The 1,153,433-nt window shown below is 43.3% G+C and overlaps 6 protein-coding genes and 7 long non-coding RNA genes across 37 annotated transcripts in view; 9 read left to right on the top strand and 4 right to left on the bottom strand.

Annotated features, from left to right (window-relative positions):
• Positions 1-72,929: 72,929 nt before the first annotated feature.
• LOC116158360 (uncharacterized) lies at positions 72,930-74,156 on the top strand. Its single transcript, XR_010384717.1, has 3 exons — positions 72,930-73,318; positions 73,462-73,862; positions 74,048-74,156. It is a non-coding gene; the product is annotated as an uncharacterized LOC116158360 (long non-coding RNA).
• Positions 74,157-92,109: 17,953 nt separating this feature from the next.
• Positions 92,110-133,190, top strand: LOC116158361 (uncharacterized). The gene is made up of 4 exons (XR_010384716.1): positions 92,110-92,165; positions 126,188-126,256; positions 126,983-127,175; positions 133,000-133,190. It is a non-coding gene; the product is annotated as an uncharacterized LOC116158361 (long non-coding RNA).
• Positions 106,553-107,602, bottom strand: LOC135323315 (uncharacterized). The gene is made up of 2 exons (XR_010384715.1): positions 107,520-107,602; positions 106,553-106,991 (listed from the first exon to the last, which is right to left on the bottom strand). It is a non-coding gene; the product is annotated as an uncharacterized LOC135323315 (long non-coding RNA).
• Positions 133,191-168,813: 35,623 nt separating the features above from the next.
• LOC116158362 (uncharacterized) lies at positions 168,814-180,948 on the top strand. The gene is made up of 4 exons (XR_004142672.2): positions 168,814-168,912; positions 169,368-169,548; positions 175,355-175,433; positions 180,592-180,948. It is a non-coding gene; the product is annotated as an uncharacterized LOC116158362 (long non-coding RNA).
• A 95,476-nt stretch (positions 180,949-276,424) lies between these two features.
• On the top strand, positions 276,425-278,972 carry LOC135323361 (uncharacterized). The gene is made up of 3 exons (XR_010384909.1): positions 276,425-277,256; positions 277,948-278,027; positions 278,329-278,972. It is a non-coding gene; the product is annotated as an uncharacterized LOC135323361 (long non-coding RNA).
• Positions 278,973-281,919: 2,947 nt separating this feature from the next.
• CTNNB1 (catenin beta 1) lies at positions 281,920-323,318 on the top strand. Of its 3 annotated transcripts, none has more exons than XM_031470036.2 (16): positions 281,920-282,103; positions 310,701-310,761; positions 311,203-311,430; positions 311,636-311,889; positions 312,024-312,262; positions 312,351-312,552; positions 313,665-313,809; positions 316,273-316,376; positions 316,456-316,794; positions 317,068-317,226; positions 318,599-318,718; positions 319,329-319,479; positions 319,570-319,691; positions 320,745-320,805; positions 322,024-322,244; positions 322,710-323,318. In XM_031470036.2, exons 2-15 carry the CDS (start codon positions 310,749-310,751, stop codon positions 322,230-322,232), a joined length of 2,346 nt encoding a protein of 781 aa, XP_031325896.1. In that variant the 5' UTR covers positions 281,920-282,103; positions 310,701-310,748; the 3' UTR covers positions 322,233-322,244; positions 322,710-323,318. The 3 variants fall into 3 exon arrangements, with proteins under 3 accessions (XP_031325896.1, XP_031325895.1, XP_031325894.1); XM_031470035.2 differs by having other exon boundaries at positions 322,551-323,318; XM_031470034.2 differs by having other exon boundaries at positions 322,024-323,318.
• Positions 322,867-772,374, bottom strand: ULK4 (unc-51 like kinase 4). Of its 3 annotated transcripts, XM_064496685.1 has the most exons (40): positions 772,171-772,372; positions 766,619-766,812; positions 762,405-762,504; positions 760,416-760,555; positions 757,846-758,008; positions 756,138-756,239; positions 755,498-755,581; positions 753,764-753,839; positions 751,889-751,981; positions 751,037-751,149; positions 750,822-750,891; positions 749,378-749,474; positions 744,861-744,965; positions 742,528-742,588; positions 740,983-741,164; positions 740,082-740,128; positions 733,136-733,214; positions 707,969-708,076; positions 702,008-702,091; positions 687,998-688,159; positions 683,135-683,317; positions 663,916-664,043; positions 649,220-649,353; positions 647,416-647,537; positions 647,200-647,256; positions 640,114-640,165; positions 639,921-640,015; positions 622,402-622,453; positions 622,158-622,302; positions 610,652-610,744; positions 572,447-572,495; positions 533,512-533,617; positions 490,568-490,731; positions 487,389-487,487; positions 455,039-455,080; positions 438,752-438,937; positions 331,352-331,437; positions 328,463-328,637; positions 327,418-328,128; positions 322,867-324,207 (listed from the first exon to the last, which is right to left on the bottom strand). In XM_064496685.1, exons 2-38 carry the CDS (start codon positions 766,754-766,756, stop codon positions 328,574-328,576), a joined length of 3,861 nt encoding a protein of 1,286 aa, XP_064352755.1. In that variant the 5' UTR covers positions 766,757-766,812; positions 772,171-772,372; the 3' UTR covers positions 322,867-324,207; positions 327,418-328,128; positions 328,463-328,573. The 3 variants fall into 3 exon arrangements, with proteins under 3 accessions (XP_064352755.1, XP_064352756.1, XP_031325893.1); XM_064496686.1 differs by lacking the exons at positions 322,867-324,207; positions 327,418-328,128; positions 328,463-328,637; ... (3 more) ...; positions 487,389-487,487; positions 533,512-533,617 and having other exon boundaries at positions 490,608-490,731; positions 772,171-772,374; XM_031470033.2 differs by lacking the exons at positions 322,867-324,207; positions 327,418-328,128; positions 328,463-328,637; ... (4 more) ...; positions 490,568-490,731; positions 533,512-533,617 and adding an exon at positions 550,921-551,019 and having other exon boundaries at positions 772,171-772,374.
• On the top strand, positions 352,163-370,803 carry LOC135323360 (uncharacterized). Of its 3 annotated transcripts, none has more exons than XR_010384907.1 (5): positions 352,163-352,535; positions 358,126-358,306; positions 365,121-365,186; positions 366,439-366,690; positions 370,386-370,803. It is a non-coding gene; the product is annotated as an uncharacterized LOC135323360 (long non-coding RNA). The 3 variants fall into 3 exon arrangements; XR_010384906.1 differs by having other exon boundaries at positions 370,383-370,803; XR_010384905.1 differs by lacking the exon at positions 366,439-366,690 and having other exon boundaries at positions 370,383-370,803.
• Positions 406,360-415,034, top strand: LOC135323314 (uncharacterized). The gene is made up of 3 exons (XR_010384714.1): positions 406,360-406,425; positions 413,163-413,289; positions 414,116-415,034. It is a non-coding gene; the product is annotated as an uncharacterized LOC135323314 (long non-coding RNA).
• An 84,500-nt stretch (positions 772,375-856,874) lies between the features above and the next one.
• Positions 856,875-973,198, top strand: TRAK1 (trafficking kinesin protein 1). Of its 19 annotated transcripts, none has more exons than XM_064496682.1 (17): positions 860,604-860,824; positions 890,115-890,309; positions 928,552-928,628; positions 934,024-934,140; positions 937,136-937,236; positions 938,076-938,184; positions 940,029-940,107; positions 941,038-941,168; positions 941,835-941,909; positions 942,462-942,599; positions 946,316-946,392; positions 947,569-947,805; positions 949,024-949,343; positions 955,920-956,264; positions 967,662-967,764; positions 968,554-968,812; positions 970,485-970,622. In XM_064496682.1, the coding sequence occupies exons 1-16, from the start codon at positions 860,734-860,736 to the stop codon at positions 968,765-968,767; spliced, it is 2,409 nt and encodes an 802-aa protein (XP_064352752.1). In that variant the 5' UTR covers positions 860,604-860,733; the 3' UTR covers positions 968,768-968,812; positions 970,485-970,622. The 19 variants fall into 19 exon arrangements, 14 of the variants coding, with proteins under 14 accessions (XP_031325905.1, XP_064352754.1, XP_031325898.1 ...); XM_064496683.1 differs by having other exon boundaries at positions 860,605-860,824; positions 955,920-956,138; XM_031470045.2 differs by lacking the exons at positions 860,604-860,824; positions 968,554-968,812 and adding an exon at positions 856,875-857,160 and having other exon boundaries at positions 970,485-973,198.
• Positions 973,199-1,008,822: 35,624 nt separating this feature from the next.
• CCK (cholecystokinin) lies at positions 1,008,823-1,013,108 on the bottom strand. Its single transcript, XM_031470056.2, has 3 exons — positions 1,013,043-1,013,108; positions 1,011,719-1,011,934; positions 1,008,823-1,009,227 (listed from the first exon to the last, which is right to left on the bottom strand). The coding sequence occupies exons 2-3, from the start codon at positions 1,011,930-1,011,932 to the stop codon at positions 1,009,094-1,009,096; spliced, it is 348 nt and encodes a 115-aa protein (XP_031325916.2). The 5' UTR covers positions 1,011,933-1,011,934; positions 1,013,043-1,013,108; the 3' UTR covers positions 1,008,823-1,009,093.
• Positions 1,013,109-1,077,384: 64,276 nt separating this feature from the next.
• LYZL4 (lysozyme like 4) lies at positions 1,077,385-1,084,162 on the bottom strand. Its single transcript, XM_010974815.3, has 4 exons — positions 1,083,876-1,084,162; positions 1,083,649-1,083,798; positions 1,082,958-1,083,036; positions 1,077,385-1,077,454 (listed from the first exon to the last, which is right to left on the bottom strand). The coding sequence occupies exons 1-4, from the start codon at positions 1,084,012-1,084,014 to the stop codon at positions 1,077,385-1,077,387; spliced, it is 438 nt and encodes a 145-aa protein (XP_010973117.1). The 5' UTR covers positions 1,084,015-1,084,162.
• Positions 1,084,163-1,137,431: 53,269 nt separating this feature from the next.
• Positions 1,137,432-1,153,433, top strand: part of VIPR1 (vasoactive intestinal peptide receptor 1) — a 23,787-nt gene continuing 7,785 nt past the window's right edge. Inside the window, exons 1-8 of the mRNA XM_010974774.3 lie at positions 1,137,432-1,137,540; positions 1,142,137-1,142,244; positions 1,147,678-1,147,784; positions 1,149,183-1,149,286; positions 1,149,693-1,149,825; positions 1,152,225-1,152,378; positions 1,152,901-1,152,961; positions 1,153,170-1,153,236. Of these exons, the coding sequence (XP_010973076.3) occupies positions 1,137,480-1,137,540; positions 1,142,137-1,142,244; positions 1,147,678-1,147,784; positions 1,149,183-1,149,286; positions 1,149,693-1,149,825; positions 1,152,225-1,152,378; positions 1,152,901-1,152,961; positions 1,153,170-1,153,236 (795 nt within the window). The 5' untranslated portion in view covers positions 1,137,432-1,137,479. The remainder of the gene's footprint in view (positions 1,137,541-1,142,136; positions 1,142,245-1,147,677; positions 1,147,785-1,149,182; positions 1,149,287-1,149,692; positions 1,149,826-1,152,224; positions 1,152,379-1,152,900; positions 1,152,962-1,153,169; positions 1,153,237-1,153,433) is intronic.

The following is a 1,153,433-nucleotide window of genomic DNA, read 5'->3' as shown; positions in this document are numbered from 1 at the left end:
GTCTGTTTTTGGTTGATGGCTGCTCTTGGGGGTCCCTAGCCCTGTTGCCCACTGGGCTGATCAGAATCTTCAGGGAAAAAGAATTTAAGGCGCTCACAATAAGAAGCCAGTGTTGTGCAGGGAAAAGGTGAGTGCTGAGTCAGTACGGTGGGTCAGCGGGGTCTGCGAGGGCTGATTCCGTGGGGGTTGCAGGGTGGTGGTGGGGTCTGCCAGAGAGACCAGCCCCTCCGCATTCTGCAGACTCACCTGGAGCCTCTCGGTTAACCTGGGATGTGCCTTGGAGTCTGAAATCCCAGCTGAAGAACGGAAGGGTTTGGAGGCTCAGCACTGTCATTTCCCCTTTCACCTGCTGGGGCTCAGGAGAAAGTGGAGGACTGGAGGGTTTCTGGTGGCAGGGAGGACGGGTCCTGGCTGGATAAGGAAGGCACTTCATGACGGAGAGGATGAAGGTGTGTCAGGGGGACTTGCTTCCTGATAGCGAGGCAGCTCGCTGAGTCCTGACAGAGGGAGAAGGGAATAAAACCCCGGGAAGATCAAGAGGTACAGCCATGAGGCTTAAGAAGAGCTGCAGGGCTGTATTGTACAACATAGGAAATGCGGCAAATGTTTAATGTTATTTTTAATTAAACATTTTTAATTGAAGTATAGTCGGTTTACAATGTGGTAATTTCTGGTGTACAGCATAGTGATTCAGTTACGCACACACATACACACACACACACATATATATATATATTCCTTTTCATATTCTTTTTTATTATAGGCTGTTACAAGGTATTGAATATAGTTCCCGGTGGCAAATATTTTATAATCACTATAAAATGGAGTCTAACCTTTAAAAATTGTGAATCACTACATTGTACACCTGTAATTTATGCAATATGATACATCAGCTAAATTTCAATTAAAAAAAAAACAGGGAAAAATCAAAGCAGCCCCAATTTTAACATGAAAGGGGAAAGTCTCATAAAGTGCCCTCAGGTCAGGTAAATAACTCATCTGAAATACACATGGAAGGGTGCCATGTTCAAAAGAATGACAAACAGAATCACACTATGGAATAAGGTGACCCAGAAACTCGTGGATCCGGGTGGAGCAGCACAGTGGGGAATGTTCTGGGGCGGCTGCAAGGTGGGCCGTACAACCTGTTCTGTGTCAGGGCTTTTAGCGGCGGGGCTGGGCTCGATCGGCAGCTCCCCAGACCTCTGCAGCCAGCCGCACTCCGCCCAAAGCAGAGCTCCTTAATGACACGCCTGCCTGCCGACAGCTTCAGCTCCTAGCAAGGCAGGGAAAACTGGGAGGGAAGACAAGTTATTCTGGAATGACTCTAACCAACAACCAAAAACTTAGTTGGTAAAATGGAAAAAAGAAAATCTTGGTATAAAGTGACTATTTGCCCCCTCCCCAGAGATTCATCAATGAAGTATTGGGAATGACAAGAAAATGGATTGTGGATCTCAGAAGGCATATCCCTAAATGTCCACCAAAAATAGGTACAGTCCTGTGGTCAGAGTATCTAAGCGGTGACATGACATAAGACAAAATGGAGATGTTAAAAGCAAAATTATAGCAATCCAAGGAGAAGGCATCTCTGGAGAGAAACGTGCTTGGATATGAGGCTCTTAGAGAAACTCTACTCCAGAGGATAGAAGGAAAAGACAGGAGGAAGGGCATAGCCAAGGACTGCGATAAAAGTAAGATATGGACCAAGAGGGCTTCGGGAAGACTAAATCCCCAGAAAGCCCTTGACTACCCCAAATGCAAAAAGAAATAATGAACATTTATTGAATGCCTTCCGTATCCCAGTCACTATGCAAAATGTGTTATCTTATTTGATCCTCGTATCAGTCCTGGGAGGCAGGAAGAGGAAACCGAGGCTCAGGGTGACTAAGTGCCTTGTGAGTGGGTTAAACAAACATGTTAACAAGTGGGGTGCAATTGCAGCTAATAGAGCCATTGCTCAAAGAACACTGATTTCATGCCTCCAACTTACCCTGGAGAAAGGCTTCTGGTGGATTGCTGCCTGTACCATGGGTTTGGCTAACATTTTTATGGACGCCCCTGATGTAGACTGCCTAAAGCCAGGAGGCACATAGGAAGAATTTCGATAGATAATGACTCAAAATTACTATGAAGAGTTGGACGTAGACAGGCCAGTGTCCATGCACGGGTTGAGGCAATCTCTGGGAAATTTCTGGGATGCTTTGTGGTGGGGGCCAGATAATCACCAGCCTCACTTGAGCTGATGGGGTGTTGGGGCCACATCCTTGAAAGCCAGGTGGGTTTTTACACTAATTAATTAATTATTGAAGTATAGTTGCTGTGCAACATTATATAAGCTATAGGTGTACAATATAGTGATTCACAATTTTTAAAGGTTGTGCTCCATTTATAGTTCTAAAATATTGGTTCTATTCCTCATGTTGTGCAGTATATCCTTGCAGCTTATTCTGTACATAATAGTTTGTACCTCCTAGTCCCCTACCCCTAGGTTGCCCCTCCCCCTTCCCTCTCCCCATTGGTGACCACTAACTGGTTCTCTGTATCAGTGAGTCTGCCTCTTTTTTGTTTTATTCACTAGTTGGTTGTATTTTTTAGATTTCATATATAAGAGGTACCATACAGGATTTGTCTTTTTCTGTCTGACTTATTTCACTTAGCATAATGCCTTCCAAGTCCATTCACGTTGCTGCAAATGGCAGAATTTCCCTTCTTTTTTATGGCCAAATACTATTCCATTGTGTGTGTGTATATATATATATATATATATATATATATATATATATATACCACATCTTCTGTATCGAGTCATCTGTTGATGGACACTTAGGTTGCCTCTATATCTTGGCAATTGTAAATAGTGCTGCTGTGAACATTGGAGTGCATGTATCTTTTCAAATTAGTGTTTTTGTTTTCTTCAAATATATACCCAGGAGTGAAATTGCTGGGTCCTATGGTAGTTCTGTTTTTAATTTTTTTGCAAAAACTCCATACTGTTTTCCACAGTGGCTGCACCAATTACATTCCCACCAACAGTGTATGAGAGTTCCCTTTTCTCCACATCCTCACCAACACTTGTTATTTGTGGTCTTTTTGATGATAGGCATTCTGACAGGTGCCAGGTGACGTCTCATGGTGGTTTTGGTTTACATTTCCCTGTTGATTAGTGATGTTGAGCAACTTTTCTTTTTTTTTTTATGTATATTTTTTATTTGACAATCTGTATTGTTACTTTATTTTTTAAACTTTTAAAATATTTCTTATTCTTTTTTTCTATAGATATATATTTTTTTCTTTTCAAAGCCCAATATTTTATCCTTGTTTTTTTTGGGGGAGGAGGGAGGTAATTAGGCTTTGTCTTTATTAATTTATTGTTATTTTTTTAATGGAGGTACTGAGGATTGAACCCAGGACCTTGTGCATGCTAAGCACACACTCTACCACTGAACTATACCCTCCTCACCAATGTTGAGCATCTTTTCATGTGCCTGTTGAAGGCATGCTGGTTGAACCCTCTGCTCTGAGCAAACCTGCTCACATTCCCGAGTGTTCATGTGGGCCTGGCTGGTGGTGAGGACACCTGGGGTACCCAGTGGCTGCTCCCTAGCACTGCCCCAGCTAATGATGCCATCAGTTGCCCGGTCCCCTTCTGACTCCTGGGTTCTCTTACACTAGTCTTCGTGGCTGTGTCTTTTTTCCATGGCTACACCGTCTTGCACACTCCTTGCGGCTTGTCTTCCTGTTCAGCGTGGTCCTCTCTGCTCTCCATCATCTGCGAAACTCTCATAGTTCTCTGTCCATTGAGAGCCCCTCTTACGTTTGAGTATGTTTACATAGGTATATGTTAACATATTCTTTTTACATTTTCTGTCATTTCTAGGATTTGGCTTAAGAAGGGTGAGGATGTTTGCCACTAGCCACATTGAAACGAGATGTCACTGCCTAAGCACTCTGCTGAACCCTACTTATGAAATCGCCATTTGAGAGCCATGGAAGACAGAAAAATTAAGGTATTTTCTTTCTAATTCCAACTCGAAAGGCACAAAGAGCTGTTTTTACTCACTGCCCACATGACAGCCACTTTCCCTTTTTTTCCCACATCCACGCAGGTGCCTTCCCTGGTCACAGACTTGAAAAGGCAGTTACAATCATACTTCATCAAACATTTTCTAGACTTGTGGCAAATTTTCCTTTGTGAAATCCTGGAGCAAGCCTTGGAGTACCTCCCAGAACAATAATAGCTTCTAAGGCACCCAGTGAAATTACAATAGCTGGAGGCTATGGAAAATAATAACTTATTTGGTGATTGCATAATGTTTCTATTTTTTTCACTATAGATTACTAGAGCCACAACTTTTCCAGTTTTTCCAGCACACTTAATTTTGAACTATCAAAGCTCCTCATACTCACCTTCTCACTCTTTCTTTCTTTCTTTGCAAGAAAAATATAAGAAAAGGGAATTAAATTGAGTCTTTTTATCTCATCTTATTATTAAGAATCTGTTCTGTAAATTGAATATGAAATAATACCCAGACGTGGCTGAAAGTTGGTAGGCCTAGCAGGATTCCTGGAGTCCAGTTTTATTCTTTGATACACATCTCAGGAGATTTTTTTTTTTTAAAGACAAAGCAAACCCAGAGAGCCAAATTCATCAGAATCAACTATAAAAGATATGTAAGAAAACCTGGCTAATGCAGAGAAGGGTCAGAACTCTTACTGTGCCTCCAGCAGTTTGAGAATGTCTCAAAGGCCCAGGTTGTTGTCACCACTGGATTTAAGTTCGTGAAGAACCAGCCCACCCTTCCTTGTAAGGCTTTTCCCCCACTGTTTTCTCTTGCTCACACCTTTCCTCACATTCTTTCTTTTTCTCTCTCTCAACATACGCACACATTTACACATACATACACAGATGTACAGAATCCCAAGAACAGTCCTACAAACGAGGACCATATCTGCATCACGAGTACTGAGATTCTGAGGCTGTCATTAACCTTGGTGGTTTCAAGGATCAGCTGAAGTTCACCAAGATTCCCAAGATGTTTTTACAGCAGATGGTGAAGGCTAGAGTTGCCAGTTGAAATACAGGATGCCCAGTTACATTTGAATTTTCCAGATAAACAGTGAATACTGGCACCTGCTTATACTTAAAAAAAAAAAAAAAGTGTTGTTTATCTGAAATTCAATTCCAGCTGGGCATCCTGTATTTTTATTTTGCTAAATCTGGCAACCCTAACGGAGGCGGTAGATGAGTCGGAGTCTTGTCAGAAAACGAATCACATGCTTAAATTGGGTAATTTGCAGACAGTTTCAGAAAGAGATTACTTACAAAGGTGTGGACAGTTTCAGCAGCACACATCGGCTTGTAGGAGTACCCTGGAGTTAGAAACAGCAGGCTCCTTTAGTAGGAGCGAGAGGAGAAGGAGGTTTCAGAACCCGGAGACAGAGAGGCTCCACAAGGAGGGATGACCTCAGGTGGGGAGGCCGAACCCAGATGGTGGCCGGAGGTAAAAGAGCGTGTTGATGCAGCCCACAAAGATCCACTTCCTGGGGCTGGTGTAGACAGGCAGAGATCGGATCTAAAGGGGCAAGTGAAAAGTATCCAGCACAGGACCTCTCGGTGACTCTGGGCATCCAGGTGATGTAGGTCTTGAGTGAAAACAGGCCCCCGAGCTCTGGGGTAGAAACACTTCACTATCAAATGCCTACTTGGGAGGCTCCCTGTGCCCTGGGACAGCCTCAGTGTGAGCTCAGGCAGATCTGCTGTCAGCTCTGGTGAGAGGCAGACTCCCCCTCGGGGGGTCAGTGTTTCTGGAAATGGCCTTTCCTTTCTTCCTCCCAGTTGTGTTATTCTCACATTTTGTGGCAAGAGCTTCCTCCAGTCTTTCCATGGCTAATTACTGGCTGACCTCACGACTAGGTGGGATCAGTTAGTACCATTTCCAAAAGGTGGTCCCACCCCTGAATCCTAGACAGCAGCGTGTCCATACAGATTTGGAAAATCCCAAGGTCAACAAAATCTCAAATGAAGAACTCTGAGTGTAGTTTCTTGAGTTTGATTGTGTTTTACTGTAATATCATTAATAATCAGCTGTTGATAAGCTCAGCAAAGTCACATTCTACAAAGGTTTTAATTCCCCAACAAGATCAACAAGAGATTTATTGACTTTCAGGAAAGGTAATGCTTAAGTATCTTGAGGAAATTGTATTTTCAGTCTCCATAGAGTCTTACCTCACCAGAGGTCTGAGTGCTGGAATAATGCACACATTACTAGTTCAAGGACATCTTGTTTGATTAAATGTTCAATCAATCTCTTATTCAAAGCAGGAACTCCATTTATAGATTTCAAGGGAATTGGTAAAATCATTATTGAAGGCTCTAAGCAGAGGATTGACATGTTAGATTTGTGTTTTAGAAAGGTCTTTCTGACTGTGGTGTGGAAAAGGTTTAGGGGGATAAAGATTAATAGCAGGAAAACCATTTGGGGGGTCTGCTATAATCCTCCAGAGAACAAGGCGTTCTGAATGAGGTCGGGGACGGCAGGGTTGCTGAGGAGCCATGAGTCTAATCTCACATGGTGGGACCTGTGAGTCTAACCTCACAGATCTCCAGTGACAGGGAAGGTAATTGACCAAGGACCCTGCTGCCATGTTCCACAATCATGCTTGCATTGAAGCCATGCCTCCCAAGGACTGCTCCCCGCCAATTGTTGAGGGTGGCAGTAATACACATGCAGGAATATTCCCAGGAGACCATGCACTCCTCCCGTGGCTGGTTTTGGCTCAAGAACTCACCAACAGCTTCGTGGAAACTACCTTGCACTACACAGCAGTATAGGGAGGACCGTTGCACTCAACTTTCCTTTTCTCTCTTTCACCCTGGGTCACCCTGCATCGTGGTCTGACGGCTCTTCCTGGTTTCCCCCATGTTTTCTCTCCTAGGCATCTCTTAACCCAAATCCTTGCATGTTTACACACACTTGGCATCTACTCCTTGGAGAGCCTGGTCTAACACGGGAGACAATTTCAAAATTTAAAAAAAAATTAAACATTTAAAAAATAGACTTGACAAAGGAATGAGGGAGAAGGATTTTACGGCACCTTCTGTAATTCCGAGCAGCAAGAGGATGGGTGGTGGAAGCGCTGGCAGAGCTGGGGGACCGAAGATAAGCAGCGGGTTTAGAGTTGAGATTTGCTTTAAATCCCTGGGGTCTCCGTGATCCCGAGGAGCCCCTGGCGCCCACTCTTTGCCTTCCCTTACGTTTAAGGTGTACGGATTGCTGCTGTGCCTGGCTGCTGCTTTTCCTGAGGTTTGAGGTGTGTCATGGCGCAGGAATCTCAGCCGCCGTCTTTTATTAATTAATTTCATTCTGCCCTTGAGCTGTGATAATCTGTACACTTCCCCAGAACACAGACTTTCAGAGCTCCATGCTTTTGCTCCTGCTCCAGCCTCAGCCTGGAAAGCTCCCCCGGAATTCTTCACCATCTGAAATGTTTCTCTTCCTGGGGGAAGTAGCTGTGTGAAAGAATGGGAAAGCACGGGGTTTTAAGCCCTGAGTCGGGCACTGAAGCTCTAGCTCTGCTGTTAAGAGAGGCCGCCGTGGTGGCTCTGGAGATGACAACATGGGTCAAATCCTCACCCTACCACCCACAACCTGCTGTGTGACCTTGGACAGGTCACTTCACCTCTCCATGCCTCTGTTTCTTCTTCTGTAAAATGGGGATGCCTAGCATCCCCATCTCATAGGGTTATTGTGAGGTTTGAAAAGTCAGTCTTGACAATGACCAGCACATGTTCTGGGCTCAATGAGTGATTGTTAAGCCTAGAGTTTTTAAGCTGCCTGGGTCCTTAACTGTAAAGTGAGGGTGCTGGACTAGGTGACCCTATCAGATTGTAAGGCTTTAACTCACGTGCTAGAATCCCTGCCCGGGACACTCCCCACTCCCACCCTAAGAGCCCATGGCTGCTTCCTGGGCATCCCATGGTATACTGGGCACCTGTTTGGTTCTCATGCTTGTTTTGCTCTATGTTTTACTTGGTTGTGTACAAATCTTTCTACTCCACTGGATTGGAAGCTACTGGAGGGCAGGAACTATGCCACATTCTTCCTTGTAACCCAAGAGTGACCAGCACAGTGCTTTGTAGGAACTCAAAAATGCTTATAATTAATTACATTAATTAAAAATGGCTTCTAGATAACCTAAACATCTATCTACCCATGACTGGATAAAGAAGATGTGGTATATGTATACAATGGAATACTACTCAGCCATAAAAAAGAATAAAATAATGCCATTTGCAGCAACATGGAGGGAACTAGAGATTACCATACTACGTGAAGTAAGTCAGACAGAGAAAGACAAATACCATATGATATCACTTATATGTGGAATCTTAAAAAATGAGACAAATGAACTTATTTACAAAACAGAAATAGACTCACAGACGTAGAAAACAAGCGTATAGTTACGAAAGGAGAAGGAGGGGAGGGATAAATTAGGAATTTAAGATCAACAGATACAAACTACTATATATAAAATAGATTAACAACAAAGACCTGCTGTATAGCACAGGGAACTACGTTCAATATCGTGTAATAACCAATGGAAAAGAATCTGAAAAGGAATACACATACAAAAAAATGGCTTCTGGGGGAGGGTATAGCTCAGTGACAGAGCACAGGCTTAGCACACACAAGGTCCTGGGTTCAATCCCCAGTACCTCCTTTAAAAATAAATAAATAAATGAACCTAATTACCTATCCCCCACAATTTTTTTTTAAATGGCTTTAGAGAAGGATGGTGGCAAAACTGGGAATTATTATAATAATAGATATGTCAGTTGAATTCTCACTCATACCAGCCAGAGGCTTAAGTATGTTTTTTACACTATCTCACCTAACGCTCTTATCAGCCCTAAAGATAGGCATTATTATTCCCATTTTGCAGATAAGGAGAGAGGCTCACAGAGGTTTAGCAGCTCAGTAGGGAGTGGCAGAACTGAGATAGAAACCCAGCTCGGTTGCCTTCCAAAGACGGCTTTTCACACTATGTATTGCCAGAGTCTTCGAAGCTCAGCATTCCTCAGACTCCCGCAGGCTGACATGTGTTACACTCCACTTCCACCTTTAGTGGCCCCAAAGCCACCATGTTGTCCCCTGCCTGCCGTTTGCACCCTCCCCACCCATCCCCTGCCACTGTGGTTGTCATTCCAGGCTGGCTTGCCCCAGCGGCACCCCATCCACCAGTCCCCTCCATCCCCATCAGCACACTGTGCTGCCCCAGAACCTTGCCCACTGGATGCACTAGTGCATCTGAAGGTGTCAGAGGCTTTTGTTAAGATGGTTTCTAGGACAGTGTTCTCACTCAGACTGTTGATGCCTTAAACCCAGCGTGCAAGGACTTTGAGTCCAAGTCAGGCTAGGCTGGATGGCAGATCTATGGGGAACAGCAGGGCCTTTTGGTCCCTCCTGAAGCAGATCTCAAAAGACACTGTTCTTTAGGCAGGAGCATCCGTTTCTTATTAGAGAGAGTGCTGGAGGTAAGGCATGAAACTGTTTGTGCTAAGCTTACTCCTGGGGGGAATCTGTTAATAGAATCATAAATCTGAGAGGTCCCCAGAGCTTCTCACTTCACTGGACAGGCAGTTGAAGCCTAGCGAGGTTAGTCACAATGACACATCCAAAGCGGCAGAGCCAGGGCGGGAAGGAAAGCACCGCGGAGGAAGGCGGCACATCGTCATCAGAGCTGGGCTCTCCCCCTCCCCTGCTCTCTCCTCTCACCCACCTCCTTGCCGCCTTTGCTGAGCAGGGGAGCTAAACCCCAGCCACGCTTCCCAGAGGTCAGTTTGCAGGGTCGGCAGGTGCTGAGGTTACCCGGCCACGGCCACGGGGTGGGTCTCTCTGGAAGGTCACGTGAAATACATTCTCCTGTTGTTAGCTCCTGGGGACTGGGGGGGTCTTTGTCAACAGCTGCGAGAAGCCTGAACAATCCTGTCTCAAGATAAGACCCTTTTAACTTTGTAAACCTATCTTTGGGGTTGTCTCCACGCTGCAGCCATGATAACCCCGTGGGCTGCCCTGGGAGATGCAGAAGCTCCTTGCCAAGACCAGTTAACCCCAAATTTGAGGAAAATGGGCCTATTAGAGAAACTCAAACCCCAGGAATGGGGCCACTTCTTAGGAAATTATAAATGACCAAAATTGACTCAAAAAGTAGAAAATCTGTGCAGACCAATAATTAGGGAAAAGTCTAAAACTTACCCAAGAATTACCTGAAAGAAAACCACCAGTTCGCAACAGGAACACAACTCAGTTACTTTTTTTACCTTTTAAGAAATACATAATTCTGCTGTATAAGTTATGGCAGAACTAGAAAATGTGAAAAGCTCCTCTGATTCATTTCACAGGCAAGTGTTACCCTGCTTACCATTCAAAAAAGAAAATTACAGCCCAATCTCATTTATGATATAGATGTAAAAATTCTTACTAAAACATTACAACAACTGAAAAGTGTAGTGAAAAGAATACGTCGACGGTTCTACAAATGCAAGGATGCTTTGAAATCAAACAATAAACAGAATTCATCAGTGGACCACAGAGCGTTAACAGAGTTTATATCTATTCTTGATGTTTAAATAGGAGGAGAATGATATTTACTTGAGGTTCTGGTTATTTCCAGGTTTTGCTCCCAGATTTTTTTTCTCCTCCCTTTTCTACCCTGTTCTGTGTCCTTCTGAGGCTGACCTCTATGGACTGCATCTCACAGGTCCTCTGCCTTTAGATTGTGGTTAGCTATTGGATGTGGGCAGAAGCCTGGAAGAGAAAGAGGGATGGGAGTAATTATTGCCCGCAATTCTCTCCGCCCACTGGAGCCTTGGCTGGATGGTAATGGATTCCCACTGTTGCTAGGTCCTGGGCACCTCACCATCTTTTGTCAATTCCTTCAATCCAGCCCACGCTTCTGTACTTAGTATCCTCACTGAATTCTGTTTAGTTAAATTCTTTTCAGTGTGCCATCTGCTTCCTGCCAGGGTCTTGACTAATTTAGCATGATGAGTAATATTTATTATAAACCAGTAAGCAGCACCATATTTATTAGTGTAATTAAATTATTTGATAATGCAATAACGGGGAAAGACCCTTAATTTTCCTCTTAGACAATTTTTGGGTCAATGAGAACATTGAAGTTGAAATTGCAGGCGCTAGAAATGTAGCAATAATAAAATAGAGCATTTCAGAATTAATGGAAGATGGCCAAAGCTGGTTTCACTTGGAAATAAACCATAAACATGTATGTTAGGAATTACAAATGAAAATTTTTAAAAATGCATTCAAGAAGTTAGGAAAATACGTGAAGAATATTAAATGGAAAGCAGAAATTAATTAATTACAAAGCAGAAAAAGAAGAGTAAGTAAATTAAAAATCTGCCGATTCTTTGACAAAGCCACATCTATTAAAAATGAATACAATTTAAAAATTAGAAAGGAGAATTAACAAGAGATAGGGAGGCTATTAAAAGAAGTTTCAGGGAGTGATTGGCAAACCTTGATGCAAATTAGATTGAAATGTGGATGAAATGATTAACTGTTTAGAAAAGATAGAAATTACCAAAATATACTTTAGAAGAGAGAAAAATTCTAAACAGACCAATAATCAGGGAAGAAATTGAAAACGCATCATCCCCTAATCACCAGGCCCAGATGTTTTCTTAGGTAAATAATTTCAAACATTCAAGGAACAGAGAAATCCAACACTTAAACTGTCTCCAAGAGCAACAAGGTAAGATAGGAAGCCAAAAACAACACCGGCACCCAAATGAGAAAAAGCACAGAGAAGACCTCCAAGCTCATTCATGAGTATTGATGTGAAAATTAGTAACTAGAACTGAGCACTGTATTAGCAGAATTATGAATCATGGTTCAGTGAGACCCGTTTTCAGTCAAGCCAGGGATGGTTCAATATTACGAAATCATCAGTATAATTCGCCTCAATCAAAGGAGAAAAACTGCATGTTCATCTTAAGGATTCAGGAAAGTCATTTGAAAAAATTTCAGTATCCATTCTTGATAAAATCTCTAGATAAAATAGAACTATATAGACCTCCACCCAAAGTCAGGTTCATAGTGGAATAATTAATAGGTGTACTGCTATGAAAGCAAGTTAAAAGACGTGCCTTCTGAGCTGACCGTTGTGGTTTTCTGGAAGTTTTAGCTTTTACAAATAAAGTGGTTTATAAGTAAGGGATTTAAATAATGGATGGGTGGGGGAGGAAGCAACATTATAATTAGTTCCTGATGCCATGATTATAAACCCTGAACAACCCAGAAAAATCAACTGAGAAACCATTAGAGACAATAAATTCAGTAGGGTAGTTAGAAAATTAATATGCAAGGTCTAGACATTCTATACACAAACAATAAACATAGTATCAAAGCAAATGTCTCATTCATAAGAGTAACAAGGAAGATGAGATACCTTAGGAATAAACATTCTGCAAGACGCTAGAGTTCAAATAGTCCAGTTTGATGCCCTCATACGGAACATGACATGGGGAAGGGAAGACTTTTTTTCCTCTTCACGTGTCCGCAAATAGAATAATCAACCGTCCTGATTTGCCTGGGACTCTTCTGGTTTAGCAGGAAGCCCCTCCCTAAGATGTGGAATGTCCTGATTTTGGCAATGGATGTAAAGGTTGGAGGGAAAATTGCAAAACCTGTATGGCAACTCCCAAAATAGGGACTGAAAGCAACACTGCAATTAGCCTCAAGTGGATACATATTACTGTATTTGCTGTCGGTGTTTTTTCCCCTAAATGCTCCTGTTGGCAGCCTTGATTTGCTGTTCATGGTGGAAAATTTGTTGTTGCATCACTCCAAGTGATGGGACTTTGTGCAGTTTATGGGCATTGTCATTGTGAGTCTTAACAGTTTGTCTTTAATTTGTCTGTGGATTAACTCTTGGGCCGTGTATGGAGATAGCACTAGTTTTATTTTAAACAGCTTTATAGAGATACAATTCACATACCATAAAATTGACCTGTTTGTGTCCAGTTCAGTGGGTTTTGGCATATTCATAGAGTTGTGCAACCATTACCACAATCTAATTTTGGAACCTTATCATTACCTGGAAGGAAAACCCTTACTCGTTTGCACCCACTTCCCTCCCCCTACGTCACAACAAATTTATGCACCCTAGGCAATCATTAATCCACTTTCTGTCTCTATTGGCTTGTCTCTTCTGGACATTTCACATAAATTGAATCATGCAATATGTAATCTTTTGTGATTGCCTTCTTTCACTTAGCATAGTATTTTCAAAGTCCATTCATTTTCTAGCATTTATCAATACTTTGTTCCTTTTTATACTAAATAATATTCCACCGTATGGATATATCAGATTTTATGTAGCCATTCATTAGTTGATGGACATTTGGGTTGCTTCCACTTTTCAGCTATTATTAATAATGCACCTACGAATGCTGCTGCTTGTGTACAGATTTTTGTGTGGACGTATGTTTTCACTTCCCTTGGGTGTCTACCTAGGAGTGGAATTGCTGAAATACTATGCTTAACTTTTTAGGGAAATGCCAGACTGCTTTTGAAAGCAGCTGCGACATTTTACATTCCCACCAGTATGGCATGAATGTTCCGTTTTTTCCAGGTCCTTGCTAACACTTACTTTCTGATTTTTTTATTATAGCTGTCCCAGTGGATGTGAAATGGTATCTCATTATGGTTTTGATTTGAATTTCCCTGATGGCTAATGATGTTGAGCATCTTTTCATGGGCTTATTGTCTATTTGTATATCTTTAGGGTAATGTCTTTCCAGATCCTTTGCCCATTTTTTAATTGAGTTTTTTTTTATTATTATTGTGTTGTAAACATTCTTTATATATTTAGGATACAAGTACCTAATCAGATAGATTGTTCTCAAGTACTTATCCTCATTATATAGGTTGTCTTTTTCCACTTTCTTTGTGATGTTCCTTGGAAGAAAAATTTTTTAACTTTGATAAAGTCCAACTTATCTTTTCTTTTGTCACTTTGTGCTTTTGGTGTCATATCTAGGAAACCATTGTTTAACTCAGGTCATGAAGATTTACTTCTTTTTTTGTTGTAAGACTTTTATCATTTTAACTCTTACATTTAGGTCTGTGATACATTTTGAGTTGATTTTGTGTATCGTGTGATGTAGAAGTCCAATTTGTTTTTTGCGTGTGGATTCCAGTTGACCCAGCACTATTTGTTGAAAAGACAGTCCTGGGCCCATTAAATGGTACAGGCACTCTTGCTTAAAATTAATTGATTGTAAAAGTGAGGCTTCATGTGTTTGTGTTTTTCCTACTTTTCTTCTTGTAAGTGATTTCTAGTTTCATACCATTGTGGTCAGAAAAGATGTTTGATATATTTTCTGTCCTCTTAAATTTGTTGAGACTTGTTTTGTGGCCTAGTGTGTGATCTATCCTGGAGAATGTTCTGTGTTTACGTGAAAGTGGCTGTTGTGTTACTTTGGGGATGCAATGTTCTGTAGCAATTTATTAAGTCCAACTGGTCTAAAGTGTCATTTAAGGCCACTGTTTCCTTTTTAATTTTTTTTTTTTTTTGGTCTGGGTGATCTGTCCATGATGTAAATGGAGTCTTAAAGTCCCCTACTGTTATTGTACTATTGTCAATTTCTCCCTTTATGTCTTAATATTTGCTTATATATTTAGGTGCTCCTGTATTAGGTACATAGATGTTTACAAATGTTATATCCACTTCTTGTACTGATCCCTCTGTCGTTATATAATGCCCTTCTTTTTCTTTTCTTTTAGACTTTGTTTTAAAGTCCACTTTGTCTGATATGAATATTGCTACCCCTGCTTTCTGTTTGTTCTATTTGCATGAAGTATCTTTTTGCATCTCCTCATTTATAGTCTCTGTGTGTTTTTAACTCTGAAGTGAGTCTCTTAAAGCAGCATATATGTGAGTCTTATTTTTTTAATCTAATTAGCCACCCTATGTCTTTTGATTGGCATATTTAGTCTATTGACATTTAAAATGATTTTTAATAGGTATGTACTTACTGCAATTTTGTTACTTGTTTTCTGTTTTTTTGTTGTTGCTTGTTTTTTGGTAGGTCTTCTCTGTTGTTTTCTTCTTCTTCTAGTCTCTTCCCTTGTGGTTTGATTTTCATGACTGTTATGTGTGTGCATCTTTCTCTCTAGTATTTTTTTAATATCTATTATAGGTTCTTGATTTCTGGTTACCATAGGGTTCATATATGTTGACTATATCTACTTGTTCTAAGCTGACAGTCATTTAAATTCAAACACACTGTAAAAGCTCTATACTTTTTATTCTCCCCCCATGTTCTGTGTTTTTGAAAGTCATTTTTACAACTTCTTGTCTGTCCCTTAACTGTTTATTGTAGTTATAGTTGATCTCACAGTTGTTGTTTTTTAGCTTTCATATTAGTTGATTTAAGTGGTTGATCCAACAGCCTTACTATATATTTTCCATTCCTGGTGGAATTTTTCCTTAATTACCCCCTTAAGGACTCAGTCTCCAAATACAATTACATTGGGGGTTAGGGCTTCAACATATGAATTTTAGGGGGACACAGTTGAATCCATTACAATGAGCCCACCATAGGCACCCACAGGCTGGCAGAGCCTACAGAGCAGAAAACAAAGTGAGATCAAACAAGAAATGAGGCCACTTTCAAGAAGTGTCACTAGTTACACCCTTGTATTTAATTACACAAACAGATGGATCCTGCAAACAAAACTCAGCTATATGCTATTTATAAGAAATGCATGTAAAAATGTATAAGAAAAAAGTTGAAATTAAAAGAATGGGCACACATGTGTCATCCAAATGCAGATGAAAAGAAGTCAGGGTCCACAACACTGATCTCAGGGAAAAAATACCAATATAGATGAAAAAAATACTGAAAAAGACTAATGGCATAAATTAATACATTTAATCATGCAAGGTACAGTCAAAATAAAGTACGTATGTATCTGTCTATCTACTCTATCCACAGTGAGACACTTTAATAAATGTATCCCAGTCTTTGAAAGATTAGGCAAACCATTAATTATGATAGAGAGGATCTGAATAATATATAATCAATAAAGTTTATTTAGTAAGTATCTAAAGAACTTTGTATTCTCTAAACAGAGAGTATATATTCTTTTTTTAATTGCCAAAGAACACACACAAATACATACACATAACATTCCCCAGTCTTTGTTCACAGTATCATGAAAGCTGAAAGTAATAACAAGAACCTCTAAACATTTGCTACCCTAAATAACTCTTGCTTTAAAGAGAAAAATCAAAACTATAATTATATAACATTGCAACATTTGTGGACTGGGTCTCAAAGCTTTACCAAATGGAAAATCAGTAGCCTTAAATTCTGTCACTAATAAACAGACAAAATGAAAATAAGCGAGCTCCTGATTCCATTCAATAAGTTACATAAAGAACATCAAATGGAAAAAATAATGATGGTAAAATGCAGAAATTAATTAATTAGCAAGCAGAAAAGCAGCAGAACCGATAATATCTCTAAAAGCTGCCTCTTTGAAAAAAGAAAAACAGTAACATAGAAAACATTCTGACCACAAAGACAAAAGAGAGAAAACACAAATTCATGAAATAATGAATGGAAAAAGGATGCAGCCAAAGTGGCATTTGACAAAGTGATTCTAAAACTGGTTAGAAAAACTTGTGGCTCCAAATCTACATGTAAATCTAATTCATTCGTTTAAACTGCACAGCTATTTTTTCCAACATGGAAATATATCACAGTATGTTTTTCTGTTTTCGTATTAGTGGATATTTAGATTATTTAGATTTTTCTCTTTTTGCTGCAACAAATAATATTACAATGAACATTGTTGTACATAGACCTTGTGCCTATGTATAAAAGTTCTGCTAGGCCAATACTTCTCAAAGTGTGGTCCCCAGACCAGTAGCCTTGGTATCATCTAAGAATGAGTTAGCAATGCAAATTCTTGGGCCCCACTCCAGACCTACTGAACCAGAAACTCTTGGGTCTCAGCCGTCTGTGTTTTAACAAACTCTCTAGGTGACTCTGATGGGTGTTCTAGTCTGGGAAGCACTGCTCTAGGGAAAATACTTATAAGTGGAATTGTTGGGCTGTAGGATAAGGGCACCTTTATCTTTATAGGATATTGCCAATATGCTCTCCTAAGGGCTATGCCAATTTATGCTTTCATTATCAGTATAAAAGAATTTTTGGTCCTCTGTAGTCTTGTGAGCACTTGGTATTATAAAACTTTTAAAACGTCAAACTGATAGGCATGAAATAATACTTCATTGTTTTGTTTGCACTTCTCTTATAACCAATAAGGTTAAGCCCTTTATCCTAAGCTTTTTGATCATTTAGTTTTCTTCTTCTGTGGATTGCCCATTCATACTGTTTGCGCATTTTTCGATTGAGTTGATGATCTCCTTCCAAATGGCATGCAGAAATTTTTTTAATACATACCAGGCACGTGTATTCCAAATATCTTTTCCTGGGCTGTGCTTATCTTTTTATTTTAATTGTAGTAATTATCCTTATACAAAGGTTTTACCTTTTACTTGGTAATAAAATTTATCTTATTTTTATCACTCTTTTTTCCCTAGTTTTTTCCCCTTAGAGTGTGTGTGTGTGTGTGTTTGGGGGTGGTGGATCTTCTTGAAGAAATCCTCCTTGACTTCAGCGCTATGAAGATTATTTCCCCTGCTTTTCTTGTGAAGTGGAGACAGCTTGAGAAAGGATGAGTAAACATCTAACATAATATACCATCTACTTTGACAGAGTCCTAGGGCCATTGCCCACTAGCCTCCTTGTGTGCGTTCCCATGAAGCAGGAAGTGCTCTCTTCTTCTTGTATCTTTATCTTCCAATCCCTCCCTTCTGTTCTCACCTTGCTTCTGCAGCCCCATCTTTCCACATCCAGGCAGAGACTGCAAATCCTAGCCACTAACCGTATGTGGAGTGACAGCTGAGGTAGTGACAGTGGTGATGAAGTTCATAGTGGAAATGATATAGTCAATTCTGAGAGGTGTGATACCCACCAGAGAAACAGCACTGGCTGTATGGAGAACAGAAAATAACCCTAATAGAAGCCCACACGGAGAATTATGGTTGTTCACGTGGTACATTAGAACACAGATAACCAGTCAAGTAGAGCAACACATGGAAGTCTACCTCAACTGGAAAATGCATGGGCTGGTGTTGACATTAACTTGCCCTTCAGACAGAGATTTGAGAAAACCTTTGAGAGAAACTGAGGGTATCTGTTTACCTCCCATCTCAACGGGTCCATACTGTTTGAGGATAAGAGAGAAAAATACTAATATGTGGACTTTTGAAAAAGATACTGAAAGATGAGGAAATTGAATTGTGCCCACAAACTTTAGAGGAAAAGCATCCCTCTGACAATGATCTATTATAGGACTCAGAAGTAAAAAAAAAAAAGACCCCTGCCTCACTGTGGCTCCCCTTCAAGACCCGTTTCTATACTGACCCTCAATGCCCACCCAGCTCCTGAGCTGCCCACCCCTAGAGGCCACCAGGTCACTGTGCCCTAATGGGTAGCCCAGGAGGGAGTCTTGGCTTGTCCCTTTAAGCACTTGGGGGGCGGGTGAGGAGAGCCTTCCCACGCCTCCTAGCCTGAAACCACTTGGTCCAGGGCCGTGGGAGGGAGGAGGGAAGGGGGCCACGCTGCTCCTGGAGGAGGCTGGGGGCTGATGGACCACAAAAGCCAGACTAGGGGACCCCTTGCATTTTAGGGGTTTGGAGTGGGGTGTTGAGGGCCTCCTGCTTTATTTTTCAGGGTCAATGGACGTAACCTGGCTCACTCTTATACAGCAATGGGGGCAAGGGAATGGGAGCTGGGGAGCTGCTGTTCATTCTTCCCTGTCCCTACCTTGTGACTGGGAGGTAGGGGGACCAGGATGCCACCCCTCTGTCCTCCTGGTTCTGGCCGCAAGGTCTCCCTCACCCTGCCTGTGTCAGTACAATCTTTGCTCTATAAAGTTGGCCTCTTTACCCAATAAAACTTTCTCTCTTAAAAAAAAGAAATTTTTCAGCATTCTTAATAAAGTGCTAAGTACAGAGTTTCTAGGAATCAGTAGCACAAAGTCATAAAGACAGAACAGGCTACAGTGATAAGGCAACTGGAAGAGAAAAAAAAAAAAGAAAAGAAAAGAGAAATGGATGAGAAGGAAAGTTTACATGGAAACCAAGATCTAAATAACAAAACTAAAATCTTCACTGAAATCAGAAGTTATGTCAAGGGAAATATAAGTAGTAACATGGAAGGTAAACTTGAGATATTCTCCCAGGATGCAAGAGAACTGGACAAAAAAAGTAACACTGAAAGAAAAGGTGATAAATATAGAACAATCAATAAAATATAATTCATTTTCCTTAAGAAGATAAAAGAACTAATGGAACAAAATATTAATTCACTCATTATTCAACTTACATTTATTGAGCAATCCACCATGTGCTGGGTACTGTGTTAGAAGCCACATAGCTGTGATGAATAAAATAACTGTGTTTACTTCCTTCTTTCATGTAAGTTTCATTCTAGTTAGATAGACATTAAAGAAGCAAATACACAAATAAATATATACTTTCATATTATGCTAAGCATTACAGAAGAGAGCAAAATAATAATCAGTGATATAACAGAAGAAAACATCAGTGAGTTAAAGACCTCTATATGGACTTAAAAGTGCCCAGTCCTAGTCAGGCAAAACCAATGAAAGCAGAACTGTACCAACCAGATGAAAAGAACATTTTCAAATTACCATTGTGGAAAAAAAATCTATGAAGGGTCATTCAGAACAACAATAAGCACACCAGGGCTCATCTTTTCAATCAAAAGACCCTGTCTGACCTTGGCAAGAATGGGAAGAAACGTATATTGCTTATGTCACAAAATTCTGAAGCATCATGTCTGGATGCTTTGGAAAAAAAGCCATCTAAGAATTTTTTACCCCATAAAGTGTCTTTCATGTGCAGCAGCACATGTTTTTACTGAATAAATAAAATCTTTGAAATAGATCCAAGCCATGTATTTTTCTTGTAGAAGCCATCTAGTTCAACCAAGTAAGAGAAGATGAAAAAGTAAGAACTTGAGTATGAAATGAGTTTAAGTTAGAGAAAGCTAAATAATTACACAAATTATAAAACAGAAAAAGTCAATGGTGCTTTTGAGGAATTAAAAGGCAGCCAGCATGGGTGTCACGCTGAGAGTAAGGAGCCTGTGGCAGGAGTGTATGAGGCTGGATGGGTCCATATGGGTCAGGTCCTGCAGGCCATGCACATTTTTTTTTTTTGACTTCTCTGTTTTTGAGAAGTACATCTAACTTTTTCAGAAACATTATGCAAATAATTTAAAAAGATCTCTGTCTCAAATTATACAAAGACTTCCCAATTCTATAAGGTAAAGGTGAGACTCAGTAATCCCACTCCTGGGCATATATCCAGAAGGAACCCTACTTCAAAAAGACACCTGCACTCCAATGTTCATAGCAGCACTACTTACAATAGCCAAGACATGGAAAGAGCCTAAATGTCCATTAACAGATGACTGGATAAAGATTATACAATGGAATACTATTCAGTTATAAAAAAGACAACATAATGCCATTTGCAGCAACATGGATGTCCCTGGAGAATGTCATTTTAAGCGAAGTAAGCCAGAAAGAGAAAGAAAAATACCGTATGAGATCGCTTGTATGTGGAATCTAAAGAAAAAAAAAAAGAAAAAAGAACATAAATGCAAAACAGAAACGGACTCATAGACATAGAATACAAACTTGTGGTTGCCAAGGGGGCAGGGGGTGGGAAGGGACAGACTGGGATTTCAAAATTTGTAGATACTGACAGGCATATGCAGAATAGATAAACAAGATTATACAGTATAGCACAGGAAGATATATACAAGATTTTGCGGTAGCTCACAGGGAAAAAAAAAGTGGCAGTGAATATATGTATGTTCATGTATAACTGAAAAATTGTGCTGTACACTGGAATTTGACACATTGTAAAATGACTATAACTCAATAAAAAAAAAGTTACAAAGAATTAAAAAAAAACAGAAAAAAAGATAAAGGTGAATAACCTAATAGAAAATCTCTAAAAAAAATGAAAAAAATCAAATAAGGAGGATAAAAATGTAATTAAAAGTGCAAAATAAAAAACAAATAGATACTTTGAACCTACCAAAATGAAAAGACTTAAAAAAAAAAAAAAAAGGAAGATAGTATCTAGCCTTGGCAAGGGTTGGGAGGAAATGCACATTTCTTATGCAATGTTTGTAGAAATGTAAATTGGAATGATTTTCCTGGAGGGCAATTTGGCAACATATGCCAAATGGCTTTCGAGTATGAATACTCTTTGACTCAGTAATTTCACTTTTAAGAATTTTTCCTTGTGTATTTCCCTTGTGTATTTTTTTTTAATTACAGTGTAGTCAGTTTACAGTGTTGTGTCAATTTCTGGTGTACAGCATAATGTTTCAATCATACGTATACATACATATATTCATTTTTGCATTCTTCATCATTATAGGTTAGCATAAGATACTGAATATAGTTCCCTGTGCTACCTCGGTTTTTTAATCAATTTTTAATTGCGTATTTTTTTGTGTGATTATATGATTAATGCCTGTTTCCATAAAGGCAGAGATTAGTCTGTTTATACTTTTTATTCTGCCTTCACACCCCACACAGTCTTGAATGAATGAGTAAAACTGCCTCGAGACAACGGACACATACATGCACAAGTTATGGGACGATTTTTGGTGAATTAGCACCTAGGCAGTGGTATATTGGAGCTGGCTTGTACTAGTTATTCTCAATCTTGATTGTGGTCATGGTTACACGAATATATACATGTGTTAAAATTCATAAAACTATCCACTTTATGGCATATCAATTTTAAAAAACAATTCTAAAATGGTAATAGAGACTCACCATCATCACTTCTTATTTTACTACATTTTATTATTTCAGTGGTCTTGAGGTTATTTATGTGTTTTGTATCTTACGGTGAAATACTGTAGAATTGGGTGCTGTTGCGTCTCTCTTCCCAATTCCATGTTCGGTGACTGTGGTAGCTTGAAACTGGCCATGGTGGGAGCATTTACACCATGAGAATCGGCAGATGCTGCAAGCCAGGGCTTTTCTTCTTGGAGAGCCAGTTATTAACATTCTACCAGCTCACACCTCCTTATGGGCCCAGGTTTTCTAAGCAGATGTGCCATGAGGATTTGGAGCTTGGTTACTGCTGGGAAGGGGATGGGTGGGCAGGTGGCAGAGCACCTCCGTCTGTTTATCTGTTTGTCCCCATGAATATACACAGGGTTAGGCGTGCTGTCTGGGGAAATGTGACAGAGGCCTCACATTTTCCCTTTTCAGGCAAAGGCATTAAAATAGTACGTCTGAGGACAGGGGTCCCTCCTGCTAGTGAAGGGAGCAGCAGTGGTGAATACTGTTGACACACCCATTCACAGCTGCCCCTTCTCCAGAGAATTGCCCTCCGATGACCAAAACTGCCTTGCGTAGAAGTTATGCTCCCCGCCTCTCTCCTAGGGACAGCGACAGCCTGTAGCCAGTCACCGGCCAGCATGAGGTATAAAGGGCTAGACCCCTTTTCCCCAAGGCAGGACAACTCTGGTACAACCCCTGCTCCAGAACCCCCCCGTGGGATCAGGCTGAAGCTGACTCAGCGGAGACCACATTTTTTTAGCTCCTCCTCCCTGCCCTGTGCTCCTTCCCTCCCTTCTTCTCCTGAGGGGACTCCTCAAGAAATTGATTGGTCAAGAATATCCAATTTCAGACTCTGTTTCTAGGTATCCTGACCTCAGACAGACCCGGAGAGAGATGTTATCAGAAGAGTAGGCGATGACTTGACCAAGAGTTGGGGCATGTGTTGACTTCCAGGTCTGTCTGACTTGTCCCAGCACGGTCATCCTGGTTGAGTTGGGCTCTCAGGAAATGGCCATGTGAGTGAACGCACCATCTGAAAGTTGAAAGACCAGGCCACTTCCATCGTGGAGTACCCTTATATGAAGAAGACGCTGAGGTGGGAGCATCCTTCTCACCCACCCTCCGGGACCACTGTACTCTGGGCAGAGAGCTGGGGATGCAGGCTCAGCAGGACTGAGATCTCTGAGGTTCCCTGGCTTCAGTAAGCCGTGATAATAAGCCTCAGGATTTGTAGTGGAGGTCAGGTCCAAAGCTCCCCAGAACCGGCAGCCAATCTGGGATGTCGTCCTGCACACTGTTGTTACAAGCGGTGGATGGGCCCCTGGGGCATCATCAGGAGTCAAGGAGGCAGTCACGGGAAGGAGCCGAATAGTGTTAATGGCTGCACAGAAATAGCTGACTTCTGACTTCGTGGGGCTCGGTGGAGTTTCTGCTTCATTGCTGAGGACTGGGAGTCACCAGGAATGAAGGGGGAGCCCCTACGAAGTTTTGCATGTTCTCATCCAACCAATATTATCAAGCGGACCACGTGTCAGGCACTGTTCTACATTAACTTAGGTCGCGTTCCCAGGAAACAGGCTGTGTGGCAGAAACTAGCCTGCAGGTGGTTAACGGGGTGGGTATCAGAAATAGCATCAGTAGGGGAGTTACTGAGGCAGGGCTGGGCAGAGGGAGGTGAACTGTGATGCAGTCACATCCTAGGTCTCAGCCAGTTCTGCAGGGTGCTCTGCAACTCCCTTTGGAGTTGTTCCCAATTGGGGCAAGGAGGCTGGGCTTTTACAAGCTCAAACCTGCAGGTCATTGATCTGGGCTACCTCTGTGGAGGAGATGTAATCTTGGAGGATGCAACCAGTCCCCTTGGCTGAAGGCCGTACCCAGAGAAGAGCTAATCTGTGCGCCAGCACTCTGAGCAGATTGGGTGATGAGCACCTTGGTCCCAAACTTGTGGTCCTGGCAGCAGACCATGTGACCCATTACACGGATGCCAGGGATGCAGCAGTGATCAGAAGAGACAAAACCCCCACTTTTGGAGATTATATTCTAATGAAGGGAGACAGGCCGTAAATAAACATGATGAACGTGGAAACGTCGCAGTGATCATCTCTGCATGGGCAAGTTCATAAGTGATTTTAATTTTTCTTCTTGCTTATGTTCACTTGCTAAGCATTCAGTAATGGCCATGTATTTCTTGGATAATTAAAACATAGAAATTATTTTAAAAATCTTTTGGGAGAATGTGTGTGTAAGAATAGTCATGGTTGATTTTGATGAGGTAGACTCATCAGCGGAAACTCGACCTGTCGGCTGTTTAAATGATAACGTGCAAGACTGGACAGCAGAGTAATGGAGCCAAACAAACACTGCAGGAAGGGGCCGTGCCTGATACAGTAATTTGGTCTGTGATGCATGTGACATCATAGCAGAGTGTTTTAAGGGCTGTGTCCCTGCTCAGCCTCTCTGAGGCTGGTTCCCTGATCTGCACAGTGTTGTGACGTTTAAAGCAAGTGATGTTTGCTAGTGTGTACCAAAGGACTTAGTATGCTTCTGAGCAGGTAGCAAATGCTGATAAATGGTAGTGGGGGGGACTATTAATAAAGTCACTGATGTTCACTCTTGGTGGATTCAGATTTTGCATAAAAAAGAGAAAGTACGTATATTCCAGGTGCATTAAAGAATGACCTGTAAAACACTATCACTGCATTTCTGACGAGTTTAGTAATTTTGAAAAACCCATACATCGATAGTTCAGTGTCCCCAAATCAAAATGCCAAAATTACAGCTTTAAATGCAATTTAACCAAAAAATAAATAAATGTTAAGAAATGGAATTTGGGCATCATTAGAAGTCTCCTCACAAAGGCCAGATTTTTCCTTTACAGAATCAATTTGCTTCCCCCCTCTCTGATAGAAGCAGGGTCTGTGCCTCTTGTTTAGAAATTCCTTCACAATGTCTGTTTAGAATTCTGCAGCTGCAGCCTGCATTTCCTCCCCCACCCCTGCCTTATACTTCATATCACCCAAAGCTCCCCTAATAAGAGCCATCTCCAGACACATCATCTGACCTCCTCTACCTGAGATCTAATAACTTGGAGAGTTTTCAGATGTTTAAAGTGTCAGACACACCATTATCCAAGGAAATATTTTACCTAGCAATTTACCAACTTTCACAAAACCATTTTCCCAAAGCCTGACAGTACTTTGTGAAGGATAAGTAAGATAAGTATAGAAAATTGCAGGGATGGACCAAACATCCCGTGATTTCAGATGGATCATTACCAGACCCTCGTGAAGTCTTGTTTATCTTGTTAAAGATAAATGAGTTAGAAATGAGCAAAATAGTTTTGATGAAATAACTATATTTGGCATACATTTACTCTGACCTTCAAAAGTCCTCCAGGTACCTCCTGTGTTTTAGTTTCCTGGTTTTCACTAGCTCCTCATGAGCAAACTAACATTAAAAAATTTTTCACTTATATTACTATTATTTTATTAATTTATTCATCACTTTTGAATTATGATACTTGCATACCATAGAGAATTATGAAAACAGAAAAAAGTAAAAAGAGGGGGAAAGTCAATGTTAGTGAACTCATGGAACACACATAACCATTGCTAACATTTTAAGATATTTCTTTTATCTTGTTTTCCCTGTATATATGTAGAGATACTGCAAAATTTGGATTATACTATATGTAAAGGAGGCAATCCTCCTTTTAAAAATTTCCTTATTTAAAAAATAGTCAACTTATTTCCTTAAATCATATTCAAATTAATTCCTTAAATCATGTTCAGAAATCTGATTTTTAGAGATTATTAAGCATCCTCTATATTGAATTATTGTAATTCATCCAAGCAATTTAAAATTTTGGGACCTGTAGTTTGTTTTCAATTTTTCACTATTATAAATGCCTTCCTTGTATGTATCTATCAGTAAATCTCTTTATTTTTGGATTTATTATTATTTTTCCAGGGTGAATTCCTAGAAAGGGAATTAATGGTCAGAAGGCATGAATATGTCTAAGGTTTTTCATATGTTAATCTTTGCATCTCGGTTTCCACATTGTAAAATGGGGTAATAACAACACCAACCTCACATGACTGTTGAGAATATTAAGCAAGAACGTTTATTGCAAGTTTTTAGCCAGCTATGTAATAGTGTACGGAGTTTACAGTCATTAATCATTCCATCCCATCCCATTCCGATCCAAGCCAGTTGGTTCCCAGGCAGGCTAATTAGCCGCATCTATTCCAACCTTGCGGAATACAAAGGCAGAACACTGCTAAGTTCTTGGGTAGCTGGCAGCTGCTGGGACCGAAAGCCAGCATTTCAGTCCCTCGGGAACTCACCGTTGCCTTTGCTCCATTTCCCTACCTGTACTTTATATGCTGTAATGATTTGTATGGGCTGGAACAGAGCAGTTTGGGAAGCGGTAAAAAAACTTGCCTGTTTTCTGACATCCCAAACCCAGTGATTCAGTCCAGCTCTGAGAAGTCTGGTCCCAAGGCTTCACTGCTCTGTGGAATCAGGAAGAGCGACTAATAAAGACTATGCTGGATGTTTAAGGGAAAGCTTAACTTCCTGAGTATATTCCTAGAGTACCCATTTATATGCACAGACACATACGCGCACCATGCGCATCAAGACCAAGATTAATATCCAATTTTCAGGAGATGGTTTTAGGACTAAGGTCAGCGCAGCCAAGTTCACTCCCAGGGGCAGCTGAATCTACACGAGGGAGATGAAGAAATGGCCGTTAGCAGAATTCCTCTAAAGGCCATCTTTGGGATCAGAGCTCTCTGACCATAAACTGTCCAAGGGATAATGGGTTTCAAGTCACACACTGAAGCAAAGTGGAAGAAAATTCAGGCCAGTGAAATAAAGCTGCAGGACGGGTGTGCTGAGGGACAGCAGTGGCTCGCAAGGAGAATCTCATTTCATCTTTAATTTGCATATGGTAAAGATTGATTTTCTACGGCTAATCCAAATTTATGACACATCAGGTGATATTTAAAGGACTCAATGGAGCATTTAATAGCCAAACATTTTTCCTGATTAGTACCCACTTGACCTGGTGACCCAGAGATGAATGCTGATCACCCCGCCCCCCATTTCCAGTGGCTGTCAGTGGAAGAGCTGCCAGGCAGGCAGCAGATAAACAGCCAGACTGTAGTTGGCGTGTCCAGCCACTTAGAAGTCTGGTGCTCTTGAAGGGTGGGCAGGGTTGTGGTCGGGGTTGGGACTGGCGTCATTTTCAGAATTAGACTTGTCTGGGACTTTATAGCTTTTACGCCCCTAGCCTCGTTTACGCAGAGTATACTGACAGAGCATTCATACTGTGCCATCGTCTTTCTTATACATGAGTTCAACCATCTCAATAGATAGAGGTTCTTTTAAAATTTTTTTATTGAAGTATAATTGATTTGCAATGTTGTCTTAGTTTCAGGTGTACAGCAAAGTGGTTCAGTTATAGCTGTGCTTTTTCAGATTCTTTTCCATTATGGGTTATTACAAGATACTAAATATAGTTCGCTGTGCTCTACAGTAGGTCCTTGTTTATCTGTTTTATATGTAGTGGTGTCTATCTGTTAATCCTAAACTCCTGATTTGTCCCTCCCCTCCCTCCCCCACTCTCCCCTTTGGTAACTTGAGTTTGTTTTCAGTGTCTGTGAGTGGTACATAGGGATTCTTAACCTCACTTGACCGGTGAGAAAGCTGAGTCTCAGTGAAGGTAGGTGATTTCCCCAGTCACCTTGCTAGTAAGTCGCAGGGCCTGGATTGAAGCACAGTTCGGGTGACCCCAAAGCTTGGAGTCTTTGCAGTTCAGTGGTGCTCATCAGAGACTCGTAGGTCACTGCCTTGGCTGGTGTCTGGATTAGAGCAGATACTGTCAGGAGTCTGGGTCAAGGCACAGGGGAGAGAGCAGCCCGAGGTCTCTGCATAAACCCGGGAGCCAGATATCAGGAAACTTTGATCATGGCTTTTATTTTATTTCTTACCTCTTCATAGCATCCATCCAGGGAGCCGTGGAGAGGGTAACACTGGTCATAGCGCTCGTGAGAATCACCCAGGGTGAATAGCTCCATCGTCCCGTCGTTTGAACCTACCACCACAGGGGCTCCCCCAGGAAGAAACTTGCCCAACCCTTAGTTTTACATCAGCAAGGATAGTATCTGTCACCAAGATGGAGTTGGACTCATTTGTTCTCAGGAAACCTGTGGGGCCCTTAGTGAAGATTTCAGGAGTGTATTATTTATCTAATGATGCATAAGAAATCACAAAATATGGTGGTTTAAAGCAATAACCATTTTTTTCCCCTCATAATTCTGTGGGTCAGCAGTTTGAGCTGGGCACAGCGGGGCAGTGCTAAGGGTCTTCCAGAGGACGCTGTCCAGGCTGCTGTCTCCCAGCAGCTCAGCCAGGGCTGGATGGTCTAACGTGACTCACTCACATGTCAGGTTTAATGGTTATGGCTGTTGGCTGGGCCTCACTCACCACAGTTTTTTTTTCATCCTCCGGCCAGCTAGCTTGAGCTTCTTCATAGAGCGCTGTCAGGGTTCCAAGAGGGTGAAAGCAGAAGCCGCAAGGCCACTGGGGGCCCACACCTGGGACTCCAGCAGCATCACTTCTGCTGCAGTCTGTTGTTCAAAGCAAGACACAGAGTGCCCCGATTCAAAGAGGTTCAGGAGACGACTTCACCTCTTGATGGGGGAACAAAGGAGCATGCAAACAGAAGTGGGAGAAATCTGTGGCCCGTTTCTGCGGACTCTCACAGTGAGAAAATAATCCCACCTGGACAAGGGAGACGTGCTACTCCAGTGCTTGTCAGACTTTGCCAAATACATGAGTCCCCTGGGGAGCTTGTTCCAGTGCAGATGCCGATTCACGAGGTCTGGTGTGGGGGTCTGCGTGTCTGTATTTCTAGTAAGATCTCAGGGGGCGCTGATGCCACTGGTCCACAGACTATACTTGGAGTAGCAAGGTTCTAATCAGTGATGTGGGGTAGAGTCCCCTCCCTTTTTCCTGCTGAGCTGGGCTGTCGCCAGCTGGGCTGATAAATCGGTACTGGCTCTCCCAAGGGTAGAGAGCCCCCAGCCTTTAGTTTGGGATGTGTAGTCAGTGAATGTGTCCATGTCCACATCTGTGTGTTCCAGTCACGGTTTTGTGATCACATTAAGGAAGATGTCAAATGTTAATATTAAAATGTTTGCTTTGTGAAAAAATGCCACCAGTCTCTTTGATAAGATTCAGAAAGATTTTAAGTAGCATTTTTTTTTATTTCAGAGTTATTTATTTATTTAGTTGAAGCGTAGTCAGTTTACAGTGTTGGTCAATTTCTGGTGTACAGCATAATGACTCAGTCATACATGAACATACGTATTTTTTTTCATATTCTTTTTCATTTTCAGTATAGGATACTACAAGATATTGAATATAGTTCCCTGTGCTCTACAGTAGGATCTTGTTATTTATCTATTTTATATATGGTAATGTGTATCTGCAAATCTCAAACTCCCAATTTATCCCTCCACCTCCCCCTTCCCTCCCTGTTAACCATAAGTTTTTCTGTGTCTGTCTGTTTCTGTTTGTCAGTGTTCAGAGGGACCTCAGACAGCAGTTAATTCAAGCCTGTCATTTTACAGATAGGAAAACTGAGGCTCATGACTTTCAAGCTTCTGCAGAATTGTCCTAATTCACTCTACAGACTCAAACAAAAAGTGGAGGTGACTTACATTCTGAGGTGGCAGTCATGTTGTTGACCCTGCCTCTTAAGATTTCTTGTCCCCTCATCAGAAACCGCTGGTCCTGTGTTTGAGATTTCCTAAATCATTTGTTCAAAATCGTGAATCTGATAACAGCCCTATTTTCCCCTTACAGCCTGTTCCAGTCTATCTTGGAAGTTTCTTATTTCACACTATAACATTTTTATTAAAGTCACCCTGACAAATGACAGAAATAAAACCCTTCTGAGGGTGGCTTTCCATCAGCCTCTCTCTGTCCTGTGCTTTATTCAAGACAGAAAGGACAACAAGCATACAATATCATAGACAAACCACCCGCGGGCCTTCCGGAATCATCCGCTGAATTGGCTGCCTCTGTAAGGGTCCATTAGGACTTGCTGGAGGAGGTGGGGGAAGAAATTCCATGTATGATGCTGGACACTTTACATATGCCAGCCTATTTAATCACCATAACAATGTTCTTTTATTTTCCTAAGGATAAAATGGAAGCTCAGAGGAGTTCAACTTCACTTGCCCCAAGATTACACAATTAGTAAGTAGAAGTATCTGGCTTGGAACTCAGATCTCCAAACCTTTTGATCTTTGCTGTAGACCAGTGGTTCTCAAATGCTTGTCCGTGTTGTGTTAGAGTCATTGTGGGGATTTTTAAACACAAATTCTCAGGCTTCACCCTCTAGAATGATCTCATAAATCTAGGTTGGGATCCAGAAATCTGGGTTGGGATCCAGAAAGATACCATTTCTTTTTCTATGTCGGTATCTAAATCTATCAGTTAGCATGGACACTTAATAAATGGCCCCAAACATAAAAGTTTAATACAAACTTTTATTTAGTTCATGATTCTGTGAGTGGGAGATTTGGACTGGCCTCCACTGGGTGGTTCTTCTGCTGGTCTTACTGGGCTCATGCATCTGTGGTCAGCAGCCGGGTTGACTGGGGGTGAGCTAAGGCTCGACAGCCTCAGCTGGAACAGTTGGCACCTGCTCCACGTGGTCTCATCCTCCAGCAGGCTAACCCAGGCCTTTTTACACGGCCACAGTGTCGGGAGTCTGAGAGCAGCAAGACAAGGCAAACCCCAATGCACAAGCACTTTTCAAGCCTCTGTCACATTTGTGTCACGTCTGCTACTGTCCCGTTGGCCCTCCCAGTCAAGGGGCCAAAGCCAGAGACAGACCCAGAAGGGTCTACACAGGGACATGGATACAGGAGGATAATTACCGTGACTGTTTTTGTAACCAGTCTGCTTCTATATAGATAAAGAAATAGAGAGATTTACCGAACACACATGGAGATAAAAGTTGAAACAGTATTTCTAGTTAGGAAAACTTCCTGTGCTTCATCCAGCCCCTCCATCGTACTCCTGCCCTCCATAGGTAGCCTCTTTTCACTCTTTGTTTTCACCTGGTGGGGTGTAACTTTATATTGTTACTCAACAATTTAAAGAATGATTATAGTTATATAGGTACACAACTTAACAAATTGTTCAACAGTTTGTTACAAACGACAGAAGCCCCCTTCTCATTATACTCTCTTCAGAGGCAACTAATTTCAGTTCTCTTAGCTGATTCTTTTGGTAGTTCCCTCCATATGTTAAGTTATATTTATTATATATATACAAACATACATTATGCATATATATAAATATTTGCTTCTCAAATTTCTGGTATTTATCATCTTCCCTCTTCAGAAGATGCAGGTCCAGCTGTTTATCACCTCTACGTGGTCAAACCACACACGCTCTGCACCCCATCTCTTACCAATGGCCTTTTCACAACTCTCCCTCCTATCAGCCTGGCATTCAGGTGTCCCAGGTCTGTTAAGAGAGTTAGTCTTCATCCTGTCTACTTTCCAGCTTTCCAAAACTTTCCTGACGTTGTATTTTGCTCTTTCTCTTTGTTCTTATGCATCGTCTTAAAAAGCCCCTTTCCTGCTGTTTTGTTAGGGTTTGTACAGGGCAAAAATGTATCCACGTGGTCAATCTACCATCTTGACCTAGAAGCCCTATAATATTTTTTTTCTTGGTTTGTCAACTTTAAGAAATAGCTATTGACTCTCCACTTTCAAAGGCAAGAGTTTTAGCTCATCTATATTATCCCTTTCACTCCTTCTATTACTTTTGCTTTAGGTGGGTTAGACTTTTACTTTTATTTCTTTGTGTCAGAGTCTAGGCAATGGAAACATAGCAATGAATAAAACAACGTCTCTGCACTCAGAGCTTACATTCCAGTGGGGCAAACTGAATTTAAATTGTATGTACATACATGTGCATGTAATTATTACAAATATAAAATCATTATGTATATAATTATATGTGACATATAATTTATGAACTCTTTCTTCTTTTATTGCTCCTTTTTATAGCTACATGTTCTTGTTTAATGGATGCAGTAGCCACGCAGCTTTCTCTGGAGAGTAATTAGTTTTCTTTAAAGTTCTCCTCTCTTTCAAAAGTGATCTCTGCTTTTCCTGGGGCCACTGTTTTGACTGTTCGTATTAGCTCATCTTCTTTGTTCTGCTTGTTACTTCAACAGCTGGTGAACATTGGTCGTTGCAGCTCATACATGAAAGAATAACTAAGGCAAGTAGCTGGGGTCTTTCCTACCTTTTTGAAGGTCCGTTTCCTTCCTAGGCTGCCTGTAAGCTCTGTGTAAGTAGACCTGATGGATCAACCAGAAGGCTTCATTGATGGGGCCCAGTGGGGATCAGGTGATCACTCAGTGCCCCTCAGTATCAAGACAGAAAGAGCCAAGCCCAAAGGTGCAGCTCCTTCATCAGACACCCAGGCGTGTTGTTCATTTATTCTGAGTTCCTCTCCTAGAGCCAGACTCTGACCCCGCGTGTCCTGGGGAAGGAGTCATTTCTGTCTGTGGCCCTTTGCTGCTCCCACTCTTTTTACCGAGCAGCCCAGCAACCAGCACTTGCCTCAAGCTCTTCTCCGTGTGTCCTCTGAACTGTGATGCCCCTTCCCAGTCATCCGCCCTGCCCGAGGCTCATCCAGGTCTCTGATCTCCTTTACCATTTTCACTCCTTTACTGATAGATCATCTTCTAACCCCTTATTTATTATCACTTAGTGGTAAATATGTGTGGTCACTCTTACCTCTTGAACCAGCCCCCAAAAATCTGAATGTTAAAAAACTCTCCAAGTGATTGAAAAATACAATCAGATTTGAGAATCACAACCTATGAAACAAGCTGGTTCTCTGGACATCAGGGAAACTTTTATTAATCTTTCTTTTAGCCCTTTAAAAAAAAAAAAACTTTATCTTAGTGATGAAGGAAGATGCAGACCCCGTCAGAGAGGCAGTCAGTCCTGGCATAGCTTTCAAAAAGTCGTCGAACACCAGCTAACCGCTGAGTGTTGTGAGGATATGAAAGGTCTCAAGCTGGGGTTCCTGACCTGCCATTTGTGTATGATCTAATGAGGGGCATTCTTGCAACAGGAGAGGGAATGTCCAAAGGGCTGTGGAAATGCACGGGAGGGAGGTGTCCTTGCCAGCTGGCTTAACTGTGGAAGTTGTGGAGAAGGTAGTGTCTCAGCCAGGTGTCCCCAGGCCAGGAAGCTTATGTTACATGAAACAAAAACACACAACTCAAAACAGCTTAAACAGTAAGGGTAATGGATTGATTCAAGTAACAGAAGCCCCGAGTCTGGGAGTCCTCAAGGATGCTGGATCTGGTGGCTCAGCCCCTCACTAAGGAATTTCCTCCATTCTCCTCATACTGCCTTCCACGGTGCTGTCTTTGTTCTAAAGCTGGTTGGTTGAATGGCCGACAGCAGCAGGTGTCAGCTCCCCCTTTTGTGTTTAGTGGGAGAGAGGGTGCTTCTGCCCCAGCTCTTGCCCAAGCAAGAGACCTCCATTTCCATCAGGTGGATGGCTTAGGTCCCCTGTCCACTCCCGGACCAGTGGCTGCGGTCAAAGAATATAGTGTCCTGGCTGGTCTGAGTCATCCAGGACCCGCCCCTCATGCTGGGTGGGGTGGGGTCCATTCCTGGAGTGGAAGGGTGGGTAACTAACTGAACAAAACTCTGGGCTCTGATAGGATGCTGGAGAGGCAATCAGCAATAGCTGTCGCAGCAGAAAATAAGGTGTCAGTGGGAACAGAGGCCTGGGACTCGGGGCGTGTAGTCTTAGTTTGGGGGCTGGCGGGTATTCAATGTGACAGCATAAAGAAGGGAGCAGCACCTCTGTACCTGCTTTTACCTGGAGTATGACTCACCTCTAAGTGTTTGAGTTCCTCTTCCACAAGGAAAGGGGATCTTTCCATAGGAAAAGAGTCCTCTTCGTTGAGGTCTGTGTATCCCAGTAAGTCCATGGGGCAGACTTTAGGGGATCTGTAAACCTCGTGCAGTTATGTACAAAGCTACATATGTGTGCATATTTTTCTGGGGCAAGACACCTTGAATTTACTCAGATTTTTTTAATGGCACGTGATTCTGAACAGGTTAAAGCCAGAGACACAACCAGGGTCACTCATGATGGGGAACAGTGCAGAAGGCTGAGAGCCTGTGCCCTTCTTGCTGATCTTCTAACCCGATTTACCAACCCGTATCCTAGACCGAAGTTCATGCCTTTTCCATCCTCCTGAACATTTCCACGGACTTGACCTTGTGTGGACTCAATCCTTCCACATGAGCTCACTTTTTAAACCAATGGAAAAAAAAAAAAGGACAGCTGGTTAATAAATGGATTTGGGATGTCTAGCTTAACATTTTAAAAAAGATAAGCCTTGTAATTTGTACACAAAAAAAGATTCCATATGGTGTAAGGGAATAAATGTAAAAGAACTTACCACAAATATAATAGAAGACGTTATACTTGAATAATGACATCATTTCAAAGTATGAAAGGAATTCCTTAACATCAGCTCGAGGGCAGTTATCTTGAAAGAAAATTATGTAACGTTTCAAACCTCTGAACATCAAAAAGTAACATAAAAGATGAAAAGGCAAATAAACTAAGAAAAAGCATTTGAAACATATGTGACCAAGGATTAATATAATTAATCTATAAAAAACCCTTGTAAGCCAGTAACAAAAGAGAAATTCTGCAAAAGACAAATGGGTTACAGACATGAAGTTAGTTTACAAAAGATGAATCATAAAGTGCTAATAAAAGTGGGAAATAGTTCCATTTTTCTTACAATAGAAGTAGTAAAATGAAGACAGTGAGGTTTTTTTTCTTGAGACCATAAGAATCAGTAGCAGAAAGCTATGAGGAAATGAAGCCAGGATACCTACTGATGAGTTTAAATTAGCACCACATTTTTAGAGAGTGACTTGGTCATTTTTAGTTAGTAACAAAAGTCCTAAAACTGTGTGTTTTTTGACTTAGCAATTTCACTTTTGGAAGCTTATCTACTAAAATAGTCACTCACATAAGCAAATATGTGAGTCCAAGGATGTTTATTACAATGCTCTTTTACTAATGGAAAATGGAAAGATTCCACTGTTTAATAATAAGATATTGGTTCGAGAAATTATACTCCAATTTTACAATGAAACATTGAGGGTATTACAAATACTTTTAAAGGAATATATCTATAGACATGGAAGTATGCCAGCAATATATTAGTAAGTGGGTTATGAAATAGAAAGTATCATGATCTTGCTCTTTTAATATGTATATAAGTTCAGAGACACACGAAATGATTATCTGAGCAGGACTATGCAACAGAAATATAATGCAAGCCCCATAATTCCACACTTTCTAGTAGCCACATTAAAAAAGGTAAAAAGAACTAATGTAACTGATAATGTATTTTATTTAAACAACATGTCCACAATACTATAATTTCACACATGTAATCAATATAAAAATTATTATTTGCAAATGATGCGACTGACAGAGGTTTATTCTGCAGAATATATAAACAGCTCATACAACTTAATGACAAAAAAACAAGCAACCCAATCCAAAAAAGGGCAGAAGACCTAAACAAGCAATTCTCTAATGAAGACATACAAATGGCCAAAAGGCACATGAAAAAAGCCTCAATATCACTAATTATCAGAGAAATGCAAATCAGAACTACCATGAGGTATCACCTCACACCAGTCAGAATGGCCATCATTAAAAAGTCCACAAATGATAAATGCTGGAGAGGGTATGGAGAAAAGGGAACCCTCCTACACTGCTGGTGGGAATGTAGTTTTGTGCAGCCATTATGAAAACAGTATAGAGAGTCCTTAAGAACTTAAAATAGACATACCATATGATCCAGTAATCCCACTCCTGGGCATATATCTGGAGGGAATGCCAATTCAAAAAGATACATGTACCCCAATATTCATAGCAGCACTATATACACTAGCCAAGACGTGGAAAGAACCTAAATGTCCATCAACAGATGACTGGATAAAGAAGATGTGGTATATTTATACAATGGAATACTACTCAGCCATAAAAAAGGATAAAATAATACCATTGGCAGCAACATGGATGGACCTGGAGATTGTTATTCTAGGTGAAGTAAGCCGGAAAGAGAAAGAAAAATACAATATAGTATCATTTATATGTGGAATCTTAAAAAAATAAAAAAGAAGACACTAATGAACTTACTTACAAAACAGAAACAGACTCACAGACATGGTAAACAATCTTATGGTTACCGAGGGGAAAAGGGGTGGGAAGGGATAAATTTGGGAGTTTGAGATTTGCAAATATTAACTACTATATTTAAAAATAGATAAAAATCAATTTCTTCTGTATAGCACAGGGAACTATTTTCAATATCTTATAATAACCTTCTATGGAAAAGAATATGAAAACGAATATATGTATGTATGTGTACAACTGAGACATTGTGCTGTACACTAGAAATTGACACAACATTGTAACTGACTATATACTTCAATTTAAAAAAAAAGAAATGCCACTTAAAAAAATTATTGAGATATTTTCCATCTTTGTGTGTGTGTATTAAATCTTTGAAATCTGATGTGTGTTTTCCCCTTAAACACATCTCAATTCGGTTTAGCCAGATTTCAAGGGCTCTGACACCACATGGGACTGGTGTCTACCAGCTTGGACAGAATAGATTCAGACTGTTTTATTTTATTTTACTTTATCCTATTTTTTATTGAAGTATAGTTGATTTACAATGTTGTGTTAGTTTCTGGTGTACAACATAGTGATTCAGTTATACATATGTGTATATATATTTTTTTTCAGATTCTTTTCCATTATAGGTTATTACAAGCTATTGAGTGTAGTGTGTCCTGTGCTGTACAGTAGGACCTTGTTGTTTACCTGTTTTATATATAGTACTTTTTATCTACCGATCCCAAACTCCTAATTTATCCCTTCCCTCACTTTCCCCTTTGGTAACCATAAGTTTGTTTTCTATTTCTGTGAGTCTGTTTCTGTTTTGTAAATAAGTTCATTTGTGTCCTTTTTTAAGATTCCACGTGTAAGTGATATCAGATCCAGAGTCATATTCACCAGGTTTAAATAGCAGTTGGAGCAATTGGTGTCCTGTATGTTCTTTCTGTGATTATGTTTTCTGGAAAAATCAGAAATTACTTTTTTTCTAGAAAAAATAACCAAAGAAACTTTTCTGTTTACTGAGAGGAGGGAGTAAAAAGAATAATTTGAATAGATCAGGCGGATCCAGGGAGAGAATTGAGTACACTGACCACGTACGCCCAGAGAACAGAACAGAATTTCTGAGCTCTTTGTAAGTAAACTCCTGGGACACCAACCCAGGAGGATGCTTAGTTATTTTAAGAAACACCAGAATTTTGTCTAAGTAGAAATACTGGTTGAAAAAATTGTGATCAGGGGCGGGTGAAACTCAGTGGTAGAGTGCTTGCTTAACATGCACAAGGTCCTGGGTTCAGTCCCCAGTACCTCCGTTAAAATAAACAAATGAATAAAATAAACCTAATTACCCCCCCAAAAAAACAAACAAAAGAACCCCAAAAACACAACAACAAAAAATAGCGATCACATGGGCTTTGGATATCAGATAATTCCTTTTTAGAGATATTCCAAGTCCACCGAGGTATGAAGAGAAAGACGTTTAAAGCTTTTCTTCATGTGGATGTTACTCTTAAATGATGAGTGTTTCGGAGAATCTTGCAGTGCACTCTTCAATTAAGACAGATCGGTGGGTGGAAATGTTCCGGCGGCAATAACATAAAAATAGAATCATTATTCAATCACAATGTAAATTATTCAGCTATCCTCACATCAAGTAGAATTGCAATGAATAGAGAGAAATAGCTCATTCTCGCCATTAGGACACGTCTGTAACAGAGGTGGTGATGCTCAGGCAAGAGAGCCACGTGAAGGGAAAGGTCGGCTGCAGAAGCAGCAGCGGTCTTGTCAGTAAGCTTGTTTTACCAAATTGGAACCTCCCCCAATTAACAGTACTTAACTTTCCCACTAAACTGTAAATTCCACGTCTTATTCGCTGGTGCTTCCTCCAGGCCCTGGGACATGGTTGACGTTTGATGCTAGTTTTCTTAACAGCACTATTTAGTGAGTGTCTGTTATATGCCAGACCCTGTTCTGCTTTGGATACATCAGGGAAGAAACAAGACAGAAATCCCTACCCTTACAGAGCTTCCATTCTAGTGAAGGGAAACAGGCCGTAGATGATATTAAATCGGTAAATTATATAATATAGTATAAAGTGGGAAATACAATGGGAAAAGTAGGCGAGGGTACATGCCTGTGTTCACAGCAGCACTAATCACAGTAACCCAGAGGAAGAAACAACCTAGGTGTCCACTGATGGATGACTGGATAAACAAAGTGTGGGCCATACATGCAATGGAATATGACTCAGCCTCAAAAGGGAAGGGCGTTCTGACCCATGATGCAACGTGGATAAACCTTGAGGACATTACGTTACGTGAAATAAGGCAGTCATAAAAAGACAGATACTGTGTGATTCCACATATATGAGGTATCTAAAATAGTCCAGGGTACGTGAGCTATATCATCAGGACCTCGCACACTGATGTAAGGACTCTGGCTTTTTGTCTGGGGTGGGAGCCACTGGAGGTCCTGAGCAGGGTGGGGCGTGATCTGACTTAGGTTTTAAGGGGTCACTCTAACTGGGAGGAAGGGTGGAGGCAAGGAGGCCATTGAGGAGGCTATTTGAATGATACAAAGGTGTTGCTTTAATAGAGAAATGAGTGAAGAAGCAAGTGAACAAATGAAAAAAATGAAGGTACTTTTAGGCTGTCTTATGTTATTGTGTTGTGGAAAATTATCTTTGCCCAGAGCATGTTCTGGCCTTTGCCCTTGGCTTCTGGAGGCTGATCACTGGGCCCCTAGAGTGTCCTGTCTGAGAGGAAGGAGTGCCTGTATTTGCCTGGGAGCTTTGACCACCAGTAGTCTCAGGATGTGAATTATAATGGGGACTTTGGAACAGGCCATCTTGGTTTTGACTTCTGGAAGAACTGAAAACGAAAGGTTTTAGGCTGAACCTCTGGGAGGCGCTAGAGACTACAGGTCACCCCCAATATGTGGTCAGTATGCATTGGAGCCCCAATGAAAGCTCTGGACACTGGAGCTTGGGTGAGCCTCCCTGGGTGGTAGTTCTCTTGAGTATTGTCACGTGTCATAGCTGGAAGAGGAGAACTGTCCAGGACTCCACGAGAGACGACCACCCACGTTTGGTGTTTGGGCCCCTCCCAGACCTCAAATTGTGTGCCTCTTCCTTCAGCTGGTTCTGACTTGCATCCTTTTGCTATAATAAAACTGTAAGTGAAGGGGAAGGTACAGCTCAGTTGTAGAGCACATTCTTAGCATGCATGAGGTCCTGGATTCAATCCCCAGTACCTCCATTAAAAAATAAATAATTACCCCCCCCAAAAAAAAAGCTGTAAATGTAAATAGCACTTTCCTGAGTCCTGTAAGTCATCCTAGCAAGTTACCAAACTTCAGGGAGTCTAAGAAGACCCCTGAATTTGTAGTCCCCTGGTCAGAAGTGAGGGTCCTGGGGTCCTGGGGACCCCCAAACTTGCAGCTGGTGTCTGAATCTTGAATGGCTGTGGCCGTCTTGTGGAGGACTGTGCCCTTGGCCTCGAGTTTGGGAAATTCATTCCTGCCACCGTGTCTCCTCATAGTCTACTGAAAGATAACACACACCTCCTTTTATGGACTATCACTTCCTGCACCAGAGGAGTATCAACTATAGTCCACGGGCCAAATCTGGCCCTCTGCTTATTGTTGCAAATAAAGTTTTATTGGAACACAGCCACACTCATTCCTTTACCTGTGGTCTGTGGCTGCTTTCATGCTATAACAGCAGAGTGGAGTCATTGCAACAGGGACGGTGTGGCCTGCAAAGCCTGAAATAGTTACTGTTGGGCTCTTTACAGAAAAAGTTTGCCAATCTCTGATCTGGACCTGGCCCTGACCTGGGAGTTGGGAGAATGGACTCAGAGCGTCACTAAATATGAGCTCATTCTTATTGTCCTTCACAGGACAACAGACAGGCAGGACAATTCATAAAGGACAAGGAGAGTGAGACACAGTAGAGGATTCAGCAGAAGAAGGGAAAATTACTAGTTAGGCACGGCACGATTGTGTGGCTGATATAAAATGACAGTCTTCAAGACTGGCCTCCACCCTAACATTTTTGTTGTCAAAATATATTCCATAGAAGGATTTTTTTTTTTGTCCCCGTAACACAGTTTTCCAATTTTAGGCTAAGTGATGGTAATTTATATTAAATACTCTATAAACATTGCCCACAGATAGTAGATATTCAACTCTTTAAAAAAAAAATGCCATCTGGAGTCATTCTGTCCCAAGATAGGCTCAAATTCCACTCCTAATCTTACAGAAAGTGAAATGCCAGCGTGAGGTTTCTACAAGACCCCGAGGTCTCGTCTGAGGGTACACGTCTCACCCTGAGCTCCTGCCTCTGCTGAACTCATTCTATTCCCTGCTTCTGTGTGCTGACCCCAGCCCGCCTCACTGAACCATCTTCAACACGCGTCCACTTTAGACACGCACACAAGACCTTCGCAGGCGTGTTAGGACTTGCTGACAGTCAGGAGCGACAGCAGGACCACGTGGCCGTCAACACTGGCAACTTAGGAATGAGTACTGTCGTTCCACAGTTCCCAAACTGGGCGCCAGGCCCCCCGGGGGCTGCAGCACTCTCCTGGGCGGCGCTGTAGGCTGTCCTGAATTCTCACAGGAGACAAAGCACTATTCCAAATCTGTGGGGCACTGTACACGCTACCAGTTCAAAGTAGTTCCCTGTTTCAACAGTAGATTGTGCTGCTTTCCTTTCAGTGATATCTTATCTTTGGGAATCTCTGATGCTCCGCATGGTTGAGACAAAACACAAGCACCTTATGAAAATCAACAGGGAGCAGGAAACGCTGCTAAGCTGTTGGGATGTGTTGAGCTGTTTGGGCTTGCTACTTAAGGAAACAATGGTTCGGTATTTCTCTTGGCCCTGGGTGGGGAGCGCGGGGGTGGGGGTGGGGGCGGACCATGAAAAAATTACAGAGACACTCAGGGTGCCGTGAACCAGAACAGTCTGCTGTTGTCACAGTCAACACTTGAGGAGTGTCACTGGCCCGTTTCTGCCATCGTGGGTTCCAGCTCCCAGCCAGGCTCTCTTCTGGGCTCTGTCCTTTTCTCCAGCTCCTGCGTGTTTCCACCACAGAACACCTGAGCTGTCTTGTTTCCTTGCTTCCTCCCCAGACCCTGTCCTCGGAATGTTCCCTTCATCCCACAGCTACCTCACAAGGGTTTCCTACACGTAGACAGCTTCCTCTCAACAAGAAATTCTAATTCTAGGCGATTTTATAAAAATATTTTTTCCCCGCACTCCACATAGATGGTTGGGATGTGAAAGAAGAGATCTTGCACCAGGTGCTCAGAAATAGGGAGAAAGAAAGGGCAACTCAGAAGAAAGATTGATGATTAAAAGGAGAAAACAACAGGTCTAAGAAAAGCTGGCTTAACTTCCATTTCACCCTGACCGTAGGCCGTGTCACCAGACACATTTAAATCTGCCCAGGGTCCAAACACAGAATGTGCAACACAGATACAATCTCTTCCCTAGTGCTACGAAATTTACACTTTGCCGCACCTCAGAAGGCAGGATCTCGTAGCGTCTTGATGCTTTGTTTCCTCCTGCAGTCACATATGCTGGTATAAGCTGTGGGAATAGAACTTGGTCATTTCATCCAGTGGCTATGTCTGTTTTCTTGTGAGAAAATTTTTTTCTCAACCTTTTTTGTTCTCCATTTTTCCAAAATGAAAGAAAGTTTTCTTAGTTGTCATCTTTGGGCTTTGAGCATATGTACCAACCATTTCCTTCCTCACTTTATTCTCTATTCCATTCAAGAAGGATACTCTACAACTTTGCCAGCCTTGGTAGGGGTGGAGGTGGGTCAGGAAAACTCATTCTTTCACCAGAGCAGATGTGACCTGGTGTGTATGAAGGCTCTGCCTGCGTTGTTTGCCCTGAAGTCAGATTAATGAAAATATCCATATTGTCACCACCCCGGCGGACTGCAGCAATATCCTCTTCCATGTCCATCACTGTCTAGTGGCTGACAGAGTGGTAGACACGCAGAATCATTCCTTGTTGTAGTAGAAATATCTCAACCAAAAGGGTTATTTGGTAGTTCCTCTGAAACGTCTCCAGCCATAAGTCTCCTTTAAAATGGGTTCTGCATTCTGCTCTGCATTGCAAGAACCACCTGTTCCCAGGTTCCTTTGCATTAATTTGTGTTAATCCCTATGGCAGATAGGACCTCTGAGAGAAAGCTGTTTACACCGGCCCAAGGCATGGATGTAATGAGTGAGGATGGCATTCTTGGGGCTTCGGTTGTGAATGCCTGCTTGGAATGTTTTCTTGTTCATCCATCTGAGGGACACAAGATCTCCTGAAATTGTAGGTATGGAGTCTATGTTCCATTTTCTGATGTGTGCAGAGATCTCAATCTGATCTCAAGCAAGCATTTTAAAAAATGACTTGTACTGTTCCAGGCACTGTACTAGAGGCTTACATCATGGTAGCTGGTCTCCAAAGATGGTGGCCACCAAGTCCTTCCCATCCTGCAGGCACGTGTTGTTCCTCACTGGACAAGATGGGGCTTATTTCCCCTCCCCTTCAATCTGGGTTGGCCCTTTGAGTTGCTTTGACCAACACACTGAGGTAGAAATGACCCTATGTCATTTCTAGACTTCACTTTTAGGAGATCTGGCAGTTTTTGCTTCTTGTCTCTCTTAGCAGCCAACTACCAAATAAGAAGTCCAACTGCTCCAAGACTGCCATAGTGGAAGAAAACCCAAGGTACCAAATGGTGAGGTGAGAGAGAGAGAGAGAGAGAGGGAGCACTGCTTGGACCGCCCCCAGCTGTTCAGCTGCACCATGAAGTGTGAGATGTGGGCGTGAAGACGCCATCTTGGATGTTTCAGCCCCACAGACACCACGTGCAACAGAAGAGCCACCCAGCTGAGCCCAGCTTTGACTGCACAACTGTGACAAACCATACCCTGTTATTTTAAGTCACCAAGTTTTAGAAAGGTATGTGTAGCAGATAACAGAAACAGTGCCAGAAAAGTATTATTTCATTTCATCAGTGTGACAGCAAACCCTGTGAGGGATTGCTTCCCCCACTCCACAAATGAGGAGACTGAGGTTCTGAAGACTGAGGTTCTGAGAATTATGTAATCTGCCCAGTGTCACACAACTAGTCAGTGGCTGAGCTGGCATGAGATCCCAGGCCTGCCTGATTCCCGAATCGCATAGCAAACCTCTCCACCGAGAAGGAAAACTCCCATGCATGTGGTGTATATGATAGGGGTGTTCTCTGTTCAAAGGAGATCTGTCAGAATGCTTGGATTAACAGATGCTCTGACCACCCTTCCCTTCATGTTTCCCCTAAAGAAACCCCCATCAGGCTTTTTATGAAGATGGATGGTGGCCATGTGAACCGTGTCTGGGGGTGACAGCTGCTGACAGGGACACAGAGGACAAGGGGACAGCTGGGGAAGGAGGTGGCATTTATTGAATAGCTACCATGTGCTGCCTGCTGTACACGACTGACTTAATCCTGAGGCAACCTAATAAGGAGGCATAATTATCTCTGCTTTACCGATGAGAAAACTGAGACACAGAGGTTAGGGGACTTGCCGAAAGTAGCCTGGAAGTAAGTATCAAAGAAAGATAGGATTTGACCACAAGTCTTGTTCAGCTCCCAAGTCCGCAGTCTTTCTGATTAATTAAAACCAAAGACCCGGGCTTATACCGTAGGTAAAACCTTAAGATTTTTAATGTTGGAGGTAAGGGAGTGTCCGCTTTTTGTGATTTATCTTTCAATGTCTAACTTTTGCCAAAGCCAAAAGCCAACCCAGGGGTGAAAACAGAAGCAACAGCACATTTCAAAGAAAGACAAGTGAGAGCTAATTGAAATAAGACCTACGCAGGCCTGCAAAGCAAAACCGAAAAGCCTGTTGGTGCAGCCTGCCGGGATAACCAGGGGCGCGCAGGCGTGCTGCGCGGGGGCGGGCGCGCGGCGGCAGGGCCCGGCCTGGCAGCAGGGGCTGAGGCCTCGGGCTCACACACGGGCCATTTGTCTCTGTGGCCCATCTTCAGCAGAGACTGCTCAAGGCAGCAGTGGGTTTCTAAGGAACTTCTAAATGCTTTGAGAAGCCAAAACAACCTCTAAAATGTGCCCTGTACACATTACGGCTCCTCTGAGGTGCAGCAGCAAAGATTCCAGAGTCCTCCAGAGCAGCTGTGGCCCTGAGGCCTCAGCTAGAGTTTTTGTCCACTTGAAGGAAGGTTGTCACTGCATCCTGGGACTTCGTCTGTCTGCCTTTGTGAAGGTGCGCGTGCACACACACACACACACACACACACACCCCTGACAGGGCTCACAGCATGCTGTCAGCAAGCCAAGCACCGTCCTAGTTTCCTTTGGGTTTCCTGGTCCCTAGGAGTCCTCTCTCACTGTCTTTCTCAGCACAGAGGCTGTGGGGACCAGCTGAGTGTCTGTGCTGTCTGCAGCCTGTCCTGTCTGCTCCTGCATTCCGTCTCCTCCTGCCTGCGACCCCAGTGCGGAGTGGCGCGGGCATCTGTGGGATGCTCCCCCTTACACAGACGCACAGCAGGGGTGGGGGCTCTGAGGGTCTGCGCTGCCTCGGTGGGCTTGCCTTGGGAGGGAAAGCATGACAGCCCCCCTACCCCAAGGGCTGTGTCTGCCCCTGCTCCTCAGCCTGCCCCTCTCTGGTCTCTGGTTTCCTCTTGCTACAACCAGGAGGCCACAACAGGTCTCCTGAGGGGCCCTCCCCACTCTGCCATGCTAAGACTGGGGAGCTTTCCCATCAGCAGACTGCCATGTTGGGGAGAACCATCATTTCCCTCCAGCTCTTAAAGATTCAGCCCGGCTGTATCCTTTTGGGGAGCTCCCCCCCAAGTCCTCCTGGGAGGAGCAGTGCACAGATATGTCTGTGAGCTGATGTGGACTTCGTTCCCCATGCACAGGCCTCTCCGGCTGTTTACACATCAGGTCAGCAGACGTGCATATGAGGCTGCCTTAGGAATTAGATACATGGCTGGTCCCCTCTTTTTTTGCCAAGTCGTTGTAGCATCTGGTTCACTCCAAGAATAACTCTCCTGTTAACAAGTACAAGAGAGGAAAGGAAGCCCTTATTAACCCACCCACACATCCTGGCAGAGCTGCTAGAGAAAAGGCAAATTAAGAGTCTCATTTTGTAATTTTGTCTCAGGCAAAACAGCAATAAGCACCCTGTTGCCACCCCTCTCCCCACCTCATAAATGCTTCTGGACGCTTTGGACAACTGGAGCTTATGAGAAACTGACTGAAAATATTTTGGGAGCTATGAAGTCATCTGTCATACCACCAGGAGGATTGGATCTAGGGCTCCTGGTCCCACGACCATATATAATGCCATATCTTGCTTGCTTCTCTGCACACTGAGCTGTAAGACGGTGTTTATTGTCCTCTCCACAGCTGCCTGAAAATGATCTGTGAAACTGTCTGAAGAGGTACTTTGGTCATTGCTGCAAAGCAAGGCTCAGGCTACGGCTGAGCAGGCAGATACGCATTCTCAGGTGAAAAAGATAATGTAGGGGCGAGAGGACGTGGGATCAGGGATCCAGAGAGTGACTTCTTCAAGTCACACGGTCTTTCTGAGCCTCAGTTTTCTCATATGGAAAATGGGAACAGGAATCTCTCTCTCTCCCCCCTCCCCCCCATACACACACACACACACACACACACACACACACACACATATATATTTGCCTTCCCTGTCTCACAAAGTTACTTTGGGGCTCAAACAAGGTGGACAAAGAAGTATGTGGATTTTGAGTCGCTACAGAAATATGAGATGCTGTCGTGTGGCGCATCCTACGACAAGGAGAACTCTCAGGATAAGCATGGAGGAGAGGCTGTCTTGATTGGATCAGCTCAGAGTCACTCCTTCAAGGATCCTGGTCTTTATAATCTTTCCCAGGATACAGTTTGATTTTTTTTTTTCTTCCCCTATAAGGAAAGAAAAATGCACACCTAGGAAGGTTCATAAAACTCCTAGCCCTCAGTCGGTGAGAGGCAGAGCAGGGGTAGGAACATCTGGAAGCTCTGGCTGCTTTGGGGTGGTCCCCAGGTGGCAGTTTGGGGGGTCTCATCTCCATTCAGGAGGAAGACACTCATGGGCAGATTTTTCATCTCGCTCTCAGTCATTCTTCCCTTATGCCAGTATGCAATAGGTACTTGTTGAATTATTTGACGAGACTCTAAACAAAGTAGCACAAACTAAAATGCTGTCAGGAAAAGGTGATAGCTGAGTGACCAGGTTTTAGATAAAGACCAAGTATAGGGTGTCAGCTCTGTCCCCTCAACCTGGTGAGTCTCATAAGGAGCTCATGCATCTTTGAAAGCAGAACTGCCTTGGACAAAAGAGTACAGGAGTCAAGGCACTTCAGAGTTGGAAGGGTCTTCAGGGTCCCATTTCATAGGCAGGGAAAATAAGAGGAAGGAATTTGACCAGAATGACCCAGAAGAAGAAAGATAGAGGTATGAGGCAAAGCCAGGTCCTCCATAACCATTGTGTTTCCAGTAAACCCAGGGCTGTGACTTTATCAAAAAGTGACCAAAGTTCCAGGCCTGTATTTACAGCTCTTGATCCAGAACACCAAGCTATGGCTGATTTGCTGAGGCTCAGTCATAGCCTCTTATCCAGCTGGATCCCAGGGTCTGGCAGGGCAGACTGCTGAGACATCGCAGGCACTGGGGATATATGACAAGGCAGGCAGGGATGTAGAAAGGCCCCAAAGGATGCAATGTACAGCCTGGACAGGAGGCAGAAGGACTATCCAGGCAGAGGATGAATGAACAGCAAGCTGTCCTGGCAGGAGGCTGAATGGGAGACATATGGGAAGACAGGAGAGTGTCCGGAAGGTGGCACGGACAGTAAGAACAAGGACGTTCCTGGGGAGCTAAGGCAGGAGCAGGAAGAAAGCCAAAGCCAAACAGCTATAAGTAGAGTGTCCAACAGCAGCCCATCCCAAAACTCCCGCAAAACCCCAGAGGAGCGCCCCGGTGTAAGAAATGGAGGACAAGGCCAGCACACATCTCATGTAGGTAGAACACCTGGCCTGAACTCCATTAAATGTCTTAGGATCCAGAGAGGATTGGCCTCAGAGTCTGGAGGTGGTACTGAGTAGCTCTGATCATGGAGACTAGAAGACTGCAGGAAGTAAGCGGGCAGGTGGGTCCTGTTCTTCTGCAAATTGTACCCCAAATCTGTTTCATCCAGAGAGTGAGACAGGGAGACAAAAGGCAGATGAGCTCATGCATAAAAGCCTCTAAAACATTCGTTACCAAAATAAATTCTTTTTTTTTTAAAAAAATTGAGACATAGTGGCAAAAAGGTCTAAGGGCTGGGGCCCTTTTTGTTGGAGTGACATCACACAGCTGGTCCTACAGTGGACAACAGGGAAGGGAAGGCAGAGCTCTTGAGACACAGGCCTGGATGCCAGTGGAGGAAGAACAAGCCCCTAGGTCTCTTCCCACTTCCGGTCCTCAGCGTATTTTTGGAAATACACAGTGTAGTCAAATGTCCCATTCTCATAAAGCTTTGAACCTTGAAATCTTTGACTTTATTCACAGCTGGACCTCGACCCAGGGTGACCATTGCTTAAGTGATTCCATGCCTTGGGGAGCCTAATTTGGGGCTTTTATGTTCAAAGGACATGGTCCGTTGAAGACTTGGAAGATGGACTTGCTCTGATCTTCATAGTCTTTAGTTCTCACAGCCAAAGCAAGGCTGACTTTCAAAAGGTGCCTGTGTTATCTTCCTGTCTTCCCCCATTACCCATATTGCCAACTGTCAAGGACAGAGGAAGATGCAACATAGATGTGGAGCAGCTGTGGCCGCATTTGGCAGAGTTTTACTTGTGGGCTTCATAGCTTTTCTTCCCAATAGGCAAACACCTCCTAAGACGCACTTTCGTCATGAAAAGCAAACCGTGTCAGCTGAACTTTGCAACTGGACTCTAAGGGTTGGACTTGACATAAAAGAAAAAAGCTTTTGCCGTCTGTACTCAGCCGGCATAGTCTGAGATTTCTGAATTTGCACAAATTCGTAGGAGGGTGCAGGTTCTTTCCTTTCCTTGGGAGATTAGTGAGGGTGTTACTAACCATTGTCCCAGCTCAAGACATGGAGGTAGGGTGGTTGAATTTAGCCCAGGAATAGATTCTAGTATTTGGAGGAGTCCAGTTGGACAAGAAGTCTGTCTGCACTGCGATGAGTGGTGTAACACCGCAGGGTAGAGAGAAGGCGTGCACACACAGTGCAGTTCAGCGATAAATGGAGTCAGTGCTGCTTATTATTTTGTGGTAAGACCACACATGTCGAGTGGGTGCTAAGAAAATACAGTTGGTGCAGGGGCAGCCCAGGAGGTCCTGGGGGGGCATGACTAGTTCAGACCCATGACGTTCACTCCCAGGGGAAGGGAGCAGTGCTTCCTTTGGGAGAAGACGTGATGGAGATATGAGAACATCAAGTCTAATTATTGAGCACCCACTGTGCTAAGTGCTGTGCTAGGCATGTTGCATGTTTCACTTTGACATCCCATCTGTGAACTGAGTAATGTTATTCCCTAGTTTACAGAAATGGAAACTAGTAGCTTAGAGGGATAAAAGACTGTTAGAGCTGTGTGTCCCCCAGCCCCGGAGGCCTGGAACTCTGGGCTGGAGTTGCCAAGGGGAAGTGTTTGCAGGATGCTGCCCCGCCCCGGGAAGTGGCATGCACACACCAGCCTTTACCTGCCCGGATCAAGAATGCGGCTTTAACTTGGACAGAGAGTGAGCAGCTTCCTGTCAGCACCAAGCACCATACCCTCTGGGAACAGCTGGCTTAACTGGCCCAACTGGACTGGACTCTGAGATGCCTGCTTCCAGGCCCTTGAGGTGAACTCACCCTCGCTGCTTCTCTCTCCATGCCTGGCTTGGCTCTGCAGTGTTGAAACACTTAGGATTCAGCCCCGCCCTGCCTCCAGCCTAGTAGGGTTCTGTGCTCATCTCCTAAAGCCCACACCTTTCCACAACCTCAGGAGCAGCCTGGGATGCTTGCCTTTAAGGGCTGCTCCTTCCCTCTTCCCGTATTGCCTTCCATTTCAGTGCAACCCCTCTGTCCCCTCCCAACAAATGGGACCTCTCACCTGTGGGCAGCAGTATATGCCTGCTTATGGGACATCCTGGCTTGCTGCTGGACACAAGTTGGGCTGCTGGTGCAAAGACACTAGTGAGTATGATCAGAAACCACTAAAGCAGGGGAGGAAGGGACGGAATTGAAAGTGGTGGAAAACAGAGTGGTGAGGCCACTGTCTGTGCTTGGGCCAAACCACAGACAGCATGAAAGGTTAGATAGAGAATTTAGATATTCAGCAGGAGGAGTTTATCAAAGATGTGATGGTATTAGTATTTCATGATGGGGCTGGAAGCTGTACTGAGGCTAGGTGGAAGGGGGAGAGACTGGAGGTGCAAAAATGATGAAGCGACCAACATAGCAATCCAAGGATAAGGCCATGTGGATCAGAACTAAGGTTTTCATACAGGGAGTGGAGAGGCATAGATGCAAGCAAAAATCTCAGGAATAACACTTAGCACTTGGCTTTTGATTGTATAATAAGGAAAAGGGATTCCGTGTAGTGATATACTTTATTAGAACATTTCAAATCTTCAAGAAGGGACCACTCAGTATGTCACCTCCACCTCCAGGCAAGGCTTCACTCAAGTCACCCCAGACAGAATTTTTTATTCCTAATGTTCTTCAACTCCGTGGAGAGAGTTTCAGTGTCTCACAGCTGCTGACAGCAGATGTTCTGATGTTCTCCCTGCACTACGCACTACGAAGCATGTTAATTTCCTCTTGGCCACAGTGTGGCTGCAGGAGGACTGCACATCCCTTAGATAGGGCTCTGTAGGTCAGTGGAAGTTGTGGATCCCCACCAACACCACCCTTGGGCAGCTTGCAGCCAATGACCGACCGACACAGAGTTATAAAACCCCAATCCCTTACCTCCAGGTGGGACTAACTGTATGGTTCAGTTCCCGTTCCAGATCAGGGATCAGGGGCTCAGGCTAAGGTGGACTGCAGCTGAGACCACATCTCTGATTAGTTCTGCCCCTGCCCTCTCCTGCTTCCTTCATTCTTCTTTTCCTGAGAGCCTTCCCCCCATAGGTCACTTGCACAAGAATCCCCATCTAGGGCTCCACTTCTAGAGAATCTAAATTAAGACGCCTGGGATTCAAAAAGGGTTCATGCATAGGAACTGAATCCCCACTATAGGTTGGAGCATATTCAGTTTACTAAACAGAAAACATAACCAATAATAGAACCCATGCTTGTTGTTGAAATCCACCAAGATTTTGGAATTGTTACACAGCAACATTGCAATATAAACCTAGCTATTAAGGCAACCTCTCCAAGCTTTGATTCTTTTTCCATCTATAAAATGGTATCAACAATACCTATTTCTTGCAGGTCCTGGCTCCTTGGAGCTTCTGGATCCATGGGATTCAAAGGAAATAATGTAAAATGCTGAGCACAGTGCCTAACATACACGGTAAGTGATTCATAAATGGTGGCTTTTTCATCATCAGTAATATTAATACAACTGCAAGATTTAGCCATTGGATCCTTTTCAATGACTACGGTATACATGCTGCAGTGGGTTCAAGAGTCATCCATGGCTTTTATGAAGCCAGAGTTCACATAACACCCCAATCAACTGGGCTGAGATCATAATTGCTCTCCGAGCTGACAACATTTTAACTTGAGCTTCCTTTAATATATCAGGTGAAGACTGTGTGAATTACAGGTGCTAAAATCCATTACCAACTCGCTCGGTCTGAGATCTGTGGGCCAAGGGAATACACTACCACGGTCTCTACACGTCATGAAAGAGCTGGTTTTCTCGAGAACATCAAGTGAGGAGAGTAAGTTAATGAGCGCAATAATAGGCTTCCAAATGAAAATTCAAGTTTTGAGAATTAGGTCATCCTAAATGGAACTCAGAAACCTGGGCCTAAAAATAGACTAATTCCATGCGGGGCAAGAGATGAAGTGTTGGGGCCTGTGTAAGGCAGCGTTAGAAGTGAGACCCTTGCATAAAGCCAGGGTCCTCAAATATCCCACTCTCACTGAAGTGATTTGATGGTTAATTTAATGTGACACCTTGGCTGGGTCACAGTGCCCAGATATTTGGTCAAATACTATTCTGGATGTTTCTGTGGAGGTGTTTTTTAAGAGGAGATCAACATTTAAATCTGGCCATTGATACAGCAGGTTTCTCTCCATAATGTGAATAGACCTCATTTAATCAGCTGAAGGCCTTAATTTAAGAACAAAGGTGGACCTCCCTAAGCAGGAAGGAATTCTGCCAGCAGACCACCTTTGGAGTTGAACTTCACCTCTTTCCTGGGTCCCAGTCTACCAGCCTGCCCTGCAGATTTCGGACTTGCCAAGCCTCCACAGTCACATGAGCCAGTTCCTTAAAATCAACGTCTCTCTACATATATGCATACCCTGTTGGTTCTGTTTCTCTGGAGAACCCCAATACAAACAGTGAATGAGAGAAAGTTACTTACCAGCAAAGGAAAGTTGCCAGCAAGCTTGAATCTCTCTTACCTCTCACCTCGATGGAACATATTCTCCTTGGGGGGATTTGCATCCCCAGGGTTTCCTCCTATGAGGGTCCAGGTTCAAATCTGTCCCAGGAGACTCCAAATCTAGAAATGAATAAAAAGTGATCCTCAGTGGGTAACATCTCTGAGACATCTGGAAAGAAACAAAACTAAAACCCTTTGGGATAGATTCCTCCTACCCCAACTTAAGCCACACAGGACACCCAGGGATGCAGCCCACCCAACAGGAGCTCATGATTTCAAATTATAAAGCAAATGCTTAAACACAGCTCCATGAGCCATAGTCAGGAGAATCAACCAACAGCAAACTTGAACTCTACAGAACTTCGGATAACAAAATTGAGAATATAAAATATGTTTAAAAGGATTCAATAGGAACAGTGTAAAACAGAAGTTAACTCACTTTGCGGCAAGTTATTTAATCTCTATGCCTGAGTTTCCTTATGTGTCAATGGATCCCTGAAATCTGCATTTTTACCAGATCCCTAAGAGTTCTAATGCATATTCTATCTTGAGATTTAATATCCTTGTCATACTGGATCAGGAGCTTCATGGAACATCAAGTATTCTCTTGCCTTCAGGAGAGGGGGTCATCCTATCCACTGCCTGCCTTCACCATGGACACAGGTAGGAACCCTTTCCCCTGAGCAGAAGAAGCAAGAGACTCTGTATGGTGCTTTTACTACATATTTCATGCCACCGGGAAAGATGCCATTAGGTTTGATTGGGAACCTTGGTTACCCACCATCTCTGCTGGAGGATAAGCAAGGGTGATGAGCCACTGAATCAAGGGCACAGGTGGCCTTAGACTGAAGTTACTGGAAGAGTAGCAGTTAGCCACCACTGTTGCTTAGCACAGCAGGGACCGGGCTACATTACGATGCCACACTAAGGTGCCAGGAGCTGCAAGAAGGGGAACAGTTGAGGTTCAAATCCGAGGACAGTATGGCAGGAACCAAATGGTCATTGCCGAAAGCCTCCCGTGTAAGTACTGACCTTCAACAAAGTATGGGGAAGAAGTGGAAAAGGGCACACCAAGATGGTTCAGATTGGAAATAACCTGGTCACTTCTCCCAAGGAAGAGGATGGAAAACTGTCCCCATATGTGCAAAGTTCAAGTGTAAGTGGGCTCATTTGGCAGGGGAGGGGGTGAGGAGCGTTTTCTTAGAAGGTGGGTGTGATGATGGACTCCCCAGGGATTGTAGCAGGAAAGTCAGGTGTGAGTTGCAGGAAGATGGAGGTAGCCACGAGAGAGGGGTGGGTCGAGAGCCAGGGAGGCAAAGGCTTTCCCACAGCTTCAGTTAACACCTGCGCAGTGATGTTTGAGCCTCACAGCACACACAGGACGGCCCGGAGGTGAACAAGACACAGAATAATGAGGAAATCATGCCCTGGGAAACAAAGGACAAAGAGGGTGAGCAATTCACCCAGGGGCCAGGCTAACGCACACACCCAAGGAAGTCAGAGTCCCTTCCCAAGTAGTGGGCGGTGTGTCTACCTAATGAAAGGAATTCTGTCCTGGGGACACTGGGGACACAAACAGATCATGAGCAGAAGAAAGTGTAGCAGGAAATGATCATTCCACCTAGTCTTACGTGTTGACAGGTATCTCTCCTCCCTTTCCTTTGTCCCATTAGTGGGACACCATCCACTCTGGGAGTGGCGGTCACTTCCTACCTCCAGGATGGAAAGTAAATGTCTCATCACTTGCTGGCAGAGTTTGAAGAGCAAGCCCTCCCTGCCCTGAAGGAAAGGGGAACCAGTTTTTTGGTTGCTAAATGTTTGAGCTCTAGGTTTTAATGAGCCAACATTCATTGTGAAAGAAAAGAAAACAGGGCTTTTGTATGGAAGAAACGGCTTTTGTATGGAAGAAACAAGGTCAGAACTCAAAGGAAGACTGTGGGAATAGGAGCAAGCAAGGGGTCCTGGATGGGGCCTGGAAGCTCAAAACATGCCCTCTGAACACCTAGAGGGGAGGTGGGAGGGAGCTTAAGACCTCTAGGTTGGGATGGTGGTTAGTGACGCCCTCTTTGATTTGGAGACATTACAAAATTAGTCCGAAAATCCCCAGACACTAGTTTTACACCAGAGGAGAACACCTCGTTAGCCATTCCAGGACATGAATGACATGACCATGAAACACAGGGAGACAGTCTGTTCTTTCATAGCAGATTGTTCCCAACCTAGGCCAACGACAGACAGTAAACGCACTTGTAAGTTTGGCTCTTTAAAGGAAACAGCATAGCAAAGTAGCATCGAATCCCATGAAATAGCAACAACCCAAGTAGAGCCCATCAAAATGCAGACCACCCCAGGCCTCTTGCACTTGCTACTCCCTTTCTGTAGGATGTAAGGCTTCCTCTCTCATTTCATTCCACTGTCTGCTGAAATCTTAGCTTCTCAAAGAGGCCTTCCAGGGCCACCCTATCTGAAATAGCACCACTCTCAACTCTTAACTCTACCTGTTTTCTTCATAGCATATATTATTTCTGGTGTTACTTTGGATATGTGTTTATTTTCTGTTTCTTCTTCTAGGATGTTAGCTTCAAGAGGGTGGAGAATTTGCCCATTTTGTTCGCTACTCCAGCTTCATTGTCTAGTACAATGCCTGGCACGTGGTCAATACAGTCAGTATGAGGTGAATGAGTGGTCCATCAAGATAGAAAAATTTAGTCCCTCCATAAATACTTTAGTGAAAACATACATATATTTCAAATAGGTTTATTTCAAGTCAGTGAGGTATTATCCCAAACCAGTATGACCCTCTGCAAGCTAAAGAAAACCAGATTATCCTACTAAACCAGTCTTCTTTTAGAGAAGAAAAAGTGGTCTGGGAGCCGGAATTACCTGTTGGACTGCTCCATCAGTCGATTGATCAGCCATTAATGTATCTTTGTTGTAGTTGTCAGAGCTTAAGAACATCAGTCAGCTCATGCCTGTCAGTGTTCCACAGCAAGGAGATAGGGAGACAGGGTCTGTCTTGTTACTTCTGTTCTTTGTTTCACCGTTTTCCTTCTCAAATTTAACTATAATTTTATCTCTTTCTTTTAATTTAAAGAAATACAAGGATAATGTAAAGTTTCTCAACGCCAAAGGGTATACAATAAAAGGTAAATTTCCTCAACCTCGGAGACACTTGGTCTGTCTCATCAGAGACACCCATTGGCATCTCATTGTGGTTGCAATTTACACCGCCCTCATTACAATGAAATTAATCAGCGTTTTATGTATTCTTGGCCATTTGGACATCCTCTTCTCTAAATGAGTTGTTCAAATCCCTTGCCTGTTTTTCCACTAGGTTGTATGCCTTTTTCTTATTGATTTATCATACTTTATATTCCAGATACAAGTCCTCTATCAGTTATATGTGTTCCAGTTATTTTCTGCCACCCAGTGGCTTGCATTTCCATGTCCTTAAGGGTACTTTCATGCTCTTATTAGGTGACTTTTATGAACAGTTCTTAATTTTGAGTCCAGTTTAGTAAACTTTCTCTTTGTGGTCAGTGTTTCTTTATGTTTTTTTATGTCTTGTTTAACCCAGGAAATGTAGAAAGTTCACAAGAGAGGGGTGGGTGGAAGAGCCAGGAAGGCAAAGACTTTCCCACAACTTGATTTTGAGTTTTGAAACTTGAGTTTGAAGAAAAGTATACATCTGTGAAAAGTGTCACCATAAACAATGTCACAGATATAACCATCACCTGTAAAGACTTCCTACTACTTTTTTTGTGATAAGAACATTTAACGTAGAATCTACCCTCTTAATAAATTTCTATTTCATGACTATGTGTTTCTCTATTATTTCCTTTCTCCAGGATAATGAAGATATTTTCTTATATTATCTTTTAAAGAATTTGTCGTTTTGCCTTTAACATTTAGGTTCAAATCCACCTGGAATTGATTTTTGTGTATAGTATGAAGTAGGGATCCAGTTCTGTTCTGTTCTTTCTTTCTTTCCTTCTTTCCTTCTTTCCTTCTTTCTTTCTTTCTTTCTTTCTTTCTTTCTTTCTTTCTTTCTTTCTTTCTTTCTTTCTTTCTTTCTTTCTCTCTCTCTCTCTCTCTCTCTTTCTTTCTTTCTTTTCTTTCTTTCTCTCTCTCTTTCTTTCTTTCTCTCTTCTTTTGTTCCTTCTTTTCTTTCTTTCTTTCTTTTTTTTATATCTCATTGTCCCAGCACCATTTACTGAAAAGTCTTTCTTCTAATCCTCTGCAGTGCTGTCTTCACCATAAATCAAGTGTGTCTACATGTATGGGTTTGTTGCTTGGCTCTCTATTCTGTATCATTGATGTGCCTGTCTAGATTTTTACCTTAGTTACCTATACCTCAATAACTAGAGCTTTCTAATAATTCTTGTCATCTAGTAGAGCACTTCATCCTGATTTATGTTTTTTCTTCAAGAGTTCTTTGCATTTCAATAGAAATTATAGAAAGAACTTAACTAATTTTCATGGAAAGAAAAACCTATTCATTTTGTTTGGGATATCAAGTCAACAAGAATTGATGGCCTTTATGATCTTGAATCTTCTAATCTATGAACATAGTATGCCTCTTCTATACATATGTATATATTACATACATGTATGTGTGTGTGTGTGTGTGTGTGTGTGTTTGTATGCCTCTCATGTACATTATATATCTACCTATACGTTACAGGATGGAAGGAAGAGCTGAAGAATGAAGTTTCAGTGAGGGCAGGAGCTAGGCCACCCCAGGGATCTGGGGAGCAGGAAGAAATGTAGTTTTTACAACACTCTGTTCAGAAGTCAAATTCCAAGGAGCAAGCATCTGATTTATGTCAAGTGCCCACCTATCTCTTGGCCAGGAGCAGATAGGGCAGACTGGCTTCTCAAAAGCAAATTCAGAGGCTTTTATTAAAAGATATGGGAATAAATGCTGGGCAGACAAAAATAACAGATGTCTACTACAGATACACAAAGAGAAATACAGCAGGAGGGACACAGGAGCATGAAAATAGAAGAGAAAGAAAGAGAAGAGGAAAGAAATGAAACAGGAGAGGTGGGTGGTTTGGACCAGTGTGAGCCATCTGAAGTGGCAGAATATGCCAAAAATCAAGAAAAATAACAGAAGCTTGTCCTCCGCCCAGAGACAGAGTATGACTTCTGTGGGGCTTCATGGGCCAAAAATGTTAAAAATTCTATTTTATGACTGTGCTGGTATAAAGACAAATATAATACAAGCTGGCTTTACTATTACATATTTATTATGATTCTGGTTATTCTTTCTTCGGACCTTAAAAGAAATTCAAATTAAAATATTTTCATGGGCTCCAGACACTGGCCTAATACATGAGCAGGCCCTGCCTCTGCCCTTTTCTCTTCTTCCCCGCCACTCTTCCCCAAGATGCAGCTTGCATCTGTGTTTACCTTTTCCTTGCACGTTGACCCTGGCACCTGCAGCACTTTGCCTGAGGGCTCTCTCTGGCTGCGGGGGTAGGCTCTGCCTGCTGGAGGAAAGGCTGGAATGGCTGGGGATTTGGCATCCTTCTCCAGCAGCTCTTAACCAATAAGCAATGGGAGATGGTGTGTAAATGCGCCAGCTCTTTACCTCTCCGGCTGGAAAGGAAGAGGCACATGAGCATCCAAAGCAGGATTAACCTTCAGTCTCCCCGAGTGGCTACTTACTTGCGTACGAACCTTGTATTGGTTGCCTTTTCTTCCCTATTTTAATTCTCCACTCCCTTATCAGGGTTTCCAGGCATGCTGTTCCAAAACAACCATTCACACTCAAATTCTTGGGTCAGGGTCTGCTGCTGGGAGAACCGAACTGAGGCAACGCTCTCCAGGGTACCTTGTATTTGGGGACAAAGCACACTAACATGCCAGCCTGGCCACCGAATGGAAAGGGATGGTGCTTTCACTCTGCAGAGGGGGGAAGAACACAGGTCTAGCAGTTATTTTCTTGAAGAGATGCTACCTAGTTTGGGGGGCAGTGGGGAGTCTGGTCTTGAATATTTTCTCGGTTGACTGTAGTGAGAGTATTATTCCTGAGGTTTTCTTGGTCATCAGACCTTCTTAACCCAGGCATTTTTCTCTTGTTTCAATTTCATATAAAAACTTTAGCACTGGCTGAAGAATGATGGACTATTTAATTCAGTCACAGCCTGGTGAGATCTTCCTTCCTGGTGTTTGGCTGACTGAATCACTTAGTTTATACAAACCAATAGCAGCAGGGCGAAGCACTCTGACAACATGAAGGGTTATGGAAAGGCTAATTCATATTAACCATCTGAGTTATGCTTTCATTTGCTTTAATGTGGTGGATTTGGCCACAGGGACAGGAGGCCTCCTGACTGCCCCTCAGAATGAAATTTTAAAGGAATGTGTGTTTTTGGAAAAATCACTTTCCTGTAACACATCCAGAGTTCTTTTAAAGATGCTTTCGCTTGCAAAACTTCAACTGAAGAGCCATTATTTACATTATGAGCCAAGGTAGAGTGCTTGGGAAACTCTGGAAGAGGAGACTCTAGAAGAATTATACACATTTTCATGGCATATTCACTGGTGGAACTTTGGAACAAATGTGCTTTATTCTTTCTTTAAAATAGCCTTTATGGTTTTACCCGCATTGATACATCTGTAATTTTCCTCTCCAGTGTCCTTACAGGGTCAGGTCACACGCAGCATAATGATTAACAGCATGAGCTTCAAACTCACAAAGATGCAGCCTCGAATCCTGGGTCTGTCACTTTTATGTGACCTTGGACTAGTTACATAACTTCTCTACACCCTGGTTTCCTGATTTGAAGAATGGAAATAATTATACCCACCCCCATAGACCCGTGAGCTTAGTGTTGGGTTAAAAAATTATGCATGAAAGTGCTTAGCATCTACTAAATGCATTAGGTACTAAATGTTATCTTTTTTTCTAGTTCTTGCCCACTGTTTCCTTAACCTGAGTTTTGCCACCCTTTTGATAACTTTTGTAGATCATTCGCAATGTCCTCAGCAAGTGCAAAGCTGCTTCCACTCAAGGCCAGGGCAGTCTTCTGTAGATGGGCATCTGGTGTAAGGTCTGAAGATGCAAGATCTTGCCCGCGCATGAATTTCTCCCAGAAGCCTGATCTCATGCCTTTGTCTCCTTGTCCACCATGCTGGACACTCTTTGGGACTGAATGACAAGGGTGGGACCTGACCAGGTAAGACGCTATGTTCTCTGAAAGTCCATTGAAAGGATGAAAACTGGGAACCTAGCTGGGATTTGACGTTTTGCCTTAACTTTCTCATCTTTGTGAAGACAAGGTAATTAGGTGAGAGAGTAAGCAGAGGCCTGAGGTACTGAGAGGCGGGAAAAGTAAACTTCCATTGTGGGCAGGGTCCCCCAAATACACAAAACAACAGGGCACATGAGGCAGAGACAAGGGTAGACCGTGTTCAGAGTTGTCCAAAGTCCAGTAGTGGGATAACCATTGCAGGTGGCTGTGGACTCCAGCATCCTAAACAGTCAACCCAGATGACCTGGAAGCTAAAGGTAATAACCACATAAATAGTAACGCACTCCGCTGGTCCTCTGTTTTACAATTTGCAAAGCATTTTTTCATACCCGTAGCCTCCATCCCTCATAGAGTTCAGACTGGAGGCTGCTGTCATGGTCACCAACATCCACATCTGTTTCCTGGGCAGAGACGCCAAGGCAGAATGAGCAGTTGGGAGGAAGAAGACCTGGGAGTGAGTCTCTGCCCCCGTCATCCCATTTAGTAGCTAAGTGACCAGGGCCACCCACACAGCCAACTGAATCTCAGAGGATTTACCTGTAAACCACGGACATCATAATGTCTATTGCAGGGCTGTTGGGAGAACCATTTGAGGTACGTTCCCTGTGATGCTTCATAAACTCCACAGGGCTGTGTAAATAATACGTTACTCAACTTACGGTGCTTAATCCAGGGCCTTGCGTGTAACAAGGTCTTAATATTGAAGTTCCCCCAGAGACAGTGAGACACAATAGTGTGAAATTCCAAAGCCAGATGCCTCATGTAAAAATTACAAAGTGAATTGTCAAGAACGGGTTTCGTAACTCCTGAGTCCTCTCTCACCCACCGCTCGCCTGTATTTTGTATAAAAAAAAAATACACCAAAAGAGTAGAGAGAATTTTTAAGGGATGTGTGTGTGTTGTGTGTGTGTATTTATTTATTTTCGGAGAAAGCTGTTGCCGTGACGTGAGACGTCTCACTCCACTCAGGGGGATATGGTAAGGAGGGGTATTTTTGCCGCAGATTTAGCGAGGGGGCTTCCACGGGGGCCACTCAGAAAGCTGTGACATGTGTGGCCTGTCTTTGGACACGTGGAAGGAAAGATCGGTGTCTTATTGCAGAGACAAAGTGGTCCATGACCGCAAGACTGAGGGGACAGAGTTGGGTGGAGGTGGGCTCTGCAGATGAGAGGAAGAGTGGGCTTTGTCTGGGCTCAGCTCAGCAGAGCCCCCAGGGGCCAAGGGGGAACACTGGATCTCTAGGGGTTGTGGAAGGAAGGAACCTCGCCTGACTCTCAGAACAGAAAAACATCTGTTTGGAGGAAGGCAACTCCCAGGGAAGGGCTGGCAGGAAACCTCCAAGGAGCCCACAAGAGCTCCCTGAGAAAAACGTCAGCTCCACACATCTGCCAGAGCAAGAGAAGACAGAGCTGGTTCTGTTGACAATCAAGCAGGATTTTCCCTGCCCCTACCTCTCCTCTCTTCTCCCACTGCTGACCATTAAACCAAGAGCCTTAAACCAAACACGAGGCTATTCTGAGTGGGGAGCCTTGACTAACTGCACAGGGCACGTGTGTATGACACTGGCCCTGGCCCTAAGCGATCTCTTCCATCAGCAAGCACTAACAGAGGCTTCTGGCATCTGGCTGCATTCAGGGAGGTCTTCCTCGGGCTGCACCCCTCAGAGTGACCTGAACAAATGTCGGCCAGCAGCTCTCCTCGACCTCCTCCAGGGGGGAAACTGAGGCACAGGAGATGACTAGTGCTATTCAGAGCAGGAGAACCCCGTGGACACAGGAAAATCTCAGCCTAGTAATGTGGCCATGGGTCCCAGGACAAAAAGACATCTTTGGCAGGATAAAACCTCCCTAGAAGACCCCAGGAATGGCTGGAACATTCACCTTGAACAACAGGAACTTCAGCATGAACCTCAGTTCACAAGCAGCGTGGGCTGGTGGGCCTGATCTATTTAGGATTTTGTAGGCTGTGGTTGAAATCTTGGCCAGATTTTTCTGGGAGGCAGCCATATCCCCTATGGGTAGGAGACCCTCCTGAGAGGCTGAAAAGAGCAAGGTTTTTTGTTTTTTTTTTTAGAGTATTTATTTATTATTTGAAGTATAATTGATTTACAATGCTGTGTTAGTTTCTAGTGTACAGCATAGTGATTCAGTTATATATGTATATTCCTTTTCATATTCTTTTTCATTATAGGTTGTTACAAGGTATTGAATATAGTTCCCTGTGCTGTACAGTAGGACCTTGTTGTTTATCTATTTTATATACAGTAGTTAGTATCTGCAAATCTCGAACTCCCAATTTATCCCTCCACCCCTGCTTCCCCACAAGTAACCACAAGCTTGTTTTCTGTATCTATGAGTCTGTTTCTACTTTGTAAATAAGTTCATTTCTCTCATTTCTTAGATTCCACATATAAGTGATATCAAATGGAATTTTTCTTTCTCTTTCTGGCTTATTTAATATAGTAATCTCTAGGTCCATCCATGTTGCTGCAAATGGCATTATTTTATTTTCTTATGGCTGAGTAGTATTCCATTGTATGTATGTGTGTGTGTATACACAGCACATCTTCCTTACCCAGTCATCTGTTGATGGACATTTGGGTGGTTTCCATGTCTTGACTATTGTAAATAGTGCTGCTGTGAACACTGGGTTGCATGCATCTTTTTGAGTTAGAGTTTCCTCCAGATATATGCCCAGGAGTGGGATTGCTAGATCATATGGTAAGTCTATTTTTAATTTTTTGAGGAATCTCCAGACTGTTTTCCATAATGGCTGCACCAAACTACATTCCCACTAGCAATGTAGGAGGGTTCCCTTTTCTCTACAGCCTCTCCAGCATTTATTGTTTGTAGACTTTTCAATGATGGCCATTCTGACTGGTGTGAGGTGATACTTCATGGGAGTTTTGATTTGCATGTCTCTGATACTTAGCAATATTAAGCATTTTTTCCTGTGCCTGTTAGCCATTTATGTATCTTCACTGAAAAAATGTTTGTTTGGATCTTCTGCCCATTTCTTGATTGAGTTGTGTATTTTTGTTGTTGTTATTGAGTTGTATGAGCTGTTTATATATTTTGGAAGTTAAGCCTTTGTCAGTTGCATTGTTTGCAAATATTTTCTCCTGTTCCGTAGGTTGTCTTCTCCTTTTGCTTATGGTTTCCTTTGCAGTGCAGAAGCTTATACATTTAATTAGGTCCCATTTGTTTATTTTTGCTTTTATTTCTATTGCCTGGGTAGACTGCCCTAGGAGAACATTGCTAAGATTTATGCAAGAAAATGTTTTGCCTACGTTTTCTTCTAAGAGGTTTACAGTGTCTTGTCTTATGTTTAAGTCTTTAAGCCATTTTGAGTTTATTTTTGTGTACGGTGTGAGGGAGTGTTCTGACTTCACTGATTTACATGAGGCTGTCCAGTTTTCCCAGCACCACTTACTGAAGAGGCTCTCTTTTCTCCATTGTGTATTGTTGCCTCTTTTTGTCAAAGATTAATTGACCCTAAGTGTGTGGGTTTATTTCTGGGCCCTCTGTTCTGATCCATTGCTCTGTATGTGTCTGTTTTTGTGCCAGTATCATGCTGTTTTGATCACTAGCTCTACAGTATTGTCTGAAGTCTGGGAGGGTCCTCCAGCTTCATTCTTTTTCTTCAGTATTTCTTTGCTGATTCTGGGCCTTGAAAAGAGCAAGTTTTTTAAAAAAACGTAAAGCATATAGAAAAACCTCAAGGAGCCTCCTGCAGTGTCCTCTCCCCTTTAACGACCTCCCTGTGTGGGTTCACTAGCAAGACTCAGCTCAGTGGAGATGGTGATACTGATACCATTTTGACCCCTAATCCCAACTTCATCCCCGCAGCTCCCAAAGCAGAAGAGAGGTTCTGGTGGCTGGTGGTTATGCGGCTTCCCAGTTTACTCCCCCTCCTCCGTCATCCTGGAAATTCGGCCTCAGAGGCAAACAATCCCATTACAAAGAGGAAGACCCGCCTGGCCACAGTGTATCCAAATGGATGCGTTTACCTGTGTAATGTCTGCCTTTCCCCCTGTTAGTATTCTCTGCGCAGGCTGGGCTGTTCCCATTGGGTTTCTCATGTCCCTGAGTGTAGGAAGCATGTCTAGCTGTTTGTTCAGTGGATTTAAAGGAGACAGGTGAACGAAAAATTTTGCAGAGAGCTGAAGTCCAGGATCCTTAGGAGGTCTGGCTATATCTCCACATGTCTTAGGTTACCTTCCCCAGAAGTAGAGCCTGAGGAGGCGATCAAGGGTGTGTGGCTTGTTGAGAGGATGCCCTCAGGGGAAAGGGAAGGAGGGAGCCAGGCAGAGCAGAGGGCAGAGCAGGGAGGATGGGGTCTCCGCTGGAGGCTGCTTTGGCCTGATCCACGGGAGCTCTGGAGCATGAACCTCACATAGACATGTCTTACCCGGAGGTGAGGGGCTGGCCTCTGGTACCCACATGTCAGTGGGTCATGGGCTGTCCACTGCCCCTGGTGGGGAGATTTAGCCTCCCGAGGGAATTCTTTGGTGGAGGAAACAGCTGTGATCCCTTAGCAGCCAACACTCACAGCTGCTGAGAGGTGGGTGCACCAGCCAGCGTCCATTCCCCCACCCCACACTCACCCCCTCCCCCAACAGACATGCCTGAGCAGGTGGGTCCCTAGGTTTGAGTTCTCAGAATATGAGAAAGCAAGCTACTCTTTGGTCCGCTAGCCTAAGCCACATTCACGGCCTTAGGGGTATCTGGTGCTTTCCCAGTGATCACAAAAGGGGTGCTCTGTTTTCCGTTTGACTGCCAGTCCTTTTGAACACAGACGACTCTGTCCGAGACCCTGGAGGGGAGACGTGGGGAGTTGGAGGATTACAAAGCCTTGCCCTCGCTCCCCGTTAGACACTGCCCCTGTGGAAAGTGAGAGGTGTGTGATACAGGGATGCGTCAAAGGGACTTACAGGCTCAGCTGAGGGATGCCAGTAAGGGGCGTCTGCTCCCAGAGCCCCTGCCGAAAACCCTCCTCTGCTTTGAATGGCACCCAGATTAAAATCCCAACTCCACACTGCAAATCCGGCCTCATCTGGTCCCTGCCCACCTGTCCCACCTCGCCTCCTCCCATTCCCCCTCTTGCCACCCGCCAGTAGGCGCTGCAGCACCTCTTCTGTTCCCCAAACCGGCACATCTCATTCGTGCCTCAGTGTCTTGCTCTTCCCTCCACCTGGAAGGCCTTTCTCCCTGGTCCCCCACCTAGAGAGAGAGGCCAGTGTTGACAACCGTCCAAGATGGTCCACACCCTCACTTGTCACCACCTAACCCATCACTCCCTGACTCTTCTCTCCATGTATTACTTGATTATTGCATTTTCCCCTCCCCCCACCCGGTCTCCGGGAACACAGATCCTGACTCACTCGCGGCTCCCTCTCACTCCAGCAACTACATGTAGGAAGGGCAGGGAAGGAGGCTACTGAGAGCGAAGGAGGAAGAATCATACATTATATTTGGCAGAAGTTGAGTTTGAAGTTCCAGCAAAATATGTGGCTGGAAATGCCCAGGAGACAGCTGGAGATGCCTGGCTAGACCCAGGGGAGAGTTTGAGCCTGGGATCTGTGTCTCAGAGTCCTTCCCATAACGCTAAGAGCAAAAGCCCTGGGTGTGGATGAGAAGACAGCTAAGAGCAGAGCCTTAGGCAACACGTACATTCTGGAGATTTGTTTTATTGCTGCCTGGCATGTTCCTCCACCTGCCGTTAGGCATCCTCTCTCAAAACTAAAGTTGCAGCTGAGCATGCCTTCCCTCTTTCCCCACGTTTACCATCCCTGCCCCGTCGCAAATGCAGAACAGCCACCGCAGCCCCTCTGGAAGCAGCCCTCTCTTTCCTGGCAGCGGACAGGAGGCTGCCTCTTGGTGCTGTGCATATGGAAGTTCAATTACCGTCAATGGGAAGCCCATCTGTGGGGTAGGGGCAGAATACACAATGGAGATTGGTGCACCAGATAGGAGCCTGGATCAAAGAGGAACCCACGGTTTGCGAAGTCCTTTCATCCTCCCTGATGAAAGGTGATACATGAAGGCAAAATTATCATGATTATTTCATTGGGTTCCAATTGGAGATGGGCTGTAGCTCCCCAGCACGGACAATAGCGAGTAGCCTGCATGGATGTCTCTCTAATATATACAGACCTGCTGCACACAATCTAATGTGTGTCTGTGTCTGTGTCTGTGTGTGTGTGTGTGTGTGTTCACCAGTAACATCGCCTAAGTAGTCCTGATTGTCTAGGAAGCCCTAAAGGGAATCACAGACTTGAATTCCCCGAGTCCTGTGGATACAGACATACCATGAAATATACATATTTTATAACTGTGTATCGAAAAAGCCATAAAGTACGGGGTAAAGGAAACAGTAAGGACATTTGGGTTTGTCAGCGTCTCTTGGGAGAGAGCCCGGAGGATATACCATTCTTAGAATAAAGCTTTCATTTCACAGTGCATCAGTGAGAAAATTAACAAGCTCCCTTCGTCCTGTTCCATAATTCATTCTCTTTGTTTTAGATATTGAGCTGAGCTGGTGACTTGAAACCGTGCGAAAGAGCTTTTAAATACAGATCTAGGCCTGGCAGTTCTGCCTTGCCAGTGATGGAGGACCAGCCTGTCCCATCATTAGCTGAGATGGACAGCGTGTCACTTTGTCATTCAAATTCCTTTTCGATTTAACTCCGCGTCCTTCACTGGTGCCGGCGGTGGCACTGCAGAGGATGTTTTCTGGGCTGAGCATTTTCCTGCCATCCCAGGATTACTATTGTGGCTGGATTTAGAGGTCCTTAGCTTGAAGCGAGGATAAGGTGCAGCAGAGTTTGTGGGGTGGGGGAGGGGAGAGCTTTTTCAGGCCCCGTGTTGATGTGACCTTGCACACAAGCTTTTCCTTCCTCGGGGAGAAGCTAACTGCTGTTTTCAGCAGCTCTGCATTCTTGGGGAAAGTAGAAGGCCACGGGAAGGTGACAGCTGAGGCAGGGCCATCACAGCAGGTCCCCGGGGTGGGTCATTCACTGGGCTGACAGTCCAGTTGATGCTTGCTTGGGTTGGGGCCTTGCATTCATTTGGGTGCTGACATCCTGGTGACAGCAGCAGAGGGAAAGTGAGCCAGGGAGCAGGGATGGAAAGCCTTGAAAGGACTCCCCTAAATGATGGTTGACTGGCTTGATGACATCGTACCCCTCAAGGCACAGGGATGCTGAGGTGTCATGTGTGTGTGTGGGGGGGGGGGCTGGGTGCATTTCTATTTAGGCTATGGCGGCAGTGGTACCCTACAGAGTCAGCCTGGTGGCTCCATCCTCACAGCGCTTTGTCCAGCTGGGTCTCAATATCCATTAGTCTAGAGTCCATTTTCCCTGCTTTTTTTTTTTTTATTCCAGCAGAAATAGAGGGCATTCTTCCTGCAGTCGTGCAGGAGAGATACAACACAGAGGCGATGCCTCTCAAAGGACGTATCAGATTCTTGAAGAGAGTATAACAAGTTTAAGTGGGTCAGATGCCATGACTCAACAGCTTCTCCTTGATCCTTTAATCTCACATCTGAAGCTCACGACCTAGCCAGGTTACCCGGGGGCAGCACCATCATGGTACCAGCAGGGCTTCTGTTCGGGGAGGTTGTATAATCCACCTGCTGCACCATTCCACACCCAGCTTGAGAGTATGAACATGATTTATAAGTGGAAGCTCTTGTTTTCAGATCGACCAGTGTCATGCCAGGGAAATTCTGTCCTCTGGGAGGAGAGCCGCAATGACCAGGCCGCTGCAAAGTCTCACAAATGCCAAGACTCCTCAAGATGAAAGTCACCTCCAGGTGAGTTGGAGGGAGTAAAGACAAAGAACACTGCAGGCCGGGGACCAAGAAGTGTAGGACTGAGTTTTACCTCCATTTCTAGCAACTGCTACACACACACACAAACACACACACACACACACACACATACACAGACACACACACACACACACACAGAGTCCCTTCCAAAAATGCCATGGCTTCAAAGAAGAGACAGCTGCCTCCCTACCCCTCATTCATCACCTGCTTGCTGGCCTCGGACTGATAAGACAAATCCAGATCAAATTACCTGGCAGCTGGGAGAGCTACGAGATAAGGAAACGAGAACTCAGTAGGAGTTCAGTAGAGTAGCAAAGATCAAATTGTGTATTAAATTTTCCAGGCACAAAAACCTCGCTCCCTCTGCAAACCTAGGGGAGGCACCTCAAATCACTTGGCACCAAATAGGCCTCCTTGGAGGAAAAAATAATGTCTTCAGCATCTACGAGAAAAATTAAGAAAACCGAGCACTGAGAGGCCAATCCATTCCCACTGGACCAGATGGTAAGAAGACAAAAGGCAGAGATAAATAGTATAAAGAGATGAGTGGCCAGTGGCCAAAGAAGCTTTGAGCAACAGAAAGAACACTGGACTGAGCAAGAGACTTGGGTTCCTGTTCTCTCCCTTTCTCTCTCCCTTTGAAGATGCACTCAAACCCCTCAGGGATTTAGTATTTTTTTTGTAAGATGGTGGAGTAGAGATCTCTTCCAAGCTGAGATCCCTTAGGCTTGATTTTTAAATTTCTTGTAACCTAGTTTTCACAAGGCGTTCCATATGATGGCTAACCCTTTTGACGCAGGCATTTTCTGAGCTAAATCTCAAGTTTGGGCTACAGAATACTCCAGAGGCACTGCCGAAGTTTTAACTTTTTTCATTCAAAACTACCAGTTTTGTTTGGGACGAAGCATCCAGACATGAGCTTTCAAAATAGCAGTGACCTAGGGAAACTTTAAAGGGTGGTGGAACTATTCCATATCTTATTTGTGGTAGTGATTACACCAGTCTGTGCAAGTGTTAAAAATTATAGAACTATACAACAAAAAAAGGTGAATTTTTTATATGTAAATTTAAAATGTATCAAGGAAAAATTGACAGTGATTCTCCAATATTAAATCAAGCCAAATTCCTAATCAGATGAGCTCTCATCCTTTACCAAGAAGCAAAAAAAAAAAAAAAAAGAAAGAAAAGGAAGAGCGCAGATGTGGTTGAGCGATCACATCCATGTCCTGAATTCCTCACTCCCTATAGTCATACACCTTGCTATGACCTCTGATGACCTCCCTCCCTCTCTGCATCCAGCCACGTGACCTGTTTTATCCAATGGGATGTTAGTAGGTGTGACCCAAGCAGATACTTGAAAGAGCGCTTACATGTTTTCATTTGCATTTCTGCTTTTGCCCTTTGTCACCACCATGACAACATGCCCAGTCTAGCCTGCTGGAGGACGGGACATGAACAGGGTTCTAGAGCTGAGTCATCCCTGCCAACATGAGCCAATAGTCAGATAAGTTAGTGAGTTCGGAGACCAGAACTTCTTAGCCAGTTCAGCCTAAATCGCTGGCACACAGACCTGTGAACTAAATCAATGCTTATTATTCTAGATTTTGAAGTTGTGTGTTATGCAGTATTATTGTAACCACAGATAACTGATAAAAAAGTAAGAAGTTATGAACCACAAGAAAAATGCAGATGAACCAAGGAAAGAGTTCTCTTTGGGGAAATGGGGAACTAAGGCAGTTGGGTACACTGTTATTATTTTTTTTGAAGAAAGGCTACCTGAAAAATTCTGTACAGGAAGATGGAAGCAAGACTGGAGAGGAACCAATCCAGGGATATATCACCTGTGATCCGTTCATGACTCTACCCAATGATGTGGATCTCTCCACATCTTTGAGTTTGAATTCATAAAGTCAAAAAATACAGCCTCAGATGATTACAGTAAAATAATTGTAGTATAAAGACAGATCAGTGCCATTGCAGTCATCTATGAATACATGGGAATAAACACACACAAGTATGTGTGTATACATATATATATGTATATATATAAGAGTCAGCCTGTGTACGTACCTAGGCATGTTCATTGTGTGATGCTCCCATTGTTGTAACTGGGGCGGGTGTGGCAAGGTGTCAGGCCAGCATCTTATTGCATAGGAAGAACTTTGGTCTGGCCAACACTAAGCCGGGTAATACATTCAGACCGTGACCACCCTGCCTTTAGTTCAGTCACCACCCAGGACAGAAGCCAGCAAGCCAGAGGGACTTGGCAGGTTGGTTTCAGTCTGGATTAGTGATGTCTTAGAAGGAGAACAGGAATGGAAGGTCTAATCTAGGCCACAAGATAGAGGAAGAGTTTTCAGGGTGGGAAGAAACTTGGAAACAGGAGACCAATGGCACAGGGATGGATCTGAGGGTTGCATCCAGACTGGAGCAGGCCCAGTCAATGGCTGGAGTATAATGTCCCGATAAAATGGACATTCTGGAAAAGGTAGGCGGCATGTCAGGGCTGTACAGGATTAGGGGGTGGGTAGGGGTTGATAAGGGTCAGATCCAGCCAGGTAGGCCCATAGGTGATGGGGCTGGGTGGGGACGCACCTTGCCCACAGTGGAGGGCCGTGAATATCGAGACCCACATTCTGGATCACCCTGGAGCAGGTGTCAGGGTAAATCTTAACATACGGAAGGAAGATCCCTGACTCAGTGAGAACCAGGGCACTAAAGAAAAGGAGAGGCTTCAGGCTCCGTAAAGCTGAGAATTAGGAGGGACAGATATGTGCAAGTGGAAAGTGGCCTGGGTTAATTTAGAAGCTGGGCACCGACGCGTGAGCCAGCTTTTACGGGCTCCCGGAGCAGGCCAGAAAGGTGACGAAAGGTCGTCTAAAGGCTCTGGAGTCCTGAGTCATATCCAGCCTTGTACCAAATACCGTCAGTTTAACTTCCAAAACGTCCCTGGGGTCTGGACCTCTCAGCGTCCTTCCCACCGCCATCGCCTGTCCTGATTTACGCAGCGGCCCTCACTTGTCTTCCTGGACGGCGGCCAGAGTGAGCTTTCTGAGGTGCAGCTTGGGTTGCATCACTTGCCCTGTTTAAACCCTCCCAAGCCTTTCTGGATTCTTCGCCAGTAGTTTCACTCTCTTAATCATGACCTGGGCTGCTTTCGCGCTGTGCCTCCCTTGCTTCGGTTCTGCGATGCCTCCAGCTCCTCTTGACTCAGCACCTTCACGTAGGCTCTTCAAAGTAGGTAACCCCGCTTGTTCTCTCTCGTAGCATCCTAGCTTTTGTCCTCAAAGCCATGAACGTAATTGGTAAGAATTTGTCATCAGTTTTGTTTGCTTGCCTCCTTAGTGTCTGAAACCCCCACCAGACTGTAAGGTCTATGAAGACAGGGACCAGTTCTGTCTCGTGTGGCCCAAAGCATAGGGTCATTGTTGAATAACTTTATTGATTAAATGAATGAAGTTTGGAAACAAGGCAGAGAAGGAGCAAGACGGACCCTGGTCAGAGGAGCAGCCCCCTGGCCCGCCGTGGGCACCCCAGATGCAGGACGTGTGTTGGCGGGTCGACTCCTGTCACGTTTACAGCCACTGTCTTTATCCGACTCAAGGATGGGTCTGGGCTAAGTGGACGTGGGAGGGCCACAGAAGGGGCACACACGCCTATAGAGCCGCAAAGGGCTAAACGTGTTAGGCTTTGAAGGTTCATTCGTTCCTAAAGCATAACCTGAAACCCTCCTTGTGCCCAGACTCTACCTACCAGAATAGACTCTCTCTACCAGAAAATGGGGGTTTTCTTCCTCCCTCTGACTCAGCCGTCTTGTCCCAACAGCTTACCATCCACACTCTCGGCAGCTGACGAGGGTTAGAGGGAAGCTTCCAGCTAGAATGTCCGTTGCCGGGATCTTTGTTGCCTGGTTTTCACGCCAGCTTCTAGGCCCCTAGCCCTTGTCTCTGTCTGCCCTTTTGGTCTGTGCTCCTGTCTCTGGGACTTGTGGCCACGCAAAGAAGCTTCACCTTGAACTCGGTCACTCCCTGAGGTCATCTGTGGTCTGGTCTCGCAGGTAAAACAGGCTGAAGCTGCCCACATGGTGCGCCGAGGCTCCGAGGCTTGTGCTGCACTCCGGCCAGTGTGGATGATGTCCAGTGCTGCCCCTGCCAGACCATCTATACCAATGGTTCTGGCCTAACCTGGCCCCACGCTCCCTTCTGTCTCTTTCCTCCAGTGGACCCCACGGTTCTGCCTTCCCTACCCTTCCTTCGTTAAAAAAAAACGAAAGTGAAAATCATTGGAAAACCTTAAGCTTCCTAGAAAATAAGTTTGTTTTATTCTTTTTTATGCATGTATCTAGAGGTAGCAGTAGCTTAGAAGCCTAGACCTTCTGCATTGATCTTAAGCCCTGGGTCTCAAATACCCTTCAGGTTGGGTTTTGAAGAGCTGGGAGACAAGAAGACAATGAGCAACTTAGACTTAATGAAAGTGAAATAATTAAACACTTAGCATTGGCAAAGCCACGCTTTGTGGTCAGAGCAAAACTGTCAGAGCCAGAGATGCATTCGACAGAGGGAGACCTCAAGTGACCGCAGTGGGGAGGGCCTGGAGTAATCAGAATCCCTTCGGCCACCAGCAGCCTGAATGGTGTCCTTGTCTGGCCCGTCCAGAGCTCTCACCCTCTCCCCCATCCACCTCTGCAGGGCGGAACTCAGGCACTTTGGAGGAAGACTTCAAAGACTTTTTTTTTTTGCAAAAAAAAAAAATATAATAGAACCCCTATCTTTCAGGAGAAATGAGCTCCTCCTAAATTTTCAACATTTCAGAGATCTAGGCAATCACACTTAGGTACGAAAATAACAGAGCAGCAAAAATAGAACTGCCAAACTGTAACCAAGACAGACAGTCTCCATGATTTAAATACTAGATCTTGAACAGCGTCTGTGTTTAGCTCCTCAGTTCAGACGCTAGAAAATAGTGCGGTGTGGGTGTGTTGAGGCTGATGTGGAAGGAGGATCTTCAGGGACCATTGAAGAAGTAGAGGAATATGGAACCGGGGTGATGGGGGAAGGGGGTCCCAGAGCAGATATCTGTCCTTGGCTTCCCCTCTCAAAGAGATGCAGCTGCTCTCTGGGAAGGAGGGATGGGATTAGCCACTGCATCCCCCAGGGGAGTTAAGTCTACAGATATTTTATAATTTGCCTGCAAGTATTTATGTGTTTTAACGAGGGCAGAATAATGAACTGAATATGTGCCTTTGAAATAGAACTTTTTGAAGATGATGCTTTAGTGACTCCCAGGTAGTGGCTCCAAGGGTAGAAAGTTCAGGCACAGTGGACGGGCAGTTCTTCAGGCAGGGACGTACTTTGGACGCACTTACACCACCCTTGATATCAGCTCAGGGAAGCAGACTTCTAGACAACTCCTGGGTAGGGCCGAGACTGCTCAGAATATTGCATATCGCAAATGAGATTAGTTTGCTGAAAACGCTAACCCTGTGTTCCAGGGAATTTGACTTTCAGTCACAAACGGAGCTAAGATCAAGGCCCTGTGCCAGGGGCAGAACGGTCTGGCCTGGGTGCCAGGCATTTGGCTGAAGGTCAGGGTCTCTCAAGGCCACTGCACATCCAGGGGGCAGAGGCAGGGCCCTTGCTTGGGGAGGGGTCTCCTGAGCCATGGCCTCTGCAGGGACTTGGGTGCCCCTCCCCCCATTCTGCTGTGCCGTTCCCCACCCCACCCCCTTAGTCACCAGGCATCTAGAAAAGCTCTCTCCTTGTTTTATCTGGCAGAACCTTGGGACAATCGTTGGATCGGGTTCAACTGGCCAGGAAACCAAAGCCCACAGAAAAATGCCTCATGACTCCTGCCAACCTCTTGCTCCCTCGGGTCCCAGCGCCAGACAAAGAGCCCTGCCAGTGTTTGGATGTGCGAGAGGAAGGACGTTCTGGAGCTAGAAGCCACAGAATGGGAGTCGTGTACTTTCCGGGGCTGCCTCAGCCGGCCCGGCTGCTGCTCCATTCTGTGGCTCATGAAAGGGTTCTCACCTCCTGGGCTGGAAGGGAGTGGGTCTGTCTGCTACCCAGGCGGTTGCCTCTGTGGCTTTCTGAAAAAGAATGCGTGTGCTTGTCAAAACAGAACTTTCCTGTGGACTTGGAAGAGTGGGCCTGTCTGCCTGCCAGGAAGGAGCGCGTTTCAGTCTGGATAAAAAGGGAGAAAAATTCCACTGTGCAGGCCCATCAGCCATGGCTCGGAGCAGCCTTCCTCCCTCACAAAGACAGCCAGCTTCCCCAGCAGTTGCCCACCAACTCTGTCTGCCTTGGTCTGGAAGCGGGGGGAGGTGCTGATGAAGCCATGAGGGGTGAGTGTCTTCCTGATCATGGATAGGGAAATAAAGCTCTCCTCCCTGGGTGACAGGAGCCTCCAGGCTCAGGGACTCATGAGTAATGTGTTGGTAAACACTCTTGCGTGGCGTTTCCAGTCATTTTTTTCCCTCCCCTGTAGGCTGCTGTTATCCCCATGATAGTGGAAAAACTGACACATGAAGAGGACTTGCCCCAGGACCTGGAGAAGGGCCCTGGAAACCTGCTCGTGGATTCATCAGCAGATTGTGACAGCGTGGCCCTGCTCCAGAAGTTTTCTCTGGATTCAACCTCCCAAGGCAGCCACCGGAGCCAAGTCCAGGGCCCAAATCAGATGTGACTCTAGGAGCACAGTAAACACACCAGTTTCTTCTGCAAAGATGATCTAACTTGGGAGCGATTGATAAATATTCCCTTCCAGTGCTTGATAACCCAGGTCCCTTGGGGACTCCAGATACCCGAGGGACTCTTCATAAAACTCAAAATACATCCAGAAGAGGGACCCCATCTCCTCTATGAATTGATCATGTTTCCAGAAGGCAGGTCTGCACATAAGATATTTGTGACTACATGTAGATGCTAAGTCCCTGATTGTGAGATTTGCATCCATTTAATTTGAGTGGTTGGGTGAACTTTCCCTAACAAGTGAGGCAGTTCCTGGGTAGAAGGAAGGCAGGCCAGCAGAATCTGGGCTGATCTTACAAGTGGCTTGTTCTTTGCCCTTGCAGAAGCATTAGGCTTTGAGATACCAGAGCCCTCTAATATCTGCCTGAATTTCTGGAGACACCAACAGAAAGTCTTGGCAAGATGGAGGACATTTTTGGATCTAGCTCCCAAAACTACAGCCGTAAGTTCCAGAACAATAATTAAGCATTATTGCAGCTAGGAATTGCGGTTAATCAATTTATACAAACTTGTTTAGATGTAGCTGGGAATTTTTAACTGAAGTATGCAGGCTTGCACATTGTTTACTGGTATCAGTAACTTACATGTGTGAATGTGATTGCTTTGTTTATAAGTACATGCCTGACCCCCTACAGCTCTGAGGACAAGTATATAACACAAGCCATGTACTATTTTCATTTCAAGCAGAACTTTGTCATTGTTCCAGAGGTTAAAAATCAACAGCATGGTATAATGATAAATATGGACAATAAGTGAAACTTAAGGACTAGTCTCCTGTGTTATTATACCTGCTGATCTCAAGGTGGTTCTGCTGCTGGGAGTCCCCAGTATTTTATCTCGGTTCTGGGGCTAAAACTTAAAGTCAGTGGTGAGAACCTACAAGTGGGGCCAGATTGTGACTCAAGGAATGTATATAGAGTTTAGGAAACTTTATGCATTTAATAAGGATGTGAGGTGAAGGAGGGTATAGTTCAGTGGTAGAGCGCATGTCTAGCATGCATGAGGTCCTGGGTTCAGTCCCCAGTACCTCCATTAAAATAAATAAATAAACCTAATCACCTCCCCCTACAAAAACAAACAAAAAACAACACCCCTCAAAACTCCCAATTCCCCCCCCCCAAAATAAAAAAAAAAAATAAGGATGTGAGCTAAGAAGTCGCCATGGGCATCATGTGTCTCCTCATATAGTGCTGTTGGAAGTACACCATGGCGCTCCCTGAGAAGTCTTCTTGCCAGAAAGAATTAAACCTGGATTTAATCAAGCACCTGGGTGTAACTGCCAGTTTACAGGAAATCCAGGAGATCGTGCTAAACAGCGTCATGAGGAAGAAAGAAGCCCAATACAGAAAACGGGAAATTCTATGGGACAAGGGGCTGGACTTCTCTAATACACAAATAACATTGAGAACAGGGGGGAGGAGAAACTGGAATAGCTTAAGAGAGACTTAAGAAAGATACTTAAAAAAGCATAATGTGCACACCTAGTTTGGATCCTGAGTGCATCAAACCAGTAAAGAATTTTTAAAAAAATAATCTGGGAAATTTGAACAAAGACAGGTTATTAGATAATCTTGGTGATAATATATTATGAATATGATGAACACAAAAATCTTTATCTCTGTGGTGGGTATAGATATAGAATCAATATATAGGATATATAATATATAATACTATGTAAATTATATAAATTTATATATTTATAGTTTATAAATTATATTTATAATATATAATAATATTTATTTATTTATGATGAAATGAAATCGCTGAGATTTGCTTTTAAATGCTGTAGGGAAAAAAAGTGGATATAGATAAAATGAGATTAGCAAAACGGTGACACTTGTGTGACTTGTACCCAAGTATACTAGTCCGTTTTTGTGTAGGTTGAGTATTTCCGGAACATGGTTCCAAATAAACAGAAAGAAAGTGATAGAAGAGTTGCAGCTTCCCATCAGGGAAGTCTTGAAAGCTTACTGCTGCCTCCCTTTGTGACGGGGGAAGGGGGCGTTCAGAGCTGCAGAGGGAGCCCGATAAGGCAGATGGGTGCCACCAGCTCCCGAGACACGGGGCACGCCGCTGCTGAGGGTGACGAAGAAGGCTGGTCACTGCTGAGACTAGAACCAGAAATCAGTCTAGAATCCCTGCTGTCTCCACCCGCACTCCCGCCCTACTTCTCACCCTCCCTTCTGCTCCTCCCCAGCACAGTGTGACCCAGGGAAGCAGACGGTGTGTGCCCTGGTCTTGAGAAGCAGACACACCAACATGTAGAGAAGGAGAGACTTAGTCAAAGAATACAAACCCCCAAGCACCCTTGACCACTTAAATCCACCCATCTCCCAGAGCACGTTAGTGGTAAATCATGGCGGCCACGTGGAGACGGGAGGATGGAAGGGTCCGCAGTCTTCAGAGGGCCTGGGGACACTGACCACAGCAGCTGCTTGGGAATGCTGGTCAGGCTGTCCCTCAGCGTGCCCTTCAGTCAGGATCAGAGCAACAAGACCGGGGTCCCTGGTCTGTGCTGCCTGGCATTCCAGCCTGGGTGGTGGATCCAAGTATGGGTGTGCAGGGGCTGTAGCTCCTTAGCCAGAGGCACCTCCTTGCTGGACCTCAGTCTCCCGCCCTGGGACCATGTAATCTGGAACAACCTCCAGGGTACACGTGGCACAGGCGTTTGCTCCATACTCCTGGTTGGCTCAGTGCATTTGAAAATGTGTTCCGGTTGGCTCCTGGGAATAGCCATTTCAAACCTCTTAACTCTGTGCCTGCTGTTCCCTTCTGCCTCCTTTCCTGACACAGACCCAGGGAATCTCTGTCCTTCACTTTGCTGCTCTTCCAGACTTGCACCCCGGACTCCTTTTGTCTCTCCCACCCCTCCTCTGTACTTGTTTTATTTGCAGAGCCCCAGTTGTTTGGGCTAATTGGAAAAGATATTTGAATGGAGGTAAGTCTCTGGTGAAAGAAAAGCCACGGTTAGAGGATGTTTTGTTCAAAAACAGTCTCGTTCCTGTAAAGCATGCACAGTACCTCTACCTGCTTAGCTCCAAATAGCTCCAAATATAGGTCATGCCTGTTGGATTGGTGGCTTCTAAACTGGCCTCCCTGGCACCCCAGGTCTCTGCAGAGGTGCTGGAGGAGCCAGCACCGGCTGTGAAGGAGGGATAAGGTCAGAGGACATCGGAGCTTGCCCACACAAGGGTCTCACAGCCCATCTTGACCTAAAAGAACTCCCTTTTCTTCTGCTGTGATTAAGACCTAAAAATATTTTTTCCCTGTCTAAAAAACAAAACAAAACAGAACAAAGTTAAACACCAGCTGCTTCAATAGGTAAATATTCTAACTCACTGTTGATTTCCATTCAGCCTTTGCTAAAGGGCTTGAAAAAGATTCCCTAAGATGTCTGAACATGCCACCTGCATTTTTGTTTAATCTGTTTGTTTTGTTAGCAGACCTTTCCTTCACAGCTTGCATGAAGACCAACCAACCAGCCCAGCCCTGTGTGATTTAATACACATTTGCAGAACTGGGGGATTCAAAGGTAATGACATTTCCTATAGTCAGTCTTTTTCCCAAGTGGAAGTTCAATATCACCAACCAGCCAACATTCTGTTATGGCATGCCCCTGTCCTCACTGTGCCCGCCCGGATCTAGTAGGGATGTTAAGAAGCCACCTGAACACAGCAAGGGTTGTGGGGGAGACAGTCTCTCATTGATCAGGAAACCTGGACTGTTGCCTACTGGAAAGCAAGGTTGATAAATCCATGTGGTTTGGACAGACTCCTCCTCACCCCTCCTACTCCAATAATTCCCACAGCAAAAGGCCAAGCAACATTTGATAGAGAGAGAGGAAAAGTGGCCACACTGTTGACCTCAGAGGAAACCCAGGAGTCAGCAGTGAGAGCTAATCACCGCCTTCTTGTCACCATTTCCAATAAAAACGGTGGCAGAGTTACTGCCTCATAACCACAGATTCATCTAGACCAGGGCTTCTCAAACTTTAAGGTGCACGCTCATCCCCAGGGCATCTTGTTAGTGGGGAATTCTGACTCAGCAGGTGTCAGGTGGGGTCCAAGGTCTGCATTTCTAACAAGCTCCCAGGTGCTACTGCTGCTGGTTTGTGGGTCCTACTTAAAAGTCAGGGTCCAGCTGACATAAAATGCTTGTATAGACTGTATCAAAGACGAAAGGTCTCCCTCACCCAGGGTAAGCTCAGATTCCAAACACTATGTAGGGGGAACTGAGAAGGGGGTTCCTCTGCCCTTTGCCCTCTTTTTTTTCTCCAGCCTTAGAACACCTGCTTCCCAGTAACCAATGAGAAATGAAGTCAGTGATTCCTTCCTGTGCAGTTATACACTTTAACTCATACCGAAATTCTTGACTGCATTCCTCACTCTGGAAAAGATTCTAATTTGACAGTGGAGGGTGAGATAAACCCTGTTATCAAATTGTATTTCCTGGATCTGTCTAAACAAATTCCCTTAAAACCTGCTAAGGAAACGGTTCTGCTGTTTCCCCGGTAATCTAGGTAGAGTTGATGTCATTCAAAACCCAGAGATCAGCGAAGGCCACTTCCGCCCATTTCTTTTAGGTGCCTCAAAGGAGAACTCCACACTTTAGAGATGTTTTCTCTATAAGAAGTTAAAGAGACAGTGCCTGTGAGCCAACCAAGTTAAGGGTCTACCATTTCACGTTGGGTAAAGAAATTGGAGGTTACAGAGGGCTGCCGTGTGCTAAGCTTTAAAGACACTAGCTGTTGATCACTTCTTGCACTAAGCACACAAAGCTTCTTATTTCTTACTGAATTAAACATAAACCTTTCCAACTTTGCAGCCACCATTACCCACCATACCTACCCAACTTTCTTAATATCGCTCTAACTTATTTATCCAATCAGTGTACAAAAAGGAGCGTTGATGAGTTGAAAAATTTTTTAAACCATGTAGATATAATTATGCAACAAGAGCAACCTAAATGCCATGAAAACAACAGGAAATAAAAGCTAAGTCTCTAGGCCCTTAGGAGACTTTTACTCCCAAATACACCAATTTCTTTCTACTCCAAAGTTGTCTAGGAAAATCTAAACCATAGTCAGCTGTCTTGCAAAAATCTAAATTGGTATCAATGCTCAAAAAGGAGACAGGAAGAAATGCAAGACAGGATTAACTTAAACCCTCCCTTTCATCAAGAAAACCTTCCATGCGTGCTCTCCTGATGAGGGTGGGGTCAATGGCACTGTGTATTTGCCCGTGTTATTTGCTTTCTTTTCTGGCCAAATGGTATTTCTCTCTCTTCTGAATGCAGATCCCTTATTAAAACCTCAAATATTACTACTCCCCTAGATCACCTATATTCCTGTCATAATGCTCTCCACTGCAACTCATGTATAGATGGTTTGCAAAAAAAAAAAAAGTCCACAATTCTGAGGAAAATTTTGTTCTGCTTTTTTCCTCTCTTCATTGCCCAGTTTCTTCACATCGTTGATGTCTTGTACTGCAGGTGTTTGTGTATACCACTGCAAATCTGCTTGGAGATTGGCTCCACATCATCTCTTAACAAAAAAATAAAAGAAGGGAAGTTGGAGTTGAGGGAAAGCAGGAGGAGACGGTGCGGAAAGAACCATCGTGGCCTCTTGCAAGAGGTGCTGTGGGGCAGGAAGGAAAGCTGTGCCAGCAGAGACCTGGACCCTGTCCACGCTCAGTGTCCTCACCTGTCACACCAGGCTTTGCACCAGTCTTCAGAGTCCTGGTTCACATCACAGAGCCTGGCCCACAGAAGAGGCTCCAGGTTCTGACAAGTAGATTTAGCCAAATCCAGTCACTGAATGGTCAGCCTTCAACGATTGTGGCCCTGGCGGGTCCCAGAGCTGGCCCTCCCTGTCTCTGGGAGGTGTGGAAGAGGAGAGAGTGATGCAAGGCCCACTGGGAGGCCCCCCTCCCATGGCTCTGCTTGGCGAGCTGCCCCCGGATTCTCCTGGGTACGGTCTGACTTAGCAAGCTCCCAGGAAAGCCTGGAAGAGATCTGAAGCAAGGATTGTAAAAATAGAGCCCAGGCTGTTAGCTGCAGTGATTACAGAGGAATTGTTTCAATCCATCGAAGACCAGGCTTTTCACGCCTCAGACTAATGCTCAGGCTTGTGTGGAAAAAGGAGAGCCCTGCCTTTGTTCCCATCTGCGGCTAGAGCCCAGGGGCAAGGGCGGGGCTGTGAGGACCCTCGAACTGACGCCCATCCCCTGGGTCACAGCATTGACCTGGCTGACTTGGCAACGTACCCCAAGGTGAGGTTCGGGAAGGAGGGGGTCTCAACGCCAGGAAGGTCAAGTCTGACAGCCTCAAAAACTCTTGCCGGGCCTTCTACTCCTGGAGCAGTTTGAGGGCAGGGCAGGATGGGAAGGAGGCTCTTTTAGGAGATGGGGCTTGGTTCTGGGTAAAGAGGCACCATCCGGCTTGAGCTGTGCAGGCTCCCAGAGAAGGAAGAGACACAGAGGTCTTGGGTCACTGCAAACTGGAAAGGGGGGGTTATCGAAATCGCAAACAGCTACCGGCTGTCTTGCTCTGTGACCTTGGGAAAGCTGGTCACCATTCTGAGCCCCTGAGATTTCTCCCGAAGGGAAAAGGGGAATGGAGATGGGTCATATGATTGCCAGGAGCCCGCTGGTACTCTGCGAGGTGCCAGCAGTCGGCATGGTGGGTAGGTGCCCAGGAGACGTGCTGACTCCTAGCACGCAGATGCGCACGCACGCCAACCGACGTCCACACGTGCACGCACGGTCACACTACACGCATGCTACGCGCTTCCACCCTGGAGAAGCTCAGCCAGCAGAGGTCAGCCCTGACCTCACAGCTCAGAAAAAGGCGCTTGGGTGGAGGCGGACCGGAATGCCGGGAGGCTGCCCAGCCCAGCAGCGGTAAGGCAGCTAATGCTTCTTCCTGCTGCTCGCTAGTGGACACTGGGTCTGCTCCCTCCTGAGGGCACTAAGAAAGGAACCCAGAGGGAACATCCTGCCCAGGAAAGGATGACCCATTTCTCTTTCCCTCGGGGGCAGCCAAGCTCAGTGCTTGAGAGCTTGGGTGCTGGGGTCAGGCTCTGGGACCCCTTATTCCAACCCTTGAGCCTCATTTATACCCCTTTATTGTAAAATACGGGGAACTAAAGGTACCGACCTTAGAGGGTTAAGTGTGATGATGCAGGTAATTGTTTGCCACAATCTGGAAAATAGTCCGTGTTCAGTAAATGCTGGTTTTTGGAATTCCTGAGCTCTGAAGCAATGGTGCCCAAGGACATCAAAAAGAGTCCTTAAATAAATCCAGGATACCTTTGAGTCGGGGGCAAAGGTGCTGGCCTCCAGGAGGCCAGTGCCCTGAGGCCTTGGGAAAGGAAAGGAAAGGGGCTTATGCATGAAAGTGCCCCAGTTCTGCCGCCCTCCAGCTGTCTAGTCCATCCTGTCAACGTGTGGTCCACTGGGAGAGTCTCGGGCTGCAGATAAAAGAGGAAGGGAGGGGATTCTAAATCCTTCAAGGGCCTGTCCTTGACTGTAACGATGTAGAGGTTCCATAGTTTGTGGCCTGAACTCGAATTTCAGCTCTATAATTTCTGCCTTGCGTGACTTTGAGAGATGGAGCTAATCACTCCTAACTTTGGAATTACTCTGAGGATTAAAGGAGGTGATACCCATATAGCTCCTGGGAAGCGTTTGCTAAACATTAGTTTCCTTTTGTTTGAAGGGTAGCTCTAAGAAATCTTTGTCTCTTTCTCTGTCACACCTTTTATCATCCTTGGTTTCACCTCTGTACCAATGGCTGGGCTTCTAAAGCAAAGGCCCTTCGAGCCCTGCTCTACCCAGAGACGCGCGCGCACGCACGCACGCACGCACGCGCGTGTACGCACACACATGCGCGCGCGCACACACCCGCGCACCCCCCCCCTTTAAAAAGCAGATTTACTTCTCATAACTATACTGCTCCAGCAGGAATGAAGTTTTCAGTTATTGTGATGAGAGTTGTGAACTTAACCCCACTGTCCCACCTTGTCCTTTTCTCCTAGCACTCCCAGCTCTTCCACTGTATCCAGAGGCTTTCTGCACAGCGCTTGGACTGCAAAAGGATGAGTCACTGAGGCTGCTGCTCTGCAGATCTCCTGTGTTGTCTCAGCTCGGTGTCCCTGGAAAATATCAATGGCTTGCCAGAGTCACAGGTATGCCTTCTGGATGAAAGATGGGTTTCAAACCCCAGGAATTTCAGATATTTGAACTTCTTGGTTCACATGCACTATGCAGAAACCTACCTCTAATTCCTATTTGAGGGAATAACCAGCCACAGTCACTCAAATCAATGCACACACAGCCCTGCTTGACTCAGCCAACGTCCATCCATCCATTACTCACTCAGCACTCAGTGGAGCAGCTGCTGTTGCCAACTGAGCCCTGTCAGTTTTGTCCTGCCTCCTCTCCAGCCCATGGCTACTGCCAAGCCCAGAGCATCACCATCTCTTATTGGTGACAACAGACTTTTAACAGACTAACAACAGACTCTTAGGCTTTGCACAGTCTCGTGTTGCCTTCTGCTTCAGCCTCATCTCCAGGGCCTCCATTCATGTATACTGTGTTTCAGTGAAAGTAAACTTCTTGTAGCTCCCTGTTTTGTCTGTCTGGAACACCCACCCATCTGGTCTCCCTACCTTTCTTCCACCTGCTTGGGAACTAGAATTTCCTGAAATACCCACCGCAAAACTCACCTCTTTTAGGAACCTCCCTTGACAGAATGAGTCATACCTTCCTGCAGGCTGTTGTTGTACCTTTATTAGATTATAGTGTAAACAAATCCTGTCTGCATCATCTTCCCCACCTGACTCTGAGGCCAGAAACTCTGCCTTAGTCATCTTTGTGGACACTGGCCCTGGCCCTGAGGAAGGGCTCTGCTATAGACGGAATGTTTGCCTCCCCTCCATTCATATGTTGATTCCTAATCCCCAGGGCACATGCAGCCCTGGTATTGGGTGGTGATGGTATTGGGAGGTGGGGTCTTTGGGAGGTGATTAGGTCATGAAGGTGGAGCCCTCATGAATGGGATTCGTGTCCTTGTAAAAGAGAGCCCCCCCACCCCCAAGCTCCCTAGCCTTTCTGCCATGTGAGGACACAGGGAAAATACAGCCATGTATGAACCAGGAACTGGGCCCTCAACAGACACAGACTCTGCCAGTGCTTTGATCTCTGAGGTCCCAGCCTCCAGAACTGTGAGAAAGTAAATTTCTGTTGTTTATAAGTCACTCAGTCTGTGATCTTTTGTTACAGGAGCCCAGAAGGGCTAAGAGAGGCTCAATAAAGTTTTGTGGCATGTATCAGTTATGTAATGCTGCATAACAAATCACCCCAAAACTTAGGAACCTGAAACAGCCACCATCATTTATTATCTCTTACGGTTTGTGACCAGGAATTTAAAAGTGGCTCAGCTGAGTGGTTCTGACTTGGGGTCTTTTGAGAAGTTGCAGCCAAGGTTTCTACCTTGACCACAGTCGTCTAGAGCCTTGACTGGGGCTGGAGGCTCCACTCCTAAGGTGATTCATGTGGCTGCTGGTTGGGGACTGCCTACGGGTAGGAAGTCTCAGGTCATGTCCAGGAGGTAACATTGCCAGATAAATACATGACACTCCATTACATTTGAATTTCAGAAAAATGAAAAAATTTTTACTGTACCTGTGTCCCAAATTACATTTTTATTTGATCAGTCTGGCTACCCTAATATAAAGGCCTCTCTGTAAGACAGCTCAGGAGTCCTCACAATATGGAGGCAGGCTTTACCCAGAATGCTCCCAAGGCAGAAGCTGCAATCCCTTTTGTGACCTAGGTTCAAAAGTCACACATGGTCACTTTCCCCTTAATCTGCTGGTCATGTAGGCCAGCCCTGACTCAGTATGAGAAGGGACAACATAAGAGCGTGAATACCAGGAGGTGAGGTGCAGCAGGGCAGTCTTGGAGGCTGACTGCCACAAGGAATAAACTCCCCAGTAGCTGAATTCCATTCCTAGTATCTCTGGTTATTCTCAGGATGCCAGTTGAAACATCCAGTTCCCCATTTTTAAAGTGGGAAGCACAGCCACTTCTGCTGGGTACTGCTTCTTAGACAGATCCTTGAAGATACCAACCAGCCACCGTCAAATGCCAGCTTTCATGGAAGGAGGCTGAAGCTTGAGTAGTCTAAAACCCAAGTGGATAATCTAAAAACACTCAGCTACTCATATTGAAATTGTAAATTCAAATGCACACAGTGTCTTTCTCTGTTCCTCTATCCCTGTATATTCCGCACTCATCCCAGCCCCTTCCCCCTCTACTATCAAAAGCCACCAAAATGCATCTCAAAGTATTCAGGTAGCAGGATGGTCCTCACCGATCCTCTGGAATTGAGTTCACCTCTGCTGCAGACTTAACGGTAAGACTCACCCTTGACCCCACCTCAGGCACTTGCACCTGCCGTTCCTTCTGCCTGGAAAACTCTCCCCTCAGAGAGCCTTGCTCCTTCTTCTTATTCAGGTCACTGCCCAGATGTCACCTCCTCGGGGAAGCCTTTCCTGACTAGCCTACCGCATACAATCCCTCACCAACCCCCCAGATCTGGTCAATTTCTGTCCTTTTGTTTTGTTTCTTCATAGCCCCTGCAACTATAGGCAGTCTTCTTTTTCATCTGTTTACTTGTGCATGTCTGTCTCCTCCACTTAGAATGTAAGCTCCAGATGGATTATTTTATCCTAGACTTCCCCCCCTAGTTCTTTCATTAATTCACCCATTCACTGAACATATATATATAGTGTCCCAGGCCCTGTTTTTTTTATCTGAATAGACAAGGTCCCATCCACAATCCTTTTCAAGACAGGTCTCTCTCTGTAGACTTCGTCACTGTTGTTTTGGGTCTGTGCTCTGCTGTGGGACATCACCCTTAACATTTCTGAAAACCCATCTACCTAGCTGAGAGAGCTTACCAGGAACTACCTTAATTCTTTCAGAATTTCATATCCACATTCTGGGTTTGATCTTACCTTGAGGTCATGTATTAATTTGATCATCTTTTCCTCACTCAAGAGGCTAGAGGTGACAGAGTTTTTATTCAAATCAGATCTCTATGTTCCCTCTAAAATTGGCCTGCAAACTGGCCAGTTCTCTTTTGAGTCTTATTTCTTTCTTGTGGTAACTTATCACATATAGCTAGTAAGAGCCAGCTGACACTTTCAACATTCTGCCTGGAGATCCTCCTGGACATGCCCAAAACTTCATTTGGCACATTTTCATCTTCCACGTTAGCACAGACAACTGGACATTGGCTAAGGCAGGATGACCTTGGCTGGAACAACTTGCTACATACCAGCTATGTTTTATTATCCAATAGGCTAGCCAAGGCATGTTCTCATGGCAATCAGAGACCCCCCGAAAAAAAAAAAAAGAAGAACTTGAGATCATTTTTAAGTGGCTCACAGCAGCAATTTGTCATTACCTCTCGTAGCTGTGTGGACCAACTGGAACCATCAGGGCAGCTCTCACTTGGGTTTTCTCATACATTTGCAGTCGGATGGTGGCTGAGCTGGAGTCATCTGAAGACTCGACTGGGCTATATGTCCAGGATGGCTTACTTACTCGTGTTCAGAGACTCGGCTAGGATGACTGGAAGGGTGGGGCCTGCTAAGCTTCTCTCCCTATGGCTCACTTAGGCTTCCTCACAGCAGAGCAGCCTTAGAAGAGTTTGAGTTCTTACATGGTTGATAGCTTCTCCTAGAGTGAGCATTCAAAGAGCTATATGTTACTGTAAAATTTTTCAAAATATACTTATTACACTATTGCTTCTTCATTGGATTTCTCTTGTGGCAAGACATTGGCCGTGGGTGGGGTTACATTTACCATCAAAAACAGAGGAGCAGCAATTACATGGTGAGCACCAAGGCAGCTGAGAGGGTTGGGGTAATCTCAGAGTTGCTTGTGTCTTCTTTGCTTGACGAATATGGAGTTCTGAAGTGGGGGCCTCTTCTTGTCAGAATTTCTGGGATCTGTTGGACCTGCCAGACCTGCCATCCTCATATGACATCAGAACATTTGATGCCTTGCTTCTTCATCTGATATCAGAACAAATCCACTGGCCTCCCATCTTAAAACCAACGATGACATAATATTCCTGTCTTAGTTGGAGTTTCCCTGAAAGCAGAACCTGCTATAAGGACTTGGGAGCATGTCGTTTGTTTGGGAGGTGACCCCAGGAGGCAGAAGGGAGAGAGTCGGGGGAATGATATAGGAGAGGAGGAAAAGCCAATAAAGGGGATGTTAAGGAGCGAGGTACCACTGTGTGCAACTGGGGCTTATTGCTAAGAGTCATAAAAAACACCTCCTAGAACTATCCAACCAAAGGATGGACACTTATCCAGTCAGGCATTTACCCCCCAGCTTCTTGATGGTTTGGGGGCTACTCCATAGGGGTTATCCATGCATTCAAGCTCAAGCAGAGAGTTTGAGCCTGGCCTTGGAGAAGACTTGGGGCAGAAAACTGAGGGACTTAAGCTGTTGCAAGATGCTGTCAGCTCAAGTGAGCTGAGCCTCCGCAGACCTGTCCTCTGTAACTGGCTGGAGAGGTAGGTGAGCAGATGTCACTAGGGTCACTGGAAGCACCTGGTGCAGCTTCTACCAGCCGGCTTGTGTGGTGGTGGTGGTGGTGGTGGTGGTGGTGTTGTTTTCCTATTCAGAGGCAAAAGTCTTCATCTTCGTTCCTATTCTTGTAGCTTACCTGTGGCCATTTAGCCAGCTCATCGCTGTAGTCTGAGGACAGAGCCAGGACATTCCCATCCTGATTCTGCTGGTTCACACTTGCCTTCCCTCTTAAAAGAGATAAGTGTGTAGGGTTTAACTTTTATTTACCTTGAGGGACATTACTGCTCCAGAAAGCTTTTTACTTCTGCATTGCGTTCGTCTCAGAGAAGGGTACATGATGAACAAGGAGTCCAAAGGACTGTCCCCACATACCCCAGGTCATGAGATTGAAACTGGTTTGCTCAGGGGTGTCTCAGCTGGCATCTGGGTCCTCTTTAGTCCCTGAGGAAAGGGGAAACTGCTTTGGAACTGCCTTCCCATCTCCTCCAGGCCAGTTCCATGGCCAGAGGAGGTGTGGAACCCGCTCCCAGACTTCTCCTGATTCTGGGGAGTTTCTGTTCTCCTGGACCTGCTGCCTCATAGCTTCCGGCTTCCTGGGATGTTTTACAGCACATCAACCCCAGTAAGAAATTCGAGCTTGTCTTTCTTTCCAACAACAAACAGTTGTTCACAGCCAGCTTGTGTAAATTTGGTGAATTGCACTAACGACTGAAGGAGGGCAGATCTCAAGAAGGGCGGGGGTCTCACCCCACTTTATGCAGAATTCAGACATCTCACTGCTTCCTTCTCTTTCCGCTCCCATCTTTTATCACCTTAACTTTTAAGAATGCCCTGGGAACTCCAAAAACTTTCTCCTTCGATTATGTATCTCTCCTTGCAGAAAACTTGTCTACTATGCACTCAGAACTTTAAGGAGCCTTTAAAATGTTACTCTGTATCCTTACGAAGGTTTTTGTTTTGTTTTGCCTTGGTTTGCTTGCTTGTTTGTTTTGAAGACAGATGTAGTTCCCTACTTGGGAGGTTTGGTGCCAGCTACCAAGATAATCATACTCTACCCATTTCATTAGTGATGTTCAACCAACATGTTACTTGTAATTCTGTACCAGCTGCTGGGATTAGCCCACTCTCTCCACTTTGTTTCAGGCTTATTTGCCAGCGATCCCTCCGTCCACCTCCGCCTGGCCATGGGAGGTCATCCATACAAGTCCCACCTTGGGTGTGACCCAGAGGACATGGCTGTGGTACTAGTGCAAGCAATGGACACCATTCATTAACTAATTATGAGAATTACCTGAAGGATGCTAAGGTGGCTCAGGGAATCCAAGTAGCAGGGAAAGCCCTACTGGAAGGCTGGGCTCACAGCCGCAAGGAGCCCATGCCGTGTAAGCATGGAGTTTCAAAACTCTCTCTTTCAGTGACTATCATTGATGTGACTCTGCTCAAAAAACTACCAGTCCATGTTTGTATATGTTCCAAATTTCAAATTTCCGGGACAGAGAATGTCATTGTCTCAGCTTTGCAAAGCATCCACCTGTGAGTGTTTGAATGATAGTTAAAAGAAGAGGAAACTGAAGGCACACGGTAGAGACGTGGCACAAGTCCACACGTGACGTCAAAGCAGGTGAGCAGAGGAGTGGGCTGAGTTTTTGACCCAGGAAGCCCTCCTGAGAAGGTCTGCTGCAACCATCCGTCAGTAGTCTCCATCACACTCACACGGGGTCAGCCCTCGGTTCTGATATCACCGCCCATAGAAGCCCAGGTCTTCAAGCCTGCTTGACGTTGGTTGGTGTTAATTGTTAAACAGAGCATAAGCCAGGGGAAGGGTATAGCTCAAGTGGTAGAGCACATGCTTAGCATACACAAGGTCCTGGGTTCAATCCTCACTACCTCCTCCAAAAATAATATAAGAAAACCTAATTATTTCCCCACAAAAAATAAATTAATTAAAAAAACCAGTATAATATATGGTCTCTGGGGAAATTCTAGCTTTAAGGCTTTCAGGCTTGAGAAGCAGATTTCAACTTTTCTGCCACTGCCAGGTGGGCCATGGTACAGCTTTTTGGGTCATAGTTCAAGGCACTCGTCTTCTTTATCCTCCTTGTGCTGCTGGCCTGGTTCCTGGCCCTTTCTTGATATGTTCTCCCCAGCGCCTCAGACATCACCTTTCCACCTGCCACATCTCTGATTTTCCACGACTCCTCTTCCTCTAGCCATTGGTGCAGGTGGTCACCCTGTTTGTGTTCTCCGCTGTCTCTTCTTGTCTCAGGGCTAGAAAGACGTTTTGTGTGGAAGTCTGGGAGTGAGTTCCAGAGTCAGCTTAAGCTCTGTGCATGCTTATACTATATAGTTCTAAATGTTTCCAAGGATGAAACCTAGATGTCTGTTTCTCTAGACTTTTGCATTGCTGTGGATTCTTTTAAATTTTAGTATCAGCCTTTGTGGTTAAAATTAGTTGTTTGATAAAAAATATTTCTGTTTTTAGTGGCAGGGGTAGGGGACTGGATGGAGTAAGAACAGAAAAACCTTCAGATTCTCAATTCATCAAATCAGTGAATCCAGCCTGAGCCATTTAGATGTTGCAATTCTGACCCGTCTGCCACCTGCTGCAGAACACCCTAACTTCTGGCTGAACGTACGATGTGTGAGTAGTGTTTTTTTATAAACATTTTTTAATGAGTTATAGTCATTTTACAATGTTATGTCAAATTCCAGTGTAGAGCACGATTTCCCAGTTATACATAAACTTACGTACATTCATTGTCACGTTCTCTTTCGCTGTGAGCCACCACAAGATCCTGTATATATTTCCCTTTGCTACACAGTACAGTCTTGTTTATCTGTTATACATTTTGAAATCCCAGTCCCTTCCTACCCTTCCATCCCCCTGGCAACCACAAGTTTGTATTCTATGTCTATGAGTCTGTTTCTGTTTTTTTTTTGTTTTTTTTTTAGATTTCGCATATGAGCAATCTCATATGATATTTTTCTTTCTCTTTCTGGCTTAACTTCACTTAGAATGACATTCTCCAGTAACATCCATGTTGCTGCAAATGGCATTGTGTTGTCAGTTTTTATGGCTGTATAGTATTCCATTGTGTAACTATACCACATCTTCTTTATCCAGTCATCTGTTGATAGACATTTAGGCTATTTCCATGTTTTAGCTATTGTAAATAGTGCTGCTATGAACATTGGGGTGCAGGTGTCATTTTGCAGTAAGGTTCCTTCTGGATATACACCCAGGAGTGGGATTCCTGGGTCTTACGGTAAGTCTATTCCTAGTCTTTTGAGGAATCTCCATACTGTTTTCCACAGTGGCTGCACCAAACTGCATTCCCACCAGCAGAGTAGGAGGATTCCCTTTTCTCCACAGCCTCTCCAGCATTCGTCATTTGTGGACTTTTGAATGATGGCCATTCTGACTAGTGTGAGGTAATATCTCATCATAGTTTTGATTTGCATTTCTCTGGTAATTAGTGATACTGAGCATATTTTCATGTGCCTATTGATCATTTGTATTTCTTCCTTGGAGAATTGCTTGTTTAGGACTTCTGCCCATTTTTGGATTAGGTTGTTTGTTTTTTTTCTTATTAAGTCGTGTGAGCTGCTTATATATTCTGGAGATCAAGCCTTTGTCAGTTTCACTTGCAAAAATTTTCTCCCATTCTGTGGGTTGTTTTGTGAGTAATATTTATTGGTGGCACTAATCAGTCATTTTCCCTATGAGAGACACACTGTTGAGCTCTGTGCCTAGCGTATTTACTTGGGATGCCATAGCCAATTACCACAAATGTGATTTAAAACAACAGAATTTTGTTCTCTCGTAGTCCAGAAGGCCAGAAGTTCAAAATCAAGGTGTCAGCAGGGTCACACTCCCTCTGAAGGCTCTAGGGGGATCCTTCTTTGATTCCTCTGGTTTCCGACGGCTCTTGGTTTTCCTTTGCTTGTGGCAGTCTGACTCCAGCCTCTGCCTCTGTCTTCACATGGTCCCCTCTGCATCATTCTGTCTTCTCCTCTTCTGAGAATATCAGTCATTGGCTGTAGGGTCCACCTTAATCCAATATGTTTCACCTTTTGTTTTCTTTTTCATAATAGGTTATTATAAGATATTGACTATAGTTCTCTGTGCTGTACTGTAGGACCTTGTTGTTTATCTGTTTAATATATAGTAGTTAGTATCTGCAAATCCCAAACTCCTAATTTATCCCTTCCCCCTCCTTACCCCTTTGGTAACCATCAGTTTGTTTTCCATGTCTGTGAGTCTGTTTCTGTTTTGTAAATAAGTTCATTTATGTCGTTTTTTAAGATTCCACATATAAGTAATATCCTACGACATTTGTCTTTCTCTGTCTGACTTACTTCACTTAGTATGATAATCTCTTAAGTCCATCCATTTGCTGCAAATGTCATTATTTCATTCTTTTGTGTGCCTGAGTAGTATTCCATTGTATATATATTTACCACAACTTCTTTATCCAGTCATTTGTCGATGGACATTTAGGTTGCTTCCATGTCTTGGCTCCTGTAAATAGTGCTGCTTTAAACATTGGGGTGCGTGTATCTTTTTGAAATAGAGTTTATCCTGATATATGCCCAGGAGTGGTGGTGCTGTATCATATGGTAACTCTATTTTCAGTTTTTAAAGGAATCTCTATACTATTTTCCATATCGGCTGCAGCAAACTGCATTCCCACCAGCAGTGTAGGGGGGCTCCCTTTTCTCCACACCCTCTCCAGCATTTATTGTTGTGTACTTTTGAATGATGGCCATTGTGACTGGTGTGAGGTGATAACTCATGGTAGTTTCGATTTGCGTTTCTCTGATAATCAGCGATGTGAAGCATCTTTACATGTGCCTCTTGGCCATCTGTATATCTTCATTGGAGAAATGTCTATTTAGGTCTTCTGCCCCAATATGTTTCATCTTGATAGTTAATTGTCTCTGCAAAGACCCTATTTCCAAATAAGGTTCCATTCTGAGGTTCCCAGTGGACATGAATTTGGGGGGAACAGTATTCAACTCACTACACATGGGATCATTATGAATCATAATTTCCCTTTCATCAGTGGGAAAGCTGAGGCCCGGGAGGGGAAGCACTGCTTGCCCTGGCATCAGCTGCCCACGGGCAGTGCTGGGCTGTAGACTCAGCTCAGTCCGATGCATTCCATGCATTTTCTGCTATGCCATTTTCCTTCTAGAAACCCAGTCTGCAAACTCAAGCCTAGAAAGTAGTGGCACCAGTGGTCACCTACCCATTGGCCTCAGACTAATACACCTCAGGCAGAAGGTCAGAGTAGGGCTGTAAAAAAAAAAAAAGAGTTTGTTTTTCATTTCAGATATGGTATTGGTTCTAACAGAATGAGGAAGTCATCGGTGTTTTGTAAATGGACGCAGTCGTGCCACGTACTGCAATTCTAAACCAGGACAAGACCATCCCACCAACACACAAAGCTGGGAGTACAGGAGACCTCTTTCCTCCAGGATCCCAGCTCTCACTGACCAGGTGACCTTAAGCAGGCTACTCTTCTGTGCTTCTGTAACAAAAGGGCCTAGCATTGGAAAAATGCCTTCCTTGCTGGGGTTTTTCAAATGTATACAACACACTCCTATGGTTACAGGAAAGTGCCCTTGCCCATGTATGTTAATATTTGCTGAAGTGTGGGTAGGGTAGAACCAAGAATGTGCTTACTGTTGACTTTTCACCCCTAAGTTAATAGTTAACGTTGTCTCCTTGTTTGACTCTGTTGCGTGTTAGCTTTGGTCAGAAAGAAACATTTTGAAACACCAAACAGAATGGCTGTAGACGTTTGCCTTTCTTCACCTTTACTAGGTACGGTTTATTTCTGTTAATTTTAGTTCAGGGGAGCTTTTGAAAAATAATGCTATTTCCAAAATAAAGGGTGCCACTATGCTATTTACCATCTCGGAACTGATGTTAAGCCTTCAACATAGAAGAGTTTTCTTTCTATGCTTGTGATGTTATTAAGGGTTAGAGACATCTCTTGCAGCAATCTAGAAAACTATTCTTCGTAGGTAGCTCAGAAAAGTCAAGGTCTTTGGCAGCGCTGCGTCCTGGGAACACCGTGAACTTCGGGGTCACACATGTCTTGGTTCAAATTCAAGTTCCGTGACCCACTATTCATATAACCTTGGGGTAGGTCACGTAACCACTGAATCTCAGTCTCATCTGTGTGCATCTCAAAATAGTTACTTTATAAAATTATTGGGACTTTTAAAGGAGCATATGCAAGAACCTGGCACATCGTAGGAGCTCAGTAAATGTTACTCACCCTCCTGCCTCCTTTAGTCAGCTTTTCTGTTGGGTCAAGAGCTGCCATTTTGACAATGTGGTTAGGACTTCATGATTGAATTCCTGTCTCTCCCAAGTCTACTCGTGAAATGGAAAAAAAAGGTTGATCTATTTTGCTCATTCCGATTAGGCCTCCGGGCAGCATCCTGGAGAAAACCCAAGTTGCGTGGAATGTTTCTTTCCCATTCAGGAAAGGGTTCACGTCCAAATCTCTTAAGTTTAATCCGCCGCCTGCCGTACCTATTGTGCTCCCGAAACGAAAGGAACACAGCAAAACTGGCAGCCAAGCACTGGAGGGAGTTGTGTCGTGGTGGCAGCAAGCAACTGTCACCTGCTCTGGTGCCCAGCCCAGATGGAGTGTTCACTGTTCAGCGCGGTGGGCACGTGTCCCGCTGGCCCTGCACGGAAGCGGCAGGTGCCCGTGGACAGATCCCGCACCAGGACCTGGGCTGCTAGGGAGGCTGGCTTAGAAGGGGTCAGACTGGGGAGGGGGGGCTGTTGTGGGGCGAGGTGCTGGGGTGAGGGTCACTGGGTGCAGAATCCCAGGTGGTGGTACGGGGCAGCAGGGTGGACCAGATCTCCTTGGCAGGCTGGCCCAGCCCCAGTGGCAAACATGTGACAAGCCTCAGTGGGCCTCTCTCATGTGCTGGTCCTGTGCCTCTGGCCGGAGGGGTGATGAGACACTAGAAACAGCCCCTCTATTTAGGTTCCCGTGTAGCGCAGAGGCCCGCCGGGGAACGTTCAGTGAGGCGCCTCCGGGCAGGGGCCTCTCTTGTCCATGGGAGGAGGACAGCACAGTTGACAGCAGGGCCTCTGGATTCAGTTCCTGCCAGGGCCACTTGCTACTTGTGTGACCAGGGCAGGTTATCTGACCTCACAGAGCCATCTGTAAAATGGGCATGAAAATAGTACCTACCTCGTGGGGCTGTTAGAGGATTAGAAGAGTATCTTTAAAGTGCTTGGCACATCGTAAGCCCTTTGCTGTTAAGTTGCTTATAATCCTCAGGGAGTCCACTTTCGTGTTAGGCTGAGACAGGGACCACGCTTTCCCGTCTGAAACTCAAGGCGTTGAATGTGTAAGCAGAGCCTTTAGGATTTATGCACATATACTCGTGAGGAGTCTTACAGACAGTGGGAACATTAAAGCTCGTTTTTATTTAACAGATCGCCTTTCACAGACAGAATCCAAGGGTTTGATGTTAGCACAGGCTCTGTTGTGCCACTGATTCTTTCTAACAAAGGTCTAAGGGGCCTTTCCCATCTCGGGGAGAGCTGGAAGCATCCCCAAGTCTTCCGTGTACTTCCCTAGTCATAAGTAAGAGTAGTGTAAGGAAGAGCTGCATGTGATGAGTCTCGGGAACAAAGCTGGAGGACTCAGTGCTGCGGAGAGAGCCGGCTTGAGCGGAGACCGGTGCCTCCCGGGCCAGCTCTCCCAGCTTCCCGGCTGATCAGCTTTCTGTTCCTGCCGTCCCCTGCTTCCACCCTGCCCATCCCGACCCCACACCAGCACGGAACACGCCTGAGCACATGTATGTGTAAGGATGTGGGCACACACACACATGCACACACGCGTACGCCGGAGTTATCTTTCTAAGCTCTCCTGGCTCTGAGAAAATGACATTGTTTCTGCCTAGATTTAAACAGCCCTCCAGTAATATATCCACTGAGGCCCTGAGGTCTATAAACCAAGCTGTGTGTATCTCCTACACAGCACTGGTCCATTACCTGCACGTTCCGACCTTATCAACATGTCTTCATTTCCAGCCCAACACCCTGGAGGCAGAATTTGACCCCCAGACTCCTCAGGACACTGCCTGCAGTCACCCTCTGACTCCATACGGGGAACCCGACCAAACTGGTTCCAGCCACTGGGTCTTCACCCAGGGTAGACGGCCGGGCCGCCCTGAGCACCTGTCCAGGTGAGGAGGCGTCATGCCGCCCTTCTGCTGCTGCAGCCTTCCTTGAGTTTAGAGGAAAATTCAACCATTTTCCTCTAAACTCACTTATAAACAGCGCTTCCCCAGACCAGAGGAGCGTCACGTGGTGTGCAGTGACGGGGGTATGCACTGTTCTAGTTGTGACACCGTGCGGAGGTCCCATAAGCATCTGGGTTTTGATTTCTCCCTCCACATTTTAAGTGTCCTATAAAGTTGTATGGGAGGAAACACTAAATTTTTAGGGGATCCAGTCCTTTTGTGCCCTTTCTGTTCCTAGATCTGTTCCTTTTCCACCCAGCCCCCCACACCATCCTCTTTGTATCAGAAACAATATCTTCATTGTCAGTTCCTCTGGCTACTTATTTCTGGCTACCAATTCCACTCTGATAGGTTTATACGAGCAGTTAAAGAAGGACAGTACGAGGACTATAGGATCCTTAGGAGCAGGACTGTGCTTCCCCCCAGCCCCCCAGGTCCCTCGCCCACTGCCTGGTTGAGTGAATGAATGAGCAGATGATTGAATGGCATGATGGGGTTGTTTAGTACTGGGAAGATGTCCCATGCTCATCAGACCAAAGACGCCGTCTGGTAATGTGACTGCAGGATCCTACCCAGATTAGCTTCATAGCAGAGACTGGCAGAGATGATGTGTCACAGAAATGCCCCCACTCCTGCCCTGCTCATTCTGACCCACGCCACGTTCTCCCCCAGCCGGGACTCTTCCCAGAGTCTACCATCGTGGCACCCAGATGCTCCAGTTGGAACGCGAGGGTTTCCTTCAGCATCTCTGTCCCCCTTATCCACCATCATTGGGTCCTGGTGGTCCCACGCACCGGAACTTTTCTCTCTCTTGACTGCTACCCCTATTTTTAGCCATCATCATCTCTTGCCTCATTTGCTATACAATTCTAGACCTCCCTACCCCTCTCCCAATTTGTTCAACCAGAGTAAATCATTTTGTAGTGAAAGCAGGTCATGCCACTTCCTTGCTTCAGATCCTTCAGTGACTTCCCACTACACTTAGAGCAAAATAGGACTCAAAATAAAAATTTGAGAACAAAATCAAAGCTCCTTAGTACAATGTCTAAGAGTGATGTGTAAGTGCAATAAACAGAGCAATAATTACATAACTGTTGAAACACAAGAGAAGGTTACCTCTCAGTTACATAACAGTCCGAGATGAATGGTCCCAGTCAGCAGGCAGCTGTCCCCCAGGATTTAGGAACCAGAGTTCCTTCTGTCTTGCAACTTCACCATCTGCTTCTAGCTGGAAGAATGAGCTAGAGGGTTAGGGAGAGGGTAGACCTGCTTCTGAAAAGTCTTGGCAGAGAAAAGACACGCATCATTTTGATTTGTAGTCCAGTGGCCACGCCTCAATGCAAGGGGCTTGGGAACACAGTGGTGTCCTGACTGGACAGAGTATGAACACGTCTATACTCTGGAAGGGACAGCGTAATTTCTGGTGGGAGCTGGCCATCTCTACAACACTTGGCACACAGAGCCATGTACCATCTGGTCTGCATTTTCTACTTCATTTGAGGCCACCGGCACACCTCATGCTCAGTGGCCACTCTTCCTTCCTCACTGGATCCCAGTCTTCAGACCCCTCAAAGCGTGCCCGCCATGACGCCCGCCTTTCAATTTCACGAGCACACCAACCTCTTCCTGCCTCAGGATCTCCTGCAGGGTTCTCCTCTTCCTTCCACTCCCACCCTTCTGATGTTTCTGGGCACTGTCTAACAGTTCCTGCAGGTTCAGAGAGGCACTCCTGACCCCTCCACATACACACTCAGATCTGCCTGTTTTGCTGTCTCAGGGGCCATAGTCTGTTTTTTTCTTAACACGCCTACAACGAAAACTTTTTTCGTGTGGAGCTTTGTGAGTGAGTGTTTTCTCCTCCCAGACTGCGTGAGAGCAAGAACCCATTAGATTCATCTGTCACTGGGTTATGCTGAGGTTAGACCCCAGACCCAGATCAGCACCGTAACCATTTGTTCAATGAACAGATGTATGAATGAATGAATAAACGCCTTGTTTTCAGAATGATGAAATTGGATTAATTAAGGTCAGGAGACAGAGTAATCTTGTACTTGTTTAGCATGTGTTGTAGGCCATCACAGCGAAAACCTGTACACCCACGATCTAATTTCCTCCTCAGGCCAGCGCTTCAGGACAAGTATGTTCAGCCACTCTCTATGAGGAGTCTGAAGTCCACAGTTCCTAAGCTTTCTGCTCCAGTTCAAACAGCAGAAAGTGGCGAAGGCAGGGTTCACGCCCACAGCACCAGTTCCAAAAGCCCAGGGCTCCCTAGGGCTGCAGAGATTGTGTCCTGAAAGAAAATGTGACCAAGCAGGAAGTTCAGATCAAGCAGAGTGCTTTATGGCCAAGCTCTTAGCCCACTCCCCGCCCTCCCATCTGGACTTCCTTCCTTTCTGTGTAGGCAGCTGCTGTGGAGTGAGGGTTTTTTTTTTTTTTTTCCTTTTTTCTTCTTTTTATATTTAAATCTATTCTGGCCAAATTTAAGTATTTCTATATTCCCACCCATTTCAGCCACAAAGATTCTCCCAGCCCCGTCTTTCATGTTCCAGAAAGTCCACATTCTAACTGGACCTTTTGCTGTGAGGCGGGTCCATGCAGAAAAGCAAGTGATGAATAAACACAGGCTTACTCACTGAGGCCTGCGGGCTGCGAGGCCAAGCAAATCCGACTCTCCGCCAGGATTTCCCTGGGGCCCTACCGGCTGAGGGCCAGAAAAATATTACCAAACCCAAAAAGGGAGAAAGAAAGACCTGCGGCATAAAAGCAGTGTTTTAGCCCCTGTCACCTGTGGGCAACTTCTGGTCAAGGTTCTTCAGCCATAGTTGGTAGAGGTCACTATAGAGATTGAGAGTCTTCTCATCCTTTTTCCCTTTTAGTCAATTAAGAAGCTAGAATTGGAGCCTTGCAATGAAATGCCAGCCTCAAGAATGCATGGTATCTTCCCTTAGGAAAGACAACTGAAAATCAGAGATTTGATGCTTCTGCTGGTATCTAGCAATGATGAGTCAACTGCATTCTACAGGTAGTGTCTGAACGCACAGGTATGGAGACACGGGGACAAGTTTTGTACTCAAGGAGTCATGCTTCTGTGACTCTACCCCGTAGACCAACCATCGTGGCTTGTGGTATATCTCAGAAGGCATTCAGTAGCCCATGAATATTGAGTGCCCTGTGGTGGGCCCAACACTTTTCTAGGTGCTGGAATTTGATGCTGTTTCCCAGAAATCAGAGTCAATGGTCTGGATACAATACGTCTCAAGAGTCTCTGGCCCATACAGAAGAGGGATGTGTGGGACTCATGAGCTTGGCCCTGTTACACGAGCAGACTGTGGTCACAGTGGGACGGGGTACTATCGACTGACCATGACCCAGAAAAGCTGTATGCGTGGGCTGTAAGTCAAATGTCTGATCACCCTCGTTGGCCCAAATTCCCTTAACTTCCTCTCCCGTAACCTGCCTGATGAGGCATTTGAAAGGATGGAATTGCAAAGACACGGGTGTGCCCAGACCACAAGTGGGCAGAGCCTGTAACAGGCCCTGGGAAATTTCACTCTGCTTTTCTACTGTGAAATACGGTTAGCAACTAGATTCAATAGAGTCCAGAAAAGAAAAGGAGGGCACATTCAAATGGAGAAAGTGAGGAGGGTGTACGAAAATGGCTTTTGAGGCTGTGGACAGGGTTAGGAAGCCAACACAGGCCGGTGCAGTCACACCTGGGGCTAGTGACTGTGGGAGCCTTTGTGGGAGACTGTGGGAGGTGGCCCAGGGAGGGGTGATGACCTGCACAAGGGCTGTGGCCCCCGGAAGAAGTGCGGCCCTCCCACGCACATCCCTCTCATCCTCCAGGACCTCCTCCAGCAACACCCAACAGAAAGCAGGAGCGACAGAGACCCTGCTACAGTCCGTTGGGACTGGCCCGCCGAGAAGGGCAGTGGAGATGGTCCAGCACAGTCGCTGATAACCAGCACTGCCACGGAACACATTTGCATTGCTTGAGTCCTTGCAGTGTGCTGGGCACTGCCCGAGGCACCAGGAAATGCATTCTCTCATTTTACTCTCAGATCAAATAGTCAAGTCCCACACGCCTCTCCTCGCAGCTCAGAAATAAGGATCAGATCTTAAAACTCTTGGAGCTCCAGAAGCAAAGACAGTGTTATGTCCCTGGGAGGCAGGAGTAAATATTCTTGTACGGCTATTTGAAAAGGAAAGAAGCCTGTGAACAGAATATGGGATGCGGGGGATGCTGTTAGCCACGTAGGTCTCCCTCTGTCACCAGCACAACCCTGGCCTGGAGTCCTGGATTCTGGGCTCCAGTTCTGCCCCTGACAAATTAGACAACCTTATGTCAATTATCTCCCCGACTCTGTGAATTTATGTGACCCCAGCTCCCTGCCCACCTAAAGGAATGCTCGGTTCCCAGCAATTCAGTTCTGTTGATGCAGAGCGAATGGAAATTATTTTCACTTCCCAGTTTAGAGTTTCTAAACTGATCACACTGTCACAAGAACAAAATTAGTCAAAGCCCAAGTGAGCCATTAAATTAACATCCCATGAACTTACACTCCTTACTTGATTCATAAGACAGTTGAAAACGTTAAACTCCATTCTTGGGGAGGAGTAATGAAGGAGGGCTTGTCTGAAACTTCCTAGGTTGCTTTCTGGAGTCATCAGACTGACTGATGTATCCCAGTGTTTTTAGCACATCGCTCCTTTTGCCGACCCTGTTATCAGGCTTAGTAATTTGCGGTGGAGGTGAAGGTGACTTCCTGTAACTGGAATTCTATGCTTAGAATTAGGTTAACCAGTTAGAACGAGGTTGCCGCTGGCACTGGGTCTTTGAAGCAGTAAAAGGCTGGAACTCAAATTCAGGGAAAGAGAGCTCACATGCTGCCAGGGGTTGCCAGCCTTGCGGTTCTCGCACTCTGTGTTAAGCGACCAGAATCATATCCCTTCACCCAGAGGCTTGTTCTCACGGGCAGTGGATGCCACATGTACCGGGCTCACCAGGTGATGAGTCACAAGCCAGACTGGGAGTTAGGAGTCCAGAGCTTTGCTGCTGATCTGCTGTTTATCTAGCACATGGGATGGGGAAAGTCACTTCTGGTTTCAAAACCTGTGAATGTTCCCTGTGGTTCTTCCGTGCAAGTCTAGCATCCTATCTGACTTGGCCGACCTTGCTCAGCGCCCCCTTCCTCAGCTGCCGGGCTCTGTGCTGGGCATGGCCCTCAGAGCCCTCCCTGGCTCTGCTCAGCGCCTTAGGTGCCCACCATGCAAGCTGTGCATCTTAGGATTTCTCCCCTTCTTGCTCCGCTTTGAGTCTTGTCTCTGGCAGAGGCTGCATCTTCTTGGTGGGTCTAGCTCACATCTGGGCTCTGGCAACACCTCCACCTTTGTTCCTCCAGCGCCAGGGGTGGTGGCGACTTCCCTCTGTTGACTGTCTCTGGGTGGCCTCGTGGTCTCTCACGAGTCCTTTCAGCTCTTCTGCTACCTCTAGTCCCAGGCACTGAACTCCTGGCGTGGGATCTAGCTTCCTGTCTGGACACTTCTGATAGACTAGCCTTCTTTTCATCACTTAAGTGGGTGTGCTCCTTGCTCTTTCTGTTGTCCCCTGCAACAACTTAAATGCCCCAACACTTTTCATCAAGACATCCCTCCTCTTCTCAGACCCGACCAGCCCAGAGCAGCCTCTGCTGCAGATGCCTGAGAGGGTTTCTTTAAGCAGGCAAGATCCTGGAGCTTGAGCCAAAGGTTGCTTGGAGGCACCTTGCTTCTCCCTTCCTGAATTCCGAAAAAGCCCAGAGATACCCCACTAACGCGAAAGGTCGCTGCCCATTTTAATCAGATCACGTTGCTCTGCTTGGCTGGGCAGTGGCCCTCGGTCAGGATTTCCTGTGTGGCAGATTTTCTCTGCTCTTGGAGAGCCGTGAGATTTGCTGCGGGCGTCTAATAGAGCCTGAAATTACCCTGGCAGCTTGTTTCCCCTTCTCCAGGGCGGCACTAGGCTCTGCAGGCCGTTTATCCAGCACTGTCGTTGTTTTCAGTAAGTGAGCCCTGGCACTTCCCACGTGTGCTATAGGCACTGTAAATATTTTATTAGCCTTCATAGTCATTACATCTCCCAGCCCTGCTGGGAAGTGGGTCAGTGTGACAGTCCCCATTTGACCACAGAGGTGGAAGAGAACCACCCAGAGATGGGAAAGAGGACGTGAAGCTGGGGGCAGAGGGTACAGCTCCTCCTTCCAATGAAAGGTGGGGACTCTGCGGCCTGCAGTTGATGGGGACCTGACAGTCCGAGTAGTGACCGGTGAGAATAACTGTCCATGACCTGCTCAGTGGGTGGTGATGCCTCTACAGGGCTGTGTTGAGAACTGGCTGAGAAAATAAAAGGAAAAGCAGGCGGCACACAGACTCGTCAGCACAGAGTAGGCGCTGATGGCATCAGTTCCCTTTGCTCCATCCTCCGTCCCTGCCAACCCCCCTCATTACCACTCTGGAGGAGGCTTGATTTGTTCACTTTGGGGGTGTGGGAGTGGGGGTGGCACGAATAGCTTCAGTCTGTGATGCGTGTGGTCTGAAAATGAGACCTTATTGGAGAGAATTTGTTTTCTTCATGGTCAAGTAAATGCTGAGTTTTAAACATACTTTCCAGGATTAAAAAAAATCATATAGAGCTACTAAATTACCCTGTTGGTTATGATATTTCCACATTGCTTATTTTTAGCTCCTTGAGATACCAAATCATGACAAAGATATAATAAAAGCTACTATCATTGTGATTTTATCAAGTTCTCCTGATATTTCTTTCCCTCTTTTTTTAATAGACTTTATTCTTTTAGAGCAGTTTCAGGTTCACAGCAGAATTGAGCAGAAAATACAGGGAGTTCTTCATAGCCCTCCCCACCCACACACATATATTCCCTTACCCTCAACATCCCTCGTCAGTGTGGCATGTTTGGTTCAACTGATGAACCAACATGGGCACATTATTATCAACCAAAGTCCATGGTTTACGTTAGGGTTCACTCTTGATGTTGTACGTTCTATGGGTCTTGACAAATGCATAATGACATGTAGCCACCACTATAGCATCATACAGAATAATTTCATCACCCTAAAAATCCCTTGTGCTCCATCTATTCATTCCTCCCTCCCTCCCTCTCATGAAACCCCTGGAAACCACAATCTTTTTATTGTTTCTGTAGCTGTGCCTTTTCCAGAATGTCATTTGGTTGGAATCGTTCAGTCTATAGCATTTTCAGACTGGCTTCTTTCATTTAGGAATGTGTCTTTTAAGTTTCTTTCGTGTTTTTCATGGCTTGATAGATTTTTTTTTTTTTTACTGCACATGTATTTTTTAATTTACATATATGTATTGTTCCTTGTTTGTAAGAACGTTTAGAGCTTTAGCTTTTTAAACTTACCTAGTTATCAAAGGAATAAAGCCAACCACAAAATAAAAATTAATTCAAAAAGATACGTACACCCTGCTAATTAACAGCAGCATTATTTATGATTGCCAAGCTGTGGAAGCATCCTAAGTACACATCAACAGTTGAATAGATAATGAAGATGCAGCATATGTGTATACGTAATGGAATACAACTCACCCATAAAAAGAAGGATATTTTGCCATTTGCAGTCCTTCATTCACTTTTTTTTTTTTCAGTTCAAAAACCAGAAGTTTATAACTGGCAGAGACATTTCCATTACATCAAAAACAACAAAATACCTAGAAATAAACTTACCAAAGGAGGTTACCTATACTCTGAAAACCGAAATGACACAAAGAAATGGAAAGATTTCTTGTGCTCTTGGATTGGAAGAATCAACACTATCAAAATGGCCACACTACCCAAAGCAATCCATAGATCCAATGCAACCCCTGTCAAAATACTCACGACATTCCTCACAGAACTAGAACAAACAATTCCACAATTTATAAGGAACCACAAAAGACCCCGAAGAGCCGAAGCAATCTTTTATAGGTCTTTTTTTTTTTTCCCCTTTTTTCTTCTTTTTGTTCTCTTTTCTTATGGTTTGATAACTAGAGAAGGTCCTTTAACATTTGTTGTAAAGCTGGTTTGGTGATGTTGAATTCTTTTGGCTTTTGTTTATCTGTGAAGCTTTTGATTTCTCCATCAAGTCTGAATGAGAGAGCCTTGCTGGATAGAGTATTCTTGCTTGTAAGTTTTTCCCTTTCACCACTTTAAATATATTGTGCCACTCCCTTCTGGCCTGTAGAGTTTCTGCTGAAAAGTCAGCTGATAACTTTATGGGAGTTCCCTTGTATGCTATTTGTTGCTTTTCTCTTGCTAATTTTAATATTTTCTCCTTATCCTTAATTTTTGTCAATTTGATGACTTTGTGCCTTGGTGTGTTCCTCTTTGGGTTGAAATGAACAATACACTGGAAGGAACCAAGAATAGAATAAATGAGGCAGAAGAACGGGTCAGTGAGCTAGAAGACAGATTATGGGAATCACTACTTCAGAACAGAAAAAAAGAATGAAAAGAAATCAGGATAGTTTAAGAGAACTCTGGGACAACATGAAGTGCACTAATATTTGCATTATAGGGGTCCCAGAAAGAGAAGAGAGAGAGAAAGGACCTGAGAAAATTTTTGGAGAGATCATCATTGAAAACTTCCCCAACTTCGAAAGGAAACAGTCACCCAAGTCCAGGAAGCGCAGAGAGTACCACACAGAATCTCCTGATATTTCTAGTCATTTTTGTTCTGTGTATTTTGCTGTTGTGTTTCTCATTGCACAGAGGTCCGCGGCTGTTTTATCTTCCTCCAGGATTGTGTATTTTATGATCAAAAATCTAATTCTTTTCTTCATGTAATGGTTCAGGTCTTGAACTGAGCTTTACATGGAAATACCACCTTTCTTCATTTTTAATTGTTTGCATTTTCCTGATAGATCTTTGAGTGTCTCTAAAAAGAGATATGTATCTCTTATAAACTGCATATAGATGAAATGTTGTTTTTTTTTTTAATCTGAGAGTCTTTTTTTAAAGGGCAAATTCAGCCCCTTTATTATTATTAGCTTAAGTAATATATTTATTTTTAGTTCTTTTCTCTTCCATGTTTTCTTTTCATTTTAACTGTTGGTCCTGATTTATCTGTTTTTGCCCTAGTGTGTCACATGACCGAGATTTTTGGTTTTTTCCTCTAAACTAACTCCCTTCACCACCATTAGTTTATACCTGTTACTGTGCTTCCTGTTCTGCTGGGGGGGTTCTTTCTCATTATTATTATAATATTTAAACCTATATTTTCTTTTTATATGAAATTAAATAGTGGCCATTCTGAGCCCACCAGGCATTTTACCAGCTTGGACCCATCTTGTGGTGAAGGAAATTTTACAGTGTTTTACTTGTTATTTCTTTACTCCTTCCACGTCTAATTTTGCTGAGACCATCCATAGTTAGAAATTCTAAACCCTCAGCTTTCTCCTGAAAGCATTTACCTTCAATTTCAAAAATCCATTGCATTTCTTTGTTATCATCTTCCATTTAGATATTTTTTAAACATCGGTCATTTAATTAATTTCTGTTTCTTTTTTGCCTTCGTCTAAAAGTTTTCTTTCAGTTTAGTCTTAACCTGAGTTTGCCAGAAAGCAAACCCTGAGACCAAGGAATTGATCCAGGGGCAGGGGGTGAGGAACAGGGTAAGTGACAGGAGGGCAAAGCGGGGAAGGATGGAAGAGCTGATTCAAAGGTGCGCCATTGCTCGGTGATGACGGCAGGTCGCTCTGTCCTGGGAGACGGCCCGGAAAGCTGTGTGAATGTGTCTCAGCACTGTCTGTCCAAGGGGAGGAAGAGGGAAGGATGTGTCCCCCAGCTCAGGCAGGACCTGCTCCTCCTCCTTCTCCCTCCCCAACCAAGACTTAAGTTACGGGACGTGGACTCTCTTGCATTTCCAAGTTGCACGTACATGAGAGGTCAGAAGGTTCCTGCAGTGGCTCCTGCCTGGGCCTTCCCAGAGAAGCCGAAAGGCATGAAGTAGGAAGGCTAGGGCACCCACCTGAGGCCAGATACCATTAGGTTGCGCCTGCAGGAAGCTGGTCAGGTCCTGTGTAGGACGGGGCACCACAGCCTAGGTTCGAGTAACAGGCAGGTGAGGCCAGGAAGATCTGAAGCAGTGCATAGAGGGTTTTCAGTGGAAGTGTAGTACCTGCAAATCATCCCATGATCATGTCATCCCAAAAGATGTAGACTAAAGAATTACCTCTCCCCAGCCCAACCTTTCCTTGTCCTCAGACCTCCTCCCTTAGAAGTAGTTTATTTTTGCCTCTATGAAGTTTTCTCCTGATACTGACCCACAGATGTCTAAAGACTTTAATATCACTGATGTTTTATTTATCACTTTTAGACCTTATGTCTTGATTTCCTGTTAAAATGAGTCAAAGTTTTGTTGTAATACCACCAAAACCTACTTCCTTGCTCTCATTCTCCCAAAGATTTCTACAAAATAGCTTTCATTCAGTAACAGTCAATGTTTATGGGATTGCAGCTGTATAAATAACGTTCATGGCAGTTGCAAGAAGTTTATGTTTTTTTCCTGTACAGTTTTTTTGTTTTGTTTTGTTTTGTTTTCCTAAAATTAATGGACACCTAGTTTTATTCATTCACCTGGTGTTTAAGTACGTGTTATTTTTTTCCACCTGTGGCACCTGGTCTACTGTGTGCTTACTGGTGTTTTCTTCTGGAGTGCTCCTTCATCTCAGGTAGCTTTTAAGTAAGCAGTTCCCTTTAGTCCCTTTGGATCTCTCTTTTGGAGCCTTTGTTCTTCTCCAATCTGAGTGGGGCTGGCTGCCTGGACCTGCTCCAGAATCCTCAGCCGGAGACTTCCCTTTGCACTCTCCTTGGTTGGGGACCATTCCTCCAGGTCCTCCTCTTTCTTGGTTTACTCCCCTAATTTGCCGGAGCCCATCCATCAGTAATTTCCTGGGAAAGGATGCCCTGTAGGTTCTGTTTTTTAAGCCCAGGTCTGCATTTCTCCTTCATGCTTGAATAACACTTTGGTTGGCAATAGAATTCTAGGTTGCGTATTATTTTCCTCAGAATTCTAAAGACAATTCTCCTCTGTCTAGCATCCAGTATTGCTCCTAAGAAGACCCATGTCGTTCTGACTTTCAGTCTCTCTGGAAGCGTTCAGGGGCTCTGGCTTAACCTATGATGTTCTGAAATTTCATGGTTTCACGTTGGATAGGATGCATTCTCCATAATTGTACTGAGCCTTCACTGGGCCCTTTCAATAAGAAAATTCATGTCTTTCATGTCTGGGAAATTTCACTGAAGTATTCTTTCAACATTTTATTCTCAACTATTTTCTCTTTTTCTGGAACTCACCATTTTATGCTGAATATCTTAAATTTATCCTTTAGGTCTCATCTTTTTTTTTCTATTTTTTAAATCATTTCTAAACAATATTCTATTTGTACTTTATAGATACGATATTATATTTTAACCCTTATCAAGTTTTTACAATAAACACTTAAAAGGCACTCTGTAAATATTTGTTAAGTGAATGAATCTCTCTGGAGGTAATATAATTATTTTTTAAACATATTTTTATTGAGTTATAGTCATTTTACAACTTTGTGTCAAATTCGTGTAGAGCACAATTTTTCAGTTATACATGCGCATACATATATTCATTGTCACATTTTTTTTCACTGTGAGCTACCACAAGATCTTGTATATATTTTCCTGTGCTGTACAGTATAATCTTGTTTATCTATTCTGCATATGCCTGTCAGTATCTACAAATTTTGAAATCCCAGTCTGTCCCTTCCCACCCACCTCCCCTTTGGCAACCACAAGTTTGTATTCTATGTCTATGAGTCTGTTTCTGTTTTGTATTTATGTTCTTTTTTTGTAAATTATTTTGGAGTTTAATTTTGTTCCTGGTACTATCTTTGAGATCCAGATTCCCTTTTTTTTTTTTTTAATTGAAGCATAGTTGATGTATAGTGTTGTGTTAGTTTCTGGTGTACAGCATAGTGATTCAGTTATACATATATATAGGTATTCTTTTTCATTATAGGTTATTATAAGATATTGAGTATAGTTCCCTGTGCTATACAGTAGGACCTTGTACAGATTCCTTTTTATTTGTTGATTGTGTTTGGTATCTTTTTTTCATGTATGTAGTTGAGTCAGTTGGGATTGAGCTTGGCTGAAAGCAACAGAAAGCCACCAATAGTGATTTAATTAAATAGGGTTTCTCTCAAACAACAAGACAGTCTAAGGCCTTGCCCCTTCTCGGTGACGTCATCAAGCACCTGGGTTCCTTCTAACCGCTTGGTCCAGGATCCTGGGCTTTGTAGGATGGCGGCTTCATCTCCTGGCATCATATCCACATTCTGGATAGACAGAGGTAGAAAAGAGGAGAGATTAAAAGGCAAAATGTGAGTGCAGTTTTAGTTTTAGAAGAGCTTTCCTAAGAGCCCCATGCAGGGAAATGTGCTTTTATATCTCATTTACTGAGAATGCGCCGACTGTCGTAGCTCAGGAAGTCTGGGGAGGTGAGTGTGGGTACGTTGCTGCCCAAGCAGAACCAGGGCTCTATTAAGTATGAAAGAAGGGAGAATGGGTGTTAGCATGGGTGTTTATATTTAGAAGTGAGACACTAGAAGTCTGATTGATCACAGGTGGGACTGTCAATTGGAGGATTTCCTTGTGGACGGGTGAGTGAGAGATCTGACGATTCTGACAAAGTGCAAAAATGTCAGCAGGTTGCTGTCTGTTTTTTAGGGTCCTCAAGAATGGCTTTTGTTCACAGAAAGTATCATTTAGAGATTTGTTTTATTTTGTTTCAGAATTAATATTCAATTTATTAAAGTTGCAGTTTTCAAAATCTCATTCTTTCTTAAATTTTTGCTTGTACTTACAAACGTTATTGTGCTCTTTGTCTCATAGAGCTTAGAAATCACCTCTGTGGAGTCTCTGAATGATGATTGATCCCATTTACAGACACGAGACACCTTCAGATATTTTTAAAAATGATACACAAAATTAGTACATTCGATTTTCTTTTTAAATACTTCATTTTGATTAATTAACAAACAAAACTTTCCTGAGAGTATAAATAACTTGTATGTTTAAAATATTAAATTCATAATTGTGTCGAATCTAAAGTTATCTTAAATATTCTAATGCAAACTAAACTCACAAATTTAAAACAAATGTTTAATACGCATTTTAAACTTGAGTTCAAGACTTTCATTTATAATTAGCCAGATTCTCATATTATACATACTAGAAATACCAAATATAAAATGATTGATTCCCTCCTAGCAAAAAAAAAAAATCAGTAGAATGACTTTTATTCTCTTTAGCCTTTTTATCCTTAATTCTAAATCTTAACCATGGTTTAAAGATGCCTATCCATGAAAGAGGTCAAATTCTGCCCCAGGTAAGAAAGGTTATTTGCTGTTAGAGATTCTTGCCAGGACATGGTGGGTGGAGCTGCAGAAACCCAGAACAACCCCTCTCTCCACCTGTCATAGCGAGCCCCTCTTCGGTGGGTTGAACTACATAAAATCATCATAGTGTCAAAGATGTTTGGATATTAGTTCAACTTAATGAAAACATTTATACCATGGGCTTCAAATCACAAAGCAGCAGCATCCTCATAGCTCCTATTACCTAATTCTCCAGGCGCCCATGGTCCTCATGTAGATCTAAAGTGACATTTGAGTGATCTTGAGCCATCTTCATGAAGTCATTTTCAGGAGATTGTTGGGCTTTCATTTGTCCCCCCACCAAAGGTCAAACAGTACCTTCCAATTTTGGTGCATGCACATTTCTGAATTCTTTATTGGCACAATCAGTGAGTCAATCATACCAACACGATAGCAGAGTGAGTAACGGGATCCAGCGGCCAACCTGTTCTGTCCCGCTTCCCTTCACATCACGTGTGGGGCTGTTTGTCTTCTCCAGAGGTTATTGCTTCAGTCTCCCCTGGCTGCCCATGCTTGACCATCAGCCTCGTGAGGAGGGTGGGAAGAGGAAGGCTGTAGGAGAGGTCCCCCTGCTCAGCATGCAGGCTTTCCCTTAATTCCCCAAGGTTAAGCTTCAGGTGTTAACGCCGACCTTCGACTGTGTCTGGTGTCCTCTGCGTTCTGAGTCTTTCCAGGTCGATCTGCCCAGGAGGAGGCAGCTTCCATCTGGATTGGCGGTTCCCCGGCACTGGGATGGAGGAGGGCACCGCTCACGTGCAGACATCTTTAACCGGTCCCCTTGGTTCCAGCTTCCAGGGCTGCACGGCCCACTGCTGTCCTTGGTGCTTTTGGGTCCAGGTTCTGTCGTGAGTTGGCTCTACCAGGCTCCACCTATGTTTTGGTTTCCAGACATGCATTCACCTGCTGTCGGTTCCTCTCCTGTCTCTCTGACCTTGTGGGGTTTTTTTCCTTATTAAAAACCATTTTGGTGGGGTCGCAGGAGAGAGAAATAGTGAACGTGTGGTCAGCTTAAACTGGATGTCCGTCCATTTCGATTTTACTCTGTGCACTAGAAGAGTTCTTGTCCAGTTACTTCTAATCCCCTCTTCAGATCTGTGATCTCATTTGATTTTCCATTTGGTTCAGTTCTTCCACCATGAGTTCTTTTTTGGATGCGATACCTGGGCAGTGTACTTTCTGAGTCCTCGAATGTTTCAAAATGTGTTTCTTTTGCCCTGACCTAGTAATGCTGCCTGGCATGTGTATCCAGCTGTCATATCACTGTCCTTTTCTCTCCGTGGGATTCCTCTGGGACAGTGCTAGAGATGGGAAGTCTGCTGCCGACTTGATTCCCTTCCTTTTGTAAGGGAGCTTACAAGACTCGTCTGTGTCCTGAGAATGGATGAAGTCAGGTGTCCAGGGCTTGATGCTGTTGTGGTTTATACTGACTGGTTTTGATACTAATTTTTATTAACTTTGCTTTTTATCCAGTAAGTCCTTAAGATCCGAGATGTGAGTCAGCTCAGAGCAGCTTTCCTCCGCTATCCCCCTAATTATCATTACTCTTCCCCCACACCCTTTCGCGTCTCCCAGTATTTGCATGTTAGATTCCCTACATGTACCCCCCTGGAGTCTTAACATTTTTCGTTCGTCCCTCCGTTTCCGTTGTATGATCGCTTAGCGTGTCAGGATGTTTCTTCCTTTTGATCTTCAGAACCAGTTGGTCAGTTTTTGGGAGTGATGATGCATTTTGGGTTGCCATAACAAAATACCACAGACCAGGTGGTTTACGCAACAGACATTAATTTTTCCCCTTCTGGTGGTTAAAAGGCCAAGACGAGGGTGCCGGTAGAGTTGACTTCTGGTAAGACCTCTTTCCTCAGCTTGCAGACCTTCTTACTGTGTCTCCACATGGTCACTTCTCTGTGTGCACAGAGAAAGCGCTCTCTGATGTCTCTTCCTCTTCTTATAAGAACACCAGTCCTATAAGATTAGGGCCCCACCCTTATGACCCCATTTAACGTTAATCACCTCCCTAAAAGCCCCGTCTCCAAGTATTGTCCCATTGAGGGTTAGAGCTTCAACAGATGAATTAGGAAGGCACACAGTTCGGTCCATAACAGATGATTATCATTGAGTTTCCTTATTAAAGTTTTCAATTCAGAAACCATGTCTTTTAGTTTCAGGGCTTGGCATTCTGCAATTTTCTCTCTTTGAGAATGCTCACCACTCCTTAAGGTGAAATTGTTTTCTCCTGGCTCTTTACTTATTTGACTCCAGGGGAACCACAAGTTGGGGTGGACACTTGGCGCCCCTGCTCGTGTTCAGGAGCCCTCTGTGCTTAGGCATTATTTATTTGCCACTCTTGCACGTGAGTCCTGTAAGCAGGCATCGAAGGTCGGGTTAAAGACCAGTAGGAGATGGGGGGCTACACAGTTACTCCGGTGGCTCAGCAGGAAGCGAGCTGGCAGAATGGAGCCTTTTGTTGCTATGCAGAGAAGCATCTCTGCTCCCTGACGTCTGCCCGCACCAGCAGGTGGGAAAATGTCATCTCCCCTCTCGAAGCCTAGGGAAAATTCATCTCATTGGCACAGCCCCCTCCAGATCTCCCAGGATGCCCAGGATTAAGGGGCATAGGCTCTGGGTGGAGATGGGACACATTTTGGACATTCTGGGCAGGAGACGGGTGAGGATTCAAGTCTAGTGCCCCCCCCTGCTCGTCCCCCTGACAGTCGGTCCCTCCTTCAGAGACAGTTGCCCACCATCGGGGTCCATGATTAGGGTTCCATTCCCTGGCTCCCCCTGCACCCTCTCTTCTCCTCACACACACAGCAGCTCTACCTTTGATTCCACAGTAGACCGTGAAGAGCTTTTAAAACACATCCCTAATCACTAGCAAACACAAATTATTTTCTCCTTTCTCCAGGAGAGGGAAAGTTCTACCTTCAAACACTCCCCTGAGGTGGAAAGAAATCGATCCCTTGATGACTGCTAGCACAGACTGCTTTGAATCTTTCTGATACAGATACTCATTTTTTTAAAAGAATGAATAAATAGAAACATTTGAGTTTCCGTGTAAACAGAGGTTAAACACACACCCGGTTGCAACTCTTTTACCTCTAACTTAGCCTTTCATGCCCTCCTGAATGGCCCCGTGACGGAGAGGCCGCAGCCCCAGAGAAGCAACCACATGGCTGCAAGGTCCTTGACCCCCGTAGTCAAACCTCAGTGAAATGGCACAGTGGGGCTGGCTTCTCCGGATGCACAAGGCGAACCACGCACTGCTGTGTGTGTGAGACGTGTCTGTGCCTTTAACTTGTGCTCTGTGTCTGTGTGTATTTTCCTAACGAAACCTGGAAGTCCTTTAAAAGCAGATGCACTGTTGATACTGAGAGGTATCCCCACCAAGCCCCACTGTGGTGCTTGACAATTTCATATTCAGTCAGTATTTTCTGAAATGAGTGAGTGAAACAACAGAAAGGGAAGAAAAGCAATATGATATGATATAGATGAAAAGTAAGGAAACTGCTGCTTATGGCCACATTTTATAGTCCTAATGATTTGGGGAACTGACACAGTGGTTATCAGGAAAATCACCATCTTTCTAACCCAGATCTTCCGTGCGCTAATCTGCGAGGTAGTGGTCAGTGTTGAACACAAATATGATGGCTTTCTCCAGATTGCTCTTAGTCACATGGTTTTGAAATCTTCAACACGCACACTGTTGTTCAAATGTGACCAAATAAACCAGCAAGAAAAGCCACGCATTTGTGTATGCAGACCGCTGTATAAGGAGGCACCAGTAAATGCAGCCAGCAAAAATGTTTGCATTTCTCAGATTGAGATTCTGATCGGAAAACACACGTGCTCAGGCTACTGGGATATGGTCCCATGCTGCACAGCTGCTAAAGCCAGACTGGTGTCCCCACTTCTCTATATTGTACTTGGAAAGATGGAGGCCCCTCAAGAGCTACTGGGCAGAAAGTGGGGGACCAGTGAAGGTAGTGCAACCTGGGCATTGCAATCCCCGCATGAAATGCTGTGGACCACAGCAGGACTGGGACAGGAAGGGGTGGTCATATTTCATGTCCACTATCTCTTCTTAGTCCTGGCAATATTCCAGAATCACCTCTGAAAACATACCAGTGCCCAGATCCTGCTCCAGAAAGTCTGTGTTGGGGACCGGGCATCGATCCATTTTAATCTCCCTGGGCAGATGTAATGTGCCAAGGTTGAGAGCCACTTGTTCAAGCGTTATCATCATTAACCTACTACTGGATTATAGCTCTGAGAAGATTTGAGTAGCCTGCAAGAAGGAGACAGTAAAACAAAACCAAGTACTACAGACAGGAGTTGGATAATATGGAGGGCCAGCTTGACAAAGTGTTATGAGGTCCAGAAATGCCCTTTGGAGTTGGTATTGGGGTACATCTCAGAGTTCCTACTTTAAAAAAAATTGCCAGGAATTTTTCTCTGATCTCTCCTCACAGCCCTCTCCTCCATCCCCAACCCAGTTCTAGGTGCCAATGCTGTAATAATAAAAATAATAATAATGATGATGATGATGATGATGATGATGATGATGATGATGATGATGATGATGATATCCATGCTTGGAAGACAAGTTTGTGAAATGCTTTCAAAACACAGGGTTGAGATGAAAATGATGGGAGAGACAATAGCTATACAGGGTGGAGAACTGAAGTCCAACAGAAGAATTACTGCTTTCCCTGGGACAGAAAACAGAGCAAAAATTAAACTCGTAATTGAAGACAATTATCCTGATCCCTCCCGTGCCGCACGGTGAATATATGAAAAGAGACTCTACCAAGATACACCCTGTCAACTTATTTCAGTTTCCCGGATGATGGAAAACATCCAACCTGCGCAGAAAACCCAGGCTGTTCAGTACCCACTTCACCCAGGTCTCACCTGCGATCCTCAACAGCTTGTTCACGCTGAACTCGCAGCTCCAGACACAGCATCTGTGTTTACACCTCTGTGCGTTTGGAAATTCAGCTGTCTGGGCTTAAGGCCTCCTCCCCACCCCCTCCCAGTCTTCTTTAACATCTACTCATCCTTCAAGGCCGGTCTCAGCCTGTATTCTTAGCGAGCCCCCTTCCCGTTCCCTTTATTAGGGTGAGTCTCTCTCTGACCCCGCTCCCCTCTCTGCACCCACCGCACCCCATTTTATGATCAGAGCTGCGTCTGCCTCCTAGCTAGACTGTGAGCCTTTCCTTGGGGCAGGAAGCACTGCCTGTCTCATACACATACCCCCTAGCTGGTGCCCGATAAAGAGGTGCTTGCTTCATAGTTTGGCTTTTATCTCCCTGTGTCTCCCCTGCAGGTTTCTAAAACAGGTCTTGGCCCTGTCCTCCAGAGCACAATGGACATTCAGTCCTCTATCCCTGAAGGCGTCTCAGGAATGCTGCCTGGGCAGCCAGAGGGCAGGGCAGGGCAGCCCCGCCCGGTGGGTGGGTGACTCCAGCCTCCCACAGAGCCAGTCACCTGGGCCCCCAGGTCTGAGCCACCAGCCGTGGATGATCCGGAGGCTCAGAGACCCATCTCTTGGGCCTGTAAAAACCAGACTTGCGGGGACCCCTTTCCCTGCCTGATGGGGCCACAGTACAGAGTTCACTTCCTGCCCACCATCCAGCAATAATCATGAGAAAAGCAATGGCTGAAATTATGCAGCAGAAAGAGAGACAGGCCACACGAACCTTTGATTAATAATAAGCTCAGTAGGTAATCTATTCAAAAAAAAAAAACTATAAACTATCCTGCCCTCCTCCCCACTGCTTCTTGCCCCAAGCCTCTCCCAAGGATATTGCAGTAGATCTTTACAAAGTGCTTAAGAGATGCTTCTCAGTCCCCGGAAAAATTCCCTGCGTGTAATTTCTTCTGACGCCACGAAGGTGGTTTCTGCAAAAATGCACGACTTGTTTCTCTCGGGGAGGGACTCTCACAAGAAGTCTGTTGACTGAGGGCTTTGGGGTTGCCCGAGCCTTCCCGCTCGCGATTTAGATCCAGTAACCACTCATGGGGGCAGGTGTTGCCGTCGCCACTTTACAAATAAGGAACCTGAGGCCCAGGTGCAGTGCCGGGCCCAGAGCCCCTGAGGACGGGCGCTCAGACCCTGGGTCCCTGCAGCCAGGCCCTTCCTGCCATCCCTGGCGGCCTCCGTGACTGGGGAGAAGAAGAGGGAGTCGAGGCCAGAAACTCTAGTTTTTTTCTCCTTCCTACACGTCTCTGTGGTGGCTCTCAGTTTCCAAAACACACGGACTGTGTCGTGTACCTCTAGGGCGCTTCCCTGCTGCCCTGGTTTCCCATGTGTGGAACATTGGATTAGAGACATTGTTAGACCTTGGACGGTCCTACTCAGGGAAGAAAATTGAAGGCCACTGCCCATCGTGTGACACAGCTCTGGAGAACTTGTTTCAATCCTCGGCTTCAAAACATTAAAATCTTCTAATCTGAGACTTAGCTTTTGACCTCTAACAAGGAGAGTAAATAAGCAAGCCCAGACAACACAAGCACTGCGCAGAGTCACGAAAGCCCAGTCTAGCATTTTAGCAATTAGGGGTACTCGTCCATAAAGCACTTAAAAATCCATTTAGACTGTCCAAGTCGGTTCAAGGTCTTTAATCTTGGGTAAAGTAAACAAGACTGTTTTTAAGTTGGTTGGGCTTTTTTTTTCTCCCCCTATTTTAAAGCAAGGATATTGGGAGAGAAAAAAAATTAGACGTTCAGGGCCAGACCTTTGGACCCCAGTAATGTGTAACAGCTGCAGATGCTGGTCAGACCTTTTGGTGGTATTTTCAGTCTGCCAGCGCCAGCTCATCCTCTCATAGGTCGAAAACAACACATCTCCTTGAAGTACACTTCTCTTTTCATTTGTGGCTTGGAAATTCCTCAAGGGGCAAGGCCCCAACATAATTCTGCACCCCACAAGCTGCAGCTCAGCCCATGGGGTCTCAGCACATGCTTGCTGTTAACAGACCAACCATTGGAAGCAGCGGGTCATGGTTGCTCATTGTTTGCCGTGAACAAATCTCACCATCGCCCGCAGGCACCCGGCTCTCCAGCCACAGCCCGCTTCCAAGTTCGAAAAGCTTCAAGCTACGTGTGCCTCTCATTTTGCAGCCACTGGTTCTCCTCCTGGAGCACATCGCGGTCCCTCTGCCCCCACCCCATGTCTCTCAGTCCAAGGGACACCTCAGAGGAGCTTTCCTGATCCCTTGGAACTTCCCTGCTTTGCTTTTCTGCTCCCGGTCTCCTGGCAGTGAGTTCTGGAAGGGCTACTATGTATTTCTCAGTGTCTGTTTGTTTAATGTCTGTTTTCCCCACCAGACTCCATGAAGGCAGGGACAACAAGTGCTTTATTCCCCAGTGCTCCTGATGGCTAAGTTATTCACCTCCACTCCATCCCTAGGGCCCAGCCCCAGGCCTTAGCCAATCAGGAGCACTAGGTACACAACTCTCAGTCTTGTCTTCCTCTCAGGCAAAGGTCTTGAAGTGTGGCTTGTGCCCCTTAGCCAGCATGGCTCAGCCAACTGGTTACTCACCCAAGGCAACAAAACAGTTTAGAGGGAGTGGCTCGCAGGGGCCTAAGGAGGTACCGTTCTGTCCGGAACAAGGTGCACCTATGAGAGAATTCCCGAGCAGTGGAGGTGGAATGGGGCCAGAAGGGAGGAAGTGGTGCCTGTTTCCACCTGGAGAACTTGTCCAACGGGCCCGCAGTCACACCTCCACTCCTAATGCTTGTTCCACTGGAAGTGATTGTTCTCCTGCCTGCGGGATTCCCTCACCAGGAGGGTTCCCAGGAGACCCCTGCCGGGCCGTGTGTGTGCCAGCAGGTGTGGCGCCCGTAGGCAGCAGTGCGCTCAGCTCCAGACCCCACTGGAGACCAGACACCTCAGAGCTGCTGGGAGACTTAGGAGCCAAACAGAGCATGGAACCTTGAGCCCTGATGCTTTCTCAGGGCACCGCACTCCATTCCCAGATGGAGAAGAGATGTTGCAAACACAACACTCAGGTTCATAATACCATCCCCTTTGGACTTTTTTTTTTTTTTCCCCAATTTTGATCTCCTAATAAGTCTGGATGGCCTTTAAAAAAATCTTTTAATTTTGAAATAATTATGAACTGACTGGAAGTTTCAAAGATAGTACAGAAAGGTGCTGCCTTCACTGGTTTTTCCCCAAGACTTACATCTTACACGAGCAGAGTACAGGATCAAACCAGGACACTGACATTGGTACGATGTGTGTGTATAGACCTGTCATTTTATCGCAGGTACAGATTCTTGTAACCAGCACCGCCATCAAGATAGAGAACTATTCCTTCCCTACGAAGATCTCCCTCATGCTTCCCCTTAGTCAAAGTCACCCCTCACCCCCTGCCCCCCCACCATCTCTAACTGGAAACCACTATCTGTTTTCCATCTCAATAATTCTGTCATTTAGAAAATACTATATAAATGGAACCATACAGTATGTAATGTTTTAAGATTGGCTTTTTCCATTCGGCATAATGCTCTTGAGATTACGTGCAGCAACATTTTACCCCTTTTCATTGACGATAGGTTCATTGTGGGGAGTTACCTCAGTCAGCTATCCACCCGTTGAGGGGCATTTTGGTAGTTTTTGACTACTAGGCATACGTAGCTGTTCCGTGAGCCATCATGTAGAGGCTTCTGTGTAGACGTCCATCTTCATTTCTTTGAGAGTGCAATCTCTGCTGAGTGTGTCTTTTGGGTTTTCTTAGGGCCAAACTCTTTACCAGAGTGACCGTATCATTTTACATTCCCATGAGCAATATATGAGTACTAGTTTCTTCACATCTCTGCTGGCATTTGGTATTGTTGCTTTTTTATTTTAGCTGTTTTAATAGCTGTGTAGTGACAAGTCATCATGTTCTAAATATGCATTTCCCTAATGATTAGTGATGTTAAACGTTTTTTCATGTGCTTATTTGCCATTATGTATCCTCTCTGATGAAATGTCTCTTTGTGTGATTTTGCCCAATTTCTAATAGGACTTTTTTTTTTTACTATTGATAATACGAGGATTCTTCATATAGTCTAGATGAGTCTTTTGTCAGATATATGGTTGCAAATATTTTCTCCCAGTCTGTAGCTGGTCTTTTCATTATCTTAATGGAATATTTCAGAGAGTGAAGGTTTTTAATTTTGACAAATCTAATTTATTGATTTTTTTCCTTTTATAAGTTAATGCTTTGATGTTAGATCTAAGAACTCTTTACTGTGGCCTGGGTCCTAAAATTTTTTCCCTATATTATCTTCTAAAAGTTATAATTTAATATTTTAGTTACATTTAGACCTATAGTTGATTTTGAATTAATTTTTGCATACGGTATGATTTTTACAAGGTTCATTTTTCTTTCTTTCTTATTTCTGTCTGTGGATACCCAGTGTTACAGCACCATTTGCTGCAAGGACTACCTTTCCTCCATTGAACTGCTTTTGCTTTTGCCCCTTTGTCCAAAACCAGTTGCTCCTACTTGCTATTTCTGTTTCTCTGTTTTGTCCATTGATCTGTGTGTCCTTCCCTTCCCCAGTGCCTCGCAGCCTTGATTACTGTAACTTTATTACTGTACATATTGGTCTTGAAGGTGGTTAGAGTGTTTCTTCCCACTTTATTCTTCTTTTTCATAGTGATTTTAGCTCTCCTAGTTCTTTGCCTTTCCATAAAAAGTTTAGAATAGTTAAAATTCTTGCTGGTATTTTGGTAATTAAAACCTGTATACCAGTTTGGGGCAATGTTGCATCTTTATTATGTTGAAGCTTCCAGCTAATGATCACAGTATGTCTTTTTATTTATTTAGATAGTCTTGGATTTCTTTCACCAGTATTTGCTGTTTTTCAGCAAACAAGTCCTGTGTATGTTTCGTTAGGTTTATCCCTAAATATTTCAGTTCTGGGGGCGTGGGGCCACAGCGCAGTCTGTGGTGTTTAGGTGGACTAGAGCGGTTGTCTCTGTCTAACTGTCTGCAAGACTGACCCTTTCCTGGTCTTTTGGCTACAGGGAGCAGGCTTTTCTTGGGGCGTCTGTCTGTTTGCAACCAGTGGCATTTCTGAATTGCTGTCTTCCTTTGTACCCAGTCTGGGGTCTTAATAGGAAACCCAGGGAATTTATCACCTTGTCGTTCCTGGAGTCCTGAGATCCCTAACCAGTGCTTTCTTTTCTCCACTTTTCTTATGTTTCTTTTATATATAATGCCATGCACTTCTAGCTGTACTTGGCAGGAGGGATAACAAAAGGCACATGTGCACCATCTTTCCAGCAGTGGAAATCTCCCCGCTCCCTTGGATTTTAGAAGCTGACATTGGCTAGCTACCCTGGAATCCCCGTGTAAGTTGCTCTATGATGCTGGTGCATTCATGGAACGCTCAGTGCCTTGGACTGGGGATCCCAAGGGTCAAGGTTTTAATAAAACACTGCAAAGAAGCAGCTCCAGGAACTTCATTTACATCGCGTCACACACGTATAAATAATTTTAAAACATTGTTTGAGGGGGTCTGAAAAATCTAGAACACATTTACCATTTGGTTATTTATTAGAAATCATCACATTTCAGTTAGTGAACAAAGGTGACAGATAAGGAAAGAAGCAGAAATCAAATTTCAGTCTCACTTGTCTAACATGAACTTGAATGTAAAAATTCCCCAAAACTCAGGAGCTCTCAGGTGTTGGGAGAGAATGGTGAGCTCAGGAAGCTCCCACAAAATCCTCATTTCTTTTCCTTCTTTAAGATATTGGTTACATCAGCTGCCTCACGTTCTCAATACTCATAACCTTACTAAGCCTTTGCTTCTTATAATATCCAGGAGATATATGTATATTATAAATAAATAAATAAATAACATATAAATAAATAAATAAATAAATAAATAAATAAATAAATAAATAAATAAATAAATAAATAAATAAATAAATATATTTACAAGGAAAAAAGCAAACCAGCAAATAAGTAAAACTGAAATCTCATCCAGACTCAAGCTGTAAGAAATGAAGCCCTTCCCTGAGTGTTTCTACAGGTGGGGACTTACAGGCACCTCCTCTCATTTTGACCTGCTTCCAGCTCTTTCTTGGTGATTCTGCCTGTCTAATGCCTGCGTCTGCTGGCTGTCACATTCTCTTGGCATTGTTTTGCCCAGATACCGACACAGTTGCTCTTTTGTTTTTTTCCATTTCCCAAGACACCACTAACACAGTGCTATGCGGGTAACAGGATTCACTGAAGGCTCGAGAATAACAAAGGGGAATTATTGCACAAGACAAAAAGTAACTTAAAACTGACCATCCCTGCCTTGGGCCTGCCTTACCGCTGGCACTCTGACTCCTGACTTGAACTCACTAGGGAAAAATCAAAACTGTCTAAATATTGAGTGATCTAAGCAGAGTAGTTTCTCTCTTTTTGTCTTGACAACAGCGAGGGAGCTTATTTATAACCGAAAGGGCCATTAAAGCATTTTCTTAAAGAAAAAGAATTGTTTTCTTCCTCAGAATGGATTTCACTTTCCCAAACACAAAATTGGTTGAAGTCATTCAAATAGCATTCACCCCCATACCTTAAAATGTTCACGTCTTGTAACCAAGAGATAATTTGTGTGGTCTGACAAGTTTTCTTTTTTTTCCCCCAATGTATGAATGTATCCATATGAAAAGCATCTCAAGGGTTTAAAGTTAAGTCAGATCACGACGTGTGCTTGAAAGTCTACAAAACTGGGAAACAGAGTGTCTCTTACAGAACTCCTGTGCTGTGAATCGCAAAATATGTGAAAGCTATAAAACTTAACCCGGTTTCAGGCACCCTTAATATATTAGCTGGCCCTTTCCTGAGCAGAGTAAAATTTAAAGAAATTAGGAGAGTCCTGAAATATTTGGGTGGAAGTAACCACGCCTTACCTAATACATGTCTCTCTCCATCTGCGATGTGTTTACTTTCTACAACTGAGAGAATTTCAGTAGGGTACATGACAGTCAAAAGTACCTCAGGGGGGATGGGGGGATAGCTCAAGTGGTAGAGCACAGGCTTAGCATGCACGAGGTCCTGGGTTCGATCCCCAGAATCTCCATTAAAAAAAAAAGTAATAATAAATAAACAAATAGTCCTGATGACCCTCCTCCGAAAAAAACCCTCATCTCTTAAAAAAAAAAAAAAAGTTTCTCCGAGGAGGAAAGGTCTGTTAGGAATGCCTCTTCCCAAAATAATCTTTCCCCCTTCGCAATTCACCCCACGCCCCATCATTACCTTGGAACATCATCATGAGATTAAAGATATGAAAAATTGTTTATTCACTTTTATTTTCAATGTTTCAGGTAGAAAATTCCATTGTTATTGTCTTAATTTAATGTGCTCTTATGAATGGAAAATATTTGCAAGAGTTTTAATGTTCACCTACAACCTCACTGTCCTAATTTTTTCTCAGCCATGAATCCTCCAAACACTGGGGGGGGGGGGGGTTAAATGTCACCCGAATGACTGGGGAAAGAGGAATATCTGGCTGCTCTCTGCTGAGTTAAATGAGAATTTCTTCTCACTTGCTAAATCGACTCACCCCACCTACCACAAGCTGGTCCTCTAAGCCCTTGCACAGCCCGTCTTGATGACAGCCATGTCCTGTGGGTCAGATGGGTTTCGAAGCAAATGGTGAAACACTCCGTCTCTCTGGTTTAGGTATAAGTGGCAACTCCAGAAAGTAAGAGATGGGCTGATACCAGAACTTCATGTGCCTCATTCACATCCTCAGATAGCAATACCACTCTTGTCCTAGTTGGGCTCCCCCAACAGCAGAGTCAGAGACAAGGACTTGGTCTGTCTGGGAGAAGGTCTAGGATGCAGGGGAGAGGAAGGCGGGAAGTGGGGAGAGCCAGCCTAAGTGTGTGTTACCGAGGTTGCTGCAGCAGCGACAGGGGCTCAGTTCTGCTGCAGCAGCGACAGGGGCTCAGTTCTGCAGGGACCTCTGGTACAGAATGGCTTCCAGAGTGTTCCATCCAAAGGATGAGAAGCTGGGCATCAGTCTCCCAGCTCACTCTCCACGGGTGGACGGTGGCTCCTGGGGTGTCACCCCCTCACACTTGCAGGTTCTGTGTGTGTGTGAGGGCTCCCAGCTTCCCAGGAGGCTCGCCTTCTGTTTGGGGGGATGTCATCACCTGAGCCCACACTGAATTTGCATCAGAGCTGCAGCCACAGTCACAGGTGGGCTGTGGGGATGTGGCACAGGTGCTGAAAGCATCCGCTACCAGCATGTTGTCCCTCTGCACCCGCCACTCCCAGCTATGCCTCGGGGTCGCTGCTCGCCAGGGGATCATCCAGAAGACTGATTAGTGAGTCTAGCCCAAAGGACACTGGCATGGAAGGTCACCGCTGTCAGCCTCCCCTGATTGGTGTGGGGCCCTAAGAAGGGGACCGCCCTCCTCCATCTTCCTGCCAACCTCTGCCTTCGTCCACATCCTGCCTCCTGCGAAGCAGTCCCTGTGTGACTGAGAGGAGCTGTCAAGCTCACCTGGCCCCTGTGCAGAGGAGAGCTGCTGTGTAAGAGAGCATTTCAGGTGACCCTTGCAGAAGGTGGCAGAGAATCCTCCGACCCTCCTCAGTATGTCTCCCCTGCCCCCCAACCCACCGGCCTGCTCACACCCAGCCCTGTGTCAGGACTGGGTTGGGTTCCTCCTGTGCTGCCCTGACCAATGAACTTCTCCACATGTGTCCCTATGCCCTTGCCGTTCCATTCCCCCGTGTGCACCAGGAGTTGGTTGAGCATCACACTATGTCTCATTTCTGCGCCCAAGACCTAGTGTAGTACTTGGGACACGAGGCTTCTCTGCAAACCCTTGTGGAAGCAAAGGAGGTGAAGAGGGAGGGAAGAGGGAGATCCGTTGCTAGGAGATCAGATGATTCACTTGTGTGGTGGTTGCCAGAGATAAGTCATCGGACCCATGTGGGGAATTCCCATAACTAACAATTTAAAACAATACTTAGCTGCAATCGATTGCAAAATGCAGTCCTGACTTAGGCACTTAACTTTTGCCTGTATTATTTTTTTAAGAAAGAGATGCTCCAAGAGCCAGTGACTCAGACCTCCAGGTGACTTGGCTGTGGTTTCCTATGAGTCAGGCCTACCAGACAGTTGAGGACAGAGGTGAACAGGAAATAGGCTGAGAAAAGCCAGAGAAGCAGAGAAAGTCAACACAGACGTCGAGGAGGCTTCCGCAGCTCGCTCAGGCCAAAGGGCACACAGGGCCGAGGACACTAGGCACTCACACTCCGTGCCCTGCCTCCTCTCTCCCGATCGGACATCTTGACAATCGTGATACTCGCCCACGGTGCAGAATGTGCACCAGCTGATGGCACTAAGTGACTGGAGAGAAAGAAAACAAAGCTGACTGCTGCCCTCGAAAGTGCAAACGGGCAAAGACGTGAGGCCACTTGGAACAGAAAGAAGCAGCTGCCGCAACCCTGTGCCCCCCGCCGAGCCCCCAGCAGCCGCCCCCGCTGGTCTGAGCTGGCCCTCAGGATGTTTACCGTCTAACGCAACCGACGAACAGAAACGTAAGAGCCTCTAATTACACAGATTGCTGAGTGTCGTGCACAGGAAACAACGTGTTACTTTTGTAATTCTGAGCACAGTGTATAAAGCGCTTTCCCCACATGCCCCATCATCTAACAACAGTCCTGGAATGGCGATTGCTATTTACGGGCACAGAAACTGAGACACGGAGAGGTTACGTGACACGTCCTAATTCACACAGCTATTACCAGGCAGATCCTGGTGTTGAACTCAGGTTGTCTGGGCCCAAGACAAGTGCTGTGTCTGGGACCCCACAGCAAGTCCCCATCAGCTGGTCACCTATAGCCTCCCTGACCTCGCCTCTGTCTCCTGAGCAGAGGTGTATATGCCTCGATCCCAGCACGTCAGTGACGAGAGCAGATAGTATGAAACTTGGAGAAACACTAGCTGCATCCAAAAAGAGAGCCTGCTGCTGATCATGCTGCTGAACTAACATCTAGAAGAAAAAGAGTGAACGTTTTAGGTGAATGTGTAAATGAAGCTAGGAGAACTGTGAGGTAGTTGAGTATTGCACAAAGATCATTGAACACACAGTGCTAAAACTGGGAAAAGAAAGGTCAGCAAGGAAGGTGTTCTTCCAGAGCTGGGCAGAGACCAGGACCAAAGATACGAGGATCTGGAAGCAGGGGACCAGGAGACGTCCTACACGGAGCCCCATGTGCTGCACTGGGGACTCAGCCCCTTGCCTGCCCAGTCCTCCTGGAGGGTCCTGGGTACCGTGGGTCCTTTCTAAGAAGAACAGTGTCCAGCCATGTTGGACCAACGCTGCTCACACAGAATTGATGTTAGTAACTGGCAGAACGGGGATGTCTGTTTGATGCTATGACTGAAGGCCACACTGCCTCCCAAACATTCCTTGGTATTCAGTCTATTTTAAGATTCAACCAACAACTCTTAGGCCCCTACAGATGAACCAAGCACTGTGCAGAGAGTTTTTGTCACTTCCGTATTGTATTTCCACAGTAACCTGGTGAGGTGGGTCTTTTTTTTCTTTCTACATTTTTAAACAATTGAAGTGTAGCCGATTTACAATGTTGTGGTAGTTTCTGGCATACAGCAGAGTGATTCAGTTATACACACACATCCTTCTTCAAATTCTTTTCCATTATGGTTTAGTACAGGATATCGAATGTAGTTCCCTGTGCTGTACAGTAGGACCTTGTTGTTTATCTGTTTTATATATAGTGGTTTGTGTCTGCTGATCCCAAACTCCTAATTTATCCCTCCTGCTCTTTCCCCTGTGGTAACCATAAGTTTTGTGTTCTATGTCTGTGAGTCTGTTTCTGTTTTGTAAATAAATACATTGTCTCATTTTTTTTAGATTCCACAAATAAGTGATATCATGTGGTATTTGTCTTTCTCTGACTCAGTAGGATAATCTCTAGGTCCGTCCATGTTGCTGCAAATGGCATTATTTCCTTCTTTTTTATGGCTAAGTAGTATTCCATTGTATATCTATGTGGGTAGGTCTTTATCATTATCATTTTTGCATAAAGAGGGCTGAGACCCCAAGGGTTGATGCATCTGCAAACGGTTCTTTGTGGAAGAGCTGGGATTTGATGCAGCTCCTCCCTCCAAAGTCAGGGCCCTTCCCACCCCTGCAGATTTTGCTTCCCCACCCAGATAGAAATGAGTAAGGAGAACCAGGGTTGGACAGGCACACTCTGACCAGTAGGGTGTTGCTGGTGGGATAAACCACTCCCACAGAAGCCCCCGTTGCTCTTCCACCTTGAGTGACCCTGGAAAGCCATGGGACAGGGCGAGGGCTTGGGCTTTGGAGGGACACAGATGTCCTTTAGCTCACAGCCTTGCCCCTCACTGTCTTGGTGGCCTTGTGCAAATCAACCCAATTCTCTGAGCCGCTGGTACCACTAAGAAAGGGGGTCCTGGCATCAACTTCATAGGGATTTTGCAAGGATTAAATAAGATCATAGAAAGAAAGCCCTTCATTCAGGGGTCAGCGCGTGGTAGGTTCCTGTTGGTGGGCCTGGTATTTCTAACTTCCTGCCCACTGGGTTCTCAGGCCCAGGAGAAGAGACACTATAATTAGGCTATTCTGCTGTGGAATTCCTCAGAGCCTCGTGCCTCTCTTTTTTTCCTTCCATTGTCTCTCCCTTCCTTTCCCACCCACAATTCGAAGCTGACTGTTCTGTCTACAGGAAGTGTGTTCAACGAGAAAAATGTTTGTGTTCGCGCCCTGTCCCAGGGCTTTGCTGGCATGGTCCTGTCTTCTGGCCCTTGGGGAGTGTTGGAAATGTGGTCAGATGCACCTGTGGTCAGTCTCACAGGCACGACTCACACAATTGTTAGAAAAGAAATTTCATTCGCAGAAAGTGATATGAGGGATGTATCGAAATGGGCATGGATTTTAGAGATGTGGGTCTGGGTCCACATCCCAGCTGTGAGCTTTGGCTGTGAGCTCTAACCAAGCTACGTCCTATTCCCAAGTCTCAGTGTCCTTGTCCGTGAGACTTTCAGGACTCTGATTTGAATAATGAGTAACAGTGTTTTGAAATATCTGGACAAAGTCATGCACAGAGCAAATGTTTGATAAGTGAACATCTAACACCCTGCTGTTTGGCATCGAAAATGCCTAGTCCACAGGCCCAATCTAGCCCACTACCTGTTTTTATAAATAAAGTTTTATTGAGACACAGCCACACCCACCTGTTTACATATTGTCTGTGGCTGCTTTCACGCTACAACAGCAGAGTCGAGTAGCTGCAACTTCCTGTCGGTTCCTTTCTTCCCCCATCTAGAAGGTAGAGGGCTGTTGTGGTAGACTCAGGTCATGATAGCTACAGCGGTTATGGGGTACCTCCAGCAACTGCTTGTTTAGTGTATCCGTCGGGACTAAATTCAGCTACGTTAATAGAAAAAACAAAGTAATAGTGGCTTAAACATAAGAGAAGCTGATTTGTCCCTCATATAAGTCTGAAGATAGGCAATCCAGGGCTGTTCTTTCCTACAAAAGACCCAGGGACCCGGGCTCTCTTACCTTGCAACTTTCCCTAGAATGAGACCTTCATCTTCACGGTCCAAGATGGTGGTTAAAGTTCCAGCCATCACACTCTCATTCCAGGTAGCTGGATAAAGAAAGTGATAAAGAGAAAGGGGAAAAAATATATTCAGCAATACCTTTTTTTAAGGACGGTTCCTAGCAGCTGCCACCTGACACATCTGCTAACATCTCCTTGGTAACACAGGCATACTTAGTTGCAAGGGAAGCTGGGAAATGGAGCATTAATCCAAGTGGCCGTGTGTTCAGATGAAAATTGGCAGGGGGAGCGGGGTTCTGTCTACTAAGGAAGATGGAGAGAACAGATAATTAGGATTGTTTTATCTATAAATAGCCAAAGCCCAGCCTTTAGTGGTTTAAGCTAGTAGGACTTTTATTCAATTATCAAGACATGCAGAGGTAGATGGTTTAAGGTTTGCTTCAGCAGTTCACCATGTCACGAAGCACCCCCTCCCCCACGTACCTCCACTCTGCCTCTTCAACACGCTGCCTTTACTTCCCCAGGTGTGGTCTTCCGGTGGCAAGATGGCTGCTGCATCTTCAGGCATCGGATGCCCACACCCTGCTCCAAAGGTAGGAGTGCAGAGGTGGTGGGGAGGGCTTCCTTCTACGGACCTTCTTGTATTTGCTCAAAGGTCCTTAGAAGCTTCCCCTTCCATCTCCTTTGCCAGCCCTGGTTCTCCTGCCCACCTCTAGATCAGTCACTAGCAGAAGGGAACAGGATTGCTATGATTGGCTTGTACGACTTGCCACCCAATCAAAATTAGGACTCTTAGCAGGAAAGAAAAAGGAAACAAGTTGTGTGTAGAAATGCAATAGAACAATCCACTGTTATCTGGGAAGGGAATGAAGTATTAATTGTTTCTCTCCTCTGCCTCTAGGAACATGATACTTAGAATCTTCCCAGATAAAAAGGCAAGGAGTAAATTGAATTTGGATCATGTTATCAAGCTTCTTAGAGCTGCTATTTATTATCAACATGTTTTGTGTCATTACGAAATTTGGAATTAGAGGTAAAATCTGCTCCATAAATCTCGAGGTTTCAGCTTTCAGTTCAGGATTCTGCAAGGTGCTGCCTCCACAGTGCTCAGAGCTATTTTCAGGTGGATGTTCTGGACAGAAAAGCAGCTTCCTAAAAATAATTTTGCAGTGGCAATCCTACATCTCCTGGAAATGATGCACCTTATCTCGTTGATAGGGTCTGCCGTCTTACGGCTGGGCTATCAGCCCTAACCGGGCTGCCGGTGATAATGAGATTAAATTCCTCTCCACTGAAAGTAGTTCTCACCCTCCCAGCAGAGCCCGAACAGCACTTAGCAGTGTTGGCCATCCAGCATGATCTTTGTGAAGAGCCACGGGCGGCCCACATCTGGATCTGCAGTGAGAGTTGGAGGCTTGATAACAGACAAGTTGGCTCACTCAGATTTTATCCAGATCCCTCCCTGAGAGGAAAGGAAAAAGAAAGTGATGCTCCTTGGGTGTCTGCCTTGCGGTAGGTGTTTCATGTTTGTTGTTTATCAGAGCCCACAGTCAGAAATTAAGATGGTCTTGTTCTTGTCTGAAACCCCCTCATCGGCTGAGCACACATGAGACTCTGATCGGTTGAATTTGGGGCTTGGGGCTTGAGGCTTGAGGTCTTGGACTCTGAATTTAATCCAGAATTGGAAAGAGCCAAAAGGCATACACAAAACATACTCCTCAATGAACACCAAGAGTCCGAGTATAATAAACGCAACGGTACTGCAGAGAAAGGGGAGGAAGGGCTCTAACAAACCAAGGAGAGACCCGGCCCTGCCTTGGTTTTCATAAACAAAGTGCATGGGCACGTGTGGTGCAGGAGTAGCCTTAAGCTTGTGGGTGGGGATTATTCCCATTTCACAGGGGACACCTGAGGTTCAGGCAGGCCAAGCACATTACCCCAGGTGACACCATTAGTAGGTGACAGAGATGGCATCTGTACGCTGGCTGAGTTCTGGTCCCAAATCCCTCTTCCCCCTGCACCACCTTAAGCATCTCTTAAGGATGAGAGGAGCCGCTTGCGTGTGATACTGCACGGCCTTGCTCCTGATGCCGAGCCCTTGGGGCTGCAGGTGTGGCCACCCCGGAGCCCTGGAGATGTAACTCCTTGTCCCCTCTTGATTCTGGCCTCATCTCCCTGTCTCCACTGTCTCCAGTGCCCCCAGCTGAGTTCCCCGATGCCACCACCTACAGGGTCAGGGTTCATTCCTAGAAGTGGGGTAGCCAAACTGTTTGTTCAAAAGTGGTTGTACCAGTTAACATCCCCAACAGCAGTGTATGAGAGTTCCAGTTCCTTCACATCCTCACCAACACTCGGCAGGGTCAGTGTTTTAAATCTGGTACATTCTAACAGGTACGTAGTAGTGGGCATTGTGGTTTCCGTTTGAACTTCCCTGCCGACTAATGATGTTGAGAATCCTCTGATGTGCTCATTTGACATCCATATGTCTTCTTTTGTGAAGTGCTTATTCAAATCTTTTACTCACCTTAAAAAATTATTTATTTCCTTATTATTAAATTATGAGACTTCTTTATGTATACAGCATGTAAGTTGTTTATTAGAAATATATTTTGCAAATACTTTATGCCAGTCTGTGGCTTGTCTTTTCATTCTTCCAACAGTATCTTTCTAAGAACAGGAGTTTTTAATTCAAATGATGTTATTTTATGAAGTTTTACTGTTTGGTGTCACATCTAAGACATTTTTGTCTAACATAAGGTCAAAAAGATGTTCTGTGTTTTCTTCTACAACTCTAAGATTTTGAGGTTTTACGTTTAGGTCTGTCACCCATTTTGAGTTAATATTTGTATGTGGAACAAGGTGTGGATTCAGGGTCAGCATTTGTGCATGCGTGTGTTATATCCAGTTGTTCAGTACCCTTTATCGAAAAGACTAATCTTTCTCCGCTGCATTGCCATTACACCTTTATTTTAAAAATCAGTGGTCCCCTTATGTATGGGTCAGTTTGGGGGCTCTCTGTTCTGTTCCACTGATTTATTTGTCCAATTTGACACCAGAGCCACATTATCTTGAAAACTGTAGCTTAATAGTAAGTCATGAAATATGGTGGTGGCAGCCGTCTGATTTTTTCTTTTCCCAGGCTGTTTTGGCTGTTCTAGGTTTCACTGCATTTTAGTATCAGGATTTCATTTTCTGCAAAAAGCCTGCTAGGATTTTAACAGAGGTTGTGTTAAATCTCTAGATCAATCTAGAGATGCTGTTAATCTTAGCAACGTAGAGTCTTCTGGTCCATGAATAAAGTATAGCTCTGCGTTTATTTAGTGATCTTTGATTTGTTTAGCAGTTTTATGGTTTTCAGTGCACAGGTCTTTCACATCTTTTGTCAGATTTGTCCCTAAGTATTTTGTGCTTCCTGGTGCTGCCGTACATGGCATTTTTACTTTAATTTCCAGTTGTTTGTTGCTAGTATATAGACTTACAGTTGGTATTTTATATTGGTATTATACTATGCAAATTTGCTGAATCCATTTATTAGTTCAAGCAGCTTTCTGGTACGGTGTTTTGGATCACCTATGTAGACAGTCAATTCATTGAGTAAAGACACTTTTTTTTTCCATTCTAACTTACGTCCCTTTTATTTCTCTTTTTTGCCTTTTTGCGTTGACTAAGACCTCCAGGGCAGTGTTGAATAACAGTGGCAAGAGCAGGTTTCTTGGCTGCTTAGGCTTGTTAGTGCTTTTTAATCTCTGGATGCTCATTTTAGCTCCCATCTTGCCTCTTTGAACCCCTGCATCTCTTTAGCCACTATGGATCTCTTGGTATTTGATTTGACTCCACCCATGACCTGTCATATTCCATCCTAATTTCTTTTCTAGATAGAACTTGACCCTCTACTTAAAATACTGTTCCCATACAGACTACGTTCTATGTATCTTTTGTGTTTTGCCAGCATCCCAGACCTCGTGTTTCTGGAACATTTAAATCCTGATATAACCAAAACCCCAGGAACACAGAATTCTCCCCTCTGTGTGTCTGATGGCTGTTTGTTTAGGCTGTTCCCCAATCTATGTAGTAACAGGGAGATCCTTAATTTAAAGATACCGTGTTTCCCTCGGGACAACTCTTAGTTGATAAAATATTCTTATCTTGAGGGAAAAAAAAAACCTTTCGTCCCTATACCCCCAAGCACTGGTGCTGATCTGAGCTCTAGAATGACAACCAAATATTTGAATATTTAAAACTAGGATGTTTCCAGCTGTACAAACTCAGACTATTAGATTAAAATTCCAGCTCCAACGCTTGAGCTTCCACTCTGGGCCTCGTTAGCTCATCTGTAAACTGAGCGTGATAACAGTGCCCACGACACAGGCTTAGGTGACAGCTGCATAAAATAAGTCATGCAAGATGTTTAGCACAACACGATGACTGACCCAGGGTGAGCTCTTACTAGGTGTCAAAGGGAGAGTGTTTTGTACTGTAGGATCTCTCTCCCCTTCAGAAGATCTAAGCCCTTCTGGATTCTGAACCGACAATGGTCCCTTGATTTTGGATGGGGTACTTTGGAAGCTTCACTCAAGACCAGTGCTTTCTGGGAAGCATCCAAAACTGCATTAATATTAAGTCGAGGGGAGCAGGTGCCCTGGGCGGGTCAGGGAGCATGAGCCCTGCACACTGGCACTAGAGCTGACCTCCAGCCGCCCAGTGCTCACCCCGTCACAGGCTCCAGTGTTTTCCACAGTGGTGGTGCAGTGGCCACTGTAGGGTTCTGAAAAGTTCTCAGTTGTTACTTTGTTTCCATAGCAACTCCAGAGAGATTGGCATTATCATTGTCATCTTACAAAATGAGAATATCAAGGTTCGAATGGATGAAGGAAGTTGACCAGGATCATAAAGGACAGGGTGATCCCCCTTTATTGAGTGACAGCTCTTTGCTCGGCATTTTGCCAGGTGATTTTGCATATATTATCTCATTTGATTAAGAAAACAAACCTACCCATGAGTTGGTACCCATTTTTGTATGAAGAAACTGAGACTCAGAAAGGTTAAGAAATCTTTCCGAAGTCATACAGCTACGTTAAGTCCCCTGGCACCAAACTCAGTGTGCTTTCCACATCTCCGACTTGGCCAGGGAGAATCTCACAAAACAGTGAACAGCTGCAAGTGGGGTGGGAGTGACATACAGCCACCTTGGCTTGGGCCACCTTTTCTTCCAGGTGTGTTATAAATCTTGCTCACGGTTCCTTGGCATGGAGGGATCACACTCCTTGATGGAGAAGGCTAAGTTAGTGAGTGCACCTGGGGATCCGTCTGACCAGCCCGAGGGGTGGTCCTCAACACTTAGAACACCTTGGGGAAATCACTCCTCCTGTTACCAAAGGGAAGGAAAATTAAAGTTGAGACTCTACACAGAGCGTGTTCCTCCAGAGGGGATGAAAAAGCTTTTGAACCATGGCTGGGGGACGTGAGAGAGCTGCTGACGTCAAACACAGCCAAGTCCAGAGAATGCCGGAGGGTGATGGGCTGGCTTAGAGGTCAAGCCTTTGAGGTCTTTTGTATTTTCAAAGCAAAACGACCTCCCTCCTACCCTGAATGTAGCTGGTCGTGAAAGGGGAGGAAGTGGGCCCTCACTGCAGACCGTGAGGGAAGGTGTGTCAGTGGGACCAGCGTAGACTCTGGGGCCAGTGTAGATGGGTGGCTCTCGTCCCGGGCAGCTCTTCTCCCGGGGATGTCTGGCCACGTCTGAGACATTTTTGTTGAGCACAACCGAGGGAGAGGAAGAACGCTATTGGTGTCTAGTGGGTCAGGCCAGGGATGCTGTTAAACATCCTGTAATGCATAGGACAGCCCCTCTACCAGCACCACAACAAAGGATTATCTGTCCCGGAGAGGAGAAGCCTGGTATCCAACAAGGAAAAGCTTCAACAGCCACTTTACAGGTTTTCAAAAAGCTAGGTGGAGATATTCTCTCACAGGTCCTCTGAGAGCCATGGGAGGGTCTACACCGGGCACAAGCTGTGCGGGAGCCTTTGCCCGGAAGCCAGAACAAAGGGAGGCAATTAGATGGTGAGGGTAGCGGAGCCGTGGGAGGCTGGCACGCCTGTTGTGGTCGGAGTCCCAGGAACAGGTCCTGAGATGAGAACCCGACCAGGGAGGAGGGGGCGCAGGACCCGGGAGGGCAGGAAGCTGAGCTGGGGGTGATCTCAGGCCAGGTCCTCCCAGGACACTCAGCCGGGCCGCCAGCAGCTCTGGGATGTCGGTGTTGCTCTGAGGTGGAAGGGACGCCTCAGAAAGGAGTGGGCTTGAATCCACCCACACTCGTTCGTCGTTGGCTAAGGGCCATGGTGGAGGAGCCAGCTCCCAGGGACTCCCAGCCGGCCTTCAGGGGGCCTGGTGGGTCCCAGCAGCCCGAGGAGCCCTCCCTCCAGAGAAACACTGCAGGCTGAGGAAACACCCTCGAGGTCAGGAGCTCAGGGGAGTGGTAGAAAGGGGTCTGGGGCATCTGGGCAGAGCACTGATTTCAGCCAAGGGTACAGGCCCGAGCTCAGCGCCGGTCCCTTCTGGGTGCCTCCCGTGTCCAAGCACAGCCTCTGGGATGCGGCTCCTTACTTCATCCTCCCGCAGTATGACGGTTGTGATGTGAGCTTAGCGCCTGCTTCTGACCCGTTCCGGCCCTCAACGAGTGCCCTGGTCTGCTGTGTGTGTCCCCAGATCCCCATCAGAGCACCTTTCCTAGTGTTACTCACTGTCGGTGAAGCAGAGCCAGACCCCCAAACCTGTGCCCCCGGGAAACTCTGAAGGCCTCTCTGTGTTGCTGCCGTTCCTGGGGGCCTCCTGCAGGTCCCCTCTGCATCTGGAGTTTGCTTGAAATAGGCTCCTTTACCCCTTTCCACGAAGAGCCCATGGGTGCCCAGGTTTTAGCGAGGTTTGGCTGCCAGATCGACCTTGCCAGGAGCAAAGAGAGAAGGTGTCTCTGTGCAGAGCTCGGCCTCTAGCATCCTTCCACTTCTTCCTCTACTTCCCCCTGGGGATCACGATTGAGTCCTCTCCCGGGCCCCGCACGGCAGCCTAGCCAGCACATTCTGAGGCTTACACTCACCCCTTGGCTCCCAGTGCCACCCCCATGGCTCATCGATATAGTCCTTGTGCATAAATATGACGCTCATGCTACAAGGAATTACGGGGAGTCACAAGCTTCCTGCACAAGCCCACCTTTTAAAACAGATCCCTTTTCTTATTTGTGTGCCTTACCTTGGTAGATCTTGCCCCGTCATGTATGTGTGGATGGATGTATGCATTTACTTACTGACTTATCTTCATTTCTCTGTCATTGTTTTAGACCTGTCTCCTGTAAACCACCTGTGTTCGGATGCAGCCTGGGAGTCTTTGCTTTTATTTGTTATAATGTTTGTTGTGAAGATGGACATCACTGGTCTTATTTCATCTCAGCTTTATGTAAGCTGTTGTGGATTTTTAATGCCTCCCTGCTTCTTTCCTTCCTATCTTTGGCCAAATGTTTTGTGGATTTGCTTTTTTCCCAAGTGATTTGGAAGTTGGGAATTCTGTTTTTACTGGGTTAATGTTTACCCTTGTCTTTCAAAAAAAAAAAGAAAAAGAAAAAGAAAGTTGCTCCTATGCGCTTTTATCAGTGTCAGGAATGCTACAGGCGCGGGACCCTCTCCATGGACATGAGAGTTACCTTTCCCACCCACGTCCTCCTCCAACTTCCCAAGATCTTCTTAGTATAACCTTGGCTTTAATGATATTGCTTAATTATCAGTCTTTTTCTTTGCATGGTTATCTTTACATTTTGCGTTGTTTCCTTGCAGAATTAAATAATTAATTGCACTTCATATTGTATTTAAATGTTTAACTAATTAGTCACACAATAATTTTAACTTTTAACTGTGTCGTTGCTCGCCACACTTCTTCCCTGTGTCATTTTCCTCGTGCTTGTGTTCTGTACTGTGATTTGTTTCCAAGATTGCTGGCCTGCTTCTTGAGAAAACAGAATGAAGAAAGATAAGTGAGTTGCAGCCTTCCTGGCACCTTGTCTGTCTGGGAACTCCTCTCCCGTTTGCCTTGCCCTGGAATTGTTCAATTACCAACTGCAACGTGGTTCCATTTGCTTCTGATCTTCCCAGTTGCAGAAAAGAAGTGTGCTTCCAACTTGATCATTTTATCTACATGGTTACTTATAAGATTTTTAACTTAGTCTTAAATTTAAGAAAATGTTCCAGGGAATTTTAAGTATGTATTCCTTCTTCATATTAATTTCTCTGATACTTGTTAAGCCCTTTTAATCTAGAGATGCTAGTCTTTCCAGCTCAGGGAAATAGCTTTTATGACACCTCCTGAATCAGTTTTTCATGACTCTTTATCTTTTTGCTCATGATCTCAATCTTTTTACACTTACAGGAAACCTTTTTACCTTTCTGAGTAATCAGATAACTTATCAAACCGTCTTTCAGAATCAGTGAGTCTCTTTTCTGCCTTATCCGCTGTGCTCTTCTGCTGTCCGGGATGGTTTTCTAAATTAAGGAACTCATGTTTTTCATCAGAAAGCAATCTATCCTGATTTCCAATTCCTCCCTTTTCAACAGTGCAGTGTCCTCTTGACTCTTACTGAGAATACAAAGCAGAGGGTTTTGTCTCCTGGGGGTGCGTGCAGTCTCCAGGTTGCTTTCAGGGTTGCCACTTGCCCGGAAGCCTGCGGGTCTCCAGCCCCTGTGGGAGGTCTGGGAGTGCATGTGTCCATCGTGGCTGCCACTGTGCCCAGGAGGTGGGGACACCCAGCTGGGGAGAGACCCATGCAGTGGAAAGAGTCACTGTGAGCTGAAAGCTTCTCTCCACAACACCTGGCAGCCCCAAGTTCTCTGGAGTCGTGTAGTCTCCTCTTAGGGCCACTGGCAGCCTTAGGCAACCTGACTTAATTACCTGTGCTGATCACGTCACCTGAGGGCGGGTGGGGACCAGCACAGCCACTCACCCCATACGGTGGGCACTAGTACAGTGTGCTCATTCAGTCATTCATTCATTCCTTCAGTTAATACTTAGTGAGCACCTCTCTGTACCAAGTCTGGTTCTACACATTGAAGATACGATGGCCATGTTGGTTCCGCCCCCCGAGTGCTTCTATTACAGTGGGGAAATAGATTGTGTGCAATAAATAGATGATACAGTATCAAGGAATATAAGTGCTATTTAGAACAACAACAACAACAACAACAACAACAACAAAACAGATAAATCCAGGGTGTAAGAGGCTAGAGAAAGAAAAGTGCTATTTTAGTAAGAATGGTCTGGAAAGAACTTTTTCAAGTTTATTTGAGCAGCAACTGGAATAAAATGAGGAAGTGAGCACAGAGGATGTCCAGCCCAGGGGAGGAGCAGCCCAGGCAGAGGGGAAAACAGGTGGACAGGCCTGAGAGGGGAGAGCGATGGGCATTCCTAAAGGAAAGTGAAGAGACCAGTGTGGTCGAGGCTGTCGGAGGGAGCAGAGCAGGGCAGGGACAAGTTCTGAGGGGCAGCATGCTACACGGTAGCTGCCTTATTAGACAGCCCTGTGTGCATCTGGGCTGTACTTGGGCTTCTTAGCTGAAGGCTGCATCCTTCAAGATGCAAGGCATATCCCTTGACCAGTCAGGGATGTGCTTTATAGCAAACAGCATCTCAGCAGCCCAGCCCCAGCACGTGGGTTTGGAATTGCTCCTGCTGAGCCACAAGCCTGGTATCTGCTGTGATGACTCCTCTGGCCACCAAAGGGCTCCCTGCATCAGCCTTTCACTCGTAGCATCGTGCTGGACCAGCCAGCCACCCTCTGTTGCCCATAGCCTGGTGCTAGGTTTCAGCCTTCTTGGCCTGAGCCCTGGCACTGCTCAGGGCCCAGCGCAGCCTTGCTGTGGCCCCGTGCTCTGTGGCTTGAGCAGGGGTGAGCTAGCCTGGTCAGAGGACTCCTTTCCACGCGCGCTCAGCCCTCCCCTGCTGAGAGCACCACCTACTGCCGCTGCTGTTTTGGACTCTCCTGAAGTCTACCAAAGTCTGGGTCACCCTGGCAAACCCCTGCCCTGGAGCCCTGTCCTTCACCTCGGCCCTCGTTTCCCCCGTTCTTCCCCAGCCTTCTCTGTCTCCTACAAGCCTGAGTTTCTGGGTTTTCTGTGGGTCCCACCCCAAGCCTGTCTGAATTTTTATGATTGGGCACCTCCCCTCTTCACCCTGCTCTGCATCCAGTGTGATACATACGGCTGAAATCATCCAAATCTTTTATAAGCAAAGAAACTTGTAATTAAGGGGAAACAAGATAATTTTTTCAAAGGAGAGCTGCTAAGATTGGGCAATCATCTGCCTCCCTCTGTCCCAGCAGACCCAGCTGCTGAATGACCTTTCTTAAAGGTCTGGGTCTTCCTGAAAGTTCTTGGTTTACACTTGATAATACAGTGGTCACACACACCTTCACATTTTATAAGTCTAATATTTGCTTGAGACTACAGTTAACAAGAACTTGGCATCCTTTCTCAAACTTAAGAGCTGGATAAATATATATTGATTCATATCAAGATAGATGTACATCAAGAAATTCTTCCTTTGCACTCATTTTGCAGAAATCTGTATGGATTTCTCATCAAAATCTTTTGATCAGTCATGTTAAATGTTAGAATCTTTTCCAACCCACCCTGGCATATTACCAAATGAGCAACACCTGGATGAGTTATAGGGTCAACGTATCACAAAAATTGTCTTCTACAGTCATACAGAATTTTCTAAGTCACTTTTAAGGAGACGATAAGGTATTTCTATAGTTTATGAATAAATTGAGTTGCTGAGACAAGTTTCATCACTTGCTGCCCACGCACACCTATATAGGCACCGGTCACTCGGCACAGTCTACGCCGTCAAGCCACATGATTAGTGGTATTAATCGATCATCCTGTTGGCTGTGTCTCACAGAAGCTTAGCCCAGTGTAACATGAGACCAGCATTGCAGGTGACTCTGCCACCTCTGATCCCGTGTGAACGAGGTGACCCCTCTGTGCCTCACGCTCTGATATTGCCAGGAGTAACAGCACAGTGCACTTGTAGACACTCAGAAGAGTCTTCAGGGGCTGTCTTGCTTGACCTCGTGTCACCTTCCAGAAAGGATAGTCTTCATAATGAGTCCAGTTGGCTTGAACTGATTCAGCAGCGATTGCTGTGTGTGAAAGAAAGTGATCTGAATCAGACATGCCCAGGTAGGCTGGAAACTCGTGTCTTGTCTTTGGAGCCAGCCCACTGTGGGTTATGAAGACTTAATCTTTGATGTCTCGAACGGCAGCTGCTTTGACCGGTTAACTTTAGAAGATGAATTGACCCAGGAGGTTCTAAAATTCACAACATAAGCAGTAATTTCTCAAAACTTTTCCTTGGTAGTGGAAGGGGCACAAATTATTAATATCCAACTTAAACAGCACTTCACAGGCTACAGATTCCATTTGTGAAATTTAAATCTCTGGGCAGTGACTGATGGTGCTTGTGAAAAGCACACCTTCAGTAACCCACAAGTTCATCTGTCTTAGTCTTATTTAAAGCAGGGACCTTGAGAAACTCTAACATGGCATGTGTTTTTGTCCCACTGTTGACCGTGTAAGCAACCATGTTGGGGGTCCCAACAACAGCAATAATTTACATTCACTGGCACAAGACTGTACTCATGCAAAAATCTGTCCACCTTCTGCTCCTCCAGACTGCACGGGTCACACATGGGACTCTTGAACAGTTGTCACTTCCTCCTCTCTGGTCCCTTCATTGATGCTCACACATCAGGAAGCCACTAATGGGTGGTGCCACCATCACTGCCTTTCTTCCAGGAGGGCCCAATTGTCTTAGTGTGGTTTCCCCCTGAAGCAAACCCAAGGTTTTAAGCAAAATCGCCTTGTTTGAGACATAATCCCAGGAGAGGAGAATCAAGCAGGGGAGAGAAGGAAGTAACTAACAGATGTGTTACCAAGGCAGTCACCATCTTTGACAGCTGAAGTTTAGTCCCGGTGAGGAATTCTGGGAATCAGTGTAGAAAGGATGCCTCAGAGTTAGCCCCCTAACAGAAAACAGGTACTTATAGACCAACTCCTAGAAGTCATTATTTGAGGGCTGCTGGGAGTAGCGGTCTTAGTTCGAGCCAGAGGAAGTTTTCAGGCAACTGGAAGACTGTTCTGTGTGCACTAATCTAGTAAGACCCAAGAGGATATGAGTGGGGCAACCACAGCACCTGCCTCCCCAGGACCCACAGCAAGGATGGCATTTCCTGATTGTCCCCAGGCTGGGGGGACCAGGTGGGCTGTCCCACATGGGCATCCCTGCTGGTCTGACTCTACCAGTGGCACTTGTTCAAGGACGTCTGTAAGATACGGTCCAGAAATGTAATTGCCTGTTTTAAGGAGTACACGTTTTAAAATTTTAAGATAGACTATCAGGTTGCCTTTCAAGCAGCGTTCACTAACTGACGCTCTGGCTAACAGTGCGTCTGAATCCCCTTAACCCGGCTTTGTGGGATACTGACATCCTGTTACCATGAAATTGGTCAGGCTGTGGTCTTCAACTTCTTTTTTTTTTTTTTTTTCATTTTTAAGATAAAATTTACATATAGTAAAAGTTACTTATTTTCTTGAACAGTTATTTGAAATTTAGTAAATGCATACAATCATGTAACTACCACCATAATTAAGATAAAAAACAGAGTTCCATCACCCCTAACAATATACCCAGGCCCCTTTGCATCCAACCTTTCCATCACATCGAGCCCCCTGGCAGCCATTAGTATGTTTTCTATTCCTACAGTTTGGCCTTTTCCAAGTTACCGCATAAGTGGAATGATAAAGTGTGTAAATTTTTGAGTCTGGCTTTTATTGTAGCGTAATGCATTTGAGATTCATCCATGTTGTGTGTATAAATAGCTCATTTCTTTTTATTGCCAAGTTTGAGGTACTAAGGTTTGTTTATCTGTTTGGCTATTGAAGAACATGTGAGTTCTTTCCAGTTTTTGATGATTATGAATAAATGGGGTTTTGTGTCAACATAGCTTTCCTTTCACTTGAGTAAACACCTGTGAGTGATACTGCTGAGTCAGATGGTAAGTGTATTTAACTTTATAGGAAACTGCCAAACTGTTTTCCAAAGTGTCTGTATTGTTTCACATTCCCACAAGCAAAGAATGGAAGTCTTAGCTTCCTCACATCCTCAGCGGCACTTGATATAAATGGTGTTTTCTCTCCTCCTCTCCTCTCCCTCCTCCTTCTTTTCTTCTCTTCTGGTTGGTGTGTAAGGGCACCTGATGATTTTAATGGGCATTTCCCTTTTGAGCATCCTTTCATGTGCTTATTTGCTGTCTATATAGGTTCTTTGGTAAGGCTGTCCAGTTCTATCCGTTCTTTTGTCCACTGGGTCAAGGTTTTTTGTTTGTTATTTGTTGCAAATGAATGTTCAACTGCTGAAAAGACTATCCTTACTCCAGTAAATGGCCTTTAGTTTTCTTGAAAATCAATCAAGCACATATGCATGGATCTATTTCTGGACTTTCTATTCTGTTACATTGATCTTTGCATCTCTCCTTTTATTAATCTCTCCTTTTCTTTAAATCACTGTAGCTTTATAGTAAGTCTTAAAATCCAGTAGTGTGAATCCTCCAGGCTTGTTCTTTTTCAAAATTGTTTTGGTTTTTCTAGTTCCTTTGCCCTTCTATGTACATTTTAGCATCAGTTTGTCAATGTCTAAAATAAAAGCCTAATGGAATTTTGTTTGGAATAGCACTGAATTTGTAAATCAACTTGGAGACAACTGACAGCTAAACTATACTGTCTTCCAATACATAAACATGATATAACTCTGTTTACTTAGGTCCTCTTTTGTTTCTTTCATCAGCATTTTGTACTTATCAGCATACCTATTCTGAACATAATTTGTAAAATTTGTAATAAGTTTCTTATCTTTTTGCTGCTATCAAAATGGTACTTTTTGAAATTTCAAGTTTTAATTGTTCATTGCTAGCATATGTAAATATGATTGATTTTTTTATATTGACCTCGTCTCCTACAACATTGCTAAGCTTACTTACTCGTTCTAGTAACTTTTTTGTAGATGATTTTGGATGTCCTATAGAGACAAAACACGTAATCTGTTCTTAGAGACAGTTTATTATTTCTCCCTTCCAGTACAGATGCCAGCTGCACTGGCTAGGATCTCCAGTGCAACGGCGAGCAGGAGCGAGGAGAGCAGACATGTTTGCCTTGGTCCAATCTTAGGGGGAAAATATTCAGTCTTTACTAGTAAGTATACGCGAGCTGAAGGATTTTTGCCGATTCCTTTGATCTGGTTGCAGTTAATTCCTAGTTTGTTGAGAGCTTTTGCCTATAAATCAGTGTTGAATTTTGTTAAATGCTTTTCTTGCATCTATAATCATTCGGCTCTTCTTCTTTAGTCTACAGTGGTCAATTACAGCGATGGATTTTTAAATGCAGAACCAAACTTGCATTCCTGGGATGAATCCTGCTCAGTCATAATATATTATTTTTTATGTATATTGCTGGCCTCATTTTACTAATATTTTGCTGAGGATTTTTGTGTCTACGTTCTTGAGGACTATTGGTCTCTAATGTTCTTTTCTTGTAAAATCAGTCTGGTTTGGTATCAGAATGATACTGACCTCATAAAATAAGTTGGAAAGTATTCCTTCCTCTTCTGTGCTCTCTCAGCATTTGTGTATAGTTCATGTTATTTCTTCCTAAATTTTTGCTAGAATTCACTGGTGAAGACATCCAGGCCTGGATTTTGGGGGGCGGGGGGAGACTTAACTACTAACTTTATTTCTTTATAAGGTACAGGACTGTTTAGGTTATGTTTCTTCTCGAGTGAGCTTCGGCAGCTTGTGTCTTTCAAAAGAATGTGTCTATTTCATCTACGTTCTCAAATGAATAGGGATTGAATTATTCAGAGTATTCCCTTATTATCTTTTAAATGTTTGCGGATGTGGTCTTATCACCTCTCTTATACCTGGTTTCGTAATTTATGTCTTCTGGTGTTTTTCTTGATCAGTCTGGTTAGATGTTTATCAGTTTTATTAACCTTTTCAAAGAACTAGGCGTGTCAGAGGCAGAGCTGCTGGAGTCCAGTGCCCAGCATCCCTGGTGCAAGTTGCAGAGGGTGGATCAAGTGTGGGTATCAGCGGTTTCTTAGCCAGAACAGCTCCCGTGGTGTGGCCTGGTGTTGTTCCAGCACAACATCCTGCAGTTCTATCTCTGTAGCCATTCTGGAGATTCCATAAATTCATTTCCTGCTGAAAACTCTCTGGATTGAATATTTTTGGGCAACTAAGAAGGTCTATGGACAGATCTGTTTTGTTTTTGATTTTTCCAATTCTGTGTGTGTCAAATGATCCCTCATCTTCATTATTTGATTATGACTGAAGTCTAGAGTGTTTTCATGGGCATTTGGCCGTTTATACATCTGCATCTGAAGCGCCCACTCCTATCTCTTGTCCACTTTTCTGTCATAACAGCTTTTTCTTACTGATCTGAAACACACACTTGTAGATGTGCGCACACACACACACACACACACAACTGTTCTGGCTAATAACCCCTTTTGTATTATATATATTGCAAATATTTCTTCTGCTTATAACTTTTATCATCTAACTTTGTTTACAGTATTTTTTTATTGTTGTTTCAGAAGCCTTTCGTTTTTATGAGACAAAATTTCTCAATTTTCCACTGCTATAGCTCTTAGGAGTCTGCTTCTTGCTTATGAAGGCCTTTGCTGTAAAATGTACCCTCTTAATCCTCTGTGAGTCTATTTCTGTGCATGGTGTGCTGTCAAGAGTATAATACTGTTTCTCTCTAACACCTTTTATTGAATGGTCCCATCTTTTCTCCACTTTTCAGCAAATCCTAGTACAGAAAGATTCAAATAATGAGTGTATGCCACACACTGGAAGTCCCCGACTCTTCCGAAAATACACGCCATATGTAAAGACTGAATGTCTTCGTATGTAACTAACATTGTGTAATTATCTCTTCTTCTATTTCCCACCGTATTCCAGAAGGGATCGTGTACAGGGGGTGCCATCTTTCCAGCATTAGAAGTGGCCTGTGGGATATACTCACTGGGCTCGGTTTGCATCAGCTCCGTCTCCTGCCTGAGCTCTTGCGTGTCAGGCATTCTCAGCCGTCCTGCCCTGGTGGGACTTTAACTGGTCAGGCTCTCACTGCAGGAGCTTTCTGCCTGGGTGCCCAGTGTGTTCAGTATGTGCATGGAGCAGTCACGGAAAAAGCCGAAAATGTGTCCTTGGCTGGCGTTGGCTGAAGCAAGGAGGGGGAGGGGGAGGGGTCGGTAATTGCCTTCTCATTTTACCACATGGAGTTTTAAGAGGAAAAAAAAAAAAAAGCTCAGAGTATGTTACACGGATCTGGGAGGCAGAAAAGAGACAGCGCCGTATGAGGCAGAGCCCCTCCTGGCCCAGGGAAAAGAGCAGCCCAGGAATGCTTTCCTGCCCGGGGCCAGCTGCACCTGCCATATTTGGGGTGGGTCTCCTCCAGGCACTGCCGCTGCGGGATTCACCCAGGGAACTCCTGGGAATTTCCACCCACTTCCTCTCCTCCAAATGGCAGCAAGTGGCTTTTCACTGTGACGGCATTTGTGTTTGCATCTGGGTTTTGGATAAATTGTCAACTTACCCAGGCTTCTTAGAGAACCCAGGACAATCGGTGTCCTTTTAAGAATGCAAATGGAATTTCTTATATGTGCTGTTTGTGTGTGTGTGTTTGCTATTTTTTTGTTTTTGTTCTTGTTAATCATATTTTTTAAAAAATTATCATTTGAATGTTTGAGGGCAGTGACTTTGGTACTTAATTGCAGGCATATAAAAAGGGGAGAAACAGTCATGCAGATAAATGCATGTAATAGATGAGGCCGGCAGTTCCTTGCTGAGATTGTGCCCTGTGGGGCTCAAAGGAGGAGGTGGGGAACATCATCAAACTCACGCTGGGAGGAGGGGGTCCGGGCAAGTCAGGAGGGCGTCTCGGAGGAGGTGATCTGGTGGTGGTTCTTACTTCCCTGTCTCTGCCGGGGTGGATGCTCACCCTCCGTTTCCTGCCTTAGCAAAGCCTCTCCGGTTAAATAACACCCTTTGTTGGAAGGCTGCACTCTTACCTGCACTCTGCCGAGGCCCTCTGGGACACCTGAACTGGCCTCTAGAGTGCCCTACTCTCCAAGCCTCCAAGACAAAGAGTGAGGGGGCTGGAGAGCTGTGGTCAGGAGATGAGGGGGAACACCCCCGACCCCTCACTTGGAGGCCCTTTTGGAGATGAGGGGGAACACCCCCGACCCCTCACTCCCTCACAGTGGAGGGAGTGTAGGCTGTGAGGCAGACGCTGACCAGGAGCTTGACAGGAGGGTCAGTAGTGTGGGTGGAAGGGAGGGGCCCAGGAGACTGATACTCTGTAACCGCACTGGGGAGGGGCTCTGCATCAGCGATCACTCAATGGGTTGATTGCAAAACTGATAACAGTAAATAAGCTAGCAGTCCAAACACTGCCAGAAACTCTGTAAGTGCCCACAGCAGCCCCATGCAGTTTGCATCATCCTTCCCATTTCACAGAGGGTGCAACTGGGGTGCCGGGCAGCCCAAGGACTAGTCAGTTTTGAAGGCAAACCCACATCTTCTCTCCACAAGTTGCTCCCACTCTACCGTGTGGAGAGACAGGGTTACAGTTCGGACCACCATGCTCAGCCTTCCTATGTCTCCACGTCACCTGCCTTCCACGGCTTGGCCAGCATTAACTTCCCAGGTTTCCCCCAGGGATGGTTCACCAGGGAGGCAGAGAGGAGGCCGTGTCCCCACCCCCAGCCTCTGCAGGAGACCCATCAGAGTCGGGGTGGGGATCCCCCTCCCCAGAAATTCTAAACTACCCTCCAGGTCACTGGAATCACTGATTCAGTTAAACCAGTGGATACAGGCCACATCACATAATTTCTGCCCACATACCTGCTGTTTCCACTCCCAGGGACGATTTTGGATTAACATTTGATACTCCCCCCTGCAAGCCTTTATTTCTTGGTTCTATTTTAATGTGGGCATTTGTCAAAGGACTACACTTTCCATCTTTGAACAGGTACATCCAGGGCCAATGCAGAGGTCCAGATAGTGGGATGAGAGGAGCTGAGGGCACCTGGGAACAGAGAGAGGAATTTAAATACTTACAGATGTGTCAGTGTCAGGAGATGGAGAGGGGCTGGGGGCTGGGGTCTGCCACAATGACAAGAGCACAGGAAGCCCCCCCCCCCAACAGATGATCCCCATGTCCCAGCCACGTTCCCTCAGTCCACCCTGGAGGGAGGGTTCCTGCAGCCAGTCAGTGGCCGCACTGCTGAAGGCTTCCTGTGCCCCTCAGCCCGAGGGCATTGCCTGTCCACAGACACATGCTGAGTCCACAGACAGATCAGACCAGAAGGGCTGGGGAATAAAAAATACTTCAGAAAGTCTGTCAGCCCATGAGGGATGGAAGCTGGGTTTCCTTCCCTTTGGGGAAAAATTCGGAGGTATGTTCTGCCCTGGTTCCCAGAGGGCCCACGGGATTGCGTCCCACTCACCCGCAGAGATGACACGCTCCTTAACACCCTCTGAACTGTCCTCTTTCCTTCCCTGTCTCACCTCCCTCCCCCTCACGCCTGCGTCTTGGGACCACCTCCCACATTGGCCACCTGCTCCCAGGCTTTTATCTCGAGGTCTGTTCTGGGGAGACACAAGTAAAGACAAACAGCTGTGTCGACATTTTCAGTCCAAGCCCTTTCTCGGGTTTCCCTCCCACACGCCAGGTGCCTCTAGGACACCCCTCACACCCCCAGCAGGCTCCTCATCCTGCAGCAGGAACTGCTTCTCCTCCCTCCTTTGCTGAGTCAGCTAATGGCAGGGAGGGTCTTTTTTTCAGGTTACTACCTCCCCCTGACCTCAGGGATTCATCCAAGTGACCCAGTGGGGATGAAATGGAAGCCAGAATCCGGCCTTTAGCTCACCTACTGGGGGAGAAAACCTGTCCTTTCCAGCCCCAAGCAATGCTGGTTGCCTTTTGTGAGGGTGAAGGCAGATCCCGCTAAGACCGGAGGCGAGGCTGATGCTGTGCCGCGCCCTGCCCCCCCACCCCGTTGTCCGTGGGTCTCGCCCCTCCGAGGGCACCAGCCACTCACCACTGCACCTCTCCTCCTCTGGGCTTTCCCAGCAATCTCAGACGGCCGTGTTCCCCGAGTGCCAGCGAATTAGCGCTCCCCACGGCACCCTCCACCAAAGGCTGGTGGGAGTTGTTACCGTGCCCCTCGAGCAGGGTGGCCCTGAAGTACGTGCTCTCCGTGGTTTCCAGAGTTCATAGTGGGCTCCAACACCTGGTGGCAGCATCCAGCAGGGGCTGGCTTGGCACTACACCGTTTTCTGTCTTCCCTTCGCTGTCTCCCTTCCACACACCCCCATTTGTACTTCTTGCATTTCCCAAATGACATGCACTTCCCCTCCTCGGGGTCTCCTTTGGAAGAACCCGTATTAAAAGGTGACAACTCCAATGACAGAGAGAAAATAACAGAAGGGGGGAAAACCCTATTTTTCATCATCACCTGAACTCTAGGTCAAGCAGCGCCTGAGGCAGTATGTTGCTTTTTATTTTTTCGCTTAAACAGATCTGATTTTGCATGTGTGTCAGTTGCAACACCGAGTCCAATAGATATATCTAAAGTCCTGCAGCAGCCACCAAATATCCCAGATCCTTCACAAGGCAATCCCTGCCTTAGGTTCCCAGCGTTCCCTCCCCAGCCTCCCCCATCTCCAGCCACAGACCAGACTGGGCTCCTTGCCGGTTGCTGAAATCTTTCCTGCCCTTTTGGAAACTCAAGCCGTCCCAGCCACCCTGGCACACCATCCCCTTCCCCGTTCGACTAAACACCACCCATCTTGCAGGACTCTGTTCTGAAACCTCCTCTGCTCCCTCCTGCCAGACCAATGCCTCCTCCTTTTTCTGGTAGGATGTTATTCCTCCTTCATGGTCTTTACCATGTTCCCTGCATGTTTGTAATACGAAGAAAAACAATTGTCTAAGTCTAATTGTCTTAGACCGGGGCTCTGACCGGCTGCTTTTGTTTCTTGGTCTCGATACTGGCGACTCACATGCGTTCAGTTTGTGAAAACGTATCACACCATGTGCTTCTAACGTGTATACTCTCTGCATGCTTGTTGTATGAGTTTATTTAAAGATAAAATACCAACCACAGTCTAAAGTCCTCCGGGCAAAGAGAAAGTCCTTTTTTCCCCTGAGGACTGTGATACATTTCGTCGTACAACTTTGGGGATGGGAGATGGGTGAGTGGTTCACCCTAAAAGAGGGAGGAAAGCGCTGGTGCTTCCTGGCGTGGAGAAGGGGTGGTGCGGAGAAGAGACAGGAGACGGTGGGGAGCTGGGAAGAGGCAGGAGATGGGAGATGTTCCCGCAGTGCCACCAGCACTCGGTGACTCTCAGCTTCCAGTGTGTCATCTAAGCTCAGAAAATGCAGGAGTGGAGCTGTTTCTGGACTACACAGTGAGACTTTGTTAGCCTGCCTGGTTTAGGAGCTGGCAGTGAAGAGCCCCAAGAGAGGGGTGAACTCTAGAATTAGCATTTCTATCACTGGGAGGGCGTCATACTGTGTGGGGCCAAGAAATTGGGTGTTGAAGCAAGTTGATTTCCTACCATGGGGGCATGGGCATGATAGAGTTATCTCTGTATGTCCTTTCTCCTTTAGTGGTCTGTTAATTTCTTGTGGTTGAAGGCAGCAATTGGATGTATAGATAAGTTGATGGATAATTGGATGGATGGATGGATGATGGACAGATGGATAGATATGTTATCCTTGTGGCTGCCCTCTTTCCTCAGCTCTAAGCATAAAGAAGGTGCTCAGTAAATTTCTTTTTGCGTGAATTATGGAAAATTGAAAAAAACGAGAGATTTGGGATTTCTTGGATAACCAAGAACTCTCCCACTGTAGGAGCAGCCTAAACGTGTATGAAGAACACACACTGTGTATGTAGCTGAAGAGCTGGGTTAAAGTCTCCGTTCCACCACTTCCTGCTATTGTGCAACTTTGGCCCAGTCACAGCCTCTTTGAACTTCGGTTTCTTCCCCTACAGTGTAGGTGCACGAGGAAAGAAGTACTTTTATCGACTGGAAAGCGCTTTTTCAGATTTCCATTGGGAGGGTTTTCAGGACCTACATTCTAAGATGACGTAACTCACCTGAACGGTGTAAATTCTCTGTCCCCCAGATACCTCTCCCACTGGTCTCTTGGCTCTGGCACGGCTGTTTAAGAGTCACCAAAAGTGCAGAAATGCAAATGGTCATTGATTTCAATTCACACAGAGGTGTAAGTGACTCATGACAAACATTCATTCAGAAAGAGCAAGTGTTCTTTGGTGGGAAGACACTGGGAATTTCAGCGGGCTGGGGAGAGGACACGAGAGGAGGGACTGGGGGCTTTCAGTGGCTTTGTTTCCAACCCAACAAGAAAAGGCACTCACAGCTCCTTTGTTGTCTCGTCACTGTTGTGCGCCGTTGTCATCGGTGTTCCTATCTTGTTGGAGTGGGCAGATGTTACACGAACTTTGGAAAGGAATAAACCAGGTGTGGAGCGTGTCCTCTCAGGAGCAACACCTGCAGGAGGGGCACCTGGGCTCCCTCTGCCAAGCACCTCGTAGTGGGGGGTGATGTTTGCCAGATGCACCCTCTCAGCGTCCCTGAAGGGCCCTACCCAGGAGCGGGCCATTGCAGTCAGCCTGTAGGTCAGGCCTTCCAGCTTGGCTATGACTGACAACACCCCAGCAGTTTTATCCAAATGCAGACTCTGGTTTGGCAGGGATGGGGTGGGGCCTGAGATGTGGCCTTTCTGACAAGCTCCCGGGATGCCACTGGTGCTGCTGGGCCTTGGCCCACACTTTGCTGACAAGGCTACAGATCCTTGTTAAATTAACAAGTGAATAAACGAATGGGTAGTAAATTAGCTTCACAGATCTCCATTCTGTACACCATCAGCCCCAGGCTCTTCCTTCTCTGCCCCTCCCAGGAAATTGCAGCCTGTTTCTTAGGCAGCTGTTGGACAGGAAGCCGGAGTCTGTCTTCAGCCACGCAGCCCCATCTCTGCATTTGAGCAGCAGCTGCCTTCCCCTCCTCCCCATTCCCCCCGGCCCAGGCCCCGGCCCTGTAACTCCACCAGGTAGCATTTGATGTGAAGATGAAAGGACCAGAGCACCTGGGTGTCTGCCCCACTCCTCCAGCTCCACTTCCTCAACATCAATCACTCCAACCCTCTCACTGATCCAGATTAAAAGCTGGGCTACCCAGCTCTTGCTGCAACAAATTCTGGTTCACAGCTGACCCCCAAGGCTTGCTCTGCCACCCCGAGAAAAGGTGGTGGGGCCAGCCAAGTGGTCACTGCCCTCACTCAACTTCTGGGGACCAACTCAGTGTCTAGTTGACGTCATTCTCTTCCTCACACCCCCGGTGCTGCAATGGAAGTGTCTGGGAATGGGAGGGAGAGGACCCTGTGCATGGTCAGGGTGTACCCCGCAGCACATTGCCTGCCGGGCGGTCGGCCTTAGAGCAGCCAGCTGGCACTGGTTCTGCTCCCGTCCCTGGTGATGGGACACACTGCGTGCCGAGTAGTGTCAGGCATCAACTAAGAGCTCAGCTGCCTGTTTTCATGGCTTCTCGCTGCACGAGAGCCTCCATCAGAAAGAACTGCTGAGGACAGAAACGCCTCCTCATCTCCACCCTTGGCCAGATTTTCATCTTTGGAGTGCCTTCTGATGCCTCCCTCTGGGCATGGGGGCTGCTCTCTTTCTGGAGGACTTTGGTTCCGTCTGAATACAACATCCGTCTGATGACCCTTGAGGACGTTTGGAAGTCCGCAGTTCAGCTCATATTTGTGGAGCACCTCCCAAGTCCCAAGGACCGCCATACCGCAGAGGACACAGTGGTCAACAAAACAGAGGCTCCTGCCCTTCCCGGAGAACACATTCTGCTGGGCGAGGAGAGAAAGCAAACAAGTCAATAAATAATTAAGATACGTTCAGATAGTGAGAAAGCTGATGGAAAGACAATTAAGCCCGGTGATGCACCACAAGGGCTTTAGGGGGTCAGGGAACACCTGTGTGAAGAGGTGACATTGGAATTGGTACCTGAATGGTGAGGAGCCAGCCAAGTTGACACCTGGGTGCTAAACAGAGCATGTCACCAACACAAAGTCCCAAAGGAGGGAAGAACTTTGAGTACTCCAGGAAGAGAGGTGGGCAGCAAGGTTGGAGCATGGGAGTGAGGGAGGAGGTGGGTGTGAAAAGCCAGGGACAGAGCATGCGGGACCTTGTAGTTTCCTCCAGTGGAGCGACAATCCCTAGGTTGGGGGTAGTCATGATGCGACCTACATGTTAAACACACACTGGCTGCAATATGCGGAAGGAATGGGCAGTGGGCACAGAGATCAATCAAAAGGTCATTCACTGGAGAGGTGATGGTGGCTTGGACTAAGGGAAGTGACTGCGTTTGGAAATCTGGGCAAAGAACCTCACTGAAACCTCCACTGGGTGGCAGCTTTACCACCCCCACCCACTGCAGACTCCTGGAAAGACGCCTTAGTGCAGGAAGTTATCAGCCCTAGACCCACACTCCCTAGGAGCTGGAAGCTCTGCCCAGTGTCCTGACACCATGAGACTGTCCCCCACTATCTGAGTGCAGAAGAATCCAAGCTCTGGCCACGATCCCCCTTTTTCCTGACATCTGCTACTCAAATCAGGAACAACCAGTCAATAAGCATCAAGATGCTTAATATTTTGTCTCAACCTTAAACTGCCTTCAGGTTTGTTACTGACTGTCGATCTGCTATTTTCTACAGTGTTCAGTCCTGTCTTCCCAGTTCTGGACCCTCAGGGTGGAGTTTCCAATTGGAGAGCTGCCTGACTGTCTTTCTTCCTTTATTGTGCCATGTGACCGAAACTGGTGTTTGCTGACGGCACATCATCCCTGTCCCTGCCCTTCGTGACCGCTGGGCTCAGCAATGCCACTGTCGTTTACAGAGACCAGACCCCATTCCCGGTTTCCCTGGTGAAGCAGTCATTGTGAATAGTTGGAAAGTAGGAAGGGAGAGCTGACCTGTGGCCATCTGTGTGACTAAGTTCCCTGGTAGCTCTTTTCCTGCTACTTCAGGATAAGGTCTGAAGGACTAGGGAGGTAAGAAAAACTATAAAGCAGAACTGTCGCACCCACACAAGGGGGGATGGAAGTATTTGAAACTGTGGGAGCCTTATCTGAATCACTTGAACGTTGATAAAGGAATTAGTGGGGAAGATGGAATTTCCTGGAGTTCTTGACAGTTTTCCTCTGTTTCATAGACTCTTAGTTCTGGAAGGAATGAACAAGCCTGATTCTCTCATTTCAATGAAGAAGACACAGGAGCCCAGGGGGAGAGAGGGCTTTTCACAAAGTAAAACAAACTGGTGTCTGTCTCAGCCTAGTTGACTCCCCAAAGCAGAGCCTGGGTTCTGGGCTTGCATGGCAGCTGCATGATCTGGGAAATGAGCCTGGGGAACAGGGAAGGAGAGAAGAAGAGAAAGCCAGCTTCTGTCCCCAGCGGTCAAGGGGTTCCCCGGGGGATGCTGACTCCCCCATACTCCTGGCCATGGGTATCAGAGTGGCTGAGCAGCTGCCTCAGGCTGACCCAGAGCAGGCAGGAGAGATGGAGGGTGCCCCTCCAGGTGGCGAGGTGCCTCATTGCCTTTCCATGACCCCTGACCAAGGGGGAGGCTGTGGCCACTGGACATGTGCATAGGGTGAAAGGCACGTTAGAATATGGGATTCAAATGCACAAGTAGGAATATTTGTTGTGAAATACTGCCTTTCAGATATGACTGCCAGAATTCCAGATCACGGAAAGATAAAGTGCATATTTAACAATACACAGGAAAATCGAAATGGACGGTATCAGCCGTGACTCGCTCAGCATCTCAGCTGTGTGTCTGCTCACTTGTTGGTTAACACTTCAGATACCAGGATAGAGCAATCCTTTCTCATTCCTTTTGTTGATCACTCAGAGTAGGGGGCTGTTAGCCCAAGTTGAGTTATAACAGAGTCCAAGGTATCCTCCAGCTTCCTCAGCTCATAGCATGAGGGACTCCCTCTCCCCTGTCTCCTCAGAAAAATCTAAATGACGATGTGACTTGGAAGTCACATGTCCCTCCCTCAAAAGTCCACATCATTATCATGATTTCGTGATGTTCTTAAGCACTCGAAATTCATCATCTTCAATTCACAAATGTGTCATAGGAGTATCTGTAAACTTTGAAGTAATGAATAGTGTCTTTATTTCACATCTAATGGAGCCTTCATTTTTGTCAACCAGAGGACACAGTTGACCTCATCCACCATTCTTGTTTTTCACTTGTCTCAAGACCTAAAATAACAACAAACAGCTTTAAGCCGTTCCATCTTTTACCAGCATCAACCGTGAGAAGGCTTCTCTCTGTTGCTGAACTAAACCCTTTGACCTGGTTCTGCCTCTTGGGGCTACACAGAAAAACTCCAGGCCTCTTCCCCATGGTCACCATTTTCATGTCTGAAGACAATTGCCCCATTCTCTGCTATCCTACAGACTTACCTTCTTCAGACACAACCACCTACTAAGGGACAGCTTCTCCTTGAAAGTCAATGCTAGGATTGTTTCAAAGAAATAGAAGGTTTAATGGAGGTGATCTTAAATATATTCTACCATAAATACGAATTCTGAGAGGACCTTCCTACACCTTTATTCAGCCTCCCTACTCCAGTGCAAATGGAGACTTGGGATGTCATTATGGTGACATTGTGTGATAAGGTGTTTGAGCAGCTGGTTTATGGTTTGTGGTCCTTGACGGTACAGTTTTGAATACAGTTAATCCTAAAATGTTATTAAAAACATCAGATTAGCCTCTGGGACAGCACAAGGTGACCTGGTCAGTTGTAACAGCACTGACTCCTGAATGCAAAAAAAGAAGGCTTACTGCTGCAGCCATGCCAGGGGTCCATATCAAACTCTTCTCTTTCTTTTAGGAGGTGTCAGATTTACTTGTTTATTTATTGACCTCAGCCTTGCCCAATTACAAGAAAAGATTTTGCAGCAACTTATATATACATGATTTCAAATAATGTCAGTGAGAAGGGGGGACAAAGGGAAAAAGCAGAAGTACCAGCAGGGGGTCAGTGCACACAGTGAGAGTCAAAAGGCCTTGTGCAATTCACAGCCTGTATGCAAAGTGCACAAATTTGGATCCAGACAACTTGAGGTCAGAGGAAAGAGAATCATATCCATTCAGGAATGTGACAGGCATTCCTAAGGGGGAAGAAAAGCCACAGGATGAAAAACAAAACTACTTAGTGCTTATATATGCATATTGTTTAACTATATACTGTTTATTTAAAGTGTGGAGATACAAAGGCAGCTGTGGGAATGATAACTGCAAAATTAAAGAGGATAGTAACCTCTAGGAGAGAGAGAGTGACAATCAGGGATGTTCTCATGGAGACTTCTACTGTGTTAAGGATATCTCACTTCTTATGTTGGATTATGGATATGTGGAAGTTTATTATGTTATTCTTTGTACTTTTCTATGAGTCTGAAATAATTCACAGTGTGTATTTCATTCTGACTGTTATGGAGGCGAGGATGGAGATAGTAAGATCACCAAGGAGGTTGTTGAAGTTGTCCAGGGGAGACGTTAAGGTACATGGGACTAAAATGAAGACAGAGTTGTTAAGAAGGAAGTAGACAGATTAGAGATATGAATCTGAGGTAAAGCCAACAAGACCTGCCAATGAATTGCATGTGGGGTATGAGGGGAAAAAAAAGAATTGAGATTAACCAAGTTCTTGGCATCATAAACTGCATGGAGGGTGGTGACATGTAGTACTCTGGGGACAATTTAGAGGAGATGGTTGGGGCTAGGATAGTTGGGGGAGGGTGTGGTAACCAGCACTTGTCTTTATTTTGGGGGGGGTGTAATTAGGTTGGTTCGTTTGTCTGTCTGTTTTAATGGAGCTACTGGGGATTGAAACCAGGACCTCACGCATGGTAAGCATGCACTCTTGCTTTGCCAGTGAGCTATACCCTCCCCCTAAGTAGCTGCCTTTGGACATGTGAAGTTTGAGATGTCTAATAGGCAAGTGTGTGGAGGTGTTAAGCAGATGGTTGACTATATGAGTCTAAAACTCAGAGAAGAGATCAGGTATGCTGATTAAAATTTGAATGTCATTCACACATACGTTTTATTTACATACATGAGGCTGGAGAGGACCACCAATAGAAGGAGAAGAATTAGAGAAAGAACCTTGGTCACTCCACCATTAGAAATCTGGAAAGAAGCAGCAGCCAGCTAAGGCGACTGAGAAAGCATGGGCTGTAGGTAGAAAGAAAACAAGAGGAGCATCTTATCTCAGAATCAGAAGGAGTAGTGTTTCAAACAAGAAGGGAGCAGTGGGTTGGACCAAATGCCACTGAGAGGTTGAATGAGGACAGAAAATTGACCTTCAGCTTTGGCGAGATGTAGGTCAAAGGCAACCTTAGTTAAAGCCCCGCTGGTGTAGATTGATAAGACTGAAATGTGGCTGGAGTGACTAAGGTGAAAATGGAAGGCAAGAAATTTGAAAGATTTGTTTATACCCAATTATTGCAATGAGTTTAGCTGTGAACGGAGGACTGGGAAAGCTCAAGGGACATGCCTGATCAAGAAGATTTTGTTTAAGGTGGGAGATATTAGCATACACACACACACACACACACACACACACACACACACACACACACATGTAGTTGAAAGGGAGAAAGTGTCAATGCAGGACAGAAAGGATGTAGTTGCAGGATGCAAATCCTTGAGTTTAGAGGGGATGGGATACGGGTGAAAGGCAGGGCTGAGGCAGGAGAGGACAGAAGTCTTCCATGACAACAGTGAGGTACAAACACAGACAACATGGCAGACAAAAGGTGGAAAGATAAGGTCACTCACGGCTAATTAAATTGTTTTTCTCTGTGAAGTTGGAATTGAGGTCCTACCTGAGATTGAGTTGAGGGGCTATTGGGGGCTTGAGGAAAGAAGGGAAGCAGTGAAACAGTTGGTGAGGCTGGGAAAGTACGTGTATTGTAGAAGAGTAGTAGGAGTGTCTGGAAGGGTTGAGTGCCCATATGAGATCTAAGGCCATACATTTGAAGTGATGTAATGCGATTTTCTCCAGTAATACTAAGCTTCTTGGGCACAAACACACAGTAAGCAGAAAAGTGGGTTTAACCAGGTTATTTTTCCAGCAGTAATTATGAAGGGAAAGAGGGAGGGACCCAGAGTGTTTACAAGGGAATGATTATGTCGTGCTGTCCGTGTAACCTCAAGTGAGTAGGGCGGGAATTAGGCAGTGAAGGATGGTGACAAAAGATGAAGTCCAAGATTTAGGAGTCTCAATAAAGTCAGATGTTTTCTGCCATGAGAGAACCAGAGGAATGAGACAGAAAGAAAGGTGATGATGATCTGATAGTTGGATATTTAAAACGGAGAATTTGGTCATGATTCATTTATTATGGATGAGAAACTCTAGAAAGTGACCATGTGAGTTGGATGGCTCAGGTGCAGTGAAGAAAGAATGGTGACAAAGAAACCAACAAAACTTACAGCTGTCTAAAAGGGCATTGATGAGTTAACAAAAAGAATAGAAATAAAAATTAAAGATAAGCTGCTAAATGATCTCAACATGGGACATTGCTGCTGTGGGGTGGGGGATGGCAGAGAAACTAGGGAAATAAAAAATATGCCAAAGTTATGTTCTTATTTGGAGAAAGGACATAAACATTTATTAACTTTAAATTTCTAATCAAGGAAAAAATATAGAAGATACAATGTTAATGACAAAAAAAAAGAGACATGAATGTAAGTAAAGAGGAGATTTTTTATAAATTAAAAGAGACATATAGAAAACATAATTACCAGCAATGTGAACATTTGAATGTAATGGATGATATCCTGGGGGAAAAAAGTGAAATAGGATAAATTCCTAGAAATATACAATCTTCCAAAACTGAATCAGGAAGAAATAGATTATTTGAACAGACCATCACTACTAGTGACATTGAATCAGTAATAAAAAAATTCTCCAAAAAACAAAAGTCCAGGACAGACAGCTTCACAGGAAAATTCTACCAAACATATGAAGAAAAGTTAATACCTGTCCTCGAACTATTCCAAAAATTGAAGAGGAGGGAACACTCCTAAATTCATTCTACAAGGCCACCATTACCCTAATACCAAGACCAGACAAAAGACAATACAGAAAAAAAATGTACAGGCCAAAATCTCTTATAAATGCAAAACCCAACAAAATATTAGCAAACCGAATTCAGCAATATATAAAAAGGGTCATATACCATGATCAAGAAGGATTTATTCCAGGCTGGTTCAACATTTGCAAATCAGTGGGGTAGACCACATTAACAAAAGGATAAAGATGGCATGATCATCTCAATAGATTCAGAAAATGCATTTGACAAAATCCAACATCCATTCACAATAAAAACTATCATCAAAGTTGGTATAAAGGGATCATACCTCAACATAATAAAGGCCATTTTTGACAAATAGATGAATAGATAAAGAAGATGTGGGATATATATACAATGGAATACTACTCAGCCATAAAGAAGAATAAAATTTTGCCATTTGCAACAATATGGATAGACCTAGAGGGTATTATGCTTAGTGAAATAAATCAGAGAAAATACAAATACTGTGTTATCACTTATAGAATCTACAAAATAAAATAAATGTCTACAGCAAAACAGAAACAGATTCACAGATATGGAGAACAAACTATTGGTTACCAGTGGGAAGAGAAGTAGGGAATTAAGGGGTCCAAACTACTATGTATAAAATAAATAAGCTACAAGGATGTATTGTTCAGTGCAAGGAATATAGCCAATATTTTATAATAAGTTTAAATGGATTATAATCTATAAAAATATTGACTCACTATGTTGTACACCTGAAACTAACATAGTACTGTAAGTTAACTACACTTTAATTTACAAAATGAGAAAAAATTAAAAATTAGTTATAATATAAAAAATAATAATGGAGTAGATAATAGAGCATAGATAGCCAGATGATGGAATACTATGCAGCCTTTGAAAATGTATTTGACCTATATGTACTAACACAAAATGATCTCTGAAACAGACTAGTCAGTGATAAAGTCAAATTAGAAAATCAAATTAGAAAATAATTACTATACATAAAATAGATAAATGACAAAGACCTACTCTATAGCACAGGGAACTATATTCAATTTCCTGTAATGAGCTGTAATGGAAAATAATCTGAAAAAAAAAATGTGTATGTATACATATAATTCGAATCACTTTGCTGTACACCTGAAACTGACATTGTAAATTGACTACACTTCAATAAAAAAAATAAGAATTAAAAAAAATTGTGTTTAGTGTAATCCTGTAGCAATAAAAAAATAGACCTGTGAATATATGTCCATTTTTATATGAATGTGAATACACTGGGGGGGGGGGGAGTGCTGACAGCATGCTAACAGTGGCTGCTTTTGCAAGGATGGCAAGTGCTCTGTGCAGTGAAGGGGGAATGTTGCTATCATATGACTGTTTTATATGGAGAACATATTCAGGAGGTGGAGGGGGAGGAGGTGGAGGTAGGGAATTAAGGGGTCCAGACTACTATGTATAAAATAAATAAGCTACAGAGATGTATTGTTCAATGCAAGGAATGTAGCCAATATGTATAATAACTGTAAATGGATTATAATCTATAAAAATATTGCTTGGTATTCAGGTATTGCTTGTGTCGTAAAAACAGTAACTGGACAAATAAAAGGAAGCATTCGGGTGGCGAACAGAGACTTCTCGCCAGGCAGCCTTTAAGACCCCTTTCCCATCTAAAAATCCTGTGATTCACCCCTGTCAGGGAGCCTTCCAGACCAGACCGTTACTAAGCAAAGAGCTGTTTACATTTAACTTTCTAGCCTCTGGCTGGGCCAGAGCAAATTGCTACTTTTCATGTGGTGCCCTTCAGAGCCAGAAGGCACTGGCAACTCTAAGTAGGGTCTCTACAAAGACACTTTTCCCTCTCCATCGTTGTTCCAAGTGGCCCCCACACTCCACAAGTTAAGCACCCCTGTGGTAAGTCTCGGCAGCTGTCTTGTGAAATGTGAAGTTTCTTTCTGACTGAAAAACAAAACCCTGTCTTTGTGTTTCCTAGGATGGGCCTGAAGGAGCTGCCACATCTGCACCAAAAGGAAAGAAGGTAGGTTTGGGGCTGCCTGTTGGTTCGACTCAGGTCTGAATTTGCTGGTGACACCAGCCCACCACCCTGTCCTCTGGCTGGGTGACCAGGTGACCAGAGACCTGGCACTGTTCCTGGTGGTTTTGTGCATTCGTTTACCACTTCCAGGTCTGCTGAGCTGTGGCGCGAAGGTCTGGAGCAAGAATACTACTTGCCCACTTTTGCTGCAAAGCAAACCATCCCAGAACCTAGTGGCTTGGAACGAGAGCCATTGACTTAGCTCACAATGGTGATGGCCATTCATCCAGGCTCGGCCTGGATGGGTGGTGATTCTGGCCTCAGCTGGATTCCCTCCTGAGCCTGCCGGCCGTTCCAGTCATTCAGGTAGTTCTGCTCTGCGGGATGGGCTCGCTGTCAGCTCGGCGACCAGGGTGGTTTCCCCCTCCAGCCGGCTAGCCTGGGCGCGTTCACCTGGTGGTGGCACCTGCACAAGAACGTTAAGAGGCCATTTCCAGGCATTAAATTCTCGAGCAAAGAGAAAGGAGAAGCCCCACCCTGTAATTTACCTTCTTGCTCAATGTCTCAAGACCAGTCTGTGGTTTTCAGAGGTTATCCCACATTCCATGGATTCCTGCATTTTCCCTCCTCAGAATCATCCAGTCTAGCTCCTCTCTCTTTTTAAATTTGTTGCCAAAGAAGAAACTCACCCCTGAGAAGGAAAGGATCTTGTCCAAAGCGACATGGGTCTCGTAAGGGTCCTGCAGGTCTCCCTCATGCAGATTCCCAACAACACAGTACACAGACTTTGGATTCCACACTCACTTCGTTAGGATGGCTAACAGGTGTGTTAAACATGTGCTAAGTGTTAGTCAGGACATGGAGAAAAGAGAACCCTCCTACACTGCTGGTGGGACGTAAACTGGTGCAGCCACTGTGGAAAACAGTATGGAGGGTCTTCAAAAATTAGAAATAGAACTACCATATGATCTGGCAGTCCCACTTCTAAGAAGTGTTTATCCAAAGGAATTGAAATCAGGATCTCAAAGAAATGCCTGCATCAAAAGAGCCAAGATAAGGAAACCTAAACGTCCATTGACAAATAAATGGATAAAGAAAATGTGGTCTATTCATACGATAGAATATTATTCTGCCTTAAAAAAAGAAGGAAACCGTGCCATTTGCAATGACGTAGATGGACCTGGAGAACTTTGTGAAGTAAGCCAGATGCAGAAAGACAAGTATTGGCTAATCTCACTTACAGGTGGAATCTAAAATAGTCAAATTCATAGAACCACAGAGTAGAGTGATGATTATCTGGGGCTGAGGGTGGGGGAAATGAGATTTTAGGGTAGGGGCACAGGGTGTCAATTATGCAAGACGAATGTGTTCTGGAGATCTAATGTATAGCGTGGTGATCGTAGGTAGGTAACAATCCTGTACCTTAAACTTGAATTTTGCTGGGAGTAGATCTAAGTGTTCTCATCTCACATGCGCGCACGCGCACACACACACACACACACACACACACACACACACAGCTATGTATGGTGATGGATATGTTAATTGGGTTAATTGTGGTGATTATTTCACAATGCACACATGAAATTATGTTGTACACCATACATATATGTAATTTTTTACAACATTAAGAAAAGGTTCGGAGGTGAAAGAGAACTTAGCTGGTTCCCAGGGGGCACCAGGCTCAGTGCGACGAGGGCTCTCTCAGTGATGACAGAAGGAAGAAAAACAGCCCCGAGAGGAGCCTGGCGTAAATGATCAATGTGATTTGGTGGCTGGTCAGATGTAAGGTGAAGAGAAAGGAAGGCGTCAGAAACCTCAATGACATTTTCACTTGGGCCCCAGGTCAGGTGACGGGGTCACAGGCCGGGTTAAGGAATGCAAGCAGAGGAGCAGGTGTTGGGACGGGTTTGGACGGAGACAGGAAATGTTGAGGTCCCATCGCACACTGAGTCTTGCCTTGGTCGTTTGTTCCCGGGCAGAGGGGAGAAAAACCTGGGCTGAGGAGAGGAATTTTCAGTTAAGCTTCAGCAGAGAATGTTGGAGAGAGGCCCTGAAAGAGGAAAGAAAGAGCGAGAACCAAGCCTTCGGGAGCACACTCAGCAGGGCCAGAGGAAATTCGAGCTGGAAAGGAGAGTCACAGGAAGGAGTGGCCATCAGTGTTAGCTGATGATGAGAAACTGGGACAATAAGGCCTGAAAGCCGCCACTGGATCAGCCTCCTGGAGGTCACGGGTGATGTCAGTGGGAGCCGTCCCAGTCAGATGGGGCCCGATTCCAATGAGAGCCATGAGCGAGGTCAGGATGTGGAGACAGCTGGTAGAGATGCCGCTTTAGAAACGTGTGTGAACGTAGTGAAAGAAAGTCGTGGCATTGGGTGGAGGGGACCACAGCATCTAAGAAGGGCTGTGCTTCAAACAAAGGAAACTCAGTTGTGCTTAAATGCCATCTGGAAAGGGGGGTGATAATTCACTACCCTCATAGGACTCTGATAAGGATTAATCTTGGACATGGTTTTACAGTGATTAACAGAGTGCCTGGAACAGAGTAATTGTCCAATGAATAGTCACTATAATAATGTTATCGGTGATGGCAACAATAATAGTAGAATGCAAAACACCAGGGGAGGCAGGTTGAAGACACGACACAGAGAAGGAACCACTGATGGCACAGGAGGCAGGAAGAGAGGGGATGAAGAATGCAGGTGAATGGAAGAATTTTGAGTAAAAATGGTGATTCATTTATTCCACAACATGCATCAAGCACCTGCTATGTGTGTCAGGCATGTCACCAAGTATTGGGAATATAAAAAAGGACAAGAACACTTTCCTCAAGGAGCTCCCAGCCTAGAAGGGGAGGTGAACAGAGACTCAGCCACTATGGTGTGATGTGATGGAGTTAAAATCAGGGCTGAGTGGAAACCCACAGGAGGGAACCCGAACCTAGTTTTGGCCAGCAGGGATGGGGAGCATCCAAGGAAGACTTCCTGGAAGAAGTGATGTCTGGCCTTAGACGGAATTTCCCTAGACAGGAGACGGTAGGGCAGTGAAAGGGGGAGAAGGAGGGGGCAGGGTGGTGTTTACAGCAGCAGGGGCCGGAATGGAGGAATCCATGCTAGGGGACTGTTCCCTTCTGTGCTGTGAAGGTTCGTCCAAGGTTTTGAGAACGGGTTTGGAACAGCTGCAGTGGAAGGGCAGAGGAACTGGGGCCGTATAGAGATGCTGAGTGGCACTTAGGGCACGGTTGGGAGGACAGTGTGGTTGCCCCCCGGCAGCACTCATAAACTTGATAAAGACTCTCTCCTTGACCATACGTTAGTCAGGTTCCTCTAAGCTCTCTTCTCCACAAGCCTGGAGCTTGGCCTCCATCCTTGCTAAATCTGCATAGCCCAGTTTTAGCAAGAAGCCTGCTAAGCCCATTTAGAGAGAATCCCTCCCCACTTGCTATCTGATCATCCTTGATGTCTGATCACGTTCCTCAGTCCCCACCACCCCCCTGGTGATACCTGATCACCCCAGCCTGCCTCCAGCAAGAATTCTGTTAGGTCCATTCAGCCAGAAGTCCAAGTTTCCATTCACTGACCCTCTCACCCTGATCCTCAGCCGTAACTCCCTGCATGTTCTTACTCTGCTCAGAACTGAGTCCAGTTTTCTACCAGGGCCTTTGTCTCCCCCTTGGAACAGTTCCCAAGTGAGATCTGTCTTCCCTGCTCTCCCCGCAGTCTGGCTCTGGTTCTCTTTAACAGGCATGGAGACGGTGGACAAGGTTTGGAGAGTGGTGCTACTGGCCGAGGGCTGAAGAGAGCGTGCTATGAGACCCTCTGAGATGAGAGAAGACTAGAGGGGACATGTGGAAAGGGAAGCAGGTAGAGTCAGAGAGTGGATGTGGTGGGAATTGGGGATTAGAAAGCCTGGATGGACGAGAGGCTGAGCTCAGAGAGGGAGATACAGAGCGGCCAGCAGCTCCAGGTTGACAAAATCCAGCAAGTGCCAAAAGCGTGGAAAAGTGGAGGGGAAGGACATGAGAGATGAGAAGCTCAAAGAGCTATGAGGTGTTACGATGATCACCCAGGAGGGCCCAGCGGCGGTGGGAAATGCTGCTGCCTCCCTCACCCTGAGGAACATGGAGGTGGGACCCGGGTTGGGCCAGGAGAGCTGTGAGGCTGTCAGCGTAGGCTTGACCTGCTCAAGGGCACAGGAGAGCCACTCTGGGTTTACCCTTCTCTCCCATGGTCCCTGTAAGTACTTGGGAGACCTTGTGCCCTGGCTTTTTTGATTTAAAAAATACAGTCTATGAGTGTGAAGACTGACCGATTTTCAGCCATCTGCCAGTTGCATTCTGATGTTCACCCTGGGGCTGTATGTACTCTTGTTGCCACGTGGGCAAGGCCAGCAAGTACAAATTCACCACTTGATTAAGACACCATGATTTGCTTTTAAATGTTATTATTTGGTGACTTAAACCCTTTAGATCTAGGAGTTTTCAGTCAAGCTCATCAACTAGACAAGTAAAGCCAATTATACAATGGTACATGAAATGATGCAATAGGAGTCTGTGGACACACATTGGAGGGGCCCTTGGCCTGTCTTGCAGGGGTCAAGAAGGGCCTTTGGTGCCCAGATGTCTGCCTGCCTCTTTTTCCTCCGGCCCTGTCAGAAGTACACATGAGACATCAACCATTTACATTAACCATGTAAAAGTCAAACAGAGGTAGAGCCTAAAAGAGAAGCCATTTTCTACTATGTTCCTGGGAGCAGTAGAGACGGAGAAAGTATACAAGCCTTGATTTGGACTCATCAAGGAAACTTTTCATCGAAGGCTTGAAAGGCACATCCCAGACTTCCTATCAGCATCAGATTTTGCGAGGAGACGGAGCAGCGGCCACATGAAAGAGGAAGACTGTATTGGCAGAAGCCCCGAAGAAGCTGCTCCTCCCACCTCAAAAGAAGGAGCCCCAGGCACCACCTCTCTTCAGCTTGGGCCCACTTGGCTCCTCAGTCTGCTGGCCCCATGTTCCCAAAGCCACAAAGTCCCTGATAAGTCAAACGTTGGCAAGCTGTACTTCCTTGGAATAAGCCAACACGTAGAAGAGAAAAACAGCTGCGGGCCCAAGCAGACAGCGGCCTCCTTGGTGGACGGGCCCCATTGTACTTGTGGAGGTGTGGACTGAGGGCTCCCCGGAGGAAGGGGCGACCTCCCTGGGAAAGCACAGGGGCCTGTAGGAGAGGTGCCCGGGATTGGGAAGAACCTGAGGCTAGGATTTAGACAGGTAATTTTTAGAAAAAAAAAATGTCTTGGAGTATAGTTCCTTTACAGTGTTGTATTGGTTTCAGGGGTACAGCCAAGTGATTTAGTTTTACATATATATGTATATATTTATATTCCTTTTTCAGATTTTTTTCTTATTATACATTACTTTAAGATATTGATTATAGTTCCCTGGGCTCTACAGTAGGTCCTTGTTTATCTCTTTTACGTATAGTAGTGTGTATTTGTTAATCCAAAACTCCTAATTTATCCCTCCCTCGCCTTTCCATTTGGTAACCATAAGTTTGTTTTCCATGTCTGTGAGTCTGTTTCTGTTTTGGAAACAAGTTTATTTGTCTCACTTTTTCAGATTCCACGTGTAAGTGATATTGTATGATATTTGTCTTTCTCTGTCTCACTTCATTTAGTATGATCATCTCTAGGTCCATCCATGTTGCTGCACATGGCATTATTTCATATATATATATATGCATACACACATCCCCCCCACATCTTCTTTATCCACATCTGTCAATGGACATTTAAGTTACTTCCATGTCTTGATTGTTGTAAATAGTGCTGCTGTGAATTTTGGGGTGCGTGTGTCTTTTTGAATTAGCATCTTCATCTTTTCCAGATATAAGCCCAGGAGCGAGATTGCTGGAACACAGATGCAGCTGATTTATTAAGGATATGCTCACAGGTAAGATTGGGAGGGAGGGAGGGAAGCGGGGCAGAGAAGGGGAGGAAATTGAGCAAGAGTGTGATTTCAGGCGAAGGTCCTCCGCGGGTGGCTTCAGCCTGATCCTACAGGGAAGCTCTGGGGTGTGCGTTACCACTCACTGCGGACCGGACCGCCCCCCTACTCCCCCCCACCACCAAGCCTGAGAACTGGGCTCCCTTCTCCAGCTGGGCATTGATCGTCTGCTTCCCTTGGCGGTGTAAACTCCCTGGCACCCCCAGCCCTTCATAGGCACGTGGCTGCAGGAGCCGGAGGGCAGTCCTCTGGAGAAGGGTGGGAATTAGGAGCTATTAGAAGCAGAAACTCACCAGAGCCAGGGAGAGACATACGGACGTGGTAAAGGGGACCTGCGTGGATCTGGGCAGAGTACAGTGTTCACTCCAATTACCGATATTTGCGAAGGTGAAGAAGTGATCAACAGAAAACACTTTGGACTTGGACACCCATTTCATTTCCTTCCTCACAGTCTGAGGAACTTCTGAGGGGCCACCGCAGTGGAGAGGAGGGCAGAGGAGGAGCCGGGCGTGCCAGGGTTCTTCTTTCCTCTCTTTTACATATTGACCTTCCATATACAATGTCGCTTAGAGAAAAGCTTCCCCTGCTAAACAGAAGTTTGAAAACCATCCTCCAATAGCTCTTCAACCTCGCCATGTGTGGAGCGGGCGGAGGAACTCAGGATGCTCAGTGGTAGAGTGCATGCCTAGCATACATGAGGTCCTGGGTTCAATCCCCAGTACCTCTGATACACAAACAAATAAATAAAATAATCCTAATTACCCCCCCCCAAAAGATGCTGATTAAGTGTGGTGCCCTGGGGAGAAGTCATCCACCAAACCTAGGATAGCAGCAGTCCTGCCTCTCTGGATGTACATCCTGCCTCTGGCCTCCTGTGAACCCCACCAAGCCAGAGACCCTGAGCCCTTAACAGCTGTGGCTACGCTGGCTCCAAATTCTGTGGAAGGTTCTAAGAATAAATAAACATACTTCACTTTTCAGTGCGTGACAATGGATGGTACACAGATATAAACAAGGGATAGAACCAGAGAGCGGGGAGCTTTGGAAGCTGGTAAATAAAACCTTTGGAAGTGAAAAATGCCACCCCCTGGATACAAAGAAGAGGACCAAAGGGAGATTTGTGGTCCCAGAGAAGCCTTGCTCTCCATCTGGTTAAACATGGTGCTGAAAAATAGCTTCAGTCTCATTCCAGGAAGAGAGAGAGACCAACTGGAAGAGTTGCAGGGAGAGAGAGAAGTCCCTGCGTTCCTGACTTTCTAATCACTCGACAGGCACTATGTGCCAGGCAACACATTCGAGCACCTGCCCTTGTGGAAAGGTGGGAGAAGGAAGCCATAATTTACAGAATTCGAACGGGATCCCAGGAGAAGTAAAACCCGGGAGCCCAAAGAAGAGAGTGTGCAATGCAGGCGACTGAAGTTCCAGCGTGTCCATAACCTCCCCTTAGTGGTTCTCAACTGAGGAAGCTGCCGCGTGCTTGGGAGAGGGAGACTCCATCAGCCTTCAAGTGACAAAGCTGGACATGGGCAAACCTGCAGAAACGCCCTAAAACGGAAGCATAAGCTGGCTGGCCAGGTTCAACTGGATTAGTTGCCAATGTCATTAAATTGAGAGGTTTCCCATAAAAAAAAAAAAAAATCCCAACTCCCAGGTTGTTTTTTCCGAAAATTGAATTTGACAGCTCTGGGCCGAAGATCTTGAAGGTAACGGTGAGGGGGTGGTGGGTGGTCTCTGGCTGAGCAAAGCCCCTTGCAGCAGGGAGAATGGGGCGCTCGTACCTCTGCAGACGCCGTGGTGAAGGTGTTCCGCTTGGGCAGACAGGAGAGCTACTGCCGCTGGGGGACAGTTCTGTGTCTTTGCTTGGGCAGCCACTGCCCCGTTCAGAATTCCATCTCCTTACACCAGGCCCTGTCATCATGCACTTAACTCTACTAAACACAAGTCAAATCAGATTGTAGGAAGCACAGAAACACCAAATCCTCAGTCAGCCAGGAGGCGCAAGTGAAAGGGGTTAAAGGATGTCTGTTTCTGGGGAGATAAAGTCCCGTTTGCCGAGCACGGCTCTCAGTTCTTTGCACATGCTGTCTGCTTTCAGCCTCATGACAGAACCTAGGTGGCAGGTCACGTTAAACAACCACATTTTGCAGATGAGGGAACTCGGGCTCGCAAGTTGCAGAGTCAGGATTTGAACCACTGGGGCTTTGCTATAGTTTGGAATCACTCAACATACATGCAGGTTTGAAAAAAGGGCTCAGAAACTTATATTTCATCCACCTCTGTCCTACTCCAGGGCAGAGCATGGGCGGCAAGGGGGGGACGGTCAGTCTAGGATGCTGGAAATGTGTGCATGGTCTGAGCAGGAAAGATGATGCCAGGTGAGAGGGCACCCAGGCTGAGAGTGGTCCAGCCGAGGGGAATCGGTGGTGTGACCACGTTTCCCAAACCAGAACTGAAGTGGGTCCAGACCTTGGGGGATCTACTCACAAGGGCAAGACACTCAGGAAATGGGAATCAGTACTGGAAAACCGGCTTTATGATTGCCAGGGTGCCAAGAGCCAAGCCAGCTGGTCAGGTAACAGCAGTGGCTAGTATTTGTGGAGTTGGCTTCAGTATACGCTAAGCGGGGTGCTGAGCACGCCACATGGCTAACGTGTCTGATCTCAACAGCTCTGTGAAGCAGGTACTATCATTATCCTCACTGCACAGGTGGGGAAACCGAGGTGCAAAGAGAGGTTCAGGAACCTGTCCAGCATCTCAGTTAGTAACCAGTGGAGCTGGGATTGAAGCTTTTCAGTTGTTTCCGGAGTCTGTAATCATAAACCCTACATTTGCCACTTGAGTTGGCCAAGGGCCAGCCAGGCAAACAGAGGACCAAGGTTGAGGTGAGGGAATCATCTGAGGACACAGAAGCAGATGTCAGGAGCCAGCACCTGAGCAAACAGGGTCAGAGGCCCAGCACAGGGAAGTCAGCCTCACAGGTGAAAATCCAGCATTGAACCCAGTGCTCTCGGGAGTGTGGAAATACAGGCTCTCCCACCATGCAGGGGGAAGTGTCATTGCACAGGGCCCCTGGAGCAGGCAGTTTGCCTGAATCTGTGAAGCCAGAAACCCGTCCTCTCCATATTTACTCCAGAGAAACCCTTGTCAGTTCCTGCTGTGGGTGGAAGACACAAGGAAACATGTTGAAAGATGACGGTTGTCACACTGTTCATAATAGCAGAGGGGCCAACCTAAGCATCCATCAGGAGGGGAATGACTAAGTCAGTTGTAATGAACCCACACTGGGGAGTGCTGTCCAACAGGAAACATACATACATCTCCTCCCCCATGAGGGGATTCCAAAATCACTGAGGCGGCTGCAGAGTTCGGCCACTCAAATCTCCCTTTCAGAGAAGACTTGTCACTGGTGGGGTGAGGACTGTGTGAGCTGACCCCCAGCTGCAGAGCTTCAGGGATTCACTACAGCATTTGAGTTAAGGCCATGCTTATCCTCAGTGTCCTCCAACTAATGGCTGACCACAGCGGGATACGAAGTCCTGGCTCCTGCCTGGGGAGGGGCTCCTCCGAGGGGCAGTAACCCTGAACTCCCCAGTGGGCTGGCCACGACTCTTTCAGATCCACAGCACATGCCCTCCCTGCCAGCCCTGCTCCAGCCCTCTTTATCTTCCACGGGCATCACTCCCAATTCACCTCTTATACTCTTGAGGCCCTCAGCATCTGCTTCCCAGGAGGACCCCACACTGACACAGCCATTGATGAATGAAAACTGCAGGCTGCAGGACAGTGCATACACTAAGATACCATTTATGTAAACAAACACAGTACATACCCTACATGACTAAATATTTTCTTAAGATAGAGAAGAAGAAAAAAAAAGAAAAGGAGGGAAAGAAGGAAGAACAGAAGAGTGGGCGGGAGAGGAAGGGAGGGAGGAAGGAACCTTACACACAAAAACCCTGTATTTTTCTCTGCATTCATATATGTGGGTGGAAGTATATTGAACAGTTGTGGGAAAAGCACACCCAATCAGTAACAGTAGTATTTTCTTGGCGGGGTTCAGGGGGCGCAGTTTGGGGGTGATGCATGACCAGGACTTTAGATTATCTGAATTGCTTTACTCTCTTTACAAGGAGAACACATTCAGACATTGCTTACGTAATTAAACAATTTTAAGACTTACACCAGCCCTTGAGAGTCCAGGTCACTTGAGCTGAAACTAAGTTTACTCAGAGAAGTTCCCCAGCATCTCAGGTGGAGTCCGAGTCCTTCCAAGTGGGGACCAAGACCACACGGTGAGGTTCCATCCTCCAAGGGTCTCATAAGCCCTAGCCTACTCCTTTCCCCGCCTCTGCTGGAATAGCTGATGGCCGCAGCAATACATCCAGAAGGTGTCCAGAAAGATCTATGGAGTGTTTTAAATTGCATGAGACTTCCCTGGCCTCCCCAGTAGCACCGTGCAGAGATGCCACAACTCCCTATACAGCTTCTCTGAGAATTGCACCTGTAAATCTTCCCCGCACGTGGCATGGAATGCATCAGAGAATGATTCTGGGTGATGGTACATGTAACCGGCCGTGTGGATGGCTCAGTGGTTCCTGCAGGAGGAAGCCCGTTCTGTACTTACGTACCGGCACTGCCCCTTCCACCTTTAAGCCGTCAGGGTCGCCTCTCTCTCTCTCCCTCCTCTGCTGACTCCCCACCCGCTTCCTCGTCCCCTAGGTCCTTAACTAATGTCCATGGAGCAGCCGTTGGGACTACACGCTGGGCACAGGCGGGACGCCTCCTCCTTGGACGCCTGGCTGGTTTTCTCTCCCCGGCCCCACACTGACACTGACAGGCTGGTGACCGGTCAGAGGTCTGCAGTCTGGACGTGGCGCGAATGGCTTTTCACAGCACGCCCAGAAGAAGAGAGCAGGCTGGCTATCGCCGTTCAGAAAATTACCACTATTTTTATTTTTAGACAGCAATAAAAATAACGTCGGGGACCAGAGCAGATGAATGTTCCATTTATAAAGACCCAGAAGCCTGAGTTATAAATGGGGTGGCCCAGCCAAGAGAGGTCGGGGGAGGGGAGCTTGTGGGAGGAGGTGCAGCCCAGCACAGCGGGGAGGTAACAGCCCAGCGTGGGGAACGAGCTGAGCAGAAGTTCTGAGAGGCCCCAGGAGGACCACCTTCAGCAATTCCGGAACTTCCAGTGCCTGCCCAGAGAGTGTTAAGTAAAGCACCACCTGCCAGGCACCAAGTTCTGCTGTAGCCCTGGGTGTATACTCACCAAACGCTCCCAGTGGCTTTGCAAGCAGGGTAGCGTCGCCACCATTCAACTTACAAGGAGGTAAAAGTAACACACACCGCAGGTCACACGGCCCCTGGGTGTCAGGGTTGGGTTTGGCACCCCGTTCTGTTGAAATGACCATGCTTTCCTTCCACGAGCCTTCAGTGCCAAAGTTCCTGCTCTCAGTGACCCACCAGCGTCGTCCAGGCCTTCAGTCCAGCCAGATCTCCACGGGCACGCAGCCCAGAAAATGAACATGAGGGGGGAACCAGGCATGCATGGGCTAGTGTTAGTCTTTTAAACACATCCAGCACCAATGCTGTGAACAGGCTGAGATGTTGACAGTGAGGCTGTGACCCACTGCCTGTGTCCCTCCCTGTGTTGTAAAGGGAAGGCAGCACAGGTACTTTGGATTTCTGCTCTACTGCTTTTTACAAAATTAACTGTACCCCAATTTCCTTGGTTTTTACCTGATGTTCTTTTTCTGTCCCAGGATCCCGTCCAGGTTACCACGTTACCTTTTGTTGTCCTGACATCTTCAGGTTCCTCTTGGCTGTGAAATTCCTCGGACCTTCCTTGTTTTGGATGACTTGGACAGTTTGGAGGAGCGCTGGACAGGTATTTTATAGAATGTCCCTTGGCCTCACCACTTTGACCCCCCAGAAGTCCTGCTAGACAGCAAAATTCCTGCAGCTTCCACAAACATCTCTTAACTTCACACCCAGAGAATGACTTTGAGATATATTAGGACAGAGGGCTTTGATGCGTTCATTCATTCGCTCATTCATGCATTTATTCTACAAACAATCGCTGAGGCCTCCATATGCTCAAAGAAAGCAGCAGGGGAGGCACGGAGGAGGATGCAAGAGAAGCCAGAGACAAGGGTGGGGGCAGAAGGAGCACGTGTACCTCCAGTTGATGGTCCTCCCTGCTTCCTCCCTCTGGGCTGCAGCCCCCTCATCAGTGGGAGAAGGGTTGCACCAGACCAGTGTTCTCAGAGTAAGGTAGAGGGCCTCCTACATGAGAATCTTAAAGGTGCAAGTTAAAAATGCAAATTCTCTATCTTACTTTAGATTCACTGAATCAGGTGCTCTGGTCAGGAATCCACTTGGGGAAAAAAAAAAAAAAGACTGCAATTGATTCTGAGGCTCAGACAAGTTTGAGGGCCACCAGGAAAGGATACTGAATGGTCCACCTGCCCAGAGGGGATGTGTACAAGCCAGGGTGGATGCCAAGGCAGACGGATGAAAGCAGGTGAGTGACATCACATGGTGCCACTGCACTGGGTTCCGGGAACCAGTGCAGACACGGAGAGGTGGGTGCTCAGGGAAAGGGGCTGTGATCTGGAAGTCTGTACCTGGTGTCAGGGGACAGAAACGGCATCCTCTGGACCTGAAGCCTGAATGTATAGGAAGTCAGAGCTGGGTGGGGTTGGGTAGCAGCTTGTAGGTACAGAAAGGGGAATCAGGAATCCAAGGTGACTTGGAGACTTCAACACAGGTGCCCAAGAGAACAGCATTCTTTCTCAGGAGTAGGGTATCTGTAAGGCCTAGCAGGCATAGAGCAGGAAGGGGGAAAGATGAGTTGGTTTTAGGCATGCTGCATTGAAGGTCTCGGTCAAATGTATAAACAGACGTGTCCTGTAGGCATTTGGGGGTCCAGACTCACAGACTTTGGGCCCTAACAGAGCTAGTTTTGAGCTGCCCTGTCTCATCACCCTCCAGCTGAATGACCTTCCATCAGGTCAGCGGGGGCATCTCAGCTTCAGCTCCCTCCTCTGTGAAGTGAGTGCAGCCTTGACCTTCAGGGTTATACTGGCAAAACCTGAACAGAATCAGGGGTCTGTTGGGGAGGAGGAAGTAGGGAAATGAATGATAAATTAAGTAACTAGTATTATGCGCTTCAGAGATTGTTAAATTATGCCCATTCTCAAACAAAGACATTGAGCCTCCAAGAGATTAAGGCAGTCACCCAAGGTCACAGAGCACATACACGATGGAGCAGGTCAGCCTAGGGTCTGCACCATTGCCCACACAACGCCAGAAACACTTTGTCATTTAGTAGCGCGGTGCCACTCAACTGGTTATCACCTCATTTCTGATGAGTATGAACATGATGATTAGCTAATAAGGCAAAGCAGCAGTGAACTTGCTCTGATCGTCTTTCTGCGTAAGCAACTTCTGGTTATCTGTCGTACAGAGCACATTTTCTCTCCCAACCTTTCCTTTTATGTTAAATATACGATTTTTATCCTCAGTAGGGGGATTATCTCAGAGCAGAATTGGCAAGGTTAAACACTATCTATAAAACACATTCAGCTATGCCACAAAATGAATTACATAATATATCAGCCATCTACCTGGCTTTCAAAAACCTGCAAATGCATTTCTGTTCGGTATGGGTGAGTATTTTATATTTTGCCTCCCTTCCCATGAAGGTAAAAATGACCTTGGTTCTTAGAAAGTGAAGATATATTGAATGGGTGAGGATCAACACAGTTCCATTTCATTTAGTCGCCACTAAAATTGCAAGGAGTGAAAATAGAGATTGAATTTATTTTACTATATATTGCCTCATTTGAACTTTAGTAAGGCATTAGCTTCTAAGGAAAACCCTCCCCCCTTCCATGATCTCTTATTGATGGCATGTTAAGGAAATTGCCTTGACTTTATTGATTCTGAGCTGTGAGGTACAATGTACCCAGTGGTGTGTTAAACTGGGGAAAGTGTGCTGGGCTGGCTTTTGCTGTAGAGCTGGGACTTGCTGACCGTGCAGCACGCTGGCCCTACCCAGCACCCGTGGCCATTCCCCGGACCCCAGGAGTGAACTGATGCCACGCGGGCCCCATCAGAGCCTTCCCTCCACGACCATGCTTTAAAAGAGGGAGCCCTGGGAGTCAGTGAGCCTCATGACAGGAAGAGGAAAGAGTAGGACAAGACCTCCCCCCTACCAGCTGAGGCCCTCCGAGTGTCCAGCTTGCCTGGGGGGGCAGAGTTGGGGGTTCCCCCTTCAGACGTCTCCCCAGGTGGCCCGAAGCTGTGTGTCCTGGCTATGTTGCTTAACTTCTTGGAGCCTCGGAGCCTTCAGCTGCCAAGTGATTGTAGCAGGGAGAAATGAGTTGTTAACCTAGGCTGGCACCCACGTCCCTTTTACGTATATTGTTAGGGAAACTACTGTGATGGGCCACGCTGGGTAAGGAGGGAGGGAGGGGCCCCAGCAAATGGATGCGTGCAGACACTCAGACAGGGTGGTAGCTAGCACATCCTGCACCAGAAGGGTATCAGGAATGTGTGGGGATGGGAGAGAATCCGGAACAGATAGAGAAGGGACTTGGAGGTGGGAGGAGAAATGGAGGGGCTGGGCTGATGAAGATAGGATTTTTAAGATCAGGAAATCAGCGATACCTAATGTCATTTGATGTTGTTTGTAGTTAAAAAAAAATCTGCTGCTCTCAAACTTTGATAAAGTCTGCCACTCACACAAAAAGTGATTCAAGGAGGGAGGCTGAAGGAAGGACATAGAGGGTACAGTGTCTGCTACCTGCAAGGGAGTGTTTGGGGCTATGTGTTTGGCACTGACCATGCAGACCTACCTTCACCTGCTGCCCCTGCCAGCCGTCTCCAAAACAGAGAGCGGGTCCCCATCACCTTGCATATCCTCACAGCCCAGCCCACTACCTGGCACAGAGAAGAGAGCCAGTGGCTGTCAGCTGTCCCAGACCATCCCATGCTAGGGAGCCATCGCATCGCTGCTAAGTGAGCTTGTCCACCTCTGAGGACCCCCAAACCATAAATAAAAGCCTGCCCAAGCCTGACAGAAGGGCAGTGTCCCTTCCTTTCTGAACACGATCATGAATTCACTTTCTCAAGAATGAGATCAGAGAGGAGTGTAGGCGAAACAATTAAACCTCTTTTTGCTGCTGTTGTCTGACTGCCACGGCTGTACCCTGGGTATTGCCTAGACTGGCCAAGACTTTCCTTCCCCTCTCCCCACCATCTTAGCAAAAAGTGGAGGGAGTCAAGGATAGAAATGAGGGTCAGGGAGAGAAGAAGCTTATGAAGATCGGCAGAAAGCCCATCCTATCCCATAAGCATTCAGCAAATGCATGTGGAATAAACTTCAACGGGAGGTGACACTAGACATTATATAGGTCACGGGCCTGTGGCTCAAAGGTGTCCAGTTTAAGTGAGCCGGCCGGTGAGATGGGTAATGAGGGGCCGCTGCTCCCAGAGGGGCTCATGTCCTTTCTAAGAGCGGTAGCCTCTTCTCAGCGCCAGACAATTACTGCCAAGCAGATATAAGAGTCCCCTGTGGCTAGATATTCCTAATTTTTTTTCCCCAAGTAAAGCCAGAAATGTGAATTTTCATATAAAAATACCCATTTGGAAACATTGGAAACCAGTTCAAAAAATTTCACACACTGTACCAGTCAATAAAAATACATCTGCTGGTGGATTCAGTCCCGTTGTTTGATGAAGAACAGTGGTTCTCCGACTTAAGAAAGCAGCGCAGTCTCCTACAGCTCTTAGTGAGACAGAGATTGCCAGGCTCCCACCCAGAGTCTCTGAGGCCAGAGCCGGGAAGTTGCATTTCTACCAGTTTCCACGTCCCAAGATGCTGATGTGGCTGGTCCCCGGACCCCACTTGGAGATCCACTGCTGCTGTTGATCACCAGGGCTTCCAACCTTTCTTTCTGCCCCTGTGATGTCCTGCTGGCTGAGGGGAGGGCCCTGCTCTCTCCTTCAGCTCCCCCCACCCTCCCCACCGCTGACCCCACCCCCACCGCCCTGTGAATGAAGTTCTGAGAGCGACCTCTCTCTGCCTGCCTGCCTTCAGGGCGTGTTTTAAAAATAGGAGCACAAGGCTCTAATTTAGGGGCTCTTTCATTTCCTGATTATTTTTTCCTGGCAAGGTCTGGGCCCCAAGCATCACACTGTCTCCTCTGAGTCCCAAACCAGAAGACACTCTCCTGGAGAATCTTCAGAGCTGCAATGCCAGCTGCATTTGATCATTATTAATAGTAGATAAAATCCAATATAAATCCTCTGGGTGCCAGGGGTTCTGCAAGGTTGCTCTAATTGCCTGGAGCTTAAAACACACTTTTAACCTCTTCTGCCTTCAGAGAGTCAGTTCCAGCTAGGCCAGGGGAAATTTAGAAATGATTGGGGTTCTCATTAGGGCATGAGAGCACGTTTCTGGGAACTCAGGAGGGTTGGAAGAAGCAGCACATGCTGATTGCTCCAGGAGGACTATGCTCACCCAAGACTCTAGTGTGACTTGTTCTTTTTAAGCCTAGAATCACAGAGCTGACCTGATTGTCTCCCCAGCACAGGCGCTGACTAGCAAGCAGTAACCCCTCTTCCTCCAGTTTCCACGGAGAGTGGTGCAGACATTGCTGAAGACCAAGTTTACAGGGTAGCCCAGTAGCTAGAGATTGGGAATCAGCTGTCCTAAAAGACCCACTGCTAGGACCCTGAGATGACAGCTCATACGCACCTCTCACGGTGGTGGATCTAAGAACTTCATCCCCCAAGTTCCAAATGCTCCCTCTCTTGTCCCCAGTGCCTACATGTCTTGTCCCTGAAATCTCCCAACCCTTCTTCACTGATAAGACATGAAAATGGAAGACCAGTAGGCAAGTCTTAGGGTAACCACGCACACCACTGGCATCTGGGAAGGGCCATCCCGTAGGGCAGGATGTCACAGAGCAGGCGAGCACAAGCAGCTGTAAATAAGGTGGCCACAGGGCTGGGCATCTGAGTTTGGTGGGTTCCACTGGAAAAACCTCAGACTTGGACAGTTCTAACTGAGGAGTGAGGTTCCTGACCTGGACTCTTACAGGTGAAATCTAGACAGGAAACATGCACAGTCCTGCCAAGATCCTGCTTCGGGAAGCCTGCCACTGGTACCCAGGCTTCCCAAACCACTCCCCTCTCACCCCTCCACCACGCTGTCTGTGGTTAAGCCATTACCCCTTTCACACAGGGTCTGGGGCTTGTGTTTCTGCCATTGTTGACTGCACTGAACCCTTCTCGCTGCACCTAACACTCATTTTCCCTGTCTGAAATCAGGAATTCTGGAATTGTTAGAACCATTAAGAGACCTGAGCCCCACCTGTAAGGTGTGTGTAATGATAGTTGAGGATCAAACCTGGACAGCAGCCTCAAAGTCCTTGGCAACCGTGAACAGCTACGTATCTGAAGACAGGCAGCGGGGAGGGTTGCTTTGCCGGGAACAGTGAGGGATTCACACCGACCAGCTACATCCTTGCCTTGTCACCATTCCAATCAAGTGACTCTTCTCAGAGGATCTGAGATCATGAGATAGAGCCTTGCTTCTCAAGGTGTGGCAGACAGAGCCTCGACCTGGACATCTCTTGGGCACTTCTTGGGAACGCAGTCTCTGGAGCCCCGCCCCAGACCTCTGATTCAGATCCCAGATCTGACAAGCCCCAGGTGTCGCCTGGGCAAGTAGCCTAAGAACCCCTGGGGGAGGCCTTCCCTTTCCGGCCCTCCCTCGGCCCCCTTCACTCACCTCCACTGGAGTGCTTAGCTTATTTGCTGTGAGTTTTACACTTCACTTGTTTGTATCCAAGAAAAGAGTGGTAGCCAAAGCCAACGAGAAATCTGGAGACGCACAGGTCACAGACCGGGGCTCAAACCCAGCTGTGCTGCTGACCAGCACGGGGACCTTAGCGGGGTAACTTCGCCACTCTTGAGTCCTCATTTCTCCACCATGAAAAGGATCATTTCTACCTCACAAGGTTGTTGTGAAACAAAGCAGCTAAAACATCTGACTCTGTGTCAAGCACACAGTGGGCATGCAAAAAAAAATCCCCAAGGCCTACCTTCGTGCTTGGTGTGCAGTAATATTTAGGAAATTTAATTGAAATGAGTTGAAGCCGGTTGAGGTTCAGCCTCCAGCGAAACTGAATGTCTGCATGGGTGGGAAGGAGTTTCTGAAACTTCAGTCTCCCTGCTTGCTCTCATATCTCTTCTCCTTGATAGTTTTCATGTTGTGTCTTCAGCTGTTGACGAAGTATTTTTCCCCACCTTACAAGAGGCAAGAGGATGGATGGAGACGCATGGGGACCGAGAACAGGGCTGACCTCCAGACTTCAAAGCAAAAGAAGCGAAGCGGTGAGTGTGCCAGATTCAGTCCTGGCTTCTGTTTTGTTTGGCCCATACAGGTTTTAACTTTTTTTAATTACTTGAAGACTTTTAAAAATCTGGAGAATTTAGAGGGAAAAAATCTGGCTTTCTAGCTTTCCTTAAAAATACTGGCATAACTCAACCCCCACTGCCTGGCAACGCTTGTCCAGAGCTGAGATTTGCTGCTCCCTTTGGCAGGACCTACCCTCTCCACTAGGTCACAGTCCACACCGTTCCCTCTCATCACACTTCACCCACACACTGATCCTCCTCCCTCCAGGAGGTGGGGCCTCATTCCGCTCTGTGGAGTGTGGACTGCACCGAGAGACTTGCTTCTCACGTGCAGAAAGGGAAAAATAGAAACTCGACAGTAGAGGAATTCGGCCGGTGTCACCAGTGATGGAGGGTAACATCAGCGATACACCGTGTTCATTTCATGTGTCTCTGATGCGACATGAGACAGTCACGTCACCCTGGAGGTGCCTTTCCCCCAAATCCATGTCCCAGTCAAATCATGAGAAGGTATCAGACAAACCCGAATTGAGGGACATTCTACAAAACATCTGACCAGTCCTCTTCAAAAGTGTCAAGCTCATGAGAAACGAGACTGAGAAACTGTCACCGTCTGGTGGAAACTGAGGAGACGTGACAAATAAATGCAACTGAGAATCCTGGATGGAATCCTGGAGCAGAAAAGAGCCTGATAGAAAAGTGGTCAGATATGAATAAGGTGGATAGTTTAATAAGTTTGTAAACATGCTGATTTCTTAGCTCTGATAAATGTACTGTGATCGTATAGATGTTAACATTCAGCGGAGACTGTGTGAAAGGTACACTAGAACTCTCTTTGCAGCTTTACTGTAAACCTAAACTTACTTCAAAACAAAAATTTTTTTAAATGTATGCTGAACATCATTCCAGTTCAACAGAGATCTACTAACATATTTTTGATGACTGCCTAGCATTTCATTGTATAGAAATGCCAAATTTTACTTAATCAGTATCTGGATTTTCCCCCCTAATTTTTCTGTTGTAATAATACTGACATGATAATTCTTTTTTAATTTTTAAAAACATTTAAAAAATTGAAGTATAGTTGATTTACAATGTTATATTAGTTTCTGGTGTACAGCAAGGTGATTTAGTTACTGTATATATATATACACACATACTCTTTTCAGATATATAAATATAGAGAGAGATATATATATTCCTTTTCAGATTCTTTTTCTTTTCTTTTTTTATTGAAGTGTAGTCAGTTTACAATGTTGTGTCAATTTCTGGTGTACAGCATAATAGTTCCATCATACATATACATACATATATTCATTTTCATATTCTTTTTCATTACAGATTACTACAAGATATTAAATACAGTTCTCTGTGCTATACAGGAGAAATTTGTTGTTTATCTATTTTATATATATAGTTAGTATCTGCAAATCTCGAACTCCCAATTTATCCCTTCCCATCCCCTCCCCTGCTGGTAACCATGTTTGTTTTCTATGTCTGTGAGTCTGTTTCTGTTTTGTAAATAAGACCATTTTCTTTTTTTTAGATTCCACATGTGAGTGATATTATGTGGTATTTTTCTTTCTCTTTCTGGCTTACTTCTCTTAGAATGACAATCTTCAGATCCATCCATGTTGCAAATGGCATTATTTTATTCTTTTTATGGCTGAGTAGTATTCCATTGTATAAATATACCACAACTTCTTTATCCAGTCATAAGATTCTTTTTCATTATAAGATACTGAATATAGTTTCCTCTTCTATATAGTAGGTCCTTGTTCTTTACCTATTTTATATATAGTCATGGGTATCTCTTAGTCCCAAGCTCCTAATTTATCCCTCCCTTCACCTTTCCCCTTTGGTAACTATAAGGTTGTTTTCTAAGACATGATAATTCTTTGATTCACTTCTGTGTACTTGCCCTTAGGATAGATTGCAAAAAGTACAATATCTGGGTACATTTAAAGTTCTTTTTTCCAGCATCTGGGGGTTTCTGCACCGTTGTCCCCGGAAGAACAAGTGTACAGTTGCTGTTCCTCAGACCACACCTGGATGTGCTGAACTCAGTATCCAGGGATTCATAGGCCTAGGGATCTGCATTTTCTTCAGCAGGCCAGCCAGTTGTTATGGGCAGGGACATTTGAAAAGGGCTGGTCTGTTCTTGGCTCAAAGAACCTCAGGTGAGTTGCAGATACCTCAGTTGGCTCACACCCGCCAGAGGCCTGACGAACCCAGGAGCTGCAGGTGAACATCACTGTCTCCTGCCCAGTCTTCAGGAAAGAGCTGCTTCAGTTGCCAGAAAAGCTGTCCCTCTGGCTTTCTAGGGTGACCGGCTTGTCCTGCTTTGCCTGGGAAATTCCCAGCTCTCTCACTGAAAGCCCCGTGTCCCAAGAAAACCCTCAGTCTTGGAGAAACTTGGATGGTCAGTCGCTCTAAGTGATCTTGAGAGAACCCCGTCCCTACCCAACTGTGTGGCTAGGACAAGTTCTGCAGCTGTAGGTTTTAGAGGAGGAAACCAAGATGCTCCCTGACTCCTTGGTTCGACTCCTCCTTCATAACACCTCTCTTCCTGCTCCCAGTACCTCCTGCGTGCCGTGTCCTCCACCAGACAGCCTGCCACACCCCTCCTGCTGCTGTCTAGACATCAGCCAGCTCCTATTCAAGTATCAAAACTCAGCTCCATGATCACCTCCTCCAGGAAGCCTTCCTGCCTCTCCACAGGCTGGGTTAGATGGCAGTGCCTCTGTGCTCCCTATCTGGGCTCTCAGTCCCTGCCCAGGGGAGTCAGCTTGGCATGAAGGTTACAGAGTGTGTCTTGTCACAAATGCCACCTCGCCAAATTCCTATTCTCCCGCTAGCAGCCAGCTGACGTTGGGCAAGTTACTTAACCTCCCTAAGCCTACATTTCTCCATCTGCAAAATGGGCTTAATAAGACCACCCACTTCATAAAGGGAGTATTGGATTAACTTAAGTGAGAAAAATGTATGTGTAACTCACCACATAGTAGATGCTCAATAAATGGTCTCTGAAAGGATGAATGAATGCAAAGAGTTGAAAAATTCAGTTCAGAGCCAAAAGCCAGCCATCGTCTCCTGGTCCCACCTCCTGCCCTCGCTCCCTGTATGTGCAGCTTCCTTTATCACAGGTGTTCTTAGCCTTTCCAGCGCCGTGGACTCCTACGGCAGCCTGGTCCGATGGACCCCTTCACAGAGTAACTTTTTAAATGAGTTAAATAAAATAACAGATTATAAAGGAAGCTAATTATATTGAAATCATTATGAAAATATGAAGCATAATTTGAAATACAGGAATATATGTGCTTCTATATCAACACATTAAATAAGAGCTAGCAGCAGGTCTAATAATGACTATAATTTGAAGTAATGATGAACTTAAATGGTCTCTCGAGATAACTGCAAAAAGATTCACGGGGTAGAAAAATACCCATGCTTCGTCTTGGTGAGAATCCTGCCAGCATTGCTGTCTGTTGTCTCCATTTGTAATTGAAGAAAATGCTAAATTTTACCTAGAAGTCAGTGAAAACAAGGATGCAATGTTTTACCTATCCAGGTTTACAGACCCATTGAATTCTACCCTTGGGCCCCGGTGGGGAGGTGTCCACAGAGTCCGGGTTAAGGAGCCCTGCCATCTGTGCCAGCAACCTGGGGACCAGGCCACGAGAGAGGCTTCCCTCCAGCCTGGGGTACGGTTGGATGTGGGGGGACGTTCTGTGTCTCTGCTGCTGCTGGAACGTTTAGGATGGTTCTCTTTCTAGCCCTTCAGAACATTTCTTGCACATCAGGACACATCAGGAGCGTCACTAGGGATCGTCTGGCACCTGGTCTTTCCGTGACTGGAGTGGCTGCCAGAGGCCACGGCAGTGACAGCCCTGAGTCCCCAGAAGGACTCCTAGGAAGACACATGGCAGAGGGAGGCAGGCAGGGCCCCACTCTGGTGGCTCTGCTGCAGCCGGACCACCAGTCAGAGCAGATCCATGGGCCCGGGGACCCTGAGGATCACACAGCTCAGGGACCTCTCTTTAGAGGAAAAAAACACAAAATTACTCATAGAAAATTAGGTCTAAAAATGAATGCCTAGAATGAGAAAAAATGACAAAAAATTCTAAATATTAAAAAGCTAACAACACAAACAGCACAAAATCCAAAAAAAACAGCAGATTATTTTCATTAACTAGCTGCCTGACACCCCCTTTCCCCTGCAAGTATTTGTCTGGCTTCTGTTTGATTGCTGCATGACCTGACAACAGTTATATAATATTTTTCTACAGAGCCAGGAGAAGGATGAGTCTTTTCTCGTGCGTGGTGGTTCAGATTTTTTTTTTCTATTACTGATAGTTTATGAAGTTTCTTGTAGCTTCACAACTCATTATTGGTAAGGCCATATACTTTTTTAGGATTATTATCAACTGGTGGGGATCTTCTCTCAGTGGAGAGGTCTCCAGGCATTTCGGGTTTTCTCAGGCGGTGGCCCGTCTTTAAGTTGAAGACACTCATTGACCAGTCTGTCACCGTGTCATCACAGTGGCATATTAGGAGGTTGATACCCTCGGAGCTGACAGGCGAGAACTTCCCGTTTTTGAAGAAGCATTGCAGAGAACTGAAGCCTTCACTTACAAGTTCACATTATCAGGAAAGTGGAAGAAATTTCCTCGGAACATGTTTCCAATCTTACTTCTTCTCCCACCCTCCACGTGGCTCCGTGTGGCACACTGTCCTCTGTGTTTCATATCGTGTGACATTCTCAAAGGCCCTGCACCTCCGACACACAGCGCCAAGTGAGTCGGCTCCAAGGGAGGTGAGAGAATTCGTGGAAGTCAGTCCTGCACCAAGTCACCCGTCACAACTTAGCTAAACCACAAAGTGACCGTGGACCACGGCCTTCCACATCACTTCACCAGATCCCAGAACAGCCCGTGGCTGCCTGCAGCCTTGGAGGGGCAGTGGGACAGAGCTGTGTACAAGCAGAAAGGGGCAGTGGTTTCATGCATGGCGGTTAGGATACCTGGCCTTTGCAAATTTTACAGAAACATGGGACCACTTAGTCCCTCCTGGGCCCTGGGAAGGGCCCACATAAGTGGAGAGAACTAAAGCTTATGTTTATTTTGCTTCACAGGGGATCACCCTGCGCTCAGCTGCCAGTGACAGAAGATCCAGCTCAAAGTGGCTGCAGAAACAGGAAACCTCACGGCGCACAGACTGCAGATCAGGAGTGGGCGGCTTGAGGCGCGGATCCGGCAGTACCTCGGGGACCTGGGCCCTTCCTGCTTTTCCTCCCTGCCCCCTGCAAAGTCAGCTTCATCCAACACCCGCATCCCCTCTGCTCTTAGGTGGCTGGTAGAGGCCACCTGGTTGTCTGCATCCTCTAGGAACTTTGTCGGATCCTCCAGCCACCTTCTCCATGACTCTCACGGGCCCAAAGTGGGTTGCCCACTGGTCCTAAACTCATCCCAGGCCAGGCCACCAGCATTACTTCCTGCCAGATCAAGTCAAGGTCAGGCCCCAAACCTCGCTGCTGCTCCTCCGTGAGTGTAGAGGAGTCAGTCTGTTGCAATGTCACGGAGGTCAGAGGTCCACCCTGGTCAGTGGTCTGCTGGGAACACAGAGTCCTTTTTTGGACAATATTTATGTGGAAAGATGCCTTCAGAGCCCCAAGCCATCCATCCATTCTCTCATTTATTCAGTAAGCGTGTAAGAATGTGCCCTGGGGCCAGGCCTTGTGCTGTGAACTGGGGAGTCGGAAGGGACTCGGACATAGTCCTCACTGTCCAGCACGTGGGCTGGCTGAGCAGAAATGAAAGCGCACAGATGACTCCACTGGAGGATGAGGAGATGAGCCTTAAGGACGAAGGAGGATCCAGGAAGAATCCTGAGAGGTGAGACCACGGGGTTCATCTTTAGGGGGAGAAGGGGAGGGGCAGCAGAGAGAACAATCCAAGGGGGAAAGGCCCCGGGTGGGGAGAAGAGGGGCATGCACTGCCCGGGGCTGGAGGACAGGGGAAGGCTGGGCATCGCGCTGGCCGGCGGGGGGCGCGGCGTGTGGGACTTTGTGCGGCTGCAAGCCTGAGCAGCAGGTGGTAAGTAGCCAATGAAGGTCATTGAGGGGAGCGACATGGTTAAATTAGAATTTAGAAAAGACTGCTTTGTTTTCTTCTTTACAACCCTTTAAGTGTCTAATGTTTCCAGTTAGAAACTCTCATTTTAGAAAGCAACCAAAAGTTGACAATACAAAGTAAAGTCTACAAATCTTGCTCTCAGGGCACCAAATTAGATGCCCCATCGTGTCCATAACATAAAGCAACGCAATCAGGAAACGAGCATTTTCTAAGAGTAAGGGATAGTTTGAATAATAATGAGAAGAATTAACTAGAAAGGTTTTTTTTTTTCAGTTACATATATATTTTTTCAGATTATTTTTCACAATAGGTTATTACAAGATATTGAATATTATTCCCTGTGTTACACAGTAAATCCTTGTTGCTTGTTTATTTTATATATGGTAGTGTGTATCTGTAAACCCCATACTCCTAATTTATCCACCCTCCCTTTCTCCTTTGGTAACTTTAAGTTTGTTTTCTGTGTCTGTGTCTGTTTCTGTTTTGTAAATAAGTTCATTTGTATTATTTTTTAGATTCCACATATCAGTGATAACATAGGATATTTGTCTTTCTCTGGAAAGACTGCTCTCTTAAGTGGATGTGGAACAGTGATGGGAGGGGTGCTAGTTAGGGGCTAAGCAGAGAGTATTTCAGATTCTGCATAGTTGGCTGGCACATCATTCTCTCTCAAACAGACCCCCCTGCCCCCCAGGTCCCTCCTTCCCACACATACAAAGCTTCTACCAACAGCTCCTTAGAGGATCTCAGAAATCACCAAGAACAGCTTCTCTCCTGGTTTTGGGCCATTGCCAGTTGTCTCACAGCCACTTTGTGTGTGTGTGTGTGTGTGTGTGTGTGTGTGTGTGTGTGTGTTCATGTATGTGCATGTGCGTTTATGTGCAGGCATGTATGTGTGTGCTGGGGGTCAGCAACCACCTTTTCCTCTCACTCCTGGATGTTAAGAAACTTTGCAAAGGGACCTGCAATCATGTATGAAGGAAAAAAGTGGGCTCAGTATCCCCAGGAAGCCCCCTCTGTCCCTCGAGAGCCCTGCAATGGGGAGGGAGGTCAGTGCTGGCCAGGGACAGAGCACTTGGGACAGATGTGTCACGTTCTGAAGTCTCCCTGGCCTCTTCTGTGTCAAATGAGAAGAGAATTCCCAGTTCCGCCTGCTTCCTGGGAGGCTGCAGTGGAATGGAGAGAACACACTGCTGGGAAGTCAGACTCAGAAGTTTCCTTCTAGGACCCTCTGCCTGGAACAGGCCTGTGACAGCACCAGTAACAGCTGGCTTTTATCGAGTGCTCTGTTTGGGCCAGGCAACCGCAGTACCACTTTGAGTTCTCACGTGACAGATAAGGAAGGGATGGCCCAGAGGGGCTAGTAGTGTCCTGCGGTCACAGAGCTATCAGGGGCAGAGCTGGATTCAGACCCAGTGCTGGGGGGCTCCCGGGGCTGCCCAGTTAGTTACCACATTGGACCGTCTCTGTGATCTTTCGACTGGTACTCCAAACCCAATTCAAACCAGAATGGCGTATGCCTTCCCCACACTTCGGGAAAAGACAAGAGGTCCCCACGCATCAGGTACCTATTTGGAGACAATCAAGACTTAGCAGGATCTGACTTTGGAAGAGTAAGAGTTACTTCCAAATGGAAAATGCATTCTTATCTTCAATGATGGCTGGAGGAAGGAACAGAGAGACGATGCCACAGGCAATGTCCCCTTCCCTGTAAGGGTAGCAACACAGGATGATGAGGCAATTGTCAAGCTTTTGGGGGGGAAAGCATGCAAATAGTTGGACCCAGATCAACCTTAGGGAAGTAATCAGCAAACATTACTGAACGCTTACTACGTGCCTCGATGAATACCATCCCACCAACCTAAATTGTGGTTAAATACACATAACTCAAAATTCACCATTTTAACCATTTCAAGGGTACAGTTTTGTGGCATTCAGTACAGTCATACCATGGTACAGCCATTGCCACCATCCATCTTCAGAACCCTTTCATCTTCCCCAGCTGAAACTCTGTACCCGTAAAACGCTAACTCCGCTTCCGTGAGCTCCCCAGCAGAGTCAGATTTCACCAGTTTGTGTCCCTTTCACTTCTTACTCAGTAGGGAAATGAGCACAGAATTGCCATTTTGATTCACTGATTCACTCGTTCGTTCATTCAAGCTGGCGTGCCTACGCGTGGATTACAGAATAATCGCCTTCTGTTGCTGGATGCGAGCTATAGGGAGACGGGGAAAACATAAAAACGCCTCAGTAACTTCTGAGCTATGTTGTTCACAAGACTGTGGGAGAGCTGGCAACAAGCAGAAAGGATGTATTTTTGAAAGGATAAAGCCCCCTTCTTACAGTATTACACAAAATTCCTGCTGCTACGGTTTCCTTCAGGAAAACTCCAGGCGCTGCCAGTGCCGGTGTATGTAAAACAATGAAGACATTCTGAAGCCCTGTTTTCAAAGCCAAGAACAAGCTTCAGGAGTGCGAGGAAGTGTCACCATAAAAGTCTGGGGGGATGGAGGCGTCCCGGAGACCACACCGACTGAGCTTTTATCTGCACTATTGTTTCATGCACACCCGCGTTGCTCTCCCTGAGTGTGGAAAGGAGAGCCTTGCAACGGAAAAGCCTTTTTCTAGTCACTTCTTAAGCACCAATGGTTGTAAGACTAAAAGCATTCAAGGTCAGGAACTTACAGTTTTTCCATGTGTGCACAAAGGAGAGGCGCCACGTTGGTCCTCAAGTGTTCTCTCAAGAAGACAGAGCTACATGAGGTCTAGGATGGGCTTCAGTGAGATCCAGGATGGGCTTTCTGAGCCTCTGCACCCCTCACATTTGGGACTGGACAATGCTTTGTTACGAGGGGCTGTCGCAAGTGTTGTAGAAGTTTAGCAGCAACCCTGGTCCCTCATTACTAGATGTTGGTAGTGCTCCCCACCCCCCACCCCTGGCACACAAGCTGTGGTTGTAACAACCAAAGATGTCTCCAGTTATGCCAAATGTCCCCTGAGAGTAGGCTTGCCCAATTTAGGGAGGAGGGGAGGAAGGAAGGAAGAAGGAAGGAAAGAGAAAGGAAAGAAAGGAGGAAAAAAGAAAGAAAAGGATGCCTAGTTAAATTTGAACTTCGAATAAACAAGGAATCAGTAATATTTGGGACATACTTATACGTCTCCACACAGCAAGGCAAGAATGTCCAAGCAGAAGGAAAGACTTAGGGAGAAAAAATAGCAGATGCAGACAAGTAATGTCCATACGTTCTGAACTGTGCAGGTGTCCCTTACGCTCTATTCTTTGGAAGATACTGGAGTATATGTCTACCAAAAAAGTTTTCATTGTGTATCTGAAATTCAAATGTAATAGCATCCTGGACTCTCTCTGGCAGCTCTCCCTGGGGGGCAAAATCACCTCCAGCTGAGAACCACTGATTAGGGTAGCCCGCGGTCTTGGTTTGACCAGGACTGCCCTGGCTTTAGCACTGCAAGTCCAGCATCCCGGGAAGCCTGGGTCTCAGGTGAAGTGGGGCCCTTCGCCAGCCTGGAAGCTCCGCCCACAATCCTTTGTGCTGGGTTCAGCTCGTGGCCTCCCTGGGGCTCCCTCAGCCCTTGGGAGACGCTGATGCTTTCAGTAAGTGCAGAGTGCTCACTGTGAGACCGACAGATGGGGCTCTCCGTGGGCAGTGCTAAGTGGGCCTATTTTTGCTGAACTGTTGATACACAAACACAACCAAAGCATTACCAATAATGGCTCGTGTCAGACTTCAAAGCGGCCTATTGATTCTGACCACCTCAGAGTAGATTACTCTTCCCAGAAGATAACATCCATATCCCAGATATTTCACCTTAAATAACCCAAAGCCCGGAGCTCGTGGGACTTGCCCACCAGCTAGAGAGACTGTAACTGCTTTGGTTTCCCTGTGAATCCTCAGGATGGAGTTTTGTGGGTGGTTGTGGCCTCAATTCAGGGTTGTATTGACTGGTCCCCCCCCCTCCCCACCGCATCCTGGGCTGTTACTAAGCGACACAGATTTTTTTTTTCCCTTCACTTTGTACTGGGCAAGACAGCAAAGTGAGGTTGGGGGAGGAGTCGAGGGAGGAGGCTGTTCCAGAAGATTCTTCTGTACAGATGCATCTATTGCTAACTATGGTGTTAGTCCACTGCAGACCCCATGCCCCATTCCTTACATTTTTTTCCCCCACAGAATTCTGAACTTAAGACAGTGTGAAAAGAAAATCCATTTTGGGCTTCTTGAGTCCATCAGTTTCCTAGTCACTATAACGGCCACCTTAAAACTATGTTAGTTGGTGGTGTATGGGGGTAAAAATAAAACTTTCTCCAAGAACTTGGAAATAGGGCCTTTCCCCAGGAATTTAACCGACGAAGTTCATGTTCGATGGCTGCGACCGATTTAGTAAATGTGCTGCTGAGAAGTCTGAGAACGCCCCACAACTCCCACGGGGAATCTGGCCGTAGTCCCGGAGAGGCAGGATGCTGGGGACAGCAGTGTGCGCTGGCCTCTGCCAGCGCCGGTCAGGAGAACCACTGCCCACCACTCTTCACACGGGTAGACACCAGTCTTGGTGGGAGTCTTTACACCGTGAAACTTGGCAAACACTACAGATCAGGACATTTTCTTTCGCCCAGAGAGCCATGTGTCAAACATTTGCTAGCTCACCCTTGAATGGAAATACAATTAATACCTAGAGGCCGGCACATTGGGTTTGGCCATGTCTGGAGAAGGATGGTGTAAACAGCCCGGCATTGAAATAGGAGCCCAAGATTTGACCATTTTCTTATCAGGACTGAGCTAGGGTGTCACCCTTGAAGACACATGCCCCATCCAGGTAGTGGGGAGGGTATCTGTTGATTTCCTTTGGGCACCTGCTGAATAGAACTTGGCTTTCCAAATTTGGGGTTATAATACTGGCCAGTTCCCCCTCTCATTGTAAATTAGTAAGTCAGCATTCCAGGCCTACGCGTCCACCTTGTGAGCAGGAATTCTTCCCAGTGTAGTAGTTGGATGCCCAGGTGTTGGAAGGAGCCAGAGATCCTAGATTTGAACCTCAGCCCTGCTGTTTGCAGGCAGTGTTGTCTGGGGCTTGTTTCTCTCAGTGTCCTCCCCTCTGTCCTTCCCCTGATTAGGGCTCAGCTCAGCTGTCCCATTTCTGGGAAGCTTTTCCCTACTCCAGCACACCTTTCTCTAAATCATTTATTTTGTTTTATTCCTAGTCTTGTCTCCACCAACTGAAGTTTATGATGCTTAAAGACAAGGACGTTGCTTTATGTGACTTTTATTCCCAGAAAGACCTGTTCCTGTGCTGCCCATGGGGTAGGTGCCTGATAAAAGCTCATTAATAGTTCTTTCACTAATACAGATTGTTGGGGATGTTCTAGGTGGAGTGCAAGGTATGTTTCACACCAACTCATCAAACATGCCCAGCCTTCCCTTGCCCTTGGCACGCCCTTCCCTTACTTCTCACCATGGTGCGAGCTGTTGTCTCAAGGACATGACCCCCACTTCTATCAGTCAGGATGCTTTAGGGTGCAAGGAACAGAGGGCTCCAACTCACATGAGGTTTCAACAGTAAGCAAGTCCAGAGGCCATGTAGTGTGAGGTGGACCCAAACCAGCCACCAGGTGATACTGTCATTAGAGACTGAGGAACCTTCCGTCTTACCACTCACCCATCCTCGACGCTGACCTCTCCTGGTGATGTTGGCAAGATAGTGCATCCATACCAGGCACTCAGGGCAAGGTCCCCAGGAAGGAGGGGCACTATCTCTCTCTCTGAGTCTCCTTCTTAAGAAAATCTTCCCCAGACACTCTTCCTGCCCCCACTCCCACTCTTCTACCCCTCTTAACCCTACACACCCCACCACAGGCTTCCCCTCATGTCTGATTGGTCAGGAGTAGATAACGTACCCTTTACTTACCCAGTCACTAGGCACAAATGGCCCCACCACCCGGCATCATTACTGCTCTTCCCGGCTCTGCTGTCTCTCCCACCCAAATGACGGGGGCACAGCCACCAAAACTGGGGCGGGCAGTGAGGAACCACTTTCTTTTCCCTCTCCTGTGAATCTGATAAAGCAGTGCCAAAACTCCTTTGAATGTTTAGTGACAAAAACTGCAACAGATGCTGTCAGCGCCCTGCCTTATTATTACAGTATGTGACAACCAGCTTCAAACCCCAGTGTCTGTATCTCTGTGTCTGAGGCCTTTATCTAGAACCTGGGAAGGCCGCCTGGCCCTCGGAAGCAGGTCAGAAGTGCCAGGCCATTGTCGGCCCAGCCCTCAGCAGCCCTCAAGCCAGGATTCTCAAGAGATGGTGTGTAAACCCCCCTGCTCCCTCACACCTGGGGGGGGGGGCTACAGTGATGATAATTCTGAGGCATATGTTCTGTACTGATTCCAAGGTTCCCCCCTAGGATTAAGCTTTAGGCACCCCTGGCTCACTTCTCCCACCTCCTTACCACTGTTCCCTTCACCTCCCAGAACCTCATCGCAGGGTCTGCTTCTGGAAGAACGCAAGCTCAGACATCACATTGAACCTACCAGCCTGTCTCCCCTGTAGCCCAGACCTGGGTTATCTATGTGGGGACTAGAAATACCTGGGGGAGGGGGAGACAGGGAGTTTGTATCCGAAGCATCCTCTCTGCCCGCTCCAAGTGGAAGTGCCTGGTACCTAGAATACATGTTGGCCCTTTCTCTTTCTTCTTTTCCCCAGAGTCACACTCAGTAGAGGCAGAACTAGAAGCAGAACAGGGTGGCCTCTCGTTTGTAGTCCAGGCTGCAGATGTCCCTTTAATTACCTAAGAAGCCTTATTGACCCATAATGTATGGAAGCCGCTCTTTACAGACAAAAACAAAGGGAGAGGAGAAGCTTGGGGGTGGGGCAAAGGAAAGAAGGGGAAGAAAGGATGGATAAGGAAAGACAGACCCCCCAAAATATTATCTAGAAAAGGTTCTGGTCTTTCTGAGGGGGTTTCAGCTATTGAAGGGGATGTTGCCTTAATGGATGTGGATTACAGGAGGCAAAAACATTTGTTTTCTTTTTAATGGAGGGGATGTCAATATGACTTCCTTAAGAAGTCCTGACGCTGTTATTATGCCAAAGAATCCAGTGATATTTAACTCGGGCTGCAGCTGTCCCTGGTTCCCCGCATCTGAACTTTGGGGAGCAAAGGCCACTCGTGGTTACGCTCCCGGATCATAACCCTCCCTGGGGCAGTCCTGATACCAGGCCTCAGTCTGGCATCTCCAGCTCTTGGGGGCCAGGTGTGTTTCAGAACGTAGACTGTGTTTAAGGAAGGTGATGTGGTGCACATGCCGTGCCTTACACAGCTGCCCCAGCGGGCTCTGGGGCAGCTCATCACCAGCGGCAGGAATGTTTTCGCAGTGGCCCGGGTGCATATTCATACCGAGCGAGATCAGTAAAGGCTCTAAACAGCCCCACCCCCCAGCCCCGCGGTGCAGGTCAGATGTTTCTGGCAAACGAGGTGTTAGGTCAGATTTTGCTGAGGTTTAGATTATAACTAACTTTTGGTTGTCAGAGCTTTTTGGATCTTGAAATTGTGGATAAGAAATGAGGGACCTGTAGAAGCAAGTTTTCACAGCATCATATTAACATTGTGAAAAGCAGGTGAGTTCTGGCTCTCACCCTGGGCGGGGGAGGGGGGTGTACCAAGCCTCTTCCTATTGGTGGATCTGAGAAGGAGCGGGCGGCAGCCTAGACTGCACAGGAGTCCTGTGACTGGCCTTGTCAGCCCAGGGTGGAGGGCAAGGGGGTTCCCTGTGAAGCCAGAAACCAGTGCACCCCAAGGAGTCATCCAGCAAGAAGGTGGCCAAGGGAGTCCTCAAAGAGCCATATCCTGTGTCGCATCTTAGGGGCAGTTACGGGGACAGCATGGTGAAGGCTGAGGCTGGGCACAAGGCAGGAGCCGGAGGACGGGACATTCCTTCTTGGGACAGGAGACAGGTCAGGCTAAGTTGGCTCGGACAGGTCAGCACTGGCTAGTCCGAACTTGCTTCCAGGAGGCTCCAGTGAAAAGGTGCACTTATCGCCTAGACATACAGGCTCTGGGCCTGCCCCGTATGAAAGGATAGGTCATCAGATTAGCTAAGGCCAGGCCAGGCCTCCAGGGATGGCAGAGTGGTTTCTTGTGCCTGAACTGCTCTTAGTGGCGTATCCAGAAGGTGTGTGTTCATGCAGGCTGCTGTCTCTTATCCATCAATTACTGAAAAGCTAAGTGACTGTGGTCTCTAGCTGTCTTCTCTTCCCATCAGGATGTAATTCAGAAGGGGGACGACTTGGGTTTGATTGTTTTCCTTCCAGGACTCAAACCTTAGCTCTCAAACCCTCGTTGGAATCCTGAGCAGCAGGGAGCACAGGGGAGGCCTCCCCAGAGGAGCAGAGATAGAACAGAGATACACACCAGGCAGACAGGCAGGTGGGGCCGTGTCATCCTCAGATGACCCGTTTACCTGGAGGCCAAGAACCTCCTGGCAGAGGAACTTGAACAACACGTCAGAGTTCTGACATGTAAACAGGGCATGTTTTGTAAACAGAAGGCAAGTCCCATGAGGGTCTCTCCACAGAGCCCAGAGAAGCTCCAGGCACCTGGGACTGTCACACAACTAGTAACGACAGGCTCACACAGAGCCTCACTGGGGCCGGGTGCTGTTCTAGGCGTTTTACGTGAACTAGCTTGACCTCGTGAAGGGTGGCAGGTTTCGGTGCCGCAGCGCAGCCCCTCCCCTCACCGCTGATTTGAGTCCAGCTGCAAGGGGAGGGGGCTTCCACCTTGGATGAGACTCCTCGGGCATGTGCCCAGGCTTGACCTTCTCTACCTCCAAGACCCACCAAAGCTGCAGGAGCCAGCTCAGCCCTCCGAAGGGCAGGGCAGGCTGGTAACCCCCAGCACCTGGCTTCCCCTCCAGGCAGCTCTTCACCTGGAGGTGGGGGGGGGGGGTTGCCAGGAGCTGCGGATAAAAACTCCTGCCCCTTCCTCCAGGAGGATGATTCCGGGGGTGCTCTGTGCACTTCTTGGACCCCAATAATGCACCCCCACATTGGGGCATCCCTCCTTCCCTGCTGGTCTTCCCGCCCCCTCTTTCCTGCTTCCTTGGATCATTTTCCAAATTAACAACCCACAGCCAAGTCCCTGTGTCAGCACTGCTTGCAGGGAGACCCAAACCAAGACAAACGGGCATCCTTATTACCTAGGCATTATCATTTGACAGATAATCGGTCCGCTCTGAATATTTGCTGCTGACCGAACGAATTAATGAACGTGAGGTGGGGATGAGAGGAGAATGATTTGAGCCCAATATCAGAAAAGGAAGGCGGGTCCTGAAAGGGGAGCAGAAGAGGGAGGGCACTGTTCCTGCTGTTTTCTGCCGCAGGGCCCGGGGGGTCGTGACAGCCGCGCACGTGATCTGTGTGGGCCTCGGGCAGAGCGGGGTGTGGCTTGTGGGAGTAACTGAACCTGCCGTCCCCCTGAACTTAGAGGCTCTTGGAGGCTCAGTAGCCTTCCTGCACACCCCCCATCACAGGGTGAAGCTGAGGGGAGCTAACCCTCTTCTCTCCTCACACAGGCAGGCGCCGCGAGGGCCAAGAGCATCAGTGGCCGAGTGAGCAGCGTCTGCTTCCGAAGGCCTCTCCTGGACGGCGGCCAGTGGTCCTGGGGCATCTCAGCCTCCGTGGGCAGTTGCGGCAAACTCTGGGGACTGTGTGGCAGCAGGTGACTCAGTCTGGGAGATGGAGGTGTGTGTTGTGGGGGGGACCTCCAGTCCCACCAGGAGGGGCTGCAGGAGAGTGTCCACCCATCAGAAGCCCGGATGAGAGCGCTAGGGTTTCTCGGCGTGGCCGGCAGCGCCTACAGCAGGCCTGGGCTTGGAAAGGATGGTGACAACACAGTCATTGACAGCCAATAACCTGGTCTGATGACCCATAAGGTCACCCAGCTGTTCTTGGAGACTCCTGGGAGAACCTTGAGATGGGGCCTGGAAAAGGCTGGGGTTCCTGTTAACAGTTAATGTGGCACAGTTTCCTGCCACGAACACTGAGGCTTCGGGACAGCTGGTTACAGTGCTGTAATTCAGTGGAATATACCTACCACCCCATGTCGAATCAGTCTCCAAAGCCTGTAGATCACACTGCCTCGGCATTTCCCGCCCTGCCACTTCCTTAATCGAGCCTGATACTCCACTTGCCAGGATGATGGTAACATGATGGTGGGTTTGAGGGTGAGGTGGTGGTGGTGATGGCGATGATGAGGATGAGGATGACAATGACAACAGCAACGACGTAATTATTAAAAAATAAATAAATACTCCTGGAGGTCCTCACACAGCCGTCATTGGTAGAAGTGTGACCACAGTTTCTGAAGACAGGCTACCTAGGCTGGAATCTCAGTTGGGCCACCTGCTAGGTGTGTGCTGGGACATGTCTGTAACACATTTGCCATGTTTGTAAAATTGATATATTATTAGTCGTTGCTAGGGGATTTGTTACGAGGATTAAATGAGATTCTGCATTTAGAGCGCTTAGCACATCGAGTAATCGCTCGCTACCTGTTAGTTCCGCACACAATTTCTCGGTTCTGCCCTCAGTTCTTCAGTTCTCAGCCAAGTTCAGTTCTCAGCTTTATTTGTGAATTTGGATCACTTTATTTGGCCAGCCAATGTTGCATCTCATTTTCATTTGGGGAGTCCCCCACTTTAAGAGTCCTTGTAGTCTTAGGGGCCTGCCATCCGCTGTAGACACTGACAATGACAGAAACTGGCATTCCCAGCAGCCTTTGCAACCAGGGCACAAGCCACCTCTGGGACCCACCAACCCTGGGCCCACCCTGGGCTCTGGCTCAGGAGCTAGAAGCAGGAATGACGGAATGCTTTCTCTCTCTCTCTGCCGCAGGTTTGAGTTTGTGGCACAGAGGTGGCAGCAGTGCCACCCAGGGCTCCGTGGTAACAGCAGAGCTTCCTCCGGACCCCTTCCCACCTGATTCTGGTATTGCTCGAGGCTGCTTACCCCCAGCTCAGTCACTGGCTTTCTAGCTGCCCAGTGTTCTTCTGCTGCCGTCAGCAGAGGTCGGCTTCTGATGCCTATAGCTAAGAACCATGACTGATCAGCTGTGTTGCAAGGTAGCCAAGCCACAGCCTGGAGCTCACACCGCCTCTCCTGGTGAGTGCCTCCTTGAGTCCCCAGCAGTCCTAGATTTATAAATCCAAAGCCAGTGCAAGCCATGACTCACAAGGCCCTCACAGCTGCTCACCTGCGTCACCGAGACAAGTCTCCCCTCAGCCCAGCCTCCAAACTGCAGTCAGAGCATCACTTACAGAGCACGGATGTGGACACACCCCCCACCCCCTCCTTCACGGGCTCCTCAGAGTCTTCAAAGTGCTAACAGCACCTAGGACATCCATGGTGTGTTCTGACTGCTTCTCTACCTACCTCTACCCACCACACACACACACACGAACGCCCACCTGCACAGACACATCGTGTCCCACTGCTTGTTATCTCACAGGCCTGCCAAGCCAGAAGGTCTACTCATCCTCTGTCCATCAAGACTCAGAGGTCAGCACCTCCAGGAAGGTCACCGCTTCCAGGAAGTCTTCCCTTCCTCATATGGATTAGGTAGGAGGGTCCCCTGGACATGTATTTATTGTCCAATTTCTCAAGCTCTTTGATAATTGCCCACGTCTTTTTGAGTCTACTCTGTGATTCACTGACAAGGATTGTACCCTTCCTATCTGCTTCCCCAGCACCTAGAGAGGGGTGAGTGTTTGGTCAGTGGCTGCTGAGTTACTGAAGGAGTAATTTTTATGCTCAGGTTCCCGTCCTCCCCCTCCACGTCCCCTCCGCCCCTTGTTTTAGCTTCTGTCTAAGTCTTCATGCTGTTTTTCAGTGGTTACTGGTGAGCAGGTCTTGTCCATCTTGGTCACTACAGCGCGGGTCATGTGTCTAATGTTTGTGAACTCGCATTGAATCAGTCAACAAAGACTGTGAGCTGGAATCCTGTGCTGCTCACATTGACCACCCTGCAGAGTTGGGGAAAGGCTGTCCAAACCCCTTTTAGGAGTCTTCTCTTCCTTTTCTTCCCCTGATGAGTGGGTCCCACCAGCCCCTGCCCACAAAGCCTTCTTAGCTCATGAACTTGGGAGTATCTGACCATCCTCTGAGAGAGTGTGGTGCCACACTCTGCTGGAGTGCCCAAGAGAGGCCAAGTGTGTGACAGGGCTGGAAGGGGAAGGCACAGATGGCCGCAGACCAGTGACCCAGGGCTCTGGACCCTCTTCCTGGCTTGGTGGGACTGGGCTTCCCAGCTCTTTTCCTGGGGCTTCCTGGATATGTCCAGGGCCTTCCCATCCCCAAGGAAATAGGAAAAGAAGACACGTAGCCACCGCGGGGGTGTGTATAGAAGAGGTGCACAGGGGTGCAGGCTCACTTCTGTCTGCCCTCCAGAGCTCTGTTTTAAAGCCACCTAGGACAGAACTGCCTCTTCCTCTGTTTACCCCTCCTCCCCACTCACTGCATCCTGAGTCACCCGCAGTACAGCCTGGTGGGCCCCAAAGCGCTGTGCCTAAGACTCTTAAGTATTCCTCCTCAGGGACAGTTCTGTCCCTCCTTCTTCATCTGTTTTCTTCTGTTGGCAATGAAATGAGGTAGGCTTGGGGCCCCTAGATGGGCATCCTCAGGCTCAGCTTATTCATTTGTAAAATGCGGCCAATTATACCTGTTTTGCAAAATTGGTAATGGGATAAGCACGTTCGTACTCTAAAAGACATCCCATAAATGTCTGTCCCTCTCTTTTCTTGACTCTGACCCTGGTGACCCGGCAGCCTAAGGCTTGCAGTATTGAGGGCCATGTCTGGCAGCAGCCCAGGAGGGTTCAGCACTAGTGGGTAAGAGAGGAGAGATTGAGGAGCTGGTGGGCTGGCGAGGATGCTGGGGATGAGAGGTGATTGAGCTGTTTTACAGCAGGGGATGATGCTCCCAGGCTTGAAGGAGTGGTCCCTGGGCCACACCTGCCATCAAGCATCAGGAAACATCTATCCACATCAAAGCAATCGATTCTGTAGTCTGAGTGTTTAAATCATGAGCAGAATCAATACTGGGCTCTGAATAGTGCAGCAGCCCTTCATCCAGAGGCCCCTGGTCACAGACTAGACAGGTTGCCAGCCCACTCCTGCAGATGGACTGCACTGCGCTCCCTGAGGAGTCCAGTTGCATTCTGTGAGTCAGGGGCCAAAACTGCGCACCCATTAGTGACATCTCCATCTGTTTGGTGGTTTTTGCATAACGAGGTGACCGGAGCCCAACCAGAGCCACGTGATCCATGCACAAGTGAAACTAAAGTTCCATCTTCTTAGGTCAGATTCCCTGGAGGCAGCGCCTCCAGCTCCCTAGACATGCCATACCCTCGATAATGCTTCGTATTTCTAAATATTTACAGTTTGTGAAGGTTTGGACACACACAGTATCTCATCTAAATCCTACAAAATCATTCTGTGAAGTGGGTAGAGCAAGAATGCTTTTCCTCTTTTGAAAAAGTAGAAAAGGAGACTCAGAAAGAGTAAGCGGCTTCCAGCTAGTAACTCTCGGGGCTGGGACTCAAGCCCCTGTCTCGGTCAAGACTCCAAGGCCAAGTTTCCCCATTCTCTACTTTAAATGTTTACTACTGGATCTTTCCCAGCCCTAAGCCCATAAATCGTCCTGCTTCTCTGACACGCTGCACAAGAGTTACCAGAGCATTCAGCCCATTTGCTTACCGGTCCCACCACCCAGACTGACATCTCTTGCTCACCTGCCTGTCTCCATCCGGTGTCGAGTATAATCCTACTTTCCCCTTGAACTCCACTGACGGGAGCAATGGTAGATGCGGCTGAAGAGTGACCAGGACCAGGCTGTGCCTGGCCTCACATGCCAGGGAAAGGAAATTATGCTTCATCCTATAGAGCGGAGAGGCACTGAAGCTCTCAGGGAGGGCTGTAGCATGGTCAGATTTGCAGGACAGAATCTGTGTGGGTCTGTGGGGAAGACGGCAGGAAGACACCTCCCATCCCTGTTGTAAAACATGACAGTGCCTTAAACGTAGAAGAGTCTTTGCTGAAGAAGTTGTATTATTGTAGGGGGTCTTGGGGGAGGGGAGGGGGGGTTAGATCAGCCTTCTCTAACCTAGAATTCAAGGCCATCCATGAATGATCCTTTCCCCATCCCCTCCAGCCTGTGCACCCTACTTCCGGTTTTATATGGCAGGCATTTCGAGCTAATCACAACTCCTGAAAAGGTCATGCTAATTCCAGGCACCATGCTTTTGCCCACGTTCTTGTCTCTGCCTGCGATGCCTTCCATTCTCGTCTCCTTGGGAGGTTCCTACTCACTGTCAGTAGCCAGGGCAAATTCTAGGTGTCTTCCTGTCACTTAGCCCATTTCCTAAAGGTCTATTGATGAGAACTGGTCAGTTTTAAGGACATTTCTTGGGACTGAAGGTGGAGCTTTTGCTGTAACCAAAGAAGGTCAAAGCTCTAAGCCTTTGAGAAGCCCAGTGGCCAGGATGAATAGCTACTCCATCAGTGTAGAGTTGAATTGGAGATCGTTGAGTACAGAAAAAGAAAGAAAAAGACAGAGGCTTGAACAAGTTTCTCTAGAAGTTAGACTGTGAAGACACATATTCGGGTAACTCACGCCCCCTCAGTCCTTACTGTCTCATGTGGGAGCTGGTACTCCTTGAGAGGCAGCGAAGAAGAGATTGAACCAACTTACACTCCCATCCGCCGTGTCTGAAAGTGCCAGTTGCTCTGTGTCCTCACCAACACTTAATTATTTGGGGGGTTTTTTATTTGCTTTCTGCCCGTCCATGCCTGTTAGAAATCTCACCACTCCTACCCCTCCATCCCTGAGGCCCTTGTGTGCCGTTGCCTCGCAGCAGTTCTGGGAACTGCAGTGTCCTCCACGCTGCTACGTTTCTGTAAGGTGGTTCAGTGTCCTAGTGCCCTTGGCAGACTGGCATTCTGGCCCCATTCTCGCATGCAAGGGGCTGCTCCTTCCTCAGCAAGCTCTAGAAAACAAACCCACAGACCCAGCCAGATTATGTCCCCACTCAGCTAGCTCTGTTTCTCTCCTCTTCTCTCTGCTGCGCAGGCAAGCACACGGGTGCAGGTAGGAGCAGAGTTATCACAGGAATGACCTTAAATCTGTCCTACGTTTAAAGTAAAGCATTTACAAGCTTCAGTCCCTTAACAATTACTAGTGGCAGATTTCTTGGTCACACTCCCACTGACACCACAGGTTTGTCAGCAACCAGGTGTATGATCCTCAAGAGTTTTCTCCCCCTCGCCCGCACTCAGACCTGGGCAAGTAAGTGGAGGCTCTGCTCCAGTCCCCATGCCCCAGCACCCACTCCCGACCCCTTTCCTTGGAAGGCCCCCTAAGAACACTTCGGTACCTGGAACAAGCCAAGGCCAGCACTACTGTTGGCGCAGGGCATCCTGAACATGGACTGGGATCCATGTGGGCCCCAGTCCCCATTTCTCCCTGTCAGGATGTTCTCTGATCGTCTGTCCCATGGGACAGGTTGACCCGGTGCCGTGAGGAGCGCCAGGACTCATGCTTATGGGGCTGTCCTAGGGTAACCTGATGAGCAGACGGCCCCCGCTGGCTGGCATGGTGTTCCTTTTGAGGGGAGACACTAGATTGGGCTGCCAGAATGGTACTGATCTGCTGATTTGAGGTGACTCTCACTCACATCAGACACAGGAAGAGGTCAGGGCCCTGGACTTCCAACAGTTCACCATCGGCCTCTAGCCTTGGGCCTTGTGCATGGGCCTCGGGTCAGGTCTCACCCTGCTGTGTTCTGACCATAGTGGCACCTCCTGTATATAGCTCTGGATGACAGCAGGGCTATTATACTCTGTGTACTCCATGCTGTAAGCACCCCGGACAGTCACCCCACCTCCTCTGCAGGCTCTGCTCTGTCAGACAGTCCTGTAGAGTTGGCTGCACCCATCTCCTCCAAGGTTTTAAGACCATTACTCCATAAAGCCAGTGGGCCTCTGGGACCAGTGCTCTCTCTTCTCACCCATCGGTGCCATCATGTCCTCTCAGGTCAGCGTTAAGCCGTCTGGACAAAGGCTGGGGATTCCTCACACTAATGGCTCCATGAGTGGGCCTTAGCCTGCCTGTTGGTGTGGAAAGCAGGGCTGCAGTCCACACTGGGAGGAATCACAGTTTAGAAATGCAGTAGTTACAGCCTGAAGAATTGAAGAGAAAATATGCTTGGAAGATGTGGTGTTCTACCTTTACACTATAAAATCCTAAGCTGTAGATTTAACTTGACCAGAAAAAGAAATACCGTTCCTATTTCCCAGCCTAGTCTGGGGGTGCATTCGTAGCTGTGATGGTCAGTTTCATGTGCCGTCTTGGCTACGCTCTAGTCCAGGTTATTCAAGCAAATCCTAATCTAGGTAGATGTGATAAACCTCTATAACCAGTTGACTTCACGGAAAGGAGGTTATGCTCAGTAATCCGAATGGGCTTCATCCCATCAGCTGAAAGGCCTTAAGAGCAGAACAGAGGCTTTCCTGAAGAAGAGGAAATTCTGCCCATCAACAGCGGTGTCTGCCCAAGCCTGCCAGCCAGTTCCAGGCCCCCTTCCCAGCATCCTGCCCTGTAGACTTTAGACTTCGCTAGCCAGCTCCCACAATGGAATAAGCCAGTTCCTGACAGCAAATCTTTTAATATGTGCACGTCCTGCTGGCTCTGTTTCTCTGCATGACCCTGATTGATACCGTGGTCATCATCAACGCCGCACAGGCACGATCTTTGAGAGACTCACAGGGAGCCATTATTCACAGATGGCACGGAACATGGAGAGTAGTGATACAGCCCAGCGTTAAATAGATGGCTTTAGGGAACTGCAGAGGCAAGAAGATCTATTTTGTTTCAATACAAAGAGGCTCCCCAGAGCCATGGCACTGTGAGTGTTGTTGTCTTTTTCTCCTAGTGGGAGATATGATTTTACCCAGGAGTGGTGCATCTCGCAATAAAAAAGACGAAGCAATGGTTCATGGACCTAAAAAGGAAGAGACGGTGCCTGGAGTCCACAAAGAATCTTCACGTGTGCATGATTTAATTTATCATTACTTATCATAGTATTTATAAGATAATTTTCTAATTATAATCTTTTATTATTGTTTGTATAGACAGGGACCCAGCAAAAAATACTTTTGTGGGACCCGCACACCCACAGGGCGATCATGCCTTCCCCTCCTGCTCCTGTTTCCCCATTAGTAATGAGGAATTTGCCTGGTTCTCCCTCAGAGTTCCTTCCAGCTCTAATATTCTGATTCATTTCCCAAGGAATTCAAAGCACTTTCGTCTATAGAGTTAGAACAAATTTCAGCCTGGCAAGTGAAGTTTCAAGTTCGGCTTAAAGGAAATTCTCCTTTCACGTGTCCACTCAGAGCCTCTTGTTCCATCCCAAGGGAGGATGTCACGGCTCCACTCTCAGAACAAGAGCATCACCCTTAGAGCATCTCCCACCTGGACCCGACAGCGCATCGAGAGCCCAGGCCAGGTGGAGGCTGGGTTAGAGCACCAGCCTCACATCTTCACTTCTTCATGCACATGCAGTCTGGTCCTTCTCTGCTGGTGGAACAGAGTCCCACTGTCTGAACTTGGCCTTAACACAGTGTAGCCCCCGCTGCAAGCATTTCCATACACAGTGCTCTGACCCCTGCCTGGCAGTCACACTTGTACTTGGATGAGCGTGTGGAGAAAGGAATGCTGGCCTGACAGTCAGGTGCTCCAAGTCCAGCTCCCCCAGGAGTTAGCAGCGTGAGACTGGACTTCAGTTTCTTCATCTGTAACGTCAGTGAGTCACACTCAGTTTGCTCTACAATTTTCACATGCTGTGTTTACTTTTCATAGGAGAAAGAAATTTGAAGGAAAGTACAAATAACAGTGTGACACTCCTCATATTCCTTCCACTTGGGGTATATGTAGACACACACCCGTGTGCGTGTGTAGTTTTTGAATTTGTGTAGGTAACATATTTATTCTCCTTTTTGAAAACCAGAAGAAATCAAACATACACAGTACTTAGATACCGAGAAGGACATCTGAATCAGCAGTCTCAAAATGACAATCCTTGGTCCTGACTGGTTCACAGACATGCTTGGTTTGACCGACAGTATGTATTTTTTTAATGTGACTGCTGATGGCTTTCAATGGGACGTGTGTGCCCTGGTTCCATTCCAGCGCTCCCCCTATCCCAGCTTCCTTATTCACTACACTTCACTCACTCACATGTACTCATCCCATCAGGCCATCGAAGGCATTTGAGTTTGTGAACATCAATTCATTATGCCTACCTGAGAACAGAAATAATGACAGTGTTTTCCTATCCTTTTCCATTTCACCGCCACTGTATTTCCCAAGAAGTATCTCATAGGCAGCCGGGTACTAAGAAGCTTGTTTTTTGTGCCGCGGACTAATTTTATCCCGAGATAACACAAGAAAAACACAGGCTTGGACCGAAAAGACTTGAGCCCAGATTCCAGCTCCACCCTTGATTTCTTTATCCAGAGCCCTCAGTTCTTCATTTACCTTCCAGAGGTTTTGCAGCGATCAGCAAAAGCATCTGGCCCACAGGAGCACATAGCGGGAGCTCGATAAATGCTAATTCCTTCTCTCCTCCTGGTGCAGAGTCAGCCCAAAACTCTCACCAATTTCTTCTCCAGGGAGAAGCTCTCCTTGGCCCACCCGGGCTGGACTGTGATGGCCAAGTCCTCATTAAGAGATGTAAGGAGCCTGGAAATGAAAAAGCTGGAGCCTCTTTTGTGTCCTTTGCAGTCACGCACGACCGTTGGGACAGCGTCTTGTTTAGGGGCACATGTGACTGTAGCACAGGTCAGATGCAAACGCTCTTTGAAAAATGCCTTAAGACAGCACAGTTTTTGGCAGTCCTCCTTTTTTTTCTCATCGTGGCAAAGATTTGTCCAAAAAAAAAAAAATCACATAGCCAAGGAAGCCAAAGGAATGTTGGTGCCTGTCCCTAGAAGCCACGTATATCTATTTTTGGTTCCCAGTAAAGCCCGGTACACTGTAATTAGTATAATAACATGCTCTCTTCATAAAGACAGATGACACAGTTGACCCTCAGTCCCCATCTGGGCACAGGACGTGTGCTGTGGGTTGTTTTGTCAGCTGTGGACTTGGATTATCTGTCGGTACCCTCTCATCTAGTTTGGACCAGGACCAGGCATTTGCAGGAAGATAGGAGGAGAAAGATGAGGGTGGGGTCAGCTAGAGCTCTGAGGAAAGACTGGGGGAGATGTGGCATCTGGGGGCCTCATGGGTGAGATGAGTATGGAATTTGGCCAAGGAGTCCCTTCAGTAAAACCAAATGGCTTCACCTGGGCCCTCCTACCCGAGACTGGTGGGTTCAGTTCTGGCTCCTTTCCCAGCCACTTCCTAGTCTTGGGAGCTGACTTGCCCTTGGGGCTGCCCTCCAGTACACTCCAGAGTCCAGCCTCCTGGTAAGATGTCAAATATACACTCTCAGGAGGCCAGCCTCCCTGAACACAGTAAAACCCAGTTACTCATAGGTGGACCACCATAGAACAGCGTTCATTGCACACGGAAAGAAAACTGAGGACACGTGAAGAAGACAGTATTAGGTCAGCCCAGATGGAAAGCTTTCTGAATACTCTCCTTTAAGAACAGAGAGTATTGTCCAGCCACGCAGAACCTTCCCTTCCTGCTCCACACACCCCTCCCCCAGTCATCTTGGCTGTCTCTCTGGTTCCAGTCTGCTCCTCTCCCAGTCTGGACTGGCTTCCTCCCACCAAGAGATCTAAGCTTTCCAGTATTACGTGTAAATGTTACAACTCTTTGGTCCCCATCTACCCTTGAGTCATTTGTCTCCAAGCCTCACTGGCATTTCGCTAGCCCTGGGGAGAGTACGAAGAAATCTCTTAGCAAACCTCATTGTCCTCATTTGTCAGGTGCAGGTGATCTCTTAGGCCCCTTCAGTTTGGAAATCCTAATCCCAAGAATGGCTTGTCCAACTGTGAGTAACCACGATGCATATTCTCGTATGTGTGTCTGTGTGTGTGTTGTGTATCAGCATGTAGAGACAGGTATGGATATACATGTAACAGCCATCTTTTGTTTATAGAAGCCATCACAACCTGCAATTATAAAGACCTTAGTCATGCACACTGTCACATTCGGTCTTTATAGTAAACTTAATATAAGTGGACAGTGGTGGCTACTCACATCCAGATCTTCTGACTTTGAGGCCGTGCTGTCTTTGTGACCCCACACCGCATTCCTGGTCAGCAGAGACACTGGGAGCACATGTGCTTCAGAGAGAACAGGTGAACAGGGCACTCTTGGCCCAAGTTCTCTGAGCCGGGATATCCCTGGAATGAAGAGCTCAGGCTCAGCCTCAGGTGGATCTGAATTTGGATCACCTCCTCCGTGTGTACCCTTCATCAAGTTGCTTAACTTCTCTGAGCCTCAGTTTTATCCTCTGTGTCATGAGAGAATCAAAATATATATATATATATATTTATAGATCACAATGTGTTTATGAGCATTCAGTGAGTTAGTCCATGGATGTGCTAAGCATTGATCTGGCACACAGAGCCCAACAAATAATATAATTATTTATATTAATGTTGACAGTAACATATACTGATTCCCAAAGTGTTTCTTGTCACATATGTTCAGGATAGGGTTTTTTTTTAATTGAAGTATTGTCAGTTACGATGTGTCCATTTCTAGTGTACAGCACACCCAGTCATGTATATACATACACATATTCATTTTCATATTCTTTTTATTAAAGTTATTTTAAGATATGGAATATAGTTCCCTGTACTATGCAGAAGAAATTTGGGTTTTTAATCTATTTTTACATACAGTGACTAACATTTGCAAATCTCAAACTCTCAAATTTATCCCTTCCCACCCCCTTTCTCCTGGTAACCATGATCGTTTACTATGTCTGCAAGTCTGCTTCTGTTTTGTAGATGAATTCATTAGTGTCCTCTTTTTTTCTTTTTTTAAATCCACATATGAGTGATATCATATAGCATTTTTCTTTCTCTTTCTGGCTTACTTCACTTAGAATGACAATCTCAAGGTCCATCCATGTTGCTGCAAATTACATTATTTTATTCTTTTTTATGGCTGAGTAGTATTCCATTGTATAAATATACCACAACCTCTTTATCCAGTCATCTGTCGATGGACATTTAGGTTGCTTCCATGTCTTGGATATTGTATATAGTGCTGCTCTGAACATTGGGGCGCATGTATCTTTTTGAATTAGAGTTCCCTCTGGATATATGCCCAAGAATGGGATTGCTGGATCAGATGGTAAGTCTATTTTTCGTTTTTTGAGGAATCGCCGTACTGTTTTCCACAGTGGCTATACCAAACTGCATTCCCGCCAGCCGTGTAGGAGCGCTCCCTTTTCTCCACACCCTCTGCAGTGTTTATCATTTGTGGACTTTTTAATAATGGCCATTCTGACTGGTGTGAGGTGATACCTCATTATAGTTTTGATTTGCATTTCTCTAAGAAGCGATATTGAGCATTTTTTCATGTGCCTTTTGGTCATTTATATGTCTTCATTGGAGAATTGCTTGTTTAGGTCTTCTGCCTGTTTTTGGATTGCGTTGTTTGTTTGTTTTTGTTGTTGTTGTTATTAAGTTGTATGAGCTATTTATATCAGAATACTTTTAACTTCTAAAAGCCGGGAGCAGCCCACCATTCCTAGTGGAAAGTATGAATCTGAGGTGAGGTTAGATGAACAAGGTCAGAAGGGACATTTGAGAAACCTGACAGCAGGAAAGGCACCACCTCTTGTAAAATCCTGTGGTCTTCCAGCGTGTAGTAAATGCCCATGATTCATGCATAACTTAACAGCAAGCAAATCGTGTGTCCATAAACAGAGTCCCCCACAGAATAGCTGACAGGTCTCTTTCAAGGAGCACCAACCCCACAAAAGGCCGTAAATAAGAATGGACAATAGCAAGAACCTTGGCTTTCAACACAGGACACGTTTCCTGCACGGGGCCTGCTCTAAACACTTAAGGATCCAGCTGGAAACAGCATTAGGCAGAAGTGGGGTCTGCAGGTCGATCAGTCCAAGTTACCTTCATCCCAGCCCCTTTGCCGTCAAAGGTTTGGGGTGAACCTTCTTCCATGTCCCAGATAACCAGGGCGTGGTTCCTGGGGGGGAAAAAACCTCTCCTAAGCCCTGAGTGAATGAACATTCACCCCCTCATGAAGGGGTTAACTAGAGGGTTTGCAACAGAATCTACTTCTCCAGCCTGCCCACAGAAGAGTCCCAGTCCACTGGATCTGCTTTTTAAGTGGCTGTTGAACATGTATCTCCCGTAGCCTCTGAGACCCTTCTCTCTGAGACATCTGTCCCTCCAAACCTATTTCATCTTTTAGTTGTAAATGGGAGAGTGAAGATTTAAGCATCTTAGGAGGAAATCCAAGGAGAGACATAATGGACCCGAGTAAGAGCTCTAGCCCCACACTGGGAAGTCCTCAGTCCCAGCTCTGCTTCTGGCCTGAGTGATCTCTGGGACCCACCGTCCACCACCCAGTCAGGACGAGGGTGAGGGTTTCCAAGCCAGGCTGATCCTCCACCTGTGGGTGTGCCCAGAGGAAATGCAAGTTTCCAGGGCGGGGAGGGCAAGAGGTGCCTGAAGCCCGTCATACCCTGAGGTTCTGCTTCCCTTCCCTTCCCTGGGCCTCATGTGTGAAACATGGAGTCTGGGCAGCTAGGACACACATTCTCAGCAGGAGTGAGAGCTCCTCTAAGGGGTCAAAAGTTGGTTCTTGGAGAGAGGTGTATAAAGCACAGATACACATGCAGTACATCAGTAGATACACAGTACACAGCATGACTGTTCATACCACATTTGTGGCTTGGGGTTCCAGAAAGGGTGGAAAGAGTTTCTCCCTCTTTGTAAAGCTCCAGCTTTTCTTGACTCTAAGGAGTCACCAGACACCCTGCCTCTCTAGCCAAGCTCTGTCCTTAAGCCAATGCTCTAATCACTTCTTTAAAAAAATTTCCCCCTGTCACTGTAATGCCCTTATGTTTAACCCTGGAGCTGGGAATAGATCTGTCCATGGCATCACCATCCTCCAGCAGACAGCCAGATGAACTCCGGGAAGACACACCTAGCACCCTTAGCAGCTAGTCTGTGCTGGGCAGAGCTCTGTAAAGTCTAACTAGTTCTGAAGGAGGGCCTTTACACTTGGGGTAGCCAAATGGTTTATCATCCAAACAAAGATACTTCTGAGAGTGAAAGAGGGGGCTTGTAGTAACCACATCTGGACCCCAGGAGTTCCTGGGACTGTCCCAGGTGAGCTAGGACATATGATCATCATACGTGAACATATATGTATGAGGGAGAGTCTACTGTGAGCTACCATTTGCCCAGGATGAGAACAGATGACCCAGGCTGGCCACGCATGAGGTCCGTTTTTGTTCACTGACCTGCAGGCACTCCTGACGTTGAGTGAGTGGGGACCAGAGATGCTAAATGCCCTTTGATGTACAAACTCGTCCCAGAAAACAAGGAATCGCTTGGCCCTAAATGCCAGTTACTACTGAGAAATATTGATTGCTGTGGTGGGCTAATAATAATTTTTAATAATAGAAAACTCAGGATGACAATCTCATACACTTCTAGGGCCAGTCAGGGGGGTAGGGTTTATGCCCTTTCCTAAAACATGCAAACTGAAGTCTTTAAAAGACACTATCAAACAAGGTCTTTCATGCACTGACTTTGACTTTTGGTCTCTAGATATTGTGGCCTTTTAGTAAAAGTTTACCGATCAGAAAAAAAAAAAAAAAAGTTTATGCTGTATTAAGTGAAAACAAAAAGGCTGCTGATCAGTGCGATGTCACTTTACACACACACACGTATGTTTGCAGGTACCCGCGTGCTTACATGTATTATTTCTCCACACACGCGCGCATACACGCGTATGGAGAGAGGTAACTTGCACATGCATATGTATGTATATCCGTGTGTACAGAAGTGTGTGTATACAAAAATTCTGGAAGCATCTGGAATGAGACGGAGGGTAACAAAAAGAGTAGATGACCCAAAGCTTGAGTGTTTTCCCCCTTTAAAGTTTTCTAGAGCTACAGGGAAATGTGGAGCTTTTTAGCAGAGATTGGCAACTGCTTAGGACAGAGGCCCCCTGGGAACCGTCTATGAAAAGAAACAGCAGCCACAAGTGTAAGGTCTGTGCCTGTGATTGTCATCACGTCCCAAATGATTTTTCCTAACCCTCAATCAGGCTCCTGACGGACGTAAGCCCACGCCCCGGGGCTAAGCCTGCTGGCCCGCAGGAATTGGAGCAATGTGGCGGGTGGGGGTGCAGACTGGGGTGGTGGGGGTGGGCACTGGCTGCAAATGAGCAAACCACTCCCCACTCACACGTTCTTCTGTGAGGAAAACACGTGGCCTGGCCACCAAGACAATCATTTCTGGGCTCCAAAACAGGAAGAAATTCACTAAACACTACACCGCCAGCACAAAGAGCAGAGAAGGTTTGCCAAGAGCACGGCCCTGTCCTGACCGGGACGTCAGCAGAGTCATTAAGGGGCAGGACCTGTGATTTCTGGCTAGGCGGATGATTTCTGAGGCTAAGGGGAAGCCCCCCTGCCTCAAGGCCCCTCTGATGGCTCTAAATCATCTGAACCCAGGCCTGTAGCCGGCAAGGGAGCGCTAGGACCCTCTCCCCATTCAAGGGGGAGAAAACATCTTTCTGAAGCTTGGCTCGGCTCGGCCCCCCACCTCCATGATTTCCCCCACCCTTTGTAATGATGCTATGGTGAGACAGGCCCCTCACAGGTGCTATCTCTTTCCATCCTAACTGTGACCCTGTGAGATAAGCATGATTGTCCCCATTTTACTGATGGAGAAACTGAGGCTCAAGGAGGTTTAATTGCACAGTTAGCCAGTGTCCGGTTTCAGGTCTAGACTTGTCAGTGCCACGGTCCTTACCTTCCCGGGCTTCCCCATCAAGGCACACACCTCCAAACAGTGGCCGAAACAGCTAGACGGTGGCCTTGTGGGTGGTGTAGACGTTGCTCCTGGCTCTCCTTGGGGATCATGTCAAAGATGATAGGGGCTCTGGAAGTGGGCCTTTGGAGACAGGATATAGAAAATTTCCCCGATAACGCCCAGTAAAATCAAGTTGAAAGGACGATGGCATTCCTTGCAGTGAGAGCTGAGTGTGGGGTAAGGGTCACACATCACTTTCTCTGACTCTCAGATCGCATCCAGCTTTGTTAAATGGTGCTTTAGTTATCTATTCCTACATAACAAGCATCCCCCCAAACTGTGTAGCCAAAACCATACCATTTATCTGGTTCATGATGCCGTGTCCTGGCAGTTGGGACTGGGCTCAGTGGGTGGCCCTTCTGTCCCCCTCGGACCCCTGCAGTCAGGCATAGGTCAGCTGTTGGGTGGCTTTGCTGCTAGGCACCGCACTCATGATTCTGCTGCCTGTGCTGGACACCTGGGCTCCAGTCCCCGTGGTCCCTCATCATCCAGCGGGCTAGCCTGGGCTTGTTCACATGACCAGACAGGTTTTCAAGAGAGAAGAGTCCACAGAGCCCCTAGAGTGCTAGGCTCAGACTGATCACAGTGTCACTTCTGCCCCTTCCTGTTGGCTGCGGCAGGCCAGGAGGCTGACTTAGGCTCAAGACGGAGGGAAGCCGACTTCACCTCCTGATGGGAAGAGCTGTAAAGTCATATTGCAGAGGCATGGTTACAGACAGAGGAGCAGTTCTGGTGGCAGATAATGATGGCACAACCAGCTTAACATCAGCCCTCTTAGTACCCCCTTCATGCTTCCTCATGATGGTCCTCACTACCGCCCCTCCCTGCTCAGTTCAGGTTACCTGGAGAACCCCAACCAGGTGGATGCTGACACCCACTCCTCACCCCGTTTCCTGCCCCTCATGTCTAATAGGCTTCTTCAGTTCTTCCAGAAACTGTAGCCTAAGGAGACAGCCCCTCTACACACACACCCAACTAGTTTGGATGGGACAGCCTGTTGCCTCTCCTTTGAAGGACTTGACCTCAGCTGGATTCCAGTCTGTCTCTCCATGAGCTCATTGTCTTTAAAAAAAAAAAAAAAGTGTTTATTGGGCCCCTGTGATATGCCTGTTAGTGTGCTAGCACCTAGGACTATCAGGGAAAAACCAGAGCCAGTGCCTGCCGTCACAGAGCTTACAGTCTAGTGGGATAGACAGACACAAAGACCGTTTCAGTCTGTTGTTTCAGGTGCAGTGATAGGAATGAACGCAGGACCGAGGCCCAGAGGGGCAGTGAGACTCGGAGGAAGGGGAAGGTGGGGCCGGCTGACACCTGAGGTGAATCCTACGAGTGGTGAACTATGGGCAGGTGCTATGTGAGCGGGAGCGCTGTGAGCAGTGGATGAAAGTGGGAAGTAGTGTGCTGTGGGCTGGAGACCAGCGCTCCTCCTCTCACCAGGGCTCAGGGGAGGCGCAGGTGAAGCCGCGGCCTTGCTGAGCTGTGTTGGAGCTTTTGGATTTATTGCTGAGGGTAGTAAGGCTGGAAACTTTTAAGCACGAAATAATGGAAATAACCTGTATTTTATATCACCCTGTTGCTGTGCAGGAAATGGATTGGCAGGGGAAGGCAGGAGGGAGGAGGTCACTGAGGAAGTGATGGGGCAATTCTATTGAGGGATGAAGTGGCCTGGACTTGGGGAACGGCAGTGAGCATGAAGGGGTGACCTCTCTGATAAATGCTTGAGGTAACAACTGGCAGAGCTTGTGGACTGAGTGGCTAAAAACGCTGTGGGAGGGGAAGTCAGGCTGACAGCATTTCCAGTGTCAGTGAGTGAGTGTGATTGCCGACAGGAGCACAGAACATGGGAAAGAGCAGCTGCAGGAGACGGTCGGGGTGACCCCAGGTGAGTTTGGAGGTGTGCATGGACCTTCCAGCTGGGGGTGTTGAGGAAGGAAGCAGTAAGCTCAAGAGAGAAGACAGGAGTCTTTGAGCTGCAGGATAGTATGAAGCCAAGAGAATAGATTAAATTAGGGAGAGGGTGCAGCACGGGAATAAGATGAGCATGTAGGATGAACCTTAGGGACCATCAACCTCTGAAAGGTTCCTGGAAAAGGAGGAAGTCCCGAAAGAAAACAGAAGGAACAGCTGGAAGGGAACGAGGAGAACCGGGAGACTGCTGTGTTCGTGGGTGTCCAGGGAACAGGACGTTCAGGATTATGGGAGTGACAGTTTCCAGTGCTTTCCAGTAAGATGAAGAAAATGTTCCACTGAGTTGGCAGTTTGTGAGGTAATCCATGAATCTAAGTAATAATAGCAAACAGCTGCCCAAAGGTTCCACGTCCTGGACATCAATCTCAGCCTTGTAGATGTATTTTTTTCAAGTAATCCTTACAACAACCGTTCAACTAATGATTGCTAACATTTATTGCTATGTAATCCTTACACAGTCACATGAGGCAAGTTCTAGTGTTATCCTCATTTTTAAGTAGGGTTAAGTAGATTGCCCGAGGTCACACAGCTGATAGCTGGTGGGGCTGAGATTCAAACCCAGGCAGTCCCGCTGGAGAGCCTGTGCTCTGAACCATGATCCTCTAATGCCGCTCCTTGGATTTATCATCTGCATTTCACAAATGAGGACACTGGGCCCAACATCGCAGAGTTAAAGAATGGCTGGGCCCCGGTGTGAACCCGAGCAGGACCACTTCAGGGGATAAAATCCAAACCACAGGAGACATAGACATTAGGCAGTGGAGAAGACTAGAACTCAAGGAATGTCCCCGTAGAGTGACAAAGCGTGGAGGATGCAGAGAGGAGGGAAGAGGGCAGAGCTCTTCCAGCTGTAGACACCCAGAGGGCTACGGGAAGATGGAGGTCCAGTCCCTCTGGCTGAAACTTAGGCTCACGGAGGTGCCTGAACAGGACCTTGGAGTGTGAGGGCACGACTCCTTTCCTCCTGCTGGTGACGTTGACCTCACCTCCCAGGTGGTTGATGGGAACCCTTGCTCCCTCCCCCAAGGGCCCGGCGATAGCCGCTCCTGTGAGAGAGCTAGGGGCTGCGCATTGGCTCTCAGGAGGTGCTCACCCAGGGCACCAATTCATCTTCATTGTGGTTCAGCAGTTCTGTACTGCGTTCCCATGGGGGCAGCGCCAGCTGGAGCCAAACTTGTAATCGTTTCCCGCCCTACCCTCAGCAATTGTGTATTACCTTCCGGCTGATGGGACGGACGCCGATATAAATTGTTCACCAATAAACACGCCTCTTAAGAGCCTTGTTTATCTTTGGGAAGCTTCGTGAAATAATCATACAGATCCATCACGCCGTGTTCTGCCCTGAGACTTTATAGGAGAGTCGCCATTAACTTTAATGGGGAAGGTTGTTAGGTGTCTTCCCCCCCACCCCCCAGCATAGATCAAGGTTAGTGCATGGCTAATAAAAGACGTGTTTTTCAAAAGACCTACTGGGTCCTTTCTACCTACCTCCTCAGTGACTGCGAGAATGTGTTCTCCTAGGATGTTTTCTCACATTTCGCCTTTTCCACGGTGGACTGACTTCCCCTGCGGACTTTTGACCTCAGCCCCCGACTTCCCAGGACGTATTGGTCTCATGCTGGGAAAGTCTTCTTGCCTTAGAACTCCAGAATTCTTCCTCTTCTTCGCCCAGTGCCTTCCTACTCACTGTTACCAGTGTTGATCTGTTCCCACTGTCCCCACCTGAAATCGTGGCTCCCCTCTGTCAGTGCTCCCAGCGACTGGATGACCCCTTGCCCTTGGTCTTCCTCCATCCTGTGCTCACCTAGTGGGTCTGACTCCCCAGGTTGGAACCTGTCACTTTCTACCTTCCGATTTTCCTCTGGTTCATTGGTTTGTTTTGGAATTAGCTCTTATATTCAGTTAAGATTATGTAAAGTTAAGCTGCTGAACCAAAAGACTCCCAAGAAACTATGGCTTTATAAAGATTATGTTTTCTCTCCTGCGGAACTGTCCTGAAGGAAGTGGTGGGGGGGGGGGGCAGCTCTGCTCCACCTGCTCATCTCAGAACCTCAGTTTCCTGTGTCTTACTGCTCCACAGTTCTTGGCTCATGGTCACAGCCAGGTCATCAACACGTGTGGCTTCCATGTTTGAGCTTATGGGGTAGGAGAAGAGGGAAACTCTCTTTCGAGTGGCGCTCCCATGGAAGTGACGCTTTGACTCACCTCCCCGGCCCCGACTCGTGCCCAGAGCTGCATCTCGCTGCCCCCCTCCCAGTGTGAACTCTGCTACTGTGCCTGAGAACGGGGGAGAGTGGACTTTTGTAGACGTCCGGCACTCTCCCCCACAGCTGTGCGTGGTTGCCTTACTCAAAATCAAACATAGTTCAAAGGAAATCTTTCCCCAGAATAAGGTTTGTGTAGAAGTAAGAAGTATAAACTAGAGCTGAGGGGTAGACTCTGCCACCATGCCTCCAATCTCCCTAAACTAAAACGCTGTCTTTAAAGGCAGTGTAAGAAAAGGCCTTAATAGAAAGAGATCATCTCAGCGTCTTTCTCACACATGGCATATCTGATCCATCAGCAAATACTGTGGGTTCTTCCTGGACTCTGTATCCAGAATCTAACCCTTTCTTCACCTTCACTACCAGTGCAAACAGCCATCGACCTCCCACCAGTCTCCGCCCCAACCCCCCGTCTCATCACTTCCCACCCTCCTCCTGCTCCTCACCCCCTCCAGATCTGCTTCAGCTGCACTGGCCTCCTTGCTGTTTCTCAGACATGCCAACCACACCTTGCCTCAGGACTTTGCACTGGCTGTTCCCTCTCCCTGAAATGCTTGTCTCCCAGATACCCATAGGGCTCCTTCCTCACCTCCTCCAGGTCCGATATCTTCTCAGTGAGATTTTCCCTGGCTAACCACACAATATGCCACTGTGTATGAGAACGAGGGGAGTGGATTTTTGCGGACGTCTAGCACTGTTGTGTGCTGATAAAAGTTTAACAACAAGCTGTTCCTGAATGGTAGACTTTTATGTGTGTGATGTGAATACTTCCACCGTGACCAATTTCAGGCTGTCAACATGAGGTCATTGAACATGGGTTGGGGAGAGATATACACAATTTTCAAGAACTGGTGCGAGCCAGCTCCAGAACCCCATTGCCCACACTTCCCCAGCACTCTCTGTCCCTTTGCCCTGCTTTAGGTTTTGCTTCCTTAGAACCCATCACTGCCCGATATATTATTCCTTTACTCTCTTGCTTGTTAATAGTGTGTGTACCCCAGTAAACTGTGAGCTAGGTGAGGACAGACACTATGTTTTCATTGTCAAATCTCTGCCATCCAGAATACCTTAAGCACTCAGTGATATTTGTTGGAATGAATGAATGAAATGTCAAAGGACATAGACAAGTCCCACAAAGACAAAGTAAGTTATAATCAAATGTATGGGAAATGCTCTTTTCCTTACCACCCGCACTAATTGTCTGCATCAGCGCTTAGCATCAGGGAGGGAAGAATGCTGTCCAGAGAGTGTGAAACAGTAATTCTTTCATTGAAACCATTGGAGGACTTGATGAGACAGAAAACATGCCATGCTAAAAGAATCTGGAAGAGAATCAAAACCGGCAGGAGTCAGGGGCAGGCAGGGAGATTCTACTCAGGTTTAAGAATCCGTGATTAAGATTCAGGGTTTAGTTGGGGCTATAGGAGTGTCCTAGAAAGTCACGTCCAGCAGAGCACGGTGGATTGCTCAATCTCCCTGTACTAAAGGGTCGGAGAGAGGGAAGACAGTAACAATCCAAGAGATGCAATTGCAGCAGATGTGGGGTACTATACAAACTGGCTAGAAAAATTCATAATGCAAATTCGTATCGCAGCTGCCGATGTGAGAGAAGTTGGGAAGGAGCAGGACCATCGTACATAGCTGGAAACATTGTAAATTGGTTCCATCCTTTTGGAAGGTGATATGTATTAAGAAGAAAAACAAAATGTTCATACCTTTCAACCCAGTAAGCCCACCCCCTGTATTTTATCCTCAGGAAGAATTTAATAGAAGAAACTGACTATAAATACAAAGACATTCATACAGCAGCCACCATCGTCGCCAAACGTTGCAAATGAGCTAAATGTTCATTATTAGGGAATGACTAAATAAATGATGGTCTAGTAACTCAGTGGAGTATATGCCATGAAGCTCTGAAAAATAATTATGAAGCCATAGAGCAACATTAATGATGCTTATGACATAATGTCAAGTGAAAACCAGACTACAGATTGTAGACTGTTGGTCGCACGTCTTTAAAACTATATGCGTAACACCACTTAGACTGAAGGAGAATGTGAGAAAGTAATTGTGTTGGTGGGAAGGGGGTTTGTTTTCCTTCCTCTAAAGCTGATTTTATTTCATTATTGAAGTTCTGATGTTAATAAGCTTTTGAGAATAGAAAGTTACTTTTACACAAAAATGGAGGGTTGAGGTGTGGGGAGAAGACACTTCTCTTGGTCCTGCCCCTGTGACATCCACTAGAGCAAGGAATGGCTGAAGAACGCGGGGGTGCAGGCCTGCTGCCCGGAGCACTGTCCAGCCGGGCCACAGTGAGCGCTCCAGCTGTCCCACCTGCGGGGTCTGGGTCCAGGGCAGAAGGTCACTGCGACCTTGGGTTTGGACGGCCTCTTGGGGTTCCAGTGCTCATATGCACACGCTTCCTGCCTATGAACAAGGGGACCAGCTTAAGACGATGAACTTCATGGGGACACTTCCTGCCTGCCAGGCTAAACACTGAGCAGCAGCTGGAGGCTCCAAGGCCAGGGTGGGAAAGACCCAGCCTTCCTTAGTTAGCAGCTAAGGAACCTGCTGCCAGAGGAGAGCTGGGGGCTTCTCGCAATTATTTAAGTCTTGGAGCCCGCCGGCACCTTGCTCTCAGAACAACCAGAGTGCAAGAGCCAGAGGGGCATAATGTCTTCCTTTTGCAGCCTGTCTTTTTTAATAGCTCACTTCTCCAAACTCCTCCACACCCCACGATGAGAGCCGTATGATCTCACAGAGACAGTATTTTTGTCCAGGTCAGATCATCGACTCCCCAGGCTCTGGGCAAAGCTACTATTAAAATTCCCCCATAAAGATCGTTGTCAGCCCGAGCCTGAATCTTATCCACAGAAAAATACTCTCCGACCTCCTGTGACCATGCTCATTTGAAAAGCAAAGCAGTGTCCCACAGCTCGACCCATCTGAAATTCCTAACTTATTTCTGTCAACATCACTGCAATATTGCCACCTGCTTCCCTTTCCTCCCGTCAACTGAAACAGAAAGTGGCCGCACGTCAGAATTACCATCATCACCACCTCATATCCTGAGCCCCTGTGGTGTGTCTCTTCTCTACTTTTTCTTTTGTCACCTGGCCAGAGATTTATCAGTGTTACTGATTTCTCAAAGGATGGTCTCGTTGTTTTGATTTTCTCTATTGTTTCTGTTTTCGACGTCGTGGGTGTCTGCTCTTACCCTTCTTATTTCCTTGCTGCTGCTTGCTTCTGTTTAGTTGGTTCTCCTTTTTCTGGGTTCTGACAGTGGGAGCTATGTTACTGCCTTGACACTTTCCCTCTTTTCTAATGTATCTATTTCATGCTATAAATTTCCTGCTGTGGTTGTGCCCCACAATGTTGTTGTGTTGTGCTTTCATTTTCATTCAGTTCAGTGTATTGTTTCTTTTCTCCCCAGACTTCCTCTTTAACAGAAGGGTTGTTGAGAAGCATATTGTTGAGTTTCCAAGTACTTGGAGGTTTTCCAGTTATCTTTCTGTTACTGATTTCTAGTTTGATTTTATTAGGGTCAGAGAACACACTTGCATGATTTCAATTATTTAAAATTTGTTGAGGTTTGTTTTAATGGGCCCGGGCCATGGTCTATTTTGGTATGTATTCCATGGGCACTTGAAAAGAATGTGTATTCTGTTGTTTGGGTGACATGTTGCATAAATGTCTATTAGATCCTGTTGGCTGGTTGCATTAGCATCTCTTGATTGTCTTTTTTCATTCCTTTGAGATTTTCCTGGTTCTTGGTATTACAAATGATTTTCTATTGAAACCTGGACACGTCTGTATTATGTTGTAAGTCTGTAGTTTTTATTTAAACCTCGTGTAAGTTGGCGTAGGAGAGAGAGGGCCTCATTATTGGCCTGTGGGGATGAAAGTCCTGGCTCCTTATGTGGCCTCCTCTGATACCACCCCTGTGAGGGTGTTGGGACGCCGTGTGAGTGGGGATAGCTCAGTGGTAGAGCACATGCTTAGCATGCACAAGGTCCTGGGTTCAATCCCCAGGACCTCCATTTAAATAAAATGAAAAGACAACCCACAGAACGGGAGAAATTTTTTTTTTTAATTATGGAATTGGGATGCCTTGTAACAGCTTCAAGATGATAGAAGTCCAGGCTCCCACTTGGCCTTTACTGGCATGCGTGAGGTGGACCACACTTTTTTCTGTGGTGTTTGATTAAAATAAAGCAGTTATTATCTAACTGTTTTCTGTCTTGCTAGCCTGCCTCTTTCCTGGCCCTTTCTTTGGCTAGAGAGAGCAGACTTTTGTTGGGGCTTGTAACAGCTGTATTTGTTGGGGTTTCTGGGCTGCCAGCTTCTTCAGCTCTGAGTTTGGTGTATGTAAGGCAAAAAGAAAACCCAGAAAACGCATCAAGGTGTCGTTCCTTCTGTGCCAAGGTCCCTAGCTGCTTCTCTCCACCTTTCAGAGTCCTCATGTTTGTTGCACGTGTAACGTCCAGAGTTTCACTGGTACATAGAAGTAGATTAAGTAAAAGTACATCCACTCCATCTTCCCAGAGGCAGAAGGCCAGTGGAACACTTTTCATGCATCTCCTGTCAGTCTTTTTTCTATGCATCTTTAAACACTTGAGAACTTTCTGTGCATTCAAGTCTGCTTTTTTAAACCTTAGCACTATAATGTAAATATAATTTTAATGGCTACAGAATATTCCATCACATTGACATCCTGTAATTTCTTAGCCATTTTCTTCTTAACCATTTGAATTGCTTCCAATTGCCACCTTTGGCTTTTCTCATAATAAACACGTGACTTGTTTCTAAGGGCCTACTGACGCAAGAACCACTGTAATTTACATCTTTGTGCATAAAATATTATTTATTTGAGAGTCATTTCTTTCAGGATAAATTCCTAGAAATGTTTCTGAGTTAAAAGAGAAGAATATTGTACACTGTTATCTTTTTGAAAGTACGGCTTGGAATGTGTTTACAAGAAACATCAATGGAAACTTGCCCATTTTGGATTCAAAGGGGCCCGAACACCTTGGCTTCCCATTTCAATTTGAGGCTGGCAAGATCACCCGCGTTACTTGACCAGATGTGACCATCGTGGTCCTCCCTGCAGGAATCCTTCATCAGCCTGGAAGTCAAGAATCACTCATGAGTGTTTGTGTCTTAGGCACCTCAGCTCCAAGGAATGCTCGGCAAATCCTTCGTGGCCCCCCTGCTGTGTTTCTTTGCTCCATTGGGATGTATATTCTAGGAATAACTCATTGTAAAGCATTCTCGTGCACGGTTCATATGTGCTATGGTTAACATTTTCAGCGCCTTCATAGGTCACAAGACAAGAAGGGCTAACCCTTTGCTCTTCAGATCAGCAGCCACTGGCCATGTGTGGCCATCTAAACTTGAAAGAAGACGAAATATGCAAGTTCTCGTCCGCTCTCACCACCCTTCAAGGGCTCAATAGCCACATGTGGCCAGTGGCTACTGCGTCAGACAGTGTGGATGGCAGAAATGGCCTGTAATCACAGAACATTTCTCTTGGGCATTTCCTAAACTAGTCCTCTTTGGACTCAGCTGTCACGGAGAACCTTTGTTTCACGTTACCTTTCCACAGATCAATTCAGATTTAGAACGAGGTACATCCTCCTACTCAGGGAAGACGCGAAGGAGCACTCCTCCCCTCCAGAGAGGCTGACAGTAGCAACAGTCATGAGCAGCAGCTGCGGGTTTGCTGGGCGCCAGGGGCTCTGCTGAACACAGCCACCTCCCCGCAGCCCCGAGGTGTGGCCACGCTTTTAAACAGAATGAGAAGTGCTGGTGAAAAAAAACGTTCTCCTGTTCCTGATAAGTAATTTGTGATAAAGAAAGGCTTTAGTATGCTGCTCAGGGTAAAGGGTGAGACTCCAGGATCATGCCCAAGGAATAAAAGGCACGCACCACCTACTCTATAATCATTTGTTTTCCCTACTGGGGAGCAGGCAGAGGACAGAAAAAGGTAGCGTCAGGAGGGCGTAAGCATCAGGCACATGTGGGACTCCTGAGTCGCTTTAAAAAGCCTCATGTGATGTAGGAAGGACCCTCAGAGACAGGCCTGAGGGCAGCAGTGCAAGGGGACGGGAGCGGAGGAGTCTCGCCTGGCAGAAAGGAAGCCAGAAAGATGTCATGCTGGGCTCTCGAGGACTGTGAGAACTTGCTCATGCTTCAGTCTTCTGACCTGCAGGATGGGACCAATACCGCCTAACATGGACATTTGCTTGAGGTCAGCATAGAAGGAGAGACGGGCTTCATCAGTGCCACCTCCCAAGCCACCAAATGCCTCAGTGACCTGAGACGGGCACCAACCAAGCTACCAAGGTGGCACTTTCACTCCTCGGCCAACTGGTGCAGAGCTGTAGGAGTGGGGAGGGGCTTGTCTGTGCCCCTGCGAGAAAGAAAGAGAGACTTCCCCCAGCACCTGTCAGCCTGGGGCCGGCGGCTCGCCCTGAGCTGCCAGGAGGGGCGGCAGGAGGACGTCAGCCCTTCGGGTGCTCCCGGGATCTTGCTCCTGGCCCCTTGAGTGGGAGAGATGATGGAAACACGGAGCACCGTGAAATGCTTGATGCTGCCAGGAAGCCCCAAGGTGCGTCTGTCTTTGCGGTTCCGCGGGCTGCGGAGTGGGCGCCCCAGCACTGCCTGACATACTGGGCTTTAAACCTGTCACAGTTGACAGCCAGGAATTAGTACGCCCACTCCCTGGCTCTGGCAGCGCAACTTGCCGTCTAACTTGTTGCCTTCCGCAGAGTGGTACGTGAACAAAACGAGTGGGTCGCGGGGACTCCGCAGCAGGCCTGGCGCTCACGGATAACCCGGTCTTCCCCAGGAGGAGGGAGGGGAAGTCACAGGGCCAAGCAGGGGGCCGGGCGCACTGCCTCTTCTATCTTCGCAGTCGCCCTGGGAAGGAGGAATTACCATTCCCGTCTTGCCAATGAGGAAAGTGAAGGTCAGAGTCATTTGCTCAAGGTCCCAAAGCTGGTGACTTAGGGAGCCACCCTCAGCCTCAGTAGTTCTGGCCCAAGTTTCATATGCCTCCGCTGAATCAGCTCTTAAAACAGCTCTGCGGGAAGAGTCAGCACGAGGTGTGGGAGCTGTTTAGTCGCAAAGTGGGACCATGGACAGAGCTCTGCCAGCCCCCAGGGCATTCCTTGGACCCTTTCTGTGCACCCCTCGCCCAGCAGTGGGTTTCTTGGTTCCGACAGCCACATCTGCCTCTCCTCTGCTCACAAGAGCAAAAATCTTGAAGTGCCTGGAAGTTTCTGAACTCCCAGGAGTCCCTTAGCCAAGGACTGGCCATTTGAGGGTGAGGAAAGCCCACGAACTCTGAGGTGTGACCTTCCAGAGCACCCCCGTGGGATCTGGTGGAGGCTGGGACTCTGCCTGGACTCACAGCCCCACTCGGTTCCCGGCCAGCCGCTCCCCCATCCCTCCCTTGTTTCCTCTGGGAGCACCTCCCTAATAAATCAGTTTTCCCACAGATCCCTGTCTCTGGGTCTGCTTCTGAGAAACCCTCCTCAAGACAGAGCATTTCCTCACTGACGGCAGCCAACCTGGATCTGGGACAGAGTTGACGAGACAACTCAGGCCTCTCCTCTTCCATTAATAAGTCACTGGAGGCCAGTGCCTCTCTCTCAGTGTCCACCAAAGACCCTGCACAGGAACCTCTGCCCCGCTGATGAGTACAGACTGATAAAACCTGTGCATTTGGATGGATGACAAGTCAAAATTTGAAGCAAAATCCCAAAGTGCAGATTTTCAAAACCTCGCCCAAAAAAGGTGTCCCCTCTTCCCAAAGAGATCTTGATATGACTGGTGTGTCCCACTCAATCAACTTGGGGTACCAACCAGCATATCCATTCCAATCTCTAATCACTCAACTCCCACCTTCCCCCCTTATCTGGAAGAAAAATCCTCCTCTGGACCTTCTCTTTCTCCATCTCCCAATACCCCTGGACCTTCCAGTCTTAAAGAGGTCCGTCCTGCCTTTAAACGCCTGGTGGAGGGAGAGCAGGGGTCTGCTGTCTTGCTCCTGCTACTGCTTCTGTGGCTGCCACACGGTGTCACTGTTGAAAACTGGTCCTGTGGGGTTGAATGGATGCTTCTCCACTGGGGTCAGAGCCACAGAGCCCACGACGCAGGCTGCAGCCCAGCTCCACGTACACAGCCCTGTGACCGGAGGCTGCAAACATGCCGTCTGCAGCTGGTACAGCTGAGCACAGAGGCCTCGCTTACACAAGCCCCTGCACGGTCTGTGGCTCCCCATCACATGGCCTTTTTGAGAGATAGGGCCTTTAAAGTGGTGGTGATGGTAAAATGGGGCCATCTGACGGGCCCTACCTTAGTATGACCGGTGGTGTCCTTATAAGAAGAGGAGATGAGACCACAGACATGCACAGAGGAAAGACGGCTGATGGCAGACAGAGCGGCCTCAGAAGAAAGCAGCCCTGTTGACGCCTTTTCCTCGGACTTTTGGCCTCCAGAACTGTAAGAAAATACATTTCTGTGTTGAAGCCACCCAGTCTGCAGTACTTTGCTCTGGCCGTCCTAGCAAATGAGCAGAAGGGCCTTTGCAAACATCCCCACCATCTTCCCTCCTGCCAGCTCTCTCCCCAAGGGGTGTCAGGAAGAGCCAGCCTTGTTCAGACACTCTTCCCCTAGGACGACACTGCCTCTTCATCTTACATTTTCATGGCGAAGAGGACCCACTCTCCTGTTGAAGCTGGCTTCTGCATCCCCCAGCCAGAGAAGGGGCTGGCAGTTTCTTCCACCACAACGTTCCTTGTCGCTACCATCAAAGCTACACTGCTGTCCCCACCAGCAACCCACTTCCCAACTCAAGTCGGAGAGCTCTCTTGGTGCCGTGGTGCCGTGAAGCAAGCGTTAGTCCTCCCCGCAGTGTATGGCACGATAACGGCCCTCCCTCCTGCTCTATTTCACCTTCCCGAATTGGAGACGGAATCTGCAGAATGTTATTTTTCAAAAAACAAATCGAGCTGCCTGGAAGGAAGTCACAGCTCTCACACATGGAAAAGAACATGAACACGATCTCCTTCACGTGCAGAGCCGCCTCCAGTGCCCCAGGGACTTCCCCCAGAGAGATCCAAAGCCACACTGGACCCCAGAGATGGGACTCGTGGCTAATTTGGTTCCCTGGGTCACACAGAAGTGGAAGGAGGTGGCAGAGGGAGAGGGAGGCTGGCACTTTCTCTGCGTTCACAGGACTGCAGCACACTTTACATTTCCCAAAGGCCATAATTATTTCCTGGAGAAGAAATTCAAATGACCCAGATAGTTAATTCAGTGAGATTGGCCCAAAAAGTATTTACCTAAAAGGCGGTTTTGTCAAAAAGAACATCACAACACAGTCAGGATTTGCTCTCGTTGCCTGAAAAATGCAGGGGCCAGATCCAAGGCTGAAGCCTAATGTAATCAGGAGGTTTGGGAGTTTGAGAGGCAGAGAGAGAGAGAGAGGACGAAGGAGGAAGGGAGAGCGTGAGGGAGGGAGGGAAAGGGACTGTCCTCATGACCAGGGAGTCTGTCCACAAACCCCTAGATCCCTCTGCATGGAAAAAAATGGAAGCACGGGAGGAGCTTCTCTTAGGCTGCCTCCATCTCCTTTCCCATGTCCACTTCTGATCTCCTAGGACCCCCTTTCCCTGCCCTCAAGGCCCCGGTTCTCCCCATCCCCATGACTAAGCTTCCATCTCACCGTCACCGCCTTCTGTTTCCCTAACACACCTACTCCTTCCCTGACTCCAGGGAGCTCAGCTCTGAGTCAGCAGGGAACTCGCTGGTGGAATTAACTCACCCAACAGCTACTGTGTGACCCCAGCACCATGCTCAGGGTCCCCAGATGAGGGACAACTAGATGTGAGCCAAGTTGTCATTGAATAAAGAAGAAAATGGAACCAAAGGTGTTCTACAAAAGCACAATGCTGTTGGTGTTATACCCTGTTTGATTCAAGTAGATACTTTTTTTAAAAGAGTAAGTGTTCATTAAGCAATTACTATGTGTCAGATACTATGTAAGCCCTGTGTTGTAAATTATTTCATTTAATCCATACCAAAAAAAAAAAAAACAGTAAGTTTAAGTATTATCTCTGTAGTATAGATAAAGAAATTAGGAACAGAGCCAGGACTGACTCCCAAGAAGCCATGCCCTTAATCACCATGATACTAAGCCTCTCGGTGCAGGAAAACGTTGTAACAGACTGCCAAGGTCCCCTCTCCACCCTCTTTTCCCTGTCCAAGGAGCTACCCCAGGCAGCTACAAGTTGGCCTTCAACCCTGGAACTCATGCTGTGTCAGCCAGGGTTGAGTGACGTGGACAAAGGGTGTCATGACAGAGGGGGACCCTGCCGTTTGTGTGGCTCTGGTGTGGTTTGCACTGCTGGGCAGGCGTTTTTCCCACTTCATAACCCTGACTTCTCCTCACTCTGCACTGTTCCCAGGTCCGATCAGTGAGGTTGAAAGTAACTACTGAGAAGTCCTTTCCTCTCAGGGCCCCGGCTGCCAGCAGGAAACCTGCATTCTCTCCCACTTCCCCGAGCAGGCTCAGCCCAGACTTGGGGACAGTGGGAATGGTCCGGCAAAGCCTGTGTTGGGAAGTCAGTCTGTCCTACTGGGGGATGTGACCATGCATCTAAGCCAAGCTCTCCACCGTCAGTTTGGCTAGTGACGAAGCTGCTATTCCATTAACTCAGAGGTGCCTCGATCTACCTCCGTGGTTCAGAGGTCAGGTCAGGGGAGATACCTGTTTATGGGCCCCCTCAATTCCCAGTAAGAGAAGCTGTTCCCTGCAGAGGAGGAATGGTGGGTGGGCTGAGTCAAGGTGAGGGCAGGCCTCAAAGGGCTACACCAGTCAGAGGCAGTCAGCAAAGGTCTGTCACACAGACTGGCCAATGAAGTCTCAGTGACTCAAAGCAAAACGAAAACAAAAAACAAAAAAACCCACATCGTACTGACCCATAAGTTGAAGCACTGGGTTTCTATACATAGGGAAGTGTATAACTGTTTATGCAAATGGGTGCCTAGGACAGGCGGGTAAGTATATAGGAACTAAGTCTGAGAGGAAACTTCTCATTTCTTAGGATTTGGAGTCTACTTCTGTGACATTTACAGGAGCCTGCTTCCACGGACCGACATTTCTGAGAGACCAAGAACAGAGCTGGGTCTGCCAGCGTCTCTTCCACACTAAACCAGTCCCAGTCCTTCTGCAGGGACCCAAAGAGTCAGAGATCACAGAGGACAGAAGCTCAGTTCTCTGTATGTTGCGGGGCACTTCAACGACCTCTTCCAGCCTCAGCTGCCTCCTCGGCCAGATGGAAATAGCGGGACCTCCCTTGCAAAGTATTTACAAGGGCTAATTGACAAATGCAAACATCTTATGGATGTTTTCATGCTTAGTTTGAAGGGATGAAACTTACATGGGGCTGAAGATGGGGAGTAAAGAAACCAATGAGAGTAAGGAGGGAGGCCAGAGACCACAAGTGGCCCATCTGAGAACTTAGTGCATTTAGTACTACGTGGAGGGGAGTCTTCAGCCTCCTCGGGGTTCAGAGAAGGTGCCAGATCACTGAGAGTAGGATCAGTGTCTCTGTATTTGGTCTGCCCCTTCCCACACCTCAGAGTATTAAAAGCATAACTCAGGGGTCAACAGGACCCCTGGTTTCCATGTGTCAGTGTGGTCTTCCCAGTGGGAACATAAGGTCCTTGTCTCACACAGGGCATCTCTGTCTGCCCCGCAGGCCTGGGCACAGAGCTGGTACAGAACAGACCCTCAATAAATATTTGCAGATTGTCTGCCCGGAATGAGGCCTGACTTAGGCCAACCGCGGCACACACCTCCTGCTACCTCTCAACCTGTGGCTGCCTTTTCTTTTGGACCTTGACGCCGCAGCCAGAAGGCGACTCCTACCAGCTGTGGATGAAAGAAACCCCTCCTTGGTCCTCAGAGGGGAGGAAGAGCCGAGGTGGGTGTCAGGAAGGCTGCGGGGCCACATCCAGAGGCCCCATGTAAACATCGCTGCCTCGGCCTTCCTGGGGACACAGGGAGGGGTCAGGTGAACGCTGACTTTCCTCGCTGGCCAGGGCGTTGTCACCTGAGATGTTTGCAGCTGGGCCCACGGGAGAAAGAGAAGCTGGGAGGGCAGGAAATCCCAGCAGAGGCCCCATGCTCTGCAGTGACGTGGTGCCCTGGCCACACCCGGCCACCCGGCTGCTCCAGCGGGGAGACAGCTTCCTTTTGCGGTTCGACCCTGGCCGGCCGCCAGGGCTTCCACAAGAGCCTTGTGATGTGCACTTTTGAAATGTGTCGGCGGCGTGGAATGGCATGTCTAACTCATGCCTGATGCCCGCCAGCCTTTGCGTCTCTTTCCCACGCCCACGGAAGCAGACTGGCTGCCTGTGGGGAGCCGTGCTGTCCAGCCGTCTCGATGCCTGACAGAGTGGCCGGACACACTTCCTTTCACCCTCAGCCTGCCCTCTGGCAGGCGGAGGGCGTGTCTCCCTCTGAGGAGGATGAAGAGATGGCAGTGGGAGCTCTACTTGCTGCCAGCTGCGAGACGTGCATTAAGTCGCTTCCAAACGTCGACAATTTCCAGAGGTGTTATGGCCCCCATCTGACAGGTGGGGAAACTGAGGCTCAGAGAGGTTAAACCTTTGGCTCAGAGTAACACAGCCAGGACATGGTGGAGCAGGGACTCAACTCCAGCCTGTCTGCTCCAGCGACCAGACTCTGCCCACACGCCCGGCCCCTCTCTTAGGAGGATTTTTCTCCCCCCCGGGTCATGAAAGACGGAGGCGGCAGCAGCCACTGCACATTTCTACTGCCTGCGCCCGCCTCGCAGATGACCATTGGCAACCAGTGTTTGAGAGGGGCTGAGGCAGGCCGGGTCCACTCACTCCAGGTTCAGGGTTTGCTTCAGGGGCATTTGATTTCATTTGGGTTGTTACTTCTCAAAGTGTGTCTGTCAAAGTACGGAAATTATGGTGCTTATTCTTTTCCCACTATTTTCTTGTTTCTCTGTTGTTTACTAATGAAGGCCTCTCCTGCCCACAGCCGTAGGGACGCACTTTGTCTCCAGCAAGTTCCCTGAGTGGTCTCAGAGCAGCCCAGAGGTGACCGACCTGTGATGCTTTAGCCAGTGGTGATACAGCCCTGCACACCCCCCACCTCGAGGGTTAGAGCTGGAGGACACGTGTCTCACCTGAGAGGCCGCCTCGATTGGAAAGCTGCAGGTGAGTAGTAGGGGATGTGGGACAGGAAAGAAAAGACACACGACCCTGGGGGTGTCGATGGCCAGGGCACTTCTCTGGGCACCTGGAGCTCTCTGGGACACTGTCGACGTGCCTCAGAGTGGTGTCATCCAGGGGTGAGGAAGGCAGAGTGATTATCACAGTCATGGGTTTAGGTCTGCTCCCAAAGCTAAACACGCTGTGGTCAGAGTCCTGAGGCAGAGAGAGACACGCATGCATGCGGTCAGAACTGGCACCAGGTATGGGAATGGTGAGCGAGGAGGGGACACAGGCAGGGTGACCGCATGGTGTGGCCGTGCCAGACACCGGGCACGCAGGGCAGAGCTCTTGGTCTCTTCCCTGCTCTCCCCCTTATGGGTTACGATTTGGAAGATGCTGGTCACTGGGTCTGTCTGCTCCCCTACCTTCTCAGGTATCTCGGGCCAGGGAAGAGGGAAGCACTCTCCAGCCTGGGGGGACCTGAGGGGGCTAGAGATGAGGGACTTGAACCTGTCATCAGTCAAAGAGAAACTTTCCAGAGAGGGAAGAGGGCCGACCCAGAGACCCCTCAATGCACCAGGCACGGAAGCTAAGGCATTGGTTGACCACTGGCAGAGCTGGGGGGATGGAGTGAAACCCTGCAGTAATTGTAGGATTTGCATTCTCTTCCTAGGAGTTGTCCGTTGGAAGTAAAGATGACCACAAAACTAAATCCATCACAGCTCCTCTTGCAAACGCAGCGAGGGGCTGGGGCAGAGGAAGGAAGCGTCTTTGCAGCCTGGGGCGAGGGGAGGGGGGCAGCTTCATCCCTTTCTTTCTTGTTACCCAGCAACGACCCCATCACTGGTCCTCCTCTTCCCCTCTGTCTCTGTGTCTGTCTGGCTTCTCTCTGCCCTTCCCTGTGGGCGTCTGTCCCCACTTGCGTCCTCTCTCTCTCTCTCTCTGCCACCGAGTCTCTGAGGTGCTCATCATCATCTCCTGTCTCGGCCCTGTCTCTCCCTTCTCTCCACCTCCTCCCAATCTCCTGGGGCCCCTTCCCCAGCCTCCTGTAGAGACCTGTGTACCCCTCTGGGAAGGCTTGGAGTTTCAGGGCCAGGAGCTGCACAGATAACCAGCAGGAGGATACAGGGTGTGAGCATCCAGGTGGCACGCTGCCTGTGTAGGCGGTGGACCTGGGCCTGACAGCTCATCCATCGCCAAAGGCTGCTCCCAGCGTCAGGCACCAGCCTTCCCTCCACCCGCCTCTTTTTCGCCATGATCAACATTTCAAAAGCAAACGCACAGGCCCACAGAAGGCTCCGTAATTCACCCAAGGGTTGCGCCTGCCTGCCGCTGGGAGACAAGCCCCATTCTTCTCTCTGAGTGAGCTATTTTTAAGAACACTTCCCCCTCCTCGCTTCCAGTTCCCCCTTTCAGTCCAAGCGCTGAATTAGATTCTTTCTTCATTTTGTAGGCTCCCCCTCTCTGTTATTATATAAAACCATTTCAGCCCTTAAGGAGTTGGCATCTGACATCCGCAGCTTCTGAATCCCCAGAACAGAGAAGGGAAGGCGTAAACAGAAGGGAGGGAAAGAAATGTTCTGTTTCCGCTCCAGCAACATGAATCGTCAGAGAGTTAAATAGCAACAAAGTATTTGGTGTTAATCTTTAATATTCCCGGGAAACTGCCACCTCCTCTTGCAGTCCCAGAGCTGCCGCTCTCCAAGTGATCCTGGCGCCTTTCACAAGATATCACACCTTCTATTATGCTCTTAAAAAAGTACCCACCAGAGGGGAGTTCGGAGTGATTAGACTGCCAAAAAAAAGAGGGGGGAAGGTACTCATTGCTATTTACAAGGAAATGTCTGAAAAGGATGAGCCACAGATTCCTTTGCCGTCAGTCTTGCCTATTTTAAGCAGACCCTTCCTGAGCTCATCCTCTGATGTGATGTCTCCCTTCCTCAGGCTCCAGGGCCCGAGGGGGGCGGGTGGCTTTGACGAGTATCAAGGGATGCAGGTGACACCAGAAAGTGGAAGTGGAGAGATGCTGGGTGCCAGGCGCCCTGGAAGCTCGTTCCCTCCCGAGATGAAGTGAGCCAGGGCGTAAATGCAAATGACAAGATTCTTCCTCTAAACTACCTGTGTGGCACGTCCTCTCGATGTAGATCCATCCAGAGACAGACCAGGATTCCCCTGGAGGCAGCTTATCTGGGAGAGGATCCCAGGAAACACTTGGAGGGAAGTAGAGGTGAGACAGGAGGGCAGGTAGCCAATAATGGGTGTGATACCAAGCAAGTTACCACTGTGGGCACCTGGGGCTTAATCCCCCTGGGCCACTCTGGGAGCCCGTGTAGAACACACACCTCAGAGTCATTGCAGCCAGAGGGTGAGGGAGCTGGAGCGCCTCTCCGCCAGCCAGTCCTTGGTTGAGGGCTACTGCAAGGAGGGCGTTGGTTCTCTGGCACTTGGAGCTTTCGCACACTGGCTGCAGAAGATGCCTTCAGCGAAGTGATGTGGGGGCTGAGTCTTGGCAGTACAGTGCAGTGATAAGCTAGAGGGGATCAGGGCGTGGCACGCACAGTAACCATCAGTGGCCTGTATCATTCACATCTGGGGTTATCGCTCCAAATAGAGTGGGAATGTAAATTCAGCAGATAAACACTACCTTCATACCACACCTCTTCTCAGTGGGTGCCCCCTGGGTTTGCAGACATCAAGCCACTCCGGGTCCAGGAGTCTTTGCCCCAACACTGTAGTCATAAGGGTTTTTATAGAGGAAGGGTTCCTCCTCATTTTGCAGAAAGAGTTGCCGGGGCATAAAGTCCCACCCTCACCCCAGATTGCCCGCGGGGCTTTCTGAAGCTGAGGAATCCTTTCTCTTTTCCCCTAGCACCTGCGGACCTGGAGCTGAGTCCAAAAAGCAGAGTTATCAAGGGGAAGGAGATGAGTCACTTCCTCCCTGCCTCCCTACCAGTCCACCCCGCCCATCCCAGACTGGGTCCTTTCCAGAATTGTACCACCAGGACCTAAAAGGATGTAGTAAGCTTTTCTTAAATGAATGAATGAATGTCATCAATGCCTAATTCAGACATTCTCTGGGTTCCCCATTACCTATAGGATTAAGTCTTAAGCCCCTTCATGTAGTTATTCAAGGCCCTTTCCTGTTTCCTCTCCTGATTTCCCATTCAGTTTTGTGCCCTGCCTTTGCTCTATGTGAGGCTATTGACCATCTGCCCAGAATGTCACCATTTTTCATTCCTTTGGGCTTTGCATGTGTTATTTCCTCTGCCTGGAATACCCTTCCCCTTTCCTCTGCCTGTTAAGGGCTACTCATAACCCTTTGGGACCCACCTCAAATGTCCCCTTCTTGGTGATGTCATCCCAGACTCCTCTAAGAGGTGCAAGATGATGAAATAGGCAGACCTAGCATATGTTTGGGGACGACCAATAGCTAAGTAACCAGTAGGGGACATACTCTGAATTTATTTGATCTTCCTTGTATATTTTATTTTTGTTTCTGTTTTTGTGTTGTTTTAACTAATCAGTCTTGGAGAAAAGGGCACCAGTTGCTATAATTCAAGATATTCTGGCAGTCGAAGCAAAAAAGGAAGCAAGGTTAGTCACATAGTTCTAGTTGTAAATCATGAGCCAAAGCAAAAATCTGGCATTATACACAAAACTGTCTTTGAAGAGACTTGGGTCCATTTTCTCATCCCAAGAAGTGTCCTATTTAATTTAGCCCCACTCAGGAATCACGGGGCCACCAGCCAATGGCTCACCCCTTGAAATGCACCATCCTGTCACTGGGTTAGCCATGGCAAGCCTCAAAATAAAAATTTTCCCATCTGAGTCTCAAAAAACTAAGATGAATTAGCACCCGGTTAGAGAATCAGTTCCAATGTTCTAAAGAAAAGCCAAGAAACTTAGGTTTCACTACAGTGTCAATCAAGGATTCCCCCTGAAAGTTAGTTGTATCTCATTGACATCTCAAAGACACAGGTTTCCATCTGCAGGTAAGACACCATCCCTCCATGCAGTGCTCCTACACCAGCCAAAAGAGAAACAATGTTATAGTTTTAGTTGTATCCGAGGGGATCCTCATAGAGTGTAGTAGGCATGTGCTGTTTACACCTTCCCAGCATCTTTTCCTCATTCCCTGCTAAGAACTCAGATTTTCCTTTGGGGTCCTGATAGGTCAAGATGTCCCAGTACCTCATTTGGCTAAGAGATAGGAACATGAACTAAGACTGTTGAGAGTCTTCTGGAAATTAGAATTTTGAGTGGAGAGACACAGAGTTGGGACATCTGCTGGAAAGACCCCAAACAAGACAGCTCGCAGGTCGATGGCTAAGATTTTCATGGTTCCCCTGGTTCCCATAGCCTGATTAGTCAGCTTTTTCTGTGATTCTATCAACTACTCAGCATCTTTCCAATGCATTCTTTTTAAATTAAATTAACAGATGTTTTCTTCTACTGCTTACTATCAGAGAAACCTAACAGATATGCAGAGAAAGGGTGTAGGTGAGTAGGCAGACTTTTTTTTGATGCCTCTTAGTACAAGCCAAAGCATATAAACACCCAGGCAGTGCTTGTCAGTGCTGGAAGGCTTCTAAACAATTCACAGATAATGGTATCTCATGCTTATTTCCTGAGTTTCTCAGATGCTACAAACCACCACCAAAGGGAAGAAATTAACTTCTTGATGGTCATGAGCACATAGCCCTTCTGGCACCTAAGGATTGAGCACCAGCAGCCAATCAGAGACTTGTGCACAGCTGATCCCAGACCTTGGGATGCCCCTCCCTTAGCTGAGCCTTTAAAAAGGCTCAGAGGAATCAGCTGAAACCCTTCAGGAAGTTCCAGGTTTTGGGGGCACAATCTCCTTGTTCTCCTTGCTCAGTCTAGCAATAAACCTTTCTCTGCTCCAAGCTCCAACATTTCTATTTGGTCTCACAGGTGTTTTGAGCACATGAACTTGCGTTTGGTGACAATTTTGGCAAAGCCAGGCCAGGAGTTTGCTCCCGTGGCAGGTCAACCCCCGCCAGGGGCAGCCCCTTCCCTGTGTCCCAGCTACTGCCGGATCTCACTTCACTCCGGGGAAGGACTGGGAGGGATTCTGCCCGACAGGCACTGGCCACCCCAACATGAGGCTGTTTGAAGCTCAGAAGCGTCCAGTGCTGCGTCCACATTTAGTGTCGCTTGAGGGTAAGTTGCTCCAGCTTGAGCAGGCTGGGGCTTCTCTCCTCTCCATCTGGGCTTTTTTCCTGCTGGGAAGTGAGCTGCTCTGGGTTCATCACAAGCTACTCTGGGTCCGTTCTCTTTCGAGAGCGGGGCCCATCTGTTTGGAGGCCTCCGTCTGGTACTGGAAGTGGAATTTTAGACTGTACCTTCTCTCATCGTCTGTCTGCGCGACGTAGCTTGTGCATCGCGTTCCTGCGTGTATTGTTTTGAGTGAACCCCTCTGGCTTGTGCGGGATGGGAAAGCTCTACCTGCTCTGCCTGGGCTCCTTCCCTTCCAGGAATCGAGCCATTCTGGGCTCCTTCTCTTTTGGGAGCCAGGCCACTTTGGAAGCCTCTGCCTTGGGGTAAAAGTGGGATTTCTGTGCTCACCTCGCCTGATCTTTAGTGGTGGGACCATGTTCGTGTGTGCGCATCAGTGCGTGGATTGGCTGGCTGGTGAGTAGCCTGGTTCACGCATGACAACTCCAGGGTGTCCTTCCCTATTACGGTGAGCGCAGATTGGGATTGTCCGTTCCTAGCCGTGCTCATTCACTCGGCTTCCTCCCCAGTGGGGCGCTGGTTGGGGCTCTCCCCTTCTGGGCTGACAAGGCATTGTCTGGGAGTCTCCCTTTTGGGAGGGGCTAGGGAACTGACCCTGCGAGACTGTTTTGAATTGTTGTTTGGGGGGGATGTTTGTCATCACATTGTTGGGGTTTGGGCCTGAGATTGCCGTGAAGTGCCAGCATCTCGCGGAAAGCTCATAAAGCTCTCAGACAGGAAAGTGTCATTTTCACAAACCCATTTCTAGAAGGCAAGCAGCTCATCAGACACACCAGCTAGTTAACTGAGCTGGAGGAGGAGTAGCCTGCAAACATCTTGTGGGGAGAATCAGAGAGAAATTGCATGAGGAACACGGCAGCTCACTCCCCAGTCCTCCTGTGCAGTGGGTCACAGCAGCCCAGCGGCCAGCCTCCCTGCAAGCCACCCATGTCCCTAAGGCAACTTTTCCCCTGCCTTCCACCCATGCAGAGCTGCCTGAGAATGCTCTTCCTAGTATGGCTGGGCAGGTGTGCACATCTCTGCTCAACCTCATGCCCTCTGGGAGAATCTCCTTATAACTGGAGTCTTCATTCCAGTTCCTGTTAGAGGCCTCCATTACTGTGAAATGAAGCGTCCTAAAACGTAACGGCATAAGACAGTTTATTATGATAGCAGTCTGTGGGTTAGCGGGGCTCCGCTGGGTACCTCTTGGTTGGTGTCTATCATGTGATGACAGTCAGATGGCAGTGGGAGTCTTCTGAAGGCTCAGCTGGGCTGGATGTCTGAGACGTCTCCTTCACACGGCTGGCAGTAAGTGGTGGCTGCAGGCTGGGAGCTCAGCTGGGGCTGTGGATGTGCCTCAAGCGTCCCCTCCGTGTGTCTCAGGCTGTTCACCGCAGGGAAGCTAGGTTCCAGGAGAGAGCCAGAGAGTCAGGTGGAAGCTGGTAATCGTCTTCCCAACCAGCCTCCGCCATCTCAGAACGTCATTCTGCTGCACTCCACTAGGTAAGCAGGTCACTGGGTCCAGCCTAGATGCAGAGAGGGGAAATGAGAACCTTCCTCTTAATGTGAGAATGACATGCACGGGTGGGGAAAAGAAGGAATCGATGGAGACCATTTTTGGAGACTACACAGTCCCCCAGAAGCAGGCCTTGAGGTGATGGTTTGTGTGCAGACAGCTGATGGAGGAAGTGCTCCCAGGAAAATACTGGGTAAGAAAACAGGGGAAACAGATCACGGAACAGGAAATACACAAGCCAGGGGCGATTTCTGGCAATGTTCTAGCCTTAACCTGAATCCAGAGATGAGTGTTGACGGGTAAACTACACCGTATTAGAGCTGGACCCAACTTGAGGGAACTGAACCTTCATATTCCTACACTTGTCAGCAGTTGGCTGGTGGCCATGAGGGGGCATCAGGGTGGGGACACCCGGACACTTGTCACTCCCACAACAGGGCAAAATGCCTCCGGTAGACCAAGGGTGGTCTTCTAAAGAGTCACTGGAACTGTGCTGAAAAGTAAAAGCACACAGATGTTGGGAAGGGGGTGCACTGAAATGTGAGAAACTCAAAGAGGTGCGAGCAGAGGGCCAGCTCTGTCTGTACAACTGGCTGAGGGGGTTTGGGGAGAAGATGCAGAAGTAAGGATTTGTCATTAGCATCCCCTCCTACGTTGTCTCATTTCACCCTCATAGCTACTCTAGCAGGGCACCCTGGAATCCCCCAGTTTGCACAGAGAAAACCGAGTTCAGAAGGATTAGGCCACTAAGTTGCAGGGCAGGATCTAGGCTCAGAGTCATATGGCCCTGAAGTCCGTGCTGCCTCGGTAAACCACACGAAAGTCGCAGAAGAGTAGGAAGCTCCCGCGAACTGCTGCTTCTCCCCACAAAACCATGCTTGTGGGGGGCCTCTGAGTACAAACACCTGAGTTTCCCTCTATCATCTGCGAACCACACCACTTACAGAACACTTTGCTCTGCTGTGGAATGTGGCGAAGTTCTCTACTGTTTAAGTCATGTTACTCTTTTTAAAAATTATTTTATTATTTTATTGAAGTACAGTTGATTTACAGTGTTAGTCTCTGGTGTACAGTGTGGTGATTCAGTTATATACACACATGTCTATATATTCTTTTTCATTATGGGTTACTGCAAGATAGTGTAATTCCCTGTGCTATGCAGTAGGGCCTTGTTATTTATCTACTATGTATGTAGGAGTTACTATCTGCAAATCACAAACTGCCAATTTACCCCTACCTCCTCTTTCCCCCCAGTAATCATAAGTTTGTTTTCTATGTCTGGGAGTCTATTTTTGTTTTATAAATAAGTTCATTTGTATTATTTGTTTAGACTCCACATATAAGTGACATCATACAGTATTTGTCTTTCTCTGTCTGACTGAGTTCACTTACTATGATAATCTCTAGGTCCATCTACATTGCTGCAAATGGCATTATTTCATTCTTCTTTGTAGCTGAGTAGTATTCCATTGTGTATATATACCACTCCTGGGCATATATCTGGAGAAAACTCTCAATTCAGCAAGATACATGCACCCCAATATTCATAGCAGCACTGCTTACCATAGCCAAGACATGGAAACAACCCAGATGTCCAGTGACAAATGACTGGATAAGCCATGTTACTCTCAGGGAGGTGCCGAGTGGTTTGGCCTCCATTTCCAGCAGTGGTTCTCAACATGGGTGAGAGTGAGGCTGCCCCTCAGGGGACATTTAGCAACATGTAGAGATATTTTTGGTTGTCACCAGGTTGGGGTGGGGGCTCCTCCCGGCATCTAGTGAGGAGAGGCCAAGGATTCTGCTGCTAAACACTACAGAGCACAGCCCCCCGCAGCAAAGGTTACCCAACCCCAGATGTCAGTAGTGCTGAGCTTGAGAATTCTTGATTTAAAAGAACAAGTCTCTGACCAAGCTGAACCTGCAGGAAAGAAAAGCGGGGAGGAGCGGGGGCTCTGCCTACGTTCCTGTGACCTAAAGCTGAGTTAGCACTGCAAACGGACTTTTACATAGTTGGCTTTTATCCCCGCAAAGTACAACCAGCTCCTTTCTTCCTGGTTTAGCAGCATGAGTGAGTCACTGTGCATCCTGGAGTGACAGCGGCCCTCGACTCAGGGCGTTCCTGTGCCAGGGAAGATACCTAACGACTTTCTCAAGGGGCGAGAAGGGCCGCGGTGGGTGACAGTGAGCGACCTGAACAGTGAGAAAATGGGGAGCAGGGTACGTGCTGTTGTGCTCTGCACTCTCCACGTGCCAGCCTGTAGTCTCTTCAGCGTGGAATCCATCTAACACGAATGAGCAGAGGGTGATGTGTCTCAGCGTTTGGGAATGTCGTGTCTGTTCACCAACAGATGACTTATGGCCAGAATTCCATATGACTGATCATAGTAAAATCTACTTAAACATCCGAACAAGTATTTCCTTTCAAAGTCATCACCTTGGGAAGCTGTACCCTTATTTTTTTAAGAAGGTATCTTTTCAAATTGTGCTAAAATACACATAATATGAAAGGTAGCATTTTAACTATTAAGTCATTCACATTTTTGTGCTACCATCCCCAACATCCATCCACAGAGCTCATTTCATCTTCCAAACTGAAACTCTGTACCCACTAAACAATAATCCTCATTTCCCCCTCGAGCCCCTGGCAACCACCATTCTCCTTTCTGTCTCTATGAATTTGACTGCTTTAAATACCTCATATAAATGGGATCATACAGTATGCGTCCTTTTATTACTGGCTTATTTCACTTAGAATAATGTCCTCAAGGTTCAACCACCCTGTAGCATGTGGCAGAATTTCCCTTCTTTTTTAAGGCTGAACAATATTCCATTGTATGGATATATGACATTTTGTCTATCCATTCACCCATCAGTGGACATGGGTTATTTCTACTTTTTGGCTATTGTGAATAATGCTGCTATGAACATGAATGCACAAATATCTCTTTGAGTCCCTGCTTTCAGTTCTTTCAGGTCTATACCCCGAAGTGGGATTTCTAGATCATATGGTAACTCCATTTTTAACTTTTCGAGGAACCGCCTCATTGTTTTCCGTGGTGGCTGCACCATTGTACATTCCCACAAACAGTGCACAAGGGTTCTAATTTCTCCACGTCCTCACCAACACTTGCTATTTTTTTAAATAGTAGTCGTCCTAATAGGTTTAAGGTGGTATCTAATTGTGGCCATGCACTTATTTTTCACAAATCTACTATTGCCCAAAATATTTTTGGACTTCATCCTTTGGAAATGCATTCCAGTGCAACTTAGAGTGACAAAAGAGAGAAAAAATCATTACTTCAGAGTCATATGCCTTATTTATAACCTAAAATGTTCTTTTGGAACTAGAATTCTCACCAGAATTTGCCAGATTTATCTCTGAACAAATCTGGGTCATTTCTAAACAGCAGATCCACTCTCAAAGAACCAAAATTTGCAAAATATTATCTTCAGAACCCAGCTTTTTAATGGATTTAGGTTACAATTTAGAGTAAGATTATGCCTACGGTTAAAGTAAGACTTGTAATGTTCACTATTCAATTCAGTCTTAAGCCATATCTACACAATAGTCAGTATCTGGCTTTAGCCAAGCTTTGGTTAACCTTGGTATTAAACGGATATTTTCATTTTGACACCACTTCTTTTCTAGCATTCAGTTGGTAAATGTGGCATGCCCTGACCTGGGTGATGTGAATGTAAAAATAAATAAAAAGGTCCTTGCTTGAAGGCACACTGATGTGGTACAGGAGACAGACAGACATGTGGACAGATGATTACATTCAGGGTTGACATTCAAAATATTTTACAGCCAAAGGAGCGTGGGGCCCCACCAATCAGAACAGAGTAGAGGCAGACCTGCTTGGCCAGGAATTAATCCTTTAGTTACTGGGTTATGGGACCCAGGGAGAGGTTGAGGGGTAGCACGGAGTTGGGGGGTGGGACTTCCAGTTCTGTGTTTTAACTAGTGCATGTCAGCTGCATCTGGTGCACATGAGCTGCATCCCAGCACTGGTGCATCGAGTGTGGGATGCCCACACCAGGGGGTGACCTAAAGGAAGACGTTATTAGCTGTGCAGATGCTTGGGGCCACCACGTCCCTTCAAGCCACCTGTGATTTCAGCCACAGCAGCAGTGGACAGTTCCACAAGCTGATAGTGTCCTACCTCCAGCTCTACGTTCAGCCTTCCTTATCTGTGGACTCAACTAACAGTAGATGGAAAATTTTTGAAAAACATTCCAGAAAGTTGCAAAAAGCAAAACTTGGATTTGCCATGTGCCAGCAACTATTTACATAGCATTTACATGGTATTGGATATTACAAGTAATTGAAAGATGATTTAAAATATGCAGGAGGATGTATACAGATTATATGTGAATACTATGCCCCTTTTATATAAAGAACTTGAACTTCAGGGGTCTTGGAATTGATCCCCCTCGGATACTGAGAGACAACTATACTGTCTTTCCTCTTTCTGCCCCAGAGCTGTCACCACATTCCAGCTTAGCCCCGAAGTGAGGGGCACTAACACTCCCTGAGGATCCCCCAAGCTGGGGTGAGCGGGGAGAGGTGCTGGAGAGAGACCCAGCCTCGTCTCTGTCGGTGGCGGAGTCAGGAGGCCATCTGGCCTTCTTGACAGTCCCAGGAGGCTGGAGTCCCTGTCAGCACAACAGCCGCCTCCGTGAAGAACCTGTGCACCAGCCTTTCCTCTTCTTGTCTCCCTCCCTGGGCGCTGATTCTAGAAGACCTCTCTGCTTCTAGAAGACCCCAAATCAAGGCACAAGAGAGCAGTGCAGGCACCACCGTGAAGACAAGGCTCAACTGCACGCTGGTTGGTGAGAGATTAGGTCACAGAGCTCCAGGAATCGGAGTCATCTCAGCAATTGGCCTGGTCTGGGCAAAGGCTTTTGGAAACAGAGAGCCAAGCTCCTTTCAAAGTCCTCTCGGATTTGGACTAACTAGTGCTGACTTTTCCCCAACATGGTCAGCCTCCAGGTGGACGTGGGCAGTGCCAAGGGAAGGAAGGAAAACTGGGGGAGCTCGTGGCATTCTAAAAACCACATCACAAAACCGTTTTTGACATCTTGTTATATTTTCTTAAATTCTTGTTATCCTCTAACCGTATTTTCCTATTTTATCTTTTTATTTCTCTGTTATCCTTACCGTCCATCTTTCCAGTTATCCCTTTGCCCCCTATTTCTGACACTTCTTTGCCTGCTCGTCCCTCTTGGGATTGAGTGTGGTCACCAGTCTGAAGCCCTGTCAGCTCTCCTACTGTGTCACACCCATCCCCTCTCTTCTCCCCACCTGCCATCTCCTGAGCTCAGACGCTCAGTGGTTGCCAGCAGTCTCCTGCTTCCCGCTGCCACCATCCGTCCCCAGTTCAGTTCCAGGAGTATCTTCTGCCAGACACGCATGGTGGGATTTGACTGATAAGGAACCCAGAAATGCCAGATCCCTCCTTCATTTCAATGCCATTGTACACAAGGGGTGGGTGGGAAACCTGTTACTGATTTGATATTTGCACTTAAAAGCGCAACACAGAACTTCCTGGAAAAGGAGACTGGAGAGCATGGCTGAGTGCCAAGGTCAAGGAAGATGTCCTTCTCACCCTCAGCTCAAGACAAAACTCTCCGCAGCCCGACACCCAAAACAGAGGAGAGGACGCAGGTGAGCGTGGCCGAGGATTAGAGGGACCCACGCGGGTGCCCTTCCAGCTGCCTGGAAACGAGGAAGAAGGAAGCAGAGCACTGAGCGAGAAGCAGGGCAGGCGGGCCTCCTTCCAGACAGGATGCTGGAGCAGATAACGAGGAGGAGGAGGAGAAGAATGGCCATAACATGTACCTAATGCTCAGGTTAAAACAGGTTGAGCTTTCTAAAATGACTCTCAAAGCCACATGAATAATTGGGCCACCAAAAGAGCTGCTGCTTCTCCTGCAGTCAGAATTCCCCTGGAGATATTAGTGCCCCGACCAGGACACCACCACACCTGCCGTGTCCCACAGCATCGGACACGTGCCCCGCCTGCACCCTGCCTTTTGACAACCTCAGAGATAGTGGCTGGACCCCAGGACCTCTACAGGTGTCTCTACAGCTGTGCCTGGCAGGAGAAGGAACAGAGGCGAGGCATCTGCCAGGCATTTCAGCCTCCCCACATTGATGTCAGTGCACCTGATAGGCTGAATCTATTAGCATCCAGAGCTTGACCTGCAGAGGAGTCTGGGAAATGTAGTTCTTGGCTTTGCAGCCTCTATGAGAAGAAAAGGGGTGGTATGGCTATTGAGAGGCAGCCCATCAGATCTGCCACAAATCTATAGATGCGTTAACCTTGACTCTGATGCACACCTCAAATCCACACATATTTGAATTATCTGTGGTGCCTGATAATAATTTTAGAATTTATTTTGGTGACCACCATTCACCCCAACACCGTCAGTTAATAGTCTGTAATCTGAAAATGTCCATCTCAGTACACTAAGGCAATATTTCTCAAACTTTAATAACAGAAAAATTATTACAGACCACCCCCATATTTGCCAAAATTGTTTTTTTTATCATAATGTTATTTTAAATGTAGAAACATAAAACTAGCAGTAAAAATTCTCATGGTTACAAAATCTAAAAAACTATAAAATTTAATTTGCAAATTAAACCCAAGCAAAACTCTAAAACAAAAGAAATTCAAGCTAACAACATTTCTCTAGCATGATTAATGATGTTGTTTTGTTGAAAGTAAATTACCAGTGTTGGACCTAAAAGTAGGAAAATTCATTTGTGCTTCTTACACATCACATGTTAATGGCCTGATTCCTTTGATTTTGAGCAGGATGGTCCATTGCTTCAGTCACTGTCAGTATCATTATCATTATTTCCCCTTTTTTAACAATGAACTCATTTTTAACCACTGATTTTTAATGGGCCAATCAATTTAATGGTGCATCCCAAGTAGAGTGCTGAAAAATTTAAAGCACCGTTTAATAAAAATGAATACCCTTATTGTTAATGAACTGTTGAAGTTTGGTTTTTACAGGCAGGTGTTCCATGCAGCACAGCCCTGTGTTGTGAGTGTGGTTCCAGTGGCCACGACATAGGCTCTTTGGAGTTCCACGTGCACATGCAACTGTGCGCAGAGTGATGACTCACTCCTCCCACCTCCTTTCTCTGAATGATCTGCTAGGAATCCTTTGTTCCTACAGGCTTGTGTGAGCTTAACTTGGCAACAGGTTCATAAACGTAAACATCAACGGGGATACTACTTGGTTAGGACAGTTCCTGTAACGAAAGGAACTCCTTCTTACGAGTCAACAAGAACAAGACAGGAAACCCAAGAGGGAAAAATGTGCAAAGAATCTGAACAGGTAATTCAAAGTAACGAGGCTGAATGGCTAACAAACGTGAGAATTGATGCTCACACTGAATGATTAATTAAATCACCAATTAAAATAATTATGAGATTCCTAACCTTATATCTATGGAAGAGCCAACTTATAAAGTCAGAAAGTACCAATATCTTGAGCATAACGGGCAAGCATTTGGGAGAAGAGGAAGCTCAGTGCGCTGATGGCGAGAGGGAAGCCTGGGTGCAGTCGTACTGGGAAGCAACGTAGCCCTCCGTAGTGAAATCAAACACGTTTATTCCCTGTGATCCAGAAATCCCACGCTTGGGTACACATCCAAGAAAAGCTCACATCTAAGCCCATGAAAGAACATGGGTGAGGATGTTTCTGTTTCGTAGCACTTTTTTTTAGTAGCAGGAATTTAGTAGTAGTTCTGTGGTAACTGAGGAATCCCTCATTAGGGGACTAGATGAGCAAAATATGGTGCCAGCCCATCATGGAACACACAGAAGCAAATGGAAGGAACGAACTAAAATCATATAGCAACATAAACTTTAAAAAGCATGGTGTTGATTACAAAAGTTAGAATATCTCTATTATAATACCCGGTTATAAATCAGAACAGTCGGAATGCACAATTGCTATGCATTTTTCAAAGATATATACCTATTCCAAGGCACATACCAGACACAACAGAATGGATACTGTAGGGAGAAGGGATATGAGAAGGCATAAAGAGTGAAGACAGTGAAAAAAATGTTTAAATGAAATAAAATTAAAAAGGAACTCTGGGCCATTTTTTCCTTTCTTGAATTGGCCCGCTTCCAATTCTTGGGAGTGTATTATCTTTCACTATTTTTTTTTTTACTTCACTAATAAAAATCTTGCTTAAAAAAAAAAAGGAACTCTCTATATATCTGAAAAAAACTACAAAAACACTAATTTGAAAAGATACATGCACCCTAACATCCATAGCACCATTATTTGCCAAGATACGGAAGCAACCTAAGTGTCCAACAACAGATGACTGGATAAAGATGTGTGTGTGTGTGTGTGTGTGTGTGTGTGTGTGTGTGTGTGTGTGTGTGTACAATGGAATACTACTCAGCCATGAAAGAGAACAAAATTTTGCCATTGGCAGCAACATGGATGGACTTGGAGGGTATTATGCTAAGTGAAATAAGTTAGACAGAGAAAGACAGATACTGTATCATATCACTTTTATGTGGAACCTAAAAAATATAGCAGACTAGTGATCAAAAAAAAGCATAGTCACAGATATGGGGAACAAACTAGTGGTTACCAGTGGGGAAATGGAAGCAGGAGGGGCAATGTAGGGCTGAGAGAGTGAGAGGTACAAACTGTCAGGTATAAAATAAGCTACAAGGATACATTGTACAGCATGGGAATAGAGCCAATGTTTTATAATAACTATAAATGGAGCACAACCTTTAAAAATTGTGAATCACTGCATTGTACACCTGTAACATATAATATTGTACAGCACCTATACTTCAATTTAAAAGAGACACTGGAGGAGTGGGTGTAGCTCAGTGGGAGAGTGCATGCTTAGCATTGCACATATCCTGGGTTCAATCCCCAGTGCCTCCATTTAAAAAAAAAAAAAAAAGACACTAACATTTTTTAAATAAGTAGAAAGTATCATCACTTCAAAAATAAGGGGAGACCCTGGTTGGATTTATAATAACAGAGGTATGAGATGGATTACACTCTTTAGAGGTCCAACCAAGAAAACTCAGTGAATGGACATGTGATTTATTTCTAAAATAAAATCAATAGAATTTGGTGATGGATTGAAGGTGGAGGTAAGATTAAGGGAGAAATTAAAAAATAAGTTCCAGAAACCTGGTAATACAGTGACCCAGACCACGTGACAGGTATGGAAAAGGAGAACATTGGAGAAGCATTATATTAGGGAAGGGAGCAAGTGAAATTAACAGTGTGGTTTTAGTTGAGGGCCTGAGGGTCATCCAAGTATAAATGTGGGGTTAGATTTGGATAAAAGGGTAAGGACCTCAGAAGAAAGGTCCACTCTGGTTTATTACTTAATAGGCTGAACTGGTATAATCTAACAAAGCTCCAAATACAGATGTTTAATAAAATAGAATTTCACTGTAGTATGACTCTGCTCCGTGAGGTAATTCAGGGGTCCAGGCTCATTCCATCTTTTTTCTCCACCGTCCCCGGAGAGTCTCCCCGTAGCGACTGGCAAAGCTTGGTGACCACACTGTCTGTATCCCAGGCTGTGGGAAGGAGGAAGGAGAGGAGGTCCAAGGCAAAAGGCTTGTCTCTTAGTTGGAATGAACCCAAAGCTGCACACGTCACTTCTGCTCACATCCAGTTGGCTCAGACTTGGCCAGTCCTCAGAGCAGGCCACAGCTAGCCACAAGAAAGGCAGAGAGAGCTGGGTCTCGCCAGGAAGCCCAGAGTCTGGCTGCCACTGTATTTATTTGGAAGAAAGGGAGAACAGATTCTGGGGAACAGCTCGTAGTCTGCACAGGCTGCCCATACAGAGTCACAGAACGAAAGCCAAGGGAGCAGAAGGGACAGGGTAAGATGACAGTGCAGGTAACTAAGGAAATAGGGCACCCCTACATTTAATGAAGGATAGAGTAAGAGGACCCCCCAAAATAGGCTGAAGACCACAGAGGTGTAGCAGAGTGTTGTGTCTCAGGAGCCAAAAAACACGCCAGAGAGCAGTCCTCCACCAGTGACGGACAGGAGTTTGGGAATAAATGCCCCAGCTTCCTCCCCGGTGGATTGAACCCCCCTCACCCACAGAGGTGACCTGCTCATCAGGTCACCTTCCCTTCCCTGTCCCTCAAACCTTTATTTGGATCTGCTCTGGGGGGACCCTAAATTAAAGGTGCCAACATGCACTCTGCAGGTGTTATGACGACACTGTTTCTGTGGCTCCGTGCTTCTGTTTAGGGCGGGTTGGAGCTGGAGCCTTCCCTCAGGGCCCCAGCCACAGTCCGAGGGATTTATCCCCGGGTCGCATGCTCCACACTCCCGTGGGCTCTGGCTGTGACAGATTGGACTGCTCCCTGAATTTAATGCCCTGCTGAGCTACGGCGACAACCATCACCAAAAAGGGGGGGGGGGAAGAAACCTCACTAGACAATCCTAAGAAAATAAATAAAATCCGCATCTCCGATGGCGAGGTCAGGACATGTTTTATTTTCACACATTTAGGCTGTACCTTCATAGGCCAAACCCATGAATCCTCAGACTTTACCTTGAAATATGTATTAAATGGGAATTAAACTGAATGATAGCGATCGCATCTCACAAGAGGCCGAGACCTCATTGGGAGGCAGCGGTTGGCAACGACGGGCAGAGCGGCCCATGAGGCAGGAAGGCAGCTCTCCCAGGGATGCAAATCCCACCCAGCACGTGCTGAGTTTGTCCCCAGGAAAATCAAGCCACACAGGGAAGCTGGCCTTTGACTCCTCCCTCTCCCCAGCATTTGAAAGAGGCACTGTTTACCAGGGCTGCCTTCCTGGGGGCAAACCACACTGAGGCACGAAATTGCTTTGAGGCTGAACTTCAGTGCTTCAAATATTACCTCAACCGAGATGTGAAAGTTTGGCTTAGCATTTTGAGTCTGCCTCCGTGTTCCAGAAAGAAGAGAAAGCAGGACAGAGAGAACGAGGGCACGCTGAGGAATAAAGCCTACTTCATCTCGCTCCCCATTTGTGTCAAGAAAATGTACAGTGAGTGATTCTTAACCTTTTCTGGGTCAAGGACACCTGAGGCACTGATGAAAGCTCTGGACCCCATTCCTGGAAACATGCACATTTACCCAGACGCGAAGTGCCGTCTACCCTTCCGCTGGTCCTCAGATTAAGGATCTCCACTAAATAAAGAAGAAGAAGAAGGGTGAAAATAGGAAAGAACAGCAAGAAGACAGAAAAGAGGAAAAGAAGGAGAAATACTCGAATGCACTTTGTAGTTTAAAAATCGCCCTCGCGTAGGTTCACTGGTGCATGTCACAGGGTCACCCTGTGGGCTAGGTCGTTCTGCCTCAGGGAGACATACAAGGAGGGGGAAATGGCTCCGAGGCATCTTGGAAGAGGTACCTCCAAGGTGAGGTCCCAAAAGATGAGTAGGAATCCACCAGCCAAGAGGGGAAGAAGAGGGTTCAAGGCCAAGAGAAGAGCAGGTGGAAAGGTCTGGAGGGAAGGGAAGGTATGGACGTGTGTGGTGGGCAATTCTCCCATCTCAGGCTCCCCCACCACCATCAGCACATACCTCTCAGGGGGAAGGCAGCTGCAGAGTAGAAGAAAGAAGGTAACCAGGATGCTCCCGGGGGTTTGTATTGTTTTTATTTCCCACAGCTGATCACTCCTTCCTCCTGGAAATGTCTTCCTTCACGTGGACTTGGAGACCCCGCCCTCTCCTGGGGTTTTCTCCCATCTCATAGCTGCTCCTTCTCAGCCCGCTTTGTGGTCCCTCTTCTTCCGTCCATCCTGGGGGACCGGACCCAGAGCACAGTCCTTGGACCTCTCTGTTCGCTTCTCTTGCACGTTTGGCGGCAAGCATCACCTGCACGCTGATGACTCCTGTGTCGTGTCTGAGCATCTTCCCTAGGGCGCTGGTCTCACCCCTGTTCCCCCTCCACGTCGACGGCCACCAGGCGTCACAGACTCCACAAGGCTGACACCAGGCCCCTCCCACAGCCTTCCTCAACCCTAGTAAAAGTACCTCCAGTTTTCAAGCAGTTCAGGCCTCAATCTCAGAGCCATTTTTGACTCCTCTTTCTGGCTCATCCTGTATCTGATCTGCCTGCAAATCCTATTGGCTCCATCCCCAAAATATACCCAGAATGGACCACTTGTTACCATGACCTCTTTCCTGATTGACTGTAATGGTCTCTTCACTGGTCTCCTGGCTTCTGCTCTTACTTCCCTGTGGTACCTTCCCACCATAGTGGCCAGATCTTATAAAAGCTTGCTAGACCTCACCTCTCCTCTGCTCAGTACCTCCAAAGGGTTTTCATCCCACTCTGACTAAAATCTCAAGTCTTGCAGGGACCTGTGAAGCTTTGCGTCATCGGCTCCCCTCCCCCCACCCCCCTCTGCTTCTGGGACTTCACCTCCTAATTTACTACACTAAGGCAACCGCACCCACCTTCCCAATGTACCCCAGACATATTAACCCCACTAAAAGCTCAGGGCCTTTGCACTTCCCATGCCCCTGTCCTGGAAGGCTCTTCCCTCAACTTTCTGCAAAGCTGTCTCCCTCACCTCCATCCTGTCTTTGCTCAGATATCCCTTGTCAGCGAGGCCTGATCTTCCAAATCACAACTCCACACAGATACTCCCATCCCTCTTCTTAGCTTTATTTTTCCTTCCTAGCATTTATCACCATCTGACATTTATTTTACTTGTTTACTCTCTATATTTCCCTGCTGGGTTACATGGGAGGACAGATATCTTTGTCTGTTTTGTTCACTGTTATGAGGGAGGTACCTAGAACATAGGAGATGCTCAACTAATACTTGTTCCAAAAATGAATCGATGTATAAATGCACAGCAGAGATTCAGGCCTGAGAGCCAGCATTTTCCAGTGGAAGAACTAGAGAGGAAAAAAAAAAAAATCTGAGTGCCAGCAAGTTGTGAGCGCTGAAAGAGAGGGAGTCAGTTTATGCCATAAGGTGGAGAGAGAACGTGTGGTGAGTTGCTTCCTTCCACCCGAACAGAATTCAGAGCTAGCGGTGGGAGGAGAACGAGGGCTTCATAGTGCCAAGTGGGAAGGGAGTGGGCGTGGGAGATGAAGCAGGAGAGAGATCAGCCATCCTCGTACGTGATGCTAAGGAGTTTGAGGGGATAAGGGAGCCCTTGAGGGGTTCACCAGAGCAGAGTGACACGGTCAGCCTTATATTCTAGGAAGACCATTGGGCCGCAAAGTGAAGAACGGGCTATTGGAAGGCGTGGAGGGGAACAGTAAGGGTAGGAAAAACGGAGAGGCAACAGTTCCAAGCATGTGAGGAACTAGGGTTGTAACAGTGCAAATAGAAAGTAGGGGTGGGTTTGAGGCTATTTAGGCTTTGTTAGTGTTTAGTGATTAGTGGTGGGGGCATGGTGAGAGGGAAGAGGAGAAGTCAGCTGAGTGGAGGATGGTCACAGGACAAGCCAAAGAGGAGGAGGAAAGCAAGTGTGGTTGAGGACAAGGATGCTTTGTGCCTACTGGCAGTCAGAAGCCTGGAAAATTGATTAGTAAAATATTTATGAACTGTATAAATATTTTCCAGCCTTAAAACTATGGTCGGTAGACCTGGAAGAGACTTCAGAGAGCACCTCGGCCAGCTTCCTCACTGGGGGCACGTTTCCACCCACAGGCAGTGCGGTTGCCGAGGTAGGGACTGGCCGGGTTGTGGAGGGAATAAGCTGAACCAAGATTCTAGAAAGTTCATCCCAGCAGTGGTGTGCAGGATGGACAAAGAAAGGTTGCAGTGAGAATGTTTGTCCTTTAAGCCTTGGGAGCCAGGAGAAACTCTGAGTCCCTAACTGTGGCCTTTAGCTGGTCACGTCAGCCCTGAGGGACCCTGTTGCCACCTGTGAAAGGGGAGATCTTGACATTTATCTGAGGAGTTAAATGAAACAGCATCTCAGGGCCTGGCACACAGGAAATGCCTCATTAACATTCACTTCTTTGTGTCGAACCCCATCCGTCTCACCATCCAGTGGACCTCTGCCTTCCTAAGATGCTCTTACTGGAACCACGACTCCATTCGTGGTTTTCCCAGCTCTCTAAACCCACCCTCTCCAGTCCCCAGCTCAGTCACTCAGAACCCCTCCTCACCCCTTCTGCTCCCCTCCACGGGGCCACTGCGTCCAAGAAGCATATAAATGGACGTGGCTTGGGATGACGATGTGATTGTCTGACTGGACATTTCGGGGCGGCATGTAGAAGCCTGTGAGGTCTGCCTCCCATCCCATTTTAAGAGGACACACTGGCTCTTAGGAAGACTCCTCTCATGTATTAATTATGCTTCCACTAATTACACAGGAGGGCTCTGGCAGCATTATGGGAAGGGATGGGCACTGAGCAGCCAGCGAAAGGAACGATGACTTCGAATTTTGCACTGGAGTCCAGTCTGAATTTCAGAAAAGATTTTCTTTCATCCTCTTCAAGGGGTGGGGTTTTCCAGCCCCTGATCTGGCGGGCCCCCGAGCTGCCTGTGGAATGGGGCTGGAGGTGAAGACAAGGGAAACAGGAGCTTCTTTGTTCCCTGACTCTGAGACCCACCAACTGTCCAGTGCAGCCTCTCTATTTAATAACAGGCTTCAGGAAGAGCCAGGGGAGGATCACTCCCACACTCCCTGTCCACATCCCACTGCAGGTGCACTACAGTGTAAAAAGGAAATGGTTGTCTGAAAATCAAGGACATGCGGCATCTATTTTGCATGCACAAGAGGAAGAGAAGGGCCAATGGGCCTGGAGCTTGGGCCCAGGACGAGGACGCATCCTGCCTGCCCTCACTACCCTAGGAGTTCGCCCCGGGGTCCAGGAGCCCCTTGTGCCTCCAGAAAGCCCATCAGACCCAAGCTCCAGAGAAGCCCGCCCACCCTCCGGGAGACCATTATCCCCTGGGATCAGCAACTGAATGAGCCCCCAGGAGGGCTCAGTGACCACTGACTACCAAGGAAAGACCCCCAGGTCACCAGATTGTCTGTGAAAAAAGGACAACCCACACCCCTACCAACCCCGCAAGACTTTGGCAACTGTAGCCAACACTCTTGTCTGCTGCCCTGGACCAGATATTCCTTGAGGAGGATAATCTGTAAAACAATGTGTGACCCCGAAATATGTGGGATTTATTTACAAGATAATGCTAGTGAATAGCTCATTTATCCTGAGGAAGAAATGGGCCAACTGAGTGTCTCTAGGTTATTGGAAACAGTCTCCTGGAATCTTTTAGTATGTTTAATAATACTTTAGTAATCTAAATAACACATGTTCATGGTAGGAAAATAATAAGAATTCTTCCACATAAATGAAGCATATGCTCACAAAGCCACCTGCTCAAGGATGATCTTTGCAATGTTGTTTGAGATAGTAATTAAATAGAAGCTACTAAAATGTGCAACAACGTGGAAAGGGCTGAGCAAGTGAAAGTTCACCCCTGCAGCATGAAATGAGATAAGTGATGGAGTCAGACATAGAACAACATACATGGTATGGGAAAATTACTTAAAAACTCCATAGATGGAAAATTTACTTTAAAAGTCTTTGTGCTTTTACAAACAGAGAAAAGGTCTGGGAAGAAATCCACCCAATGGATATGTGTTACCTCCAAGAGGGAGGGAGGGAGGGAGGGAGGGAGGGTGAGAGGTGTAGAAGCCTTTTTTTAGCTTACACACATCTGAATTCTTTGCAAGTTTGAAAGTCTTACTTTTCTAACTTAGAATAAAGAAAATGAGAAAACCCACATTAGCAATACATTTTTTAAAAACTATGCATAATAAAAACCTAGGAATAACCCTGGTGGCGCATATGTACTCTTAAGGGTTCCACTACACAAGTAAGATTGCCTTCATAGCTTAAATCTGTCTTGAAATAAGACATCACACACATCTTTCCAGGTCAAAAAGCAAACACTGTATTGTTAAGGGACCACCTCATAGTCCATGGCATAGTTAAACAGTCCCTTATTAGTAGATACTCAAGTGGTTTCTAATTCTTTTCCTTTTTGAACAAAAGCACTGCCGTAGTGAACATCCTTATTACTAGGTTGTTGCATATAATCATAATTATGTCCTTGGAACAAATTCCTAGAAGTAAAGTTTTTGGGTGAAAGGGTATGTGTATTTTAAGATTCTTAATACATACTGTCAAATTGCCCTCCAGAAAGGTCGCAAGGTCTATAATCCCTTACCCACAGAAGTCTGAAAATGGAGAGTGCCTTAACAAGTCTAGTGACTAAGCTCACTTGGTGGCAGACCCTGAGCTGAATGCGCAGGAGGCTATTTGCAGCCTTTATTTATTCCACTCAGTGTGAGTGTTTGTACATTTCATGCAGACACGTAAATATGTGTATTGCCCTCGTTCCTACAGGGAGTGTTGCATAACATACAATTTATACGTCATGTTGCTTTTCAAAAATCTGGAAAATTCTACATTCTAACTTCCGTCCCTGAAGGTTTCAAGTAATGGATTATGGATCAGTGCTAATTTATGCGTCCCCCAACAGTATGTGAGAGTCAGACCAATGCTCAGTTTTGTAAGTTGTTTTCATCTTCACCAACCTGATTTTTAAAAAGCATAAGTAAGGCCAGGCACTTTTCCTGAGTTATCTGGCCATTCGAATGCCTCCTCCTTTAGCCTGTCAGCTGCTGTCTGTAGCTCTGAGCCCCTCAGCTCCAGCACCCCTTGGAGATGCCTTGGACCACTGGCCCAAACTCCCCAATCTGCATGTCCTCTGCCTTCCAGGGGCGCGTCTCACCCTCTGCCTCCTGATCTCTGGTTATCACTTCTAGCAGGTGGGAAGGGACACCATTCTCTTCTTTTTCCTTTTTTTTTTTAATTGAAAGTTAATCAGTTTATAATGTGTCAATTTCTGGTGTACAGCATAATGTTTCAGTCATACATGTACATACATGTATTTCTTTTCATATTCCTTTTCATTAAAGGTTACTACTAGATGTTGAATATAGCTCCTTGTGCTGTACAGTATGAACTTGTTGTTTTATTTTTTTTATATATAGTATTTAGTATCTGTAAATCTTGTAAATCTGTAAATCTTGAACTTCCAATTTACCCCTCAGCCCCCACTGGTAACGTAAGTTTGTTTTCTATGGCTGTAAGTCTGTTTCTGTTTTGTAAATAAGTTCATTTGTGTCATTTTTAAAAAAAATTCCACATATGAGTGATATCATATGGTACTTTTTTTTCTCTTTCTGGCTTACTTCACTTAGAATGACAGTCTCCAGGTCCATCTGTGTTGCTGCAAATGGCATTATTTCATTCTTTTTTGTGGCTGAGTAGTATTCCGTTGTATAAATATACCACAGCTTCTTTATCCAGTCATCTGTCGATGGACATTTAGGTTGTTTCCATATCTTGGCTATTGTAAATACTGCTGCTGTGAACACTGGGGTACATGTATCTTTTCCAATTAGAGTTTCCTCCAGATATATGCCCAGGAGTGGCATTGCTGGATTATAGGGTAACTCTATTTTCAAATTTTTAAGGACTCTCCATACTGTTTTCCATAATGGCTGGCACCAAACTACATCCCTACCAGCAGTGTAGGAGGGACACCATTTTCTTCTAATTCATCTAGTTATTGGGTGGAGGGAAGGAAGAGCAGAGAAGACCCCTGGTAACGTTACTACAGGAGGTTCTCTTGTTTCCAGGAAACCTAGGACTCTGAAAGAGGGTACGGAGTCAGTGTAGATTCTAATGAAGCCTCACTCTGACTATAACCCACAACTCTGTCACTGAGGTCAACCCACCTTCCTGGAGTCATTCTGCACATGGGGTTATTTGTTCTACCATTGTCATTTTCACCAGTCAAATGCCCATGAAATTATAGATAGAGCCATTCAGGAAGACTGATCCCACCAGTCTGGCCCCAGCACCTGGTATCATTGGGGTCAAGAAGGCTGTAGGAAAAAATGAATATATGTGTATATATATGCATGACTGGGACTCTATGCTGTACACCAGAATTTGACACATTGTAACTGACTTAACTTCAATTTAAAAAGAAGGAGGCTGTAGGAAACCCAGGCAGCTAACTCAAGGGAGCACCTGGGGGGAGATACTGAGGGCGAGATGCCAGCAAGAATGTGATGCTGATGTCCAGGACCATGGACCATCATAGCTGCCCCAGGTGTCTAGAAATTGATGGCTCTGCCTCCCTCTCAGATGGCCCTTTGAAGTAGAAGATCAGCCCCTGGCTGATACATGCAGATTCCTGCCTCCAGCCCAAGCCCTGAGCCTGTCCTGGAATCACCTGCAGGCTAGGCCAAGGCATCAAGAAACACAATTGCAGGGGCTGGAATCAGGGATGCACCTCAGAGAGTACTGCTCGGCCTGGGGAAGGGACATCTGAATCCTGATAAAGCACGTCCCTGAGAATCTACAGGAGCGGCTGCAGCAGTATAGATAGGAACAACCGAAAAATTTAAAAAAAAAAAGTCTTGATGCAGAACCTTTAGGAGGACATATGTAATCATCCATGTCCTGAGGACAAACAATATCTGATTGCCCGAGACCACAGAAGCAGGCTTTGAAAAGTGGGCCAACGGGATATGCAGGTATTTCTAAAAACATCGCATTCCCATGGCTCTTAATCTGGGATGCTGACTGGGCCCATACACTGGTTCGAGCACTCTGGTAAGCTACTTAAATTTTTTGTGCTTAATTTTTCTCATCTGTAGAATGGGGATAGTTAATTGGGGTCAAAAGAGATCATATACGTAAAGTGCGTGGAGCAGTGTCTGGTTTGTAGTAAGCACTTAATAACTGTATGCTATTGTTGTTATTTTAGTATCACTTTGAATGACTGATACTATATCAGATGAAGAGTAAAAATGTCTTTGATCAAGAGCCTGGACAGCTCATTATGGAAAGTGGTAGAGAAAAAAACAATAAACAAAGAAGGTGTCGTTATCGAGGCTGGAGTTCTAATGGCCAGACCACAGGGAAACCCCAGTTTCTCCTGGTTAATAAAATGAATTTGAGATGATACAGAGGAAGGGACTGAGTCCCATGACAGTTAAAAAGGAATACACAGAAGCTGAGGGGGCTGCAAGGAAACCCAAGACCCCGGTGGCTGGGCAGGTGAGCCCTACCCTGCAGGTGCAACCCCTGCTTGCAATCCTGGGGGCATGTAGGAGGGATGCTGGTGGCATCCACTAAGAGGGGGATGAGCATGTGCAAAAAGAATAACTTTAGGAAGAGAATTCCTCTCTAGAATTGCAGAGCTAAAGGCCCTTAGAGACTAAGTCAGAAGACTGAAAGGTATTGAAAGAGGGCAGAGATCTAAGGCATCTCCATCTTGCACTGGAATGGTTTCTGGTAGATGAAGTCTGTCCCCAAGAGAGGTGTGGAAGCAAAGATAGAATGGATTCAGTGTATCAATGAAATGTCACAAGTCTCCATAATTTTTGTTTCTCCATGGCCAACCCTGAGCCCCATCCAGAATTTGCCTGGGTTGGGAGGACCAGGGCCTGAGGGCTGAAGCTTTCCCCTATCATGCAGAGGCAGTCAGGCTGAGACAGTGGGGAGGGGGCTCAGGGCAGAGGCAGGCTGTGGTGGTCTGGGCCAGGAGGGTTGCAGGAGCTGTCTAATGAACAAGCATCCAGTTGGCCAGTTTCAGGTACTCACTCTCCACTCTGGGCGGTGGGTCTGGGCTCTGTGTGGAAAGCTGTGCCACCATCCACATTCCTTGGAAGCCAGCCACAGAGGCAGGGAAGTGTCTGTGGCCCACTTACCTATTTCCTTTTCTTTTTTATTTTTTTAAAGTGAAGTATATTCGGTTTATGATGTTGTGTTAATTTTTGGTATATAGCATAGTGATTCAATTACATGTATGTGTGTATATGTGTGTGTGTGTGTGTGTGTGTATATTCCTTTCCATATTCTTTTACATTATAGGCCATTACAAAGTATTGAACATAGTTCTCTGTGCTATACAGTAGGACCTTGCTGTTTATCTGTTTTATATATAGTGGTCACCAATTAAAAAATTTGCAGGGCTTGATTTATTGCTCTGCCATGTCAGTTATGCCCACTCTTGGTAAAATAGGTAAGAAACACAACAAACAAAACGTATCTGAAGAGATACCAAAAGTGGCTTCAACCCACCAGTTTTAGGCAGTAAAAGACCTTATGTAAATGACTTAAGGGCATATCATCAAGCAGTTGTGAAGGATTATTTCAGGATAACAAAATCCCTTTAGGAATTTGCAAGCTGGAATTCTAAAGTAAAATGGCAAAAGGGAGAGGGACATTACTACTTCTTTTCTGTGGGTGTATGTGGGGGTTGGGGGGTGGGGCGTGTGTGTGTGTGTGTGTGTGTGTGTGTGTGTATATGAATACACACACACAGCTACACAGCTACCCAAGAGTGAGTGTTTGCTGAACATTAATCCAATTTGACTTATCACTGTTTATGTGAAGACAATGTGTAGTGAAAAAGGACTGAGAGCAAATATCCCAAAAATGTCACTAATGGGATTCTGCAAGATAGGACTACAGGTAATCATTTCCTTTTCTGAGTTTTTCTCTATTTTTTCAAATTTCCAGTGTTTGGGGTTTTGGTTTAGTTTTTTTTAAGAGGAGACGTAGGAGCTCAGTGCCTGGCCTTCCAGGAGTCTCCTCGACCTTGTGCCGATGTGTCCACCTTGTCCCTAGAACCTCACGTAAGACAAGGATAAGGAGATGCATCAACTAAGCCCCAAAAAGCCAAAAATGAATTTTTCCACGGTAACCTGCAGCTTCCTCGGTTAGACACAGAGGCCACTGGCAACTTTTAAATAGCAGCTTTCAGGCCCTTCTCCTCTTCATCTGTAGGACTTGAGAAAAAAGTCTGGAAAAGACACACCACAAGTCGGTTCAAACCGGCCATAGTTATCCGGGTGGTGAGATCCAAGATGATCCGTATCTTTTTTCTGTACACTCTTGTTATTGTTATAATATAAATTTTCAAAGTGATAACATATGTTGATTATATAGCCATACCAAAAAAAAATTGTTTCTAGGGAAAATAAAAGGTAAAATCTCTCGTTGCCTCTCCATGCCCTCAGGAGAAAATTCAGTCTCTTTACATAGTTCATAAGGCCCCATGTGACTGACTGCTGAGTGACAGTTTTAAGTATTAGGTTGAACCATATGGAGTTGGTTTTTTTCTTAGTCAAAAATGGTCAGTTATTAGTGACTTTATATGCTTGAACTCACCCAAGGCCCTCACCCTCAACCAGATGCTGCTCCCTCAGTGTGCAAAACTCAACCCCTGTCCACTCTCACCTTTCCTTACCTCCCCGACCCCTTTGGCCTTACTAACTCCTGCCCCTCCTTCAAGTTTTCCCATCTCTCAGTCATTTCTTCCAAGTAGCCTTCGATTCTGAATTAGGCACCCCCTCCTATGGGCCTCCCAAACATCTGTCCTCATTCCATCATTCATTCACTCAACAAATCACTACTAAGCACCAATTACATGCCCACTGAATCCCAGGCAGTAGAGACACAGTAATGACCCCTAGGCACACTATACTGTAATCCTGTCCGGGTTCTTATTTCTACTCTCCTCCACTAAACCAGGAACGCTTCTAGGTCAAATTCCATGTCGTGTACACCATGAAACAGCCACAGCTCCACATACCTGACACATAATCATCACATACTCGTTGAATGAAAAATAAATGAATTACTCAGATTTAACAAAGTTGCATATAACTGACTTTATATCACTTCTGTTTCCAGTTTTTTTTTTTTTTAAGGTTATTACTCTCACAATTTATCTTCTGACAAAAGGAAACAGCTGATAAAAGAAGCCCTTCTTTGTTCTGGATTTCCTGGCTGGGTCGCGCAAGTCCTGTTTGCCCTGACCGCCTCTGGAGTGCTTGCTGGGTGAGGTCAGGGAAGGGAAGGAGAACGCGCCCGTCTGTTGTTGGAGGCACAGGAAGCCAACTGCAAGCTCTGCTCTGTGGGGAGGGGGGTGGGGAGGACAAGTGACCGGCCGGGAAAATGCCAACCTTAACGCCTATGCCAGCCATAGGACTTGCCCAGCAACACTAGTGCATCCATATTCAGGTCCCAGAACTTGAGGGCACCCAGGGCCAGATGGGGACATTAAGACACCGGGCAGAGTCAGGACTTGCCAAGATCACAGGGCCAGGCGACAGCAAAGCTGAGAGTCAGACCCCAGCTTTTGCCACCCCAAAGTCCTTGCATTTTCATGGAACAGAGTTGGGGGCAGGCCCGGGGGTGGAGGCTGGGAAGAACGGTATGTAAAACTCATAGCTCCTGGCTTCCACTCAAGCTGTGTGACTCTGGGTGATTGACCCAGCCGCAATCATTCACTGAGCACCTATTATGTTCCAGCACCTGCCTAGGTGGGCGGTGATGGGAGAGGCTCATTCCCACCCTTGAAAATCCCCAGAGTGGGAGTGATGTGATTTGTGGCGTTCATAAAGTTGTGCAATCCACCTGAGTGACTCAGAATCTGAGGCTCTGGAAACCTCTGAAGGGGGAGGTGGCCTCTTCGGCCTGTCCCTCTCGGAAGCATGGGCTCTGCTCCCTGAGTCCTGCCTCCTTGCTGTGGAAGCTTTTATTTGTCCGAAGTATGCGGGAATCCTGAGAACCAAGACACCACAGCAGAGAGGAAGGTAATACCCCAGCTGGCCACCACCGTGGGCCAGGCCCTGTGCCAAAGCCTGCACCCACCATGTCTATGATCCTCAAAACAGTGCTCTACAGGATGAAGTGACTGAAGCTTGAAAGAGAGGGTGGAGAGGACTGAGTTCTGGAGGGTCTGCTGTGAAGCTCCCAGCACTGGATTGCTCCTGACAGTCGCTACACACTAGCACAGGGATCACAGCTACACCTTCTGTTGTGGGTGGCCCAGGGCACTTCAGTTTGACTCTATGGGACAGCACAGATTTGAGAGAACTTTCCATCATCTCAGACAGTTCTCTTAAGCCGCAGTGAGCTAAGCCATGCGAGCAGGCAGCTCCTAAAAGCATCCCCTGCATCTTCCACTCTGACCCCTTCCAAAGATGACCAGGGGGCAGGGGACACTGTAGGTGCTCCACAAATCTTTGCTGAATGAATAGGGGAGGTCTGGCCTGAAGAGCAGGAAGGAAGTGGCTGCAGAGGTGAAAGCAGGCCTGATTTAATCGAGAAATTACTTCGCTAGGGAAATACTTGCACATGTGCACAGAGACATGTACAAAGTTTCGTGGCAGCATTGCCTAGCATCACAAGAAACTAGAAGAAATTTAAATGTCCAGCTGTGAGGATGGATCCATAAAACACAATATATCCACACTAGGGATCCTACGAAGCAATTAAACAAAGGATAGAGGACCCTTCCAGAGCCACCTCATCACATACCATAACTTTGAATGAATTCGGAGAAGTTTACCTCTGGGTAAACCAGTTAGAGAAAAGCAGCCCTTCCTTTGGGCTAAGGTAGCAGAGGTGGGTAGAGATTCAGCCTCCCTCATGGCCTCCTGGCTGTGTCACCAAAGAGGTGGCTCTGAGTTCAGTCCTACCAACCCACAGGACCATGTGAGATGGAAAAACAAGTTGTAGAGTAGTGTGCAAAACAGGATGGCTTTAATAAAGCTAAACACACATCCTTTGTATTTTCTGTGGGGACATAACATGCATGTTGAAGAGTAGAAAAAGGACTCAAGACATACACATCTCCCTGCTACAGCTGTTGCCTCTTTGGGGAGGAGGGGCACTGTTTGTCAGGGTAGCCTTTAGTCTCATCCCAAGTGCTTTGATTTAATTTTTCACAAGGAGAATGCATTTATAATTTGTTTGATTAATTTTAAAGTTAAAAACTAAAAAATGGAAAGTTGGAAAGTTGGGCCTTTGAGACAGAAGAAGAAATTTATGTCATCCTAGGTGACACCCACCACCACCATCACCACCCCTGCCAGATTTAAAGTCATGTTGCTTCATGGGCCAAAAACCCCACACAAGTCCCTTCTGGACCTCAATTCTGACCTCAGTTTCTGGGGTAGAAAGTGACAAAGAGCTCAGATGGGATGAAGGAAGTTTTTTGAAATCAGAGAAAATTAAACCTCACGAGACTCTCTGTCTCCTAGGCGTGCCTCCAGGGAACCTTGGTTACTTCAGCCTCAAGAATCCCAGCTTTATCCCCAAGGCTGGAAAACTACTGGAGAAAATAGGAGGAAGGAGATGGAGTCTCTCCTTTACCGTCCTGTCTGGGAGCATTTCCCCGATGCAAGGAGCACCTCTCTGCCCCAGTGGGAAGTGGTGAGACAGTCAGCGCACCCACTTGAGCAAGATCAAAAGAACCATCGATGACTTTGGGGGCTGTATCACGGTGGAAAGGAGGTGAGGGAAGTTGACTGGTCTTGAAATTGTTTTTTAATGGTTTGATTTCACAGTCTTCTTGTTACTTAAGTACCATTCATCTTCCTTCAGATCTCTAGTGGGAGCTTCATGTGGCTTGGCAGCTCAATTTCCTCTCAGCCTACCAGATGAGACAAGAGGTCCACTGGTCACTTATGTAGGCAAAGCACACTGGGAGCCATTGGAACTTGTATCACCAGGCCCCAGCATCTCTCTCTTTGCAAGATGTACAGCCCCCATGGGAACTGGCTTGTATTGCAGAACACTTGCTGCTCTTGTCATTTCCATCAGAAGCAACCCTTGTATTGATTGTCTCTGCTTTGGGGAGTGTTTAATTATCTCTCAGAACAATTGGCCAGTCAGCCAAGGAGGCTTCACTGAAATGACAGTGATGTTGGACTTTGTGCAACTGTAAAGGGACAAATAGCCCCAGACCAATTTCCCCATCTCCCGCACTATCTTCCTTGCCTTTGCCTAGACCACCCACTGTCATGCTCACCCACCAGCAAGTGTCTGCTTTGGGGCCATGATGCACTTACCTGGTGGCATTTCTGCTGCCTGGTGGCATTTCTGTGGTGGGCACTCTCTGCCCAGGGAGTGACCCCGGTGGCATTTCCCAAGGCCCACTCCACACAAGAGAGGTTTGGCTTTCATAGCAGGGTTATCATTTGTCTTCCAAGGACTGAGAGAGAGGGAAAAATCTGGAATGAAAAGGCAGCAAACAGAATGATGAAAAGCTAAAGGTGTAATTCAGCGTCTTAAATGCTGTGGGCCATGGAAGGAGGAAATGCTGGCTCCAAGCTGCCCTTCCACGTGTTGTCAGCAAGGTCTTGCTATTATTAAACCTCACGTTTAGACACATCTCACAGTCGAGCTGCAGGCTGGCCACAGTTTTAGCTCTTTCTCCAGTCTCTCCATCTCCCCAGCCCTTCCTGGCACAGTCCAACCCCCTTTGTCCGTGTTCCACTGTTTCAGGCGGTTTTCCCAAAAGTAGACCCAAGACAAGGATCCAAAAGGAAATTGTCTATTTGGGAAGCTATCCCAGGAAACACTGCTAGGGAAGTGTGGAAGTGGGACAGGGAAGGGAAGAGAGTCATAATGATTGTTACTAAGCAGGTTATCACTGTGGACTGAAGAGACCCAGTTTCCTTGGAGGCCTGAGACCAACAGCATGGTGCTCACCTCTGAGTTGTCCCACTTGAGGGGCAAAGAGCTGGGGCCTTAGCCCTCCAACTTCCACCCACCATTGGCCAAGGGCTTCTGGGACGCTAGCTCTCCAGCGCTTCCTAGCACACTTTGGAGAGAAAGCATTCGGCTGAGAGCCAAATGTGCATGCAGTGGGCAGCTGGTACTGTACCCTGGATGGTGAATCTGAGGGGCAGGGGCCATGCACCTCTTTGGAGAGTGGGGGGTCGATTTTTAAACGTCTCCTGAAGGTGAGGGGCACACGTGAACATCCTCATCTTACCTTGAGATAGGAGGCTTCAAAGAGACACTTGTCATGAGTGCCCAGGAAGAAAAAGAAGGGGGCATCTCCTCCGCAGCCAAAGGAGCATGGCAGCTGGAGGGGAGGCAGGGGCTGCAGGGCTGCCCAGAGATCCCCACGCCAAAACAGGGGATAATCCTTTCAAAAGGGCATTGGGAACTGAACTGCCAGGTGGGGCTGACAGGAGACCCGGCCATCCTTGACGAGTCATCAGCAGGGGAGAAAAATGGGACAAAACTGAGCACTGCCCCCAGGAACACCACACACTGTCTACAGAGATGGTCACAACAGAAAAGGCGGACAGACCGCCCTGAGCCAGAGGGAAATCAAGGCCGCCTCACCACATGAGAGTCGTGTAAGCTGACCCCTTCTTTCCATCACTCCCCCGCTGCCCCAGTGCAGCCCAGCTAGAAGCACCAGGGAGGGGGACTAAGGGAAGAGAAGACCATGTTTTCTTTCCATACAAGTCCTTTGAGCCGCAAGTCTAGGCAGCAACGGCAGAGGAGAAATCATGGTATTGGATAGAGGATTGGTGTTTTATCGGCACCTGGCTGTGTTTAATCACTGCAAGTGGCCAGAAAGTGATGGAGTCTGCCAAGATAAATTAAAGATCAAGAAAAGCAGATATCACAGAGCGCAACAATGAGTAGGGAAAAAAATCTCATACTTGTATCTCTACCACCTTGAGTGTTCTCACTGAACCACTTACATTTGGATTCTCTTAACTGACCTATTTTCCCTAGTCCTTTTGAGCCACTCGGAGCTCATTTTTATGTATTCTTTTAGGGGTGAGAAACAAAACCAGAGCGCTCGGTCTTGCTCTGCTTTGCTTGTGTCTGCTCGGCACATTCTCTCCCACGGCAAGTAGGCTTTCTCTGCGTGGCTGGGTGTAGAGTCACCTTCTTCTGTAACTTCCAGCTCCTTCCTGATCCATAAGCCCTGGGGACAGGGCCCTTCTCCACCTCCAACGGAGAAATCTCAGAGGTGGACACTGGTCTGGGTCACGTGATCCCCCCACCAAGGGGTCATGGTCTTGTAACTGTCACCCCCGACCCGTGGGTCATGTGTTTGGAGCTGGGGATGTGCAGTTTCCCGGAGCAAGGATGGGGCGTGCTGGAACAGACGGAACACTGTGGCTGGCCCGCGTGGCACTAATGTGCACCTTCAGTGAGCCCAGCTTCCAATCTCCTGACACCTTAGAATTCTTGTCTCTCTACTTTTTTTTTTTCTTAAATCGAAGTAGCATCAGTTTACAATGTTGTGTCAGTCTCTGGTGTACAGCGTAACGTTTCAGCTGTACATATACACACTTATATTCCTTTTCGCGTTCTCTTTCACTGTAGGTTTCTGTGAGGTACTGAATATAATCCTCTGTGCTCTGCAGTAGAACCTTGTTGTTCATCTGGTTTTGTGGAGATTTTCCTTGCAGTTCCGATTGTACGCGATCTTCTGCCAACGTTCAGTAGGCATTTTGTGAGAATTGTTCCACGTGTAGGTGAGTCTTTGATGTCTTCATGGGAGAGGGTGAGTTCTGCATCCTTCTACTCTGCCATCTTGCAGCTGCAAGTCTCTACTTTCAAAAGGTAGTTTAAATCATGTGGTTGTTTTTTTTTTTTTTTTAAAACTCCTTTTAACAGAATCAGGTGATTATGAAACAAAATTTAAATTAGCAATAGAAATTTCCATATTTTTACATTCCTCTTTCCTGAAAGTTATAAAGGCCCGTTTGTGAAAAAGAACCTCTCTTTGGCCATCTTTTTTCTTTCTTTGGACAACAGCCAGGGCTCATAGAAAAGACTAATTTTTCCTGTTTCAGTGGAATTTAGTCCACTGATTCATGTTTTGAAATATTTGGAAAAGTTACATTTAAGTAATATCCAAATGTCTAAGCAGGACGTTAAAAGGAATCAATTGCTGTTCAATCCGCCTCTACCCGCAGGATCCTCTAGCTTGGTTTCTCGTTCACGCTACCAAAGATTAGCTACTAGAACTTAAGGAATGCATTAGAGATGCACAGAACAGCAGATTGCTCAATATCCCTCTTGCTTTTTGCAAGACTGATCTCAAAAGCTATGTCCTTTCTGACCAGCCACCCATTCCAGCAGAACTGGAACTGATCACACCCACTTCTGTTTCCAGACCGCTGTTCTGAAGTCTGTGAGTCATAACCAGAAGAATATCGTGTTGGAGGTAATGGGGGCTGTGTTGTTTCTCTCTCTTCCTTCCAGGCTGTGGGTGTCTTAGGTTCATGTCTGATTAACCTCTGTGTTCTTCACTTGCATCCGGGAGAGTGACACAGTGGCAGTTCCTGGGATGGATGGATGGATGGATGGATGAACGATGAAGTTCCTCTTGACGCCAAGAGCGTGGGTGCTGCGTAAGTGAGAGAGCCTAAGGATTTGCTGGTGATTCAGGCCAGGCAGAGTCTTAATCTAGACCTACACCAGCCAGTGTGGTAGCTGTTATCCATGTGTGGCTATTCAACTTTAAATGAATTAAAATTAAAGAAAATTTAAAATTCAGTTTCTTAGCCATACTAGTCATACTTCAAATGCTCAGCCACCACACGTGGCTAGTGATTACTGTTTGGACAGCACAGATTGTGGAACAGTTCTCTCATCACAGAAGGTTCTGTTGGGAAGCTTCATAGAGGCCAAAAGCACAAACACTGAACCAAGAGCACGTTGGCAAGCAGAGCAGGGCACATAAGAACCAGACAGAACGGAGTGCCGGAGGGCAAGGCCAGCCAGCGGAGACCGGAATTGCTGCAGAAACTGCTGGAGGATAAAAGAGGTTCCAGTTTTGGAGGGGATCACACTTGAGTTCCCACCACGGTGGCTGCTGCTTCCAGGCAGGAGCCCAAGTCCAAGCAGTGGAAGGAGATAAGCAGGCACAGTTGACTGGCGTGAGGAGTGTGGCGGTTCAGGGCAAGAACAGATTTGCCTTGTTCACATGGAGAAATAAAATCCACGACAACAAGAGCAACAGGCCGGAAAGGGATGCACGGATTTAAATTGTTGTGAGGGACTTCCCTACTAAAGGATGTGGTAAAGGTACTTGTCTAAAGTAGACTGTGGTAAATTAAGGAGGCGTTTTGTAATTTTTAGCTCATCCCCTAAAAGAATGATACCATGAAGCCTAACAGAAAAGCTAATTCAGGAGAGAAAATGGGAGGGATTAAAAAAAGGAAATCTGCGAAGGCTTGTTACCAAGGCAGGAAAGAAGCCAGCACCAATCGGAGACGTCAGTAGGTCTGCAAGAAACTTGGAAAGAAAATAAGCTTTGTGTTTTTCATCCAGAGTTTTCTAAAGCTGCATCTCTGCCCCACCTGAAACCCCCTCCTGGATCTCAGTGAAGTGGGTGCCAGGCTTTGAAGTCGGGTTCGCCCGATGGATCTGACTAGGAGGCTCTCCCATTATTAGGACCGGTGTTTGGAGTCCTGTGACCAGACCCTCCTCACTCTTCTCGTGGGACCAAGTAGCAGAGCAGAACTGGGCCCCACGTACTGTGTATTAAAGAGCCAGACACCACTTCTAGCCAGAGGCTTTCCTTCTAACCAGTAGTTGTCCAGTGAGAGTGATTTGGGCCATGAAAGGGGATTTGACAGTGTCTGGAGACCTTTTGGGTTGTCACAGCTTGGGAGAGGAAGACTGCTGTAGGCACCTAGAGACCAGAGATGTTGCTAAAGATTGCAGGCGCGCAGGATAGCCCCAAAGAACAAGGAATTATAGGACCAAAACGTCAGTAGTGCCAAGGTTGAGAAACTCTGCTTTAGGGCACAATTAATCCCAACACCAAACTGGAAGCTTGAGTCAAAGCCAAGAGGAAGGGAGTTGGCAACACGGAGGCTTCTGCCCTGAATTCCACCCTGGAAGAAAAACGTTCGGCCCCACCTCCCTGGGCTAGAATCAGCTGCATCATTAACCCTGAGGCTCTTCTCAAAGAGTTTGGTGACTGATTCCAGAACACAGAAAAAGCTCTGGTTTCACAAAGATGAAATCTTGAAGATAAGGGAAAGACCTTTCCTGATATCAGAGAGACCGCATTGTGGAAACAGAGTGATGCAATTAAGAGATGCTGTTTTGAGCCCGAAGACCTGCAGTGAGTGAATAAATGATGTCCCTGACTGTAGAAGACCCTGTGATCAGTCTTGTGCTTCAAGCAGGTTCTCGGAGAGACTGAGTCCCTTTGTCCCTCTTTGCTTCACTCGGTTGTGCGGGGCACAGCCTGCCGTGTTTCTCTCTTTCCTTGGTGGCTGCGGGGTGCACCTCCCAGTACTCACCTGGGAACCGCCACCAGGCAACGCTGCCGCTCTCGCCCCCACCTCTGCCAGGACAGATGCTCCTTGGAGCCAATGTGCTGCCCCCACAGTAGTGCCAAGCCTCGGGGAATGCTGCCCCCGTCTCCTGCTGACAGCCAGGCCTCTGCAGAGCCTCACAGGCGAGAAAGCAAAGCTCCCCAGAGGCCCAGTGCTCCCTGGCAGGCATCCCTGGGGATTTAGGGGAGGAAGAGAATTCTCCCAGAGGCAGGCTTCCCTCCCACTTGCTGGAGGCTCCATGCAGGGGATGGGGAGGGAGTGCGACACTGTGTTTAAGGCCAGGGGACCAGAGGGGAGGGCCCAGTCTCCTCTGAGACTGCTCATCTCCCCAGCCCCCAGCCCTACACGGAATCTCCCAATTTTGTGCATCTCCTCCAAGTTCTCCAGAAGCAGCAGTCTCAGGAGGTACAGGCTGGACGACACCCCCCCCCCCCCCCCCGCCCCGAGCAGCCAGCAGCAGTGCCCCGCCATGCTAGAACCATGCTGATTCGTCACTCAACTGAGTTGAAGTCAAAGCCATGGCTGTGTTCATCTAAGCTTTCTCTCCCTGGGCAGCTCATCCGTAGCTGGAACCAGCCACCCTAGTGCAGACCTCACCATGCTCCGAGCCTCCATCTTCAGGGAGGGACCGCCACTGCAGCCTCCCACAAGCACCCCAAACTCAGCATGTCCAACAGCTCATCTACCCCCAGCACCTCAGGAGAGCATCTTTCAGGATCCCAGGCTCACATCAAGCTTATGTCTCTCCCATCCACCTGTGTCTGAGTAACAGGTAATGATAGATGTTCGCTCAGCTCCTACAGTATGTTCCAGGTACCCCAGCTAAGCCCTTCACCTACCCTGTCTCATCTAATCTTCCCAGCACCCCCATGAGGCAATGCAATTATTATCTCCATTTTACAGATGACCAACTTGAGTCCCAGAGGTCAGGTAGCTTGCCCAGGATGACACAGACAGGGAGTGGCAGAGCTGGGCTTTATAACCGTGAGTATGTCCCTACCACAGGGCTATCATGGTTCTTAGGTTGAGGAAGTCAAAGGTCTTTGAAGTTGAGAATGGGGAGGGCGCGCTACAGCACGTGGCTGATTCTTTTGTGTCTGCTTACAGCACGCGTGAGCAGCTGCTGGTTTGGCATCGCCCCTGAAAAGATGCTTATGCTCTCTTGGAAGATTTATGCATCCTGTTTAATAGAAAAGATGCAGAAGTGTCTTAGTGAGGAGTTGCAGCTTGGGCTCTGAATCCTGGAAGAACCTGTCTTGGCCACTTCTAAGGAGAAAGAGGGGAAGCTCTGCTTGGTCACTGTGATCTCAGAGGCTGCAGGCAGGGAATCTCAGTTCAGAAAGTGATCTCCCTCAGGCCCAGAAATGAGATTGATTGTGAATTTTAACCCACTGGCAGGGCTTCCCTGGGGATGGGAGGAAGTGTGCACTGCATCTCAGAGATGGCAGCTGAGACATGGGTTCTGCATCTCCCCTTGAATGTGAAGAAAGCCTCACCAACTCCTCTGGATGACAGAAGGTGAGACCATCACCCAAAGGATGCTGGACAGGGAGGGTCTTGGGAGGAGCTGCCTAGGAAGCGCTGTGTTAGACCTGAAGACTTCACTTGGGAGCAGAGACGAGCTTTCTCAAATGCGGCTGATGCCTCAAGCTGCCTTTCTCTTCCTTGTGGCTACTCTCCATCTACTTGGTTTTGGATTTAAGGTCAGTGAAAACACACAGCACAGGTTATTCAGGAACTGCCTCTAAGGATGCAGCTGCTTCCTTTACAGTGGAAACACAGAATCCGACACATGTTCTCCTCTCCCCGGGCAGCACAGGGGAGCCGGGCCAGAGGATTGGGGGTGCATAGGAGGTGACCCCAATCGCGGGGCCGGCCATTCGGGGTGGATATGTATTCCCAGCTTTCAGGAGAATACCTCTCCCTCGAGATTTATGACTTTATGTTTGAATGCTTTCTGTAAAAGTTCCAAGAAGCTAGAATGACTGATGGAGAAGAACACTCTAGGGGAAATAGCCCAGGCGAAGGTTTAAAGTGAACAAGTACTTGTTTCACAAATGTCTACTGAGACCATACCCTCTCAGCTGATTCCCAGGCAAGCAGAGTTCAGGGCCACATCCCCTTTGAAGGACATGCTGAAGGCTCTTGCAGTGCCTGACCTCTCTGGGAGAATAAAGGCCGCTTGGTAATCCTTCCAACCGGGGGGGCAAAGAGTAGCATCTTAGAGGATCCCCAGTTCACGCCAGCGCGCCCCCCCCCCCCCAGCAGCAGTGAACCTTCAGAAGAACGGATCCCAGGAGCTGACTCCGTAGAAGAGAAACCGCTCTTTGCCCTTGCCCAGTTCTCCATCCTGCACGCCCCCAAGCACACATCAGTTAGACGTGATTCTGGCCTTGCTGATGTCTGCCCCACCTCATCTCTCTGACACCAAGAGGTTCTCCCTGCGGCCCACCTGGAACCTCTTGCAAAACAGCCAAAAACCCCGCCTCCAGGAGCTTGGCGTCCACAGCAGGCCCTCCGCCCATTCTCGCTTTCTTTACTCCAGCCTCTCCTTTGAAATAAATGTATTCAATACCCAGGTACAAAATGGATGAAACAGTTGTTTTAAAATGCTGATTTCATGCCCCTCCCAAAGGCACTCTTTTGTTCTTCTGATTAATTTTTACATCACATTGGCAATAACAAACTCTAGGGTGGATTCATCAAAGAAAACTGATAATTGCTAACTGTACATTTTATTTTGTTCATTATTTTGTTAACACCTGATTCTGAAAAATACTCCTTCTGAATGGTCTAGAAGCAGCATAAAAATTATTAGCAACAAAGAAATCCTTTTCTTTTTTCTTTTCTTTTCTTTTTTTTTTTTTTTTTGGTCTAGAAATAGGTTTCTCACCTGCCAGCTGCAGTAAGCGTGTGGGAGTTGCTTTGTGGCAGCCAACATCTAGTAAGCACCTTTCCACCTGCCTCCAGGTAAGCAAACACCTTATAACCTAAGGGCTGGGTTATGTTTTGCTTTGCAGAAATGTACCTGGGTTTTCCTGGTTGGGATTCTAGGTGGGTGGGAAATAGTAGATTACCAGGGAGGTGGGGTTGAAAAGTGGGCCTGGGGCAGCACCCCAAAAGGGCAACAGGTGTAGGATGTCCTAAGGACTGGTTGGGCAGGACATACTGGGATACTGGGCATACCTCAGAATCACTGAGAGCAGTGGAAAGTGTGTGCGTCAACCCATTTGTTCCGTGTTTGTGCTACATGCACAGTCAGCAGCAGAATTCAAAGATATAGAAGTACTGGCTTTTGGATCCATCTGGATACCTCTCATCATCCTTAAACCCCCTTCCTCTGTTTGGGGAAATTCCCTGGTTTATGACCCCCCCCCCCATGCCTCCACAAGAAAGAAGCTGGACTCACTCTTGCCCAACTGCTCTTGCTTCTAAAGTGCAGGCAGGAGGCATCTGATACCCACATAAGACTTTGATCGGGAAACTAGCACCATGAAAAAGTTGGTAGCACGTGGGACCCATTCTTTTTTTTCGGCGGGAGGAGTAATTAGGTTTATTTATTTTATTTAATGGAGGTACTAGGGATTGAACCCAGGACCTTGTGCATGCTAAGCACACACGCTACCACTGAACTATACCCTCCCCTGTCACGGGACCCATTCTGCTGAGCACAGCAGCAGAGTATCCATCTCCTAGTGACGAAGGTTACAAGTGGCATCCAAGCCTCAGACTCTGGTGCATGACCGCGATATTTATGTCCAGGGATATATCCCATCTGTGGTGGAATCTAGCCATTAGTCCTTGCTGCTGGGTCTTCAGGTTGGTTTCTTTGGACCTCTCAGATTCTGGGAATTATCTGATAGGCTTGAACAAATTCCTGCTGAAACTGGCTAGACTGAGTTCCTGATGTTTGCAACCGGGGACCCAGACTGTGATCATAGCTCAAAGGACATTGGCCGGGTTGTGAAACTGAAAACATCCAGGAGTATATAGCTTCAGATGTGCTTAGGTGCAGGGATTAGGACCAGCCACATAGTTTGCAGGCCCAGTACAAAATGAAAGCACAGGGCCCCCTTTCAGAAATCATTAAGAGTTTCAGGATGACAGTATAAGAGCACTAAACCCAGTACAGGGTCCCTCTAAGTGCAGAGCCCTCTGTGACCACACAGGTTGCAAACAGTGTCCCCAGGACCCCAGTGTCTTTCTCTCTCTACCTCTTGGTTCTGCCAAGTCCCACCTGATCCCCTGCCTGCCCACGCACTCCAGTGTCCCAGAGAGAAAGTCTGGAGGCAGGACTCATAGACCAGCTGTACCCATGGTGTGTCCAGGCACGCTAACCACCAGCACACTGGTTATTCGCCTGGTGTGTGGACTGTGGGCTTAGGTCAGGCTCCAGAAGCAGCCTCTGTGATGAGGATGGATGTGCAGGGAATTTCTAAAGGAAGTGCTCCTGGGGGAGACCTGTCAGGAAGCAGGGAAGCAGGACAGGGAAGGGGAGGACGCTAAGGAAAAGCGTGATCCCCGCAGAGACCCTCTGAGGGGCCTTGCCTGACCCCACCGGGAGCTCTGGAGTGTGAGTCCTGCCTCAGAGTTGTCTGCACCGGAGACAAGGAGGCTGGCATTTCCCTGCTCCCCGTGTGTACCCCTCAGCCACTGACTGAAGGCCACTCCCCATGGGAGTGGGCATGTCAGTCCCCGGCCCTGCTGGCTCTGTGTGTGTACGGACAGCATGGGCCCTGACAGACTGAGGAAAAGCTTCTCAGAAAGAAATGCAGGTGCTTGCTCTTGGAGGTCAACACCAAAGTGAGGGGTGGGGTCCCAAACTCGTACAGGCATTCTAAGACGTGAGTGGAGCCCACGCCCTGGATTCAGTGATATCCCCCCTACTGACCCCACCCGCAGCTGCTCTGGTAAAACGCTGATGTACATGACCCCAAAGTTCCCCTGGGGGTGCTCCTGCCTGATCCTTCCAGCCAGTGAATCGGGAAGTACCAGGTGACAGGCAAGTCGTGACTCTAGGATTATACGTATTTCTGAGCTTTGATTTACCCTAACGTTTTAAAAATTGATCTTGGGCTATTTAAGCATGCAATACAAAACTCAGATTCCCTATTTTGGAAAGAATGAATTGCATAACAAGGTTTTGTAAGGTCAGTAGGAGCTTCTGAGACTGTCACAGGAACAAACTTTGCACAAACTCCGCTCATCTCTTCTGACACCTGGACTTAGTCACAGGTGACTTCATGTGGCTCTTGAGAGATGTGTATCATTAGATTCATTAAGGGTGGGATCCTAGAAGAATAGGATTAATTACAAACAATCAAATACATCGATATTTTTATAAGAGCTTTGTTGAAGTATAACTCACATGCCACATAATTTCCCTGTTTCAAGTGTACGATCCAGTCATTTTTGGTATAGTCATAAAGGTGCACACAGCCACCACTCAATTTTAGAAAGTTTTCATCACTCCAAAAGAAACCCCAGATCTATTAGCATTCTTCATTCCCACCCTCCAAATCCCTAGTCCTAAGCCCAAAGTATTTAGGGCTGGTGGACCATCTTTCTTGTTCCCAGTTTCAGGAGCCATCCAGAACGCCCTGTGGGAAAGAATAGCTCTGGAAAGTCCCCCTTTATCTGCATGTGCTGGGGAGAGCCATGACTTTGAAGTGCCTTTCTGCTTGCCCAGCTCAGGGACTGGCAAGTCAAGAGAAAGAAAGGGAGAGTCTGTAGCCATTCAGTCGAGCCATGCTCATGAATCGGGCCCGGGTCACAGTCCAAGAGAAACGTGGGTTGCATCCTTGGCTATCCTGAGAGTGGCAGTTGCCTCTGGCACACGAGACAGAGGTGTGGCCCGATTCCTTCCTGAACACCGAGGGGACCTCGGGTCACTTCCTACAGAGGTCCTGCATCTCCAAATTCCAGCCTGGCAAAAACAGGGCATTCCTGACACAGGAAGTTGAACCCATTTATACACCTCTCTTAGAAGGGAAAAAAAAAAAAAAGCCACTTTATGTTTTAGGAAAAGAAGAGGGCAAGGGAGCACCCAGACTAATAAGCATGTTAGAAAATCTTTAAGAAATAAATTCACAGAGGGGAGGGTATCGCTCAAGTGGTAGAGCGCATGCTCAGCATGCACGAGGTCCTGGGTTCCATCTCCAGTACCTCCATTTAATAAACAGACCTAATTGCCGCCCACCCCCCAAAAAAACACTAAAAATTTAAAAAAAAGGAAAGAAATTGACAACACTACTAAGGGATTTATATCTAACCAAACATTAAAAAAAAATTCTTCTGAGACAGAGCTTAGAAAAAAATTATCTACAAGACCCAAGGTTATTAAGTCAATGAAACATATACCTACGTGCAACTTGGCTGCAGTAAAAACCTTGGCTCAAGTGTGGTGTTACCCAGTGAGGTACATAAAGCAAACACTCGTTTGAAGACCTTTCCACTGGAACATAAGAAAAAGGCAGGGGAAAGAATACGTTCCCTGAACATCACACTGGCCCCATTAGGAGGGCTCTGTGATCACATTATTATGTGCTTTGTCTTCAGAGACTTCCCCATCTCTTTCACCCATAAGCAGAAAAACGTCCTCTCCATCTCATTATCAGGCTCCGGGAGCCCGTTCTCTCTGATGTGCCTCCCTCCCTCACTTTGGAGCTCTACTTCCTCGAGATCTGTCATCGTCACCTTTATTATAATGGAGTCTTACAATCCCACAGCTAGTGCCACTCAGGGGAGGAGTATTCTGATGAGGAGGGTGGGGGTGCCCGGAGGAGACGGCTGTGATGGAAGTTTCCACAGAGGCGACACTGCAGACACGCGGGAAGAAGGAAGGATGGCAGGGAGACGGGCGTCTCGCCACCCCGTTTCCTGCACCCACCTTTGTCATGCAGGACAAGGGCAGAGGGGCCGTGGAGAGTAGCCGTGAGAGTGGATCCTGCATCATTCTAGCAACAGCAGGCAGAAATACTCTCTTCTTGGTTAAAGCAAGCAGAGTCTGGGACACCCAGAGGCGGTTGGGCAAACAGGTAGAGGGGATGCATTTTCTTTGTATCATACGTGGGCAGAGGAGCTTAAAACACCCGGGGGAGGAAGAAACGACTGCTGGTTTCCTTTACTCTCATTGGATCGAGCCTCCGACTCAATGGCGGGGACAGTTAACCAGCCCCACAGAACACGATGGGCTTCTTTCATTCTAAAACGAGCCCAGCCCTCCTTGGGTGTTACTCACCTGGAAGAAGGCCACGGATCATGAACTATGATTCACTCATATTTAGGGGACAGAATGGACCTAGGATGCTAAAAAAATAAAAGCACCAGAATTGCAAGAGCAATATTTTTAGAAGCACACCTAAGGGATGGCCAAACAGATGGGCGGCAGTAAATCCAAAAAAGTTTAATCATTCTAGTTTTTCTACTTCGGTCAAAACAACAGAATTTAATCAAGTCCATGGGTAGATGTGATTTGTGTGACTTGTTTAATGTTCTATAGATGAATGTAGATCAGGTCTGTCTATTTTTGGTATTTTTCTCCCTGAGAATGAACAGCTATCAAGACAAAAAATTTTTTGTTGTAATAATAAGCTTTTGTTGGCATTTATTTGATATGACTAACAATACTCGTTTGTGGCATTGTCACCCTTGAATAATGCAGTTATCAGATGGGTGCTATGAAAATTATATTCCCTGATCCCATATGCATTTTCCAAATAGACACATTCGTTAAATATTTGGCATAGAAAACTAGCTTTATTCTATATATGAAATCTGTTTCAACAGCTTTATTAAATCTCTTTAGAGAGACCATGTTTCTTACATCTGTGAAGCAAATTACCTACCCCTTTATTTAAAGCTTTCCTTTAGATGACCTCTTGGAATCATACCTTTCACTTTTTGGTGGTGGTGGTTTAAGACAAAAATAAATTTAAAATGTGCACTGCAATGTGCTGAGTTGTAGAAGGACCCCACAGATTTATAAAATGGTGGCACTCTCAATGTTTTCCATTACTTTTTGAGGCTGCAATGAAAACCACACTGCAGTCTTGCGGTGAGACGGGGTCCAATGCCATCTGAAAATGGCACACAAGTTGCTCTGCCATTTTGAACAGAAGAGAAACAATGAAGAGTCGTGGAAAAGGAGGAAAACAAGCACTGAGCTGAGGTAAACGCTGGGCCCCGTGAATGCTCGGGCAGAGGAGTGCTGCAGCAGGAAGCTCTTCTGCTCACAAGGGTGGGAAAGGCCAAGTGAACCAAGAGACCCGTCATCATCGACAAGAGGAAGTAGTTTGGGGCAATGAAATAGAACACCTCCTTCAAAGAAATCCGAGGGCGGTTTCAGAGCGGGGGGGGGGGCAATTCTGGGAGAGATCACAGGGCAGGAAAAGCACGATGAAGGTAAAAGCTGATGAATATCCACTAGGATGAATTCCAGTGGGTTAAAGAGGCAAACCAAAGACATTTTTTTTAAAGCGTTATTAGGAAACATGACATTCTTATTCTATGACTTGGAATGCAGAGAAGCATTTCTTGCCATGATGCAAAATACAGAAGAGACAGAATATTGATTAATTTGTCTACATAAAAATTAAAACTTCAGAATGGCAAAACAGAACAAAACAAAACAGAAGAAGGAAAGAAAACAAAAAAAGAGAAAGACCACAAACTGGAAAAAAATATGCATATATATTCATATCACAGACAGAGCTAATCGTCCTATCGTCAAGTGATTTTATAGAAATTGAAGAGACTAACAGCAAAAGATAAGACCATAAGTTCACAGAAATAGAAAAAAATAGCTCAAATGTAGGAATGTATGCTCAACTTCACAAGAGAAATGCAAATTCGAATTACACTGAGATGTCATTTATACAATTGGAAAATTTTGATGACAGTCTCTTTGATTGGGTTCATCCAGAAGCAGACCCTGAGACAAATATTTTAGTATAGGTGGTTTATTTGGGAGGCGATGACAGGAAACACCAGTAGGGAAGTAAGGAGGAAAGAAAAGATGTTATGATGGATGTGTTAGGAAGCCAAGCCTGGAGCTCAGCTGGAGAACTGCAGGAGACAGTGCAGAACACACTCCAGAGTTATCCCCTGTAAGAGTGAGAGAGCTGGGGTATTTATCCACCAACTCCCTGATAATCATTGGTTGATGATTGCTTGTGGAGAATTAACTCTCAGGCATTTCTGCCCTGTCCATCCCCCAGGCTCACACACAGGTCAAGCCTGCTTCCCAAAGCCAGAAGAAAGCCACGGGGCAGAGTTGCAGCTGTAGTATAGAGAATACCCATGTCTAGAGGGGATGAGCCAGGCACAGCCGCATCCTCCCCACACCCTCCATCCATGAAGCTGCCAGGGAACGGGCACTCTTGCTGCTGGCGAGGATGGAAGCTGTCACAGCACCTGTCTGTGGGAGTTGGGGTGCCAGTTAGTCACTGGCCAGTAACAATACCTAATACTGATTCTTCTCTCCTGGTACATTCACCCTTAGACTCAGCAGGCTCATTTCCAAGGGCTTTATCCTACAGTTAAGAGTTGCATATGTTGTAAATGACACACGTGCAAGATTATTTATGCAGGACTGTTTTTAAAAATTCTTTTCTTTAAAAAAATTTTCACTTACGGAGGCGCTGGGGATTGAACCCAGGACCTCATGTATACCAAGTGCCTGCTCTCCCCCTGAGCTATACCCTTCCCACCCCGGCACTATTTGTAATAAACTCATGGAAACAATCTAATGTCCATCAATGGGAAGGGGCAAGTTAAAATGCAGCCTTTTCTGGGGGGTATAGTTGTACAATATTATATAAGTTACAGGTGTACAGTATAGTGACTCACAATATGTAAAGGTTATACTCCATCTGTAGTTATTATAAAATATCGGCTGTATTCCCCGTGTTGTACAATATACCCTTGCAGCTTATTTTATACCTCTTAATCCCCTAACCCTATCTTGCCCCTCCCCACTTCCCTCTCCCCACTGGTAACCATTAGTTTGTTCTCTGTATCTGCGAGCCTGCTTCTTTTTTGTTATGTTCACTAGTTTGTTGTATTTTTTTTTTTTTAGATTGCATTTATAAGTGGTATCATATGGTATTTGTCTTTCTGCAGCTTTAAAAACAATTGGAGCAGTCCTCTGGGTATTCGATGTGGTGAGATTTCTAAGATATGTTGTTAAGTGACAAAAGTAAAGTGCAAGAAGATTATACTATCCTTTGTGTAGAAAGGGGGGGTAGAGGGAAAATAACACAAGTGCCTATTTGTTTACATGCGCATAGAAACACTGGCAGGAGATGAGAGGAAGTAATAAGAGAGTTAAGGTGAGGGTTGTGGTGATGGTCACTGGTGGATAGAGTGAAATATATTTAAAACATGTGAATCCCTTATTGAATTCAAAAATTAAATTTAGAAATGCCGATGGACACGGATCTCTGAGGGGCCTGGAATTATGTGGCACTTTTTCGTTCTATGTTACATATTTCTGGTTTGTTGGAATGTATTTGTTTAGTGCATGTATTACTCTGCAATGTGAAAAGATAGTAGAGATGTGATGACTAAATACAAACTAGGGAGACAGACAACAGTCAAAAATACATGAAAATGGAAACATTTATCAGAGCAGGGGCTGAGCTGGAAGGCATGGAAAATGACTGGCTGACTTAAGCAGCAAAAGCATGTATTGAAAGGCTGTTGAGTAGTTCACAGAATCACCAGGAAGGTAGAAGCAAAAGACTGAAGATAAAAGCGGGAACCCAAGGAGGCAGGGAAACAATACGCACAGAACCATCTGATGAGGACGCTGTTACCATCGCCCCCCTGGACCTGGCTCCCCCTGCCATCCCCAGGGGAACAGGAAGTCAGCCCTGAAGGTTCAACTGAACCACAAAGCTATGACAATTTCTAGATGTCAGAGTAAGGTGTGAAGCAGGTCACCAGGCAGAAATGTCAACGCAGATGACCCAGAACTGGGCACGTTGGGACATTAAAAGTCTGAGAGACCATAGTTGGAGGTAGGTCCTTGAAGAGGACCTCAGAGAGGCTGTTAGCGAGGGTGTCCCTCCACGCCCAAGGGAGTGGCAGAGCGTCCTGGCAGGGGAGCTGCCAAAGAACCCACAAAAATGTCCACAACTGGGCCACCTTTAAACACTGGCAGGACCCAGAGAGCAGAAGCCAGCTGATCACAATAACCGGTCTGTTAAGAAATATCACATTCCTCTTTCCTTCCCTCATGGCTCCAACCCCAGAAGGGTCAAAAACAGCAGCTGGGCAGTAGGGAGGATGTGATGGTGAGAAGAGGGCATCAACCCTCTGCCCCGCCCCGCCTCTTCATAGCCCTAGCTGGGAAAAGGAGGAGAATCTTTACCTTCTACTGAAGATAAAAGTGTTAACAAATTGAGACCATGTTTGTCAACTTAGTGACCAGAAGACTTTGTTAGCTGACAGGGACCAGCAAGGTCATGGGCATTCATTTCCCATGGCATCCAGTGGTAACAATGCGACCACCCTTTGAAGGAGGCTTAAGTGGGTGTAGGTTAGGGGTGGACAAAATAAAGTTGGTTTTACGATTAAGCATCGCAGACCCAGTGAGGTGACAGTGGCTGCTGCAGCCACTGAAATGACTACACCTGCTTTGGCTTCTCATGTCCTCTGCTCTAGTTTCAAAGTCCCAAGCAGAAGCTCTGATTGGCTGAGCAGGGGCAGCATGATCCAGATGCCAGGGGCCATGTTGCCTGATAACTTCCCCTAATATAGGAAGAGGGTTCAGCCAGTGGACGGACGGAAGTGGACATGTGTGCACTGTAATGGGAGGCTCTACATTTACTAAGTGCTGGGGGGCCAGGGAGGGAGGAGAGGGTTCCACAGACCCTGCCACCCTCAGTGAAGTCGAGTCCTGCTCCCACGGCAACTACAGCACAAAAGCATCTCACTTTCGTCTAAACTTTATCGCTTAAGAAAAAACACTCTCTCGTGTCTATTACATTCACTCTTGACAATAGCACAGTGAGATAATGCCCCAGTATCCAACATGGTGCCTGGCACATAGTAGGTGTTCAGTTAATGCTTGCTAAATGGGTGGACGAGAAAAGGAATGGACGGATAAGGAAGAATGAAACCCAGTGGCGACAGACCTGCCTTTGCCGTTGGTCAGTCTGGGTAGCCACTGCCCGGTGGAGCTCACTGTGATGATGGCTCTTTAGTCTGTGCCGTGCCAATAGGGTAGCCGCACGTGGCTACTGAGTGCTGGATGTGTGCTAATGAGACTGAGGAATTAACATTATTAAAATTTAATTTAATTTAATTTTAATTCATTTACATTCAAATAGCCACCTGCGGCTAATGGCTACTGCACTGGCCAGCACAGGTCCAGAGTCCACACTCCAGCTCCGTGCATCTAGCTTTCAAGCTGCACAGATGCCTAAATTTCCCTAAGCCTCAATTTCCCCAAATGTGAAATCTCCTGTTTTCATTCCTGCAGCAGCTTTCTCATTCCCAAATTAGGTGAGGGCTCGAATCCCCCACACAGGCTAGGAATCGTCCGTGCACTGAAAAAAACGAGCCTTCCACATATGTTTGTGATTAGTGTCCACATTCATGTAGATTCCACGGGGATTAATAAAACATAAATTTGTTTAAAAGCGTTACTGACTTAGAGGAGCTGTTGGTCACTGCAGATTCTTAATCAACTCATGCTAAAAGTACAGCTGTTATCACGTGAGCTACCTCAGAATCTTTTGACATTGAAAAGGCAGCCTCATCCTCTTTGTTGGAAATGTCGTTAACACCTTAAAACAAAGAAAGGAAAGACATGGGGTACAGATACACACACACAAAAGAGTTAAATAGCAAGAGAAAACGGTGATGCGGGAGACCCCATAAACCACTATATATTCTGTGTACATTTGCTAGAAACATGAATGGTGGTTTTTACCAAAAGGGTTTTATGTAAATACAGTTAATAGAAAAGATCAATGTGTCATTCCCTAAAGGATTCTGCAACAATCAGCAACTGTGATACATAAAGCTGAGTTGAGTGTTAAAAAAACAAATTGCACACATTCGGGAGAGGTGAAACAAGGCTTTGAAGCAGATTTTGTGGAAGATTTCAGAGTTTGAGAAGAGTGGTCCTGAGCAGAGTGAATATAACCCAAAAGGTGTTCTTGAGGATCTATTGGGACGAAGAAATAAAATACTGCAACCCCTGTATTTACCTTTTATCTTTAAAAAAGAAGCCCAGCTTCACTGGTATTTAATATGTATGTATTGACAGCAGTACATGTCTGTAATTTAAATAACAGACATCTAAATTATTTTACTAGCCAGACTGCATAATTTAAAATCTTTAGCAATTGTTTTAACAGATAAGCAGCTCAGGATGAACCTACACTATGATGCGATTATTAAAGACAAGCCAAAAATGGAATCATGTTAGCTTTATTAGTTAACTTTGCCTATGTAACAAACCACCCCAAAACAAGTTGGTTTACAACAACCCTTTTTTACTATTTAGAACTTGCATGATGTCCCTTGTACTAAGAATACAGGTTCTGAAAACTGTCATCTGAGGAAGGGTTGAAAGAACCGAGCTTGTTATGTCACGAAATGAGAGCATTCACGGGAAAGAGGACTGTGTGTATTGACATTTACTATCTTGATTTCTTACGGCTTAGATTCTAATATAGTTTATAGTGGAAGGAAAAATATTTTGAACAGACGATCCCTTAAAGCAACCGAAATTAAAGCCTTTTTCTTTCTCTAATAGATTTTAGAACTATAGAACTATATGATTCCAGAGTTTCATTTGTGTGAAACGGTACTGTCGGCTAACATCAAAATTACTGGAAAATCCCAGAGGACATGGGTATATTCCATACTTGTCAACTTTTCTCATTTTTATCAAAGAATTGGCTATTTCTTTCTCCTCTTTTTAGAAGAAAAACAATTCAGGCTTTGTTTCTATTTCTTTTTCCCCTAATTCAAATTCTGTAATTATAAATTCGAGATGGGGCAGATTTGAAAATGGATTATGAAAAAAAAAAAGCTTCACAATAAACAAAAGAAAGATGGAGTAAAATGCATGTCCATCACTGCATGAGAAATGGTGTGACAAATACACGGTACCTTCGTATGGAGGATGGTGGTGACTCCGAGCATTGCTGTCCACCTGAAAGATTATGTGAAGTAAAATACATTTAAATGAAAGTGGATGGGGAGGGATAAATTGGGAGTTCGAGATTTGCAGATACTAACTACTATATATAAAATAATTAAACAACAAGGTCCCAGTGTACAGCACAGGGAACAAAATTCAATAGTTTGTAATAGTGTACAATGGAAAAGAATATGAAAAGGAATATATATGTATAACTGAATCACTGTATTGTACACCAGCAATTAACACAGCATTGTAAATCAACTACACTTCAAAAAAACCCCCCAAAAAACTCCAAAGGGTGGATATGGATATGACACTGAAAAGAACTGAAAAGAGAAAATATATATATATTTAAATGAAAACCAATGCAAATGCAGTATCCTTTCTGGATATAGCCAGAAAAGTGTTTTGTTTCAATAATTTTATATCCTCTCCTAGAACTAAAATTTCTGCAAAGTTAAATCAAAATGCTATTTTTTAAAAAAATCTGTGCATTGTTTAACAAAGTAATTTATTGTAAGATTTAGAATTAAAATTTAAGATTAGCCAATAAAATAAATTTGAATAACCAACAACCTTGAAAATTTAGATCAGTAGTAAAATTTATATTTTTTGGCTTTTAAACAAACAGCAAGCTAAGGCTGCAATGAGAATAAAAAGGTCATTTCCTTTGGTGGCATTATTGGGAGAAAACTCAGGAATGACTATATCTTTAAAGAGAATTTTTTTTTTGTCAAGTAGCTAAAAAAAAAAATCAATCTATGTGTTCCTCCACTTTTCTAGGGCCAAAGTTATTTTTTTTTTGCTGAGTGGTGCAGAGCAGAAAATGGACGTTTGCTTCTGGCACTGTGACCTTCTCCAGGCCCTGTCCACACTGCCCTCCCTGATGCAGTGTATTTCTGGAACACACTTATGATATAACCAGCAACCATTCTCCATAAACACTCAACTTGACAGCAAGTGAGAGTAAAAAAAAAAAAAAAAAACTCTCTTTCACACCAATGATGAGTGCCACACTACAAACACATTTCCCTTTTTTATTTTTACAAGATAGATGATTTTTTAAAAAAAGATTAATTCAGGTGAACTACAGCCCCACACTGTTATTTTTTTCTTGCTACACCTGAATACACGAATTTTCTTTTTAAAACCAATAGAACTCTTCAATATTATAAACTGTCGCTCCTTTTTAAAAAGAAATCTATATAGCTAGTCCATATGTTTTCCAGCTAAGACATAGCATAAAACCTCCATATGTTTAAGAATGCTGTATTACAGACACAATCATACACATACACACCCGATGCAACTCCACACTTATCCACTGATGACTGAACCATCTGAGATAGTTGGTGGGGGAGAGGGAGAAAGAGGCTGGAGAGGATTTTTTTTTTTTTTTACAATAGACATGCATACTATTTACTGAACAAGACATTTTGCTCTGTGTTGTTTTTTTTTTTTAGCTTGTGGGGGAAATCCTAATTTTATTTAGACTTTGTATGGCATGGGTTACTCAGTTCACAGCAGAGGCACCTGCAGCAAATTAATTTGTTGTAGCACGTTAATTATCTCATAGCTTCTATTTAGGCTGCAGCTGTTGCTATTATGTTAATAATATTTTTTATCACCACTGTATACAACAGGTTATGGCAATAATAGAAATATCTCTTTTTTTGTGTGCCCCCCCCCCCCGTTGTTTCCATTTTTCTATGTCAGAAGGGAAGGCTGAAAGAAATTTAGGCAAATTAAGCCCCAAAGCACACTATAATTTTCTATTCCTGAACCGATTTGTGAGAGAATGGGTAACTGAAATTAGCAAAGAATCACCCCACACAAAGATGGCGCGTGCAGAATTTGTGAAAGCGAAAAAGAAGACGAAGGAGAAGCCAAAGAGGGACGGAATACTGCAGTGCTGGGGTGGTGAGTGTTTGGATGGGGGCGGGGAAAATGCTGCAGTTTTCATGAAATAATAAGGTGGGGGAAAAAAGGCATACAAAGAGTAGGTTTTTCATTGTTTGTAAAATATAAACACAGATGAATTCTGTCTTTGGTTTGTTCATGCTTTTCACTCTGCACAGCAGGGATGTTCTTAAGAAGTTGCCCTCTGCGAAATTTCACTAAATGGGAACCGTGGACCCTGCATGATGGGATTATAATCACACTAGCCACTCCTTTTACATAATTTTTTGTTTAGGATCCAGTAAGACTCCCTGTTTTTAATATATATAAAGCAATAGACATGGATATGTCGATAAACTGAGGGTTTGCGTCCCTATAGCCTAGTACAAGCTAAAACAAAAAACCGGTGGTATCACATCTACAGATCTCAATGGATTCAAAAACAATATGAAAATTTTTAGCTGACAAGAACATGTCTGCTGCCTGCAGTCCCTGCAATAGCTCACCATGTTGCCTACTAACCGAAAGATCAAAAATTATCGATTTCATGGCGCTGCGTGCTCTGGAAAGAAAAAGCTACTTTAAAATTTGCATTGTTTAAGAAATGAGTTAAAAGAAAAGAATCTTTTTTTTTTCTCCCTGAACACTTTGGAATGTGAAAATGGCTTGTTTTAATCTTACTCATGATTTACTATAATTCTATTATTTTTAGCAGCTGGAGTCCAGAAATGATTTTTTTCGATGAATTTAGGATTTTGCCGCAGTATACATCTGCAGTCCCAGAATCCTCCGGTAAGTTAATCCTTCTTTCGATAGGAAACGCCTTTAACCTTCTTGTGAATGAAATATCTGCAACCATTTTGAAATTTTTAATAGAAGGGTGTGTGTGTGTGTGTGTGTTTGTGTGTGTGTGTGTGTGTTTGTTGGGGGGGTATGTCTCTAAAGCACGATTTCTTAGCAATGCAGCGGTATTTGTCTTAGTTCTTAGAAACACTGAGAAACATACACCTTTGTGTTCTTTGAATATCATGGATGATGTCTCCATTGCTTCTCCTAAACACTCTATGGTGGCCATTAAAATGTACTTCCCTAGTGTGGCAAAGACTGTTGTGTCAAACCAGTGAAGGCCTGGAGAACACACAACTCCAAGCATGAAGAGTATTCCTGGCATAACTGAAGCAGCCATGAACATAAGTACCACTGCTGCTGCCACCGCCACCACCATGGCCATCGCCTCCCACCACCTTCACCGCCCCTCCCTCGTTCAGCAGTGCACACCAGATGCAAGCTTTCCATAGTGGCTGTCCGCCGAATCTGCCCAGTGGGTTCCTAGATTACTTCTGTGTGCAAGAATAGCCAACCATGTAGTCTGACAAGAGGTATTTACAACTACTTAGCCTGTTCAGCTGGAAAGAAATCAAAAGATAACACTGAACCCAGAGATGATGGATTGCAAATCAAAAGCCCCAATCCATAAATAGCCCACTTGATGAACTGCTAAATGAAAAGCTGATCCTGATTATTGTCCAGTGTTTGCAGGTTGTCAAAAAGAAATATGTATTTTTTAACAAGCTTTCTCAGAGAATCAGGATTTATTGTTTAGAAATGCATGGAATATTATTTAGTCTTACCTTTCTGCTGGGAGAGGATTCTTTCCAAGGAGATTCAGATAGAGTCCAGAGAGACCACACCCTTGTTCCACTGGTTTCTGCTGTTTCTGTTTATTTTCAAGCCGGGCTTACAAACAATGACAATTATACATTCATTTAAGGGTCCTAATCAAAGGGAGCCCAGTCATCCATTTCTCTCTCTCTAAAGGAAGCTCATCATCTTAGTGCTCAATAAATGTTTAATTAATGGATTTGATAGAGTTAACTATCTACAAAGTGAATGAGCCTTCTTTGCAATGCTGGCTTGATGAATGTTTCTTTCGGAAGTACAAAAACAATCTGGGCATTTATTTCTTTGCCTAATGGTGATTTAAATGCATGTGTTTTAGTGAAGGGACGCTGTACTTTCAGGTTCCATGTAGATAGCTCGATGTGCCAATGGTGTGAAATCATGACAAGTAATACTTTCTCGGTTAAACCAGCTGGAGACACTTGGTTTCTAGGAACACAGCCTAAAATTTAGAACCATTTGTCCTCTGCAGGTTCACAAAACGGATTAATTTATGTCAAACCTAAGTGGCTGCTTCTAGAAGGAAAAGGTGTAAAAAGATAACCAAGTTTTTTTATGAAATAGACTGCTCAAGGTCAATTTTTAAAAATCATTTTTACAAAATCACTTATTTCACCAGTTCATCAGGGATTTTGATGCCTGTATTTCTTGTTAATTTAATGATAATATTTGTATTCATTTCATAGAGGTTATTCATCTTGTATTGTTGGTGAGGCAATTGGAACAAATTCTGTTTTTTAGGAGAAGCAGATAAAAATTATGAGCAATTTGTTAAATTCAACTCATTTGTTTTAATGCTCAACACCCAGTAATTGTTCAGTGACTTCAATTTGATGGGAAAAACAGCCTGCTGCATTGTTGCAAATCTTACATTTCCTTTACTAACATGTGTTTGCTTAAAATATTACTAGGGATTTTAAACATTATAAATTTAGATTAAGATATCTAAACTATAGAAAAATGCTTCAATTATTTTGGCATCTAAATAGATACATAGAAGTTTTTATCCTTTAGATTTTCTAGTGGTGCAGATATTTCTTAACAGTTTTAACAGTGTGCCTTATTCAGCAAAACAAAAACAAAAAAACATAGAAAAAGGAAACATCTGTTAAAAAATTACTCTCATTAGTAATTAGTATTAGTATTAGTCATTTGATTTTAAATATATGGCTTTAATCAAATCAACAGTATATTTTTTAACTCTGTACATGAACATTAAAATTGGGGATCAGTATCTGAAAAATGTGACTTACACTTTTGAGTTTATATTAGAAACGCTGCTTCAATGAAATATCTTTTTCTGTTCAATCTGTTCAAATTATGACCAGCCGCGTTAACCACAACTGCCCGCTACATTTACTCTACAGAACTACTAGCAAAGACACAAATGAGATAGTCATCCTACACAATGGTTCTCACTGAACATCATCTTAATGTATAGACTTTTCCCACTGCAGGGGCCCACGTATATTATGGTGATAAACAGAAGTTAACATCACCACGGTATGTAGTAAAATATCTTTAAGACAGGGGTAAAAACTGAATTCTTTCAAGAACATGTTGGCCCTGAAGCAGTAGCTATGCCTAAAACCACACAACCTACTACTCCATGAGTGAATGAGTAAGTAGATTTCCTGCCTGTGCCTATGTGTAAAGACCTATTGTTGGCATGCATTAATTACAGGGATAAAAGGCTGAAGATAACTTTCACTGTTGCTTTTTGTACTGTCTCCATTGTTTGGGAGGAAAAATAAGCACGCAACAATAGACTACAGAAAGTGAATCGATCATAATTGTTTCAGCGTTGACAAATGCCAATCTTGCTGGATTACAATGGAGACATTTCCAAGGGAAATGAAGACCCAACTTCAGCCAATTAAGACAAACCAGAAAATATTTTTGAAGACTAGAAAACTTGTTTTTAAAAATTAGAAGCTGCCTAACCGATAGCTCCTTCCATAAACAACATACTTGGATTTCTCAAATAAGTAATATCCTAGAAATACCACCTCTACCAAAGAAAAATTCGCCCCCCCAACAAAAAAACTATAGATACTTAGTAGCACAGTGGAACCAGATAATAATGGAATCTGTAAAAAATGAACCTAGTTGACAGGGTTCTAGAGCTAGTCCATTTCCATCAGCCATTTGTTCACGGTAGGTACTCGTGAGGACTTGTTGAATTGCGGGCTAGGCACCCATTCTAACGCGAGTTCACAGCCTTCGGGAGTGGGGATAGTAGGCGCCGCGGCCCGGCCCGGCGCTTCACTTCCAGATTCAGGCTGAACAGCGGGTAGGGATGCGGGATCCACGATCCCGACCGTCGGGGGCTTTGGGGTGAATTGCGGCTCGGTTGCGAGCCAAGTCCTGCAGAGAGCATGGGGCCCAGACCGCAACCACGGTGGAAGCACGAACGCGCCGGGGTCCCCCGACCGGCAGCGGGGCGGTGGCGGCGCCCAGCAGCGCCCAGAGCCCGCGGGCCGTGACCTCAGCGCCCGAGCCGCCGCCGCCGCCCCGGCCCCGAACTTCCGCCCTCCCGGGACCTGTGCTGCCGACCCCGCTCGGCCCCTGAAAGCCGGGGCCCGCATGCCGCCTCCCTCGGGCAGCAGGCGGCGCGCGGCCAGCCCCGCGTCCGCTCTCAAGGCTCGGGGCACGCATGAGTCGGAGGCGTCGGGCTCGGGAAAGTGGAGAATCCCGGTGTCGCTCTCCGCATCCCAAACCGCCCGCAGGGGCCCCGGTCGCCTCAACTCGGACCACTGCGTCCGGGCGGGCCGCCCTCCGGTCCCGCGCGGCGGGGAAGCCGCCGGCCTCTACCCTGGGGAGTGTCCGGCGAGCGCGCGAGGCCGCGGGCGCCCCGCCCCAGCCCGGGGCGGGCGAACGGCGGTACGGGGACTACTTTCCGCCTCCCTCCCGCGCCCCGCCCCTTGTCCTCGCGCTGCGGAACGCTCCGCGCTGCGCCGCTGGCGGCAGGATACAGCGGCTCCTACGCGACTTATAAGAGCTCCTTGTGCGGCGCCATTTTAAGCCTCTCGGTCTGTGGCAGCCGCGTTAGCTCGGCCCCGGGAGCGGAGAGCGAGGGGAGGCGGAGACGGAGAAAGGTCCGAGGAGCAGCTGCGGTCCCCGCCGAGCCGCCACCGCAGGCCGAGGACGGTCAGACTCCCGCGGCGGGAGGAGCCTGTTCCCCCGAGGTACTTGGGCGCTCCTTTCCTTACCCTTTCGGAGCTGCTCCCGCTCCCTCTTCGGAGCCAAACTTCGTCGCGGGCGCGCGGTCCTGGCGGCGGCTGGGAGCCGGGCCCGGCGCAGCCCGGAGGCCTGGGGTGGGGACCGGGGGGTGCGGACTGGGGGCGCCGGGGAGGCGGCGGGGGCGGGCCGCGCCCGAGGGACGGAGGGCGGCGGCCGGGCCCGGGTTCCGGTCGCGCAGCTCCTCGGGGGCCCTGGGGGCTCCGCTTGCGGGGAGGGGGCGCTGCGAGGGCGCGTCCGGGAGCTCGGCTGGCTGGCAGGCTGTTGGGGGTGGGGGGCCTGTGGTTTCCGTCCGGGGCTCCGGCCGCGGCTGAGTTTGGGGGAGGGACCCTGCGCCTCGGGATGCGCCGGGGCCGGGGTGGGGGGCGGGGTGGGGACGGGGGACTCCGCCTTCCCAGCCTCCGCGGGGAGTTGGGGTACGGGCTCTGGGCCTGGGACGCCACCCTAGGTCCTGTCTGTCGTGAGGATGGGGCCAGTGCACTTTCTCTCCAGATTCCCTCTTTCGTTCTTAAGGACGAATTGTTAGAATTGTTAGCGTCTTTTTTAATGCTCTGCTTATGTGAGTTTGGCACTGGCGTTTGTGTAAATCCAAGCAACTTTAAATCTTAGAAGATCCAAACTATTAGTGCAGACGGTGCGATGCGCCAGGAAGATATGCACATATAAAATCCGTATTTTGCACCTATATTTTCTTGCACCGTGCAGGTGAGTGAAAGCGGCATGCAAGGTCCTGAGAGTCTTGGATTTCTGGCGGTGGGTGTTAGACTCTAGCAGAAAAAATAAGGGCGAGAGCAACTGGCTTACTGTGTCTTATCAAGTGACCCGCGGGCTCTGACTGCTTCGAGAATGTTGTTCGTAGGGATTATTTATTCAGATAGTTTTGTGGCGGCTAAACTTGATTTTTCGAGCATTTTTTCTGCGGGGTGATTTTTTTCCCCCTCGCTGCAAAATTGCCCGAATGAGATTCCGCTGTTGCAACTTCGGTCCGTGTTTTGTCTGGGGAGACTGGGAACAGAGACTCTCGAAGTTAAGTTCTCACAGCCCGCTTCTGAATCCGCTAAACTTGAAAGCTTTGGCAGTCGGGTGTAGTTGTTCCCTTCGTTTTCTGTTCCCTCTTTGAGGGAGCATTGTCTCCTGCTTTGTATCTTCCAGACATCTGTGGGTCGTCCCCCCCCCCCCCCCCCCGAGTTTGTGAGTAGTGAATGAAGAGAGACTGGCCTGCTGGTATGCAGAGGTCGGCAAAAGGAAATCGAGGAGTGGTTTTAGTGAAATGAGAGCTTTGTGTCATGAATAGTGGTGGCTTAGACTAGACAGCAGCTTGAAGAGACGGCTGTCCTTTGATAAAGCCTCGGCTGATATTTTTCAGATTGGTGAGTTATAAAGTATTTTGTCTGAAACTTAGGAAGCCATTTCATTATTGCCACTTGGTGTACATTCAGTACCTTCCGATATCTGTGATGTTAACTTGTCTTCGTTCTAAGAAATATTAGTCACAACTTGAAATGTTATGTATATAATGCTGCTGTTTAGTTATCTGCTGAATAAGTGACGCAAACTTCTGCAAACTTCTACTTCGGAGGCTTTTTCTCCTGGTCTGAACTAAGGCAGCTGCTGCGTTTATTTTACTTTTACATTTAAACCCAAAAATCTCTGGATTTAAAAAAGTGCCTTTAAGGTTTGAGAATCTCCTTTCACAAAATTTGATTAATTTGCACGCAATATTCATTACTTTGACCTAGTCTTTGTTCTGAAGGCCACGTACAAGGCACTAAAGTAATTGCAACAGTAACTTGGAAAACTTGGGAAAGACAATTCTATAGGATTAAAGGAATGCTGAGACTATTCAAGTCTGAAGTCCTTGAAGGGGAAATTAAAAAAAAAAAAACTGCACTAGAAAGTTGAGTATAGCATGTGATTAGAGTCCTTGTGGGGCTCTAGGCTTGAGATTCTCCTAGAGGTTAGAATGGTCACTTAAAATAGCCTTCAGGAAAAACCAGCTTTTAAAAATAAGGTGGCAAAAACCAACCAAACAAAAAAACAACATTTTAGCCGTGTTCAGGTGTCAATAAGCAAGAGTTTTCTTTCTTTTGAAGTGTTGACTACTTCCTTTACCAAGATAACTGTAGAAAGATGTAGATTCCAATATTAAAATTTAAACTGAATTGAGTGTCCTACTGTTACTAGTGATGACTGGAATAAAAATTCTCCATATAAATGAGGTTGTGTATTTTTGTTTTCATAACAGTTCCCTCCTCCATCTCCCCTAATAGGAAGGGAAAACATGAAGTAGACAAATTTCTCTAAGGGTGTTTGATATTTGGTCCTTAAGAAAACTATCTGCAGGTTATTCTTTTTTTTTTTTTTATTGTTGGGAGGGGTGGAAAGAAGAGCTTAGGTATTGTTTGGGACGTGGAGAATTCAAAAGTTGGAGTCTCACGTTTTAGAAGTAGCAATGAAATTAACCCCAGAAATGGACTATCTTCAGCCAAATGAAACTTTTGTGTTATTGAAATGAAACAATACATTTGTCCAGTTATAATAAGATTTTATTTCTCTCCCATGGTTTATTAGTTGCTGATAATAATTGTAGAGGAGTAGGTGGTAAATTTTAAGTTTGTACTTTGAGCTTGGTTGGAAGTGTGCTCCATTGTCAACCCAGGGCAGAAAGGATGAAGGCATTTAGAACAGGACAAATGTCTAATAAAAGTATTGGTAACTCTTTAGTGCTACATGTTGGCTTGTTACATTGGTTGTGAAAACATTAGTTGTATTAGCTTATATTCATGTAGCCCTCTTTATTGGGAGTACGGTATCTTTTGTTGAAACAGCTTGACTAAACATTTTTATACCATAAAAGTAAACAGTAAAACATAGACTGGGAGCTGCTTCTGATTAGTCCAGAGCATGTAGTTCTTGCCTCTTGTACCCTCATTGAGAGAATACTGATTTCCAGAATCAGTTCTTTTTTTTTTTTTTTTAAACGAACTATTGTTTATGTAATCTGTTCTAATTGTGGTGCAATAAATAACTAGGCTAATAGGCTAAAATATATCCTTAAGTTCCAGGAAGGGAAAATAATGTGATTTGTGTTGCTTGAAAATGAGTAGAAGTTTACTTGTGTAGTTTTTCATTACTTAAGCTTTGGAGAGAGTTCTTTATTTCCTCTGTTTACTTAAGAATGCTGCTTTTGTGTTTTATGCAAGTCTGAGCTTGACTAGGTTTGAAATCTAGATTCATCTGTTGAGGCCTAAACCCTGCTATCCTTGAAGTATGTATTTAATCTACTTCCTCCCTAAGGAAAGAAGCTCTTAAAAGAGAAAGTCAGTCACATTAGGAACCCTTTTTAGAGTTTAACTATCTTTTAAAATTTGTTAATTGTGAGCAACTCTTTTAAGAGATATTCCCCACCCCCAGAGTCTCCCTCAAACCTGATGCAGCTGAGTGAGAATAGAGTTAGGGCCTGTTTTCATTGCAAGCTTTGGTCGTGTTGAGTGCCCTCCAGTGGATGGATATAATGTAATGCTCGTCGTGATTTTTTTCCCCTAGCAGGTTTGTGTGGAATAGTTTTGATGAGAAAGCATCAATCAAGAAACCTTTAGAATCCTAGAATAATTTATTCCTGTTAATACTGTTAATTAAAAGATTGGTTTGAGAGGAGGATATAGCTCAGTGGTAGAGTGTATGCCTAGCCTGCACAAGGTCCCAGGGTCAATCCCTGGTACCTCCACCAAAAGTAAATAGATGAACCTTAACCCCCCCCCCCCCAAAAAAAGGTTGGTTTGAGACTATGTCATCTCAACCATTATTTGCAGGAGAAAGGTCAAAGTTAAACCAAGGATTAAATTTTGTCACTTTAAATAGAAAGTTTTGCTTCTGCTTAAATATATCATACTTATAAACCAAAACCTCAGTATAATAATTTTGGGGTAAATGATCCTAATGTTTAGCTGTATTAATAAATTAGGGACACTAAAATTCTCAGAAGAAGTTAACAAGTGATTGTCAATTTGTCTAAAATCTATTACACAGTAAAACATGAGTAAGTCCTCAACTTGGTTATATTTTCAAGGAATATTTTGTCTGTGTTTAAAAACTGGGTATCTACAGAGCTAGTTGGGTCAACTTATGAATTCTGGAGATAGTGCCTAGTGACTGAAGGGTCTCATTTGTATAGAGTATATATTTGTATAGTGTTGTGATGCGCTATACCAGATTTTGCCCTTTAAATTTTTCAGTAAAAACCTTTCTCCACATTGCTGTGTTAAAAGTTCTTTGCTGCTTCTATTAGTAGCATTATTTTATGAAAATATTTATTTCGGATCAGATTCTGATTAGTAACAGGAATAAAGCTTGTTTTAAAGTAGCTTTAGAAATCAAATAGTCATTTTTTGGAAAATTCTCAGACTTTAGGGGAAAATATTAACTTTGCATGTTTTCAATAATAGGTGGTTGAAATGAAATTTAAAATTTGCTTGAGTAAGGAGGGAAGATGACGGTTTCACTTACTGCTCCGTTTTGCTCTTGGAATTCAGTATAATTTTGTGGAGACATTTTTGACTAAGAAATGTATTTGATTTTTGATGATATAAGAAATGTATTTGTTGTGTCTTTTTTTTCAAAGAAAGTAAGGCAAGAATGCCTCAGTTGTTCCATGTAAATGATTATTTCAGAATGGGCTGTGATCCTTCATAAAGGATCATATATGGAATAAGTAACGTCCAAGTCCATAACAAGTATTTGCAGCATTAACTGTCTTTAGGTCAAGATAGTTTCTGTTCCAATTTTCCAAGATTTTTATGAGATATGAGAGCAGATTTGAAAGTTCTCTTGAAAACTATGTACATCTTAACTTGGAAAAAAATTCTTCCTGTTAGGGACCTAATTTATCTTTTAAAATTGGCTACTTCGTTAATATAGCGTACAACAATTTCACTTCCAAGATTAAGAGACTAAAGTATGATTGCTTTCAAAACTATATGGAATTGATCTTTCTTTGCAGTGGGAATGGCTACTCAGTGTCTTCAGGGCCAGGCAGATACGGGCTAACTGGGACCCTGTGGACCACAGCAAATTGGAGAACACATGTCCCATCTAAGCAGCCAATCTTCAGCTCTGTCCATTGTGTGGGAAAATAGTTCAGGTTTCCATATCATCTGATTTCTTTTCCCCTTAAGAGAAGTGGGAAATCCAGATTGATGTGCATCCCATGACACACACATCAGTGAATGAAATTCATATTTCAAGACACTGTTTAGCACATATTAAGTACACGTATTACCAGGTTACTGCCAGTTTGTAACATCTGCATTAGTCCATTTGGAGTACAGTTTTTTTAGAATGATGATTATACTAAATGACTGAAGGTAGTACGATTGATTGTGTGTGTATGTGTATATATAACTTAAGATTAGTTTATATTTGGCACTTGAAAATGCCTTGTATCAGTTTATTATAGGTTAGGAACTTAAATGTATATTAACTTTGTGAAATCTGGGAAATTCACACAGTTTAGGAATCAAGATGGGTAGGGTCAAGGAAAAGGAGAAGAAACAACAACTTGTTCACTACTTGATCATCTTAGGTATAGTTTTAAAAAGTGTATTCTTAAAAGAGATCTCAAAACTTAATCTCTGAAGGCACTTAAAATGCTGGACAAATTCTGACTGTGGTACACAATCATATTAGCCTGAAATTTTATTGATGACTTTAAATCATGTTTTGGTTTTCAGCCAAAATCTGCATTTCTCTGATAAACTATTATCACACTAGATCTAAAACTGAAAAGCATAGCTTAGATTGAAGAATTAATTGAATATCAGTTTTATTTAAATTAATGGCTTACTGCTATTTGGTCAGGATAAGTTTTTGCAGGCAGTTTAATAGATACTGGTTCAATCTTTTGCTGCTAGTGCAAGGTTTTTCATTTCCACTTTGAAAAGTGGGGTATTTAGTCCTCAGACTACATGTTTAAATGGCAAACTAAGTCTGGACTGGAAATGCAAACATCGGTTTTAAAAAGCATCATTTGAAAACAGACTGCAGTTGTTTATATAGGGTATGGTATATAATGCAAGTGAAACTCATTGGTGGTCTTTTCACAAAACATTCATTGCAGGTATGCTCACCCTTTGGCCTGTTCCACAATCCCCGTATAACTTTGCAGAGCCACTGTAAAGTTTCTCTTGTAATAATCCAGAAGTTTTCTGCCTCTGATTTCTTTTGAACATTTTTTTTTTGAAAAGGCCTCCCCCATCCTAGAACAGTTTGAAGAATGTGAACAGCTGGATGATGCTGAGGTGAAACTGCTTCATATCAGTGCTTATTTGCTCCCCTGTTTATTTCCATCTATTAATTTCTTCGCTAATATTCCCATAATTTTACTAATGATTTCACAACACATGTTGCTGGACTGATATTTCCTTTTAACTGATGTAACAGGTGTGTTAAACAATTAGAAAATTGGAGGTGGGGGAGGTACTTTTAACAAGTTCTTTCAAGCTCATCAGTCCTCGTGGTATACAGATGATACCTGTGATAAATCTTTAAATGCTGATAGCTGATCTGACTTGGAAGTAAAAGATGTGCAAATGCTAAGGGGTTAATTAATAAGTTTCTTTTATTAATAGGGTTTTATGGTAGCTGAAATAATTGTGATGTATATATATACATATACACACATACACACTATTGTATATTACCCATATAAAAATGTGAGAAGTTAGATTTACTGAAAAATTTCTTGGCAATGCAGTTTGGAAATGATCTTAATGATTATAATTTGCTTCACTGAAGGGTGGTGGTTGTAAAGCTGCCCCCCCTCCCCTTTTTTAAATATAATTAAGTGGTTTGGAGGTGGGGGTGTAAAGAGTCTTTTTTTTTTTTTTTTTGAAGTTTTCCATGTACCAGATGAATGACACATGTATAAAGGAGTAACAAGGGTTTCTTGGAAATATTTTTCAATCCAGCTAACTGTGGAGGTTTCCCAGTGGAGTTCTATTCTTCTGTGTAGAAAGTGCTGAGGTAGACTCTTAAAATCTTTCCTGAGCTGGTCAAAGAATGTAGCAATGTCAGACATTGCTTTATACCTAACAGTTCATTTAGATGCAAAAGTAGACACTGAATAAGTGTTATATGGGAAGCATAGTATGCTGACATAGTACTCTTTAGATAGATTCATTAATTTAGTCTTTCTGGCATTTTGTTTATTTTTAAAGTTGTTTTAAAGTTTATTTTATTAATTTTAAAGTTTGTTTTCTTCTGTTGGAAAAGCCACATGAGGATATGAAACGAGGTTTATATTGTTCTGTTAGATACAAATGTTCTCTGTGATACATTTGGGTAGTAAAACTTAACTTTGTAGTTGTCCTCTGTAGGTTACTGTTTCCTGCCTTAATTCTGCAGTCATTTTACCTAGGTCTTGAGTCAGAGTGCCAGCCAGTCTATTCTCCTTAGAATGGAAAGTAAGAGGCTAGACAGTTTTAAGAGATTAGAAGTCTGGAGTCACTCATATGGCAGAGTAATAATGATAGTTAAAATACTAAAACTGGATATGTTTTGTGAGAATACTTAGATTCTTGAATCATGCTTGAAGAATGGCCTGACTATATGCTAAAGGGCCTCAGGTTTCGCCTTACTGCCATTATATCCCAGGTCATATTACATTTCTTTAGAAAGTACTAAGACAGGAAGACTTTAACATGTCTTTGCTCCTCAAACTAATCCCCTTTCCCCCATCAGAAACTAAGCAGGAACTCCTTCACCTTCTTATTGCCAATCTGCATGGAGGGTCCGTCCATCTTTAAGATGGAGAAAGCATTATATTCTGGTCAGAGGCCAGTCCTGACACATGCCTGTTCAAGGACATTGTTCCTTTCGTTATGCCTCACTCTTCTGTATGTGTTATCCTTATCCCTCCAGATTCTAATCCCATTGCTTTTTCTGGTCTCCATCTTCCACATTTTATCATCTCCTGAAGTCCATTCATTATGCCTCCTGGAACTCATAGTCTTTAGCAAATCCTTTTTATTGTCAATCGTTTCTGGGAATGTTTCCTTTTCTTTCTTGTTCCAGCTGTAACCTAACCTCTCCCCTATAATGCTCCTGACCTAGCAGCGCTCTCAGGTGGTAAATGTTTCTTCTTCTTGCATATCTTTTATTGCTGAATTAATGTCTTCTTTATTCCTCATTGTCACTTTTTGACCATTCTTTCCCAGAACTTTAAGCTTTGACTTTCATGCCATCAATTGTACCACCCACCACCCCTCTATTTCAGTCATCTACCAACTTTCCTGGGTCATTCCCTTCCTTCCTTGAACATTGTAAGCTTCTGGATCACTGTCTTCTTTATTTCTGTCATACTTCTTGGTTCTTGGTGATATCAATGTACATTTAGAGCAGTGCTATTCAGAATGCTATCTGGTCTGTGAACTGTTTGTTACTAGTATGAATTGGAGTAAGGCATTTGTGCCAGAATGTAAATCACCTGTATCACTAAGCTCAGTGTTTAGTTCAGCTGATTTTTTTTTTTTTTTGATGAAGGAGGCAGTATTTTGATTTATATAATCTGGCACAAGCTCCTTAGGGTGTTGTGGTATGGTACTTGGAGTAACATTGATTTAGAGGATGCTTCCAATATTCTAACCTCTTAGTTCCTTGATTTCTTCTCTTCCAGTGATCTTATTTTTCAGTCTGATTCAACGACCCTAGTTCTTCAATTCCAACACTCTTTGGCTCCACTGGAACTTATACTTTGTCTGTCCATCTATGCTTTTCAGTATCCCTCAACCTCACTTTTACCCAACTGAAATTTCATGTTAAATCATAATCACTTTCTTATATACACTCTCAACAACATTGTCCCTCCCTGGCTTCATGCCTAGTGGTCCTTGGTCTGTTAATTCATCCCTCTTTATGAATGTATCGTTTTCCTCTCTTCTCAAACCTCTTCCCTCATCCTTGCTCTCATCTACTGCCCTTGCTCTCTATTTCACAAAGCATGTTGAATAATTGGAAGAATTCCTACATGCTCCCACATCTGTGACTGGGCCCTTTACCTTCTCTGTCATTACGGATAAATTGTAGTGTTCACGGATGAGGACAACCAGCTCATTTCTACACTAGATCCCATTCCCTCTTGCTCTCAAGAATATTATTCTGTCATTGTCCCTTCTCTTGCATCACTTCTCTACTGGCTTGTCCCGTGAGCATACAAACGTGATATTATTTGTTCCATTAAAAAAAACTTTCATTCCTGCTTCCTTTTTTCATCCACTCAATCTGCTTATCTTTCAAACAAAACACCTTGAAATAATTGTTTGGATATACTCGCTTCCCTTTTCTTTTGAATCTCTACCAGTGAGCACCATGTTATAAATCTCCAGTCCTCATTTCACATAATCTCTTAATAGCATATGGCACAGTTGCTTGAGACCCAGGTTTCACTTGGCTTCTAGGCCACCACATCTAATAGCAAGTTTTCTTCCTACCTCACTGGTGATTCCTCCTTAGTCTCCTTTGCTTTTTCTGTCATCTCTTTGACCTCTGTGTTGGAGTGGCTGAAAATTTAGTCCTTGGACCTCTCTTTTTTCGTTGCCAGTCTCATAGCTTTAAACATATGATATTTAATTTATTTGCTGATGGCTTCCATATTTATATCCCTAGCCTAAGTTTTTCCCTTGAACTGTAGATCCTGATATCCAACTTTTGCCAACATTTTGGATGTCTAAGAAGCATCTCAAACGTAATATATCTGAAACTGAGCTCCCAATTTCTTCTAAAGCTGTTCTGTTTAGTCTTTCCTAAATGCAACTCTTATCTCTCCAGTTACTCAAACTTAAAACCTTGCTGTTATTGACTGTTTTTCTCTCACCCTATATCCAAACCTTGTCTGAAAGTTGTGTCTGCTCTCCTAAAATATATCCAAAATCTAGCCATTTCTTATCATAGCCATGCCATCTTAATCTTTTGCCTGGATTACTGCAGAGGCCTTCCAACTGGTCTTTGCTGCTTTATATACTTTTGTTTCCCTTAACTGTATTCACAACACAGTAGCCAGAATAATCCTTTTAAAGCAATAGATGATGTAACTTTTCTGTTTAGAAACCTCCAGGGCTTTACCATCTCATTCTGTAAAAGCATGAAATCCTACGTGTTAGAACTACTCACTTTATGACTGCCATTTTCCTTCTCTCACTCCCTCTGGAAGTAAAAGTGAAAGGGGACAAGAAAAAAAGGGGGGACACCAGTAAAACAACTACAGTCATCGTCCAGGTGACAGATGGTGGTGGCTTAGGTTAGGGTAGTAGCAGTAGGCCCAGAGTAGCTAGATTGGAGGAACACTGGAGGTAGAAACTGTAGGCACTGCAAACTCAGTAGAAGTTCTCCCCAAATTCCTATCTCTTTTCTTTATGTTTTTCCTTAGCCTTCATCACTGTCTAACATAGTGGATATATTACCTCTCCCTCCCCCCTTTTTCTTAGCCTCCTATACAGCATAAGCTCTTGGAAGATAAGGATTATTGTCTGTCCTTACTGCTTTCTTCCCAGTGCCTGGAATTGTACATACTAGTGGATCAGTAAATATGTGTTGAGTGAATGACTTTCACATTTTACCACCTCATTGTGGATCATTCCCAATAGCATACAAATACATTTTAGACCTTGGCAGAGGTGTTTCCTTCCTGTCATTTATAGCTCATGTCAGATTGAGTTCTTCTGTGTTCACTCATTTATTTTCACTTTATCATATTCTCTTTTATTTGGTTTGTGATGTTTAACCATAATCTCTCAAAGTAATGTGTTTTCTTACTTGTTATTTCCCCCGGTCAGGGTCCTGTCCTGATTTGGTATGTATGCCTGGTATCCAGAACAGTTTCTGGAAGTTGTAGGTGCTCAATAAACATCTGTTGAATGGGTGAATATTCTGGAATTGGACAACCTGTTTCTCCAGCTCGTGCCCCTTTGGTTGCTCCCTTTCACAGCCAGAAAGAGATACAGTATGGATATGGTCTCCACCTTTCATCTCCTATTCCAGTTTATGTTCTGGTTTCATTACTAAAGTGAACGTGCTCTTGCTGAGCTCACTGTTGGGCCTTCATGTTGACCTTTAGTCTTGCTGGACCACTCAGCATTTGCATTTTTTAAAAACTTTCTTCCTTCTGAAACAGCACTGTTCGGTAGAACTTTTTGTGATGATGGAACTGTTCTACATCTGTGTACTCTGATATGATAGCCACCAGCTACATGTGGCTGTTGAGCACTTGGAATGTGGTAATGTGACTTATGAGCTAAATTTTAATAAAATTTAAATGTAAATAGCCTTGTGTGACTAGGGCTACTGTATTAGACAGTGCAGTTCTAGAAACACTCTTTTTTCTTACATTGCACCTAACTCAGTAAGTATCACAACCTAATCGCTCAAGCCAAACACCTAAGAGTTATCTTTTAATTCCTGTCATCTGTTTTAATTTCTCTCGTCTACTGCAACCAGCCCATTAGTAGAGCCCCTTTTTTCTATCTCCAAAGTCTCTTATCTAGCTATTCTTTGTGCCTAGTGCTGTTATCCTAGCCTAAGCCACCACCATCTGTCACCTGGATTATTGCTGTAGTTTCTTTACTAGTTTCCTTTCTTTTTGTTTACCTTCAGTTTTTTTTTCATGATAGCTGAAACCAGTTTTTAAAAACTCAAATGGGATCACCTGCTTATAACCTTTCATGGACTTCCAGTGGCATTTAGATTTAAAAAAAAAAAAAAGCATTTTTTAACAGTATGGAGAGCCCTACATGATCTGGCTATTTTCAGCCTCAGCTCGTATTTCAGTCACTCTTTCCCACTATAATTGAGCCACTATGGTCTTAAGGTTTAGTTCTTATAAGATGATGGGGTCCTAATGATTTTGGGCTTTTCCACATGTTATTTCTTGTTTCTGGACTGTTCCTGCTCTGCTCCTTACATGCTGACTCCTTTGCATCTTCAGGTCTCAGCTTGAAGGTTACCCTCACAGCTTAAAGGTACCCTTGAAGGTTACTGCAGAAGTCTGTGGCCAATCTAAGTAGGGCCTTCCACTTGTCCATGTGTCATTCCACTCCCTTTTCTTACTTGTTAGTTATACACTTACCACTCGTTGCAACTATTGAATTGTTGTCTGTCTTCTCTACCAAGAATTTAAGGGCTATGTTTATTTTAATTACCACTGTATACCCAGAATCTATTACTACTCTTAGTATGTAGGAGTTGCATAAAGAAATTGTTGAATAAATGAAATCTGTACATATATTGCACTTATGCTATTGGTATTGCTATATATCCTGGAACTATTCAGTACATGAAGGAATTGTGGGAAAGATTTCTTGTGGAATAAAAAATCTCAGAATAACATCACAGTTTGGTAAATTGAGAAGACAACATAATACACCAATGGAGCATTTGTATATAGGTCCAAGCTCTGATTTATTTATTGCTGTATTATTGGACTCACAATAGAGTAGAGATTTGGAGTTTCTTAAAGTTCTTTGTATTGGGGTAATGCAAGTAGTAACATCTTGAAAATAAAAGCTTCATAGCTTGCTTTGCTTTCTGTAATATTCTCTTCTTCATAAATATAAGAGAGCCTCATAATTAAGACCTGCTACTATCTTAAGTCTGTCAAAGGCCGCAAGATGTCCTTCTCCTTGGGAGACTACCATAAACTTGATATGCATGGCAGGGGACAGAAGGTTGCTAAAGATTGTTAGAATAAGTGCTGTCTTAATGGATAGATGCTTCTCAAGGAGGTGATTCTAAGGTTACTCTGTGGTGTCAGGTTTATGTTTTGTGGGGATTTTTTTTGTTTTGTTTGGTTTTTAGCTTGGTTACTGACTAATGTTATACATAGAGTTGAATCATACAGTTTGTCTATAGCTGTAGCCCTTGACTCTGGGAGAAGTAGCATCAGCAATATGTATGGCACTTAAAAAAATACAGTGCCAAGGTCCTATCCCAGTCCTACTGATAGAAAACCATGGGGCTGGAGCCAGATTGTCTGGTTTTAAGGTTCCAGGTTAGAACCTTTGGGAGGATCTGGTTGCCAGTTTAAAGGGTTCTACAAGCAGACTTGGAGGTCTTACATAGTAAAAAAATGATTTTAAAAGGAGAAATTGGTTGAAGGCAGTCAAGAGGTACAGACTTCAGTTATAGGATAAATAAGTGCTAGGGATGTCATGTACAGCACGGTAAATGTAATTAATGCTGCTGTGTGTTATATATGAAAGCCATTAAGAGAGTAAATCCTGAAAGTTCTCATCACCAGAAAAAAAATTTTAATTCTTTAATTTTGTATCTATATCTATATGAGATGATGGAGGTTTGCTTAATGTACTGTGATAATCCTGTCATGATATATGTAAGTCAAATAATGATGCTGCATATCTTAAGCTTATACAGTGCTGTATGTCAGTTATATCTCAGTAAAACCATAAGAAAAAAATTATAAACTCTGGAAGAAATACAAAAAAATAACTGTTTGAAGGTGTCAGAGAGCAGTCAAAAGAAGACAAGTTTGAGGAGATGTGAACTTTTAAAGAAGAGAAATAGAGTCACTGGGTGACATCCTTTTTTCTACGGTTTCTTCGGTGAGAACAGTCATCAGTCTCTGGTGCTGGTTGACTAGAACTCGTGAAGTATCAGACAGTGGAGCTCAGGGTTGCCAGGATGGCAGGAAATTCAGGTGGTGGGTAGGTGAACCCAAAATGGAGATAGTCCCAAGGGGAGTGTAAAAATCTACCTATAAACTCCCTTCATATCCTTGGCTGACCCCAGAATTGTGTGTGTGGGAGATTTTAAAGAACTCAGTTTTAAAGCAATACATGGAACATTGAGAAATAAGATCATAGATTTCACCTTTGCCCTCATAGTGAAGAAGAGTTTAGAGTTTGAGTCCTGCCAAGTTAGGGAGCCTCATGCTTTTCATTTGAAACCAGAGAAGGGTCACACCTTATGAATAAAGGTATTTACCCTAATAAAATATGAAGTAGCTCCCTCCTAACAAAGTGTAAAACCAGGCTCCATAAAATCAAGATGTTTAGCTGCCTTAAAGAAGAAAACTCAACACTCTTTAGAAGACAACTCTGGAACCAGAGTTTCCACAATATATCCAATACACAATGTATAATATATACAATCAACAATTACTAGACATGTGAAAAAGTAAGAAAAAAAGTCACCCAAGGTCAAGAGAAAAAAACATACTTAAATAACCCAGATATAAGGATTTGCAGACAAAAATAAGACAAAAGGAATAAGACCAACATATAATTTGTAACAGCTATAAATGAAATAAAACTTTCAAAAATAAAAAGACTCAAACTGGGTTAAAAAAACAATAACATCCAACTTCATATTCAGTATATGAGGCACATTTAAAACAGTTAAAAAGAGTCAGAGTAAAAGTAAGAGAATTAGCAAAAATATGCCAAACAATATATAAAAAGCAGAAGTTAAGAGTATTTGTATTAAAGTCAATTTGCTGTAAGGAATTTAACAAAGGATTTAATCTGTACACTTTTACAGAATTTGGTATTATATCCACATCCATTGATAGCTCTTTGATACATTGTTTAGTTGGGAAAAAAAAGCTTTAGAAAACACATTTGTTATGAAGATACATAGTACAGTTGACCCATGAAGAACACCATTTTGAACTGACTGCATTTTTTCACTTCTTTCTCAATAAATATAGTGCCTGTTTTTTGATTTTTACAGATCTTTAAGTGTGAGGGAAAGTTTGTGTTTGATTAGAGATCATAATATGTGGAATCAAAAAACTAGGGTTTGAGTCCTGATTCTATCCTAAACTGTTCCAGCTTCCCATCCTTGGGTGACTCATTTATCAGTTCCTTTGTTTTTGAGGCAGAGATAGCAGAATTCAGATTTTCTACTGCATGGAGGTTGGCGCCCCTAACTACTCCCTCCCACTGCCATGTTGTTAAAGGGTCAGCCATATATATATCTTCAAAAGTGTTTGTTGAGCACTTCCTAAAAGTACAAGGTGCATAACTTTTTGAAAAATTAGACCAAAGTGCATAGAGAAATTTGGAGTTAAGACAGTAGTATTCCTCACATTATTTGAGTACTTACGAACTTATAATCAGAAGAAATACGTATATATTAATACTGGGGAGGAAAGTAAATGAAAAATCATTCTTCTGTGCTAATAACACTAGAAGTTGTTTCTAGAGGGTTAAAAAATAATTCTAGGTAACTCAAGACGTAATTTCTGTCATCATCATATCCTCTGCAAACACTGTCTTCATTGGCCAGACATACAAGTCTAAGTGATAATAATAATGATGATCATTAATTAATAGCAACAACAGTGGCTAACAGTTTTTTATGCGGATAAAAAGGGCATGCATATACTGAAGCCATATTCTGACTTAGCATGTACCTGGTCTTAATGGCCTGAAATATTTTTCCCAAACAGATGTCTTTTGTATGTCATTTGGTCCTGTTTCATTTCTTTATACAACCCGTTTTTGAAGATAATTACAGAAAAAAAGTATGATTCTCTTAGTAACCTAGTAGCTTACTTAAAAACCCTTTCTGTTGTTCTTCACATTTAGGTTTAATGTACTTAATTAAACCGTAAACTCACTTGCCTTTGGTTTGTTCTCAGTGAAAATAAGAAATAGATGAGGGGCTGGCCAACTACTGCCTACCATCTGTTTTTTCATGGCCTGAGAATCAAGAATGATTTTTACATTTTTTAATGGCTGATAAACATCAAAAGAAGGATAATATCTCACGACACATGAAATTTACAAAATTCAGATTTGCACTTCCCATGAATAAAGTGCAAACCTTTGGAACCTAGCCTCACTCATTATTGTGCCTGTTGTCTGGTTGCTCTCACTACAATAGCGGAGTTGAATAGTTGGCAACGGAGCTTAAGGCCTACAAGAGCCTAAAATAGTTACTATCTGGACTTTCACAGGAAAAGTTTGCCAACGTCTGTTCTAGATGAGATACATGGTTCACAGACGAATCCTTAATGTTCCTAAAGTCATTTAAGGAGTCTTTTAGATTATATATAATTGTTGGCTACCTAAGCCTCTATATTATGATTTGTTCTGCCTACTTTTAGAACATTTTTCTTATTTTTAGCTTATTCAGTCCATCAAGTATTAAAGAGCTTAACCTGTGCTAAGCATTTTGGAAACAGGAACCAAAGATACAGTCCCAAGCCCTCACAGAGTTAATTTATTGAGTATCTCCCCCCCCCCCCCCCCCCCCCCCCGTCAGTGTGCTGGTATGGTGGTGAAGGGAGACTCTTGTAACAAGTGGAGAAGAAGGTTATTGTTACGGGATATAAAGCATGCATTAAATTACTTCTGGAAGTCATTGAGTTCCTGTCGTTTAATTCTGCCTGTAGCCTGAACCTAGAGAGAGATTAACATCTAGAAACTTTCTTGAAGTAAAATCTTCCATTTCCTTGGCATAATACAATCATGTTTGAAAATCCTGCACTTTCTTGCCAGCAGTTGTGTTACTTAGGTAGGCACAGATTCAAAGTACGGGGTATGCAGTGATTTAAATCTTAGAAATATTTTAAAATTATTTTTTAATTCTTTTGCAGTGGTTATTGTTCAGAGAATGTAGTTCTTTAGTATTACTTACAACACTTAACCTAAAAATTGCTAACTCTTCTCTTGCACTTATCTACAGCAGTAATTGTTAAATACTAATTGTCTAAAACTTTGGAGTTGGGGATGGGATATATGATTTGATTCAAAGAGCACATGACTCTGAGATAAACAGACCTAGATTTGAATTTTAACAGAGCAGTTTACTAGCTATACTCACATTAACTGCTGCTAGTCATTTTTTTCATCTGATGATTTGGAGAGTGTTGTCTGCTTTATGAGATTGCTGGGAAGATTCCACGAGGTGAAATTAGGCTCAGAACTGAAGTTGCTAGGCATTTAATTACACTACCTTGTTAAGTATTTCAAGGGCAAAGTTAGACATTTACCTGATATTACAAGGCAACATCCTAAAATTATAGTGTAAAACATATTATTTAAAGTAATTTAAATGATTTAATCAGAAATCTGCCATTACTTTGTGTTGTGGTTGATTTTTAAAATATTGCCACTTCAGTAGAATAAGAACTGAACGAAAATCTCCATTAAATTAAACTACTAAAAATAGAAGTGTATTGATACAGTTAAGTGAATTTGCCTAAATATTTTTAAAAATTGGAGTAAGTTTGATTTCCTTGCTTTTAGGAGACATTGGTTATTTTTCCAAAGAATATGTATGTATGTAAACATTTATTTACTGTTACATATCAGTGTTTGGCTAACATATATTTGCCATATGATAGATATTTTCTTGGTCAAGTATTATTTCTATACATTTTATTCTGCAGATGTATGCAAAAAATGTCTATTAAAGGTATACAGATACCTTACATATTTAGATAAATGTTGAATTTTTTAATGTATTTTTCATTTTTAATAGCTACATAGTAATCCTCTATCCCCCTCACCTCGAGGATTTACAGTAGTCTCCTAAGTCTTCTCCTTGCTTTGCTTTTGCCCTTCATGGTCTTTTTTTCCCCATATAGACACTAGAGTGAACTTTAAAAATTCTGACACAGATATTAGTTACTCTAGTGTCTTTCCAGTGCACTTTGGATTTTATTCTACACCTTATCGAGCTGGTCCCTACCTCTCTTCATGGTTGCCTGCTTTTTAGTTACGCTGGTGACCTTTCAGTACTGTTTCCCTACAGCTCTTTCTTCCTTTGCACTTGTTCTCCATTCTCCACTTGGAGTGTTCTGTCCCACCTTTATCTGGCTAGCTCCTTCTCCTATGCTCCTGTCACTTCCTCTCTCATCACTCACTCTTACCTAGTGTAGCCTTCCTCCTTCGCTAGTCACTCTTGAGTGTTTATTTTCTTCATAGCAGGTCTCTCTAAATTGTCTGGTTTTTATTGCTTAACTCTCTAAAAGTAGAAGGCAGCTTTGCTGGATATATGACCTTGATTCTGTATTGCATTGCCAGCAACATAAAAGGTGCTTAAATATTTGTTCAGTAGATGAGTATACATTTCATTCAATGGCTACATTATGTTTTATTCACTCCTTTGTTGACGAGCATTTGGGTAATTTCCAGCTTTTTTCTCTATGAATGCTTCACTTGTGCAGTCTCTTGGCATGCTTCTGTGAATATTCCTGCAGAATACATTTCTGTTATAAAAGTGGAATTTTTATGTGAAAGGGAATTTACACTTATAATTAATGGATAGTGCCAACTTACCATCCAAAAACTTTCTACCAAGTTTAACTATGTCCGTATCAGCAGTGGCTATTATTAATCTTTCCAATTTTACCAGTCTGATAAGCAGATACAAATGAGTTTGAACTCCTTTATTGCTTACTTTATATTTTCCTTTAAGTGATGGTTCCTGCCCTTTCTCTTGCTGTTTCTGCTGATTTCTCCTCAGTTCTTTGTGTACTATGGATATTAGCCTTTAGTCATATTTCACATGTCTGGTGTCCAGTATGTCATTTAAAAAATAACTTTATTGTGTAATGTTTTTTTGCTTGGAATTTTAAATTTGACACACACATAAATTATCCTGTCTTTCCTTTTTGTTTTCAGAGTTTCAAGTCATGCTATGTTGGGCTTCTTACCATGATTTTTATTTCCATATATACCACCCTTGCTTTTATATACCATATTTTGTCTCATTGGTTTTTTCAGCCTGTAAATATTTGGCAGATGTAGGTTTACTTTTAATATAGTAAGATAAGGATGAAAAAAAGGTATTTTTAACAAGGACAAGCCCCTATCTCCAAATATTATTAATCAAATAATCCATCTTTCTCCCACCAGTTGAAAATGTCACCTTTTACATTTACTAAATTGCCACATTATGTCTGGATATTTTCTGATTACTGTAGTCTCTTAACCATTCCTACCCCCAATAATACAGCTGTTTAATTTTTGTGGCTGTTTATTCTGCATTTTAGTATCTGATGGAATTGGTCCCTTCTCATTATTTTAATCTTTTTTTTTTTATCCTCACACTTCGAAATGAATTTAAGAATCATTTTCACTTCAAAAGAAATCTGAGCATTTTGTTGCGAATACATTGAATTTTTAAACTAAGTTAGAGAAAACTGGCATCTTTATACAATACAAAAAAATTCTAGTCAAGAACAAGACACATCTCCATTTAATTTTGTATGTACCTTGTTTTTACTGTTGCAGTTATAAATGAACTCTTTTTGTGATTATGTTTTTCTGACTATCCTATTTGTATATAGGAAAGTAGTTTGTATATAATTTAGTTATTAAAAATTCAGTTGAACTATTTTCTGCGTGGATTTATCAGACTGTAAAATCCACCTAAAATGAGTGTAAAAGTGTCTAGAGTGTTAACAAAGAGTGTCCTCAGTTTAAATGTATTTAGCTAATAATCATTTTGTGAACTTTGAAAAACAGAATTTTCAGTTTCAAACAGATCTTCCAATGTAGGTAGAGTCTCTAGCCTTTTAAAATAGACTTGTAACCTGTTCAGCTTTTATGACTGCTACATCTTTAAGAAATGGAAATACTTATTTTATTCTCATATTTGAGACTTAAGTTTGTAATGTTTAGCTGATCTAACAAAAGCGTCCATAAAATACTCGTATCTTTTTGGGGTAACTCCACTTTAATGAACTTTAAAAGATTAAAGTACAAAGGTATGCTTATTTTAAAATCATATTTGGAGTTTAAATTATTTGATCTGAAATGCTGATATATAGCTATTCTCTTATTTTTATTCAGTTATTTTTGTTATGCAAAGTGTATAGAGTGAAGTAATTTTGCTATGTTTGATTAAACACACACACACAACTGCTGAAGCACTGAAGCTATCCTGTTCCTTTTGCCTCTAAGTATTAAGAAGCTGTTGTGTATTCTTTGTACTTTTACTACATAAACAATATGAAGTGTTGAGTTTTTTTTTTAACTTGTGTAAAATTATATTTGGAAAAATATGCCCATGTAGATAAAGGCTTTTCTGTATGTAGTTTGAAATAGCTGTATTTTATTTATTTATTTATTTTATTGAAATGCAGTCAATTACAACGTGTTAACTTCTGGTGTACAGCCCAGTGTCTCAGTCATGCATATACACGTATTTGTTTTCATATTTCTTTTTAGTAAAGATTATTACAAGATACTAAATATAGTTCCCTGTGCTATACAGAAGAAGCTTTTTTAAAAATCTGTTTTTATATATAGCGACTAACATTTGCAAATCTCAAAGTCCCACCCCTTTCCCCCGTAACCATAAGATTGTTTACTATGTCTGCAAGTCTCTTTTTCTTTTGTAGATGAGTTCATAGTGTCCTTATTTGTTTTTTTGTTTGTTCTTTTTAGATTCCACATATGAGTGATATCATATGGTATTTTTCTTTCTCTTTCTGGCTTGCTTCGCTTAGAATGACAATTTCTAGGCCCATCCATGTTTCTGCAAAATGGCATTATTTTATTCTTTTTTATGGCTATGTAGTATTCAACTGTATAAATATAGCACAACTTCTTTATCCATTCATCTGTCAGTGGACATTTAGGTTGCTTCCATGTCTTGGCTATTGTACATAGTGCTGCTGTGAACTTTGGGGTGCAGGTATCTTTTCGAATTAGAGTTCCCTCTGGATATATGCCCAGGAGTGGGATTGCTGGATCATATGGTATGTCTATTTTTAGTTTTTTGAGGAATCGTCATACTGTCCTCCATAGTGGCTGCACCAAACTACATTCCTACCAGCAGTGTAGGAGGGTTCCCTTTTCTCCACACCCTTTCCAGCATTTATTGTTCATGGACTTTTGAATGATGGTCATTCTGACTGGTGTGAGGTGATACCTCATTGTAGTTTTGATTTGCATTTCTCTAATAATTAGTGATGTTGAGCATTTTTTCATGTGCTTATTGGCCACTTGTATGTCTTCACTGGAGAATTGCTTGTTTTTTAGGTTTTCTGCCCATTTTTGGATTGGGTTGTTTGTTTTTTTCTTATTAAGTTGTATGAGCTGCTTATATATGCTGGAAATTAAGCCTTTGTCAGTCTCATCATTTGCAGATATTTTCTTCTGTTCCACAGGTTGTCGTTTTGTTTTGCTTTTGGTTTCCTTTGCTGTGCAAAAGTTTGTAAGTTTAGTAAGGTCCCACTTGTTTATTTTTGCTTTTATTTCTATTGCCTGGGTAGACTGCCCTAGAACATTGCCAAGATTTATGTCAGAGAATGTTTTGCCTATGTTTCCTTCTAGGAGGTTTATCGTGTCTTGTCTTATATTTAAATCTTTAAGTCATTTTGAGTTTAATTTTATATATGGAGTGAGAGAGTATTCTAACCTCATTGATTAACATAGTGCCATCCAGTTCTCCCAACACCGCTTGCTGAAGAGACTGTCTTTTCTCCATTGTATGTTCTTACCTGCTTTGTTGAAGGTGGATTGACCATAGGCATAGGTCTGTGGATTTATTTCTGGTTTCTATTGTGTTCCATTGATCCGTATGTCTGTTTTTATGCCAATATCATGCTGTTTTGATTACTGTAGATCTTGAAATAGCTGTATTTTAAAATACCACTCTACATGCACACTAGTATTCATAACAGCACTATTCATAACAGTGAAGACATGGAAGCAAGCTAACTGTCCATCAATGAATGAATGGATAAAGATGTGGGGGGTCTGTATGTGTGTGTGTGCTCAATGGAATATTACTTAGCCATGAGAAAGAATGAAATATTGCCGTTTGCAGCAATGTGGTTGGACCTAGAGATTATCACACTAAGATAGAAGAAGACAGATATATGTTACCACTTATATGTGGAGTCCAAAAGAGTAATACAAATCCATTTATTTATAAAACAGAAACAGACTCACAGACATGGAAAACAAACTTAATGGTTACCAGAGGGGGAGAGATAAATGAGAAGTATGGGCTGAACAGATACACACCACTTTATATAAAACAGATAAACAACAAGGATTTACTGTATAGCACAGGGAGCTATATTCACTATCTTGTAATAACCTATAATGGAAAAGAATCTGAAGCTGTATACCTGAAATTAAAACAATCTTACAAATCAGCTATAGTTTTAATTTTTTAAAAGCCAGGAAATAAAAATTAAAAAATCAGTCTTTCTGGTTGCTTATTAGTATAGGCTGGAGAAAAACAGGTTTATATTTTTTGTATTACTTTGTTCTTAGAGTGGATAAAGTGAAAATGTGTCTTAATATATTCCATTCTTTTTTTCCCAGAAGGGTCATCAGGACTAGTATTTTAGGGTTGTGTTACTGACCAAAGGTTCTGTGTACCAGCTTTACTCACTGGTGAGACTAACAGTAGTAAATTCTCCTATATGTAAGGAGAATTACCATAATTGAATTATTTTAAGTAGTAAAATCATATTCTCAGACATAGTTGTTTAAATGCACTCTATCAATGATTATTCAAGGGACTTCTTATGCATAACATATACTGCATAAAAATGTGAAAATCACTGCATTTAGGGGAAAAAGTTCAAGCATTTAATCTCAGAATTTAGAAAAATTTATAGGGTGGGGTGGTGGTATATACGTATAGGTGGGCATGGCTATTGAAGGTTGTCTGAGGTAACAGTTGATGCTAGTAGGCCGTTGGTAAACTGGCCACTAGAACAATGCCTTCTTTAAAAATTGTATCAGTTTATGCTCCATCAGTATTTTGGAGTTATGTATCAAAGGCTTTAAAACTTAAAAGTTCTTACCCTATAACCCAGTAGTTGAGGCAATCCTCAGGTGGAAAGGAGGTGGAAAAAATTAAGAGAATTATTTATATGCAAAGATGTTCTTTCAGTATTGTTCGAGTAGCAAACTAGGAAGGACAAACTTCAAGAATGGGACGTATGATTAAATTATATAGACATAGACTACAGCACAGAGGATAATATAATACCAGATATACCAAAATGTCATTACTTGTGGGAACACCAAAGAAAAAATACTGTTTTAAACTAAGCATATATTATTTTATGGATTGGGTACAGCAGACAGTAAATGAAGGAAGGAAAATGATTAGGAACATCCTAGTTTTTCCTAGCCACAGACAGTTCATGTTTCTAATAGCCATTTTTGTACCTGTTTATTTAAAGATAATACCAAGGCCATTAATGGAGGTGTTTCAAAGAACAGAAGTCATTAGATGTTTGTTTTTTATTGCTCAGTTCCAGAAGACTCATCCTAGAGGGGGCACAGGCACACACACACACACACACACACACACACACACACACACACACACACACAGCGCTGAGGAGTAAAAGCAGAAAGGAAACTAAAGTAAGTTGTGACTTTAAAGTGTTAGTGTTAGATGAAAACTGCTAAAACAAAGATTTGAGGAGACTGTATAAATTTTTAAATGGCAAAGTATTAGTGACAATGAATAAAAATGCATATATATGTGCTTTTAGACTTACAAAACAGATTTTACTAAGAAGTCCTTTAAATCCCTGAGACTATATCAAAAGTTTATCATGCTCCTGAAATTGAGTTGCACTTTACTTTAAAATAGAATAAATAATTGGTTTTGGTTCCTCCAGTATAGATTGTTGGAAAAGTGAATTGTTAGCATGAACTGCCAGTATAAAACTGATTTTATAATAGATATGTTTTATCTTTATATAGCAAAATTACTTCTAGATAGTAATACTCAAGCTTTTGAAATCCAAGGTAAAGATAATTTTGTGTTGACGGGTGAAATCTGTATTAAGATTTCTCATATAGATTTTGACCAAAGGCCACTTAAAGTACAGAAGGTTAAGTAGAGCCTCCAACAGTCATTTTGAAATTAACTGGTAAGGCTAATCTTTTATAATAATGTTGTGGTATGTAGGAAAATATCCTTACTTTCTGTAGCCACATAATGTACTAATGTGTGTAATTTACTTTAAAATCATTCGGTAGGAAGGCACCAATATGGCACGATATTAACAGTTGTTACGTGTAAGTGATGTGTGTGTTCATTATAAAGTTGTGTCTGCTTCTCTGCATGTTTCAAAATTTTCATAATAAAAAAAACCGAGCATGCTAAAGTATTCTTGTTCAAAAAGCTGAAGAAAAAATTACTCATAGTAATACTCTGAATAGGGTATGGTTCAGGATGAACTTTCTTCTTAGGTAGGAATCATTATATGTAATAGATATAAATTTTTCTAAACCTTGTAGAGTTTGAGTCAGAAATAGATGAATTTTGAGGTATTCTTTCCACAGTATATAATTGGAAAAGAGTAAATGTTTAAAAAGCAAAAAAGAAAAACGAAAAGGATGCACGTGTCCACTACCTAATTATTAGACTGACTAAGTTGGTGATCCCCAAGCACCCTCTTTGTCAGAACACCACTTGGTGGTGATAAAGCTGGCAAGACACAAAGCATTCTAATGTAGTCTATAGTTTGTGATCAGTTGAATCTGGGAATATTTAGTAGTTAATTTTTAAGCACCATACACCCTTATCTTGATTAGTACTTAGTGGGCTTTTCCCCATTTTTGTTTCTCAGAATTCGTTTTGAAGTGCCTGTGAGTTGGAGCTTTGATCCCCTGGGTTGATCCTCTTGCTTCTTCTCTTTTGTACTTCTTTGTGTCTTTCTCCTTTATGCTGTAGTTTTTGTCAACTTCAGTTATCTATTGAACTTTTTATTTTTATTCTTTCCTGTCTCTGTGAGCATAATAAAGTGAAACATTCTGTTTCCCTCCTCACCTTACCCTGATTTTTAAGTTCTGTTTCTCTAGAGTCTTGGTTTCCTGAAATGTTAAATAAGCCTTAGTTGATTAGGCCCTTAATGATTGGCAGGGTGTAGTGGAGGGGACCCAGTCCTTGGACTGAAAATTCTGCCCAGAGGAAGAATGAGGAAGGCTTTACTTTGGGGCAGGATTCTACTCTTGTTCTCTGGACAGTATATTCAATTTCTTTAGTAAATAATTCTCAGAGTTTACGTAAGTTTGGATTTCTTTGCAGACTGTTGGTATATACTGCTGCTTATGTAGATCCCCATTTTCATTCCTGCTTTTTACTTCTCTACCTGCTGATTGACACTTTCCCTCTCTTACCTCAGAAGGTTGCTGTGAAGAGCAAGAATAATTTTTATGCATATTGCATAAGTTTGGAAGTGTTATAAAAAGATAATAGTATTAAGAAGTCACAACATACAAATGGATGTTGTTAGTTTGGAACATGAACTTACTTTTTTTCCCCATAAAATCATTATAAATCATGGTCAGGTTACTAGGTCAGCAGGGTACATGAACACATTTTAGTTAATAACACAGCTAATATGTTTTGCCTTTGTATCAACAGTAAGGAAACAACACAATAAATACTTTTTTCCTTGATGCCAGATGTATCAAAGCACTTCTTAAATAGCTGCATGCCCTGTAGATGTGACTAGTTGGTTTCTGAGCTCTGTGGCATTAGCCAGAGGAGGTGCTTAGTGTAGAACATGTTTTAGGTCCCCTTTCCCAGAAATACATTGGGAGCTGGAGTGGAGAACCCGCTTTTTAGAGGGGTAGAGAAGTAGTTAAATAGCCAGTGACAAAGATAGGCAAAAGATACAAACTAAAACACAGTATCACTGGACGGAGAACCCGGGTTCCTTCCATTATGGTATTTCTCAGTGTGATCTGCGGATCAGTTTCTGCATCCTAGAATGTTCATTAAAATTGCAGGTTTCTATGCGCCACTCCTGTCCTATTGAATCAAAGCGTTAAACACATAATCCTGTTTAGTACTTGATTTTAAAATACAAGTTTCTTGTTGACAGGAATCACCTTTATTATTTTCTGTCCTTCATTTTGCCTTATAAGTAAATTGTTAATTGTTTCTTCTGTGGACACTAAAACAATTGTATCCACATCTCTTGTCAGCTTTAGGTGTCAAGTGATTTTTGTGATTGTAAAAATCTAGTTTTGGAAGAGCAGTTCCAGGAATAATCAACACATGCTTCCTTTATATGAGAAAATAGGACTGGAGAGTTAGAGGACAGTTTCCAACTGCATTAAACATAAACTTTTTGTACATTGACAGAAAACACAGTTCATACTTAAATATCTTAGTCCATATTTTTACACATTGGTAATTTACTCCTAATATTTAATTTGTAGTGCAAGATGAACTTGTTCAGGGGCAGACTTTGTAATAAAGGAAATTTTAAAAAAATACATTTTATTGAAGTATATAGTCAGTTTACAGTGTGTCAGTTTCTGTTGTACAGCACAATGCTTCAGTCATATATAAATAGGCATACATTCATTTTCATATTTTTCGCCATAAGTTACTACAAGATATTTAATACAGTTACCTGTGCTATACAGTATAAACTTGTTGTTTATCTATTTTATATATATTAGTTAGTATCTGCAAATCTCGAACTCCCACTTTATCCCTTCCCACTCCCTCCCCCCCAACTATAAGTTTATTTTCTATGTTTGTGAGTCTGTTTTGTAAATAAGTTCGTTTGTTTTTTAGATTCCACATGTAAGTGATCTCATACGGTGTTTTTCTTTCTCTTTCTGGCCTACTTCACTTAGAATGACATTCTCTTGGTCCATCCATGTTGCTGCAAATGGCATTTTATTCTTTTTTATGGCTGAGTAGTATTCCATTGTGTATATATACCACAGCTTCTTTATCCAGTCATCTATAGATGGACATTTCAGTTGTTTCCATGTCTTGGCTATTGTAAATAGTGCTGCTGTGAACATTGGGGTGCATGCATCATTTTGAATTATGTTTCCCTCTGGATATATGCCCAGGTGTGGGATTGCTGGATCATATGGTAGGTTTATTTTTAGTCTTTTGAGGGATGTCCATACTGTTTTCCATAATGGCTATATCAAACTACATTCCCACTAACAGTGTAGGAGAGTTCCCTTTTCTCCACAGCCTCTCCAGCATTTATCGTTTGTAGACTTTTGAATGATGGCCATTCTGACTGGTGTGAGGTGATACCTCATTGTAGTTTTGATTTGCAGTTCTCTGATAATTAGTGATATTGAGCATTTTTTTATGTGCCTTTTGGCCATTTGTATGTCTTCATTGGAGAATTGCTTGTTAGGTTTTGTGCCCGTTTTTGGATTGGGTTGTTTGGTTTTTTGTTATCAGTTGTATGAGCTGTTTATATATTCCGGAAATTAAGCCCTCATCAGTCTCATGCAAAAATTTTTTCCCATTCCATAGGTTGTCTTTTTGTTTTGCCTACGGTTTCCTTTGCTGTGCAAAAGTTTATACGTTTAATTAGGTCCCATTTGTTTATTTTTGCGTTTATTTATATTGCTTGGGTAGATTGCCCTAGGAGAACATTGCTGAGTTTTATGTCATAATGCTTTGCCTGTGTTTTCTTCTAAGAGATTTATAGCGTCTTATCTTATGTTTAAGTCTTTAACCCATTTTGAATTTATTTTTGTGTATGGTGTTGAGGGAGTGTTCTGACTTCATTGACTTACATGCTGCTATCCAGTTTTCCCAACACCATTTGCTGAAGAGACTGTCTTTTCTCCATTTTATGCTTTTGCCACCTTTGTCAAAGATTAATTGACCAAAAGTTTGGGTTTATTTCTGGGCTCTCTATTCTGTTCCATTGATCCGTATGTTAAAGGAAATTTTGTTATTAGTAATATCTAGAGACCATAAGCCCTTAAGTTGGTCTCATTTGCAAATAGCTCCCTGCGTGATTCAGTGTTTTCCTCAATATTACACAATAAAGCCAAAATGCAGACATAAATTAGATGCTAAGATTTATATATATATGTGAATGATTTTTATATGGATCAAAGCATTCCAGTTAGTAATATTTATATTATAGCAATAAATCAGTGCTATAAATTTGAACTTTAAAAAATTTAACTAAAAAAGGTGCTTTTAATTTCCATTACAAACTTTGATTTGAAAATAATTTTACTTACTAATAAAAAATCTGAAACCTACTCTTTTGATCCAGTCACCACAGTCTGCTTTATGAAGGTATTTTAGATGGCACTGCATTATATCAGAAAATAAAACAAAAACAGTTGACCCCCCTTTAATGAAAATTTGGTGTTTTTAAAATCCCATTGGACCTCTGTTGTCCAAAGATCTATAAATTTTTCAATGAAAGAATTTAAAAAGGGAGAGGACTTTTGGAACTCAAGAAGTTGATTTTGAATAGTTGTTTCTCCTTCCTGGCTTTCATTACTTGAGTGTTTATGCTTTCTTTGTCATCTTCAATAATTACGCCTTTTGACATCCTGTATATCTACTGAAAAGAGGTGCTTGTTAAAGAGAAGTTTTCACATAGAAGTTCAGCAGCAATAGAGCTGTGGTTGAGGTGTCTGGAGACCATGAGGTCTGTGTTTCACTATATCATATGGTAAAAGGATTTGGGGCTTTTTGTGGATGTAGTCCAGGACATTTGACAGGTATCCTTGTGACTTATGAGTATTAAAATCAAGCTATTTTAAAATCCTAATGACTTCTGATTGACTCTTTTAGGGTCTCTGAAGTATACCATACATCAGTTTTGAAAATCCTGCGTGGACAATGGCTACCCAAGGTTTGTATCATAAGTCTTTTGTTACTGAATTGGGGCTCTGCTTCGTTGCCATTAACCCAGTCTGTCTCAGATTCCCCTGCTTTCCTCTCTCCCTGCTTACTTGTCAGGCTACCCTTTGCTCCATTTTCTGCTCACTTCTCCTAATGGCTTGGTGAAATAGCAAACAAGCCACCAGCAGGAATCTAGTCTGGATGACTGCTTCTGAAGCCTGGATGCAGTACCATTCTTCCACTGATTCAGTGAGTAACTGTTAGGTGGTCCCTTAAGAGTGTAGAGTTTTCATCACTGAGCTGACCTGGCCATCATTTCTATTATTCTCGGCTGTCTTTCAAATTGACTTTATTTCTAAAAATATTTCAGTGGGTCATATCAAACATTTTTATTTTCAGATTAAGATATCGTTTCCCTCATAGTAATACTAATGCTGTTTGCTTTTTATAGCTGATTTGATGGAGCTGGACATGGCCATGGAGCCAGACAGAAAAGCAGCTGTTAGTCACTGGCAGCAGCAGTCTTACCTGGACTCTGGAATCCATTCTGGTGCCACTACCACAGCTCCTTCTCTAAGTGGTAAAGGCAATCCTGAGGAAGAGGATGTGGATACCACCCAAGTCCTGTATGAGTGGGAGCAGGGATTTTCCCAGTCCTTCACTCAAGAACAAGTAGCTGGTAAGAATATTACTGCCTTACTGAAAGTCAGAATGCAGTGTTGAGAATTAAATAGTTATTGTTATAAAGTTAGTGGATAATGGCTTAAATAAAATGGTGGGTAAGGAAAAGGGAGTGATTGCAACGTCACCTCTACCATTTAGGATAGCAAGTACTCGGGTGAATGCTGAGCTGTGGACAGTGAGTGTTGAATTTGCCTTTCCAGATATTGACGGACAGTATGCAATGACTCGAGCTCAGAGGGTACGGGCGGCTATGTTCCCTGAGACGTTAGATGAGGGCATGCAGATCCCATCTACGCAGTTTGATGCCGCTCATCCCACTAACGTCCAGCGTCTGGCTGAGCCATCACAGATGCTGAAGCATGCAGTTGTAAATCTGATTAACTATCAAGATGATGCAGAACTTGCCACACGTGCAATCCCTGAATTGACAAAACTGCTAAATGATGAAGACCAGGTAAGTAGTGACGTGGCTAGCTTTTTAATCTGCTTTGAAGGAAATTCTCAAGCAAGTAGTCTCAGGATGTCTACAGAATGTCAGTATTTGAAAACTGAAAACTCATGATGTCTCTTAATTCATCTGCATTATAGGTGGTGGTGAATAAGGCTGCAGTTATGGTCCATCAGCTTTCTAAAAAGGAAGCTTCCAGACATGCCATCATGCGTTCTCCTCAGATGGTGTCTGCTATTGTACGCACCATGCAAAACACAAATGATGTGGAAACGGCTCGCTGTACAGCTGGGACCTTGCACAATCTCTCCCACCACCGTGAGGGCTTGCTGGCCATCTTTAAGTCTGGGGGCATTCCTGCCCTGGTGAAGATGCTTGGGTAAGAAAACATGGTCAGAATACTCAAAGCTCAGAAGGAGAAGAATGCAATCACAGCATTTCTGATAAGACTTTTTTCTTCTTCCCAGTTCACCAGTGGATTCTGTATTGTTTTATGCCATTACAACTCTCCACAACCTTTTGCTGCATCAGGAAGGAGCTAAAATGGCAGTGCGTTTAGCTGGCGGGCTGCAGAAAATGGTTGCCTTGCTCAACAAAACAAATGTTAAATTCTTGGCTATTACAACAGACTGCCTTCAGATTTTAGCTTACGGCAATCAAGAAAGCAAGGTAAAAGAATTGTTCTGAATGTGATTGTCACAGAGCATTGGAGACTCAGTGTCATGTCCTTCTATGGATTTTTGCACATTCATCGTGTGCCTCACCGTTTGTATCCTAGAAAAGTTGGGCAAGTCTGTTTCTTTAAACATTTGAGTTGTCGGTATATAATGTACTGTGCTAGGTGTTAGGGACAGAGCAAGCAGGCTTCTCTTAGAGCTTTCATTCTTGGGTGGGAGAGAGACACTGAAATAGTAACCTAGTTACTATTTGATTTGTTACGAGGAAGTAAAGGGTCTTGAGAGCACATAAGTGAACTGACCCTGTTTTGAGGGTCCAAGGAGATTTCTTGACGAAAGTGATAGTTGAGTTCAGCTCTCAACGAGGAGAAGGGATTGATTAGGTGAAGGTTAGGGAGAGGAAATGGCACCTTTGAAAGTCCTGTTGAGGGAGGAGCAGGGTGAGTTTTGGAAATTCAGGAAATACGAACAGTAAGGAAGAAGAAAGGTTTTAAGTGAGTCTATTGAGGGACGCACTAGGCAGGTCCTGCAGGACTTAGTAGAACCTGTTAAAAGAACAATGGGAAACAAATAATTTTTGGCAGAGTCATGAAGTTATGAGATTTGTTTTTAGGAAATCAAGGTAGAGTTGGGAGGTTGGGGTATGCAGGGAAATAAAGGGCAAGATTATTTCATGGTATCTCTTTTTGAGGTGGATATGATTAGGAGAAGTAAAGAGTCAAATCATTAGGCATTTTTAAGGCCCATTCTGGTTCAGATTTTCACACAACAAATCAGCTTTGATGTGACTTCTGTATCAGGGCATTACTGTTTCATACTAACCTGGTCTCCCCCTCTCCACCGGTCAGTGTGGGGAGAAGAAAATTGGGCCAGACTTGATGTATTTTGGGGAAGACTAGAAGCATGAATTGGAGGGAAATCCCGTTGTAGAAGGAGGAGGGTAAACAGGACCCCAGTATGGGGGGTCTAGGTAGTGAGGACCAGGAATACATTTAAGTCATTGGCAAGCTGGCTGAAATTCTGGTAATAAAAGAGGTTGGTAATAATGGCTTTTCTCAGGCATTTGATCAAGATTCCGTGACTAACAATAATACACCTTTCTAGCTGATCATTCTGGCTAGTGGTGGACCTCAAGCTTTAGTGAATATAATGAGGACCTACACTTACGAGAAACTCCTGTGGACCACAAGCAGGGTACTGAAGGTGCTGTCTGTCTGCTCTAGTAACAAGCCGGCTATTGTAGAGGCTGGTAAGTATATTTGCCTGTTCTGAGTTCTGCAACGCGTCGTGCGGTTCTGATTAGATTGCCTCTGTTACGAACAGGGTGACAGAACCAGAACCAACCTGAACAGGCTGAAAGTAGATGGTCCTGTTTGCAGCCAGTGTCACATGCAGACAAAGTATACTGGGCTTGACACCTGCTTTGGTGCTGTTCAGGCCTATTTTAGGCGGAGTTACTACCCATTAAAGATGATAGTTAATACTTGGCTTCAAACAGCTATTCCTGAAATGCCTGGAATGCTTGCCAAAAAATACAGAATTTGAGACTTACTTTATCAGAATCCCCGGAGTGTTGAAGCGACAAGAAGGTCAGTAGGTAGCTGGAAATGTGTATAGGATTGGAGGCCTAGGACTGTTCATTTTAATAAGTCCCCCAGGTTATTCTGATGCTCATTTGTTTATTCTGAAAATATTCAGCCCCTGTGTTTGAAGAACTGTAATAAGCACATGGTGTACATTGGGTAACAGTAGGTATGGTCCCTGTATTTATTCTTACAATCTGGTGAGGGTGACAAAAATAGGCAAAAAGATGGCGTGGTAACAAATTGGAGTGAATGTTACGAAGAAATGAACAGCAAATAGTGATACAGAATTAATGGGGAGGAGACCCATCCCAGAGAAGGGGATGTTAAATAAAACTGCAGAATGAGAAGGCATCTATCTATCATCTGCATGAGCAGTAGGGATTAGGTACCTTCCGGACAGAGAAAAGCAGCGTCACGGGCTGTGTACTGAAGGCGGGAAGGGAATGGTTGAGTTCTAGGTGAAGAGAAAGCCTGTGTACCTGGAAACCTAGTGGGTAATGGGATGAGCAGTCAGGATGAGGCTGAGGAGCTGCAGCCAGGTGGGGCTGTATTGTGCAGGACTTCACAGGTCCCTGTGAGGCGTTCATGCTTTATCCTAGCTTTGGAACCATAGGTGTAGAATGCTTAGGGCAATTTGGAATGCTAGGTGGGATCCAGAGTCTAAAGCGTTCCTTAAGGTTATGCTAAAGCATTTGGTCTTGGTCTTACAGCTAATAAGATGCCGTTGATGGTTGTTGAGCAGTGGCATAGCACCACAGTGAGGTCTGGGATATTAATGCTAGCATTGTATGACCGAAGGCAAGCAGACCAGGCCACTGAGATGTGTTGATAGGCTTCTAGGAATGAAATTGTGTGATACTAAAAATACACAGCAAAGGGTAAATGTTATTTAAGAAGCTGACATACTCAAAGTGACTAAAAGGTCAGTAGGTAGCTGGAAGTGTATGCTACTGGAATGCAGGGGAAGACTGGGCCGGGGTAGAGGTTTGGGAGTTGCCCTCTTGGTGTCTGCAGGGAAGAGGTAGGAGTGCCTTAAAGCCATCTGTCACGGGACTTTTACTCTGGACGCGCTGAATCAGAACATGTGTGTCTTTAAGTGTACAGGCTATTCTGAGGGGCATCTGGGATTAAGATCCGTTTTCTTAGAGTTACAAGTTAGTGTACAGGGAGGGGATGGAATCTGCAAGGGAGAGAAGGTAGAGGGGAATTTAGCCATTTAGAAAGCACTGGGCAGGTCACTCAGTTAGCAGCTGGAGCTACTCTGAGGAAGGAACCAGATGGGGGGTGATCTTGTCTTGTACAGGAGGCAGGCTAGACGATGGTTGTGATACGTGCTGTGAAGGAAAAGTACAAGGTGCAGTGAGAATTACAGCAGGTAGATCTAATCTGAGGAAATAAAGCAGGCCTGAAAAGATCAACAAGGAGACAGGGGAAGTGTACCGCAGTGCATTTGGAAGTGATTTCAGTAGGAGAGATGAGATTACCGTACGTGGGGAACTGAACTTGCTTTTAGACTCCTCTGCCAGGGTAAATGTACTTCCTTATGGTCCTAAATGATGGAAGGTTGTCAGCCTTTGGGGCACATCTTGTGGAGTCAGTGCCTTTTATGCAGTCCCTGGCAGTAAGTGTTCCAGTGCCTTCTTTTTGGATTGTTCTCACCTTGTGAGTTTATATAGTTCCTTCAGGTCTTTGCTTAGATGTCACCTTCACAGTGAGGTGACCTTATCTCCCTAGTTAAAAATTGTAGCGCCCCCCCCATCTTATTTTCTTTGTAACACTGTATATTATATGGTTTTAGTTTACAGATGGCATTTTTGTTTGTCTGCCTCCAACTATGCCATGTGCTCTGTAAACGTAGGAATTTTAGACCTTTGCTCACTGATATAGGTTCAACTCAATAGGGCCTTGTATTAAATATTCTTGAAATGACAGAAGTTATCACTAGTGGAGGTGAACAAGAAAGAAAGGGAAATTGAGCAGCATTCTAGAAAATGAAAGGAAGTAAAGGTGGAAGGGATAAGCTTTGGCAATGAAGAGGGACACCCTCTGAGACTAGAGAAGACACTGGTGCTAGTGGGAGCTGTGAGCTGATAGCCATCGCCTTAGCTGTTTTTTAATCCTTTTAGGTGGAATGCAGGCTTTAGGACTTCACCTGACGGATCCAAGTCAGCGTCTTGTTCAGAACTGTCTTTGGACTCTTAGGAATCTTTCAGATGCTGCAACTAAACAGGTGAATTCTGAGGAAACTGGTGAGTTAGTGATAAGTGTCAAGCTGAATGTGTACTGAGCATCTGTTTTCATCTCCATAGGAAGGGATGGAAGGTCTTCTTGGGACCCTTGTTCAGCTTCTGGGCTCAGATGATATAAACGTGGTCACCTGTGCAGCTGGAATTCTTTCTAATCTCACTTGCAATAATTATAAGAACAAGATGATGGTGTGCCAAGTGGGTGGTATAGAGGCTCTTGTGCGTACTGTCCTTCGTGCTGGTGACAGGGAGGACATCACTGAGCCTGCCATCTGTGCTCTTCGTCATCTGACCAGCCGACACCAGGAAGCTGAGATGGCCCAGAATGCTGTTCGCCTTCACTACGGACTACCAGTCGTGGTGAAACTCCTCCACCCGCCATCCCACTGGCCTCTGATCAAGGTAAACTGTCAGTCAAAATAGAAAACTGCAGAATTGAAAATGAACTGCCTCTAGCTACTATCAGATGGCTGTCTAGGCCTGAGGGATTGCTAAATGGGAATTGTATTCTTCAGTAAACGAGAAGTATGGCTGGGGTGGGGGTGGGGTCTGAAGCGTCTGTGTAGTGGGTTCTACTTCCAAGTGATAGTGGTAGATCTAGTGCGGTGGGAATTTTAGGCTAAGAAAATGATTTTGAGTTGTGTCCAGTTCTTCACTCTTCCTCCTGTTCTGCAGGCTACCGTTGGATTGATTCGCAATCTTGCCCTTTGCCCAGCAAATCACGCACCTTTGCGTGAGCAGGGTGCCATTCCACGACTAGTCCAGTTGCTGGTGCGTGCACATCAGGATACCCAGCGTCGTACATCTATGGGTGGAACACAGCAGCAGTTTGTGGTAAGTGAATCTCAGCAGTGACATCTGGCTATTTAAGAGGAATGTGTAAATCCAGAGGATCCTGACCAGCTTCAGTCATTGGCTCCCTCCGTCCTCCTTCCTGCCTGAAGGGCTGCTTGCTAATGGCTGGAAAAACTGGCATGTCTCTGTGGCTGCAGACAAGATAAGGAGTAACACGGCCCCTAGTGATGTTGCCTGTGACCGGTACTGATCAGTCTTACAGAGGGAGTGGGGTGTGATTTACTGCTGTGGTCTTGTTTAATCCAGTTTCACCTCCTTAGGAAGTAGCAGGGCCTTAGTTTGAATCCAGGCCTGTCTGATTTCAGAGCCAGCATGAGTTCTATCTGTAAATGTGTAACACACCCTTTACTATCCCTTCCAAGAGTGGTTCAGCTATTTTCATGGGCTTTTAAGAATACCAACAGATTACAAGCCTAAAACTTTGATGTCAAATTTGCAGTTTTAAAACAAACTAGCTTTGTTACAAGTATCTAAAGACACTTCTGATTCCTCAGAATGCATTTTAAGAATCAGACCTTCAAGGAGTCTCTCTTATTTAATCAAGTTACTTTACCAAGATCTTTTACCAGAACAGATCTTGAGACTCATTGCTAGTTGTGATACGTATGTGCTTATGAGGCCGTTTTGGCTCTTTCCATTTATTACTTTTGGTTTTGGCCTGTCTCCATGAGGTGGCCTAATAGACGGCAAAGGGCACCTTTTTAAATTTCTTCTCTAGGAAGAAAGGAGTTTTTGTGTCCTTATAAAAATTAAGTTGAATAGAAAAGCTTCTAAAAGTAGCAGAATTATAACCTTGTGTAAAAACTCAGAATCAGGGAAAGCAGATTGTACTTAAATTTTGAAAAGCAACTTCCTTCTCCCATACAGGCTGTGAGTTGAATAGTCTTGGAGGAGGTGAGTGGTTTTCTACTGGCAGCTCAGTAGAATTTTAGCAGTTGGTGATAAAACTTTGCTAAGTTTTCACCAAATACACACAGATGTACAGTGATGGAGCATCTGAGAGAAAACACTGGTGTAGTCTGCATGTTCCTTTTCCATCTTTCTGTATTATATATCCCTTTTACCCAGGGTGCATGGTGCCCTGACTGTAAGGAAGGCATCTTCGGGACCCTGCGCTGTGCACAATACTGTGCATCGGGGAGGGGTGCTGCCCAGAGCCCCCCCTTCAGAAAGTGACATTCAGCTTCATGGAGTCCCCCTTCATTCCTAAACTAATTGCAAATTCTGGGGAACTGTGGGTTTATAATGTGAATAACTGGTCTAGTAATTGCTGGTCAGAACAGAAAGCCTTTCAAATATGTAAACGTTAGAGAGAAAGTACCGTATTTATTAACCTTGTCTCTCTCGGTAGGAGGGGGTCCGCATGGAAGAAATAGTGGAAGGTTGTACTGGAGCCCTTCACATCCTAGCTCGGGATGTTCACAACCGAATTGTTATCAGAGGACTAAATACCATTCCACTGTTTGTGCAGGTATGTTTGTGTTAAAGGAGGCATTCTAGTTTTTATGTTGATAAAATTTCAGGATTTCAAAGGTAAGCAAAATTTCAGGAAATTAGGGACCAAAACAGGGGCACCAACATTTTTCATCTCCTATCACCATTTATGAAATGGCAGTACTGCCCCCACTCCCTGTCAGAGTGTGAGAAATAGAATCTTAGTGTGTTAATGTCCTTTTTTTAATTGAATACATTTACTTTTCTGAAAATTCCCTTCGTTTTTCACAGGCAGGAGGTGGGGAGATAATGGGGACTGGAACCTCAAGAAGGGGGAGGAGACGGTCACCACTTCTGGGGCTGCTTAGTTTTGAAAGGACAAAAGCTGCCAGGGCACAGACTGCCCCAGCCACCTCTGGGTTTTCCAAATTTCAGCTTGAATAAAACGCTGAAGAAAGGGTTTGTGTGGGTACAAGTGCTCCACAGCATCGAATACCCTAGAACATAGACTTAGAGTGTATGATTTAATACAAGCAGTACAAGTGCCACTTACACTCTGCATTGGGAATGTTGGCACCACCGTGGGAGGCCTGACATGTTGTAACTTTAGTAGATGTAGTTAGGTTTCGTGCGTGCTCTCTTCGTAGCTGCTGTATTCGCCCATTGAGAATATCCAAAGAGTAGCTGCAGGGGTCCTGTGTGAGCTCGCTCAGGACAAGGAGGCTGCAGAAGCCATCGAGGCCGAGGGAGCCACCGCACCGCTGACGGAGCTACTTCACTCCCGGAACGAGGGCGTGGGTAAGTGAGGAAAGGAGCCAGAGCCTTTAGCTGGTGGTGACAGTGAAGCCTCAGCTTTTCCTCAAGGACCTTTTCTCCATCCTCTCCCAGCAACGTACGCAGCTGCTGTTTTGTTCCGGATGTCAGAGGACAAGCCACAGGATTATAAGAAACGGCTTTCGGTTGAATTGACCAGTTCTCTCTTCAGAACGGAGCCCATGGCTTGGAACGAGGTAGGCAGCGTGAGCACGTTTCTTAGTTGTTTGCTAGAGTAGGTAAGGCAGTTCGTGGTTGCCTCTCAAAAAAAAACACTTAGTACGCATTCATTTGCATTGACTGTGTCCTTGGCTTGAATATTCCTTCATTCTTCACGCTATCTCAGTGACTCTCTGCGGGAAAAATACAGCTTTAAACAGCCTGTTCAGAACAAACAAGTTATGCTGTTTTAACATTAGAATTTGTAAGGGAGATAGAGGAAAAAGGTACCAGATTGAAGAACATTTTTCAAAAGGATGTTGGGAGAGAGGCAGTCTATTAAATACTGTTAGTTGGAGGTCAATTTAATAATACTGTTTTTAAAAACACTCAATTTTTCACCTACTTTTCTACTGGAATTTGTTAATTTGTTCAGTATTTGTTTCTAGTAGTTGTTCATTGAAACATTAGAACTACCCTGAAAGTGTCTTCAGTTATGGTATATAGTCATTAAGTGAATTACATCCTCTATATTGTCAGGTGGAAAAAAAAATCTGACTGCCTAACAGGGAGTTCTATGTGAGTTGGCTTTTTAATAGGCAGTCTTCACGTGTCCAAACTTGAGCTGTGAACTTCTTCACCCCCCTGGGTCTCCAGACCTGTTCCTCTCAGTTAATGGCAACTCTGTTCTTTTAGCTGCTCAGGCTCTGAAAATCTTTTCATATGTAACACATTCTGTCAACAAAAACCGTTGGAGGTAGATACTGCCTGTTTTGTTTTCTGTTATCTCTCTAGAATCTAGACCAGTGCCTGGCACCTAGTAAGTACTTAATATGTATTTGCTGAAAAAATAAATTAGTATTTTTAATATGTGCAGTGAGAAAACATGTTTCTATAGGTTAATCTTTGAAGGGTAGAGTATGAAGTATTTGTTTTGTTTACTTCTGTATTTTCTAAGTAATTCTGTAATGTTCCTTCGTACAGTACTTTTGTAATCTAAAACTTTTTTTTTTTTTTTTCAAAATGCTAGAGAGGACACTTTAAGTTGAGAATTTTCATTTCACCTCCTTGCCTTGTACCTGTTTATCTAGACTGCTGATCTTGGACTTGATATTGGTGCCCAGGGAGAACCCCTTGGATATCGCCAGGATGGTATGTGTCTCCTATTATTTCCTGATTAACTCCCGATCAAGGTAAAGGTCCAAAGCTTTATCAGAAGAGCTGGTTTGCTCCTCTGGGAAACCAGTGTTGGCAGGAAAGTAGTGGCAGCAGTTAAAGGCAGTTCTGAAATTAGTGGAGCACAGGGAATCCTGAGCCACACTGAGCGAGCAACAGGATCACACCAGCAACTACGAGTCACTACTGCCAGGCCTCTGCAGTGCAGGATGGGAACCAGTCACCTGGCTTTTTATTCATTTTCTTGGTCAGAGAACCCATAATACCTGTGTCTACAACCCACCGGAAAGCGAGAGTATGGGGAACTTCTGTCACTAGGTGCAGATCTGAAATGTGGGTATTTACGTAGTATTCTGAAAAGCTAATTTGACTCTGGGTAATGGAGATGGAGCATATTAGGGGTACACGACTACTAATGTCACTATTCAACTTAAACCAAACTACTGAAGGTCATAAGCTTCTTACCTTGACAGGTACATAAATGCCAGCCCTTAAGATAAAACATAAAAAGGTTTCATTGGAAATTGGTACATTTTCTCAGTCCTTTTGTGGGTATCCCCTGGACTTTTCAACAAACATTACATTTGCTCGACCTCCTTGCCACGACTCAGCCACGCTTACACACAGTAGACTGCGGCTGCTGCTCCTCAGGAACCCGTGTCTCTGCCTGGTAGACGCCAGACGTCCAGGACGAGAACTGGCCGGTTTGCCTTTGGTGGAAGCAGGCTTTGTGTAGCCTCGTGTGCGGCCTGGCTCGGGGTAGTTATTTAGCTGAAGAAGCTAGAAGTTGAAGAGGTTAGAAAGCAGTGCTTACTGCCATTGGGTACCCTTCTTACTTTTTTTTTTTTTTTAATATTTTTATTGAAATGTAGTCAGTTTACAGTGTTGTGTCAATTTCTGGTGTACAGCACAGTACTTCAGTCGTACAGGAAATACATGTATTTGTTTTCATATTCTTTTTCACCACAAGTTACAAGATACTGAATACAGTTCCCTGTGCTATACAGAAGAAACTTATTACCTGTTTTATATATGGTAGTTAGTATCTAAAAATCTTGAATTCCCAGTTTATCCCTTCCCACCCTCCTCCCTGGTAACCATGTTTGTTTTCTATGTCTTAGGTACCCTTACCTCAGTGTTCATTTTGTCTGTCTGCTCTCTCACCCATTTTGTCGCTACCCCCGACTCTTGTAGATCCCAGCTATCGTTCTTTTCACTCCGGTGGATACGGACAGGATGCCTTGGGTATGGACCCCATGATGGAGCACGAGATGGGAGGCCACCACCCTGGTGCTGACTATCCAGTTGATGGGCTGCCGGATCTGGGGCATGCCCAGGACCTCATGGACGGGCTGCCTCCGGGTGACAGCAATCAGCTGGCCTGGTTTGATACTGACCTGTAACTCATCCTTTAGGTAAGAAGTTTAAAAAGCCAGTTTGGGTAAAATACTTTTACTCTGCCTACAGAACTTCAGAAAGACTTGGGTTGGTAGGGTGGGAGTGCTTTAGGCCTACTTGTAAATCTGCCACAAAAACAGATACATACTTTGAAAGGAGATGTCTTGGAACATTTGAATGTTCTCAGATTTCTGGTTGTTATGTGGTCATGTGTGGAAGTTATTAACTTTAATGTTTTTTGCCACAGCTTTTGCAACTTAATACTCAAATGAGTAACATTTGCTGTTTTAAACATTAATAGCAGCCTTTCTCTCTTTATACAGCTGTATTGTCTGAACTTGCATTGTGATTGGCCTGTAGAGTTGCTGAGAGGGCTCGAGGGGTGGGCTGGTATCTCAGAAAGTGCCTGACACACTAACCAAGCTGAGTTTCCTATGGGAACAATTGAAGTAAACTTTTTGTTCTGGTCCTTTTTGGTCGAGGAGTAACAATACAAATGGATTTTGGGAGTGACTCAAGAAGTGAAGAATGCACAAGAATGGATCACAAGATGGAATTTATCAAACTCTAGCCTTGCTTGTTAAAATTTTTTTTTTAATATCTGTAATGGTACTGACTTTGCTTGCTTTAAAGTAGCTCTTTCTTTTTTTTTTTTTTTGCAGTAACTGTTAGTTTTTTAAGTCTCTTGTAGTGTTAAGTTATAGTGAATACTGCTACAGCAATTTCTAATTTTTAAGAATTGAGTAATGGTGTAGAACACTAATTCATAATCACTCTAATTGTAATCTGAATAAAGTGTAACATTGTGTAGCCTTTTTGTATAAAATAGACAAATAGAAATGGTCCAATTAGTTTCCTTTTTAATATGCTTAAAATAAGCAGGTGGATCTATTTCATGTTTTTGATCAAAAACTCTATTTGGGATATGTATGGGTAGGGTAACTCAGTATCAGAGGTGTTATTTGGAACCTTGTTTTGGACAGTTTACCAGTTGCCTTTTATCCCAAAGTTGTTGTAACCTGCTGTGATACAATGCTTCAAGAGAAAATGCGGTTATAAAAATGGTTCAGAATTAAACTTTTAATTCATTCGATTGTGTCACCTTTTTTCCCTGTCACTAGGTTGCTTGTGAGGGTGCTAAGTTATATAACTCAACTTCATCCTGAGGAAAACACACAATGAAATAATTTAAGTTGTAATGATGGAAAGAGTCTTACTGTTAGTAGATGAGACTGTCTGCCAAGCTTCTGTAGCATTTGGCCTTGGGTGAAACTGCACCAGAAGTGTTTTAGCGTCGAACACGGTCCTGAGCCTGGTGTAAGAGGAGAGTGTCCACCATCTCCAACCAAGGGACGCTGGGCTTAGTTAGAGCCTGTGGCCAAGTCACCTTCAGCCTGGCTGCAGTCATGTGTATAATCTTGCCCAGAAGCTGCCTCAGTTCCAAGGCATCTAGTTCTTGGGCTACTTTAGAACAAAACTGAATGCCAGATAGGTATACCCCCTGCCCTCAACTCTATCAGATGGTTTCATTCCATTAAGGTAATAATGGAGAATTAAGTACCTGGATTTGGACTTCGAGCGCCTTCACAGACGTGTGACTCATTTGGAGCGGGGAATTCCTTCAACTCCGCTTTGAACTGATAATTAAGATGGTTTAAGTGTCGATGTTTATCTGAACTAGAATGGGCCAGGTGATCCTGTCATCCTGGTGGTAGGTCTGACAAACTTAGTTCATCTCTCAGGGCTGAGCCAGCAGACCTGTTAGAACTTGTGTTTTGGTCTTTAAAAGGCATGACAGTGTTTTGTGCTCAGGGAGAGCTGTTTTTGACTTACCGTGTGTCTAAACATACATGCAGTTCCTTTTTGTTGGATGAGGACCTTTTGTGAAAACTTCGTAAGTTCTTCCCCGTGTCTAAAATGTAACTGGGCTCGGAGAGGAGACGTTTGTGTGGCCGGTAAGGGGAATTCTGCTTCCACTGCCTGCCAGACAGAACCAGAGCTGTTAGTAGGTTAGCAGAGAGAAGATCTCTAGTGAGTTCAGCTTTTAACATAACCACAGCAGGGTGTCGTATTTAAAGCACTTTTAAAACCAGAAAACATTTTCAGAGCTTGTCTAAAATCATTGTAATTTTGAAGTTCCATTTAAAAACTTAATATGAAGGTTAATTCAGCAAGGTAGTTCTGCCATGTGCTTAGGAGGACAAAGCCCAAGAATAGCCAAGACACTTGAGAAGAGTCAGATAGGAAGACTCGTTCTACCAGCCCTCAAAGCACAGCTGTAAAGCTCGAGCTAGTTAACACTTACTGACACATGTGGGCACAAGGACTGACTAAGGTTACTGAGTAAGATGAAGGCAGTAGACACTTCAGAGGTGGCACTGGAGGTCAGTGTGAAAGAGGGACTTTCTAGTAAAAGTGTGCAACAGTTAGGTAGCCATTTGGATAAAATTTAAAATAATGCAGGGGAAAAAAATCCATGATACCAGAATATCACAAATCCACCTCAGAAGTCCACATGTCCAATCACTGCTTTACTCACAAGAGAGCGGCCTCTCTGCAGTAAAAAAGGTACAGGTCCAGCACAGTAGTATGGGACTATCCCAAATATGATGTTGAACAAAAAGCTGGTCACAAATGCATGTCATAGGACTTCACTGATCTTCATTGGTACCAAAAAAGGGCAAACTTCTAAGGAAATCATCTACAAATGGTAGAACTAAAAAGCAAGGAAATCAGATTGCTACAAAAATCAGAATAGTGGTTACCTGGGGACAGAGGTGCACTGGACACTTGATCCCATCGCAGTGACCACCACTGAGCTGAAAAATGAAGCTTTTCCATGGTGGAGGAGACGTCCTAGACGTAAGGCTTTGATCTGGTTATTTCAGTCCTTGACAATGAAAGCTCTTAAGATAAATATGCTCTTTGATTCTTGTTTTGATTAGAGGAATGAAAGCAGAAGACGTGAATTGTGCTGTTCGGTTTATAAAATGCAGAGAGCTGAGTCTCTCCACTGCAGCCGTTTTGTTCCAGTAGGTGAGAATTTAACAGCCTGGCCTGGAGTGGACACATCAAATGGGACTACAACATAAGGCGGGGGGGAGCTGAGAAGGTAGCGCGTCCCCTTTCTTATCCACAGTGTCCTGTTGGTGTCCGCTGCGCCTCCCCACCCCCCTAGTGAGCTGGAAGGAAGCGACAGGCCACCTCTGCCACCTCGGCATCAATTCTCTGAGAAGCCAGAGGCTGGGTTTAAAAGGCCATTCTTCCAGGTCACATCACGACTCCACGTGGCCCTGGTCCTTGTTCATGGCCAGGGCTTCTCAGCCCTTGATGCTTCCCTCCCTCCGCCCCACCAAAGCTTGAGGCTGTTGGGGCCAAGACCTCCTCAAGGCTGGCAAGTCTTGTCCCCACCCCACTCCAGACCCCCCACCCCACGGCCGGGACCAAGTCCCTTCGGGCTTTCGTAGCTTCTTACTTCCCCTTCCCTACCAGTTCCTTCCTGAGGCGCCCACCTCAGCCCCTGCATAGAGCTGTGCACATATCAGGGAGACTGACTCCTGCGTTATCTTTCTGTTGTTGGAGGAGAGAGAAAACAGGGCATCTTGCCTCTTCCCAGTTCCTCTCCCGTTACTCCCCTTAAACAAGGACCAGAGCCCCCACTTTGTGCTGTCCCAGCGGAGACGGCCTGCCCTGCGCTCCCGGGACTGGCCCAAAGGCCTCGTGAGGTAACGGGAAACACGAAGGGCAGACGAGGCAAGCTGAGGACAATCCATTCCGATGCTGGCGTCCTACAGAGCTGCCTCCCTAGCTGCTAGATGACTGAGAGCTCTCAGGACACCTCCCAGGCCAGAGTCATCCCAAGCAGATCCTCACAGAGGGACAGCTCGCTGGGCACCAACTCTTAGGCCGTAAGTTGAGGCAAGGCCTCCAAGCTCTGGGCCTGCTGTGACTGAGGGGGAGAAGGCAGCCTGGTGCAGCCACTGGCCCGGTCCTCCCCACGCAAGGCAGGCTCTTGCTGCCTCCTGTGCCCCTACCTCTGCGACAGCGGTGAAACCATTAGTCCCTGGAGGGGCTCAGCCAGGGGGCTGTAGCCAGTTCACAAACAGCTAAAGCTCGGAGGTGGACAGTGAGGAGGGGGAGGTAGGTGCCTGGGTCTGGGCCTCTTGCCACTGTCAGAATCCTGAGAGCCCCGAGGGGTGGCCAGGGACCAGCTCTTCTCAGAACTGGAGCCTGCCTGGGAAGCCAGATACAAGGGTGTGAGCCTCAGGTCAGGCAGGGAAGGGTCACTGCCCTCAGCCTCTGTCTACTCAGTGATACCATTTGTGTCCCCGACCTCTGAGCTCTTTAGGGCTAGGGCTGCTGCTTCCGTGAGGCACCTTTGTGAGGAGGACGGGAAGGACCCCCGAAAACTCCAGGAGGACGCAGCCTCACACCAGGGTACAGGCTTAGCTTGAGCACCGGCGCCCTGCGCTGAGCACCCTTGGTGGGGCAGTAGCCCTGCTTGGGACCATCCTCTCCTTGCCCCCTGCCTGCTCGGATATGCCCTTCCTCAAAGAGGCAACAACGCTGCAGGACTCAGCCAGGCGTGGTCCACTCAGCACGCTTCTGGAATGTTAAAACTTTCCTGTTTCACCTTAAGCAGCACCGAGACTCCTCCCTGGTCAACTCAAAAGGGCAAAGCAAGAATTCCATTGCTCTGAAATACCTTCTGGGAGGACTGTAGGCCCAGGATGCTAGGGCGGTTCCCCCAAGGACTGAAAGAAAGGAGAGAACAGGTTTCCTGGGCCCTAACCCTAACCCTAACCCAGGCAAAGCAACTGGAGCTGAAGGCCAGGCCTCCGGCTGCTCCATTGCTGTCGCCCTGTGCAGGAGCGCAGGTACTCCAGCCCGGCTGGGGCCACCTGGGCACACTGCCCAGTGGGACTCGGCATGGGGCCTCCTCACCATGGGCAGTATTTGAGAGCCTGCTCCTGGGTGGCGCTCCCTCTTACGGCCCCAGCTACTCAGCTCAACTCTGGACATCCCACTAGGGGACACAGGCTGTGGAGTCACAGTCCTGAGCTCAACCCAACCGTGGGGCCTTGGGCAAGTGGGCTGGCTCCTCCAAGCCTGTTTTCTCATCTGTGACACATAGCTAAGGAGGTCTGCGCTGTAGGCGGTGGGTTTAAATAAGGTAAGTGGCACACATACCTTTGACGGAGTGGGGCACGGAGCTGCTGTGTTCATTACAAAGCCACACGGAAGCTGGCACACTACCCAGATCACGACGGCACAGTGGGTCTGTCGGTGACAGTGTGAGCAGCTTCCCGAGATGTAGCAGATGGGGCCCCCTGTGCCCAACTGGCTCCCACTGCCGCCTGCCCCGCACTCTGCCTGCGTAGGGGTCGCTGCCTGGGACGGAATCCCGTCCGGTCTGGGGCAGTGTGCGTGAGGGGCACACCCCCCAAGAAGCACAGGGCACTGCAGCTACTGATCCAGTCTAGCCCAGCTCTTGCATCTGCAGTTGAGGAAACTGAGGCCCCAGAGAACAGTCTGGGCAGTGTTCTCAGTTTGCTCACCACGTTCGAGCTGTCCAGGACCCATGCCTTCCTCAGTACGGCAGTCCCAGCGCCTTCTGCAGTGCCACCAAATATTTTCTTGGCCTTGACTCTTACAGTAGCAAATGCTAAGGGCATGTGTGTGCAAAACAAGCTGGAGAGGTTTCAAGGATAAGGGGGTAACTGGTCGAAGTCGGGGGGATGAGTCTACCTTGATGCCGTCAGCTGGTCTAGACGGGCAGACCTTCAAGGACGTCCGCATTCCTTGAGCGGTCTGCATTCCTTTAGGCAAACTTCTAACTACCTGTGCCTGTTAGTGGAGTCTTACCCAATTCTCCCCAAGATTCTTGGAATCAGTTCTTCCCTGAAATGAAGAAAAGCCAGGCAGGTAAAGGTGGGAGGAAGACAAGAGGCTAAGACTAGCTTCCAAAGGCTTGCTTGGGAGCTGTGGCTGGAGGAGTCCTGCGTATCACGTCTTCTCTGCAGGAGAAAGATGCTTAGAGACACTGGCAGGCTGAGGACTGCGGCTTCTCCCGCACTTTGATCAGCACAGGCAGTGCAGGCTTTAGCAGAGGCCCACACAGAGAGAGAAAGCATTGAGTACAGCTAGCAAACCTGGGGTTCCCAGATGCATCCCACAGGAACCGACAGGGTGCATTCTGAGTGGGTTTTCTAGGGCCCGGAGGGGGTGAGAGCACCTTAGCCAGAGGTTCTGGGTTCAGATGACTTTATTAGATCCAAACAGCTGTCGGTGGCCATGTGGTGAACGTGTATAGCCGAGGGTGGGCTTGTGCCAAGTGCCTTCTTGCCTAGTGTCCAGCTGCTTGGAGGATTTCCAGGGCCAAGGAAGCCACTGCACTGTTGGCTGATGAACTGTGAGAAAACACAAAATAGAAACACGTAGGCAACTCCAGGGTAAAATGCCCCATTTTCCAAAGAGACTGGCCTCTTCTGTGCCCCAGTATCTGATGGAACAGATGCTTCCCAGAGCTGCCCTGGGCATCCTTTTGAGAAGCAGAAACAGGAGTCTCAGGCTCTGCCCACAGTCCTAATGGGGCTCAGAACGGGCTCTTCCAGACCCCACAAGCTCCGCTCAAGCTCTTGGCCCTGCCACCACTCGACGTCTGGCCCACCTGGGCCAGATGCACCGAGGCTGTGCTGTGAGGGCGTCAGGCAGACAGCACTCAGAGCCTGCAGGCCCTGCCCAGCGCCTGTCTGCAGCTGACCTGTGCCAACCAGCAAAGGTCCCAGCCACGGACTTTCCTGCTCCATGTTACCCCTTCCTGATGAATCAACCAGGGGGGCTTTGGGTTTCTTATTCTCTTAGGTGTGGATGTGCAATTAAGAGCTTCAAATGGAAATGCTGTTACTGGAGCAAATTGTTTGAGACACACTTAAACCTGTGCCTTAACAACTGTTACCAAAGGGAAGAGTGGCACATAGCAGTGTGCCTTGAAGTGTAAAATTAGCTGGTGGCACACTCGACTCCAAATAGAGCTGTCACCAAATAACTGGGGGTCAGGGGACTGCAAACAGAGGAGGGTGTCAAGAACGGGGCTGCAGTCAGAGGCGGTGCTGCACATCCCTGCTTCGCACATCGAAGGCCGAGGGATGTGGGATTGCATTTGAACTCAGCCTGCTCCCTGCTGGGGCCAGGTTAGCCTGGTGGGGCCACCCCACCTTCCAGAGCAGCCCTGGGGACCCAGCAACCTGCAAGGAGAGCACACCAATCTGGCAAGTCCCCGTCGCAACCCAGAATGCTGCCATCCACTCTTGGTCGACATACAAAAACCCTTTCCTGGTTGGGCCACTGAACGAAGCCCAGATGAGATAGCTTCTGAGCAGCAACCTGCTGTCAGTGCAAGATCTGCCTGGTGTAGGTAGATGTGTACGTGGCTGGGGTGTGATGTATGGGGACAGGAGAGGCCACCAGCTTCAGGAAGCCCTGTTTTGACATATCTGGTCCACATTTGGGTCCAGCTCTCCCAGATCCATGCGCCATGAGAATGTGCTGGCTTTGGCCTTGCCAGGGGAGGAGGCCTATAGAGGCAGACCCTGGAGAGGAAGGGTCCTACCCACTCCACTCCTCCCAGTGGCTCTCCCATCCCTTCCCAGCACGAATCTGCTCAGAGGGGCTTCATCTCAGCTGTTTGCACAAGGCCAAACAGAGCTGGCCCCCGGGGGTGGGTGTCACCTGCTCCTCACAAACTAGTCTGGCACAGGCCTACAGCCCAGCCCAGGGGCCACTGTCCACACCTTATGCCCCAGGGGCCACCGGGGTGAGGAAGGGTCCCTCCCATCGAAGCCCGTCCTTCCCCTCACCTCACAGTAGCCACAGGTCACAGCCTACTTCTTTGGCTTGAGCAAAAGCAGATCGCGGGTTGGGGAGGCTGTCCCCCTCCCCCACCCAATCCAGGCAAAAGGCTGGCCGGAGCTGAGCCTTCTCCACAGACTCACCTCAACCACCTGTTTTCCTTCCATTAATACGAAACCCAAAATGCCAGGAAGCAGGTTTCGTAGAACCCTGTGGTTCTGAAAACAGATGCTACCGGGCAGCATTCCTTGCCCTGCACGCCCAGTGAAGGCTGGGCAGGTCCTCCTCCCCAGGGCGGGGAGAGCAGCTGGGGCTCGGGACTGTGGCCACCACCTCCTCCTGCCGCCCCGCTCAGCTCTGGGGAGGAGGCACCCGCTGGGTCTCCATCAAGCCTCCGCCACCTGCCAGGCTCTGGCCCTGTCCCCTGCAGCGAGTCATTCTACAGCACCAGGTGACTGAAGGGTGGACACCTGGGGCAGTTTTTCTTCGGTCACTTGGCAATAACATTTTAAATAAAGACTCATCAGCCCTACCTCCACCCCCTGCCCACCTCGCCAGTTCAGGGAGTCGGGGGTGGGAGGGCGTGTGGTCGTGGGAGGGACCCTCCCAGCGGCTCTCAGCACACCGGCATCAGCATCACCGTGGGGCTGACACGCCCACTCCTCCCTTCACAGTACACAGCCCACTCCTGGGTGACAGGGCTGTCCTTGTCACCTCACTTCTAGGATGTTCTAGATGTACTGACTGCAGGCTGAGGACTGAGAGGCCGACCTAACCTCTCATAGTCAGCTTCTCAGTGTCACACAGTCTGTTGTGTAGATTCAAGTTTTCTGGGGCTTAGAGTGGGCTGAGCTGTTCTGACCCCAGGCCTCCAGACCCTCAGCAAGGTGGTGACAATGGTGCCTCCGGCCTGGGTTGCTGATGGGGACACCTGTACACAGGAGGGGTACTGCTTTTCTTGACGTTCATCCCATCTCCCACCTGGTGTCTCCTCCCACCTGGTCACAGTGCACTCCTGTCCCCATCCCTACGCCCTATGGCTGGGAATGCTGCCTCCCCTGCAGGGCTAGGATAATCTGCTTTTCTCGCTCCCATGACCCCTAACCTGTACGGGGAGGGGGTGGTGTCCCGGGAGGGAGGGGCAGGCTGGGAGGGGTCTCCGTGGGCCATGACAGGATGGAAGGTGGTGGACCCTGGTGTGTAGCGGAAATGGGGGGGAGAGTCTGCTAAGTGCACCCTGTACCGCTCCCCCGGCCCTCTGGGGCCTACTCACCCGCCGGCCGGGGCCAGCCTCTCCAGAGCCTGCAGGAGGCTGCCCGCATTCTTGAGGCTCTCCAGGTGCTTCTCGTTGGAGGTGACCTGCAAGGGAGGGAAAAGAAAGTGGTCGGCTGGCCCATCCCTGACTCAGGATCCACTGGACAGACATCCTGAGTCTCAGGCCACCTGTGTTACTGGACACCGAGTCCTGAGCCTCATGGAGACAGGCAGACATTGGTGACCCCGGGGGTGGGCAGCAGGGAGTCTGCTGCAGCTGGAGGCGTGCCAGGTCAGGATGGGGTACCTCCTGTCGGTCCCTCAGGAGGGGTTGTGTTTTGGAAGCCTGAACATTCCTGTTAAAGCAAATCATAGGGGAACAACCTTTCCAGTTGTGAGTTCTGGGACCCAGGGGGCCCTTGTGTCCCAAGCCCCACAGCACCTCTCATCTGGGTTCCTGGTAATCTTGGGAGTCTGGGAGAAGGAAGAGGCACTAACAACCAAAGCGAGGCACAGCCCCTGCCCAGGGACCCCCCAGAAGTATATCCTTGCTAACTGCTACAGTTCTGGGGGAAACAGAGGAAAGAACACTTGGGCATCCTTGACTCTGTGGCACCATATGCAGAATCATAAACTCTGGGGCTGGAAGGGACTCAGACAGGTGCTGGCCCAGTGCAGGCTTCCAGAGACCTCCGAACTCAGCGCCCCCATAAAACAAGTCCATGTCCTGTGAGGCACAGAAGAGAAGGCTTTAGAAATGAACCTTAACTCAAGAATTAGACTTGCTTCTCTTAATTCACCATTCATTTCCTATTTTTATCTTGGACCGTTATTTTAAAAAAGTAGTTTTTAATAAACATTCACATGGCTCTGTACATTTTCTCACTTTTTGGTAGCCTCACCTCGCAAGGTAAGCATGTAGCGTGTTTTAGAGATGAGGTGGCCAGGGCTCAGTGAGATCGAGGGGCCACTACAGCAGTGCACAGGGAGCCTGACCCTACCCCCACATCAAACTGGGGCCAGACTGGCCTCAGCCACCTCCACCTGATCACAGCAACAGGGCTGGATGAGCATCTCCCTAGTACTCAAGAAGAGGCTGAGCATTTCTTAACCAGTCACTCACGGAGACAGGAAGGTCACAGGCATAATCAGACCTTCATTACCCCTGGACTCTGAATTACATGTGAGCGAATCGGCACCTCCACTGAGATCCTCTCCCACCCACTGAGTGTGCCAGAGACCAGCCGCCAACTCAAATGCATCAGGTGGAATTTCTGCAAAGTTTGCATCTTAAAAGAGCAGCAGGTAGACTTAGTCTGAAGTTATACCCAACCTGCTGAGTTCAATAGGCTGTTGTCTGAAAACGTCAGCTCTAGTTCAGTTGTCTGAAGCAAGCACAGACACACTGAAAGGGTCTTCAGTGAGGATTCCCATCTAATTTTTCTCAAAACTCTGCCTCCTACAGCTCAGTTGAGCTACATCCGGATTTGCCGCCCTGACCAGCCCCACCACGGGCCTGTGTGTAAGAGGCTGTGCTCCAAGGAAGCCACCCCACAAGCTGCAAAGAAATAACAAAACTACATTCCCTCACATGCTGGCTGGAAGGTGCAAATAGAAAAATACAGTGAAGATTATGCGATCAAAGAGACCAAAATAGCATGTGCAGCTGACATACACGAGAGAATAAACACAGTCCAAAGAATTAATTGAAAACTGTGCTATCTGGCCACTTAATTGAACTCTTGTTAACAACATCAACTGCTGTTCTGTCTATAAAGATGAGTTAATAAAAACATTAAAATTTTAAGTAACATCAATCAGAGGTTCTAGTTCTAGGGAAGACAGAGAAAATACATGCTATTCTTTTCTCTCCACGAAAAACCTGAACAGAACGCACAGCACAGCTAGTTGCAAACACTAAAAGTAAACAGCAATGGCAGACTGGGGAAGGATGCTGAAACCAAAGCCCCATCACTCCTTTCCTTCCAACAAAGCCCCTCCTGAACTCAACAAATTCAAACCCCAGAAGTGAGCACTCTGGTGCAGAAGAGAGAGCACCAGCAGAAGCCAGGCTTGAGGAATGGGAAAGGAAACTCCCAAAGCTTAGAGAGAGCAGCTAAAGCCCCCTTTCCTTTTCCACTTTTGCCCCAGGCCCCATGGCAGTTGTGTGGTGGCAGTGATGGCAGTTCAGTAGCAGCAACAGCCAGGAGCAGGAGCCATCCACCAAAACTCTTCTCTCTCTCTGCCTGTTCTCGGCCCCAGACATGACAACTGTGGAAGTGAGCGGTCTGGCCAGACAGAAAATGGGAGACCCAGGGAACCAGAAAGTATCAGGGAGCTAACGGGAGAGCTCAAGAAAGCAACCTCATGAAATTTTTTTTGAACTCCTAGGCTCACCCTAGACCTGTGTACGCATGGAACAAATCCAAGTGGCACACCAAAACCTCAAAGAACTGAGCTAACGAACCTCTGCCCAGATCCCAGGCTGACCTCTGGAGATGGACACACAAGACAGATCCTAACATTGAAATTACAATTCCAATCTCCTGCCTGAACTTAACCAACATAATTGCTTGCTGAAGCAAAAGCATTAACATTCTCTGCAGGATTTCAAGAAGACACAGTGTCTCAGTGTCATATTTTAAATAGCCAGAATAAAATCCGAAACTGCCTGGCATGCAAACAACCACAAAAATCTTAATTCACATGAGAAAAGGCAATCAACAAAAGACAATAAAAAAAAGATGACACATGTTGAAATTATCTGACAAAGACTTTAAAGTGCTATAAAAATGCTCAAACAAGCAATCACTAACACTCTTGAATGAAGTATGAAAACAGAGTAGACTGTAAAAACATAGAAGATATAAATGAGAACCAAATGGAAACTTTAGAACTAAAAATATAACCAAAAAAATTTTTAAACCACTCTGAATGGACTCTCTAGCAGAATGGAAAGAGGCAGTGAACTTCAAAATGGAACAGTAGAAATGGCCCAACCTGAGCAACAGGAGGAAAAAAGGTTGAAAACACAAAAGGACAGAGCCTCAGGGACCTATGAGACAACAAAAGTCACTGGCATTCTACAATGAGAAGTCAGAGCATGAAAAGGTATTTGAAGAAATCATAGCTAAAACTATTTCAACTGTGATGAAAGACATACACCTATAGATTCAAGAAGCTGAGAAAAATATCAAACAAGATCAACCCAAAGAATCCACTCTGAAACACATCATAATCAAACTTGCTAAAGACAAAGAATCTTGAATGCACAGGAAAAAAAAAATAATGCATTACTTATAGGGAAACAGTATTTGAATTACTGTGGATTTTTCATCACACTGAGGTGAGAAGAGAGTAACACATTTTTAGAGTGCTAAAAGAAAAGAGTATTATACTAGAATTCCTTATCTAGCAAAAGCATCATTCAGGAATTAAAGTAAAATAAAGACATTCTCAGATGAGAACAACTACTAGAAGCAGAACTGCTCTAAAAGAATTGCCAAAGGAAGCTCTTCACAGACAGGAGAAATACAAGGAAACTTAGAACATTAGGAATAAAGGAAGAACAGCACAGAAATGGTAACTGTCTGGGTAAACATAACACAATATTCTTTTTCTTTAAAATACATTTGATAGCAGAAAAGCAAAATACATAATATTATCTGATGGGGTTTTCATTATATTAGAAAATTAGAACATAATGGGGATGGTAGAGGAATCTACAAGGTAGTATATTACAATTGAAGCGGTAAAGTTTTGATTATAAGTTGACTGTGAAAAGTATTTTATAATCCCAATAGTAACACTTAAAAGGCTTATACAAAAACACAGTAAAAACTACAATAGATAAAATTTAATACTGAAAAATGGTAAATAGCATAAAGAAGGCAGGAAAGAAAAAAGCAAAAAAATAAAAACAGTATGGATAAACAAACATAAATGAAAAGGTTAACTATATCCTAACATAAAGAATTATGCTAAATGTAAATGATCTAAATACAGCAAATAAAAGAGATCTTTCTAAACAAAAAAAATAACTATATTGTGTACAAATATAGTGACATAGATTGGTTAAAAGTAAAGGAGAAAAAATATACCACACAAATATGAGTCAATAGAAAGCTAGAATGACTCTACTGATATCAAAGATGACTTCAAAACAAAATTACCAGGGATAAATAAAGACATAACATTTTGATAAAAGAGTCTGCCATCAAGAAGCTATAAATAAATGTGTATGCATCTAGCAACAGAAATCCAAAATACAGAAAGCAAAACTGATACAACTGAAAGGAAGAACAGACAAATCCACAGTTGCAGTTGAAGACTTCAAAACTACTCCCACAGTAATGTACAGAGCGAGGAGACCAAGCACCAGCAGGGATACAAAAGAGCTGACCAGCACCACCATCCAGCTGGATCTCACTGCTATTTGTAAAGCAGGAAGCCCATCATCAACAGAATATATATTTTCCTCAAGAATCCAGGAACGTTCATTCACCAATGTATGTAATATTCTGGATAATAAAACAAATTTTAATTAAAAGAATTGAAACCATATAGATTATATTGCCTGCTCATAATGGAATTAAACCAGAAATCAATCACAAAGATAACAAAACTATCTTCCATCACTGGCACATTAAACAGCACACACTTAAATAAATCCAAAGATCAAAGAAGACATCCCAAGGAGAATTAAAAAAAAGTTTCTGAACTGAATGAAAATGACTATACATAAATCAAAAATCTGTAGGGTGCAGTTAAAACAGTGTTTAGAGAGAAATTTATAGTACTAAATACTTATATTAAAGAAGAAAGGTCTCAAGTGAATAATCCAAGCTTTCATGTTAAGGAAGGAGAAAAAGAGCAAAGCAAACAAAACCCAAAGAAGGATGGAAACGAGCAGAAATCAAGAGTAATATGGTAAATGAAGGCCCAAATATATTAGTATCTACATCAAATGTAAATTTACTAAATACTAAAAAGACTAAAATTTTTAGACTGGATATAAAAGTAAAACACAACTATATGATGCTTACAAGAAACGTATCTTAAATATAAGGGCACAAAACAACTGAGGGTAAAAGGATGAAAAACGGCAATCAAAGAAAGCTGGTGTAGCTAATATCAAAGTCAACTTTGAGTCAATAATTATAACTAGATATAACTACATCTGAAAATAAAGAGACGTTTCATATTTACTGAAAGATCAATTGACCAGGAAGAGATACCAAAGCAAAATTCTAAATACACCTAGTAACAGCCTCAAAATATGTTAAAAAAAAAAAAACAAAAACCCACAGAACCAAAGCGAGAATTAGAGAATCCATAATTATGGGATACTTTTCAACCTCTCCCTGTAACATGCATACAGAAATCAGAAGGGACATAGATGTTTTAAACAACAAGATTAACAAACCTAACCGAATCGACATATATAGAAAATTTCATCTCACAACTGCAGAATATGTTCTTTTCAAGTGTACAAGCAAAGTTTTCAAAATATACCATATGCTTGGGTCATAAAGCAAGTTCTGACAAATTTCAGATGTATAAATCTAATAAAATATGTCAGGATCTATATGCTAAAAACTACAAAATGCTGATAAAATTATTTTTAAAACTAAAGTAGATATGCTATGTTCATGAATTGGAAGACTCAATATAATAAAGATAATCATTTTCCCAAAATATAGATTTAATGCAATTCCTATCAAAATCCCAGCAGGATATTTTTGCAGATATAGAATAGCTGATTCTAAAATTTGTATGGAAGGACAAAGGAACAGAAGAATAGCTAGACAATTCTGAAAAAGCAAAATAAAGTTGGAAGAACCACATAACCTAATTTTAAGATTTATTACATAGCTACAGCAATCACGACAGTGTGGTACTGGCCCAGGGACAGACACACAGATCAACAGAATGGAACTTAGAGCCCAGAAGCAGCCCAGCCAATTGCACTCTTAGGCATTTACCCAAGAGAACTGAAAGCATATGTCCACACAAAAACCTGTGTGCAGAAGTCTATAGCAGCTTTATTCAAAATCACCAAAAAGCAAAAGGAGCCGAGATGTCCTTCAACAGGGAAATGGAAAAACAATCAGGAAAGCCTTCCTGCATTATTGGCACATAGGTCTGATTTGATTTTTAGAATGAGGTATCAGTAAAGATCAGTCTGGATAGCTTTTGAAAGATAAGACTTTAAATTTGCCTTGCTAAATTATTCTGTCCTATGACCACGTTTCTGCAATTAGTCAAGCTCTTAATACCAGGACTTTCAGTGGCTCTGATACGATCCTTAGGAATGAGTTACTCCTTTCTCCCAGAGTCTGGTCTCCTCTTAGGCCACTGAAGGTCCTAAATTATGGTATTTACCAAGCTTCTTTTAGAAACACTCCACTGTATCTACCAGACAATGTAGAATTTAACCTTCTGTTTTCTCGGTTCTTAACAGAAGTCATCCCACCTACTTTCTCTTTTGAGCTACTTAAGCAGAGAATGTTCTAGGCACACTGAGATCCACAGAAAAACCTCCTTACCATTCTGAATGAGGTAGGAGTAAAAGTGACACTTGTCCACTGAGATAGTGAGTTCACGTCAGAGAATTTCTCATGGCTCTGATTATAGGAGCCAAGAGCGAGCCCTGCAGTGACTCTTCAAGATAATAAATAATGCAAGAGGACCCTGGCAAAGAGCATAAACACAATACCTTCTTCCTGTAGTTAATATTTTCATCAGAAGTCAGTTAATTCCCACTAGCCAAGGCAAGCGAACTCAGCTTTATTTTGCAATAGTGTTCTACAGCAGAGGTTCCTGGATCTCTAAGAGTCCTGAGTGGATTTCATTCTGCAAAACGTCAAACAGGATGTCTCCATTTCCTGCAGATAAAGTCATGCCTGCCTCAATCTCTGGTGTATGATGAAAATCTATCAACAGAATATAAAGGGCTAGTCATCCTCCCCTGCAGCTATGACATCTGATTGGAAGCTGTACGGCTAAAATCAATCAAAATGGAAACGTGAATTATACTAAATACACGCAGTTTGCCTGGCAGACGGAATCATTCAAAACATGGAGATCGCTAAGGCAAAGATCATAAAAAGGCTGGGAATTTGGGCTGAGAATTAAGATCAACTTGGAAAGACAACTCCTCCACATCTGTTTAATGGAGGATATATAGAAAAGCAGATGATGTACTTTGGGTAAATATGCTATTTTATTCAACCTTCTGCTACGGTCACTTGGACACGGGGTTGTGTCCGTGAGCATTCAGGAATCACACGGTGGAACCAGAACACACAAAGGAGAGGCTGGTGTCCTGCAGAGCCCTCCCTCACATTCCCCACCAGGCTCACGAATCGTAAGGCAATGTCTTTTTTTTTTTTTTTTAAACACACATCCCCCTACAGGACAGAGTCCAGGTTGTCTCCTTTCTGGGTGTCAGCTTCCCAAATGCAAACTAACAAAAGAAGCCGTCTTCTGCCCCTGGTTAACGGCAGGACCGTGAAGCCGGCTGGCCTTCTCAGTGGGCGTGGAGGGGGAAACTGTGGGAAGAGAGAGGACAGTGACTCGCCCATGGCAGAGTGGCCACCGGGGGACCAAGCCAGGCCTTGGGCCAACATACCTCCGCTCTTTAAAAATGTGTAAGTCAGAATGTACTTTCATTTGCAAATGTTAGCCACTACACCTAAAAATAGATTAAAAAAAAAAAGTTTCTTCTGTATAGCACAGGGAACTATATTCAATATCTTGTAATAACCTTTGATGAAAAAGAATATGAAAATGAATCTATGTATGTATATGCATGACTGGGACATCGTGCTGTACACCAGAAATTAACACATTGTAATTGACTGTACCTCAATTTAAAAAAAAATTTTAATAAAATAAAATTAAAAATAAAATGATCAAAAAGTCAAAAGAAAAAAAGGAATGTACTTTCACTGGCATCATCAAGATACATCATGAACTTATGCTCATAACTGTGATTCAGAGCATCGTCCTCCTGAAGCTCATAAAATGCCCCGGCGCCAGCTTCTCTACTTCGAAATGGTTCTCAGTTCGGAGATGGGTGGCAGTGAGTGACGCAGGCCTGGGCAGGCCCTGGGCCTTTGTTATGTGTGTGTAATAATAGGTGTCTCTCTTCCCTGATCCTGAATGTGTGTGGCAAAACGAAGCCAAGGTAACCTGAGTTTTACAACCATGAGTTCCTCTAGGACAGGCCCAGGCAACACGGACTGACGGGAAACACCCAGGAGATGGGGCTGACAACGGTGAGCGCAGCCCAGGTGCTGCCTTGATAAAGACACACGCTTCACATGCGGGAGGATTATTTTAATTCTGCGGCCTTCAGATCTCACAAATACAAGTAAAAACAAGCAGGTAACTATGACAACTCCACTTCAGAGAGTTTACATTTCAAAAATAAACCTCTCCACTGAGCCCCTCTATTTTGTTCTCTTAACATATGCTTGTCTTCTCTTCAGTTAAGGTTTTTATGTTACTTCAAAGCCATTTCTACCAATTGCATATCGAAACACGCTATCTCCTTGCGGTCAAATGCTGGGATGGAATCTGGGGAGGAACCTATAGCTGGCATGATGGAACCTGGCGGTCTCTCCCTGCGTGCCACCTGGTGTGACGGTGCTCATTCTGGGTCTCTCCAGAGACTTCTCGAACTGCCATTCACATTCACATTTCAAGCAAGACTAGATGAACACGAGCTGCTCTGCCTCCAGGCCCACAGGTGCATCGTATCTCCCGCAAGATGCTGAGTGCATCTAGGGTGGAAGGATTACTCTTCACACGAGCCCTTCGGTGGCCTCATGGCATCTGTGCCTTCCCTGGAGTCCACTTAGAAACATTATGCTCCTCAACAAAAGCAAGTGAGGCCCCTTCTGACCAGGGCTAGTAATCACGGGGATGAGCTGAAGGAAAGCTAGAGGCACCCCTCAGGATGCCGGTCAACAGATATGCTCATCACCAAGGATGAGGGGGTCCTGTTGGAACCTACAAGGGGGCATCTCGAGGGTAGAGGTGGGGTCTTGTGGATAAGGCAGGCCCAGTTCCCAAGCACTGCTCACTTGGATTTGGCCCAGACCCTGCTGAACTCAGGTTCTCTGCAGGGGAATGGAGACGTTACACTAAACCTGGATGTTATCGGGACAGAAGAAACACCGTCTCTGCATCCAGGTGGATGGCTTTGGAGGCATCCTTCCACGCCCTGCATGACGCACAGTGTAGCTTTAACTCACTGGGAGACCCCAGCAGCATGGAAGCCCGGGGAAATGGTGGCATCCACATACAGGGGTTCCTCAAGTTGAAGGAGGCTGGGGCAGAAGAAGAAAAGAGCTGACTTCCTCATGTCCAAGAGCACCAAGAGTTTCCATGCTGAGCACCTAAGAACTGGGGGAGGGAGAGTGCACAGGGCATTCACCAGTGTGCACAGGCAGAGCTAACAAAACCCTGGTTTCCTGTAAAAACTGCTCTAAATCCACCTTTGTCTGTAAGACTCATTGAGTCAAAAAGCCTTAGAGTAAACAGAGCTTGGAATTTGCATCAAGAAAGGGAACTAACGTTTCTGAGCGCCAATCCTGCGCAGGAATAGAATAAAGTGCTTTCAAATATATTAATTGCTTTCTGACAAGCTGGAAAGAGACGTATTCCGAGGCTCATTTTATAAGACAGGAAAGAGCTAGCAGGGCCTGGGTGACTGGCTCAAGGTCACCTGGCCAGCAGGCAGTGGCACCGAGCTATGTCCCAGTCTCCCCAACTTCAAGATCCATGCCCTTCCCGAGAGTCCACTCCAATCTCACATCTGCCAAGCACCCTGCTCAGCTGCTGGCCAACTGGCTGATTAATAACAATCAACGGCCGACGGACCGATGACACGGTGTTTCGCTTCCAGCTCCACCACCCACCGCCCTGTGCCGTGCCCCTCACCCGGGGAGCTCGCCCGGCGCCCTCTGCTCCCTGCCCCGGCTGCCACTGCTGACGCTCATCCTTGCTGGCGGAAGCGGGGACCACAGACTCACTCTCCTGGACAGAACAGGCGGTCCAGATCTTGACCACGGGAGTCTGTGGCACGTGTGAACTGTCTAGTAAACGCTCCCTGATGTGGAGACCACCCCTCATTTGATAACTGCTCTCAGTGCCCGGCTACCAGAAAGCTTTTCTGCATCTCTCCTCACCCGCTCAGGTGGAGGTCGGTCCCTGCTGGGGATGGGAGGTGAACTAACCGTTTGTGGACTGTTATCTCCTGTTCTCGTCACAATGACCCTGTGAGGAAGGTCTTGCCTGACTCCACGTTGGAGATGGGGTGAGGCTGCTGGTAAACAGTGGAGCTGGCATGGAGACCCAGATCTGGCCGACTCTCCCCACTGTGCCCCGCCCCAGTCACCCTGCTGCCCTGTGCCTCCCCGGAGAAGGCTCTGGCTGCAGGAGCACCCAGCACAGAGACGGAGCCAGTGTCCGCCCCGGGAAGGCGGGAGCCGACGCCTTCCATGAGTAATGAGCAGGCTGCCAATATGGCGAGGGGGAAGCCAGCCCCAGCTTCCAGGAGCCTAGGTCCCTGAAGGAATGGCTTGGCCCACAGTCTTTAAGACCGCAGCCTCTGGAGCAGGGCCCAAGTCAGAAGGAGAGCTCTCTTCTCTCAACTGCATGTCAGGTTTGGAGAAGCAGCAAGCAAAGGAGGCTGGATAGTAGGCAAATATGTGAGTGATTGGATGGTAGGAGCAAGCTGACTGTAGTGAGAACACAGCAGTGGGGAAGGATTTTTTTCTTTCTGGTGACCTTTTTTCCCCCCTCCTGGGGTCTGTGCACTCCCCAACCTGGCCTGACAGCTCCATCCTCCTCTCCTGCCCAAACTCCTGTCTCTACCTGGGAAACCTGCTCAATCCGGAGGCTGTGGAAATGCCATGCAGAAGATTAGAAAAGTTTTTCTTTTTTACCCCATAAGACATGACTATTTTTGAGAAGAAAATTATCCATATCTACCCTCTTCCTTTCAGGTCAGCCAATCCTCCCCGCTCTCGTTGGGGCAGTAGAAACACCCTCATTGCTTAGAAACTGTTCATAATTACATCAGTTTCTGGCCATTAAATCCAGTAAATTTAAAATGTTGAATATAATATAGCTGGTTTGGGAAATCTTTTAGAAATCTGATCCAACTAACTAACTGCAACAGCCAGGTCCCAAATAAGTGAGGAAAAAGCAGTTTTAATTGGGAAAGAAATATGACTGTGGACCTCTTGTGGAGCTAAGAGTAAACTATAGCTCGGCCCAAAGAAAGTTCTAGTGAAATGCAGCATCAGGCCATACCGTTTTCCCCAGAAGATCTGATCCAAGAGCTTAGAACGGTGAACACAAGAGAACAGCTTTCCAAGGCAGTGGCACTCGGATGGCAACCAAGGGACGTGGCTGGAACCAGTTCCTCGTAAGAGGGAACACTCAAGGTAGTAACGAACCTGTGATTCAGTAAGTGTGAGAACTTGGGTCGTGAGGAGTGAGGAACTGTGTGAGGAGCTATGTGTGAACTTGACTCAAATGAATCTCAGCTGATCCTTAGCAATGCTCTCTGGGGTCACACTGAGGGGTCTATCTGACAATGGAATCACTGAATTTGTGGTGTGGGTGATGTGTGCCTGTGTTCATGCAGGACTCTGAGGTGGGGAAGAAGCACATAGAAGCAGTGGCTTAATTAGTGCCGTTTCCAGCCCTTTCTCTGAACTTTCTATTGGATGGTCAGGGTGAAGGGACAAAGTAGACTGATGCCAAGTCAACAAGGTTTAATAGGCCCCCCAGCTTCCTTCTTTCCCCAGTTTCTCCCTCCACCAAGTAGGGACATCGTCGGCCACGACACCACTCTGCTATGATTCAGCCATCGTAAATAAGAACAGCCAGAAAAATATGCATCATGTAATATTAGGTAAAAAACAGAAAACATAAAAAAAAAAATGTGTGCTCACACCAGAATGGCCATCAATAAAAAGTCCACAAATAATAAAGGCTGGAAAGGGTGTGGAGAAAAGGGAACCCTCCTACCTGCTGGTGGGAATGTAATTTGGTGCAGCCATTATGGAAAACAGCCTGGAGATTCCTCAAAAACTTAAAGAGTTAATACATGATCTCCCAATCCCACTCCTGGGCATATATCTGGAAGGCACTCTAATTCAAAAAGATACATGCACCCCAATGTTCACAGCAGCACTATTTACAATAGCCAAGACATGGAAGCAACCTAAATGTCCACTGACAAATGACTGGATAAAGAAGCTGTGGTATATTTATATAATGGAATACTACTCAGCCATAACAAAGAATAAAATAATGCCACTTGCAGCAACATGGATGGACCTGGAAATCATACTAAGTGAAGTAAGTCAGAGAAAGACAAATATATGATATCGCTTAGATGTGGAATCTAAAAAAATGATACAAATGAACTTATTTACAAAATAAAAACAGACTCACATAGAAAACAAATTGGTGGTTACCAAAGGGGAACTCAGGGGACGGATAAACTAGGAGTTTGGGATTGGCAGATACAAACTACTATACATAAAATAGATAAACAATAAGGACCTACTGTATAGCACAGGGAACTATATTCAAAAGCTTGTAACAACCTATAATGAAAAAGAATAAGCATATATATATGTGTGTGTGTGTATAACTAAATCAATCACTATGTTGTACACCAGAAACTAACACAACATTGTAAACCAACTAAACTTCAATTAAAAAAAAAAACCAATGTGTGGAACATGACTGCAATTATACAACAAAAGTATGGGAATGTCCCAAGTTTGAGGCCTCCAACGTCATAATCCTCACTCCCAAGGTCCTCAGTCTAGCGAGAGGTGGGCAGAAATCACAGTCTGACATGAGCTGAGTACACATGAAAGCTCTTTCTGCAACAGTTGTGGGTCTGACAAATATCGGTTAGCGTGATTCTGTGGTCAAGAAGACAGGTGTCTAGAGCACGTGCTACGTGCCAAGCCCTGTTGAGATTCTGAGGGGGTGGGGTGGGGTGGGTGTCAAGGCAGAGCTTCCACCGTGAGAAACAGTGAAAAAGTAAACAGGATAATTTGAGACAGCAACAGACATCACAAAGACTAAAGCAGGGGAGAGGAGAAGTGTGGCGGCTGGGTGGCCAGGACAGTCTCCCCCAGGAGATGACACCTGAGGATGCAACATTAAGAAAGAGCCAGGCACGAGAAGAGTTTGGGGACTCGTATTCTGCAGAGGGGCCAGAGCAGCAGCCACGCAGGTCCCAAGGTGGGAAAGACCCTGGTGGGGACCTGGAGGCAGCAGAAGCAGGGACCTGCTGGAAGCAGGAAGCTAGGGAGGATGGCCTGCAGAAACGGTCCAGGTGTAGGCGACGGGGACCAATGACCACATCCAAGGACTCCCCTGCCAGCGCCAGCGCCCTAGCCACGCTGACTTGCCCGCTCCTGCCCTCCCTTCCACTGAGCCTTCAACTAAGCAAAGACCAGACGCTGCCTGGCCCCTCGTCCTTGACGGCAAAGACAGGGCCTCAGTGGAGGGAAGGCAGCGGGTGACCACTGGGGTGAGGGTGCCAATGGACCAAGCATTGACAATCCCTTCTCAGCCAAGTGTCTAAACAGACCCTTTGGGAGGAATAAGAAAAGTCTGCATCGTAGACTTTATGATATGGAAACAGAACCCTTGAGATTTCTATCATAAATGAAGCAACCCAAGGACTCTTCTGAGAAGAGGAGGAAAAGGTAGGCACAGAGAGCTTAAATCCAAACACGGGTGGCATGGATTACACATGAATTCTCAGAGTGAGGGAGATAAGACAATTACTAGCAAGCTTTTAAACATACTTAGTAGAGGAGCGTTTTATTTTTGCTCAGTGACCTCTTTTTAACACGTGGTGAAACTGTCACCTAAGTAAGTGAAGTCTTCAGCCGCCTCCTGCAATACACGGCACACCTGGGGGAAAAGGTCAGTGGCAACATGTATCGGAACAGGCTGGACCCAGGCGGGCAGAGCTGCTGGCGTCCCTTGAGCTAGAAGGCTGCTCCCTCCCTCTGCTGTCTGGCTCTGTCCTCCAAACTTTACCTGATCCTCTGGGACGCTCTGAGCAAACATTACGGGCTGCTGAAATTTCCTCAAATTGATAACATTGGGAGGAAAATGAAATGGAAAGGAAAATTAAAAGCACATTTGGTTGACATGATTAAAGCCATGAGGCACCAATTAGTCCAAATTTAGGCCAGACATTGACTGCTGGACAGCTGAAAATCGCCCTGGTGTGTTGAGGGACTTGATCAAATACTCCATTTGGAAACATTTTACTAATGACCGTTTTCAGAAAACAAGCAGCTCCTTTGAGAGAGCCCCACCCCCTGCCCCTCCCGCAGGCTAGTCCACAGTTGGAGGACGTTCTTGGTGAGGCCTTTGAGAAAGGCTGGCTCCACACAGGGGGAGGGGACTCATGAAGTCCCTGGATTTTCACCTCAGAGAGAGAGATCAGTTGTCAGCTGGCCCCAAAGCATCCATTCTGCACAGCTGGGTGGTGACAAGGAGCTATCTATGTTTGGAAAGGGGCAGGGGGGCTTGGAAAACTCCCAGGAGAAGTCTGCTGATCCAAACATTCCCTGCTCTGGGCAAACTGATGGATCACACAGAGCCAAATAGAACTGGTATATGCAGGAAACAACTTCCTAGATGACTGTCCAATTGGCCTTGGGATAAAATTAACTGAAGCAAGGTCTCGAGGCTTCCGGGGCAACATCAAAGAGCATAGACACTCCCCCGTAAAAGGCTTTGGCAGGCTGAGCCGGCCAACCTCCACAGGCACCCCTCCATCCTGTGGGGACCCAGTGGGGGGTGGGGGTGGGGGAAGAGCAGCTGGTGCTGGTGACAGGACAGGGTTCGGGTCCTGGACTCAAGGGAGTCGTGACTACCCCATGGCAACCACTCCTGTGGCCTTCTCCTGGGCCAGCCTGGGCACTCTAAGACAGATGCCAGAGCTTGGGTCCAAGTGAGTCTCTAATGGGTAGGGGTCTAGAAAAGCCTCCAGCTGGCGGCAGCCTCTGCTCACCCTCCCTTGGAGAGCAGACAAGGACACAGAGGGGACTTCACTGAGCTGAGGTCCCAGAGCTCTGAGATCAAGAGGCCCTCCCTCCCAACACAGGTGAGCTACCAAGGCGGGACCCTCAGGAAGAGGTGGTTTGGCCACAAACAGGCTGGACCTTTGTTTCTCCACATCTTCCTTAATGACTCCTACTCCAAAGTCAAGCTCCTTGTGTGTTTGTGTGACTGTGGAGAGGGGTTAAGGCTTGTAAAAACTTAGATAGACTGCCTTATCCTGAAGTGGGGAACATGGCAGATGACAAAATGGTGGAAATTCCATGCATTTAAGACTGTAATTTCTGCATGACTTTTAGGTTTTCACTGGACATAGCCAGAGGGAAAAGTCCTTTATCTGCATTACCCTGATTGACCCCAAGGGTCCTGCAGCCACTCTCATTTCACAGAAGGGGAAACTGCCACCCCAAGAGGCAAATGGAGTCTTATGTAGATTATCTATATAGTGGACCTTCATAGGATTCCTTTGAATAGTACACTCTCCATGTCTCTTTTTTTTATTGGCAGAGGGTGGGGGGTAATTAGGTTTATTTATTTTAATGTAGGTACTGGGGATAGAACCCAGGACCTCCTGCACGCTAGGCATGCGTGCAACCACTGAGCTATTCCCTCACCTCTTTTAGGTGACGTGTACTTGGTTTGCAATGTTGTGTTAGTTTCTGGTGTACAGCACAGTGATTCAGTTATACATATGTATGTGTGTGTGTGTACATATACCTTTTCATATCCTTTTCCATTATAGGCTATTACAAGATATTGAATATAGTTCCCTGTGCTGTACGGTAGCATCTTATTGTTTGTTCCATGCCTCTTAAAGTTATTCAAATGATAAACATTTGGTTTTATAGTTTCTGATAAAGTTAAGTTACTTAATAAAGAGAACTATACAATAAAACACTTGAACAAGACTCTAGTTGAAAGGGTGCTGGGGAAAATCCTTGACTCTTTGGAGGCTCATCTTTTTTCCACCCTAAATACTTTGTGATGACTCTACCTCAAGTTTGAAGTGCAATGAAAATACTATTTATTGGTAGGAAGTGTTAGGTGCGAAAATTATAGACTTTCCTGTACTAGCTGGAATACACGCATACATTAAAATATACATACATACACACGTCACAGTAAGCAGCCCAGGATAATGACGGGTGAGGCTGGTAGTTAACGTGGAGGCCACACGGTCACTCAAAGGAAAAAGGATCTGTAATACACAACGGAAACTACCTCCTCAAATAGGGGGCCCAGGTCCCGAGAAAAGAGGCAAGGGTGAGGCAGTCAGATGAGGGAGGAAACAAACTCCCAACCAGGAGTGCACATTCAGGTGAGGCGCTCACTACACCCATCAGCTGCACCCAGCTGAGGGCCCATGACCATGGAGCATGCCCCTGATGGCTCCACGTCCTCACCTGTCCGCCCCTCTGCCCCACAGAACCCAGAGAACCGCTCTGCACTTTTGTGAGGTCAGGAAGGATAAACAAAGATGTTGAGCCCTTTCCCTTCCCTCGCTGTCTCTTCTCTAGCTTTTGTTGTTTTTCTTCTGTGTATACAGAGATGGGGGTACCAACACCTTAAAACTCCATCTTCTGCTGGTCCTTCCTGCATCCAAGGTAGCCTTGGAGCAACACTCTGTTAATAGCTGGTCATGGGAAGAGTAAACACATAGTGGGAATCTACTGTATGCCAGATTCTGCTGTTCTAAGAATTTTGAAATGAATTAACTTATGTAAGCTTTTAAGAGTAAAACACTGTTAATTTTCCCATTTTATACATGAAGAGATTGTGGCACAGAAAGTTAATATTTCGAAGAAAGCTATTAAAAACCTTAAATAGAGAAACTGAAATTCAAATCCATAAAAATGACAAAATCTGAAGGCAGACTGCATTTTTTGTCTTCTATTGATCCATTTTTGTATTATTAAAACAACTGGCCAAAATTATTGTAGTAACTTTTTTTCTAAAGTAATTATCTTTCTAAATGGTTTCTTTTTAAATGTCTCTATCACATGTAGTTTTTACCCAACTAATATACAGCTTAGAAAAATGTAAAAAACAAAACAAAACAAAACAAAACAGTTTTCTATGTCCTTTTCCCATATCCTTACCACTTTCATGTTGCCTTCACATGTTAATTCTTAACAGCTATACTGAAGCCTGACTGACATGATAAACTACACAAAGAGAAGCTGTGTAATTTAGCAAGTGGAACATACGTGTACAATTGTATACATACATGACACGAATATACAATCAAGATGGGGAACTATCACCCCAAGAAGTGTCCTCGTGCCCTTGGTAATCCCTCCTCCCTTCTTGGCCCCACTCCCACCTCTGTCTCCTGGTAACCACTGATCTGCTTTCTGTCCCTATATGCTACTTTACAGTTCATAAAATTTTATACAAATGGAGTCATATAGCATATATTCTTTTTCATCTAGCTTCTCTTACTCAGCATAATTCTGTTGTGGTTCATCCACAATGTGGCGTGTATCAGTAACTCATTCCTTTTTATTGCTGAGTAGTACTTCATTGTATGGATATACCAGTTTGTTCATCCGATCACTCATTATGAACAAGTTTTAACTGAGTTTTTCTTTATCACTTGGGAACCAAAATAACCATACGTGATACAATCTACAATAATCAGTTAGAAAATAAAATTGGGAAAAGATAAGAAATGCTATGAAATACCTAGAGAGGAAAAGTAAACTAACAAGAAGTGTATAAGCCTTACATGAAGAAAACTGAAAACTTCTAAAGAAGATTCAAATACAGGGAGAGACGTCAACACACTCAAGGATGAGAAGAAGCTATACAAAGATGTCAGTTCTCCTGGGGTTCACCTAGAAATCCAATGCAGTCTTTATCAAAGCCCAAAGAGATTTTTTTGGATGGAATTTGTTAAGACGACTCAAGGTTCGTTTGGAAGAGAAAATACACAAAATACTAAGGAACCATCCTAACAAGCTCTTTCTTTGAAGTGTCCAGAGCAGCCCCCTTTCCGGACATCCAGCAGCACACCCAGGCCATGGCTCCAGCCACACCCCTTCTCAAGTCCCCCTCAGAGAGCCACTTCCCAGCCCACCCCAGGAGTATGGCCCCGGCAGGTCAAAGGCATTAGGATCTGGGGTACAGCCTGTTGGGACAGAAGCACTACCTTTATTGTCCAGTGCTCCTTCTCTCTTCTGGATTGTTCTTTGGGTGTGGTTTGTATGAGGCTGATACCCACCCCTTCCTTCAGGTGTGGTGTGGGCACAGGACCAAAGCCTCTCTAAGAAGTTCCAATGGAACATCACCCAAACCAGGTCAGTGAGACTTAATTCTAAGATGCTGGCTGTTGGGTAGGATTCATCTCTTTGTATACTGTTTTTCAGGGATCACTATCTTTCACTGCCTGATGCCCAGTGTCTTAAAAACCATTGTTTTATATGATAGGTAGACAGACAGACAGACAGACAGACAGACAGCTAGCTAGCTATTGTTTCAGGCAGGAGGATAAATCTTGCCCTATTCTTCCTTCTTGCCCTGAAGCAGTTCTCATACATTAATCTGTAATGCTTACATGTCCAAAACTTACCTATTTCTCTATTATTGTTGGAGACCTAGAATGTGTCTACTTTTTCCTTTTTTGTGCACATGCATTAGTTTGGAGTATATTTTAAGGTTGTACAGCAACATGGACAGCTAAGAATATGCTGTTGTTTAGTCATAGTGGTAATATTTTTCTTCAGAAAGCATAGATTAATGATCCTTAAAAAAAAAAAAAAAGCCCTAAGAACTGACTCATGGATTTAAAGATGGGTGGCAAGCACAGAATCTTAAATTCTTCTTCGTAAGAATATTTTGGCACAGAGATAGCCAAATTAATTATAGGCCTTGGCCTAGAATACATGACTGTCACTCTACTGACCTGGAATAAAAATCCTGGTGGACCTGACTCACTGCAGCTCACTTAGATTTCTGACACTTTGACAAGCAAAGCAGTGGGGTCACTGACACCCCGGGGAGCTGTGCTCCAGGCTACTGGAATTTCTCTGTGTCCCATGTCTCACGGCCTCGTGTGCCTAGGACTTCTGTCCAGGTGGTGGTAGGGGAGAGGAAGGTGATGGGAAAAGAATGCCTCCAACTCTGACCCTCTGGGCGCGGTGCTCCGTCTACTAATGGTTTGGGGGGTAGGGGAAGCTAAGACATCTGTGCCCTGCACCACCCAGCAAACTGGCTCAGACGCCCATAGTCCGATGGGGTCAAAGTAGGGTCATCCCACAACCCTCAGGAGAGAGACACAGGCACACTGCATAGCCTGAGGTGCTCGGTGAACGCCCTGGGAGAAGAACCTACCGACTACTTCCCGTAAAGAGTATCAGGAAAGTGACAGGACAAAGCAGAGTGACTGATGTGTCATTTGCTATCTGGGCTTCGGGGGTCCTTAGGCCGGCAAAGCTCTCCCCTTGAGCTCCTGCCAGGTTAGAAATCATTTGCCAGTGGCAAAGGACAATTTCACAGCACTTTGTTAGGGGTGACAACAAAGCGTGGGTATGGGTTTGGCTTTTGAAAGGCATTTGTCTTATTTGACCTGATATTTAGGTGATTTTGAAGCAAACCATTAAGTACACAGAAACAAAACATCAGATCAAAAGATCAAACTTAAAAAGAATGCCGACAAGATCAAAGCCTCCGGTTCCTCTTCTCTTGTTGCAGGAGTGCCTAGCGGAGGGAGAAAACATTTCTTTTGAGAAATACTCTTTTCAAAGAAAGATCAGAATCTGGGCTTTCAGAGAACGGCCAAAGGGTGGAGAGAGAGAGGGTGGGGGAAAAATCAGTAACGGTGTTCAGAGCAAACCTTTCGGCTACTAGTCCAGACAAGTTGGTGTGTCCCTTGGATGTTTGAAAGCTCATGAGAGAACAACCCCATTGCTGGTGAATTTGCTTAGAATCTTTCCCAATACTGGTAGGGTCCAGAGTCCAGAGTGATGCCACCTGGCAGTGTGAGGCTGGTGCCCTCCGACCGAGACTGACCAGCTGCTGCAGCCCTCGGCCCCCAAGCAGAGCAAGTGGTGGCGAGCCGTCCTCATCGGGCAGGGACTTCACCAGAGCTGTATTTGGGAAGGGACATCAATGCAGAAAGGACAGAGAATCAGCCCCTTTCTCGGGCCATGATTCCAGGATTCCATCAGGACAGAATGTGTAATGGGTGAACCTCCTGTTGATGCACAAGGGCCTGGCTCAGCATCTGGGGCAGAAAAGGAGCTGGGGAAGGTATCTGTGAATGGCAGACACCTGCCCCGGGGGCTGACCTCACACTTCGTGGGCTGCAGCTCACTGACTGGGGGATTTCTCTCATTCTCCTACAGCTGTCCAATGACAGTAAGTGTGCGGCAGGCTTGGAACCTTTAACCAACCCCAACTGAACAAGATGTCCTTCCTGATCTTGGAGCCAACCCTTCACTGCAGGTCTCACCTGTGTCCTCCATCTGGCCACTGGGAAAAAGAGTTGTGAAAGATTTCACAAAGAGCCCATTTCCCTAGACAGGAGCTCCTACAAATCACTACGCATAAGATCGGTATTAAAAAACTGGCAAAGCATACGAAAAAGCAGTTCATGAGAAAGGAAACTCACGTGGCTTTTAGACAGGAAACTGTGCATAGTCTCACTTAAAGTAAGTAAAATACACACTAAAACTATAGCAAAACACCATTTCCACCTCTCTGGCAGAGATAAAACAACTGAGGGAAAGAGAGCTGCCGTGTGGAAAGTAAGCTGCTGTCTGTGTAAAAGGGGAGGGCAAGGAATAGCTAACACTCTCCTTTGGAGCTAAAGCATCTTTGGAGGGATGTCCAGAAAAATGACCATTTTGGCTGCCTCCAGAGACGAGAATCTGGTGCCCGGAAAACAGGATTGGACCGAAGATTGTTTACGCCATATTCTTTTCATCAGTGGAAATTTGAACCTGAGACTGCCTTAAAGCTAAACTCATTCCTTCAATAACTAAGGAAAGAAGATCTTTTCGGGGACCTTGTTTTGATGGACGTACTGACGTGCCAACCTGAACGGGAGACTCTGTATCTTCAGTGATCCAAAGGTAACAATTTCCTTTAAAAAGACAACAGATCGGCACATTATTGTTTGTGAAGGTTTTTCAGACATTTTCTTTTTGAGTCCTTGAAATAACCCTCAGAGGTGGGCATTATTTTTATCTTGGTTTTTCAGAGGTGGATGAGTTCAGCTCAGAGAGGCAGCTTTCTTCGTCCATAGAGGGGAGTTGCAGAGCTTGGACTGGGCACTAAGTTAACCTGGTAGCCTCACGACACTGCATTTTTAGATCTGCCCGGCTTAGGACTCAGAGGCCATGAACCTGCCCTAAGCCATGGGGGAAGTGGACAAGGGAGTGAGTGAGTGAGGGTGGCTGGCAGGCTGAGGCTGTGATGACCAGTGAAAGGTCCCGCTTGGGTGCAGCCCCGAGGCCTATCCAGCCCTTCCAGAGAGGAGGCAGGGCCCAGGGTAGAGGAGGGAGAAGAGCTTCTTCAGGGCCCAGGCAACACCTCAGGCTGCAGTCACAGCCATGGCTAAGGAGGCAGGGAGGCTGGGGCAAAACCTGAATGCACATCCAGAGCAGCGCAAGAGCAGAGGTTTGGGGCAAGGCTTCCTGCCCAAACCACAGGCATCTTCCTCCTACTCCAAGGTCAGGCCCCCTCACACTCGGGGCTGCCTCTTCTCTCCACACTAGCCCTCCCTGCTTTGTGCCTTCAGCCCTCTGAAGACCTTCACCCTGGGAGTGACAGTTATCCAGGAGGCTCGCCAGGGATGTCCATCATCTCCAACCAACTGCGTTTCTCCAGCGCCCCAAGACTGCAGCGCCTGGAGGCCCAGGCTGTGTCCGTCTCAGTGGTGGGATGCTGTCATTCCATCTGGTCACGCACTGTTCACTGTTTGTGCAAACCGCTCACTGAAGGGGGCAGAGGCCGATGCACAGGGCACTCCCTGCACATTAAGGGCGCAGTGGTCACTCTAGGACCTCACGACAGAGCCAGCTCAAAATCTCAACGGGTCGTGGCAGGGTTGGGTGGGGGCTGGATCTGGGACAAATAAAGAGGGAGCAGAAGAGCAAAGGGGAAGGTCACCAAGCAGGTAAGGCTGGGGCTGAGAAAGGAATGAGGAAACAACAGGCAGGAAGAAACGGTGGATGGAAGGGAAGTCGGCCCCAGTGGCAGAGAGAGGGACACAGTTTTCTGCTGCCTCCAGGACTGAAACAATGTGATGAGAAAAAATGATTCCACTTCCTATTTTCTGCCCCTGAGCTATGGATTTCGGCTCGGAATGGGATATGATGCTTATCTTTATATTGAGTTTTCTCTGTCCAAAATTCAGATACAAAAGACGCTCACATGGGGTCTGGTTATGTAAGTTCCCTCTGCCCAGCACAGGACACAGAGCTGGGAATGACGGAGGACATGTTTTAGATTCGCCTTTCACCCAGTAGACATCACAGCTCTCTGGGGATTTGAGCATCTTCAGCTAGAGAGCAGGTTTTCTGGCTGGAGATTTGGGTCTTGTGGCAACGGAGCTTTTCTCTCAACTAAATCTTTCCAGTAAAGACTCAAACCCTCGTAGGCTGATATGCACGTTCACCAGAGTCCAGGTGTACAAAGCAGAGCCATCAAGAAAGTACTGCACTGAAGCAACAGTCACATTTGCTTGTCAAGTTTAGTCCAGTGAATCACACTATTTACTGGGATGACATATGGGGACATTTAAGGACAGGACCTGTAAGGCTTGTTTTCTTAAACCAGGTTGGAGTTTCTTTGGAATCTCGGACCCATGAGTCTATGTGACATGATATGACTGCATTAAGTACCTGAGGAGTGACCTCTAGGATGCTTGAGTCTGAGCTGAGCATGAAAAGTCCTAAAGGGAACACAGTGGTTTACCCGACAAGGATGAGAATTACACTAATGTTCAGTTTGAGTCTGGTTACTCTTTGTATGTAGTTTTGTGAGGAAAGGCAACTTCAAGTGATTTCACAAACAGAAAAAAAACATGAAACAGAGCACGTGTGATCATCGAAAAAACCGGTCTTTCACTTTTCTCTTCCTAACTGAGCCCCAGTTTTCCTCAGATGCACGCTCCCCCTCCACATGCTTGCCTGCAGGACGCTGAGCACCCTCACCGCCCCTCGGGTACAGGAGGACGCCTCTGACATCTGAGCGAATCCTGGTAGCTGACGACCAGGCAGGGCCCTGGCCCAAATCTGGTCACTGAGGCTTCAGGGGACGTCTGCTGGGGGCTTCTTGGGAAGGGTCCCTTCTTGAAGACCTGGGCAGGTCTTGGAGAATCTCTGGAGGGTCTATCTTGATATGATCTGGAGCCACGGCAAATGTCCTGCTACAGCCCAAGAAAGCAGCTCACGGAAGGAGAACACTTTGAGGACGTGGAGGAAGTAGGACCTCAGAGCCTTCTGGACTCCTGGACTTGCTTCCATGGGATGTAACACACCCCCTCCCTGCATGAATGGTTTAACTCAGAGGTTTTATGATTTGCTGGTAACTATCAGTACCTAATACATGACCCTGAGAATGCTTTGAGGGGCCTTGACTTATACTCCAAGGTATCAGCAGCCGAAGACCTGCCAGCCCTACTCAGGGACCTGCCCAGTACCTGTGTCTACTCAGAGAAGAACCCTCCTCGAGGTAATTCTTTGAATGGCCACCATTGCCAACCTAGTCTTGAAATGTTGTAATGGTCAAAGATGGCAGACTTTTGTGGTCCCCTTTGTTCTGGTTCACAAGAAAGCAGGGTCTCCCAAGATGGGCACCCTCAACTAACTGTTGGGGACCCATTGCACGGAGCACACTGGGTATGGGGAAGGGAGCTCTGTGTCACAGAGCACTATGGGAGGAGCATCTGAAGTAACAGGGCAACTCTTGAGGCTTCCAAACTTTTGCTATCATAGCTTCCTCTCCCATACATTCACACATTTTTTTCAATTGTTTTGTTACTACTGTTACAGCAATTGTAAACCACACATTTAAAATATTCTTAATTTTGGAACAACACATCATCACCTGAGTGCACCGACCATTTCAAGATCATGGCTCTGATTTGCCAAGTTTACCATTTTCAGTTATCAGAGGGAGAAGATACAGTACACTGAAGTGACTGGAAAATGATACATCCCCAAGGGCTACTCAATACTCTGAATTCCTAGATTTTACAATCATCTGTACTCAAAACCCACCACAATAATCACAAACACTGTCACAAAATTCCCTCAGAAACTCAGCATTACTGAAAATGCCCACAAAAGCCAAAGCGAGCTTAATACGATATGGTGACTGAATACCAACATACTATACTGACAAAAAGGCAAGGCTGAAATTAACTTCCAGCAGGATGAGAGCCTGAGCGGCATCCCACGGCATCCCGCAGAGTCTAAGGTCGACAGAGCAGGAGGAATCTGGGGGCAGATTCACCAGACCTCTCCTCACTGTACAGAGGAGACAGCTCAGATGGCAGGGCAGAAGCCCAAGGTGGGGAGACAGTCAGTTTAACATCCGGGAATGGACCCTGACCTTCATCTTTTCCATTAATGTAAACTTATTTTGGTACAAGACCTGGTGAGGTCTCTGCCATATTTGACTACAGGAATGGCAATAATGATGGTGGTGGTGGCGGCGGCAGTGACCATGATGATGACAGCTAAGTGTACTGAAGAGTTGCTACGTACCATACTTTATGTGAATTAACCCATTTAATCAGACAACAGTTGGATGCAGAGGCTCAATTATTATCTCCATTTAACAGACAGGGAAATTGAGACAGAGGTTAAGTAACATCCACCCAGCTGGAAAGGGGAGGCACTGGTATTTGAACCCACACAGTCTGGCTTCTGAGCCTCTGCTCTCACTCTTCAGGTTAGACTGCCTCTCTTCTACATGTCTGCCATCCTCACCTGGCTTCCACTCCTCAATGAGCCCTGCCAAGCGGCGTGGTGGTCTCAGTGACTAGTGGGCTGTACTGGGAAGGCTTCAGAGAGGCCCAAGCAACTGGGCGAGTTCTACTGCTGAGGTACTGAATGATGGGGAAGCAACCTTCTAAAGCTCGCGCCAGGGGCTGCCCAGAATTATTCAGACTCCTCTATGTCACGGGCTCCCTGTGGGGAGGGACTGTGGCACACAGACACTGAATACCGTCTCCTGATACTCTGGACCATCGATAGCCTTCAGAGTTCTTGCCTATAAGTAGGAACCCTGGAAACTACAATTCCCAGGCTCCCTTTCCAGCTGGTGCTGGATGGATTAGATTTTGCTCGTGAGATCAGGCAGAGAAGCCACTATTCATGGGAAGCAGCACAGGCAGTCAGAGATTAGGAGATGGCAGGTGCGAGGTGGGTGGAGAAGGCTTCACAGAGGATTTGACACTTTATCTGCATGTTAAAGGATTAGATGCAGTTTGTGAGACGGAGAGGATGCAGAAGGACTCCCTGGAGAGGGGACAGCAAGAACCAGTGTATGTAGGGTGTGTGGAGGCGTGATGAGCCCAGGACCCAGCTGGGGGAGTGGTGTGGCTGGTGGAGTCTGCAGGAAGACGCTAAGAGGTGCGGGTGGAGGGCACAGAGGTGGGGGTAGGGGCAGCTGTAAGAGGCTTTGTGCACCATGCTAAGGAGCTTGTACCTTATTCTGTCAGTAGGAGAGAACTGTGAGGAGGATGGGAAAGGAAGCATCAGATTTGGTTTATAATGACAATGTGACCTCAAGTCGATATGGGCAGCAGCAGTGATGTGAGAACTCCCTCCTTTTTTCAAAACACATCAAAATGCAGGGTATTCCACAACCCAAATGACAGGGAGACACATCACTCAGTCTGAAGGCAAGGGAAAGGACTGAAAGGAGAGGGTAGTGGAGAGTGGGACAGGAAGCTGAACCCTCTGGGGATCCCGACCACAGAGGTGGCTGGAGGTGGCACTAGCCTGGGGCGAGCTCAAGGCCACTGGCCGCAGACTTGCTAAACCAGAGCTGAGCTCCCTGGCTGAAGCTGGGAGTCAGGAAGGTCTGTCCTGCCTGGAGGAGCCGCACAGAAAACTCTGCCCAGCAGCTCAGTGCCATCGGTGCAGAGAATTACCCATGAGACGTTAGAGACCTTTGGTGGAGGAGGGGCGGTGGTGAAAGTCCGAAGGAGACATGGAGGAGCCAGAGGAAGAGCACAGCATGAGTGTCTACAGAGGGAACTCCAGGACTCAGGGCTCTAAGACATCAAAGGGCCAGAGCAAGAAGCCCAGGTCTCCGAGGTCCTTAAGGCTGGAAGCTGACTGATGGAGGGGCAGGGGCGGGGCCAGGCTGCAAAGGGCCTTGGGGTGACACCCAGATCAATGCAGAATAAGCAGAATGAGGGTCATAGAAGGAAGGAGGAGGAAGAATCACATTGGTGAAATGGACAGTGAACACAGCAGTAAGATCTAATCTCCTAATTTTTCCCAAGCAGAAAAAGATCTAATCTTCCAATTTCCCCCAAGCTTCAGACCTCTGCAAATGGGGCGTGAGACAGTGAGGGGGGCTGTGCCCCATGTGCTAACAGGTACCAGCTCCCTGCCAGGAATGTGTTGTCTCCTTGCCTCCCTGAACCCCGTCCATCCTTCAGGGACCCAATGACTGCAGGTATTTCTTTCCCTTCTACAGCTGCTATGAGTGCCCGCCGTGCTCCGGCCTGCACTAATCTGCTGTTTCGTTTTCCTGTGCATGCTGTGTGACCCTGGACTCCTTCTGGACCCCTGGCTCCTCCCTCTCTGCAATCATCAATGCCTAGCACTGGCAGCGGTGGCTTCTTCCTGCTACAGGTGCTTGGAAAGCAGAACACACGGTATGCCCAGCTTTTTGATTTTGAGACTAATGCCACACCGTATGAGGGGCCCAGGAGGTTTTTCAGCATCTCACATTGGCAAAGTGGGAGACCAAAGGATGCTGAGGTTGAGCCCCCCTTAAAGGACTGGCAGACCTTTCTTCCTCAGAATGTAGGTCTAATCCAGGGGGGTCTCCATCCTTGCTGCACATCAGAATCACCTCTACAGCTTTGAAACACAGATGTCCAGGCCCCTCAAGACCCAGAAGTCAGAATCTCTGAGGGGCTTGGAGCAACACTTTCTTAAAGCATCATAAGTTAAGAGCCATTGAAATCAACTGAAGCCAAAGAAAAATTCATACTGTTAATGATTTCTTTTCTCTAACACCTGAAGTGCTTTCTGATGGACGATTGCTGCTTCCCAAAGTAATTCCTTGCCAAATACAACCTCTCTCACTGTAAGAGGCTAAGGATGGTCAGGCCATCAGAAGTTCTTGGATGCGCTAGTGCATAATCACATGCAGAAGAGCATGAACTTTGGCTCATTATCCCAGGTGCAAAGGACACAAACGATGCTCTCCTGGACCATGTAACACCTACACTTGTTGCACCTAGAGGTCAAAGGCCTGACACAAGCCAGTATGTCCTCAGCCAGCAACTGACTAGGCAGTGCTTCGCCTTATGGGTTTACAGCCAGCAAAAAATCCCTCAACACTACTGAGAATAGTGCACCTGTCGTTTGATTCAGCTGATGAATGGAAGAATCAGACACCCAAGTAGGATCATACACCATCCACAGCAAGTGACATTCAGCTTAAAATGCAACTGATGAAAAATAATACTTGGCTTACAAGGCTAACATATAAACTCAAACCAGAAAGCTACTTTAACACTTAAAAAATTGGCTTTTGAGTTTCTGACAGATGAATAACTATTTCAGTTTTTCTGTCAATAAGGAGAGAGAACATTGGGATTCAAAGGACAAAAGCAGTAATTTGGGCAAGAGTTTAAAGATAAAATAGTTAAGAGTTTAAAGCTTTCCATTCAACCCGTACTGGTCAGTCCCCAAAAGTGAGAGATAATTTCAACATGATGCCATCACTGTCCCCCCATGTTTTCCTATTTTTAACATAAGTGAACTAACCAGAATTAGTGCTGTCTGGAAATAGAGATCTTCCTAGTCTCATTTTTCTTCCCCATTAAGTCAAAAAGTAAGACTTTGATCTAGAAGTTAAGAAGCCAGGGTCCCAGCTTCCATAGTTATGCCTCCTGTCATGGAAGATTATTAAATCACTGAGCTATTAGGTTTCCCTTCTCCAGACTGTATGTTAGAGAAGCGATGACCCTGGGGAGGTTGTAAACTTTCCTGCATACCGGGAGTCCTCCAATCAGAGAGCGTCAAAGGAAGAAATGTTCAAAATACTTCAGAATTGGTGTGGCATGGGACTGAGCAGTCAGAATGGGCACCATGGCCAATCCCAAGTGGTGCTGGTCTGAGTGCTTGGTTGGCTCTCAGCCTGGGGTAAAGCATCAGGTATGGAATATCTGAACTCTTTAGAGAATCACAGAGGGTTATAAGGAATCTCAACAATTCAGTGAGTTGGTGGGGTGGAACGTTTGCAAAAATAGCTACAAGTACCCTCCTCTCTGTACCTACACAAGACACTGACCCTGCAGCATCTCCCGTCAAGAGCTGGAGTCTATTTCCCACTCTTGAATCTGGGCTGCCCGTGACTTGCTTTGGCCAATGGGATGCGATGGAAGTGACAGTGTAGCAGTTTCAAGCCTAGGATTCAAGAGGCTTTTGCACCCTCCCATCCTCCCTCTTGGATCTCTGTCTATGAGAACGAGCCTGGGCTAGCCTGCTGGAGAAGAAGAGGCCACATGGGACAGAACTGGCCCAGCTGTCCCTGCCAAAGTCCCGGATATGTGAGACAGCCCAGTGGTTGTGCAGAGCCACCCACATGACCTGCAGCTGAACAAGGATGCAGGAGACAGCCTGAGCAAGACCAGCTGAAGAATCACCAGCACCTCCCAGTCTAAGTGGCTGACTTACAGAATCATGAGCTAGGAATGTGGCTCATGTTTTAAGTCAGTAATTTTGAGGGTGATTGGCTAATGCAGCAATATCAGTTATTTAACGGATGCAACTAGGAGGTCTCCTAGAAATTTGAGTGGGGAGATTCTTATGCTTTGAGATTCTCTGCTCTGGAGGAATAATTTGGAACCCCAGTGAACATACTATTCTTGTGCTGCTTTACTTCCAACCATTACAGCCCACATCTTTTCCCACACTGCTAATCTGTATTTATTATAATAATTTCTGACTATAAAATACTCCGCCAAAGGAGTATATCATTTACCTAACCATGCCCATGTTGATGGGCTTTTAAATTGCTTGTAATTTCTGAGAATTATAAGTAATTTTATACATGTAACATTTCCCATGTTTCAGATGATTAGGATAAATTCTTAGGAACAGAATTACTGAGTCAAGGTTATTAACAATAATATGGCCCTTGAAACATGCCACCAGACACTTTCCACAGCGGCTGAACCAACTTCCACTGATACCAGCAGGGTTTGAGTTCCAGTGTCAACACACAGTTGCAGCATTGGATTTATTTTTAGGAGATACAAATTTAGTAGATGAAAAATTGAAAAATGGGAGCTTTGGTTACATTTCTTTGAGTAGATGAAAGCCTAGGGCAACACGGAGCTGTCTGATTTACATACCACGGGGTAAATGAGATTGGCACAAGATTGTGAAAACGCAGAGAACTGAGGAAGAGGTGAATGTTACTAAGATATTTATTTCTGGCCCATTTAGAGCAGCTCTAAACTGTGAAAACTGGTGGGTATTTGTTTTTCTAAATGAGTTTTTAGAGGAGGAACCCTCATCACTACAGATATAGTATTTAACCATGTGCAACTTTCCTCCAAGTGTATGTTTTTAATGGGCATTATTTAACATAATCATATAATCATAACAATACAGGATTTTGCAATAAGTTTTCACTGATATTTGTATTACAATTATTCTGTGATGGCAGAACACCCCCCAAATAATATGAGCACAGCTGGGAGAAGCTTCCTCTTAATCTGAAGAAGCCCGCACACAGCCACCAGACTGCCTGGTGAGGCCACCGGATGTTTAGTGCACTCGGGTGTTGCCAAGAAAGGACCACATAGGTCCCAGCTAGGAGAATGCTACAGTGACATCCTCTCAGCCACGAGACAAGTGATTTGTGGCTAAGAGTGGTTAAAGCACTGCCATTTATAAAAGAATTAATTTTCTCTTCTTAGAACACAAATTAGAGACTCAAAGGTGACCACCTAGAAACGTTACGTTCGCTTTCTGGCATTCCGGAAGGCTTTTGCACAGCAAGTTAAGAGGTGGGTTATAGTTAGTGCTCTAGAAATCAGGCTAACTTTCAGCCTATCATGCCCATGAAACAACAAGGAAAACCCAGACGCTTCTGAGCCTATGCACATGCCTCGCCAAGACCAAGTCAGTACCAAGACTGGAAGGAAAAGTCAAATTAGGCCGGAGGGACACCTACTTGTATCTCTAACAGGCATCTCAAACTGAACAAGTGAACACCCTATCTTGCCCTCTAAATCTACTCTACCTGCAATCATCGTTGACTTCTTTCTCTCTCTCCTGCCCCAAATCCAATCTGTCAGGAAATCCAGTTCTGTCTCCAAAACACATCGCAAATCTGACCACTTCTCACCACCCCTGGTGCCACCACCCTGGGCCAAGATACAGTTACCCTTTTCCTTGAGACTGTAGTAACCTGACCTCAGTGTCCACTGCTCTCCCCTCCCGGTCACCACTGTCTCCACACTGGCCTCCCTGCTGTTCCTTGAACCTTCTTGTTTTTGAGTTAAGTCGGGTACACTCCCATTTCAGGGCCTTTGTACCTGCTGTTTCCTCCGCCTGGTGTTCTTCTCCAAGACACCTCCGTGGCTTACTCCCTCACCTCCTTCGAGTCTTTTCACAACTGGCACCTTCCCAGCTGCAGCCAAACCCTGTCATCCCTTATACTCCCATTTCTTTGTTAACTTGCCCCCAACACTTACTACTTTCTGCTGTACTGTGTAATTCACCATACACTGTATACGATAATGTCGTGTGTTTGCTGTTGACTGTCAGCTTCCCCCCCACTAGAAAGTAAACTTTACAAGAGCAGGGATTTAAGTCTGTTCTGTTTTACTGATGCATCACCAGATCTTACAATGGAGTCTGGTACATAGTAGGTAAATAAGTATTTGTTGAATTGACTTTTCTTCCACCCCTTAATTTTAGACCCTGGGATCAGGGATAAGAAAGAGCAAAATTACAAAACCCCCCAACTCAAAAAAAAAAAAAAAGGTCATGTTAATTTGGAGCTATAGAAGAATAAAAGATGTTATTAACAGTGTCACAACCCAGTGCCTGGCACAGAGTGGCGTTTCTGCCCTCTGCTGACTCTGGAAGAGGTGTAAGCACCAGGACACGTTAATTGAACAGCAGTTCCATGAAACTTGACATCAGATTCCACAGTACTGACTGAACACTTTCTGGACTGAATATAATCCAATTTTGACCATTTCATGGATTCAGGGGGCTTCTTTCTGATCTAGAATAGCCGGGACTTGAAGTCACAACAGGGAGGTAGCTGAACTCTGAGAAAGAGGGTCATGAGAGTGTTTGGTGTGATACTCTGTGGGCTCAGGGTCTTGTCCAGGGTCCTGCCGCCACAGGGGTGGAACAGGACCCAGGAAGGGTCAGTGGAGGCTGCTGGATTTCACTCCAAAATTAAAAGGCTTGATTTCTGAATCATTTATTGCCCAGGGATCATCTACACGGCTGGCTGCCTTCATTAGTCAAGACTGAGCCGAGTGAAATGAGGAGAAATCAATACCTGCAGCGATGGTGCCGCTGATGTGAAGAATATTATACTAAGTAGATTTTTTCTCTCTTAACCAGCTGGCATTTTATTTCATTTTTAAGTGGAATGCTATTCAATCTTTTAAGATTAGGGGAGATGTGCATTTCAACATAACGACAGAATACAATGGACTGAATCTTCCCAAGACCCAAGATACCTTCTAATTAGCTCCAAGTTATGCACCAGGAACTGATATAACACATGAGCACTAACTTATTTAATGGTACAGAGACAGCTGAAAAGATTTCACACCAATCCTAATTTATTTAACTTTCAACCAGACAATAGCTTAAGCACTGGGCAGAATGGTAGATCACAATTTTGTACAGGAACAGGCTTTCTGGTGTGCTATGTTTATAGTTTTGCAGAGGAATGCATCTGGGTAAACGTACCTTTAAGTATCTATTAATACAAATATAAGAAATGTGAAAGAACATAAAATCAAAGGTTTGGTTGCCATTTAGTATACATTGTCAGCTATGTTATCATCAAAAGATCGCACAATCAAAATACGTATAAGGATAAAGTGTGTCTGTGAAAACTAAGTTAGTCTGAATCCATGATAAATGTAGCACCCCTTCAGAAGACACCCCTTTGGAAGGAGTGTTCTAGTTCTAAGAGCTATCTGATGTTGATTGTCTACAGCAGAACTCAGCTTAAGGTTCTAAAACAATCTTGGCCTCTTGATTAATAAGTATTTTTATAACATTAATACATTTAAAATTTTCTATTTAAGATTGACACCGAAGCCCAGGCTTAGCTGATAATGAATGGTCATACTGAGGATGTCAGAGCAAGAACAGGGGAAATTATAATTATTCAAAGCATTTGGATGTGTCCTCACAGGAAACTACTTTTACTTGCATAAGTGCAGTGAAGAATGCTTGGCTAATGGAGAACTGAACAGATGTATTTAAAGGGTTTGACTATCAGTTTAAAATACAGTTAGCTTTTCTTGCAGAGATACACGGAGTTAACGCCAACTCATGACTGAGTGGAAAAAAATGATACTTGAATCAGAACTCAGTGAGCTGCTTAAGCAAGTTAGTAAATAGGGACTTTAATATGTCTGGAATCCATGAAGAAGAAAGAAAACAAGGATGCAGTGGAAGCCAAGCTCCCATTGGGCTTTTAAATGTCTGGTGGCCTTCTGAAGAAAGAAGACGAAAGAATGGGTGGCTGATGAAGATGACACAGTGAAAGATTATTCCCTAAACAATCAAGTCTGTGATGGAAAGAGGTAGTTTTATGAAAACCGCATGTTGTGATGAGCCATTTACTTTAACTATTTTCAAAGTACGTGAAATATTTAGAATATTGCTCAGCTGGAGCACTGGTTTATTGACTTCCCAATTATTCTCCAAAAAGTTCACATACCAAGTTGCAAAATGGTCCTTATTTAAAGTGAACAGAATTTTAAAATGAAGAAAAGTAATAAGCTATGATTGCAAATAAATTTACAATGAATGTCTGTTGTGGGGTATAGATAATTTCAAACATTTTAGTGACCTATGTTAGCAAAGCAGCTACTCCTTGGCTCTCTGTATGTCAAACTTCAGATAAACAAGTTTATTTAAATAATAAAAATATAAATAATTTATCTCTAATTTGATGTAGACAGCATGAGAGAATTTCAAAGTATTAAGTGAAATTCTTTTTAAAATGAAATATACTAAAAGTCTGTAGCAAAAGATTAGAAGACAGAATTATGCATTTGTGTCAGAAGAGCCAACCAAAATCAGTATCATATTCAAAATTCATAAAACATCAAACATTCAAATACAAATAAGCAAATAGTATAATTATTCTTAAGTCATTGCAGTTTTTAAAAACTATAGCATTGGCTCTGATAATAATTTTTTGGCTTTAAATTGGGTTCGACATTTTCTTCTTCTCAGGGTTTGGGAGAAAAGATTTTCTTCTTCTTGAACACTGAAAGAACTCCCAGTTCAGGAGCCTACACTGTGAGTATTTTACTCTGCCTAAATCAAGATTAAATCATGGAAGGTGTCACAGCAAAAAGTAAACCTCTAGGGAAGCTATTAACAATTTAGCATTTCTAGTTCATGCTGGAGTGTTAATTCCACTTCTCAAAGAAAAGGCGGGGGGGAAGCAGCAGTCATTAAAATTAAGACCTTGTGATGGCAGAAATGTGCCACCACATTTATATGAGAGCACACTGGAGTAACATGCAAACGTTTCCATGGAGGCAGGGAGGTGTCAGCTTGATTTCTTCCTAACTTATTTCTTCACAGTAAAATACAGACAACCAATCTCCAGTGATTCACAATCAGAAGTGAGTTTCTGCATACGTGCCTAGCAGGGTCCTCTGAGATAAGGGTTCTCTGGGCCAGGGCGTAGTGAGGATCTTTAAGACTACAGCTGTAAATTTGTCTTTTCTGCACTGTAGTTTCCTTCTGACTTGCTCAAGTCTGTAACTCACGGTCACCTTAGGTAGCAAGTTCTGTGGCTACACCTATGTGCTGAGGTACCCCATGCTGGGTGGGGGACAGCAGCCCACAGAAGTGGCCGGAATTGAATCTGGGAGCTGTGTGGTGGAGCATGAGGTGAGAGGTTACAGTCAAAAGGTATTCAAAGAGCCCCAAGAATTCTCAAAAATACCTGGGAAGGGGCTGGATATCCTGCCTATTTAAGATTGACACCAAAGCCAAATGGATGGTCTGTGAGTCAAGGTCAAATGGATGCTCTGTGAGTGAGTGCCACCAGAGAAAGGGACACATTTGAAGGCTTGGGAAATGTGAGTAGGGGGTGCTCAGTATCATGAGTAACATGGTGAACCAACTGCCCACGTTTCCTTCGTCAAGAAAACAGGGACCTGTTGGCTCAGTGGAAATGAAAACTTCTAACGTGGATAAATAGAACACTTGGACTCTTAGTTTTTAGCAGCAAGCTGCCCAGATCAACCCTGGCTGACAAGCAGAGAAAGATATTAGGGGCTCACAACTGTGAAGGGAGCTGGAAGCCTTGAGGCTAAGCTTTCAGGGATGAAGTCCACACCAATCACTGCCCCTGCTACAAGGTACCCCAGTTTGCATCACGGCCACTTCTGACTGGGACAGTCATTATCCACCAGCCATGACTAGCAACAGACCTGCTTCTGCTCGGTGGTGTCAGGGAATCAATCTGGCAAACTGGGATCCTGTCACTTCCCCAGAGAGCAAACTCACCACCTCTTGCTTTTTGTTATGTCTCTAGCTCCTATGTCAAAGTGTGCAGTGAGGGAGTCTGAGGGGTAGAGTTGAAATCTCCACTTGCAGCCCAGCTGCCAAGGAGGCTGGACCAGGAGTACAAAGGATTATCATTCAAGCTTCCTGCCAAGGAAGAAGGAAGAGAACATTCCCCTAATACAGAGAGGGATGTACATGCTGGGCCATCAAAATGACAGAGCCAGGCCCAGAGTGCGGAAGGTTTCTATCCTGGGGAGGGAAACTCCAGCCCTCTGTAAAGGTGGGTCCCTCTGCTTCCTTTACATTAAATATATTAATATTTTTCCTGATGATAAAGATGCCTTGTGAGAGACTTCCATTTCCAACATTAAGACCTAGACTAAAAATTCTCACCCTATAATAGCCTAGATGTGTTGATAAAACATAACCCACGTTCCCTTAACTATACAGCTGAACTGGTAAGGGAATAAGGGAAATCCCCAGTGGGAAAATACAAGGAAGAAATTAAAACCTGGACCGGTGGTGGCTGCCTCAGAACATGCTCATTTTGTTACCCAAAGGCTTGAGTTTCTACTTCCTTTCCCATATTTATCCAAGGTCTCACTTTCCATCCTTACGTGCTATGGAAACTCAATCTCCACATTCATCTCATTGTGAACTAGTACAACCAAGCTCTTGGGCTGGGACCAACATGTGTCTCAGGCTTTAAGCAGCACTGCATTTAGACTTCCTTAAATCAATTATAACTTTTTAAAGATAATTATTAAATAAAAGAAACAGAATGTATATCTTCCAAACCAGTAGAAGAAAAGGATACATACTTATTTACCTCTCAATTTATTAAAGCCAGGGGGAAAAAAAGGTGGGGGAGGGGGGAAGAATCAGAAAAACACAAAATAAAATGGTAGAAAAAAGTAACTCCAAACGTGATCACAAGGAATGAAAACAGAATAAACTAGTTACAAGACAGACTGTCAGATCAGATAAAAACAACAATAAAATCTAACTTTATGTTATTTACATGAAACTTACCTAAAAGCATAAAAGCAGAGAAAGGTTGAGAGTAAAAGCAAAAATAAAATACAAGTGTGACAGTTAATTTTATGTTTCACCTTGGCTAAGGCCACAGTGCCCAGATATTTGGTCAAACACTATTCCGGATGTTTCTGTGAAGGCATTTTTTAAGATGAGATTAACATTTAAATTAAAAGATTTTAAGTAGATTATCCTCCATAATGTGGGTGGGATGCAGCCAGTCAGTTGAAGGCCTTAGTAGAAAAACACTGATCTCCCTAGCAGATTTTGGACTCAACAAGCCTCCAAAATCCTGTGAGCCAATTACTTTAAAAAAAAAAAACAACCCTCTATATACGCATCCTACTAGTTCTGTTTCCCTGAAGAACCCTGACTAATACAACAAGCAAAAGAAGGGTAAAACAGACCTCAAGGTAAAACGCACTATTAAGAACGAAGATGAAGAGGCCTAAACACATTGATAAAGAACAGTTCTCTAGGAAGTTTGCCAGGAAGCTAACAACTGTGATGTTCACACATGTAACCGTCGCAATTCTAAAATATACAAAGTAGAAAGGAGACACTGAAATCTATAATCACAGTAAGAGACGTCTATCTGCAGCCATAAACAATGGGAAGATTATAAAAATAGGAATGTAACAGAACTAACAAGACAAATATAATGGATACATGCAATCCTTTACCCTTATAGCCAAAGCATAGATTCTTTTTTCAAACATGTGGAAAAATTACAAAAACTGACCACAGATTAGGCTACAAAGATAGTCTCAATGAATAGCTAACAACTGTCATCATCTAGATGGTATTCTCTGACCTATGATGAAATTAAAATAGAAAAAATTATTAAGATACTTTTTAAAAAACCCATACATTTTGAATATTTCAAACATACTGCTTAACGACACAAAGGTGAAAGCATGGAACACAGAACATATTTAGAACTAACAACAGAAAGACTACATATTGAAATTTGTAGTTTTTAACTAGAGGGCTACTGAAAGGATAATTTAAAGTCTCAAGTGTTTTGATTAGAAAATAAAAGAAATTGTAAAGTTAATGGGGAAAGATGGCAAAATTAATATATGGAAAAGAAGGGAATGATTATCACAAAAACGAGGAGTGTGGTTACATGGAGAAGAGTGGATGTAATGGGAGAGGACACACAGGTGTTTCCGAGGGACTGACAGTGTCAGTTTTCCAAACCTCATCTCAGTTACCCGTCTGTTTGCATTATAATTATTCTCTAAATGATGCAAATATGTTTATATGCCCTTCTGTATGAAAGATACTTTACAAAAAGAGTTAAACTAAGAAAATAAAGTTAAAAGTGTAACTGAGATAGTTATACAAAGAATAGCAAACAAAACAAAATTCAGCTCCATGCTCTTTATCCAAGGCACTTCTAAAACAAGGATGTGGACAGGCTGCAAGAAAAAAATGTGGAAAAAGACCTACCAGGAAAGTAATAATCAAAGAAATCTAGCATAACTGTATTAATTTTAAAAACAGACCTTAAGATAAAAACCATTATTAGAGACATAAAAAGTTACTGTAAAATATTAAAGGTTTCAAATCACCAATATAATAAAACAATTCTAAACTTAACTGCACCAGTAAACTAGAGTCAAAATACAGGGAGCAAAAACTGATAGAACTGTAAGGAGAAATGTACAAATTTACAACCTGGCTGAGAATCAGGCAGATAAAAAATTAAAGTAGATATACAATATTCCAGCAGAATAATTAATAGGCTCAATTTGATGGATATACACCCACCAACTGAAGGATGCATATTCCTCTAATGCAAACGTTAAACACTAGTCCTAACATAACTAGGCCATAAAGCAAATCTCAACATTTTTTAGGAATCAGAATCCATACAGATAAGGTTCTCTGACCACAGTGCAATTCAATTAGGAATCAGTAACAACAAAACAACCTAGAGGTTTGGAACCCCAAAACCTCACTTAGAAATAACTCATGATCCAAAGAAAGGATTATAATAAAATTCTTTAAAAAGTTTAGATCTGAGTGGTAATAAAAATGCTATATATAAAAACTTGAAGAATGCAGTGCAAGTGGCCCTATGAGGGATATTTATAGCCCTAAATTACTATATTAGAAAAGAAGAAAGGCTGCTGAAAAGTAATGAGCTTATCATGCAAATTAATAAATTAGAAAAAGAAAAGAACAGATCTAAAGAAAATAGAACTGTAGGAGCAAAGATGAATGAAATACATACAAATTCAACAAAGTCAACAGATGATTCTTAGAGACCAATACAGTAGACAAATCTCCAGAATAGTTACTCAGAAAATGAGAGGAGACACAAACACCATTAGGAATCAAAAGTGGTACATAATTACAGATATAGCAAAGATGAAAAGTAGTGAGGCACTCAGTGGCTACGTGTCCCATGGGCAAATTATTCAACCTCTATAACGCTTTGGTTTCATCATCTGTAAATTAGGGTTATCTAAAGTACCAATCTCACATGATTGTTGTGAAAATTGAACTGGGCAATGTACGTAATATGCTTAGATCAGTCCTTGGCAATAAAAATAACAACTAATACATTTAGTGCTCATTAAACATTAGCTGTTGCTCTCACTGTTGGTATTTATTTGCTGTTTTTTCCTTAGCTAGTAGGACTATTTTATTAGAATTTTCTAAGAACATCTTTTGATGTTGTTGATCTCATTTATTGCATTATTTTCTACTTCATTAATTTCTACTCTTATATCTAGCAGTTCCTTCCTTCTGCTTTCTTTGCGCTTAATCGGTTATTCTTTTGTAAGCTTCTTTAGTTGAATATTCACCACATTTATTTTCAGTGGTTTTTAAAATTTGTTTTGAATGCGAAAAATGTACCTCTAGCTAAAGTACTAAAGTGCTGCTTAAGTTGAACTATATAATTTTATTATCTCATTTCCATAGTAGTTTTAAAACACGCCCACGAGTTCTCTGACAACCCTCCTATCAGAAGATGGAGTCTAATTTCCTGCCTCCTTCAGCCTTAATGACTGACCTCAAGTAGAGAGAAGTGATGGTGAGTGACTTCTGAAGCTAGGTCATAACAGGAAACACAGCTACTACAAGGCTGTACTGAGATGGTCATCCTTAGAAGGAGCTGCCATGTTCTGGTGAAGCCCAGGCTACGTGAAGAGGCCGCATCTAGCTATTTCAGCTGACAGCTACCATCAATTGCCAGACACAAGAGTAAGTCTTTAGATGATCCCAACCCCCAGCCTTTGACATGTGCCAGCTGATGCCCCGAGGAGCAGAGACATGCTGACTTTACTGAGTCCAAGCCAGACTACAGATCTGTCCACAAAATAAATGTTATTTTTTCAGACCAGTGAATTTCAGTGTGGTTGGTTTTGTGGTAACAGACAACTAAACCAGAACAGTTCTAAACAGTTTCAGTTTTAACATTATGAAATACTTCTAAAGCCATGAATTATTTAGGAATATGTATATTCTATAGTTTCCAAACAAATAATGTTAGTGGTGGCAGTGATGATACAATGGTTGATTTTATTATTCATTTCTAATTGAATCTGATGGTGGTTAGAAATGTGGTCTGAGTAAATATTTTAAATTTGTTAAGAAATTTTATAATAATCTGTAAGTGTAATTGTTCCATGTGTTCTTATAAAGAACACATCTTTGTTCAATGCAGGCCTTCATACATATATGTATCTGTGCACATATACAGTACATATTACAAATACACATACACATATATATGAAAACACTAATTATATATATATATATATGTATTTTATATATATATAAAATGGAGATTATATATAGGTCTACATTAGATGAGTGGTTTCCAAACTTTTTTTTTCTCAGGACTCTTTACATTTTAAAAAATTGAGGACCTCAAAGACCTTTTATTTATATGGGGTATATTTATCAATGCCAAATCAAAGCTGAGACATTTAAAATATTTATAAATTCACTTAAAAATAATAATGATAAAACCATGCATACTAGCAAATGTTTTACTTCAAAAGATGCATTTTTCAAAACAAGAAAATTGAGGAACAAGAGTGGCATTGTTTTATATTTTTGAAAATTCTTTAATGTCTGGTGTATTAAAAGACAGTTGGGCTCTCATATCTGCTTCTGTATTCAATCTACTGAGATATATTGTTTTGGTTGAACTAGATGAAGAAAACTGAGGCTCAGATATGTAACTGAAAAATGAAGAAGTATCATAACTGTCTTTCCAGGGCACTGGGAGTATTCCTCTTTGATACTACACCAAAATTCAACAAGTGGTAGGTTCTTAAGGATAACTGTGGCATGGAATGGAAACTGTATCAATAAACATTTTATACTCTATTACACTGAAACCCACTGGTTTATCATGCACTTTGAACAGAGTTTTATCATACAAAATTTTGAATTACTATGTGTTTGTCATCTTGAAAATACCGGTCTCATGAGTTGTAAAGATCTGCTCAAATGCTGACATACTTCATTATTTAATATAAAAAAAATCACCTTTATTAATATTACCACTGATCTTATCAGAAAAGTCTTTTAAGTATCAGGGAGCTGTCAAAGTCTCAGTGGTGATTACACATTTCTAAATTCTAATTCTTGCTTGAAAACTCAATTTTGTGGCAATGAATGTGTCAGCTGTTTTTTTCCCAAAGTGACAGACTTTGTTGATTTTTGAGAAAAAGACTGCCAAATGCCCAAGTCGAATCACAGTCTGTCAGCAGCTGTTCTTCTGAGGAAAAAATGGTGTTCCCAACTTTTGGAATGGCAGCATGAGGAGCTCCATGGACCCACTCCCCAAGAAAACAAGCCTAACTGGTAGAAATTATGTTTTTAAGTGTCTAAAACTGTCTTAAGGGTATACAGTAAATGAAGACACAGTTCTTCAAGAAGATCCACTAACATCAGTAAAAACAGTGAAATTCTGCGGCATTTCAACCACAAGCCACTCTATCCCTCCCCCTTTCCAGCTCAGTATGCAGAGAACTCCACTCCAGACTGGTGAAGCTAAGAATATAGGACTCCCTTTCCTGTCAGTTCCTACTTAAAGGCTGTGATACACCCCCAGGAGGGGCAGGCCACCAAGTTTCTTATCCTGCCCAACTATGTGATGCAGAGGCTAAACTCTAGACAAATACAACTGAGAGGCTGGAGGCTCCCTTCCTCCACCCAGCTCCCACTCAGAGAGCAGATACTCTACGCCAGGTGTGGCACACCAAGAATATGGGTGCCCTGATTGCCCCTGCCCCAGTTTGTTCCATCCTAGAATACATAAGCTGAGAAGGCCAGAGGCTGGAGCCCCCACTCAACCCTGCTCGTAAAACAGGGGTGGCACTCATTAGAAAGTGATCACTGTTTCCTCCTCTAGCTCCAGATCTGTGGCTCAGAGATTTTGCCCAAGGGAAGGGACAGGATATAAAAACAAAGAACTCCAACTCTTCTCAAAGGAACTGACTTCATTTGGAACAGAGTGTGATGAAGTTCAAGCCTCAGGATGCCCTCAAAAACAAAGATGATTTTGGTGGTATGCAAGTAAGGGGAGGCCAACAGTTTTATCATAGCAACAAACTAAACTGTAGGCTATCTTCTTTACCAGAGAGAACCAAGGAAAGACACAGCTCAGAGGTGCCTCCTGGGGTCAGAACAAACCTCAAAGGCTGGCCTCTAAAAATTCCCCCAGTAAAGGGGCCCAAATTTAACTGGATCAGACTGGGGAGCAATTTTTGTACAGAGCATCCTGAAGACAATTAATAAAGGATCACAGCTGAGTATGATACCAAAAAGGCGTACTGGATAAATCAGGGAAAGAAACATGGCGCCTTCTAAAACCATGATCATCCCAGGGTGACTGTGCAGTATGTCCAAGGCTGCACCCTTGAGAAGGCTTTATGAGAGCTGTGGAGACGGTAAGGAGAAACAGACTACACTACAGTAACTTGTTAATCACTGAACAAATAAGCAAGTAACAGTAACAAACTCTGAAGTAACCAGAGTTGCTACAATATATGATCTTAAATATCTTTAGTTACCAACAGAAATTATGAATACACAAAGAAATGGAAAAATATGACCCAAACAGGGAAAAAAGAACAAGCAACATAAACTGTGACAGGATGCAGATATTAGCTTTAATAGACATAAAACTTTGAAGCAGGATGATAAATATGTCCCAAAATATAATGGAAATTATGCTTAAATAAGTAAAGTATGATGACAATGCCTCATCAAATACAGAATATCAATAAAGAGAAATTTAAAAAAAATTAAACTCTGGTGTTGAAAAGTACAAAAATGAAATGGAAAGTTCACTAGAGACCCCCCTCCAAAAAAAGAAATTCACTAGAGACCCTCAACAACAGATTTCAAAGGGCATTAAAAAAGAATCCGCAAACTTGAAGTTTTATCAGTAGAGACTATGCAATCCAAAGAACAAAGAGAAAACCAGAATGAAGAAAAATTAACAGAGGACAAGATGGCAGAGTAGAAAGACCCTGAGTTCATGTCCTCTTATGGGCACACCAAAATTACCAATATATATGGGACGACTATCAGTGAAAAAGACTGGAACCTACCAGAGAAGATCTTCTACAGCTAAAGATACAAAGAAGGAATCACAAAAAAACAGGTAGCGTGGGTGGAGTTGCGATATAGTCAAGACCCATAACCCTGGGTGGGTGATCCACAAATGGCAGAATAATTACAATTACAGAGGTTCTCCCCACAGAGCAGAGGGTCTGAGCCCTATATCAGGAATCCCCAGCCCAGGGGACCTGCACCAAGAAGATGAACCCCCAGAATGCTTGGTTTTCAAGGCCAGTAGGACTTACTTTCAGGAGGACTGTAAGAAATAGAGACCCCACTCTTAAAGAATGCACACAGAAATTTCACATGCCCTGGGACCCAGGGCAGAAGCAGTAAGTTGAAAGGAACTTGGGTGAGACCACCTACTGATTTGGGAGAGTCTTCCAGAGAGGTAGGGGACAACTGGAACTCACCTGGGGATACAGACAGTGGCAGCAGTCATTTGGGGGAGCTCATTCTACCACATGGACATTGGTGCTGGCAAGAGGCATTTTGCAACCCTCCCTTTAACTTAGTAGCCTCAGGACCCAGCACCTCTCCCACCCACCAGTATGTACACATCAGTATTGGGACACTCCAGGCCAAGCAACTAACTGGGCAGGGACACAGCCCTAACTTTAACCACCAGCAGGTAGGCTTCCTTAAGAACCCCAGAGCCCACAGCTACCCCTGGACATGGCTCTGCCCATGAGAGCATCCAGGACCCAGCCACACAAACCAGTGAACAGGCACTGGACCCAGGACCCCGGACCCCCATGGCCTCACAGTCAGAGACCCAGGACCCAGCTCTGCCCACTAGGGATTAGGCAGTAGCCCTAGAATCAGCAAAGGAACTCAAATTAGAAAGAAAGAAAGAAGTAAAACTGTCATTGTTTGCAGATGACATAATACTGTACATAGAAAATTATAAAGATACCACCAGAAAACTACTAGAGGTCACCAACAATTTGGTAAAGTTCCAGGATATAAAATAAACATATAAAAATTGACTGCATTTCTATATACTAATAACTAATTATCAGAAAGAGAAAGTAAGGAAACAATCACATTTATAGTCGCTTTAAAAAGAATAAAATACCTAGGAATCAACCTATCTAAGGAGGTAAAAGACCAGTACTCGGAAAACTAAGAGGCACTGATGAGAGAAAACGAAGACAACACAAACAGATGGAAAGATATACAAGTGTTCATTGGTTGAAAGAATAAATATTGTTGCAATGACCATATTACCCAAGGCAATCTACAGATTCAACACAATCCTTATCAAAAACCAATGGCATTTTCCACAGAACTAGAACAAATAATTTTAAAATTTGTATGGAAACTCAGAAGACCCTGAATAGCCAAAACAATCTTGAGAAAGAAGAACAGAGTTGAGAGTATCATTTCCCTGACTTCAGACTATATTACAAAGGTACAGTAATCAAAACAGTAGGGTACTGGGTTTAAAAAAAAACAGATACATAGATCAATGGGACAGAACAGAGAGCCCAGAAATAAATCCATGCACTTATGGCCAATTAATCTGTGACAAAGGAGGCAAGAACACACAATGGAGAAAAGACACATGTCTTCATAAGTGGTGCTGGGAATATGTGGAAAAATGAAATTAGAATATTTTCCAACATCATATACAAATATAAACTCAAAATGGATTAAAAGCCTAAATGTAAGTCCATAAACCATAAAATTTCCAGAAGAAACCATTAGACAGGACACTCTGACATAAATCATAGCAATTTTTTGGATCTGTCTCCTATGGTGAAGGAAATAAAAGCAAAAATAAACAAATGGGACCTAATTAAACTTAAAAGCTTTTACACAGAAAAGAATACCATCAACAAAGCAGAAAGACCATCTACTGCATGGGAGAAAATATTTGTAAATGCTACAACCTGTAAGGGCTTAATATCCAAAATATACAAACAGCTCACACAACTCAGTATCAAAAGAACAAACAACCCAATTAAAAATGGTTAGAAGACTTGAAAAGACATTTTTTCCAAAGCAGACATACAGATGGTCCATAGGCACATGAACAGATGCATAATATCACCAAATCATCAGGGAAATGCAAATCAAAACCACAGTGAGATAACACCTCACACCAGTCAGAATGACTGCCATCAAAAAGATCACAAATAACAAATGTTGGCGAGGATGTGGAGATAAGAGAACCCCTGTACACTGCTGGTGGGAATGTAAATTGGTGCAGTCACTGTGGAAAACAGTATGGAGTTTCCTCAAAAAACTAAAAATAGAACTACCATGTGACCCAGAAATTCCACTCCTGGGTATACAGCTGAAGAAAATGAAAACACTAAATCCAAAAGATACATCCACTCCAATATTCATAGTGGCATCATTTACAACAGCCAAGACATGGAAGAAACCTAAGTGCCCATCAACAGATGAATGGATAAAGAAGATGTGGTATATATATACAATGGAATACTAATCAGCCATAAACAGTAATAAAATTTTGCTGCTTGTAACAACATGGATGAACTTGGTGGGTACTGTATTAAGTGAAATAAGTCAGACAGAGAAAGATAAATACTGTATGATATCACTTACATGTGGAATTGAAAAAATACAACAAACTAGTACATATAAAAAAAAGGAGACACAGAGATATAGAGAACAAACTAGTGGGGAGAGGGAAAGGGGAGGGATGAAATAGAGATAGGGGTTAAGAGATACAAACTACTATGCATAAAATAAACTACAAGGATATACTGTACAGCACAGGGAATATAGCCAACATTCTATAATAACTATAAATGGAATATAATCTTTAAAAATTGTGAATTACTATGTTGTATACCTGGAACATGTAATATTGTACAGCAACTATACCTCGATTAAAAAAAATAGAATCAGATTCACAGATATAGAAATCAAACCGTAGTTGCCATACTTGGAGAGGGAAAGGAGAAGGGACAAATTAGGAGTAAAGGATTAATCAAAAACAACTATGTATATAATAGATAAGCAACAAGGCTGTACTGTACAGCACAGGGAATTATCGCCATTATCTTCTAGTAACTTATAATGGGGTATAATTTGCAAAAATACTGAATCACTGTGCTATACACCTAAAACTAATACAACATTGCAAGCCACTTATACTTCAATTTTTTTTTTTTAACTGGTATGCTGTGCCCCCTCCCCTCAACTGGTGTGCAAACTCCATGAAGACAGGAACCTTTCTTTGGTTTGTCACCATACGTCAGCCTCTACAACAGCATCTTGTACATAATAGGCACTCAAATCTTTGTTAAGTGAATGAGTTAACACCTTGGAATATTTCCTCTTCTTTTACTATTGGCCCGTGTATTTTTTCTATGAGATTTTTAAAACACAGTATATCATTTTCGAAAAACATCAATGCTCTCCTTAAACATTTTAATGTTTGAATGATTGAATGTAAAATAGACAATTACATCTCAAGTTCACTTCTTCTGATTCTGAAACACTATCATTTCACTTTTCAGGTTTTTAGTTCTGTAAGGCCGATTATTTATAAAGGTAAATGATCTAACACAGTTTTGTTAAATTTCCATGACAAAAGTGGAGATAACACCGTCCAGTTCCAGCCTGTGTCCCCCTCCCCACATACACGTATTTACCAAGACACAACCACCACGTTATTTCTTGGTCAACTATACGTCCTTCTGAACAAAAAAATTATCGATTTTACTACAGTGAGAACCTCAGTATAAATGGCTGATGAGCAGAATTGGAATTCTGATAGAGAAATTTACCAGAAAGTGTTCAGATTTATCCCACAACGCTGTCTAAACCACAGTTGGGGGCTCTGCCACCTACGAGAATCATTTCCTACGATTACAGACTTATTTTCTGGTCCTGAGGTTGGGAAAGTCGCTGCCAACTCATCTCCTTTGATATCTGTTTACTGTTAACTCACACATGCTGCAGGGAATTAGTCACCTGATTTCCCTTCTCCTGTTGGTGCCGTTTTATCTACCCTTTAACTAATGGGTTGGTATCTAATGCTGTTGTCCCAGGGACTAAGGTAAATTATTAATGAGTTCTAAGACAAGAACTGCTGACAACTCTATCTTGCCTCTTGAGAAAACTCTAATGAAGGAAAAAACAGATGAAAAAAATCAGACAGAAAAGAGAAACTTTTGTTTTTGTTCTGCTAGTCTATGAGTGGTAGATGGTAAATGGTAACAGACGGGATTTTTTTTTTTTTCTAGCAAAGAGTTGAGAAGATATTTTTGAAATGTGCTTCTCAAAACAAACAAAATTTCAGTTTGTAGAGGAAGTCTGATGCTGTAATTGTCATTTAAGAAGCCCACATCTCTTTAAACTGGGTATGTTGGGTTAATTTTTTTTAAAATGGCTGCTTGCATATCCTAATAAAAATGAATGCTTGGGTTTGGTTTTGAATTCAGTAAACAGGCACAGTGATATCTAGTTTTTAGTTCAAAAACTTAGTTTTGAAAGTATAAACATAATAGTACTGGAAGAAATGCCACAAATAGCGTTTGTTTTGGATTATAGTTAACCACTATCCTAAAACATTTTAATGAGAATCTTCTATATAGTTAGGCAGAAAAAGTATAATGCTGGCAGAAAGAAAAGTCCATGGTTTGTGATGTACCCTGAGGAAAATCTTGAGGAACAGGGTCATAGGGCCACCTGAGTCATCTCAGATTGACAGCAGCGGGTCTGCGAGGTCAGAGCAAATCTAGGAAAACAACTTAGACACTATTGATTGACACTGTGTATCCAATCACAGCTTACAAAGAAAACAGGCAGCATTTGGAAATGAAGAGGTCTTAATCAATGTTATCCTCATAACTGGTAGAAGATGATGGATCCATTTAGAAAGAAAACAATTCCAGTGTGTTAATTTTGTTCTAAAAAGAACTATGGAGGAGTCAGTATCACTGATTCTCTTGTAATGGATTCTAAGGAATAAAGGATTGTGGTATGAGTAGCTTTAACAGGTCTAGGAAAATGAGTTCAGTTATTTCTTGCATGATTTCTAGAAATAGGGTCCTTACTTAAGTGCAATATTAAAGCTAGTATAAGATGGCCCAGAGACATTTAAGTGGCCACGTGGAGACTGAGGCAGCCCTTGGGATGGACCTGCAGGGTGTGTTTCTCTCTCCAGTGTCCGTGGGCATCTCCTCTGGGGTGGGGGCTCTTTGAACAAGTACAGGGGAGCGCCCATGACTGCATTTTATACTGCAAACCAGATGGTTTCCATTGTAAGCACTATTAGAACACTTCCACTGAGCTCTCAATGGCTCTAAAGATCTGAAAGTGCTTTTCATGTCATATGTGCATGGTTATCACATAACTCATCAAGACTGATCTAAGTTTAACTGATCTGTTGTCAATTTGGGGAGAGCCCAGATCAAAAGGGAGAGAACCTGCAGGTCTGTGGCTTTCTCGAAATCTAGGTTCCATTAAGTAAGAAGAAATCTTTGCACACGTTGTTTTACTAGACTAAATATATCCCGGTACATGATCAAAGCAAGTACATCTCCAACATGCTAGGGCAAATGCCATCCTCTCACCACAGTTGTAATTTAAATATCTAACTTTTATTGGGTGTTTACTATGTACCTGATACTTCTATAAACACTCTATATGTATCATGTCATGCAAAAAAAAACTCCTAAAAACTACATGAAATAGGTATTGCTACTGTATCCAATTAATAGATCTGAAAACCAAGGTCAGAGAGTTTAAATAACTCTCCTCAAATCACTGAATTAAGAAGAGGTGGGGCCTCAGATACATATTTCTGTATATAAAAATAGATAAATAAGGACCTACTGTATAGCACAGGAAACTATATTCAATTTGTTGTAATGAGCTGTAATGGAAAAGAAACTCAAAAAATATGTATGTATGTGTGTATATGTATAACTGAATCACTTTGCTGTACACTTGAAACTCAACTACTCTTTAATAAAATATAAGAATTAAAATTTTTGAAAAAGGAGAGGTGGAGCCAGAGTCACTGAATTCATAAACAGAGAGCCGAAGCTTTTATCTGTTGATTCCACAGTGGTTTCTTCATGCTATAGATACGAAATTCTCTCATAACTTAGTAAAACTCAGTAGTAATATAAATATGCTATATTTCAAATGTTTATTAAGGGTTTAAATGAAAAGAAACTTGAATTTTCTTTAAATTATGGAATAGGATGCATATGATTAGGGAATCTGCGGTTTCTGATTCCGGCTCTGCTGCTTACTGGTTATGTGACTTAAAGGAAATTCTCCTAGTGGTTTTCAGCTTCTATTTCCCCAACTATAAAAGTGCAGACTTCTTGTGGGGTTTAAAGGTAATGTATTGTGGGCACTCAACAGAAAGGCAGCCATTATTATTACGAGATAACCTAGACAAAGTTCTCCGTAAACCACGCTATATGAATCCTGAGGGTATCACTATTACCATCTAATGAATGTGATAATTCAAGTCAACTGGAATCAAAGCATATTTCTCAATAACAGGGAAAGTGGTAGGGACCCCAGGAGCCTCCTCCACCTTACATAAACTCCTCCAGTGTCTGTGGGACCAAGGGGACCATCCACTAACCTTGCCCAGTCCCACAACTCAGGCTGGGCACTGAAAACAACTTCCGCTTGCCACTGCCCTGGACAAAAATACTTCTCAGTTTTGAATAGGCTCCTGAACTGACCCTGAGAGGCCCATCCTTCAAATAAGCCATCTAGGCTGCTTTGGAACAAGTTTTAAGATTCAGTAATTTAATGCAGTTATATTTTACTGCCATTTTTTCTTTTTAAGGCCTGGATACTGTCCATGGATCTTAATTGCCAGGGCTTTCTGGTTCTTACTTTTTCCCCTTAAAATGCAGCAAATTCAAACCCTGGGAAAAATCCCAAGATCTCACATTTACATTACTACTTCAGGGGGCTCCTTTTAAACAAGATGAGAAGTGTTAATTAGGGTGGTAATGGCCTCAGAAAATCCTTTTCTAGTCTCCAGTGTCCTTTAGAAACTCAGGCGTATGTATGAAACGAGCTGGTGTATAAAATATTCAACAACTATTACATATGGAAGCCTTGTTTCCTCAACACCAAGGGAAACCCCGACTCCAATGACTGCAGCACCCAAAGGCTGGATTGGCATTGCAGGTAAATTTTCCATGGCGTTCCCTTCGCCTTTTATCCCTTAATTTCCCACCTCAACAAGGGCACATTTTTTTTTTTAATTGAAGTATAGTCAGTTACAATGTATCAATTTCTGATACACAGTATAATGTCCCAGTCATACATATATATACATGTATTCATTTTCATATTCTTTTTCATTAAAGGTTATTACAAGATATTGAATATAGTTCCCCTGCGCTATACTGAAGAAAAATTTTAATCTATTTTTATATACAGTGGTTATCATTTGCAAAAGTCCCTTAATTTTTGTGGATGGTGGTTCTTAAAGTGATGTATTTGTCATGAATGGACCCATTGTAAGGTAGTATTTCTCAAGGTGCTAACTTCAGACCACCTGCATCAGAATTCCCTAGAACTAGATAGAAAGCAGAGGCCTACTCCGGAGTGATTCCCATGAACACTAAAGTTTGGGAATCACTGGTGAAAGAAAGGATGGATGCTTCCTTCTGGCCAAATTATCCAATGCTTAGCACGGACTGCTTGCTAGACTACATCACAAATGTACTGAAACTGTAGTCAAGATTTCTGTTTCACTCAAAAAGAAACAGAAATAAATGGGTGCCAAAGATTTACAGGATGACATTTTGAAAATTAAAGTGAAAAGGACACATTGTGAGAGGTTATCTTTACGACTGAGATAAGGGAAAGACTTCTTAAGCAAGGCTGCAAAGGTACAAACCAAAGGCAAACAGCTCATATTTTTCTGGTTAAAGCAGCACATCAGAGGCAAAGTTAACAAACATGACAGATATGGAGATAGTATTTGCCATCTTTAGACCTAACTATCTAGAATATATACACAATACCTGCAAATCAACCAGAAAAAACAAGGATACCAACAAAACGATGGGCAAAGGCTACGAGTAGAAAATTCACAGAAGCATTTATCTGCAGAGAAACACAAATTAAACTTACTGTAAGATATTACTTCACATCCATCAAGATGGATACAATGCCTGGCAAATAGAAAGTCAGGTAATACCAAATCCTGCAAGGATGTGCAGAAGCCAGGAACCCTCAAGAACCACTCGGGGTGGGGTTAACCCAGTGCAGTCACTCTGTCAAATCAAGTCAAACAATCTTTCAGTACTTAGAATGCATGCCTGTGCCCTAAAGTCCATTCGGGACCTATATTCTAGATGCAAAGAACTACACATCCATACAGTAACAAGAATGGAGTTTTAAAGTATAATGTTAGGTAAAGAAAAAGAAATAAAGAAAAAAGATCATCAACAGTATGGTATCACTTGTGTCAGTTAAAAACACACATACATACATACATAAAAGCTTTCTAAGCATGAGCAGAGACTGGAGAGGGAGAGGAAAAAACTAAATCCTGCCCCCTAGCTGAGTAACAACAAATGATGAAAACCAGTGGCCAAGGTAAGTCTGTCTAGACAGAGAAACTTTAAATTCAGCTCTAAGACAAAGAAATGAACATTTCCGTTCAATGAGGATTTACAGTATCAACTGAATACTCCAGTGGTCTCAGCACTACTGTACTTACTACAGAGAGTTAATTCTTTATCAGCCAGCCAGGAGCCTGACATCCAGGGATCCTGTAGCTGTGCATGTGGCCCTGCCTACTTACTGCCCACCAGGCAGGGCTGGTTGCACAGACACCTGCAGGTCTGCTTAGAGTCCCCCCTCCCCCACGGCCCCTCCTGGATCTCACTCCCATGAGCACTTGCAGATGGTTTGTTTTTTTTTTTAACTTGGGGAGGGATGTATGAATGGGGAGGGATGGAGATGTTGGAGACAGACCACAAGGTTGCAAGAAGGGAAAGATGCTCTGATGTCTGGTGGCTGCAAAGGAAATCCCCCCACAGAACCCCTTCTTCCTCTTGGGTGGTGAGGATGGTTCATGCAGGACACTCTTCCCCACTCCCACCCCAGCTCCAAAGGGTCCTGTCTGAGAAAGCCCCAACAGCCAGCGAGGGGTGGGGATCACAGAGATGCCCAGGATGGAAAGGGCAGGGCCACCATGGGTGGGGTCTGTTTCCTGCAGAGCAGGCAATGGTGTGGTGAAGGGGATACATTAGGGATATTTTCACTCAGTCAACAAAAAGTAAGAAGCAAAATAACTGCAATTCAAGACAGAACAGACTTTAGAATAAAGAAAAATAGGGGGGGAAAAGATTTGAAATGTTTCCCCTTTCTTGTGGTGTAGGTTGTTACCTTCCTGGGTCCCTAAATGGGGAAGGCAGCAAAGCCTGCACCTGGTTATCTCAAGCTGTTTCAAGATCCAGCAGCATTTCAATTATCTTGCTTTGAGGAATTATGATTGTCACTGCAAGTCTGGCCCAGCAGGAAGACAGGCCAGCCGAAGCTCAGGGTTCTGAGGTTGCAACTATTTCATCTGGGGCTGCAGCATCAAGAAGGCAGCCCTTTCTCCTCCTTTCAACCTAGCAAGCAGGTTCTGAGAATCTCGGGTGTGCCCAGCCTGTGCTGGGGATGCCAGGGGACACAGAGAAGATGGGGGTTTGGCCCTTGAGGAGGAGACATCTAGCTAGTGTCACTATAGCACCAAGTATTCAACAGTCATCAGTCAATTTTCTGCAGAATAAGAAAGCTAACCTGAGTGGGGGTGGGAGGGACTACTGAATATCTGCTTCACGTATGAGCTCTTTATCAAATTCAGTTGCATTTATTGAGTAGTGACTCTGCACAGAGCTATACACAGGCATGTGATATAGGAGAGTAGATACGAAAAGTTTAATAAGAACTCAATAATCAGAGACAACAAAGCACAGAGAACTAACATCAGGTAGAGAGGATTAAGTGTCAGTTAGGGGAGCAACTACTCAGTCTGCAGATTGCAGAGGAGGGGGCTGATGACTACTGAGAGAGCAGAAGTGGCAGTGTGTCCTGAAGGATGGACAGGGTTTGGACAAGCAGAAAGAACAATGGGGAGCAGTATGAGCAAAGGTTTGGGGTGAAGGGCACACTCTCTCTCTCTGGGCCTCTACTTGCCAGCAGTTTTCTCTTCATTTCATCGAAGGGACTATAAGGGCATCTTCCTCGTTCACCCTGTGCACTGTGATCTTAGGAGAGTCTCCCTTGCTTTTTCTGTTTTCCAACCAGCATCTCATGACAAACTATGCACATTTCCCTCTTCAGTGGAGGAAGTCTTGTACTAAAACTGCAGGTTGGGAAAATATTAGCACTATGAGAATAAAAGCAAATGATCATCTTTCCAAAGGAGGTAATTACCCAGCCAAATGAGATCATCTACACCAGCAGGGAGAAAGGGAAGGACCAGCAGGGCTTGTTAAAGTGGTTAAGAATGTCCCTCATTTCTTCACAGTATAACCGACAATTTTCTGATGGTTTAAATGATAAGCATGTCATTAAAGGAAATCTTGACATTGTACACTCAGCCCCTGGTGACTGTAAGCTGGGTATAATGGCAATATTCTCCCAAGGATCCTCGGTAAAGCTCTTGTTGCCCAAAGTGACAATGTCAGTTTGGTCACTCAGAAAAATGAGAACATCTGAAAGAAGCCCAGGAGGTGGGGGTGTCCTGGTGGGGAATTTGAAGAATTAAGATGGACCACAGGTGGATTAGAGACAGAAACACCGATTCAAAAATTATTCATATTTAAATATAAATTCTTCATTGGTTTCTTAGAAGAAAGATAAGAGTGGAACTCCAATTACATATTTAAAAAATCAGATTTTATGTTCTTAAGTAAAGCAGGTACTTTCAATGCAAATACTTATCCATTCAGTAAATTCTAGAATTTGTGTCATTGTGTTGGTTGAAAATGGTTTTCAGAGACACTGAAACTGCATGTGAGAAGTTCCTGGCACTAAATAAGGTATTTTTAATAAAAGAATGGGTTTATTTTACATATTAAAAAATATATATATAATATACATAATTGTATGTAATACCTGCACATGTGTAGTATGTCTGTACACATCTACACAGACATATGTGTCTATTTATATAGATATAAAATAATGCATTTATATACATAATAAAATAAAGCCAAGTCATTATCATACTCAAAAGTATGGCACTTTACTCCAGTATTTTTGGAATAATACTCCAAGTATTTTTACGGATTTTTCAACCAGTAAAAGTCACCGTACACATGACTAGGCTCTGGGACCCCCTCCCCCCACTAGCTGGGACTGTTTGCTTCAGCACAGTTGGGGCTCCTCAAGAACAGACGGCTCTGATCTGCTCTCTCATTCTCTCTCCAGGCAGCAAATCCACAGCATTCTGATCACGAGAAGTACCGTTTTACCTCACAAATCAATATGGACAACTCCTCAAATTCAATTCTTGAATACAAGTTTGCAGCTAATTCCTGCAAGAATTTCATTATTAACTGAAATGCAATTTAGAATCTGTGATTGAAACGCCTGCCGGCTACAATTCCCAACTCTTCTCTTCAACTAGATTACGCTACATTTGTTGGAAAATGTACTAACCTTAAGTTAAAGAAAGTTCCATTTACATGCTTGTATAGACACAAGAGTATGCATATAGTAGAGTAACATTGTGTACTACCTCCTCTGTTGAAAAAGAGAAAAAGAAAAATACTAGGTCAATGGCCGACTTAAGGCAAAAGCAGCTTGTAAGTCAACAGGGTACAAATATAGGGATTCTGGAATAAAAGAAAAGCTCACATGAAATGTGTACTTTGGTGGTCATGGCAAATTCTGTTTTACAGAAGTTTTAAGCTGTTTTTAATGAACTTTCTTCTTTTCTCTCTCCCTAAGGTACTTTACCCTGATTAGTAGAATGGACAATTTAACTATTCCAAGGTCATTTAGAACTGGTCCTCTCTGACAGTGTCTGATGCTTTGAGAGGGACACAGTGAAGGCCACAGAGGGCTGAGTACCATGCGCCAGACTAGCAACCAGAGGGACCACTGACCCAGAAGCCACAACCCTTCAACTCACCCCATCAAGACCAGGGCCTTAGAACACAGTGGCAGATGTTTTAGGTAAGGGCTCGAAATTAAATACCATCTCACAACCAACTAGTTTAGGAATAACTGTATCAAACAGCTAGGTGTTGGAAAACATTGCATTTATATCTTAGGCTCTCTCTATCCTGGTGTTTCCAAGCTTCTGACAAGGTGGACTGGTTCAGAATTTTTGCTTTTAGGGTGATTCATTTATTTTTGGTGGAATGAGGAAAAAGAAGAATTTTGGAAACAAACCCCTGGTTTCTAGAAGGGAAGAAAAAGGTCCATCTAGCCCCCTCTCCCTTTACCCTCACATCTGAGAAATCAATTGGCAGAAGGTGTCTTGCTGGATGAAGACCACAAGGTACTTTGTTCAGAAGCAAATTGCACCAAATCCCTGGCCTCTTTAATTTATCTCATTATATCAAGAGCACGTTTTAATCACACCAACAAATTGCTTCAATGGCCATTTATAATTTGCTTTTCCTTTAGATAGTTTTCTCACTTTTCTCCATAGAGTCCCTGCTTCTCTTTAGGTCCCTTTCCTCTCACACTGGTACCAGGTCACCGGCCACCTGCCTCCTCGGCACTGACTGCCCTCCAGGATCCACTAAGAGAAGCTGCTTCGGAATTCCCAATTATTAACATAATTAACACCCTTTCATTCTAGAACAGACCAGTAGTCGCCTTTCAAGTGCAGCAATTACGGAAACAAGACATGCAGATGTGTAGTAATTTCATAATAACTACCCACCTATGAAGTACCTGAGGAGGCTGCAAGCTTTCCAACCTGCTTCGGTACGCAGTGATACTAATTAGGATGATAACTTATATTTATGCGGCGCCATCCTGCCCCGCCACCTAAATCGGCATCCAGGCGTAAAGGGCGACAACATTCATAACATGAGAGGAATCTTTTCAGAAGGAACACAGTCAGAGGAAACCTTAGGGCATACTGGCATTTCTCTTCTTGTGGAAAAGGATACCCCAGTGAGTCAGAGGTGGCAGGGCAGAAATGAAGTTCAGACTTCTCCCTCCTTCGAGTCTTTTGGAAGGTGAAGATGACGAGGAGCAAGACTTAGTATGTGTGAGCCTGAGGCTGGGAAGAAAGGTGGATGTATACCAGACATCACAACCCTGCAGGATGCAAAGTGATGTAGACAGTTCAAGATGGTCACCCTAGGAAGATGTAACTGTACAGGAGAGATGTGGAATTTTGCAGTGAAAGACAAAAAAACCTGCTCCTCCTGAATACAATGGGGAGATGAGGCTTCACAGCAGCATGTATAAAAAAGCAGTGTTTGCACATTTCAAGTCCACAGGGCAATACGCCTGCTAGAGATGCAGAAGCAACCATCAGTGTCACTAACCGAAAAAAACTGCTAGGATTCCCAAGAGAGCGGGCCAGCTCCGTTCTCTACTGTCAGACCACAGACTTAAGGGCACTCACTTTTGCCTCCTGCATTTTCAGAGAAGACACTGACAAACGAGGCAGCAGACCAAAGAGACAAGAGAGGTGGAGGGTCCAGAAACCAGGACGTAGCAGGATGAGCAAAGAAATGGTTCTGGGAAGGAGGGGAGGGATGCTGAGAGAGCACAGATATGCCTGCAATATACAGATGTTTCTGGACTTTCAAGAGAGGCTGGGCTTATTTTTATTTTAGTGCCAGTGAACAGAATTAGATTCCGTTGGTGGAAGTTACAGAGAGAAGTTACAAAGGAGGCATATATGTAAATTCAAAACTCTTAAAAGACGCTGAGCTTTCTGATATGAACAATCCCTTATAGTTCTTGGGTGGAGGAACTGCGGTTGAGCAGAGGTGAGGGGAGGGCTGCCTCTGGGAGTCAGGCAAGAACAGCAAGGTCTGCAGAGATGGTGGATATACGCTGCTGAAGACCACAGTCATGTGGTAATATGGGGCAGACACACAATCTTCCTTGGTTCCCTGTCCCTTTATTTTATTGCTTAAAAAATTTTTAAATTAACATACAATAAAATATCATTTTCTGTGACTAGCTCTATGAATTTTGGCATATAACTTACATGTGTACCACCACCACAATCAAGATACAGAACGATTCCACCATCAAAACCAATTCCCTTCTGCTGCTCCTTTTTCCAACCCTGGTAATCACTGATCTCTTCTCTGTTCCCAAAGTTTTGTCATTTTGAGAATGTCAGATAAATGGAATCCTACTGTGTGTAACTGACACTGGCTTCTTTCATTCAGCACAATGCCTTTGGGATGCACCCAAGGAGTTATGTGTATCAATAGTTCAAATTCTTAAAACAGAGGATGTTGGGGGATATCCTTTGGCTACTTTGAAATCTCTGGTTGTCAGGTTTTCTAAATTTCTTGGCCCAATCTTGGGAGCAGTGAATCCAGTTTAAGGAAATTATAATATCTGGTGCTTCTAGTGATCTTTTTATTTCTACTGGATTTTGATTTGAAAGGAACCTGAATTCTTAAAAAAAAAAAAAAAAGTGCATGCTCACTGTAAAAAAAAACCCATATGCTACTAATTAATACATATATACATGGACAAAAAAATGGAATTTTCCCTCTATAATTCTCACCTTTGCAGAAACAAACTATTAATAGTTTGATGCCTACTCCTTATAAACTCTTTTCCAAATTTAGTCATATATTCAGTATTTATAAAAATGGGATTTTACTAAAAATACAGCTGTACAACCCAATACCATGAACATCTTTTCCTATCAACATATATAGTTCTACCTCATAATTTTTTACAAACTGCATGGTATTATTCCCTTATATAGATGGAACACTATTTACATAATAGGCCCCCACTGATGAACATTTAGATTATTTCCAAGTTTTCACTAAAAATGTAGCAATAAACACATTTGTTTATATATCTTAGGGTTTTAAAACATCTGAGTGAAAAAATGAAGCTCTGTAAGAAAGGGTATTTAATGGAAGAGCACATTAGATTTGAAAAATGGTATTGTATTAAGGAATAAAAATACAGAATCATACAGGATTATTAAAACATAAGCCCCAGAATTAAAGTTCCTTAACTTGTATGAGCATGAAGATGTTTCAGATTAATATCACATTAATTGGCCTCACCTCCACAGACCCAGTGGTTCCTCTTTAGACAGTTAAATGTGTTTCTCCCCTGAAGCTGAGAGCTGTTTCCTGCCACAGATTTTTATAATCCTGCTGTCACCGAGCTTTCTGGACTCCGTGCACTGGAGTCGATGCTAGAGAGATTAGAATTTGCCAGCACAAGGATGCTCAGCATCTATCTACTCCCGGCACGGCTATTTCCTCCTTGTTCCATTCAATCAACTTCTATCTCCTCCCCACATGCGTCCTGGGACTGATTTCGCTTGTCCAAGGAAACTGATCCTATACTGACTTCTTTTTACAAGTTTTACAAATTATTTGACAATCTGAGCACATTTGGACATCTCCCAAGGCTGGCCACAGCTCACACACTATCCCAATTCCTCAGGCAACGCTTACCTAGGCAAAACCAGTTAGGTGACATCTAACTGTTCTCCTGTGGCCCTACAAACCCACCCAGAAATGAGGCTTCAGGGACCCCAGCTGGGCATGGATGAGCAATGATGCTGAAAGACGCAGGTACATCATCAAGGTGAGGTGGGGGACGGGAGAGTTAGAGGCTCAGAGCCAAGTCACAGACTAAGAGATCCATTCACCCTGAAGTCATCTGAAGATTCCAAAGAATCCTGTGCTCTCAGCACTCTGTGGCTTCAAAGGACTTTTATGCCCACAATTTATTTTGGGGCCCCCTAATGGTTCCAGGCAGCAGAACTAAGCCTATGAAAGCAGTCCAGCCTCAGCCAGGGAAGCAGTCTGGAGCTCCAGGCTTTTACTAAGCCATATGGTTATGCTCCCAGTGGCTACAAAGATCAGGGAGAAATGAGGTGAGGAGGCCAGAGGCCAGGAAGAGCAGCCCATCTCTGCCAGTCTCTGTAGGGAGTCACGTGAGACCTGCAGCTTAGCACCTGGCATTGCAGTTTCCCAAAGATGGAAGAGTCAGCTCGTTTCACACACATTCACTGTCTCAGGCCATTATTAAACTCCCTAATGGACTCCTTCAGGCATAGCAGCCATCTGGGTGAAAGAAAGGAGACGTCCTCAGACCAACTTAGGTATCTGCTCGTTCGGCAGGTCTGGCCTGCAACCATTCATTAGGGTAAGAGATATAGGTCGTCAGGCAAGACTGTCTACAGGGGGACAGGGAGCTCCTTCGGGCCAACAGTTGAGGAACTGGCCCAGCAGTGATGCATGTAAGGGACTCATCAAGGGAGCAGAAACGTGTGAGCGAGTCAATTCAAACCGGGCATCTGCTCCAGGGTTCCTGACAGCTACTCCAATTACCTAAAGAAAATGGAGTGTTCTTGGTAATAATGTGTGCAATTATAGAATAAAATCCAACTGTTTAATATGAATTCCTTGCCTTTAGATCTTTAGGGGACAAGTAAAATCATGAAGAAAAATGTCTACCTAAGGTCACTCCTCTGCCCTTCTGCTCTCTCCACATCCCCAAACCCCAGGATACCACCAAGTGTCACAACGTCACTTAGGATTCCTTAGTTTCTCCTTTTTTCACCCTACATTTACTTACATACTTTCTTAAGTATTTTATAGATTCAAGGTAAAAGTGAACTTTTTCCTTGCAATCCACTTTTCCTCATCACTAACACTTTAGCTAAACCCATAGAATCTCTAAAGTAGTTTGAGGCAAATTTCTTAGCGCTTTGTTTTATCCATTTGGATTTAATGAGAGCTCCCTAATAGTGCAGTTGGTCTCTGGTTGACAGTAACTTCAGGTTCTTCCTTAATGCCTTATAAACAGCAAGTGATCAGTGAATACTTCTTAATATGGAATGAGTAGATACATGATTAGAAGGAAACATACCAAAACTGTAACCAACAATTTATCTGAGACTATGGTATAATTTTTTTCCTCTTAGATGTCTTTCCAAGTTTTTATAAGCTAAAATAAATAGCCTTAAAAAGTAAAATAAAATGTAAAAATATATATGGGGTAGCAGTACAAGACCGTAATTAAATGAAGTAAGATCTTGGGATGTTGGATCTTAAAAGTTCATGGTGTAAATCAACTAAACTTCAATTAAAAAAAAAAAAGCTTATGAGTCTCTCTTCTGGACCCACTGGAAATCTGAGTGTGACACACTGGCTGGTATGACAGGGCTGATTCCTCCAGTAAGCAGAGTGGTTCAGCCAAGAGGGAAAACTAAGACAAAAATCATCAAGCCTCTACTTCTGTTTCAAAGCTGATCTACTCCAGAAACACTGATTACAAAGCGATCAGGGGGCCACATCAACATTTGTGAATTCCAATTGAATATTCAAGTGATTTTAGGAAAATTCTGGGATATAGTCAAGTCCAAGCAAGAATCTACTCGATTTCATTACGATTAATGGCACTTAATGCTACAAAAGGATAGTATTTAGAGCGTCTCATCTTCCCAATGGAGTCAGTCTTGGTCAGAAGCCAGAAATCTCATTTGGTCCACAGACTAAGCCTGCCTTGTGCTGCTTGGGAGGCCAGATGGTGTAGCAGGCAAGGTAATAGTAGTTTAAGATCCTTTCTTTAAGAAGGAATGGTACCAACCTTTAAACCAACTTCAATCAATCTTTAAAAATATTGTCTAATCATCTCAGCTGGAATTTCTGAAACAAATCTTTTTTTTTTTTCCTTTCTTCAAGCAAAGCGTTGTGCGCTGAGATCCAGAGGGCAGGATAAGAACACACTTCTAGATAACTTACACATGGCTCTGATAAATCCAGACAATGTGAGAGAGAATCTTTCCTGAGGGATCCATTTCAGACTATCAAGAGTCAGGATAAACTGTGAGGACAGCATCCAGAAATGTTTCAGATCAAGTCACTAAATTGAATCATGCAGACAAGTGTGACCTGGATAATTTCAAACTGCAAACTGACAGCCAGTGGCATCTATGGAAATTAATGTCAGAACAGTAAAACTAGGTAGTATACACAACCTCAACAGACCTGCATTCACAGAGCGGAACTGTGGCTTCCCGGTTCCCACTTATTTCTGTCTGGACTGTGATACCTTTTATATCCCTTTCAATGGAGAGGCCTCGTAGATCATGGAAAAATTAGTGCCAAGAAGTTGGATACACAATCAGAATTGGGGGATCTGTACGAGCATCTGCTCGAGGAAAGAGAGCTGAAATCAACAGATGTTCCACACTCACCGTGGCCTGCATTACTCTTTCCTTGCTTCAGTGTCTGGTATTTTTTTTAATTCTGAAATCTTTCATCTCTTACCTAAGGGTAACTAAGGATAGCGCCATCTTGTGATACTTTTTTTTTTTTTTTTTTTTTTTTTTTTTGGTGTAAAACAGATCTTGGCAGTCTCCTTTTGTCATCCAGGCAAGATCTGAACTGAACTGTTTTACTTTTCATCTATTTTGCTATATAGGACATAGAGACAGAGTTGGGATGCTGGTTATTCAGGACAGGTAGAGTATAAAATAAATCATGACTGGCAAACCTGGTAGCATCTCAGTGAGGAATATGAAGAATTCAGACTCCTGGCCACCAGGACTACAGACTGTGATTCAGCCGGTCTGGACTGGGGCCTAACTGACTCCAAAGCAGCTAAGCCATGGAATGGCACTTGGGAACCACAGATCTAAGTGAAATACTTAGTGCCAAGTCATGAGAGCTTCCAGGCCTAGGTTTCCCATTTTAATGGCCAGGTGCTATTCATTATAAAATGTTAATATCTTGAGAGGAGAATAAAAGTTAACCAGATAGGACAGCTAAGGAAAAAACACACACAATAGCAAAACTGAGGGTAGGAGACAGTCACATTCGCAAAATTGCTTCTTCTTCTCCAATCATTTATTATTAGTGTGTTGCTATGGTGATGGGAAGAGGGCTGAACACCGAGCTTTGTGAAAGGGGTTGCAAACTGGAGAGGGTTTAACCTACAGAAACCTTTGTTGAAATCATTTCTCTCAACTGTGTTGAGAGGCTGCCTCATCTACTCTCAGTTGGAGGCTTGTCAAGTCTCTTAAGGTTCCATTAACCATTGTGTTCTTTGTTTCCCCCTGTCCGGCTGGGGGGACCCAAAACCTTGGCCACAAAGGGAGGGTGTCCCACTTGATATCCTAGGTTCCTCTCAGCTCTAAATTCCTGGACCTCCATGATGACTTTGGCACATTTTTTATGGGCTACTTTTCTGCTTAGACCATATATTTATATAAATATAAATAAATATAGACATATTTTTTAATTGGTACATTTGCTATAAGCATCTTTGGAGGTTTCATGCTTGTCCATAAGTATATATAATTGTGAGTCTGCGGAGCAGCACTAATAGAGGCCTTGCAGGTGCTTCTCTCTGTCCTGCCTGCCGCTCCTCCCCCTCTCACTTCCACACCCTCTCCAATTAGGGTAGCAGGAAGTCCCCTTGTGTGACTACATACCATTTAAACAAAGAGAGAGTTCTGAGTCATTGAAGATTACTGTCTAAGAAAGATATCTGAGAATGAATTTTGTGGAAAAGAACTTCGAATAGTAAATAGAAAAAAGTTTCATGTTTAATTTATGTTTTAATTCATCATATGAAGGAGTAGCAATGAAGATTCAGACAAAGTGGGGAGGAAAAACTGAACAGGGCTCTGGAATGTCATGGCTAGAGGGGAGAGGGACAGTCAAAACGATGGCTCATTTCCTAGGGACAGAGAATTTAAAGCAGAATGAAAATTTGTTAAGTTGAGAGTGAAAGAGAGAAAGGTTAACAAAGGTAAATTGATAGTTACACGAAACTGATGTTTATACAAGTGAGAGAAACAAAACTGACAATTCTAAATTAATTTTTCAAAGTCATTTTTAACAATGGCATGAGATTCTTTCTTTGAAGTGTTCTTTACAAGACAAGTAGAATAAATAATTTAAGTCACAAAACGACAGTCGTAAGTATACTTACTAAGAGTGGAGTTTTACTCTGAACTAACAGAAGTCCAGGACCCTACGACTTCACAGGTGAATTCTACCAAACATTCAGAGAAGAGTTAACAACTATCCTCCTTAAATTATTCCAAAATATTGAAGGGGAAGGAATGCTTCTGAACTCATTCTACAAGGCCAGCATTACTCTGATACCAAAATCAGACAAAAATATCAAAAAAAGAAATTACAAGCCAATATCATCAAAGATGCAAAAATCCTCAATTAAATATTAGCAAACCAAATTTAACAATACATTAAGAGGATCATACACCATGATCAAGTGGGATTTATCCCAGGGAAGCAAGGATTTTTCAATATCCACAAATCAATCAATGTGATACATCACATTAACAAATTAAAGAATAAAAACCATATGATCATCTCAATAGATGCAGAAAAAGCTTTTGGTAAAATTCAACATCAATTTATGATAAAAATTCTCCAGAAAGTAGGCATAGAGGGAACATACCTCAACATAACAAAGTCCTTATACGACAAATCCAGAGCTAACATCACATTCAATAGTGAAAAACTGAAAGCATTCCCTCTAAGATCAAGAACAAGACAAGGATGCCCACTCTTGCTACTTTCATTCAACATAGTTTTGGAAGTCCTAGCCAGCAATCAGAGAAGAAAGAGAAATAAAAGGAATCCAAATGGGAAAGGAAGAAGTAAAATCGTCAGTTTGCAGATGACATGATACTATACATAGAAAATTCTAAAGACAACCCTAGAAGCTCAACTAGCTTCAACAACTAGAGCTCATCAATGAATTCAGTGAAGTTGCTGGATACAAAATTAGTATACAGAAATCTGTTGCATTTCTATACACTAACAATGAAACATCAGAAAGAGAAATTACAGAAACAATCCCATTTACCATCACATCAAAAAGAATAAAGTATCTAGGAATAAACCTACCTAAGGAGGAAAAAGACTTGTACTCAGAAAACAATTAAATGCTGATGAAGGAAACTGAAGATGGCACAGATAGATGGAAAGATATATTGTGTTCTTGGATTGGAAGAACCAATATTATTAAAATGGTCATAATTCCCAAGGCAATCTAGAGATTCAAAGCAATTCCTATCAAAATACCAATGCCATTTTTCACAGAACTAGAACAAATAATTCTAAAATTTGTATGAAAACACTAAAGACCTTGAATAGCCCAAATAATCTTGAGAAAGAACAGAGTTGGAGGTATCATACTCCCTGATTTTAAACTACAATACAAGCTATAGTAATCAAAACAGTATGGTGCCAGCATAAAAACAGACACAGATGAATGGGACAGAATACAAAGCCCAGAAATGAATCCACACTTACATGAGCAACTGACCTACAACAAAGAAGGCAAGAATATACCATGGGGAAGACAGCCCCTTCAGTAAATGGTGCTGAGTAAACTGGACAGCTACATGCAAAACAATCAAACTAGACTACTTTATCACACTATATACAAAAATAAACTCAAAATGGATTAAAGACTTAAATATAAGACCTGAAACCACAAAACTTCTAGAAGAAAACATAGGCAGTATGTTCTTTGACATCAGTCTTAGCACTATTTTTTGGATATATCTCCTTGGGAAAGGGAAACAAAAGCAAAAATAAACAAATAGGACTACATCAAACTAAAAGGCTTTTTGCAACAAAGGAAACTATCAACAAAATTAAAGGGTTGTTTATCAAATGGGAGAAGATATGTGCAAACAGTGTATCCAATAAGGGGTTAATTTTCAAAATATAGAAAGATCTCTTACAATTCAACATACAAAATTCCTGATTAAAAAATGGGTAGAGGACCTGAAAAGACATTTTCCCCAAAGACAACACACAGACGCCCCACAGGTCCATGAAAAGATGCTCAAATCACTAATTATTAGAGAAATGCAAATCTCAAAACTACCATGAGACTACCTCACACCTGCCAGAATGGCCATTATCAAAAAGACAACAAATAACAAATGTTGGTGAAAATGTCAAAAGGGAACACTTATACACTTTTGGTGGGAATGTAAATTGGTGAAGCCACTATAGAAAACAGTACGGATGTTCCTCAAAAAATTAAAAATAGAACTACCGTAAGATCGAGCAATTCCACTGCCAAGTCTTTATCCAGAGAAAATAAAAACACTAATTCAAAAAGATATATGGACCCTTATGCTCACTGAAGCATTATTTACAATAGCCTAGATATGGAAGCCGAGATATGGAAGCCCACTGATAGATGAGTGATAAAGATGTGTATGAAGACTTACCATATATTCAGCAATCACACTTCTGGGTATGTATCTGGAGGGAACTCTAATTCAAAAAGATACATGCACCCCAATGTTCATAGTTGCACTGTATACAATAGCCAAGATACGGAAGCAACCTAAATGTCCATCGACAGATGACTGGATAAAGAAGTTGTGGTATATTTATACAATGGAATACTACTCAGGCATAAAAAAGAAACAAAACAATGCCATTTGCAGCAACATGGATGGGTCTAGAGAATGTCACTCTAAGTGAAGTAAGCCAGAAAGAAAAAGAAAAATACCATATGATATCACTCATATGTGGAATCTAAAAAAGAGAAATAAAAGGACATTGTGCACTCATCTATAAAACAGAAACAGACTTGCAGACATAGTAAATAATCTTATGGTAACTGGGGAAAAGGGGTGGGAAGGGATAAAATTGGGAGTTTGAGATTTGCAAATGTTAGCCACTATATATAAAAACAGATTTAAAATTTTTCTTCTGTACAGCACAGGGAACTATATTCAATATCTTATAATAACCTTTAATAAAAAAGAATATGAAAATGAATATATGTATGTATATGCATGAGTAGAATGTACTGTATGCCAGAAATTGACACATTGTAAAAGATGTGTTTGATACACATATATACACACATGCGTGGTGGAATATTACTCAGCCATAAAGAATGAAATCTTGCCATTTGTGACATGTATGTACCTAGAGGGTATCATTCTAAGTAAGTCAGAGAAAGACAAATACCATGATTTCACTTATACATGAAATCTAAAAAAAAAACAAAACAAATAAACAAACATAACAAAATAGAAATCGACTCATAGATACAGAGAACAGGTAGTTGCCAGAGGGGAGGGGAGTTGGGTGGGGGAGGAATTAACTGGTACAAACTTTTAGTTAAAAAATGAGTCAAGGGTATGAAATGTATAGTGTGGGGAATATAGTCAATAATTATGTCATAACTTTTTTTTTAAATTAATAAATAATTTTTTTAAAAGACAGCTAAAAAGCAAAACAAAAAAAGAATGGAGTTTTAAATGAATTTAATTTGAGTTAGGAACTAAGGCACTGGTAGTTTAATACTAGTTAACCTCACAATAAGATGGTCTGAGTGTAAAGAATCACAGTTCATGACCTGGGACATAAAAACTGATGACAGAAGTCATCAGTGACCCTGAATACTTATCAATATCTATTTTTATTTAATAAATTTCTACACAGTTAATCGAGAATATCTTTATCCTATTATCATCAAGTTTAGTGGGATTGGAAATTACTAAAATATTTCTTGGTGGTAGCCGGTATTTCTTGGGGACAGACTAAAAATACAAGAATATGATCAAACGAAATACTTCTTCCCTTTTGCAAAAAAGTCAACCACTAATGACACAAGATGTAAGAAAATTATGGCCCGTGAGGCGTGTTAGCAAAGAACTCTTTTGTTAACGAACACTGCACAATGTCGACTTACACCACAGAAATTGGTAATTACAAAACAGGTGTGTCCTGGACACAGGAGGAATCCAAGGGAGTTGGATGTCAGATGTATGAGAACAGAAAGAAAGGATGTAGTTGGTCTCTAAAAATCACCAACGTTCTCATCTCAAATTACTTCTTATTTTAGATCTTTTTAAACTGTCCATCCCAAGTCTCTAAAGGAATACAAAAAAAAGAAGAAGAAAAGGAACCTACATTTTAAAAGTTCTACATATTTGTAAAGAAATACTTAACTAGAAAGCAGAAAAAAAAAAACCTGTAAACCTCTTCTAGAACAAGGCTTTGAATGAGTGAATGAGAGAGAGAGAGAGAGGAGAGAAAGAGATGCTGTATGGAGGGAAGAAGGAACCAGTTATGCCTGCTGATTGCACAGTCTTTGCCAAAGAAGGTGAGAGGTGAACTCGTCCTCCACTCAGATTCGCTCAGCTCTCACTGGAGACTAGGCTGGAAGGCAAGATGGAGAACTGAGGCTCAGCTCATCCACCCTGCAACACACTCAGTCCCAGTCTCAGACACTCGCAGCAGGACCCCACTGCTGTTATCAGGAAAACCACAATAATGATAGAGGAGACACTTTCTGGACAAAAGAGACTACCCACAAGCTCTCTAGGAAAACAACCTGCAGTACAGGGTTCTCCATACTAAGTTTAAAGCTTGCAAGAAAATGTAACTGAAAATGATGGTGGGAGAACTCCAAGCTCCTTCTGAAACAGTCTCCAATGTTCCTGGGGTCCAGCTTGGGAAACAAAGTAGTGTCCTATGGACGTCTGTCCCGAGTCACTGCTGCTCAACTACTGAAGCCACTTCTCTTGACCAGCTCTCAAGGACAGACAAGTCAACACATGGAAGGTTTAAGAAGAGGATGAGCTGGTATAGGCAGGCATAGGGCTGGAGGAGAAACTGCTGTTTCACCCCAAAGTCCACCAGCATACACTACCCTTTACAAATGTCCATAGTAGCCCCTTTGACCAGGTCACTAACTCCCCCAAGTAGATCTCCAGTGTTTGCACCTACAGAGCCTGGCCCTGGATGGCACCAGGCAGGACTGGACCCCAGGGCAGCCTGGGAGACTGGGAGTCATGACATCCCTGTCGTCTGCCTGCAGCAGGTGGGATGCCCAGCACCGGAAGCCATGGGGCTACAGCTGTGTGGTCAGTAACCCCTGGGGGGCCCCGGGGGAGTCTGAACCAACCTGGAGCTCTGCTTCCTCATTTGTAAAACAGGGGAGGGGCTACATTGCAGCTCCAAACTGCTCGACTAAAGACGCTGATATTACCTCTGCGTGAGAAGTGCCCTACAGGTCACTTCACTTTTCAAATGTCATCCTATTGGACTGTCACACGATCCTTCTACGTGGGCCTCAGCCTCATTTTCACCCTCATGTAGATGGGGAAATGGAGGCTCAGAGAGACTGCAAGCCAACTACTGAGTCAGCAGCTAATTCTAGTCTCAAATCCTTGTCTTATTACTCAAAATCCTGGTGATGATTGAATTTCACATTTCTGGGCTCTAAAATGCTGCTGTACAATATATATTTATGGTATCTATTTAAAAATAAGAAGCTAGGCAATCTTGGTCAAGTAAAACTGACGCTGCTTTGACAGACTCCTCGTCTGGGCTGGGGATAGGGGAAGGGTTCAGGACTAAGAGTGCCTGTCATCCTCCTCTTGTCACTGGGGCTGTCTGGAGGGCCTGTGTGAAGACGGCGCCTTCTTACTTCCTGTTCTGCAGGATGGTGGGGGAGGACACATCCACACCAACCGCTCTTGCTAGGACAGGAAACAGTAAACACACACACAAATGCAAGCATATACGTGCATACATGTAGAATTCTGAAGTCCTGAGGCCCCAAATTCACCACCATCATCACTACCACCAACTAAAATTGCACAGCACTATACAGTGTACAGCTCACTCTTTGCACAATGTGCTCATTTTATAAAGAGGAACTGTCAAAGCCAGTTAGTGGCAGAACTAGTCTCAATCCAGAAAGCAGATCTTCTCCCACTGTATAGGCTCCAGACTCAGCCCTCTGCGTTTGCCATCCTAATAGAAATTCCAGATTCTCAGGCAGCTGGAGATGGCAGCCCTTAAAGCTTGGCAATTAGGGTACACGGAGAGCCACGGGGAGAATGTGTGAGCCTTTCTGCCTGTGGCCTTGTCTCTGAAAACCAGAGGGGAAGATGATGAGGGCTAATCAAGTTCTCACAGCCTCACACCTTCTCTCCTCTCAAAGGCAGAGAAAGAGAGCTTTTATGCTCACCGTCAAAATAGCATTTCTGTTTTGCAGGAAGAGCTCATCAGAGGAATACCTTCTTTGAAAGGGAGGAAGTAAGTAAGAAGAGAGAAGGTGTCTGCGGGTCTTGTTTTTTCTCCAATGGGATCTGAGTGCCTTGCCATCAGGGGACCTGCACCTGGGATCTGGTTTATTTCCCATGACTGTGAACAGGCCCAGGGAGGCTGCTGCCATGCAGCAGGAGGGCCCACTGGACACTCTCCCTGCTGCTCAGAGATAGAGCCTGGAATGTTGTTCTGGCCATGAAAAGGCAGGAGTCACTCCAGCATTCCCAGGATTTACAAGGAAATTCCCAGATGCCAGAGAAAAAACACCAAATCTTAATCTCTGGATTCTGTGGGCTCCTTATTAGCTGGCCTTGAGTGAGAGATACTCTCTTGATCTGAACAGCTTCCTTACGGGCCTTGCTACAAATTTCCTCCACTGCTCACCCCTCAAGTTCAAACCTTGAAGACTTGTTAAAATACCAGCGCGGTCTGATGGAATAATAACTATTATGAAAGAAATCCCAGTTACCTGGACATAATGTACCAGGAAGCTCTCAAGTGCCCCAGGGGGACACCGGGGAAGAGAGGCCATGTGTTTTAGAGGAAAAGCAGCAAGGCAGGGATGCCAGCTGTGGGCGGAGGCCCAGGTAAGTTTCTAGTGGGCACTGCCAGTGCTCCACCCAATTCCCTGGGGTCTCTTCTCGGGTCTGTACAGCCCATCCCTGGGCCTGCACCAGCGGCTGTCATCGGAGGACCACTCTTGGCCTCCTAGTCTGCACTTTCAGGGGGCTGCATGTGCCTGGGGATTCACGTCCCACAAGACAACTCTTGCCAGTAATTGATTGGAGGACCATAGATGAAAGCCCAGACCTCTGGTCTCAAGTGGGGACCAATTCTAATGCATAACTTACATACAGTGTACCCTGTGGAATCAGGATGAAGCCGCCTCCTCAGGACTCTGCCAGAGATCCCACTCTTGTTTGCTTTTCTCCCCTTCTGGATCCTGTGTCTTTTGCCCCCTTATAGTTTTCTCCAGGGAGCACTCCCTCAATAAACTATTTGTACCCAAATCCTCATCTAAGGGTCTGCTGCTGAAGGACCCACCCCAAGACAGAGTTCTGGAGTGGAAAGGACCAGTGGAGACGGGGCTCCTCGGGTAAGGAGGGGGCAACACAATCTACAGCCACTCTTCAATTTTCCAATGAGGGCACCCTGTTAGGGCAAAGGTGGGAAATAAACTTTGAACTCAGAATTCTCCAAGCAGCTGAAGGAAAACAGCCCCTTCTGAACACAGCAGCTTTGCTCACCAGTGTATTTAATTGCATCATAGCTCAAGACCCATACAGTGCTATTGCCTGACCCTTGTGGGCAGCAGGGCTGGTCATGGCTGCTGTTTTCTCAACAGTGATTAATATTATTTGCATAAATTTGTAGAGGCACTTATCACAAAGAAAGTCTCCACCTAAGCTGTGCATGAAAATCAGCATAATATTAACCAAAAGAGGACATTAAAAGGAAAATGTCACCAGAAATTTCAGCTTATCAATCTTCATTCTCCCCTTTAACACTGTTGTGCTGCTGCTTATATCACATTTGCATAATTAAATTGCTGGGAGCGTGTGTTTTAATTTGGATGGAAAGTATATATTATTTCTACTGTGTAAAAATTATTTGATGTTTGATGGAGTTTTTAATGCCCACTATTCAAATTACTAAAGACAGAAAAATAGTTTTGTTTTTCTGTTCTTTTTTTCCTCCATCAACAAATTTGACCATGAGGTATTTGGATATTGCTAGAAGGTTACAAGTACAGAGGTAAAGCCAAACTAATGCAAAAAGGCCTTGAGGAGGTAGGGTGGGGTGAGGGAGTGCCCAGGCCAGCCTGTCCATGCCCTAGGCTCTTAGTTTGGTTTTGCCTTGAGTTTGTTGTGTGATCCTGGGGTGGGGTGAGGTCATTTTTCTCTTTCTTATTCATGTGTCCATCTGTTCATTCATTCAAGAAATATCTACTGATATTTACTCTAGGCCAACAAGGGAATAACTAGATCTACAATGTAATATAGTAGTGACTAGCCCCATGTGGCTATCTAAGCAGAAACCTAAATTAATTAAAATTAAAACTCAGTTCCTCAGTCCCACTAGACACATGTGAAGTGCTTAATTGCTACCTATGACTAATGGCTGCTGTATGGGACAGTATAATTTAGAACATTTCGATTTGCGAATGTAGAACATTTCCAACTGCAGAAGACTCTACTGGACAGTGTTGAACTATCTAATCTTGAAAGGTCTTTTCTTTTCTTTTCTTTTTTTGTTTGAGTAAAAGTAGACTTATTTAGAGAGATGTACAGGGCAGAGGGGGGTGGTTAAAGTAAAGGCAGATGCACATTCCACAGACAGAGTGCTCTCTCTCAGAAGGCAAGAGAGAGAGCACGACCTTGAAAGGTCTTTTCATCTCAAATGTGCTGTGATTAAAATTATGTGAAAATAAGCCCTGGTTCATACTGGTAACCAAGTGCAGTGCCAAGGTGAAGGTTCTGCCACCTTCTAGGTGTTCACTGGGAGTCTTTCATAGAACTGAATGCGCCCGAGGTGGAAACATGGGGGACAAAGGGACAAGTTTCTTCTCTTGAAGGAGACTGGAGCCCAGTGGACGAGACAAACATATGCACCAACGGTATACTGGGCATGGGGGTGACAGAACGGTCCCTAAGCTGAGTACAGGACCAGCCTCCTCAAATTTCCAAATGGTAGCCTGGCTGTTGGGCCATCTCACTGCTGGGAATGCCCCAGGCTGGTGTCATAACTGGTGTTCCCCCTGGACTGACAGCCTATAACATTCTCCAACATGTGAGTTCTTAATCCTTCTGCAAGTACTGTGGTGATACCATGAAAGTGGTTTTGGGTTTTTATTTTATTTTTTTGAATTTCAAATAACATTAGAGATCTTATTTTTATTATTTATTTTTTAAATTGAAGTGCAGTCAATTTACAATGTATTAATTTCTGGTGTATAGCATAGTGATTCATTTATATGTGTGTATATATGTATTTTCATATTCATTTTCATTACATGAAGATGTTAAGACTCTTCAACATAGGTGGTTCTGTTTCAAAATAAGCAGCAAGAGATGAACAAGTAGACTGATATGGGATTTACTTTATGTGGCCAGGATCTGTGATGGCGTAACAGTTTGTATCATTTTCAACAACTATCCACTTGGGCTTGGCCATGTCGGCTTCACAGTGGGTAGAGACACTTCCTGTCTTCTTGATTTGGGGCTTAGCCATGTGACTTGACGTGGCCAATGGGATGTTAGTGGCCACAACATGAGCAGAGGTGGGGAATGGACTCACATGGCTGGGTCTGGTCTGTTGTGCTTCTGCACTGCCATGAGAAGACCTTATTCTGATAGCTCCACTGGCCCCAAGGAATGGAGCAGGGCTGAATCCAACCCATGAGCTAGGCCAAGCATCACTGAGCCTAGTCTAGATCAGAGAAACTCAGATGATGTGCAATTATATGCTCAAGAAATAAATGCTTACTGATGCAATGCTTCAGAGTTCTGGGGTGGTCTGTTATTGTGCTGTGTGTCACTGTGGTAATAGCTGACCATTACACATGGTGACAAAAGGAAGGGCGAGGCCCAGGTCAGAAAAAGGACTGTGATTTTGCCTGAGAATTGAGCTTTTTGGAGGAGCTGGCCTGGTGGCATCCCATTAACCACAATGAAGACAGGCCAGGTAAGCTCTGACAACCATAGCCTCACATGCAAAAGTTTACCTATAAACCTGCCCAAACCAGAACAGCAGCTTAAAGACAGAAACCCTAATGCTGGGACTGTCACTATCACTGCATCACAACTTTGATTTCACAAAGGATGTAATAAATGCCTCAGCCAACCTCCCTGAGCAGGTTATTTGTCTCTTTTGTAAATTCTTTTATACTCTGAGAAGGGGAAGGGGAAACTATGAAAATAACCTCATCCCTCAAAGCTTCATTTCCTCTTTTCTCTATAACCAGCATTATCATCAGAGACCCCTAGGCATAACATCACCAGCACGCAGCCATGCCTGGCTCAGGAGAACAGATGAACAAAGCCAGGTGTGAATGGCAGACACGAGCCACTCTCCTCGCCAGCCCCACCCACCCACCGCAGTCTGCTCCCAATGGCCCTGGCATTCAGGGCTACTCTTCCTGAGAACCACGGGGGGAAGCTGGCAGCATCCTCTGATGGAGGCTACAAGGGAGAAGAACACGACCTACAGCATCTGTAAAATCAACTCAAATATCAGAATAACATTTCCTGAATTATTAATAAACAAATTTCACCATATTAAAAGCCAAGAAAGTACAAAAATCCAGCAGATGTGTTAAGTAATTTCAGGAGGAAAAAGATGTAAATATGGTGTGTGACAAGATGTGGATGAAATCAATACTATAGAGCTACAGTCATCAAGACAGCATGGTATTGGTACCAAAACAGACATATAGACCAATGGAACAGAATAGAGAGCCCAGAAATGAACCCACAAACTTTTGGTCAACTCATTTTCGACAAAGGAGGCAAGAATATACAATGGAATAAAGACAGTCTCTTCAGCAAATGATGTTGGGAAAACTGGACAGCAGCATGTAAAACAATGAAGCTAGAACACTCCCTTACACCATACACAAAAATAAACTCAAAATGGATCAAAGACTTAAACATAAGACAAGATACAATAAGCCTCCTAGAGGAAAACATAGGCAAAACATCATCTGACATACATTTCAAAAATTTTCTCCTAGAAGAACTAAAAGCAAGAATAAACAAATGGGACCTAATGAAACTTACAAGCTTCTGCACAGCAAAGGAAACCAGAAGTAAAACAAGAAGAAAACCTACGGAATGGGAGAAAATTTTTGCAAGTGAAACCGACAAAGGCTTGATCTCCAGAATATATAAGCAGCTCATACGACTCAATAAGAAAAAAATAAACAACCCAATCCAAAAATGGGCAGAAGACCTAAACAAGCAATTCTTCAAGGAAGACATACAAATGATCAAAAGGCACATGAAAAAATGCTCAATATCACTAATTATCAGAGAAATGCAAATCAAAACTACAATGAGGTATCACCTCACACCAGTCAGAATGGCCGTCATTCAAAAATCCACAAATGACAAATGCTGGAGAGGCTGTGGAGAAAGGGGAACCCTCCTACACTGCTGGTGGGAATGCAGTTTGGTGCAGCCACTATGGAAAACAGTGTGGAGATTCCTCAAAAGACTAGGAATAGACTTACCATATGACCCAGGAATCCCACTCCTGGGCTTGTATCCAGAAGGAACCCTACTTCAGGATGACACCTGCACCCCAATGTTCATAGCAGCACTATTTACAATAGCCAAAACATGGAAACAGCCTAAATGTCCATCAACAGGTGACTGGATAAAGAAGAGGTGGTATATTTATACAATAGAATACTACTCAGCCATAAAAACCGACAACATAATGCCATTTGCAGCAACATGGATGCTCCTGGAGAATGTCATTCTAAGTGAAGTAAGCCAGAAAGAGAAAGAAAAATACCATATGAGATCGCTCATATGTGGAATCTAAAAAACAAAAACAAAAACAAACAAACAAAAACAAAGCATAAATACAGGACAGAAACAGACTCATAGACAGAGAATACAGACTTGTGGTTGCCAGGGGGGTGGAGGGCGGGAAGGGATAGAGTGGGATTTCAAAATTGTAGAATAGATAAACAAGATTACACTGTATAGCACAGGGAAATATACACAAAATGTTATGATAACTCACAGAGAAAAAAATGTGACAATGAGTGTGTATATGTCCATGAATGACTGAAAAATTGTGCTGAACACTGGAATTTGACACATTGTAAAATGATTATAAATCAATAAAAAATGTTAAAAAAAAAAAAAACGTGGATGAAATGGAAGACACTGCCACGATGGTTTAGTAAGTTTCTCTCTCTCCTTTTAAGTTCTTGATAGACACTGAGTTAGAGAAGCGTATGGGGGGAGGATATTAAGGAGGTGAGGGTGCAGAATCAAGCCTCTCCATTTGCATTTTCATGCATGCAAAGAGGCCAGCGCACCCAGTCGTATCATAAATACACAGCCATGGGCCACTTCACATCCAGGGGAAGGGGATCGGCGTAGAGAGGGAAAGGGTCGCCTGCGAAGGTAATGGACTTGCATCTAATGCTTTCACCTCGATGTTCTATTGAGCTGAGCCTTCTCATAGGTTTACTTTGTGTTGCAATCAAAGTTAATTTAGAGGACCTGAATAATTAGGACGTTGCTACTGTTATTAGAGCTAAAGTCATATAAGAAATACACAAGCAGCTACTGTCTAATAAAGAGTCAGGTAAACAAAAATAGCAAACCACCGACAAGCTGCGGTCTTTTTTTAATTTACATCCTCATGAGTTCCCATCGCATTGTAATTGTCCAAAACCATGAATAAGCCTCTGTCGCTGTGGAAGCTTCTTCCACAGCCTAAAGCTAATTATCTTTTTCTTTCCCACCCAGAGCCCCATGAGGAGATTACTGACAGGACAGAAACGGGGCATGAGGAGCCCCAGCGGGGCTCATGTGCCCTCCTCTTTGGTTTCATACAATTTACATGAAAAAATGGCGACCCGCTTAGACTGCACTTTGGGCATCTCTGTGTCAGCTTTATATTTAACACTGTAAACAAGATAATAGTAGTTAATGCCCAAGTTTGATAAGCTTGTATATACTTTCCCACTTGTATTCTTTGTTCTAACAGCATCGCAGCAACTGTTGGAGGTGAGCTAGCTCTGGGTAGAGGGGAAATCTGACTTCCAGCAGTTCATTGGAACAACACTAATGCTGAAAGGGCCCCTTCCCTGTTCACACGAAAGGCATTCAGTTCTCTCTCTTCCTTCTTCCTCCCTTCTTTCCTTGCTCCCTCCCTCTCAACGTCTGAGTGTTTTCTGTGTATGTTCCATGCACCCTGCTAAATGCTAGGGAGGTGTAAACAAGATAGTTCCTCAAAGACCGTGCAGTCTACGGCAGAAACGAAACACAGTAAGGCCATGCAATGCTTCAGTGGGGGAAGTGCAAGATGTTACTGACGCTGGTTAGAAAAAGCTGTCAGCTGAGGCGGCAGAGACGTCTGGGATACGCCAGTGGGAAAGGGCGAGTACAGAAGGTGGGGCTGGGAGGAAATATTGCTCCAGGTAGAGGGACACCTCAAAGGTGAGCAGGAGTCCCGCCAGTGAGGGGAACTGTCTGTGGCGAGAGTAGCTGCAGTGAGAGTACAAGGAAGCAACATTAGGGACAGGAGCAGAAGTCAGCAGGGACTTTGAAAGCCAAGTTCAAGGCTCCAGGCTTTCTCCTGAGGCCCCTAGGGAACTGCTGATTAGCTTTAATCAGGGCAGTAAGGTGCTTTCACAAGGCGCTCAATCAGTGGCTTCTGAAGGGGTTATCTGATGCACTGAGGACACACTACACTCAGACAGTCCTTGTCACCTGCTACAGGACCTACTGCTCATGTCTGGACACATGATGACACCAGGACTTAATTTTACCAGCTTCTTGAAAGTTCCTATTGTCTCTTTCTGGCACATGCCTCACAAGTAACACTAGATTTCCTCTTCCATAGCATCACTCCTGTCTCACATCTTTTTTGGCTACTGAAGTCCTGGGCTCTCCTTCTCCGCAGAAGGTGAGCTCGACAAGCACCCACGCAGCACTCATGGGGCCTCAGAGGGCAGGAGGCATGTCCACGGTAGCTGCAGGGACGGGGGGGGGGGGTGGGGAAGAGGGGTGCAGGGGGTACGTAAAGGGAGAGGGAGGCTGAAAGGAGCAAAAGGAAGAATCCTGCCATTTCATGTTTTTGGGCTTAAATATTTCTAAGCTTTTGGATGATGTTAATTTTCATTGTGAACAACCTTTCATAGTAACTGCAAAGTGAGTAAGGAAAAACTACATTTTCGTGCACACTGTAGAAAATAAATCTGAAGTAAGATCACTGAAATAGATGGTGGCGGGCAGGGATGCTGTATCCTTGAGTTCTCTTCTTCTAAAATAATTCACTTCAAAAATCATTTTCCAAGTATTGAGTAAACGGCACTGAACGTGACAAAAGAGTGAGTCAGTCATTTGGACCTGGGGGCTCTGTCACACAGACACTCACTGCTTTTTCTGATGAGTTTCCAACTTTTCTAATAGCTTAAAAATAACCTATAATACATGAGTCATTACTTAGAATTTATCTTCAAAGAACTCCAATTACAGAATTTAGTCATTGGAATCCCCCCTTTTTAGACACGAGAACAAGTATTTAGGGGAGAAAAAAATCATAAGACTCACAAGTAAAGATTTATTCTTTTCTCTTAATAGAACAGGCACTAAATAAAAGTGCCACCCCTGCAGCTCAAGCTGAGTTCAAAGGCACATTGTATCAGCTTTAAAGTTCATCCCAATAGTGGACTCAGTCCAAAGCTACACACGTTCAAACTAGACTTGCCATGTGTATATTGCTTTCAAGTTTTTAGCATGCAAAATGTTTCTTTATTTTTGGACAGATCATAAAATAAATAATTCTTATTTTGAATGTTTCCAGGATAGAGTTCATGGTCTTAAAAAAAAAAAATAAGAGAGATCTGACAGCCTATAATGCTGCAGGAAACAGGACAGATGTTTCCCCCAACTCTCAAAATGGAGAGTTAGCCAAGCCCCTTCCAGACCAGGCTCTGATTCATCTTGCCAACTTCATTTCTTCCTCTTTTTCATGCATTTAACACTCCATCTAGAAAAGTGAACCCTCCTACACTGTTGGTGAGAAAGTAAATTGGTGCAGCCACTATGGAGAACAGTATAAAGGTTCCTTAAAAAACTAAAAATAGACTTATATGATCCAGCAATTCCACTCCTGGGCATGTATCCAAAAAGGATGTAAATTCTAATTTGAAAAGACACCTGCACCCCAATGTTCACAGCAGCAGTATTTACAATAGCCAAGACATGGAAGCAACCTAAATATCCATCAGCAGATGACTGGATAAAGAAGTTGTGGTATATTAATACAATGGAATACTACTCAGCCATAAGAAAGAATGAAATAATGCCATTTGCAGAAACATAGATGGACCTAGAGATGATCATACTAACTGAAGTAAGTCAAACCAAGAAGGACAAATATGTATCACTTACATGTGGAATCTACAAAATGATACAAATGAAATTATTTACCAAACAGAAGTAGACTCAGACACAGAAAACAAACTAACGGTTACCAAAGAAGAGAAGAGGGATGCATTAGGTATTTGGGATTAACAGATACACATTACTGTATATAAAGTAGGTAAGCAACAAGGACCTACTATACAGTGCAGGAAACTATATTCAATATCTTGTAATAACTTATAATACAAAAGAATCTGAAAAAGAATAGATGTATGTATGTAACTGAATCACTTCACTGTACACCTCAAACACTGTACATCAACTATACTTCAATAAAAAAATTTAATTAAAAAAAACTCCATCTAAAACTTCCTTTCCTTCCCTGTATATGGATCTTCCTTTTCTGCCTCCACACTCCTGCTCATGCTGTTCCCTGTCTCTAGAATGTTCTTCCCTCCATATCTGCATGTCCAAATCATACTTCCATGTTTCAAACTCATCTCAGATACCACCTTCTCTAAGAAACCTGCCCTAGTAACTCCAGGAAAAAAAGGAGGCCTCTGCTTCCAGGGGAATCATTCCAGTGCATGGACCACGTGCTTCCTTGCTAGTGTCATCTACTCTGGGCTCCCCGAGGGCAGCATAAACCCAAGGTGACCCCTAGTGTAGTGCTTGATTCACAAGAGGCATCAGTGCCTGTTTCCTATGTGAGCAGTAAGGGACTGGGAAGTTACGAACAGGCAGCTATGCCGATTCAGTAAGTTAAAAAAGTAAATGGATTGAGAGGAGGCAAAAAGAAGATTAAGATCTCAAAGGCAAAAGGATGAAGTTTCGGCACAGGGATCACATTCACCACCAGCAAATACAATTTGGCATTTCTGGGTCCCTACACGAGTTGTCCTGGAGAACAAGGTAAAGGCTGCCACTGAATGTGTTTGCAACGTACCAGGGTTTATGCAAGTGTTTTCCTTACACTGTTTCATTTATTTCTCAAAAACAATTCTAGAATTTATATATTATTATCCCTGCTTTACAGAGGAGGAACGAGGAGGGAGGAGAGGGCGCAGTGGTCAGAAGGGCTATGTGAGCTCCAGGAGGTCCAAATAGCTGAAATTCCTTCTGCTTCCAAAGTCTATGTCTCACTCTCGACGCTGCCCCAAGAACATCGTTATTCCAAGAGAGAGAAATATAACTGAACACATGCACCAAGCCCCAGGAAAACAAGGGTAAACATACAGGTCAAACTCTTCTGAGCACTGTTAGCTTTACAGCAGGAAAAATCACAAGAGGTTAACAGAAGTTCCTCACTGCACAATGCACCACACTCTCCAGAAGAGCTTCCCTCCACGTCTGTGAACTAGCCATCTAGGAGACTCAGAGTATTCTGAATCAGTAAGGTATGAATGAACAGGGCTTGGCTGTTCCAGGCCAGGGTCCATGCTTCTCATCTTCTGTGAGATGCAGAACACTCAGCAACTCAAGAGAACACCTTCCATAAGGTTACCCTGAACCAAGACACCCAAGGAACCAAAGCACCCTCCTAAAGCTGATCTGAGTAGTTGACTCTTCCTTAAGTCAGTCTCTGACACAGATGCTAACAGAGATGGGGAACATCTGGAAGACCAGAGGATCTCCAGGGGTCGGGCTATACCAAAGGCCACAGGAGACAGAAAGCTGAAGTCTTGCTGAATTCACCCCATACCCCTGCTCCCAAAGCATCATTTATAGAGCCGAGTTTTCTCACAACAACAAAACACCCCTCCATGCCTCCATCCATATCGAATGTAACTCCTAGAAGTCAGTCACAGACTCTTGCGACTTGACCAGGGGCAAAAGCAGCACCTTCAGGATAATGCACGTTTGGAGACAGCAGGTCTCTGGGGTCATTCTCAGGGAAGCCTGATTATCTAGGTTGGGTCCTGAGAGCTGGCCTCCAAGTCCATTCAACTGGGGGTGACATAAGCCAAACTCCTCGAACCCCAGTTCCTGTGCCTGAGCCTTCCTCAGGGGTCAGCAGGGACCCTCCCCATACAGCACCTCAAATTTCTTGGGCAGACCCATGAGAGGGGCCTGCAATGGTGGTACTAGTAGTAGTATTTCCTAGTAGTAGTAGTGAGAGGAAGCAATTTCTAAAGTCCTGTCCCTCATGTAGAACCGAACTCTAGGAAGGGCAAAGGCAGGGTTTAGAAGGACAAAACAGAGAGAGTGTCTTTCTTACCTTCACCCCATTTATCAAATATAAACATAGAGCCAATTTCCCTTTGGAGTTCTGGGCATACAAACAAGGGATATAAGTTTCTCCTTGGAGGGGTCTTGCGATGGAATGTAGGGCGCAAGCTACTTCATTCCCACCTTCAATGAACTAGCATAATTTTTCTTTATGTAGTTTTTTCCTCCATCAGGTGAATGAAATATCACCACAGCACCACTGTCAAGGCCACACATATCCTTCTGAAAAATTAGGCCTAGATTATTTTGTCCATCTTGCCTTTATTAACATGGACATAAATTCTCTATGCTATTTCATGGGTATATTTCCAGGCACATGGTATATATTTCATAATTTAATATTACATTATGATAAATGTGACTTGTGAGAGTCATTCCTTCACAAACACAGAGCTTTTCTGGATTTTAGGTGAACTTACTATTCATCATATTTAAGGTCCTCACATTTAACCTAAGAAGATAATGAAAGTGTACGTTGAAGGAATTGCCTTATAAAATTCTAACTTGGCTGTTTCTCTCCCCTAGAGAGGGGCAGCCTGGCCTTGACCTTTCGTCTTTATCTTCCCTGGTTTTTTGTTCTGAGTTATGGACCTTTTTAAGGATAAAAGGTATAGATTCCTTCTCCAGAAAAATGGGCATGAACAGAAACACAAAGTTTTCACCTAACTAATTATATTTCATTGCAAGTTTCTTCAAGTTGAAGACACTGCAGAAATAACCTTTATAAAGAATTAGATACCTTCCATTATTTTTTATGTGCTTACTGAGTACATAAACCAAAAAGTCATCCCACTTAAGAATAAACTTCAGTTGGAAGGCTTGCTGTTACACCTCGCTTCCATGAGAAATTGAGATTACAGTAGGGTGTCTGATAGCCAAGTGTGTGTGTAGATGGGGGCGTTTTAATATATCCAAAGCCAGGCTTGCATCAAGCAACTCCAGGATCGTCTAGCATTGTTTTGCAACTAATTCATGGTTCACTCTTTACTTGGCTTTCTAAGCATCTTCCTATTTGGCAAGGTCTGCCTCACTGGGGCTGCCTCTATCATCACAGAAAAGACCCAGAAATCTGAATTTCCATTTTATTTTATTGTTTATGGAGCTACTGGGGATTGAACCCAGGACTTCACACATGCTAAGCACATGCTCTACCACTGAGCTACACCCTCACCCCTTGAATTTCCATTTTAAAGTCTCAAAGGAGGTGCTGTTGCCAGATGTGTGCAGATTTCCTTCTGCAGAGCAATTAAGGAGGCTTTGCCCTTCTGGAGACTAAAGAGGCTGCAGGGCCTCTTTCTCCAGCATGGGGAGGTTCACAAGGCACCTGCCTCCACAGTGCTCTTCCAGAACGAAAGCTCAATCAGAAGAACTCAGGGCTTCTCAGGGGCATTACTGACGGCAACTGTAGGACCTTGTTATGAAAGACTTCCCTCCTTCACATGGCAAGAATCAAAACAGAACCCCTAAGTGTGTCACATGGTAAACATCTCCCTTCCAGATGGTTCTCACAGTTGCCTCCCTTTTCACTCTGACAGGAACCCCCCGGGAGGAAGATGAGTCAAGCCGCCCAGGGGTCATTCTCTGGACGGCCAGCAAGCCTCTGGGCAGGAGAGTGCAACTTCATACTTTGCGTCACCGCACGACAAAGCCCTTGAGAGGCTGGTGAGTCAAGGTCTTGGCTCTCCTCAAAGACCATTGTGTCTGGCAGTAAAGACTTCTACAGGATTGTTGCTGGAAGGTACCAGAGTACATGGGTGCACAGACTAACAGCCGTTCCTTTTTTCACAAAATGAGTCAAATCAGGAGCTCACTGTTTGAAACACACATATGACAGACAAAAGCCATGGTTTGGTTTCCCAGAAATATACCAGGAATTCCACCCAGTTGCCCTGATGAAAAGTAGCATAACTGCTAATTTCTTCAGGATATATTTTGAAATAATTAGAGATTTCAGGCATTCCAAAGTGGATGGTATTTGATAGGGCACTGCTTCATTCTCTCTCTTCTTATTCAAGCTACAAGCTATAGACAGCCCCTCCACTCCCTGCCCACCCCCAGGATTGCTACAAGAGCCTTACTGGCTGCTTAAAGATAAAGCTTTCTCTTGGGACAAATCCAAGTTTTTGCCTTTTCAAATGTAGCCATCTTTCATACCACCTGGTGGATCTCCATGCCAGATGGACAGACGGCTCCTTTCAGTTGTCCAGCGTCAGTCACCCAAGTGACTCCTGGGGTCACTTTATCTCAAGGGGTGGAGGACCTGACTTTCTCTCCTTTCCATGTCACCTGCTAGGATGTGCATTTTCAACAGGGTGATATGGCTCCCAAAGGAGTAAAAACTGGCTCTTGGTGGGGGTAGGAGGGGGGAACTACATCTTAGATACTACAATGATCTGTGGCCTGCCAAAGGAGATATACTCACTCTCTCTCTCTCTCTCAATCTCTCTCTCTATATATATAGTTTATCTGTGGTCTTTAATTTTTACAGGGAGAAGCAATTAGGAAAAAAATGTCTAAAGAAGTTCCTCTGGGTACAAAACAACAAGAAAGACTGACAAATACTGCTCCAGCATATCTGAAGAAGGGGGCTGGGATGTCTCGGGACATTCCAATATCTAGTTGTGGCCTCACACTCTTTACTCAGCTGCATGCATCCTTGGACCCAGCTCCTGGTCACCACCTGGATTCGACGACCACTGACTCCCTCCCGGCAAGCACTCCATCATTGTAGCCTTCTCTAGTAAATACTGGTAGCTCTCTTGTTTTTACTTACCTATGGATCTGCCTTCTAGGTAAACACTTGCCTTCTGTCATATCGTGGAAATCTAGAATGGCTTGATGACCCCACTCTTACCCTGTGGATATCCCCCAACTCCCCACTCCCAGTGATCTGGGTCACCTTATTTCCTTTCCCCCAAAACATGAAACAAAGCAATGCCATGTTCCTATCATCATTCATCATTCTTGAAGGAGTTGCCCTCTGCTCTTTACCATGTTGGAAAGCCACTAGAAAACTCACATTTGACAACGAATGAACTGTGCTAAGGATAAAGACATCACTTTTCCAAGAGTGCCTGCATATTAATGAGAGCTTGATCCTCAAAGAAAGCTCTCCACTGATGAAATTTTAGGAACTTATGATGAGTTTCAGGGAGGATCTGAATGGCAGAGATGCTCTGAGATGAAAAGGCATTCCTAGTCTTCTTCAATCACCCCAAAACACGGTAGCTTTTGGCCCACCCACATCTAAGACTCACCCTGGGATGAGAGATCCAATTCTGGGTTGAATCACTGCTTCCAAACCCAAGAATGCCCTTGGGTTTAGCAAAAGCCCTGGAGAATCTAATGACTGCTAACAGCCCAATTACTGTACCTGTCTTCGTGATATTTTTTGGTGTACTCAACTCTATGAATAAATTCTTAACAGAGATTTGAGGTAGAATGTCTTCAGGGCGGTATTCACAATCAATCAAAACTTCCTTATTGTAAGAGAGTTGATTGTCAAGACTGTTGTTTGGGAAAAATATTTTCCAAGGCCTCAAATGAAAGAGTATAATCAGCACTCATGTTTTATGCAAATTAGAAGAGATATTCTTACACTGCATCATAGGAACTAATCATCCCAGCACCGTTGCTCAGAGAAAGCATCTGCCACCCAAAATTTAGAACAATAATTCTCAGTCTATGGAACAGTACATCACCACAGATTAGACTTGTTATAAATTTATAATGATTTCATATAAAAACATTACATTTTAATAGTTTCAAGAAATGACAGGGTAGGGCTGGTATAAATGTTTAACTAGCACTGTCTCTATTTCACACTTTGTTTATTTCATTACTGGGTATGCGAAAATGAAATCGCTGGCTTGAAAAATGCTATCAAATTCAAAACGGAAAACTTCTGAACAGAGGCTCTCTGTAAACCAGATTTCTAGCCCTGAGGATATCTCATTGCCTCTTTTAGATAACTATCTGGATATTTCATTTAACTATCTAGTATTTTTCCCTTATGGATTTAAAAAAAATCATTCTTACCTGGGTGAGATGAAAAATAGAGCATGGCTCTCATAATTAAATTTCTGTCCATACTGAAGGCTACCATGGAGGGAGGGGTCCTGTCCCTCATGTTCTCTGTGCTGAACTGTTCATTTGCTCTACTGCGACTTTATGTGTATTTCTACAAAGGAAAGAGGATCACTCAAAAAACATCAGGCCCTGCTAATAGGAGACCGGGCTGTGACAGTCCCTGGGAAGTGCCAGACATACAGAGGGGACCTGAAGCTGCCTGGCAGGAGCACAGCTGATTTGTTATTGTCAGGTGTGCCCTATTACTTATCCTGTGCCCTTTCTCTTGAAAATCTCTCTCTTGAGTTCTCCATGATTCTGACCTCTCTTTTCTGGTGCCATCATTCATAGAAATCTGAGGATGTGGTGGTATTCTAATTCACAGCATTGAAAAAGGTACCCTTCCTGTTTATTAATTGTGGGCTAACCAAATTTAAAACTCCATGCCACACCGGACAGTGCAAAAGGGCAGTTGTGGGGCAGTATGTTTAGCGTGACTCTTTTTTTCTGGGATTTTTAACTTTCTTAGTCATTTCTGCAATGTTTGAATGATTATGACAAAAGGTTGTATGTTACCTGTACAATCAGAAAATAAAAACAGAGATTTCATTTTGCTAGCGAAGAAAAAAAAATGTTACTCTGGTCTAGGTGGTCCACAAGGAAGACAAGGTCAGGGTGGAAAGGAAGGTGAAACCTGGCAAAGACCATGAGAGCCAGGAGCCTGGGGAGCATCTTCAAGTGGCAAGGGCAAGTCCCAAGTAGGAGATAATGCAGGGGGGAGCAGGAGAGAAAAAGAAAAGGGGCATCCCAGGAAGTGGGGTGCAAGGTAGAAGATGGCCTAACAGTTCAGGCAGCAGCCTGAAAACACCCCCTTCTCCACCCTCTGGAGAATGGAACTTTGAGGGGTGGAAGAGGGCAGCTCAGGTCCAAGCCCTGGGTAAGGCAGGGAGAGAAGAGACAGCAGCAAAGCTGTGATGGTGAGTAGCCAGCAGGGATCTGGGGTGTAAGAAGCCTAGAAAATCGAAGCCCTTTCCACTTTCCAGGCATCCTCTGCAACCGGGGGGAAGTGCTGGCCCCTGGGACACATGACTCTCTGTCCTTGGACATTAAGGGAAGTGGTGACCCTAAAACCCTGGAACACGTGAAGACATCAGAGTCAACATCTGATCCTCATAGTAACCTATGGGGCAGATGCTTTAAAGCACTAGCTTCTTGATAGACAAAAGAATGTTTAAGGAAGTGTCTTATCCAAGGTTTCCCAATGGCATAAGCAGGGACTTAGACCTAGACCTGAAATTAAAACCCTGTCTCCTCACGAACAGTATCCTGGAGAGAATAAGCAGCAGCCCCAGACGGCAGCTTTGAGCCAACCTGGAGAATGTGTCTGTGGCGTGGGCGCAGAACGTTTCTCTTGGCGCGGGAGCCTTGGGCTGGTGGGAACACAACAGCCTCGGGGTGGGTGGGAGCTGGTGAGACGGAACTGCAGATTGCACTTGGGCTACTTCCCTCACGGTCAGCTTCCAGAAGCAGGACACCTCAGCAGGTCAGGGCTGAGAGCTCCCCTCCCGAGCTCATCCCTCTCTGCCTAACACCCAGCACAGAGCGTGGCACCAAGTAGGGCTCAGCGTGTTTGCCGAATGTGTTCATGAAATGGGAGGGGCTCAGGCAGAGGTCTTCTGCTGGCCGATCCAACGGGCTAACCCCTCTGCCCCAAGTTGTGCTCCCGACAAGAGACAAGTCAGTGTGATGAACGCTCATGATTCAGGCTACTGTGGCAGGCATCATGGCGGAGCCAAAGATCAATAAAAACAAGAGCGCCAACACTGAGATGGTGCCTCCCTATCACATGCTGGTCACTGTTCTAACTGCTTTTACAGAAGTAAGTGACCTGATCATCACAGTAACCCTAGACAAGGAGAGTACAGTTAGAAACCCATTTCAGAAATGAGGACACTGGGGCTCAGACGGGTTAAGTAAGTGGAGTCAGGTTTCAAACCGAGCTCTTTTGGCTCCAGAGACCATGCTGTCCATCAGGATGCCACACTGCCTCTCGTACGATCTCCAGTCACAGGGCACCTGGGGGCAAACACACCACTAAGGAGGGGGCTCTGCAGGATAGCTCATGGCTGGTCCATGCAGGGAGGAACAGGGGCAGAGTTTACAAAAACCATTCATCTATTCAAACAAGCCAGGGGCCAGTACAATTCTGGGAGCCTGGGACACAGCGAAGATGCTACAAACAGACCTCATTGCGCTTCTATCTTAGTGGGGGATACAACAGAAAATAAACATGCAAACAGACAAGACACTCGACTGAGCATAATGGAGAAAAAGAAAGCTGGGACAGGAGGCAGAGGACACAGAGGCAGGGAAAGGGGCACCTCGTTCACTGAGGCTGGCCAGGGAACGCCTGTCTGTCCAGGTGACACCTAAGGGAGGACCTGGGAAAAGGAGGGAAGCCATGTGGGCTTGGGAAAGACTCTTCCAGAAAAAGCGCATGGCACATACAAGGCCTTGAGGTACAAGCATGCTTGGTGCACTGGAGGAGCTGCAGGTGTGTGTGGCATGGGAAGAGCAAGAAGAAAGGTGGCAGGAGAGATGCTGAGATGTGCTGGGAGTGGAGGCCAAATTACAAGGGCCTCACAGGTGAGGGAAGGGCTGGGCTCCTCCTCTGAGGTGGGAGCCATATCTCGCTGAGGCTCTAAAAGAATCCCCTGGGCTGTTGTGTTGAGACCAGGCTGTGAAATGGGGGTGGGGGCTCCGGTGAAGCAGGAAGAGGAGTTCAGGCAGTGAACTCTATGGACAAAGTGGGTGGGGAGAGGGAGAGAAGAGTGGAGAGGGTTCAACTGGTTCCCTCACTTACTTCTGGCCTTCCTCAAAGGCTGTCCTGACGAGGAGCACTCTTGGCCTGTGCAAGGTCAAGGTCTGACCTGAGACACTTGAAATGGCCATGTCTGAGATGGGGAGGGGTGATGGGGCAGCTGAGATAGCTGTGGTCAGCAGAGCAAGGATGGAGAGCAGGCTGCCGACACCTTAAGATTTAAGTTCAGGGGCCCAGGGGGCTGGAGGTGCAAACTCCGAGAGGACAGGAAGGACAAGGAACTGGCTGAGCCCTCTTTGGAGCAAACACAGATGGAGAGAAAGGGCTTAGGGTGGAGTCTTCAGCACCTCAGTGTTGAGAGACACCAGAAACAGAAACCAGGAAGAATGGCCAGTGTGTCAAGAGGGGAAGCAAGAGGGTGTGGCGCCCTAGAAGCCAAGGGACGAGGGCTTCCTGCAGGAGCCACTGGCTGTGCCAAAGGCCAGGTGAGAGGAAGGCTGGGAAGGCACCATGCACAAGCCACCATGCCGGGGGCAGGGGGCTGTGTGGATGGGGTGGGGTTGGGGGGTGGGTAGGGAAACCTGACTAACTGCATCCCAAGGAGTTCTGCTAGGAAGGGGAGAAAAAAATGGGGCAGTGAGACAGGGATGTGGGTTCAAGAGAGTTTTTTCCCTCCTTTTTCAAGATGGTTGATATAAACAGCATATCACATGCTGATGGGACCCACCCCGCTGAGATAATGTTGATGATTCTGGGGAGAGACGGGGGAGAAATGCTAGAGGCAAATCTGCAAAATTATCAAAAGTACTAATTCCTTATCCTGTTGTTGGAAAGCTGCTCTTGGACATAAACTCATCTTTTCCCAGGATCAGTGCTGACATGAGCCATTCCCTGCAGAAGCAGGCAACCGAATTCACCACAACTTGTTGCATATACTCTGTACAACTACTTAGTAGCTCAAAAGCTATGCTGCTGAAAATGCATCATTATTTAAGGATCATTCTATATTATGACATCACTGTAAGTTTTCATATTCTAGTGTGACTAAAATATTTTTTCAAAGCCACATCTTATTGTGTGCTGGTCTCATGTGCGTTTACTATTTTGCTCTCTGCACACTTCTGCATGAACATGTCATATCAATTAAATACTCAAATGTTGATATAATGGATGTGCATTACATGAGAGTTTCTGCCATAAAATCTTTAAAAATAGATTCTAATGCTTTGGTATTGTTTCTAGGGAAAGTGGGTATTTTTTGGATTTACATCAGTATGAAGTAAGAGCTTCAGCCTGCTCGTAAAACAACAAAATAATTGAATAAGACTGTATTTGGTGTTTTGCTGTTCATAATATTACACCAGTCACTGTTATTCAGAAAGGAGTTCAAATAGTCAAGCAAAAAATTGTGTTTAGAAGAGTTTTGCTGGTAAGTATTCTCTTACTTACTTTCTGAGACACCGTTAGTTGGATGCCTCACCTAACCAGTGCAGCCCACTTCCCAGGCCACATCAGACAGCAGAGGGTTAACTATTTAGTAAAAAGATTTAGAGTAGCAAAATCATTTCAGGTATGAGATCCTATAGGCATAGACCTGTGAATTAAAGAGCATGAAAATTCAACCCCTCAGAGTACTGCTGCCTGGAATATACTGAAAGTTTCAAGGTATGACAATACTAAATTACTGTTGGTTTTTTTTTGTTTTTGTTTTTGTTTTTGTTTTTGAGAAAGACCATTTTAAGAGAAAAGATAGAATTAGCATTTGTGATTGAATTAGAGACTGACATTTTCAGGATGCGGATAAAGAACACTTAGAAGATTCAAACCAGCAACACATTTATAATAACAGGTCCCTGGAGGATTTTGCCAATTCTTTCTTTTCTTTTTCATTTTTTTAACTGTGTAAAATACACATAACATAAAACTTAATTACCATCGTAACCAGTTTTAGGGGTACAATATTTTTCCTTATTTGGGGTAAATATGATACAATATACACTATTCATGATGGTTAAAGATGTTAGGTTAAAATATCTGGCTTCAAATCCTGGATCCACCACATGCTCACCTGGCCTCCTACACCTCAGTTTCCTCGCCTGGGGAAAATGGGGTGTTCACATCTATCCTCACAGAGCTGCTCTAAGATTACCCAGGTTAATGACTCATCTTAGTGGCCAGCACAGAGAAAGCACTCAATACATGTTGGCTTTTACATCACTATTAAGAGGGTGGTCAAAACAGTAACTTAGAACAGCACAGTTTCCCAGTCTTTAGAGTCCTCCAATTAACAGCTGGTAAACAATACCTGGAATGTCCCTTCACTTAGCAACAGAGAACATTCTAGCTTTGCAATGGCTCAGAGGCTCAGGAGAACAGAGCCCTACTCTGGCTGCGCCGTTCCTGGAAAGCTGCTGTGCAGTGACACGGTCTCAAGCGTCATTTGCCGCAGCTGTGACCATGACATCAGCCTGGCCATCCTCCAGCCTTTGTCGTGGTAGTGGAGGCGGCTGGCCGCAGCACCGCCTCGCAGTGGACTCTCCGAGCCAAGGCGCCCATCCTCAGAATGCCCCGGGGCCACTGATGATTCTGATATCAGAGACTCCGGCTCTCGGAGGCCAGGCAATTAAGCCTAACAAGGTACAAGGAGCTCCTTGGGGGGCACACAGAGATGCCCACAGTAATTGGCCACAGGCCTCTGGTTCCCCCAGGGGCTATGGATTATGTTCTGGCAGCAAGAAGGGTTACGGAAGGGTCAGGACCTTGAAAGAGGCCAGATGAGATCGCCTTGCTTCATGCATGAGTCATGAGCAGCTCTGCCGACTGCTTGGAGCTCTCCTGAGCAAGACACAGCGAGGCTGGTCCCTGGTTGGGGGAGGAAGACCACAGAGGCCTCCCCTGTGCTGGGAGACTGCCGCTGGCCCGGGGTGCTTCCCCACATCTGACTGTGGCTGCAAGAAAGCTGACCTCCGAGCTCTGGGTTCTTGCAGAGGCAAGCAATAAAAACACGTGCATGATGCAGCGTGCACTCCGTTTGGCTGTCACCGAGACCCTGAGCAGAAGGTGTGTATTCCTGATGAGGAAGGATGTGCATTCTCAACAGAAACGGCCTTACTGAGGAAACAAGTCAGATGAAAGTGCGGAGTCCGGTAGGGACATCTGCCTGGGTCCTGGATATTTATGAAGACACTTGCCATTTCCAGGGTATATATCTGTGTGCATGTATGTATGTCTTTTCTTGAAGGCTTTCTCTGTGGTGCAATAAACTATGCAATGCCCTAGGATAAACTCCTTCCATAACTGTCCTGTAACCCTTACATAAGGGCCTACCAGCTAAATCAGCACTCAGCTTTGAGATGTTAATGAACTGTCCAAGTACACACAGTAGGTAAGGGTTAGGAGGCCGGACATTGCAAGTGTCTTCTTTTAATCCAGTCACTGGTGCCTGAGTGTCTAAGAGGGCTCACTCAACACTCCCCCATCCCCACAACCTGGCCTCTCCACCTGAACTGATGGACGCTGGCCACCACACCCTGGGCTGGGCCCTTTGCCCTTGTTACTGCATTGGTGGGAGGATATTATCATTTTAACAGATTAGAAAGCTCTCATACTTTCTCCCAGCCTGCTTCATAGCTTTATTATATCAGTATTCTCTTCCTGCTATTCCTCTTACACCTTTTTTTTTTTTTTTGGTAGGGGAAGGTAATTTAATGAGGTTTACCTGTTTATTTTTTTCATGGAGGTACTGGGAATTGGACCCAGAACCTCATGCATGCTAGACATGCACTCTACCACTTAGCTATTCCCTTCCCCTTGCTATTTCTCTTCTAATGTGGCTCAAAGTCTCTCCCCTTGTGAATTCTTTCCTACCTAAACTAGTCTTCAGAGACAGAAGCCCTAAACAATTATGTCTATGTTGAATGTCATTATCATTCTCAAATATGAGAAAAATTAAGGTAAGAAATAAAAAAGATTTTAAGGAGTAGATGTCAGCAGGTGTTCCAGAAATAAAAGGACAGACACAAATTAGAGCTCCAGTCCCCTTCCCAGCAAACAGAACTCAGAGTATCTGGAACTGGCTAAAGACAGACTAGACTTCGAAAGGGGACACCCTCTTAGACCCGAATCTTGTCTATGGCTTCACTAGCCAACCATTCTGGGTTTTCAGGAGCTGCCTCGAGAGCAGCCCTTCTCTAAGGATGCACACATGAACCAACTGTGGACCACGTCAGAGTGTGGATTCTGACTGAGCAGGCACAAGGTGGGGTCTGAGGTCCTGCACTTCAAATAAGCTTCCAAGTGATGAAGCTGGTGAAGGTCTGGGATCACGTTTGGAGTAGCAAGGGGCTGGGGTCATTTTAACTCCATGATACTACCCCCAAGATGGCACGTTTTCAGTATTTTCACTGGACCCTGAATTCTGAATCCAAAAGTGCTTTTTCAAAACTAAACAAATAGCACGCAATTAAAATTGAAAGCTGTTACACAGCAAAGAAAACCACCGACAAAACGAAAAGACAACCTACTGAATGGGAGAAATATTTGCAAATGATGTGACCAATCATACAACTCAACATCAAAAAAAACCCAACCACCCGATTAAAAAATGGGCAGAAGGCCTGGATAGACATTTTTCAAAAGAGGACATGCAGATGGCCAGCAGGTACACGAAGATGCTCAACCTCACTAATCATCAGTGAAAAGCAAATCAAAACCACAGTGAGGTATCACCTCACACCTGTGAGAATGGCCATCATCAAAAAGAACACAAATAACAAATGTTGGCAAGGATGTGGAGAAACGGGAACCCCAGTACACTACTGGTGGGGATGTAAATTGGTACAGCCAGTGTGGAAAACAGTATGGAGATTTCTCAAAAAACTAAAAGCAGAACTACCATTTGACCTAGCAATTCTACTGCTGCATATATAGACAAAAAACCCCCAAAACACTAACTAGAAAAGATACATGTACCCCAATGTTCAATGAAGCATTATTTACAATTGTCAAGATTTGAAAGCAACCTCAGTGTCCATCAACAGATGAATGAATAAAGAAAATGTGGTATAGGTGTATGTACACACACACACACACACACACACACACACACAGAGGAATACTACTCAACCATAAGAAAAAGAACGAAATCTTGCCATCTGCAAAATATGGATGGATTTGGAGGGCATTATGCTAAGTGAAAAAAGTCAGACCCAGAAAGACAAATACTGTATATCACTTATATGTAGAATCTAAAAAATGCAACAAACTAGTGAGTGCAACAAAAAAGAAGTAGGCTCCCAGATATAGAGAACAAACTAGTGGCTACCAGTGGGGAGAGGGAAGAGGGAGGGGCAAAACAGGCACAGGGGATTAAGAGGTACAAGCTATTAGGTATAAAATAAGCAACAAGGATACAATGTACAACATGGGGGAATAGAGCCAATATTTTATAATAACTATGAAGTATAACCTTTAAAATTTGTGAATCACTGTATTGTACACCTGTAACATATAATATCACATAGCAAGTATACTTCTATTTTTAAATAGTGCTTTCTGCTGAATAATCTCAGTATCTGGTCTGGAAAATCTGGTTGTCCTACTAGGATCTGTCATGGGTGAACAATTCTTCATATGACAGTGAACAGCAAATTTGCCCCATGTAATAGGAAAAAGAAAGGAGTGTATATACATGTCTGTGCATACCCTCTAAGCAAACTGCTGGCCTGCAGAGCCCGTGGGAGAAATGTCCACACCTCAGGTGAGAGTTCTAGGGCTTTTCTCTACACCAAGAGGGACTGAATTTGGGCAGATCACCAAACCTGCTGATACGCTATTCCTATAAAGAGGTGTGGGGTGTCCTGGACCTATCTGCCATGATTCTTAACATTTCTCTCACTCTGTGTTCAGGAAAAAAAAAAAAACTCTTCAAGTTGGTTTCATAAATAATTCGCTTGGCTTTATAGCATTTATTCTGTTATTCAATCCCTCTACTGGGTTTTAAAATTTGAAAGTCATGTTTTGTTTTATGGCTGCAATAATCTTTGAAGTCTTTGTGAGAATCCAAATTAGGATTTTGGGGATAAAATCTTGTTTCTTCTATCATTTTTTCCTGTGGCCCTTGGGCTTTTCTGGTTCACCTGTGGCCACTCTTGGCTGCAGACCTTCTTCCTCAAGTGTCCAGTGAGTCTTCAGTGCATGTCCTTATTCATAACTGAACATCTAAATGAGCGAGGACTGGCACCTCAGGAATTTTCAAGATCTCACTTTGATTTCCTTGGGGGATCTGCTCCTGAAGGATCTGCTGAGAGCTGTGGGCAGCCTTGCCCTAGGGTGGGTCAGTGAGAAATGAGTAAAAAGTGAATGAAGACTTAAATTCAGAGGAGGAACAGGGATGGAAGGCTGAGCATCCCTTTGGTGGAGGGCAGTGGCTCTGGGCCACCAGTGCAGCCCAGCCCAGAATTCAGTTACTCCTGTGCCCTCACAGGGCACCCTGGGGGAGATCCTGTGATGAGCAGCAACTAGGTCTGTTAGTTGAATGGAATGGAAATCACATAGTATGAGCTGGGCCAGAGCTGGGCCTGGGCTCTATCCTTCCTCGGAGACCCCGCTATCCCTGAGCCTGGGATTCTCCCAAAGCTGCTCAGTATCTCTGCTTCTTCCCCTGCAGTAGTCTGTGGTCTCCTCAATTCTGAATGCTCTTTCTGTTAAACTAATTGTATCTTCTAGATTTTTCCCAAATTAGGCATCTATTACTTGTATCTTTCCCTGTTTTCCATGAGATTGTGCATTTTCACTTCTTTTCATACTTATTTTGATCATTTCAATGATCTGGGGAGGCAATCAAGGCCAACGAAGGAACTTTTCACTGCCATAATCTAAAAATCCCAACTTGTTTGGAAATGTCTGTCAGTATAGGTGCGTGTGTTCAAGTGCCTGTGTGTATGTCATATGTGTGTCTGGAAAGAAAGAAAACAAAACACTAACTATGGTAATGTATGGATCGTAAGTTTAAGGATGACATTATTTTCTTCTTTTTACTCTTATCTAACTCCAAGTTGTCTACCATTACTGTATATTCCTTTTCTTGATACTATAACTTTTATAACAAATTCACATTCCATAAAATTCACCATTTTAAAGCGTAGGATTCAGCGGGTTTTTTTTTTTTTTTAGTATATTCACAAAGATGTATAACCATCACAACTGATTTTAGAACACCTCTGACATCCCCCAGAAAACCCTGCATCTATTAGCAGTCACCCTCTAGTCCTCTTTCTCTCTAGCCCCGGCAACCACCAATCTTTCTGTCTCTATAGGTTTGTCGATTCTAGTATTTCATAAAAATGGAATCACATAGTATGTGGCATTTTGCGTATGACTTGTTTCATGATGCTCTCAAGGTTCAACCATGCAGTAGCATATATCAGTATTTCATTTCTTTTCATGGCTGAATAATATTTCATTGCACGGATAGACCACATTTTATTTATCCATTCATTGGCTGGATGGACATTTAGGTTATTTCCACTTTTTGGCTATTGTGAACAATGCTGCTAAGAACTTCAAGTGCACACTGTGTACTACTTTTATAATAAAAATACTGCTTTAGAAAACTTCCAAAAATATCTTTCAAATAGAGTCAGTAAGTCAAACTTTTCACTAATGCAGACTGGCTTTGCTCCTGTTACTCTAAACTATATGGTTTTACTGTACTCTTAAAACCTGTCTAATACCTGCAAATACTTGGATAGAATAAATTAACTAAGAGTAAGCAGACATTCTTGCACTAACTGGTGGTCAACTAATAAATGTAACCTTCTTTTCAACATAGTGAAAATACAGTGATGTACATTAACAATTTCTATGGTATTTACCATCATTATTTCAAAACAGTAGGCCTTCCTTTTAAGAATATCATCTTAGAACATATTTCATTCTGTCACATGCAACATTCAGAAAACAATATCTATGAACTGAATCAAAACTCTGCCCAGACCATGAAAAAGAGAAAAAAAAAAAACTATTTTGTTGCCCACTCGTGGAGTGCAACCTCTAGAAAGGGATTATTTCCATTACATTTCCATCAGGGACTGGTGAAGAAAAGTATATCACGTTATTACAGAGCCTGGAAATGTAATGATTTCCAGGTTGCTAAGCAACGCTGCAATGTTAAAGGCCCCCCGTATCTGTGATCTCTAGAGACACTCTTAAATTTCATTAAAACCTTCTCATAACCATTACACAAAAGGTCCATGTGGAGTTTATAAACAAACTTTGTTTCTTGACATAATAATGAAGGAATTAAAAAAAAAAGCAAGTGGCATGAAAACTTTCGTGGTACTGAGAACCAAATATTTTGGAGACCCAGTGAATGAAATCCACAATGCTTGTTGGGGGTTCACAGAAAGAAAGCATGTATTACCAGTTTATAGTAAATAGAAGTATTTAATATCCTGAAAAAAGTATACTGTGTAGAACTTTGTGAATTTCTTTGAAGAAAGGATAAACATGTTCTTTGTATAAATTGGGAAGGGAGGACAGGATAACTGGAAATGAGAGTCCAACCCACTATTTGCTTCAAGGAGGGTCATGACAGCAGCATGTTTTCAACTGAAATCAAAAGCAAGATGCTACAGGAAATAATTCTCAGGAACACTTTCAATACGTTTCTTTTAGTAATGGTGTTGCAAAAAGCTAATCCCTGAAACAGACAGTTTTAATAGGTCTTAGTAACTATCTCAGGTCTATCACTGGGATGTTGGTCTAGGATTTTGGGCTCAACCTCCTAAGATACTAATGAGAGTTGCTCTCTCTGTAATGCACATGTGGGCCACCTAACCTCCTCCTCATCTCCTGATGTTCTAAGGGGGAACAGTGGAAACAGATCATGTGGCTTGCTCAGCCTTACTCATCCACCTCACAAATCAAAACATTAAAAGATCAAAGCCAATGTCTACTGACATAGATCAGTAGGGTCATTTATTGTGACAGTTAATTTTAAAGGCAAATTCTTAAGCAGAAACTATGCGTGCATGTGGGATCATCAGATGTGTTAAGCCAGAAGAGTGGTTACGTAGTGGTAGAGGGTTCTACTCACTAAAATTTTGTTTTCAATGCCCAAGCCCCCAGGAACTCTGACTTCGGAAGCACATGTCCTTGGGGCTTGGGGGAGTTTACTGATAAACTGATGGGTGGTTCTCTCTTGTACACACACGTGTGTGCGCACTCATCCAAGCCCAGGCACAATATTTTTCCTTAGTGAGCATATCTGTGATAAACAATTGCAAAGTGAAAACACAAATCTTGCAAAAGATATAGAATTTCATGAAATCACTGTCAGTGATGGTGGAAGAATTACACCCAAAGCCTCTGATGAGGGGAAGTCTGACAGACAAACAAGCCTGGATGGTCCAAAGAAGGAAAAATCTCTTCAAGTCTGAACATAGGCCAGGCACTTCACAGGGAGATATTAATTTGACTAGCAATGGAAAAATTAAGGCAGACCTTACACAGTTTTGCAAAAAAGACTGACCCTATTTTATAATGGTGCCGAGAAGGTTAAATATGAAGGCTGTTATAATGTGCCATCATGTAGCTTTGATCATGTGAAAGATAACACACACAAAAGTCTAGAATTGCTGGTGGAGCCCAATGTGATGGAGCAAAGGGGGCCCAGCTATAAGCCGCCCCGGCAGGGTTCAGGTGGCATCTGCACGCTCAGAGTAAGACCTCTGCTGACTCTCAGAGGGTCACCTCTGTCTTGGCTGGAGTCAGGAGAAGTCCCACAACTCTGCAGGTGCCAGCCGGCAAGGTCCCTGCCTCTTACTCACAGCCTCAGCCATCCTGTCTGCCTAGTCTCAGCTGGGACTGATCTCAATACCCACTTAAGCCTAGTTTACAGTGGTCACTATGCAGAGCCCAGGTCTCCCATGTCACACCTCGTCCCCTGGACTCTCACTCTTTACAGCCGTTTTCCGGTTCCTTGTTCACCCCTCCTCTTGAACTCTGTCCACTATGCCCTTTGGATGGTCACCAGAAAAATCTCTTAAGTCCTCAATCTCTTCTCAGGATGCTGCCTTCACTTTCCCACTCTAATGGAAACACTGTGCTTTTCCCTGATGACACCACATCCCTTGCAGGTGTCTCATACCCTTGAACCACTGGACCTGGAGGAGGCTCCGTGGTTCTCACTGCTGCTTCCTGAACATTCTCTATCCCTCTGCCATAGCCCCCAAGCTCTAAATCTAACGTCACCATAGAACACTGCCTGCTACTTTTCCTTGCTGCAGCTCTCTGTGGATCACTCGGTCTCCAGCTCACTGTCCTCACCCCCAACATCACTCTCGTCACAGTGCTGGTGATACTGATGTCCGTCGTGAGGATCCTTCTAGCACCACTCAGGTCTCTGGCTTTCCCTCCAATGACCTTGTCTTCCTCCACACCTCAATCACTCCTATGGTTTCACCCTAGACCTGGTCATTACCACTAACTGGTCGCCCTCCAGAATCCACATCCAAGCAGATTGTGTTTGACCACCAGCTCTCACCGTTCCTCTCTCTAGTACAGTCTTCTCTCACGTAGAATTCCAGATCTGGAGATCCAATAGCCAACTGGACACTCCTACTCGGATGTCTGACAGGCATCTCAACTATAGCATGTCCCAAGCTGTGCCCTTACTTCCCTCTCCCACCAGACCAGCTCCTCCTGAATTTTGGCCATCTAGGTTTTGGGTGAGGCCAAAATTGGATTCATCTTTGACTATTCTCTTGGCCTCACAGCCCATATTCAATCTGCTGGCAAATTCTATTGGTTCTGCTTTCAAGACTTATACAAAATATGATCGCACCAAGCCATGATCAGGAGTTCCCTGAACTGCAGTAACCCATTGACATCTCTTATCCCTCACCCTCCTCAGTGACTACTCTCAAGGTGGCAACCAGATCATCTCACTCCTCTGCTCAAAACCCTCCAAAAGCTCCCATCTTGCTCAGGATAAAGGTTAATATTTATAAGGACTTTAAGCCTTAATGACTTCCTCCCTCCACCAGACCCCTCCCCACTATCTCCTTCACATCATATTTCTTGCTCATTTCACTTTGGACACACTGCTTTCTCCGCGCTTCTGAACACAAACGGGGCAGGCACCTGTCTTGCAGACTTAGCAATTGCTGTCTCCTGTCCAGTGTGCCCTGCTCCAAAGACCCCCATGGCTTCCTGGAGGTCTTTACTCAGATCATCTCCGTGAGACCTTCCCTGGCCACATTAACTACAGTTGCAGATGTCCCGCTGGACTTCCTAGCTTTCTTTCCTTCTACATTTTTCTTCTTAGTGCTTTTACTATCTAAAATATAAATTTAAATGCAGTCATCTCACTCTCTGCTAAGCTCCAGCAGAGCAGGGATTTTAGTCTGTGTTGTTCACAGTGAATCCCCAGGACGAAGAACACTGCCTAACCCAGAGTGGGCACTTCATGACTACCTGTTGGGTGAGTGGTCACTCTGTCTGAGTGAAGACTTTTTCTGCATACTGTTGCAAAATGCTAAGTAATTCATTATAAGAATGCCTCCACAAGGTTGTTAAAACACAAAATCGATTCATTTTTAATAAATTTCAATTTCATTTCCTGAAATCAAGTCCCAACCAAACATTCTGTCATTATTTACCACAACTATTATGTGGCCAGTTTAAGTGAATTTACATTCAGTGGTTAGTTTGCCAGTTATTACTTATTCCAGAACAAAAAGGAACTCCTGTGTTGCAAAATCATATACTTAAACTCAGTCAAGTATTTCTATTGGTCAATTTCAAAACACTAGCTTATACACAACAACAAAAGGCCACAATATACTTTTAAATTCAACTTTTCTAACAGCAGAATTTAAAATACTCTCTCAGATAAAAAAGATTTCAGTTGATATTTTAAATATTTATCTTCAGATTTTTCTATGATTATTTAAAAACTAAAAACCCCAAAACCCAACTCTGGTTCTTTGTTGTATACAGCATGACTTGAAAACAATCCTTTTTGAAGAAAGATATTCCTATGAATATAATGTAGACATTTAACTGTTACCTTTTTCAGTAGACAGAATAGACTTATTAAAATTGTTATAGATTATACAAAGGAAAATTGTACTTAAAACAGTACTTGAAAAACAAAAATTAGAAACATTTAATGCAGGTCTTCATAAGGAAGGGGACTTTAGAACAATTTTCATTGCTGTCCATATCTACAAGGATGTAGTTGTGAAACATGTTCATCCTAATTCTTAACATGCTTTGAATGCTCATTAAGAATGATCTTGTTAAAAGCACATCATTAAAGAAATCCCACTTTACTGAGAGAATCTAGAGCATTCTGCACAGCAACAGGCGCACAGTGGGGTCGATGACCGTCAGAAGGATCACTAAGAGTCACGAAAACGCCACAGTGACTCACAATCACTACCATCTGAACAAGGTAACAAGTCCCTATAAATGGGAAAACTCAAGGTTTGAATAAATAAATGATCCTTCACAGCCTCTTCCCCTCCTTGGTTGTGAGGGGGATTTAGAACACAAAACAAGATTCCAGGGACTCTCAGCTTTTTATTTATAATTTACAGTCGGGAAGATTCTCAACAAATTAATACCCTGCAAGAAAGCAGTAGGTCTTCTCTCTTTTGGAAGAAGGTATCTATTACCAAGGGTAGCAGATTAGTCCTTTCCATACTTTAAAGGTTAATGCTTAAAAATTAACTACTTGTTTTGTTCCATGAATAGTATCCCATTTTTATAGTTTTTACCCTTTGCTTTAAAACGTTTGGAGAATACAGATATTTACACAGTGTCAGTGCATCTCTGTAAGGATTACTTCATAATTGCAAAGGGAAACATGTATCCACAGGATGGAGAGATGCAGCAGATACCCCCTTCACCAAACAATCAAACGTAACTCAAAGTGGGGCAGCCTGGCATCACATGCCTCCTAATGGGACACAATGTGAGGGGTCATTACTCATGAGATACTGTGACCAAAAATGTCATGAGGAAACACTCATAATATTTCAGAATGTTGTACATTCTAGCAGACAACTGACTCAGGCTCTTCACAAAGTCAATTTCAGAGGGGAAAATAAAGCAGGAAGACTCTTCTAGACGAAAGGAGACCAAGAAAACAACAATTAAATTCAGTATGTGAGCCTTGACTGGAATATGGTTTTTTTTTAAGCTATGAAGTCATTTTCTGACAACTAGGAAAATTAAACATGTGTTGGTTATTAATAATATTATGAAACTGTTCTCAATTTTCTTAGGTGTATACTGTCACTGTAGTATTTTTTAAAGACTAAACTCTTGCACACTCAAATTTAATAAGGGCCAAGTGTCATGATGCCTTTGCCTTCATGTGTTTAAAAGACACACTCATATAGAAATAAAAAATATTGAGGTGACAACTCTGTGTGAATAAAGACATATGGAGACATGAAAAAATACAGTAAAATAACACTTTTGATAATAATTCTTGACTACACAGGTGTTCATCATACTACTCTTTCAACTTTTCTGTGGTTTAGGACCTTGTCATAATAAAAAGGTGGGTAAAAATATCATCCATGCCAACGTGAACTTGAAAGAGGAGAGGGCTTGACAGAGAACGAATTTTATTTGACAGAAGAATTTCAGGGGGCGGGTAGGGAGCTGAATCTCTTCAGATAAGAAATCAAAATAGAAGGGAAATTACACGTCACATTAAAGGGCCACAGACATCAGACTGAGAAAGAGGACAGAAGGTGCCCAGTCTGGTCGTGAGGAGCCTCTGTGTAGGAAGGGGCAGGGGGTGGGAGGAGCATATTTACACAGGAAATGCGAGGGAGCGTGAGAGAAGTTCAAGGTGGATTTTAAAGACGCTTTCTGTTACTTTCAGATCCTCAGGAAACCTATGGAGAAGATCCACATACTTCCTCAGGCTCTTGGAGGCGGGTGCTATTTCACTGAGAAACACAGAAGTTTCTGTCTTGAGACTAGCTGTAACTAGTCTTTTACAGCCAGTCTAGCTGTAACTGTTTTACCTGTAAATGACTCTTCCACTGGCCACAAGCCTCCTGATTTTGTCTTCCTCAAAATCTCAGGAATGTTTCATCAGGGAACTAAGTAAAAAAATTTTTAGGTAAGGTATTTCTTTTCTTTGTTGGAAAGAGACAACTAAATCATTCAGAGTTCTCAATTAACTGGGGAATCCTACAGCCATCAGTGGCAGAGGTGTTTACCCTGTTTAACAACAAGTGGTGCGGTGTGCGTGGATTCAGAGAGATTCTTCCTGGAAGTTCCTAAGAGAATCCTCTCAGAGTCCCAGGAAAACATTCTAAGGGACGAGACTTCACAAAAATTGATTACACTTACTTTTTATTCCTTTGGGTACACAATGTTTCTCTAAAAATTTTCACTGGTTTCATAACAATCCCCCCGCTTTTTTTCCTTTCAGAAAACGTCAAGAAAAGAAGGTCTTACCGTGAGGAATATAAGCTCAGAGGGAGAGAGGTTATCATTTTGTCTTTTTATTATACCTCAAGAAATAGATCTTTACTTTTCTAATAGAAATTAGGTCGCTTCTGGGTTCTAAATATACAACTCACCCTGCTCCTAAAATAGAAGAATGGCTGGAGAATTCCTAGTTTTCTCATCTAGTCTCTTCAGAGTTTTGACAACTCTATGTGATGAAATGCTGTGACATTGATTTTCAGCAACAGAACATCTCTGTTCTCACGGTGAGATGGAAAGGTGCAGGGGAGAATTTGGAAGGAAAATGATGGTGAGCATGGCAAGATTTTCTAAAAGCCATGGGTGAAGTACCCCCAAGGGATGTATATGTGCAATATCTTTAATACTAATCATCTTCCGAGAACATCCGAAGTCCCACTCCAGCCACCGCTGCTGCAGCAGGTGGATGGGTGGGCGGGCAGGTGAAAAGATGTTTTCATCTCCCTCCCAAGGACCATCCTCTGCTTTCACAGAGTCGTCAGTAGTATATGTTTAAGCCAGTTTTACAGAACAAGTTTATGGTGGTTGGTGTGTAGTCAGTATTTTGAGTACTGGAGTAAGCAAGCTTTAATTAAGAGACAACTAGCTCATCTCCAATCATTACAGGTAAACTTGGAAGCGATTTGAAGGCTTTCCATCACATTTTTAAAGCTAGAGTACAAAGTATTACCATAAAACCACCAAACTTTCTGGTAAATTACAGTAGATAATTAAGTTCTTAGGTTTCTCCAACATTGTCTCAATGTTCTAAATACAGGCTAAATAAGGAAGAACACTCAAGAGGGAGAACATAGCCCACCTCCATTATCACAAATTAAACATCTTATTTCTTTCATCTATTAGTTGAAAATTGTGCTCTTAGAAAGTTACCGTCACAAGATTGGGAATTTAAACAGGTATTTCAAGAAACGGCATTTTGGGTAACTCAGAGGGATGGCGCTGCCACAGTATTCCCAAGTTGGCTCTCTAATAACCATGATTAACCCATCACTGACATGCTCACTATCTGGCCTGATAAACTGTAGGGCCAAGTGTATTTTAGGGTCGCCCTTGCTGAAATCATCCAGGCTTGCTGAGCTTTGGGGAAAGAGGGCAGGCACTCCTCAATCAGGGCTTAAAAAGAGATGGTCTCACAGAGTAGAATCCTCTTCTTTTGCGAAGTGATCCAAAAGCATCTACAGATTCTAATACTACTACCATACTGCCTACTTGAAAGTTGCTAAGAAAGTAAATCTTAAACACTCTTCATCATAAAAAAAGGTCTAACTACATATGGTGATAAATGTTAACTAGACTTCTCATGGTGATCATTTTGCAATATATACAAACATCAAATCATCATCTTGTACATCTAAAGCTAGTGTAATGTTATATGTCAGTTTTACTTCAATTAAGAAAAAAAGGGGGAAGGTATAGCTCAGTGGCAGAGTGCATGCCTAGCATGCAAGAGGTTCTGGGTTCAATCCCCAGTACCTCCACTAAACAAACAAATAAACAAACCTAACTACCTTCCCCCTCAATAAAAAACAAAATAAAGAATTCTTAAAAAAAAAGTGCTCCTGGAGAGAGTGTGCACTTAATAAATATCCTTTGAGGTAGGCCCTTAAGGAGCTTGTCTTCCCTCCTTCTTACAGTCAAACTGAGTCTCAAACTAAATTTTCTGTGCCACCCCCGCCCCCCCAAAAAACTTCTTACAATCAGAAGGCTGCTTAGTAGAACTCCTTAATCCAATTACTTGATGTCAAGTAATAAATCTAGACTGTTCCCTCCCTCTCCATTAAATCTGGTTTCTCCAGCCACAGAGAACCTGAGAAGCCAGCCCCCTTCCAATTGCTGGAAATCTTTGCCCACTTTCTATCCATCCCTCTGGTTCCTACCCTCCTGCACCTGCCTGTCCCATCTCATCCACCCTCAGAAACCTGGCAGGGACAGCATGGAGGAGACTGAGGCATCAGACTGTGCACTAACTAAATGCCTTTTAAGGTCCCTCTCATTCTGACCTGTGCATCCACAAAGCACTAAAGTGAGCTCACAAGAGACACTGAAGAGCCAAAATGAACAACTGCCAACAACAAATGTAGAGATCTTATAGACATTTCTCACTCAGCTCAGAGGATACTTATTAGAAACCAGTTACACATTGGGTACTATGATAAAGCTTTATTTCACAGGAAACATAATTTCAATTCAACTGAGATGCTGCTACTGTCCTTTGATTTCAGAGATCAGAACTTCCTGATTCTAACCAGTGTCCAAACTTCAAATACTATTAAGACCCATGTTTAGTCCCTCTGGGCTTTCCTGGTCCATTTCTTAGGTCTCTCAGTCCAGCCCTGTGGGTTCTGGTGCCTTTTCTCACAACGTGCTTCTTCCTGTTGCACAGGTGGACAACCAACCCATCCTCCTACCCTCAGCTCAAACATCACGTCCTGCTCAACTTCCTCCCCAAAGGGAATGTTTCTTTGTAATTTTGCTGGCTCCTTTACTGTAGCACTAATTGCATTCTGCTTTGTAATGAAGCTTGTGTTTGTTTCTTGCTCTGCTTACTTGAAAGCAGGGAGCAGAGAGATCACATTTTGTTGTCTGAGCATCCCCAACGCAGTGCATGCACACAGTAGTAACCCTTATTTTTCCATGAATGAAAGAATTAATCTCTCTGGTGCCTTCTAGACTGAAATTTGGTCAAATTCAGCTCCGTGAATGCCTTCAGATTCAAGATCAGTGCTGGGCAGAGCAGCAGCAAGGCGGCCAGCTACTTGGAAAGGGCATGAGCGAGGGTCAGTTCAACTCAGCTGATTCCAGCTCTGCCGTTTCCTAGTTGGTGGCCTTGAGAATGTTACAGAAGCTCTCTGAGCCTTTGTTTTTAACCTGTAAAATGGGAATAATCACTGGAGCTGACCTCTAAGGCTGCTATGAAGATTACATGAGATAACGTACTACAAGTGCTTAACACAGTTAGAAACATCATCTGCTGACTACCTTTTATGGGCCAGACACTGTAACACCCTGAAGACAAAACAATGAGCAAGATCACATCACTATGTTGAACAAAGGTGATGTGAAGATTGAGAACAGACAGTAAGCTGATAGTTACAAAACAATGGCTGCCACGGAGGTAAGGACCCGAAGCAGTGAGACAGGGAAGAGGAAAGCCTATATCAGTCTGGGAGTGGGTGCCGGTGTCATACAACTCTTCGGGTCATCTGCTGCTATTTCTCTGCAAACATATTGGATTCAGTACTAAGTTTAAGCAGAACTGAACTTCAGGACAGGCAAGTTCAAGGCTCAGCTGAGCTGACTGGGGCCCAAAATCCCTGCTTGTGTGTTGTGTATAACTTGAACACAACAGTGACTGATCCATGGGTAATTTAGGAAGTTTTCAGAAGATATAAAGCACTTATCACAGACGGATGGTAAATTTTATGTTACACTTATTTTGCTGCAATTAAAAAAAAAAGATAAACGCCACCAGAAGCTACCTCTGTTTTCACACACAGAGACAGAAGTCACTTGGATTGAACTTTTCTTCCACAAACAAAACCTACCTGACCCTATACATGGCAGATCAGAAACTATAAGGAAATCATGTCAGACAGTAAAATTAATGAAAAGATGATGTAGTCTGCTTACTTTGACCAAGCTGGGGTCTGTTTTCTACATAGTTAAATTAACCTGGTTTTATAAAATGACGTGACTTATTTCAAAGACAGGTCCATAATCTCTCATCTGCAATTCTGAAATCACAAAGCTCTGAAAAATTCAAACTTTTTTCATAAGTTTCATTTAAAAATCTATTTGGTGGCAAAATCTGACCTAGCCCACGTGGGGTCACGTATAGTTTTTATTTACCCACTTGGTGTGAATGTTCATGTATTTTGTGGCAGAAATATTACCACACTTGATGACGGTATCGCTCCAGTAACTTCGATATAGGTCATATCAAACATAGTAAAAGCATCACACCAAAAAGATCTGAAACTTACAAATTCCAAAACAAATCTGGTCCTAAGATATTCAAATAAGAGATGGTGGCTATCTATAAAATTAATCATATCAGGTATTAGGCCAATACTCCCCAAGCCTTTGTCATTCTGTACCAGATACACAATTTTTCCACGTCTACATATCACTCATGTTACTATATTTCATAGTACTTCTCTTCACACTAACTCATCTTTTTAAATTGAATAAAATTATTTTTTTACAAGAAATAACTTGTTTCTACTGAAAAAGCTGGTCATCTGAGAGGCTTACTCTCCATTACAAAGGGAGATTGTGAAGGATTCAAGAGGAATTAAAGCTGCAGCAGTTCAAACAGAGACTTTCAACCTTAAATCATCAGAAAGATTAACAAAAATTAAAAGGGAAATACTTACCTTACTATGTCCTATGGTGCTGGGCTGAAGTACCATCTCCAAGATCTTCTGTCCCCAGGAGTACTTATCCTACATTTCAGGAGACGCGCCAAGCCTGTGTCATCATCCTGTTACTCAGGTAATGACTCCACTGGGACAGTAAGCATTGTTGGGGTGGGGAGACCAGGTTGTACTGAAGTGTAATGTAGCAGCAAGGAAGGTAACCCCCATCTCTCTTCTAGTTCCATCACCCATAACCTGCCTGGGTCACATGCTGCCGCTGTCTACTTATCAAATTAGCCCCCAAATTGTCTTGAATATGACTCTCCAGAGCACCCACAGTGTCCGCTGCCAAAGGACCCCTGAAGATAATTGGATCTAGAACTGAACGTAGACTGACTAGCCCAAACACGACACAGACTAACGGGACCCCTACTCCTTGTATCAACTTCAACAACAGCTACTGTCAAGAACAGCCTTCCAAACCAGCAGAACAAGGTCTATTGTAACAAGAAAACAAGTCAGTTTTCGAAAGTACTTTCAAATAAACATCAGCTATACATATTTTCAAAAATAAAATAAATGGGGCAAAAGGGAAAATTTCCCCTACAGCACAATACTGGGAGTTAAAAATGTTGGGGGTTAGAAAATCTCCATTTTGCAACTATCACAAAATAAAAAAATTAATAACCACACATTGATTTAACGAAGCGATCAAAATTAACATCACCAGTAAGGGGCACACACATCTTGAGCCTCTGGATATGATGAATTGAAAATGACACTATATTTCTTCTGGGGTTTATGTGACTCTAATCATCAGAAAACATCAGACAGACCTAAATTGAAGGAGAGTCTCCAAAACATCTGGTCCATGCTTCAGAAATGTCATGAAAGACAAAGAAAGGCTGAGAACTATTCCAGATTGAAGACACAAGTCTACTAAAATACACAATCCTAGACTGGATTCTACACCGGAAAACAAGCTAGGACATGACTGGGACAGTTGACAGAATTGGAGTACAGATGGCAGATCAGTAAAAGATCTGTATCAATGTTAAATTTCCTGATTTTGGTAACTGTAGTTAAGTAAGAAAACATCCGTTTCGTTAGGAAATACTCACACATTAAAGGGTAAAGAAAAACATGTTTATCCTACTCTCTTACAGTTCAAAGAAAATACATGTATATATGCATACAGATGCACAGGCAGAATGTGATAAACGGTAACAACAGATGGCTGTTGGGGAAGGTAAGTGGGAGCTCTTCTACTGAAACTAGGCTGAAGAAACGACTGCTCCCTGTCTACTGGTTGCCACTGAAGCTGCCCGCCCAAGCCCCAGCTTCTGCATGGACTCACCACTCTTCTGAGAATCCTCAACAGAAGTTTCTGCTCCTTCGGGTCCTCTTTGGATGTCAGTAAATCAGCAAAGTTCTCTGCATTTTCAGGAGACAGGGTGTCTGGGTTTTCCCCTCCATACAGTTGAACCAGTATTGACAGACACTTAGATGAAACTTCAAAAACTTCAGGATCCTCATTAGGAAGCTGGAAATTAACAAACAGGACTCCTTAACGGAAGACGATGCTGTTATTCCTCAAGAACTACAGTAAAACCCGGCTTAATGGGGAGCATGTCAGTTTGAGTACAAAGTTTAATTAGCTGAATATTTTTTGGAATGGATCTTTTTCAAAATAAATATAGTTAACTCACACAAGGCTAATAGTACAAAGTCGAAATTAAGTCCCACAGGCTTTTTTTTTTTAACCCAGTGATGAATGACTATGCCAAGCAAAGGATCAATGTATATTTTATACGTAAATTTAATATACACATATATTCATACAGAGGTGTGTGTGTCTCTGGGTACAGAAACGGTTTGATTTCTCCGAGGCACAACTCTTACATTCTTGTTTACTACTGGCTTGTTTAGGAAAATCCACTTCCCAGGAGATATTAAGGAGCAATTTGAACTGGTCTGTATCCAGTCATCAATGACTAAACAGGTGGGAGAGAAAGCACTGTTTCTATATGGATGAAAAGGTCTATTATGAAATAACAATTGTACCATAAGCATTTTAACCTTTTAATTTTTTTAAGTTTTATTTTATTTCTAACAGTTTTATCGAGATATAATTCCCATGCCATACAATTCAGTCATTTAACATGTACCTGTCATTCAATGGATTTTAGTATATTCAGGTTTGTGCAACCACCACCACAATCAGTTTTAGAATTTTTTCATTACCGGAAAAAAACCTAGTATCCTTTAACAGTGACCTTGACATCATCTCCTCCTCCCCACCCCCAGCCCTGCCCAGTGCTAACCTGCTTTCTGTCTCTCTGGATTTGCCTACTGTGCACATACAAAATACAATCCTTTGTCACTAGCTCTTTTCATATAGCATGTTTTCAAGATTCATTCATGCTCTAGCATGGGTCAGTATTTCATTTCTTTTATTACCTATAACATTCCATTGTATAGATATGCCATATTATGTTTATCTGTTTATCACTCAGTGAACATCTGAGTTGCTTTCACTTTTTGGCTAGTGTGAACGACACTGCTATGAACATTTGTGTGTAAGTTTTCGTGCAGACATGTTTTTGCTTCTCTTGGGTATATACTCAGAAGTGGAGGTGCTCAGTCATATGATAACTTCATGTTTAACTTTTTGAGGAAGTGCCAGACTGCTTTCCAAAGCTGCCATTAGCATCAGCAATGTATGAGGGTTCTAGCTTCTGACACCCTCACCAATACTTCTTATTATCTCTTTTCAATTACAGCCATCCTAGTGGGTGTGGTTTTTCATCTGTATTTCCCTGATGGCTAATGTTGAAAATCTTCTCATATGCTTATTTTGATCACTTGTATATGTTCTTTGGAGAAATGTTTGTTCTAATCCTTTGCCCATTTTTAAAATGGGTCACCTTTTTATAATTGAGTCTAAGTGTTCATTATATATTTTAAATACAATTCCTTTAGCAGACATATGATTTTCAAAAATGTTTTCCTGTTCTGCAAGTAGTGTTTTCAATTTCTTGATACTGTCTTTTGAAGCACAAAATATTTTGTATTTTCATGAAGTCCATTGATCTGTTTACCTTATTGCTTGTGATTTCGGTGTCATACCTAAGAAACAAATGTCCCTTTCAAGGTCCTGAGATCATGCTTCTTCTAAGAATTATTATAGTTTTAGCTCTTACATCTACTTTTTCTTTTAAGAACATTATAGTTGTAACTTTTACATTTAGGTCTTGATCCATTTTGCATTAATTTTTGTATATCATGTGAGTAGCTGTCCAACTTCATTCTTTTGCATGTGAATACATCTTATTTTGATACATTTACAGGTTCTTATGTAGTTGTAGGAAACAATACATAGAGATCCCATGCAAACTTCACCCAACCTCCCCAATGGAAACATCCTGCATGACTACAGTACAATATCACAACCAGGAAATTAACATTGATATAATCCACTGATCTTACTCAGATTTTATTGCTTTTACATGTATTTATGTGTGTGTGAATGTACATACATGTGTATTTAGTTCTATGCAATTCTATCACATGAGTAGATTTAGTGACACCCACCACTTCAAGATACAGAACAGTCCATCATAAAGATTCCTTTGATAGCAAAAGCCAACCCTCTCCTTCCTCCATTCATTATCCCTGGCAGCCTCTAACCTGTTCACCATTATCTCATTTCAAGTAAGTTACATAAAAAGAAGTACACAGTATGTATGGGTTTCTTCACTCGACATAATTTATTTGAGACCCACCTAAGTTTTTGTCATTACCAATGGTTCACTTTTTATTACTGAGTGGTATCCTATGATATAGATGTGACAAAGTTTAGTCGTTTGCTAAAGAAAATTCGAGTTGTTTCCAATTTGAAGCTATTGCAAGTAAACCTACTAGGAGAACACTTACATAAGTTTTTGTGCAAACACAAGCTTTCATTTCCCTGAGATAAATGTCCAAGAGTGCATTACTGGTTTGTATGGGAAGCTCATGTTCAGTTTTTTAAGAAACCAGCAAGCTGTTTTTCAGAATGGCTCTGCCACTTTACTATTTTACATTTCTAGCAGTTATGAATGAGAGATTCACTTTGCCTGCATCTTCACCAGCATATGGTGTTATTACTATTTTCCATTTTAGCCACTCTGATAGGCAGGTGGTGACAGCTCACTGTGGTTTTCATTTGCATTTCCATAATGGCAACTGACAGTGAATATCTTTTCATCTGTTCATGTCTTTTGCCCTTTGGTACTTGGATTGTTTCTTTGTTGGTATTTAAAAGTTCTTTATACATTCTGGATATAACTTCTTTCTCAGATACGTGGTTTGCAAATGTTTTCTCCCATTCTGTGGCTTGTCTTTTCATCCCCTTCCCTGAGTCTTTTGTAGAGAGAAGAATTTAATTTTGATTAAGTCCCACTTACTTAATTTTTATTTCTTAGGGATTATGCTTTTGGTGTCAAGTCTAAAAACTCTGCCTCACCCTTAATCCTGAAGATTTTCTCCTATCTTTTTCCTAAAAGTTTTAAGCTTTATAGTTAAATAATTTAAATTAGGTGGTTAATTTTTATATAAGGTATGAGGTTTAGGTAGTGGTTCCTTTATTTATTTATTTATTTAGCCACTAAATGTATAATTGTTCCAGCATCATTCTTAAAAATTTGTTCCTCAATTGAACTGCTTTTCCACTTTTTCAAAAACATCAGCTGGGCATGTTTGTGTAGTCCTATTTCTGAGTTCTCTATTCTGTTCCATTGATCTAGGTGTCTATCCCTCCATCAATAACACACTGCTTTGTTACTGTAGCTATATAATAAGCCTTACACCAGGTAGAGTGTTTCCTCCCACTTTATTTTTCTTTTTCAAATTATTTTAGCCATTCCAAGATCTATTCCTCTATAAAAATTCTAAAATAAGCCTGCCTGTTTACAAAAAAAAAAAAAACAAAAAACAAAACCTTATTGGAATTTTAACAGGAATTGCCTTAAAATTGTCTATCAAATTGGGAAGAATTGACATTTTTACTCTATGGAGTCTTCTAAATCCATGAATGCCATGTCTCTCCACTTACGTACCTCTTCTTTGACGTCTTTCATCAGCATTTTATAACATTTAGAATACAGATCTTGTACATATTTTGTTATATTTATATCTCTAAGTACTTATTATTCTTTGGAGCAATTATAAATGGTGCTTTTAACTTCTGTTTTCACATGTCCAATGTTAGTACATAGTAATGCAATTGATTTTTTGTCAGTCTTGTACCCTGTAACCTTGCTTACTAATTCTAAGAGTGTTTTGAGGATTCCTTTGAATTTTCTCCACAGACAATTGTATCTGATATTAAGATAGCCACTCCTGCTTTTAAAAAAGTAATATTTGCATGGTATATACTTTTCAACCTTTTACTTTCAATCTGCTTATATAATTATATTTAAAATAAGCTTTTTGTAGACAATATACTGTTGGATCCTGTTTTTTATTCATTCTAGCCATCTCTGTCTTTTAACTGGTGCATTTAGATCATTTACATTTAAGGTAAATATTAAGATGCTAGAGTTTAAGTCTAAAGTGCAATTTTATTATTTGTCTTCTGTTTATTTCCTCTGTTTCTTATTTTTCTGATTCTCTTTTTTTTTTAACCTCCTATGGGTTACCTGAATATTTATGTTTTCAGTACAAATTATTAAATTACCTTTAATTCCCAATGTTAGTTTTTTAGGGCTGCCATGACAAAGTATCACAAACTGGGTGACAAACAACATAAATTTACCGTCTCACAGTTCTACAAGCTAAAGTCCAAAATCAAAGAGCAGGGCCCTCCTCCTTCTGAAATCCATAATGGAATCTCCTCTTGCTTCTTCCTAGCTTCTGGTGACTTGCTGGAAATCACTGGCATTCCTTACTTTGCAGCTGTATAATCCCAGTGACTACTTCCATCATTGCACGGCATTCACCCTGTGTCTCACTGACTTCACATGGTTGTCTTCTTATAAAGACACCAGTCATGTTGGATCAGGAGACCACTCTATTTGAGTATGACCTCATCTTAACTAATCACATCTGGACAGCCACTATTTCCAAATAAGGTTAACATTCTGTGGTCCTGGGAGTTAGGTCTGCAACACATCATTTTTGTTGGGGGGACACAATTCAACCCATAACACTTCCTATCAACTTTGTCTCTTCTGTGCCCAGCTGTTTATTCACCTTGGCTTCTCTGCTTCTTGCTCTTATGCTTCTCTGAATGTCTGACAGTTTTTGGCTTCCTATTTTATGAACAAAAGATTAGGCAGATTATTAAAGGCAGCTGGCTTCCATTTCCTTTGCATTTGTGTATGTCTGTTTCTTCTTCAAGTTCCTTCCCCTGTCCATGTTCTGCGATTTCCTCAAACTCTGCAATGCTTCCTTCCAGGCCATAACTCCATTCTAGAAATCACATCAGATAGATAGTTTATCCTCTCTACAGTGGAGGTCCTGACTTATTACACCAGAATAAAGCAGAGCAAAATGACTAAGGGAAGGGGCCTGATTGGCCTGCCTATTCTCAATGTTAATCTTCAATTAGTCTGGTAAGTGCCCAAGGCCTCCATCAGTTTTCCACTCAGAGTTTATAGATCATCTACATCTGTTTCTACCTTCTGGTTAGTTTTCCCCTATGTCTGTTCTGGGCAATAGATTTCTTCACTATATTTTGACTCAGTCCCATCTGCTTTCTATCATCTAGTAATTGCATAAAATTTCTTTTCCACTAACAGCTTCTCTTTCCACTCTCCCATGATTGTAAGATATTTAATCTTGTCTCTGTTTTCATAGATTTTGGGTGGTTAGTCGAATAGGCACAGGCATTCATGTTTCTATTTCCATCTTTAACATTTTTTCATTTTTGAGTTCATTTTGCTTCATTGTTCAAATGACTGGTGATGTTTATCATAAGTAATAATTTCAAGGATGGCTTATTTCTTGGGTTCTTGTAACTTTGATAATGTTTATGTTTTATTTTTTTTGCACCCTGCCCCACCACCACCAAAAAGATCGTGATGGTACAAAAATCTTTCCATCTTCTCTGGAATAACAGAATAAGGATATACCCAACTGCCTGCAAAAATGAGCTAGTAGAAATATACATAAAACAATGATTTTTAAGACACTAGACATCAGGGAATGCTGGACAGTGATGCCCAAGGGATGGAAAACAGTTGAGGTCAGCTCTACTCTTGTCCCAGGTTAGAGGCTTGAGAGGTCCCTTGGCCTAAGCACAGGGAGGGCAACTGAGGTGATACCAGCAGATATTTTAAGTTAAAGAGACACAGTAAAAAGTCTCAGAAGACCAAAGCAGCTAGAGTTCACAGGGCAAAGTACTGGAGAAAAGACAGCAGGCCAAAGCTCACTCAGAATAAATAGATAACATGGACAGTACATCATCCATCAGAGAAAATGAAGTGATGGTTAAAAACCTTCCGACAAAGAAAACTACAGGCTCAGATGGCTTTACTGGTGAATTCTACCGAAGATTCAAAGAAGAAGTAATACCAATTCCATACAAACTCTTTCAGAAAGCTAAAGAAAATGGAAACTTCCAAACTCATTCTATGATACTAGCTCATTCTATGATCATACCCTCATAGCAAAACCAGATAAAGAAACTCCAAGAAGAGAAAACTATAAACCAATAGTCTTTATGAATGTAGATGCAAAAATCTTCAACAAAGAATTTGCAAAACAAATTCAGTGATACATTAGAAGAATTATACACCTCGGCTGGTTTAGTATCTAAAAATCAGTGTTATGTGCAACATTAATAGAACAAAAGACAAAAATTATATGACCCTTTCAATAGACACAAAATAAGCATTTGACAAAATTAAACACCCTTTTGTGATTAAAAAACAACAAATTATAAATAGAAGAGAACTTTCTTCAGTTGATAAAGGGTATTTGGGGAAAATCTACAGCTGACGCCATACTTAATGAGTAAAGAGTGAATTCTTTCCAGGATCATGAACAAGGCAGATGACCATTTTTGCCATTTCTATTCACCATTATACCGGAAATTATAGCTAGGGCAATTAGGCAAGGAAAAGAAATAAAAATCATCTGGGAAGTAAAACTCCATTTAGAGATGACAATCTTATATACAGAAAGCTCTAGGGAAACCACTACAGCGCTATTAGAATAAACAAGTTCAGCAAGGTGGTAGAATATGAGATTAATGTACAAAAATCAATTATACCTCTATACACTAGCAATGACGAATGTGAAAAGAAAATTAAGAAAACAATTCCATTTACAATAGTATCAAAAACAATAGAAATACTTAGAACCGAAGTTAAGAGAAGTATGACTTGTACACTGAGAATTATGAAACATTGTTGAAAAAATTAAAGAAGGTACATAAATGGCAAAATATTTCATGTTTAAGGATCAGGGAAGTTAGTATCATTAAGATGCAATACACCCCAAACTGATCTACAGACTGAAACCATTCAGGGTTGGAGCTGGTTTGTTTGTTTGTTTGTTTGTTTGTTTGTTTGTTTGTTTTCTTATAGAAATTGATAAGCTGATCCTAAAATTCACATGGAAATGCAAGGGACCAAGAATAACCAAAACAATCTTAAAAAAGAATGAACACAGAGGGCTCACAATTCCCAATTTCAAATGTTGCTGCAAAGCTACAGTAATTCAGCCAATGTGGTATTGGCACTGGCTACACATAAAAACCAATGGTGTGTTGTATACCAGACATTGACACATTGTAACTGACTGTACTACAATTTTAAATAAATTAATTAATTAAAAAAAAAAAGACCAACAGAATAGAATCTAGAGCCCATAAAGAAACCCTTATGCTTATGGTAAACCAATTTTCAACAGGAGTCCCAAGACAATTTAATGGGGGGAAAATGGTCTTTTCAACAAATAGTGCTGAGACAACCAGATATCCACAAGCAAAATAATGAAATTGATCCATACATCACATCATATGCAAAAATTATCTCAAAATAGATCAAATATCTAAATATAAGAGCTAACCATACAAAAGTTTTAGAAGAAAATACAGAGTCATTAAGTCTTTGTGACCTTGGGTTAGGCAATGGTTTCTTGGAGCACAAGCAACAAAAGAAAAAATAAACTGTAGATAAACTGCACTTCACCAAAATCAAAACATTTTGTGCTGTAAATCATACCATGAAGAAAGTAAAAAAGACCACCTACAGAACAAGGGAAAACTTCTGCAAATCTAATATCTAATGAGGGATTTGTACATACACAATATATAAAAACTCCTACAACTCCGTAATAAAGTGACAAATAACCTGATTTTTTTGAAGGGCAAAGGAAATGGACATTTCTCCCAAAAAGGTATATAAATGGTCAGTAAGCACAGGAAAAGTTGGAAAATACTCTGTATTTCCTCAACAGGTTAAACATAAGACTTACCCAGCAATTCCACTCCTAGATACATACTAAAGAGACAGAAAGCTTATGTTTTCACAAAAAACTCTACACAACTGTTCACAGCAACATTATTCAAAATAGCCAAAAAGTGAAAAGAACCCAAATGTCCATCAACTAACAAATGGATAAACAAATACACTATATGTATCTATACAATGGAGTATTATTTGCCAAAACAAAAAATGAGGTACTGATACATGCTACAAACATGAACTTTGGAAAACATCATGCTGAGAGAAAGGCTGCATGTCATATAATTCCATATATAAGAAATATCCAGGCCAAGCTATACAAACAGAAACTAAATTAGTGACTGACAAGGATTTGGAGGGGAGGGAATGAAGAGTGACTTTTTTTTTTAAGTGTAAATTTTTTTTTTCATGGAGGTACTGGGGGTTGAACCCAGGACCTCATGCAGGCTAAGCATGCGGTCTGCCAATGAGCTGTACATGCTAAGCATGGGAATGACTTTTACTGAGTGAGAAATTTCTTTCTGGGGTGATGATGATGCTCTGGAATTAGATAATGGTCATGGCTGCACAACTCTGAGACTATACTAAACAGCACTGAATTGTACACTTTAAAGGGGTTAAGGATGCAAATTATTTCTCAATAAATTTTTAAAAAATGAACACCAACTCAACACAAAGCCTTAAAGAAAACTAAAGAGGAGGCAATACTTCCCAACTCATTTTGAGACCAACATTATCCTGATACCAAAACCAGGCAAAACCAGTATTGAAAAAGTAAACGACAAAACTATCCTTCCTGAACATAGATGCACAAATTCTAAACAAAATCACAGCAATTGAAACCCCACTAAATATTAAAAGGATAACAATAAAGATAATTCATCCTGACTAAATAGGGTGGATCTTAAGAATGCAGGTCAGTTTCCTGGTTGAAAAAAATCAATATAATACATCTTATGTATTAATTCCCAAGGGCTGACATCATAATAAAGGACCACAAACTGGGTGGGTGAAAACAACAATTTATTTTCTCACGGTTGTGCAAGCCAGAAGTCCGAAACTAAGGTGCTGACAGAGCCACACTCCTTTGAAAGCTTCCAGGAGTGAATCCTTCCTTGACTCCTTCAGCTTCCAGTAGCCCTACATGTCCCTTGGCTTATGGTAGCAGAACTCCAGTCTCTGTCTTCATCCTCACATTACATTCTCCCTTGTGCCTCTGGCTTCATACAGCCATCTTCTTATAAGGACACCAGTCATAATGGATTAGGCAGCCCACACTATTCCAGTATGACTTCGTCTTAACTAATTATATCTCCAATGATTCTATTTCCAAATAAGGTCACATTCTGAGGTACTGAGGGGTTAGGCCTTTAACGCATTTTTTTTTGAGGGATACAGTCAACCCATACACCATACTGACAACTGAAAAAGAAAGATCATCTGATCATCTCAACAGAAAAAGTATTTAATAATATTCAGCACTTATGTCTAACAAAAATTTAGCAAATGAAGAGCAGAAGGAAATTTCCTCAACCTGATTAAAAAAAAAAAAACATGTCAGAGACTGAATGCATCACCCTGAGATCAAGAAGACAGACAGACATCTGCTCTCACCACTTCTACTCAACATGGGAGGTTCTGGCCAATGTAGTTAGGCCAAAATAAATACATAAATAAACAGCATCCAGATGGGAAAGGAAGAAAAACTGCTTATTTGCAGAAGACATGATTCTCAGTGTAGAAAAATCCAATCGAATTCACAAAACCACCTGAGCCCATAAATGAGTTTAACAGTTATAAACAAAAACACTCATTTGAAAAGACACATGCACCCCGATGTCCAGAGCAGCATTATTTACAACTGCCAAGATACGGAAGCAACCTATGTGTCTATCAATAGATGAATGGATAAAGAAGATGCAATACACACACACACGCACGCGCGCGCACACACACACACACACACACACACACACACACACAAGAATATTACACAGCCATAAAAAAGAATGAAATTTTGCCATTTGTGCAACATGGATGGACTTGGAAGGCACTAGGCTAAGTGAAATAAGTCACACAGAGAAAGACAAATACCGTATGTTATCTCTTATATGTGGAATCTAAAAAATACAACTACTGAATGCAACAAAAAAGAAGAAAACTCACAGAGAACAAACTAAAGGCTACTGGGGAAAGATAAGGGGGGAGGAGCAAGACAGGGGAAGAGGATTAAGAGGTACAAATTATGAGGTATAAAATAAGCCACAAGGATATACTGTACAACATGGGGAATAGAGCCAATATTTTACAATAATTCTAAATGGAGTATAACCTTTAAAAATTATGAATCCCTATATTGTACTGCAACTTTTATAATATTGTCAGCAACTGTACTTCAATAAAAAATAATTTTAAAGATTTTTAAAAAGAAATAATCAGAGATGTGAGTATATTTGCATGTAAAAGTTATTCATTGCAATGCTATAAATGAAAAAATTATAAACAACCTAAATGTCTAACAATAAAGAATTATACCATGTACTCATAGAAAAAAACAAAAAAAGATACCATGTATAATAACATCTAAAAAACTGAAATATTTAGGGATAAATCTGACAAAACATAAAAGACCTGTATAATAAAAAAACACAAAATATTGCTTAGAGAAACTAAAGAAGCCCAAGTAAGTGGAGGGATATACCTTGTTGATGAGTCAGAAAATTCAATTTTGTTAAAATGCCAGTTCTCCCCATATTAAGACTAAATGCAATCCCAATCAAAATCCCAACGGGGCTTTTTTTTTTTTTTTTTTCTTTTTGGGTAGAAATCGACAAGCTGATTCTATGTTTTATATGTATGTATGTATGTATGTATGTATGTATGTATGTATGTATACACATATACACACACATTAGTTGAAAGACTAATCATTACCTGATTTTAAAACATTATAAAATGGAAATGATCAAAGCAGTATGGTATTGGTATGAAGTTAGACACAGACCAATGAAACAGAATAGAGTGCCCAGGAATTAGACCCCCACAAATACAGTTAACTGATTTTTGACAAAGGTGCAATGCCAAGGCAGTTGACAATACATTTTCAACAAACAGCAATCAAACAATATGCAAAAACATAAACTTCCATCTATACCTGTCACCATGTACCAAAATTAACCCAAAATGGTTGACAGCACAGGTCAATTCTAGGGCTAAGGTGGTCCAGAAACACCAGGGAACATCCACACTCAATGAAAGAAACCAGAATCCCCAGGAAACCTTGAAACTTATTCAGTTCTTTAAAAAAAAAAAAAACAAAGCTGACAGACATAAATATAACACCTAAAACTGTAAAATTTCTAACAGAAAACATAGGCAAAAATCTTTCTGACCTTGGATGTGGGAAAGATTTCTTAGACATGACACAAAAGTCCAATTTACAAAAGCAGGAAAAAAAAAAGGTAAAATGAACTTCATCTAAATTAAAAGCTTCTCTTTGAAAAAAACCATTTCATAAATGCTCAATAAAGGATACCACTACCACTACCACCCCCATCACAAAGTGTCCCTTTAATGGAGGGACACACCATGAAAAAGTGTTCTTTCAGATCCCGAAATTAGAAAATATTTTTTGCCCTCAAATAACTCTCGCCCCACTCCCATTTTCTGGGCAATGTGCATCTTGTAAATGATTGTATTTCCATTTTTGTCTGGCAACCAGGACTCTCAAGGTCAAAATCATGGCCCAACTTAGCAGTGGTCTAAGACTTCATATTTGTGTAGAAATTTTACCCTATCTTACCCTCATGTTTTCTACTTAGTTGAGATTGCCAGGCTTAAAGAAAAATAAAAAAAAAAAGGAACATCCAATTAAGTTTGAATTTCAGATGAACAATTATCTTTTCTAGTATAAATAAGTACATTCGGCATCTTGTAATTTATCTGTCAACCCTGACTTTACCGCAAACATTCTTATTAGCCAACTCAGATGCTTTGTGGGACAGATGAGATAGTAAGTATCAATGTAAAATATAAACACACACAAATTGGAAATATCTCCAAGTAAACTTATACTTGAATTTTAAAAACTGTTTTAAAACAATTGAAAACCCCAGTTGTACTGTTTACTTGCCTTTATTAAATCTACACAATACAAAGTAACATTTCAAATTCTTCCTCATTTTATATTCTATTTTAAAAATATTGCCTGGTGCAGTGTTCTGTCAAAAATTCTAAGAATATTTTCAGAAAAGAGAATATATTGATCAAGAAAGGAGAAAAATACCACCTAATAATACAAAGTTTTCTACCCTTTCAATGCGGTTTTAAAAGCACCTCAAGAAAAGACTCCCTCTGTTTTGTTCCAGGACATCTTTAACAAGATTTCACATTAGGCCATCAATCCCTGTTCCTCTTCATTTCAATGTTATAACTCCTGCCCAAACTCAGCAGAAGAGGCAGCCAAAAATATCATTAAGCTGATAAAAGGTTGTAATTCCATGTGATATCGCCCAAGGAAACACTATTACCTACAGCCCTGACACTGCCCCCTTTCCCTTGAGAAGTAAGGATGCAATTTAAGTTTTGTTGACCCCCAGGTATGTTATATTACTAAATGTGGAAATTCATAAAGAAGAAAATCTGCCATTTACTGCAATTTAGTTGTAAGTCTATATTTCATAGAGTACCAGGGTTTAAAAAAAAAATCCAAAAACAAATTGAAAGTCACTGGTAGGTCAGATAAGCATTGACTTCTGGGCCCCCTGCACTGCCCTGAATAGCTTTCATAATAAACTTCGCATTTTCCTTGTTGATTAACTAAAGAATGGGAAAACATAGCTCACTTATAAATCATAACCAGCTGATACAGAAGGAGATGTAAACAGTTCTACTGAAGCAACGAAGCTGCAGAAACCAAAGAGGGTAAATATGTCAACACTGACTGCTGAGATGCTACGTTCTGTGCAAAAGCTTTGGCCTGATCATATGTCACTTTCCGCTCTTTATCTCTCCACCTTAGACATTCAGCTGGATTCTGTTGTCACGGGATGAAAGAAGGATGTCCGAGACACCCAGGAAGTAACTAAATGTTCCACTACCCTTCCACTTGTGTTCCCTACAACCTACTTTCCATGCAGAACCCACAGTGGTTTAAAAAAAAACAAAAACTCTTTAACCAGATTATATCACCCTTTAGCTTAAAACCTCCAATGACTTCTCAATGCATTTAGAATCTAGTCCAAACGCCTTGCTGTGGCTGACAAGACTGAGCAACAAGGCAGCATGACTGAAAAAAATGTGCGAGAAGAAGGCAGATGATGAGACCAGAGAAAGCAAGATGGCACAGAGCCTGCAAAAATCTGAGTCAGATCATCATTCACTCACTGCTTGAACCACCATGGGCTCAGATCATCTTATGGAGATATTACAGGTAATACTATAGGGTACGTGAGGATAGAGTTCCAGGGACAGGTCATGACTGAAGATATAAATTTGGAAATCCATCACTGAAATCAAGGAGCTGCATGAGATCACTTGGGGAGGGGGTGGTAGCTCAGTCTTATGCTGCAGGCATGGAGCTTGGAAAGCTTCTCTTTAGATAAAGCCTCATCAGCACTTCCATCAGCACCTTTCCTCAGAAAATTCAGGAATGCTTTACTCTGGGGTACCACCTGATTTCTTCTCAGCTTCAACTTCTTTAGGGGAAAGTCCTGGCATCATTCTGGAGGATATATCCTAGGCTCCTGGGTCTTCTGCTTATTTAACAAAAGGAAATACAGAACCTAAGCCCATACAAAGATGTGTACTGTAAGGGGAGGGAAATAGCTTAGTGGTAGACTGCATGCTTAGCATACACGAGGTCCTGGGTTCAATTCCCAGTACCTCCATTAAAAATTAAAATTAAAATTAAAAACCTCAAGAGAAAAAAGATGTGCACTATGACATACTTATAATAGCAAATAAGTGGAAACAACCTGAATGGCCACCCATCAGGAGATATTTCAACTGAATAAATAATAGTACACTCATACTATGAAATAACTACGCAGCTATTAAAAAACTGAGATTAAAGTATCAATACTGACCTGGAAAGATGTCCATAGTATCAAGAGAAGTAAAAGGGAAAGCAAGTTACAAAATATCTAGAATTCAGTCCTATTCTTAGAAATGAAAACTAAAACAAAACAAAAACAATGCTACAAATGCATGTGATTGCCAGCACTGTAAAAAGAACGCAAGGACACAGTCACACCCAAGCAGCGGTTACACTGGACGGAGCGCTGGGGTACTGGGAGGGGAGGCTTTAGTTTTACTTCTAGCACTTCTCTATCATTGAAAGTTGTTACAATGGGCTTTTGGCACCTTTGGTAATTCAAATATCTGAAATAAATCTGCCTTCCCTACTCCTAAAATTTTTAAAAAGAGGAAACTTCCTGTGTACCTTCTAAGGACCTTCGTGGACAGACAAGAGGCAAATTCAAGACTTAACCATAACAAATGATAATGGCTGGAGAAGACGTGAGGGGCTAAGGCTGCCGTTAACAGTTCCTGGAACAGACTATCATGATTTCCGACAACCATCAAATAATGAACAAAGAAACTTGAACTACTTTTTGGTTATAAGATTCAAAAATGTATTTCAGAATTACATTGGTTAGAATTCTGCTAAAATGACTGTTGACTGAATCTAGGATCTCAAAAACTATCTCAAGTACTCTTCATACAAAAATAATCCCTGTCTGAAAAGCTCTCATCTAAATAATAGAAGTTTGAGGCAGAGAATGTACCCCAAGGAAAAGGGATAAGAGATAATACATTTATCCCTAAAAAGGGGTTTTCTTTCCATTAAATGAATGGATTTTTTTTTAACTTTTCTTTTTTTTTAAACATTTTATTGAGCTATAGTCATTTTACAATGTTGTGTCAAATTCCAAGTGATGAATGGATATTTTATAGTAAAATTTCACAGCTAATAAAATTAAAAAACTACTTCCTAACAGTAAAAACTTATCAAACCAGGCAATTTTTACAACTGGGAGAAGAAAATTCTCTGCATAAAATTGGTTAATCATAGTTACGGCTTTATTATCTAGACATTTAACATAAATTCCATAAGGTAAAGTCTCAGCTTAATAAACTAATGGTTCATTTATTCAAAGAGACCCATCCAGAATTAAAATGAAAGTGAGACTGTCTGAAGTTTTCCACCGGGCAGTTTCACTGGGAAGCTCTGCTCCTCGTCCCTGTGTGATCTGCAAGGCACTACAGGAGACTCACCCATTGGAGTTGAAGTCACAGTTTTCCCACCAGTGGTGCTGTTAGGGCCGCTCATTTTAGAGCTACAATGAAATTGTTGGAAATACCCCTAGGTACATTATTTCAGCACATTAATGAGGCTGTTCACAAAGAGAGTTTATTACAAGAAGAGATAGATGTTTATTAGATCAGTAATATGATTACAGAACACGCTGCAAGGGAAGGGCCTCTGGGAGCCGTAGGCAGCATAATTTTGCAGGCATTAAACAAAACAAAAAAAAGCCAAAGAGCACCATCAAAACTGCTAACTTCACCGTATCACAGTTATGGGTAAATATCCACACTATTAAATAGCCACATGATTTTTCTGCTTCAAAAATGATGCATAGGCATGCTTTCTGAATTTACAGGAAATCAAAGAGCTCTTTTTCAGGGTGGCAAAAATAAAACAAATGCAGGGTGCTTACTGCTTATCTTAAATATGGTCCATTTCTGAGGACACCTGGGAATTGTATTTTGAGACTGTAGACGTAATGGGTTTCTTTTTTTCCCTCGTATTTATTGTAGCTCTGAGTAATAAAGATAATACCACCTTCAGTGCTGATACAACAGAGAGAAGCGTACACCTGGTGGCGGTGGTGGGAGTTACTATGTGGCAAGTGCTGTGCGAAGAGTTCTTCACACATTGTACCTTTAGTACTCCCAACAACCTTGTGAGGTGTTAAATTTTTCTCCTTTTTTTTTTTTGACATGGAAATGGAGATTTAGTAACTTGCCCAGGGTCATCAGTCTGGCAACCAATGAAGCCAACTCAAACACAATTAAATGAACGGATGTTCAGAGATGACCCAATTGCATCATGGAAATGCCACTGTCTTGCCAAACAGCCTCACCTGCATGTCAAATCAATTAGATAACACTGTTTTGCTTACCTTCTTTAAGGATAGAACCATTTCTCTTTTTGCTGCTGTTACCTATAAATACAGAGCTCCATGTTACTAGGTTATTATCCCTGTTGAAGACAAAGCAACTGTAATTTCCACAGTGTAAAAAACCAGCATACACTGTAGGAAACTGAGATATTAAAGAACAGCATTGACAAAGTAAAATGCAATCAGCGTGACCTGGAAGTAGACATAAAATACAGATACACACACATATATATACGGCCATATATATATGGCAAATTACGTTATCCATCAACACCTCTCAACTTTAAATGGTGTTTTTTTCATCACCCATGTATCTTAGGTCTGACTGTTTCTGTCTGATGAACCAATGGAGAAAAGTTGTCTTCCACAGGGGAAATCGGTCCTGAAAATGTTACTTTTTCTGGAGATCACACACTGTAAAAACAAGGCTCTTCTGTGTAAGCCGTGGTGGAATATATCAGAATAGCTCTCCCACTTGGAGGCTACGACTCACCTCCTTTTTTGTGCAATAAAAGAATCACTATAGTTTCATTTCTTTTTGTCTAGTTTTATGAGGAAGACATCAAATTAAGTCAAAGAGATATTCTCATAGGATATGCTTTCCTACTATCTCTTAGGACACAAACTACTCTCAATTATTTAATGATTATGGCACAAAGAATAAATAACCAATTGTACTCAAAGAAATGGTATTTTCATCAGATATGTGGGTGCTGCTCCCACTTATCTAATAATTATATGGCAAAGGATACAAAACAAAATCTTAAGAGTACCTGACGCTTGAAATCTTTTATAAATACACCACCACATAGATGTCCACCCTACTTCCTACAACAAAATCACCCTGACTAAATCAAACACCTAAATGTAAAAACCAAACAAACAAACAAACACGAAAGTACTAGAAGAAAATATGGGTGAATATATTTATAACCCTGGAATGGGAAGACCTTTTAAAACACAATATAAAATTCAAAAGACATAGAGGAAAACACTGGTAAATTTGACTACTCAGTGAAAACCACCTTTATAGCAAAAGTATCTATAAAAATTAGAAATACAGGGAGAAAATAAAAAAGTGGATTTGTTATGACAAAATTATAAACTTCTTAATATACAAAGAATTCTTACAAATCACTAAAAAGTATACTAAACAGGAAAAAAAATGAGCTAAGATTTCACTAAAGTAATTCATAGAAAAAGATATGGTTAGCCAACCCACAAGAGATGCTAAATTACATTCACAATGAAATAAATAGAAAATGTCAAAGACATACAAAATTTCACGTACAAGAAAAGCAAAACTGTTACAATGCCATAAAACTCAGTATCAGCAAGGCTGTGGGGAAACAGTCTCTCTTTCAGTGAGAATGAAAACTGGTACCCTATCTTTTAGGTAGGGCAATTTGGCAACACATATCAAACTTTAAAATTTACAACCCTTTCACTTAGTATATTAAATAGGATTCTCCAGAGAAAGAGCCAAGAGGAGATACATAATTATGCAGAAAGAGATTTATTATGAAGGACTGGCCCAATGATTAAGCAGACTGAGAAGTTCCATGATGTGCCATCTGCAAGCTAGAAGCCCAGGAAAGCTGATGGCACACTTCTTATCCATACCCAAAGGCCTGAAGACCAGGAGAGCCAATGCTGTAAATCCTGGTCTGAGTCTAAAGACCCAAGACCCACGAGTTCCAATGTATGATGGCAGAAGATGGATGTTAAGATCAAGCATGGAGAAAATTTGCCTTTGCTCTGCCTCTTTGTTCTCTTTAGGTTCTCAAACAATTGAATGATGACCACTCATGTTGGTGAGGGTGATATGCTTTAATGAGCCTACTGATTCAAATGCTAACCTCTTCCAGAGACAACCCCACACACACCCAGAAACAACATTTCACCGTAAACTTAAAAAACAAAAATAAAAGTCAGAATGGAGTTGTTTTGCCCATTTATCAGGATTACCAACTCATTTTTTATCTGCACTTTGTGTCACCATGTATGTGAGGTCCCAACATAAAAAATATTACTTTATTTTATTATTATTTTGTATTTTGGTACTTTATTATTTTGCCAGTGTTAATGCTCCAAGTGTTCTGAACTGATTTTTAAACGATAACTAGTACAGGGAAAAGGAGGTTAGTTCGTAAATATTCAATTTATTTTTCTCTCAGTGATAAATTAAGAGAAACTGATCATTGGGTTACACACTGAATTTTTTGTATTCGCAGTGTTTCTGCATGATGGATTTTGTAATTATCTTGGCCTGCACACTCCAAACACCTTTGAGGTTTCATTTACATGAAATTTGAGTTTCCTGTTTTTGCCTCAAGTGTATCTTTAATTATTTGCTAAACCATAATTACAAAAGCAGTTATGAGTTGAAAACTTAACCCTTAAAAAGTAAGACAGGAAAAGCTTAACCAAACCATTTATAGTTAAATTTACTTCTCTGTAAAATAAGTGTCTGTCCACTGCATTTGAAAGTGTGTAGTCCAATGGGCATGCTCTTAATGGCAGGATGATCACAGGAAATGAATTCTACATGACAAGTTTTTAGTAATGTCACACTACTGTTCCTGAAGATGGCTTAATTCCAAGGACAGACAGAAACTATGGAAACCTAACTACTAACGACCATAGGAAATACAAGCAAAATGAAAATTAAAATACCTATCAGAAGGTACACACATAGGCTTACAATCCACAGCAACGATACACCAATTTCTAAGAACCATGCTAATGAGTTCAAATCATTCAAGGTTGATGATTCTGTTTCACCACATCACATAGATACGGCCTAAAATAAGTCTAAAGCTGCCAAATAAAATTCTGTGAGAGAATAAATCATACTTTCAAACTAAATATGAATACAATTACTTTTTGGAATACAACTACTGACTTACAGGCAAGTCCCTGGTTAACTCCCTGGCGAATCTTTCAAACAAACTGGATGGAAAAGGTGCCTTTACACATTGTGTCAACTGGCTGTACTGGGTCACTGAATAACGACATGTTAGGGGCCATCTGCCCAAAATGGCCGGCTTGAGAAGGGGGCTGGGGTGGGGCACACTCTTCAATATTAGAGAGCAGACACAGGGGCTGCAGCCAGTAACATGTCTACCCAAAAAAGGCATCAAAAATTTAATTAGCAATCATCACAACTGATATAGATCCAAAAGATTCCATCTGCTTTTTTCTAAAAGAAATTACTATTCTTATCATCTCATGGATGGAGTACAGGTGCCAAGACATTGAACTTACTGAGATGGAAAACAAAAGAACGTTTTAAAATTCAACCTAATATTTTATGTTCTGCTGAGACACATCTAGCTGCTTATTTGGGAGGACCAAAATATAGACTATTACAGCACAATTTATTGCCCCAGGAAATCCAAACAAATTGTTCTTAGTCTCCACTCAACAGAACAGTACATTGACCTTTACAGACAGAATTAAAGAATGAATTCTGTGGGTAGCAGCTACTGTGAGAAACTGAAGACTTGCAGAGCTAATAAATAGTTATGAAGTGTTCCTCCTGTGCTGGCCACTGGCAGAGAGTGTCGGAGAGATATGTGCTTCTGAATCACCCAAGCTTGAAGTTACCTATCAGAACTGACTCTGAAATTTCAAATCCTAAATTTAGAAAAACAAAATTCACTGTTTACTAAAAATGATAAGGTGTATTAGGAAGAATGTTTAAGTTTTTGAGGCTAAAATGATACTCCAGATACAGCTCTCCATGTGATGGACAGAATGTCAGGTATCCCTAGAGTGTGAAGAGCTGGCACTAAGCTGCTGTCTTACTTTGCTTCCATGCCTTACATACTGCACACTGAGTAGAACAAGAAGATCCCTTGGGACGGAGAAGATGGCGGAGTACAAGGACGCTCGCAGGTCACCCTCTCCCACAAATACACCAAGACCCACATCTACAGACCCACTCAGCCAACCAGAGCACCTGCGGAACTCCGACAGAACATCGCCCTCTTCAAAAGATAAAGACGCCAAAAATCTGGTAGGAGAAAAGGAAAAAAGAAAGAACAAAAGGCAAAGCAGCGCGGTCCCGCGGGGAGGGAGCGGCAAAGGAGGACTGGCGCTCGCTCGCTGGGTCTCCCCTCTCCAACTGAGAGACCAGCGGGACGGACGGGGAGCCTCCGACGTTCGGATCTGTACAGAGCAGCCCTTGACTAACAGAACTAAGTTAAACGGGCGCAGAGCGTCCCCCCGACACCCAGCCTGAGACGCGGGCCGGCAGCCGCGGGCAGGGCCAGGCTGCACAAGCCGGGCGGAGGACGGGGGCGGCTGCACGGAGGCAGCCCCGGGGGAACGCAAGGGGCTGCGCGCCGTGGCTGTGGGTGCACAGGGCAGAACAACCTGGGCCCTCCATAAAACAGCAAGGTTGATGTGCTCTCGGGGGAAGGGTGCACACCCCCATCTCTGAAAACCCGCGGAAAGTTTTCGGGGGAAGAGAGGCGGGGCTCAGGCACAGCCGCCATATCCTCCGCGCTGAGCACTCAGGCGGGGGCGGGGGCGAAACCTGCATCCCCATCGAAGGGCTTAGCAGCCTCAAAGGCCAGACTGAGACTGGCCTGCAGCCCGGGGCAGACAGGATCCTTCCATCCTGGTCCCTCAGAGAACTTGCCCCACAAAGACAAACAAGGAGCTGGGTTTTGGCTCGGAGCAGGGACAGGGCTGTCCCTCAGTCTTCCCCGAGCCCACCCGCGGAGCGCCGACCAGGGCAGAGCACGCAGCCGCACAGAGAGCGGAACTACCAGCGGCGCAGGTAGAGGGAGAGCGGCCCCCCCTCCCCCGCCTTTCGGGCAGGAACACAGCCCCTGACCGAGGTGCTGGGAGGGGGCACGACCCGCCCTCCTACCTGGCCAGTCTGCAACATCTGACTGCGGCATCCGGAGGGGCAGCGACCCGCCCGCCCACAGCAGAGAGCTGCACCTGACCCAGTGTTAGGAGGAGGCGCGATCTGCTTGCCGACAGGTGCTGGGAGCAGCACAGAAGAGGGTGCCAACGGAGGGCCTCTGAAAACAGCAAGCTGAGCTTCCAAAACAGGACGAAGACAGAAAGACTTCACATTAAAAGCACACAGACTCCAGGAGAACACCGACAAACCCAGCCCCCCCCCCTTTTTTTTTTAAATCTGTTTTTACCTGTTCTATTTTCTATTACTCTCTTAATCTTTACTTCTTAACTCATTTCTATTTCTCTTGGGTTTTGATGTCCTGCTATTGATTAGACACAGGTTTCAAACATCTATTCATCCCCCCCCCCCCTTTTTTGTAAAGGTTTTAAAAGGACGTCTCAACCCGATTAATACTCTGCTTCAACTCACTCTTCTATTATTCATTATACACTGTTTCCAAACCCTATTTCTCCCTTCTTTTAAAATTCTTTCTCTCTCTCTCTCTTATTTTTTTTCTTTTTTTCCTAAGTTCTATTCCTAAATAGGCATCAGATAGATAAAATCCTTAAGGACCAAAATAAACAACTGATACTCCATAAACCACAGTGCCAAAGAGGTATGAGCAAGATGAAGAAGCAGAAAAACCTTTCCCAATTAAAAGAACAAGAGAAATCCCCTGAAAGAAAGATCAACGAAATAGACATCAATAGCCTACTAGATCAAGATTTCAAAAAAGGAGTGATCGAATTGCTGAAGGAATTAAAAGAGATAGTGTTTAGAGATACAAAATGTGTCAAAAATGAAATTGAAGCTATAAAGAAGAGCCAAGTAGAATGGGTAAACTCATTGACAGAGATGAGGAATGATCTAATAGCTGTGCAAAGCCGACTAGATAATGCAGAGGAACGAATTAGTGATCTAGAAGACAGGGCAATAGAAAGCACCCATTCAGAAGAACTACAAGAGAAGCAAATAAAAAATAATGAAAATAGCATAAGGGACCTACGGGATAATATAAAGCATCCCAATCTTCGCATAATAGGGGTCCCAGAAGGAGAAGAAAGATCAAAGGGGATTGAAAAGGTTTTTGAAGAAATCATGACTGAAAACTTCCCAAACTTAAAGAAGGAATCAGATATCCAAGTACAGGAAGCTCAGAGGGTCCCAAACAGGAAGAACCCAAATAGACCCACACCAAGACATATCATAATCAAGATGGCCAGAGTCAAGGATAAAGAAATGATTCTAAAGGCAGCAAGAGAAAAGCAAAGAGTAAGTTGCAAGGGAACCCCCATAAGGCTCTCAGCTGATTTCTCTACACAAACACTACAGGCCAGAAGGGAGTGGCAAGATATAGTCAAAGCCCTGAATGAAAAAAAAGATGCAGCCTAGGATCCTTTATCCAGCAAGGCTATCCTTGAGGATAGAAGGAGAAATAAAGAGTTTCACAGACAAAAAAAAAGCTGCAGGAGTTTAGCAACACTAAACCCATGCTAAAAGAAATATTGAAAGGGCTATTCTAAATAGAAAAGCAGCAGGATGCTACAGAAATGAGAAACACACAACTGGAAAGGTGATAACTCATGAATTACAAATAAAGTAAACATGAAATTATAAAAGAAGACATACAAATCACTGAGAGTGGGAGAGGGAGGCAGGGAAATATAGAATATTTTTTTCTTTCTTTTTTAAATTTTTTTAACAGTAGGATGGGTTTGAGATCATGTTACTATCAGTTTAATAAAAACAGTTATAGTAATGGGTTGACAGATTTACAAAAAGGGGTAACCACAAGCCAAAAATTTACAAAGGAGTCACAAAAATTAAATAAAATCCATGATAATACAAAGGAAAATTACCAAACCACAAAAGGAAGAAGAAAGGAACAAAGAGGATATATCAATTCAACTGCAAAGATAAGTTCAAAATGGCAATACACACACATCTATCATTAATTACTGTAAATGTTAATGGACTAAATGCTCCAGTCAAAAGACACAGAGTGGCAGACTGGATAATAAAGCTAGAACCTTCAATATGCTGCATACAAGAGACCCACTTTAGGGAGAAGGACACATATAGATTGAGAGTGAAAGGATGGAAAAGGATATTCCATGCAAATGGAAAAGCCAAAAAAGCAGGTGTTGCAGTACTGATTTCAGACAAAATAGACTTTAAAACAAAGGCCATAAAGAAAGATAAAGAAGGACATTTTATAATGATTAAAGGAGCGATACAAGATGAGGATATTACACTCGTTAATATATATGCACCCAATATAGGAGCACCTAAGTACATACAAGAATTACTAACAGAGATAAAGGGGGATATTGATGGGAATACAATCACAGTTGGAGATTTTAACACTGCATTAGCATCACTAGACAGATCTTCCAGACAGAAAATAAACAAGGCAACAGAGAAATTAAATACTACAATAGAAAAACTAGATTTGGTGGATATTTTCAGAGCATTACACCCCCAAAAAGTAGGATATACATTCTTTTCAAGTGCACATGGAACATTTTCCAGGATCGATCATGTACTTGGGCACAAAAGAAACCTCAACAATTTTAAGAAGATAGAAATTATCTCAAGCATCTTTACTGACCACAATGCCATGAAACTGGAAATCAACAACAGAGAAACAAAGGAGAAAAAAAGGAAAGCATGGAGATTAAACAATGTTATTGAAAAAACAATGGATCAATGAGGAAATCAAAGCTGAAATTAAAAAATACCTTGAGACAAATGATAATGAAAGCACAACCACTCAAAACCTATGGGACACAGCAAAGGCAGTGCTAAGAGGGAAGTTTATAGCGATACAGGCCTTCCTCAAAAAAGAAGAACAATCTCAAATAAACAATTTAACCCACCACCTGAATGAATTAGAAAAAGAAGAACAAAAAGCCCCAAGAAGCAGCAGAAGGAAGGAAATAATAAAGATCAGAGAGGAATTAAATACAATAGAGATTAACAAGACCATAGAAAAAAATCAACCAAACCAAAAGCTGGTTTTTTGAAAAAGTAAATAAAATCGACAAACCTCTGGCAAAACTCACAAAGAAGAAAAAAGAGAGAGCACAAATTAGCAAAATAAGAAAGGAAAATGGAGAAATTACAACAAACAAAATAGAAATACAGAATATCAAACGAGAATATTATGAAAAACTATATGGAACCAAACTGGATAACCTAGAGGAGATGGACAAGTTTCTGGAAACATACTGTCCACCAAAACTGAATCAAGAAGAATCTGAACACTTGAACAATCCGATCACTAGAAAGGAAATAGAAATAGCAATTAAAAACCTCCCTACAAATAAAAGTCCAGGACCGGACGGCTTCACCGGGGAATTCTACCAAACATACAAAGAAGAACTCATACCAGTCCTTCTCAAACTCTTCCAGACGATTGAAAAGGAGGGAATACTCCCAAACTCATTCTATGAAGCCACCATCACCCTGATACCAAAACCAGGCAAAGACACTACAAAAAAAGAGAATTATAGGCCAATATCACTGATGAACATAGACGCCAAAATCCTCACCAAAATTTTAGCAAATAGAATCCAACAACACATAAAAAAGATTATACATCATGACCAAGTGGGGTTCATCCCAGGGACACAAGGCTGGTTCAACATACGCAAATCCATCAGCGTAATACATCACATCAACAAGAGAAAGGACAAAAACCACATGATCAGCTCAATAGATGCAGAAAAAGCATTTGATAAAATTCAACACCCATTTATGATAAAAACTCTCGCCAAAGTGGGTATAGAGGGAACATATCTCAACATAATAAAAGCTATACATGACAAACCTACAGCCAGCATAGTACTCAACGGTGAAAAACTCAAAAGCTTCCCACTAAAATCTGGGACAAGACAACGATGCCCACTATCACCACTCCTATTCAACATAGTCCTGGGAAGTCCTAGCCACAACAGTCAGGCAAGAGAAAGAAATAAAAGGGATCCAAATTGGAAAAGAAGAGGTAAAAGTGTCATTATATGCTGATGACATGTTACTATATATAGAAAACCCTAAAAGGTCCACACAAAAGCTACTAGAGCTGATTGAAGAATTCAGCAAGGTAGCAGGTTACAAAATTAACATTCAAAAATCAGTTGCATTTCTTTACGCTAACGATAAATCAACAGAAGAAGAAAGTAAAGAAACAATCCCCTTTAAAATAGCACCCAAAGTAATAAAATATCTGGGAATAAATCTAACCAAGGAGGTGAAAGAATTATACACAGAAAACTATAAACCACTGATGAAGGAAATTAAAGAAGACTTTAAAAAATGGAAAGATATTCCATGCTCTTGGATTGGAAGAATCAATATTGTTAAAATGGTCACACTGCCCAAGGCAATCTACAGATTTAATGCAATCCCTATCCAATTACCCAGGACATATTTCACAGAACTAGAACAAATCATAATAAAATTTATATGGAACCACAAAAGACCTAGAATTGCCAAAGCGTTACTGAAGAGAAAGAAAGAGGCTGGAGGAATAACTCTCCCAGACTTCAGACAATACTATAGAGCTACAGTCATCAAGACAGCATGGTATTGGTACCAAAACAGACATATAGACCAATGGAACAGAATAGAGAGCCCAGAAATGAACCCACAAACTTTTGGTCAACTCATCTTTGACAAAGGAGGCAAGAATATACATTGGAATAAAGACAGTCTCTTCAGCAAATGGTGTTGGGAAAACTGGACAGCAGCATGTAAAACCATGAAGCTAGAACACTCCCTTACACCATATACAAAAATCAACTCAAAATGGATTAAAGACTTAAACATAAGACAAGATACAATAAACCTCCTAGAGGAAAACATAGGCAAAACATTATCTGACATACATCTCAAAAATTTTCTCCTAGAAGAAATAAAAGCAAGAATAAACAAATGGGACCTAATGAAACTTACAAGCTTCTGCACAGCAAAGGAAACCAGAAGTAAAACAAGAAGAAAACCTACGGAATGGGAGAAAATTTTTGCAAGTGAAACCGACAAAGGCTTGATCTCCAGAATATATAAGCAGCTCATACGACTCAATAAGAAAAAAATAAACAACCCAATCCAAAAATGGGCAGAAGACCTAAACAAGCAATTCTCCAAGGAAGACATACAAATGATCAAAAGGCACATGAAAAAATGCTCAATATCACTAATTATCAGAGAAATGCAAATCAAAACTACAATGAGGTATCACCTCACACCAGTCAGAATGGCCGTCATTCAAAAATCCACAAATGACAAATGCTGGAGAGGCTGTGGAGAAAGGGGAACCCTCCTACACTGCTGGTGGGAATGCAGTTTGGTGCAGCCACTATGGAAAACAGTGTGGAGATTCCTCAAAAGACTAGGAATAGACTTACCATATGACCCAGGAATCCCACTCCTGGGCATATATCCAGAAGGAACCCTACTTCAGGATGACACCTGCACCCCAATGTTCATAGCAGCACTATTTACAATAGCCAAAACATGGAAACAGCCTAAATGTCCATCAACAGGTGACTGGATAAAGAAGACGTGGTATATTTATACAATGGAATACTACTCAGCCATAAAAACCGACAACATAATGCCATTTGCAGCAACATGGATGCTCCTGGAGAATGTCATTCTAAGTGAAGTAAGCCAGAAAGAGAAAGAAAAATACCATATGAGATCGCTCATATGTGGAATCTAAAAAACAAAAACAAACAAACAAACAAAAACAAAGCGTAAATAAAGGACAGAAATAGACTCACAGACAGAGAATACAGACTTGTGGTTACCAGGGGGGTGGAGGGCGGGAAGGGATAGACTGGGATTTCAAAATTGTAGAATAGACTACACTGTATAGCACAGGGAAATATACACAAAATGTTATCATAACTCACAGAGAAAAAAATGTGACAATGAGTGTGTATATGTCCATGAATAACTGAAAAATTGTGCTGAACACTGGAATTTGACACAACATTGTAAAATGATTATAAATCAATAAAAAATGTTAAAAAAAAAAAAAAACAGTGGGAGACTGATCAAGATGACAGACTAGAAGGATGTGGAATTCACCTTCCCCTACAAACACTTCAAAAATACATCAACGGGGGATGGGGGCAGGTACAGCTTGGTGGCAGAGTGCATGCTTAGCATGCAAAAGGTCCTGGTGTTCAATGCCCAGTACCTCCACTTAAAATACAAAGACACATCTACATGAGGAACAATTTTTACTGAAAACTAACTGGAAACTGGCAAAAAGACTCTTGTACAACCAAGGCTATGAAAAAGGTCCAGACATAACTGGGTAAGAAGGGAAGAAATGTGATCAGGTTGGTACCTGCGCTATTGGGAGGAAACTCAGAAGAGGGAGATGACAGGGGTGGAAACTTGCTCCAGGCCTGGGGAGTGAGTGGTCTGAGCCACAGACTGGATGCCCCGAGTACTAGGGTCCTACACAGGGCAGAGGAGCTCCCCTGACTGGTTGGAAGGCCACTGAGACAGACAGGAGGACCACGGGAAGCCTGAAATCCAGTTGCCTTGGAGACAGTGTGGAGAGTGCAGACCGGACTGACTAGAGGATGTCAGTTTTCCCACGGCCACTTCAGAACGCTTTCAAGACCTAGTGGAGCAGACACTCCAGCCCCGGTTAATCCATGCTGCAGCTCAGAACTGGATCTAGGGCTGCCATGACCAGGAAAAAGCTCAGCCGAGGGACACAGAGGCAAATCACCCCAGGGTGGTGTCTGAATGGGGCAGCAGCAGCATTGTTGGCATATACTTGAGCAGAAACTCAGAGGCAGCCCAGAACTCTGACAGTGGCTGGTCCACCATACCCAGATATATGTAAAGGGTTCATGTGGACCCCACCTGCCCCACAGCACAGCTCCACAATAGAGTGGGGGTGGCAGAGACGGGGAAAATGACTGGCCGTTAGGCACAAAGGGGAATTGGACCCGAGGCTGCCTCTGAGCAGAAAGAGAAACAATTACTGGTGCTTCCACAGGCAGTGACAGACTGGACCTCTGTCTGTGGCCAACATAAGCCAAGAGTCCCCATGGGACCCCTTGCTTCAGCACTGCCCCATTCTGGGGCAAGGGTCGCAGTGCTAGGAGCAAGGAAGGCACACACTTAAAGGGAAAAGAGCCAGCCTGGGCCTGATCATCAGGCTTCTGCTCCAGCAACTTGCAATGAGACCCTACCTTTGACAGAGCGGTGATGGCCACTGAGCAGAGGGGATGTCCCACCTCACACCTGGCATCAAGTCTAGCCCCTCCATCTCCAGCTCTGCCCTCTACCAAGAAGACAGCTGCCAGCGCACCTTGAGGAAATAACTTTACTTAAGTTACTTGACTTGCATTGCATGTCAAATCCAGACCTCCATGAAAGGCAGTGGTCACACACGGTCTGCACACAGACACTCCCACATAAGGACAACACATCAAGATGGCAAGTCATAAATGTTTCACCTAAATTCATAGAGACAGAATAAGTTAAGCAAAACGAAAAGGCAGAGAAATTGATCTCAACTGAAAGAGCAAAAGAAAACACCTGAAAAAATAAATAATGAAACAAACAATTTACCAGATAAAAATTCAAAGTGCTGGCAATAAAAATGTTAACAGGATTAAGGAAAAGAATAGATGAACAATCTAAGAATTTTAACAAAGAATTAGAAAATGTAAAAAAGACCCAATCACAACTGAAGAATTAAGTAACTTAAGTAAAAAACACTAGAAGTGATACAGAAGAAGGTATAAGTGATTACACATTCTTTTTAAGTGCACATGTAAACATATTCCAGTATAGATCACATGATAGGGCACAAAATAAGTCTCAAAAAATTTAAGAAGACAGAATTATATCAAGCATTTTCCCCAACCACAAGGGTATTACAGAAAGAAAAACGGGGAAAGTATAAACATGTGGAGAGTAAATAACATGCTACCAAAAAAAATGGGCTAAAGAAAAAAATAAAGAGGAAATCAGAAAATACCTTGAGACAAAAATATGCAACTTTATAAAATCTATGGGATGCAGCAAAAGCAGTTCTAAGAAGGAAATTTATAGCAGTACAGGCCTTCCTCAAGAAACAAGAAAAATAACAACTGATACCACAGAGATACAAAAAAATCTTAAGAGGATACTACTGTTATATGCCAACAAATGGACAACCTAGAACAGACAAATTTCTAAAAACATACAACCTGACAATCCTGAATCATGAAGAAACGGACAATCTGAACAAACCAATCACTACTAGTATAACTTTGTAATAACAAATTTGTAGTAACAAATTCTCAGCAAACAAAAGTCCAGGACCAGACAGCTTCACTGGGGAATTCTACTAAACATATTAAGAAGACACAATATCTATCCTCCTCAAATTATTCCAAAAAATTTAAGAGTACAGAACACTCCCAAATTCATTTCATAAGGCCACCATTGCCTTGACATCAAAACCAAAGACAGTTTATAGACCAATAACTTTGATGAATATAGATGCAAATATCTCAAATAAAATATTAGCAAATCAAATCCAAAATCCAATAGGTTAAAATAAAAAATCAGACACCATGATCAAGTGGGATTTATTCCAGGGGTGCAAGGATGGTTCAACATTTGCAAACCAATTAGTGTGATGCACCATGTTAACAAAAGAAAGGATAAAAGTCACACAACTGTTTCAACAGATAAAAAAGCATTCGACAAAATTTAACATCCATTCATAATAAAAACTCTCATCAAAGTGGGTACAGATGGAACATATCTCCACATAATAAAAGCCATTTATGACATGCCCACAACTAACATATTCAGTGGTAAAAAGTTGAAAGCCTTTCCACTAAATTCAGGAACAAGACAAAGATGCCCATTCTTACCACTTCTATTTAACATAGCATTGGAAGTCCTAGCCACAGCAATCACACAAGAAATAAAAGGCATCCAAACTAGTAGGGAAGAAGTAAAACTGTCACTATTTGCAGTAGACATGACATTATATATAGAAAACCCTACTAAAGTTTCCATCAAAAAAACTATTAGAATAAATGAATTCACTAAAGTTTCAAGATACAAGATTATTACACAGAAATCTGTTGCCTTTCTATACACTAATAATGAACTACCAGAAAGCAAAAGCGAAAAAAAAAAAAATCCTGTTTAAAACCGTATCAAAAAATTTAGAATACCTAGGAATAAACTTAACCACGGAGGTCAAAGACTTATAGTCTAAAAACTATAAAACACTGATGAAGGAAACTGAAGATAATACAAAGAAATGGAAAGATATTCAGTGTTCACGGATTGGAAGAACTAATAGTTAAAACTGCCATACTACCCAAAGCAATCTATATATATAATGCAATCCCCATCGAATACCCATGACATTTTTAACAGAACTAGAACAACTAATCCTAAAATTCATATGGAACCACAAAAGATCCCAAATTGCCAAAGCAATCTTGAAAAAAAAGAACAAAGCTGGAGGTATCACCCTCCCTGACTTCAGACTACACAACAAAACCTCAGTAGTCAAAACAGCATTGGATGGCACAAAAACAGACACACAGATCAACGGAATAGAACAGAGAGCCCAGAAATAAACCCACATACCTATGGTTAATTAATCCACAACAAAGGAAGCAAGAATATACAATGGGGAAAAGACAATCTCTTCAATAAGTGTTGGTGGGAAAACTGACAGCTATATGTAAAAGAATGAAATTATAACCTTTTCTCACACCACAAACAAAAATAAACTCAAAATGGATTATAGACCTAAATGTTAAGACTGGAAACCATAAAACTCCCAGGAGAAAACATAGTCAGAACACTGTTTGATATAAATCATAGCAGTATTTTTTTGGATCCATCTCCTACAGCAATAGAAATAAAAGCAAAAATAAACAAACGGGATCTAATTAAACTGAAAAGGTTTTGCTCTGCAAAGGAAACCACTGACAAAATGAAAAGACAATCTATGGAATGGTAGAAAATATTTGCAAATGATATGACTGAAAATGGATTAACATCCAAAATATATAAATAGCTCATACAATTCAGTATAAAAAGAATTAAAAATGGGCAAAATACCCAAACAGACATTTTTCCAAAGACAACATACAGATGTCTAACAAGCACATGAAAAGATGCTCAATATCACTATTAGAGAAATGCAAATCAAAACCACAATGAATACCAAAACCAGGCAAAGACCCTACCAAAAAAGAGAATTATTGGCCAATATCACTGATGAACATAGATGCAAAAATCCTCACCAAAATATTAGCAAACAGAATCCAACAGCACATAAAAAAGATGATACATCATGATCAGGTGGGGTTCATCCCAGGGACACAAGGGTGGCTCAACATATGCAAATCAATCAACGTAATACATCACATCAACAAGAGAAAGGACAAAAACCACACGATCAGCTCAATAGATGCAGAAAAAGCATTTGATAAAATTCAACACCCACTTATGATAAAAACTCTCACCAAAGCGGGTAGAGAGGGAACATATCTCAACATCATAAAAGCTATATATGACAAACCTACAGCCAGCATAGTACTCAACGGTGAAAAACTCAAAAGTTTCCCACTAAAATCTGGGACAAGACAACAATGCCCACTATCACCACTCCTATTCAACATAGTCTTCGAAGTCCTAGCCACAGTAATCAGTCAAGAGAGAGAAATAAAAGGGATCCAAATTGGAAAAGAAGAGGTAAAAGTGTCACTATATGCCGATGACATGTTACTATATACAGAAAACCCTAAAAGGTCCACACAAAAACTACCAGAGCTGATTGAAGAATTCAGCAAGGTAGCAGGTTACAAGATTAACGTTCAAAAATCAGTTGCATTTCTTTACACTAACGATAAATCAACAGAAGAAGAAAGTAAAGAAACAATCCCCTTTAAAATAGCACCCAAAGTAATAAAATATCTGGGAATAAATCTAACCAAGGAGGTGAAAGAATTATACACAGAAAACTATAAACCACTGATGAAGGAAATTAAAGAAGACTTTAAAAAATGGAAAGATATTCCATGCTCTTGGATTGGAAGAATCAATATTGTTAAAATGGTCACACTGCCCAAGGCAATCTACAGATTTAATGCAATCCCTATCCAATTACCCAGGACATATTTCACAGAACTAGAACAAATCATAATAAAATTTATATGGAACCACAAAAGACCTAGAATTGCCAAAGCGTTACTGAAGAGAAAGAAAGAGGCTGGAGGAATAACTCTCCCAGACTTCAGACAATACTATAGAGCTACAGTCATCAAGACAGCATGGTATTGGTACCAAAACAGACATATAGACCAATGGAACAGAATAGAGAGCCCAGAAATGAACCCACAAACTTTTGGTCAACTCATCTTTGACAAAGGAGGCAAGAATATACATTGGAATAAAGACAGTCTCTTCAGCAAATGGTGTTGGGAAAACTGGACAGCAGCATGTAAAACCATGAAGCTAGAACACTCCCTTACACCATATACAAAAATCAACTCAAAATGGATTAAAGACTTAAACATAAGACAAGATACAATAAACCTCCTAGAGGAAAACATAGGCAAAACATTATCTGACATACATCTCAAAAATTTTCTCCTAGAAGAAATAAAAGCAAGAATAAACAAATGGGACCTAATGAAACTTACAAGCTTCTGCACAGCAAAGGAGACCAGAAGTAAAACAAGAAGAAAACCTACGGAATGGGAGAAAATTTTTGCAAGTGAAACCGACAAAGGCTTGATCTCCAGAATATATAAGCAGCTCATACGACTCAATAAGAAAAAAATAAACAACCCAATCCAAAAATGGGCAGAAGACCTAAACAAGCAATTCTCCAAGGAAGACATACAAATGATCAAAAGGCACATGAAAAAATGCTCAATATCACTAATTATCAGAGAAATGCAAATCAAAACTACAATGAGGTATCACCTCACACCAGTCAGAATGGCCGTCATTCAAAAATCCACAAATGACAAATGCTGGAGAGGCTGTGGAGAAAGGGGAACCCTCCTACACTGCTGGTGGGAATGCAGTTTGGTGCAGCCACTATGGAAAACAGTGTGGAGATTCCTCAAAAGACTAGGAATAGACTTACCATATGACCCAGGAATCCCACTCCTGGGCATATATCCAGAAGGAACCCTACTTCAGGATGACACCTGCACCCCAATGTTCATAGCAGCACTATTTACAATAGCCAAAACATGGAAACAGCCTAAATGTCCATCAACAGGTGACTGGATAAAGAAGACGTGGTATATTTATACAATGGAATACTACTCAGCCATAAAAACCGACAACATAATGCCATTTGCAGCAACATGGATGCTCCTGGAGAATGTCATTCTAAGTGAAGTAAGCCAGAAAGAGAAAGAAAAATACCATATGAGATCGCTCATATGTGGAATCTAAAAAACAAAAACAAACAAACAAACAAAAACAAAGCGTAAATAAAGGACAGAAATAGACTCACAGACAGAGAATACAGACTTGTGGTTACCAGGGGGGTGGAGGGCGGGAAGGGATAGACTGGGATTTCAAAATTGTAGAATAGACTACACTGTATAGCACAGGGAAATATACACAAAATGTTATCATAACTCACAGAGAAAAAAATGTGACAATGAGTGTGTATATGTCCATGAATAACTGAAAAATTGTGCTGAACACTGGAATTTGACACAACATTGTAAAATGATTATAAATCAATAAAAAATGTTAAAAAAAAAACATGACAGTAAAATAAATAACAAAACAAAGATTCCATACCAAAAAAAAAAAAGATCCCTTGGTCCCCACTGATGCAGGGTGAGAGCTGCCTCTGAGGCCAGCTTCTGGCCACTCTTGAGTGGACAATGTTGCTGAGGCTGAGGCTGAGGCTGAATGTCACTCGTCCTTTGCCCTCCCCGGAGCATCCCTGTCTCACCTCATTACACTAAATCTTTCAGTTTTACAACTCACACCCTAAATCAAAATTTTAATAAAAAATTGTCACAAAATACCCTATTAAGTCCTTGGTATCAATCACTCTGCCCTCAATTATTTTTGTGTCCTTTATATACGCAGATATACAGCATGGCATAAATCAGCTCATATCACAATCTTGTTTTGTAACTAGGTTTTGGCACTTGCTACATCTTATTCATGCACCTCACAATTATTTATTGAGCACTTGTGATGGCCAGGCACTTTCAAACTGCTGGTAAAAGGCTGGGAACTAAACACACACATGACTTCCAGTCAAGATAGGGTGTGACTTCAAAATCTGCACCACCAACTCCATGATAACTAAAAGAAGAAAGAATTTTAAAGATACAGATAACCTTTTTATGGACCAGAAATGAAACAAACACACAGAAGCTTGAGGTTCAAAAGCTGTTAGAAATAGCAACCAGGAAATGGGATCTTTGGTATAACTGGGGCCACCACCCCATGTGGAACAAGGACACAAGTCAGGCACCAAGTGTGAAATAAAGGTGGGGTTCTCTGCACTAAATGAAGCTGAAGATGCTGTTCCAGTATTGGGACTCCGGCTAATAAACAAAGCTGCTCTACTACTGAAAACAACAGCAACAGAACCTGTGTCAATACCCCTGCAGGCTCAGTGTGCAGATTGGCGATAAATCCAGTATCACCATGAGATGGAAACTTGGGGACCCAGGGCAGAGTCAAGGTAACTGTAGTTATGACTGGAGGGGGGGGGGGGGGGTCGGTGCAGAGAAAAGAAACAGCAGCATCACAAGACACAAATAACTTCCACTTTTGATGAGACTTACTAGGAAAGAAACCTAAAATGCAGAAAGGGAACTGCTAAACACAATGACCAGGCGAATTCATTCAGGGAGAAATGAACCAACCTCAAAAGGATTAATTTTTAACAGTTTTCTTGAAGCATAAGTGACATGCAAGAAACCTGCATATATCTATAATGTACAGCAATCAAGATAATGAAAACATTCGTGAACCTCAGAAGTATTTTTCTATCAATACCTCACTATTTTGATTAGAGCAACTTCATAGTATATCTTGACATCAGATAGAGTTAACCCTCCAACTTTGTTTTTTCTATAATAAGGTTCTTTGTATTTCAAGTACATTTGAGAACAAACTAAATAATCTCTATCAAAAAGGCCTGCTGGAAGAATTCCCAGAAACACAAAATCTATCAAGACTAAATCCTGAAGAAGCAGAAAATGTAAATGGAACTCTAACTAGCAAGGAGACTGAATCAGTAATCAAAAACCTTCTGATAAAGAAAAGCCCTGAATTTGATGAACTCTGTCAAACACTTTTTAAAAAGAACTAATCCTTCTCAAACTTTTCCCAAAAACTGAAGGGAAGGAAACACCTAACTTGCTCTATCAGGCCAGCATTATCCTGATTCCAAACACAAAGACACTACAAGAAAAGAAAACTATAGATCAATATCCCTGATAACCACTGATGCAAAAATCCTCAACAAAATGTTGGCAAACCAAACTCGGTAGCATATTAAAAGTATGCAACACCATGAACAACTGGGCTTTATTTCTAGAATGCAAGGGTGGTTCAGCATATGAAAAATCAATATAATACACAACAATACTACCCAAAGCAACCTACAGAATCAATGCAATCTTTATCAAAATCCCAATGACCTTTTTTGCAGAAATAGAAGACCCCATCCAAAAATTCATAAGTCATTTCAAGTGACTCCAAATAGCCAAAACAATATTGAAAAAGGACAACACAGCTGGACTTCCTGATTTTAAAACTTACTCTCCAACGATCAAATCAGTGTGGTAATGGCATAAACACCGACACACAGGCCAACAGAACAGAGATCCCAAAAATAAACCCCCACTTATATAGTCAAACAATTTTTGACAAGACCATCCAATGAGGAAAGAACAGTCTTTTCAACAAATGGTTGTGGGAAAAGTGGATATCTACATTCAAAAGAATGAAACTGGACCCTTACCTAACACCATACACAAAAATTACCACAGAAATTAACTCAAAGTGAATCAAAGACCTAAATGTAATACCTGAGACTGTAAAATTCTTAGAAGAAACAAAGAGTGAAGTTTCATGACCCTGGATTTGGCAAAGATTTCTTGGATATGACACCAAAGGCACAGGCAACAAATGAAAAGTTAGGCAAACTAGACTTCATGGAAAAATTTTTTTAAATTATGTATCAAAAGACAATTATCAACAGAGTAAAGAGGCATTAACAGAATGGTAGAAAATATTTTCATATCATATATTTTATAATGAATGCATATTCAGAATATACAGAGTTCATAATACTCAACAACGAAAAAACCAAACAACCTAATTGAAAAATGGATAAAGGACTTGAATAGACATTTCTTCAAACAAGATATCCTAAAAACCAATAAGCACAGAAAAAGATGCTCAGTATCACTAATAATCAAGGAAACGCACATTAACACTACAATGAGATACCACCTCATATCCATTGGGATGGGTACCATTAAAAAACAGAATATATGTTTTGGTAAGGATGTGAAGGCATTAGAACACTTAAACACTACTGGGAGGAATGTAAAATGGTACGGTCGCTATGGAAAACAGTGTAGTGCTTCTTTCAAAATAGAAATTATTACAGAATCTAGCAATTCCATTTCTGGATATATAGTCAAAAATTGAAAGCAGAGTCTCAAAGAGATATCTGTACACCCATATTAATAGCAGCATTATTCACAATAGCTAAAACTGGAAAGCCAACCCTAGTGTCCATCAACAGATGAATGGATAAGCAAAATGTGGTATAAACATACAATGAATTGTTATTCAGCCTTAAGAAGGGATGAAATTCTGACATATGCTACAATACGGATGAACCTTGAGGACATTTTGTTAACAAAATAAGCTGTCATAAAATGACAAGTACTATATGACTCCACGTATATGAGGTACTTAGAATAGTCAAAATCACAGAGACACAAAACAGAATGGTGGTTGACAGGAGTTGAGGGGAGAGGGGAACTGATGGTTCCTGTTTAATGGATACAGAGTTTCAGTTTCACAAGATGAAAAGAATTACAGAGACAGTAGTGATAACTACACAACACTATAAATATATTTAATGTTACTGAACCAACACTTAAAAACGGTTAAGGTGGTAAATTTCACATTATGTTTATTTCACCACAATTAAAAAAACTGAAAAAAAAATTCAAACTGCTCTTCATCCTTGGCCCAAATCATGTAGTCATTCCCTCCAGAGGGTCCCATGGAATATAGACACATGTCACAAAATTTTCCATATTGTATTGTATGATAAATTTGCATGTTTGCATACCCAGTGGCTGTTCCTTCACCTATGCAAGATGCTTATGAAGGTATATTGAGGATTCTGTATATTACTATCTGCAGAGTATTTGCTGGATCTCTGTAATTCAAGAATTTCTGTCCGAGGAGGCTTCAAATACACAGCCAAGAAGAGCTGCTAGACACTTTACTAAAAGAAAAGTTATCTGGAGGGCATGAGAGGAGATCAGCAGTGGAGAGAAGACTTAACAGCAAGACTAGAAAAAAGTCTAAAGTAGACCAGCTGTTGGCTGATGGAAAAGGATGCCATCGATTTTTCAGAGGGTATTATGAAGCTGAGACAGGACAGATAAAGTAGAAATTCAACATTATAAACTGTTTTTGCTGAGTGAAAAATGGATTATGTAAGTAGAAATGGAGACTTAAAATCTTCTATGATTATAATAGTAACAAATGTGCAATCTACAAAATCCTAAATATACCAATGATATAAAGAGAATATAAATCACATGTATTTCTACTACACAGCATTAACCGCTACAGGCATGTATCCTAAACTATATACAGGAAGTCCTGGCTTTGCATGGTAATATGGGACCATAAAAATGACCACAGAAACTTAAATTAAGCAAAATGATCTTAATGAATGGGGAAATTATGATTGTTCCATGACCTTTAAAATTTGTTATCAAAATATTAAAGTCTTTTTTTTTAAGACTTGAGAGAAATTTTAGTTTTCTTCCCAAAGCAACCTAGTTTAAAAACGAGTAATGAGGAAGAGAGGAAGGAAGAAAGGAAGGAAGGAAGGAAGGAAGGAAGGAAGGAAGGAAGGAAGGAAGGAAGGAAGGAAGGAAGGGAGGGAGGGAGGGAGGGAGGAAGGAAAACAGTCAAGCAGACAGACACACACAACCGGGGGGAGGTGATGGGCACAGGTCAGGACCAACACAGCAAATGTTCTCTATATTATCTATGCATATTTAACAATGTGGGAGATACTTAGACATTTCTGATTTTATTTATTTGGGCTCTCATTTTTTCTTGATGAGTCTGGCTAAAGGTTTGACAATTCTGTTCATATTTTTAAAGAATAAGCTCTTGGTTTCATTGATCTCTTCTTTTACTTTTTCATCTCTATTTGATTTCCACTCTGATCTTTATTATTCCCTTCCTTCTACTAAACTTTGGACTTTACTTCTATGGTAATCAAAACAGTATGATACTTACACAAAAACAGACACAGAGATCAACTGACCAGAATAGAACGCCCTGAAATAAACTCACACTATGGTCAATTAATCTACAACAAAGAAGGCAAGAATATACAATGGGGAAAAGGTAATCTCTTTGTTAAACGGTGCTAGGAAAACAGGATGGCTACATGCAAAAGAATGAAACTGGACCACCTTCTTACACCATATACAATCTCAAAATAGATTAAAAGCTTAAATGTAAGACCTGAGACCATAAAACTCCTAGAAGAAAATATAGGCAGTATGCTCTCTGACATCAGTCTTAGCAATCTTTTTTAAGATGTGTCTCCTCAGGCAGGGCAACAAAACCAAAAACAGACAAATGGAACTATATCAAACTAAAAAGCTTTTGCACAGCAAAGGAAACCATCATCAAGATGAAAAGGCAACCTACTATGTGGTAGAAGATATTTAAAAATAATATTTCCAACAAGGGCTTGATATCCAAAACTTTCAAAGAAATTTTACAACTCAATATTAAAAAAAAAAAAAAGCAGTATGATTAAAAAATAGGCAGAGGACCCAAACAGACATTTTTCCAAGACACGCAGATGGCCCACAGACACATAAAAAGATGCTTAAAATCATGAACCGTCATGGAAATGCCAGTCAAAACAGCAATGAAGTATTACCTCACACTTGTCAAAATGGCTATTATCAAAAAGACCAGAAAAAAACAAGTGTCAATGAGAATGGAGAGAAAAGGGACCCTTGTACACTGCTGGTGGGAATGTAAATTGGTGCAGCCACTGTGAAAAACAGTATGGAAGTTCCTCAAAATACTAAAAATAGAACTACCATACCATCCAGAATTCTACTTCTGGATATTTATCTGAAAAAAAACAAACACTAATTCAAAAAGACAGTATGTACCTCTAATGTTCAATGCAGCATTATTTACAATAGCCAAGATATGAAAGCAACCTAAATGTCCACTTATAGATGATTGGATAAAGACGATGTGGTGCATAAATACAACGGACTTTACTCAGTCATTAAAAAAAAAAAAAAAAGAAAGAAAGAAAGAAATCTTGCCATTTCCAACAACATGGATGGACCTGAAGGGTATTATGCTTAGTGAAATAAATCAGCAAAGAAAAACAAATACTGTATGTTATCACTTACATGTGGAATCTAAAAAATAAAGCAAATGAATGACTATAACAAAACAGAAACAGAATCACAGATACAGAGAACAAACTGGTGGTTACCAAAAGGGAGGTGGGCGGGTATTTGGGCGAAAGAGGTGAAGGGCATTAAGAGGTACACATGTTTAGCTATAAAATAAAGAAGTCACAGAGATGTAATGTACAGCACAGGGAACATGGTCAGTAATGTTTAATAACTCTGTATGGTGACAGATATGACTAGATTTATTGTGGTGATCATTTGTAATGTATGAAAATATCAAATTGCTCTACTGTACACCTGAAACTAACAATATTATACATCAATTATAATTTTTTTCCAAAGACAGAAGGGCCTTTTGAAAGCAATCTTTTTTTAAAAAAGCATACTGCTATATTATAACCACTTCTAGACAAAGGTGTAAGTCATGGAAGGGAAACAGACCTGCAGTCTTGGGACCTCTCCTTCCTAACACCTATCCAAATTCAAACACTGAACGTCAGAGTTCTGGGGACTGTGCCTTCTGAAAAGGTAACAATGCTGTGGTTTCTATTTTGACTGCTCAGTGACTTTTATGGTCACCATTGCTGCTGGGACCCTAGGGCTGGTTGTTAGATATTGTGGCTACTATACTTGTAGTTTTCCAGAAACACGGAAGTCCCCGGGCAATGCTATCTGCCCCTTTCGTATCCTCTCCTGTCAATTAAAGGTAGGGTGTGAGTTGTTTCAGGAATACAGGCTGCCCAGTGACGGTCAGGGCAACTCCTGCCAAGAAGAGGCCAAATTCCAGAGAGAAGCCAAGATGATGCCATTTTAAATCAAGAGAGCTGGTGAGCCATCCACACTACCCCCTCAAGCAGGGGCTGGCTTGACCAGGGCAGGACAGTGAGGGTACAGATAAACTGATAAATCTGCACTTGAATCTATGTCTTATCACACTTGGTCTATTCTCACTGACACTGAGGAAAGGCAGGACATATATTATATTTGTTGGCATTCTGCTTCCTTTCCTATACAAGAATTAATTGAATCCTTTTTCTAAGAAGCAAATAAGCAGCTCCTGTTTTGTTAGGGCTTACAGTCTATAGAGTGAGAGACAGACAGAAACAAGCCATTTAGGCACCATTTAATAAGAGTTAGGACTTACTATAAGATTCACTTACGAGTGAATCTGAGGCATTTGTGTTATATCCAGTGAGAATGTCCCGTAGACGTAGAAGCAGTGGCTAACTGGAAAGAGGGGTATCCTTATTAAATGGAGGAGTGACTCCTTAGAGCAGCTGCTTAGTACAGAATAAGACGCCCGATCTCTTGAGTTTGACTTGCCAACAGACTATTTAGTACCTCTGGGCTTCATGACCATCAACCATAATCACTGTAAACCATTACTTACAATTCATGCTACTGGCCATGAAGACAGCAGGCAAGAAACAGAACAGACAAGCCCAAGTCTATTACTATTTAAAGATTAAAAATTCTGCTCTGTTCTTAAGAGGAGGAAATCAGAAAATGAAAAAAAAATTTTCGTGGCCCACGACGTATTTTTTTAAATTGGCACAGTTATCTCAGCAATGTGAGTGCATGAGTATCACGTGGACACAGGCTAAAATGCTGTCAGTGGCAGAACCATTAACTGCTCAGGTGATGGCTCAGTCTCCGCTCACCTAGCAAAGGGAAGATTCACATTCTGGTGCTAGGTGAGGACTGTGACCCTAGCCAGACTGCGGAGGGATACCTTTCCAGTGGCCAAAAAGGCAGTTAATATGAAAGTAGAAGCCAGCCTAACGACTGGCATCTCTGATAGATAATAAAGAAAAATTTAAAAGACAGATCTTTTATAAATTTGAAAAATACCTATTTTAATAGAAGGAAAAGGAAGCTGTAGTATATTTTATAGCAATAAATTATCTAGTTACAAAACTCATCTGGGTTGTACAGCCTGGCTTTATATTTTCTTAAAAAATACTTAGGTCAGACAATTACCTTGCTTACTCTTGTCTTCAGGAGACATAGCCAACTTGCTAAATCTTTCATGAGCCATATCTTATACTATGTTTATCAACTGAGGGTTCAAAGATCCCCCTGAATTTGTGTAATGTGTACAGAACTTTGCATATAAGTCAGTCCAGGCATTTTTCTGGGAAGAGAGTCTAGAATGATCAGATTCTCTAAGCAGTTCACTCTCAAAACAGACTAAGTACTCACGCATAAAAAAAGAATGAAATAATGCCATTTGCAGCAACGTGGATGGGCCTAGAGATTACCATACTAAGTGAAATAAGGTAGAGAAAGACAAGTATCATGTGATATTACTTACATATGAAATCTTTAAAAAAGGAGACAAATTAACTTATTTACAGAACAGAAACAGACTCATAGACCTAGAGAACAAACATGTTTACCAAAGAGTAAAGGGGGTGGGGAGGGATAAATTAGGAATTTAGGATTAGCAGATACAAATTACTATATATAAAATAGATAAAACAACAAGGTCCTACACTATATAGTACAGGGAACTAACTATAACTATATTTCAGTATCTTCTAACAGCCAATAATGAAAAAGAATATGTATGTATATGTGTATGTGTGTGTGTGTGTATATATATATATATATATATATATATATATATATATTTGTATGTATGACTGAATCACCATGCTGTACACAGAAACTAACACAGCACTGTAAATCAACTACACATCAATTTAAAAAATTTTAAAAACAGACTAAGAATCACTGTCTTACACCCACATTTCACTATGATTCCACACTGTACAGTATAAATATGGGTCATAAATCATAGGTTGACAGGTTTCATATTCCCTAAAGGATAAGTATGTTTGCTTTCATGGGATCCTATCGGGAAACAACGTCAAAAGCTAGCAAGTCCATTCTCCTTCCTTTAGGTGAAATATCTCTAAAATTACCTAAGTCTGATGAAAACTAAAAGTCTGTTTATTCTTCCTTGTGGGAAAGCAATTCCACCACCTCATTCTGTCATCTACTACATTTTTTAACAACCACTGTAAAATTTGTCTTTGGTCTCTCTGTGCTCTGGTTGAGGCCTTCAATAGCCTTATTACTATTTTTCTTCACTTTATACACAGCTATGAGTGTGTGTTCACCTTCTCCAGAGAAGATACACTGCAATGTTCTTGTCACAGATCGTCCTGAAACCTAATGACTCCAGGGGTAAATGTGTACGTACACAACACAGCTCACACACATTAGGCAGACGTCTGGCTACTGTACTAGAACCTAAGTATGATCAAGTCACTAGTAACTGGAGTTCAGAGTCCCAGAAGGCTGGGGAAATATCTCAGAGAACACACTGCAGCAAGAAGGAGCTCTCCTGCTGTTTCCGGCAGCTGTACAGTTGGCCAGAGGTGTGGGTGTGATAGCACCTGGTGGAGATCTGACCTCAAGTGGGCCCAGGACATGGGGGCCCCTCTGCAACCCTCATCCTAGCCTGGCCTGTGATCACAGGCCCACTGCTCTCCCCAGTGGATACGGTGCACTCTGGGCTTCCCAATGCACTGGTACCCCAGCCCCCTGCTCGCCTGCCTTTCTCATATGCTTGTCTCCTGTGGTCCTCCCTATACAAACATCGAGCCCTCCAGGCCCCATGCCACCAGTAGCACCCGGCCTCCTTCTACGCCTCTGACCACTGGCTACAATTTCCCTGCACTCTGAAGGGTTGCATCCTGCTTTCCCAGAGACCGGGGACCAGCTCTGGCCTGGGCAACCTAGCAAATATGTCCACTGTCCTGTGGGCTGTAGTGAAACCTTCTCCAGTAAGGTCTGACCCACAGCCTTGGAGAAGGACTACTCCCTTCAAGTTTGTCCTTCCTTGGATATTCTCCCTCAGCTTTTGGACACCCTATAGAGTTCTTTCTAAATCTTGCAGTTACTCTTCTATTATAGTTAAATAATTCTTTATATTAAAATTTTCCTGTTTGAATCACTGTGTGGTTTGTCTTCTGACTGGACCCAGACTGGTGCAATCATTATGTCTTTGACAGCACTCACTGATAATATGTGCTAACAGTGTTTTGTTTTGTTTTTTTTATTGTTTTTATTTTTCTTTCTAGTTTAAGTGTGTTATGGTTAAAGACTGCAGTCTATACAATTCCTACTTACTGGAATTTATCGAAATTCTTTTAATCTAATACACAGTCAACTTTTCAAAGGCTACAAAGGCTCTGTGTAACTCACCTCTACCACTGAGTAGCAAAAGTGGCCACAGACAATGTGTAAACAAATTGTCTGTGTGGCTGTATTCAATAAATCCTTATTCAGAAAAACAGCTAGTGGGCCAGAGTTAGCCCACAGGCTCAAGCTTGTCAACCCCTGCTGCACGTCATTATTTTTATTCACTTATTTGTCAAGAAATGAGAAAAGCTAAATCTCTCAATACTACTGCATTTTAAAAACATTTCTCCCTGTATGTTTTTGGTCCTTCTCTGTTTTTATAGTTCTTTGCTTTGATATTTGACACAAAAAGGTTCACAGTTATTATAGCTTCCTGTGGATCTTATTCTTTACCATTGTAATGCTTCCCTTTGTCCTGTTAAAGGTTTTTTTGGGGTTTTTTGTTTGTTCCACATTAAACCTTACATCTAATATAGGAAAACATTTAAAAATATACAATAAGACAATAAAATTAAGACCAAAGATAAGTTTAACAATAAACCTAATACCAAAACCAGGCACAGACACTACCAAAAAAAGAGAATTATAGGCCAATATCACTGATGGACATAGATGCAAAAATCCTCACCAAAATATTAGCAAACAGAATCCGATAGCACATAAAAAAGATTATACATCATGATCAGGTGGGGTTCATCCCAGGGACACAAGGGTGGTTCAACATACGCAAATCAATCAGTGTAATACATCACATCAACAAGAGAAAGGACAAAAACCACACGATCAGCTCAATAGATGCAGAAAAAGCATTTGATAAAATTTAACACCCATTTATGATAAAAACTCTCACCAAAGCGGGTATAGAGGGAACATATCTCAACATCATAAAAGCTATATATGACAAACCTACAGCCAGCATAGTACTCAACGGTGAAAAACTCAAAAGTTTCCCACTAAAATCTGGGACAAGACAACGATGCCCACTATCACCACTCCTATTCAACATAGTCTTCGAAGTCCTAGCCACAACAGTCAGGCAAGAGAGAGAAATAAAAGGGATCCAAATTGGAAAAGAAGAGGTTAAAGTGTCACTATATGCCGATGACATGTTACTATATATAGAAAACCCTAAAAGGTCCACACAAAAACTACCAGAGCAGATTGAAGAATTCAGCAAGGTAGCAGGTTACAAGATTAACGTTCAAAAATCAGTTGCATTTCTTTACACTAATGATGAATCAACAGAAAAAGAAAGTAAAGAAACAATCCCCTTTAAAATAGCACCCAAAGTAATAAAATACCTGGGAATAAATCTAACCAAGGAAGTGAAAGAATTATACAGAGAAAACTATAAACCACTGATGAAGGAAATTAAAGAAGACTTAAAAAAATGGAAAGATATCCCATGCTCCCGGATTGGAAGAATCAATATTGTTAAAATGGTCACACTGCCCGAGGCAATCTACAGATTTAATGCAATCCCTATCCAATTACCCAGGACATATTTCACAGAACTAGAACAAATCATAATAAAATTTATATGGAACCACAAAAGACCCAGAATTGCCAAAGCATTACTGAAGAAAAAGAAAGAGGCTGGAGGAATAACTCTCCCAGACTTCAGACAATACTACCGAGCTAGTCATCAAGACAGCATGGTTTCGGTACAATAACAGACATATAGGCCAATGGAACAGAATAGAGAGCCCAGAAATGAATCCACAAACTTTTGCTCAACTCATCTTCGACAAAGGAGGCAAGAACACACAATGGAATAAAGACGGTCTCTTCAGCAATTGGTGTTGGGAAAACTGGACAGCAGTATGTAAAGCAATGAAGCTAGAACACTCCCTTACACCATACACAAAAGTCAACTCAAAATGGATCAAAGACTTAAACATAAGACAAGATATAATCTCCTAGAAGAAAATATAGGCAAAACATTATCTGACATACATCTCAAAAATGTTCTCCTAGGACAGTCTACCCAAGCAATAGAAATAAAAGCAAGAATAAACAAATGGGACCTAATGAAACTTACAAGCTTCTGCACAGCAAAGGAAACCAGAAGTAAAACAAAACAACAACCTACGGAATGGGAGAAAATTTTTGCAAATGAAACCGACAAAGGCTTGATCTCCAGAATATATAAACAGCTCATACGACTTAATAAGAAAAAAACAAACAACCCAATCCAAAAATGGGCAAAAGAACTAAACAAGCAATTCTTCAAGGAAGAAACACAAAAGATCAATAGCCACATGAAAAAATGCTCAGTATCACTAATTATCAGAGAAATGCAAATCAAAACTACGATGACGTATCACCTCACACCAGTCAGAATGGCCATCATTCAAAAGTCCACAAATGAAAAATGCTGGAGAGGCTGTGGACAAAAGGGAACCCTCCTGTACTGCTGGTGGGAATGCAGTTTGGTGCAGTCACAGTGGAAAACAGTATGGAGATTCCTCAAAAGACTAGGAATAGACTTACCATATGACCTAGGAATCCCGCTCCTGGGCATATATCCAGAAGGAACCCTACTTCAAAATGACACCTGCACCCCAGTGTTCATAACAGCAATATTTACAATAGCCAAGACATGGAAACAGCCTAAATGTCCATCAATAGATGACTGGATAAAGAAGATGTGGTATATTTATACAATGGAATACTATTCAGCCATAAAAACCGACAACATAACACCATTTGCAGCAACATGGATGTTCCTGGAGAATGTCATTCTATGTGAAGTAAGCCAGAAAGAGAAAGAAAAATGCCATATGAGATCACTTATATGTGGAATCTAAAAAAAACAAAACAAAACATAAATACAAAACAGAAACAGACTCGTAGACATATTGTGGTTGCCAAGGGGGCGGACAGTGGGAAGGGACTGACTGAGATTTCAAAATGTAGAACAGATAAACAAGGTTATACTGTGTAGCACAGGGAAATATACACAAGATCTTGTGGTAACTCACAGCGAAAAAAAATGTGACAATGAATATATGTATGTTCATATACCACTGAAAAATTGTGCTCTACACTGAAATTTGACACAACATTGTAAAATGACTATTACTCAATAAAAAAGGTTAAAAAAAACAATAAATCTAATTGGAATAAATTCACCTATAAAAGAAAACAAATCTCAGAAAGAAGCAAACACCAAAACCTTCTCTGTAAAATATATATATGAGAAACAGAGTGTCCCAGAAGTTAAACTGAAATGGATTCTTCATCCGCCTTTAAGCTATTTTTCTTTTTTAAATCTTAGTTGCTATTAATATAATCATTATCCTACACATCACATATTGCAGCAGTTATATTTAATGGGGCTGTTTTGAGTCTTTTATGTGTCCCTAATGAGTACGTGATTTGTGTTAATCCTCTGTTCACTGGAGCCGCATCTGTGTCCCGCCCTCAGCCTGTCAGAGGGCTGGCTGTCAGGGTTCAGCCGTCCTGCTCTGAGCTGAAGCTGTTAGGGTTGCTACTTTCCCAGTACTTTCATGCAAAGCCTACGCCAAAGACCCTTCCACTCTGCCAGGGACATGTCTAGTTCCCTGGGATTTTTGGTTGTTCTCTCATGTCACTGTGAGCCCCCCGCCACTTTTTTGTGACTGCTCCAGCCCACAGATACTACTACTTAGTATCTCGGTACTGACTGATTTTCTCCCTCTTTTTAGTTTTCACTCATTTGAACCAAACCTTTATCTGCTGAATATAAGGAAGTCTACAGGATTAGCTGTTCAAACTGCATCTGCCTTCCTTTGTGCCACAGGGCAGAAGAAGGCAAATCCTAGCAGCCTTCAGAGAACTGAAGAGCTGTTGGTCTTCCTCAGTGAAGTGTGGGGGCCACAGGTAACACCTTCCCTGAGTTACCTGCGCCCCTAGTCCTTGGATCCATAAATCTGGAAAGGTGTTCAGGGAGTTCTGTGGAATTTCACAACCAACCCTGTGACTAATTGCTTTGTCCAAGGCTGGGAGTCATGTGTCTGTAACGTAGGGTCCTCTTTACATTTGATCAAAACTTCAGTTGGACCCAACTCCGAGTCCCTATTGGTTTCTATTCATATACTTAGTGGTCTTGTGCAGTCTCACTTGTTTTCATGTAATTTCACTTATTTCATTCTATTTCTGTGGAGACTGAGAGGGTAAGGCTTTATTTTAGGTCTGCCTGTGCATCTGTTTCGGGGGAGTCCTGCAGGCCAAGTATAACTCTAAAATAACTTTTTAAAAGAGAACTGATTCCCATAATGGATTTCTTCTCCATTCTTGGAATTCATCTCTGGAATTTTTTTTAACTTCACATTCATTAAGAAGAATTTGAGACTCTGCCTTACTTAAATATCCACTTGAATGATAAGACACCTGGTGTTAAAGGTAGAAATTTAGTATTTCCAGGCAGAATAATCTTCTGAAATTTCTTTGGATTCTAGCTTTGAAAGGAACTAAAATGGCATAGAAACCAAGACATCATGAAATTCAAACAAAGTCACTCCCCCCACACCAGGAACGCACTGAGGCACACACAGGAACGTGTGCGAGCTCTTACCAGCGGGATGAGCAGGCTGACCAGGTCTGTCAGGGGCCTGCTGAGCAGCAGTAGGTCTTCGGCGGCCTGAATGTTCCCTCCTGAGCCAGACTTCTGTGCCTGAACAGGGGGAAGAGCAGGGAAGGGGTTCATGGCGATGAGTCAGCCTGGCTGTAGGAGCCAGGTCCACCCAGCCCAACAGACGACGGGGGCTGAGGAAGCACTCGTCCTCGGGCCTGGGAGGAGAAATTATGCTCTGTTGTCACGTGACAAAGAGCACACACGGCCACCGCCACTGCTCAAGCCACAGAGGCAGATCTGGGCGGCCCGCAGCTAAAGCAGTACCAAGAGCTGTTGTTGGAGGGGTGCTGTGATGTTCACATAGCGTCAGGGCTGAACACTTCATTGTCCCAACCGTCCTGAGACTAGGTGCTGGGACCCTCGTTTCTCAGCTGAGAAAACTGAAGTTCAGAAAGGATAAGTAGTTTGTCTAAAGTCCCACAGATAATGGGTGAGGAAGCCAGAGGATAAACTCAGGCTAAATGACTCCAAATCACATGAGCTCACATCTTCTGGGCACTTTTATGCACACTGTATGACGTAGACAAAACACATCTGCCTCGCTTCCCTCCCTAAATGCACACACTTGCTCAGATCACACCTGGAATACTGACTGATCCGGTGAACAGGCTTTGGACCACTGCATGAGTAGGCTTCTTGATATCTGTCTACACTGCTTAGGAAGTATGGACTTAAACTGCAATGGAAATGAGAAATGAGTGGCTTTAAGTATGTCTTTTCCCAGGAGTTTTATAGAACTAATTCCAGAGGAGATGTCTATCACAGAAGTAATTTTACACTGAGAAAAGGCACTGATTATTTATTGTGTCTGCTACAGCATGTGCACATTTCATTGACATATATCCTCTCTGTTTTTAACTTCACTCAGAGTAAAGCTACTTTTAGGTAATGACCTTTGCCAGAGTCTGTAGAGCAAGCTGCCCTGTTTCAGGTCATTAACCTGGACTCCAAGGTCCTTCTCATGAATGCCAAGATTCCTTTTGCCTTCAGGCCTATGGATGGAGTTGAGATGCCTGCTTTCCTTGATTCAAGAGGACCTGACTGAAAATCAGACACCTGCCCATGTGCCCCCACCACACCAGTCAGTCCTGGGCATGGATTTGTTTCTGCTTCCACATCTCTCACACACAGCCCTTGAGGGGAGGAATTAAATCAGGACCAATTCAGAACCACAAGGCAGCTTGGGAGTAGGAACTGGACTCCTATGAGACTCTGACACCTGCCTCTCCAACTCCTCGCCTCCCTAGTATACATTCCTGCATCGTATCTCTCTCCTCCCTGAAAAAGAAAAGTACTCATAAATCTCGGCACTATTATCAGTTTCAACACTGGCAACACTCAATTCTTCTGCTTTCCAGAAGTTCCTGTTAGAAGCAGACACAGTTTTTGAATGCAGAAAAATCTCAGGTGTGGTGCATGTTTATAAATGGAAGAGGTAACTTATGCTTTGGAAAGTACTCACAGCTCAGTGTTCTAGAAGAATGTCTCTTTGATGCCTGTGTCCTTTCTTTTCCCAACCCTTTCCTCTAATTCAGTCTCAAGGACTCTACCTCTTTCAGATTGAAACCAGGTATCATGGAGATCAAAGCTGGTAGTCAAAGTCCAAAGAAATACATCGGAGATATAGAGGAAGGTTCAGGAAGATGACAGCAGTAAAATATTAAGTGGTATGGAAAAAAAATGAAGAAGCAGAAAATAGTGATCTACTGGTACACTAGCAAACTGAAAAAGATAATTGGAAAATATTTTGTACTAAGAAGTTTTCTTTTAAACACTCTTGAACATAAAAGAGGATTTCTATTATTCTGCAATTTAAAAAAATTTAACCTTCTGATCCTTTTTGTCTACAATCTGCATAATCTTTTACAGATTGATATCAAAGCATCTTGTGAGAGTAACTATTGACTAAATCTTGAAGAATTACATAAAAACTACCATTGTGGAAACTGAGATGATGCTCTCTGAAGAGACACTTACTGGAAAAGAGAGGAAAAACTAAGAGAAATCCATAATTCAGGATTCCGTGAGTTCCTAGTTATGCTTTACTGCTCATTTAGAATAATTACAGATCAGCAAACAGAAACAACCATGTAGCTCAAAGGTCACTTTTACTTACTGGCTTTACAAGTTTGGGTTAAAACTTATTGACTAGCTATCACCTTTGTTGAGGGGATCTTGTAATTATTTATTAAACCACACAAGAAAAGCTAAATAAATACTTGACCAGCTTAACCATGGATAGGAGATGTCATTTATCATAATGATGAATAACAGAGACTAAACCAGGGTCTAGGGATTCATCCTTGGCTCTGCTCCTAAGACTCCTAGCAAAGTGTCAGAACTCTGGTTTCAACCTGAGCTGCTGAATTGTCCAAGCCAGGATGCTGCCATTGGCAGACACCTGCAATTTTACCAGGATTCCAAACATAACAATGAATTCATATTGGCTGTGTGCTTAGATGCATGACCTAAGTATCAGCTGACTCTGTTGGTCAGAGAAAACATGAACGGAAATGGGCATGTGGCAGTATCCAACACCTAGGACGGCAAGTCCTCAATAAACCCACACACCCTTCCTTTCTTAGAGCACGAGGCCAAGAAATCCAGGTGACAGTCTGGGACAACTTGACTTTTATACAGCCACTAAATACACCTCTAGTCCTCAAAACTATCTTGTCGTCCCACATTATTGGAAATAAGGGAGAGCAAGAGCGAGGGTTTATGTGTTGCAAATGCATGTGTGTGTGTATCTATGCATATACAAACACATTGTATGTGTATGTGTGTGTACCTAAAGATCTCAACCCACTCCTCCTTGCTAGCTAACCCATCCTGTTAGGGACGGGCTGGTGCGCCATCTCTGGACAGGAAAGACTGCACACTGCTTGGCCAACCCTATGGGGCAAAGGATCTCCGGGTCGACCAGTTCCCTAATTGGTGTTCAAAGTATCTGTTCTTGACACCCAAAGATGGCTAGTATATATGGTAGGGTCTCCCTACAGAATCATATGTTCTTTTCCAAAAATAGACACATTCGAGGAAGATGAGAGAGAAGAGGATGAAAGTGAAGTGTGACATGGCACAGGGTTGATGGAGCCACAGGGAAAGAGGTGATCTACCTGCAGAGCCAGCCGCACCACACCGGAGGTATAGGTCAGCATGCCGTGCAAAATATCAAGCAGGGAAAACAGCAGGGCGGCAGCTGTCTCGTTGTTTTCATTGTCCACGTCCAAGCACAGTGTGGCAGTTTCGGTGAACAGGTGACAGACATGACCAACTAGCCCTGGGGGTAAACAAGGAGTAGGGTAAAATATTCATCATCAATTAGAAAAATAATGTGCCACGTCAACCCAACAGAACAGGTATGTGGAGTCGACGCTGCATAAACTCCAACTAGTCCTTCAACTGTACTCTGTACCAGATACCCTGGGGAAAGCTTTTTAAAATGCAGATTCCCGGCCTCGCTCTCGGAGAGTCCATGCAGGAGTCTGGGATGGAGCCTACGAATACACTTGTTCAAAAGCCCCCCCAGGTTAATTCTGATTACAGCGTTCCCCAAATTACACTTTGAAAAACACTGTCCTACGTGCACAGGCTTCACAGGGATCAAAGACTCCCTGACACTGGAAGAAAATGTGCTATATGCGAACCTCCTGTTCCCAGGTTCTGTCTGAAGGCACAGCTCTTCAAGGAATGACCACTGGCAAACCCAGGAATCTTCCAAGAATCCAGGAGTAATTGGGTCACCTCAAGAGGATAAAATAATGAAGTGATTTTTTTCTCACATTCATTCAAAAAATTTTGAAATGTTAAAATTATGATTTTAAGCAATTTGATAGACTATTTTTTTAAACTTTTTTTTAATGGAGATATTGGAGATTGAATCCAGAACCTCATGCACAGTAAGCACACACTCTACCACTGAGCTATATCTCTCCCTGCCCCCCTCATTTTAAGCAATTTGAAATTGAGAAATTGCCAAGTTCTAGCATTCTGTCTCTGTAAACCTCACATTAACAGCACAGTTGGTCTCCATCAACTTCTAGGTTTGATGTTAGTCTGTTACAACAAATACATTGAAGTTGGCATTTTTATTATTATTATGCCACGTGACACTTGGAATTCACAAAATGACTCATATGTAAACATGGTGAAAAGATAATAGAAAATGTTATAAACCTAAATGGTGACAGAGACCTTCAGCATCAACAGATCTGAAGGTTCTAGAAAAAGTGAATCTTCAAATATAAATATCTTACACAAGCAGATGGGGGAGAAACATGGTAAGGAGGTATGACATGTGTTGTAAGCTGGATCTGCAATCCACTTATTTATTGGACTTGCAATCCATTTGTCCCTAGTTCTCAGACGATAAATTAGATGGAAGCTCTGTCAAGCACAGCCATCCAAGCTTTGGTATCTTTCCCAAACAATGCACATTGTCATTTCCAGTAAACCAATCTAGTTTTCACAGACGAGTGCAAAGTTATTAAACTAAAAAATCAATTAATTTTGTCACTAAGGATGGCGAGAAACCAAAATTACAGAGCATTTGTGTTCCTTCTGGCAAAAACTAGTCTAAACCACAAAGCTGAAAATAAAGACACTTGAAGGGAAAGTAGAATGAATTATTAACAAAATTTCTCCATCAAATGACAAGGTTTGATAGCACAAGTCATCAATGATGCATAATACAGAAAAGCAATGATCAGGACGCGTGCATCACACCAGCAGGCATTCTGTTTTGAGTTAGAATGCATCAGTCATGTGCACACTCAGGAATCAGCACCTGGCATTCGTGAGCTGCAGGTAGCAGAGAAGGGTTTTAAGATGTAGTATTTGGTAAACACACGCTACCAAAAAAGATGTCCTCCTTTTGGGAGTTCATGATTACTTTGTGACACATCATGTCAATGGTCCGAGGCGCAGTGGACCCAGCAACGTGGACAGCAGAGAAGGACATGGCTCTTGAGAGGGTGAAGGTGGACCACTGGATACCCATCTACGGGCTGCCTGACTCAGACTGAACAGCTGGTGAACAACAATGCTCTGCCTGATCTTCATTCAGTCTTCAATGCAATCGAATCCCTGCTGGGCTGGTAAGTCCAGCCTGTTGTGTGGAAAAAAACAAAAACAAAAACAAAAACAAAAACAAAAACAAAAACAAAAACAAAAACAAAAACAAAAACAGGCAACAAATGCCAAGCTCTGACTTGACACATTGAAGTCACTTGCTATCAGGGAAGGTGCTCATATGAGATTAGAAATGAAGTATGACAACCATATTTCTTTACAACAGCGATAATGCCAGCAAAGCCCATTAATATGATGTAAGTGGCCTAACCCAGCCATATATTCTCCGCTCTTCGTGGCCAGAACTTCCACTCAGGATGAAAACACATGTTCTTTCTTGTTTAAACTTTTTATTATGAAAACAAAGAAAGTCAGGAGACATTTCAGTAAAATGAATCCCTAACATCCTCTTCAATAATTACCAACAGCTTGCTAATATTGTTTCATCTATCGCCATCATCTTATTGGTATTTTAAAGCAAATATCAGACATCATTTTATTTCTCCTGTGAATACCTCTGTTAAGTCTAACACTTTTTTAGAAACATAACCAAAGGCTATTACCACTTACTAAAATTAATATACTTCTGAATATACTCAATACATAGTCTGTGTTGAAAACTCAACCGTCTCAAACCTGTCATTTTAATAATTCATTTGCTTGAATCAAGGTACAAAGCAGATCCACACATTCCATTTGGCTGCAGATCTTAAGGCTCCTTCAATCTCTACCAGTCCTTTCCCCACCTGCAATTTTTCCTGCCATTTATTTGTTGGAGAAATTAGAACATTTTTCCTATGGATGTTCTTGTACTGTTGTCCCTGTATCCCTGTATTTCATGTAAACTGGTGATTAGACCTAGAGACTCAATTTAATTCAGGTTCAATTATTTTGGCAATAATACTCGGAGCTAGGTACTCTATTTCCTGTTGCATTATATCTAGGAGGATATACTGTCTGGTCGTTCCACTCTTAATGATGTTGAAATTGACCCGTGGGTTCAGGGGTTGTTAGCCTAACACATCCATTATACAGTCCCCAATGAAACACTATCTACTAATGACCACTGTCCAGTCCCATTATTTCATTAGATATGGCAAAGTGGAATTTTCAAATTCTGTCATGCCTTCTATATTTTTTTCAGTTGGTTTTCTTCTATAAAGAACCTTCCTTTGTCAACTTAATCAGTTATCATAAAATATGGTTTGCAAAGGAAAGGCAAGGGAAATGCTTAATAAACGTCTCTTTATTATCATTTACCAGTTTCAGATCAATGATTTTGAATTATTTGCAACTACCAAATATGACCAAGGCAGGAGGGTAGAGGAAGCTAAAAACCATGATCAAGGTTACTAAGGAGTTCATTTCAAAGCATCGCTGTGACTATAATGGTTTTTTTAATAATGTATTTTATGGATTTTAATTGATATCAATCCTCTTTTATGCTAAGCTTGTTCCATCCTTTGCCACTGAGAGCCCCCTTAAAGTGTCCTACCTTCTGCTATTTTGTCCCAAGTTCATCTTACGAATTCCTGCCTAAGACTGGGCCTTAGCTACTTCTTCAAGGAGTCCTGGTTTCTTTTCATGAGAAATGGTATTTAGAGACCATGGTTTGAACACTAGGAACACTCATTGTTCCAGTGACTACTGGGTCACTGATTCAGTGGACAGAGATAAAAAGTCTACATCTTTTAGACAGAGAAAAATAATGAGTTCATGCAGATATTTCCAATTCTAGAGTCTAGAAATGGACCATCCCCTTTAAGGTCAAATGATTTTCAACAAGGGAATTCTTCAGAAAAAAGAAATTATTTTCAATTAAAGAGAATGGAAAAACTGATCATCCATATGATGAAAGAAAGATCCCTGATCACTACCTCACATAATATTCAAAAGTTAATTTTAGATGAATCACAGATATAAAATATGAAAGTCAAAATTATAAGGGTTCTAGAAGAAAATGTAAGAGAAGATCTTTGCAGCTAGGAGGTAGGCAAGAGTTTTCAGGACTCAAAAAGCACCAGTCATTTAAAAATGGATACATTAGACTTCAACAAAAATTAAAAATTAAAACTTTTGCATATCAAGAGACACCATTAAGAAACAGATAAGCAAAAGACTAGAAGGAAATACTTACAAAGTATATATCCAATAAAGAACTTATATTCAGAATATATAAACAATTCCTAAACTCAATAATAAAAAACCAAAATAGCCAAAATTTTTTAAATGGGTTAAGAGACTTGAACACTCAGTTTACAAAAGGTATGTCAATAAGCACATGAAAAGGGTTCAACATTGTTAGTCGTGAAGAAAATACAAATTAAAATCACAATGAGATACCACCACATACAAACAGGAATAACTGTTAAAAAAAAAAAAACAAAACCTGACAACACCAAATGTTGGTGAGAGGATGCGGAATGATCAGAACACACAGACGCTGCTGGTGGGAAACAGGCTGCAGGGTTGGTGGGTTTTTTTTATATATATATAAATTTAAATACATATTTACCACATTACCTAGCAATTCCGCTCTTAGGAATCTATCTAAGTAAAATGAAAAACTATGTCCACATAAAGACTCATCAGACCTGTATTCAAAATGGCCCCAAACTAGAAATAGCCCAGGTGTCTATCAACAAGAGAATCACAAAACAAATTGAGATGCACTCACACAATGGATACTACTCAGCAATAAAAAGGACTGAACCACCGAACCCCACAACACCATGGTTGACTCTCAAAAACAATGCTGAAACAAACAGATGAACACATTCAAAGAAAGTACATCTATGGTGACTGACAACAGGTTAGCAGTTGCTTCTGAGGGAGAGGCAGGACAGAACTTTCTAGAGTGACAGAAATCTTCTATGTTTTAACAAGGTGGGGGTTACACAGGAACGTATACATTTTCCAAAACTAATTGAACTGTGTGTAAGATTTGGATGTTTCACTAAATATAAACCATACCTAAATTTAAAAAGGCAGAGCTAAAAAAAATAGGTTGGGATAGACCAAGCGGTGTCAGAGGAAGTTAACTGAAGCAGTGGGTGCCATCTCTACTGGGAAAACAGCAGTGTTTACTGAGCTTTGTGCTTTGTGCCTGGTGCTGGGTTTTTACTTGGCTTTTTACAGTTACTATCTCACCTGAATCCTCTCACAGCTCCAGGAGACAGATGCTGCTATCTCCATTTTCTATATGTGAAAACAATTCAGGATATTTAAGTAACCAGTTCAAGGTCACAGAGTAAGCAGGAGTCATGAAGTGATCTGAACCTGCATATAACACCGAGGTCCATGGACTTTGGTCAATACCACGGAGCCTCTGGGAACTACCAGTGGGGAGTTGAGACCAGAAGGCCAATGCGGAGGCCTCTGTGGTCACGGCATAACCAAGTGGGGTGGGGTGGGGTGGGAAGTAGGGAGGCGGCAGAAACATCACTCAGTAAGTGTGATCTGTGACTTCATGGCAACAATGGGGTGTGGCCAAAAGGCATCAGTAAGAATTAGGAGAACTGGACCATCACTGGAAGGAGTGGGCCAGTGAGTGTTCTAGGAATTATAAGTTAGCTTTTAAGATACACTGAGTTTGAGACAACATCCAAAAGCTGATGCCCAGAGGCAGCTGGAGATGAAGGCCTAGAAACCGGGTAGTGATCAGATTAGGTAAAGAGTGGTGGGAGATGACTGGAGAGAGTGGGAAAGTTCCCAAAGACAGGCAAGACGGAGGCCCAGGTCACTGCCAGGTTACTGATGACTGCTGCAGGTAAAATCTGTTAGGTCCTGTGGCGTGCAGTCAGACTTCAAGTTGCTAGACCTTTCCTGTTGCACTTTCCCACATAACATGTAGGTTTGACATACCTCCTTTCACGACATCCAGAATTTCCCCACAGAAGGAGTTAGGAAACACAGTTTCTTGGAAGGCAGGAGGGACTGGACTGGTATTGGCACTGACCTTCAACACCAGTTTTCCATAGCCACTGCGGGAGGGGACACAAGAGGGAGCCAGGCAGTCCCCTCCTGTCACCCCTCAGGACCTGAGGATCAGACTGTTAATACGGACTATAGCTCTGTGAATGAGCTAACACGTGGTGCGTTTTACCGATGCGAAGGAATAAATCTAAGGAGGCAGCAAAGGGAAGGGAAGGAAGTTAACATCCCCTATTTCTGTAATTTCATTCTTCTCCTCAGTCAAGAGAAAGATACTGCACCTTCAAAGAGACCAAGTGAAGTTCAAAGATGTTGCCAGGGCTGTGTGCTCCAGCATGAAAACTTCCCAAGGGATTTAAATGTCAGCGGGCACGCATCGATGGTTCCTTCCCACCTTCCTCTCCCACGAGGCAGAGGCAGAGGCAGAGGCCTGACCCCTGGTGAAGGCCCCGTCATCCCTTTTGTTGTTATTCTAGGGTTTTTTTCCTGCCACTTTTCTCTCATCCAAAACCTGTCTGAGATACACTAGCCACCTGTGGCTTAGGTCAGCTCTGCTCCAGAGTGTCCCCTGTCCCTCCCCAGTGGGCTAGCAGGCATGTATCTGTGTGCAGGAAGAGGAGGAGCTCCTGCAGGAGGGTGTTAAGATCAAGACTGAGGTTCTAACACTGAGGCAAACACACAAGGAAAGCCACAGCCAACTCTGTTTCCAGACCAGCATGTGGACCTGCTACAGGAAGTGAGGCTAAAAGCAGTTATCTATATAGACAGTATAATAAATAGGGTCCCTGTGCCTTAGAGATGCTGTACAGAGGTCCTCTGGGATAGCCTTCCAGTATTTCCCATCCTCTGGCCAAATGCCATCTTAATACTCCATCCTAACATCTCTAAAAGAAATCAAGTCATTAAGTCAAGAATCCAATAACTGTTCTGAATTATAACCAACTCTTCAAAAAAAGCCCAAGAATTACTCTGTATTAATTATAAGCAAATCTCTAAAGAAGTCATCCCCATAATATATTTTCCAGTGTTTAATGTCCAGGAATACTAATGCACACGAGCTTTCCCCAGCTTTGGTCACTGGGTCCTTGGGATACTATTACTTTCTCAACATCTGCTGGAGCAGAGAACTTACCTAAGAGTATACTTTGAAATTCCAAGCTTTTGAAAGTACTTTATATTTCTATCATTAATGATTTGAAAACAACACTCTAAATCCAAACGAAGCTCTCGTGATGGAGGCTTCCTGGCAGATAACTTTACATTTACATCATACAAACACGTGGTCATTTCCACTAAGGTTCATTAAAGGCAACCTAAACAGACAATCTGGAAGAGGAGTATAAAAGCATCTGTGAAATTCGATGTGGGGAAATGTGTTTTTTTTCCTCCAAAACTGATCAATGCTTAACCACAAAAACCACACCACATCAGCTGAGTTAAGTGTCTTCTTTTAAATAGAACAATATGGATGGTGAACGTGGCAATGCCGTCCTGGAAGCACTGAAGGGTAAACGGAGGTGTCTGTGAACTGCGGGTCCTGAGCCGCAGCATCCCTGAGCACCACACCTCTTCTGGCTAAAGATAAGGAGCACCCACTCACACACAGAAAGGACCCCAGACCATAATACTTTCAAACATCTCTGAGGTTAAAAATTACCCTCTCAGTGTAGAACTTCACCTGATAATTCCAGCTCTGTTAAGCTTGGGTCCCACCTGCCTGCAGACTAGCACAGGTGCGTCCTAAAAGGCCCTGGGTGTCCACTGGGCCCGGTGCCAGGCCAGCACCTCGCCCTGGCCCTCGTTCTCCTCCTGCACCTGCCCTCCCAATTCTGCACTCCTCTGCCCTGGAGCTCTGGCATCTGTTCTCATCTAAAGCCCTCCCCCTTACACTCCTCCCCACACCAAGGGCAAGAGAGGGACACCAAACAAGCCTGGCTTGATGGGATGATTCGCCAACTCCCAATTCTGTGCCCTGAAATCACTAGTTCATCGAACCCGAAACTGAAAGCACCTCACAGGCTGGGGACTTCTCAACTATGACAGACGCTAATGTTTAAATGACATTTTTTGTTTCCGAGAACCTGAAGGGACTCTGGATTCAGGGCATTCATTTTAAATTACTTCCCTAAGAAAACTCTGTATAGGAGAGTATCTTAAAAACAAACTCACTCCAGCTCCCCTGAGTCCACAATGGTTGCTGGATCTGCCTGTGATTAGCACAAGACCAGTTTAGCACTTAGTTCCACAGATAAAGAATACTGTGTTGAGTTAGTCCAAGTGTACAATTTATTCTGGTCAACTGTACCAGGGGTTACAATGCCCTTTTCTGGTTTAAACAGAGACCTCGAATTTCTACATGTAAACCTACTTTCATGCGGCCAAAATGAGTCTCTAGTTGCATGCTTGAGAGGTAAAAGTTTTGGAGAGAATGAACTTAGTTTAAAAACCACTGAAAGGAGAAGTTTAACACTTAAGCGGTTTATGCACTGAAGACATGAATTTTGATTATGCAGAAACAGCTAAAAGAGCTTAGGATTCATTTAAGCAAATCTATCTGGAACAATTTTTTGAAAGTACGAATATAAAAAGTAGATGTGGACACGTGGACACTAATTTCATACCTGAAACTTAACGGTACAACGTCATTTATGACTAATTCGAAAAGTAAATTTTATTAACTCAAAGGTGCGTAAACTTTCCAATTTTTATCAGGAAACAAATGGGTAAAAAACAATGCAACATATGCGTGCAATGCCCAGGAAAGTGCTAGAAGAGTCTGGTGGAGGAGCAGGGAAAGAAATCTTCCTGGGAGGGAGGGGAACTCCTCAGCAGCAACCCAGCCCGAGGTCCACCCCAGAAGCCTGACAGCTTTGTCTAATTCAACTCTGACTCCATCGCAGCACGTGCTGAATTATGAAGCTGGGCCCTGAGCTAGAGATGTCCTCCTGAAGCCCACCCCCCAGAAGATCTGCAGGCCTTCCCTTTCCCCTTCCCCCGCCAGCTATCTCCAAGGCTGGTAAACATTCAGGAGAAAACGGCCATCAGTCGTTTCACCGCTGGTTCATCTGCAATATGCTGAGCATGTAGAATGTAAATTTCATAGCATCAGACAGTGAGGGAGCTAGGAAAAAAAAATAAACCTCAAGGAAGGGCTCCTTCCCTTTCCCATAAAATGGTATCAACATGTGAAACAGATCACAGAATAAAATGCCAGCTTGGTGCTATTATTCAGAGGGCGATGATCGATGGTAAGGTGGCGCAAGTGCTTATGGGGAAGGAGGGACGGGAAGTGGACATGGCAGAACGTGAGGGTCTAGACAGACAGAAGGGAGGAGGAGGGGCTCACTGGTTTTGATCAAGAAACATGAGAAAGATTTACAGTGGGGAATTGAATTCTTTGGGCTTAGCCTGCCAACTTTACCAAGAAGTCCTCAGCCACTGTTCCTACTGATGAGATATACTTCTGAGTTTGCATCAACTGACAGACCAAGACTTTGGAGAACCCAATTTTATAATATAAGAGACAGTCTACATTTATTACATCATTTTGTGGAAAAAGTTTATAAATTGGCTCATTTTTGGTTGGCCAAAATTAAAGAGAAAAACAATACCATTCATATTTATAGCAGAGAAAGCACACTGCACTGGGAGCCTGGAGATATATCCTGGTCTCAGCCCTACCAGAACATTACAGAGGGACTGCGGTCAGCTCACTCCTTCTTACTGAACCTTAATTTCCTTATTAGAAAATGAAGAAGGAGCACTATGTGACATATGAGGTTTCTTTTAGCTCCGACCTTTATAAGTCAGAATGTGGCAAATGAATATTATTTATCTGTCGACCTATTAAAACTCTACATGGAAAATCATTTCCATATACTTCAGTAAAGATTCATGATAACAAACTGTGACTATTAGTAAAATAAGTAAATAAATAATAAATACATCAAAACTCTGAACTGAAAGTTAGCTGTTAGAATCAGCCAGAGAAACAAGAATAATAGCAAAAACCTATACAGCTCTTATCATGTGCCAGGTACTAGTCTAAGTGCTTTAGCAGATATCTAACCAAACAATCTCTTTAACAAGTCCATTTCACAGATGATGAAGCTGAGAAAGGTTAGGTCCCTTTGCCAAGGCCATCTGGTACCACAGTCAGTGCTATTACCCACTATGCCACATTGCTTTCCTGTAACTGAAATGGCCAAAAATGGAAAAGGAGGAAAAGACAACTATTCCGTATAATATGTGAATGCAAAAAAAAAAAAAAAAAGCAGATTTATGTAAAAAGAGGTAATTAGGAACAGACAAGGATGAGAAAGGTAAGAGGGAGGGCCTTACATACCAAGTCGAATCTTTCCCACCACTAGAGAAATAAAAAGGGCTAAAAAATAAGTCAACAAAAAGAAGGGACAGAAAATTGCCATGGCACCAAGACACTCTGCCTTGAAAATAAATCTGCTTCATTAAAACCTTATTTTGCAGAAGCTATTTTAGCATTTGCACACAGCAAGTCTATTATCCCACGACAGTCTTCCACTCCAGTGACATCCTTCCGCATTAGTTAATTAACAGGTGCCACTCACAGAGGGAGCCCATTCTAGCTGAAAGTGCGGGCGGCGCAGAGCAGTATTAGATATTCAACACCAGTGCTGTCAAGTAAATGACAACAATCAGCAGGGAATGCATTTCATTTTCCATTCTCTGGTGGAGAAAATAAATACTAGGAAGAATTCGATATGCAGCTTTTACATATAAAATTTTGGAAAAAATCTGAAGTTACATTGGAAATCATTCAAGCTATAAAGAACTGGTAAAAGCCAACTTAAATGTGAATGTAAAAGATGAAGCTGGCTAGAAATAACCAGAGAAGAAAATAAATGAGGAAACATGGTTAAAAACAGAACACGATACTCATTCTTCACCTCTTTGTACTTGATCTCTCGAGAGCCCTTGAAACATCTGACCTTTTGGAAACGCTGCCTTCTCCTGGCTTACAGGACACCCCACTCCTCTGGGTTTCCTCCCTGCTCACTCCTTCTCAGCTTCCTGAAGCCCTTTTCTCCTTCACCCCACAATCAAGTACATGTACTTACCTACTAGACCGTAATTCTACAAGAGCTGAGACATCTCTTTGGGCTACTCCTATCTCACCTATGGCCAGCACAGGCCCTGGATCACCCTAGGAACTCAAGAAACTTCTGCTGAGTAACTGACATTACCAAAAAAACGAAAGAGGGGCTTAGTCTAGAAATTCATACCTGATTAATCATTAGAAAATCCATTAACAAAAATTATACTTAGCAGTGTGTGGAAATGAACAAACATCACCCAAATGAGAACAAGCAGAGGCTATACAGAGCTGGCTGTAGCAAAGGTGTCAGCCACTGTTACCTGTGCTCCGCAAATACTCAAAGGCAGGCAAGGGAGAGAGAAAGCTTTATAGTGATTCACAGACAGGAAGGCTTCAGTTATGCACTGACTGGTTGGCGTGGGGAAGCTGGAGGTGGGTTAACTAAAAGTAGAGTGCCTTGTTACTGTTTGGGGAGCATATTTGGCTTTCTGGGGCTGGCACTGAGTTGGAAGTAGGGGCAAAAATTAAGGAAGCTGGCAGTTACTGACCAGTTCTTGATCCATTTGGACCAAATTCTACAGAGGTGAGGGTTATCCTAGACTGGCTGCTGCAGAGGCTGAGACTCAGAAGTCTATTTTCATACACGATCTGACCACTGTCCATGTATATATCTAGCCTCTCAACAGTAGAGGCTTATCCTTCAAGGTCAAGAATAAGAAAAGGATGCCCACTCTCAAAATTTTCATTAAAAATTCTGGTGGATAATCTAGCCAAGACAATAATACTGATAGTTAACTACTTTGGTATTAATAGGCTTCTTTAATAAAAGCCTACTTAGAGAGGCTGGGGAATAATAAGTTTTGAAACTATCAAAAAAAAAAAAAAAAAAAAAAAAAAAGAGGAAGCAGAACTACCTGCACCAACACAGAAATATATCTACGGCATATAATGTAGAAAACCAAGTTAATAAACAAGAAATATAGAATAATAGCATTTTTCATAGGCATTTAAGTGTAATTTTTAATTGAACACTTCCTATTATTTCAGCACTGTGCTGTTTTACACACATTATCTTTACACACATCTCATCTAATCTTCCATGGCCATCCAGGTACTATTCCCATTACACTGCAGATGAGAAAGTGGGGACCTTCCAGAGAAGTTTAAGTAAGGCGTAAACCCAGGCAAGCTAACTCCAGACTTGGCTTCTTCCTCACTACCTCAGTACCTTCCTACTTCTACTTGGAAAGCTCTATATACATGTATAATTCAGACCAACCATAGGGGGTGAGGTCACTTTTAGCTTCACACACTTCTGCATTATTTACATGTTTATAATGAATATGTGTTGCTCCTATGATTGGAAAAGATACAGATAATTGACATCTTGTAAAACATTTTTTGACATCTTGTAAAATATTAAGAATAATGATTGACAGCACTTTTTTTTTAATCATGGTATGAAATGTACAAATTGGCTAGCAGTGAGTGAAGCCTTCTGTTTAGGGTTCAATCTGAGACCCTAAAACACCAAGTAAAACTTTTACTCCATTCTGACACTTTCACGAGGTTTGTTCTACCAAAAAGTTTCAAATGTCTCATATATGAGGAAGCTTGATAACCAAGAAAATAAATATTACTTGGAAGCTTGTGGGACATTTAACTGCTTGGGTTTGCATATCTAACTGGGACAGCTTGGGCACAGGGCCAGGAGGTGGAAATCAAGGATAAGGAAAATGGAGCTAAGAAAATGACACACTCTGGGCATCCTTCCTGGAGGTCTCATGCCTTTCAGGACTTCCATCCAAGTCCCTTCTGCCTTCACCAAACCTTCCACACCCTCAACCCCCATACGAGCTATTCAATTTCATGTACATTTCCTTCATCTCTTTGTCATCTGTTCTTTTCAACTAAGCCAATTTCTCAATTCAAAGAAAAACTTCAACTGGCCTTGGTGGTCCCTGAACAATACCATCATCCTTTCCCTCTTTCTTTTACTGACAATGTAGAGAAACTTGTTTTCTTTCCATTTTTTTCTATTACTAAGTCACCAACAGAATTTTCAAAAAGTACTTCACTAGAAGCACTTCAGCATTTGATCATTTATTCTCAACAATGGCTTATTTCTTAGTGCCTTTTTGGGTTCTCAGCCACTCATCACCAGCTGGTTGGTTAAGAAAATACTTTTCTTGGGCACAGTAACAGGATCTTTCTGAAGACTAGGAGTATCTAGACAGTAGGATGTGTTATGCTTTCATTCTCTTGCTTGGCCCAGTGCTTCACAATCAAAATGTAGGTCTCCAGTGGAGAGGCCAAATCCTACTAATGACCTGATGAGCCAAATAGCAGCACCATCTCCCTTCCTGGCACAAAGTTTTCTTCCTCTGAATCCTCCTCCTCCCACGCCAAGTAGGAATATATGCTTTCCCCCTAAACTTCATCTCCCCTGGCACTAGCGAAAAGTTCTTCTTTTCAGTACAAGAAATCCTGCTACATTTTCAAGGCAATCAGCACTAACACTCTGAGATCCAATGAATGCAAGTTCTACTATGGAGGAATGACTCAACTGATCCCACTCAAGGAAGATGTCACCTCCCACCAACCTTGGCTAGCCAAATTCTAGTCACTAGACTAAACATAAAGGCTAAAAGATAGTATTTATATCAACACACCAACAGTATGACTAGAGTTATTCTAACATAGGAATTCTATCACTTTCCCAACTTTACTTGTTAACCCAATTCAGAGGATAGGACTCCCCGACTGACATCTTCAGGGAAAGGTCAAAGGCATGATGAACCCAAATGCCTGTACCCTTCTGCTGTGTCGTTGGAATGACTCTGCAACATCAGCTCCTTTCCTGGTCCAGTTTTGACTTGGATCACCACATAACTGACATTACTATTTCAGCCTTCTGTCAGTTCTCTCCATCTCCAATCTCTATCCCACAAGCAGGGCAGCCTAATCCCGCCCAGCATCACTGACTTAATGGCCCCTACTACTAGGAGAGCCTGTGCACTGGGCCAGCACTTACCTAACCAAGTCAAGAGTCCAGCCCGGCATTCAAGGTCATCCACACGCAAGCCTGCCAACACAGACCCCCATCTCCAGCCAAGATGTCCATTCTCGGCCCCCTGAGCCCTCATCCTTTACTCTACCTCTGAGCTCTATTCCTCCTGTTCTTCAAAGCTAAGGCCGTCTTCTTCCTCATTAGCCTCCACTTCACTCAACGTGCATATTTCCACTCACTTCTTTCTCCTTTGAGAGCTGCTGTTTATGCCATTCATGTTTGCAATATCATCTTGAATTGCTACTTACCTTTTTCCATAAAATGTTTCTTCCTAACTAGACAGCACATTCCTCAAGAAAGAAACTATAATAGAATGAAAAATACATCTGAAGAATACTGGAATATATATAGTTGAACTGAACAGGGTGCTTTTTGTGAGTTCTATAGTGCCTATCACAGAGTTTGGAATATAGAAGGTGTTCAGTAAATACTTTTTAAATGAATAAATGAATATGGAAATTATAGGTGACAGACAATAAAAAGCTTGAGGGTACGGACTACATCTTTTACATCATTATACCCAGAGCCCATCTCAGTGGCTAACACCTACCAGTGCTCAATAAACATTTGTGTGAATGACAGTGAGAAAAGTAAACAGAGACATGAGACAGTACCTAGGTGAAGGTTATGAATATCACAGATTAGAATCTGTTGCAAGAAGAAAAACATTCAGTTTAAGATAGTCACAGCCACTTAGAAGATGGAATTAAAGAGACAATCTCATTTACAACAGCAACAAAAGAAGACGAGACACTTAAGAATAAACCTAAAAAGAACTCTGCAATGTCTATGTGAAGAAACATTTAAAACACTGTCAAGGGACACAGGACATATAGACAAATGGAGAGTCATAACATGTTTTTAGATAGAAAAACTCAAAATCATAAAAATGTTGATTCTTCCTAAAGTAGTCTATAAATCCAAAGTAACTGCAATAATAAGCAATCAATTTGTCTTTTGAAACTAGACAAGCTAATTACAAGGTTACTATGAAAATTAAAATAGCAAGGAAACTTTTAAAAAAAGGTAAAGTAACTAGAAGCAGGAATCATCCCAATCAAACATTTAAATACACAATACTACTACAAAAACTGAAAGAGTTTGACACTGGCATGTGAGTGAATAAAATCAAAGGGACAAATGAAGAGGCTTGAAATCCAGACAAAAATATGCAGAAATTTTAATAAAATTACATTTCAGATCAATGGAGAAAAGATGGAATAGTCACTTAACAGCATTGATACTACTGAGTAGTCATAATAAATCCTTCTTTCACAAGTTAAAATCAATCTCAGAAGAATCAATGATTTAATAATCAAAACTGAATCCATAAAAATAATAAAAAATAATTTTTAAGTTTAGAGTTGAAAAAGCATGCACAAAACCCAGAAGCCACAGAGGATTTATAAATATTTAATAAAAAATTCTTGTATTTCCATAGCAAAATACAACATTAACAAACAACATTAAAAGCCAAACAACAAAGTGGCAAGTATTTGCATAACATATCACAGGGTCAGTTTTCACTGACTTGTAAAGAATATGACAAACCAATAAGAAAACACTAAAACCACAGAAGACAAGTGGTCAAAGGAAATGAAAAGATGTATTTTTCAAAGAGAAGAAAATACAAATGACTCCTGAATAAAGAGATGCTGATACTAAGTGAACTTCTAATTTAAAACAGACTGAGATGACTGTGACATCCAGTCATGATGGTACAACTGGCATCAAGCTAGTCCTTCTACCATAAAAAATGTTAAAACCTAGACAAAATATATGCCACAATTGTTTTTCAGATGTTAGACAACAAACAGTACAGGACTCTGACTCCTGAAGAAAGGAAAACCATGAAATGAGCTCTGTAGTCACCGTGACATTCTACCTGGAAAACCTTTCCAGACTAAGGCACAGGGTAGTAGAGCCCAAGCAGAGCACGGCAGACTCATGTTGCTGAGGAGCAGGAAGTTGAAGTCAGGGTTTGCTGAGGAAGCTAGAGTTTGCCAGGGTGACTAATGAAAAGGATCGAGATTCTCAGAAAAGAAGCTTCAGAAATCTACATGGTGGTACCTTAAAGTCTTTGGCTAAACACCAAGATGTTCGCCGGATAAGATTACAGGAGGTGTGATAGAGAACAGCACCAGGAAGCTGTGAGTTGAATGGAGGGCATGAAAATTGCACAGAACTGGGAGACAGGAAGTTCTGACAATCCAGCAAAAGAGGAGACCTTGTATGCAGAAAAGCCACACCTTGCTATAACCTATGACAAAAATTTAAAACAAGCCTTGAAAGAATGAAGCATAACCACCAGTAAATGAAATTATAGTCAGGAAAGAAGCCAACATTCTCCGAAGGAAGACAACAAAATTCAGATTTACAATATAGCCTCCAGAACTGCCACCATGCAATAGTAAGTGATTATATATGCAAAGAACCAGGGAAATGTAATCCACGGCTAAGAAAAGATACATTAGAGACACCAAGATGACGAAAGATTTTAAAGCAGCAAATGAAAATATGTTGAAAGACATAAAAGAAAATATGATCATAATGAATTAACAGGACAGAATTCTTTAAGAAATAAAAACTAAAACCAATATAGAAATTCTAAAACTAAAAAGTGCATTATTTAAAATGAAACTTCATTGGTTGGGATCAAGAGCAGACTAGAGATGTCAGGATAAAAAAAAAAAGTCAGTAAACTACAAGACAGATCTATAGAAATTATACAATGTGAAAAAAATTTAACTTTAAAAAATAAAGACTCGATCTGTTGAACTGCATCAAATAGACCAATACATATACTATATGTATATATAGTATATACATAATAATTGGAGTTCCAATGAAAAAGAGAGAGAATGGGGGAGAAAAAATGTTTGAAGAAATAAGAGCTCACAGTTTGCCAAATTTGGTAAAACAAAATGTATACTTATAAAGTTAAAGAGTTCAGCAGACCCCAAGCAGGAAAACGATAAATAAGACCATACCTAGGCATATTAATAGTCAAATTCTGAAAACCAAATATATTGTACCAGAGATGAAAAGGGACACTCCATGTTGATACAAGGGTCAATTTATCAGGAAAACATAACAATCATAAATGTAAGCGCACTTAAAAACAGAGCTTTAAAATACAAAAAGCAAAAACTGATACAACAAAAAGACAAATCAAGTCATAAGCGGAGATTTTTAACACTACTCTCTCCATGATAGAAACACTGGGGGAGAAAAAATCAGTATACGTAAAATCAGCTAAAGAAAATCTCGATAGCACTACCAATCCCCCTGAGGTCAATGATTTTTTTTTTTTTTACAGACAACTATAACCAACAACTGCAGAAAATACATTCTTCACCAGTACACATGAAATCTTCAAGATAAACCACATGCCAGCCAAAATAATAAGCCTCAGTCATTTCAAAAAACTGAAATCTTACAGAGTGTGTTCTTTCAACGCAATTGGAAATAAATTAGAAATCAATAACAATAAAGTATCTAGAAAATCCCCAATGTATGGAAATTAAACAATATACTTCCAAAACACCCATGGGTGAAAGAAGAAATCACAAGGGAAGTTAGAAAATATGTCAAAATGAATATAAAGAAAACACAACAGTGCTTAGAAAAGATCTGGAGCTCTAAATGCAGGAAAAGAAGAAAGCTTTAAAAATCAATTCTATAAATTCCCATCTTAGGAATCTAGGGGGAAAAACACCAATTAAGTCCAAAGAAAATAGAAAAAAGGAATTAATAAAGCTAAGAGCAGAAATCAATGAAACAGAAAATAGATGAACATGAATTTCTCCTTTTAAAGACTAGTAAATTGATTAAAAATCCAGCAAAATTGAAGGGAAAGAAAAAACACAAAGTAAAAACACAATGGAACATTATTCTGTAATAAGAAGTAATAAAATACTGATACATACTACAACACTGATAAACCTCAAAAATGTTATGTTTAAAAGAAAAAAAGCCAGATGCAAAAAAAAAAAAAAAAACAGTGCTATATTGTATGATTCCATTTATGTGAAATGTCCAGAAAAGACGATCTATAGAAACCCAAAACTCAAATGGGAAATCCAGCCCAGCAAAAATCTGCCCTAAATCTCATGCCTTTGTGTTATACTGAGTTATAAAATTTAATGACAATTTAAATACCAGGCTCAATTAAAACTGACTCTGTTACATGTTCTTACCAAGGGCCCACTTCATTCACCCATTCTGCCAATCCCTTGCCAATACTTCGATTGAGCTAGGAACTCAATTCTTTTAGGTAAAGTACAATTGAAATTGGTTTTCATTTTTTTAAATCGATGAAAACTCTTTTGCCAAGAAATATCATGAAGAACCCCAATACACAAAACAGATGAGAGTAGAAGTGCTCTGTTGGAATGCAGAGAAAGATATCTTGCCTGTGATCTATCCTTAAATACCCACTTTAAACCATTCCCTTACGGTGCCCCAGGGAATTTTGAGTCGACTGCATTTTAAGTCTCAAGTAAATAAATATTTGCAAAACCTCTGAAGCAGCACAATGGAATACTAATATTTCTTGGTAAAGCAGCTTTTTTCCTATGTATAAAGGACTGAGGGCAGGATACCTTGGGCAATTTTTTTATCAACTGGCATAAAATGTCATGAGCTCATAGCCTGGGTACAACCCACTATAAATGCAAAGGTTAGGCATTTAAGATTTAACTTCTACACAAAGTAGTTAAACTTGAGGACTTTTTTCAATTGTCCAATTTCACTTTTGGCTTTAGAAATATCTGGCCAAAAAAATGCACTGACATTTTAATTAATGTATTAATTCCACAAAAACTTGCTAACTTTATGTTTACGAAAATGGTGCATTCGTAGGGGACAATAAGGTAACATCTGCATGGCACAGTAGGATAAAGAACAAGGTTGTTTGTGACCAGAGACTCCCTGCCTAGGAGACCACCACTCCAGTCCTAGCCACTTGCACTCAGGATGAAGGATCAATCTCTCCAGTCCCTGCAAACTATGTGCAGCACAGTGTACCACATGGCTGAGAGTCTCCTGAGAGGTTTCACCCTTCTGCCTAGCAGTTTCCTACATGGGGATTCAGGTCCTCACAGGAGCAGCTGCCGACAAAAGTCCACTGGACATTTTGCAGCTGCCTGACCTTGGTGCATAGTCTTGTCTGCCTTTGCAAAAACAGTTCAGCTCTGAAATTTGCTCTGCTGTCTAACCTTGCTTACACTGTCCATTTATCTTCATCCTTCTCATTTGTTAACAGAAGAATTCAAACTCATTAACTTTCTGAGAAGAACTTAACTGAAAATACATAAAAATGAAGTTTTCTCTGAGCCATTATTTTTTAAATAATCTGTAATTTTAGTTCTGACTTTTCTTTTTTAGTTCTGACATTTTATTAAACTTCATTATATTTTGAAGCAATCAAAAGAATACCAGCATATAAATTATGAAGCATAATAATAAAATGAACAAAAATGTTACCCTCAACTTAAAAATTAGAGTATCACCAGTTCCATTTAATCTGCCTGGATAATCTTCCCTAGATATATCCCTAGACATACCCACTATTCTGGATTTTAAATGTTTTATTCCCTTGCTTTTGTTTTCACAATCCTATTATATGTACGTATCCCTGAAGGTACTGTTTAATTTCATAAAATTGGTTATTATACAACATACAGAATTGTGCAGCCTGCTTTTTTCTTAATATTTTGTTGATGCATATAGCTTTGAGACATTCACTTCACTGCTGGCAAATATTCCAGTATATGATTTTCCCGCATTGACAAATCCATTCATCTATTGATGTTCATTTGGGTTGTTTCCATGCTGCAATGAATATTTCTGTACACTTCTCTTGATTCACATCTGCAAGAATTTCTCCAAGATATATTTGTAGGAAAGAAATTGCTCAAACGTTATACAAATGTTCAGCTTCACAAGACAATGCAACTATTGTCCACAGGGCAGTTATGACTATATACTTCCATACACAGAGTTCACTTTGATCCATAACGTTATCTGTAACCTAGAGCCAATCTAATAGTATAAAAATTGCATCTCATTGAGAATTTAATTTTTATTTCCCTATTATTAAAAAGGCTGTGCTATTTTCATATTTATTTCCCATTTCATATTTATTTGCCCTTTATCTCTTCAGTAAGGACCTATTCATTTCTGCTGCTTAATTTTCTAGTGAGTTGTTTGCTTTTTCACCTCTCACTGAACTGAGGGAGTTCTTCATATATACAGGGAAAAAACCTATCTCAATTGTGTACGTCAGAAACAGCTTCTCTTGGTTTCTGCCTTGCCTTTTTGCTTTCTGTATGGTGTCTTGAACAAATTTTCAAACACTTAGGGTATTCAACATATCTTCTAAAGGTTTTGAAGTTTACTCTTTTATATTTAAATATATAAAACATTTGGGTTCTTGAAGTACAGGTCCAATTTCTCCTTTTCCCCATCCTAACAAGTAATTACTATAGGATAATTAATTGAATATTTTGTCATTTCTCCAGAGATATGGAATGCCCACTTCTACCACAGAACAAGCAGGGCTCTACTGCTGAGCAACCTTTGCTCCATTGGTTTATCTGACCATATCTGAACCAAAACTCTGTTGTCTTAATTAGTAGAATTTGACTATCTATGGACTATATATATACTTTCTTCTTCAATATAAATCTTGGAATCAGATAACCAACTTTCAAAAACCATACAAAAACCCTGGTAGTAGACTTATTTTAACTGCACTGAGTTCATAAGCCAATTTAGGAAATGGCTGGTCTCTTTGCTCTATCGTATCTTCTAATCCATGAACAAAATCAATCACTCCATTTGTCCTTCCTAATGTCATTCAGTCAAGTTTTATTATTTTCTACAGAAAGGCCTTGCACATAGTTATTCCATGTATTGGGACTTGACTTTTTACTGCTATTTTGAATGTTATCTTTTAAATTATATTTTTACATACAGAAATACAACAGATTTTTGCATATTAATCTTAAATTGAGCCAACTGGCTAATTCCTTTTTTTTTTTTTTTTTTTTTTTGCAGATTCTTTGGGTTTTCCATGTAGAAAATTTTATCACCTACAAATTGTGACAATTTGTTTCTTTAAAACTGTTAAACTTTTTATGTCCTTTAATTGTCATTCTGTTACGCATAGGAGCTTACTGAGTATATGGGCAACAGTCTTGTTTCTAATTTTCAGAAGTAATGCCTCTTAAGCATTATTTTACAATTTAGGTTTGCTGGATATTTTTGGTAAAGAATCTATATCAAATTAAGGGAGACTTCTGTTTTTATTTGGCTAAGAGTTTTTAGGGTTTTCTTTTAATCCTATGGGGTGTTGAATTTTATCAAATGGCTTTCTGCATCAATTGAAGTTATATTTGTTCCTTTTTTGTTTGTGAATGTGGTTAGTGACATTTTATAGGTTTTTCTAATGCTAAACCATTTTTAGATTACTGGGTTAAAACCTGTATATTTATACTGTATGTTTTTACACTTCACTAAATTATTTGCCATTTATGTTCATACATGAGATTTGTAACCTTTTGTTAATGTGTTGTCCTAGGCTAGTTCCAGTATGAAATTATACTGACCTCACAGAGTAAGTTGGGAATATTAACTGTTATTCTATTCAGTGGAAGAGTGTAAGATTCAAATTATCTGGCTTTTGAACTTGTGTTAAAACTCCCATGTGAAACCAGCTGAGCCTGATGTATTCTCTTTCCAGGAAGGTTTTTAAATTTCTTTTAATAGTTATAGACAGGGTGACTCGATATCCTAGTTGGTCTGAAATACTACTGATTTACACATACTGAGCAAATTTTTTGAAAGTGTCTAGGTTTGGATGATAAATTATATACTCAAGCTAGTTACAATACAATTCAAACTTTCCACATCTTGAACCAAGTTTGATAAGTTATATTTTTTCAAAGAGTTTTTTTTCTGTGTTTTCAAATTTATTGGCATAATATTTCCATAATATTCTTTTACTGTGTCTTCAGTCACTGCTCTAGCAGTATTATTACCTCTTTTTTATTCTTAATATTGTTTATTTTATACCTTCTCTCTCCTTTTTCTGTTGAGGCTTTCCTGAGTGTGATCAATTTCACCAGTCGTTCCCAAGACCCATGAGTTGGCTTTGCTGACCTTTTCTACTGTATTAATGAACTTCTCTGCTTCACTAATTGCTGCTCTTGTCTTTAGTATTTCCTTCCTTCAGGGTTTCTTTTCCTTTTCTAACTTCTTAAATTGGATCCCAGTTCATTAATTTTCATCTTACCTTTTTCTTTCCTACTGAAACCATTTAAATTAGTGGTTCTCATTCTGGTTGCCACTTTCTAAAATTGATATTTTAAAAATATCAATGTCAGGGTCCCATCGTACAATAACTCTAACTTCCTTGGTCTAAGGAGGAGTCAGGGTATCAGCTTTCTTATTTTAGTTTTTACCATCTCTGGTGATTGGAGGGAGGGTGGGTGTAGAGGGCAAGGAGAGGCCAAGCTACACGAAGGCAGGAGACCTTTCTCCAGGAAATAAGGAGACAAAGTGAGGGCCCTCACGTGCCCTGTAGCCAATCTCCAGGATCAGGCCAACTCAAATTCCCAGAAATGCTGGTGATGTCTCAGAACTTTGTCTGCCACATTTTAAAAAAGACAAAACTACAGACATATAAAAAATTAGCAGCTGCCAGGGGCTGACGGTGGGTGAGGGAATTCACTGCAATGGGGCAATAGGGCTGATGAAAATGTTCCATATCCTGACTGCAGTGGTGGTTTCACAACTGTATACTCACCACACTGCATACGTAATTAATGTATTTTATGGCATGTAAATTGTATCTCAGCATATCTGGTTAAAGACACACACAGGATCTACTCATATATTGCCTTAAAAATGCAATGCCTTTTGACACAAAAGTATCTCAACTGATACATTAGCTTAACAAGAAGATACCTGTATTTTTAATGCACTTTTCAACAGTTGCAGATGTTCAAAGAAGATACGGGGATGGTAACCAATCAGCTGACCGATGAAGAGAACAGAAAACAATTAGCCTCACACTACTCTGAAAAGGAATCCTACACACCTCAAACTAAGTTAGAATTATGTATATATGTCAGTTGCCCGGTGCCCCAGTCTTCTGGAAGCAAGTAAGGCTTTTCTTACCAGGCCGCCATATAATTTCATAACTTGTATAAGAAACCAGTTTAATGCAACAAAACCATCTCAGAGAGCTGGATATCTCTTAAGACCTACATGATGACCTGAAGGACCATCAGTGGATGCCTCATGGCCCTGCTACAGTCAGTACAAAGGCAAATAGCAAAGCCAATTAAGAGATCAAAACTTTGTTGTTAACTAACTCGGTATGTGTAAAACATTTTAGAGATGAATACAGATAATCGTGGTGTAAGGAACAGCTGATGTGATACAACCCTGGCCTAGGGAACAGGGAAGAGGGCACTGGTTTTATGTCTGTTGCGCCAGTCTTGCAGGGCACCCCACTCTCCTCGGGACCTCCTCACCGAAGTGAAGGAATCAGATTAGAAGAGCTCTAAAGGTTCTGTCCACCCTAAAATTCTCTGAGGGAAATTCCTGCTAATGTCACAAGATACTTAATTTTTTATTTTTTTTGGTTAGAAATCATCTATTTAGAATGTTTACAAAGATTAAAGACACTGAGTTCTAAACTGCCTGAAAAATTAAACTAAATAATGATGTCTCTTTTTCACACTATATATATGTAATTAGTACACATGCTTTATGAATTGTTTGGGGGTTTTTTACACACATACACACATACTTTGTCCCCTGAAGGGAAGGAAATGAGCATTTTCTCAATGACATCTATGTGCCATGTTAATTCTCAGTATAACTAAACAATGATGATATCATCCCCATTTTGCAGATGAAGCAGTTCGCACATGTGCCCTCACTAGGTGCACAGGGCTACACAGCTATAACATGGCAGAATCAAATGACAAACCAATCTGACTTTCTGAATCCAAGGTGCACATATACTCAATGTTAACCTACCATCTATGTGTACAAAGAGTAAGACTTTTCATGAAGTTTTTACTGCTATAGACAAATAAAAGTGTGCAAATGTCATAAGTGCACAGCTAGATGAATTTTCCCAAACTGAAAATGCCCAGGTTAACAGCCTGCAGCCTTGAGAAACAGAAAATGACCATCACCCAAAAACCTCTTGGACTCCCAGACATTATCCCCCTCCCTAAAAGTCATTAGTACTCAGACTTCTATTATCAGGGATTAGCTGCCTGGTTTTGTAGTCTGTATAACTAGAATTACAAGTTATGTTCCTAAGACCCATTCACACTGTACTATCAGTTGTAGTTCAATATCCTCATTGCTGTGTAACGTTCCAATGTGTGAACACACCACAGTATATTTAAATACTCTAAAGTTGATAACCACTTGAATAGTTTCCGTTTTTTGTAATTACAAATATTATACTGTGAACATCCTCATATCTCTTGATAATATTTTACAGTTTTTAGTGTAGACATTTTGTCCATTAGATATATTCCTAGTTATTTGACTTTTGGATGCTACTTAGACATGCAGTAAGGTCCTAAATATTTTTCTTCATAATTGGTGACTTGGTGGAAGCATGATTTTGTTTTTATATTTATCAACTGACTTTTTATAGTGACTTTGTAACCAATGACCTTGATAAATTTGATTATTTATGTCAGTAGTTTACATTTCCTCTACGTTCACATTCATATCATCTGAAAAGAACTGTAGTTTTACTTCTTTCTTTCCAATTCTTATAAATCTATTTCTTTTTCTTACCTTCCTGTGGACAGGCTAGGATCTCCAATACAATGTTTCATAAAAGTGATGATGGTGAACATCTTTGTTTCCAATCTCAGGGTCAAAGTCTCAATGTTCCAATACTGAATATGACATTTGCTTTAGTTTTGTTTTTGTTTTCTTTTTTTGAGGTATTCTTTATCAAACTAAGGTAATTCCCTTCTAATCTTAGTAGGCTAACAACTTTTAAATTATAAATAGATGTTATATTCTGTCAAATACACTTTATGTAGTATTATTCTTTTAACTATCCACATAGCAAGAAAAACTAAGCTAGAAATGCCTGTCTCTCATTAATATTTTATTTTCCTCTCAGATCAATTCTCTTGCCTTCCAACGCTCAGTCCTCTGTTAATGAATCTTTTCTCTTTCCTCTATTACTTAAGCTAGTTTTTTGTTGTTGCTGTCATTTTAGACCAGAGGTCTGATCAATTGGAGTGTGATTAAAAATGTAAGAACTTGTGTTATAATTATTTTTATCAAAAAACAAAAAAACAAAACCCTGGTCTTTCCACTGGATCTATGCATCACTTTGCTGCATAGAGAGTGGTGCCTGGGTGTCGGGAGGAAAAAGTGGGGGCTGCAAGACTCAGGCAGGCAGAGTGGGCAATCCCATGGGTTTGTAAAATTCCAGCACACTGAGACATAGTAACAGTTTATGCGCATCTGGCTAAATGGATGCACCAATTATATGATTTAGTTTTAACTAAACCATAATCAAAGGTAGACAGGTACCATATTCCTGAAAAAAAGTGAACTTGAAGGTAATACTAATAAAATAAACAAAAATTCAGAGCAATTCTCTTCCTACACCTTTCCTTAGCCACATATGATGCTAACAACCACTGACAACTTAATCATATCTGAAAAGAAGTCAGTTTTAAAAATGGAAATTATGGAAGTTACTGTTACAATGAATCCTGCTACAGATTTTGGCTAGAAATTATATGATTACATTAATTAAGTTCCATCATAATTGGAAAGAAAATTTTAAACCGAGCACCTACAATAGGAAAATAAAACTATTTCGTTGATTCTCAGCCCAGTATTTCTCAATATTTTAGGAAACTTTTTGAAAAATGTACAGACACCCTTTGAAGCTTCATACTTGACAATAAAAGCCAGAAAATCACAAAGAATCAGAGAAACGGTTTTCTTCCTATGGTTAAAAATACAACCTCAAAAAAACCCTCTGAAATTTAATCTTTATCAATAAATATCATTGGCATTTATTTTAATACCACAGGAAATCTGGAACAGCAAGCATTAGAACAAATTATATACTGTGAGAGGATGGATCACAATATAGCTGTTTCAAAACTGACTACTCACTGTATTTCCAGATTATAGTCCTGATCAAGAAATAGTCAAATTGCTTTTGCTATAAGTTAGTAAAGAAGATATGTGCTGGAGAAGATGTATTCTTGACAGTAAGTAATTTACTAGAAATGCTTTCATTAAAAACTGTATAAGTGAAATCACTGATAGAATAACTGCTTTGAATTGAATTTAAAAAAAAATTATTTGGACAGTAAGGTTACAAAGATAGCTCCACAAGTAAAATTTGTTCCCAGCATCATTCACTGGCAAAACTGCAGTAGGATCATTGAATGGCAGAAATGCATAATATGCTAGAAGAAAAATAACAACAAAATTAAATACACACACACACGACTGTCTGTATATATACTTATGGAGCATGAACTTTGTACAACATCCTGACCTCTTTACATTCACTTTCATGTAATATTTGCACACAACCCCCTAAACTGGGAATTATAATCAAACCTATTGTTATATGTAAGGCCACTGAGCCACAGAGAAGTTAGCACTTGCCCAAGGTCAGAGTGGATTTAAGGTTCAGAACCAGGACTTAAACCCAGGCAACTTGGATCAAGAGTGCCCATTCTCAAACACTAAGCCAGTGATGTGGTTACTTTTAAAAATAAGATCTTTCAAAGATGGAGACCTTTGATATAAATGGCCAATAGGCACATGAAAAAATGCTGAATATCGCTATTTATCAGAGAATTGCAAATCAAAACTACAACGAGGTATCACGTCACAGTCAGAATGGCCACCACTAAAAAGTCTACAAATAATAAATGCTGGAGAGGGTGTGGGAAGGGATCTGAAGGAACTTTCTGGTTCTTTATCTGGATCTATGTGTTGGTTTTGTAAGTTTATATATAGGTAAAAACTCATTAAGTTGTATGCTTAAAAATGAGTGTAGTTTATTACTATATGTTAAAGCTCAGTAAAGAGTAAATAAAATATGACCCTCAAATGGAAGCTATTTTCAGATCCACTTAAATGTTCTCCAAGTAAATATCAGTCAGTCTTGAATTTATATAAGAATGCAATGTATTCTAGTTAGTTTGTAAGAATAGGCAATGTTCTGGGAAAAATGAAATTTTACTAGACAAATTATTTTTAAAAATCTTTGCATAACTGGTATATGGTTTTGAAAATAAGTACAATTTAGGAAGTGGAGTCAAGGGTGCATTTTCTCCACACAGATCTATGCCCTGTGATGAGGTTTACTTTTCAGCTGTAACAGCCATTAAAACCAAGTATCAAAACTAATCAAACCAGAAGGAAATAAAAAGACAAGCCACAAGACTGGGAGAAAATACTTGCAAAACAGGTATCTAAGAAAGGACCTGTACCTAAAATATACAAAGAATCCTTAGAGCTCAACAGTAAGAAAACAAACCACCCAATTAAAAAACATGCAGAAGATCAGAACACATACTTAAATCAAAGATGACACACAGATGCCAAATAAGCATATGAAAAGATATTCCACATCATATGTCTTTAGGGAACTGCAAATGAAAACAGCAAGACACCACCACAAACTTACTAAAATGGTGAAAATCCAAAACACTGACACCCAGTGCTGGCAAGGATACGGAGTAACAACAGCTCTCCTTCATTGCTGGTTGAAATGCAAAATGGTACAGCCAGCCACTGGGGAAGACAGTTTGGCACTCTCTTACAAAAATAAGTGCAGGTTTACCATACAATCCAGCCAACTGGGGTCCTTAGTACTTACTCGAATGAGATGAAATCTTAAGTCCACACAAAAACCTGCACTGAGATATTTACAACAGCTTTATTATTCATAACTACCAAAACTTAGAAGCAACAAAGATATTTTTCAATAGGTAAGTGGATAAACAAACTGTGGTAATCCAATGGATTACTGATGGTATATATATGGTAAATACAATGGAATGGTATTCAGCAATAAAAAGAAATGAGCTTTCAATCATCCACAAAAAGGAAGAACCTTAAAATGCATACTGTTGGGAAAAAGAAGCAGTAGGAAAAGGCTACATTTGGATGCTTCCAAATAAATATATGATATCCTGGAAAACGTAAAAGTAGAAAGATAATACAAAGATTAGGGGCTTGGGTTAGGAGAGCTGGAAAGTCAAACAGGTGAAGTATAGGATTTTCAGGTTTGTAAAACTATTCTATATAACACTGTAATGGTGGACACGTGACACTGTGTATCTGGCAAAACCCACAGTTATACAATACAAAGAATGAACCCTAAATTATGGATTTTATATAATAATCACAGACCAATATTAGTTCAACTATAATAAATGTAGCACACTAATGGAAGATGTTCATGAGGGGAATCTGTCCAGGGTTGACACACGGGAGCCCTCCTCTGTACTTTCTGTTCAGCTTTTCTGTAAACTTAAAATTGCTTTAAAAAAATCAAGTCTACTAATTAAGAAAAAATAAACTAAACCGATTATGCAAACTGCTCTGTCATAAAATGCTAAGTCACATTTTCAAAAATAATGCAGCATAAGTGATTAAAATCTAAAAGGCATTTCTTACCATTAGAATTAACAAAATGAGCTTAAGATGACGTTTATTTCATTTGTATCCCATCATAAGGAAATCCAAAGAGCCTCTCCCTTCCCCCAGCCCCACAAGGTCACATAAAGCACCCCTACAGGCCCAGACTCTATTTTAGGGAGAAGAGGGAGGGGAAGAAACTGTCCTCAAAGGGAGCTGGATTTTGAACAGACTCCAGACTAATTCACAATCAGGCTGTTTTAAACCAGAAAAGAGTTAGACACATTTAACTGGGAAGTCCATGTTTGAGGAGTAAGCTTCAGAATCAGAATCAGTCTCAGTCTCCCAGTCTCCCAGTCTCCCAGTCTCCCTCCCTCTCCCTCCCTCTCTCTCTCTCTCTCTCTCTCTCTCTCTCTCTCCCTCTCTCCCTCTCTCCCTCTCTCCCTCTCTCCCTCTCTCCCTCTCTCCCTCTCTCCCTCTCTCCCTCTCTCTCTCTCTCTCTCTCTCTCTCTCTCTCTCTCTCTTTGATTTTGCTACACAGCTGCAATGAGGGCTGTGAAGATGTTTACATTTTTATATATTTGTGTAGTTTTGCCCCTTCAACAATGTATGAGGCTACAGTGTCAGTGACTACATACCTTTACCCTGGGGCACTTCAACTTTAAAGTAAAGTAACCCACAGGCCAAAACCAGATTCTACTTTCAGGTTCCCATTCTGAAAGCTCCCTCTATGGGCTCTTAGGATTTGGATGACTGGTTTTCAAGGGGCATTCACCTTGCCAGGTAGAGACCCTGACTCGGAGGCAAATCCCACTAATACTGTTCAATGCTAGAGAGCTCGGTCTTCGGAAAACATGTCATCTTGGGTCCCACATCTTCTAATTGCTATTATTGTCATTTTTATTATTGGACCTACTCTCTCTCTTCTTGCCTGATGCTCTCACAAGCACACAAAACCACATGCGATTACATTAATGTAATTTTCAAGCTCGTTTGTTAATTCGTTCTTTTACTGATTCATTTAATAAACATTTACTGAGCAAAAATGACATGCCTGGTGCTGTGCTGGAAAAAAATCTGCATGAGTAGCCCTTTATCCAATAACAAACACCTTTACTCAAATCAGGCTGTCTGAGTAGAAAGCCTCTGGATTGGCCATTCTGTCAAGACATGACTAAGAGGACTAGGCATCCATGGTCACTCCAAGCTGCTTACTGCTTCCATTTCATAAAATGGACCTGGATGCAGACAATTACTCTTTCCTCTTTCTTTATTTCAAATGTAACAACTCCTCACTTTTACTTGAAAGTTACCTTTTAAGTATCAGGTTTTCTACACCAGCTGCATTTCAGAGCACTGGAGTGAGTGCCATCCCCAGACAGAGAGCTCAGTTGGTGGAAAACCAGGATTGAAGAATGCATGGCTTTATTCTCTGGGCAGAGATGCCTTTTCTCAACAATAGCCAGGTGTCTCAAAAAAAATAAATAAATAAATAAATAAAATAAAAATAAAAATAAAAATAAAAATAAAATAAATAATAAAATAAGATAAAATAAAATAAAATAAAATAAAATAAAATAAAATAAAATAAAATAGCATGCCACTCGTCACCAAGGACATCACAGGAGAAGATGCTCAACCATGTTTATAAAGGAGGGACCAAGAGTCATCAGTAATATTATCCTCAAACAGAGAAGGCAATGTTCCAGCCAATTTCATCAACAGCAAACAAAACTAAACAAAGCAAAAGCTTGATTCTAAATGAGAAGCAGAAGAGAATACCTAGTTGTGCTTTGGCCAAACACCTGCAGTTGTGAAGGTGGAGGTGTGCCAGCCCTTGGTGAAAGCATAGGGAGCAATGGGGCTCAAGTCAGAACCTCTACAGCTCAGGGTCAACCCAGCTGCTTTCCAGCTGGGGGAGCCCAGGGTAAGTCTTTGCATCTCGTGGGTCTCACTTTCATCATCCATACAATGAGGGGTTGGAATAAATGATTTTTAGGGATACTTCAACTTTAAACCATCTGTGATTCAAAAAAGGGTCACTGAATTAAATTGAAGGAAACAAAACCCAAATCAGAATAACTGTCTCCAACAGGAAAGAAAGTCTCCTGGGCACAGTGCACTGAAAGAGCTCTTAGGAAGGAGAAGAGGACAAACTATGATGCCCAGAAAGGCTCAACTGTGTTGGAAACTGTTAACAGAATGAGAAATAAAAGGTCTATGATTTATTCAACTACTTATAGCTAATATCCAAGAGACACCTAGAAAAAACAGCTGGATTAAATCCAAAATTTCGTGCTTATGTAGACAGAAGATGACTTTATTGTCTGCCAATCACTCATTTATAGATCTGTAAATGGAAAGAGCTGATAGCTTACATCTTATTGAAAATGTTAACGCTAAATCATTGCTCTTTGGGGACTCATTTTTCAAGTGCACGAAATTCTACAGCCTTAACAATAAGATGCACATAAAGACATTTGGGGGGAAAAAGACATTTGAAATCTAAGCGATCTCTTGACATTTGACTAAAAGTCAAAGCAGTGGACCCTGGGACAAATAGAACACTTCACCCATGAAGGGTGACTGTTAGCTTTGTTTCATGGTCTGTAAATGAGTTATTAAACTCCTCTATAAAGTTTTATCACTGTTCTAATCCCATTAATAACTGTCCTCACTTTAAATGTCCTACTGTTTGCTGAATATGCCAGCAATGTGCTGCACTAATTGCTGCCTGGCATTAGATTTTTTTTTCTCTAAAACTAAGGATATAAAAGAGAAGGCGTTGGAGACACTATGCAACACTGATTATATCATTTAACGGAAAAAAGCAAGAGCCAGATGTTAGCTGCCTCTCTTTGTACGGGTATAACCTGCTTGACTCCACATTTCCATCTTTAGCTCCTGGGTGTCAGCAGCCTAGACATAAGGGAATAAAAGTGAATGTATGTTTCAGCACATTGGGAAAGCACTTAACAGGGAAAACAATTTACATCTTAATAGCTTTCTTTCATTACACTAACTCCTCCTTTGTTTTTCACCTTAGAGGTTGCAGGAATGTTTACCAACTATTGGCAAGTACAAGAAAAAAATCACACAATCTTTAGAGCTGTCAAGGAGCTCCAGAGGCCACATGTTAACCTCCCATCAGCACTGGAATTGTTTATTTGGTCTCCCTTCAAGACCTGTGCAATCAGTTTGTCCAGAAGCTGACATACTCAAGGCTCCCTACTGTTATAAAGAACGGTCTTACGCTGAACAGGAACTGGCTGCCCTGGAACCTTCCCTAGGACCCAAGGTCCTGCCTATTGGAGCAACTCAGCATGAACCTCCTCCTGTGTCCCAGGAGAGATGTACACATCTGAGACAATGCTGGGAGCTCTGACTGGTCATCTGGCTTACAAGTCAAACATCTCAGCATCTTCTACCACTCCTTAGAAGGAATGGTTTCCATCTGCCTCACCATTATGGATGCCTTAAGAAGCCTGTAGTTTTATCTGCAGTGTTTCTCTAATGTTTCACACAGCAGTAAACTCAACATTCCTCCTTACACAGAGGAGACATTTGATGCCCCACTGCTGGGACATCAGACAGCAGTCCGCCTCCTGAAAGTAATGTGGTAGGAATTGGAAGCTGAAGCACATACGAACATAGGGGGAAAACAGAGACAGGAAAATCAATGTAAATTCAAGGTAATCTTAATAATATGACATGAAACAAACACTAATATAAGAAATATTTTATTCATTTTAAACACTTCATACATTTAAAATGAGTAAAATGGAGACTTTAATATTAATTTCTTCTATCTGGCTCATGTTGGACAAGAACTTTTCAGGGTCTTCTCATCCTACAGTTTCAGGGAGTTACTTCCAAATTGGATTAACTATCTTGCAAAATACATACACACTGGAAAAAGTCATGTTTTTTAATTTAGTCCCTATGGCAAAATAGTTGCCATTCACAAAACATTCATGCCCTTCCTTTCAAACTGTGGAATCTTTGCTGCAAAGTGATGGCTCAGCCAGGCACTCCATTGCCCAAACTCCCTGCCACTGTAACCTATTGGGAGTGGTAAAATTTAACTCACTCAAAATGGCTAATATGGGGGTGGGGAATAAGTTTGGGAATTGGGGATTAACAGATACCTACTACTATATGAAAAATAGGTAACAAGGATCTGATGTGTAGCACAGGGAACTATAGTCAGTATCTTGTAGGAATCTATAATGGAAAAGAAACGTGTATAACTGAATTGCTCTGCTATACACCTGAAACACTGAAAATCAACTACTTCAATAAAAAAGAAAAGAAAATGGCCGAACTGTTTTATAATCCAGTAACTTCTCTCGAGTTCACTTCTCTCACTCTAATGATCTGCTTATATGGTCCCATGTGAGGGCCACTCAGCTATTTTTAGTACTTAATTTTAAATACTTCTGCTAAGTTTATTCAATATACATAACAAATTTGCATATATTATCATTTAATCCTCAAAACAAACATATGAAATAGGCACCATTATCCTAAAGAGATTAAGACCCAGAATACCTCACCAAGTAAGTTGTAGACTCAGGATTCAAATCCAGTGATTCCAACGACCATACCATGTTACTTTCTTCCACTCATATGCTAACTTCTCAAATCCTTCCCTAAATAAATGGACTTACATCTTTCTTTTTTCTTGCAAGATAGCTTCAAAAGTCTTTCAGCAGCTCTTTGAGATAATTACAGGAGGCGTAACTCATTGTGTGCTATTTCCAGATGTTATTACAGATTCACACCTTGTATTACATGTCCTCCTTCCTATTTTTAACATGTTTTTAATCTGATTTAGTCAAAGAGCTTGTTTGTTGTCTTTTTCTTTTCTTTTACAGAAAAAACAAAACTTTTTTGGTAAGTGATAATATAGCTTTGCTATTTCAGAATATTTCAGATTAAGAAGCTTAAGTGAGCCCTGGTGAGGAGACTCTTGGGAGAGGGAGTAAGGACATGCAGCCATGCCATCTTAGTGGAACAGTAAAGAAGGACAAGTGAGCAGTTCCATCTATTTAACACATAGTTCTCCATATTTCAAGACTGAGGTCAGACAAAGTGAAAGAAGCAAAAACAGGGTAATTTCTTATAAGTTTATAGCTCCTCCAAAATTACTCTGCAAAATCCAAGATTATGTTTTTAGTCTCTGCCAATGAATTTCATTTCATTTACTCTAAAACAGGATCTGCCCCTCAGACATTAGTCCGCTGGGTTCCAAAAGTGGGGAACTGGGTGAGAACAGATGATAAATCACTGAGCAGCTGAAACTGTATCCATTTTGGTGACCTTAAAAGAATCCAGCACACACTGTGTTGTGTATATAAGGTTCTCAACAAGCATATATGGAGGGAAGAAAAGATGTAAAAATATGCCATTGAATACATTTAAGGATTCGGAGGGTTTAATTCAGAACCAAACAGAAGAACCCAACTTCACTAGGGTCCACTGGAACTGCCCCAACTTAGGCAATTTGTTAGTGTAATAGTCTTCCCAGCCTAGTCTAAAGCTGAGCCCTCAGCTAACCCTCAGATAAGGGAGTCAAAATAATAGATTTTTTAAAATTTACTGAGTTATTTGATAGTTTATAATCCACCAACAGCCAACAGAACTTGAAATACACGCCATCTAGAATGAACAAAAATAACTGAATATATCCTCCTCAACAAAGGATGAAGTAAAGTGAACAATGAACTCAAGTAACAACAAACACTGACAGATGTGTTAACAAGAGATGTTATAGTTACACAGAGTAGTAAGGAAATAAATGTCTCTTATCAATAGGTAGCTGAAAAAACTCAATAAAATATTTCCGGCATCTTCAATATAGCTATTCCAAGACATCAACTCTATTACTATAGTCTAAACTTTACTTGCACAATTAACACCAGAATAAGTTAAATAACAAACGTTGTCTAAGTAGTTCCAATGAGGAAAACCAGAATCATCTAGGGTAGCAATTACAGAGAAGCTGATTTGAGTTCAGTGTAAACAAACACTTTCTAACAATTAGAAATCCTCACAAGTGGAGGGTGCTGCCTTGTGTGGGGGAAAAGGGCTTTCTGATTCCTTTCAGACCCATTCACACAGCAACTCCTCAGGTGAGCACAGACAAGAGGCCAGCTCTGGGTGGGAGCTGAGTCTACAGCAAAGCTTTTCCCACCTAGATTATCATCAGCCACATAGGGGACGCTCCTCCACCCCACTGATTCCCAAAGCTAATCTTCACAAATTAGACAAGATGGAGAGGTAAGCATGTAGCTGGTAATTGCCAACGAATTTCCTAACCCTCAGTTCAAATTGAACTGTAGGCTAGCCCTAAGTTTCCAAGTGATTTTGATGCTTTCAATAGCTTTTGACAAAAATGACCCTGTGCACCCTGAGAGCACCAAGCAGTTCTGTTGGTTTTTCCTCCTGTTCCCCCAGGGTTCCCTCTGCTGCAGCCACATTGGTCCCCCACCTCCCCCCCTCACCCCGCCCAAGTCCTCTGACACCAGGGCGGGCTTGGCCCTGGTTTCACACTCACTGTTCTCTCCGCCCACCTTCCCCACAGGTATCTGCCTGGCTCCTTCCTCACTTCCTTCCAGTTCTGACTTCACCACCATCACAGTGAGGTCTTCTTTGGCTCCCCAGGGTAGGATTTCAACCCCACTTCCTCCCAGGTATCTCATCTCCCTCCACCTTTTTCTTTCTTTCATTTTCCTCTGTATTTATCATCGTGTAACATCTAACATAAACAAAACCTCTTGTTCATTTCTTTGGTATGTTGTTTATTTTTCCCACCAGAATGTAAGCTCCACAAAGGCAGAGATGTGGCTGGTTTTGTTCACTGCTGTACTCCTTGCACTGAGAACGATGCCTTGCAAACAAATATTTGCTGAAAGACTGACCAGACTAGATCAGGGTGATACCCATTCATGCTCCTCCCTTTATGTATTTATTGTCTGTGGCTAGCTTCATGCTCTAAGAGCAGAACTGAAGAGCTGCAACAGATTCCAGTCAACAAAGCCAACAGGACATAAACCTGGCTCTTTACAGAGTATTCTGCTGACCCCGTGTGCACAGGTCAAAGGGCCACGTAAAGCTCTGATTCTCAAACTCTGGGTACTTGTACTAGATTGAAGATGGCCACAGATTCACTGCAGCCCCTGTCATCAGAGATGGCGCCTCATCCCCATCCCCTGAACCAGGATGGCTTAGTGATTTTCTTCAACCAACAGCATGGAATGGAAGTGCCAGAAAATTCCTAAGCCCAGGCCACAGGGGCATGGCAGCTTCCACTCAGGCTCTTCTTGCACGTGGCCACCAAGGGAAGAAGGCTGGGGGCGCCTCCCAGAGGATGAACGTCCCCCCGGCCCCGCTGAGGTTCCAGACACATGCCTGAGCCCAGCCTGTGTCACCCTCAGAAGAATAAGCAAGTAAGTGGCTGTTATTGTAAGTCACTTGGCTTGAAGGGGTGGACTGTTATCTAGTAAAGGGTAATTAACATAGTAAGATGTATTTCTTATGCTTTTTAGAGTAAATCCTTCAGACAAATATTCCACTTTTTCTTTACACATCTTCATACTACTGTGCAGGCAGTAGCCTCTTTCTGAATGTATTCATTTAAATGTCATTTTCTGTTACTTCTTGAGTCAAATCACAGGTTAGTAACTAGATTTTACAAATACGCTGATGTGAAAATTTGAGAGTAGTTTTGAGACAGTTTGAGTTACTGGACAACAGGGGTTGGCAAACCATGGCTAGTGGGCTGGCCACCTAATTTTTATAAATCTAATTTATGGACGCAAGGTCATGCCTACTCATTTATGGATTCTCTGTGGCTGCTTTCCGGCTATACTGGCAGTATTGACAACAGCCTCCAAGCCTACAATATTGACTATCTGATCCTTTACAGGAAAAGTCTGCCGACTCCTGCTCTACAATATCATTTTGAATGCTATTCTTAAATGTAAAGGAACCTAAGAGAGCTATCAAGTACACTTTCAAAGCCCAAACTACCCTCATAGCAATTTTTGGGTCTCTTGGGTCAAAATCGATTTGGGTAGCTTTATAGTAAACCTACCAAGAAATGAGCGTTTTGACTTCTGACACACCATAAACCAATAGGGACAAACACCATTTCCTTCAGTGCTCCTCTGGAGGTGCTACCGGTTTTTCGGCTGCTGCCGTGTGTCATGTAAATCCATTCTGCTGACAGCTCTGCTGGCACAACTGTTGTCGGAATTAATATCCATTATTAAAAGGTCACTGCACAGGGATGAGCCAGCAGCCAATTTTAAAATGTTAATAACCCTAATGTTTTTCAAATATAAACAAAAGATCTTACTTTGTTTTTTAATTCTTTCCCTACACGTTTCATTTAAAATTGAAAATGTTTAAGCAAAAAACCTGAACTATACAATGCAGCTGCATACAGGTGACACATCAGTGATCCTACTTCTCAGAATCTGTGTACTTCATGGGATGCCTACCAGGTGGCAAATGCCGCAGTGAGGATTACCTACGATACTTCACTGAGTCTAAGATGCCACTGATCAGAAGGAACAGCATTACTTTATGTACCACTAGGAACGGAAAAGTGCTGCCAATTATGTACGTCACATGCTTAATCCCTTACAAATTCATCTTACACTCGATGCAAGTACTCTGAGACTTAAGTTTCTCATCTATTGCCTTTATAATACATCTATTGCCATATAACACAAAGTACATCCTACCTATCAGATCTTTACCCAACTTCGGAAAAATCAGCCCACACATTTAGTAGCCAAGGAGTTTGGAGAACAGCAGGGTATAACCAAAAGTCAGACCTGACACATTTCTAGAGAATGCACCCAGACTTTCTGCAGACCACAAGAGCCTCCCCGCCTCTCCCCTCTAACCTACACCAGCAAGGGCCAGGGAGGAGTGCCCAAACTCTCTGTACTCCTGGAACCCCACTCCTCTTCCTCACCCCACCACATCTGCAGCCTGATGACTCTTCTCAGCCTTAAGACCGTCTGGACTCATCACGCCCCCTGTCTCTTCTTACACTGTCACAAGCAGCTCAGGACTCCCGGTCAGCCACCATCTCCTGTGGTCTAAACAGCAAGAGGATGTACACATCTCTCTTCAGAGGCCACACCCCACACCCATGCCCAACCTCTAAACCCCTTTTGCTGTGATATCTGGAGCTCATAACCAGTTATCAGCTAAATCCCTCAAATCATCCACTTCTTGTCTACACTTCCTGCTCTAAACCTTTATTATCTTGAAAGGCTAATTTATCATTTACCATAAGGCAGAAAATTCTCATATTTTTCATTTATCCAAAACGCCCTTCTTCACCCTCATCTTTAAAGATGTTTTCACTGAATATAAAAATCTAGGCTGGCAACTTATACTACACCTCAGCACTTTAAAAATATTTTTCTGCTCTTCTGGCTTCCACTGTTTCTGACAAGAGATCAGCCATCACTTAGATTGTTGATCTGTGGTCAGTGTCATTTTGTCTGAATACATTCAAATTTTTACCTTCAACTTGTGGAAGTTTGGCTATTATGTGCTGAGGTGGTTTCTGTCTTTCAGTTCTGCTAGAGGTTTTCTCCGCTTCTTAGATCTGTTGCAAATATTTTCCCCCAACGTGGGAATAATTTGGCCATTATTTATTTAAATACTTTTTCTGCCCCATTACCCCTCTTCTGTTTCTGGGGTTCCAATTACACATATATGAGAAGGCCTGATTATTGTCCCAAAGGCCACTGATGCTCTTTTACTTTTTTAGAAAGCTTTTTTTCTCTTTGGGAAAACCTTTACTAATCTTACAAATTTAGTTACCTTTTCTTTCACAGTCTTCAGTCTGCTAGTAACCCTATCCAGGGAATTTTTCATTTCACATATTAAAATATTCAGTTCTAGACTTCTACTTGGTTCTTCTTCGACGAAATTCCCTATCTCTTCACATATTACAGCCATCTTTTCTCTTTGGCCTTGGATGTATTTATAATAGTTGGTTTAAAAGACTGATCTGCTAATTCCAACATCTGGGTAATCTTGGGTTTTGTCTTAATTGACATTTTAGTATTATTATTATCATTATCATCATGAGTCAAATTTTCCAGCTTCTTTTTCACGTCTATTAAGTTTTGGTTGTATGCTTGTCACTGTGGATAGTATATCGCAGATGACACGGATTGTATTGTCATCTTTTAAGTGGTATTCATTTTGTTCTAGCAGGCAGTTAAATTCCTTGTGAATCTTTTGGCCCTGAAGAGCTTAGCTTTATTCTTTGTTAGGCCAGTCTAGGGTGGTTTAATCCTTAGTCCTAGGACATGGTTAAAACTCTCTGGCAGGTCTAGAGTAGCCTTTAGTTTCAGACTGGGGTAACCTGACTTAGGTGCATAGCAAGGGACGTCCACTGGCTAGGCTGGATTCCTACATCTCCCATAACTGCATAATTCCTGCTCTCTCAATTCAGCTCTCAACCTTACAGCATCTGCTCTATCCTCTTCTGAGCCTAACAGAATCTTGCTTTATGCATATGCAGTGCAGCCCAGACCTCACAAAGGACCGTATGAAACCTCTGTGTAGACCTCTGAGCCCTATCCCTGTTCGCACCTCTTCTCTTATACTCTCCCCTGTGAATATTCACCAATTCACAACCCTGGATACTAAACTCTTCCTCCATAGCTCAGCAAGATCTCTGTATTCTGCTTGGACTCTGCTTCCCTAACTAGGCAAAAACAACAACAACAACGAAAACGGGATATGAGGTTCACTTCATATGTTTCCCTTCTCAGGGCTCACAGCCCAATTCTGTCTATTTTCCAATGACTGAAAACAACTGCTTCACATATTTCATTGAGTTTTACTGTTGTTTTGGGTGGGATGGCATGTTAGTACCAGTTATTGTCACGGGAAAAAGTCAATACTCACTTTTTCCAGTATACATAACAAATCATAAAAATAGAAAACCTCAATAAATTCTAAGAAGTAGAAATAGTACTGTCAAAATTTGCTGATCATGGTGCAATAAAACTGAAAATAACAAAATTAATAAAACAAAATATGCCCTCAGTCTTAAACAATTACTGGCTCAATGAAAGAACATAAACCAAATTGAAATATATGTAGAAAATAAAAATGATGGAAGTACTACAAGTTAAAATCCTCAGTAAGGCAATACTTGAAAATTCATAGCTCTAAATATTTCACTGATTAAACAGAAAGAAAGGAGATAAATGAGTCAAGTGTCTTATTCAAAAAGACAGAAAAATGACAAAACAAACTCAACAAAAGCATAAGGAATGAATCAATAGACAACAGAAGAAAATTTTTTTAAGTAGGACTAATAAGTAAATTCCCAAACTGGTCTAAAATATTACATACACATACACTCACAATAGTAAAACCATTATCTTAACTACTCAATAAAAATACACAAATGTAAATACGTAATATAAGAAATGGTAATGGAGAGAGAACTTCTGAAACGTAGGAAAATAAGAGACTTATTATGAGAACCTATTCTGTCCAACTCTGGGATGACAGATTTGAAAGTGTGTATGAAATGAAAACTTTCTGGGAAAGTACACTAAAACTGACTCTATAAAAGATGGGAAAACAGGAAAACATTTATTATCATTGTAGAAATAGAGAACAGTGTCAAAGGGCTACCACTACTACCATGCCTCCAAAAAACAGCACCAGCCAGATGGCTTCACAAGGGAATTCTACCTAACTTAAATAGTAGATAATTTAATGATATTTAAACTGTTCCAGAACCAAAAAAGAGAGAGAAAACTTCCTTAAAAAAATAATAAAGCAACATAGCATTAACAACGAAATCCAGGGGGAAAAAGCACTCTAAAGAAAGAAATAAGAAACAAAACTACAGACCAATCACACTTATGAACGGCCAAGGAAAATTCTGAATAAAATATTAACAAAGAACTTAGGTAGCACAATTAAAGAATAACATATCACAATTAAATGTGGTTACTAACTCAAATACTAGGACAGTTTAATATCAGATATTCTATTAACTGTAACTCATTACATGAATAGACTCAAGGAAAAATCTTTTGAGCATTTCCAGAGATGCCAAAAAAGTATCCAACACAGTCATTTTTTATTCTTGATTACAAAAGATAAAATTTAAATAGAGGGCTACTTTCTTAACCAGAAAAAAAGATTCTGAGGCAATACCAAGATATCCTCTATCTCATCCTCTTTGAATCTTGCAACTGGGCAAGAGAGAAAAAGTAGAACTATAACAACTGGAAAGAAAGACTGTCACTATTTGCAATGATTATTAGTATATAGCCAGGAAAATTAAAAGAATCATTTAAAAACCATTACTATGGAAAGTAGTAAGAGAATTAACTTAGATGCAAAGTTAGTAAACAGAAATAAAAACACCTTCAAATACATACTAAAAAAAAACCTGAAAACTATATTGGCAGAAAATTCCTTATTTCTAATAGCAAGCAAAAAAGATAAAATTCCTGGGAAGAGATAAACAACAAGAAATGCATAAGGCCTATATAAAGAAAACTATCAACAGATACAATGAAGTTTCGAACAAACAGGAGAACATAACACGCTCTCTCTGATCTGAAGACAAGCAATCTCACGCGCCTTGATGGAACTATAAATTGGCATACTGCTTAGAACAACTTGTCAATATCTATGAAAACTACAGATGCATAGGCCCTGTGATCCAGCAATTCTAACTTCAGGAATTTACTCTATAGGTAGCCCTGCTTCCATGTGAAACTATGTATTTATAAGCTTATTCACTGCAGAACTGCCTGTAACAGCCAAAGACTGGCGATTACCCATATCCACTAGAGCAGATGGGAAACAAGCATATGAGAAAATGCTCGATGTCATACACCATCTGGGAGATGCAAATTAAAACAATGAACTGCCACTACACACCTGTTTGAATGTTCAAAATCCAGAACACTGACAACACCAAATGCTGGCAAGGATGTTGAGGAACAAGAACTCTCATTTACTGTGGGAATGCAAACTGGTATAGCCACTTTGGAAGACAGCTTGGAGGTTCTTTACAAAATTAAACAATTAGCAAACGATTAGCAATTGCACTCCTCACTATTTAACTAAAGGAGTTCAAAACATAGGTCCACATAAAAATCAGATATTTACAGCAGCTTTACTCATAATTGCCAAAACCTGGAAGCGTCGAGACATCCTTCACTAGGTGAATTATAGGATTAATAATTTGTGGTACATGCAGACAGTGGAGTATAATTCAGCACTAAAGAGAAATACACTATCAAGCCATGAAAAGAAATGGAGGAAACTTAAATATTACCAAGTGAAAGAAGCCAATCTGAAAAGGCTACCTACTGTATAATTCTAACTAACTGACATTCTAGAAAAGGCAAAAAACTATGGAGTCAATAAAAAGATCAGTGGTTGTGGAAGGCAGTGGGGTGAATAGGTAGAGCACAAAGGATTTTTTAGGGCAATGAAAATATTCTGTATAATATTACAATGATGGATATACATCATTATACATTTGCCCAAACACACGGAATGTACAACACCAAAGAGAGAACACTAATGTAAACTATGGACTTTGGGTGATTATGATGTAATCATAATGTAGGTTTATCTTTGGTTAAAAAAAAAAAAAGTGCCACTTTAGTGAGTGATGTTGATAATGGGGAAGGCTATGCATGTATGGGGGCAAGGGGTATACCAGAAATCTCTATACCTCCTTCTCAATTTGATTTTAAACCTAAAGCTGCTCTAAAATTTAAAGTCTAAAAAGTTTTAAGTTTTAATATGACACACATGCATAAGATGTAAAGCAAAGCCACCCTCAACTCATCCAGTCTCATTTTCCAAGGTGCTTTTGACCATATATGCTTTTATTTTGATCAGCAGCAATAAGTCTAAATACTTACACTTGCACTTCTATTTCTTGGTTTATCATCTCTAAGGAGTGCCTATTGATTTGTGCCACAAAGGATGATGAATTAACTCAGAGAAACTATCACAATCTAACCACCTTCCCATTTTTGCTGGTAGTATTATCATTATTTGTAGATCTTTAAATGTCTATTTTGATTGATCAACTATAAAGAGTATTAGAGTATTTTACTCTCTACGATGTAAGATGAGGAAACTTACAAATAGACAAAACTCAGAATAATCAAAGAGGAATTCTAAAATGCATTTACCTTGTTCATAAAGTAGCTTCATGTTCGAATCTTTGCAGGCAACCAAATTGTTGAGCAATGCAATCACACTTTGCATGGTGTTACCCAGGATGTTCTCCTGATGTTCCTGCAATAGACCACCATCTTTGTAACTGTACAGAAATAGAATTATATCATAATAAAGACAAAAGATCAAATGACCTCCATCCCTTCATCCTTTGTGCAAGGTTGAATGATTATCTTTTGGCACTTGAATGAGGGAGACCCTTCCGTCTGAAGGGGCTCCCCATCAGTAAGACAGGTGGGCAGCATGAATCACTCAGAGCACCAGTGCTGGTCCATGCAGTCCCCTGCCCATGAGCTGAGGGACAACCACATGGTCCTCCGTGCTTCACGTGGGTAACAAAGGAGTCAGAGTGACCAGAAATCAAGTACATGGAACTCAGGAGACCACACCTGAAAGTGATTTTGAGATCACAGAAGAAAAACTACTTAAAGAAACATTTCTGCAGTTCTGAGAGCAAGCTGGTACTGCTGTTCTCCTACTTCCGTCTTATACATTGATGGTTATGTTGGAAATGACTTGCCGTGTCACTGTCCCAGTGTAATAAACTACATGTGGGACCTGAAAGAGTAAACTTCACTTACCCTAACACTTCACATCCTAGAGCTAGGAGTAACTTTGGTCCTAAAAAGAATGAGGAGAATGAGTAATTCCTCAATCTTAATTTCTCAGGGTAAAGACAAAAAGGTAACTCCTTGGTAACTTTAAAGGGATCTCAAAAAACAAATAAAAACTTGCTTTTTTCTTGTTTCCTTTTTCATTCCTCTTAATTTTTAAAAGGTTAAACAACTAACATGGATAGTAACTGAAACTGTAACATTTCAAACAGTAGAAAAATAGTCTTTAAGCTCCAGGACTAGGTGAGGCAAGCAGGACGCATTAAGGTATAGAGAGAAAGGAGGCACCCAACCCAAGCACTCGCTGGGAGTGAGGGCTTCTCTGGTCCTCCCCTACTCTAGCCCGTGCCCAACCCCCAGCTTGGCCCTCCCCTTGACCACATGCTTAATAGTCAGTCCCATTCCAAAGATGAATCAATGTAGCCAACTTCATCCAGACCCTTTCTTATTTTCTCTCACACACCACACCACCCCCCCCACAGAAATATATGATTTGCTCCATTTTTTTAGACATAAATTATATTTTATCACTCAACAAATACTTAATGAAGAGCAAAACAAGATCCCCTGTCTTCACAGACACAGACAACAAACAACAGGCAAAAATAAGTCATTAAATTGGATAATGTGTTAGAAGGTAACAAAATGCTCTGGCAAAAAAGGAAAAGAATAGAGCAGGAAAGAAGGACTGAGAGTTCAGCAGTGAGGCTCTATATCATCTTAAATTGTGTGGTCAGGATGAGACTCATGGAGAAGGTGTCATGCAAATGGAAATTTAATCTTACCTTTTAAATGCTGAAGCACCTTAGAATTCTTTGGATTTAATTTTAATAAAAATTTTCTTTTGAGGTGGTTTTGGATTTACAGAAGAGTTGCAAAGATGGTCTAGAGAGTTTCCATATACCCTTCACCCAGCTTCGCCCAATGTTAACATCTTACCTAACCAACATACACAACAAAACTAAGGAATTAAAACTGGTACAACACTAATCACTAAAGATTTTATTCAAATATCACATTTTCCACTAATGTCCTTTTCTGTTCCAGAAGCCAATCCAGGATCCCATATTGCATTTACAATTAACTCATTTTTGCAACAAATATTTACTAAGTGTCAACTGTTCTTGGTACTCTTATACCAGTGAACAAAACAACCCCCCCCAAAAAAAAATTAAATTAATTAAAAAATAGGCCTGCCCTTGTGGAGTTTACCTTGTAGCAGAAGGGGAAGACAATAAATAGTAAATAATTTACATGACATGTTAGAAGATGATATACACTAGGGGAGAAAACAGAACAAGATAATGCAGTTTGGGAGTGTAGCAGGGGAAGGCTACAATTTTAAGATTTCAGGAATTTTGGGGGTCGGGGTGGCAAGTAATTAAGTTTATTTATTTATTTTAATAGAGGTACTGGGCACTGTACTGGGGATCTCATGCATGCTAAGCATGCACTCTACCACTGAGCTATACCCTCCTCCAAAGGCTGCAATTTTAAACAAGACAGGAAAGGCATATCTCCTTCAGAAGGTAATGACTGGGCAGATTTAGGTTCTTTTACTGTACGTCAAGGTTCTGTTAGCTAGTTTCTTTTAGGACAGTTGCATCAATGTTCTTAAATTTTATTAGCCTATGAGTGACATCCTCATCTGATTTTAGTATCAGTTTCATGCTAGACTTGTCCATCCATTTTATTCCACAAATATTAATTGTGTATCTAATGTCTATTTCTGGGAACTGGGTAGAACTCACTAATAAAGCCAACTGGGCTTTGTTTATTTTAACCAGCAGACCTTCAAATATTTTTTGAAAAACACCTTCTACTCGGGAATCTACACACTGACCCAATTTTACTTCTATTTCCCAAGAAAATCATGTGTCATGTCCATGTTTTCACACATACTGTAATACAATCATATACAGCAGTCTCTTCTGTTTTCATCTATCTTCTCTGAACCTACTGATACCACCTTTTACACCATCTCCTCCCTCTTTCTTACTGATCACCAAAGCTCTGCCTGTTTTATTGGTCTTTTCAAGGAACTAGTTTTCCATTTTAATGATCAATCTACACCTTTGCCCTTGAGTTAGTCATTACAAATGTACAAAACTTCCCACTTCTCTCCCCTAAGTAAGCAGTAGGATGGCACTTTCCTGCCCACTCATGAGAGATGCCCATGAGACTTGCTTTGGCCAATTAAACTCATCTGGGCAGAATTTTTAAGGGACAGAGGGGGCTTCATTACCCTCTTTTCTGTGTCCTGGTGACCAGCGACAGTCCAGAGGGGTAGTGGCTCCTACAGCCCAGGTCTCAGGGTGAGGACATGCAGCAGAACTGCCAGAAGTCCCTTGATGAACACGTTGTTTCCAAAGCTTCCAAAAATACCAACACTGCATTTGCCTCTGAAACTGCAGTCAACAGATGTGTACACCCCACCAATGAGAGCTACTTGATTTCACAAGTCTTAACCATATCTATATAAGACAAAAGATTTGCTTTCCAAATACCAATGCCTGAAAACTTCTATTTTTTTTTGCTAATCCCATTTAATATTTTAAAACTCTCTAATAATACAGATCATCTTCTTCTGATAGAAATGTTTCTTGCACATCTATTCTTAAACTTCAATTTTTTTTTTAATTGAGGTATAGTCAGTTTACAATGTTGTGTCAATTTCTGGTGTACAGCACAATTCTTCAGTCATACATGAAAATACATAAATTCATTTTCATGTTCTCTTTCACCATAAAGCTACTACAAGATATTGAATATATTTCCCTGTGCTATGCAGTATAAACTTATTTATCTATTTTATATATACCAGTCAGTATCTGCAAATCTTGAACTCCCAGTTTATCCCTTCCTACCCGCAACCACACTGGCAACCACAAGTTTGTATTCTATGTCTGTGAGTCTGTTAAACTTCTATTCTTGAGAAACACATACTTAAGAGTGGATGTTCATATCTGAATGTTTCACTGACGCCAGCTTAAGAAGATTAATGTGGAAGCAGTGGTCTGCCACCAATTTCATCTAATTATTCTTACAGTTAGTTGGAAGGAAAGGGTGATTAATAAGCACCAAGATGATATGACATGTTACTCATGATAAAGTAACTAACGATACATAGGAAAACTACTCTTGTGAAGAATAAAGAAGCTAACAAGTCTCTTTTTGGTAAAATAACACATACCACTCCTTGTTCAAAGACCAGTCTGTCAGCAAAGACAGGTCAGTTTTAGCAGAGATAAATCTACTGTTCCTTCCATCTATGTGTATTTACGATTAAATGCACCTTTTCTAGGCTCTCGGCAATATTTTTGGCTTGTTCTAAAGCCAACACTTCAGTTTTCCCTTGTGCTCATGGAGTACCACTTGTTGACATATGCATTTCCTTTAAGTACAAAAATCAACTTTCCAAATCTCCATTACTCCTGAACACTAAGGACCCAGGACTGCACCCCAGTCAACCAACCAGGTCCTGAGACCCCTGGCCTGGAGTTTCCTGAGTCACTGCAGAAGGAAGGGCTCCATCAGCCCCACTATCTGCAGAGGGGTATGAAGGTACACTCAGATTATCCAAAGCTCCCACTAACCTTATTACTGGGAGTACTTAGGGCACAATACTTGACGCAGAGAATAAACAGACCAATAATCCTGTACCAGACTGGGGAACATGGTTCTTTTTCTATTCTAGCCATTATTATAAACACTGTTGTTGCAGATTCTTTCCTGCTAATTTTCAAACCATTCATAGGCTGTGAACTTTGTTCAATATAAAGTAGAGGCTTTATAAAAATTGTATCATAGAATTACATTTCGTTCTTCTTCCTTCTAGAAGGTATATACACTTCTTATCTAGTATGGGGGAGGGAGACCATGGAACAGTCATTATTCCTGCTCAAGATGATGTGGTTCTCCAGGGGAACCAAGACAGTTACTGCTGTGGCCTAGATCATCATTTCCACCCAGAAAGAACACTAACGACAAGCGAAGAGCAGTTGAGAAGGTGTAAATATGAATGAAGCACACTTCTATTAACTTCTATCAAAGTGAATGATTTCATTTCTCTTAGCAACTTTAATAAGATTTGTTCTTGCTGCTCACAACGGTATTTATAGCCCACAGGGGATAAACGATGCTTTGAAAAACACCATATTTACTTTCAAAGTCAGAGTAGAGGATTATATGAAGGGAAAAAACACCAGGGCGAATATGTGGGGCCAGAGCTCTCCTCGGGACCCTGGAAGACTGGTGTTCAGAGGAAAGGGACCCACACCTTTGGTTCAAAGACCTGGAGCCAGAGTTGGAGGGGAGGGATGATTCCAACCAAAGGTTGTGCTCTCACTGGATGCCTCTCTAAGATAGCCCCTCTCCCTAAAAATGTCCTCATGAGACCCAGGGTCAAAGGACTGTAACAGAAAGCTGGGCAAAATCTTGGCATTTGTTTCAATCCTCATGTCTCACTAGTAAAACAAAGAGTCCACACCACTGGCATCCCAACACACGCAAGGAAAGCAGTATAAGGAGTTAAGGAAGCACCTGATGACCTACAACAGGACCTCTAGCACAGGGTCAGGGCCCTAGGCACCTGCAGCTTCTATGCTGATCTCGGTAGGTGGCGCCAGAGCAGCCACATGGTCCTAAGCAGGACAAGGCAGAACTGATGAGATCCTGATGAGGTACCAAGTGCCATGACCTGTATCCCAAGCACTGAACACATATCATCTCATTTAATCCTCAACAAAACCCAGAGGTGGCTACAGTTCTTCCCTTTTTATACAGACAAGGACACCGAGGTCAACAAGGTGATGTGTAACTTGTCAAGGATCATCCAGCCCCCCAGTGGTGAAGCTGGGATCTGATCTGTGGGATGGGAGAGCTAGTGCCCCTAGTCACCAAGCACTGATGTCTGGTGACACTGATCGAGCCGGAGAGAGGAGGGAGGGATGTCAGAGTCACCAGTCAGCACACCCCAGGTTAACCAACACCACCTGGGGACCCAAGGACCTAAAGGAGTCTGGAGCATGGGGTGGAAAGAGGCAAAGAAATCCTGATTTGGGGCCACTATTGTAACAATGCCCTCCCTCTTCTCCTGCCACAGTGTGCCCAGCCCTGTGTCACCACCATTGGGATCTCCTGGCTTTGGAAGAGCCTTTAACACAGATCACCTGCTGTAAGACATGCAACCCAGGAAGCAAGATGTAGGTATTACTAACTACTATGAATAAAACAGAAAAACAACAAGGTCTTAGTGTTTAGCACAGGCAACTATATTTATTATCTTGTAATAACCCATAATGAAAAAGAATATATATATGCATAACTGAATCACTATGCTGTACACCAGAAACTAACACAGAATTGTAATCAACTGTACTTCAATTTTTAAAAAAAGATGTGGGTATCAGGCAACTACAGGAAAGGAAAAAAATGAACATCCTTCCCATAAGAATTAAGTTACATACTAGAGCCACAGTTGATAGCCACACTGTTGAGACATGGAGTAATTATGTTGGCTGCAGGGTGAGAAGTGAGGCTCAGTTCATGGGAGAAGCCATCACCGACATCCCACAGACACTGAAGGCCATCCGACTGCACTAGAAGATTATGACAAAAATATTTAACTCCTTCACCCATAACCCCGTAAGCACAGCTGACCTAATTTGTGAGGCCAATGCCATAGTGTATAGATATTTAACAAACAGGGCACTTGAGAGTTCTAATAAAACACAGCATTTGTTGGTAGAGATAATTAGAATTGAAGCAACAAAATTCTTGTGTTTGGCAACAGAGATGAAACAACTTCATTAAAATGTACAGCTTCAGCAAATGAAAGGCAGGAGAGCACTGGACCCTGAAGAATCAGCCTTCTCAAAACTAATTGCTTCAGTGCTTAAAGAGGACAGCTCTGAAACACCAAGGGCACAGCAAGGAAACACCACTAAAAAGTGATCAGCCCTCCCAAAGCGGTTTCACTGTCAACAGAGCGTTATTCTTTATTCTAATATCTGAGGGCGTAAACAGCACTAGAAGACTTCGAATGTCCAGAGTAAAAAGTTTGGCTGGGGTCTCAACAGTCAAGGTAGGAAATACCAGTAACAATCACAAGTAACACTGACCCGTGGTCACTCTCCTCGGCCTTTGGTATGGGTCAGAATTCAGAAGACAACAAATTATAAGACAACAATCAATCCTAGGAGGGTAGAAGCAGTGGAGAGAGTGAAAAGCAGAAACACAAATAAGTCTTATGCACAGGCAATCCATAATCTCTTAGAAATAAACACACAGCAAAGCCTATTGGACACACGGGGCGGGGGAGGGGAGTTTACACTGCCCTGCGGCATGTTCCTGTACTGTGCACATGCTTGCACCTGGTACAAAGGTGCGGGGCACACTAACTCTCCTTTTCATGCATCCTTCTGTATGGCTAGAATCCTAAGATCTGGAGCCTGCAGAAAGGAGACTTCAGAGCATCCAAAGGAAATGAGTACATTTGTAAGGAAGAAGACACTTTCCTATCGCTGATTTTTCACAAGGCTGTCCCACAAGCAGCTCAAACTTAACAGAATCACAGTGGAACTCAGCTCCTTTCTCCTCATACTTCCTCCTTTTCTGTTTCCTCTTTCAATGAACAATGACCCTCCAATCTGCCCAGCTACCCAGCCATCAATTTTGGAATCACCCAGTACTACTGGCTCCTCATCTTCCACATCCAGTCAGCCACAAGGGCCCCTCAGTTCTCCCTGAGCCCCTCTTGAATCTGTCGTCTGCTCTCCATCCTTGCTGCCACTGTCCTCTTTGGCTGGAGCCACCAATCTCGTACTGGTACCTTTACCTCTAGCCTCACTGTTTGGACTGCTAACCAGATTCCTCCTTCCAAAGCGGCAGAGATGAGTCTCCGCTCCTGGGGCTTGCACCTGGGGCCGGAGGCACTAGGACTGGGTGTATCGGAGTCTACAGGAGGTCCAAGGTGGAGGGAGGGCCATTGCTTCCCACAGTCCAGTCTGTGCCCAAAGTCCCAGTGGGATTCAAAGGCCTGAGGTGGGGAAGCCACAAGAGCCAGGACATGACAAAAACAAGGGCACCAGGGCTCTAGTGCTCACCATCCCAGAGAAGCATCACAGGATGATTTTGGAAATAGTTTCAAGACTTATTGAGCCAGAAAATGAATATATGTATGTATATACATGACTGGGACACTATGCTGTACACCAGAAAGTGACAGGTTGTAACTGACTGTACTTCAATTAAATTAAAAAAAAAAAAAAAAAGACTTATTGAGCCAAATACTGACTCCTGAGGGTGAGGAACAGGGAAGGAAACACAGGGTTTTTCCCTGTGTTAGGGTGCAGATTAATTTCAAATTGATTCATTTAGTTACCTCAAAAATATCCAAACATCCACAGGGATTTCCTGCAAAGAAAGGCCAGGATGTGGGATCCAAAGTGGGACTGTTTGGGGTATGAGGAGGTTGGCACTGGGGTACCTGCCACTGGGCCTTTGCTCGACCAGCTGTGAAGCCCTTGAACAGCTCCTCTGCCCTGTGATGAGGGTTAGGGGTGGGGAGAGCTTTGCAGGCTCTGAGGAGAATTAGGAAGAACTTGGAAGCAAGGTCTTCTCCCATCTGTAGCCAAAAACATGTGATCCCCTGACCCTAAGAGCCTGGAGGTATAGACTGAAGTCCCTTCTTTTATTTCTTGCAAGAGAAAAGAATTTTAAAATTGTTTTAAAATCTGAATGAAGGAAACAGTAGAGGCCTTCCAGCAACAAATGCAAGTTATTATTAGCAAAACATTCCAGCTGGCACAGAGGGGAGGCTTTGGATCAGCTGGTACCATCTGCCCATCAGTGTGCTGAGCTCAGCTTCAGAACCTGGTCCTTGTGTAACGCCCAGGGCAGCGTGATGCGGATGCCCTTCCAGTGGGTTCATTGTGTCATGCGGCTTCCCTTTCACATCACTGAGGCTGCTACCAGGGAGCTACCATCCTTCCAGCTCCCAGCAGGGCCTGATACCTGCAGGCAGGCGCAGTGGGCCAGAGCCAACACTGCTCAGGTGGGAGAACGCTGGCAACGGAGCTGAAAGGACACAGCCAGGCCCAGTGTCCCTGGGGATGATGGTGACCCTTCCATGCCTCTGCCCAGAGTGTCAGAAGACTGGCCTATCTGCCCCACTGCACGCTCTCTGAGCTAAATACAGGCCAGATGTCAGGGGATAAGCGAGAAAGAGAAAACACGAGTATGCATCCAGACACAACTCCTCCCACCTTATCCTTGCATCCCCATAACCGTCCAAAGTTAAACAACAACAACAACAACAACAACAACAACAACAACAACAATAAAACAAGAATAAAGCTTTGGCAAACGCATATTCATTCTTAAAAATTCAGGCCAGATGTCGTTTGCTGGGGGCTGGGGGGAAGGCTGCCCTTCTCGCGCTGGACAGTGTTTCCATCACCTTCCTGTGCCTGCCTTCATCACAGCACCTACCACAGACCTTATCTGTTGTTCATTCATTTCCTGACCAATGCTGACCCAAGTCCTTGGAGGGCAGAACTGGGACTTTCAGCTGGGCCTCCAGAGTCCAGGTGGGGAGCCCAGTATGCAGTGGCCACTGGTAACTTAACAAAGGAACAATCTTACTGAAGGTTGCTTGGGTGAATATAGCTGAAGAAGGGCTATACAGCTTGTGGGATTCTCCTTCAATAAATGAACTTGTCAGCAACTAGAAACTGCCTTCAATCAAGCCATCAATAAATATTTACAGAGCACCTAAAATCTGCTATTTAATGGTGTGAAACAGAACTACAAAAGATAGAAAACGATCTTTCTCAAAACATTTTCAATGGTAATGTATTTACTTTTGAATAACATTTCCAATAAGTGATACATTCAGATCTTTTTACTTCAGATGAAATACACAAAATCTCTCACCTGCTACATATTTGTCAAGTACTCATGAAGCACTTCCATCAGCATGGAAAATACACCCTCTAAAATTTTCAAAGACATTGACACAATTTTAATGGTACCCTCCATTAAAGGTAACTGCTCAAAATACAAAGAAATGTCCCAATCTAAAGAGTGAATATATTACATAAGGTAAAAATGAAAGAAAAGATCAATATATGTAATTATACAAGACAGTTTTCAATGACAGCTATCTTCCCTGTGGGATGGGCAAAGTTTTTGCAGTGGAAGTTTACCAAGTGTTGGTCATCATGGTTGTTGTCTTAAAGGAGTCCTAGTAAATCCTATAGGAAATATTTTAGTTGGAATTGGCTGGAAGTTTATTTAAAGCTAGGGTTTCAAGGCACATAAAGAAATGATGCAGTGAGCAAAAAGAAAATTGGGCGAGGAAAGATTAGAGATTCTTGCCCTGCCCCAAGAATCATATTACCAGACTTGGGAAGAATCTTGGAGAACTTTCGAGGTCAATCATTTGATTCCAAAGATTAAAAAAAAAAAAAAAAAAAAAAACTGAAGCCTGAGATGGGAACATAATGGGTAGCGCCAGGGCTTAAACTCAGAAGTGCATCTTCCTTCACCATTACCTCACTTTGCTCTCACAATTCTGGAAATCACATCAGCGTATGTAGAGCAAAGGAGGAGGTAACTTTAAAAACTGGTAACATTTTCTACACACTGGAAAAACACTTTATGCTCTGGTCCCTAGAGCTGCAGATTCAGTTGCCCTTAACATCATCTTTAATAGGTCAATTCTTATCCCTGAACAGCAAGTGGTAGATGGGCTAGGAAATGGGAGAACCTCAACATAATGCCTACTGACCCCCCAACACACTGGAAGCAAATACTTTCTGCGTCTGATAGGATTTTCAATCATCATTTGTTGTAGACGGTTATCTCTACAGAGGCGATCAGAGAGCCTAGCCATCTCTCAGAGTAAATATGTTAAACAAGGAGCCCCTTTTTCCAATGAATTATTCTGAATAGGTAACAAATCAGACATCAGGGGAACTGCAAACACATATATGTGATGTTTAAAAATCAGCAGCATAAGGCAGCCCAGATCTCTGTCACTCATGCTCGAATTTGCCACATTTGGTATTTTATGCATGATCACACTTCTGTTCTCTATCTCCACAACTGAGGGCAATCAGTTTTTCTTTCCTTAGATTCTACTTAGAAAACAGTTTTAGTTGTATAATCATGTTGGAACATTCAATAAGCTCATTTTGGGCCACACAATGATAAAAAATAAAAATAAAAACAAAACTATACCATCTTGGAGAAGCAACTGGTTGCAACGGGATAAAATCATCTCAGGAATTTTTCATGTCTTAGATAATATTTTGTGTCCTTATTGGCATTTTTTCAAAATTAACTGCAAGTGGAAGATTCCCTAGACATAAGCATAAACTGGGGAGTGTTAACATGGGTCATACTGAACAACCATGGGGGAACCAAGGGGTCTGGCTCTGGGAAAAGGGTTGGAAGAAAGGATCAGTAAACCCACAGACCCTGAACATAGGCAGGGCACAGGCTGGGAAAACAAGAATAAGTAAATTCTAGACCACACTGACCACGGGAGAAAGTGATGATATACTATCATCTAATTCTGAAGTCTAAAGGGAACTACTGAGAGCTTAAATTGATTTCTTAGGCCAAGCCAGGCTAGGCATCTCCTAAGAGCCTTGAGACATCAGCTGATTCTCCTCTTCACTATTTCTTCTGGGACAAGCACCCCTGGCAGTCTTAGCTGTATGTGGGCATCCAAGACTCATCTGTGCAATGCCCATGTGGTCACGTCCACTGTTTCTGCATCAAATCAATAATCCCACACATCCATGAAGTCCCTAGAGCTTACGAGTGAGGGAGTGAGGAGGAGGGGACAGGGAAAGCTATCCTGTTTTCATGTTTTTAACTCTTGTCTCCCAAGAGCTTCAGATTTAAGAGCTTAGATGTGAACATGGCTTCATTAAATTTTCCTCATGCAGGTCTGAGAGAAAACCAGCCATCAGAATGAGTGCTAAGAATAAGGGGAAGAAGGAAGGAGGGGAGAGAGGAAAGATAGAATAAAAACAGACTAGGGAGGAAGAGAGAAAGCAAAAAGGGACAGAAAGATTTTCCCCAAGAGGAAGAGTAAGCCCAGGAGGGCTGAACTTAGGGTATAAGCCCTTGTCCGCAGGTGCTAAATCCAAAGGTCTCTGCCTCACAGAGCAGCTATTCAACCTCCGTCTGAAATGAAAAGTGAGTCAACAGACCTAGCACATGTCCAGCCATGGTGTGCCACCAAATAAAAGCTGACCAGCATTTCAGAGCGAGGTGCCCGGAGACAGAGCTCTCATCCCTGCACGTCACCACCACTGTCCAAGCTCAGCCCCCACGTCACCCCTGCCATTCTCAACAGACAGGGAACAGAAAAACAGAGATGCTCTTTAAATTCGGGCACTTCCAGCTGTTTCTGGATTTGTGGAGCCCTTGCGTTGGGATTGCTTCCTTGCTACGGCACTCTCCCCTGTGAGTCAAGTACTGATGTCACAGCCCCTCCTACATGTGAATTCTGATAAGCTGCCAAAGACTAGATGTGTGGTCCCCTTGGGCTGACCGGCTGGCCCGGAATTCTTCCTTTTGTTGGGGTGCATAACAATGAACAACACCTGTGATGGCTGGCATGAGCTTGTGTGGATGGGGGATGCACAGAGGAGGGGTGTCGATCTTTAGGAGACGCCCCTGAGCTTCAGAGACATACACATCCCATTCATGGAGGACTGGATTTTTTGGTGTGTATTCAAACAGAACCTTATCAGCTAAACTTAGAATCTCAACTCACAGGGCAAAAGGAGCAGCTTAAGCAAACCAACCAACCAAACAAAATCAGTTTAGAAAGCAGAAGCAATAATTCACATAGCTTCAGTACTGAAACATTTCATGTCACTATGCTCTGAGGTTCAAGCGAACATCAGCTCTGCCCCCACCAGGCTCTGCACTCCACCAGAGAGAGAGAGATGCCAACGGCAATGACTCTGAGCCACACCATCCAAGTCACTGTCACCAGATTCCACAAAGGCAAAGAGGCAAAAGTTCAGGCAGCTGGAAGCACGTTGTCTAAAGCCATGAAGGTGACAGGGAGCCTTTCCCCAACAGCACGTGGGAGGAGCAGAGCACTTGGCTGCATCATTTTGCATCAGTTGCCTCATCCAGGTGCAGGGCTCGGGGCTTCACCAGAAGCAAGCAGGGAGGGGAGGGGCACTGCCTTTTACAGATGCAGAAACCTATGCCCAAGGAGAAATGATCTGCCCGTAGACTTAAGTTAAGGTCCTCTTTCTTCCCTAACATCCTTTGATGCTCAACCCAAGGCTGTGTCTTTCCAAATGAATCTTTGAATGAGACGCTAAACAATGTCAAATTGTAACAGTGTCTAAGCTTTGTGACTGTATTCAAACAAAACCACTCTGCACAGTCTCAAATATTTATCTATGGTTTGTGGCAAAGGCCACTCAAATGTAAGTTTTAGCAGTATATGGGCATTCCTCATCCACCATCCCCAGAATGTTCACTAATCAAGAATAATATCAAGTTGCGATATAATGTGAGAAAAAAAACCTTCAGAATTCTGCCTTTCTTCAGCCCCCTAAAAGAATGCCAAATACCAGAATCCAGCTGAGTTACCATGAAATCCAACTTTATCACATAAATATTGGAAGGGAAGGAGAAGAGAGTATGTTTATGAATTACCATCCTCATAATCACAGGGTTTTACAATATAGAAGACAAAATGGACTTGGACTGAATGAACGGATTGTAGCTAAAATCTCACATTTTAAGAAAAGGTTCTCATGTGAAACAGTATAAATTTTAAAACGTACACACACAAGCACTGACATACACATGCACAGACATACATAAATCCCTTTACAAAGTACTACGTGGACACTTTGTTAATGATTCATCATTTTGAATAGTCTGCCCAACTGATATCCTTTTGTATTTCAGAAGAAGGTAAAAAGTGAATAATCCCTTCTGCACACAAATGAATGTCATTCCTCCAATAGTCTGTATTGGAGACCAGTGCACGCCAGGCCCGCCCTAGATCCTGACAAAGCAGCCAAAGTTGCACCGAGACACCTGCGAGTAGGGAGCTTCCCATCCAGAGGGTGGGCAGTGCATGTGCTCATCAAGGCATGCCCTGCTCGAGGCATCCCAGGGAGTGAAACCCTGGTAAACTGGGAAGATGAGAGAAGACTTTAGGGAGGAGACGGGAATGGAGCCGGGCAGGGAGCCGCAGCAGATGTGGGGAGGTCTAGGACTCGAGGACGAGCACAGACCATGTGGCTGAGAGATATGGGATGTGGCAAAGGCACACACAGGCCAATGATTCTGAACACTTGGCTAAAACTTTCAGAATCCACGTTAAATCTTGGTTTATCATAAGTGCCGAGGATATTAATTTCTTTTGGTTTCAGTGGATCAAAAACAAACTAGAAATACACTGTCATTATGACTCATGGATGTGAGTCAACATCTCGGCACAGAGTGGGCAGGAGTGGCTCCACGTTACCCCCATGGTCAGCTCCATGGGGCCTCACTCCTGGCCAGGCTCTCTCAGCTCAGCTCACCTCTGAGCAGCCTTCATCGCGTGGCCATGACACCTCCCTTTCTGTTTCCACTTGGCCCTGTGGGCCTCTGGGCATTGACTTCAGACTGAACCCAAATTCACTAGACGTGACCTCTCTGGCTGGAAAGGTCAGAGCTCACTCCTTAGTTATAGCCAACAGAGGGTCCATGCTTTCTGGGGGTTTTGAAGGCACATGGACCCTTCACTATCCCTATCAATAGGCCTCTACCGTGAGTGTAAGACTAACACTGGTACTCATCCTGTTACTACCTACAAACATGGCTAGGTTGTGGAAATGCCTGAAGGCAAAGGGGTAACTGGAGGGATTCTTATGAATTCTCAGAGCCTCTGCACTCTAGGGACAGTCATCAGTAAGCCTTAGTTTTGTTTCCAACTACAAAATCAAACTTCTGTTTCAGACACCACCCTACCTGATAATGACTATTTATCATCTAATCAGAGGTGTTTACTAGGATGAGAAAAGATGTAATGTCTTGTTTTGGTCCAGACGTAAAGTAGCTGGTAATTGTAAATAAAACTCCTTTTTCTCATTCAAAAAAGAAAAAAAAATCAAACTTCTTTTGTAGGAAAGCTCTCACATCATGATACATATGGTTTTCAGAGGTGACGTTAGAAAGAGAATATATGAAACACTGGATGTGAGATGCTGATATCAAATAGCAAAAATGAAAGAACAGCGTATTATTAGCTATTTTTGTTTTTTAATGGACCTCGTGGGCTTCTATGTGCTCTCCAGAAATGCCTCAGAGTTGTGTGGTGGCCGGAAGCCTAAATGAGGTCTCAGAAAAGATAATGGAGTTTTAATGATGGAAATCGTACAAAAATTGAATCTAATCATGTTCCATTAAGCATGCTCTTAGCTCCCATTTTTACTAAATTATTTTATTATGATTTTGCCTCTATCTATTGAAACAACCTTTTATGGCAATTTGACTTGCAGGCACAAATAAGTCTCATTTATTTTCTACTCTGAGCCCCTGTGAGATTAATAAGATGAGATGGATCACCTAAAATTTTACCCGTCCTGCAATCAGGAAGTAGCCATTCAGAGAGATGAGTACTTTGTTTTACATTTATTTGTGAGGAAAGCATTACACTCTAATTAGAGACCTACTCAACAGTAACGCGTCACCTGCCAGAGAGACTGTCTTCAGCCAGGCAGCTCCTTCTCTACCAGTCTTGAAAAGCCACCACTGTCCCCACCTCATGTGCCAGTGGGTCCCGTGCTCCAGGTCACCTCCCCACCTCAGGCCTTAGCCCTCATGCTTGTCTTCCTCCTCCCACTCTTTGAGGGACTCGGATCGTGTGTGGAGTGTCTGGTTATTAATGCTTCCAACAGGACACTCCTGCATAGCCATCTAGAGGCAAGTTCGCTAGTACTTCGTGGTGAGTTGTGAACAATCATGCAATCTGTCAAAGGGGATGCAAACGACTGTCAACAATTATGCAATCTGTCACGGGACACAGCAGGGGGAGATGGGAGAGACTGTTCATTCTGGTCTCTGCAGAGAACAGAAGCACCTGTCACAATATGCAGGTGGGGTTTTCAATATTCGTCCTCAAGCATGTTTACTTCTACAACATGTCATGATGAAAAAGCTATGAAGCTAGAATCACAATTCGCTAATTACATGAGTCTCTGGGCCAAATCCTGATGGAGGCTATTAAGAATTAAAGGACTAATGAGGAAAAACTCACATTTACCAAGAATGGTACCTATGGGAGAAGAGGGTGGGAGAACATTATGTGGTGACCAGACATAAATCCATATCAATTTTCCATTATAACTTTGTATTAAAGTCTGAAGAGAAAGAATAAAAAATCTTATAAAGGAAATGCTTATGAAACAATTTTAGCTAGAGATCATAAAACGTAGTAAGTTCATAACAATCATTAACCGGAAACACCCAATAACACAACAACAATTCTCATAAATCAGGAGACATGAAGAGAAACACATGGAAACACACTAATAAAAGGGTACTACAGGTCATCTCCTTTAGTCTACGACAGGTTATGAGTAAGGCTATACATGACAACATGCTCAGTGAGATACATCTTAGAGACATATGTCAAATTTTGAGCTCTACAGAGAACGAGAGAACAACTTTCAAGTATACACAAAGAATTCACAAAAATTCACCACAGCATACACAAAGTGAGCATCAGTTTCCCCAAAAATAAAAATTATTCAATGCAATTATTCAATACTACAATTAAAAATGCAACAAACTTTCTTTAAATGTTTTTAAAACTCTTGAGGGCAATACAGACTAAAGGTGCCAAGTTTTATAAAAATAAGGAAAATTCTAATGTAACATATTAGAATCTACGGAATACTGCCAAAGCAGTTATCGGAGGGAAATTTCTAGCATTAGACACCTACAACAGTAAAAATTGTAAAAATACCCAATTTTTAAAAGTTAAGGGAAAAATGAAGTGACCAAAAGAAAGCAAAAGGATGAACTTAAAAAGACAGAAGCAGAATTTAATGAATTGGGAGACTTCTGCCTCCACTAGGATATAATAAGTCACACCATCCAATAATGCCACCTCATAGCAATTAGAAATTACAAAGTCATATTTGTAGGAACATTAGAGAGCTACAGAAGCACCAAGAAGTAAGTGAACTAAAATTCCAGAAGGTAGAGAATTTTTCCAGGGTGAACTAACACTTCCTAACATTTTTTCTCCTTAGGGGCATTTGCTGGTTCTGGATGCTGGGTACCTACAGTGGGGTTCCAGTGAGGGCATGAGAAACTAGCAATGATTTTAAAGGCTGTATGGGGCTAGAATGAAAAATAAGAAACTCGACGGGCTTCAATTGCCAAAACAGTATCCCCAGAAGACATCTGATGGATTCTGAAGCCGCACAAGGCTGAGGGACATCTCCCAAGTCAGCGGTACAGGCAAAACTCGGAGATACTGAGAGTTCAGTTTCAGACCACCACAAGAACACAAATAACACAATCAAGTGAGTCACATAAATTTTTTGGCTTCCCAATGAATCTGGAAGTTTATTTGCACTATTCTGTAGTCAATTAATTGTGCTACATATAGCATTATGTATAAAAAACAATGTACATACCTTAGTGTAAAAATGTCTGTTGCTAAAAATGTTAACCATCATCGGAGCCTTCAGCAAGTCATAACCTTTCTGCTGGTGGAGGGTCCCTCCTTGATGCTGATGGCTGCTGACTGGTCATGGTGGTGGTTGTTGAAGGTTAGGGTGGTCGCAACAATTTCTTAAAATAAGACAACAATGAAGTTTGCTGCAACAATGGACTCTTCCTTTCACAAATGATATTTCTGTAGTGTGCAAGGCTGTTTGACAGCATTTTATCCACAGTACAACTTCTTCCAAAACCAGAATCACTCCTCTCAAACCCCGCAGATGCTTTTATCAACTAAGTGTATGTAATACTCTAAATCCTTTGCTGCCATTTCAACAGTCTTCACAGCATCTTCACTAGGAGTAGATTCTATCTCAAGAAACCACTTTCTTTGCTCATCCATAAGAAGTAACTCCTCATCAAAGTTTTATCATGAGATTGTAGCAATTCAGTCACATCTTCAAGCTCCACTTCTAATTCTAGCTGTCTTGCTATTTCTACAACATCTGCAGTGACTTCCTCCACTGAAGTCTTAAACTCCTGAAAATCATTGATGAAGGCTGGAATCCACTTCTTTCAAACTCCTGTTCATGTTGATATTTTGACCTCTTCCCATGAATCACGAATGTTCTAAATGACATCTAGAATGATAAATCTTTTCCAGAATGTTTTCAACTGACTTTGCCCAGATCCATCAGACAAATCACTATGGCAGCTATAGCCTTAGGAAATGCCTTTCTTAAAGAATAAAATATGAAAGTTGAAATGACTCCTTGATCCATGGGCTGCTGAACAGAGGTTCTATTAGCAGGCATGAAAACAACGTTAATCTGGTTGCCCATCTCTACCAGAGCTCTTGGGTAACCAGGTGCACTGTCACTGAGCAGTACTATTTTGAATGGAATCTTTTTTCCAAGAGCAGTAGGTCTCAACAGTAGGCTTAAAATTTTTAGTAAACCACTTTGTAAACAGATGCACCATTATCCAGGTTTTGTCGTTCCATTTACAGAGCACAGGCAGAGTAGATTAAGCATCATTCTTAAGGCCCTCAGGATTTTCCAAATGGTAAATGAACACTGGCTTTCACTTAAAGTCACCAGCTGAATTAGCCCCAAACAAGAGAGTCAGCCTGTCCTTCGGAGCTTTGAAGTCAGGCACTGATTTCTCCTCTTTAGCTACGAAAGTTCTAGATGGTATCTTCTTCCAATAGAAGACCATTTTGTCTACACTGAAAAATCTATTGTTCAGTGTAGCCACCTTCATGAATGGTCTTAGCTAGACATTCTGGATAATCTGCTGTAGCTTCTACATGTGTCAGCACTGGCTGCTTCACTTTGCACTTTGATGTTATGAAGATGGCTTCTTTCCTTCAACCTCATAAGCCAACATCTGCTGGCTTCAAATTTTCTTCCACAGCTTCCTAACCTCTCTCAGACTTCATAGAACTGAGGAGAGTTAGTGCCTTGATCTAATTAGGCTTTGGCTTAGGGGAATGTTGTGGCTGGTCTGAACTTCTATCCAGATCAATACAACTTTCTCCATGCCAGCAATAAGGCTGTTTTTGCTTTCTTATCATTTGTGTGTTCACTAGAGTAGCACTTTTAATGTCCTTCAATAGCTTTTCCTTTGCATGCACAACTTGACTAACTGGCACAAAGAGGCCTAGCTTTCAATCTATCTTGGTTTTCAATATGCCTTTCTCACTAAGCTTAGCCATTTCTAGCTTTTAATTTAAAGTGAGAGGCATGTGACTCTTCCTTTCACTTGATCACCACTGTTAGAGGTCACTGTGAGATTATTAATTGACTTAACTTCGATATTGTTGAGTCTCAGGGACTAGGGGGGCCTGAGAAGAGGGAGAGAGACTGGGAACGACTGGTCACTGGAGCAGTCAGAACACACAAAGTATTTACCAGTTAAGGTTACCCCTTATATATGCTGGGTTTGTGGTGCTCCAAAACAATTATACTAGTAACATCAAAGATCATGGATCACTATAAACAAATAAAATAGTAACAAAAAAAGTTTGAAATATTGCAAGAAATACCAAAATGTGACACAGAGACAGGAAGTGAGCAAATGCTACTGGAAAAATGGCATCAATAGACTTGCTCATCCCAAGGTTGCCACAAACTTTCAATCTGTAAAATACATCGTACTGCCAAGTATAATAAAAAGAGGTATGCCTATAGTTAGAAAACAATGACCAGTCAGAAAAATGATTCCATTTCAAGCACTCAAATAGTCTCTCCCTTAAGATATTTGCCAGACTTTGACTGTACATGAGGCATTAGGTGCGAGAACGAGGCTGGGACACTCTGAGGGATAGAGCTGAACCTTCCAGTCTTGCAGAGCTGAGGGGGCAGGGATCTAAGAGGTCTCGATCAGAAGTCCAGGAAAGCCACACTGATAGAAAAGACTGTACCAAAGTTGTAACAGAGTCTTAACAAAACAGCCTGACCCAGTTTGCTTTCTTCTGACTGGATTAAGTTGATCAGTCCCTTATCCTAGATGCCTAAGGAAAAAAGGGTCTGTCTTTGATGGAAAATATAATATCTGTAATTTGTTACATAACATATGTAGTATACAATTAAAAGTTGCTAGATATACAAAGAGGCAAGAAAATGTGATATTAATATCACAATATTAAAAGGAAAAAAGATGCTGGAGTTATCCAAAAAGTCTTTTAAAATAACTATGAATAATAATATAGTACAGAAAATAGTGCGGAAATGGATGAATAATGGAGATTTCACCAGAAAAACTGGAATTTAAAAAAGCAAATGGACATTCTAGAATTGAAAAAATGAAATATACACATTAACAATACTATAAACAGGATTGAAAAGTAATTTAGACACAACTAAACACTTGTGTTCTAAAAGTTAATAGAAAATAAAAACTAAGCAGAAAAGGAAAAGAAATGATCAAAAAAATAAATAAGACTATAAAGGACATGCAAGACACTCTCAAAAGATCTAGCATAATTTAGCCCAGAAGGAAGAGGACATGAGTGACCATAAAGGAATGAGGCAGGAGAAATATTTACAGATTAATAACCAAGTAATTTATGTAATTGATTAAAAAAATTTTAATCAAAAAAACCTTTACCCACAGGTTCAAGAAGTTCAGTTAATCCAAAAGAGATTAAAAATAAAGAAAACAACACAGAAGCCCACCATAGTAAGCTGTAGAAAACCAAAGACCAAGTAAAAGTCTTAAAAGCAGTCAGAGGCAAAAACACACATTAACGTCAAAAGCATGACAGTGTAACAGCTAAGTTCTCAACGGGAACAATGACAGCTAGTTACACAACCAAGTACTGCCAAGTACTGTAAAATAACCTGAAAGGTAGAAAAAAGTCTGCCAACCTAGAATTCTTTACCCAGTGGAAATATCTTTCAAAGATAAATGTGAGGAAAGATGTTGGGCAAACAAGCCAAAAAACAAAACAAAACAAAACAAAACAAAACAAAACAAAACAAACAAAAAACCTAGGGAATTTTTCAGCTGCAGACCGGCGCTAAAAGAAGAATGAGAGAGGAATCCTTAGAAGGAAGAAAATGGTACCCTATGGAAACACAGAAATAACAGGAAGGCATGAAGAAATCCAGAAATGTTAATATGTGATTAAATATAGGTATATATACAAAAGCAATTATTGTATATCTTTAAGTGTTACAATGTGTAAATAAAATGCAGAATTACAATAAAACAATTGATGCCATGCAAGAGTTCTAAGCTTTTAGCAACATCCAGAAAGTGGTAAACGTAGTAATTTGCATTCTGTAACCTCCAATGTAATCACTAGAAGAAGAGAAAATAAATGTATAACTAACAAATTAGTAGAAGGGAAAAAAGAATAAAAATATTTGATTAATCCACAAGAAGACAAAAAAGAAAAAAGACAGTACAAGTAGAAAATAAATGATAAAAGGTAGCTCTAACTCCCACCATGTCAATAGCTTATATGTATGTGTGTGTAACTCTAAGTACCCCATTTAAAGTACAGACTGGGGGGAAGGTATAGCTTAGTGGTAGAGAGCATGCTTAGCATGCACAAGGTCGTGGGTTCAATCCCCAGTACCTCCAATAAACAAATAAATAAATAAACAAATCTAATTACCTCCCCCCTCCTGCAGAAAAAAGAAAGTACAAAGATTAGCAGATAAGATTTAAAGAAAAACAAGAGACAGTTATACAATGACGTATAAGAGACCTACATTAAATAAAAGGGCACAAAATGGCTGGGAAAATAGCTAAAAATAAAAGGTTGGCAAACACTAACCAAAAGAAAGCTGCTGGAGCTATGCTAATATCAGACTGAGCAGGATTTTTTAAGGCAAGAAATTTTACTAGAAATAAACAAGGAAGTGTCCTAACAATCAGGGCATCAATCAGCAGAAAAATGCCTCAAACCTAAGTCTGTACATACAGATAAAGGAACCTGAAAATACATAAGGCAAAACAGAAAGAATTCAAAGGGACAATAAAAAATTCAGAATCATAGTGGGAAATTCTGACATATCACTTTCAACGATGACAGTTACCTTTATGTATGTAGTTCATGAGCCTCTGTAAAATGCACTTACTAAATCAATTTTGAAATTTAAAAATATATATTTGCACATCTACCTGCCTCCAAGACATAATCTTTTTAAATGATGTTCAATTCAAACATAAAGTTATCATGCCTTGGATTTTCTTCTTTTTCTAGTTTTCACCAAAACAAAAATGACAAAAATTCTGGTGTTCGGAGATAGAAGAAACCGTAGGATTTTGTTCACCACTCTGGACTTTCACCTACAGGCAAACTGAGGTGCAGAGAAGTGACAAACAGGCAACTATGAGTAGCAGGGAGGCCAGGTGTCCCATCTGAATGTCCCATTCAGACCTGGCTTCACACCTCACTCTCCACCTTTGCATCTGCCTATAAGCATGTCCAGACCTATTTTAACCAATATCAGGGCTTACCATTTCCTAATGCATAAAGCCATTTACCCTTTTTTGAGATATTATTTATGCCAATAAAAACCACAAGTGACTATAACAATTTCTATACATTTGAAATTTAAAATAAAATATTTAGGATTATAGTTTATAAATAGGGCATCAAATAATTTAAATAAATTTAGGTATAATAGTCATAGTTTTAAAAGCCACAGAAGAAAATTGCAGTCTGTGAACTAACACTGAATTCAATATTTTTCAAGATGGTCTTAAGAGCTCAATTGCTATCTTCATTTACCAAGTCCTCACTGAGCTGAACAACATGTGTCAGGCCTCAGCAAGTGCTGGCGACTGTCAGCCACTTGGTTCCTGGCCTTGGGTTATTCACATTCTGGAAGGAAAATGAGATATATAACAAAAAGGATAGTCTTAGAATCCATCTTCTAGCCATGAAGGATTAAGAGATCTGAAATGACCCTCTATCTGAAAGCAACTAGAAAGTAAGATAAATATATTTTTAGAAAGAGAGAACACATACAGTGCCCAGCAATGTAGATGAGTTAAGGAAAAAGGGATTGGAGTCTGGGGATGACAAAGCGACTAGAATTTATGAGGTAGATTTCCAGAGAGAAGAGAGTCACACAGAAAAAGAATTTGAGAAATCTGTGTAAGGGTCCTTGTGAATCTTGTAAATCAATCTGCATATGGATAGGAAAAAACATCACAAAGGCCAGGCAAGAAAAATTTCTAAGTAATAAAAACTTCTAGGGAGGAATAAGAGAAACAATTCTTAGAACTCACAGAACACTAGGGGATCATTCAAATTCTCTCTAGCCAGACTAGAGGCCACACTGAATATACAGTGTGCTTTTGGTTAAAAAAAAGTAAAAATCAGAAGGGCAATGCCTTAGGAATGGTACATTATTCCTAGAATAAAGATAATTCTAAGTACACCTTAAAAAAGCTTGAAAGCAAAAGTCCATAAAGTAAAAACAAATCTACCACTAACTTTACTGCCTACCAGAAAAAAAAAACTTAAATGTCTTTAGAAAAATCAACAATATGGCAGGCTCAGTGCAAATGTGACAATGTTAGGAATCAAATCAAATATCGTTAGAGGAAAAAACACAGCAATGTGACTCCTAACAACAAGAAAAAAATCAAGATGCAAAAACGATAGAAACAGTGGAACCGCAGACAAAAATATTTAAATTGCTATTATAAATGTGCACAACATGCTTAAAGGAAAATGAATTAGGAAAGAAATCAAAGATTTTTAAAACAAGTAGCTGCAACTTTTTAAAATGAAAAATATATCTGAAATTAAAATCTCACTAGATGAGCTCACCAGCAGAGCAGACATAACAGACAAGAGGAAGAGTGAACTGGAAGGTCTGGTAATAGAATATACATACCCCAAATTAAGCACAGAAAGAAAGACTGAAAAACAAAGTGAACAGACCTTCAGTGTCCTATGTGAGAATAACAACTGGACTAACATACATGTAATTGGAAGCTAAAATACAAGCAAAGGGGGAGAAAACACTTTTTTGCAGAAATAATAGCTCAAAATTTTCTAATTTGAGAAAACTTATAAATCTACATACTCAAGAAGCTCAGTAAACCATAATATGGATAAGCATTCACATACACAACACACCACAAGACAGACCATAATCAGACTGCTGACATCAAGGATGAAGAGAAACTCTCAAATTCAGTCACAGGGGAAAAAAGTGACATTGCATAGAAAGCAATGAACAAAAAACGGACAGCAGACTTGTCATCCATCAATAACCGCGCAAGCCAGAGGACACCAGGACGGTAGCTGTGAAAGTACTGAAAACAAAAGGAAAAAACTAAAAATTACACTCAGTGAAAGTTTCCTTCAAAGATGAAGGTGAAAGAAAAACTTTTCAGCAAACAGAAGCTGAGAAAATTCTTCACTACTATACTTGCACTAGAAGAAATATTAAGGGAAGTTTTTCAGGCCAAAAAAGAGAGAGAGAGAGAGAGAGAGAGAGAAAGGTGAACTTTAATCTATACATAGGAAGGAAGATCCCTTGAGATAGTATGTAAGTGAGTAAAATATTAATTAAAGACTTGTTTTTCTCAAATATAAATTTCTGTAAAAAGACTGCATAAGAAAAAATAATGTATTATTATCAGTGGCTAACTAACCTTGGCAGGAGAGCAGAAAGTCACCAGAGCACAGGAAGGACAGGCACGGACACCTCTGGGGAAGGGAGCAGGGCAATTACATGCTTCTTTTGGTGACCAGCCTCCAACGTGCAAACTGTGACACTTTCTGCTCAGCACAAGTGTGTATCCCTCCTAGCAGGGGTGCTAATCGCCACACAGCAGAGAAGTGGCCGCTGTACATCTGTTATAATTTACACCACCCTATATTACAGCAATTGAGCTACGTCTGCCTCCACAAGTAAATTGTGAGCTCACGGGGACCCAGACTGAAGAATTTCATTCTTCCCTCTAATCCCAGCAGTGCCTGATGACTGCCTGCCTAAAGAACCACGATCATCACAAGTCACACCCCAAGCCCCACATAACAGCACTTTCCACTTCTCTCCCTGACACACCCTCAGGAAACAGACGCAGCTCTGGTTGATGCTTGGTGCTTCTCCAAAGGAAAATTGATAAATGGATAAAAGCACTTAAATCAAGAGACCAGGAAAAGAACATAATAATTCAAATGAAAACAGAAAGAAGAATGATTAATGATTTTTTAAAATTAATAGAAAAGAAGTAGTTCAATTGCTCAATATCCAAGAGCTAGTGATTTGGAGGGAAAAAAAAAAAACACTAGCTATCTACTGTAGACAAAATGAGAGGAGTCACAAATATACCAAATTAGGAAGAAAGACAAATGACTGTATATTAAAATAAATATTTACACAATGTACTTTAATAACCAATGGATTGGAGGATCTTCTAGAAAAATCCAAAGTTCCAAAGTAAATTAAAGAAAAAAAAAAACTTACAGAGCCAATAACTAGGGAGAAATTTTAAAGTTGTCAAACAGAAAATAAATGGAGAGAAGAGATTTATCGCCTATACAGACAATGCCAAATAATTTATGTAGACACACTGCCCTCAAAAATGCACGGCTTAATCTCCAACCTTTGAGTGCCGGACGTACTTAATGACTTGCTTTCAAAAAGTAAAATATGGAAATGAGGGAAAAAGAAACTTTACAGTGGAGAAATCTGACAAGTCCCAGCCACATAATCAAAGTTAAAACTCTCAGTGACTGGTCATGTTGATTGCATGTCCCTGTGATATGATGTGATGAAAACAGCACTTCACCTCTGTGGTATTCCTTCCCCAACCCCTGTCTCATCATGAGAAGAGAGAGAGAGGAAAAAAAAGAACATACTTGAATTATGGGATATTCTTCAAAATACCACTAGTACTCAAAACTACCAAGATCATCAAATACAGGAAAGTCTAAGGAAATGCCATAGACTAAAGGAGATTAAAAAGACATACTGACTAAACGTCCAAGTACTGCACAGGAAGACAGGAAAAAGAAAACAGAAAGAAGAGAAAAATAAAAAATAAAATGGCAAACTTGATACCTAACACATGAATAATTATATTAAATATAAAAGGTCTAAATATACCACTGAAAAGACAGATTTGAAGAGTGGATTAAGAAATTAAAATGACCCAACTATATGCTGCCTACAAGAAATTCATTTAAAATATAATGATAAAGGGAGGCTGTCAACATTGAAAAGATGGAAAGAGATATACCTTGCAAACATTAATCAAAACAAAGCATGTGTGGCTATATTGGTACCAGAAAAAAATAGACTTTAGAGAAAAGGAAATTAAAAGGAACACAGAGAGACATTATGTAATGATAAAATGATAATGATTAAATGCCATGATGACTCAAATCATCAAGAAGACATAACAATCTTAAACATTTATGAACTGAGCCACAGAGATGCAAACATGGAAGCACTGACTGGCAGACAAGAAAAGAGAAGCAGACAAACCCACAAATATAGTTAAAGACTTCAACACCCCTCTCTCCTCAACTAATCAAATTAGCTAGGAAAAAAAAATCATCAAGGATATAGAAAAACTCAACAGCACCATCAACCAACAGGGTCTAATCAACATTTACACAACACTTCAACTAATAGCAGCAGAATATACATTACTTTCAAGCATCCAAAGAACATAAATCAAGCTAGATCATATCCTTAGCCACAAGACACACCTCAAAATCTGTACATGAATTGAAGTACACAGACAGTGTATCAATGTAGATTTTCTGCTTTTGAAATTGTACTATAGTCAAGTAACAAATAACCAATCACTGGGGGAAACTGGGTGCAAAACCCAGTACACAGGACTCCTCTGTGCTACCTTTGCAATTTCTTGTGAAACTATATTTCACAATACAAAATTAAAGACAGTAGTAGATTTGACACAAAAATTTCAGAGGAACTTCATTTACAAATATTTACATAAAAATCCTTTTTTAAAACTTTGCATATTAAATCTAGCAGGACATTAGAAATAATAATACATTATATTTTAAATATTCAACAGATATGTAATAAATGGCTATTTAACACCTAAGGCTACTTGTGCCAGATGACAGGTGAGGCTGGACAGACAGGCATGGCCCCGTATTCTCACAGGACTATTGTGGATGAGGTAAGGGTCTCTCTGAAAACTGAAGGATGAGATGCACTCAGCCATGCAAGGAGATGGGACAGGGACTAGTGAAAGCAAAGGTCCTGAGGAGGAGAAAAGGAGGCCTATGTGTAGCCTGTTCAGTAAACTGAGCTGTCAACATGGTGACAGCACAGTCAGGAAGGAAAAGACAGGAAGACACAAAGTGGGAGAAGGAGCCACTGTCAGAACATGCAGGGTTTTGCAGGAGCTCAATGAAGTGGTATAACATAAACTTCCATATTACATGGAAGATTTAATTCTGAGATAGAAGAAAAAAATGGAAGGTAAGATGCCTATACAATGTGACATATATAAATAGAGCATCCATGTGCCATATAAGAATGAAAATGAATAAAAGGACCAAGAGATAGCTAGTATTTGTGAGTCATTAAACATACATAAGACATCTGGACCCTAAGTATTCACAATACACTAGATCCTAAATACTAAAACAGAAAGCACCACGTATTCAGTATATATGAGGTTTTAACTAAGCCACACACTGGTGGTAACTATTCAGGTTCTGTGTGTTCTTTGCTTAAGAAAAACAAGTAAAACCCATGAATGTTCAGCAAGTTCATTGTCAAGTACAACCAGGGCCAACCAGACATGTCTCAGTGTCTCCCTTACACAGCAAATATGGGCTGCTGGCCTGAGACATTTTCCACCAGTGGACCCTGCTCCTCAAACTTCAACTCTGAGGAAGGCTGATGCAGAGAGAACAGGAGGGAATGTGAACACACTGTTCCCCAGAACTCAAGCGGAGTGTACTTTACCCCGTTTGCACCCTATTTAAAATGTGTTCATCTACTCTATGTCTTGCTTCTCACTGTATATACTTAATTGATTCAATAGATCGTGTGATGTGAAACTTTTTATTTGATCTGTGATCCTTTATATTCAATAAGCTCTTGGCTACTTGGGTAATATATTTGGTGGCCATTCTATCAGGGTAATTACCTACATGAAAATAGGTAGACTGGGGTAAATTACAGATGTACATTGTAAACCCTATGCCAACCACTGAAAGGGAAAATACTCAGTTATATAACAGGTGGCCGGAAAAGGCAGAAATAAAAGAAAAAGAACAGAAGGGACACTATAAAGCTAATAGTAAAATGGCAGATTTAAATATACTAATAGCAACAATTATATTTAACAAAAATGTTCTAAACAGCTCAAATAGAAGACTAATATTGTAATACTGGATAAATAGGTAAAACCCAACTACATCTATCTTCAGGAAAACAACTTTAAATATAAAGGCATAGACAGATTAAAAGTCAACAGATGGGGAAAGATATGCCTTACTAACAATAACCAAAGGAAGCTGCAGTGGTGATACTAACAACAGACAAAGTGGATTTTAGGACAAAGAATATTACCAGGGAGAAAGAGAAGCATCTCATAATGATAAATAGTTCCACTTCCCAAGGTGACATATAATCTCAAATTTAATTTTTATGTGGCATAACAGAGCTTCAAAACAGAAAACAAAAGTTATATAACCAAAAAGGAAATAGTCAAAGCCCCAATTTTAGTCAGACACTGCTACCCCGCTCTCAGTAAGTGACAGACAAGGAGACAGAAAACCAGCAGACACAGAAGACTTGAACAACACTAACAACCAACTTGACTTACTTGACATTCTCAGGACATTCCAACCAACAGCAGCAGTTACCCATTCTTCACAAGTACACAGGAAATATTTACCAAAACAGATCACAGAGTGGGCCATAAAACAAGTCCAAAGAAATTATACAGGATGCAAATCCTACAAACTATGTTCTCTAACCACAATGTAATTACATTGAAATTAGTAAAAATACATTTGGGCCCCAAATATTGGAAAATTAAGTAACAGATTTCGAAATAATCCATGAATCAAAGAAGAAATCACACAGGAAATTAGAAATTTTGTTGAACTAAATGAAAATGAAACAAAACACATCAAAATTTCGTGGGATGGAACTGGGGCTGTGCTTACAGGGAGATTTGCAGTACTAAATGACTGTATCAAAAAAACAGAAGTCACAAACCGATGACCTGAGGAATCCACCTTAAAAAATTAAAATAAGAGCAAAAGATGAAATCCAAAGGGAATAAGAGAAAGGGTATAAGAGCAGAAATTAATGGAAAAAATGAAAACCAAAAGCTGGTTCTGAAAGAAGACAGTAAACCTCTAGCCAAGTCAATCAGCCAAAAAAAAAAAAAAAAACCCCACATTAAAAAAAAAACACTTCTCATTGCTGTTCAAACAGAATCAGAAATGAGGCGGCATCACAATAGATTCCGAGACACTAAAAGGAATATAAGGTAGTATCATAACAACTTCATGACAATAAATCTGACAACTGAAATGAAATGTACAAATTCCTTGAAAGATACCAAAGAGAAATAAACTGAATAATCCTGTGTCCATTAGCAGAAATGAATTTATATTTTAAAATCTTCCCACAAAGGTAATTTCAGGCCCAAATGGCTTCACTGGTGATTTTTACTCAACATTAAGGGAAAAATAATAACAATTCAAAAAAAAAAATTCCAAAAAATTAAAGAGAAGGGACCATGTTCCAACTCATTCCTTGGGACCAAAATTACCCAGATATGAACATCAGAAAAAGACTGTAAGAACTACAGACCAATATCCTTCATGGACACAGTCACAAAAATACTTAAAACTTCTACTAAATCAAATCTAGCATTATAAATTAAAAAATAATAGATCAATGGGTTTTAATTCCAGGTGTCAAGGTTGGTTTAACACACAAAAATCAATCAATAAATTCATCATATTAAAAAAAGCTTTTTACTTATATGATGGTTTCAATAGATGCAGGAAAAAAATCCATCACAGTTAAATCTCTCAGCACACTAGGAACTAAAGGGAACTTCTCAACTTACTAAAGGATTAAAACAAAACCCTATGGCTCACATCAGACATGGTCCTTTCTCCCTAGAAGAAAGTAAGTTCACTCAGTAACAGAAGCCAAGGGTTCACTTAAAAAAAAAAAAAAAAAAAAAAAAGAATCCATCCCTTATTACTCATTTTATAGATAATTCTAGGAAATGCAACCTAATCTACAGAGACGAAAGTAAATTAATAGTTGTCTGGGATAGGAATGGGGGTAGGGAGAAACAGATTACAAATAGGCAGGAGGAAACTTCTGGAGGGTGATGTGTAAGTTCATGATATTGACTGAATACACATATGTAAAACTGATCAAATTACACATTTGATATATATGCAGCTTACTGTGTGTCAACTAACAATATACAAAGATAGACTGAATGGATGATAAATATGGTATTTCAAGTCACTGTGATGATGGATCTTATCAACAAACACTACTGAAATAACAACTTGCTGATGCTGAGAGGGAGGTGTGGGAAAGAGAAAAGCTCAGTTTGTGGTCATTCCTCACGATAAAGTTACTTGGGAGCAAAGATTTATAATTTAATCATGAAACCGTAAGTGTATAGAATAAAAGATGGATTAATATTTTACAACTCTGTTGAAGAGAAGTCCTTTCCTAAGCATGCTGGAAAACACAGAAGCTATAAGCAAAAAAAACCCCAAAAAACAAAAAACTGATGAATTTGACTCTGATATTAAAAAGCAAACAGGTCAAAGTACAAACAACTGACAATTTAAATGACCAATAAGTCTCAGTTGTGAGTATGGCAACGTAGGTGTTGTTTTATACTACTGCTGTGTGGGAAATTTTATATCATCATCTTGGAGAGTAACATTAAAATACAAAAGATGCATATACATTGGTGTAATAATGCAACTTTCAAGAACTTATCCTATAGAAATTCACACAGATGTGCAAAAATGTGACAAAGATATTCTCTGTTTGATGTTGCTCATATTAGCAGAAAGTTGGGGTGGAAACTTGGAATGTCCATCAATGGGGATTGGCTAAATTATGATAACACAAAATATTGTATCACCATTAAAAAGAATAATACTCATGCATATGTACAGACCCACAAACTGCAGTCATGGACATTATAAATTACAATAGATACAAAGTATATTATTTACTAGGGTCCCTTTTAAAAAAAAGATTTAATACATTCATGGAAAATGAGAATATGCACTGAGCTATATAGGCTGAGGTATTATGGAAGACCTCCACATTCTATGTTAGACATTTCTATACTTTTTACAAGCATGTATTGTTTTTGTTGTCAGCAAAAATAAAAGAAAAAATCCTATGTAATAACTTGCCCTTACTGGCTTCTCATCCCAGTCTTTCTTCAATTTGGTACCTCTAATAAATCCAAAATGCAATTTCACTTGCTAGAGCTATTTAAAAAGCTCTCCTTTTCCCATAAATCTGTAAACTGCTTTAGTGCATCAGATTTCCTGGCTCACTCTGAAATTCCTTTGCAGCTCTGGGTAAGCGCATAATAAATCCTGCCTCTTCTTATTCATCCAAGAAAACAAATGCAAAGAGCATCAAAAGCAAATGCTAATAGATGTTTGCTGCTTTATTTAATCAAAACTAGTAACTTTTTACTGATAGTTCCACAGTCTGAAAAAGTGGGTCTTCTCAACTGTTCTGTTAATGAATAAACTTTATGGGATCCTACATTACTGAAGAATTTTGAGAAAAAGTAACATTCACTGGTCACATACTAAGAATGAGTAATCACGGCTTTTATACTCAGCTTTTCCAGTAATTCTTTCTATTGACCACAAGTGATTTTACTTTGTTCCATTTATTACAGGGCCCCAAACACAGAGGGCTTTGGAGTAGTGAGAAAAGGCAAAGCCTGATGACAGTGGGCATTTTACTTAGTTATTTATTTTTTAACACCAGCCTGAACTCAAAGTTGACCAATGGCTCATGACTGGGCATCCCCAGATACTGCAGAGCTAGGAAAGACATAAAATTGAGTGGTATCACTAGCCATGGCCAAAATTCAGGGGAGCTACAACCTTCTGCAAGAATATCATCCTGAAGAACGCTGTCCCTTCCTGCTAGTTCGTCTTCCAATCCACCATTCAAGGGGAGAAAGGCCAGCTGTGACTGCCATCTAGGAAATGAGGGTCTAAATGTAACAACCATGCCTCACCTCCCTCACTCATTCACTAATAAACATACTGAACACATACTGAAAAGCCAAAAGCAAGGAGGGCGATGCACTAGGGGCAGAGGCAGTTGTACGTAGAGTGGTTTCTTCCTTGAGCAAACTTCACAGTGTAACTGAGGATACAAGGCAGGAAACCACCTACAGCAGCACTATTCAAGAGAAATATAATGCAAGCCACCTATTTTGAATATTCTGAAAACTGCAGTGAAAGAAAAGGAAACAGATAAAATTAATTTTAATAATATTTCATTTAGCCAACAGAACCAAAATATTGTCATTTAAACATGTAATCAATATGAGAAAATTAATCAGCTACTTTATACTCTATTTTTTCTGGGAAATTTTGCATGTGTTTGACAGAGGGCATCTCAGCGCAGACTAGCCACGTTTCAAGTGCTCAGTGTGCTTTATTTACGTGGCTACCAGCCACCATATTCACAGAAGGTCTATGGGAGAAACTTAATCAACAGCACAGGCAATGAGACGAGTGCATGAGGAGAGGCTTATACAAGCACCAAAGATTCACTGATCTTCCAACAAGAATACTTATTTTAGTATTATACTGTTTCTGCCTTTTCAAAATTTAATCCAATGGTTTGGTTCCTCTTGATTCTCCCCTGTTACACTTCCTGGGCAACTCTCTTTGCCTGTTTGTAACTCATTCTCGTTGAGGTGGCAATCACTTGCTATGCCCTGATTTTATCCTTACTTCTTCACAAGTCTAAGTCCACAATCGATGAAGAATAAGACCAAAAAATACAAAAGCTTACACTCTTCGGAAGGACATTATTTCACATCCTATCATTTTCTACTTCTATGCTTTGTAACTAGACCATCTTAGAGAGGAGGAAGAAGGAGCAGTCTCTGTTTCCTCAAAGTGGAGCAGAACTAGAAACAATAATGATGATAAAACTCAAGATTCCACTGGCTTGAGAGAAGCCCTATGGAGCAAACTCCCAATATGAGCCTTGGTATTGGCCAAAGATATCCTAAACCCTATTTTAGCATTTTTCCAGTGGGTATAACATATAGTTTTTAATCTTAATAAAGCCCATCTTATTTCAAACTGTTGGGCTGATTATGCAGAAACTAGTCATGCTTCAGCCCAAGTTTACTATTATGTTTATTTTACTTAGCTTCAACCCCTGTTTATTCAACTAACCTGGTAACACGGTATTGATCTGATTAAAGCCAATAGTTCAGTTGCTATACGGGCAATTTCATTCAGTGCAGTATCAACAGGCCGCACCTCAGCCCTAGAGAGTTATTTTGCAAATACATATTTATGACACAAGCCACCAAGAACAGATCTGTGCAAATCCATTTCCTTTCCCACCCCCACCTGACTGGAAAAAAAAAACATATTTACATACTTTCATGGCAGTATGTCAGCAGTGTATAAAACCATCTTTGTATACAACAGGAATTAGTTACAGAGCTCCATTTGACAATCTCCAGAATCCCTGATAGGTACTCAAGTGGGCTGAAAAGGCCCTACATCGAATAAGGATTCTTTGTATATCTTTTAAAGTAACTTCCTAAGTCAAGCAGAAATTCATGCTCAAGTGCACAGCAGAATCTTCTTAATGGCATACTGGACATAAGACTGCAGATTCTTAAACCTGTAAGCAACTTGTCATTCTAACATACCCTAGAACCAATTCACATTAGATGAGCTGCAGCTAGAATGGAACCAAGTAACTGTAAAGGCCTAATGAATGCCCAGGATTGGAAACATTCCTTAAATATGATGTGGCTACCAGTCTGTACTACTCTGGTATCTCAGTGATTCAATTCTTTAGGCTCCAAAGGTCTGTAAAGACCCTTTTCTAAAGATGCAGCTGACTTGAAAGATGTACTCATGTTTGCTTCCACTGCTATCCTCGAGAATTGTTAAAACAATGTAATCATCAAACTAGTGTATTGCTAATTCCATTTTATTGTTAACATTTGCCAATGAAATTGCTCTTTAATTGTCTGTTTTGGAATAGACACATAAAATATCATGACAGCAATATTTTGGCACATATTGGAAAATCTGCTATGAATACAGATTTTTTTCCAATAAAATATACTCTCCCTGTATTATGTGGCATTAAAATGATTTATGGAAGTAGGCCAAAACATAAACCACTGGAACAAAATGAAGAGAGATTATAGCAAAGTCCAAAGGCTGATTCATCCAAACTCCTACTTAAGACATATTTAAAAGCAACTTCTACTCCTGGGAAAGTGGCAGATGAGGAAGAATGCCTTCCAACCTGCTCATCCAGCAACTCTGCACTCAAAAACAAAGCCATGGGTGACTTTCCTCAGGAACCCGTATTTATGAAGGTGACCCAGGTCACCTTAGTTTTGCAGACCTAAAGACTGTACGGGAATCCATTCAGCTTAATTCAATGCATGTTGCCTGAGCATCTGCTCCCCTCTCAGCACAGCTGCCTCATGTCACCAATCAAAATGCAGTGTCTCACCCAGGTGGGCCCTGCCAACGAAGCAGCGCCCAGCTGCTGTGACAGCTCCTTTTCGTAAGTGATCAGCTCCCTGGATTCTCCACCGCTCAGCCTGCTGAGAGCAGGGACACTTGCAGCTGGAACCCAGGATGAAAACATTCTGCCTACTCTCTGCCTTCAGGGTGACCTGAGAACTCCTGGGCCCTCAGATCAGACCGCTGAACCTGGCTCTGTCTTCTAGGCTCCCTGCCTGTGGTCCCTCCAGCTGATCTCAACAGCCTTGCTGATGGAGACGTGCAGGCAACTCCCAGAAGCTAGCTTTCAACCTGTTTCAAGTTTCCAGTATAAGCCCAAGATCCTAAGCCTGATTCTCTCCCAGACCCAACCCCGGGGGCTAGGCAGCCTACCCTCTCACTCACTGCACATAGCCCACGCAGCAAAAGGGCTCAAAAAGATTTTTTGTTTGTTTGTTTAAGTAGAGGATCCTGAAATATTTTAATTTTTTTAAAACTGAAGTATAGTTGATGTACAATATTATGTAAGTTATAGGTGCACAACAGAGCAATTCACATTTTTTAAAGGTTATATTTCATTTATAGCTATTACAAAATATTGGCTATATTCCCCATGTTGTATAATGTATCTTTGTAGCCTATTTATTACATAATAGTTTGTACCTTTTACTCCCCTATCCCAATAACGCCTCTCCCCTCTTCTGTCTCCCCACTGGTAACCACTGGTTTGTCTACAGGATTTGGATTTTGAAGAGCATAAATTATTTGCAAACCCAACAAATAAGAAAGAACCACAGTATAAAGCCTTGCAGGACTGAGTCCCAAACTACTCACTCCCTACCACTTCTCCATGTTCCTGGTCCAGGCATGTCGAAGTACTCACCATCCCCTAGGCTGGAACACCCTCCTCTCCCGATGACAACCCCCTCAAGGCTCTGTACAAAAGTTCCTTCTTCTATGAGACTCCTCTCCCCACACTGAACAGTCAATCGCTCCCTCCCCTGGAATTCACAGTATTGTCTTTCTCCCCTAATACAGCTTTTCATCATCATTTTCCTCTAGGCCTGCAGGAAAGACACAGAAGCTGACTGTGATTCCAGCCCACCAGAAGAGATAGTTTTGCTTTCTTGGTGAAAAACACCTAAGAGAGGATGTATTGTGGTTAAGAGCACATCATATGAGGACCTCTAGAAAGGAAGGAGGAAGTTATAAAGGCTGTAATCAGGCTTTAATTCATCAAACAGAAGGTGGAAAACAGGTAAGGGCTAAGAGTAGAAGAAAATCAAGAGGTCACAATAGACCACCAGGTGAACAAGTCAAATGCTGTTTTGTTTTTTAATGTGGTTAGGAGACATAAGTCAAGCATGCAGAGTCCCATACAATCTTTTCATGATGTCTCATTCTGATCAAATCATTGCTATAAGCTGCTTTATAAATGCTAGACACTACCAAGACCTTTGAACTGAGAAACCAAACCTGACCTATGTTTCGTTGAATGTAGGACTCCATCAGTTCTAAGATACACCATTAGTTTATCAAACACTAAGAAAGAAAAATGCTGCCAATTAAACTATGACATGGTTTCTTATTACTTAGAATTTTCATTTCATTTCTATTGAAAGAGCTCTTTTAAACTTACCCAGACATATATTTTATAATACACCACTCTTGGGCACTTATAAAAAGAAAAAGAAAAGTGAGATGAATTGGTTAAGGCAATGACAACGAGGTCACTTGGCTGAAAGCAACTGTAAAATGTCATTGGTTTAGAAAGTATAGCCTAGTTTCAGAAATGTACAAATACAGAAAAAAATGTACAGCATAGAATCAATAAAATACTCTATTATGTCTATCTCAGTGAGAAAAATTTAGGAAGGACAAGGTAATAGTTCACAGGATAACTGCTACATAGACACTTCATTGATTAAAAATGTATTTATACAGAGAAAAAAGTTGAGATTATTTAACTTAAGAAAAACAGAAGTAGACTAGGGATTCAATAATGTTCTTTAGGATGTCAAAAAGTCCTGTTCCAAAAAGCAGTGATTTCCAACTTTTTTTCTCTTTACTTTTTTCTAGCAGCAGGACCTCTTTTTAAAATAAGAGCCTGCAAGAAACTTGAGTATGAGAGCCAGCTGTTCTGGCTGGAGAAAGAGCATCACCCCAGAAATGCCTCTTAGATCACACGGCTCAGGACCAGCTGAAATCCTGACCTGGGGAGTCTATGTCACCTCCACCCACCCCCCACAACAGGTACAACACAGTCACAAGGGTTTAAATCGTGGCATTGATTAATTAAACAGTTGTCAAAGATGAAGCTTTGCTAAGTACTCGTCATACAATGATTCATCAAGGATGGAGGAGTTTTAGGAACCTACGAGGAATAATTTTCCAGGTGTAGGGATTTTAGACTTTGAGATGACTGTCAAAGGATGGGATGATAACTATTTATCAGTCACAAAAGGAGCTGTAGGGGAGGGAAATAGCTCAGTGGTAGAGTGCATGCTTAGCATGCATGAGGTCCCAGGTTCAATCCCCAGTACCTCCATTAAAAAATAACCAAACAAGTAAAAATTTTTAAATTAAAAAAATAAAAACATAGGATGCAAATATTAATTACTATATATAAAACAGATAAACAAGTTTCTTCTGTATAGCACAGGGAACTACATTCAGTATTTTTTAGTAACCTACAATGAGAAAGAACATGAAAACAAACCTATGTATGTATATGTATGCCTGAAACATTATACTACACACTAGAAACTGACAAATTATAACTGACTATACTTCAATTTAAAAAAAGAAAAAAGCTGTATGGATCTTAGCAGGTCAGCAGCCCTCCTACCCCAGCAATGGGGTGGGTCACACCCACAAGTCAAGGCCCTTTCTGGCTCAGGCTCTCTGTGTCTGTAACCCACATTTCTTCTCAAATGCCAGCCGGATGTGGCCGAGTTGGGACAGCTCTGGCTCCTGCCCCATGTCCAACCATGCGGTGGAACCCAGCAGTTTACTTCACTGTTCATGGCCCTCCAACAACAAACCCAACACCACGACAAGTTAGCCAGTAACATATACCCTACTGAAGGGGGAGACGCATGTACCACATGGCCAGGCTTAAAAATCTCCGTCAATCTCCCCAGTGTCCTCCATGTTTCTTCATCTGCTTTCTGTCTCTCTCTTCTCCTGACACTGCCTCTAAAATCCCCTTTAATTATTCGAAGCAATTCAATCCTCTTAGCACAGCTGCTCTGTGTCACCTTATTGTCACTTGCTCATGATGTGGGAATATGACCCCCTCTCAATCCTGCTCCCCACCAAATTCAAATGACTTAGTAAACCCAACAGCTCTCCTCAAAGAACAAGGGTGATCTGCGGCTAAGAAAAATGATGTTTTCACCACCTAGTCCTATCAGCACACAAACAGCTTAGAGATTAATATTTTAGGATAGTAAAGAGAGTTAATTTTCCAGGTGTAGGGTTATCAGACAGTAACAGCCGTTGTTCTGCAAGGACCAAGGTAAGGCAGGCTGATCTGGCTGGGGACGTGTCCCCTCCTTTGTCCCTTGTGCTGTCAGTTAGCTATGGAGGGAAGGTTGTTGGTGAAGGGGGACAACACACCAGGGTACAAGAAAACATTTCTTTGGCTAAGGGCTCTCCCTTGCTATCAACACCAAGTCAGTTTTCAGTGTAATTCTCAGACTTACATTTAGTATAAGTAGGAATTTATCAAGAGTAAGAAAAGCCAATCCTATATCCCATTTTATTCTCTCCTCATAGGAATCAGAGAGGAAAGTTGTTTTCTTTAACAGGTGGTTTTCAATCAGGCTGCATTCCATGAATAGAAAAAAATAGTGTATGGAAGCTAAGCTATTCTACATTCTGAAAAAGACAACTTCCTGCCCACAGGTATAAAGCTGTCATCTGACCCAGTGACTGCAAAGTCAGAGAGCTTCATTCTGAAAATTCACACTGAAGCACAGAGATCATCATTCTGCCCTTCTTTCACAAACCAACCTCAGATAAAATATTCTTCTATGTTCGATAACACACTTTTTAACACAACACAAATAAAATGCAAAGGATTTTTGGAAAGTGGGAAGGTCATTAAACAATGTCCCTATACAATTTCAGAGCTGGACAAGGGCTCAGACAAGACAAGGACTCAGTCAAGGAAACTGAGGCCCAAAAATGTTAAGTGACATGATGAACACACAATCCTTCCACGCAGAGTTAGGGTTAGAACCCAACCATACAATGTGGTCAAAACTTTAAAAAAATTTTAAATGCAGTTGAATATCAGACACACATTTCTTCTCTTACCAGAATTACTTCAAAAATGCGTGGGATCAGTTTGCTTTCTTCCACAAGCCTGTTAAAAAAAAATTAAAAGATAACCACACATTAGGTAACTCATATTTCAACTGCTACCCTGATATCGGGCACTGCAGCCCCACGTTTTATTGCTCAAATTCTGTGATTGAGAAATAGTATGATTAAATATTTATTTTTTAATAAACTGAACTACATCTATTAAACAAAAAAAAATGGGGCATCTTTGCAAATGACTATTAGCAGAGCCTTATAGATCTGTAGTAAGTAAAATCTCAAATAGACTGGTATTAATAAATGCAAAAATTTATGAAAATTCACAATTACGAAGACTATCAAAGTAGGCAATGCCAGCTGAAATAAGATAGCCAATCTTCCCTGCGCAGTTAAATTATAAGTGTGCCACACTGTAATCTTTCATACATGCCTCATTAGTTATCTTCTCAGTATTAATGATTTAATGTACAATGATTTTCAATGATCTTTAACTTTGAAAAAAAAAAAAAGTAGACACCAATTGCCCAATACTTTCTAGGCAGTTTCTCTCATCAAACTTAGTTATAGACTGTCATCTATTTGTAGCAGAAGAATTTTTTCATTCAATTTAAGGGAAAATAGCCTTGACCTAAAAGTGATAGTTTTTGAAAGAACAATACTTCAGTCTTTAAATATTCCTTTAGTCCAGGGGTCAGTAAACTGTTTTTTTCTGTAAAGGACCAGACAGTAGGCTTTGCAGTCACATAGTCTCTATAGCTATACTAGATACTACTTACCTCTGTCACTATAATGTAAAAGCAGGCATAAATAATTTTATTTACAAAATTTACAATATAATTTTATTTACAAAAACAGGCAGTGTCCCATATTTGGCCCACAAGCTATAACCTGCTGATCCTGCTTCAGTTAAAAAATAAAATCAGATTCCTTAACTTTATCAGAATTTACTTTGTAGGATAAACTACAACACTTAAGACAAGCATGTTGCTTTTATTGTAGGTATGTGTTGTTTGTCTATTTCAGAGAAAATGCCAGGCTATAGAAAGGAAATTTATCATCTGGCCTCCCTGGAGCTTGTCTGTCTATGATAACACATTGATAAAAGAAAAGCCTATGAGACTAGCCAAAAAAAGATCACAGTGTTTTACAAATATCTGTTAAAGGAAATTGTGATACAGAGAGATTTCCGAAAGACTGAAGCACTTAGCAAGCCCTACCTCAGTATCTAGCAAAAATAAACGGGATGTTTTCTGTAGTCTCTATATATTAGAGGGACAAGACTTTGACTACAAATATTAAATTCGTTTGCATTCTCTCACTTTCCTGGGCTACTGAAGGCTAAGATATGAGGGTGGAGCTCCCTAGACCTGCCTGGACAGGATAGGAAATGCATAGACTCAAGACCAAGCACAACTTTAAGCTAGCACATACTTAATTATCTTCCTCAACTTCCAAGACGTTGACCGTATTACTTCCTAAATTGGTCTTTTTATGACATAGGTTGAAAGAGCCAAGCACACACATCTTTTGAGATGACCTAGCAACCAAAGCCAAGAAAGTCACAGGGACACGGGTACCACTACTTCCCCATGGTACCTAAACATTATAGCTCCCCCATCACAGCTTACCCCAACATTCAAACTCAGAAGCAGCCACTTACAATACCAGACTTTTCATAACAATATCTTAAAATGTATTCTATTACTAACCTATGACTACATAAATGACCTTAAATCATTCTTTATAATTGCAGCTAGTTCTTCTCTGGGTCTCTGCATGATGAGCAGGCTGGCCTGGACTACCTCTTAAGTATCTCTTTTTTTTTTTTTTTTTCCTTCTATTTTTCAATAAGAATCTCCTTTAACTTTAAATTCTAACACTTTGGTAATTACATTCTTTTGAACACAGTCAATCGTAACAATTTTGTTCTTTGATTTAACTAACACATAATTTAAAGCCACATTTGGTAAAGAAAAAGGGAACTCAAGGTAAAATCACCTCTGATGCAAAAAAAAAAAAAAAAAAAAAACCACACAATTTTTTTTTTCTGTAACATTTTCTGTGACTCGTGAACTAACCTTAAATGTAATTCCCAAAGAACTCTAAAGCACACATAGTATTATTGTTCCGTGGCATTTTTATTTCACTTATAGGTCTGTATATGGGTAGTGACATAAAATGCTTTTTTTTTTTTAACTGCAAGTTGTAGATAAACCATCTGAAATCCACAGATTTTAGATTGCTTGGGAGACCACAGTCATTTATCTTCAATATGTTCTTAAATTTTGATATTTAAAAATCAATCTGCTTACTTTAAGAGTCTCCCCTCATACCACCACAGGTAGTTAGAGGCCCCCATTCTCAAACCATCACACCCTTGATGTGCGCTGAGTGATCTGGTACCCTGGAGAGAAGGTCCAGGGCTCAGGTCCCTGTAGACCAGTGAAGACCAGGCTTACCTCTAAACAAATTTTCAGGGAATTGATAAAGTAGCAAGTCTTCAATCATCATAGCAGACTTTGGAAAATCATGAGGCAAAACGCTACCTTATTTGGGGCTCTGTTGTGGTTGGCCCCCCTTATTTAAATGACCAATATCATTTTACTACATGAGACAGTTATTTCCTAACTCTAAAAGAATGAGATTTCTATGGTTTATGAACAGGCTGAAGGATAGAAGTAAAAAGATATATCTGAATTTTTTAAAACCAAAAACAAAGTAGAGATCTTTTTGAAATTATCCCAAATCTTCAAAGGATTGTGAAGATATTAACTGCATTACAGTATACTTTTCTTCCTTTGTGTTAGCCATGTAAGCATACTGTGTTTAAGTAATTCCATATGATTACACTGAAATATACTGCCCTTTCAAAATTCCGTTACTAGGACTACTTTACCTTTGGTTTTCTTTTTTTGGGGGGGGTGGTTCTTGTTCCTTTTAACAGTGTAATTTAATGATTAGATTGTGTGTGGTGAAAGGCTTATATAATTAAAAGAGGTGCTATTTAAATTAGAAGATTTTGAATGAATTTAGGAAAAGCTTTAGGCTACATTACTTCAAATTCTAATTCCCTCCTATTCTTAAAGTAAATGTTGCCACTGATGTTGAGAACTTTTTTTACTTTACTGATATATTATTTTATTTATTGATAAAATTTTTAATGTATCTACTGATACTTGGTAAGTCATTTAAAATATATATTTAAATTCTGATAAATAGTTGAGACTTATCTGTGGAAGCTACTACACAAATTTATAAGATTTTATCATAAAATATGCTATGAATACTATAAGAATTTAAATGTATACTCTAAATAATAGGTCAACACCTTTGATGTAAGAAAGAACAATTGCTTTTGAGGTAAAGTTATCAGTGGTGACTTAGGGAATCATGGTGACCTTGGTTTTCTCTTTTCTGACACAATTATATTTCATATATTTTGAAAACAGCACTAAATATAAAGTAAGTCTAGCAATATTTAGATATAAAAGACTAGTTATAACTTAGGAAAATCTGGAACAGGGTGATCATTCTACTTCTGTTCAGAGAGCTACAGCAATAGGTTAGGCTGAGTTTCAACCATTATTTACATTTGTGTAAACTTTCCTTTGAAATTTAAAACACAGGGAAAGATGCAGGGAGAGGATATCCGCCAGCTCTCTGCTCAGTTTCTCAAGACAAAGAAAGCGGTCCCCAACAGTGACAAAGCAGGCCTATGGAGATAGACATGAGGGTCCATCCAGGGGGCTGCACTGTCTTGGATTTCCTTCCTGGCTTGAAGTTTTTATCTACCCATGGGGTAAAGACAACACACAAAGAAGGGCTAGAAGTCTAGAGCCACAGTCTCTGTTGACTGACCCTGTCCATCAGGGACCCTGTCTTCCCCAAAGGGCTTCCCACCCACCATCTCCGCATTTCTGGAACCCATCTTGTCACAGGAGACCACAAGTAGTACTTTTCTTAGAAACTATCTCAATTTAGGATTAGTACTACTGTACCCCAACTATGGGCTAATCTAAAGCTCAAATTTCATGTGCTAAAGCTCAGAGTTAAGCAGATTAAGAGATACATAACCAAATATAAAAACAAAAATCAACTTCTATCCAAGGTATCTACACAGGACATAGGGGTTGAGACATGGGGAAAAGCTTATGAGCCTAGACTACTGAGAAAAGGTGTCCATGAGCCTTGAAGACAGGGGACTGGCCAGTTACACCACGTGGAGGAAACAGGTGTGCCTACACAGAGGGTGGTGAGAAGAGACGCAGTCTAACTAGTAAAGGGACAACGTGACAGACGGAGCAGAATGATGTAGCCTTGACTGTCATGCTAAGGTTGGTTTTCACCCAGAAGTACAGGAAGCCTCTGATGGATTTTAAGCAGAAGAATGACACAGGTGGATTTGCTATTCAAATTCTGATCTGACAGCAGTAGGAAAACTGAACTGGTGAAGAAGTGTCACCTAGAACGCTACTGCTCAAAACGTAGCCCACAGACCAGAGCCAGCCTGCAAACAGCCACAAATCACTGACAAGAAAATGACAAAAATGGAAAGATTAAGTTTATATCTGCCGGATCTAAAGACAAAAAAAAGTTGGCAGTTCAAAAATATGGCCCCACCCAAATATGATGACAGACCATTTGTACAGTGTCAAAGGACCTGTCCACAAGACACTTACAGTGGAGAAACCTGTCAGGGACCACCTTAACCCAATGAGCATGCTTCACGTCACCAGGAATAAGACATCATGACATCTCGTACACCCTGATATCAATGCACTAAGGAGGGCACATCCTCACTTCTCAGGTACTCTGGGCAAAAATGCATAACCTCAATGTAATCATGAGTAAATGTTAGGCAAGCTTGAGGGGCATCTTACAAAAATAATAACCTGGTCAATTCAAAAGTGTTACATCATGAAAGACAAGGGGTGAGTGAACACTGTCCCAGACTGGAGTAGACGAAAGAGACATGAAAGCTAAATGCACTGCAGAATCTGGTATTAGATCCTGGACCAGAAAAAAGACATTACTGGGTAATCTGGCACAACTAGAGTAAGATCTGCAGATCAGTGAATACTATTACATCAATGTTAATTTCCTGCTTTTGATAACTGTTCTATGGCTCCATAAGATGTCAACATTAGTGGACGCTGGGTGAAGGGCATATGAAAATTCTTTGTCCTATTTTTGCAAATTTTCTGTAAGGCCAAAATTATTTCAAAATGTAAAGTTGTTTTTTTTTTAATGACTCCCGAATTCTTTGAGTCTCCTGTCTTTGAGAAGTGGAGTCTGCGTTCTCCCTTCTTGAATCTGGGCAGGTTTGTGCTGCTTTGACCAACAGAGTAGCATGGAAGTGACCCTATGTGATTTCTGCTTATATTCTGTGCATCTTTTTTTAAATTTAGCTTCCATAGCATTTTATAAAAATGTTTATTTGGGTTATCTGTTGCTGTATAACAAACCAACCCTAAATGCTGAATGTAGTGTCACAAAGCAGTAACTACTTTATGACATGCATGGATTCTACAGATGGTTAATCTGGAGAGGGCACAGTGGACATGGTTTGTCTTTGTCCCTGATGTTTGAGGCCTCAGCTGGGAAGACACAAAGTCTGGGGTTGACAGAACAGCTTGGAGGCTGTAACTGAAGGCTTCTTTTTCAAATGTCTGGTATCTGGACTCAGATGATTCAAGGAAGGCTGTTAATGCTGTTGACTGGATCACCCAGTACACCGCCCTCTCCATGTGCCTTGGCCTCTCACAGCATGGCAGCTGGGAGCCAAGGAGGAGTATTCCTAAAGAACCAAGCACAAGCTGCATGGCCTTTTCTCCTTGTCCATGGCCCCCTCCATCTCCAAAACCAGCAATGGAGAATCTCCTCCAGGTAGCATCCTTCTCAAGCTTCAAATCTCTGTGATGTCCCTGTCTCTGATCTCTAGACCAAATTTAAATGGCCCATATGATTAGTGAGGCCCATTCGGATAATCTCTGTATTTTAAGGTCAACTAGTTTGGGACTTTAATGACATCTGTAATATCCCTTCACAGCAGCACAAAATCAGTGTTTAATTGAATAAGGTGTGTATACACCAGAGGCTGGGAGTCTTGAAGGTCATCTTAGAATTCTGCCCACTACAGACCTGAACTTGACCCCTACCCCAATTCCATCTTACCCCTGCCTTCTTTTTTTTTTTTTTAATAATTCATATTTGATTCTTTGAATAGGCTGCTTCTGGCCAACTTGTGTACAAATTCAAAATAGATGGTGGACACTTGGTAGCTTTCCAACAATGCTGGTTAGGAGTTTTAGATTTCTCATTTGTTCATGATGGAGCACTAGACTACAAAGCTTTTTTGTTTCTTATGACTTACATAATTTACCAGTCTAGTGGACGAACAACAGTCATTTTAAATGAAAGGTCTCTAACACTGAGCTGAATTTCAAATTACTGGTTCAGTGTATCAGCCTCAAAAGGAAATGGTTTCATAATGTTTAGTTATGGCATGATATTATGTCTATGCTGAAAGCAAGAATATTTGTAGTGTTTCTCATTGAGATGTTTGCCCTTGCCTGCAATGCTTGCTAATCCTCTTGCAGAGAACTTAGAAGTCTTACAGGTAAAGGTACACATATAAAGACATTTTTCACCAAAAAAAAAGGGGGGGGTAGGCAATATTAAGATTTTAGCAGCTATTGCATAGAGAATTTTAGATCTGGTCATTTTACAAAGATCTACAGAATCCTTCTTATAAGCAGACATTATACTTCTTACCTGAGAAAATTTGAACCCCAGTGGTCACAATACATACACAATATAAAAATAACTTAATCCAAGTTATAAAGCCAACTGCTTCATTTGCTGAGAAAGTGTTAGAATTAAGTTAGCGTACAAGGCTATACCAGAATGTGTCTCTGATGTACAAAAATTGCCCACTGCCTAAAATAGCATGAAAAAGATATGAGTTTCAGTAAGAGGAACATTGGTTAGGTAAAAAGTAACTGTTTTCCAATAGAAAGGAGATTTTCGGGGAGAACAGAATATCTTTATGGTACATTAGCAACTCTGCAAAATTCTTTTCTTCCTACTACCTCAAGAGATGCCCAAAACAGCCCTGTGACAATCCACATCTGTTGAATGAATCAAGGCAACAGTGTTTCTATGACAGCAAGTATAGAAGGTGAGAAGGAAAAGCTGCAGTCAAGAGGATCTCCATGCAGTGTATGGACTCACTAACAAGACATCTATGATTCCTTCTAATTCCAGGCACTGTGGTGTGCCTGGAAGTCCTATTTGGTCCACGGCTTTACACAAACTGTCCCCACACAGGTAACAATGCTCTCGTTAACCAGCCAAGGGCTTTGTGCCCCATCTCCCCACCACCTGCGTGGTGCTTTCTGTTCTGCCTGGGTCCTGAGCCTGCAACCTCTATCTTTCTGAACCCCATGGCTCTGCACTGGCTTCCTTTCTCGAACAATTCTTTCCATCTTTGGCACTCATTGCAAGTCCCAACTCTGTATTGGTCCCATACCTCCACAATATTGAAACCACAGGTAAGAAAGAAGCATGCTCATCCTTGTGCCAGAGTGGGGAGGGGAGTGAACAGAAAGAAATGCTATCAGCAAAATAAACGATTGGCAGGGACATGAGGTTCCTAAGAGGACCACTAGACCTGCAGCCAGCATTTCATTTACTTGAATACTTAAAAACAGCAATTGTATATGAGATATCTTTAAATTTCTTTTAATTTTAATGAACTGCTTATTTTCTACAGTCCCCTCCTGTTGGCAAAATGCAAGAGATCTTTGTTTTGGAATCTACTTGAAGTCAGGGTAAGATTTCTCCCTTTCTCATTTGCGCAATTTTACTGAGTGCCTATTGTTACTGAGTACAGTGCATTGAGCTAAGAGCTATATCAAGTATTTTAAGTGCTAGGACAGATGTCCATAAAGCATACAGAAGGGACAAAAGAAATAGTCTCTTCTATCCGAGGTACAGAGTAAACATGGACTCCACAATTACTACGTGGAACACATGGTTCCCAGTGCTAGCTGAGGGGCCTGTCAAAGAGAAACCACAGGATGATGATGATGATGATGGAGGAGAAGGAGGAGAGAAAGGAGGAGGGGGAGGAGGGGGGAGGAGGGGGAGGAGGGGGAAGAAGGAAGAAGGAGAATTCCTTTTCTTTTCAGATACAAAATTGAGGCACAAGGTAATGGTCAAGTAACAAGAAGTAGGGCTGAGACAGAAACCCCAGCCACTTAGCTCAATGTCCTCACTGCAGAGTAAGTACTGCTCAAGCTGAACCTTGACAGAGGGATCGACAAGCAGTGGATGGAGGGAAGGGCTGGAAGGGAGGACAGCTAAGAATGAGTTGTGTCCTGGACAAAGGGAACAGCATGAAAAAAAGCAAAAAGGGGGTGGCACATTAAGGACAGAGAAAAGGCGAGTTTATTGCGTAAATGGAAGAGGTAAAGAGAAGGTAGCAAAAGATTCGGCTGGAGGAATAGCCAGGGCAGGTCACAAAAGATCTTATTTGCCATACTGAGGAGGCTGAACTTATTTGATAAACTCTGGCCAGCAGGCCAAACCCTGCCGCCTGCCAATGTCTGTGTGGCCCACAAGCTAAGGATAGTTGTTATGTTTCAAAATGGATGGAGAAAAAAATCAAAAGCAGCACATTTCATGATATATGAAAATTGCATGAAATTCAAATTTCAGCTTCCATAAATAAAGTTTTATTGGCATGCAGCCACACTCTCATTTATTTACATACTGTCTCTGGCTGCTCTCACACAACAGTGGTGGAGTTGAGTAGCTGCAAAAGAGACCACATGGCCTGCAAATCCTAAAATATTTACTATTTGGCCTTTTATAGAAAGAGTTTGCTGAGTTAGCACATGCCCCTGCTCTAGGTGACTGGGGGCCACTAAGGGAAGGATTAGGCAAAATGATGTTATTAGCAGCTTTACATTTTCACAGTGATCATTCAGGCTACAGTGAGAGGGTTGACTGAACACAAAAAGGACTGGGGAGAAGAAGGGCAGTCAGCTGCCAGTGACCACTCTCAAGGTAAGAGGTGACAAGAACCAAAGCAGGAGTAAAGGGGAAAAGACAAAGATGAGAGAGGTTGTATCAACAGGATTTGAAAATCTATTGGATGAAGGAGAGAGAGAGGAGGAAAGAAAGAAAGAATACTGTTGAAAATGTAGTAGCAAAGGCCCTGCACTGGACTTCAGAGATCCTGACAAGAAAATTAAAGTCTGAGTTTTAGTTGGCAAAGCATGGTCAAGAAAATGTCACAATCCATCATTGTAGTTGATTCATGTATAGTAAACAGTGTAAATATTATATATATTCATTATGTAAATAATTGAGCAAAAAATTAAAATTGCAACTGTGAAGAAAAAAAAAATAATGACTCCATGTACTCGATTTGCCCTCCCTGGAGGCCACCACCATGACATCCACCAGAACAACACACATCACAGCCAGCAATCTCATTTATTGGCGCTCCCGAGCGATAATGCACTGTGCTGAGGGCTGCACCTCTTACTTAACCCTGACCTTGAGGTCCGAAGGAGCAACCTTATTCTACAAAGAAGGAAACTCACAATGAACCTTACCCAAAGTACACACTAATTTCAGAACTCATGATTTTAACTGCTCTAGGATACTACAGTAAGATAACATATCGGGAAAAGGCAAGTTTGGACCAGAAGACATGTCCCGTTTGGAAAGAGGCGAAAGAAGTGAGCTGAGGACAGAAACCTATGGAACACTGACAATTTAAAGAGTGCAGGAAAAAGAAAATCTGGATGTCTCAATGTTCCCATGATGCAGGAAGCAAGGCGGTCAATGGGAGTGGAATGGAAAAGAGTCAAAAACAACAGTGCAACACTCAGTTCAACCTCCTTGATGTTCAGATCTTAGGTTGAGTCCCAGTTCTTGTAAGTTGTACTTTCATTACACTGAGTAATTTTAGTATCCCCAAGCTCATGTCAGGAGGTATTTCTAAGATCAATCCATGATCTGATGGTAACAGACAAAAATAGAGAGTGATGATCAACTTGAAACCACTGAAGCAAAGGCCAACTTGCTGACCATGTAAGATGGGTTACAGACTGTCATTCATGTTATATCTTTTGATAAGAACCACCAGCCTGTGTGTGTGTGGGCATGTCCTTAACAAATGTATGGGTTTGTCTTGATTATAGAAAATTACTAAAAAGCCACACTAATTGTATATAACTATTTATATCAAATTTCTATAAAACATATAAATACAAAGGCACAAAATGTAATTTATGTTTGGGAAAATAGCAAAGCATTATAAATAAAATATTACAATCCCAGCACTCGAAGAAAATCAACAAATTTTGATGTATTAGTCCTTGTTTTTCTATTCATCTAGGGCATAGGATTAACCCCATCTTTAAAATAACAGCTACCGTTTCCTGTGTACTCTGTGTTGCCTGGACAGCCAGGACTCATTTAATGACTAATAATCACAGTTGAGTCCATTTTATGGAGTAAAACATTGACGCTTAAGACTAGTGAACCCATTTGCTCATAGTCATTCACAAAGCCAACAATGCATCTGGCATTAGAAGTGGAATCTGCCTATTTTAACAGACTGTTAGGTATATTATATCACAATATGAGGTGGAAGAATTCAAATCATACTACATATATTGGGATTTTTTTAACATATTAAAAACATTCCCCATGTCATTACACATTCAATTAAAATGTGAGTTCTTATCCCCACATACTTTTCTAACCTACACTGTATTTAACTTGTCCTCTGTTGATGGCCCTCTGTTTTCTACTTTTTACGAGTATTCATTAGAACAAAACCAAATGTAGTGGGGTTAAGGGATTGCATCAAATAAGTTCAAATTCTCATTCCATCTTCCAAGCCCTGGGCTTCTGGGGAAGTGAATAAACTCCAAGTGTCACTTTCTTCACATGTGATGCTCCTGCCTATTTCACTGCCTGATGGTGAGGGACAAATAAGCTTGAGCCTGGGAAGCATCCTGCACTGTCTGGTACACAGAAAGCAGTCCATGAAGACAGACACTAGCTGTCTTTACCATTATTGTTGCTGTTGTTTTAAATAACATTTCAGTGGACATTCTTGTATATAAATAATTGTGTATATCTTTTACTATTTTCTTAGAATAAATTCCTTGAAGTGTAATCAAAGGGTACATTTAAGGTTTAATACATCCTAGCAGTCTGCCTGTCACAAAAGATGTACTAATACATGGAAATGCGTGTTTCACTAGGCTCTCAAGTTATTTAAAAAAAAAAAACTCAACCAATTTGATGTTGTTATTATCTTAGCAGAATTTTCTTTGATTCCTAAAATGAGGGAGACTCTATTTCATGTTTATTGTTAGGAACAGGCTTTTGAAGGTCTCTGTCGATTTTCCCTTTGGGCTTACTATTTTTTTAGAATTTCAGGATACCTAATGAAGCCTGTCCCTAAAAGCTGACCAATGTTTACTTTATCAACAGTTGGTTTCAGCAGGATTTACGACTCCAAGCAGAGAAAAGAGACACTGTACATCCAAAACGGTGCACTCCGAGGGTATACAAGATATCTCTGAGGCATTTACCTCCTTGAAGAACCACGGTTAGTCTCTTCCACTGCCTGGGTTTTTTTCCTATTATATGCGCTATGGCAAAGAATGCTAAGTGATAACACATGTTCAAGACGGTGATAAAAACGTGCCAAGGAAGCCGCAGAACATTATTCAAAACTCAGACCACTGTTTAGTCTGGCAGTTCTCATGGTCTTTAATTACATGACAAAAGCCCTGTCTGTACAGCCAACACTGTAATATATTCTGACCAGTAACTGTCATCACACAGAATCAGAAGACTTGACATGGAAGAGGGTTTGGTGCTGAGACATGAGAACTGAACTGGGAGTCTGTGCTTTATGCTTCACGTTCCATTCCGTGCGGTTGGGTTTCACTCTGTGCTACAAAGCTGACTGACAGTGACAGGTGTATGTGATGTATTCAGACAATGCCCGGCTTCACCAAGAGTAGATTAACAACAACAAAAAGGAGTCTGCAGCATAAGCATTTACCAATTCTAAAATGGTAAATTACCGTGGTCCATCACCAAAAGAAAGTGCACACATGACAGCAGAAATATGATGCTTAAGTTTGCCAAATATCATGAAGGGACTGATTCTTTCAGACTTTAGAAGGTACATCGATTATATGAAGAGAATGTGTTTCACTGTTAATTCTACAGTTAGGATACCATGACAGTTTTGCTGGCTGTAATAATCAAGTCAATAAAGGTTTCTAAATGAACCATGATTCGTAAAGAGACTCAATAACTGTATAAACACAAAGTATAAGGGCACCACAGAAATGCTTCATTGCCAGACAATGTTATCTTTTCCCGTTTGCCACTGTTTTCAGTGCTGCACATTTAAACACCAGCAGGAATTTAAAAAAAAATTTGTTTTCCAATTATAAAACAACTAAAAGGCATTAACTGATGAGTCAAAAATCAAAGATGCCGCTAAGAAAAGTTAGAAACCCCTACCAAGCAAAAATAAATAAATATATCAGTTAAAATAAACATATCATGCATTAATATTCTGGTCCAAAGCAAATGGTTCAACTATCAACTTGACACATTCCTTAGGGAACCAATTAAATAAAGATGTTAATCTGATGTTAAATAAACAAATAATTTAAAGAATAATCCTTTTAAATCCTGAAGATAATGATGCCTCTGGTGGCTGGATAAAGAAACAGAGAACTATTTATTATGGTAAAGGATAAAATAGGCTGCTTTGAGGGTACCCCCTGTGTGTATATGAGAAACCAAGTGTTCCACCGAAGGGTACCACCGCTTGGATAGCAATGGCTTATGAAAGCTTGTGAAAGGTTGGGTTTACCAATGCCCATGGGCACTGGCACTCTCACTCTGGAACTGTTCATGGGGAAGGTCTCATTGCTGCTGAAACATAGGCCTCTCGTAGCTTTCACCTCCTTGCTGAACTGTCTAGAAAAGCTCACTGTGGACTTGCACACACACAACTCTCTGCACAAACCCCAGAGAAAGGATCCTCCATGCAAAGGACTCATTTCCTAATGATGACTGGTGAACTGAGGAGCCTGCCACTGAACTAAGTCCAATGTTTAACTACTCGGGAGGCCTCGAATGCAGCCCAAGAATTCACATTACACTCTGGTAGCTAGGCTAGACCTCCTGCACTAAAAGCACTTGGATATGCAAGCACTACCTCCACGATGCTTTCATGTCATCTCCACCATGACCTTGGAGTCTGTGGAGCAGTCCCTGGCTCCATCTATGGGTCCAGGAAGCCCAAGGCTCCTGACAGTGAGGAGATGACCAGAGACCCCTGGGCTGCACACGCTGCCCACCACTCAGGGGCTCTGTCAGGCTGCACCAAGAAAGACACAGAGAATCACAGGCCCAAAGTGTTTCTCAAAAGCCTAAGTCTGAACAAAAAACGAGCAGGTGAAAAAATATGGCCAACGGTGTAGTACACCTGATATTTAAAAAACATTCTATCGGTAGATATGTTTCTAGATAGAAAAAAATCTATTCTAGATAGAAGACCAGGCTAAAACCCACCTCTAAGAAGGGTTTCCCAGAGGACTGAGTTCTGCCCTATCTGACACAGCTAAAAATAAATAGTAATTCTGAACATGCTTAAGCGCTTTATTAGGGAAATATAACACATTTTCCACAGGGAAAATAATTATGTCTTAATAAAAATTTTAAAGGCAAGTATAAAAAGAGGGACTCATAAAAATGACCACAATCACAGTAATACTTTTTACCATTTTACTGTCAACGTTAAAGCAGGCAACAAAGGATAGTTAACATATGATATACTGGTTTTACAAATATTCTAAAAACAGAAAAACATAATATAGTTTCCAATTATCCAAGTAAGAATTCAATATCATGACCTCTCAATTCATTGACCTCATCACTTCCAAATTCTTTTCTAATCCCCCACCCTGCTGAAGCACCCAGTTTCTAGACAGTTTTATGACTACTACTTGCACCATTTCAGACATCTCACTTCCAAGCATCCCAAAGGCACAGCACCACTTCCTGATCTCCCAGTCCTATTACCTCCGTGCATGTGCACTAGATTCTAACACTTCTCCCTTAGGGAGCACTGCAGAGACTACCCCCTAGAAGGCAAGGCTATCAGTCTTGGAGGCTACTCCTCATCACTGACTTCATCAGTTTCACCCTTCCTATGAGATCAAGGGTTGAGAAACTCTTCCAGTAAAGGGCCAGAAGTAAATACTTTCGGCTTTGCAGGCCATGTGGTCTCTTTCAAAACTACTCAGCTCTACCACTGTAGCACAAAAACAGCCACAGACAATAAATAAATGAATCAGGGAGGCTATGTTTGGATAATATTTTATTTACAAGAGCAGGTCAACTGGACTTGGCCCATAGGCAGCAATTTACCAACCTCTGCACTAGATCATTCTGGTCAACATAGAAACATCACTAAAATATTAAGAACAAACAAAAGAAAAACTGTGTTGACTCCATATCTCCCTCCAACTCCCCATTTTCCAGCTCTCCTTTGCAGGAAAACTCTGCTGAAGAGTTACTGACGTTGCCTGCCTCCACCTCATTACTCCCTTCTCAATGAACTCCACCAGGCGTTTGCCCCTGCCTGCCACTGAAACTAATTCCTGAGAAATTAGTCCTGTTGCCAAGTCTAATGGTAGTTCTCCATCCTCTTCTTACTGAAGCTCTCAGCAGCATCAGACACTATTATTATTCCTCTCTGAAAGTCCTGAAAAACCATAGGGCTCCTTCTTTAATCATGAAGTTAGGATTAACACAGCTCAACTCCCTGACATCAATCTCATATGTCACCCTCCCAAAGAAGCTCTGACCACCCTCTCAAAATCAGCTGACCCCAGCCCATCACTCTCCATGCTCCAATCCAGCTTTACTGTTTGGTCCACTGCTTATATCACTAGCTGAAACTGGGGGAAGGGGGAGAGTGTTATGGATTTCTATATGTCTATTATCCCCATCATTCATAAACTTCATGAAAATCAGGACCCTGTGTGTTTTGTCCAGCTCAGTGAAAACAACTAGTTGCCAGGTGACTCAGTGAACAAATACGTAATATTAACTTTTCTTATAAGTAGAAAACTATCAAAGCTGATTTTGCTCTGAAGTTCCATAATTCTATGATGGAAATCAACCACAAAACTTCAGAAGACACTGTAAAGAAGAGAAAAGAAGTAAACGAGTTTTCCTGTGAGTAAGCAGGAACTCCTTCAGGAGAAAATGTTGCACAGCATTCTGTGAAAAGTCTCTGAACATCTATTTAAATACAAAAGCAAGGAACTGTGAATTATTGTTGACTGTAGCCCCCAAATACCAGAGACCGCTCTGACCAAAGGCTTCAACTAAATGCTGGCTTCCCACATGACAGGTGAGTAGTTCGAGCCTAGGCACCATGAGACCAAAGGGACATCAGCATGTAGGGCTCTTGGTCAGTCCCTGGCCGCTACCCTATGAGGAAAGCTGTCACTGGAGTCATGCAAGTCAGAGGAGGATAAATGAAATCAGTTAAGCCTCCAGCACATACAGCTGCTATGAGAATATGGATTCAAAAGGTTAAGTTGTTTCTAATGACAGAGATGAACAATCTCAATGGACCGAAATAAACCCCAGACAATAAGGACAGGCAATGAGATGTCTACCGGGTCACCAAGAAATCAGTGGAAATATCTGTGATGGTAAACAAAATAATGGAAGAAAACAGGCAGAGGTATTCCTACCAACTGTACCAGGAAACACTCACATAAAGAGGTTTTTATTTCGTGAAAAGATAAGACATCAAAACAGATTTGGATCAACTACTATTGATCCTCCTCACAAGTCACCAAGGAAAACAGAATGCCTTGAATCATACTCCTGGGGTCTTAGATTGGTGCCCTTTCATAATTCTATCAGAATCAGAATACTGGGATGGACAGTGAGAGTTAATTTAATATTTACTCCATGAGTGCTTAGGTAAAGACTTCGTGGGCTCCTGTAGGAGAAAGGATGATCGGTTATATCGTAATTAACATAATGAGGAAGAATTTCAACCCTGTGGTTTGAGTCATGAGCAGAGCAGGTTCAAATCCTAGAACGAGGGAAGGAGAGGCTGAACCAGGGAAGAGGCTCATACTACTAACCAGAACTGTACTAGAAGTTGCCTCAATGATAAAAAATAAAATCAAGTAAAGAAGGAGGAGCACCAGAACCTAATGAGGATGGCAAAGGGAAACAGAGGAGAATCGCACATGTGCTTTGGCCAGAGCTGCACAACCCTGACGATGATCATGCTGAGGAATGGGACCATTCTTCAAAGTAAATGTGACCAAAAAAAAAAACCTTAAAACAATCAGACTTTGAAGTCCATAGAGATATTCATGTGGGTTTCTTTAAAAAAAAAAAAAAAGTGGCTTGGATGGGTAGTACAAAGAACAATAGACTAGGAGGTCCAGAGACAAAATGGAATCTTCTTCAAAGTGACTTGGGTCTAGGGCACACAATTCAAGCTGGGGCCTCACTTTCCTCATGTGTAAAATGAGGACATTGGCCTAGGATACTAATCATGTCTTTTCATTCTGTATTTTTCATTCTTTGATATCTCAAGACCTTGCTTACTCCGGAGAGAAGGCCCCTCCCAGGACTAGCTGGGTCCCAGAGAGAGCAAACTCCTCTCCTTTAGCTTGCCTTACCCATGCAGACCCACCAAACCCCCACCCACCTCTTTTATGGGATTCCTGAACTCCAGGCCACTCTTCCCCTGGCTAATCACCCCAGGGCCAGATATCAGATCACTAGAGATAAACCCCACACCCCAGAGCCCAGAGTAATTACTCAAACTAGCCAATCCTGAGCCTGCTCACCCATTCCTTCACTTGTGAAAACAAAGGCTCCTGCCCACACGCTCCACTCACTTGTTCTGCCTCCAGACTGACTGTGGTACTTCTCCACATGGCTGCTCATGATGGAGTGTGTCCCCTCTCGTGGGACCTGTGAGTATAACAAACTGTTTCTTCAAGGGCAGTCATCTCATCTGTCGAGCTCACTATACAAGAATAACTTTTTTCAAAACATACATTTTAGAACACTCAGATGAACTGCAAAGTCCCACACAGCTCTTATGTCCTAATATTTCCATGTTCACATGAATAACAACAAAAAAGTTCCATTCCTTCAGTTGAGGGGTCAGGAAATATTTTCTAAAAAGTGCTACAAACTATATAGTCTAGCCTTTGCCAGACACAAGGTCTCTGTGCCTTGTATTCTGTGTGTGTTTGTAAGTTGTACAACTCTTTTAAAAAGTTACGTAAAAATGTAAACACCACTCTTACTTTGCAGGCTGAAGGAAAACAGGCTGTAAGCTAGCTGGCCCTTGGCCCCAGTTTGCACATCTCTGCTTTAGACAACAAGGCAAAGCCTACAGATAAGGATGCCTTGTGAAACAAAGGCTTTATTGAATCCTTGCTCAGATTTACCACTGCTTTATAGCACACAACTGGAGAACCACTACTTTTAAAGGTGAGCAATAAACTCTAAGTGGTTTCCCTGTTAATATCACAGCAAAAAACAGTAATCTGCAACCATCTACTTCTGAACCAGAAATAGCTGCGAAGTATTCATGTAACCATGAATTCACATTGGTGTTGAAAGAAAACAATGAGAAAAAAAGTCACTTTGTTTAAAGAACCATCCTGTATAGAGTCCAGGGGTCACAAACTCAACAGGGTCACAAATCAAAAAGTCATTTACAAGGAAAGCATATGAACATTCTAACACACTTAGTACACTCTGGATTTCTCTAGAATCAGACAATATAAAATAAACACATCTGACCGTAAAATTTTCCTTAAGAATGGCAGGTGTTATTTTACTAACAGTTTCCAAAAAAACAGTTAACAGTGGGAGATTGGGAGACGGAGAAGATGACGGAGTAGAAGGACGCTCGCAGGTCACCCTCTCCCACAAATACACCAAGACCCACATCTACAGACCCACTCAGCCAACCAGAGCACCTGCGGAACTCCAACAGAACATCGCCCTCTTCAAAAGATAAAGACGCCAAAAATCTGGTAGGAGAAAAGGAAAAAAGAAAGAACAAAAGGCAAAGCAGCGCGGTCCCGCGGGGAGGGAGCGGCAAAGGAGGACTGGCGCTCGCTCGCTGGGTCTCCCCTCTCCAACTGAGAGACCAGCGGGACGGACGGGGAGCCTCCGACGTTCGGATCTGTACAGAGCAGCCCTTGACTAACAGAACTAAGTTAAACGGGCGCAGAGCGTCCCCCCGACACCCAGCCTGAGACGCGGGCGGGCAGGAGCGGGCAGGGCCAGGCTACACAAGCCGGGCGGAGGACGGGGGCGGCTGCACGGAGGCAGCCCCGGGAAAACGCAAGGGGCTGCGCGCCGTGGCTGTGGGTGCACAGGGCAGAACAACCTGGGCCCTCCATAAAACAGCAAGGTTGATGTGCTCTCGGGGGAAGGGTGCACACCCCCATCTCTGAAAACCCGCGGAAAGTTTTCGGGGGAAGAGAGGCGGGGCTCAGGCACAGCCGCCATATCCTCCGCGCTGAGCACTCAGGCGGGGGCGGGGGCGAAACCTGCATCCCCATCGAAGGGCTTAGCAGCCTCAAAGGCCAGACTGAGACTGGCCTGCAGCCCGGGGCAGATAGGATCCTTCCATCCTGGTCCCTCAGAGAACTTGCCCCACAAAGACAAACAAGGAGCTGGGTTTTGGCTCGGAGCAGGGACAGGGCTGTCCCTCAGTCTTCCCCGAGCCCACCCGCGGAGCGCCGACCAGGGCAGAGCACGCAGCCGCACAGAGAGCGGAACTACCAGCGGCGCAGGTAGAGGGAGAGCGGCCCCCCCTCCCCCGCCTTTCGGGCAGGAACACAGCCCCTGACCGAGGTGCTGGGAGGGGGCACGACCCGCCCTCCTACCTGGCCAGTCTGCAACATCTGACTGCGGCATCCGGAGGGGCAGCGACCCGCCCGCCCACAGCAGAGAGCTGCACCTGACCCAGTGTTAGGAGGAGGCGCGATCTGCTTGCCGACAGGTGCTGGGAGCAGCACAGAAGAGGGTGCCAACGGAGGGCCTCTGAAAACAGCAAGCTGAGCTTCCAAAACAGGACGAAGACAGAAAGACTTCACATTAAAAGCACACAGACTCCAGGAGAACACCGACAAACCCAGCCCCCCCCCCTTTTTTTTTAAATCTGTTTTTACCTGTTCTATTTTCTATTACTCTCTTAATCTTTACTTCTTAACTCATTTCTATTTCTCTTGGGTTTTGATGTCCTGCTATTGATTAGACACAGGTTTCAAACATCTATTCATCCCCCCCCCCTTTTTTGTAAAGGTTTTAAAAGGACGTCTCAACCCGATTAATACTCTGCTTCAACTCACTCTTCTATTATTCATTATACACTGTTTCCAAACCCTATTTCTCCCTTCTTTTAAAATTCTTTCTCTCTCTCTCTCTTATTTTTTTTCTTTTTTTCCTAAGTTCTATTCCTAAATAGGCATCAGATAGATAAAATCCTTAAGGACCAAAATAAACAACTGATACTCCATAAACCACAGTGCCAAAGAGGTATGAGCAAGATGAAGAAGCAGAAAAACCTTTCCCAATTAAAAGAACAAGAGAAATCCCCTGAAAGAAAGATCAACGAAATAGACATCAATAGCCTACTAGATCAAGATTTCAAAAAAGGAGTGATCGAATTGCTGAAGGAATTAAAAGAGATAGTGTTTAGAGATACAAAATGTGTCAAAAATGAAATTGAAGCTATAAAGAAGAGCCAAGTAGAATGGGTAAACTCATTGACAGAGATGAGGAATGATCTAATAGCTGTGCAAAGCCGACTAGATAATGCAGAGGAACGAATTAGTGATCTAGAAGACAGGGCAATAGAAAGCACCCATTCAGAAGAACTACAAGAGAAGCAAATAAAAAATAATGAAAATAGCATAAGGGACCTACGGGATAATATAAAGCATCCCAATCTTCGCATAATAGGGGTCCCAGAAGGAGAAGAAAGATCAAAGGGGATTGAAAAGGTTTTTGAAGAAATCATGACTGAAAACTTCCCAAACTTAAAGAAGGAATCAGATATCCAAGTACAGGAAGCTCAGAGGGTCCCAAACAGGAAGAACCCAAATAGACCCACACCAAGACATATCATAATCAAGATGGCCAGAGTCAAGGATAAAGAAATGATTCTAAAGGCAGCAAGAGAAAAGCAAAGAGTAAGTTGCAAGGGAACCCCCATAAGGCTCTCAGCTGATTTCTCTACACAAACACTACAGGCCAGAAGGGAGTGGCAAGATATAGTCAAAGCCCTGAATGAAAAAAAAGATGCAGCCTAGGATCCTTTATCCAGCAAGGCTATCCTTGAGGATAGAAGGAGAAATAAAGAGTTTCACAGACAAAAAAAAAGCTGCAGGAGTTTAGCAACACTAAACCCATGCTAAAAGAAATATTGAAAGGGCTATTCTAAATAGAAAAGCAGCAGGATGCTACAGAAATGAGAAACACACAACTGGAAAGGTGATAACTCATGAATTACAAATAAAGTAAACATGAAATTATAAAAGAAGACATACAAATCACTGAGAGTGGGAGAGGGAGGCAGGGAAATATAGAATATTTTTTTCTTTCTTTTTTAAATTTTTTTAACAGTAGGATGGGTTTGAGATCATGTTACTATCAGTTTAATAAAAACAGTTATAGTAATGGGTTGACAGATTTACAAAAAGGGGTAACCACAAGCCAAAAATTTACAAAGGAGTCACAAAAATTAAATAAAATCCATGATAATACAAAGGAAAATTACCAAACCACAAAAGGAAGAAGAAAGGAACAAAGAGGATATATCAATTCAACTGCAAAGATAAGTTCAAAATGGCAATACACACACATCTATCATTAATTACTGTAAATGTTAATGGACTAAATGCTCCAGTCAAAAGACACAGAGTGGCAGACTGGATAATAAAGCTAGAACCTTCAATATGCTGCATACAAGAGACCCACTTTAGGGAGAAGGACACATATAGATTGAGAGTGAAAGGATGGAAAAGGATATTCCATGCAAATGGAAAAGCCAAAAAAGCAGGTGTTGCAGTACTGATTTCAGACAAAATAGACTTTAAAACAAAGGCCATAAAGAAAGATAAAGAAGGACATTTTATAATGATTAAAGGAGCGATACAAGATGAGGATATTACACTCGTTAATATATATGCACCCAATATAGGAGCACCTAAGTACATACAAGAATTACTAACAGAGATAAAGGGGGATATTGATGGGAATACAATCACAGTTGGAGATTTTAACACTGCATTAGCATCACTAGACAGATCTTCCAGACAGAAAATAAACAAGGCAACAGAGAAATTAAATACTACAATAGAAAAACTAGATTTGGTGGATATTTTCAGAGCATTACACCCCCAAAAAGTAGGATATACATTCTTTTCAAGTGCACATGGAACATTTTCCAGGATCGATCATGTACTTGGGCACAAAAGAAACCTCAACAATTTTAAGAAGATAGAAATTATCTCAAGCATCTTTACTGACCACAATGCCATGAAACTGGAAATCAACAACAGAGAAACAAAGGAGAAAAAAAGGAAAGCATGGAGATTAAACAATGTTATTGAAAAAACAATGGATCAATGAGGAAATCAAAGCTGAAATTAAAAAATACCTTGAGACAAATGATAATGAAAGCACAACCACTCAAAACCTATGGGACACAGCAAAGGCAGTGCTAAGAGGGAAGTTTATAGCGATACAGGCCTTCCTCAAAAAAGAAGAACAATCTCAAATAAACAATTTAACCCACCACCTGAATGAATTAGAAAAAGAAGAACAAAAAGCCCCAAGAAGCAGCAGAAGGAAGGAAATAATAAAGATCAGAGAGGAATTAAATACAATAGAGATTAACAAGACCATAGAAAAAAATCAACCAAACCAAAAGCTGGTTTTTTGAAAAAGTAAATAAAATCGACAAACCTCTGGCAAAACTCACAAAGAAGAAAAAAGAGAGAGCACAAATTAGCAAAATAAGAAAGGAAAATGGAGAAATTACAACAAACAAAATAGAAATACAGAATATCAAACGAGAATATTATGAAAAACTATATGGAACCAAACTGGATAACCTAGAGGAGATGGACAAGTTTCTGGAAACATACTGTCCACCAAAACTGAATCAAGAAGAATCTGAACACTTGAACAATCCGATCACTAGAAAGGAAATAGAAATAGCAATTAAAAACCTCCCTACAAATAAAAGTCCAGGACCGGACGGCTTCACCGGGGAATTCTACCAAACATACAAAGAAGAACTCATACCAGTCCTTCTCAAACTCTTCCAGACGATTGAAAAGGAGGGAATACTCCCAAACTCATTCTATGAAGCCACCATCACCCTGATACCAAAACCAGGCAAAGACACTACAAAAAAAGAGAATTATAGGCCAATATCACTGATGAACATAGACGCCAAAATCCTCACCAAAATTTTAGCAAATAGAATCCAACAACACATAAAAAAGATTATACATCATGACCAAGTGGGGTTCATCCCAGGGACACAAGGCTGGTTCAACATACGCAAATCCATCAGCGTAATACATCACATCAACAAGAGAAAGGACAAAAACCACATGATCAGCTCAATAGATGCAGAAAAAGCATTTGATAAAATTCAACACCCATTTATGATAAAAACTCTCGCCAAAGTGGGTATAGAGGGAACATATCTCAACATAATAAAAGCTATACATGACAAACCTACAGCCAGCATAGTACTCAACGGTGAAAAACTCAAAAGCTTCCCACTAAAATCTGGGACAAGACAACGATGCCCACTATCACCACTCCTATTCAACATAGTCCTGGGAAGTCCTAGCCACAACAGTCAGGCAAGAGAAAGAAATAAAAGGGATCCAAATTGGAAAAGAAGAGGTAAAAGTGTCATTATATGCTGATGACATGTTACTATATATAGAAAACCCTAAAAGGTCCACACAAAAGCTACTAGAGCTGATTGAAGAATTCAGCAAGGTAGCAGGTTACAAAATTAACATTCAAAAATCAGTTGCATTTCTTTACGCTAACGATAAATCAACAGAAGAAGAAAGTAAAGAAACAATCCCCTTTAAAATAGCACCCAAAGTAATAAAATATCTGGGAATAAATCTAACCAAGGAGGTGAAAGAATTATACACAGAAAACTATAAACCACTGATGAAGGAAATTAAAGAAGACTTTAAAAAATGGAAAGATATTCCATGCTCTTGGATTGGAAGAATCAATATTGTTAAAATGGTCACACTGCCCAAGGCAATCTACAGATTTAATGCAATCCCTATCCAATTACCCAGGACATATTTCACAGAACTAGAACAAATCATAATAAAATTTATATGGAACCACAAAAGACCTAGAATTGCCAAAGCGTTACTGAAGAGAAAGAAAGAGGCTGGAGGAATAACTCTCCCAGACTTCAGACAATACTATAGAGCTACAGTCATCAAGACAGCATGGTATTGGTACCAAAACAGACATATAGACCAATGGAACAGAATAGAGAGCCCAGAAATGAACCCACAAACTTTTGGTCAACTCATCTTTGACAAAGGAGGCAAGAATATACATTGGAATAAAGACAGTCTCTTCAGCAAATGGTGTTGGGAAAACTGGACAGCAGCATGTAAAACCATGAAGCTAGAACACTCCCTTACACCATATACAAAAATCAACTCAAAATGGATTAAAGACTTAAACATAAGACAAGATACAATAAACCTCCTAGAGGAAAACATAGGCAAAACATTATCTGACATACATCTCAAAAATTTTCTCCTAGAAGAAATAAAAGCAAGAATAAACAAATGGGACCTAATGAAACTTACAAGCTTCTGCACAGCAAAGGAAACCAGAAGTAAAACAAGAAGAAAACCTACGGAATGGGAGAAAATTTTTGCAAGTGAAACCGACAAAGGCTTGATCTCCAGAATATATAAGCAGCTCATACGACTCAATAAGAAAAAAATAAACAACCCAATCCAAAAATGGGCAGAAGACCTAAACAAGCAATTCTCCAAGGAAGACATACAAATGATCAAAAGGCACATGAAAAAATGCTCAATATCACTAATTATCAGAGAAATGCAAATCAAAACTACAATGAGGTATCACCTCACACCAGTCAGAATGGCCGTCATTCAAAAATCCACAAATGACAAATGCTGGAGAGGCTGTGGAGAAAGGGGAACCCTCCTACACTGCTGGTGGGAATGCAGTTTGGTGCAGCCACTATGGAAAACAGTGTGGAGATTCCTCAAAAGACTAGGAATAGACTTACCATATGACCCAGGAATCCCACTCCTGGGCATATATCCAGAAGGAACCCTACTTCAGGATGACACCTGCACCCCAATGTTCATAGCAGCACTATTTACAATAGCCAAAACATGGAAACAGCCTAAATGTCCATCAACAGGTGACTGGATAAAGAAGACGTGGTATATTTATACAATGGAATACTACTCAGCCATAAAAACCGACAACATAATGCCATTTGCAGCAACATGGATGCTCCTGGAGAATGTCATTCTAAGTGAAGTAAGCCAGAAAGAGAAAGAAAAATACCATATGAGATCGCTCATATGTGGAATCTAAAAAACAAAAACAAACAAACAAACAAAAACAAAGCGTAAATAAAGGACAGAAATAGACTCACAGACAGAGAATACAGACTTGTGGTTACCAGGGGGGTGGAGGGCGGGAAGGGATAGACTGGGATTTCAAAATTGTAGAATAGACTACACTGTATAGCACAGGGAAATATACACAAAATGTTATCATAACTCACAGAGAAAAAAATGTGACAATGAGTGTGTATATGTCCATGAATAACTGAAAAATTGTGCTGAACACTGGAATTTGACACAACATTGTAAAATGATTATAAATCAATAAAAAATGTTAAAAAAAAAAAAAAACAGTGGGAGACTGATCAAGATGACAGACTAGAAGGATGTGGAATTCACCTTCCCCTACAAACACTTCAAAAATACATCAACGGGGGATGGGGGCAGGTACAGCTTGGTGGCAGAGTGCATGCTTAGCATGCAAAAGGTCCTGGTGTTCAATGCCCAGTACCTCCACTTAAAATACAAAGACACATCTACATGAGGAACAATTTTTACTGAAAACTAACTGGAAACTGGCAAAAAGACTCTTGTACAACCAAGGCTATGAAAAAGGTCCAGACATAACTGGGTAAGAAGGGAAGAAATGTGATCAGGTTGGTACCTGCGCTATTGGGAGGAAACTCAGAAGAGGGAGATGACAGGGGTGGAAACTTGCTCCAGGCCTGGGGAGTGAGTGGTCTGAGCCACAGACTGGATGCCCCGAGTACTAGGGTCCTACACAGGGCAGAGGAGCTCCCCTGACTGGTTGGAAGGCCACTGAGACAGACAGGAGGACCACGGGAAGCCTGAAATCCAGTTGCCTTGGAGACAGTGTGGAGAGTGCAGACCGGACTGACTAGAGGATGTCAGTTTTCCCACGGCCACTTCAGAACGCTTTCAAGACCTAGTGGAGCAGACACTCCAGCCCCGCTTAATCCATGCTGCAGCTCAGAACTGGATCTAGGGCTGCCATGACCAGGAAAAAGCTCAGCCGAGGGACACAGAGGCAAATCACCCCAGGGTGGTGTCTGAATGGGGCAGCAGCAGCATTGTTGGCATATACTTGAGCAGAAACTCAGAGGCAGCCCAGAACTCTGACAGTGGCTGGTCCACCATACCCAGATATATGTAAAGGGTTCATGTGGACCCCACCTGCCCCACAGCACAGCTCCACAATAGAGTGGGGGTGGCAGAGACGGGGAAAATGACTGGCCGTTAGGCACAAAGGGGAATTGGACCCGAGGCTGCCTCTGAGCAGAAAGAGAAACAATTACTGGTGCTTCCACAGGCAGTGACAGACTGGACCTCTGTCTGTGGCCAACATAAGCCAAGAGTCCCCATGGGACCCCTTGCTTCAGCACTGCCCCATTCTGGGGCAAGGGTCGCAGTGCTAGGAGCAAGGAAGGCACACACTTAAAGGGAAAAGAGCCAGCCTGGGCCTGATCATCAGGCTTCTGCTCCAGCAACTTGCAATGAGACCCTACCTTTGACAGAGCGGTGATGGCCACTGAGCAGAGGGGATGTCCCACCTCACACCTGGCATCAAGTCTAGCCCCTCCATCTCCAGCTCTGCCCTCTACCAAGAAGACAGCTGCCAGCGCACCTTGAGGAAATAACTTTACTTAAGTTACTTGACTTGCATTGCATGTCAAATCCAGACCTCCATGAAAGGCAGTGGTCACACACGGTCTGCACACAGACACTCCCACATAAGGACAACACATCAAGATGGCAAGTCATAAATGTTTCACCTAAATTCATAGAGACAGAATAAGTTAAGCAAAACGAAAAGGCAGAGAAATTGATCTCAACTGAAAGAGCAAAAGAAAACACCTGAAAAAATAAATAATGAAACAAACAATTTACCAGATAAAAATTCAAAGTGCTGGCAATAAAAATGTTAACAGGATTAAGGAAAAGAATAGATGAACAATCTAAGAATTTTAACAAAGAATTAGAAAATGTAAAAAAGACCCAATCACAACTGAAGAATTAAGTAACTTAAGTAAAAAACACTAGAAGTGATACAGAAGAAGGTATAAGTGATTACACATTCTTTTTAAGTGCACATGTAAACATATTCCAGTATAGATCACATGATAGGGCACAAAATAAGTCTCAAAAAATTTAAGAAGACAGAATTATATCAAGCATTTTCCCCAACCACAAGGGTATTACAGAAAGAAAAACGGGGAAAGTATAAACATGTGGAGAGTAAATAACATGCTACCAAAAAAAATGGGCTAAAGAAAAAAATAAAGAGGAAATCAGAAAATACCTTGAGACAAAAATATGCAACTTTATAAAATCTATGGGATGCAGCAAAAGCAGTTCTAAGAAGGAAATTTATAGCAGTACAGGCCTTCCTCAAGAAACAAGAAAAATAACAACTGATACCACAGAGATACAAAAAAATCTTAAGAGGATACTACTGTTATATGCCAACAAATGGACAACCTAGAACAGACAAATTTCTAAAAACATACAACCTGACAATCCTGAATCATGAAGAAACGGACAATCTGAACAAACCAATCACTACTAGTATAACTTTGTAATAACAAATTTGTAGTAACAAATTCTCAGCAAACAAAAGTCCAGGACCAGACAGCTTCACTGGGGAATTCTACTAAACATATTAAGAAGACACAATATCTATCCTCCTCAAATTATTCCAAAAAATTTAAGAGTACAGAACACTCCCAAATTCATTTCATAAGGCCACCATTGCCTTGACATCAAAACCAAAGACAGTTTATAGACCAATAACTTTGATGAATATAGATGCAAATATCTCAAATAAAATATTAGCAAATCAAATCCAAAATCCAATAGGTTAAAATAAAAAATCAGACACCATGATCAAGTGGGATTTATTCCAGGGGTGCAAGGATGGTTCAACATTTGCAAACCAATTAGTGTGATGCACCATGTTAACAAAAGAAAGGATAAAAGTCACACAACTGTTTCAACAGATAAAAAAGCATTCGACAAAATTTAACATCCATTCATAATAAAAACTCTCATCAAAGTGGGTACAGATGGAACATATCTCCACATAATAAAAGCCATTTATGACATGCCCACAACTAACATATTCAGTGGTAAAAAGTTGAAAGCCTTTCCACTAAATTCAGGAACAAGACAAAGATGCCCATTCTTACCACTTCTATTTAACATAGCATTGGAAGTCCTAGCCACAGCAATCACACAAGAAATAAAAGGCATCCAAACTAGTAGGGAAGAAGTAAAACTGTCACTATTTGCAGTAGACATGACATTATATATAGAAAACCCTACTAAAGTTTCCATCAAAAAAACTATTAGAATAAATGAATTCACTAAAGTTTCAAGATACAAGATTATTACACAGAAATCTGTTGCCTTTCTATACACTAATAATGAACTACCAGAAAGCAAAAGCGAAAAAAAAAAAAATCCTGTTTAAAACCGTATCAAAAAATTTAGAATACCTAGGAATAAACTTAACCACGGAGGTCAAAGACTTATAGTCTAAAAACTATAAAACACTGATGAAGGAAACTGAAGATAATACAAAGAAATGGAAAGATATTCAGTGTTCACGGATTGGAAGAACTAATAGTTAAAACTGCCATACTACCCAAAGCAATCTATATATATAATGCAATCCCCATCGAATACCCATGACATTTTTAACAGAACTAGAACAACTAATCCTAAAATTCATATGGAACCACAAAAGATCCCAAATTGCCAAAGCAATCTTGAAAAAAAAGAACAAAGCTGGAGGTATCACCCTCCCTGACTTCAGACTACACAACAAAACCTCAGTAGTCAAAACAGCATTGGATGGCACAAAAACAGACACACAGATCAACGGAATAGAACAGAGAGCCCAGAAATAAACCCACATACCTATGGTTAATTAATCCACAACAAAGGAAGCAAGAATATACAATGGGGAAAAGACAATCTCTTCAATAAGTGTTGGTGGGAAAACTGACAGCTATATGTAAAAGAATGAAATTATAACCTTTTCTCACACCACAAACAAAAATAAACTCAAAATGGATTATAGACCTAAATGTTAAGACTGGAAACCATAAAACTCCCAGGAGAAAACATAGTCAGAACACTGTTTGATATAAATCATAGCAGTATTTTTTTGGATCCATCTCCTACAGCAATAGAAATAAAAGCAAAAATAAACAAACGGGATCTAATTAAACTGAAAAGGTTTTGCTCTGCAAAGGAAACCACTGACAAAATGAAAAGACAATCTATGGAATGGTAGAAAATATTTGCAAATGATATGACTGAAAATGGATTAACATCCAAAATATATAAATAGCTCATACAATTCAGTATAAAAAGAATTAAAAATGGGCAAAATACCCAAACAGACATTTTTCCAAAGACAACATACAGATGTCTAACAAGCACATGAAAAGATGCTCAATATCACTATTAGAGAAATGCAAATCAAAACCACAATGAATACCAAAACCAGGCAAAGACCCTACCAAAAAAGAGAATTATTGGCCAATATCACTGATGAACATAGATGCAAAAATCCTCACCAAAATATTAGCAAACAGAATCCAACAGCACATAAAAAAGATGATACATCATGATCAGGTGGGGTTCATCCCAGGGACACAAGGGTGGCTCAACATATGCAAATCAATCAACGTAATACATCACATCAACAAGAGAAAGGACAAAAACCACACGATCAGCTCAATAGATGCAGAAAAAGCATTTGATAAAATTCAACACCCACTTATGATAAAAACTCTCACCAAAGCGGGTAGAGAGGGAACATATCTCAACATCATAAAAGCTATATATGACAAACCTACAGCCAGCATAGTACTCAACGGTGAAAAACTCAAAAGTTTCCCACTAAAATCTGGGACAAGACAACAATGCCCACTATCACCACTCCTATTCAACATAGTCTTCGAAGTCCTAGCCACAGTAATCAGTCAAGAGAGAGAAATAAAAGGGATCCAAATTGGAAAAGAAGAGGTAAAAGTGTCACTATATGCCGATGACATGTTACTATATACAGAAAACCCTAAAAGGTCCACACAAAAACTACCAGAGCTGATTGAAGAATTCAGCAAGGTAGCAGGTTACAAGATTAACGTTCAAAAATCAGTTGCATTTCTTTACACTAATGATGAATCAACAGAAAAAGAAAGTAAAGAAACAATCCCCTTTAAAATAGCACCCAAAGTAATAAAATACCTGGGAATAAATCTAACCAAGGAGGTGAAAGAATTATACACAGAAAACTATAAACCACTGATGAAGGAAATTAAAGACTTAAAAAAATGGAAAGATATCCCATGCTCCCGGATTGGAAGAATCAATATTGTTAAAATGGTCACACTGCCCGAGGCAATCTACAGATTTAATGCAATCCCTATCCAATTACCCAGGACATGTTTCACAGAACTAGAACAAATCATAATAAAATTTATATGGAACCACAAAAGACCTAGAATTGCCAAAGCATTACTGAAGAAAAAGAAAGAGGCTGGAGGAATAACTCTCCCAGACTTCAGACAATACTACCGAGCTACAGTCATCAAGACAGCATGGTACTGGTACCAAAACAGACATATAGACCAATGGAACAGAATAGGGAGCCAGAAATGAACCCACAAACTTTTGGTCAACTGATCTTCAACAAAGGAGGCAAGAACACACAATAGAATAAAGACGGTCTCTTCAGCAAATGGTGTTGGGAAAACTGGACAGCAGCATGTAAAGCAATGAAGCTAGAACACTCCCTTACACCATATACAAAAGTCAACTCAAAATGGATCAAAGACTTAAACATAAGACAAGATACAATAAACCTCCTAGAAGAAAATATAGGCAAAACATTATCTGACATACATCTCAAAAATGTTCTCCTAGAACAGTCTACTCAAGCAATAGAAATAAAATAAACAAATGGGACCTAATGAAACTTACAAGCTTCTGCACTGCAAAGGAAACCATAGTAAAACAAAAAGACAACCTATGGAATGGGAGAAAATTTTTGCAAATGAAACCAACAAAGGCTTCATCTGCAGAATATATAAGCAGCTCATATGACTTAATAAGAAAAAAACCAACAACCCAATCCAAAAATGGGCAGAAGACCTAAACAAGCAATTCTCCAAGGAAGACATACAAATGATCAAAAGGCACATGAAAAAATGCTCAATATCACTAATTATCAGAGAAATGCAAATCAAAACTACAATGAGGTATTACCTCACACCAGTCAGAATGGCCATCATTCAAAAATCCACAAATGACAAATGCTGGAGAGGTTGTGGAGAAAAGGGAATCCTCCTACACTGCTGGTGGGAATGTAGTTTGGTGCAGCCACTGTGGAAAACAGTATGGAGATTCCTCTAAAGACTAGGAACAGACTTACCATATGACCCAGGAATCCCACTCCTGGGCATATATCCAGAAGGAACCCTACTTCAGGATGACACCTGCACCCCAATGTTCACAGCAGCATTATTTACAATAGCCAAGACACGGAGACAGCCTAAATGTCCATCAACAGGTGACTGGATAAAGAAGACGTGGTATATTTATACAATGGAATACTACTCAGCCATAAAAACCGACAACATAATGCCATTTGCAGCAACATGGATGCTCCTGGAGAATGTCATTCTAAGTGAAGTAAGCCAGAAAGAGAAAGAAAAATACCATATGAGATCACTTATATGTGGAATCTAAAATAAAAACAAACAAACAAAACATAAATACAAAACAGAAACAGACTCATAGACATAGACTACAAACTTGTGGTTGCCAAGGGAGTGGAGGGTGGAAAGGGATAGACTGGGAATTCAAAATGTAGAATAGATAAACAAGATTATACTGTATAGCACAGGGAAATATATACAAGATCTAATGGTAGCTCACAGAGAAAAAATGTGACAATGAATATATGTATGTTCATGTATAACTGAAAAATTGTGCTCTACACTGGAATTTGACACAACATTGTAAAATGATTATAAACCAATAAAAAATGTTTAAAAAAACCCACAATGAGTTATTACCACACATCTGTCAGAATGACTATCATCAAAAAGTTTACAAATAACAAATGTTGGCAAGGAAGTTGGAAAAAGGGAACCCTTGTACACTATAGCTAGGAATGTAAATTGGTGCACCCACTACGGAATAAGGAAGTGCCTCAAAAAACTAAAAATTGAAGTACCACATGATCCAGCAGTTCCACTCCTGGGTATGTATCTGGAAAAAGCTGAAACACTAATTCAAAAAGATGTATGCCTCAATTATCACTTATTCAGTGGTTGTTGATTAGAAGTTAGATGATGAATGAACAAATGAACCAAAACCTAATGTGGGAAGTCAGAAGACTGGTGACTGTAAAGGAAGAAGTATTTTTCACTGACAGCTACACCATGAACTTCAATTAAGAGATCACAAAAATTTCATTCTTCCAAAGGCATTTTTGTGAATCTTGCCCAAAAAAAAAAAAAAAGAGAGAGAGCTAACATTTTTTAAGCAAACTAAAATGATAATTCTTAGATATGGAGCATAAACTTTTTGTGGTTTTTTTTGGTAGTTTAGGAAAAAAGCTAAATTTTGCTCCAAAAGAACTCAAGACGTTAAAATGTAATTTGTTTGCTATGGAAGATTTGCTGAAAGCTAATAAGCTCTTAATGGAAACAAGCTACTGGGGTATTACTCTGTCTGAGAGCAATGGTTTGGTGCAACCTACTGTAAAATTAAGAAGAGAGAGAAAAGGGCAGAGCTCTGGGGGGTTAACACATTTCTACTGATAGGAAAATAGAACCAACATGGCAAACAATTTACCTTTCTGCTTTAAAACCACTAATAAACAAGATTTACTTGGCAGTGGTATTTTTTTTCAATTCCTGTCGGGCACAACACAGATTTGATCATGTTCTTGGTCCCTTATTTGAAGAGAAGCAATAAACTCTCAATTGTACTATGACTAAGCTTTTGAAAACTTCTTTATCCACTAAGCATCTTATAAAATAAGAATAAATACAATAAAATAAATGTTGCAGTTGACATAAAATGGTTTAATTTTCCAAGTTATTACGTGGTACTCTAATCTAACACATGTAATCTAAATTAAGAAGAGGTACTCTAATCTTTTAACATATACAATCTAAGTTAAGATGATTATCCTTTTTAGAACATGACACTTAAGAAATTACATTCATAACAAATGGTTCATAATTATTTTTGTATTATAAATCTATTCATAAAAAGTAAGGCATGCTACTCTTGATATGCACTTGAAATGAAGCATTTTGCCTAAAAAGACACTGTCAAGGTACCACGTCACTGAGGAGGATTTTACAGGTTTGTGAGTTACCACTTTAGGCACTCGCTGAAATTAGGGGTGGGTGAGAATGATTTCAGGGTTAGGCCTAGTTTGGTTTTGGTTACAGTAAGCAATTAAACATAGAACATTCACAAAAATTAATCACCTATTAGACCTCAAATAAAATCAAATAATAAAAATTAGAAATAGAACAAATATAGGGTCTGATCACAAAGTAATAAAACTAGAAATGAACAAAAAAGAGACAAATTTCACTTGTCAGAATGGCCAAGGTCAAACACATATACACACTAATTTATACAAGTTTGCCACAAATGGGCTCTCATACACCACTAGGACAACCTGGACTGGGGTAATTTGACAACACCTTTCAAAATAATAAATGCTTTGACCAGTGGTTCCCCAATTTGTTTGCACACTGTTATCACCTAGTGAACTTCAAAAACTACTGAAGCCTTTGTCCAGCCTTAGCAACTGTGATTTATTGGACAGGGATATGGCCTGAGCTTTGGACTTTTGAAAAGATTCCCAGCTGATATTAATGTACAAACAATTTTGAGAAACACTGGCTTATGTACCCTTTGATGAAACAATCCTTCTCATTACTGTTCTTACACGTCTATATTCACACATGTGGTGAATAACCTATGTCATTAATTATAGCTTTGTTTTATAATACCAGCAGATTAGAAAAACCTAAGTGTTCACCAAAAGGTGACCTGAAATAAATATGGAATATTCATAAAATTTAATACTATGTCTCTGTTAAAAAAAAGGACAGATGGTATGTGAATTATATCTCAATAAAGTTGTCACATGTATTTTTGAAAGGAAGTGCACGATGGTGAAGACAGCCTACTATCATCTACGTGAAAAATAATACACATACACACACAAGCTGATCAAAGTGACTACCTCCTCGGGTGAAAATATGCTTTTGTTTTTAAAATACTAAAATTTGTAATGGGTTATTTACTAACTTAAAAAATGAATTTTAAAAATTAAAATGAAATATAAAATCAGTCTTGGTCATATTCTCCAGGCAAGTAGAATTTTTATCAGCTAACATTCAAAGAGGTATGAGGGAACATTCTGGAATGATGGAAATAATTTATCTTAAGAGTGGTGGTGTTTGCACCACTGTGTATGTTTCTCAAAACTCAGAGGAACTATATACCTAAAAGGAGTGAATTTTACTCTGTAAATTTATACTTTAAGTTAACCTGACTTAAAAATTTTTTTAAAAAGCTTACTTGACAACTGGACCTCTTGAACAACACTAGCAGGGATATAAACTGGTACAACCAATTTGGAAAACATCTTGGCAGCAGCTAGTGGATCTGGGCAAGCACATGCTCGGTAAGTCAATATTTCCACTCCAGCACAAGTCTCCCATGGAGACACATACATGGATTCACCAAAGAATGTGCAAAGTAATATTCATGGTCACACTACTCACAGACAGTAAAATAAAGGAACAATGCAGACACTGTTAAAAGTAAATAGATTCTCAGACTGAGTGTATTTGTGCAATGGAAAGCCAGGCAGGAGATGTTTCACTTTGAAGGGTGGCATTGCCAAGGCCAAGTACTAATGCCAAAGAATGTGAGCAAAAAGCAAAATACAAGTGGTCCTTAACCATATAAAGAAATACTCAACTTCACTCATGATGATGAAAATGCAAATTAAAATTACACTGAAACAACCTATCTCATACTGGCAAAATTCCAAAATTTAACAACAAATTCTGATGGCAAGGTTGTATGGAACCAGACATCCTCAACCATGTCGCCTGGAGATGCAAAATGGTAAAATCCCCACAGAGGGCAATTTGGCCAAATCTCAAAAAAAATTTCTTCAGTGCACTTACCATTTGATACACATATATCATGTCTAGTGATTAACTGTATAAAATAAACACACATATCTTAAAAATGATGCATGAATAAGAGTATTCATTGTTTGCTGTTTATCACAAGAACAGAAACAACTCATGTCTACCCATTAGGTGTTAATGAGATAAAGTATGGCATATCCATACAATGGAAGACTTTGTAAAACACAATATGGAACTTCTCTATGTATTAATATAGAAACAAAACTGGAGGGAAAAAACCATGGCATAGAAAAATATAAATTCTATGCTATTTGGGTGTGAAAGGGAGAAATGAGAAAACACAGTCACATCAGTTTGCCTTCAGACACAAAATGAATAAAAATAGTTAACCATAGGGGTTAATGGAAAGATGTGGAAAGAACACAGTGGGTAGGGGAAGGAACAAGACTTCTCAGTATTATCTCTTTCTAGTTTTTTTCTCAGATAGAAATGAATTACCCATTTCAAAATGTTGGACTTGAAATTCATTTTGAAAATCCAGTAAGGGAAATAAAAACCCTTCCTCCATCCCTCCCCTTCAAGGTACGTGACTGTATTTTGCAAGTTGCATACAGGTTGCTACCTTCTCTTTAGAAGGAGGGTGGGGAAGAGGGAAGGCAGGTGGTAATGACCTTTAACACTTTGCTCTAGACCTCTGGAGCCTCAGCCAAAATTGACATGGGACAACTCTCATTTAAATACCCTGTTTTAAGAGAAAAGACAAATAGAACAGATAGTGAATACAGAAAGAGGCCCTATAAATGGCAAAAGTAGTGTTTAAATGGACTTGGGAATAATAAATCATTTTAGTTAACAAAATCATTTGGGGGAAGGGTATAGCTTAGTGGTAGAGCACATGCTTAGCATGCATGAGGTCCTAGGTTCAATTCCCAGTACCTCCATTAAAAATAATAATAATAAATAAATAAACCTAATTACCTCCCCCTCTCCAAAAAAAAAACTTTTCTTAAAAATCATTTGGGTTATATTTCTATAGCAGTATTCAGAATGTATCTTTCCCTTTCAAACTGTAACACAGTTGTGTTTATTACGGCTGTAACATAATACAATTTTAAATCATTTTTCTCATTTTAAAAATTTATCTAGGTGGAAATCTTTGTGCATATATGAGTTTTTCTCAAGAACAGAGAGTAGCACTGAATTAGAAGTGGAATTAAAGGTTGAAGGCTATGCACCTTTTACAGCTTAATTAAATAGAGTGAATAAATATTAAAAGGTTAGAGATTATCAGTAGATAAGTGAATGCAAAGTAAAATGAAATCCCATTTTCATCCATAAGTTTGGCAAAGATATTGCCAGGAATGTGATATGAAAGATCTTCAAATAATTTTGACAAATGAAACGGTAAATTTCAGAAAAACAAATACACAATGATACTATCTATGATTTTTTAAAAACTGACCACATAGTGAGGTTATTTATTTCTGTATATACATATTGAATTTAAATAGCCAAAATAAAGTTCAGGGAGGACTCACACCAAAATAGTAAGTATTACCCCTGGGAGACACTTGTGGAGCAGTGCTGGGTAATGAGGAAGCCCAGGGGACCTCTTGATTATACTGTCAGCATTTAAAACAAAGACAACATATTCTAATATTAATTATGCAATGAAAACAAGGAAAAAGTTTATAAAATTAGTCCATCAAATTCTGCTTGTAGACACTTTTTTAAAAAAAAAAATAAGAGTAAAATAGACTTCTAAACCTAGTGTCTCATCATTTTTAAATGAAAGGTTATAGGTCATGTGTAAGTTATCTGTTTCTACCTCACTAGGTTTTTCCCCTCCATGTAAGGAAATTCAGACGAGTTTAATCAAGAGTTGGGAAGAAGAGAAAGGAGCCTAGAAAACATGCCACAGGAATGAGGAAGAGTCAACATAAAGAAAATGCATCGGCTCAATCTAATGAAAGGATAAAATCAGTACACAGTGTTACACTTGGTATCAAAGGTTCAGGAAAGAAACAACTATCTGAATTTGGATTTAATGTCTAATATAGATTAACTCTTTAGAATTAAATTTCTTCTGTAGGATGAGAGAATGGTGCCTTCTGAGTGAGAAATATGGAAGGCTCATTGGACAGACTTAAAAGGCTACAGAAATAGAGGATTTTGAATTGACAAGAGTATAAAGGGCTAAGTGCTCCCCAGATGCTTTTGCAACACGGCGCAGAGACCACAGGGTAATAGTTACAGGCCCCTCTCCAGAAACAGGTAAGGCTGCCACAGCAGGAGGAAACGGGCCTGAGAGCTGCGGCAGCCCCAGCACCAGGACTGACCTAAAGACCCAAAAGCATCTCCGTGACTCAGTCTTGGTACCGTCTGTGCCCTGGCACACCCACCATAAAGGCTGCTTTAGCTCAGCCTTCCACTCAATATGGACACTCTATACATAGAGCCTTCCTTGTTCACTACTAACAATAGTCACAGTGGCCCACCACTATGCGGGACTTGTCAACAGCAGACCAGATGAAGTCCAGGTGGTCGGGACTGTGATTCAGTTCTCTGGGAAAGACCAAAGGGCAATTCACAGGCACACCTACAGGTGGATACACATCCAAAAGGTCCTCAGACATAACCTACACAACTCAAAACTAGTTTTCTTGCTTGAAACCAACAGCTCTTCTCTTTCCCTTCCAGAGACCTGGCTGCTCTCTGACAAACTCTTCTCCCCGAGACTGAAGCAGCTACTGCTACCCCAGCAACTAGTACTAAAAACTTTGGTAGCATCACAGGGAGTATCTTCAATAAAGACAAAAGCTCTCCACTACTTAATAAAAGTATATCCACTAAATAATATAGGGGAAAAATTATAGTCCATTAATACGAAAGAGATTTAACAAACAACTGTTCATTATGATGAAACACCAAATGATTTTTTTAAGTATCATATTAGTATTTTCTATTGAAACAATTTATCATTTCAAAGCATGAATGCCACAGAATGCAAACTCTAATAAAGGATAAAAATATGAGAACACTCAAAACACATAAACCACAGATACCACAAACCACAGTACACGAAAATTTACCACTGTGGTAACACAAACATGAGCCTTTGAGAAACTCGACATCTTTAACAGCATTTTCAGAACACATAAAACTCATTTCACAGATGAGAAACAAGGAAAGGAAATTTGAAGGGACAGTACCTGGTGAAAGATGGGTTGTGCTCTGTCATGGCAACCAGCAGCTTCAGGGCGTATGAGGGTACAGGGTCGGGCTCCGTGAGGATGTGCTCATACCTGAAATGACAACGTGATTTAAAAAACTCGGTGCTTTTCCTCATTGAAATTTTTCTCTGAACAACAGAAACAATATACCATCAAGTTCAAACATCTGAAAACAAACCAGATACTGAAATAAACGTATGAATTGCAGGACCTGCACTTGCCAGCGGTGATGAGGATACTGACCTACCTCAGAGTACTGTGTGGGGAAGAGTCAGTGAGACGTTCCACGTAAAATGGTTAGTACTGAGCTGCGCATAGTACAAGACCCAGAAACTTCAGGCATTTGTGGTGGGTGTTCCAAAACCACTCTCACATTTAGAGATTCAAGAAAGAACTCAGGAGACTCGCATACAGTTGGACTCAGAGTGCAGACTTAGTAGAGCAACACAGCCAGAGCACACGGCTGAGGACAAGGACATGGGACACAGTGGAGGCTGGAAGATTCCATGTGTAGGTTTCCTGATCCTCTCCCCCTCCCACAAGGGGTCACACAGAGCACACTCTCCCAGTCACAAAAACACAGCACGCGTGTGTGATGTTTCTGCCCAAGGAAGCCCACCGGAGACTCAAGTGACCCAGGTTTTCATCACGTGGGGGCTGGTCACACAGGCAACCTGTGTCTAGCACATATCAAAATCCCAGACTCCCAGAAAGAAAGCAGGCGTTCAACAAAAAGCACACTGTCTGCACAGTCTAGGCACAGTCAACCACCCTCAGCAGTCAAAGGCTGACTGGCAGCTCTCTGAGAGCCAGGTTCTAAGATGCCAGCCAAGGGCCAACCATGCAAGCAGGCCTTTCTTAGGAAAAAGCAGTCTCAGGCCAGCTAGCTCAACTCTTTGCTGCACAGCTTTCTTATTAATGCTTTGGAATCTGAAATGAAAATTGTTACCAGAGAATAAACAAAAGATCTTCATCAAAAGCTTCCATAATGAAGTTCAGACTGTGCTCCCATATTATTCCATAGATAGAGGCTGGTTTATATACCGTGCCTTACCTACTTCAGTTCAACCATCCACTTTACAGTGGCATGGAGATTCTCAATTAATAAGCACTGAATGAATGAATGAACGAACAAATGAACACACACACTAACCCATCAACTTTACGACTTAACTCTCCAGAATCACAGAGGAGGGAGCAAAGTATCTCTCCAAATCCTAAATGTCTATTTAAAAACCCATGACGTGAAGCAAATGCTTTTTCTCTAGAGAAGAGGGCCCCCGGCTCTCAGAGCCTATTTGCTCTCATTTTGGAAATCATTATATAACAAGCTTAATTATGCAGCCTCCAAGCCCACAGTCGTTAAAAAGGAGCCAAGTAAAGGGAGGAGAGGGACTATTACAGAAAGGCAACCCCAAAATTACAAGAAGTAGGGCTTGAAAGCATAGAAAAAACAGAAGAAAGCAAACCCAAGAACGCCAAGCAGAGAGCAGTCTGGGGAGCATTTAATGTCGAGGAAGCAGCCGCTCACACCTCAATGGGACCTGAGGGCCCATTACACACCATAATGTTCAAAATGGGGGCAGTGAGTCAAGAAAATGTGAAATTGGGTACAGTGCTCTATTGAAGGAGCCAGGAATAACCATATTTTAGTCATTTTTCTTATGAAATATTTTTTAATTATAGTAATTAAAGATCCACCCCTGTCTGACAAAGATAAAAGACAAAATATCAATCATTCATAATAAAATCATAAATAAAATACAAATATATCAAAGAGAACGGCATGTTAAAGAAATACAGCACACCCAAGCCCAAGTAATCTTAAGAATAAAAAAATCAAATTTAGAGAAACAACACATTTTATCATATGAATAAAACAAAAATCAAGGACCGTCTTTAGAGGTGACAAAAATGTATCTGTAAAATTAACATGCAATTTGAACTTTAAAAAAAAAAGGAACTCAGCATTATTCCTTTCTCTAACAGTCTTATAAAAAGCTCTTATCAACCTAAACTGGGGGCACCCAAGACTACCTTTAGGTTCAATGATTTGCTAGATGGACTCACAGAACTAAGAAAAGCTGTTATACATCCAATTATAGTTTATTATAGAGAAAGGACATTGGTTAAATTCAGCAAAAATGAAAGGCACACAGGCCAGAGTCCAGGAGGGACCAGGCACAAGTTTCCGGTTGTCCTCTCCCAGGAGACTTGTGTGAACAGGGCTTACTCTCCCCAGTAGTGATGTGTGACAACACATGGAAGGTGCTGCCAGCCAGGGAAGCTCATTCAAGCACCAGTGTCCAGGGTTTTATGAGGGGTCAGTCCTAGGCCCAGAGTGCCTGTGTGGCAAACGTTACCCAAGTTTCCAGCCTCTCCAGGGGTCAAGCTCATATGGCATGGCCCAAGACCCCACTCTAACTCACACTGTTGGCATAAATTATCTGGCAAGGTTCAAGGCCCCAGGTATACAGACTCTATCTCAGGCAGGATATTCCAAAGGCTCAGAAGTTCTCTTCTGAAAGCGGTCAAGAGCCAGTTTCTTTGTAGTGTGCAGGGTTTGAACCACCTCCCACTGCCGAGTCAACAACCTTAACAGAGAATCCGGGGCACTGCTGAATTTCAAGCAAGGCATCAAATCAGAGATAAGGGAAGAAAGTGCTCTTTCACTGATTACTGGTATTGGGAAATTGTCAGCCAGAGACTTCTAATTGAAGCGGGGTAAGAAATTTATCAGTCACTTACATACCACGGATAACCAGCTCCCCTCGCCCCCACTCCCAGACTTAGTAGAATCACTGAAGTAAGGACCACAAACATGAATTTTCAAATGCTTCCCATGTGATCTCCTTACTCATATGCTTGTGTACAAAGTATAGAAGAAAATATGGACAACTCGTTAAAAATAAAATAGAGAAAACAATCTCAAGAGGACTGAAAAACATGAAATATTTTTAAATGGCCTTAACAAGAATACACGGAATCTACATGTAAAAAGAAAATACGGATGAAACTCTTACTGTCTGAAATACAAATGTTTTGGGGTTGTTGGAGGTTATCAAACTTTGAAACAGAAAGGAAGGATGAAGATTATACCAGTATGCACGAAAATTTTCTCAAAGAATAGTTATGTTTTTCCTCCCCTTGGAAAAAGAAGAGAAAAAATTCATAATGAATATGTTTAGAATACAAATATTGATACATTGAATATATTTAAGTTTAATCACAGATAGGTTTGTAATGGTCAGCAAGAAATAGCCACAAGAATGCTGGGATTTATTAAGCGTGTCATCTAAAGACAGATAAAGCAGCTGAGCTGATAGGAACTGGATCTCACACTCCTCTGAATGCGACTTGGCAGGAAGAAAACAGTGATAACCGTGGACTCCTGAAGCGGCTATGAAGGAGAGTGACCAGTGAGGAGCTGGTCCCCTGGGATAGACAGGGGCTGGAGAGGTGCACTCCAGGTATCCTGAGTCAGGCCACAGACTGAGATCACTATTGACCTAAGAGCACGCTGTCCAGAAAGTGTCCCAAGACCCCACTCTTCTACTTCTAGGACTTTCCTGAAATAAGGAGTCTTTGCTAAGTTCAAAACAGCTGGAATCCAGACAGGAAAAGCAATTTGTACCGAATTCACTACCCAAGAGAAAACTTCTAAAACTCACACATTCAGGGGTCCAAGGGATAGATTCTTCCCTAGCTGGTCAAGTGCCTGGTGTAACCAGTGCCCACTTAGGTAGGCTGGCAGAACACAGAAACAAGCTATCTGAATAACTCTGGATTATCATGAGAAGTTCTTCTGTGGGTGTGACTGAAGAAGTGGCCAAGTAGAAAGAAGTGCCTATTCTGTTGAGAGAAAGGAGAGGCACCATATCATAAAGATGTCCACTCTCCTAGAATTAAACCACAAACTCACATTTCATGTGTCACTCTGAGAATCTGGGAGAAAAGAATGATTCCAGAAGATCGAAGGAAATTTAAGGGAAAATACAATGAGGAAGAGTCCACTAAATGAAAAGCTGAAGTACTTTACAAAACCATCACAATTGTTGAGTGCAGGGTGGGGTCAAGATACACACATAAATGAAAAGGAAAGAAAGGTGACCCAACACTGGACAAGAAAGAGTCATCTCAGAATAGGAGATAGAAGGGTCAGGCCATATCTTACAAAAATGTATTGCCAATAAATTAGAAATTAAAAAATTTTTTAAATCTGATAAACTACTAAAATGAGTAAATTCACATAATCTTGGGTGAGAAGGTCTCTGCAGCATGACAACAAATGAGAAATGAATCCAAAAAATATTTATAGCTTTAAAGTTTTTAAGTATTAAACACTTCTCAATGGCACAACCATCATAAACGAAGTAAATGAGGGAAAATTTATTTCCAGAATACTGGTATATCTTATGTATGTTCTTAACATATAAAGAGCTTTTGCAAACCAATAACCCCACCCCCACAAAAGGGACAAAGTCCACCTAAGAAGAATATAAACAGCCAACAAATGGGGGAAATAGTCAACATCATTAACGTAAGTGAAGCTGGTAGTATAAACTGCTTTGAAAAACAAATGTCAAAATACGTCAAATGCCCTTAAAATGTATGTAACTTTCAAAACAGTGGTTCCACCTCTAGAGATGCAACAAAAGGAAGTAAGTATAGCCCTGAAAATGGTCTTAGTAGCAGTATATATAATAGTGAAATACTGGGAAAATCCTAGATGTTCATTAAGCAATGATTTTAATGCATTTATAAATGTAAGTGTAGATAAGTAGATTACAAGACAGTCAATCAAATAGTGTTATATAAGTATAGATAGAGATATTCAAAAAATGATGTCCAGGGGTAGCAGAAGAGAGAAGTTCTGAGGAGAAAATTTCAGAAAGTACTACGTAAATCTCACCAGGAGTGGAGCAACCATAGAGTGGAGCAGGCAGGTATTAACATAAAATGGTCAGCAAGACGCAAAACCTGAAAGACTGGGTAAGTATTGTAAATGTTATTTTCTGCAGTCTAAAAGTTTCACGGTTTCTGAGCAAGGGAAAGCTATGAGGAAGGCAGTGTTAAAATGCATATCTCATGGTGCCGGATGGATGTGAGGCTTCAGGAGCTTCATGGAAGGAGATGTGTGGGGTTGGATAAAGAAAAGACTGCCAAACCACAAAAGCGTGTAGGTGAAATCCACCTTTGGAGATGGCTGAGGACTCTCCCTGGGCTATTATGAGAAAGGGGTAGACAACCTACCCTTTTAGGCATTTTCTGTACAGTCTTTTCCAAAATTTGCACTAGGTGATATCTTGAGTTAACTCCAAAATTTTATGAACTGAGAGAGGGCATGAATCAAATAAACAGCTGATATCTTGAGACCTTCCAGCCTTGTGTTTTTATATGACCTGAGTTCTATGTGATCCTCTGTCATGTGTGAATGCAGAGATACCTAAGAACATCAGCAGTTAGGTGGACACATAAGTAGATACAGAAATAAACAGATGGGTGGGAAGATATATTATTTTTTTAAGTAACAGAAAGATTGAAACTTCAAAATAAGTGTTAACTATAATTTCTTTCAGATAGTAAGCCTAATATCTGGGCTTCTTTGATAAAATCAATGGTAAATTTTCATTATGAAGGCCTGAAAGGCTTTTAAAAAATGACTTCAATAAAGCAACACTGAAGGTATACAAAATAGTATCCAAAGAACTGGAGCACTAGAATTATCCTGATTCAGAGGAATGAAAGTATTTATCCTCACTCTAACTCCCAAATTATCCCAATTTAGATTCTTGTAGTTGTACCCCTGGGTGGGGGATTTGGGGTGGAGGGGTGGAGAACCACTCTGCTTAAATGCACTGATTTAGGTACACACTCAAAACATAAAAGGATTGAGTAAAATGAATAAAGCAGAACTTGCTTTCTAGTACAAAAATATTTGTGAAGTAAATTTTACCTGCAAAAAAAAATTATCTAAGGAAAGGCCAAAAATGAAATACTTCTTTATCTTCTGATTCCTAGCAAAGATGGCCAAGTTCATGCCTATTTTAACCTAGCATACTTGTAATTAAAGGAGACAGATGCAATACAGAATTATCTGGATGTCCTCTGAGCCACCAACATACAAATCAGGTAGTCAAATTCGTGACTTTTGCTGGATATTATTTCAGAGACAGATAACCCTACAGTGTGTTGCCACAAATGAAATCCATTTATAACTTCAAATTTCTAAAAGGAAGTACAATCCTAATTTGTCAAGAATACAGTCCTTTCTCGGACTCTAAAAAACAAAGCCTTAATAGTTTATGAAGTCATTAGGGCCCCGATGACTGTACAGGTCACAAGAGAATTATTAAAAAAGAAAAAAGAATAAAGAACAGGCAGCACTCATTTTCCCCAGGAGAGAAATGTCAAATGCCCTATTGTCATAAAAACAGTGTAAACACATTTATATCAGCATGATCTCTTTTCAATACAAAACACTCAAAGCTAAAGGAAAATATGAAAATAGAACAATACAGGTTGGCAAAGTAGTTCCAGTCTCCCAAAGTCAAACTGCAAAGCACGTTTTTTCCCAGGGCTTGCTACCTGGCATAAAGCCTTCCCTGAGTGTGCTATCTAAATAAATAAAGACCTCCCGCTCTCATTTTCCTTACCATCATTCTCTATTTCACTTACACTGTTTTCTGTTTTATTTTTCTTCACTGCACTCATAATTAAATGAAATCATGTATTTGTTTACTGTTTCGTCTTACCCATTCGGCAAAGTGCACTGAGGGGTAGGGATTCAGTCTTGACACCATAGTACCATGAGTACCCAGCACATGGAAGTCACTCTGTATATATTTATTAACTGAATTAATTAACAAAGAAAGAAAGGAGGGAGAGAAGAGAAAGGATTTTAAACCTCATATGAACAACCACACAATGTATACAAATTACATTATTTACATTTGTATGAATATTAAAATGTCCTCTTCCTAAGATGAGCAGTGGTGTGTTTCCTGAGTGGAGGCTTCAGTCCCATTTACAGCTGAATATTGAAAGAGCAAGGCCCTCCCCTTTTGTAACTAGTGTCAGAAAAATAAAAGTTCAAATAGTCGGCAGAAGACTACTTTTGCGTATTAAGATTTCATTGATAATAACTTTGATATAAAACTTCTGAGGGGTGCTGACTTTAATAAGTCACTCTGGGCTTCAGTTCCATTAAATACTGCCTCTTTTCTTCTGCATGAGCCTTTAAAATTAAATCTTGTCTCTCTGCTGAAAAAAAAATCATGGTAATTCTATGAGTAGATGTGGTTTATCGTTCTTTCCAAAAAAAAAAAAAAATTCTCATTAATCATACAGGTAACAGTTATGTTCCTGGCATTCCAACTATCTTGAAGAAAGGAGGAGAAACGGAAAGGAAGTAGGGGAGAAGGAAGTGAGGGCACACACCAAGTCAATGGCAGGGCCAAGATTTGGATACAAATGTACTCTCATCACAAGATTCAGATGACCAATGACCAGTATTACCAACAGTTTTCTCAAGCTGGTGGCATACGAAGAGGTCAGAGCCATGGCCAGCATGAAGGGATCTGACGCACTGTTGCTGATGTGAAGATGGAAACAGGCTGGTCTGCTTACTGCCCACTGCTCTGCCTCTTTCATACTTTGCTTAGCCTGTTCTCGCCCAGAGTACCCACTCCTTTTCTACCCATCATAGCTGGGTTGCAAAGTGTAACTCAAATACCATCCCTCTATAAATGGTTTCATATAATCCTCCACATACAAAAGGCACTAAAAAAATACTTGTTACTGAAGTTCATCTCTTTAGAAAGCAAAGCATGTACACTGAGAAGAGACAACAGTTCTTTGATATTCACAACTTAAACAGTAAGCCCTTCATTCATGCCTATAATAGATGTGGCAATGGTTAATTTTATGTGTCAACTTGACTGGGCTACAGGGCACCAGCGTTTGACAGACATTTGGTCAAACATTATTCTGGGTGTATCACTGAGTGTGTGTCTGGATGAGATTAAACTCTGAGTCAGCAGACTGAGCAAAGCAGATTACGCTCCCTAATGTGGGTGGGCCTCATCTAATCAGTTGAAGACCAAAATAGAACAAAAAGGTCGAGGAAGAGGGAACTCCTCCTGCCCCATTTCCCTGAGCCAGGACATAATCTTTTGCTGCTTTTGGACTCAAATTGAAACATCAGCTCTTCTTGGGCCTCCAGCCTCTCAGCTTTCAGACTGGTATTTACACTATCAGTTCTCCTGTTCTCAGGCCTTTGGGCTCAAACTGCAACTATATCATTGGCTCTCCTGGGACTCTAGCTTGCAGACTGCAGCTCTTAGGATGTCTCAGCCTCCATAATCATGTAAGCCAATTCCTTGGAATAAATCAATCTCCCTCTCTCTCTCTCTCTCTCTCTATATATATATATATATATGTACATCCTATTAGCTCTGTTTGAGAACAGTATTTACTTTAATAAAATATTTCTTCTTACAACTGAGTTTTCATTCATGTAACACAGCAGTTCTGATAATCACCTGGAAGACACATATTACATGGTATTTAACAGGATTAAATTCTTGTCCTCCTGAAAATTTTGCCAGAGCTATTAGAAAAGACATGCACTCTCCCTAGGATCACCGTCCAGAAGCCTTCTAACTATCATGTAGAAAGAGCCCCTCCAAGAATAAAGCCACAGAGATGGTGACAGAGGAGGGATGATGAGAAAGACACATCCACATGGTGCTGTAGACCTAATTCAAACCCCTGAAGCCAGCTGCATTTAACATCAGCGCAAGTCTTTGACTTCTCAGTTATGTGAGCAAATAATCTGTTTTCAAGTTAGAGTTAAGTGTTACTGTTTGCAAATAAAATTGTCTTAACTAACTGAACACTTACAGGTGAAAAGTGGGGCAGGCTCGGGGACATGAAAAGACCTTCACTCTGGCTTTATCCAAAGTTTTGTTTAAGGTCAAAGAAGGATTAAAACTTTAACAACATTTAAAGTATCAACATTAATATGTCTATTTGCAAATTGAAGCAGGTGCTATACAGCTCCTGTAAGCTCTAGAAACTTCCTAATTCTTAAGCCATTACATTTACATACTCAATGAAGAACATGCATTTTCCATTATCAGCATTGCTAAACTTATAATTACCAAGAGCTATCCTCAAATTTTCAGACTAAATTCCTTGCCAAGGTTTCCAGTTTTCCAGTATCAAAGATAAATGAATGCATTATTTATATTTCTTTTTTTTTAAATTTTTACACAATACTTATTGAGCCCTTACTATATGTGCCAGGTGGGCACAATCATCATTATCTATTTAATGGCCACTTCACTTCTATGAAGTATATACTATTATTGTACCATTACAACCTTCACTGTAAAGTTTAATAGGAGAGATTATAATAATGTACCTGCTACTACTAATAGTAATGCCACACATTTGTCAAGACTGCACTATGTCCCACAGACTGTACTAAGTGTTTCACAAAGAAGTATCCCTTTTAGTCCTCATTTCTGAATCTTCTGAATTAGGTACAATTATCCTCACTTTATAAATGAGGAAGCTGAGGATGAGAGAATGAAATGCAGACCCAAGACCCGCACTTCCCATCAAAATCAGAACACAAGTATGGAAACAGTCCACACTACATCCCAATAAACCCCGTACCATTCTCCAAAGCACACTTCAAACAGCTTAATAAAAACCTGCACTCATCGACATGATGCTTGTTCTTGAATTGCCATGTGGTTTACATTTTTATTTTCCTTTTTAATTCCTCAACTATGGAAAAGGTAAAAATGCACATAAAAGTAAATATATATTATTTATTACAGCTCCAATGAATAAAAGAGGAGCACTCAGTTATAGATTTAATACTTCTTATTTCACAAGCTGTTCCAAAAGTGAGCAGACTTCAGGAATGATGAAATTTTGTATCAAATTTGCATAGGTGTTAACAAACTGCCATTGAACTGAGAAGTCTTGTTGGAGGAAATCCTGTCCCTTTTGGCTCCTGAAAACGCTTCTGTACAAATTGTCGGGCAGCAGACATCCAAAGCCCATCTTTTAAAAATCACACTGCACAAAAACCACATTTTTAGGCATTTTCTTGTGAGAAAGATGCATATGATTATAAATAGTTAAGAAGCGTAAGATGGCACTGAAAGCATTAAGTAATCCTATGAGACAAGGTTCTAATCTTGTATTTACCCACATCAAGGACATACCATACGTGTCCACACTCATACGTAACAAATGCCACCAGAAATATATTCACTGACAGTTCAGCCCTGAGAAAGCTCCGCACAGAAAAGTTAAAAATTTTTTTCGTATAGATAATCATTTTCTTACTTTGGGTAGCAGAAGTATGCTTACTGTATACATTACTAGGAGTCTCCCTGAAACCAGGTGCAGAAGCACGGGAAGCAAAAAGAACCAAGGGGCTGCCCCTGTAAAACCAGCCATCACGGATCAAGCTCCAGTCAGTTAGAGAAGAGCCCCCTTAGCTGGGAGAAGGGCCATCACACACTGGCTACATAAAATCTATCTTCCTAAACCAACATGGACTGGTTGAGTGTTTCAGAATATAATTAGATCTGGTTTCTGTATTGCAGGGGAAAATGTTTTTTAAAGAGAACAGATCTTGAGAAGTTCCACACATAGTGGGGAGTGTTTGGTGGGCCTGCAGACCTTGAAAACTTGCTGAACTGACTCAGACAGCAGCCCAGGCCCTGATGGAGCAGGAGCAGGCGTGTGTGTTAATGCCTGACACACAATCCCACATTTAATTTTGTAATAGTGGTATGTGGCATACTCTTTTTTTAATTTCAATTTCTTTTGTTTGATCAAATTCAGCGTTATTTTAGAGCTCAATCTTCTTGCACTGGGTGCCCTCAGCAGTCATCCTACTGTGTGTTTGCTATGTGAGGAGTGGGCTAAAAGGAAAAAACGGCCCCTTTCTGTTCATTAATCCTCTGTTCTGCCACCATCCCCTACCCAAAAAAATTCCTATTTATAACTAAACTTAATTTCCATTCCAAAAGTCTGGGGCAGATTTCTTTCCATCTCTATTATATCTGAGTAGGTACAGGAAAAGTCCCAATTCCATGTTCCAGTAGTCTTGTAATGTTGACCTTCAACAATAAACCTTAACCCTCTTGCCACACACACCTTTATTCTGCATAGCTTCACAGTCATGTGCCCTGTAGAAAACAGATAAAGATCTAAATGGATGTTTCTGAAGATGGACTGAGATTCTCCCGGGCCCTACGCAGCAAGTGTAGTAGTTACTGCCTCTCTTTGTAGACCTCTTTTACGGTGAGAGCATAAGCACACATACAAAATAAAACGACACTGAGATGCAGCCCCCATCAGTGGTGAGACCCCGCCACCATCACTGGACCTCTTTGGACAGAAGCACCCAGGACACCCTACACCTGTCTGCTCGAGTGTAGCACAAAGGACTTACTGGGGAAGCAAATCATCTCTAATGAGAGCCAGAAGACTACTGTCAGAATTGACCTTCGCTTCCTTCTTGCCATCCCCAGAATCCTGGTTCACGAGCAGGGACGTGGTTTCTGAGAGCAACCGCAAGCTGAAGAGTCTCCACTCCACTTGAAAGGAAAAGAAATGCCAAGAATGTGACTACACGGAGACAGAATGGAAACAGAACGTGGAACTGATGGAATTCTCACTGATGTGGTCACACTTACCGTTTTGGCTTTGAACCAAGGAGACCAAGGGTGGCAGGATATAATCAACCACCTAAGAGAAAAGACATAAAAGACCTGGTTCAGACTGCAACATGAAACTGCTATCCACCACTCTCTATGCCTTTTACACAGACAGAATCACAAAACAACAGAGCAAAGGAGAAAAGAAAAAACAAACCAACAGCTAAATTTATCCTGCACTTAAACTCTGCATGACATTTAATAAACCACCAAGCTCATTTAACTCTGAAAAAGTCCTCAGGTCAAAGTGACATTATGATCATCAAAACAGTAATTTATCAAAGTCTTCAGAGTTTATGAAAGGAACTTCAGTATATAATACAAAAACTGGTTGGCATGGGTTGACATTAAATCATCAAATTAATATATATAAGCTGGTAATCATTACTCAAGTTTAAACTAAACAGCAATCAAAATGTTGGAGAAAAAAGAGATACATAATCCTCACGTTTTAGCAAATACATCAAAAAGCTATGACAAGTTAATCGTGGTGATTTTTAGAAACAGATTCAAAAGATGTGAATCCATTATACAAACCACCTCTACGACTTTCTAGTTATGTCAAAGAATGATCAAATATAGTTTGAAATCTCCTCCCAAATAACACTTTACCCCCAAGCGAAAATGGATGACAAAGGACAAATCACTTCCACAATCTAATTCTGAAAACTACTATCTCATCTGGTGAACTATTCTGGTGACAGTAAGAAAAATTCCTCTTATTTATTACTGAATTTATTCCTGATCCTGACATGCATGTTTGTTCTTCCCACACTGACAAAAGGGCAGGAGAAGCTGTCCCAACCCAACAACGCCCTTCCCCCGCAACTTTTATTTACTTTTCAGTAAGTTTAAATCCTTGAAGGATACAGCATTACAAAGATGGATCATCCAATGGCCTTAGCAGGAAGGTTGCTTCAACATTTGGCACAAACCATGCCACTGTTTCCAAGAGCACAAGTTGCCTTTCCCCCGATTACTCTGCTTTTGTTCCGTTTTCTACCAGGAGCTGGCTGTGTTGTTCTTTGTCTTGTACACATAATCCCATCTCTTGCCTAGATAGACTTCAATTTTGTCTCGATTATAAAGACCTTCAAGTTTAAGAAGAGCTGTGTGCTCCTCTGGTTCCAGAGACTTCTCTCATGGCTAGTAATGATGGCTTTGGACCACAGCCTTCCAGACATATTTGGCATTTTACAAACCCTGTTCCCAGCAGGCCTCCACGATGGTTGAAAGAGAAAGGCCCCAACAACAGCCCCTTGCGATGCAAGCCAACTAAACGATGCCCTACAAAGGTAAACATCTCCACACTCGGGTGTTACCCAGTTCCAGGTCCTAAGTTTAAACACAGTATTACATTTAGGTATTCGTACAAGAACCCTAAGAACCAGATGTCTTCTTTACCCTTTCCCATTAGGTCATAGATGTCACATCACTCAAAGCAAAGACATCAAGCTTTACTAAGGAATTTCTTCCCCCAGGCGACAAAAGGGAAACTTTATTGAGGCCCCAGGGCCATAGGACTTGGGCAGGAGGCCACCCTATGGGCAAAGGAGGAGCCGGTGAAGGGGCCTTATTTGACCTTCTTCTTGGGGCACAGGCTACGGGTGTGACCGCCCTGGGTGCAGGCGAGCCTAATACTTGCGGCGGATCGTCTTCCCACAGCTGTATTTCTGGGCTAGCTGACGGAGGGAAGGCTCAGTGATGCTGCCTTGCAGACGACGCACCAAGTGCAGGGAAAGAGGCCTCCTTCTGAATATTCTAGTCTGACGGGGTGCGGCCCTCATCCAGCTGTTCGCCCGCGAAACTCAGACGCTGCTGGTCAGGTGGGATGCCCTCCTTGTCTTTGATTTTAGCTCTGACATTCTCAGTGGTGTCACAGGGCTCAACCTCGAGGGTGAGGGTCTTGCCCATCAGGCTCTTCACAAAGACCTGTCTCTCGGCGTCTACTGCCCAGCCCCCTGGCCTCGTCGGAGGGAAAAATGGCGGCGGAACCGGAAACCGCCGACTCGCCGCCGCCGGCGCCTGCGCACCGAGCACGCTGCGTGCCTGCGTCACAAGCTTTACTAAGGAATTTTGAGGACTCTAAATTCCCAGGTACTTCGAAAGCCAGAACTATGCAAAGGAAAGAAATAGATCCCACTACCAACACCTATCAACGTGCTCAACAAGATAATCACTGACGTGTCCAACTCAAAAAGTTTGAAAAACATCAAGCACATTCAAAACATTAGGGCTGTTGCACAGAAAATGAACAGACAAAACTCAACAGTATTCCCGTATGCTTACAACAACCAACTATATACCATAATTGGAAAAAGACACCATCTACAACAGCAATAAAAATTCTAAAGTACCTATGATATCATGATTTTTACAGAAAAAAATATATAAAATACTTGCAGGTATGAGGGTCATTGATGGACTTCTGAAAAAAGTTTGAAAGTTGTCACAACCATGTTCACAACAAGAAAAAAGCTAAATAGGGGAGGGGAATAGCTCATTGGTAAAGTGTGAGCTTAGCATGCATGCAGAAGTCCTGGGTTCAATCCCCCGTTCCTCCATTTAAACAAAGAAAAGAAAAAAGCTAAATAAACTGAAAATCAACAACTCTTCTCAGATATACCAGAGAATTAAAATCACAGGGCAAACCAGCTACCCTCTAAAACTAAAGAGACAGGCAAATACAGAGAATGATAGCTTAATAGGAGCAGAACCCACCACTGGAGCCAGCAAGTAGTACAGAAATGTAAAGGGTAACTGACTAGTTGTCAGAGCCCGAGCTGAAGGAAGAAAGCTTCTGGAGGCCCAGCCACAGTGGAGCCCCCACATTCCCAGAAGTTCTGCCTACCAGAGCCCTGCCAGAGTCTCAGGCTGAAGATCAGAGAAAAAAATCCCCTCATGCTTCTGGCAGAGGAAAGGAAAATTAACCACTGTGAAATATGTGCAGAGCATTATTTTCTCCTTAACAAAGGCCTGGACTCAAAAGACATTGTTTTAAACTCACAGACACAGAGAACAAATATGGTTACCAGAGAGGTAAGGGGGTGGGAAGGGATAAATTGGGAGTTCGAGATTTTCAGATACTAACAACTATATGTAAAATAGGTAAACCACAAGTTTCTTCTGTATAGCACAGGGAACTGTATTCAGTATCTTGTAGTAATCTATAATGAAAAAGAATATGGAAAGGAATATGTGTATGTATATGTATGACTGAAGCATTATTCTGTATGTCAGAAATTGACACAACATTGTAAACTGACTACACTTCAATTAAAAAAAGAATGCAAACAACAACAAAAAATATGTCACCATTAAAGAGAGAGAGAGACTTTTACCAGAAGCCTAACCTACTGGGGTTTCACCAGAATCTAACTGAGCTGGGGGGAAAAAATACCCTACTGCTGAACCTTCTAAGCCTTCCTGTCTCACTGATTTGGCTGGGGGTGGGGGTGGTGCACTGAAACACATTTGTGAGGGTCACAGCCCAGGCACACAGGCTCAGAAAAGAGACGAGACCTAATCATAGGGACCATGGCATGCTACCCCCGCCCCACCACACCTCATCACAACATGGACAGCGCTCCTGTGTAATAACACAGGGTTACAACTCAGAGTGTGGTAAGACATAGGCTTTATTTAAGAAGCAGTTATTAAGGAAACCCAAAAACATGAGAGACAAAACAAGGACATCATAAAGAATTGTAGCCTCTGAAACCTACGGCTACAGCAAACAATACACACAGCCAGGCTCCTAGCCAGAGAAACAAAACTTCACACTAATGGCTCATTTATCTCAGTTCACTGTACCTGATACATCATGTTAGAGTGAAATACTTGACGTGTTGACGTGTTGAGAGGAAAAAAAAACACCAACCTAGAATTCTGAGTGAAACTATCCCTCAAGAATAAAAGGAGAAATAAAGATTTTCTCACACAAACAGTAGCTAAAGAAATTTTTTGCCAGTAGGCCTGCCTTGCAAGAAGTGTTAAAAGAAGTTCTTCAGAGAGAAGGAAGATGACATAGGTCAGATACTCAGATCTGTAAGTTAGAGAAAAAATAAATGAAGGTAAAGCAGTTGCTGACAAGAGGCCTCAGGTCAACTCTCTGCCAATTATTAATCAGTAATTCAGTATCATACAAATAAATATTCCAACAAGGTTTGCATGAACCCCCTCATTCCAATTCTATAATGTATTTGGAAAGTACAGGGTCAAGAATAATGGAAAATTTTCGAAAAAGCATGAGGCAGAAATGATTCACTTGACCAAGTTTCCAGGTTTACTAGGATGAAAATAAATATGATGATCATATAAGCACAGGACCAGACAAAGACATTCATGGAACAGAAGATAGAGCCTACAACCAGGCACACATGGGAAGTCAGTGTGACAGAGAGAACACTACCAACAGTGGAAGGGCACACTGACTACTCATCGAAAGGTACAGGTACAATTTAGCTATCTATTTGGTAAAAACAAGTTACAGGAGGCTTAAAGATCTAACAGTTAAAAGAGAAGTTATTAAAGGAAAATGAGACATAGCTTTGTGATATTAGAGTAGGAAAGGTTTTTTAAATGACACCTAAGAAGTACAAACTAAAAGGAAAACACTAAAAAAAAAACTGACATTAAAATGGAAAAAAGTTGTATCAAACGAGTCCCCATAAACAAAATGAGAAGAAAAGCCACTGGCTAGGAGAAACTTCTGCAATCCCTACACCTGAGAGTGGGTTCACATGCGGAATACACGAACAGGTGGTACCCGGACGGAAATACCCGAAGAGCCAATAAACAACAGAACTATTCAGTTCCACTAATAATGAGAGAAATTAAAGGCAGCACAAAACTGAGATACCAATTTACACAAATCCAGTTTTACCAAGTCACGTAATACCAAGATCTTACAAGACTGGGGGAAATGGGTACTCACGTACCACAGAAAGTCAGTAAATTGGTGTTATAACTTGGAAGAACAATTTCACAAAATCAACTAAAGCTGAAGATGAACTTGTCATAAAACTCAGCAATTCAGCTTCTATGTGACATATTTAAAAATACTCAATGCAGATCTGATTTCAAGAGTGGAAAGAGTGGATAAATCACTACATTTGTATTTTGTTATATTTAATAAATAAAACAATTAACTTGGAAAAGGACAGAGGTAGCATAGCACTAAGTATCCTGAAATAATACCTATAATCTCAAGTACATACTAAATGTAAATTTCTGTATTAAAAATGTATTTCATAATTTTTAAAAGAAGAAATCTAATTATAATATTATTTAACTTTATAATTAACATAGTTTTCCTCTGAATAACCCAAGGCAATTATAGCAGTCTCCCAAGATGATATAAATTTAATCTTTCCAATTGAGAATGGTCATTGAGAAGAAGTAACGGGCAGAAGATGGTAATGGAAAAATAAAATGCTTTTTATAAAATGTAAATGAAGACTACAAGAAAACTTGGAAGATTATTTGACTATTCACCTTTAACTCATATTTTTGCTGAACAATGACAGTTGATTACTTTATCAAATGAAAGCAATCCATTATGCACAGGAAAATAAAAAATAAAATTACACTGAAAATGTCTGCATGCTTAGCAAGTCAAACCAAGCAAGGGATATAAAAACTGAAGAACAATTTCATCAATTTTATTTATATTCTATTCAATAACTACATAGATCAGAATAATAAATGGTTTTCAGGAAAAGATTATTGTTTTTAAAATCCTAACAAAAAAAGGGACCACATACCTTTTGGCAAAATCTTCACTTAAATATACAATGATTCCAGCCAAAAAGAAAACATGGGGAAAAAAAAAAAAACCTCTTAAAATGTTAGCTACTCCAGAGACCAGAGCAAAGAAACATCTTTAGTTCCTCGAGTAACATTTCTGGCAGAAAATATAAAGAAAATTTAACAAAATTTAAGAAAATCAAACATTTCAATAAACTCCCATACAAATCAGAAAGGTATCTACTCTTAACAAAATGCAAGGGAGAAAACATTTGCGCAAATGACACATCCCCACATTTACAAACAGTAATTGTAGGCAGACCCACACACACACACACACAAACATACACACACATATATAAAATAAATGATTTAGATGAGCTCACAATATGGAGCTAAGGGTATTTTACCACCACCACTACCAAAACTTAATAGCTATAAAGGGCCAGAAGGGAAATGAGCACATTTGTAAATATGCATACACCCAAGGATAAAATAACTAACATCATATACACTGAGATGTGCAGAAGAGCCAGAGTTCCTTGGAAGCAGGAGGGGGAGTGCATTTTGTTGTTCTTGCCCTTGCCCTTCAAATAAACAGCTGCCAGAAGTCAGATTTAAAGGCCTAGAGATCATTTGATGACATAGGCTTTTTTTCCCCGAGACATTTAGAGTCATTTACTCTGAAAACATCCATCTGAGAATTAAAACCATCATCTAGACATATAATTTACAAGATTCTAGTCAGAGATGAGAAAGGAACTCTAAACTGAGAGAAGACTGGCTCTCAAGATGACAGATGAAGCAAAGTTCTAGCCTCAGCCTCTGGCCCCAAATCCCTGGAGGTCACACTTAACTGGCTCACAGAAGGAACTGCTGTAAAATAGAAGAGTAGCTGCGAGGAGGCTCAAAGTGATGGGGGAGGGGGCGCAAACACAGAAAAATGCTCTTGGAAACACAGTAGTGATGATCACTTGGGCACGGCAGCAGGGCAAATCTATCCTTTTTAAACAATATTTTGGTAACTGTATTTTAGTACAAATGGTTTCCTACATAACCCTATGCATTTTGTTTATTTTGCTTTATGCATTTAAAAACATTATCCTGAGAAGGAGTCCACAGACCTCAGCAGACTGCCCAAGGCTTCCAATGTACAAAACACAGGAATGAATCAGAGTCCAACGCCCAGGACACCACTCTGCTGGGCTCACTGGATTCTGAAACACTTTCAAGGGTGGGCCATCTGTACAGTATTTCTAGCCAATCCACTTATCTTCAAAAAAAAGGACTAATTTCACCAAAGAAAGAAATCTTTCTAACAAAAGGGTCGTCAAGATAAAGACACCTCACAAGTATGAACTTCTGATCAGAGTCTCTCAAACGCTAACCCGTGACCCCTGAGGGTGGACTTCACATATAAATGGACCTCTCCTAGGGCAGAGATTAAAACCAACTCATGTATATAACCTCACACCTCTATGGTTAAGTATTTTCAAATAAATTCCTCTAAGTATCTCAGAATAATACTAGAAGAAACCTTCAAATGACTTATGAAATAATTTCACACTCCTCTTCCTTTATATATGCAGTATTTTCTTGCCTGTCACACCCACTTCTCACCAAGGAGCCCACTGGGAGTTAATTCCTACTTACCTTCAAGATTTAGCTCAAGAACTGCCTTCTTTAAAAAATCATCTCCAGAGGGGAGGGTGTAGCTGAAGTGGTAGAGTGCATGCTTAGCATGCAGGAGGTCCTAGGTTCAATCCCCAGTACCTCCTCTAAAAATAAATAAATAAACCTAATTATCCTCCCCACCCCTCAAAAAAAAAAACCAAATAAATAAATTAAAAAAAAATTTTTTTTAAATCATCTCCAGACCCTGCTAAACTAAGCAGGGCCCTTGGCATGCCTCGTGTGTACCACCTACAGAACAGTCTTCAAACTGTGTTCCCATTCTTGCTTTTCACCTTGGTCTCTTCCTCCCAACCAGTACTGAACCAATTCAGAGCAGGGCCTGATTCCAGCTTCTTAGTGTATTCTCAGTGCTCCGTTTCAACGAGTGGTTTGCAAAAGGCACTTGCTATGAATATATGACTGATACTTATTAGTTTTCTGAGGCAGTTGGTATAGGCGCACCCAGCCCCCACAGAGGGAGCAATCGAGCAGGTGCACAGCCAGATAGGGCATGTCCCCTGCCAGGCCCAGGCACTCCTGGGGAGGAGCACAGGTGCCCATCAAGATTCTTGGCCGTGACACAGGCCCAGCCCTGCCCCCTCCTCAGCTGCTGGCACCACAAGGGCAGGCATTTCTGTCCAGATCACAGCTATATCTCAGTTCCTAACAGAGACCCTGGCCCTGGAGAGATGCTCACAAGATGTCTGTTAAATAAATGCATCTCTTCAGAGAAAGGAAGGAAGGGGGTGGGGAGAGAAAAAGAGAGAGAGACAGAGAAAGAAAGTAAGTGAGAAAGCAAGAAAGCGAGAAGGAAAGAAAAAAGTTTTCTGGGTTCACAAAATTACCAAAGCAATCCTGAGGAAAAAGAACAAAGCTGGAGGAATAACTCTCCCAGACTTCAGACAATACTACAGAGCTAGAGTAATCAAAACAGCATGCATATTAGCCCAAAAACAGACACATAGATCAATGGAACAGATTAGAGAGCCCAGAAATAAACCCACACACCTAGAGTCAATTAATCTTCAACAGGAGGCAAAAATACACAATGGAGAAAAGACAGTCTCTTCAGCAAGTGGTGTCAGGAAAACTGGATAGCAGCATGTAAATCAATGAACTGAGAACACTCCCTCACACTATACACAAAAATAAACTTAAAATGGCTTAAAGGCTTAAATATAAGACATGATATCCACCATAAAACTCCTACAGAACATAGGCAAAACATTCTCTGACATAAATCATAGCAATACTTTATTAGGTCAGTCTCCCAAGGCGAAAGAAATGAAAGCAGAAATCAACAAACGAGATCTAATCAAACTTAAAAGGTTTTGCACAGCAAAGAACACCATATACAAAACAAAAAGATAACTTACCAACTGGGAGAAAATGTTTGCAAAAGACACAACTGACAAGGGCTTAATTTCCCAAATATACGAACAACTCATACAGCTCAATATTAAAAAACAACAACAACAAAACAACCAATCAAAAAATGGGAAGAAGACCTAAATAGACATTTCTCCAAAGATGACATCCAGATGGCCAACGGGTACATGAAAAGATACTCATCATCATCATCATAGAAATGCAACTTAAAACTATAATGGGGTATCACTTCACACCAGTCAAAATGGCCATCATCAAGAAGTCTACAAATAATAAATGCTGGAAAGGGTACGAGAAGAGGGAACCCTCCTACACTATTCATGGGAATGTAAATTGGTGCAGCTACTATAGAGAACACAAGGACATTTCTTAAAAATACTAAAAATAGAGTTACCACATGATCCAGCAATCCCACTCCTGGGCACATACCTGGAAAAGGTGAAAACTCTACTCTGAAAAGATACATGCACCCCAATGTTCACAGCAGCACTATTTACAACAGCCAAGACATGGAAGTAACCCAAATGTCCAGGATTCTCTCTTCCAAATATACTTTTTAAAATACTCATTTTTATTTTCTTCAAGATCCACTGATTTTTATCTAAAATTATAGCTTAAGACCTGAGAAATGTCAAGTCCTGTGACATACCAACATACAGAATGATTATTGATTAATCATGCTGCACAGTGTTTTTGATTTAAAATTATCATTTGGAGAGTGAAGCCTACCTCGTGCTGAGCCTCAATCTGCATTTTGAAATGTCACAGGAAGATGGTCTGCTTTAATGTAGATAACAATAAAGAAGAAAAAAGGACAAAAACCTTACTTCCACGTTATGGTGAGCAAACTAAGAGTATAAAATCTGATGACAAAATCTCTGTGGATGACAGAGAAAATGTTCTAAACCTTCAAATTGTCATGACTTTACTCATTGGTACTAGGTCTTCTTGTTAAAGAGAATGAAGCATCTGAGACAAGAGACTCAGAATCCTTTTCCTGTTACAGAGTTAGATAATTCGTTCATCAGCACCTTCCCCTTCTAGAATCTTCCAGAGAACTTATAAACATCATTGAAATAAATAAAACTGCAACCCTAAGCAAGCTCCCCTGCAAAAATGACTTCTGTCATAAAATTCAATCATTCATGACTTACCTGTAGAGATAATACCCATGCATGGAGCAATACAAGGAATTTTAATATTTAATGTGAATGGCATTGCTTTCTTCAATAAAGATGTTCCTCTGTGCTAAAGGCCATTTAAGGACATGTCCTAAAGACAGAGGCGTTTGAACTCTTTTTGAAAATGCAGATTCCCAGGTCAGGGGACTTTTTTATTCCTTTGCTCAAAAACTGGGTCCTCTATTGAAAAAACGTGTGTGTATGCATATTAGTTACTACTAACTAATGATCCTCAGTGACATGGTCCCAAAGAAATGAATGTCTGTGAGTCAGGGATGCTGGAGACAGCGCTGGGGCATTTAAGCTAAATAATCACAAACACATTGAAATATGTAAATAACACGCTAAACCTGATTTCATTTGTTCTTAAGCAAACCCACTGATGCCCAAGATGATGCTTTGTCCGTAATTTTAAAAACTTATTTTCCATTTTAAGAAATGTTGAACATGAGATACTGAAGTTCAGCAGCTTTAAACTATCAGTACCCAAATTTTCTTCTTTTCACAGAGAATAAAGCAACAATCTTCTAACCTTATGGAAAGTGTATTTCTAAAACGTAATCATTTATGACGAAAGTATGCTGTATACTCTTATTTTAGTAGAAGGGTGTTTTTTCCTTCATTTAAAAAAAAATTTGACAGATGAAAGCAAATCATTTGAAAACAGAAGTTTATTCTAAGTACTTAACTGAAATTTGTATTTCAGGTTTGAAAATTAATTATCAGTTCCTTCAGGTCAGCAGCCCTTAAAAAATATGATACATCTGATAGCACAAGAATTAACATGTTCACACCAAGTGTGACTCCCCTTCCCTCCACATAATGCACCATCAGACGTACAGGAAAAACATGCTCAGGACATGGCTTCTACCTCTGCCAAAGGCAGAGCGGGTCATTCAGAACACCCATTCTGAGAACAACTACAAAAACTACAACACTGTTTAAATCTTCTTTACAATATTAAATGCCTAAAAGGATGTTAAGGAATTCCTGAGGCTACAACAGGTTGGCAAAATTTTGAAAGCTTAGCCATACACTATTGGCAAGACTCTGGAGAAACAGGCACTCTCATTGCTGGTGAGAAAGCCAAACAGTAAACCCCTACAGAAGGACTCTGACAGGATTTAACAAAAACTCCATAAGCATTTACCCTTTGATCCCACAATCTAGGAATCTGCTCTGAAGATACACCTCCAACAACAGGAAATTGCACATGCACAAGATTATTTGTTTGAAATTGAAAAATGTAAGAAACTACCTAGATATCCCAACATAAGAGAGGGGCTGAACAACCGATGGTCCACATACCCACGATGGAGTACTATACTGCTCTAACAAAGAATAGGCAAGATCTCTACGAATGAGATGGAATAATTTCCAACATCCATTACTAAATGAAAAAGCAAAGTGCAAAGGAGAAAATATAATATGTTACCTTTTGTATAAGAAAGGGAAATAAGAAAACACTATCTACACAAAAAGAAACAATTAAAGGATAAACCAGAAAACAATGAAGTTGGTTACCTTTAAGAGTAGGGAAGGTATGATGGAGCGGTGATGGAGTGCACGGGATATATACCCAGGGGAAGGGAGTGATGCTCCTCTGAATACATTTTTTTCTATAGTTTTGACTTTTGGAAGAATGTTAATCTTCCATGTACTCAAAAACTATAATCAAAAAGGATAGAGAAAAAAAGAAAATCTAAAATTGAAAGCAAACTCAGAACAGATCAACCATATTTCAAATGAATAATATAAAACTTCCCTAAAAGGGAAGGCAAGAGACTAGTCCAAGTACCTTATGAATACAGTATTGACTGTACACCCCAGTCCTGCTTGGGTGACATCTGAGAGGTGGAGGGGAGGGAGAGAATTCTGCAAACAAATCCTGATTTCATTAGGTTTGTCTTTGTATTGGTTTGGGTAAAGCAATTCTGTAACATTTTCAGATATATTATAGGATTAAGCAAATGAGAAAAATTGCTGACATTGCTGAAAACCAGAATTTTTACAAAGGAAGAAAGCACACACAAATATGGCAAGGGGGAAGGCAAGAAAGAACCATGTGGCATGGACTCGATTTGAAGACACTGGTGTGAACTCATGATTTCAAAATAAGGATACGTGTGTGTAGATGTATATGTAAGTACACATACAATATATCATGTGTTCATACGTGTACATACGTGTCTATACTTCCTAGTTGTTTCTTGGAAGGGCCTAGAAGCTGAGACAACCCAGGAGAGAGAAGACAGTTAGTCCCCTGATTGTGGTTCTCTAATGCCATTTCCCATGAAAGGGAACCAGGGCTCCTCAGAAAAATGCCCGATTCCACGGCCAGAGCAGGTTAGCTAGAAGCTCAGGCAGAGTATCTTGCTGTGTCAGAAAGTTAATGAATCACTAAAAAATGAGAGTAAGTCACAAGGACAGAGGAGCCAACTCGAAAGGGTTTGAACTGGTCAAATGTGATATAATCTGAGCACAAAAATCCTCACTAAGTAATAAAGCCACTGATTAAAAAAGATAGAAATTTGTGGAAGACAGAAAGATGTCCACACTCTTATCCCTGGAAGCTGTTCATTTGTTACCTTACACAGCAAAAGGGTTTCTTCAATTACAGGTGAGCCCAATGTAAAATCAAGAGTCCCTGACAAGACGGTCAGAGAATAAGATGTGACAACAAGAGCAGAGGTGAGAAACAAGAGACAGAGAGAGACTTGAAGGTACTACACTGCTGGCTTTGGCGATGGAAGGGGCCATGAGCCAAGGAACACCGGCAGCCCCTAGATGATGGAGAAGACGAAAAACGGGGTTTCCCCTTAGAGCCCCCAAAAGGAACACAAGTATGGTGACATCCTGATTTAGCTCCAAATCTTTAAATCTGTGTTGTGTTTAAGCCACTAAATTTGTGGTGATTTATTATAGCAGCTATAAGAAACTAACACAGAACACAAGTCCGTATCAATGATTGAGTAATGGATTGATTGATTGATCGATACATAGATACATAGATGGGTAGATAGATATGCTAATTATTATCTGTTAACTTCGTTAAGAAAAAAAAAAGGCTTATATTTACCAAGCTCTAAACACTTTTTTCTTATTTCAAAAAGATTTTTCATAATTATGTAATCTTTTTAATTCAATATATCACACACACACAAAGATGTAACAAGTCTAAGTATATATCTCAGTTATCTTTCCCAGTATGAACACACTCATATAACTAGCACCCAGATCAAGAAAAGGCATTACTAGGACATTCCAATGTCCCCTTGTAAACCTTTCCAGTCACTACCTGCCCCAAGGGGAATCACTACCCTGAACTGTAATTCCTTAGCCTTGTCTGGTTATAAACTTAACACAAGTGGATCATGATATTTTGTTTTTACTACCTTTGTCTCATATTACCTTTGTAAGATTCATCCATGTTCTTAAGTGTAACCATAGATCATTCATTTCCTTTGCTGCACAGTATTCTATTATATGACTAAACCGTAATGTATTTATTTATCCATTATATTGTTGACTGGCATTTGGACAGTTTCTGGTTTGGGGCTGTGAGCATCCTCATATACGTGTTTTGGTGAACATATGGTCACATTTCTACTGAATGTATATATAGAGGTGAAATTTGCTGAGTCACAGTATGCACACACACACACACACACACACACACATACAATTTACCTTCAGTAGCTACTACTAGTTTTCCAAAATAGTTTTACCAACTTACACTCCTATTAGAAGTTTTTGAGAGTTCCCAGAGCTCTACGCCCTCACCAACTCTTGTTATTAACTCAAAAATTTGGTTTAATTCAAGTTAAATTGTTCAATATTCATCCAGCCTTTAGTTTAAAAACTCACAAAAGCACAGGCTTTTCATTTTAAAAAGTATAATGGCTTTGCTTACTTTTTAAAGTTAAACAAATTGAAATATATTTCAGGCACCTTATGTATATTATTGCCAAATTTTCTAATATAGTCTTCATTTTTCCCTTTGCAATTAATAACATTTTTTTTGGAAACCACCATGAATGGCAACAAACCGTACAAATCAAATTATTGAAGTGTTTGACTGCTCTGTGGGTCACATTGATGATTTCCAACTCTGAAGCACTAGATGATCTAAACTCTGGTAAAAATTTGTGCCCTGTGCTCAGCAAGAATTAAATGAATGTAACCACTTCCATATAACAAAGTATTGATCAGTGGCCTTGAATATATTTGTGCTAACATTTCAAACAATGTTATGCTCCTTTGGGTGCTGGAGCTTCAATTTCATGTATTTCAGTCATGCCCAAGAAGAGGTAATTAGAGGATTTTCCATGAGCTACAGCATGAAAAGATATTTTTATGAAGTCCATGAGTTACAATGATAACTTTCCTATCATAATACAGCCTGTACTTTCAATTTTATTAGGATAGCATTTCATAATTAGAAAATAAACTAATTAAATGCCTAATTAAATGTAAGTATAAATATTTGTAAATACTAGGTCTTAAATTATCCACAGCATTGCTGTTCATTAAGGAAAAGAATCAATAAACAACACTCAAACAAGTAATATCTCTATGGAAGACTGAGAAAGCATTGCTAAGAAAGTGACCATAACAAACGTGGTTTCTTGAAATAGCGGGTATGATTACTGGGATTAACCCTCTCACTGAAAATTCACAATGAAAAAGCCAGATAAAATATTTAAAATACCAAAACCTTAAAAATACTTAAGATCTGAAAAGACAGTAGGAGAGCTTTGATACCAATTTCTGAATGAAAGCCTTAACTAGAGAGTTGAGTAGAATATATGAGCGTGGAACTGATGTGCCCTGGAGGCATTTACCAGTAACACAAACACATGCAGGCAGCATTCATAAGGTCTCCAAGAAAACAAGATGAGGTAGGTAGGTACGAACAAGATAGACACCACATCACAGTCTCCTGATACTGAAACGATCATAGTGTAAAATAACTGCATCTAACAAATGTGAATCAATAAATCACAAAATAGGAAATATCTATAAGGAACAGGAAATTATAGAAAGCAATATAGTAGATCAAAAAAAAAAAAAAAACCCAAAACCAGACAAGCAGAATTTCTAGTGATAACATAACTTCTACCCATGACAAACAAAACTTCAAACATTGTGGCTGTATTTGTCACCAGACCAAACATAAAAGACAGAAACAGAGCAGAGCAGCAAGAAGACAAAAAAAGAGAGAGAGAAGAAACAGTAAACAAAATTAACCTAGAATATAACACTGAGGGAGAAAAAGATGAAACGCACAGAAAGACAGTAAGAAGTAGAGAGCATACAGTGTAAGTTCAACGTACATGGGATGTGAGGTGCTGATGGAGACAGCAAAGGAGAGAGAAGGTGAGCAGAGATGATGGCAGAGAAATCTGCAGAGCTGAGGAAAAAGGATAATCCACAGATTCAACAGGCACAGAACATCCTAAACAAGATAAACAAAGAGGAGTTCATGTTTAATTACAACATAGTGAGTCTACAGAAAACCAAAGACCCTCCCCCAACCCCCTCAAAAGAAGTTTTAAAAAGAGACAAGGAACAACCAACTAGCAGCTAACCTCTCAACAGAAACAACTCAGAATGTAAGATAATGAGATCATATCTTCACAGGACTACACCGTAACAAAAATAACTGCCAACCCAGAATCCTCAGAAAAAAATCTCCCTCAGGAAACAATGACTTTATCAGACAAAGAACTTGTCACCAGCAGCACCCGAAACTGAGGAAAACTGTGTGTGTGAAGCCAGACAGAAGGAAAGGGGACTAAGAAAGAAACAAATGCAAAAAAGGTAGCAAATATGTGGGTAAGTGTAAATGAATGTTCCATTATAAAACTAATAATGAGTATTATTTTATCATTTCATAATAAAAGAGTTAAGAAGGAGAGGGAGACAAAACAGAACAGACTTTAAAATGTCAGGCAAAAATAACATACATCATGTGGGACTAAATGGGGTTGGGCAGGCTAAGGTTTATATTTTTATTTAAAGAAATAACAGTTTCTGTTTACATTCAGCTTTTAATAAATTAATACGCATGATGTAAATTTTAGGCCAAGCAGTAAGAGTGGAAAGAGTATATCTAAATACTAATTTTATCTAGAGGAAAAATTAATGAAAAAGAAGCTAGTCAATAGAAAAGATGATAAAGTAGAAAGATAAAGAGAAAATAATTAGGGCAAAGTTTGAAAGAAGATGGTGGAATCAATCCAAATATACTAACAATTACAGTAAAAGTAAATGGAGTACATGTTCCAGTGAAAAGTCAAATTAGATTTTTTTAATATATAATAATATAAATTAAAATATATAATTAATTAAATAAAATACTATATGATATTCATGTGATACAGATCTAAACATAAGAACAGAGAGATGTTGAAAGGAAAAGAATGAGAGAAGATATATCAGGAAGAAAGTAGGTATCATTATATTAAGTTGGGACAAAACAGATCTTAAGACAAAAAGCAGTACTAGAAAATAAATCACTTCACAATGAAAGAAAAAGGTCAATTTTCACAAAATGACATCATAATTTTAAATTTGCATGCACCCAATAAGATGGCTTCAAAATATATAAAACAAAAACTAACAGAACTACGCCAGAAGAACTAAACAAATTCACAATACTCTGAAAGGAGATTTATACACACCTCTCTTATTTATAGAAAAAAACAGACAAAAATTAGTAAGGACAGGAAAGATTAGAAAAAAGATAATAAATTTAACCTAATGGATATATATTCAATACTATACCAAAGAGCTGCCAAATACATATTCTTTCCAAACATACAGAACATCTACCCAAAAAAAAGAACTTATAATGGGCTCTGAAGTAAGTTTTAATAAATTTTAACAGACTGAAATCACACAGTATTTCTCTAACTTCAGTAGAATTAAGTGAGAAATCAATTATAAAGTCATCACTCAGCTCACCTAAGAATCACCTTAAGGCAAAGAGGTTCTTCAATAGGGGCAATTTCACTGCCCAGAAGACATCTGGCAATATACAGAGAACTTTCTAGTTGTTGCAACTGAGGGGGAGTGGAGTGGGTGCTACCCACATCTACTGTGTGGAGACCAGAAAAGCTGCTGAACATCCTAAGAAGCCCAGGACAGTGCCCACAAGGAACTGTCCATCTCCAAACGTCCATAGTGCCAAGGTGGAGAAACTCTGGTCTTTGAATTTATGCTACTGGTTACAACTATTCAGGCAAGGGGTAAGAAGGGGCAAGTTGGGGAAAAGGTGCAGATCAGAAGAGAAAGAGAATAATGAACCAAGAAAAGTCCAAAAAAAAAAAAATCAACAAAGAAGAAAGGGATTTATGTTCATCCTGTCAGGAGGGCAGATTTCCTTGATGGTTATTTCATGTGAGGAACATATATGAACCAAGCATATGTAGACTATTCTCTTTGTATACAGAATTATCAAGTAAACAAAAAGCAGCTTTTTCAAAAGCTGCTGGAACTGACCGTAGAGCAATAGTCTTTCAGTAAAATAGGATACTGTATCACTGCTTCAAAAGCTGACAATGTGATCTTGATAAATTCTTCTGATGCCATCGGTCCTAGAAATATAATTATTATAGGTGTTTATTTACATGACGAAAATCACAATATCAAAATACCTTAAGCAAAAATATAACATGTCCCATGGTCTACTCACCTATGGCCCCATCTATGTTAGTTTCTCCAGAGTCTACTGATTTAATATGATTCTGTAAAAAATAAAAATACCAATAAATGAAGGTTTCAAAATAACTGACATAAAACATAGATAACGTTTTGCCCACAACTGCACCTATCATTCTTAATAAACTAACTTATGGTAAGCATTAAATAGTATATACATATTATGAACATTATAATCGTTTTAAACTACCATCATATGAATAGATATATACACACCTAAACTATAACCATTTTTAAACATACAAATCACCAGTGAGATTTAATGCTGGAATCAATTCAATAGCAATATAAGGACAGAAAGGTCGACCTGCAAAAGTGAGGATAATCCAATTCATACGTAGCCACGGCCAAAGTGCCGCACTTACTCGCTCACTGCCTTGAGAGTTGGTCGTAGTGGCACTGAAGCAGGTGAAATAGTCATCTCGAGAAAAGTCAAGCCTCAGCCACCTTGAGTGCAAACTGCATCAAGATGCAGCAGTTCAAATTTCACCACCTGTCTGATCCCTCTTAAATACTTCCTACTCCAGCCAACACCCTTAACTATGCCCTCGTCATGTCCATGACTCCCTGGGGGATGACCCTCAGCACTGTTTTAGAGGCAGGTCTGAGCTACTTGGCTGTGGACTCCCTGGGTGAGCTTCCCAGATCCCAGCTGAGTGCTCTGGACAGAAGAGGTGCTCTGTGAACGTAATCTGAATGAAACAACCACTGCCACAGCTGTAACAGGCAGAGCACCTGTGCTGGTGATGTGTGAGGCACTGCAAATGAGTTCCTGCCCAGGCTCACAAAGCAATACAGGTATCATATTTTAGATATAATAACAAATAGCTAATAAAATATAAGATGGCCTTGGAATAAAAGAATAATAAAATAAGCAATTAGCCTGGAGTGGAAAATGGATCTACCATGTCTAATGGATCTTCTAAAATTATTTTGTAACTACAAAAGACTATACATAACATATACAAAATAACTATATGCAATAACTGTATCTATACAATATATGTATATACTATATACACAACATATATTATATATAAAATATACATACTATATATACACACAATAACTATAAAAGACTATACATAACATATACAAAAGAACATAGAGGTTTTATGTTATGATGAATAAAGAAGACCCTTAAACCCGCCGTTCAAGTTAAGAAATAAGATATCCCCAATTCTTGAGCTTCCTCCATCCCACCTGCCTGTCATTCCTCCAGAGACAACCACTATCATGAATTTATCATTTCCTCAGCATGTTCGAATAGTTTTATCATGTATACATGTGTCCCTAGTCTATTATTTGGGTATTTTTTTAGCTTTACTGAAATGATATCAAACAGTATACAGTTCATACAAATGGAACAGCATGCTGCCATTAAAATGTAAAAAAAAAAAATTAAGATGAGAAAATAGTTATACTATGTTAAATGGAAAAAAGAATACAAATCCATATATATGTAAAGTTCCATATATATGTAACAACTTACATATATATGGATACATAGTTTTTCTACACATAAATGCATATAAATGACCTGAAAACACTAAGTAAACAACAATATGTTAACAATGGTAGTTAACCAGTGAGAGTGGTACAGCAATGGGTGATTTCTTTCTTCAAATATCACTTTGTACATTTTATTTAATAAGCATATATTTTAAATATGCTTACATTCTTTTCAGTCTATAACTAAAACAAAAATGACTAATAAAAAAGACCAATAAAGAAATAATGTAATAAAAAATAAAGAGGCACTGTAAGCTTTGCATAATTTGGTTGAAATAATTTCACAAAATTCCAAAATGGGTTCATAACTTTTGCTGAATAAATATAGATTTGATGTACAATAAAAAATTCAGAAAAAGATGTCTTTTGACTTAAACGAATCTACTTAAATGTTTATGGATTACTTAAGTAAAGAAAGAAGAGACAGCAGTGTTTATATTATGATCTCTCTATACAATTTTTAAAGAATATGTAGATAATACACAAATATAAATTTGAACAAAAATTTCCAAGGAAGAAATCACAGGAACCACTAACAGAAGCTCCCCTTGAGGAGAGGAAACACAGGCCTGGGGGGAGAGCCTTCATGATTCATTTTCTGCCTTTCTGCACTGTTGGAATTTTTTAACTATGTGCATGAATGCATTTTTTTTTCTTTTTTAATGGCAACAAGGGTTTTCTAGATGGTGAAACTACAGGCTTCTTTTAACTTATTTTCTTCCTTAAACTTCTCCCGTTTAATTTTCTAAAATCCCTGCTGCAGGTTTCATTGATTTACCAATTTAAATCTCTTTTGATCTATTTCTTCTTTTTCATTCCCAGTGTAATAGGAATTAATCAGGTGCTAGACAGGACAGGGGAGGAGGCACTGGAGATTCAAGAAGAGGAGGGAATGTATCAACAGCCATCTAGGTGAGCTTGAAGGTATGTAAATGAGGAAAAGGAACACGATGTCCCAGGCTGTGGAGAGGGCTCACTTGAGATGAGCAGCCATGAATTTAAAGTGGGATCAGTTATTTTCGTCTCATTTTTCTCTAGCCATATTTAGCCACTCAAAGCAGAGGTGGGGTAGACAGAGAATTAAAGGGAACCAGATCTGGGTTTGGCAGAGGAGGACAATGGAGGAAGAGACAGGAAAGGGATAATGGGCATGTTGCAAGGCAGTGATGGGGGCTGAACCCGGGACTCTAAGCTGAGAAAGAGGGGAGTGAAGTCACTAGGCCCCAGGAGGGTACAGTGGTGAATGCAATGTGTGAGACCAATGTAAGTCTCAGAGGAAAGGGCTGTTGGAGATGGGGAGGAGAGGAGGAAGTGAGCTGAAAATCAGGTGTGGTCGCTAGACAGCGTGATGCTGAAAATAAGGCCATGGGTGTAGGCAGCCGAGGGAGGGAAAGACAAGCTGGAGGGAAGAGAGGTGGTTGAGGAGCTGAGAGGCTAAGGTGTTGCAAGCGTCCTCCATGGGGTTTTCTGATTCTCTAAGAATGACAGGGGCAGCATGGAGACCTTGTATGCCAGCCCAATGCTAAATGACTTTGAGAGTGAGAGGTAATGACCCAGAAAAATCCAGAGACAACCACAGCACAGGGGGCAGCAAGGCCATCTTCTGAGGGTGTGAGCTTAAAAGCTGGCAGTTTTATTAGCAGGGGAGCAAAAGAGATGGACACTTACTCCACAGGCAGGCTCACTGGGTGGAGGACTGTGGGGCAGAAAACAGCCCCATCTAGAGAGACAAAGGGTGAGCTGTGCCTCCAGGTCGACCAGTGCTCTTCAGTGTTACTCAGTACTTCAGAGAAGCTGACAATAAGTTCTCTAAGCAAGTTGGGTATATGAATTCAAGGTTTGTTTAAAAAAAAATTTTTTTAACAAGGACCTACTGTATAGCACAGGGAACTATATTCAATTTCTTGTAATAAGCTATAATGGAAAAGAAAATGAAAATTTATGTATATATATGTATAACTAAATCACTTTGCTATACACCTGAAACGTTGCAAATCAACTACACTTTGATAAAAATTAAAATTTAAAAAAATTTTAAAGGGGAAAAAATCTCACAACAATAACATTTGTGTGGCAATGAGTAAGTACATAGTATCATATTTTTTTAAATGTAAGAGTATTACTCTCTCTGCTTTATCTGCTACAACTTAAGTCAAAATCTATCAACAAACCAACATTCACTTCAAATAAAAATCTGCAGAGGGCAGGGAGAATGTCTTTTCTTTTAATAATTAGCTCAGTGCCCAGGGTAAGTAGATTTATTAATGATGGAGATTACAATTATATTCTCGTGTTAAAATCTAACAGGATAATTTTACCATTTCTTTTATTTAAAATTTCGGATCTTGATGCCTTTTTGTAGAAAACTATAACCACTGCACAACCACTGTACTTTTGTAAACTAATGAGGCCAGAACTTAAGAACAAACACAACCAAGTCCTCGTCCTCAGCTCATTAATCTAGAGCATTTTCAGAAAGACACAGGCAGCACCGTGAACATTGGGTTAACATACATCATAAGTTCTCAGATATCCTTAATGTCATTACTTCCCATTTTTCAGCCCAAAACAACTATGGTGAACTCCCCACAGCACTCCCCCAGATGCTTTACTGCTAACAAGCATCCTGTCTTTTTTTTTTTTTTTTTTTTTTTTACTGAAGAGGGAGGCAGGTATGATGGCTCATTGCTTCCGCCAATAAGAAGTGAAAACAGCAACTGTCAGGTGTGTAGTCCTCTTTGTTCTGGACCCTTTGAAGGCTTAATAATGATTTAAAAGTGTCCTGCTAAACTGCTTACAAACACTTGCCTCTTTAAAATATAAGGAGACCAAGCCTTCATTTTACTTTAGAAAAAAATGTTTATAAGAAGTTAATTCCTATATTCATGTCTCCAGAGGTAAAAAGTATCCTGAATTTTTCTACCAAAGAAAACAAAAGCTATCTCTAGGTCAAACTGAAGCCAAAAGGAAGCACAACTCCAAAGTCCTCTCCAGTCTGCACCTTCAAGACCCTTCTAAAGAGTGGAGATCACACCAACCCTGACTGCTGTGTCCTTACCACCCCAGGCAGGCCAGCAGCTCCTGGAGAGCTCCTTTAGTGGAAGCCCAAGAGGTTGTTAGATACAGCTGCTAACTGTGGACCAAGCTTGAACACCTCAAATCAAGGTTCATTTTTAAAATATAAAAGGACAACAGGCCTGCCATAATACAGTAGCTACTCAACCAGATACACTTCGAAAAATACTAAAACTAATATTTATCTCGATAGAACAATAAGGCTTTCAAAACACAGTGCTAAGGATGTACATACAAATGGTCTGCTCTCTCATGCTACCAGGACAGGAGAAGCACTGTGCTCGGGCCAGTTCCATGAAGCCATCCTGCACACTAGTCTACAAAACACTGAGAGCTGTGCAGCCTCCCCATCCCACAAAAAGCAAACAAAAAACCTCTCAAATAATTTCAGGAAAGCTTTGCCTAAGCAAAATTTAATTCTTTTAAAACAGAAAACTCAAGAGGCTTTAATGTACTAATCTGCACAGTGAACCTCCCAGGGGCTGTAGGCTGCCGGAGAAGCTGACTGTGGCATCAGAGGGGCACTGTGACTCCAGTATTTTTGGCATCTTCTGGATAAACTGAGTTAACTCCCAGAAGCAACATCGAACACTCAACAGTTCACAGTAACACGCTCTAGAACTGTGTCGGTAACTATATCCAGGTCCTTAATTTTAGCCAATACTTCTCTCCCCTGATTAGTGTCTCATCGCTGCCATCAACAATGAGTAAAGAAAGATGAATGCACAGCTAAGGCCAAATAACAGATGAGGTAAGAAAAATAAAGAAAAAAACTCTGGGACTGGCCATGACTTCAACTAGGAAAATAGCCAGAAGAGAGTCAAAAGATCTTTTCCATTTTATGTGCCTAAACTCCCTCTACTTGAGTGACATTATCACAGAAAAGACTGTGGAAGAATTTTCACTATCATGATTACCTTTGAACCAGGCAAGTTAATTTTCCATCCCCTGAAAGTACGTACGTTAAGAAAACCTTTACAGAGCCCTACAGAACACCCTCAATGTGCAAAGGGTGCACCTACTCCTGGGAGGTGAGGAGGCCCATCCTGAGTGTGGCCCCCTCCCTTGTTTCTAAATATAGCATTACATGGAGCAGATGTGTTTCCCCTAAAAGATATATATGTAATTCCCCAAAGGCCTTATAGACTCTTATATTGGAGATCCTCCACAGTTTCCTGGATGCCTAAAGTGTACTCAGTTAACGTAGAACAAAGTACTACACAAGATAAAAATAAGAGAATGAACACAGGACAACTGTACCTATCCCAAACAAACAAACACTGTGCCAAAATTTTCCAAGGTGGGCTGCAAGGGCAAAATTACTATTTTCATGCGTAAGTATGTCCGTGTAATGGACTTATACAGAATTATAGTCCTGCTATAAATGGTGCCCCTATTGTACTTTTAAAAAGATTTTTAAAAAGCGAACTAAAGGAAGTGGCAGACAAAATTCTAATAATTTTCAAATTCATGAATGTACTACCAAAATTATGTACTTTGTGGAATTCAAGATTCAAGGATAATAAAGATTTGAAACTGAATGCAAAGGGATCCCTAGTGCACCGCCTAAACACACTGCTTACTGACAGCCAGTGACTTCTATCTGCTCAACATTCTTGCTTCCAAACACCATACTTCACCCTATGATGAACTTTCTACAAAACTAAATTCTCACTTGTGGGTGGCTACCGTTTGTTTTTGTTTGTTTGTTTTTTTTTTCATTCTCAACCAACAATAAACTTGAGATGTTTATTTCATTTTAACTAGATACCTGTATGATACAGCATTTTGAAAATCTCAGTTCAGTGTTCATTATTAATATCAGAGTAAGACCAGAGATGCTGGGTGACAAATGTCTTAGCTTTCCCTTTGTATAGATCCTCATTTCACCAATAGAATATACTGTAACCATTCCAGGCAGGGGAAAAAGGTAACATAATTCACCAGCTACAACCTGAACAAAAGACTATTTTCTGTGAGCAAAAACTGAAGTAAAAGATAATACAATGATTTGTTTTTCATTGCTATTCATCACATCAAAATTAAACTAAAGCAAAGGTTAACCTGAGCTTAGAGAAATGCCATCACAAAAAAGAGACACTGTATGTAATTGGACACTGTTAGCCAAAGTAAACGATAGTTAACATATTCCCAGAATTCCATTCTTACCAGTTTTATTATTTTAAATTATTTCATGATGTTTCATACCAAAATCTAAGAAAATGTTTTCTATGGACCTATTTACCCTACTTGGGTCTGTCTCTGAACAAAATGCATTATCAGGAGAGAATGTATTTTTCCCCAAATGTCAAACTACATTACCATCAACAGATAAAAATATAAAAAGGTCACTTCCCTAGAGACAAATAAATACCACTAGGATTTTTAAATTACTTCATTCTGACACCAGATTCCACCAACAGTAGAGAGAGCCACATTTTTATTAGGAACATGAAAATTCAGCGGTACTCACAAGAATTGTTCCGTAACTGAAAAGGAACTCTTCGGTTACAACTTGAGGTCGAAATACCTGTGTGATGAGAGTTTCCAGAGATTAAATCCCGAAAGCCATGTACATGAAAAAAAAAAAAAAAAAAAAAAAAAGAGAATGTTCTGAGTTGATGCTTCTGACCTCCAGTTAGCAAAGAAGGGAGTCACATTTATATTTTTTCCCCACACGGGATGATACCTGAGAAGTTACAAGGTGAAGCACTACAGGCATCAGTGGGAGACACATCTTCAGCTGCTTCGCTTGAACCGTGGATGGGTGTTTACGACCAGACACGTTAGCCAAGGCGTTAAGAATGTCACCTGCAAAGCACACGTGAGGTTAAAGGCCAAAAGTACTTAGGGACCACTGGTTGCTGCTTGAACTCTAATGGGATGGCTAAGGTAACTAATCTCCAAATAAAAGAAATGGGTAGAAGCTGCATCATTTAATTCAAACTCTTGAATTACAACTGAAAGCTGTGGCCTCCGGGGACAGAATGGATATAAACCTGACCTTTCACTAGGAAATTTAAAATAAAATTTAGAAATGACTTTTCTATGATTACCAGTGGGGGAAGGTGGTGGGAAGGGATAAATTGGGAGTTTAAAATTTGCAGATACTAATACATATTAAATAGATAAACAAGTTTATACTGTATAGCACAGGGAACTATATTCAATATCTTGTAGTAACTTATGGTGAAAAAGAATACGAAAATGAAGATATGTATGTTCATGTATGACTGAAGCATTATGCTGTGCACCAGAAATTGACCCAGCATTGTAAACTGACTATACTTCAATAAAAATACATATAAAAAAACAATTTTTCTTCCTTTTTTGGTACTTTCCAAATTTCAACCATGAGCACTCTTTACTTTTGTCAACAGGAAAACATTATTTAAAAAGTTTTTAAGTGAACAGATTATAGATCAGAATTTTTTAATAACAGAATAGAATGTAAGTAATAAGAGACCAATTCCCAAAACTTCTCATTGGATGGCAAGCCCAGTGAAAAATAAAACTTGTTCTGTGGATATCTGAATGTTAACATTATATCATAAAACAAGATGAGTCAGATAATACCAAACCCAACTACCAACTGACAAAACCATGGCCTTCGGGTTGAAGAGTTTAAAAAGGTTACAATAAATTGTTAATACTGAAATGCTCTATTTTTCAGTCATTAATAGGCAAAAACCTACAGTATTAGTAAGGAGCAAAAAAGTTACTGTCAATCAGCCATGACGATATTTTCATTACTTAGACTTCATATTCTGAATTTTTGAGTCTAAGAATCTTTTACCATAATGGGTTGGATCAAATTTAACATTTTAAACATGTCTGGTTTATAGCAACATCTGCTGGAAAAGCATGGATTGAGAGTTAAACTAAATGTACACATTCCTTAGATTATTTTAATTTCTGTAAATAACAATGGAGTAATGAATTTTGTTAACTATAATAAACATCCTTTGTAAATCATTATTATTTTCACCTTAAATTTTTCAGAGAGATTTTTAAACTTTGAACTTTAATATCAAAATTCTTTCATATTAAATGTTAATGCCTATGCATTTTTAAATCCTTGTAACAAAAAATAGATTTGTGGTTGTAACCTGAAGGGAACATACTTTTCTTCAGAATTGGGTAGAGAGAAATCTTGAAAAAAGTTACCTAAAATAATAGCCTAAGTCCAATTTTAAGCATTAAAGATTTTTAAATGTTTTCCTTCTGTTTATTTTCAAAAACTGCCAGTTTACCACAGATAACACCTCAGTGTAACCTTTAGCCTGTTCATTGCCTCAATCATGTCATGGACATAGAATAATTAGGAAAACAGATAAGGCACATTGAAATTATGAAACTATACATTCAAGAAAAAGTGTCATTGCACTTGCCTGGAAAAACAGATCAGTAAGAATAAAAAAAAAGGTGATGCCTAAAAGCCAAGTCAGAGAAAGGTAAGCTGCAAGGAGCCTGAGAATGAAACTCCAATTTACCCAGGATTCGCGGCATCTCCTGCACGATATGACGGATGAGGAGGTCCAGGCATCTGGACAGGTACTCATTGCCGCTTTGCTGCTCTTTGCCTGGAGTGGTCTTTCTGCTGTCTCTCTCGATGTACATCACCAGTCTACACACAGGAAAGGGCAGAATATTACCTCTCATGATAAAACAGTTGATAGCATCTGTCTGAAAATGCCACCAAGGCAAGTGCTTCCAGGGGGCACAATCCCAGGCATGTTGACATTTAGATTTGTAGCAACTTGTCAGGCAGTCTATTCTTGCCTTAGAAAAATTGAAACATTTATGCAGAGAGAAAATATGGCGACTTTGAATATCTCTGCCAGTGTATTACAAAACAATGCCCTGACTTCATCTGCCTTTGGCCCGTGAAAAGAAACCACACTCTTCACATGACAGATGAAAGGCAATCAAAGGCATCTGGAGAGAAGAGGGCTTTAATGTTTCAAAGATTCAAAGTAGAACCACAAGTTGTCTGCACTTTTGTTGGTCATCAGTCTTAAAGTTGCTTGGAATCCCAGGCAAGTCACATGAATTCCTGTTCTTTCACTAAATTGTGTATATAAATCCCAAGAAAAACTTTCAACACCGGGTGACACAGATAGCAGACACCATGAGAACATCTGGATTTCACCTGCCCTTTTGTCCACTGGTTTTATGATATCTGTCACTTAATAAACCTATTTCTTCTTCAAACCACTGGCATTCATTAAACATCAATCTCTGAACCAACTGCCTCCAATCCAGAACTAGGGGACAGAGGGATACACTGTATACACCACTCTAGATACTTAGGGTATTATTGAAAAGTTTTAGGCCCACGTTGCATCCCCTTTGCTGGACCCACTAGTTATCTCCCCAAGTTCCTGGTCCCCTCAACTCTCTAAAGAGCAATGAGTTTCCTGATTTCATACAAGAAAGCCCCTTTACTGCCATCTCCCTTGCTGGACTCCCCTGCCATCAACCCATCTCTCCAGCTCTGTTGCAATCACTTATCCATCCAACTTCTATTTCTCACAACTTCCAAAAACTCCCACTGTAAACTGAGAGCAGTGGTTCTGTACATGATACATACACGTAAAGCACACTGAAATCTTAACACTTAGCATTTATGTAGTTTTCTTAGGAGATCTGTGCTCGCTTTTGCCTTCCCTGCTTACTATGATTTGGAGCCCTGTTAATAAACACGTGGGGATGAAACCAAATCAGAAGTTTCAAGTTCCATATAAGCCAGTTAGCATCCCTGTTTTAGTCACTGATTACAGCCCTAGTCACATTCTACCCAATATGGTCAAAATGCGGAGCAAATACTGATGAGTCAGCAGACAGGTGTTAACATGACAATGAATTTGGAGCACGTAACTTCTGATGAGTAAACCACAGAACCATCTATTATTTGATGGTAAGTGGAATCTGAAAACTTCATGTGAAAAAAAAAAAAGCCTTCATGTAAAATGTGGTGTGATGTAAGATGTGATGAAATTAATGGGACCAGCCTGGGCAGCCAGCCAGCTGGGGGGCTCCCAGGATTCTGCAGCAACCCCAACAACTTCTTGATTAGCTGACACCTGTTCCATCAACCCACTCTAAGGAGCAGGACCAGAAAAATGTCGTCTTCCTTTTCTGTTCCCCAAGATGAGTTGCCTGATATCTCCCTGCCCAGCCACACCATCTGCAGAACTACAGCCTTTCCAGTGTTAAGGATTGTGGCGTTTTAACCGCATCCCCTCCAAGGTAAGAATTTCAAACGTGCCTTCTGACCACAATCTGCTCATATTCCTACTTGCAAGTTCTCTGACTATGACAGTTCCTTAACCTCCTGGGAACTCCCCTCCCACTAACTGAATCCAGGACATCTTCTCCCAAGCCATCAGGGCTTCCTTCTCTTCACTTACTCCCTGTTTCAATTACAACCCACCCTCTGTCATTTCATTACACTCTTGCCCTTTCTTTTCTTTACACCCAGGTATCCCCATGATCTGGATGAATCCAATGATCAACTTTCTGTGTATCTGCACAGAGGCTGCTGATGTTACACGTGGGCAGATTCCCTCCACTGCACTGGCTTTCAAGGGGCGAGCAGGCAAACCTGAGTTCGGTAAAAATCTTGTCCCCCAAATTGCTTGCATGTTTAAAACCCTTAAGTGGAATCACTTTTCTTAACAAAGGAGTTCTTAAAGCTCCCTATCATAACCCACAACGCCTATGGGGTCTGGACCCCAGATATCTCCCCAGCTTCCTCTTGCTCTCCCTCCCCTCCAGTCAGACTGTTCTTCCTACAGTCCCTCAAATGCAGTACCTCCCCCAGCAGCAAGGGACTGCCTCTCTGCCTGCATGCCTCTTCTCTCCCCGCTGTGCCATATTTCATAAGTCACTGCAGTTCTCATTGACTTCCTTAAATTAAATCTATGACATTGTCTCACAGCGTAGAATACATTAAGGCCCTTAATTAAGGCCCAACTGCCATTTCTTTATATATATATTTTTTATGATCTGATGTTTGTCATTCCAGTAAATTTAAAAATACCCAAGGGCAAGGACTGTACCTGATTTTGCTCACCAGAACATCATTCCACTTTTGGGCATAGAGTTCTTCACACAAAACAAGGGCTCAACAAGCATTAGCTGAATAGATACATATTGCTGTTGAAATCGCCATCAGACTTTACCTGGTTCTCCACATCAATTCCTTGGTCCTTATTTTTCCCCAGGCCTTTTTCTTAATCTACTATTTCATATATGTTTGAAATTTATACCACTGGATTATCTAAGAAGTGAAAATAACTTCCGCTTAGGAAAAGATACCATGAGGAAAATCAAAAGACAAATAAATTGGGGACAAACATTTCTCCCATTTGGTCAACAACAGATACATAGTTGGTATAAGGGTACCAGCTTTTAGCTACCAGATAAATATGGTCTGAGGATCTAACAGAAAACATGCTGACTATAGCTGAGAACACTGTATTGTGTGGTTGAAATCTGCTAGAAGAGTACAACTTACATGTTCCCACCAAAAACAGAAACAAGACAACATAAATACATGAAGTGACAGATAAGTTAACTAGATAAAGGACCATTTCACAAGGTATATGTGTGTCAAAGCACCACAATGTGCATTTTAAATGTCTTAAAATTTTACACGTCAATTACATCTCAATAAAGCTAAAGAATTTGTAAGACAGGTGAGGAGGGTGTAGCTCAGGGGTAGAGAGACTACTTAGTATGCACGAGGTCCTGGGTTCAATCCCAAGTAGCTCCATTTAAAAAAAAAACAAAACCCTACTAATAAATAAACCTAATTACCTCCCCCTGCCAAAAACAAAGAACCACCAAAAAAAAAAAAAAAAAACCTTGTAAAAAAAAAAAAACTTGTAAGACAAATTGGGAAAAATATTTCCAACTCCTATCGCAGAAGGCTATTATATGTGTGCACACACTCATATTTACATACACATACATGCACACATATACATTGCTCTCAGATATCAATTAGAAAATACTACCAAAGCAAGAGAAAAAATGATCATGGGATTAGAAAAGAAAATATAATGGCCCAGCAAAAAGATGCTCCACTTGGCCCATAGTAAGAGAAATACGTATTAAAATGATTTTTTTAACCTGTCAAATGGCCAAAAGTTAGAAAGTTTGGTAGCAAAGATTATGGAGATTCTGAGGATACCAATACTCTAGTCCACTGCTGGGGGAAATGTAACTTGGTAGACATCCCATAAAGAGCTAGATTGGTAGTAGCTTCAATATTTTAAATCTAGTACATAAGTCCTCCTCTAGGAAGGTATTATTCTATAGATATACTTGACCACATGACACACACTAAAATTTGAAGTGGAAACTGTCCAGCAAAAGAGAACTGGTTAAATAAAATATAATTCATCATTACAATGTAGCTATCTAAAAAAATGAGGCCACTCTACACATATTTTGGATAGAACTACAAGATACGTTAAGTAAAACAAGCAAAGTTCAAAATAGTATGATTCTGTGTAACTAGAGGAATAGAATCTATGTTCCCTTCTGCTTGGATTAAAAAGAAAACTCTGCCAAGATACATAAGTAACAATAATGCTTAATTTTGCATGATGCTGATCTGGGGCAGTGGAGGATGAGGTGTTTCATTTCTTTTTTAATTTTTTTGGTTTATGAACCATGAGTATGAGTTATCTATTCAAAACTTAAATTAAAATGTTTTTAAAACATCAAGTAGTTAAATGTTTTTAAAACATCAAGTAGTATCACTGTCCTACAGAGCCAATTTCTAAAAGAAAATTTTAGGTGATGCTGGTCAGAACAGCAACCATTAAAAAGTCCACAAATGATAAATGCTAGAGAGGGTGTGGAGAAAAGGGAACCCTCCCACACTGCTGGTGGGACTGTAGTTTGTTGCAGCCACTACGGAAAACAATATGGAGATTCCTCAAAAGATTAAAAATAGACTTACCATATTATCCAGCAATCCCACTCCTGGGCATATATCCAGAGGGAACTCTATTTCAAAAAGATACATGCACCAGTGTTCACAGCAGCACTGTTTACAAAAGCCAAGACATGGAAACAACCTAAATGTCCACTGACAGATGACTGGATAAAGAAGTTGTGATACATACACACACACACACACACACACACACACACACACACACAATGGAGTATTACTCAACCACAAGAAAGAATGAAATAATGCCATTTGCAGCAGCATGGATGGACTTGGATATTGTCATACTAAGTAAGTGAAAGAAAAATACCATATGACATCACTTATGTGGAATCTAAAAAAAAGACACAAATGAACTTATTTATCAACAGAAACAGACGTATAGACGTAGAAAACAAGCTTATGGTTACCAAAGGGGAAAGGGGGTGGGAATAGATAAATTGGGAGTTTGAGATTGGCAGATACTAACTACTATATATAAAATAGATAAGCAACAAGGTCCTACTGTATAGTACAGGGTCCTATACTCAATACTCTGCAATAGCCTATAATAAAAAAGGATATGAAAAGGAATATGTGTGTGTGTGTGTCTGTGTGTGTGTGTGTGTGTGTGTATAAGTGAATCACGATGCTGTACACCAGAAATTAACATAGCATTGTAAACCGACTACACTTCAAAAAAAAAATCTACAAGAATTTATCTTCATGCTCTTGTGAAACCAACTGGCCCAAGAGAGACATCCTAGAAATATTGATCATGTCAAACATAGCCATACAGATGACCTTTGCGTGAAATATAAAGTCAACAAATTCTGCTCATGCAGTGAGAACTTCTAAAACAGGTTGTCATTCCCTCAGCTCTTCACCATGACCAGACCAAACGTTACCAGTTATCTGAGTGCATGGCTTCTCTGTGTGACATTGCATTTGCTGATATTCATCTGTGCTCTTTTTCATCACCATGTAGTATTCCCATGTGTGACTATATCATAATTCATTTTACTGTTGAGAGACACTGGGGCTGTTTCAACTTAAGAATACTGCCAAGCATATCTGACACTGGATGTATGGAAACATTTCTGTTGTATATGTACCTGGAAGTCAAACTGCTGGATCACAAGGCATGCCTCACTCCAGTTTAGTACACACTGCTGGGGATCAGTTTTCCAAAGTGATGAAGTCAATTTACACTGCAACAGGCATAAGCATAGGAATTCCAGTTGCTCTGCCTCCTCGCCCCAATTCTGCATTACTGGGCTTTTTAACTATAGTCACTCTGATGGGTATCCACTGGTAACTTATTGTGATTAAACTGTATTTTCCTGATGATTAATAACACATCTTTTCATGTGTTATATGGCCATTTGAAGATATCCAACCTTGTAAAGTTCCTATTCAAGTCTGTGCTCATTTTTCTGCTGAGTTTTCTGCCCTTCAGTTCTTTTGTATTTTAGTTAAAAGCCCACTGTCGATTATACATGTGGCAGATACTCTCCCTTACTCTATGGCTTGTCTGGTTACTTTTTCAGTAATGCCTTTTGATGAAGAGAAGTTCCTGATTTTAAGGTAATTCAATATATCGATTCTTTCCTTTATGACAGTGCTCTGTGTGTCCTGCCAAAAAATCTTGGTCTACTCCAAGGTCCTGAAGAGATCTTCATTTGTTACCTACAGGAAGCTTTATGGTTTTATCACCTTACATTTGAATATGCAATCTACACGAATCAACCTCTTAGTACAGTGTAATTTAGACATAAGGGTTTTTTTCCTTATATTGACAGCAAAGTAATCCAGCACCATTTATTGTAAAAACCACCATTTCCCCATTCTGTCTCTTCTGCTTTTCTCCATGTTCTCCATCCTTTTGTGTCTGTCGATCCCAGATGACATCAGCACACTATATTAATGCTCTATTCAGCTGTGTCTAATCTGCAATTAACCCAGTCCACTGAGCCCTTAATTTCGGTTATTAGACATCCGGTTTGTTTGTCTTTATAGTTCTAGTTATCTATGGAAATTCTCCATCTTACAAATTCCTTCAATATATTGATCATAATTATTTTAAGGTCTGTATTTAAGGTCTGTAACCTCTGGGGATATGCAGTTTACCTCATTTGTTTGTTTTTGCGTTGTATCTTATCTCCTTGTAGTCCTGACTGCTTTCTCTGGCATGTTAGACTCTATATATGCAATCTGTGAAAAGTGGAAGGCTATTTTGAGGTGTGGGATTAGACTTCTCCAGGCAGGATTTACGTATAACCCTGAATCACCTTAATCCAGTCAAAGGCTGAGCCGATTCAAAGTCGGTTTCTTTCCCTACTCCAGGAAATCTTTCATGTAAGTAACAGGGATCGCAGAAACAGAGGGCAGAGAAAATGGAAATGTTCATCTTTTAGAGAGGAAATCAGAGAATCCAAAAGAAATCCCATCAAAATTCACACAGTATAAAAAGCTAACTCACACTTGTCTACAAGGAATCTATTTTTCTAAAATTTAAATTATCTATTACAAAGTCTAATAATGTGCTGCTTAATTACCATAATATGAAATCCTATGCTTTAAGGCAAAAACTACTGTTTTCAACCACTACTACAGACTATTAACACATAAGAAAACACCCATTACGTCTGCTGGGAGACAGAAGAGGCTGATGGGAGCTATAACAACATAAAACTAACTCTAGAACGATGCTCCATGCCTCCCTGCTCTCCCCCGTGCCTTTCCATTACAGGAGCTGTTTACAAAGGCTGTAGAATAAATTGACTTTATCGACAAGGGAACATTTATTACTGAAAGAATACACATTCTATGAAGGAAATGAAATGTGGAAACTTCTGAGTGTAGTGTCCATAAACACTTTAAAATTGTTTACAACAAAACTGTAAATGTTATTTCTTAGTGTTCTACAAGGGGATCAGGTTAAAAGGATCAACAATCTGAACAGTAATCCAAGTGTTACTGAGATGAGGGAGTCTGGGGCAGTGGAGATGGACTTAGGGAGTGGATTTGGTTCATTTCTGTCAACTTGAAGACTCCTCTTGGGCAGACCACTGAATATGTTAAGGTCACACAAGCCTAGAGTTTGGAGAGGTCACACAGGTGCACATCAACAGACAGATGGGATGTGAATCCACTGGGTTAGATGAAATCACTTCAGGACAGTAATGAAAGAGAAAAAAAGAGGGCCAGGAAGATGCACAAGACAGAGATCCAGCAAAGATGGGTTGGAGGTGGAATGAAGGCAAAGAAAGTACGTTAACTTCCTACTGGGGGCCCTGCAACTACAAAGGTAAATTCTGGTTCAGGTTGGCCAGTTGAACCCAAGCATTTTATTCCCCCCCCCTTTTTTTTGTATTCCCACAGGAAATCCACACTATCCCAAAAAACAGGAAATAGTACCATTTACAATCAGAACCTGTAAAGAATTTCCTAAAGATGACAGTGCAGACATAAACGGATTAAGGGAAGGCTCAAGCACACGTGAAGGAAAAACCTGCCTGGGAAGTAGGGAGAAGCCCAGCCTCACCGTAAGCTATAAACAGCGGGGGAACAAGACAAGTGTAGTCTTGGGAGCTGGTAAGAAGTGGTGAGTTTCTCAACCCTACAAACAATTTTTAAAGGCACTAGTATCAGCAAGCCTGAAACGAAGGCCATGCTAACTAAAAGGAGAAGGACCACTGGGAGATTGCAGAAAGGACATTTTTTAAAGCGTAGGAATGACTTGATGAGAGAGGCATTCGAGGAATACTCCTCTGGTAGTGGCACAAAAGACGAGAGAGGAAATAAGCCAGGCAGGCAATTAGGAGTTCCAAGTGTGCTGGTGAAGAGCAGAAACAGAAAGGAACTCAAGAGAAAAGAGCAGACTGCTTGGAAACGGTGTGAATAAGAAACAAGATCCCAGCAGTCTCTTACTGAGAGAATGGCACAGCCACGTTGTGGGAAATCAATCACATGGGTTTTTCAAATGGAGACACCACACACCTTGCTTTAACTTAATCCAGGCTCCTCCAGGATGCCATCACCCCTGCCCCCAACTCCTACCCTCCGAGGCACCCTCCCTCCCCTTTAGGCTCTGATGACCTCACAGTATCCTTCAATGGACAGCTCCACTGTCTATTCTACTGCAGAACTTCCCACATGCAGTATGATACTGACACAAGCTGCAAACTGTGGCTCATCTACCCCGCTTGGATTCATCCTGGACCACCTTACAACTGGTTCCCTGCTGAGACCGTGCACTACTGCAGAAAATCGTAGCACCACACTTTTATTTGCTTCACTTCACTCTATGCCCGTTTTTCTCTGTCTACTGCACATTCTTTAACTTATATCTGTGCTCTGTCCCCTCAGGGAAAACAATGTCCTTTAAATATGGGCTCTTCAACAAGCTCCTCATCCAATTCAAAACTTCTGTTTGTATTTAAAGCCATTCTCTCTCAGGTTATGATAGTCAAGTGAGAGTCAGTTTGAAACCAAATTCAAATTACACTGACCCACCCCTATGTATGGACCTATTCCACGGTTACCTCCTCAGTTTCTGAATGTGTGACCAGAATCGACATATTTAGCAACTAACAGAATCCACACACTGGCTACTGATCTGTGCAGCGAGGGCTATTACGATAAAAAGGGACAAAGAGAAGTCCCTGGCACATCCTCTCTCTAAAAAGTTAATAACCCATATCAATAGAAAACCAAATCATAGAAACTGATGCCAATATCAAAACACTGAAAGATACGGGGATGATAAAATCTACGACATCCCATTTGTCTATTTGGCCTGTGCAGAATCTTAGAAAAATGACTGTGATGGACCTAGAATGACCGTGGATTATCTAAAAGATAAACAGGTTGTCACTTCAATTGCAGTTGCGGTTTCAGGTTTGGTGTCTCTACTGGAGCTGATCAACATCAACCCAGCATCGTAGTTGCCACTGACCTGGCAAAGGCTTTTTGCTGTGACTGAATTTAGAAGAACCACCAGCAGGCAGGTGTTTGCTTTTTACTCATCAGGGCAAAAAGTACATGCTCTCTGCCTTACCTTTGAGCTATGTCACCAATTTACGACCAATCCGCTCTTGGCCATAGAACAGTCTGCAAAGATCTGCATCACCTTGCCCCACCAACATCACACTTGTACTTGCACCCTAGCGCCTTGATAACATTAAGCTGACTGGACCTGAGGAACAGTTAGCAGCAAGGGTTTTACCTGGCTTAGTAAGACATAAGAGAGAAAGATAAACCCCATAAAAATCCATGGGTCTACCAGCCCTCAGTGAAGTTTCTAGGGCTCAGTGGTGGAGCACACTGGGATATTCTTCCAGGTCAAAGACAAATTAGTCACTTTTCTACTGATTATGACCGAAAAAAAGGAGGCATTTGTGAACTAAGGAGGCAATACATACAAACCACATCTGAATGTGTCCCTCTGACTCATTTTATGAGGCACCCATCAACTCAGTCATTTCTGATGGAGCTGGAGCGAACAAACAAGGGCTCTGCTGCAACTCCAGTCTGTAGTACAAGCTGCTCTGCCTCGGGGGCCTGATGACCTAGCGTATCTAGTGATACTGAGGATATGCAGAAAATAGGGGTGATGCACCGAGCCCCAAGGAATCACCAATAAGTGAATCATAACACAGATCTTTGGGTTGCTACAGTCTGAAGGTTTGTGTCCACCTCAAAATTTACATTAGAATCTTAACACCCAATGAGATGGTGTCAGGAGGTACTTAGGTCATAAGGGTAGAACCCTCACGAAGGAATCAGTGTCATTATGAAAGAGGTCCCATGGAGGTCCCTAGTCTCTTCCTCCATGGGAGCATATAAGGACAAGTCTGCAACCTGGAAGAGGGCCTTCACCCAATCCACGCTGGCACCCTCATCTTGGACTTCCAGCCTCCAGAACTGTGAGAAATAAATTTCTGTCTTTCATAAGCTCCCAGTCTTTGGAAGTCTGTTACAGCAGCTCCAGCAGGCTAAGACGGGGTTCTAGACCAAAGTCACATTCCCATCTGCAGATCATTGTTCTTTTGAGAAACAGCCCCTGAGAAAGAATGAACACATGACGACTGACATCAAATGATCACGTGACAGGCGTAACCCATCATGAACTGTACTATTAGCCTGACGCACTGAGCCACTAGGGTTGGACACACACAGCGTAACCCATCATGAAGTGGGTGGATCCATGTAGGAGATGAGCCTCAACAGGTACCGGTAAGCTGCATGAGTAGACGGCTCAGGTGTCCTTTGAAAAGGACACCCTCCCAGTTAGCAGAACTTCACACCACACACTTTGTCGTAGCCTATGTTTAAACTGAGGTCTGGCTAAAAGTACAGGTGCATGCCGGTTCATGGGCACTGGCTAATAGCTTAGTAGGACGTCCACGGACTTCCAAAGAACAAGATTCGAAGGCTGGTGACAAGAAGTTCTGGGAAAGAGGTATGTGGGGTAGACATCTCAGAATGGACACAAAGCATGGAGATGTCTGTGTACCATATGGATGACCACTAAAGGGCCTCTACTTCAGAGGAGACTTCCAGTTATCAGGTAGATGACATGGTCTGCCGATGTCAGGCAAGACACTTTCTCCAGTCACCCCAGGGTTTGTACCGTGGACCCACATAACAAATGGCCAAGGCAGCAATGATGGAGGCTCTACATGAGCCCAGCAAAAGGAACGCTTCTCATCAATGATGAGCTAGATACAGCCACTCCAGCCGACACAAGAAACCAACACGGAGCCCCCACATCCTAGGGAGACCAGCCAGTCCCCAGCAATAGGCTGGTGTATGGAAGGGGCAGGAATCTCTCCTTGCTGGCATAGTTACCTATCCTGGAAATGGATTTGCTTTTCCTGCCCACATGCCAAGGCCACTAAGCACAGACTCACATGCCTTATTTAGCATCATGATGATCAGTGTAACACTATGACTGATCAAAGAACTTATTAATAGCAAAAGAAACATGGCAATAAGATTAAGCCCATGAAATTTACTCATCAACAAGGACCCCATCACCCAGAAGTACCTAGCTTGCTGGAAAGGAGGAATGGTCTCACGCAAATTCAGTCAAGGTGCCAGTTAGGAAACAACACAACAAAAAAATGGGTGCTCTCTTACAACAGTGAAGAATATGTTTTCCATCAGCAAACAAAATCTACATGTTTGCCTCCCCCACAGTCAAAACACACAGGTCTGGTAATCAAGTGTAGACGTAGGAGTGACTGCCCCTCACTATTATACCTAACAGCCCTAATCCTAACAGCAGGATTTCTGCTTCCAGTCTCCATGACCCTGAGCTCTGCTGGACTGGTTTCAAGGAAGGGAGGTTTCCACCAAATGACATACGATAATTCCACTTGGGGCAATGAAGAGGGTTACTCTATTGGTTAAGAGTGAAAGATCTTAATTACCAAAGCAATATTGTGTTGCTGCCACCAGGGCAGACAGGGGTAGCTAGCACCCAGGAGATTCTCTGGAAGGCATCTAGGTACTTTGATACCTAATGGCGACAGCTAATGAAAACCTCAGCAACCAACAACAGGCAGGTTCAGATCCTTCAGGTACTTGACATTCTCAGACAAGCACCAATCTGTGATTCCAGCTTCTTTGTAACAGTGGGACCACTGAATCACAGGGATTCGTGATACACATTTTTAAATGCCTTCAAAAAGGTAATCTCACCGACTGGTTAAAAGTTGCCCCTCTAGCTGTACTTTGGGTGTAAGACAGTGGTGGTTTTTTTTTTTCTTCCTTCATTTGATATTATGATGGATATCATTTTAATTTGCATTTCTGATTACCAATGAGGCTGAATATTCTTATGACTCTTTTTACAGTACATAGATTAACTATGTTAAATACGATGCAAAAATTTACAGATTTTGTTAGCATAAAATTTTATTTATGACTTTCAGGGGATATAAAAGTTTCTAACTATATACAGTCAGACTAACAGTTATTTCCTTTTATGGTTTCTTTTATTGCTTTCTACTCAGAAAAGCTTTCCTTGCCCATATTTAAACATGCTTTCTTCCAGCTGTTTATAGTTTCTTCCTGGTATATGATTCTTTAATCCATCTGGAATTGACTTTTGTATGGTGTAAACTGAGAAAATAATTTTTTCCCACAGAGTTAACCAATTATACAGAGTAAATGTTTCTTTAAAAAAAAATCTTTCTTTTAAGATCAAAGCAGATCTTTTTTTCCCCACTGATTACCATATTAATAGCAATGCTAAGGGGAAGGGGAAAAAAACCTCTAGGAAAACCTGATCCATGCAGAGGCACTGACATCTCAGGCTCACAGCAAACTTACACAATGAACTTACAAGGCTATTCATCCTCTAAAAGGGTTATCATTTCTAGAGACACAGAAGACCTTACTTTATTGTATGTCATTTCCAAAATGAGTATGAAGCCATTTGGAGAAACAGGTGGACATTTGGGGGCTATCATATCATTTTTATCTAATCCTGACAGCTCAATTTCACTGCCTGTCATACTAGATAGATTTGGGAGCTGACATCATAGAAAATGTGCTGAAACTTAATCCACAAAAGGCTGATGGTGATGACGGTAAACAGGGAAAAAAAAAAATCTACATCATGTTGCAAAGGTTATCATTGCTACTGATGTGAGGTTTCAGTTCTCAGGCAGATGGACAGCATGGCGGTTAGCTCAGAAATCCAGCTGCCAGTGGAGTTCCAAGACCAAGCGTGGAAGGGAGAATGCTTCTCTATATAAACCCATCACAGAGAATTTAAACATCTCTCTATCCTCAAGTCGGCCTCCCTTTTCCCTATCTTTATATTCAGCATTGCATTTTACATGCACACTAATGCAACACTTGTGCTGCAAAGCACAAAGAAACAAACAACAACCATTTTTCTACAGTCTAGACTGGCTTCCTACATGCTTCTGAGTAATCTATGTAACTAAATTTAATCTACAGAGTCTAAACAAGAGGTTTTGATTGCCTTAAAGATTCCCTTAGATCTCCAAAATCAGCTGGTGTCTATTGCTAACATTTAATTTTGGGGTTTTTTTCTTTTTGGTTAGATTTTTTCCTTAGTTACAGGAGTGAAACACATTTATTAATAATAAGGCTAAAATAAGAATGAATAAATATAACAACATCCCAACCTCACCTTCCTCAGAAACAAATTTGGTATTATCTTTCCATACATGTTTTTCTTTTGTTAAGTTTTTATACATTTACACACAAATAGTTTTGTCATTTTCATGTTTTATAAAAATAACTTCATAAATAATATATAATTCTGCTCTTTCATTCTTTCACTTATCTATGTATGTTCTCTCTTCTCCCCCAAAATAATTCTGTTCTCTTCATCATTAGATCTGTATTATAAAAAATAAAGTACTCATTAGTAGCGTTTTTATTATGCCAATAAAGAATTTGTGGAAATTTGTTTTCTCTCTTGTAATGTAAGTATGTACATAACAGTCACAATTTTTCCTTTTGACCCATAAATTCTACAACATTTACTCTCTCACTGTTAACAGGAAAAACATTCTCCAGTCTCCAATCTAGAACCAGCTCAGCAATTCTAGGATGCCCTCAGTGCCCTACACCAAGTAAAAAGCCAGACCAAGAAACAGACAGTAAACTGTACTTTCCAAGTTCCTCTGGGTTTTAAAGAAGCAAGGACCAGACTCCCAAAGACGTCCATCAGGAAGCATTAGGGCGTGAAGGGAATGTGAGTTGCATCAGGACAGCTGCTCCTTTTAGAGGAAGGAGGTGAAACCCAGCGAGAATGAGAGGTCTGCCCATTCGGGGACCAGACAGACCATACATTCCTCATCCCTGCCCTGCCTCTTCCTCTTCTTCACAGGGCTGCTCCTCCCGGCTTTCAGCTACTCATTCCAGAATCTTACGCAAAGGAGAACCAAGACTGAACCACCAGCCAAGAACGCCTCACAAGGATGCAAACTAGAACCAACGTAACACCTGGCCTTGGACTGTGCTCCAATCTAGGAAGCTCCCGGTACTTCCCAGCACCTGCTTCGGTGCCAGGGCTCTTCTCTGGCTGTTTCCACACTGAGGTGCTAGGGAAAATTAAACCCACTGGAAAATCCAGCAAAAAAATGTTCAATACCAGGTACACAGGGGTCAAGACATTAATGCTAACAAAACTAATTAAACAGGTGCCAAATTCAAGTCACTGGCAAAACCATTCAGGAGACATCTTACCTCGCTTGGCAGCTGAAAAGCAGCATCTCATGGTTGTGAATCAAAATATATAAAAGAACCAGGAAGGCTTTTGCTCTAATGGAAGTCGAGGGGCTGTCAAGTAAACGGATAATTGTGGAGACAAAATCCTGTGGAAGACATTAAAAGTATTTTTTGAGAAAACATGAAATAAGCAGAGCAATCAACTCTAAGGGTCAATAGATTATAACAACCAAACAGATGAGAGAAAAGACTATCAGCTACTGATTTTACATTCTTAATCTGTGCTGCACTTTATACCAAATTGTTAACATGTATCGTCTCACTGAAACCCGAAAATTAGCTATAAATGGTAACATTATCCCTACTTTTTATTTAATTGAAGTATAGTCAGTTTACAATGTTGTGTCAATTTCTGGTGTACAGCATCATGTTTCAGTCATGCATACACATACATATAGTTGTTTTCATATTCTTTTTCAGTATAGGTTACTACAGGATATTGAACATAGTTCCCTGGGCTATACAGAAGAAACTTGTTGTATGTCTATTTTATATATATTCATTAGTACCTGCAATATCCCTGTTTTAAAAAGGAAGATGAATCTTGAAAAGTTAGCACTTTGACCAAATTCACAAAACTGAATTCAATTCCAAGCCAGTTGAACAACAAAGCCTGCTTCTTAACCACTCCATCACACAACTGAAAGTGTGGCAATAATTAAGTACAACAACTACAAGTCACAACTGCATGTAGACACGAACCTCGGAGCCAACCTGCCTATACAGAGAACACATCTCTAGCCTGCACAGCTGAGGTACTACAAACATAAAATGAAAACAATGACCAATATGTGACACAGAAGAAAAACCTATATTCCCGTAACATTCTTTAATTCAAGGTACAGTAACAACACAGAAGAGTAAGTGTTGACAACTCTTAGTGTCATTTTCCCTTCTAACAGACAGATTGTTCATCGTTTCAGGTGCCTACTGATATGCAAAAAGGAAATACAAACACACACACAGGTTAATGGATGTCAGTAAACAGGAATATGGAATCTTATTGTTAATTAGCATGATGGCTACAGAGAGCAGGAATATAAAGTTTCCAAGAGTCCTTAACAGAGACAAGCACCTAGAAGTGACACTGTGTGTCCGAGGTAGATGTATGCAGCTCAATTTTTTTTCACACACTAGTCCTTTTACACTGATTGATATATTGTCAGGCAGGAAGAATTTAGTCAGGTATACACTTCTATTTAGGTACAGAGATACATCTAGCTATTTAACTCTATCAGTGTATCAGTCTCACCTAGTTCTGAATCAAATAATCAAGCTAATTCATCACCTAGGGTAAAAAATAGAATCAACACAAAGGTGTCCTTGAGTAATAGATCTGTTTCCACCATCCCAACATGTAGACAATAGAAAGCCCACAGTCAACTCCCAATTCTAATTTACACACTGGTCCAAGGACCACAACCACAACCACAACCCCAATACATACACATGCATAATTTCAGAACCATTCAAATGTTCGCTAACCATAAACTGAAAAACTGTTCCAGACTATAGGAGACTAAAGGAACATGATAACTGACTGTAATTTAACATCTGGAAGTTTTATTTCACAAAAAGAACATTATTGGGACAACTGCAAAATGTGAATAAGGTCTGGATTAGCTATTAATGTTAAATAAATGTTAGCTTCCTGATTTTTAAATTGATGGCTTATTTTTAGGGAGCATTCATTGAAGTACTTAAAGAAGCATCACATCTGTGATCTCATCTTAAATGGATAAGAACACACACAGTAAGAGAAAGAGAAACTATAAAGCAAACAAGGTAAAATGTTAACATCCGGTGAATGTGGGTGAAGGATGTACTGCAATCCTTTGTATTGCTCATCCAGCACTAAACTCAGCATCTGTCCTAAGCATGACACTCCTACTTTAAGGATCATCAATCCAATAGTCAAACTTAGAAATCTGAGCACCCTCCTTGACTCTTCCTTCCTCCCTCCCACATCCAAGTGATCCCTAGTTTCTGTGAGAACATTCGCTCTATTTGCCTTATTTCATTATATTTTTCCTGAGTACTATAACAGGCTTTGTCTAGCTTTGCTTTCCTCCCTCTATTTTACAAGTTGCAGCCACAGTGATCTTCTATAAAGGCATGTATGTTATTCACATACAAAACATTCTCAACACTTGCTACAACCCTTGAGAGAAGCTAAAATCCCTTATCAGGGCATACAGGGCCCTTTGTGGTCTGGCTTTTTATTATCTTTCCAAAATCACTTATCATACCACCACTCCTCTGTATACCCCCAACAATCACTGTGAGGAAATAAACCAGCAAAGAGGAGAATACCAAACACAGAAAAGAGGCAAAGGGAATCCCAGGATGACAGCTACCACAACCTCTATGGAGAGGCCAACTGTCCATCATAGAGTTGCTCAGAAGGCTCCAGGAGAGATCCCTTTAAGGAAAAAAAATGTTGACAGAATATTTGATGCATCTTAATGCAATCTGAAAACAAAAAGTGATGTAATAAAAGAAAAGTTTGCTAAATGTTAATCTAACCAAAATCAATAGGCTGAGTACATGTGTGTGGTGGGTCTGTCCTACTTGAAAACAAGCCTCAGACAAATTTAAGATTTAAAAAATAAACAGAGGGGAGGGTATAGCTCAGTGGTAGAGTGTATGTTCAGCATGCACAAGGTCTTGGGTTCAATCCCCAGGACCTCCATTAAAAAATAAATTAAAAATAAATTAGTTAATAAACCTAATTACCTCCCCCCCAAAACAAAGCAAAAAATAAAATAAACACAAAATAATTTAAAGATTTAGAAGATGCCATGGAAGATATAGATACATACATATATAGATACATACATAAATATTTATATATATTCAAATCTCACATTGGAGAAAATGTTCATAAATAATTAGAAGAAATGCATGAAAAATGTGAATAGAAAAACTGTTAAATTCTATGTGGAAACAAAACACTATCAACAAAGACAAAAGAATCACATAAACTCGGGAATATAACTGCATGACATTTTATGGACAAATGGCTAATCTTCTTGATATATGCATCACTAACAACAACAAAAAGAAAACAAAACAAAAAAACTAAGCTCTAGAAACAACTGAAATATCTGTTCTTTTCTACAGAGAATCACATTCACCTAGGGTAGTTTAAGACATGTCAAAATGTAAAGAACATAGGAAACAAAGTTTCATATAAAGCTATTCTAAGATGATGACAAAAAAATGAGGTCAAAATATTTCAGCCAGTGAAAATTCTCCAACTTCACCCAACCAAAACAAAAAATGAAGCACAGGAAAACTGTAATATAAAAACTCAATCAGAAGGAAATATTAAATAACCATTTATAGACATAAGAAGGTCTTAGACAGTTATACAATAAAATAAAGTACAGACAATATGCCTTAGGAACAGAGATGCAAAAATCCTCAACAAAATATAAGCAAACTGAATTCAACAATATACAGAAAGTATAATACATCACAATCAAGTGGAGCTTCCCCCAGGAATTCAAGGCTGCTTCAGTATTTGAAAATCCATCAATGTATTTCACCATATTAAGAGATTAAAAAAGAAAAACCAAATGGTCATATCAATTGATAATGAAAAAGCATCTGACAAAATTCAATATCCATTCATGATAAAAACTCTCACCAAACTAGGAACAGAAGGGAACTTCCTTACTCAGAAAAGCATCTTAAACCTATAGCTAACATCATATTTAATACTGAAAGACTTGATTCTCATTCCCATTCTAAAATAGGTAATTAAGCAAGGATGTCCACTCCCATCAGTTGTAATTCAGTATTTTCCTGAAAGTCATAGGCAGCATGGTAAGGAAAGAAAAACAAAAGGCATTCACATTTGGAATAGAAGAAATATTCTTAGTTATCAAGACTGTCTACATGGAAAACCCCAAAGAATCTACAAAAAAAAAAAGCTTCTACAACTAATAACTGAGTTTAGTAAGATCTGATGCATTTCTATACACCTATAATGAACAATGGAAAACAAATTTTTTAAAGTGCCATTTTTCAATAGCTCCAACAACAATGACAAGAAAAATATAGATATAAACCTAACAAAATATGCAAAGAATCTACACATGGTAAACTATAAAACACTGATGAAAGAAAAAAATTTTAAAGACACAAATAAATGAAAAGATATTTCATGTTCATATAAAAAGACTCAAGATAATTAATATACCAAGTCTTCCCTAAATTGACCCACAGATTTAATGCAATCCCAATCAAAATCCCAGGATTTTTTTTTGTAGATATAGACAGGTTAATTGAAAAATTTATATATAAAGGCAAAACAAATAGAATAAGCAAAACAATTTGAGGGGGAAAAGATGCAAGAATAACACAAAAAAATACAGTAATCCAAACAATGTGGTACTGACAAAATGATAAAGACACATAGACCAAGGCAAAAGAATAGGGAGTCAGAGATATTATAGTCAACTGGTTTATGACAAAGTTTGCAAAGGCAATTTTGGAAAAATAAGTGTTTTCTATAAATGGTGTTTGAACAACTGGATATCATGAAAGGATGTTCAGGATCATAATCATTACAGTAACACAAATTAACATCATGAGACACCACTACAGAGTTATTAGAATGACTGACATGAAAAATTACAAGTATGTGTAACAACTAGAATTCTACATACACTGCTGGTGGGAATACAAAATGGCACAACCATTCTGGAAAACAGCTTGACAGTTTCACAAAAATGTTAAACACACACTTACCATAAATGCACCAGCCACCGCATTTACAAGTATTTAATGAAATGAAAACTTACATTTACAGGAGAACTTACACATAAAAATTGATAGCAGCATTATTACCCATAATAGTCAAAAAATGAATACAACCCCTAAGTCCTTGAATGAGCACATGGATAAATAAACTATGGTATATCCACATAATGGAATAGTACTCAGCAATAAAAAGGAAAGAACTAATGATATACACAGCAATATGGAAGTATCTCAACTACATTATGTTAAGTAAAAGAACCAGTCTTAAAGGTTACATACAAAATAACCCCATTTATATAATACTCTAGAAAAGGTAAAACCTTACACGCAGAGAAGACATCACTCAATGCCAGGGACTGGGATGGGAGGTGGTCTGTCTAAAAGGGAGCAGCACAAGGTCATCCTATGGGATGCTGGAATTGTTCTGTACCCTTCCTTTGGTGGAGGTGACAAGAGTCTATGTATATGTTAATCTTCATATAACTATATTACAAAAAAAATGAATTGTACTGTATATAAATTTTATGTATAAAATAAAATCAGTACATATATATATACACACACAATCAGGCAAATTCAAGAAAAAGGAAAGCAGGAAGTTTGTTCCTGATACATAAATAATTACATAATCATTCTTCCTGATATTCAGGGTAGAATTCAGGCCAAAACAAAGGAAACAAAACAAACAACACTTTTTAATGCCAAAGGCCACCATTCACAACACACACACACAACAGCACTGAATGCAGTCATGAAGGTTATGCTTATGGAGTAAACACCTTTAAAAAGTGGAAACTATAGGAGATGGAAGAAACAGTAGAAGAAGAATCACACCACTCTCAAAGATTGTCATGAGAACAAAAAAATAGTAATATTGAAGAACCAAATAATATAAGTAATAGATTAGATGTTATGGATATGTATGAAAATTCAGACTGAAATAACAGAACATATACCTTTTTCTTAATCAAACATGAAATGTTTCTTTAAGGTGACTACATAATAGGTTACAAAGAAAAGTTTAATAGTGTCCAAAAAGTAAAAAATAGTAACTGTTATGATCACAATGCTATAAAAGTAGAAATTAATAAAAATGCATCAATAATCCCACAGGCCCTTCTACCTGGAAAATTTTTAAACACTCTATTAAATAATCCTTGAGTAAAGGAAAAATACAAACCAAAATTGCAGAGCTTAGAAATAGTAAAAACACTAAAAATCACAATCTATAGGATACAATTAAAGCAGTAATCAGAAGAAAATGCAATCTGTAAATACATTTGTAAATTAAAATGAAAGAATAAAAATATGTGAACTAAATTCCCAACACAAAAATCTGAACAAAAAGCAAGATAAAGCAAAAGGAAGAAAATAAAGATGCAAGCAAAAACTAATAAGGTAGAAAAAGCGGGAAAAAAGAAAACGACAAATCAAAATGCTGCCTCTTTGAAAAGTATCAAAATAGACAAAGGACTAGCTAAATTTATCAAGAAAAGGGGGAGACAGCAAAGAAACACAAAAAGAGAAATTATCACTGCCTAATCTCAATTTAATGGTGTAAAAGTCAGCTATGTTATGTGTAGAAGTAGTTCTTATTTTACTGCTGTAAAATATTCCATAGTGTGAACACAGAAAAATGTATATACCCATTTTACTCTTAGACATTTGGGTTGTTTGGAGTTTGGAACTATAATGAGTAAAGCCGCTATGGACATTCTTAAACACGTCTTTTTGTGAACATATAAATATGTGTTCTGAGAAAGAATGACAAAAATACAAACCATTTGAGAAAAAAATTTTAAAGAGAAATGGATGACTTACACAAAGAAAACCATAGATTTCTATTGAGTGATAAAAGAACACTTGAAAGAATAAAGTAGCAGTACAATATATTGTTTAAAACAAAAAACAAAAAAACTTGGGATCTGGAGTCAAGAAACCTGAGTTCAAATGCCACACTCCTTGACTAATAACCTCTCTATTCTAATTCAGCTCCCTCAACTTTAAAATAAAGTGGAGATGGTCACACTTACATACTTCATAGGTTTGATATAATGATTGAAGGCTTTTGTCTAACTAGATACTGAAAAATATAAAGCATAAAGCTTCAGGAATTACATTTGTGAAATTTGAATAAAAAAATAAACAATAGAAAGAAGAAAATAATCACATGTATATTTAAGACTTCAGCAAATAAAAAAGATAAAGGACAGACTATTCATTTAATGCTATCTTTATTATTTATACTAGAAGACTACGAACAGGTTGTGAAATATTTAAATAAGAGGGGAAAACAAACTTATGATACTATTTATCTGTCAAAATAAATACATAATCTTGGGGAAAGTATTTGAAATATTTGAAACTTTTGACAAAGAATCAGTATCTTCGGGTATAAATAACCCTTACCAATAAAAATTGATGAACACTCTACTTGAAATAAATTACAGGACCAAGAAAACAACTAATAACTCTAAACTACCTACAAGCAAATAAGTCATGTATTCTCACTAGCAGGCAAAGAAGTGCAAATTTAGGAAGAATGAGAATCCATTTTAATGCAAAACTGACTGGCAAAGATGAGCTGGCATGGTCCTGGGTAAATGGATAAATCTTAAATACAGCTCACAGGAAGTAAGTGTTCAACCTTTCCTCCAGCTGGTAGGAAAGTGAACTGTTATTTCTCAAAAGTTAAAAATGTTACTTTCTTCTGACAGAGCTCAAGAATTTTAGCCTAAAAAAGTGATGAACAAAAGAACTTTGAGTACAAGAATGCTCATGGTAGTATTGTTTAAAGACAGAAACAAAAACAGGAAAGAAGCTTAACATCCCAAAATCGGGAATTTGTTAAATCATGATTGTAACAAAGATTGTATCTACCGACATCCAGTTCCACCTTTTCTCATCACAAACACTAAAGATACACCTGGGGAGGGCAGGGGGAGTAGGGAAGGGAAGTCACAGAAGTGACACTACATGACTTTCAAAGCTAGGTTTGAAAAAGCCATGTGGCTTCTGCCTGGCTCTCTGGGGACACTCTCTCTAGGAACCCAGCCACTCTGCTGGGAAGAAGCCCACGCAGCCTTTAAGAGGGCCGCGTGGAAAACCACCGAGGCTCCCAGCCCACAGCTCCAGTTGGGTTCCCACGGAACAGTGAGCACCAACCTGCCAGTCATAGGAGTGAGCCATCTGGAAAGTTTATTCTCCAGCCCCCTTCAACCTTCCCCAGCCTTGCCTAAATTACAGATTTGTGAGCAAATAAATTGTTGGCCTTGTTTAAGACACTACATTTTGAAGTAGTTACACAGCAAGAGGTAAGTGAAATACAGCTTAAATATATAGTCAAAGGGAAATTTTTCCAGGCACAACAAAAGTTTCGTACAACAGTCATAACTTTAACACGCAGAAATGTCAGTAAGAAGCGATGATGTCTACTCTATTTCTTTCTTATGGAGTGTTATGTAGCCATTACTAACAATCTTGAGAAACTAAAATAATTTGTTTATGATTTTGAGTGACACAAACTAGACAAACTACAGCAAATACCAAAGGTAAAGGAAATTCCTTACTGAGATTTGTTTGTAACACAGTAACTCCAAGTCCCTTAGAAGAGGCAATATATCAAAGACTGTAATTTTGGATCTAAACCTAAAAGCATCTTGGGCCCTAAATACTCATCTAGTCATTCCAGAAAAACTAAATGAACAGTACTGACTGACTCCCAAAAACTAATTGCCCAGGACACCATATTTAATCTTAAGCAACAAGCACCACACCTCTAGAACAGTATTAATCCTACAACACTGAGAGGGGGAGATTGCAGGCTGCAGGCAAAGACTAGTGCCAAGGGTGCATAATCAAAACTACCTTTAGAGAACCAAAAATGACCTCGGGTCACTTCAGTTTGCAATCCACTATGTATTCAGCTTTGATTTAAATTCATCCTGCCATTCAGTTCAACATAACTAAATTTTACATGTGGAGGGAAAAAAAAAAGCAGAAGCTGTTTAGGTCTATAGCCCAAACCACAGAACGATGAGTGTATTTCCAACATTCAAATGGTTCTTGGCAGTGATTTCAGAACAGACATACCTATCTAACATAAAGATTACATGATGAAATGTTCACAGTGTTAGAAATTGGTCGAAATATATGAAGCTGCCATCACAAACAAAATGATATTTTTATCAAAATTAAGCAAAAGGTTAAAAATCCCTCTGGTACATAATATAAAAACAAAAATTATGGAATAAAAAACAACAATGATGGAGAGACCTTCAAAATTACTTATTTCCTGCAAATCTCAAGAGGTAAAATTGATCTATTTCAATCAAATGTCACAGGTAAAAATCAATGCAGACAGCCTGGCCATCAAATGATAATAGCCTCCCAAAGAGAGAGAGAGAAATCATGTGGATAACTACACTGACTCAATTCTCCTATTTAATGTTGATGGAAGTGGAAAATGTACTGATTAAATCTAAAATTGTTTCTGGATTACATTTTCCTTAAAGTTTAGCCAAGTATCTAACTAAAATGCCTCTTACAGAACACACATATTCATGTAGACAGATGAGAAATGTCACAATACAAACTCTTGTTATTACTATGCATAACTTAATTACCATATTTTACATTAGCAACCACTGAGTCAGGATGCCTAGTGACTCTGAGAAAAAAGCCTGAGTAGACTTAGCATTCAAATTTTTCAAAATGTTATATGCGTGAAATTTCACAATGATCTTCCACAGTGCTTCCAAATAATGTAAGCAACCTGCACCTTCTGGTTTATTATTAATCACCGTTGTGCTATTTGGTCAAAACACTAAACCCAAAGCAATAGCTTCAGTCAAACTAGGCTGCTGAAATAAAAATGGACAGGTGCTACTGTCAAAATTAATAAGGCAAAAATTAAAAAGGCAGTACCTCTAGCAGTAACACTCAAAGGAAATCATCTTACCAGTGAGCATGAGCAAACTCACCTGTGAAATATGGTATGGCTTTAAAAAGTAATGTTTAAATCTTTAAGTGACCCCAAAGCATATGAAACCCAAAGAATGCATCACTGATCATGCAGCTCCAAAGCACATTCAAGGTCACACACCTTAGGGAAAAAAATAACTGGGGCAAATGTTCGAATCCATGTAACTTAAACAAGTTGACGTGAGTATTCTAAGCGCCATTCATGGAAAAACAGCAGAATAGGGTTCCTGGAGTTTTACATACTTTCAATTTCTTAACGTCAAGAATTGGGCACTGGGTTTTTAATGAGAGCTTTTTTGTTTTTTTAAGTCACAGCAGTGATTTATTTCCAAAGCACTTGACTAGTTTCTTATAATTTTCATGTTCTTTCTCCCTTCTTCCTATATGCATTTATATACATAAATGTGTATCTGTAGATAGCTAGATAGGTAAGTGGATGGATGGATGGATGGATGGAAGGAAGGAAGGAAGGAAGGAAGGAAGGTAGGTAGGTGTCACTCTAAACCTTTAATGACATCTGCTATCAGACAAACATCCTTATTCTCAATGCACAGCCTTAGCTTTTTCAAACATTTCCTGCTTATCTAAAGCTCATTCTCTGACAGACTCTTCAGGAAGAGCTAATGGGAACTGATCTCTTCCAGGCGCCTACATCTACCTGTGGTCTTTGTAACAGAACACCGAAGACAACTGAACATAAAGTCCTTAGTGAGAGACTCTCAGAGGAGCAGCAGAGATACTGAAGTAGGAAGAACCCTGAGCTCACCCCCTCTCGTGGGCACATTCAAATTATAACTATTAACAGAGCAACTATTGATGAGAAAAGACCTGAAACTAGCAGAAAAGTCTTCTAAAACTACAGATATAAAGAAGGAACCACGGTGAGACAAGTAGGAGGGGTGCAGACACGTGGGTGACCCACAAACAGGAGAGTACCTGCAACTGCAGAGATTCTTCCCCAAGGAGCAAGGGGTCCACAGTGGAATCCTGAGACCAGTGGTCCTGCACCTAAGCCCCCAAACATCTGGCTTTGAAGGCCAGCAGGACTTACTTTCAGGAGAGTCAAAAGGCTATAGGAAATAGAGACTCCACTCTTAAAGGGCACAGACAAAATCTCATATGCCCAGGGGCCTAAGGCAGAAGAAGTCATCTGAAAGGAGCCTGGGTCAGACCCACCTACTGATCTTAGAGAGCCTCTGAGAGGAGCAGGAGGCAAATGAAGCTCACCCTTGTGTACAGACACTGGCAGGAACCATTTTGGGGAGCTCATTCGACCCCCTGGACACTGGTGCTGGCAAGTGCCATTTTTCAATACTCCCTCTAGCTTATGAGTGCAGGACCCCGGATCCACTCACCATTCTGTCAGTCCCAGTACTGGGACACCTCGGGCCAACGTGCTGGCTGGGAGGGAGCACAGCCCCACCTACCAGCAGGCCAGCTTCCTTAGGAGCCTCTGAGCCCCAGATAACAATCACAGTTACAACTGCATTAAAAAGAATAAACTACTTAGGAATAAATCCAAGGAAGTAAAAGACCTGTATTTGGAAAACTATACAAGACACTGATGTAAGATATTGAAGATGACAAACAGATGGAAAGACACATTGTGCTCACGGATTGGACAAATTAATATTGTTAAAATAACCACATTATCCAAGGTAATCTACAGATTCAGTGCATTATGTATCAAAATACCAATGCATTTTTCACAGAACTAGAATAATTCTAAAATTTGTATGGGAACACAAAAGATCCTGAATAGCCAAAACAATCTTGAGATTGAAAAGCAAAGCTGGAGTATCATGCTCCTTGATCTTAAACTAGATTGCAAAGCTACAATCACATGGTGCCAGTACGGTACTGGCACAAAATCATACACTTAGGTCAATGGACCAAAAAGAGAACCCAGAAATGAACCCTCACTTATATGGACAATTAATCTATGACAATGGAGGCAAGAACATATATAATGGGGGAATGAGAGCATCTGCAATAAATAATGTTGGGAAAACTGGACAGCTACAAGCAAAAGAATCAAACTGGACTCCTTCCTCACTGCGGGCACAAAAATAAATTCCAAATGGATGAAAGACTTAAATGCAAGACCTGAAACCATAAAACTTCTAGTAGAAAACAGAGGGAGCACTTTCTTTGACACTGATTTAAGTAACCTTTTTTTTTTTTAATATGTCTCCTCAGGAAAGGGAAACAAAAGTAAAATAAACAAACAGAACTGCATTTATGTAAAAAGCTTTTGTATAGTGAAGGAAACTATCATCAAATGAAAAGGCAGCCTACTGAATGGGAGAAGATATTTGCATACAATATATCTGATAAGGGGTTAATATACAGTACATACAAAGAACTCATACAACTCAACATTAAAAAAGGAAATCCAACAATCTGATTAAAAAATAGGCAGATCTGAATAGACAATTCCAAAGACATACAGACGGCCAACAGGTATATGGGAAAATGTTCAACATCTTTTATCAACTCAGCCATAAGAATAAAATTCTGCATTTGCAGTAACATGGATGAACACAGAGAGTATTATGTTTAGTGAAATAAGTTAGATGGAGAAAGATACTGTATGTTATGGTTTATATGTGGAATCTAAAAAATAATACAAATAAGTGTATATGACAAAATAGGGACAGACTCATGAATACAGAGAACAAATCAGTGGTTACCAGTAAGGAGAGAGAAGTATTTTATGTACAAAATAAGCAACAAGGATACACTGTACAGCACAGGGAAATATAGCCATTATTTTGTAATAACTTCAAATGGAATGTAATCTATGGAAGTACTGAATCACTGTGCTGTATACCTCAAACTAATATAAGTCAACTATACTTCAATAAACAAATAAAATACTAGTTATCACAGTTTTCATAAGCTTTGTGGTCATATTTTAAAAATAATCCTTCACTGACCACTAGGATGTTATTCGGAACCATTTATGCTTGTATTCTTACATTCTTTTATACTATCTTTTCATGGATTAGACCACAACCCTTTCACAGGCATATCTCACAGAACCATACTGCAGGGCTGGTTCCAGACCACTGCAGTAAAGTACAGACCTCAATAAAGCGAACCAAATTATTTGGTTCCCAGTGCATATAAAAGTTACATTCACACTATACTGTAGTCTATTAAAGTGTGCAATACCATTATGTCTTTCAAAATATACATACCTTAACTTTAAAATACTCTATTGCTAAAAAAAAAAATGCTAACCATCATTTGACAATGCAAGGTTGCCACAGACTATCAATTTATAAAACAAAACAAAAACACATTATCTGTCAAGTGCAGTAACGCAAAACACTGATGTCTAAGTGAGATGGACTTGTACTTTTGAGAAGGTTCTAATGTAGAAAGCAGGGACAGGCCAGGATAATCTACTTCTACAATCCTAGGGCTCCTTCCTCTGTCGTGACAATGAAATGCTCACGGATACGGCCTCTCAGAGTACCTGCCCAGAGCTGCCTCACCCAGTTTCCTCTGCACCTTTTCTCCCAGGGCTCCCACCATATTTCATCTGCATTCTATCCTGGTTTTCCAAGATGCTGCACTGTCCTTCCAGGAGAGGTTTGTTTGTTTGTTACTATTTCTGAAAACCTTGAAGGGTTTAAGTTACTCTTGTTGGTTCTGATTCCGCCTGTCTTCATGTCGTCAGTCACACACTAGAACCTCTGAAGTCAGCCTGAGTTTGAGTGACTCATCCAAGAGCAGCAGGCCAGGTCTTCTAGTTCGTAGAGGGATCACTCCTTTAGAGGGTAGGCACTTGCTGGACATTCCTGGATTCCCCATCTTCAGGGACTGTCAGAATCCATGTCTTCCTGCCCTCTGCAACCTCCCCAACAGCGGCTAAAACCCCCCTGCCCCCCGACTGCCATCTGAGATTTGACACCACCTGCTCCTATTCTGGGGCTTGGAGAACAACCCAGCACCTCTATGTTTATTTTAAAAAAAAAAGATTTCAGGAAATTAAAAAATTATATACAGCAGCATTCTTGCTCCCCAAATCTACCCCAACCGGAAATCATGTTTCCCTTTAGTTTTTCTGGGTTTCAGTCGAACTCATAGGCAAAGGGTGCATTGGTGTTAATTTTCTCATCTGAATAACGCTGCCAGGAAGAGGTTATCATCTAAAACCAGTAACAAAGCTACAATCCTAAATATGTAATATCTGAACAGGCTGGCAACCACATACAGATTTTTAAATAAATATTTTAAGTGTGTAAATGTATCCCCATTGCACCACGATACACAAAAGCTATGGCCAACCTGCCAACCTCCTGAGCATACCACAAGATCCGCTGTCAAATTCCTCAAATATTCCGTGAAAATAATACACCTTTTCCCCCAGACTACTGTTTCCCAACACAGACTGATTCCTCCAATGCTGCAGAGTACAAGGTTATCTTTGAAAGTGGTGTGATTCGTATGTGAATTTTACAGAATGATACTGTCTACATCACAGCGGGGGGATACCTGGGAGACTTTCATGTGGAGAATATGAAGTTATGGTTGCAAGCTGAACTTCTAAAAAGAGTATTTTTCTAATTAACTTCAAATTCTCCATTAAATTAAATAAATATGCCTAAAGGTATCCATGAAGAGCTACAGATTGAAACAAAATGATTAATTTTGCAATTTTTAAGAGAACAAAAAAGGATAGTAACCCTATTTTATTGTGTCCAAAACCAGCTAACAACACAGCCTGACACAAGAGAAGACCCATTCAGCCCGTGGCTCCCTTGCAGGCCGACATCACATTGCGACTATTTTTGTCAATCATAAAATACCACATTACTAATCTGCTAGAATATCCCCATTAAAATATATGGGGCAATGTTCAAAGTTAGTTACTTTAATAATCTCTACTACTTTCAATGGTGGATAGACTTTCCAAAACGGTTTGTCACTTTTTGTTTTGCCCAATCTCTCTAATTACTATGTGGAACACATGATTGCTAACTCAAGGAAGTCCTCTGCCACCATAGCTGTGAACACTCACTCTTCACATCATGAAACTAACCCTTGTTTTGGATAAAGGAATCTTCTGCCATTTAGCACAATTATGGGCAAGCAGATTCTTTTAAAGGTAATGACAAAATAAATCAACTACCACTGGTGAATGTGGCTGCTGGGTAATGGTTAGCAAAGGACAATGATACCACCTAGAATGCAAGTGACAGCATGAACTTAAATTCCTTCAATGCGTCAATATCCACTTAAGAACATGAGCATGATTCAGAACAATATCACCTAGTTAACTTAGTTTAAGACGAAAACTTGGTTACAATTACATATTTCAAATGGAGAATCAGAGATTAATTACTAACTGCAAATAACTACAAATCATTAAGTATGCTCTTAATTAAATAATCCTAAACTCTAGGTTTTATAATAAGATAACTATAGCATGTGTCTTAATGACTGCTGGTTAAATTAAAAGTAAATAGTACTTTCTCTCATCATCTACTCTTCTAGACCACAAGTTAGCATTATTTATGCACAGCCTACCAAGTGTGCACCTATGGTCATCTGCCAGCAGTGGACACGAAGACATATTAACAGGATGCTCACAGCATCAGAATGAGTACAAACCAAAAAGTGAGAGGCAAACAGCTCAACAGTGGGAGTAGAGTGAAATTACCACAGAGTGAAAAATTATATAATAATTTTAAAACATTCTTAGTGTATATTTAAAGACATTCAGGAAAATATGGTAAGTCAATATATTTTGATTTTAGTTTTATAAATGTGCACATAAAATATAGAGACACATGGACAAAAGGCTAAAAAGAGATAAACCAACATGGCAACAGTAATGATCGCTGGGTAGTGAGGTTATAGTCAGCTTTGTTTTCGTCTTTAGGGTCTTCTAAATTTTTTGCGGTAAATAGTAATTTCTCTTATTTAAAAGGAATAGCATGGATCTCTTCTGGGGACTGAATTTCAACAACAAAAAAATCACAATATAGAGGCATCAGTCTCCTGAAAAGAACATGTGCAGCTCTTTCTCCACGTTCAACAGGAAGCAGTAAACCTGGTATTTGTTCCTGGGTCACTTCCTGTCCTCCTCATGCTAGCCTATTAACAACCAAATGCTTCGGAAAAAACACAATTAGCAATGATCAGGTTGGTACACCTGCCCCTAAAACACACATCTATACACAAATATATGTTCTTTCCTTTAAGTACAAATAAAGCAATGGCCGCTGTGTCAAAACCCCTAAGGAAGGCTGATGTTATAACCCTGCATGAGCTGGGTCCTCTTACAGCCCAGCTGGCTTTCCTTCTCCTCACAGGTCTCCCCAAGATCTCTCACCCTCAGAGAAGCTGAACCACAAAGTTCCTCCTGCAGAGCTTCACAAAGCCACCCCTTTCTGTCACTGAGAGTTCAGCTGGAACATCACTTCCTCAGAGAGGCCCTCTCTGATTTCCCCCCACCGGGCAGATAGATGGTGTCTGGCTCCACTCCCTGCACACTTAACCCTGCCAATGCTCTATCAGCATCACCCTGTTTAACTTTCTTCAGAGCACTAACACTATCCAAAGTTATTCTGTTTCCTTGTTTACTGTCTGGCCTGAGCATGAGCTTTGGCATTTATATCCTCCGTGAACTTGACAAAATTACTCCACACACCGAGTTTCAACTGTGAATAACCCAGGGTTACAAGTCACTAAGTGTCTGGCCCAAAATAAATGTTTGATACACGGTCAATCGTTTCAATTAACAAAAAATCAAAATTTACCTTTTAAATGACAGATCACTGCATGTTACTGAGCGGCCATAGACACAGTTTGAAGATTATAGGACAAGACAGAAAAGATGCAGACTGGTTAGAGGCCTCAGCACTGGAGAATCCAACATGGCAAGGAGTTTGCTGGGTTTTCCTTTTGCCTCATATCCCCCAGATGGGGTGCTGGGCAAACCAGGGGCTCACAAACACCAACAGACACACACACACACACACACACACACAAATATGCAGGAAAAATCAGCTCTCTCAAACCAAAGGATCAAGAAAGGGGCAGCCCAGAGAGTCCAAAAACATTTAGACGATAGCTACTATACTCCAGCCAAACAACACAGGAAAGCCATGGCCCCGGCCCCATCAGCAAAGGGCAAGAGGGCAGCCTAGCCTCCCACCCTCACACGACAGTAACAAGGCATGCCAACACTAATCCCTGCCAGGGTGACATCAGAAAGGTCAAGAGGAGAGCTAGGACCTTCACTCCAACCCAGCAATAACAAGGCCCCCTCACCCCAACCATGGTATCAGTGGACCCCCACATGGGATGCTGGACCTCCACCCATCCAGTAGTAATGATGTACCCCTCTCCCTCCCTGCTGGGGCGGCATCAGAGAGGGCAAGTGGGAAGCCTTCATCTTTACCACCTCCCGCCAGGACAGAGGCGCACAGCCCAACCCAACCAGTGTCAGCAGAGGAGTAGTGAGGAAGCTGCCCCATTTCCAGCCAGGGGGCCATCCAAGGACACCTCAGAGAAATTCTGGACTCCCACCCTTGCCAAGTAGTAAGGAGGGGGCTCTTCCACGCCCCTGGGAACCTAGACTTCCATCCCATCCTAGAAAGAACAAAGCATCACCCTCCTTCCTTTGCCAGTTCAGTGTCCGAGGAGGCCTACAAAACAGACGATTTAAACAAAACCCAGAGTCTTAAAACCTAACACCCAGCATGTACGGTGGGTACAGAGCTTCCATTTGACAAGATGACAAAGTTCTGGAGATCTGTTTCTTAACAACGTGACTAGACTTAACACTACTAACTGTACACTTAAAAATAGTTAAGATGAGAAATTTTGTGGGGTTTACAATAAAAAAAGTTTTAAGTACCAATATTAAGTAAAATCAAAAGATTATTGATCATTCAACACATGTAATCATTCAATCACTTATTTCTTTAAGATAAACTGGACATTAAAAACTATAAAATCATATTAATTAATGCATATTATTTTACTACCTTTGTGAGATACCATATGTGAAACTAAATCAATCCATGCCTGTGCTGAGGGTGAAGAAAAATGAACTGCTACACCTCCCAGCCTCTTACCACTGTTTACACAGTAAAACTACTCAAGTGGTACTTTTTCTAATGATAACAACCCTTAATGCCTTGAAAAACTTCATAGCAAAAGATTAGATACACAGACTATTGGGAAAAAATACTTTCTCAAAAGCTAAAATTTTTTAGCAGAATACAAGTTAGACCACTTAAAGGCAAGAAGTAGCTTGCTGTTTATTTTGACTTTCAAGATCAAGTTTACTTTGTAAACCTGACGATTATTCATATTAATTATTGAAATTTTAACTTTTATTATAAAAACCAAACTTTAACGTGTCACATTTAATGCAGAGGAACCACAGCAAACACCATCCATTCCACACTTAGCAGCGTTACCTTCACCACGTTCCATGAAACTCCAGTTTGACAGGTATCTCCCCTCCAAAAAGGGCTAATTGGTCCAGTAAGTGTAAAGAATACTGCATTATACATTCCCCTCAGGAAGATTCATAATACATGGGAGCACATGAGAAACTGGGGGAGGTCGTACAACTGAAAATCTCTCTCTGACTCATTGCTTTCTAAACATGGATCTATAACCACTTTTTTCACATGCTAACATCTCACTGAACACTAATATCCAGGGCAAGGCTCCTCCACATCAAGTTCAAACCAACCATCTAGAGACCTCATTAAAATGTCAATTCTGATTCAGCAGGTCTGGGTGGGGGTGAGGGTCTGCGTTTCTAACACACCCCTGGGTGATGCCACGGTTTCTGGCGCAGGGATCACTCCTTAGCAGGCGGCTAGAGAAGACACTTGGAGAAAAGCTACTACACAGACTTCTTTGGAGCTGTGCTGTTTTGCAGTATGAACTGAATACTTACAAACTCTGCCATACATAAAATAAAGGAATATCAAAGGATTAGAAGGATACTAAGTTAAAAACAAGAGAAAGGGAGCTCTGAAGGTGATGTGTATTGGCAGAGTGGAAGACAAGGAAAGGAATAAAAAGTGAGTCAGAGCAAGCAAAGGCTACAAGGCAAAGGATATGGGAAAAGAGATGCGGCTGAGGACAAGGAGGCATGAGAAATATTAGCGTACAGGAAGGACTCATTAATTTTCTAACTTTTCATTACGAAAATGGGGCAAGCGGGCAGAGCCATTTACTGGATTTCTATTTTAATCACTGAAAGACGCTTCATAACATCTTCAGATGCACAGCCTGTGGTACAGTGGTTTGGCAAAGTTCAAAAAGGCCCCTGGAGATGGAAAATAAATTCTGCAGAGATATACGGCTTGTTGAGCCACTGAAACAGCAGAAGAAAACAACAATTTTTTAAAGTGAGGAATAGGTGAAATCTAAGTCAAACCTTTTCCTGGATTAGTCGCTGAAGATGAATCCCACAGGACAACATAGCACTGAATAAGGTCAACATGTACTGCTGAACTCTGCAGATGGCAGAGGCCAGGGAGTTTATTACCGAGTTCAGTCCCACCTTCTCAATAACATTCTGGAAGGCCGTGGGGGAATGGCGAGTGATTCTGCACAAGGCCTGCAGGGACAAGAGAACAAAACTGTCAGGTAACTCCAAGCACACGAACTGGTCCCCGGAAAGACAGCAAATACTTCTGTGCGATGGGATAGAAGGTACTTACCTTGCTCCTTCGTTACTTAATTTGGCACAAGAAAGTTGGAAAATTTCAATACACTGAAAATCAAAACAATAATCCAGCTGACAGTAAAAACTTTAGATATTTTAAAACATTACAAACTCGTACAATAATTATCTCATACATTACGAGTTAACCAAAATGATAAAATAATTCCTAAGTCTACACAGAAAAACTTTTCCTTCAAGTAATTAAAAAACATGAAGAGATTTTTTTGTGCAGAAACTAAGTTTGTAATATTGCAGTATATACTTGAAAGTTCCTAAGAGAATAGATGTTAAATGTTCACACCACAAAAAAGAAATGGTAGTTAAATAATGTGATAGAACCATTAGCTAACAATATGGTAGTAATCATTTTGCAAAATATAAGTCAATATGTCGTGCACCTTAAGCTTACACCACATTTTATGCCAATTGTATCTCAATAAAGCTGAGAAAAAAATAATAATCACTGACTATTTCAAACATATACCAGGGATTTGTATTCATCTCAGAATGAAATTCCATGAAATAATTAAACTCTACTTCGGATACCTTTCAACTACTATTTCAGTCCCTCCTCTTTCTTCCAAGGGAGTCACAGATGGTAAGTTACCCATCATGATTTACAAACTATGAAAGCAGGGCTTCTTCGAGTCTAAAATCCAAATTGTTGGTAGAAAAGAAGTCACTAATATATGAAAATAAGAATATGAAAAGTGAATTCACTAACAACAAAGTTGGTTCTGATTAAAGAATTGTGAAAGTTTTAAAAAATTCATAATAAATCTTAAGAAAATTGCTATTTATGATGTCCAAACAGACTTGTTTTGATTTGCATTTCTCTAATAATTACCGATACTAAGAATCTTTTCATGTGCCTGTTGGCCATCTGTGTGTATTCTTGGAAAAAAAATCTACTCAGGTTTCTGCCCATTTTTTGACTGGGTTGTTTATTTTTTGATACTGAGCTGAGTGAGCTACTTATTTTGGTATTAGTCTTTGTTGATTACATAATTTGCAAATATTTCCTGCCATTCCATAGGTTGTCTTTTGTTTTGTCTAAGGTTTCCTTTGCTATGCAAAAAGCTTTTGAGTTTCATTGGGTCCCATTTGTTTATTTTTGCCTTTATTACTTTCGCCTTAGGAGACAGATCCAAAAAAATATTGCTACAATTTATGTCAAAGAATGTTCTGCCTATGTTTTCCTCCAGGAGTATTATGGTTTCTGGTCTTACATTTTGGTCTTTACTCCATTTTGAGCTTATTTTTCTATGTGATGTTAAAGAATGTTCTAATCTCACAGTTTTACATGGAGCTGTCCAGCTTTCCCAGTACTATTTATTGAAGAGACTGTCTTTTCCCCATTGTATATTCTTCCCTCCTGCATCATAGATTAACTAACCATTAGTGCATAGGTTTATTTCCAGGCTTTCTATTCTGTTGCATTGATCTGTGTGTCTTTTTTTTTGCCAGTATCTTACTGCTTTGATTCCTATAGTTTTGTAGTACAGTCTGAAGCCTAGGAGGGTGATACCTCTATTTTGTTCTTTTTTCTCAAGATTGCTTTGGCAATTAGAGGTCATTTGTGGTTCCACACAAATTTTAGGATTCTTTGTTCTAGTTCTGTGAAAAATGTCATGGGTATTTTGATAGAGATTACATTAGATCTACAGATTGCTTTGGGTGGTATGGCCATTTTAACGATATTAATTCTTCCAATCCATGAACATGGGATATATTTCCATTTCTTTGTATCATCTGCAACTTCCTTCATCAGTCTTATAGTTTTCAGAGTACAGGTCTTTCACCTCCGTGATTAAGTTCATGCCTGGGTATTCTTTTTGATGTAATTTTAAACAGGTTTTTGTTACGCTTTCTCTTTCTGATAGCTCATTATTAGTCTATAGAAAGGCAATAGATTTCTATATATTAATCTTGTATCCTGAAACTTTGCTGAATTCATTTATTAGTTCTGATAGTTTGTGTATGTATGGGTACACATATTTTTTTTCTAGCCCTGCATATTATGAAGGTCTGAAAACAGTAACACCCCATAGCAATAAGCTCAACACCCAGATTTTGGTTTCTTAATACCAAAGACTCCCTGGAGAAACAAATGATTCCAGTATGATCTGAGAGTCCAAATATAAACACTAATAGTGGTTATTAGTAGTAGTACCACATTATAATTCATTCAATAGAAGAGGAATCCATAATCAGAAAGACATAAATACACACAGACACGTGGCAGAAGGGAAAGCTTCCTTACAATAGAATTCCAACCCATACCAAAGGCCTGTTTTTGTACAGCTCATGAGTACAGTGTACAACGTTTTTTACATTTTTAAAGGGCTACAGAAAACAAAAATACAAATAAAACAAAACAACAAAACAAAAAGAATATGCAAAGGAGACCCTATGTGGCCACCAGAGCCCAAGATACATATTATCTGGCCCTTTACAGATAACATTTACCAATCTCTAAAAGGAATAAAACATATAAATGATTATGATGTGGAAACGACCACAGAGGCAACTAGTACAGGTAGGAGTATTCCATGGTGTTAAGGAGGTTTAATGGGAAACACCAGATAGACCCAGGTCAAGCCTCACCCTACAGAATACAAGCAAGCCCTGTGTCCTTTAACCTTGTAAATGACATCAAGTTCCCAGAAATACTGAGCAACTGGTTCAAGCTGAAGACTCCTCAAGAAATAGGAAAACAATATATAACACATGACACTGAGTATGATCCTGGAGCAGAAAAGGAAAAAAGAGACATTTGGGGGGGAAATTGGCAAAATCTCAATGAAAAGTTAATGATTTAGATGAATGCTAAGAACAAAATATAAGTAGCCCAAGATGAAAGAGTGAAGCTTAATGTGTTAGATGCAGAAAGGATTAGAAGAAGGTTTGGGACTTTTGTGGCTACAACTGGAAAGAAATTTTGCCAAGAAAAGAAACCATGCTGAGCAAAAAAGATAAAAAGGATACCATAAACCCAATTAAAGGAAGACAGGTTTTTGTTTTGTTTTGCTTTGTTTTTTTCAAAGGACCAGGATTAAAATGGATGTCTTAAGATGTGATTCAAAGATGCCTTGGGAGAGTTAGGTAACTAGGTAACTCTTTCTGACAGTGTCTCCATAATTACTAATACTATAATTGGGGTTTGTTTTTTGTTTTGTTTTGTAATTTTGGAATCACATGGCTCCTGAAGTAGTGGCATGTGTGATGGATGCTACAGCTCCCCTACTTCAGGGTATTCAGTGAGCAGGACTGTTAGCCTTTGATCTTCAAAATTACATAGCAGGTATGAGAACTGAAAAATATCCATAAACATCCACAGGACTGAGCAACATGAAAAGTCACTAGAGATCTCAGCAAGGCCAGGTTCAGTGGCATTTTCAGGACAGAGACCAGACTGGGTTAAAGAGGAAATGGAGCCAGAAAGGAGCCAGCTCATGGCAATAACTCTTGAAGAAGGAAGTACGGCTGTGAAGGGGGGGTATGCAGCTTGAGAACTTTTGATAGGTTTTATGTTTATATGTGTGCAGGGTTTTTTTTTTTTTAATGGAGTAAAGAATACCAGAACACTGATTAGAAAGATCTAGTAGACAAGGAGAGGTTAAAGATTTAGCAAAGAGCAAAAATCATCGTGTGAGTGAGGTTCTCAGGAAAAGAACAGAAATAAGAAACATGGAGAAGTTCACATCTCTGACAGGAGAAGGGACAGTCAGGCAGTTCTAACAGGAGGGAAAGACCTAGGGCAGGGGAGGTGTGGATGGAGACAGATCCACAGGTACGGCAGGCACAGGCTGGGATAAGTCCTGCTGGATGTCTTCCTTAGTCTCCAGGAAGTAAGGGGGGAAAGCCATTTACTGAGGATGCAGGAGGGACACGTGGGACTGGAGGGTTAAGGAAAGAGGATGAGGTATGAAAGCGGCACAGTGGGAAGCACGGGAGGAAGCAGACTAGGGAAAAATACAGCGAGGCTGCCTGACACAGCTGAGTCCGGATGAGACTGGTGATCAAGAACAAGGACTTAAATCATATAACGGTTATATCTGTTCAACAGACTATTAAATTGATACAACCACGTTAACACAACTTCATACAGAATTATCCTTTCCACCATGTCATTATAACCATGTGACTGAAGTGGCAGACAACCAACCAAAACACAAGAACTACAAAACCAGAGGCCTGAACATTCGAACCACACGATAAACTCATTTAACATAAAATCTGAAAAAAGGAGCTAGCAGGAGAAGTCAGCGAACACAGGAATATATCACATCAAACTCAGACCCTATCCACTGCCAGTTTTCAAAAACTATTTAGAGGTGACAGTGGATACCATAATGTCACAGCTACAAAGATCCTATTGAAATTCCCTGAGGGATTTCCACCCCCCGTTTTGAAAATTCTGCTTCAGGAAAAAATCAAGTTATTGTTCTCATCAGCTGTTACTCTGAGGTTTCCACCTATCCAGTAAAATGTACTTTATTTCTGGCACAGTTCTTCAAACTTGGTATGTAAACACATGCAAATATACCCCCAAATGATGCTCCATCTTACCGATATTGCTGTTATCCTAAGAGAATCAACGGTGGAATGTTTGAATAGGTACCATAAAACAGGCCCAATTTCTCCCGTAATAAAGCCCTGGGCCTGAGCAGAAAAGGTCGTGCAGACATTTTCAATAATCTTTGCTGCCATGTGATTCACAACACGTTCTTCCTAGACAGAGAGAGGGAGTAAAGAAAACGGAGAAAATTAAATAGGTATTATTTACTATGAGAAATACACACACGTCTTCCAAATAAATATTAAGAACACCCCTCCCCCGACAAAATACACACACAACGTTTCTTCATAACCGCTACAGATAAAGACCTGATACCAAGAGTGTATCATCTGCCCCTGGATGTGTTAGGTATTTAGAACATGTGGTCATTTTTTCAGGCTAGTATGAAACTATTACAAATCATCATTTGGTTCCTCACTACACCTAGCATAACATAATTCTCTGCATATTTTAATAAAAATAAAATGGCTGAAATAATCTGTAACAAAAACCGAATTACAAATGATAGCACAACATAAAAATTGGAAGATAATTTTAAAATCATAAGAAGTGTGCAGAACAGTCTTCAGAAATTACTCAGGGCTGGGAATAATTAGTATATCAGTCAGCTAAAGACCACTTAAATTACAGGGCATCAAGGAAAGTCCTAAGAAGTGTTCTAACAATGCTTAAAAGCCTCAAAAAGGATCAAACTGTTTCCAGATAACTTAAGTGAGTCCAAGAAAAAGCACAGAAGTACTTAAAAGAACATAAAAAACAACAGTGCCTGACAATATAAAAATCACAGTACCTAATATCCAATGAAATCCAATTAAATACACACACAAAGCAGGAAAATATGACTCAAAAGAAAATTCAATCAACAGAAATGACACAGATGATAGAATTAGAAGAAAAATATATTTAAATGGCTATTATAAACACAGGCCATACACTCAAGGAAGAAGTAAGCATAAGCATAAAGAGAGAAATCAAAGATATAAAAAAGACCCAAATCAAAAGGCTACAGATTACAATGTTTTATACAAAAAATACACTGACTTGGATTAGCAGATTAGACTCTGCAGACTCAGTCATTAGTAAACTTGAAGACATAGCGATTAGCAATAAAAACTATCCAAAACAAACACAAAAAGAAATAAGACTGGAAAAATTAAAAAAAAGGAACAAAGCATCAGAACATCAGTGAACTGTGGGCAACTTCAAACAACCTAATATATTACACTCAGAATCACAATGGAGGGTGGGGGTAGAGAGTAGGAAAAATATTCGAAGAAATGTTTACTGAATTTTTTCAATTTTATGAATATTACTAATTCTCCATCTAAGAAATTCAATAAATCTCAAGTCAAAGAAAAAAAGACAAATCACACCAAGGCATGTCATAATCAAATGGCTTAAAAACCACTAATGAAGAGAAACCTATAAAAGCAGCTAGCATAAAAAGACATTATGGAAATAAAAGCAAGAATAAACAAATGGGACCTAATGAAACTTACAAGCTTCTGCACAGCAAAGGAAACCTAAGTAAAACAAAAAGACAACCTACGGAATGGGAGAAAATTTTTGCAAATGAAACCGACAAAGGCTTGATCTCCAGAATATATAAGCAGCTCATACGACTTAATAAGAAAAAAAAACAAACAACCCAATCGAAAAATGGGCAAAAGACCTAAACAAGCAATTCTCCAAGGAAGAAACACAAATGATCAATAGGCACATGAAAAAAATGTTCAATATCACTAATTATCAGAGAAATGAAAATCAAAACTACGATGAGGTATCACCTCACACCAGTCAGAACGGCCATCATTCAAAAGTCCACAAATGACAAATGACAAATGCTGGAGAGGCTGTGTAAAAAGGGAACCCTCCTACACTCTGGTGGGAATGCAGTTTGGTACAGCCACTGTGGAAAACAGTAAGGAGACTCCTCAAAAGACTAGGAATAGACTTACCACATGACCCAGTAATCCCGCACCTGGGCATATATCCAGAAGGAACCCTACTTCAAAATGACACCTGCACCCCAGTGTTCATAGCAACACTATTTACAATAGCCAAGATATGGAAACAGCTTAACTGTCCATCAACAGATGACTGGATAAAGAAGATGTGGTATTTATACAATGGAATACTATTCAGCCATAAAAACCAACAACATAATGCCATTTGCAGCAACATGGATGCTCCTGGAGAATGTCATTCTAAGTGAAGTAAGCCAGAAAGAGAAAGAAAAATACCATATGAGATCGCTCATATGAGGAATCTAAAAACAGAACAAAACAAATACAAAACAGAAACAGACTCATAGACATAGAATTCAAACTTGTGGTTGCCAAGGGGGCAGGGGGTGGGAAGGGACAGACTGGGATTTCAAAATGTAGAATAGATGGACAGGATTATACTGTACAGCACAGGGAAATATATATAACATCTTAATGATAGTTCACAGAGAAAGGAATGTGACAATGAATATATATATGTTCATGTATGACTGAAAAATTGTGCTCTACACTGGAATTTGACACAGCATTATAAAATGATTATAACTCAATAAAAAATGTTGAAAAAAGACATGTAGAGAGGAACAATGATACAGGTAACAGGAGACTTCTCATCAGAAATAATGCAAATAAGAAGACAATGGAGCAGTATCTTTAAAGTACTGAAAGAAAACCAAAAAAAAGATAACATCAACCTACAAATCTATAACCAACAATTAATACCTCTCAAAAACAAAGTTAAAACTGGGGAAACTGGAGAAGGCTGGTAAAGGTACAAATTTTCTGCTGTAAGATGAATAAGGTCTGAGGATCTAACATAAAACACTGTAACTATAGTTGATAACACTGTATTGTATAATTGAAATTTGCTCAAAGAGTAGAATTTAAATGTTCTCAACTCCCCTAAAAAAGTGGGGGTAAAGTATGTGAGGTGACTGATGTGTTCATTACCCCACTGAGGAAATCCTTTCATAATGTATGCACACATCAAATCATCACTTTGTACTTTAAATATCTTACAATTTTATTTGCCAATTATACTTCAATAAAGCTGAAAAACAAAAAATATGCAGAAGTAAAGTATACAACAATAATAGGAAGGCTAATAGGGGACTACTAGACGTTTTCTGGTGTAAGGTTCTATAGTATATAGGGTTCTTTTATCATAAATATAAATTTGCTTATCATTACATATAGTAATTTCAAGCGTAAAGATCTTATATAATGTTCTTATATATTATATATCAATCTGTATATCAATACTTAAAAGCCAACTGTGGTAAGTTAGAGATGAATACTGTTTTTAAAAATGTGTAACAAGCCAGTAAAGGAGATAAAATGGAATCATTAAAAAGTCAATCCAAAAGAAGGCAAGAGAGAAAACAAAACAACAGCAACAAAATAGATGGACAAATAGAACACAAACTCCAAGACAGCAGATTTAAACACAACTATTTCACCAATTACACTAAACATAAAAGTCCAAACACACTAAATGGCAGAGATTCTCAAATTAGTTTGTTTGTTTTTTTTTAAGTAAGACTCATATACAGGCTATCTCCAAGAAATCCTTATAAATTCAGATAGGTTAAAAGTAATAGACAAAGATATACCATGCTAATCTGAATTCAAAAAAAAAACTAGAGTGGCTATATTACTTCATAAAAGTAGATTCCAGAACAAAGAGCATCTCCAGGCATAATGGTGATTTCGCAATGAGGAAAGAGTCATCCAACAAGAAGATATAACAATCCCAAATGTTTATGCCCCTAATGACAAAATTTCAAAATACCTGAAGCAAGAAACGACAAAATTGAGAGAACAGACAAATCCACAATTTTAGTTGTGGAATTCAATACCCTTTCTCAATAACTGACAGAACAAGTAGTCAGAAAGTCAGAAAGGATATAGAAAGGTAACATGATCAACCTATTTTGACATTTATAGAACATTCTACTCAACAAAAGTATTATATATACATTCTTTTCAAGATCACGTGAAAAATTACCACATCAGATCATATTCTGAACCATAAAACATATCTCAGTAAAATCCATAATCACAAATTAATTTGAGACGAGTCACAGACTTAAATTAAAATTTAGAACCAAAAAGCTTTTAGAAGAGATCATAAAGAATATTTTGGCTATTTTGAAGTAATCAAAGCTTCCCTAGGGGAAAAAAGGCACCAAACATAGAAGAAAAAAAAGTTAGACAATCACAAGTGTAACTTTTTGCTCATCATGACTCCATTATGAGTTATAACTAGATTCAAATCATGATTTTACATTCTGCTTGCTAGCTATATATTCTTGGGTATCTTCATCTCTGTTTCTCAGCTTCATCATCTATGAAATAAAGATAATAAAACACCAGGCAGCTTGGAAATTAAATAACATACATGAACACTTAACTTAGGTCATAAAAATCACTAAATTCTCAATGTATTAGTTTTTCTTCCTATTATTAATATCATACAGTATGAATTGTAAGGTTCCTAGAAAAGAAGGGTTAAAGATACTTGAACATCTTCAAACTTTGACATATTTCATTTCTCAGAATGAGTACTAGAGAGAAAGCTTCCTCCCCAGTCCTGATGTTTCCTTCCAAGTGGCTAAAATAAATTAATGCCACACTTTTCACCTCTGCTCTTTTATTCATTCTACACAAGGCAAAGTAAAAGGCCTCACCTAGCTGGCAAATTTGAAAAGAATAAACTGGACGAGTCTAGGTGCTCAGCTCAATTCCCACCAATCCTTTTCCCTTCACCTCAGGCCACGCCACACAGTCACCTTCTCATTTCCTCAATCGTGTTACCCAGACGGGGACTCCGCTTGGAAAGCGCTGCTATAACTGTCGCCAAGATTCTCTCCTATGGGAATTCAATATAAGAAAGCCTGTTTGCCCACAAATGTAAGCTATGTCCTCCACCTTAGCTCTCAGTACACACACATGATATTTTTATCCCATATGCCTTGTTCTGTGTCTTATTTCTTACAAGGTTCTGAAACCTTTCCCCTGAATGTGGGAGGCAGGGAGATGCTATTTATGAAGGCCTCTCTAATACCTAAACATGTGCTTTACATCACAATTGTCAATCAATTCCTAGGGGACTTTTTCCTAGTACTAGAAAACCACAACTATTTTAGCACCTAGGCTGGAAAGGGCCATGTGTCATCCCAGTGCTCTATAAACTCAGTGACACTGTCAGGCCAATTCTACTTGCTACTCCCTGAAATGAGCAATCCCAGTTCCTCTGGGATGCCTGTGTGGGACAACATACAAGCAGTAAGACTGGGGCTATTTTCTGCCTAATTAACTCTTTGCCAAGTGGTAACTGGACTGAACTAGTATCTGCCTTTTGAATCAAAAAACTATTTCATCATATCATGAGGATAAAAGCTATGATGATTGTTTTTAATGGCTAGGCTTATTAACGAAGAGCTATATACCATGTTGTATGATGTTAAGTGCATCTAACATATTACAGGTAGTCTTAACAAAAAAGCAAGTTTTGCTCCAATATAATTTTAATCCTTGTGCCCATTTTTCCAGTAAAGAGTACCAAAATTAACATCTAAAGTATTGACAATTACTTTCACATTTGCTGCTTTAGTCAAACTATAATCTTCCTTCTAAAGGTCCATGGAATTTATTTTGCTTAGCGTTTTTTCATTTGTTTTAATAACTCATTGAATCAAAAAATTACACTTTCCATTTCTTATAGTACAGTGGGCTAGATATCTGGACAACTGTCTCTCTCTAAAAGCAACTAAAAATGCTAGATATAAAATAAGAAAATAAACAAACCATCTTAAAAGCATTCATGAAGTAGCATTAAATTCTCAGGCCAGGGACCATGTAGGCAAGAACTCCGAGAGATGCCCAAAACACTTCAGCCTGACGTCTGCCCAAGAACATTTGTGCAAGAAGGTGAATAAGAGAAGTGAGAGGCAAGGCAGAGAGCCCACACAGTAGAAGTCAGATGAAGACTCCTCTCCCCAGCTCCTGCTAAAGCTAGAGCTCCCAGCAGCTACAAGGAAGTGTAACAGATGTGAGCAAGAAATAAGTCCCCCATCTCCCTGACTCCCCACCTATCTGAGCTGGGGGCTGAGGGTGTTTATGGTTGGGGGAGGCTGCATAAGGGGAAGCCCATGAGAAGCTAAAAGCACAAATAGGCCCTTGATCACTTGATTTGCAGAGTGTCTCCTTCAAAGGAGCCACAGTTGCACTGACAGCTGAATTCCTAACAGCAACAACTGCAGCCAGAAGACAGTGAAACAATTTCTAAAAGTTCTGTCAACTATAGCTGTATTCACAGAAAACATATTTCAAAAACAAGAGCAATAGCATAACCACTAAAAGAATAAAATTATAAAAAATAATTTAAATCAAAAAGACAACATGAAATAAAACAGATGGAACAAATAGCACAAAATAAAACAACAGCTATAAATCCAACTATACCAACAATTACAATAAATTTAAGTGGACTAAATACCATATTAAGAGAAAACAACTGTAAAACATTATTCATTTTAATATAACAATGTGAAGAGAAACAAAAATACAATTATTCAATTAGGCTGAAAATAAGAGAATGGAAAAAGATACACTAATCATCTAATTCAGAGAAAGATGGTTTAACTATATTAATATCAGACAAAACAAACTTCAGATAAAAAGCACTACTCTGTGTTAAGGTCACAACGTAATGGTAAAAATTTCAATAAACCAAAGGAAATACAATCTAAGTTTTCTATATATCTAATAACTAATTACTCAAAATACATAAGAGCAAAATGTGACAAAATTGCAATCTTACCAAAGATGGCAATTCAAACATGTATCTCAGTAGCTGATAAAACAGACAAAAAACCATCAGCATAGATATGAGACTAAAATCTCCATCTATCAGATTAACAAGCTTGACCTAATGAGAGAAAAAGGGCACATCACCCGACAATGGCAGAATTTACCTTTTTCCCCTAAATATGTATATGTACTGAGTCATGAGAGAAGTCTCAACAAATTCCAAAGATTTAAAATCATACATACCCCATTCCTTCTAATCATAATTCCATTAAGTCAAAAATAATAAAAAGGATAAATAGAAAAACATGAGGAAAGCTATTAAATGACAAAGAAACAGAAGAGCTATAGAATTTGCTAAGACTACAAAACATGCAACGGGATAAATGCAGTTAAGGGAGTATGAAAATTTATACAGAACCACTATAAATGACAGAACCCTGTGGAGCCTCCCGCCTTAAGGTTACCTGCCACAGGAGAAGAGGAGGTACAAACCTCACCCTCACGGTGAAAATGCCATACTTTGTGCCTCTTACCCCATCAACTCTGGAAGCTGTCTACTCCCTTACTCAGTCCTAAATTATGATCACTTCCTCATGCCATCCTCAAGGGTTCGCTTCAAGATACATTAGGTAAATCCATGCTGCGTAATCCCTTTTGCCTCCTACTAATAATACCATTTCAATTATTACGAAGTGATACTAAAAAGAAAAACATAAAAAACCTGCATCATTCCTAGTCTACGTACATGTTGCCCATTTTCACCGCGTCAAGGAGCACTGTGAATAGCCACAAAGAACCCGATGTTGGTGGCACACACATCCTTTATTAGGAAGATTAAACTCAGACTGCGACAGTAACAAAAAATACAGCTGTGCATTTTCACTTCTATCAAAAATCAAGATTTTTAACTCACCTCTCCTCATTTTAGGTAACTAGCACCTAAAACATTTCAAAGATAATACAGATAATCTCCAGTACATTTTAATTCAAGCCCAGCCTTTTCTAATTAAATACAAATGCAATTTACCACCAGTTTTATTTTTTAAAAAAACACTAATTAAAAACTGAAAATTAAATTTCCTCTGACAAGAATTTTGTTACATCAAAAGTATCTAATAAGCTATTGTTCAGAAACTAATAATAAAGCCAACAACTTATTTTTTGAACCTCACATTTTTAACTACAATGTATGCCAGGTGTCAGTTCAGCACCCATAATTATATACAGACTATTATACAAGCTATAAAAAAAAGATGTGGTTGATTAGATACCAATGCATAAATTAATCTTCTCCTCTAAACATGTGGAAACACTCTAGGTGCTGTTTCCAGCTTCTTGTGTGCTGCTACCTACCCAGGTGAAAATACCCACCTTCAAGAAAAGCCAGCTTTCTCAGCCTCCCTATTCCATGCACATATGGGTCATATGTCAAGTTCAATGCCGCATATTCCTGAGATCAATACAGCAATGATTCCAAGAAGAGAAGTGCTCTTTGCCATAATACACCAACATGAAGGTCAAAGCAATGGAATGGAAAGTTGTCAGAGGGCCCCAGTTAGAAGCACGTGGAAGACCATCTGGCACAGGTACCTGTCTTTATATAAACATCAGGTGGGGCCCCAGGGTGTGGCCAACGTTGAACCACTAAAGAGTGGTACACTTGGGACTGAAATCCACATCCTGACTCCCAAGGTCTCCAAAATGCCAGTCCTGACTAAAACTATGACTTAGTGCAATCATGGAAACCTTTTGTTCTATACTGCCACACTCTGTCTAAAACAGTTAACACCAGATCCCCCTCTTTTCTTTTTTAATTGCATGTTCCAGAGTAAGCCTCTCATTCTAAATATTTTCCCCTTTTCCACCTTAGCATTTACACTGATCTTGTAACAAGATCAAAAGCATCTCACTCACATCTCTATTACCGTTGTTAAAGTTCTAGAAATTGTGATCATAAGGCAGGTTGACCTGTTTGGAAAACAACGTCATCATCTCATAGTTAACCTTAGAAAAGAGAAAACCTACTGAAAACTATTTAAACAAACCCATTACAGTCCCAGTGTACGACTATCTTCCTCTCCCTAATGCATCCCACAACACACCACAGGATAAGGTAGGTCTGTGGTGGGCAGATCACTCTGAAAACATCACACAATATGCCTCCAAGTAGATTCATCATTAAAAGCTCTGAAAAGTAATCAACACAAACAAATGAAACTATTCAACCTCCTTTAACCCAGGGTGTCCCAGTGCATTTGACTAGAAAACACTTATCATAGAATATGAACATATGAATATTCCACGGCAAAGCTGGTTTTCTATGCATAATGAACAAGAACAAAATTTATAACCTAAAACCAAAAGCACCTTCTAGAAGTCTACACATCAGTTAAAACAAAAAAGAAAAGTTTCCACACTGCTTTCTTCTCAATGCACAGATTAGAGGTAGAAGGAAAAAGGGCAAAACCCAGAATCAACAGCCCTTGTTCAATAAGGCACTAAATTTTAAAAGTGGAAAAAAAAGTCAGTAAATTAGGCAACAAACATCTCAATATACTTAAAATCAGGAATAACACAACAATGTAAATGTACTTAATGCCACCAAGCTGCTTGCTTAATGGTTAAAAAAGTAAATTTTATATTGTGTATATTTTACCACATTAAAAAAAAAGAGAGAAATAGAACAGACCACATTCTTGACTATACGGTAATGCAACTTTGTCATTTTAACAAAAGGAAAAAGAGGTAATAAAATCTCAACCACTTGAAAAAGTTTAAACCATCTCATAAACAACTCGGGACTAAGAAAAAATGTTAAACTAGGGATTATCTATAAAATAACAATAATGAAACACTACACATCAAAATAATGGGATATAGCTAACACTAGGTTGAGAGGAAAGTTAATAGCCTTAAATATCTTAGTAACTACACAAGGAAAAAAAAAAAGTACATGTAGTTACAAAACAACTATAAGTGGCATACTAAACCAGGAATTTAAAAAAGTTTCTCTTTCCGAATAAATGAAGAGAAGGCAATGTTTAGTCATCTTAGCCTCTCCTGTATCCAGACAGTACATAGTGTATGTTTCATAAATGTTACCTGTAAAGAATGGGGACTGCATGTAAGAGAGTTAACTTAAGCAGTGAACTAAATACATTAGCTAAACATTGTCAAGAATTCAAAGGAATTTCAATCATCTTATTCTAGGTTTGTTCTTTTTTTTAAACCAAATGCATCCATCTCTTAGTGGTCTCATTGGATATGCCTTCCTTTTTCTCTAATAGCAACCAATTCTCTTCCTATTTATTCATAGATATATGTACTCTTCATCAACATCCCAAGAGGTGAACTTGACAGGTTTACTCTAAAAATTATATGCAGGTAAAAAGGAACAAAAAAGCTAAGAAACTCATGAAAATAAGATTATACTGGTAGGGAAAAACTTCCCTGGATAATTTTTAAATTATTAAAAATAAAGACTATTAATTTAGACAGCACAGCACAGAGAATAGGTAATAGGCCAAGAGAACTAAACAGAGCCCAGGAAGAGACATGCGCATCAACATGACAGAGGTAACACTGCAAAGCAGTGGGCAGAAGATGCACTTTTCATTAAGTGATTGAGGATAACTCATCATATTTATTTCAAAAATAAAATTGGACCCACATATACTACCACACACACAGAACAATCACAAACAGATTAAAGTTCTAAATGGAAAAGGGAAAAATAGGAAAACTTTTAGAAGCACATGTAATAGACCATCTTAATGATGTCGGAATAAGATGCATTTATTAAAATACAAAACACACCAATCATAAAGGGATAGATTGATAAATTTCTATTAAAATTAAGAACTTCTGCTTACCAAGAGACACTGTTTAAAAAAAAAAAAAAAAGGAAAAGCCAAACCACAAATTGGAAGGTATCTGGGATGCATATAAATAACAAGGTTAATATCCAGAATACATTAAAAAAATTCCTAAGGGTGGAATGCCATGACATCTGCAATTTTTCAAACAGTTTAGAAAATAAACAAATGAATGAACAAATAATAAATACACATATATGGATTATATACACACATATTACAACAAAGCAAAGAGGGCAAAATGTTAACTGTTGAATCTAGGTGACGAAAATAAAGGTGATTATTACAGTTTTCTTTCCTTTTCTAATGCTTGGAACATTTTATAACAATATGGTTGGCAGCAGTGAGTCGCGGGTAGTGCAGAATTCCTACAAAGCAACAGAAAAAATTGGTTGAAGACTTGATGGTCATTTTCAAAACAGGAAACTCCAAAAAATAAGATAAATAGAAAGAGATGGCCATCCTTATTAGAAATCAGGAAAATGCTCAGCCATAAAAACCAACAATATAAAACCATTTGCAGCAACATGGATGCTCCTGGAGAATGTCATTCAAAGTGAAGTAAGCCAGAAAGAGAAAGAAAAATACCATATGAGATCATTCATATGTGGAATCTAAAAACAGAAAAAGGACATAAATACAAAACAGAAACAGACTCATAGACACAGAATACAAACTTGTGGTTGCCAGGGGGGCAGGGGGTGGGAAGGGACAGAATGGGATTTCAAAGTGTAGAATAGATAAACAAGATTATACTGTATAGCACAGGGAAATATATACAAGATCTTGCGGTAGCTCACAGCGAAAAAAAAAAATGTGACAATGAATATATGTATGTTCATGTGTAACTGAAAATTGTGCTCTACACTGGAATTTGACACAACATTGTAAAATGACTATAACTCAATTAAAAAAAAGTTAAAAAAAAGAAAAAGAAATCAAGAAAATGCATATTTATACTACAATGAGAAACCATTTAATGCCCATGAGACTGACAAAAATTTAGAGCCTGATTATGGCACATGTTCAAGAAGATGTGGATTTATGGGTACTCTGCTACCCTGCTGGTAGGAGTATAAACTGAAACACACCTGTGTGTGTTCACGTATTGAGACATATACAAACAACATACTACTCTGTGGTACAAATGAGCTACCATTTACCTAGTCAGCATGTATCAACCTGAACCTAACTAAGCAAAAGAATTAAGTCTCAAAAGAATTTATACAGTCCATTTATACAGAATTCAACATTTAGAATCACTTAATGTAATATTTAGCAATATCTTCACAAAAAGGGAAATATTATAAAGAAAAACTTGGGAAAGTTTATCACTTAAGTCAGAACAGTGGTTACTTCTTGCAGGAAAGGACAAGCTGCAATCTAAGAGGGAAAGGGAAGAATTCTCTAAGCTACCACCCACCCCCCTTTTTTTTAAGCAAGTAAACGTGTCAGAGTACAAGCTTTTAACCATAGTCATATATTTCACATCCTCTTCTATATATGAGGTATATTTCACAAGAACTTACATTCAGAAATATCAGTAGGGGTTGGGAAAAGTTTTCCACATGGGAAAAAAATTTTTTTAATCATTGATGGTAAGTAGCTCAGAAATTCTTCTACCTTCAACTATGTCCTGAATACATTAGAGAAATAGGCTGAAGAACTGCTACAATCAAATTATTTTTTAAGTATAGAAATCTTTTTTAGGGAGAATAATCACCCCTGAATTTATCTGCTTTATAGGGACAATGTTAGTATACATCCTGTCAAAGTACATACATAACTATGTTTCAAATATTTAATATAAAATTTTCATAAGTTAGAAGAGTTCTGGACTTTCCCCCCTCTTAATGAAAAATACACAAGACTTGTAACACATTAACAAGACAATAAAAGGCAAGTGTGTACACCTGTTACTATTAACTACGTCATTAGCTGTGTCATTATTTTACAATTATTAACAATAATAATTTATTAACAATACACATGGATATCAAACATTCTTCATATCATGTACTCAATGAAAAACACAGGAGGGGATGGGGAGGAGGTATTTAATAAAGGATACAATCTCGTGGATTAGAATTAATCATCTTTTACTAGGCATTCCTCTAAGTTCTAAAAATCAAAGATACAAAGTTTTACATTTTCCTTTTACATTGTCTAATAAATTCGCAGAAGACTCCTTTCTCCTTAGAGTGCCTGTATTTTGTTTTTTTGCATCTAGGTACTTGACATATTCCACTTTATGTTTTTATCTTATCTTCCACAATAGTGAGATCCGTGCATGAACAGAAATTTCACCTTCTTCGCCTGCAAGCCCCCAGCTATGCCTAGAGCTTGAGGCCTTGAATGATAAAGCCAAGCATGTCTTTTGACTACAGATAAAAATAACTTAATTCTCACACTGTTGATAAAGTACACTTCCCTGCTTCACTCGTATCCCACAATGACAACTGACTATACATTCAGCCTCACAGGCTGGGAAGCGTTCAAACTTCCTGGATCACTTGGGGAAAACCGTGCAGAGATTTTCTATGCTTGGAACACTATCCCATCACCATATACCACAGGAAGTAACGAACTCAAAAGGAAGATGTTTATTTTGACATATTTTTTTTTCATTCCTTAAGCAGTATTGTTAGCCTATGGCTTTGCCGTTGGTGAAACAATGTCAAGGTTTAAAGCAAAGAGAAAACGCCAACCTTTTAGGTCAAGTTACTAAATCCTCTACGTAGTTGCACACAGGAGCTACAGACACGGGCTGGCTGGTTGGCCAGCTGGCTGGTTTTCAGCCATTAACAATAGCTCAAGAAGGGATGTGAATAAATTGAAAACTGATATCGCATAATAAATACTACTTAATATTAAAATCAATGGATACTAATGGCAGCTTCCCCGATTTGGAACCACAAAATGGCAACCTGACAAGATAATCATGGAGCTTTGGAGGCTCACAGAAAATTCTCTGCATACACCCTGCATGTTAAACTGGTCTATCGATAACGTTAAAAGAGGGGGAAGAATTAAATATATGTCATTAAGAGCTACTTTTGTCGGTTATATTTGCTATCATCATTTAGAAGGCAAGACACTAATACAGTGAATGAGAAAGTGCGTTCGTTTTCACACTTGCTCCACTGCTGGTCACTTGCTCACAGTGGCTTGTCGGGATTATTTAAATTCAGGAGCACTGCTTGGTTGACAGGCTCCCGCACCGCTGCAGGCTACAATCCCCACACAGCGCCTGAAGGGTTATTACAATTGCCAGCGTCTACAGAGGACAACAAAGGAGCCTTACCCCTTCCCGAAGGCACCTCATTAGCACCGTGTATGCAGCCAAGGGAACAGCCCAGCATTCTCGGGGGTTCTTTTTTTTCTCTTCCTAAAATGAAGTAGAAGGAAAGGCAGTGAAGCTAACAGCACAAAAGATATTAACCCGTTCAAGAAAAAGGCACAGTTTCAAATACACAGGCGACCTAAAACTTCTTAATATTCTATTTAAAGTACTACTTACTTCCTGACAATGATGACCTGATTAAGGGTCTTCGCTGCATTGCACATACAAGGTATTTCTTCTATTTCTCATTATGTTGATAAGATCCCCTCATCAGAAGATAGAAAGAACTAAGGAATGACAATATGATCCGGTAGATAGAGAAACCACTCTATTGATAATTGTAGGTGATGATACAGATACTCCTACCTAAAAGGTGTGACATTATCTGGAATGATTTGAAAGCATAGAATGAATACACAGCTTTAGGTAGTATCTCAGGCTAATCCACAGAACAAGTCAAAGTTTGCTACCGAGCAAGACAGTGAGCTCAATAAAAATAAGCCAATATGATTAGCAGGTGCACGGAGTTCAATGACATGAGGAAAAACGCTTTTACAGAAGAACCAACATAGCAATAACCACAACACTCCTTGTAACCCATCAAATAAAATCACAGAATAAATCAGGGGCCAAGGGGCCCCTTTTTTCATTAAAGCAAAAGAAATTAGGCTCTGCTTAGAGAGAATATTTGTCTAAGATTGTCCAAATGTCAGAACTGGCACCTTACAGATTCAAGTCTTCTCTACCCATACTAAGAATCGTGACCCGTTAAAAGTATCCCCTTCATCACAGAAAGCCAAATGTGCTCACACTCTTAGTTTCAGCCGGAGTGGCCCCAGCTCAAAAATCACTAATTCAGCCCCCAGTTTAACTTCCAAACACAACTTGCTTCCCTTCCAGCTCATTTATTCAAAACTCCCACCACAACCTTTCCTTAACATCACTGGACTCTGCATCCCGTCTCCCCCACCCCCACTCCTTTTCTTTCCCCCAGTCTACTCCCTGTCCTCCCTAGCAGCCACTGAGATTCCCTGGTCCACCACTTCATCACTCCTACCAAAGGCCTGAGCGACCTCTCCCTTAGGAGCTCCCTTGTCCCATGTCTTTGGAAACTCAATCTTGAAAGGCAGGCTGGGGCTCAGGCAGCTGGGCTCTTAGAGGGATGACACCAACACCACAAATGACTTAGGACCAGCAAGCCGAGGGACTTTCCACATCACTCTCCAGGCCTCCTGTTTCTCTCTGACAAATTCCCTCTCCTAAAAGACTACAATATTTCAACTCCATGACCCTCCCATCACTCCACCTACCTTCCTCCTTCACAGAGAGAGCAGGGGGATCATGAGGAAGCAACTGCTAATTGAGCTACACCTGAAGCCATCTGCTGCTTCTACCCTGTGGTTGTAAAAAGACCAGCTCCTCTACCACTTTCACATGGGCTCACGACACCATCCCCACTCTGCTTTCTTCTGGGTCTCTCTTACTGCTCCCAGACCCTCAAGATCCTGTCTCCGTGGGATCCTTTCCGTCGTATCCCACTTTCCAAATGGCCCCACACCCTCTGCTCTTTTGCATAACCATTCTCCCTTTACACAGACTTCCCCAGTGTCCTCACCTCCCCCTAAATCCTCAAAGCACCTCAGTCTGACTTCTGCCTCCCTCATCCCACGTAAAATAATAAACAAATATACAAAATAGCTCTTGTTGTTACCAGGGACTTTCGTGTCACTCATTTAAGCAGACTCTTTGTGTTCCTTTCTTTTGGACCTTAAGCTACACATTCAGCCCTGTGACTTTTCCTGAAATACCCAGGTCTCTGATTTTGCTCCTGCTTCCCTTACTCCCAGTCAGGGTCCCAGAACCCTCTCGTACCATTCTCCAGACTGAAACCAGAGTGATCTTTGGGGCACTCACATCAGGTGACATCCTTACCCCTTCTTAAAACTCTTTAATGACTTCCCCCAGCTGTTAGGATCAAGACCCAAGAATCCCTCCGTGGTCCTGTCCCTCCAGTCTCTGCAGCCCTGCCTCCAGCTCACCTTCCTCCTAGCCCACTGGACTCACTGCAGTTCTTGAGTGGGGGCAAAAAGCACCTACTATGTGCCAGGAAGTCTTCTCAACAACAGCCACGTAGCTGAGAGCAACAGGTCAATGTTCTGCCTTAATAGTGTTTAGTGGGACAAAGATTTTTTTTTTAATTCAACAAAATAAACAAGATGGTGATGAGTGCATAAAGGAAGCACAGCAGGGTAGGGGGTTAGAGGAAGGCTGCGGACAAGGTGGCTCCATCTCACACTGCTCATGGCCAGGAGAAGGCTCTCTGGAGGGACCCACACAAGCAGAGAGAAACTGCGGACAACCTAAGCAGCTGGAAGGAGTAAGCCAGTGAGAGGGCAGTGAGGTGGATGGAGGTCACACGGGTACTGAGGAGGCAGCTCTCAAGGGCCCAGAAGGCAACTAGAGGGAGGTGGCTGTGACCACGAGGAAGACAGCAGCAGGTGAGGGCTCTGAGGAGTGACGCTGGAGTGTCTCACATGTTTTAACAGGCTCACTCTGGCTGATGTCTGGGGAAGAGCTTAAAGGGACACAAGAGTGAATCAAGGAGACCATCTGGGAGTTCTAACAACAGGCCAGGTGAGAGGTAATTATGGGCTGGACAAAAAATAAGAATACCTAGGCTCACGGTGGTACATATCCTTGACAAAAGGAAAAAAAAAAACTATAAATGTGTTGCTTCATAATATCCTCTGTAGACTCACAGTCTGGTCTTCTGTTCTTAAGCTTATAACCTTGGAGTGTTACCAGAAGATCAGAAGGACAGGGCTTCAGTCTCTTCATTACACATGGTACATATATATGTAGGTGTATACATTTATCAGTCACTTCAGGCCAGTCCCACTGGGTCAGCACTGACCTGACATTTTACCATTTACCTATATTCCAAATGACAATGCCACAGACACCCTCATCTCATGAAACATTAGGGATTTTAGTGGATCCAGGGACATAACTTCTGGTTTGCTATCGTAAGATATGGTCAAATGTCATGGCCACAGAATTATCCCTTATTAAAGTAGCCTAGCTTCTACCCAATCAAAATAAGTACCAAGAGAAATGATTCTCTAGATCTACTGTTAAAAACAAATAGAAATCTGATTCTGTGTTGTTCCATTTATACAAGATTCTAGAAAATGGCCAACTGGTTTCTACAACAGAAGGCATCATCGGTGGCTGCCTTGGGGCAGGGAGAGGTGCAGGAGGGAGGAATTACAAAGGGCGCTCAGCAGACTCTTGGAGGTGATATTTTCATTACCCTGATTGTGTTGATGGTTTCACAGGTGTGTGTGTGTGTGTGTGTGCGTGCAAGCGCGCGCGCGCGCGCGCACGCGCGCGCATGTGCTGGGGAAAAAGGTAAAAAAAATAGGGGACACACGCACAAACAGAAATGGACTAGATGCCCCTCCCTGATAAGATGTCAGACTAGGTACCTGACCACTCTTCTAGTAAAAACGACTAGTTTTATTCTACCATCCTTAAAATGCCTCAGATTACCTGAAAAGAAAACAAAGAACAATCAAGCCAAAAGTTAGCTGCCAGCAGGAAGGAATAAACTGAGCACTGAAGCCTGCTTTGATTCTGAGGGCCTGCAGAACTTGGTAAATGTGAGCTTTGCTAGCAAGGCCTTTGGGGCCCACAGCCAAGCCTGTGTCGATGCTCCAGCCCCACCCCGAAAAGAACTGCAAGGAAAACCACCTCTCACAAAACTCAGCACACGAGAGAATGCTCCAGTGCAACAGGGAAGGAGGGAGCTCCAAGTACTAATTAAGAAAGACATCGTATTAATTATTAATAAATAGCTCCAGTGTCTGTCTCTCCATACGCTATTCTTAATGCTGTGTAACTATTAAGTGAAAACAGTTGTTCTACTTGTTAAAAACGAGACAAAATAAGAATGTACATTTCTACTTGCTCGTGTGTGCAAAAGCAACTCTGTAAATGTAAGTCAGCAAGTAGTTGTAATGGTTATTTATTCAGGAAACCGCACAGACGGGGGACAAAAGCGTGAAAGAGACTCCTCCCTGCGTACCTTTCTACACTTCCACGTTGCCTAGGCTCAACGTGTCACCTCTTCAAAGTGTGAAAACTATCTGAGAATAAGTTCAGCCAAGGCTAAATGTACAAAAGCTCTGAGTGAAATAACTTTAATAAAAATATTTTTAACATGAATGTATGGAAACACCATTTGTTATGTGTTAAAGGACAAAATACCATTAACATTCTAATAATGTCCTAATAGATGCACAGATTCAGTACAAACCAGACATGCACTGGGAGACTCAAAGACATAAAGATACCAGTACTTCCCAAATTGAGCTGCATCATCAATGCAGGGGCTTTTTTGGTGGTGGTATTTTGCTTTGTTTTTGTTTTTTGGTTTTTGTTTTTGTTTTTTCAGCATGATACTTTTATAAAGCTCAAAAAAAAAAAAAAAAGAGGAAAAGGAAACAATAAACTAATTATGTTGAAACATGGTGAAACTTTTTATAAGCAATGGAATGATAAACACAAAATTTAAGTGGTTTCATCTGAGAAGTGATGTGATGGAGATGACCTATCGGTAGCTCTAAGTTCTTGGTAACCTCTGGTTCTTGAACTGAGTAGTGTGTACCTGAGTGTTCATACAGTATAACATAGTGGTTTACAACTTAACATGCATTTTACGCACCATCTTTTGCTTGTAATAATTACTATGCTATGTTAATATGTAAAGGGAAAAAATCTGAATATTCATGATAATGTCATATTTGAAAGTAAAATATATGATTCACTCAATGTTTTCTCACAAATTTTTTGGATTTGGTTCTTATAAAAAACCTGGAGGCTTGCGGTTAGATATTAACTTTACCAAGCTTGCTGAGGAAGAATTCATGAGGTCATGAGGTCAGAGAGGCCAAGTAGCTCATTCAGGGTCATCAGTTTGCTAAGTAATCAAGGTTAGGGTCTCTAATTTTAGGCTTAAGACTCTGAATCTTGTAATGCAGTTTTTAAAAGATGATTAGCAGATCTAGACAAGCTGATTCTAAATGTACTCCAACATGCAAAAGACCAGGAATAGTCAAGATATTTATGAAAAGAAATGAGGAGAGACTTTTTGTACTGGCTATCAATACTGATTATGGAGCTAAATGATTTCAAAGATTTTAAAGATTAATGTTTTATAACAATTATGTTAGCTACCTTAAAATCATGATCATCTAGAAAATCAATTTAATTTAGATACTAAAACTATTTGGGTTATATAACATTTAAGCAAGTTCTAGAACCAAAACTTAAATACAAGGAGAATTTTCTGAATAACTTATAATTTATTGGTACTTACAACTCTCAAAGCAACACATGAAATGAATAACTCATAATTTATCTTTATCTACTCAATATATTCCCCCAAAACTGCATTAATGAAGTTTTCCTTTGTTGAATTCAATAGCACTTCCATATTATAACTTTAGCTGTCAGTCAAATTCTGCAGTCTCATGGCCATGTTAAGAGTTATATTTGCATACAGTGTTTCAAATGATAATGGAGCTTTTATACTGGGAGAACCAATGGCATCCTCTTGCCTGAAGGAGTCAAAGCAACCTAGGGAGTACTTCTGGGGACTCTGGTCTGTTGGGTTTAAAATACAGCCTGAGAATCTCCTACTTGTTTCAAGGTAAAGAGGCAGTAGGAGAGGGAGTACACAGACAGGGACAGAGAGAAAAAGAGAAAGAGAGCCTCTCTCCTCCATAGGTAAAATTTCTCCTAAGTTCTTTAGGTATGCTCGAAGGGGCAAAGTCAAAAAACTTTTACAGGATATTAACACTTGTCAGCCAGCATATGTCAGAACACACCAAAGAGCAAGCGTTAACCAGACTGTCTCACCTGGGTGGCTACAAGGTAGATCAGCTCCCCTAGGGTCGGTAAAAGGCACTGTTTTAATTTGCTGTTCCTGAAGTTCTCCCTAATTAATTCAGTTAAGAGAGTAATTGCCTGAAAAGAGAAAAAAAAAAGTGTATTATTTCATGTATAGCTCTCAGTTCTTTAACCTGAATGTAAAAGGGAAATATGTAAGCCTCTACAAACTTCACCTTCCATTTTTAAGAACTAGTTTCCAAATTATATTCAATATTTGGGCTTTATTCCTGAAGGAAAAAAACAGTAACTCTCCCAGATGAAGATACAAATATATCCAGTGAAATAAACATACTTATATATAGCACTTGTCAGTTACCAACCACTGTCACTGTATCTCCAATCTTCTGTGAGGCAACTGTTGCTCTACCTTTAAAGGCAGAACACTGAGGCTGAGAGTAACAGTAACTTGCCCCACACCATCTAGTCCACTTGGAAGCCAGCATCTGAACACAGATATTGCCATATCAGATCCCTAGGACACCCCAGTGCACCTCAGTTTGAAAAAAAGTCTTACACTGCATTACTTTTAAATGATTCTTTCAAAAATGTGAGAGTGGCAATATTATACCAAAGTTTTGATATAAACCACTTTGAAACTCTGCAGCATATTTTATTTGATCTTGTTAATTTCCTAGGAGTCACGCTGAGAAAAATCACACACATTCATTGCCAGAATTCATACACCAAGACACAGGTTAATCGAATCACACAGTGACCATGAAATGGGTTAAATGGTTTCAGATTGATACACACAAAATGGCTCCATCCTGAGAAAAAATGTATAATATATAAAGTAACGTGGAAGCACTGCTCTGAAACAGTGTGACTCAAAGTGTGGTGCAAAACAAGACTATTTCTTACTGTCGACAAGATACAAGTTTTTATTTGGTGGGGAGGGCAGTTAATTAGGTTCATTTATTTACTTATTTTTTAACAGAGGTACTGGGGATTAAACCCAGACCCCCATGCATGCTAAGCACGCACTCTGACCTCTGAGCTATGCCTTCCCTAGTACCTTTGTTTTTGAACTTGTATCAAAACATTATGTTGTACACCTAAAACTAATACTATGTTATTATGTCCATCATACCCCTTTTTAAAAATTAATTTAAAAGTTTAAAAACAAAATAAGCACTGAAAAACTTTCAGAGCAATCTGACAATGCTATAACATGCCAGCACGTCATCACTGGTCTCCTGCTGTAAACAAGAGTGTGCACAACCTGGAGCTGCATGTCGGGGGGCCACGCAGTAGTCGCGTGCAGCAGAAACACTTGCTGATGTGGTGTTTCTTTAAATAGCTTTACTGAGTTATAACTGACCTACAATAAGCCACATAAATTTAAAGGGTACAATTAGACACCTTTGACATAATGCACACATCTGTGAAATAACTACCACCATCAAGATGTTTCCTCTGGCTCCCTTAGTGATCCCTCCAACCCACTGCTTTTCCCTCTTCCCACGGACTTACTTTCCATCATTGGTTTGCATTTTCTAGAGTTTATATAAGTGGGATCATATACTATGTGTTCTCATCTGTCTGGCCCCTTTCACTTAGAATAATGCATTTGAGATTCATCCATGCTGCTGTATTTATATACAGTTCAACCTTTTTAATTGCTGAGTAGTATTCCTCTGTGTGGGTACACCGTATTAGGTACCTGCTGTTATATTTATATACAGTTAATCCTTTTTATTGCTGAGTGGTATTCCCCTGTATGGGTACACCACATTAGGTAACTCCCCTTGCCTTATCTTACAGTGAATCCTATACGAAGTGATTGGGAAGGGAAAGGGACTTCGTGTCCATCACATTAGCCCTTGCAAGTCACTTCTACATACAGTCTTCCTTTTCTTCAATCTTTACTGATCATCCACTAGTATCACATTGAACCTTCTGAAGTTAACAATGTCCAGCCATTTTCTTGCCTACAAAAACAGCAATTTGTCACCAGCACACCTACCATAAAAGGATAAAGGAAGTATTCTAAAGAGAACGGAACTGATAAAAGTAGTAACCTTGGAGTATCAGGCAGGAAGCAAGAACATGATAGGCAAAAATACAGTTAAAGACAAAGGCCTTCCTTCTCCTATTAAGCTTTCTAAATTATGTTTGATGGTTGAAGCAATTACTATAAAAATGCTCAGTTTAGTTCTAAATGTATTTAGAGTGTATATTTAAGACAACTGTATAAAAACGAGGGAGGTTAAATGGTTCAAAAGGGAGGCAAGTTTTCCATACTTGAACTAATAAAATGATGACATCAGCAGACCGTGGTAAGTTACATATAATTGTATTATATATAAATAAAAACAACTTTTTAAAAAGAAATCAAAGAAGATCTGAATAAATGAAGGGATGTACTTTTTACATGTGTATTTTGTTTTCTGTGTATTATGATGTTTTGACATCTTAATCTTTCTGGCTGGGGAGAGCACAACCTTCCTGGGGCCAGCCAATTCTCAGAGACAGGAAAGGCCCAGAGAGTATGTCTTTAATATGCATGCTAGCCAGCCCAGAGCCGTACTCCTCTACCTGGCCCTTGCACCCTGGAGGCAATGTTCTTCTGCCTTCATCATTCCAGGACCAGGCACCAGGCAACCAAGAGACTATCCCTATAACCCAAAACCTGCTGCAGTTATTCAGACTAGCCAACCCTGAACTGTTAATCCTGCCCTGCCTTTCCCATGGAAACCCCAATCAAGGCCATGCCCTAAGCACTCACCATTGCTCAAGTCTCCTGCCTCCTGACCACCTTGGTGTTTTATCACATGGCCCTGTGTGCCACGCCTGTCTCTAGGACCTATACGTATAATAAACTTATTTTTTCTCCTCTGTCTCCTTTTGTGGCTGCTCCTAACTGGTCATCTCATAAATGAATACAAAAAAGAGACATACTATGCTCATAGACAGTAAGACTCATAGTAAACATGTCAATTTCCCCCCAAACTGACAGCCTGGTTTATTGCAATTCCTATCAAAATTCTAGCAAAAATTTTTTGTAGGTATCAACAAGGTTATTCTAAAATGTCCATTGAAAAGCAGAAGTTTTAGGATGGCCTAAACAATTCTGAAAATGAAGAATGCAGTGGTTGAAATCATTCTACCTGGTTTCAAGACTTTTTATACAGCTACTATATTCAAGACTGTGTGGCACTGTCAGAGAGACACTCAGGTCAGTGGAACAGAAGAGAACCCAGATCTAGCTCCACACAACTACGGCCCATAGATTTTTTTGACAAAGATGCAAAGGCAATACATTGGAGGAAAGTCAATCTTTTCAACAACTGTTGCTGGAGCAACTGGCCCTCCGCAGGAAAAAGAAAAAGTCAACCTAGGTCTAACAATTTATACAAAAGATGAACTCAAAATGGACCATGAACTTAAATGCAAACCATGAAACTAGAAAAAGAAAAAATAGGATAAAGTTTTCAAGATCTAGAAAAAGAGTAGATTTGACACAAAAAGCGCAGAGGCATTGAACCAAAGAGGATATACAGCTGTTAAATAAGCACGTAAAAAGATGTTCATCATCATCAGCAACTAGGGAAATGCAAATTAAAATCACAATGCGGTATCACTACACACCTATCAGAATGGCAAAAATAAAATAGAGTGACAACACCAACTGCAGCTGAGGATGGAGAGAAACTGGATCACTCACACTGTTGCTGGTAGGGATGTAAACTGGTACAGGCACTCTGACAGAGTTTGGTAGTTTCTCAAAAGCAAATAAACAAACAAAAAACCAATCACTAAATGTGTAGCTACCATAGGACCCAGCACCTGCACCATGAGCATTTATCCCAGAGAAATGAAGTCTTCCATCCAAACACCTGTACCTCAATGTTTACCGCAGCTTTATTCATAAGTGTCAAAACTGAAAATGACCCAGGTGTCTTTCAACAGACCAATGGGTAAATAAACTGGTACAACCATACTGTGGAATACTACTATGCGATAAAGAGGAACAAACTGGTGACACAGGCAACAACCTGGATGAACAGTCAGAGAATCGTGTTAAATGAAAAAAGCCAACTCCAAAAGGCTATACACCATACAATTGCATTCATACATTCTCAAAGTGACAGAAGTACAGAAATGGAGAACAGATTAGCAGTTGCCAGGGGTTTGGAGGGAGGGGCAGGTGATAGAGGAAAGTGGATGTGGATGTTAAGGGTAATAAGGCGGATCCTTGTGGTGGTGATGAAACTGGTCTGTTCATTAACTGTCTCGCTGTGAGCATGTGGGTCGTAACCTTACACCACAGTTCTCAAAGATGTCACCATTGGGGGAAACTGAATGAAGAATATCCAGTGTCTCTCTGTACTATTTATTACAACTGCATGTGAATCTCCAATTACCTCAAAATAAAAGGCTTAATTTTTTTTCCAAGTCAACCTCACACTTAGTTCAAAACCCAGATCCAATGTTCTGCTTCACTGAATTAGCAGCAGGGACTTATGGCCTTTCTCCATGTTACCTTCCACTAGCATTTTCTATCAGTAAGTATCACAGGAAATTAAAAACATGTTAATGCTGGAGACCTCAAACAAGAAAAAACTGTCTGAACTGCCTCCAGTGTAACAGGAATTGCTCTGGAGCTCAGTGTTTTGTAAACAGACAAACATCACAGACACAATGTAGTAATGCCACGGCAACCTGACATCTCACTAGCAAAGCTGAATGTTGGATACCTTAAACAATACACAACAGATGTTTCCCTGCAATGTCATTTGTAGAGATTTTCCACTTGTTACCAAAAAATTTAAAGAAATATGAATATTCAAAAGGAAAACCTTGAGACTAATAAACAAATATACCACATACATGACAAATACCAAGGAGAAAAGTTTCTGTTGACCTCGGTGTGACATTCAGATATGCCAATCCTAAACAGAATAAAAACAGTAAAATAGATTGTTTAGTTCTTCAAACTCAGAACTCCAAGTAATAGACTGGGATTTCAAAATTGTAGAATAGATAAACAAGATTATACTGTATAGCACAGGGAAATATATACAAGATCTTATGGTAACTCACAGAGAAAAAAATGTGACAATGAATATGTATATGTTCATGTATAACTGAAAAATTGTGCTCTACACTGGAATTTGACACAACATTGTAAAATGATTATAAATCAATAAAAAATGTTAAAAAAAAAAAAAACTCCAAGTAATATGTGAGTACTGTTCTTAGGCACGTCTTCCTATTGTTTATAAAAATTTGCCTGGCCTTCTAACACTGAAACTAAAAGAGATAAAAATAGGATAGATATTCAAGTATTATGCTACTGTTGTGTGCATTGTTGAGAAAACCTAAGTAAAGGAAAATGAAGGGGTTGGGGGGTCTTATTTTCAGTATCATTAAGCTTTGAGACATATTTATACCACTACTGGTTCCATAACCCTAATTGAAACTATTTTTCTGCAACCACAGCAACAGTTGGTTGCTGGATTACAACAAATAATAATTTAAGATTGTAATACTATTTCTGAAACGACTTTGAAATCAAAATCCATTCTATAACAACTCTGACAAGGTGAAGCCAGGCCTCTTTTGGCTTTAGCTGAAGTCATCAGGTTGACATTAAAAGGTTCAATCTCACACACCCTGGGACTGAGTCTCTTAGGCAGAAAGATGATGAATTAAGAAATTCTGAGGTTATAAAACTAATATCCTGAACTTCCAGTAATATAGCTTGCTTGCTCTTGACTCTCAAACTATAGCTTTTAAATGCCCATGTTAATGGGTATACAATTAACAGCTATAAATAGAAACTGAGTTAAACTCCAGATTCAATGTTTTATTAAGCCAAAGGGACATTTTTTAAAGCCTATTTAACTACTCCCAGTGGGAGATACTGCAACAGTCATCACAACGTCACTTTCTAAATTACATACTGTTCAGTATTCTTCCCTAACTGCTGAAATAACAGGCATTCCACAATCTCAAATGAACAGAGAATTCCAATTGATACCACTTTGCCTCATCTTTCTTAGAGCACCACTTTCAATGTCCCAAACATAGCGAGGGCACATAAAACCAGAGCCTCATAATCCTGTCTTCAATTTTATTTGTATGAAATCTTAGAATCCTTTGGGTATTGTATTTCTGATCAAGCTTTAGCAAATAAGATTATGTTTGTAGACTTGAAACTTCAAGCCCTCATTTCCACAAGTATTGGTTAAAAATGAGAGAGAGAGACAGAGAGAGAGAGAGAATACACTCTGGACAGGTTAGAGAAGGCCGAAGATGCAGGAGCAGAAAGATGGTAAACCTGCTTGAAGAGACAAAAACTCTGTTCTGTATTTAGTAACGGAAAATGTTATTGCAACATTGCAACACTCTGTAAGAAGCTCTCCTTGGTGATGACTGGATATCAACATTTTAACATTAGCGTCTGTAGATATAACTTCAATCTCTCATTCCCCACATGCTGATTGGGTAACTGCATTCACATTGGCATCTAACTCCTCAAAGTAAATAATCAGGGAGAAGGAGGAAGGGCTGCTATCTTGTCACTTCCCTGTTGAGGCCTAAATATAAACAAACAACCTATAACTGTTGGATTTTTTTCTCTTAAAGATAATGAATTGTCAGGAAAAGCAAATGAAATGCTTAGGTAGATTTCTCAGTCTGTGAGTCATGTGAAAAATTTGGAAGCACTGGGTACACAAACTTTATGAAGTCCCTGGATTTTTTTTTTTAAATTCGATGTCAACAAATATCAACTGCACAACAATCTGTCATGTTTTGGCCACCAGTCATCCAGTCCCTCTTCCTAACACCACTCAACTTCCTTCTGAGGAAACGCCTTTCCCGTGCTGTGCTGAGTCTGTGGGATGACAAAGCCGGCACTGTGTGGAAAGCCCTCCAAATATGGAACCCGCGAGGGTCCCTGGCTCCCTTCAGAAGCATCCTTCCTCCAAGAGTCTGGTTCAATCAAGGGTAGGCCACAACCTGAACAGCCAGCAAGGCTCTTGCTCAGAAATCTCCATCTTGAGTGGAATGACAAGACCTAGAGTAATGAAACAGGTGAGGTTTGCTCATTCTTTCTAGCAATGGCCCCAATCAAGACTCCAAGAGGGCCCTGCTCCAAAGGCCTTCTGGAGCTGTCAGTCCTGACTATTCCAAACCTTCTCTCCGAGTCTTTGGCCTTGCTTATTTCCTCCTAAATAAATATCCTTTATGCTTAAGCTAAGACAGAGTCAACCTGCCAAAGCGGTAAAGAGACCTTGTGCTGTCCAGTTCCCCTCCTTTCCTGGACACACACAATGATTCCCCAGCTCCCCTGGAGTTGGGTGGGGCCATGTGACCAGTTATGACCAATCGGCTCAAAGTAGAAATGATGTGTGTACACCTATGTGCAATTTTCCATACTCCAGTCCCTTGCCCCAGGAAACTTAAAAGCAGCATGCTGGATGGAGATGCCACACCAGATGGAAGCAGCTGGAATGCTGAGGTCAGCCTGTGCTTAGAGCCACCTAGGCCTACAGCAAGAGTTTTAAGCCTCTGAGATGCTGATGGTCTCCATTACCACAATGCTGCCTAGTCATATCCTGACTGAGACAGAACCCTCACCATCCAAATTCAAAGAGACCACTCTAGTAATACACAGTAATGATGAAGTTTTCGTACTTTAAAATAATCACTAACAAGTCACTGAACTACTGCACCCATAGCTTAGGGTAGAAGACAACATTTGCATGGCAGCTGAGATCTGCCATCCACATTTCTATCACAGAACTGACAACAGGGTTGCAATGCACCAACCACCAAAAAAGCTGTGAATGAAAAGTATACTGATAAATTCTGCGTTGCAGGTTAAGAAATTGGATGTCAAATTGCAACAAATCTGTAAAGAATCTGTAGTTTGAAACCAGATTCATCATTAAAATTCTTTTGTCCATTTCTGGCAGATGGCAACCGAGATATCCCAAACATTCCTCCCAGTGAAAATAACTTTTACAATGCTAGATAAAATATTTTTAAGATTCTTTATAAAAATGCATAGCTGAACTGGCAAGAAATTAAGGGACTCTCAAAGAGCAAAAACTGAAAAATGGGAAAACAGAGAGAAAACAGGAAAATAAAGAAATAGGTAAGCACTCCAGACTCTTGAACCCTGGAGGCCTGCACTGAATCTTTGTGACCTTGAAACGACCTTCTGAAATAGAACAAGAGACAAACTCTAGGGCATGCCTGTGGTGTAGTATCACACAGGAGACCATTCGCATTAAGCTGCGACCCCAAGGATGTACGAATAAGATGTGAATCAGCCTGCAAGAGAGGCCAGTCAGGAATCTTGAGACCCTAGTAGTGAATGAAGCAGTGTGGAAAAAAATCTTCCCTGAGAATCAAATCAGGTCTCAAAAGCAGGTCTGGAATACACACACACACACACGAATCACTATGCTGTACACCAAAAAGTAACAACATTGTAAATCGATCATAATTCATTTTTTTTAAAAAGGGCAGGTCTGCCGCTCCCATTCACATTGCCTCTTACCTGGGAGACCAGAGATTCAGACATCTGGGAGGTTGCTAGCCCGACCAGTTGAAACACGGCCTTAATGAAGGCCTGTAACTTGTGAAGTCAAAATGCTAGGATTTCGCCAGCATACTGTAGAGCAGTGGTTCTCAAGTTTTAGGATGCATCAGAATTACTGAAGAATCTGTAAAAACACAGAATGCTGGGCCCCATCCTCCGAGTTTCTCACTCAGTAGGCCTGGGGCAGGGCCAAAGAATCTACAACTAGAACAAGTCGCCAAGCAAAGCTGAGGCCTAAAACTGCACTTCGAGCATCACTACTGTGGGGCCCCACTGTCTGCACACTGCAGTCACCTGCAAAGCTTTAAGGACTCCAGCTATCTGCATCCACTCCACCAAAGATTCTGGCTTAATTGGTCTGGACACCAGAATTGTCAAAGCCCCCAGGGAATTTTCATGTGCCACCCCAAAGTTGAGAACCACTGCCACAGAGGACAGAGTCTGAAAGTTCAGGGAACGGGACATGTTGGAACTCTTCTACAAAGTGTAACCTGCACAGCCACCCCCTAAACCACCCCTCCTGGGAGGGCCTGGGGAACATGCCTTGCTGAGGGAGACACCAGCACTCAGAGCAGCTCTGCATCCTTTAGAGGTCAGAGATGACAGTGGGAAATACTGACGATGCAACTGGGTTCTCACAGTGGGAATACTGGGATTTAGGGAGAGTGAAGACAAACTGCACCACTTGACTGCACAAGTGCGACGGTGAGTCACAGGGGAATCTGACGATCAGAGTACTCTAACCCGTTAGAATCTGAGCAAGTGGTAAACTGACTATCAAATCAGCCTAAGTTGATTTCTGACATACAGTAAGGCAATTTCTAGGGCTATTAGGCAGGGACCCAACCGAAGTCCCCATAGCAAGGACTCACAGCCTCTTATCCAGATCCCACATCCAAGCTGGTTCACAGACTTAGGGCTCCCTGACTAAGTTGGAGGTCCCTTTGAAAGAGACCCTGACAAACTGGCCACAGGTAAATGCTGTGAATATTCCCCAAAACTATCCTTCCCCAGAGGGTCCTCAGTCATTTACCATATGACTGAGCACTGGGGAGAGGGAAATACTCGGACTCTTTGAAGTTATTAAATACTGGCTCTGAACTTGGGTTGATCTCTGGACACCTAAGATGCCCTATACTCCAGTCATCAGATTGGGAGCTTATTAAGGTCCGGTGCTACATGGAGTCTTGGCCAAATCCATCCCTCATCTGTCCAGCGGGCCCATGCACCAGCCATCCCTGGTTATTTTCCTAGCCCTAAAACACACAATGAGCAAAGATACACTTAGTAACTGGCCCAATTTCCACAATGGATCTCTATTTAGAGTAGAGAGGGCCAAAGTGAAGCAAGGAGAACTCTGACACCTACCCTGCCTGCCCATTCAATGATGGTGAACCAAAGCAACCCCTGTCTATGGACAGCAGTCATCAGGGATCGGTGCCACTAGAGACCTGAAAGATGCAGAGGCAGTGATTTCTACCACATCTCCATTTAATTTGCCTGTTAGACCAGTACAGAAGCCACACGGGTCATGGAGAAGGACTGCAGGTTTTACAAATTTAATCAGGCAATGATGCCTATTGTAGGTGCAGTTTGAGAAGTGGCATCTTTAGTGAAGCAGGCTACCACCACCCCTAGCACCCGGGATGCTTTCTTTTCTCTTATCAGTACATAAAATGAGAAGCAGTTTCTACTTGAATAGTCCCTGTATCAGGTCTCCCACTCTGTCAGAATACAGCCCAGAGGGTCCTGATCATCTCAATACTCTGCAGGACATCATGCTGCTCTATTACACTGATGACACTATGCTAACTGCACCTGGTGAGCACCACCCTAATTTGCATGCCAGAGCATAGGAGATCAATTTGCGACCAACAAGCTCATGGTCTATTAACATTGGTGAAGTTCCTAAGAGTCTGGCAGTCTTGAAGTACCTCCTCACATTCCTTCTAAAGGGAAATAGAATTTGCTACACCTTGCACTACCCAACAAGATGGGAAGGGGTTCCATGATTAGTGAGCCTGTCTGCATTTTAGAGGCTCCAACCCATTCAGTAATCATTGGTAAAGCTGCCAGTTTTGAGAGGGGCCCAAGAAAGAGTTCTGCAGCAGGTCCAAGCTGAAGTGCAAGAGCCTGCAGACATAGTGCTGCCGGAAATGATCGTGGCAGACTAGGATGCTACACACAGCCTGCGGCAAGCCCCGAGCAGCAGAATCACAGCACAGACCCCTGGGATTTTGGGATAAGGTCTTGTCCTACCCTCTGCCAACAACCGGTCTCCATTTGAAAAGCATTTGGCTTATTGCTGGGCCCTGGTTGAGGACCAAATGACCTGCCTCTGGAATACTATGGGACCAGATACGCCCATCACAAAGTGGACATTACCATGAAACTGGTTATGCACAATAGCATTGTATTTTCAAACTGAAATGGTACATATGAGTCAAAGCCAAGCAGATGCACTCACTCACATTCTGGATGCAGGTGGCTCCGATTCCCACTGCTCAGCTGCCTCTTCCTCCCTCAACCCATTCCCATGACTGCTTAGGGAGCTCTGTATTTCTTCCCTCCCAGGAGGAAGAGTAGAGACAGACCTGGTGCACACATGGATCTGCAAGGTATGATGGCACCAGCAGAAAGTGGAAGACCACTTCATTGCAACCCCACTCAAAGGTGGCCCAGAAAGACAAAGGGAAGAGAACACCCCCTGAGTGGGCAGAGCTTTGGGCATGACATGTCCATTTACCATAAACAGAGGGCTGGACTAACGGCTGTGTCTACACTAACTCAGAAGCAGCAGCAAATAGGCTTGCCGGTGGCGGGGGGGAGGGGGGGGTCCAAAACTTGGAAAGAAATGTACTAAAAAAAAAAAAATTAAGTCTGGGGGAGAGAGGTATAAATGGATGCTTGGGATGGGAACAGACCATAAAGACATTCATAACCCACCCACATAAATGCCCACAACCGTCAGCTGGAAGAGCAGACTCTCCCGGGGATGCGGGTCAGCATCTTTCACCAGTCACGCTGGCGCTGGCTCCACAAGTCCACATACAGAGCACGGACCCAAGGATGGAGGCTACACATGGATTCGACAACATGGACTTCCTCTCACCAAGGCTGACTCGACTCCTGCCACTGCTGCATGCCCAACCTGCCACCAGCAGAGGCCGACACTGAGCCATGATGCGGCTCCATTCTTTGGAGGGCCTGGCCAGCCAGCAGCAAACTGATGACACTGGAACCCTCTGCTCATGGAGGGGACAGCACTGTGTCCTCACAGGGATAGCTGTCTGTTCCAGGCATGCAGTAGCCATCCCTGCCCCTGCGCTGTGCAAACCCCACCATCCATGGTCTGGCCTCTTTCAATCATCCTCCCAAACTCCAGGGTTCCAGAAACCACACCCATTCCACCCCACCCCCCCTTATTCTTTTGCGGCTGAGAAGTGAGAACAATCCTACTACTACTAGCCCTGGATGACAGCACCATTCCTCCAAGTCAGTGACCCCTTTGTAAATAAACCATCACTGAATTATCCTGATTTGAGCGTGCCATCAGTTAGGGACGGTGACATATATTCCCTTTGAAAGCTTCACTTTCCAGCGTTTCCCTTACCGCCTTGTGAAGCCAGTTCATGTTGAAAATGACATGCCCACCCCAACAGCTAGGTTCGTCCTTTCCTCCTTGGAAAACAACACTGGAATGCCAATGTCACACACTCAGGCTGACCAATGAGTAAGCTCTCAAGTTTCATGTTGAGTAACAGCCTTTTAAGTCTTCACAAAGTATTAGTTTTATAGTTTTGAACTAGTTTTATTCAAATTAGAAAGAGAGAGAGAGAGAGAGAGAGCTCTTGTAATCACCAGGGACACTGGATTCACATGTCACCTCCAGAGCAGAGAATCAGCCTCTGAACTCCCTGTCCTGACTACTCCATCAAGCAACGGTGTGCACCGACGGCAACCGTGTGGAAGCCGCGAGGTGCTACATAGACCCTGGCACTCTACAGAGCTCTCGGGCTAGAATCTACAAGGATGCGGAGAACAGTAATGTTGTCCCAACAAGGGTCTTTTACCAGCGTAGGGTTCCATGCCAGGACTCTGAGCAGCTGTACTGGAAATAGATATGCATACCCTCTTCCCACACTTCTCTAATCCCCCTGGTGACCACGAACTAAACCTGACAAAGATGGAGAAAGAGGCTGTTTGAGATGGAGGAAACCAAACCAGACACTGTTTGTGGCAGGCCCCCTCTTCTGTACCTAACGTAAGCATCTCCCGGGGTGTTGATAATATATCTATTACTTTTAAAAGACATTTTTATTTGGGAATAGTAGAATACAAGTATGCTCACTACTTAAATATTTTCTTAAGAAGCCAAGTTACCACTGTCCTTTATTAAAACTGCATCTTTTAGACGCTGTAATAATTTAAAAGCCATGGCCCAAAGAACGTAGCTCCAATACTGTAGTTTTGAGTTCACTATATATAACCAGTACTGCTTACTTGTTACTATATTCTTAATAGTCATGTTTTCAACATCCCTCAAATAGTAGAAATATAAGGGAAGCTCATTTTTAAATTGCATTTTTCTGCTTCAGGGATCAGCTCTGATTAGTTGTGTTTTCTGCAATTCTTTCCATCACCAATTCTTTTTCCATGTTTCATCTAATAGAAAATTAAATGTGATGCTTTGCTAGGTTCCCAAGGATTACTAAATTACATCACATTCAAATATATAAGCCTCACAACTGCTGCTCTAAAAATGTTGTAACAAAGGGATGTTCATAGCCCAGGTAAAATGAGCATAAAAATTAGAGTAGAAAACACAGAGGCTAAAAAAATTATTCTACAAGATGTCAGGTAAGAAATTAAAGGAATTCTATCATTATAAGAAATTAGGAAGCATGTCTTTAAACATTCTTTGATGTGAGATGTTCAATTTGTATGCAAAGGTGGTTCAAATATGGCAACTCCCCGCATGACGCACACTTCAGCATCATGGCTTCATGTAACAAATCCACCACGTTTCACTTCACTCTACACCAAGGCATGAATATCATTCAAGTCTTGCTTTATCATTTGCAACAAATTTGCCTCTCAAGCTGTCCAAAAAGTTAACAGAACAAAGTCTGTTTAGCAGGGAGGCACAAGGGCAAATTCACTGAAAATTAACAATGTGGAGGACTGCAAATGCTTTCAGTTCCAGGTGTGAAGGATGGCATTGCACGGCCCCTCAACACAAAAACCATGGAAGAGACTACACTGAGGTAGCAGTGGGGTACACGACACTCTGCAGTCCCTTTTAATAACCATGACAAAGGGAAAAATATAAACCCAACAAGGTTGAGGTGGTTTTTTTCAAGAAAGCACCTATAAATTGCCAACAAGAAAATCCTGCTCAAATGCAGGTTTTTCTAAAGAAAAAGTGTTCACACAAATATGGTTAACTGAATTATGAAAAGGTTTTCCCACTGGCAACATTTTGGCTAGTGCTCTGCCTTGGGCTATAACCCAAACACTCGTGAACACAACACTGTTGTTAACTAAGTTCTATTAATGGCTAAATCCAAATAGCACTTTATCCAAAATAGAGAAAGATTATTTTCTCTGAGATTTTGGTGGAAAAATTTATGTCTCTCTGCTTCCTATTGCCCTGCCAAGCAGAAGACATCATCTTGAACCTAACTCCAAGTGTATTTTGAGACGAGGTGAGGCTGGTGTCTTCGCCACTCCCGGTAACACTCTCAAACCCTGTGTCCTGCCAAATGATCTGTGACTTTGAGTCTTACATCATATCATACACGATCTCCTCCTGAGTACCCTTGGCTACTGACCCCCTGCTCACGCTTCCTGTCCACTGAGGACACTGGCTCCCCGCCTTCCCACCTGTACTCCCGTCCTCACTTTCATCCAAGTGGACGTCCATATAAAAGTCACACTGGAACCCTGACCACACAGCAGTTCCTTGACCTGTTCCTCCGCCCCAACGCAGCCACTCACCCACAGTCACACCCAGAACCCCGACAGCATCCCTGACACGCCTCACATTCAAATACTCTCCAACTTCCACTCATGTGTTTTTTTCAAACTGCCTTATTCAAAGCCCTTCAGCAATAATTTTTTAAATATCCAAGCCAATGAGCCAACCACCTTCAGTGTCTTTCTTTACTTGCTTTCCTACATAGACTGGGTTCTAAAACCATAAGGCCTAATGCAAACGGTTTGGAAGTGACCACTCTCTCCACTCAGGAGGCTCAACCTCTCCCTTGACTGAAACCCAACTGTTTTCTAAAGAACATCACACAACTAGGGGGACTGGTTTGTTTCACCTTAAATTTTTTATCACAGCTTGGTTTCCATGGAGTCCCGTTCTCTGGGATGACAGCTCCACATCTTCCCTACCTCAAATCCCCTGGGTGCTCAGTCCTCTCTTTCTTATGGTGACCTGATGTACTCTGTTGTCAGAGGTCACTGGATACAAGATCCCTCATTCTCCCACCACCAAATCCTACTCCCTCTCCATCTACATTTATTAATCCTTCCAGTTACAGTGAATTAACTGTTTCTTCTCTGATTTAAGGTCATCATCTTGTTACCATTCATGCTATGCTGCCTGTCATATACCTCCTCATAAAGCTAAGTAAACTTGATGTTGAGTAAATATAAATATATATGAATGTATATACTCTTACATACATATATGTATATGTGTGTGTGTATACACACACACACACAAATATGTGAGGGAGGCAGTTGAATTCACCAGTGAAGTCACATAAGCCCAGGGCTATTTTGGAGGGAAGATTTTTAAGAATGTATTAACAGACACAGGGTTCTTTAAGTTTTTCTCTATCTACTTCTATCAGTTTCAAAAAACTATTATTCCAGCAAATTGTCCATTTAAGTTGTCAAGTAAACTGGCATAACATCATTCAGATTATCTCCTCAGAACCTTTTAACAGATGTTGGATTTACTCCCTGCTGTGTCTCTTTTAGTCCTGACATTGGTTATTTGTATTTTCTCTTTACTTTCTTTTGATCAATTTGGCTAAAGGTTCAATAATTCTAAGTTATCCACATATGAACTACTGGATTCACTGGTTTTTATATATCTTTTCCAGTTCATTGATTTCACCTCTTTTTTCTGTTATTTCCTTTATTTTTCTTGCACTGGGTTAAATCTGCCCTCTTTTTTCTAGCTTCTTAAATTGGAACTTAAAATGTTCTTGGTTCTCAAAATATAGTCCCTGAACCAGCAGCATCAAAAAAAAAAAAAATCACCTGGGACCTTATTAGAAATCCTAATTATTGTGCCCCACTCCAGACCTACTAAATGAAAAACTTTGGAGATGAGGTCCAACAATCTGCATTTTAACAAACTTTCCAGGTGAGTCTGATACGCGTTAGAGTTGTAAGAACTACCGTTCTACTATGAGCATTTAAAGCTGGGCATTATTTCCCTTTTCCCACTTTAACAGCATCACAAAATTCTTGACGTGTTGTCATCCAGTTTAAAATTTATCAAAATCCTCTTGCAAGTTCTTTGTTGACACATGAGCTACGTAAAAGTATTTTTGCCTAGTATCTAAACCATTGGGGGATTTTCTAGATTTCCTCCTAGTAATTTCTAATTTAATTCCATTGTGGTCAGAGAACATACGCCAAATGATTTTATTGTGTCACAGCTGACAATATGGTCTTAGCGAACACTCAGTGTGCATTTTAAATGAATGTGCTGGAATTAACGTTCCGTAAGTGTCATTTAGGTCAATTTCATTCTAATCATTCAAATCGCCTGGGTTCTCACTTTTTGTCTGTTTGTTTAAAAAATATCCAAGAATGATAGATTTGTCTACTTCTTTTAGTTCTGTCCGTCTTCACTTCATGTAGTTTAAAGTGCTCTTAGTTGGTGCATACAAATTAAGGATTCTTATTGCTTCCTAATAAATTGAAATTTGTGTTATGAAATACCCATCTTTTTCTCTAGTGTTACTCCCTTAATATCTGCTTTGTGACTAACAGGGCCATGCAAGCTTTCTTGTTATTAGTATTTTCACAGTGTATCTTCCTCCGTGTCTTATATAAACTGTGTGAAGCTAGTTTTCTCTTTTTAATCCAGTATGGCAATCTGCACCTTTGACAGAAGTATCCAGGCCACTAAAATTAAATGCCATTATTAATGTGGTGTGGTTTAAGTCTATCATCTTGCTATTCACTTTGTTTGTCCCATTTGATCTTTCTCCCTTTAATCCTCCTTTCCTGACTTATTTTGGATTAAGTGAATATTAATTTAGAATTCCATTTCATCTCTTCTACTGACCAAATTAGCTATAGTTCTTTATTACTGGATATTCTTTAGATTATAATAGCATCTGTAAGTTATGTTTCATCTTAAGTCAACATTACTGTATTTCTCCATTACATACAGTGCATAATATGTACATTCAATATAACATACACAAAATACTGACTGAGACAGAAGAAATGTTTGATGGGATAATTGTTGAAAGTTTTCCAAAACTGATGATAGACATCAGCTCACATTTCCAAGAATCTCGCTGGAATCGACCAAGATACACATAAAGAGGACTACCTCTAGGCATAACATAGTCAAACCGCAGAAAATCAAAACTAACAAAAAACCTTAAAGCAATTGAAGAAATACTATACATTACATACCAGGGACAGTTACATGAATGAACACTGACTTCTCATCAGAAACCACTGATGCCTTAAGACAGTGGGACAACCTTCTCAAAGTGTTGAGAGGAAAAAATTGCTATTCCAGGATTCTATATCTAATGAAAATACTTCCAAAAATAAAGGAGAGAAGAAACAGAGAAAAATGGGCCAATTATTTTCCAAACAAAATTTAACAAGAAATGTTAAAAGTACATTTTTCAGGTCAAAGGAAAAGGAGCCTAGATACAAACCTGGGTTTACAAGAATAAAGAATATTATACTGGTAAATACATAGAAAAATATGAAACACCTTTTCTTAATTATAGACTCACAGAGAGTCTAAGAAATCTCTGTCTAACCCAGAGTCAAAACCAGTTTCTTCTCTGAATAGAGTGGATAATATATACTAAAGACTCTGGATAATCTTACTTTCCTCTACAGAGTGCTGAGTTTTGCCCTCGCAGGCAGTCACCTCAATCGTGTGAAGGTGTGGGTTTTCCTTTAACCCTAGGTGTTGCCCTTAGTCCTAGGACATGTGTCTTAGCCCTAAAGTTCAGCTCTTCTGGATTTCTGTGGATAGCCCCAAGGTGCTTACCAAGCCCCTCTCAACTTGGTGGGACTTGACCTCCAAACTCTATTTCCCCAGAACTGGGCAACTGCTGAAATTTCGGCTCAACTCTTTAACCTTGCAGCTACTGCCTTCTGCTGGGTTCCACGGAGTATCACTCAGCGCACACACAGCCTCCCAGTTAGCCAAGGACTTCAGAAAAATTTAATTTTTTTCAATAATTATTCAATCAAAATTTTTTCTGTCCATTCTATTTTATTTATCTATTATGTTGTACATACACATTGTATGTGTTTTTGCACTGTATGTGAAATGGTGCAATGTTGATTTAAGTTGAATTTGTACATTTTGTGGCTCTGCTCTTGTAAGGTTTTCCTCCATTTTCCACCCCCTCGAGCAACGCCAAATTCCAACCTCAGCAACTTGGTCCAGAAGATTGTTAGGTTCCACCTGAATTCTCTTCCCCTGTGTGAACTCAGGCACCTACAGGAGGGTAAGCCAGTTACAAGTACAGCTCACAGAGCCAGCTTCCTTTCTTTCAAGTATTGTGTCCCCTCCAGCTTCTATCCACTCCTGTTTTTATTGTCTGTCCAGATTCATTATTGTTATTGGCAGAAGCTTCTCAACCATTACCAGAAACAGAACTCCAACCCAAGTCTGATTTTTATGTTAATTTCTCAGTTGGGAAGTATAAATTCATACTCCAAATGTTAATGAAACTCAAACTGTGGTTATAAATTTATACGGCAGACTTTGTTCACCTTCCTAGAGCTGAAGATAAAAATCAACACACTTCCTTGTTATCTCCCATCAAATTCCCCTTTTACTAAAAGGGAATCTTCATTTCAACTAACTGCCTCTGAGGAAACTAAGGCCTCATCTATTCTTAAATTCTACCAATCTCAAAACTAACAGTGATAACCACCACTCTACCTGGCCTCAGACAGACTTCAGTTCCTAGTTTCTGACTTTTGAGAATTCTCTTTTTTGTTACATTTTATGCTGCATTTCTAGATTTTTATTTTGCTGTGGGAGGATCTTCAGGTGATCTAAGTAGCTATAAACTGTTATAATTTAAGTTTACCTATTTTACTGTAGGTTCTAGGGATTAAACCCAGGACCCTGTGCATGCTAAGCACATGCTATACCCTCCCTCCATCATAATTTAAAACACATATTTGATAATTAGAAAAAAAAGCACAATAGATGGTACATGGAAAAAAAACAATTTCATTTACGCACATAAAATACATCCGTCCTCAACAGAGCAACAAGTATCATTTGTCCTTCAAAAAAGTTCTAAGTTGGAAATGAGGAGTGTGGAAAATAAAGACCATGACAGAACATACTGTATACAGTTGTTCCAGGAACGAAAAGTCACAGTGTGTAAGGCACCAGGACAGCAGAGGAAGCAGTGCAACTGCGCAGCGTGAATAGCGAACAAGAGCCCAAGTGGAGCAGCACAACCTCTAACAGAGACAACAGAACAGTTGACTGACCCTACGCACAGCTCATCATACCCTGTGTTTAGAGTTCCAAAAGCACCCAATGTCCAGAGAGAGTTAACTAATGCTTCCAATCACCATATACCCACCACTTAACATGAAATTCAATTCTAAAACCAAATCAGAAGGCTGAATAACAGTATCAGTATTCTTAAGCCAAGAATTCTTAGGAGATGACATCTTTTGCGCAACTAAATCACAAAATGTGATTATCCTACTGAGGAAAAATTATGACATCAAAAGCAAAATAAATTTGAAAATTAGATTAATTTCAAAATAATAATGGTGATAATGTTGCCTAGCATAATGAACTTAGTGAATTAATCTGCTGAAAATGAACAGAGAAAAATGAAATGGCAATTAATGACAGTTAATACATTGATTAACATGTCATGAACTACCTAAAATTGTGTGTTTCAATTGAGAAAAAGGTTAAAACAAGGGAGTTATAATCCATAAAACTTCTTAAATTATTTTCTTATTGTATGCTTAACATGGCAGTTAAAGTGACAATGCAAAGGAAAAAAGATGTTCATTTACAAAAGAGGTATTTGGTATCATTTCTTTAATCAAGTGACCCAAGTAAGTACAACTAAGAGGAATTCTAACACTATATGCTTCCTGACATTATGAAATATGAAGCATCCAACTTCACCTATGGTAGACGCTTATCAAAAAAAAAAAAAAAAGCTTAATCTGAATCTAATCAAGCCTTTAGACCTTACAGTTTATAGGAAATTCAGGAACAAGAAAATCAAGTTTAATGACACCAAGAGACAATAAGTAGATGAATCTAGAACGTGGGACATTCTGTAAAACAACTGGTCGGACTCAAGAATTCAATGTCATGGGGAAGAAACTGGGAAACAAACCCAGAAGAAATAACAAAAAGAATCCAACAGTGCATTATAAAAATGTAATACATCATAAACCCAGTAGAGTTACTTCTAAGAATGTGAGGGTGGTTTCATTTTAGCAATGCCAATGATATAATCCACCTATTAATAGAGATACAAAGAAAAACCGTACAATCACCTCTATAGATATCATGTAACCAAAATCATTCATTCATGTTAAAAATAAAGAACTTCGTAGACAATGATTTAACATGATTTTATACCAAAACCAAATAATGAGAATATAGAGCAATGAAAATTCTCTTTTGTTGGTGAAATGATTTTAAATTTATAGAACTTTTTGGAAAACAGTTTAGATGACCCTCTAAAGTTGAATATACACACACGCTATGACCGAGCAAGTCTAACTCCTAGGTGTATCCAGTAGAAAGTTCACGTAAGTGCACTGAAATGTGCGTGCAAGATTTATTTATAATAGCCAAATATGGGGAAAAAATGTCCATCACCAGTGGTGTGACATTCATTTAATGAAAATTAACTACAGATACCTAAAACCACAAGGATGAATTCCACACACATGACACGTATGTAACAAAGTCAGTCAGATACCAAAGAATACATGTCATATAATTCAATTTAAATGAAACGCAAAGCGGGCAAATTAATCATAGTATCAGAAGACATGACGGTAGTTACCTTTAGAGCAAAGGGAGGAAACAGTGATGGAGAGAGGTTTCAAAGGGTCTCCAGGTGTGCTGGCAATGGTCTGTTTCCTGAACCAGTGGCAGTGACCTGGGTTTTCACTTTGTGACAATTCAGTGAGCATGAAATTTATGTTTTCTACATGTTTCTGTACATTTATAACTCTTCCATAGAAAAGCATTCCCATTTTTAATGAAAAAAAAAAGAAAGCACAAAATAATTCCCAAATCTCTAAACCCAAAGTATGTAACACAAATTGGGAAGATATATAATTATATATCATATTGGTGACAGAAGTAAAAAGTGAAGATTTGAATTGACTTGAAAATTCAGTATTTTGAATGTACATATCATCTAGTGGATTATGTCCCAATGACCAATAAAAAAAGAAACAAAAATATCTTAAACTGCACTTTGTAGTATTTTTGTTAGTAATAACATAGGCATTACCTTGTAACTATTTATTCTAAACTACAGGTTAAAGAAAATAATTGTTAATGCCATTAGCAGCCAACATTTTCAGCTTATGAGAAAAATAAAATTTTTAAATCAAAAAGGTAAAAACTTCTAAATGTGAATTAGAAGTATGGGTGTAAATAAATTTGTGATTTTTCCTTTTAAGAAGTATATCCTACCTCTTACCCTTGAAAAGTTCTAGAAGAAATGACAATCTCAGTAGCAAAAAGCACCCCAACCCAGATTGTGTTCTCTAAGTACCATTTTCAACTAAAATTAAACAGAACTGACTTCAAAACTAGGGTTAAGTATTCCCAAGATAACCCTGTGAAGTTTTACTGACAGAAAGCAATTAAGTTTTATCAGAGACAGAAAGAAGCAGGGTCATGTAGAAAGGAGAGAGGAGCAAACTCAAAAAGCCTCCCACTGGACTGAGATAGAACAACTGAAGCATCAAAAAGGCTAATGACTATAAAAGATTAAAATTCACAAATGTACATATATAAATCTGTAATTTCTTAGCAACACCAAAAAAACTCACTGGACACACTAAGATTACTAAGGCACAAACTTATTGTTCTGAACATTGGTCTATAAAAGGAAACCATCATTTATCTTGTCATTGTTAAACAAACTATATTTTAGGATAAGCAATCAAGTGATATGGGCAAGTTCTTCTATAAGACAATCTCCCAGCTATAAATGAGAAAGGAATTATAGAGTGAGAAAATTATCATTTTTGCAACCCTAAAGGACTAATGCATCTAAGCAATGCTTGGCAACGGATGCTAAAACTACTAAGTCCAAGAGGGATGGGCAAGTTCACAATGGTAGAGCTGACAACACCGGACGCCAGTGAGCAATCACAACATCACTAAGAGTGAGGCAACCAGACAGCATACGCATCTCCCTGTGAGGCAACGGGAAAGACACAGCACAAAGTATGAAGAAGTCCGGCCCTCCTCCACAGAGCTGAACACAAACCTAATCAAGACCGTACATTCACCAGCAATTCACAGGCACTACAGGTGACAGAGGACCATGACGGCCAAAGGGTAGAATAAAATTCCCAACATCCCAGCTTTGGCTAAAACAAATGACGATTTGTCTTGGATAAGTAAACGGCACTAAAAAATAACAGGAAAATGTCTGAAATTAAGAGACGTAAGAGTCACGTTATCTATACAGGACCTTGTTTCAACTACGGCTCAACAAAACATTACAACACGACATGGGTGAAACCATCAGTAAAATGTCAACACTGACTGGGTATCAGATGGTAACAGGGAACCACTACTGATTTTGTTGGTATCGGTATTGTGTGAAGAGCATCGTGGTTTTGTTTTATAGAAGCCTTTTCTGTTAGATATATATAGGCAAGTATTTATGAGTAAACTCCGGTGTCTGGGAATTTTTTTTTAAACACTATAGCAAGAGAAAGGGGAAGAGGGGGAAAGACAGAGGGAAAACAAGGGAGTGGGATGGGGAGGGTGAGTCAGAGAGTGACGATGGACAACACTGGCAAAGTTCTAATACTTGTTGTCTGTGCCTTTAAAATGCCTACAGACTCTTCAATCACGAGTTTTATTGTCCACTAGTAGTGAAGCTACTGGAGAAAACAGGACACGTTTCACATGTGAAAATTTATTCATGACTTACTGAAAAACTATGTATGAACACACAATTTTGAGTGCTACAGAAACCTGGTCTCACGAGTCCTGAACCTAAGACCCACCTATCATCCCCATGGGGTTCCCAAACCCTGAAATGACTGCACTGTTCCACAGAGGCTGTCGTGGCTTTTGTTCACCTGAAAATGCAGCATTTACCAATGGAATAGAGCCACAGCTCATGCAGCAGAAACTCCAAAAAAGAAAAACAGGGACAACGCGAACACAGTATCACACCTCTGCCAAGCCTACTTCTTAAGTTGAAAGATAAATTCTTAAACCTGTAAAACTTTGTTTCCAGTGTTTGAGTGACCTCTAGTGGCTATTTCAAGTGTCACAGCCAACTGCTCACAGCAGGAATCAACCTTGTAAGAGATGACAGAATAAAATAAGGCATCACAAAGGAGCACCTGGCACAATTTCAAGTCACTCTGTAAACTCCTCGTTATCCAATGGAACTTAATTCATAACAGAGTATGTTAATTCAAAATAGTTTCCCAGAAAGCTAAATATACGCTACTTTTTTTTTTTTTTAATGAAATATGACTTTCCCCATGGTTCATTTCAAATTTCATCAAATACTGGCAAACACCCAGAAAGGGACAAGTGAAGAAATGAAGGATCCGAGAACTTCGGGAATTAACAAACACCCCAGCCTCCTCTTTCCCCGCCTCAGGAATGCCATCTTTAACATGGGGCAGCAACAGGAATTGGGGAAATACTGAGAACTCATGTTACCCAGTCTCCGAAGAGAGGGTAACACTGGCCAAAGAACTCAACCTGAGTGAGCACGGGGACAAGAGCTAGTCAAGAACTGCTGGGCCAGACGCTCCCAGGGGCAGCAGCAACAGCAGCTTCCAGAGGGACTAGGCCACAGGCATAGAGCCGGGGCTGAGCTGGGCCCATCACACAGGGTGACTGCCAGGTCCTCAGTCATTATAATGCCTTCCACCCAGACTTGGGGGAATGCCTATGGTAAAACATACTGTCCCATCAAAGCTACCAGAGTCCCAAGCACAAGGATGCAAGTGGGGCTGTGGGCAGCCTCTCAGCTCCAATCCCAGCCTCTGGCCTGTCTTCCTCAGACTCTGTGCCACCAGGCTCCACAAAGTCTCCTCTTCTTACCACTTTCTCCTTCCTTCAGGAGTTCTTGCCCTAAAAGCCTTGGTTCTTTTCGCTTGTTTTGCCCCTGATACTCTTAGTCCAAGGGACAAAAATCTACCAGTTAAATGTAATACACATTAACACGATAGACACAAAGTAGTTTTTAGCGTATAAGGACATTAAAAAGGCAGTACAATGGTAGCACTCACTTTCTGGGATTCGAAATTACTGAGTAATTAAGAAGGGCTTCCCAGTAGTAGCATCTGAAACAAGTCATTGATACAGTTGTCCCTCAGCATCTGTGCGGGGACTGGTTTCAGGACCTCCCACAAACACCAAAATCCAGAGATGCTCTCACATAAAATGGTCTAGTATTTGCATGTAACTTATGCACATCTTCCCATATACTTTAATTTATTTATAATACCTAATACAATGTCAATGCTATGTCAATACTTGCCAGCACACAGCAAATTCAAGTTCTGCTTTTTAAAACTTTTTGGAATTATTTTTCCTGAATATTTTCAATCCACAAACGGTTGAACGCACAGATGTAGAATTCGTGGATATGGAGGGCCAACTATATTTGAAAGCACCTTTTGTGCACGCATAGCAGTTAAATACAACAATCGTTGCCAGAAACTATTGACATTTGATAAGAACAGTAAATTCAAGGTGGAGAGCCAAAATATTTTCATTTGAATTACAAGCTGGGCTTCAACTAGAAAATACATTAGTTATAATAAAATGTCAAGACCACAAAAAAACTATTAATGAAATAAACCTTACCCAAAAATCATTGAAATTATGATGAATAGTGCCCACAAGCCTTGTAACTCCATCACACCATCTTTAATAATAGAGTATGTTGTAAATGAGCAGCTGTGTTTAAGTCTAAACACCTATTGGGATCATTTTATAACAACTGCCACAATTCCACAAAGAAAACTTAAGGCCAATGAAAGCTACGTGTTCTAAAATCAAGAACAATCTTTGTCATTCCTAACATTTCAGTAATAAAAGAAATTACCTCAATAACTGGTGTATTTTCTTGGAGCTCCGTTGTGTGCGAGGCCAGTAAACCAATCACCCGAGCAACCTTGGCCCTTCTGTAAATGGAGAGAAAATAGGTTCTGAAGTGGAGGGTTAGGGACCAAGGAAATTGACCTCAGTTACTTACATGGCAGTTAAAAGCATTACCATCAGCTGGAAATGGAATGAGACAGGGTGAGCATATGTTCCCCCATCTATATGGTCCAGAGAAATGCTCCCTTCGTGTACATGGGGACACCTGAACGCGATCCCCTCTGCAGCACCGTTTGTAATAGTGACCAGAAATTTAACGAGCTGTGCTTTAATAGAGAAACGGAAATTAACATTTTTTAAAAGGCCTTAGAGAAAGGGAGGGAAAAGTAATTACCCCTATTATTTCTGCATACAGCAGGATGTGGTTAAACGTCTTTATTCTACTTATTAGTAGACCAGTGATTTTATACCAAAGTAGTAAATAATTAGTAACAGAACAGTTAAATAGACATGTACAATTCACTTTAATGGAAATTTTTACAATCTTAATTCTTACAAGTATTATTGTCAGGGGGAGGGTAGAGCTCAGTGGTAGAGCGCATGCTTAGCATGCACAAGGTCCTGGGTTCAATTCCCAGTATCTCCATCAAAAAATATATACATTACTGTAAAAATTCTAGTTTTAGTGAGATTTTCCATTTCATTATCCAGTAGAAAATGAAGTTGGTGTAATATCTCTTCAGGTGATTTGAAAAAGTTTATTTCACAGAGAAAATTAGTTTTGATGACTTTTTAATTGGGAAAAAAAAGGCTGAGTGTGAGTTGAGGAGAACCATGCTCTTATTTAGTGATGCCTGTGTGTCCCTCAGAGAGCCTCTGCTTTTCAGGTTCATGAAGTAAACTACACAGGACTTGTAGGAGGAAACAGACACAGAGAAGTACCACAGGGAAGTGCTTATGTTGTCAGAAATCTAACATACACACAGTTTTTATGTATTTCAGTGCTTCTTGGATTAGCCACTCAAATCTTTTAATATATACAGATTAGAGAAGTCCTAGGCTTTTCCATGATTACCATACTGCCTCTGAATAAAAAGATTATACTTTAAAAATAATCATTTTGAAAAAGATCTGGTAGGACAATTGACCAAAAGTTACAAGAAAAAGCTTTCAGTCACAGCTCTGCCATCAAGTAGTTTTATGACCACAGGTCAAGTAATCAGGCTTCAGTTTCTGGAAGTAATTTAAAAGTACGGGTGGATTAACTTTTAAGTTTTTTCACAATGGAAAAACAAGTGCGTATTATCCAAAACTAACGAATTAGAGGATGCAAAGCAAAAACTTATTTGTCTCAGTTTAAAGACAAGCCCAAAACACTTATGAACTCTTGAAGCACTTTTTTCAGGCTACAAAATTAAATAACGGCCACCAGATTTAGTCAACTAAAAGAAAAATGTATCACAACATGCCTATTCCATATTTTTCTCACTCCCAATGGAAACAGTTTCTATCAGAGAACACAATACCTTAAAACTCTTACCTTCAAAGTATGAACTATTCAAGGTACTAACAATATTATTTCTCAGTTTATACCAAATACTTACATAACCTCTACCTATACATACAATGCTCTCACAGAACCGGCTCCTCCTCATCACTGAGGTTTCTTCTTAAATGTCACCATGTCAGGTGTCCCTAATGACCCATCATATTTAACTCAGCACCGTCCCCACATCCATGACAGCATGTAAAGCTGCACTGGCCAAGAAACCTACATGCAGTAACAGAAATATGCCATACCTACATTGTTCAGTACAGGGTCCACCATATGCATGTGACTATCGGGCACGTACAGTATGGTTAGTACAAGTGAAGAACTAAATATATATACAAACACACAATTTACTTTTGTTCATTAGTTTGTTTAAGGAACTAGTTTCTTATTAAAGTATAGTTGATGTACATACGATATATAAATTACAGGTGTACAGTATAGTGATGCACAATTTTTAAAGATTATATTTCATTTATAGTTATCAGAAACTATTGGCTATATACCTTTGGTGTACAATATATCCTTCTAGCTTATTTTATACATAATAGTTTGCACCTCTTAATCCCCTACACCTATCTTGCCCCTCATCCCTTCCCTCTCCCCACTGGTAACCACTAGTTTGTTCTCTTGGAAGCCACCAACATGTTCTTCAGAATGTGAATGGATAAATAAAATGTGGTACATGCAGACAATGGGATATTTGGCACTTAAAAGAAATGAGCCATCAAGCCATGGAAAGACATGGAGGAACCTTAAATGTACATTACCAGGTGAAAGAAACTCAACTGAGAAAACTATATACCATACAATTTCAACTATATGACATTCTGGAAAAGGAGAAACTATGGAGATAGTGAGAATTTTAGTGGTTGTCAGCGGGATGAATAGGAGGAACAGAGCAGGTTTTTAGGGCAGTGACAATAGTCTGTATGATACCATAACGGTGGATGCACATCATCATACATGTGTCCAAACCCACAGCACATACAACATGAAGAATGAATCATAATGTGAAGTAACCAATGTACTAATAAATGTACCACTCTGGTGGGCGATACTGACAACTGGGGAGGTGATGCACAGGTGGGGGCAGAAGGTATGTGGGAAATCTCAGTACCTTCCCCTCAATTTGCTGTAAACCTAAAATTGCTCTGAAAACTAAACTCAATAAAAACAAAAGATGAATTTTATGATATGTGAATTCTATCTCAATAAAAGAGCATGAGAAAGTAAAATAAAATGCAGAATTTAGGGGCATCAAATCCCACATCCATCTTATAGGAGTTTCAGAAACAAAAAAAAGGATGAAACAGAGGTGAAGAAATGATAAGGAAACAGGAAAGCTAAAGAGAGGCTGAAGTATTTAACAGACTAACTGCCAAAGTAAATTAGTAAAAAGAGGTATCTAGACACATTCTAGTAAAATTCTGCAAGCCTGGAATAAAAAGAAAAAATACTTTTTCACTGAAAAACAAAATCAAACTAGTCACATTACGAGAGAAAGAAAAAGACAGGTTGGCCCTGGAGTCTTCCAGAACTACATTCAACAAGTGGGAAAGAGAAAACTCCAAAGCATGGTCAGAGTAGAGTGTGGCTAGAAGGTCTCCTTCAGCCCACTGTGCCTGAGCCCTGAACCACAGCCACAAAGCTTCAAGGAGGGAGTAACTCCAGAACCAGAGCCTCTGAGAGATAGTCTTAAAAAAAAAGAAAAAGACTACTGAATAATGAAATCCAATCAACTAAGAGGCAGAGCAGAGCAAAGGATTTACAAATGGAGAAACCGCATTTTAAAAATTGACAATGAGCATTTACTTTATTAAAGTATCAAACATTTACCAAAAATTAGAAAAATCCTCCCCTAAATTAATATCAATCTCAAGGGACAGTAAAATAATTTTTTAAAAGAACAAAGTTGAAATCATATTTTCTGATTTCAAAACTTACTACTCAAGACACTGATATTCACACAAAGACAGATAAATAGACCAACAGAATAGAAGAGAGAGCCCAGAAACAAACCCTCACCAGATACAGTCAAATGGATTATCAACAAGGGTGCCAACACTATTCTATGGACAGAGGACAGTCTTTTCAACAAACAGTGCTCGGGAAACTGGACATACACATACAAGAAAGTCAAAATGGACTCTTACCTAACACTGTATAAGGAAATTAACTCAAAATGGAGCAAAAACCCAAATGTAAGAGCTAAAACTACAAAGCTCTTAGAAAAAAGCTATAAAAGTTTTATGACATTAGACTTGGCAATGATTTCTTGTACATGACATGAAAAGCGCAGTAAACTAAAGAAAAAATGACAAGCTGGGTTTCACCAAAATTTAAAACTTTTATCCATCAAAGGACACTATCAATAGAGTGAAAAGGCAACCCACAGAACAGAAGAAGAGATTTTAGGTCATATACCTAGCAAAGGGTTAATATCCAGACTATACAGAGAACTCCTATAAATCACCTATAAATCAACAACAGAAAATAAACCCAATTAGAAAATGGGAAAAGGACCTGAACATTCTCCAAAGAAGATAAACAAATGGCCAATAGGCACTGAAAAAACGCTCCACACTACTAGTCATCAGTGAAATGCCAAACAAAACCACAATGACGTACCACTTCACACCCATTAGGATAGCTACTATTATTTAAAAAAAAAACAAAATTTTAATAGGAAAAAAACAAAGAGGATGTAGAGGAACTGGAACCCTCATGCATTGCTGGTGGGAATGTAAAATGCTGCAGCCACCATGGAAAACAATACGATGGTTTCTCAAGACCATGAACATAACATTATCAAATGATCCAGCAATTCTACTCCTAGATGTAAACCCAAAAGAACTGAAAGCAGGAACTCGGACGGATATTTGTACACCAATGCTCACAGCAGTACTATTTGCAATAGCCAAAAGTAGAAGTAATCCAAGTGTCTATCAACGGATGAAAAAAGAAACTGTGGTATATTCATATGTGGAATATTATTCAGCCTTTAAAAAGCATGACATCCTGATGCATGCTGCAACGTGGGTGAATTTTGAAAACATTAAGGTAAGTGAAATAAGCCCAACACAAAAGGACAGACATGTGATCTCACTTATATTAGGTACCTAGAATAGGGAAATTCATAGAAACCAAAATTATAACAGATTAGCAAGGGTTGGGAGGACAGGGAATGAGGAGTTACTAGTTAACAGGTAAGAACCTCCATACAGGATAATGAAAAAGTTCTGGAAATTGATAGTGACTGTGGCTGCTTAACATGTGAATATACTTAATGCCACTGAATTAAACATTTAAAAATGGCTAAAATGGTAGTTTTTGTTATGCATATTTTATAATTAAATTTTTTAATTAAAATATTATGCATTATTATATATGAATTATATCTCAATAAAGTTGATTGGCAAAGTTTATAAAATTTTATAAATACCCACTGTTGAAAGGTCTAATAAAAGGGCATTTTTACACACTGACTGGGAATGAATGTTGATACAATGTTTCTGCAGAGCATTTCAGTAGTTTATCAGAAGCCACAAAAATATATAATGCTCTCTATCCCTTAGTCCTAATTCTACGAATCTGCCACAAGGAAGAAAAGAAAAAAAAAGATAGGCAGAAGGATTTAAGCACAAAAGTGTTCATCAATATATTGTTTACAATATTGTAAAACTATCCCAAAATAAGGACAGGGTAAATAAAATGAGCAAATATTCATAGTTTATAAAAAGAAGTGTATCTTAAAAAACTTAAATAACCAATAACATTAAATAATACATAATGTATGTTATAAAGGGAAAAGAAAAATACATAATATATGTTATAAAGGGAAGAGAAACTTACAAAATTATATGATGTTATTTTGTTATTCTATATGCTGAACAAAGCCAAGGAATAAACCTTTTTCAACAGTGATTATCCCCAGCTAAGGTAAGATATCAGATGGTATCCAGGTGATATAAGCCAGGTTTAGAAAATACCTTCCTGGAAGAAGTGGTATTTGAATGGAGAAAAGAGAGTAAAAGAAGTCTCTAAGCAGAGTGCTTGTCTATTCATCATTTTCCTCAAATTAAAAACATTTAATCTTCTATCTAAAAAAAACAGAGAAAACAGTAGTACTTGGAAAGGAGTAAGAATGGTCTATTTTTTGAAAAGTCAGCAGGGGGCACCCCATTCAAGGATATAATTTAAATTTTAGCTGAAGTGTTAACAATTTTGTTGGTTTCTTTCTAGTGAGAATACCACAAACCTTCTCAAAGTTTTACATGCTCAAAAATGACCTAAAACTCCTGTTTTGTAATGCTAGATTTTACCTTGGGAGAGTAACACTAGAAGATATTTAAGAATAATTGCCCAAAAAAGTGTTTTGTGAACACCTGTTGTTTCCCCCATATTTTGCCAGTATGGAAAAATAATTACTATCCCACCACTAGCACATTTCACAAAATCCCTTCACCTTGTCTTTCATGTGCTTCTCCATAATGCAAGATAAGTAGGCTTGGTAACATCAACTACAACTTCCAGACCCCCAAAATATATGAAGCACCCTCTAAGGACCTGTGCAAGGTATTTCATATACTTTTCTCATTCAAAATTTAATTATAAAGAATATATATGCATGTAAAAGTGAATGACCTTGCTGTACACCTGAAATCAACACATTGTAAATCAACTGTACTTCAGTTTTTTTAAAAATTTAATTGTTACCAAAAATCTATGAAGCAGATACACTATCCCCAATTTACAGATAAGGAACTGACACTCAGCAGTTATGGTAATTTCCCTGGGGGCAGATTTGTGATCCACACCTACGTCTGTCCGAATCCAAAGCACTTTCGTCATCCCACCGAGACTCCCAGGAAGCTGAGACTCAGAAACAGGTCATCATCTGACCAAGTCTCACTGGCGACCAGAGCCTTCTAACACTTTATCTCATGTGCTTTCCACCATGGCATGCTGCCTCCACAATAAGCAAGGACACATCCTTCCGTCAGGAGTCTACAGGTCAGAGTCTCATTAGATTGTTTAAACCATCTTAAGGAAAAACAGAGTGGCATGGGAAAATTCTTTAGGAAGCATAACTAATTAAAACACACGGATAAGTGTATTTGATAAAAGAATATTCAAAAGAGTAATGATTAATAAATTTTCCAGACATATTATATATAGTATTCTAGGATTATATAAACTATTAGCATAAGGACTATTTTGAAATCTTTTTAAATTTACAGTTGGGATGCTTACAGAAACTGCCTGTGATTAAGAGTTGTCATCACTTCAGAATATTTTCTGGGAAGTATTTAGGCCTATGTAATTTTGATAAACATCTTTTAATTACTTAATAAGATAATGAAAAATAATTTATTAAAATATAAATGTTACTTACATATCCCAGTTTGGAGCTATTCGCAAATGCTGGATTAGCAATTGGAACTAGAAAAAAATTAAGATGTACTTCAATTGTGACATGACACAGAAAGCGACCGCTATATTAACAAATAAAACCTGTATACAAATGAAATGCAAATCATGCACCAAGGAAATATTTACAAAGATGCAAAAGCACTGAATATGTAAGATAAAAAATAAAAACTAAGAATAAGGACTTTCAGTTTCTCCAACTCAATTATATTCCCTAAATTTGCCCCAGCCGCTCACTCCACACACACACACCAAGTATCAAATAAGGAACTTAATCATCCCGGAAGCAAATCAACTTAAATTTTTTCAAGCCGGTTCCCAAATGAAGGTCCACAAGGGAAAATGCCCCCAACTGCTGTAACTCCTTTCTGAGGATGACTTTGAACGCTCTGCCAAATTCCCATGGTTTCATCGATGAACCAAGAGAGTCCAAGAAATAATATTACCAGGAAAAAAGGACCAAGGAAAGTCTTAGAGATTCAATTCTCCCTTCAGTGTCCCATCAGAAACCTTGGAGTTTACCAGGAAGACCCAGTACAAGAGCCCCACTCCACAAGGGTAGCTCACTCCAGCAGCTGATGCAAAGATCTCTACCTTATGACTTGAGAGATTTAAAAAAAAAAAAAAAAAAAACCTTACAATTATTACAAGTTAACATAAAACGCAAGCGGAGTGTTACAAAACAAGTTCAAAAACACTGTCTACTCAACTGCTTTTAGATGTGAGCATTCAATAGAGGATATTTTAGCAAACCTAACATCTTGATCTATCACTTTTTTCATTGTAGTTAAATTATGATTTCAGCGCTTGCTTTAATTGCCATAGAAATACGAAAGTCACATGCACAAGGCCGGTGCACTACCTACCAGAGGGGACTGGAGGAGCCTGGTGGCCACCTCCCTGTGACTGGCCACCACGCACAGATAGCAAAGGAGATTGAGCTTGGCTCGGGAGGCCCCCGTGCTCTTCTCGGTGGAGTCCATCTGTGAGCACACTTGTTGCAGAAAGTCATTCCAGTCTTGGTCTTTTAGAAATACTAATTTATCCACTGAAGAGGAAAGAAAATATTCAAAGTGGCTATCATGTGAAAAAGGATTGCTGAAAGCATTACAAGAGAGATAAAAAGGAACACAGAATTTCAATAGCTAAGATGAGGACCAAAAAAAAAAAATCACAGCTTTATACTGTCAAAACCAAAAATACTCCAAAGATGTCACTACTTTTACGTCCTCTTCATACTCATTTCTTTTACCTATGGAGACTTTCCAAATTATGTCAATGGAAAACTAGGCTCAAAAAAAGAAAATGAGATGCCTCAAGGAGAATTATCCTGCCACCAATAATATAACAAAAATGCAAAATTAAACTGTACTATGAGAAAACAAAATGGCCTTTGTATAAATAAAGCAATCAAGCCTTCAAATGTTGGAAAAGCCAGAAATTCTACAGTTGTTGTAAGGTTCCAGTGAAATTATGGGTAAACATAACCAGGTTAATATGATAGCCAAAATCATCTGGAAATCCCCCATCCAAATCCCCATATAAACAAAAGACAAGAACTGGGAAATGAGATGTCATCTAAAATTAATACAGTTTCACATAATTCCTATCTTTAAACAAAATAAGCTATAATAATGATAATAATAATAATAATTTCCTAAAATAACTCAAAGTAAAGGGGAAAAGGGAAGGAATATTACTTTGAAATAATAATCCTCTAGGTTTTCATAAACAGTGCTTCTACTTGGCACAGTTTATTTAAATTTGAACATATTTTATTTTGAAGTTATTTTGATTTGATACAGATTCTATTCTAGTTATGATCAAGAGTTTTTTTCTGGATCTAGTTTAACAGCTTAAAATATAACTTAACAAAATACACCAAAATTTAAGGAAAAAAGTCTTATATTCACCCTAAATAAGACTTTCCATTAGGAGAAAGGAAATGTAATGCTCATCCTTTAAGAATCTCCAGAACCTACACCATCCCCACAAAAGTGAACCATCTGACCCTGTTGTCAACTGCCCCACACCCTCAAGTCTTCATTCTGGTCTCCAACTGTCTGCACCCACAAAAGCACAGATGTTGGAAATTCAACCAGCTTTACAAGGGGGAGGGCAGGGGAAGGGCCCACTCATTCATCAGGAAAACTCACCCAGCTTCATGGGAACTTTCCCACCCACAAGAGTACAGCTCACACCCCAGACTCAGCCGAGCAAGGCCAAAGCCTGGCACAAACAGACTACAGGTTGTTTCTAACTTATATGACAATGCCCCAAGATTACAGCCGGTTGGCAAGAAAATGAAAATGTGGCTATTCATAAATAAAATATTCCATTTGCTATTAAATTTCTTATTTGTATCTGTCGGCCATGAATCTAAGTGCTTGATAAGCCCTTTTTGACCCTACCTGAATGTGCTGGTAGATGCAGAATCTTTGGATCAAATTTAATTGGTGGCTGTTTCATTATCTGTGGTTAAAAACAAAAAAAAAAAAAAAAAAAAAAACCTTTTCATATCAGGAGACAGATACCTGTCTCTGTCCTTTATCAGATTATAACTCAATGAGGACAGAACATTGTAAAATTTGTCACAAGAATAAGCATTCAATAGAGCCCTTTCAGATTAAAATATACAAATACAGATAATGTATAAAACTAAAATTACTTCAATTGACATCTGCAATAAAATAAAGCTTCATGGCAAAGAGTTGCCCTATCTTGGCTTACTCTTAAGCTAATTTACCTTAGGTTACAAATTCAGTCATTCAACAAATATTTATTGGGTACCTGTCAGAGTGAGGCACTATGCTAAGTGCTAAGAGGGATACAAAGATGTAAAAAGCATGACCCTATTGCCACAGAGCTGACCCTTTGGTTGAGAAAATAAGACACACACTTGTTAAACAATAAAGAACATAAAATATTTAATTTGGGGTGAAAAACAGATAGGACAGAATCACAGACAAAATATTTCACAGAGAAATTTTTCTAAAAAACTAGAGACTACAGCAAGGACTTTAGGTTGATATAGTCAGGGCAGGGTTTCTGTAAGAGCTGGAAGGTGGGCTGAGGTCTTGCTGAAGGGTTAGGACTTGATGGTTGAATTAGAGAAGATACCACTCCATGAATTAACAAGCATATGATTTTCTTGAGGAAAGTGAACGAAATGTGTGGTACCTGGGTCAGTGAATTTGGAATAGCTGGGGAACTTCAATTTGAGACTTTAACTTTAAAATGCAACCATCATTTCTATTTCTAACCTCTCCAATATCCCTCTATACAGCATTTTTCAAATGTTCGCTGGTAGTGTTCTTGCCTAAAACATATAACCTCATTCTAACTCAGAAATGCTTAGACAAACCCAAATTGAGAGACATTTTACAAAATACTTGTCCAGTACTCTTCAAAGTGTCAACATCATGAAAGACAAGGAAAGAATGAGAAATTACCACAAGACCATGAAAGACAAGGACAGACTGTAGGAAACTAATGAGGCCTAAAAACCGAGATGTGGGATCCTCGAACGGAAAAGGGACATGAGTGCCACAACCAGTAAAATTCGAGTGAGTTCGGTAGTTTAGTTAGCAGCACTGTACTCAGGGTAATTTCCTAGTTTTGCTAACATCCTATGTTTTTCTACAATATTAACATTAGGAGAAGCTGGGCAAAAGGTATACAGGACTGCTACTATTTTTGAACCCTTTTTCTGTAAGTCTAAAATTAGTTCAGAATAAAAAATTTTTTTAAAAAACTAGGGTTTCCCAAGAACAACTATGGCTATAAAAAGAAAGAAACGGAGAATATGGTCAAAAGATAGCACAAATTGTTCTGGAAGTTCCACTGGGAAAAAGCTCCATTAGACATTAAATTTGGCATAGTATACAGGTACTCTGCCAGATAACTCATAATAAGAAATAGCTACATTAAGAAAAATAGCTGCATAATCTACATTAAATGTTGTCTACCTAGTCAATAAATAAACATATATCCAAGAACCCATTTGTTCTCAACTGTAGTAATGTTCCCCAGTGAGATGAGAGGAAACAGACATCAATTAAGAAAACAGACACTTACGAAAAAAGGAAGCAAGAAAATCAAAATAGAGGATAGGTGGTGAAATGTAAGTGGGCCGGAGACTGGAAATGAATAGAAAACAGAGGAATGCTGAAAAACTAGGTTTTGTTTAAGGAGCGTAATCATTCCCTAGAAATACAGTACTGCATTCCAAAAATGTGAGGCAACAAAAATCACATAGGGTTACAAGTGCACTGTAACCATGACTGCCCACCATCGACCGTGCAGCCCTGACAGCCCACGAGAGGGTGTGGTCTCCATGTGACCTGCCAGCCCACCCCAGCCTGGTGAACACTGCTCGCTGACATCTGCCTTCACAGCATCAGTGACGAGAATGTTTGGAGTGATTTGCCTAGTACTATGGAGAAATGAAGGGACTGAGGCTAAGGTCTGAGGTCTACAAGTCAGCATGGGCTCCTCAGCCCATGAACTGGTGGGAGGCAGAGCTGCTGCCGAGGAGGAAGAAACCTTATCACTCCAGCGAAGCAGAAAGTGATGCAGGAGGAAAAGAGGGTTACAGACAGGGTGGGAGTTACAAACGTAGACGTGTCACACGAATGAAATAAAAAAAGACAAGAGGAACTGGCAAGAATACAAGGGAGAGGGCACTGGGAATGAAGACACCACACAGATTTCGGCCCTCGGTTGTTCGGGCATCTTTCCGCACCTTGGGATTGTCGAGAATTGGGGTGACGACAAGATCTGAGTCTGTGTAAATGAGCTCTCTCATCTGGGACTCCAGGTCCTGTTGACTCAGCTGCCCACTGGCAACCTGAAAGAGTAACAAAAGCTCGACTTTGTTTCTGTGACCAGGGACAAGCTTTAAAAGACAGAGCTAATAAGATGCTGAGCAGACACCACTGAGAAAGGTCACCTGTGTCAACGGGCCTCCACTGCTACTCAAACCGCTTCCACAGACAGTCTCATCTGATCTTCACACAAGTCCTAAATCTTGTGCATCAGTATCCCCATTTTTTACAGATGAAAAACACAAGGCTCAGAGAGAGTACTTGCTCATGTTTACCACGAAGGCCGGATAGGACTAGAAAACAGACCTTCTACAGTTTGATTTTCTAAACTACAGTGAAGCAAATCAGATTTTCAATTACCAGCATGGTTTTAATCTTTCATCCATCAAACATTAATCAGTTTATTCCTGCTTCACAGAATATTCAATATGAAGTTAAAATTACAGCATAAAAACATTTCAGACTGAAGTACTGACCTTTCAAGTATTAAACCTAATTAAAGTGGAGTTGACACATAATGAAAATGATTAACCAGATGTTCGCCATCCGTTATTCCTGAGACGTTTCTTTGTGCTCTCCTTAAACACAACTTTTATTCCCAGTGCTATGCCTTACTATTTCATAGCAAAAAAAAAAAAAAAAAGGATTTATGCATTAAGAACTTCCACTGAAACACTGACCAACAAACTGCTAACCAGAAAACCAAATCAGCCATGTGAAAGATAAGAAGAAAAAGGTATTACTCAAAACTGAGGTAGGGGCATGAGCTGATCAAGTTCCTTTGCAACTTAAAAGATAAACATATAAGAAACACGTGAGGAATATGTAAAGGAAGAAACTTGTAAAAAAAAAAAAAAATGGTTAAAGAACACGGACTTTTACAACAGAAAGACTTGAAAGAAAAGCCAAAATGAAATCAACTGAAAAACAGTGAAAAACTAATCTAAGAATTGGTAAAGTAGACCAATTAGAAAAGTATATTTATTATATGCTTATATATTATATATTAATTTCATATATATAAACTGAATGTATGCACAAATAGCAGGTTATAAAAATGTAACATCCCATTCACAATAGCAAAAAATAAACTTGAATAAAATGAAGTGCTCAGGAATACAGTGATCAAAAACAGTGAAGACTTACTAACCAAAAAAAATTACATTATAAAATTGTTTTCTTGCTGAAAAATGAACATGTATGTATAGAAGAAGGGAACAACTCTTCTACATATTTCAAGTGTTCTGTAATTAAGTAATTTTAGTTGAATAAAAATATATCATTTTAAAAATTATAAAACTCCCTTATAGTATTTATTAACATTTGTGTAATTATAATTATGCTTCTATAATAGCAAATATAGTTATTAATTTGTTAAGTATTCTCAAAAGGATTACATACACTCCTCTACAATAAACATCTGGTAGAAGAAATTGAACATCTATCACATTTCAGAATGCATTTTTTACCTTTACACTGATTTTCTATCTCACATATAATGAATTATTAGCACAGTGAGATTTTATTATAACCTATTTACATTTCATTTCAATGCAGAATTAAGTTTCACATGGTTGAAATGCATTTCACATTACATAAAAATTACAGTAACAACTAAAAGCAATTACATCCACCAAGCAGTAAGTACAATAAAAGATAACTTGAAAAAATTTTAATTCAAAAATGTGTCTGCACTCAAAACTGTGATTGAAATTAAAGAAGATTTCAATAGCAGCACTATTTACAATAGCCAAGACATGGAAAAGACCTAAATGTCCATCGACAGATGAACAGATGAAGATGTGGTATATATATACAATGGAATACTACTCTGACATAAGAGAATGAAATAATGCCATTTGCAGCAACATGGGTGGACCTAGAGATCGTATTAAGTGAAGTAAGTCAGAAAAAGACAAATATTGTATGATACTGCTTACGTGGAATCTAAGAAAAAAATGATACAAATTCTAATTCCAAACCAAAAATAGACTCATGGACATAGAAAACAAACTATGGTTACCAAAGAAGAAAGGGTGGGAGAGGGATAAATTAGGAGTTTGGGATTGACAGGTAATTAATATATATAAAATAAACAAAAAGGACCTACTATATGGCACAAGAAACTATATTCAATTTCTTGTAATAACAAAATGGAAAAGAATCTGAAAAAATATGTATGTATGTATATGTATAACTGAATCATTTTGCTATACACCTGGAACTAACATTGTAAATCAACTACACTTGAACACAAAATAAATTTTAAAACGCACACACACAAAGGAAACCTAATAATAAAGATCCTATGCTCTTGGAGGAAAACTTGATACTGTTAGCATGGCAATACTCCCACACTGCCCTAGAGATTCAACACAATAACACAATTGCTATCACAATCCTAGCTGGCTTCTTTGCAGAAACTGACCAACTGATCCTAAAATTCATAGGAAAATGCAAGAGACCCAGGAGAGCCAAAAACTAAAAAACACTCAAGAAGAATAAAGTCAGGAATCATACTTTGTAATTTCAAAACCTACTAAAAAGCCACCACAATTAAGACAGTGTGCTACTAGCATAAGGAAAGACATACAGATCAATGGCATAGAACTCAAAGTCCAGAAATAAACCTTCACATTTACAGTTGATATTTCACAGGAATGCCAAGTCAATGAAATGGTGGAAGAGTCTTCTCAACAAATGGCACTGAGACAACTGGACATTCACATGTAAAACAAACAAGCTGGGCCCCCTACCTCATGCCATATACAAAAACTAACCAAAAATGGGTTAAAGATCTAAATTTACCTGCTAAGCATAGGCGTAAACTTCACAACCTTAGAGTAGGCCATGGTTTCTGAATTACGACATCAGGAGCACAGGCAATAACACACACACAAAAGATAATCTGGACCACATCAAAATTAAAAACTTCTGTGCTTCAGAGGACACCAACAAGAAGTGAAAGGAAAACCCACAGAATGGGAGTCATTTCCAAATCATTTATCTAAGATATACAAAGAATGCCTACAACCCAATAATGAGCAAAAAGTTCAAATAGACATTCTTCCAAAGAAGATAGGCAACTGGCCAATAAGCACATGAAAAAAAATGCTCATCACTAGCCAATAGAAAAATGAAAATCAACACTACGGTGAGATAAAATTTCACATCTCGCTAGGATAACTATAATCAAAAAGACCATGCAACACTATTCACAATAGCCAAAAGGTTGAAGCAACCAAAGTGTCCATCGAAAGATGAAGAAATTGGTACATTCACACAATGGAGTATTATTCAGCCTTAAAAAAGGAATGAAATCGACACATGCCACAACGTGGATGGACCATGAAGACATTATGCTAAGTGAAATAAGGCAGATACAAAAGGACAAATATTGTATGATTCCACTTATATAAGGTTGCTAGGCAAATTCATAGAGGCAGAAAGTCAAGGGGTGTAGGGAATGAGTACTGGTGATGGTTGCATAACAATGTAAGTGGACTTAACGCCACACTTAAAAGGGTTAAAACGGTAAGTTTTATGTAACATAAATTTTATCACAATTTAAAAAAAGACAGTGACAAGTTTTGGTAAGGGTGTGTAAAAACTGGAACCCTCATAGGGTGCTGGTCAGAATGCAAAATGGTGCAGCTGCTTTAGAAAACAATTTGGCATTTCTTCAAAAGGTTGAACAGGGTTAGCATACGATGCAGCATTTCCAGTCCCATGGATATAAAAAGAAATTAAAACACACACCCACACAAAAATGTACACAAACATTCATAACAGCATTATTTGTAATAGCAAAAAGACAGAAACAAGCCAAATGTCCACAAACTGATAAATGGAAAAATAAAATGTGGTACATACAACAGAATTATTACTGAGCAACAAAAAGGAATATAATACTGACACACTACAGTTTGGATGAATCTTAAAAATACTGAGTGAAAAAAGCCAGTCACAGAAGATCACATATTGTGTAATTCCATTTTATATAAAATATCCAGGATAGGCAAATTTATAAAGATAGGGAGTAGATTAGTGGTTGCCTAGGACAAGAGGGCAGAGAAACGGGAAGAAAATAGCAGTGACTGCTAATGGGTACAGCTTTTCTTTGTGGGATGATGAGAACATTCTGAAAGTGACTGTGGTGCTGACTGCGTAACTCTAAGTAGGCTAAAAAGCCCCTGAATCATATGCTTTTAAATGGGTGAATTACGTGGTATGTCAATAATATCTCAATAAAACTATTATCAAAATAACTATGAAGCACCTCTCCTAACAGTACTTACTAGAAAAACCAATGATAATCAAGGAAGATGACCTAGCTGTACATTTTGCAATTTCAAACACAATTCAGAGATTAATTTGCAATTATTCTTCTCAGTCTGTACATCTTATGTAAAAAAAAAATTCCATCTCTGCTCACCTTGGTCAAAGGAGAAGCCTTCTGTGGTGAATTCTGAGTAATATTCTCACCAGGACTTAACACCACTGCAGTGCTAGTTCGCGGAGTAGGACGAGAACTGAAAAAACGCACAACAGGTTAACATTCAGATTTCAGAGACTTTATCCTCTGTTTACTCTTCCCTGGGAAAAAAACACATCTCACGGAAAATGGTAGAATATGATGCTTATATGTGATCTCATATAGAAAAATGTTTAAACTCTAATTTGTGTTTATATGACACTTATTTTTGCAACTGTTTTTAAAGTAATTTCATGGATAATTATTTCTTTTATTTACAGCTTCTATGCTATATTCAGTATATTCTGTTTTAACTAGAAATCTTAAAACACTGATTTTATTATGTCTTTAATGTCTGCTGGTCCAGCAGGATTAATGTAATAAAGCAGATCAGATATTCTACAAAGCATGGGAAATATTTATAATTTTATTTCAGAAAATGTTTGAATTGGAAAATTACCTTAGTACCTACTTAAATAACAAGTTATAATCTGCATCTATTTTTAATGATCCCTCCTAGACTTATCAAAGGCTGCTCTGTGGGCCACTCCATTACACCTGGATCTCTGATTTTGAGTTTTACGTATTTTAAGAAATTCTTCCCTTCAGATCATTAGGTCTTTTTTGATGAATTCCTTCAATCTCCCCAATAACAGGATTCTCACTCCACTTTCAACTTGTCTTTTTATTCATTCGTTAAACATGTATTTACTTAGGTCACAAAATATACCAGAAGCTGTACAAAGTTCTTTTAAAAACTGAATTTAAAATGCCTAAGATGTGTATAGATAAATTTAACATACTTTATATTTAAATACAGGTAAAACAAATCAGGAAATTTTAGTTTATCATAATAACCCCTATGTCATGAAACTTTCTCTATGAGTCTAAAGCTATGAATAAACTATAACACTTAATATTTATACACATTAAAATTGTAAACATATTGGTTTTAATCACTTTAAAATACCATTCTGACTTTATTATTTCAATAATTACAAGTACTGTTGAAGCCTCCCAGATAAAATGTTTAAAGAAATACACAACCTGCTCCTTTCTGTTAAGTCTTTATCTAAATAAAAGAAGCTGGACTTCTGGAATTTTAAATTCAATTCTGTTTGATGTGAAAGTACAAAATGAAGAAGTTTTAACCCTTATAAATAGGAAACGTTAAGGATGTTTGGTTAATATTTTGTAAAAATACATAGCAAACTCTATATTTCATTGGCCAGCGCCTAATAACAACATGGAAAGCAGACAGTGAGAACTGGAATTTGGCATCTATCCCTGTCCTTCATGTCTGTGTAACACGGTTTGCCGCCAAGACAACAGATACTAAGAAGATTTAACTTTCATCTCCCAATTTAACTTTCATTTCATTCCTTACTGCTGTTATTTCACTTACCTGAGAAGAAACATGGACTCACTCAGCTGACCCCCAAGAGTACTCTTAGGCTGCAACTCAGATGGATTTTCTGTGGCAGCAAAGTCCAGCGTTATCCATGATGGCATCAAAATACGAGCAGGGAATAATGCAGAGATTTGAGAGAGAGAGAACACGAATCAGGAACTCTCAGTGACAGCATGCCGAGCAGCGCGACGTGCCAGCTGAAAGCTCACCTAGGCGGAAGGAGTGACTGAGCTGCTGGCCGCTCTTCTCCCCTCTCGCCTGTCCACTCTGAGGACTCTTCAGAAGCTCCTTGGAATCTTGGAACCCAGGATACTCTACATTTCTGCCATTCGTCAGGAAAAAGCCAACACAATCAAACTTACTACTCCATTTTCTGTAGCATTCTGTGTTCAACAGGAGGTTGGGACTTAAATTATACATGAACTTTGGGAAAATTTTGGAGTCGGAAAAGTAGTATTTTTCACTGAGTAGCAAATGAGCACTTACTACAAGCAAGGCATTGTACTAAAAATCTACAAACCTTATCTTTGAAAAATAAACAGAAGCAAGTTTCCCTTTTATTCTTCCCCTTCCAGTATTGCCTGGACTCAGAGGCAGCAAGTACAGACAGGAGCCCCAAGAGAAGCCCTGTTTCTATTCCAAGAACAGGAAAGGGCACCACCCCCCACACAAGGGTTAGAGCAGGAGAAATCTAATTTTTAATTTTTCTCTTTCCGTTTTGTCTTGCCCCAGGCCCCAGATAATCCTGCAGCAGCTGGTTGGGAGATAGCAGTAGCTTCTGGCCAGTGCCTAAAACTCAGAGAGGGACAGAAGCCAGGTGAATAGGACTAACAACTACCATACCAAATCACTGGCTGGAGAAGGAATGACCAGAAAATGAGCAAAATCAAGAACACTAAATGTCATGACTAAACTCCTTAAGCAACCGTTAATTAAATACAAGCTTGATTCTCTGTTAATGAAAGCATAGAAATTCATGTCATTGATGCTGCAAGAACAGAACAGTAATGGAACAAGTGTTTAATAATCATGCCCCACACATAAAAATAAGCATATACAACCTCATGTTGGAATCCTCGGTGCTTGAATCCTGATCTTTTCTAGTGAAAGCATCCTTCCAAAATGAATGCTGCAGCAGGCCTGCCCAAGTGAATCTTTACAAAACATAAATGGTAAAATTCTATTTTAACATGATTCACCATGGAGTATTCCCAGGACATGTTCCAATTACATGTATCAGATTTGTTTCACACATTCTTTTTTGGAACTTCACTTTTAGAACTTCATTCAGAAATAAACAAGCTTACCATGACTATACATAATCTGTTTAGGAGTCAAAATGTTATCTAACTAGTTCACCCACATTGAAATGACTTTAGGCCACACCTAAAACCCAGACTCACTTTCAAAGCATTAAGTTTTACTACTAACAAAGTATACCCAAGGTGTACTCAAACTCAGAATGGTTAAGCCTAATTAAAATTTAAAAAAAAAAAAATTCTATCTGATTAATTATTCAAAATTCCTGTACTAAAATAAAAACTACTTTGATCAAAATTAACATACAAATGATAAAGAATCTGCAACCACATGTAATATCCCTTCCATACAAAGGGCTCCTAAAATTCACTAACAATTAAAATTACTAACAAATGGAATTCCTTTTTCATCTATCCGATTGGCAAAAATTTGTAAGATCAACAGCCCATTGTAGGTAACAGTGGGAAGGAAGGAACTTTCTCATATTGCTGTAAGTAGAAACCAGCCCACGTTCCTAAGATGCAGCAAAAGTACCAAACTTTTTAATATTCTGAGTCTTTGGCCAGGAACTCCACTTTGAGAGATTTATCCAAATGAGATGACTGCCTAAGTGAACAATAACAACAAAAGCAGACAAAAGGATATTTACTGTAGCAGTGTGTAGGATATTCTAAATTAAGAAGCATCCTTAAATGCTTAATTTTATCTAAATTAAGAACATCCATAAATGTTATTACAGGTTATCGCACGAACATTCAGCAGCCATTTACAATGACTAAGCAGACATAAAAAGAGAAAAAACTAGGTTATGGAATGGCCTCGTTTATGCAAAAAAGTATTTAATACTGGGATAGAAATACATGGACATAATTAAGTCCTAAATAAAATAAAGTATATTTGTATTGTATCAAAAGATGTCTGGAGGATTACCCACCAAAATAACACTAATCCTAAAAGCATTCTATTGGAAGCATAGGAGCGTCTTACAACTTACATTAGAACCAACATTTCCTTCTGCAGTTTTTCTCCTCACATTTAATGAAGATACATTACATGCGACACTAATTTTATTCTTCTTTTCACACTCTGAAGCAGAGACCCCAAATACTTGCCTAAAACGTCCAGTTACCTAATGGCAGAACTAGAAGTGAAAACCAGTTTCTCTTGTCTCCCGGCAGGGAGACCCCCCTCCCTCCCTACTCCCCACTCCTTCCTGTTCTCCCCGACTCCATAGCAGAAGGCTATCTAACTTTCTGCCAACACTTCGAGGAAAATTCACGCTATCATCCTGTCATGTGATACCCCCAGTATGACAAGATCATCAAATAATCACCACATTAAAATACGTTATATTAAGTGTCTTGACACTAACATCCCTGGTTCAGTAGTCTAACACAGTTTTAGCCTGAAATCCACAGTGGGAAAAAATGTACTTCCTGGATTTAGGAGTTACAAAAAAATCTGTCAGCCTATGAGGCAACTGTTTGCTACACTAAAAGAGAAACTGACTTTTTCAATTCCCAAACAGAACACTCAATGTAAACTCAGATTTTTTTTTTTTCAAAAAAAAGATAATTTGAACAGCTTTGTATATTAAAAACAGCACCATTTTAGAAGTACTATAAGAAAAAAATGATTCCACTCTTCATTCATCTTAAAACACAATCCATACATACCTTTTCTGAGGATCTTTTTGAAGTAAACCATCAAGCAAATTAATAAAATCTGAAGAAGCTTTAGGAAGAGAAGGATCTATACACAAATACCCAAAAAGAAAAAAAAAAGTGGTAAGTAATTGAATACATACTCAACATCAACATTTAAAGCAACAGTATTTTAAGCACATGAATTATTTTTAAGAGAACACTGAATATATTAATTTCAGCCTCTATTTAATGCTGGGGGTTGGGAGAGCAAATAAAAAAGTAGTTTTCCTGAACTACAAGAAAACATAAATCTCAAAAACTAAGTTCTGACTAACCTCTGAACCTTTTTATTGAACAGCTCCAGCAAGGGTCACCAGCCTGACAAACTCAACCCTTGTCTTCAACTATTAATTATGCCTCATCATCTGAGGCATTCTTAACTTGACCAGGTTTGCTTTAGAATACACTGTGATTAGAGTACTCACAATCCCTCTTTAGAGATTTTTTTAAACAGGAAAATAGTCATATTATTATGATATTGTCCAATTCCATTAATCTCCAAGTGTTTCGTCTTTCTGTATCAGACAGATATATTCCATGGTCTAATTATCAGTCCATGGGTAAAAGCGGCCATGAAGACCATGGCCAAAGCCATCAAAACAGATGGCGCTATTGGGCACTGTGGCCACAGTCTGATGAAGACCCTTGTGAAATAATTACACTGGGGCCACCAGTGCTGTCCTGACCAGACCCCTCTGATACTTTCATTCTCAGATTTCTCTTCCCTTTAACTTACAGGAGAAAACAATGATCAACGTTGTATTTAAAACAAAAGAAAAAAATCTTTAACTTAGAGGAGAAAACAAACAATACTGTATTTAAAACAAAACAAAAAAAAAATCAGAAGTTATCATTAGAAGGAACTGAAATGACTGATTTCTACAAAAAACTAATATAAATTTAATAAAAAAGAAATAGTTTTTGTTTTAAGAAATATAAACTATTTTCAAAACATCAAGTATTTTGTTTTTTCACTTAGGATGATTCTTAAAATACTGAGAATATTCTGTATTCTATTTCTTCCATTAATTACTTCCAATTTTTTTTTTCTTTTAAGCACTCACAACCATATTTTTCAAAGTCCTGTTTTCATTTTTGTGTCTTAAGATTCACGTCTTTTGTGGTGCACAGCCAAGTGTTCTATGATGTTTTTACCTTCTTTTCTTTCCTTAAAATTGTTAATGGTAGACTGTTACATTAATTACAATTTGCATGATTAAATTTCCAACACTTCAGAAATACAAGTGTATCTAGCTTAAATGTAAAAACTTGTCAGGGTAGCATTCTGACTCATCGAGGTAAGGACTGAGAAATGCCTAATTTGTTCCTAATCAAATACTAAATAGAAATAACTACACAGGACTTGAGTATGTATTACATAAATGGTACGTACACAGGAACACACAAAAAAGACATAAAAGCTGCGAGTATTTTAAATCTTTAAACCAGACTTCTTCTGACACAGGAGCACAAAATAATTTATATTTTTAAATGAGGGAAACTATCAGTAGTGCTTTCTTTTCCATTCCAGTATCTTTTAAAAAACTGCAAAGGGAATGCTAACATTTCTAAAAGTATCAGTTTGTGAATATCTATAAAATATAAATTTGAGGCATCATGAATCAATAAAAACACTTCTGGATAAAAGTGCACCTTTAGTCAGTGTAGAAAGGAAATTAACTCCATTTGTAATAAAAATCCTACCTTTTGGAATAGGTGGCAAAGGATCGTCATAAAAAATCTTTTCAATTAATTCTGATAAACTTTCTGAGAAAAATGGAGGCTTTCCTGAAAACATGAAAATGCAAAACTAAACAACAGTTTGTTATCACCAATAACTCTTAATAAATCTCAACTACAGATAGTTCAGGGTTACTTAATTTACAGGAAAAAAATATGTATATAACAGTAATTACTAAATGCCTAGTGCCTACCAGGCACATTGTCTATATATTTCTATATTTTGATAATTCAACATTTCTCATCCTAACAAATACACAAATTCACTTATAGACCATTAATTACCAGGATCCAAGGGCTACACAGGCCATTGGACTATAATTAGTTATAGGTACCTTTATAAGATTTTTCTACTAATAGTTTTTAATAGTTGGACATATTTCAATATTCCAAATTATTATCATGAAAAATACCTCCACGTCAGACGTTCCTAAAAATCTGCAGTTGCCTAGACACCAAGCAATTCAGCCAAAATCAGCACATAGAAAAATTCAGAAACACCAGCTTTTTCACATCTTACAGGTCAACTACTTGCAAACTACAGACTTAACCTTTATGTGTATGTGTCTAGCTCTGATTTTCAACTTAACCAGAAAGTATTTACCTGAGAACATTTCATAGAGCAGACAGCCCAGAGACCAGAGGTCACTGGTGATGGAGAAGTCGGTACCCTTCACAATTTCTGGAGCTGTGTAAGTAAGAGATCCTAAAAACAAAGGATAAAGAACAGCTTCGTCAGTCATTTGTACTGTTCCCAACACTCATCCACCTAAGAGAGACCAGTGAGGAGAGAGACCAGGTGAGGGGGCCAGGATGCCCAGGCCCCCTGCCCAACACTCAGTAGGCGCTCCAGTAATAGTTGTTGAGTGTTCATGTCTGTCTGTCCTCCCTGACTAGAAATTTAAGTTCAGTAAAGTCCCCACTGTCTCAGGTCAACACCAACGTTAGAAGACTCTTCGTGCCTGAGCACCACTTCCAGAGAGCCACCCTCAAGCCCACCATGACACCCAGCCAGCAGCAGATGTCAAGAGGGAAGGAGTTTATTTCAAGTGCCTTGATCATCAACATACTTAGACTGAGATTTCCAAGCCCCCCACAAGGGCGTCCTCCATTCTTGGTCAAAGAGATGAAGTATCCTCATCACGGAGACTATTCCTAGATTAACCTCAGAAGTAACTGAGCATATCTGCTAGAAACTGACTCATTTCTCTACAACACAGTCCCCTTCCCCTTACGAAAGGGGAATGTATCAAATATACATTTCTGAAATATACCACCCTCCTTGTTTTCTATAATAAAAGCAGAGTCTGCAATATTCCTTTTTATAAAATGCCATACTATGGAATAGTATTTGGGGATTTAAAAAGCCCTCTTCTTCGGCATGAAATCTTACTGCGAGACCGGCCCTGAAACTTAAATTTCCTTCACTCCTATTTTTGATGCCTATAGTTAACCGGCTGCTCCCATCCCTTTCCCTCATTGTTCTCATCCGGGGCCCCAGGACCACCAAGCCCAAGGATGATGCCCTCCCTCACATTGCCCTTTGCTTCACAGTGAGACTGCATGGGCTTCCGTGCTCCGAAGTCTCAAGTACCTGCCCAGGGAAGTTGAGGGAAAAACACCTTCACCACTTCTATGAAAAGTTCTGGTCTAAGAAATAACACTTCACACTTTTCAAGTACAGCGGTCTAACGGCCCAGGCCCCTTCCCACCATCAAAACCACCTCCCCCAGGGATGCACTCATAAAACTCCTCATTCACTGAAGAACATCAGCTACTCCACAATGTTAAGTATCTACGGAGCCACGAGTGTGTGCCAGACACTGTTGTGCCTGCTGGGGATACAGATACAACAGGGAGAGACAACCCTCGGCCATGTTTCCATGAGTCATCAATGACACGTAAAGCTAAGGATGAGACACAGGCTTTTTCAGAGGTTCCCTGGACCCTACATGGCATCAGAGCCACACGACAAACTTAAGACCATGGACAAAGCCATCCCCAGACCTGGACTTCTCCTGGTCATTATTATTTTCAATACATGTGTGACTGGCAAAACCAAAGGTGGACAGTATCTCCTTAACACATGATTGGGGGAGGAGGGTGTGGCTCAGTGGTAGAGTGCATGCCTGGCATGTATGAGGTCCTGTGTTCAATCCCCAGTACCTCTGGTAAATAAATAAGTAAGTATATAAATAAACCTAATCTCTCACCTCCTGCAAAAAAAACAAAAACAGAAACAGAAAAACATAATTACGGGGGACTCAGGCTGCCCACAACTAGAACTCTGACTTTGATGCTTCTGCACCTACCTTTGACTCTACTTTTCATGTTTTTCTTCAGTACGTTTTCCCCGCTATCACCTCCTCCTTCTTCTGCTGCCACCAAGGCAAAGAACTCTTCCAAATTTTCACCTTCCACTTTGGCCAAGCAAAAATTACTGAACTTCAATGTGCCGGGCCCTTCCAAAAGGATCTATAAAGTTTAAAAAACAAATGTGTTCAGAAACAAGTTCAAGTCAATTGGCACTTCCATCAGTATCTCTTAGAATCTCACTACAGAACTTGGAGTATTGACTTTCTCACTTCATCACAACTCAGAAAATGAAATGCTTACAATTATTTAGAAAAAAGCCAAAGAAAAATAAATATGACATTTGAATAATAATAGAATCAAATATTAAATTGTCCCTTCTCAGATGTATATGATAAATGCATCATATAACCACAGAGGGAAACCAGAGACTTTGGGGAAAGGTTTAAAAAAAAAATATGGAACAACCTTTATTCACCAATCCTCAGTGACAGTTCAAACAGGATTTGGAAACCCACCTCCAAGGGGTTGTTTATTCAAAGGAGGAAGTATGATTTAGGGTTAAGAAAGACTAGGATTTTGAAGTTCAAGATCTAGATTTGAGCCCCAGGTTCACCACTTACTGGTCCCCTGACCTGCAGAATTTACTTAACTGATGCAAATATCAATCTCCTCACCTATAAAATAGGAAAAATGATACTTAACTCTTCGGATTGATGTAAAGATTGAGGTTATACTTGATGCCAAGGGCATTTAACAGTGACTGCATGTGTTACTGTTCAAGTCGGCTAATGTAATTTGTGATTAGAAGTTACCTGTTTCTTGATTGTTGAAATCATGCCAGGAACCAGTGTTGTATTACTTTTATCTTTTCCTCTCTGCAGTGTGTGAGGGTGCTTTTCGGTCTTTAAAAGCATTTAAGTTTACCCTCAACTTCTGGCCACCAATACTAAGGATGCCTGTTAGTCCACAATAGTGACTTTTAAACTTGAGCACCTGGAGGCCCTGTGGAGAAAAACATCTAGTCCCTACTCCCAGAGTTTCTGAATCAACAGGTCTAGAGCGGGGCCCAAGATCCTGCATTTCTAACAAGTCCCAGGTAAAACTGATGCTGCCAATCCAGGGAACACACATTGAGAAGCAGCAGCAGGGGGCAGGGAAAAAAATTAAGTTGGTAAATATTTTAGACTTTGCAAGCCATAAGATCTCTGTCCTGACTACTCAAGTTTGCCACCACCGACAATACTTAGATGAAAGGGTGTGGCTGTGTCCCAGTAAAACTTCGTTTTCAGAAACAGGCATTCTGCCCGAACTCTGCCAACCCCAGTTCTAGAATAAAGGTTACATTACAAATCAGCCTGAAGCTCCTCGGCTACCAGTAGCAGACACAAGACCTCATTAAAGAACTCCCACACAAGGGCTGGCATATTCCAGACTCTGAGCCAAATCCTGCTACTGCCTACGTTCATACAAGCAGCAGCTAAGAGTGGTTTTGACATTTCTCAATGGTTGAAAAAAATTAAAGATAAATACTTCTTGATGTGTGAAAATTACATGAAATTGGCATTTCAGTGTCTAAAAATAAAGTTTTATTGAAACAAAGCCGCAACCATTCATTTACAGACTGTTTATAGCTGCTTTCAGGGCCATAACACAGTTAAGTGGTTATAGACTTAAGTATATGAATATTTCAAAGAATGTCTATTCACTACATAGTTTTTTGGAGGTTTTTAGGTTTAATTATGTTTTTATACAGACGGCCAACAGTAACGTTTAACAAGGAAACGTTCAGCTTTTCATTTCATTGTGTTCACATTAACAAAGGAAAAGTAGCAACTCAGATCAGGAACACATACAATCCCTGAGAGTATGTACTTATAAAGAGAGTAATAGATGCCACTGACTGAAAGCACACTGTCTACCAAAAAGTGTCTTACAAGTTTAATCTAAATGTAGTATGTAATCCTCACCATCTCCCTGCAATGTCTATCTCCATATCATAGGCAAGAAAACTAAGGTGCAGAGAGAAGGAAAGGGTAACTTGTCCAGGGCACACAGCTTCTAAATGAGATTTGGACACCAAGCAGGTTCTGTGACTCAACAACACTGAAGCACATTAAGTTATAATTAGTTTTACCAGAAAAGAAAATATTTGATCCATAATATTAGGCATCACACATACATAGCCAAAAATGTCATTATCAAACTAAAATAATGGCTCATAACTGTGTGCTATAATTTAAGAGCGAAGAGTCTTATTTTTTGGATCTACTGAGCTCATTGTTCACAATACACCTCAGGGGCAATAGTAATTACTCAAAGAGCCCTGAAAGGAGGGGAGACCTCGCATTCTAAAAGCTGCTTCAATAGGTAGCTTAGTAGGAACCATACAGTACTGTATGATTCCTTTCATTTAAAAAACATTTAACTTAAAATTTCAAGATGTTCTAGATCAAAACTGTACCTAAAAATAAAAACATCTTTGAGGGAGCACTAAATTAAGACACAAATAGTCAGGAAATCAAATTCAGCCATAAATAGTCAGGAAATCAAAACTTTCATAAATTACCTTCCCAGGAGAAATGTCACAAAAGAGAATGCCAAGTTGATGGAGATGATGTAATCCAGTAATTAGGTCAATCCCAAATTCTCTCACAACATCTTCTGGAAGGTTTTCATCTTGAGCAATAACCATTTCTAAGGAACCACCTGGAAGTTGATTAAAATTACCCACTTTAAGTCACGAACATTACACAGTGCCTCTGGGAGGTTCCACACTGGGAGCTGAGCACTAAAGCATGATCAAATCAGACCCCTGAACAGTATGGCAGGGTAAACATACATGTGAATGAACAGTGATCCAAGTACCCTAACAGAAATCTGCATCCTTGCTCCAGAGTCAGCTTAGAGAGAACAACTACTTGGTCTGAAAGGTGGTCAAAAAGTAAGCTAGGGGGCTGAAGTGAGAATCACTCTGATTGCTCACTCCAGATCCCTCAGGAAATGAACAGCTACAAAAATTAGTGTTATTTACCTAAACCATGCACTTTAATCACATTACACAAAGTACAGTCATGCTTATTCCTGTGCAAAGTTAGGTCACATTCAGCAAGTACTGCATGGCAAAAAAAAAAAAAAAAGATTCTCTTCCCGAAGTTAGAAAATCACCAAGTTTAATGTACACCACTGATGATATAAAAGGCCAATGGGAAACACACAGGCAATTCCACATCTATATCCTTTCAGGGTCCCAGTCACATCTCTATCATCTAAGTGCCAGAAACAAACTTTTTTTCCCCCAAGGTCAAGATTATTAATAGCAGTCAAGTTCAAAGAAAGTGAAGTCGTAGCCGGCATCTGCAAGTTCTTTCAGAATTACTGTGATGAAGGTAGGAGGTAGTTTGAGTTTTGTTCATTTTGTTTTGGTGGGTGAGGCACCATTCCACACATAGGTATAAATTAGAGATAGGCTATTATACTGGTCAGTGATCAGAAATAATAGTCAAAGCAGTAAGAAATACAGGTTAAGTCCCCTGCTCACCTCAGCAGTGTGCACATTTTACGAAAGTAATTAAACCACTGTCTGCTCCTACTGATTCAGAAAAGTAAAATGCAAGTAAGTTATTATTCCAAATAACCTCTTTCATGATTCAGTTTTATAAATTGAGTGCCCATAGGTAAAAGACTCAGAGCTAGAAATAATTACAATATATCCTAGTATTCTTTATTATTACTCAGTGTATGAACAGAAGTACGCTGGACCTGGTCCTTGTTACACTTTCTTCCTGAAGACACAAAAACTAAAAGCCCAGATAGTATCTATGTATTTGGTCACCTTTCTCCCTGTACATAGTCCTGGAAAGTTGTAACAAGCAGGAGCTATAACATGTTATCTCTAGTAATTGGGAGGTGGTGGAACGTGCTGGTTCTTTATTAAAAGCAAGTATCCTTTTCATAAAAATAAAAAGATGAGCACTTTATGGACTAATTAGCTATAGCTAGTTGATCTAAAATATTTTGTTACTAAATATGAAAGCTTGTTTGATAAATTAATCATCACTAAAAAATATTTCTAAATTATATGTAGGTGATTTAGTAACATTTTATACCACATTAAAGTTAATCCCAAGACAAACAAGTTCATGCTGTATAGCATAGGGAACTATATTCGGTATCTTGTAATAACTTATGGTGAAAAAGTGTATGAAAACGAATATACATTCATGTATGACTGAAGCACTGTGCTGTACACCAGAAATTGATGAACACTGTAAACTGACTATACTTCAATAAAAAATATACATACACAAATAAACACTGAACTTAAAAAGTTAACCCCAAATTGAATTTTATGTCTTCCTCTTACCAAACATCTCTGCTCTTTTCCCATCCCTAATATCGATCAAACAATAGATGTTCAAGTTAACACGGGTCAGTAGTATCAACACTGCTTATATTTGTAACAGAAGAAAAACAGAAAATAACAAAACCTCCATCATATGTTTTTTCAGAACTACTTAAGGTGGCTACCACTGTAGCACTTCTTACACACTCTTACCTGTGCAGAGCTCCACGACTAGCCAGAGATGATTGCTGGTTTCATACCATTCGTGAAAAGTTACAATATTCTTGTGTTTAATTTCATGGGTGAGACGGACCTATAAAAACACACAGCATTCACACTAAAACAAAAAGTTCTTAAAACCCTTCCATCTACTGAGAAAGCCCTAAATGCACATCTGGGAAATAGATAAGGAAACAGTGGAAATTATTCGGTGGAATTCTATACAGACACTAAGAATGATAGTTATAAAGGCTGGTGACACAGAAAAATGCTAACTTAATGCACAACCTTTAAAAAAGAAAGAAAACCTTGTGCAATAGTTTTGTGTCTTTGTGTAAATTAACACTGCAGAAGAAATAGTCATAGGAAGATGACCAGAAGGTATACATCAAAATAGCTGCAAAAACTGGAGTTTTAAAATTCTTTCTACTTCTCATATTCTATTTTCTATATTAAGTACACAGTACTTTAATAATCAGGAAAAAAATAATTTTAAAGGAAAAAACCTTTTAACAGAATAACAGTTAAACAAGTTGTAAATCAACTTGTTATTAGGCCAACATTATAGTAATTATTTAATTTTATAACATGGAAAAATGACGATGTTACAATGTTAAGGAAAAAAAATTATAATACCATGATTAGGAAATTTTAAAACTAAGAAAAAAAGACTAGAACCAAAACAGAAAAGTAAATGTCATCAAGTGATAAAATAATGTTGCTTTTTTTCTTTCCAGCCATTTTTCTGTATTGTCCAAATTTTCTGTAACAATGTATTACTTCTATCATAATATTTAAAAGCACTCTCAGAGGATTCTATGTTTAAAAAAATATTCCTAGTGAATCCTAACATCAATTCACCTAGATTATTAAAAGAGGAATCATTACCATGAACATTCTGATCTTAAAATGTACATTTCCAGTTAGATTATAATACGTGTGCTCCAAAAACAAGAGTGAATTCAAAACTCAGTAATGATAAAGATGCAAAAGCCTGTCCGTTAAAAAAATGCTAAGTTGCTTTCTCCCTTTAAAATCCCATTAAATACAGGAACTAAAACCACAAAAATGTGCGTATTAGCAAACCATCAAGACTCATATTGCTGACAACTACCCAAGTGCTCTGGATCCTTGCTTTCTGATTTTCTTTAAAGAACAACAACAACAAAATTCACATACAAATTCTAATGTCACTCAACACAGGGTAATGGGTCCTTGATTTGTAGAAATACAGAGCTCCCTCTTTTGGAAATGCAATCTGGCACACTCTAGAAACAACTAGGTGGGCTTGTACTGTGGCAAAAAATAAAGGAAAATGAATTTACAAAACTTAAAAGACAGAAAAGGAGAAAACCAAAAATCTGAGTGGCCAAGAGAATCTGAGGAGCACCTTGTAATAATTCCCAATATAATGCCAATGGAAAATGAGAACACTTGGTGAACGTTAAAATGGATGCCTGCCGATTCAAGCATGGGAAGAGGGAGGTCCTAGTGGAAAAATTAAGGAAGTATGGAAATTCCATCAGAATTCAGGCCACATTCAGGCCACAGCACATCCCTCCAAACCTCCCCATCACTCAATATACACCAAGTACTTAGGCTTCCAGACACTGGGCTGCCAATCTCACCCTCCACCCTCACCTCAACCACCCATCTGCAGCCTTCACCGTCCAACATGGGAGCCACTTGCCATACAAGGCAACTGTGCTCTTGGACAGCAGCTGGTCTGAACTGAGATGAGCTCCAAATATGAGATACACACCAAGATGCTCAACACAATATCAAAAGAAGAAAGAGTATCTCAGTAACTTAATATTGATTGCATGTTAAAACAATACATTGTCTATATTGGATTAAGCAACAGATATTAAAAAAATTAATTTCACCTTTTTATTTTTCCCTTGCTAAATGTAAGGACTATGAACTTGCAAATCAGATTTGTAGCCCCTGTCATATTTCTACTGGAGAGCATTGCTAGATTTTTTACTAGTAAATGTATCCTCCAAAATCTCTTCCACACAACCTAGTCCATGACCACCACTCACTCACTTTCCAGCTTACTCACCCAAATACTCCAATTCTGGTTCAGTTCAACCCTCCACACACTCTGCATATACCCAAGTCACTGAAACAGACACAAACTATGCTGACTGAGCTACCCTGAATATATGATCCCCAATCTCAAATGGCACCAGCCAGTCTGTCCTCCAAGTGATTATGCACACCTTTTCTTTCCTCTTTTCTAAAACACTGCCTTCCTGTTCCTCCATCTCCTAACTGTTGACTTAGCTTCTCACCTCAGAGAAAACGTTCTCAGAAGAGAAATTCCTTGTGTTCCCAGCTGAATCTACTAACATGCATCTTGTCCCATATACCTGTCTCCCCTCAATGGTCCACACTTCTTTCAAAAGCTAACACTTCCTCATAGCCATGAGAATTACCATTTTCAAAAAAACAAAAACAAAGACAGAAAATAACAAGCACTGACAAGGACGTGAAGAAATTAGATCCCCTGCGCATTGCTGGTGAGAATGTAAAATAGTGGAAAACAGAATGTCAGTTCCTCAAAAAATTAAACATAGAACTACCATAGGATGAAGGAATTCCACTTCTGGATATATACCCAAAGGACTGAAGGCAGGGTCTCCAAGAAATATCTGTGCACCCATGTTCACAGCAGCATTATTCACAATAGCCAAAAGGCAGAAGTAACCCAATGGTCCACAGAGGTGAACAGGTAAGCAAAATGTGGTGTATACATACAATGGAATAGTATTCCTTTCTTAAAAAGGAAAGAAATTCTGACACATGCTACAAACATGGATGAAATTTGAGGATACCATACTAAGTGAAGTAAGTCCCCAAAAGACAAATTCTGCATGATTTCACTTACAGGAGGTAACTTGAGAGACAGAAAGCACAACAGTGATTGCCAGAGGCCAGGGAAAGGTAAGTGCAGAATTATTTAAGGTATACAGAGTTTCAGTTTTGTAAGATGAAAAGCATTTTGGACAATTCAATAACCAAAGTCTTGGTACTTACCCAAAAGAGTTGAAAACTTAGGTCCACACAAAAACCTGCACATAGATGTTTATAGTAGCTTTATTCATAATTGAAGCAATCAAGATGCTCTTCAATAAGTGAATGAATAAACAAACCAGTATATAAACACAATGGATTAGTGTTCAGTAGTAAAAAGAAGGGCTACCAAGCCACAAGTAGACACAGAGGAAACTTAAATTCACATTGTTAGGTGAGAGAAGCTGATCTGAAAAGGCTACATACTGTCTAATTCCAACCATATGACACTGTGAAAAGACCAAACTATAGAGACAATAAAAAGATCAGAGGTTGCCAGGGTTTGGAGGGTGGAAGAGGAATGGGAGAGGTGAATAGGTGGAGCACAGAGGATTTCAGGGCAGTGAAATTCTTCTGTATGCTAGCATAATGATATGTGTCATTACACATTCGTCCAAACCCATGTAATATACAACCCCAAGAATGACCCTAATGGAAACCATGGACTTTGAGTGATTATGACGTGTCACTGTACGTTCATCAAATGTAACATATGTACCACTCTGGCAGGGATGCTGATAATGCAGGGAGGCTGTGCAAAGTGGGGCAAAGGGTTTATGGGAAATCTCTATACCTTTCTTTTAATTTTGCTGTGAATCTAAAACTTTTTTTTTTAAATCTCTTAAAAAATGTTCTCGAGATGATGATGGCTATACAGCACTATGCATGTATTTAATACCATCAAACTGTACACTTAAAATGGTTCACATGAGAAATTTTATTTTACCACAATTTAAAAAACAAAAAAGGGTTTGGAAAAAAAGTGAGGTTTGGTCCAAGGAGTCTGGGCTGTAAAGTGTTACAGTGATTTCAAACCTAAGTCACTCTCACCCAATGTCCTTCCTTTCGAAAGCTTCATAATCATGTACTAAATTTTAAACAATCTAATATAAACTATACTTTCCCTGACACAAAAACAAAAAACAAAGTAAAAAAAAGTAAGTTACTAATTACTTGAGTATGTTTATTAGTCATTATTCAGGACTGGTGGCACTAGACAGACAGAAGGCTGCCCATTCCAGATTGAAAATGTGGCATTTCTTACAGTGAGTCCAATGGCTTCTGATTATGTATTTTACCTGAATATATATCTGTCTTTCCCCAAAGGGAGGGATATATAGTTGACTTACCCAGTTGGTTATTTCAGGCCTCTTGCACTTATCAGTACAAAGAATAGCTACAAAATTGATTGTTCCTTTCCGTCGCCCTTTATAGACGACAGTCTTGCTTCCTTTGCCAATCTCCTCGTACAGAATGAAGTTTTCCATCTCTGGGCTGACTTCTCACATTTGATAAAATGACAGCCCAATAGCATCTTTAGCTCCTAAAAAGTAAACAAAAATGACACTTATAAATGCAAGCCAGTTGTATGATTAATTGGCCTAGGATATTTCATATGTAAATAAATCTAATAGTTTTATAAATTCAATGTTGAGTAGTTGTTTCTTTTTGTAAAATGAAAAAACTAAGGAAAAAAAAAAAGAAACAATTCAAAAACCAATATTCAACTTCCTAGCAACAAGATCTTAACAAAAATAATGAAAATGACAGCTAATTCCAACACATCAAACGAAATCTGGAACCAATGAGATTTCAGCCAACGTATTTCGGTACTTTTCTTACTTTCTCTGATACAATGGAAGGCACGTTGTGTCATTAACTGTATAATGAGTGGGGAAACATATGCCCCACCTAAACCTTGAATTTTGAGAAATGACAATGTATGTGAAAACACTATAAACAAATATGGAATGACAGAATCTCTATGGATTAGACAGAAAAACTAAGAGTCAATCCAAGTATTATTCGATGTTAGTGGTCAGCCAATTACTGGTCCCTGGGCCAAATCCAGCCTGCTGCCTGTTTTGTAAATAAAATTTAATTGGAACATAGCCCCCACCCATTGATTTGTACACTGTCTAAGGCTCCTTTCAGGCTAAAACAGCAGAGGTGAGTAGAAGTGATAGAGACCCTACAGCCTGCACATCCTCTAAAATATTCTATCTGGCACTTCACAGAAATAGTCTGCTAACTCCTGTTTTAAATCAAGAATTTTTTTTTAAACCATCCACTTCATTCTTGAGGATATCAACAGTTAAAAGATTTCTTTTTCTTGGCCAACAAAATCCCCTAATTTTCATGAGGGAATAGTGATTTGACGTAGTCTTTTATCAGTCTAGATTTTTATTGAAAATTGAAATAAAATAATGGATTCAATATATTAAACAAATTTACAACAATATAAAGTATTTACTCAACTAAAAATACCTTTTAAACTGGCATCCCTTTGGGAGGATTATGCATGCAAACCTATAGAAAACTCCCCAGAAATTACCCAGGCGGTAAGATACCCTCTTTAAAAATAGCTTGTAGTTTGATGCAACCATTATGCAAAACAGCATGGAAATTCCTCAAAAAACTGAAAATAGACTTACCATATGATCTAGCAATCCCACTCCTGGGCATATATCCAGACAGAACCTTAATTCAAAAAGATACATGCACCCCAAGGTTCACAGCAGCACTATTTACAATAGCCAAGACATGGAAACAACCTAAATGTCCATCAATAGATGACTGGATAAAGAAGCTATGGTATAGTTATACAATAGAATACTACTCAGCCATAAAAAAGAATAAAATAACGCCATTTGCAGCAACATAGATGGACTTGGAGAATGTCATTCTAAGTGAAGTAAGCCAGAAAGAGAAAGAAAAATACCATATGATACCAGTTATACGTGGACTCAAAAAAAAAAAAAAAGACAAACTTATTTACAAAACAGAAACAGACTCACAGACATAGAAAACAAACTTATGGTTACCAGGGCAGGGGAAATGGGAAGGGATAAATTTGGAGTTTGAGATTTGCAGATACTAATATACATAAAATAGATAAACAACAAGTTTATACTGTGTAGCACAGGGAACTATACTCAATATCTTCTAGTAACTTGTAGTAAAAAAGTATATGAAAACAAATATATGTATATTCATGTATGAAGTATTGTGCTGTACACCAGAAACTGATACAACATTGTAAACTAACTATACTTCAATAAAAATATATTTTTAAAAAGCCCACCCCTCAAAAAATAGCTTATGTTTCTGTATAATACCCAGTAAGTCAGAACCTATAGTAAACTATCTATGAAACAGAGAATGTAAAAAAAGTAGTCAATTAACAGATAAGAGTTTTCTTTGGCAGTAGATGCAAATGTTCTAAAATTAAACTGTACTGATAGGGCACAACTTTGTGACTATACAAAAAATCACTGAGTTGTACATTTTTAAAGGGTGAACTTTATGGTATGTGAATTTTAACTCAGTATTTTTATTGATATAATTAACATGTAACAATGTATATAACTTTAAGGTTGATTTATTTATGTATTAGAATATGATTACCGTCAGTTAATATTCTATCACGTCACATAATCATTTCTTTTTTGACAAAAACAGGCAGAGGAGGCAGATGTGGCGAGGAGGCAGTAGTTTACTAACCCCTATCTTGGTATGGGGAACCATTAATCTAAGAATCACACTAATTCTACGATTCCATCTTCCAGTGAAATTAAGACTTACCAGGAAATAGGAAAAATTCTACTATAAAAACTTACAGGCTAGTAATTACATTTAGTCATTTGGATTATAAATCTGTTATCTGATATCTAGATCAAATCAGAAGAAGTCAAACCAATGACAATGAATTTTTTAAATTCTAAGTACAAAAATGTGGGAGAATTTTGAATTTAAATCAAACCCAAAAAAGGCATATAGTAAAACTGTTCATTAAAGGAAACAGATACTTAGATCCTTTTACATTCCTCCCTAAAGCCCACTCATTAAAAAGAACTGTAAAAAATAAACAGAAACAAAGGAAGACAACATCTACTTGTTAAGGCTTTTAGCCTTAAAAGGACATAAGGTCACGAAAGAAAAACTGCAGTTTGCCCAAATCTAGGCTTGATATTTAGGGCATCTGATATCTGAACAAAGGCTACACCTAGATGCAGACTTCATGGCATCCTAAGCTTCCCAAAACTAAGCACCAACGATGAGGTTTTCTCAGGCTAGTTGCTTACTGCAGAAATTGGATTCCAAATTTCTCTCTTACGGTCAAATCTCTATATGCTTTCATCAATAATAACAACCCCAACCCAATTTTATGGGAAGAACTGGAAGACATAGCCTTCAAGGTCTTATAGCAGAATTTGATAAACCCACCTGCCCTTGGGCATCCCAATGATTTTCTTTTTTCTTTTTGTATATGAAAAGGAAGAGAATGTCTTTGAGGTACTTTACCCAAAACCATGGGGACCACCAATGACCCATAGGGTATTATCCAATGGATATCAGGATATTTTAGTCACAATCTGTATGTTCTCACATTGGACTGAAGCCTTCCATTATAGGCAGGCTACTACCTTTTCTGTGGCTAAAGTCCTTTCAGAAAAGACCATCCTCACCTGGGGAACTCCTCTCAAACTTCACAGTAATCCAGGAGCCCACTTTACCAGCTAAGTGGTTCCACAAAGACGTGCTCTTCGGCCAAACACTGTGCTTCCCACCCTCAATCCTCTGGTTCAGTCAAATATTAATGGCATTATTAAGGCTCAATTGGCAACATGTGTAAAGGCCCTCCAAACGCCCTGGCCAAAAGCACTGTCATTGGTCCTTCTCAATCTTAGATCCACCCTTTTTGGAATGCAGGAGCTCTTTCCCTTTGAGACAGTCAGAGGAAACCCAATGCACCTGGCTCCTGCTTATAATCCACAACTAATAAAATGAGAGAGGCTCCAATATTGAAAGACCTAATTGCTTCCATTAAAAATAACCGTGTATTAGTAGAGCAATCTTTTCACAGTGTGCCATCAGGAGACAAAGACTGTAAGCATCACACCTTACAACCTGGAGATTCCATTTACTGGAAAAGCCACTTCCAGAAGAACTCTCTTCACCTCACTGGAAAAGCCCTATCAAGTAGTACTAACCAACACCTGTGCCACCAAACTCCGAGGACAACTCTTGGATTCACAAGACACACCTAAAGAAAGCACCCAACCCTGATTGCCAGCACCTCCTCTGGTGACCTGAAAGTAAAGATTTCCCAGAATTGAAGCTAATGATATCTGATAAGATAGCTTTCCCAAGGCATCTGGACCAGGCCTGCTGGAAGTCTGTCAAGGTTAGGCTGCACCCCACGGGCCTGCAAGCCTTGTAGCTGCCCAGCCTCAAGGCTGAAGAAAAAGCCTGGAGTAACAGACATCAGTGGCTTATTAGACAGAGAATCTTATACGTCTGAAGTCAGGCCCTGGAGCGATACCCCACTGTGTGCAGCAGACGGTGGGCAGAACATGGCCACGGTCTTCCTAATTGCGGGAGGAGTCAGCTACCATTTATACAGGGGAATTGATATCACCTGGGCTCATCAGTCACCAGGGACTAATTAAGCCCTGTTAATTTAGAGGATTGGATAGTCATGTGAGTGAAGCAGGGTTGGTCAAGCAGGGGATATACAGAAAACAAGAGAACCGCCATCTTGAATGGCTTAACCATATATAGTCTCCAAACCTATGATGACGGCCTAAGACTTCAGATGATTTCCAATGTCTATGATCTTGATAACACATAGATTTTATATGAGAAGTGTCTGAGAGTTCTCCCTCCAACCCCTCATTACTTGTGACCTTAATAGGTTTCCCATCTGCACACTTTCCCTCCAGTGTGAAACCTACAACCAGAAACACTGTGGGACAAAAAGCCTCGGAAACTAGAAAACTTGATCAGCAATGTTTTCATAGAAATGTAACAAGTTCATACACAGAAACCTCAGTTAAATAGAGTTGGGAAACCAGAAGCAGGGAGCTCTCAAGCCTTGCAAAGATAGCAGAGACCAGGGGGAAAGAGACCGACTCTTAATCCTGGCTAGGACTCAACCAAAGCCATGGCCTGTTTACTAGTCTTTCCACCTCCCACAGGAGCAGCATCACCAACACCTGGGAACTTGATAGAAATGCAACTTACCCTCCTCCCCCACCACCACCACCTACAGAATCACAAACTCTGGAAACCGGGACCGGAACTCCGTGTTTTAACTCGCCCTGGGAATGCGCGCTACCTTTGAAAACCTCAGGCCGAGTCAACCTTTCCCGAGGGCACAAAAGGCGGCAGACACTATGCTAAGCACTCAACAGGTGCTCCCGCTCGCAGCACTTTACGGACCGAACCAACTACAGGCTTTGAGCTTGGTCTGACCTCCAAGGTACAGGCTCCGAGTCGCTACGTCAACACCGCCTCCTCGCCACTCCAAGTAGCTCGTAGCCAGCGAACTGGCGGCTTTTATTGCCTCCCCACATCCACAGACATCAGTCAGCGAGGCCGACTTAGAAGCCGGGAAGCTAAACCCGAGTTTTACTAGGTAAAATTCCGAATATGGGGCCTCTATAAAGCGCGTCTTCCGAACCCAAGTCCTAGAAGAGAAGCTCCAAGTACCCTGAACCAAAAGTTGTGTAGGGTTTAACGCAAGCACCAAGCGAGCCCAGTAAGGGGGCGCGGGGGTCACAGCGACCACAGAAGGAAGGAGGTGGGCAGCTCCCTACAGGCCTGTAGTCTCTCTAGCAAACGCTGAGAAAGGCAGGAACTCAGACTCCTGGCCCCCAAAACCGCCAGCGCCGCTCACCTGCACGCTCTGTGGGGAGAAGCCGCCGGCCCACTGGACGACTGTAGAGAGTGAGCGCGTCTTCTCCCCTCCGCCTCTTAGGACCAGTCCACTGGTCAAAGGTCAGGGGCGAAGCAATGGAGCAAGGCGGGAAGCACAGGAACAACGTGAGGCCGTGCGGGTCCAGCACCCCTCCGCGCTTGGATTGTCCTTGCCCGTCTCCAGAGCAGCACGCAGAACGCCGGAAAAAGCGTAGGGCGCTGATTGGCTGAGCGGTTTCGGTTCCCATTGGCTGGAGCCCGGAAGTGGGAGGCCGTGATGGAGCGTTCGTCCCATCTCACAGGGAGTGAGGACTAGGGGTTTGCGGGGTTAGAGGCTGCTTGCCTGGGCAGTAGTTGGGTAGTTGGTGACAATGGAGTCCTGGTCCCTCGTCATTTCTTTCCGCCCTCACTGTCCTCCTACGTTTCCTTCCATCCTTTTTCTGACACCCTCTGGAGCTCAGGTGGACGTGGCGACGTAGTCTGGGTAATGAATGGCTCCTCGGGTTCCTCACCCTTTAGAAGAGAAAAGACTATGGATTATCTTCTTTCTGGTACGTGAAAAAACAGACCAGATTCTCTAATCTCAGGTTGGTTGCTTACGACTTCCAAAGCTGCATACCTTCTGATTTCAATCACCAGACGCGTTAGCACCAGCTCCCCTCTTTCTTCCGCTCGAGTTAGCTCAGTTGCTCTCAACTTTACCGCAGAATCACCTGGCGCGCTTGTTAAAACAAGCCCCACTCACCCACAGAACTTCTCATTCTGTAGATCTAGGTTAAGCCCCAAATTTATCATTTCTGTCAAGTTATCAGGTAGTGTGGATGTTGCCGATAAAGGATTACGCTTTGCAAACCTGTAGGTGGAGGTATGCCTCCCTCTGAGCTCAGGTTAATCACATCTCCTGTTCTTTGACTTCCAAACTTTCTTGCCTTCTCAGGAGTCTTACATTAGCCATTATTGTCGGTTTTGTGTATTTAACAGATTTGATGTGCGAAAAAAATTCCTGATAGATCACTTCCTAATTAATCAAGACATAAAATAAAGTATCAAGTAGCTTTTTCCAAGTTTTGATAGCCTAAGCTTTAATGTTAGAAAAAATATCAAATCCTGATGCTTTCATAGCCTAAGTTCTTTGGTTGTCTCCAGGGAATATATGAACCTGCCAAGACACTTAAAATGTTGTATACATGTGCATTTTTCTGGTTGGAGAGCCATTAGTTTGATCAGATTCTCAAAGGTACCAATGACCCAGAAAAGTTTAAGAACTCCTGCCATAAGCAAATTTAAGACAGTATCACAAACACAAGCTAGAGAGTACATGGACCCAGCTCAGTGACCACCATTGGACCAAAGGTTGGCCCTCAACAGCCATTAGTTCAATTTCAAAAAATAAAGAACAGCTGAGTGCTGTTTAGGTTCTTGAACAGCGCAGAGCTGAAACACTGTGTTTTGTTTCAGTTTTTTTTTTTTTTTATTATTTTAGAAGGGATTTACATTACAGAAAAGTTTCAAAAATAGTACAGAGTCCCTATATATCCCACACCCACTTTATATTAGTAGTATCTTACTAATGTTAAGGTACACATAAATTAATAATACAAATGATGATAAACATGTCAAAGCATAAAGAAAAGTATAGTACCTGTTTATAATCAATAAACCAATGTATTGACACAATAATAAAGCTAATTCATTGTGATGGTGATTGGAAAAATTATACCAATTTGTTAAACACACTGCAGCTATAAAAGGTTGAACTATTCTAAAACTTACCTGACTTGGCATATACTTTGGATAAAGTGTATTGTATAAACTTCTACTGCCTTGCTTCTTCATCTGGAACCCATTTGGACAAGAGGAGACACAGCTGACATTAATGAGTCAGTATACGTGAGGAACTAAGAATAGTAACTGGCCCATATTTAGTGCTATATATTAGCTAACTGGAGAGAGCTATTGTACTGAAATTCTAACTCTCAGTTTACCAAGAGTATCCTAGGAAAGAAATTCTGAAGGATAATGTTGTCATTCATTTTGTCTCCTTAACCTCTTAAGCAATGACTTACAAAATACAGTGAAACACCGTGTTTTGAATTGCTTCAATTCCTGGGCACTTTCAGAGTGACCTTTGCCTTCACCTCAATTTTAGGTTTTCCTTCTCATTGTAGTCGATAAGAATGCATCTGATGTGAAGGATACCAAACACTGAGTTACACAAGCAACCTCTTCCTCTCAGAAATACCTTATGCCTCCTCTTCCTCATGTCTTGATTATCATGAAGAATCTCTTCATTCAGTCGTGTAGAAAGTTCCTTTGGTCAAAATACTGTATTAGATGCTGCAGAGGAGAAAAGATCATTTGCTGCTTATTTTTCCTCATTCAAAGAAGCATACAAAATAATTAATTATACATGTAAAGTTTAAAAAAATTTGAGGGGGAAGGGAAAACGAATTAAGAAAATTTATTTGGACCCTGGAGAGAAGTTAGAACAAAAAAAATTACCTATTTTGAAGGTTTTGAAGGACTATACATGCATTTTATTTTTTCTTTAATCCAAGAGATATTTAAGAGTTAGAGTTTTGTTTGTTTTTAATTAACAACTGGATAGGTTTTGCTGTTGTTGCTGTTGGCCTGTGTGTTATTTGGTTTGGGGGATTTATTGAAATTTCCTTTGTGAACTAATAAATGGTTAATATTTGTAAGTGTTCCCCAGGAGTTTGGAAGGAAGATACGTATTTTCTTTGTTGGGTTCACAGTTTCATAGGCATATTTTAAAGCTTATTAACTGACATGTTCAAATCTTTCAAATCCTCATGTTGGCTTTGTCCTGCTTGCTCTACCAGTTCCTGAAAACCATTTTTGGAAGTTGTTCATTATGGTTGTGGATTTGCCAATTCTTTACTGTTGAGTTTAGCTCAAGGACAGTGAGCTTAGAAAAATAACAACAAAATGATCCTCATGGAAAGAGAAGGAAAGCATTCATAAAGCTGAAAACAGAAATGAATGGAAAAAAAAGAAATGAATGAAACAGAAGTGAGGGGTAAGAATCCAGTAATCAGGCACATAGACAGAGAGGACAGGAGAGGTTTCCATGATACTTTCTGGGATGTCATTTTCGCAAAGAACTAGATATAGAGGCTGGCTGTGGTGTCATGGGTCTTCAGCTGTCCCTAAGATGATGTGCTCCCCTCTCAGGTGACCAGCCCAGGGAACAGATCAACCTGGAGACGGAAACTGGAGTCCGGGGGCCTCACTACTGATGGGCTCCATTGCTCTGGAAGGCCTGGGAGGGAGCATGGTCATTCTTCCCTCAGTAACTGACTAATAAACAGCCAGACACCACCTCCCTCTTGGATGGGGGATTTTCAACCTTGTAATATTAACCCATAGATCTGAAAATGTCTGGCTTCCTAGGATTTCTTTTTCCTTTAATAACAAAATTAATCACTCTAACATCCATTGCACTCCAATTGTGGCAACTCCAAGATGGACTGGATTTCCAGTGAAAACATACTTCTTGGTCACTGCTTGCAAGAAATTTCTTAATGGTTGGTCCCTTCTCAACATCTTGTCTCCGGTACATCCTATTCCCCTGGTCCTGCTTCCCCTCGTGTACCTGACAGTGCTTTCTTCTCCTTCCTCCCCCAGTGTCCGTGTTCCTGCATGAAACAGATTTTGTTGAAGGTTGGTAATAAGGAGGTTACAGCACAGAAAGGAAACAACCTAAAAGTGAGTGTTCGATGTGATGGTGGTAAGGGTGTTAGAAAGCAGACACTTTCACATTGCTGCTGGGAGAGCAGTTTGGCAATATCTATCAAAATAATAAACGCACAACCCCACTGACCCAGAAATTCTTATTCTAAAAATTTATCCAATAGATATGTTCTCTTATATATTTTTTATTGAACTATAGTCAGTTTACAATGTGTCAGTTTCTGGCATACAGCATAATACTTCAGTCATACATGTACATACATATATTCGTTTTCATATTCTTTTTCACCATAAGTTACTACAAGATATTGAATAGATTTCCCTGTGCTGTACAGTATGAACTTGTTGTTTATTGGATTTTGTGAGAATCCTCCCGTATTTTGAAGTGAGAGACATTCTTCCAGAGTTCAGTACGTGTTCTGTGCAGTTTAGTGGGTTTGTAGATGTAATTCTTGGTGTATTTGTGGAGAGGGCGAGTTGTAAATCTCTCTACTCTGCCATCTTGGCACCTCCTCAATAGATATATTCTTACATATGAACAAAAGTATTCGTTGCAGCCTTGTTTGTAATTTTTTAAAACTGGTAATAACTTAAATGTCCATCAACATGAGACTGATTAAATTAGAACTGAATTTGCTCTTCATATATTGATATGAAAGTGTCTCCAGGACTAGTGATTAGGGGAAAAAGCAAGGTGTGTAACACTGAGTACAGTAGACTACCGTACGTGGAGAGAGAAAAAGGGGGCAAGAATATGTCAGTATTTGCTCATATATGAAAAGAATAGATCCAGCATCCCTTGACAAGAAACTAGTAATTACTGACTCTGTGGAGGGGTAGTGGGTGGATGGGTGCAGGACCCATACCTTTAGCGGGGAAGGTATACTCAGTGGTAGAGTACATCCTTAACATACACAAGGTCCTGGATTCAATCCCCAGTACCTCCAATAAAAAATAAATCAAAACCTAATTACCTCCCCCACCAAAACAAAATTAAATTAAATATTAAAAATTTTTAAAGAGACACATTTTGAACAGGTCAAATTTGGAACCACATAACTGTACTACCTATTCTATCTGTATATATTTAAATTATTATATATGTGTCTATTTTGTATGTACACTTATATATATATATTTACATACTTATATATGTACATATATACAATTTAAATGGACAAAATGGAGCCGGGCACATCTACATCCTGCAAGTCCTCCCACAAGCAATCATGTACCACCCTCCTCCCTAGGACTCTGGCTGTAGCTCTATTTTCATTTCTTACCTCTTCTGCCCAGTCCAGGATTTTATCCCCCTTTCTTGTCCTCAGGGAAAAGCTGTAAGTCTTAGCATATTGTCTGGTGGAGCATCTGAATTCTCCATCCATTAATCACCTCCTTCTAGAGGGAACTGACCCAAGCTAATCTTTCATCATCAGCAAAGTCATTGAGGAGTCTGCCTAAACAAATGTCACCCACACTTGACATTTACCTTTAGCAGGGCAACGAATTCTCAGATTATTTGAATTTAAATTTTTCTCTTATAAATCTCAGGCCAAATTGTCAGGTCAGCATCCTCCCTAACAGTCTTGGATGGGAGAGGGGAGAAACACGCTCCCCTTCTCCAGAGTAAACACCAGTTTCTTTTCCTATTTCCTGGTACATAGATAACACTGAAATGAACATTCTTATACATCCATCTTGGCAGGGATCTCTGATTTTTCGCCTGAGGATGAATTCATATGTGGTACGGTGGTGTCAAAGGTTTAATATTTACTTCGTGATTTAAAAACATATTAGTTTTAGAGGGAGAGTCTGGTTCACTGGCAGTGTGTGTGCTTAGCATGCACAAGGTCCTGGGTTCAATCCCTAGTATCTCCTGTATAAATCACTCACTCACTCACTCACTCACTCAATCAATCCCCCCCAAGTTTTTTTTTTTTCATTTAAAAAAATTATTTTTAAGCTTAGAAATGCATTCACCACATGGGGATTAGATTTCACTTATTTTTTAACTTGTTTCAGTTTTTAGATCAGATTACTTAGTCCATCTGTAATTTATTATGGTGATTATGGGAAATTAGGCTATAACTTGATTACTCCTCAGAATAATTAACCAAGTATCCCAGCACTGAAATTCTCCCTTCCCTCAGAAATTTGTGATGCCTGCCTTCATTAATAGACCAATTTTTTAAATATGCACATTGAGGTCTCTTTCTAGCTTATCAATTTTGCTCCATTGAGCTATTTTTGAACTAGTCTGAGATGGTCCCTAATCATTTGGGTTTTAAGTTTTTATAATACAGAAGAAAGAAAAATGATCTGCAGAGAATGAAGGGGCAGGGATGACCATGAAAAGATCAAGAGAGAGGAAAATGGTTAAGATGAGGCACTTAGGTGTGTATGACTGGGAGTCATTTAGAGCTGAGGTACTGAGCTCTCGCAGCACAGCTGTGGGTAGAGAACCTCAAATTATGAGAGAAGAAGTCTGGCATTGTGACTGCTTGGAGTCAGCAGCCATCCAGGAGTAGGATTGGAGGAATCGTGTGTATCATCCATCCATTCATTCAACAGATACATATTAAAAGCCTAGTCTGTGTCAGGCACTACAGTAGCTTCTGAGACCAGACCAGTGAACAACAACAACTAATAATAATAATGATGATGATAATGATAATGATGATAGGACTCTGCCCTTGAGCTTACTGAAAGGAGAGAGAGAAAAATATTGTCCCTGGAGTAGGATATGTCGTCAGCGGGAGTGATGCATCTTGTTTCTTTTTGTTATTAAGCTAAGCACCACAGATAATTGTCAATTTTTGACAGCTCAGAACATGAATCTCCTTCTTCTGCTTAGGTTGTTGGTCACTGTCTTAGGTTGAGTTGCCTGGAAGTAGAACCTGTGAGGGAACTCTTGTGCACATGATTTACTGGGAAAATGTTCGTAGGAAGAGGGCAGTGGGGGAAACAGGACAGGGCACGGGAAGAGCTAAGCAATGGAGACTAGAGTTGGGCTAACCCATTGGGAACTCGGAACCATAACATGCACCCCAGAGTTGGTCCCACCTTGAGGCAAGGGTGTCACTTTTGAACGCCTGTAGCAGTCAGACTTTGGCTGCAGGCTACTAGGGATGGACAGCTTAATTTCCTGGATTAAGGTGGTTGCTGTTAAGAGTAAATTTCAAGAGAAGAAAGTGAATGGAGGAAGAGGACCCAAGCCAGGTAAAGAAAATATGAGTGAAAAATCAAGAACACGTACTACATTCAGCATATTGTAACTGAGCAGGACCCTGTGGGGCCCTCCCAGGAGATACCCCCTCCCCTGTCTCCTCTGCTATAGCTCCTCTCTGATAACAATATCTCATACATATTTCCTGAGGTTTTCAGATGCTAAAAACCACCACCAAATAGAAGAAATTAACTACTTCATGATCAGGAGCATGGAGCCCCCAGACCTTCTGGTGCCTAAGAATTGATCATCATCAACCAGTCAAAACCTTGTGCAAAGCTAATCACATACCCAGGGCCACCCCTTCCTCATCTTGCCTTTTCAAAAAGCTTTGCCGAAACCTTACGAGGAGTTCGGGCTTTCTTTGGGCACAGGTCACCTGTTCTCCTTGCTTGGCTCCAATATACCTTTCTCTGCTCCAAACTCCATCATTTTGGTTTGTTTGGCTTCACTGTGCATTGGGCACACAAACTTGCGTTCAGTAACAATATGAGCATCCCAATACCCTTAAACCTCTAATTCTAATTCTAACACTGGATGTGTCCCTACCTTTGCCCTCTTTCTTTGTCTCTCTTTGTCTTTCTTTGTCCTAAGGTTAGCAAACACCCTAAGCCAAGCCCAAGCCATAACCCTAAAACTCACTCTGTTGCAACCTTAGACCTAACTGTAGCCTAATCTAATCTTAGCCCCATTATAACCTTGACCTTAGCCATATCCCAGACTCTGGCATTGGAGTGCCTAGCCCTACCCCCAGCCCCTATCTGAGCCTGAGCCCTAACCCTAACCTTAATCCCAGCCTTAACCCTAAAACTCATCCTTAGTCCTAGTCCTATGGTTCTCCTTATCCTTTCTGGGGTTTTGTTTTGTTTGTTTTTAGCTAATTCTCTAAACTTACTATTACACCTGTCAGCTGCCCAGTGTCTTTGCAATATATTCCTGTTCAAATTAACAAAGTCCATTTCTGCTGCTTCCAGTTAAGGGTTCTGATTAACGTAGAAATTGATACCGAGAGTAGATGCAGGCAAAAGACCCTCAAATTTTGGAGAAAACTTGAAGTAGATAAATCAAGTCTGCCTGGAGACGAAAGCAGTGAAATCTAGCTCATGTTAAGGGATGGGAATTCAGGAGCCCATAGCAGAATGTTGGAAAACAACTATTGAAATTGTTATGTGTAGGCACCTGAAATAAATACTTATTAGGAAAAACGCTGTGCAATAACAAGTGTTTGCTGCAGGACACACATGGACACACACGCCACAAAGAATTTAAGATCCACAGCTGAGATAGCTGCTTTTAATGGGAATGGATAGTGTTAAGTCCCTAAATTCTTGCTTCGAGTCCTGGAATAAAACCTAGGGAATCTCTACGAGTGATATTTTAATAAAAACAACAAGGGTTGAGTAGAAAAAAACAGTACAATCTTATGGATTGTAAATTATATTAGTTGAACTTACGGGTTTGTCTGTTTTCCCAGTTCCTTAGCTGAAAACGACTCAACCGTTTATTGTGTTGTGAGGCCAGATGTTCTGAGATATAATATAGACCATAGGTTCTCAAACTTTTCAGTCTTAGGGATGTCTTTACACTCTTAAAAATTATTAAAGACCCCAAAGAGCTTTGGTTTATGTGTGCTTTAATGGTTGATATTTATCATATCAGCAATTCAAACTCAAATTTTAAAAGACTTACTCAATAATATTTAATATAAGGAGAATTAACCCACTACATTTTCACATAAGTAACATATTTTAATACAAATAACTATATTTCCCCCAAAAAATTGATGAGGAAAGTAGCATTGTTTTGCTATTAAGGCCTAGCTTAATAAGAGAGTTGGATTCTAATATCTGCTTCTGCATTCACTCCGTTGAGACATCATGTCATGTGGTCTCTGGAAAACTTCACTGGACACTCATAAGAGAATGAGAGTGAAAAATAAAATAACACTGTATTATTATTATGATAATAGTTTTGAGCTCATACATACCCCGAAAGGGTCTCAGAGATCCCCAGGGGTCCCTGGGTCACTCTTTGAGAGCCACTGATATGAAGAAAGTTCTCCACAAAGACTTTAAGAGAGGACCTAACCAGCCCTTAAAAATGAGTCACAACAGGGCCCAGTAGACCCTTAGTTCACCAAGGTGTTGAGAAATATATTGGGGGAAGAGCATAAACATCTTTGAAAAGCACTTGAGTGTTTTTTTTTTTCCTCTGTAGGCTGTAAATACTAATGGGAAACCTTACAGTTAAAATGGGCTCCTTCATTACAGCAGCTCTTCACTGTGAGAGATGAGGTGGGCATGGTCACCATAATAGCCAGCAGGGATGCAATCAGAAATAGAATGTGCTCACCCCCAGGGATATTTGATCATGTAATTTCCATTACTAAAATAGATAATAGTACACTAAGATACTATTTGGTTTGTAATGATCCCCCTAAGCAGTTCAGATCTGGAAAACAGTAATAATTTGAGATACGATGATGAAGAATCACGGCTCCCCCTACCCAAGTGCCAGACCTAAGATGGATCAGAACATAGAGTCCTTGAATGAAAGGGAGGCCCGAATGCCCATGAGAAAAAGTACTTCAATCACATACAGGAACGTACACTGTATCTTCCTCCTAGTCTTTCCCAATAAGATTTGAAGCAATTAACCATAGTAACAGTGCACCAGAGAAAGGGAAATACCCAGATCCGTAGAGGAATACTGGGTACTAGCTTTGAGATAACAGTGATACCAGGGGTCTTAAACTCCACCATGGCCCATCAGTCAGAGTGGGACTTCTGGATGTTAGGTGACAAATGGAGTTTCCTCCATGCCCATCTCACAGTAGGTCCAGTAAAACTCCAAACAGATCCTATGATTATTTTCCCAGCTCCCTAGTGTTAACGTTGAAATATACACATATATTTAGCAACTGCAGACTATATACACCTTGACCTATGGAATGAGGGAGATTATCACTAAAAAGACCAAGTAAACATCCTCTAGCTTCTCCTACCCATTGAAATAGCACATACCATCTCCTTATGGGATCTGCTACCATCAAGACTGAAAGAGGCACGGGTAATAATTCCTATTAGATGCCTGTTTAATTAGCAAAATTGACTAGGACAAAAGATCTTGAAAATTGATGATGGATTACCATGGGCTTCATCTGTTAGCAGCTTGAATTGCAATTTCTCTTCCAGATGGGGTCTCCTTACTGGAGTAAATCAACCTTCCTAGCATCTGGTATGTGACTTGTTATTTGGCAAATGCATTCATTTTTCTGTATCCCACTGTGCAGGGAGTATAAGAAGCTGTTTCATTTCACCTGGAAGGGTGAGTAATATATTTCTAAATTTTGTCTCAGGGTCATATCTACTCTCTGACTCTGTGCCACAGGTTAGCCCATAGCAACAGTGACCATCTCATCATCATACCGGGTTTCACACAGGTTCACCATATTGAGGCCGTCATGCTGATAGAATCAGGAGACCTAGAAGTAGCAGATCCGCTAGATTCCTTAGAAATATTCAAATTCGCCTTCTGAGGGTAGGAGAAAAACTCCTAAGAAAATTCAGAAGCCTTCATCTGGTTGAATTCTCTGACAACCCAGTGGTACATATGTATAAGAATATTCCCTTCAAAGCAAAGAATAAATTGTGATACCTCATCTCCTTATCACTGAGAAAGATGAACAATGAGATCTTTGAATTTCTGAGGCAAAATACACCATATTCAGCAGTGCTGCACTGAATTTACTAAGGGATGTAAAAAGGGTATGAAATTTGAGTGGGTCCCTGAACAAGAGATTCTCCAGCCTGTCCAGGCTAATGAGCAGATAGCTCTCCAGTTGGTCACATTCTCCAGTGGGTGCAATGGTACTGTAAGTGTTCGTACCAAATCCACGTGGTCAGCCTAGATGGCACTCTCACAGGCGTGGTGCCCAGGTTTTGAAACTGAGCATCCTCACTTCATCAAGTAACTGCCTTTGAGTTACTTGATGCCAGTTCTTGTCTTGTTAGAGGGCCCTGATAGATACCATTGAACAACAGGTGCCCTTGGGATAGGAGGTGCTTATCGGGAACTGAGTTATATGAGCCACCAGACCATAAAGATGGGTGTACCCAGTGTTACTACATCACTAATTGCAGGTCCTGAAGGTATGAATAAGTTGACTGGGCAGTTTGGTTACACTCCCAGCGTGCCTACTCTTGATGCCTTCCAAAACCACAGCTTTTCCCCTTGCGGAGTTCCCTTTGAGCAGTTGTCTAAGGAAGACAACTTCAAGCCTGGTTTACAACTTTTGTATTGGCAAGGGTTCTGGGAAACAACCAGAAGTGGACTGATTTGGCTTTATAGACATGAAAGACAAAGAGAGATGGTTGTTGGAGACTAAAGGAAAGAAATCCTCCCAGTGGGGGAAATCTTGAATAGCAAATCCACTTTTTTGGATAGGGAAAGGGCTGAAGTAAAGAGCAACCAGATTCATAGACAGGGACTAATGGCTACAAGAAGGGAAAGCCGCCTACATCACCACTTCGCTTGTCTTCTCTTCCTGATACACTCAATGCAGCGATCTCCCACACACCCTTCCACTGCGCCCCTGCTCAGTACCCCCAGCATGCCCTCTGGACTTAGAGCCTATCACCAGCCAAATCCCCTGGCTTTCCCTGAAAACATGGCTTCTCCTACATCCCTCTCAAGGCCTGGCTGCTTTCTCTCCCACACCTCAAATGACTGCTTCTCTCTCCCCCATGCCCTTCTTTTGGTACTGAAATTACTCTCCTGAGTCTAAACTACCCTGCCCCCTCTTTCTTCATTAAACTCATCAGGAAAAAGCCAACCTTGGTTAAACCCAACTTTGTTCCTCCCCTTTATGCCAACATGGGAGCAGAGAATTGTGGCTGGAGAAAAACAATCATGCGGATCTAGCCCTACTTTATATATACATGTATATGTATATGTGTGTGTATGGGTGTGTAAATATATATATATATAAAATAAATATATTTTAGTTGAAGTACAGTCAGTTCCAAAATGTCAGTTTCTGGTGTACAGCACAATGTCTTAGTCATGCATATATATACATATATTCATTTTCATATTCTTTTTCATGAAAGGTTATTACAAGATATTGAATACAGTTACATGTGCTATACAAAAGAAATGTGGTTTTTACCTATTTTTATATATAGTAGTTAACATATGCAAATCTCAAACACCCAAATTTATCCCTTCCCACCCTCTTCCCCTCAATAACCATAAGATTGTTTACAGCCAGCTCTCTTTGTCTTTCATGTCTATAATGCCAAATCAGTCCACCTCACACCAGTCAGAATGGCCATCATTCAAAAGTCTGTGGATGATAAATGCTGCAGAGGGTGTGGAGAAAAGGGAACCCTCCTACACTGCTGGTGGAAATGTAATTTGGTGCAGCCATTATGGAAAACAGAATGGAGATTCCCTAAAAAACTAAAAATAGACTTACCATATGATCCAGCAATTACAATCCTGGGCATATATCCAGAGGGAACTCTAATTCAAAAAGATACATGCACCCCAATGTTCATAGTAGCACTATTTACAATAGCCAAGACATGGCAACAACCTAAATGTCCATTGACAGATGACTGGGGAAGAAGTTTTGGTATATTTATACAATGGAATACTACTCGGCCATAAAAAATAATATGGCAATGCCATTTGCAGCAACATGGGTAGATCTGGAGATTATCATTTTAAGTGAAGTAAGCCAGAAAGAGAAAAATACCATATATTACTCATATGTGGAATCTAAAAAAATAAAAGAATAAGAAGAAAAAAGGGAACACTAATGAACTCATCTACAAAACAGAAACAGACTCACAGACATAGCCCTACTTTATGTTGATAGCACAGAAATCTCACTTGGCCTCTCGGGCCTCTAGGAAATCATACCTGTTTTTAGACAATTCACTCTTTCCCTGTTTGAGCTATTTCATAGTTTCTCCCCCCTCCGATGTCTGATATTTTCACCATTTCCCTCACATTCAGCAGAATCCCTAAATCAACCCATTCACGTCTATCTGAATCTGTGAACTCTCCTATACAACGAAGGGGATACTTCTATTTACAGGCAGTCCCCAACGTGTTCCCTGGATCCATCACCTCTCACCTGCACGTGGCCTTTGTTCCTCCAATTCTCCTTTTTTCCTCTGGCATCATCAACTTGCTTCTCTAGCATTAACTTGCTCTTTTCTAAATATTTTCTCTTGCTAAATGCAATTTCATGAAAATCAATTAGAAAATGTGGTGAAATTGATGTTTTCAGCAAAATTTAAACTAACAATGTGGCCTCAAACATAGAGAGGAAGTTGAAACAATAACCAAGAAGAAATTGAAAAATTTGTGAAAGATCTCCAGTCCCCGCCAAAAACCAACCCAACTTCACTAACAATATGGACATTTTAGATAACTTGTCGTGAAAGGATTTCTTATCTTTTGGAGCTACACACTGAAATATTTATGAGTGAAATGACATGATGTCTGGGACTGGGATTTGCTTCAAAATAATTCAAGAAATAAAGGAATTGGGTGAGGATGGATGTACATTTGTTTTGCATTGATAATTGTTGAAGCTAGAGTATTCATATGGAGCTCATTATATGATTCTATTTTTATGTTTGAAATTTTTCATAATATAACTTTTCCCTCAGCCCATAATATAACTTGTTTAAAAACAAAAAAACTACTGAATGTTTTAGTGATGTCTGTTAATCTTGGAATATCAAAGGATTGGAATATCAAAGGATGAGGCAAGACCCCCAGGAATACATTGTGAGGATCAACTCTTTAAAAAAAGGAAAAAGAACTGAGAAGAAATTAGAGTGGAGGGAAGGTATAGCTCAAGTGGTAGAGCACATGCTTAGCATGCACAGCGTCCTGGGTTCAATCCCCAGTACTCCCTCCAAAAAGTAAACAAGTAAATAAGCCTAATTACCATCCCCCAAAAGTAAAAACATTTTTTAAATTTTAAAATGAAGAAATTAGAGAACAATGGAGCACTTAGAGAAAAGTGATTTCTTTTAAAAAGTGTTTCTTTTTTTTTGAAAAGTGTTTTCTCTGATTTGTCCCAGGATTTTGCCTAAAACCCATGTCACAGTGGGTACCGTATGATTAATAAAACTCTCTTCTCCAGTAAAACAGTTTCTATTCTATTATCCAGGACCCCAAAGAATCTAGATTACTAAACCAACGGGAAAATAGTGTCTTGTTTGCCATAAAACTAAATTCTCCCAGATACATTATTCTGTTCTTCAACTCTGTGCAATTGATGGATTGTCTCTTCCTATGATGGAAATAACCCCTTAATTACTGTCACCTTATGTTATATTTTGCTTTCTGGTCAAAATTAGTACTCCTTGATAATTTTCTTTTAATTGCCTGGGATATCTTACGCATTTATTTTTCCATATGCACTTGAGGATACATTGTCATTTCCTTAAAGTCTCTTTGGCATTTGATTGGGATTACATAACATTCACAGATTAATCTGGAGATAAATGACATATCACAACATCAAATCTTTCCATCTGGTTAACTGGGCTAACGTGTAATTACCACCCGCATGTCTTAGTCAACTCTAATTAAACATGACAGCCTTACATTAACTGTGCTCGGGCAGACAGTTGGGGGGCCTCAAAGTGGCACTGACCAGAGATCTGCAGAGGCAGGGAGCCTGCAATGAGTCATTGAAAGGCCCAGCACAAGAAGCGACAAGACTAATGGGATGGATTTGGGGGAAATGTAAACATTTTTCAGGATGCTGATTTACAGGAGGTAAGGGCAAAACTCCCTGGAATCAAGCCCCACGTGGATTCAGGTCGTGTGTGGGCTGACTGAGAAATGCGTGTGTGTGGAAGTTGAGGACACTGTGGCCATACTGATGGTGTCACCTGTGCTTTCTTTTTATTTTTTCTTAATTTACTGTGCATTCATTTAATTCCCGTGCCGTGACACACCCCTTACAGGGTTTGGTTTGGTTTTGTGTTTTGAACACTTCTTACTTGCTGGCACTTGTGGATGCTCCAGGCACATATTGTATTTAAAAAAATTTTTTTTTAATTGAAGTATAGTTGGTTTACAATGTTGTGTTAATTTCTGATGTACATTATAGTGATTCATACATATTCCTTTTCATACTTTGTTCATTATAGATTACTACAAGGTATTGAATATAGCTCCCTGTGCTATACAGTGGGACTTTGTGGAATACAGTGGGAACTTGCTGTTTATCTATTTTATATAGAGTAGTTAGTATCTACAAATCCCAAACTCGCAGTTTATCCCTCCACTCCCCCTTCCCTCTTCCATAACCATAATTTTATTTTCTATGTCTGTTGAGTCTGTTTCTGTTTTGTAAATAAGTTCATTTGTGTCATTTTTTAAGATTCTACATATAAGTGATATCATATGGTATTTTTCTTTCTCTTTCTGGCTTCTCTTAGAATGAGGATCTTCAGGTTCATCCCTGTTGTTGCCAATGGCATTATTTTATTCTTTTTTATGGCTAAGTAGTATTATGTCACTACATGTGAACTGTTAGGTTCTTTTTTTTCTTTTAATGGAGGTACTGGGAATTGAACCCTAAGCATGTGCACTCTACCACGAGCTATACCCACAAATGCTATACCCACAGAGAGGTTCTTTATTTGAGTTTATTCTTTTTTTTTTTTTTAATATTTTGGGGGGTGGGAGGTAATTAGGTCTATTTACCTATTTACAGAGGAAATACCAGGGATTGAACCCAGGACCTCATACATGCTAAGCATGCTCTCTACCACTTGAGCTCTACTCTTGTTTGTCTTCCTAGAGTACATCCTCAAGTAAGACTGCTGTGAGGTTTTGATAAAGAAGTATAAATTTGTTAACAATTGTAACAGTAAAAATTACAGAAATAGAAACAGTTTGCAAAACTTTCAAACCAATTGAGAGAGGGGAAAAAAGAATCAATACAATGTGTTCCATCCAACAAACTTGAAAAGGAGAGGGGAAAGGGAAACAATTGATTGAATCAAGTTTCTTCCAAGAGTGTGTTATTTTTTCCTGCTTGGCTCTGGGATGTGTGACTTTGCAAGCTGCTTCAAACAAGGCTTCTGAACAGAAGTTGACTCAAGTTGAGTTCTTTTCAGGAAAAAGATCCACCTTTCTGCAGAATGTCCCATATGGTCAGACATGGAGGCTCCTGCACTTTGCCCTGAGCTTTGTGCCTTTGTTGGTCATAATGTCAGCCCATGTAGATGAGGTGGCTTTTGTGTCCTGTCCCACAGGGTGAATCAAGTAAAATGAAAGGAACGAGCACTTAATTTGCGTTCCTGAAAGTCCTTCTTTGTCAAATCAGCTAACAGACAGGCCTGGCATCTTCCTTTAAGAGTTGCTGCTGGTGCTCCCTCCTCCATTTAATTGGTCCGTGCTGGGTGGGCTTGGGAGGAACGAGATAAACTGTTTCTCTCTACCTTATTCCATCAGCTAACTCAGCTTCATCTTTGCCAAGTTATTATACCCTACATGGAGTTTGTTTCTTACTGGCTTTTTTCTTCCTAAGGCCCAGTCCAAGAAACAGCAATCTATTCAGATTGGGTAAATGGCTTTACTTTGCTCAATGCGATAAATTTAGTAACACTGGGAGGAAAACTACTTGCTGGTGCTGAGCAGTGCAAGATTGTTACTTTTTGTTTTCTTCTCAGAGTCCTTGCAGTGCAGAAGCAGCTGACCCTGCCTCTCCTCAACTCTCCCATTGTGACATAGTCACAGATTGTCTAAAGAAGTTTCCTTAGAGATTCTTTGCTTTGATGGTGACAGTTTCCAGCAGAGTTTGTACTAAGCACAAACACTAATGTGTGTAATACTCATGGCAGGAGAGGAGTCTTAGTTTGGCTTCCTCCAGAAGAAGTCCCAGAGCTATGCAAGCAATTTATTTGGTGATCCCGGGAAACACAGGCAGGGGAGCAGAGAAGTGGGACAGGCAAAGGAAGATAGCCAGTGAAGGATGTTTAATCAAGCAGAAATAACTGGAACTTAATCACATGGAGGAAATCTGGGAGCCAGAATAAAACATACACTGCCCTAAGGCACAAGGGAACTTCTAGGACAAGGTCATCAGTCCCCGAGAACTTCCAGGCCACTGTACTGGGCAGAGTGGCCTTCAGCGGCGGGGGGAAGCACTCAGTGAAAGAGATGAAAGGGCTGGCAGCTGGTATGGGCTGCACAAAATTCTAAGGCCACAAGGGATGTGGATGGAGCCCCAACACAGTCCCACACAGTAGGTTTTTCTCAATTCTGAACAAGGAGTATTTCGGATGTGTAACGTGGTGTGATGATGCTTGTGCCTTGCCAGACTATATGTAATAGCGTCTTTCACTGGTAACAGACTCCAACCCTAAGTCCTTACAGTCATGTGACCCAGCTGGGCCAACACACATTTCCTGGTGAAGCATAAAGTGAAGTAACACCATAAGCTTATAGTTTTAATGGATAAAGCAACTTTTCTTTATAGTTTTTCAAAATAACACAAAATAAGTGGATTAAAAATATACATATTTTGGGTATGTGCTCATTTCTCAGACCCCCTTTGGCAGAAAATGCTAGCTGAGCACCAAAATCAATTCTCCCCTTTTTCCTGGTTGTTCATTGGGACGATATTTCCCAGCCTCCCTTGCAGCTAAGTGTGGCCACATCATTAAGACCTCTGGCCAATGAAATTTGAGCAGAAGTGATGTGTGCCCCAGCCTGACTCATAAAACCTCCCATACAAACTCCTCCATAATTTTTACCCCAGCCCCTAACTGAGATGGCCATGCCCAGGATGATCGAGATGGCAGGGCCAAATTAGCCCCAGTCCTTTAATAAGTGTGTGAAACAATCTGGAATTACTCTAGGCTGTTACTTCAGAAGGGAAAAAAGCCATTCTGTTCAGCCATTACATTTTAGAATTACTTATGACATCACTTTAGTCCACTCTAACTAATAAACCCCAACACCCACCCTTGGCCCTCCATGGACCCTACATAAAAAAGTCCTTCCTCAGGGGAAAATAAAACAAAACCTACACACACAACACTAGGAAACAGGCAGCTAGGATAATGTTGACCACACTTAAAATATGTACCAGAAACTCAGAAAGGCATATGAATTTGCAAAGATTTAGATATGAGCCACCAGAAAATTAAAACAGCAGAGGTAGCTTTCTATCAGGCTAAACTGAGATTAGAACTCTATAGCTTAGAAAGAGGATTAGATGAGCTCAAAGTCCCTGAAAGCCTGAGGTTGAGCAGGTGTCCACAGAATCATTCGATGAAATATGGAATCCAAGAACTTGGAGATAAGAAGTCATTTTATTCCCTAATCAGAAAGTCACATGGGACACTCTTTACCCCCAAAATAATAATGTGGATGTTGCAAACAAGTAGGAGCTGGCGGGTTTTCGATAGATAGTCACTTCATAATGGGCTGTGAAAAGGAAGTTAAGATGTTCAGGACAGATTCTCAAGCTCTTTTAACTTGGATTTAAAAAACAGAAATTATTCCATTCTCCACCCCCTAAACAATAAAATGTTGATCAGTGAATGTACTCTGGGTTAGAGGGGTCTTTGGTTAGATTATGAAGGCTTGATCATTCAACGAATGTTTGAGCCCTTACTACGTTCTAGACATTGTGCTGAGAATACACCTGGGAATAAGTCTATCTCGGGAATCAGGAAAGAGTAGATGGAAAACAAACAATAAGTACATTTTGTAATACTTTAAAATGTGCTAAATAAGAAAAAAATAGAGCAGAGCAAGGGATTGGGGTGCCAGGGGTAAAAAGTGGCAACATTAAATGAGACGGTTCAAGGAGGCCTCTTTGAGAAGGTGGGGGAGGGGTATTCCAGGGAAAGGGAATAGTGCAAAGTGCCGAGATGAGCATGTCCCTGGTGTATTCAAGAAAGAGCAAGGAGATCACTGTGCCTGGGGAGTGAGTGAGTGAGTTGGAAAGAAAAGGAAAATGAGGTCGGGGGCAGTCTGTTAATGAGGTAGTGGGCCAAAAGGAAGACTTTGTGTATACTCTGGGAGAACTGGGGAGACATTAGAGAGTTTTAAGAGAGGAAAACCATGATATGACTCACATTTCCCAGAACATTGGCTCCTATGTTGACAGTGGACTCTGGGGGAGATGAGGGCCAGGAGAACAAGCTGAAATTTAGGAGGCCCTTACAGGAATCTGGGAGAGATGATGGTGTGGTCTGGAATAGGATGGAAGCAATGATGGTGATGAGAAATAGATTCTGAATTATATTTTGACGGTAGAACCAACAGACTTGCTGATAGTTTAGAAGTGGGTGGAAAGAGAAAAGTTAAAAATGATTACACTATTTCTGGCCTGAGCAACTGAAATCTAGGAGCCTGGAAGAGCAGAACTTGGGGAAGGACCAGCAGTTCAGTTTAGGGCATAGTAAGTCTGAGGTGCCTATTAGACATCCCAATGGCAGCATCAAGGAGGAAGTTTGTTTACACGAGTGTGGAGTGCAGGAGGGAAAGCCAGGGCTGGAAGTATAAATTTGTAAGTTACCCACGCATAGATGGTGTTTAAAGTCTCAAGAGTAACACTGGATGCTATAAAGAAGTTATTGGTATTAATCTTTTTTTTTTTCACCTAAGGAATCCATGAGTAATGTGTCAGCATTATAAACATAAAGGCTACATGTCTTAACTTTAGGATTCCTTTCCCATCCCAGTCCTCACCGCTCCATTCTTCTGGTCTTCCAAGACTGAGGTTGCCTCTTCTTTACTTTGCAGGAGAACAAAAGCAATTTGTTTAATTAGTCACATGGGGTGAGGAGCCTGGATTGGCTTCTGACCTTGTCAACAGTGTGTGACTTTGGGTAAATTAACTCAGTTCCCTGACGTTCAATTTCCTCATCTATAAACCGCAGATGATAACAGCTATCCCATAGAATTACTGTGAGGATTCCATGAGCTGATATGACTCAAGCACGTAGTACAGTGCTTGGTGTGCATATGTGCTCAATAAATGTTAGATTAAAACCCCAGGATAAGACAGTCAACGATAACGTGACTGTGAATATAACATAATTGGACCTTTGCTCTCGTTCTGGAGTGGTGGCAGGTTCACGTTCTTTTCTCGGAAGATGTATGTGTGGGAGGTGGTTATCAGTGTGTACCCTATAGTCTTTTAGGATGCTCTCTGTCAGTTTAAGCTGATGCTTTGTCATAATTGGTCTATTTCCGATACACTTATTAAATGAATAAAACACATTTTTTCCTTTTGGTCACATAGTAACTGTAAGATTGTCTGAGAGATATTGATCATACTTAACTTTCAGTTATGCAACCCCCCACCCTTGAATTTGAGGGGTCCGCTTGTGTTCCAAGGGGGTGTTAGCATATCACTGTAACATTACTGGTGGGCAGCAGCAGTGGTGGAGGCGGATGCAATGGAAGATATGCCTCCCTGGCTGGCCCTGAAGTGGCCTGATCTTCCTCACACCTTCCACAGCCACGGACTGTTTTTGGTTGTCCACTTGGGTCAGTCCCCAGTGCGGCAGCTGGAGGGGGCTTTTATTTGTGTCCTCTCTCTTTTTTCCTTGGTGAGCCTGGCCAGAGGTTTGTCAACTGTATTTACCCTTCCAAAAAACCAGCTCTTGATTTGATTGATTTTTTTCTATTGTTCTTTTAACCTCTATTTTGTTTATTTCCTCCCTGACCTTTATAATTTCTTTCCTTCTGCTAACCTTAGGTTTTGTTTGTTCTTCTTCTAATTCTTTTAGGCGTTAGGTTAGGTTGTTTATTTGAGATTGTCCTTGTTTTTTGAGGAATGTCTGTATCCTTATGAATGTCCCTCTTAGGACTGCTTCTGCTGCATCCCATAGATTTTGTGTGGTTGTGTTTTCATTGTCGTTTGTCTCAAAGTATTTTTTAATTTCTTCTTTGGAAATTTGATATTTGCCAGGCTCTGAATTAGTAACCGTGGGAAAATACAAAAAAAGAATATCTGATCTGTGCCCTGTTAGGAACCCCAAATACAGCCCAGGACCCAAAATGGAAATGTAGAAAATAACCTGACAAAAGAACTAAAAATTGTGGTTTTATTGGCTCGAGTTCTTCTCCAAAGAACTTGAGGGCAGTGATCACTTTTGGGAAGTGATCCCACGGAACAGAGGTGGGAAGAGGAACCAGGACACCAGAAAGCACAAAACAGGGAGGGAGAGAAAGTCCATCCAAGGGTGTAATCTAGGTGGTCACCTCTGTAAGCAAATGGGCTCAGTTCCTCATAGGGCAAATATCAATAAACATATGTTGATTTTGATTTGATTTGACAAAGGGAAAGAATATTATGGTTATCTGTGGCCCAAGGGAAGCCAGAGTGGCATCTGGTGCAGAGACCTCTGCCTGATATTGGATGAGTCTGGGACCTGCCAGGACAACTGCTGTTTTCTCTTCTATGAGCCCATCCTGCCTCCATCCAGGGTCCTGCATCCTTGACTTGCAGGAGCACCAGGTTACCAGCAGCCCCAAGTAGCTCAGAGCGTATAGCTGGGGTCTCACTCACTCTAGAGGCTCCAACTGCCACCTGCTTCCTCCTAGCTGGGCGTCCAAGACGGAGATCAGCCCCTCTGTCTCAGGAGCGGGATCCACATGTCTGTCATCTGGTGCTGGAAACCAAATGTGAGAACCCTGCTCCCACCAGGCCCCAGTCAGAGGCTCAATATGACTGAATGACTTCAAAATTCTGTACCAACCTTGACTAGATCTCACGGATCGAGAGAGTGACAGGCAGCCGGTAAAGGTGCAAAGAGCATCGGACGTATTCGGCAGACAAGACTTGTAGTTACGGGTCTACCACTAATTTGATGCTCCTCTGGTCATGTACCACTTTTCTGCCCGCAGTTTCCTGAAAATGAGAAGGTTGGACTAGATGATCTCAAAGATCCCCCAGCTGTAGGATTCTTAAATTACAGAACTGGAAGGAACCTGATCTGTCAGTTATACTTCAAATAGTCTTTTTTTTTTTTTTTTTCTTAAAAAACCCTCATGGATGATAACAGCTCCATGTCTGCTCTATACCAACTGAGGAGATGGGGAGGAAATAGCTTGTGAGCTTAGCATGCATGAGGTCCTAGGTTCAAGCCCAAGCATCTCCACTTAAAAAAAAAATAAACAAACCTAGTTACCTCCCACCCCAAAACAAAACAGAACCTCACTAGGAGACAGGTCCAGCACAAACCTGGCATACACTTTGATCATTTTTTTTTGTGATTGAAATTTTTGAGGTAATTGTAGATTGACATTCAATTATAAGAAATAGCATACTTTGCCCAGTTTCCCTTAACGATAACATTTTGCAAAACCTCAATATATCACAACTATATTGACGCTCATACAATCCACCCTGTCTTCAATTTCCTCAGTTTTACTTGTACTTATGTGTGTGTGAGTGTTAAATTCTATGTAAATTTGATCACCTGTTCCAAAGCCACAAGTTCTAAAACCACAAGGATCCCTTGTTTTGTCCTTTTATAATCACTTCTTACCTTCCTCCCACCTCACTTTATCCCCCTACTTTATGATTTTTCAAAATCTTTTTATTTGGAAATAATTTCAAACTTACAGAAACATTCCAATACATCCTGTACCCATATTGACTGATAATATTTTGCCCATTTACTTGAACTTTTTTTCCTTCAACATGTTTTTTTTCCTGAATCACTTGAAGATAATTTGCATACATCACACCCCTTTACCCCTTCACAGTACTTCAGTGTGCATTTCCAAGAACAGGGATATTCTTGTACATGCCCATAGTACAAAGTTATCAACAGCAGCAAATTTAACATTGATTCAATACTTTAATCTACTATCAAGATTCCAGTTGTGCCATTGGGATGTCCTTTACATCATTTTACCCTCCGCCCCATAGAGAATCCAGCCTAGGACCAGGATTCACATTTAGTTGTTGGGACTTTTCAGCACTCTTTAATCTGGAACATTTCCTAAGCCTTCTTTTGTGATACTTACATGTTTGAAGAATACACCCCCTGCCTCCTTTTAACAGACATTCCTCTTCGGGGTTTGTCTGAGGTTTCATTATCATTAGATTCAGGTTATGCATTCTCCCTGGGGACATTGCATAGGTGATGTGTTCTGAGGACATGATAGCCATCTGCTTGCATTGATGATGTCAGTTTTGATCCTGGTCAATCAATGTGCGGTTCCTCTGCCCCTTTGTATACTGAGTGTTTCTCTCTTGCTACTAATAAGTCTAAACCACCTGTGGGGAGACACATTAACCCAGATAAACTGCTCCCCAATAAAATCCCCCCTAGGGTTGGCATCCATTGATGATTCTTGCCTAAACCAATCTTTACTATATGCTTTGTCTCTTCATGTCCTCTTCTAGTAATGGAAACCAGGTTTTCTATGGTTTAGGTTCCCTGGGTCTTCGATTCTGGTCTGAGTCTTCTCCGTGTCTTCCCAACGTCCTCGATGACCTTTGGGCAGAGACTAGGCCAACGCTGTGGACTCAGCAGGCTCTACTGGAAATGAGATCATGTGTGCTGCTCCCTGTTAAACCGTCCACAGTGATTTGCATAATAGAGTAGCCTGTGAGCAGTTACTTCCTGGTCCCCCACACCCCTGTCCTCCTCCCTCACCCTTTGGTGGCATATTATTCAGACTGCCCATCCATATTCTCTTCACTTACCAGCTCTGTCCCAGCCCCGTTTAAGCCTAAGGTTTGCTTTCCTAGGGGACAGCCGGGCCTGCAGGAACGGGACGCCTGGACTTCCACTACGTTCGCGGCAGTCTCTGTGTGAGTTCCATCCTCCCCTTAGACTGGCTGGACCGACACCGAGAAGTGCTATAAGTAAATAAGTGTTCTGGGCAGAGTGGTGGTGATGGTGGTGGTGGTGGTGGTGGTCTGCGGTAGTTTCTCCCGTCGCAGATATTTCTCCGGGGACTCTGTCAGGCCCGGGGCAGGTAAAAGCATAGGAGCGGGACACCTGCGGTTGTTGGAGAGGTAGGAAGGGAGCGCGGCTCTGGGCGGCGGGGACACGCGCCGCCCCGCGGGCATCCTGGAGGGCGGCCCGCAGGTGGCGGCAAAAGCGGGCCGGCGGGCGGGGCCGGGGAAGGGGAGGGCTCGGCGCGCGTCGGGCGTGACGGCAGCGCGGAGGGGAGGTGCGAAGCGCCCGCCCGCCGAGAGCCATGGCGAGAGGCCGCGCCGCGGCGCCCGCGCTAGTACCCCCGTCCGCAGCTGCGCCCCCGCCCGCCGCCCCGGGGCCCACCCGGCCGCCGCCCCCGCGCGCTCCGAGCCCTTGACGGCCGCGCGCTGTGAGAGGCGTCCCCGGAAAGGGGCTGCACGCGGGAGGGCGGCACGGGAGGGAGCGTGGGGGAGCGCGAGCGCCCCTACGACCCCCTCGTCCCGAAACCCCGGCCCCCGAGTCCGGGAACGCCGAGTCGGCGGGAGGGCAGCCGGCGGAGGAGAAGGCGCCGAATCCGAGCCCTCCGCGTGCACCCCGGTGCCGCCCGGCCGGCTGCTGCGGAGGGAACCGGAGCCGCTGGGCGGCCGGGGCCGGGCCGAGGACAACGAGGAGGCGGCGGCTAGGAGAGCCGAGCGCCCGGGCAGTCCCGCGCAGGAACCTGCCGGGAACGCGCCTGCTACGGAGCCGCGCGCCGTGCGCCTCTCGAGGGTAAGCCACGGGACCGCCGACCCCGTTTCTCGGGCGCCTCGGGCCCGGGTGTGGGTGGGGAAGGACGCGGGCTTTCGGGGGTGTGAGTGCATGAAGTGGCGGCGGGAAAGGCCGGGCGCCGGAATCCTGCGGGGCGGCCCGCATTCAGCATCGGCCGCACCTGCGGGAGGCCCCGGGGGACACAGAAAGGTGCCCAGAGTGCATCGTGTCGGTCTCGCCGCGTGGCCTGGATTCCGGGCCTCGGCACTCCGAAGTGACAGTGAAGCGACCTTCAAAAAGCCCCGAGCTGATCCAGGCCAGAGCGCGAGCGGGACTCCGATTCCCACTTACTCGCAAAACGAATGTAAACTACATCTTCTGAGAGTGTTTGGGGGCGAAGCAGGTGGCTTTTAGGACGCTTTCTTTCCATCTTGAGAGTTAACAAGTTCACTTCGTCACTTTTTTGACCTGAGTTTTTCAGTTCTTTTCGAATCTCCAAGGTCAGCCTCCTGTAAGTAACAAGAAACTCAGTGAAAAGTATTGCTTCTTCTTTTGTAAAGTTGTGTTTAGGGAAGCACAAGTCAGAAGCCCGGCGGCCTGGTCTTGGCTGCCGGGATACCCCCTACCCGGTCAGCCTGCATGTTTCAGAACTTTTCCCTGCACTTGTTCGGAAACTGAAATCAGCGTCCACTTTGAGCGCCTCCTAAATATGAGTGTCTAGGCCTCTGATTAAAAAAAAATATTTTTCTGACATGCTTCCCCAGAACTTTGTTTGCTTCAAGCAAATGTGTAAATGTTGTCAGTGTCTGCGAGTGTGTAGGCCGAATGGGTTCTTTGGATGGAGTCTTTAGGTTATTTCTTGGGGAGGTGGGACATACACCCCAGGGAAACAAGCTAGGAACAGGGTCCTTTATAGTTTCCAACTGCAAGAGCAGCAGAGAGGGAGGTGGTCAGACTGAGCGGTGTGGGCTCTGGGCAGTCTGCACCAGGAGGGTGTCCTGAGTTTCAGTGGAGGGTGACAGGTTGGCTGGCAGATTCAGAGTTGGACCTGGAGTGACAGATGGCACTTTTCTTCTGTTTGGAAAGATCATGCTTGTGTGCTGTTAGATCTCTGGTCCCAGCTTTATCACAGAGGTGCCCAGACAGGTGTGGACTGAGCCACCTGGAGCCCGGCTTGGGGATGCTGAGCTGAGTTAGAAAGCCCAGGCCCGTGAGCAGTGGGTTTGGCAAGAACTGGGTTTCAGCTTGGCCTCAGCACCAGCCGTTTCCTGTTTAATGCCCCAGGGACCTGTGGGATTTGGTTTCCCATCCCCAGCTCTCCATGTAGAGTGTCTCCGTACTGGCTCAGTTGCTCATGCTCCTCTCTGGTGTGTTAAAAAAGGACATTGGTTTTGGAGTGGGAAACCTGGATTCAAATTCTGGCTGCTCTCTGTCTTTGCTGGCTGTGTGACCTTGAGCCCTTATTTAACCTCTTTGATCTGGCACTCCTCTCTCTGGGATTGCCCCCCCAAACAAACAAAGAAAATCCAAACAAACTTCATTAGTTGGTTGTAAGGATTAAAGAGTGTTTTGAGTGAAAGTGTCTGTACAAGTTTGAATGGCCTGGGAGGGTTTTCAGGTCTCATTCCAACATGACTAGATTTGTGACTTGGTAACCTTTTTGAGCCCTAACAGGGATAAGAAAGCAGATATAATAGCCATTATTATCCTTCTTATAGGTTTATTGTGAGGGTCGAATCAGATCCTATTAAAAGGGCTTTGAAAATAAAACAGCATTATTCTCGTTGAGAGGCGTTCCTAACTTTTCAGGTTCCCAACTAGCAGCCTTTTACTGTTTGCTACCTGATGGGGACTTTCTTCTTTCTGAGCCCCTGCCTCTGACCTTGCACACAGTAGATCTCTGTAACTGTTAGATGAGTCTTGAATTAACCCTCTGGGCTCCCCATTTTGAGCACCTGCTCCCGAGGTGGAGCGTAGACCTGGGGCTTTCCCTCCTCCGTCAGCTATTGGTGTTTTCGTAGATTTGATTGTTCTTTTGCCCCATACAGCCCCGGAGGAGGCTGAGGAGGGCAAGTGGGTGGGTGGCTGCTTTTCCTAATGGGGCAGTTCTGTTTTTCTCCTTTAAAGCTCAAGTGAGAAAGGCATTGGAGGGTCAACCCTTGATTTCCACTCAGTGAGGATTGCAGGTAGTAAGCCAAGACTTTCACCATCTTGCAGTTTGATAAATGTAGGGATAATGTTCCAGTGACCCGCTTCTACAAATACATGATTGAATCACCCTTGGTTTTGAAAACAGACCCTGGTCTGTTTAACTCACCTGTGTTTGGTATGCACCATGGTTTTCGTGGGTGGACAGAGGGATGCTCCTTTTAGGAGATTAAGAGGTTAGAAGAAGAACAGTCTCCACCAAGCCTGGAGCTCATGTGGGTTCTTAGATTTTATTTGATAGTCTTGGGTGAGTGTCTGAAGTACAGACTGTTGAATGGGTCTTTGGGTTCCTCCCCCATCTTTTTCCTCCTTTCTGAACAAATGTTCCTTATTCTGACTTGCCTTCCTATTAAGTGTATCCAAATGGCGGCCACTGCAGTGTTGAAAAGTTCAGAGTTTTAGCAAAGAGACAGTAAATAATAGCATATGCGTCAGTCGGGTGCCTCTGAGCTACATATAATACCAAGTGATGTGGAGCTGGTTAAAGAAAGGGTTTGACGTGTGTTTATGAAGGGCTGTGTGGCTTCATTATTCATTGAGAATCTCATTTAATTATATATTTGTTCATAGTGCACATGAGGTTGAAGAGGGTGGAATGAGGTGGGAGATGAGCTCCTAACATCCTAGTTTGGGCTTCTAGTCCAGCCTCCTAGGAAGGACTGCCTCCAGCCTCACCTGGGGAGTGCTGAGAAGTGCTGTAAATCTCTCTGATGACTAACAAGTGGTAGGACTTCTCCGGAAAGTCTTTTGGCCTCCAGCTGGGAAATAGATTATCTTGCTGCTTCTGAAACTTGCTCTCATAACCTTCACGGCAAAGGAACCCTGGAAAGGGGGATTGGGGAGCTCAGCCTGAGGTTTCTGTTGCTTTTCAGTGTTAACTTCAGTGCTTCCTTTGATGAAGAATAGAAATGAAGGATTCATCTTGTTTATTTTAATATAAAAATGCTTTAAATTGCTGCCTTGAGTCAAAAAGCACTCAAGAAAGATACACCTTGTTTTTTCCTGGGGCGCAGGGGGCTCCCTGCAGCGTATGTTTGTGCATCCCAGTCTGACAGTGTTGGAGCTGGATTTGTTCTTGGGTGTCTTCGGGTCCAGACTTAATGATACGCCAGGACATTTAAAAGCAGAAGGTGATCTTCCCAGAGGAAGTGGATTTTGCACTAACACCTGAAAAGGATGTTCCAATATTGAGGAGAAGTAAATCCATGACTAAATTAAAGAACCGCCAGAATATAACTTAACTGGATTTGAATGATAAGGAATCTCCTCCTCTGGATGTTCCAGGTCTTTGAAAGTCTTTTTTTTTTTTTTTTTACCAATTAGTTGAAAATAACTGAACCTGTGGAGTAAGTGATTTGGCTTTTTCTGACAAGTATCCTTCAGCTTACCATTCAGAGCCCTTCCCTCTTTATCGTATGCCTCCTTAATGCCTAGACTTAGTTACTAAATAGTGTGATTAGATTGACTAAAAAGTGCTTGTCTCCTGGGTTGTGTTTACACAGATTAGCTATTAGTAAATCCCACGTTCCATAACATAGGTGCAGGTGTATCTGCTTGTTATTAACATCCACAGCATCTGCTGTGGTCCAGGATTTTTTTTTTCTAATGGTAGCATTCTGCGAGCTGTTAGTCTTTAAGTTTTGCAAAAAGTAGAGGAGGCGTGATCTAGTGTAGGCTCGCCTCCTTTTATGATGGTCCTTAAGAAATAATTTCCAGTTTGAGATGTAGCCAAAGATAAAATGCCTCCCTGGACTGTAGGAAATGATTTGGCTCACTTATCTTATCGAGTCATGCATCTTCGTCTTAACCGGGAGGAGCACGTAAGCAGTGAGTGCAGAGGCCATCCTTGAGTTTCTGTTTGAGGACCATGGGGAAACTTTGGGGGTGTGGAGAGGAAAAATTCCTTGACCAGGAGCATTGAGTGTCCTAGGTGTGATGATAAAGGCAGGGAGGGAGTGACTGCAGATGCTCAGCTATTGATGGCAGAGCTACTGAGGGTCCTGATTCATGGGGGAAGCAAGTGGCTGCGGCTTGCGTGGGGAATGCAGGTGGAAAGAGGGCAACGCTGTTTCTGCCTGACTGCTCTCTGCAGGCATGGCTTCAGCTGTTTGCAGGCGTGTAAAGCCTCGCTCTTCAATGTGTGGTGGGCTGGCCTGCAGTATCAGCATCACCTGGGAGCAGGTTAGATCTGCAGCCCAGCAGAGCCTGCCCCAGGCCTGCTAAATCTACATCTGCATTTTCAACACATCTCTCATTGGTGCTCCTTGTCACACGTTCCTTCATGGTTACACAGAATGTTCTTTCCGGATGCACAGGGCCAGACTTGGCATACACTAGGGAGAGCAAGTGGACAGCACACACTTGGGAGGGTTAGTACTCAAGGCTGGGGTCAACTTCTTGCCCTCTGCCAAGAGGAAAGGGGCTGGGGTTTTCCGAAAAGATGGCTGAACCCATTCCTTTCCCAGTGCCCACCTCTTTCCTCCCTTGAGTTGTAACAATGAACTGTAAAATGGGAGGGCCCAAGAGGAAGGGACAAAGTGTCATTCTAAATCAGTAGTGAGGAAAACAGCCCCAAATTTAGCCAGTAATTTACCCTCCCTACCTCAGCGTTGGGAAGTGTTTTGAGTTGTTAAAATAGGCCAGAGTGGTCAATACGCAGTTCTCCTTAAATTCTCTCCAGGTAGTGAAACATCCATCCATCCACCCACCCACTGGCCTAATCTTTGAAGAGTGAATATTAGGTGCCGGGTCATGCACACTGTGCATATGGGAGACCACAGCAGTGTCAGAATGGGAGCCAGATGGAAGGTAAGTGGATCTGACCCCAGTGTACATAACCTTCCCCTCACACTCCCTCCTTCCCTCCTGCTTTCCTAGCAGGTGCAGGGCTGTAGGCCTGCCGTGCTCCTAACATAACCTCATGTTGGGGTGGGCACAGGTAATCTGTTTTTGCCAAATTATTTTTTTGCCCTAGAGGTGCCCAAGTCCCCCAGTCTGAGGGATGAAAGGAAATCCCTAATGCAATGACCGTCTTTTCTTTTAAAAAAAAGTGGTAAAATGAATGTAACACAGAAATTACAATTTTAGCCATTTTACTTAGTTTTTCTTTTCTTTGTAGCTTTTTTTGATTTGTTTTTGTTTTGGGAGGAGGTAATTAGGTTTATTTATTTGTAGATTACTATTATTATTAAGTGGAGGTTCTGGGGATTGAACCCAGGACCTTGTGCATGCTAAGCAGGCACTCTATCACTCTGCTATACCTTCCCCTAGCCATTTTAAAGGGCACAGTTTTGCAGCATTAGGTACACTCATGCTGTTGTACAAATATCAGCGCCATCTGTTTCTGGAACTTTTTCATCTTACCCCAGTGAAACTCTATACTGAATAAACACTAACTTACCATTCCCCCCTCCTCTCAGGCCATGGCAAACACCATTCTACGTTCTGTCTCTGTGAATTTGAATATACTAGGAACCTCATAGACGAGGAATCATACACTCTTTGTCTTTGTGCCTGGCTTATTTCATTTAGCATAATGTCCTCAAGGTTCATCAGGTTGTATCGTGTACTAGAATTTCATTCCTTCTTAAGGCTGAATAATATTCCATTGTTATGTATGTACCACATTTTGTTTATCCATTCATTTATCTTCGGACACTTGAGTTGCTTCCATCTTTTGGCTACTGTGAATAATGCTGCTATGAGCACAAGTGTACAAACATTTGTTTGTGTCCTTGCTTTCACTTCTTTTGGTTATATAACCAGAAGTGGAACTGCTGGATCCTGTGGTAATTCTGTGTTTAATTTTTGAGGATGCTTCATACCATTAATCCTCAGTGACTGCACCATTTTGTATTCCTACCAGAAATGGCACGAAGGATCCAGTTTCTCAGCAACACTTGTGATCTTGTTTTTTTTCTTTTTTTAATCTTTTAAAAACTTAAAACAATTTTTTGTTGGGGGGAGGTCATTAGGTCTATTTATTTATTCGTTTTTTTTTTTTTTTAATGGAGGTGCTGGGAATTGAACCCAGGACCTTGTGCATGCTAAGCATGTGCTCTACTATTTCAGCTATACTCTCCCCCCTGATTGTGTTGTTGATAATTGCCAACCTGCTGGGTGTGACATGGTTGTTTTGAGTCACTTTTCTCCCTTCACTCTGTTTCCTGCCAACGCTAGTCATGGTTGTTGCCTTGCTCAGAGCTGTGAGGGGTTGTTAGTAGGAGCTCTTGCTTCAGCCCTTCTGTTGATGGCTGTTTAACTCTGGGGCATCAGGTGTAATTTATTTAGTAAGTGTTGTGGGACTCTGATACGGTTTCTAGAAGCTGCTAGTGTTTTAGGGTCTGCGTGTGTATGGTCTTTGCCTCTGTTCTTTTCCTGCCACTTTTATTCGGAATAGAAATTGGAATGTGGGAGTTGGGGGACCAGGCGGGGTGAAAAGAGAAGGGCAACTCAGTAAGGCAATACGTTACATGTTGTGGTTCTGAATAGGGGGTTCTAAGTGAGTTTGGTTTGCCTGTTGGACCTTGACTTTGATTTGGGTGGGGGTGGGGTTGGTGGTCTCACACTGGCAGAGATCTGGCAGCACAGTTATTATGTCAAGGGCCATTTTTTGTTCAAAATTAAAAGAAGGGTCCAAATATGTGGGTCTTGCTAGCATTGGAGAATTTCAAACCTGGGAAGAAAATTGGAGGTGGGGAGAGTGTATAGCTCAGTGGCAGAGTGAATGCTTAGCATGCACGAGGTCCTGGCTTCTGTCCCCAGTACCTCCATTTAAAAAAGTAAATAAACCTAATTACCTATCCTCCTTAAAAAAAAAAAAAAAAAGAAAGAAAGAAGGAAAGGAAGAAAAGAAAATTGGAGGTTTACTTAAACTGAGGGGATCAGCAGATTCTTGCAGAGTTACAAAGTTGGCACGAAGTTGAAATTGGTAAGCTTTATTCTGGGGGATTAAAAACACCAAACAAACAAACGAGAAACCAAACCTATGATTGTGGACTAGCAGCGTAATGATTTAGAGGGAAGGTGGGGAGCAGGAAAATGAGCAATTTGTTACATGGATGACTCACCGGTGTGTGTCTGTGAGTGTTACGTTTGGGTGCAGACTTTCTGGGACTTTGCTTACTGGCTTTCATTGTAGAGAGGAGAGAGGGCATCCTCCAGATGGTGGGTTTGTCATTCCAACATTTGCATCTAGGTAGGTTTTAAATACAACGCTGAGTACTCTGGGAATTGTATCGCTCTGCTTTATGGACCCAAGTAGGGTGTAGCCTTTGTTAAAAAAAAAAACCAAAACAAAACTTCCAGATTTAACAGTCTGGATAGACTAGCATACTCTTGATGTGTTTGAAGCCGTGTTCCTTTTTTTCTCCCCCTCTTTAAGACTGTTGCTTTGTTAGGGCTAGATGTGTTGAACCCAGCAAATCCTGTTTATGACAGCCAGTTCCTGAATCATTACCTTATGTGATAACCTCATATGGTTATTAAGGGTGTTACGTGAATTGTGAATTAATAGGTATGCTTGACTCAGTAAGCGTTTTGCGTTAGCCATTATTATTGTTGGCCTTACTGAACTCCTCAGTGTCCATTCATCCACAAATAATTTTAGAGCACGTATTCTGTGCCATGCCCTAAGGGTATGTGATGGCCTCCCCTTTTGTGGTGCTAACAGGACTGGCTCCCATGACTTGAGGCAGTGAGCGAGGCTCTCGTTTTTGTTCACCTAACAACAATCTACCCCGCTTAGACTTTGAGAAGAAAGGGTTAACTTTGCAAGGATCCCAAGGCATTAGAGACATCCCTTTGGACTTGATATTTGAACACAAATATCATGACATTTCAAAGGTCCCTTGTGGAAGAAGTGTATTTTGGTGTTAAAAATTTGAGAAAATACTTTTCTATTTGAGAACACAAGCAGAATATTAGGATTACAACAGTAGATGAAAGGCGTGACAAGCGCATCATTGGGAAAATAGACTAAAATGTCGACTGATGCACTGGATGTATTTATACTGTACTTGCAAGGTAGGAAGCTAGTTTGTACTTTGCACGTGCAAGAAGAATGTCAGAGCAGGCATTGAATGTTAACTGGAAAAACTTCTACTGATCGAAGTCTCTTAATATCCTGGAAGAGAAATGATACTTATGGAAGGGAATAGCGGAAACAAATACTCCTGGGAGTTTGGTTTTATCTTACGGTCAGACTTTTGTCATTTACGGTATACTGACTTCTCTTTTTGACAAGAGGCAGCGTGACAGAATGATCAGCAACATCAAGTCTGAGAATTTAACTCAAAAACTCATAAGTCACATGTCCATTTGTTCACCAGGGATGCAGTTTGTAGACTTTCCTAAGAGAAGGGGTGTCCTCAAGGACAAGTGGATGACTTCCCCTTGGTGCACGTGCCCAGACTTCGTCCACCTCTGGGATTGACTGAGTCCTGCATCAGAAGCTCTGGCTTTGCTCAAGGGGAAAGAGTGTAGGGAGTTCACCTGGAGTCGTAAGTGATGTTGTAGCTGGAAAGAAGTGGATGGCCTTTGAATGCTGTTGAGGGGTTGAGGCTTGCTCTTTGAGGAGGTGATGGGCCACTTAGGAAGGGACGGATTCAGGGATGGGGCTGAGATTTCCAGATCGGATTAACATCACTCAGTTGTGCAGCAGTAAGGACCTGGAGGGTCCTGCTTTGAATATGGTAAGTTTGATGTGGTCTTGAGATTTCCAAGCGGAGGTGTTTAGGGATGGGGGACATCTGGGGCTGATGCTTGGAAGAGAGGTCTGAGTGTGAGGTAAGGGTCTGGGTGCCACCCCCGTGTGGACAGTGGTGATACTGTGTGAAGAAGAACTCAAAGAGGACCAACCAGAGGTTGACCAGGATGAGACTGAAAGTGCCGGGAGAGATTGTTCTTGTGGTCACAGGTGGGGTTCATGAGGTCCCTGTGCTGTGAGAGGCCAAGTAATATAAGAACTAAAATGTTCTGTGGGTCTGTTTATACATAGTAGGTGTGCAAATATGTGTAGAGTTGTATCACTCAGTTCTCCATGGTTCAGAAGAGATGCTGGCTTAGCCTTGTAAACATCGTATAGTAACACATTGACTGTAAGAAAATTTGCATGTTTCCTTGCCAAGTGTCATACATGTTTACCTCATGTTGCCTGGGTCCATATTTTTATGAATTCCTGAAATAATGAGCTCAAGTAGAGATTCTTCTGCACTTTCTTGTGATTCTTAGACTTCTTACCTGGGGTTTTTACCATTTGTACTGTTGGAGCGGTAGAATTATGGTAAAATTAGAGAGGATTGGAGATTGTTTTAGCAGAGGCTTCTGCAGCCCCATCAAAATGGACAAAATGAGAAATTTGGTAATTTCAGCCGCTGGTGGGAATGTGGAACAGCTGGAAACCTCATGCATCACATGCAGAGAAGAACAAACATTGGAACATTGGTGCTATTTACTAAAGCTGAGCATATACATTATGACCCACTGATTCACTTCTGGGCATGGACTCAACAGAAACCAGTGCCCTTTACTTAGTTCATAGCAGCTTCTCTGCTAATAACGCCAAACTGAGGGGGAAAAAAAAACCCAAATGTACATTAACTGGTGACTGTATGAGCAAGTTGATACATCCAGACAACAGACTACTACTCAGCAATAAAAAGAAATGAAGTACTGATCATTGCAAAAGATGGATGAAAATCACAAGCAAAATGTTGAGCAAAAGTGACCAGACACAGAAGTATACACTGAAGAATTCCATTTTCGGGTAGTTCACAGACAAAATTGTCTTGCAATAAGGATCAGAATAGTGATGGTTACCTGCCAGGATGTGTTGACTGTAACAGGTGTATGTGTAAGTCAGAATTAATGGAGCTGAATAGGAAAAAACATTAATGGAGCTCAATGCATAAGATAATTTAAAAATTCTGGTTAATTTTGCAGCTGTTAGATTGTAAGGCAACATGACGTAAAGTATTTGTTCCACAGAATTTAACTGCGCTTGAATTTGTGGTTTTCATTCTGTTCCCCCTGCCCCTTGGAGTCAGTTGGAATGAACACCCCTCTCCCTCAGTAGATGGTCCTTAAGGGAGCTGTTGCCCAGTCTCTGGGTTAGTTAATGAAGCCTGGGTGTTTATCCTTTTTCGTTGATTCACCCAGGGTGTATTGTTATTATTGTGGACTAAGACCTGGGCTGGGTGAAGAGACTGAGGCACTTGCCAAAGGTATAGCATTTAAGGGGAGAAGTTGCCAAAAAATTTAAGTAATCAACATCAATAATATTTTAGTGTAATATTTCTAAAAAAAAAAAATCTCAATTAATGCAAAGAAATCTATGATAAAAAAATCAATTTTAAATTAAGGCAGACTTGGTATTACTGATTTTTCCTTTTGCCCTAATATGGTTTGACCAGGTGTATTGTCGTGGGTCCAAAGATTGAACCAGGAGGAGTCTCAATTCTTGACGACTATAAACTTGACCTGGATATCTGACCTAAAAAGAGTGAAAGTGGAAGGGCAAGTTTGATAAAGATCAAATAGCAATTGATTCTGTTCATGCTTTTCATGTTTTGTAGGTGGAAACAACCCATTTGTTCTTGGAAAGGATTCTCAGTATTAAACATTTCAACAAAAGGGAATGATGTATAAAAATACTTAGGATGGTCCTTAAAATACCATAACTGTTCTTTAGACTCTTGTGAATTTTGCCAGGTTAACTTACAGCAAGGGTGGCATTGGTCTTATAAATCAAAACAGGAACTTGTCCAGAGTTAGATAATTTATTCATGGCATTAACAAGGTATAAAACACTGTCTTTTGGTGTGTAACAGTGTTTAACAGTAGAAAAAGTTAATGATTGCCCACCTTTCAGCTTGTCATGTGATGGTAGTTGATATAATTACCTGGCGGGCAGGGATAGAACCATGTAATTTTGCTAGCCTGGGTACCGCATGCTCACAAACGTCCATGCTGTTGTGTCACTGAGCGCGGTTTCTGAAACGTGGCTGGCCCTCTTTGTCTTTTTCTGTGAGTAAGCCCCATGTATCGTGTCCATTTGGCTCTTCATTGCCCTCGGGATGTGTTGCCCGGGCTGAGAGGGAGAGTGAGAAATCCCAGATTTTTCAGCTCCTCTTCCAATTGCTATGGATACGGTGTCAGTGCCAACTGGAGTTTCCTCTCTGTCAATTTCCAATGGGCTTCCCCTTAGAGCTGAATTCCTTGCCCTTCCTGATGCTAAGGCGTGGTTTCTTCAAGCACTAGAGGCTTTTTAAAAGTGTACTGTGATAGGAATTCGTTTAAAAAAATTATACCAGAGAGGGTTAAAACGCCTCAGACTTGTAAAACCTCATTTCTTTGTTCCCATGCCCCAGAGCCCCTCTTTCCAATTTTGTGCTGCATGGTTTCCTCCTGGTAACAGGCAGTGATCAGTGGGAAAGTCAAGCTGGCCGCAAGCCTCCTGGTCAGAGACGGTGAATCCGGGCTCCTGGAGAGGCCTGTACCCTGTGCCCTGGCGGCAAGACCCATGTGGTGACATCCTGGTCTTTCCTTGGATGTGGAAAGGGTTTTCATTAGGGGTTCCATTACTTTAGTACATACTGGGCTTTTCAGATCTTTTCTTTCCTCGTGTTAGTTTCAGTCAGTTGCGTATTTTAAGGAGTTTGTCCATTTCATCCAAGCTGTTAAATTACTTATTGGCATAATTGTCCTTTTAACGTCCAGAAGATCTGTACTGATATCCCCATCTTTTTTTAATGTTTCCTAGTTTTTTGAAGCATAATTGATATATATTACATTAGTTTCAAGGGTACATGATTCGATATTTGTGTATATTGCAAAATGATCACCACGCTAAGTCTGATTAACATCTGTCACCATACACAGTTACAGAAAATTCCCATCTTTCATTTCTGATATTTACCTCGCATGTTAACACTGCCCCTGTTCAAAAGAGCTGCTGTGCTGGATCAGAGTAAGTGAGCTCAGAAAAATAGGTGGGGGTCTTTTCAGCAAGGCAGTGGAGGAAAGAAAGCCTGGATGTGGGGGAGGGCCGGCACTGCCCTTGGAGGAGCCGCTGAGGAAGGGCGGTCACGTGGGCTGTGAGCTCTTGGTCTGGGGACACCAGCTGTGCTATTATTAGGGCTTTTAAAGTCCACAGCAGATGTTGTTAGGCGGAGTTCCAGGCTTGGTCACTTCCCACATACGGTATTAACACAGTACATGGAAAAAGAGTGACTCGGTAACAGATAGCTTTTCCATGAAACACATTATTCCTTTTGCCTGTGAACTTTTTCCTTTTCATTCTCCGTCTCTCTCTCGGGGATATTTTCTATCTCTGCTGTTCTCTCTCCCCGTTTTCTCTGTGTGTTTCTTCTCTCTGTCTTTTCCCCTCTTTCTCTGTCTGCTGTTTGTTCTGTCTTTCCCTCCCTCCGTCTGTCTCTCCTTTTGCTATTTCTGTGTTGATTTCACTCCCCTGCTCTGCCTCTGTCCCTCCCTTCCATAACTTCCTCTTTTTCTCCTTTTAGGCCCTTTTATTTAACCCTGTATGTAACTAGAAAAAGGCACAGTAGGACATGAAGACAGTTTGCCCATTTCAGGTTAAAAGCGAACCTCGGTGTTTCTAGAAATTATAAGGAGTGCAGGTAAGTCCGAGTGTGATCACGTACGGGAAGTTGTTTGGCCAAGTGTCTGTTTCAGTGGCACAGTTAGCTTGCTGCCCTCTTCACTCCTCCGATTGGAGCACGGGTCATTTCTGTTTAGTTCTGCACGCCGGTTGTATATTGTCAGTTCTGCTGATGACCCCTCCTGCCACTGTTGTCCTGCAGCTCATTGACCAACTGATCAGTCAGCTTCCCCATGGCCCTCCGCTTTCCCCTGTTTTTTATAGTAACCTACATCTTAGCTTAGAATCACAAGGTAGAATCAATATCAAATTGACTTACATTATTGTTCCAGGAGCCTGAATCCCTCTCCAGGAAATGTGCTGTTGTCTGATATGACCTCAGTGTATATTCTTTAAAGCTCAGAGTGACGCAAGCTTCCTTATAGAAGTTTCCTACGGTTTATTTCAAACTGCTGATACTTTGATCTATTTACATTTATTTTGTAGCTATGACAACATTATATTCTTATTTCAAAAATAATGAAATAACACACGTACACCTTAGTGTCATTTATTACTGATGATGGCTGTGACTGTTGAAAGTACATCTTAAGAAAAACTTATGTAATCTAGGCATTTTTTTTGTCAAAAGAGTGAATATAACTATTTTTGGAAAAAAAACCCAGCCTTTTTGGATTTAAAAAATAAGTTATAAAAAAGATTAAAAAAAAATACCCCAAACCCAGACTGTAGAGTGAGATCAGCATGAGAAAAGTGAGACTAAACCAGGCAATTAATTATTCCCATTGATTTCCCTGCTAATTGAGAGACTGGGGAAAAGAAAAACGGGCAGTGTTTTTTCATTGTCCTAACTATCTGAGGAAGAGGCATCTTCCAGATTGGTGGGTGCAGGTGCCAGAGCTCCAGGCTGGGGGCAGAGATGTGTCTCTGCTGCATCCACTGTATTTGCTGAGTGGTTTATGCGGGAGTGGAAGCAGGGAGATGGCGAGGTGGGCGCAGGCCCAGGGAGAGCCACGGCAGCTTGAGGCCCGTGGAAGGATGTGATGTGGCTGACGGCTGGTAGTGGGCGTGAGGAGCCTCGGAACTTAGACATGTTCTAAATGGAATGTTGAACACCACAAAGCATTTACGCCATTTAAAAATCCTGGTGGTAAAAATTGTTATGTGTAGTTTGTTGGTCAGGTAGTGAGTAGGGACACAGGGGTTTGAATTTTCCCAGTACCAAAGAAGTGAGTAGAGGTGTCCTCATCTCAGAGTGGAGCTAAAGAGTGAGAAGGGATGAGAATGCGGTTTGCTTGTATGGCTGAGAAGGACTCTTTTTGGCAGAAGTCAAGAGGTACAGCCCCAGCTTCATCCCAAATCAGCAAGCCTGGAGTAACCACTGAACAGACTACAAAAAGAAAGAGGAACGGTATGCCTCAGAGCACAGTATCAGTAACAATTGATGATCGCTAATCTTGCGATTTGAATTTTCAAAATTAAAAAATTTCCGAAGGTTCTTAAAGGGATTTGAGAAGAATGACACAGTGTAAGTGCGCGCACTTGCTTAGTCTGTGTCTGGAGACAGTGCCCTACTGGAAATGGACTGTTGTTAAAATGCTTCTATTATGGGCTGTCTGAGGTGCGTTTTCCGGTGTCCTTATGATGGATGTGGCTGATAGCATCTCCCACCCCCGGGGAGGATCAGAATTTCAGGGACCAGGGAGATTAAAAAGATTAAACAGCTGAGCCAAGGTTTATCATTCTCACTGTTGCTCATCTCAGCAGTCTGAGATGCTTTCCCTCCCTGCAAGGCTGGCCTTGAGGCATGGCATGGAGGGGAAACCAAACACCGTCACAGTTCCCGAAAGGTGAGGGGACTCAGTTGGTCCACCTGCAGCCTTGGAGGGTCTGAGCTAAGAATGCTTACTAGCAGCTTCCCTTGTAAAGCAGGCGCTGATGCTTCAGGTGGATCACAAAGCCGAGGTTATGGATAAAGAGTCTAGAGAGTGCATTCTCTTGGAATCTCCAGTGTTTGAGGGCAGAAAATCATGCTGCTCTTTTGGCAGGGTCTGGTCAGAAGGATCAGCACGAAAGCTGGGCTTATTTTGGGCTTGCAGTAAGTGAGGGTGAGTGGGGCATGCCTGGTTATTCCAGAATGTACTGTTGCTTCCCAGGCCGTGGCCCCGGGGCTCGTGTTTCCTCTGCGGGCAGCACAGAGGGACCGCCCATTGCCCTGTGCTGTTGGCTAGGCAAGTCTTGCCAAGTGTGGTGTGAAGCCATGGGATGTAGCTCCCTTTCAAGTGTGTCAATCCAAAAAGACTTCTTCTCACCCTCTGAACCCTTCTGGGCCTTTCCACCATGTCTTCCTAGCATCGAAATGAATTAAATTAATGCTGATAGCCGTTTCACTTACTAATATTGGCTGCAAGACTGTTGTCCTATTTCATTTCCTCACTTTTTTTTTTAAACCGCCCTGAGACTGAGGTACTAATATTTTTTATCTCCCTAAAACAAACGTGGTAGGCCGCTGTCCTCCTCAAAATGAAACTCCATTGTCATTGGAATTAAAACACTGCCTGCTTTGTTTGGAAATGTGGGAAGGAAGGGATTTTTCCTGTTGAGTACGAACAAGTCAGCTCTTTTAGGAATATAAATGCCAGACTGGTGTTTCCTTAAAAACTGATATTTCGATGTGTTTATTCTGGTACTATTAGCACATGACGTTTGGGGCTCGTTTTAACGTGCTCTGGGTAATTACTGTGGCCTCCTATCTCAGCGAGTACAGTAAGCCATTGAGCAGGACAGCTGGTTGCTTATTAGCCACCAGCGGGTGGCCCCTGACCCCTCCTCCTTGGAAATGGTGTGAGGCACAATTAGGGAGCTCTTGCATGGGCATCAGTGGTTGCTGGGGCATAAATAATGCAATCTACCCTGTCTGTGTGTGTGTGTGTGGTGGGGTCCAGCTGATTTGATGTTCAGAAGCCTGAACCTCATGTTCTGGGTCCAGCATGTTCAGGCTCTGTGACCTTGGGTGAGTTCTTATCCCACGAGCCTCGATTTTTCCATCTGTAGAATAAGACTGTGGTGTAATTGTGGCGATGAAATGTTTGCCTTGTTCTTGCTGACGGGCAGCACGTGGCAGCCATTTACTGAAGGAGCTCTGAGCAAATTCCTTTGGTGAATTTCAATATATCACCACCTCCTTCCTCCTTCCACTCCCAGCCTCTCTGCCTCCATCAGGGAAGACTTAAGCATTTGGCTTAAGGTCATCTTCCCCTGAGCAACTTCTGAATCATTCTGGATTCTGATGACTCACCTAGCACCTTGCCTGTCTCCACTCCAGCGGTGGCCTCTCCACCCTGCTTCACGCGCTGCCCGGGTCACAGCCTGGACTGCGTCATCTCCTGCAGTTTTACCTTTTCTACTTGTGAGATCCTAAGCGTAACCACCTTACTCTCTGAACTGCGGTCCTTCCAGCCTTTTGCCCACATTCCTTGCCCCATCCAGATTCCTGGCTTCTCCCCTACCTCCCTGTCCTGTCCTCAATGAGTACCTGCTGTCCTTCCGTGGCGCCACCTGGTGGAACTCTGCCCCCTTCCTTTCGGGGAGGACTGGAGAAATGATCCAATCACCTGTCACCCAGCGTGATGACCCTATAGAGCAACTTCAGATGCGCTGTGGGCTCTGCCCAGTGGTTCCCTTGTGTTACCGTCAACTTCTCTCTCTGACTTTTGCCACAGTGACTGTACTAGACTTTCCATGTCTTTCTCAAACACCTGCCTGCTTGCCTTGAGTAGACACTCTTAACAGAGTGAGCCAGAGCCAGTAGACTAACTGCCCTCCAGCCTTCATGCCCATCCATGTGAGTGCCTGTCTTTTGTCCTAGCTCTCCTCCTCTCCTTGGCTGTTGCCACCAGACACCCAAGCCCGTGATTCTGTCACCACCAGCACAGGGAATTTGGTGCTAAGTCCAGGACACACTTTCCAGTCCTGGCGTTCTTGACCTTTGACAGCACAGTCTGCGTTACTTCGGGGTGTGTCACGTCAGGTGAGCATCTTGCCTTGCACTCTGCCCCCGCCGGCCATCATGCCTGTGTCCTCAGATGCCATCACTACCAAATCTTGTCTCCTGAGCTCTGAACCCATTTGCCTACCTGCCTGCCCACTGCACAGCTTCGTTTTAAGATACACAAACACTGCCCAGCTCATCACCACCACCGCCACTGCTTACTCCTTCTCTCCCCTCTTCCTCCTCCTCCTCACCAAAGAAAGAGTCTACCGAGTCCCATGGAGGGCATCACTGTTCTCAGCTACTCAGGCAGGAACCTGGACCTTTTCTTGACTCCCCTCTTCCAGGCAGTTGCCTCCCAGGTCTCCCCAAGTGCCTGCTGGGCTTGGCTGCTCCAACATTTTCTATACTTTGCTGCTAAGGTCACCTTTCTAAAGTGCAAATTGAATCCCATCACTTCCCCTGCCTAAAGCCCGTTCCGGAGCTCCCCATGGGACCAGAGAGGCTGCTGCCCCTCCTTCCCTTGCTGAAGCCGTTTAGAGCTTTTTCGGTTTGCTGACTGGGCCATGCTTTCTTCCCCCTCCAGGTCTCTGCCTCTGCCTGTAGAGCCTGCTCTTCACCTCTGCCCCCCAACCCCACTTCTCTGCACAGTCCCCCCAGCCTGGCTAATTCCTGTTCACCTTTTAGTTCTGACCTGAACTCAGAAGCCTTCCCTGACACCAGTTTACCCACCTGCGTCAGCAGTTTTTTTTCCAGTGGCCCATCACTGCTGATATTTTTGTCGGTGACCCCCTTGAGGGTGAAGAACGCCGTGAGAGACTTCAGTTGAATACTGGAGGGCACACAGACATCTGACCCGGCATTTGGCATGTGACCCAAAGGGCCCTTCTTGTGGGTGTCATCTAGGGGACAGAGCCTGTTGAGATAATGACTCCTCACAGATTGCAGGTTCCACGAGGGCAGGAGTTTTTGTCGGATTCATCTCCTGCTATGTTCCCAGTAGTAGTCAGGGCCCAGAGTGGTGCCTGGCACAAAGTAGCTGCTCGGTAAATATTTATCGAATGACTCAAGAGCAGGAGTGAGGCTTTTCCATCTTAACTCAGTCAGTTGTCATTATGCGAATTTAAGTGGCTCTGTCCTTCTGCCAGGGTGACAGAAGGGCACAGATTGAGAAATACGAGCAAGTCTCCCCTACCCCCAGCCAGCTTTCTCTGCAGCCTCCCTGTGGTCTGTTTTATCACACATTTGCGAACCTTTTAAAATCACAAATTGGAATCGCTAGAGCCGTGGAACGGAATTCCTGGGTCGTGAGATAGACGGGGCTGCTCTGACTCATGTCGCATCTGGGGAAAATTCATGTGTCTCTGGTCCAGAGAATTAGAGGCAGAGTCTCCTCACTTTCAGGCCTGTCTCCAAATATTGAAGTGCCTTTTAACCGTCTAGGGAATTGATGCTCCTTTGAAATTTAACCTGGCAGAGTGCAGCAGACAGTGCTGTGGAACCGGGGAGCAGAGCCGTGCTCCTGTGGTGTGATACAAATGGAAGCCACTTGGATGGTTGTAGGCGTCAAGTAACTCAGAGAAGGTTCTTTGGCATTCTTTTATTCGGTGAATACTTAGCGCAGGTCCATTTTTTGCCCATTGTCTCTTAGGATCTTATTCCCTGATTTAGGGGTTTTGTTTTCAGCCTTTCCCCTGAATAGAATGAAAGCTGCAAGAGATCAGGGCCCTCGTGTGTGATGTGCACTGGGGATGCTCAGGACCGAACACAGTAACTGGCAAAGTGTTTTGTTTGTTTTTTCAAGTAGAGACAGTTTTATTTTTCGTTTCCTACCCGTATGCCTTTCATTTCTATTAGTTGCCTTATTGCACTGGTTAGAACTTCCAGCACTGTGTTGAGCAAGACTTGTGAAAAGTGGACCTACTTGCCTTGTCCCTGATCTTAGGGGGTGTGGTGATCGGTTTAATGTGTCAGCTTGGCTAGGCGATAGCCCTCAGCTATGCAATCAAACACGAATCTAGCTGTTACTGTGAAGGTACTTTGTAAATATGATTAAAGTCCATCACTGGTGGGTTTTAAGGAAAGATGATCCCAGATAAGTGGCACACTGTGTTGAAGGAATGGCAGGCAGGATGCCAGGGATGGGTGAGCAGACATGAAGCCCTGCCCCCCAGGAGTTAGCAGTATGGTGGTGTAGATGGACATAATACAATTTCACAAACAAATGTAAAGTTGTGACTGACCAAGAGGCCACTGTGCTTGGAGCACTATAATAGGAGCTTTTGGCTTAGGGTGTTAGGAAAGAGATAAGGAAAGATACCCAGCCAAAAAGAGTGGGGCAAGGCCATTCAGATGGAGGGAGCAGCGTGACCTGTGCTGGGAGAGACCAGATCACGATCTAGATAATCTCTTTCAGTCTCTAAAATTGGGGTTGAACACCTGCCCTTCTTAATAATAACAGCAGGTAACATTTATTGAACATCTACATGGATTATAGCATTTTATCCTCCCAGTGGCCCCCTGAGGTGGGTTCTGGGAAACCAATTAGAGGTTGCAGAGCCAGTTGGGTGAGAGGTTCGAGTCCAGGCAGCCTCACTGCAGAGCCCACGGTTCTCCTCCTTCCTCCTGGGGGTTGTGTGTGGTATGATGTGCCGAAGATGCCGTCAGTCCTGGATTCCTGAGAGGTGATTCTAAGAGACTCTGCAGAGAGAGCTGCTGGATCATGTGTAAGTGAAAGGCAAGATTATAATACCCTCAGCAACTGGCCAGACAGGGTATGGATCAGAGAGCCCAATTGCCTTTTCTGATGGGGACCTCAGATAGAAGGGAGGCAGTGCATCCAAGCTTCACAGACCCACTGGATAACCCAAGGGTTAAAATCTTTTAGAGTCTCCTTCTACGGGGGGTGCAAGAGGATTGGGATATTCCATTTTATGTTTATAAGACATTTTATTTATCTGTTCATCAGTTAGTTGATGGATGTTAGATTGTTTCCACTTTATGGCCTTTACAAATAACGCTGCTATAAACATTTGTGTCCCAAGTTTTTATGTAGATGTATGACACATGTTTTCATTTTGCTTGGGTATATGTACTTCGTGGAATTGCTGGTTATATTGTAATTCTATGTTTAACTTTTTGAGGCGCTGCCGGACTTTTCCAGTATGCCTGCATCATTTTCCATTCCTACCAGCAACGTATTAGGGCTCCATTTTCTCCGGATCCTTGCCAGCACTTGCTGTTCTCCATCCTTGTGATTGCAGCCATCCTAGTGGGTTTGAAGGGCTCCCTCATTGTGCATTTTGCTGATGACTAGTGATGTCAAGCGTGTCTTCATTTGCTTATTGGCCCTTTGTATATCTTTGGAGGAATATCTATGTAAATTCTATGCCTATTTTAAAATTGGATTATTATCGAGTTTGGAGAGTTCTTTATATATATTCTTGGTAAAAGTCCCATATCAGATATATGATTTGCAGATATTTTCTGCTGTTGTAGATCATCTTTTCACTTTCTTGATGGTATCATTTGCAACACAAAATTTTTAATTTTGATGAAATCTGTTTTGTCATTTTTTTGATCCCTTGTGCTTTTAGTATCCCGTCTAAGAAACCATTGTCTAACTTCAGGTTATGACGATCTATTCCTGTGTTTTCTTCTTAAGAGTTTTAAGCTCTTACATTTAGATCTGTGATCCATTTTGAGTTAATTTTTGTAAATGATATGAGGTAGGGATCCAACTTTGTTGTTTTACACGTGAATATTCAGTTGTCTTGGCACCGTTTGTTGAAAAGACCATTCTTTCTGCTTTGAATTTTCCTGTCAAAAATCAGTTGACCATAAATATAAAGAGTTTATTTCTGGGTTTTCATTTCTCTCCCATTGATCCACATATCCTTACACCAGTACCACACTGTTTTGATTACTGTAGTTTTATACTAAGATTTGAAGTCAGGCAGGGTGAGTTCTCCACCTTTATTTTTCTTCTTCAAAATTACTTTGGCTATTTTGGATCCTTTACATTTCCATCTGAATTTTAAGATTGGCTCATTAATTGCTGCAAAAAAGGCAACTGGGATTTTGATAGGGGTTGCATGGAATCTATAGATCAGTTTGGGGAGTATTGTAACCTTAACCAATATGAAGTATTCTAATCCATGAATGTGAGCTATTCTCATTTACTTATTCTTTCACTTCTTTCCATGGTGTTTGTGGTTTTCAGTGTACAGGTCTTGCACTTCTTTTGTTAAATTTGTTGCTATTTTATTCTTTTTGATGCTATTGTACATGAGATAGTTAATTTCATTTTTGGAATGTCCATAGGTAGTGTATAGAAAGACACCTAATACTTGTATATTGCTGATGCATCCTGCAACCTTGCTGAACTTATTTATTAGTTCTGATAGTTTTTTAGTGGATTCCTTAAGATTTTCTGTATACAAGATCATCATATGCAAATAGAGGTAGGTTTACTTCTTCCTTTGCAATGTGTTACTTACGTCTTTTTCTTGCCCACTTGCTCAGGGTAGAACATCCAAGACAGTAATGAATGGAGGTGGCAAGAGTGGACATGCTTGTCTTGTTCCTGATCGTAGGGGAAAACATTCAGTCTTTTATTCCCAATTTGTTGAATGTTTTATCATGAAAGGTTGTTGAATTTTGTTAAATGCATTTTCTACATTTATTGAGCTGGTCATATGATTTTTGTCCTTTATTTTATTAATATGCTATGTTACCAGAAATGATTTTCAGAAATCACCTCATTACATTTTTATATTATTTTTGAGGACTGCCATTAAGAGAAAATACTTTTTCTTCTCAATGAAAGAGACTTCTCAATAGCAATTGCTTAGGCTTGCAAATTGTGTATTGTTGAAGTAAAGCTGTCTTTTTTTCTTCTGGAAAATGATCCCATAGAAGTGATTGCTTCACAGTATATGTCCCAGAGAAAGAGTGCAGTTCTTAATTTGGATGGCGAATGGGCTGTTCCACTCTCTAGGGCTGATAGTGTATTGTTGCTGCTGCTATGATGGCTCTTTCTGATACTGAAGTAGACCGTGACCTGTCATGGTCTGTCAGTGCTGCTAATTATACTGATCTCTTTGTCTCATCTTTTAAAAGGAATGATGATCCTGGCTGGGTTCTTATGACCAGAGGATGTTGGTCTCCTCTGTAAAGAATACATTAGGAAGGATGCTTATGTGGAATTTGATCCCGGGGACTCTGCTTTACAGTTCTTGCTGACCTTTCCTCCCCCTTTTGGGGTAAGGATTAGTGTATCTGTGACCATTATTGTGGGTTTATGGGCAGCAGCTTAGCAACCGTTTCATGGAGCTCAGCTGTCTCAGTTTGTCTCTGCTTTTAGTCCTTCTGCCTGTCCTCTTCACCCCCGCTGCATCCTCCACCCGCGCCCCCCCCCTTTCTCCCATTTCCTTCTCCTGTCCCTTCCCCATGGCCTCTCCTGCTGGTTCTTCTCTCTTCCCTCCCCCCTTCTCTCCTGGCCACTTCTTTTCTCTTCCTAGTTCCCTCCTCCTGATCCCTCCCCTCCCCCTTTGTCTTGGAAATCCTTTGTCCTTGCTCTGACCCCAGCCCGCTCCACTGCTCTAACCCCTCAGCCCTGTGAGCAAATCTCTCCAGCTTTAGATGGATGTTATCTTTGGCTTTTTACCTGTGGGTTTCTCCAACTTAGACCCTGTGTCCCGTTTTCTCCATGGAAGTGGGAAGTGGAGGGGATCCGAGTGTTGATGGTCTCAGACAGGCTATGTGTGCGGGGTCTGGCCATTTATGAGCCCTACCCTGTCTCTGCTCCTCAGTGTCCAGGGTCCTCCCCGTGGCCTGTTGAGGGAGCAGGAGCCTCTCCCCACTCCTTCCTCAGGGGACTAGAATTTGGAAGACAGCAATGCTTTGGTTTCTAAGGGCTCTTGGTAACTTGACGGACGGCCTTCTTCCTGGCCCTTTAAAGTGCCTTTGGTTGGCAGGAGGTAGCGTATCTTAAATAAAACAAAGTGATGATGCCATCAGAGTTTAATATTTTGAAAATGGAAGCTGGAAGGTTCACCATCTGATTGTGATTCTTTGTCCTGATCTCCAGAAGTGAGTTGGTTTGGGATGGGAAGGGTGGCCTGTCACCAACTAGTTCTCTTGACTTGCTGGAACCCAGCTGTCCCCATCCCCTGGGCTGGGTACAAACCCACCTTTCAGGTGGCCCCAGCCACTGGAGTGTCTTTGATTTTGGACCAGAAAACTGATGTTGGAATTTTAAAATACTTGTTTTTTTTCAGTACGACTTCAGTGTCTTCCTCCCTCACCCTCATCTACTTTGCAGGCTTTTTGCTTCTTTTTTTTTTTTTTTAAAAGGCTGTTTGAATATTGTTTGTGGAAGGAGTTTTCCCTGTGTAAGAGGGCTGCTTTCCTAGAAAGTGGAGTCAATAAATTGGATCTGCCAGTACAAGTTTCATCCTGTGGTGCCAAGAGCTTGGGCTCTAGCCCAGCTCCTAGCCCCTCTGCGCCACTGGCCAGCTATGGGACCATTTCTTGAGCTTCTGAAGTTGTGGTCTCCTCCTCGTTAGGACTGAGATGGGTGCCTCCTCCATTAGGTGTGAGGGTGCGGGAGGCACTGCAGGTTTCATGGTGATTAATAAATGCTGTCTATTAGTTATTAATATTTAGCAGCAAAAGTCAGCTACTGAAACAACCACGAGCCTGCTGCCAGTTATCTTTTTTTTTTTTTTTCCTGAGCTTTATTTTTTCACTTGGATTACATGATGTCTCTGGATTTTTAGGATAGCCCAGGTTAAGAAATCAGAGCCATAAAACCGATTTCCTTGAAGAAAATAAAATCTTTACCAGCTGATGCCTGTGTGTCTCTTAAGAAAATTTCTTTCAAGATGTGACGATTTTGAAATGTGATGATTAAAATTTCTCAAAGCAGAAACCTAAGGCTACCATAAACTTCTGCTTGTGAGGACGCATTTTATAGTGTGTGTGTATGTATATACATGTGTGTGTATATATATATGTGTGTGTATATATATAATGTGTAGTATATGTATATAAATACTATAATGTATAGTACATGTATTATATAATATATGTGTGTGTGTGTATATATATTTTTTTCACCATTGTTGAAATTATCAGTCATTTCTTTTATGGTTATCATTTTTGCCTTAAGAACTCTTTCCCTTCCCAAGATCAGGTTATTCTCCTGTATTTTCAATATAATCATTTTGAAGATTTGCCTTTCACGTTTAGGTCTTCAGTTTATTTGGAATTCACTTTTGTTTGTATGCACAGTAATATCCATTTTAATTTTTTCACATGCTAACCAGTTATCCCAGCAGCATTTACTGAACAGTTTCTCCTTCCTCTAGGGCTCTATATACCACGTTATAGGATATTCTATCTCTATAAATGTATACCTTTTCATTTTATAACCTGATTTAGAAGCTGGACTCATCTCCATTTACACGAAACCCAAGGTGGAAGCTGTCCCAGAGTAGAAGTCTTCAAGGTGGAATCACATTGTTATTGAATTGATTTAAACAAAAACGGAAGGTTCCCTGTGAGGTTGGGGGTGGCATGAGGTCTACTCTGGGAAAAGGGAGACGAGACAGCCTTTGCCTAATACTGATGCTTAAGGGACAGGTGGGGCCTCTAAGCCCTCTGGATGCGCTGTTCACTGCTATGATTGGGCCCCAAATGTGACCAGTTCTCAACCCAGCCTGTGGTTGTCCTGGCAGGGTTGGAAACAGGCCATTGTATTTAGTAAGTTGCAACACTGCACAGTGTCTTCTTTCTTCAGAGGTACTTCTGAATCAGCCGCATACTCTAGGGCTGTTGTTATAATCACCCATTTCACGTGAAGGTAATTTTTATAAATCTGTTATTTGAGCTTTTGGGTTATGTGAACGTCAGGTCATTGAATGATTTATTATATCCTGTGAGTGGAATCCTCGCATCTGCACATCTCTGAGCCTGCAGAGAGTGACCCTCTGTCCCTGTCTCCCTCCCTCCTCTGCCAGGCCAGTAGCCAAGCCAGTAATGTGTGTTCTGGGGCCGTGGTCTTTCAACTGAATGGCAAACAGATGAAAACTGGGGACTCAGTTGGGTAGCAGATACCAGATATGAAACTGGAAGGAATGCCTTTTGACTGAGCAACTATTACAGTTTTGTTTCTTTTTTATGGATTTAAATCTGTCATGGAGCACATGTGAAAAAACAAACCACGTAACTTTTGCAACATTCCGAAATGCTTATGGAACCCTCAGAAGGCCATCGCTTGGGAAGGCAGGGTGGAGCTGGCTGAGGGCAGTTGTGGGTTCTGGTCTGTAGCCCCTGTGCTGCCTCGCCTGGCCGCTTGTACAAGACCTTCCTCTGCTGGGGGAGTTTGTGGCTCATCCGACCAGCCAGGAGGATAAACCGGCTGGTGCCCGGGGTTCCCACTCCTGGGAAGATGGAATCCAGAGGATGTCTCCTGCATGCTTGGAGCCCCTTTGACAGCGGGAAGATAGATCACAGTTATGTTTGGATTTAGACTAAAGGGTACAGTGTCTGCCCAAATCTATAGTTCTTGTTTTGGGAGGAAGAAATGGAAATGTTTTCCTCTAAGATTAACTCTCGGTCATAAACCCATAAAGCACTACTGGGTTGTGTTTCTGGTGCTGAGTAGTTGGCTCCTCCTTGCCAATAAACATGCTTTTTGATTATCAGTGCTGAACACCATGAGTTCTGGTTTTTTCTGAGGGTCCTGAAATAACTTTATTTCTTGTTCATTAGGATTGCTTTAATTTCACTTAGTTTTTAAGGGATGGTGGAAACTTTGACCAAAATTAAAGATACGTGTATGCACATCTTACCTAACTCAGACTAACATTTTAGTACATAATATTTAAATTCCTTCTTTATATTCAGCATGGCCAAGGCATTAGGTTGCTTTTATTTAAAACAAAGGAGAGCAGTTTTAAAAATGTACAATTATTATATCTCTGAATTTTCTTCATATATTTAATGGAGACAAGGGAGAGTGTAAATAGTTCCACGTAAACCAATCATTTGGCAGATCTGGGCGGTAGAAAAGTGGGCTTCAGATTGACTTTTTCCCGTTTCTGTCCTTCAGTTCTGGGTTTCACATTCATCATGTAAAGTAAGGAGGAGAGAAGGAAAAAGGTGGCTCTGGCAGTTGTGGATTTGAAAGATTAGCCCATCTTTGGTTGTCTTTTTAAATTTAAAATAATGACCATCATTTTTTATGAAACAGCCAGTTTTTGAGGGTTTGTGATTTAGCAAAAAAGAGAGAAAGTCAAGAGACCATCCCAAATCATACCACTCAGAAAGACCTGATGTTAATGGGAGCATCTTGCCAGAAAATCTTTTGAGTATGTGATGTCTGTTTGACTTTCTTTTTAAATAATTCATGTTTATCAAGACAATCAAGTGCGTATAACTTTTTTTAAAAAAAACCTTTTTATCATAACATCAAACACAGATACAGAAAACCACACAAAACTGTGACTAGCGTGGCGAATTGTTACTAGTTGAGTATCTTTTATAGCACCCATCCAAGGTAGGAAATACGACTTTGCTGGCTTCTGCAGAAGCCCCTCCCACGTGCCCTCCAAAAGTAACTGCTGTCCTGACTTTTCATAATCACTAGACACCATAATTTATTTTTGTCTGGTTTTTTTTTTTTTTAACTTGGAATGCATTTTAAGCCTCTCTAAATATAGAGATTCCCCCTTCCATCCTTTCTTTTTTTCAGTTTATCTATTGAATAACCCAGGCCGTTGCACCTGTAGTGTTTTCCACAGGTTTGAAGTAACTTTTATTTTTGTGCAAACTCATAGTGCAATTCAACATGGTTCTCATTCTACTGTATTTACTATATATTTATTGTATACTATATAAAAACTATGTATTTATTATATACTATAATTCCATGTATATAGTTAAAAAAAATAAACTAGAAGGCCAATTAAAGTAATTGTAGTTTTTATATTCTATCTACTCAACCCTCAGTCTTGTTCCCCAGAGGTCACAAGTTCTTTGTGAGTTTTTTCTTTTCTTTCTTTCTTTTTTTAAATACTTGCTTCTGCTGAATTGATCTTTTTTTTTTTTTTTTTTGATTGAAGTATAGTTGATTTACAGTGTTGTTAGTTTCTGGTGTACAGCACAGTGATTCAGTTATACATATATATTCTTTTTCATATTCTTTTTCACTATAGGTTATTACAAGTTACTGAATGTAATTCCCCTGTGCTACATAATAGGACTGAGCTTTGTCTTATGTTTGCCCCTCTAGTTCTAAATGATATCCTGGCATGTTGGATGATATCTTTATTCTGTTCTCATGCTTGATTGGTAGTTGGGCTGGGTATAGAATTCTTGGTTGAAATAACTTTCCCTCAGAGTCCTGAAGGCCATGCTCCCTTGTGTTTTAACCTTCAGTATTGCTGCTGACAAGTCCTTTACCATCCTGATTCATGTTTCTTTGTATGTCACCCACTTTTCCCCACTCTGGAAGCTTTTAGAGGCATCTGAAATTTCAGGATGGTGAGTAGAGTTTTTTTATTCATTATTCTGGGCACTCAGTAGACCTTTTCCATCTAGAAATGTATATTTTTTTAATTCTAGGAAATAAACATTTTATATATAACGTAAGTTACATTATATAGAAATACATATTTATGTGTATTTGTTATATAATATATAAATACAGGTAACTATAAATCATATATATATATAATTTTTATATAATTTCATTGATAATTTTGTTCTATTTTCCCTTATTTTCATTCTGGAGCGCCTGTTTGTTCGCTGTTTTACCTCTGTGATTGATCTTTTTCTTATCTTTTTTTCTCTATCTTAATTCTTTTTTTTTTTTTTTCTTAGACTAAAATCCTGATTAGAGTTCTGTTTGCAGATTGGGGCTAATTGATTAAGGCTGTATTATAAATGATAAGGCACATAGCCTTTTTCACTGGGGACTCTGAGTATCTGCAGTTTTTAAATTTTTTTACTTGGAGCAGGTCCATTTCCCTAGAAGGGAACCCTCCAGTCTCCTGCGTGTGTTCTATGAGTTGAGCTGGGGAAGTGAGCCGAGGATCACACACATACACCATGTGTTTAATCCAGCCTCAGTCCTGCTGGGTGTTCAGAGCCCAGAACTTCTGCGGTTCAACCTCTTTGGCTCGTTTTCTGCTGGAGTGGAGAAGGGACCCACGTGCCTGGATGTTGGACGTTCAGGCAGGTCGAGAGGACTGATGGGGACTGGGAAGGTGTCATACTGCTCATTTATAGGAACCTTCTGCCAGTCCTCCTGTTTTCAGTCCCAAGCTTGAGCCCCTCACCATCCCCCAAAGTACAGTTCCCCAAGCCTGTACCTTCCCAGAATTCCCGCTTCTAAAGCCTTGTCCAGCTACTTCTCATCTTCTGGAAGTTTGTCAAAAACTCCCATGTTCTCGTCTTTTCTTCCATTTTCTTTGTCCTTATGGCTTGTAATATCTTTAAAAAAAAAAAAAAAAGTCCCTTATCATCTTCCTTTGTGGGACTTAGGGAATTAAAGTTGAAGTCCCTCTGGTTGACTTTATTACTTTGTTTTTCTTTGTTTTTTTTAGGATGAGTTTATTTTATTTTTATTCATTTATTTTTTAAATGAGAGGACTGGGGATTGAACCCAGGACCTTGTGCATACTAAGCATGTACTCTCCCATTGAGTTATTTCCCTCCCCGGCCCTGACTTTCTTATTAGGCAAATTTTTATTGCTTTGTACAGAAAAGCTACCATGGTACGTTTAATCCAGGTCGTTGTCGACTTCTTCAGCTGTTGCCTTCCCAGTGGTGGTGGATCTCATCATATCTGTCATTGCAGTAGGTCCTCGTGGTTCCCCCAGCCTCGCTGGAGCTCTTACTCTTCAATCAGAGTTAACCTCTGAGGATAAGAATAGTGTGAATCTCCTGTGACCTTTCCTTTGATAATTCAGTAGGGAACCTCTGTGCTCTGCCCAAGGCAGGCAGGAAGACAGGCAGCTCAGTGGGATCCAAGCCTAATCATTTTCCTCCAAAGTGGGGATAGTCAGATGTGCTCTTAGTGGGGACTTCCCCTTTACCTGCAGCCTTCTTTTCAGCCTGGACCAGTATCTATTGTGTTTTTCATGGCTTTGGCTATGGTCTGTACTCACAGACCAGCTTGAACAGCTGAGTAGCTGTTTGATGGCCCAAGGACTGAGTGAACTGGCCTTCAGAGTCTCCTAGGGGGTGGCAAGCTCTTTGCCACTGCTCCAGGTGAGCCAAGTAAAAGGGAAGGAAAATTATGGGTAGTAATATAGATGTGACCTGGGCCATGGTGGGACCTCCATCTTTTAGGTCATGAAAGATGACGGAGTTTTGGCTGCTTTATCCCCAATTCCCAGAACACCGTCCTGGTGGCTGTCCAAACGTGGCTGAGATTTTTTTTTTCTTATTAAACTTCTCCCTCTTCAATCCTGTGTTCTCTACTGCCTGGCAACATCCTGGTGACTCACTTGGAAGCCTTTTGTGATTTGCAGCTGCCCTATGGTGTCGTGATATGATAGCTTACTTAGCATGTGCCCAACTTTTGAATGATCATCTCTGCAGGTTCCATCTGAAGCAGGAGTCATCAGTAAAGTCCAAACTCACAAAGAATTTAAAGGCAGTTACAAATCAAAAACACGCCCTCCCACGTGGGGTTCTCAGGGGCATGGCATCAACCCTGCTCTGAAGAGGTCAGTGTGCTGGTGTCTTAGGGATGTGTTTGGCTTGAAATTACTTGTTGGTTTAGAACAGTGGCCCTCATACTGGCCCTCCAAAAAGCAGCATCCGCCTCCCCTGGGAGCTTGTCTGAAATGCACATTCTTGGGCCTTACTCCAGACCACAGATACTCAGGCTTGTGTCCCAGTAATGTATTTTCACAAGCTCTCCGGAAGGTTCTGATGCATGGTAACTGGTTTGGATGATCTTGTAGACAAACACAGAATTTAGTTGTTGTGGGTTTGAGGTTTAGTCCCAGAAAGCCTGGAAAGCTGTCCCCCAGGGAGCAGTGATCTCACCTAAGGCTTCTTGAGGGAAATGTCCCTCCAGCATCACCGCCTAAGCCTTTCTTAGGTCATTGTGGAGCAGTGTCAGCATCTGATTTGGGAAAGCAGCCACCTGGACCCAAAGCATGCTTAAATCTTAAAAGAAAAGACAACTTGGCTTATTGTACATCCTGTGATGAACTAACGAGGTCCGTGCGTGTAGATGTAGGAATAACAGCATTTGGTGTTCTGGGGGTGCCTCCTGGTCTCTGTTCTGCTTCTGTGTACGTATGGGTAAGGGATGTCTGTTTCTCCCAGTTGAGATCACACTGTGTGCACTGTTTTGTGCTGTCTCCCTCCGGCACTGCTTCCCATCATAAAAGAGCCCTAGATACCGGTGTGCTAAGGATTGGGGTGGCGAGGGGCCCCAGGATTTAAGTTCCAGTTGTCAGAGGTCCCTGCCCCCTGAGAAAATCAGGGGCTTAGGCCCCAGGAGGTCATTTTCCCCATGTCATTTGGGGAACGGGGGTCAGGGAAGGGAGAAGGCAGGGAGAGCAGGCTGACCTGCTACTCCACTGCCATTTAGATCCCCTGACTCTGCAAACCAGCTGAATGTTGCTTTTTCATGTGCTGCCTGGAATAAAGCTGGCGGATTCTTTCCTCCCGAACAATGGCTGTTTTGATGAGTTCTTGGTTCTCCCAGGCGATGCCCCGCACAATGAAATCTTTTCTTTTCCATTTGTCGAAGCTGGTGGACCTTATGGACCCTGTCTGATTGACTTTTTGCAAATGTTTACAGTTAGCGTAGTGTGAAGGCTGAGTTCGCTCTGTGCACGGAGAGAAAGAAAAGGTGGATGACGACTCCCCCGTCCCCTGGCGGGTAAAAAAGCACATTCTGAGGAAAAATATCTCAGTCCCTTTCAGAATTAGAGATCAAGTTGGTAGCAAAGGAAGAGGGTGAAAGAGGACCCTTGGGGCAAGTGGATGCTTTGGGGCAGGGGGCGGGGGTCTCTCCTCTTAGTGGGGAAGCTGGGTACACTCTGTTGGGGCCCTATTCTGTGGGATGGTCTCCTTTCCTCCTGGATCCAGGCAAAGCTTGCAGAAATCTTTGTCAGAGGAGCCACTGCCTCCCCTCCCCCAACCCCCAGTATGCAGGCCCAGAGGAGCCCGTGCCAAGGACCTGCTCTCAGCCAAGTTCACACTCACCCTGCTTGACCTGGCTGGTCAGGTAGAGCAGGCCTGAACTGGCTGGAGCGAAGAGATGTTCCCAGTCCAGGGATATGGCCTCCCCTCCCTCCTTGCTTTATCTGCCTTAAGTGAACCCCTGTCTGCTGAAGGTCTCCTTTGCTTTTTCCATGACCAGTGATGGTCACCTCACACAGTTCGGAACCAAAATCTCTCTCCCTGCAGATGACCTACTCTGCCCTGTCATTTACTTCAGTCGTGACAGAAGATATTGGGACACACAAAGGTCTGCTTTCAGTTTGTTGGAATTTTCCCAAAACACTTGGGCTCTTCCAGAATCTTCCCTCTGTCCTCTAAGACCAGTTTTGTGGGTGTTGAGAGTACAGAGTAGGCAGAGACCTGTACTAGGAAGCTGGCATGAGTGTATGTGTGTGTGTCTGTGTCTGTGTGTGGAACTTGTCTGTCTGTAACAGTGACAGTGGCGCTCCCATTTCTTGGGGGCTCATTACATGCCAGTTACTGTGCTCAGCACTTGGTCAGCATGGTCAGTAGGTCCTGTGCGGTGAATGACCTCCTTCAGGCTTCCCTTTGGCTGGAGAGTCGGGCCTGGCTGGGTTCATGGCCCACCCTGCTCTGCTGCCTGGTCCTGGCCCCCCGCCTGAGACAGCCAGACACTGACTGCACAGCGAGAGCCTTGCAGGCCAGAACCAGGAGCTTGGGTTTTATTTTAGCAGAGGTGGGAAGCTGTGGGTAGGTTTAAGCGAGAAGACCTGAAATCACCCGCCCCAGGCACCTATCTGTTCACCAGCTAACCAGTTGTATAGCCAGTCCCGTTCCTTACTTAGCGGCAGGAAGAAGCGGCCTTCCATTGGGAAGCCTCCATTGTTTCCTATTAAAATGGCCTTCTGCTGTTTTATCACCACCATACTTGTTCCCAGCATTATTGAAATACTTGGAAGAGATGTTCTACTGGTGGAAGTGGAGGTGGCTTGGTTATTTTTTTCACTGCATCAAACACAGCCAAGTCATCAAGAGGTCAGTCAGTCCTTCCCCGTCTTACAGACTTATCACTGACATGATTATCTTTGAGCATTTGTTCATAATTCATCAGCTTTAGATGCCCAAAGACATAGACTTGGGTCAAAATGTTTGTTTTTCAAGTTGTCGTACAGTGAAATACTTTTTTTTTCTTTTGGCATCCATTTCCCTGAATTTTAACACACATGCAGAGTTGTGTAACCACCACCAGGATACAGAATAGTCCATCACTCCAAAAAGCTGCCTTGTGCCTATCCCTTTATCCCTCCCATAGACTTGCTCTTTTGAAGTATAACTCACATATCATATAGGATTGCCATAATCAATTTTAGACACTTTCATCACCCCAAGAAGAAACTCCATACCTGTTACTACTTCCTCCATATTTTTCCCAACCCTCCAGCCCCAGACAACCACTAACCTACTTTGTTTCTTTGGATTTGCCTATTCTGGACATTTCACATAAATGGAATCATATGATGGTACGGTCCTCTGTGTCTGATTTCTTTCATTAGCGTGATATTTTCAAGGTTCACCATCCGTGTTGTAGCATGTACCAGCACCTCATTCATTTTCATTGCCACATAATATTCCACGTGTGAATATATGCCACATTTTGCTTATCTGTTTATCAGCTAATAGATGTTTGGATTGTTTCCACTTTGGGACTCGTGTGAATAATGCTGCTGTGAACATTCATGGGCAAGATTTTGTGTGGACGTAACATTTCCATTTCTCTTGGGTGGATTGCTGGGAGTGGAACTGATGGATCAAATGGTGACTCTTTGAGGAACTGCCAGACTGCTTTCCACAGTGGTTGCCGCCTTTTACACTTTCCCACCAGCAGAGTGTGCGGGTTCCAATGTGCCCATGTCCTTACCAGCACTTGTTAGTATCTGTCTTTCTGGTTTTTGTCATCCTAGTGGGTGTGAGTTGGTGTCTCACTGTGGTTTTGATTTGCATTTCCCTGCTCACTGCTGATGTGCACCGTCTTTCTTTCCATGTGCTTCCTGGCCATTTGTGTCACACAGACTTTCAGAATTATTTTGTTGAATTGAAATATATCTTGGGTTAAGTATCCTGCAATAAATGCTTAAAATATTTCAACATAAGTAGAAATATACCCTTTTCCCTTGTATCATTGATTTTTAAAATTATATTTCGTATACATATTAACTGACATTAAATGATTATTTCACTGCAGTGATTATTAGAAATTGTAAAATTAAAAGCATTCTTTTTTTGTTCTGCTCACTCAGAAATCCTGTAGAAACAAGGTCAGAAATCCTGTTTTTTAAGGTCCCAAATGCAACATAGTAGTATACATTTTTCATATCTTAACTTTTAAATGTGTGCTGTGTGAGGATATAATATTGACTACTTGGGATTTGGGTTTTTTTTGGAAAATTACAAGTCCTTACTTTTTTCTGGCCCTGATGGTGATAACAGGCTGCTCTGCATCTCTTCTAATTTACTTCAACATCAGCTTTTCTGTTTCCAGTACTAGGATTTTAAAAATAAGACGCGTGTTAAAGTACCGAAATTGCCTGTCGGAGGGGTCAGTTTTATATGGATTTGAACCAACCTGTAACTGGAGTCACACACAGCTGCTATTAATAGGACGGGGCCTGGGGAAGGGCACCTTGTGCTGCCTCAACCGATTGCGATCAGGCAGCTTCCCAGCCAGCAGTGATCACGGGGATGGAAATTGGGGCACTGGTGCATTTTGAGGTGCAGTAATTAAAATCACTCTGAAACCGGTAAATTACCCTTTGGTATTTAGACCCAGAGGGATACCCAGTGCTACTCTGAGTATCAGGGAAATGGAATATTCTTATGTAAATATGGCTGTACTATAAGCCCCTGGAGGGCTGGAATCCAGTTCTGGGCAAGAGTTTTCTACCCACAGCAAGTGCACAGTGGTGCTTCTGGAATGAATGAACAAACAAACGAATGAATGATGGGAGTAGCAGAAACTGATGGCCAACCCGCATATCCATCTTCTAGCACCCTTTCTCTTTCCTAGCAGAACCTGGATTTTGTTCCACTCTTCATCCTCTGGTGCCACGTGTGGGGCTGGGGGAAGGGGCAGCACGGACGGGTGTTATTGGTCCAGGCCATCACTCTGGTGCCGTTCCCTCCACCATGGTTTTGACACAGGCCATTGCGATTAGGACAGGTCTGCTTCAGTCTCCTGAGGAAGGGTTTCCTCGTGGGTAGACTGCCCCCTCCTTCCCCTGGACGTTGTAGTGTCTGCAGGTGACACTGTATCTGCTCCCCCTACACCCCTGCCTTGGGACCCGAGCAGAACCAGTGTGGAGGCGAACAGGGACACCCTGCATGTGGCCCTGTGGAAGAGGAGGGGCGGACTGGGTAGTGGGGTTGTCTTCCACTCGCATCTGCTTCTCAGGCAGGCCGTATGTCCCTCCTCCATCAGGCATCCTGTCACCAGGAGAACTCACCCTGCTTAACCTGCTTTTTGTCCTGCCCCTTGTTAACCTGCGCTACTTGGGAAAAACGAAGAAGGCTACCAATGGAAGGGTGTTTTCATTTTAAGAGCCAATAAACCCGAACTTGTCGTTGAAAGCCCAGCTCAGGCTTCACTTCCTCCCCTGCGCCTCCTGAGTCTGCCCTTTGCCCACGTCGGGGTTCTTGGTGCCTCGGTGAGCTCTCCTGGCTGGGCTCTCACTGCTTTTGCTGCGGAGCTACAGGGTGCATTTTGGTGGGAAGTCAGACCTATGCTTTTGTGGGTCTTTCCGTGCCTTTTCCTCTAAGAATACGTGTGGTAAGTGGCATGTAATTTTTTAAAAAAACAGTTGTTTTATTTCAAAAGATACCCAACTAAAATCTTAATTACTTTCTAGGGAAAAATTTAAAGAGACTGATTTCAGGGTGGTGGCTTTCTTTTTTTTCCTACAGGGAGATAAACTACCTGTGCTGGAGACAGTTCTAGGCGGTGTTGAGTAACTTGGGTTCTTTCCTGGCTGCACCATTTACTTGTGGTACCTCAGTTTCCTCATCTTTGAAATGGGAGTGCTAATACCTGCTCCCCCTACTTCATAGTTTTGTGAGGAATGAATGAGATAATCTACCTGAAAATGACATATACTTAGTATGGACAGTAATACAGTTGCTAAAATTGTAAGGGACAGTGTTACACACACATAGAAGTAACTTAGGAGTGCTTGGTTGATATTAATCACCTTTTTTTCCTGCCTAAGAAACATCTTTTTTTAATCTGAGATATTGTGTGTTTTTCCTGTTGAACCCAGAGAACCATGTCATTAAGACTGATATGAGCAAGACCATGGAGGTTTTTTTTTTTTAATAACATTAAAGTTTTAAAATTTTTAAATAAAAAAACTTTTTTTAAGGCTGTTATTTTTAGGGCAATTTTAGGTTCACAGCCAAATTGAGAAGAAAGGACAAAGTTTTCGTATTACTCCTTGTCCCTCCACACTCACATGTAATTTCCCCCATCATCAACATCACTCACTGGAGTGGTACCTGTGTTATGATTGATGAACCTACATTGACACGTCATAAACACCCCAAGCCTGTAGTTTACCTTAGATTCACTCTTGGTGTTGTACATTCAGTGGGCTTGAACCAGTGTATAATGATGCATATCCACCATTATAATGTCGTAAAGAATATGATCCCTGCCCTGGAAATCTCTGTGTTATCCCTCTTCATCCCCACTCCCCACCTCCCACCCCTGGAAGCCATGGATTGTTTTACTGTCTTGATAGTTTTGCTTTTTCCACGATGTCATGTAGTTGGAATACAGTATGTAGCCTTTTCAGATTGGCTTCTTTCACTTCGTAATATTTATTTACATTTCCTCCATGTCTTTTCATGGCTTGATAGCTCATTTCTTTTTAGCATTTAATAATACTTCATCATCTGATGTACCACAGTTTGTTTATCTATTCACCTACTGAAGGACATCTTGGTTGCTTCAAAGTTTTAACAATTAGGAATAAAGATGCTGTTAACATCCACGTGCAGGCTTTATGTGGACATGAGTTTTGAACTCCTTTGTGTAAATACCAAGGAGTGAGATTCTGCATCACATGGTAAGAGTTTGTTTTGTTTTGTAATTAACGGACGAACTGTCTTCCAGAGAGACATTACCATTTCACATTCCCGCCAGCAATGAATGAAAGTTCCTGTTGCTCGACATCCTTGTCGGCATTTGGTGTTGTCAGTGTTCTGGATTTGGCCAGTCTAATAGGTGTGTAGTGGTATCTCATTGTTTTGGTTTGCATTTCCCTGATGACATGTGATGTGGAGCGTCTTTTCATGTGCTTATTTGCCATCTGTATATCTTCTTTGGTTAAGGTCTTTGGCCCATTTTCAAATCAGGTTTGTTTTTTTTTTTTTTTACTGTAAACTTTTAAGAATTGCTTATGCATTTTGGATCACAGTCATTGATCAGATTGTGTCTTTTGCACGGATTTTTTTTCCCAGTCTGTAGCATGTCTTCTCATTCTCTGGACATTGTCTTTCACAAAGCAGATGTTTTTAATTGTAATGAAATTCAGCTTACCAATTCTTTCTTTCATAGGTCATGCCTTTGGTATTGTAGCTAAAAAAAATCATCACCATACCTAAGATTATCTAGGTTTTTGCCTACATCTGTGTTTTATGTTTAGGTCTATGATTTTGAGTTAATTTTTATGAAGGGTGTAAAGTCTGTGTCTAGGTTCATTTTTTTGCATGTAGATGTCCAGTGGTTCCAGCACCGATGGTTGAAGAGACTGTCTTTGCTTCGCTGTGTTGCCTTAGCTTCTTTGTGAAAGATCAGTTGATTGTATTTAAGTGGATCTATTTCTGGACTCTGTTCTGTTCCTCTGTTCTATTTATCTCTTTTGCCAATACCACCACCCTGTCTTAATTACTGTGGCTTTATAGTAAGACTTGGAGTTGGATGACATCAGTCCTCCAACTTTGTTCTTCTCCTTCAGTATGACATTGGTTGTTCCAGCCCCATTGCCTCTCCTGTGAACTTTAGAATCAGGTTGTTGACATCCACAAAACAACTTGCTGGAATTTTGTTTGCGATTGCATTAAATCTATAGATCAAGTTGGGAAGAACTGACATCGTTACAGTATTGAGCCTTTCCTGTTATGAACATGCAGTATTTCTCCACAGAGGGCTTTCAAGAAATGCCATTAGCAGTGAAGAAAACCTAGAAAAACCCCACCCACACAGGGCTGAATTCTGCTTGGGGAAGATGGACTCTAAACAAATGAGTAAATTATAATAGACTGGAAGGAGTAAAATGAAGAAGAAAAATAAGGCAGAGTAGGGGATATTGAGTGTTGAGAATGTCTTGCAGTTTTGCACAGGGTGGTCAGGAAAGGGCTCAAGGAGGTGTTGATCTGTCAGCTAAGATGTGAAAAAGGGCAGCAGAGAAGGCCCTGAGGATCCATGAAGGAGGAGATGCCAGGTAGAGGGAAAAGGAAGCACAGAGGCCCAGAGTTTTGAGAAACAGAGGAGGCCAGTGTTTAATCACTTCTTTGGAAATAAAATTTGTTTAAATATTTAACAAGCAACTCCAGGAAAACGATGTAAAAATTATTTTAGGGGCACTGAAAATGTTAAAGGGCAACTGAAGGGTCACACCTCAGTGTTTGTTGTCCCTTTGCGTTTGGAAGAGTGGAGACAGGGACGCACTGGTGGTGTGGGAGGACCTGGGAATATGATCAGCAGGTGACGGTCTGTTCTGCGGGCGGGCATTCACCTAGCAGTCTTGCTAGTGCATAGTTGCTGCCTGCTGTCGGAAAGGGGCAGAGCCTTAATGTTAACATTAAACATTCACACAATGTCAGGTGTGTTTTGCAGTCCCTTGGGGATCTGATCAGCTTCATTTCAGGCCTAAATAAGCTGACCCTCTCAGGGATTTGATGACTTGTGCAGAAGGAGCCTTTGGAAACTAGAATGCTATGCTTCAGGCCTTCAAGTTGACATACAGTTTATTTTATTTTATTTTTAAAAACTATGATGATGTAATTTTAGATTTACAGAAAAGTTGCAAAGAGAGTGCAGAGAGTTCCCACGCACCCTTGACCCAGCTTCCCCTGATGTTAACATCTTGCATAACCATTGACCTTCAGCGATGGGTTTGTGTGTACGTTTGCAGGCAGAGGGAGACGTGCGCGCGTGCACACACACAGCATGAGAGAGGCAGCTCTGTTATCTGTCGGTCCTTTGATAGCTCATCATGCTCACACCTCCTGGATACAGCATGGACTCAGGCCATGGCAGGAGCAGGCAAGGAGCTACTCTCAAGCTCAAGTTCCAAAGCAGGAGATATGGGGAGAACAGTCAGCTGTCCGGGGAGCTCCACGTATCATGTGAACTGGGCGTCACTTGAACTTTATTTAGTAGAAGATTGGCTCCAGATTCTTAATATAGACCTCCCAGCTATCATGTGAGAATTCCATTCTGCTCAAGTACGGATACCAGGGAATTGGAGAATGTTCGCTTCTGCTTGTCTCATGCTAAGTCTTTAGCATCTCACTTCTTTCCCATCTAATTTCTGAATCAGAAGACCAACAATGTATAGCAGTGTATTTGTGAATCAGGAGCAACAAGTCCATCTGTCCGTCCGTCCGTTTGTCCATCCATCCATCCATTTGCTGGGATTTTAACTTTATTAAAAGTAAAAGTAGTACTTTGCTCTGGACGGGGTCCAGGTTGCTTTGGAAGGGGACATTCGTTCGAGATGATGGCAGCTCTTGGCACTCACTCTGGGGTTTAGGAAGGAACCCACACCCTTCTCACGCTATCCCTCCAGAATGCAGCTGTCTGTCCTGAAGGCTGTGGGACAGCTGCTTCTGGCCAGGGCCACCCAGCTGTGGGAGAAGGGGACGTCAAAATTGCAGGAGGAGCCGTGGCCGAGATCCTTCTCATGTGTGCTGCGGACAAGGTTTTGACAGTGGAGAGATCACTCAACTTCTCATACGTCTACTTTCCCGTGGATGAATGGGATTTTCCAAAAGCGAGAATAGAACTCTGCCAACTATTCATGTAGAAATCTCTTATTCTCTTAGAGGACTATTGGTATTATAAAAGGCTGCCCTATTAGTGGAGCTGCAAACAAAATACTTTAATGCTTTAAATTCCTTTTGGCTAAGGATAGATTTTTTTTTTTTAATTTTGAAGACTTTTTTTTTCCTCTCAGAGCCAATTTTAGAAAAGTAAAGCTTGCACTCACATGTTACAAAAAATTCCATTTAAGCCTTTAGGATTGAAAAATAGATATATACCCGTCTGAGAGACTTGTTTCTGTTTAACCTTTCAGAAGCTACAAAACCAGCTTAAATTTAGTGGGGTGATACTGCTGTGGCGCTGGTCAAACTTCCTCTTTGAGTAATCACACTTCTGAGGCTTGCTTATTTATTTTTTCTTTTCACTGACCATGGGTGCTCCTTGTCTGTTAAAAAAAAAATTGTGTCAATACTGTCTGGATGCCTTAAACAAGATATTTTGCTGTTGAGAAAGAGCATAACAGGGCTGGGTCTCTAACAAAGACTGTTCAGTCTGCTGCGAAATATAATTTCCATCAGGGAAGGATCCATTTCACTGGAAGCCAGGGTGGACAGTCTTTGTGTCCTGCCACTGAGATTTCCGTATGACCCCCTCCCCCGGAGGAGCTGTCCTGCAGCCCCTGCAGGCTAGAGCTCAGGCGTGTTTGTCTTACTGAGGGAGTGTGCTGTGCACTTTCACGTGTATCTCTCCTGCAGCCACCTTGCAAGATGGATGGCACTGTCACTGTGCCTTAGCTGTGGAAGGTAACTTAAGAAAGTTTAAGCAACTCCACTAAGGTCCCATGGGTAGTGAGTCGTGAAGTCAGAATTCCAGGCCTGATTTTCCAACCGCAAACCTGGCTAAGTAAATTCTGAGGGCTCAGTAAATTCTGTCCATCACACCACTTGTCGTTGCAAATAAAGTTTTCTGGGCACAGCCACGCCCACTCATTTGCATATCATCTACAGCGGCGCTGTCCTGCTGCTGTGGCAGAGTTGAATAGTTGTGACAGAGACCACATTGCTCTTGAAACCTGAGATACTTAATCTCTTGCCCTTTACAGAAAAAGTTTGCAGCCCCTGTGCCTGACCATGGCTAGAGAAGCATTCGGGTTGTTTTTGTTTTCAGGCTTTGCTTCCAGGAAGGCCTTGGTGGGCTGAGTTCTTGCTCTTTTTCAAAGGGTGTGTGTGAACCAACAGGTGAACAAGGAGAAAGCAGGCAGGGTCAGCACAGCTGTGCCTTACTATCTGAGGGGGATGATGCTACCTTGTCATAGGCTGGGTCGCGGATTCTGGTCACTGTGCTGTGGAGAGGTGGGGTTTGTATCTTTTTGCTTGACTCTGGAGAGGCCTTGGGACTTACTGTTACCAACAGATGTAGCAGAAGTGACACTGTGTAACTCTCAAGACCGCGTCTAAAGAGATCTGCGATTCCCGCCTCGTACTTTGAACACTCCCTCTTGGGGTCCAGCCATCTTTGGAGAAGCCCAAGTAGCCATGTGGAAATGACATGTCTCCACGTGAGAGAGAGGTCCCCATCTTCCAGCCTTCCCTGCCTGGCTGCTAGACATGTGAGGGAACTCACTGAAATGCTTCAGCCCTTGTCATCATCTGTGTAGCTTCCTGAGAGACCCCAGTTGAGACCAGAAGAAGGACCACCCAGCTGAGCCTCTGCCCCACCCGCAGAAATGAGATAACCAAACGTTGTTTTTGGCAGCTACACTTTGGGGTGGTCTGCTGTATGACGGTAGATAACTGAAACACCCCAAGACCAAGGTGAGATAGGACCTGGGGGACGTGCCACAGAAGCCTTCTGGATTGGGTGGTAATGAATGACATGTCACAAAAATGTGAATTCTCCAAGTCAGTGCAGGAAGACTTTGAATTGGGAAACAGTTTTCTGAATTCGCTGAGTTCCCCAAATGTAATTCCTAAGAACTCTTGAAGATGATGTCATCTGGAATCTGGGAAGTTGCCCTGTGATTCTAGCCTAATAAGAAGAGAGTGAATCTTGCTTTATTATGACTTTATCATGGAAAAGTAAGTGAAACATAAACATTTTAAGCAGTTTACAGAATGTGTCCTTAAATACTGAAGTTAAAATATCTGTGCTAGTCTTCTTGGAAATTAAAAAAGCTTTTCTGAAAATGAGCTATGAATTGATTCTGTCTTAGCGTGTTAAGGGGATATTTTCAGTGGGTGTAGTAGCCATTCACTTTGATACTGTCTGATTCTAATCCGAGGTCACAGAATTGTGGAAACACTGGAATGGGATTTGAAACGTGCCTTTTCTGCAGATCTGAGTCGGTGTTGCTTGTTTGTACTGAGTATTCCTGCCTCCTGGGCTGGGAGGCTCTCTGATATCAAAGCCCATGGTTTCCTTTAACTCACTGAGCATCTCGGGTGAACTTTGTAGCTAAGAGAATGTCTGCTGTGGTGGATTATTTGCCTACTGGACAAAGGCCAAGCTCTTTTTAGCACGGGATACAAGGCCAGGGCCACGTTAGTGTACAATTACATAGGTTACAGTGTGAGGAAGGGCTGCTGAGCTGTGTGCTGAAGCCGCCTACATCTGCCCCTGCCTCTCTGGCTCTACCCCTTGAATCTTAAGTTCCACCCACGTTGAACCTTTTTAGGGTTTTCTTGTGCCTTCTGCCAAAAATGCCTCCCTTGCCCTTCCAACTGAACAACCCCAAAACCTTGTTATAAACAACACTAATAAATTCACACATTGTGAATAACTTAAATATTGGCTGTAGTCATACCACTACCAACAACAGACATGCTAAATTCAAGGTTTACTTTTTGCAGTTCTTTTTGACCTTAGAACGTATTTCATTGAGTGTGTACAGAGTATGGTGTGCGAGAATCACAGAGTATGGTGATTCTCGCACACCATACTCTGTATGCACTTCAGAGCACTAAAGTTACTAAGGTTGTTACTGTTTGCTCTGTGGTTATGTTCATTTCTTTCTGTTTAGATGTTCTATTAGAGTCTCCATCTTCATCAGCTTAATTTAATTTTTAGTTTATGTAAAACATTAACATGATCCAGAGTCCAAGGTGTAGGAAAAACTGTAGCCCAAGGTGGCCCCTTGCCTTTTTTTTTTTTTAACGTTAATTTAAATTTACTTCTTTATTTTTAATGGAGGTACTGGGGATCGAACCCAGGACCTCATGCATGCTAATAAGCACGCACTCTGCCACTGAGCTGTACCCACCCCCCGGCTCATTACCTTCTTAATTCTTTCACTCTATTCCTACCCTCAAAGGTAATCCATTTCCAGTTGCTGGTTTATCCTGTGTTTCTTTTTGTAAAAATAAATAGCTGCTTATGCGTGATTATTTCTGCTGCTTCCTTGTAGAGAAAATAGTAATGTTTTTATACCTTTCTTTTTCACTTAACAGTGTATTCCACTGTTCTAGAATCAGTTAATGGAGACTCTCCTGATAGTTTTTTGTTTGTTTTACTGCTGAGTAGTATTCCCTTGTTTGGAACAGACTCAGGTATATAATCATGGAACTTGATTCCAGTATTTTATAGTTGATGTCATAATGAGTAACTGTGTGTGATTAAAAAATATATTTTCCTACATCTTACATATTTCTTGTTCAGTTTATTTCTGAGTGCTTTATTTTGTGGTCATATATAGAATTTTATCTTCCATTGTGTCTTCTAACTGGTTATTGTTCAGGGAGAGGAAGGCTGTTGATTTTTGTCTACTATGTCCTGCTACTCTACTGAGTTCCTTTCTTGTTTGGGTTTGTTATGTTATTGTTTCTCTTGGGTTTTCCAGACACATGATCATGTCAGCAAAAACACCGTTTTGTTTCTTTCCCCATTCTTATTCCACTGATTGTTTTCTTTTGTCTAATTATATTAGCTAATACCCCCAACATACTGCTCCATAGTCGTGGTGATAGTGGAGAAGTGGAGATGGAACCTTGTTCCTAACCTCACGGAGAATGCTGCTAGCATTTCCACGTGAAGTAAGATGTTGGCCTTAGGACTGTGTGGTGTGTTTATTCATGTTAAGGCAGTATCCATCAGTTCCCATTCTATGGAATGTTTTTAATAGGAGTAGGTTGTTGAATTTTAGTAAAGTGTTTTTTAGTAATTTTGGAGAGGATCGTATTTTTTCTCCTTAGATCTAGTAATATGTGGATTATATTAATGGATTTTTAAATGTTGAACTAGTCTTAGATACCTGGAATAGGTCCCATGATGTGTGTGTGTGTGTGTTAATGTGGTGGTGGATCTTCTTGCTCATGTTATATTAAATTTTTTGTTGCAATTCATGAATGAGATTAGTTTCTAGTTTACATTTTTGTGCTGTATTCATCTGGTTTACTTGTCGGTATTACATTTGCTCATAAAAAGAAATGGATTTTTTTCATTTCCTATGCTCTAGAACAATTGAAGTGTAATTGGGATCATTTCATCTTTGAAGGTCTAATTGAATTCTCCTGAATTCTAGTAGAATTCTCTACTGAATTCAACAGTAGAATTTGTTGGAGAAAATTTTCATTACGTGAAGTTTAAGGATTTCTTTAAAAACTTTTAATGTTGGGTTATATGTCACAATTGTAAGTGTAAATAATAAGCTAACCAAAGCTTAATCTAAAACCGATTTCCCTTCTAGAGATTCTTTTTAACTGGAATTTTGCAGAGTGACATTGATGTACCTGCCAAGACTGGAATCACTCTGTATTAGTGGCAACAAACCTATTCTGGAACATTGCCTTTTTTCCCTATATGACATACTATTAGAGACCATGTGGGTAACACACAGGGATGAGCCCGGCTGGATAACAGGCATTAGGGGGTGGTGGGGACTGCAGCAAATTGGAGGGCAGCTGCTTTCTAGCTCCTGACCAAGTGTTGCTTCTTGGCATCATCTCAAAATATGAGGCTGAAGTTGCCAGACCTTTGAATTTATCAAGAGAGGCTGAGAAATCTAGATTTTTTTTAAATGTGAAAATTTATGATATTTAAGTCTTGGCAATTAGTTCAACAATTAAAAACAGTGTTGGCAAAGCGTAACAGTTGTAAAAAGGTGACCCCATCAGTCTTCCTAGAGGCCATGTGGTATAGTATTGAAGCTGTGAGCAAGCTGTCTTAGCTGGGTCTGCTGTTCAACTTTCAGTTGTGAAGAGGAAGCTGTGAGGCATGGTAGACCCACCAAGGCCGTGGAGAGATGCTGTGGAGAGAGCTCATCTTGCTAATTAAAGCTGCATGGGGCTATTGGTCCTTCTGAGCAAGGTCCCCAACAGTCAGAAGTGGTGCCTCTGTGGGGCCTCCCGCTTTTGGCACCCTCAGGGGCAGTGTCTGGTGGGGACCAGTGAGGCGCCAGTCCTCTTTTGTTTGGGGATGACTCAGTCCTCCCTGCCCCCTCCGTCCAGTTAGCTGGTGTTTCCTCCTTTCACTTCCTGTGTTGCTGTCGCCCCCATGCCTTGTGCTTATCATGGCCCCTCGCCCTAGGGGGGTCTTACTATCCCTCGGAGCGCTGAGACTGAAGGCCGGGCTGTCAGCGTTCACTCAGTGTGTACATGGCTGTTTTGACCTGTTCCCTAGTAACGGCCCTGTTCATTTCAGTCAGAAAGACTAATTGGGGGGCCTTGTTCTGGGGGAAAAAGATGTGCTTCAGCCTCGGTGGCTCTGGTCTCTGACCTCACTGCTTCCTGGGATAACTCATGTAGGGACTTGTGGCTTCTTTCAATACCACGCATTCCTAATTACTTGTGCTGCTTGAGTAATCCCGAGGTCTGCTTTGGATAAGTTCCTAAAAGTGGAGGATAAAAATTGAGCTAAGTTTCCCATTTCTTTCTCATCCTTTCCACGTGCCTGCATTAGTGCTTTGTAGAGAATTTGTTCTTTGACATTAAGCTGCTGTGAGTCTAGAATCTGACTTTTTAAAAAAATTTTTAAATTGAAGTATAGTCGGTTTACAGTGTTGTGTCAATTTCTGGTGTGCAGCACAATGTTTCAGTCATGCATATACATACATATATTCCTTTTCATAGTCTTTTTCATTATAGGTTACTATAAGATACTGAATATAGTTCCCTGTGCTCTACAGTAGGACCTTGTCGTTTACACCTATTTTGTGTATAATAGTTAGTATCTGCAAATCCCAAACTCCCAGTTTATCCCTCCACCCCACCCCCACCCTTTCCCCCTGGTAGAATCTGATTTTGAATGTAGACCAAATGAACTCACTTGCCTCTTAGGGAATTATTTAGAATTAATAAAATGCAGAATGGGACACTTTTTCACTACGTGTGTACCTGAAGCATGAATCATTAGCTGAAGGCACTTTTGTGTAGTTCAGTTTGTCTAGAGAATTAAGAACTGAAGGGCTTTGATTTATTGATTACTGTTAAGCACATTTTATTAAAAAGAACCTTACGTGTAGCTAAGGAGCCATGTCCGAGTGGAGATGTTTCTTCTCACTTGATCCAACAGTAAAGTCAGAATACAGCGACAACTTCTGTTTCCATAGCGGCGGAATCTGTTTTCAAAAACACAGGGCTGTGATCTCACTGTTGGTCAGTGCACGCTGAGAAGCTGATACGGAAATAGAAATGAAGCTTTATTCAAAACACAATTTAAAACAAAAACTTCCTGTCCTCCTCTGATGCTTAGATGAGATCCCCCCCTTTCAAGTTTTGCGAGTTAATCTCAGAAGTTGACCATGAGTTGATGGTACTTGTCTCACTCAGGAAGCCCCTCAAACATGTCCTTCTCACTTCCTCATAGGACAGATGACTCAGTGGAATCCGTTGTACTTGATAGTCACTGCAGCTGTGATGAACTATTGTGTAGTTGTGGTTAAGACAGAACAGTTGGGCTGGTTGTGTTCAGTGGGCTTGACCATAAAGGGTGAGTCATTTAATTCATTCTATACCCGAGCTTTCACAGGCACTGGGACAGAACAGTGAACAAGACAGACAGACACGAGTCTGTTTTACTCAGTTTCTGCCCATACTGTATGAGGCATGGGCTATACATCATGTGCGCTTGGACTTTTTATGTAGCCTGATGGTAGGAAAATGCCTGTTGAAATAGGGTCCCCGTTTCCCCAACAGGTTAACCCTCTCTTCTGGAGAGTATTCTCAGGTCTGAGCTAGGCTGTTGTTTACTGAGCATTTACTGAGCCCTTAGAGTGCATTTTACTTTAGTGTATTAGCTCCTTTAATCCTCATGAGAGCCCTGCACTGTTAGGTACTATTATTACTTCCCATTTTAGAGATGAGAAAACTGAGGCTTATAGTAGTTAACTGATTGCAACTTGCTCAACATCCCATAGAGACTAAAGTGACAGTGTCCTTCTGTCCCCACGGGGTTGAGCTTGTAGTGGACGTGTTTTAGGAAATGCATTTGTGCCTGTGTGGCCATGGTGAGCAAATGTGCTGACATCCAGGCTGTTCAAACATGTGGGATGGTGCAGTGGTACAGAAGCAGACCCCACCATGAAGAGGTAAGGGCTGGATTCAGGCTGGGGGACAACCAAGGACCTGATAAGGAAGGGTTACAAGACCATTGGGTGTGATTCTGTGGGTGGGGAAAGGATGCCTGCCAAGATGAAATTATTGAAATTATCTTTAATTATTTTTGTGTGTGTCTAATTTTTATTAAAACAGACGCTATATTCTGTGCCCCATTTTGTGCCCTACCTTTGTCCTATTCAGCATATCCCAAGCACCTCTTCTTGGCTTCTGTGGGTTTTTCTGCAGCATCATTAGAAATGGTACATGTGCCCCAATGTTCATAGCACGATTTACAAAAGCCAAGACATGGAAGTAACCTAAGTGTCCATCTACAAATGACTGGATAAAGAAGATGTGGTATATACGTGTGTGTGTGTGTGTGTAATGAAATATTACTCAACCATAAAAAGAATGAAATAATGCCATTTGCAGCAACTTGGATGGACCTAGAGGTTATCATGCTAAGTGAAGTAAGTCAGATAGAGAAAGATAAATACTGTATAATATCACTTATATGTGAAATCTAAGAAAAGGACACAAATGAACTTATTTACAAAACTGAAATAGACCTACAGACCTGGAAAATAAACTTACTGTTTCCAAAGGGGAAGGGGGGAGATGGACAGATTTTGTTTGGGAACAGACACATACTACTTTATATAAAATGTATAAACAACAAAGACCTGTACAGCATAGGGAACTATATTCAGTATCTTGTAATAACCTATATATTATATATGTATGTATATAACTGAATCACTTTGCTGTGCCCTTGAAACTAACACAACATTGTAAATCAACGATTCTTCAATTAAAAAAGAAGGAAATGGTGCTGTGGTGACAGGTGTATAGACCTGTTTATATGGATGGATCATGCTTTATTTCCTTGAAATCCGTATTATTAGACCTTTTCATTTTCTGGTTTTGTACTGCTAAGCAGTGCCAAAAGAGGGAAGTTCAGTCTCTATACATAGTTATGATTTTTCCTTTGGAAGTAGTTGTAGACGTGAATTGATATCAACGCACAGTCCCAGATGTGAGCGATCTTGTTACCCACACTAAGAGCAGCAGAGGTTATTAACTAGAGAAAAAAAAAAGTGTGCAGGCTGGATAGATAACAAGATAGTACCTCATACTTGTTTTCATTTTCATTTCTCTGATTACTTGTGATTTTTCTCCTGAAAGCTGATAATGAATTTTCTCTTGTAATGATTCCTACATGAGCATTTTAATTGGGGATTTAAACATTTTTCAGTGTAAAATGGGCTTCATGATTTCTTTGAATGCATTTGTCTTGAAATTGACATTATCTTATAATCTTAATTTTTTTTCCATGTAGGGCTGCACTTTTTAGGTCCCAACTCTTTTTTTTTTTTTCTTATTTATATTGAAATGTAGTTGATTTACATTGTTAGTTTCAGGTGTACAGCAAAGCGATTCAGTTATACATATACATACATATATATATTTTTCAGATTCTTTTCCATTACAGCTTATTACAAGAAACTGAATATAGTTCCCTGTGCTGTACAGTAGGTCCTTGTTGTTTATCTTTTTTATATATAGTTGTGTGTGTCTGTCAGTCCCAAACTCCCTCTCTATCCACTGCCCCCACCCCATAACCATAGTTTTTCTATGTCCGTGAGTCTCTTTCTGGTTTGTAAATAAAATTTGTATCTTTTCTTTTTTTAAAAATTTTTTTAAAAAATTATTTTTTTATTGAAGTAGTCAATTACCATGTGTCAATCTCTGGTATACAGCATAATGTCCCAGTCATGCATGTATATGCATATATTTGTTTTCATATTCTTTAAAATTGTATCTTTCTTTTTAGATTCCACATATAAGTGACCTTATATTTGTCTTTTTTTCTTTTTATGTCCCAACTGTTTTTGAAAAGTTTCAGATCTACCTAAGTGGTAAAAGAATACCATGAACTAAGTTGATGCTGACTTTACGTATTTATTGGCGTGGTTGCTGTCTGCTAGGTCTTAAACACACTTGGGTTCAGCACCAGCCCCACCTCTGTGTTCCTGGGGTTGTGAGGAGTTGCTTCCAGCCCCGGCTTCCCCCTCGGAAGCTGGAGGAGGGCCGTGATGCGGGCCCGCAGGCTGCTGTGAGTTTTGGGTCAGCGTTCCCTGCGGTCACGCACTCGGGTCTTGCCAGGCTCACAGTCACTGCAGGACAGGGAGCCATTGTGTTCTTTCCCTTGTTGGAGTCGTTATGATTTTTTAAAAGCCAGACTCCACCTGAGGAGTGACTGTAAAAGCTGGGACCTGAGGAGGCGTCAAGTACAGAGAACTGTTGTCTTCTCCTTTCTAGATCTGCCGCCGTCACCCCGCATTCCTGGGCTTCTTTCTCTGGTTATTTTTTTTTTAACATTTTTTATTGATTTATAATCATTTTACAATGTTGTGTCAAATTCCAGTGTTCAGCACAATTTTTCAGTTATTCATGGACATATACACACTCATTGTCACATTTTTTTCTCTTTCTCTGGTTATTATATTAACTTTATCCTACAGCGTGACAGCTTTGCAGCTGCTGTTCTGGTCGGGCGAGATTTATTACTAACTCAGGCCTTAGGCACTTGCCTTCCCCATGGATCCCAACTCTCCCCCCCCCCCCCCGCCCCTGTTTCTTGCTCCCCAGAGACCTCCCCCACCTTTAAAGTGACACCACACGCAGTGGGGGCTGCAGGGCTTCCTCATTTAGGACATCTGGGTTTTCTGAGGGAAAGTTTTCCTCTTAAGAACAACAGTGTAGCAGCTTGGAATCACAGAGATTTCCAGCAAGCCACCTGACAGGGATTTTTGGCCAGCCTCCAGAATTCCTCCCCGGACCTGGGAATGTGGACTGGACTCGGCTGCAGGTCCGGATTTTCTGATGCGGTTTAGAAGTGGGGCAGGGAGCATACTGCTGAGATGCTCCACCAAGAACCGCCTCCAGCCTGCCTGCCGCCCGCCAGGCTGGCCCCACACTCCCTGGCCAGCAGGATGAAATGTCCAAAGGCCACTGTTTGTCCTTACTTGGTCTGGGAGCACAAAGCAGGCCTGGCGTGCTGGGGGCCCCTCTGCAGAGTAACGTACTATAGTTACCGTTCCTCACCAGGCTTGGGAGACAGTGCTCCCTGAAGGTCTTGTCTGGTTTATTCAGTCTCTTAGGTGACACATGTCTGCACTGGGGCTGTGCTAGCTGCTCTCACTGAACTTGGACTGGGAGACACATGGAGGTTCTGCTGGGGGTGAAAGGAGAGGCAGGCTGTCAGGAGGCCCTGCAGCTCAGCCTTCCAGCCTGGTCTCCTTTCCCTGGGGAGAGAGCTATTTCTGGCTCATTATAAATCTGCTGCTGCCAGCCTGGGGATGGGGACTGTTACATAAGGCTGTCAGCGCGCGCTTTCTTTTTATTCTCTTTTCTTCCTTATTCTGGGAGACGGGTCCGGGCTCGCAGAAAGCAGCGTGGCTGGGCACTTCTGTTCTCTCTGTTGCAGCAGAATTATTTTTGGAAACTGGGGAATCTGGTCACCTGACAGTAGTTTTCATTCAGGAGACCTGATGGATTAAATGGATTTGTCCTTCCTTCTGAGGCATCTGCTGGGGCCAGTGCCTTGTGTTGGTGGGTTTGCTTCGGTCTTCAGCACAGTTTAGAGAAGAGAAGGCTGAGTTATGGGACTAAGCTGGGTCTGTGTCATTTTTCTCCAGTTGCCTTGAGTTACAGAAATTTTCTTTGAGTGCTTCTTGATTTAAGAAAAAATTAGGGGGAGGGGCAGGTTCACCTTGAGAGCTAAGAGAGTGGTGTAGCCTTAAGAATGGCATTTATTTCCCCTGTGTATGTGGGTGTTCGTGTGTGTGTCTTTGTGTGCCTGGGCATGAGAAGGTGGGGAGGAGAGAGCAGGGGAGGACAGACACACAGACAGACGCACGTGATGGGCACACAAGGGCAGCCCCCGTTCCACACTCGAGTTCTTCCTGAAGTTATCCTAATGGAAACCTTGACAGCATCTGCCTGACTTAGTCTCCAGCTGTCCTGGCCTCTCCTTTTCTAGGGACCTGGAGGGGCTGTCATAGGTTGTCACAAAAGGCCATGACAGCCGTCCTTGAGACCACAGGGTATCTCCTTTTCTGTGCCTTTGGTTCGCCCGATGTAGTTCTGACTTTCTGGCTGTAGTTGCCAGTACTGTGTCCTTCCAAATGTTCTTCCTCTCTATAGACACTCACACTGCCCTCTCCCAAGATGCTCCTTCCCTTTGCAGCACTGTAACGGTAGTGGAAAGTTTTGAGTAAATAAGAAAGTCTTACCAGTCCTGTGTCTGCCATTATTGGAGATAAAACTTTGAGCAAGGCACTGAACTTTTCCCCACCCCTGACCTCACAAAATGAGACCGGTTCTACCAAGCTGCGGTGCAGGTTTATTTTATGGGACAAATGACATTGTGCGTGTGGAAGCCTGCAGTGAGCTGTAGCGTCCTTCTGGGCCAGTGGCTGCTTGTGGGCGGCCCTGCTCTTTCTCCTGCCTGGCACTGTGGCTGCAAAACTGCAGCTCCTCTCTTCCTCCAGCTGTTCAATTCTTGCATGATATTTTCCAGTATGTAGCCCCTTGTCCCATTATTTAAGGAGCTGGCCTGGACTGATAGCAGTGCCAGAAAAGTCAGGTGAGGGTGGGGAGCGATGTGATGGAGCCGACCTGTATAGTCACCCATCAGCTGTCCACCAGCCCAGCATGGCCCCGGAGGTCAGAATCCATCTTTGGGCTTTCTGGTATGTGCATATTTCTTATACGGACCTGAGTGGTCTCAGTGGCATCCCCACTTTGAGTTCCTTTGAGCCTGTTATGGCAAGAGGGGTGTTAGGAGAGACAGTGGACAGATGCAGGAGAACGATCATTGCTCAAGGACCACATGGAATGCCTGATTCTCCACCAGACTGCAAAGAACTTTAAACACATAAGCACAGTATACTCACAACTGTAATAGAGCAACATCGTTGGAGCCGTTCAAATCTAGGTTCAAATCCTGGGCAAGTTACTTAATCTCTCTGAGTCTGTTTTCTCCCCTGTAAAAGCAGATAGTGATACTACTTTATAGGTTGTGAGCCTTAAGTGAGATCATGCATGTAAATTACCAAGCGTAGCTCGTTCTGCAAGAATGCAAGTGCTGGGGCTCCCTGCGCTCTAAAAAAGGACATGTTGGCTTTATCACCGTCTAAGCGGGGCAGCAGTTTATTCGGAGAAGTAGTTTAAGATGCAACAAAACAAATGGCCCTGGCCAGACAATGAGGGGACACTGGTGCGGGTCATACCTTAGTTAAGGTCCTTTGTGAGCGAGTTGGCCTCAGGCAGGTATCAGGATTCTGGAGTGCTCACCCCGATTCCAAATGTCCTTTAGGGCCATCCACAGCCTGCACGTTCCTTGGGCTTACGTGATTATTCCTAAGATAGAAACAACGTGTTGAAAGATGCCTCCTTTGTATTTCAGGTGCTAAATGCTTATGATCCCTAGGGCAGGTTTCCAGACTTTTGATTCAGTCTCAGCGGTGCCATCCTAGGCCTGGCAGGCCATCTGCTTTCATTGTGTCTGCTTCTTCCAGCAACTTGACAACCTGTTGTTGTTACCCATATTTTGTAGATGAGACATCTTGGAACCTGACCCAGGACTGGAAGCCAGTAGGCAATGGCTGAGCTGGGACTAAACCCAGCCTCTGTGGTGCCCATCACTGGATCTAAATCATCTTCCTCTGGAGTGGAAAGGGTCTGGGTGGCTATAGGCTGACTCTGGTTTGCCTTCTCACTAGGCTTGGGGCTCCTAAGGTGTACCGTGCCTTTAGAACCAGTGGCTCTTACGGGAGGCAAAATTCTCAAGTTGGTCCATCAAGATTTCTGTGCCCTGGTTAATCGGGCAAACACTAATCTAGGTACTGTCATGAGGGGGACTTTGCAGATGGAATTAAGGTTATTGATCACATGACTTTAAGATAGGGAAATTGTGTGTAATCACATGAGCCCTTAAAAACAGGAAAGGACAGAATAGGAGGCCAAAAAGATGGGGCAGAAAGAGAAGACAGATTCCAAGTGTGTGAAGGATTCAGCACATCGTTGTCGGCTCTGAGATGTGGGGGCCACGTGCAGGGACCAGAGAGAGGCCTCTGGGAGCCCATGGAAAGCATGAGGGGAGACCCAGGCAGCCTATAGGAACAAAGACCCTAGCTGACAGCCAGCAAGGAAACGGGGACCTCGGTACTGCATCCACAAACAGCTAATTTGTGCTGACAACCTGAGTAAGCCTGGATACGTACAGGTCCTTCCTGGGAGCTCCAGGAAGGAGCAGAGCCCTGTTGACACCTGAGTTGAAGCCCGGCAAGGCTCATGTTGGACTGGGAACCTCTAAGACTGACTTGATAAGTGGCTATTTCAAGCCACTAAATTTGTGGCAGTTTGTCACAGCAGCAATAGAGGGCTGATAAGGTCCCTGTGAAGTTTGTCCCTTTTTGAAAACTTTTGCTCTCCTGGGTCCTGTTTGTTCAGAATTGCTGAACTGTGACGGTAAGTTGATCCCCAGATACATTGCCTGCCTGCGCCTTAAAAACATAGACCTTGAAAGCTCAGGCACCTAGCTGGCCACGGAGGAGGGTCACCCAGCACTGGCTTCTCCTTGTCACCTGTTGGGCCTCCAACTCGAAGCTCTCTTCTGGTTTTCTCCTGACAGCCTCTGAGTTTGTCCTGGAGGAGGCTCCTCCGTTAGCCCTTGGGAAGCAGGTGGTCTGTGTTCACAGGGGGCAGGCCAGTCTGCGCAGTCTCCCTTGGCTCTCCTGCCAGAAGTCACCTGCACTTGGGTGGCAAAGCGTTCAAACTAACAGCACCAGGGAAGTGGGGGAAGGGCTTACTTGGATGCAGCAGCCCCACCCCACTCTCTGAAGTTCCACCTGCCCACTTTTGGGGTTCCTGGCCTGGCTTAGCTGCAAGGCTGCTGGCTCATTGATGCTCATTCAGGCCTTCCCTTGTTCAGAAGAGGCAGCTAAGGCCTAGAGGTGTGACACCATCCCTTCAGGGACACACAGCTCTCAGGGTTTTAGCTCAGGTTCCCAGCCACAAAAATCACGTGCTGGAGTGGAAGGAAATCTCAGGAACGTGTGCTTTGTCAGCAACCAGCCGGACTCGGCTTGAGCAGCCTGGCCAGTACCCTTCGCCATCCTCGGGGCTGGAGTTGTCGAGGGGAAGAGTGAGGCAGGGGACCCAGGCCAAGGGCCCCAGGCACAAGGCAGGATAGCTCTCTTGGCTCGAATGCAAAGCCACCTCCGTGCGTACTCTTCCTCCTCCTTTTCCTGGCACCTCTTTTGCTGAGAAATTGACCAGGTTGCAGAATTTCTCACTCCTCTGCGAAGAAAAATCCCTCCTTCCCGCAGGCGCCCCAAGCAGAGTCCAGAAAGTGAGACAGAGGAGCTTTCATCTCTCGGGGCCGTCTGCTCTCACATTGCTTAAGCCTCATTTTGTTTCCTCTGCCTGAAAGGAGCCTTTTGCTTGGTTGGCACGGTTGGCTGGAGCCAGAGAGCGTCCAGGACTGCTGCCGTTGTGTTCCTTCCTGAACCCCATGCGGAGTCTCAGAGGTGCCTGCGTGCCTTAGGGTGAGGGGCCATCACCAGGTGCCAAGGATTGTTTTCCCATTGGATTCCCATTACTTGTCTCAGTTCAGACCTGGATTTCCCCTTTGGCTGGTTGTGTGACCTTTGGAAAATTACTGAACCTCTCTGAGCATTCTTGTTATGAGCTGTTAAATGGGGCCAATAACAATACCCAGCTAAGAGGGAGATGACCCAGTGGCAGGTGGTAGAAGTCACAGCTTCCAAAGCACAGGGCACACTGTCTGACGCACACCCTGAGCTCAATAAAAATTGATATTGTTAAGATTTTACAGATGTGCACTGCCTTACTGAATACTGGTATCCGAAATTGTACAAATTTAGGAACATGCCAGGGTCTCTTCTCTTAGATAAATTAAGTGAATGGTTTTAAGGGGGAGGTGACCAGTTTGAGAGTGTGTAAAATTTGAGTGTTTGCTGTGTGCTTAGCAGTGTGCTGGGTACCTCATCTGCATCGGCGGTGTCTGTAATCTGTGTACCAGTCTGAGAGGCGTGGGTATTATTACCACAGAGAGAAGGAAACAGAGGCTTGGGACCTACAGGAACTCATCTCTATCCCCCCAAACGATGTTGTGGCATTGTTGGGGCCAGGTGCTGGGTTGCCAGTCCCTGCAGTGGCCGCTTGCCTCCTGTGAGTCTGATCTGATGCCTAGCTCTGTTCATTTCTGATCCTTGAGCTCTTCGAGATCCTGAGTTAGCAGCAGAAAAAACAGAGTTAGGAATAAAAACACTGATCAACAGTTGTTGGGGGGGATTGAATCATTACAGTGTTCTCCACAGGACCGTTCACCAGGTTGTCACCCCTCCTCCACTCTGTGGTGCCTGGGTCTCCCCAGAGGGTGTGGCTGTGACTCTTTTAGAAACTGGGTGAGGGATTTGCCCAGATTTTGAGTACTCTCTAAAGGAGGCTTCCTGGTTCCTGAATTGTTGTATTTGGTCATCTGACATGTTTAACACCCTGACATCACATTTGGTGAATATTGGTCCATATTGGAAAGGATAAAGTGAGATTCAGTTGAAGCCGTCTTGGAGAGACCATGGCAGGGTGCTCTGCATCCCTGAAACACCTTTGGAATGCTTCCCCATTGATTTCTGTGAACCTGCAAGATGAGCAGTGTGTAATTTGGGAGATTCGACTCTTTGTTTCCTGTCTGGATCACAGAACCACAGCATCCTAGCTTCAGGAAATCCTCGAAGTCATTTGGACCAAACTGCTTGTTTTTGTCATTGTTGTTTATTCTGCACATATTTACTTAGCACCTAATAGGAGCCAGGGCCAACCCATGCTTTCAAGGGCCTCACAACCTGTGGGAGAGTGAGTCCTGCACAAGGGATGATGGAAACATGGAGGTTGGCCAGATACAGAGAAGCTTTGTCCAAAAGCCGCTCTGTGAAACCCGTGTAATGGGACCAGGTACCACATGGTGAAAGGTTTCACTGTGAAACAGGGTTGGAAATGGTGACAGATGAATATTGTGGGAGAGCCAAAAAAGGTGCCTGATTGTGAGAATCTGGAAATGATACTGTCAGTGATAATGATGATTTTGAGAATGTGATGTGTGCCTGGCATGGAGGTAACTGCCTTGTGTGGATTTTCTCACTTTCTAGAAGTTGGTGATTTAGAGGTGCCATAATTTATAACTGTTCTTGTATTAATAGAAATTTAGATTATCTCCCACTAGAAATATCATGAGCTAAAGAGTGAGCTTTTTACTTTAAGAAGGATTTCTCAGAAGAGTGGAATATTATGTAGCCTTAATGAGATTCTGACATGTGGCAATATGGATTAACCTCGAGGACATTATGCGAAGTGAAATAAGCCAGTCACGAAAGGACAAGTGCAGTGTGATTCTTCTCGTAGGAGGCACTTAGAGTAGTGAGTTCATAGAAAAAATATCCTGGTGGTTGCCAGGGGCTGGCAGGAGTAGGGAATGGAGAGTTGCTGTTTAATGGGTACAGAGTTTTCAGTTCTGCGAGATGCCAAGACTTCTGGTGATGACAGTGCAAAGGTACTTACGGCTACTGAGCTGAACACTTAAAGATGGTTAAGATGGTACATTTTATGTTTCAGTGTTTTTTTTAACCACAATAAAACCAAAATACTGTTTTGACAAAGAAGCCCTATGGTGACAATTAAAATTCACAAATCATGAGCTATGACGGACCTCAGATACGGAATGCATATGTAGGCACACACCTGGGTGCTTAATTATTTTAACTGAAATTTGAGATGAGAAAAATAAATTGGAGTAGTTCTGTTCTACTTTAAAAAAGGGGACAGGCTCTCGAGCTTTTGAAGCCTTTTTTGCCAGTTGCCACCTGTAAAAAGTGGACTTTGGACTTAATATGGTCGCTTGAGTGAACATGTGCTGATGTCTCTAAAATTTGTTTTTTAAGAAAAGTGCTTAGACTTACTTGAACCATTCATTTATAACAGTGTGTCTGGGTTCAGTGTATGACAGCTGTAAGTTGAAGCAGAAATACAAGGAAGAGGGACAGTAGAAATTTAGGGCTAGTAATTGGGGAATAGGCCAACTCCCTCACTTACAGACACTGAAAACCATAGTTGTAAAATCCATGGTTGAAGTCCTCTTTAAGAAATCTTTGTTTTAGACTTTTTATTTAAAAAAATGAGGGGAGGGTATATATAGCTTAAGTGGTAGAGCACATGCTTAGCATGCACAAGATCCTGGGTTCAATCCCCAGTACCTCCTCCAAAAAAAAAAAAAAAAAGACCTAATTACCTCCCCCCACAAAAAACCACATTGGTGGGGACAGATGGTTACTAGACTTACTGTTGTGATCATCTCGTAATGTATGTACATGTCAAATCATTATGTAGTACACCTGAAAATAACAGAATATTGTTAGATGATAGCTATATTTCAACTAAAAAAAAATTGACGTGAATTCAATTTTCCTGGTTTTCAGTAGAACAATGGCGTTTTGTGAAAGGAGGAAGTATTTCAAACTTCTATACAAGAATCGTATAGAATGTGTCTCATTACAGACTAAAGAAGGTTTAAGTGAGGGTTCGATCTGTTAATGGATTTTCAAACCTTTTGAAGTCCGTGTTCTCTACCATTTCTCTGTGTGGAGCATCCTTCCACGTTGGTAAATTCGCACCTGCTCTGAGACTTCCTCTTCACAGCTGCGGACTTGACTTGTCTGTGGCTGCACCATGTTTGGCTCCATCCTCTCTGTTCCATGTTAGCTCGTTCTTAGCCTTTCTGGGTGATAACCACCCTTGGTCCATGCATCCCTGGGCCAAAGAGCTACATGGGTTTAGAAAGACCATCCTTCCAAGTTTATTACCCCTCCCCCCACTATGAGTTGCTCAAAACTTGTTAAACTGAGCGTTGTTACAATTTTTAAATCTTTGTCAGTCTGATAAAGAAATTTTGAGGGGATCATGATTCAAGTTCTTTAAAATATTTGGTGTATGTGCTTATGTATTTCTTTTTTGGGGAGGAGAGAGAATCTTAATATCCTTTGCCCATTTGTCTTCTTTTGGGCTGTTTGCTTCAGGTTTGCAAATAATGTGCATTACATAGACATCAATTGGAAATGTCCTTGGTTTAATTTCACTGCCATGCCTACTTCAGCTTGTCTCCCTCACCTCTGAGTTCTTTATTTTGATCTGTTCATCAGTGAGAGCCCACCAGGTGTGGTCCCTGTACCTGGAGCTCCTTAGGAGGGAGGATGAAGATGTTATGCCTTTAAATATATGACAGTGTCTTTCTGGAGACCTTGCATATAACAATGGCTTAATTGGTTCCCTTCTGAAAGTTCTTCAAGTCCACTCCCTGAGGCGTCTGCTACCCAGAATGTCTTTTGGTTTTGCCTGCGAATTCCAGGCTTTTTCTTACCAGGCAGCTTATCCATCTGTCTGTACTTACTGACTTGAATCACTGGTGTTACAATCTCATTTTTCTCTCTCATTATATCTTTCACTTTTCACCAAGGATACACAGGTTCCCGCACCCCCTTTGCATTTTATGTCTATGTGTTCATTCTAGTGAGGGCAGGAAGTTTATCACCGTTTACAGTGGGAACTCAGTGTATCTTGGTAAGTGACTTGTTGAGGGAAAATGTCACAGACTGAGGGCTGTCGTTTTCCTTCAGAACTAACTACACCAAGTTGGGTAAAACCTCTGTCAACTTTACTCTTTTTTTTTTAAATTTTTTAAAATACTAAACTTCTAATTTATCCCTTCCTCCCTTTCCCCTTTGGTAACCATAAGTTTGTCTCCTATGTCTGTGAGACCATTTGTTTCGTAAATAAGTTCATTTGTATCATATTTTAGATTCTACATGTAAGAGATTGATATCATATGGTATTTGTCTCTAACGTTGTCAAACAACTATACTTCAACAATAAAAAAAAAGAACTGTAAATACATCACATACTAGAGCAATAATAATTCTCAAACTTTTGGTCCTAGGACCCCTTAAAATTATTGAGGATCCCAAAGAACTTTTGTTCATATATGTTACATTGATTTATATATATTGCATTAGAAATCAGAACAGCAAATTTTAAACCACAAGGGATACAGAAGTACACACTCGATTCACTAACCTTCGGAGCAAAGACGTCATCACACATCACGTTGTCCCTGGAGCGCTCCACTGTGTGTCCATAAGAGAATGAGAGTGAAAGTACCGTAGAGAATCGTTTTAACCTTGCGGATCCTTTAAACTGGTCTCAGGGAACCCCAGGGCTTCCAGGCCACACTTTGAGAACCATCCTGCTAAAGAATGTTTCTCAGGCTTCCTGTCTTGTTCATTAAGCTTGCGTTTGACACTTCTGGGTGTACGTGTGCACGCCCCCATCTGTGCAGTGTGTGGAGGTGAGCGGGGAGGAGAGGGGCCGGGGCTAAGCTGCAGGTTAATGTCTAAGGTGGTGGCATCTCTTGAAATGTGTGGACAGATCCCTTGCATGGAGGTTTGCTATTACCGGAGCTGAGTAGAGTCCTCAGTAGCCTCTGTCCTGCACCATCCCTTTCCCAGCAGGTATCTTTTAGTCCCAGCCAGATTTTAAGTGAAAGTCTGGATCCTGGGTCAGACTGATGTTGTGGGAATGGTCCCTAGAGGGAGTGACCAACCTGCTAGTCCCCAGGGTCTAAACCTGTTGTCCTTGGATTCCCCCAGAGCCTATGAATGGGCCGACTTTCCCGAAACCACATGTGTTCTTTTGGCATAAGGTCTGTAGTTTGCATCATATTCTTAGATTGGTCCTCTAATTTCGTGCTGTAGCTTAGGGTCGGGGTATGCTTTAAAGCTCCTGGGGAGTTGAGAATGTACAGTGTTTGGAAAAGGTTTAAGAGAAACATTGCATCACACATAATTCAATGTACAAACAAAAGCAGATATAAATCCTGTAGAAATAGCTGCATGTGTGCGTGTTCTACAGGATGCTCATGCTCGGCTCTTCCCACACGTGGTGTGGCTGCCAGGTGTCCTGGACGTGCCTGTTTCAGAGTAGGTGTCATCATTTTAGCTGTGGTCCAGTCTGGTTATTTGCTTAGAGATGCCTCCAAACGAGTTTCAGTTAGTGAATGAAGCCATGTGCTCTGTATTTTGGTCTGTATTAGTTACCTGATTGGTTGAATGAAACTTCACTGCAGTTCTTTGATCGAAACTGAGGAATTTGATTGGAAGCACCTTGGTTTGAAGGAAACAGAATTTGCAGTCTGAACCCCGACATCCTCCTAGAGCCCTTGTCATTCTAAAGATCTTGTTAGTTTTTTTTTTTTAAGAGACTCTAAGTAACTGTGCTCCTCTCTCTGGATTGTCCCGCAGATTCCCTGTAAGGAGCCCCTGCTGGTGTGCCAGACCTCCCGGGGGCCGTCCTCCCAACTGCCCCAGACTCCGGCAGCGGGGCCTCCGATGGCAGTAGGCACCTCCCCGTGAAACCTGCCAAGCTGGACGCCACAGCTCTGCACGACGACACTTTGGCCAACCCTGTGCCCCCTTCGGAGGCGTGCAACCATGCAGTCCTAGCCTGCAGCCTGGGCATCCCTGAGGAGCTCTATGTAAGCGAGGCTGTGGAAGATGCTCCCAGATGCAGAGGGTACCGGGATGCCTGCACCATCACCGGTAAGGGGGCCTCTCCCCGCCAGGGATGGAGGGAGTCAGTGAGGACCATGGAAGGGTGCGGTCATATGGGTGGGGAGGGACCACCAAAATGCAAAGAGTCTGAGCTTTGGGGTCATGAGACCTGCTTCCTGAACCGACCTGTCTGAGATGAAGACAGTACCTCATAGAATGGTCGTAAAGGTTTAAGATTGGAACATTGAACCCCTAGCAGCGTGCCTGTCCCATAGAGATTCTCAGTGTAGTTTGGCCCCGTGACCCTCTCTCTGAGGCTCAGTTTCTTCAGACACAAGGTAGGTGTAATGGAAGTAACACACAGTGGTGCTGTGCAGCGCAACAGTGGGGACTCCCTGAAATGCCCTTCTATACTGTCAAGATTTGCAGACATTAGTTCTTACAGTTGCCTGTGTCAGTCTGGCCTTCCTGGGGTCCTGGGAACAGGGTGATCACCACCCTGTGCACCGGCATCTGCTGTTCAGGCACATCATAACAGAGCTCTTGCTGGTTTCTTTTCTTCAAGGGGTCACTGAGACAAGTGCTTGGAGCCAGCGCGAGAGAGGGTTCTGAGTGGGAATGGTCTGGGACGCTGTGTGGAACAGCAGCAGAGAGCACGGAGTTAAGTCCAGTTGGGTTCAGGTCGAAGTTGGCCCAGTTCGCATCTTGCCTCCATTGTTTGCTTTTGTGCTCATGTTGGAAATAATGCCCAGTGACAGTTTAAAATATGCAGGTTTGCTTTCAGTAGCTTTTTACTGTTCTCTCTCACCAGCTAAGCAAGGCAGATGGACCCCCCCCTTGTGTTAAGGGTAGCAGGGACACCAAGATGCCAGGGGTCCCAGCCCGAGTGGCCCTCCCTCTATTTGTGCACCAATCCCAGCCCTGCTTGCCCGCCCCCAAAAAACACACTTGAGGAACCTGCCGTCTCTCTACCACGTTATCCATTTCTTCTTACTTGTGCATCTTTCTTGTTAGCACAAAAACATGCTGCGATCCCTTCCTTCTTAAAAAGAATCCTTCTTTGCTCTGCTTTCCTGGCCGCCAGTGTTCATGTCTCTGATCCTCAGTTTGCTGACTCCGTTTTTTCTCCTGTTCTCTCCCACATCCAGGGCGAGCAGGCTCGTGTCTCCACTGTGCCCTGGTGCTGATGGCCTCATTCAGTCCAGGGGTCCATCATTAGCCTTTTTAGCAGGAGTTGACACTGCCACCCCCGCCCCCTCCTTTCTTGGAGATCTGGTCCTCGCTTGGCTTTGGGTCCTGACCTTGCTGGCTTTGCCTCTCCTCTCTGGGAACCTCAGAGGCCCCGGGACTCAACCCTTCAGCCACGCCCTCTCCCGCATACACCTTGCCCTGAGGGATCTCACCCAGGCTCTGGGATTCAGAATCTGCCTCCACACTGACCTCTCTCCAGTTCCTATCCTGAGACTGGACCTTTGCCCTGCAGGCCAGACGTGCAGTCTAACCCCACGTACAACCCTTTCACTTGGATGCCTGACCAGCAACTCAGACTCACGTGAAAAATGAACACCTGATTTCCTCCTCCACCTGCTTTCCTTGTGATCTCTCCTGTTTTTCTTAATGGTACTTCCCTCCTGCCATTTGTCCAGGCCGGAACCTGGGAGGCATTCATGACCTGTGTATTTCTTTCCCACCCAATTTGCTGGGCAGTCTCTTGGCTCTCTCTTCGCAGCGTGTCCAGAATTTGACTGGGTCTCACCAGCCCCACAGGAACTACCCTGGCCCAGGCCACCTTCATCTCAGGCCTAGATTAGTGAGTGGCCTCCTAACTGGACCTCTTGGCTCCCTGCTGGCCCCCTGTGCCATCCGTTCTCTGCCCAGCCGAAGGAGAGGCTTTTAAAATACAAAGTCAGGTGGTTTAACTCTTCTGCTCCAAACCTCCAGCGGGCTCCCTTCTGACTGTGGCCTAAGTGGCAGGGCTTTTAGTGCCCCTTTGACCTGTCTCCTCTCAGCCCACTCCAGGCCGGCCCACCGGCCTCCTTGCTGATCCTTGGACACACCCAGACCACCCCTCCTCAAAGTCTTTGTTCTCACTGCCTTCCAGCACCTGGATCACCATAACCCCAGATGTCCCCCTGACTCCTTCATTTTCTCCAGATGGCATTTCCTTAAAACCCTTTTGTGACTCCCCTGCGTAAAGAGTGGCCCACCCCTACCTTCCCAGTCTCCCCTTCCTGCTTTAGCTTTCTCCCCAGACTTAGCCATGAACTACTATGTGTTGGTGTTTTGTTTGTAGTAGACTAGAAACTTCCCAAGGGCAAGGATTTTGTGAACTCCTGAATCCCAGTGACTGAAAGGTGCCCGCATGTGGCCAGGGCTCAGTAAACATTTGCTGAGTGAATAAATTGTATCATTTAATTATTACTGCCTCCCCATGAAGTAGGGACTATTTGTCCCTTTTTTACAGGTGAAGAGACTAAGTCACAAAGGTTTCAGCTTCCTGCCTAAGATCCCTGAGCTCTAAGGGGCAGGGCTTGCATCCAGGTCATGACCCTGGGGCATGTATTACCTGCTCCCCCACCCACCGGGAATACAGTCCACTTGGGGAGACCGACGAGTGAGTGGAAATGGACCGTGCAGTGTGATCAGCACAGTGATAAGCATAGGCACACGGGAGAGCACCAAGGAGGGTGCCTGGCTGAGTCTTGGAGGGGAGAGGATGGGGGAGACCAGGAGGGCTTCTCAGAGAAGGCAGTGTCCCACCTGCATCTTCATTTGTCCAAACACGTGACCTAATCACTGGGATTGGTGCCAGCAAAATCTAGGAAACATCTAGCCTGTTAAAATAGTTTCACTTTGAACGTGACAGCCCAGGGCAAAGCAATGGCAGAATGCATTGCTGAAACTTCAAAGCCTGTGGGTGTGGTTCCTGGAGGTTCTCCGCTGGGACATCTGGAGGACAGCTGAGAAACAGAGCTCCTTGCTGTCACGTGTGGCAGTGACTTGGTAAATAGGAGGGTAAACACAGACGCTGTTACGCGTTGAAGGTGCTAGGCAGCCAGACGATGCAGAACACACTCAGGTTAAAGTCTTATCTGATGGTCGTGGAGAAGAAGACACAAAATAAAGAACTTTCTGGGAGAGACCTGGCATCTCCCTGCGAGTGCCTATGTGGAATCTGAGGGCTTTGCCAAGAGCAGTCCTGGGAGACCACTTGGCATCCAGCCTCTGATAAATCCACGCCACCCCCAGTTCCCAGGGAGCACAGAGACGAACAGCAGGCTTTTTGTTCCTCTTTAATTTTTAGGCAAAGCCAAATGCCCATCACAGAGTCCTGTTTCCCCTCTCTCCCCTTCCCCCCAGCCTATGGCTATCACAGTTTTGGGCGCGTCATTTTCTGTTTGGGGCGGTTTAACAAGATGAGCCGATAGGGTGCCCGGGCTGCCTGGAGTTACGTAACTCATTGTGCTTGCAGGGCAGCTCACAGTCTTAGGATTTGCCCCAACAAGCAGACTCAGAACTGCTGCGTAGGTGCCGGAGGTGGCTGTGACCCGGTACCGCCGGGTGGGTGCTCATGGAGGACCGCTCTTCTCTCTGAGTTGCCGTTGGACTTTCTTTCTGTACATGGCATTGGTACTGCAGCTCGGGCAGCCTGTGAGGGCCCGGCCCCTGCCGGGACTCTGCCCAGGCAGGCTCACTCGGACGAGCTCATGTGGTAAGTGTGTTTGCCCAGTGCGTCCGCTGTTGGTTTTCTTTGTCAAAGTTGTGGCCGGAAAGGCAAGAAGGCCACCAGGGAGGTTGTTCCTCTCCTGCTCTGTTCTGCTTGGCAGGTTGTCCTTGGACCTGTGGTGGGAAATTGCAATATTGGGTTATTGACAGGCGGAGCAAAGGGACCTGAGAGGCTGCTTAGCCCTCGTCCCCTCATCCAGGCTCAGGGGAGGCCAGTGGCACCTGAGGGGCCATGAGCAGTGGATCTGAGTTGGGACCAGGCTTCCGGACCCCCACCACCTTGCCCTGGGAAATTCTCTGCAGCAGCTGACTGAGGTCCCTCAGGCCCCCTCTGGCCTCTCCAACTCTGTGATTTTCCAGATCCTGTGTCTTTATCTTGATTTCTTATGGCCTCACCTGGTCAACAAGGAGTTTTTCAGAAGGTGAAGAACAAACAGTGTCTCCCTCCCCCCTTCCCGTTTTCCGCCCTGACTTTTTTTTTTTTTCCTGTACTGGATGTGCTTGGTCCTGTGCCTCCCTTCCACACCCCGGTGATGGCGAGCTTGCTAATCAGGTCTGCTCTGGCTTGTCTCTGGCTGTGGGGCAGACAGTTCTTCTCACTTCCTCCAAGCTGGTCACAGCCCGATACTGGATGACCCATCCGCTTTCTGTCCTGTCTGTGCGCTGGTACCCACCAGCCGTCTGGGCCACAGGCAGTGAATTCCTGAAAGATGTGATCTCTTGTCCCGTTCCAGCCAGTTTTAGGTTCAAACAAATGAGACTCTGGACGGGAGATTATGGAGATGCTGTGATATGTATGTGTGTATTTAGTGTCTCCAAGCTTATTCAGTAATTCTGTTCAGCTAGCATCTATTTGAGGCCAGCTTTTTGCTGGGGTCCATAAATGAGATCTGGTCTCTCCATCAGACCCCCGCAGGTGGGTGGAGATGGAAGTGACCCTGGAGAGAATTGCTCCCCCTGTGCTTCTGGGAGCTGTCCCGTCTGCGGTCCCCATCATCACAGGGCCACCGTTTCACGTCTCTTCCTTTCCTATCACTAATTTAAGCCATTTGGTTTACCCTCTGAAAATGTGCTCAAAGAAACTATCCTGGATGTCTTTTATGAATTAAATGTAGAGTCTTGCTTACCGATTCCTGTCTAGTATAAAATTTCCATTGAGTTTTCCGTTGAAAAGGTATAATGTCCGTGGTACTTACTTGGCGAAATGAAACTGAAAAGAACAGACAGAGAAACATCCCTTCTTTCCCAGAGGGAGAAAGTGTGAATTAGAATCTAGGGAATTACAGATTTCTTTTTTTCCAAATTCATAGCTTAAAAACCTTTGCATCTTCTTTCAGGGGAGTCACCCGCTTTGTAGCAGTTGGTTTGTGTCTGCAAACGCAGTGCAGGAGGATGGCCCTGTTAGGCTGACTTCTAGAGCTAACACTTAATCTTCAGGAGAACACAAAAACATTCACATTTGTCTCTTAAATGTGCTGTAAGTGATTCGGGGGGCCACCGGCTGACCTTGCTTCCCCACGTTCCTCCTCATCAGATGTGTGGATAAATATTTATCACACAAGGTTTTGACATGTCTTGTAAAATTCAGTTAAAATGTATTCTTGAGATTCTTGATGTGAGATTGCGAGGCTCCAGTTCCAGGTGCTTGATGTATTTTTATCCTCCTAATTGGCTTTCGTTCTGAATTTGAAACAGGTTTTTAATAGTGTATCTAGTGTGTTCCTATTAGTCTTTGCCCACTTCAGACCCGTGTAGGAAGCTGGCAAGTAATAAGTAAGAATGAAAAATGAAGGGTAATATTATGGAAGAAACTGACTGTTCTTTTCAGTTTCATTTCGCCAAGTAAGTACCACTGACCCTGCTTTCTCTACAGGGGCTTCAGAGCACTGACCCCAGCCACAAATAGCACTCCTAAGAGTGTTCCTTTAGATGCCGAGTTTTCATGGACTTACATTCATTTGTTTTACAAGTATCAGAGTGAGTGTCACTTCACACACGCGTTCAAGGTTCTCTTCAGTGTGACTGGACCAGGGTTCAGTGGCAATTGCTGGTGGAGGGACCAGACGTGGTCCTCTGCCCTCAGCACCCTGTTGGTCCCACTCAGACGAAGTCTGCTAGAGGGGCTTTCCTGGGGTTCATTGAGAGAGGGTGTTGCCTGCGCCTTGCAGGTGGGTTTGGATGGTCCCCCAGCCACAGGGTTCACTGGTGACTCTGGGACTTGTGGCCCAGAGAAAGTTTGTCTTTGTTCCCTGTCTTTGTTCCCTGACCCCTGATCTCATGTGAACGGTGACAGACTTCAGCAGATCAAGCTGAGATGATCATGAATGGAAACTGTAACTATAATGAGACCTGGAACAAATCACATTTCATAAATCTTGTATTAGTCAGGACTCTTCAGAAGAACAGAACCCGAAGGACGGAGCTAGCACCCATAGGACGGAGCTATATATATGAAATATGTATGACAGAGTGTATAATTGTAACCGAACAGGCCCTCGGGGTCCTCCTGGGACAGAGCTCTCCCCCATATCCTCTGCTGTAGCTCCTCTCTGAACTACTCAGATAATAGTATCTCATTTTATTTCCTGAGATTTTCAGATGCTACAAACCATCACCAAAGGGAAGAAATTAACTACTTGACCATCATGAACACAGAGAATTGTGCACGAGCTGATCACACCACTCTCCTCTGCCCCCTGTCCTTACCTGGTTTTTAAATATGCTTTGCTGAAACCCTTCAGGGGGTTTGGGGTTTTCTTGGGCATGAGCCACCCCATTCTCCTTGCTCGGCCCTGCATTAAACCTTTCTCTGCTCCAGACTCCGACGTTTTGGTTTGTTCGGCCTCACGGTGCATCGGGCACACAAACTTGCATTCGGCAACATTATGAGGAATTGGCTTACGTAATTATAGAGGCTGACAAGTCCCAGGATCTGTAGTTGGCAAGCTGGAGACCCAGGAGAACTAGTGGTGTAATTCCAGTCCACAGATCCACAGGCTCGCCATCCAAGGAAGAGCCAGTGTCTCAGTCTCAGTCCAGAGGCAGGAAGGGAAGGAGCTGATGTCAGCTGGAGGGCAGTCAGGCGGGAGGAATTCTGTCGTACTCGCAGGAGGCTCAGCCTCTTGGTTCCGTTCAGACCTTCCGTGGATTGGATGGAGGGGGATCTGCGTTACTCAGTCTGCTGATTTAAATCTTAATCTCATCCAAAAACACCCTCACAGAGACACCCAGAATAATGTTTGGGCAAATATCTGGGCACCCCGTGGCTCAGACAGGTTGACAGTTAGCCATCACCGATCCTGTCAAAGTTTGACACTGACTGAGGAGTCGCTCTGGGCCTGGCTGACAGCCGGGCACTGCTCAGGGAACTCACTTTGTTCTCAGCATGACCCTGCCAGGCGGGTACTGTTATCACCTGAACAGTACCCAAGGAGGTGCCTAGTAGAGTGTCTTGTCCTCTCAAGTAAACCAGGCATCCTTGGGGTTTAGACCCAGCCATGTTGTCTTCTGACCCTACTTAACTTCCTGTGTTGTGAATTTTTCTCTTCTAATAATTTCATTTAATTAGGGGTTTTAAATGATAAAAATAACACATGCAAATATTAAAACTTGAAATTGTGCCGAAGCATAGTCCACGTAGAGTAACAGTCACCCTTCTACCTGTGTGGTTTAACTGATTTTTAAAAAATCATTCCAGGAGGTTTTAATGCACATGATTCTTTTTCTAAAACTATGCATATGGGACCATACTATATAGCCTAATCTGCATTAAAAAATCAACAGTATTACTTATAATTGTTTCATTACATTGCCTAGAATATTGCCGTCTTCTTCTCCTCCTCCCCTCCCCCCTCCTCCTCTTTTTAATGGAGATACTGGGGATTGGACCCAGGACCCCATGTGTGCTAAGCATGGGCTCTACCACTGAGTCACACCCCTCCCCCTTGCCTTATTGATTGAAATAGCTCCTTGGTTTCCCATTGTTTGACTGCATCATTACCATCTTCCATTTATTTAAACCAGTGTTTTTCAGATTGAATGTTTCTTTTGTTGTATACATACATTGTGTAATTTCTCCTTTATTTGTCGGAAATTAATAGGTAAGGAACCTTCCTAAACATATAATCTTAGAAGAACCAATGTAATGCTTACTGTAATGCGACGGAGAAACTAAAATAAAATGATGGAGCCTGGGTTCCCATCGTAACTGTGTGGACCTGGCCTCATTAGGGTGCAGAGTGAGGCAGGCACTGCCCCTGCAGGTATGATTGCTGTGCAGGTGGCAGCTCCAAGGGCCACTAGACGTACCAGCCACTCAACTGCCAAGAAAGAGCTGCTGTTTTCATCATCCCCCCTGGATGGCTGCTTTAAGTTGTTTCCAGTGTTTACTTTTGCTCCAAGGAACAGCATGCTAGTGTGTGCATCGTTTGGGTCACTAACCCTACATGTCTGTAAACGCACAGGGAATGTGCATTTAGGATTTGGTTCTGTCACAACATGGCCTCTGGGAAGCTGTATCCTTTGAGTGCCAGCACCTGCGTTGGGGGTGGCCGTTTCTGGCAGTTTCTTGCCCACTCAGGGTATTGTCAGCCTTTTTCATCCTGATTAAACGCTCATGAAAAATGGTATTTCATCTTCTTTTGTTTGTTTTTAATTGTAAATGAGTCTGTGCCTCTTTTCTGTTCTGTTTTCTGCAAACAGCCTGTGTTTTGTCTTTCCTCATTTTTCTAGTGGGTTGTTGGCCTTTAAGAGGTATTCTTGCGATTTCTGTTGTGTGTACAGAGGCTAGGGCGGTGTGCTGGGTTGAGATTGCCTTATATTTCAGAAGAGGAAAATGTCTTGAAAATAGTTACACAGATTACTATTTAACTATGACGATGTTTGACATTTACAGAAGTACGAGGTGCTAAGAGATGGTATAAAGGGGATTTCTTTTTTTTAATTTTTAAAAATTTAAAAAACTTTAAAAATGGCTTTATTTAAAAAAATTTGTTTATAATGAAGTGGCATTTCCAAGAAGGCTTCTGTGATAAAGCAGTATTTAAGCAGAAATCTGAAGGTATGTAGGAGTTAGCAAGGAAGGAGGGAGGAAAGGAAAGAGCATTCCAAGCAGTGGAATTAGCATGAGCAAAGGCCCTGTGGTGGGCAGCTACTGTGATAATAGAAGCTAACATTGATGGAGCACTTACTGTGTGTTAGACACTGTCCTAAATGCCTTTTATGTCTAACTTCGTCTAATTCTCATATATTAGTTGTCTATTGCTGTGTGATAAACTTCCCCAAATCTTGGCAGCTTAAAACAACAAACATCAATAGTCTCACATATTTCTGTGGATCTGGAGTTGGGAGTAGCTTAACTGGGTGGTTCTGTCTCAGGGTCCCTCATGATGTTGCCGTCAAAGTGAAAGCTTGCCCTGTGGAAAACAGCCTGGTAGTTTCTCAAAGGGTTAAACATACTAGTTACTGGATCACTTACCAGTTCTACGCTTGGGTTTATACCCAAGAGAAGTGAAAACATAAGTCCACACAAAACCATACACGTGAGCATTCTAAGCAGCATTATTCACAAGAGCCAAAAGTGGAAGCCACCCAGAGAGGCAGAAAGTAGGTGAGTGGTTGCCAGAGCCTGGGGGCAGGATTAATAGTTGTATGGTTTCTTTTTGGGGATGATGAGAATACTCTAAAATTAGGTATAATTAATGGTTACATGGTGGATATACTGAAGCCTCTGAATTGTACATTGAGGTGTACATCTGAATAAAGCTGTTACTTACAAACAGATGAAAGCTTGCCTGGGGCTGGAGGTCCACTTCTAAGATGAGTCACTCACATGCCTGGCAAGTTGGTGCTGGCCCTTGGGAGAGGGGCGCCTAGGTTCCTCACCATGTGGGCCTCTCCATAGAGCCACCGGACAGTCTTTATGACGATGTGGCAGCTGGTTTCCAACAGACTGAGCAACTCAAGAGCCAGGACCAAGGTGGAAACTCCAGTGTTTTTTATGATCGAGTCTCAGAAATCACATGGTCGTAACCTTCATGTTCTGTTGGCCTCACAGCCAGCCATGGTTCATCGTGGGTGGGAACCGTACGGGCAGATGAGGAAACTGGGCCCATCCCAGAGGCTAGCAGTCACACCGCACAGCATCCCTGTGAAGTGTGTCTTAGTGTTAGCTCCATTTCACACATGAGGAGACTAAGGCACAGAGAACTTAAGTAATCTGTGCAGTGTCACACAGCTTACTAGTGGTAGAGCCAGGGTCTGAATCTAGGCACTTTGTAGGCTCCACTTTCTTACCTGCTACCAGTACTTTATGAGCTTTGACTGTGATCCACAGTGAAAAAAAAAAATCTCCTTTTATGTCATAACCCAGCACACACATACATAGTCCTATAACAGTCCTGCTAAATACCTCATCCTTATTACTTGGGAATCACTTGGATATTTTCTGTTTTATTTCTTTCAGAAAACAAACGGTAACTGTGAGTCACCAAATTGTTTTCCTGCCCCCTTTCTTGAAAAATTTTGCACTATACTGTTTTGTCTCCATAGAAACTTTAAAAGACTTGAAATTTAGTACTCCCCGTGCTTTGGCTCTCCCATAGTCAGTCCTTCTTCCCAGAGCTAACCCTTAGAAACACTGGCTAAAAAAGGGCACACTGTAAAGCATGCCAACGGTTTAAAGAAGGAACCTTGAGGGGTGCAGGGCTAGAGCTCAGTGGTAGAGTGTGTGCTTAGCATGCATGTGGCCCTGGATTCAATCCCAGTACCTCCATTAAAAACAAATAAATTAAATTTAAAAATTAAAATAAATAAATAAAATAAAATACCTTCTTTAAAAAAGAATGAACCTCTCAATCAGATTCTCAGCCCTGTATTTTTCCTTCTCAAACAAAGCACTGTTTCCTGTGTGTCTTGTCTTTTTTTTTTTTTTTTTTTTAATGAAGGTACTGGGGATTGAACCCAAAACCTCATGCATGCTAAACATGCACTCTACCACTAAGCTGTTATATCTCTCCCTGCCTCTTGTGTGTCTTTCTAAAAATATTCTGTGCATGTGTGTGTACACATGTATGTCCCCTCTTCCACTTTAAAATTTTCTATAAATGGGAACATATGCTGAACATACTGTCTTGTGTCTTAATTTTTTTCTCCTCAGTAATATATTGCCAGTGTGGAGTCCTTTCTCTCTAGCTATCGTGCATCTGTCACCTTTTTGTTGACTGCGTAGTACTCGTGGCACAGAAGACCCACAGTTGATTTAATCAACCTTCCCCATTGATAGGTGTGTAGGTTTCCAGTAGTTTGCACATACAAACGGGGCTGCAGGGGCTATCACTGTTCCCACATATTTGAGCAAGTAAGTGATGAAAGCACTTGGGAGGAGAATTCTTAGAGTGGGGACTTGAGTTCTGACAGATGTGGCCAGAGAGGTTATGTTTTTGTGTTGTTTGGATAAAGTGAGAATGTCAGGCCCACACCCCCTGCACCCCGGGGTCAGCAAGCTCTTGCTCTGGGCCACCTGAGGTGTGTCAGACAGCAGCACATGTGGTCTCAGTGCCTATTCCTGTGAGTGGGTAGAGGTTGAACATCTTTCAGCAGATTCCTAGAGGAATTCTTATTTTTATTTTCTATAATCTGAGAGAAAGTCTTCTTAGTGGTTTCTGTTTTTAGCTTGTGGAGGGAGTAGTTGCTTCTGTAATTCTAAGTAAGTTGATACTTGCCTTCCTTTATTTAGTAACTGGGGAGAGGATCTCCCTGTAGCACCTGCCTCAGTGGATTGCTCTGAGGATTAAATGAGTAAATGCATGCAGAGAATTTAACATGCTGCTGGCACTTAGTAGGTGTTGTTAATCAGTTTTCTTTGTTGTTATTGTTGCCTGCCTATCTGTCTGTCTTTGTGTCTGTCTGTCCATCAATCATCTGTCCATCTGCTTGTCTCACTATCCTGTGCACTCATCTGTTTATATTTGACCTGGAGGAAAGCTCTGGGATTCTGGTTGCTGGGTGAGTGGGCGTGGGGTAAAGTGAGGGACAGCCGCTGACACCGTTCGTTTAAACGCTGCCCTTGAGTTCGCCCTCTTTTTCCAGGCCTCTTCCCCATCTTCTGTCTTCCTCATTGTCTCTGAGACTTTCCCGCAGCCCCTCCTCTATCTCTGGGGCTCCAGGCTGGTTCTCTTCTTGCTTCTGTCTACACGCCCCCTCCGTCTCTCAGAACTGTGCTGACCTTTACCCTCGGGTGACCCTTGCCTCATTTCCCCCTCCCTTACCCATTTGGGTCCCTTCTTTCTTTTTATTCCTTGACTGCCGTCCTCCGCTCACCTTGGTGAAACCCTGTGTTGCTTGCTTTGCAGGGAGGCAGGACTGGTGGAGGGTTTCCCCTTGTCAGCTGGGAGGCCCTGGGAGTGGCCAGCCTCGGAGGCTTCAAAAGCTGTTGTGGAGGCAGAATTTGTTTCTCTCTCTGTCTAATGGGAGTGATGGATTTATTTTTTATTTATTTGTTTATTTCATTTTTCAGTTTTATTAGGTAGAATTGTTACAATGTGACTGCACATATACAATATATTGCATGTAAATACATATGCAGAATATATTGCACTTTTTTTTAATTAGTGATGGATTTATTTGGGGGACCAAGTGATGTGTTTTTGTGAAAATACTTAGAAAATTCCAGAGCACTATGAGAAGTCCAGTAGAATCTTCTGCAGTGATGGAAATGTTCTCCATTGAAATGTCTCCATAGACTTTTAGGACATGACCTCTGCTTTAAAAGGAACTATTAGTTAATTGTAGAAGTGACTGGCATCTCTTCATCGTTTGTAAAAACAGATTTTAAAGTTTAAAGATTTATAAAGTTCCTGTTATATGATTTAATAATTGTCTCAAAAATTTCTTTAAAAACAATTTTTTGCCCCTTTTAACATAGGCACTGGGGATTGAACCCAGAACCTTGTGCATACCAAGCACAGGCTCTATCGTGGAGCTATACCCGCCACCCTCTTGTCTCAAAAATGTCTTGATCGACTCTTGTGGCTCATGCTAGAACTGTTTCTCTTTCTGCTTATGTATATACTTCTTTTTATTAGATAATGATTTTTTTTGGTGTTTGTTTGGGGGGTATGTGTCTCTTTTTGCTTTGGCTCCTAGGAAGCTCAGTTCTCTTAGGTTTTCATTGAGTAGCTATTTTGGTAAAACTCTGTCCTTTGCCTACTCCTGCCTCCTTCCCCTTGTATATAATAAAGTATATAGCTTGTTCTTTTATGCTTCTTGTAACAGTTCTGTTGAAATCTTATTGGACCTACATGGGATTCAAGAGGAAATAAATGAACATTGACCCCTGCCCTCTCTCAAGGGGCCATCAACTTGCTTCTGTGGGAAGTCCACCCTCCCCTCATATCTCAGCCTGAGCAGACTCTGTCAGTATTCCTGAGGGAGAGGCAGTGTGGCTTTCTGGGGTTTGGGGCCTAATTCATGTCACCTTTGGGACATAGAGGTCTGGGTGTACTTTCGGCTACAGCATTTAGGTTGGGCAAGTCATCTAATCCCTGAGACTGACTTGTTTCTTCATCTCTAAATTGGTTCGGACCATAGGAATCTCAGGGTTGTTGGTACTCAGTGTGGTGATTCCTGTTAAGTGCCAGGATGCATGCAAGAGGTTCAGTAAGATCAGTGGTTCTTTTTACTTAGGCTGCAGTGAAATTCCCAAGTTCTGCAAAGCTGCCTCCAACTAGCCTAGTTTCCTGAGGAATCTGGTACACACTCGCCCATCGCCCTCATCTGGCCGTTGGCTGGATTTTGAATTCTCAAAGTGAGGATCCAGGCTTTGGATCACCTACTGGGTGTACCCCGGGCCTTATGGGATCACTGCTTATTTTGTGATAAGAGTCTTGAAATCGCCCAGACTTCTGTCCTGGAAAAGACGTGCTGGTGGGCGACAGTCAGGGTGCGCTCAGGGAAGGCTGCAGGGGTCGGACTTTTTAAACTGCAGTCACATCCTCAGGAGGGAGCAGCCTCAGTGCCGGGGCCAGCAGGCTGTCGCTCCAGAGGGCATGCTCGGAGAACTTTGCTTTTCAATTTTCCTTTTCTCCTTCCTTTTCTTTTTTCTTCCTCTCCCCACTCCGTGCCCCTCCTCCCCACCTCTTTCTTGCCCCTTCTGCTCCTCTTTCCTCCCTTTTGCTGTCTGTGTCCCCTCCCCCTATTCCCTCCTCCCCCTTTCCCCTTCTTTTCATGCTTTTCCCCACCCCCACTTCATAAAGGAAACAATTACTTTCTTTTTAAAAACATTTTACAGCGAGGTGGATCTAGGCTGGCAAAGACTTGGAAAGCTTTGCTACCACGTTCAAAGAACTTAGGTAAAGACAACTGGTTTCAGGCCACGCTGAGTTCATGTTCATCAATGCTTTTCTAGCAGGTGGAGGAGGTGAAGCTGGCCTCTGGTAAGCTGTCCGTTGCCCGTTATGTCTGGGTAACAGGCTCCTGTGATAGCGAAGGGGCTTGGTAATGCTCATCGCGAAACACCAGGGTTTAGCTAGAAATGGGAAGATAAGTGGAAGGATTGCCCTGCCATCTATCTGTCTGTCCGTCTACCTGGTGAGCTCCCAGGTGAGGGGGTGGAGGGAAGAGGACCTACCTTGGCCCTCACCCTGCCTGCCGTCCCTGTGCACGAGGTCTTGTGAATTCTTAGATGGAGGTAAATGGGCAGGGAGAGGAATGGAGTGAAAGCTGGGAGTTCTGGAGGTCTTCAGGAGGGAATTGACCTCTGGGAGAGGAAGATAGAGGGAGGGAGAGCACACACGGAACCAGTCAGCGCCTCCTCTGGGCACCTGGAGGCTGCGCCCAGGCTGTGTTCCCCTAGTTGGCTGCGTGGCTGAGAGGCTGTTTCAGACCCTCTCCAGCTCATCTCACTTCCTGCCCTGGTACCCTGTGGAGGAAGAGATGGGGTACTGAGCGTGGTGAGCCTGGGAATCCACAGCATTCTAGGGCTCTCGGTCCGCCCCATCGTGCTTTGTGATTCCCCTAGTGCCCCGGGAGCCCAGCTGCAGGACAGAGTAAGGTGGACCACTTGTTTTGTGCAGAACTGGGTTTTGTCCTGTGGGTGCCATGGAAGTACCATAGTGGGAGGAAGGGCTGTGGCATTGAAGCCAGGTGGAAAGGGGCGATGGAGGCAACGTGGAGGGATCAAGGGGTGGGGGCTTGGGAGCTCTAAGGACTGGGGGTTGTGGTCAGAAAGGGAGGGGTCTGGATTACGAGTGTTCAGAGGTAGCCTAGGGGTGGTTGGCAGAGGGGGAGCTCGAGGTCCAGTAGCTGAGAGGTTGGGGAGTTGGAGGGTGTCTAGCTCGGAGGTGGTGACAGCAGCCTGGTGATGGCTGGGCTTAGGGGATGATGACTGTGAGCCTGAGGCCATAGGCAGAGGGACCAGGCAGTGGACAGGTGAGCACAAGCGGGGGCAGCGTGTGTCTCAGGCGAGCAAGGATCTTTAAAGGGAGATGGAAGAAAATGAACTGGGCATGGCCGGGGGAGTCAGAGAATGTCCAGTCAAAGTGAGTCAGCTCAGAGTAAGATTCGAATCTTCATCTTCCAAGGAGTTTTCAGCCATGGCTGGATTCTGGTCTCTGTGGTGGACCATGTGTGGGGGATGTTCTTCGTGGGAGAGAAGGAAGGTCTTGCTTCTTAATTGTTGGAAAGATGATGATGATGCAAAGCCACTGGGCATGGGGACCCTGATCTCCCTTCTCTAATCTTGGTAGGAATTCCCTTCTCACCCCCAACCGAGCACATTAGATGTCAGGGTATCTGACACATGTAATTATACCTTTTATTTTTGTATTGGAAAAAAACCTCACAACAGACAACTCAGGTTGTTGTAATGGCAAGTTTGAACTCCATTACTCAGTACTATTTCAGCTCTGTTTCACCCTATTTAAGTAAGCGTGTGTGGTGAGTAGAAATGGGAAGGGGCAAGTCTCAGTTTGAGAAAGGGCCTGGAAGGCTCCCTTTGTCCAGGACCTGGAGGAAGGGCGTGGGCTGCCTGGGTGTGGATGCAGCGCCACCTGGTGGCCTAGGGGAACATTGGCAACTGGAGTGGCAGCCTTAACCTTGAGACCAGATACCTGCTGCGTCCTGGGTTTGTGTCTTTTGAAAGGGGTTGGAGGTCTGTATTCTATGTCTATGAGTCTATTTCTGTTCTGTATTTATGCTTTGTTTGTTTTTTTAGATTCCACATAAGAGCGATCTCATATGGTATTTTTCTTTCTCTCTCTGGCTTACTTCACTTAGAATGATATTCTCCAGGAGCATCCATGTTGCTGCAAATGGCATTATGTTGTCAGTTTTTATGGCTGAGTAGTATTCCATTGTATAAATATACCACATCTTCTTTATCTAGTCATCTGTTGATGGACATTTAGGCTGTTTCCAGGGGGTGGGGGGGTTGGAAGAGATAGACTGGGATTTCAACATTGTAGAATAGATAAACAAGATTATACTGTATAGCACAGGGAAATATATACACGATCTTACAGTAGCTCACAGAGAAAGGAATGTGACAATGAATATATATATGTTCATGTATAACTGAAAAATTGTGCTCTATACTGGAATTTGACACAACATTGTAAAATGATTATAAATCAATAAAAAATGTTAAAAAAAAAAAAGAAAAAAAGGAAAGGGATTGGAGGAAAGAGGAGTTAACTGTCTAGAGAGTCTGACGGGTAGGACTGGTGACTTTAGAAGTATAGAACAAAAGAAATCTGCCCCCTCCTTTCTCCTGCCTTGATCCATCTCACCTTCATTTTATTCTATCCCTGTCTGATGTTTGCTAGAGTGACTTCCAGAAGTTGTTTTTGTAAGGAAGGGTGTTATGAAAGCCAAGTGTGTCCGTGTCCTTCTTGCTTAGACTGCTTGTTAGGTGATCCTGATGGTGATGGAATTTCAGTCCTATGCAGTGAATTTTATCCTCTTGCTAACAGTAGATGTACTTCACATGATTTAAAACTGGGTATGTATTAGTCAGCTTTTGCTGTAGAGGTTCTGGGTAACAAACAACTCCCAAATCCACAGTGGCTATGGCAACACTTATTCCTTTCTCCTGGGCACAAGTTACTGTGCCTGGACCGCAGTTCAGGTCTGTTCTGCTTGTCTCATTTGAAGATTTGGGATGATGGGCAGCAGCTGGCTGGGGCCATTCTCTTCTGGCAGAGGACTGGAGGAGCTCAGGGGGACAGAACAACCACACAGGCACATTCAAAGCCTCTGGTTGGACATGCGGCAAGTGATGTCCATTCATATTCCAAGGGAAGTTCCAGGGCCCGGCTCGAGGTCATAGACTTGCAAACTGGTATTTCGTTCATAGTGAACCATGGCAAGGTGGGGAGGGAGGGAAGAATTGGGAACAAAATGAACAAATAGCCTGGATTCAGAAGACCCTCAAGTAGCAGGAGTGGCCTTGAATGGCTGAGGCGCATAGGTGGTCTTCAGGAAAGGCCATGGTGTTCATGACCTTTGCTTGCTCTCCAAGCTCTACGGGGCTTGGAGACTGACCAGGGGAAGGGTGTGGACCCCAGTGGCCTAGAGCAGGGGCTGGCAGACTTCTCCCTAAAGGGCCAGAGAGTAAGTATTTCAGGTTTGCGGGTTCTGTGGTTTCTGCTGTTGTAGCCAACAGCAGCTACAGACGGTGCCTAAAGGCATGGGTGTTGCTGTGTGTGTTCCAATAAAATTTTTATTTATAAAAACAGGCAGGTGGCTGAATTTTACTGTGGACCATAGTTGGTGGACTCTTGGTCTAGACCTTCAAGCCCTGATCCGTATCAGGGCATCAACTTAGCAATAAGAGAGAAATAATTTAGTTGGGAATCCAAAAAAAAAAAATCGAAAGGCTGCAATGAGTTCAGTAATGCCCCATCCACTCAGCACCGTTAGGCTGTGAACAGTTGTTCCATGCGGTTGGATTCTCCATGCAACCTGGGCTTGTTGTTTTGAAGCATGAAATCTCATTTTGCTTAACCTGTTTTCAGTAAAAATGTCTGTGAAGGGTATCAGAAGCTCCTTGGGCTTTCCAAGGATAGTGGAGAAGACGATTCAACTTTTGGGGAGGAGGATTCAGATTTATTTTTCACGAACAGGGTTTGGTGGGAGATTTGGAGAAGTGCCCAAGGGCGGAAGGTGGGCCCAGCGACCTCAGATCACCGTTCCTTGTGGTTGCATTGTGTGTATGTGAGTAACCGCTTCGTGGAGAGAGAATTCACACACCATATAACTCACCCACTTACAGTGTATAATTTGATGGTTTTTAGTGTGTTCATAGCATTGTGTAATCATCACCACAGTCAATTTTAGAACATTCTCATCACTCCCAAAAGATACTCCAGGGCCTTCAGCTGTCACCCACCCATATACTCACATGTCCCCCAGCATGGCTGCATTGTTAATAAGCTTTCAGAAAGTCCCCACTTGATTTCCCCTGTCTGTATTTTTCTTGGCTGACACAGGCTCATTCCTGGCCTTGGAGAGCAGGGCCAAGGGTCTGGAGAGGTCATCGTGCTGGTCAGGTGCACACCTTAGAGGCACTTGGACTACTCCGGACACTTGTGTAACTTACCTGTGTCACTCAGTGAGATAAGTTTACGAGTTTCCCCTTTACTACAGCCTTATATTTCTTGATTTGTATTCTGCTTCGTCGGACATTGTCCTTTGTCACTTTCTACATTTTGAATTTACATTTGTGTTGGTTTGAAGCCTGGTTCAAGGAACACGGAATCATTTCAACCCAGGTTTTATTGTTTTATCTCTTAACTGTTGATTATCAGGTTGTAGTGGCATTTTGGGGGGATGAGTTTGAAATCTTTTAATACCCAGATGATCTCATGTGGTGTTTTTGCAGAAGTAACCATTGTTCATGTTTAAAAACAGAATTTCCTGTTCAGGAAGTTAATTCAGATTAACAATAAAACAATTGACTGCCTTGAATGGCAGAGGCACAGGAGGTATTGTGGGTTCACAAAATTTTGTTCTATTAATAAAAGGAAGTTTCTGTGATTTGGCACATAATGTTTATCTCACAGGTATGCTAACTGACTTCCACTGTCTGCTGGTAAGGGCTGACTTTGGGGATGAGAGGAAAGATGGAAGGATGTGGACCCTGAACATCCTTTAGAGAGTCTTAACTATAACTATTGGGTATAAGTGTTTTTTTAGAAAACAGAAAACAGATGTAAGTGCAAAGAGTTAATAACTTGAAAAGAGGAAACTGGATCTGAACCCCCAGATTAGACCAACAAAAAAGAGATGGGAGGGAGATTAGTGAGCTGAAGTATAAGCAACTTATCCTATTTTTGCTTTGGACAATAGGAGAAATAGAGATTTATCTCCTAGTAATTTAAAGGTAACTACCTATATCAGATAAGCTTAGGCTTGGCTGCACAGAACAGTGTCTTGGCCTTTTCCTCACATAAAAGTTCAGAGGGAGGCTGCTCTAGCCCTGCTATCCTCAGGGGCCTTGGCTTCTCCTGTCCATCAGTTTTACCATACTTGTGGTTTCTATCCTTAAGGTCACCTCATGGTCTCAGAGGGCTGCTGAAGCTCCAAATATCATGTCCACATTCCAAGCTGTTGGAAGGCAGCCTTTGGGAAAGCCTCACATACCACTGCTTAAATCTCAATGGCCAGAACCTGGCACTCTGGGTCACACTTTGCTGCAAGGAAGGCTGAGAAATGTAGTCTTCCCATGGGGCCCAGGTCTTTGATACAAAGGAAAGTGGGAGAGTATGGATGGTGGGAAACCACTAGTAGTATCTACCATGCCTCCTTGATGTGATGTCATAAGATGTCATATCCTGAAGACAGGATGTGAACCTTCCAAATCAGTATCTCCTCAACTTTCACATCATGACCCTCAAGAAAATGATGGGGTTTGCATAACTCAGAGCTGGAAGCCACCCTGCATGCTGCCTGGCACCCTCCATTCCCAACACTGTTGCAGAACACTCTGCCCTAAATTACTGGGAAAGAAAGAATCTGGTGGTGCATATTCTGTAAAACAAAAGACGGCCAAGTAATCAAACCTCAAGAGCGTGGAACCACCAGGAGACAGGACAGAAGTAAGATCCGTCATGCCTGCTGTGACCGCAATGCTTCCGTTTGAAGACACAGTCTCAGAATGGGTCAAAAAGTGAAGCTTCGGCGATGTGCTGTGCTTCAGGAAATCTCTAAGCAAAGTACTCAGGAGAGTGAACATTGTGAAGAGGAGGGAAATTTAGAGAAAGGAGAGTTATAAGGAAGAATTCTTTAATCAATGAGACCAGAGTGCCAGAGGCAGCATGAGTGGTGGGTCTAGACTCTGTTAGAAAACCAGGTCTGCTACTTAACTAACTGTGTGATGTGGGTGCAGATATTCTTCTGTGCCTTAGTTTCCCCTTCTGTGAAATGGGAATGATAAGCATCTCCACTCTGAGGACTGTTAGGAGGACTAAATGAGTTAGTGGAGGTCAGTGCTTGGTGATGGTAGCATCCCATACATGTTTGCTGTCATTATTGCTATTGTTTGTTATCATTATAAAAAGTCCAGCTGGATCCCTTCAAACCCAATAAAAGCCAGGTTGTTCAAAGATAGTGTTAAAAATGAAACCATAAAAGTGGTGGAAGTAAATGTTGCTGGATATTTTAATAACCTTGAGATGGAGAAGGCTGTCCTAAGTGTGACACAAAGATTAGGACAATACAGAAGATGATTGATCAGTTTGCCTCTAGAGTGAGGGGAGGTTAAGAGGTGCAAACTTGCACTTGCCAAATGAATGAGTCATGGGTACGAATACACAGCATGGGAAATACTATATAGTTAATAATTATGTAATGGCTTTGTATGGGGACAGGTTGTATGTAACTAGACCTACCTTGATGATCATTTTGAAATAAATAGAAATATTGAATTACTGTGTTGTATAACAGGAACTAACAGAGCTGTAGGTCAATTATGCTTCAAAAACAAACAAACAGACTGGTGGAGAAAGAAGTCAGGTTTGTGGTTACCAAAGGCAGGAGGTGGGTGGGGGGAGAACTGGACGAAGGCAGTCAGGAGGTACAGACTCTAATTATAAGATAAATAAGTACTAGGGATGTAATGTACAACATGGTAAATGTAGTTAACAGTGCTGTATGTTACATATGAAAGTTAAGAGAGTAAATCCTGAGTTTTCATCACATAAAAAATTTTTTTCTAGTTTAATTTTGCATCTATATGAACAGTGGATGTTCACTAAACTTCCTGTGATTATCTTCTTATGAGGTGTGTAAGTCCGTGTGCAGGACAGCTTGTACAGGGCTGTATGTCAATTATATCTCAGTAAAACTGGTGGAAAAAATTTGTCTGTGTAAGAATTAAACCTTATACAGGCATTCTTGCTGTAACACAATACAAAAGACTGTGTTCTGCAGAATTGGACACTAAAAGTAATGGGAGTTATTCAACATTGTAACCAGAACGCTAACAAAAACCATACCTGGGGAGGTCACATGAGTAGAGTAGCCCAGCCAGGTAGCTCCGTCCCTGTGGCTGTAGCCACACAAACATCCCGGCGGAAAGGCTGTGAGGCAGGCAGAATGAAGGGGGCTCGGAGTCCCTGGGGCTCCCGTCGAGGTGGGCACAGGAGGAAGTGAAACCTTCTGCAAGCCTGTAGCCTTGCAAGGCGGGCCACATCTCTCAAAGGATGAAGCCCAGGGTGTGAGAGCTTACCTTAAATTTCTTTAAAATAGGGCAAAAGGGCTCTTGCACATGCAGCACAAGATCCAAAGGGCTTTGTCCTTTTCATTGAAGATGGTAATTATTCTTACCATTGGGCTCCTGTTGCTAAGGAAAAATTATATGTGAATCAAATCAACGTCCACGCTGCGTAGCATTACTTCCCGCCTTCTAGTGGCATGTGAGCTCCTGATAGGGAGTCGAGTTGCAGAAGAGTAAGGCCGTGTAGGGGCACATATGACACCTAAGGGGGGTTTGCAAGACAGATGAGAAGCTGGGGGAGATAACTGCAATATATATGATAGAGAAAGAGCTTCTATAAAGCTCCTCTTCCTATCAGTAATACTTGAACACCCCCAGAGATTTAAAAAAAAAACAAAACAGAACATGTATGAGCAACCTTTAAAAGAGCTACAAACGGCCAATATGTCTGTGAAAAGATGTTGAATGTTATTAAGGAAAAAATTGCAAATAACAAAATATAGATTTTATTGTTAACAAAAATAAACTTAGACAAATAATAAAAGCAAGACACCAGTGGTTGTTGATCAGATTGGCAAAGCTTAAAAAACAAAACCCATGCAGTGGGAATGTGGGGACACAGAAATTCTTGTATGCTCTTTGTGAAATATAAGTTGATACACTAACTACAAGTCAGTTTGGTGATACGAATTCAAATTTTCTCCTCCATTTTTGGGTCTAGGAACTTGTCTTAAGGAAATAAATGAACAAATTTAAAGAGGTCTGATAAAGAAGGATGTTTGTTTCTGTGTTCTTTAAATGCAAAAATGTGAAATGTTTGTTAACAGGGGATTGGATAACTGAATTATGTTGTGGATGGAAACTGAATATTACTTAGCCCTTAAAAAGGAGATGGGCCAGAATTTATTGTCATGGAGGGAGGTCTGTGACATATTGATAACATCATCAGTGAATTTTCCAAGGCATGTGGAGGGGAGAGAGAGAAAAGCAAAGGAGATAGAAAAGGGATTTGCAAAGTGGTTTTGGAATTAAGGTCTGTGTCAAGTGCTTTTGTACCTTTTTCTTCCTCCTTTTAAATCCATGGCAAGCTTACCTGCGAAATTCTCTAAGGATGTCTGATCCCATATCTGTGAAATAGTGGAAATGTACATTGGAAGGTTGATTTGCACATCTCTTTACTTCTTTGTTTGTTTCAAAGCACTTTTTTCATTTTTAATTTTTGAAATAATTTTAGACTTAGAGATATGTTGCAAATCTAGTACAGCTCAAACTTCCCAAATGTTCATATTTTGCCACATGAATTTTGTCATTTCTTTCTGCCTCTTCCCACCTCCATCTTCTGAGAGTAAGTTGCAGATGTCGTGATCCACACTATCTTTAAAAATTCAGGGGACGTTTCCTAAAAATATGCCCTTATACACCTGTAGGGTAATTTTCAAAATCAGGAATTTAGCATTGACACAGTGCCATTACCTAAAGTACAGACCTTGTTCAGATTTTGTCAGTTGTCTCAACAATGTCCTTTATGACAGTTTCTCAACCATAGAGCACTGTTGACATTTTAAATCTGACAATTCTTTACCGCAGGGGCTGTCCTGTGCATCGTGGGAGGTTTAGCAGCGTCCCTGCCTTTAACTCACTGGATGCCAGTAGCACCCCCTCCCAGGTGTGGCAGCTAATAGTGTCTCTAGACGTGGTCAGATGCCCCTTACCAGTAAAATCAGTGAGGATTGCTGCTTTATAGCAAAAACAAAACAAAACATTTTTCTGGGTTCAGGATCCAGCCCAGGACCACATGGTGCATTTTGTTGTCCTGGCTTAGCCGTTGCCTTTTACAGGTGAGTTATGAACTCTGCCATCTGACAGGCAAGCCTTTGAGGCCCCAGGGAGGATTTTAGAGTAGAAGAGAGAGAATCACGGCTCGCCTTGGGCATTTCTGTGACCAGGAGCGGTGTCATTTTTGCACAAGCCCTGGACCCCTCCACATGTTCAGTGGAGGTCCTTGCGTCTCTGCTCGCTGTTGTGGGGTGTCAGTTTCCCCAGCGTAAAAGGTGCCTATTAAACTAGATCCATCCCTCATTTCTTTCTGTAGCATTTATTGTGTCCACTCTGTACCCTGGGACCATTCTGGAAATTTTGTAAAAATGGAATCATGTAACATGTGGTCTTTTGTGACTGGCTTCTTCGCTGTGCATCATGTTTCACATTTCATCCATGTTGCAGCGAGTGTCAGTACTTCATTCCTTTTTATGGCAGAATCACATTCCATTGTCTGGCTAGACCACACTTTGTTTATCCGTTCATCAGTTGATAGTTATGGCGTTGTTTCCACCTTTTGGTTACTGTAAAGAGTGTTGCAAACATTTGTGTGCAAGTTTTTGTTTGAACACCTGTTTTCAGTCCTTCTGGGTATCAACCTGGGAGTGGAATTGCAGGGTCATAGGGTGATTCTGGGTTGAACTTACTGAGAAACTGACAAACTGTTTTCCAGAAGGGACATTTGAAAGTGACAGAGGGTGATATTAATAGTTACGCTGCAGGAGCAGTCATATCTTGGTTTGTCCTGGGCAAACCAAGAAGAATACGTGTCCTTATTCAGCTCAGACCTCCTCTGCTCAACTCCATCCCAGTGTCAGCCACTGTCCTCATAGTGTGTTCCAGTCCTTTGAATATCCTTCAGCTTTTACTCTCTGTGTATCTTCTTTTCTTGCTCCGGAGGTGCCCAGGTCCTCCAGTCTGAGAGATGGAAGGAGATCCCAAATTCAGTGGTCATCTTTTATTTATTTTTTTAAAAATAATGGTAATATATACATAATCTAAAGTTTACAATTTTAGCCTTTTTTATTAAATTGAAGTATAGTCAGTTATAATGTGTCACTTTCTGGTGTACAGCATCGTGTCCCAGTCATGCATATACATACGTATGTTTGTTTTCATATTCTTTTTCATTAAAGGTATTGAATACAGTTCCTGTGCTATACAGAAAAAATTTGTTTTTTAATCCATTTTTATATATTGTGGCTAACATTTGCAAATGTTACCCATTTTTTAAGTGTACAGTTCTGTGGTGTTAAGTACCTTCATATTATGCATGTATCACCTCCGTAAATCTCCAGAACTTTTTCATCTTCCCCCAAATGAAACTGTACCCTTGAAACACAAATTCCCCGTTCCCCCTCCCTCCATCCCCTGGCAGCCACCCTTCTATGTTCTGTCTCTGAATTTGACTCCTCCAGTGATCTCCTATGAGAGGAAACACACAGTGTTTGTCCTTTTGTGCCTGGCTTATGTCCCTTGGCATAATGCCTTTAAGGTTCATCCATATTGATGCCTACGCCAGAATTTCCTTCCTTTTTAAAGGCTGAATAATATTCCACTCTGCGTACGTATGTACCACATTCTGTTATCTGTTCATCCACTGATGAACACTTGGGGTGCTTCTGCTTTTTGGCTGTTGTAATACTGCTACTGTGAACGTGGTATACAGATATCTGTTCAAGTCCCTGCTTTTACTTCTTTTGGCGACATACCCAGAAGTGGAGTTACTGGATCCTATGGTAATTCTGTGTTTAACTTTTCAAGGACCCTGGCTATGCGTGTTTTTAACTTTATCAGATACACTGTAAACATGCTTACATGTTTTGCACGTCAGATATTTTTGGATTCCTTTCTTATATTTAATCCCACTTGTAAGATTACTGGTTTGAGGGTCATGACAGAATTTTGCATCTCCAAACATGCTGTCATACTGTTTACTGCAGGTGTTCTGATTTCCACCAGCTCCTTCTGTCTCAGCACTGATTCAGCTGTGAGCCACTTTAATTACAGTCATACTGACACTGGCTATTTTCATGTAAAAAAAGTTCCCACAGGTAATTTAATAATTATAAGATAGACAACAGTACACACTCTTAAAAGAAATTATGAAGAAAATTGGACAACCAAAGTGGCTTTTTTCTATTTATTCCCTAGTAAAACAAATTCAAGTGAACAGAAGTAAACCCCCCTACCCTGCAGTTTTTTGAGCATCTTCCTGGAGGACGATGCTCTTAAAACTCTCAAAATTAACACATTAAACTCTTAAAATTAGCACATGTATTTTTCCTTTTAAATTAACACTTGCTTTTTTCCTTTTAAAATAACATTTCTATACAGCTCTGGCTTTATGTGCTCGGGTTAGAATCAGTCTAACCAGTAATACGTATCATCTGCTTTGTAGAGTTCTATGCAGTGCCCATTGGAGTCAGTATTTCTGGAAAACACTGCCTTTGGTTTTGACATTCTGGGGCTTCTATAGCAGGGTCCTTCTGGCTTTGCTTTGTTATGCCTCCTCCTACCCTCTTGTTGCCCAACATGCTGGCGTGTCCCCATGGACAGGGCACATTCAGTTGCTCCACATGGCACTTGAGCCTCGTGTCAGAGACCCTGCTTCTGAAGGCAGCCACTGGGCAGGTCACCATCTCCACCTGGGCACTGTCGGCTGTGTGTCATGGGAGTTGGTGTCATGTGTGATCAGGCAACAGCTCCGAACCTGACACCCCGTCTGCATGGAACTGAACCAGGGTCATTGTTGAGCCTTCTTCCTAGAAAGAGTGGCTTCTGGTGGCAGTTAAGGCCACGGCCACCCAGTATCAGGTTCTGTTTCTGTCTCTGAAATCCTGGTGTCCTTGGCCATTTCTTTCTGCTTGCCCTTCCCCCTCCTGGAGACCGTGGTTACTGCTCGCAGCTCAGTGGGGCCAGCCAGCAGGGAAGAGAAAAAGTCTTGTCCCTGTCCCTGTGGGGCTGGCACATGAGGAGGTGAGCTCAGGATGGGGGACAGGAGGGCATCAGAGGTCCTGGCGTTGAGCCCCAGCACTGCTCAGCTGCCAGACCATGCCCGAGTCCCTGAACCTCTGGCGGGGCCTCAGTGTCCCCCATCTGTAAACAGAAGGGGTGGGAGAGGCTGGCTCAGGGGTGAGCTCACGCCGGCCCTGGGAGGATCTGAGAAGCCTTGTGTGGAGGCGGGGAGAGGGCTGCTGTTTGGGGGGTATGGTGGGGAGACCGCCTTGCCCTTTTGCCCTGTTTGAATATTGAGCCACAGGCCTTATTATATAGTATTGACTTTTTTTTTAGAAAGCAAATTTAATTAATTAAAATCACAAGGGGCTGTCACTCAAAATGTGACTGGCTGGATCCCTTGGAGGGCTTGATATAAACGCCAGTTCCCAGGTCCCACTCTCATGGGCCCTGGTGCCTGTGATCTGAGCTGGAGCCACAGGCGCATCTAAAGACGGGGTTACAGAAGCCCAGGCTTTTCTGTGCGCTGCTGGCTGCCCGTGGCACCATCAGCCCAGGCCCAGTTCTTGGGAGGGTTCCTCAGTTCTGCTGAAATGCCCGCCAATGAGTGAAGGGAGGAGAAATGCTTTCTCGCAGGTTCCTTCCCCAGTGGCTTCTTTCAAGAAGCCACAGACCTGGGGAGCGAGTCGTGTGTGGATCAGGGTTGAAGGGGTTGGGGCGCGGTGCGCTCAGCCACGTCCTCGTGGGGTGACTTGGGCTCCTGGATGTCCTTGTTTGTGAATGTGTTCCTGATGGTCACTCTGCCCTGCCTGCGGGCGCTCTGTGTCGTTCCGCAGAACGTTTGCTGAGCACTTACTGGTTCCAGGGCAGGGCACTGGGCGGGCAGTGGAGAAGGTCAGCCTCCCAGTGGCACTGCCGCTTCCTGAGGTTCCTGGTGTGGGGGCCTTGAGGCGAGCTGTGCCCTGGTCTCGGGTCTGTTGCCGGCTGCCCTGTGACGTTTGACCACGTCCTCAGCGTCTCTGACTGCAGTGTCCTCTTCCAGTAAATGAGGTGATGGAGCCAGTAACTGTTAGGTCTAGTGATCCCTTTGTAGTTTGTGAAATCACAACCTTTGTGGTATTCTAGAGAGTGAGGACTAACCCTGAGTTCCTGGACGATGCTTAGGTAAGGCTCTACGTGACCCTATGATAGAGAAGAATTTTCCAGAAGGATGTCTGTCTGGCAGACTCCTGTTACCAGCTATCACGTGTGTCCCCAGTACCAGCATGGCCTGTGTCTGAGTCTCTGACTCTGTGCCCTTTAATCCTAGTAACTCAAGAAAAATGCTTTGCTTCCAAGTCTGTACAGAATGATTGGCCAGTGGCCGAGTAGGTGAGCAGTCTTGTCTTGTGAAGACATTTAAAACACAGCTATACTAAGAAAGAAAGGAAGGGAGAAAGAGAAGAAGGGAGGGAGGGAGGAAAGGAAGGAAAGAAGAGAAAGAAAGAAAGAAAGAAAAACATGGCTGTGAGTTTGCAGTCACTGCCGAGGGTAACGGGTGATGAGAGGCCCACTGCCCCAGCCGGGACTTCCTCAGGCACAGGCTGGGGTCACGCTCCTCACCCACCTCCCTTTTGGTCAACCAGAAACTTGGTGGGTAGAGAAAGGGAATGGGGTTAGGATCAGGAGGAAGAAAATGAAAAAAGATGGGCTTTTGGGACATGACCAGTCCTGATTAGCAGTCTTGAGCCTTCTCCTGAGGCCCAGTGTGAGACACCAGGCTGGGAAGTCCCAGTGTGCAAGCTGAAGGCATGTGTGTTTAATTTGGCCCTCGGGTATTTACAGAATTCTAAACTAGCGTCCAACAGAAAAAATATGGATCCCTGGCCTCTCAGAAGAAGACGGCAGATCCAGGTGCTGGGGGGCCTCCTCTGTGGAGGCAGGATGTTCTTGGGGTGGCGGCCGCCCCGAGACACAGCTCTTCTTGGTCTGGTGGCTCAGAGACATTTCGGGTAGAAAGAGCTTTTCTGCAACCTGACGCCTCTTCTACATGTGGAGAAACTGAGTCCCAGACAAACCAAGATGTGACTTGTAGGGTGACGTGGGGACATTGGGGGCAGAGCCAGAGGTGAAGGAACCCGCTCTCCATACTATAGGAGAAGCGCCCTGGCTGCACCCCGGGCCTGTCGCGCCTGCCAGCAGGGTGCAGTCGTGGTGCTGGCTGCCTCTTTCCCCCTTTCCTGTGCTCTTCTGTCGCTCTCTTCCTCTGATTTTTGCTGCTCTTGCCAAGCTTTTCCTCTTTATCTGGCCCTGCACTGTCTCCCTGCTTCTCTGCTTCCCTCTCCCACTCCCTCTGCCATTTTTCCAGTATCTCCGGGAGCCTGGGGGAATGTTCAGGATACTGTCCTCCACTCCCTTGCGGCCTCTGTTCTCCTGGGCCCAGCGCCCTCAGCTCTGGTGTGTAGGCAGAAGGCCCAGAAGCCCCCAGGAGATAACCCAGTCCATGTGGGGATGGCCACCGCTCATAGCCTGTAGCTGTGCTGTCCTAGATACACTGACTTCTTCAAGAGGACAGGAGTCTGCATTTTCACATGAGATTCTCAGTTTTTTCAATTTTGGACACGAATTTAGAGCTGCAGCCTCAGCTGTAAAACAAAGCATCATCTGGGGCACCTGGCAGGTTTCATGAATCTGGCATGTCACCTTTGCATCAGTGCAAATCCCTAGGTGGGGGACCTCCTTCTGGCTCCTCTCTGGGGCTTGTGGATCCAGCCGCAGTCAGGCATTGAGTGGACATAGCTGAACCTACAGTCCCAGACTCTCCGGACGCTGAGCAGGCTCCAGTGCCCTCTCCCACCTCCCGCAGCCCTCCGTGATGCCCTCACCCTCGGGTAAGAGGGCCCACTTCCAACCTTACATCTTGGAGAAAACCTGGGAAGGGTTATGGCTCTGAAGAGATGAAAAGAGCCGTTATGTTTCTCCTTCCAGAGTGGTCCTGTAAAATGGTATGCATTGGATCGGACTGGGTTTGCTGAGTGCCTGAGCAGACACTCATTTCCCATGGGACTTTCCATGTTGGACAAAGACCTCGGGTGACTGCGTGGGGCTCGGAAAGACCTGGGCACTAGGTGGCTCCACCCCACCATGCTGAAGGCTGAGCGCTTGGCCAGCCAGACCTGCAACCCGTTACGGATTCTTCCTCCCTCCCTCTGTTCCATCATCCATCCAGCGCTTGCTGAGCACTTCCTGTTGCCCGGCGCGGTTCTTAGAGCTGGGTTGGGTGTGAAGGGGTCCTTCAGAGCTCCTCCTGAGGGCCTCAGTTAGTGGAGAAGAGACTTAGAAAATGCAGCTAGCACTGTAGTGAAATGATCTACATACTAAAAACAGAACCAGAGGAGAGAGGTCAAGGGAAGCTTGAAATATGGGGGTGACATTTGAGTGATATTTGGGGATGCAGTTTGCTGGCAGTGAAGGGCATTCCAGATAGCTCAAACGGCTGGTGTCAAAACCAAGATTTGTGCAGCAGTATGTTTGGAGAATGGTGAAAAGGGGTGTGGGAGACGTGGCTTTAATAAGGTAGACATGTATTTCTTTCTCTCTTGAAAGTCCAAGTGGGAGATGGCCCAGGAATGCTGCCCCACCAGGTTGTCCCAAGTCCTCAGGTGTTGGCTTCACTCATCCAGGTGAAGATGGCTCCGGCACCAGCCCCATCTCTACATTTCAACAGTTAATAGGGTTTGACTTGGAAGTTCTGTTTACATCCTGTTGACCAGGTATATGGCCCGACCTTACTGCAGGGAAAGTTGGAAAATGTAGTTTTTAGCTTTGTGGCTTGGGGTTATATTACTGAAAGAAAGAGGCAGAAATTGGATATTGGGAAACAGTCAGTAGCCTCTGTCCTAGGAGGATGCAGACTGAATCATGAGGTGCTTTGTAGGGAGCTGGGAGGATTTTAAAACAGGGCAGTGCTGTGATTTAAAAAGTGCTTTTCCACCGATGCGGCCAGCAGCTGCATGGCCAGCAACCATGGGGCTGTTGTCGGAGGGAGGGTGATGGTGTGGAAAAGTCCACTAAACTGCCGGGGTGAACCTGGCCTCTTGCTGGTTTGACAGGCTGGAAGTCAGTGGGTTCTGGGGGCCGGTGGGTTCCTGGCTGCTGTTGCTACGATTCTGCCAGAAGTCATGGACCCATTGGGGTCCGGGTTCAATCAGGAGGTGGATACCTTCCATTTGAGACTTACCCAAGACTCAGTTTTAGAGTTTGTTAATAGTTTGAGCGGTGGAGAAGTGATGACGGCAGAGAGGATAAAGGCCCCTGTCCTCCGGTTGGGTCTGCAGCATCCTTTGACACAGGATCCTGAGGGAGCGCCAGGAGAGGGGGTGGATCTGCAGACCAGTGACTTCAGTTCTCCGCTCGGCTCCTGTGCTCTGTAAGGGGAAACCGTGCTGATACCTTCCTCATCAGTCAGAGTGTTTAACTGAACTCCTCTGCCATACTTGAGAAATTTTCTCCCTGTTGAGAACAGAAACTTCCCAGTGAGAAGAGCCTGGGATTTCCCAGCATTTCCAGGGTGCCCGCAGGGTGACCCCCCGAGGAGATGAGCGGCATGTGGCCCAGGGAGGAGCTGGGCTTTTAGTCAGTCAGCCGAGGCTGCTCATGCAGGATCTGCCACTTACTTAACCCTGTGACCTTGACCAGTGAGACAGTCCACAGCCCCTGTGAGTCTCGGCTTCCTTACCCGTAAGTCAGAGCAAATGTTACGTAGGTCTCAGGTTGCCGGGAGGATTGGAGAAGCCACTGACCGCACCGGGCTCGGGGCTTGGCATGCTGCGGGCATTCCAGGGACCTCTTCAAGGCTCTCATATTACGTTTGCCCAACCTCAGGCCTCAGATGTGTCTTCTCCATGTGGCAAATGTGTCCCCTCCACAGGAGGTCCTTGGGGCCCCTGGCCCTGCAGCCAAGGTCAAAGAGAGCTCCCCAGGCGGCCCCTGTCATCCTCTCCTGTGTCCTCGTTCCCTGGGTCTTCCAGGCAGCTGCGAACTTGCTGACGTTTATACAAGGCTGCTCACATTATGGAAAAGCCAAATAGACTGAGTTTTTTCAAAAGGCTTTTTGGCACCTCCTCACCTTTTGATACTAGATCTCACTGGTCATCGTGTGCCTTAAGGAAAACTGTACCCCTGGGGCGCAGGACCCAGACTGTAAATAGGTTGACCTTCAGCCCAGAAATGGTGGGAGGACAGGTCAGTCTCAGCGTTCGAGCCAGTGTGCTCACCAGCGACACGGTATTCTTAGAAGGGGTTTTATTTTTTGGAGTCTGTTGCCTTCCCCATCACCAAATGGCAGCGGCACTGGGAAGATTCCAGCCCATTGTGTGGGTGTGTCACGTGGGAACGGGTGGTTTCCCTGCCTGTTCCCCGAGGGACCGGCTGGTAGAGCCTTTTGTAGAGCAGATCTGTGTTGAGCCAAAAGATGCCGGGGCTCAGGTGTCAGCCCTCCTTGACCCCGTATCCCCTTAGCCAGATGGTGGTCATTTCACGGCTGCGAGGTCTCTGCTCTAGATGAGCTTTGTGGGAACTCACTCCCCACTTGACCACGAGACGAGGAGGTACTTGCTTAGCTGGGAGCCCATCTGGAGCCTTTGGGATGGTGTTCTGCCATCAGAGAGAGATGATAAAGAAATACGAGACATCTGTCTTGAGGTTGGGCTGTTGGCTCTGGCTGAGGGGAGGACATCCCTTCTGTCCTCCCCAGACCTTTGCAAAGGGGCAGAGCGGCTACGGCCTGGTTTGGGGCTGGCTGAAATGCCCAGTGCACTGGCTGTGACATTTCCCACGTAACAACAAACATTGTCTGGCACAGTTTAACGAAAAGGCCTGTGTTCACGTGCTGTGTATGGATGGACTCACCCTCAGAGGCGCTATCATGAACCTCTGAGCACTGTCTGAGCCAGGAACTGGGAGGGACATGGGTGGAGGATGGAGGTCGACTTCAAATGTAAATTTTCCATCTCAGAGGGAGAGGAGTCGGATACCAAGAGGCCCAAAACACAGAACTTAACAAGTGCGGTTATACACGTTCTGACAAAATGCTGTGTGAATGTAGAAGGGGGAAGACAGGTGAATGCTCCAGGGAGTGCTCAGAACACCAGCCTGTCGGGGGGGAGATGGTGTTCAAGCTGTGCCTTCATGGGGGGACATTTGCTGGGTCAGTGGTTGGAAGCCCCAGAAGGATAGAAGCATTGCAGGGGCAGGACCATGGCTGTTGTGTTGAACATGGTGCCTCCTGTGACTCTGGGGCTCAGGATGTGCTTAGATGGGTGGATGGATGGATGGATGGAAATGTAAGTGGAAGAACAGATGAACGGACAAATTAAATGAAGACAAAAATCTCATCTGTGTTGGGAGGATGGCTTGAATGGTAAAAGAGTGGCAGAAAGAAGTTAGGCATATGAGTAAAATTATAACCAGTTCGGCTTCAGTGACTGAGCGAGCATGGCCAGAGGAAGGGTTGGAAAGAAAGACTTGCCCCAAATGGTGAAGGTACAAGAAGTTTAGCATTACTCCATAGAAAGTGGGCTGCTAAACCATGGGGACTATTTTGGGTAGGTCTGTCAGTAAGCATGCATAACTCTTAAGTTTCAAGAGTAGAATTGAAACTGGAAAAAGAGCCCTGACGTGGCCTCATCTGGCGTCTCTGGGTGGCGAGTAAGTCTCCGACGACACCAGCTACTGGCCCGGGGTTAGGTGACTGGCAGCGGCGGGGCCACCCCCAGGTCGGGCTCTCATCACTGTCTTCTCCCCCCAGACGTGTGCAACAGCACCGACCTTCCGGAAGTCGAAATCATCAGCCTCCTGGAGGAGCAGCTGCCCCATTACAGGCTAAGAGCCGACACCATCTACGGTTATGACCACGACGACTGGCTCCACACCCCCCTCATTTCTCCAGATGCCAACATCGACCTCACCACCGAGCAGATCGAGGAGACGCTGAAGTACTTCCGTGAGTGGTCCCCCTCAGCTGCAGCCTCCAATGAGCACGCATGCTGGCTGCACTCTGTAGAAAGTGCTCAAAGAAATAGAGCTGCGGGGTTTAACCGTGTGAAAGACTTAATTTTAAGACATGAATAGAAATGTTGGAGTAGCGGGAACAAGTGCAAGTGTGCATTTGAATCAGCCTTCTCGTTTTGTTGTTTGTTTTGCAACAATTTATTTTATCTTTATGATTTACTATTTTTATTTTTTTTTAATTGAAGTCTAGTCGATTTACAGTGTTGTGTTTCTGGTGTACAGCATAGTGATTCAGTTATACATATACATAGAGGTATATATATATTCCTTTTCCTGTTGTTTTTCATTGTTGGGTGTTACAGGGTTTTGAGTATAGTTCCCTGTGCCATACAGTAGGTCCTTTGTTGTTTGACCCAGCGTCCCTTAACTATACGGAAGATTGGAAAGTGCTCCCGTTTCCCTCCTTACCAAAAGTATCGTGTGAGTGCATAGAAACTCGTATTGGAAGGGGTTTGTCTGCATTTAAAGCCCAAGGTATTGGGAACCTGTAGTCTGCTCAGTGTCAGTAGGACATAGCCTGACATACCAAGGCTGCTGATTGCCCGTGAAAGCCACTCAGCTGGTTATTCGGGAGAGTCAAGCTGTTGCTACAGCCACCAACTGGCCCTACCGTGGAGTGCAGCGCTGACACCTGGTACGGTGAGCAGTACAGGTGGTGGGCTGCTTTTTCCAATGTATTTGTGATGACAAGGGTGTGAAACCTGATCTTGCAGACTTGAAAAATATATGACAAATTTAAAAATTCATACCAATGATTTTTTTAATTTAAATTTTTAAAAATGTATTACTTTAAAAATTTTTTTAAATTAAGTTTTAAAAATTCATACCAATGGTATTTCTGATGTTCATTCCAGAGATGCTTTTTTGATGTAATTTTTCTCTTTAGAAATTCATGGCAGCCCTATCAGATTGGTAAGACCAGCTCTCCTTTGTTTTGACACCTTTGACTTAAAAATTCAAGTTGATTTGAACCTACTCTAAATTAGTGGTGTCATTTTGAAAGTGACATGATTTCCATATTTGTGTATCATTGTGTCCGTCACCTTACAAAAAATACAGTAATCCTGCTTCTACTTGGAGATAACATGGTTCAAAACTGGCTTCTACTGCATTTGTAAAGATTTTTGTAATTTTTTTTTGTAATTATTTTTTCTAGTACAAACCTACCCCCAGTATTCTTGAATTTGTAGAATCATCTATAATAAAACAAGTGAGAACTGCAAGTTTCTCCTTGAGAGTATATCTGGGCTGTTTCCACATTTTCTCTGATAGACATCAGTAAGAAAGGAATTTTGTTTAAATGGACCTGTGCTTTTATACTTAATGCAGAACCCTGCAGTCCCTTTGTAAACACTGCAGCTGATCAGTTTTGATCGGAATAAAGATAGCGTCATCTACACCAGGGCGGATTTGAGGCTCATTAGACGTGTCCTGATGTTCAAGTTGACACTTTAGAACTTCTGGGGTGTCTGGTAGGGTATAGGAGGCACATGGCAAGTCCCTTCTGTTTTCTCATGGTATCTGTACACCCAGGGAGATGTGGTGTGTGGAAAACCGTGTCCTGGGTGACCTCCCTGGTTTCTTCATACTGCTTTAACAATAGAATTCATAACAGAATTACTTGTCCGGAAATCCCTGGAATCGTGGCCGTTTCTGCTGAGGGAGGCTCCTGGGTCCTTCACATACATGCTGATGAGTCACTTACGTTCAGGGTGTGATTGGAACACCGTCCAAGGGGAATACTTCATTGTGGTCAGAGACCTTTCTATGAATTGCCTCGTTTCGTCCCTGTAAAATGTCTACACTTTGGGCCAGGCTGGCTTTATTATCCAGGAAACCGAGTGTGGCGGGCTTATAGTGTGTGTTCTCCAGCACTGATCTGCAGCTTCTAAAACCCTTTTTACAGTAGGCTTGAACAGATGTGGTAGCTTGGTATATTATTCGTTGGTTTTGTTTTGCTACTACTGATGTATTTAAAGGACAGAGAGAAAAAAATCCTGGTGGATTTGGCAGTGGATATTACAGATTATAGTAAAACCGGAAGAACCAAAATAAACATTGAGGAGAGATTTTGAACGTTCTTAGAGCGTGGTTGCATCCAAGTCTGACCTTACTTCTGCAGTTTTTTTCTTTTTTGGGGGGGAATGGGAAATTAGGTTTATTTATTTATTTAATGGAGTTACTGGGGACTGAACCCAGGACCACGTGCATGCTAAGCATGCACTCTACCACTGAGCTATACCCTTGCCCCACCCCTGTATTTTCTTTTGTGGTCCCTGTGCTTAGAACAAAGTAGGGATTTACTCAGTGAATGATAAAGTGCTAACTGTTAACTGAAATACAGCACCTTCTGGAGCAGGGCTTTCAAACTGAGGTCCTGGAGTCTCCAAAGGGTCTGTAGAAAGAAATGGGGGGTTCTCTGAACTTGGAAAGAAAATTACATCCTTAATTCCAAAAACTTCTAACTGAAATGCAGCACCTTCTCTCATGATGAATGTAGACAACAAAGCACAGTGGTATTACCAGGATCTGTGACTTTGTCACCAGGACAAAGTACAGATAATTTCATGTCGTGCCACAGGGGAAGCAGATGCTTTGAAATACCTTTACTCATCACTGCTTTGAAACTACATTTATTATTAGATGTGCTGGTAGATCTTGTTACTGACTGCATTGATAAAGCATTTATATCACAGACTTTTTTTTTTTGAAGTTTTAGTTACTGTATTGTAATACACTTGGTTTCCTTTGTAGTCCCTTGTGTTTTGTGTCTTTAAATCTTTCTTTTGAGGGAGGGGTCTGTGAGCCTTGCCAGACGGGCCCAGGGGCTGGTGGAAGCGCAGGTTAGGAGCCCTGCTCTGTACGTACTGTCCTTTTGGGGTTTCATTTGTTTGTTTACATGTGGGTAACCTAGGAGATGCCATGGCTGACACCACTTTGACTCACTGGTGTGTTAAATCAGTTGTGAGGTGTTGGGGAAGACACCATAAACCGTCCTTTCATTTTAGATTCATTTTCCGCATCAGTCAGGGCAGTGGTTCTCTTTGTGAGTAGGAATCAGGAGAAAGGGTGTCCCGGGGGTTCTTATATGCTCCGCCAGGTGAGGACCGCTGGACAAGAGGGTCACCTGCACCACTGCTGCACAGATCAGAGCAGACACCTGGGGGGACGGGAGGTGAGATGAAACTCATCTCTCTTCCCTACATGTCATCCCCAGAGTAGAGACACAGTGCTCTGCCTTTTAAATCTGACCTTCACCTGGCTTGTTAAGAAGAGGCAAGGAAGTTTTGAGTGTCCACCTTTACCAGGTGGCAGGATGACCTTTTCAACAGTCAGGATTTTTTGTCTCCTGCTGAGTCTGATGAACACAGAAGATGACAATGACCCACCCAGCAAGTGTAGCCATCAATATGGGCCATTTAGGGTTGGATAGTCCAACAGGAAGAAAGAATAGCCAACATTTAGTGCTTCCTGTGTGCCAGGCACTGTTTTTGTTGTTGTTGTTTAATTGAAGTACAGTTACAATGTGTCAATTTCTGGTGTACAGCACAATGTCCCAGTCATGCATATACATATATATATTCAGTTTTGTATTCTTTTTCATTAACAATTATTACAAGATATTGAATATAGTTCTCTGTGCTATACAGATGAAACTTTTTGAATCTGTTTTTATATATAGTGGCTAACATTTGCAAATCTCAAACTCCCAAATTTATCCCTTCCTACCCCCTTTCCCTCAGTAACCTTAAGATTGTTTACTATGTCTGTGAGTCTGTTTTGTGGATGAGTTCATTAGTGTCCTCTTTTTCCCTTTTCTTTTTTTTAGATTCCACATATGAATGATATCATATGGTATTTTTCTTACTCTTTCTGGCTTACTTCACTTAGAATGACAATCTCTGGGTCCATCCGTGTTGCTGCAAATGGCATTATTTTACTCTTTTTGATGGCCGAGTAGTATTCCATTGTATAACTATATCACAACTTCTTTATCCAGTCATCTGTTGATGGACATTTAGTTTGCTTCCATGTCTTGGCTATTGTGTATAGCACGGCTTTTTAATGCTTTCCATGTATCTAATTTAATTCTCACAGTGACCTCTGAATAAAACAGTCTTGCTGTCCCCATTCTACAGGTGAGGATACTGAGGCTCAGGGAAGTTAGGAAGCTTGCCCAAAGCCACACAGGCAGTCAGGTAGGGTGCTGTGTTTCAAACCTAGGTTGTCCAGTTTAACTTTCTGCCTTAATTAACCATTCTCTCAGAGAAGCTAAATGAGAAAAAAAAAAACCTCTTTTAGGAAGAAAGCTCATTTGGTAAACATGAGAAAAAAGCAAACCCTTAGTTTTAGAATATGTCAGTAGCTTATTTATAAAATATGTGTGCAACATATTAAAATTTCACTTTTTTTCTCTCAAGGTCACTGTCCCAAGTAAAACAACCTGATGGAACTTCATTTCAAGATGAAGTTTCCTTCTTCCCTGAGGTTTTTGCCCCTATGTCCTGTGGTCTGTAGGTCATGCTTCCCCAAACTCAGGTGGTGATGACCCCGTGTGCCATGGATTTTTCTAGTCACACAACATTGAGTGGATACCCAGCCGTGAGGGTTGCTGTGTTGGTGTGTAGGTGGCTGTGGCTCCTTCTGGTTCCTCTTTTCCAGAGTCCGTTCTTTGAGGTGACTCTTTGGTTAAGGAGCATTGGTCAAGAAAAGAAATCTCTGTCTCAAGTACACATGATCTGCTGACCACGTCAACTCTTGAGTTTACCTGAAACAGTCCTTTGCCTGAGAAGAAGGGGAAGGTTATGAAGCAAACAAGAGTTTCAAGACATTATTCCATTGTGTGCTTTTGCCATAAAGTATTATTAGTGAATCAGTCAATCAGTATATATTGAGTGCACCTGACATCTCTGGTGAACTTGACTTGTTTGAGTGCGTGCTGAGGTTTTCTGGTTAAGGGAGTGAAAACATCTGATGATTGATTTTGTTCCATTACCTACCCCGGGACTTTGCACTGGGTTGGGTCAACACAGGATGCTCTCGAGGCCCTGGGCTGGCATCCTACACCGATTTGTCTACCTTTCTTGTGTGGGAGGAGTGAGTTGGGCCTGGGAACCCACATATTAAATCAGCTTCCTGGGCCATTTAAAAGAATTTTTTTAATTAAACAAAAAAATTAATCCAACACTAATTGTACAGATGGGACACCTGCACCCAGAGTGATGTCACTTGCCAGGTTTTGTGCCACCGGCTGGCCCAGGACCAGGGGTTGTATGTAGGTCTCCCCCTGCTCACCTGCACACTCTGGAGTGGTGCCACCAAATGGAACCCACAGTAGGTGACGTGCCTGCATCTCCGCCTCTGGTTCAGTCTCTGCATCTGCTCAGTTGCAGGTGTAATGAGCGGGGGTACAGCCACGTGTTGCAGTTGACTCACCCAGGACGCATCACAGGGGAGACGGAGCCTGCCCAGGATAAGGCACGGGGTCACAGGGCACCTGGCGCAGGGCCTCGCTGGTGGGAGCGGGGCCGTCCTCCACCCTCTGCACGGCCACACCTGAGCTCCCTCCGCCTGGAGCAGGGCCGACTGGGACCTGCCCTCTGGACACTCACCTCGTGTGTGCACGGATTCCCCCCTTTCTGACCAGTCCATCCAGCCTCTTTCACCAGTTTTTCCTCCTCTTCCTCTGAGCTTCTCACTCAGTAGCTCTCAATTCTGGTGCACCTAGAACACTTTTAAAAATACACCCTCCCTGGGGAGGAAGGGTACAGCTCAGTGGTAGAGCGCATGCTTAGCATGCATGAGGTCCTGGGTTCAATCTCCAGTACCTCCTCCAAACAGAAGAAAATAAATAAACCTCATTACCTCCCCCTTATAAAAATGCACCCTTCCTGGGCCCACACCCTCAGAAATAGTCATTTTAAGCCTGTAATTTCAATTTCTAGGCAATGTGCTGCTCTCAGTGTTGGGACACCCAGCTCGCTTCACTCCATGTATATATATACACGCCCTCTCTTCCCAAGACTCTATTTAAACACCAGCTGCATGCTGGCGTCCCCCAAATTTATGTCTCCCCCAACTCCTTTCCAACCCTGTCTCCCATCCAGGCCTGTAGACCAGGTCATTAGCTTAATGTGTCCACTGCAAAAGTGGATTTGCCCCCTCCATACACGTTTGTCCTGACACATGTGACAGGGTTTCCCCCATTTCCATAGCCTCCTGGCCTTCACCCTACCCTGTTCATTTTTCCTGCCAGTGTATCCCAGATGCCTTCTCCGCCCCTGCTACCACCACCCTGGACAAAGCCCCTGCCACCTCGCCCCTGGGCTGCTGCAGTCACTCTCCCTGCTTCTGCTTCTGCTTCTCAGCCAATTCCCATCGACTTGGCAGCCTGGCTGATCTGTTTGCGAAACTCAGGTTATGCTGCTGCTTTGCTCCCTGTTGCTCTTGGGATAAAAGGCAGGGTCTTCAGGACCCCTGACCTAGTAGCTCTTGGCTTGCTCTCTAATGGGCCTTACCCCCACTTCCCCTCCTGCTGCCTCCTGCCCAGCCACCCTGGTGCTTTAAGACCCTTGGACGCATCAAACTTGCTGCCAGAGGCTCCCTCTGCCCCTCTCCCCTTTCTTTCCTGTTCTTCACATCTCAACACAAATGTGCTCTCCTCAGAGGGGTAGAGTCCCCCTCACTCCTGTCACCTTTCCTTTTTCCTGCCTTTATAGCTTTCATCACGGTATTTGCTTTCAAAGCAGTGACCAGTAACAATGATGTCACATCTATTGAGTGCGTCCTGTCAGCCAGGGTTGTGCCAAGCGCGTTGCCTTCCTGAGCACGCTGGGATGCATATGCTGGATGCAAAGTACATGATTTTCTTTTTGTTGAGTGGTTTTTCCCAATCTTTTGCAGTTGTTCCATCCAAATCGAATCGGCCATTTAATCCTTAATTGCATCTTTCAAGGTATTAAACTTAGCTTTCCTAGAAACAACTTTCTCTTTTTACTATTCATAAAATAATAAACATAATTATGTAATTACATTAACAAGTGAAACGGGGAGAGGGGAAGGATATAGCTCAAGTGGTAAAGTGCATGCTTAGCATGCACAAAGTCCTGAGTTCAATCCCCAGTACCTCCTCTAAAAATAAATAAGTAAACTTAATCGCCTCCCCCCACCAAAAAGCAAACAAACAAACAAACAAAAAACAATTGAAACAGACATGAACAGTTTGGGAACAAACCCAATTGACGGTGGGTAGGGAAAAGCTCAATTCCTAGGAGCCCAGGTGCTGAGGCACAGGGTACTGTGGTCTGGTGGCCAGTGGGGTCAGGAAGCCGTGGGCACTGGGCTGTGTGTTCTGCAGGCGGCGAGGCTCCTCGTTGTGGTTGGAGGTCAATCCAGGAGTACCTGGAAATAGGCTAGTCAGTAGCGCGTCCTGTCGCTCTAACCGAAACGAGGAGCCTGCTTATCACGAGACACAGTCTCTAGGCGCTCTTGTTGGAGGGTACCAGGGTGATCATTAAACACAAAAAGCCTGACTCAAAAGTGCCAATTTCCCACTGGGAAATGTATGTACAGCGTGTATCTGTGTGCAGTTGAAGTGTCCGCGGCAGTCTCCTGATTCTTCTCCTCTGACCAGTCATTTCTAAAAATTTGTTTTTATTTTTGGCAAATCTCTTTTCTCTTGCGTCTGCCTAGAGGCGGACCTTTGGTAGTCTTCCGTCTCGGGCTTCCCCTCCCTCGTGGCTCCTTTGCTCTAGCTGTTGACCCTGCAGGTGACTTCTACGTCTCTCTCTCCGCCCACCGCACGTGTTGCTGGAATCTCACGTGCACCGTACGTGCGCTTGGCATCCTCACAGTGGCTTTCCTGCCACCTGCCCGACTCCCACAGAGCCCCCGGGCCCTCAGCAACAGCCCCGACGCCCACTCCCTCCCTTCTGTTCTCAAAGGCATCTTCTCCCCTTTCCTGAACCCATGGACGATACCCCAGTTCTGAGACCTGTTACTGTTGTCACCGTAAGAAAGTCGTGGAACCTCTTTGAACCTCAGTTTTCTCTTTTGCGGGTATTTAAAAAGTCCTGTGACTCTCTGTCGGGGAAGACATGGCGTTGGGAGGTAGTGTCCATCTCTGATTTTCTGGGTAAGAAAGCAGGGACGCTTGTCCCTGTGTTGCACAATCGTGGCACCTACCCAGTTTCTCTGCTCTTTAGTGCTTGGCCTTTTAATGAACATAAATGGTCTTTAAAAGGAGTTAGTTTTGTTTTTTTTTTTAAATTTATAGTTGATTTACAATATTGGGTTAGTTTCAGGTGTACAGCAAAGTGATTCACTTATACAGATGTGTATATCTACATATTTTTTAGAATTCTTTCCATTACAGGTTATTGTAAGATACTACATACAGTTCCCTGTGCTAAAGGAGTTAGGTTTTAAAAATAATAGATATTCTGGTCATAAAAGTATCTTGATTTTAAATGATTTAACAAACATGAAGACAAACAGATCACTAACTTAGCACCCACTTCTCATTTTTTTTGTAAAGTATTTCTAGTTGTTTTTTCCTCCAACAAATATATTACATATTTGGGCACATAATGCTTTTTTACTTAATGGTATATGTTGACCATTTCCCCATGACATTAAAGAGCACAATTGTCACAGTTACTTAGTATCACATTATTTATATCTAATCATTGGTCTGTTATTAGGAATCCAGGCTGTTACTGATTTTTCCTCACATAGCACATGAAGGAACATCCTTCTACATAAGTATTTGTGTACTTAGCTCATGATTTTTTTTTAAGGTGTTTTTCTAGAAATTGACTTACTGGGGTTGAAGATGTGACAATTTTTAAGCGCCTTTGAACTAGATTATCACTGACTCATAGATTAAATATTTCCTTAAATTAGTGCAATAAAAACTGCGTATTCTTGATCAGCCTATACTGAGTCATGGAGTTCATGGGAAACCTGATGGATACGTGTTAAGTGAGTGAGTGAGCAGGTGGATGTGAATACACGTCCTGCCCTGAGATTTGGAGATTGTTGGATGCCTCCTTCTTTGGGTTCAGAGATCTTTTCGGGCTTTATCTCTAATTTCTGCTGGATGGTTTGTAGCGGATGGTGGTTAATGATGAATAGAAAGGCCATCCACCAAGCGTTTGTCACATTCCTGGCCCTTTGAGTCCTCCCAGCAGGAGGGGGTGGTTCTTCTCATCTCCATCAAAAAAAAATTATTTATGTATTTGTTTATTTATGAAGGAGGGGGAGGTAATTAGGTTTTTATTTATTTTTAGTGGCGGTACTGGGGATTGAACCCAGAACCTTGTGCATGCTAGGCATGCGCTCTACCACTGAGCTACACTCTTCCCTCTCATCCCCATTTTTAAAATGAGGAGGCTGAGTTTCACAGGCACCGTCCGTGGGACCGTCTGTGGCCTGCCCAGGGTCACAGAGGCAGGATGAGAAGCAGATCTGGGCCCAGCTGGACCAAGCCCAGGCTTATTCTCGTCTGCAGCACGGTGTCCCCAGAGCTGCCCGGACTTCCTCTTCTGCACCGTCTAGGGTTAGAAAAGGTCTTACATGCTTTTACGGGGCACTTAACACGGACAGCATTTCACCTGGTGTGAGCTCTGACTTGTAATCTTCTTACCTTTAAATCTGTTTACTGCTAAGACATCAGGTCACGCAGTACTTAGAAAACCCCCCATTTGGTCTTTAAGAAGTCTGAACACAGCCTACGTGTTTTCTTACAAGACACCTGAGGAAGAGTCTTGTTTGTACAGGGTGTCACCCGTTAGTGAATGTTTGGAAAATGATAACAGTGGGTAATGGTCATGAAGGAGATGACTAAAGTTTATGTGAATCTGGTTAATCATTTAAAGAAATGCGTGTGTGTGTATTTTTTAATTGAAAGTGTTTTCAAGGGATCAACTTAAACTCTTTACCAAGGGCAGCTTCATGAGTGACGACAGCAGTGCCTGTTATCTATAGAGTTTAACTAGAACTGAGAGATTCAGCGAATCCCTGTGGGGTAGGTGATGACCATTTGAGGTTTAGGTAACTTCCTTGATGGTGAAGGTTTTTCTTCTTCTGAGTGGTTCTTAGGGAAGATGAGTAGTCAGAGACCCAGCACTCAGTCCTGTGTTAGGGGGCCACGCCTCCATCATCTGCCAGCTAAGTGTGTCACAACCTTAGGCAAATCGCATAACCCTTTGGACCTCAGATCTATTATCCAGAAACTAGTTAGCATTAAATATTGTGTGATTCTCTGAAATGTGTCTGGGAGTTTTTCACTCCCTCATCAATGGTATCCCACAGTGAAACTATTTATTTTTTTTTAATGTCAGTTTCTTTTTGTGTTTTTCTGTATTGTATAATAGGAATGAAGAAACTTGGAACTTTACTTTTTGGTGCTTAAAAATTGCAGTGTATTGGCTTTTTCAAATGAAAGTGCTGTTAAAATGCTTTCAGGTGATAATTCTGGGAAAACCTTAAAGAATTCTCAAATGGAACACAATAGAAATAGTCACCTAGCTCTCTAAATATGTTTTGAATTGCCCAGAACTTCTCTCAGTAAGATTGAGGTGTGTGCAAGGCTCAAATTCTAAAAGATTTCAAGTTGCTGAGAACAGCTTCCCTGCTCATTGAGTAGCTCCCATGAGGACAGAGCCCACGTCTGCTTTATGTTCAAATAGGTGGAAGTCCTCAGCCTGGTGCCTTGCATTGAATAGGTGCTTAAGAGATACCTCTAAATAAGAGAAAATGCAAAAATGTGTTTTTCAATTAAAAAAACAAGTTTTCCCCTCTATATCTTTTTTCTTTAAAAAAAAAAACCCAAATTAAAAACCACGTATAGAATAGAAAGATCATTTTGTTGCCACTTTCCAAAGATCGCCTTCATCTAATTAAAATCCTAAGTGAAACAAAAACAGAGGCCCAACAAGGTGCACTGAGCCTGTGCAGATTAAAGGGATAAATAACACACAGGGCTGGCCTTCTGAGGGGTGGGGGTCAGAAGTTATAGAAGATCGTGGCCAAGAGAAAACCTGGGTTGTGTGTGTCTGTGTGTGTGGGTGGGATGCTGTGCGGAATGTGGGCTGACACTGTGGTGGGTGGGGTGAAAGAAGGAAGGAAAGGGAAATGATGAGAATTGGGAAGATGGTGCAGCGGCTGAAAACGGGATCTCATGGCCAGGAAAAACTTTTCATCGTCATCTGCTAACAAAAATAACACCAAAATGTGCATGTGGACTGAATAAAAAAAAACCCCACAACCTAAAAGTTGAGAATTGTGTTTTACTTGGAGGACGAAACTGAGGACTTAAGTCTGGAAGACAGCCTCTCAGATTGCTCAGAGGGTGGAGCCCAGGGAGCTCCCAAGAGGTTAGGGAGGAGCCAGATATACTGTAAGAGTTTTGCAACAAAAACCAGGTAGTTGTAACATCAAAAGGTTACTGTTAATATAAGAAAACCGGGTATCTCAAGTTAATGAATTTAGCGCTCTTCTGTGTATGGGAAGATGCCAGAGTCGGGCTGGTTGGAATCATTCCTCTCATGTGCACCTCAGCTGTCTAGGGGCAGTCTCTTGGTCTTCTCCATCCTGAGTCCCCTCAGGGTGCATGGTCGGGGTGGCTGCAGGGGCCGCTGGCTTGAAGGCCCAGCATCCTTTGTTTACTTATAGGGCAAGTGACGTTTTTCATCTACTTACACAATAGATTTATAAATAGTTGCCATGAATTTCTCTCGTGTAAATGCCCACGTACTGATTGTGTCCCTCCTGGCATACTCAAGACCTGGCCATTCTGTGACAGGTGAGACCTCAGGGAGCCCGAGAATTGAGTCTTCTCCCTTCTCTTGTTTGCTCCTCATGTGAGTGGTCTCTTCCTTGCACCCATTTTCACTGCTTTCAGCTGCACAGAAGTCTGCAGGGTCAAAGGTGGAAGCAAAGACCCGCTCTCCACATGCCAGCCACACGCAGTCACGTGCCTCCCACTACTAGCCCTGCCCCAGGTGTGGGTCTGGGCAACCAGGCGCTCGAGGAATTGAAGGTGCCTATCTCTGGGAGGAGGTCTGAAGCAGCTGCATGCCTGCAGGGTGCTGCCAGCAGCAGGAGCCCTGGGCAGGGTCTGGTGAGCAGGGCAGCGCTATTCATTCCAGTGGGCAGGTTACCCACTGGACCCCTAGGCTGGCTTTGTCACCTGCCACCTTTCATTCTTTCTCATCAGTCCAGATTCCAGTGTCTAGTAGCCTTTTCTTTGAAGAACAAAAATGCTTGGCAAGTGACTCTGTACAGATGGTCCATTTTCCTTTGCTTGGGAATCCAGCATATCTAAGACAAAGCTGGAACGGACTCAGGTGGGAAATTGACATGACGGCTCAGTTTGCAGCCCCCTCCTGGGTGACCGGTTCAGGTCAGAGTGGTTCTGAGTTACGGTTTGTGTTCCGAGCTTCTGGTTTGTGTTTTGAAGCCTATAACGTCTGCTATATGACCTCCTGGTCTTAGGACTGAGAGGTCCTGAACAGCAGGAAACAAAGTTGGAACCATGCAACACATCCGTACTCTGTTTTTTCTCTGTATCCTTCTCGGCTGTGTGGGTGATTTTAGTGAGGACTACACCCAGGCTGGGGTGCACTTCAGCTCTGCAGTGCTCCATCGAGTGCCGTCTCCTGCCTTTGTTCTGTCCCTACATTTCCCCTCGAGGTGGGACGGGTGCCTGCTTTTCCTGGGCCTGAAAGGAGGTGGAGATGATTGGGGGGGGTTGGGGTGCAGTTGACAGCAAGCTGTTCGAACAGTTAGCAGCCTGCCTTCTGCCGCGGGAGCTTGGTGACTGGCAATGGCAGTCTTTTAAAAAATAAAGATCAGAAAGAGAACTCTGCAGAAGCATCCTGTTAATTTTTTGTAGCAGGTGGAGGGAAGGCCTGCTTGTAAGTCTGTGTTTCGCAGTCCCGCTGCCCCATCAAGAACAGAAGGTTAGGAAGCCCCTTTTCAGCCTTCCCCTCTTCTGTCTCAGGCTCCTGGCTGCCCTTGGGTGCAGGTGGGAGGCCGGCAGTACTTCCTGATGGAAGGAAAGCTCTGGAGACTGGGGGTGTGTTGCAGACCAGGGTTGGAGTCTCTCAGTGGTTTTACTTCCAGGCAGGAGGGTGGAGCACAGGGAGCTATCCTTCTAGGACCTGCTTCTTCAGTTGGCCTCTCTAGGGTCCGGGCATGACCTGTGCTGGTCACCTGGGGGCACTAAGGATGGTGACATGCGGCTGTAACAACTGAGATGCTTTGGGGCAAACTTATTACTGCATCTTGAATGACTTGATCCAAAATCGTTAGTGTTTATTCACTTTTAAAATGTGTTGAGTAACAATTTACTTAAAATTCTTATATGTACACATATGTGTATGCCTGTGAGTACGTAAGATTCTGTATATATGTGAGTATTTATGTGCTCAGACAGGTCATAATTAGAAACTTAGAAATTCTTTTAAATACTTGAATTTGATACAAATTTATTTAATTAGAGTCTTTTTAGCATTGCAGATCAAATCTATTAGTTTCTCGTAAATGCTTACAGAAGAGAATCTATAGCTGACCCTGCAGCCCAGCATTGTGTCCTCTTCTTCCCTGGGGGTACTTTGTGGCCACAACATCAGATTTTTCTGTTCTTTCACCCCCCTCCTCATTCCATATCCGACTGACTTATTCATAGCCACCCTACTTAGAGAAATGTTCATACAATGCTTTAGAAAAGATACTAGTGGCAGAAACAGAACAGTCATGCACACCCACCCTCCCTTGCTTCTTAAGGTGGGTTAAAAATATCTTCCTATTATGTCCCCCTTTCCTTTATATGTCAGTTGCCTTGTTCACTTGGTTGCCCTTTCTGTTTTGCTATTCATTGATATTCATGGCCTTTACGGACTCAGCCTGTTCCCTGTAACTATTATGAACTGTGTTCTCTTTTTGTTGTTGGAATTATCGCAAGCTGGTGGGCAGTGTCCTTGAAAGCGGACTCCTGTGCCCTCTCACTTCTACCCCAGACCTCTTGGAGTGGTGATTGGCTGTCATGCAACATGGTGTTGCAGGCCCATTTTGATTTTTCCTGCCCCAAGACACAGAAATCGGCACCTCTCCAAGGAGCCCTGTTAAGATTTAATCCAAGTCTGGGTGCCAAAATGTGGATGTGCTGGTGACAGGTGGACGTCTGTGTTGGCCACTTTTCTGACAGACCTGGAAATAGCAGGCCTACCTCGTTTTACTGCGCTTGGCTTTATTGCGCTTTGTGTCCAGATGCTTTTGGTTTTTTGCTGAGCGGTCCTGGGCCAGTGACGTAAGCTTTCTGAGCCCTCTTGCCTTGTCTGCTCAGTGAGGGGTTGTTAGGTAGCAGGGGTCTGAGGAGTGAGCGAGATGTAAAGGGCTGATGCCTGGTGTGCAGCCAGCACTTCTAAATGGTGTTGGGTGAGCACGAGGGTGAGTGAGGCGGGCTTCTCTGAAGCTGCTCCTGGGACCTGTCCCGTTTACTGATTCTCCTGGATCAGGATGGGGGGAGCCCAGGACCATCAGAAGAGGAGGTGCTTTTTCAGCTCTAGCAAGCCTGACCAAGGGAGAGCTGTAACTCCAGGAGTCTGGGGACTCTTGGAGAAAAGTGTGGATATGAAGGCAGATACACCTGGATTTTAACCTCAGAACCATCTCTGCTGAGCTGTGGGTGGATTACTTTATCCTTCTGAGCCAATCATGTGGGTGATTTGGTGTAGATGTTCACTTTGCTCGATTCCCATAAAATTCACCCATAAATGATGCTGTTTCCTTATTTATACACACTGGTTTTCTTTCTCTCCCACTCTCTTGAAAAGTGAATTGAGTCTGTGCAGCCTTTGGATATGATGTAAATTGTGTTCAGTCATATATTACTATTTAGAAATGTCCCGTCCCCAGACTGCCACGCCTGCTCATTACTGTGAAGTCAGTGCCTTTTAATTATGCTGGGAAAAGCTAGTAAGTGACATTTCTACCTCGTTTCCCTAATGATAGGTTAGGAAATTGTACTCTCTTCTTAATTGCTCATACTGGCTTTTTTTTTTCCTTTAAGAATTAGTGATGAAGATGATCACAAGTAACATTTGTTGCAAACTCCCTTTGTCCCAGACAGTGTGCTGAGTGCTCTGCCACGCATTAATTAATTATCGCCTCCCCCCATCTATGTGGCAGGTGCTGTAGAGTCACCCCATTTAGCAGGTAAGACTCAGGTGTCTAAGAAGGTCAGAGTGGCAAATGAGGAGCTGGGACCAAACCTCAGGCCATCTGACTCCAAAAGCCCATGCTCTTAGCTATGAAGTTAAACTGCCCACCATTCATCGTCCATCCATCTATTTGTCCATCTGTCCATTAATTTTTGCCTTTATGGTGATGTGGGATGAATAAAATACGTATTTTTAAAATTTAGCACTGGGAGGTAAATGTGCCAAGCCTTTGTTTAAGGGATTTCTCACGGCACCTGACTCAGGTTTCTGGGATGCTTTGTGGAATTTGCGTCTCCTGTTCCTTTATTACATCTTCATTTTATGAATTCGTGTTGGACCCCCATCCCAATATTGGATTGAACCTGCTGAACACGCTGATTTTGAGGAACCTGTAAGCTGTTGATTGGTTTATTTATGAGGCTGTAGTCATCTTTGTAAACACCTTAAGAAACTTTAAACAAGCAATACCTCGGAAAACCTTAGGACGTCAGCCCCTGCTCCACCTGTCCTGAGGGGTGACGTCCAGGAGGGCCGCCTGGTGATTTCCTGGGGGCTCCTGAGAGGTGCTGTCATTGCAGAGAGAGACCTGATAAAGGGCGGGAGGGAGAGATGAGAGATGTTCAGATAATGGGGGCAGTTACAGCAGGAATTAAAATCATTGGCTGCTGAATTTAAATAGGTGAATGTCCTAGAAAATTTTAGTTGTCTCTCCAAGTTGGGGTCAGGGAGAGGGAAGGGCAGGGATTAAAGTAAGTGAGGGTCTAATCTTGACTTTGACCAGGAAGACTTTGGAGTTTGGTGGGGCCGCCCTGGAGGAAGAAGATAGGGGAGCGGGGCGCAGGTTCTCCGGGGTATAGGTGACAGCCAGGGGACCGCATGACCTAAGACAGTACCATTTCCTTGCCACATATATTTTCTGAACTTTCCCAAAAGCTTGTTTACAACTTGAGCCGAGATTTATCACCAGCTGTCTTTAACTTTCCCTTCCCCTTCTGAGACCTGAGGAAGTTCTGCTGCCTGATGATGCTAAAGGGACAGGAACCTGCATCCTGCAAGGGGATAGGACCTGCTCTCACAGCGTAAAGGCTGGGGCACCTGGCAGGTGGGAAGGTCTGTTCGCAGCATCTGGGGCTGGTGTGCAAGCATGGTGAGGAGACGCGGGGGCCTAAAGTGCGGAGCAGTGCTGGGACAAGGAGAGGCTTCTGGAACAGAGGTGGGGGATAGGAAATCCCCCATTAAAGGACTCTCTGCTTCCAATGACTTACTCAGGAGGACTGAAGGAGATTTATATGTAGTATATATTCTGCCTACGATTCTGTATACAGGGTGTGTAATTGTGTGTATGTCTATACACACACAGAGTTTTCCTCTAAATTTTCTACTCCTCACCAGCACAGACAGGCAGATATATACACACACGCTAAGAAGTCCACTCCCGCCCCATTTGTCCATCTTATTGAAGAGCCTCGCTGTGCAGCGTGCTCTGGGGACAAGCAGCATTGCCGTCATGTGGGAGCTCGTTAGAAATGCAGAACCTTGGGCCCAGCTGCACACCTGCTGCATCAGGATCTGCACCTCGGCAAGAGCTCCAGGTAGTTCACTTGCACACGAAAGCCTAGGAACCTGCCCTAGAGAGATGCTTCTTCCTCCGCGTTCATTCACTGAGCTTCATGTGCCGTTGGGAGAATAAAGGGAGGTCGTCCCTGTTTGGTCACTGTGGAAAGAAAGAAGCTTGCTCTCTCAGAAGTGGTAAAGGGTCCTTTTACTGTTACTCATTTGCAGATTACACAGTCTTAAGGAGAAAAATAAGAGGAAAACTGAACCAAGGCCATGCTTGTTGCTGTTGACACCATGGCTGGTGAGGTTCTATAGGTAGTTTTGCTTTAGGGCAGTGGTTTTCAAGGGAGATTTTGCCCCCAAGCGTCCTTAGGCAGCATCTGGAGATGTTTGGGTGTCACATCTATGGAGAGAAAGGATGGTGCTTCTGGCATCTAAATGGGTGAAGGGCAGGGGTGCTGCTGAACATCCTGCGGTGCCCAGGGCAGCCTCCCGAAACAAAGAGTGACCCGACCCTAAGTGTCCGTAGTGCTGAAGGCGAGAAACCCAGATTTAGGTGATGAGTTTAACCGATAGTAAGTCTAAAATTTGTTTAATTATTCGTTACTCATTAAATGAAATATTTCAAGCTTGCTAAACACTCGCTAAATGTTAACTCCAATCTTTTTTAAGGAAATGAAACATTACCATTACTTTATAAGGACAGTTTCAAAGTCCCTTTCCCTCACTCCTTCCCCAAAGGGAACCATCTTCCTGAAGGTGGGCTGTCTCCTTCTGGTGTATATTTTTGCATTTTGATTACACGAGTAAGTGTCCATGAAAATCGTCCATCATATTGCAAGGGCCCCTTTGCAGTGGTGGTCTCCTCTATTTGTATGTTGCAAGCTCTTTTTCCAGGAGTTTGAGCAAAGGCATGAGCAGAGAAAGGACTGTGTTGAAATGAAAACGTTTCCATTTTCTGAGTAATTTACATTTTCTTTAGATGGTGGTCAAACAATTTTAAGAAAAGGTGTTTACTGTTTAGAGTCAGGTTGAGGAAAGAAGTAATGGGTGCAGATTTTTTAAGATTGCAATTTTTCTTTGAAATGCAGATTCTATAGTGACCCAGAATTAAGCGGATAAACTTGTCCTGACAATTGTTGGAGGTGATGATGGCGGTTAAGGTTCCCAGCACCGTCCTTCCCCACCCACACCCTTCTGTCTCCCAACGTGGCACCTCTCAGCCCCTGCTCCCAGCATCCTTGGAAGACATTTCCTCCATCTCCGCATCATTTTTCAGAGCCGGCCAGTTTCTATGGCAACTGTTAGATTGAAAGATGAGCGGGAGCGGGAGGCAAGGCTCGAGTGAGACCTCAGGGTGGTGGTGTGTGTCCCTGACGTCACCCTCTGTGCTTCCGGATAGGACGATTCTGGCTACTCCCATTCAGGGCTGCTGGCCGGGGCTGCTTTATTAGCAGGGCTGTCAGGGTCTCTGATAGCTGTGCAGACTGCCTCTCTTTCTGCTCCTCCTCTTCCTCTTCCCGCTGCTACAGTTTTTCTTTTCACTGCCCCCTTTCTGTTTGGCTCCAGACTGTCGTTAAGAATGCACAGTTTAATTCCGGCATGTTTCAGGATGCTCTTCTGCCCAGCGTTCTCGGAGGGCAGGGAGGCATGGCAGCGTTTCACTTGATGTCGATGGCGCTGTGAAGTCCATTCTTTCCTCCGCGAGGATACTGACTATGCAGAAATTTATTGAAGCGGATTATTATGAACTAGACTGGTATTATGAAGAATGCTCAGACGGTAATTATGGCTCCTGCAAAACAGAGCTGGGTTGTATAGGGCCATTGTCTCCTTCTGGGGAAGGGGGTGTCCAGGAACCTTCCTGGGGAGATGGGCGGAAGGAGGGGCACGGGGGGACCAGCTCCGCCAGCAGACAGGCACGCACGGCTCTGACCGTTGCAAAGGCATTAGGGAGACAGCAGGTGGGCTGGGCTCATGACCCTGGGAGGCTCCTTGGCGGTTGGTCTGAACAGGAGATGGTGTTGGTGTGCTGGGCTTGTGAGCATCACACTTCAAGGGATTGAATTCTCTCTGGGGTGATGCGTGTGTGTGTGTGTGTGTGTGCGCGCACGCGCGCGCAAGTGGAGATGTGGTCCTCATTAGGGTCCAGGAAATAGTATCTTCAGGAGGTGGTTCCCTGGACTGCCAGCAGCAGGCCTGGAAGAATCCGCCCTTTCCTGAGCCCAGACCTGGGGTCCCCTACCCTGGGAGCTTGGAGAAAAGGCAGAAGCAACCTCCCATCTGGCAGGAGATTCAGATGAATTTTGCTTGTGGGATCCCTCAGAGATGGGGGTGGGGAGATGCTGGGAGAGGCAGGAAGAGCCTGTATCCTTCGCCCGCGCCCCGTTGTGCAGGGAGGGTGTGGCACATTCCAGAGGAGACTGGGTGGAGCTGATGTGGCTGGACTGGCCTCAGGAGGTTCGAGGCACCTGGAAATAGCACCCAGGTGCATTCCCAGGCCCCAGGGGAGGGGCGTCAGGCATCAGATTGTATATGACACAGTTCATCAGTCTTCTTTAATTTCTTCTTTCAAGTGACCCTCAGTCACATGCCTTTACATACACACATGCACAAAAAGGACACGATTATTATATACACTTAGAGGGTCCATTCCCCAGTCATGACAGTTCCCAGCCACGCTTGAGCCATTAATAGGTAAGGTAACTGCTTTTTAATTGCATGGGGAGTTTCAGATTGCTCTGACACGACTACATTTGATTAACCTGAATGATGTAACAGTCTGGGACCTGGCCTCATTAGTAACTACATAATTATCTTTTTATCTGCTGATTTCTGCCTTGACTGTGGGCTACAGGAGAGGGCTTTCTTGGAGAAGAGTTGGGGGGTGGGTATTTAAATGTGCTGTGAAACTTCTCCAGCTGAGCCCCACTGTCCCCCAGCATTAGAGGAAGGCAGCGTCATGTTGGGACCACGTGCGTCTTTAAACATCTTGAGTGATGATGATGGTGGGTCATTCACAGGGTCTTGAGGGGAAAAGATGACTCAGTTTTTTTCCTTTTGGATATATTATTCTTGAAGCAAATTCCTATCCTATTACCCAACTCCAGGAGGCAATTATAGGGGTGTTTCTGTTCAGAAACCATCATTGACCTCTTGTAGTTTTGGTGACGCACTAAACCCTCCATAACTTTTTGAAGTACAGACCGCAGAGTATTGGATACAGCTGAGCACCTGTCCCACGGCCTGTGGATGTGTTGGGTGTGGTCATGGCTCCCACGGAGCCGTCCTAGAAGTGGGGGAGGAAGGTTTCTTACTCTTGACCCGATTGCTACACCATCCAGCTCTCATTACACCCTTGTCCAAGGCAATGAAGCCAGTCACTCGCAGTGGTCAATCTGGAGGGTGAGAGGAGGCCTGCTCTTATCTGGGCGTCTGTCTGAAGGATTTTCTCACTCAGCCGGTTCTCAGTTAAGTCTTTTGGCCCCGAGGCAGCCAGATCTCTCTTCATCCAACGGAAAAGGAAAATGGAAGATGAAGCAGCTCCTCTGTCCAAGGGTAAATAAATGTTGATTGCAGTTACTGTCTGAATGTGTGTTGAGCAAAAAATACTTGCCTTTAGCCTTCATTCCAATTTGGATGAAGCAGAGAAGGCCATTGGGACAGAATTTACTGGGACAACTGGCATTTTCATAATGTCATTTTAAAGATAGTTAGCAAAACAGAGAATAAAGGAATGGAAGCCCAGAACTAATCTGGTTTAGGAAACGCCACAAAAGTGGCAGAGAAGGGGTGGTGGATTTCAAGAACATGCTCATTTTGTGGTTACTTGTTTATACGTGTCTAACTTGTTGGGTACTTTCCTGCCCTCACCAGGTTAGTCTGGAAGCAAAGACAATTTGCCTATGTTTGTATTTATCTTTAAAATTGCAAATCGGCCTTTGAATAGTCCTTTCATCTCCTGGTCCTGAACTTCCTGGTGAGGAGGCCAGGTAGGAGTTAGACACACAGTGTTGCTTTGTCACTCTTATTGTTTGTTGTTCCAGTCTTTAATGAGAGAAACTTCTGGAGAACTTGCCATACTAAGAACAAAAGACGAATCAAATGTTTTGAAAAAGATGCAAAATCATCATTTATGTCAGAAGTACTGACTCACACTTAAATGGCAGGGTCAGCACTGAAAAAGTAACACTTCTGGGGCGGGGAGGGGGATATAGATGGCAGAACGATTAGGGACCCCTCTTTTTTTTTTAATTTCTTTGAGAACATTGTTTTAATTGGTTGTTTCATATCAGTATAGGACTGGGACTTCGTATAATTTTTTGTTGTTGTTGGGGGAGGTAACTGGGTTTATTTCTTTTTAATGGAGGTGCTGGGGATTGAACCCAGGGCCTTGTGCATGCTAAGCAGGTGCTCTACCACTGAGCCATCCCCTCCCCACTAGACACCCCTCTTTTAAAGGTGTAATTAAGAAATGGCTGAAGAGAGGAGGTTATAGCTTAAGTGACAGAGCACATTCTTAGCATGCACAAGGTCCTGGGTTCAATCCCCAGTACCTCCTCCAAATAGAAATAAGTAAACCCAATTACCCACCCCCTCAGAAAACAAAACCAAACAAACAAAAAGAAATGGCTGATGTTTTCTTTCATCTTTGAGGTCTAGGAGAGCTTTGTTCAGTCCAGTGACTGTATCCTTCCCTTTAATCAGTTTTAGCTGTGAAATCTAATACTCCGCCTCCCCCACCCCCCCCCCCCAACACACAAAATTAGACCCAAGAGGGTATGAGAAGGAGCATCAGGCAGGGACTTAGAACAGTAAGAAATTGAAGGAGTTGATTGCCCAATACCATAGAGTAATTTTTAGAGATTTGAAATAACCAGCAATCAACACGGTGCAGCCGTGGCCTTCGCAGAATTTGCACACAGGTACTCAGTGTTTACAGTTTAAACTCTGATATCAAACAGGGTCCTGGTTATCTCTGTTGGATGTGTCCCATCTCTAATTGCAGGAGCCCCTGAGACCTGGCAAGTCATGACCACCACCCGCTGATTAAAAAAGCAGATTCTCAGACTCAACTCTAGACCAGGAGAGGCCCTGAGAAATCTGACTCTTTAGTTCCTGCTTTAAGCGGTTCTTTACATCAGGTGTGTATGTGAAACTGTGTGCCCGTGTCAGTGGAGACCAGCCCCCGGCACAGGGGTCTGGAGGATAATTCTTGAGGCCTGTCGTGGAGTCTTAGGCTGTTTTATGGCTCTTCCAGTCACTTTTAAAAAGTATGCTTATAAAGAGTGTGAGGCCTTACTAATTTTCAGAGAGGCTTGGGTTCAGGTGGATATCCCTAAGTTAAAGAAACAGAATACACTTTTTTAATTGTTTTAGAAATAGGTAGAATGGCAGAAAGTGTCTGCTTTTGAGGCCTATTTTGCATTCTGCATGGCTGTGTGATGTTGACAAGATTCAAGCAATGAATTTAAAGATGACATTGACTTTCTTCAATGATTCGTGAATCCAGCAACATGCCATCTAGCAAGTAGGAAGGAGCTCTGAGGAGCTGTCTAAAATGGAAGGCCTTTATAGACAGAAGGGGACAGGGACAGGAAAAAGCAGATTATCTCACTGGGGGATGGATGGGGTCTTTCAGATGGATTACTGCATTAGTGCTGACCAGGAAATTCCACACTGACTGGTTAAGTCTCCATTCCTGGGAGACGCTGAAGCTGCAGTTACGTCAGGTATTAAGTCTTGGCTGGCTGCCCCATGAAGCTGAGCACAAATGACTCCATCTTTAGGTCTGTTGTTTCTTTTTACCAGTGACTGGGACCTCAGTGAGCCTGTCAACCCAGATGCGCCACTTGGAAAATGGGGATAACTGACAGATAACTGACCAGAGCCGTGGTGAAGGCGGATCAAGCGTAGCAGTAAAGTAAAAGCTCTTTGTCATCCGCCAAGTACCAGGCTGGCGCTTAATTTTATTTTCTCCAAAATAGTACTAAGTTACTGAGTTCTTTTTTAAAATCCCGTTGAAAAGGTGACTGGTATGTTGAACAAGGTGTAGTATTTTGACCACCTGTTTCTTGCTGCAGTCTCTTCCATAATCATCCGCCCTCATGTCCCCTTTGACAACGTCATGGACTTCAGAATGTCACAGAACATCGGGGTGGGAGGTAGGGGAGTTCATACGGGTTTTATAAATGGAGACGCTCAGGCAGATGGTGCGCTGGTTGTTCGTAGGGCTTCTTTCCCATAATGAAAATTACACACAGGCACATGTGTGCTGTTCCTTGGTGGCAGTCACCTCTAGAATGTCACCCAGAGGAGGGGGTGCTGGCTTGTGAGTGAAGTTTTGTCAGAAATATTTTAAGCATTAATGAAAAAGCTGTGACCAGGTTTTTGAGGTGATTTTCTGAGTTTGCTGCACTTTGCGTCAAACATGTAAACAGGCCCCGCTTTTCATGTGTGTTTATTGTGGATGTGGTGCTGGGAGCGGAGGCTGATTTTTCCTTTCTAGACACAGCGCTTTTCTGAATGGCAGATAAGGTGTGCTTTTTTTTAAAGAATTAAATGTAAATGTATAATGTAATGTTCATTTTTACCAGCAGCTTTGGTAAAGCAGGGATAACATCTTCCTTCAGATGCAGAAGCAGAGGACCAGAGAGCTGACGAGAGGGCCAGAGGGGGCTTAGAGCACAAGTTTTTTAGAGCTTTGTGTTTCTCGTTTGTTTTTTAGATCGCGTTTAGTGAGGGTTTGGGCACTACTGGTGATGAGTAAAATCACTTAAAAGTATTTTCAATTCTACAAAATTAGCTTTTGTTTTCATTTTTATATACTACGGCCCCGCCCAGTATCCTACGCATCTAAGAGTCAGTCCGATACTTGCCAAATGAATAATGTATAAGGTGGAGATTTCTCTCTTCCTCTCATCCCAGGGCTTTGGAATCATTGTCATTTGAATTGAATTAACAAGCCCAATTTGATAACATCTATTGAGATTAGAGAAAGTTTTTTTTTCCCTGAGTGTGTGTCTTCATAAATATTATTTAAAGCTTTTGAAGATTTTCACAATGCAATTTTGAACTCCTTGCCCCTGAATTCCTCCTGACCCTGTTTTTCACAGAGAACTACTTTTTAACATCATAACATGTAGCAATCATTTTCAGGTTCCAGAAAAGTAAGCAGACTGTGCCTGTGTCTCTAGGTTTTACTTTTTTTTTTTTTAAATAAAATCTTTATTCTATTCTGGTTTTCTATGTATAGGCACTTGTCTGTGGTCTTCTATTTGTTTTTTACAGAGGTGGTGATTCAAATTCTCAATTTTAACTGTCTAAGCAGAATCCTCAGCCGTAAGGATTCATAGAGGAATGAAGCCTCGTTCCTGAACTTCGGCAGAGAATTCTTGATGATGATCTTGCCTTTGCCAAAAGCCCCCTTCTTTGTTACCCATGGGAGGAGACGGGGCGGAGAGGTGGGGATGGTGTAGCTTTTAGGAACAGGGAGACCTGCCACAGTGTAGCGGGGAGGCAGCTGAAGCACAGAAATTGTAGAATGTGCCCTGATTCTCTGAGACACCAGTGCTTCAGGCCACCTTTCAGTGGGTTTGATGGAAGGACCTGCCATCTCCCTGTTACAGGCCAAACCAAACAGGACAGAGGAATTGGTGGTGAGATACACAATAAGACTGGATTCTTTTTCCAGACAGCATGGCAAACTGTTAGGCTCTAGCTTTTTTTCTCCCTTAACCCTAGCAATTAGAAAAGATCTTTATAAATTTGACTGTGAATACACAGATGTACGGTGAGAGCAGGATTTACAAAACGCAGTTTAAAAACGAGCAAATGCAGTATATTATTACCAAAGAAAGACTAGGATGAATTCAGCTTAACACAGGCAATGGTTACTGCAGTTTTTTTGTTTCCTCTTGCTAGGAACCAGAATGAACACTTCCTTCCCGGTGCAACCCTGTGTCAGGCTGTTGTCACAGTCATACTTGTCTCAGCTTTTGAGGCACGCCCACAGGGACTCTCTCATCGGAGGGTACTGGGAAGTCATTTGCCGGGGCACCTCCTCCACTAGAGCCCCACCTTTAAACAGGTGTACCTGCTAAAGGCGTGGTTGGTATTCCTCTGTGCAATGCTATGAAACTTCCAGAAGCTACCATTCCTCGTTGCTTCCAGGGGAGGAAAGGCAGGAGAAGAATCTGGATGCAGAGAGCTGGCCCGAGGCCGTGCACCTGCCTGCTGGCCTCCCCTCTGACTCCACAGCACCTGGTAGGGTCACCCCAGGGCTGGGCAGGGCATTCCCATTCCGATAGGTGCTTCTGGAACCTCTGCCCCACCTCCTGGCTGTGGGAGCCACCCCCTTCCGGGTCCGTCCTGGGTGACAATGGGCCAGTGGCCCTATGCATGCCCTCCACTCCAGCTGAGCCAGGGCATGTCCACGGCTTGGCCAGAGCCCAGCGTGTGCCCTAGGGGCCCCGGCCCCAATGCCTCCTCCGGGCAGGCAGCCAGGAGCTCTCCTAAGGGCAGCCCCTTAAGGTGATGTTTGGGCTTTGGGGTGACTTCAGCAATGTCCCTGAGAGACATGGGAGGGGAGGAAGAATGTTTTGAGTATGACTGCCAGGATGAAGAGACGAAGCCCATCCAAGAGCAGCATGAAACCCTGGACCTCTTGGAAGAGGGTAAATTCTGTTCTTTGCTCCAGTCTGATCCTTTCCCTTAAGTGTGTATACAGATCTGGCTGTTTTACTGATCTCACAGCAGCCTTGTTTTCTTAGTGGGGTATAAGGTCAAGTACACAGACTTTAGGTGGTGAATGACTGAATGACATTCATGTAAAGCCACCACGAGAGAAGCTGCATTTCCAGCACCCTGGAAAGTCCCCTTGTCCCTCTTTCTAGTTTACCCCTCCCTCCTGGGACACCTCTGTCCTGACTTGTATCACCTCAGCCTGTTCTGGATCTATGTAAATGGAATTGAACAGTGTGTATATTTTGTGTAGCTTCTGTTGCTTAACTAAGGTCTTTGAAGTTCATACTTGTTACTGCAAATAGCAGGGTTTTTTCCCCCCTTTGTGGCATTCCAGCACTCTGTTTTAATTATTTTCTTCTGACCGAACGGGTTTTGGCGGGTTAACAGACAAGAGACTGAGCAATTAAATAATGTTTTTGTTTACTTTAGAAAATTGTTTATTTTTAAAAACCACTCATCACCGATTTGAAATAGGGATTTTTTTTTTTAAACTTAGAAATACTTCAGATAGAAAAGTACAAGGGCTTACGCTGAGATGACCTGGGAACCCAGCAGTGGGCTCTCTCAGAGGCATACTGCTTTTGGAGAAGAGGGAGGTATTACAGAAAGCTATACCCAAATGCTGGGTGTGAGTTTCCTAACTGAGCTTCTGGGTCTTTCACAGCCCAGAGAAAGAGACTTGTGGGGTGAAACAGGCTGTTTTAAGGAGTGGCTACATGGATGTTTTTTGGGTCTTGAGTAAAAGCAGTTAGAATACTTTCTCAAAATTCTGCTCTGTGATGGCCTATTTTCATGTCTCAGCATAACTTTTATTTTTAAAATAATTTATAAGTACCCATCTACCAGAAGTGTTTTTCTTCTGAGGTTCCAGGCATGAAAATATTAGCACTTCACCTGCTGGGCAGTTAAAAGTATTTAATTGGAGAAAGGAGGGGTAGGGTGGAAACAGCCAAATGAGAGCAAGGGGGCTCCCTGCTAAGGCTGGGTGCCCCACCCGGTCCTATGATGAAGGAGACTTTGGAGGGGAAAGGAGAGAGGAGTGACAGACCGACGGGGACTGTGTTTGCTGGGTTCCTGGAAGTGATCAAGAGGAAGGCGTCTGTCTGCTCTTACAGAACTAGGGCCAGGCCGGACTTCACTGGGTCAGCTTGTGTCCCTTAAAGCCTGGCCACTCAGCATGCAGCCTAGGTACCTGCATCTCCTGGGAGCTCGGTAGACGTGCAGACTCTCGGGCCCCAACCCAGACCCACTGAGTCAGAATCTGCGTTTTAACAAGATCTTCAGGGCATATGAGATGAACTGCTGTCTGAAAGCCTATAATACAGTGATTTTAAAAATCAATCATGAGTCTAAAGGAGAGGTTATACTCAGTTCTAGAGCAGCATTCTGTATCCTAGTCAAGAGAAGAAAAAAATATATTTATATATATTTCCTCTATCTATATATTTAAACTTTTTTTTTTAATTTTTAAAAACTGAGAGCCAGATGACAGTGATGGTGAGAGCTGATGATTCTTATGTACTCACTACGTGCCGGGTACCACTGCAAGTGCTTTAAGGGGTTCAGGCATTTAATCCTTAAAATAACCATGGGAGGTTACAATTTTTCATTTCATAGGTTTATAAGAGGAAACTTAAGCAATTCATCGTACAGCTAGTAAGTGGCTTCAGCCTGTGTAAACGAGCTCTAAGGCCCTACAAAGACTCCTCTTAACTCCTGTGCTACCAGTAGTCACAGTGGGTTCCCCGGCCGGCCAGCAGCAGCAGCAGCTGCATCACCTGGGAATGTGTGAGAAATGCACATTCTCGGGCCCCGCCCCAGACCTGCTGAGTCAGAATCTCTGGGGTGGGGCCCAGCTGTCTGTCTGGGTTTTAACACACCGTCTGGGTGACGGCAGCACACACTGTCCTGTGCTGGTCCACCTCTCACAGATGCCGGGCACTCTACGTGGTGATCGCATTCAGTGGGGCGGGGCAAACCCCTTTCTGCATTTGTCGTCTTAAGATAGACAGTTAGTCTCTTCCTTGTCTCTTATTTGTTCCCATCTAATTTCCCTCCTTTTTCTAATAAAATATTTTTAGCAGTCCTTCAGGTGAAGTGTTGATACTTTCAGGACAGTAACTGCAAGAGAAAGATACAGTCATCCGTCCCTTCGTATTCACAGGGGATTGGTTCCAGGACCCCCTCAGATACCAAAATCCACGGATGCTGAAGTCCCTTATATAAAAGGGTGTAGTATCTGCCTATAAACTACACACATTCTCCCATGTGCTTAAAATCTACTCTAGATTGCTTATAATACCTAATACGATGTAAGTGCTATGTAAAGTCGCCAGCACAGCAAATTCAGGTTTTGCTTTCTGGCACTTTCTGAATTTTTCTTTGTTTCTGAATATTTTCGATCCAGGGTTAGTTGAGTCTGCATAGGTAGGACCCACGGGTGTGGAATGCCGACTGGACTTCATTGCCAATGTGCTTACTTCTCTTTGTAAAATAAAATTCACAAGGTTTGCTCTGCCCTGAAGATGAGGAAGACAAAGGTTTGCTTCGGAAGGCCTGGTTTCTGTGTCCATTTTTGCTGGAAGCCTGCCCTGTCCTGTTTCCTGGGTAGGACCCTGTTTTACTCTGACCCCATAAGCCCACTCTTGTCTTCTCTTGCATGCGTGAAAATACGTTGCAAGATGTAGGGGTCACCATGTTCCCTGGATTCTGAAGTGGTTCAGGTGGGTGTCTGCATGGTTAATGATTCTGAAAGAGATACTTCTGATTGCAAACTGAGGGACAGAATTAGTTTGGGGTAACAGTAATATTGGTAGCTATGGATACAGGAGACATTTGTTGTTCCCTCTCAGTCACCTTATGAGGGTGATAGATACTTTCTGATGTCACCCATTTAATCTTCAAAACAGCTTTTGAAATAAACATTATTCCCATTTTACAGTCAAATCATCTGAGGCTCTGATAAATTGCCCAGAGTCCCAGGGCTGTAAGCACAGAGCCGGGCCCTCACCCTGCCTTGGGGTCTGCCCTCTGTCACACCAGGCTCTCAGCTAATAGACCCATAGACCCTTCCCTCACATTATCCATGTGATCCTTGTAGCCCACAATGTGGGCGCTCACGGGGAGACCAGGCACGCGGAGAAGGAGGTTGCTCGGATCACACGGCTGTCAGACACAGCATTGCTCTCAGTGTCCTCAGGAGAGAAAATATCTAGCCTCTGTGTCTTCTGGTGACTGAAGACTTGCACTGTGCAGGAACTGATCTCCAGCGCTTTCTTGCTGAGTGGTGTTCCTGGAGCGGGGCTTTGCTGGTTTCCCCCAGCCCCTGTGCTCAGGGTGATCCCAAGCAGGCGGGAACCACAGTGCCCGCTTTGAGTGAAGTGGTCACGCCCTGTCTTTGCCCGAGCAGTGGCCCGAGCAGCAGGAAGACACTGGAGAATGGAGTCATGTCGCCTTGTGGTTGCATGGCAGTTTCCTGCTGCTTTCTCAAAGAGCTCTAAAGAAGCCTGACTTTGTAATGTTTTCTCGCCTGGATGCTTCTGAGGCTGTTGCCCAACTGCAAGATTGGTCCCTCAGTTCCTGGCAGGTGTCATTTTTGACTGCCCTCAGGTGGCAGGATTTGAAAGGAGCCTGTGGAACAGGGTGGGGTTCACTGAGTGCTCTCAGCATGATTGTTTTCTGAGCCCGAGACTGTGAGAGAGCGCACGTCCTTCCTGAGTGGTGGCTGCTGATGGTCAGCATGTCCATCTTTTGCACAAAGGGCAGTTTTGAGCACTAACCCATAATTATCATCTGCAAAAACCGAGATAAAGACAGTGCCATTTGGCCATTTGGCAGTGGGAACCCAGAGCCTGATGGCGTGCCTCGGGCCAGCCCCACGTGTCCAAACCCTCCAGTTGGTCCAAGGAGCTGCACAAACAGAATGCCTTCTTCATCCTGGGGCTGCAGGGGACAGGGGACCGGCTGGGCAGAGTGGAGAATGGCCAGACTCAGGTGTGCTGAGTCCCAGAGGTGGTTGTGATGCCTTGTGGGGTGGGAAAGCCTGCCCCGGAGAAGGAGCCATCAGGCCGGGGCCCTGGCGTCTATACTGACACGGCGTAGCCAGCAGCACTGCTGTGTAGGACTCTCTCCTGTGGGCTCCCGGAAGAGAAAGTTGCTGGCTCCGCTTATCATCACTGACCTCAGCACTGTTACAAAGGTCTCTCTGCTTGTGGTTTTCATTATGTTGGTTTCAGTCTGGGCTTGGTTTGTTAGTATCCATGGCTACCCGACACAGGCCTCCAGTGATGTCCCTTGCTCAGGGCAGCTCTCTTACTGGGGTTCGGGTACCAGTATCACCCCAGGGCTGGCCTTGGACAAAGCTGACCTCGTTCCTGCCTCCCAGTGCACAGAGTGGGCACCACGCCGGTGCCGGTGACGGCTGAATGGACCGCTCTTTGTAGTGGGCTGGGCTCTGGGCTGGCCTCTGCCACTACACCATCCCAGAATTGTCTGAAGGCACCACGATAAACCAGCACCTTTCACCTGAGAGGAGTCAGGGCCGGCAGTCTGCCCACTGCTTCTGGCTTTAGACCACAGCTGCTGATTAGTTGATGCCTTTCTGTTAATGCAACTTCTTTCTTAGCAGTTTTGTGCCTTTTCCTTGTGTCACATTGGACTTGAACTTGATTGCCCCTCTCCAGATGGCTTCTTGTTTCATGCAGGAAGCCTGGGAGTGGAGGTGGCTCCCCAGGACACATGCTCATCGGGGGTGGTAAGGTACATGCCAGGGCTTTTATATATTCACCCCCTTTGACGTGTTGGTTAGAAATGAGCCTTTCTGTGTAAAGACTGGCCTGGGAGTAAAACAAAAGCTTCCATGTTTTTGAGCATCAATGTGTTGGGCCCCAGATGAATAAGACTCAGCTGCCATCATGTGACTTACACAGGCGGGAAGGGATCTGGGACATTTGTAAGAATTGGGTTCGTTATGGCTGTGGCCATTTTTGACATGAAACCTTTTAGACAAGAATATCAAGAATTTGTTCTGCCTTTTTTTCCCCTTTTGTTTTAATTACTGACAAATGAGTACTGCTTTTTATTACCAAGTCCTAGGGGCCCTCACCCTATTCCTGTGCCTACTTCAAGGGCTGTGTTAAAATAGTTACGTTTTATTGTTTTTTTTAAACCAAATAATGTGTCTTTGGGGTCTTAGTAGTTAATACACTCGGGCTGTTGGGCCAAGTCTAAATTCTTTTGAAGATAGACGTTGAAGGGCAGCAGCCGAGGGAGGAGCACGGCTGAATCTCGGGGATTGGCTGTAACTTGGGAGAAGGGTGAAAACTGGAGGGAGCTGGCTATCAGTTTCCTTGTGGATGTATCGTGACCTTCTGCCATCTGACCAAACAGTTTTCACAATTATCTAATTAAAAATAGTCCAGTCTGAGTGGGGCAGATTAGGACGCTTATGGGCTGTTTTTCGGTGCTGATTTTCTCCTGGGTGATGTGTTGGTCCCAAACAATTTTACTGCCTGAGAACGTTCTTGTGGCTTGAGGAAGTCTCAGTCATGAGATCATGAAAGAGTGTTTCCCTTGTCGTGTTGCTGAGGAGTGGATGGAATGGAATATGGGGTTCAGGGGTGCTTGTCTGTGTGTTATTTGGTAGTAAGTTAAAATATTGAGGTATAATTTACATACCATACAGACCACCCATTTGAAGTGAAGAAGCTAATGCTTTTTAGTAAATTTACTGTGTTGGCAACCATCACCAGAATTCAGTGTCAGAACAATTATGTTTACATCCCCTACCCCACCCCTGCCTCAGTAAGCTTCCTCATGCCTGTTTATGGTTAATCTCCATTCCTGCTCCCAACCCCAGGGAACCACTGGTCTGCATTCTGTCTCTGCGAGTTGCCTCTACTGGATACTTCATATGTGGGGTCATACAGTGTCTGGCTTCTACTGAGCGTCAGGTTTTTGAGGCTTGTCCGTGTTGAGGCATGTATCAGGACCTCATTCCATTTTATGGCTGAATAACATTCCATTTCAGGCATATATTCCACATTTTGTTTATTCATTCACCAGTCAAGAGTCGCTGGGGTTGTTTCTGCTCTTTGGCTAAGATAAGTAATGCCACTGTAAACATGTGTTCAGTTTTTATGTGGACGTATGTTGTGATTTCTTTTGGGCAGATACCTAGGGAAGTTTTTAAGTCTTGGTGGTCTTAGGCAATTTATCTAACTTCAGAGCCTGTTTCCCTGCTCTAAAGTGTGGGGATACGTGTGTCTAACCCACCAGCACTGGTCTGGCTGAGATAAGTGGGACTTGCTGCTGTGTAGCTGGGTCAAAGCAGCCATTTAAAGATGTTCCCCAGGGTGAGGGGGAGGGTATAGATCAGGGGTAGAGCTTGTGCTTAACATGCACAAGGTCCTGGGTTCAATCCCCAGTACCTCCATTTAAAAAAAAAAGGCCCCCCACCCTGTATCAAAAATGCTTTGCCAGATTGGCCCAGTTCTCATGTCTGCTGGGTGTCTTCTCAGGGAAGACCAACTGTAAAAGGCACAGTTTGTACAGCAGCGAACGGAATGGCTGAGACTCGGCTAGGCTGTCAACTCCATGGAGGTGCCGTCTTCCTGCCGGGCCATGGGGAAAAGCAGGAGCTGCCCAGATGGAGAAGTGGCAGAAACACAGTCCCTACAGAGGGAAATAGCAGGCACACAGGGCGCCAGGCCAGCCCTCTGAGAGTGGCACCCCTGGGTATGGACCAGCTGTGCTGGAGCAGGGGTAGCCGGTGGGAGGCAAGAGAGAGAGGTGGGGGACGGGGGAGGCTGGTCCCTGTGTGTCTTTGCATTGAAGCTGCTGCTCGTAGGCAGTGGCAGAGCTGGGGAGGCTTTTTAAGATGGAGCGTTGACAATTTAAATTCAGAAGCCTGTAGACAGAACTTTAAAGGGGCATCTATTTTGTAATGTCTGGAAGCTTGGCTTCGGTGGTGACTCATGTAGAATTCATGGAAAGCTTTTCAGCTGTGGCTCTTGGATTCTGAACCTTCGGCCCGTTGCCCCTGTGAACAGGGAGGAAGTATTTACTGGATTTGCTTCTTGGAGGATCGGGGGACATAGTAGGGCTGCTTTTCAACTGGCACCTGCTTCTGCTACTGGTTGAAAGGAGACAGGGATAACTGGCTGGTCCACAGGCCATTCTCCATGACACCTGAGTACCAGTTCCCATCTCCACTGGGCACATCACAGTTTCTTGGAGGTATGTGTCTATCTTGAAAGTTTATTCATTAAGTCTATCCTTTTTATAATAAAAATTACAGAAAGTAAAATTGACTTTTTAAAAAACTGATGGTAAGGTACAGGAGACGGGAGGAGAAGTGATTGTGGAGGGGGGACTGGAGGTCAGGTTCTTAAAAAAAAAAAGATTGAAAACAATGTTCTAATTAATTAAAAGAAATAAACTAAGGTAGAACACATAGCCAAAACTCAACCCAAAATCCAAGTGTCATAGGCAGTCATGAATATCTTATCATCCATGGATGTTGGCTACTTGGCCATTGAGTTATAAGGAACGGTCCACTTGACGGCTTGGGATATTTATATAGAAATACACATTTATATATACATGTATTTATAAATACATAGTTTATGTATATATACACACTCGCATGTGTAAAATATGCATTCATTTGCTCCAAAGATACAAACTGGCAGAGGAGAAATGTTTTTAAAATTAGGTTAAGAAGTGACGAGAGCTGATTGTTCTAACAACTTTATGAGAATCTTTCCACTGAAATACAGAACGTGAGTTCTGCCAATTTCTTGGAGAAGACCGATAAGGCCAAAGTGTCAAGGTGCTGCATCAAGCCTGTTAATGTGACAACAAAACACAGATTCCTTACGGAGTGCAGGTTGCTGTGCTAGAACCTCCCTGCCCACCCCTCCGTGCCTCCTGGGCTCCGCCTCTGACCTCCCGCTGCAGCTGCCAGAGCCCCTGCCCCAGGGCTTACACGGTGCTCCATGAAACCCTGGAGCCCCCTCCTCCTTCACCACCACCCACGGCCCAGGTGTTCCCTTCCCTGTGGGGATTGCTTTTGGGCCTTGATCCCAGAGCCTCCCACCGGCTGGAATTCTTAGCATTGGGCAGGAATTCACTTCTGTTCAGGGACTACACACCATGGCTCTTAGGGATTTCTTGGCTGGAGTCTCGTATCTGAACAGGAGCTGGAGAATGGATGCCAGCATTTATTCTCAAAACCACTTTGGACACAGTTTAATTCACCCTGTAAAAGTTGCGTTACTGATTTTCAAACAAGAGTGCCCCTCAGGGCTGCGCCCCACTCCTCACCCCTGTTTGGCTGTGACAGCCCAGTCCTGGGTGTCCTCTGCCCGGTCAGCTAGCCCAGGGCTACTCAGCTGATTTGGGGCTTCACGATTCCACCTGCCATCCCATGAATAAACACTTGGTTCTCTTCTCATCTCGAAGGGGATTCTACTGAACCAAGACTGCACACCTCCAGCCCCCAGGAGGGTGTTCCTTCCAGGTGGGCCCCCAGCTGCTGTGGTTGTGGACAGCCCTCTGCCTGGCATGTGATTCCACGGTGACCCCAGCGGTGGTCCCGATGCCAGTGGGTTCACTGGGGCAGCCCCCTCGTGCTTCTGACCTTCATCCTCACGTGCCCACCTCCCAGGGGCACGCGAGGCCCAGGAAGTGGAGTGTCCATCTCCCCTTTGTCCCAGTGAGAAGCCCAGATCCTATACTTTGTGGATTGGCCTCCCCTAACTCTCTCCAGAAGAGACCACTTCCCTCCACTCCCACAGCCACCCAGGATTTTCTCAGGTTAGTTAACGGCCTTGATGCTGTTCAAACCTCCCCCCCCATTTCTCTGCACTGTAGCCAGAATGTTCTCCAAAGTAGAACCCCCCTGTGGACACTGCCCCTTTGAAGCCCTCCAGTGGTTTCCCACTGTCCCCCAATAAAAGCCCATACTCTTTAAAGGGGCTTGCCAGGCCTCTCACACCTATACCTCCGCCCAGGGCCGCCCTGACAGGGCCCGTGGGCTCCTGTGTTCTGTGTACCTTCAGGGGTGGGGGGGCTCTGTCTTGTTCAGCGCAGAGCCTGGTCCCCGACAGCAGGCGTCCTTCCGTGTTTGTTCCTGCTAGACGTGTGCTTTGCTGCAGTTGGTGTGTTCAACTTCTTTTTCAGGGACTTGGGCCCTAGTTTTCTCATATTAAGTTATTATAGAGGTTATGGCTGCTCTTTTACTTTGTGTTTGTTTTGGACACCTTTTGGCTGGAAATGGATTTACATGGTCGAGCTCCCTTGGTCAGACTTGGAACCTGTGTTTGAAATACCATTCCCATGGAGAGAGGAACTTGAGATGGTTTATTGTAGGTTGAGTATCTAGAAAATTGGTGCTTGAAAAGCCTGCCTTTGTCTTACGATTTAAACGTCATTTGTGATTCCTCACTTCTTGGAAGAGGAAACCCGAGACACACAATTACAGGACTTGTCAGGACCTGTGGCCTCGCGGCCTCGGGAGAGTCTCCTGTGAAAACCTGGGCCTCAGAGCTTGGGGGTCCGGGACCTGGCCAAGCCACAGCTACTTTTTGCTTTCTTTATACTTCCTAAACACCGCTGATCTGTGCTGGCCTCAACCTCACCCTTGCATCCTTTGTGGCTCCCTAGTTCAGCACAGGAACCAGACTGGCCTGGGCTCAGCCCCTGCCCACAGCCTCAGTTGCCGTGACCTTGGTCGGGTCCTTAACTTCTCTGAGCCTCGGTTTTCTCATCCAAGGAGTAGTCACCATGATAGCGCCTACCTTGTAGGGTTGTTGTGAGGAGTAGATGAAAAAAAAAGCACATTAAATCCCCAGACAGAGCAGGGACTCCATAAATATTAGCTGCTGGTCCTTTAGGAGTCTCTTTTCACTTTGAAGTTCACCATTTGTTACCTGTGTGACATTGGACGAGTTCTTCCCCTACCCTGCCCCGATTACCATAAGTTTTTTTTCTATGTCTGTGAGTCTGTTTTGTAAATAAGTTCATTTGTGTCTTTTTTTTTTTTTTTTTTGGATTCCATATATGAGTGATACCGTATGGTATTTTTCTTTCTCTTTCTGGCTTACTTTACTTAGAGTGACGATCTCCAGTCCATCCATGTTGCTGCAATGGCAATATTTTATTCTTTTTTATGGCGGAGTAGTATTCCATTGTATAAAAATACTACAACTTTTTTATCCAGTCATCTGTCGATGGACATTAAGGTTGCTTCCATGTCTTGGCTATTGTATATAGGGCTGCTGTGAACACTGGGATACATGTATCTTTTCGGATTAGAGTTCCCTTTGGATCTATGCCCAAGAGTGGAAAAGCTTTTTAAAACCAGGTTTATAACAATACAGGGGATCCTCGTGGCAGTGGATACATGAACCTACACAAGCAATAAAATCATACAGAGCCTAATAGTCCCATGTAGGTGGGCGTGCATATGTGTGCACACACAATCCTTACAAGGTAACACTGCAGAAATCTGAGTCAGATTCCTGGATTGTATGGATGTCAGTACCCTGGTTGTGATATGATTTTACAACATGTTCCTATCGGGGGAAACTTTGGTAAGGGGTATGTGGAATCTCCGTTATCTCTTACATCTGCATGTGATTATCTACACATGATCAACCACAGTGATTTCAGTTCAAGAAAATAGCTTTAAAAGTGTAAGCATAATTTCTGATTAATATGATCCCAGAGCAAAAAGGCCCTCCGATTCTTGTTCTGTTAGGTGCGGGTGACACAGAGCCAAGATTAGTTTAAAAGGTAGCCTGATTGTCTTTTTTTGTAGGAAAGCAGAGGACTTGGTCCTTTGAGGAAAGCAAGGAGGGGAATTAGCTGGCCCTGAAGTCACAGCACAGGCTTCAACACAGAGGCCTTTGTAGCTGCCGTGGTCCGTGATGACTGGGCGCACGGCGCTCTCCTCCAGGGAGCTGGCTGCAGGGCTCCAGTGTGTCTGTCTGCATTGTTGTCAAATGTCACAGCTGTGCAGCGTGAAACCCACTCCTGCCCGTGGCATGGAAATCTTCACTTAAGGATTTCTTGTGACCTTGAGCTGATGAACTATTTAGAGCAATTTGAGCCTGGACTCCATCTCCATCAGGTTAAATTGTGGTTTAAACCAACCCTGAACATCTCCCTTGCTTTTCCTTGTGGGAAGGGAAGGGAAGGAAGTGTCTGAGGCAGTGCCCTTCCCTCCAGCCAGCAGCCGGATGGTTCCTGTCCTGCCGTTAAGTCCTGGGTGGAGGAGAGGCCGGCAGGGGAGCCCCCTCTCTGGGCTCTCAGGGCCCCTGTGTGGGGAGGGTTTCAGATTTGGAACCAGATTTCAGGTCTCTCCTTACGCTAGAAAATCATTCCAGCGGATCAGATTTCTCATTGCTCACCCACTAGGATGCTCTCTACTTGCGTTTAATAAAATATTTAGAGACCTATTGCTTTCCAGTCGCAGATGGCCGTTAGTAATGCTACTGAATTTGGTTCAGGAATACACGGAAGTTCCCAAATGGCTTACATGGGCTGGGACTGCAAGTGGGTCATTGGGAAAGCTGAACTAAATCTTCCGTTGTTAAAAAAAAAAATTATTTTCTAGAGTCTTAATAATGAGGAGTGACTACAAAGTTATTATTTAGCCCCAAAGTGGCAGGTTTCAAAAAATGTTACACTTGGGCCCTAAATGCTTTTACTTCCTCCTTCCTCCTCAGAATCAAATCCATGCTACCTTCACATTGTTTGAACTGTAGATGGATTCCTGGTGATTGATTTAAAATAAAACAGCCCTGAGATTTTTCTGGAGACTAAGGCCTTCTTTCAGTGCACACCCTTTATCTCCTAAGAGCAAAGACACAGTCCTCAAGTGGCCTGCAGGCAGCCTCTTATGACCTCAGCGAATGGCATATGTCATGTAATTGTGTGTGTGTGTGTGTGTGTGTGTGTGTGTGTGTGTGTGTGTGTGTGTGTGTGTTTGGTGTGGATTAAAAAATCTATCCAGCAACAAAGTCCTACTGTATGGCACCAGATAGTCAATATCTTGTAATAAACTACAATAGAAAAGAGTGTGGAGAAGAATCTTACCACCCCAGTTTTCATGGTTTGGAAACTGGTTGCATAGCCTTAGAATTTAGGCTGTTTGGGGAAGAGGAGGCTGTGCTGTTATGAAATGACCAGCTAAGGCTGTTGTTAAATAATTATGCCGAGGGCTGCTTTCGGAAGGCCCCACTCTGTCCACATGGCTGGGTCTCTATAATTAGTGGGGTCTAGCTCCTGTGGGTCTTTTCTGGCAGTTCACACATCAGTGGCTGCGCTGCTGACCTACTTCGGTTTGCCGAGCGGATACGAGTCCAGACCCCTTTCCACTCCAGCGCCCTGCCCTCAGTACCACCCCCGAGTGCGCACGTGCACGCATGCACACACACACCCGCACGCAGTGGCAGGGCTTTGCGGGGAGGAGTAGCCCCCCCGCCCCCCTCACCCCACACAATTTGGGACTTTTCTCTGGAACCACCCTGTGTGCGCAGTACGCGGGCATAACTTTAGAACCACTTTTTTCGGCGGGTCCTTTGTTGGGCCGGTTTGTGGCCCAGTCGGTAGTTTGATTGTCATTTTTCTTCCCTGCAGTTTTATGTGCTGAAAGAGTTGGCCAGATGACTAAGACATATAATGACATCGATGCTGTAACTCGGCTTCTTGAAGAGGTAAGTGGTTTGGGGGGGAGGGGGCACAGAGTCGTTTGTAACTGACTGATAAATAATTCATACTGATTAAAGCGTGCCTTACTGTCCTTCTCAGTGAAGAGTCTCGGAACTCAGGCCCTCTCAGGGCATCATTTAGTGGCTTTACCCTTTTTTTTGAACTGGTAGCTCTGTATGTAGGCCTTTGTAGCTATAGCTTCGTACAGGGTATTTTGGGTTTTAAAAGGAATGTATTAATGGCGCAAAATAGAATATCATGTAAATACTTGCTATAGAACACCCAGTTTGAGATTTAAAACCCCTTAAAATATTTACTAACAATATATTTTAAGTGTATACAAAAAATGTCAGAAAACACTTCAGGATCCACATCTCTGTAATATTTTTGTTCCATTTTGTTTCATTTTTACTTACATCAGGTGAAGGGAATATTATTGTGCAGTGTCAGCATGGAAATAACCCCAAATAAGCATGGCAAGAACAATTTAAGAAACTTGCTTCAGAGTAGATCAGCCTCGTGTATTTGAGAGACTGGTTTTCTCAACTTCTTCTCAGCGTTCTGTTGACATCAAGTCTTCTCAGTCATCAAGTTTTCTGAGCGGGCCCTGTGTCTTTACCTTTATTTTTCTCCCCGGGTTACCACTCCAGCTCCCGGCGCCCAGGCAGTGAGATTTGAGTTTCCCTCTGTTCTGATCTTCCCTGCAGCCACCCCCCTCCCACGCCTTCTGTCCTCACCTGGCCCTCTTCCGGCGCTCCGAACTCCTCACTCAAGGCCACATCCTTGACCACGTTCCTGAGTCCTCCTCCTCATCGGGCCCTGCCTCCCGCTCCCCCGCCCGTGACCTTGTGCACAGTTTGGCCACCTCTGTCTTTTCCTGCCTTTGAATGTCGCACTGCAGGGCTCACTGGGGATCTCTGAAGCTGCCACATCCCCGTGGCCCCACCAGCCCTGAGCACGGGAGCCATCCTCTGGTTCTGTTTGCTTTAGTTCATCCAACTGGATTGGTTAGAAGTTTCTCCTGGGTGGGGACCTTGTTGGGTGATTTCTTTCTCGCTTTTAATCTTGGAGATGACAGGCCTTTGATAAATGTCCGTTTCCGCGGTCATGCTTATTATTAAGGGGAGACTTTGACTGCAAGCTGTTTGTTATCCGTGCGTCATGTCATTAATTCTGCGATAGTCCTCAGGCATCAGTGCCTCTGTTTCCCCCGCCCTGCAGTGGAGGGGCCTGCATCTGAGAGGGCAGAAGACACCCAGGTCGCATGGCCTTAACCGCTGTGCGTGTGGCCCTGTTGCGTTTGGCTGTGTTTACTGCCCTGTTTATTTAATTTAGGGGAATGTGGTTAGTTGATTGTCAGTGAGACATTTTTACCTTAAAAACATGAACGTTCTTTGTTTACGGGACGCTTCTTCAGCGAGTGCCTGTGGCCCACCGTCCTTGGCTCCTGTGGGGTGTGGCCTGGCCGTGCTGGGTGAGGCCTCTCCACAGAGCAACATCCCTCTTGGCTTGGATGTTTGAGGACCACTTCCAGAACAGCTGGGCCTGCAGCCCTTGATGCAGATCCTAGTTACCAACACTTCACATAACACCCCCAGCTAACTTCCTAAATGAGTGTCACTACACAAAAAGTATGCAGTCATCCTTTTTAAAAAAATTGAGTTGCTAAAAAGAATATTTTGGGGTAGTTTCTTTAGGTGGCTCCTAGCTGGGCCTGCTTTGTTTTATTTTTAGCAGCTGACGTGGCAGTGGTCTGTGTGTTTTACATATAATGTCATTCCTCCTCGGCCTGATAAGGCTCACGCCTGAGTCCTCGCTTTTCTTTGCAAGTCGGCGGTTTCCTGGTTAGTCTTAGGGCCCCAGTACCTTGATGGTTGTACCGTGCGCTGCATCTCTTAGCTTTGGTTCCATTTCCTCCTCCAGAGTGGTTTGCTTTGGTTTTACGTGCCTGCCACACGCAGGTGGGGAGCTGGCGGGGCCAGCGCACAGCCATGGGCCGCGTGCGGAGTTTGCTTCTGGGTTGAAGGGGGCGAGGATTCTGCAGCTTGCCCTGGCTTGTTGCTATTCGGAATTTACCTTTGGGCAAAGCTGCCTCCTCCCCAGTCACGCAGAGGGCTATTCCGGGGGGCCCCTTAGTCATGCTTCCGATCCTGAAATTGGTGAATGAGATGAGTCAGCCGCTCAGTGTGGGCGGCAGCCTGCGCTCCTCTCCAGGCCTGTGCCAGGCAGCGTGAGCATTCATTGGTCACAAGCTGAGACACAAGTCACAGGCTTTTCAATTTTCAGCGAAACAGAGCTTTGGGGAGGGAGTTAGAACTAGACGAGCCCCGCCTGGCCACGCTTCCCGGAACAAAAGAACCAGGCTTTTAATAGCTTCTTTTCAAGGGCCTAAATTTGTTTGTGGTCTCATTCTCTCACTGTAGTTTGATCCAATGGTCATTTCCTAGCTGTTCTCCTGATTTTAGAAGTAAATATTTATCATAGGTTGGCTGGTTGTAAAAAATGAGACTCTTTTTTCATTCCTGAAATTTTCAAAGAGAAACCCAATTGGCCTGTTGCCTTAGAAAAATTGGAAAAACCAGAGACACTCTGATAACTTTTTTAAGTTTCGCATTTTATCTCTGAATATTTTTACTGTAACTTCTTGCTTTTTTTTTTTTTCCAGCAGAGTGTTTTCTGGGGGGCAGGGGAGGTAATTAGGTTTACTTACTTATTAATAGAGGTACCAGGTATTGAACCGAGGACCTGGTGCACGCTAGGTGTGGGCTCTACCACTGAACTATGTCCTCCACCCCCTAGAGTGTTTTCTCGATGTTACGATAAAGATTAGATTTTTGGTGTGGATGAGGTGAGAATTGCCCCCTCAGTAGAGCAAGGGAGCCCTCAGATCTGAGGTTTGGAGTGCCTTGGGGTGTAGTGGAGAGGGTCACAGGGCTCCATTGTTGGGCCTCCCCATCCATTTGTTTTCCTTCCTCTGCCTGCTTCCCCTTCCTCTTGAGTTCTAGCCCCAAGTGCTCTGGGAAGCCATCAGCATCCTTCACGGGCTCCAGCAGGTCCTTGCCCAGCCTGTCTTCATCATTACGATTTTGGCTTGATTTGTTGGCAGTGAAACCTGCATACACAATGTGGCTACGGCATACGAAATGTCTGTGCGCGCGGGAGCTCAGCAGCTTGGATGCGTGATGACAGGCGACGCAGAACAGAAGGCAGTGAGCCGACAGGCGTGAAGCACCTGCTGGGCGTTTAGTCTGAGGACTTGTTCTGGTAGAGATTGAATAGACCTGAGTGAGATTCATGGAAACCGCACTTTGAAGGGGAATAGACAGTCTTGCTACAGTGTTACTGAGGGTTAGCCAGCCGAGACCACCTGCACTCAGCTAATTCAGAGGTGGTCCTGGAGAGATGGGTTCCCTCGCATGATCCCTGTGGGTCCTGTCCTCCGGATACCAAATACTCTTGTGTCTGAGAAATGATAAAGGGCCACTGAGATCAGGACCCTCCTTGGAAGACGCCGTAGGCAGCACGGATGAGTGCATAGAGACAGGCGTCTCGGTTGGTCAGGCAGACTCACTGGCCCCCTTTGTTCCCTGGGAGGGGACGAGGGGGAGGCACAAATGGTGGAAATGAGTTGGAAGAATTTGTGGCTCACTTGACATGACACCTGGCTGGCTTCCCAGACAGCAGGACAGCAGTTGAGGGTTTCAGGACCATGGAAGACCAAGGGGAGAGAGACCGTCATTCATGCAAGAACTCTGGAGAAGCCAGATTGCTGCTGAACCCCGTCCTCCCAAACTGTGCTTTGACTTCAGTGCTCTGCTTGTAATTCAGCGAAACTCCTGTGACAAGCAGAGGAAGGTGTGTCACTGTTGGATAGTAGAATAATTCGGTGGATATGTAAGAAGTTAAAACTAAAAGCTGCTTTTTAAAAAAATCTTACAACTCAATAAATAATAAAAGCTAGTCTGCCCCTCTACCCTCCCTCATCTCGCAGACCAGGGAACTGGGCTCTAGGGACATTCAGTCAGAACCCAGACAGACTCTCAAATTGTGGAGCAGAACAGTTCGCCTGGGGCAGTTAGCCTTTTGACTGGTACCCGCTGTAAGGAATGCATCTTAGGTTGCAACCCAGTATTCATATAAGTAAATGTGTGACAAGCAGATTTTAAACTTGACATGATACCTTATTATGGGAAATGCATGTTGGTATTTCAGGTCTGTGCTGCTGAATTTTATTGAAAACGATGTCAGTTGTCATGACTAAAATGATTGTCAACCAACTGATGGTTTATAAACCTACGTTTTGGAAGAAAAAACCAACTCAGAAATCTGGAGGGTACCTGATCCTTGTTAAGTGGAAGCCACTGGCCCAAGGCCATGGGGTTGTCAGAAGCTGGGATTCCTCCCCAGCTTTCTTCTGCTCAAAGCTATGCGTCCCCATTCTTCCGCTTTTTATACCAGGGGAACAGAATAATTAGCATAGGCTTCTTAAAAGGGTTTAGTTTTCTGGAGTTTTCCTCCCCATTCCTGCCGCTCCCCAAAAGTGAGCAAGTGAATCTCATTGTGGTGGCCAACAGTCCCTCCGGCAAAGATGGATGAATCTGTGGTGACAGAGCCCGCCCCCCCTGTCAGGAGACAGCTTTCCTCCCGTGAAGGCGGCTGTACCTCTGGTGCCACTGAAGACTTCCCTCTGTGCGCTGCTGTGCTCCAAATGTCAGCAGCTGAACTAACAGAAAATTCTGTGTCTTCAACACAGTCTTTGTCTCTGAAGTAGGGCAATTCTATGCATTATTTCTCCATTTTCAAAGTATTTCTGTTAAAATAAAGCCAAAGTAGCCTGCCTCCCCCAAGTAAAAGGAATGTGTGACTGTATCTATTTTAGAGTAACTTTAAACAATTTGTTTCCTACAGGGCAACTCGAAGGAACTCGGGAAATTCCAGCTTATTGTGTGCCAGAGGGGTTGCCTTGGCTTTATTTTAAGTGCACTTTGGAACTTCTGGATTCGTCCATTCATCTAGCATATAGTTACTGTTTCCCTGTGCTGGGCACTAGTGATAGAACAGCCCTCAGGCAGGGGGACAGGTGACCCAGTGGTTACACGGAGACCAAAAGCAGTTGTAGAGAAAGGTTTTTGGAAGTATGTTTTCCCGGCAGGAAAAGATTTGTTTTCTTTCTCTTGGAAGGTTCCCTTTTGTTGCTGGGGGTCCATGCAGCCCTCGCACCTTATGTGGACCGAGCATGCTCCTCTCTGAATGGGTATCAGATGCTGGTGGCTGGGTGGCGAATTAGTGATTCCTTTGTTACTGCTGAACACCTTGTTTTCTCAGCTGACACTGGAGTCCTGTGGCTCCTGCAGGAAGCACGGATCTTCTGAACCTCTGCTTTCGCTTCTGCTTTCACAGAAAGAGCGGGATTTAGAGTTGGCTGCTCGGATTGGCCAGTCGTTGTTGAAGAAGAACAAGACACTAACCGAGAGGAACGAGCTGCTGGAGGAGCAGGTTGAGCACATCAGGGAGGAGGTGAGGAGCTGGTGGCAGAGGCGGCGTCTGCAGGGGCTGGGGCACTGCGAGCATGGCCAGGAAGGTGATGGTGTGACGGGGTCCTGGTGGGAAATGCCCCCTCCCACACACACTCAGGAAGCTGCCTCCCTGCTGCTCCTTCTGTTTTCTTATGTCTCCTTCTGATGGTGTGGATGGGGCCATGGGGGCTAGGGCCAGCCCTCATGTGGTCAGGAGGCCCCCAGCGCCCAGCCCCGGGCAGCCACAGTCCCTGTCCTCCAAGAGTCCGGATCATCCCGTCGGTCGAGACAGACACTCTGAGCTTGGATAAGCACACACAGGCTATTCCAGCAACGAGGTGGGGTTCCCGAGCTGGGGTGGGCGAGGGCAGGCGGAGAAGGAGCCAGGTCCGAGGACTGGCCATGCTGCAGAGTGAGGCGGTGATGGCTCTGACAGCATTACAGCATAATTTTGTGTTTGGAAAACACTACCAAAAATAGGCTATTGTTGTCATAATAGAAACCCTCCTATTTTCATGATACAAATCTTGGCTCATGGATATCGTGGTGGGGGAGGGGAGGATGACCTGTGTAGGCCTAACTTGGGGCTGAGGCTGCAGAGGAGCAGCACCGGTTTCCTGGGAGGGATGTGGCGTGGGCGGGGGGAGGAAGGCAGCAGAGCCAGGCGGGGTTGCTGGGACCAGAGTTGGAAGTTTAGAGCCAGGCCCCACTCGGTAGCTTCCTTCCCATCGTCCTAACTGCCCTTCGAGCAGTGGATTTTGAACTGTGAAGACTTTGATTTGCTTTCCTTCTTCTCGTTTGTTCTCCCTTATTTTCTATCGGAAACTTTCTCAGTAGGAGGGGCTGCCCTGTTCATGTCCCTCAGATACACTCAGACTTCTTCCTCGTTGAGGCTCATTCCCAGCTCTTGTTGTCTGGGTTTAATAATCATTTTAAAATGATGGAATAGAGTCGCCACTATTTTTTTTTATTGAAGTCTCGTCAGTTCACAGTCTTGTTTGTTTCTGATGTACAGCAGCATGTTTCAGTCATATGTGTACATACAAATATTCCTTTTCCTATTTTTTTAATTATAGGTTACTGCAAGATATTGAAGATAGTTCTCTGTGCTCTACACTATAAACTTGTTGTTTATTTATAGATGGTAATTAGTATCTGCAAATCTCGATGTTCCAAAAATCCGTTTAATGTATTGTCCTCGAATAGAGTACATATCAGATATTAAACTAATGAGAACAGATGAGTCGGCCCTATTAAGAGAGTTTTTTTCCTTGAGTTTGCTGTAATTTTTATTTTTCATGTATTTGTTAAAAAAAATATTTTTTTCTGGCATGGGAGGTAATTAGGTTTGTTTGTTTATGTATGTATGTATTTGAGAAGGTACCGGGGCTTGAACCCAGGACCTCATGCATGCTAACCATGCTCTCTACTGCTTGAGCTATACTCTCCCTGCCTTGTAATTTTTACTGATTTTTTTTTTCTTCCAGCTTTATTTAGATAAAACTGACATACTGCCCTGTATAAAGAAGTTTTAACCCCAGGCTTTCTTTAAAAGATGATGAGGTAAAACAGTCATGTTCTAGGGGAAGTAAAGCTGCCTCCCGTCTTGCCTGCCTCCAGCATCATGACCGGGACTCCTCCCAGGTGTCAGAGCAGGTCAGCATGGCCGCTCCCCCGGCCCCTTCTGAGCAGGGGGACAGGCCACCGGGAACCAGTAAACGGTCACCATCATCCTTTAGTGCTGCTCCTCCCCGTCGCTGCCCTTGCTTGGGGCTTCCTTGCCTCCCACAGAGAAGATCCTGCACTGTGGGAGTGGAAGTGCCTTTTTCCCCCCTTGGAAAAGCTTTGAGTTTGAAACCTGTTTCCCTTTGGCACCCCGTTCAGTAATCAGTCTAGGTGTTGAAGCTGAAGCCTTTACGCCCATAAAACTGGGTTCTCCATGGAAAATAAAATACAGTCACTGTGTTGTGTGGGAAAGTTGGAATAAACTCTAGACCACAAATCAAATTAGAAACAGGGAAGAACTGAAGCAATTATCATTCTCGCTTACAGCACTGGCTCCCTGTTCATCAGTGCTGAATGGTGAAGGGGCAGGTGAAAGTCTTTATGGCTCAGGTTTGTTCGCTTTAAACCTGAAGCATAAATAAGCGTGACTTGCAGAACCATCCTGGCACTAGTCAGCACAGCCGGTTCCTGACGGTTGCCTGTGTCCTGGCACTAGTCAGCACAGCCGGTTCCTGACAGTTGCCTGTGTCCTGGCACTAGTCAGCACAGCCGGTTCCTGACGGTTGCCTGTATCCTGGCACTAGTCAGCACAGCCGGTTCCTGACGGTTGCCTGTGTCCTGGCACTAGTCAACACAGCCGGTTCCTGACGGTTGCCTGTTTTCTTCTTGTATCTGGAGTTCCTATCTTGTAATCATTGAGTACAAAGCAAGGGCTGGCCATGCTTGGCCAGGGTTCCTGTGAGGGTGGAGCAGTCACAGGGTGGGGCTGCAAGGTTTTCCAAGTGGGAGAACAAGGGTTGAGGAGCAGGCTGCGTGTAGCTGCCCACCCAGAACTGGCATTGCCAGCGTCCTGGTCCCAGATGGGATTTGGTTTCAGCAGCAGTGAATGACCCCTTCTTTCATTTGGTGCTCTGATCCATATCCCTGGGCATTCGCCTAGCTGGTCACGTGGCTCCTTGCACAGCCTATATTCTGTCTTGTCCCCCTAGCCATCATTCTAGAACCTTCTCATCCCCTTCTCGCCTCTTCTCTGGACCAAAGTAAAAGCTACAGATTTAAGCAGAGGGGTTTCTGCCAAAAGGTAATTGCGGTTTTCTTCAACAGGATCAAACACAACCCTTTGTTTTCCTTGAGTAGCACAAAATCAGTGACATGCCTGCACTTGTAAAGAGGACCCAAAGAGACATTGTCCCTGAGCAGTCAGTGCGTGCGCACGAGGTGGGCGCTGTCTCGCTGGGGGAGTGCGTGATGGGCCTGTCGTGTCTGTGCAGGTGTCACAGCTCCGGCATGAACTGTCCATGAAGGATGAGCTGCTGCAGTTCTACACCAGCGCCGCGGAGGAGAGCGAGCCCGAGTCCGTGTGCTCCACCCCGTAAGTCACGGGGGCCGCCGGAGGCCGGGGCTCGGGCTGGCTGTGGTCCACGTCCTTGGAGCTGCCTGATCAGGGTCACCTTCACTGGCCACGTGGGTCAGCTGCTCAGCCTTCAGGCCAAGCCTCACCGAGTGCTTCCAACAGATTGATTTTCTTACTTCCATGGGATTTTAGTTTTCCCTTTCCTGAGTTTTAGTGCTTATTTGTCAGCTCAGATTGATCTGGCCTGGCTGTTAATGAATGAGAGGCTGGACTCTGCTGTTGGAGGAAATACGGGGTTCTGGAGCCAGCAGTGCCAGGGTGGGTCCTTGGGACAGAAGGGGTAGGGGGTTCTCCAAGTCAGCAGGGTCTCCAGTTAGGAACATGAACTCTCAAGCCCCATGGCCTGTGCTCAGATCTTGGCTCCGTGCCTCACTAGCCGTGTGCTCATGGCCAAGTTACTTAACTTCTCTATGCTTGTTTCCTCATTTGTGGAATGGAGATGATAATAGTACTTAGTTCACAGGGCTGTGAGCATTAAATGAGCTCATACGTGTAGAGTACTTAGTACAGCTCTTGGCACACAGAAGGCATTCCAGCATTGGCTAGGCTTCAAATAGAGTTGATTCCCCTGGATTCCGCGGGGTGGCCGTGAAGGGTGGGGACGTGGGTCTGAGCGCTGGGATCCTGCGCGCCCTTGGGTTTTGTTTTTCCCGTGGTGGGGGAGCAGCCTGATGCGTCACTGTCATGCCTGTGCATTCCCTGAGCTTTCCTTGAAACAGCCCTTCTGTGTCCCCCCTTGGTTTGCCAGGGGTGGGTGGAGATGTCTCTCCCCTTAGAAAGTGTACTTTCTCCTGCAGGTTGAAGAGGAATGAGTCGTCCTCCTCTGTCCAGAATTACTTCCATCTGGATTCTCTCCAGAAGAAGCTGAAGGACCTTGAAGAGGAAAACGTTGTACTTCGATCCGAGGTGAAGTACACGCCCTGTCCTTGTCCCCTGTGAAAGTGGTGGGTGGCCTCTTCTGATTGCCTTATCTGGTGAGAGCAGCCGTGTTTACAGAGCCCCGTGAACCTGGGGTCCCCGCTGCCCCACGTGCCAGCTGGCAGCCTCACAGGGCGGCACATGCTGTCCGGGCTGCGGCAGACCAACTGGTCGAAGAGGCGGCGAGCGGGTGGGCAGGCGCGGTAAACCCCTCCTCCTGCACGGGCAGGGCCCAGCTCCTGGGAAGTGGGGCTTGCCGTGGTGGTCTCCAGCTCAGACGTAGAAATGACCTGAAATCCCGGCATGAAAGCCTTGTTTTCACATTTCTGCAGGTCATGTGGGCTTTACAGACCTAGTACAGGAAACCTGGGGTGTATAGTTCTCAGATAGTTAACTTCAGAAGGTTAGGCCAAGGCAGCCTGGGGACACGTGCTTTTGAGTGTTTCTGATCGCCTGGTCGCGGTGCTATGTATTTTACCTGCATTCTTTCTTTTAAAAAAAATCTTTCCCACAAGGCTGGAAGCTGGTTACTTTGATTCTCACTCACAGTAGGGAAAACTGGGACCCAGGCTGCTGGGTGTTTTGATTGCCCAGGATCTTACAAATGAGCGACGACAAAGCCAGGGTTTGTAAGTCTCTGTGACTCCAAACCCCACATAATTTCCATTCACCCATTGCCCATATCTAGAAACACAGAGGCAGGCAAATTTAGTTCTTTGGGTTTAGTTATCAGTGAGTTTATGCTCTCTAGCCAGAGGTATGGTACAGCCCTGTTTACCAGGCCCTGGTTTGTCAAATTTGGGCTGCGTGCTCACCTAAGCTGGCGCAGGGCTCCCTGAGGTCTCTCGAAGAGGGCAGACCACCTGTCACCTCCAGCTTGCCCGCATGTTGGAAAAAGCTTCACGTCTGGGCTTAACAGGATGCTCTTAAGCTGGTGGAAAGGGTCATGTCTCTCAGTCCCTCACCTCTTCCAGCCCCTCGTTTACTGATGGGAGACGCAAACCCGGAGCGACCAAGAGGGTTGCCCACGCTTTGTCTGCCAGCTGGTGGCCGAGCCAAGACTACAGCCCAGTTTTCCCCATTCTGAGTTTAGTGCTTCCCCTCCCGGCACGCACCCCAAGCAAATGCTCCAGTCCTGGGCACACAGGGACTGGTCCCCTGTCAGAGTCTTCAGCTAAAGCAAGTGGAGGAACTGTGATCCCAGCCACAGATTCCAGCTCCTCCATCTGCCTTTCAGGGATGTGGTGTCTCCCTGGGGCCAGGACCTGAGGGCTCAGAGACACCTTCTACCTAGGGCATCTTCTTGGGGCCATCAGATCTATGTCCTGGGGTAGCTCTTGGGTCTCTGAACTTTTATGCTCTCGTGTTGTACCTTGTTTTTGCTCAACTGAATACAGCAGGTCTGTATTCAGAACCTCCCAGGACTGGGCCCAGCATGTAGAAGGTGTGATAAGCCTTGGCCATTCTTGTTTTTGTGGTTATCCTTGGAATGCCTGTAGTAGGCAGGGCTGTGTCATAGGCACTGTTCGAATCACAAAGGGGTCCATGGCTGTAAGCCAAGACAATACCAAATGAACAGACAGACCAACGTATAGAGGAGGGTCACGCCCAGAATTTTAGCAACTGCTTTGGGTGCTGCCCTCTAGTGGTACACATTTTTCAGCCTCAAGACTCTGAGATTCATTCACTCAGCGGGGACCTGGGGATCGATTTTCCGTATTTGAGGGTGCAGCAGGGGACAGCTGGGGTGATGCTGAAGGGTTAGCCTGTGTCCCCGGCCCCAGCCTGTCCAGGCGTGGCTGCGGGGCCTCTCACCTGAGCCCTGTCCACAGGCCTGCCAGCTGAAGACGGAGACCATCACCTATGAAGAGAAGGAGCAGCAGCTGGTCAACGACTGTGTGAAGGAGCTGAGTACGCCCCGCCCCCCGCCCCCTCTTTCACTTTCCCCACTGCCATGGCTACAACCTGATGCATCTGCAGCACGCTAATGGGGCTGGGCTTCCCGCCAGCCTGGGCTCAGTACCATTTTTCTGAAAACTAGAGGCCTCCCCTGATCTATTGTGACCTCTCCACCTGATTTATGAGAAATGGGGTGCCGGGTGGTCAGCCAGACATTGTCAGTTTCTCCCTGAGTTGGACATTTAGTTTTAATTTTGGCTTTCTGCTGGAGTATTGGTTATTTCATGGCTAAGTTATGAAAAAAACTGAAGATGTGAAAAAAAAAACAGCTTTCCAGTCATTTGTTTTGTGACAGTTGAGGCCAGAGTTCTCAGCTCTGCAAATATTATGTACTGCCCTCCACCCTCCCCTTATAAAGTTTACACATTAAGATAAGACAGAAGAGCAAACAGAGTACTTTGAGTGTCAGCAAAACACTTAAGTGAAACACACCCGACGTTTACATCTAGTAAAGTGAGTTATGGCTCTGAATATGGGTTGAAAACTTCCAGGGAAATTGTGTTGTGGGCGGCAGCCGTTCATTTCTAGAACAGAGTACAGCAGCGGTTCCTGTTACTGATGGGGATGTGTCCGTGTGCGGAACGTGCAGATTTGGCCAGAGGCACCTTGTGTGGGTGTGTGAGGCACCTCCTGGCTGCCTGATTTCCCCTGGGGAGGTGGCGCTGGTCAGTGTGGTCAGGACCCCCGCACCGAGCCTGGGAGCCACAGCTGGAGGCCCTGTTCCTCCTCGTGACAGACTGAGCCCTGTAGGAAGATGAGCACTCTCTCCCCAAGCCATCTTCTGTGCCTTCCCCACTCCTCCCCGTCTTGTAATGAAGATGCCTTTTCTCGTACAAACCACAAAGAAATCATTCTCTCTGGGTCTTGTGATTGTTGTCAAAGGGGACGCCAACGTGCAGATTGCCAGTATCTCAGAGGAACTGGCCAAGAAAACTGAGGACGCTGCCCGCCAGCAAGAGGAGATCACACACCTGCTCTCGCAAATAGTTGATTTGCAGAAGAAGGCAAAAGCTGTAAGGCTTCCGTTTTTCTCTGGCTGATGCAAAACTGGCTTTTCCGAGATGGAGTAAGGGCAGGTACCCCAAAGACAGGGCCCTTTAGTTTCAAATGTTAGGACTCTGTGCTGTCCCTTTAGAGAAGAAGCTTAGTGGAGTCAAAAGCATAAAACTGGTGTCTCCCTGAATTGGCGAGGAGATCATATTTATCACCACTTAATCTCCTAAGAAAAATCTGCAGATTAATAGAACTCATTAAGAAAGGTAAAGTTACTGTTTAATAGAGAGTTTGGGAATTTAAAGTGTGAATCATTTAGTCCAGTGTCTGTCCTTACACACGGCACCTGTGTTCTGCAGCAGAACAGTGTCCCCTTTAGATTTCAGATGAAGCAGCAGAAAGTTAAGTTTCCCACGTCAGACCTTGGTTAGAGGTGTGGGGTCAGATGCTTCCGAGCGGCTGTGGCTGTGGAGGTCGGGGGGGGGGGGGCAAACGGAATGAATATGGAGGTAGCAAAGACGCCACCTTCCAAACTATGTAAAAGACAAAATTTTCCTCCAGTGTAAGATAAAACTCTCATGGTGAATGTGTGGTAGTATCATAACAACCCAGGTAATATGAGGGAAAATGTTAGACTTTACTGAGTGTCTTAAAAGAGAAGCTGATGTACCTTTGCCATGTTCTAGTGCGCCGTGGAAAATGAAGAACTCGTCCAGCACCTGGGAGCCGCCAAGGATGCCCAGCGGCAGCTCACGGCCGAGGTCAGTGGTCCCCCTCATTGCATCAGGGACCTGATCCCAGTTGCGGTGCATCAGCCTCCCTTTGACAGACTGTGGGTGCCATCCGTCTTAACAACCATTTGTATGTTGACTCAAATGTCATTCTGACCCCGAAGGCAACTCCCAGTTCCGCCCACGCCGGTCCTGGGAGGCTGGGCTCCACGCCAGCCTGGAGCCTGGCATTCCCGGGGCTCCTGGTAAGCGTTCCCAGCAGGGAGCGGACACAGCGCATGCCACTAACAGGAGCCCCACTCAGAGGTGTGACGGGAAACAAGGGAGTGATGATTTGCCCTCCTGTTTGTGTAAAGCTGTGTTTATGTCAGTTGCCCGTTGTTAGTACTTTAGGAGATGTCTGAGTCTGCAGGCTTGCCCCAGGTGAAAGAAAAACTGCCTTGAGGACTCCTGGGACTCAGGCCACAGGGCAGCTGGCCCCCTGAGGTCCGGGGCCTCTGTTCGTGGCCCCGTGTCTTCCGGGCTCTCAGGGGTGGGTAGGTGGGTGGGTGTACCCGGTCTCACGCCCCTGGTCTCCGGCAGCTGCGCGAGCTGGAGGACAAGTACGCGGAGTGCATGGAGATGCTTCACGAGGCGCAGGAGGAGCTCAAGAACCTCCGCAACAAGACCGTGCCCAGCACTGCGTCTCGGCGCTACCACTCCCTGGGCCTGTTTCCCATGGTGAGTGCCCACCCGCTTCCAGCCCGCTGCCCAGCCAGAGCCCCGCAGGCGCTGCCGGGGAGAGCGGGTCTGGAGCTGAGCTCTGAAGGTGGCCTCTCCCTTCATGCCCTGGATCTGAGGGCTTTACACTGAGTTTGAGGGCCCGTGAGCCCAGCCAGTGGCTTCTTAACCACATGAGACAAACTGGTTCTTGATTTTCCATCGCTCTGAGTCTGTCGTCTTTTCTGCTCCTGTCCTTAGAGGATGAATTTGGTAGGAACCTGAGATATTTGGAAGGTGCTATTTATACATTAATTTTTCTGACCTTATTAGAGTCGGTGCTCTTTTGGCCTCACAAGCACGCTCCAGAATTCTTAAATTGCCTTACGGTTCTGGTGGTGCTTTGTTTGCTTAGTAATCCTTCTCCTGGTGGCTTTCGGTAGCTGTGATCCAAAAAAATACTTCCCTCTGCGCTGGGTGTGGCGTTTCTATATTTTTCCATATTATGTCCCCACAGGCTTACTTCGTCATCCCTGGCCTGCTCTGATTCACGGCTGGGCTTTCGGGGAATGTGGCTGAGAAGGCGGGGCCGCCCAGGAGGCAGACTCTCCCTGTGGGGTTGGGCTGCACGGGGCACTTCCCCGCTGCTGGTCTCTTCCCAGTAATATTTGGAGAACTGTCTCATTTTATCTTCTTCTGTCAGACTGGGGCCCCTTGAAGGTGGGGACCATGTCTCGTTTGCTATTTCCCCCCTCCTGTCTCTAATACTCCGCACCTGGCACAGTGCTTGTGATGCCGTAGAGTCAGGGATGCCTGCTGGATACTAGATCTGGATGGTGGCTCGACAGACAGAAAAACAAACCACCAAGAACTTTTCAGGCTCTGTTTCCATGGTTTCAGGAGATACCAGTCCTCTCTGAGAAGAGAAAAACTTTTGCAAGAAACTCCCCTAAATGAGATGGGAGTGGAGGGTGGCCTGAATGTTTGTGAGACTTGGTCCCTTTTGGGCTGGGCTCTCCTCGGGGCCCTTTCTCCTTCAGCCCTCCTCCCGTGGCTGACACTGGCCCCCGACCCCTTGCTGCCTGGCCCACTTTATCCTAAATCATAGTTGCTATTCTTCTTAGATTTCATGTATGAAGTCAGGCTGGAACGAACTCTCTCTCAACCTGATTGACATCTAAGGGAAACCAAAAAGAAAGACACACAGGGAACAATATTCAATATCTTGTAGTAACCTTTAGTGAAAAAGAATATGAAAATGAATATATGTATATATATGCATGATTGGAACATTGTGCTGTGCAGCAGAAACTGACACATTGTGACTGACTGTACTTCAATTAAAAAAAAAAACTTTCCAAGGAGCAGATTGGTGAGCCAGTAATTCCAGGAATCCCAGTGAAGGGAACACAGGACATTCTATCCCCGGAATCTCCCCCTCCCAACCCCTCCGGCTCTGGAGCTGAAGGAGGGGCGGCTGTAAGCCGTGCAGCTTTGCACACTCCCTGCCTCACATTCCCTGCCTCCGGGCTCCTTGTCTTGGCGCCCTGGTCACCCAGGGCTGCCTTGTTTTCCTGCGCACCTGGGATTCACTCCCTGGCATTCCCCGCTCTCGAGGACAGACCTGTATTTTAAAACTAAACCATGACACGAGAAACGTGGAAATGAAATGCTGCATTTGGGTTGCTTCTGGAGAGGTTGATTCTCAGCTTTTATTATTTGCTGAGGTGGAGCTTCTGTTTGCCTTTTTCTGCTGTTGGCAGAGCTCGGTTTTTGAAGATAGCTATTTTTAAAGAGCATTATGCACGGAAGGTATTCCAGGCAACCTAAAGCTTGCGTCATGCCCATGTTCCTGGAGCAGGACACCTAAATCTGCTGCTCCTGCTCCCAGCCCTCCTAACTGCTGAATAAAACAGTGAGTAGCAGTTTCTGCTCAAGTATGTTCCCAATTCTCCTGCCTTATGGCAAGAGTCCTTAATCTGGGATCTATAGGCAGGATTCAGGGGGCCCTTGAACTTAAAGGGGAGATTATATCTTTTATGTTTATTCGTCCCTGACTGCGCTTGGCATGTCCTTCTCTAGTGAAGGTAGGTGACAGACTCTGTCACCTGTCAGGATTGGAGCTGCTTTCCTAGCACACATCTAGTTGTTGCGACGTCTCAGCACCACTTGCGCTATCTCCAGTTCAAAGCGACAGCCTTCCCCAGTCCTGAAGCCAGGTCCTGCGTTACTCTGTCACACTTGTTATTAACATTTTAGTAATTAACTTAATATATCTCGTTTCCTCTTTAATCCTAATTATTTTATTCATTTAAAAACATTATTCTGAGAAGGAGTGCATGCTTCTCCCCAGACAATCCGGGGGGATCGTGGCCACAAAAGTCACAGACACACTTGTGACTTTCCCCTGCATGGCGATGTCATTAGTAGTCTGGTATCTTGTTTCTGTTAGGTGGTATGAAGGTCCTTCCCCCATGCAGAACTCAGAATGTAAATAGTGTGGTAGATAACAGAATTTTTTAAAAAGTGGCTTAAAAAAGAAGACTGGCCCAGGGAAGACTTTTCAAGAGTTATGCAATAGTCATTACATGCAGTTGCATATTTGTGAGTGGGAATTGCAAACAAGCCCATTAACCTTTTACTGATCAAGCCTCCCTCTGACTCCTGCCTGGTCTCCCCACCTGATCACAGCGTCCAGGCGAGAGCATCCCCGGTGGGCTGTGAGGCCCTGGAGGTGGACCCTCCGGTGTCCCCATGTGCCATTAGCTGGGAAGCCACTGGCCACAAGTGGCTATATAAATTCAAATCAATTAAAATTAATGCAATTGAGAATTCAGTTCCTCAGTTTCACTGGTTGCATTTCAGGCGCTCAGTAGCCTCCTGTGGCCAGTGGCCCCCGTGTCAGACGGTGCAGAAAGAGAACATTCCAGCCATGGCAGGAAGCTCTGTTGATTAGCATGATTTAGCCTTTCCCTTCAGGTTGTCCTATGTGGTGTCCTCCTCCCAGGCCTCAGCAGGAGCTTACCTGCACACACCTTGCCCTGCTGGCGTCCACCTGCCCGAGTGTGTGGGCTTGTCTGTCGGGCTCCTCCTCCCCCAGCGGGGAGCGGCGGGCGTGTGGTTCAAGGAGAGGGGCGCTCAGCAGGCCCCGCGTGGCTGAGCCTCAGCCTGGGGCCGGGCTCATCCGGGAGGTGAGACTCCCCAGTGACTGGCCTTCCCCCGACCACAAATCCACCGCCTGGCTAGAAGAAGACACAAGTGAACTCTTCAGAGAGCTGGCAAGGACTGAACACGTTTGGTGTGTCCTCGGGTAGCAAGTGAAGGAGTCCTGGTGGAAATGAGATGTGAGCTGGTCGTAAAAGATGGGTAGGCCACACGTCACTGGTGGGGACCGGCGCTGTCCCTGCGGGATGCTGAGGGTCACGAGAGCAGAGGCCCAGCTGACAGTGCCCACCGCCCAGGTCCTCCCTCACAAGTTCTCCACCCCTCCCTGTGGTCACAGTCCCAGCTCCGTGGTTTGGCCCAGGGAGCGCAGGGTCTGCTTTCAGACCCCCAGCTCACAGAAGTGAAGGGGCTTTACACTCTGTGCGGTAGGGAAGCTTTGGCCAGGGTTTCTGCCGGGGCGTATGCCATCACCCTTGTGTTGTGGGGTGTTGGTGGCCTGGCCATGTGCCTCTTCTAGAGACAGAGCCCGTGAACTGCCACTCACTCGCTGTCTGTCTCCCGGCTTTTCCCAGGACTCCTTGGCCGCGGAGATCGAGGGCACGATGCGCAAGGAGCTGCAGCTGGAGGAGCCCGAGTCACCAGACATCGCGTACGGCTTTGGTTCTCAGCTCCTGGGGACCGTGGGGTGGGCCCAGAATCCGGTGTGATCACTATAGTCCCTTTGCAGACGGTCTGGGAAGGGCAATTAGAGAACATGGCTGACAGCACCCCCAGGTCCTCTTTTTGGGTTTTAAAGGTATATTATGAACTTGCAGAAAGTTGGGGAGGGACAGATGTATTTCCCATCTCTCTCCGCACAAGCTCCATCTTGACATCACTACTCATTTTTGTCTTAATTTTCAGTGGAAAACATTACAAAAAAATGTTAACATCTTAGGAAAAGAAAACTAGGATGTGACATGAGATACAGAAGGCTCTTTGGAGGGGATGTGAGCAAGGCTTCCATTTCCTTCCTGGATATGTTTAGGGGTATCAGCCTCTACTGTCTCTCTTCCTAACTTGAGACCTTGCACTTGGCCTGCTCCCAGGCGTAAGGAGCCTGTGGATCCGGTTTCATCAGGTTTTCTCTGTACTCAAGACCGATAGACAGAACTTAAATGGGATCCCAGGAGCGACCGGTATCCCTGAGCCTCGGTGCACGTCTGCAGCCCTCTGCATCCCAGAAGGGAGCAGCCATTATAGAAACATGCCTACGTTTTTCTCCTTAAAGGGAAAAGTGAGCCTCAAAGTGTGGAAGTTTGGTTCTGCTCTCAGAAATGGCAGTTTCTTTAAAAAAAAAAAAAAAAGACAAATCTGATGTTTATCCCATTGTAGAAGTTTAGCTCTTACTTTTTTTTATATGAATAGTCAACAAATACTCATTGTACCGAAATTTATTGAGCCCTGTTATGTGCTGAACAGTGAACAGTGCCCTCCTGGACTTTGCATTCCAGGGGCCATCATGAAAGAAGAAAACTAGCTGGGAGACAAAAGTTACTGTTAAGTATCTTTATTTGAAGGTCAAGCTTAAGGGAAGTAGGAAGCAATGTCACTCTTGCTAGCATCGCCTTTGGGGTACAACCACATAGTGAAGTCCTGGATCCTGTGGGTGTCAAGTCTTTTGAGTTCCAGCCATCACCCTAACAGACACATGGAAGGCATGTGATGGCAGGTTGCTTTGGGGGTCACGGTGGGTTGGCTCCTCGGTGGATGGTGTTTGGAGGGTTGAATCCCAGGTCATTCCTGCATCTGCTTAGTCGTGAACAATGCTGTGCACCTGTCCTAGGCACCAGAAGCGAGTCTTCGAGACGGTGCGGAACATCAACCAGGTCGTCAAGCAGAGGTCTCTGACCCCGTCACCCATGAACATCCCCGGCTCCAACCAGTCCTCAGCCATGAACTCCCTCCTGTCCAGCTGCGTCAGCACCCCCCGGTCCAGCTTCTACGGCAGCGACGTCGGCAACGTCGTCCTGGACAACAAGACCAACAGCATCATCTTGGAAGCAGAGTCAGCCGACCTGGGGTGAGCCTGCTGGGGGCTTTGGGGTTTTTATCTTTCAGGGTAGTCGGGATTGAACAGAGGTTCGGTAATCAGAAGAGGGAGGCTGACAAGAATCGCCTGAGAAGTGTTAGACCTTTCAGTTCTCAGGTCTGTTGTACCAGCAAGCCACTGAACTGAGGCGTCCCCTTGACGCAGCTGTATTAACCAGTTTAAAGAGCTAGAATAGGATGCCCCGGGAAGCCGGCGTTTCTGTAAAATGTTGAAGGGGAGGGTAAATGAATATTGTTTCTGTTCATCTTCATCTGTTAGGCTGTAGAATAGACATGTGTTTCATGAACCCTTTGTGGCTTGGACTCTGAAAGGCAGAGAAAGACTCAGACTGTGTCTCATGACCAGAATCTGGTTTGCTTCAGAAGGTGGGGTGCAGGGTGCCTGGCAAGTGCCTGCTACACTGTGCGTCCCTGGGGTGGGTCCTTAGCAGTTGTCTGTCCCTCCTCACACTGAACCCCCACCCCCACCCCACTGTCCATCCTTTTCCTGTGACTTAACTAAATTGGTTTTTCTGACTGTTGGGTCAGACAGTTGAAAACTGTTAGATCAGAACTCTTTTTTTTTTTTTTTGACTTTTTAAAGAGTGAAGTATAGTTGCTGTACAGTATTATGTAAGTTACAGGTGTACAATACAGTGATCCACAATTTTTGAAGGTTATACTCCATTTATAGTTATTATAAAATACTGGGTCTACTCCTCATGTTGTGCAGTTTATCATTGTGGCTTATTTGTTTTATACACAGTGGTTTGTACCTCTTCGTCCCCTACCCCTGTCTTGCTCACCCCCCCTCTGGTAACCACTAGTTTGAATCAGAACTGTTTCTGAGCTCTCGGCTCCTTAAATTCCAGAGGAAGGAGGGGGCATCCCTTGAGCCAGCTGTCCTGGTTTCCAGGAGCTGCAGCCGGAAGGAGGTTTCTTGCTAAGGCGTCATGAGGGAGGTGTTTGTAGGGGCTGGATTGTATGTGGTGTGTGCGTGTCTTTCCACCTTAGTGCTCCCTCCTCTCCTCCCTGGGGAAAAAAGACGACAGAGGGAATTGTTCTCCTGGGCAGGCATTTGTTTCCCGATTTTTGCCTAAGTGTCAACGGCTTGCCTAGGTTTTCCTTCGAAGATCCTGGAAGGGTCCGCCCGCCTATCCAGCGCCCCCTGCTGGGTGCCCCGCGCTCACCCCGTTTCTCCTCCTTCCAGAAACGAGGAGCCGCGCAGCAAGAAGCCGGGCACGCCGGGCACCCCGGGCTCCCACGACCTGGAGACGGCGCTGCGGCGGCTGTCCCTCCGCCGGGAGAACTACCTCTCGGAGAGGAGGTTCTTCGAGGAGGAGCAGGAGCGGAAGCTCAGGGAGCTGGCGGAGAAGGGCGAGCTGCTCAGCGGCTCCCTGACGCCCACCGAGAGCATCATGTCCCTCGGCACGCACTCCCGCTTCTCCGAGTTCACCGGCTTCTCCGGCATGTCGTTCAGCAGCCGCTCCTACCTGCCTGAGAAGCTGCAGATCGTGAAGCCGCTGGAAGGTGATCACAGGGGGCCTCGGCCCCTCTCTGCCCTCCTCGGCGACTCCCTGTGGTCCCTGATCCACCACCGGAAAGCGGGCAACCTCTGTAACGCCTACTCCTTTTTCTTCCGCGACAGCCACCCGCGCTGCTGGTTTGAGTTCCTCTGAGGGCCCGGGCCTCCCCGCGCCCCGGGCGCAGGTTTGGAGATGTGCGCACAGGCCCCGGGACTAACCCCGGCTCGCCCGTCCGCTAAGCCACAGAAAAGGAAACGTGTTGGCGCTGGTCTCCTAGTTCTCTTTCTCTTGCATTTAGAACCTTAGAAACACAGATCTTTTTTTAAAGCTAGAGGCTCTCCTGACATCCTCAGAAGTTAATTAGGTGATGCCTGGGGGTCTGAGACGTGTAGGGAATGCTTGGACTTCTCAAAACTTGTGGTGTTGGGGGCAGAGATGCCAAGCAGATGCTCTAAGTTGTTTTTCAGTAACCAAGTGAAAGCGGTTTGCTGTTGGTTGGCTCACATGTTGTGCTTTGATCTTCAAATAAAGACGGTGTGGCTTTTTTCAGAGGCGGTGTGTTCTGAGCAAGGCTTCTAGACCTCCGCAATCTGGGGGCCAGGAGCAGGATGGCTGTGAAGACGAGTGAGTTCTGTACCTACTTAAGCCTCCCTTTTCTAGAGGAAATTCGGCTTTTAGTATCAGGGACACTCCACATGATTAAAGTCATGGAAAAACTCCCCTCCCTTCCTCCCTCCCTCCCTCCCTCCCTTCCTTCCTTCCTTCCTTCCTTCCTTCCTTCCTTCCTTCCTTCCTTCCTTCCTTTCTTCCTTCCTTCCTTCCTTCCTGCTTTAGGTGTCACACAGTGTCTCCCATATACCCACTCTCCTGCTGACAGCCACCAAGTGTCTGTGATTTTCATTTTCCCTCCTTTAGTTGGGAAACCCAGAAGAGTCTGAGAATTCTGAACTACACATCTAATGCAAAGACATCAGAATTTCTGTAAGGCAGTATTTCTCAACTTTTTAAAAAATTACCCACTTCGAGAAGCCATGTTAGACATTAATTCCTAATCCCTCCCCCCAGAAAATTTAGTGCCACAGATACACTGTTGATGTATTATATCTGTGCCTAAAAAGAGTACAGTTTTTCACCCCAAAAGAACCAGTTTTCAGCCCTGAGGGCAGTATCGCCCCTGCAAGGATGCATGCTGTAAGATGAGGTTGTGCTTGTTAAAGACCCAAGAAATGCTGGGTCTTACGTTCTCCAAAGGAAGGAAGAGGGTGGACTAACGTTCTTTTTTCATTATTACTTTTTAATTGTGTAATTTAGGTCCTTCTTAGATTTCAGAAAAGGGGTGGCTCATCCTTTTTTTTAATTGTTTATTCAGTTGTAAGCTTGGTGATTGTTTTCTGATCCACAATGTCTGTTTTTCTTTCAATAAAATCTTCCATTTCTGCAATTTTACTTTTTGCCTTTCTTTTCTTTTTTCTCCTTTTTCTCCCAAAGGTCATTGGAATTTATCATCTCTATCTTGTCTGCTTTCTGTATTTTACTTTGTGTTTCATTAGATCATCTAAGAATATGTTTTTGGCATTTTCCAAGCATATTGTAGGAAGAGGGTTTTTTTTTTAATTATTTTGACCAGTTCATCTTTTTCGCTTTTAATCTTGTGACTTAGATAGCAGTATTTTTGTGATAAATTAATAGAATAAGAGTAAATCCTGTTAGATTTTCAAAATAAATTTCATCTGTAGTACCATGCTCACCAGAAACCTGTATCACTACCGTTAAAAAGTCATGTTGTGTCACTATGGCCTGTAAGTTATTCTCATGATAGAGATCTCTCCCTCTGGTTCCATTTTGTTGTCCTTTGACTTCTTAGCTGTTTAAAATATAATTACCGATATTTTTTTTCTTCCTCTCCTCCACAATTACTTTTTTATGTCACGACGTTTGATTTGATTTGGTGGAGTGCTGACATGGAAGTCTGCCTGATGCTGGCTTCAGTACAGCTCTAACTGTGGTGTTGGATAAGTTACCTCACCTCTTTGAGTCCTGTTTCTCTTACTGTGATGTAGAGCTCACATCTGCCACGCAAGATTGTGGCAAGGAGTAAATGTGATGTGTTTTGTGTTATGCTCAACACCTAATAGGTGCTTATTAAAATGTAGGCTCCTTGAACTTGCCTCTGTTCCAGTAACTCAGGTATAAAGAGTGGCCCTACCAATGTTGAGACAGGACCAGTGTTGTGCGGGGACCGTGTTCTTACATCATTCTTTTCCATTGGTCCACTAAGAAGTTGACAGGATTCCTGTGCTCTCCAGTTACCCAGGTAAATGTACCTGGGGTGAGGCCCCTGGAGGATGTTGGCTGGGATCACGGCAGATAGCCATCTGAGTCTTCCATCTGTGTCTCACTTACCTGTGTCGTTAATCTTGCTGTCTGCTCCTTGGTGTCGCCAGAACAGCTGGGCTAGGTGGTTCAGAATGCTAGTATTCTTGTCTGTTCATCTTCCCTTACATGTTTTAAACAGGTGGAGAACAAACAAAACATTCAAACTAGAAAGAGATATATCTGCATTAAAAAGATGAGTCAGGCAGTATTTTCCCCCTGTATTCTGCTCTTCCTTTCTGATGAATTATAGCCAGGTAGGATTTCCAAATAAACAAGGTAATATGTAGTTAGAGAAAAGCAGACGCTTTTAAGCTGTACATTATCCAGCAGGTATGGTTCTAACTTTTAAGCCCCAGGTGCTCTGCTGACATAAATGGATTTAGTTTTCTTCTCCCTTGGTGACATGAAAGCTTTTTAGCTAGAACAGTGGGGTGAGGAGAGAAAGAAAACAGAAGGAAAGGGGCGGCGCCTGTAACTACTTATTGGCACCGTCCACACCCTGCTCCGGGGACCTTCCTCTTGGTGCCAGCTGTGAACACGAAGGCTCCTCTCTTTGCCTGCCTGACCCCAGCTTCACTCCCTCGTGGGTGGAGGAGGTGGTGGTACCGGGAGGCGGCCAGAACGGTGATTCTCCTGCTTTGTGCTTGACAGATGAAGGAAGCTGGCCTGCTGGGGGGAGAGCTGGGAAAACAGGGTAGGAAAGATGCAACAAAGCTCTGAATAAGATGCAGTTTATATTTAATTTTGAAATTTTACACCCTCTTGTATCACAGGAAGGAATCGGCAGCCAGGAGGTCAGGGGAACTCCTACGTGGTGGTCCAGGCAGTGGCAGTGGATGGGAGATGGTGTGGAAGGGGCTCTGCCCCGGTGCTGGGCTCAGCATACCATCCTGGGGCCTCAGAGCCAGGAGTGGAGGTAGCCCGCGGGCCCCCCAACTCCGTACAGCTCAAATGTCAGGTTTGCCGAGGCTTTTGCCAGTAGTCACTTTTGCAGAACAGAAAATACCTATTTGAGGATTAGAAAACCGTTCAGATGTGTTATTAATGTGATTTTTAAGACTCACATACATGAGGTCTCCTCACTGCTGGCAGAGAGGCGGACTGCGCAGTTAAGAGGATGGACACTGGGCCAGCCTGGGTTTGAATCCCAGACCGGCCACTTGCCAGCTGTGCAGCCTCTGGCAAGTTACTTTACCTCCCTGTGCTGTTTCCTCGTTTGTAAAATGGGGATGACAGGGTTATTGTGATGGTCAAGTGAGTTAGTAAAAGTAGACGTCTTAGAAGAGAGCCTGGCCCTTAGTGCTCAGTGAGGTCGGCTCTGTGAATAAAGGAGGCCCAAGGTGTGGGGTGAGAAGCCAGTATGATGCATTGGCCAGCATCACCTTTCCCTTTCAGTCTCATGAGATTTGCTGGCTATGCAGTTTCAGGGACTGCAGGTAACTCCATGCACTTCTGTAGCCGCTTTCCAGAGAGCAGCCCTCTAGAGCCTCGTCGCTCTTGAACTCCCGCGTGGGGTGGGGAGAGGTGGGGGCAGCCTGTTGAACAGGTGGAGGATGGAGGCCCATGGGACGCTCGTCCGGGCCCAGACCTCCAGCCTCAACGAGTTCTTTCCCGGTGCGTGTGAACGTCTCGAACCCCCTTCAGAAGGAGAAGGGGATCCTGCACTTCCTTGACAAGGTTCTTCACTGCCCAATGCGTCGACTTTCCCTTTAGTCTCCCAGCAAAGGTAGGGGTGACGTGGCCACATTGCACCCCGGGATTTCTCCTCTTCCAAGACCTGGATGTGCAGCCCCAAGCTGGGTGTCATAACACCTTGTTGATGACTTCTCCCCAGTGTGGTGTCATTGCCACGAATGTGGACACGTAGTCAGTGAACACACACATAGGGGGCCCATTTGGGGTTACTGGGCATGGGGGTCCCAGGGTGGCAGGAGAAGCCCCAGCAGCGGGAGTGCGTGCCTCTCCCGGTGCGCCCTGAGCTTGCCTGGCCCGCCGCGTATGCCCGCGCGGTCTCCCCGCGCCCAGGTCCCCGCTGGAGCGCTGACGTCCTTGCTTGTCTTCAGCCCTGCGATTCGGTTCGGGGAGGGAGGCAGCGTGCGGTTATGGAGGGAGCCGGGCTGTTAGTGCTGAGCCCTGCTTATGCTGCCACGAACTCAGTGACTTTGGAAGTCGGACAACTTCAGTGAACCTCAGTTCCCTCACCTGTGAGGTGTGGGTAGTAACACCTCACAGCGGTTTCGAGGCGTAAGTCGAGGTGATCCATGCACAACAGGCCGCCCTGCAGGCGCGCCTCCGTGCAGGGCAGCTTTTTTAAAGATGGTGCTGTGGTACCTGGGACTCAGGGTCCCGGGGGCTGGTTTCCGCAGGTCTGCAGAGCCCTGGCGTTGGTGCCCAGCGCCGCTTGCATATGAGCTCCTTGGGGGAGAGAGTTCACGACTCCATCAGATTCTCGAAGGATCTGAGAATTAAGAACTGCAGCTCTGGGTCAGGGCTCCTCAGTCTCGGCCCTATTGACAGTTGGGGTGGATCGTTCTTTGTTGTGGGACTGTCCTGGGCATTCTAGGATGCATAGCAGCGTCCCTGGTTCTTTCCACCAGACGCCATTAGCCCCCTGTTTCTCCACAGTGTGACAGCCAGAAATGTCTCCAGATGTCACTCGGTGCCCGTTGAGAACCGCAGCTCTAAGTGACGTGCTTTCTCATTACGTGCACCTCTTACTTCTTTTCTTTTTTGCATTTAGAATATTTTCTGCTTACGTTCAGTAGATTTGGGTTAAGGAGGCTGCTACTGTACTTGTGGTACTTAGAATCGGCATAGACGCTAAGAGCATGTACAATTTTTTTCTCTTTGAAGTGGATTTGAAGTTGCCCGTTGACAAAATCCTTGCAAGATTCCTTGGCTGAGACTCTCCCAGAAGCGACTTCCCGGCAGTGTTTTGGGCGCGGTGTGCTCACCGGGCACAGCGGAGGGCCAGGGAGCTCGGTCAGATTCCTGGACCACTTCCCTGCCCCACCGCCTGCCTGCCCGTCCCTTCTCTTTATCCTGCTCCTGAGCTCCTGGCGTCCCGGGTTCCCCTTACTGTGTTCCCCAGGGCAGCCCGGTAGCCCGGAGGGATTCTTGCCCACCCAGCAGAGGACGCCCTTGGGGAACCAGCGGTGACTGGGAGGCTCTTGCTTTTCATGCCTGAGAACCGCTCTCAAAGTCTCTCTTGAGTGTGGAATGTTATCTGTGTGGCTGCCTTCTTCATCTGCGGAACGGGGATAGAACGCCCATTCGGCACTGCAGGGCCAAGTGAGGGGGTCATAACTGTCCCAAGGGGAAAGGTTTTGCTCTGGCAGATGGACTGGGCAGGATCTCAGCACAGAGCGGCAGGCTAAAGGCTCTGAGATGTTACTCCTCAGTAAATACACTTCTCCACCTAGGTTCCTAAGCAGGCTTGGACTTAGAACGCCTCTCTCTGTGAGCACCTGGTGCGCCCCCAGGTCCTCAGGGACTCACTCCGGTGTTATTACAGACCTTGCACAGTGTCATCTGAGTCCCGGGGTCTGGTGTCACCCAGGAGATTGGCTCCTGTGTTTCAGACCTCTGTGTGGGCTTACGTGTTCTTAAATCACATCTCTTTAAGCCAATTCCCACTCCCTAAACCTGCAGTGTCAAGGTTGCTGGCAGAATACAGAAGACCTAGGGAAAGGGGGTGACGGCCGTGCTCACCCCTTATCTCTGCTTTAATTTCTCTTTGCTTTTGTCTTGTTGTGGGTCCTGGGGTTGGCCTGACTTACTCTGCCTCTGTGATGCGCCCCCTGTTCCCAGCAGCGTGTACGTGCCGTAGAATGGGTACCTGTGCCCGCCTCCCGCCCTGCCTCAGTGCTTTCCTTGCTTATTTCTTCCTCCTGTTTCTAAAGTGATTCTGTTTGGACTTGGGGGTTGACCTTGGTTGATTAAAATAGCTTGTTACCAAACATCGCTGGTGCATAGTAGGGCATTTATTTTACTTTGTAAAAAAAATAGATTTTTGTCCTTAAATGGGTGCCCCTTCCAGGCATGGCCGGGGAGGGGCAAAGGCAGCGCTGGGCATCTCCTCCAGAGCCCAGCTGTGGCGCCCAGGGCCGCGGGGCCCTCGCTCTGCATTGGAGCCGTCTGTCTGCTGAGACCCCCGTCCTAATGCTCTCTTCTCCATGTCACCCCCCCCCCTTTCTCCTGCAAGGTTCGGCCACCCTTCACCACTGGCAGCAGCTGGCCCAGCCTCACCTGGGGGGCATCCTGGACCCCCGGCCCGGGGTGGTCACCAAGGGCTTCCGGACGCTGGACGTTGACCTGGACGAAGTGTACTGCCTTAACGACTTTGAGGAAGATGACACAGGTGACCACATTTCCCTCCCGGGCCTAGCTACCTCCACGCCAGTTCAGCACCCAGAGACCTCAGGTGAGAGGTCCCGGGCACGCGTGACTGTCTCAGGCAGCAGAAGTTACCCAAGCCGGCCTCAGGCCTTCCCAGAGGAGATGCAGGAGCCGCCCACGGCCGAGGAGGAGGAGGAGGAGGAGGGGTCTGGTGAGGGCACCGCCGTCAGTCCTGTAAACCTGGCACCCCCACCGGAGGCGGAGTTCTGGGCCATTCTCACCTCTGTTCCCAGCACCATCCGTAGTGGCTCTCTGTCTGTAGCTTCCGCTCGTCTGTGTGGGTGATGACGACAGCGTTCCCCCGCGGTTCTGGGTTTTTAAGAGTCGATGCCTCCTGTAACAAGCTGGGGTGCTCCCTGCCCACCGTGGAGGTGCATGGCCCAGCGGGCTCTTGGAGGGAGCAGGAAAGGCTGCTAAAAAGAAGTGGATTTTTGGTCCCTACCCCCTTCCCCCCAACATCTGCTTCCCGCCCCATCTCTCCTTGTGTCTAAGACGCAGTGTCTCAAGTTCCCTCATGACTTCCAAACTGAGCTGAGTCAGGCAGTTTTAGGGGAAATTATGGATGGTTCAGAAGGTGAATGAGGGAATCCGTTACCTACACAAGGCATTAGAATTGGACACCCAGAAAGTGTACAGGATTTTAGACAACACTTTGATGCATCAGCCTGTTGACTTTCTAACTGCAACGAGGGTGCATGTGTCTTCTCACAAGCTTATACGTGCGTTCAAAATGGATTTTTTTAAAAAGTGTTTTAGCAACAGTCCTTAACCCAGCAAACCCTAAGACGATGTCAGTAAGTTTTTTTAAGAGAGAGAGGACTCTAGATGAATCTCGAAAAGAGTCCTGGCTGATCTCTGTGCACGCACCTCACCCCCCTCCCCAAAGTATTGAAGACCTGACCATGAGCTTGCAGAATTACTCACACGTCCTAGACGCCACTGGGCTGAAAAGCTTTGTGTTCAGGGCCCTGGGATCAGACAGTCATGTGTTTATCCCAGACTCCCTGGGCCGTCTGGCTGCTTGGCCTGAGGGGAGAGACCCAGAAAAAGGTGAACTGACCCAATGTCATCATTCTCATGACATTCCCAAGTCACTGAGTTTGGGGAGGGGATGTTCATCTTTGTGATCAATGATTTTCATTCCTAAAAGCATAACACTCCCCATGAAATCCAGGGCAGGAGAGAGCTGAGGTTCATGGACGCATCTCCCATACCCTGTCCAGGTTCACACTCTTGTGACTAAGGGACTTTATTCAGAACCTTTTCTCTTTTCTCTGATGTAAACTAGAGGTGTCATCAAGTAAAAAGATTGTTTAGCACACAGGTTTATTTATGGTGTATTTTTTTAATTTTTAAATTTTTATTCTTATTTTTTTAAATGGAGGTACTCAGGTTGAACCCAGGACCTCGTGCATATTAAGCACACATTTTACCACTGAGCTATGCCTTCCCCCCATTTTTATTATTTTTTGAGCAATCAAGTTACCAGATTAAGCTTGCAAGGGAATGAAAATGCTTATTATTTAAAATCTTCTCACTTAAGAAAACCAGCTTCACTATTGTCACCTCCCTTTGTCATCGGCACTGGTGCCCATCTGGAAGGCAGACAGTGGTACAGGAGACACTGTGTCTGCCGATTTTGTGACTGAAGGGGCGTCACATCGAGTGTGGTGACCCCTCCCTGCAGTCCTGCAGGTGGAATAGAAGGTGAATCCTGTAAGTTTAAAGAAGCACCATCAGGTTTGTCTTCAAGAAGGTGTAGAGAGGGAAGAACGCTTAGCAATCAGCCAGAAATATCTCGAGGTCAGCGGGCGCGCGCGGGCCAGCTGCAGGACGCAAGCCCTGACCGCCGTCCGTACCACACACAGAGGCATGTTTATTGCTGCGTCCCTCCTTACTCCCACCTGCAGCAGACCCGTCCCACCAGTCTTACTTGAGAGGCACACAGACGTACAGTATAAACTGTAGAGGGGTCGGGTTGGAAGTGTGCCACCAAAAAGAATCACGTAGACTGCAGGAGGTAGTTTAGGGGTCATTTAGACGAGGGCTCTTTTGATCTTGTTTTCAGGGAAAGACTGGTTAAAAGCTCAGTGAAGGGGGGAAAGGCATGAATCATGACTTGGCTCTTTTTTTTCCTCTATCGGGGGTGACAGAACCGTTTTGATTCTTGGAAGGTAAGAAGCACGTCACTCAATAAATCATCCTAAAGGCCCCGAGTGGCGCTGTGCACACGATCTCGGAGGCACAGGTAGACGCGAGCTTCAGCAGGAAGGCCTGGGCCTCCTGCGTCTTGGGATTTGTATCCGGGCTGGCCTGGTCCCTGCCTTGGTCTGCCCTTTCCTGCTGCCAAACAGCACCATGCCAGGAGCTGCCTTCTGCCTGGGAAGACTTAGTAGGGAGAAACTTTGAAGACAGAAGGTAATTAACCTTTTCTCTTCCAACTGGTCTTATGGGAGGAAATTGGGAAGACTTGTATATTAGGCACTTTGGTCGAGAGCCTGCTCTCTCATGGAGGAAAAATTTTGAGTACTGAAAAAAATTAATGAATATATTTTAATGTATTATTGTATCCTCATTTGATTTTTATAACCCCATGTCTTTAAAAAGGATGAATCCTTGTTATTATATTTGTAAATAATTTAGATGATTAAAATGGATTATTTAAAACAATTTTTAGATTATAGTTTTACTTTATTTCAGTGACATATTTTATGTTTTAATTTATATAGGAAGTGTACTTTATCAGAAATAGACATGGGGAGGTGGGTGTAGCTCAGTGGCAGAGCGCATTCTTAGCGTGTATGAGGTCCTGGGTTCAGTCCCCAGTACCTTCATTTAAAAAAAAGAGAGAGAGAGAGGTGACTTCCTACAACTCCCTAAAAATAAAATGTAAAAAACCTAGATGAAATAAACAATTTTTTAAAAAAAGCAATGCATTAAAAAAGAGAAGAAATAGACATAATTTTGTACTGACAGTGCTCTGAATTTTAGGTATTAATGTGTAAAGAAGAGCCTGCATGTAGTAAAAGGTTTAAGATCAGAGGTTTTTTTGTTTTTACTTTGTACTTCTTTTCCTTCCCTTAACAGAGGCACTGGGAATTGAACCCAGGACCTCGTGAATGCCAAGCATGTGCTCTACCACTGAGCTATACCTCCCTTCCTAAGATCAGAGTTTTAAAGTCATACAGTTAAGCCGGTAGATGGTTGGATGGATGGACTGTCCAGTTGAATTATCTTGGATGCCTTGATTCTTAAAGGGAAGACAGAGGCGGGATTAAAGCAACAAAGAAGAAAGCCAAGGTCAGTTTATTTAATACTCATACGCATGGAGACCATTTCCAATGGTCCTAAAGTCATAGCAACCTGTCCGACAGCAGTCCTGCAGTGGAGTCGTGTCACTTTGGGGCCAAGATCCTCAAGTAAGTGTTGAAGGCAAAAATTACATTTGGTCAGAAATGCTCTTGAAAATCCCCTGAAGCTGCAGCACTTGGACCCCTGGAGGCAAAAGTCGAGAACTAGCTTCTTTAGTAGCTTTCTTATTTGATACGTAGGTCCAGGTTCTGTTTAGGAGTCGGTTACTGAAAAGGGAGGGGCCAGCTGGTGGAGGAGAGGAGGCAGAGGGAAAGCTCTGGAACTGGGTATCACCGAAGCTTTGGGGCAGGGGCTGGTGCGAGCAGAGCCCTGTGGTGGGCATCCTGTAGCACTGCCGGTCCCACTGCAGAAGCAGGACCCAGATGGGTTTGTGAGGGAGCATTGCCTGTGGGGACCTGATGGATCTGGAAAGGAAAGTCAGGTACATTTGGTTCATAGCCCCTGGGCTGTGCCTGCGGAGAGAGTTGACGAGTTCCCACTCTGATGGGAAGACATGTCAACCCAGCCCTGGTGTGCGCGGTTATAGGAGTTTGGTCTTTACGGACAGGAGATGCTGAGGACGCCCTGTGTTCTTGCATCAGAATATAGATTAAACCAGAGCAAAACAGGCCACTTGCAGCCTGAAGTAGAAGAATGAGTGACGAACCAGATAACTAATTCCTCCCAAACAGCGCAGAGTCAACCCTGCTTAAAATTTCCAGAACAAAGCCTGCTGGCCAGAATTGCTTCCTCTATGGAATCTCACCGCTGAAAACCATAGGAGGGCCCTCCAGTGCTCCGAGCGACAGGCACCAGGCAGGCACCACGGGGACAGCTGAGGAGTGGGCGTCTGCACACCGCCTGCTCTGACGGAGGGCCCTTAAGGGAGCACGTGGATGGGAGCCGAGAGCCAGTTGCGCCGCCTAGTGACGCACGGGGGAAGTGCGCTCTTGAATGGGAGAGGTCTTGGCTGCTCACCCAGGGCTCCCATGTGCCTGTCCATGTCCGCCACAGGGCGGACAAGAAGGCAGGGCATGGGGTCCAGCTTTGTTGGCATCCAAAGGATCCAAAGACATTTTTGCATTTTTCCTTTTGGCATTTTAACAGCGTTAAAAAAAAATCCCCTTCTGAAGATACCCCAGGGGCCCCTCCAGGGAATTTCTGGTCCTGTCTGTGCAATGTTGTGAGGTCGTTATCTTTTAAGTCGCATACTTTTTTAGATGAAACAGGGTAGACAGCTTGGTATAGTAGGGTGAGTAGACTCTTTTTCTTAATTTTGCAGGAACCAAAAGCTTACTTTTGTACAGAAACCAGAAAAAGAGCTTCTGATGTGGTTCATAGTCTCTGTGCTTGAAACCTCCCTGGTGCCTATGGCTGGATGTCTGTACCAGGGACTCGGGGGTTCCTAGAGCTGCAGGACCAGACAGGGGCTGTGTTGAAGAAATGCTTAAGAAGCAGAGAAAAAAGGTTACAGGTGCATGGTAAGCCTGGAACTCAGGGCTTAAGAAATGTCATCTTGTTAACACTGTGTAGTTTAAAATGACTTTCATTTTTTAAAAGAAAAGCTGTACTGTATCCAAAACTACCTTTGATTTCCCACCCCCCCCAAAGAGGAACACTTGTTGAAGTGCTGTTAATCCCAAGCAGCATTTATATTAATGATGGAGTGTAGGGCAAGCAAAGGTTTTTTGTTTGTTTTTGGTTTTGTTTTTTTAATATACTTTTATTGAAGTACAGTAAGTTTACAATGTTGTGTCAATTTCTGGTGTACAGCACAATGCTTCAGTCATACAGGAACATGTATACGTTTTCATATTCTTTTTCACTGTAAGTCACAAGATATTGAATATAGTTCCCTGTGCTATACAGCATGAACTTTTTGTTTATCTATTTTATGTATATTGTTATCTGCAAATCCTGAACTCCGAGTTTATCCCTTCCCACTGTCTTCCCTCCTGGTAATCATAAGTTTGTTTTCTATGTCTGTGAGTCTGTTTCTGTTTTGTAAGTAAGTTTGTCTTTTTTTTCTTTAGATTCCACATAAAAGTGATAACATATGGTATTTTTCTTTCTCTTTCTGGCTTACTTCACTTAGAATGATGATCTCTGGGTCCATCCATGTTGCTGCAAATGGCATTATTGTATTCTTTTTATGGCGGAGTAGTATTCCATTGTATAAATATACCACAACTTCTTTATCTAGTCATCTGTTGATGGATATTTAGGTTGTTTACATGTCTTGACTAGTGCTGCTATGAACCTTGAATTAAGGTTCCCTCTGGATATATGCCCAGGCCTGAGATTGCTGGATCATATGGTAAGTCTGTTTTTAGTTTTTTGAGGAATCTCCATACTGTTCCATAATGGCCGCACCAAACTACATTCCCACCAACAGTGTAGGGCTCCCTTTTCTCCACAGCTTCTCCAACATTTATTGTTTATGGACTTTTGAATGACGGCCACACTGACTGGTGTGAGGAGACACCCCATGTTTTGATTTGCATTTCTCTGAGAATTAGCGATACTGAATAATTTTTCATGTGCCTGTTGGCCATTGTATGGCTTCATTGCAGAATTGCTTGTTTAGGTCTTCTGCCCATTTTTGGATTGGGTTGTTTGGTTTTTTCTTATTATCTTGTATGAGCTGTTTATAGATTCTGGAGATTAAGCCCTTGTCAGTCTCATCTTTTGCAAATATTTTCTCCCATTCTATAGGTTGTTTTTTTGTTTTGCTTATGGTTTCCTTTGCTGTGCAAAAGCTTGTAAGTTTAATTAGGTCCCATTTGTTAATTTTGCTCATATTTCTACTGCCTGGGTAGATCACCCTAGGGAGAACATTGCTAAGATTTCTGTCAGAGAATGTTTTGCCTGTTTTCTTGTAGGTGGTTTATCATGTCTAGTCTTATATTTAAGTCTTTATGCCATTTTGAGTTTATTTTTGTGTATGGAGTGAGGGAGTGTTCTAACTTCACTGATTTGCATGAGGCTGTCCAGTTTTCCCAACACCACTTGCTGAAGAGACTGTCTTTTCTCCATTGTATATTCTCCCCTCTTCTGTGGAAGATTAATTGACCATAGGTCTGTAGGTCTATTTCTGGGCTCTCTTTTTTGTTCCATTGATCCATATGTCTGTTTTTTGTACCAATACCATGCTGTTTAGATCACTGTAGCTCTGTACGATTGTCTGAAGTCTGGGAGGAGTTATTCCTCCAGCTTCATTCTTTTTCTTCAGTAGTGCTTTGGCAATTCTGGGTCTTTAGTGATTCCATGTAAATTTTAGGATTATTTGTTCTAGTTCTGTGAAAAGTGTCCTGGGTAATTTGATAGGAATAGAACTAAATCTGTAGATTGCTTTGGGCAGTATGGCCATTTTAACAGTATTAATTCTTCCAATCCAAAAACATGGGATATCTTTCCATTTCTTTAAGTCATCTTTAATTTCCTTAATTAGTGTTTAGTAGTTCTCCCCGTATAAGTCTTCACTTTTTTGGTCATATTTATTCCTAAGTATTTTATTTTTTTGGATGCAATTTTAAAATGGATTATTTCTTTTCTTATCTTTTCTGATATTCATTGTTAGTGTAAAGAAATGCAACTGATTTCTGTATGTTAATCATCTGTCCTGCTACCTTGCCGAATTCTTTTATCAACTCTTAAGTTTTTGTGCAGAGCTTTTAGGGTTTTCTATATATAGTATCATGTCATCCACATATAGTGGCAGTTTTGCCTCTTCTCTTCCTGTTTGGATCCCTTTTGTTTCTTCTTCTTGCCTGTTTGCTGTGGTAGGACTTCCAAGACTGTGTTGAGTAGAAATGGTGAGAGTGGGCACCCTTGTCTTGTTCCAGATTTTAGTGGAAAGGCTTTCATCTTGTCGCCGTTGAATATTATGCTGGCTGTGGGTTTGTCATAAATAGCTTTTATTATGTTGAGATATGTTCCCTCCATACCATCACTTTGGTAAGAGTTTTCATCATGAATAGATGTTGAATTTTATCAAATCCTTTTTCTGCATCTATTGAGATGATCATGTGATTTCTGTCCTTTCTCTTGTTGATGTGGTGTATCACGTTAATTGATTTGCATATGTTGAGCCTTCTTCATGTCCCTGGGATGAATCCCAAAGGTTTTAGATGGAGCTTTTGCCCCAGGGACTCATCATAGAACTTTTTTTCCAGAAACATTCATGCGCAGTTATATAAGGAAGTGACAGAAAAAATCTTTAGGCCATTTTTCTGTGTCCTGATGGTTTAGTTTTTAGGAACAATTCTCAAGCATTGCTTTTTTCTTTTCTTTTCTTTTCTTTGTAATGGGCATGAAACTGACAGGAAGAGATGCACCGCCCCCAGTGTGGTTACCCCTTGAGCAAAAGACAAGAAAGTTGCTAGAAGCTGGTAAAAAGGTTTAAAAAAAAAAGGTATTGATGTTCTCAGGGCTGAGTTTAAGCCATGCCTTTAAGCTTGATGGACAAGGCTTTTATTCGCTAGGTTTGTTTTCGCTTGGACAGGAAGGGTCGGCCGCTGGGTGCTACTGTTGATGTGGCGGGAATTAAAGGAGGTGGGGGAGGGGGAGAGAGAGAGTGAGAGTGTGTGTGTGCGGTGAATTTACAGAAATGGCTGAGCAGATCTAAGTCATACCACATGTTCAAGTTAAGAAAAGGGGGAAAAGGTCAAGGCATTTTGTTTATTTCACAAGGTGGGGAAGAGTGTGAAAAGAATACACTGGCAGGCGCTCGGCATGTCACAAAGGTGGAGCCCCTTTCTCCAAGATCTTGGGGTATATTTGTCATTTGTAAAATATTTTAATAAGTTACTTCTGTGAGCAGACAGTTGGCTTGGCCTTCCTCTGTACTCCAAGGTCCCCTTGGAAGCAGCCTTGGGTGTGAGGTCGCAGGTCCCTGTAAAGCTCAGTGGGCGCAGCTGCACCCTGACAGCTGTGTGGGCTCACGGGAGGGTCCTTCTAAGGACTGGGTGCTACGATGGCCTTTAGAAGGAAAGTTTCTAGTCTCCGCTGGGAGTGGCAGAAGGAACGCACTGTTGGGATTGACTGACACGCACGAGCTGGTGTGTGCAGATCTTAACATGTGGACGGCCAGGCCGCAGAGTCCACTCGTCCTGCAGGTCCCTTGTCCGTGTCCATTTCCTCTTCTCACCATTGGTGCCCTGGGCTGCGGGGAGAGTGTGGGTTTTCCTGCCCATCTTTCCTGGAGACCCGAGCATTCCACCAAGCCCCAGTCACCCTGGTCTACAAAGCACGCTTGCAGATACTCCTCAGCGAGATCTGCAGGGGCCTTGGGGAAGGAAATCCCAACCCACTGGAGAGTGTGGGGGCCAGGCCAGGGCTCCCCGTGACTGGCTGCAGCAGCACCCAGCTTTCCAGTCGGTACCAGGTACCACGTGCCCCCAGGGGAGCACAGCCAGCTCCGGGCGGAACGCACACCAGGGTCGGTCAGGGAGCAAGTGAGCGGGGTGACTCTCCCCCCTGTAAAGCCCTCCAGGGTCCCCACTGCAGCGGCTGAAGGGTGTGGGCTTGCACGTGGCATGTCCTCAGAACAAAAAATCTGTCCGCTGGCCACCTGTCCCCAGTTCACCAACGTGGACAATCTTGAATAATCAAGGATGACTTACATTTAAAGGTTCTCTTTGATAGATTAGGATTTTGTGCCAGTGTCAGAACCTGGGGGATGAGTGCAAATTACAATAATAGAGAATTAAGGTTTTGGGGGGGTGGTGAATGCAAGTTTATTCCTAAACACTTGGTGGATGCTTGTCAGTACAACACTGAGGTCCTCCAGTCAGACTGAGAAAAATAATGCGGATTTAAGTAGGAGGTCCGGGCATTAAATCCAAGAAGCCCTGTCCTTGGAGGCCCCAGGGGAGCAGCAAGAGGTGAACTCGCAGCACCTAAGGGCCCTGGGTGCTGAGGGGCCCAGGGACTGGGGTCGTGAGCCCTCGCCCGAGTCCCCGCTCCCTGCCCTGGGAACTCGCTCTCTCCTGCACACACAGCTGAGGGCTCAGCCCCTCGCGGCTCTGAGGCCGAGCAGGGAGCCCGGGCGACTCACTGTCTCTGTGTTGTGTCCCAAGGAAGGGAGCTGCTGCAGTGGCCTGGCGAGCAGTGGTGACTCGGAGAGCTGGCGGGTCCAGGCGTCCCAGTGGTATTGCGGAGGGGCCGAACCTCTGGCTTTGGCATTTTTGATACTTGTTGATCTTCCTTGGTCTTCTAAAGCTGTCCATTGCTTCTGGGGAATGAGGACCTCTGAATTTTAGCAGCCTTTTCCTATTCCCAAAACCCATTTGCATAAGATGGGTTTTGCTTCTGCTGATGCAGCTGTGTCTCTAAAATGTCCATCTCACCCTACCTGCTGCAATCGAAGCTCCAATACATGAAGGGGTGGAGGAGGGAGTGAACGTGTGTGACCTTCTGATTTGATGCGCTGGCCATGTGTTTAAGTGGGGCTCGCCTCCGAGTTTAAATCCAGCCTTTGCTTTTGTCTGATTTTTTAAATTGTTCTCTCTGTTTCAACTGTTCTGCCTTAATGACTTGTACTTACTGCATTTTTCTTTCCTCCCTCCCAAATAACCTCTCACATCTGTTGTTTGGGATGCTTTTCTCAGGTTTTTTGTTGCTTTTGTTTCTAGATCTTATTGCAGTCAGAGAATCGTGATTGTTTGGTTGCCTTTTCTTCATAGCTTCTTCCACTTTTTGTTTGGCTTGCTGCGGTTTCTCAGTTGTCTGAGTTCTTAAACCATTACGTTTATTAGCTGAGAACCAAACGATGCATCAAGGCTGTTTTTGACGTGTGTTTGCCACCCACCTCCTGGTTTGCCTGGAGCTCCCTGTGGCCGTGGTGCTGGCTGCCACGCCAGGGGTCTTGGAAGCCTTCCTGGACACAGAGAGATGGGTCGGACCACAATAATTGGGGCAAACCAGTCCTGCGTTTCTGAGTCACCGCCACCATTTTTGTGCTCTGGCCTTGTCCTGCCTGCCTTCAATTTGCGTGTCTCCAATTTTTTTGTTTGTTTCATCTGGTTTCTAGATTTTTGGGTTTTGTTTTTAAAAACACAGTCACACCTGTGTGTGGATCTGTTGGTTTGGGGCACTGATCTCTTCTGGGTTTTGTCCAATCCAAGAGAAAACTTGCCATAAAGAGCTAGAAGATTCTAGTTCGCAGCCTGTTGAATCTTCAGCGTGCTCGTGGCCTCCGATGCGCTGATCGGTTTTCTCCCAGGAGGTCTCTGGGGGCTGAGCTGCTGCGGGGGGGGAGGGGGCGGGCAGGGGGGGTCACCCTCATCTTGCATGCTTTTCGGAGCAGTGTCTTATTTTTTTTTCTTTTTTTTTGTTTGTTTGACCTCTGAGTTATGAATGAGGACGACCGCTGCAATCATGATGTCTCCTTTTCTTACTTATCACCTGTCGGCTTTCTGACGCGTGGTCCTAATGCTTCTGTGACTTACTTTGCACCAGATCCCAGACTTCAGCTGCCTTAACAACACTTTAGAGCTTTAAAGGGCAATCAGTTGAGGACCCCCTGTTCTCATTCGTATTAGAAATCAGACCGCCTAGAGGTGGCAGGACCCCAGCCCAGGGGACCGGTGCCGCTCCCAAGGCTGAGGGTCAGCCCGGCCCGGGCGCTGCGGCTCCTGCCCCGTGGCTGCTAAGGCAGCTGAAGCCCTGTCTCCCTTCCCACCGACCACAGATAGGCAGTAGTGGAGCCAGCTTCCTCAAGCCCCTTTTCATTAAAACAGAAAAGGGAGCCTGTGAGCCTTGCCCTGGGCCCAGGAGCAAGAGCTTCCCCCCACCCCGCACCCCGCCACCCCGCCAGAGTTCAGCACCTATTTGCCAATGAAAAGAAAAGATGTGCCGAATAAGACCTCTGAGGAGGGAACACAAATTCACCCCCAGGGGCCCATTAGCCCTTCAAACTGGATCCACTACTGGCCAAAAGAACGCTGATGGGAAACCCTGTCTGGACTGGGTCAGAAGCTGGAAGCCGATGCTCTGCACCCCGGTGCTCAGAAGTGTGGTTATTTTGAGGAACCACCTTCGATCCAGAACATCTGTCTTTCACCTTGCTCGCCCAGATCCAGTCAACAAGGTAGCTCATCGCTTCTTGCATCTGTCCATGTGGGGTTTTAATTTTTCTCGTGGGTGTACTTGGATGCAAGGACTCTGTTTTGTTCCTCCCTCCCCCCCAATGTAGCCCACCACCCAGGGAAGTGCATGTCCCAGACCAACTCCACCTTCACCTTCACCACCTGTCGCATCCTGCACCCTTCAGATGAGCTCACGCGGGTCACGCCAAGGTAAGGGACCCCGCCGCGGTGGGGGCAGGGGGGGTGAGGTGGGGCATTCCCGCCCAGACTTAATGTCGAGGAAAGGCAAAGCAGAGAGGCTCGTTCAAAACCAACTCTAGCGAGCAGATGTATCTCCCAAGCAGTCACCTATTCTGAGCCCCAGGTTTTATTTATTTTTTTTTTTAAGCAAGACCCCTATTGATTCGGATCCAGCACAGAGAGACCAGGACCCACCTTTTGTTACCCTTTTATTGGCTGTGGAAGATTCTTAGGCCCCTCCTTAACCTGCTGAAGCTTAGAGCATTACCCCCGGCCCTAAGGCCACGTCTGTTGGGTTTTTACCCCAAACTTTGCCTGTGGAGCATGGAGGTCTTCACAGATGGGAATTCGGGAGCCCAGTGGAAGCCCTTGTGCCTTTAAACTTGAGCCCAGGAACTGTGCATCAGAGCCACACTGTGATAACCCAAATGATGGAACTGGAATGGAAGCATGTGCCCCTCGCAGTCCATTTCCCTCCAGGCCTCCAAGAAGCAACAGAGGTTGGCACCGACTGGGGCTGTCAGGGCCAGTGGAAAGGGGAGGGAGGAGGGGTCCTGCCAGGCTGGATCTCAGGCCCCTCCCAGCTTCCAGTGAAAATGGTCTCCCTCCACATGGTGGCGTGACCCCCTCCGCCTTTGTCTCCTGTGCAAGGTGCCAGGGCGAGTGACAGGTAAACCCGCCGGGAGGGAGGCAGACAGGGCCAGCTCGCAGGGGGAAGCCGCCCCAGGAGCACCTTCAACGATGAATGATTCTCCGCAGGTCATGTGAGGAGGACGACGCAGCAGCCCCCTGCCCCGTTGAGCTGAGAGGAGGTGTAGGGCAGAGAGTGAGCCCACGGGCGAGGCAGGGGGTGAGCACACCGCCCGCAGGGCCTGCCCCGGCGGGGCCACGTGGACCAGCTGTGTGTGCACGCGTGGCCGCCACTAACCCGGGACGCAGGCGGGGGTGTGTCTCTGTCGTTGTGCCTGGCTAACTCGGCCTTGACACTGGATACCCCTAACCTGTCTCAATGCCCCAGGTGAGCCGGGCGCCTGCGCTAATACAGGCCTAACCGAGGTTCTCGCCAGAAGGGAGTCTCTAAACCATAGCTTCTCCCTTCCTGCCCCTGGGGAGCCCAGCTTCCCCTTCCCTCGGCTTTGTTTGGAAGAGGTTGTGTTTAAAACCAGTGGGCAGAGCTGCTCCCTGGGACTCAAAGCCGCAAGTCCACTGGGCTTGGTCAGGGACGAAAACGCCTGAGACGGCAGTAGCAAGGGAGGGCTTGTTGCTGGCGTGGGAAAGAATGGCAGGTTGAAAGAAAATGAAAACCTCCCCAGGCATGGCTCTCAGAACAAGCATCTAAGTCTAGACTTTTTTGGCCCTCTCTTGCTTGGCGACCAGTCTGTTGTAGAATTCCTCCGGTGCCTTTGTACAAGCCCACCTTTTAACCTTAGGAATCTGCTGTGGTTTCTAATCCCGTGTTCCTCTGCGTGCTCCTACCCCCCGCATCCCCACTCGAGCTTGTGTGAGACGGGCCGGGAGGCAGGGCCCAGTGACACCTCAGCCTGTGCTTGCTCTTGCCCTGCTTCCCTCACTCCAGGAAACTGCTCCAGAGCTGTCCCGTCCGGCAGGGGAAAGAGAGGGTGCTGACGTCTAGCCCCTGGGGACTACCCAGCTGCCTGTTCCAAGGGGCCCCTTGCAGCCCCTGCCATGGCAGGTCTCATGAGACTGTCAGGAGGGGGGGGGTTCTTTGCCCCCTCCCCCTGGTGGCTCACCCAGCAGCGGGGCAGGGCCTCTGTGCTGTGGGGCTGCCCCCCATCCCTGTCTCTGCTGGTTTTCAGGCGGACAGCACTGCGTTCCCCCCTGCTGCCCCTTGGTTATACTTTCTGCCCCAGCTCCCCTCACTGCTGGATCCCAGCTTCTAGAACACAGTGGGTCTGCAGTCAACATGCCAGGAGCAGAGGGAGGACTCTTTCTGCTTTCCTTTCGTCCCCAGGTTTCATAGAGCCAGGGGCTCTTTCTCCAGATGGTGGATCTCCGTAGACGGAGGTCTGGTCATACCTGACGTAGCTCCCTCTGCCCCTGTGACTCTACTCATCAAAGCAGGCATGCGCGGCAGGGGCAGAGGGAAGAGCACTGGGGTGGGAGTCAGGAGGCTGGGGTCTGCCTTCAGCCTCCCTGTCACCCAAGGGCCCTCCCCTGGGGTCAGCCCATCCCAGGCTACACTCCCCTATCCCATAGACTTGGCTAACTTCTTGCCTCAGGGCAGTGGGGATGAGGAGGGAATGCTAGAATCTGAGTCAGTTTTGTGGGGGAAGAAAGCCTCTCTGCTAAAGGGCTTCCTCTCCCATCCTTTGGGGTCGCTCAGATGTGGGTTCAAATCCAGGGTCTTCCACTGCGTAGCTGAGTGTGATGTCAGTAAGCCACCTGACCCGACCTCAGTTTCCTCACCTGCAAAGGGGATGACTGTTCCTACCGTCTAGGGCTGAGAGACAGGAATCACATGCAGCTTCCTGTTAACTTAACCCCTCCCCTGCCACTTAGGGGATCCACGGCCCCTGGGAGCACAGGGAGGAGCAGACCTGGAAAAAGGCATCCAGGGAGTCCCCTCAGCTTGTCCCAGGCCTGCCCTGCGCCCTGCAGGATACTGGCCAGCGCCCCTTTCCACGGTGCCCACAGGCATTTCTGATGCTTGACCTGTCTTTTCTTATCAGCCTTAACTCGGCCCCAACTCCGGCTTGTAGCAGCGCCAGCCACTTGAAATCCACGCCGGTGGCCACACCGTGCACTCCGCGGAGACTGAGCCTGGCTGAGTCCTTCACAAACGTCCGAGAGTCCACGACCACCATGAGCACGTCCCTGGGGCTGGTGTGGCTGCTGAAGGAGCGGGGCATTTCCGCGGCTGTGTACGACCCCCAGAGCTGGGACCGGGCGGGCCGGGGCTCCCTGCTGCACTCCTGCACCCCCCGGATGGCTGTCATCCCCTCGACCCCGCCCAACTCGCCTATGCAGACGCCCACATCCTCCCCGCCGTCCTTCGAATTCAAGTGCACGAGCCCTCCCTACGACAACTTCCTGGCTTCCAAGCCGGCCAGCTCCATCCTGAGGGAGGTGAGGGAGAAGAAGACGGTCCGGAGCAGCGAGAGCCAGACGGACGTGTCTGTCTCCAACCTCAACCTCGTGGACAAAGTCAGGAGGTTTGGTGTGGCCAAAGTGGTGAACTCGGGGCGGGCTCACGTCCCCACCTTGACTGAGGACCAGGGACCTCTCCTCTGTGGGCCCCCGGGCCCTGCACAGACCCTGGTCCCCGGAGGCCCCACTGTCACCAGTGCCATCGGCGGGCTCCAGCTCAGCAGTGGCATCCGACGGAACCGCAGCTTCCCCACCATGGTGGGGTCCAGCATGCAGATGAGAGCCCCCGTGACGCTCACCTCGGGCATCCTGATGGGTGCTCAGCTCCCCAAGCAGACTAGCTTACGGTGAGGCGGGGAGGAGGCCCTTCTCCTGCAGGAGGCCGACCTGGCTTCCTCCTCCCTCTCCCCCTGCACTGTGCACTCTCCCCTCTCTGTCCGTCCCCTCCTGACCCGTCAACCTCGTGCCTAATGAGGGGAGAGTGGAGACTGTAAGATGTGTACATAGGACCTGGAGACCTGTGTCCTGCCCTGTCTGTTCTGGACCCCGCAGGAAGGGCCCCGGCACGGGCATCGCTCTCCCGGGGGCCGGGCCGCCGGGCCGCCGGGTGGCCTTCCTCCTCCTCTCCTCTGAGAAGCACTGAAACCCCTAAGTGTGTTCTTATCCTATGGATAGGAAACCAGGGAACACGAGGCATGATAGCTCTGCCGCGCCGTGTCTGGGGCGCCTCACCCGGCCCGCCCTGTGGGAGCGTGAGGGACCTCCGTCCGCGGCCACGCGCAGCGGCTGTAGCTTTCACGACGGGGCGGCTGTTCTTTCTTGGGTCCCCGCAGCTTCAAGACCATCACTGTTCGGGCCCCAACAGACGGTCGCTTTTCCTTCAGAGGTGTGACTTTTTCTTCTGCCTCCCACCTGGAGTCATCCTTCCGTGTTTTGTAATCCGCTGTCAGGCCAGACATCTGACCTGCAAGAAAGAGAATGTATTTATACTCCTGCCGCACCGTTCGGTCGGCAGCCCTCGTGTGTCCTGTGTGATTTGTTTTGTCTTTCCCCTTTTTTTTTTTTTTTTTTTAAATATGCAGGGAAGTAATGGTACTGGATGGGAAGTCACAGTGGATGCTCTCCCATGGTCCTGTGACACTGAAATACAAGTGTCAGATGAACCAAGTCGCTAGTGAGATAGTGTGTTTCTGAGACCCAGTGTCCCAGCCGAACCGATGAAGATCAGAGCCAGCAGGAGTTTAGCAATAGGATCCTAAGGAAAGGGGGTTGGGGGAGAGGTGGTGACTGAAATTTCTTAACAAAGAGCAGAACCACAGCCAAGGGTAGTACCAACCCGTTTCTCGGAGAAATGAGGCTTTGGCCGTCGGCTGCTTCTGGTCCTTACTTTGGCCCCAAGACTGGTGCGTGTGCGTTCCCGGCTGTGTCTTCTGCCGCAGCCATTCGATGTCCCCACGTTTGGCCCTCTTGGTTCAGGACAGAGAGCTCACAGCAAAGCCCTGGTGTCCTTGTGCCACTTTGTATCCTTAGGAAAAGGGACAAGTGCAGTGAGAACAGTGAATGAACAAGGGAGCCGACTGTTTTGAACCTTTATTTATTATCTGTGTGTGCTGTATTTTCAACAAACACCCTCTGTCCTCTCCAGCTCGGTCACAGTGTGTGTGTGGCTTTCCAATCCAAGCAAGTAATTTATTTATTCTAATCTGAGGACTGCACTGCACATCACGGTGCTCTGTGGCCACTTGTTCCAGACTTTTATGCAAGGATAACATCGTATGCAAATAAAATTACCATTTTGCACTCCCCCCACCCCCCTCCTCTCCCCACCCCCTCAGAAAAAGGTGTTCTTCAGTTGAGTGAGTGTGACCTTATGTCCACTAAAGATACTTTGAGAAAGCCCCTAGGAGCAAGCTTTGGTCCCACAATTTCAGACTATTCTCTGAACCCAAGAGTGTTGGTTACATTTTCCACTCTCCTCGCTGTGGTAGGTGAGCACTCACTGCGAGGAAAATCTTTTTATTTGAATGTATTTTAAGGCAGTAGGTAGAATAACAAAGGAATATGAAAACCATGGACTGAATGGACCACTTTATGTATTCAGAGACAGGAGCCACCCCCATCACAAAGGAAATACCAGTGTAAAAATCAATTCAGAGGTTGCAGTATTTAGTATAGTCAATAAACGATCAACATTGTGCAACCACTACCAAAAAAGTGTGTTGTAATGCATCTAAAACCAACAAAATTTTATTTGCTAATGAGTACCAATAAAATAAGTTCAAATGATGGGAACCACCCCGCTATTCTGATTTGCATTTTCTTATCTTTTCATTGAGATGATCTCTTTATAAAAGACTTAAATGGTATTCAGCTCTTTGGGAAAATGAAATGAAAGGCATACACTGCTATTATATCCCCTCTTTTACTGTAATACTGTCCCTTGGACAGCCTTCCAATCAGAACATGAAATTCTTCCTCCTTTTCAGGGCTGCATGGTATTCCACCATCTGCACACCTATTGTGAATACATACATAACCCTATGGACCCAGAAGTTCATTCCAAACTTCTGCTACCGCAGCACTGTAATGAAAAACCCTTGCATGTATATATAATTTTGCACATACCTGAACATATCTGTAGGGCAAACTCCTAGACAGATGTTGCCAAATTGTCCTTGGTAGACTTCTGTTGAGGCTTTTAAAAACCAAGGGCAGTGGAGGATAACCAGATGGAGAGTTGTAAGAACCAAAGCATTAAATAAAACTTAACTTTGTCACCTTAATACTGGGAAGCAGCAAAACCACGCAGGCAAACAGGAGTGAGAAGTGGTGTGACCTTGGACAAGCCACTTCTCACTGGGTCCTCCACTTTCTAACCTGTAAAATGGGGACAGTAGGACATGTCAGGGTTGATGAGATGAGGAAATATGTTTTGAACATCTGTCATGGACCAGGCACTGTTCTTTCGATAGCGGGGACACAGTGGTAAACAAGTCATCAACTTCTCTCCCAGAGTGTACGTACAATCCGTTAGTAGGAGAGAGATGACCCCAAACGTGGTGTAGAGAATTCAGATAGGCTGGTGTAAGGGAGTGGGCAGCCAGGGAAGGCCTCTCCAAAGGGGGCATTTTAGTCAACCACTTGAGATCTGGCACGGGAGCATCTGGGTAGAGTGTGGCTGGTGCAAAGGCCCAGAGGTACGAAAGCGCTCAGTGTGTTTGAGGAGTGGAGGGAAGGCCGTCGTGACTATGTTCTGGTAGGTGAGGGGGCGTGTGGTTATGCAGAGAAACAATGGTACTCACCAAATGGTCCGTCTGATGCCATGGTTCCCAGCCACCTTGCAGTGGGCAGGATGAGTTCCAGCCAATGAGTTGAGCAGAGAAAAGTCTGTGCATGATTTTCTGTGCTCCTCTCTTGCCCTGAAGCCACGTGTTGAAACAGTGGTGTCACCAGTTGGCGGAGCCACCGTCATCCTGGTTCTCCGAGGACTCGAGGACTCGTTTGGTCCAGACTCCTTGCCGGCCCTCATTTGACCTGTGACCTGAAGGAGAAACCCACCTTTGTTAAGCCAGTGAGGTATTTGGGTGATGCATCAGAACTCCTGAGGGTAGGGCCCAGGTGTCTGGTTCACCACGTTCTCCGGGGCTCTGAGAGCCGCCCTGCTAGATCAGGCCAAGCTCTGTGGGGAGCTCCTGCCGTGGGAGGGTGGCTTCCCTCCCCAAGCTCCCTCCCGTGTCTCAGGAGCTCGGGGAGGCCAGATGGCTGCAGCCCACCTTGCTTAAAGGGGAGAGAGAGAGTTGGGCGGGGGGTTGTCTGCCCAGCTGGGGCAGGGAAGGCTTTGAGACCAGGTGACCCTGGATCTGGGCTTCTGGGGTGAGCGGGATTTGCCTAGTGGGGAGGACATTCCAAGCAGAGGGTAAAGGTGCGGAGGAGAGAAGGGAAAAGGGGCCTAGAATGCATGTTGCTTCTGTGTTCCTCCTTACAATAGAATGCTCAGTGACAAACACAGGAGGGACAAGAGAGTTAGAAAAACCCCACCATTTTGCAAAACTAACCCATTTAGACAAAGCGGATGCTGCAACCTCTGGGCAAGAGTTTCTCAAGTAGCAGGCTATTTACAGACACTGTACCTTCCCACAGGCTGTTTACTAGTTTTCAAAGGGTTGGGGTACCTTTGTAGAGGAGAAACCTTCATGCACCACTTTAAACCAGTTATCAAACTGAACATGACATGTGGTGTCTGGGGGAGGGCACATTGCTTCTGTGCTGTTCTGCCAAAAATGCAAAACCGGAATCATGAGGTTGACAAACTGACAAACCCAAATTGAGGGACATTTCATAAAACAATGTACTTGTTCCCTTTAAAAACATCAGTGTCATGAAAGAAAGACCGAGGGATTGTTCCAAAATAACGGAGGATAAAGAGACAACTCACGTAATTCATGACCCCCCAGATTGGAAAAGATGCTGTAAAAAGTTGGGATGATTAGAGAAATTTGCGTATTGGGAATATATTTTTAAATATTGTATTGATATTAAGTTTCCTGAATTGCACCACTGTACTGTGCTATGTAAAAGCAAATCCTATTTCCTAGGGGAGAGAAAAGGATCAAAATAAGGGGGCTTGACATCTGTCTGCAAGCCACCTTCAGATATTTCTTGAAAAAGCAAGAATTCGTTTAAAGGAAGATGCCAGGAAAGGAACCCTCAAAAGGCGGGAAGCACCCCAGTCCTATCTGTTTTGTAAACTGTAAGAAGAAGTGCATTATTTTACCTCGTGGCTGTGGCAGAAGGGTGCTCGTGTGGGGTTGGTTTTTCCTCCCTGCTCTAGGCTCAGTTTCCCTCTGTGTATCTGAGCCGTGCCCGCAGCCCAGGGAGCTCCACCAGAGGGCGCCAGGGCCCAAAGGGACGTTGTCAAAGAGGCAGCTGACGGGACCGGGAAACAAATGTCAAAGTCTTCGTTTTTAGTTTTGAAGAAAGAAAAGGCTCAGCATACATTTTGGTGTAAGACAAAAAAATTTGGATTGAAAATTTACTGAGCCAGTTTTTCTTTCTACTGCTTAGTCCCCCTCCCTCACTCCCAGGGCCCAAACAGGTTCTCCAAGCTGGTGTGGGAAGGCGGGAGCTGGTGGGGCGGCCTGCACCTGCCCTGTCCCTGGGCCAAGTCCAGGGTCTGGGAGAAGCCCCGGGTGAGTCTGGGATCCAAGGACAGGTGAGCTCGTTCCCCAGGGATGCAGGCGTTGAGCTAGCGGAAACGTTCCAGAACCCCAGCCCAGGTCCCGACCCCATCACAGGGCCGGGACCACACAGGGCAGGGAAGTACACATGACAGCAAGTGGGTCTCGATGGGAAGATGCCCAGGCGATGCCGGAGTCCCTGGCACCAGAGAGATGTGGGACTCACTTCCAAACATCGCCGGGGCTGGAGAGCAGAGGCAAGTATGCCCGGGGGGCCTTTCCAACAGGACAAAGGAAGTGGACCCAATGTGGGCACCCTCTGTGCCCAATGAGAGACGGTGCACAGAATTTAGATGCTTCCTGAGGAGAAGCTTGTGGAGGTAGAAACTTATTCTGAATTACCCGAGTTGATTGGGAGGTCAGAGTAGAGATTAAGTCAAGATTTAGAAACAGGAAATTAATCTTTTGCACATTGGGGCTCCTGGCAATTAAGTATCATTTCCCAGGAGGATTTATTCTCTGTAGCCAGTAGAGGGCGCTAGGAGACTGCAGAAAACCTGAAGGACCCAGCCCCGATGAGCCAATCGTAAAATCAGATGGGTGTGCTTTTCCCTGGAAGGCAATTCAGGGCTGGCGACTGTCCTAGTAGAGACGTTGAGGGAAGTCACAAGGCTTAGTCTCAACTTACCAGTTGAACTCGAGGGAGGCATTCACAGCCAAAGGGATGGCATATACACAAGCTCGGGGTCTAAGTGCAAAAACTGAGCATAGAATGGGGAGGAAACCTGGAATATCCTCTTGCCACACTCAGCAGACAGAAGAAAGCATTTTTTAAAAAAACTTTAAAAAAGTACATTCTATATGAAGGTGTTTCCATCTTTTGAAATTAACCGCCTCCCATTTTAATACATCTTCCTTTAAAAAAATATTTTTTATTCTTTATGACTAAATCCAGGGTTGGATCAAGTATTTGTTCAGTGGTACTTGGGAATTCATTACATCTAATACCCAAGGTTCAGGCTGATCGTGCTCTGAAGTTCCAAAGACCTGAACACCAGAGAACGAGGCCTTTAGCTTGGACCAGCAGCGGGGAGGCTCAGCGATGCCTTGGGCAGAAGTGAGAGATTCAGGAAACAGGAAGCAAGACAGGAGCCGGGGCCAAGCACTAGCACGGCAGGGAATTCAGCAGGGTTTTCTAGGGCCAGGCAGCTGCCAGGAAGACTGAAGTGCAGGCCAAAGATTAGGGACATTATTAAGAAGGGAAAAACCAGAGATGTGCTGCTGTCCCAGGCTCCGCAAAGACCTAAACCCTAGTTCTCCCAGGGGCTTCTGTTAGTCGCCTGTGACTCTAAGACCCAGAGAAGCAGTGGCAGCATGTGATCTCTGACTCTCCTGTTTGCCTGACTTCCAGCCCTTGGTGGCCTTCATCACCCTAGGGTCCCTAGCTGGTGACTGGAGAAGCAATTGCATTATGTTCTCAGCCGATCTGAGTGTCTGACTCACCAAAGAAACGGTTGCCTGGCTCAGAAACAGGGTAGTAGGTTCGTACCTCCACCCCCACCCGCTGATACCCAATCTCTGGCCCCCTCTGAGGCTGCACTCTCAAGGCTTCAGTCCTGATGGGCCGATTACAGAGGGATGAAGGTGATGGAGGCTTAGACAGGTCTCAACAGCCAGCCAGGCCCCTGGGACTTTAAGGACATGTTGGGCGGTACTTCTTAATTCTAAGTGGTGAAGAATTGGTTGATTATTTTGTTTTTCAAATTGATCTATCATGGGCCACTATTTTTGCAACATACAATAACAATAAATTACATAAAGAACAAATACAAAATACAAAATCAGTTTTTAAACTACTAGAGTCAACAGACATTGTTATATTCAAAAATATAAGATCAAAGTCAGCAGAAGGAAGGAAGTAATAAAGATCAGGGAGGAAATAAATAAAATCGAGATTAAAAAACAATAGGAAAAATCAATCAAACAAAGAGCTGGTTTTTAGAAAGAGTAAACAAAATTGACAACCCTCTAGCCAGGCTCACCAAGAAGAAAGAGAGAGAACACAAACAAAATAAGAAAAGAAAATGGACAAATTACAACTAACACCACAGAAATACAAAAAACCCATAAGAATACTATGAACAACTGTAGGGAAACAAACTGGACATCCTAGAAAAATGGACAAGTTTCTGGAAACATACAGTCCACCAAGATGAATCAAGAAGAAACAGACCACTTGAACAGACTGATCACTAGAAATGAAATAGAATCAGCAATTTAAAAACCTCCCTACAAACAGAAGTCCAGGCCCAGATGGCTTCACTGGGGAATTCTACCAAACATACAAAGAACTCATATCAATTCTTCTCAAACTCTTCAAAAACTGAAAAGGAGGGAATACTTCCAAACTGATTCTGTGCAACCACCATCACCCTGATATGAAAACCAGACCAAAACAGTACCAAGAAGAAAAATTACAGGCCAATATCACTGATGAACATAGATGCAAAAATCCTCAACAAAATATTATCAAACAGAATCCAACAGCACATAAAAAAGATCATACACAATGATCAAGTTGGATTCATCCCAGGGACACAAAGATGGTTCAACATATGCAAATCAATCAACGTGATCCACCACATCAACAAGAGAAAGGACAAAAACCACATGATCATCTCAAAAGATGCAGAAAAAGCATTTGATAAAATTCAGCACCCATTCATGATAAAAACTCTTATCGAAGTGGGTATAGAGGGAACATATCTCAACATAATAAAAGCTATTTATGACAAACCCACAGCCAGCGTAAAACACAACAGTGAAACACTGAAAGCCTTCTCACTAAAATCTGGAACAAGACAAGGATGCTCACTCTCACCACTTCTATTCAACTTAGTCTTGGAAGCCCTTCCACAGCAAGCAGGCAAGAAAGAGATAAAAGGGATCCAGATTGGAAGAGAAGAAGTAACTGTCACTATATGCAGAAGACATGATACTATACATAGAAAACCCTAAAGGCTCCACACAAAAACTACAAGAGCTGATAAAAGAATTTAGCAAGGTAGCAGGATACAAGATTAACATACAGAAATCAGTGGCAGTTCTTTACTCTAACAATGAATTAGCAGGAAAAGAAAGTAAAGAAACAATCCCTTTTAAAATTGCATCCAAACAATAAAGTGCTTAGGAATAAATCTGACCAAGGAGGAGGTGAAAAAGTTACACATGGAGAACTTCAAAACACTGATTACAGAAAATTAAAGATGACTTAAAGAAACAGAAAGATATCCCATGCTCTTGGGTTGGAAGAATCAGTATCATTAAAATGGCCATAGTGACCAAAGCAACCCACAGATTTAATGCCATCCCTATCAAATTACCCAGGACATTTTTCACAGAATTAGAACAAACAATCCTCTAATTTATAAGGAATCACTAAAGACCCAGAATTGCCAAAGCAATATTGAAGAAAAAGAACAAAGCTGGAGGAATAACCGTCCCAGACTTCAGACAGTTCTACAGAGCTACAGTTATCAAAACAGCGGGATATTGGCATAAAAACAGACATATGGATCAATGGAACAGAATAGACAGCCCAGAAATAAACCCACAGAACTACAGTAAATTAATCTTCGACAAAGGAGGCAAGAACATACAAAGGAGGCAAGAACATACAATGGAGAAAAGACAGTCTCTTCAGCAAGTGGTGCTGGGAAAACTGGACAGCAACATGTAAATCAATGAAGTTAGAACACTCCCTCACTCCACACACAAAAATAAACTCAAAATGGCTTAAAGACTTAAATATAAGACAGGACACGATAAATCTCCTACAAGAGAACAGAGGCAAAACATTCTCTGACATAAATCTTAGCAATGTTCTCCTAGGGAAATCTACCTAAGCAATGGAAATAAGAGCAAAAATAAACAAATGAAACCTCATTAAACTCATAAGCTTTTGCACAGCAAAGGAAACTATGAGCACAACAAGAAAACAACCTATGGAATGAGAAAAAATATTTGCAAATGATGCGAATGACAAAAACTTACTTTCCAGAATATATAAACAGCTCATACAACTTAATAACAAAAAAAAGCAAACAACCCAATACAAAAATGGGCAGAAGACCTAAATAAGCAATTCTCCAATGAAGCCATACAAATGGCCAATAGGTACATGAAAAAATGCTCAACATCGCTAATTATCAGAGACATGCAAATCAAAACTACAATGAGGTATCACCTCACACCAATCAGAATGGCCATCATGAAGAAGTCCATGAATGATAAACGCTGGAGAGGGTGCGGAGAAAAGGGAACTCGCCTACACTGCTGGTGGGAATGTAATTTGGTGCAGCTGTTATGGAAAACAGTATGGAAATTCCTCAAAAAACTAAAAATACATTTAACCTATGATCCAGCAACCCCATTCCTAGGCATATATCTGGAGGGAACTCTTAATTCGAAAACATACATAGAACCTAATGTTCATACCAGCACTACATACAATAGCCAAGACATGGAAGCAACCTAAATGTCCACTGACAGATGACTGGATAAAAAGTTGTAGTATATTTATACAATGGAATACTACTCAGCCATAAAAAAGAATAAAATAACGCCATTTGCAGCAACATGGATCGACCTGGAGATTGTCATTCTAAGTGAAGTAAGCCAGAAAGAGAAAGAAAAATACCACATGATAACACTCATATGTGGAATCTAAAAAAAGAAAAGAAAAAAGGACGCTAAGCTTAAAATTCGTATTCATGTTTAAAGACAGAAAAAAAATCAGCCCATTTAAGGAACTGCATACCTTGTTTGTGACCGTTTTCTTTTTGTGAAAAAAAAAAAGTTCATAAAAATGGTTCTCATTTTTAAGTGTCTGCTTTTTGTAATAAAAGTGGTTTTTATTAATGAAATATATAAGAACATACATAGGGAAAAGTGAAAAATTATGAGAACAGTGCATGGTATTCACAACGTGCATGGAGTATTTGCTATACAGACTCCCTGTCAGACTCGAATTTCTGCTGTTCTGCAGTGGCAAGCAAACGCAAAGTTATGAGTGGGGTAGTGATTTTCCACATCAAACACTTATATGCTCACTCTGAATGAACACTGTGTTTGTCAATTTTAAAGTTTTTTATGTGCTAAATGAGCTGATTCTTTTAATTTATCCCACCCGGTTCAGATCGACAGCAGTATCACATGCAGGGATAACACGTACATGCAATCCTTCTATGTTTTCTCTTAAAAACATGCATCAGAGAATAGCACTGGGAAAGGGAAATGAGATTTTTAACGTCTCCACAAAAAGTTCCAGGGAGGCTTGTTTTACGGTCTGTAAATTGTGGATAATAAATAAACAGTACAATTTTTACTTTCCTAACTTGGAGAATAACACTGGATGGTAAAAAAAAAATTTTTAAAGCTTGAGTAAAAATTTACCTGATGGTAAAAGTAACAAGCTAGAAAAGTAAATGAATACTTACATTTACTCAGATTTTAATATATTTTTGGCTTATGGTTGGCAAACTAACCTTACAATATCAAGCGTTGTACGGGGAGGGTATAGTTCAGTGGTGGAGTGTGTGTTTACCATGCACAAGGTCCCGGGTTCAATCCCCAGTACCTCCATTAAAAAAAATATATGTATATAAATAAACCTAATTGTCTCCCTGCCTCCATACAAAAAAAAGAATTTTTAAAAATACTTGAAAAAAAACTTTCACTTGGACCACTACACGAGGTGTCTAATAGAACTACGTAGTTCCCTCCAATCCATTTTCTACAATGCAGAGTCAAAAAAAAAAAAAAAAAAAGCATTGTAATGTGGTCCTACTGTGTGTGACCAGTCTGCTTCCTGTACTACCTGCAACCCACCACATGAGTCCCATACCTGACCTGGCCCACACCTCTGGGTCACACGCTGGGTCGATGTGGCCATGTCAATTGCTCAGAGAGCTTCTGACTGTTTACTCCCCGTTTCTATTCTTATTTCATCGTGGATAGTTTGTGGGCTGGTATCAGCCCACAGACCACTCTGAGTAGTGCTGGATGGACGAGTCCTCTGGTAAAGGTCACCTTTTTGTTGAAGATAGTAAATCTCCCCTTTTAAGTGAGGATACTTTTTAAGAATAATTGGGATCATTATTTTTTGCTTTTAGCAAATCACCCTTGTGGCCCCATGGGGTGAGAGGAAGGCACACACTAAGGCTGGGCTGTGCCTTTTGAGAGATGGGTACAAGGTGATGCCTTGCAACGGGCCCACGGGGCTCCTCTCCTCCCCAGAGCCATGCCCTCTCTGTTTCCCAGTGGAATGCCAGTTCCACGGCCAACAGCCACCCTCACACCCTTGGTCTCCACCATCAACAACCCTCCATGTCAAACAGAACCAAGCTGGCTGGTCTCTAAGATCCACCTCCCTGTAGTCCCTCAGAGGGGATGCACGTTCCCCAACCCCCTTGTTCCCGAGGGTCTTGTCCTCTTTGCTCTCTTGTGCTGTCTTTGGACTGTTCCTCTTCCATTATCCTCTGTCGAAAACACCGCCATATTGAATTCCATGCTTCCTGACCCTCAATCTCCCTCCCCTCAAGGCTGCCCTTGGCCGTCTCCCTGGAAATTCCCCCTCATTCTTTGAAGATGTCAGCACTGAGCTGGTGGTGGTCCTTTTCTCCACCTTATGTCTTGCTGTCAGCCTGGGTGGCGTCAGCCACCATGAGGTTGGCCCCTTGGACTCTGGCCCTCCATCCCTCCAGCCCCTCACCTCCACTGGCCATCACCACCACTCCGCTTCTGCCAAGTTCTCCCAAAGTCATACCCCTGATCTTGTTATCACCTTGTTCCTCTTCTGAAATTTGAAGTGCAATGACCCCACTTTCTGACCACAACCTGTCAGCACGTGGCTGTCACTCACTCTCCGTGTTTTCTTAGGCCTCATAGGCACATCTCGTCCCCTGACTCCTCTGCATCTTTAATATGTCATCAAATCCTCATCTCCTCACTTTTCTTTTCCTACTCAGTCTCAACTGTGCCCCATTGTTCCAACACCCCTGGTTCCTAAGTTTTATGGTCCACCAGCTATACCCATCTGTCAAACCCCAATTCTGGGTCATTCACCCCCTTTTTGCCCCTGACCTTCCCAGGACTTCAGGCTGCTAGTGGACACAACAAACCAAGCGCCAAATTTATCATCTCCCCCCCTCAGCTGGGCCTTCAGTGCCGCCAGGCAGTTCTGTTGCCCTTCTCAGCTGTCTTTCCCGCTCTCCACGGGTGCGATTTCAGACCTTCCCAGACCTGACTTTCTACTCTATCTCTACCTCACTCTCAACCCTTTCCCTCTTTCTTATAGAAAATGAAGCATCTCAAGGCACTCTCAACTTTCTGTGACCAAATCTGTAAACTTGCTTCAGGCACGCTCTGTTTTCCCTCTCTCATCTGTTCTGAAGTAGGATGGACTCCTCTTCCTGACTCCGGCCCATTTCCCCACCAGCTTCATGAATCTCAGCCCCACCCTCCTCCCCTCATCCATTATACCGACACTCCCCTGTATTTGAAAAATAATCTTTATGAGGAACTCTGAACTCAGAGATAAGAGTAATATAACAGAGACCTACATGTAAGACCAGATACTATAAAACTCCTAGAGAAAACATAAGCAGAGTACTCTTTGACATAAATTACAGCAATATTTTTTTGGAACTATCTCCTAAAGTAATGGAAACAAAAGCAAAAATAAACAAATGGGACCTAACTAAACTTAAAAGCTTTTGCACAGCAAAGGAAACCACAAGCAAAACAAAAAGACCACCTACAGAATGGGAGAAAATATTTGTGAACAATGCGAGTAATAAGGGATTAATTTCCAAAATATACAAACAGCTTATACGGCTCAATATAAACAAACAACCAACCCAATCAAAAAATGGGCAGATGATCTAAATAGACATTTCTCCAAAGAAGACACACAGGTGGCCAATAGACACATGAAAAGATGCTCAACATTGCTAATTATTAAAGACATGCAAATCAAAACTATAAGGAGGTACCATTGGTCATCATCAAAAAGTTTGCAAATAATAAAGGCTGGAGAGGGTGTGGAGAAAAGGGAACCCTTCTACACTGTAGGTGGGAATGTAAATTGGTGCAGCCACTATGGAGAATAGTATGGACATTCCTTAAGAAACTAAAAACAGACTTACCATATGATCCAGCAATCCCACTTCTGGGCATATATCTGGAGGGAACTCTAATTCAAAAAGATACATGCACCCCAATGTTCACAGCAGCACTATTTACAATAGCCAAGACATGGAAACAGCCTAAATGTCTGTTGACAGATGACTGGATAAAGAAGATGTGGTATATTTATACAATGGAATACTACTCAGCCATTAAAAGAATGAAGTAATGCCTTTTGCAGCAACATGGATGGACCAAGAGATTATCATATTAAGTGAAGTAAATCAGAGAAAGACAAATATCATATAATATCACTTACATGTGGAATCTAAAAAAAAATGATACAAATTCTATTTACAAACCAAAAACAGACTCACGGACATAGAAAACAAACTATGGTTACCAAAGGGGAAAGGGCGGGGAGGAATAAATTAGGGGTTGGGGATTAACAGACACACATTACTATATATAAAATAGATAAACAACAAGAACCTACTGTACAGCACAGGTAACTATATTCAATTTCTTGTAATAACATATAATAGAAAACAATCTGAGAAGATTATATATATGTATAACTGAATCACTTTGCTGTATACCCCAAACTAACATTGTAAATCAACTACACTTCAATAATTTTTTTAAAAAAGAATAAAGTAATGCCATTGCAGCAACATGGATGGACCTAGAGATTATTATACTAAGTGAAGTAAGTCAAATACAAATAATTATATGTGGGTACCACTTATATGTGGAATCTAGGAAAATGATACAAATGAATTTATTTACAAAACAGAAATAGACTCACAGACATGGAAAACAAACTTACGGTTACCAAAGGGGAAATGGGGGAAGGGATAAAATTAGGGGTTTGGGATTAACAGATGCACACTACTATGTATAAAACAGACAACAAGGACCTACTGTAGAGCACAGGGAACTGTTCAATATCTTGTTATAACCTATTATGGAAAACAATCTGAAAAAATATATATATATGTGTGTGTGTGCATATGTACATATATATGTATAAATGAATCACTTTGTTGTATTACTTTTTTTCCACGTTTCAGTTGTACAGCAAACAGTAGGTTCTCATCATCTGCATCAGAGAGAGTTCTTAGTTACAAACAAGAGAAAACTGCTCTAGATGGTTTAGAGAAAAGGGGCTTATTAAGGGATAATAGGTAGATTACAGAATCTTCTAAGGACAAAAAACCTGGGCTGGCAACCACAGAGGTAGGAATGTGCCCAAATGCTGCCCTCAGCCCCGTCCAGGAGGCTCTGCAGCCCAGACTCCGGACGCCATGCACGACCAGTGGAGCCAGCTTCCCAAGTCTGTGCCCCAGTTCCAAGAGAGGCTGGGGGAAAAGTTTCTGACTCTACTTTGGGCATGTAGAGAATTCCCCAACAGAGAAAGGGGCTGAACAGACAAAAAGAATCTTGATTGACCACTACGTCCACCCTTGGGCTATCCAACACATAATTACAAAGTCCTTCTTTCTTAAATTCAAGAGATAAACATCATCACCAACAGCAAATGCTTCCATTTAGCACAATACAGCTGTCCCGCCTACAAACAAACATAAACGTGTGGCTTTCTCCAAAGGGCAGTTCGGGATCTACAGGCAATGTCTGGACCTCGTCTTGTTCCATGACGACCCTGCCTTGATGTACTGTTATAGTACATCATTTGGGTGTTTTGTATGGCTAACCACTAAACAGATCCTCTGTAGAAGGGTAGGGGGAAATCTTTGTCTCTCAGTCCCAAGCTCACCATTTTATACCCTCCTGGGGCTGGGACTCTGCATACCATTGCCACGCCAGGTGCTGCCAGTAGGGGGCAGCACTGGGAGACTGGAGGGGGAACGAGACTTGTCTCTTGTCTCTGCCTGTCTGTGTGCTGTTCCCATCCACGTCAACCCAGTGACACCTCTTCACCCTGGCAGCAGCTAGTGGTGCCAGTTTTTAGTTTTTTTCCTCATTCCCAGAACTACCTCATCACACACACACACACACATGGTGATAACACAAGCCAGGTAGCACTCTCTCCTCAGAAGCCTGGGTTCCACCTCCCCAGCATCACTCCTCCAAGCCTCTAAATTTTATGAATCCTAGCTTCTTTCCTTGGTTCCCCCAGTCCTGTAGATGTGGGGCTCTGCTTCCTGCTCTTACCATTATGAGGTTAGTAAAGCGATTCAGTTCAATCAATTCAATCATCCCTTTTGCTTCTTCCAGCTTCCAACACTGGTTTGGACAATTCTCCAGACTCCCTCTGCTGAAAAGCTGGTGTGGCTGTCCTTGCTCCTGGGCAGGAAGTATGACTTCATCCATCCACCTCCCATTTCATATTCCCTGTCCTGAACCGGCCAGGACTCTTGACTTATCTGGAGTCATGCCGATTTCCATTTTGGAAAGATCTGAACGACTGCACACCTACATGAGCCGGAAAGAGACGTGGAATGCCAGAGAAGGAAGGCAATCATGATGACCAACTATGGCCGTATGAATTGTTTAGAAACAAGGACTCTGCTATCTGCCCTCATTAGTGGGACTGTACATATAAACTATAAGGTAGAAGCAGGCAGACCAGATAAGCAGCTATTACAATAATCCAGGCAAGGGATAATGATGGTGCTCAGACCAAGGTGGTGACAGTGGAAGAGGTAAAAACTGAGTGGATTCTATTATACATTTTAAAATTAAACCACCAAGATTTGCTGACAGATTAAAGATATGAAGGAAAGAGAGGATTTTGCCAGGATTTTGGCCTGAGCAACTGAAAGGATGGAGTTGCCATCAACTGAGTTGGGGAAGGCATGAGGCAGAGGAAGTTTGAGGGGGAAAGCCACAAGTCCAAATTTGGATGTACTTGGTCTGAGAGGTCTATTAGGCATCTAAGCAAAAGTGATTCCTCAGTCATTGGACTCAGTTTGCCACCTCCCACTAGAACATGGCAGCCCTGATGTCAGTGCCCATGTCTCATTTCAGCATCACTCTCTGGGGCTCAGCGTGGTGCCTGGACCACAATCATTTCAGTACACAGCTTTTGTATCAAAGGATGAAAAAATAAATGAACAACCTCAGGGGTTTCCTATGTAAGTCCATGTTTCTCTTATCCATATTCCAATCCCACAAATCTTTTCCAGACAGTGGAAGAGAATAAGAATTTTATTCTGTGTGCTACAGCTAGCACTCATTAGAAATCCATCATAGTTGTGGATGAAACCTTTCTCTCTCTTTTTTAATTGAAGTACCATCAGTTACAATGTGTCAATTTCTGGTGTACAGCACAATTTCCCAGTCATGCATATACATACATATATTCATTTTCATATTCTTTTTCATTAAAGGTTATTATAAGATATTGAACACAGTTCACTGTGCTATACAGCAGAAACTTTCTTTAAAATCTATTTTTATATATAGTGGCTAACATTTGTAAATCTCAGTGTTCATAGCAGCAGTATATACAATAGCCAAGATGTGGAAGCAACCTAAATGTCCATCAACAGATGACGGGATAAAAAGTTGTGGTATATTTATACAATGGAAGACTACTCAGCCATAAAAAAAAGAATAAAATAATGCCATTTGCAGCAACATGGATGGACCTAGAGATTGTCATTCTAAGTGAAGTAAGCCAGAAAGAGAAAGAAAAATAACATATGAGATCTCTCATATGTAGAACCTGAGAAAGAAAAGACACTCTGAATTCATCTACAAAGCAAAAACAGACTCACAGACAGTAAACAATCTTATGGTTATGGGGGAAAGAGGGTGGGAAGGGATAAATTTGGGAGTTTGAGAAACCTTTCTCTTCAAGTGGAGAAATCCATCAGAGAGCTAGGAGTCTTCTCCTCACCTATTATAAGCTCACCCCAACCCAGATTCAGTTAGAGACCGGTTCAGAAAGAAGATGGGGCTTTGACACTGGTCTCAGCTCTGGTGAGAATGGGGGTACTGCAGTACGGGTAGTAGATGTTCCCATCTCTCTTCTCTCTTTGAGCGTGGATATGTTTTTCGTGCTCTGACTCCTTCTCGTAGGACAGCTGAGGTGGACTCCAGAACAGCTCCTTTTGGGGCTTCCCTCTCTGCTCAAGTTCAAGCCCAAGTAATTTTGGAGCCCCTATTGGGTACTCCTGATGGGCACCACAGCCAGATGCAACACCTCCCTAGTGTCCAGCACAAAACAGTAGTTTATCTGGGTAATTTACATGTTTATCCTGATTTGGCCACAGTTACGACTCCTGCATTGATCTGCACTGAGCTCCCTGTCCACCTGCACCCTGGACTCTGGTGTCACCTTCTTCAGGGAGACTTCCTTACCTCCCAGTTTTGGTTTATGAGTCCTCATTATGGAAGGAGAGACAGATAAGTTGAAGATGAAGATGAACGTGAATTTGAAGTTGGGGAGAAACTAATTTGGTATTAATCAACTTCTATGTCTCATGTTCTAATGTTTAGAATGCCAGATTACATGCACGCAATGTAACTTAGCATTTTTATTAATTTGGAGTTGTTTTTCATTTCAGTTTTCCTCCACTCAAATCTGGTATGAGGTGCTCACTAATCAGAGGTAACCATAGTTACCAAGTTGTCTTCAGAATACATCGAAGAGTTCTTTTTTCCCCCCTTGGTTTTAATTCTACAAAAAGCATCTTGCTTGTCAGTGGTTTGTGTTCTCTCCTGTTTCACTGGGTGATTTTCCAAGCCCTGGAGCCTTTTGGCAGCCATGTTAAAGTTTCAACATTAAAATAAAATAAATCACTCATTCTTAGAATAAACAATCTCAGGTCCTGAATTATCTGGTTTTCAAATTTCAGCTGACTGGGTGGGATAACCAGCAGGTTGGCAAGGAGAAGGCAGCCCGAATCCTGCAGATTTCAACCTGTGCACAGCTGTTTCTCTACGGAGAGGAGTTGGCACCCACAGGAGTGGCTTTTTAAAAAACTGTCCACTTGAGGACATTGTCACCTTCTGCAGGGGAAGAATCGATGTCCATTTCTTCAATTGGGTAAGTTATTAAATATGAAGAAATTCACTGACACCCAGATTCCAATTTGCTGTGGTGGTGATTAGATGTCACTTGGACACTGGCATCCCAGGGCAGCTGCCTGGGTGGCCTGCCCCGTAATTCAGCCAGCCCTTCTGCTCTGCTCCCTCCCAGCCTCTGCGTATTACCTGCCAGTCGTTCTTGGAACACTGTATGAGGATTCTGTGAATCTCCCGCTTGGGCTCTTGGATGCTGTACCTGCCACATCAGCACAGTGCCTGGCACACAGATGCATTTCCGTGCATTTTGTTGAGCCAGGGAAGGGCTTGTACCAGTCCACAAAAGTTGATACAAGAGAGCAGTTGAATCCTTTCCAGAATGGAACTTGGAACAAGATCACTTTGGAGTCACGCTGCCTGCAGTCCACAGGTGTTGGAGCAAGTAAGGCTTGAACTCTTGCCAATTTCATATGTTTTTTTTTCTTTTTTCACCCTCCCTTTGTTCTAACACTTTCCACCCTCCAATTCTGCCTGCTTCTATGTGTCCAGACCAGCATGTGAGCTGAAGGAAGAAAAAGGAAGAGAAGTTGCTGGCCTTAGAGTTGAAATAGATGTAATATCCTGCTTGTCAGTAACTTTTGTTCTCTCTTGAGGTCTGCCAAGCCAGAAGTCTCTTGAGAGTTGTATTAAAGGGTTCAAAATTAACACAATAAAATAAGACGCTCATTCTTAAAGAATAGTCCGATGTCACGAATGACTAGGTTTTATAATTTCAGTACATCTTGAGATAATACTTCATCAAGGGCCTAGAGTTCCAGCAGAAACTGCCAGGCCCTGGTGGGCAGAGGGAAGGCAGGAGCAGGCCCTGAAGGCTGTGGGTGGGGCCTTTTTTGAACCTAACACAGTCACAGTCGGGGACTGGAAATGGGAAGTGGGGCATAGACAGCTCCAGGAGATGCCTTTAGCTCAAGGTGTGAAAGAGGGAACTCCTAATGGCCAGGAGCATGAACATTCCCCGCTTGTTTTCTTTTTTCTCTTTCTTTCATTCCACAGCCCCCAGACAAACACAAACAGACAGCTGCAATGGTAGCAAGCAGTAATGAGACTGGCCAGAGCCAAAGCTCTGAGGAAGGGGAAACGTGCTCTTGGCTCAGAGGAGCTGTGATTCCCAAGAGGGCGGGGCCAACCCCCATAGCTCTTTTTTCCTCTGTTCTCCTGCTACTTGGACCTGGACATGGACCCAAACATGGAAGTGCGTGGCAAAAGAGGGTAACCAGAGCCCCAAGTTTTTGGGGTGGAGGAGCAAAAAGGGGACCCCCAGACAATTCTGAAGTACTGGGAAGATAGATACTTTAGGAAGGAGCTCAGGAGAGCAGCCCCATGTAGTTGTTCAAGAACGCCAAGCCATACGTGCTGGTCCTAATTAGCATATCAAAGACTTTGAGAACTGAAGGAATACACAGACCACCATCCACTTCCCAGGCCAGTCACTGGGTAGTGCACACCTGATCGGGAACCAGAAAGCAGTAGAACTTCTTTGAAAACTGAACTGACATTGGAACCACAGCCCACGGAAGGTGGGTTGGAGCTTGAGGACTGAACATAACCAGGTTGGTCCCCCACTAAAACAAAAGCATCAACATTTTTCATGAGACTTAAACAAGATCCAGAGTCTCATAACATAAAACTCAAATTGTCTGGGATAACAATCCAAAATTACTAAGCATACAAAGAATCATGAAAATTTCATTATCCTTAGGAGAGATAATTAACAGATACCAATGTTGAGATTTCACAGATGTTGGAATAATAGAAAACTTTAAATCAGCTATTATAAAAGCACTCAGATAAGCCACGGCCAGCAGCCTTGAAATAAATGTTAGACAATCTTAGCAAAGAAATAGAAGATATAAATGGAAATTTTAGAACTGAGAAATACAAAAGCCATGCTAAAAAAGTCACTGGATGGACTTATTAACAGAATGGAAATGACAGAGAGTTAGTGAACTTGAAGATAAATAGAAATTATCCAGCATAAACCATAGAGAAAAAAAATGAACAAATCCTCTGGGACATGAGGGACTAAAACAGAAGATCTAACACTTGTGCCATCTGAATCCCAGGAGAGAAGAAAGAGTGTGACACTGAAAAAATATTTGAAGAAATAATGATTGAAAACTTCCCAAGTTTCATGAAAGATATAAACTTACACATTCAAGAAGCTGAACAAATACCAAATGGGATAAACCTAAAGAAATCCACACCCAAACACATCATAATCTAACTACTGAAAGCTAAAGACAAAGAAAATACTTTGAAAGCAGCCAGAGAAAACTTAGCTATAGGGGAACAAAGATTTGAATGACTGCAGATTTCTCACAAGAAACCATGGAGGCTATGAAGACATACAAATGACCAATAGGCAAGTGAAAAAAATGCTCAATATCACTAATTATCAGAGAAATGCAAATCAAAATTATAACGAGGTATCACCTCACACCAGTCATAATGGTCATCATTCAAAAGTCCACAAATGATAAATGCTGAAGAGGGTATGGAGAAAAGGGAGCCCTCCTACACTGATGGTAGGAATGTAGTTTTGTGCAGTCATTATGGAGAACAGTATGGAGATTCCTCAAAAAATAAAAAATAGACTTACCATATGATCCAGCAACCCCACTTCTGGGTATATATCCAGAGGGAACTCTAATTCAAAAAGACACATGCACCCCAATGTCCATAGCAGCACTATATACGATAGCCAAGACATGGAAACAGCCTAAACGTCCATGGACAGATGATTGGATAAAGTTGTGCTATATTTATATAATGGAATCCTACTCAGCCATAAAAAAGAACAAAATAATGCTATTTGCAGTTACATGGATGGATCTAGAGATCATCATTCTAAGTGAAGTAAGCCAGAAAGAGAAAGAAAAATATCACATGATATTACTCATATATGGAATCTAAAAAAAAAGGACACTATGAACTCATCTACAAAACAGAAACAGACTCATAGACATAGTAAACAATCTTATGGTTACCAAGGGGGAAGAGGGTGGGAAAGAATAAATTTGGGAGTTTGAGATTTGTAAATATTAGCCACTATATATAAAAACAGATTTTTAAAAACTTCTGTATAGCACAGGGAACTATGTTCAATATCTTGTGATAACCTTTAATGAAAAAGAATATGAAAACAAATATATGTATGTATATGCATAACTGGGACATTGTGCTGTACACCAGAAATTAACTGTAACTTTGTAACTGATTGTACTTCAATTAAAAAAATTTTTTTAAATAAAGAAAGAAAAGGAAGAAAAAGGTGCACACAAAATCTCATGTGCACCAGGACCAAAGGCAGAAGCAGTAACTTCATAGGCACCTGGGCCAGATCTACCTGCTAGTCTTGGAGGGTCTCCTGGGAAGCAAGGGGGCAACTGTAGCTCACCCTGGGGACATAAAAGCTGGTGTTGGACATTATCAGGGAGTATTCATCTGCATGAACTCTCCTCAATGTTGACATCTTGTTTGGGTCATTAGTACAAGACCTGGCCCCACCCAACAGCCTGTAAGTTCCATTGCTGGGTCACCTCAAGCCAAACAACTAACTGGGCAGGAATGTAACCCCACTCACCAGCAGACAGACTGCCTATAGACTTCTTAAGCCCACAGCTGCCTCTAGACATGCTCCTAGACATGGCCTTGCCTCTCAGAGGGGCAGGACCCAGCTCCACCCACAAGTGGGCAGACACCAGCCCCTCCCACCAGGAAGCCTGCACAAGACTCTAGACCAGCCTCACCCACCAGGGGGCAGACACCAGAACCAAGAAAACAACGATACCTCAGCCTGCAGAACCAAGTCCAAAATGCAGGCCAGACCCTACCATGGGACCAGCTGGCCCCTGGCCCTTGGGTGACAAGAGAGGAGTGTACTGCTGAGACACACAGGGCATCTCCTATAGAGCGCCACTTCCCCAAGGTTGAGAAACATAACCCACCACATATGTAAAATACAAATAGAAATTTCAACAAAATGAGGCTGCAAAGGAGTATGTTTCAGACAAAAGAACAAGATACAACCCCAGAAGAACTAAGTGATATGGAGATAGGCATTCTATCCAAGAAAGAGTTCAGAGTAATGATTGTAAAGATGATCCAAGAACTTAGGAGAAGAACAGATCCACAGAGTAAGAAGTTAGAAATTTTAAACTAAGAGTTAGAAAATACAAAGAACAACTAAACAGAATTGAAGAATACAGTAACAAATAAAAAATACACTAGAAGGAATCAACAGTAGAATAAATGAAGCAGAAGAATGGATCAGTGAGCTAGAGGACAGGGTAGTGGAAATCACTGCTGCTGAAGAGTTTAAAAAAAAAAGAAAGAAAAAGAAAAGAAATGAGGACAGTTTAAGAGACTTCTGGAACAAATCAAATGCACTAATATTCAGATTATAGGGGTCCCAGAAGTAGAAGAGAGAAAGGACCTGAGAAAATATTTGAAGAGATAATAGCTGAAAACTTCCCTAACCTGGGGAAGGAAACAGTCACCTTAGTCCAAGAAGTGCAGAGAGTCCCATAAAGGATTAATCCAAAGAGGAACACACAAATGCACATAGTAATCAAATTGACAAAAATTAAAGATAAAATATTAAAAGCAACAAGGGAAAATCAGCAAATAATATAAAAGGGATCTCCCATAAGATTATCAGCTGGATTTTTAGCAGAAACTCTACAGGCCAGAAGGGAGAGGCACAATATATTTGAAGGGATGAAAGGAGGAAACCTACAACCAAGAACACTCTGCTCTTGTCCAAATTTGATGGAGAAATCAAAAGCTTTACAGACAAGCAAAACCTAAAAGAATTCAGCACCACCAAACCAGCTGTACAGCAAATGCTAAAGGAACCTCTCTAGGTGGAAAAGAAAAGGTCACAACTAGAGACAAAAAATTTACAAAACAGAAAAGCTCACCAACCAAAGGCAAACATACAGTAAAGATAGGAAATCACCCACATAAAAACTAGCAGGGAAGTTAAAAGACAAAAGTAGTAAAATCATCTGCAACCACAATAAGCAGTTAAGGGATACACAGAACAATTAGATGTAAAATATGATATCAAAACCAGTAACCATGAGGGAAGGAGAGTACAAATGCAAGATATTTAAAATGCATTTGAAATTAAGAGGCCAGCAACTTCAAACAATCATATATATATATGGACTGGTATACCAAAACGTCATGGTAACCACAAACCAAAAATCTATAATAGATTATAGTAGATACGCACACAACGAAAAAGAAAAAGGAATCTAAATATAACACTAAAGATAGCGATCAAATCACAAGACAAAGGACAAGAGTGGAAAAAAGACCTACAAAAACAAATCCAAAATAATTAACAAAATGACAATAAAATACATATTGATAATTACCTTAAATGTAAACAGATTAAATGCTCCAACCAAAAGATACAGTTTGGCTGGATGGATACAAAAATAAGACCCATATATGTGCTGTCTACAAGAGACCCACTTCAGAGCTAGAGACATATACAGAATGAAAGTGAAGGGATGGAAAAAGGTACTCCACATAAATGAAAATCTAAAGAAAGCTGGTGTAGCAATACTTACATCAGACAAAATAGACCTTAAAATAAAGGTTACAAGAGACAAATAAGATACTACATAATATTCAAGAGATCAATCCAAGAAGAAGATCTAACAATTGTAAATATATATGCACCCAACATAGGAGCACCTCAATATATAAGGCAGCTGTTTAACAGACATAGAAGGAGAAATTGACAGTACCACACTAATAGTGGGGGTCCTTAAGGCCCCACTTACATCAATGAACAGATCATCCAGACAGAAAAATCAATAAGGAAACACAAGCCTTAAATGACACATTAGACCTAATTGATATTTATAGAGCATTCCATCCAAAAGCAGCAGAATACACATTTTTTTCAAGTGCACATGGAACATTCTCCAAGACAGATCACATGTTGGGGAACAAAGCAAGTCTTGGTAAATTTAAGAAAACTGAAATCATATCAAGCATCTTTTCTGACCACAATGCTATGAGATTAGAAATCAACTACAAGAAAAAAACTGCAAAGTACACAAACATGTGGAGGCTGAACAATATGCTACTAAACAACCAATGGATCGCTGAAGAAATCAAAGAAGTAAAATAAAAAAAATACCTGGAGACAAATGAAAATGACAATGAAAACATGACTATTCAAAACCAATGGGACACAGCAGAAGTGTTCTAAGAGGGAAGTTTATAGTGATACAAGCCAACCTCAGGAAACAAGAAAAATCTCAAGTAAACAACCTAACCTTACACCTAAAACAATTAGAAAAAGAAAAACAAAGCCCAAAGTTAGCAGAAGGAAAGAAATCATAAAGATCAGAGCGGAAATAAATGAAATAGAGACTGAAAAACAACAGAAAATATTAATGAAACTGAAAGCTGGTTCTTTGAAAAGATAAAAAAAAAAAATTGATAAACCTTTAACAAGACTCATCAAGAAAAAAGAGAGGGCCCAAATCAATAAAACCAGAAATGAAAAAGGAGTTACAACTGACACTACAAAAATACAAAGGTCCATTAAGAGGCTATTATGAGTAACTATATGCCAATAAAATGGACAACCTAGAAAAAAATGGACAAATTCGTCAAATGGTACAATCTCCTAAGACTGAACCAGGAAGAAATAGAAAGTATGAACAGACCGATTACCAGCACTGAAAATGGAATCAGTAATTAAAAGACTCCCAACAAACAAAGTCCAGGACCAGATGGCTCCACAGAATTTTACCAAACATTTAGAGAAGAGTTAATCTATCCTTCTGAAACTGTCCCAAAAAATTGCACAAAAAAGAACACTTCCAAACTAATTTTATGAGGCCATCATCACACTGATACCAAAACCAGAAAAGATATCACACAAAAAAGAAAATTATAGGCCAATATCAGTGACGAACATAGATGCAAAAATCCTCAACAGAAGACTAGCAAACCACCTTCAACAATACATTAGGAAGATCATACACCATGATCAAGTGACATTTATGCCAGGATGCAAGGATTTTTCAAGTATCTGTATATCAGTGTGATATACCACATTAACAAATTGAAGAATAAAAACCATATGATCATCTCAATAGACACAGAAAAATATTTTGATAAAATTCAACATCCATTTATGATTAAAAACTCTCCAGAAAGCGGACATAGAGGGAACATACCTCAACATTAATAAAGCCCCTATGTGACAAACCCACAGCTAACATCATACAATAGTGAAAAGCTGAAAGCATTTCCTCTAAGATCAGGAACAAGACAAGGATGCCCTCTCTCACCACTTGCATTCAACATAGTTTTGGAAGTCCTAGCCACAGCAATCAGAGAAGAAAGAGAAATAAAAGGAATCCATACTAGAAAAGAAGTAAAATTGTCACTGTCACTGCAGATGACATGATACTATATGTAGAAAATCCCAAAGAGGCTACCAGAAAACTACTAGAGCTCATCAATGAATTTGGTAAAGTTGCTGGATACAAAATTAATACACAGGAATCTGTTGCATTTCTATACACTAACAACAAAATACCAGAAAAAGAAATTAAAGAAACAATTCCATTTACCACAGCATCCAAAAGAATAAAATATCTAGGAATAAACCTACCAAAGGAGACAAAAGACCTGTACTCCAAAATCTGTAAGACACTAATGAAGGAAGCTGAGGACTACACAGATGGAAAGATAAACCATATTCTTGAATTGGAAGAGTCGGTATTATTAAAATGGCCATACTACTACCCAAGGCAATCTACAGATTTGATGCAATCCCTATCAAACTACCAATGGCATTTTTCACAGAACTACAGCAACAAATTGTTACATTTGTAGGCCAATACAAAAAATCCTGAATACCAAATAATAGCCAAAACAATCTTAAGAAGAATGGAGCTGGAGGAATCAGGCTGACTTCAGACTGTACTATACAGCTGTAGTAATCAAAACAGTATGATACTGGCACAAAAACAGACATAATACATCAATGGAGGATAGAAAGCTCAGGAAAAAACCCATGTACTTATGGTCAATTAATCTGTGACAAAGGAGGCAAGGACATACAATGGAGAAAAGACAGTCTCTTCAATAAGTGGTGCTGGGAAAACTGTAAAAGAATGAAATTAGAGCATTCCCTAATGCCATATACAAAAATAAACTCAAAATTCATTAAAGACCTAAATGTAAGACAAGATACTATAGAACTTCTAGAGGAAAACATAGGCAGGACACTGTTTGACATAAATTGCAGCACTGTATTTTTGGTTCTGTCTCTGAGAGAAATGGAAATAAAAAACAAACAAACAAAACAATGGGATCTAATTAAACTTAAAACATTTTGCACAGCAAACCAAACTGTAAACAAAGCAAAAAGACAACCTACAGAATGGGAGAAAGTATTTTCAAATGATGCAGCTGACAAGGGATTAATTTCCAAAATATACAAACAGCCTACATAGCTCAATTAAAAAAAAAAAACTCAATCAAAAATGGGCAGAAGATCTAAATAGACATTTCTCCAAAGAAGACCTACAGATGGTCAACAGGCACATGAAAAGATGTTCAATATCACTAATTACTAGAGAAATGCAAATCAAAACTACAATGAGATTATCTGTTGGTGGGAATGTAAATTGGGGTAGCCTCTATAGGGGACAGTATGGAGGTTTCTTAAAAAGCAAAAAACAGAGTTACCATATGACCCAGCAATCCTACTCCTGGGCATATATCGCAAAAAGACAAAAACTCTTAATTAGAAAAGATGCTTGCACCCCAAAGTTCAGAGCAGAACTATTTACAATAGCCAAGACATGGAAGCAACCTAAATGTCCATCAACGGATGACTGGATAAAGAAATTGTGATATATTTATACAATGGAAGACTACTCAGCCATAAAAAAAGAATAAAATAATGCCATTTGCAGCAACATGGATGGGCCTAGAGACCGTGGTTCTAAGTGAAGCCAGAAAGAAAGAAAAATACCATATGTTATCACTCATATGTGGAATCTAAGAAAAAAGAAAAAAAAGAGACCCTAGGAACTCATCTACAAAACAGAAGCAAGCTTGCAGACACAGTAAACAACCTAATGGTTACCGGGGAAAGAAGGTGGGAAGGGATAAATCTGGGAGTTTGAGATTTACAAGTGTTAGCCACTATATATAAAAATAGATTTTTAAAAAGTTTCTTCTTTATAGCACAGGGAACTATGTCCAATATCTTGTAATAACCTTTAATGAAAAAGAATATAAAAACAAATATATGTGTGTATATGCATGACTGGAACACTGTGCTGTACACCAGAAACTGATACATTGTAATTGACTGTATTTCAATTAAAAAAAAAAGAAAAATAGTTATATATGACTCAGCAATCCCACTCCTGAGTATATACCCAGAAAAGACAAAAATTCTAATTCGAAAAAATACTTGCACCCCAATGTTTAGAGCAGCACTATTTACAATAGCCAAGACATGGAAGCAACCTAAATGCCCATCAACAGATGAATGAATAAAGATATAGTGTATATATACAATGGAATAGTACTCAGCCATAAAAAGGATAAAATAATGCAATTTGCAGCAACATGGATGGACCTAGAGATTATCATACTAAGTGAAGTAAGTCAAAGACAAATATACAATATCACTTAGATGTGGAATCTAAAAAAAGATACAAATGAACTTATTTACAAAACAGAAATAGAGTCACAGACATAGAAAACTTATGATTACCAAAGGGTAAAGGGGTGGTGATAAATTAGGAGTTTAGGATTAAGATATAAAATACCAAACAAGGGACTACTGTATAGCACAGGGAACTATATTCAATATCTTATAAAACCTATAATGGAAAAGAACCTGAAAAAGAATAGGTTTATATACATATATATATACGTGAATCACTTTGCTGTACATCTGAAACTAACACAACATTGTAAATCAATTGTATTTCAATAAAAAATTATTTTCTAAAAAAGGTAAACAAAACTTAATCAGAGGCTTTTTCACTTTACATGAATTATTCATGTTCCATGCTGTAAACTGTCCCCATATCCGTCACTAAATAACTGCCTAATAGAACACGACTTGGATGTACATTCATTTCTTTAACAATCCCTTCACTGTGGAACACTTAGATTGTTGCCACTCCTTTGATACTATGAGTAAATGCAGCAAAAACCATCAGTGTTCTTCTTTTTCCTCTTCTTTCTGGATTTTAACTGCAGCAGCAGAAGTAGGGCTGGACATGTGAGTTGTGGTGGGGTGGGAAGTTGTATTGTAAAGTATACTGCCATTCTCCATGGATGTCATGCATGCTGTCAGCCATTTGTGTGTGTGTGTGTGTGCGCGCGCGCGCGCGTGTGTGTGTGGCACAAGCACGTGCGCATGTGTGGTCTGCTTTCCAGTTTCTCATCCTTATGCTTATCTTGGAAGGGCATGGCAGTGTCACTGAGCCTGCTTTACCTGATTTTTAAAACAAATGATCTAATGAGACTGCTTCTAAAACCAATCTGTAACCTGAGTAGCAGATATCCAGAGATATTTTCCCTGTATTGATTAATTAAATATTTTCCAAGTATCTACTATGTTCCAGACACTGTGGTAGGTGTTGGGAGTATAGCAATAAACAACAGACAAAAACCCCTGCCCTTACAACACTGACATCCTAGTGACATTCTAGAAAGACAAATATCATATGATATCACTTTGATGTGGAATCTGAAAAGGCAGAACCATTAAAAAAATAGATAAATAATGTAATTCCAGGTGATAATAAGCATGAGAAGAAAAGTAAAGCCAAGAAGACAGAGAACAATGGAGGAGGTTTTTTAGAGAGGATGGTCTGGACAGCCTCATGGAGCTGGTGATGTTGGAACTAAATGAGCTGAGAGGTCCAATCATGCTTTTTGGAAAAAGAATGAGCCAGGCAAAGGGAACAGCAGGTGAAAAGGCCCTGAGATAGGAGTGAGTTTAGTGTTTGCAAGGAATAGGAAGGAAGGCAATGAGACTGGAGTGTAATGAGTGAGTGAGGTGGGGTTGGTAAGAGAGGAGGTCAGAGAGGTGGGAGTGATGAGGCTGTCTGGGGGTAGGTCTGTCCAGAGGGAGGTCTTGTGTATGGTGGGGAATCTAAGGCAGGTGCTCCCTCATCTGCCCCCACCCCAATCCTGTTCTCTGGGAGAACACAACTTAGAGCAAAAGACAGACACCAGGAGAGCAGTTTAATAAATGCTTTCAGAACTCAGAGCCCAGGAGGAATTAACAAGGCAACAGTTTCTCTCTATTTGCTTGACTTCTGCTTTATTTATCTTCAGGACTAGCAATAATTTGAAGGTGCTGGAAAAAAAAATACTCAAGGTACCTGGAAATCTAGCTAAGTGGTCAAGATTCTTTCCTTTGGCTCTTCAAACCTGAGACCAGAAAAAAAGAAGGGTTTTGGTGGTGGTGTTCTGTGCTGAGGGAAGGAAATCCTCCCTTTCCTTTAACCTGTGATTGGCTAAGCCTGAGAACAAAGATGCCACTTGGATTCTGTAGGTTGGGGGTGCATTGTGTAACGATTCCGTCGCTTTACAGAAGAGACGTGTCACTGTCAGGTTTTGGCGAAGCAAACCTTGGGAGAGTGAATCCTGTCCTCCCTCTGGCTGCTGGCCAGGTTGACACTTGAGTCATCTCCAGTCAGGCAGGGCCAGGCCGCTTAAACCGGAGACTGAGAGGTATTGTTACAGAACCAAGTTCGTGTACCGAGGCACCGTGATGCCAAACAATAACAAAACTTCTGAGTTTGGAGCAGAGAAAGGTTTATTGCAGGGTTGAGCAAGGCAAACAAGCACCTTCTGCCCCCCAAGCCCCCAAACTCCCCAAAGGGTTTCAGCTGAGCCTTTTTAAATACCAGCCGAGGGAAGAGCATCCCAGGGAATAGGTGATGACCGTTCTGGCTACTCCTGCTGAAACGGGGCAGAGTCCTACCTCGATGTAGGGAATGGATATCATATTGGAAATATTCCCAAGTTCCAAGTCCTGGATCTGAGTCTTGTATGATTAAAATCTCATTCCCTGAGGAATTCAGGAGATTAAGCCTGAAAGCCAGTCTGGACCTGGCAATTTGGGGGAGACTTTTGGCCAGGCAGCCAGTTGTCTACTTTTATCTCAGTAGGTTTTAACTTTTGATGTGATATTAACATACATATAACAGGAGCTATTGGCCACTACACATCTCCTTTTTTCTGCTACTATCTGATTTAAAGCAATTTTATTCCAAAAATTTAATAGTTAGTTACAAGAGGAGACCTTGAGGTCATAAGTTTGCAGCTGCCATCTGCCAGCGGACACTGTTTTGAAAATAGCTGGTGGCACCCTGAGTATGTCACAGCCCAACAATACAGGAACGTGTCTGAAATCACGTCCCCAGTGGCCTCCTAATGTTTCATCTTGGATGTCTGAACCACAGCTACTCCATTTAGAGTTTCAAATGCATTCCCTTCCTCAAGGTCAAAGCAGAAGTACAATGCATGTCCAAATGGCCATAAGACAGGCTGTTTTGGTTCGTAAAGTCAAACCATGCATAAGCCAGAATGACTGCCCCATACCTCAATATGTGCAGATTTTTCTATCATTTCCTCTTTTGATTACATATTTTCAATAGGAAGCATTGTTGTTCAAAGTATCTGCCCCTTAATGCTAGGGTAGTGGCTTTACCCCGGGTTCAGTTCATGTCCCTTGGTGCTAGACCTCCTTTGTATCTGCCTAGTTATCCACATTGGGGGAAAACTAATCAGATATCGTGAACAGGATCAAAGATATGTTAATAGGGAAACATATATATTTCATCAATTTTACCCAATGGTTACACAGGCATTGTACATGTGCTTTTAGCAAAAGACTTAAAGCAAGCATTGTTATACATCATGAGTAGTTATACTCTGTGACAACTCCACTAGAGAATTCTCCTTCTATCCTAAACACAGGGGGAATATTGATACAGAGACAAACATTTGGTAAACAGTTCAATTAAAAAACGTAGATCAAAAGCCAGTAATATTTCATATAACCGAAAAACCAGAACAATATTCATGAGTTCACTCAATCCTATGCAAGCAATCCCTTTTATCAATGACTTTATGAAATCAGTTTTTATCACATTCTCTAAATATCTTATTCAGTTCAGCAGCATGATGCAAAAGAAACCTGCACTTGTCAAAAAGTCCCCTCCATGAATCCTCTTCAAGAGGAAGCAGTCCTGCACAGCATCAGCCCAACTGTCCATGACTGACAAGAGACCCAAGAAGGTAAGGCCGAAGATCCGTTCACAATGCCCTCGACAAAGCAGCTCTATCAAGTTGTAGCAGCCATCTGCCAGCAGACAGGGATGTCTTACTATACTTGGATGTGACACACAACATCCCAAGACAACAACAGCAATCAAGACTGATAGCTTTACACCAGGACATGTCCAAACCCCAGAAACTCCCCACAACTTCTAGAAAATCCACGTTAACAACATGTATCCATACCGTGTCATCTGAGGAAGCTTATCACTCATCTGACAGTGCTTCCCATGTAATTTGGCACACCAACCAATTCTAGTCGAGTATTTTTCTCTGAGATGCCTAAGGGGCCCTCTGAAGCATCTCAAACTTGGACCAGGAAGTCAAAATAATTATAATTGGATAGGAAGTATGTCTAAAATATCAGAAAGTTTCACACCTTGTGTTATCAGAAGCACTCTAAGTAAACTTGTTTTCTTAACAGAGAGGAACCAAATCTAGTCCTGCACCAGCCTACTTTTTATAACAATATCCGTTTACCTAATTAAATTTAGTCTAATCTCAGCCCAACCATGCACAGAACTCCCTTTTTAGCGTTCTCTTTCCATGAACCCTCCACAACTTTCTGTATCCATCTTAATTTGTCCCTTATTTTTTCCCTATCCAGAAACAACCAGCTCTGGGACCAAATTATTTTCCCTTAAAAAAATGCAATTCCATTCCTCATACCCTTTTTTCCCCTACTGTATATTGAAATGTTTCCCCCATTATTTTTAGTAGCTTCCTATTTTCATATGTTTTAAAAAATTCATATTTAAAAAAATTTTTATTGTCTTTTTTTGAGGAGGGTAATTAGGTTTATTTACTTATTTATTTTTCGAGGAGGTACTGGGGATGGAACCACACTAAGCATGTGCTCTACCACTTGAGCTATGCCCTCTCCCTACATATTTAAATTAGAATCCTCAGTTCTTAAAAATCTTAATTTCTAGTTAATGTTTCAGTATCTTATTTTGTTACAGGCATGACCTAGCTATTCCGCTACTCAGTAAACTTCCATCATTTACTTACTTTAGCACAACTCTAAAATTTCAAGTTGCCAAATGTCTAGAGAGATCATTTTTAAGCAGACATACTTTGTGTGTGTGTGTGTGTGTTTGTTCCACCTTATTATACTTTGATAGCAAAACTAAGAACGTGCACAGAACCCCCCCTTACCCCCCCGATGCACACAGCCTTCCCTACTATCAACAGATCATCTAGAGCAGTACATTTGTTATAATTAATGAACCTTAAGTAGACATCCTTAAAACATCTTTAAAGAATTCACCCAAAAGCTCTTATCTCATTTGCATTGAATTCACTTTTAAGAATTTCATTACACCAAGTTAATTGATTTTTTTCTTTCTGCTGACAAACTCCACCACAAACAACATGAACTTGATCTTCAGTAAACCTAGGTACGATAAAAGACATGTCTCTATTATACCAACAAACTTAAGCTAGCTTTAATAACAGATACTAACTCAATATTGAGTATTTCCCAGATCACATGAACCCCAAATCCATTCTGCCCAGCTTCTTTTATACTTAAAAGTAAGTGGTTACACATTAAATAGTTCTAAGTGAATTAAATAGAGCTCATTTACAAGTTAATTTTTTATGTAAAGATGCACAGAACCAGAAATCTCAGATTTTCCGCTTAAACCCAGGTAGATCATTTACATCTCAAAAGCACAGGAAGAGAAATGCAAATTCCTCCTTTAAATACTTTTATAAAACCCAACCATCTTGGCTATTTTCGGGTTCTTTTTTTTTTTTCTCGGTTCCCAAATATCCACTAGACAGTAGTGTGTGTGTGTGTGTGTACACATATATACATAATTCACTCACGTCTCACTTTCAGCAAAACTAGGGAGAGCAGGATTTGGACTCAGGTACCAAGACACTCACACACAGACACACACGCCCAACACAAAAGCCAAATTGCAAAAGGCTCACTTTGCTGTAATAGCAGAGCCATTAGGGGCCATTGTTCTCCAGATCTCAGGGAGTCCTTAGATTATTATATCCACACAGTGTTATAATAAAAAATATCATTTTCTTTCATTTAAGGGAGCATAACTGAAGATCTCCTAGTTTTGCAAAATATACCCTAGGGGACTATAAGATGGAACAGAGCTCTGATCATCCATACTTAATTACTCATGACCGACGTTCTCAAATATCAAGCAAACAACAATTTAAAATGGTCTCTCAGGGTTACAGGCCAAGCCAGCGCAATAGGGGTGTCGTCATTCACAATCTCCCTCACTCACCAAAGGCGTCTCAACCAGCCAATGCAAGTTCTCACACACACACACACACCCCCAAACATGGTCCCAACAAACAAAATATCAGAGGTGTAGCCCCAAAATTCCGCTTCCACTCCAGACGGAGGCCTCCAGACAGATGGGCTCAGCTCTTGAAAGAGAACGGACCCACAGTGGCTCACGACGAGCCCAGAAAGAGAGGAGAGAATTTCCAGCCTAAACAAGCTGGAGCCACTCACCCCCAGGCGACACCAAAGGTCGATACAGCTCAGGATGGTTCCAAAACAGCAGCTCCAAACAGCCTTGGGCAGGGGCAGCCGGCAGCGCCAGTGGGGGAAGGTGGTGTGGAGGAGACCCTCCTGGCTCCCCGGGGCAGAGTGAGCTGAGGCAGCTCCAGAGAAGGGACTGCCTGCCACGGGCACAGACTCCTGCCTGGCTTCACCAAAACTGTCACTGAACACAAGTTCGTGTGCCCAAAACACTGTGAGGCCAAACAATACTGAAATGTCCGAGTTTGGAGCAGAGAAATGTTTACTGCAGGGCCAAGCAAGGAGAGTGAGTGGCTCCGGCCCAAAAAAACCTCAGACTCCCTGAAAGGTTTCAGCTGAGCCTTTTTAACAGCTCGGGGAGGGGAGTCCCAGGGTCTGTGATCAGCTGTGAACAATTCTCGGCTTGGTTGATGGTGATCAATCCTTAGCTCTGTGCTCATGATTATCAAGTAATTTCTTCCCTTTGGTGGTAGTTTTTAGCATCTGAGAAACTCAGGAAATGTGCATGACATATCATTTTCTGGGTACTTCAGAGAGGAGCTACAGTAGAGGATATGGGGGAGGGTCTCAGGAAGACCCTATAGGGTCCTGCTCGGTTACAGTATCAGCAAGTTCTTAGTTTCAGCCTGGCAAGGCGTTAACTCCAGAGAGCTGCTCGTTCCATCACTAATTCATTGTGTGATTTGTGGCAAGTTATTATCTATGAAGTGGGAGTAGGGGTAGGGTAAGGTGAGTGTTTGGCTAGAATGATAGCTATTGGCCTTTCCAAGCTCTAAATTCCAATGAATCAGCAAAAAGAAACTTTTAGAGCAGAGCTGGGGATGTATGTAGCAAGAACAGCCTCGGAGGACATGGGCTCAGGTGGAAGTCCTACAAGCTGGAGGGATTCGGGAGAGGCAGCTGGCAAAGGAGGTGGTGCAGGAGGGAAGTAGAAGGAGGGAGGGAGGGGAGATCATGGCTCTCTGATTGAGTGAGTTCCCCAGGCCTCTTGGAAGCAGAGCTTGAGGATCTGCTGGCTCTTCCTTGAGACTTGTTCAGCTTAGCAGCAGAAACTGAATGTGGTCTCTGAGGAAGAGTAGGGTTCTATGTCCTGGCTCCTGGACTCCTACGACAGCAAGCAGCATAGAGATGACAACAGGACATTGCAGTTAGAAAGGGACCAGCCTGAATCCAGTGGTGGCTCTGAAAGAGTTAGGGGAACAGGTCTGTAGGCTTCTTGCCACCCCTGCCTGGTAAGCCCCATCAGGGCTCCTCAAAGCCATCGTAAATTATCACACATGCAATTCAGTCTCATTCAGTGCCCTCCTGTAGATCCAGACAAGTGTCCTAGCCCCTTCTCTGCCAGAGGGTGGCTCTCAGTAACCTTATATAGAAGTTCTAGGAGTCAATCCTGGCACTGCCACGTGTGGGCAGAGTGCAGCCAGAAGTCAGCCTCACCAAGCTCCAGCTTCCTCTTCGAAACATGGGGTCACAGTGACTTGCAGGATTGGAACAGCATCCTGAGCTAATGCTCACAAGGTTCTTGGTACAGTGCCCAAGAGGAGGCCAGGAAATATTCTTTCCTTTTCCTTTCCTGCATTAGGGAAAATTGTGGAAGATTTTGAAGTGGGCAAACGGGATCTCTAGGCATCCTTTCAATGGAAGCTGGGAATTTACCTGATGCTGTTGACGTCTGTGCCTTTGGCTGGGCTACTTAGGCTTGGCAAGCCATAGAAAACTGACAGCACTGCAAATAATTCTTCTCTATAGAAATGCATGTGAATATTGTCCTCTAGAGAAACAACTAATTTCTGCCCTGTTATCAGATTATTCTAAACATTATGCTTTATCAGCCTTAAAATATAAACCAGTATTGTGTCTATTAGCAAATTCATTTCGGCAATCCCGACTGCCTGTGTCTGTCCTTCTGGTTCTCCTCTGAAATGATGTAACATCTTATTAATCAATGACTGGAATGACATCTTTGTATGAGTCATGGCTTTACTCTGGAAAATGATATTTTAATATCAGCGTCTCTGATGATTTATAAATCATTCATTCAGATCAGACCTTTATCATCCATTCCCCACTGCTGATTTTATATTAAAATCCTTCGTCTCTCATTAACCCCCATACCACTAACACACATACACACACACAGAAAGAAACACTCATCCCCAAATACACCCAATATCCCATACACACCCAGAAAAATAGTGTTCTCTGTGAGATGTGTATGTGTACTATAATGTAGGCATCTGGACATTCTGCCAAGCAACTGGACACCTAAGGCATGAAGCAGTATTAGAGATGAACTTGCAGGGACTGAATGAGGTAATAAGCTCAGTGCGCTGTGTATTCAGAGTCTAAGCTTTACACTGAATCCCAACTTCAGTTCAAGATCAAGAATTGTACTGACCCAGTTTTCCTCTGAGGACCTCCCTGGCGTCCACTTTCTAACACCAAGGAAGACGGTACTGAGTGCCTGGGCTGGATGATCATGGTCTGAGTAGGGCTCCTCCAAGGCCTGTTATAGATTTGCCAACATTCTTTTCAGTGTATGTCCCCATTGGGGCTAGTTGTCCTGTTGCACTGGGTCACCTGGGGCCTTTGCTGGAGAAGAACCTGGGGTTCCTGGAGGCCTCAGCCAAGAGGCACAGAAAGGCTGCTCTGTGGTGGCTAGCGTTAGATCATCTCCAGTGTCGACTTGGCCTAATTCCCTTTACTGATCCCTGCAGAGACCCCGAAGAGGGAGTGGCCCACAAAAGGAGAGCGTCTGCTCTGGATAACGACCAGAGCCACCCCAACGTGCCCTGCAATATGTCTCTGGAATATGATGAGACCCAAGGGATTGTAATCATCAGCTCTTCTTTACACCGTCCTGACTCCAAGTGTGGGCCAGGACCAGCAGCACTGACGTCACCTGGGAACTTGTTCAGGCCGCAGCCTGGGCCTGCTGAATCAGACTGTGCAATTTCACAAGATTCCCCAGGCATTCATAAGTACTCCAGCGTTTGAGAAGCGCTAGTGATGGAGGTCACACTAACTGAGGAGCGATAACGCCCTCAAGTCTCTGAATCTCTTTAGCTGGGGAACCACGGGCCAGTCAGTTCCACTTCTCAGAACCCATTTCCTCATTTGAAAAAGGGCAATCATCTCAGTGCCACAGGGCCGTGGAAAGAGCAAATGCATGTAAAAGCGCTGACCAGTGCTGCCCCCAATTTTTTTAAAGGCCAAGAGAAGCCCAGAGAAACTCTGGTGTGGGATGGAGTTGGCAGAACAGAACATCCCAGGGGGATGGGCAGATGGAAGGCTCCATCCTCAGCTGCCTCTCTGGACTTCACCCAGACAAATGAGTGCCCACTATAAGCAGGGCACATTCTTTTTGGCAGTGGGGCCCCCTTGGGCCCAGGGTGGCCAGGGCTGGGTTGTGGAGCTGACACGGAAGGCCCTTTCGCTGGCTCCCTGGCTTGCAGCAGGGAAGTCAGCTCTATGCCTGACCCTCAAGTCTCAAGCCCTTTCTGGGACCATCTACCGCAGGGGCCCATCCTTGCGCCCCATACATCAGGAATCCCTCCTTGAACGATCTGAGGCCTAAATGCGCCCTCTGCCCTCGGCAGACACAGGGAACAACGGGCAGAATGAAATCACTTTAATAGCATAGCAACAGTTTAGGACCAGGAGTCACAGATGAGGGAAACGTTTTGTCTTCCATTTGTACGTTTCTGCTGAGGTGCGTGGTTGCGTTGGACAATCTCACAGACAGCTGTTTCACACTGAAAACTCAATAAATAGATACTTTAAATGTCAGACTTCAGAGACAACGAGTTATGAACGGGATTGTTTCCTTATTCTGCCTCCTGAGTCAGGAGGTGGCTTCCTGCTGTGCTGACCAAGGCCGGGTCTCCTAGGAGGCGTACTCGTACTCCTCAGCGCTGCGCCGGCCAAAATCCATCCAGCCCATGTAGTCCCGATCGCTTATCCTGTGGCTGGGGTCCAGGTTCTGCAGGTTCTTAATCACAGACATTCGGCCAGAGGGAGCTACAAGTGGCAGAGCGGAAGGAAACGGGGCCATTACATCTAAGAGCATCGCTAGTTCAGTTTGTAAAGGAGAACAACGGAAAAGGCCACACAATATGCAGCATGCACCCTCTTATACGTATCAGAGAGGTTATCAAGGGGGAGGGTATAGCATAGTGGTTAGAGTACATGCTTAGCACGGAATGCTCAGTACGGCGGGAAGCTGAGGAGCTTCCAGACCCTCTGGGGAGGGCAGGACTCAAACAGCCTCTCAGCCCTGATGCTGCCTAGATGGGCTACCTCAGGTAGGTCATTCACTCTTCCAGAATCCCAGCTTGTCCACACTGACAAAAGGACGATAACACAATTTCCTGTGCAGGGCTGTCGTGAGGACAAAGAGAGACAATACGGAGGTAGCCCTGGGCTTTGCTTGCTGGGCTTGGAGCAGGTGCACACTAGACACTCCTCTGCCCCCTAACAGAATTGCTTCTCCTCAGATGATTGAAAGTTCTGCAGATGGTTCTTAATGACAAATTCTTGAGCACTCCCCAAAGGGGGCATTTCTTGTTGAGACTCTTTAAGCATAATGTATACTACAGTTGAGTAAATACTCCATATGATCTCAAAATGTGTAAAATATTCAAAGAAACTGTATAGACGTAGATATGTGTTCCTAGTTCATATTTGTCAAATGGAAGAGATTATTGTTTTCTAGCTAGCATGGATCCTGGGTGTTGGCAGCTAAAGTTCCCAGTGACAGCTATTCACACACAGGTTTGGCTGACGACAAGGGGAGAAGGGGGTTAAGAAGAGACACCAGAAGGACCTTGTGTCGAGTGTCAGTTCCAGGGAAATCATTTGATAACTGGCTGCTTTCCCAGAACTGTTTCTGGTGGCTCTTTCCTGAAGGTGGGGATGGGCTTCCAGATTATGGTCAATGAAAAGCCTATGATATTTCAGACTGGCCTGGCTGAAATTCACCCCATACCCAAGGACAGATATGAAATTACTTTCAGACAGACAATCAACAGGAATCCCTAAAGTTCTCAGATTTGGTCATCTGACTAGTACTTCCACAGCTTTCAATTTAATTAGCAGTAAAGCAAAATAGAAGATGGTAGTTGGGACAGTTTCCCAAAGAGAGGTTGGAATATAACAAATCACCTTCCGTTTTATCCTTCTGAAATTCTCTGGTCAAAAAGGTCCCGTCTCACCTTCATATGGAACTATAGGAGGTTCTGGAGAGCCAAGCCCTGTTTTCTCCCCATCTAGTCAATCCACGAGTTAAAGTTCAGATATAGGCCTTGGCACACCAGCAGGGTAAGGGAGCCTTATGGGAAAGGAGCCCACTTCCCACCCAGCCCAGCAGCATCTGCTGTGGTTTCGTGTCCAGCAGTTCTGGCCCAGTTTAACACCTCGTCCCATAGCCAGTGTGTTCACCATGTGTCACTGTGGATAAAGCTGGTAGGAAAAAACCTGCCCCAGTCCAAATTATAATTTCTGAGGAACCTAGAGATGAACGAACCTCCCTCTGAATCACGAAAAGAGCTGGAAGGGGCCAATGGGAACCCCATCGTCATTTTCTCTTTACAGATGAGACAGGCCCAGGAAAGGGACAGGGCTGTCCATACGCCACTCAGCTACTGAGAAGCTGAGTCACCTTACTCCTGGAGAAAGACTTTGATGCTGAGAAAACTGTGGCTTGTTTAGCTCCTGCTGCAATTGGGACTGTCTCTCCAACAGCAAAATAAAAACACGTCTCTTGTTGGGTAATCATCTTAAATCACTGCCAAGGAGAACTCAAAACTGCTCCTGATTCTTTCCTCCTGTTACATCCTTTGGTGAAAATTGACACATTGCCACTTTTTTTTTTTAAACTGTTGGGGTCAGATCTCAAGCATTCTCAGCACTGATCACTGCCTGCTGGAGGGGTTCCATGTGCAGTACCTGGGTGGCTCCTCGGTCCTTTGTATTCACAGTAGATGGTGTTTAGTGGCTCTGCAATACCTTTTTGAGTCAGTAGTTTGCTCAGTAATTATCTTTTAATGTCTTCATAATATAGTGTTGAATTTAAACAGCAACACCATGCAAAAATTAAAGAAAGCTTTTTTAAAAAGGTTTCCCTTCATAGAACTATATTCAGTATCTTGTAGTAATCTTTAATGAAAAAGAGTATGAGAATGAATATGTACATGTATGACTAAAACATGCTGTACACCAGAAATTGACACACTGTAACTGACTATACTTCAATTAAAAGAAAACAGGTTTCCCTTAATAAATTAAACTAACTCCTGCACACTCACTCTCAGTTTGTGACAAAGGACGTCTGGAAAACTGCACTGTCTTGTGCAGTACAACTCAGGAAAAGAAAGTGAAAAAGCTTTCAGCTTTATGTGTCTCCCGTGTTTCCTCCCAAGACGGGTTACCCACCTCCATCAGCAAGACACTAGAGAAGAGGGTCAGGATTGGGGGCAGAAGTGAGTGAGGGTCAGGGAAGCGGCATGCGTACCTTTCCGAGCCTGCTGGATGTACCTGGCCAGCAGAGCGCCCAGGTGCGCTCGGGGCTCGTCGTCCACCCTCTGCACCGCCCTCAGCTGCCTTCGGGGCGCCCCCTCCTCCTGCTGAGCCCGGGAGCCCGTGGGGTCCGCGGGAGGCACGGGCTTCGCCAGGGCGCCCGCCGCCAGGACCGCCATCAGCACGCACAGGCACAAGCCGCTGTTCATGGCTGCGGGGAGCAGAGAGGAGGGGGTCGTTGAACGAAAAGGTGGAGCATTCGCGGGATATCGCGGAGGGTCGGGCGCCCAGGGTACAGAGAAGGGGCCTCAGTCCAAACGAGTGGGGCTCCGGACCTGCCAGGCTGGTGAAAGCACAAGGGGGCCGGTGGCACCAGCCCGCGCGTCAGGGCGCATCGCGTTTGTCTTTTGGGTGAATTACACCCGGGGCCTTGGAGCGGGGAAAGCGGGCGGAGAGAGACCTTGTCTTCTGCCCTGTTTAAGCAGAAGGAAGGTTTTCTGTTTTCCTTTAGTTTGAGATGTCAGAGCGTCGTCTCTCTTCTCCTAACTGGAAAAGCAAGAGATTAAAGATAGGTGAAAATGTTCCTAAAGGGAAGACTCCATGGGGGAAATGAGACCTTTGAAGAAAGGTAGCACCTTTCCAGAGAGCTAAGCTTCCAATAGGTAAATAAATGGTAAAAAACAAAAACAAAAACAAAAACAAAACAAAAAAAACAACCAAAAACCAAAACAAAACAAAAACACGGTTTAAAATGTGAGAGCAACAAATAAAAGCCATATTTTTCAAGTTTCTTCAAGCTGCACATGGGAAACGGCAATAACCACTATGCAAAACACAGGCAGGATTTTTCATATCAGAAATACGCGCTCAGTCCTGTCAGTCCTCCGCCAAGCACCGCTGCATTTTAGATCCGCGAGCAGATAAAATACCCGCACGTTTCTATGCCCAAAACCGTGAATTTTTCTGCAGCACTTAGAAATTGAATTTAAATCTTAAAACCTCTTGGTAGTTTATTTGAAACGATTTCAAAGTACACTGCATCGTTGTGCAACATCTAGTAAATCGCAATTTACATACTAATCCGAGCAACCAGATACCCCAGCGTTGCCTGCGCAAAAAGAACAAAGCAGGAGCGTGAAGTCTGAAAAGCAGCTCTACCCACCCCGCCCGCACTATCCTTTCTGACTTCAAGAAATGTCTTTCGAGATATCGTTAAGAAGACACAGAAAACAGAAAATTGAAACGGAAGGGGCACAAAAGTGAAGACAGCATTCTTCAAGGCCACTTGGCACTTGGATCCCCAGGGGCGGGGAACCTACCTTCGGAGCAGGACGCAGCCGGCTTCGCGTTCCTGCCAGAGCAGCGGGGAAGCCAAGCCAAGTTCAGGGTGGGCGGGCAGGAGGCTGCCTCTTAAATAGCCCCGCCTGAGCCATTGGCCAGTCATCTATTTACCCAGCGCTGACGCAGACGGGCGACACGTGCTCAGAGGGCGGCCACGGGGGCGACAAATGACTGAGGTGGCTCCCGGGAGAGAGGGGGCAACGGCCCAGAGGAGCCGGGTGGACGCCTCCCAGGCGGGGTGTCTGGCATCCAGCCCAGCCTCTGTCGCGGCAGCTTCCTTCTCCCAGCTCCGTCCACCCTGTCTCCCTTGCCCATTCCAGCGCGGGGCTCCCCTCTCCAGGGTGAGAAACCTAGGAATGGGGTCTCTCCTCCGGGATGCAGAAGCTACCTGCCCCCGTGTAGTTCGCTTTGAGGACCAAAGAGGCCGGAGAGGAAAATGGAGAAGTGGGGTCGGAGGAGAACACTAGACAGGGCTGAGTGTCAGCAAAGTGTGACTCTGAGATGGAGGGAGTGTCTGTCCCTCTTGGCGCATCTAAGGCCGCTCTGGTCAATTGACCGGAGAGAGGGTATCCTCCGGGGAAGGGAGGAGGGGTCTTCCCGTTGTTCTCAACCCCTTGAAAACCGCTCAAAGTTCTCCAGGATCTCGAGGTCAGTGAAAGGGCTAGGCCATGGCAGGCTCTTGGTGTCCTGGGCCCCCATTCACACAGCTGTAAAATAAAGATGACACCATCGGGCTTCTCACGGAATTTGGGAAAGGGCTGTGTTTTCTTCCCGGCGGAGTTACGTTCTGCCTGCGGCGCCTAAGGCTCTTTGTCGCCAAGGGGCACCAGCTAGTGTCCCAAAGAGCCCCCACAGTCCCTATTCCCCTCTGGCATGGGCATCCGCCTCTACCACCTTCCCCGAGTCTCACACCTGGCCCAGTCCCCGCCAGCTTTGAAATAAGGAACTTGCCCCTCGTCACTCGGCTGCTTGGTGAGGACAAGGCAGACGCCGCGGTAGCTGTACGCCCTCCCCTGCGCGGTTGAGTCCTTGGCTCTGGATCAAGGCGACCCGGAGCCAGAGCGCCATGAGGGTCTACCCCCACCTCTGCCCTGAAGCCCTCTGGGTTGGAGTCCACTGGTTGGTGCTCCAGTTCATCGCGTCCTGCAAAAGTCAGTGGCAACCCCATTTCACCGACGGCAGAGGCGCAAACTGGAGAAGCACCTGGCGAAGGATCTGCCTCAGACCCCAGGCGCCTCAGCGCAGTGAGGCTTCTCAGTCTGGGACCTAGGGGGTCTCTGTCCATCCCTTGCCCGGTCCTGGCGCCTTCCACTCCTCCTTTCCCTCACGGAGAAAGACTTGAAAGGGTTTCTTTCAAATTGGAATCTGTGCTCAGCACTGGGGGTCCTGGGATGGCGGGACTGTGGGGGTCGGGGTGGGTGGGGAGATTGGGGAAGCTTGGGGGAGACACCTCTGGTTGCTGTGCCCCTTTCTAAACTCTAGAGGCTGCTGCATTTCTGCAACCTAGAGGCGACATTTTTGAAACAGAGATGCTGATTAGATGTTTCACCCTGGTTTTCCCACAAGGCTGCTAAAGGTTGTGTTGTTCAGTTGGGGAAACTACTTTTATTTGTGACTGTGGCCAAGACATCTCTGGGAACATAAACTTGCTATAGAGCAGAATCACCTAGAGAGCTTGTTCAAACACCCCCAGAATTTCTGACTCAGTAGGGCTGAGGTGGGGCTCAGGAATCTGCATTCCTAGCAAGTTCCCTGATGCTCCTGCTGGTTGCTGGTGGTCCCCTGACCACACTTGGAGAACCACGGCTATAGAATTTTCCTGTGGTAAGCCAGTTACTTAACTCCCTTCCCTCCACCCATTTCATTAATATTTATTAAACACTTGCTTTTTGCCAGGCACTGGAGATGCAGTAGGAACAAGGGCTGACAGGATAATGGGGGAGCAGAACGAACAAGAGAACAAACATCTCTGGGTGATTCTGATGTATTTGGGAACTATGGGGGTGTAGGTGATGGGGGATGATCCCAGGGAAATGTTTAGATGAAGAGAGCAGAGGAATAAGCTTCCAGTTTCAGAAAGCTGAGTCTAGTTATGATGCAGAAGGTGTGTTCCAGGCAGGGAGAGACTGTAAGTCAGGAACTGTTAGGAGGGCATGGGGTGAAGAGGTGCAGGAGGAATCAAAGTAGACTTATATTTAGGATAATAAACCATTGTGAAACCTATTCATTATTATGACCCCTATTCAATATTATGAAAGTCGTAAGTAATAAGAGGTAATTCAGAAAATAAATAAAAGTAGAGAAAAGAAGAAAAAAAAATCCATCACCCAGGGACAGCCATGTTTAACCTCTCAGTGTTCAAGGAACCAGAAGAGGCAATCAGATTAGATGACTGAGGTTGACCTTGAGGTTCCAGGTTGGGAGACAGGGGTGGGTGGTGGAGCATAACCTAAAACAGGGAATTCAGGAGGAAGAGCAGACTTGGGGTATGGGGTGGGGTAGGTAATGTGTCCAGTAGGGGGTTGGGCTCATTGTTTGTACATGGATGTCCAGGAGGAGGTTGGGAACCTGAACCCTGAGCTCAGAACTGTGGGGCACTGGAGGTGTGGGTGGTGGCTGCCAGCCTGCGAGTCATAGGAAGTGCCTAAGAGGGCAGGTAGAACGGGTGGGTGCCTCTAGACAGACCCTGAGGAGCGACAGCCAAAAGGTGTGAGTGGAGGAAAGGGAGCTGGTAAAGAGGCAGAGCCGGAGCAGCCCAGAGGCCAGAGCAGAAATGTCACAAGGAAAAGCCAAAGATGACAGGATTATCAGAAGCTAGAAGAAGGGCTCATGCAGTGGGCCCTTCTAATCTGCAATAAAGCAGTAGCCTCTTCACTTCCAGGAATGGGAATTCTAAGCAGGCCTGTGTTACAGAAGTTCCTCTGAGGAATAAAAAGTTAAAAGGGATCTGAACTCCTTGGCCATAGTAACAAGTTTTCCTTCTTAATGGGTCAGAGAGTACTAGGAATCTGCCTATTGTTCTAAAGCCAGATGAGCCTGGGCCCACACTTCTCCTGTAATGCACACACATACGTGCATGAAGGAGAATCCATTCATTCACTAAGAATCATTTGTGTAATGCCTCCTGGGGCAGATGCTTTTGGTGGTCTTCACACAGCCACCTGCCCCACCTCTGCCCTCGCTGCGGTGAGCACCCAGACAGCATTCCCACCTCAGGCTTCCAAAGGGCCCTGCTGCACTTCTCTGCCTCAAAGCTCAGCCCCAGCAGAGGCTCAGCCTGGAGGACAAGGGTCTTCACACCCAACAAGACAACCTTTAACTAGTGGGGGATGGAAACACCAGTTCCCTGCCCTCTGATGGCCCAATCCCAGAAGCTTCTGGAAGCTTCTCAAAGGTCCTTTGCCTGCAGCAGGGACCTTGATAACATCCCTTTAGTTGGCTTTTCCTCCTGTCCTGTCTTAGTCTTCTCATCTCCTCACTTCTGGTATCTGGGACCATCTTCCAAATAAGCCACCTGCCCCCAAGCTTTTGTCTAATTTCAGGATAATCCTATAAAGACAGCAACTGTCTCACAAGCACTGTTGGCATACGAGCAAAACAGGCAAAATCCCTGTGCTTCCTTTCTAGTGGGGGAGACAGATAATAAACAAAACCAATACTAGCACATGCAGTAGGTGACGGATGGGCAAGAAGGCCTAGGAGAAAGCAGAGCAAGGAGAGGGTATGGGGGCGCTGGGCAGGGGATCTGCATGAACACGTGCAAACCCCTGCTTGAGGGCACCCTGTTAGGTCTTTGATATGTATGCCTCACTATGCATATCAAGGAGAAATGGTTTTGCTTATACAAGACAAGGGAAATTGTAATGTGATTTTGCCCTGTTTGGAGGTTCTTGTATTACACCAGGTGCGAGATGGTAACTGAGTTTTATCCCAGTTTTACCCTTGCCTCAGGAGAGAAACAGAAAAGGGCAGTGCCCTCTCTGTTCCCCCAACCCCTGCCAAACCCTTAGCGCTGAGTGAGACTCACAGCTGGGCCTCAGATGCCCCACGATGTGGAAGGTCCCTCACGATGTGGAAGGTCCCTGCCTTCATGCAGGGGACTAAATGCAAGGGAACCATATCTAGATGTGGCATCAGAGAGGGAGTAGCAGTAAGAGAAAGCTTGTGACTGTTTACTGGTTTGGAATCTAGAAATTTCCATCTGATTGTGGTGAAGCGAATTTAAGTGAGGTCCCATTCAGAGCAGGGGAGGCCTCCTCAGAGAGCATCTCTGAAACAGATGTGATCATTTCAATGTAGGATTTTTTAGCCACGGGAAGCATCTCAAAGACAGGTCCACTTTGCACCTGTAGAAGACTCAGTGGCACTTTCATGGGCATAGCAGGGCTTCCTACTTTATTATTCATGGATTTTAAACTGGTTACAAGTGATCCCCATTTGAAGGAGGTCAAGAGACTGTTTGCTGTGATTAGAAATGTGTTTGAAGTCTTCTATTTGGGGTCTTGAGGTTTTTTTTTTCTCTTTAACATGTATTAGAAATGCCGTTATTTGTCCTGGAACTTTTTAAATGCCCACATAGCCCAAGTCATCTGCCATTAAATGGAACAATTTGACTCAAAAGAATGAGGTAGCCATGGTCACAGTGAACAGTGTTTCCTTTTCCCTATGATGGGTTCCCTCAGAATCTCTTGTCTTAGTTTGGATGCTCACAAAAGCAAGGCTGAGACAAGCATCTGGGTGCAGGGAGGTTACTTGGGAGTGAGTGCAAGGAAGCCAGGAGTGAGGGAGCAGGGAGGAGAGAAGAAAACCTAGTGCGTGTTAAGGAGAGGGTTACCCTGTGGACTCCATCCCGCCAGGGTCTCTGGGGCACCTGAAGCACATGCCTCATAACCAGCCCACCTGAGTCTGGGAGGAGAGCCTGGGGTGTCTACCCAGCAAGTTCCATGTGCCTGGTTGAGGGCTGTTCCCGGGTGTGGGCTTCCCTTTCACTCCTGAATCAGCCTCCTGCTCCTACAGGCCAGAAAAGACCCTCAGACACAGAAGAGAGAAGCAGATAGGTGGCAGAAATAGCTATGGGGGAGCCAAGGGCACTAGCCTGGGCTCCTGTACTGAAACAGCAGGCCAGGTCTGGGGCTGAGAAGACCACAGTCAGGGGGCCAGCATGGTCAGGGTCCTGGTGACAGCTGACAAATGGCTGCCTTCCTGCTGCGTCCTCACATGGTGGAGAGAGAGAGCAAGCTGGAAGGTTTTCTTCTTATAAGAGCACTAATTCCATCCTGAGGACCCCACCCTAGATATCTTATCTAAACCCAATTACCTTCCAAAGGCCCCACTTCCTTTGAGGCTTACAGCTTCAACAATATGAATTCTGGGAGGACACAAACATTTAGTCCATAACATAATGCCACAATCCTGTATTTGGAAAATATCTTATTCTTTCACTGGCATTTCTATAAGGTTGGTGGAATCAAGGAATCTTCAATCTGGGGAGAACCCTGAAGATGCTCTCATTCAAAGGTCACCAATCCAACAACCACCAGGGGGAGGGAAGTGGGCTGTGTGGGAAAAGGGTGACAATAAAGTCGCAGTGGTGGATGACCAGTAACAGTGTGGGTGCTGGTTGATCCACTGGGGGACTGTCAGGGCCAGGGCTGACTTCAGAGTTACTTCCACCAAGGGGCGAAGGGAGCTGGAGTCCTTATACACCAGCTCCAGGCAGTCACTGACTGGGGGCAGCTCCGGGGAGGGGGCAGTCACTGCCCGGCATTCTGCCTTGCTGGGTGTGGGGGCCAAAGGGGCTTCCAGCCCCCAGGGGAAGCAGTCAGGGGAAGAGCTGCAGCTTCTAGCCCTGGGCCTCTGGGCCTGCAGGCACTGTAAAGGTCAGGCGTGACCTGAGGGGACACAGGTGGGGCAGCGCCACTGCAGCCCCAGTCCTCTAACACTGCGTAAGCTCTTGGTGTTAGAGCTTACCGTATTTTACATCAATTTCCTAGTGCCGAGTACATAGCAGTTGTTCAATAAATATTTGTTGACTGAACTCTTCATCTGTGGAAACCTCTCATCCGCCAATATGCCAGCGGGCAGGAACCATGCCTTATTCACCCAATGCAGGGATTATCCTGCACACTGTTAAGTGATTAATACATGTTTACTGAGGAAACCACTCTTAGTTTAATTGATGGGATTTACAAGGTTTATCGTGGTGAATGAAAAGCCATTTGCTGGCCCTTGGCTGGGTCAGGGACTCCGAAAGAGCCACAGGAATTGTTTTTCACACCACTTCTTTTAGCCAGGGATGTAAGAGCTGACAGAAGTGGGGGGTCATCTCCTGAACAGGTGACAAGAAAGAGGACAGGTCTGCTCCCAGCCCGTTGATCCCCACATGCAGAATGAGCTTTTGCTTTTCCAACTAATGCTGAAAAGCCAAGAGGACCTGTAGTAGCTGGGGAAATGTCCTCAGGCCTGTCCTGTGGGTCACTTTCCTTTGTAGAAGTTTTCACAGTGGCCTCAATAGCCCTAATTGGGAGAAGTTAATAAACAGGGAGACTTAACAGTTGTTGAGGGACAGTCTGGAGTCTCTGTGGTCCTGCTGATCCAGCTTCCCTCCGAAGTGGGGCCCCTCACAGCAGAGGACAAGCCTGTGTCCCTGCAACGTCCCAGCCTCCAGCAGAGACGTGTCCCACCTACCAGCCAGCCTGGTGCTGGGTGGCGGCCGTTTCCCCTTCCTTTAAGTGAACCCTATCAGAGGAGGCTTTTAGTTTTAAGCATGAAAGTGGTATGATTAGGTATGAAATGCATATAATTCAAAACTTAAAAGGTAGAAAAGGGTAAACAGTTAAAACTAAGTCTCCCCTCAGCCCTGTCCTTCCCTAGACGCAAGGAGAACTTCCAGTTCGAGTGAACTCTTCCAAAGACTCCATGCACAAACAAGCAAATCAAGTGTCAAACACACACACACACACACACACACACACAATCTCCACCTGGAAGCACATAATATGTACACAATGTCCTCTGCTTTGCTCTTTTCACTTACAATATATATTAGAGGTCACTTTGTATTGTTGCCTTAATTCTACCTCAATATCTATAGAACACTCCATTGTATGGATGTGCCTTATTTCATCTAGCCAGTGCCCCACTGACAAAAATTTAAATAGCTTCCAAGATGTTGCAATGATGACTGAGGCTCTTTGAATGTATATCACTCAGCTCGTGCACAAGTTCACCTTTGGCATGAATTCCTAGAAGTGGAATTGCTGAATTAAAGAGTATGTACACTTAAGAATTTCTAGTAAATGGTGCCAAGTTCCCCTCCGGGGCAGTTGTCTGCACCCTCCCTTCCCACCCCGGCCACCAAGGACAGCAGATTCGTCTCTTCCAGCATATTAATGCTTCAGCTCCAGCTACCTGGCCAGCTCCTTGGCAGAGCATTGGGTAGAATTATACCAACAACAAGCCAGAAGCACTCCTTGCCAAAGGGCATGTTGATGGGAAAGGTAGCCAAAAGGAAAGAGAAAATCATTTGGTGCTAAAAAGCAACAGGAATTTTACCATGAAAGTTAAAGTTCTATTTAGATTTTCATGACATCCGCTCCTTAAGGAATGGCACGAACCTGCCGCGTGTGCAGAAACTGGCAGCCCGGAAATGAGGGATCTGTGCACAGATTCTCCCAGCACCCGGCATGATGAGTGAAGGAAGGAGTTTGTTTACCAGCTTCCCAGACTTCCCAAGAGATGCTGGCAACAGACAGGCCTCCAGCTGAGCGAGAAACATCAAAGTGCCGGGCCCAGGGGCGCCGAGGACTTGCAGAGGAGTGAGAATATGGTGGTCTCTGCCAGACTGTGCTTCTTATATAAGTTTCTGGAGCCTGGCTTGGGGACGAAAAGGAAACTCAGTTTTCCAGCAAGAATGGTGGCTTATATTGTGGGTCCCTTAGTTTGGGTCTCCTTACAAACAGACCCTGAGACAAAGTCCAGACGCAGGTGGTGTATTGGGGAGGGCATCCCAGACAGCTGAACTGAGAAGGTAGGGAAGAGAGAAAAGTTGATACAGTGTGGGTTAAAGAACAGGTTACTGTGGGAGGCAACTGGGGCGCAGAGACACTGTATAGAAAACACTTCGGAATTTTCCTGTTTATCCATGACCCTTACGTGCTATTGTTTGAGGGTTACTCTGGCAGGTGGGGAACACAGGCAGAGAAGAGAGATGGAGGTAACTGGCATGGGAAGCCATCAGCCAGTACCGGAACTGTCCCCACAGCTGCAGGTAAATTCAGGGGAGCTGAGGGGTTATAAACTGAAGTATCAAAGTGACTTCTGCAGCCCCTAAGAGCAAACCTCCGGAACAACCCCATTATGTTCACGACTGTAAAAACACACAGATCTCCCTATTTTGTTCTTGTTCTTTGGGGAACACGCGCACCACCAGGAACAAATGTTTTGACCTGGAGGAAGGATCAAAGAACCTGTCCTCTTCCTCACAACAGGCACCATTCTCTTTCTTCTCTGACCCTCGGAACTTCATAGTGAAAATGATGCTAGATCGAAGTCCTAGGCCTCCAACCCACTGTCTGTGTCATGCAGAGCAGGCCACTTTGGTTTCATGACCCTGAGTCTGCACAACTGGCCAACCAGGTGGGGAAGAACCACTTCCTAGAACGCTGTAAACTCTCTATGGGATAAACCTTAGCCGTGTGAGGTGAGGGCTTGGAAACAAGAAAACTCGAATCTCCAGCCCTTTTCCACATTCAGCAATTCTTGGAATAAAAAGACTGATCTCGAATAAGATCCTAAGGAGGAGACAGCCCACAGAAGGAGAGAGCAGGGGTGAGAGGTGTCTTGAAATTGTTCCAGATCCATGCCAGGGCTCCTGAGTTTTATCACTCACTCTCTCTTCTAAGAACAGTGGCTCCACTGAAGTCAAAGTAGAGAGAGAACAACACTCAACACTCACGTTCGCTGAAATCGTCAAGTTTGAGGAGGTTTACCCTGGGCTGCCTGGGGACGACCCTTGTATAATAAGATGCTAATTTTAACGGGAAATCATGCATGCCGAGAGCACAAGTGAATGTGCCGCTATTTCCTGGCAACCCTCGTTGCTGCAAGAGTTGCCAGGCTGCTAAAGGCATTCGCCTGTGCTGTACACACAGCTGGGGCATCCGAAGCGGGGAGCTGAGTTTGTTACCAGCCAAAGCCCTGGAACTCACAAGGCCATCTGCTCTTCTTGGGAAGGTACAGATGGGTCTCAAGGATTTGTCTAGAGAAATGCTGCTGGTTTCTTGGCTGTGATTGTGTTTCTTTTTCTTCTACCCATAACAATTTGCTTTCTTGCTTGAAAAAGGCCCATGCAATGAGCACCCTGATTGGGAAGAACTTGCCTTCACAAAGCAGGCTCTCACATATTCGCGTAGATGCTTCATCAGATGCCATGGGCGCCCTGCCCGTACCTCTTCAGCACTTACTTTCCCGGGTGGGTTGGTCTGACTTCCAGCTCCCAGCTCCCACGACTCGGCCAGGGTGTTCTCTCTGGTAGTGGGAGCTGTGGGGTGTGGTTGGGTCGGACAGTTCCAAGTGGGCTCGGCTCCCTAGGCCAGCTCCTTTTGAGATCCACTCCCCTGGGATCTGTAAATGTGCCTTGTCATTCTTCCTGGTTGTCGGATGGGTAACACACATGCCCTTAGAGTAAACATAATTACCCTTCAAAGCCTCTCTCTGCTGGAAGGGGAGGGGGAACCCCAAGGCTTTTGACCAAGTTCCTCCCTTCCCCACAGACACTATAGAGGATCCCAATCCCTTACGGGGTTTCCCAATGGAGAGGCGGGTATAATTGCTCGAGTGGTGGGAGTCCCTCCACTGGCTGTGAAGCAGCTGCCTTGGTATCAAGCACCAGCACCCCCCTGGGAAAACCAGGCCCACTAGTATTGCTTTTGGGCGGGGAGAGGCTATGTCCACATAAAATAAATGCATTTTTGAATCATTACGAAAAGGAAATGAGAAGGGCTACATTTAGGACAGGAAACGGTGGTGCCAGGAGCTGCTGGACCTTGTTAGGCCCCCCGCCCCCACACCTTTCTATTTGTCCCCCACAGCAGCCACCTCTCGAGAATACTCCTTAGAAGGGGTTGCTCCTGAGACCTGTGAAGCCTCTGAGTGGCTAGAACCTGATCACCGCTGTGAACGAAAACATGCTCTTCCTTTATAAATTTAACCTGTTTAAATTTACAGATTTAATCTGGGGCAATGACTAAAACTGTCCGACGGTTCGGTATCTAATCTGGGACAGCAGTGGGATTTCTGGCTGCTGGATCATTTGCATGTCTGTCAGGGCTTAGAGGCTCTGAGCTTTATATCAAAGGTGATTTTTTTTTCCCCTTCTCTCAATTCACATCGTTTAAGTTACCGTGGGCTCATACCTGGGCTGTTATCATAGCCTCTGAATCTAACCCTCCCTTCCTCCCTCCTTCCTCCTGATCTTGATTGCTGCATAACAAATCACCCCGAAACTCGCCTGCTCAGGAGTTTTTTCTGGCAGTGATGCCACATCCCCCTGACTTCATAGTTTCTCCACCTGCATCTGCCCTCTTCCTTTCTGGGTGAGACCTGGGGCCAAACCAGAATAAGGGCATTTTAACCCTGGATTCTCTTCTTCATGGTTAGCTGAAATTTACAACTGCCTTTCACACTTGGAGCCAGATGTGGTCCAAGAACCCCTGGTGGCATATTCTCATAGCCCCTTTTGAGGCTAACATGAGTTTAAGGGACTGAGTGAGGTAGAAAGCTGGTACCTTCACTTTGGGGAATTTGGCAAATCAGGTGTGGACCAAGCCTACTGCATTTGGAAAATGGGGTACCAGATGAACTTCTCCCCGTCCTCTGGGCTTGCTGTGCAATCAGAGGTGTGAATTTCACATATATTCCTCACCTTCACAGACAGTTCCTTAAATGGAGCACAATTTTTCGTTGAGATGGGGTTTGAGTGGAGAGGCTAGAGAGTTAGGGGAGGACATTCTTTGAGTCCTAAGAGCACAACTTTGGTGTCAGACAATCTCAAGTTTAAATCCCTGCTCTGCCCCTATTGGCTGTGTGACTTTGCCTGTGTTACTCCGTCTCTCTGATTCTGTTTTCTCATCTGCAAAATGACCATAATGATGGCACCGACTTCTCTTAGTATTAGATGCACACGAAGTCCTAACACATACACAGCACATCACATGTGCCAACTCTTGCCATCATCACTGAAGATTATAACATGCTTTTTGCTTGTTGGGATCTCCTAAATCTTTCAAAGAAACTTCCTGGAAAATTGGAAAGTCAAAAACCAACAACAACAAAGGATGTTGCATTTTCACAGCTGCATTTCACAGTTTCACTGGGATATAAACTCTTTCCTTGCCTAAACAGTTTCCAACGTTAGAAAAGTTAATTGCACAGAAAGTCAGTTTTAAGGTGCCTATATCACTCATATCCATTTCCAGGGTTGAGGGTTCAGGGGAGGGTGTGACATTGTACTCACCTGCCCTGTCCTTCCCTCAGGATGCAGCTAGAGTCTGGGAACTGCTTTGGTCCTGCTTCCAAGAGAGGCTACAAGTCCAAGAGCAGGGTCTTTCCCCCTCATCCTTGGGACAGAGACATTCACCGCCATCACTGAGCCTGAGAAGGCAACCCTCAGCTAAAGTCAGTTCCTGCAGCAAAGGATGATTTACACTTTAACAGCCGGGTATGTGTGGTGAGAGCAAGGGATGTCTTTCAGAATGCCCACACTGTAATTACTTTCATTTTATGAGAAGTGTGCTTCAATTGGAGTCCCGTTCGCAGAACTAGGCCAACCAAAAGGTCAATAGTGATACAACTTTGAAGAGCACTCGAAGATGTCAAAATGGGAACAGCAATTAGGAGATCTTTTATGAGCAAATTATTTCCTTTTGGACATGGTTTTATGTCATGTAAGTGTGTGTGTATATGTGTGTATGTGTGTGTAATTTCTTTACCATATTTTATCAATTCTAAGATATATTTTTTCATATTTTAACATTAGAAATAAGGCATCTTACAATCGCTTACAAACTGTCCTAGGTTCTTGGGAAAGAAAGAAGTTTGGGGAACATTTTCTGTTGGGTCTTCCTACCAAAATGGTCTGATTATTTCCACCTGCCCTTTAGGAACTAGGTTTGGAGAGATTAAAATACTTGTCCCAGGCCACATAGCCAATAAATGGCGGAGCGAGGGCCACAGAAGTGGGAGTGTGCAATGGTCAAAGCAGGAGATTTAGAGCAAGCTAGGCTTGCTTTTGAATCATAGGAATATCAGCTAAAACTTCCTTTCTCTTAAGTGGAATTGCACTGAATAAGACAGGGGGAGAAAGAATCTCAAACTGTGGACTTTCTGAGAACATAACCTCAGGAACATAATAGGAGATTATCACTCCTATTTCCTCCATGAATGTCACCATATATGTCTAAGTCTTCCAGGTCAAGAATGATGACATTTCATTCATCAACACTTCTCCCTCTCTGCGCTATTTTCTTCTCCGTGAAGGTCATGTTTCTCTCCGCTCTGAATAAATCACAAGCCGGCGTCATTATTTTCCGGTGAGTGGGGAGGGCAGTCCAGTGGCCTTTCCTCCTGCTGCAGAAGCAAGATAGCACAGGCAGAGGCAGGGCATCTGCCTTTCTACCAGAGTTGAAGAATCTCCTCTTCCCACAGATGAGTGAGAACTGCGGAGGTTCCCAGGAGAGAAGACAAGTTCTTTGACCCTCCAGGTGGTAGCGAGTGGGAGAGGGTTTTTTCCTGGTTGGGATGTTAGCAATTTCTCTTCCTCTTCGTTGTGCGTGGACTGTGACAGCTTCCCAGAATGCCATCTCCTCTCCCGTGCTGCTGGCAGAGTTCCTCTTTACTGTGGGAAAACCAATCCATGTGGTTTGGATGGGTCTCTAATTCCCCTCCTCATCTACTCCCTTGTGGATGGGCCACAGCCCTCGTAGGTATGGCTGCAGTGATTGGTTCCCAAATCAGCACTTAACCCGAGCAGAGCCAATCAGAGTTTTTCTGTCAGACCTGATCTGTGACCATTGAGGGAGCTGCCTGTCTTTGTCTAGGATAAAGTAGGATGGGTAGGGGCCTTTGTAATCAAGAGCTGTGGGTGGTCACCTTTCCACGAAAAGGCAACAGTCTGCCTGAGAATGCAGCCAGCACGGAGGTCTGAGAAAGGTGAGAAATAAAGAGACAGAGGTTGGACAGCACCCTCTAACCTGGACCCATCTGTGTCTGAGGAGAACCCCGCCTGGATTTCCTAGTGATCACAGTCACTAAATTCCAGTTCTGTGCCAGCTCATTTGAGCCAGGCTTTTGTCACATTCAATTCGATCTGAACCTTGACTTCCGTCAACTCTGTCCTTTCTCGTTTATCCAAGTGAATGGAGGAAGAACATTTTTTTCCTTGGGTCAGAAGAATATTTGTGATTAAAATCAGACCCATAGCCCCTCCTTGGGAAAGGCAGCTTAGATGTGGATACATGAGTTCATCAGCATCTTCCCCTCCTTCGGCCTTGCCTTAGAGCTCAGTGCATTTGGAGCCTTTGCCCTGGAAGGCTCTGGAGTTGTTCTAAGATGCTCAATGTTCTCATGGCCTCTCTTCACTGCTCCCCTGTGAAAGAGATGGAGAAAAGGGACTGAGGAGGACTGATCTGAAGAAAGTCTTAGATTCCCCTCCCTTTAACACAGCTGGGATGCTGTTGGGAAGGCCACTCTGGGGGAACCCAGTGAATCTCAACAAACCATTCAGAACAGAATAGGATTAGTCATGGCCTTGACAAGGTCTTGGCGGGGGTGGTCCATACACATGAAGTTGAATGTCCTCTTCAGAGTATTCATCTATGAAATGTCCATTGTACTAAGTGAGGACCACTTCTCCAATGTCACAGAGTGGCCCATGCTCAGCTGAACTGCAAGTGTGATGCTCTCGGGCAGGAACAAATTACAATCAGCTTAATTTCTCTGAGACTCATTGACGGTGAAGTGGTTACATGATTACAGGAAACTAAGGCTGACTTACACAGCAGGGCTTGTGTTAGGATGCTACTGCCGTGGTTTCCAGTCCCGGTGCAGGGGAGACGAGCTATTGACTGAAGGATCTGGCTTTGCAAATTAGTAAACCAAGGCTCCTGAGATTAGGATGGGTCTTGAAAGAAGCTGAACTAACAGCTAAAAATTTATGAAGTAACTTGATTGAGTTATAATTAAAGTACAATAAACAGCACATGTATGGAGTGTACAATTTGATCATTTTTGACATGTATACACCCTTGAAGCCATTATCACGATCAAGTTAACAAACATTTCCATCCCTTCCCAAAGTTTCCTGTTTGTCCCTTCCCGCCTTCCCTTTCAATCCCCAGGAAACCACTAATCTGTTCTATCACTATGAATTTGTTTCCATTTTCTAGAATTGCTAACAAGAATTTAAAAGGGAGTTGAAAACAGTGCCTAGATAAGACACTGTTGCCTCCTCAAAACAGGTGGGCCAGTCAAGTTGGGAGCAGAGACCCTCTCTGCCCAGCAATAAACTCCTAGAGGTTTTCCTCTCACTGTCCCTTGAGACATGAGCCATGGGCTAGCCCAGGTGGTGCCATGTGATTTGGAAACTTTGCAATGAGAGTTAGCCAACTACACATGAAAAAAAATGCTCAATATTGCTACTTATCAGAGAAACGCAAATCAACACTACAGTGAGGTATCACCATACCCCAGTCAGGATGGCTACCATTCAAAAGTCCACAAATGATAAATTCTGGAGAGAGTGTGGAGGAAAGGGAACTCTCCTACACTGCTGGTGGAACATAGTTTGGTGCAGCCATTATGGAAAGCAGTGTGGAAGTTCCTCAAAAAACTATAAATAGACTGACATATGATCCAGCAGTCCCACCTGTGGGCATTTATCCAGAGGGAACCTTAATTCAAAAAGATTCAGGCATCCCAGTGTTCATAGCAGTATTATACAATAGCCAAGACATGGAAGCAACCTAAATGTCCATCAATAGATGACTGAATAAAGAAGTTGTGATATATTTATACAATGGAATACTACTCAGCCATAAAAAAGAATAAAATAATGCCATTTGCAGCAACATGGATGGATCTGAGGATGGGCATTCTGAATGAAGTAAGCCAGAAAGAGAAAGAAAAATACCATATGATATCACTCATATGTGGAATCTAAAAATAAACTTAGAAAAGAAAAAAGAAGACAGTAATGAACTTATCTACAAAACAGAAACAGACTCACAGACATAGTAAATAATTTTATGGTTACCAGAGGGGAAAGGGGGTGGGAAGGGGTAAATTGGGAGCCTGAGATTTGCAGATGTTAACTACTATATATAAAATAAATAAACAACAAGTTTCTTCTGTATAGCACAGGGAACTATATTCAATATCTTGTAGTAACCTATAATGAAAAAGAATATGAAAAGGAATACATTACATATATGTACATGTATGACTAAAATATTATGCTGTACACCAGAAATTGATACAATATTGTAAACTATATTTCAATTTGAAAAAAAAGAGGACTTAAAAAACTTAGACAAGTGGAGCCAAAGGTATTAGGTGGATAGAGGGGAAGGTGAGGGGGGCAAGATGGCCAAGGGATTGATTCTGGGCACTTCATCATTGCCAAGATTAGAATCAAAGGAACTAAGTTTACACTGAAGTACAAGGAACGAAGGCGGAAGCCTGCAAATGTTAATGCCTCTAAACAATGGAACAAATGAGCAGAAATGGTGAAATTGCTCCTTGGGGCATTTATCATTATCACTGATTTTTTTTTAAAAGATAAATTCCCACCTTTATGAGTTGAAGTAGCCATGGTCCAGCCTCAAGACAGAAGACAGGTCAAAGACATCTTAAATTTTCTTCCAGGTCTGATTCAATCATAGAAAGTTTTAAAGTGTTTTAAATAAACATACTTTGAAGAGTAGCTTACCGAGTGAACATTTAAAAGTATCTGAGCCCCCCTCAAAAAAAAAAAAAGTATCTGAGCCCCACTTGACAAGCTCCACTGTGGGATAATGGACAGTGAGAAGGGTCAGCCATGAGCAGGTCCTCTGACATAGGACATAGATTCATCCACACACCTGCTCCCGTGTGCTTGCCCGGCAGCTAACCTGGGCCTGGCAACCGAGTCAACATAACCCGCCACTGCCATGAAGTAGGCTACCGCTGGACATAATTTTAGGTTCAGAGACAGTAAAAAGGCATCAACTGGTAAGATTCCACTAAAACTTGATAGATACAATACTATTGTTGAACAAATATCATCTCTCATGTCTTGGGACTCTTCAGTATTTCAGAGCTACAGGTGATCAATACGTGCTACCTGAAAAACCACTTTGCTTATCTTTTATAAAACCACATTGCAGCTACATTAGAAATTAATTATCAAATGAATTGGAAATCAATACTGGAATGTCTCCTCATCTGAGGAGGTGGTGGAGCACTGGGGGAAGCACATTAAAATCATTAAAGATGGGAAATCATCCTCACTGTAGTTTTTCTCACATTGTGAAATAATGTGCTTGCATGTTCCCCCCAGCAGATCCCAAGGCAAACAACATATTTGTTTTTATGTTCTTAGTCCCTAACCTATCATCCAGCACATAGTAAGAGCTAAACAAATGTCTACTGAATAAAGATATGAATGACTCAGTGTTACTACGGTTAAACATTTATATTTCCAATTTTTTTTCTTAAAATAGGTAAGGGCCTAAAATCTTCACAAATAGATCTTTTTCCTTTGGGTTCATTATTCTCTTAAAGCGTAACTCCATGAATTGAATTATTGGGTTAAAGAATGTCAATATCTTTTTATCTTTCTTATATATTTTATATTTTTTTAAGTGAAAAGGAAGAAGTAAAACTGTCCCTGTTTGCAGATGACATGATACTGTATATAGAAAATCCTAAAGAAACCACCAAAAAACTATTAGAACTTATGAATGAATTCAGTAAGGTTGCAGGATACAAAATTAATATGCAGAAATCTGTTGTATTTCTATACACCAACAATGAACTATCAGAAAAAGAAATTTAAAAAAAACCCATTTACAGTTGTATCAAAAAGAATGAAATACCTAAGAATAAATCTAAGGAAGTAATGACCTATACCCAGAAAACTATGACACTGATGAAAGAAATTAAAAATGACACTAACTTTCAGTCTCAGAAGATGAGTCATTCTATAGGACACCTGATCAGATCTCTTCAATTGGTCAGTGTCATGACAGAGAGGGAGGTTATTCTATATCAAAAGAGATTTAAAGACATAGCAAATGTAATGGACCTTGACTGCATCCTTGTTCAAACAAATTAGCTAAAAAGTCATTTAGGGGACAACTGGAGAAATATAAATATGGAATGAACATTACATAGATTAGAACATATTAAGTAGCTGTTACTGTTTTTGTTCATTGTGATCATGATACTTTAGTTATATAGGAAAATGTTCTTACTTTTTAGAGATGCGTACTGAAGAACTTAGGGATGAAATGTTTAGCATGTTTTAAATTTTTCCTTAAAATATTTTAGCAAAAAAAAAAAAGATGAGGGAAATATGACAACATGTTAACAAACACTGGGTATAAATGATGGGTTTATATGTGGGTTTACTATAGTAATCTCCCTGTTTTTTTGGTATGTTTAAAACTTTTCATTGTCTTTAACATGTAGCTTTCATCTCATGATCAAATATGGCTGCTTTAGTGTTTGCCATCACATCTGCATCCCAGAAAGTTCAAAGGTTTAATTGGTCAACCATCCATTTCTTTTAAGGGTATGTCTGAGGTGACTTACATTATTTCTGCTATCATTATAAACATTATAACATTATAAACTTGGTCATATGATTTCAGAAAGCTGGAAGGAAGGCTGGAAATTGCCAACTCCGGTTGAGAAGCCTCATGTCCAACCAGAATTCAGTGTTCTCTTATTAAAGGAAGAAAAGGAGGCTGGATATTGGTAGTCAGCATTCTCTGCTATAGTCTACATCTCAGGCCACCCAAATATCCATATATATACCCTTTTTCCCCACACATAAAACAGACTCACCCCATCTCCAAGTATAACAACTTTTTGGTGACTTCACCCATTTTCAAAGATTACAGCATCTCCACTTGGGAGTTCTAGTGAGCTCCTCAAATCTAACATCACCAAAACCCAGTCCTTAGCTCCAGTATCCCAAAGCCAGATCTTCCTGGAGCCTCTCCATCTCAGCTAATGGCAATCCCCTTTCTCAGGATGTTCACCCCAAAAACCTTGGGAGTCACCCTTGACCAATCTTTTTCTCTCATATATGACATCCAATTCATCAGCAAGTCTTTTTGCTTATTCTTTAGAAAAATGACTACTTCCCAGGACTCACTGGTCTAAGACACAGGTATGTATTTTCCACGTGGACATCCAGCAGATCCAGCACCACTTAAAGAAAAGACAAAATAAGGTTTTGAGATGTAACCACCTTTCTGGTTCATTTTGTCTGGAAGAATTCTGTTTGGTCATTATGTCTCAGGAGACACAGTGCATGGGGCTGGACATTAATCCAGGAAAGACTTGGGGACACAATGTCCTGGGAGGTACATTATATCCTAGGAAAGATTTGACCTGGACTCTGTGAGGAGTAGAAGAGGCTATGACCTCCTTTGTTTTAGGTGGCATACTTATCCTAATGCAGCCTTGTACCAGACTACCTGTCCTGGTTGTGACTGTTCTTTTGTCAGCCACATGGCACCACTGACTCATTTTGAGTTTGGAAACAACTAAAGCCCCTACATCTTGTTTGTATGTTCTACTCTTTTATCAAATCACCTCTGTCCCAGCTGGATTTTGCAATTGAAGTCCATGATTTTATGTTTTTAAGCATTAAATTTTATCTGGCTTGATTTGGCCCATGCTTCCAATCTGCTGACTCTAATTTTGTCCAGCAGCACAATTTGGTATCATCCACCATTCCATACTCAGGCCTTGGTCACCCATGGCATGCCGGTTGCCTGCAGTAGGTACAGGGGTTCCATCATGTTCTAAAGAGTTACTCACTCAGTCTTCACCTTTCCGGGGCTTTGGGTGCGTAGATAAACAAGACAGATCTCATCACAGGAGCGCTCTGTCTGGAGAGGGAGGCGGGAAGGAAGGTAGTCACTGCAGTAGAAAGTGGTCCATTGTAATAGACGGAAGTGTCCTAGGGGCATAGAGGAGAAACACCTAGTCATTATGGGATGGGGGAAGGTCACAGAAGACTGCCAAGTACTGGCTGCTGCCCTAACCCCTTTGTATGGTAACACTTACTTTGGAGAGCCCCCCTCCCCAATTCCCTTCCAAGCCATGGGGCAGGGACTGACCCTACCGCAGCTCCAGGGAGCATTACCTAGTCAGTAAATCCAAACCCCAGGCTGCCAGCCTCAGCATGGAGTAGACGACAGGGAAGGCAAGGAGAAACCGAAAGATTTCTAACTGATCCATAAACGTATGTACTCTTTTTCCATCTGCCTTCCCCCTTCCCTTCTCATAAGTCAGCTTGGTGTTCATTGCTTCAGAAGAAGCATGCGGCAAGTCAGAAAACAGACCTGCTCTGAAAGTCCTGCTGGCTTGGGCTTTACACTGAGAAGAAGTGCGTTCCTAAGAATAATCACAGTCAAAGAAACATTAAAGGAGAAGGGTTTTGCCCAGACTGAGAAGCGATTGTTCCAGACTGGGGAGAAGAAGAGGAAGAGTGAGGCCGTGGTCCCAAGAGTGAAGAAGACACTGCCCTATTTTCTGGCAGCCCTGCTGGGGAGATGGCAAGACCCCAGAGAGAGACATGTTCAAGAAAGGCTCCCAGCACTGGTCTAGCTGTGAGCTGCCCAGCCTGAAGGAGTCAGGAAGACAGAATGACAAATGTCACTGTGAAGCTCCCTGTGTGCACCGATGACTAAGGACCAAATAGGGCTCCCATACCCCAGTGCCTTGGCACTGCGAAAGACCTGGGATTGTGGGACCACCTAGAGGGTGGGGTTTCCCCGGAAGGACTGAGGTTGTGTTTCCTTTCACCCAGCAGAATGGGGACTTGAGTGAGAAATTAAGTAGGAATGTAAATCAAGTTCTAGTTCTTGGATCCCTTAGTTCGTAAGATGAAATTTATACTCATCACAAACCCAAGGACATTAAACTCCCCCTCTCCCGCCCCTACTCCACCCCACCTCCTTTCCTTGCAGATGGTCTGAGACGGGATGAGCAATCATCTCCGCGGTGCTCCATCTGGTTTGCACTCGCTCTGAAGTGCTCACCCTCACACCCTCCCTGTCCTATGCAGCTGTGTGCTTGGTAGAGCGAGGTCAGGCGAAGCCCAGTGCCATGGCATGCCCTCCCTGAATGCCACTGGACACCTGCCAAAAGGTGACAGACAACCCAGATAACATGCTAGGACCATTTTTCTGGGTATCAAGTTTCAAAAGAAAATTATTTAAGTGACTCAATTGGAGAGTGAAGAGTTTATTCAGCTGACGCACATCAGAGAGGACCTAGAGGACCGATGATCCTGTATTAAAGCAGGGTCAGGGTTTTTATAGGACAGGGGAAAGCTGAATACGTGGACGTGCGGTTTGGGTTTAGATGGCAGTTTTTGCCTTTAATGGACACTCACGGTCTGAAGGTCACTCCTGGTTTTCTGCCCCTTGCTCAGGTCATTGGCACAACCCCAACACCATTAGTATAGTATATTCCAAGAAGCACTTTTTGCAAGCCTTGTGGCTTATCTTCTAGCCAAGGTTTACAATGTGAGGGAACTATATAGTGAAGAAATAAGGAAAGGGGGCAAGGTTAGAAGGCAGGGAAGAAGTTGGGGGGATCCCCTATCATGCAGGTTTTAGTTTTCTTACTCAAGAATCACATTGCTTAACAGGTGAGAACGTGCAGGCAAGAACACATAGGAAACTGACAACTGTCCCTCACCTGCAGACTCCTGTCCTATTCCCAAAGGTCATCACTGCAGACCCTCCTAGAGGCTCTGACTTCTCCCACCTCTGCTCACGAAATTTCCCTGTCCCTCTTCTCAGACCCAGGGGCACCTTCACTGGGGCCAACAGACAATGGTCACCTCTGGAAGGCCCGGGGACAGGTAGAAATACCCTGAGACTCTGCAGCCCTGCCCAGCCTTTCTCTGTCAGCCTCTTTCCACCTTCCTGGCCTCCCTTCCTGATGTGTTAAGCCACTTTTTAGCCTGCAAGTCCTGCTGGGTGAGCTGCTCCAGCCTCTCCTCTGTCATCCAAGCCATCTTCCCGTTTCTCCAGCATGTTCCCTAGGGATGGCATCCTGGGTTGTTCACTCACGTGGTTCCCTTTGATGGCCCACCAAGCGCTCAGGCCACCCCCTCCTCTACTAGCCCTGTCCCACCCCCACTTCCTTTCCTCCTGGGCATTCTCTGTGTAGGGTGCGGTGGTTCCATGTGGAAAATCCCGGGTGCTCTCTATTTGATGTCTCCATCAGCCTGGCCCTGGTTTCTAGGGATGCTGGAAAGGTAGCCATGGAGATGCACCTGTGGGAAGCCCAGGTACAGAGCTTGGAAATACCCACTCCCCCTCAGGCCACAGAGGCCTTGCATCTTCTGGAAGAGGAGACACCACCTCCTTCTCCAGAACAGAGATCTGGCAACACTCTTCTGGTGATGATTTTTGGATTCCTTCGAGCTCGAACACTCGGTTTACCCTTGGCTGTTTCACGGATGAGTAAACTTAACCCCAACCTTCCTGGACCAGGGGCACGGAGGTAATGATGATGTGACATTCCCCTGATGCCTCGTCTCTTTCCTCCATGGTCAGAGGCGTGAGCAGGGCCCCAATTAGCACACGAGGCTAATTTTTTAAAAACCCACCATGCTGATCCAGAATTCTGAATGTTGTTAAATAAATCAAGGGATGAAGCTATGCTATCCTAGAGAAGATTTTTTCTTTTTCAATCAGGGCTCTGTATAATCATGCCATAAATGCTGCCTTCCCTAACACTCTCATTCACTCACTTACTAGGGAATAAATGCTTACTGGTTACCTACCAGGTAAAACAACTGTGCCAGGCATTAGGGATAAAAAGGTGAATGGGTGTGGAGATGCCCTGGAATTTCATGGCAGGACACTTTGAAAGGGAAAGATGAAACAATATATGTATGTATATACATGACAGGATAATTGTGCTGTACACCAGAGACAGACACATTGTAATTGACTACTTCAATAAAAAGGAAATATCAAAGAAAGGGAAAGATGGATTCAGAATTAGACCACTGCATGGGGAGGCTGTAGAGGAAACATCAAAATCTCCCTTGGGATTCAGAGAAGGATTCTAGGCAGAGATGGTATTTAAGCTGAATTTTAAAGCACATTTGGAAGTATCTAGATAAACGTGTGAAAGGAGAGAGTCGTGGGCATTTTAGATGGAAAGAACAGTGTCTGCTAATGTGGGAAGGCAGGAAACAGCTTGGCTTTTCTGATGTCTGAAGGCACATTTGGTATCACTGAAGCCAAGGACACTTGTGAAAAATGGAGATTAGGTAGGGGAGTCTAGAATATGGGGTTAGCCCACAGAGGTCCTGATGAAACAAGTAGTCACTGAAGGTTTGCAGGCACTAGAATGAGCTTTAGAAAAATCACTCCGGCTGCAAGGAAATGGGGAATGAGATGGAAGTGAGGAGACCACCCAGGAAGCCATTACAGCCATCTGGCTCCAAGAAAACGAGGACCTGAGCTGAGGCAGTGACAGTGGGGATGAACGGGATGGGACAGATCTGAAATGTCCAGCAGGTAGAGTCTACAAAACTAAGTGACCAATTAACGCTCAGGGGGAGTAAAATAGAAAGGTCTAACACATTTCTGGATTCCTGGGATGGCTGATTGGGCTAAAGGGTAATTTGTGGTCATTTGTTACAATAACCCTGGGAAACTAATACAATGGTGAATTAAGCGTTGGGCTTCTTGTTCCTGGATGTGTTAGTTATCTATTGCTGCATAACAAACCATCCCAAACTTAGTGGCTTATTTCACCCTTTCTCTGGGTCAGGAATTTGTGGCATTGTTAGCTGGGTGATTCTGTCTACAGTCTCTCAGGAGACTACAGTCAAGATGTTGGCCAAAGATGCAGGGTTTTGAGAGCTTGGCTGGGACTGGAGGATCCACTTTCCACTTTCAAGATAGTACAGTTGAGTGGCTGTTGGCTGAGGGACTCAGTTCGCTACCATGTGGGCATTTCCATACGGCTGCTCATAGCACTCTGGAATCTTCCAGTGTGAGTGATGAGAGAGACCAAGACAGAAGCCACAATGCTTGTCACAACCCCATCTCAGAAACTACTCATTTCCCCTTCATTCTGTTCATTAGCAGCAAGTCACCAAGTCCAGCCTACACTCAAGAGGAGAGGAATTAGATTCCACCTCTTAAAGGAAAGAGTTTTGAAGAATTCTTGGATCACACTAAGGTATCTGTGGGAATTCCTTATGGAGACCTCCAGGGGACTTTTGCCTGCTTGGCCCTGAAGATCTGCAAACTGGTCTGCACTGCAGACAAGGATTTGTGAAAGAAGGGAGGACCCGAGAGGTCTAGAGGGACAGGAGGCTGCAGTCAGGGAGATTAAGGCTTTAGGGTTAAAGCAATGGTAGTTTATGCCAAGTTCTAGGGTGTGGACATGATGTTATTCCTCAAGCCTGAGGATGAACTATACAGAATGAATCAGTCTGTAGGCCAAAGGCAGTAGAATATCAGGAATTTCATATGATTCAACCTACATAAGCATTGGTGAAAGAAACGAAAGTTTCTGAATTTGGTTTTAGGCTGAACAACCTTGTTTATATATTTTTCATCTTTACGTGTTTCAGTCCCAGTGATTGAAATCTAGGAGCAATCACTCCTAAATCGAGAGTCAGAAATAAAATGGAAAGACTATTTCCTCAACAAACATATTGAAAATAATTACTTTTAAATGGCAGCAAAATGTATCCCTGGTGTCTCAGCCAAAGTTAGCATGGATACTTCTCAGAGCTCCAGCTGAGCTGACTATTGCATTTGCTGGAATATTGCACTAATGGGAGGAAAGGCATTCTCACAGATCATATACTAAATGCAAATCATCCCAAAGAACTATCATAATATTCTTCATATCTTACAATTTTACAGACTGATGCAAGTAGCTTCTTTCTGTCCATCAAAGGCTTTATAAATGGCAGGGAACACAGGCACCCTGCGGCCAGCATCTACAAACCAGATGAACATCTGGGGCACACTATCTCAATAACCCCCACCGCTCCTGGCGGTATAATTAGCGTTGAATTTTTCATGAACACAAACATCATATTCTTTGTCCACTATGCTGTGCTTTGTGCGTGACTCTTTTCAGCACCCCTCTCAGGAAAACTGGAAGGGAGGGAAGAGAGTCACGTCCTCAGCAAGTGGGAGTGATTCTGGGGCTTTCTGTAAGTGTCCCTCTGCCCACCCCCACCCCCGACCATGCTGCGGGGGCCTCTTTAAGGAAGAGCGCTTCCTGACTGGTCTGCTCTCTCCAGTACACACTGAGGTCGGATGAAGATTCCACACAGTCTCCTGGAGCTGAGTCTCCCTACAAAGACTCTCAGGTTTGGAAGTAGGAAAAAAACAGAAAATAACCCTCATGGTTAGTCCTAAATAGATATATTTCCCCTGTAATTTTTAAAGCATTAAAGAAAAAAAGTGATATGGCTGTGATTTTTTTTTTTTCCTGGACCTAACTTGTCCATCCTTCTGGCTTATTCAGTGGGGTGGTATCTGGTCTGATTGTAGTCATATTTGAAATGTTTTTGTCAATGGAATTCAACAGCCATTGCCTCCAGAGGAATCTTACTAAAATATAAATCTAATTATGCCATTCTCCTGCTTAAAATCTTTTGGTGGTTTTTTAATTCTATGGAAGAAAGTCCAAGCTCCCTAGCACAGCCTATGAGGTCTTCAGGATCTGTCCCTAATGGTCCCCATCCACATTTCCCGCTTCTCCTGTAACAGGCAACCTACCCTCCTACAACTTACCATTATTTAAAATTACTTACTATTCTCTAACTGTGCCTTTCTTTTACACAATCCTGGAACACAGTTTCCTGTAACTCTCCAGCTGGCTAAAAAACTACTTAGGTCAAGTTCTGATAAAATAGATATGTTTCAACCCAAAGGCCAGCTTCTTACTTAATGGGGAAATACTGAAAACATTCCTACTAAAGATAGGAACAAGGCAAGGCAGAAACTATTGCCACTACTCTTTAGCATCAGAAAGATAAAATATCTAGAAATAAATTGAACAAGAAGTGTGTAAACCTTTATGTGCAAAATGCTGAGGCACTTCTGAAAGTTTAAAAAAAAAAAAAGCAGACCTAAACCAATGAAAGATCTAATGTATTTCTTGGATAGGAAGACAACATCACAAGGATTTCAATCGTGCTCAAGTTATTTAACGAATTTAATGTGATCTCTACAGAAACAACAAGCTTTTTCCCTTGCTGGAACTTGCAAAGTCAAATATGAAGTTCCTATGGAGAAATTAAAAAGGCAAAATTGGCCAGAAAAACCATGAAAAAAATACAAACACTGGAAAATAGGGTATAGCCTTACCATATATTAAAACATGCTAGAAATCCTCAATATTTAAACTAATCAGTGCCTGGAAAGACAGACCAATGGAGTACAATAAAAAGACCGGGAAGAAGCCAGAAAGAGAAAGCAAAGTACTGTATGATAGCACTTATATGTGGAAACTTAAAAAAAAAAAAAAAAGGACACAAATAGACTTCTTTATAAAACAGAGACAGACTCATGGACATAGAAAACAAACTTATGGTTACCAGGGGGGGAAAGCGGGTAGGAAGGGATAAGTTGGGAATTTGGGATTTGTAGATACTAACTACTGCATATAAAATAGATAAACAACAAGGTCCTACTGCATAGCACAGGGAACTATATTCAATACCTCATAATGGCCAACAATGAAAAAGAATATGAAAAGGAATATATAGGGGGAGGACATAGCTCAGTGGTAGAGCGCGTGCTTAGCATGCACAAGGTCCTGGGTTCAACCCCAGTCCCTCCATTAAATAAATAAATAAATACATACATACATACATACATACATACATACATACATACATACATACATAAATACATAAATAAACCTAATTAACCCCCACCAAAAGGAATATATATGTCTATGAAAATAAATCGCTATGCTGTACACCAGAAATTAATATAACATTGTAAATCGGCTACACTTCAATAAAAAAATAATAAATTAAAAAAACCCAAAAAGACCTGGACATACGTCAATCCAATACATGATAAAGGCAGTATCTGAAATGTATGGGGAAATGGGATGTTTAATAATTGATTTGAGACAACTGGCTAGCCATTTGGGAAAAGATCACACTGGACCTATACTTCACATGTATACTAGGATAGACTTCAAATAGATCAGAGGGCTACATGTAAAAAATGAAACTAAGTGCTAAAGGAAAACGTTCCTTTAAAAACCTGAGGCTGGTTTATAAGCTAACTTGTTCTTCCTTACGGTGAAATTCTCTCATATCCATCTGAGGTTTTATTCTCCTAATTAACTATGCTTCCTCAGGGGTTCATTCTTCTCTCTGTTTCATTAGTGCCTCTCTTGTGTGATCTTGATTTTCGTCAGGTGTTTTGTAATTGTTGGTGATACGTTCATTTTTGCATTTGAGTCGTCCTGTCAGTGTGTGTGCTATTATTTGCCACACTCTGTCATCACTGATGCAGGCAACAGGTGATGTGCAGCTGCCTGGGGAGGGCCCAGATTTCTGGCTGTGGGGACCACTGGTTTCTTTTTGAGTCATCAGCTATGAGAGATACTGCCTGCTGGCGACCTAAGCATCCATACTCACTGCTCCCTTCTAAACGCTGACACTTCTGTCACCTACTGCTGGCAGAAGCAGTGGAGGGTGGGAGAGGTTCTGAACCACCTGTCTGCTTCTCCTGCCATATCCCAACCAGAACCACTTCAGATCTCTGTCCCCACCTCTCCCAAACTCGGGGCTCCCCCAGAACACCCTCCTCCTTTTTAAATCATCTTCTGCTTTATAATTTGGTTTCCTCCTTCAAATTGATCCCACTGCCTTCTGACTTTCAGGCATACCCCACAATTTCCACTAATGGCACCGTCTCTTGTTTCCCAAAATAATCATGAATTTTTAAAAGATATATTTTCTTAAATTTCTAGGGATTTAAGACAGGAGACTATAGTGGACACGTATGATTCTCTTGATCCAAGAAATGTACTTTTTAAAAGGTTTAACCAGGCAATTAGGTAGCACTGACAAGAACGTCCTTGGGTTCCCAGAGCAGAAATGGAAACTGCAAAATTAGGATCTGGACTATTTCCCACTATCGATCCTAAGATTGCAAATGAAGGACCCTAGGGAAACATGATGTTCTCGAATCCCATTCGTCAAGGAGGCATCTATTATCCATTGTAATAATAATGACTTGGTCACCATTTGGTGATGCTACTGTGAGCTGGAAAACATTCAGATTCATAGTGCTCAGAAACTAAGTCAATCTCATTGATTGTTAGATGATAAATGACTCTGAGGCACAACCCATAAACCTGGTAATTGCCACTTTATCAGAAGAGGACATCTTTAAACAAGCTTTAATAAGAATGTTAAATGTGTTGCAAGTAAGAGCTTGAGAATTACAAATGGGAAGGCGTCCTTATGGCGGAAAGAGGTTGAAATTTATTTGCAAACTGATAGGGAGCTGTGTGACATGGGAGAAATTGCCCATGAAAGCAATAGAGGAAATAAGAATACCCACACTATTCTGCCTTCCCCAGCTCCTCTGAGAAAGAGCAATCAACAGCATCCCCTACAGCCCAAATGTTCCAGAAGGTTTCTGACCTCAAGAAAAAATTCAGCAGGAGGTCCCCAGGATTAGCCAGTCTTTGGGGGACTTTACCACTCCCTCTCCCATAAGTGCCACTTGCCCGGCACCAGGCCATTCCAAATAAGCCATCTAAGTAAAAACAGTGCCCTTATTAATGCAAACACACTTCACACAAGTTCCTTGGCCGACCCTCACTCCATGCCAATCAAACTGGTGCCCTATCCTCCCCAGCTGCTGCCCCAAGTCAGTTCATGGAGAAATTCTGAAGCCACAGCAGTGAATGGTAGTGGTCAGCAAGTTGGGATCATCTCTGATTATTTTACTGTTCATTTTTACTTTATACTGTGGAAATTTTCAAACACATATAGAAGTAGAGAAAAGAGATAACAAATTCGCATTTACCCACTACCTGCATCCATCTTTGATTTTTATGCAATTCCCAGAACGCTTATCACTTCATTAGTAAATCATTCAGTAGATATCGCTAAAATATAAAGATTCCTTTATCAGAAGCATAACCACAATACCACTATCAACATCCAAAAGTTCTCAATCTAGATCTAATAGCATCCCATTGTATTGACGTTGATTTTACTAATTGGCACTTTTCTACAAAAACAAGCATTGCATTTCTTTCTCTTCCCTCTCCTGGCCCAGAAGCAGCCCCTTGTTGCTCAGGTAAACCACAGCAGCCCAGCTAGAACCGTGTCCCCGTTTACATCCCTCCCCCTGTAACTCCAGTCCAGGGACAGTCCTCTATTGCCCTACTTGAAGTTGTTTGTTGTATTTAAGGGAAATTCTGAGTTGCCTTCATAGCTCTCAAGCTGGACAAAAAATAATTATCACCAATTTGAAATTCTACCCCTGACTTCAAGATCCCTCCAGGGTCTTCATTATTTTATTTTCACTGTGAGCTTTAAACATTGGGTCCTTTGCTTAAAAGGCACCCTTGGGTTTTGTTTCTCCCAACAGCCCAATAAGCAGTTCCAAATGCTGAAATACAAAACCAACATTATTTAGAACAGCTTGTTAGCAAAACCCTTCTGTAGTCAGGCTGGGAAGTCAGTTGAAAAGAAAACTCTACCCAGTGGCCTCATTCATTCACTTGTAAACTTTTACTGGGCGTCAACGACATGTCTATCTGGCATTGCTATGTGCTGCGAGGAAAGTGCTTTCAGGGACTTTCCACTCTAGCTGAGAGGTAAGTCATTTGCACCAATTGGATGACTAACACTCACGGGCAATCTAGGGGCTAAAGGAGCAGTTCAGATCATGGTCTGAGTGTTGTCCCCTCAAACTGTAGTGGGCTGGGCGGTTTCCTAGAGGAGAGAGTTGTGCCTGGAAGGCTGGGACAGTCTGGTGGGAGCAGAGGTGGCATGGGGGGAGAGGAGGGGTGATGGACACCACAGGACAGTGCCAGTGAGGCTGGGAGGAGTGGTGGGTTTCAGGTTCCAAGCTGTGGGGACCAGAGCTCTTCAGGCAGGGTGACTGTCTGGAGGTCAGGTGTCAACTTCCGAATGCAGAAGCCAAGTCCAAAGCCGGAGCATGCAGAGGACAAGGGGTCAGGTCAAGGTGGGAGGTGAGCCCTCGGGAGAGCCAGGTTGGGGTACAGGAAAACTGGCCCAACTCCCCACCCAGCCAGGAACGCCTGCCCCAGTAGATTGCCCTCAGTCCAAGGGAGGAGCGTGGAGAGCCCTTCATGCTGGCCTTGAACTCCACCTGGTTCCCAGGCTCTGTCCCCTTCCTGACCTCTGCTGATTCAGACTTTTAACCAAATCCCTAGGTTCTTTTCTCCAGTCTTTTACCCAACACCCCTGGTCTCTGCTCGTGCTGAAGCCCTGGGTGGAGACCAGATTGAGTTAGTGCCTCCCTCTTCCCCATCTCTGACTGACCTTGGACTCCTCTGCTTGCCTCCTGAGCTTCGGACACTTCCTCTTTTCTCCCCATTTTTACCCTCCTCTCTGAGCCTGACCGCTGCCATTCAGTCTGCAGACCTACTTCCTCATCCTCACTTCCCCACAGACTCCAACTGTGCAATTAAATTTTAACATGAGACTTCAATTTTGCTCTACAGTGAATTTTAATACGATGATGGTGTTTGGTCTGAATCAGAAAATGGGCTTATTGAGTGGTCCCTGCATGGCCAGCCCACAGCGCCCTTGACAGCCAACCATGTGGATCTGGCTTTCTGCGCAGCCCTCACTTATTTGGAGTGAAATTAGAACTTAATACTGTTATCTCAGATGAACAGGAAGAAAAGTATTTTTCTTTTTCTTTTTTCATTAACTCAGTTTGGAAAATAGAAGCCCCTGAGCCAGATAATGCCTTAGATTTCTTCCAGCTTACACATTTGCTTCTATGACCTTGCTTTTGCTAAATTGAATGACTTGAATAAATTCCAGATAGCTGTTTAGAAGCTAACTGGGGTTTGTGTAACTTTTTATCCCCAGTTCAACTGTTCCGTGGCTTTAATGAGTTCACTTACTCTACACTTTGTCCGAGCATGTAAGACATTTTCTAGAAAGAAGCAGTGGAGGTTGGAATAGCCTCCCCTGCAGCAAAATCAGCCTCGTGTGACTGAGCCGAGGGACACTGGGGTCCCAGCCCTGCTCAGCCCTCGTGACGAGTGGGCTCGGTAGAGATGCTTCTTAGGCCCCACGCACCTGTGTGCAGAGTCAGGCACTTCTTACCCACACTGGGGTTTACGTAGCTGAGAAAGTTCTGGAAGTCATGTTCCAAAAGAGTTGGAATCATAGCCAGGGTAAACCCTACAAAACCAGGTTGCCCACCTTGCTATATAAGGCAGGATATTTTCAACTGTAAAAGAGGTTCAAGATAAAATTTATTAAATGGAACAAAGGAATGAGTTGGTTCACATAACCAAAAAAGTCCAGGGAGTATATGGCTTCCAGCATGGCTGAATCAGGGGTTCAGATAATATCTACAGGAAGCCTTCTCTACCTTTCCTGTCTTTGCTTTCTTTTGTACTGGCTTCATTCAGAAATCAGCAAATAATGGCCGCTAGCAGTTTCAAGTTTTTATTCTACCAGCTTAACTTCAGAGTTAAGTGATGTTAAGAGACCAATTCTTCACTTTTTCTAAGAGCTTTCTTGAGATATAATTCACGTATTAAACAGCTCATCCTCTTAAAGTCCACCCACTTGCTAAGTCAGTGGGTTTTAGTACATTTATTCACAGAGTGATGCAACCATCATCACAACCAATTGGGAACATGTCATCGTCCCCAAACAAAACTCTATACCCTTTAGCAGGCATTCTCCATTTCCAACTCCCACCTCCAGCCCTAGAAAACCACCAATCTACTTCCTGTTTCTACTGCTTTGCCTATTCTGAACATTTCACATAAATGAAATCATACAATACGTGGTCCTTTGTGACAGTCTTCTTTCACTTAGCGTAAGACTTTTAAGGTTCATCCATATCGTAGCATTATATCAGCATTATACTCCTTTTAATTGTCTAATAACATTCCAGTGTATGGATGTACCTTTTATTTATCCATTCATCAGCTGATGAACATCTGTGTTGTTTCTACTTTGGGGCTATTATAAACAATGCTGCTATGCACATTTGAGTACAGGTGTTTGTGTGGACATATGTTTTCACTTCTCTTGGGTGTACACCCGGGAGTGGAATTACTGGGTCATGTGGTTATTCTATGTTTAACCTCTTGAGGAACTGCTAGACTGTTTTCCTAAATGGATGCACAATTTTACATTCCCATCGGCAATGTCTGAGGGTTTATTTCTCCACATCCTCATCAATACTTGTTTGTATCTGCCATTTGGATTGCAGCCACCCTAGTGGGTATTAAGTGGTATCTCATTGTGGTTTTGATTTGCATTTTTCTTGGAAAGGAAAAGGTGTAAGGAGACTCCTGGAGAGGTGAGCATCACCATTCCAGACGTGAAGTTTGAACTTAGAATTAACTGAAAATTTACACAAAAGAGGCACAAATTAGAAGAGGTGGAGATACCTTTCATTGATAAATGTAAATGTTTTCTGCCCTCAGAGGGAAATGACTGTAAAGTAAGATGTGGTCATATATATACCCCATATATACACACACATGCACACGCACACACAAACACATATACATTATATACGCACACACAAAGAAAATTACAACTCATTTTGGTGGGTAAACACTGATGTCGCTACTTTTGACACAAATGATATACAAGACACTTGATAATTATAATATCATTCTAATATCTTATTTTATAGATTGAAAACAAACAAAATCCAGCTAAGACCCAAAGCTGTTAAGGGACAGAAAACTGGAGATGGGTCTGGAGCTCCCAATTTCCCAATCAGCGCTCTCCCCTCCATACCACGTGCCCATCCCTGGAATCCTCAGGGTGCGCTGTTCCTGGCTGATGTGGTGAGTTGAGTTTGATTCATTTCTAATTGTGAAGCATTGAAAGGTACCAAATTGCATAGGAATAAAAGGCCAGGATGATGAGAGAAACAGAGTGATGATAAATGCTGACGCTTACAGGAGAAAATGTTCCTCATTTTTCTGTATGGATAATCCACTCCCACAGGCCATGGCATGAATGTACCTTTTGTTTGGGCCTCCAGCCTCATGCATTATGGATGAAGACTGTCGATGTGCAGACTGCAGGGACGTGACTTCTCCAAAGCAAAATCAACACTCAACTCCCCCACCACCTACAAACAGCTTTTGTCCAGAGCTTGAAAGACAGTAAAAATCAATCTGTGATAAGAGGCAGGCTTATCCTCAGGGTCTCAGGTCCAAGGGTGAGGCTGAAGGTAGGAACCCCACCCTGGGTTATCACCTCAGTCTACAATCCCCTGGGTTTCTTAGCAAAAGAGAAAAGCAACTGCTAAAGCAGCCGTCACCCAGGAAGCACGGAGCCCCGCCCTGACCACGTGGAGTTTACCTGATATACGTGTGCACTCAGCTCATGAGGGCTGCCCCCCCTTCCCTGCACACCTTCCTACCACATCCGGAGAAGGATGGCCTGCCAGATTCCGAGGACTCTTCAAGGATGGGCCATCCATCTCTGGAACCTTCCCAAGTGAAGGGAAACTGGGATTTCCTGAGTCAGAGAATGAGAATCAGCCACTCTGATACTTCAGATCTGCTTCAAACTATCCCTTGAGGCACTGTACGGAATTTTTCGTAGATAGATATGTGTATTGGTTGGCGGGGGCTGGGGATGTGGCATAAGAAATTAAATTTGGGAAATGTGGCATACTGTATTTTGTTCTTAGAGCTTCATAACCCACATTAGGAGATTAAAAGTTCTGAGAAATCCTGCATTTAAAGACCCAAACATGCTCACTTTTACATCAGCCAATTTTTCCAGACTTATCCGAACACAGAGAACAATTTTTTTCCCCTAGAACACTGGTTAATCCTCTGTTGATTTGACTCTGCCATTAGCGTCTAGTTGCCAGTCAGTCTCCTCCGTCTGGGTGGTTCCTGTGAGGTTCAGAGTCGTTCCCTTCTGTCAGCACTAGCAGATGGGCAGGGGGAAGGAAGATTACAGCCCTATGGCCCCCAGTGGGTCCTCAAACAACCCAAACCAGGAAGAGTCAGACCGCCCACCGCCGGAGTGACCACATGGCCTGGTTTGCCAAGGCAGTCAGATTTACACCCATTTTCTCCCCAGCACAATTGTAACAGTCTCTTTCACTCTCAAATGTCCCAGTTTAAACAATTAAGTTATATAGCTTTCCTGCCACTGTGAGACTCAGGAGAGCCCTTCCAAAGGCTGCCGCCACCTGATTGAGACCCCCAGACTGGATCTGAGTGAACTAACAGGGTCACGGAGGTGTGAGCCCAGAAAGGGGCCTCAGATATCTCCAAGAGTGGCAAGATATTGTGGAAGCCGTGGACAGATCAGGCAGGGAGGAGGAGAGCAGGGAGTCAGGATATGGCCTCAGGGATGCTCCAAGCAGAAAAATCCCAGGCTCCTAATGCAGTTTTTTGCTGCTTCTACTGGATTTTCGGAGGGAAAAAACTGTCCTTGAGTATGTCACTAACTTTCTCAATGTTTGTGTTTCAAGAGGTCATTCGTTCCCTTTTCCCTTTTGTTGTTAAGAAAATTCTTCAAAATGTCAGTCTGCACCAGTTGGGCTAAAGGGAAAAGCTGTTTCTATTGACTACAGTATTTGAAGGCCAAAAGAGCAAACCTGGAGCCTGGAGCTAAGAGAACTGGGGGTTGTGCTGAAAAATTCCTAAGGGGTAGACAACCACAGTGGAGGGGCAGAGGCAGGAAAAGTGAGGTTCCATGGCAGATGGGGGCACTTGAGCCAGGGCACTGAAAGAGTGGGAGGCTTTGTAGTGATGGGGGTGGGGGTGGGGTGTCCCACCAGCGGGAGCAGCATAAAGCAGATACTATATCAGCTTCCTACTGCTGCTGTACAAATCACCTCACATGTAGTGGTTTAAAACCACACAGACTTACTATTTTACAGTTTTGTAGGTCAGAAGTCTGATATGGGTGCCACTGGGCTAAAATCAGGATGTCAGAAGGGTTGCCTTCCTTTATAGAGTCTCTAGCATCCATTTTCTTGCCCTTTCTGTCTTCTGGAGACCACACCAATTCCTCAGCTCATGGCTCTTCCATCTTCAGAACGAGCAATGGCATCATTTCGATCTCTGCTTCCTTTATCCCATCTCCTCTGACTCTCCTGCCTCCCTCTTTCACGTACAAGAACTCTTGTGATGCTACTGGGCCCGCCTGGATTATCCAAGACAAGCTCCTTATCTCAAGATCCCTAATTTAACCACAGATACAAAGTCTCTTTGGCCATTTAAGGTAACATATCCACAGGTTTCCAGGACTAGGGTGTATACGTCTTTAGAGGCATTATTTTGCTTAACACAGGTACCAGGTAAGAAAAGGGTCCCTGCAAATGAGGAAGAGTGGAATTGTCCATTTAACTGGATTAGAAGGAATGTATGAGAAAAGACATGGATGTGAGACTGGAGATACAGAAAGGAAGAGAAGTCTTTTCTGGATTCTCTTCAGAGGGTGTGAGTCACAACAGACCACATCCTTTCCTCAGACAGCAAGAAGCAAGGGCAGCTATGTGATGCCAGGGGGGCAGCCGCGGGGCAAGGGCAGCAGACATCTCCTCCCATGAGACTCTTCACAGTGGCATCCAACACCACAGTGGGCCAGCTTAGAATTCTGAGGACCTCAGCTCATGAAGAGCAAGCAGATTCCCATGATGGGGTGAGCTTTGGACTTGCTCAGTGATTCTCACTTTTCTTCTTCAGAAGCAGTAGCAGAATCCTTTCTTCAGATTAAATCCATATGTAAAACCGATTAAAGCAGAACTGTTCAGGTTGGTGAAGGGTAAGGGGTCCCAAAACTACCTACTCCCCTGACCACAGAGGTTCCCGAGGCAGCTCCGAGGATGAGTAACACAGAGGAAAACCTGTAGCCAAGTTCAGAAGGCTGAACGGTGAACAAGGACTTGGAGGAGCTGGGCTGAACCAAATGGTCAGATTCGTGATGGTTTATGGATGGAACTGTTCCAGCCAAGTTCACATAATGGGTCTTGGTTTGAGACCCCCTAGAAGCAGACCTTGAGACAAGAATTTGAGTTCAAATAGTTTGTTGGGAAGGTGGTAAGAGTATGAGTACGGGAAGGAGAAAGGTATTTGGGCAAGGGAAGGCAGGCAGTGAGGGTGTGCTATGCAGCCAGTTACCGCAGTGGGCAATTGGAGCTCAATCCTAAGAGGGACTCGGGGATACGGGGCCAACGGGTGAGGGAGCTGGGATATTCACACCTGTCAGCCATTGCTTACAGGCTGGCTCAGGGAGATCTCAGTTCCCTGGTTCTTGCTACTCCCTCCCAGATGCGCAGCCAAGTGGGCTCTGAAAGGTAGCCCTTCAATCAAGATGGCTCATGGAAGTCAGACTGATGTCATGCCCAGAAATGGCAAGGGTCTCCAGGGGGATGTGGGTGAACATCGACAGTACTGCCTAGAGATGGTCTTGTCCATGGGTGCAGGGACAGCTGGAGTGTCCTTTCTGCCTATTTCTCCATCACCACTCACGAGCAGGCCTCTTACCCAGGGCTCCAGAGCACTCCAGGTTCATGGCTGCAGTACCTGCCTGCTGCTCTGCAGTCCTCACATGAATACTGTCTACAGCGGATACTTGCCACTTTGGCTGCCAACCCCCATGCTGACACAACAGCACTATATTTTTCTATCACTATGATTTCTCCTCATTGTGCACCTAGAGGAAAGCCCTTTGCCCAGTCTCTGTCTCTTGGGGTTCTGAAATGTCCATCACCATGTGATCAAAAGTACATCCATCAAGGTGGCTTAAAGACTGAAATATAAGACAAGACACTATATAAACCTCTTAGAAGAAAACATAGGCAAAACATTTTTGTACATAAATATTAGCAATGTTCTCCCAGGGCTATAGAAATAAAAGCAAAAATAAACAACTGGGACCTAATTAAACTTGTAAGCTTTTGCACATCAAAGGAAACCATAAGCAAAACAAAATGTCAACCTACAGAATGAGAGAAAATATTTGCAAATGATGCAACTGACAAAGGTTTAATTTCCAGAATACATAAACAGCTCATACAACTTCATAACAAAAAGACAAATAACCCAATTCAAAAATGGGCAGTAGATCTAAACAAGCAATTCTCCAATGAAGATACACAAATGGCCAATAGGCACATGAAAAAATGCTCAATATTGCTAATTATCACAGAAATGCAAATAAAAACTACAATAAGGTATCACCTCACACCGGTTAGAATGGCCATCATTCAAAAGTCCACAAATGATAAATACTGGAGAGGGTGTGGAGAAAAGGGAACCCTCCTACACTGTTGGTGGAATGTAGTTTGGTGCAGCCATTATGGAAAACAGTATGGAGATTCCTCAAAAAACTAAAAATAGACTTACCCTATGACCCAGCAATCTCACTCCTGGGCATATATCCAGAGGGAACTCTAATTGGAAAAGATACATGCACCCTAGTGTTCATGGCAGCACTACATACAATAGTCAAGACATAGATATAACCTAAATGCCCATTGACAGATGACTGGATAAAGAAGCTGTGGTATATTTATACAATGGAATACTACTCAGCCATAAAAAATTAAATAATGCCATTTACAGCAACATGGATGGTCCTGGAGATCATCATTCTAAGTGAAGCAAGCCAGAAAGAGAAAGAAAAATACCATAAGATATCACTTACATGTGGAATCTAAAAAAAGAAAAGAAAAGAAAAAAGAAGACACTAATAAACTCATCTACAAAACAGAAACAGACTCACAGACATAGTAAACAAACCTATGTCTACTGGGGCGGGGAAGGGAATGGGAAGGGATAAACTGGGAGTTCAAGAATTGCTGATATTAACTACTATATATAAAATAGATTTAAAAATTTTCTTCTGTATAGCACAGGGAACTATATTCAATATCTTGTAGTAACCTATAATGAAAAAGAATATGAAAACAAATATGTGTATTTATACCTATGACTGAAACATTATGCTGTACACCAGGAATTGACACATTGTAATTATATTTCAATAAATTAAAAAAAAAGTGAATACAAGTAAATCTGTGCACAGAGAGAAGTATTTCTAGTTTCAGCAGCTCCTAACAGTACTGGGCCAGCTTCCTGGCAGGACAAGGATGTGAACTCAATGTCCTCTGGGAAACCAGCCTCACTTCTGTACCAAGCACTTGTAATTTTAGCAACCAGGCGGGGAGACTCAAAGTGATGATTAAGACATGAATGAAAAAATAAAAGATCGCTTTGTTTGATGCTCATTATGCCTCTTTTTGATGACTATACAAAAAAGTGCTGTTCAGACAATTAGCTAATTAGCAGATTACATAAATTAATGGTTTTCTAGTTTCATTACAGGCCCCAAGCTGTGTGCCCAGCAGTTGATCACAGCTCAGTAAAGAAGCAATTGTCTGGCCTGCCTTCCTCCTCCCACCCACCTCCTTTCCCAGGAACTGAGAAGGAGGAGAAGGCCCTGCTCTGGCCCATCTCCCAGCAGCCTCTCGAGACCATGCGCCCAGCTCTGCTTGGGTAACCACAGCTCTTCAAGGCAGTAGTCTGATGGTTCAGGGGAAGGGAGAGGGAGAGAGATAGAAACCAAACTCCTTAGTCTGAAAAACCGAATCCAGCATAATCCGGCCCAACCTGTGTGCCAGGTCCTCCCCAGGTGGGCTCCAGATGCCCTTCCTGAAGCCACCACCACTTCACCTTGATGCCTCTGCCCTGCCATCCCTCTCCTGCCCCTCTTCTGAGTTCCAGAGCCGTCCTAGACCTCAGGGCCTGGCGTCTCCTCCACAAGCCTTTCTTGTTCCTTTGAAGACCCTTCGCCTGCACTTATCCCGTGAGCCTCATCACTTAGACTCATTTTAACTTAGAAGGCAGTATGTTAATTTATTCTTAACATCAAACATGAAAATGCACAAGTATACGGGATAAAATATGGAAGTCCTCAACCACCCCCTCTCCCTCCCAACCCCTTCCCAGAGGTCATCACAGGGAACAGTCGACAACACTTAATAGAATGCATCTTGGAGATTTTCCCTGTCGGGGCTTATAGGTCGACTGGACTCTTTTCAGTGGTCAGTGAACACCTGATGTGTCACCAGCCTGCCACAGCCCGTCAGGCGGTTACAAGGAATCTGTAACTAAAGGAGTTCAAGCACAGGGGTTTGTGAATAAGTTTACTCCCTTCCCTCCCTTCTCCTTCTTTCTCTTCCTCCTCATCCTCTTCCTCTTTCCCTCCCTCCTCTCTACAAATTAGGTAAGTGTTGAGTTTATTCCCATAAAGTCATTCCCACCCTTTTGCACTCTGACTTTCTTTTCACTCTCTAAAATATATATCCATACAAATATTTCAATTCTGGAATATTTAAATGATGTGAAAAAATATAGAGAACAATATAACAAGCAACCAGATACACATTTAACAAACACTAATAACTGGACTTTTTTTTTCATATCCTTAAAAACAGAAAAGAGAAAGGAAAAAAAAAGTCACAGGTAAAGCCAAATCCCCTCCGTATCATCTCCTTCCTGCCATTTTTATTTCTTTGGTGGGGAGGTAATTAGGTTTACTTATTTTTTATTATTATTGTTATTGTTATATTATTATTATTATTATTATTTTATTTAAGGGAGGTACTGGGGATTGAACCCAGGACCTCGTGCATGCTAAAGCATGCGCTCTACCACTGCACTATACCCTCCCCCTGCCTTCCTTCCATTTTTAGGTACCCACTACTGTAACATTGTTTTCACACTTTGCCAGTGTTAGAGGGGAACACAAGATTGAGATACTTAACACCTTGTAATGTTCCTGGCACCAACCAGGGTGGTAACCAGCCATAAACCACCCGGCTCTCTCAGAGTTGTCCCCTGCACGTTACCTGAACATACGTTTGCATGAATGATGTTTTGTTTTGTGGGTCTTCAATAGACACTATCACACTCTCTATTTCCCTTTGCAACTTGTTCTTTCACTCAACATTATGCTTTGAGATTGATTTCTGTCAACACTTATAAGCTAGCTCAGTGGTATTAACACCATGCTTTCCTGAGGGGAAGGAAAGGGCAGAGTGATGTCCAGAGCCCTGGGAGTAAGACAAACACAGCCCATGCTAGTAGGGCCACAGCCAGGCCCTGAAACTCAGACAACTGAATGAGATGTTTCCATGAGGACTGGGATAAAATGGCTGGAATGCCAATTGCTATATTTCCCTGCAGGATTTCTTTGGGGTTTCATAAAATTTGGGTATTCCTATGAAAATGTAAACGTTATACTGACTAGGAAAATTTTTTTTTTGAAAAACTGGCCCAGTCTCTTAAAAAATCAATAGCATGGGAGAAAAGTAGAGGATTATTCTAGATTGAAATCGACTAAATAGACGTAGTTAATACAATGTGTGAAATACAACTGAATTTTGATATTGTTTTGTTTTGTTTTTTAAAAAATAAGCTATAAAAGACATTGAGACAATTGAGAAATTTAAATTTGAATCTGATGTTGGATAATATTAGGGATTAGTGTTAATCATCTTAGGAGTTACAAGAGCATTGTATGTCTGTAGTAAAATACACTTACTTGCAAGAGATGCATGCTGAAATAATTAGGGGTGAAATACCATGATAGCTGCAATTTACTTTCAGCAAAAATAAAATGTAAACACACAGCGATAAAGCAAATCCAGTAAGTGCTGACAGTTTTTCAAGCCAACTGGTGAGTATTTCACAGTACTTTTCTTTCAACTTTTCTGTGTATTTCCATTTTTACTAATACTAAATGTTTACAATAATAAAATATTGAAAAATTCAGCTGTAAAAATCAAGCCCACATTTTTAGTAGGAACTCAATTTCAGAGGAACCAGAGTACCTTACTTTAGAAAAAATATGACGGCTAACAGATATAGAAGGAATGGCAGCAGAAATACATAATTTCACCAACACTATTAAAACAGTTGATTCAGGCAAGGATTGTTCATTGTCACCATTATCAGACGAACAGCTGATGGGGAACTAAGCATTCACATGGTGCCACAGGAGCACCATACAGATCACTTGCCATGGGGGATCCGGACCATGGTCACCTTCGCCCCATAGTCAAACTTAAGATCACTCAAGAAGGTGTAGGAGAACAGCTCCGCCATGGGTCACAGTGACCCTGAATGCATCCAGGCAAAGGCTTGAGCCGCAGCTAATTTGGTCTTGGCAGAACGTTTTGTGATCTTTCCAGAACACAGGATGGGAGGCTTGTAAAGAGCTGTAGTGAGGTCATCCTCACTCGCCTCCCTATCTCCCCTGGGAGGCTGTCATGAAAGAGCATCTTGTCACCTTCCAGATTCCCAGGAGGTATGGGCCTCTGCTCCACCCCAGTTACTCCCTGCCTCGAATACCACTGCAGGGTATAGCTTAACTGCAGTCTACGTTTGGCTCCTCTGCATCAGGGTGCCCCACCGCTTGCAGTGCAGTCGTCCAGCCCCTCATGTTTCACTGTCATCCTTTCTGGTGTGGGAGACAAGGGTCATGGGAGCTGGCATCTTTGGCATACTTCCTTTCATATCCATGTAAGTAATACTATCTAAATCTAAAGTGGTTTTTGTATCTTTACTGATTAGGTCTTAGCCTTGGCCTTGCCTTGTCTTGTATGTGAGAGTCTGACAAAACGGTCATCTAGACATCATGGTCTACGGAAGTGGCGTACTATGAAGCCTACAGCATCCCCTGTGGTATACTCTACCCCCAAAGTGTTCAACATGCTAGTGTCATCCAAAAGGGGACTGTGCTAGGTTAAAAGAGATCTAAAAACATAACCACATGCAATGTCAGATCCTTGATTTGAAACTGGTTTGGATAAATCAGCTATAAAGGATCATTTTTGGTCAACAGGGAAAACTTGAATATAGTTCGTTGGACAAAATAAAAATTTATCTAAATATAAGAATGGAAATAATTGCCTTATAATCTGCATAATATGATCTCATTTTGGTTAAAAAATATGCATAGGAAAAGTTCTCAAAGAATGTATCAGCCTTCAGTTGCAACAATAATGCTGTCTAACAAAATAATCCCCAAATATCAGTGGCATGCAACAATAAGCATTTATTTCTTGCTCTCTCACCTTAGGTTATCTAGAATTATCTAGATTGGCCTTGGCTGGGCTGCAGATTACACCCAGGTCTATGCCATGTGCCTCTCATCCTCCTTGGACCAGCATCTATTTGAGGCATGTCCTTTTCTTGGTGAAAGGCATGAGTGCAAATTAGCAAACCCAGCCACACAGGAACACTTCAAGTCTCTAATCAGCACCATATCTGCTAACAGCCTATTGGCCAAAGCAAGTCGCAGAGGCAGGTGTGAAATCAAGGGGCAGGACAGTTTGCTTCACCCTCCATGAGGCCATGACGAGGTGTGGCTATATAATACTACCACAGGGGAGTGGAGAATTGGGACCAATAATTTAATCTAACACAACAGGATGCCCTAGACCAGTTACAACAATAATCCTTCAGTTGTAGAAATGCAATGGTTTAATTTTTTAATTTTTACTTGTTGGCATTTTCTAATTTTCTATAGTAGATGTATCCTGTATGTTGAAATAATGAAAACATTAATTTAAAAGTTAATAAGCAAACAGCTACTCCTATCTTACCCCTCCAATCCTCTTACACTGATTCCATATCAGCTGAGAAGATTGCATTCTGTTTAAATAAACGTACCCACTTTTTGGAGGCCGCTCCATGCTGGGCACTGGGGAGTACTGTGGGAGGTGGAGTTAGGAGGAATGGAAGGAGGAGACCTGACAAAGGCTCTGTTTGGCCATACTGGGAGGCTGACGGGAAGCAGGGATGCCAGATCCCACGGCCTGAACTGGAGGCTCATCTCAGGACCTCCAGGAAGTGCTTCTGACTTGGGGGCCCTCACGTGTGTCTCCCACATGTCAACACTTTGACCTGACCCTGTTACAACCCACCACACAAGATTCAGCCTTGGAAGCCATGGCCATTGCCCAGGATGTGGAGAGCAGTGCAGGGAGTCCTGAGGATGCCTGGGCTGTCTGTCTCATCTCCTGAGTAGTGGGAGATGTGAGCCAGGCAGCAGCTGTGCTGAGGCTGCACTGGGTCTCTCCCCTCAGCGTGCCTCACACGTCATGGCTTTGCTCCTGCTGTTCTCCTGCCTCGACCCTCCTCTCCCTTCCTATTCTCTCCCTCTCCAGGTGGAGTTGTCTCTACTGCCCCTCACACCAACCCACCCCTCCTCCTCTCGTCTCTCCCCCGGTCCCTGGTGGGGCCTCCAAGCCAGCAGCCATGGCCAGACATTTTACAGGTACTGGTGTACGTGTCTCCCCCTTGAGATTTGAACCCCACCTGCTGACTTTCCTATTTCTAGTTCTCCATGCAGGGCCATGTTTACAATAGGTGCTCAATCACTGCTGAGTGAACAGAGAGCAACATGCTGTGCATGGCTTATAAGTGGATATGAAGGCCTCTTGGCTTTAGACTCCTGTCCTAGTGATCAGCTAGCTGTTCACTCTCAGAAACAGTTGTGACCTCCCTAAGCCCAAGGCTGAAGCCTTGGTTGCTCCAATGACCCTATAAGGTGCCCCCACCACATACATACCCCCAGAGGACAGCCAGTTACCCATCCAATCCCCTACCAGGACCCCTAAGCTTCTGACAAATGTTGGGTATGCCAAGGGTAATCTTGTTCCCAAGGAATGTGATAACAAAGATGAGTCCTCCGTATGGCCCATGGGCCTCTTCCCCACAAAGCAGACATGCAGAGCAACAAGCACCCACTGAGTACCAGGCAGAGGAAGCTTGTGTAGTTCCTGCCCCAGGGAAGCGTGGTAAGCAAGGGGCTGGGAGCAGGGAGGCAGCAAGTGGACAGACATGGGAATTGCAGTAGATTAAAGAAGAGGGCGTCAGAGGATGACCACCTAGCTCACCCAAGGCTGGGGAGGAGGGACACAGGTTTGGGACAGGACACAAGAACTAGCAGGCCAAGGAAGGGCGACGGTGTTCTCAGCACAGGCCACAGCAAAGCAAGGGCTGAGATGTCTGTGACTGGGGAGGCAGCTAAGCCGCCTAGTATTTATCATGAGTAAGATGCCCATAGGGAGCCCTCCTTTCCTAAGGCAGGATGTGAGGGGCATTCTTGATGCATAATTGCCAAGCACTGCACCTTTGTCTGCAGAATAGGGGTGCCTCTGAATGCCTTTGCGGGTGTGCAGCCTGTTCTGCCCTCAGTTCTGCCACGCACAGTGCTCGGGACAGGCTGAGATTATGATGCTATGTTCTCTGATTGAAAAATAAATAAATGATTTATTTACTACCAAAGCAGTACATGCTTATCATGTAGCATTTGGAAAACGCAAAAAATTATATACTTTGTGAGGGTTAATGGTGGCTAATATTTACTAAGCTCTTGCTAAGAGGCAGGCACACAGCATCCCACAAGCCTCACAAGAACCATGACGGGTAGGTACTATTATCATCTTCATTTAATAGATGAGGAAACTGAGGCACAGGAAACAGTCTGCACAGGGTCACCCACGTACAAAAGAGAGAGCCTATATTCTAACACAAGCAGCCCAGCTTCCAGAATCTAACCGCAAATATCCTTTTGGTTTGTAGCTGCTGCAGCACCAAAGAATGTGCTGAGGAACCCCAGGGCACGGCAGTAAACTCACAGGGGTGCCATGAGGTGTTTTAAATGTTCAGCAAAAACATAGCAACATCTGTCGGACACTGTACAAACTACTACTAAGTTGTTTGGACCCCAACTACTTAAGAAACCAAACTGTTGGGGTTTTATTTGGGGGGAGGTGGGGACAGTGTCTAGGGGACTCCGTGAAAGAATTACTGAGACACTAAAGTTTCCAAAACCTGGGAAAGTTTGGGAAGCCTCCAGGGTAGAGTGTTCTATGCCTGTATATACAATTTTCTTATTCATTGTACAAAAATGGACTCACAAAGTGTATGCAATTTTATAACCTGTTTTTTTTTCCTTTCATGATCTTGAGAATACTTTTGCATGTAATTAAATGCTTTCAACTTAACATCCCATTGTTAGATATTTTTTCAAATTTCTCCCTTTTTATAAATAATGCTGCATGAATGTCTTTGTAAATAAGGGCACCACATCTCTCGGTCAGAAGACACTTATATGTCTACCACTTCCGATATGTGGCCAAATTACTTTCCAGAAAGGTCTTCTCTAACCATATTCCAAAAGTGTACCAAAATAGCAGATATTTCATATTTTTGCCCATCTTGTATATTATCATTTAAAAAATAGTTGCTGTTTAATAGATGAAAATAATGCTTTCTCATTATTGTTTTAATGTACTTCCTCAGTTGCTAATGATTTGGGACATTTTTTTCATTTGTTTATTGGCCACTTGTGGTTCTTGTGTGAATTGCCTATTGACGTTCTTTGCTCATTTTTCACTTGGAATGCTTATCTATTCCGTATTGATTTGCAAGAGCCTCCATCCAATTTTAATGAAAAGTTTAAATCCGCGACACAGCTGTCAGAAATGCTTATGGTTGCAGTTCTCTGCAGATCTAATTGTTTTAATAAGTTCCACTAATGACGCAGAGGCTAATGAAGGTGTAGATCTGATTGATGGAGCTTAGAAAAGCGACGTAATTAGAAGTTTCCTCTCCTGATCAAAAGAGCCAACTATATTTATCAGTTCAGTTTCCTATTTTTTTTCCTATTTTGAAAAATACATTTAAATCTATCCCACTGGTCTTGGCAGGGTGGTGGGGAGGGCATGAGGACCATGTCTGGTTGTTACATAACCCTCCAATTAATTTAGGGCCTTATTTCCTCTTTTAGGCTTTATATTTTGTCTTGAAAGGGGAAGCTTCAGATTCTTAGATTCATTTCTGCCTTGGCTGCCTCTGGAACTAGGAGCGAGGCTGTCACCTAGCAACCAGTGCTCTGCTTATAGAAACCTAAGCTCTGGCCTGGCCAAGAGAGAGGAAAATCACCCATTGGAATAAAAAGTTTTAGCTTTGAACTTGAGAGCAGCCAGAGGCACAGCGCCAAGTCAGACGCAAGTGCCGAGACACTATCCCAGGGGAACTCCAGGCTCACGGAGCCCCGATGTAGAGTTGGGGTGTGGGTGGCTTCAGGGGCAACCTCTGGGAGCTCTGCTCTCCAACCAAGGGGTTATCAGAAGTTCAGTGCTTTCAACTTGGGTGCCACAACCCCTAAGTGATCTAAGACAGGTAGCTTAGGCTCACGGAACTCCTGGTGCTCCCCAGTGGTCAATACTGGGGTGCCACAGGGCTCAAGGCTTCACTCAAGAATTTGGGCATGAAAGCTGCTCCTTAGGGGTTCAGCCTTATCGTGTGGGTCTGAGCAGGAATGTGTAAAACCACCCGAGGGTCTCTCACACTGTGAAGTTAGTGGATGACATTAACACTTCCAGGGCCTTCCACAGCCCTCATCAGAAGTGGGGAAGAGCTGGGTCACTGAGGTTCTGGGGAGAGTAAGGGGGTCTGGCCAGCTTGCCCCTAGTGTTGTAATCCTACTGACAAACTGCCCCTATTCAGTAGTTAAAAGTTCTTTCCTTGAAACAACCACCCTCCCCTCCCACACACACATACCCACACCCCTCAGGGATTCCCACCTTCTTATTTTCCTTCTCTTTCTCCACGGGACTTGCTCTGGCCAGTGGAATACTACTGAGCATGACAGAGCAAAGGTCTTAAATGGTCTTCTGTGGTTTGGCTTGCTCTCCTGTGCTCTGTTATGAAAAAGCAAGCGCCAGGTCCAAGGAGAATGAATAGACATGGATTGCACACATGAACTTAGCTGTAGCCTCAAAGAGAGCCATCCCAATCAACCTCCAGGCCCAGGGCAAGAAAAATGAAAGGTTTTAAGTCACTGAGATTCGAGAACTGTTTGTTAAGCAGCATTACTGCAGCAAGACCTGACTAATGCACTCTTCATTACTCCTACCACTATTTCTTTCTAGATGTCCTGGTTCCTGCATTTTCAGAGGCCTGGTTGGTCAGCTTTTCCTTCAGTGCTTTATCATATCCTCCTAATAAATGCTTCTCTTTGCTGAAGTTAGTTGGAATTGATTTCTGTGGCTTGTAATTCAATCCAGATTGGTAGAGCTCATCGTCCAAGTCTCTGCAGAGTTGCCCCCTCCTTGGTCTGAATTCAGAAGCTCTCTCATATCATATGAATGCTCGATTCCAGCCTTTCCTCCCACCCCCATCCTTGTCTTTTCCAATGGTCTCTTTTCCGATGCAGCCAACTGAAATAACTTGTTCCCTAGACAATGTATGGGGGCTCTGCATACAGTTGCTTTGCCTGGAACATCCTCTTGTCATCTCCAACTGCTGGAGTCCTGTGTACTTTTCAGGACTCCACCCAAACACCATGTCCTCTGTGAAGTCTCTCCTGATTCTCTGGGATTCCCCCATCCCCTCTGCAATATTGGACGCAGTTACCCCTCATGTGGATGGAGCTTACCTTCCTCTACAAGCCACTATGGTTCATTCCCCTATTAGGGGGGATTCATTGAGGCCATCACTCAGGGGAAGGAGAGAAAGCCCAAGACCTTTTCCATCACACTCATCCCTGTTCATCACTTTCCAGTGGCATTTCTTGACACTTAGGGTTAAAGGCCTTGCATTACCTATTTTTGTATCCATGGTGCCAAGCTCAAGTCCTAGAAGAAAGGTATGTTCTAAACAGCTGTTGGTTTTTTGAATGCAGGCATGAACAAATGTCCATCTTTTCTAGGATCTCAGGCCAGAAAAAGCACATAATAGAAATATATTTTATGGTAAATGATGTATTTCCTTCAGTCCCAAGATGGGACATGGCTACTATCTTATTTACCCTGTCCATGGATGAAGTTGGGTCTGGGGTCAGCCAGGGGCCAAACATTATAGGAAATATTCAAATGAAGCACCCAACACTTAAAAGTCACTTGGCCCTTCCTGCTGCAAATGATGGAATATGTCAACCTGCACTCATAACTCCAGTACATGTAACCCATGAAACCGATGTCAGGTGTGGGGAAGCAAGAAGCCAAAGTTCACACAGACAATAAAGGGAAGGGTGAGAATTAGGAACCATGACTCCAGATTGTTGGTCCTCTATTTCTTACAAAGCATAGCAGACTAGAGAGGGTCCAAGCTGGGTTTTTCCACTGGGTCTTCCTCCGCAGCCTGTTGCTGGGGAGGGCCTCAGCATCCCTGTGCCAACCTCCACAGACACAAAGGCTGCTATTATGTGCCCAGGAGGATTCTCAAAATAATAGTGCTGCCTGCCTCTGTGGGCTGGAGCCAGCTGTCTTGGTACACTTGGTTCCTGAATTACAATTTCCTGTTCTTTACTTGTGGTGATAACTGGTGTCAAAGTAACTGGCAGCCATGCCCACCTCTGTCCTGGTAGCCGAGGCTTGAACCGGCAGGTGAGTGTCATGTAAGTGTCAAGTGATGGGACAGGCAGGACCTTTGGAACCAGGAAGATCTGAGTTCAAATCCTGGCTCTGCCACTTTTTGTCCCTGTGGCCTCGCTTTCTTATTTGTAAAGTAGGAGTAATAATAGCATCTACCCTGATGGGAGGTGGATATTGTGTCTGACACATAAAGGTGGTCAGTGAGCATTATCTTACTCTGAGAATAAGAAGGCGGGCTATCTCAGCCTGGACTCCCCCAGAAGCAGACCCTGAGTCAAGAAGTTTATTTGGGAGGTGATCCCAGGAAACACCAAAATGAGAGTGGGGAAATGAGTTAGGCAAGGGAAAGTTTTAACGTGTAGGCTACCCTTTGAACAACTGGAGTTCAGCCTCGTTGGGACTTCTGGAAAATGGGGTGGAACACACCTCAGAGTTGTCCCTCCAGCAAAGGATGAGGAAGTTGGAATAGTTATTCACTCCAATGACCATCCACCATTGATTGATGGCTGCTGGGGGCGTGGCTTAACTTCCCAGCACAGCTTGCTCCTTGTGCTAGCTCAGTGGGCAGAAGTACCCAGAGAAAACCTTTGGGTAGCAAGTTGCAGCTGCTGGGAACTGGACATCATGGTGCCCACATGAATGGAAATGGTCAGGTGGGCCACCACCGAATCTGCTTCAAGGGCCCATAGCTCATCAGGAGAAGTCAGACCTGTCATATCAGGCCTGAGCTTGAGCTAGAATTAGGATGCAAAACATAAATTCAGGAGCTGGTACAGGCAGCCCTGGGACGTGGGGAGTGAGTCAGGAATGAGGTAAGGATAATTTGTCGTCAGTTGTCCTGAAGTCCCAAGCCCTGTATTCCTGGGTCCTGGCCATGGTGTGAGACAGGTCAGCTTTCTCTCTGTCGAGACAACCTGGGACTCTGTTGAGAGATTTTCTCACTCGTTTCAAAGAATAAAGGTCCCTGTTTCCCACACATACTCTCACCCAGCGTTCAACACCTGTTCTTCTGATTCATCCCTAGCATGAGAGGAGGCATGTATGTATGTGTGTGTGTGTGTGTGTGTATTTGTGTGTGTATTTGTGTGTGCAGGTCCTAGAAGGACTGCCTTGAGGACGACCACTTCTCTTGTCAAGTGCAGTCATTTCAGAGTGGGCTAAGCAGAACAGTACAATAAGAGATGGGCAACATGGAAGGGGTGAAGAACAGAATTAAGGAGCCCTGTGCAGGAGAAAGGGGCTGAATTCTGTGTGACCACCCTGAAAGGCTAGTGGATAGAAGTATTTGGAGATGCCTTATGCTGTATAAGTCAAGTGTCAGAAAGTCCCACCAAGTTTGAATTTGAATGGATTACTTGAATCCCTGAATGCTTTGCAGAAAGAATTAAAAAGTGTTAGGCTTCTTGACTTTCAAATGTAAGAGTAATGAAATGAGAAAGTAGCATCAAAATGCCTCACCATCCTCATGGAAAAATCACCCAGGAAAACAGCTTTCAGAATACAAGTTTCATCAGTGCCTTCCTCAGAGTGTATAAATATACGTACTGATAGTAATACCTATCATTATTATCAGTGATAAGATCACTATTGCTATTTTAGCAAGCACCATTTCTGGAGAACCTCCCATTTTCCAGTTACCTTGATTTTCATATCTGATTGCACTGAAGCCTCACAAGAATTCAGATATGCAGAAATAAAAGCACTGAGACGTTCACTGCTTTGCTCAAGGCTGCACAGGAGTTAAGTTGTAGAGCAGGGATTTAGCATCAGATTTCTGAGGTTCCAGAAAAAACCTGCTCTTTTAAACTCTTCACTCTATGTACAAGGTGATACACTTGAAACTGATTTCCTTTTAGTGGTAAAATGTTATTCTTGTAAGTACTGAGGTAATTTCTTGACCTCTTCATCTACTCTTTATCACAATCAGAATTTGCAGAATCCCCACAGCCACATGGAATCCATGGTTTTGATTCAACTTCCAGACTTGTTGACAGTTCCAAGCCAACCAACTGACAAGGCTACAAATTTAGACCAGATTCATCATGCAAATGTGCTTACACGGGCCTACATGGTGTTTAAAAGTAATCTGAAGTTACACTTACAACTTGGGAAATTTGATATTAAAATCAAGATTTCCAGGTCTTTTTGAAAAATCAGAGGATATACAACACTGAAGCGGGCTCCCTCTTCTGTTCACCACAGTCCCCACCCATCTCTACTGCCTCCCAGCCATTGGTGCCAAATGAACAGTAGCATCATGCTTTGCACTGTTTTTTTTCCTTAGAGTCAATTAGATGTTTCTAATTCCTTTACCCCCTCAATTGTTTTCTTACCTTCCTGGCCTCTGTAGGCATTTGAGGTTTTGACATTTAAAAATCAACTTCCCCTAGTTTGGTTCTTTAGAGACACCAGGAAACCACCCTGGGTTTTACCTTGTGCTCTCTCCTGTGCTCTTATCCTGCTAAATGGCACAAAGTCACCAACTCACCCTCTAACAAACGTTCTTAACACTGTGGCTCTAACACTCATTATTGTGACCTCAGGCGACTTCTTCAACTTCTCCAGCCTCTGCTTCCTCATTTGGAAAATGAGTCCAGGTCACTTAGCCTCGGCAGTTAGCCATAAGCCAAGCCAAATGTTTGCCCAAAACACTGAGAACTGGTCTGCCCAAGGAGCAAGTCAGCAAATCATCTGATTCTTTAAAGTATCCTGTTTTTGTTGATCAGCTCTCATCGTGTCTCCATAACAGGATTTGACAGGATATTTAGCTCTTGTCTCCCCAGCTCTCTGCTGCTGCAGCTGGAGACTGAAACACCAAGAGGCAAGAAGGGTGGGGAGAATGGGAACTAAAGCAGGGCAGGCTGGGGCAGGGGCTGGGGGGCTGCATGAGAGTACATTCAAGAGAATGTGTTCTTTATTAGGAGACTCTCACATGCGTCATCCGCATGAATAGGAAAGCATGAATGAGGGATATGCTCACAGGAATTCTCCTATTAAAGAACATATTCCTTTGTCTCTCTTTCTGTCCTCTCTACTCTCCACCATTAGGCTCCAAAAGTAGTAGAAGGAAATAGGAACAAAGACACACTGACTGTTCCTTTTAAATGCTGTTATAAAGACAAAATGAAAACTTCAATTAAAACACAATGATTAAACAAAACAAGAGAACTTATCAAAGTTGTCGTTTGGCCTATTGGGAAATATACTGGTACTCTCCTCATAGGTACTCTGGGAGGATTAAGTGGGCTAATGACTCTGAGGTCCACAGCACAGCAATCCACATGCAGGGATGATGTCACGCTGCTTGGAGTGGGGCCACTGCCCAGCCTGTGGCCTGGATCTGCAACTTGAGTCAACTTTAACTCCTCCCTCCTGCCCACCCTCACAGCCGGTCAAAATTAAGATTCTACCTGCATGGTGACTAAAACAGATCCCCAAGAGTGTGGAAAGGAAGGAATTAAGGATGTCTTAAGAGTTTAGCCAGAAAATCAGCTCATGATTGAGTGAACAGAAGTGCAGAGGCCCCAGGCCCGCAGTGGAATCAACCCTTCGCGGAGAGAAGGGGTCCCTCGGTGAAGGTTGATGAACCAGGGAAGAGTACAGAAAGGGCGGAGGTCGCACTTTGGTTGGGACTTGCCCACCTTCTGCTCAGGAGAGGTTAGAGCCATTAAAAGCTCACATTCTGAGATCATGTTCACCAAGGGACCATTGGATAACCTGGCTTCCTAAGGAGCAATGCCTCCTGGGAGAGAATGTTCTCACCCTGTGCTCCAGACTGCTTGAAATAAGTAATTTTCTAATTACTTCCCAATAACTTCTGGGACTTAAAAGATTGAATTTCCGAGCTTCCATGGCTGAAGGGCCAGAACCCAAATAAGTGATTCATTCTCCAAAGTCAGTGTCTCCTGGTGGGGGCTTCTCTGTATGGACAGTACCTGGGACCCCACGGTGACTGAAGGCTCCTCCCACTGGCAGCCTCAACCACCTCAACAAGACCTGACGTCTGGGGCAGAAGGTAGGATGCAGTACTGCTGCAAAACAGAATCAGGTTTGAAGCTCCCTGTGAGGCACCAGCAAATCTTATTCTTGATCAGGATGTATGGCCTTTCCTAATATTGCTGGAGAGGAAGGGGGAAAGTTCTTCCCCATATTAGCCTTAAAATCTAATTGAGGAAAATTCTGTTGCCTAGACAATGGCATATTAAATTGTTTAGCAAAAGCAAGAATTTATAAAAAAATTGTCCCTGATCTGTAAGAACTAGGGAACTTAATAAATCTTGCAGGATTTTCAGCCACACGTACGATATATCATGCTAAGAAATCGCATTAGCATGTAGATGAGATGGGCAGAGGGCTGCAGGCTCCTGAAGCAGCAGGACAATCATCCAGAGCATTCTGGCCTCTTGTGGAAATAAGCATGTCTCCCATGTATGCACCCAAGAGAAGGAAAGGGGGCGGGGAGACGAGGTATGCGTTGCATGTACTGATGACCTACTTTGTGCAGATACAGGGCTGGGAGTTTTGACTATATAATATCATCTCTTTGAACCTTCATGCTGTAAATCATTCGCTGTTTGTTTGTTTTTTTTAATCTCCATTATATTAAGTTTGTTAGGGTGGCAAATGAGAGAAGCCCATTCTGGCTAGCTTAAACAAAAAGTAGTATTTACTGTGTGAATACTGCTGGATCGCACAGCGTGTAAAGGAAATGGCCAACCTAAGGCTGGAGAAGGGCCGAAGCCAGGGGCAGGTCTGTGGACTCAGCAGTAGGTTTGCTGACGGCCTCTCTGGTGAACTGACTTGTTCATGACTCAGCAACCCAAGGCCCAGCCCCTCAGTTCAAGGACAGAGAATGTGATGGATGCAGCCAAAATTAGCTTCTCCCTGAATCTGTCAGGGATGGCCAAGGGTGGGGACATGCAGTGTTGAGTAGAGAAAACCTATGCATGCTCATCCACACAGGATTTGTGAGCTGCTCCCAGAGGTGGCAAAGAAGCTTGAAAAAAGGAAAGCCAATGCTGAAATGGCAGGGCATCTGAAAGGAGCCAGAATTTCTTGATAGGATAATAAGTTGGAACTTTTGGGGAGGAAAATCTATCTGAAATGACAGAAAGTGACCCCAAACCACAATTTTAAGGGCCAAGGCTCACAGGAAAGCATAAGTAATTTCCTGACATCTTTTCTAGGTCCTATTTCATTGGGCAGAGATCACTGTAAGATATAAAATTCTACAGAAATAAATCTGCCTGGGCCCAAAGAAATAGTCATAGGAACGGTTATTTACATTTTCCTTTCAAAACACTCAATGGGAGAAAATTCCTGAAAGCTGAGTCCTGGTCACTGACTTTCATCAGAATTCAGAGATTAAACTCAGATTTGTGCTTGCTTCTTATTCTGAAGCACATAAAGCTAAAAGGGGCAGAAACATCCTTGGGGTCACACTGTATTCTAACAAGCCTCTTAAAAGTTTTAAAAGTGCTAACTGGAGCAAAACAGAGCTAGCCAATTACATTCTATTGAGGAAAAGGAATAAGAAAACAGAAGAAAATTCAGAGAGCACATATAGATCACTGACTGTGCACCAAGAATGGTGGTCAATTGTAGATACATAGTCTTTTTACTAATAACTAGTATTTATGGACTGCTTCTGTGATTAGGCTCTGCAGTGTCCCCATGGCTGATCTATTTCTCGTCCCTTGCTCAATAGTCTTTTTTTTTTTTTTTTTTTTTGGTGGGGGGAGGTGATTAGGTTTATTTATTCATTTATTCTTAGAGGAGGTACTAGGGATTGAACCCAGGACCTCATGCATGTTAAGCATGTGCTCTACCACTTGAGCTATATCCTCCCCTCTCAATAAAGTCTTAGAAAGCTATCCCTTAATCACTGAATGGACTAAATTAGCCCACAGCAGACAATATAGAAATTGTGTGTGTGTGCGCGTGTGTGTATGTGTATAACTTTTACAGACAGCCTTTCTTCCAGGGAAGAGATAGTCTTGGGCAAATGTCATTTACCAGGATTTCACTCTATTGAAGATTATACGTCATATTTATATTTAATTATCAAGAAAATTATTATTGCTATTATTGAGATAATACTAACTAGAAGTTATTGACTAGTGTGCACCATGCACTGTGTGCATTTCATTTAACCCTCATATAACCCTAATTATTATATTAACTTTCCAATTTCCCTACACATTTCCCAGTTTTTATGGATCAGGAAACCAAGGCTCAAAAAAGTGACCAACTTTTCACGGGCATCCGAGACTGGTAAGTCATGGGGCTGGAATTAGAACCCAGATCCACTGACTCCAAGGACCCTGCTCTAAACCACCTTCCTCAACTGCCTCCATCTTAGCTTAAAGGCGTTTTCTAAAACATAAACTTACAAGGACAAGCAAAAGAGATAGCTTGAGAGCATGCTGGAAATAAGAAAACAGACGGACGTGTGGTGACTGACTTAGCAGAGCCCCGAAAGGAGGCCCTCCGGCCAGTTGTAGAGCAAATGCAGCCTGAGCTGCCTCTCGGAACCCCCGAGGCTCAGGAATGGCCAACACCATTTATGTCTGGGAGTGTGGGGAAAGGTGGGGCCAAATGGCTCAAAGTCTACTTAAGAGTCAGTTAGACCCCAACTCTCCTTTCCCACCCTACACAGCCAGGTGCTTGTCCCTCACCATTCTAGCTGAAAACTGTCATTCCCTTATTTGGAGAGGGTCTGGACTGAGTGCATCAGGCACAGTTCAGGGTGGGAGCAACGAATTGCAACCAGGAGGCTTCAAAAGCTGAGACCCAGCCCACTCCTCATTCTTTCCAAAATGCCTCCAAGAATGGGAAACCAAGCCTGTACACTCTGGATCGGAGGTTCCAAGAGCCTTTTCTGAAGACTAAGAGGGCAAACTTAAAGACCTGACACCAGCAATGCCTGCAAGGAGGCTCCCCAACAGGCCACCTTATGGTAAACCCGCACCATCTCCAGGAACAACCCATCATGGCCTTGAAGCTCCCAATCAGCTTCTTGCTGTACCCCCCTTTTATAAGCCAGCAAGCAGGGAGCTGCAGACATCTGAGAAAATACTTCAAATAAAATAACAAAAAAGAAAGAAAAAATTTAAAAAGAGAGAGACTCTGCTGCAAGAAGAAACTAGCAATAAATATCTATCATGAAAGAAAACACATATAACAGAATGCTTAAAAAGGAAAGAAAAAAGAAACATTCAGAGAACAAAGCCCTTAGAAGTTAAGAAGCATGAAAACAGAAATGAAAAATCAATGCAAGGGCAGAAAGAAGAAGGTGAGGAAATCTCCCAAAAAGTAAAGGAAGAAATCAAAGAGAAAGATAATGGAGAGAAAATATTAAATACATGAATGAAAAACACAAGATGCAAAGAACCCAAATAATAGGAATGCTGGAAAGAGAGAAGAGAGAAATCAGAAAAGAAATTATTTACAGAATAATCAAAGACAACTGCCCAGAACTGAGAACACAGGTTTCCAGATTGAATGGCCCCATTATATTGGACCTCTAAGCACATTAACGCACGTCCTTGTGAAATTTCACAAACTTCCAGAATGAAAAGACAGATCACATACAAAGAATTAGAATCAAAATGGCTTCAGACTAATCAGGAGCAATGTAATCAGTATTTTAAAGGAAAACTCTTTTTGATCTAGAATTCTACTCCCAACCAAAGTATCTATCAAGTGTCAAGTGGAATAAAGATGTTTTCAGACAAATCTCAAAAAATTTCAAAAAAGCCCCATGCACTCTTTCTAAGAAAGCTTGTGGAGGATATGCTCCAATAAAGCAAGGGAGTAAACCAGGAAAGAGGAAAGCATGAGCTTTAGGAAACAAGGGATCTAACCCAGATGAGAGGCAAAAGTGATGGTGGTGGAGGAAGGTTCCAGAACAACAGGTATGCATGAGGCAAGAGGCCAGTGAAGATGGAAGCAGTTAAAAGGCACCAGAAGAGAGATTTCACCAAGATCAACTGAAAGAAAACCTAATATACCTGAACATTCTGAGAGGAGAACTGGACAATTGGAGAAAAGTTTGGGGCTGAAGGAGTGATAATTCCATGGGAAACTAAGCAGCAAAGAAGCAAAACCAGATAATAATTCACCACAGAGAACACGTTCTTCAGGAAAGGGAAGTAATCAGAGTACACTCTGTGGCTCAGCTGTGGACAGCATTTTCATAGCCATGATGGAGCCCAAACATTGACAGAACCTAAATTATAACTGGACTATACTGTAGGATGGGAGCGTCCGAGAGGGTCTATGTGCACAGGGGGGATAAAGGAGCAAAAAAGAACTGACCCTCCATGTTCCTAAGGTGAGGCAACCCCCAATTTTACACAAACCAAGAAGTAGGATAAGCACACACTCTTCAGAGAATTAGACGCAACTACCAAGAGCATCAGCTGAAACAGTTGGACATGTTTTCTTCTAAAGAGAGGAAAGTGAGAGAGAGAAAGATGAGTGTTAATTTTCACATAAGACCTATTTTGCTCTTTATATTTTATATATACATATAAAACTTGATGTAAAAATTAAAAATAATGAACTGCATTAACTTACATGTTTTTCCCTGCAATAAGTACTTAACAAATTAACCTAATTAAATCAGACCTCTGTGAGGGTTTGTACAGTCCTTTTTGTTTCAAGTAAATGAATCTCCTAGCAAGGAAGAGACAGCATCAGGAGCAACAACTTGCTTCTTTGTTCCCCCCTGGGTTGTAGAGCTGGCGGCCTGGGAGGTCCCTGTGCCAAAAGGTTCCATACGCAGTTTGGGCTTCCCCACTGGGCTACATTTGCAGAGATTTAGAGGGCAGAGGGGAGGTAGCAGACATTCTCCATCTGACAGAAGCTAGTAGACATCGAGGCTCTGCAGGCCAGAGTTCTTACAGCAGCTGTGACGTCCCCCACCAGACACCTCACTCAAGGATGTAGAGTTGCTGAGAAGTCGGCAGCAGTTTCCCGCAAGACTGAGACATCATGGTGGCAGCAGCAATTTACTGCGTCCTTCACTAGAGCTGCAGCGGCGAACCTAGAGGTGGCTGACTTTTGCCCCTTTAGCTCTTCCAATTAGTGCTGCAAGCAACTAATTTCATGGAGCCTCTGGAAAGCCCTGATAGAGTTGCAACTTAGTGTCCTATCCAAGAAATAACTATTTTCCTTTTGAGAAGATCCCACCTTGCTACTAGGGCTGGCCATAGGAGATCAAGTGACCATATGGTCTGAACTACTTGTTGTGAACTTGATGTCTTCCGATTGTCTGTGCCACACCAGAAGCTGCAGCAAACCATCATTAAGTAAAAGTGACACATATGAGAGTGGGCTTAATCAGGTCCTGAAGGTACAAGTAAGCTGCCTAAGCCAGGTGGCTCAGATTCCTGTAGTCCCTCTACTCCCTCAGTCCTCACCTACGGCTCCAGGGGAGCTCTTATGACCAGCTGGCTGAAGGGGAAAAATCTTAGGCCCAGTTCATGGATGGGGTGCCGCACCCACTAGATGTAGACTGCTATAGCATTATACAGAGGGAAGTCCTCCCTGGGGGGCAGAACTTAAGCAAGCAATACGGTGGGTTGTCCATTTTGCCCGGAAAGAAAGGTGGTCGGGGAAGACACTGATGCTGACTTCTGGGAAGTAGCTAAGGGGTTGGCTGGATGGCCTGAAATTTAGAAGGAACAAGACTGGAAGACTGGTGACAAAGAAGTCTGGGGAAGAGACGTACAGATGGATCTCTTCGAATGGGAACACAATGGAGGATATCTGTGTCCTGTGTGAATGCTCCCCACAGGGTACCTGTGACAGACGGGGTTTTCAGTAATGTGGTAGACAAGATGAGCTGCGGATGTTAGCAGCCTCTCTACCCAGCCACCCCTGAGGAGCAAACAACACGGCTATAGCAGCAGGGATAGAGTTCATGCATGTCTTCAACAATGTGGATTTCTCTTCGCCAAGACTAACCTGTCCAACCTACCAATAGCACAGGTCACTGGTGATGTCCTGATATAACACCACGTCCCAGAGGAACCAATTAGCTGCTTGGTGGGAGGCTGATTACATTGGATCTCTATAATCATGGCAGGAGCAGCTATTTATATACTGACTGGAATGTTTTCCTGCCCTGCCTGCAGTGCTTCTGCCAGCTCCACCAACCACAGGCTTACTGAATGCCTTATTGGTTGTCTGGTATCTGCACAGCCCTGGTTAATCCCAAATGGGCTAGACTGCAGGCCTCTTTCTAGAGCAGATGACCCCTGGCCAATGCTATGGAATGTATTAATTAAAGAAAAGTGAACTTTTCTGCCCTTGGGTCAATGAACAAGATGAATCAGCCTATCAGCATTACTTAGTAAAATCACTGGCCTGACAGTTTGCCTCTAATTTTGATGGGTAGAGGGTGGGGACAGATTTGAGTGGTTAAGGCTGATCACATAGCTGGAGTGAGTTTACATGACCAGCTCACTATAAGATACCCTCACCATGAGCAGGCTTCCTATGGTACACGTCCATCCTATGTAACCTAGAATTTCGAGGACAAAGAAGCCTGCGCCTGAGATTTCTGGGCCCTTTTCAATTCATATCTGTTTTCTGCTGCTGCTATACTATGTAGAGATGTCTATTAGACAGTCAAGTGCACTGTCTAATAAACAAAAATACCAGGTATTTTTTATGTGAATTTGGAGCTTGAAAGAAGAAATATACATATTTGGAAGTCATAAGCATAAGAATGCTATTTAAAGAATAGACAAAAACAGAGAAGTAGCCTGAGGATTGAGCCTGGGTCCCTCCAATATCGACCAGGAAGAGACACCAACAAAGGAAGGGAAGGAGTAGTGACCAGTGAGATGGAAGAAGCACCAGAAGTGTACTGTGTCCCCAAAGACAGAGAATCAAGGAGGAGAGAGTGATTAACTGTGTCAGATGCTGCTGAGAGCAAAATGTGATGTGAGAACTGAGCATAGGATTTGGCAATATGGAGATCATTGGTAACTACAAGAGATGTGTTCCCAGTGAGTAGGATGAAGGAGAAAATGGAAAGTAATGCAGAGAAAAGAGGGAACTTGGACAATTCTGTTGAGGAATCTTTTGAGGAAATGAGAGGCCACAGATTTTTAAAAATAGGAGATATTACAATGTTTTTATGACTATGTAAGCAATCGAGTAGGGAAGGAAAAAAGTGGTAACGTATTACCATTTGCCTCTTGTAAAGTCTGACAGTAAGCAAGAGGGGATGGGATCCAGGACCCACAAGGTGGGGCTGACCTTAGCCAAGAGCATCACTAGTTCATCCATAACCACAGAGGGGAGGGAGGAGTGAAAGGGAGGGCAGATGTGGCAATGAGAGCCTGCAGATGGTCTTATCTGATGGCTTTCATTTTCTTGGTGAAATAGGAAGCAACATCATCAGCTAAGAGGGTGGATGGAGGAGGAGGTGTTGGAGATATAAAGAGCAGGGAGAAGTGTGAAATAGATGGGAAATGTAAAGGCCCTCTTGAAAATGGTTGTCAAGAATCCTAAAGTGACACCAGTCAACATGATGCTGGGTTTTTTTCCCTTCTTCGCCAAATACATAGAGCTACTGGGGTGCGAGTGCAGAGTGGGTAGACAGCTGGGTTTACCTGGGGCTAAGTAGCCAGGTAAGCAGGTCGTAGGAAAGATGGGCAAGGGAGGTGAGGATGTGTGCATGACATCATGATGGCAGCTCTGGAAACTCACAGGGCAAGAGAAGACATGAGGAAGGTGAGGGGCAGAGCAAAGATGATAGGGTCAATCCTTAGGGATCACATGGAGTCAAAGAATTGTTGGAGTTGCTATGGCAAGATATGAGGAGGAGTTCAAAGAGTGAGGTGTTCAGAATTGAAATTTTGGAGGTGGTGGAGTTATTAGTAATGACTAGGCTGAGGTATGGTCATGGGAGTGGTGGCTGAATTGAGTCAAGGACAAGATCTTTGTAGGCAATGAACTGTAGAAACTGATAAGTCAGGATACTGGTAGCTTGTCTCCATAAATACTGAGGCCATTGAGAATGACGACCCCAGCAGCGGTGGGAAAACAGTGAGTCAGGAGCCAAAACCTTCAGTGAATGAAGGGCAGAAAAAGGGAGGAGCAGCACTCACTTCCCCAGAGCTAGACGAGTCTAGGGAGGAAGGAAGAAGCAGCAACGAGGAGAAGGAGCTGCCCAGCTCACCTCTCACCCCAGATGCACGTTGGATTTGAGATTCAAAATAAAAACCAAACACCACTTGGGTATGTAATTTGGTGTAGGCATTATGGAAAACAGTATGGAAGGTCCTTAAAAAACTAAAAATAGATTTACCATACGACCCAGCAATCCCACTCCTGGGCATATATCTGAAGGGAATTCTAATTCAAAAAGATACATGCTCCCCAATGTTCATAGCAGCACTATTCACAATAGCTAAGACATGGCAGCAACCTAAATGTCCATTGACAGATGATTGGATAAAGAAGCTGTGGTATATTTATACAATGGAATACTATTCAGCCATAAATAAGAATGAAATAATGCCATTTACAGCAACATGGATGGACCTAGACATTACCATACTAAGTGAAGTGAGTCAAATATCATGATATCACTTACATTTGGAATCTAAAACAATAATACAACTGAACTTATTTACAAAACAGAAACATTCACAGACACAGAAAAGAAACATGGTAACCAAAGGGGACAGTGGAGAGGGATAAATTAATTAGGAGTTTGGGATTAGCATATACAAACTACTATAAATAAACTAGATAAACAATAAGGTCCTACTGTATAGCACCAGGATCTATATCCAATATCATATAATAACCAATAATGGAAAAGAATCTGAAAAAGAATATATATAACTGAATCATTACTCCATACACCAGAAACTAACACAACATGTAAATCAACTATACTTCAATTTAAAAAAGAGAACTAGCCAAGGGGAAAGTTCTAGAAAGCAGTGCCCTGTGAGCAAGACACTATCTTCTTACTCCAGTAACTGACTTGGCCAAACTGCGCTGCAGGACACACACGGTACTAGAGAGCAAGGGACACACACGCACAATGCTCCAGACCCTCTGGGTGGCAGATCTCGGGCAGCGTCTTTACTCAGACTGTCAACATGACACTGGGAAGCAGGTAAAGGGCCGAGGACTCAGAGGACCCCATCACCTCACTGCTGTCCCGTCAATGCCACCACTGTATGCTGGCCCAGCCAGTCACTCACTTCAGTCTGTAGGTAGGAAAAACAAAGTTCAGGGAGTTTAGTGACTCAAACCGTGGCAGAGCCAGAAACAAACCCTGTCTTTTGACTCTTCTAAACCCATGCTCTTTCCACTAACCGGTTTCTCCCAAGTTTCCCAAAGATCAGATTTATCTGGAGACACTTTTTAATAGATTCCAAGGCCCTACACTTGGAAACAGAGACTTGGTAGATGTGGGCACAGCCCAGGAATCAGCATTTTAACAGCCACCCCAGGTGATTTTCATCATGACGGAAGTGTGGAAACACTGTAAGTCGCTTCACTGCCCTCTCTACTGATTTATTTTGTGTAGTTGAGAAAGTTACTTCATCTCCCAAGGCCTCAATTTGCAGCCTTTGAACCAGGCACTACAACAATGACCTGTTGTTCTATGCCAGTTGCCTAAAAATTCTTAAATGCAAAGTCTTTCATTAAAAAGCTGGAGATCTGATTTTCCAGCTAATGAATGGAATGGAAAATTAACACCAATACAGTAGCAGAGTTTGAAGGGGCTGTGTTGGGGAGTTACAGGTTTTGGGGACATACTCATTCCATCTCCATCACTTACCAGGCTGGAGTAAAGCCAGGTTATTCAGCCCCTCCAAGCCTCCACTTCTCCACCTGTGATACGGTTATGATTCACATCTACCTTGTAAGATTTTGCAAGGTCTGAAAATAGTGTATATAAAAGCCTTTGTGTACTATTTATAAAATTAAGAGTTAATATGAGAGCTGCTGGCAATAAAAGTAATAGTAATGGGAGTTGTGAGATTTTTAAATCTAGCTTTGATCATTCTGTAAACCAGATAGGGAGAGCTGGCCCCAGGATGCGTGCCCACCGTAACACCCGTTATCAGTGGCTTTGAGAGCACCACGCCAGGAGCTAATGTTGGGAAACCCTAGAGAGGCCGTTCCAATCAATACACTAACATTTGCTTTGTTTTCAAGCCTCATGCCCATGTTGACACAAGTGGCCATTAGAGGACGATGATGAGCCAGGACAGAAGTAATGGGCTGGAAGGAGGCGGCCGCACGCACACAGGATTTGGCACTTGAGGAGATAGTGTTTTAATCAATTGCAGGTTGTTGTTAACGTCCGAGTTAAGGTTTGGTTGAGATCAGGTGCATCATCACACCTGCGCCACCCTGGGAAACAAGGCAAGTTCCCAACTCAATAGGAAGACTGCCCTCAGGGTCTCGAAAGCTTCTCATTGACCTCAACGGCAAACGCAGCCGCCAGCAGGAATTGTACTGTATGATTTGTGCTCTGTGGTCGGGAACTACCGAATACCCTTTACTCTAGAGATGGGGGAAAGCCACACAAAACAACCGATTAAGCTGATCAGTACTGAACGTGAGTAAAAGTTCTGCCTCTGAAATTCTTATGTGCAGCTCTTTCTTCGTCTTTCTGAAAGTGACCAAGATGCAAACAAAAGGAGGGGCTGACTTACTTTCGGTGCTGCCTGCCCGTAAGATGGCCATGATTCACTCCCATTGCTCACTTTTTGTCTAGATGCAGCAGAGTAACAAGGTGGGGGGTGGTTATAGTTTGTCCACTAAATGGATTCTAGTTTGTCCACTATACAGATACTGTGCAGTTGTAGGTATGGAAACATTAGACCACAAAATAGTAAGTGAAAAAAAGCAAGGTACAAAACTGTGTACACAGTAGTAGTTCATGTCTACAAGGAAAAAATGTGCACACGCCCACACTGAAGTGGGAGGGCTCCGCCCGGAGAGACTGACACTACCATCCCTTCATCAGGGTTCTCCCTGCGTAACAATCATGAAAACCTCTGTTTCCAGTGGGGATGAGGAGCATGTGTAACTTCCTTCTTTATGACTATCTGTACTCTCCAAGTTTTCCTTATTAAATACATGTTGTTTAACTTTAAAAGTGCAAAAAATGAAAAAGGGGCAGCCACAAACAGGCACTACAGTGTTCTCTGGATCAGCTGAAAAAAAAATGGCAATATCTAAAAACCTGACAGTAGAGGGTAACGTTAAATAAAATCTGGTGTATTCACCCAATGGCATGCTAGCTGGCATTGAGATGTCATTCTGAAGACTCTAGCACATTGGTGAAGCAGAGGCTGTGCACAGCCTCTCCCCATGCCACTTCTGTTCTTTCCCTCCTGTCCGAGGGCTGGAAGGTTAAGGACTATGTTCCCCCATCAGAGCCTGTGTTCCCACAGGTGACCTGGCTGCCGAGCAGCAGATCTGCTGCTGCTGCTTCTGCTGCCAGGACTCAGGAAGCTCAGGCTGCCACCTGCTGCACCATCCTGTGCAAGGATTCTGCAGGCCACTCAGCCTTGGAAATAAACCCCTTTCTGCTTAAAATGGAAATACACATGGGGAAAGGTTGATTACCATGTTTTCTTCTTTCTAAAAAGCAAGGTATAAAACTCCCTCTACAGCGTTATAACAGCCTTGTTAGAAAAGAAGAAAAATCCCTATCAGAAAAAAGGCCAAAGGGGAGTGCAACGAAAGCATGACAGTGACTGATGGGTGGTCTTTGGCTTCTAAAATCATGTGAGGACTCTTCTGGTTTACGGTTCTGTATTTTGCACAATTCCCCCAGCATGAGTATGTACTGACAATTTTTTAAAACTTAACTTTTATAAGAAAGAGCAACTGTCACCAGATTCTGTCCACAGAAGTGCAGGGAGGATTTCATGGTCTCCTCACTGCCACCTGTGTGTCCCAGCATGGACACAAGCTGGGGTGGAGCCCTGCTGGTGTTGGCCTCTCCCCCTCTCTTCTCTTTCCTTCCACTGTGTCTTTTCTTCCTTTCCCTATTTAATATTGACATTCATGGACACATCTTGTTTTCCAGATGTTTCCCTTCCTTCAAATCCTCCACCTAAGATTAAACACTAATAAAGCATGATGATGGGAAATCATGATCATCATAGTAACAATCAGAGTGTACTAAGACAAGTGGAACTCTTTGGCCCAGGATGAATAACTAGCAGTTTATTCTGCATCCTGCATCCCTGGATGAAGCAAACTCGTGCCCTTTTCCATGTGGAGTTGTCAAGCTGTGAGATAATCAATGTGATTGAGGGAAGGCAACAAACAGGAAAGCATCATCATCTGGAAGATGCCAGTGGCGAGTGCAGGGAGGGCTGCCCGGCAGCTACAGATCGCATCCATCCAACCACCGCGCCAGAGTGTCAGAGTACCGGCAGTTCAGGGACCAGGAGCGCCTGCAGAGAGGAAGGCCAGGGAGAGTGAACAGGAGGGGGCCCCCACAGTCACAGCTCGGCATCTCTAGGGAGCTCAGCCCCCGCTGGCCCATTTACACCCCCTGCCTGGCCCTGGGGCATTTGAGTGGGCACATTTCTGAAGGCTTTTGTGCATCCCAAGTCCGTCTCTCTTGCTGTCTCCCCCACCCGCTGGCATGTGTGCTGGAGCTCCTTCTATCCTTCTGCTCACAACATCCCCCTCCTTCCCACAAATCCCACACTGTGAGATGGGGAGGCTGAGCTATGTACTGAGAAATCCTTCTGCAACCCCGCAAGGTAAGTATTTTTAACTTTGCTGAAGTGAGCATCAGAGAAGCTCTGTGATTTATATGGTTAAGTACTAGGCAGACCCTAGTTCTGAAATGGGAACCCTTGTCCCTGGCCAGGGCCTCTGTCACTTTCCCATACACCTGCTTCATGCCTCACCTCTGCCTAGTCAACTGGACTGAGTTTCTCAAATCTCTTCTCCTGGTGCCCCTAAACATGACCCCCCTATTACCAGCCCCTGGGCCAGTATCCAGACCCCAGGTCCTCATATCCCAACCTAGAAGGTGCAGGAGCCACCAGGCCAGCACAGGCCATTAGAAATCTTGTTTAGTTCATCCCATTCCTCGGCATGAAGCTCCATGAGTCTTCTGGGGTAGGGGCTCCCAGAGTTGGAGAAGGGGCCATGGCCCCCTGGCCTCTCATAACTACAAAGCAGCAGGGAAAACACACACATCCATATTTCAGAAATCGCAGAGCTCTCCAGAGCCCTGGGCAGGCACTGCAGAAGGGACTCCTGGGGGCACACAGAGCCTGGGTCTTCTCCCTTCCTGTCTGCCCCAACTCCACAGAGCAGCCTGATCTGAGCTCTGGAAAACCCCAGTAACATTAGCTTAATAGGAGCTCACCTCACTGGGAATCCTGAGAGATTAGAGGCCTCGATCAGCCTGGCCCAGCACATCTCTACTTAGTGCCATACAATGAGGATGATTTTAGCTCATTAGTGCTTACCCAAGGGGGCCAGCCAAGCTTCCCAATTAATTAGAAAGTTGAGGCTATGTACGAAAGATATTTCAAACACTCAGAAGACAGTCAACATTAACAAGAGGATTCCCACTTTAAAATGCAATCTATTAAATCAGTGAGAAAAATGGGTTCATGAAAAAGTGGTGCTGACTATTTACAATAGCTAAGACATGGAAACAACCTAAATGTCCATCAACAGATGACTGGATAAAGACGATATGGTATATATATACAATAGAATACTACTCAGCCATAAAAAGGAATATAATGCAGTTAGCAGCAACATGGATGGACCTGGAGATCGTCATTCTAAGTAAAGTAAGCCAGAAAAAGAAAGAAAAATGCCATGATATTGCTTATATGTGGAATCTTAAAAAAAGGACACAAATGAACTTATCTACAAAACAGAAACAGACTCACAGACATAAAGAACTTATGGTTACCAGCGGGGAAAGGGGGTGGAAAGAGATAAACTGGGAATTCAAAATCTGCACATTTTGGGGAGTGATGGAAATGTTAGCTATCTTGATTGTGATGGTGGTTTCATGGATGTATATACATCTATCAAAATTCATTAAATTGTACATCTGAAATATATATAGTTTACTGTACAGGATCCATACCACAATAAAGGTGTTAAAAAAAAAAGTGGTGCTGAGACTACTGACTAGCCATTTGAAAAATAGGAAACTGGATTCCCTATCTCACTTTTTATATCAAAATAAATTCCAAGAAGGCCCAATATTTAAGAATTGAAAACAAGGAAATTTTACATTCTAATTTATTTCACAAAAACTTAACATAGGGCTATTTTGTGTTAGGCACTGGCTTGATTTCTTTATAATCCTGCAGTAGGAAAGACTTTACTAACAAGATTTCCTATAAACCTAGAAGCCATCAAACTAAAGACTGAGGGATTTCATTCTGTGAAAATGTAAAACTCTTGCATGATGAAAATACAATAAATAAAGTTAAAATACAAATAACAGACCTGAAAAAATAGTTCACATAAGTATCAATGACAAAGGTCTAATAACCTTGATTTTAAAAGAACACATATAAAATAGTAAAAACTAAAGAAAACATTACCATCCCAGGAGAAAAATGGGCTTAAGGATATGAATAAGCAGTTCACAGAAGACTAGTCAACGAATATATGAAAAGATACCCGACAAGATTCTGTGCACTTTAAAAATGCAAAGCAAAACAGAATGGTATCATTTTACAAGTCTTAATTTCCAAAAACCACATAAATTTGAATGCTCCGGGCTAGTGAGCTGGGGAACACAGGCCCCCTTCTCATGCAGAGAGGCTGGAGGTGCCCCTTTCTGAATTGCCGATTTAGCAATCTCTCCGATGTTTAGATGCACCAGAGGCCCCAGCAAGTCTTCTGCAAGGGATTTCCCTGAAAGAACAAATTCATACAAATAATAGCAAGATGCTCATCGTAGAATTGTTTGAAACAAAGTGGAAACAACGTAAGTGTTCATTAACAGGGACTGGTGGATAATGACTTGCAACATCTATAACCACAAGGTACCAAGCAGCTGTTCCAGGAGTGGCAGAGACCTGGAGACAGAGATATGCCAGGATTCACAAGCTCTGTTAATAAGTGAAAGAAGCTAGGTGTAGGTCAGTGCAGGGATTCCACATGAGTTTGAAAATATTTGTGCACTGATTTTTCTCTGATTTATAAGACGTTAACAGTGGTGACTTTCAGGAGGCTGCTGATAAGAAAGGAAAGTTTAATTTTCATTTTTTGTTTTTAAACATGTATGTATTATTTTATTTTTAGAAATAATAAATTAAAAGTAAAAAATTTTAAATGGCTTCTGGATAACTGCCCTAAATGCAGTCTTCAACAAACATTTAGGGGCACCTATTATGTGCCATGCAGAGAGCTAGATGCTAGAGATTCAGAGGCAAGAAAAAAAGGCAAAAATCTCTGGCTGAACTTAGCTCCAAAAGACACAGAAAAAGATAATAAAGCAACTACAAAAGCCACGACCCCTGAGATGGACACATCTTCTGTTGCCAGATTCTGGACAGTGTCTCCACTGCTTACAGGGCCTGTGGATTACAGTGAGGACCACCACTCAGGCTTCCACTAGTGAAATGAATCCACCTGCAGGTCAACCCTTCCCCCGCTAACTGGCCCTGCTCAGAAACCCTGAGTCTGCCCCACAGAAGAACTGGACAGCGTCCTTTGATTGCCTCCTACATAACCAGAGCATGGATCCCCCGTGTAAATCACCCTGGCAAAAGCTGACACTTACAATAGTGCAGATCCAGGATCAATTCCAGCCCTGTGGTCATGAGTAAGTTACTCTACTTCTCTGTGCCTCTGTTTCCTCATTTTTAAAGTGGGGATAAGAATACTCACTGCAGAGGGATTTGTGAAGGTTAAGTAATGCTGTTTATGTAAATATACAAAGCCTACACCTTAAAGCAGTCAAGAAATTATAGCTATTATTGAAGGATTTCCACTGTTGTAAGATAATCTTCTATTGTAAGAGGCATCAATGATTTATTAACAACTTTAGGGGAAGGACACAGAGATTGCAAGATAAACCTAATTTCAGATATATTAAGATGTACAATTTGGAACTGAAGAAATAGGACGTTGTCTCTAGATCTAGATTACAATGTCTAGAATCAACCAGGCAGTCAATTATGAAATGCAGGGAGGAAAGGGTGGAAAATACAGGGGAAGGTGTCAATTGGTGGTGACACAGTGTCTACTGGGTAACGGTGGCCCACCTCGATGAGTGGTATAGGTGAAGGTGGTGCAGTGCACGCTGGAACTGGGGGTTTTCATGTGTTCCCCGGTTCAGCTAGTGAGAAGGAACCAGGCACATACATCAGAAAAGTCTCCAAACCAGAAACTGGGCCAAGAAGCATGTACACCAACCTATGCTGAGATGGACATCTAAGAAGGGAGTCTGACCATCATTCAAATAACAGTGATCAGAGCCAGGAAAATGTCAAACAACCTACCTATTGGCAAATACTGAATATGGTAAATCTGTTCTTATTCAAGGAAGGATAAAACTAACATGGGACCCATGAGAAAGATTCCAAGAAGAAAAGGGAGCATCATAATGAAATTCGGAGGAGCATTCTTCTGAAGGTAGCGTACTGCAGGATCCAGAAGTAAGGCTGTTAAAACTGACATCCTCAATAAGACGAAACCAGATATGACTTCTGGAGGAAGCCATGGGAGAGAAGAGAGATACAAAGGCAACAGTTTGAATTTAAAAAGGAAGATGGATAGACTAACACAAAATTGCAAAGCAACTAAAAATCTACTAACCAAAATTCAACTCCCATTTATGATTAAAACAAAATTTAACAAACTGGAAATGTGAAGGAGCTCTCTTAATCTGATTAACAACATCTCAGAAAACTTAAGGAAAACACACTTAATGATAAAATATTGAACTTCTTCCCTGTGAGACTGGGTTGAGATAAGGATGCCATTATCATCACTTCCATTCAACATTTACTAGAGATCCTAGCCAATCAATAAGGCAAGAAAAAGAAAGAAAAGTAGAGCCCAATGTGAAAGGTAAAAGAATAAAGCTTTTAGAAAAGAAACTAAGGAGAATGTCCTTATGACCTAGGAATAGGCAAGTCTTTAAAATAACCAAAAGTAACTATAAAGGGAAAGTAATGATAAGTTAGACTCGTTAAGACTAAGAACTTCTGTTTAGCAAGGCTCCATTAAGGTGAAAAGTAATCCACAGAATGAAAGAAGATATTTGCAATACTTGTATCCAACGAAAAACTTTTATCCAGAATATATAAATAACTCCTAACAAATGAATAAGAAAAAGACATACACAAAAGAAAAACTGGCAAAACAAACAAACAAACAAACAAAACTTGAACAAGCACCTCACTAAACAAGATATCTAAACAGCCAATAAACAACTGAAAAATTGCATTAGTCATCAGGCAAGTGTAAAATGCAAACGAAAATAAGACAAAATTATTATACACCTATCATGGCAAAGGTTTTGTAATTGGTCAGAGTGCAGTAAATGGGCATTTTACCTAACTCTTAATATTAGTATAAATTGGTACAAGCTTGCTGGAGAGTCATTTCACAACAAACAGAACTTTAAAAGTATTCAAAAACTTTTGCAGAAATTTATATGAAAGAAATAATCAGAGATTTATTTCAAGGATGCTCATCCTAGCATCCTGCAGGACCCTAAACAAGATTTGAGGGGGAAAAGATGTTCAACTTAAGACAATCTGATAATTATTTCCTTCCTGCTGTAGTCTTGGGGTGGCAGACCTCAGTGGTGTCCTACTGCTTAACTTGATGAGTGGGATCCCACTAGTTTGGGACTTCAGATATGTAGCAACCAAGATTAAGATTTAAGATAATGGGTAAAATAATGGGTAAAAGTCATTAACACAGGCTACTTAAAGATGTACTACTTACCATGCTCCCATCCCTCTTTTTCCTTTTACAATTTTCTTTGCACATTCAATTGTCTCATTTAAATTCGGATTCAGTAAAGCTGTAAAGAAAATAAAGTGGAATGACACCATGCCACCGCCTGGCAGCCAAGTCAGAGTGATGTCAGGAAGGTAGCAGGTACTCACAGTGGAGAGGCTTCCATATGATTCCAAGAATAAATCTACCCCTAGATTTTTCTCAGACAACACTGGGAGCTAGCAGAGTGTGGTCACCTTTTATTCAATCAATTGATTTTTTTCTTGTAATTCTTATAACAATATTTTCATTAAAATGTACATGTAGTGTGAATATTCTGTGCTAGGCAACATAAGAAGCCGTGGAGACGGAATGAGAAACACAGTAAATCCATGCCTGCCTCCACAGAGCCTGCAGCCTAGAAGCGGGTAGATACAGACTGTAGACAATTAATAATACGAAGGATACCTGGACCGATGGGGGAATGCAGCAATGAGTGGGTGCACCTAATTCAGACTTGAATAAAGGGTCAAGGAAGGCCTCCCCTGGGCCCCTACCTTGGATTTGGCTCAGCCCAGCCTTTGCCAGGCCCTCCTCCCAGCTCCAAACTTGTCAGCTCCGGCCGCTGGGAAAGCAGACCTCCGAGCTCGATGTGGCAGCCCCAAGTGCCCCAGAGTGGAAGAAGGGAAGGACCTACCAGAGCAGGACACGTGGCAACGGTTCTTGCCATGGTCACACCAGTCATTGTTGCGGATCTGAAAGAGGCCGTAGCCGGTGAAGTTACCATTCGAGTTGTCGTAGACGGCCGTGGGGTTGAATTTGCTCTCAAAATAAGCCAGGCACACCCCTAAGACAGAACAGGAGCTGTGTGGCTCAGAGGAGAACTGGGGAGGCCTGGGCAGGGGGCCGAGAGGGGCTACTCACAGTTTTCAAGGCTGTAGCCCTCAAAATCACTCAGGCCTCCTTCGTGGAGCTTCTTAGCCACCACACAGCGCCCCAAGACAGCAGCACCACTTGGAACCACCAGGTACCCAATAAGGGAGAGGACCACGGATGCCTTCATCTTCTCCAGCTGAGGGCAACGGCTGCCAGGTGAGGGAGCCGCGTCACAGATAATTCCTACCAAGACCACAGGGCTCTGGTGGAAAAGAAGGGTGCTGTGGGGATGGGGGTGTGCAACTCAGTGTGTTCAGGGAAAGGGGAGGTCCTCCTGGCTTAACCACAATCCTCCCCACCCTAACTTTCTGCTTCGTATCACTGCAAACCCACAACACCTGAGGCCTTGCCTCTCCTCCTCCTCTGACCTCCTGATTCCTCAGGAAACTGCTCTCCTAACGGTCTCCTTCCCAACCCCTACCCTCTCTCTTTCCCTCCAGCAAAACCCAACAGATTCTTCTTGGGTTTTTTCCTCACTCATTTCTCCTTGACAGTAGATACAGGTGCTCCAATCCTTTCTTCCCCTTTATTGTGAAAGTAGAACTTGTTCATTAAACACATTTTGGGAAATAGAAAAAGAAGAAAGAAAAAATATTTGTTATGGTCCCACCCTACTCGAGCACAACCTCTACTGTCCGATTGAATTATTTCCACCACTGCCTTTTATTCTGGAATATATTCCGAGCTGTGGTCCTAACCTTTACAGTCTTGGTTTTCAACAAACTAAACTCCACTGAGCTTTTCTCTTGCTGTCCTCACAGAGACAAACCCTGGTCCAGCCCAGACCTGCCACTGGGTCGTATTGGAAACAGCAGACAAGTCCCTTAGCCTCACGGTCCTCTGCTTTCTTGTCTGTGAAGGGAGTAGGGTAACTTGTTGGATGCTCCAAGAATTGACTCTTGAGTTCATCCTGCTCCATTTCTGCTGTCACCACCTAAATCCACCTCAACACCATCATGTAAACTTGCTTCATCACTGCAGACTGAGTCATAGCCCAGCCTCCTGGTCTCTCCCCCTCCAAGTGGTGTTTTCTACCATGACTGAGGAATGTCCCTAAAGCACGTGCAAATGTCACTTTGAGAATGCTGCTAGCTCCCTACTCCTTACTGTAGCAAACCCACACTTGGTTTTCTGAGCCCTCTATAATCTGGCCTTTCTCTGCGGCCCCTCCGTAAGGAAGGACCAATTCAGTCAACCTCGAACTCCCACACGGCTCCCTCTCTGTGCCTCTCTGCACCTCCCCACGCCACTTCCCCCACGCCCATGCTCCTGCTAATTCTTACCTCCGTGCCTTCACACATGGTTCTTCCCAATGCACAGGGCCCTACCATGCCTTTCCTCACCCAAATATTGCCCGATCTTCAGGTCTCTACCCTGGTGCCACCTTGTTGAAGACTAATGTAATCCTCCATGAACATTTCCTCTCAGAGTCCCTATTACCCTCAGAATCATTTCTAGAACACCTAACCAGTGATCGTCCTGTTTTGTGCCATGTCCCACCTCTCGGACCAGAATGGGCAATTCGAAATTACGACGTGTCTTCTTTCTAGCATGCACAGCCCCTGACACTGCATAAATGGATATCAACTGGACAATTAATTGCACTCTCCTGTTGGTCATCATTCATAGGTGTATGCACAGCCTCCAGCCTATATTTACCTACAACAGGAGTTCTCGACATCGGCACTTAGGCTGGAAAATTCTTTGTCCTGGGGGCTCTCCAGTGCACTGAAGATCGTTAAGGAGCAGAACTGGCCTCTAGATGCCAGTAAGTCCACCCTCTCAGTTGTGACAAACAAAAATGTGTCCAGTCATTGCCAAATGTCCCCTGGGGCACAAAACTGCCCCCCTATTGAGAACCAATGACCTAAATGTTTAACTTAGGCAAAAGTCAGAAATAAAGAATTAGAAGAAATGCACCTTCAAACATTTGTCTAAACTCTCAAGCTGCATGATGAGTTACAGACATGACCAGTACACCAAATACATTGTCAAGGGGGGCCTAACACTTACTTGCTCAGACTTGAGAGTCACATTTCCTGGTTCCAAATCCAGGCCTTACCTCCTCAGTATCTGGGATCTTAGTGATCTAAGACAGCAAGCCTCTCTGTGCCTCAGTGTCCTCATCTATAATAGAGGTTAAAATAGTACTCACCTAATTGGGTTGATTTATACAGTAAATGGATTAAATCTGCAAAGTACTCCCTCTCCTGTAGACATTCATCTTTCTGAGCTCTGGCTGCACTGCATGCCCTTAGCTTAATCACTGAATTTCAACGCATATGACAGAAGTCCATGTTCACATTTACCAATGGAGCAAACAATATTTCCAGGCAGCTGTCTGTCTGCCAAAGGGCAGACCCCATCTCAGTTCACAAGAGGCACGCTGAAGCCTCTCTCCTTCCCTCTTTCCCAGCAGCCAATTCATTGGGAGCCCTGTCCCTGATTCTTCCAAAACCTATCTACCTCTGGGCATCTCCTCTACCACCACCCTCGTCTGGATCACCATCACCTCTGACTTCCGTAGAGGTTTCATAACTATACTCCTACACTCCACACTCCTCTCCTGGCCCCCCTCCCTGTCCTTCAAGTAGCAGCTAGAAAAGCCTTTTGAAAAACATGTTTCCAGTTACATTACCCACCTCCAGTGGATTCCCCTTGCACTTTAAGTAAGATCATAACTCCTCAACCTGGCTGACAAAACCCATCCTGCTCCCAAAACTTCTCCAGTCTGGTTTCACCCCTTTCCCCTACTGTTCACCTTCTCGCTGCCACATTCTCCTTGCATATTTCTTTTTTTGAATATGCCAATCTCACTTCCACCACAGTCCCTTTGCGCCTGCTCTTCCTTCTGCCTGGAACTTCCACCTCAGAGTTTGCCCCTTCCTGCATGGTCTCAGCTCAAATGAGCTCACCACCTCAAACAGGATCCCCTGCACTTCCCCATCACAGAAAGTAGTTTTCATTTTCTTTGCAATATAAGTCAACTTCAGAAATGTCCTTGTTCATTTGTCTACCTCCCATACAGAGCGTAAGCACCAGGGATGCAGAAACCGGGCCTATCTCTGCTTTATTCTCAGAACTTAGAACAGAGCCTGGGGTATGGGAGGTGCTCAGTGAATCTCTGGTGAATGAATGAACAAAGACCAACCCTTCCCAACAGAACTGTCACCGGAGGAGCAATAAGTGAATCTGCTGCTGAGTGTCTCCTGCAGCTGGGACTGTCACGCCTGTCCTGGTCCGTGCCCACCACACCTGCACTCACCAATACTCCCACAGACCCTTGGTGCCTCCCCGGGGTGGGGAAGAGCGGCCACTGTGGCAGCCTTGATGTTTGTCGCAGGAAAGTTGCTCTTCCTGTTTTGTTCCCTGGATTTTTCAGATGCCACTGCCTTGATAACCTACTGCCCTTCACCCAAGAGCTTCTAAACCGTAAGTCCTTCCTCGTGACTTGCTCTTGTAGAATCCTTTCTATGACATCAGTTGCTATGCACCAGAATATTCCAAAACAGGGAGGGGTCAGTCACCATCGCATTTGTATTAGTTTTCTATTGCTGCTGTAACAAGTTACCTCACACTCAGCAGCTTCAACAACACAAACGTATTATCTTCAAGTTCTTGAGGTCAGAAGTCCAATAGGGCTCACCGGACTAAAAGCAAGGTGTTGGCAGGGCCACGCTCCTTTCTGGGGGCCCTAGAGGAGAATCTATTCCCTTGCTTGCTGGGGCTGTTGGTAGAATACAGTCCTTGCAGCTGTAGGACGAAGTCTCCATTTCCTTGCCGGCTGTCCGCTGAAGGCCACTACCAGTTGCTGACTCTGCTGCCTTTCTCTATCTTCAAAGCCAGCAAGGGTGGCTCAAAACCCCTTCCCACGTTGACTCTCACCTGCCTCTCCTTCTGCAGTTGTATCTCACAGCCTCACCTTCTGCCTCCTCTCCCAGTTTTAAGGACTCCAGTGGTTAGACTGGCTCACCCAGGCAATCCAGGATAACCTCCCCATCTCGAGATCTTTAACCTTAACCACACCCTCAAAATCTCTCTCACCTTGTAAATAACACATTCAGAGGTTCCAGGTGTAAGGGAGTGGACATCTCTGGGGAGTGATTACCTGCACAGCATGCTTCTGGGCCCCTGGAGAACTGCCTTCGAGGATGCAGCAGTAACAGTGCAGGGGGCCCTTACTGCGCTCCTTCACTCACGATGGGGCCCTTACTGCGCTCCTTCACTCACGATGGGGCCATGGTCGAGGACATCTCTCTTAGAGCCTAGGCAACCTCATCTTTGACATGAAGGCATCAGCCTGGTTACCTTCAAGTTTCCTTCTAGCTCCCAAAAGTTAAGAGATGTTGAGATGACTGAAGACACAGCTGGTCTTTTGAGAACACAGATGTATGACTGGTACTTAGCTGATTAACTGCAGGTGATAAAGTAAGGAATTATAAAAGGAAAAAAACAGGCCATAAATGCTGAAACTTAAACCCATAAACATGTGTTTGCTTAACAGTCTTTAGTGATGGCCTTTTCTTAGATGTGAGTTACTGGCTGGAGCACTGAGGGGTTTTTTGTGTCAATCATACTCTGCTGTATTCCATTTCTAGTTTCTATACCTTTAAAGCAAAACAAGAACTTAAAGACACAGACAAAATTGCGTCTTTCTGATTTCCCTTCTAGGTTTTCAAGATTTTTCTCATCTTTCTTAGTTACATTACTCACACTTACTCCTTTAGCAAAATGCTTTTAATAATTTGCCTTTATCAAGTCTTTTAAAGCACTCAACTTATTTTTGATGACCTTAAGCTGGGGTAACTATCTTGTCCCAGTTTGGCTGGGGCGATTAGTCACTCTGCCTTAAGCCTTACATTCACACAATTTACAGATTAGTACTAACAGTACATCTCAACTTCCTTTTAATTCTTCAACTGAATTTGCAAAAATCACTATTACCACTCATCACTGTAGGGCATTTTGCAACTTTATGTACTATTAAATAGCTTTTCAAAGATAATCCTGAATTCCTATGCTTTCCAGAAAACCTCTAGTCAAGAGGGATTATATCTCTTCTCCCAGAGTCAGGAGAGGGGATTGGAGGACCTCCAGGGTGGATCTGGTTATTGGACCCTCTCTGCTTCCCCCCCACACCTCCACTGCTGTTTTTGCAGACTTCCATTCCTGTGCGGAGACATCAGGGCTTTCATAGAAGTGCCCTGGAAAGCACAAAGCATGCTACTGTTATTGTCACTGAGGCTGGGGCAGAGATGAAATGCAAGGGTTCAGGGCAAAGGCTGGGAAACTACAGCCCACGGGCCAAATCTCATCAGATTATTCTTACAAATAGTTTTATAGGAACACAGCCACCCCATTGGTTTCTGTATTGTCTAATGGTTGCTTTTGGCTACGATGGCAGAGTTGAGTAGTTGTGACAGAGACAGAAGAATCTGCAAAATCCAAAGCATTTACTATCCAATTCTTTACTAAAAAAGTTCGCCAACCCCTGGTTTAGAGCACAGACTTGGGCCAGACCAATCTGGTTCTGGGTTTGAACCCTGGTTTTTGCCATTAACTAGCTGTATAACCTAAGGAAGATCACTTCTCTTTGTGCCTCAGGTTCTTCATCTATAAGCTGAGTCGTTGTGAGGCTAAAATGACACGATGTGCATAAAACTCAGAGCCACTACAGAGTAAGCGCTCATAAAAGGCTGCTGCTGTTAATGTTCATATTCATTTTAGTGGGGCCTAACCCTAGCCAGATCTAGTAACTCAGGGCAAAATTGTTAGCTTATTTCAAGGTAAAATCTTCCCAGTAAAAGCGCAGATAACCCAGAAACAAAAGCCCTTAATGATTCTTCCTTAAGAATAACTGAAAAATGGGCAAAAGATATCAACAGAGAGTTCAAAGGAAGAAAAATGCAAATGGGTCTCAAACATAAAGACATGGAAATCAAAACCATTTATCCCATATTGAAATGGCAAAATCCAAATGTGATAATACACTATGCTGGCAAAGCTGTCAGGAATTAAGCATTCTCACGCACTGCTGGAATATAAATGGATCTATACTTACAAAGGTCAGTTTGGCAATATCCAGCAAAATTACCTACCCCCAAAATTATAAAATTAGAAATGTATATTCCATATGACCCAGTAACTCGACTTCTATGCATTTATCCTGCATTCCATCATATATGTGCTTAATGACATATGTGCGATGTTAATCACTAAAGCAGCAAAGCATTTGGTTAAAATAGGAAAACATTGGAAACAACTTATATTTTCATCAATAGGAGGTTGATTACATAAGTGATGAAGAAATTCCATTCAATAGAATTCTTTGCACCCTTGAAATCAATGAGGCAGCTCTCTGCATACTGATTTGGAAAGATACTTATGAAATAATAACTGAGGAGGCTCAAATCAGTATCTTGGTATGCTATCATTTTGCAAAACAAAATGATATTAACACATATTTGCTTGTTATATATATGGAAAGGTAAGCAAGATATTTGTGGCAATGTTTGACTATGATTTCAAAGAAGTAAATAAAATACCTATTCAAAAAATTAAATGAAATATTTTAAAAGGTTCTAATGGCAGAGCAGAATGCAGACTTTGAATAATTGCTCTCACATTGGGAGTTTTCTACACACACACACACACACACACACACACACACACACACACACACACACAAAATATCCCCATCAGTTTTGAGCAACTTGGCAGCATGTATCTAATTAGAACTTTCTAGAACTTGTTTAAAAAATTAGGGGAAAGTGCCTAGACCTGCACAAATAAGCAAATGGTTGACAGGTTGATTTCAACCAGACGCTGCTCCCCCTGCCCTACCAGATCAGGCCATCCTTCTCCTGCCTCTGTGCATATTTATTCAGTCATGACTAGAGCAGCTACCAAGCCCAGGCTATGTACTGGATCCAGGGTTGGCCCCCGTGGAGAACCAGACACAGTCCCTGCCCTTAGAGGAACTGCCAAGCTAATGAGAAAGACAACGTGAGAAATGAAATGTAGTGAGTCCAGGGGAAGAGAATGCTCAGTGTTCACAGAAAAGGGACTGGGCCAGCCTCAAGCCTTCCCGCCCAAACTGTGGTGTTAAGGGATAAGATTCTGCCACATGCTTTGTGCTGAACCTGCATCTCTTAGGGACAAGTCTGCTCTGTCATTACAGAGACACTTTGCCTCCAACTAAGAACACCCTAGATTCTTGCACTCTTTCCAAAATTTTTTCATCACCCCAAACATCACTCCCCATTCCTGCCTCCCCCCAGCCTCTGGTAACCTCTCATCTACTTTCCTGTCTGTGAATTTGCCTATTGCAGATACTTCACACAAGTGGAAGCATTCAGTATTTGTTCTTTTGTATTTGGCTTATTTCACCTTGTTTGGCTTTTTAACTCCTTTTAAATAGACAGCAATTGGATAACTACTGATTTGATTGATGCTCCTCACACACAGAATCCATCCCAAGGCTGGATGAACATTTATGTCATTTGGAGTTACCCCTTAACAAGCTTCTGCCAGTAGGCCTGGACAGGAGAAGTAAGGGCATGTTCATTTCTATCATGGGACACCTACATCCTGCTTCCAGGAGGGCTCTGGTTTTCCAGGGGAGCAGCCCTGGCTGGTTCTTGTGATCCCCAGAAGCTCTGATACCATACACCCCCTCCAAGGAGTGATGCATCAACACCCATTCCTCAATGGCCATGACCTGAGCTGAGTTTTCACGAGGGGAGAAAGTTGTGGCCTTGGGAGTTGATATTATATGTGCTTATTGTTATCTGGACATTCTCCGTGTTCTGGGAGTAGGAGGGGAGGTGCTTGCTCTGAGGAAGGTGCACTGCTGACAGCCTCTCCCTTGCAGTCCTAGGATGTGATACAGTTTCCCTCCCTCCCTGGCCTGTGTTAATTACAAAGGCGGAAATGTACTTTACATGGAGAAATCTGGAAGACAGCACTCTAACCAAGGTGGCAGGCTTGGCACTGACAGCAGTGGGATGGCCTGACATTATGTCCCTCTGATGCCCTACAGAGGAAGATACGGTATCATGTTAGGGCCTTCTAACCAGAAATATAAAACCTGAATAACCATGAAGACCAGACACACTCCAGAATGTGGATGTTCTGAGGACTAAATCTCAGAATCTCAGGAGGTCCTGAAATCTCCAAAAGATTCAGGATCACAAAGAATGAGGGCAAAGGGAGGATTGCACTTCATTATGGGAAGTCAAGATTCACAACTGCCAAAGGCAGGTTATAAACCTCAACTACATTCTGGCTTGAAAAAAAAAAAAAGAACGCTATAAAGGTCATTTGTGGGACCACTGAGGCCGCCTGAGCTTGGGCTGTGCATTGTATGGTATAACTGAAATAAAATTGGTTTTCTTAGGGGTGATAATGATATTAAGGTTAGAAAGGCAACTGTTCTTGTTCTTGGGAGACTCAAACTGAAATATTTAGGGGTAAAATGTCATGATGTCTGCAGTCAACTTCCAGATGGTTTGTCCAAAAGGAAAACTATGTATATTTTGAGACAGAGACATGAAGAGCTGCAGGATGTTCATAGCTAGAAAATCTGGTGAGAGGCGTTCATTACATCACCCTTTTAACTTGGAAATACACAAATTTTAAAAAGTCATGGCTCTAAAGTCTGACAGCCCTGACTACCATTTGCTAATTGTGTGACCTGAGCACATCATTTTTTTTTCTTCTGCTTCAATTCTCTACCTGTACAAAGGGGATAATAACAAAATCTACCCCATAGGCTTACTGGGAGAATTATGGAAAATAAGTATATGGAAAATGCTTAACACAGGGCCCGGCACATAGTAGGTGCTCAGTAAACAGGACTTTTAACATTAAAATAAGAACAAAGGGAGGAGGGAAGAGAGGAAGAAAGGGAAGGAAGAAGAAGAGGAGAGAAAAGGAGGGAGGATGGGGAGAAATTGCTCCGTTGCTCTCTTCCAGCCTGTGGTATTCCGGGACCCCAAGTCACACGACACAGTTCCATCAGGAAGAGGACAGAAAGGAGAGGAGGAGGCCGCCAGGACAGGCAAAGTGTTCCCTAGGCAGGGAGGTCTAGATTTGGGGAAAGGTTTTGTCTCAAAGCTCTCAGGGTAAGATGACTCACATCCTCGGTTGTAAAGGCAAAGCATTTAGAAACTCAGAAACAAATGCTACTTAATTATCACCACACTGACCTCCCCACTCCAAGCTTTCCTGGGAAATAGCAGAGGGCACACTAGTGTCAGCCATGGAACCACTGGCTGCTTATCTTCCGGCCTGGTGACCCAGAGAAAGGCATCAATCATTAAGCTCCTTCGTCCTGATTCTTCCAGCAAAGCTGCTGGGATCCCTCCTCCTACATGTGGAGAACATCTGCATATACATGAAGGCCACCGTCAGCTCCAGAATGCAGAGATGTTTGCATAAGAGGTACTCTGACAGCTGTTCCATCGCAGCTTTGGATTTTTTGAAGATCATTTGTCAGCTGTAATCTAACAGTGAGATAGATTTGGCTGCTTCAAGCCCCAAGTCCCTTTTAGGAGCCAGGATCCCTGAATTGGAGCCCGGCTCAGCCACTTTAACTTGGGGATGAGGAGCCAGCCCTGAATCCCTGAGTCTCACTTGCTGTCACAGGGCTGAGGCCGCTCAGTCTGCCCCAGCCCTGGGCCCTCGCTGGACTTCTCCTGAGCTTTCCCCAACAGATGGATCTCCATCTGCTCTGCAGACATCACCCGATAACACAATCTATAATTACATTCGTATCTGTGTCAATATCTGCATCTATATCTGTACAGTGTCTGCAAAAAAAAAAAGCTATAGACAAGAAAAGACACTGGCCAGCCAATCCTACAGACACTCAAAAACATCTGAGGTAGAAGCTCCCTTTGAAATGATCTAGCTTACCTGTTTTCAAAAGTGTTTCTTGCCATAGGGCCACTGGTAAAAAGCAATCTCATGCACAAACCCTCACAGCTAGCTCGCTTTCCTTGCTTCCTCTGCAAGTGGCCCATAGGGGCCATCTCAGGGCTTGAGGAAGATGCATCCATTTCATCATGTTATTGAGACCTGAGCAAGACAAAACCAGGACCAGGCCTGGAACTCAGGGCTTCTGAGCCCAAAGAAAGAGGTGTGGGAATACAATTTGGTTATCCAGCCAAAGCCACCCCTCCTAAAAGAACCTCAGTAGTGTTTAGGCAGTGAGCAGAGACCCCTGAATTGCAAAGAAGGTGGGCTATGACCCAGTTCCCCTGTAAGGGGAAATACACTGGGGAGAGGACTCCTGGCAATGGCTTCCCCCTGGAAAGGGAGAGGCAAGAAAGGAGAGAGTCCTGTTCTAGGCCACCCTGCTTCCTCTCTGAACTCAGCTGCACAAGGCATGATGTTTGGAGTCGCTGCTGCCATTACTTGACATGAGGGGACCCAGAGAAGGAGAGTGACACCAAATCAGAGCCCAATACCACCGCTCGCTGAGTCACTATCAGCAGCTGCCCAGCTCCACACTGCTTCTTACGCGAGAAAAATAAAGCTCTGTGGCGTGAGCCCCTTTCAGTCACGCATTGTACTTGCTGCTGAAAGCATCTCTGACAGAGTCAAGGGATTCGTGTAAATCTGCCACGCATTTATTTTCAAATCTGAGCATTTTTAGCTGTGGTGTTGCTTGCCTAGTTTAAAAATATTCAACTTCATCTGAAGTGGCACCAGAAAGCAAACAGCCCTACTTCTGTGTACTCACTGAGTGCTTGTCTGAGGCCAAGGGTGTTGGCAGCCTTGAGAAAAAGGGGGCGGGAAGATGAGGTGTTTTCTTTTGTGAACACGCTTCCTGTTGCCTGTGTTGGACAAAGCCTCCCTCGGCTACTGAAACAGAAGGAGAAAGACCTCAGGCTGGGAACAGGCAGGGAACTCATCACGACCTGAGTTCTGGCGGGAGGCAGCAACCATTCCCATCCCAGGGTCTTGTGGGCCACCATCACAAAGGGGTCAAGAAAAACCAGCAGGAACCACCTCACACCACAGGGCCCTTCACAAAGAAGGAAGGCTGAAAGGCACAGAGCCGTCGGCTTTGTAAAAGGAAGGACGTCGCCCAGACCCATGTGGCTCTGGTGGGGCAGTCAACCATCCCCATCTGCCAGGGACGTGGGACTTTCAGAGTCAAAACTGGGGAAGTCCTGGGTGTGGCGTCTCTAGAAGGCAGTTCCTTGCATCCAGGAGATACCCATGAGATGGAGCCCCGACCTCCTCAACCTCCAGTCCCCACCATGGGGGAAACAACCAGCAGAGCCAGCCTGGCCTATGGTTTGGGGAAGGCTGAGTTGTCTTCAGTAACTCCATAGGGTCTGAGCGAACAGAGGTAACGAGTGAGTGAATGAATGACTGGGTATCTCATCACCCCCTTTTAACAGAGGAGGACCTAATGCTTGCAGGATCTGGTAACCTGCTGAGAGGGAATGGTGGGCCCCAGGTCTGTCTGACTCCAGAGGCTACCCTCTTAAACCCACACCCTGCTGCTTCCGTACTCCAGGGACAGAAGACCTGGGTGGGTCCTGACGCTGCTGCTTGATGGCTGTGTGACCTCAGACAAGATACTTCACTCTCCAAACCTGCAGGATGGGGACAGAAGTAGTGCTGACTTTATCAGGAAAGTTCTAGTCCATAATAAGCTCTCCGTGAATGCCAAGGACAAAGGAGAAGGGTGTCCAGAGGGCAGTGAAGAGGGGGCATGAGTGGGCCAGACTGCTAGTGAGGGGAGTTGGCAGGTAGAAGCTGAAGATGGAGGGGTCATCCCAGTGGGTCTCAACCTTGGCTGCCCATCACGGTCGCCTGGGGAGTCACACTCCAAATCAGGTAAATCCCAACATCTGAAAGTAGCACCCAGGCATCAGTATTTCTACAATTCCCCAAGTGACTCTGGTGTGCAGCCAGGGTTGAGAGCCATTGGCTTGGCCCTTTGCTCTTAGATGCATGGACCTTGGAGAAGCATGGGTGTCACTGGGACTATGTTAGAAATGCAGAATCTCAGGCCCTTCCCAGATCTGCTGAATTGGAATCTGCATTTGAACAAGATTCCTGGGTGATTCGTGTGTACTTTAAAGTCTAAACATCCCTGGGCTAGCCAGCCTATGGGTCATCGATGGGGAATATCAGCAAAATGCCAGGCTTTGAACCTGATTAAAAGCCAAAGTGCAAGCTAGAGGGGGAAATGAGGAGTGGTTATTTACAGCAATCACTCAAGGATAACCTCATCTCCTGGCAGACGCAAAGGGCAAAGGCAGGGTAGGTCTCTTGTATGTTTAAACTTCAATGAATCTGTGATCGTGGATGCTCAGGAAGTAGGGGATTCTGCCAGTCGCCCAGTGTTTGCTCAACCACCACTGTATCAGCCTGAAAACCAACATTATCTGGTGTCAACAATATACCTGGCCTGGGATTAGCAGAAAAATATCAGCCTGCATATGAGGCCTTGGAATCATGACAGGGAAGTAATTCCCAAAGGGTCTTTTCCTCACCCAGAACAAGCAGCTCTCCATGCCCGGGTAAACAGGGGCTGCTGAGGCCAGCTCTGAGAAGAACAGGTGGCGGCTGGGACCCAGCAGGGCTGTGGGCTCACCCTCAGGGACAGAGCTTGGGGAAGCCTCTGTTGTGGCTCCAGAAACAGGGCTTTCTTGGGAGGAAAAAGGGATCTACAACTTCTAGAATCTGAAGAAATGATATAAACTAAATTTTGGTCAGTATTTACTATCTCTGATAGTCCCCATGGGTTCAACATCATTTGCTAAAAAGCAGCTGGAAAGCAAATTCTACATCTTATATTGAAAGCATTCAAGAAGCCAGTACACACGTGAAGTCTCAGTTTTAAAAAAGCAATTCAGTCAGGTTCAATATTCACCATCATCTTAGAAGAGCCAACAATTTGCCATGGCCTTTGATAATCCAGTCAAAGCTATGGACCCTCTCCCTGAAAAATGGACATAAACACAGACTATCTACACAAAGTACCTACAACTTCAGGAAATGCACAGACCCCTGAATCACTTCTTTGAAGCCATCTTAGAGTGTCCTGGAGCAGACTAAAATGGAATTCTGCTGGTTTGCATCCCACCATTCCTTGGCATTTCTGATAATGCCACATTTATTTCTTTCAGAGTCTACCCACTTCCAGTCCCTGTATTCATGTGACCTGGGGCTGAGCCACGCAGTGTATCCCATTCCTCTGGCTACAGTGACTGGTTCAGGGACAGACACGTGGACCCATTCAGGACCAATAAGACTTAGTGAAAATTAAAGGAAGGCCCATTACTCTGTCTTCTTGATGTGGGACAGGAAGGCTGTAGCCACAGCAGCAAGAAGTCGGCGGTTGCCATCTTGGGATCACAGGGAGTCTCTATGATAATGGATTCAACACAAAGTATGCAGAGCCCAGAAATGAAGAGAAACCAGGTCCTGAACAGCACATTGAGCCCTGAAGTCCTGTCAGATCTATCTTTGGACGGTTTAGTAAATAAAACTGTAAGTCCGTGCTTAGACCAGTTTGAACAGCAACAGAAAGTGCTCAAATGCATAATCTTCATTCATTCATTGGATCATCTCATGGCTCTTCATGCAGCTACCAATTAAACAAGTAATGTCACTCTACAGATGTTCTTTATAACCTATTTGGCCTTTCAGTTTCAGTAAATTTCTTCATCCCGACAGTTAATCCTCTGCTTATCCCAGACTCCTTTATAAATAAAACCCTTCTGATACAAGGTTCCTTCACTTACACGCATCAGTGATGTTTATCATGTACACAAAACTGCAAATTGTGATATATTGCAATAGGTGAATTATATAAATCTGCTTAAAGCAGCCTAGCCTGAGGTCCAACTTTGGGGAAACTATTCAGCAACAAAAGTATTCTGAAATCAAACAGTTCAATGCTATAATTGTCATGAAGTGCAACTTTAAGTAAGATTATTCTTAGGCCTCAAGGATATGCATGTCATTTTTTCAGACTACAGACTGTTGATTTCTAGCAAGCCAGGGTGAGAAGAGGCTTCAGCCAGTAAGACCTCCAGTTTGGGTGAATTCTCTACAGCCCTATGAAAAAGCCATGCAATAAAGCCAGGCAGACCTGAGATAAAACTTGGCTCCTCCACTTACTAACTAACCTCTGAGTTTCTGGTTCCCCATTTATAAAAATGGATGTATTGACATCTTTCCTGAAAAGCTACTAAGAGAATTTGAGGGTTCCGCTATCCCCCTGCAGAGGTCAGGTTCAACTCTTTGTCATCCACAAAGACAACTCCCAAAGAACTTGGGCAGCTACTCGTTGTTTTGAAAATTAATAAAAGAAAAAACCAGGTATGCATCATGCTTCTCTTGTACACACTGTAACTTAGGGGAACTGAAAAGTCGAGAGGAATTTTTCCTTTATGGAAGAATTCTAGCTAATCAATGAAGAGGGGATGATGGGATTAGAACATCACCGGTCTGCAACCCCTAATGAACTAATGGGCTTGGGCACTGATCATCAATGGATGCTCACATCTCAAAAACAGAGAGTACCATACAATGGGAATCTCCTGAAAGGAAACAGCACCACCTGGGAAGGGGTCTTGCCAAAAACACTGAACCAGAATCTGGTCATGCCTCTGTCAAACTAATTTTCAAGAAAACACAGAAGAACCTGTTATATACCACTATGGAGATGAAATCAACAAAACCCAGACCTTGAGAAATACCACAATTTGAACAACCTTGTTTCTTTAGTACATAAATTACAATAAATAAAAGGAAGCAACTGAAAGGAATCAACTGGAATGCATGGACTTTATTCAGATCTTGATTGAAATGAACCAACTCTAAAATAGATTTGAGGCAATCTGAGAAATCTGAATGCTGACTGTAGATGATAAAAGGATATAAGGAATTGTTTGTTAACTTTAAGATGCAACAGTGGTATTGTGGTTATGTTTTTTAAGTCTTTATCTTTTTTAGATAAAGATGGAAATGTTGATGGGTAAAAATTTTTAATTTCTTGGATTTTCCCCCCAAAATTTAATCCCCCAAATTAACAGGAGTATTGATATTGACCATTGTTGAACATAGTCAATATGTGGTACATGTGGATTCATAAGATTTATTCTCCTGATTTTATATTTTATATTTGAAATATTCTAGAATTGAAAGGCGAAAAATCTCCCAAGCACTGGTGAGTAATACAGATTTTGCTGAAGATTTACAAACAGGATGAAGAGTTGGGTTGTGATAGCACAACTTATTTAACTGTTCCCATTATACATCCCTGCCTCACTCAAATCCTCTCCTCCCCACTCCTTTTGCAAGTCTGTCCTCCCCAGACCCCCTCTCCAAGCCCACTTCCTCAGCCCTCCTCTGCGACCCAGTGTATTCTACTCCTCCTCCCCAGTTCTTCACCCTACTCAGCAAAACCAGAGCCTTCTATGCAGCCCAGCAACAACTCCCTGTGTTTCTCCCACCTGTCCTCAGGGGCCTGGGGAAGGGGACAGGGCACAGAGCCCCTCTGTGAAAGATTACAGATGGCCACAAATTCTTTGACATTCTCCCCTAATCAGGTAGATTTATGACCCTTCCTCTTGAATGCAGGCAGGCTTTGTGACTACTTTCAACAGTAGGACACAAAAACTGGAAACAACCCAAATGTCTATCAACAGACAAATGGATAAACAGACGGTGGCACAGTCATACAACTACTCAGCAATAAAAAAGAACAAACCACTGAGAAAGCTACAAGATAAACAAACCTCACAAGCATTGTGTTGAGCAAAAGAAACAAGACACTGAAGAACACAACATGTATAACCCCATTTATATGAAGTTCAAGAACAAGCAAAAGCAATCTATGGAGAGAGAAATCAGCGTAGTCGTTAACTCTGGACTGGGAGGACTGGCTGGAAAGATGCATGAGGGAACAGTCTCACGTGATGGAACTGTTCTGTGTCTTGGTGTACGCATATTGTAAGAATTCATCAAGCTTGAGATTTTTGAATTTTACTGTGTGTAACTTAAACCTCAATTTAAAAAATGCAAACTACTATATATACACATAACACATGCACACTATACATATACCTATATAGACTACATGTGCATGTTTGTATGTATGTTATAAATATATATATCACATACCTGTTACCATTTTCAAATCTAATCAAGAAATTATTATTTTGGCTACTTTTACTCCTGGCCCCGTTATGATTTTTAATTTCCTCAAAATTAGTCTCCTTTTACTTTTAAAATTTTGACTTTATTAGGGGGGAGAGTATATAACTCAGTGGCAGAGTGTGTGCTTAACATGCACAAGGTCTGGGGTTCAATCCCCAGTACCTCCATTAAGTAAATAAATAAATATATAAATAAATAAACAAACCTAATTACCTTCCCCACTAAAATTTTTAAAATAGATTTTGACTTTATTAATATGATTCTATTATTGGCAAGAATGCATCTTAAGCTTTTAATATTTTCCCATCAGAGGTCATACGGTACTACTCTCAAAAATGCCAGGGATCAAGCCCACTCTGCCCAAACATGCCACACAACCTTCCTCCTCCTGAGATCTTGCCAACTCCCCAGGATCCACCAGAAGTGGGAAAGTGGGTCCTCTTTGTCTCAGACCTCACACCTGCTGTTCGCTATGCCTGGAAAACCCCTCCTTTATCTGTCTGATTTCCATCCATCTTTCAAAACCCAACCATCCTTCTTGATATCCTCCCCTTATTCTTTATCTGCTTTCCATGCATGGCATCTGGGTCAGAATTCTTCCTGCTAAACTAATTGTCTGCTTTCACCTCTGTGAATTTTTCCAGCTCATCTCCAAGGACATGTCTGCATGGGCATTACACTCCCTTCCAACAGTGCCCAGCAAACAGTGGGGGTGCAATTTGTCAGGACATGATCCCCAAATGGATGGACAAACTTGAGGTTCAATTGCAGCACAGCAGTTTTACCGGGTTTTCATAAATTAAAAATCTCCAATATTGCTAATATTCATCCAGAGACTGAGGAAGTGAAATGTACATAAAAACAAAAGTGCTGTGAATGCAACTGTGGACATGAGAAGCCTTTCTTTTCTATGGAAACTAATTGCCCCCCCACCCCAGGGCTAATGGCAAAAAAAAAAAAAGAGTAATGAAGGATGCCAGAATTATTTATAAAGATCTGGCTCCTGTGGCTTTGACAAATTTATCATGAAATGCCCTACAGAACCTCAACCCCAGCGGGAGCCTGTTGCTTCTATGATCACAACTTGAGATGTGTTTAAGGTTCTGCCTTGGGCTGGGTTTCAGAAACATCAAATGCCTAAATGTGTGTGTGTGTGGATAAGAAAAGTCATAAAAGCTTTGGAAAACTAGAAAACTGACAATTTGGAAATATATCTTAACAGGGACCACAAGTCTTTGAAATGTCTATTCCAAATTCCCAGTCTTTGAGCTGAGTAGGTTAGGCTGATAGCAGCTCTGCTGTTTCTTGGCCTTATAGAAATCTCTTGAAGCCTCCATTTCCTTATCTATAGAACAGGGACATAAATATCTATTACACAGGCTTATTGTGAGGACTGAGTAAGACTGAATAAAATCAGGTGTATGAACTGCTTAATATTCTGTTAGAACACAAGGTACAGCACATAATAAGTGGATGCTAATAGTAGTATTAATAATAGTAATAAAGGAGTGACTGACATGCATGGCCTTGGAGGTCTTTTCATTCATTCATTGAGTGAATTCATACCGAAGGCTACTTTATGTCTGACAATGTTCACAGATTGGGGATATGGCAGTGAAAAAGTAGGAAAAAAAAAAAAAAAAAATCCTGCAATGGAGTACTACTCAGTCACAAAAAAGAATGAAATTTTGCCACTTGCAGCAATGTGGATGGACTTGGAGGGCATTATGCTAAGTGAAATAAGTCAGATAAAGACAAATACTGTATAATATCACTTATATGTGGAATCTAAAAAATACAACAAACTAGTGAGTATAACAAAAAAGAGACTCACTGATACAGAGAACAAACTAGTGTTCTCCAGCGGGAGGGGTAAGATGGGGCAGGAACGTTAAGAGGTATAAACTATTGGGCATAAGATAAGCTACAACGCAGGGAATAGAGCCCATATTTTGTAATAACTGTAAATGGAGTGCAACCTTTAAAAATTATATTTTAAAAAAAAAATCCTGCTCTTGTGGAGCTTACATTCTTGTAGGGGGAGAAAGACTACACAGGTAGATGGAGAGATGTGGCAAATATCAGACAGGGACAGACGGAGGCCTCCAGGCCTTCTCCTCAGAGCGGCTCACTTTCAGGTTTCACATTTTGGCCTTTAAATGAGTTTCCCTTGAACCTATAATCCTTAAAGGCTACAACCCTCAGGTATACAAAACTTCTGCCCACTCTCTTCCCAAGACATCCCGAGCTCCATCTTGGGGTAAACATGGCATTTCAGGGGTAAATGTTCTTCCCACATGTGATCCTAATGACATGACCTAAAACAGGCCCTCTTCCCAAGCCTTACAAAACTGAATTTCCCATCACTTTCAGAAAAAGCTCTGCTTCCCAGCAAATGCAATCCCAAGAAGTCGTCAAGACTCATGCTGATAATAGGGCCTCCTGTCTCTCTGATTCAGTCTGGATCTTTCAAAAAACGCCTGGATTAAATTTGGCTCTTGCGAAATGTCAGTGGCTTTGACTCAGGAAGTGTGAATTCTCAGCAGGTTTGTCAAGTGTAGGACGCTTCCCTTCGTCACACATTCGCTTTTCTTCAGTGACTAAGGCCCGTGTCTTACCCAAATGGGTGCATTTTTAGCCTGATGGTTGAGGACAAACTCTTTGCAGGATTAAATTCCCACTTCCCTGCGTCTTGCAGGCTCACTGTGCCGTGTGGGGAATGCCAGGCCTGGGTCCCCTCAGTTGGTCTCCTGAGCTGGGTTGTGCGGGCTCCCAGCTCACTCAGTAGCGATGCTCGAGTGACAAGGGGACATTAAGGCAACATCTGCTGGAAGGTGTAGTTGGCTGTGATAAAGTACGTCTCAGTTTTCAGAAGCCTCTGCAGGCTGCTCCATCTTCTCTTCTTTCCCCGGTGCGCACGGCAGAGAGATGGGCTGCGACTCTCTGATGCGATGATTTTGGCTGACAGCACAGACACGCCGACAGTCCCCTCTGGGAAGCAGCTCCAAGAGCCGACTGCTGTATCTTCTGACAGATGACAAGGGAAGAGGATGTGAATGGACCAGGTACACCTGTCCTTTAATAGCCTGACACCTGTAAGCACCAGCCAGTGGCCATGGAAACAAAGAACAAGTTTGGGGAGGGAATAATGAGGAGACTGTGGGAAGACGTCCACGAGACCCTCTGTGTGGGGCTAGGGAATACATGGAAATATTAGCTGCATTTCCTCATGTGTCCTGGTTTTTCCTCAGCCCAGCAGCTAAGACCTCCCTGCTGGGACAGGATGGGAGAACAAGAGAGTCGAAACCTTGGCTCGGCTTGTAAATGTCAAAAGTCAATTTTGAGTTTTAAGAAACCAAAGGACTCTGCGTGAAATTTACGGATAATCTAGAATCTTCGAAGACCTGTGATAGGTCAGGGCCAGTTTTCCCTGCTCCAGAGGAGAGGCGGATCCCAGGACAGAGCAAGGGAGACCCTCTGGGAATTCACATGGGCCACAAGGGATGTGGACACTAGGGGCTTCCCTTCAAACAGCCCTGCTCCTCCACCACCCACCAGATGGAGCCTTCAGGGAACTGAAGAATTATGACAGGGACCTCAGACAGATGTGGGGTTCCCAGTGGAGAGGGTCCACACTTAGGGTTGCCCGATAAAACACAGTACAGGGGACACACTTATACTAAAAAAAAATCCCTCATTTTTTAACTGAATTCAAATTTGACTGGATGACCTATATTTTTACTTGCTAATTCTGACAGCCCTACTACTGTACCTTACTTCCTTGGAGACTCTAAAAGGCCCCCTCCACCCTGAGCTTGAAGAGGAAGACACAGGCAAGGAAGGGCTGAAGGACGCAGAGGCCTGGGGCACATCCCTGCCCAGCGGCCAGTAGCAGGAAAATGTTCGCTCTGTATACAAGGGAGCCCCAGGGCCAGCCTCTGGGTAAGGTTTCAGAAGTCAGATGAGGAGAACACAGCTGCCACCTACAGGGAACACTCTGCTCAGACAGCACCAGTGCGGGCTGATGGTGTCACCACACACACACACACACACACACACACACACACACACGCACAGTGTGTGCCTCTGTGCCAAAGCAATAAAAAGTCCTCACTGATCAAGCACTGTGCCAGTAGCTGTTTGCATAATTTTATGCTTAATACTTTATAAGTGTTTCATTCTTTTCTTTGTCAGCTCCTCTACCCTTACAACTGCCCTGTAAGGCAGGTATTTTTTATTTCCATTTTCCTGATGACAGAATACAAAGAAGTTAGGTGAGTATTCCAGAGTCCTCTTGCTGGCAGGTGGCAGAACTGAGATGTGAGGTTGGCTGTTTGGTTCCAGAACCTGCACACTTAACCTTCACAGGCTTGGCCTGAGGAATCCCAGAGTGAGAGGCCACTGCAGGTGGCCTGTGACTGAGCGCAGCCCGGGCACTGACATTCCTGGGACTGTGAAAAGGGTGAGCCCTGCCCAGAAGATGCTCAGCTATCCCTGGAGTAGTAGTTGACACTGCCAGGAACAGAGGGACACACCAGGATACAGGAAGGGGGTTTAGGAGATGAGCTTTAGACACTGAGGATGGGCACCAAAGGGAGCAACAGCCCCAGAACAGAGCTAGCAATGACTCCCTGGCAAATCCCTACACACCCTAAGAAGCCAGGACACAGAGACCCCTCTGATATGGAGTAGAAGGAATTTGCAGGGGTGGCGGAAGTTGTTTCTCCAAGATAAAAAAGACATTAATGTCTTGTAGAGGACTCTCCCAAAGTCTTAGGTCCACAGGTCATGAACACTGGGAAACGGATTTGGGGTGACTTGATCAAGAAGTATCCTTCTTTGTATTTCTTCTGATTTTACTATCTTCCCAGCATTTAGTCTCTGCCATGGGCTGTGGCTAGTGACAGTAACATGGGGATTGAATGTAACAAACTTTGGTGATAGACATGATATAACATAATGGTTAGGCAAGAGGGGCTCTGAAGCCAGCCTACTTAGGTTCAAATGTCAGCTCTGCTGTGTGACATTAGACAACTTACTGAACCTCTCCATGCCTCAGTTTCCTCATCTGGAAAATTAGGATATAATAACATGTGCTTCATAGGCAAGAGTAAATGACATAATATATGTAAAGATCTTAGAGCAGGCCGGAAACATAATAAGCCCTCAATAGATTATGATTATGGGAGAGCAGGATTAGTTTAAAAGCTGTTGCAGTGACACAATTAGTTCTGACTCTGAGGGAGGAAACTGAGGCACAAATCCAGCCCCTTGCCCAAGGCCAGTAGCTGCTAAGTAGCAGAATGGTAATTCTCATTTTATCTGGAAGGCTCCAAAGCCGGGACCCCATTCCTTATATTCTCCCTTCTCGTTTTATTGACATCACGTTAACCGACTGGACTGAGTGGTTCCTTAGGAACTTGGTACTACTGCCACCTGGTGGTGATGCTGCCACATGGCCTGTGGCTGGGGCTCCTGCAGACAACCAGACGGAGGTATATGTTAAGTCCTCAGAACAATAGACCCCTGCAGGGCAGCCTGAACAGTGAAATGAGACATGTTCCCAGAGCCTTTCAGGAAACCTGGTCCACAGAGGGCTCAAGATTCCCAAGATTAGAAGCTCTCCTTCTAGAAAACGTTCTTTGAGACAAATGCTTGCCAAGGTTTGCGTGCATGATTAATGTGTTAGCAGATTAGCCAGCTCTTGTGCAGGAGAAAGGTCAAGGGGATGGGACATGGGACAGGTAAATTTTGATGGAGAAGATGCAATTCAGAAGGACTTAAATCACAGGACTCACTTAAAGAGATCAGATTTGGCTTCTGCATATTCACAATGGAGGTGGCGTTTAGCATAAGCTGAGGGTGAAGTTCTCCAGCCCTCTGACCTCAAAGGTCAATGATCGGACATCCGTGCAGGGTCAGTTTTAGGGTCAGTGGTCTCAACCAGCCTCCAGCTGCCTTGCATGGGTGGGAGCTGACTCCCAGTTCCTGTAAAACAACTGGGTGCTGTGAATCTGGGAAGGTATGCAATTAAAGAGAGGAAAAAGCTAAAACAAACTTAACGAAGGCAGTTTATGAGCAAAAAGGTTTTAACAAGCTGTTTCCTTATCTGTTGTTCTGTAAGACGAGTTCAAAATTTTCTGTTAGTTATCAGCTTCTGTTAACTTATGGGTCATGGTTTCACTTGCTTAATTAAGCAAACTCATGTGGGTTTCTATTACTTGTAACTAATTAGCCTTCACTGGCATGTTCCTTCCTCCTGGTGTGCCCTCCTCTGAGCTGTCTGCCTGGTTTTTTACCTGCCCATCTTTCAACACAACTCCAGTATCAACTCCTCTTTGAAGTCCACCCTGATAACACATTCTGCAGCCCCTGGTGGGTGCTTCCATCATATCAGAACCCCTTGAATCCTGCCATGCACTTTTTGGTTTACAATTGCCAAAATCCTCTGAGTTTATGTGGAGGCCCACTTGGCCAATAGAATTGAGAATTCTTCGCTTCAGTGGAAAACTATGAACTGTTAGAACACACTGGTTCTGGTTACCTAATCCTGACTTTGATAGGAGCTAATTCGCAACTCTATAAATAGCTGATAGCAATGCAAAATCACTCTTACCTAGAGCCATGTAAGTAAGTTCTGGGCAGGGGAGGGATGACCCCCCTTCTATGGAAAAGCCAGTTTTGCATCCATTTGTACTCATTTCAATATTCCTAATCTACCTATTAATGTATCTGTTCTTTGAATTCTCCTTTAATCCAGTGAAATTTTTACCAGTTTTCTCATTAATGAGATCCTTAACATGTGTTCATTTTATATCTGTTATGAGAATCATGATTTTACCCGTTTTTGAAAGTTATCCTTTAAGAGTACATTGAGGGCTCTGGTTTTAATTCTCACAATAACAGCTGCCGTGAACAGGATGTTACGTGATGGATTTTATTTTCATTGTCTCATTTACAGTGAAAATGTCATCAGTGTTGTTCACTACTCTACACCTCAGCCCCTAGAACAGGCCCTGGCATACAGCAAGTGCTCAAAAAATTATCTGTAACTAAATGAATAAATCTTCTCAACAATGCCAGGCGAAGCTGCTGTTTGACATCCTCATTTTAAAGATGAGGAAACTGAGGTACACAGCTGACAGATGACTGAGTGAAAATTTAAATGCCATAGGTCCTCAGACAAAACTGCGACAGAAAGAAAAAACTATTGAATTTCCTTTCACAGGGTTTTTTTAAGTCTGTTCAGTCATTCACGCATTAAATATTTATTAAGCACTTACTACGTACCACGAAGTGGGGATATGGCAGTAAACAAAAGGCAAAATAAAAACACAGTAAATAAAAAACCAAACCCTGGGTTCAGGGTAGACTGAAAGGCTGCCCTCAGTGACAGATGTGATGGGGTAGATAAAGTCTAGGAAAGATTGTAATTCTCAGCCTCCTTGTAATTGTTTTGGGGTCATATGACCAGTTCTGAACGATGAAATGTGAACACTGGTGACACGTAACATTCCTGGGCTGGTAACAAAAGCCCCACACACCATCCTCCAGTCCCTCTCTCTTCCCTTGACCATAGCCATCAGTCCCAGATGCAGCAACTACAAAATGGTGGTGCCTTAGTTACCCTCAGACGCTGAGTTTCTGTGTAGCAGTCTCCCACCCCTGCCAATATGAGCAGAACCAAGGCATAATCAAGGAGAATTCCACACCCCACAACAGGGGCACTCCCAGTATCGACCCAGTGGAAGTTTAGAACTGCTTGGAGACACATTTGGAGACCATGGAAGTGACTGGGCTGGAGATACAAATTTGGGAGTCATAAACATAGACAGAAGTATTTGAGGTTATAAGTACAGAGGAAACTACTAAAAGTGAGTATAGACAGAGAAGGGAAGTGGTCCAAATACTGAGACCAGGGACACAGCAAGGTTTAGAAGTTGCTGAGACAAAAAGAACAAAGGAGCCTGAGAATGAGGATCCAAAGAGGTCGGTGGAAATCAAAAGAGCGCAGACTTAAAAGCCAAATGAATTTAGTGTGCCAAAGAATAACTTAGAGACATTTACTTTGTGCCCAGCTGAAAATGTATTCACATGCCAGAGAGCGCACCATGTATGTAAATTGTCACTCAAAGGCCAACGCAGAATTTAGAAAGCAAAACTCATCAAGAGCGTGTGGAATTGAGCACTGAATTCTGTCCTTGGGGGGAATGGTGGGCTACAAATGCTCAGGGAGGGTAGTGTGCCCTTGAGAAAGCTGGCAGAGTTTGGGAAGGTGGTTTAGTTCTTTGCGGGGTGTAGGAAGCCCTGAGGGCTCTGCCATGGGTGCAAAGGTCTCTAGCATGGTGGCCAGTGTCTTCTACTGGCATCTCTGCCTTTGGTAGTCAGGTAGCCCCTCCATGTCTCTCATTATGACTTCTCAGTCTCCCTTTGATCTGTCAGCCTGACTTCACTAAGTAGCTGATAAGGCCACAAGGACCACAGTTTCTTTTCAACCTAGTACCATTAGCTGGATGGTACTTTAAAACACATATTCAGGCTCATTTAGACCGTTCTTATACACAGTAGGTAATTTTGTTTAGAAACTATAGCTCCCAGTTCCTTCCACCTCATGAAACCAATTTCAGTTCTTTAACTCTTTGTATATGTTTCCTCCCTTTGATGGTAGGTTGGCTATATGAACCAGACATCCCTATGGTGCATGCAAATGTCAAATTCGTACAACCAATTAATAATCTCTAAATTCCTGCCCCTCCCCCCCGCCCCAAAAAAGAGGTGGCCACAGATACAATACTGACAAACAGAGGAAGGGGGAGAATTCTTATTTATAGGTATAGAGAGAGAATTCTTATTTATAGAGAATTCTTATTATAGATGAAGAACTAGAAGTCTCACTTTTGAAACATCAGTCAGAGGCAACTGCTGACACTTGTAAGCCAGTTACTGTACTTGCCTTATTGGAGTTTCATACACAGACACATTCCAGGCCTCCAGGCTCTTACACTGAAAGATGAATGTCCATCCAGTTCTGCTAGGCTCTCAGCCAGGAGACAACTTTTGGTGCCCAGACATGAATGTGGCAGACTCTCACTCTCCAAGTGCAAGTCTTGCCAGACTCCCTGTGGCAGGCAGTCATGACCTATATGACCAAGATGTTTCCTCTTCCAAAGTTGCTAAGACATCTTAACTACATCTAACTCCATCAGATCAAAAAAGGTCATCTGCTCTGAAAATGAGCACAATTTGTTGTGTCTCAGCCTAAACTCATCAGTAAGTTAAGCAGTTCCACAGAGAAAAGGCAGAGAGACACCAAAGATCTCAAAGGTGCATCAGCTAACCTGCTACAGCACTGTTTCAAATCGAGTCAGTCCTCAACTGTGCCAAAACAAAATGACAGCGTCTTTAAGTGCCTTTAGTCAACAATAAATAAAAAGCAAATAAATAATACCATGGGGTCAGCATCTTTTCACTAGATTCAACGGTAACCTTAATAAGCATTCAAGATGCCTTAAAGACGAAAAGCACAACCTTCCAGACACACAAAAAAATTACATAAGAAGAAAGAGGCGATTAAACAGGATAAAGATCACTAATTAAGGATTAACTTGACATCCCTTTTCAACTTAAAATTTGTATCCTAAAGTCCTATGTCCTGGTCTGGGTAGTGTTTACATAGGTGCGGACAAATGTAAAACGTCTTTGCGCCCTTTATGTATGTAAATTATCACTGATTTTTTTAAATAAATAATGAAACATTAGATCCAAGGGACTCCTCACGGTGTCACGAAATTGCTCAATTTGTCATTGTTCCTAACTGTGGAAAAGATGGTCGTGGTGGGAAGTCGGTCTCCGGCTCGCGGTGGGAGAGGCAGGCTCTCCAAGCGGGGGCGCGTCCGGGAACCCCGAGTCCACGGGGCGGTTCCTAGGCGCCCCCTCTCCGGGGACTCGCCCAGCCGGACCCGTACGTCGGAGATTAAAGAGCTGGCCACGCCGCCGCCGCCGCCGCCGCTTACCCGGTAGTTGCTCGAGCCCACCCAGCCAGTGAGAGCGTCACCGTCTTGCCCAGGCGGCCCAGGTCGTCCTGCAGGTTCGGGATGGCGCCGAGGGCGCCGAGGCAGCGCAGCTCCCAGCCGACCTGCAGGCGGCCGCCGACGTCCTCCTGCTGCACCTGGCCGCTGAAGTACTCCACGCTAAAGGGCTCCGTGGCCGCGACCGTCCCGCCCGTGAGGGGCCAACTTCCGCCGACCGCCGCCCGGCCGTCAGCGCGGGTTCCCGCGGGAACCGGCCGCAGCGCTCAGTCCTGCCCAGGCGCTGCTCGCGCGGCGCGGCGGGCGGAGGCAGGAGAGCCAGGCGCCGAGCGGCCCTCAGACAACTCAAACTCCGCGCCTCGCGCGCCCCAACCGCTCCCGAGGCCGCGGCCGCCGGCGACGTCAGCGCGCGCGTGACGTCAGCGCGACGCCGACAAGCGCCCACCCCTCCCAACTGAGGACTTAGACTTTACAGATGGGACCTTAGACTTTCAACTTGGCATGGAATTTCACCAGATCTTTGGACCTGATCATGGGCCTATACTTTAAAAGCTAGACCTCAGACCTGGATATGGGTCTGGAAGTTGAACCTTGGCACTTGCTTGAAACTGCATATATGATCTGACCTCAGACATGCAACTTTACTCTGGGCTTGGACCAGACTGAAACTGAATTTTGGACCTAGGCCTAGACTTTGACATTGGACCTAGTCATTGCACCTAGACTTCAGACCTGGATATGGATTTTGGATCTGGATCTTGAACTTTGCCTTAAACGCATATTAGATCTGACATTAGGCCTGGAACTTGGACTTGAACCTTGAATATGAACCTGGATCATTGAACAGGGTCCTATGTTCAGAACTTTAGAAATGGAATTTGGTTTCCAGACCTAGACTTCACACGTGGACCTTCCTTATTGCCTTGTACAACAAGCCGTAATGAATGTAAACATTATCTAACCAAAAATCTAAAAAACAGACATTTCCCTCAATTACACTAATGAATCCTGGCAGGTTTCGTGAAAATGAGCTAACAATTACATAGAATTCTCAAAAATTCCTATTGCAAGTTAGTGTGAGTTAAAGTATATCTCAACAGTATTTGTGTATAAGAGCCCATTTTCATACACTGTTTAAAAAACAAAAGTACTTTGTTATAGCAAGTTAGAGCCAAATAAGATGAATGAGATCATTGTTAGGAAAACAAGTAGTTTTCCCAAATGTATAAACAAACTCAGTTTCATGCATTGTTCTCAAAAGTGTCTTCTTGCTGCAAGCTAAATTAAAATAAGTATACTTGCACAAAGAGAAAGAAAAGCTCAGAATCAACGTCTAAACCTTAGTTCCAACATCAAAGTTCAGTTCCAAGATCAAAGTCAGCGGTCTAGGTCTATGTCGTTTCCATGTCTAAGATTTCACCCAATGTCCAAGCTAAAAAGCGAGATCCAAGAGCCAGATCCAAAGTCTAGGTAGAACATCCAAAGGCCATGTCTAAGGTTGAAGTTCAGGTCTGATATTAGAGTTCCTGATTCAATGCCCAAGATTCAGGTCCAGGTCCAGTGCAAAGGTCCATGCTGAAGGTTCTAGGTCTAAGGTCAGATACAGGGTCAAGGTCCAAGACCAATGTCCAGTTCCAAGTCCAAGTTCCAAGTTACAAGTAAGATCCAAGGTACTAGATAAAGACTATTCCAAAGACTATGTCCAACGTCTATGTCAAGATCCTGGGTTCACATCCCACATCCATAGCGAAGGTCAGGTCCAGGTCCATGACAGAAATATAGGCCTGAGGTTAAAGGTCCAGGTCCAAGGTCCAGCTCCACATCCAAGTTCCAGCTCGAAATTTACTTCCATGTAATAAGGAAAACCCAGGTTCAACATCCAAGTCCAATATCCACATCCATAGTCGTGTCTAGGTTCAGGTCTGAAGTACAAATCTAAGATCCAACCCCAAGCTTGGAGGTTAAAGTTCAAGGTCTAATCTAAAGACTCTGCCCAGGTACAGGGTCAAAGTCCATATCCAAGCTCAGATCAAGGTCCAAATCAGAGGTCTGGGTCTAGGTTTAGTTCCAAGATTAGAGATACTGATCCAAGATCTAAATCCATGACAACGGAAAGGTCTAAATCCAGGTCTGAGGATTACAACCAGGATGATTCCCAAGGTATAGGTACAGTTCTGAGGTCCAGGTTCAAGATCCAGATACCAAAATCTGCTTAGATTCATCTTAATTTGGACTTGTTTGCACAAATACTGGTTGAATTTGTTCTAACATGTTTCAACTTACAATAGGAAATTTTGAGAACACTATGAGACTTGGATCTAGCTTTCACAAATACTGTAAGGATAGATCTTGTTTGTTCCAAGAAAAAAAAAGAAGTTTCTTTTTAGAATCATGAGTGAATCTGAACTTGTTTTCACATATACTGCTAAGATTCATGAGTAGTCAAGAGGATTTTTCCAGTTTTGCTCAAGTAATGCTGGTGTCCCTCACCAGTTATTTTATGAAACAATAAGAGACTGAGCTTGTTTGCACTATTACTGCTTTGCTTCAAAACAACAAGTTTTCCACTTTCACCAAGATGGAATTGTCCCATTCTCCCTGGTCCTCCCTCATATGATGAAAAATCCTTGGACATAATACAACAAACAAGCATAAGAAGATATTGAAAGATGGGAAGAAAATGCAGACTGTTGATAGCCCTCTGGATTTAAGGAATGACACCATAATGAGTCCCCTGGGTTTCCTCCTTGCCTCTCACATGTCCTGGGTGGGGTATTGCAGAAGCTTCCAATCCAGAAATATAAACACACACAGACATGAAACCACTAACTACCAAATCCCGACCAAGATGAAATGCATAATAGAAAAAGTCTTACAATCATTAAAGAAATTGAATTTATAATTTAAAAGCTCCTAAAAAAGAAACATCCAGGCCCAGATGGTTTTACTGGAGAGTTCCAGCAAATATTTATTAAAAATTAACAACAATTTTACATAATTTCTTCCAGAAAACAGAAGAGGAGGGACTACGTCCTAGTTTATTTTATGAAGCTAGTATTACCCTGATATAAAAACCAAAGACATCACGAGAAAACTACAAACAAGTATCTCTCATGAGCACAAAAATCCTCAACAAAATATTAGAAAATTGAATCCAGCAATGCACAAAAATAATTATGCTCTAAGGCCAACTGTGATTGATTCCAAATATGTAAATTTATTTCAACATTCAAAATCAATACTCCACTATATCAATCAGCTAAAGAAAAACATCATCAGATTGTGACAATTGACATAGAAAAAGCATTTGACAAAATCCAACACCCATTCATGATAAAACTCTCAGAAAACTAGGAAGCAAGAATTTCCTCAACCTTATGTTCAATATCTTGTAATGACCTTTAATGAAAACAAAATATGAAAATGTATATATGTATGTATATGCATGACTGGGACATTGACCAGAAATTGACACACTGTAACTGAATATATGTTAATTTAAAAATTTTTAAAGCATATAGGAAGAAAGGAAGAAATAAAACTGGTCCTATTTCCAATGATGTGATTGTCTTTGTAGAAAATCCCAAGCAATCTACCAAAAAACTAATAAGTGAGTTAAGCAGGGTCACAGGACATAAGATCAATAAACAAAAATCAACTGCATGTCTGTATCCTAAAATGAATATGTAGAAACTGAAATTTGAAATATAATACTCTTTACAATCATCCCAAAGAAAACAAAATACTTAGATATAGCTCTAATAAAACATGTAAAAGAAATTTCCTGAAAATTATTAAATGCTGACAAAAGAAATTAAAGAAGTTCTAAATAAATAAATAGACATACTGTGTTCAGAAATGGAAAATTTAACATAATAAACAGGTCTAATATAATTCCTATCAAAATTCCCAGCAAGTGTTCTATAGACATAGACAAATTTATTCTAAAATTTATATGGAAAAGCACAGGACTTAGAATAGCTAAAATAATTTTGAAAAAGAAGAACAAAGAAGGAGGCATCACTGTACCCAATGGCAAGGCTTAATACAGTAATCAAGGCAGTGTGGAATTAGAGATGGTGAGCATACAGATCAAAGGAACAGAATAGAGAATCCAGAAATAGACCCATACACATAAGTGTCCAACTGATTTTTGACAAAGGTGCAAAAGAAATTCAATAGAGAAAGAAATAAACAAATCATTCAACAAATAATGCTGGAGCAATTTGACATGCACAGGCAAAAAAGTGACTAAAGTAAAAACTAGTCACAACACCACATCCTCAGCTGCTTCCAACAGGGCAGTAAGCAGTCGGGGAGCCGGGCTGTGGGGAGACTTAGAGGCTTGGTGAGCTTGTGGAGGGAGGATGAAGGAGTCAGAGGGGGAACCCAGAGTCAGGTATTTGAGGATGAACCGGGGAGTGGAGGACCAAGGGGCAGAGCTGAAAAGCTGAAAAATAGCCACCTTGGCCAGTGAACATCTCTGGGGGCAGGGCTGGATAGAAGTGATCCAGTCTAGCCCTTGAGCCTTGCCACCGCCCATTTCTACTCCTCAGTCCTATAGCCTGTTCTGCCTCCTCTCAGGGTGCAGTGGGGCTGAGGGAGGCTGGGCTTCCAGTCACCTCTCTTGAGGCTCAGACTTGCCTTGGGTCCCATAGAGCTATCCCAGCGGCTTCCACAGCCCCCACCAGAAGTGAAACAATACAGGGATGGGCCAGGCTTAGAGCAAATGCAGCAATTATTCTTTTAATCTAGTGATTACAAACCTCTAAGATAGCCGGGCTCTGAGCCTTAAAGCAGCTGATCCCACACTTGCTGGTGAGGGCAGTGGCTTTCAGCTTGAGTGCCTGGCTTTCGGCTTGAGAAGCTGGCACTTCTAGGTTGAGCTGCCTGAAAGCCAAGAAGTGCACCGGTGGCTGGACCGGCTCTCCCGGTGGCCTCCTGGGGAGGAAGTGCCCAAGGGCTCAGCACTGTGGAGGGGTGGCGGGAAGCCACCTGCCTGCCTAGGTCTGTGCTCGTGTGCCCAGCTGTGCCTCCTCCTTTCACTCCCATCCTACCCCGACCTAACCCTCCAGCCACAGCCCCAGTGCCTCCTGCTGGGGGCACCGCCTTGCACATCCCACTTGACTTTCACAGGCTACCCTGTCCAAGACACTTTCCTGAATCCCAACAGAGATGCTTTCTCCCTTCTCTAAGGCTGCCCAGCACTCTGGTGGCCCCGACATTTTGTTTCCTATACTAGCACTATCTGCGTGTTCCCCTCCTTGACTGAGCTGCCCACGGCTGTGGCTAAGTCTGATTCAGGTTTGCCCTCACCTGGAAGCCATAGGGGTCATGATGTCTTGAGGTTGGAGTGGCCCTCCTGTCCCCAGGGTCCAAATGCACATACACACTGGCATTTCCTCTGACTTCGCCGGCTTAACAGCAACCAGCCCAGGCAGGGAGAGGATCTCCAGATGGAGCCAGGGAGCCTGAGAAGACAACAGCTCAGTTAAGGTTTTAAGGTTCCCCATAGAACATAGCGTCTTAGCCCTGGATCCACTGACCCACCACACCCCCTGAAAGGAATACATAAAAACGGATCTGAGGGTCCATGTACTTAGGCGGGAGAAAATCACAACTTTATTCCTATTAGCTTTTAACTGACATACAGCATTTTCTTCCATCATGAAAGTAGGCAACAAACATAAGGAGCTGTGATTCGTCACCAACAGAAATGCCAGATATTTTCATCTCACATTCCCATTGGTGGAGATGTCTCAAAATGTCATTTACTCTCATCACTGCTTTCAAATCACCATCTTTTTTTCAGCCTGACACTGGATTTTGTTATTTGATACACAAATGAAGAAATATATGTATAACACTGACACACTTGTTTTTAATATTTTGGTAGTTGTATTTCAATTGCTTTCCTTTGCAATCCTTTATTTTTTCTTAAGCATTTAAAAACATCAGCCTTGGGAAGGAGGTATAACTCAGTGATACAGTGTGTGCTTAGCATGCATGAGGTCCTGGGTTCAATCTCCAGTGCCTCCATTAATAAACAAACAAACAAACCTAATTCCCCTCCCCCCACAAATCAACCTTACCAGAGTCCACAGGCTTCACCAGAAGGTCCATGGCACTAAAAAAAAAAATACATAGAGACTCCCAGAGAAGAGGGAAGGAGTGACCTCCAGTCAGGAGAGGTCCTCATTCAACTCTTGCAGAGGTGGGCCATGAAGTCTTAGAAAGGGGTATTCTGGGCCAGGGGACGGGCAGCCAGACTAGCAACGGGCTTTATTTCATCTTTTCTTCTTTCTGGTTCTTTTTTAACTTATATTTATGACTTCAACTTCTGAATGCTTCCATTGTGCTCAGCCTGGAGCTTGGCAGAGGAGAGTTTCTGGTAAGATTGAGTAGAAACGGTGGGCCTGAGGGGCCCCCTGGATTGCAGTTTTAAGTGATGGCCAGCAGCTCACAGGGAAGCCTTCAGTTTCCCAACTGTTTCTCTAATCTGTTCTCTACTTCTTCCACAGCAGATGCTTGGTGGTCCCTCTTCCAATTACAGCCACAACTGTGGTGTAGAGTTCCAGGCAGGCTCTCAGCACCCCACTTCAAGAGTACCTAGATCTCTCCCCTTGCCTGTCTCAGAGCTATCTCTGAAACCATGAGGCCAAGTTATGAGGGGGTGAGAGTGCAGGTAGGGGAGTTCATTTCCCAGAGTGGCACCTGTAGAGAAATGCCCCGGCTTCCCGCCCCATCATGGACCACTCTGGGAGGACTTCTGAGGTCCTAGCTGAGTTGAGCCCCATCCCCTAAAGCAGAGACCTTGATAGCACACTCCCCACCCCCCAACTCCAGCCCCCTAAGATCACCTAAGTAAACTATCTGCACCCAAGTTCCTGCATGTGATACTGTGATTTATAATAAGACATGCTCATTTGGTCTTCATCCCTGGTTCCTAACACAGGGCTCCTAAAACTCTTGTAATTTCCTAAGTGATAAGAGCACTAGCAGCATCTTTTGTTCTCATATTTGGTCTTTGACCCCAGTTCCTGCCACAGGTGTTAAAACTCTTAAAATTTCCTGGTGATAGGAGCATCTTTTGTTCTAATAAGGTGAGTCTGGTGGGCTCCTGCATAGCTCCTGGATGGCGCTGGACACTAGAAAGACCAAATCATGATTAGAAGCTTAAAATTTTCAGCCCCACCACCACCCATTCTCTTGAGAAGAGACACAGGCTGGAAATGAACTTAATGATCAATCATGCCTACATGATGAAGCCTCCATAAAAATCCCCAAAGCTCAGGGTGCAGAGAGCTTCCAGGTTGGGGAACACATTCACATACCAGGAGGGTTAAGTATCCCACCTCCACGGGACAGAAGCTCCTGCACTCGGGACCCTCCCAGACCTTCCCCTACGAATCTCTTCATCTGGCTGTTCATCTGAATCCTTTTCCATATTCTTTAATAAACCAGTAAATATAAAGAAGCATTTCCCTGAGTTCTGTGAGCCACTCTAACAAATTAATCAAACCTAAGGAGGGGGTCGTGGGAACCTCACTCAGATTTATATCCAATCTGTCAGGAGCACAGGTAACAACCTGGGCTTGGTGACTGGCATCTGACGTGGGAGGAGGCAGTTTTGTGGGATTGGGTGAGAGGAGGCACAGAGGGCCAGCTCCAGACCCTTCTCACTGGGAAAGCATGGCACATCCTGCAGGACAGTGGGAGAAGCTGGGGGAACCACACTGACCCCACTCACTCTACAGAGTTGGAGCAGAGCATCTTATTACAGAAAAAGAAAAAGCACCAGGTTCAGGAGAGACTCCCAGGCCAGGAGCAGAGGCCAACGGGAAGATTCAAAGGAAATGCCTCTCTCTGTCACAGAGCTAAAACAAGCCACAGGCCCTTTCCCACTACTCCTCAAGGTGGACTTTTACACTCCCCTCTCCCTGAACAGCTCAGGCCCTGGGGGGCAGGGTGGGGAGCGGGCAGGTTGCAGTATTAGAACTCTTTCTGTTTCATGTGACAGAAAGCCAGCGTACACTAGCTTAAGCCAAGAAGGGAGTTACAACTCAGAAACTGAAAAGTCCATGGGTAAACTGGCTTTAGGTGCAGCTGGATTCAGGGACTCAAATAATATCATCAGATACATCTCTCACCAGGCAGGCGTATATGTTTCCAGCTTACTAGCAGAAAAGCACACTTCTTTCCTAGAGTTCTGGTAAAAGTTCCCAGGCTGATCCTCACTGGCTCAGCTTGAAGCATGTGACCATCAGCAAAGCTCTCACTGGCCAGGCCTGGGGCAAGTAAGTACCCAGGAGGGGAGCCAGAGCAGAGGCTGAGCCCTACCCAACCACTGAATCACGTGGGCCAAGGGTAGGGGAGCTGTGGTTTCCACCCAAACAATCAAGAGAGTATTACCCGAAGGGCACTGGATGATGATGGATGCATTCTACAGAATGTTTTTTCACACTGACATCAGGAGGACTAAGGAAAAGACTCCAATAGCTGAGTGGCCAGCATGTGCCAGGCTAGAGCAACCTGGCTATGATAAAACACGCAGCCTAGCCAAATGGAGGGGAAGCCACACCCCAGCCCTACTCTAGCCCCAGATTAAGGGATCCTCAGGCCCAAGCTTCCCCATGAGTTTCCCTGAGACAAGGCATGAGACATTTCTTTAACACACACAGCTGTGTACTTTCCTGGGGCGGGACCCCTTCTCATGGTCCACTGCTAGTGTTCAGTTGCTCTCCAATGTGGTCTTGGTGCCAGCCTACAAGACTTCTACCTTCTACCCCCTTCCAGCTGCCCAGCTAGAGGTTATACTCACACATACACATACACACACACACACACACACTCCTCCTCCACCACCAGTCCAAGACCTCTCCTCCCTAATCCTCCATCCCCTTTAGAGCACTGTTCCCATTGAGCCCCTCCTCTGGTCTGCACCACCCAGAGAGGCTAAGCCCAGCCTGCAGAGCCCTGACTCACACCCTAACTCATCCCTCCAGAGGACTCTGGTCTCCCCTACCACCCCACCCTGAGTGCTCTCAGGGCAGGAGCTGGGTTTCCTCCCTGCCTCGCCTCCCATTGCAAGGCAGAGGATAGAGATGTCTACACGCTCTAAGAGGGGGATACACTACCTCATATAATGGATGAGACAAGAGAGCCAGGAGCCAATCCAGGGTGGCTTCCCAGAAGCGGCTGCAGGTGTCAGGCTCCACTTGGGCTGTAGCAGAGTTGCTGAAGATGTCTGGGTCCTGGCGCCCATCTTTCTGGGCCCTGTCCCATCCCAGGCAAGAAAAGGCCTAGGGTCAGGAACAACTGACAAGTGATTTGGACCTGGGCGGAGTCCAGGATAGGGAGGAAGAGAGAGAGGCTTGTGTAGCTGAGGCTATTTTTACCCAAATCTGTGCAAACAGAGGCCTGGGCTGGTCTGGCCAGTTCTTTCCCTCCCCTGATGCCCAGCCTCAAAGTCTTTTATGAGGTTGGCAGCATCCACTGGGTTGGGAGCCAGAGGGGAGGGATGGGGAGAGGGCAGATGTGAGAACTGCCCCCTCCCTAGGGGCTGTGGACTCAGATGCTCGAGGACTGCCTGCCGGGAGCCAGCCACACACTCTCACCCACCGTGGCAGGCAGTGTGGATTGGGTTCAGAAGTCAGGCTGGGCTGAGGCCCATGCTGAGAATTTAGGTATCATCCTGGGGTCACAGGTCTCTCTGGGCTTGGGCTCATGATCGATCAAAGGTTAGTCTGGATCGAGACCCAAGATAAGGGTTAGGGGTCAGGCTGGGGTCAGGCATCAGTCTAGGATCATTCTGAGTGGAGGCGTGGGGTCATGGTTAGGGATAAGCCTATGATCAAGGGTGAGACTTGGCCTAGAGTCAAAGATAGGTCTAAGCAGGAAAGGCTTGCTGGAGGAGCTCCGCTTCTCTTGCTTATCGAACCATCACTGACACCCACTGCAGACCTGTCATCCCGGGAGAGGCCCTAAAAGTCTTTCTAGAGGGGGTTACCAATATAGACTCAAGCTCTGAGGCATGACAAAGTCTCCCCTGAGAGACGTGTGGAAGATGGCACTCCTGGAAGGAGGAACAGCCCAGGCAACAGCAGGGGACAGGAAAGAGCACGATGTTCTGCAGGGCAGAGCCCAGGCTTGGGTGCGAGTGGGGAAGAGCCTCCAAGGCCAGGCTAAGGAGGGGCGGGGAGGGGTTTCTCTTCAGCCTGTGAGAGGGCAGCACTGGAATCCTGGACAGAGGGAAGGTGGCATCAGCTACGAGTTTTAGAAAGAATCATTCACTTCTTTGTGTATTCAATAAATACAAATGGAGGACTTACTGAGTGCCAGGCACCATTCTAGAGATTTGAGATACATTTGGGAAGAAAATACCTGAAAATCCCTGCCCTCCTGGAACTCCCTGTTCTAGCAGGGAGAGACAGACAATAAGTTTAATAAAGTGAGTTCACAAATAACTAAAGGACGTAGAACCTTAAAAGGTGATATGTGCAATGGGGAAAAAAGGTAGACAGGGTGTGGGAGCCCCTTGGTCAGAGGGGAGGGAGCTGTTTACAGTATTCGTAGGGAAGTCAGCCTTAAAGAGAGAGGTCAGAAGCTCTAGTGATTGATACCTAGGGGTAGAACATTTCCAAGCAGAGGGAACAGCCAGTGCAAAGACCTCAGAGCAAGAGTGGGCTGGGAATGAGTTCCTGGAAGAGAAGGGAGGCCAGTGTGGCTGGAAGCAAGAGGGGGAAACAGAGGAGAGGTGAAGGGGAGGTGATAGGGGACTCACTTACAATTTGTGGGCACTTTGACCCAAGAAGCAAAAGCATCTCACTTATGTTTTAAGGTCTGTTTCAAAATAATCAGTCTTAGATAAATTGGTTAAGTAACACCACGGAACACAATCATCAAAGCTCTGATTGTGGAAGCCAGTGGGCAGGACCAACCCGTTTCTTCCGAAGAGAATTCGCAAGGAAAAGAGAGGCAGAGAGATGAAGGAAACTATCTATTGAATTATAATGTGTAAGCCTTATTTAAGTAGAAAATAAAAGCATTAATAAGGCAAAGAATGAAAATTAAATAATGACTTTAATGCTGTTAAGGAATTTTGGCAGGTGCAGGGGATGGTTAGTATAAAAATGGTATTGTGTGATAATGGTATTGTGGGGGTCATTTGTTTTTGAGTCTTTATCCTTTAGCGGTACATATTGAGATATTTACAGATAAAGTGATAGATCAGTGATTTGATTTAAAATGATCATGGCTAGGGTGGGGGTACAGAGGAAACAAAGTGATAGGGGACACATGGGAGTCCATTATGTTATTTTATCTACTTTGTATATTTTGAAGCTTTTCTTAAGTGGCCAGCATGTGCCAGGCTAGAGCAGGAATAATAATATTCAACTTGGCTGCTGGGAGTGGGGGGCCAGGGAGAAGGCAGAGATGATGTGGAAGCTTCTATGGTGAGCAGGTGAGCAGGTCAGGGATGAAATGAAGAGGACCTGAGACAGAAAGAAAAGGTGGAGGGAGGGCCCAGGGATGGGCTTGCTAGAAATGACTTCCCCTTGCTCCAGCATTCCGTTTCCCCTTCACCCCCCTCCCCTCCTGCCTTGATCATTCCTCTCCTCCCTCCCAACTTTCAGTCTTCACCCACCCCAGCCACTCCCTTCCTGCCTCATCCCTCCCCCTCCAGCTCTCCTTCCTCACCTCTCCTCCTCCCGCCTCTCTCCTCCTCCCAGGCTTCCTGCTGGCCTGGTTCCCAGCCCCGCGCAGGTGGTCCCACCCAGCTGGTTTTTCTCTGCAGCTGGGTTGCCAGGCAGTTCCAAGTGTGATTCCTATTAATTAAACATTAAATTAAATCATATATTAAATTAATTCATAAACATATTTATTATTATCCATTAAGTCATAAAATGGAATGTGGTTTCTTTTCTTGTGCTATCCTCGCCCTGTTTTGATATCAGCATTATGATACCTCCTAGAATATTTTGGGAAACAGACTATCTTCTTTGCTGCGCATGAGCAGTTGGATTACACAGGAGTCATCTGTTCCTTAAAGGTTATAGAATTCTCCTATAAAACTAGCTGGGCCCTGCTCTTACCAGATGGCCCCCAGCCATTGACCGAGCATGGTAGGGTTACCAAGGCACCTCTGTGCCATCTTTGCTCTGCAGCTCACAGTAGGTCAGCAGAGGCTCTGTCAGAGCTGCATCACAGTCTGAAGTTCTTCTTACAGAGTCCTGCTTTCTCCTCGTTCGTCTTTCACAGGCTCCCTCTGCCATCCAATAAACTTCCAAGAATCCTAACTACATAATAGCATCTGTTCACTGGAGGATCTGAACTGATGCACTGGCAGTTGGCACCAACCCCTCCCTTCTGCCCCCTCCCTCCTGAGATCTAAGACCCAGTCTCCAGGACCAAGGGATGGTGCAGGCCACTTCAGAACTGGTCCCTGGGCTTTATTTCCCCATCTATCAAGTCAGGACAATTCTCCCTCCATCACCTGCACTCCTGTGAACTTTGTTTTCTCCCTAGTGCATCTGCAGCACCATTAGAAGATCCCCCCAGAGCCCCACTCACTTGAGCAGTGCTAGGTTGCCCCAGAGGGGCAGCCACTGTCTAAGTCACCGGGACATCCCCAGCACTCGCCACAGGGCCAGGCCAGTGTAGGCGGTGAAATGTGACGGGTGAAAGGATGCTATTCACTGCAAAGCTGTTACAGAGAGATGAAGGGAATGTTGCTTCTTTAAGCAACGGGACTCTCCTGCCACCCCACCCCGCCACCACCACCAAAGCACAGCTTGGAGTTAAGAAGCATCATCTCACAAGAAGAACTGGACCCAGAGAAGGAGAGGCCTAGGGAGGTGGTGAGCACTTCGTATCCCTAGAGCTGCCAGCCTTACTCAACGGATAAAGACCAAAGGTGTAGGTCCCTTCTACTCAGAAACCCAGAAAAGGCAAAGCTTGCCTGCATCCATGCAGCAATGTGGATGGCTCTGGAAGGGGAGTCCTGGAACAGTGACTCCCCAGGCCAGGTCCCTGGCCCCTACCATGGAGGCCAAGACCATGGTAGGGTCCCCAGCTACACTTCCACTCCACAGCAGACCTTACCATCATTGAGTTCCTGAGCTGGAAGCCTTGAAGCAGTGAATGCATGACTCAGGGAGGTGGATGAAGGACTGGGGAAGGCAAGAGAGGCACCCACTTCAGGGAAGAGGCAGGCAGCCAGGAAGCCAGGCAGGCTCCAAATGAGTAACTGCAGATTCTTTCCTGCCGCTCCTGTCATCACGGGGGAAGGCAAGTGACTGCCTCTCTCTCTTTCCCCCCCACCTTCTGCACCCCTCTGATTCTCGTATCCAGAAGGGAGTTGGGGCTTGGGACAGAGATGGGGGACTAGTTCCAGGGATCCAGGAGGAGAGACCTCAGAACAGAAAACCCCTGGGAGGAGTCCATGCAACAGGACATGGGGGAACAAAGAGCAGGGGGTGGCTGTGGCTCCCTCCCCAAACTTGGACTGGTGAGGCAAAGGCCACTCCAGAGGGTCTCGGGCTTTGGACATGGTGGGGGGATAAGGAATAGAGATCCAAATCATTGCTTCTCACCCCCTCAGGTAGTCTGTCTCCACCCACACCGCCCCCCCAACTCCCCTACCCTAGAAGCCTTCCCAGATCATCAGACAGGTGAAAGGATGGCTTTTTTTTTTTTTTATCAGATCCCACAGGACTCCCCAGGAATGGGCCCATGGGTGAGCCCCTGGCAGTGCCTGAGGACACAGGACTGGACACGTGGGAACAACTGGTCAAAGCATGGTCAGATTGAGCCTTGGTTGAATTTTTCAGGTTTTTGTTTGTTTTTCCTATTTTCTTCTTCTGCTCCTTCTTTTACTTCTGAAGTTGTTTTGTGCCTTTTGATAGGTAAAGAAGGGTGGGTCCCCCAGGAGAACAATTCTGAACAAAGATGTAATTTTCATTGCAAAGACTGTACACAGAAGCTATCCTTAGGCACCGGCTTCCTTCCTGGGATCCTGGGGACTGCAAGGGCATCCAGAGGCCCAGCCAGTCACTCTCACTGCCTCCTGCCTGCCCACATAGCCCTCAAGCTAAGGAGGAAGTTTCTTGTGGACACCCTCCAGAACAAGAGGAGAGGCAGCCACCCCAGCTGGGTGCCTTAAGCTTCCCACCCCTCCCTCTTCTGCCACCTGCTGGGCCTGGCCAAGGTTCACTTGGCAAAGTAGGGTCTGGCTCCCTCTTTTTCCCCAATCCTGACCCCATCAATGCACTCTTATGTGCTCTGTCCTCAGAGAGAGCAGAACTTCAACAGGCCAAAGGACAAGCTTTAATGGTGGGATTTCAGCATTCTGCAGCTGGCTGGTCATGTGGTGTGTGCCTGCATGTGTGTGCATGTGCGCGTAGAGTGGGTAAAGGTTCATAAGAGTCAAAGCCCATTCACACCTAGCACACCTGGGTCTGGACAAAATCACACTGCCCTGCTAGAGAACTGAGGCCTGAGAACAAGCACTGGCAGGGTACAGCAGAGGCAAGGACCTCTGGCTCCTGAGCCTAACCTGGCCTCCAGAAGTGGGAATGGCTGAGGAGATGGCTGGTGATTCTTCAAACACTTCGTCCCCTGAGGAGTTGAGTCCAAACCCCAGAATGGCCAGGGCAAAGGCATCTTCACAGTTCTCCTGTCTGGGAGAGGGCTTATATCCAGCCTCACAGATTATGTCTGGAAGTAGGTGGAAATCTGGGGGAGTACAACAGCTCCTCAGGTCTTCGTCAGGCAAGAGGTGCCATTGTCTTATCCATGTCTGTGCCCCAGTGCACAGCACCAGAGCCTGGCACACAGCAAACTATTAATGAATGTGTGAGGGAGGGAAGAGAGAGGAAAAAAGAGTAGAGAGGGAGGGAGGGAGGAGAGGAGGGTGGAAGGGAAGAAGGAATGGGAGGTGGGAGGAAGGGAGAGTAGAAAGCAAATGCTAACACTTCAAATAAGCCGAAATCGAGGAGGGCTAGGCGCTCATTCCTTCCTGGCTTTTCCTTGTCTCTCCATAACTCCACCTTACCCCAGAAGGTCAGGGGCCCGAGTTCCCCACCCCGTACGGAAGAAAACCCGGTGGGTCCACAGGGAACTCTGACGCACCTGCTGGTCAGCCAGCGCCTGCGGTAGGACCGCCTTCAATCAGCCACACATTCCGCAGGCGCCTAGGAACACGCAGCCCTCCCCGCCTCTCCAACTGAACACCGCCCTCCCCCACCCCCATCACAGTCACCCATCAACCACCCTACTCTGCCGCCAGCACCGCTACCTCCAGCCTCGACTGCACCGTCTCCAGCTCTCGAAAAGAGGGCAGAGCAGCCACCTGCATTCGGTATACAAGCCGACTCTTCCGCGCCGCAGCGCCGGTGAACCACCGCTTCATTCTGAGGACGAATAAACTGAGCCCTGAGGACGCACAGTGGAGGCGGGTTGGGCCCGATGTCATCCGCCGAGCCTTGGAAGCGAGGTCTCCGAGGCAGATGTCCCGGATCCGGGCCTTTCTCTGTACCTCAGTTTCCCAGGCTGTAAAATAGGGAAGGCGGGAGGAGGAGGGCTCTGGTAGGTTTTAGGTTGGATACGCGGGTCTGGGCCCGCGCGCTTGGAACAGACCTTCCCTCTCCGCGTGGGGGCGCTGGAACTTCAGCCCTCCCTCCCTCCCGAGGCGCTCCAGCCTAGACGCGCGAGGGCGCGGACGCGCTAGCCTCCTTGAAGCACGACGCCACCCCGCCCCCTGCGCCCCAGTCGTGAAGGGTCCGGGAGCCTTGCCTGGTCGCCAGGCCTCAGGGGAGGCGCCAAAGAACCCGCAGTTGGGCCTCACTCGCGCTCTGGCTCCTCCTCGCCTGGCCTCTCCGGAGCGAGGGATTAGCTGGGGCGATTGAAAATGGATCAAACAATGCGCCCCACCTACTCTGGGTTACTTGCAGCCCAGAGCCCTACGCAGGCAGCAGCCCTCAGCCTGGGCGATGTGAAGTGGCATGTACTGTCTCGTAGTCGGGCCTGCCGGCATCAGCCCTCCGAGGAGCAGAAGTGCAAAATGGGGAGGTTGGTGGGGAGGCCTCCCGGAGGAGGCGGCTCTGAAGGTGGACGTGATGAGCGCCCTGAGGTGGGGCTGAGGGGCCGTGCGGGGGTTGGAAATCTCAGCCAGGCTCTTGGAAACGTCGTGAGCCAAGCAGGGAAGGATGAGGCCTGTTGGGGTCTCGAGAATCCCAGAGATGTGGTCGGAGGAGATGAAGTCCTGTCAGTACCTAGTGACTGAGGACTGACTGGGACTGGAGGAGGTAGCGCAGGGACTCCCTACTCGTCGGGGTGCCCCCAGCCCCGCCCCACACCTGCGGGGTGGCCCCGCCTCTGCCGAGCCATTGGCCGGACACGCCGCCCGTCAGACGAGCCCCCGGGGCCCGCCCCGGCCCCGAGCTGCGCCTCTTAGCGCTGGGGCCAACTCGGCAGCACCACTGCGCCAGGCTCCCTGCCATCCGCCGCGCGGTGCGCCGCCGGCCAGCCCGCCCGCGCATTACCGGCGCAAAGCCGCCTGCCGCGGTCTTGTGGGGGCACCATGTGCCCGCCGAGCCTGCCGCCGCCCCGCTGGTTCTGCGTGCTAGCCGGCGCCCTCGCCTGCGCCCTTGGCCCCGCGGTGAGTGTCTGGTGGGCCGCCTGGAGTCCCGGCAGCTGGGGGTGGAGCGAGAGTGGCGGGAACCGGGCCCTGTGCGCACGTCTGTGTGGCGGAGATAAGAGGTGCAGAACACCGGGTCTCACCTCCCCTGCGCCTCAGACTGGATCTAGATCTGAGGGAGGGGTGGGGTCTCCATCACGCCTAGTCCCTTCCCGCGCAGCCCACCGCTCAGCGCAGGGCCCTGGGACACCCGTGGAGGAGCAGTGGGAAAGAGCGGGCTTCAAACTTGCCTTCTGTGTAGTGGCTGTAGGGTGGGGAGGTCAGTGGATGCTCCGGCATTAAAATGGAAGGTCTGGTAGATGGTGGGAGGGAGGCTGTGAGGATCATTGTGTGCTGTGCCCATCTGGAGGTGTCTGTGGGGCGTTAAGCTACTTGTAAGGGTGACGTCTGAGCAGCAGACCCAGAGCTGAGGACCCTGGGACCTGGGAAGGGGGTTTTGGGATCAGGTGGCTGGCAGGCGGACCCATCCTGTGCCCTCCCACTGAGAAGAGCTGAAAGGTATGAAGCCAAGGTGAAAGGTGGTGGGCAGTGAGGGTTTGGGGTGGTGTTTATGAGGAAGGGCCAGACACGTGCATGGGGAAAGCTGAGCAGGGAAAAAACAACCAAGAAGCAGTGGCCTCTTCCTCTCATTTCTGCTTCATCCCCACATGGGTGTGTGTGTGCCCCTGATGCATGTGTGCCACTGTGCCCCACGTGTGGGTATGCCCAAGTGTGTGTCTGGGGATGGCTCACCTGGGCTGCAGGGCAGATTCTGGTTGAGACAGGAGATGCATAGGTCATCTCCCTGTAAGATCCGGGAAGACCTGAAGACTACCCAAGCCCATGTTATGAAAAGTGAGGCCCAAAGATATTAGAGCCACCCCTGTCCCCCACCCATCAGACGTGGACTGAGGTTGATTTCTCTCTACCACTATCCCAGGACTTGAGGAATCTGGGGTTGCTGCTTGGGCAGGGCCTAAAACCTGGGGGTTCCAGGTCTGGCACCAGCTCCAGGTTGGTGGGTGGGTGAGTGGAATATATTAGTCACCTAGTCTTTTCTATCCCATGATTACCTCCCCTACTATCACCTCCACCAGGACAGGACTCTCTGTTTCCATCTGGCTAATGTCTTGCACACCCTGGGGATGGAGAGCTCATTGCCTATCCTGGGAGAAGACCTGGGAGCAGTTGGCAGGATCCTCCCCTCCGCCCACTGATAGCTGTGGTGAGGTCCAGCTCCTGAGCACTCAGCCCCACCAAGTTCTGGCTCTGAGGTCACAGCTTTGACACCACTTACAGCCTCTCAGTGTCACAGAGCCTCCAGGCCTCACCAGCAACCCTCTGGCTATCCCACCCCTGGGCTCTGACCACTCAAATTCTCCCTGGATGAGCCAGGGATCTTGGGACCACCACTGGAACCCTATTCCCCCACCTTCTTAGCTCAAGGGCAGAGTGGTTTCAGTGGGACCCTCTCTCATGCTAGGCAGCATCTGCTCCCCATCTCCTGAGACAGTCCAAGCCTGGCTCCTCCAATGCCTAGCTTCCCTTATCTTTCTGCATCTTATTCATTTAGTTCCCAACTCTAGCTTCTCCTCCAGGCAGCCTTCCCTGACTATTCTATCCCACTCAGCCCTCCCTACTCTGACCCCACCTTTCAACCCTACTCACCTCCCAGCCTGTGCTTTTCTGACCATCCCATGGGATCGAGGGCTAAGGTCTCTCACCCTCCCATGTCCCCTACAGCCCATGGCAGGGCTGGGCCCACCGAGGGAGGAGAAGGGACTCAGCCAGGAGTGGGTGAGGGCAGGCTGGAATGAGGGGCCACCATTTGCCTCTCTAATTCTCCCTCCTCCCCACCAGCCACCGCTTGCTCTTGAATTGAACGGACACCAGGCAGTTCTGCTCCAGCCAGACTCCAGCCGGGGGTTGTAGCGGGGAGGGATGCTGATGTTATTGGAGTCATAAAATGGCAGCTGCAAAGTTCAGTTTGAAGGCCCAAGGCCTTATCACTCCTGTTTATGGTGCCCTGACCTCAATCTGGGAAGGGGAAATCTCTGAACAGGGAAGCAAAAAAAGGAAAGAAAACCTTCAGTGTCTCAGAAGAGGAAGTCTGCCCCGAGGCCACCCTTCAGATCTTCCACTGCCCCTGCCCCCTGGACAGCAGACACAGGGGCTCCTCACTAGTAGTAGAACTGCTCAGGCCAGTGCCCAGCCCAGGGGCGGAGGCGGGAGGTGTCATAGAGAAGGATCAAACCCACGCCCTGCCCTGGGAAGATTCTCCAGCTGGTGAGGGAGAGCAGAGCCAGTGACCTAGGAGGACGAGCCCAAGTGGGTGTGGGATGCAGTGTCCCAGAACTGGGGCAAGGGTTGCTGAGAGGAGCAGTCAGGGCATGCTCCCTGGAGGAGGCAGGGCAGGCCCTGAAGAGTTCAGCCAAATGGTTGAATCTTCCACCTGAGACCATAAAACAGCCTCTGTTGGCAGGACCAAGGGGCCTCACCCAGAAGGAGGAGAAAGCCCCAAGCACCCCCCAGGGGCTGGGATGGCAGGAGTTGTGGGAGGCTTGGCTCCTCTGTCTCCTCTGCAAGGCAGGTTGCTGGCCACCGGCTCCTGAAGGCCTCACCTTGCCATAGGCATTCTACCCCCGCCATCAGCTTCCAGCTTCTCCAGAAGCTGTCCACAGCTGCCCAGCACTCGAGCCCTAGCAGGCCACCCTGTGGGATTTAGGAAACATGCCTACAGCAAGGTCAGGCCTCCCCCTTAAGTCACAGGACAACATCAGTTAGGCTTGCCCAGGGTTCCCCCGGGGACTGTGCTGGAAGAACACACTCCGTCAGAGGTTTCCACACTCCCATGCTGCCCTGAGGCTCAGTCTTCCCTGATCTTTCTAGAGCTTCCATGATGAGGAGCCTGAGATGGGACCAGGAGACCAGTTCTCACCCTACTCCATGGCAATGGCCAATTTGAGAACATGTTTCAAGGCCCTTCTGGAAGGGCCTTCATTTCCTCATCACAAAAGGGAGGATGCAAACCCTTGGCCCAACATTGGGGAGAAATGGGAAGAGAGGCCAGCTCCACTCCTGTCTGGGCAGAGTCTCCCCGCTTCCCCTTCACGACTGACTCTGTGAAACAGGCCTGGTCCTCTAGTCGGGACTCTGTGAGATCTGCAGGGAGTGAAAGTGCTGTGTGAGCTGTGTGACGGGTTGTTCTTGCCTCTTGATCCCCAGCTTGGGACCTCTGTGGACCCCTCTGGAGTCCTCTCTTGCCCCCACCTGCCCAGGGGTTTCCAAGGCAGGCAAGAGTCCCGGGGACAAGGGGCATATCCTCATGAGGTGGCCAGACAATGTGGGGGGTGAGGCTCCAGGCCCAGGCAGGCCTTCTCAGGGAGGGTTGGGTAGTAGGCGATGGGCTCCCCTACATGGCGGGCAGCCTCATGGCACCTCCGCCTGGGCTGAGCCTGCCACTGGCCCAGGTCCCTCACTGGGGCCCCTCTAGCTGTGGCTGCAGGGATGGGGCCAGAGGACTAGATAAAGCCCCATCCTTTTCTCCCTTCACCTTCTTCTCAACCTCTCAGGCTCCACCCTCCCCCGTCTGACTTCCCAAAACATAACTGTTCTCACTGCACCCAGGAAAAGGTACAATACTGCAAACTCTCTCACATACCTTAGATATATTTCAGAATAAAAAGAAATACAGTTTAACCTCTACCCCATGTTATGGATTTTTAAAAAACTTTTCGTGTGAACTTTTTCAAACTTTTTTTTTAAAAGTAGAGCAAATATTATAATGAACATGAACATACCCATTTCTTGGAGTGATGGCGGCAAAATGGCACGGTAGGTATTTCCAGGGCTCGTCCCTCCTCAACTTCTAGGTTTGACAGTTACTAACCTTTAAGGATTAATATTTGCATCACTTTACTTTTCTTTTTGCTGAAGTATTTTAAAATAAATTATAGACACCATAGACCAAATTATTTTAAGATGCACCTCTAAAACCAAAGGGTATTTTCCTATATACCTATAAGACCATCATCACACCTAACAAAATGAACAGGGATTCCTTAATACCTAAAATTCAGATAACCCCCAGCAGCACTGAACCAAGCACCACAAGACGAGCGGTGACACTAACAGGGAGTTTGGACTTACTGCAAGGAGCCTTCCCGCCTGTGTCGTGATGGGACTATCCGGCGGGTTGGCAGGGTGGGTGAGGGGAAGGGCAGGGGGCCTTGAGCAGGGTGGGTGGACAGCAAGCTGAGCTTCACTAGACAGAGTCCAGTGTTATATGCACCCTGTCTCATGTGGTTCATGATGTGAAGATGCATATCTCCCGGGAAGTGCCTCTCGCTATCTTAAAAACAGGTTCTTCCTGCACAAACGGTCATAGGGAGGGGCCGATGTCATCAGCAGATGTATCAGGGACTCATGACTTGCTGTGCTGGTGCCCTGCCCTCTGCAGGTGGCCCAAAACCCACGTCATGCACAGACATCCTATTTGTAAACTGAGCGTCTTCCCCCAGCAGTGCCCAGGATGATTTTCAAGGGACAGAGGATTTAAACCTGAGTCCCTGCTGCCCCTGCTTCTCAGCCATCCGCATCCTGTGGTGATCCTTTGCAAAGAAAGCCTGAAAGGCTTCATGCCCCTCAGTAAACCTTGCAAGAAGGGCCTTTAGATGAGACCAAGCTTAACCTCAAGATGAATACCTTTGCTTGCATTCTCCTAATGCCGAGAGCCCTTGTCCTGGTACCACTCTAAGCTGTGGGAAGTTTTTTCTTGCCCCAAGTCCAAGCCTGCATCCCTATATCTCCCTCTTTTTCTTACCCCTACCCCCAAGACCAGTTCTTACTCCACCCTCCTGCCTGCCCGGAGCTCAGCCTTCCCTGGAAGGAGGCATGGTTGGCAAAATTTGGATTTGCAGAGATGGGAGGCTTCAGACTATTGACGAAAGGGTGTGAAAATACAGGGAAGAGAGGAGAAATCAGAGTGAATTAGGGGGCAAAAAGAAAGCCAGGCTTGAGACCTCTCCTTTGATGGGCACAGCTGCTACCTGTCAGTGTGTAGGACATTCAGACTGCCTTGGGTTATGCAGGGCAATCAAGCTGGGGCTAGAATGGGGTCTGGGCGTAGACAAGACAAGGCAAGGGACATGAGGGGCGTGGCTGGGGCTTTGGCAACAACTGCTAACCCTTCTTGGTTGTCCCCTAGCCTCCTTTACATGGGACCCTCAACACTACCCTGGAAGTAGGTGGCTCTGTTGCTGTCCCCATTTTACAGAGAAGGTGGGGTGACATGTCCAAGGTCACCCAGCCAGGAAGCGGCAGACAGTGATTCCAGAACTTGTGGACTTAACTAGGCTCTGCTGTCTCAGAAGGGACCCTGCTTCTTCCAAAGAGGCTATGGCATGCCACATGCTGCCCTGGGACTTTAGAGCTAGTTTTTAATTGGTGAAATGTACAAATTGGAAATGACAGCTCAGGGAACTGTCCCACACGTGTGCACCTACCCAGATCAAACTATTATACATTCCGTCACCCCAGAAAACTCCGTCATATTCCTTCCTAATAAGATGAGTTCTTATTTCAACTTCTTTCAGTGCCCTCTGCCAAGCTAGGAACATATTTCTCCCCTTTTCTGTGACTGTTGGATTCCAAGATTTACCTTACCTTCCTATGCCCATCCCCATTCATTTCTCCTCTTACTCCTTCTCCTCTCTTCTCTTCGCCACCTCCTCCTTTACTACAAGGTCTCCATCTCCTTACCAATTCAAACACAAAAGCCAAAATGAAGGGGGCCTGGGAAGCTGGGCTGCAGTCCTGTGTGCTTGTGATCACAGTGCTTTCTCTTTGGGTCCTCAGTTTCCCCGCATGACTCTGTTGGCCCGGGATTTCAGTGCGGATGGGGGGAGCTTAAATAAATCACGGCATGTGAGATGGTAATGGGGGAATGGTAAATGGGACCCTCCTGAGCCCCTGCTCTACCCCCATTCCCCAGCTTGCTCTAAGCATCCCTAGCAGGAAAAAAAAACAGCCCTCCTTTAACAAACCTCAGAAGCACAAATCATCCAAGGTAGGCCCCAGTGCTTGGTAGTTTGCAGGCAGGAAGTCCTTTCTCCTGTCTCACCTCTTCCAGCCTGCTGCATTTTAGAGCCCTCTCTGAGACCACCCCCTCCTCGGAGGGACTCATGCTCCCCTCTCACCCTGCTTCTGTCTCCCTTGGCTTCTCCTGCTATAGTTCTCTGGCCCTGGATGAGGCTGGAGGTTCTGATTCAAGCGCAGTAGCTGTGGCCTCAAGCTTCCCTTGAGGGAACTGGGTGTGGCCCACGGCGCCTGAGCCAGGCCCACCCTGTCTTTCTGAGCCCTGAGCATCTAACAGCTACAATTCCCAGTATCTTCACCCTTTCCCCCACAACCCCAGCCCTTGCCCCGGATCTTAGGGAGCCCCGCATGGAGAGGAGAAAGCCCCCAGCCATATACTCAGGACTCTCCCGCCAAATCCCAGTCAGTCACATCTCACATCTAGCCAACACCATGGCAGGGGACACCAGAGGACCAGGGATGCGACCAGCTTCCTCACACTTGCCTGGGTCCCTTCTGGACTCAGAAACTCCTGTCACAGAGAAGGTACTGGGGCCCAGTCTGGCCTGAAACTCTCACCTCAAGCCAACTGTAAGTTCAGGCTGACTTTGAGCTCACTGGAAGCTCAGCCCAACACAGGAATTGGTGAGGGTTTGGGAGAGAGCCCCGCTTTCTCCTCTCCACGTGGAATGGCAGGAGACAAGGTGAGAGGTGCAGGCAGTGGTGGGATTAGGAAGGGCCTTGAATGCCAGTTTTGAAGTGTGGGCTTTGAATCCTAGGCAGTGGAGACCATCAGAGATTTGATGCAGGAGAATGAGGATGGGGATACACGTTTTATAAAGATCCCTCAGGTTTCAGATGTTGGGGCTGAAAGCTACAGCACTAGTCCAGACAGGAACCGATGAGGCCTGGCCCCCACCTACATCCCCCAACTCTTCTCCTGATGCCCCAGGGTCCCTTGCTGCAGCCACACCAGGCTTCGTGTAACCTTGAACAAGTCAGGCATTTTCACGCCTCTGTGCTTCTGCACACACTGCTCCTACTTTCCGGAATGCTTTTATTCTACCTCTGTCAAATTCTTACCTAACCTCAAAGGCCCACCTCTACTCCAGCTACAACCTCCCCTGAAACTCTTCCCTGGGATCAGTAGACTTGGCTGGGAATCTGGATGGGAATTTTCCAATTTTGTGTGTCTGGAGTTCAGAGGGATAATGAGGATGTTTAGAATAGAGAAATAAGTAGAAGAGGAAGTCCAAAGTCCGCCTGAATTCCTCAGTGATAAGGGGTAGAGGGAGCTGCCCTGGCCCTGTCCTCCAAAGGGCAACGGTTGACCAGATGGCCCAAGGCAAGAGCGAGGGATTAATGCACTCCTGACCAGTGGTCAGAGACTTAGGTCCCTCCAGGGATGCACATTTGCTGAGTGACCTCAGGTCCCTCTTGGGATCTCTATTTCCTCCACCCATCTCCAGATGGGGCCCAGCTCTCAACTAAATTGTAGTGAAGGTAGAACTCATCTTCCAGACCAACCCTACTGTATTCAGGGATACCCCAGGCTCCCAGGTTGCCATGGGGGTGCCTGCCCTTCCTCTGCACACTGCCTTTCAGAAAAATCTCTGTGGCTGCTGGGGGAGCAGAGTTGGCTAGAGGAGTTAACCCAACACCCCTCCACCCTCAGAAAGTACCAGGCAGAAGCCGCCAGGAGCCTTGTGATGCCCTGCGGTGATTGGAAAAGAAGTGTGTTTTGGCAAACAGCGTGGCCATCACCTTGGCTTAAGAAGGCTCAGCAAATGAGAGCATCCATTGTCCTCTCCTCAGAGCACAAGTCTGGACTCTTGGTTACAGGGACAGAAAACTCAACTGGCTCAAGCCATAAAGAAAGGTATTGAGTCATGTTGCTGGAAGCAGAGTTGGTTTCAGGCATGGCTGCATTCAGGGGCTCAGACAATATCAAAAGGATCCAGTTTTTCTCCATCTCTTTATTCTGCCTTTAGCTGTATGACTTTCATCATTGTGTTCTACTTGGCAACAAGATGGTGGCAGTAGTTCTAACCCCTATGTCCTTTGAGGTTTCCAGTCCAGTGGGAAAGGACAAATCTACTTAAATGTGCCTAATCTCTTACTCCAAAGTCCCAGGAATGAGCTTTCTGGCTCTGAGGAGCCTGACTTGGACCATGGGCCAGGCACTATGGCCAGGGATGCTCTGACTGGCTCAAGCCTGGTCACATGTTGATCCTCTGGAAGAGGGTTCATCAGAACCCCATGGACTAGGAGTGGGGAAGGATGTCGTTTCCCACACAGAGATGAGGACATGGAATCAGAAGAGGGTAAAGGATGATAGAAGATGTTGCCTACCATCAACTCTGCTTTTATGTTGTGGGGTGCTGGCAGTTGAAAATGGGCAGGAGAAGCAGACAAGGCTGGGGAGGCAGCAGAAGGCAGAACAGACCCTGTTGCTGGAGGACAGTGGGCTGGGAAGGTACCATGGGGAGAAGCAGGCTCCAAGCAATCAAGAGAGACCAATGGTGAGCCACAAGCTGGGGTGGCCAGTCCCCAGGTTCCTCTTCCAGAGGCCACCTCTCAGATCCTTCTGGCCACCCCTCTTCCCATGTCCTAGCCGGATAAGCCAGACACAGATCCCTTAAGACAAAACATGGCAAGTCTTTCCATCTCAGTGACCCTTTTGGGCAAGAGGAAAAGCATGTGACCCCAAAGAGGGACCACAACACAGTATTTCCTTAAATCTCGTATCTTTTCTTTTAAACAGCTATACAAACAACTATATCCTGTTTCATAATAGATTTGGGTTAACTTTTGATATGCCAAGTTTTAAATGACTTACCAGCTAATATCTACTCTGACTGGTTGGTACAGGTGATGGTTCAAAATGGAACCCAGGTTCACCGTGTGGCTTTAAGGCTCATGGCACACAGGCAAGCGAGGTCTGGGTGCTGGGGAGTCCGAGATGCATCCTGGACAAGGAGGCCTTCCCTGGATCCTGGGCTAGGTCAGCCGTGGTGCTCAGCTGCATGTGGGAAAGTGAGACAATGAGACCCTCTGTGACAATGAGGCTCCACCAAAGCCTTCAACCAGAGATGAGAGATGAGAGCGCTGTTGAGGTGGAAGGGACCCAGCCATGTGGCCTCCTGGACACTGGGTTGTCTGTCTTCAGCTTGGATCCCCCCACCCACTACAGCAATGGAGAGCTCACTGGCGCCTGGGATGCTTATATCTCAGTGGGGCTGACTTACTTAGAACCAGGTCAAAGTCACACTCTTGGTGTCTGCAGGCCAGAAGGGGACCCCGTTAAAGGAAGGAAATAAGGGGAACCCCCCACCTAGGCTCTCCTCACAGCCCTACTGCAAGAAGACTTTGAGTCAGCAGGGGAGGTGGTGGAGGCACTAAGGCCCAGGGAGGTGAGGACCTCGTCCCAGAGTGAGGGGGACGAGCTGGAAGACACTGAGAGGCTCTGATTCTGGAGAAGTCTCGCTGGTCTCTCGCCACAACCCTGCTGAGGGCTGTGATGTTCTTCTCCATAGGTAGAGATAAGGAAGCCAATGTGGGGTGGCAGCCATTTTCCTAAAGCCAAAGAGACAGGCAAAAGCTGCCACCAGCCCAGTGGTTCTTCCATAGAGGCCTTTACCCACTTTCCCTACCCAGTGGCTCCCAAGACCGGTTTCTGCTGGCTGTTCCTGGGCAGCTATCACCCCTACTCACATGTTGGCCCCAATGCCAATGTCTCTCCCTGGTGCACAGGTCCAACCCCAAGCCTGGTCCCTGGCCAGGGCACAGGGGAGAGAGCTGGGGAAGAAGCCTGGGCTTTCCCATCCCTTCTCCCCACCTCCCAGAAAGAGGGGGACTGATAGGATTGTGAGCCATCCTAGAGGCCACCTTACTTCCTGAGACTCCCCCCTCGCCCTCATTAGATCTGATAAAGCTTCAGTTATTCAGATGTTTAGGAGGCAGGTGAGGTCTGGGCAAGGAGGACCAGTGTCCCCTTCCCAGCCTGGTGACCCAGGGGACTGAGCTCAGGCTCCTAGATTGGGGACAGAGGCTGGAAGATACAGCCAGACTCCTGAATTTCTCCCAGGCCTGGCCCCAACGGGGCCCCATTCATCCATGGAGACTGAGGCAGGGACCGAGGACCCCCAACCCAAGCTGGAGGGTGGCAGAGTCCAGTAGGCCAGCTCTGCGCTCTAAGGAGAGGCCCTCTGACCTCTGAACAGAGTTGTGCCATCCACAAAGAAATAATGCTGCTGTTCAATAAAAAAAGAAAAAAGAAAAAATAAAGAAGGAAATAATGCTGCTGTTACAGCCACAGTATGTCGGAACCACCAGGAAGCCATGACAGGGCCCTCAAGGCAGACCCTGCTTTGGGGACAATGGACAAGAGTTTGGGGTCAGGTCCAAGTCAGGCTTCGGTCTAATGTCAAATTCAGTCTGGGGTTCGGTCTGGAGCTTGGATCAGTCCAGTGAGTGGGCCGTGCTTGGCCCCATGCTCCTGGGGTCTGAGGATGACAGACAGGCTGTGGATGAGGCTGATGGGTCCCCCTCCCTGTCTCTGTCCCCCAGGGTGGCTGGGCATTCAGGCTGCAGCAGGAGGAGTGTGACTATCTGCAGATGATCAAGGTACAGCACACGCAATGCCTGGAGGAGGCCCAGCTGGAGAATGAAACAGCAGGTGAGGCCCCTGGTGGGAAGAGCAACCCCCCTCCCCCTTTCACTCACACCGTGAGCCCAGATCCTGGTCACGTTCATTCCACATTTGTGGGGTGGGGATGGCACCGAGGAGCTGCTGGGTGCTGAGGAGAGGGTGCTGGGAGGAGCTGGGGAGCCACTGGAAGAAGGAAGGGCTAGCAGGCCTCTGTGGTCCCATCATCCCACCCTAGGTCTGGGAAGCTCCCCACTGTTGGCTGGGGAGATCATACTAAACTGGGGTTCTGAAAAGTGAGTGGAGCCAACTCTGCCTTTGAGGGGGCCCTACCCCTTTTCTCCAGGAAAAGCAGAAATGGCATCCATGGCTGCCAGCCCACCTGGGAAGAGAGGCCCAGGGCTCTGCACGGTGGAAGCCTGTGCCAGTGAGGACCCCTGGCCTTGTCCAAAAAAGGGCTGGGGTAGCTGGCTGGTGGGAGCGCTTCTGGGTCAGATTTCTCAGCCCCTGACTTAGTTGGAGCTGAGATGCAGAGAACTGGCCCCAGAATACCATGCTCTGGGATTAGGCCATTGTTCTGTGTGAGCATCTCAGAGGGAGAGCAGAGGACATTTGGTGACAGGATGTGACCACCACAGGGCACATGGGAGCTCACAGCCATCTCGGGGGCCCAGAGCAAGAAGGGGCCCCAGGCCAGTCTGCACAGGACTAGAAAACTCACCACAGCAGGGGACACTGAGGCCAGGTCTTCCAATACTAGGCTCTGCCAGCCAGCACGACACCCAGAGTGTCATGTGACACAACACACGGAGGTCCCTAGGCACAAACACTGACCTTCCTATCCCAACCCACCCTTCACAGGCCACATGAAGCATCAGCTCATTAGCCTGCTGATAAAACAAGTCAAGGTCACACTCATGAGGCTGAGCACATGGGAGCCCAGCTTCTCCTTTCTGGGAAAGGTCTGGCCTGGCAGGGTGAAGGGCAGTGCCAGGGGCACCTTCAGATCAAGGCTGCCCAGCTGCAGAACCATCCGATCAAATGACAGCATCTTCTAGTCTTCAACCCGCCACCCTGTGTGCCCCACACTTGGCTCAGCAGCCCTAGGGTAAGAAGGGGAGGAAATACAGACAGCTTCCTTGGAAAGGGGCCACTTGATCCAGACTCAGAAGGGCAGGCAGGATTTGGAGGGAAGTTGGAGGCACCATGGACGACTGCCCATGGAGGGTAGGGAGTGGGTATGGGGTTGGAGGCTCACGGAGAGGGAGGGGGAGGGATGGAGCAGTGGGGTGCCTTTGCCAACTCTGGGCCTCCCTCCCAGGTCACCTCCCTAAGACCCAGCTTGCAGTTTGTTACACTCAGGAGTAGGGAGCATCTTCTCTTCCTGGCTCCCCAGTACCTCCATCTGAGGCCGACAGTTATACACCCCTTCCTGGGTCCCTCCTTCTGGGCCCTAGTGCCCAGGCTCTCTGCCTCCTGCACTGTTGAGTGTGTGTGGCATCATGGATGGCCTTTGCCTCTCCCAGCTCCCAAGGAGAGATGCCTTCTGTGTCCCAGGCCCCTGAGACTGGCCTGGGTAGAGGGGTGGTGGTAACTGCCTGCTGCTTATGTGCCCCACACCACCACCCAGGACAGGGAGGCAGGACCAGGCTGCAGACAAGCCTCAGAAGACCCCAAGGGTGGGATCTGGGATCATGGCCGGCCCAGAGAGGCCCACACCACACACTCTAGGCCCCACTGTAGCACCTCCCAGGCCCTGAGGGCCAGCCACCCTCGTGATCCCAGTGAGGTCATTGCTGGCACAGGGTGCCTATCGGGTGCCAACATCCTGTCACCAGGCAGCCAGCCTGGGATCCAGAGGAGGGCACACATGGGTCTGTGGGCGGTGAGTCTGCCCTGGCCTTGTGAGGGACTCAGTGCACGTACATGTCTACACATGTGGGTCTGTAAGTGGCCTGTGTCTCTCTGTGCCTGCGTTTGCTTGTGTCTGGTCGTCCCATGTCCAAGTAAGAGTACACATCTGTATGTTTGCATGTGTGCCTGTGGCTCTATGTACCTGGAGGTGCTTGTCAGTGTGTGTGTCTCTGTGCACACACATCTATCAAATGACACAGCAGAGGCCCCCACCCTGCCTCACCATCTCCCACCACAGGCTCTGGGCTGAGCTTTCTTTCCTGTTGGGGTGGCAGCCCCCAGCGGGCATGCACAGCCAGCCTGTGTCTCTCTGGGCCTGGTGACGTGTGGTGCGACACACATTCAGAGAATGTTCCCAGGCAGAGCCCACAACAATAGGCTCTCCAGACACCCAGTATTTTCTCGGCTGTCACCCCCTCTCAGCTTCCTGACCCTGCTATCTCCTGCAGGAAGCTTCCCTGACCACATCCCCTCTACTAGCCTCTCTTCCCTGGCTCCCCTGACCAGCACAGTTCATAGCCCAGCCCTGGTGATGCCAAGATTCCCTGAGGACAAGCATGGCCACCCCCAGCGCAGGGCCCAGCCTCCCTCCCCTCTGTGCTGCTTCTGGTGAGGCTGAGCTCAGGGCCAGAGACCCAGCTCTGAATCCACTCCTGACCTGGGCCACCGCTGAAGATCCAGAGAGCCCAAAGCCTGGCAAGGACCCAGACAGACACAACAGCCAGTCTGCAAGACAGGGTGCCCAGCGTCGTCAGGGCTATTCACGATCCGGCTAAGCAAAATTCCCAGAGAAACGGCATCCAGCCCTTCAGAACAGGCGGAGTGCTAGAGGTTTGCTGGAGACAGAGCTTGTGAACAGGCTGTCCCACTCGCCAGAGATGTGACCTGGGGCTGTTTACCTAATTGCTCTATGTCTCAGTTGCTCATCTGTAAAATAGGAAGGTTAAATAAGTTATTCATGTAAAGAGGGTAGAAGAGTGTCTCTCACATATAAAGGCTACTTAAGTGTTTGCTGATGATATTATTAACAGTCTTAAATCGCCAGCAGGATTTGGCTGGCCTGAAGGGCACCTACATGAGCTTCAGAGAGGCTGGCATAGGAATGGAGAGAGGGCTGGGAGCTAGAGTGAGGCCACAGAAGACCCCGGCTAGGATGGGAAATAGCGGATGGCGCCCCCAAGGCAGGGAGACTGTGCTCTCTGACCAGGCCCCAGGGATCCAGGTGTTCTCCGCCTTCAGCTGCAGGTGCCACCGGAAGGTACTCCTCCCCGCTGCCAGCCCGCATCAGCACTCCAAGCCCCAAGGTTCTTCCCCAAGAGGGGACCTCCTTCCACCTCCTCTTCCCAGGCCCCCTTCTTGGGAACTCCTGAACCTTCGGACTTGGGCTGGGCTGGGTTTGGCCCAGCTGCCGTTGACTTTGGCTCAGGGGTTGGGTTTCCTGAGTAAATCTGTGGGACTGGCAGGGCTGCAAAGAGACAATTAAACCTCCCTCAGGGAAGGGCATCCAGAGAAGTCCTTGTTTCCCAGGGGCACCCAGACCCTGAACAGGCAAAACCCTGGCATTTGCATCTGCCTTTTAAAATAGAGAGACCCCACTGTGCCCCCTTCACCAGCCAGGCCCTTAAGGCTAATAGGTACACAGTGGGGAACACAGCCTGTGATGCAGGGTTTTCTCTGAACTCACTCCCTGATCATCACCCCTTGTCACAATTCACAATTTGACTTGGTTGGAGGCATGTGTGTTGTTTTGAGTTTTAAGAAGACTTCTCAAGAACTAGCTGAACCCTAATATACCCATCACCCTATTATACCCCACAGCTTCTTTTTATAACAAATATTTTCTTATGCCTCCTTTACTATTATAAAATAAAATTTAGGACACACTTTGTTCTAAATGATGTTATAGCTGTAACGTAAAAAAAAAATCAAGAGTGAAGAAATGTATAATAAAATACTGTGTACATATTCCAGCATGATCACAGTAAAAGATAAGGCATAGTCTAAAGGTTGTACCTATAAATATAAATTCTGGGAACATAAGAGCTTTAAATGTAGATTGATATATACGGTGATTGTATCACCAACCCAGGATCATGGGCATCATTGCCATAGGTAACGTGATTTTCCAAAACACTGAACAACTCTTAGTAAGGTTCAGAACACAGCAAAGCCCAGTCTTTTCTCCCTTTATTTGGTAGTTGCATTCCTGGAAAACCCATGTTGTTAAATCCGTACAGTAAGTTCCTTGTGTTTATATGTAAAATGGAGTAAGAGTCTAGGCTCTGGTTATTACAAAGGGTTTTCACCTATGCAAATGCACAGTGGCTCATTTGAAAATCCCGAACACTACACAATTCATCTTTGTACAAGACCATGCAGGGAGCCTGCCTGGCATTCCTGCTGCCTGCCCATCGAATGCAGGGGGAGGTTCCCCCAAGTTCTGCAACAAACAAAAACCCCATCACAGTTCAAAACACCCCCAAGGGGCACTCTGTCCCTCACCATGGGGCTATAGTTATGCCTCCTTTTCCGCCATCCCGGTACAGCCCTGTACAACCTGGGCATGGCTGTGCCTCCCCTCTCAGACTAGGGGCTCCCCAAGGTGGGAGCCTGGAGGAGGAGGAAGAGAGTGGGTCCTCGTGGGCTCAGACCCCAGGCTGGAGGCACCTGGTGGCCACGCTGACCCATGTGTCCTCTGCCTTCACCCCATAGGCTGCAGCAAGATGTGGGACAACCTCACCTGCTGGCCAGCCACCCCTCGGGGTCAGGTGGTCGTCTTGGCCTGCCCCCTCATCTTCAAGCTCTTCTCCTCCATTCAAGGTACGGGCCCTGGGTTGAAGGCTGGGAGCTGGGTGGCAGGAGTCAGGCCAGCTGGAATGGGGGCTTACCTCTTAAGGAAGTAAGAAGACAAATGAGGTGCTAAAGGGAGCTAGAGCAATCGGGCGGGGGGGTTTCCTGGAAGAAGATGCACTATCACTAGGTCTCTGAAGGACTCATGGGATTTGATCAATCTTCACAGAAAGATAAGCACGTGGGAAGGGCTCCCTGAATATTTGCTCAGCAATTGATAACTGATTGACTGACAGACACTTGAATAAATCATGGCTCCTCTGCTCCCATTGTTTTGGGCGGGTCACAATTCAGTCTTTCATTGCCTGGAAGCAGACTCTGGGAGACTGGCCTTGCTTACACACCTTGTCAGGTTCTGCTTAGGGAATGTTCACCTATGAGACAGAAAAGAAAAGGAGGAGCCACTTCAGGAAGTGGGCTGTCTTGCTAGTGAGTAATTAAAGTGGGGTATGGTACAGAGTCAGCCATTCTATCATTCAGTGAATGTTCATTAAACACCTACTAGTGTGACCAACGCTGGGCTGGACAGTGTGGGTCACAGGGATAAAACGCTGTCTGCCTGCAGGTAGCTAATGTTCTGGTTGGAGAGACATTTAGCAAGAAAACAAATGCACAAATTGGAACTGGTAAGCAGTGCTGGGAGAGAGAAGGCAGGGAGAAAGGAAAGAGGGAGGCGGGCAGGGCCCAGACCACGCAGGTGTTGAGGACTGATGAGGACTTGGGCTCTTCCTAAGTTTGCTGACAGGCTCCTGCTCAGTTCAGGTTTTTAATTGATAACTGGTTTCTGTGAGAAGAGAGAATTCCAGGAGTCCAATGAGAAGACCTAAGCACAAGGCAGATGAGACATGAGGTCTGGACTCAGGTGGGGAGCAGGGCAGGGGAGGGATGTGGGACGCTGGGGGATGCCTGAGGGGGAGGGAGGAATCACACCCCACCTAGGTCTAGTTTGATGAGCTGGGGGAGGACGGAGGCAGGGAAGAGCTGGGCTGCTGTGGGAAGGGGTGATGAGGAGCAGGACCTAAGGAGCCAGAGGATGAGCAGTCTCTCCCTCCAGGTTGCCTTTCCCTCTCTGGACCTGTTTCCCTATTAGTAAAGTTGGGGTAGAAGGTGGACCAAATGGTCTCTTTGGGGCAGGCCAGTTTTGCTCCCTGGTGCTGGATGCTGTGGCCTCAGCTATGGAGAGATCTGGATGCCCTCCCTGAGGGAGCAGCCCTAGGTGTGCCATCTTCCAGGCCGGCGCCCACCTAGCCCAGCCCTCTTCCAGGGGGACCCAGCACCTGGGCAAGGAGTGGATGAGCTCCTCCGGCAGCTCTCACAGTGCCCCCATCAGCAGAGCCTGGCAACCGGCCTTTCCTCCAATCCCTGGAAGCGCCTGCTAATTGCTTTTCACTCTGACGTGATGCTAATTGCATTCCTCCTGACGGCTCTTCCTTCTGTCCCTGCTGGAATTGTAAAGGAAGCTCCTTCACTTGAGAACCTGGACTCCAGTCCACCATCTGGCTAACCCTGAGGCTGAAGGCCTCAATGGGGTCCACACTGAGCCTTGGTACAGATGAGAGAAAGGCAGCTCTTCCTCAGGTGGGGTCAACCTCTCACCAGAAACCACATAGTGACAAGCTGAATATGAAGTAAACTTTAGCCCCACTCATCCATCAGCCAGATGCCCTTGTGCAGTGAACAACATGCACAGCTATACTTGGCGGCTTTAGCTTCTGAAAGTGATGGTGAAAAATAGGAGATAGGGTTAGGGGCTGAATATGTAAAGGAAAGAGGGTGTGTTTTCCTGGGCAACTAGATGAAGAAGGTGTGACCAATTGATCCTAAATTTCAAAGAGGAAAGTTGGCAAGTAAGGGAGGCATGGGTAGGGATGATGGCAACACCAAATCTCGCCCCTTTTGGTAATGGGGCCGGGGAAGGGATACCCTCCCTGGAAAGGTTGGAAGGGACCTGGTTCTACAGGGAAAGCTGAGGAAACCTTGTAGAAGATAAAGACTGCAAAGAGTTACAAAGCAGTCATTTGCCCAGGCTGGGTAAAGAACCTGGGAAGGGGGATGGCCAGGCAAAGACTGTTCCTCAAGGTGCCAAAATGTTAGTGGAGGCCCAGTCCTTTAATCTGTGGTCTGCATGCCTCTCATCTGTGGTGTTTTTGCCTTTAAATATTTGAAGGAGCTTTTTTTTAAGGGTGAAAAAATGGGACAGCTGTTTTGATGAGAAAACACCAGAGCCTGAATCACCCGTGTCTATGGGCTCTGGGGGACAGCTTCTCCCCCAGCGCATCATGGAATCGTGCACAAGAAAGTCTGGTGAACCCAAGATGTCTGCCCTGGCTGGCTAGGATAGGGCACTGGTGACAGGATTTCAGCAGGAGACCCCATGGTCAGGACTAGATTTTAGAATAATCCCTCCAGCTATCTCAGGGTGGGGAGCGGCTTGGAGAGGGCAGGAAAGCAGGGAGACCCATCCGGAGGCTCCCACCTAATTCAGAGGAGATGAGACGGTGCTGGTGTTGAGGAGAGACAGGCTGGGACAGGACTGGTGACTGATGTGGGAGAGGAGAGAGGAGAAAATGGTCCCTGATTTCCACTTCCCATCACTGAGTTGGGGCATGTGGGCGTCCCTCGTAGCACAGGGTTAAAGTCCCTTGCCCCTCCCTCATGCCTTCTGTATCTCCTTCCACACACACAAGGTCTGTGTCGGTTTCCAGGCCCAGACTGGGGAAGTGACGCTTTGGCTGTCTCTCGGGGTCCCATGGTGACTTCCACTGAGACTTCTTCCAGAGCCGTTCCCTCTGAGTCCCAGGCTTTTCAAAGAGGCTGCCCAGCCCCGGAAATGATCCGCTATCCCCTGCCCTCCCCCGCCAGCTGGGCGGGCAGGGCTCCAGGGGACAGGGTGCCCCTTCGGCCACTGCTGGGACCCCAGAAAGATACGGAGTCAGGCTGACCTCAGGCTGCATCCCAGGTCTGCAGCTTCCTTGCTGTGTGACCAAGGGCAAGTCACCCAACCCCCCTCAGCCTTGGCATCCCCATCTTTTATTGGGACTATGATAACTCCTGATCCCTGGTCTTAACACATTACCATTCCCCCCAGCCCCTACAGAAGGTGTGTGAAGCTGCTGCGTAGACGCTGATGGGTCACCCAGGCTCACCAGCTTAATTCATGGTGATACCAGCTACCCGCTATGTCATGGGCCTGACCTCACTGAGCCCTCGGCCCTCTGGCGAGTGGGGAGCCCAAAGCCTGAGGCCTTAGTATCCCTGCTTCAAGGCTGGCTGATTTGGCCTTGTCCCCTTTTTCTACTTGCCCCAGCCTGGTGGGGGACTGGCATCAGGGCCAGGCTGGTGAAAACCTCCAGGCTGGCCCACCCCCGCTGAAATGAGGAAAGGCTGAGGGGCTGAGGCAGGGCAGCGTGAAGACTTCTCTCATGTCCTGGGAGCCACCTGCAGCAGTGTGGTTGGGAGGCCTGGGCAGACAAGGGCTGCCAAGGCAGGAAACTGGCTCAGCCCCAGGGCCCCTTCCCCAGCAAAGTCCTTCCTGACACTCCTGGGACCTCACAGTTGAAAGAGACCCAGCCAGCTGCTCCTTCCCGGTGACCTCCCCACCCCTTGCTGTCCCTCAGTTCCACATCCATCAAGTAGGCTGACAAGAACCTCTTTCAAAAGGTGGCCAGGAGGATTTACAGAAACAGTAAATAGGGAATTACCTGCGGTGTTCTGAGCATAAGGCAAAGTTTAGAAATATTAAACACATGTGCACAGTGACCCTCCTGGAGCTGAAGACAGCTTGACACCTCCCACAGTTCTGCACCTGGACCCTCGAAATAAGCCCTCCATCACCTCAGTGCAGATGAGGGCCAAGGTTAACTGGGAAGACTCTGGGGACCATACTTTCTCTGCCTTGTCCTCCCTGTGTGGCCTTGGGAAAGTGACCGGTCTGTTGGAGTCTTACTTCTCAAATGTGAAATGGGATGACCTTCCTCACTGGATGGTTGAGGGGCTTCAAAAGGATAATGTGCCTGAAGTGCTCTGTACAGCGTACACAGGAAAAGCTCTCAAAGTGTGCTGTGATGATGGTGATGTTGTTGGCACTGCTGTTGGTGCTGATGGTGCTGATGCTGGAGACAATGGCAGTGAGGGAGATGGGGATGAGAGTGACGATGCTGTGCTGCTGGTGGTGCTGCTGGTGGTGATGATGATGGTGGCACTGGTGACAATGGCAGTGATGGTGATGGGGATGAGAGTGATGACGCTGGTGGTGCTGGTGCAGGTGAGAAAGGAGCTACAGGGCAAAGATGTTGGACCCATCTTCTCTCTTGGCTCTTCCTCATCACCTTGCCTTCTCTCTTTTCCTACTTTTCTCCCCTGCTCCTTCTTCCTCACTCATCCCCTTACCTCCTTCTCCTACCTGTTCTCTCTCTCCCCTCCTCCTCTCTCCCTCCTCCTTCCCCTCCTCTTCCTTCCTTCTCTCTCCCACCCACCCCTCTCTCCCAGACTCAGTGCTTCTGTCGTGAGTCCTGAGAGAGGAGAGCGGGACCCTTCTCTGGCTCACCCATTTTCTATTCAGCCCTTCCCCTCCCTGGAGAGTGGGGAGCCTCGGGGGTACCCCTCACCTCACATGGCCCCTTAGCAGCCCTGTTCTTTCCTGCAGCCCTGGGCCTCCAGGTTCAGTGGATGGACCCACTGCCCTGGAGCCCCAGCCTCAGTGGCTAAGCCCCGAGACCCCGCATCACTGTGCAGCGTGATTCCCCTCACACGTGCCTTTGTCTGGGACTCCTGCTTCTCCCTGTGTGCAGACTTCAGATCTGCACCCTCATCAGATGTCATCCAACCCCCACCTGCTTCCTGCCTCATGTTTGGTCCCTCTCCAGGAGCACATCTGAACTATCCCCAACCCCAGGCCCCCTGACAGGTGTGAAAGGAAAGCCAGGCCTATGGGCTGGGGCCCCTTGCCACAGCCAGAGGTGGTTGTCTGTACCCATAGGACTAAGAAACCATCTGCCGCACCAGGGTCCTGTGACCAGGGTTAGCATTTGGCTCATGGTTAGGGTCAGGGATCACTCCGTGCCAAGGATCCAGGCCGCCTGTGACAAGGATCAGAGTTTACATTGCCCTGGGGTCAAGTTCAGACATGACAAGGGACAGACTGAGCCCAGGAATGTCCACTCTGAGTGTCATCTGTGTCAGTGGGTCCCCTGGCAACCCTGGAGGGGCTTCTCCCTGCCCTAGGCTTCCCCGTGACACCCTGGGTGTTTCAGAGCAGCTGGAGCCTGATGCCACAGGGGTGCTGGGAGAAGGGCTGAGCACAGACAGCCAGGCCCCAGGCCTGCTCCACCGGCCCGCCTGCTCCACCGACCCACCTGCCCCAGGCCTCAACCTCTCTCCTCTCCGCCCCTGCCCTCCACCCAGGCCGCAACGTGAGCCGCAGCTGCACAGATGAGGGCTGGACACCCCTGGAGCCTGGCCCCTACCACGTGGCCTGCGGCTTGGATGACAAGGCATCGGGTTTGGATGAGGTGGGCCTCACTACACCCCCCGACGCACACACCAGAGTGCCCTGGCCTGCTCACTCCTTCCACTGTCTCCCACCAAGGGGCACACTGCCTTCTGTGTGGGAGCCAGGACTCCCAGGGTCTGCCCTCCCTGAGCCTCCTCCCTCTCCAGGACCACATGTCTTGGGGTTCATCCCCAGGCTCCCCTGAGGGGGGGCAGAAGGGGCTTCCAGGAGGATGACCCACAGCAGCAAAGCTGAAGCAGCACCCTCAGGCCAGGCCACCCCATCCCTGGACTACCTCGTGGGAGCCTAGCTCCAGCCTGGGGACGGCAGGGCAGACAGAGCCCACCTCCCTGTCGCACACAGAGGGGAAACTGAGGTGCAGATCCCAGAAGGAAACAGCCTCAGATACCCAGCAGCCAATCAGGACCGGGTCAGGGACAGGACCATCGTCCTCAGTCCCAGGAGCCCTGGGGCACAAGTGGTCTCTATAAGGCTGTGCGTCCAGGAGCCAGGGAGGAATATTGCTGCGGAGGCTGGAGTATAATTGGAGTCCTGGCCTAGGTGCCTCTTGCTGCTTTGGTGTGTGAATACATGTATGCATGTGTGTCTGTCTGTCTGTGATGACATCTGTCCCACCTACAACGCCCTTTCGCAGACAGGGCTTTTACTCCTCCCCAGAGGGCAGCAACTTCCTCAGAGCCTTCAGAGCCCACCAGATCCTCAGGCAGGATCCATATCCTCTAAGTCCCTCTGAACCACTGGCCTCCATTCTGGCAGGGTGTGGGAGGTGGGGAGGAAGGAGGGACTGCCCAGTGATCGTGGCTCTGCGTGTGTGTCTGTGGGGAGGGCTGGCAGGAAGTCCTTGGGGTCCAGCTTTGTCCCAGCCCCACAGAAGGCCAGAATGCCCTCCTCCTGCTAACCCCAGCCCCTGAGAGTCCCAAATGGGAAATTACCCTCTTCCCAGTGTCTTCTTCCCATTCTCCATTCCTCGCCACTTGGCAAGGGGGCCTCATGTCAGGGTCTGAAGGGCAAGCAGTCTTGTCCCCAAGGATGCCCAGCCCAGAGTTGGTCCAGAGGGGTGTTGGACACATGACTGAGGAATGAACGGATGGACCAATGGAACATGTGAGGTCTTTGCTCCTTCCCTCACTGACATTTCCCTCATGAGGGAGCAGAAAGAGGGCCTGAGTTCAACCCCCACTCTGGGGTGCAGTCCTGTCTCATCTGTGGGAAACTAGGGGTCAAGGGGTCTGGGGACTGGAAGGGGCAGCTCAGCTGCTATTGGGAGCCCTGGGCCTCAGCCTCCTCATCTGCCAAAGGCAGGGATGGGAGGCTGGATGTAGAGGGCACCCGCCCCTGCCAACTCCCCCTGCGTGGGCCTACCCCACCCCACCCAAGATCCACTTCCCTCTAGCAGCAGCAGACAATGTTCTACAGTTCTGTGAAGACTGGCTACACCATTGGCTACAGCCTGTCCCTTGCCGCCCTTCTGGTCGCCACCACCATCTTGAGCCTGTTCAGGTGAGGTCCGGCCCCAGCAACAGGCATCAAAGCAGACCAGCCAGGTCACTCCTCACCCAGGCATGCTCTGCCCCCAGGCACACGCAGTCCTGCCCCAGCCCTCCTGCCAGGTCAGCTTCCCCTAGAGACAGCAGGCTGCCCAAAGTGTTCACCTGTCTCAGCCTCACTCGTCACAGGATGGCCCTGCACCTGGGGACAGGGCACCAAAGGGTGGGGCCTGTGCCCTGCAATGCAGCACCTGGAGGCCAGGCTGCACGTGTGGGGCGATACCTGGGGACAGGGTGGGGCCTGCATTCAGAGGCTACAAGCTCCCCCAGCCCCGCCCTTGCTCAGAGCACTTGACAGTGCTGGTTCGGGTGGGGGTCTGAGGCCCCTTCAGCCTCCCAGATCTGGCTGCCTCCCCCAGGAAGCTCCACTGCACGCGGAACTACATCCACATGCACCTCTTCATGTCCTTCATCCTGAGGGCCGCCGCTGTCTTCATCAAAGACTTGGCCCTCTTCAACAGCGAGGAGTCGGACCACTGCTCCAAGGGCTCGGTGAGGACCTACCAGACCCACCTTCCTCTACCATCCCTCAGCTGAATCTCCTCTTCTCCCTCTCCTTCCCCACCTCCTCCCTCCTGCCTCTTCCTCCTTCTCTCTCTCTCTCTCCAAAGACGGGCCCCTCTGACCCCGCCTGCCAGCTCCTTGAATCCCCCTCCCCTCCCAGCAGCAGGAGATGGTGCTGGGCCATCTGGGAGCTCACAGACCTCCTCCTGCCGATGAGAAACACCTCAGTTCAGTGGGAAATGGGACACTCTGTGCCAGAACCCACAGCCCCCGTCCCACCACTGCTGCTAACTTCCCATGTGACCTTAGGGAACTCCCTGCCTCAGTTTCCCCACCTGTGCAAGGACTTCTAAATTTCTTTCCAACTCTCCCCTCTGCTACCTGCATACCTAGGGCTCTGCTCACTGTGCCACCCTGCCTACCCCCTGCCCCCCGCCACTGCCATCTGGAGCCTATCCAGACACACACAGCCTTCCTGTTTGTTCTTCTGCCATCAGTCACTTCTGGACCTGCCCAGGAAAGGGAGGTTAAGAGAAAATTTAAGGAATTCGTTGCCCACCACTAAGGAGTCCATCTCCAGGTGATTCTGAGCCCAAGGTCCCCTCCCTGAGTGCCCCCCGAGCTAAGACTGAGAGCTTGAGACCAGCCCTGGCTCCCATCCACTCCTTGTGGTGAGTGACTCATTGCCTCATGAGCGACCTCAGAGGCAGTGCATTATTTCGGGGGTCAGCAGTACCTTCTCCTTAAAGACTGAAATTGAATCTCTCCAGAGTGATGGTGAAATCTCAGGCATCTTGACACATGGGAAGGAACATGCAAGGGAGCCACCCTGGCCATTCCCAGAGCTCCTCAGAGGAGCTGGGAATCAGGAGCTGGGCTCAGACCTGTGCATTGTGAGCCTTGGAGCCCGGGGAGCAGCCTGCAGCCTCTGGCACACTTGTTAAGGATAATTGTGGAAAACGGCTTCCCTATTCATTAGCAGCTCTGTGAGGCTTTTCTAATGCCAGAAGAAGCACAGATAATCGTCCTGCTAAAGAGCTGAGTTACTCTTGTTGTAAAGCAAATGGGGGAAGGTGAGGGAAACAGACAAGCCTGTAGCAGGAAGGACTGAAGTAAGACCTAAAGAGGGACGTTCCAACTGTTGGGAGAGGAGGGTAGGCTGCTCTCTGAGGATGTCTCAAAGCCAAGGGTGCAGGAAGGGAGGGTGGGAACCTGTGTTCAGGGCACAGGGAGGAGAGAAAGCAGAGGGCATCCTGGAGGAGGGTGGCTTTAAGCTCTGGCTCACAGGTATCTGGACTGGATCTGAAATGGGATACTATTTCTGGGAGAGGACAGAGGGTCCAGAAGAGCTTCTAATCATGCCAGATGGGCTGTCCAGAGTCCCTGATTGCCCTGCTCAGGGGTCTCCCTGACTCCTCATTGTCTTCACCCACCCTTTCTTCCACTAGATCCTTTGGCCCCCAGGAGGAATGATCATCCCTTTCCTCTCCTCTTTTCCCTCATTTCTCCTCCCCCCTGCATCTTCCCTCTTCTCCATCCCCATCACCCCAACGACTCTATCTAAGCCCTACTCCATGGTCCCCAGCCCTACACATTCAAGGGACTCTTCCTAATGCAAGCAAGAATGCTCCTTCATACCTCTTCCTACCTTCAATCCTAATTGGAATAAGATGAATGAGCAGGTGGTAGGGGAGGGTGGGTTAAGTGGGTGGGTTGGTAGATGGGTGGCTAAGTAAACAGGTGTGTGGATGACTGCAAAGGTGGAAGGATAGATGGGTAAAGTAAGAACAACTGGCTAGATGGGGAGGGGTGGGTGGGTAGATGGGTGGATGGATGGATGGGCAGACTGATGGACAGGTGACAGATGAATGGATGGATAGATGGGTGGGTGTAGGGGTTGGCAATGGATGTCTAGTAGGTGGATAGTAGATGAATGGTAAGATAGGTGAGTGTGTGGATGGACTGATGGATGGGAAGATGCTGGATGCAGATAGATAGATGATGGATGGCTGCATGGATGGTAGATGGGTAGATGGATGAGGTGGCAGTGGATGTCTAGTGGGTGGGTGGGTAAGTAAATGGATAAATGGATAGGTGGGTAGTTGGATGACTGGATGGGTAGGTGGGTGGATAGATATATAGATAGGAAGATGAATTGATAATAAACTATTGGACAGAATCAAAATCACAAGCTTATTCCAAAGCATCAGATGATCTAAAATTAGGGATAATGGGAAAACCACTGAGTAAATTTTTAAGGGGATAATACAAAAACAACAAAGAGATTAAGCTGGCTGTACTGCAGATCTGTTTGTCACCCCAGAGATGTGGGCAGGCAGGGACCCCTGTCAGCTCCAGTGAGACCCTCTCTGCTCCTCCCCCTGTAGGTGGGCTGTAAGGCAGCCGTCGTCTTATTCCAGTACTGTGTCATGGCCAACTTCTTCTGGCTGCTGGTGGAGGGCCTCTACCTGCACACCTTGCTCGCCGTCTCCTTCTTCTCCGAGCGGAAGTACTTCTGGGGGTACATATTCATCGGATGGGGTATGGTACCAGGGAGGGCAGCTAGGCTGGGGACAGAGGGGGCGAGGCCTGGGGAGCTCACTAGGGGGTGGGGGCCAACCCAGCCTGCAGCCTTAGGTCTTCCTGCGCGGCAGGTCCTACGTACAAGGCGCTCAGCCAAAGGTTGAGAAAAGTCCCCTCAATGTCTGGCCACAGGGTAGGTGCCCCCTGGCTGCAGAGCACCCCTGGCTGACATGTGGGACAGACATGTTCCCTGAACATCCTTCCATTTCCCCTTTAGCCCTTGAAACACACAGGGCCACTGCTAGTCAATACAGTACCTCTGATAAAATGAGAAAAATACTCCCCCTTTAGGTGGACACAGCCCCTCAGGCATTCAGTTTCACCCCCTGGGTGGAGCGTCTTAGCCCAGTGAACAAACTATGCCACTGCAGGTGGCAGCACTGGAAACCCACCCTCCCCTCTCTCCCTGGTTCTTCCTCCTCACCCTCTCCCTCTGCCTCCCATGCCATCTCCTCCGATTCTCTCCTTTGGCCCTCACAGGGGTGCCCAGCACATTCACCATGGTGTGGACCATCATCAGGATCCACTTTGAGGATTATGGGTGAGCTGTCACCTTGCCCCCCCCCCCAACCAGTTGCCATCACTCGGGACAGTTCCCCTGGGTGGGATGAGGGGGCCCTGGGAGTAGCAGACTCTGGACCAGTGGTCTCTAAAGAGTCTGGGGGCAGAGCCAGCAACAATGGAAGGACTGCTCTTTCTATCTGGCTGAGGACAACCTCTCTGGTTCTCCCCCCACCTACCCTGCCCAGATGCTGGGACACCATCAACTCCTCACTGTGGTGGATCATAAAGGCCCCCATCCTCGCCTCCATCTTGGTAAGGCCCCCTCCCACCACTCAGGGATGGGGAAATGGAGGCCCAGAGTGGGTAGACAACTTACCAAGGCCCCATAGGAAATTTGTGTCTAGGTTAGAACTGAACCCTCAGCTTCCCAACGGCTAATGCGGCACCTTCCCCATCCCTTCCTCACCAGCTCCCCCTCTAAAGTAGAGAAAGCTGAAGGGGAGGCCCAG

This window comes from Camelus dromedarius, chromosome 17 (assembly GCF_036321535.1).
Source record: "Camelus dromedarius isolate mCamDro1 chromosome 17, mCamDro1.pat, whole genome shotgun sequence".
NCBI classification, from domain to species: Eukaryota; Metazoa; Chordata; class Mammalia; order Artiodactyla; family Camelidae; genus Camelus; species Camelus dromedarius.
This window is presented reverse-complemented; position numbering and strand designations above follow the sequence as displayed.

Excerpts from the sequence above, each read along its gene's own strand:
- CTNNB1 (XM_031470036.2), top strand. Across the intron at positions 311,431-311,635 it reads CACTCAAGAACAAGTAGCTG|ATATTGACGGACAGTATGCA; the intron begins GTAAGAATATTA and ends TTGCCTTTCCAG. Across the intron at positions 320,806-322,023 it reads CCTTGGATATCGCCAGGATG|ATCCCAGCTATCGTTCTTTT; the intron begins GTATGTGTCTCC and ends CGACTCTTGTAG.
- ULK4 (XM_064496685.1), bottom strand. The coding sequence starts at position 766,756 with ATGGAAAACTTCATTCTGTACGAGGAGATTGGCAAAGGAAGCAAGACT. Across the intron at positions 755,582-756,137 it reads GCTCTATGAAATGTTCTCAG|GAAAGCCTCCATTTTTCTCA; the intron begins GTAAATACTTTC and ends TCATGTTTTCAG. Across the intron at positions 490,732-533,511 it reads GAAGCTACTTTATGAACAAG|GGCTAGTTGGTCATGTCTGT; the intron begins GTAAATGCATTT and ends GTTTACCCCCAG.
- TRAK1 (XM_031470037.2), top strand. The coding sequence starts at position 860,734 with ATGGCATTGGTACTGCAGCTCGGGCAGCCTGTGAGGGCCCGGCCCCTG. Across the intron at positions 938,185-940,028 it reads ACGTTGTACTTCGATCCGAG|GCCTGCCAGCTGAAGACGGA; the intron begins GTGAAGTACACG and ends CCCTGTCCACAG. Across the intron at positions 946,393-947,568 it reads CCCGAGTCACCAGACATCGC|GCACCAGAAGCGAGTCTTCG; the intron begins GTACGGCTTTGG and ends CACCTGTCCTAG.
- CCK (XM_031470056.2), bottom strand. The coding sequence starts at position 1,011,932 with ATGAACAGCGGCTTGTGCCTGTGCGTGCTGATGGCGGTCCTGGCGGCG. Across the intron at positions 1,009,228-1,011,718 it reads CATCCAGCAGGCTCGGAAAG|CTCCCTCTGGCCGAATGTCT; the intron begins GTACGCATGCCG and ends TGCCACTTGTAG.
- LYZL4 (XM_010974815.3), bottom strand. The coding sequence starts at position 1,084,014 with ATGAAGGCATCCGTGGTCCTCTCCCTTATTGGGTACCTGGTGGTTCCA. Across the intron at positions 1,083,799-1,083,875 it reads GGGCTACAGCCTTGAAAACT|GGGTGTGCCTGGCTTATTTT; the intron begins GTGAGTAGCCCC and ends GTTCTGTCTTAG. Across the intron at positions 1,083,037-1,083,648 it reads TTGCCACGTGTCCTGCTCTG|CTTTACTGAATCCGAATTTA; the intron begins GTAGGTCCTTCC and ends TTTTCTTTACAG.